General features: G+C 39.0%; 3 protein-coding genes and 3 long non-coding RNA genes across 20 annotated transcripts; 3 read left to right on the plus strand and 3 right to left on the minus strand.

The window, feature by feature from the left end:
- Nucleotides 1-290,928: 290,928 nt before the first annotated feature.
- BEND5 (BEN domain containing 5) lies at nt 290,929-876,939 on the minus strand. Of its 7 annotated transcripts, XM_040564871.1 has the most exons (12): nt 876,851-876,903; nt 860,848-860,889; nt 859,261-859,383; nt 830,178-830,302; nt 648,408-648,502; nt 504,494-504,710; nt 383,217-383,256; nt 308,535-308,668; nt 306,516-306,891; nt 299,785-299,933; nt 295,044-295,257; nt 290,929-291,123 (listed from the first exon to the last, which is right to left on the minus strand). In XM_040564871.1, exons 1-12 carry the CDS (start codon nt 876,891-876,893, stop codon nt 290,963-290,965), a joined length of 1,719 nt encoding a protein of 572 aa, XP_040420805.1. In that variant the 5' UTR covers nt 876,894-876,903; the 3' UTR covers nt 290,929-290,962. The 7 variants fall into 7 exon arrangements, with proteins under 7 accessions (XP_040420805.1, XP_040420806.1, XP_040420807.1 ...); XM_040564872.1 differs by lacking the exon at nt 860,848-860,889 and having other exon boundaries at nt 876,851-876,939; XM_040564873.1 differs by lacking the exons at nt 860,848-860,889; nt 876,851-876,903 and adding an exon at nt 873,628-874,512.
- Nucleotides 432,349-436,183, plus strand: LOC121073693. The gene is made up of 3 exons (XR_005821898.1): nt 432,349-432,618; nt 432,725-432,824; nt 434,882-436,183. It is a non-coding gene; the product is annotated as an uncharacterized LOC121073693 (long non-coding RNA).
- A 9,747-nt stretch (nt 876,940-886,686) lies between the features above and the next one.
- LOC121073904 lies at nt 886,687-896,508 on the minus strand. The gene is made up of 3 exons (XR_005822006.1): nt 895,552-896,508; nt 890,338-890,502; nt 886,687-887,016 (listed from the first exon to the last, which is right to left on the minus strand). It is a non-coding gene; the product is annotated as an uncharacterized LOC121073904 (long non-coding RNA).
- Nucleotides 895,883-973,644, plus strand: ELAVL4 (ELAV like RNA binding protein 4). 9 transcript variants are annotated; one of them, XM_040565442.1, is made up of 7 exons: nt 895,883-896,510; nt 933,288-933,528; nt 955,729-955,832; nt 966,437-966,590; nt 966,980-967,205; nt 968,596-968,634; nt 972,967-973,644. In XM_040565442.1, the coding sequence occupies exons 1-7, from the start codon at nt 896,493-896,495 to the stop codon at nt 973,292-973,294; spliced, it is 1,110 nt and encodes a 369-aa protein (XP_040421376.1). In that variant the 5' UTR covers nt 895,883-896,492; the 3' UTR covers nt 973,295-973,644. The 9 variants fall into 9 exon arrangements, with proteins under 9 accessions (XP_040421376.1, XP_040421374.1, XP_040421372.1 ...); XM_040565440.1 differs by lacking the exon at nt 895,883-896,510 and adding an exon at nt 911,515-911,577; XM_040565436.1 differs by lacking the exon at nt 895,883-896,510 and adding an exon at nt 911,865-912,009.
- A 127,786-nt stretch (nt 973,645-1,101,430) lies between these two features.
- Nucleotides 1,101,431-1,103,588, plus strand: LOC121073903. Its single transcript, XR_005822005.1, has 3 exons — nt 1,101,431-1,101,557; nt 1,101,845-1,101,959; nt 1,102,903-1,103,588. It is a non-coding gene; the product is annotated as an uncharacterized LOC121073903 (long non-coding RNA).
- A 42,117-nt stretch (nt 1,103,589-1,145,705) lies between these two features.
- On the minus strand, nt 1,145,706-1,147,966 carry DMRTA2 (DMRT like family A2). The gene is given in 3 exon segments (XM_040565846.1): nt 1,145,706-1,147,274; nt 1,147,420-1,147,871; nt 1,147,873-1,147,966. Coding segments are annotated over 3 exon segments (1,371 nt in total). The 5' UTR covers nt 1,147,914-1,147,966; the 3' UTR covers nt 1,145,706-1,146,396.
- Between the last annotated feature and the right edge of the window lie 5,467 nt (nt 1,147,967-1,153,433).

The following is a 1,153,433-nucleotide window of genomic DNA, read 5'->3' on the forward strand; positions in this document are numbered from 1 at the left end:
CCATCCAGATGGTGCTCCAACTGGATGCAAGTCTTCAGACAACACTTTTCAAACTCGAAGTAAAAATTCAACAACACCACCACAAGTGTAACTGAGCAAATTCTGTGCTTGTGAAAGAAACACAGCTGCGAGAGAGTGGGCGAAAAAGAGCCAAATTCCCTAAAGGCCTCAGGTACATGAGACAGACACTCACCTGACTCTTGGTGGCTGGGGCCCAGGTAGCACACACGGGGCAGGATCCGTTCTCTGTGCTCCTTGCACGGCACATGGAGAGAGCCCCAGGAGGTGACAGAAGCGATCTGTATGCTGAGCAGGAGCTCCACAGAGGGAGCCAGAAGGAAACAACAGGCACAAGTGATCGCTGTAAATCCTCCTGCTCCACGGTGCCTGAAGCAGGCCTGGACAGACGGCTTCTCCATCCACACAGACTGTCAGCCCTGGACTTATTTCCACTTGTAAGTCAAAATATTTTAACAGAAATCCTGTGTACAAGCCTGGAAAGAGAGATGTTGCCTCCAAGCTCCCTTCTGCCAGAGGGAAGGTCCTACCTGCTAAGATCCACTCCTTTTAACAAGGAAGCACCGATTTGAGAGTACAATGCTCCCACCCAAACCACCCCATCACCTGGCCAGGAATGTACTGCCCAGGTTGGGAAGGATATTATCTGGGTGCCTTGCTTTGGGGGTAGGTGTTTAACTAAAAGGTGATTCCAGAAGACGTGCTACCTACCTCCATTTCCAGAACAAAGCAATCGCGCATGATTTTGGGAAGAGCCCTGACTTACCAACAGATACAGTCTGTTCAGAGGCTGGGGGTCAGACCGGGGCCTCTCCAGCACAGTTGGAAGACTCGGTAACAGTGGGGCTCCCAGGCACATCACACAGGAAGAAATGTTAGTCTGGACATTTAGACAAAATTTGTGTAATTAAGAGAGGTGTCACCAAGTGCTTTAAAAGATAGACTCTAAAAGGTAGCATTTAAAAAGTAGGCCATTTTGGAACATAATTTTGAAGGATATGCCTAAAGTTCCTGTAGATTTTGTTTCAGACACGTAAATCCTTTCCTAGATCCTTACTCCCATCCTGTATTTTATAGAGCAGATGTGGGCAACAGCACTGCAAATCTCCTCCACTGTCTTTCTGCCAGAGACTGCACCAGCCCCTGTACTAATACCCTCTCAGTCCTCCTACTGGCTGGCCTCTGAAGAACAGTGAACAAAAACAAGGACCTCTACAATGTGCCACCCTACCTGCAGGTCCCAGAGACCTTGCCAGATGCGAACACTGAGATACAAGCATGGAGTCACCAACTATATGTTAATTTTACGACATGGCCTATGTATGTGTTTGCTTCCAAAATCCCATCACAATGTGGCCTAGGTTCAACGTAAAATGTGATTCAGTTCCTCCAGAAGTTGACGTAGCTTATTGTTTATTTGCTGTTCTATATATATATATTTTTAAACTCAGAACCAAAGAAGGGCCGTTGCCAAGAAGGTCTATCAGAACTGAACTGAGACCATAAAGCCATATGATAGGAACGTAGCAGAAGCAAGTAATGAGTTTTGATCCTACAAGGTAGAGTATTTCTACCCTTCCCTCAAAACCCATGCAACTATTTACACCAATTCATTCTTATGAGTCCAGAGACTGGGGAGCCAGCATGATGCCTGATGCAAGAATAGCAAGCTAGTACATGACAACCCGGAAGAAACTAAATTTGAGCTCCTTTCAGATCACCTACAGTGAGATTATAAAGGAAGCCCCTCTGTCTAAATGGCTTCACGTTAATTTTCTTCATCTGTTTCACACTTCTCCCCCTTTATCTCCCCACTTCCCCAACAATACAAACGATGTTGGCTTGGATATATTTTCTCTCCAGCAGTTCAATAATTTGGAGACAGCGATGCATCAGAGCTCTCTGTTGGAAAGCACATTCAAACATTTACCATTCACTCCTACGCTGATTACTCACTCAGAGTGCTTAAAAAAATAATAATAGCAACATTAAAAAACAACAAAAATACCAACCTAAAACAAAAATGGGAATATAGAAGTGTACAGCATTAAAATAAACTCTGGGTTACTTGCCAAACTCATTAATAATTTTGGCTTTCAAAAAAAAAAAAAAGATTTGGATTGCTCTGCTCTTCAAGTATCAAAACATCCAATTAACACAGCTAATTAGCGTCACAAACAGCAGTCAAAAGAATGGTAATTTAGATTCAGGATTTCAAAGGTTTCTTAATCCCAGGCCAATGCAACTAATCTCTGAGGCTGAAAGTGTTTTGTTATTGCAATGCAATTGTATAGCATCCCATCAATTAGTGGCATTGCAGGGAACACTCACTTGCATGATTCATTTGTCTAATCGGAACAAAAAAAAAAAAAAAAGAGGGAGAGGGGAACAAAAAAAGAAGAAATCAAGATCCTTAAAATATGCAGTATCAATTTTTCCATATAATTTATACCTTAGCTGGAAATGATTGTGAATAACACTGTGTCCTTCCCAAAACTGAGCCAGCAGGCTGAGGGGTTTTTGCTGGTTTTTGAGAGATTAATAGGACAGTACAGCCAGCCACACAAGTGATATCGGCTGGCCTGTGATTAGATCAGTTGGCTGATAAGAATATTTCTTAGAAAGGGAGAGAGGAAATATGTTTGAATAAAAAAATCCCTTTCTTACCAGCCTACCCTTTATGAACATAAAAATGACAAGGTCCTCTGCTAACAGACACTGTTATGTCCTCATAACAGTCATCAGCACATTATCCAGGGATTTGATTCCCAAGCTCTTGGCAATCCCAAAGCACCAATATATCTTGCAACACTACTTGCATTACCCAAAGCCCAGTTTTTCCAGTGGGATGAGAAGGGAGAATATTAGCCAAGGAAAGCCATAGTAAATTTTCAACCCCCCTGGTTGCAGGAAAGGCTTCAAGAGAAGAGTCAGAAAAGCTGACAGAGAAAAGATGACAGTCTTTATTTGCCATAAATCTCACGACTTTTAAGCCAATGCTATTTTCTCACTCACAATTTCTCTTCATTAAAAGCTAAGAACACCTTCCCTGGAGGTACAGAGAGCACAGATCACAGACATGCATGGGTGCAGGAACAAGAACTATGGACTGGCAGAAAAATTAAACTCTGCTGTCCCAAAGACAAGGAGAAAGAAGAAAACATTGAGCCTTTAGCCAAGAGTGGAAAGCTGCAGGTACACATTGCCTTAAGCAACATTCAGGTAGCATTAAAAACAAGAGTCTACCTGAAAACTACCTGACTCTACCTGTGATTATTCAAAGAAAGCAGCACCAGATGATGTACCCCTAGAAACAAAGCGATTTCACTCTGTTAGGGTGCTGTGTGCTTCAGCCATTCAGGCTGTGCAAGCAAGAATACAAGGGACAGAAGGTCGGTTTTACGATAGACAGTTCTCAACTGAATATAATCCCATCCCTATGTCACAGTAGGAGTGAGCAGTGAGTTGAGGGCACTAGTTTTTCAAATTAATGTGGTTGCCAAGATCTTTTTCTCATGAACCCACAGCCAGTTGTGGTTAATACTGACGCTGGTGTTTACCAGAACCACGGGTATAGCTTGAGTCCTGACTAACACCATCCCCAGCTCTGTTACTGTGCTCCTTAACTTCAAAAATGTGGACACAGCTCCAAACTCGGCCATATGCCTGCCTAGTGGGAACAGACACAAATTATTCAAGAGAGCTTTGCCAACATACCTTAATCAAGCATCTCACAGTAGGACAGAGAACAGAATGAGGGCAGCACAAAACAGCCTTTACCTTAGGAACATGAAGGAGGCCATACTTAGGTATGATGAATACATAAACACAGATAAGCAAGAAAATAATCAAACTGCAATGAGACAAATCCGTGAAAATATGAATACAATTCATATGAAGGAGGCTGAAACTATTCAGTAGTATTTGCTGAAAAATCTCTGTTCTGGTCAGTGAGGAAAGTGGAATAATCATCCTAAGCTAGTGTTGGTATTTCAGCTTTGCAAAATGTCTGATGTGCTCAGGGATAGGGTTGCTCATTCCTGTCTAAGACGCTAGATGAGCAGAGGAGCACTCGGCACCATTTTTGAAATCACTGGTCCTGTCTGTGCTAAAGGACTCAAGTTACCAAGTCAAGATTTGAAGACACATCTGCAATACCCAAACATCTCTGCTTGTTCAGATCTTGTGAAGGTTCCATTTTAAAGATTAAGTCCAACAAGGTTGACTTAATGAGCAAGGTCCAAGTTCGGGTATAAACTTTCTCTTATTTTACCATGTTTCTGTATAAGCTGTGGTACAGCTCACACAAATCTCTGATTAAAACTTTACATTTTTTTTTTTGCCCTGTCCAGTCTTAATTTCTAGCTCCTGTATCACACCTGCCATACAACTGTACTTAATAAGACTTCATTGAACAAGACAAGCCATGAGAAGAACAGGCTCTGTAATGAGTTAAGTACACAGCCAAATCTAACTGAAGTCAAGAACAGGGAACATACAAAGGCTGGGACCAGCCCAGTAAATGATCCCAGTATCAGTTCTGTTCCAGGCAAAGCAGGTATAAAAAGGGTATTCAGAGGTGAAAAAGTTAATGTATAAATACAGTGTTCACTCCTGAAACCATTACCATGTTTAAAGCATAAAGCACTAATGAAGATGTATAGACTCAATCTCATGGACTTATGGACTGAATCTTTGCCTCACTTAGAGTAAGCTCTGGCTGCTCTTGCCCACTCGATCATCCTTAACACACTCATTGCCATCAGCTACTTCTTTTGTCCTCTACACACAGAGATCCTCATATGCTGCAGATTTTGACACAAAGTCAAAAGAATGGATAATTAATTATTAGAAGGCACTTTGTTGTGACTAGATTCTGTACTAGTTGGGCTGAGCTGTTGACATTTACTGAGGAAAAATTAGGAGGAGGAATCCCAAACAAAGCAAAAAAATTCTCTCAACAGTATGCTTAGATTAATACAAGTTATTAGGGATGGCCCAAATGGGAACCTTATCTATGAATTCCTTCAGTGTTTCATGACTAAGGAATTCTCAAATCAAAGTCTGTCTGCATTATTTTCACCACAAAGTGAAAATTTGACCATTTGTTTTGGTCTAAAAGCTAAGCAAAGCAAAACAAACAAAAAAAAGGGAATTGTACCAAGCTGGCAGGATTCAAATCTCTAAGTCAGGTATCCTTGGGGAAGTGGGTGACACCGTAAGAACTCTGCAATTATTTCTTTCAAAGTACTGAATCCCAGAGCCACCACATCACTCAACAACAGTAGGAACACTGATCTGAAATCACCATAAACATATCCTACTGTTCAGAAAAGCCAACACCAGTGCAGGATGCTCTCTGCGCTGCATATGTATACAGGTGACAGAGGGAACTCAAACACCGAAAAACTTTGGGAAAACAGCCCAACTTCTGGGCATTAAATATTCAAATTATGTGGCACTTCAACAGTTACTCTGTTATTGTATTAATAACAATCACTATCAAACAATTCAAGGCACCTTCTGCTTCTGCCTCAAAGGAGAAAGCAGCATTTTGTTCAGGATGATTCACCATTTTTCACCTCCTGCTCCAGCTTGGTAACAAAGCTCATGGACAAAAGAGAATGAAAAGGTAGGAGTGGTTATCTCAAAACAACACTGCAAAAGTTAGCAGGTAGGTGGTAGAGCTAGGTTTTAGTCAAACTCCTCCTTCTCAGCCTTGTTGAAGACCAGGCAGTAAGGCCTGCTGCTATTGTGTAGCTAACTAAACCATGGCAAAGCCTGTGCTCATAAGCAAGCATGTATAATCTATGTATTTTATAGTCCAGGGAATCAATGCCCAAAACTCTAGCACTGCTTTTCCTGTGAAACATGCCCACATCATTTTCCAAGCCTCATTTTCATGACTTGTAAAATGGAGAGGATGTTGGCCTTCCTTCCCAAAGCAATCTAAAATTCATGATCTTAAAGGAGCTCAGAAGTACTCCTTACAGACAGCATACTTGCTATCATTTTTCATCTTGTCCTTTCTAGATGTGTTTAGAAATGTGCAATAGATTCATAGCAAGAGAGAATCTATGTTTGATGAGGAGAAAATATCTTGAGGTCTGGATTTCCTTCCTAGTGTTAGCGAGTCTGAGTTAGGTGCTGAAATATAATCTTAGCATTATTGCTATGTATATTAGCTGAGAGTTAATAGATAGGTACATAGATCTACATTACAATTAATAAACCTAGCCAGGGAAAAGCAAGTCCCACAGCACACCTTTCAGAAGCAAGCCGTTATTAATCAGCATTTTAACGAAGCATAATTACAACAGCTTATGGCTCCCACCAGGTAAAGCAATAATTATAGGTGCAACCAAATAAACAGGGAAAATAATTACCTGTTTCTCAGAGCTAATATTAATTTAACCAGGCTCAGAGTGATGGCTAGACAGACAGCTCAGCGCTTTTGCACAGCGAGCCAGCTAGAAAGAACAGTTCTGATTAAAAACAAAGATCACGGTTGCCATTGCCAAAGAGGGGGAAAGGTACACGGTCTTTTTAACCTCCAAGACACGTTCCAGATTTCAAGCAGACAGTTAGTCGCTGGGCAATGAAATTCTTCCCATACGCACTGTGTATGAGGAGTGGATCTTGTCCCGGGAAGAAGTGGTGAAATGCCCTGGACTGACACACAGCCATGCTGGATGGAAAACATGAAAATACAGTTTTGAGCAGGGGGAAGCCACACAGGTTAAGAGAAGGGCCACTCAGAGAGAGCGGCAGACGCATCAAGTGCCACTAGAATATCTGGAACACTCCAGGCTTCCTCTGGATTGTGGTGGCTGGTAAGCACACCCCCTCCTGGACTCTGTGAGGCTTTCTGATTGCATTGGGGATCCCCCACTGCATTCACACTCTGCCTTTTGCAGGCAAGTCCCTAGCATATGAAATAAAAACAAACTGAAGCCTTTGATTTTTTTTTCATGATGCTCCTATCTCACTATGGAAACACAAACAAAATAGATGTTGATGATGATTTATTACATGCTGATGAAAAAACCCACAGCCCAGTGGTGGTTTTGCTTCTAGATCTAATACTGTTAAAGATTAAATTTAAATGTTAAATATTAATATTCTAATACATGCTGTTTTTACCTGGCGATGCAAAGGAAGGAGGTGGGGTCGGGGAGCGTGGTGGAAGCTGCCAACCACAGGCTGCTCCTCTGAAGAGCTGGGGACTGCAGCGTGGGTCAGGAACTGGGAGGGACAGCAGAAACAGGGAGGTAATAGGAATAACAGTGCACAAAGTCGCAAGCAGCTGGGTCGTGACTGAGACCAACTGATATTGTCACTGATGTCATTATGGCACAATCACAGCACGGCCCTCCCAGGCCACGTTTGTCCTCAGGCCACTTTCCAGCCCTCCGAGAGTTTCAGCAGCGCTGTTTCATTGGGATCCTCCAGTGATGATTCAGAACAAATTACGCTGGTAAAGAGATTTGTGGCAACACTTCAGGCTGAAAGACCAACTGTGCCTTTGAAAAGCATCAAATCCTCAGGCTTTACAAACCAGCATGGGCTTGTCTGACTCCAATGAAACAAGAGCTTACAGCTGGGGTCTGGCCCACTGCTATGGGGAGGAGGAGAGCACCAGCTATTTGGGGACTTCTCTAAACTAGTTCAAATCAAAAAATTTCCTTTCTGAGTGTTGCAGTGATGGGTGGCCCTGGCGTGGCAGCCAGGCTCTGCCAAAAGCACACACTTCACATTCAGGAGCCGAGGATCCTTTGCTACGGTTGCTTTGGCTTAATCACCAGAACAGCTTCTTCATTCTCTTTTTTTCTCCCAATTTGATTTTTTTTTTTTTTTTCTCAAGAACTACCAGGACTGAAAACATTCAGTTGTGTTTCATATTCAGCAGTGACTTTGCACATCTGTACTGATGCAACAAAACAAACAAACAAAAGAGGCGTTTGCTAAGGACAAAACAAAACAAAGAAAAAAGGAAATCTTAAAAAATAAAAACAATAATAATAATAATAATAAAACAGGTGCAGGGGGTGGGGATTTAAGACATTTATGAAATGAATAATAACCATGTTCTCTTCAAGAGCTCCAGAACAAATCAGCTGGGAGAAGGTTTGAATGCAGTCTTGATATGTTTCAGCAAAGCTAAACCAAATCCCAAAGCCTTTTTAGCTGCACCATCACTAAATGGAGGCTTATGCCACTGTAATTTGGGTTTGAATTGAAGACATGAATGTCAATAGAGTCAAGAGGTTTGGATACAAATGGGGTGGAAAATTTTCCCAGAAGAATAGATTTTACCCCTCACAAAATATGTAAAGCAAGGATTATACAGAAAATGAAGCTACAGAAAATGAAGCTACATTGCCAAGAGCAGAATATTTAAACCCCTCACACAACTTCTCAGTAATTTTATTATTCTTTTAATTTCTTTATTTTTTCTTTTTTAAATCTCTTTCTCTCCCCTCTTCCAAACAGTAACCATGAAATAACATTCTGGAAGACGACATAGTGGGGCCAAATTCTCATCAGACGAAAACACCCTAAGCTCAATTTGAGCTGACAAGGCTCTGAATCAAGTGCTTACCCTTGTAAAGCGACTTCACCTTGCAACATAGGGCAGTCGGGGTCTCAGGGCCTCTGCCCCCACAGATCCAAAGGCCTTAAGTGAAGGGAAGACAGGGAGGGACAGCTAACCTCCTCTCCCACTGCCTTCTCTTTCCAAGGCTGGTAGTGTCTACACAGCTTTCAAAAGCAATAGATACCTGGGTTGCTTGCGCGGGGTTTTGAACCTACAGTGTCATGCCACAGATCCGCTTGGGCCAGATGCACAAACAGAGCTAAAACCAGCACATGTAATCAGAGTTCCTAGCACATTGCTGCAATGAAAAGGGGTTCAAACCCTAGGCTTTTTACAAAGGGTCTGGAAACACTTTTCTACATTTTAAATGCCTCTAAAAACCATCACCATCTTTTGCTTCAGTCCACCTATCTTAAGTACAGTGATAAGCATCATCCCCATCTCAGAAGAGCACTATGACATTTCCTGAAATATACTGATCAACTCATATGTGGGGGTCACAGGGCAGGAAATTCTTAACATAACTATTGGTGAGGAGAACTCAGCCCATGCAAACCATTTCACAAGAGCATGGCTAAAAGTGAGGACAAGAAGCGTCTTAAGCAAACGGTTTCTACTCAGCTACTATCCAAAAAAAGTGAAGCTTCCATTGAATTTTCCCCAAATCCGACTCTTTGGAAGCTTATGTGATACTCCAAGTAGCTGTAGGAGTCTTTCGAGGCAATTCAAATTCAAAGCTCCTGCTGCTGGCTGCCTGAGTCTCTTTTACAGAAGTTTTCCATGACACTTTATTTTGAAGGATGTTACCTTGACTTCACATTCCAAGAAGAATAATACAGGGAGGGTTTTGCTTAGCCTGAATGCAGGTTTAGTGCCTGACTGATCAAAGCAGGCTCTCTCTAACCTGTGCAATATCTGACTTCGCAGAGTTCCGCTGGCAAACTAGTCTGATGCTTTCCACAGAGAAGGAAAATGCATTGGAATGATGCAAGTATACGAGAGAGCAGCAAAGATGCAAAACCATCCATCACTGAACCAAATAATGCAAAGGTGGGACAAATCCAGGGAACAGCTGGATACACGACTCTGCAAAAAAAAGAAGGCCTCAAGTCCAAGACAGCTTTATCCTCACTCTGAATAGTGAATGGCACCATGTAGTGACTGGCAAAGTACATCCTCCTGCAGTCACAAACTGGCAAGTACTGAGAGGAATTACCTGAGGATCAAACCCCCACTTTTTTTTTTTGTTTTTGGTAAAGTGGTAAATGAAAATATGAAGAAGGTGCCTAAGGCTAGCAGTGTCCCTTCCCATCCCCCTGCCTCACCTCCTGAGCCACTGTAGCCTTGCAAGAGCACCGTGTGGGGGACCTGGCAGCCAGAGGTGTGGGAGCTGCATGGTGACAGTGCCCACCAGGGGAGTCGTGTGGCCAGGACCTCACCATTCAGCTCAGACATCTGATCGCTCTTAAGCAAAGCACACAATCAAAAAGAGACCTGCCACCTTCATCCAGCTCTCACTTTCTCCCAGGCAATACAGCCAGTCTTACAAAGAATTACAGGTTTTTGCAGGTCTAGACTACTTTCTGTAAAAGCCTAGGCTCTGGGAGCCACAGAATTATTTGAGGTTTCCCCAGCATTCACTAAAAATTGCAATTGTAGCTTCACAGTTGGAGAGAAAAGCTTAATATTGCAATTGTATGCAGACATAAAAATATACCAAAAAAATCCTTATTTAAAGACTCCCAAATACACCTGGCAATGCTGTGCTCCAGCTTCAGTGGTGCGTGCCCTTGTACTTTGAGCTTTTTTTCCATGTACTTTCCCCAGGGAAACAGGAGATAGAATTAAAAAAAAAAAAAAAAAAAAGAAAAAAAAGAGGAAAACATACATATAAAAGTTCAAAAACATTGAGGTGAGGATTAGGAGAAGATGCAGTGACGGAAAGTAATTCATTAACAAAACCTGCCTGGACTTCCAGGGCCCCTTTGACAGAACACACTCAGCACAAAAATGAGTCCACGTTGTATGCAATGAAAATGCCAATGAACGTCATCACTGTGCAAGGGCTTTAAAATTGATTCAGGGGGTATAGGAAGATTTTGCTTCACCTTCCTTAGTGGGGAAGCCAGACAGAGCTTTAAGCTTTATTGACTCTGGTATTATAGTCACAGTTGCTAGTCTTTCAACCTGTTCCAGAATTGGAGAGAGGTTTTCTTCTCTGTATGACTAGACACTGTAACACGGTCGATTCTGTGCTGAATTGAAATTCATCAGAGCCTGCTTTGTCTCAACAGAGTAATAAAAGCCTAAAACGTTATTATGCATGAAATGGTTATGGAACTAATGAAAGGGTTGTTTTTTCCCCCTTGTTGCAAAAAGGGGAGGAGAGGGGAAATATCTGACCTGACAACAAAAAGAGACTGAAAGAAAGATAAGCCTTTTACAGAAAATTGACTCTACTTGCTAAAATGTGCAAATGAAGCAAAAGTACCAGATGGGTCTCAGAGAAAGAACCTAAAGGATACAATAAAAGCTGTACCAAGACTTGAGACTGCTCAGTGCAGGGGACTTTGCTGAAACCCATTTCTGCTCAAGAAAACCTAGTGTTTAAATCCAGCTACAGTCTGCGTGTTTGTCTCTTTTCTTGATCTATCATGAAACATTAGCAGGTACTCCAGGGCACAACAGAGCAAAACCATGCTCTCCCTGGCTCCATCCTGCAGAGAATTACGTACCTACTGTAGAATGTATCTCAAATGAAATATTTATAAAAATTCCTCATGGGACCAAAAAGGCTCAGTAAGACTCATCTTTCCTCATATAAATCTAAATAATAAAAATACACAGACAAAGTCAAAGTATGACTGAGGGTGGAAGAGAACCACTGCAGCAAGTGAAGACACTTTGATCTTTAGTGTTCTTTCTCCCAAATTAAACATTGCCTGATGAATACCTGTGATTTGGACACAGCGTTTTGTGCTGCTTCAGGCAGACTTGGGGTGATATATTAGCATTAAAATCTGACTGTATATGCATTGGAGAGGGCTCATCTAAGACAGGCACTTGAAGAGGAAGAGCATACCCCGTGCAGCCTTCCTCTCTGAGGGCCTATTAGAGTTAATTAGCAATTAAATAATTTAATTATATAAAAAAACGCACAAAAGACACGCATAGATCAGTACCAGGTGCTATTATGTGTCTTTCAGATCTTAAAAGGGAATACACCGAAAATAAAGGCACAGAAAGAAGCTTTAACCCTGCTGAAATGGGTGGGGTTTGCTAAGCAGCTTGGATGGCGCCCAGGGAGGCGCCCGCCCCAGAGGCAGCTCCATCACACCTCACGACTCAGGCCCCTTGGTCCACCCCTGAGCTGAGTGGGCAAACCAAGCTTTAAAGCCACGTTACGCATCAAAACACTTCCAGGAGTTTGGAGGTAAGAGCGAGGTCCCAACCACACGCTAAACAAAACAATGTGGGTTTTTGTAAACAGCTCAGCATAAAACACACATTGCTTACCCCCTGAAAAACAGGCTGATGAAAAAGCCTGGTTTCTAACCCCCTTGGATCCTCTCAGAGGGGGGGTGGTTCAAAGCAAAAACTATTAAAACGTTACTGCCATTTGTCTAATGCAATTCCATGCTCCACATCCATCTTTGGAGGGCTGACTTTCATTAACACTTCAAAAATAATTTAAGGTTTTCGCGGTGAAGGTTAGAAACTTTTCACAGCTCAGAGCTAATAGCTCTGCTGTTTACATGCTATAATGTCTTGATAACCTTTTCAAACACACTGTGGCCGGCAGCTGGGACCTGTCCCTGCTATTTTTGTTCCCAGAATGTAACAGCAGAAATGCAATGACTTTGTGCCCCTGAAATGGTCACATTTCTTCTCTTTAGGCTTCTCTTCCATTACAGCACTAACAGAAAGGGCCTCACCTTTTCAAGAGGCTCCTGATGTATTGAAATACAGTCTTGGCTGTCCTTTCACTGGAGAAATGAAACAAGCTGATTGTCTCACTGGAAGTCCAGTTCCAGGAGGCATAGGAGGAGGGCAGGCAGCCTGCCTTTTCTGTCCAGGCGTGTCTTGGGGAAAGCAATGAATCTACGTGAGCTACTTTGCCTGGAAGAACAGGGGTAGGTTTCTTGCTTTTGGGCGCTGTATGGACAAAGTCATAATCCCCCAGTTTTTATTCCAACGCTGTAGCAAAACAAGTGCTGCAGATCCCTTGTTTTATCTGAGTTGTGTGCAGATTACAAATCCTTACTGGAGATGTGGCAAGATGGCAAACAATAGCTGAATGCCCTGGCATCCACAGGCTAGAAAATGGAGTCTCAAAAAGCAGGAATATCACTTGCTCCAGTCTCCTGCCCAGCTGGAACAGAAAGGAAGGTTATAAGGATGCTGTAGTATCTATATTCCTTTCTGAAAATGTCGTGCAAGTCTAATTTCAGCATACTGTCCATAAAACTACTGGGCCAAACAGTGATCTCATATAGAGATTGCATGGAAACATTTGATCCCTGGGAGAGCTCCAAGAGAGGTTTTCTCTTCCCTAAGCCCAGGAGCAAATAAATGCAGCTACTCCAAACTGATCGAGAGTAAAGGCCCTGAAGCTGAGAGCGTGGGACCAGTCCATTCTTATTAAGTTGAAGCATTAAGAGTCCTGGACAAGCTGCAAAGAAACAGAGACATGATCAACTCACTCAAATTTACAACAGACCTGAGGGCACGTCCATGACGTTCTCTCTCCTGGGAGCTCTGCTAGATACAGCCTTGGAGCAGTCATAAGCACCACAGCACGTGTTGCAAACAGCAGGGTAAATGAGCCCTAAAAGAAATTGTTTTAATGATCATCTCTCTCCTTTTGGGCAGGGAAGAAGGCTGCAGAGGTCAGTTTGTGACAAGCCTCCTGTAGCCCCTTGCACCTGGTCAGAGACCAGTGGAGGTGAAAGGAGGGGTTGTGGGCTCCTCCCAGTCTCAAGAGACTTCCAGAGGGCACAGCAAGTGTGAGTGGCACGGGCTGCTACCACCACAGAGGACCTGTCCCTGAGAGACGGATCAGCACATGGGATCCTAGAGAACAAGGTGGAAAGTATTTCTTATTACTACCAAGGCACTGTAAGTAGCTTGAAAATAAGTACAGGCTTCTGATCTCCATCTAAGTGCCTTTTTTTTTTTTTTTTTTTAATATTTTAATAAGTGATGGCAAAAACTATTAAAATATTCCTTAGCTTGGAAGGAGATGGAAGTAAATCAAAGAGTAAGGTAAACATGATACAATTTATTGTGGCTTATTTAGGCAGCTTGGCTAAACACTCCATGGAAAGCTGCAAATTCAGCAGAAATTTTGCAAAGATTTAGCGTAGTAAATGAGAACAGATAGTGATCAGCCTACAGAACAGCAAAAGAGAGTCATCATTAAACCTAAATGATGAGACCTACTGAATTAGGTCAGTGAATATGCCCCTTTCCTGCTCTAGTTTTAGGTTGTGTAAATGGCTTCAAGCGATGTCGTTTTCAGAGTTCCTGCAGTTACCAGTGGGGCCATATAATGGACGTGAGAAAGGCAGCCAAGAAATACCCAACAATTTAGATCTACTCTAGAACTGGGTCAACATACGGCAAAAGAAAATTAAAGTCAACAAATGCAAAGTAATGTTCATTGCCACACGATCCTTGGAACCCCTGCTAAGCCTAATTTATATAAATGGCTTAGAGAAGCTGACTGCAAACTGGTTAAGCCTGCTGACAACACAAAATTGGGGAAGTGGACATGGAGGGGAAAGGAAAAAAGCAAGCAAAGAAATTCTACAGAGTCCTTAGCTTCGCTAGGTAATTTGGACAAGGTGCAGCAAATAACTCTTAATGTTGACAAATGCAAAAGCAATACAATTTATTTGCAAGATCTCGCAAGAAAATAGAAATTGCCTTGGACTTCAGCACGGGAAAACGAAAATGGCTACAGCAGGAAGTAGCCTTTTCTGAAGAAGACCAGGTGGCACAGCCATCTAATTCATTTTTAAGCTAAGAAAGGAATCAAGGTGAACAGCAAAAACATTTGGGTTGCTTAAAGATAACCAAAAGAGAGCAACAAAATGAACTTGCGTCTACTATTACTGTAATGTCTTTGGCTGGCAAAAAAACTGCATAGGTAATACTCTGCCAAGCCTGAACGTAAGCAGGACCTTGATAAAGGTGAATGCAGTAACCTTTGCATGAGCCAGATAGAAAGTGGATGGCGTTACTTCTGGCCTTTTGGTACGGATGGCTATATAGGTAGAAATTCCAGTCCTGTGTTACACTGACAGTCCTAGAGTTAAAAAAAAATAAAAATAAAAATAAAAAATACAGACAAGCTCCAAAATGAAAACCGAGCTTCTGAGAGAAGGGATTTTTAGGGTAACTTGGATATTATCTCAAGATTGATTCTAGTGCCTCCCACCCAAATGTGTGCAAGGACAGATTTTTCTACACAATCAGGTCTTGAAAGCTGTTTGCAGGTAAGGCAGGGAGGGGACAATTTTGCATAACTATAACACAGCTCCTAACACCATCCACTCCAGCATCGACAACTGACACAGCAGTGTAGTGCAGGCTTAAGATATCAAAAATAAAATAATAATAATAATTAATAATAATAGTAAATCTTCCTGGACTGTCCCTCATATTTATAAGAAGCAATAAAAGTAACTCTTTGGAAGTCTATTGTTCAATTCAGACATTAAAACCAGACTACACAACACTTGGACAAATACACTACACAGTGTGAGAAGTGACTGACCGACCTAGACACGACAAAGTGATACATGCTGTAAGAGTGAAGTGGGCAGTGGGAAGACCTATAGGACTAATTCAGGCTTTAAAAGGAGAACAGATGAGAACGAGATCAGAAAGGATCCTAAAAGGGGGGTGGGAACAAAAAATACAACACAAATGACATCACAAGTGCTGTAGTCAAGGAAACGAAAGTTTCATTTTCTTTCCCCTCTGTTCCAAGTCAGCAATCACAAAATGGACAAAAAGAGCAATTCAGAGCCACTCCCATTTTCGTCCCTGAGCTTATACTACTTTCAAGGACAATGAAAAGCACGTTTAGTTAGTATAGATTTGGGATCTAATATATACAATGGTTTGATTTTTCAGTGTTCAGTTCATAGTAATACTGACTTTCGCTCCTGATTTCAATCAATGCATGTGGCATCAGGCCAGAAAACAATTTACACAGTAAGAACTCCTTACCTGCCCTTTTTTAGGGTAGGCTTTCAATCACCAACTATGTGTTAGAATAATCTATTAGCCACTCTAAGTTAAATATTTACAACATTGTCAAGGTGTTATAATTGTGTGGCTGAACTCCATTTTGAACCTTTTCATGAGCATCATCTCCTTTGCCAAAACAGCCAAGAAAGCATTTTATTCCTTAGCCTAAGCTAAATACCTCTGGACCACAAAACCTGCAGAACGGTACAAATCTCCCCCTCCCACTCTCAGAGGTTTCTACTCCCTGAGTGGGCAAAGTTTAGAAAGCAATTAAGAGGATTTGCACATAAGAATGCATCTCAGCCTGCCAGTCATCCAAAGAGGCAGAGAAAGATCTTTTTCCCTAACACAATTCAATAACAAAGCAACAAGAAGGCCCACACGTGGAAAAAAAAAAAAAAAAAAGAGAGAAATGATGAGTGACAGGCATTGTACTTTACCATTAATTAACCAACATATTTTAAAATTCTAAGTTATTTTACCATTCTTAGGATAACAAGCAAAATTATAAAGTCTCCACTTCTGCAAACTATCCTCTCTGAAGTGGATCCCAGCCATTTTTGAACATAAACTCAAAATACATCATACTTCGCCTTTTGCAAGTCACTTATCTTTTTCTTGACCTAGTGCCGCATGTTTAGTCACAAAGGATGCACATTCCTCTACTAGAGGGTGTACAGCACCTAGAAAATCCCCACACAAAGCTGTAGACCAGTGCTGGGGGAGTTTGACCTTTGCCAGGTCATAAATCTTGCTGGGCAGCGATCACAGTGCAGGCATCAGCTCCACCCATCCCAAGGCACTCTGTATCAGGAGAGAGGTAGCAGTGCTGCATTACCAGTGGGGAACTAGAGGAAAGACAGTAGGTCTGCCCTCTGAAATCCCAGGTATTCAGCTTTCATACAAGGTCAAGACTTGACTACTCAAGAAAAAGCGCCCTGTTCGTTGTTTGTAAATTAATTTCTTGCCTCTTTTAAAGAACAAGCTCAGAAAAAGCACCTCCTTATTTCCTTTCAAGCTATTGTATCCTCTTGTATTTTTGTGTTATTTGCAGATTCCTGATCTTTGAGTCACTTCTGTAACTAATATTTAGATATTGAATTGGGGATGACAAGTAGATCAGTGGCTATTAAAGATGATGGCTTGATGCAGCCTCTGGAACAGGAAGTCCTTGATGCCCCGTTGCAAAAACTGGGTGGATACTTCAGTGTTTCCTCTGCCTTATGTCTCTCGGTTTGTTTCAGTTTTAGTACTATTCAGTAAAACTTGATTGCCACTAAAAGCTTTATCAAAGCACATAGCATTGCCTGAGGTCAGACCAGTCAAGTCTTGAGCCTCATATGAACTGTTCTGATGCATAGAAAATGTGTCCTTAACAATTCCAGCCTGTTCTAATAAACTGGCCTGTCTCTACAGAACCCTGATTTTGAAATAGAATTAACCTCCACGTATTATGGTCTGTGCTACAAATAGCACCAGGAAGATTTTATTTTATTATTATTATTTTTTTTTTTTACCTTGTTCACTCTCATCTGTTAAATCATGATTCCTTTTATTATGCTTTTTGTGCATTTCTTCCCAGTAGGACATGGAAACAAGTTTGGGTAGTTTTGTTGCCTGAATTTTCTGCGGCACGCCATCTGCTTGATGCAGCTACATTCTCTCCAGTGGAAGAGAACGTTTATTTCCCATTTCTATACCATCTCTACTGCTTTACCTAGCAGGGAAGGATCTTTTTCCTACTATAGCTCAAAATAAATATAGCACATTTCTTCATACCATATCTATGCATTTTAAAGCCATTTTAGGGTAATGAAGTTATACATGTCTTATTTGCATTGTTTTGTAACTCTTCAGTCAAGCAAAAACTTTGCTAAAATGCCCAGCATTGCTCCATAGGGGTCAGACCAGGCAAGTCTTGACCTCTTGTGGAGGGCTTGCTCAGCACACCAAATTCCCTGTATGCACTGATGACCAGTGGAACTCCTTGTGACCAAATATCAAGGCTTTTAAGAGCTCAGCAGCCTTTAAGAGAGAAGGTGACAGAGGCAGATCTTGGAAACATGCTTCAGCTTGAGGACCAAGCGAGAACGTGGGGGGAGCAGTAGGGGAAATGAGAAATGAGACCCAGCAGGTGTAGACAGGGAACAAGAAGCTGTTCAGTTCACCAGTAAGTACATGGGCCTTCGCAGCCTTCCCAGGCCATGCTGGTTGTTTGCTGCTGTAAAGAGGAAGGGGTTGAGGCCTTTCAGCCTGCTGGAGGAAGGGGAAGTGGCACAGACAGCTTTGCAGGTTGGGGGCAGTCCTGCTGCTGCTTCTGCTGCTTGGAGTAGGTCTCAGGAAACGATGACCTTGCTGACCAGGGACTAGGCCCACACTGTGTGCCCACGGCAGCTCCCCAAGCCAGCAGAACACCCACCGAATCAGCCCTAAACACACAAACATTACCACCCCCCTCATTGGCAGTTTCAGAGAAAGGCCTGAGATAGCTCCAAATAGGCAAAGATTAGCACAACGCCCTTCTGAACCTGCAGCCAATTTTGTACTGTTCATTGCAGACCTGTTACAAGCACTAAATTCACTCTCTTTCCCACATGCACACCTTATAATATCTGAATGTAGGATGCCTCCTCTTGTCATTCAAACTGGCTGCTCAGCTAAGCTGGCTGGAAAAGTGAGAGGCACAAGAGCTGACATTCTTGATTTGCAGAGTTTCTTCCACAAGGAAGGGATTTAATATATTTATTACCATCCCAATTTACATAGAGACATGGGGATTCAGCAGCCACCCATGAGTCAGAAGGGAATCAAGCCAGATGGAGGAAGAAGGTGAGATGAAACTTGTCCCAACAACCGTCAAAAATATCTGATCTTCCTCAAGGCCGCCTTGCTGAAAGTATTCTTTTGTTGTTTGCCCAAAGGCAGCCATCACCAGCTTTAATGCCCCAAACAACTAGACTTGTGCCATTTAAAGGCAGGTGGGAAACTGCAGAAGAAAACCACAGCAAAATGCTATTCCCTGCTGGCTTCCTGGAGAGTGGTGAGATGGGGCAGCAGGAATGCTACCAGGACAAAGTGGGATGGAACAAAGGGGACACGGATTGTATAACAAGCCAAAAAGGCTGAAGGTGTCTGCCTCACTCATCCAACCTGCATGTCTCTCAAGCAACGGAGCAAAGTGCTGTCTGTGTTGCTTTCCTGGTGGGCAGCAATGAAGGGAGGCAGACAAAGTGATACTTCTCTCTCTCTTGCCTTGAGCAGGTGCCAGCAGAAAGCTTTGGCAGCTGCCGAGTGTTGTGCTCTGGGAATTTCTGCAGCACAGAGTGTTGGTCTCACTGCCGCAGTTGGATGACACCAGACCCGGTGGTGACAATGAGCCTTACAAGGAGAAGTGAAGGTGTAAAAACAAGATGAAATCCAGGCTGTGCTCTTTTGAAGGGAAGAAAGCATTTACTGACGTCAAGAGCTGCAGCCAGTTCCATTTGAGGTGCGTGTCGTGCCCAAAATGAATTTGAGAGACCACAAATTCACCTGGATGATTGATTTCATGGCCTGAGAGTCAGAATATTAACTCTGTACAGCTCAGCTCCAAAATGGCTCCTCTTTTCTCATTTGTGCTATTCTTCAGAGCCAGAGCCTTCCTACTTTTTACTGCAAAGGTAGGGAGAGCACTGTGTGCCAGCCCCTCACGGCTCACCAGCACCCAAGAGGAACCAGAACAGCAATGAGCAGTGTGTTATGTACCAGGGGTGCACGAGTGGTGCGGCAAGAGGCTGGGGAGGCAAGCAGGCTTCCGGGTTTAGACTCACCCCTAACTGCATGTGGGACCATTCTGCCAGTCAGGAGGGCCCACAGCAGCCAGTCAACAACTGAGTTTTATTCCCAAAGTTAAGAAAGTACCAAGTGGAAGGAGGGACTGCTTTCTGCAGAACAGAATGTATGCAAAACAAACTGAATACTGGGCCCACCTCCCTGCTCTGGCTCTGTGTGCAGACCACACTTGCCCTAAGGGCTACAGAGGTGACTGTGGGACAGATTTCATCTTTGATGTCACTTGGATGATTTTGATAGAAACACAGCAGGCTGATGCCACAGGAAATTATCCAAATTATTTCTAAGAACTCGCACCTAAGATGCCAAACAGCCCCAATATATGGCCAGTTCTTCAGCATCCTCACAGCTAATGGACCAAAGCCTCCCTTTCAGTGACACCGAGCTGGAGGCCCTGCTATACCCACTGCCTCTCGGCTCAGCCCTGCTCTCTGCACAGCACCCGGCACATTTGCCAAAGGGAAACACACAAATATATCCTGTGTGACCCATGCTTCATCCAACTCATACAGATGCTTGTATTTTCAGTCCAGCTCAAACTTTCTGATACCTGGAGTGAAGGAAGAGGTAATCAGATAACCAAACACCACAGGGAAAATACACAGAACCAAGTGCTGAAGCCGATCAAGAGCAGGATGAGTCCCAGACAGGGGGTCCTAGAAAGGGGAGGCCTTTGTGGCCTCCCTTCTTCCCTCCAGCTATCTTCAAACCCCCCAAACCCACTCTAAAAAGTCACCACAGATAATACAGCAACTGGGGAGAGCGGGGGGGCTGGGGTGGAAGCAGGAACCGCAGCATCTGCAAAGGGACGGACACACGGCAGCCAGACAGCTCAGAGACAGACTCCCACCGGGAGCCGGCCTTCCATGCCTCTGTTTGCCCTGCAGCAGTTTCTGAAGCACGGAGGTGTTTGCAAACTCGCCCCTGCTGTCCCTGCGCCACAGCTCAGCTCTTCCAGAGAGACAGAGAGCTGATTAGGTCTCTGCAACACTCTCCCTCCTCAGCTCATTTTCTGTTGATGCGCCCAGTGTGATTTTCTAGCTCCTGACAGGGTTAATTGGCAGGCCCAGTAGGGGAAATAAAATGTTTCGGCTCTGTGGTTGCTTCTTTTGTCCTTGTTTGCTCACGAGGCTGTGGGAAGCACTAGCTCCCGAAGGGTTAAAGAGCAAGCACAGCAGGCAGCCAGCTGCTCCAGATCTCTGCAATTTATTCCTGGCCCCTATTCAGGCTGCTCAGGTGCACATTAAGGCCACTACAGGGCTGACACACAGCCCCAGCTCCTCGGCCTGTGGCTGCAGGCGCAGAGGCCACAGGCCAGGGCCTGGGGCATGGCTGGGCTGAGGTGTCAGGCACAGCCACGGCCACCAAGGGCCATTTTGGACCCAGCAGGAAGGAGTGTCTGTGGGCCCTGTGCTGTCCCTCAAGGGCTGGGCTTCCAAAAGAGATAGATGCCCTCTCCCAGCTTATCCTCTGAAAGCACTTTCATTCCTCTTCCATTTCTAAGTTTCCAGTGAAGATTTATTATCCTGAGCAATTACTTTGTCAGCCAAATGAGTGGGAAACAGGAATATCCTTTCTTCTTCATTCCAGCCACTAGGCCGTTTGGCTCTCAGTGAAAGGAGCCAAGATGATTTTAGTCCCCTTTCCTTGTAGATATTATTTATTTGCACTCTGACAACATGTGGGAAAACTCATCAAGAATTAGAGCCCCAGAGCATGAAGCTGGATTATTATTCACCTATTTAAAACCTGGAAGGAATGGGTGGTCAGTTAAGACTCCAAGGCAAAGACTCCCTGTCAGCACTGAAGGCCATCTCCTCCCTAGAGATCTTACAGTCAGAAGAGGCATAAGAAGCGACTGAAAACAGGCCAAGGGGGTTGTGAGGAGATAGAAATGGCAAAGCAGAAGATAGCAGTAGTTTCCATCCCACACTCAGAAAGCAGGAATTTCACACAAGATGACCATTGCCAAGGAGATGAAATGGATACACACAGAGATTTTCCCAAGACCTGAGTTCAAGGGTTACTTTTGCAGGTACATTTATTTTGGGAGGGGAGGTGTTTTTGTTTTTAATTTTCACTTCCTTGTAATAAGAATATTCCCTTGTCATGTGAGAATGCAGCTGCAGCAGTAACACTATGTTATGCCTGGATGACAAGAACAGAAAACCAAATATAAATAAAAAGAGAATACAACCATTCCAATTTTGGTGCCCACCTGAGAGAAACGCAAGCGACAAACAGATTGTACCAAAAAAAACATCCCTCATGTTGGATTTCTGACATTACTGGTTAGATTATTGAAATGGTAATCAGTAAAAAGGGCAATTTCAATCAATCAACTTCATCTCCTAAAGAGAAGCCACAGGAGGGAGAGTGAAGGAGTCAGGAGATCTGGTTGTGCAGATTTAGGCAAATCACTTCTCTGTGTGCCTCTCCCTTCTCCTTTTATCTCACTAGACTGTGTCCTAGCCCTGTGTTATCATCTAGACAACGCCATTTCTCCATTTCTCCTGTGTTTTTATCCAAGAGAGGGCTGGGAGAGGAAAGGACAGGCAGAGCAAGGCACCGAATCTCCGAGCTCTTTACAGAGTCACAAACGGAATTCAGATCACCAAGTCTTAACATCCCTCATCATCAGTAAGTGACCATGAATCCCTCTGGCAAAATGTACCTTTCTTCCCTCCTTATGTTGGTCCAACAGAGAACGACAACCTGCTATTCTGTTAGCCCAAGCAGCAGCATCCTGCGTGCTGAAGCCGAAGGCTTGGCCCTGCTGATGGACTGTGCGTGTCAGCACAACAACACTTTTCCTCTCAGTTTGCTTTGACAAAATTCAGGAAATTGCACACAAATGCAATGTTAAAAAACCCGTTATGATCACAAAGCTGAAAGCCTGCTAATCGGGAAACGTGGGGAAGAAGATTGCACAACTCGCCTGAGGCCAGGCAGTCAGTGACTGAGCTTACAGCTGAACGCAGGTATCCAGAAACCCAGAGCTACACCTCAATGCAGATCAAACAGAAGGTCCCAAAATGCCCTTATCAAAATAGGACCGAAATATCCTACCAGGATCACTGCAAACACAGCTCTCCAGTAAAAAGACTGTTTATGCTAGCAAGGTTTGAGGTTTGGTAGGCTCCCCTAAAAGTCTCCACCAGTCTGTACAGGACTGGTGAGACTGGGTTCCCAAACTGCCTGCACTGTAGGACACACGTGAGAAATAAATAAAACACAGTAACTGTGTCCTTTTGGGTTCTTCTCTTTCTCTCCATATTATTGTGTCACTGTGCATGTCACCCTGTAATACCAGGTTATTTATCATCACTGAGTGCCTAGATTGGCCCTGCTAGAGAAAAATCAAAGAAAACAGCAGGGGCTGAGGTGTGATGAGAAGGAAACAAATTCTTCCCTCTGAGAAGCATACGTACTTCTCCTCAGCTACCCCATACACACCCACACGCAAGCACACATTTCCAGGCTGCTTCTTTCCCCCCACCAGCAGGCTGCTTTCAGCCTGCCGAGTCCCTGCGCTTCTTCCCCTTTCTCTGCTCAGATTCAGTGCTTCGTTTCTATGGATTTCTGTGTCAGCTCCCTCAAGGATACTCGCTAGAATGGACACATTTACGGGATGACTAACGTTCTGAAAGCAGGTGGTGCTATTATAGTCATACAAAAGCCACCTATTTTTGCTGCCTTGTGCTGTCATCCTGTTAGGCTATACTTTGCTTTGCCTTGTTATCGTACCAACTTCTCAGCACCATTACTCTGGGCTGCTCCAGTTCCAGGGCCATCTGCAGAGGACTGATAGAGGGGCATCTTTATTCCCTGCAGTGGTTGTTCGGAGCTCCCCTTGACAAAGAGAGGTCTGAGAGCTTCTCTCTGTCGTAATTCATTTGCTTCATGAATCTTAAGAACATACTTAAAGAAAAAAGTTCTGGTATATATGAGTATTTAATGCACATTCACTTTAGTGAATTCACACATTTTCACAATTGTGAAATTTACTTCAGTGAATTCACATTCACACAAGTTCACTTTATCCTTCTATCATACTAGGATAATCTCTTTGGAAGTAATAAGGTAAAATTTTGAGTACTACCTATTATTTTCAATGATGCCTGTTCACATTAACTACTTAAGCATCTCAGCTTGTATTGGCTTGGAAACTCTTAGCTTGTTTTATCTCAGTTCTTGGTACATGTTCTTATCTCCCTACACTATTGGGTTTGGTGTTGTAATACTGGGAGGGTCTAAACAAGAGCAGGATTTCTTTGTGTTAGGTGTTGTACTTAGCCAGACTGTTTCTGTCTAAATATCATTTAAGTAGCCAGGACTGAAAATGCAGGATGAAATACGAGCATGAAGTTTAAATAAAAATCACATGATTAGAAGCCGCGTTTCCTGAACTTCAGTCCTGAGACCTCATTTAAATATCTAACAGTGAAGTGACCATGAAGAAGCCATGCCAACACACGACAGTTTTAAATTGCACGTAACATGTAATAGAGCAGGGATCACTGCAGGAAGAGGCTTGAGCAGACCAAAACCAGACTCTCCTGTCCTTTTCACCTTGAAGGGAGAAGCTGGATTTTTGCTTCTAGCTCGGCACATTGCAAAACCTGGCAAACCTGGTTCCAGCTCCTTTTACTCATAAACCCAGAGGAGGGCAGTGCAAGTTGTATGTGTGCTTCCTAAACTGGTTTATGCCAATCCAGCTCGTGTGTGAAGGATTTGCATTCAGAGAGCCTACGATAAGTACAGAATTATTAATACAGCATTGTACTCAATAGCTGAGACACTGCTTGTTACCAGGGGAAAAAAACACTACCCTTCTGCTATAAAGGAGCTAAATGGGAATCAGGCTCAGTCTCGTCTCATAGCGTAAATGCCCTGACCTGCTGTTCCCTACTTTGTAACACAAATTCAGCTATAATCAATTATAGCTTGAAATGCTCCTTAAATACAGAGAAAAATCCAAAGCACATGCAAAGGCTTCTGATGGTAACTGATGCGATAAAGCAGTGCAGGAAACTCCTTTTTCTTATTAAAGGCTGATTTTAAATCCCTCTGCAGACAGATGCAGTTGCTGTGCTGTGTACTGCTAACCTTGAATTCACTTTAACAAGTTTTATCAAAACTTTCCCTTCCCATCTGAGTGCGTAGCATGGGAACTTCTCTGGCAGTGGCTGCACATTCTCCTCTCCCCACATTTCATCGTCAGACATTCCCTCCTAATCAATACAGGTCAAATCTAGATCCCAAAGAACTCCACAGTAAAAACTATTGACATCAACAGGTCAAGAATAGCCAAGAGATGATTTATACAGCAGAGAGTAGAAAACATAAGCAGGAAAAGGATACCAAATTCTAAGCTGGTGTAAATCAACACAGCTAAAGATAAGGCAGGAAAAAAAAAAAAAAAAAAAAAGGATTTTTTTAATGACCTCAAATGCAAACAAGCTCGCATCATAGCACTGTCCTACAGAGATGCTTTGACACAGCCAGGCTGGTACGACAGGGAGGCTCCTTCACTGACCGCTATTGCCTGCCGAGGCAGCCCAGGACACAGAGCAGAAGCAAGGAAGCAAAAACCTGCTTTGTTCTTGATTTCAGCAACCATCAGAAAAATCATCCACCTCTCTTCAATCGCCTGCCATTGAGAAATGAAACGTTTCGTGCCAGAAGAGGGCACTTTAACTACAGGCAAGCGTGAGCTGTGCCGCTTGGTGCTGACCCAGGCAGGCAGGAAAGCTGGGGAGGGGGAAACCGCTTCATTATGCCCAACCTGGCTGCACTGGGAGGAGCAGAGGGGCACCAGACTGCTGGGCCTCCAATCGCCTCCTCAGGGCGGACACCGAGTGCTCATCCTCATTGGGTTTGCTTCCCTGACCTTGCTTAACATCCCCCATTGAAATTAATTGCCCCACCAACAGTGCAAATACCGACGCCCTGTCCCTACTCCTGTTCCCCCCAAAACACAAGCATTAGCTGAGACTTTCCTTTGCTCAGCTGCCTAGTTTTAGAAAACTTGTCCAAGTTTAATACCTCTGAGCACTCCGTCTCTCTATGCCAATTTTGGTTGGAACCAAAAAATGGGCTCAGAAGTTTTGGGATGAATGGGGAACATATATGAAACACACATGCCAACTGCCCAGCAGAAGTGCCCTAAAGATAAATACTGCCCCCTTTTTCCGGTTGTATCAGCCGGTTCAATCAGAGATTGGTCTCCCTACAAACCTTACTTGTTGCACTGCATACATGGGTCCCATCCTTCCAGGTACAGCATGATCAGCCATGTCTCATCTCCTTAGAAAAATCTTCCCAACAACACAAATTTCAGATGTTATGCAAAAAAATGAATTATAGGCAAGAAAAATGAGAAGAGATGGAGAAAAACAAATTGAATGATACAGCAAGTATGAGAAGTTAGGTCTGGCTTTGAGACTTTTGTTTGTTTTCTGTGGTGTTCCCAGTGATGAATCTCAAGCCATTTTCTTGTTTGAGATAACGCTAGCACAGAGTAATAGCTAATGTATCTGAATCAGTCCATAAAGTCCCACTTCATCTATCTATACGATCTAATTCTCAGTGGCTCCCCCCAGAGTGGCTAGCCCTCTGTTTGCCTCTCCGAAGTTTCCAGACACATAAATAAACCAAGCACGGACAAATTGGGTCTGAAGGTCTGTTTCTCAGATAAATCTGGCAGCTGCCTCAGTTTATTGGCAGTTCATTTATCATCTCAAGAAAAATATTGATGGTTCTGGAGACATAGGCCCTTTCTGCATCCTGGTTGAAGGAAAGCTGTCCTTCCAGGCAGGCTTTGGAAAGAAAGTCAATGCAACAAATTCTACTTGGCAGACACGTGAGGGATGCAGTGCAAACAGGAATCATTAAGTGGGGAAGAAAGGACACTAGGATGACAACTCTATTGGCCCAGGAAGGGCCCAACCTTAAATCCTTATGGTATCAAATCCTTAAATCATAAAAAAGCAAGAATGTGAGGATGTGAGACTGTTAACAGACACAGTCATGGTGTTCTTGAGGTGAGGTATTACTGCTACTACACACTACGAGACAAGGAGTTTGAAGCTATATTCTGTCTACAGAACTGGCCACTTACCAGACCTTGAAAAAAATCCACAAGAACTCAAAGATAAAAAGGCTTGAAAACATGAATAATGGGACCAAAGTACTATAGACTCTCTCCCCCCTTGGGCTGGCAAAACCATGCGGTCCTGGCTCTACCACGTAGCTGCATTAGCAATCCAGCTGCGCCTCCTTTAGAAAGCACTAAGGATGACAACTGAATCCTCCTAGCCATTCCCATCCCCTACCTTGATTAGGCCTACTATATTCCACTTGAGTAGCCTGTTTAAGGATTTATTGAAAAGAAGTTTGAGATTGGTCATGTACTGAGATGGTGGAAAGAAATCTCACTTTGCACATGTTCTCCAACACTGCTCCAGCCAAATGTCTGCAGAAACCAGACCAACGTAAGCTTTTGGTACACGTGATGCTCTGCTACACAAGGGATCTCAAGTAGCTAGCCTACACACTGGATTTCTGAGGGACTGGGAGATGAAAAAAGAAGTAATGGGTTATTACCTGTCATTTAGTCTTCTGTGGCACCAGATGACAGCTGCTGGTTTAATAAAGGTTGCTTAGTTTTATAGAAAGAAGTAAGTAGCCTGACAGAACCATACATGCAACCCAACTGTGGGAGTTTGTAATCCAGGAGTCTGTTTGCCAAAAAAGAGTGATGCACACCAATCATAATGACAGAAAGCAAGGTGTTTGGGATGTTGCTTTAATACAGCAATTTTCACAAGCCATGCAGCAGCAGTTGATTCCTAGGCTCTCCTCACCAGATGACCAAAACTCCAGCCTATGCTGAACAGAAATTCAGTTACCTTAACAGACTTTGATTCCCTCATAAATTTTAGGAAATGGAAAAGTACAGCAGAACACACACACATTGTTAAGCGCGTGAGGAACTGGACACATGATGATTACAGCATGTACTCTGAAGCTGAAAGCTGTATCTCTCATTTTGGTGCTTATACCTGCTTGTGTGACCAGGGCAGGATTTATCCTGAGCAAAAGCAGTAACAATAGTGCACAGCAAGTACATAGACTGCCGTTAGAGTCATTGGAGTTGATTCTCCATTGCTTAGCAACTCACAGAGTTGTGTATATCTGGAAGGAAAGTGTAGATGATATACCAACTCCAGAAATGATTCTGATCTGGTAATATTTTCCCACTCCTGGTGTACAAGATAAATACTCAGAGAATAACTATGTAGGCTAGGAGACTTCAAACTTGAAAAAAAGAGGACTGATATGAGCACCGTGGGGAAAGCAGATGGGGATCAGTGCCACTTCCAGTGTAAAAATTAGGAATCGCAAAATAAAGCATGCAGGTGGTAGGTTTAAAACAAACAAGACATTGCTAAGCTGTGGAAATCCCTGGCAAGGAGTGCTGCATATACTAAAAATTCATACAGGTTCATGGGAGACAAATCCATTGAGTGTTACCACAGACATAATCAACATCTATAGCTGTGGGATCCCAAACCACTAATTGCTTGAAGCTGGGAGAATATTCAGAGGAAGTATTATTATTTGCTTATTCTATTATTATATCCTTCACAGGCATTTTCTTTTGAGCTCTATCAGAGATGAGACACTGCGGAGGACTGATTTTGATCTGAGCTGATTTGGCTGTTCCATTAAGAGTTCAGACATGGGAGAATCAGACTCATCCCACTCTTACAGAAACACAAAGGTGACCTTTCTGAACACTAGATCAAAGCTGCAGATTATCTTTACTTTCTGACTGAAACATGTTCAGACTTTGCTGCTGTGAGCCCTGGACAAAGTGTCACTTCTAGGTTACAAGAAGAGGTATTGGCTTGGGGTGAGCATGTAGTGGCCTTGCCTTGAATGTGTAATCATTTCACCCATGGACTGTACCTGCCACGTTTTTCACCCCTTTCAACAGTGGCTTGATGGAGAAGATGCAATCTGCTTTTTCAGGATGCCACGAGATATCCTTTAAGATTTTCGGAGATGTTAGCAATAAAATCTTGTAGAGAAAAGGAAAGTGAAGTATGGCCTCTACTCATTAATGACAGGCCCAGGAGGGTGATGAGATACGGGATCTGTTTCCTGTGACTTCCATGCCTACTATCCTGTGGTTTCTAACAATAGAGATGCAGCTGTCCCTACTAGAAAGATTAATTTTGGTCTCTGTACTCATTCAGCCAGCTATTTTTCATGAAACTTGTAGGAATGTAATATCTCTGAGACCTTCATCACTGTCAAATTTGGTTGCAATTGGTCAAGCAGCTGAGACAGACAGATACACATATAGCAAGACACTAATTTCTTTGCTGAGTTTCCTAAAAAAATGTCTCTGAAGCCCTTTTGGGATATTGGTCTGAGAAACTAAAGACATTGTAGTAAAAAATAGCTTCTGCTTCTTCCCTAGAATTCCCTTTAATCATCAAAAAGACCTGCTGAGCCTTTAGGTGGCAAAATATAAAAGAAGGAATAGTTTAGCTGAAAGAAAGCACACAGTGGGCAAAAAGCAGAAATTGGGCGTGTCTGAACAATGAAACACCATCTGCAAAAAATCCAATGAGGTGACAAAAAGTCACGGAGGACACTGATGCAAGGGGTAGGGATAATGACCTAAGCCCACAAACAAGATGGTGAGGATACAGACACAAGATGGCCAGGCACAGAGGAGAAGACCCAGCCAGAAGTGAAGAGATGGAAGAAGGGAAATATGACAAACACGGAGACACACAAACACCACTACAGGCTAGCAGAAAAGCAGGCAGAGACCTATCAAAGAGACACTGACTGCAATTTTTCTGTTTATTGCTTTTTGAAAAGCGCTTCATTCTGAATAGCTTTTTTCTCTTTGTTCCCATTGACATTTGGGAAAGCTCCAAAGCACATCACTGGCTAAAGCCCTCTCCCAACCTAAATCTTCAACCCACAGATGTTACTCTTTAGTCATATTAACCACCCCCCTCAGACATTTCCAACAAATTGTTAATATCTTTTAAGCCCTGCTCTCCGTTGCCTTTCAGATTAGCCTTGCCCTTTCCTTTGCACTTAAGTTTAGCAAGTGTTACTAATAGGAATTTAACATTTACCAAAGAATTATTTTAACTATGGGTCTAATAGCATTTGTATGGTGTTCTGAGCACCCAAGAGCCTTGCTATCAGTTCCATATGCTTAGTTTTGTCTAAGTTGCTTATAAGACAAAGAAAAAAATACAAGTTTACGGAAAAGCCAGTTCAGAAGAGAAGTGTTCAAGACCTTGAGAGCCAGGTGCAAGAGGGATAGCAGTGCACAGAGGGAGCTTTCCCCCTTGTATATATTAACCACAACTCTGCAGTCAGTCATGTAAATCAACTTCACCTTCCAGCTGCATTCAGTGAAAGCATCACTTGTGCTTAGTCAAAGTTATTTTCTCCTGTGTGTAAAAGAAATACTAATGGAAAACTGTAACAATGTTTATTATTAACAGGCAAATGATTTTTTTATACCACCAACAAGAACATTTTGAATTATAGAGCTTTGTGTTTACAGTCCACTGACTAAGCTGGCCCTACAGCAACCACAAGCCATTGATAGCTTGAATGGAAAGCAGTGATGGGGATTTCGATCAGTAAAGCCTTAGTGACAGTCTAGCGCCAGTTAACATACAGTCTCTGAACAGAAACCCCAAAGGCTGAATTGGATATAAGATCATTTTTGGAGCTGGGATTCTTCATCCTGGCTGGTTTATAGGTATCAGTCTTCTCTTGTCGCCGGATATTGCCCTACCTAGGCCAAGGAGCACATTCTCCACCAGCACTGAATCGAAGACAGCTGGCAGAAAGCAGGGATGGTACTTGCACATGTGCCTCTGTAAGATGCTTATGCTCCGACTGTCCACAAGGTCCCTACTCCCAAATAGGGTTGTAAATATTGACAGCTCTCAAGTCACCCTGTGCAAATTCCCTAGCCCAGGCTCACAGATACTGAAATCTTCCTGCACTTGTTCTTCAAAGAAGCTAAGCTCCTGTATTTATGTCTAAAACTGACTTGAGAGTATTTCTAAGCTTCTAGTCCACTTCTGTATGCACCCTGCTTACATTCTGGTCCCACACCAACCATCTCTTCTTTTCCCTGCACCTTAGCATCCTTGGGAAAGAAACCTGTGTACACAAGAGGAAGGAAACTAATCTGCACCCTTATGGGTTCCTCCTTCACGACACACAGCATCTGAAGACACCACAGCTCTGGAGCAAACCCCAATGCCCACCTGCTGCTCAGCCTGACTTGTGCTGTGAGCCCACCTGTCCTATCAGGCACGTCTGATGCTTCATCCAGACTAGGTCCTCAGTTTGCACACTCTCTTTCACTTGGATATAAAACAGGCCTGTGAGACTGACCTGCTCGACCTCCTTCCCCACAGAAAACCATGTGAACGCTCACAGAACAGGAGGTGTGCAAAGCACCTGGGCACACAGAGAAATGACCCAGTTATTCAAGACCACTCTGAATGCAGCAGTTAACTGAAAGACCATTTCCCCACTCACGTGCATGGTGTTTGATACCTGGCTCCCAGCCAAAAGGTAATGGGAATCATATAGTTAAATCCCCAGGAAATGCTTTGAAGATACCTTCCAAGAGTGATATTCTGCATTTCAGAAATAAATAAATAAATAAACCCTTTCTTTAAAAGAAAAAAAAAAAAACCTCACCTTTATAATAGCACTTTGCACTTTTATAGCATCTTTCATCTGAGGCTATCAAAGCACTTTGGGATGCACACGCTAAGAAATCCATTACAAAAATTATAGATATTCCTAACTTGACTCTAGTCACTTGCCTTAATTTCCATTTCTCTACTGATACTCCCAGACAGCATCTGCATAGATTGATGCAGTCAATGCTACAGGCGCCTAGATAAACAAATCTACATACAAATACACACTCCCTCCCCCCAACTCTCTCTCTCACAGCAAAATTAAGTATATCTTTACAGCACTGTCCAGTGTATTGAACTCTCTGGGGGAACAAGGTATGTATATGGGAACACCATACACTGCTTTTCACTTTCATTCCACTGCACTTCATTAAACAGACTTTTGCTGTTTCTTAATTTTCTTTGAGCAGGTCCCCCTGTATATATCCGATAGGAACAAACAGATTCTTTCTGGGTATGAGCCAACAGCTGCAACCCTGAAAATATCAGCTTCTTATATCATTAACTGAGTTTCCATGGTGCCCTGGGGCAGAGATATTGATGCTTGACAGCATTATCACTATAAAGTAACTTTACAACTCTATAATTTAACTCTATGCTTCCAGTAATATTAAGAGCATTTGAAATTGTGGCTGTAAACCTTGACACTCTTTCACACAGACTGGGGATTTGAAAGAGGATTTTGTTTTCTTTCCTCAAAGACAGCCCAAAACATGGTATTGAGAAAGAACCAAATAGTGGAGAGATGGTGTGCAAAGAGGTCACTCTTAGGGAAATCTCTGCAGGATCAGGATTAATGCCACTTTTTGCAACACACGGAAAGGAGCCTGTTTCTAGGAGCTTAACAGAAGAAGGATGAAGAAGTAGACCTCTGGAGGTCTTTTGCTGAGTATATGCCTGACTGACTTGGAAATCATCTTGGCAACAAGCTCTAACTCAAATTCAAACATAAAGCACACTGGGTAACCTCTGCAGAGCTCCCTCAGCTTTATCAGCACAGCCGTTCATACCTCATTGGCTTTTGCTAGTAATGTTGCCTTTATTGGGTGGGAGCAAACCTGCAAGGGCTATAATCTGGCTTGTGAGGATCTTTTCTTAAGGATACCGCTAACACAGCTAGGAGGATCAGGGCAGGCAGTTTCTAAAAACAGAAATGTAAAAAAGCCCCAAATAGCCAAGTACATTGCCCTGGAGGACTGGCAGATCCATGAAGCTCTAAAAGTTATAGATGCTTTTACTATAATTGCAGTTTGCATACAGATTTCTTTTCCCCAGGACAAGCATCTACTGAGATCCAAGTACTCAAAGAGGAATCTGGATATAAGCAAATGACTGCTTCCTCCAGTGGATTTAAGTTCTTAAATCCCCTGTGGTCAAGCAGCAGGCTTAAAAGTTAAGAATAAGTATAAACCTGGTGGTCCCAACTGTGCCAACAGTCCAAGATTCAAGTACCTGCTAGGCACCTGAAGAGACTCCAGTCAATCTAAGCTTTCATTCTGCATGTACCAGTGTGTACACAAGCTGCAGCCACATAAAGATATCTTTAATGTCCATAAACACGACAGAGTTTAGCAGTGCAACCATGCCTTGTTTAATGGATGCAAAGCTTCCAGTTCAACACACAGAGTGAAATGGAAAATACCAAATCATATCTCTGCAAGTTGGTTCAGCTGTAGTGTTAAAGTATCAAGCTCATTTCTAAGCTGTTTGTGATGTGAAAAGACTTACCTAGGGATAATAGTAGGAATGTCTCTTACTTCTGTGTTCTTCACCCATTACTTCCAAAGTGTGTGTGTTTTTTGTTTTTTTTTTTTTTTCAAAAGAAGTATCATTAAATTCATTCTATATATTGAGGGCTTTGAATCAAAGAAGTAAATTGATGCACTTAGCCATACAAAGGAGAATCATTCCATCAGACACCCCATCTCCTGCTCCACTCAGAAGTGATTTCAACAAGTAAATCCATATACGTAGATGATTAAAGGCCTGCCTTTGGGTGGGGGCCTCCCCCACCTGGGAGAAACCATTAAGATTAAAACACACACCACAGCTGAGGACACGCTGCTAGTTCTGTTGCCCACCTATCTTGATGATTATTCTCTCTACAGCTACAATCATACCAATTCTTGCCTTGTCTCCATCATTTCTATCATCAACCTCGTGGCAAGGCTTTGGAGGAGTGAAACCCTTTATGCTCTCTTATGGGCTGCCCGCTGTGCAGCAGGGATCCTGTTCAAACACTCTAAAAAATGAACCCAATAGATTTGAAAACTGTTGATGTGAGGTTCCTTTACCGGCCACTCTCAGGTCGGGCTGTGATGGCTGCTGCTCAGTGGCTACAGTGAAAAGCAATTTTGGGTGTGCTATCAGAGCAGCACTGAGTCCTGCAGCTGGGGTTTCATCCTTCCTCCCCCTCTTTTATCCTTTGCTCCTTGCCCAGCTCTGAGGCTGGTGTGTATCCAGGCAGCTCAGCAGCTGAGCTGCTGGTGGTGAGCGCTATGGACAGTTTACATGCTTTGTGTCATAAGCCCAGTAAGTGCCTGGTAAAACACGGTATTTAATGGAAGCGTATCAGCTCATTTTAAAGCTTCGTTACCCGATGCTGAGCAAACTGTTGCTATGCCGCCTTTTAATCAGTTGCCATCAAACGTGTGCATGTGTGAGAAGGGTTTTAAACATTTCTCTGTCCACTTACTTCCGACAAGCCTACAATCCTTTTATTATGCCTTTGAAACAGAGTCCATTCACTGTTATCTACAGCACATGTTATCGTAGGGTATTCTGCAGAGCCAGGCTTATAGAATGTATCCCTAATGTTTCTTGTAAAGCAGGTATGTATCAGTTAGACACAGACCTACCAGGCACACACGTACCTCTTAAAGAACGTGTAACAGGATATTCAGGAAGTTACACCTGATGCAGTGTTTCCATCCTGCAAAGCACAAGAGGCACTCCAGTAATAACCATCACCTGTATAATGCTAATAAAGGCCCGAGACATTCATACAACCATGTTAGCTCTCTTTTTGGAAGAGAACAGAAATCCAGCACTCCACAGGATGCTGGGATCCCAAAACATACACCCTCTGCACAGAGTGATGGAAATTCCTTCACTCCCAGATTTCATTTAAAGTAAATTCTGCGCATTTTTGTTGTTGTTTGTTTGTTTTAATAGAACAATCTAGATGTAATCCTCTGAATGCTCAATCTTTGAAGTATTAATTTTGGAGAATATATTCAGTCATACTAACTGGAGAAACTGGGAAAAGATTTTCACTTTTAATGATACCTTCCCTTGCTATTCTTAATTTTCTTACTTTTCTCATTGAAAAAATGTTACTGCCCACACTGACCACGTCAGAATTTAAGTAACACTATTATGCTGAAAGTTCATCTCCCATTTTCATGTATGTAAGGTATCCATTTATCTCAACAACTGCTAAGTATGTTTCAGTCATGCAAGTCAGAACAAAATGCATAATCTTATGCAGTGTAGAAATATACCTAATACAGTCTCACATAAAGGTTTCTACAGACTGTGGTGTTAGCACTTAAACTCTAAGGAACATGAAGAGAGTAAAAAAAGAAATTCATACCCTTGTACAATGGCACGAAAGCGGGTGGTACTGTGATCTTATTGCCATGAATGCTGTAAATGAAAGAGGCTGACAGGTAGAATTGCATGACACCAGCGCAAACAGAAGACTATTCACAGTTTGTTCAGTTTTCTCACCTGTCGGATGGGTTTTCTACAAGGCAACTCTAGAAAAATGTTAGGCTAAATAAATATTTTTGTGGAATCTGGAGATTATCAATTGTTTTGATCTCTACATGAGCTAGTATAGCTCGTTTCTGAATATGGGGTATGGTGTCCTCCGTAGGCTCTGCTCAAGACTGTGGGTTGCATAAATTCTGTCAGTTCCCTAAATTGGAAGCTGAGTCTCAGTTTGTACTTCTTCATCTAACACTATATGCTTTGAACAGTTCCAGCCACTCTGATCCAGTTTCCATTCAAAAACAAAACAAAACAATAAAACAACTCCATAACCTAACAGCATCACCGTGGGATGTTCATCCTAAGAAATAATAATAATAATAATAATAATAATAATAAAAGTCCTAAGAAATAAGGCTTTGAAGGCAGATTTCCTGCAAACTTTCCCTATCAGTTCACGGTATTTGGACTCACTGCATTTTCTTCATTTATTTGCTTGACTTGCTTTCTGCACGTAGCTAGATAGTTAATAGAAGCACGCCTGTCCTTGGAGGCCGATGTGAGCTGACTGGCTGTGTCTTTGGTTCAGGTCCATTAAAAAATCTGAGCAGTAATTAATCACTGACTTGCAAATAGCTTGGAAGAACCGTTCACGCTAAATGGGAACATTCTGCAGTTGTTTTACTTTTGGTCGCAGGCACTTCTGTGAGATGAAACTTCTCCCTTGCCAGGATACAGTGTGCATAAATCCAGCCGCTCCTGTGTTAGAGCAGACCAGCCCAGAGACTGCCTCAAGCAGCTCCATTTCTTTCTCTAACTAGGAAACTGCACACATGAGGAAGAGCTGTCATAAGCAGCTCTCCTGAATCCTTTTGAAAAGGAAATAATAAAACCTACCCAAGGCAAAATGCCAGCAGTGCATACTACATGGGCAGTCTTCCTTGCTTGCTCTCTGCCAGTCTGGTCAAAACCAGCCTCTTCTCCTTTTTCACTCAGCTGGGTAAATCCGGGACTGTGGAAATCAAGTCAATACCAGAGTTTGCCACACCTCACCAACAAGGTCATCTGTGATCTGGAGCCTGCTTGCCACTGACGGGCACAATGAGCGAGCTGTCTGAAGAAGACAAACCAAGCAAATGGATAGAGACACTAGACCCCACACCCAAAACATCTGTAATGTGAAGCACAATAAAAAAAAACCTTTATGGAAAAAGAAACTAAGCCAGCATGACCTACAAGTCATCAAGAAAAATGTATTCAAGGGACTCATGATCTCATTTTTGTAGGGACTCTTCCCACTCCTCACTGCTAAAACTGCTCTTGATAAATAAGGATGATAAATAAGCAGTTGTCAGTACAATGAGTACTAAGTGAGGAGGAAAATTAAAAGTGAAACTAAGGCACATGCTCTTAAAAGGCCAAAATACCAACATAAGAAAATAAATACCTAAACCTAACCTAACAACATGAAAATTTTGTTCTTGGTGACAAGATGCAGTACGTACGTGTGTGGTGCAAAAAGTTATTCCTTGGAGATAGTTAACCTTACTGGGCAAAAAGGAGCTTGTATTTCAAATTTTGCTTTCAGAGAAACTAAGCAAAAAAAAAAAAAAAAAAAAAAAAAACAAGAAAAAACCACCCAAATGATTAAGAATTATTTTCCTTGCTCCCCGGTTCTCACTCTTACTCCCCCACTATGTGCATACATACACAGATAGCGAAGAATTATGTGTCATATGAAAATTTTCCCCTCACTACCCTAAAGCTGTAAACCTTCCCCTACTTCCAAAATGCAGTGGAGAGGTAAATAGGCAATCACAGCTAATCTTCCTCCCTCTGCAATATTTCTAAACCTGTGGAAACTTCAAAAGCTACCAAGATAGAATGACAAAATGAAACACACCCAAGCTTGAAGTATGGGCACAGGTTATTTGATTGAGTACAATGACAAAAAAGAAAAGAAAAACATAAAAACAGATCATTAGACCAGAATTCTACAAATTGTTGATACACTGAGATAGCCAGATAGATACATGTTTTTTGAGCAATGAGACATTGCATGTACACGAGTCCTCAAAAATGCGGACAACTCTGTCATTTTTATTTGTAGAGCTTGCTTTCCATTTCTTTGTCAACCAGTATTAAAGATCTGGCCCTGAGGCAGCTGCAGAACCTAATGGACCCTTTAGAGCCTTTTGGCTGCAGTTCAAAGGCAGAGAAGATATTTTAACTCAGCACCAAAGATGCACTTTCAACTTGCTATTAAAACAATGACACAAACACGGGTATAATGAGAGAATAAGGAGAGAAATGAAGAAAGAAATGGAAGACTGTGGAAGGGAATGGATCAGAGGCTCTCCAGGACTAGTTTCTGTAATAAGTGTGTGAGACAATCTTCTACAAGAGGGAAATAGCTTATTTGATCTAATATGCCTTTCTTTTCTTGAATTTCCACAGTATGGAGAATCAATATGAGGGAAATTAAAGCATCAGGAGCAGACTCACATTTCTACTTGTGTGTTCCCATCTCAGCAAACTCTTATTGAGATAGAAGTATTTACCTTAAGTGCTCAGTTCATGTGCGCTGCAAGAGGAGGCAGGATTTCAAAAGGATACATGCTTCTTCTGTGTAGGGGACAGCAGTAGTAGTTCCACCCACGATGTAGCTGTAGAATGAGACTTCCAGTGTGTAGCAGTAGGATGTATCATTTAACAGCCCACCAAGAAAACGCCTGCCTGTCCCTGCTTTCACAGCATCTCGGTTGAAGGATGTACTGGACTGCAGGGGAAAGAACACAAAGACATGAAGAGTTCACAAGTGGAACAAGGGAAGGGTTGGGAAGGAGTCTGTTAAAATAGAAAACAGCGAAATTCACTTTGCCAAATCCCAATTACGTTATTTGAGACTGTGATATTTTTCAATGGTGGCCTGGAGAGACCATTAATGGAAATACAATTCTGGCACGTAGGCTATAAATAATGCCTTGCAAACTTTCACAAAATTAATCTCAGTTCACAAGTCACATTAGCTTTTCTCCTTCCCTTTTGGATAATACTTAAAGAAAGCCTGTTGTATGCACGAGCCAAAAGGGAACTCTCCAGACCCTTCATCTCAGAAGTTATGATGGATCATTATTTGGATATTTAGTTCCTTCTCTCTGCTGCACATATATATATATATATATATATATATATATATACACACACTATAAGCCATATATACTATAAGCACTCCCCCCAGCTCCTTATCCTGGACTCTTTAAGCAGAGTAGAAATACTATAGTATTTACATTTTAGTGAAACTTTCTTACCTAAGATATTTGATTAGTTCTTAAATTAGGTCACACAAATTTCCACTTCACTAACTTAAATGTTAACTGGATGTTGCTCTCTGGGTGGAAAAATATACCACACTATTTTACAGCATTAGCAGCACAGTACAAAAGACGGTATTTTGTGCTATTACTGAAGATCTGGCTTTAAGAACCATACAGCTTTATGACTATTCATTTGAGGGGTGGAGGGGAGGATTCCAAGTATTTCCATAAATGAGCTTTAGCTCTCCTTTGAAGGCATGACATCTTGAGACTAAAGGGGAGATCATCAGGTTGATTTAAGTCTTAGAGCCTGTTTCTACTGACTAGACAGAAAAAATGGAATCTGATTTCATTTTGGCTACCAGACCCTATCAAAAACCTAATAACCATTAGACTGAGTCAATCTCAGATTAGCACAAGCTAATGACCATTGGAGAGAGGAGAAAAAAAAAAAAGACAAAGAAAAAAAGGAAGCATAGTAGATCCAACTTGGTTTGATTGTATAAAAAGCCTTAGTATCTTCTGCGCTGAGACTTTCACATTGCCAGAGAAACATAAAGAACCCTTAACATATAGCTTATGGTTCAGTCATTGTGCCCACAGTGAATTATCTGAGCTATCCAGGTGGTCCTCCTATTGAATCTTGCATCTTCTTTTACTAACACAATGTTAGTATGTATCAAATCTTATCAAAACCTGGGAAAATAAGACTTTTTTTTTTTTCTTGTAAATAAGATAAATAAGTGAACAGGAGAGATGCAATCATTCAAAATGTTAAAATCCTGTAGACCAAATCATCCTAATTAATACTGAAATAAGCAACAATTCTTGATGAATAGCGTATACCAGAAGATATAAAGAATGGAAATACGTGTGGGTTTATTAGTATTCGGAATGTTTTCAAGTCTCTCATGTTACAAAAAGGAAGCCTTTCCAGGTTAATTAGAATAAGATGGAATTGGGTTTCTTATTAGCATTATATAGAGAGCTTTCTAAATGTGACGTCGTCTTTGTGGTAACATAATATTTAGCTTTGTGGTAAAAAGTACACAGAACGTATTCTGCTATATACTTATCATATAATTTTCTTCAAGTTGCATGTCAGGAACCTTGAGGATGCTCTGAATACCTATGGGACAGAGAGATAAAGCGCTCTTAAGAACCGATGGGGAAATTAATTGTTAATTTGTTCTATGGAATGAAATACTTGAGGAGGTTTGGAAGAGGGAAACTTTTCTGAATACCTGCAAAAGAAGCCTCCAAAAGACTACCGAGACTCTGGAACTGAGGAAAGCTCTGTCTTCTGTTAAGATCAGAAACAGAAAGGAAGATGATCATACTCTTGGGGATTGCCTCATAATACAAGTACACATTGATTTCAGTGGACTGTGCTTCATGTTCAAATGAATGTCTGGTGGAACATTTAATGCACAAAAGCATCAGCTGGTGAATATGGGTGTATGAAGCCAGCTCAGAGAAGAAGACAACACGTGTCAGAACATGGCGCTGTGATTTGTGAGCAGAAGCATCACTCACAAGAGAAATGAGCTAATTCTTTGTCTCTACTCAGCATGGGAAAAACCAGGGAAATGTTGGAGAAGTGATTCAGGGCAGACATTAGGGACAGAAGTGCTCCCGTAGTTAGGAAACTCAGGTACTGATTGACATAGAACATCTATGAAGATTATGGGATCTCATCAACTACGTTTACGAACAAATTGGACAAGTATCTGTCAGGTATCTGTCCATCTATCTTTGGGATACTGTTTGGACATGAGCTCCTTTTTTCAGCTGTATTTCCCATGATTTCAATCAGGCTCGAGAAAGGTTACTAGTTGAATTCCTCAGAGATGATTCTTGATATAAATCTTACATAATATTTTCATCACAGTCCTTGGCACAGTAAAGGAGGACCATGCCAACAAAATTTGCTGATGACACAATGTGGAATGAATCATCATTATGGAGGAGGCTCTGAGTATCACACAAAAAAAAGCAGTGGGATGACTTTGAGAACTGGAGTGATAGTAGTCAGATGAAACTCAGTTGCACAAGTGCCAGGTCATGTACTCAGGGCCTAATAAAAAACAATCTCTGCTATAAGCTGAAACCTCATCAGCTGGAAATAGATGAAGAGAGATCTGATGTATTACTTCACTGAAGTGATTTTTGCTTTCTGGAAGAAAATAGCTCAGAAGTTGGATCTAGTTATTGGCAAAATTATACTTGACATATTTCAGAAGTGAAGCATAAGTAAATAATTTGAAGAAGGATTTTTAAATGGCCAAAAAAGAAAACAAAATTTGGATCTTTCCACAGTTCGGAAATAGCATTTTATAATGCTATTTTATGTTGTAATTTTATTTTATTCTTTTTTTTTTTTTGTAAAGAAAAGTTCCAGTTTCACCTGTGCAAAAAAAAAAAAAAAGCCTTCAAATGGCGGCAATGCCATTAATAAAATCATCTGTTCATTTCTTTGCCAGGGAGTGCTGCACTTCCAGGGCTGGGGGGGAATGGGGCTTCATTTAGATGCACAAATGTAGCATCTGAATGTTAACTTTGTCCCCATTTTGGAAAAACAAAACAAAACAACAAAAAAATCTGATGGCACAGATCAACTTGATATCTTCAGTAAGAAGAAAGATCTCTGATTTGACTCAAGGAGGTTGAGGGAGAGAAAATGTAATGTAAACCATTCAAAGATGAACACATGCAAGTTTTGAAACAGCAGCTTGGGCTTGGCTCTAGAATAAATATTACAAGCCAGAACATGATTTTATATTTTAGATGAAAAGAAGAAAATTCCAGATTCAAGAAAATTCAAGTAGTGGCAAGGAAGGGCTGCAGGTACTTGCCTGAGCTCAACCTTCTACTCACTGTCTCAAGTCATGAAAAATAGGATGGAAAAATAAACACGCAGACTATTGATTGCTCACCAGAACTGATCTTGGCAACTGATAATGCTGAAACAAAGGCTATGAAAAGCCATGTATTATCATGGCAAAGAAGGAGCCTTTTGCATTCATATTATTTAACCAAACTCTACTCTGGGGAAAGGGGGGAAAGAACATGGGTCGGGTTGTCCACAAATGAGTCTGTTGTTTCTCTCTGAATCTCTTGCCCTAAAACCCTTGCAAAGCCGAACTGAAGTCATCATTAAGCAAATGCACTGAGCAGGCACAGCAGGAGAACAGCTAAACAAATATTTATTTCTCCAAGGCTGAATCGCATGGGACTGTCAACAGCAGCAGCAGCAGCAAAAAGTACAAATCGAGAAGGGGGTTGGAGGATGGGGGTGGGCATGGGAGGGAAGCAGGGGAAGAAAACATCAAAGACTTTGAAGTTCTTAATTAGAAATATTTGTACAAAATCAACAGTAATTCATTATTAAAACGCACATATATATTAAAGCTCACAGAAGGACTCTGCTTCCCAGCTTGCATGAGAAAATTAAGTGAACAAATTAGCTATCTTCAGGGTTAGGAGGTGCCAGGCAACAAGAATCCAGTGCTGAAAGAGTAGAGGAGGAAAGGCGAAGGATTCCCCCACTTTCTGCTGGGAAGAAACAAATCAGAAAACTACACCTGGAGCCCTACACACACTTGGTAGCCTCAAGGTTTTCTGATCCTCTCTCTACATCTCAGACATTTGTGGCAGATTTCCCAGGCCTCCTTACCAGATCTCATCCCTCCTCCCCATGCTCTGCTGAACGCGTTCTGTATGACTGGTTTTCCCATTGGGAATGATGATGATCCTCCAGACAGCACAGAGAAATTCATAAACCAATTGGACCTTTTTCAGGTATTGTGGTAAAGAGATGTGTGGGAAGAAAATATGAAAAAAAATTGATGTGCAAGTTATTTTTGGAGTAGTCTCAAAGAAGAAGAAAAAAAAATCTTGGCCTTTGTTCAGACCTTTCAATGTGCCAGAACCCCTGTCTCCAGGGCAGCCTTGTCTCTTGGCTGTTGAGGACACTCTTGACCATGCAGTGACTCTCCTTAGTGAATTCAGCCTCCTGGCTCACAAGTTCAACAGCTCAGGCAGCTTCCATTTGGCTGAGGGATAGTCCTGGTTTCTTGGCACTGCTCCACTGTCCTGCTAGCAGCTATGGAACGAATGCCCTGAGCAGTCCACATTCACAAAGTAAGGGCAGGCAGTTTACTGATCGCTTCTGCTTGTCTGTATCAAAGTCAGAAGAGGGGCTCCAAAGACAAAAAGGAAAACAGCACAATTCTATATCTGACTGAACTTGCCCAAGTCCTTCCTTAGGCTTCCTGGTGGACTTGGATGTTGAGAGGTTTCTGCTTGGTGGGGGCTTGCAGTGGTGGGATCTCCTCCCTCAGTGTGTATGGATTCACAGTGTACTTGTCCTGATACGTCATGAGAAAGCCTCAGGTTACATAAGAGGAAAAAATAAGAGGCAAAATCCAGTAAATCTGGGTCCACTCTTCTGTAAAAGATGAGATGCCCCAAAGGGCTGAAATATCAGTCAGGCTCAGTGTCCAGCTTGTGATGGATGGAAGCATCAGTTCTACCTTTCACTGATGGCAGGGGAAAGGGACATGGTACAAAAACCATTGTTCCCTTATACAAGAGCTACTGGGGAATGAATCTTTGTCTTCTGAAATTACCAAACACATTAGGGAGAAAAAGGATCAAGGGATGACTGCAGAGCAAGTCAGGCCTTACCAGGCTCCCAGCATGGGAACCAGGCTATAGACTGCACATCATTTACGATCAATCTTTAGGTGTTTCTCTAACCCAGCAAGAAAGGAAACTGCAAGCTACAGATAACTCAGAAATGAATTAGGGGAGAAATCATCAACCAGCCTGAAATCTGGTCACAGGCTATGACAGATTGAGAAAGATGAGTTTCTGATTTAACAAGGTCTAGGGGGTTCCTGTAATCCAACAGATACATTTTACCAGCTGTTCACATCTACTGCAAAACTATTGATTGCTTATGTGCCCATGGAAGGAAGTAGCAAACTGCATATGGTTTCAAAAACCTGAGCTCTAGTGTGCATGCAAATGTTTCCCACAAGATCATTTGTCTTTACAAACAGAGTATCTGCATACTCAGAATAAAGACATCCTTCCCATATGCCTATATAGATGGCTGAGGTAAGTCCAGGAACTCTTTTACAAAAGAATGTAGCATATTCAATTGTACTCTCTCAAAATCAGAGAATCTTGTTAGAAATCCTCCCTGGAGAAGAGCAGTGACATAAAAACGATGAGGATTCATAATTATAGAATGGTTTCATATTACAACATACAATTAAAAATATGCTGGGTCACCTTATGCCATTTCCATTTGGGAAATAAGCTTTATTTCACAATTGAAATGATCAAAACAAATTAAAAAAACCCTCCACACCTTTTGCTCATTCTGCAGTTGAGCAATAAGCACTTTACCTACCGGGATAAACTGGGAGCATGCATACAAATTGCTTCATGTTCTACACCCACCAGCACCAACAGTGGCCAAGTGTAATCTGGACTCAGTTACAACCTCACCACAGTTCTCTGCTGATGCTGCTCTCGCAGCTGAAGAGCAAGCTTTATTTCTGGAGGTCTGACATCTCTGAGCCCTCAACTCACTGTTCCAGTGTAGCAAAAAAGGTGATAATAAAAAAGTTAGTGCTCTAGAATAAAGGAACGACACACTTGTCATCAGGGAAGAATAGATGTGCCACTGGGAAATGGACTGGAGCCCAGGTGACGTCAAATCTATCTCTATGAAGAGTTTTACACTACCAGCTATAACTCACTCACTCCCATTTTCTAGAGTGCTTTATTGAAGTCTGCGGAAGCTAGAAAGAGAGCACAGAAATGCACCGTCTTTGAAATCTTTGCCACGGAAAGTTGTAAATCATGATATCACAAATTGTGACTCTTCTGTTAGCCCCTCCACAGGGTGCTATAAGAGGGGTGCAACTGGCAGCTCGCTTTCCCCGTATGGACAGAGCTAATTGCTGCCACGGTGTGCCCAGCAGTCGCTGCTTTGACCCTGCCACTCTTCACAGCTGCTAGATCATCATGCTATCTTATGAACAAAACTTATCTTCTTACTCCTCTGGAAGCACTGAGGAAACTTCTCACTTCCAAAGCCAACTTAACTCTCTTCTCACACCCACCTCTCACCAGCTCCATTAACTCTCTTAATAGACTGGAAAGCATATGTGTTACTGTTTTTTTTTTGTGATAGACTATCAACTCCATGCCAACTGGGTCTGGAGACATGGAAATCATGGCATTCGGGAGGCTGCTTTCAGGCAGCCTTCTTCCAATTTATTTTACAAACAAGCTGCAGACAGCATCTGAAATGTAGATGGATTAAAAAAAAAGAAAGAAAAGAAAATCCCAAAGGCAGATGGTAGCAGAAAGCTGATCTGAAGGAGGCAGCAGGTAAAGAGTGAGGATTCTGGGAGCAGAGATGTGATGAAATGGCAACAGAGCTCAAAATGACTCCCTGGCTCATCTCACCTTGCAGCTTTGCTGCATTTCTGATGCAAAGGAGGGAAACACATTCAATCTCAAAATCATTCATGACTACTGAAATTTGGGTAGAGGAGGTTTTGAAAAGTTCAGGATTGTTTCAAATAGGGATCCCATTACTTAGAGATTTTTCCAAATCCCTTAGGGACAGACAGATTGGGTTGATATTCTTGTGACAGGGTGCTCTCACTTCTTGCTGACAGCTCCAGAGTTAACAGCTTTTGTTTCATAACTTCTGTGCCTGGTAGGAAGCACTGAGGTGGGCAGCAAACCTTGGGTTTAATAAGGGAATATTCTCTGGACTAAGGGAAAAAAAATAAAGATTTCAATTTGCAGAAGTCTGAGACAGAGGGGATTTGACTAGTCCTAAGAATGTGAAAGAGAAAAGCCTGAAAATGAAACCTTAAAACCAAATATTCTCAAATCCTAAGACATTTCCACCAATTCTACTACCTAGCTCATTTTTCCTTCCTCCTCCTACTTGGTGGAAAGTAGACAGCAATCACCTTTTCCTTAAAGGCAGCATCACGCTGTAGGAATACCATGAAGACGACCTGCCTAGCACTGCACTGTCAGGTTTCAAAGTGAAGTTCTCCTCAGAGAAATAATAGTTTAAAAAGTACTTTGTCACCACACACACACATCTGCTCCCTGAGGGGCTCCATTATTCCTTTAATGTGTAGTGAAGGAATACCGCATCTTTCTCCCCTCCCCATCCCTCCCAAGTGACTTTCAGTCATGCCTGCTTAAGTTTGCTGACAAAATCACACATTTGCATGGCCATTAAGAGAGGGGCTGGAAGGAGGGAGTTTTAGAAGCTCTCAGTTTATGCCTCAAAACCAAAACAACCAAATTAGCTTTTCTTTCAGAAACTCAGTGGTTAGAAAACCAACTGGGTTTCATGCTTCAGGATTTTGGCAGTTCACTTGTGAGAACCATGAGCTGCACTTTTTATTCTCACCGCTCATTATCTGTGCTTGGCTCTGTACAGTGCCCTGCCGTTTGGGTCCAGGACTGCTGGAGGTCTCCGCTGCCTGTCTCGGCACCCTGGACCAGTTACACTGGCAGCATTGGTGTGGGGATTTCACATTCCCCAGAATTCATTCTTGTACACTGAAACATACTGTTAGCTTCCACTTCCCTGAGTGCTACAGCACCGACATTGCTTATCGAGTTCACTGCCTTCACCACAACAGCTAACACAACCTAAATCCAAATCAAAGCAGTGGCTCTTCTAAGAGAGCTTCTTAAACAATACTCTGCAGCCAAGCTAAGCAGAGTGGCAGCAGCCTTACCTGAGGCCTTCACAAGGTCAGTCGAGCACACCCTTACAGAGCTGAGCAGCCCATCACCACCTACTCAGAAAAGGCAAGAGAAGGAGGCAGGTTTCACCCCATCCTTTAAGCAAGCCTAGGTTGGAGTTCCTCTTACAACCAGCATCTGCCAACCCAAACACATCCACATATATACACTCAACGTAGTCTTTCCAAAAACACACTTCCTCAGGACCTCTCAGCTTCTTCTTCAGTGAGCCTGGTTCTCCCTCTCATCAGAAGCACAAGTAGCCACCTACCCAACCATTAACCTACACCCAAACCCATCACCCACAAAACAGAGAACGTCTGGAACCTATCTCCCTACAAATAGCCAGCCCAAGCTTTGACTGGTGATGTATAACAGAACTGCACATGCTTCAGGGTAATAATGAAAAAAGGATCTGCTTTTCCTGTTATTTATTTATTTATTCTTAAATAAATGCAATCTCAGCTTCCCAGAGCACATCCTTCCTTGAAGATGCCAAAGCTGGCATTTCCTAGTCTAAGCTCTACAGAATAATCATGCCGTTTAGAAAATAACTCGCATCTCTGGAGTTGTCAGTTTCCCTATTTGTCAGTAGAAAATGAGACATTTCCTCAAAATATACAATAAAATAGCCTCTAGCAATAGCCTGCAATTCTTCTCTTTACAATAGTTTTATGAGCGTGTATGCAGTCTCCTGGGAGTGCTTTCATAATCATTTATACAAATGATAGAGACTTAGGACAATGAGAAGCAGAAAGGAATTCAACCATCACGCATATAGTTGCTTTGAACAGTCTGCAGAAAAAGTGGTTTGTTGTATGGCAGAGAGATGTTCTGCTCACTTGTAGGTCCAGAATAGATTACAACTCTCCATGAGGAGGTGCTGTGTACCGTACATCCACTCCTCTTGGGCTCTCTCACTGCTCCAGAAACAGTTCTCTAAAACAGAGTTCTATTCTGCGTATATTTACATATCATACACTTAAAGCGATAATACCCAGAAAGAGATCCTGGGAAGGGGTGAGGCTCCCAGTTCTTAATCTACTTTCTACCTCTCCTTCGTGGCACAGTTTGTGCCAGCTCAGTGAAATTTTCCCACTCTACAAGAGAGATGGCTTGCATTTGATCGTAAAGGAGCTCCTTTCATTTGTGCCACTCTGGAAGGCTGTCACCTGCTCCCAGCTCCTTGACATTAGGTAAGAATAATGATGGCCTTTGAAAATATGCCATGAAATTGCTAAGAAAAGTTGTTTCTTCTGTGCCTGTTCAAAATTTCTACCTGGGTGGGGATGGAAAAGGGACCGTCAACTCATATGCACAAACAACACAGTAAGAAAGTAGTGAAAGAAAATCCATTTACTCCCCCCCCCCCCTTCTTTAAAATACAAATTAATTCAACCCTCTGTGTTAAAAAAAGAGGTGGATTGGCTCAGCACAACGTAATAGAGGAGTTTGGTTTAGCCATGACTCTTGTGAGACCAAAACCTATCCCAAAACCTATCATGCTCAGAAGCACGGGCTTTACACTCTGTTCCTTGTGTCACCAGACACGTTTCCTCTCTCCCCTCACCCAACCTCTAAGAATAGATATTTAAATAAATAAATAAATGGAGAAACAGTCCAAGAAGTGAAGCAGTGAGCAGAAATGCATCCCAGAGGGGCAATAAAGCAAATAATAGCTGTATTTGTCTTCCTGGGAATGCCCTGATATAAGACAACAGAAAAGGAGGTAAGATCACTTTTTGTCCTCAAGTTTTAACAGATTTGAGTAGATCTGTTAAGCTTTTATGATGTTAATAAAGCCCACCTGAATGCAACAACTTTTGCCTTTCTGAGACAATGGACTTTTTGGCCAAAACAGCAGAGAAGCATTTAGTAGATGGTGGCTGCATTGAGTCTGGATTTTACTTTGGGATGAACCTCAGGTCTGAGCAACCTTCTCACTGCTTCCCTTTCCCTGCCCAGCCACATGCAACACAAGTTTTTTCTTCTTTATTTCAGAAGAGATTATTGAGTTTTGCTCCTGGAACGTTCACCAGCTGTTATTACTCCCTCTGGTACTTGTGCCAGCACTTTCTTCAGACATGGCCCCAAATACACTGGGATTAGTACAGGGATCAAAAGACTGAGAAGGAGCTGTCTAGCCAGGTTGATAACAGCCAGTAGATAGGAGGAGGTTTGCTGGAAGAAACACAACTTCCCTAAGAAAGCTTAGACGGATCAGGGGTGTGCTATGGAAATGAGAAGACTTAGATCATGTGGAAATCAGGAAAGCAATAGAAAATACAGATAGATTCAAACCTTTGAATTGATTGTTAAATTTTAGATATCCAGGCTAAAAAAGTCTAAATGAACTTCAACAACAACAACAAAAAAATCGACATCAACAACAGAAAGTAACAGGCCGGGCCATTTCATATTTGAGTCTTCTCATCTTGCCAAGACAATGACACTCTCGAAGATCTGCCTTTCCCAAAGGAAAGCAGGCAGGTCCTTATTCAGAAACTTCACTACTGAGTATGCAGCACAGCATAAACCATGGGGAAGGCTGTGTGAACTGCTGACAAAGGCATTGGATTGGCACTTGGGAGACCTGGGTTTTATTCTCTGATTTCCCCAAGCGAGTACCCTTTCCACCCTCTCTCCTTTCCCTTCTCTTTCCCAGCATGACTGAAAGCTCTGGGAGTTGCGGACTTCCTCAGAAGGTTAATTCAGTGCCCAGCATAATGGGATCCCAAGTCTCTACCATGGTCTTTGGCTAACCACAGCACACAAAGGAAGGCAGACACTATTTCATGGAAGCTGCTCTGCTGGGAGGTTGAAAGCAAAAAAATCAGATGAGAACTCAAAGGTATCCCAAATACCACCAGTTCTGAGCCAAAAGTAACAACAACAAAACAAACAAAAGCAAAGCAAAATAAACCAACAAACCCCATGAGATTAAGCCAAGTTCTTAAAAAGGCCAGTCTTTTTCATCTCACTGAAAAGAAAAGCAATCTTTACAAAATCATAAAGCTACCCACGAATGGCTGTGGTTGTTTCTTTTAAATGAACCAGAGAGAACAGATGGTCTCTTCTCATACTGTCACAAAGGTCGAAATTAGCCACTCCTAAGACTAGCAGGTTCTTGAAATGTTCAAGCGCTTGTGTCTGGTCGTTATGACTAATCCACTCTCCAGAACAAGAAAGGTCAAATGAAGAACACCCCTCCAAACGCCGCACCAACTCCTAGCCATGGCTGATGTGTAATGCACTCAGACGTGGTGTCAACAGCTGCTCCCTAAAACCCAGTGAGTCAGCCTTTCAAAAGAGCTTGTCAGCTCTCACTGTTAGAGCTTTCATACTGATTCTATTTACTTCCCAATGTGTAAAAATAGCCTTCCTAACCTTGAAATCATGAAATGTTTTTCCTTACAGAATTTGTCCTTTCCCCCCCCCAGACAGCTTCCCAAGAATCTCTCTCATGTATTTGAGAGCAAAACTTCCTAGTTCTTCTTTCATTCCCTTTCCCGTTCACGTGCTGACAGCCAAGCCAAAGGCAGGCCTCCATTTCTGAAGCCACACACAAATGAAGAATTTCTGGTCCCTTTCACAACTTTTACCTGCGAACTGCAGTCAGCCTTCCAGCATACTGTGAGGTTAAGTGTTCTGCTCAGCAGACAGGGTACAGAGACATTGGGTGACTTGCCTTTGGTCCTACAACACCGTGCAGGCACAAATCCCCTATACATCCCCTACTCTAATCACCTACCTCCCTCAGATGCTGTCATTTAAATAAAAAGGCCTACTGGAAATGACAGGTGAAGAAAGCAGTCCAGGCATGAAATGCACTCTAAAGTATATTAATAGAAGGTTGCCAGACAAAACGGCACAAGGCATTTGATCGCATCATCTAGGCTTGTTGTTCATGCTCCTTTGCATCTGGCTGCGTGATTTCTGCCAGATTCTCGGCTGGAGGAGCAGGCTAGGATTTGCCTGCTTTCCCTAACCCGTGCCGGGCTCAGCTGCAATCATGCAGAGCACTGAAAGAAATCCCTTTGAGTTGGGATTCATTCCGAACATGTAAAACCCAGACAAATGACTACTTCTCCAAAGTGAATCCCATTTCACAGCAAGTAGGTTATTAGTGTGGAACTCCATACAAGTAGCCTGCATTCAAAAGCCCTCTGCATTATTAATAGAAGATGAGCTTTTGACATCAAAGGAGAACCATTATGTATGCTAAACGGTGGCAAAAATTGTACCCGCACTTCAAACCTTTTCAGTTCTTTGTCCCTTGTAAATCAATCAAGGTTGACAGATGCTTTAAGGAGAGTAATCTTTTCAATGATACTGTCAATGGATAACATAATGGAACATTGTCTCTGTGCTGTGTGAAGACATGGAGCTAGTCAATTATGGACAACACTTCATGCAGCCGCCAGTTTTCACTTGAAGTGCTGCTGTTGAAGTATTATAATCCCAACAAATGGCCGCAGCAGCATACAATGTAAATGAGACCTCCTGAAGCTTTGGAAAATTAATTAGTAACAACAGTGGTCCATTCCCACACTTTCAAACACCAGCCTGGTAATGTTAACGATGCATTTCCCCCCTTCCCTTCGAGCAGTCAATAGGGCATATTTACATACACTATTTTTAATCTTCAACAATTTTCTTTCCACCCTTTTAGAAAATGCAGGAAGCTCTGGATTCTTTTCCTCTCTTTCAAGCAGCAAAATTCACCCCTGATATTTCTAACGAGTCACATAACCCACACGGCTGGAGCTGAAAACAAGGGAACAGAAACTTTCCCACTCAGACCCAGCAGTAACATTCACTCCTCTTGCTTCACAGACATGGGACACTGTGGCTGTCTCCTCCTCCAACATCTCTACACCCTCAGCTGCCCTGACAAGAATGGCTTGGATGGAGGGCATGGGAAAAATTTCTGGTCTCAAGAGATCAGCAGAATGTAGGTTGAAAGCCCAGTGCACTGAGTGCAAGCAGCACCTGGGTCAAACTGTGATGCGTTGGATGGCAACATGTATGCCCGACTGCAGGTTTCTACAGAAAGGAGATTGAGAGTCAACGGGGAGAGACTGCTCTGTTTATTTACCTATTGGCTTCTATTTCCTGCATCATTTTCTCAAAGATTTTCCCTTTGCCAACTGAGACTTGCACTTACAGGAACACAATCTTCCACAGTAACAGAGAGAAATCCCACACACGAGTACAAAATTTGGAAATTCCTATCAGCTGCAGGTATTCATAGGTATGATCTGTGAGCACCCCCATAACAACTCCACTTTTTTGAAACAAACAGGTGCAGATAAGAAACTCCATCACTGAGATCTTCTCTGACAAAAACAGGCTCTAGAACCCTACCCCTGCTTCTCCAGGCTCCAAACAGCTGGGAACAGCTGCAACTGCTTTTTCTTCTTATTTAGTATCAATTCCGCCTTCTGTGCTTTGGACAGTTTTCTGAGAAGCCCTTGCAGTGGCTGGCTCCAGAAAACTTCAAATTGCAGCAGTTCCCAGAATCCCCCCAAACAGACAATGATTAAACAATACTATGAGGCAACAGAGGAAGCAACAGCACCCCACCAGGTATTATCCAGCCAGCTGCCATTGTGGGTATAGCCCTGAGAAGAAGAGGGAAACATTCAGTCTACAAGAAACTCCCTCCTTGGAACAGAAAAGACAAGAAGCAAAGATATCTTCTGCCTAGCTTTTGAAGTGCCAGCAACCGATCCAAACTTTCTCCCACTCTTTCATGAAACAAACTACCATAGACTAGAGGAACAGAGAGGAATCAGGAGTTTTGATTCCTCCTCCCTTTTGCTGGAACAAATATGTCAAGAAAACAGTGGCACAGTTCTATTTCAATACCCACTTTCTATTTTTAAGCTCCGCAGTGCAATATGCACAAACACAAGACAAAAGATTTCTCTACTGCTTCTTGATGAGAAAGCTTCAGGCTAGCATTCCTGCCATGATGAAAATGGCCTTTTTTCCAATTATGCTGTGCAGACTTGTCTGCTTTTTTTGTCTGATGTCAGATTTTGTTTCTCTAGAGCTAAACACATGGAATACAGAAGGGTTCCTCTCCTCCTCCATCTACCACCTCTGCCACAGGCTGGTTGGGATGGCACTGCAGAGGAGGCAGGCATCATGCCCCAGCTGTAGGAGACCTGTGCTTATCTCTCTGTGCCAGGAAGATGAAGTATAAGCAACAAGGGGACAGCAGAGATGGGAAAAATGTGTCGTGGGTAACAAAGGGGGTTAGAAACATGACAGACATAAGAACTGGACCCAAACAGTAGGTTCTTGCACTCTGCTTGGTGCAGGATTCCAAACTGATTTTTAACGGTGCTTGTTCCCACTACATGGCTGTCAAATGTCATCCACTGCCTCATGTCTGAAAGTTCCCACTACCTTGGCTGAGATGCGTTCGTAAACACTCCTTATCCTAGTGAAAGCAAAACAGAGCACCAAACAACTCTTACTTAAAAGACTGTCCATGGAAGTAAACGTGGAGTGCGTAGATTGAAACAGAACAAGGGAGAGCTATTTGGATGCAGCTGAGCTGGCAGCCCCATAGGTGCGTAACATGGGCCAGGAGAGGTGAACAAGCACTTGGAGGCAGGCGGGATGGTCATTTGATGTTATACCATTATTTAAAGTATACGAGTCTGAAGTTTGCCAATGTATTATAATAAAAACAATAAACCCAATCCAGTTGATCAAAAGACAAAACATCTTCTGATAAAACTAAGTGCATTAATAAATCAGAACTAAAGGTTATAATACAGAAGATGAAGAACATGTTTCTGTTCGTGTGTCTAATAACCATACACAAGATCAAAACTTATCACTTAGGAGAAAAGTGAGTGTAAGAGGAAAGATGGTGACTAATCATGACAAAAATTTTAAGTAGACCTCTATTCACATTAAAATAAAATTCACACAATTCAATTAAGATAGAGATTTATCATTAAAAGTAAATTAGACACACACACACACAAATGAATTAAGAGAAACATTGCTTACATAAGAGAAATCTTCAGCATTTTGACAGAGTAGCTTGGGTAAAATAGCCTGTCGCTGAAATCTTTCCTCGTCTTCAAAGATGTTCCCATACATGAAGCCATTCATCATGGTGGAGTGGGCATGGATGTCAATATAGAACTCCAGGTTAATCTTCTGTTGAGGGGAAGAACAAAACAAAAAAACACAGCATGAGATAAATCATAACTGTGTTATGAAGGCGAAGCCTTCTGTAAATCCAGTACTGCCCTCCTCAAATCCACCCATGATGCCAGTGTCAGAGAGCCATGCCAAAGACACTGTTTTGATGCGTTCAATCATTCTTGTCTTCTTGGGGTTGTGTGCAAGATGCAGCACAAGACCATGACAGACATTCCTCTAGCTGTTCTCAGCAGGCTGGAACATTTATGCAGCACGGGACACTGTGCAAATAAGAGCCAAGGCATTATTGTCCTCTTTGCCACAGGGCTCCATGCCATTGATAAAAACATGTACCTTCCAGTTCCAGAGCATGACTGTTCAGGCATCTCTGAACGGCTCTACAGTACAATATGCAGATGTACCCTTTCGGCCAGCAAAGACAGGCTCAAAACTGTGTAAATAAGACGTTCTTCAGTATTTCCAATACAGTTTATTTCAGTTTATAAAGAAAAATACCACAAATTTCTAATCCTACCTAATCCGCCTGGAAATTTGTCTAACTCTGCTTTGTATTAATCCAACAGAAAAAAAATCCCCAAAGCAAGTGCCTTGAATACCTCCATCCTTGTAGCTTCCCATATGATTCTGCATATACTCTGGCTTCAGAAGAGAGCACCAGCCTCCCTAACACAGAAGTGCCTGCTCTTCCCATACCCTTCTGGGACGGGCAATTAATTCAATGCCAGGCGACTATGTAAGAAACCACTGCTCAAATGTCCTGTCCAGAGAGACATTTTTTGTCCTCACATAAGTTATAAGTGACATTCCACTGCCAGCGATGGCAAAGATCAAATGTTCACCTTGACCACCACGTGCAGTGTCACTGACAGCAGTAAGAAGGCAACATCCAGTACTAGAAAGTGCTACTGGAGCAGCAGCCACTGAATTACCCAGAGTTTCCCAAACACTTGTAACTTCTGGTCCTGAACAACCAGTGCTCTGTGACTAGATAACAACAAACCTACCCCACCACCTGGACACCCCGGCTGGTAAGAACTGCCCCCAAGAAAGCAGATCCCAATGGTGGACCAGAGCTCTGTTAACAGGACAGGGGATTACAATGTTTAACCAGGTTGCCCTGTACCCCTCAGTGGCAAATAAGCACCCCTTGCCAGTAAAACGCAGTAAGTAACTCTCCAGCTGTACCTGGTCTGCACCCAAAGCTTGCTAAGGCTACTGGAGAATAAGGCAGTCTAATGTATTACAAAAGCAGTTTGTATGACAGCAGCGTCAGCTCTTCTAGAGAGTCTCTAACAGGGGGAGAACATCATTTGGTATGTGATACTAATATGACACAGATTTACTTTCCCTTGGCAGAAAAGCAATGTACAATACATAGTGAATGTTCAGTTTAATTAAACAGCCTAGAGAGAGTAATACTGTATCTTATTAAGCCTCTCCTATGTTAAGATGCTAGCTAATGCAATATCAATATCTGACCATGCTTCAAGGGAAAAGGAACATTTAATTGTATTTGACTCTAAAACAATAAATTGTCTGCTACTGCAAAAATATTTTGCTGTGCTATAGAGGACCAACAGTGCAATAAAGCACGCATCTGCTATTTAGAGAAAGATTAGCATCAACAGGATGGAACACCACATATGATTTTCTTCCTCTCCAAGCACACACAAATTCAAACCAAGATCGAATAATACTTTTTTTCCATAAAATACTTTCCCATCAGAAACAAAATTTGTTGAGATCAGATGTACACCTCTTTATCACCATAAAACCAAACATATTGTAAAATTTTAAAACAGTGATTTGATGTTGAAGTGAGGAGATAACCTAGTTGCAATGGATATTTCTAAAACGTGAATGTCCTTCACATGGAAGTCAGTGACCTAAGATATGTTTATTTTAAAACAACTACATAAAGTTCTTTATAGCAACATATTTACTAATATAAAGTAATTGAGAAACACAGCAAGACATACAACAATAGACTAGCAAAATTTGTGACTTAAACAGCACAATTAAAGGGGGAGACTTAGACTGTATGATCTGTACTGAGGTGTTGTACTATACTTCTCAAAAGTTCTCAAATTGTTTCCAAAGGAAAGAGTCTACAAACAAGCACACAGAAGCACAGTTTAGTAAAATAACTTTCCAGCAAAAAATTCGCCTGTGGAATATATGTGAGCTGAGCCTCAACTTAGTTTTCATTTGACCGAGCTGTCCAGTCTGATACTAGAGAATATTTTCTAAACTTTCCAAGGATTCTTGCTAAAAATTTGCTGATAAAATTGTTCTGGAGAATTTTAGACAATCTCTTGGGGTGCTGAAGTTTCTTTGAAAGTCTTTCTTTATCATCCAAAATATTTGCAGATGTAAATTGATTCTTTGTGAGGGAACAGTGTCCTGCACAGGTGTCACCTTAGCCTAAAGATTACACTTCCCAATTGCTTACTTGCAAACCATGACATTCAAGAGATAACTCATCACCTAGGTAAGTGATTAAAACCATTTACCCAATCATTCCCAACATATTTCAAAAGTCATTTTCTATGTCAGCCAGCAATATCTATGCAAACTATTTTTTTTTTCCTGGTCCTTGTTCCTCAGCTGGCTACAGAACATATAAAATCTCAATTTCACATATTCCTGCCCACTAAATATAGTCCCAATTTGCAATTGTCCATCCTATTCAGTAAGTCATTAAACAACACTAGAGTAATTGCCAGTTAGATGTACTACTCCCAGACACTGTAGTATGTGAGCAGATCAGTATTTCAGTGTTTCACATTTCTTTTCTTCTGATCACATTCATTATTTTATCAAAGGGAAACATCTTGAGCATTCTCCATTGCAGAACAGAATAACTCAGTGCATTGTTAATATAACACGAGTTCCTAATGGAAAAATTCTCTTTATTCACAGACACAAAGATATTCTGACCTTAAAATGGACAATAACAGCCCAGTCACTTGGATGTTAACTCAAAGTTTGCCAACTCATGCCCCTGAGTAGTAGGTGATTTATTTGCAGACGTGTTTCACAAAAGAACCAAAATATTCTCCCGAAAGATAATGGTATTTCTTCTCTCTCTTTAGAGATATGCATATTCATAAGTACTTTACATGTAGAAGTTTTCACCCACTGCTACATCAGAAATTTAAGTACAGGAATAAACTTTCACATTTCAGTTGAGGTTTTCTGGAAGGTTTTTACGTAATTACTGATCTCCTGTAATGTAGGCAGGATCACAGAATTAGCATTTTATTAAATATATAATGTCACCTACTGGTGGGAATTTCCAAAAAATCAGCAGAGAGCTGACCTGAAATTGTTCCTCTTGGAGATAGGGAGAATTTTAACTGGAAATGAAGTTAATAAATTTATGCGCGCATTTACATATGTGCACATGAACACACTTAAAACATAAACTAATTCTATCTGCTGTTAAACCACAAGGACATCTGACAGGATCTACACAGCAGAACCCACCCTGGTGATGGCTTCTAAAGCAGTAGGATCTACAAGTAAGAATGGGAATAAATTTAGATGTGGCTCAAAGTCTCAGTCACATTTGCTTCAGCTTTTAAGCAGAAAATAATGAATAACCAGGCTCAAATATTTCTGGCTGCCATAGCTGCCTTCTGAGAGACTTACATCGTACATCCTATGATATTATATTAAACTCATCATTTTCTGTTTTAGAGGTGGAATGCAAAATGATTCAGATGCCTTATAAAAATCATCATGCAGTTTAATTCCCTCAAGTGTCTTTTCTTTGTGCTTACAAGCAGCAGCAGAGGATTTCTCTCATGCTCTCTTTTTTAAGTAAAGCTGTAATTACCTGGATGACCCAGCTTACAGAGTTGGGGAAAACAAAGGCAGACTTGCTCTTTCTTTTCTCTGTGTCAAAACAGAAAACACTAGACTGACAATGATTGAACCCCACTCCCTAGAAAACAACAGTTAACATTCTCTCTCTTGAAAAGAATGGTCTTTGCCTCTTACCACATAAAAACAGAGTAAATAAATAAGTGAAAGAATTTCTGCTCTAAAGTTTATTTGAATCCCTGTCTTTGTGGCACAAAATTTTCACTGTTCTCCTGGGTCAGAATAAAGTTTCTGACAATTTGAGAAATATACATAAAAATTAGGGAGGGGAAAAATGAAAGAAACCATGGATGAAGAATGAAAGCTCACATTTATTGTTAAGACATGAAACAGGCAAAGTAGCACAGAAACAGGTGCGTGTTGCCATGTGAAGTATTTTGAGAAAACATTCTCAACTTGTCTGCATTTTTATTTTATTAGCTGAATGCCTTTGGAAGGTCAGTAATTAAAGAGCAAAAGGAAAGAATGATGTTAACGGCTAATGCCTATATGAACAAACTTAGATTTTGAACAGTGCAATTATGATTCTTAAGGAAATCGACATTAAAAAAAAAAAATCAATAAAAGCTGTAATAAAAGGATAACTGTGCATCAAGCCCAGAACACAGGCCACTAGAGAGGCAAGTGATGCAGGAAAAAGCCAGCTCTGTCCACCAGCTGTCACTTCAATGCAGATTTTATTAATTCTTGGTCATAGCAATTGGTTTAGAAAGACAGTCCAAAAGCCTTCTTCAGGCCAGTATATCATATGGGGGATGGGATAAACTCTTTGCAATGTTTTATACAGTTGTCAAAATCATGAGTTGTCATTAGTGGTAGTGAACGTAACAGCTTCCAGGCAGACTTTCCAGCCTTACTGCTCAGCCACTGAAGCAAATGGACATACAACAGTTGGCACCACATAAGGTGTTTGCCCTTTTTAGTTCAGAAAAGATTCAGAAATTCCCAGAAAGACCATCTCTTTGAAGTTTCCTCAGGTCCAGAATCTCTCAAAGAGAATTATGCAGAGGTCTCAGGTATATCTGTCTTCATGTACATACCATACCACATGCTCATATTTTGGCAGCTCCTGCAGGTGACACCAGAAAACACAAGTCCAACATGCTAATAAACAAAATCAAGAAAACTGAGCATTCAGCATCACGCGTTCAGCAGTCCACATTCAGCTAGAAACCATCAGTCCTGGCCCTCTCAGCTCCAGGAAGCTCTGTTCAGTGCCTTGGATCACTCTTTAGGGATGCATGACACTCATCTATTGACTACGCAAGGGAACATGAGGTAGAGTTTGGGCTGTTTGGCTATAATTCATATTTTCAAACTCCCCCTGAGATACCCATATTTGGATGCCTGGCAAGGTGAATTTTACTCAAATCACTTTTCTAACATCTACCTTCTTCCCTTATTTTTCCCATAAATCTGAAAGAAACAGCATAAACCCTTAAAAAAAATATTTGCAAGAATATTTTCCTCTGCCATTCTATGGCCTCCAGAGGATCAGCAAGTTGGGCGCACAGTGTCTTCTCCAGTTTTGCAGATGATGTAAGCCATGCTGTATTAGAGGCACTATTTCAGAGATATGCCACTCCCCTTTGTAACCATAGGGAAAAACCTCATCTTTCTCCTTCCATTCATCATCTCATGGTGATCCATTCACCTTTTCGCAACACCATGGCAACCAAAGCAATTATTTACATAAGACAATAAAAGTAGAAAAGTGGTTTGCTATTTTTAAAAAAAATTCTAAATGTTAAAAACATTTTAAAACAATATTTCCTCTTCTTGCTTCCAGTGAAGAGGAAAATACCAGTTTAAATACACTTTTATTCTCACTGATACCAAGCAGAGCAGTCAATTTCTCCTTATTCTTATACATACCTTTGTACAATCTGAGAATGTCTTTTAAGTGTTCCTGCAAAAGCAACTTGCAAACACTGATGCCCCACTAATTTTGCATGACCTTCTAGCAGTTCTTCATGACACTTCATGCATTTTTTTTTTCAAATTCTTTCAGTGATGTTCTGAAAGATGGTTTTTGGATTGGTCTACTCCAATCCAGTTGCCATTCAGAAGTCATTTGAATGGCTTACCCATCTGATTACATGCCAATTTCTCAATCTGAATAATATTTCTTATTAATAGGCATAATCTGACATGAATCATTAGTGACTCAAAGAGGATGGAGAAGAGACTTCTGTTGTTTCTGTGGATTCATACAGCAAAAGGATGACATGTCCATCAATGCTATCATGCCTCTTAAAAAGCAAGGGATACTTTTATCCACAGAAGAACCCCTTTCGGTGATCTTGAACCCTGCTCTGGTGTGCCCATCAGTAGGCCTGAAAGGAGCTAAATGCGTAGTTTTGGCCCTGGAGTTGGAGATCAGCTACATGCATATTCTGACCCTGGTTCTTTCTCTATCTGCTTGCTTCTCTCACCTGCCAGTGCAGATAACAACACCTCCTGAGGATTAGCTGACGTTTGTAAAGTGCTTTGAAGATATAAAGCATCACAGTGCGTACAAGTTAAGTGTTAATTCATCTGCCAGGCTGATTCACTCTTTGACCTCTCTGCAGAGACTTCCAGTTAGTGTCAGCTCTGGCAGTTTTTGCAATTCAGGCACCTGTCCACCAGCTACTGGACTGAAGCCAACAATTCACACAGGACGCAGAAGAACCGTCAGATGGTGGTAACATTTGGTCACGACAGGCCTGAATTGGATTTGAAAGGGTGACCTGGAGGTGAAAGGCTCTATCAAGAAGTCACTTCTGTTCAAATGCATATTAAATTAGAAAGGGGCCAAAGGGACAATTTTAAGACCCAGATCAAGTTTAGACAAGACTTTTGGGTCAGCTGCATGGAAAATTCTTGTATAATTTTTACCCTCAATGAATAGGAATCAAGAAATACACTCTTTCTGGATTTTGGGCCTGACCCCAAGCCAAAACAAGAAGAGTAACTCTGAACAAGGAGAGTCATTGTTCTGTCACATCCCCTCTCTTTCCTTTATACAGGAACGAACATGCACAGACACTCAGAGAGATGGGCTTTGACCTCAGTAAGCTCTGAAGATTTTAGTTGCCTGGATAATAAGAATAAAGCACTGGAATTGTACTGGGTCTCAGGCCATTATCTCACATTGAAATTTGATGATCTCACTTGGCCCTGTCTATCTCAGGCTTCACTTGCACATCCTTGCTCTGCACATGCTGACACGGAAGCCCTGTGAGATCTGGATCCACCAACAGATTCTCTGATGAACAAGCTCTGGAAATCCCACCTTGCTCACTTGTCTGCAACAGCATCGGCTTTACAGAAAAAAAAGGAATTATGGCAAAATAACCAACAAGTTTTTGGGAGAGGGGAAGAACCATACTTTTAAAAAAAAGCAACAAAAAAAAGAAGCTGAAGCAGCATTGTAATTCTGGCAATTAATGGCAAGGAAATTGGGTTACAAAACAAATATCTAAATGACCACGTTGTCACTGGGTGATTCAGTTTCACTCTTGTCTGGTTCTGAAAGTTTTCTCAGCTGAAATGCTCCCCGTAGCTGTATCAGGGAATTTAGCACTCCTTGGTACTGCTACAAGCCACTTGCTTGCTGTGTAACCGTAGGCAAGTCATTTAATGTCTCCAGGCTTCATTAATCGCTGCTTATATACTTGAACCTATATTAAGTCCAAGAGTACCTGTTCAACTATTCACTTCATAGAAGTGTTAATCAATTTGTGTTTTACAAATAACTTTTAATTATACCCCTGCAGAATCTTCTGACCAAGGTACTCAGTCTTTACTTTGTAACTACATAAATAAGGCCCAAAGACATTGCCTGTCTCTCCTCCAATTACAAAGGGAAAGAAACTCAAAAGAGAGGCTAGGAATTATGACTTGCTGTCCCCTAATTTCCTAGAGACTAATCCAGTTGGACAAATTGCATGTAAGCAAATCAAAATTCCTAATAACCAATTTCTCTAGTCTCTCAAATAATATACGGCATTATTCATTATTTCTCATTAAATAAGTAACAGCTGACAGAATATAAAGTCATCAGGCAGAAGACCTAAGGCAAACAAAATTAAGTACTTTTAAAATTACCTTATGCTGCAGAAATCATTGCCACCAGATTTTGGCCAAAACATAAAGATCAATTAGATAAATTCAAAGAAAAATATTCCACCATCACACACAAAGAAGTGAACACAAATTCTTGATCAGAAAATCCCCAAATTACGCGTTGCCAGAGGCTTTGCCCCATTCTTCCAGTCTATCCCTTAATATCTGCAATAGGCTATTGGATACTGAGACAAACAGACCTTGTGTTTGATGCAGCATCATTGTTCTTATTTTCCAATTAGACTTTAATTTATATTGCAGAATATGACTTGTATAGTTCTTAGAAAGTTAATGCATTGCTTGTTGCCAAAACCATGCATATTTCTACAGTTTAAACCACTTCAAAGAGAAATTAGACAAATTATTGGATGGTAGGCCCTGTACTATATAAAGCTTTTTAGATTCAGAAGCCTCAAAACCAATGATTAGTATAAGCTGGACATCAAAGGTGAGGGCTCATTTTACACATGTGAGCTTTCATATAGATGTCCCCCAAGTGTCATCTCCTGCTTCTAACAAAGATGCAGAAAATCAGACTAGTTGGACATACGAGATGACCTGTAGTGGTAGTCCTTAAGTCCTGATTACATAGATCAATGTGGAATAAGAGACAACATACTTGTAGGCAAACTGCAAACCTGTCCAGTCAGGTGCAAGGAAACAACATGAAATGTGTCATTCCAAAATTATGTGGCCATCTACTTCCTTGGGAAGAGACAGGAAGGCTATGGAAGGACACTGTGCATGTGCTGTACTAACAATGGACAGCTGAAAAGCAAACTAACGATCTCTCTCTGTCTTCCTGGCACAGCCTCACCACAAACAGAAGCCATTCATGGTCATTAGTCTTATTCTGTCCCTCTCAAAGTTGCCACTTTCTTTTCTTTCCTTGTACTCGGTGCAAGCAGCAAGCACAGCCAAGTAAGAGATAAAAGTGAAAGCTGATAAACAGAAACACAAGGGCATTGAAAGAGATTAGGGACTATACAGCAGACATAGCTACTGGAGGGAGGGTCAGCATGCTAACAAATAATATATAAAAGAAAAAAAAAGTCCATGATATCTTTTTTTTGACCCAAGATTCATCCGCAGCTGGAAGAGTAGGTTTCCTTGAGTTTTACTGGCTCAGAGACAGCTCAGCTTTTCAGATCAGCATAGCATTTCCCAACAAACTGCAGAATGTTTCCTCTGTGCTTTACAACTAACGGTATTTATTACCTGTACAATGCTATAAAAGTTAAAATGTAATGGTCATTTTGGAAGGGTCTGCTTTTATGACTGAAAGCACAACACATCACGCCTTTTGCAAGGCACTTATCAGCATCAGACACATCTGAATTTTTTTTTCCCCTCCAACATTCCCCAACCCACACTGGCTGATAGGGCAACTGTGCTGCTGCAGGCATTATCACCTTGTGCTCTGCCCATCAAACCAGACAGCAAGGCAGTTAATGGTGTCTTTAAGTAAATTCTCAAGGCAAGATCTCAAAGGCAATGTATGCCTTGCAAACATATTGGGGAACACCTTTTTTTTTTTTTTTTTTTTTAACCATTTCATATGGAACGAGGACCCAGGTCTCTCAGAACATCAGGGACTCAAAATTCAGCACAATGGTAAAAGAAATAACCAGAGTGACAATCTGAAGAGACTAAACAAAGAACTAAACAAAGCTATAGTTTCTTTGAAGAATTGTATTTCCTATCCGAGACAGTAGAAGTTGACCCACAGAGACAATGCTTGACTTAGAGATTTAGGTGTTTTGTGTCAGCTTTTTCTTATGCATGAATATATACATCTTTGTAAGTGTGTGTATACAAAATTCATATTTGAATATAAGAAAGATTTTAAACTCACTTTCATCCTTGTACCCCGTTTTACAGCTGTCTATAATGGACAAGAAAGCAATTTGCTCTGAATTATGGGTGTATCAGGTCAATGTTTGATCTCTGCTCTCCTAAACACAACATCAGCGCTGATGGTCCATGTACTGTTTTCAGGTTGAGTCACCAAACACTAGAGTGACTAGCCAGGTCTATGATATACTTTACTGACTGCTTCAGAAGCCAGAACAGATTGTAGGGCTTCAGAAGCCCTACAACCCTACAGCACTGTGAGACAGTATAATTTTGGTTTGTCAAGATATTCTGATAGATGCAACAATTTGTGTAGCAGCTAAATTCTAAATATGCTGTTCATCAGTTTGGTGGAAGGCGTTCCTTCCTACGGCAGGGGTGTTGGAATTAGATGATTTTTAAGGTCCCTTCCAACCCAAACTATTCTGTGATTCTACGAAGTGATGCTTTCCTCTCAGTCTGGGCTAAGGAGCCAGCTTCCGTTCTAATTAGTTTTGGAGATTTGAAATCAGATGAATTTGACTTTCTAACTTCTGCTACTATGGTGTTATACTTCATTTTTCCATGGTCTGATTTGCTGTGTGAATGTAAAATCCTAACAATAAAATGGTTGGCACTCTTTGGTCAAGCAAAATATTGTATTGGTCCCTATACTACCTCAGCAGTCCATGGAGAAAGATAGGTTCTTCAACATGTGAATGAAACCACTTAGATCTGGATCAATCTAGTGGTTTCTCCTCTGTCACTGACAAAGGTAACTACACACCTAACATAAGCTCCTTAATTTACCGCTGAAATTAGAGGCCTTTCTTTCTTGCTGATTTTTTTCCTCAAATGAGAAGATATGCCAGACCTTATATAAATCTGTGTCACTTGGAAAGTTTCAAATCAATAGTCTGATGCCAAGAGAAGGAACAGTAAACAGCTCATTGCAACGGTATCAGAGTTTTAAAGGAAAAATGGCAGTCAACAATATTAGTAGCTGTTAACACTTTACACTGGAGTTTGTTGCTTTATGGTCCCTCCAGAGATTGACCTAAGCTTTAGCTAGAACGCTGAATACTATTTGGATACAAGAAAAGCTAGTAATGGAAAAAAAATCAGAATAAGACATTTCCCCATAACTGGATGAATTATAGGATGTGACATAACCTAGCTACTTGCCAAAACTCAATACAGAAATACAGAAGTATGTGAAAATACAGAGGGGTCACGTCTGCCCCAGCTTCTTAATGTCGGGGAACACATCCAAATGGTTCCAAAGAGCTGACCTGCCTTCCCAAAGATGCATCACCAGCTCTACTGACCAAAGGAACTAGAGAAGTCCCACAAGAATACCCTGTTATTCCAACAGACCGCAAAACAAGACAGAAACCAAATATATAGGACAGTTTAATGAAAGTTCTCTGGAGGCAGAAAGTAATCGCATAAAACTTCAGCAGACAACTTGTGGGCAAACCAAACTTTTGGTGAACTCATTCTATTTCTTTGTATTTTCCCCACTGGTTTGCTCTCCTCCATGCTCCCACACATCACATTGTGAGTCGGAGAAAGTCCGTTAGTAAGCTTTAATAAAGCTCCCATTTCTCCCAACCACTTCCCTTTAACTTCAGATTTCTCTGAAGGGAGGAGGTTTCTGCTATCTCTGGTGGTTGGAACCTGATCCTGTCATTATTAGCTTTCTCAGAAACTCTTCATTTGTTGAATGTTGGTCTGTAATAAGAGGCAGAAAGGATAGTCATTTTTATAGCAACTACCTGCCAACAGAATTCAATTCTTTATCCCTTCAAAATCCCACATCTGTCCATGCCTCCAGGCACTAGTGGAAAAAGCTCTGCATTAGTTATTTTTATTATCAACATAAAAATCTTTCCATTTATTTATTTATTAAGAAAAAAAAGCATCTATCTACAAAACTCAGTTCATTTTGTCCTTAGGCAGACATTTAAAGCTGTCTGCCAAATTCTTTTCTTAATAACAAAATAAGCTAAAGTCTTTATTACGCACAGTGTAACAAAATATGACCAGCTACATTTACCCACCTGAGACATATGCCATCCATTTATCAGGCAAAAAGTCTGTGACTGAAGAAGAAGAAATATCTGGTAAAGAAGAAGGGCCTGTTTCTGAACCTCAGTCTTTGGCTGGTTCAGATGACAGCGTTGAGCCCCAAAACATGTCCCGTTCCTGCCGGCAGCCAAGTCCACAATGCACGCTGGAGCAGGGACAGATACCAAACTAGTGATGAGCCACAAGTCAGACAGTACAGACCTCTCCATTCAGAGTGAGGAGGGCTCAACTGAATGACTATTCTGATTTTGGGACTTAAGTGCTATGCCAAATGGCTCTTCCAGGTCTTCCCTAACAGCAGGGAAGGGTAAAGCTTGTACCGCATGGTTGCCTTTGGGAGACACCACCACATCCTCATCCACCAGCCCCTCAGACCCACCACTTTCAGGCTGGATCTTTGCTTTTGGCTCCTGACAACATGACATGATGAAGACTGAAAATATAACCCAAACCACTTAAATTCCTTGCACAAATGCGGTAGTACTCTGATAAAGGACATGGTAGGTGATGGGAATTGCACCTTCTGCCCAAAATCTTGAGGCCTATTTCACAGCAAGCAGAGTGCCTGGAAGGCAGGAAGGATTTGGAGCCCTAGCCAGGATATGTGTCAGAGCTGTTTCTTGAACTCTTTCGAGGCTAGTGACTGGCATGTTAAACCCAAACAACACAACTTAGGCTGACACAAGATGAAACACATTAGGCAGATGGCATGTTTTCTCTGTGCAAGCCAGCACCAGAGTATTTCCTCCTAACGATCTCCTGTTCTTATTCTCACAGCAAAATTAGTTTTAAAGTAAAAAGAAACAGAAAAATATATAACATGATGAGAGTAAGATTATTGTGTGGAAAATATATCAATATCATCAAGAAAGGGATTTTATTCTTTTAATTCTATGGCTTTTATTTATACACATATTGTTTATAAAAACAAACACCCTACTTAGGCAGACGTGAAAAGTCAAAATTTACATTTAAATGGAAGCATTTAGGTGTTTTTTTCCCCCCTCTCATCTCTTGAATGCGGAGTACAAAAGACTAAACTCTCAATTTTCCTAAATGGAAGGATAACAGGTGAAGTTTGCATTCTGGGAGCTATTTATTAAGTGAACAATGTTCAACTCGGCACTGACCAAAGCCCAGCTGATCAAGGGGAAAGGAGCACTGGCTATTAGGCTTGATGGGGATTTGCTCAACAGCTGAAACCAGCAGAAGTTGTGATCTCATTGTGCCCTGTCCCCACAGAGCAAATTATGCCAAATGCAGCTCCCTGAGAGCAACACCTATATTTTCAGATGTACAGTGGGTCACTGTCCAACTGAAAATCACTGCAATTTTACAGATTTCTGTGCTACAATAGCCCTGGTTTCATTGCTGGAACTACTGCAAGTGTTTCAAGGCATGAGGTGATCTGCTTGTAAGAGAAAATAAGACTTAGAACAAATCCATAATTACATAGTATTAAAGCCTTTGTAAAAGAATGGAAGTGGAGAAGTGGAGACAAATACCATGATGACACTTGAACCTTGTCAGCAATTAACTTCTTTCCCCCTCCACCCCTTTTCTTCCTGGCAAGGAAAATGAGTATCAATTCTAACCAGGGAGTCAATCAAACAAATACACTTGTAAGTACCATGCTCAAAGAATGCCATCCCAGTCCGTGGAAGGATGTAGCAACATTTTTGACCACTTTGTCTGGCTGGAGCACCCCAGCAGTAACAGGTGACATACCACTGCAGCTCATTCAATCCAGGGCTGGATTGCCCCTCTCTGTTTTTTTCTGACATAGAGCTGACCCACAGTGCTAAAAGGACACAGGCAAAAAAAGGAACCTCATCATTTTTAAAACAAGGGTTAACCACAGATCCAGCCACCACTTTGTGAGTCTTTACATTGATTGTTTTTAACTCACTTGTGTGTTATATTGAGAGAAACCCACATGAAACAAATGGGATAAAAAAAAATACACAGTAGAAATGGTCTGGCTGTATTTTTTAAAAGCAGATGAAATAGTACATAAATGGTTGGAAAAGGCATACACACAATCTAAATGCCTGGGAGGTAAGAGTGCTATCACTACAAACCCAGCACTAGGAAATCACTAACTTGCTCTTTTCAAAGTTGCAGACAGTGATTCTAGTCTCCCAGGACACTATCCCAAACACTACCTTGCTATTAGAAAATATATTCTGATATACTTCATCCATTATCGCAGTGGTCCTTCTGTTTCTGGTGAGTTCCCCTTTGTGCTACCCTCACAAACAGAAAAAGAGTCTATTGGTTCTGCATCAAATGGTGCCAGTGTTTCTAGCACTTCCCAACCTAAAAGCAGTATCTACATCAATTAACTCAATCAATGCATTCATGCCTGTTGCCATCCTTTTCACTCAGAAGGTATGACAGCCCTATTTTGAACTGATCCTCTGTTTTCACATACATGTTTTCATCAAAAAGGACAGCCTCAAGAGCTCCATCCTTCCCACTTCACCTACCCATGGGTGACTACTCATTTCCAGGTCTACACAGTACCATAACCTGGCACAGTTTGCTGGGGACCCATGTTATCATATAGGGAACCATTCCAGCTAGACAAAAAAAAAGTCTAAATATTTGGAGGTGTCTCTCTTCCAGCCCAATCAGCTCCTTGGGCTGCCCATACATCACCCCCCACCCAAAGAATCAATTGTATGATTCATGCAGAGTAACTCTTGACAGAGGTTTTGTGTTTGAGTATTTTTTTTTTTAAACACCCCCAGGACTTTGTTTTTATTCATTTCTTTCCTTAAAAAGGCAGCTCTTCAAATCCATCCAGTTTCCTGCAATCTTCACAAGCAAACAAAACCTGTTGACACAACGTGGCAGGTTTCCCAGAACCACTGCCCCTTCACTTTGATGAATGAGCTTACAGCCACCAGGTATGCAGTCTTCAAGACACATAGGTAATTACAGCCTACTTGATCCTTTACCCCAAATATGTTGGATAAAACTGAGAAAATGTCGAGATCAGTAGGCCATTAATATAACTCCATCAAAGGGTAATGAATATTGTAACACACCATGGGAAAACAGATACTGTTTCTGGACTTAGACATTATCTCAGTAAAAAAAGCAGGAGTTTTTTTACTTCAGAATAACCCTTAGGATACAATTTTAGCCTCCAAAGTCATGTCAGTTTGATGCACCCCTGAGCTCTCCCCACAATCCACCGACTTATTATTACGGAATCCTGTGAAACATTTCCATCCTTTGCCATCTCTTACCATGACCAATTCTAACAATACTACATGAGGGGTGGTTTATTTACACACATTTTTGTGGCATCCATGCCCATAATGTCCAAATCTGACATCTGTTAATTCCACACAAGCGAACTCAGCTGGACAAGAGGATATAAAGTAATATAAAATGTCAGCTTTCATGCTATACGGATTAAACCAGCCATGTTATCAGGAACACTTTATGATGGGCATATCATGGGTAAGCAGTGATGACAGAGTTTATCAGTTACCAAAAAACAGTCATACATATGCTTGATTCTGTCTCTGTAGGAGATTCTCAATCAGCGGTCCCAAACATAGGCACATGGTTATCACAGCTGGTGGAAACACTCAACCTTCTGGGTTACCTTCCAGCCCCAGCAAGGTTTAGCATGCCCTTGAATTAACCTTAAATCTTACCCAAGGGAATAACTATGCAATAAATTGAAACAGGCAGCTCTAACCAGCTGCAAACAGGTAGGAATTAGGCGGACCACAGCCAGTGGAGCCCCAGCAATGAAGCTAAGGTATAACCACCTCCCTTCTGCTCACGTACTAGACAACGTGGCTCATCAGGCTGCTGTGGTGCTCCAGGTAATGGCAGCTGATTCCCAAAGGGTCAGGCACCACCTAAAACTGAATTACATTTCTCACTGAGTATGTACCTTCTTTGGAATGGCTTCACTTCTAGTGCTGCACCACACTGGTGTGGAGAAACATCTGCCAAGGTGGGCTCCACCACAGAGATTCCCTCACTGTACTCAGCTCATCTGTTTGCAGATACTAGGAACAAAGCTACATGACACATCTGAGTTACCCAAGGCGTTCTTCTTGCCCCCAAACTAGGTATTTCCTTTTTTTTTTTTTTTCTCCAAATAATATTCTTATACCAATTTTAATAGCCAAGATTTGGGGAATAGAAATTTTTAGGAAACATTTTTCAAAGAAGAATAAACTTGGCACACGGCTGCAGTCAGGTGCCTCACAGCAAGTGGACCAGCTCAAAGATACAGAGACCAGTCAAAGACATACAGAGTATAAGCACCATCCAAAATCAAGCTGTCTTCTGTGCTAGCATGCTGAATATGTACTTGCCACTATAGTTAACATGATGTTTGGCTGCCTGCCTACTTGGAAAAAAACAATATATACCATCATACCATGCTATAGGTTTTTTTTTTTTTTTTTTTTTTTTTTTTTTGGCAGGGAGAGGGGGAGATGTTTGCTTTGTTTTTTAAAAGGTTTTCAGGTTCCTGTAAATGTCATTGAGTTGTGTATAAGGCTGTGGCATTTTGCTCTCTCTAATACCAGGAAATTCATATACACACATTTTCAGTTGTTTATCTTGTAAATACAATGACTGAATCAAAGTGTCACAGGAAAAGAAAGTGGGCTGTTTTCTTCCCTAACTTTTCTGGGACTCAATATTATTGTCAGTTTCTCTTTCTCTTCCCACTTCTATTTTGTCTTAAGGCTCTGCATCTTGGAAGACTGTGAAGCTGCTGTGTGATTTTTATCTCCATGATTAAAGTGTTACACTTTATTGAGCTCTTTGCATCAGCACCAAAATCTGCAATGCAGGATTTTACATAACACTTCATTTTCTCCTCGCACCATTACTGTTATTAACCTGGTGGCAATAAACAGAAAATACAGTTCAGCTCATGATGTACTCCTGAGTTTTTTGTGTGCACATAACAGAAAAGGAAAAGAAGAAAAAGAATGGAAATGAAAGAGCTTCCACCCTATAAAAGATTAGGAATGTCTGCATAAACCTGCATTTTCCTCAAAGAACATTTGCAGCTTTTCAGAGTTAAAAGAAGAGATACTTTAAACACAGAAGCTGTAGCACAGATTTCTTATAAAACAAGAGATCAGAAAACAAAGAACACTCAAACAACATCAAAAATCCCCAGCTCATTACTGTTCTTCATTAGACTTCCAAGATGGAAGATTCCATTGATGCCCCACATGGGGATCTTGCACTTTTCTTTTGTCCCTGGTGCTTGTTTAAATGATGAAGTCTGGAGAACATGAGATCTGTCAACAGCACACCATAAGGGGTTGAAAAACAGCTCAAGAGCTGTATGCACATGCTACCATAGATGAATGACCTTCACAGCCCATCGATGTATGGAAACTGAATGTTTCACAGACGTGAGATCTCAGATTACTGAGGAAAACAGTAGGAATTTAATATCTGCACATTTGTAGGAATTGGGGTTACTAATAGAGGTACTACTTTTGCTGGAGTGGGAGGAGACCTTAAGTTTCTGAAACAGACACATCTAGGTCTGAAAGGAAGACCACAATAGCCATGCGGAAAGAGATTGGTCACCCACGATCAGACGATTACCAAAAAAAAAAAAAAATCCAAAAAACTAACAGTAACGAAGAAGAGAGAGATTAACAGAGAGGGACAATTATGTCAGTATGGGGAATTAGCTAGATTGGTTTGTTAAGGAAAGAACATGCAGAAGCAAATTAATTTTTCGTATGAATCAACAGCAACGTTCAGGGGCTTAGTTGTCATTTTCAGGGAAAACAAAAATATGAGGGCAGGCTCCATAGCCTTGCTCTGTTTCTCTGCCCTGCAGATCACGTAAGATCTTTTTCAAGTCCTGAAGTGCTGGAGATAGAAGTAGGGGGGCAGCCTAAAATGCAGTTTCCAACCTGTCTTCAGTTGCTCCTATTGCCCTCCATGAACTGCACTATGCTGCAACGTCCACCCAAGGTATCTCCTTGCAGGAGTGGTTAGGGAAGTCCATGCAGATTGGGCTGAGTGGTATTGTTATAGCTTCCATCCAACGGATTGTTTACCCTGAGAAGTTCTTGTTATTTTTGAAGGATTTTTTTTTTTTTTTAAACCAAGAGAAAGCTTTTAGAAAGCTCTCCAAGCTTCTGCTCCCTACTTACATGGGTTCCTGCTCTTTACTCTCGCTATTTATTTTGCACTTGCTCTTTACTCATAAATGCTGCAGTTTGAAATATAGCAGAACATTTTTCAGTCCGTCAGTGTGTTGTTTGCTGTCAAGGAGACGAAATGTTACTACTTTCCTCTGGAGAAGCTTAGGACATGATGGATGAAATGTCACAAATAATTAGACTTTTCTTATGAATTACATTTTTTTTAAACTTCTGTTTTCATGTCAACAGGTATGTTACAGATAGACTGCATGAAAGGACCTGGGGAAATTTTAGTTCTCTGGGAACAACGGTAATGTAATATCTGATAAGCCAAGGCACAGCTCTGGCCAAGACAACCTTTAAACAACTTCCACTATGAAAATTCTGGGCTATGAAATTCAGAACCCCATAGCAGGAACAGAGAGGACCCCAGTCCAGTTCTTAAGCAGCATGGACATAGGAATGTAAACATTGCCTGACATGGCCTGACCTAAAGTCCATCCACTTGTTTCTCACTGGTGACACTGTTAAGCCCTAGACAGTACAACATCCAGTGATAATCTAAATAACTATGAGGCTTGGAGGACATAAAAAAAAAAAAAAGTAGTTCACTTTCATACTTTGAACAGAGATGTACTGCAGATAGGCAGATATTCAGATTGCATAAAATTATCTTGGAGATGGACATGAACAAACCCTTCAAGTCTGAACTCTCTCTGGCTTGATTATCATGGCTAATCTACACTTCATGGATTGGGCATGTCCATGAACATCCCCAATATCTGCCAAATACCTGAGGATGCTGAAGAAAACTGCAGAAAAAAAAATAATCACAGGCATTCATACACTACTTCATTATTGTTATAGGAGTTTCTAAAGCTCTCATCATTTTAATCTCTAAGTTTATAAACTGCCAGTTGTTATAGTAGGTAGGCAGTAAATGCTAGATCAAACATAACAGTGCAGCTGAATTACTGCTTTGAAATCTTGTATCACATGCTATGACTTTAAATTGCTTGCTTTGCTAGAAAGGCTCAAAGAATGTGAAGCCATGACACTCTAAATCACACTAATCAATGATGTAAATCTTAAGTGACAGAATGTATCAATAATCAGGAATGCTCCAGGGGAAGAAATCATGGGAATTATACACCTTTTAGGTCTTCCTTCCATGACAAACTTATTGTCATTTATTTTAGATTCATGAAGAAAATACAAAGATTAGCAATAAAGTAAAATTACTTATCTTTTGACATGGAAATAAATTATTTTTATTTACAGCAAAAATAAGTTTCTCACATATATCTGCTAAGTGATCTCAGCTGATTAGAAATTATTGAACCAAAATGGAAGTATTGCAGTGAGCGACCCAAAAGAATCACTGGATACTCTCGGGAGATTTGAAATGCTATTTTTCACACTAGAAATTAACTGTATACACACATATATATGTGGAGTGGAAAGGAAGATGTGAAGATCCCGTGTTCCTAAATGGAACACAGCTTGTATGGGACTTCCTGCCGTTTCAGATGTACATTCTAGATACTAGTATTATCAAAACAGGGCCTGGGAAAATGGTTTTCAAATACCAAGAAAGTGGGGGGAAAAAGACTCAAAATGTTTTTTACTTATCCAGAGAACAGAGCTGAGATCATCAGCTCATCTCTAAAGATCATAAAACAACAACAAAAATTTGCTTCCCAATGGCTAACATGATGAGAGAAAAGAGAGAGGTTGAGTAGTTTCTTGACTGTTTCACTTCCTTCCAGCAATACCTAATGAGATTCCCTGTGGAGGTGGAACCTGCCACATGTTCTCTACATCAAAGGGGACGTTGTGGGTATTTTATTGCCTTAGACTCTCACACTGCCTAGTATGGTAGATAGTCGCTTCTGAAAGTCCGAGTCCCCATGACTCCCCAAAGCCAGTTATTCCTCTTTGAGGAGCCCAGAAATTGGTAAAAACCACCATCAAGCACTTCTTTCACTGCTTCACAACTGTTTATATTCTAACAGCCATATGCAGATTTATCAAAGAGTTAAGTGGTTGTATTCTTTCTCTCCCTTGGAACAGCCTATCATAACTTACATCGTATAATAGCCATGCATCCTTCCTCTTCCTTCACACTACAGTTAGATAAAGGGAACAGTGTCAAATTTCCTGTAGTGAAATCATACAGATGGCCCCATCATAGGTTCCGAATTTATTCGTCTACTGTTTCACATGCTACAGCCACCACTGCCATGTTCCTGATGGAACTAGACTTGATAAGCATCACAGATAGCTGTGGTTACTGTTCAATATGCTTGTGCTCCCTATGACACTCTTAATCTTTAGCAGGTCTTAAAACACTTTGCAAATTAAAAAAGTTATTGGTGTCACATTGCAGCTTGGCAAACTGAAGCCCAGAGTTAAAACAACTTGCCCAAGGTCATGCAGGATATCAGAAGCCAGCCAAAAATTTCAATTTCTCTCCGTTATGCCTCTGCTCTTATTTGTTCTGAACAGGTAGGTAGAGGTTCCAGGTACTGAACAGAGATCTTTTTCACGTTAAATGCCATTTTCAAGTAGAGCAAAGGTAGATGTAACAGCAAAAATGGCATGGAGAGAGGAGTGCTATTAACCTCTTCTTCTGCTTTTTCTGGATAAGTAGGTAAGTTAGAGGAGACAACAAATCTTCACTGTTGAGCCTGACTTCTACTACTAATGCATGGAGGGAATGGAGTTAGAAGGAAAATGGTTTTCAAAAAAACAGTTGCATATGAATGCTGTTTCCTGCACTTTTACACTGTCAACCTTGTTTCCTTCATTTTGAGAATAGTCACATAAAGTATCCCAATGTGAACACACAATTCTGGCTCTGTTCCACTCAACTCGTAATAAGGACATAGTGTCAGCTACCTGGGAGCATATCTCCCAGGAAGCTGACATTCTGTGGATTCCTGTGGTTGGTTCCTGAGTCACTGTGCTCAGTTATCACACATCGAATGTTGTACTCCTGCCACAATGCTAGCTTCGGGAAGCCCTGTCTCCACTGTTCCCCAGCCAGCAGAGATGGAAGGGGCAGGAAGCCTCCATATCACGAAATGATACGTGCATTGATTCCTCGGTTCTGCCACGGTCTTTACATTTGACCTTCAACAAGTCATTCAGCTCCTCTCAGATCTCACTTTTATAATGGGGATTGCAGAATGCCTGTCTGTCTAATCTTCATAAATCACAGCCTTCTCATGGAAGACACTTGCTCACAGTGTATGGCAGCACAAATGCAATGGGATGTTGATCAGAACAGGAGCTCCCAGTAACTGCTGTACTACAAATAGCCTGTGGTTACACAGACCTGAACACAACTCACTTTCATTGTGTTTCAGGAGGGATGCACGAGAGTTACTGTAATAGGAACATCCACATAACCTGTTGTTTGAAAAGGTGCTGTTTACTTAAGAAACCACCCTTACTTGTATTTAATGTTTTGTACCTCAGGTTAAATCAACGCAGGAAATATTCTTTCTATTCCCATACCTCAACAATAATCATGCAAAAGGTCATACAATATATCATCAATAAAATAATGTCTCTTGAAAATCAGTTTTGCTCCACAGTTTTTATACAGTCAAATTATTTTTGAAATAGAAGTGTCATTCTTTAACCCCGTCAGAAAGCTATACGCACAACATTCAGTTTCCATTTAAAAATTAAAGTGCAAAAGGGTAGAAGAAAAAACAACAACAACAACACAACAACAAAAATCACTAACACAAATGTCAGTCGGGCCTGGCAAAAAAGAACACAGAGATTAAATGTTACCCTTTATAGTTTGCAACCCAAACAGAAGATTGCTGAGCTACAGCATGACAGTAAAATCAACTGCACATATGCAGACAAACTGACTAGTCGAGTCTCCGGCTCTCTGTAAGCTGAAAAATGACCAGAGGAAAAAAAAAAAAAGCTATTAGGATAAATGAAAAAATAAATAACGCTTTTTAAACCTTTCAGTTTCAACACATATAATAAGCCATTCCTGGTAACAGTGGGAAAGTCTGAGATTTTTTTTTCCTGTTAACATAGGATTTTTACTCTGAAAATTTCTCTTTAATATTACTTGAACATAGGTCACTCTAGCTGAACGTCAAAAATATACTGGCTTGGAGTTTAATTTTGGAACACTTAACATTACATTTTGCCAAGAAATGGCTGTTCTTTCCCTGAATTTCATGGCTCGTTGAGCTTTCAGGTAAGAGATGGTTTTACAGGGATATGCCTCTGTATATTCTTTACAGTCCTTATAAAACTGCCTGGCTGGCCGGAGTGCTCTGATTGCCTGGGGAACATTTGGTAGGTGTAGGTTAATCTATGTGACCTCCATAGTTCAACTGAAACTGCTGCACAACTTTCTAAACAGCCATCTTTACTTCTTCTGCATCCACTCTTCAGCTTCTGAGTGATACCCAAGCACAAACTTTCTCAAGGATAGCTGGAAACAAACGCACAGGTGAACACTAACACATTCCTTCCTGTAAAAACATGCGTGGTGGTACAGACAAAGACTCCAGCCTACCCACAGACACACGGTGCTTTAGGTACCAACCCAAGTGAAAACCTACATCTGTGCACAAACATAACAATTACAGCCCAGCAGAAGCATTTCTATACCAACAAGAAATACAATGCAGCTGCTGGGAGGGGTGCATTATTAGCAGGTAGCTGTCCTTTCCAGTAAGGAAAATAATTTTTCTGCTTTTTAAAGGAGAGGACAAACAGATACGATCTCTTCCAGGTTAGTCTTTTTCCTATATACTATGCATTTGACTTTTAAACAGATGATAGGTTATAAATCATAATTACTCCAGTTTGGTGCAAAGGGGTATCTTTACACTGCTTACATTCCTTTCCTTCCCATCCTCTGAAGTAGCATTATTTGGATTCAGTACCCAAGCCACGGAGCACCTTGTGGCTCTATCCTGCCTTCTTCACATCCCTTAACACCTCTTCTCCTCTTTCCCCCCACCCCTATCAGCACTGTCCCCCCAGCAGAAATTGCCACACATCTGTACAAAGGACGAGCAGAAGAATAAGGTGACAGTTCTTTAAGGAATGCATAAAAATGCAAATTAACAAACACCAAATTTGCTGTAAACATTAAATACTTCAGACATGAAACCTTCTGTGCTACAAGAGCGCTTTCAGCATTATCTATTCACAGCAGTTCCTCTGCTCCTGAGGGTCATAAACACTGAGAGATGGAGCCAGCAAAAAAGCTCTAGTTGAAATTCAGCTCACAGCAAAAGCAATTTCCGAGTGTGCAAAGTGCTGTCAGCAGGCCTGATGTTTGTGTATGAAATATAGACAATATGACTGGCCCATCGGCAGTCACTGTCAGCCTGATGGATGGTGCCTGAAAAGAAGTAAAGCGGCTGCCGTTAGGGCCCAGTCTATCAGACGCTTGATGGAGATTCGGGGGCTTAATAGAGGTAAAAGTTTCTTCTAATCGGACAAAATTTCCAGCGGTGATCACAAAGAAAATAAAAGGGATAGCGACGTGATACGAGGGTGCAAGCAAGGCTCTACCATCTCAGCCACAATACAGAACAGAGGAAGAAAGCAGCATACTCTCGATACCAAGCAAAATTAGTATCTCTAGTCCTTAGACCTTGATTGTCCCAGAACAGACTGGGCACTCGCTGTGTGCACAGGCATCTTCAGGGGTTCACCACAGCCCACTCCCCCTCGCAAAATGAAAGCATCACCTTTGCTGTTGCTTTGTGCTCTTTGCTGCATGCACTTTGCCATGGCAGTGGGGTGGCAGGACATGACAGACTGACACCTGCGCAGGCGTAGAAAGACTTGTGAAACACAGCTCAGATGTCCTCCCTCCTACTACCATTTGGAAGCTGGAGACCTGGAATTTTTATTTATTTTTTTTGCAATGTTGTTATGTGGATAACAACTTCATGTGCAGTATGTGGGGTCCATCTGCAATGAAAATACTGAGGGCTGCACTCCACATCATATCTCATGCTATGAGCCCTTAGCTCATGGTGTCAAAGACACACAGGCAGGAAAACTGGAGACCATGTAGCAGGCACACAGCATGGATCAGAGAGCACAAGCGGCAGTTCAGTTACTAATACGCGTGCCAAGAAACCATGAAAATCAAAAGGCTCTGATGAAATAACACTGACCACCTCAATAGAGCTTGAGTGCTTTGCAATTAGAAGTGAGTTTGTGCTTCAAACTTCAGGTGTTAGCCTGTATCCAATCTATATATATTTTGAAGCTATTAACCCACAGTTTTGATCCCTCCCCATTTGCAAAGGTGGAGAAGGGTTGACAGCTAGCTTGGTTTTGCTCCCTTCAGATACGTGAGAAGAGAAGTTCACAGCAAGGGACAAGGAAGAATTATTGCAGGTTCTCACTCTAAAACAGGACTGTCAAACAGGAAAATTCAACTAATGCCTGATTTTCTTAAGCAAAACCACAATATTAAGGCAAAACAGAACATGAAATTAAAAGCAAGCACAAATGGGAAACATTTTAAGTCTAGGACCTCTGCAGGTTTAGCATTCTGGCTAATGTTTTGGAAAGATGCAACGTATATGAGAAAAAAATATCAAATAACCAAGCTTAAAAAAAACCACATCCTTTTCAGTGAAACTTTCTACTTGTGACCCCAGTTTTAACAGCTTCTGCTCAATTAGAAATAGAGTCAAAAGTAGCTCCTGGGGCATCCAGGGAATTAAAGAATATTAGAAACATTTAAGTATATCACATGCTATCAGGAAAAACAATAAACGTTTCAGGACTTCAAATAGCCACAACACAAGACACCACATAACTCCAGGAAAAATACTTAACCCCAGGACAAAACATGCCTGGTTAGTTCCTACCTGAGCTTCCAGACATGCAGCCTATGGCTTACTAGTGTTTTTTTCACCTCCCTGCACACCCTCTAAAAATAGAGGGTTTCTTCCTTGTACAGACACTCCCCAAAGACAGATAAGTCGGGAACAGATCTGTCCCTGCTCTCAGACCTGGACTTCACAGACAACCTCTTTGGTATTTCTGCAACACTCAGTTGGGTTTTTCTCCTAGGGCCCCAATTTATTCTGCCTCAGCTGCAAATTCTACATCCCAAATCCTCATTCCAGGATTTGTCACAAGGGCTAGCAATTTCCTACTTACCAAATGTACACAAGAGCACACACAACTCAGCTTGGTAGCAAAGCAAGTCCTGACATTAATATCCTTTAGCACAGACTCCAGAAGAGCTGCTAGCAGTGAGCTTTTAAAAAAAGATTACTGCATCTTTAACAGATTTTAAACCAAGCTCCTTTACCCTATTACCAGCACCTGATGAAAATGAGTACCCTATTGAACTCACCAGCGGGCCATTAGAAGTGTGTCAGATTATATTAACTAGGCAATTAAAAAAAAACACACAACCAGCAACAACAACAGGCAAGCATCTCAGCACACAAGGAGAGCCTGTCTGTCGTTTTGTAAATCCCCAAATTAGTTTTGAAAGGCCACTTTCAGCCTGGAGTTAAGGCCAGATTTATCCTCTGTGTGTCTGCAATTGGCTGAATCTCTGCGGTAACCTGATGAGACTGATTATTTATGATAAGTGACTGACACTGGACTGCTGCCCAAAAGGCAAAGGAATGAAAGCGGCTGTGACCCCAAACGGGAAGATTTTCTGTGATCGGCTCACACAAACTTCCAAAAAAAAATATGACTTTTGGTTCCACACAGAAGATCAAATAATTAGACAAGCAGATGTGCACATATTATTAACAAAAGGTGTCTGCGTGGGGGGAGTATCCAACTGCAAACAAGCCATTTATTTTAAGACAAAAGTGTTGCTGAAATTCCCGATCAGAAAAAGAAAGAATGATTTTTAAGCGTGGTGTGGGAGGCATTTTGGAGAACTTGGGGGTAATTTAAAGCAGAATATGCTTTTTTGATGAGACTGCCAAAACCGAAATGCCTCTGGATAAAAAATAAAACCAAAAAAAAAAAGTTAATTTACATACAGACAGAGCTGTCAGGCGAGTCGTCAGCAGAGAGAGGGATAACAAGTCTCTGGGTAACAACTCCCTTGTTAGGAAGATGGCAGCGAGAAGCTGGATCAAGGGAAAAGGAAAGTACTGTGCAGATGTTTTAAAGGAACAGTTAGCATTTTCTGTGGCTTGGGGGGCTGAACACTACAGCTGCCTTCTCAGTGCAAGTACAGAAACCACCTGCAGGAAGTGTATGCTCATAGCTGGGGATATAAGCTAATAATATCTCCTACTTCTATAGAGCAAGAGGGGTTTAGCAAAGAGTTCAGCTCTGGATTCCAGCCTCAACTCTCCCCAGCATCGTGCTGTTGGGGAAGGGGCAGGAAGGTTGTTAGTTTGGCTCTCCTGAGTCAGGCTCTCCTTCTAGGATTGACTGAATTGATTTAAGGAGGCAATAGGTAGAGAGTCACACTCCCACAGGAGTCCAAGAAACCTCAAGGAGTAACACACAGTCCTTGAGTGCAGCCGAATTAAAAGCTCAGAATGAGAAAAATAAATGAAAAACCCAAGCAGCTTCCCCGTAAGAGCTGCAGAGAGCAGATTTCAGAGCCTCATCAGCACAGCAGCCACTCCTTGTCTCCCATCACCTGTCTGCAACCCCACCAAGCAGCACAAGGACTGCCGATAGGCAAGGCAAGGAAGGAGATGTGACCCAAGCCCAGACATGGGCACCTCTCCCTCCCTACCTTGCCTATCAGCAGTCCTTATATTACTCCCACTTATTGCACCTCAGTGGATGCACCCCAACTGTACGCAAAGGTCCAGGAGGTGGGATTTGGCTGCTGAGGTGTTGCCTAGTCCCAGGAGAGAGAGAACAGAGAAGACAGAAGGATCTTGCAGGCCAAATGAAGCCTCAGGCCATCAGCTGTACTGGACTGAACTGATCTGCTTGATTTGCAGACCTCTTCTATCAGCTTTACCTTTCTTTACCAACAAACTATTTCCTGAGAGCTGTCATCCTTTTCTATTCCTTTAAACAAAAAGCCTCCAAAATTATGAACATCCTGTGAAGATTTGATAAGAAAGAGATTCATTTCAAGTTGATCCCCCATTTACTCTCTACCACTATGGGTCTGTGACATGAGAAATGGAGTAGCTTGTTTTGCTTAAATTTCTTACATTCCTGAGAAGACATTATGAACTATCCCTTACTATCTCAGCAATGATGAGAGAAAACTGAGATACCAGGAAGCAGCACAGAGTGGTCCATGAAACCAAGCTACTGGGTGTAATGATCACACGCTGTGTTTGGAGCTCAGTGGCACGCCAATCGCGTTGCAGAATCGATCATTTTTCTCAATCAATCATTGTTCTGAGTCACTGAATCAATGGGTCACCAGCTAGCTGGATGGGGAGTCGTGCTCTGCTGACATTTTAGTGGTGTGTTCAACAGTAAGTGATTCTGACTATCCACATGGAAAGCTGACCAGGAAACAATGTATTTATCCCATTTTTACTGAAACCAACTGGAATTCAGCCTCTGACAGAGGGTGTGCATTCAGCAGCGTCTTGTGTCTTCCGAAATAAGAGAGTGGAGCTGGCCAAAGTGTTACTGCCTGAGCCTTCCCAGGCTAGAGAAGGACTATGACAGAGCACATAGCTTTTCAGGAAAACAACAACAACAACAAAAAAAAATCTTCTTGTCTGAAAGGGTATGTCTTGCATGACTGTGTTTTTCTGCTTTTATGCCATACCAAAATAAATCCTTAAACTGTGTTTAAGCTAAATATCACACAGAGAACTCATTTTAATAAAAACTAAAGCATGTATTTCACAATCCTTAGAAAGGACAAAAAATCTAGAACCTGAACTCTTCTGATGTTTTAACTTGGTCATTTTCCTGTGTGCAGTACAAAGTGTCCTACATGCTACATGGAACTGTTTCATTATTTCTAATACATTGGAAAGGAAAAAGAACGACTGTCATTTGAAATGTCTCCTCGTTCTAAATAAGTACCAAACATCTGAGACTGCAGAAACTGCTCTCAGTGGTGCCTTTATTGGAAGAGCTGTGTGTTATCTTGCAGACTTACAATTAGTAAGGAAAGGCTTTTCAAAACACATCTTGGGGGTTCGTTGAATGAGTGACCCTTTGTGGTCAGTGTATGATTTAAGTGCAACTTCAATGTGATAGTGGGTTTCACTGCAACAGTAAAGAAAATAACTAAGAGCAGAGTGAAGAGTTTTCTTAAAAACACAGTAGGGTAAGAAACAACTTGGCTGGCCGTGGGGGTGGACTGGCTAATCTCACAGATTGTTCCCATCTCTGTCTTGCAAGTTGCTAGAGGAATGAAAAATCTACTACAAAGCCAGCACAGGTGATTCACGATTATCTGCATTTCCCAAGCAAGCCCCCTGACAGCAATGATGTGACTGAAGATCAGTTGGGGTTTAGTTTCAGAAGGCAATGTGTACCCCCAGCTCACATTGACATTATCTTCTGGAATGTACACACAGTTCAATGCGTTTAGTCTTACAGATATATAGCAAACCCCTAGCAAATTTTTCAACAATATATCTCTTCACTATTTCTTCTGAAATATTAACCAGAGAGCAGGTATTCACACAATTTCAGTGAGGTGAGATGAGAGAGACAGAAAATAACTAAAATAAGTTACTTTACTTAGCCAAATTAGTGAGTATATTCATAATAATAATAAATGAATTAATAAAGGTATTTTAGTATTACATATGTGATGCTATGTTTCCGGTTGAAATGTTGCTCCCAGGAATCACCACTATTTTTTTCAACTTTTCAGTCTATCCTTACAGTTTGTAAATTTACCCTATATTTGGATTGCATTTCTCTCATGTTTGTTCACATGCCAGAAAGGATATTTTAAAGGACAACAAAACTGAACTTCAAACAAAAACAATTTCAACTCCTCTGAACACAACGTAAAGAATATAAATGGGTAAGGAGAGGGGAAGAATTGTGGTTTTCAGTCACTAATACATCTATTCAGATATTTCCTCTCCCTTATTTCATACTTCAAAATAAATTCAAGTACCAAAAATCAAATTTATCAGGGAACTCAGTCCTCAGCAAAGAGAGATGCTCAGCCAGGGGATGATTCCTGGCTGCAGCAGTCTACGTATACCCAAGCCTTGCCTTTGACTGGTTCTCACGCACAGATAACTAATCCACTCTTTATGGAATATGTTTTTTTGACCCTTCCACCCTTCCTAGCAGATATCATGTCTTTCCTCTGAATAAAGCCTTCTAAACATCTCGTTGGACTATCTGGCTCTCATTTCTCTAAACTTAAACTTGCTCCTCAAATGCTATTCAAGGAAAATCATTGTCTCTTTGTTCACTATTTGAAACAAGAATGTAAATGGTGGGACAAAGCACATTTTTTTCCCTTGACCTTAGCATAAATGCTATTATTTAATGTGTTTTCAAACAACCAGCAAAACAACACAATAAGGTCAGCGTTCCCCCACCATATATATCTTTATACTCCCATCTGAGGATTTAGAACTCAAATGATCAAGGCAGCTGAAATGGTACAGCCTGGCACACGCATCCTTCCCTGTTAGTGTTGTCACGTCCCAGTGCAAACATGCTCTACCTGTACACAACTCCCTTCCCTTTTCCCTGGTTGCAGACCCTCCCATCACTAAACATCATTTTTAACATTTTAAGAAGCTGCTAAGGTTCAATACTTTGGTTACCTGATGTAACTAACTCTGTAAAGCCAGAGCCCAACACATGCTAAGTGTACTTGATAAGAAGGCACCTCCACAATATCTTAGTGTGATTCCTATTCTTTCCCATATCATGACCCTTTCAGAAATTTGAAAAACTGGGCTTCACAGTTCTGAAAAGCACATAAGAAGAGTATATATATTTCTTCTGAACAAGCATCCCAATGTTTGAGTGTTTATTCACATCCTACCTGAACTTCAAACCCTGCCTGCCTTAAGTCCTCATTAACAACTACGACTCCAATTCAATACTCATACCCAGCAACCGTGCTTGACAGCCACCAGTGCTTAGCTAGTCTGTAGTTTGCGTCTTGGAGCAGAGCATCATTTAATTTGTCCATATAGCTCAAACATTTCCTTTCATATACAACTGAAAAGGATGAAAGGGATCGCTCATGCCTGTTATTCACTAAGGCACCCACCAACACATTTCTGAGAGCTACAGGCAATTTGGGAGGAGGACGTGGTGAGAATTATGGGTAAACAGCAGTAAATATTAAAATGAAACAGAGGAAAACAAATGTTGCTACAACTACAAGAAAATGCATTTTCAGGTTTTGAAATCTGACTGGATCAAAACTTGCTTCCACTAAGCGAACATGAAAGAAAACCTGCAAATTCTTAGGAAGAAAGGTACCAATTGGAAGTATTTATTGATTCCTGCTTTGTCAGTTACAAAACAAAACATTATCAAGGGAAAACAATAATAAAAAGAGTATGCCTGTTTTTACCCTTTAAAAATTTTAAAACCACATATCCAGAGCTGATAAACCTTCTCAATAAAAAAGCCTCTCTACCCTCCATGTATTTCCTATTTCTATACTTTTTTATTATTCACCTTTCTCTATCAATAATTTCCAGCACTTAGAATTTATGTGCAGTATTTAATAAGAGCTGGTGTGAATGTCGAAGGTATCTTGGTAGAATGTTATGTGTCAAAAAGTGATCATGTTACAGTGTGATGGATTAATATGAAGAAACAGCTTGAAGGCAAGGAAGGCAAGGTATTCATCTTTTTTTTTTTTCTTAATGACAACACTAATACATTTGTTTCAGTTCTGAAATTAATTTCCTAATAGTAAGAAAGGTCAAAATGAATGAGGAGCATATGAGCCTTTTTGTCATCTTTAACAAATTATCCCAAACAAGCCTGTCAGATCAAAAGGGATAACATTTTGAGTAATAAATGTTAGTACTGATTAACTGGTCAAAGTTAATTCTTTTCTGGAACAGCTATATGCAAAAGGTAGAAACCATTCATTTGATTTTTTTTTTTTTTAATTTATTTCTTCTATCATGTTTTCAATATAGTCTTTTTGGAAGTAGGCCTACTGTCTTCTACGAATGATATTCATTAGATGAAATAAACTGAAGATGTCATCTTCAGTAGTACTCAGATGGGAATCTACTTCAACTGTTGAACAAGTCAAATGAACTTTAAAAAAACATTATTCAGTTTATGCACTGCTTTTGAACTTACACTCAAATTCAAGAAGCACAAAAGCTTCTATACTGCAAGTGCTCTCCTCAATTTCAGCTTAGAAATTATGGTATTTTTTAAATAATTTGAAACATATGTGGGCAATTAATAGAAGGAAGTGGGATGGGAATATTTTCCAAATTCTTACTGGTTTTCAGATACTTGCTTTGCAGTAGGATTATTGTGGAGATTTCTTCTGAAAGATCTATTCTCTTAAGTATGTAATGAGTTAACATTGATTTACAGAATAGGGAACCTTTGATCAAAAAAGAAAAATCTTCATTATGACAGGTTCAAAACTGGTAAGGACAGTTGGTTGGGTTGCTCTTCTGGGTATATGTGTATGTTTGGAGGCTTTTAACAATTAGAACCTCCTTGGGCTGAGACTGGGGCGGAGAAACAAACCCCAGTTCCCTCAGATGAGTCAGGTTCAATGTGAGGACGATAGCCAATAACATTTAGCAGATGCTACAGGCTCCTCACCTTTGTCATCTATGGGACTTTTCCAAAGAAGAAAAATGGTCCCTCCATCCTTTTTTCACAAACACCACACTGGATGGGAAAGATGTAAGTTATACTCACACTAGGTCCCCAAATCGTTGAAAAATTGTTACAAACACCTGGTTATAAAGCTAGCATCCACGTAATTTAAATAAAGCTTTTAGGAGCCTATATTTCTCAGATAAAAAATCATCCCAGCTCCCCAGGGATCAGATGTGATTCATAAGATGCAACTTGCTGGCAGAGTTTCTGTGTCACAAAACAGTGACAAAATTGCCTTCCTTGTCCAACAATACCGGCTGGACGAAGAAAAATTACTACTTTTCCTAAAAGCCTTGCTTCTTTTCTATCCTGAAACCAAGATGGCCACAATAACATTACACCTCATTCCACAAGAATACCTGCCTGAAGTCTTCTGTGTGTTGTCTGAAGAATCTGTGGTGTTGCCTTACAACACCAAATACATGAAATCCTTTAGGTATACCAGAAAATGAGGGAAAATTTGGATTGTCTTGCTGCTCATACTTTGGGAGAGTATTTTAGACTGCCATTTTTTAACCCCACAGACTTCCTTGAAGAAGAAACTATTGCAATTATACACGTGTATTCTGCAGGAATACTGACACTTCCAGTGTTAGCTTGCTCTTCCTCCAGACCTCTGCCAGACATATGAACAATTCAGCAGTCTTTAAAAGGAGTTCAGCTGATGTTGGCTGTTACAACAAAAAATGTAAAACAAAATGCACGTAATGAACACAGACAATACAGTGCAATAGCATGCAGGGCAAAAGGTAGGTGGTTGCTATGCCATACTGTATCACTTACTAGCAGAAGAAAGGGTTGCTCTTAATTTAATTACAGCCATTTTCCCAGGAAAGCAACAATTTCAGCTTGATGTTGCCTTTTTGTCTTCTCCTGGTGACTTCAACTTGTGCTGTGTAACCACTCAGTGCAGTCTCCATGTCTATCTGCAGCTCAGTTTCCCCATTGAAAATGTTGACATAACTTTACTCAGCTAGCTCATTGAGGATCACATAACTTTATTTATCCAGCTCATTGAGGATCCCCTTAGAGGCATGGGCCCACCTGTGCTCCATGAAGTGTTTGAGTTGCTCTAATATCCTATCTTCCACAACTGCATTTGCTCTTCCTTAGGACCATGTCCTATGTGTACCATGTGATTTCCACAAAACTTCTAAATAGTGGGTCAAAGTCCTGACAGAGCTAAGAATTTCTGTTTTCAATCTCTTAAAAAAGGAGTTCCTTTTTCTGTTTTATTTGGGACACTACTCCAGCAACCTAATAGATCCCACAGTTAGGGTTTTTTTCCCCTTAACTTATTCACATTAACTTGTTCTGCTAAAACTTTGGTCAATGCTATTTATAAATCCTTTCGTCTTTGGGGTTTATGTGAGTCAAAACTCTAGAAGAGAGCACAAAGTTAGGTGACAGGGAGTGGGAGAAATATGCTGGATTCTGATAATTGCTCTTCTCAGAATAAAGGGTTTCCAATTTATTACAGTTTGAAGGATTTCTGCAGCATAGAGAAGGCTATATCAGTCCATACACATTAACACAAGATTGGGTTCTCTATTATGATATCAACACTTTTTCAAAACAGACAGCAGCGTGACTAATCTCAAAACTCCAAAAAAGAAAGTATCTCCCTCTTTGTTTAGCCTCTGAGATCTTCCAAATATTTTTTAAAATGTTCCCTTCTTTTCACCTCCTCCTGTCACTAAAAAAATAAAAAATCCCCAAGAAGAATTTAAAGTGAAAGAGGGCATTTAAAAATAAAACACAAAGAGAAAACCTCCAGTGGTAGATTCCTCCTGGCTGGTGAATTTATTCTAAACTCAGTGTGGAGAAGTGAGTAAAATAAAGGTCAGACCCTGTGCTGGGAATTCCCCTGACCTTTCAGGCTGCATCCATCATTGGTATTACATAGAATGTGCCATTTATCACACCAAACAGAGAGCAAATCTTTAACTCCTTTTCTCTTCCCAACAGTAGAGACCCAACAATTATTCAGATTTTAAAACGCAATCGATGTTTATCCAGCTTCTTTTTACAGCTCTGCCTCTTTGGGCTCCTCTCTTCACCAGCCATTGGATGTACAGTATATAACCGATAAAGCAGGGAGCATATGAGAACTGATGTGGCTTGGGGAGATGGGTGTGAAGAGGTGGATAAAAACTGCATTTGAAAAGGCTCTCAGAGCCTTTTAAAAAGGATCTGCTTTCCTACAGACACCTGGCTTATTCGAATGATATTTGTGCCAATCCTCTCCTGAATTCAGGATCATATTTAGAGAAGTCTGGTATTATTGTGTAAGAGGGTTCTGTGAAAGAAAGTTTCAGGCCTTTAGAAAGCATCGGGTAATTATTCTGCTGTACTTTCTACAGAAGTTTGGCACCTGCTTAAACAGATTTGGCTACTTTGTAAGGAGCCCTCCAGCTGTGAACCTGCCATGGCACTGGATGCTACAGGCAGTACACAGCCTCACCTCTCACTATGGCTGAACTTCTCTGACAAGGAAATTGGCCTTTCTGATAGCAAAATATCATCAAGACAGATGCAGAGACCAGAAGAAGATGGAGAATATGGGGAGGAGCTATTGCCATGTGGAGATTCAGCTTTCTCAAAGCTGCAGTGATCAGACCAGCACTGACCCTCCTCCAGGAGTCGCCAACATTCATTCCAGAGAAGAAAATGAAAACTTGAGGAGGACAGGGTCTGCCTAACACAGCCACACTGGGAGCAGTGGAAGGGGACCCTGGAACAATCCCACCTCCATGTAGCTGTGCTCCTGGGTTTACAGCCGCACTCCCGTCCCAAAAGAGCAGGGATGCCCTGAGAGCCCAGTTCACTGGGACACCTCAGCTTGGCTTTCTGGACTCCTGCAGTGAATGGCAGGATTCAGAGCAAGCCCCTGCTCCTTGCTAGCATAGGGATCTCTCTCTTCCCCTGAAAGCTAGCCATATGCCTAAGCCATACAGTGCCCTCGTGCCATTCGGTGTCTTCTGCTTGCATTTGATACACTCATTAGCAGCACTAAAGACCAATTCTGGGGCTCCCAAGCTTCTCCCTCACAGAGAATGAAGGAAGACGGGGCAGTTGCCAGGATATTTATGAAAGGGTGCATGGGGCAACTATATTTGCAGAAGGTTAAACAGCTTAATGCACAGTATGAGCATCTGTGTCATGAATCAATGATTAAAGTAAAGTCTCTCTCATCAAAATTCAGCTATCTCAACCATGGTAAATAATAGGCTAATTAGGCATCTGCTCGTTCAATGTGCAAAGGGACAGGCCAATTCCTGGTGCAAAGAGAAACATTTGTCACACCAGCGACAAGTCATTTTCAAGTCTGTGAACCACCTAGAGCAAATGCTCCCCACAGAGAGCACCTCCACCTTCCTCTTCATGCTAGCAGGGCTTACAAACTGACCTGGGGCTGGTGAGCGAGGTAAGAGTGGCTTGATCCAATGCAAAATGGACATGAAATGTAAGGCTTAACTTTTAAAACGTCAATTGCCCTGAAAGAGAAGAGTGGGGAGCTGTAATGGTCTCTTTGTCCAAGTATGTCAATTACACGTTGTTAAGGGGACCAAATTTTACCAGAGAACAAAATAAGCAGCTTTGGTAACAACAATGGATTAGTTTTCCATGTATGGACTCAACCAACCATAACATGTTTACAAAATAATAATTTCAATGGAGATATATCCTTCATTTGTTTTTTGACTGCTTCCCTCCTCCCTCCCCCTCAAATTAGGCTCACCTTCCTTTTCTATTTTCCTTTAGCTCAGCACAGAAATCAATGCATCATCTTGTGGTGGGGACAGCAGCATGCTCCACATCTGGTTGTGGCTGTGGTACCGCTAAAACTGGTAAATTCATTTGAATGGCAGCCAGATTTAAGAGGCGATCTTCTAAGGCTGATTGAAATAACCCCAGAACTGCAAGGATTATATTCCAGTAGGGAGGCTGCAGATGCATCTTTATTCAGAATTAATGCCATTTCTTCCCAAGCACTCTTATCTATCCCTCACACATAGCTCTAAGATTCCTTCAAGCAGTGAAATGCTGCTGCCAGGAGACCGAATACCTGAAGGCCACTTGGCACCAGGCAGCCCCTCAAGCAAAATTTGTAACTAACTTTCCTTTCTGATAATAGACCTTTAAAAATAGCTGGGTAGAGTTTCTAGTTTCAAGATTCCTCATTTTGCTGGACATTGAATAGGGGAACAAATCTTCAAAGGAGACAAGTTGGTCACCTCATACCATAATACCACAAAGAGAGTCAGCAGCTCCCCTGAGAAGTCTAATGAACTGTTTCTTAGAAGGTTTTCATCTCTCAGCACACCGCCTTAATGGATCAGCAAGGTTGCGTGCTCTGAAGCAAGCTGGCCCCGTGCCTGCTGTGGCACTCCCTGGACTCCTGCGTTGCTCTCCTGAGACAGACGGGATTTTCCATGACAGCTTGCAGCAGATTTAAGAACAGAAAGTTTTTCTGAGTGCAATATGGTCATGAGTAACGCAGGCAGTCTAATAACTTGCGTGTTATTTGTTTTGTTACTAAATTCAATCCATCCACATTATTACATCCAAGGGTGTCACCTTGCAAAATACATCAAGCCTGCTCAGGTATTGCCCAATGTACAGTAAAGCTGTCTCCCCTGTATTCCACGAGGTTATTCAAAATTACTTTAAAATGCCTACAAGAAGTTCAGGAGAAAGCTAACATCCTCTCTCTGCCCTTCTATTTCCATTTGTCTGGCTATTTGTCCTTTTGTACCTTCAACAGGTTTTCAGCAAGGTTTTTCATACAAAACCCATCTGAGAATTGTTTCTGAAAGCTACAATCCTCGAGGCCATTACCAGATGCATTTTTAAAGGTACTGTGAGGGGAGAAAAAAAGCAGATCTTAAAAATATCCCCTTTTTGCAAATAACATTTCTGATGTCACATCGTTACAACCAAACTGGCCCTTTCCATATTCTTAGTTTTTAAACATTAATCATTTTACCCTCTAAATTTTTGTCTTACCTTCTTCCTCCCCTTTAATTTTCATGCTCAGAGGTGATTAACACCATGATAAAAGTAAGGATTACAAAGTATAATTAGTTCAGAGGAACAGGGAAAATTTAAAATAAATGGAGTTTATTGGCACTGAAATAATGAAGTTCAGAAAAAGCTGCAATGGCATCTAAACACTTGAATACCAGAACTAACTATTTTGCTTATGAAAATGACAGCCAAAGCAAACTAATTTTCAGATGTTCAGAAAACAAGTGCGTCTTCCCACGCCCAGGAGTGGTGGAAATCACACTGTTCATCTTCGGTATGGATGTAGAGACCTTATCTGGACAGCCAGATCAAAGAACTTTGACCTACACCCATGTATGCACAGTCCATACTTCAGGTTGGCCTTGGAAATCATTTTCCAACAAGGCTGCTATTGCTATTTACATCTCATCTTACAGGTCACACCAAAAGCCACCTCCAGAGCACCTTTTCCTCAAGCAGACTTCTCCTAGGAGCCTTCTTAGGCAATACAACTGCTTCCAACTTCCAGGCATCTTGGCCAGGAATTGGGTGCAGAAAGCATAAGAGGGCCACTTCTAGGACAGAGGAGACTGCAGTGTGTGTTGGAAGGTCCTACGTGCACATATGTCCTATCTGGAAACTAAAGGGTTGAAGCTTCCTCCTATCAAAGCTAGGAACTGATGCTCCAGACAACTCCCTGGGCTTGAAGACTGAATGAGAATGAGCAAGCTGTAATGCTGAGAATTGAACAGGGGATTGGTTCAACAAGAGACAGATGTTGAGGACAACTCCCATGCTCAGTCTAGATGGCTGCCAAGCACTGATCTGAGGGGTTTTCAGTGTACAGAGAGAGCGAGTACTGATGTCAGGATGACTTTAAACATTTGCAAACCCTAGAGTAAATCAGAATCACTCTGCCCATTGTCTGTGAAATGTAAAAATTCCCTAAGCAAACTTCTTAATCTTCACCTATGCATTACTACAACTACTCTACAAGGCTGAAGGAAGCAATGGCATAAATATGTTCTGCCCACAGACTGTTCTGTAAATTCTAGTCCAAAAGAATAAAAAAATTAAAATACCCCATTGAGTCCCAGTGCAGTTGTAGAGGGCATTGACATTGTTAATAACAAAGTTCACCAGGGTACAGAGCCAGTTAGTTGATGTTCAGCTTTATTCTCTCACCAGTATCCTGAAAGAGGGTGGCAGCTGGCAGTGCATTCCAGCCAACTCTCCTTCGTGCAAGTTAGAGAAAGAAAGTTTCTATCAGGTCATCCAGCCAGTCTCTGAGTTCTTGCAGGATGGCTCCCTACAGCTCACTGTGAGGCTGTGATCCAATTAGCATGGACCCCTTTGATGCTGCCCAGCCTGCAAAGCCAGATGGCAGCTTCTCCTTTGCATTTTGGGCCTGGGTACCCGGTGCAAGCCCAAAGTTTTTGTGATGGCCTGGTAAACGGCTTTCAAACTTTATTCCAAATCCTCCAGTCTTTCCCCAAATTGGAGCATAACAAGATCCAGTCATACTTCAGAACTTCAAGGGGAAAACATGCAGATAAATACCTTTTTTAAAAAGGCATAATCAACAGGAAAACAATGCATAAAGCTTACTGTGTGTGTAATATATGTATAGAGACAGACACTTCTCCTACTGCTCTCGGTGCACAGATACTGATGGGTTCAGAGCATAAATCTGAACAGCTAAAAGCAGACAAAATCATCATTTACAGCTTCTATTGACTTCAATGGAAGATACTGGTGCTCTTAGAACAGGACCGAAAGCCGAACTAATATTTCATTTGGATGAATTTCTATTTCAGATCTAGCAAACTGCATTTGAAGTTATTTTCACTAATAACATACAATCACAATGTCTGTTATGATATAAATTTTCATTGCCCTTTGCTATTACAATACTGCAGAAATCAAAGTCATTTGCAAACGCTCTGTACCACATTATACAACAGTGGCATACATCAGTTTAACTAACACAGCCAATAATAGCTAAATATTTGTTTTTGCAAACAACGATCCACTACTGTGACAGACGTAAAATCCGTGCAATGATATGCAGAGGTCGGACAGGCCTCTTTGCACTACTCGCTAGCCAACTCACTACAAATCACACCTTCCAAGGGTCTCTAGAGTGCGACTGAGTGGTTCACTGCTTCTATCCCTCTAATCTTGTTAGAAAGTAACCATGCCACTCGGAGAATGATTTTTGGAATTAACAGACTAGAACCAGGATGAGATGGGATCAAGCAATCACCATTTTCCGGCTCTCAAGGAGAGAAAAAAAAACAAAAAACAGTTTGCCCTTTATATCAGCTAATCTCTCCTCCATCTCGGACTCTGGGAAAAAGCACCTAATGATCTAGTAGCTAGTCTGTTCTCTCACCACCACCCTTTCCCAACTGTAGTCTCAGGCCTCTTGCTTTTAAAAATAGTCAAAAACCCATCAAATTATTCTGTCATGATGAGACATATTCATCATTGCAGAGCTGGAATAATTCTCATTTCAAAGAACAACTGGGATTTTGTGCTGAAAAACCAGGTAAACAGATTTAAATTGTTTTCTAAACAAAGATCCTGATCCCCCAAGCAATATTAGTAGATTCAGCAGTTCTCACTTCTGTAGCTCTAGTTTGAGTTGCTGCGTGTAAGAATTGTGTCTCAAAACCTTTTCTCTTAGTTTTTGCCTTCCAGTGAAAATTCCTTGTTGAACTGGGCGAGTGAGGAGATAATTAAGTGAATTGCCTTAAGCTGTCAGGCTGGACAACAGCCCAGCTTCCTCCTGTTTCTTATTCCCAATCAGGTCAGTTTCAGCAACTTGCCTTCTTTTTATTTTTTTTATTTTTATTTTTTTTTCCCTGAAGAAGGGAATACTTTTTCAAAATCAACAAAATAACAAAATTCAAAGATGTTCTTGCACAGCACCGCCATTGTGGCTTTCATTTCCAAACAAATAAGAATTAGGCTAATCTTTAAATGTTCCTGCATTGCTTGACAGACCAAACAGACATGACAGAAAGTATACTCTTCCTAATTTTAGAAGCATCTGTGTCTGACATGTGGCAGGTACAGGCACGTGCCATTTTCCTGAGTCACCAACGTGTGGCATCTTGCTGCTCTGGCTTTCATACACCGAGGTTGAGGAATGATGGAATGTGTCTGCTGGTTGCAGCAATAGTCTGGTACCCTTAGCAACATTTGGCAAACTGTGAATCTTTGCTTACATCAGGCCAGATCAATACAGCCATTACCAAGGGACATAAACAATAAAAAGCTGTCTCTATTGCATGAGTTAACTGTGGCAAGAGGAGAACAACCAACTCCTGAAGGGCAGGCTCACCAACCAAGCACAAGCAATAATGTTTCCATAGACTACAAGTCATCAGAGAGGATTAAATCTACTTCTGCCGAGATTAGTTCTACAGTGAATACCCTTTTTGGGGGAAGTCATAAACCACCACAAATTCCCTAGCAGAAGACCAATACTAAGATGGAGGCAGTTTATTTTCAAAAAATACAAAACAACAGATTAGCTGAACTCAGAACAGAAAAAGATTTCTTTCAATGTACAACTAAGTCTACACTGTTCAAACAATGCTCTACTGATAGGGTCTTTTCCAAAGATGACTATATTTCAGTAGGGCATACACTGAATCCTAATTTGCTTTTGAACTTCGGATTTAAGATATAATGAGAGAGGACAGGACCCTATTTCAGAAGATACTTTTGAAAACCCAAGTCTAAATGCAAGATATTCTCACAGTTAGAAAATGATCTTGTAGGGGAAGGTCCATAAATAAAAAGCATTTAAAGGAACAGACTATTTGACATAATAAAATGGTAACATTAGTAGCATTACATATCTTGCAGTTATATTATTGAGCTAAACCATTGAAGACACCAAAAAAGCATTGAATTCTATACTTCAAAGCATTAAAAGGGTAAAACAGACCAAAATACTACAATGAGAGAGGCAGCAGAGCAGTACTCATTCTACAAACTTTGCATGAGACTTTTTTTGCAAAGTTCTTTTCAGCAATATTAGGTGCATTGCTCCCTCTCCTCCCTGCTCAAACACTCCGTGGTGTGTTCACCTTAACTTTGGCTTTGCTGTTTACACCCAGGCAACCCCATTTCTCCCAAACATACATTTGTTTATCAAGGTTTAGTCCTCAAATTGTGGTCCCTTCTCTTCCCTTGTTTTAAAAAATAGTGAAATAATTAACAGCATTGTCTCTGGACAAGAGTCACCCCGACACACGAGTAACCCCAACAGAAATGAAGGTGAAAATGAAGCTCACATATTGGAGAGCCCCTGGCTTTCTGTGCACTCAGGTGGCCTCATCCATCGCATGATCAGATTCTGCAGCTCAGACCATCAAAATGAACCAGACTGGTAATCCTTCTCTCCGGTGAAGTTTCCTATATGCCAGTTCCCATAAGGTAGATACACTGAAGAGAAAATCAAATAAAAGAAAAAAAATGAAAAAGAAAAAATGGGGGTGGAGGTGGGGTGTTTGGGCTTAACACAACCCCTGACCAGCACAGGAACAGGGTTTTGAAGATATTTGGAGAAAGATTTGACATTCCAGATGCTCCTGTGAGATAAAATGTCTGAGCTCTTTTAGATCAGTCATTCTCTCTAACAGCTAAGCCACCAGAAGTTGGGGAAGCTCAGACTTTGATGCCCATTTAGGAAAATCATGATGGATGATATTTAGTACTTCGTAAGTCAGACTAGATTATCACAGTGATTCCTGTCTGGTTTTAAAAACCTATTGATCCACTGGTGTCAGCACTGCAGAAGACAACAAGTAGAAGCCTTCAAAATACTTATAAGATGGGAACTATTCTTAACTTTGATGCTGTAAAATTCCAACATCAGGATATATCTACTGACAAGAAGAAAATTAAAATTCTGCTAATTAATGCATTAATTTTAATTGGATTTTTCGCTAGGCAAATAGCAATCAGTTTCTGGAAAGATGACTGAACACAACTGCATAGGAAACAACAATCTATCATGTTAACACTGGCTTGAAAGAGTTAAGCTACTAAAATAGTTTTCTTTTCTGAAGAAGCTTTGCAGTAGATTTTTGTATATAGTGGTCCTCGGGGTTTGGGATAGTTTCTAAGCATATAGTAGTGAAGGCAGTCAGCAGAGAAGCTTTAACAAGAGGAGGAATTAAGTCTTGTTCCAGTGTGGCTTGAGCAACGTTACGAATAGGTCATATACATCATGAAAACCAGCCATGAAATATAAGAACTCACAGCCATCCAGAGACTGATTAATGATTCAAATAAGCATTCTCTTTGTATAATAGCACTTAGGGAACATTATAGACACAGAACCCATTCAACAGCTTAAACTGGGCTCTAGATCAAGAAAACATATGCAGAACTTCAGGGTTGCTGCCCGCAAATTCCAGCTAATAATGTTACAGGCATTAAACTATTTTTGACACCTGCAAGTCTAAAAGTGCAGTTTTTCAGGTTTAAGAAAAATAACAACTCAGGAAGCAGCTCTGCTTCATTATAATGCTCATAGGATGATTTTTCAAAAAGATAAAGATATTGGCAACTTGAAATTATAAAGGATATCTATTATACTTTTCACAAGAGCAACAGTATTATTCATTCAACTCTTTGGTCAACCACTATGTAACTAAAGCCTATCTGCCTAAAATATCGACAGTGGATCCATTAGTTCCTACACCTTTCTTTAAACTGTTAGGCAGCTGCTGTGTTCTCCTCCCAGGATTCCTGCTCTCATACCCAAGCTCTGGATGGCACAGTAAAACGGGCACAAGATAGAAATAAGCAGTAGAGAATCTGATCTGCAGAATTCTTTGGGATTTCTACTGTGCAATGAGATGGCAAGAAATCAAGGAAACTAGTCTATAACTTTATGTGTTATCAGATAGACAATACAGTAGCTTTCATTGAGGATAATTCTTTTTTTATCTAGGAATATCATACAGTTTCTATACTTCCCTCTTACCATTCAGAATATGGTTTCACATTTTTATTTTTTTTGGCAGTTTAGTGATACTGTATGGCACTGCACATTACTTCTAACAAGGTTCAGGTAACCTTAGGCACCATAAGTACGGGACTGCAGAGGTAAAAACAAGGGAAGAAGAGAGCTTTCTTTTAAACAAAACAACAGCTATCATCCATGAAAGCAATAGGCCTAACCCAGATATCATACAGCCACCCCTTTCTCCTTGTTCCTGGGAAAGCACAAAAGGCTGTCAGAGGGTGGCGGCAGAAGTGTTCTTTGCCACACAGGACATTTAAGAAAACAGTGCAGGTAAAATCACGAATATGAACATTACTGCTCCAAGTATTAGCATCCCTGTTTTTAGCATCTTCTGGATCTCCCAGCTCTGGACATGGTATTAACAGTCTTTGACAGATTACTTGTTGCTTCACTATTTTTGATAACTTTAATACGTTTGTATTATTGCAAAAAAGGCTAACAGACTTGTGAAGCATAAATTCCTCTTCCAAAACTACGTGTAGCATTGTACTACTCTTCTCCATGTTATCTGACTTGCCCCTTATAAAAAGCAGCTCTAATTTTGGAATTCCCTCTAGGCTTCTCAAAGCGAACACCAAAGCAAATAATTCATTTAGCATTTCTGCAGTGACCTTACTTTCCTTGAGGACTTCTTTTACATCTTGATCATCTATCAACCTTATAGACCTTTGGGCAGGCTTCTTGCCTCTGATGTGTTTGAAAAAGTTTTTATTATTAGTTTTTATGCCTTTAGCAAGTTATTCTTCAAAATTGTTTTTTGTCCTATATTATTACAGTTTTGCATTTAACTCGCCAGAGTATATTGGGGTTTATTCCTTAGTTTATTTGGACAAGACTTCAAAGAATGTCCTTTTACTGCTAATGGCCTTCTTCAGTCTAATACTCCCCTTTGGAAACTTCTCATGTGACCTTTTTTTAAAGTTGTGGAGTTTCTCAAATAAGGCTAATACACTTACTCCCTAACGGTAAAGGTAGAAAAATGCACTCCTAAGATAGTGTTTTTATATAGCTGCCATGTCACCTGAAAGTGTTATTTTGCTTTGGTTTGCCCTTTTAGCTACTCCTTTTAGTTTTCCATTTTATGTTGCTCCCTTTTCAAAAGCGTGTGGAAATCTAAAGACATTTTAGCTTTTACGCTCCACCAGGAATGATGGATTTGAGCATGTTTATTACCACAGAATGATTCTGTGACAGTCACATCTTCAATCAAGACTTAATCCTTGCTCAGGAAAAATAAAATAAAAAAAAATCTAGTCTTCTCTTTTGGACGCTCTAATTTTTTGCTCCAAAGTCATTTTTAAAGAATATAAATACAGTTTCCACATAAAATTTGATCATTATATTTACCCAGTCCCCATCATTACCCTCTGAGCCCTCATAGCTTCTTTGGTTGTTCTTAGCACGACATTAAAAGGATGCTTACTGTTACCATCTCATTTTGGCATGATATTTTAATGCATAGAGACTGTGAAACTGTTTGGTACTTGTTGATACAATTCCACCCTCCTGTCTACCCCCCCTCCCTTTCCCCACCCCCTATTTTGCTTCTGAGCTTGCTTTTATCTACGATGTCACTCCTCCACTGGCTTAGTTTCCTCTGCTATTCGTGAGTAATTTTACACTGCTATTCCAGTGCCCATTGATTGAGACGCTATTATGTCAATATCCTCATTTAAAATCAGCATTTCACTTTTCCCAATTTTATTGCATACATTGGGCTAATTGTCCACTGGCTGGGTAAGCCTCTATTACAGCTATCTTGCACCAGTAGAATAGCACGAACAGACATAGTTAGGTCAAACACTTGGCCAGCTGTCTGCAAATCATTTTTGAATACTAAGAGCTCTTTTGTATTAAATAAAAAAGCCCTGGCAGTGACTTTGCCCCTATGTCTTAAAAGGCAAACGCAATCCCAGGCAGAAAATTGAGCTGCATGAACAAAGAGCATGTTCCCAATGCTGTCTGAAGTACGAAAAATAAAATGGATCAGCTCGTTCCAGGCATTTTCACTTGCATCCTGTGAGAAGCCCCATCTCTAAGAAGCTCTGGCAAGGGCCGGCTGGAATTGACTGCTGCATCGTGCAGGAGTTCATCCTCCTCAGCACTCATCAGTTCAAATGCAGCCACTGACTGAAGCAGACTTGTCAGTGACCTTGACTCTGACACAGTTTATAGAAGCACTTGCGGGAGAGCAGACACGAAGGGGGAATTTTTCATAAGTGGGTAAAAAATAATAAAAAAAAAATCTCAAACCCCCTGTCTCCCTGAAAAACAGAGAAGGGGAGGAGAAACATGAAACCAGAATTACTGAGGAGGAGCTTAAACATGTCTCCCAGGCTCAGTGAAACTCTCAGCACAGCACCGAACATGTCAGCCACTCCCTGATTAATGCTACTCTCCCCAGTGCAGATACTAAAAAAGGAATTTGAAAACATTACAACTGTAGGAATTACAGAAGGTAGAAGCAGAAAGAAGATGCAAGAGGGAGAAAAAAAAAATCCATACAGAACCTCTGGTGTATGTACAGACCAAAAAAAGTGTATATTATATAAAGGGAATATTTTCCTCCATTGACAAGGGGTAAATTCTTTGAAGAGATGGCTCTGATTCATCAGCAGGGTGCTGGCAGATGCCCCTAGAAAAACAGAGAACATGGCTGTACACCTTCAAAAACTATTTGAGGAGACACTATTTCCTCAGAGGGATTTTTGAGTTGTGTTCAGCCCCCCAGGCATGTCCCAGGAAAATACAACCCTGTTTTGATGGTAGAGAGGGTACTAAAGCTTTGATAGATAATATTTTGATCCAAGGTAAAAGGGAAGAAGAGTTTGACTAAAGGCCCTACAGAGCTGAGGAAAGACACAGGGTTGCTGAGCTAAAACTAAGAAAGCAACAACACAAGTTCCATGTAATAGCAATAAAACACCCAGAAGAAAAGATAATAAGGTGTACAGCAGACCACTGCAAAGTGGAGGTCATAACTAACATGTCTGCCCCAAACAAAAAACAGCAGTACAAAGATTTCTCAGAATGGTGAAGTATAGGAAAGAAAAATGTGCCTGATTTAGATGTGTAGAGCACCCACTTGCAAGTGCTACTGCACACAGGTGCCCCAAGTCACAGGTTGTAAATATTACTGCAACACTTGGGAAACTGAAAGGGTTAACTAAAGGGGTACCAATTTACAGATATGATGGTGAACCACATGCTAATTTGTCTACAGATGCTTCAAATGTGTTTGACTGTAATGGAGGACAGCTTTGAAGTGTCAGGTACAAAAGCGGTCATTGCATTGAAGCTAAGACTTTGGCTTTGCTCTGTGGGATTGAAATGTTTCATTCTTGTATGAGAGCTCTGGGTTGGCTGAAACAGTGCCTACTCTAGCTACAAACATTACCAAAGTGTGAACAACAACAACAAAAATAAAAGAATACCTGTGCCAGAGAATACCAGAGTGATATGATTAGCACACTGAGCACAGAAAGAAGTTTGCTAGATATAAACACTTTCCCAAGGGAGTCTAGAGTATTTGACAAAAGTGCAACGGAGCAATGTCCACAGCTAGATTATGAACACATCACTGTGACAAACAAAACAAAACAGAAACAAACAGGAGACTTGTCTAGGTTAGATGAAATGTGGCTTGTAATTTCCAGAGCTGTTACAAAAATAAGGTTATTTGCAAAGGGTGGCCTAAACAGCACATTCCTTCCACAACCATCACTTTAAGAAGTTCATGATTCTAGGTGGGACTTCATCTAATGGTGTCAGTGATTGCTACGACATTTTCAGAGAAATTATATATTCACTTTTATATAGACATTTGTATATACAAAGACATGCATAGAGGCAGTTTACATGTTGAAACAAATCCAAGAGAAGGTGAAAAGAACAGATTAATTGGAGATTAGAAGAGAACGTACAGAAGTCCATTCTATTGCCTCAGAATTGACTTAACTCTATCTAAACCTGTCCCAATAAACACCATAAAACCCTCCAGTGTAGAGATTCAGCATCTCCAGTAAATCTATTCTAGTGGTTAACTAGCTCTGCTGTTAGCAAGTTCCTTCTAATATTGCACATGTTTAAAAGACCATATGAAGGAAGCTGCTAAGATTGGAAGCTGCTTTAACTAGCAGAAATATAGAGCGTATTAGTGGCACAAACATTTTTATCCCAAGAACAAAATGAAGTAGGTTTATTAAAACTGAGTGAAAGAAAGAGAGGAATTCTTCTCCACTGTTTCTCCCACTCTCACAAGACCACTTACCAGAAGATACCCATAGCTAACAAACTGGTCATGCACATGACATTTATTTTTGTCAGCAGATATGCAATATATTCATATTTAACAATAGGAAGAGCTTAACAGGAATATTTTCAAACAGTTTGTATGAAGTATAACATTAGCATTAGTAACCCTTCCTATGCTAGTCCAACAGAATGCAAGAAAATAAAGTCAAAGCCAAAATCCAAAGCACTTGCTAGCAAAAGCTATGGAATCAGACAATGATCTGTCCATTCCATTGCTAAATGTTGACTTAGCAGCAGTGAAAGAAGGGTCGCCCTTACTGGCATTTTGTTCAACAAACGACTGACATAAGAACTATATTCACAATTCTAAAAAGTTACCCTTCAGTCAGTAGGGACTGGTAAGATGGAAGCAGTACAGGGCATTTCCACAACGGCAACAAAGTGGCACAAACATTACAGAAAGCAGCCACAGGGTTATACTAGTTGAACACATACTGCATAAGAAGAGGTAGCATCTCCTCTAATTTCAGAAGTAGAGAAATAAGAGGCAGCATGTTGGCCATTCTGCCTACAAACAGCTCAGAATAACATGCACGATATTAATTTATTGGTGAAAATTGATGCCTGATGACAGTTGATTTGATGCCTGATTGAAAACCATCAGGTACAAATGACAACCCAGGATATCTGAGGGAATGAATGTTGCCTCTTAGTAGGTTGTTAGAATTCAATACTGTGTTAACAATGATTATTCATTACCATTGTGTTGTTTAGCTGGGGAAGGAAGTCTAAGGGCTCTGCTAACAGCAAAATGGAGCCAGGTAGCGTGTTATGCTACAGATCTCATTACACTTTGTTAATCTGTTATGACTCCATATACCAGATGATGCAAACCTCAGCTGATTTGTTTGGCTCTTAGTGATTTCTGAGCAATACCAAGCCTTAACCCACAGCCTTTCCAAACATTTATTAACATCCAAACTGGCTTCAGCTGGAATGAGAGTCAGTTTATAATTTTGCAGTGAAATATATTCCACTTTGTTGCTCCAATTCATAACAGGAGCAGGGAAGACGATGAGGGAAAAAGAATTTTTGAGCAGAAAACAATTGCTACCAGTCATTCCAATGTTAGATTAGATAATAGTACTTGTGGGCTTATAGTATAAGAAGCCTAAGTGTGCAATTTTGATATGAAACTCTTGCAAAAATCTGTTATTATACTTTGTCAACTATCCAGTATCACATTGATGATAATACTAATAACATCATTTCACGAGATGAGTGGAAGTAGAGCCTCTAAGATTGACACAATTTGCAGGGCTGACAAAAGGAAAATTTATGTCACACTCCAGCAAAGTATATACATCTAAGATACCAGCTTTTTTTTTTTTTCTTTTCTTTTCCTCCCCTCTTAATGCAGAGTTCTCTGGTGAAGGATGTAGCACTGCCAGAGGCAGAGAGAATGGGAGTTCACTAAAGTGGTGTTGTTATTAGGGATAGTTGCAAGCTGTAAAGTATCAGCTAAAGGTTTTTAAGCTTTCATTTTGTGACCTAGCTTTCCATGGAATCAGAACACTTCCCTCAAAATATGGCACTGCCTTTATAACCAGGGTCACTAGAAAAACAAAAATTCTGATTTTCATCCCTACAAAAGTTCAAGATAACAAAGAACACTGGGGGTTGGATCTGTAGCACACTCCCCTAGCACCTCCACAATTTGAACACTGATCCTGCACAGTCAAAACTACCTTTCTTGACAGTACATTATAGATGTGGCTATGGAAAGCCTAGGAAAAGAGCTGCTTAACAACAGCAGTGACTGCCACCGGTCTAAACAGAGAAAGACAATGTTAGTCAGTGAGAGCTGTATGCAGAAGGGCAGTGGTGACTGAATGCCTGTGTCAAGCACTAACAACTGAATAGCATCTTTGAAAGAGATGGGGAGTCGTTTGGAGGGATAAGAATGCGTGATCTCTTGATGGGGATGATCAGAGCTCAGTACCAGAATTAGTAACAATGTGAAAAGAATGTCTGTGTGAGCACAGGGGAGGTCTGAGCCTATATCCGTTGGCAAAGATGGTGGGGAAACCTAGAGAAACCACTTAGGTGAACAATACAGTCAGCTCAAGTGAGTTAGGGATTGTCAGGGAGAGAATGCATTTCTCCTCAACTGGCTATGCTAACCTGCTTAGCACACCACTCAACATTCAACCTCATCCGATTTCTAGTGTCTGGGACTATCAGCAGAGAAAGCAAGCTGGAAAACAGATCAGCTCGTGCCTTTTTCCTTGGCCAAGCTGTCTCTGCAGTCTTGAAGATGCATGAAGTACGGAGGGCAACCAACCCCAGGGAAGAATATCCACCTGTCTCTAAAGAAGGGTATAAAGATGGATGGCGACACAGAACCAACAAGGAGTATGTCCAATATGCTTGCAGGAAGGTATATATATTACTGTGGAGAGGAATGCAGTCATCTGCCAAAGAATCAGGAGTAACATTGGCTTATTAGACAACTGTTTGTTCTTCCATAGTCTTACTGCTTGGACACCCAAGCCTATGTGGATCCAAAACAAGACAGCAAGACTGGGAATATATGATGCTTTAGTTCAAGTCTAAGCCAGTACATGGGATCTTAAAGATCTCAAACCCAGAAAAGTTGCTATTCAGTCTTAAAAGCCAGCCCCAAGTCTGCAGTGTTATGTTTACTCATCCCTTATTATTAACTCTGTTGTCAGCAGACACCCACAAAGCCCACAGGCAAAGCATCTCTTTCCCTCCCTCATGCCAGCGCACAGCAATAGTAGATTGCCATCAGTTAATTCATCAGCCCATGTGACAGGTGTCTGTGGGGTGGATAGAGTGGTTCCAGCCCAGAGGATGACTCAGACTTCAGCACGCTGGGGCTACGTTTCAGCTGTATGTTTTGTTTTTGAATCAAGTAAAGCTTTCACTTGGAATTGTATTAAGAGTTTGCAAAGGCTGCAACACTCCAAAGTAAGGAATGGAAAGTGTAAAGTTGTCTGTGCAAAAATAATTGAAGACTTTGGTGTATGCGTGCATAACAAAGGAGGTGATAATTCATGAGCACACATCAGGTAGGTGTTGGTACCTCTCCCCTCAGTCAGGTCTCCAGCTCATTCAGGGCACCAGGTGAATACTGTCTAATACAAGAAACACTTGCATGTAGGACTCCAGCTTCAATGACAACAGGCAATGGAAAACAGGTGAATGACACGAAACTAATCTGGTCCCAGTCAACTTAAATTATCTATCTCAAATGAGTAGGTACTTCTGCCATAACTGTCTCTGCCTCTGTTCCCGATTCATACAAGGATAATGTAATTGTCTCTCACGGAGGTGCCACGAAAAATAATTAATTTCTCTGAAATGCTCTCATGGTATAGCAATAAGCAACATAAAAAGCCCACAAGGAGATTAAAAATCCTATCCTCAATGCAGGATCTGAATAACACACAGTAAATACAGGACAGGGCTCCACAATGAACACAAGCTAAAACAAAGCTCTGAGTAGCTGCTTACTATGTGAAAGTTTTCCATTTGGAGAACTCAGTGAAGCAAGGGGCTGAACAAGAGAATAACACGAGCCCCTGTGGTTAAAGACCACATTGCAACGTACACACTCAAGGGGACTAAGCCAACACTGAACACGCTACCTAAATCCACTCACTAAATCTGTTTTAAAGAGTTCAGTTGCTCCTCAGGGTAGGTGCTGTATGGCCACATGAAGCCAGTCAAGCAGTTCTACTTCTCTCTGTCTCGGAGGCTTCATGTTATCCCAGAGGTAAGCACTGTTTGATTTCCATAAACCATCCATATTCTGAGCTCGTCACTGCTAAGCACTCAACCACCTGTCCAAAACATATCCTGCTTAACCACAAGGAACACTGTTGAAGTCAGCACGATGGTTCATGTGTTTAAATCCTGTTGTGCTGATCAAGAATCTTCAGCCAACAGTTCAAGATGTAGAAGAGCAAATCTGTAACTTCAGTCTCACCTGTAATACTGACTAGATTCAGAGCTGAGAATATCCCATAATTCACGTAGGCCAACACAGTAACAACGACTTACTATCAAAAGCAATTGTTTCAAAATCAATGACAGAGAAAGATAGGAAGTTTTTGATCTCCAGTGTCCTCACCCATCCACTTTCCCCAAAAGATATGGTCATTAAAACTCTTTAAATAAGCTTCTGTGTAAAACCCAGAAGAACAAAAGAGAACCACAGATGCATTGGTTTATTTTTATGCAGTAACTACATTAAACACTTAGCCTCGGACCATTCAATGCTGGAATCACTGTCGCTATAGCATTGTGTGCGTGCCTCATACCCACTTGACTTATTTCTGTGTCAGTCATCCTCCCTCCTCTGGAATGAACTTTTTTCAAAGGAAACAGCTTATCCTCCATACTGCAGGAGCAGAAGAAAAATCCTCCTATACAGCAACGCTTAAAATGTGGTTTTATGCTCTTATGGCAGCTAATTTTCCTTAAATGATTTAAAGGGAATGAATACAACTAAAGGGCCTGCACCAAGCCATTCTGGAATAACAACATGAAGCTGAACTTCTGCTTTAAACAACCCAGTCTCCTGTGGGCAGCTCCTCAAGACAGATCTTGTCTGGAGGGGGAGAGACGGAGGTTATTTTTTATTACAATATTTTGCAGGGATCATTACTTTGCATTTTATTTCATTTCATATTCCCCAGTGTGGGGAGACTTCAGGTGAGGAGAGGGTGGCAGGACAAACCTTTTCAGATGTATATTCCCTGATCCATCACAGTTTGACAACAGCCCCCTTGGAAATGGTTCACCTATGCATGCAGCCAGTCCTCTATCATGTGCTACTCATCTAACAGTTACACTCTACACCTGGACAGCACTTAAAATTTTAGCAGTCTGAAGTGATTCAAAGCAGGTTTCTCTTCTGGCCCTGTCAGGAGGAGAAGACAGGTTTTTACCTCAAGTACTTAATAAAACCAGTCACTATTAAAGCAGGATGGTGCATGTACAGCCCCATGCCCCCTCTCTGAGGCATCTGGCACGTTTTCCCCTTTTGTCCCAGAACTTCGTATATGGTCTTTTCATACAAATATAACTGGGATCAGAGGGACTACGAATATGGTATTGCCCGGAAAAAAAAAAAAAAAAAAAAAGAAAATCCTTTCTACTGTCTTGTATTCCTGAGGGTCTCAAACTGACAGAAGGGTTGGTATTGACTAGGGGATCATAAAACCAGACAACAGGTTTTTTTTGGTGAGTAGCTAATTCACTGAGAAATGAAAATCTGAAGAGACATCTGAACTTTCCTAGTAGTCTAATACAAAAAAAAAAAATCCTAAATTGCATTAAAAAAAAAAATATATTAAATAACCCTGAAAATGAAATGTTACATTTGTGTTTGAAAGGCTCCTTTTCTTTCCCTCAGAAGGAAATGAACTGAAACTGGTTCATCTCAGGTTGATCACTGGGGAGGGGTGGGAGACAGAGATGGAGGAGGAAGAGATTTCCATTTTATAACAACTCTGACCAGACATTTCTTTTGATTTTTCATTTCAGCTACCACAGCAAATAAAATCATTCTTTGCACATAGGGCAACAGGAAACTACCAGAGTTTTCAAAGGTTCCTTGGAATGGGACAAAGCTGAAAAGAATTTTTCCCCCAAGAATAGCTTTATTTTACTGACAGTGACTTTTAATAGCGCTGAGATGTGTCGCTTTACTAGTTATAGGCTTACTACACCCAACCTTCTTGTAATGTTTAAGGACTTCTTTGTCCCTGGAAAACAAAAAACACAAAACAAAACAAAAACTTTCTGCTCAGACAAAACAGCCTGCATGCTCTTTCCATCTTCAAGAAGGAAATTGTCTTGTTCTTTGGAGTAGGAAAGAAAAGAAAGACCAAACTAGCTGGAATGCTCCTTTCTTTACTGTCCATCATCACCACTCTAATATAAGATGTATTAAGAGCTGTAGTCACAAGCACAGTGCCAGGTGCTGCACAAACAGAACAGAAAAAATTCTGAGCCAAACAATTTGTGGTCTTAGAAAATATTTTACATACAATAGTGTCCTAAATATGGGGTAGATTCCTACCTATGAACTTACCATTTCTGTGCCTAAAACCCCTTCTGTACAGGTATTACTACTATCTGGAAGATAAAAGGTTCAATTAAGATGTACTAGCAGAACCAGGAGTTAAAGTAAAGAAGCTCTTATTCTGTATATAATGTAGCCAACAGTAAGAATTATTCTCTTTATTAACAAGGCAAACCAGGTCCTTTTTTTTTTTTTTTAAATACATTAATTGAAAGAAAAAATATCCAGGGAATTAAAGATTCAAATGCCATTTCCGTAATGTGAGGCAGACAGAAAGGACAAATTTCAGGAATTCCACACAGAAAAAAATAAGCTATAAAATCTCCTCTTATATTTTTCGGTAGTGATTTTTTCCTACCCATCTCCATCTTTGTTCAGCAGTTTTTCCTTAGGTGCCACATTCAATAATCCTTCTGCACTGTGATGTCAAACATTCAATAGCTGTCTGCCTCCCTCCCACTCCTCTTCTCCATATTCCCTGCAATCCATCTCCTCTGATTAGCTAAGATTTCACCTTCAAGAACACCTCTGCTTCTGAGTGAGCACGAGTGTGTGCGTGTGTATTTATATAATATTTGCAAATATTATCCTCCTCCTGCTCTGCACGCTACATAGCAACCCCTGCCGGAGCTCTGGATTAAGCATCAATGCCATTCAGTAATTCAATTTGGGGGGCCTGCTGTTTCAAATCCAGCTCAGGACATCACAAGAGCAGCTCGATTGAATTTAGGCCCTGATTTCAGCATTATTTCATACTTAATCTGAGCTGAACTTCATTTCACTTGCTCTCTCCACTCCGATGCTTCCTGCAACAAAAGACACTTCAGATGTTCCCTGATCTCATGCAGTGGAGGTGGTGTTTGCTTGCTTCTCTCTTATTTTGGTTTGCCACTGGATTAAGCCACGTCAGAGCTGCTGGCAGCTCGCACAACCCCGCAGGAGGAGACAGACAGTATCTTAGCTGAGCGGCTGTTCTGGTGTTACTTTTCCCCACTCACCGGGTTGTTGTACATCTCGATGATGAGCTGTTTCACTCCGTGCAGGGTGGGATGAGCCCACGGAGATGGATTTGCCCAGTGCCGGTTTAAATCAAACCCCATCAGGGAGCACCTGCACACACACAAAAAAAACACAACACTGAGGACATATACGGGCTGCAGCCCCTCCTGGCTTCAGAAGTAGAATTAGGGCTGTATTCTGCAGCTGCAGTATTTGAATAAGTTATTCTTACAGGAAAAAAAAATAATAATAATAAAAAAGAAAATTCTCCCCAGAGGACAAGGAAAGCCTGCAGCAACAGCCACTGTCAGAAACAACGTGAGCAGCCGAGTATCTACAGAATACCTACATCTTTGGCCGTTCAGCCTTCTTCCCATGCACAGCACAGATATTCCCTCTGTCCTTTACTTTTCACCAGCTTGCCACACTGGTGCTGGAAGAGCCTGCATGGCACTCGAGTTTCAAGTCTCTTCAGAGCTGCAGCTGGGGGTCTAAAGCTATGAGGATAATTCATGCACTGCATCACCAGGCCTTTACTTTGCCCTCAGTCAGGCCTTGACTCAGCAAAGCTGTTAAGAGCATTGAAATCAATGGCCATTAAGTATGTGCTTAAGGGATTTAAAGCATGAATTCAACTGTTCACTAACCCAGGGCCTCAGTCTCTTTCCCTCCTGCAATTGCCTATGAGAAAATTAGCCAGCCAAGACACTAAGTTAAAACATTTTTTGGCCATCAGATCTTGGTCAATGAAACATATATACCACTGGCTTCTCCTTCCTGCCCTGGCTCATCTCCCTCGTAGCACGTTGCATTACATTTGATTCAGCTGCTCTCAGTCCCATGGAGTAATATTCCCCTCTGAGTGAAGCCCCATTAAAACTCAGTGTGCTGGTGGTAGGGTGAACGTACAAGAAATTAAAAATCTAGAGGAGGCAGAGATATGAGGGAGAAATCATTTCCCTTGCGTACTGCAGAGATCACCTACACAATCTCTGGCCACTGATACAAGCTGGGAGTTAAATCCCTTCTACTGTCTCAGTCTGAGTTTGGGACCAGTGAAGCTCAAGCAGATCTTCAAGAACTGGGACCTGAAATCAGCTCAGGAATTCTATGAAAGATCATACAAAGTCCACAGAAATAATAAAAGCTCAGACAGAAATGCAACTTTCTATATAATACAAGAAAACAAACAAAAAAAAATCAACTTCATTGCTAAGCCTTAAATCTTCTTGAGAAAACAAGAGCTTTCATTGATCCCTGGTCTATTATGAGAATGTCTGTTCAGCCTTAATCTTTTAAACACACCTATGTAAACAACAGAGATTTACTCCAGTGGCACTATCCTTCAACAAAAATTCTAAGAATCTAGAGACCAAAAACCCTAAGTTTAACTGGCAAAAAGAAATGAAAATGCTCCCACTTCTCTAGCAGTCGAAACAAACGACTCCATATAGCAATCCCAAATAAAAGCTAGAGACAGGTGAAATGCTAAGAAAAGTGAGGGGATGAAACCAGAGATGACGTGGAGAAAGCATGGAGAAAGCCACCACCTTATCTTGGTCATCACCAGTCTGCTTGTCTAGAGAATAGCTGTGCTTCTTCTCTGGACACCCCAAAAATTCCACAGGCAATCACGACTGTTGTCTCCAGCCCATGGTAAAGCAAAACACATTATAGAAGATTTCTCCCCCCCCACCCTCTCTTTTTTTGGTCTTAATATAAACTTTTTACAATCGGCTCAACGAATCCTACCTTCTTTTGATCTCACAGACATTGATACAAAGTCAGAGGTACTTTCACAGAATCATCTAGGTTGGTAGAGACCTCCAAGATCACCTAGTCCAACCTCTGACCTAACACTAACAAGTCCTCCACTAAACCGTATCACTAAGCGCTACACGTTTTTCAGGCATAGGTGAAATTACACTGGAATAAAACCAGTGTAAGAACAGAATCACAGGAATGTGGTTTTCATTTAACAAACAGAAACTGTGGTCATTGTCATAAGTCTTACTGCATTTTGGAACAATTCCCAACAAATGGCAAGCTCACTCTACAGGACAAGTTTGTTAAGAGATCAGTTCATAGCCCCTTATGGATGAAGCGTCCCATTTACATTTTGTTTTAGTTTTATTTCAAACTAATAACACTATAAAAAGCAAGTGTATTTTGATTCCATTAGATTACTCTCCAAAGCACATTAAAGTGGGCAAGCTACAGAGCACCAAAAGCAAACTTTAAATTCATACATGGGTTGTCAATTTTATATTTGGGACTTGGGACTTTTTGGATAACATTGTATAAGTCATCCCTATAGGGAACAGAAGTAAGTAATAACTAATTTATGGAAGATACCAAGGCATTGCAATTTGCAGTATCTAAATTTGCCACAAATCTCTGGTTAGTGATGAATCTTGTAGTTCATTTCAAGCAAGAACAGTTGAAAATAGTTGTCTTTACTCAAGAAGACTTTATAAACACAAAAAAAGCAATGCTTGACAAACAAGTTATTCATTTGAGAAGCTCCTTTGAGTTCTGTTTAATAGGATCCCAAATTAATTTCCAAATATCACTTAGCTAGTCTTTGATGTGATATATCACATCTTTATCAATGTAAGAACAATTAATTCAATTTCTGAAATTTCTGATGGAGGCATTAGTATTTCTTTCCAGTCTGGGAACAGTGTAATATTTTTTTTTCTCCTGTAAGTCTTTTTTTTTTTTTCCTAAAGACAAATTTGTATCCACCACCCTTTTGCTTTATTCATCTGTTGCAAACTTGTGGTCTCTCTAAGGAAACATCAAGCTGTGTTCCTTGGTACTTCAGATTTGATTATTGACTCTTTTACATGTAGAGCTATCTCCCTAAACTCACGTATATCAGAACATGACCAAAACACAGAGTAAGAGTCTCCCACATGCCTGTTACAGATGCTGCACTCATTATTTTCTCTTGCTCCCAGATGATGTGATCTCCCTCGTGGTAGTACCTCCAATGCAAGCACTTGAACAAGATAACTTAAGAATTGCAATTTGCACTGCTTTTTAATTCTCCCTACCAAGTTTAAAATAGTTCATTTCCAGTACACATTGCTTGCTGTTTCCATTGCTTAACTGTTTACTTCCTGCTTCAAGCATTGGGCAGGCAAAGTAGAAATACAGGTATGTTCTGGAAATGCAGCTCTGCAATGGGAAACAATTATGTTCTAATACAATACAGTGCCTTTCAGTATTTAAGACCAGCTTGCTCTCTCACTTTGACTGCAAGTGGCTTCAGTGTGGTTCCTCGTATAACTAAATATTCCCCAGATCTGTCCTACTGAGTTTAGGTTTATTTTGTGCAGTAAAGTGTTCTGTACAAAACTGACAAGGTGAAAAAAAAAACACAACTAAATAACGTCAAAGGACAGTTTAAGAATAATCTTTGAATCTTTGAAAAGTGATGTGGAGGAGACCAAAACAGGACACGTTACAGACTCCAACAGGTGCAAGAGAAGACAAAAGTGGTTCCAAAATTAGCAACGGATGGAGGAAGTAAACATCTCTAGAGTAAGGGCATCAGAAAATACCCCATTCCATGACATTTGATGTCCATGCCCATGAATGCTCTTATTAATGGTAGTATTGACATGGAGCCAGATAAGAAGGACATACACAGACTACCACAGGTTAGAGGTGGAATCAGGAGTAGGTCAGTTTTCTACAACAACAACAAAAAAATGTAGTAGCAAACTGCTGCTATCACCTGATTGTGGCCATCATTCACTATGTGAAAACCTGGGCTTTGTATCAGTCATTGCTGACCCCAAAAAAATGACATACATCTTAAAATATTTAAACTGTCAACAATTACTTGAATATTGGATTGTGATGGTTAGGGTTTGCTAGATATACATACCACTTACTATGTTTCTGTTCTGTGACAACGTACATTTAAATCAGGTTCTGTTGTTATACTTGTTGAATTAGAATTTGCTTTTCACAAATGTTCTTCAGCCTTTTTCTAAAATTTCTATTTTCTACCAGCAGATAAATTTATTACAGTGTTTACAAATTTACATAAACACAGTGCAAATTCAGTCAAAGCAAATGAGTTTCAAAATTGAAATGGAAACTGAAATATTTTGCAGTATTTATCCTCCCTACTTGGGAGACAGCCAGATCTCAAGAGGTTACCAGCTTCACTCAGTAAAACCAAAGATGTTCAGACCAGCATTCAGCTTGCTGGGCAATTATCTGGACAGAACCTCTTTGCTTCTGAGGGCTTAACTCAACAGAGGTTTTAAGGACTTCTTATGCAGCTGCTTTAATGAAAACATCTTTGTTCCTTGCTAGAGTTGAGGTTTAGCACCAAGGCCTACGCTAGGTTTATTTTTAGGGCTGCTTCCTGTCCTTTCAAGCTGTGTATTTTCTTTCTGGAATCTCCAAGTTACAGAAACTTCCAGGACCTCTGCATTCCTTTCGCTTGGGTTCTTCTCCCTCCCCTATTCATTTTTCCTACTATGTGAGTCCAAGTCTCTTGCTAACAGACCCATTTCCACAAGGTGAGATATGGAGAATAATGGAGGAAAAGAGTTAAAGAAATCCTTTTTCATGGCATATGATTTAATACAAAGAAAACTCTACACTCTTCCCTTCAGCTTTGTAAGGTTGCGTTGGTTCATTGGATCAGTACCAGGTGAATCTCTAGATAATATTGCACACAAAGCCAGGGAGTTCAAATCCACAAATGGCACTACTGACAGGGTTAGGATTTGAAATTTAAAAGGTAGTGGGGGGACCTCAGGCTTATTGCAATACAAGCAGAGACAGAGGGTAATTGGTCTCTATTGTTGCACTTCGAGGCAAGAGTAACAGCAAGGAACTGCTGAGAGACTGCAGCCTGCAATATCACGCAGGAAGAGTAGGTGTGCAGTGTGAGAGTGAATACAAGAGGAACACATGGAAGACTTGTTTCTTTTAATAAATATATCATTTTAAACCTGTTATATTCACGACATTTTACAAATCAACTCTACACCTGCTGTTGTCGGTGAAGTCAGAGTCTTCATTAGCAAGCATTTCATCATGCGGGTGCTTGGGTTTTGCGATTTATGCATTTGCCTATTATTCATTAAAGAGGTTTCATTCAAGCCTACACGTTCTAAGGCAATTAGGTAGCAAGACATCCTAACACTCCAGTTACAGAGAATCCCCCTCCCAACTCTCTCCCCCCTTCCCAGCTTTCTGCATTTTTAATTTAGAGCTCCGGAAACCTTCACAAAGGCTATTTAACATAACCACTGCAGTGTGCTCCAGGCAGAACACGAGTGGCCATACAGAGCAGAACAGCATTAGCTACCAGAGACCACATGGTGGAGTAGATGTTTACAGAATGAGCGCTGCATGGTGTACTGACATAATTTTAAACAGTACATGACGGTTAAAGATGTGTTTCTCCATTTTCTGTGTAAACAATGTTAAATAAGAATAAACACAAAGGGATATTTTCTCCTTCTGATGAATACATGCATTTCTCAGAACTGGTAATAGGCGCTACACACACACACACCAAGGAGAATACACATCCCCACCCGACGTGGGCAGACTCCCTTCTCTGATCTGTAGGATACATCTCAATTCCAGTATTTTACTCTCCCTACACACCCTGGGTCCTCAGTAATGCCAGAAGAATTCCTGGGCACAAAGCAGAGCACTGGAAATAAAAACACATCCCGCGTATAGGAGAATCCTGATGTGTTTCTGGGATGTAAGACAGTAAGAGCTGATCATTAGCACATCTCTTCCTGCGCATTCTCCAGCACTGTGCCCAGTCCACTTCTCCGTTTTTCAAGGGACAGTTTCCAGCACATCCCCAGGGAGACAAGTCACAGTTTAGCAAAGCCCTTCCCTAAGAAGCGTGTATCTGGCCCCACATGTGGGTCACTCCACATGTCCACTCTGCAGGGGCAGGTCTCACCCATCCTGCCCCAGGAAGGTGTTCCTGGGACTCCTGCTCCCTGCTGGGTGCTGAGTCACACCGGCACATCAATCTTGCATATCCAGGTGCAAGTAACTGAGAACACCTACAGTTCTTCCATTTTAAAGCCTGATTCATTTTTTGGCCTTTTCAAAACCAAACATATTGCTCACTTAATGAGAAGAAACCAGCAGAGTTTTTCACACCTTTTGGATTCCCAAAATTTTCCACTGCTGACGCTGACCATTCAGAAATTTCATATGCATAGACTGCAGTGCAGCATATAGAAACTTTCTTTCCTGATAGAATCCACGATCCACCTGCAACTCATGGATCACAACCTGTTAGCATCTGAGAAGGAGAATTCCAACTTCACATGTGATTAATTTACCCAATTCCCAGCTCTCTGAGTGCTGTCAGCAGGCCAAACTCCTCTAGGTCCTCCTTCCCAGTCTTCCTGACATTTCACATCTTCCGCACAACATCCCCAAACCTTTCCCTTCAGAAGGGCAGACTTCCTACAAACTACTTGTATTTCTTTGTCATTCTATCTTCCTGGGTTTAGTACCCTTTGGCAGGCTGGGGGGAGGATAAGATAAACTCATCACTGGTGTTCACAGAAAACAACACACACATAAGCATTTCCCAAGACACAGCTTATCTTGAGTCCTGCTTCTGTGCTCTTAAAATTTGGGTATGCCACAGCTGCACAGATACATACAACCTTAATTCAGCCCTGTGTATGTCATTATTATAACAGTCTTCAACTGCTAGAGCACAGGATCCTTTTCCACAGGGTCCTTTATTCCACACACAGGGTCAACACTGTTCATTAATGAGTGGATTATTCAATATTTTGTCTTTTCCTTATTGCTCTATATTCAGCCCTAGGCTCCTGCTTACTGCATGCTACTCAAAGCCTCCTCCAAAGACAGAGCTATTCAGTTCCTCATTGCTTTTCTGAAGTGCTTAGCACTGCAGTACACTATTGCTTTATAAACAATGATGGACTTATTTTTCCAACTGCATTGGTACAAGAGGGAACCACATTGTCCCCAGTTCATAGAAGAGCAGTCAGAATACAGTGAATTAGTAAAAAGACACACACTAATTTGGACCACTGTATCTGAGAGGCCAAAGACAGGATTTTTTTGTTGAAGAGAACTTAACTTTACATAGCATGTTATGTATTCACCATCTAATAGTCTGATAGTCCGACTGTACTCAAGTCTTCTCCAAATCTGACCTGAAATGACAACATAGGCCATTAGAATATTAGAAACAGCCAAATCTAGGAATTAGGACAGTTAGTGGTGAAGGTTCCTATAAAATGTTAAATTATTAATAGTTTATATATATGGGTTTCAGGAGTTTTTTGGTTATACCTTTATTTGCCCATTTTGCTTGGCTTTGGAGTTTACTGCTGCAGTGAACTCTGTCCAAGATCCTGCTCTCATACATAGTGGTTGATCTCACCCTTTCTCTCCTGAACAGCGTTAACCAATTACACCACTGCATTGCAGCTTGTCAGACTATTTGCCTCCCAGACTACCACCTACACTGAAGCAGTGATGGTACTCACACATTTTCAATAGGTCCACGCCAGAACTCAGCCAGAAGCAATCCATCTCCAGCACCTCGAAGGCCTTCTCCTCTGATATCTGTAAGTGCAAGTTTGACTTGGTACCCAAACGGCCAGGAAGGTGTGCTCTATTCTGATGAGACGGCAAACAGAAAAGCAGCACAGGACTGGCAACCTGCTAGCTGAATACTGCCCTAGCAAGGTTTAACTGCCCGGCACCAGAGAGCAAATTCCCTGGCTTCCTTTTATAACTATGTTTGCTAACAGGCTCTAACACTTAGGTATTTCTCACCCTCATACACAGCCAGGATATTGATTGTATCCCTGCACGGTCTTGCCATGTCTGTAACTAGCTCAGCTTGCAAATGGCTTTTTGAATTGGGTACATAAATATCCATCCATTTTTGAGTTGGCAGAAGAGAAGGCCCCTTTATCGTCTCTGCACAGCATTACTCAACACATACCCATTGTCTGCAAGCAGCCTACCTATGCTTCATTAGTTATAGCCTAACTTTCACCCACAGTTAGAGTCATGGGTACATCCATTAGCCAGGAGCTCCAATACAGAGTCCCTTTGCCACCTATTACGTGAAAAATTTACAACTGTATGGAAAGTCCTGAACAACACCCCAGGTCTCATAATATTCCAGAAGAGGAGAAAATGACCCAGTGGTTCACTTAGGGCGATAACATAAGACTGTGGAGACCTTTTATGCAACCTATGGAAAAATTGCAATGTCTCAGTTCTCCTCTTGTAAAAATAAGTATATTACTGACCCTCCATGGTGTTTTGAAAGGAAATATGTGAAGGATTATGAAATACTTGGGTGCTACAGCAATGGGAATATATTAGGCTCTATAGATGGAGTTTAAGTGGTTTATGGAATCTCAGAAAGGTTTTCTGACATAGCCTGAATTGCAGTGAGATTCACTTCCAACAAGGTTGCGCTACTTCACACTTAACATTCGCTTCTGAAATACTTGTAAGAGCAATAACATATCCCAGCCTCATTTTATGAGAGAAATTCTGAGTTTTTATTTATATATGTATAAATATATATACACACACAGCTACATATATATGTATCAGTGAATATTTCCTCTTGCTCCTTCTATACACAAATCCTTGTCAGTAAGGATTTTTTCCTCTCAAATGTGTCTCTATTCTCACTTTAATTTTCAAGGTCATCTGGCCCACTGGGTATGTTACATATTGCTGTCTAATTAAAGAGAGCGCATTAACCTTACTCTATTAGGTTGTTTTAGTACCTGCCAGCCGAATGCTGTGCATTTAGCAAAGGGACAATGTGGCCAAGTCGATTTAAAAAACAAAACTAAACAAAACACCTGAGCATTTGTCTTTGGAAAGTCCACCAGAAACTCTGAGAATGATGCAAATATTCTTTCCATAATCACTGCTATGATAAAATAACAAACATTTCATAACAGAAATAATCCCAGTGCCTTGTTTGTCGCATAACATTTCAGAAGATGGCAGACAAGCTATAAAGCCCTGATCTGTCTCTGATTGCAATCAACAAAAAGACCAGATGCTTTCAAAGGAAGTTAAATCAGGCTCAGATCTTTTCCAATCACTTCTTAATTTAAGGGGCAGAGTTTTACCATCTGAGCTTCACTGCATGGTATTGCCTCAGCCCAAACAACACAGAGAAGGAGAAACGATATGACAGCACAGTGGTCTCTGTTCCATTACCAATTTTACCTCGTATCACTTAGGCTCTGTATTTTCCACTAGTCCCGTCAGTTGAGCACACTATACACCCTAGAAGGTAAGCTACCTGGCAAAGATATATTTCTCATAATATTCCATGACATCTCCTCTTACTAACTCAAAACAATGTATGAGGGGATTTGGTGCCATCGTATGAGATATGGGTCAGTTGTCTGATACAGATGCTTGCCTGATGCAGAAGAATGGGAGTGTAAAAGCACTCAAACTGTAACTCCTATCAATCACTGCAACACACCAGCAGAATGTGATTTGATACTGAGCCAAGCTGAAAGTACACATTTTGATTCCAGAGCACTGAAAACAACTCATTGAAATGACTAATGGTACAATGAAAGATTAGTTTGAGAATCCTGATGAGAATGTTAAGTCTGAAAAAAAAATTAAACCTTCAGGGATTTGGAGCATTTGGTTTTTCTATTGTTATCCCTACAAGACAAGCACTTTGAGAAAAATGGTCAGAAAAGCAATTTTTGTCTACCAGTTAATAGAAAATTATTATACCATTTTCTGCAATGTATAGAAGAATGCAATAATTACTGAAGACATACAACAATTACTGAAGACATACAACATTTGAAAAAGGGAGCTCAAGATGAAATACCGTGCCAAACTAAATCTGCAGGTAACCTTCACAAAGGCAGACCATGGGATTTCAGGTGGAGACTGACCTTAGCATACTTGTTATCGCACCCTGTACATTAAACTTGTTTGATTGAAAAATATCAGTTAACTAAAAACATGAACATGAGTGAAAATTTTGTTAGCCCATTTACTTGAATTACACCTGCCATACAGAACTGATCTTATTTTCTTGTGTAATCCTTTAAGAGATCATTTAATATGAAATTATGACACATCACTGGACCTGGCTTTATACTTCTCATCCTGAGATGCTTTGCTTTCAAACGTAACTGAAGAAGGCAGAGAGCTTCAAAACTGTCAAAGACAAGACTGCATCCTTCAGTCTACCTGCATCCCTCTTGCATTATGGTCTATACTATTTTTCTAGTGAACTCTCCACTCAATCAGACAAATTATTAATGAATATTAAAGCACTAACATACATGGATATATTAAAATTATGTTAGTAAATCAAAAAATATGGTTGAGAACTTTTGTCAAGTTCAGTGGCAACCTTGTCAACTGTCGCTCAAAAAAAAATTAAAGTGAATAGGTAGAACACATGTCCAGTATTACTTGATCAAAATTTTATATTTGCTTGCTCTCTTAAGCTTATTGCTTGTGAAATGTAAGATGCCACAGCAGTGGAAGGAAATATAGTGCAATATCAGCTCAGGGTTAAAAAGTACTAATGCTTACATGCTTGCATGTGCTGCAGTACCCAATACTATTTGCCCTTCCCCACTGACTGTTCTCAGAGTTTCCTTTCCATGTCACATCTGCACTGTAGCAACAGAAGAGCTACTTCTCAGTCTGGCTTCTTAAGAAAATGAGATTTGTGCAACCTGTACAGTACTGAGCATGCGCAAAGGTGTGATTTTGCCTGTCTGTTCTCTGCCCCTCCCTCACCTAACTTCTAACCCCAATGGCTAATTTTAACTCCGTTTAATAGAAAAGGACATAATGGTAAGGAGGATTACCAGTACTCATAAAACGTATGCTTCCTTGTGCGTCTAAGGGGAAAAAGGCTTAAGGAGGGAGAAACAATTAAACTTCTTGTGGAAGTCCAGCCAGGCCAGAGCTCTGCTCATCTGGCTCCCTGCACACCCCTAAAAGGACTTGAGATGAAGTACAGTGACATGACAATGCCATGAGAAAGAGTTTCCCCCAGATAATCAGACATGTATAGATGTCAGACAAATCGAAAGTTGGAAAGGAGTTTTTGCCTGAAAGGGTGCTCCCATGAACATCTCAACTGAAGAAAATATTATGCAATGAAGTAAGTCTTTATTAGGTAACAAAATCCATGTTTAAAATAAACAAATGAAAAAAATGACTTTCTATCCACAACAATTTTCAAAATGTGACTGGAAAAAGCCCCAAGTAACACACGTATCACTGAAGTTAGATTTGCTTTGAGAAGGCAGTCTGAACAAAGATCTCCAGAGGTCCATAAAAATATCTTTTTCCTATAATTCTATGAAAGTCCCAAATATAGGGAAAGTTTCAATTGCTGTTCCTACCTCAGTAGACACCAGAGAACCCAGCTGTGGAACAGCAGACTTCACAGTCTTATAGAATGATTTATTTTTCTTTTTGCATATTTGCAGTTTAACACAGTTCATCACCCTTGAGATACAATCCTATGGCAAAAATGTACAATGAATGAGAACATATATGAGTGGGAAGTGGAGGAGCAAACAGATTTCAATTTCAAGCTTTCATAGCTTAGCATAAACAAACATGAAACAATTCATCCTCAGAATATAGAGGTGGGAGGAGGTTATTGACAGTGTCCTCTAGACACACAGGGAGACTGAGAACTAGAGAGCCTGGAGCGAAGAGAACACTAAAAGTTGTTTAAAACCTTAAGAAACTTAGAAACAAAGATGAAGCTTGCCTGTTTCATTCATAGGAGCTGCAACAGCAATTCTTGTATGCTGCTACATCCAGACTGTTAAAAAAAAAAAAAAGTCAGCCCTGTCAAATGTGGCTTTCTCCTTAAGAAACATGACCTTTTGAAAATATGACTTAAAATTCAGAATGGGTGAACATATCCTAGAGAAAGTAATAGAAATAGCTTCTAAAGAACTTACACTCGGCTAAGTCTCTTTATGAGTCTGAAAAGCCTAAATTATTATTTTTTTTATATTTCCCCCTCCATTATTTTTCACAAATTTATCCTTTGCCTGTATGCAAGATGTCATGGGACCAAGATTCAAAACAGTCATCTCAGATAGTGTCCCATTTCTGCACCTTCTAGCTGACAAAAATGATCTTGTAGCGGTCATGAAGTGATTAGAGAGAGCTTTCTTCTGTTCCAGATTTGATTTTTTTACTCCTTTAAGCTGTAAGCAGACAATCTAAGAAAGCCCACCTCCCCAGCTGACTCTCCCCTTAGCTTCTCTATTCTCACAGCTTTAAAAGCAGTGATGCACTGCGCAGATTGTTACTGCTTCAGCACCAGTGGTGCCTCCCATGGGAAGCTTGTTTTGAAGAATCACTAACAAAAATAACTACTAGTTCAGACCGTACCCGAGGCCACTGCCTCTGTATGATAAAGTTCTTGTGTTCCCAACCTTTTTGTGTTCCCAACCCATCCCACTGTCATCTTCCCAACGTGGTTCAGAAATTAGTCCTTTCAGCTATATTTTGCACTGAAGTACTTCCATATTTGATAGGCAAGACAGAAAACTGTTCAGTAGTGCTGATACGTGGTTTGTTCAAGCTAAAAACTAGGATCTGAGTGCTGTGAGTTCCACCGTGGACTGAAGTAGTTCTTTGATTTGGGGAGTTAGTGCTCCCACCTTTGACTATTTTGGAAGCTGATTCTTGTTCTTGCCTCCTGACAAAATTTCAAGGCAACTTGTTCTTAAGGCCCATGAAATGGGATTACTGGAGGCATGTAGAGAAAAGAGCAATTCACTACTTTCAAAATCAAATCACTCTTCTATACTGGCTTGACCTGAATGCCTGCCAAGAACACTGTGGTATCCCTATCTGAAATTCACATTCAAACTCACAGGGTGGAATTAATCAAATAAAACAAACTTTGACAGTAGTGAAATGGGTCACCCTGACCACACACGTGTTTGAAAGAGTAGATGGAGGTAAACAAATCTAAGGCTTACAAAATTAAGTGGCTCACTTGTAATGGAAGCACATGGAAAGAATAGTTTCACGGCCAGAAAAAAGAGGAGATGAAAATGACTTTCTTCAGTTTGAAATAAAATTTATTGAAGCCCGGAAGACAAGAACAGAGACAAAGAAAAACAAAACAAAACAGCCCAGAAGAGCCCTGAAAATCCAATCTCTCCCATCAGCCTCTGGAAAATGGATAACCTATGCGTGGTATGATTGAATTTCACTGTTTCATCACCCTAGCGGTAGCATCTTGTATGAAACTCTGTTTTATGAATTGAGTTTTGAGAGGGGCCTGAGAGAGCAGAAGTTATACCAATCTAATCAGAATGTGACAAACACATGCATCAAAATGTTGCATTGTCAAGATCCAGAAGCCACTTAATTCCAGAAAGATTTTCAAGTTAAGAAAGCAGTTTTGGCAACAGCATTCAAAATGATGAGAAGGAAGATGAAAATCCAGGTGGAGGAGGATAATTTTCTTTTTCAAAACATACTTTCAAAAATTAGGCCAAGTTCCTGCATGGTTTCCAACCTCTTATGCAAACCTGTGTTTTGTTCGAATGAAGGACACAGGCATTTTCTTCCATTTGTTCCATCTGTTTTCTAAACATACGATTAAAATGGAATGAAAGGTACATAAATGAGATCAATCACACCATCGTAAAATCCATAAAGTCATAAGACACCACACAACGCTGAGCAAAACATCCCAAAAAGGAGTTTAAATACAAGAAATAACACGTTAATGTATTGCCATGCAAAGAAACATGCTAATACCATTGTCACATAGGAAGGTAAGCAAGATTCAGGATCCTGCTTTGTAACAGCTCTTAAACAAAAGCAGAGCACAGAAATGGTCTATGATTATTGATAACATGAGACCAAATCAGAAAGCATGTGCATTTAAGAGAGACAACATCAAATGCTTCTTCCTTCAAAAGAAAGAGGACATCACAATCACTTTGCATTTCCCTGGTCTCAGCTTGCATTTCCTATCTAAATACTGAAGATAGCTTCAAAGGATAGGTACAGATTAGCAAAATATTCAAGGTGATTGAATGGATTAGTATTATTGTTTAGCACAATGCAAGGTGATAGAAAAATCCACAAAAAAGAAAGATCTGATATCTGGACAGCCACTTGAAATTATGCAGCTCACACGCTGAATTTTTACATTTTTGTAACATCATCAAGTGTCACAGTAGATGCCTGAAAACAATTCCAACTAACGAGTGGGATTTAAAACTGGGGATCTTGAGCAACAGGTGGAACAAAAAATCCTAAGTACACTGCTATTTTGTCACACAGAGAAATCCATATGCTAGTGCCAGAGGCAAAAATAACACATTCTAACAAACTACACATAACAAAAATCTGAAGAAACATTCTTCTGTAGGAGAGGGGAAAAAAAAAAAAAAAAAAAAAAAAAAAAAAAAAAAAACAGAATTTAAATGCATCAAGGAAAAAATATCTTAAGAGGAATTTTATCCCGCATCAAATTTCAGTTAGTTAGAGAGCATAAATAGCTGACATCCTCACCATGCTGGCTATTGTAATCACGCCCAGCAGCTACTTCTCTGTTTTCCTCACCCGCATAGAAATCCATGCTTTAGTTATAGGTTTACTGATGTGTTGTGTTCCCCTTAGGTCACAAGAATGCAACCCCTTATGAAACAGATAGACCATTTCACTGCATGACATGGCTATTTAGTTTATTTCTAGGTACCCAACATCAACAGAGTGAAGCTCAGGTCAAAATAAGAACAATTTCATGTAACCTGTAATTAGGGATTGAGATCTTGCATTCGGACATTACAGTACTAGAGTCTTCTCATTTTCCAGAACCAAAAACTTGGTGCTTCAAGAGCTTAATCAAAGCCCCTAGAACTCGGGCATCTACAGTTTATGTTTCATTGGTTCTTGGAACATTTCACAAGCATTAATGAAATCTTATCCAATGCTGCAGCAAGGCAGGTGCATACTATTAGTCTCACTTTGCAACTAAGACAACCGAGAAACAGAGGGAGATTGAGTGAATCATCCAAGATCATGCTGGACTTGTTTGACAGGGTCATAAATAGAAATCAGGTCTCTGCAAAAAGTAAATAAATCACCTCTCTCCCTGCAAGAAGCAGAAAAATATTTGGTTAATTTTAACTGTGTGTATCCTTCCATGCTTCTAGGATACAGCCAGGAAAGGAAATATCGCTATTCCAAGCAAGGTCGTTCCCACAGAAAGTACAGGCAGACTCAGCCATAAGTAACAAGTGTGCCAAAACAGCGTGTCCTCACAAGAATTTCATTTGAATGTTTAAGATCCAAGATACTGGTACAAGGATTTGAGATCTCAATGACCATTATGTACCTGAAGAAAACCCCAGCTCCAAGTTTACCCATGTTTTCTCAAGGGTACTTATCAAGGCAGGAGTAAACTGCAAATGACATTCACCAAGTGGACACAGGACAGCTAAATATGCCAAGTGAGCAGAATTATCTCCAGACATGAAAAAGCAACTTGCCCTGGACTGTGGCAGGCAACTTTAGCAAAGGCAAACAAATTGGTGTTGATGTTACTTTCTGCAGTGTAACAGAACAGCTTAGCCAGAATGCACATGTGGAAAAAATGAATAAACCCAAAGAGCCCTCCTTGGCCCAAACACTCCAGATTTATCCCCATTTCCAGGAATGCAATATTCAAGTTTAACTGGAAAGCTTACAATATATTATTTGGGCTAAAAAGGCAGTTTGCTTTTTACTTGTCTTGACAGTTTTGACAAGATGACTATCAGATGGAGGTTCAGAGATAGATGTAAAGCAGAAAAAGGCCAATTATCAACTTTCTTCTCCTTCAGAAAGATTTGAAGCTGCTTCCCTGTAATGAACAATACGCAGGTATATCATTGGAAACTGAAAGGTGGCGTACACCTGAGGCAATCGGCACAATAATTAGGACAATTCTCAAAGATAAAAACTTGTCTCTCCAAATGTATGTTCATAGCTCTTCTGGTCTCCCCCACCCCTGGAATTACAAGTCAGGACTTTACAAGTCAGGACTTCCATTTGGGAACACCGGCATCCTCAGTGCTCTGCAGCCATCTCTGTGGCCATGCTGCTCAAACTAGGATGGCTAACCTGCCTCACAGTTTGTCCAGACTGGAAAATAAATTAATGTTGTAAAAACCAAACTCTTATTGCAAACAAAAGCTGTATGGCTTTTATTAATCATTTAGTGCAAGAAGGGGACATTTTGAGACAAACTGCAATATCACAATATCTCTTTAGCCTCATTTCTTTCTTCACCAGACCATATTGTTTGCTTTAGTATTTGAGCAAATGACAAGAAATTTTCAAGAGAAACTTGCAAACTTAAGGGACTGAAGGGAGTATTATGCAGAACAGTAGCTAGCTCTGGACACAACAGAACTTACCCATTAAATAAGACTAGTCGTATGCAAAGAGGGTAAGAAGGATGATCCAAAAGCACTATGTCAGATAATATAAAATGTGTTAGATCCACAATTTGGGGGTATGTGTGTAGAGGGTAGAGATATAAAAGCAGTAGACCAGCTATGAGGATAAGAAATTAAGGAGACTAAGGGAATGTGGAGTAAAGAAAAGCAGGGTAAGAATAAAAGTGGTAAAGGTGAAAGAAAGGAATTGCTGAGCACGCACCTAGTCACAAAAAGCAAAGTGCCTAATAGAGTGCATTCAGAGTGGCCAGAGGTTACTGCACATTTATGACATATAGAGAGCAGAAACAATCACAAAGTTCGGCTATTTCTAGAGCACCATCCAAACTCAGCCCACAAAAGTAGCCATTTCAACATAATAAATACAAGACTGCCAGGCAAAAATGAGAGACAATTTTACCTGTTTGTTTGGAATTATCTCAAAATTAAGAGAAAGAAAGGAGGGTGAAGCCATAGAGACACATTGCTGGGACCAGTAGTTCAATGCCAGCATCCTGTACGAGCTCTTTTCACAAGCAAGATATTTAACTAAATGAAACTGTCAGTTTATTTTTCTGAAGCAATTCCCATATTGTTAGGAAACATTTCAGTGCTAATAAGGAATAAGACTGACCATTCATATATGATAACTGAGCCAAAACTAGAGTCTGGTGCTAGCAACATCTGGTACACCCATACTTAACAAAAATGCACCAAACACACGCACATAAAACAGTGGGCCAGATCGGTGCAAGTCAGTGCAACTCTGTCGATAACTATATGCAAGGATATCAGTAAATTTATGCCAGCTGGAGAGCAGACCCTCTGACTCACATTAGACAGCTTAAGAAAGGCAGACAAATCTCATCCATACCCCCCACTTCCCAATTTAACAGGGCTGAAGATAACTGTCCAGACAGCAGTTTAGTCCGCTTATTACAGATGATACAAATCACTTCTTGGGAGCACGCCACTGACCTCAGACAGCTCTAGGCCACCAGCCTAGAGTAGGCAACTGACTTTTGGCTAAAAGATATACAAAATAAAATTGAAACCCTAGTTGGATTAATTTTTACAGTTTGTGAAGTAGCTGCTAACAACAGAGAATGCACCAATCTTGTATCAGTTAAATTATGTAACTGTAGGTGTTTTTATACCTACTACGTAAAGATCAGAATCTATAGTGCAAGATCTGACAACTTGAAAATAGTAATCCCCCTGATCAAGTACACAAAGTTTGGATTTTTCAAAATACTAGAATCCCAAGGGAAACTTCATCCTCGAGCAATTTCAAGCCAAAATTTCACAATCCAAAGAGGTACACAGCCTTTCCCCCCACCCCCCGTCAAGTTTTCAGAACAGAGCATCTAACCTTTGAAATTCTCTCATGGCTTATTTGTAGGCATCTCACTGCATCCCAGTGAGAGTGGATGAGATGGATAATTGAATATGGGACACGTGGGCATCAAAACAAGCAAAATGACCCCCTCCTTTCTTTTTTTCTTCTGGTTCATGCTTCTAAATGAAATCCCAAGGCTGTCTTCCAACTGCTACTCAGAGCTGTCACAGAGCAGAAACACGTAGAGAGCACTTAAACGACTGACTGACCTATTTCCGTCTTTGTCTGTGCTGCTGCACCTAAACCCTTTGTTCTGAATTCTATGCACATACATGCACACGTGCACAGCAATTTTCCTGCATACTCCCATGAGGAGCTATTTCCAAAGCCTAACCTCAGCTCCTAAAGGAGCTCTCTGTAAACTCCAGAACAGCTGTTAACCCCATGGCCTAAGTGCCCTCCCTAATTAGGTTAACTTTTGGGAGTCTACCCTTTGGGGGGAAAGTCAAGAGCTTTGGCTCACTACCTTGTTTTCACTCGTATCAGGTCTGTTCTCCATTGGATGCTGCTCTACATCCAAGGAATTTGTGTACAAGGATACTTCATCCCTCTTAAAAATGCAAGCATACAGAACTCAATTGCTTATCAAATAAATTTAAAATCACATTAATAGTCAAAGCTCTGGCAACTAAATTCATGTATGCAGCCAAAGACCACCGAAAGAGCACCCAAATGGTTAGTCCCTTCACACAGCACTCTAACCAATGAGACTTGAGAGTGGCAAAAGGTCTCCACAGCTGAAGGGCTCTTGAATCTTCCTTGTTCCTTTTGCAGTGACTAAATGAGCCTTGTTACCCTATGTGACTTCTGTGCTACTATATGTGGCTTCCCAGGAAGCAGCAGTCACTGTCTCGCTGATCTTGGCTGAACTTCAAAGATATAGAAAAGTTAATTGGATGAAATGAGACTTCCAAAAAAAAAACCTGAGTGTGTGTAAAGACATTCAATGAAAGATTTTAATGAAAACTCTAATCCAAGGAGCTGCAGTAGAGTGACAGCAGTATTCTTGATATTGTAGTGGAACCAATAATACTTAGGAGGAAACTTTTCTTTCTTAGTTGTTGTTCCTCCAAAATGAGCACTTCATATGCTTCCCCCCTTCCTACCCCTTTCAATTAAAAAGGCTGAAAAATGAGAAATGAAAAAAGTGTTAATGAAGTCAATATAGAGCATTAGAAAGATTCCTTTTGAATATGGCTATATTATCCCTTACTGGCCTCTGAAAAAGGATACAGTAAATTATTTCTTCTTATAAGAGAGCTCTGACATGAGTGACTATAATTATTGCTTCTGCAGTTTTGTATCATTCTCTCAGTAAGTTTTGTATCTCTGCTGAAGGTGTTTTTATAAAATGAAACCCTGGTCAGCAGGGTGCCAAGTGCTGCAAAATCCTGTTGATCATTTGAGGAGCAGATCATACTCTTGAAGGTTTTTAGAAAGCCTCACAGAACTAAGCCAGAAAAGTGAACTTTGAAGAACCCTGAAAATTGTGAAGAACTTCAGAATATTCATGTACTCTGAAATGCCAGGGCAGAGCCTAAATTCATCTAGCCTGATTTAAATAATGAACCATCCAATGACACCAAGCTTCTACAGATATATCCAGCTATACAGATCATTTATATACAGAGATATAAAGGACAAAGTTTGGTTTTTACCTGCAGGCTTCACGAGAGGACAACCTGCTATTTGCCTCAGTAGCTTGTTTCACAGATTGAAACATTTCCTTTACTTTTTGAAAATTTCACTCTCGAAATATTATTGTCATATCCTCCTCTGCAAAAATTTTCAGCACCTACACTACCACTCTGCCTGAACACACACATGATGGTGGCACCAGCTTCCTATATTAAATAACATTCTCTCCTTCGTCTTACAGTACGAGAGATGTTTTACAGACCTCAGATTGACCTTTGATACTTTTCCACACTCCCATTTCAGATCTCCAAAAGCACAGTCCGTTCAACCAGACGTATGAGCTAGGGCAGAGCGCAGGACAAGTGCAGTGACTCAGCTGAGGTCTTTCAGGGGTACCTCAAGTACCTCAGTGCGGACCACATTCGTGTATCCTTCCCTGCACTCTCAGGAGGGCTTTCAGACAAGTCCAGACTAATAAATGGCATCTGTTATTCGACTCAGTATTTTCTCCTCAAATAGTGGCAGATGCATTTCAATGGCATGTCAACACAACACAAGAAACCAGCGAGCAAATCACACCAACACAGACTAGCAAGTAAGGAGAAAGAAAGGCTCTCTCCTTCTTAGCAAGTGATGGTCCATGCTCCAAACAGATTTTAGCTCTTACACTCTAGTTCTGTTTATTGCCCAGTAATAAAGCTAAGTATCAAATGTTATTACTATTCTGCTCCCCAAAGTAATTCCCCAAAATCTCCTGAAGTTTGTTTCTACTCAAGTCATGGACCGCCACAAAAAAAAATCTCACTAGTGGCAGTCTTCTCTCATTTCCTACTGGAGCTCACATTTGGTACAGTCAGTGTGTGGTAGAAATCAGATCCTAGTCGGCAACAGGCTCAGCCTGTTTTAAGATTGCTTGACTTCTTGTTAGCATGCTCTGTCCCATTACATGTTGGAGGACTTAATGAGCACAGATTACCTTTAAAAATACCCCCCAAAGTAGCTGTAATCCCAGGTACTCAAAATAAAGGAAGTGTCCTTTGTTGAAAGCTAATCCAATCACCAAAATCAGTTTGAGAATTTGCATTAAGTCCTCTCTCAGGAGTACACTGAAGTTCATCATTCATTTAGATATTACAACACTGAAAGCAGGCCTTCACTCCTAATCTCTGTGCAGAGGATTTGGTATTTCAAAAAGAGTAAAGCAGATGACAGTACCTTTCCTCCTGTTCAGGTCTGTATAATAAAGGCCTGTTTTCCATCCTTTTCAGGAGATTAAAAGACAGATTCCTACATAGTGTAGTTATAGAGGTATGCTACGTAACCAAATTCCCTTGGAGGGGCTATTTAAAAATTTGGGATAAAGAGACTTCTGAAAACAACTCAAAGCATGTTGATCTTTTAGGATGACTGGAAATAGTGTCCAGTGGAGCCTTGAGACATGCAGCTGTTATGTTCTTGTTACTTACAGATCTAATCATTTCTTGTAGAGACTACCAGGATTTTATTTATGATGGCATCGACTGCTCCCAGAAATACATCTTCATGTAAAACCAAATCCCCTTACGTACAGGAGAACTATCAAGCTAGTTCTAGAAATAGAATAAAATTGTTCAGTTGGAGGGGACCTACAAGGATCATCAAGTCTGACCTCCTGGCCATTTCAGGGCTAACCAAAAGTTAAAGCATATTAATTAAGGGTATTCTCCAAATGTGCCCTTTAACAGAAAGCTTTTTGCTGGTTGATAATTTTTAATGATGGCTCACAAGCATCCAGAAGAGTCCCACTCATTAAACAAAATTTTAAACAAAGAGAAACATCTCAAATGATATTTGCCAAAGATTTCTGCCTCTTTTTTTTTTTTTCTTTAAACAAACAGACACAGAAGCTTAGGACTCCAGGCTGTTCTCTGGATAAGTTTAACAGTCTCAAGAGAAAGAAAAAGAACAAAGAAAGCAGGTACACCAAGGTGTAATTCTGTCCTGCAGCTGAGCACTCTCCTCCAAATTCCATTCCTCATATGCTGTGTCCCGAGGTGCCCCATCCTGCCCCAGAAGAGACCCTTAGCTAACAGGACAGAGGCAGCTGCTTGTCTCAACACTGATGCACTTATGCCTGCAGGCAGTCCCCTGGGAAATTTTACTTGCAGCTGGTTTAGGCTCTCTTGTCCTATTGGACTCACGCAAAGGAACAAAATCTGATGGCAATAGCTGTGTTAGGAAGCCAAGCTGTTATCACAACTTATGGATCAGAACTGGGTGCCTGGTCTGCAGGAGGTGAGGAATGCCCAGAAGGCCACCAATAGCTATGCACCTAGAGGGGAATGAGCAGTAAAACAGGGATCAAAAGAGAAAGTTCCATACTTGTGAAAATCCAACTTTCAACTTCCTTAGCTGTTTCTTTGACCATTTTTATTTTATAGGTTAGAGATTGAATATTTTCAATTATTTTTTTTTCTTCCACGTTTGATTATTAAAACAAAGCTCCATGTTTGTAATGAATTGAACTGGCACTCAGGAAAATGCAGGTACAAACCATTTCTGATCATGCAAACATTGATAAAAATGGTCAAAGCTGACCTTCATCCTGCTTCTGCAGACCTAGATCTACAGAAAAAAATACTTATACATCTTCAACCCAACAGCTCCTGTTTAATACAAGCTTTCAGGAAAGCATCAGTAGAAGTTAACTGGATTTTCTAAGAGATTATGAAGTTTTATTTTTATAATGTTTCTTCTATACCCTATTAAGCTTACATGATATCAAACCTTAAAGCCCTCTGCACTAGAAAGTTGAAAGAAAATGCCTCTAGCTTCTACTGATTCTAATGGAATTTGTCATTTGAAAGGGAGGCATTGTCTCCAGAACTTGTAGAACACTTCAATTGGATTAAATGATTTAAGTATGTACTATATCCAATTTTTTTTCAGAACTGTATAATATTAAAGGAAGACTAAAAGATCATCAGGCACGTGGGCTTCTTGCAAAAGAAATCCATCTGCACTGAACAGTACTTTGAATATCATATATTTTAAAGCTAGAAAGTAGCTAACTGATCATATTTCATGATCTACCATCAACTAAACACACAAAAAAACACCTCCTTAAGGCAATGCGCCTTCACAAAAGTAAACAACCAACCAAAAAACACCAAAAAACAGAACTTTTAAGAAAATATTTTGATTTCAAAATCTATCTGTCAGGGAAAACACACCAGTCTTTAACTACCCCCTCAAGGACTTAATTTTTGTTTTCTTCTTTTAACATCAGTGTCAAACTTCTTGGTTTGGCTCTTTTAGGCCCTCCCCTACTATATTGAAAATTAACTCATTTTATTTCATGTTACCATATTTCTTAAGCATGGACTCAGATCATGGACAGATGAGTCTCCACATATTGTCTCAGATCACATCATTCCTTCACCTGCTGTTACCCTAAAACTAAGCTCCAGGACACTCTTGCCATATAGCAGTTTTTCTATTTCTCTTTTCATTCTTGTGGTTCTTCAGAATGGGACAAACCCGTGCCAAACACAAATGTTTGCACACCTATGGAATGCATTCGTCTGACTGTCTTTTGAGAAGCTGATTTTTTTGAATATTCCTGGAAACAAGTAATAAGTTTTGAGAGGTCCAAAACATGAAGAGCATAACTAAATGATAACATGGACCACAAAAAAACAGCGTTCTTAGAACATTGATCTAGATTTTTTCAGACAGGAATCAGACGTAAGTCTGATATAAATTCATTGTTCAAAACATCCTGGTTGGCTGGATCAAGGCTGCTGTGGTTGTCTCCCCCTCCAGGTTCAAGATGAAAAAGTAGTTGACTGAGTTCTTCTAAGGTAGCAGTCATTTGACTTCCATGAGAATTTATGAATCCTCAGCTGTGTTGTTACTGTTAACAAGAGCTGACAGTTAAATGCATTTCATTAACAGAAACTAGAATGAGAATGACAAGACTTTAGCAGATCAGATCTGTAATTGAAAGGGTGACCAATGTAAGGAATAAGAACTGTCTGCTGGGATTGTGCTTGCTTCTCACCCATACCTATAACAGTGTACATCTGGATGCGACTTGTCTTTCTTTTACACAAGTTAGCAAAGCATCAGCAAGATGGAGATGTCAAGAGGAAGCCTACTTGAACATTAGTTCCTCCTCTCATGTCAACAGCAGACCTAAAAGTAAACCTTACTGGAAGAATTAAAAACAAAAAAAAGACTTTAGCAGCTGAAAATGTACAGAATATTTGCAAAGACACAGCAGAAAGTGAAGGAGATAGACTGGCAGTTTGTAAATTGATTCTTTTCAGTCTTGGAAGAGCAGACAGAAGATCTATCCAAGGACAACTGCTGGGGTAAAAACTTGCTGAGAGTGCTTGCATGGAATGGATATTCTAACTGTGTAGCTTCCTCACTAGCAAGCACTGCCAGAAGATTGACTGAGCCTTGAACATCTGTGGATTTCCAAAACCTACTGAACAAAACTATCTCCAGCTGCACAAAAAGACAATTTAATCCAGATGTGAAACAGTGGGTAGAACCGTAATACTGATCAGCTGCAACAGAAATGAAAATCCCAGAGCTAGAATTGAAATGATGCTTGCACTGGGAGATGGGTAGAGCTCCACAGTTGCATCCAACCAGTGAAGAACAGAAGAACATGCTGAAGAAACACACCTTTTGGGTCAACCTTCCTTTGCAAACCTATCCGAAATCACTAAAAGCTCCCTTCCACAGTTTCACTAAATCTAGAGAAGTCCTGGTATCAGTTAATACCTGAAAGTTCTTTAGCCTGATTGTGTAGATTTCTATTGTGTTCCCTGCCACTAACCAGAGGGGAGTGGAAAAAACACAAATGTAATATATATATATGTATAAAACCAACGTTACTCATCCTATTATATTTAGTACTTTGTCTTCCCCTGCTCTAACAGCTTGCCTGATTGCCTTGTCCACCTGCTGTGCCACACCTTAGTTCTGAAAGCACTTTGTGAAAGTGAGGATCACTTATGATGCGCTTGTACAGCAGCCAGCAGAACAGGATTGTGGCTTTTGGTCAACACCACAGCGTCAATGCATTATCAGTCATCTGAACATTCAGGCTGCCTTGCTAGCCTGATGCAATTCAAATCAATATACAAAATGTATTATTAATAATATAAAATATAGCCAGCCTGAGAGGCTTTGCACAGTTTTGTGACATCCTTCTTGAAGTTCTTGAGATTCCCAAAGGTGAACATAACATTATCATAAGCCGTTCTTTAATGTAGCTTACTCACTGCCTTACAAAGTCAGGTCACAGCTCAGCCCACTCCACAACTAGTGACCAGTCTTGTTTACAAGGAAAACCCATTCCCTCACCCAGCTGTTAATTGGAGAATCAAATGCAAGGCCTCTGTCTCCCTTTCCTCCCACAGGCATTGCACAGAGACACCACGGAGAAGTTCAGGCTTTTCCTAGAACCAACAGAGCTGGCAGGCTCCCGGGATCAGTGCTACGTTAGCTTCAGGGTGTTGGGAAGCTCCGTCCTTTTGCAAGCACTTGGATGTCTGAATGGCAGTGATGAAAGGGAGGGGGCAGCTAAGCCCTCCACCACCACTACAACAGCATTCCAGTGTTATTAGAAATCCAGCTGTTCTCTACAAACAGGCAGGATTTACCGTTCATACTTTGGTTAGAGAGACCGATGAAATTCCCCTTCCCCATCCATTATCATTGTATAATCTATACAATTCATCAGCTCAATGGCTGTGTCAGTAAAGAAAAAGGAAGGAGAGCATTAGTATTCAGAGCACATGCGCCACACAAGACAGCAGGTTTATGATCTGCGCAACCTGAAATAAGCTCTTCTCTTCCCTGGGGACCTGGGTTAACACCAAGTAGCTGCACGTTAAGTTGCGAATCCTTCTATTAATATACATCCTTTCCAGCCTGGAAGGGTGAGAAGAGGCAGAATACCTGTCCCACTCACACTGGCAGAGATGGCTACTGCTTTTATGGTTCCAGCTGCGCCCAGAAATGTCACATCCATCCCTTTTCTGACCCCAACCCCTCCATGTCAGCAGAGCATTCTTCCTCCAGCTCCCAGGCACCAACCAGGCAAAGCCATCAGCTGTCAATCAGCTGTCACATCTGCCTCCTCCTGGGCTATCCTGACATCCCCCCTCTGCCTGGTGCCAGGGGCTGCAGGGAAGAGGTAATCTGCTATGAGATTAATTGCTCCCTCTGCCGTGTCAGCACACTTACGTTGGCTGCTGTATTTAAAGGGGGTGGGGAGAGAAATGGATTTCATGGGTGGTTTTTCACCACGTCACAGGACATAACAGTTGCATGGAAACAGCTCGTCTCCAGCCCCTGACACCATAAAGCCCCAGTTCTCCAGAGCCATATAGGCACGTTCAGCCACCCAGCTTGTTACCAAGCAGTAAAAATAACCATTTGCACCTACTAGTAAACAATAGCCCTAAGAAACAGATCATAAAGGCAAGACTGCTCTTGAACACACCAAAAACCACCCAGGAAATCAGCAGTCACCCCTGTCCTCCAACTCCAGGGCCTCAGTAGCTGCGCTACTGCCACCTAGATCTCAGGCTCCAGCTTCAAAATTGCTTTAAGCCCATTACACCCAAGATGCCACTAAAAATGGCTCTATCCCTGCTCATTTCTCCCTCCTGTCATCGTCCCATTTTCCTGCCTGCACAGGGAGCAAGCTGAGAACTGCTTTGTCAGGCTGGTTTTCTGCAGGATCAGTCCTTTTCTGGCTCATAGCACTGCCACACAAGCACCAGTCCTGGCACAAAGGAGATGACAGGGATGCATGACCAGGAGGGAAAAGAGAATTGAACTGCCCCTTTGGGTGCCAGCACACACTTTCCTTAGCTTAAAATAGTTGTGAAACAGCGGTCTCCAATCTCTCTGTACTTCAGCAGAAAAGACTTGTGTACTAGTAGCTAAAAAAGTTTGTTTTACAGATGCAACCTAAATTTAGATGAGCACCAAGACTATTTTTCAAGGGCTTGTGAACTCCTAAGACTCAACACTTAGCCACGTTTCTTTGGAGAGAATTCACATATGAGAATTAACCCAAGCAAAATGGTATCATCTACAGACAGAACAGAGGGTGCATCACCTGGGAAGGGTGAAAACAAGGTTCTTCTGTGTCATAAAGATTAGGGGGTCCAACAGCCAACATGCTGACCAAGACGCGTGAGTGGGAACTTCAGGCAGGCACCTGCCTTTACACACATCAGAAGTGATGCACATCATCAGATTATTTAATGCTGTTAATACAATATGTATGTTAATACAAATGTTATTAATACAATATTGTTTTAGATAATGGGTGTTTATTATTTAGATTTGTCTCAGAATTTCAGAATTGTTTTCCTGTTACATGACACTGCCCTTAGGACTAATATTATAAATTACACAGCAAGCTGCCATCATTTTAAGTGCTGCAATTTAAAAAGAAAGAAAAAAAAAAGAACAGCTGTCATGGAGGAAAAGAAAACAACAAAAAACAACCTATACAAACATTCCCTTAGGCTGCTTTTGTTTTCCTCATGACTTGGATGGGGTTTCCCTCTCCCCACCCACACAGCCTGATTTGGAACAGGAGTACAGGATGTCTACATTGATATGTAATAAATCCTTCCACCATAAACTGAAGGCAAGTACTGAACCTTCTGCTTGCATAACATCATGCAAATGGACCAGAAGCAAGAGGACTCTTGCACAGGCAACAGGAGTGATCACTGGCTGCTAGTTATCTGTAAATGGGTGCAACTTCAGAAAACCCCAGGATCTCTGTCCGCAAAGCTTTTCTCTTAGCTGCCTTCCCTGACAGGTGGCAGGTAGATCTGTACGTGTAGGTAAGCAGTCATTGCTTAAATAAGGCGGAAATGGAGGGGAGTTGAAATGTTAGCCATGATGAAAAAGATTCTAAGGTACTACTTGGGGTGAAACAATCCAAAATGGGGATACAGACTAAGCACATGCTGGACATTTCTGTGCTCATGGATAGAAGACAAAATACCTTTCTCATTCTCCCTCTTTACTCTGTTCCCCTAAAAGGACCAGCAGGTGCTTTCATCAATGCAAAATTTGACCTCAAATTGGTCATTTCTACAGTAAAATAAAATATTTCTTTTCCCTTGATTTATAGTTTACATTTTTCCACTTAATTGTTGCAAAGACAAACCCTGTTGGCGTGAACAGGCACTCAAATATACCCCAGTAAAGCTAAAATACAAAGTAGCCTGGTTGTGTTTCTGGACCAACAGAAGCATCTAGGATCTCCTCAAGAGTCAGAAGAGCACAGTCGAGTAGCTCCATACTAGACAGAAGCCAGGACAGAAATCTCTTCCAAAGTGTCTCACAAAGTGAGGGAAGGATGGAGGATTCTAGTTAAGGAACAACTTCGCTCAACAACCCTGATAGCACAAGGACAGCTTGAATCCCCATGTACAGCCTGGGTGTTGGCAAGGCTTCACGCAGCCCTTACATCCCAGGACGGGAGCGTACGGCAGGGCTGGAGCTGAACTCAGCCTCATCAACACTCCAGGTTCTGGGATCTGCTCCAGATGAATCCACAACAACTCAGTGATGCTGCTGGCAGGACCCATACGATGCAGACAAAGGCAACAGCATTCATGCCAAGCTTTGGCTGCTCTTGATTTCTGCAAGGAACAATACTTTTTATTTGGGCCAGTAATTTGTGTTAAGGAGGGAAAACTAAAAGGGCGAGGTAAGGGGAAGATAGCCCACAGAAAAATCACACACATCCTGAGTCACAGCTTGTCCCTGCAGAAGACACTGCTGAGCACTTCCCTGAACTGGATCTTCAGCAAAGCAGTGTTATCATTAATTTCAATGGGGAGAAGGGAGGAGACTAAGCCTTGGGAATTAGAAGCTGGACTGTCCCCAGTGCTAGCAGTTATGCGAGCACTTTACACACTACACAACCTCTCCTGCTGGGATAAGCACCCCCCGGACATCTATCCTGCCCACTGCTGTTGCTGTGAGTCAGAGTCCTGCTGGCAACTGCTGGAGGATCTCTGCTGCAACTGCAGCTAGGTGCAACGCCTGTTAGAAGCTAATGCCATGCCATGTATAGGCAGCTGCCTGCAGACTGCCAATAATAATAATAAAAAAAGTTACAGGCATGTCTTGCACCTGTCTTTGAAAATAGCTCAGAAAACCATACCAGCAGATGGCACTTGTAAATACACCGCATACTTCCTGGCTTGTGTCACAGCAATAGCTTTCTGAGTCTGGCAAATAGCCTTTTCGGAGCAGCCCTCCAGTCTTCTCTATTAGCTCTTACATGCCATGGATTGTGGCCTGGCAACTGCTGTTGAAGAGGTAGAGCTCAGCTCATTATAACATTAGGCAGAGACCAACTCAGCATGTTTCTCCCTTCTCTCACTTGCAAAACTAACAATAAAGCACTGCTCTCATTGCATGGGTATATTTAAAGATCACATTTTTCTAACCAATATTGCTTGGTACCTACATAGTGCCTCAAAGCAAAGGAACACACCATGTTTTTTTACACAAACTAATAAATGTAGCTGCACAGCAAATCTTGGTTATGAGATATAATCTTAGATATTCCTCAACTGCAGATGGGGAAACCAAAGCAAAGACCTATAGTAAATAAGCTGAAGTTAACTGCAAATCATCTGAAAAATTAAAAACTAAAACAAAACACAACACATTGGAGACTTTGCTTTTTTTTTTTTTTTTTTTTTTTTTTTTTTGCTAGGAGCAAGAGCTCAAATCACCAGAGATACAAGCTAGATGAGAGGAAAAAAGAAGGAAGGCCAATATATTTACTTAACTGAAAGTAAAGCAAAAATCTAAATAAGATTATTCAGATTTAAGATCTGCTATTCTGGAGGGTGGGAGAAGAAACACACATTTGAACTAAATTGATCCCTGTTAATTACAAATACATCCTAGAAGAGAAAAATATGCAAAAATTAAGTCAGTGAAGGTCAAGAATAGGGCCCTACAGCAACACACACAAGCGTTACTCAGGTACAAAACTTCAGTTCACTTGGCTGGGATTCACGAGTTGGGTGCTTATTCTCTGCATAACAGCTCAAAGGTAATAATCACAAATGGTCCTATTTAAATGGAAAATAAATAGCCCTGTCTCTTTAAGAACACCATGTCTCATTCTTGGTGGAATAATGGCAGATATAAAAAAAAAGCTATGATTTCAATATTTCTCGTTATGACTTCTCTCCCCGCTCATCTAAAAATAAAAGGCTACTGTCTAGTCCCAGATCAATCTAACTAAAAGAGAAGGGTTCACTTACAACAACAAAATAGCAGCTCCAACACTAGTTACGTATTCATCACATGTGAAAATGGTCCCATAATACTGCCTTCAAGCTCTTGCAACAAGTTGTATTAAATTAGGTTGGGTTTAGATTTTTTTTTCCTTGTACCAAAAGCAAAATAAATATAGCTTTATTTAATGCTACTAAAAGGTTCAGATTCAACTGGAACCCCAAGGCATGTGGCTTTGTTGTTAAAGCACATATACTGACTCTATTGATTGGTGCAGTCCTCTGTGCAAGAGAATTTGTCACATCAATAGCAACTGAAAAATACTCAGGAGCTGTAATATGGTTTAAATGAGCAGTTACCACATCAATATAAAGAGCATTTTCAATGGCAGTAGATAGGAATGCTTTTGCAAGCCTGGTATTTGTTTTAAGATAAAGGATGACAAATTTCTTATTTATTTTATTTTTTAAAACCCAAGGAAGCTTTTTTAACTAATAGTGAGCAAAACAGGAACCACCGTAACTGTTCCATGATCACAGCACTACGAGCAATAAAAAACACAATGGAAAGAAAACTTCCAAGCAGGAAAGAAACAGCAATGCTGTAAGCCAGATGGAAGTACAAGCCAGATAAAACCTTTGCTGCTTGCTTGACTCCCTACTCTTTCCTATTGCTGCTGACCACTGCACACTTGTATCACAGCTAAGGATCCACCCCAGACTTTGCTTTCCAGGACCCCAGCCCAGCACATTGCATAAGCTCTGCAAAACATGTAAGTGCACACAGGAGAAAGAGTGGCACAGAAAATTTGTGAACCGTCCTCAATGCTGAGCAGGAGCTGGGGGACAAAAAGCCTTCTGCCATGCCTTATCCCCTCCCACATCCACGTGGAAGAAAGTAATAAAAGGGAATGGCTGATATTAAATGTGATCTAGGTGGGGGCAGGAAGAGCCTCATTGCCTTGAATCTAAATTAAGAAGACAAACAAGGTGCAAAAGGGGCCACTGAGAAGTCCACGAGGCTCACAGCAGCCTGAAGAATGCAGCCTTTACTGCACCAGGGCAGGAGCTGAATGGCCTTGGACCAGAGGAGAAAAAGTGCTAGCATTTACTGGCTGAGGACAAACCAGAAAAGTACGAGGAAAATGAACCCACTGCACTTTAACTAGGCAGAAATCCCATCAGCTCAGGAAACGTCTGAAAGGAGAATCATGGAAAACTGAGAAAGTACCTGTGGGAAAGCACACTGAGCATCTTTTGCTCTTACCTTTCCCTTGGCACCATCCGCCGCAGCGTTGGTGGACACTAGGCTTGTGAGGTCTGACAGCACGGCTGTTCTCACAGAATCTTCAAGACATATAGCCTCTGATTTTTGTCACAACGGAATTGAAAAAACACCATAGGAAATTAATGGCAAGGAACAAATCTCCATTTCATGGGCTTGAAAATTCCCTGTTTTTCAATAATAAGAAATAGTGCTCTATTTTCAGGGGATGAAACATACTCTAAAAAAAGCACCAAGTCAGGAAAAGTATAATTCTCCCTCAATCGCATCCTTTCATCCCTTGGGTTAATGTACATCCAATATTTCTGTCACTGCAACAAAATCCCACTGAAGGAAGACGAGAAGCGGCATGTGCTGCAAGTTTTGAAGGAGATGAGAAATTTCACACTATCCTGATATCTTCTGGGTAACTGCTTATTTTATGATGACTAATAGGCAATTACTATGGTAATACTGCAATACAACATGTGTGAGGTTTGGGAATGAGAAATTATAGGTAACTACTTTGGACTCATTTCTATGGTAACAAAAAGTAATTGTCATTAAATACCAGTTATATTGCAGCTGTACCTGGTAATTATAGATTTTTTATGCCCAGTAACATAAATAAAACCAATAAATTTATTCAAAAGGTCCATGATTGTTTACTTATACGTTGTTATATAGAATACACAATGACAAACGCCTAATTAGGAAAAATAAACTCCATCGAGAGCTTCATCTTGTCATCTGAGATGGATACTCTGTTTTTCAATTCAAGGCAATGCATGCGTTCCACATGCATGAAATGAAGCTAAGAAAAACCTTCCCACCAGAAAAATATGTGAAAAAAATAATCGAGAGATTTTATGCAAATGACAGGATGCACATGAGTAACCATGTCTCCCAATTAGACAAGTGACAGTAAGAACGACATAGCGTGTGCCGCCACTGTGAACATACAGGTAAGTATGTATGTGAGTATAAGTATATACCCCCAAAATGTTATAACCAAAGACCAAAATCAGTCACCACAATGTCACAACATACAGTTCTAATTTAAAGCTAAGACATTTTGGATAAAATTCAATTATACTTTTACTGTCGAATGACCCTTCATCTCTTACATGTGAACAGGAATGTTGAATTTGGACTGCTAGTTACAGAAATAAAGTCCACAGAAACTTATTTAGGACCAATTTGAACTGTTTCATTTGATCTGATGGCAAATTTTCTCTTTATGTTTCAGACTCTTTAAAACTGACCTTAAGAAAAAGAGGCCAGTTCTTAAACAGATCGTGCCATTAGCAAACAACAACTGTCTGTATAAAATGCTGAAATTAGTGATTTAAAGTGTTTCTCTAGCCTTTCCCTCTCCCTTTTTTTTTTCTTCACATGGAAAAAAATTGCAAAATTCAGCTCACTTCCACAATCAGTTTCAAGTACTCATGAAACTATATTTTTGGGGCAAAAAATATACCACTTGTCCAAAACATTTCATCCCCAAACAGCTCTCAGCGCCATATAGACTCAACTCTGCCACCATTTACAGTGAATTTGGCTTTCCAGCTTTGGTAGGGCTGGCCTCCTTTCCATCCAGCAAATTGTTTTGATAACTCCTCACACAAGCAAACAAGTAAAGATTGTGTTGACTTCTAAAACGTCGTACTTCCCACTGAAAGAAGAAAGGATTAGAATTGGTGTGTGCCCTCTTTCTCCCATCCACACAAACTCTTGAAGACCCTACAATCAAGCTAGAAAGATATTCTAGTGATGACAGACCAGAACATTTCAGCTAATTAATGGCTTTAATTTACAAAAGGGTGACACCGTCACAGTTTACCAATCAAAGGCAACACAAATGCCAAGGGTGGGCCTTCGTGGGTCATGCAACAAAGCCTTTAGAGAAGTCAGGATATTTCAAGTGCCTCGTCATGGCATTTCTGTGATGCCTCGGTGGAGAGCTGCCCAGACTAAGAAACACATCCCTTTCGGTGCCAGTATGGGGTTTCATCTCCGGAAGGTGAGGCTGACAAATTGGAACTAATCTAAGACAGTGTGGTACAGTCATCTCGCCTGCAGGGACACATTTCAGCATTCAGCTGCAGAATGCCAGCTTAAGAACAAGCTCTCGATAAAGGAAAGTTCAGGCCAAGCCTGGGGATGCACGACTTTTAAATCAAGAACACATTTTTTTCTTAGCCTAACCCCACCTCCCTGGGGACGGTAATAGATTCAGAAGATGATAATGCTATAGCACAAGCTGAGAGAAAAGTCAAGAAATCTCTCTTTGTGGCAGTAGTTTTCCTTTACCTCCTAAAACTGTTTCACGGTTTAATCCATCAGAGAGAGATGGAGAAATTCACAAATATACTTATTTTTTGCCATGTTCTTTTGTGAAGCAAAAAAAAAAAAAAAAAAAAAAATTCAAGTCATGCCCCATCCCCATCAAAAAGAGTCTTTCAATTTGGATGAGAGCTGAGGACAAATTACAAGCCAGAACAGAGGGCCAATCATGCTAAAGAGCCGCTGTTTCAGCTAGGACAACCTACGGCTTACTCCTATGCAATTTAATTAACTAGCCCATGTAGTATAACTATTTTTTACCCATTGTCTGTAAAGCCAGTTACACTTAGAAGTACAGCAATACCAGGCTTTAAAGAACTTCAAGTAAGAGATCAAGCCTGTCTTCCTCTTTGGGGAGAGACCCTACATCCTTGGACATAATAAACAGCAGGTCCCAATCATTATTCTGTACGTTAGAAAGAGCTGGGTAGAGTGTGGCAAGAAAAGGACTGTGGAGCTTTTTTCACTGAAGAAAGAGTGTAGTGCAGTAGTTATATTCACGGAAGGGTATGGTGCTAGCAAACCAGCAAACAACAGCTAGTGCTGCAAGCAGAAGCAATCCCAATTAGGCATTCAGCACTTTGGCTTGCAGGTGAATTTGCACTCTGAGGGCTCTGTTTCTCTGCGCCTAACATTTCAGACAACTCCAGCCAGCTCTGATCTATTGTAGCATAGTTTCCCCATGAATTTCCATTTCTTCACTCGCTTTAGAGAAAAAAGATGGATGAAAGCAAAAATTAAATGTTCTGATTTCTAAACAGTCAGAAATTTCACTGCAAATGAAGTCTAGTAGAGGTAATTTCACCAGCTCTCTTGGTTCACGTATATAAGCAATAGATATAAAGAGATCCATACTAGTTCATTTTCTATTAGAAGATTTATGCTCTAAAATTACAACCAAATCACAACTTCTATTTATTTTTTTTCCCCCAAATTATGTAGACTTCCCAAACATTCTAAATTAGAGAGGAGACTTAACCAGCCTTTTAGCCTCATAAGGCATGCTGTCTTTTCATTCCCAACTGTATGTGTCCACAAACACACTTCTCAAACACTTCCATATACTTGAATACATCAGTAAAGTTTAGCACCCTGTTTCCATACATCCTGTTATACAGAAAATTGACATTCATTTCCATGACCATTTCTTTCAGACCCACCTCAATGTATGTGCAACATATAAAGAGCCTTCCTCACAGATGTTCCTGTGCCTTGAGCACTCGTGCTTTATAGCTGTGATATTAAACTCCCTTGTTGCTGGTTATGAACATTTCACCACAAGAAAGCCTCTGTAGAATCACAACCCATTTGGTCTGTTCTCTTGAGAACAGGCAGCAATTTATAGATAATAGACAATTATTGGTATTATTGTTGCTGTTTTAGCTTAAACTCCTAGACCTCAGTTCACAAGCACTCAAAACAAAGGAAAACAGATTTCAGAGAAGAGCACAGGACCTGCGCCATCCACAAGAGTCATGCATCTCCAAAAGGCACAATGAAGAAAATCCCATCAGCCAACTGTTACCATATTGTCCTGTGTAAATGAGTGATTAGTTTCTGTCCAGAGAACACAAGAACTAGCATATCCCATCCCTTCTACAAGAACTGCTGACACACTCAGGCTTTTAATGGTGCTCACTACGCTTGGGATTTCAGAGGACAGCCAAGTGCATCCAACAGTACACTTTGCCAATTGTACAAAGCTGTGTGCTGGTGGGGTAAAAGAAACTCCCTCACACTGGCGGGAGATCAATTTACAAACTCAAGCATGAGGTTTAATTACCCATTTCATTATCTTAGCTTGCATAGCTCTGGATGTGCACCTTCAATGAACCAAAGAAACAGTCAGTAGCTGCTGCTTTGAGAAAGAGGGAGATAACAGGAAGTAGAAGTTCAAATGACTAAAGCTGCTCTCACTGCCTATGGCACCACAAACCTTGTTTGCAAAACAAGGAGGATTGTCCCCAGCTGATACACCTGTGTTATACCGTGCTGCACTGAGGAAATCTGAAAGTCCTATTTATGTGCTAATCCAAAAAGAGACCAAAAGAGATGAAACAGTGTTATCTAGCCAATCACACAGAAGCCACGGAGCTAAAATTTCAAATACTAGCAATTGATCCTTAGAGATTTTTTAAAAAAAATCATCCAGCAAATTCAGGCAAGTAAATTGTGACGTGCTTGTGGATTTTGTATGAGCAGGAAATAAAGTGTTTCCTGTAAATTATTCACTCAGCACTAGTTAACTACAATGCCGGCACATTACTAGGCTTTTTAATATTCTTCTCAAGATAATAGGTAGCATTTTGCTTATTATCCTGTCTTTAAGTTATTAGTTACATTAGGCTTTTTGTAAACAAAGTGAAGAATTGCAAGAAAATCAAATGCTTTTCCAACTACCTCATTAAAAGTCCTTTTAGTTCAGGAGGGTTGAAATTTCTGCATCTCATGAAAGGCTGAAACAATAGCATATCATCAGCAATTCCAAATGAATTCACATGCCTTTTTATAATACTTGGGTTCCCAGATGGTTTTTCAGGTTATGAGCCATATACGCGTCTAAAGCTACATGCCTCTGAAAAGGTATAAATAACAATACAGGAGAAAAACCTACAGGGCAGGAGAATTTATGGTATGAAAAGAAAGCTACTTAATTGCAACTGGAGTTTCCTCAGTGCAAGGCACCTGCACCACAGTAACATAGTGTGAGATGGTACAGCTATTTAAGGGCTTTATTCCTGTAAGCTGACATAGAATTTATGATAAATTTGAGATGCCACTACAGCGATATTGCTCTGCTATTGGATTACTTGAGTTGAGGGAGTATCAGTGTAGCTGGAGGGAGACCATGTATCCTTGGAAGTTTCACATATAAAACATGTACATAAACAATGTGAAATTACCCAGGTAATTCTCTACTACTTCAGTTTAGTAAGAAGCAAAACACAGGAGGGCTAAGAACCACATATCAAAACAAAGAACAGAGCCAGCTACACCAAACTGCATCTTCTAACTTCTTCCTCAGTGGTCTCCCCTTCCACACAATAATCCACTTTTATTCTGCTTAGCAATGCAAAACCTAATTAGATCAAAGCTCAAAGTAGGCTGGCTACAGTGTACTGTGTTTAGTCTTGCACTGTAAGCAAAACCACATACAGTATACTACAGTTCTCTGAAGAAGCCCCTGAGAAATATGTGGTAGATGTAATTGCCCCCACAAACAAATCATCAACTAATCAACTGCTTTTCATTATCACCTCCAGCAGCACATCTATTTTGTAAATAAACACATTAAGAGCAAACAAATTTAGGGAAAACAAAAGATTATCTGAATACATTCTGAACAGTGGAGGAGGTAAAGCAGTAATTCAAATACTAAAAGGAAGCAAAATTAGCATAGGGTGGATGATTATTCCCTTCCATGTATCACTATCTATTACAGTACAATAATAGTTTGAAATCTGTGACTTTATAATAGATGATCTGGGTAGCTGAAGGAAACTGTGATTGACTGACACATTTACATAGAGGCTGATGAGCAGCATAATGAATGCATTCATAAAACACAGCTAAGGTCTAACTCTAAGCTGACTTTAGCTCCCATATCTACAGGTGGGTTGCAGAGCAAATATCCTGCTGTCTTGGAGAGTTTCCCCCTACCTCCTGAAGCAAGTAAATTTGCCATTGAGTCCCCTTCTTTGACAGGAACTTCAGAAAGGTTACAATCACATGAAAACCTCCAGTTTAAGAGAAATTAAATGAAACTAGCCATACAGTGACAAAACGGGACAGGGTACATAAGGTAGATATAACAACATGCAGATTCATACTCTACACCATACCTGTAATTTCCTAGGTATACTCCATCAGGATTGAGCATAGGTGCAATCTTGAATACCAGGTGGTCTCTCAGTACTTTTGCAATAGGATGCTGGCTCACAAGGAAATCAATTATACCTGTGAAAAGAAAATTTGAGTTTGAAGAGGGAGGTTTACAGCATCAACAGTTTCCGGGTATCTATCTGAAAATTCACACAAACGATTAAAATGATCATTCCCCTTTGTTCCTGGCAATGCTCCTTCTTCCAACAGAACTAACCACTTACAATAATGTAGCCCTTTTCGCATTCTAAAATACTCCAGAAATAAAAACCTTAAGGATAAATAACTTTAGTCCCTCCTGATAACACAAGTACAGTACAGCCACATTATCAGACACAGCCAAGCTTCCACAGAGGGACAAGTTACTGCTCACCAGCTGAGCCACAATAACAAAACTTTTGTCCTTGTAAGTGGTGAAATGGTGATGTAAAAATTACTACTTTAAACGTAGCACCTCACATAGCCAGCACATCTGTGGGCTCATAGTCAGTTCATTAGTGGCAATTTGTTGAACTGATGCACCTCAAAATTTTTTTTGAGCATGCATCTAGACCTACCCTTGATATATGAACACAGGGATCAGGTCATCTGAATGTGTAAAGAGGTATAAAATGTCCCACTATTTCTGGGAGAGTTACATAAACTCTATACCGGGCACAGGGGAAACTGGGGGATTGTTAGACTGGCATTGATAAGGTCAGATTCTTCACTTGCTTTACACCCATTAAACACAGGAGTAACTCCGCTTCATCAAGGCAGCTCCCTTAACCTGGAACCAAGGCATGCGATTGGGGAAACAGATCCTAAAAGACCTTCCACAGGGCACAGTCAGCACCAGACCCCACGGGAGCTCCTGCCTCTGGGCCCAGTGCTCAGGAGCAACTGAATATCCCCATGCTCCCAGGCTGGGGCAGGAGGCAGGCTGTTGGATTCATTGCTTATTCTCCCACTGAGTTGGTACTGACAGAAATAGCTTCCAGGGAATGAATGTCTGGATAAATTGAGTTCCTGTGTAATCTCAGGACACCCACAGATAAGTCATGACAATTTGCTATTTATTGTGAGGTCCATCCTGTGAAGCAGGAACCATTTACTGAATTTCCCCAGAATAAATCAATCACTATGCTCTAGTAACTGGATAAAATTAAGCAGAGGGAAATTAAGGCTGATCATCAGTAAAATTTCACTAATGGCGATCTCTATTAGACTGTGGAATTGTCTCTCCAGGGGAAGAGTGGAACCCCGTCATCAGAAACGTTTAGTGCTGGACAGGGCAAAGCCCTAGGGAGTAGATATAACAAGCAGTAATTCAGCACAGAAGAGATGGCATGGCTGACTAGCTGACTTCAGAAAGTTGACTATAGACCTGATTTTTTGATGCAATCAATACTTCTACAAACATACAAACTAAAACCCAGGTACGCGCCAAGTTAAACACACTTGCTTGTATCTTGGCTGAAACATACAATAAAAACTGGATCAAAATCTCACATTCTGGACTGCTCCTTCATTTGGCCTATTTCCTAAGGCCCACTTTGTGTTTCAAATATTAACAAATCTGAACCTGTGCTGGTGTTGGAATGAATTCTAAATTACTGAGGCATAATGGGAAAAAAGAGGTTTGTGAAATGTCTAAGATGATTGAGGTATAACTGACTCTAAACATCAGCAATTTTTTCATCTATTAGTGATTAATCCTGAAGAGGAGAAAGTCCCTTTCTGTAACCAGGTCTTCCACTTGAAAAGAGACTAAACCTGAATTTCTGAGGTAAAATAGCATATACATAATTATATTGCTCAGGAAATGCTGCAGTTACCTCCTCCCAACGAAGGAAACTGAACATCATTCTGCTTTTTGGCTGGTGTTGTCTCTTTTGTTCATTATACAACAGCAAGAACAAGAAGAAGACAGGGACACAGCTGGATCCCAAATAACCAGGTTGCCTGTATGCAAACAGGAAAGGCTTAGCTATGTTAAACTGCTGCTCTGACTGTTCTCTGGCAGCGTCTAAAACATAATCCACAGAAAGCACACCTGGAGGGCTCAAAACTGCTTAAAGGAATACAACCCCGAGCTTAGGTCATGGCTTCTGGAGACACTATGCTGGTTTTAGCTTTAAAGAGCTTGCAACTAGATTCAAAACCCTACAGCAGTTCATGTTTTCTAAACGACATGAAAGAGTTCCTTTCCCAGAAATCAGTATGTCCAGAACGTGCTCCACCCAGGTCACACGTGAGCTATCACAGAAGCCACAATAGAAGTTGTTTAAATGTTGCACTGGGGGCTTGTTTAATTTGAAAAAATATGATCGCCACTTCACCATAGACCTTGATGGCATATGGCTACCAGGAGATGTGGTCGTGCACCAAGTGGGTACATGCAACAGCTCTTCACACAGAACAGGGGGACCACAAACGCCTCGGGAACAATATGATTGCTCTTCATTCAGGAGGCAACACGAGAGCCCAATGTCTCGGAGTTTTGCTCTGGCTTTAACCAGGCTTGTCTGGATGCTACTCACTTTCCTTCAGTTACTGCTGCAGCCACACTCAGAGCTTGGCAAAGGCATCTCAATAACTAGAAGCTGCAGTTTTCAGCCTTGCACAGGGAAATATTATTCCCTAACCAAGAACATGCTGTAACATGAAAGACTCTGTATAAACATGTGCAAAAGTTCTCCAATTAAAAGAAACAGCCAATATAGATTGAGTGTTCGCTCTTCACAATACACTGTTGCACCAGGCACACCAGACAAAAGGGAAGAGAACTGACCTTGGACTCTCAGCAGTCGGGTGGCAAAAGAGACCCAGCATCTCCCAACATGCCCTCAGTCTGTTAGGAGGTACTGCATTCGCAGCCCCCCATTTGAAAGAGACTGACTTTATTTTCTTATTTAGAAGACTATTACTTAAATCTGAGCAAGTCTTACCCCATGATAGAAAAAGCAAGAGATAAAAAGAATTGACTCACAGAAGTCTAACGTGGAAACAAAGGCAGTTCCAAAGAGCACAAACGAAGCATCATGTAAAGATGTACATCTATGTATATGAACTTCACCATAAAAATATTGTAAGCATCCAAATAATCAATACAATTAGCATATACTTTTGTCTTTCAGAGGAACCTGATGGTCTCCGGATCGATAACATTTAAAGTAAAAAAGACAGATATCAGACTATTAAAAAATACCATCCCAGAGAACTTCGTCCTCTTGTTAATAAATCAATACAAACTAAATTTTACAGCTTCTATAATCAGCAAGAGACATATCAGTGTATCTCATTAGGCCGGGGTTAAGAATTTGGCAGCAACCAAAGCCCATTTAATATAATTTACTTCAAGGCAGACATGGCAATACAACAGATGCCCTAATTTATTTGTTGATCTTTGTATTAAAATAACAGTTTGCTGGTAAACAGGAAGGGTAATGATGCCAGTCACCCTTGTTAGTGGCTAATAATTGCTTAATTTGTCCACTAATTGACCTGTGCTACTGTTGAAGCACTGGATCGTGTTGCAGGGCATGAAGTAAACAAGGCCACTGTAATGTTACTTTAGAGAATGACTTCTGGAAATAGAACTACTTATCGCTATAAATTTTCTCTCCACAGATGAGCAGATTAATTGGTCTGCCAATTAGTCTGCTATTAAAGAAAAAAAAAGCTGCCCACAGATTGGTTGGCTCTTCGAACCACAGCTCCAGTTTGGGTCAAATGAAATAATCCAATCTGAATCAGTCACATCAGCTATGAAAAATAAGACAAGTATTATTAAAAAAACAAATCTCTACAGCTAGAGATCAAGGAAAATGGCCCAGTAACTGAGTAATGGCTCCTCAAGCGCCTTCAAAATAAAACAGATAACATGATGGAATAGGCCTACTCAAGCACATTACAGTGTGCAAAAGTTCTCCAATTAAAAGAAAGAAACCACTATAGATTATTTTGGTATCTGAAAAGTAATTAAAATCATTATTTTTCAAAAAAACAACATGCAATTATAGATGCTGCCTGGAACCAGAACAGCTCAGAAATCAGCAGTCAGCCATGACATAAGAAGAGGCTCATCCGTAGTCCACAAAAAATCAGCTGTAGTCTTTGCATTAACTTCAAGGAGCTTTTCGTAGCTGTTGTGAGGGGAAGGAAAGAAAGAACTGAGAACAAGGAAAAGAGAAAACAATGCTGACAACTGCAAGCCTTTAGATATGCAGTCATAATGACTCCCAACATTTTAACAGTGGATTTTTTTTAATTTTTATTTTTTTTAAATCAGTCTTTGGCAAACACAGCTTCACCAAAACTGCGCTAAATCAGGACCAGACCTTCTCTACTTAGAGTCACTTCTCTGTCATTCTTTCTTGAGGCTAAACGCACTTTCTGGAATTTCCCTTGCCTTCTGCAGCTCAGCGCCTCTACCTGCTCCAACACCAGATACCAGAAATGTCTCTGCCCTAACCCAGCTCATGGTGCTTCATTACCATTCTCTCCCACCATTCCCTCTTATAACATGGCAAAGCAACCTTCTCTGCTTACCCAGAAAAAAAATCTGTGGAAATCATGCATTTCCTCAAACAGCTGCCTTAAACTCTGTTTAAACTTCCTGCCATCTCCAACGTGACCTCTCCATATTTACTCCTTCCAAGGCAAACCCTGTATTACCTTTTTTCTGCCTCACCACATCCTTTCACTGTCTGACAATATGTTTAATTGTATAACTATATAATACATTTGCCCTGTTCTTATTACTGAAAATCTAATTACCACAGATACTAATGCAATATGGCAACTGCTAATGCAAACATATCCTGCACTGTGTCTAGTATATGCCAAGAAAGAAGTGATTAATATCTTCAGACCCATTTCTTAACATTGAGTAGCTGCTCATGTCCTGCAGTCAGCTCACCATAGCCTGCAGGTTAAAGAACATTAACACAACAATTGGGTATATTCACTGGAAAAGAGTTCTGAATGCTCATGCTTGTATAAAACTATTGAAAGGCCCTGTTAAAGGACAGAGAAACAAACACAAGAAGCGTACTTGCACATTTGTGGAAAGTAGGAAAACAAGAATGTGGGGTTTGGCTTTTTTGGATTTTTTTTAATGCAATGATAAAAACATACCAGATGACAGGCTATCGTAGTTGCTTAGACCTATCTTCGCACAGCACAAGCAGTAAGTAACAGCAAGACACTGTTTTGTCACTACTTGGGTGTGAAGAAACTCTTTTGGCCAAGGGGCCCTTGTCTGTTCATCCTTCACCCTTTTTCTTGTAGTCGCACAGAGAAAAAAATGACAGATGAAGGACACTTCTCCAACCCAGCATGGTGGGAAAGGTGTCATACTCATTCTGAGCCCTACATCACAGGTCATAGCAATGCCATACCGATGTGATAGCTACAGAATAGGTACCCGTGCTTTCGGTACAGCCTCCAGCACCAGCCTGTGGCAGAAATGATAAAATAATGTCTTACCCGAAGCGTTTCCAATATTAAATACAACAGCAAGAGGTGGAGAGGAGAAAAAAGCATGAGTGGTGATAAATGAGCAGAGCTGGCTCACAACAGGGTTATTGACTTGAACTAACATCACGCTGTCACTGGAATTGTCCCTACAAAGGCCATCACATAGAGTGATCCATAAGAACAGGGTCATTGCAGATACTGACTCCACTCCTTCTCATAGTGCTGTTCCTCCCCTTAATGCCTAAAAACAGACTGCCAAACTCTTTTTTTTTTTTTAAACACACTGTTGTTAGAAATATGTTTATTGGAACAGAAGGGGGACAAGGAGTTAGAGAAATTAAAGAAAAAACAAAGGATCTTATCCTAACAGAAGGGATTTATAGATTTGGAAGGTGATGTTTTAATTGGTTTGTCTGTCTTTCTAGAGGTCCTTCTGGAATTCATGCCAAAAAAAAAAAGAGCTTTTCATCAAAATTTTTAAAATATGAGCGGTGAAGGAGCACTGCAGTACTAAAGCAGACATGCTGGTTACAGTGTTAGATGAAGGAAATTTCAGTGCCTGAAGGATATCAGTCAACAGTTTCCAGTTGCCAATCCTGATGCATATCTGCAAGCATATGCCCCAGAGTTACTGCAATCATGAGAGAGTGGGAAGATCCAGCGCAGCACATGTTTTTCATTAACTCCCTCTCTCGCCCTCATCTGTACACGCATAAGCGCAAGAGAAATGCTCTCACTGAGACAGGCGCAATACCATGCACAGACATCAGTAAGTATTCATCAGACCCCATCTTTCAGCTCAGTCCCCGCTCCTCCTGTTCCCTCTAGTCTGATGCTCGGATTTCATCTCACCTTCCCCCAGGAAGGGCTCAGGGCAGAACTGCACAGACCTGAGGGTGCCACATAGCAAAAACTAGTCAAGTTTTACAAGATACAGAGAAGTTGCTAGTAGTTCCATGGATGTGAAGCTCTCAAAGGAGGCAATGACTAAATGACACAATTACCCATGACATGACAAACAGGAGCCAATTAAGACAGGTGATACAGAGTTAGGAAGGTGAACTAGATGCATTCCCAGTTATGGTTCATCTAACATGTACACACCTGTTGATCTGGATTACCAGGCCTTTTAATCATGGTACAACTTGTCCCCAGCCAGATGAGTAAATATTTCAGTGTTAAATAACATCTGATTACTTGAGCATGGTTGGTTAAAAGCACTCTGAGAAGTCTTTAGGTCCCCGTGGTCATCTCAGAAGATTTTTTAAATCCTCATCTATCACTGCTATTTTAAAAACAAATAACAACAGTTACCTGATGGAGTGTACACATGGTTCCATTTCAGTTATCTTTAAAGTTTTAATCAGCCTGAGACACAAAAGTTGCATGCCTAACTTTAAGGATTCAGCTATGATAAGCATATTGATTAGGAGAACATCAAGCCATATTATGGCATATTTGTTCTTTTATTTACCATTTCTCTCTCATCTATTCTCTGCTGTAACTCCATCTCTTCAAAACACAGGATTAAAAGCAAAGGAAATCTCAAATAATGGGATAAAATGAATGTGCAGGAAATGAATGGGTGAATTAGATTACAGCAGATGAAACACTGAGGTCTCAAATGCAAAATGCAGGGAGTTTATTTAATTTGTTACTCTTTTAAAATGAAAATATGCTCACTGACTTGAATTAGTAATTTCCCTGTTTTAAGATATGTTAGACCATTACAGCTAGGCCTGTTTCCAGAACAGTGAAATAAATGGAAAACAGCCAGTCTCCCAGGGAACGCACTAGCTCACTGCATTTTGCCAGCCCAGTGAAACAGTGCTAATGTCAGCTCCAGAGAAAACTCTGCTTCTGCTGTAGGGGCTGCGTGCAAAGGAATTGATAATAACTACCAACAAATGCTTAAAATGGCAGAGCAAGACACTATGGATTTTAACTCAAGTTTTAATGTGCTCAGTAAGCACAGAGTAATTGATTTAAAAAATGATTTTTTTTAAAAAAACAATGTTTGTTTCTGACCTCTCCCCTCCCTCTGCCCTTCAGTTAGCACCACAAATAATTTATCTGGCACTCGGTGGGGCTGAAACACAAGCCTCCACAAAGGAAGCAAGAGGTGGGAACAGCAGTCAAGAGCCTCCCAAACATATTTTGCCAGCAAGATTTAGCATTTGAGCTGAATCAAGGCAAGCCACCCCTCCAGGTTTGTCCAATATATTCTCTTGCATGCAGTGATCTGAGGGGAAAGAATTCTCTGCTGGAGGACCACAACAGAGTGGCAGGCCTCTCTAGACAAATCAGCAGATCATAGTTTGTGAAGACAGTAAGCAGTAATTGCATTACTATCACACAGCTCTATAATTAAACAATGCTGGCCATTCTGGGACCCAAATATTTCAAGTGTTCCAGAATACCCAATGAAGTTATAAAAATCCTTCTCACACTGTTGCATGGAAACAGAAGATATTTCTGATATTACAGTCCCAAATGACAGAGATTACAAATTCAAAGATAATTTGAGAACAACTTGCAATAGTAAAACCAGTCAGGACCTCCAGATAAGATGGACCATGAAATGCCACCAGACAGGCCTTCTTGCCCATTTTAATGAGTCTGCTGATTAATAAAGTGTGGGACAGAGTGGGATGGAAAACAGTTTGAATTTATTTACTTACACTGGCACTTCTTGTTTTCACACAAAAGGGGTACATTTACACCATCTATTTTTCATATACATTGACTATCTCACTGTTTCTGCTAGATTTTTACATTTAGACCATGCAAACATTGCCTCAAAACACTGAAGAATTACAGCCACATCCCAGAACATGATGCTCTAGATGTATTTCCAGCAGGATGACCAAGCGGAGGAATGGATACAAGTGGAACCAAGTCAGCCACAAATCAGCAGTAGAGAAGTAGAATCAATTCACTGCAAAAAGATTAGTGGCAAGTGTTTGGGATTTCCTATGTATTTTTACAAACTGTGGCTCTTTCCTCATAAAAAGATTCACATCTGCTTTGGAGGATATGTAACTGCTGGTGCTGGGCTGGAGCACAATGTTCTGATTTAGTATTGAAAAGATATAGATATACATTGCCAGTAAAACATAATTAAAGTTGGCATTCCCAGTGACTAGGATGTGGGATCAGGAGCCAGAATGCCTGATCAAGGTCTCTAGCACTGCTGATTTTTGGCAGGTTGCTACCAGAGTCTGCTATTTCACCATGTTCAACTTGAGATAGCAATGGCTGGATCTGCAGGGTAGCAATGCTAGTATCTTTGGGGCCAAAACCAGCAGATGGATTTTTCAAACAAACTCATGAAGCTCATTGGTGCTGACTGTGCTTGGAAACGTGGCAAGTGGCAACAATAAAAAGGTTTTCTACGTATTGTGCAAATTCTGAAACTTTTCTGTTCTCACCCAGATGCAACTAGAGGAGACCTGGAGATCTGTGCCACTGACAGTCCATTCCCTCCCCTAACCTGCCCCAAATGTAAACACTTTCTAAAACCCAGCCCCACAGAGTCTAAGACGGAAAACCTTCCAGTAACAGAGACTATGAGAACTGCTGGCCACTTCAGAAATGCAGGCTTCAGTACTCTCAACATACTGACATCTTTTCTTCTAAAGAAATCAAAGAACACTGAATGTGTTGCAGAAACCACAGGTGGTTTCTCATAAGATCACCCCAGAAGGGTAAAATGTGGTATTTGAATTTTGCCTGTTGAAGTTGTCAACCACAGATGAGACAATTAAGAATTTTGAGGGCAAGTTTTGTTCCTACTTTGAAAAATTTCCAGATTTTCTATAACCAGAGCCTTGTTCTGCTTGAAATATAAAATTAGTCAACAGAACTTATATGAGAGAAGACCACAAGGACTGTCTCATTACAAAAGACTGCTGTCCTCTAGGTCATATTTAAGTAAGGCTACTCTGACAAAAACAGTCTTCTAGCATGTTGTAAGACTCACTTTCATGTTTTGGCAGTTGTTTAACAGCTGGAGACCTGGAGGAACCCAGCAGTTTGAACCTCTCTCCCATTCATTGAAGCCAGCAATTTATGGCCTCAGGACCCATTTTGATGCAATTGATTTTGGATCCTGGGTCTTTTCAGACTTTAGAAAAAGACATGGAGCTATGAAAAAAGCTTGCTTCTCAGCAGCTTCAGCCTTGGAGGTTCATGGCAGCAGCATGTTGCTTGAACACTTGATCAGAGAAGCAGCAGGACGTTAGTGGCCCCAACCACCTCAACCCACCACTGCTCTGGCCACATGGGACTCCTATGCTCTCTCCAGCAGCACCCGGTTACTCACTATGAGTGCAGATGGTACACATCAGGTTAATCTCTCCCATTATTTCATGGTGTCTGTCTCCTTGTCCTTACAGCAATGGGATTCCCACTAACTTAAAAAAAATATATACCCACATGAGGAAGTAGAGTGAGGCCAAGACAGGATTTGTCTGGTAAGTGCAAGACTAAACAGAAAGGAGCAGACTGCTTCCTGACCTCTGCAGTGATGAATCCATACCTCAGCCACTTAATTACCCTGATGTAGCTTGCTTAACTACAAACTAATCTCCCCCAGGCCTCGTGGGCAGCCATACAATTCTCCAGTAAAACTGGTGCAACAGCAAAACCTGTGGAATCGACTTGAAAGAACATGTCAGGCTGTCAAAGAGAGGACATATCAGCAGGAGTGCGCAGCTGCTGCAGGATTGCCCGAAGGGTTCATAAATTCAGTGCACAGCGCAACCTGAGTGGGTGGCTTTGTTGGTTAGCTTTGTTTTCTTTAATTTTCCTAATATGCTGTAAGGAGCTTGGAGTTCTCTTTACATCAAAATGAGTCTACCAACATGCCCTGGATGATGCCTCTCTTTTCCTCCTGGGAGAAAACAAAAGAGTTTCTGGGGATACACTGCAGGAATCAGATGATCTTGCTTTATTAATGAATTACTTGGGATTTATCAGAATAATTCTAAAGATGTTGCTTCAGAAGATGTGTTTGGTCATCATTATTATTCAAAGTCTGTCTTTCCCATGAGTGCAAGTCCTCCAGACAGTAAGAAAAACGTTTGCTGGATTATGGCCCTCAATTTTTACAGAATTAACTAATGTTCAATACAGCTATAACAGAAATATTCAGGGAGATTCTGCCTTCCCTGATGTGTAAGACAAGAGGATCACAGTCCTGAAAAATGGCTTGATGGCAAGGGGGGAAAATGCATACGGAATAGGAAGATCCAGAATGCATGAACCATGATTAAGCAGGCATTTTACATTCTTTGCAGAATTAACTCAGGAATCCTTGCATTATTTCCTGCTATCCTTATCAACTTACAAAACATCAGTCTTTTGACCATGGCCCTGAAGGGGAGATTCAGCTGTACATCAACAGCTCACACAGCCCTAGCAAAGAGGGGAAAAGAAAAAAAGTCACTTTTCTCCATTTTTTTTCCTTTTAGTTTTGGAGTTAAGGCTATTATGTTATTAGTGCTCCACTGAGGACTAGTCTGAGCTTCCAAAAGGCTGAAAGATGACTATTCTCTTCCCCTCCATAACAACTGAATACTCGGATGTCAGAAGCCCTTCTGGGGCCAACAAAGGGATTGCACCACAAGTGCAAAGTTTCCCAAGTTGCCCGCACCAGGAAAAAGATTCCCAGCAGAGCTTTATAAGCAACAAAACAAACAAACAAAACAAACAAACAAAAAACAAAACAAAAAAATTAAAAAAAAATTAAACAACACAAAAACACACATCATCAGGGAGGACTAGGCAGACTTTATTCTGCTTGGGAAACAACCACTAAAGTTTGCTGGACAGCAAGGAATAGCCAAAGATGACAACACTTCTTTCAAGCCTTTTGCTGAATTGTCTCGCCAGGACTCTTTGCACTCCCTATACTCAGAATTACATCCTCAAAGCCTGGCAGCTCTGCCTTTCCCTGGGGACCAAGAACCTTTGGGTTTCCAGTGGGCTTAGTTTAACAAAGTTGGGAAGTGGGAATGGAGGGATGGATGGCCTAACACCTCTCTCCAGGACCTGTCATATAACACATTTCTGTATATTCAATAAGTGCAAACAAGCAGCCATGTTGTGCTCTTAGTATTGTGGCATTAACTATTGTAGCAATAGGAACTATGGAAGTCTCCAGAAAACAAATAAGAACTACTGAAGATGGATAGATCAGTCCAAGCAAAGAGTGTGCTATAAACCAAGAAAGCAAAAGATAGATTTCTCTGGAGGGAGACAGAATTCATTTACATATGAAAATCTAATACACAGTGAAAAAGAAAAAAGGCACTGCATAAATAACGTTAGGAAAAATGAAAAATATATTTTAAAACGCATTCTAAAAATGGCTTCCAACATCTGCAAATGTGCTGCTCAGTCAAATAGAGACCCAGGAGCAATAGGTATGAAGCAGGCAGGCACACCAAGTTCTATCATGGAGACCAGAGGGGCACTGCCAAAGCAGTCATTTGCAGCTATCCTTTACAGATTCCTTCAGCTGTAGAGTATTGCAAGAGTACATTGGGGAGCATCTCTGTTAAGTTGCCTTGGCCTTCAACAGTCCACAGGTACTTGCCAGTAGCCGCTGTCACAAGCGGCGTACTCAGCTAAACATTTGCTCTGGGTTTGCACCTCAGAAAAACATCTGAAAGTACCACACAAGTAAAACCAACCGCTTGTGAGAGAAAATAGGTCTGCATCCATTTCACCCTTGGTGGTGGAGGCTGAGCAATTCTGATCAGCATCAAAGAACAGTCAAAAGTGAAATGAAGCACAGAAGTCCATCTGCATAGCAAAGTCCAACTTCAGCCCCTGCATACATCGAAAGCAGGGACTGGGTGCAACACCTGAACTACTTCCTGGTGACTCATGAGCTGACCAGACTGGGGAAAAAAAAGTGATTTATTAAACAAAAACCTAATCCTCTGGGAAGATACAATCGCCAAGAAATTGCTGGCTGCATTTGAATTTTCTCCCCTTGAATTTGAGATGAAAGTTGTGTATCTGCAGGTTGCTTCCAGAGCTGCTGGAGGGGACGTGTTGGGTAGCTGCTTTACACCAGTCTCCAGCAGGGAAAAGCTTTTTTCTGTGATTTGCTTTTTTTGTTAAGACAAAAAACAAAAACGCAACAAGGTGACCACGTCTACACAAGAAAAGCATTGCAGCAGTCTGCCCCTCACCAATGAAGAGGGATCTGTTCTTTTATTTACAGTGCATGGTATCCAGGCAGGAATAAGCTCCAGAGAAAAAAATTAGGGCCACTGCCTGTCAGAGACAAGCTCCTGGCTGCTAAGGAGCAGAATATATGTATGCCCCCCATCTCCACACAACCCCCAAGAAAACCTTACTGTGAAAATGGAGCTGTGCTGTAAATCCTGAAGGTGATGGTAATTAGCAATGAAGAAGGAATACCCAGAGAGCAAACTGTCCTCACATGAGTAGGGCTGCTACAAGCAACTGACATCTCTGCTTGTGAAGAGGTAAAATTCTCCAGGAGGGTATAAAGTACACGTTTCCATCTGAAGAGCACAAGGGAGAAAGATAGCAAGATACAACTTTCAGGAATTCTCTAAGCATTGAGGAGTTTTGTTGTTGCTGTTTGAGGAAGAAAAAACCCACAGCATTTCCTAAAGAATTCTGTTTGGAGACGCTCATTACAGAACCTACTTTGAAGCATATTTAAGTAGGAATATGATGCTCTTGTTCCAGAATAAGAATTGCTTAAGAAATAGTCAGCTCCACTCTACATTCACAGCCTGCCTCAGATGTAAATGAATTCTCAAGTGCCGGCAAGCCCTCAGACGGATCCTCTCCCCAAGCTCCTCGCAGCAATGGGTTTAGACTCTGGCAGCACCGTGACCACATAAGCTAGTGTCAAGGTGTTATTTTTCCTCTTATCCTTGGCCATTAGGAACATCACTAAAAAGAAAAAAAAGAGTCCACATGTTTCACCAGAGATGAAGAACATTTAACTACAGCAAATAGATAGAATTTTAACATCTTGACCACAAAAACGCAGCTTTAATGAGTTTAATAAGTAGTCTCTTTTGTTGCATGAAAGATACAGACATCAGGGGTGGGGGGTGCCACTGAAAACAACAAACTGAGACCTCAGACTGACATGCACACTGCAGAGTAACAGCTTATTTCAAAGCCGCTATAGGGATCTATCATTAAAGGGCCAACTTTCCTGGTAAAGGTAATTTTTTTTTTAATTTTTTTTTTTTTTAGAGAACTATGCAACTGTTCAAAATCACCCCAAATCCACATTCTAACTCCTTGTCCACAAAGTATTTAACAGAGGTTTGCCCACGTATTAAGATTTCCATCAAAGCAATTTTTGCCTACATTTCTTCCAAGATAAAATTAAGCAGGACTGGCAAAGTATTTGTGCCCACTTTTGGATGGAGTACATGCCCTATTACCCTCCTCTCAGTCCTCAGAGTGCAAAGCAGGACTGCGCTGCAAGAGCAAAGATGACCTCCCCAAAGTGCTGTTCTCTCAGGCAGGAACCTGCTTTTATCATGAGTCCCTTCTACTTGCCCTCCAGAGGAGACTTAGGCCCTTTGCTCTTTACGCTGCAGAAGTCAAGGGGACATGCCTCTTTATAAACACGTACACAATACCTTGCGACAGGCACACACAAAGCATGTGAGCAATCTGTGCAGGGGCAGAGGCAGAATCTCACCCAGGTGCCCTTGTGTCAAAGAAAAGTTTCCAGCAGCCAAGTCCCAGTCACACATGAATGCCGGCTCCTCAGAGCAGCAGTTATAGCACTGCAGAAGGAGCAGGAAGGCAAGCACAGGGCACCTTGGAGACAAAAGAACTGAAAACAAAATGAAAACAAAAAGTTCAATTCAGCTGAACGGAGCCAGGGCAGGCAAAGAACAAAGGGTCAGAAGACAAAGCTGGAAACAATAGACCAGCAAGATTAATATCAGTTGTGAGGAAGATCTTGGACAATACTTAAAGGGAAGGAAAAGGATTAAAGTATAAAAACGAGAAGAGAGAACTAATTGTGAAGCCTGAGATACCAGCACAACACCTGCAGCTTGATCAGTACATCTCACACACTATAGCCCTTACAGAAAGGGCTTCAACTCACAACTTTGACTCCTTGAAATTAATGACAGTTACTATCAGCCATTCCTTTTTCATTGACAGCAGAGCCATGCAGATGAAATCTGAAGACAACCCCCAACTTCCTATGGTTTTTTCAACCCTGTTCTGATTTCTGCATATTCATGCCCTTGTCCAATTCCACTGGGGCAAGACTTCAAGGTTTCTCCCTGGGATTTCCCCCTAGCACCAGAAGCTCCAGCAGCATTTGACCATATGAGCATATGAAGCTCAGTTTCTTGGGGAAACCTACCTGCACAGGACATAGATGCTCTTCGCCAGCTGGACAGCTGCACAGCCCCTGCTGGCAATGCCACAAGCAAGGCATCTAGTACCTCCAGCAGGCCTGTGCTCCCGTGCAGACCCAGAGAAGCTGGGCAGCATGGGCAAAGCACCTCTCCCTACAAGAGCACAACTTGCTGCCTATGGCTGTACAGAGAGCAATATGCACATAAAATGGTCCTGACCTAACTGATAAATGGAAAGAGAAGAACATCTTGAAAATCCACCTGGACTGCCATTTCCAGTTGGAAAAACAGACCATATTAAGGAAAGCTAAATGACCATGAAGTTCAGCTGTAGCAATATTTTCTTTTTCCTATCCTCAGAAACCAACAAAGTGCCACTGTGTTCTGATACAAAGATGATGTGCTCTGCCCTACAGGCAGGTTGGTTAGAGCTGGAAGGAAATGATCTTTAAGCTAATGCTATTCAGAAGTATGAGCAGTCAAGAAACATTGCAAAACCAGTATGTTTAAGAGATTAGTTGGGCAATCCCACCCAGAGACAAAGCAAATTTGCCTGCTGTTGTGCAGTGAAGCTTTTCTCAATTCTCTCTCTTGAAGACCAAGGGCTCCTTTAACTCTGATTACTGTAAAGAGGATTAGTTAAGCAGAGGTAGTCAAAGGCCTGCCCTGGGCAAAGAGCAAACTGAATCAAACAAAACCACTTGACATTTCTTAGCTGCATAGGCAAAGCTGACCGTGTTGTCCCAGGGATGAGGAGTTAAGACCGATCCATTCCTTCTGCTGGAAGACGCAAAGCAAGCATGCAGGGCTAGGCTCAGGGGGTGAGCTTGCCTGGTGACTCCGATTTTTTAGTCCCACTGCTGCTCAGGGGATACAGGAGATAAGACAGCAACTTCTGCTGCTGGTAGCAAAAGGTGTCTCAGCCACAACCTTCTCCCCAGATGCCCCAACTCCTTCCTCCAAGGCAGCCTGTCTCTCGTAGGTCCTTGGGATTCCTTTTTCCTCTTGCAGACTGCAACCCCCACACCCACCCTGCCACCTCCATGCCTTCTCTTCTGTGCAGGGGTTCGCTGGCACATCCAAAAAGCACACAATATGAGTGAGCCACAAAACTACATAGCCAGAGAAATTTAACCTCATTAAAAGTTTTCTCCAGCTCAGGAAACCAGTCATGTAAGCTCTCATGCCTGCCTGACGCTATAGTGATTTGATTCAAGATGTGGCATCTTATAACACCTAACATAGCAGAAATTCTTCTAATGGTCTATTTACATCAACATTTTTAAGAGGAGCTTTTATTTCCATTACTCCAATATGGACTTTTTATATTCTCACAACAATCTCTCTCCCCTGGGATACTTCACACTAAAATCTCATCCAGGAGATTTACAAGGGACAGACAATGGTGTTTTTCATGTTGCTTTAGAAGTCAAGGAGAGTGTGTTTCCCTTTGTATTAAAGCTTAGGAGCTGTGCACTTAGAGAAAAAAAAAAGTCTTAGTGAGAAGGATGAATGCAGTCTAACAACTTTAAGAGAGCCCTGCAGCTCATTTTATGGTTGGGCTGCTGAATTCTGTTGTCTTTGTCTGCTTATCATTCGGTTTCCTGAACCCCTATAAAAGAGACCATGAACTGCAACTTCTGTTCACCATGTTCCCCTCACTACTTGTAAGTGCTAAGCTGTGGCTAAGTGAACAGAAGAGCGTTCCCATCTACTTCTGCCACAACTTATGCATAACATCTTGCAGAATACCATTCATTTTATAGAAAGATTTTGCTCTTTTTTGAGCAAGACCTGTCACCTCTAGATGAGAAATGTGCAACGGCCAATGCATTTTCCTAAGGATTGCAGGTGAAAAAGGAGATTTGCAAAGGGTACAACAAATACTGAAAGGGAATGTAAACTCAGCATTTTTGTACCTTTGGGGTGGGAAGAGTGTAAAACTCCCTTAAAATGGAGCTTCTCTTTAGCTCATTTTCTTTGGCAAAAGAAAAGCAACTGACAAACTGAAACCCTGGCAATGGTACCATAAAGAGCATTCCTGTGTCTGGGAGAATCACCAGACTTGCTGCACGGCCAAGGCAGAGCACCCTACTGTATCCAAAGATGAACCACAAGCTAAGTCTTGGTACATATGGAAGCATTCACTTCTTTAAGCCTAGGTGTAGCCAGCAGAGTATACACATTTGCTTCTAGTCTCTTTCATTTGCCAGAGAAGACAGAACTGAAACCTTACAGTAATATAACAAACATGCATGTGTAATACCCACACACTGTGGAATCCTATTTGGTTTTCTCCTCTGGTAAGAAATATAGCCCAGAAATGAAGATTTGTCTTGCTAGAAGGAAGAGCATCACAAATGATGCATATAGAATGAGGTTAGAACTGATGCAAAACTTGCATCTATTTAGACAAAAATTCAGTCTGGTGAAGTCCAACAGATAATGCTCTCAAGCTTCTGAGGCCCCCATCATTACCACAACAGGCACTTTCTGGACTTTGCTTTTAGCCAGCACAGCTGCCTGCTGTTTCCAAAGCATCCTATACTAATGCCTACAGGACTCAGTTTAATTTCTCTAGGTGAAATTTATCCCCGTGAAATAGCTAAGCAAGATGACCACCTCTGTTACTTCAGAAAGGTTCTTTTCACATGTAAAGGCTTCATTAGCTGCATTTACTCTTGCATTTAAAACATGCCTTGTCCTGTCTTTCAGCTATCACTTATGCCCTAATGCCCAAAGATTTATGCTTAGTGAAGGAAGTAGAAAAAAAGCATTTAACCCAGACACAGCTTATTCCTCCTATTTCCTCATAATAAAAGACAAAGATTGGCAGAAATTCCAAGCAGAAGCAACAAGTTCAGAAATGACTTTTTGCATATACAGCTGCCTTTCCTACAAGCAAAAAAAAACAAGTTCCAGTCTTGTTGCAGCATCTTTGCTCTTATTAATTTCTTCAGGGATTCTCCAGGAACAAATTCAAAGAATCTGAAGGCACTGCCTCCATGAAGTGAACCAGACAACTTCCATCACTTCTAAGAGGACATCTTGGAGTCTGTCCTAGAATAAGATCCTTCACAGCACATGGAGACGGAGAAGAGTACCTTAGTCATGTAGAGAGCAAGTTCAATAACCCATTAACCTGGTGAATTATTATACGATAGCAGAGAGAGCTGGTGGAAAACTTGTTTTCAGGCAGTTTGTCCCCTTCTACCCTGTTTTTCAAACTTTAAATCAAAAATTGTACAAAAGTTTTCATTTTTTTTTCCCTGCCCTCTAGTGGCAAGAGGGTGGGGGTTAAAACTGCAGATCGAGAATGCTCACAGAAAACCAAAAAAGTCATTGACTGGTGTAGTCTGGTTTTTCATTTCATATCATTTGATTTAAGGTGAAGCAAGAGGGAGCATTCATTTAAACAGCTGTAATGAAAAGAGATTGATTGAAAAGTCATTTTTGCTCCATTTCTTATGGATAAGAGTCCCAGGTGTCTGTTTTCCTTACATTTTCTTTTTAATGGCTGTTCCCTATTCAGCCCATAAGCTTCAAGGTCAGCATCAGGTCAAATTGCATTTAGTACAAGACGCTCAGCATCTGCAAATCCCTCTCCTTCCCTTCTCGCACTAGGTCTTCCACCCCGGGCTCCCAGCCTAGCAAACTTTAAAGTAAAATGCTTGGGGAAGAAATCTTAATTTTTGGATTTAAATGGCATAGTGGATGCCACATCGGCAAATGCATTACAGAGATGAAAACCGGCATCCTTCTAATGGAAGATCCTAAGTTTATGAGGAAAGTACATGCCTACGTACATCTAGACATGCTTAAATTTGCAATTGCTGAATGCTGGCAAAAGCAAAAACATACAGGAAAATTTAAACTCACTAGTCTCCTACCATGTCTCCTGCAAAACTCCACGTGCATTTGCCGTCTCCAACAAAACAAGTCTAACAGCCAGAGGAAGGAAAATAAGATTACAAGAACACTGGAAAAAATACTCTTATTGCCAGACCTTAAATGAAATCCAAGCCTTTAGAAAGCTGGTTTAACACCATTTTTTTGGATGGTAGGGACTTGTACATGGATTTTGCATTTTACACACATGCACACTGCATAACTATAGAGGCATTATTTGATATTTGGTCCTGTCTGAACTTCAGAAATCACTCAGAAATCAGAACAGCCCAAGAGAGACGAATTCAAGTTGTAAAATGAATTATCATTTTTTTGTTGTTTTTTTTTGTTTGTTTGTTTGTTTGGTTGGTTGGTTTGTTTTGTTTTTTTGTTTTGTTTTTCCACGATAAAAGCCCTGCAGGGGCAGCAGTGACTCTGGTCTGTTAGAAAATGGTCTATAAGAGTAAACCGAAAGCAAGAGGCCTCTTCATCCTCAACCCTACTCCTACTTCCTCAGCCCCAAACATGACAAGCATCAATACTCATCATGGCCACCATCACAGCCTGAGGAAGGAGAGCACTGTTCTACCTTTGGATGTAAAGGGTACTCATGTGATATACTCTTCTCTTGTGCCTAACTCTTCAACTCTGACCCTGAACTTCCCAATGAGCAGTTTAGAGCTATCAGGAAAACTTCCTAAAAAGGCTAACCTCAAGCATTGTGATAACTCTTAAAACACCAAAACAGAAACAAAAGGTTCTTAATCCATCTGTCTGTGAGGAGGCCCTTTGGGGTTTTATCTGCCTTTTAAGGAACTGAGCTACAGCTCAGCAGCTGCACAGTGTGTGAAATATTATGGCACTTGTTCTTAACTGCTGGACGAGGTGTTTAATGATTCTAGGGAGGTCTGGCTACTGCTGCTAGCACTCCACAGCTGTAAGGAGAATAAGGTGTGTAACCAAGTTTACAACACTTACAACATCTGCAAGGATAAGGGGTATTTGTATCCAAACCCCAGTTTTCAGTAGATCCTTCATAATGGAAAACGAAGACTGATAACAAAAACAATACAGCCCTGAATGGAGGGGAGCATTTATGGACTTCTCCCACAGTTACACAAAGATGCTTGTTTAGCTCTCATCTTTGGATAAGCAGAAGACAAAGGATCGATAGTCAGGACCAAGTGTATATTGGTATATCAAGGCTAGATAACTTCCTTCGCAGGGTGTCTTGCCTAACCAAAAAGTAGAAGACAATAGGAAGCCAGCGTCAAGCCCCAGGAGGCTGGTGTTGACACTACAGGTAGCTGTATATCCTCAGCAGAGAGCAGGCCACAGAGGATAGGAAGAGACTCTGCTTGCCCAAAGACAGGTAAGGAGTTAGTTATGCACTTAGTGCCTTAAAGAGGAAGACATACCCTGAAATGAATGAAACATCAAAAAAAAAAGCTTGTAACTTATGTCTGGTTCCTCTATTGGCAGATTCTCCAGGCTTGGGCAGTCACAATTCTGCTCCTCCCTGAGATCCTGCTTGCACCTGGGGAGTCTTTGGGATTAACTTCCATATCTTAATACACGAGGTGGTGAGTATAATCAAGTATTCAAGAACAAATCTCTCTACTGAGGAAAAAAATCCTGACACATTCCGTATGCACTGCGCTTGCATTTGGATATTAAATCTGCAGCATCTAACTCTGCCAAAATGCGTCCCAGGACTCCAGAAATAAAATTCTTTATTGTGCCTTTACTTGATTGCCTGAGGGATCCTTTTCATCCCTTCTTTTGACCCTCCTATGCAAAAGTTTCCAAAGATGGAGCAAGCACCCACTTTCACATCTGGCAATACTAGAAACAACACAGCATCAGCCTTGAAATGTTTGCCATTTCTACTTGTCTTGACACTAATTATGCACACAAGGCAGCTTCATCTGCACTGGGCAGAATGTCTCGATTCACAGCAGAGTTCAGTGCCTTCAGATCCATGCATTTCCAAGTGAGTCAAGCGTGCATTATAACTGCAGTCACAGCAAGTTTCTGACGTGCTTCTCCAAGACTGACCCCTATTTTTTTTTTCTTACTTCCCCCCCTCTTGTTTTAATTTTTTTTCTTTTCCTACAAAACAGTTTGAGAGAATCAGAGCATGACTTCCATCCAGTTGTTTCATCAGGCTAAACATGCCACCCACTTTTTCACATTTCTTTTTTATTCCTGTTTTAAATAAACTCTCCATTATAAAAATAAAATAACTTCATTTACAAAATACCACCTCAGCAGCATGCCTCAGCCCTCATTTTGCAGGGCTATGCCAACAGCCACAAACAGAATCAAAGCACCCAATTAAAAATCCATATTCATTAACAAACACCATGTATACTAAAATGCCCTGCATTGACTATGCCACCACAGGAAATGAGGCACTTGCTGAGTTCCCCTGCTCTCAGCCTGAAGCCCTGTTGTCTTAGAGGAAACGTTTTACCTTTGCTAGCACACAGACTGACGAGAAGAGGCCCAGTATCCTCTTAGCCCATCGGGCTAGGACAGTAGAAGTGACAGCTGTTGACCTTTTGCCTTAGAGAGGTGCCAAGACACAGGGTTTTGCCAGGCTGAGAAGTACACAGAAGACCATGAAACTGTGCCAGACCTTCCACACTGAGGTCTTTAGGTACCAACAGGGCCAGCTGCAAACCAATCTGCAGCATTACGAGCAGCCAATATAATAAGCTCTGCATATGCTTGATTGATGCAACTCATTGGCTAGGCAGGGCCATACCCGAGCTGATGCAGTAAATTAGCACATTCCCTTGGTTTCGGGGAAGTTACGCTGATTTACACCATCAACAATTTATCACCACAGAAAAATCACATACCATAAGTACAATATTTCAGACCTATACAATGAAGTTATATGAACACATGCAAGGATTATTTATTTATTTCTACCCGTAAGCCTGAGATTTACAACTCTTTATAAATACAAGCTGGGTAATTTGCTTTCTATTTTTAGCAGGAATGCTTTGTGCAGGGAACAGCTGTCAGCCACTGGGAGCTGTGCTCCTCCGAGCAGCAGCTTCAGACAAATAGAGGCCTCTCAGAATTACACTGGAGAATTGGGGCCATTGCTTTGCAGTGGAAAAAATTATTGAAAATAGTAGACAGCAAGAAAAAATACTGGAGAACTCCTCCCAGAGCTTTTCCAGCTGGTTTTCCTACAGAAAGGATCCGTATGGGATCACAATGCATATGTGCATATCAGACTGTCAAGTCTTCCTGAATAACCTCAGAGACCACTGCCCAGTTCTGACGAGGTTCCGCAAACATTCACAAGTCTCAGCGAGGATGTATTCCCACTGATTTCAAAAAGACATACAGCTGGGTAGAGGTGAGAGAGTCTTCTAGTGTTTTCACCATGGGAAAAAAGTCACATGAACTCAGCCTTCTGTCAGACCAACAAAATTGGGCATATCCAGCAAGTGCATCCATAGGAAACTAGATCTGATCTTTCCTTTTTGTTACAAAACCATGATGTTGCAGGCACTCACCTTGGCACACGAAGGAAGATGGCGTTTCCCCAGGGTGGACACGCGCAGTGATGAACACCACTTTCTGTTCTGCACCTGGACGCAGGTTCGCTGCAGCAGAGGGGGGTGGCAGGTGACAGAGGGGAAAAAAGAGAGACAAAGATCCTTAAACCAGGTCCCATATGTAGGACACATGGGGACATTAATATTAAAGCGTATCCTTTTATTAAAATTGGTCATACATTATAAATAAGCGCAATCTATAATTAAAGCAGGCAGCGTCTCTGGGTCTCTGCACCAGGCCATAACAGCAGACTGCACAAGGGCTGCAAAGCTAATGACACGCAGCCAAACCTGCGACAACAAAGTTAGCTCTCTTTTTAAAAACCAAGATTTACTACAGTGAGTTTAACTGCACTGTAATTGCTCTCTCACTTGTGATAAACGTCCCCCTGGGGCACCGAGTAGAACGGTGGGGGGCCATTCACATCGTAAAGCCAATTGCACCCTGCATTACACTTGATACAAACCTTAGCAGTGCCAAACAACAGTAAGTGCTAACAAATGATATTTATTAGCATGGGTTTTGTTTTTGGGGGGGGGCTTGTGGTTCTTTTATTTTTTTAACTACTTGGGTCTGTATCTGCTCTGATTGAAAGAGACATTCAAAAACAAATTAAAAAAATAAAAATTAAAGTGGGGAGAAACAGTAAGTATATGAATCACGTTAAGGAAATCACTTGCCCTGCTACGTGAAATAGCAAGGACCTCTCAGGTGGACCATAAAATGTGGCTAGTGGTGCACTAAGCAACCTTCTCCTGTGGGGCTGTGAAAATAAGCTGGGTCCCCTCCAAATTACAGCTCAGCAGAAGGAAGACAGATCCTAACACAACTTTGCATGGGTTAATCCCGCACTATTGAAGCCATGATGCTTCATGGGTCAAGCGGGATGTTTTCTTCGTTTGCGCACTGACAGCGTTAAAAAACAGGAAATAAAAATTACGCCCCTTCAAAGAAGTTTTGGGAACTTAAAAGACTATAAGAGGTCAGGACTCCGTTAGATATCTTATCTAGATCTGAACACACAGCAGGAGTAAAACTAGACACAGCAGGATCCGATTTAAATCTTTGCTGTGAAATAAAGTTTTTTCACTGAAAGGCGACTGAAAACTAAATCCAAACTGATTTTTTTTTTTTTTTAAATTAGGCTTATGCATTACACACATACATTCTTAAACACAGAAAGATATTTGGAGCCTGACACCACACCTGAGGTTTTTTTTTGTTTGTTTGTTTTTTGGTGGTGTTTGTTTTTAATTTCCTGAGTCTTACAAATGCTCGGCTTACCCAATAGTAAATCACACCTAACAAAAAATCACAGAAATAATCAATACATTTTTGGTTATTCTCAGGAGGCTACTGGACAGCAGATCTCAGCAAAGTTTTTATTTATTTATTTCCTCAGCCCTTCTAAATGTCCTACACACACTCACCCTGCAACTCAACCATTCATTTGTTCTTTCACTCACCAGTTTCACCACTCTCTGGTGTTTTTGAGCCCCAAAGGCAAAGAAATATAAGAATGTCTCTGACAAACGTAGCAGCTGGTGGGGTCAATTCTGTCTGCAGAGGAAACGTGGGAGGCAGCAAAAAGGAGTACAACACCATCAGCTGATGACCACCCCTCATCATTTGCATTAACATTGATTAGCGTGGGAGGAAGGAGATATAGCAGCAAGCCAAATTTAATGAGGAAAAGAGGAAGTCTGGGATGATATCTGCAAGAGGAGGAGTTTTCTCCTCTCAGGAAAAAATCATTAAAGGGGCATGGACTCATCACAAAAGCAATGCTCAGCAACATGACTACTCAGCAAAGTGGTCAGCAAAATAGTGGCCCATTTGGAGCTGGAGCAGCTTCTCAACTAAGAAACTTTTTAGAGGATGAGATTTTTGTTTTTAATTATGACAGTTTTGACCCTCCCCACCATTTTTTTAAAACTTTATTAAACTCAGCTCAACATCTATTCTGCCTTTAAAGCTAGCACAATGGTGATAAACACTAAGCAAATATCATACTGAAAAGAAACCCATTTAACCACTAACAAACAACTCAAATCTCACCTCTCTAAATACAACTTGCATTATTTGGCCCACAACAAACATTCCTTCTCCAACACTATAGCACATACAATCGGTCACTTGAAGCAGTCTCATTGGCAACACTCCCTCAGCTCTCACCTGGTAAATGGCAACTTCCACTCTTGGTTACAGATTACACAAGTCTAACTAAAACAGAGTCCCTCAGAAAATGTTTTCTACCGAAAGGAGACAAAACACAATCTAAACCTTCATGGAAAGGCAGCAAATTCACTTAACCTTTTTCATTTCATTTTTATGCTGCTATAATAACATGGAAACAACTATTTGTATGGAGTAGCTTAAGTAACTAGAATTTTCTTGCAGAAATAATGAATTTATGAAATCACATTTGCACTACCAAAATGAAGTTCTGTAACAGGACTGAAGTAGAGTTTGCTCAACATCGGAGATCTTTCCTGATACCATGCCAGTTCAGAAAGAGACTGCAGAGAGATAGCAGATTCCTGGTCCTAAACCCATGGTATGGTAATGACACGATTTCCCAAATTAGTACTACTAAGGCTGGAGAAGTACAAAGGCAGAGTAAGTCTCATCCCAGCAGTCTCTCTCTCAGAAAGCCTTCAACTGGCGCCCATGCAGGAGAATGTGGAAGTGAACTCCACTCCTTCAGAGTGCTGCAAAGCTGGGGCAAGGTACTAGGAATGGCTTTAGGAATGGTTTGCCTTTCCCCTCTCCCATATTTTACCCCATTCATACTAGACCTGAAGGCTCTAATCAGAAGAAATGGAAATCCATCATCCTAAAAAACTTGCGTTAATTTGATTTTAATGCCCACACATTTTCTTGAAATACGTGTATCCATTTGCAAAATAAATTCCAGTCTTCCTTTCTCAGGGACTTTGCAGCATGAGGTGGGCTGTTGCCAGCATTTTGTATTCAAAACCCTGTGAGTTGAAGACTCCACAGAGGAAATAAAAAGGAACTATATTGCATTACGCTTCACTGTGTTGTCTCGGCTTGTCTGTCCAACAGAACTGTAACATCTGCATTGAAAGCCAACACTGATGTCGTTGCTGTCCTGGCTGCCTAGTCTCTGCCACATTAAACTGCTTTAGCAAATCCAATCCAAGCAGCATTTACTGTACTCTGGCTTTTCCTGAGAGACCAGATTAGCACCTAATTCCATTTGTTTTTGTTACTTCTGGTCACAAATGTCATTTCAGGTAGGAGTACATATCTCAGCAACACACACTACAAAAGAACCATTTCTGGTCTCTATCAAGTACCGCTAGACTGGGTAGGGTCCAATAAACACAAATAAACACAAGCTTTTCTTGCCTGTTATAGTTGGTTTGCAGGCCACATCCCATCAACATGCATTGAGCAGTGCAAAGAAACCAAGTGGTGCCGAAGGTAAAAGTGGTGCCATTTGTACCGCAGAGATGAGCAAAGACTGTACTACAGTTTCTTCAAATCAGACATCTAGCCCTAGTCACATTTTCCTGGCAGAGGTGGAAGCAGGATCTTGGCTCCCATGCAGCATCCATGTGAGGTCAGCTCTGTGCAGGGGGAGCACCTCCACACGGTGTCTCTGCTGCTCACTGACTCCCCTCACCTTCCAACCATGCTTAGATAGTCCCACCTGGAGCACTGAGTGGTTTTGTTTAGCAAAGCCTCACTTGTGCCTGGACTCTACCCAGCAGCGGTCCTACACATCGCGCTCAAAATTGGATCCAACCCTCTCAAGTTCCAAATTTTCATTCAGGCTCTGGCCCTGACTCTGTCAGGTGCTTAAATATGTGATTTAGTTTGACAGACTTCTATTGTGTTTAAAAATGGGCTTAAATGTAAGTGTTGGCGTAAGAGCTTTGCTGAACTGGGGCCTTTTAGCAGGAAGCCTGCTTCTGAGATCACTGTCACAATGTTTTAAAGTTGGAGATTGTGCAACTATTATCCTTTATTGCCTATTTTATGCCAAAGTCTCTCTTCTTTTTCTTTTTACATCCCTCTTAAAAGCAAAGCTATTTTGGGGCATTTAATATTATTTAATCTCTTTACTCTGGCAGTGTAGAAATTACAGGGACCATTACAATGGTCCTGTGTGTGCGTATGCTTTATTGATGTATATGCTGACCTAATATCAAATTGATTTTGCTCAGCTTTTCTGCTGACCACAGAAAAATGCAAATTGGGTATTATATTTGCACACTAATTTTATTGGGCCCTTGTGTCTTCATAAAAAGATAAAGTTTGGGCTAATAAAAATAAAACATTTCTGGTACTAATATAGGCAAATGTTTATGTAGGCAGGTAACAAATTGGTTTGTCATTTAGGGGAACATAAAGAGCACTAAAATCATCTTTAGACAAAACAGATTGGGGACTTTTGCTTAGCTTTTAGCTTTCATTTGCAAAATCAATTTAATGTAACACAGTGTCTCAAAGACAGGGTGACACAGGATTAAGACATTCATTGTATTCCTCCACCATAATTCCCCCTTATTCAGAGGCCCTGGGATTTGGGTTTGCTCTTGTTCAAAGGAGATTAAATATATTCCAGGAAAAGGGAAAAAGGAGCACTTAGACTTATGCTATATGCAAGCATCCTAAAGGGACAAACACAGGGGAAGGGTAGGAACGTGTGACTCAATGTTCTGAAGGTAGATGTTGAAAGAATTATCAACATGTTTCAGTGCCACCAGGAATCTGAATGTGTAATACTTGTATGATCTTGCCTAGCTATTTCTTTGTTCCTCCTTCCTCTTCCTTCAAGTCCTTTTTAACAATGCCTTATGCATCTCTGATGGCCAAAAACCTCTGCTAGACTGCAACTAAGTGAACTTTGATGACAGTTTAACTAGATGGGCATATATCAACAGCCTAACTTCTATTTACTGAAATGAGTTGACCTATTTAAATCCCAGAGCAGGCACAATTTCTGTCCAGCTCTTGCTTTTCATCTTCTCCTTCCCCATCCTTCCCTCAATTGCAGGGTATTTTGGAGGGGTTCCATGCAGTGGGAGGTTACATAAACAGTTTTGATGTTAATACTTGACTGCATTTTCAAGCTAATAGCCCAGTAAAGGGATCTGACTGTAAAGCAAAAGGCCAGAAGTATCTCCTGGTAAAATTACGCTGAAGCAGATCAAATGACACTGCAAAGCTATTTGCAAAATCAGAAATGGCAAGTAACTGTAGATGAAGATTCCCCTTACCTCCCAGACCCACTCGCTTGTTTTTAATCTTCATTAAGTCTTGGAAGCAACTGTTTTTCCATTTGGTCTGATACTGTCAGCTTGCCACCCTTCCGAGGCAGGAAAATTAACCACATACAAAACCATTCCAGGTACACTCACATCATCCTCCCTCACTCCTCCTCTCCACTGAAAAAAACACTCCCACCAAAAACTGAGGCTTTGTTTTTAAATTATACATACTCTTTTGAACATTAGAACATACGGTCCTATGAATAAGAACAGCAATCTGGAATATGAACAGCACATTATCGTCCTCAAATGGCCAAGGTGATGACAACTCATAATTAAGGATGCAGACAGTAGCATTTAATGTCACCTACGTGCATCACCGTCATATCATAACAGTTTAGCAGACAGGTCCCCAGCCTGCTTTCATTTTCCCTCTCCTGCTTTGCTATTTATAAAGTCAGGTTGGAGTGTAGATAAACCCCCTGCCCTCCAGAGACCACAGGCAGGCAGTAAATTATGGGAAGGCTAAGTGGTACATCAAATGTGTCTCCTCAAAGCTATATATCATCTTGTTAAAGTTGATGCCTAATCCCAGAACCCCAGAAATCATTCCCAAAATCCCAGAAAATGTTTGTGTCCTTCAGCTGGTATAGAACAAGAAAGTAAATTTCACCTGCAGGAAAAAAGCATTATAGCCATCTTTTTCTAAAAGTCATTTTGTTTGTGTGCCTTTCAATACTATTTCCTTAAATTCTGTAGAGTCAGAACACACCCATCTGTATTTGAATAAATGAACTCTGATCTACAGCACTCATCTTTTTTCTTGCAGTTGTCAGTATCATATTGCAAACTAAACAAACCAAAACACGTAGCATTTATCTTTTAAAAATCATACACCAGACAAACACAGTAATTTACGTACGTAGCACTTCTCCTGTTACCACCAGTGGCAGTATAAAAATCTTCAGCCATTCCACAGAATTCTGTTAACTGAACTCCAGGGTAGTGAAGATAGGCAGAAACACTGAGGAGCTGCCTGCAGCCACAAGAGAAGTGGGCCTCATCTTTAGGGAAGGAATCAATGCTAACTGGTACCTATCTTGTTCTCTCTTTTCACAGCTATCATCCCTCTAGAAATGCTTGCTGCCCCAGTAGCTTTCACTTTATACAAAGGAGAGAATTAAAATATAGAAATAAATATTCAGATGCAAGATATTTCCACCTGCAATACCACAGTTACACTGGTATCTTTTCAGTTTGTCTTTAAAATCCAGGGATTCAAAAGATATTGCTAGGGCATGTTATAAAGCAATTCTCTATCAGCTCTCTCCAGTGGAGAGGGCTAAGGCTATGTTTGTTTGCTACAAGTATGCATGGGCTGAAAGATAAGGGAATAATTCATGTCAGAATTTCAGCCAAGATAGCAAAGAGGGAATTACCAACCACTCACAGAACAGTCCAGCAGTTACAGGAGCAGCCAGGACACCTTTGTTCCGTTCTTTCCAGTTTTGCTGTGGATTTGTCTGTGATTAACTTCAGCACTTAAAATTTCCCCATATAAAAAATGAGCATAAACATGTGAACTACAGAAGAGGACTGAGAATCTCAATACAGCTGTACTCAGACTCTAAGCTTCTGAGATTCAGAGCCACATCATTGCACCTACGGATCCTTCCAAAAAAGCATTTCTGGAATGGACATCTGCAGCTGTCAGGAGATGCAACCCTTGAATCCTCTTGTCCAGCATCTCTAATCTCTCAAGGCCAATGGATAAATAGAGAAAAACATGCAGAAAATCATGTATGGATCACAAAAGATGTTTTTAGAAAGCTGTGCCTGAACACTATCACCCACTGGGGCTATGCTTTCATTCTCCTCAGAAACAACCAAAAGCTCAACAGGAACAGTAGTCGAAAAAAGACTGGAGAAGCACAAAATGGTGGACATAGCTGGGTAGTTACCTCCCAATGTATTTTGTTGTAAGAAGAGTCATAGATCATTCTGAGGAGAAAAGAAATGAAAAAGCAGTCAAGGTTTCCTTCCCCTGCCAGCTCAAACCCAGGGGAGCAGTGAAGCACAAAGTATTCCGCAATGCAACTAACACAGTCACTGGATTTGCCTCCTATATTCTATCTCTCAGACACTGACATGAACACCACAAACCATTCTCTCATTCTTCCCAAAACACCAGTTGTAATTGAGCATGGGGTGTCCCCACAGGAGGTGATTTTTTTCTTCTTTTTGCTCTGTCAGACCTTCCCTGGGAGGAAGGCAAGAGACTGATATAGGGTTAAGCAGAATAAAGCCTTCCGTGTACAAGACCTTGCTTGAAAGCAGTGATCCCAGACAGGACATGCAAGGTGTTCTGCAAAAGGTTCTGGCCTTTACTGAACTATGACAGTGTGTTCTTCAGTAGCTGAGCTAGCAGTCAATAAAAAGCAACCTGCTGAAATGAGATTCATGAAGAACACTGCTCCTCAGATCATGACATTGACCTCTCCAGAAAGCACTAATACTGTCTTCAGAGAGAGTGTTGAGTCTGCAAGATGAGAAAGACACCAGCGAATAGCCCCTCTTCACATTCACAGCGTGCCTGAAATCAAAGTTCAGACCTGAGCATGTAGCACCAAAAGTTAAGTAGAGGATCTTATGTACCAAATTCAAAATACCTCAGCAAGATGGCAGACACAGGTAGGCCTCAGCTTACCACAGGCCTGAAACACTTGTACAACATCTCTAAAGCAGCACAGAAGCAAATCTGTCTTTACTGTAATATTAGTCATTGTTTTCAAATCAGGATAAGAAACAGGTTCATTTTAACACAAGGGGGATGGCAGAGAGGGTGGAAACCATCTCCTCTCACATCAGAAGCTGAGTTACCACCTTTTCTGGATATACTGCCAGGCCCCTGCTTTGTTCACTGACTCTTCCCAGTTTGTAGTCACAGGGATGTGCTGTCAGGGAGTCTGTGGCTTGAGAGGAGTCCAAACAGTTCTAAACGTTATTGCTTATGTGTTTATATTCTACACTCTGGACTATGACCTACCATCAGTAAGCATCACAGACATGACCTTGGACAGAAGCATACTAAGAATATTCAGCTTGTATCATACATCCAGCAGTCTAGGAGGATAAAATCCTGTCACACCCTTGTATTTTACTTCAAAGGAAATGGTGAGATGAACGCCCCGAGGTAGGGCACCTTCTTCCTCATTAAAGATGAAGAATTAAGTAAGCTACCATCCTGATTCAGACACTACTTATAACTCCCACACACATACTGTTACAAAAACAGTTACCACTAAAATGTTTAAATTCCACCTGGACACACAAAGCTTTCTCCTACTCTAACCAACCTGCCTTTCTGCTAACCAATAACAGTTCCTCACACGGATGATTTTTCTTTAAGATGTCTGCAAGCAGCACATTAACTAGTGCACTAGTGTCTACCAATATTAATTGTGCTTTTTGTCCCATCATTAGCTAACAATAAATTTCGGGGGTACAATCAAATGGCATAGCATAGTGGGTATGCTATGCAACAATCATTTGTTGTCTGCATACATACACTGGAAGGCTGTGCAAGCTTTGTACAACACAGCTAGTCAGCAAACTGTTAAAACCAATTTATACACATGCACTCTCTCTCAAGGCAATAAGCCTATGGAGAATTTTAATTAAAGTCAAGGAGCTTTTAAAAGTGGAGGGGGAAGAAATCTAGCACAGCAAGAAATAAATTAATAAAAACACGCTCCAAGTTGAAGCTCAAGGGGATCACTCTCCGTCATCATTTATTTAAAGGATGGGACACGTCAAAGATAGGAATGTCAAGTGGGAGATGCTGTGAAGCAGCAGAGCACAGAAAAGGGGCTGATGAACTGGATGCCACAGCTCCTGTAGCAGATCATTTTTTGTCACATAGGTTATATTTGTGTCTGACCACCTGCTGCTTGATATCACAACCTCTCAAAGTTAGTCACCAAAATATCTGTATTCCCTTTCACATTTGATCTAGCCAAGGACCTTCAGCCCATCTAGACCACCTTATCTGGCTAGCACCCAATTTGTGCTGAGAACTATTCCACTGTCTCACCCTGAGGAGATTTTAGTTGGTATTCACCCAGCAGTTTCCTTTGCAGAATTTCAGTACTTCTCACTTGCCTCTTCCCCTGGTGTTTATATATTTTTAAATGTCTTAATTTTGCATACATTGTTTTAGCTTCTGCTCAAGCTTTGGAATATTCCAGAGGAATGAACTGACCCCTTCAGATGAACCCTACACACAAGCGCACCCCAGATAAGCTCAATTCTCATATCCTTACAATCTTTTTATAAAGTTTCAATGAACAAGCAGTGCCACAATGCTTAGCTTTAACAACTCCCAGTATCAGCTGCTACAGCAAACTCTCATCACCTTCACCTGCCTGTCTGTAACAGCTCACAGGGGTGTCAGATGCTTGTGTGGATCAGTGTCCTCAGCAGCCTCCTAGGTCTCCAGCCCTGTATTCAAGGGAATATATGCTTCTAGTTGGTGTACCATCACAAGCCTCCCAGCATCAGATGCAAATGAAAGTAATCATCCATAATAAATCATGTGATTATGGCTGGAAAGCCATGCGTGTCTGATCCTTCAACTACTAGAATTATGGAGATCCAATATTAACTGCATATCTTGACACTCATTATCTCATCACAGAGTGTTGTGCTGTCTATTCTTCACCAGCCATATCCCTTGGTAGGGACAAAAGCTTCATGGATGATAAGATCCCACATCAATTTCCACATAAGAACTAAAAATGTAATTCATTTCCAACATAAAAAATATTGAAGTTTGAACCTAATACGTATATTATTAGTGAATGTAAATTGAATACGTTTTGCCCTTTTCCGTAAAGAAGAAAAAAGAAATGCCCTCATCATGGAAAGAGGGTTAGAAAGGTTAAAAAAATGAAGAAAGTCAAAGTCATTACATTCCAATCAAACTTGATAAATATGTAAATTACAGCAACTAAACAGTTGGCTTTGACAAATGACTTCCACGTAATGGATTTTTCATAGTAATGAGGCTACAGGCAATTGTTTTTTTTAAAGCCTTACATTTCTCATTAATACAAAGTGTATTGCACAGTATGCACAATGGGGATATTTACTAAAAATTTAAGAAAAAATTCAGACAGTAGTTGACATCACAGAGGGATGTCCTGAGATGGTGTCATTGCTTCCATCAGCACTGACAGATTGTTGACTGGTCTTTAATTAAGTAGCTTGAACTTGAGGTGCTACTCAATGCCAAAGAAGTACAAAGCCTAGGACTTGTTAGTTGCAATTCATTATGATATATTTATCCATCCAACACTATCAAGGGTGCCAACGGCATATGCTGCACAGACTCTCCAAGACCCACAAAAATGGAAAAGGTGCAAGAAAATCACTTCAGTGACCTTTACCTAACCCTCTCTGCCACCTGTATCTTCCTACCTCTTCAGGTCTTTGACCTTTCAGACCCTGCCTGCTGATCGTCATGGCATTTGCGTACCATCTTCTCTGCAATCTTCCCAAGTCCCTTCCAGCCACTCAGCTATAAGGCTCCTCTACCCTCAGCCTTATCTTTATTCTAATAAGACTTACAAACAGGTTGGATGCTAGTCCAGAAAGCTTCATGCAAGACAGCCCTCATTTGTAGAGTATTGCTTTCAATTACTTACCATTGTGCTGAAATGATCTGGTATAAACTAGGCATCTCACAGTTTTGCTCTAGGCTCCAGTTTCACTTGATGCAAACTTACTTTGGAACCTCTAAAACACAGAAAAGGTTGGAAGCCAGCACCAGTTTTTCAAACCAAAGTGGCAATGATTGAAGTGGAAGTGTGTCCAGAAACATTGCAGTTTCCTTGATGTGCAATAATAGCCTTAGCAAGGAACGCACAACACAGGTGGGGGATAGGGTGTGCAGGCTGTTTGCAGTAAACCAGCCAATTACTAGTACATGTGAGACTGTATTTGGATGACAAAATACAGTGACCAACAATTCATAAATTCATAAGCATAACATTGTACATAAGCAACAAGCTGTTCTCTGCAGAAATTTACTACATATGCAGAAGCCTTCTTATTTTTTTTTTTCCTGATTTAAATAGGAAGACCCAGACTAATTACAGTAGGCAGAGAAGATTAGCCTCTCTTCGCACCATACCATACAAAGCCAGATTACACTGGTGCACACAGGGACTCAGTTTACACACGCTGTGTGATATAGAAGTTTCTGAACAAACAGAGGGGGAACTTTCAACATGCATGACTATGTCATTTGATACAATTTTAGTTGCTCAGCTCTTCCTATTGAGTGAGGGCAGTATCTATGTCCTTCAGCATAAGGAACTTCACCACTTGACATTTGAATTTGTGAGCCAAGGCTACAGAACTGAGTTTATAGTTACCCCACACGCTGTCAGTGCACCCGAGGGTCAGCCAATACAGGACGGTGATAGATCAAAGAATATGCTGCTGATTTTAAGTTATTAAAATAAAAACAACCCCTTCTCACCCCAATCTGTTGAAAGGACACAAGAGTGAGGAAGGGAAAACACAGCCAGGGGGAATGTCAGCAGAAAATAAGGACAGAGGAGGTGGAGGAGGGAACATCATCTAATAAACCTTATAAACCCTGGCTATAGCTCTGCATGCATGCATTTCTTTTGCTGATATAGGATGCATACTCCAGGTAATGCTATTCTTGTGAGCCAGGAAAATCTGCATGTAATACAGCAGGAGAATGCTAATGACTTTCAGCTGAGCTGGAATTGAACATTACTTGCCTTTATCAAGGTAGACTTCAGAGCAAACAGTCAGCCTTGGGGTTTCTCGTGGATGTTAGAAATCAGTGAATACAACATGACCACAACATCCCTCTTGTGCTAAGTGTCCCCCAGTTGCACAGGAGTTGATAATCCCTCCTAAATATCCCTCAGGCTATAGCACAGGTATTTTTTCAAGCAGCACTTTGTCAATAAGAAAAAAGTAATTTTAAGCCCATTCAAGTGATGAATACTTGAAGCATACGCGGGTTAAACAGCTCACCCAACACAGGCTGCTAAGTCATTGGCATAACTGCTAGCAAAACATTTGTACTCCCCACATCAACCTGTCGTCACCAGGCTGTGAGGACTGCCCCTGTTTTGTCTTACCTACATCTCTGATGGGAGCCACGTTACCTGAACACTCTTCCACACTGAAGACATCTGACAGGTTTGGAGCTATTTCAGATAAAAGAAAAATGAATAGATACTCCAGATGAGTGGGAGAAAAACAGCAACTGATGGCCTTAATCCTGATGGCCTTTTTCAATAGAAGCTACTGGTAAATGACAGAAAAGCTTAATTTGAATGAAAAATGAGGTCAGCACTTGCAATGACTGCCTTCTGAGTTTAAGAACTGATTTAGAAGAAACAGAGAATAGATTACCCCTAATTTGCTTTATCTTTACATTCTTGATCTATTGATTATAATAATTGTCGCTAATGGAAATAGGTTCCACAAGTATTACCATACAGACAGCAAGCAAGAGTGAAAATGTATTTAAACAGTTTTGTTTCCAGAGTGCTGGTGTAATGCAGTAGTGCTAGTGTACTGCAAGACTGCATATTTCCAAGGCAAAGAAGAAAAAATAAAGTTTGTGCCATGAAGTACAAGGAGATTTTTCATCATCGTAGAAAAATCTTTCAAACCAGTCATGTCCGCACTGATGACATTTAAGACTGAACCCTGGAGAGATTTTTCAGAAGTTGTCAAGGCTGAGCCCAAACCACTACCCCAATTTTCAGAAAGCTTCTAAAATGAAAACTTTTTGAAGGTCATTGTCCTCTATCAAATATGTGATGTAGTATTGTCTGAGCATGAGGATTGAAGTCAGAAATCCTGTGCTTTTTGTTGCTCCTCCACCAAACCGATGAGTAACCTTTCAAAAGACACTCAAGAATAAATCCACAAACAGATTTAGCAACTAAAGTAACCTAAATCCCATTTAAGTCCAAAGTTTAGATCTTTGAAAAAGATCAGTTGTCCCCTACTTTAGGAGATGTCAATACCCATAGGCAACCAGAGCTCTCTCTTTGGCCAAGTCCCCTCAAAAATCCACATGCCTCTGTCTCTCCCACTAGTTTCAGCAGGCATTTCTAAATTTTACCTAATGGAAGGGGACCAAACAAAACATAGCAGTAAAAGCACAATGGCAACCACCTGTTTTGTTCAGTACTTACTCAGAATGCAGGAAGTCCCCAAACAAAAGCTCTGCCTGATGGCATTTGAAACTATATTTACACTTCCAAGAGTACCCTAAACATATCACATTGCAGGAGTGTTTTTTTTTTTTTTTTTTTTTTTTTAAAATGAATACTTAACATTAAAAAAGCACACAGCAGAATCCTGTTTTGCCTCCTTCCACACTGACACCCTCAATACTAATTTACAGGATCATGATTACTTGTGCTCAACAACTAACTTGGGTGACAGAAAGCAAAGTAGATTCAGCATGAAGAATTAAGAGCCTCTTCCTAGCCCCACAGCCTGAGGACATGCATGCTTTCAAGACTCAGATTTAGAACACAGTCTGGAAAAACTAAGATTATGGAGGCTGGGTCAAAATTTGTTTCTTCCAATCATCCTCTGGAAGGGGAGTGTTGGGGGGAATGGCTTGTCTAACTCCAGGAGAGAATCCTGAGTCAAAAAGCCTTCTCAGTGCTAATAAAAAAGTGAATTAAAGATATGGACAGAATTCAAGGCCTGTTCTTCAGGACTTCATGCTTGGGTGCCTTGATTTGGCTGCTTTTCTAAATCTCATTCTTTGAATGTCTTTGAATGTTCTAGAACACAGAGGACTACCAAAGGACTGATGCTTCCTGTAAGCATCAGCTCAGAGTCCTTCAAAATCGGCACAGAGTTGTACGTACGTACACTCCTTTTTTGTACCCCTACATTTACAACTCAAATTACTTTCCCCCAGTTTAATAACACTGGTAATAATTACCTGGTTTTAAACATTGCTTTGATACCCTTGAATGGAAAAGAACTTTACATCTGCATGCATATATTACTAAAAACAACTCGTGTGTTTTTTTCTCTTCACTAGGAAATTTTGGAAAGTACTTTTCCAAAATCTGCACCTTGATCACTCAGTATTTTATCTACAAAAATGCAGACTTCAAGTTTTTTTGCTCGAGTAGACAGGAGACATCAGGGGGAAAAAAAATATGGCTTTCTTGAACATTTTGTTTTTTAATCCATTCCTTTCCCACTTATCTGGCTGTGGGTCACACATACATTGTTATGAAAGACAACTATGTATGTCCAAATGATACTAGTAAGTCAATAGCGAATATATATGCTTTTATTTCTAACATGCCGTTTACTCCTTTTTTGGATAGAAATAGAGAACCTGAGCTGCATACAAATGGGTCACAGCACCTCATGTTTACCATTAAACATGAATTAAATCTGAGTAGCTTGGCATATCTCTATAATAAAAAAGGCACCGTTAATAAGATTCATTAAACGGAGAGCTAATGTGTAACAGTCTTATATCAGATATGTGAAAACAATTTCATAACAAGGCTGGGAGAAGTATTATCAAGGACCTAAGTAGAAAATCTGTCTTTTTCGATACTGGAGGAATTTATATTTGAAGAGTGTTCTTTCCTATTGAGATCTTCATTGACTTGTACAAAAATACTGCTTTTAATCTCAAATCCCCACTGGCATTTTCATATAAGTACTGAAAATGCTATTGGGCTTTAGAGATTTAATTTAATGAAGGAAAAGTATTTCTATTGAAGTATGTAATTTTTATTTTTTTAAACACAACATCTTCTGAGGAACCAGGGAAACAAGATTATTTTAAGCTCTGAAAAACTAACCTGTGCCCTTGTAGAACTCCTGCTTCACAAAGAAAGCTTAACAGCTGTGGCAGAGACTGTAGGTGCACTCAAAAAGGGACCCTACTGTCCCAAGTCACATACAGACTGAGAATGCCAAGCCTGGAGGAGAAGGTAGCAGAAAGAGGAAAAGAAATGTCCCCATGCAGTCAGGTTGTTTATGCTAAACTGCTGCATCATTAAGCTCCATTCTGAAATGTCAAAGATGGCAAAAACTCACCAAATAGCTACTAAATCTTCTGCATTAATGGACTGATCCTCCCATCTATTTATGTCAAAAAGTATTAGGTCTGGCTGGGTAGGAACCAAATTCACTGTTGGGGTAAACGAAAGCCAGTCCATCAATTTGGGCAGAATTGCACCCATTGGCTCCTGTGATGAGGGACTCTGAATGTGCCATTGTGGATTCCCTGCACATTAATTCTCATGATACTGCTTTTGTGAGACTAAAAAACTGTTTTATTTGTGGATCGCCTATGTCTTTATTGTATGAATATTCATTACAAATACAAATCCTTTTCATATTGAAGAAAGTGCACTTGACACCAGGAAGCCTCTCAATAGGACACTGCCAGGGTTGACAAGATGAACAGTAAACATAAGTTACAGCAGTTTTTCTAATTTTGTGCAGAGCTTACACAAAGTTAAATTTCCTTGATTTTTTTTAATGTTATGTTTTTATTTAACAACCAAACAGATCACTATTGTGATAACAATGTAAACCGTATAACCCTGTAATATGTTTCCTACTACAGCAACAGGTGAGCCAAGGAATTATATGAAGAGACACTGACAGCAGAAGAGTAGTCCAGAAATAAATTCTGGACGTTTCATAAGATCCACTGCTTATATTTGGACAACTAACTCTGCAGAGGGATTGCTTGTGTAAGGATGTAATAAGAACAGGGCAACTAGATGCCATCACAAACAAACAAAAGGATCACGTCTAGTTTCTGAAGTGATGTAACCTCAGCGAAAGGAATCTAAAGGATTGTGATGAACAATTATTTCCTCATAACCAACCAATGGAGCTGATGTTCACTTCAACAGGCCTTCAGCCCCAGAGCTTCATCACAGCACAAACAACAGCCTGCTTTGACCTTTCAGTTCCCTTTCCCATGTTTAGCTATAGGCCTTATCTGTTTACATTCTTAGGCCTTTCAGGTATTTCTCCTTAAGCATGAAGTTGTGGACAAAAAGATAATTCTGCCATTAACTTCAGTAAATCCAGGATTCCCGTGTGCTTGTAGACTAGTCAGTACAACAGAGCACCTCACTACTTGAAGTCCCTGTAACTAACAATAAGGTAAACCTAAACTGCTGTGACTGGGAATTCACTTAGCTTGCTGCACCAGGTAGAAGATCACTATCAAAAACTGAAGGTTCATTTCTGAAGGTTAAAAAGCTTAGCAGACATAAGTTAAATATTACTAATCTGGACATATGAGCAATCACCTGATGTATTTGGAAGAGCAAATATTCCATCTGTGGGCTCCTGTGCATAAAAATATTTTTCATTTAAATCTAATTAAACCATGAGTGAAAAGAGATCTGTGAATCTTTCATCAAAATAAATACTATTTGTTGGATATTTTTGACACCTACACATTTGAGCTTGACAATTATTTCATCTTAACAGCCTCAGTTTATTTTTGCCTTGGGTACAGGCAAGCATGATAGACCAAGATCTGATTTCCGTTATTGTTCTTGAAATAGTCCCCTGCATGTAGACAGCTCAAGTGCAAAGATAAAGAGTTTTTACGTTTGGATTAGCAAGCATCCAGAAATTCCTGTTTTTACTCAACACTTACCCAAAATTATGCAAATAGTCACTAGAGAACATTTTTACATGAAAGTGATCAATATTATCACTGAGTAGTTCTGTAGTGGCAGTTCTGGCTCCTCACTAAAGCTCTAAGACATGCACAGAGTTACACTCTGCATAAAAACACAATCCTTCCTTGAACGCTGCCACACAACTGGCAGAATATTTCCATTCTTTCACAATTATATCCAGGAAAATAAAAATCTGATTTGATGACATAAGATCTGCATACGACAAACATTCCTCATCTTTCCGTCTTCTGCAGCAGTTCGGATTTGCATCCATAGTGAGACAATATTACACTCCAGGAACAGACACAAGTTTCAGATCCTAGTTTCAGGGTCCAATGTTCTACTTCAGTTTAGTAGCCCACGAGATTCACTTGAACTCAGATGATTTGAGCCTATTCTTTTGGATCTGGGTAACGAGAACTTTCCTTTGACAGAAGGTCTTTCAACTAATGGCACCTAGCAAGTCCTGTAAGGAAACAGGATTCTTCACTGGAGCTACAAAAAGGAGTCATCCAGTTTTTATCTGCAAAGGGAAATGATAGTGCCAAAAATTCAGTGCTGGAATTCCAATTTCCACTGCTGGAAATTCTTCTCTCGGCCTGACTTTCCTTGCAAAATCCATGAGGCAGCATTAGGACATGTGTGGAACCTAATGTAACTTCTGACCTGACAAAGTTATGTAGCACTTCCACTGTCCTTCATTCTGCTCACTAAAACAATCCACCTGGAAGAATCCATAAGGGTAACCCACCTGAGGGATGGGCCTGCAGAAGTGATGGGGTTGCTGTCTCTGAGAATACTAGAGCATGTGAGTATTGCTTTTGCCAGGATCATCTCACCTGATTTCCGTTAATCCAGAGTTAGATTTCAACAGCAGGCAAATTTGTGCTTACCCTCGTAGTGCTTGCCCTGTTGACAGTGCTGAGTGATTCTTAAGTGCTCAGTAAATCAGTGAAATTTTCTGAACAGTGGGAAGTTCTGATATCATTAACAAGAAGATGAATGTTAACTAGCAGCTGCAAATTAATTTGAAAAACATATTAGAAACTGCTTATTCTTTTTCTGCTTTCTGCTGCATACCGTGTGACCCAGGCAGTCTACAGCAGGGACAGCCAGTGCTCCAAAACATCCACAGTATTCAGGATTTGAATACTTCAATTTTCCAAACATTGACTTAGCTTTTATGCCTTGCATTGACTGTGATCTCAGAATATTAAGGGTCAGAGCATTGCCTGCCTTACAATTCTTTTCTCTGTCAATTTTCATATCATGCTTACCTGGGGAGTATATGAACACCTTTCAGCCTGTGCATTAGCCAGGATGGCCACACGTCTGTCTCTGGTCCGGGTGCAGTCTTGCCAAATGGGCTTCATTTGTGCTGAGGCTACCATCCAAAAATAGGCAAATGGGATCAGGGAAGGCAAGGCAAACAGCATTAAACGTGTAATGATACCAATTAATGAGCGCTTGCCTCATGTTTTGGAAGATGGGAAACCATTTCAAAAACCTGCTAGGGTTGTGTTTAAACAATAACTGCCTACTTTCTTTTAAAGGGAAACAATCTTACTTTATTTCAGTTTGCTGCTTCTAGCAATGTCAGCTTCTTTAATTATTGCTATTTAATTATGTCTTAGCATTTGAACTCTCCTCATTAACCTTCATCAGAGTGAGATACCTAGGATAATGCAATGGCAAAGCCAACATCTTGAGTAATATTTTTCCCTCCCTCCGCCCCCTTCCCAAATCTCCAGAATTCATTAATTGAATGTTAGAGCATCTGGGCCACTTAAGTATTCGAATCATGCAGCAACATGGGTAGTGTTAGCCTGCTATGGCTCAATAAACCTCTCATTCTCTTGTTCACGGTTCATTTGAATTTTGCAGAAAACTCTGGGAAAAAAAAATGAGGCATTCAAATAAAAATGGTGCAGATAATGGTAGGAGGAGATGAAGAACTCAGACAAATGTTTACCCTAAGTACCATGTGTATGTGGTGCTGTCATCCCTCTAATTGAAAAAGGGAATGGGCTTTAGAGCAGAAACCCACAAGCCAGAGTACCCAGGCTCGATTCCTGTGTGACCTTCAGCTGTCACTGTAGCTGTCCTCTCTATCTGAAAGTAGAGTTTTTTTTTATTCTGGAAAAGTAACAGAGCCTAATTTCTTGTTTAACAAGTGCTCTAAGATCCTGGGAGGAAAGGTATAATAAAAGTGCAAAATAAAACTATATGTGGCAGTATTACTCCTGGTTCTAATGGATTTTAGTAGGATCTTTAATCCCTTTATCTACCGTGAATAGATGTATTGTCTATAAAAGAAACTTTAAGCTGTTTCACTCCACTTTGGTAACACCTTGGTAATGCAAATATGCCTTTGGAGTCTGTCTCATGACAGCGGAAAATGAAAGTGCAGAAATAAAGTGTAATGGCTGTAATGGGGATTGTTTAACACAGTTGTTGTACCTAAGCAGGACTTCTGTATTTTCATTTCAGTTCTTTGCTGTCTGCACCATATAAACCTGGTTTATGCCACATCTTGTCCCAGCATTGTGTATTCCGAAGGTGTGCTTTGGATTAGGTTTTTCTGGAATAAAATGTAGGCTGTACACCTACCAGGACTATATCTGGGAATCGATCTGGGCTTTTACTGAGGTCGCTGAGAAAAGCAGGAGCAGGATGATGCTTTCACATTGTGTATTGCTTGAGGTAAGTTTGGATACAATAGCACTCAAGAAGGGCTGATCTTTATTTCATGGAGAGAGTTAGGGAGAGAGACTCTACCAAAGCTTTGCCTTAGCAGAATCAGAACATTTATCTGAGCTGCCAAGGTTGGAGACTCCAGGCTCACTGCAGTCACTGCAAGGAAGCGTGAAACTGCAGAGGGTGCTTGAACCCTCAAAAATTTGCTTTGCCCTGTGGACAGGGTTGGCTCTTTACTTAAATACTTGAAGCCAGATGGGTTGAATGGTTGAATCGTGGTTGAAAGTCAAGAAGGCAGTTAGGTGCCTGACTCTTCTTTTACCTTCTGAATCCCATGGATTAAAAGAGGTTTTTGAGTGTCATCTTGAGTCTGTTCCTGCCTAATCTGCTGTGCAGCCTCAGGACTTCCTTTTTTCAGACTTGTTCTCCATTATTTTTCCAGAGAGCCAAAAGGACTCTCCCTTCCTCTGCCTAGGGCTACAAGTGACCTTCCATGTAACATTTATTGGTAGTATTGGTGAAGGGGGGCGTGTCTCGCCTTGGCTTGACTCTGTGCTGCATGATTGCTGGGACTGATGTACACACCTTGCTTTTGTCAGCACACTGAAGATAGCCAGGCTTCTAAGCAGTAAGAGTCAAGCTGAATGGGCAAGATGATGGTTCTCCTCTGAGCTGAGTATCTGAGGCAGTGTCTGTCCTGGATACGGTTATGGGTTGCTCTGTCATGCAGTGAAACTTCTTTGCTTCTCTTCAGGGAAAAAGTTATGTTGTGATTTTCAGTGGTCATGTCAGGTTGGTCGACAGTGTGCTGGCAGTCCTGCAGTGTGTACCTGCTGCACAAGTAGCATCCCTACCGAGGCTGTCAACGTTTCATTTTGACTGCTTGTTATTTCTCTCTGAACTTGATGATACTTTGGATTTTCCAAGGACAAGCTCTTCCTTTCCCAGTCCTTGATGATTAAGAGTCTGGAACAGATGTTTGTCTCTTTTCTGTTTGCATCCCACATTTGTTGAGGTTCACTGAGACCCTCTCTCCATCCCTAGATAACTGTGTAAACCCTCCCTTCCAGAAACCTTTGACCTTCTCTCAGCAAAGAGCTCCTGAAGCAGACTGTCCAAAGCCAGGCTATTTTGTTGCTTTCCTTTTTTGTTAAGTGTTTTCCCTGATGCAGAAACAAATACTTTTCTTGCCTTTTTATTCTTTCATGACTGAAACTGGGAGTAGGAAAGGAGTGGAAGAGCTATAAACAGTGTAAAAATAGGACTGCTGTCACTAACTCTGCAGAACAGGTTACCAGTCAGATGCATTAGCCTCTTATTTCTTATGCTCTGTGTTTCATATTTTGTCTTTACTCTTATTTATCTGATGTAGAGACATTAATTTTTTTTTACAATCACCAGCCAATAATTCCACATTTGTCAAAAAGAAAATGAGATAATCATCATGTGGTCTGGTATTACTGGAAGGGCAGATTAGATTTGCTCAAAAACGGTGGCATTTTGTGGTTACTTTTATGTTCTGTAAATAGAGGAAGAGACAGATTGAAGAGATTACTTTACAAAAAAATCCATTTCAAGTCACTGGGGAAGCAGGTAACCTTCAGATCTGAGCTTTGCATAAGAATGCAACAGGAGTTTCCATTAACGCTGCCAGCTTCTTTAAAAAAAGAAAATAAAATAGTGCCTGCTGCCCTACATCAACCTTCCTCCCTTTTTTTTCTTTTGCCTTCCACCCACCTTGTCCCCTGGCAGTGCCATTAGAGATGAGCCAGTGACTCAGGGCAGTTTCTCAGCTGAGGGAAGTGGTCATAGCTCCATTGGCTTCAGTGGAACAGTAACAATTTATGCTGGCTGAAGGATGGTCCCTCATGGTTCAAGCCTGACCCTGTTTGTTTTTTTTTTAACCTACAGTACTGGGATTTTTGTTTGGTTCTCTATAGTGAAAGAACTTGTAAAGTTTTGACCTGTATCCAAATTTTGAGTCTGTTTAAGATGGGTATTTTTTCACACTGGTTCTGAATCAAAATTTGGATAAACAGGTTTGGGTAGACAGGTTTCTGATTCAACAATGTGTGGATGTGTTAAAATATCCACAAAACAAACATCTTTGAAATAAAATGAAAATGTGGTTTTCAGAATCTGGGAGGGAATGGTTGGGAAAAACATCCCTTTCTGTGTACCATGTACTTTCATGTCCACAGGTGTTCACTCCAGGTGAGGTCCTCCAGGTGAGGCAGGAGGCTAGATGAACCTGTCATATGCAGATCTCATCTAGATCTCTTACTGTTCTTCCACTTGAAGTGTCTTTTCAATTTCAGGTATTGGTCATCAGCTTGCAATGAGAATAGGGACTTCCATTCTCTGCATACAAGCAGAGTTGCAAGCAATAGTTACGTATGAGACCGCAGCTTCTCTAATGCATATCAAAATCCAAAATGTACCTAGTAGGATTTGTTAAGTAGCAGAAGTGAAAATATATAGTTTTAAACAGATTTAAAAATATGGTCTGGTACAAAAAAGGTAATGTGTTGTACTAACAAAATGCAATTTCACACCTTTCACACTATTCTTCACAATAGTACATCAATAAATGGCAAACGCATCTAAAAGGAGAAAGCAAGGTGAAATGGGGAACAAGAGGATTTCTCCTGGCTGGATAAAAATAAACCTGTGTTTAGAAACACTGGGAAGGGAAAGGAGAATGGATAGTGGTGTTGGAGAGTCAGTGTAAACCAGCCCTCCTCAGAAAGTGTCTTTTTCTAAAAGACTTGAACATTTCACCCTACTCCTGACCAGTGGCTCCCACAGTACTGATGTGGCATCTGTCACTGCAAACACCCGAATACATGTCCTTTCGTAAATCTGCCAGCAGGCAGTCAAGGCAAAACTTGCAGCATTTTTATTGAAGGTGCAAAATGAGTACCAGAACATGCAAGTTGTGCACTTGTTTTCATCTGAAAGTCAGAGTAGTATTTAAAACTGTCTCAATAGTTGAGAATCCAGCACATAAATCCACTGAACTCCTATGAATGGTTTCTCTGGTCATTGTGTCTTACTCAGAGGCTAAAAGTGATGAGGAAAACACACTGAGAATAAGACAAACCAACAGAAAAATACCTCCCTGCTTATCCCCATTACAAAGGTGTGATGACCTTGCTGAGTGGCAACCAAGGGGAATCTGGTTACAAATGAGTGGTGGCTAAGCTTTTAACAGTAGAAATATGTCTCCTATAAGTTTTCCCTTAGGTTAAAATGCTCTGCTGTCTCTTTCTACCTACAGATGTCTTAAATATGAGGCAAGAAGTTGGCAGGAGTTTGAAACGAGGCAAAATACACTGCACATATATCCATGGAAGTTGTACAATTTGAAGTTCCACAGACAGAAAGACTAATCATAACTTAGTAAACTCTTCCCAAGGTTGATTCCCCAGTGGCAGAACCTGGATAATCAACTTCCTAAAGCTGGGCACAATAATCCTTATTCTCAGGTGAGCTTCAGAATGGCAGGATTATCCCAGTCACAAAGGAGTTCCAAGACAAGAAGTTCCAAGAGATCAGCTACCCATGGTAGCCGTGATACCATCACAGAAGAAAAAACACCCCCCCAAAACAAAAACTATACACAAAAGCTCTTGATTCAAGGAATCACACCCATTTGATCATCTGCATTGGCACCCAAAGTTTTCTCACATCATTTATTACAGTAAAAACACTTGTGCTCTGTCAGTCTTTTTTGCAGAGATTTAGCAACCATGAGATACTTGATTTGCAGGCAGGAAACTGAGGTAAAAGAAAGCTTTAGCTTTTAAGGCCCTAAACAGTTTAAGGTCTCATTACAATCACCAGAAAAAGTGGCCATACCTGCTGGCTCATGGCAGGTTTTCACTTTCTTACTTGCACAACTGCTATTGGCCTACAGTCAAAGAGCCCTTACTCATCTCATGACCTCCTATGTTTCTCCACATACACAGATTTATTTTAATTACTTTCATTGTTAAGAATCACTTCACACATGCTCAATGATTGCAGATCGCTAATTCAGTGTAAAAATGTCACAACAAATATTTAGAGAACTAGCACAACAGCACTCCATGTCTCAGCATGCTGACCAGAAAACCAAGAGCTAATCCTGAATATATTTAACTGTTTTAATCCTTTGAACTACCTTTAATGAAAGAGTACAATGTTAAGTCATAATGGCCTCTATTAATGGTCCTTAATAGAGTACAGTATGCAAAGACTAACATTGACACTTAATCAAAATCTGAAGTATGATCAATTTGAGCCCACCAGGTAAGTAGTAATGACAGGGACAGCAAACATTTGTAATCAAAGTAATCAAAGACATCTTGGAACAGCTTCCTCAGATACATAGACATCTCAGTATTTTATAGGGCTCAAACTTTGTTCTGTCTCACTGCTTCTTCCTGCAAACCCTCCTCATATTTTCAAGACAATTATTTCTGCAGTAAATTTACTTAAACAGCACGATCTTCTAGTCCGCCATTAGAACAAAATGCTCACAGTAGAGAAGGAAAAGGAAGGACAAATATAAGAAGGGTATGAGGGTAAGTTATGATACATCAGCCAAATAAAATTTGGTCAGGTTGGGTAACAGACTGATGGTGAAACAGCTGTGATTTATATAATTCTGCTTTTGTCTGTAAGTTTAAGTTTCTGGTCACCTTTTGCACCACACATTGTGGCACAAGAATTATACCATTGTCTTTTACTGGCATGGCTAGCGCTTTGTGTAACTCCAGCCTAATGAAACACAATGTTATCATAATCTCCTCTGTAAGGCTTATCATCAATTATCCACTGCATTGGGATGGGAAGAGGAAATAACAGAAAGTTGGCATAGCAAAAGTCATCAATAAGGTGAAAGATATGCAAATTGGACAAAGCAATCATTCTATTTAGGATATATACAAATATGTTTGAAAGGCAAAGTTAAGTAGAATGAGATCACCAATACAAAAAAAACTTTTTGAAGAGATTAAGATCAAGATGATTTCTAAATAACACAGGTAACTGGCTAGTGAACAATCAAAAGACTTGACTGTACTACAGTTTCCTCCTTTGCTTTTAAATGCATCATTTCATCTCCCACTGGGATTTATACTACTTTTATAATAGACTGCATTACAAGAAAGTTGTGGTCTCCAAATCAGATAGGTCCTCTAGGAATCAATTATTCACCCAATGAAATGCTACGTGAAAGCCCTCTATCTAATGATTTTTTCTGGCAAGGAATTGTAATTTAGCAGTGTCCCAGTCAAACAAAATAGTGGACAAGGAGAATATTTGCAGGCAGCACATTCAAAATTAGAAAGACAATATTAGATTACTACTGGAGTCATCAATTTCACTATGTCAACTTCTCAATTAATAAGGTGGCTACTCTCAATTTTCAAAAATAGTATGTAAAATGCAAGAGCGTTATTATGTATAATGCACAGCTGTTTCAGGGAAAATCAGAAGTTTTTGCCCATTAAGATTGCTAAGAAATTGTAGTGTTGAAGGACAGTAACCTGAGGTTTTGGCATTTGTTTCAACATAGACACAAAGAACACACAAGCTAGGTGCCACTTTTTTTTCCCCTTCCAGAAACATACACAGAAAATCTTCATTCCAGCTTCTACTCTCCTTCATATCAAATTACTCTCTGCCAACACTAAGGGTAATGAATATCCACCACTTGAATTCATTTAGAAAAAATAGGGAAGAAACTACTAACAGAAGCTTCTTTATGTTTTAAAAGGAATAGTATTTATTATCCTAGAGGCCAGGTGCATTTAAGAATATACTTACAATCTTTTCCTCATTCAACAGTTTCACAATTTAAAAGTGAGAAGAATGATGAAATTAAAGAAAAATTGATGTTTAAGAGGAGTGAATCAGTGGGACTAAGACTACTCACCACATATGGTACATCACTACCATTAACCCTCTGTTAATTGTGAGCGCACACAATGAGATGTGCGTACTTCAAAAGACTGAATTTCTAAAGCTACAGTGCAGATTCCCCAATGATGCTGGGAAAGCATCTGCAGCACTTTGCCCATTTACATCAGGCAGGGTATTAGTAATCCATGACATAGTATCCTCTGTAGTATCCTCTTCCCCTTTCACATTTAAATGCTAAAACTCCATACTGGGAATCAAGTTTATATGAAGCAAACTTTCCATAAAAGAAACAAACCATACTAAACATCCATCTGATTTGTGTTTTACCTGGGGTACTTCTCTCTCTTTCCCCCTTTAACATATCTAATATCCTCAGGAAACAGCACAATATTAATACAATATTCCAGTGATCCACTTATCTCCACCAAATAGTCCCCCTCTCCTCTGTCACTCCCCTGAGCATGAAGACAAATTATATATTTTTTAAAATTCATTCTTTTGGTAATAAAGCAGCTTATCTTATCAGTTATTTCATGCATTAAAGTGTTGTCCCCTAGAGGTATAATTTTCCACTATACCCTACCCTTATTTTAGCATCTGTTAGACTGAACTGTATTTACAATCTGTGTACTAATATCTGACCCTTGGCCTTGAGGTAGGAGTGCTGATCCCCAGCTTTATCTGACAATTCTCATTTTCCTGCAGTTGCCTCTGAAAGTAAGTGAAGATTAGTTTGCTTTCAGGGTTTATTGATTAAGCACTGTAAAAGATGGTTGTTATGAACTAACTTGGGTCATAATCGCTTAAATAGGTCTCAGGAGCAAAAAGAGTCATTTTCTTGCAAAGATAAATGAAACTACATAACCACATACGTAAGATAAAACACACATGGGTTTTCAGGGGTACCTGTGCTTTATGTTGCAATTAGAATACAGAAGAGTCTTCCCCTCTTTAAACACTCTCCCACCACTTCCCCTTAAGTTTACAAAAGGCAATGCTGGTGATCATAATCTGTGCAGTCACATTTTCTTCTTACACAGTGGCTTTCATCAAGGATCTCAAATTACTTTTTGAACACTGATTAATCCCTACCTGTGAGATAAGCACTGACACACATAGGAGGACACAGGGTGTTCCACAGCTTATCCAAGGACAAAGTTCCTGACTGGAAGTGCTGGTAACTGAACCCACACTGACTGGGATCAGATTAGGTGACCTCCAGAAGACCCTTTCAACCTTGCTATATTATGCAATGCTACGCAAGTCACCCCTCACTTAAAATACTTGAAAATGTGCAATGTGTTTATTAAATGTCAGCCACAAGACAAGATACACCCACAAGCTGCTAAAGCTTGAGGTCTACATGAAAGCAGACACCTCAGCTAAGCCTGTGGTGACTTAGCATCCCTTGCTGAGGGGAGAGGCCAGTGATGGGGCCCCAGCATATCATCCCCTCTCCAGCGGGATTCACTGGGTGTTCTGCTTTCAGAGCCCCTTGCTGTGCTCCTTGCTGGCTTCTCTCAGACACCTGTTGGCATGAAACCCCAACCAGACCTCATTCTCCCAAGAGAGGCTTCAAGAAGTTTGCCTGTGCATCCTGCTAGATGAGGCAACAGCAGACCCTCATTTCAGTAGCAGGCTGCCAAGGAGTGTTTATAAGAGAAAATCATCATGGGTTTCAAAATAAAATTCAGACATCCTACAGGAGTGGCAGTGGGCAGGAAGACAGCCTCAGGCTGGAGAGGCATTATGTTGGAAGATGCTGGAGAGAGTGGGCCTGACAAGAATTTAAGGCTTAAATTGGTTCCTGCTGAAGACAGCACCAGATCATTTATCACATCCCAGAGTTAAACCTGGGATTTAACCTCAGGCCCTGGGGAACAAGCATAATCAATCAACGGAATTTCCACTGAAGAACAAGACACAGAAGAACACCACTCTGTTAACACCTAGAGAGTGAAAGGATTGCAGTGGGAACATGAACTCGGTGCTTGCATAGCCTATGAAATTCTGTATCACCAACTTGATATAATTATGCTTAAGACTAGAAAAATGCACAGAACTATCATTTAACTTGTTCACAGTAACCATTCCTTAAATCTGTGCTTAATATTTAAATTAATTCTCATGAACTAAGTCTGTTTGGAAAGAACCAGGCAGATATTTACAGAAATCCTCCATAAATATGTAAAGATACTTAATATTTTCATAGAAGACAATGAACAATTGAATTATGTTTAATAAAGTGCTATTTAAACTTCAAAATTAAGCAAAACACATTAAAAACTGAGATAAACTGGATTTTAAATAAGCTATACAGAAAAGTACCATTTTCAGTATGCGCAGAAATACAAGTTTAAGAAAATATTCCATTGATCTGATCTTTTGCAAAGCCTGTGTAGCTTATTTGAACACTGCTTTGTTTAATAAGGAAATTTCTGAAGTTTTTCATTTCTGAATTACACATTCTCTGAGCATGCATTCTGCTGTGCAGAAGTTTTCTCATCCTGTATCCAAAATCTCATTTGACCGGAAACCAAACCCACACCCTAATTTCTCAGTCTTTCTGCCCTCTCTTGTCAATGTATTGGCTTTTTTTTCCCTGCCTAAGGTTTGTAGCTGTGCATGATGACGCTAATTATTGAACCCTCCCTTTCAACACAGAGAACCAGATTCAGGTATTTCTTTCAGATTCAATATAGATTTCTATGGCACATAGTAAGCACAACAAGACAGCAACTCCAAGGGAACAGATGTGTTCCTCAGTATTCACTATGCAACTCCCAATTTCTTCTTACTCACAATTTGAAGAATAATAATAAAATTTAGACTTATGAGTTGTTATCTAGGTTCATTAAGGAACAAACATGTATATGTTTTTTATACATAATTATCAGAAACTAAATTTTGGTCCCCACAGAAGACACTGAAGTCAGTAGTACTGGCCATCATATCTAACACAATCCAGTTCTTGCAAGTGTTTTGCCATCACTACACAGATCAGGATTCTGGTTATGCTCAGTGTTGACATTCTTCAGGCTGCACAGCGCTTTGTAGATCACAATCATTATTATCCTATCTAAAAATCTTTAGGTGATATTGTGAAGCAAACCTTGAGAAAAAAATGCAATCGATAAGCATTTGAAAACCAATACCTGGGAAAGAGGGATTTGAACTATCATTTGTTGTTCAGAAGCCGGTGCTGATGCTCTTATTTACCCTTCAAAGAACAGTGATGGGGGGGAAGACACTATATATTATAATGAAAATTTCCCTTTTGCTTGAAGGTAGAAGAGATTATTTACTGGATTCTGACGTTGAAATATCTTGTTTCAAATCAGAACTATTGGAAATATTAGAAAATTTAAAGTCAGATGTAGTCTGTCAGGATGCTCTGTTGGACTAAGGGTTGACAATTGATTTTTCTGGCCTCAGAAGCTGATCCCATCTAGGATTTAAGGCAATTGTCAAGACAAACTTGTTTTCTTCAGTGAATTTCTCATCTTACAGAAGAAAGAATATATATACACACACACCATGGTAGCACTTCAAACTGATCAAAAGAACATCTGCACAACGAGCATCTGTCTTGCAAGACTCCTAAAATCAATGATACTCAGTAGAAAAGAGGCACAGGGATCACATTCACTGGAGAAAGTACTTTGTAAGCAGAGTTCCTCATCATTACCCTAAGATCTAAATTTTCCTTAAAGCCTAAATTTAGAAAGCACAGTAACACTCTCTCACACTTGGTACTCTGATATGATTCAGCCAAACATCTGGAGAAGCACAGGTGGTTAGCAAAGCTTCTTCACCTCTCTCTACTCTTCCACTTTAGGAAGTGTTTGGAAACGAACTTTATTTCGTACGCTACCTGATATACTCCCTGGCCTGTTATAGGATCATTTGGTTACATTTCCCCTTTGCAAACTACAGCCAGTCTGGTTTGGTAATAATTGCACTCACTGTATTTTGATGTCAATGAGAACACACAACACAGACAGGAGGCCTTCACTCTTTGCCTCCAAACCTACTCCTTCACACCTCCACTTCCTTTCAAAATGCAAACATTTGGTTGATTTTCTACAGGTCTGATCTGAATTTCAGAGGCAGGTGTGCATACCAGCTTCACTATCATCAGCAGAAACACACAAAGCATCCAAGAATAAAGCTCAAACACATGATCAAATTACTGAGCCTGAGAAGCTACCATGCATCAGCTGAGACTGTTACACAGGTTCAACATGCTCAGATTGTGAAGGAAATTATCTTAGCTTAAATCTCTGCAGAACATACCTAGGCAGAATGATGCTACAGCTCCTGGTCTGAGTGGCATAAGAGCTGCCACTGAGGCAGATCCTGTGGCTCAGCTGATGCAGGGTAACCAGACAAGGTGTTTAGTCAGATGTCTTAAATGCAGCAGTTGAAAAAGTAAACACATGTGAAAATACATAAAGCCTGTGTACACGCTTTACATATTATACAGTACAAGGTAATATTTTAAGGAATTATCCTTAAAAATCCTCACTGCACATTTGGGTATGTCTGAGGTGATGAAGGCACTGAAGACTTGTGCTTGGATGTTTTTAGCACACTGCCTACATATACCTCAATAGCTCTGGTTCAGGATCTTAATGCTTTTCTTAAACATGAGCTTCTTAGTTGACAAAAAACAAAACAAAAAAGCTATTCCCCTAAGCAAAACGCTTACTGTTGGAAAGATGTTTAACTTTCCCTTTGTACTCAGTCTTGGAGAGAAGGGGGAAGGCATTGAAATTTCCAGGTCCAAGTTACTCTCATCATGTGCATCAGAGCTGGCTGAATCAGTCACGCTGCATTACTCTACATCGCTGATTTAGCCTCGTATGATGAGTCACTGCAGTCAAGTGTCAGCAGAGATGTGCTACTTAAAAAAAGTCAGTGCAGGTGCCATGTGGTTAATTTTGTCTTTAAAAATTGATTCTTTTAATTACTTTTTAAAGCATGGTAGGAATATATTTAATCAGATGTGACTGTTCCAAAAAATTGTAAAAATCGTCTTTATTAATTTGTGTCTGGAGGCCCCCGGTGAGGGTAGGGAAAACTCTGTTGCGCTGAGTACTGCGCATTTGCATGGGGAAGTGACAATGTCCCCTACCTGTACAATACACAGGGGAAAGAGCTCAGTACAAGAGTCCGGCCCCAGATTCCTGATACCCAGGACAATGAAACTCCATAACCTGAAACACCATAACCTTAAAAAAAAAGTTTCTAGATGTTTTTAAAGGTATGGAGTGGAAGGAGAAAAGGGTAGAGGAGAGGCAAAAGATAAAGGCTCTACCAATGAACAAGGTGAGCAGAAGAGTCAAGTTTCAGTGACCTTGACATCTCACTCATCCCTGTTCAGGCAGCCTTATCTATCACATCGCATATGTGCTGTTGAAAAACAGGTCAGTACCACACTTTGGTGGAACCTGAACCCCACTCCACTGGGGAAGAAAACTTTTTGCACTTGAAATTTTTCGTTTCCCTTACAGCATCCAGAGCCTGTATTTCAGTGCTGAAAGATCACAGCATAATCCCGGAAAACTATAAATCATTCTCCTGGGATAGATCACCTCTTCCTCTTTTACTCTGCTTTTGTTTCCTGCTTCCTCTCACTTGCTTTTAGATGCCTGGGTAGATTTAGATTAATTGTAGGACTGAAATGTTACACTGAAGGGCTGTATTCATGCCTGATCTAGCTACTGCATCCTACATTCATTCATGTACATCAGTAATAAAAAAATCCTCTGGGAAAATATAGCTCAGAATGGATTTCTCTGTGACTGCCAGCACATTTTCATTCCAAAGAAAACTAAAAGTTTCTGAAATGATATTGCAGCAGAAACCTTTAATGGAAATATCTCTAGGTAGCTGATCATCCCAGTTCACTAAAGAGGTAGGTTTCAGTCTGAAACAATAAGAATGAAAGTGCAAAACCAAAATAATTTCACTGCATTACTCATATTTGTTTCCTTCATTATTACTTTGCAGTTCTTAGTTTAAGAACAGAGATCAGACTTTTCCACGTATTGCAGAACCTATTCAAGTACCACTCAATCACTTGCCAACAGCTAAATGAGTGCTCCAAAAAGACCCAGTCCTGCATTCTTCACAGGAGCATAATGTATCAGAACACAGGTGCACCACTCTTCTAAAAGGCAGAGTTAGCACCGTTTTCCTCCTGCAGTTAAGTCTCATTTAAGCAACCTTCTAAAATAAGCATATTCTAATTGAACTGCTTACAATACTTGACAGCATCTTTTGCTAAAAAAAGTGCATTTTCCATTTCTAAAAAGACAGTTAGGGAAAAAGTTCATCTAAGGCCATAAAAGATCACGTTTTCTACAGAATATGCATGATGTAGACCAAAGTTGGTGATAATTTTTAAACAGTATTTACTTACGGGTATATTAGCAGAGGAAGCAAAAAGAATTTTCCCTTGCTTCACTACACACACTGACATGAACAAGTAATCATTCAAATGCTTTTAAGAAATGCAGTCTTGCTTGTACAACTCTTTGGAGTCACAGAAATGAATGTAGATTACAGCAGCAATAGAGAAGCATAAATACATACTCTGCCAGTCACATCTGCTGTTTTTTTTTTTAAATAAGATCATGGTATTGATATATTTCTTCTTGTAGATGATTTAAACAGTTATTTAGGATGTCAAGATTAAAATAGTCTTTTTAAAGAGCAGGTAAAGGCATGATTCCTAGGTTTCCTTTACTACACATTCTAGACATATTTCACCTCAGAAAAAAATTCTGCTTTCTTATGGAATATCTTAGCCATTGATCAAGATAACGTCTTTAAATATGAGCTTAAAATAATGGTATTATCTGGGCAAATAAATCAAGTAAAGCACCAATTAATTCAAACAAAGTGTTTTGCTAGAAGGATTAGTTTTAACAATTTGAATTTCAAAGTTAAGGTAATCATCTTCAAGTTTCCAACTGCTCGTGCATATCATATCTGCGTTTTCCAGATGACCTCATGTTTTTGACTGGTTTACAGTTAAAGTGGGAGGGGAGAGAGGTTTTTGAAAATACAAATGGTTTGTTTTATTTCCCTTGTTCTCAAATAGGGACACAGCAAATCTTCCCTCCCCTAGCTCAACCCCTCCAAAAAAAAATCCTCCACATTGATCGCAACATTCCGGAGTTTCATACACCTCAAAATGGTAAATACTTCTAAGCACTTAAATTGTCAAATGGTGAAACCAGTTTCTGTCTAGCTTTCATGATCAGTCTTTCAGCTCTTTAAATTTGTCATGGTGTCTCATTCCCATGCATTTCTAGGTCCTAAGCCTTTCTGCAGATCTTAACGTTTAAGAAGTCATCAAGCTTAGAAAGATTTAACACTATAGATTTACCCCTGCACCTCCCCCTCCCCAAGTCTTCCCCCCCCCCATGTTTGACCAACATGGCATTTGAGGACCAACATCATTTAGGTGTGGATGCAGGATTCAGTGTTCCTGTTTGGTAGGACCTCATTTAACAGCTGTACAGGATATTAACACACCAATTTTCCAGAGGTGTGCAGCAACTATTGTACCATATAAAAGGCCATACATTACAAAAGCAGAAAAGACAGTCAACAAGTCCTATCCTGTTTGCAAGGTGCACAGGCTGCCTCAATAGTATGTGATTACTAACCAACCAGATTCCTCCAGAACAATATAGCTTGATGTAAAAGCCAGAGCTTCTCTTATTGCACTAGTAGTTGCAATGACCAGTAAGTTATATCTGAATGCATTCCTTGAGGCAATTTTGCTAGAGCAGAAACTTTACTTTCATTTACACAGTGAATTCAGTTAATCAGGACAGAGCTTTCCTCTGTGGAACCTTCTACAGACCTGGATATTCATCTTCCTTTCTTCTGCAAGCAAGAATCTCAGAAAAGAAAGAAACCTTTTATCTCCCAACACATTGTATAAAAATACCTTGTTAGAAAGCTCCAATTTAACCAGAAGAGCTCCAAAACATCAGCAGAGACCTTTCATGAGTAAGCCTACTTAACTTCCATATTTCTTAGGTAGCAGAAAGCATATTAGCATTTTGGAGCTCCTGGAAGGCTATCAGAGTGATAGTAAATACCATTTGATGCCCTGTACCTGATGAATTAGCATATTGCCTTCTGCCCATGTGATACAAAAGAATTTGCTGTGTAGCACCTGGGATCTGTTCTGGTAAGCTCTGCAATTGAGTTTGAAAGTTAATGTAGATAAGAGTGATCCAAAGCCAGAAATTAATCTTTTACTCCAATGGAAAGACATTACAACATTAATATCAGTGCAACACTACGCTAAGCTTTTGTGGAGCTTCACATGCAAGGTTTTCCAGTCTAGAGTGACTTAGACACATGAAAAATGAATTTCCAGCTAGTGGAGACACCAGTGGACACCCAGGAGAGGTGGTACTGAACACACATTCTTTTCTCCAGCATCTCAGGCAATTGTGCATGTTACAGCTGTTCCCCAGGCAGAGCTGAGCTGCGTGACTTGCCCTTCCATCAGGTCTCACACTAACCTTGACAACTTCACAGCAGCCATTTTTCCCCACAAAAACCACAATTTCTTGAATAATTTCTCCAGTGGCTTGGAATCTAGTAAGATTTTCTTAAATAAGAAAAAGGTCTCCTCTCTTCCCTCTTCTATTTATGAAAAATTTATTTTGGCCATTATGAAGAAAATGTCACTTTCTAGTTCCCATTTACACTTAAGTACCTTGGTGTTTCTTTGGGGAAATAGTGCATCACAGCATTTTGTTCTATAACTTTTAATTTTTCAGAACTCTTTTTTGTCCCCCAGAAATCTCATATGGAAAAGAATTGGCAAATTTTTCTATTCTGTTTTCCTTTGATTAGATTGTGCTGGGTAGTAAGAGTAAGTTTCAGAGGTAGAAGAATTTCCTACAAGCCTGTCTTCCCTAGCAAATTCCACATAATTCTGAATCATTCCATAATTTGACTTATAGAATCATAGAATATCCTGAGTTGGAAGGGACCCAAAAGGATCATCAAGTCCAACTCCTGGCACTATGCAGGTCTACCCAAAAATTCAGCCTTAAGCACAGAAGCTTGATATTTCAGGTACTAAGATAAAATAAAAACACGGTCCAAACGAGTTTAAATGAATAGAGTTACACATACCAAAAATTTGACCCAGTATATATTTCTTAACATGAGTAGTAGCCTGAGTAGCACTAAAAACCTAGGACCTTTCGGTTTGAGACTAACAAAGCAAGATATCTATCTTGTCAAACTGTAAGCCTTAGAGCAGCACTAGAAAATGCAACTTTTTAAAAGGTAACACCACAAGACCTTCCAGAGCAGTACATAACACAACTCATCTTTATTAGAAGACAAGCATCATTTTTCACAGGGGAAACTATGTTCAAAAAACACAACAAGAAAGGAGATAGATCACTTAATCTTTCAAGAGATAGAGGTAGATCTATGTGAAGGGTACCATGGATGAAGGCAAGACAATGAGTTCTGGTGATCAAAATAAAGGGACCCTTGAACATAGTAAAGAAAAGGACATCAGGAGTGAACAAGTATGCAAGACACTGGTAAAGGCAATCCAAATTTGATTCAGGACAATAAAAAGTTCTTGCATTTGAAAGTCCACCTTACTCTCCTAAAAAAACAGCAAGTCTCTGAACTGTAGCTGCCAAATGATAAGGGAAATTTGAAAAAACTACTGTATCCACTGAAACATGCACTGAATCTTCCACATGGCATGATAAACTTCAAAAGACAGTATCAATATTACAGTGTGCACAAAGCTATTTGTCAGGCCATAATCAAATGCCAGAATTAGTTCTGATAGAACGTGCTATTGCTTACCCTAGACAACACTTGCTGTCCTGATAGAGATTTGGTAGTTTGAGAGCAATTTTTTTAATTATTATTTTTAATTATCACTGTAGTCATCTTATTAATATGAGCCAAAAGGAACTTGACCTAACATAATATATTAGGTCAGAAAAGGACAAAAGAACACTCCCTTCTAATCCAGCAACCATTTTTAATTAAAACGTCCACGTTTGGATTCAAGCTTATTGCAAGAGACTTACATTGCCTAATAACCTAGCTCTCCTAAGCTAGTCAGTTTTATCTGAATTAGAGATCAAGGTAGATCTGTAATTAATTATTCTTTCAGACAATCATATACTATTTATATAGCAGATAAAGCATGTGAAAGCGCTGGGTTCTAAATCCTGGTCTCAGTTATGTCCTCGCATCCTGCTGCAGTAAACTTCATAAAATTTTTTTTTTTTTTAAATCCTTGGACAGCTTAGAATTTCCCTTTTTATCAATGGTCTTTTGGTTTTATTATGCTTTCCATGTTTTAAGGAAGCCTAGACATGCTGGGTCCAGATATATTCAAGGCAAGAGCAAAAATTAATAACTGCAATGCTGAACATTAAAAAAAGGACATTCGATCTGCTTCCAGGACTTCAGTATTTCATATAGACAGACCTAAGCCAGACAAGACCTTTTAAGAACACACAGCTAAGCATGCTGCCACCAGTACATATTTTCCATATGCAAGTCCAAGAAGCTAACAGTGTCTAAAAGTTTGGCGGAGAAAAAGAGGTCATCACATGTTTGGCAACACATCATTAACTTCTTAATTATGCACTAATGGACACCTGATATTTCAAAACCACTACTTGATGCAATTATGTTCCACTTCCCCACATTAAAGGAAAGATGGAACAGCTCTGCATCATCCACCTGCTGCATTTCTGTACATTTTCTAAAGCCCACTTAGACCAGAATAAATGAATTGTTTCTACCCACCATTGATATCAGGCAACACATACATTGGTTTTAATACTTAAAAAATATCTTTGATCAGCAACCAGATTTAGGTATTAGAAATAACTGCTTACTAACAGACTTCCCCAGAACCCCACGGTAGTGAATTACAAGGTTCGGGACTAACCTGTACTCTGTAGTTTTGCCAAATTCTGCTGAATGTCTATTAGGGCAGGTCCACAATGGCTGAGCCAATGCTAACAAAATAATAGTGCTTTTCTGTTTTATCTCATGACTAATTGCACATGCAGCTGTTCCATTACTGCCCCAGCTAACAGTACAGTTGGCCATAGCAACCCAGGACAGAAAGAACTGCTGACTCTACCTACCAGCCAAAAAGAGGAAAACACCACATTTCCATTAGTCTTCCTGCTAATCCAAGTGTACCTGAAAGCAGCTGTGCCTCTCCCACTGCCTCACTGCTGGATGCTTTTACCATTCCCTTTCTCCTAGCACTGGAAAATTCCCCCCCGGGGCACATTTTACCCTGATATAACAGACACCTGCTTCCACACAATAGTTTATTTACTGCTTGCCTCCACATGTGGCAGACTGAGCACTGCAGGGAAACCAGGAATTTGTTGCCTGGATGCCCAGAGGGTTACTGCTGAAGTAAGAGCCACTGAGGAAGCCTGCTATCTTTGAGCTCCTGAACGCCTGCACTGGTGGTAGGTTCTTTGCATTGGCAGTCTTAGCATCTGGATTCCTCTTCTACTTTTCCCTGACTCTGCATGTCTTGTCCCACCAAGCAGGACAAATCGTTTTACCACAACTGGCTTTCATTTACTCCAGATATCAGGGGGAGGCAAGGAAGAAAAATAGCACTGGAGCACTTCCCAAATCTTCCCAAAGGCATCAGTCTCCTATGGCCTTCAATGGCTATAAGTTGCTAATTAATGTTGTATTTTACAATAGGACTGAAATCCCCTTAGGGGACACAGCTTCTACTCCCACCTCCTTTACAGACTTCCATTTTAATCAGCAAGAACCTAAACAACTCCAGGGCTCTCAGATCTGTAAAATGGGACCCCCAATGCTGACAGAATTATCACGTCACCCTCCCAGAGGGCAGTCCCAGCTCCAAGCCAGGAAGAGAGGCTCTCTGTATAATGTCCAAGTGGAACTGGCACACAAGGGGCAGGCAGCAGCAACCTCAGGAAACCCCGTGGAGTCCCCAATGTGACCTGCTCTGGTTTTCTGCCTGGAGAGAGCATATAGTTACTTTACATCCTTCTCCTGTATGAGGATGGGACGAGGAACCTAGACTGCCTTTCTCCAAGCCAGTTCTCCTCCTCTCACAAGAGAGAGGAGCAATGGTTAGGCCCCTTGTCAGTGAACATTTTTTTTTGTTGTTGCCTTTTTTTTTTAAGTGGAAAAAATGGACAAGATTTAAACAGCCAAGACTGAGAAGGCTCTCTGGGAGCTCTCCTGCACAACTCAGCTTTAAACTCTTCCACTACCACTTTTCAGTCACTTGAACCTGTCCATACCCTGGGTACCACCAGCTCCCCCTCAGTGCTGAGGGTGAAGCAGCAGGCTACCATCCACACTGCATTAGAGCCTGATCCTGCAAAGTGCACTGCCCTGGCAAGGTCTCAGGGTAAGACAAATTGTTGTCCTGGCAAGACTGAGGAAGTGCTACACAAGTAGCATCTTCATAATTGCCTAGTCTTTAGCTAAAAGCTTAGTGCCTGCAATACCTCAAAACCAGCATCAGCGTTTGAGACAGAGCTGACCGAGAGCACCTCAAACAAAAATATTTACATAACATCCCAAAAATGGTTTTAAACCATTTGAAGAACAACATAAGGGATCCAAGGGAAAAATTTAGCCCCAGTGAAAGATAAATGAAGTCCCATCGGGAAAGGCCCGGTTCCATCCCAACCCCAGAGGGGTATTTCAAAGTTTCTAGCATCCTCAGAAAATTTTGCTACCATGATTTATACATAGCTAGGGAAGACCTTAAATGAAAATCACATGTAGAAATCTGCAGTGCTGCCAGGTGGCCTCTGGAGGGAAGAAAGTGCTGTGAAACTTCTGGAATGGTTCAAAGCTCTGAGTCCCTACGAGGCAATTTGGATTACAGGATGGCCCATAGCAACATGCTGTTCTTGAATACACAAAGCATAAATATAGCAGATCAACTTAATAGGTCTTGTACAGCACATCTTGTTTTGTTTCCAGACAGTGCTACTAGAAACAGCCTCCAGTAGAGTCCAGCTTCTTACACGATTGTTTTGGTTCAGCTCATGCCTGTTTATGTAAGTACCCATTTTAGAGTGGCAATTGCAAGAAGTAACTGCAAGTCAGCAAGCACCATCCAAGGACTGGAAAGGACTGCTTGGATCAGTTCCCCCTTCCACTCCAGACAATCACGGAAGAAGAGTCAGGATCAGATAGGTCCTTAAATGATGTCTGCTTTCCCCTATTCTTCTCCACCCCTTCACATGAGCTTCTCAGAACATATTTCATTTGCCAGAAACATGTCTGATACCAAACAGGCAAGTGCCCCACAGTACCCATTACCAACTGAACATCTGGGACCTTATATAAAGAGCACTGCCACCCACAGCAGATGGGCAAAGCCTCATGGAAGAGGGCATTAAGTCTTACACATCCATAAAAAAAGAAAAGCCTAAGAATCTAATCTCATTTTACATCTTGGACACATTTCCACTAACAGCATATCCATACATCCTACAACCTTACAGTACCATGTAAGTATAGCTAGACAAAAATAATCAGCATACAGGTCACCACCGTAATTTAGGTCATCCGAAGAGTCAAGTATTGCCCTGCTATGTAATGATATATGAAAAACAAAGACAATGTGTTAACTTTTGATGAATCAGAAGTCCAGCAGGCTGAAGCAGTGCCCAGACCTGTGAGCCATTGCTGGCTGGGCAGGAGGAACCGGCAGAGAGCTGAGAAGCAGCCCTCGGGTCAGATGGTGCCAGGAAAGGCAGCTCAGAAACTGGCAGCGAGCAATGCTTGGTTCTGCTCTGTTCAGCAGACAAGCATGACGTGTGTTACTTGCAATTAAAAGAAATTGCACCATGAACTGTTGGTTTTGCTGATTAGGAAGAGAATGTCCTCACCCATGATCTTGAATCCTGGCAATTCTGCCCAGGAAAAAGGAGTGCTATCTTCAGACCACTAGAGTACAATATTTTAGTAAAGAAAGCCCAGCAGATTTACCAGTCCCACAGAGAACCCCAGCCTCAGGCTCCCAAGGCCCCAGACAGAGCACTTGGCTAGCAAATTGCTTCAAGGTATGACCAAAAATCACCTACTGCATCATTTTTTGATGACTTTCCAGCACACACACACTACAGTTTATTTCTAAGCATCAGATGCTTAACCATATCACTGTCATCTTGTGGGCACAGAAACTAGCTGGAGCTTCATCTGCATGCCCCCTGCCCGTACTGAGGAGGCCCCAGAACACGTACCCTGCCTTAGCACCAGCCTCTAAAACAGGCCTCTAAAAATTGACATTGTATCCTACACATATTTTGGGTGAGTTGCACAGATTTATTTTGTTTTCAAGCTCAAAGATAGCCAAATGAGTGATTCCGTATGTTTGTAACCTTTCCCCAATCTGTGGTGGATTGCTTTATAACCATTTGCAGGCAGCTGATACATCAAGGGCTTGCTCACCCTCACAGCAGGAGCAGCCTCATCAACTCACAGAGCCTGCTGCCCATATGCAAACCTGGGCCCTTTCCAGTCTGCTCAAGGGGCCTGGTCCCTATTGAAATATTCCAGGTCTCATTTAATCTCTGCAGCTATAAAGCTCATCCATATTATTTAGCTTACAGTGCACAAAAAGGCACACAGAGGGGTGGTTACAATGCTGGGGAATGAGGGAGTAGAGAGAAACAAAAGTCTCACAAGAAGTGGAATAGTCGAGCTTAAAAGGGGATTAAAGGACCACAAAATGTTTTCAGCTAGGTAGACCTGACATAACTTGCTTATTGACTTCACAACAACATACATGATTGTGAACTTTCCCAAGTCTTTTTTAAAGATTAATTCATAGTTAATCTGGCACTTAGGCAAGCCAAAGCCCTGTGTTCCAGCTGTTTGAGGGAAGCCTCCCAGACCTGGCAGGGAGCACCGCTCTTCAGGTTTCACAGCTACAGTTGAACATGCTGCTCATCATCTTTGGTCCAATGCATACCAACATATACACCGCAAACCCTAAACCAGGCCATTAACTGGCCGAAAAGGCAAGGGGGTTTTAGCACTGTCTTCACCAGCCACAAGGGGTGCAGAAAACCCATGGAGTTACCTCAGCAAGAGAAAGTGTGAGCACTACAGGGAACAGCATGTCAGGAGAGGACATCATTAGATATGGCACAAAGCACTGGATGGTGGGTGGATATTTGTGCTAGGAAGCAAGGAACAGGGCAATTTCAATATGAATTTGGCATGTGCATCAGCTCACTTCATTGACACAAGCCATTTGAAAATACATCAACAAGCAATCAGGGAAATATTCCAGCTGGGTTTGTGTCTGCCTCTCCTGAGTATTATCATCTCAGAGTCTTAATCCAGAAACAATGCAATACAAGACAGAATCTGATGTCCCATGTCCTGCTGACTAGCTGGCAGGTTTAGCAAGGAGACCTAGAAGATTCCCTTTTTGAATAAAAAAGCCAGTTGCCAACACCAACTGATTGACATTAATGCAAATAAGCCATTCCAGAGTTTAACTCAACCATGCCACATGTCAGCATCCCATTACTGCATTACATTATGTAAATCAACCTCCAAGAAAATGCAAATAGAAAAGAAGAGACTATAATCTCAGCAGGCATCACACTGTCAAGCACAGCCCAGCTGCCAGCCCCGTGCAGGAGCTAACACCCCAGTTCCTGCAAGACAGGTTGCAGTATTTGCACTGGCTCCCCATTTACCTCTACTCCCATTTTATTTGCTCATGATTAAGGTCTGGCACCTCTGTACTGGGCTAAGGGGACTCCAACACCCAGCCCACACCATTAGCAACAAGTGACACAGCAAATGCTGCCCAGTGCATGGAACTGTTCTGGCTGTCCTGTCCCAGCTCTCCTCTCCCAGGTTAGGGCTGAGTGAGCCCAGGGATGCTTTATGCTCCCAAATAGAGTGGGGAAAAAAACACAGTTGGAAAGATGCTTATTTAATGCTTTCCTGGGAACACTGAAGTTGCTAACCACTGAACCCTCTCCTTTAGCTGAAGACACAAGCCACCCTGCCATCTGCTTTTTTTCACTTTTTATTTGCTCAAACCACAAGTTTAGTTTCCAGAGATCTAGGTCCAACCTAATTCATATTCACTGCCCATCCAAGGTCTGACCTCAGTGCTTTCTGCCTCTCACTTGCTACCCGCCCAGTGCTCTTCCTCTCCTGTTCTGTTCTTTTCCTGCACTGGACTGTGCTAATCTCATCTTTGAATCCCTCCACTGGCTTCATTTCATCTACCACACTAAAGCCAGGCTTCTCTCCTGACGCACAGAAACCTAATCCCCCCAGCACCTTGGCTCTCATCTCCTCCCCCTGCCTTTACACCCCACACCCCCTCTAAGCCTTCCAACCAGCTCCTATCTTGCACTTAGTCTGGTCAAAGCCTCCCTTTCTATGCAGCCCCTTACACATAAAGGGCTGCTGTTTGTTATGTGCCTGGCTACACTTCTTCCATTCACATCCTTCCAGAGGGACATTGCTTCAGTGAAACCTTTCAAAACAATTCGACAACAAATTGTAACAAAAAAGCCATGTACCACTTTAAGACCAAGTTTTGGTGATGTGATCCATCCCAGACACTGCTTGGATGTAACATCCACTGCTCTGCTCAGTGCTTGGGAGCACTGAAGCAGGGACTGTGATTTCCTGTTTCGTGAGGCACAGGCCGCACTGTCAGAGCCAAATAAACACTGGGCAACGTTTCATTTCCTTATAATTAATTGCATCATTTGACCCATACTGCGGAAAGGGAGGCACAAAAGTAATGGACAGGATTCTTGCTATCTGTAAAAGGAACTGATCAAATTCAACAGCAGCATCCAAGAAACACTTTAAAGAATAACTTTTCAAAAGACCTCATGATAACCTAAAGTAATCCTGCGATAGGGATTATATGCCCTATTCAGTCAGAGAAAGTATAGAAAAAGTTCTGTCCAAAATTATATTTGCATTATACAAAACATGTTAGTATGTACAGTAGGTGAGGAGGTAGAAGATGTAAATAGAAAAGTGTTTATTTCTTTTCCCCTGTATAACACATTGAACTTGCTTTTGCAGTTCAAGGTCTCAGTATTTTCCCAGTGGATGACTTGGTTTCACTTACTGTAAGAGGAGTTGGGGAACTCCAGAGACAGAATTAAATACAGTAAAAGTAACCAAAGCAACAAAACAAACTGGAGATGGTTTCACACTATCAGGATATACAAAAAAGACTTTTCACAATGCATTACAAAAAGAAGTTTCTGGCTGTATGTCATGATATAAAATAGACATTATTCTAATCTAGTCCTCAAAGCCTAAAACCACATGGCCACGCTCACGCTCAGCTTTGACCACCCAACATCACACCTATCAGCTTCAGTAGGGCTGCTGCAATCCCCAGCCCGAGTCAATCGGCAGCTGATCTTTGCAACACTCCATACCCATTTGGCAGTGAAAAGAGATCTTTTCAACAGGACACCAACATTCACACTGAACCTTCACTAAATGCTCCTCTGGGCGGTTTTTTGTTTGCTTTGTTTTCGTGGTAGGGTGTAAGTAGGTATGCAAAGGTCTAAGAAAACAAGGTTGGAAGGGACTGGCGGTGTGAGTGGCAGCAGTTGCCATTGGGAGGGTTCGGCACCATTAACTGCACTGATATTAGCTGGATGCATGTCACTCGAAGGGAAACTGCAGAGTTGCAGTCCTGATGATAATGTCTGCAGGAGATTTGTTTCAAGAGTAAGGAACAAGAAGAAAAGAATAGGGTCTCAGAGGAGGAATGATGAACATCTGGTCTGAGGCAGACGACACTTCTGGAAATGGCCATGCAAATCACCATCTGTACAAGCTCAGAACAAAGAGTGCACACAGCAGATGATATCTAGGCTCACGCTGCCATTTAAATGGGATCTGCTAAGAAGCAAACATGCCATTTTCATCTGCAGCAGATTTGTTTTATGACATGCTGGGCTTGACTGGGCTTCTCTGCTAAAGACATGAAGAATTCCTGAAGCCAAGGACATTAGAAGGTGGGACGCTATGCCTGCCAAGTCCCTCTCCCCTCCCAGACCTGGAGGCTCCCACCTCACACTAGATCCCTAGATCAGTTGCAGCACTTTGGGCAACCTGCCACCTTGTCCCCGCTCAGACACCAGCCAAACATCATTAAGGCAACTATAAATTCATCCACTCAAAGAAATGAAAAATATACATAGTGCAATCAACTCGCTGCATCTGTTTGGGCTTTGATTTGCATCCACGTTTCAGAGTCACTTTATGAAGTGAAAACAGATTTAATCTCAGAGCATCCAATAAAGTATGGGAGCATGCCAGGATAGCAAGAAAATCTGAGCTGTGGTATCAGCCACAAGCAGGTGAGTAATCGCATGAAGTCTCATTAAATGGATACAGTGCAGTGGCTGCAGATTTCCTAGCACCTGTAAATCAGGGGGCTTGGAGAATATTGAGTTGGGTATGGTGCAGCACAGAAGATTGAGATTGGGCTGACAGGGAGAAGGGAATGGAGCTTATTTTGAGAGGAAGACAGTAACAGCTTTTGTGATCATGAGGGACGGAATAGGACAGTGATTCCCAAACCCCTGGAGAATACATGACAAACACCTCTCAACCCTGGGATCAAACTACAGCTTCATCCAGATTTCCTCTTATTCTCATTGACACATTGCAGCTGAAGATCAGAGCTCAATTACATTTCCAAAACAGCGCTGTTCCCTCAACCAACACTTCCCAATAATTTAAAATCTACGTGTAAATAGAAATATGGGCAAACAACTGAGAAACAACCACGAACAGAAACTTCAGGAATTTGGGAGGCCCCCTGCTTTCCCCTCGCCCTTCCTCCTGCACTGCTGAACTCCTTTGGCTCATCAATCCTCACTCCAAGCTGCATGCCCTTAGGGCACAGACATCATTTTAGAGGCAGAACAATTTGGGAAGCTCACACACTAAAGAGCTTGTTGACCGCACAGCTCCCAGCCCAATTCTGGGGATGTAAATGCTTAACATGGCTTGAATTAGGATTTACTGCTCTGAGGGTTGATTCAGCTGCCACTCAAAGTCTGTCAGCATTTGTCTGCTGCTCCTAACAACGCCTCCACAGGAAATTTTGCTGAGGGGAGAGAAAACTTAAACATGAAAGGCTGAGCAAGAGCAAAAATTGCAGACCACCACCAACACAACAAGGCCTCAGAAGCTGAAATTAAGTCTGCTCAGGGCAAAGTACGTGTCCCCCTCAGCTACATAAGCCAGAACCCACACTGTGAAGATCACATAGGGTGAAGCCGATTTCCCAGCAGACTTGCATCTCATCCCTGACCAAAGCAGGCAACCAGGATGGTACAACCTTCACATAAAACCTCTACAGCAGTCAGGCCTTCCCAAGAGCTCTCCCACAGGAGTATTCTCTGCTCTAAAACCAGCTAAGCCCATATTGCCATTTCCAATTTGGACATAGGAGAATGCCTTAGGTGTCCCATCAATTATTTTCCACAAAGACTTCAGAAACCCATCTTCAGGATTACCACCTTTCTGTCAGATTTGGTTAGCTGATGGCAATCAGCAGCTCCAAAGTTATGATGACACGCTACAGATGGAAGCCATAAAAACAAATCACAGGAACAAAGTCTTAAGGACTCTGAGTTGAGTACTTCGGCTGAGGACTTGACAGTTGCTGCCCACACAAGTACAATTTGTATAACCGCTATCCAGTGGAGCAAGCACTATAAGTCTCAGCTGGCAGCTGAGAGTAGGGATGTAAGTCACAGAAAAGAGTTGTTTCTGAGCCAGCCATCACATAGAAGTAACTCTTTGTGGAGTTTTTCACATGCATTGTTAAAATTGAATTGTAGCTTGAAGGTACAGAGCAGAAAACCAACAAAATCAAAACAGACTTTCAGAAGGGCAAGGAAATATGCCAACAAATACACTACATGGGGCTTCACCTTGTCAAGATTTTGGCATGCACAGACTTGACGAAACAAAAAAATCACCTTTTGCCACTTGCTTTAAGAAATTTCACAATCCTCTGAAAACATACGACAGAATAGCTTGTAACGTCAAAGCTGATAAGCAGCTCCTGGATGGAAGACAAGGCAGCTCTGTTTTGCACTGTGATATTTTGTCATGAAACCAATCAACAACATTAATGGCAAATAAATTCATTCATTAAAGGAGAGACCTTTCTGCTTATGTTTTTTTGCACTGGCAGCTGGCCTCCCTGAGACTGCACACTTCAAGTCTTTGCCCCAGAGGAAGAAACTGGGGGGGACATTTTTTTTATATATAGGCAAAGTTTGATTCAACCTCAGAGAAAAACCCATAGATTTTCCAGCTAGACAAATTGTAAGAACATATGGAAACGACATTAACATTTGGACTAAACTTTTTTTTTTATATATATATATTTTCAAAAACCAGAATTGACTTTCTCACTGTCATTCTGCCTCTGATGGGGTCTTCCAACTAGATTCAAAACACTGAAGCTTGGAGAGAAGAAAAAAGATGCTGCAATAAGCAGAGACCCCAGAACATTCCTGAACATCAAATGCACAGTATATTCTTCCTAATATCCCATGCACTCAGCAGGGCATTCAAGCCAAAACCAACTTGGCAAGAAGCAAGTAAAATTTTCTTTCCTACTGGAATACTAATTTATGTCTCTGTAGAGACAAAAAGGGTTGTTTGAGAGAGAGAAGACTAAGGAGCCATAAGAATGCCCATTGTCCTTACTTAGACAAAAAGTTTCCATACACTTTTAGTTATTAATTCCCTAACTGAATTTTAGTAAGGGCTCTATTGGACAGGGATCAGTAGAATTCCTAGTCAAAACCATGATGAGCAAGAAAAAGAATACCATTTCTGCTTCTCAACATGAAATATTTAGTGTAAAATCCCATCAGCTGCAGTATAATGACATCACACTAATGGAAGGAGGAGAGAAAACCTAACAATTAAAAAGAGCCTTGCTGAGAAAATACATAGGAAATTGTCAAGCTGTCACTTATACATCAACCACAGCACATCGGACAGTACTGCAGGCTACTGTAAACCCATTTGTTTCTCTTTAATGGGCTGCATCAGGAAACAATAAAGACTATAAACTGAAGGAGGTATTTTTTGTTTGCTTTTAAGCAGAAGGGTAACGTCAGCTAAAAAGACACTATAGTACCACCCATAGATCAGGCTCTGATAGGCAGCTAAGTCTATGGTCCTGCTCTTCCCTCTACAGCACCTGTGCAAGCTTGGTGTGCAAGCTGGCCTGAAAACAGCCCAGCTATCCCAGAGCGAGACAGAAAGGAGTTGTGTGTAACACATATTTACTTTTCTGACAAAAACAAAATCCACATAGACCAGCAAGCTAGATTCTTTCCACCTTCTGCACCTCGAGCAAAATTGCCAGTGAGTCTAGTTCCAGAGCCGTGACTGCCAACACGATAACGCATGAGGCAGAAAGAGCACAGCTTGAGCTTGAGATGCCAGGCTGAGCATTCAACACCAGCAGGTACAGAAACCTTGTTTTGACTTTAAACCCGAGCAAATCTGATCTGGGAGTTCACTGGTGGAGAATAAATACAGAAGAAACTGATTTCAAATTGTATCTTTTGAAAGCATGAGTTGACAGGACAAAAATAGCAAATGCAATAGGTACTGACTGCCATTGTTACATTTGTTTAAGCAGAGATTGCTGCAATGTTCAGGAACTGCATAAAAGACTCTGCGATATTCAATCAAGTCATAGGTCTGAAAACACAACAAGAAACATCCAGTAACTTTCACAAATGATAAGAGCTGGGCAGATAAAAGAAGTAATTACATCTTCTTTGAAACTCTATTAAGCTATTTTTAGTGCTTTAATCAAGGGCCCAATTCTTCCACCTTTCTTCACACCAAATAATCCTTTACTCTCATTATTTTCACTAGTAGTGCTACTGGCAAATTAAGTTATTATTGAGCCAGAGTTAAGAGAATCAGAACCTGGCCCCAAACATTTTAGAGTAGAAACAGACTGGCTAAATACAGCATCATTGGTGGCAAACAAAAAAAGCATCCCTTTACCTCTCAGCGTGATGGATGCAGTCCAAAGCTGGAGGCTAAGGTTTCTCACTGTGATATTTAGCCAGTGGCTTTCTCTAGGGCTGTGCTAATCAGACCAACTGAGCTAGATCACAGTCTGATGCAGAGAAATACAGATGGCTATTAAGGATTGGACTGGGACCAGCTCATTCACACATGCTATCGGGCTATCAGATACCAGCCACTTCTGGGCAAATCCCAGGGTAAAAGGGAAAATATTTCTTAAACATTGGGTTTTTAGCATGAACATCCACATCAAAGCCTGCCATGACTGCCAGACTTGGGAATGGTTCCATACAGTGCTCCGCACTGGTTCAGTGGTCTGCATCGGGGTAAAAAGGTCCAGAGCCAATGCAGGAATCCCTTCAAGTGCTTTATTTCGTGTTGTGGCTACACAGGCACAGAGTCCAGCTGCAGCCCTGGAGAGAAAGGTGCATAAGCAATACCCAGACAGCCAAGCCTTGGGAACATGCAAATCGGAGCTATTTGAGTTTTCTTTACTTTGGAGACTTGTAAGAAATCTTACTGTCAGAGCAGAGCCTGGAGGTGGTCATCAGTGCTTTAAATAAATATCAGCATTTGTCAGGTTTTGTATTTCACCGAAAGTTATCAAATTTGGGTTAGAACTCAATTTCAGCACTTCATTCCTCTCCACATTCAGATACTCTCACTCAGCCCTGCTCACTCAAGTACAGAGCACTGATTGCTGCTGACTGCTTCCTCTCCAGCCCCCAAGGAGTTTGCTCTGTGCCACATTGGGAAAAAAAGCAATACAGAAAGCAACCAAAAAGAGGATTAGTGCCCCACTCTGATATTTGTTAATGGGTGTTTCTGAAAGAAGCCAAGTTTCACTACTTCTTGTCAAGCCTTTTTCTGGAAGTGAGGATGTTTTAAGTAAAAAACCCACACATCCCAATGCACATGACTATTTTAAAACAAACTTAAATGGCAAAAAGAGGAAAAAACAGGCTGTAAATAACTGAGTTGCTGAACATGATGGGACATTGAAAACACAGTCTGCTCCCCCAGGAAGCACACAGAGCCTTGTCACAGCTAGGAAATCCAAATCTCCAGGTACAACATCACTGCGCCAACAGCATCACCTCACTCTCGAGGGTGGCACTCAACAGACCACAGGGAGGAGAGAGAAGCAGGGAGGGAGGAACCCTTTGCCCATTGTCAGACTTGCTGGATTTGAGCAGCAGGACCTTTCCCAAAGTTGAGATCGTTTCTCTCCACTTCCAGCTTCCATCCAACAAAAAAAATCACCTGGGAACTTCCTTACCACAGGCAGACCCATCTCCTCTTTGAAAGCCCTCTGACAGTCACTGGCAGATTTCCCACCCCTCCAGCCTGAGCTGCAGCATGGTCTGTGCACCTGACATTCACCTTTTGTTCATGATCTCAGACCCAGCCTTGCGCCTTTGTCTTTGGTGAAACCCTGCAGACATCAGCAGTACTAGCAAGTCCACTTCAGGTAAGTTAAGCATGAAGTGCTTCAACAGGAGAGTGAAGTCCACATTAAAAAAAAGACTAAAATACATATACTCCCACAGTTTTAGGGAATCATAACTGCGTAACACAAATAAAGAGAAAAAGCACCTCTCTCTTTGTGCCAGCACCAGAGCAGAAAGGTGGCACCGCAATAAGGCGCTGTGGGGCAATCCAGGGCACCCTGGCCCAAGGGAAGTTGACCCAGACATGCTGCAATGTAGCACGGGGTTGCTTCTGGCAGGCTGCCACAAATGAGCAAAACAAAGATTCTGAACAACTCTTGCATCATAGAAACCACCAGTAAAGTGGAGTTACTTTGCTCAGGGGACAGTTTCCTGCCACAGCCTCAGTTACCAGCAACGCAAACGGGCTCAAGGCACAGCGATGTGAGTTAATCACGGTCACAGCCCTGGTGTACCCTGACCTAAGTCAATTGAATAAGTGGGATATTATTCCAGGCCTCATTTCCAGAAGCCATCTGACAGCTGTTACCTTGCAAAATGCTCTGCAGAAACAGGTGCAAAGTGAGCTGGAAGAGCTTTTTTTTTTTTCTTCCTTACTGAACTGAAGCACCCAGGACAGATAGTTACACCAGGAGCTGTGTCTTCAGAGAGCTGGATGGCTGTGAAGACCCTACAGTCTCTCCACAGACGAATGCTATCAGCAGCCATCTTGTGTGGTGAGCAAAGCAGCTTTGCAGGAAAACAGACCTCAAGTGATGTATAGCTTAATTACAATGTGTGAGGTCTTCAAAGATCATTAACTGGAAAGGCATTGGAAATGCAGTGTATTACTTTAAAAAAAATCTGACCTCAAAAAAAGCACTAGGAATCCAACAAAAAACACCAAAATCATCCATTTAAAAGGAATGAAGCATAAAACATGATTCAGAACATAATCACTAAACAAGACAATATTTCCAAAGCAGCCTTTGGAAATTACACACAGCAAGGGCAAATGCATCTAGATTCTCACAAGAAAAGAGCAGCTCACTCATTGTTTTGGGATTCTAAGAGGATCAAAAGGGACATTTTAATAGTCCAAATCGCACCCCCCCCCCCCCCAAAAAAAAAATCTCTCAAACTTTTCATTCTTTTCCATCTATCCTAATTGAAAACTGATCAGACATGATGATTTGGGGAGATGTGAGTGCAGAAACTTGTGAGCATTTCCACTGAATGCAAAGCAGCAATTAAATGCTTCCTATAGAAAAGAAAGGTTGTCCCTTGGACACTTCTGTCAATCTGCATTTAACAGATACAGCAGCCTTCTCAGTTCAAGCACACAAGTGCTCCAGTTCTTCACTGAAGTGACCTTAGCTGTCAGCCCAGCCTGTCCTGTTCAATATCTGTAGCTCTACTCGGTGCGTTATGTGAACATGTGTGGGGATGAGAAGATGCAAAAGAGAAAAGCACGATGAACAGACAAACCATTGGCCCCAATTAAAAAATTAAACAGGTGTCCCAAGACTGTCAGCCTGAAGATGGAGCATCTACGTTTAATTAAAGGGATAAGTTTAGCAGAAAATGCCACTCCAGCTACTGTCAGAATGCATGATTAATTTGTGATAAAATACCCAACACTGTCTAACAGAAGCAGACGGCTGGGGGACATGTATTTACACAATCACTTGTTACTTCAAGATATTACCAATGACCCCAGGCTTTGTGTCAGCGCATTAATGTGAAATTCTCACATCTGGTCTTCTTGACATCTCCGACGCACTGGAGGCGTTCTGAAGTCGCCCCGTGTGATGGCATGCCAAAGCCCAGGAGCAACAAAGCAAGCACCCCAGCAGAGCTGTCTGCGTTACCACCAAACAGGGGTCACTTGCCACCTCCTCCTCCAGTCCCAGTTCATCCGTCCATCTCCCACGGTGACGTAAGGGCACAGCTCTTCCTTAAGCTCATCAGCGATGCGGTCCTTTCCGAGTGATTCCTTAACAACTAGTTTCCCTGCCACAACAGCAGGTGCTGCACCCGCTGTTAATCAGCCGCTGTTTCAATTAGCAGTTTGGGCTTTTTTCCTCCCCATGATTGATATACTCTGCTATTGAGATGGTAAAGAGCACAGTTATTTCTCCTCAATCAGCGACTGTTTTATAAACCAGTTGGGTCAGATAACATGCACAACCATGCCTTGAAGTTTCACTTGTCCTACCCATCTGATCATGCTTGAAGGAACAATGGCAAAATCCCACTGGTTTCCAGCTAAGGAGAGGAGTTGGTTTTACTTCCAGCTCCTCGGACTACAGATAAAGCTCCCAGGAACACAGCATTTTCTCTCCCACCTTCATCTACCAGGGAGGGAACATTGCTTTTTGCTGGCTTGGGTTGCCCAAGTTTCCTCCAACTTGGGGAACAAGTCGGTGCTTTGTTTCATGCAGATTTGCTGGAACAGTTTAAAACATTAAACTAACCAGGCTCTGAGGACACATCTGTGGAGCTTCTTCTGAGTTGCTTCCCTGGGTCAGCACTCCAACATACTATGATCTAAACAAGAATCTCTTCTCAGGGCTCTCACCATTTTGCACAACAGGTAGTTTCAGAAATCTAATAACCATCTCTCTTCATGCTACTGAACAAACACGAGACCCACACTGAGTGAGCCAAACCCTTCCAGGAAAATAGATGAGTCCTTCCCAAAACACACCACAGTACGACTGGCATTGGACAGGATATTATCTGATGCAGCTGACATCTGACTGACTTATTTCTTAACCTTATTCCTGAGCAAGGCCAGGAAAAAAAAAGTCAGGAACCATCACCTTCAGCTCTGCTTGACATCACCCATTTCTTTATCCCCTATCCACAACCATGCTCCTAGCATGAGATTTCTCTTCACATTAGCTTTTTTTACTTCAGAGTGAAGTCTTAATAATCTCTGCCATGTCTAACTTCAACCGTTCTATAGATACAGACACACAAACAGCCACATGAGTCACAGTATGAGAAAGTCACCTCACCATTTATTTTAGCACATACCCTCTAAACCTTGAATTTCTGTGGGTTTTGACATGACCGTCTGAGTTCAGGATATCACAGCAGAACTGCACTAGTTTCTCTGTACCTTCACAAGCACCTTGTATCTTAGGAGAAATTTGTTCAGAGCTGGTGACTTATGGTGATTTTCAGATCTGAACCCTCAGCTAAATTACTAACTTGCTCAATGCAGCCAGTCACAAAAGTGTACAAGATGCATCACTGTTCAGACATTGACCTAGCTAAAATTTTTATGACCATCTTTGGATTTCTTACCTATTGCTGAAAGAATTTATGACTTCAAGCAGTGTACATATAATACTTATTAAAAATGACCAACAGCTACTGATCAACTACCATCATCAGCAAGGAACTAAGTGAATGATAATCTGGAATAATGCTACTTCTGCTATCAATAGATAAATAGAGTTGGATAATGAGTTGAAAAAATATCCTGGTAGGCAAAGTAATACAGATGTTCCTGATTTGTACAGTCATACAAGTTGAGCTATTCTCCACTGCCCTGGAAGCACTGAAACAGATTTAAGGACACAGAACTTGAATGACATACCTCTGTTGTGTGATACTATCACCTCCAGATCCAAGCTGCAGCAAGCGGAGTTGTTTTCTTAGACCTTCCTTCCCAGAAGTATTAACTGGGAAAGGAATGGCACAGAGCAGCCCTTCAAACATGCATGCCACAAAGGACCTGAATCAGCACTTCCCTTGGCTGATTGACTGAATTTGTAGTCATGATGTTTGATATTGAAACTTCCTCTGGGCTAGTTCTTGGGTTTCTAAGAGGCTTCCCACCTCACATAACATGACTTCCTTATGACAGCCACATTTAAGGGCACTACGGAGTTCTTGTGATCACAAATTAACTATGACCAGACCTCCTTTGAACCCTCCTAACTGGAAGGAGACAACATACCTCCATGCACGCAGAGCTTAGGAATAATGCAAATAATAGAGAAAAAAACTAAAAGGAAACAAAGGTGAAGCAGAAAAATATTCAAGAGGTCATTCTATAGCACCTTGGAGAGTCAGTATACATGTTAGTAACACCTGAGGATTAACTGGACTAATTATGGAGCTTTATGTCCCCATTCTAGCTGCTAGACTACCATATTGCTTCTTTTTTCTTCCAAAGAGGGATTTTTTTTTCAGGCTTTCTGCAGTTCTCACATTTTCAGTAATTAAACTTATCTCTGAGGCAATCACATTTAGGATTACCAGGTTTCCTATCTCCAGGCTAATAGGGTCAAAATGCTTAGCTGCCCTCCTGCCTGCCAGTTTATAGCATTTTGCTAATGGATCATTTCCTTCCATGGGGATAACATATTGGCTATTAGGTGTTCTCTTGTTGCGCTGCAATTTTAGGTGGTCAGGCAGTAATAATAAGTGCTCATTATATGGGAGACGTTATTGCCAGATTAAATGGAGTAACAAAGGAATAAGAATAACTTTTCACTCACAAGTTTGCTGTCAAGGATTTCAGTCAAAGACAAAGCAGACTTGCATAAATTGTTCAATCGTTCTCCAGTTTCAACCTTGCTTATGCTTTCTTATTTTACTGTACTTGTACTCCCAAACCACAGTACTACTCAGTTGACCCTATTTAAATGTCTAGGTCTTGGAAGAATCAATGTCCAAGGGGTTTCTGTTTACTTCTTCCCTGAGAAGCCCTGCATCCACAGTGCATTGTTTCCTGGTTTTCCTCAGTATTATTCATGCCTTTATTTTATTTTTCCTCACACTTACATGCTTAAAGTAGCTCACCGCGGTAGTCAAAGGTCTGACTAAATCAGCATCTATGTATATTAAAAAGGGGAGACAGGGAAATAAAAAAGCAGTATGTGAACTACTCATTTAAACAAAATGGAGTCTCTACACAAAATGGCATTACTTAGGCCATGTTCGTACCCACAGAAATTGCTATTTCCTTCCAAAGCAAGTTTTATGTGTCTGTGACAAACCAGAACTGCAGTTGTACCTAATACATCCTGGTCTTAATGCAAAATGGGATAGCAGTAACTTGCCTCTAAAATGTTGATTTTTCTGGTAGAAGCATTTAATATTACTCATTAGACACTACCAAGTGAATGAGTTAAACTGATAGGGAAAAAAACTGTGGTACTTCAAGGCCATTACATTGCACAGAAAGTAATAATCACTTGTCAGGCTCTCCATTTCGCACAGAGCCTTATTTCCATAGAGGTGAAAATTTAATAGTTCACTCGAATGCTCTTATTTTAAAGAATTTGGTGCAATCAGTGTGAACCTCACATTTTTGACTTTTTTTTTATATAAAAGACTAAAGACAACCAGTCTGGCAGGGTTTCCATTCTCAAGAGCTCAAGACAAGATGAATTAAAGTTAATTGGGGGTAAAATGAAGCACTTTAAAGTGCGTCTCTGGAGCTCACAAAACTAGAATAAGCACAGAGAAGATCTATTCAATTATCCATCGTTGTGAGATTTGTTTTGTGGAAACCATAGTTCTCAATCCACTTGTTCCTCTCACTGTCTCTGCCCACGATCCCATCAGACCTCGCAGGCTAAGCCATCTGGCTGGATCAGTACTACAGCCAGAGACTGTCAATGAAACTCAAACTTGTGCTCCATACACAATGGTGCTGCTGGTTTTCTGAGAAAAAGAGCTTCTCCCCAAACCAGAGCCACCTCATCAGCATCACTTTACAGCCCACACCATTAATCAGATTAAAGTGAAAGGGGACAGAAGAAAGAATCAGATTAGAGAACTGAAGCCTTATCACATATTTCCAGGATGGTTTCTGCAAGAGGAAGGACCTAACTCCACTGGGTAACTGCTACCTGAGTAATTCTGGTTTCCCTTTGCTCATCTCTGCTTAAACTCATCTGCCACTAATCCTAAGCAATTTGGTCAAAAACCTACCTGCACACTTCACCCCAGAGACTGCCGCATTTCAGCCTTGGCTGGATCAACTGCCCCCATAGACAGCTGTACTCCAGCATCACAAATTCAAATTCCGCATGCATGTACACACCTGACAGGTCTAACCCTGATGTGGGGTGTACCTAGAGCTCTGCATAGGCTGCTCAGTCCCAGCTGTGTAAGGTGAAAGGCAGCATCCTGCAGTGGGCTCATGAATTACCTCAAGTGCAGTGCAAAGTGGAAGCTTGACAAATTATTTTTTATGTCACCTAATGGCACTGTAATACAAATGAAACATGCCTCAGACTGGTCCAGGCATGCCTTTGCAGAATAGATTTATCACACTGTACAATCTATGATTTGCTCTGGGATCTGAGTGAAAGAGAAGTCGGTAACGTCCTCTAAATATCCTCAGAGTGGTAAGACAAAGAATAATCATGCACAGACCTTGTTTTTGAATGGGGTCCTGATTTAGGCATCTTGTTTCTCATCTTAGCTTGCAGCAGGTGAGCTGATTTGCTTTCTCAGAGATCTGCACTCCTGGCTGAACTGGCCAGGTTGTGGGCTGTTTTTTTTGTTGTTGTTTATTTTTTGAGTGGGTGTCTAACAAGAACACAGTGAGGTAGGTGGGCTGTTCCCGTGCAGCAGAGGGTGTGCTGGGCACACTCAGCCTCCTGGGCAGCGCTGCCCTGTGACCTGCTCCCCAAACTCCCACTCCATGTCAGAGGCACCAGGCACCAGCATGCCTGGAATAGGAAATGAGGCCTGCTGCAGAGAGGGGGGGCAGCAGGAAGACGAGCTGTGCCTGGCCTTTCTCACACCTCTAGAGTCAGCCAGAGCTGCAGGTATCACCTGCTTTTTTGCAGCTGCCTTCCGCAGAAGGCCAGGCCATGCCCTAAACTTCAAGCCTGAATTTCCAGAGTAATGGGGAGTCTGGACATCAAGAGGTCCCCCTAGGCCCCACATTAATCCAAGGTAGGCAAGTCCAGTGCAGCATTTGCAGTGCAATTACAGGCAGGACACACACAGTGGCAAAACAGGCTGTGCAGTGAGGAGCCCTTCCTCTTTGAAAAGCTTACTTCATATGTTCTGCCTAGCCTGTACTGGTAAAAATCTTACCAGATTTTGCTGTGGGTAGACAAAGAATGGCACTGCCAGTCAGCTCGAGTTTAACATGATAGTCACCACCTATGAGGATGCCAAGTCGTGGTCCACTGTCATGACTAATGGCAATTTCTCAGGGCAAATTCTTCGGCAGTCAGAATCCCACAGCTCTAAACTGCAAGCTGATGTGTGATAGTAAATCACACTCTGGTTAAAGAAAATCTTGCAAAAACATATTGAAATGACCCCAAACTTATGAAGTATTGATGGAAGGTCTTCATTTAAGTACTTCTTTACTTGAAAAATATTTTTTTTTCCTTACTTCCTTTATGTGGCTTCCCTTTGATGAGTAATAAATAAAAAGGCAGTTGAAAATAGAAAGCGAGTGCAAAGCCCCAGATCTGAAAGGGACAAAGACTCCATCTGTCACAGAGAAATCCAGCAATCCAAGCACCAGCACAGAGCCCACCTGCCAAAAAGGTTTTATGTTTATGTTAAGTGTGGCTTTAAGGAACAGAAATGTTCTCGCAGATAAAGGCAGCCACAAGAATGACTAACCGAGATGCACAGACAGTAATTCCCTCCTTTGATTTCCTCTGCTGTCACCACTATCGGTTAGACATCTGAATGAAAATCAGCTTAGAAACTTTGATCCCTTTAAAAACAGAAAAACAAACCCCGTAATCCGGAAATCCTTAGAGGAATACAGAACTTCAGCGGCCTCCTACGCACTGCCTTTGGTACGAGGCTCCAACTGTGGTGAGAAACACATCGGGCCCTCGTCCTTCCCCAGCAGCCCCACACTGCACACCAGGCAGGGAAGGTGGTGGTGACACAGGTGTCCTCTGCTCCCTGCTCAGACCCATGCCAGGAAAGCTTGTTCTCCTCCCTCACTCATAACATCGCTCTCCTCACAGCTTGCTTGTCACTTTGTGGGTTTAAAGGAAAGGAAATTTAGGACTGGTATTTCTTCAGAAAGAAATCAAGCAGCCAGCTCTACCAAAAAGAGGCACCCTAAATACTTCAAGGTTCCTCTGTGCCTCTCCTCACTGTTTTGCCTCTAACATACCCAGACTGAAATACCCACCTGCTTCCCTCGGCCCTTCACCTTGGGTGATGCATCAAACACAGCCAAAGCTACTGTGCCCTTAAACTGAATTAAAATAATTGATTCTTCTTTTTAATTTTGTTTTACTAAAGGCTAGAACCCAAGTGCTGGGAATGAAACTGTCCCCAAGTGGGCAGAGGGGCGAGGAGGCAGCTCTGCAGTAATGTAATTACTGTCCTGGGATAACACATTTTACTGTCCTGAGATAGATCTTGGCTAAAGATCTCAGCACTCTCCATCCTTGGGTACTGACATCCCAGAATGAACATTAAAACTGCACTGGATATTAGCAGCTCCAAACTGCAGAAACATCACTCACTCCAGCAGAAAAGTTCAAAATCTGCTGTGAATCCAGAGTGCAGCCCGCTCACTTGATTGCGCAGGCACACAACTGCCGTGGAGTCAGAGACTTACCAAGTGATCCCTGGTCACCTCAGCAAGTTCCCAGTGGGACCAGGACGTCAGCACAGCAAGCCAAGCTCCATCCTGGAGCATGGAGCAGAAGACACACGGGTCCTGTTCCCAGTCATCTCCTCCATCCCAGTGCAAAGCCATTTCTTTTAATAGCACTGGCCCTGCCCTTCCCCAGGCAGCTCCCCCCCGCAGGGCACACGATGAGCATCTGCATCAGCTTTACACGATTCCTCTCTTCAGTGACCTTCTGGGATGTGCTCCTGCCTGCTCCATTAACCCATCCTTGTGGGATGGAGCCATACATGAAATACCTGAGCTTTCCAAATAAAGCCCATCGCATCCACAGCCACTGCACACAATGTTTCCTCCCTCTGCCCTTCACAGAGAGGGAGGCCAACACAGCTGGTGTCAGACACTCAGGTCTGAAGCAAATCTCATTTTCTTCCCCTTTCCTAGCACAGCAGTCCACATAAATGGCTTTCCCGCACACCAAAACAAGCTAAAAAATAGTATTGCATTTCTACAGGTCTTGTTGAAGAGCTCAGCCACCTGAAGCCAACTCTGCTGCATGCTGCATATCTCCTCCCCTCTGAAGGGCATCTCTCATGTGCAACATGTACCCCAAGCAATGCCCTTCAGCAGGGTTATTGGGAACTGCCCTTTCCTCCAGCTCCCATGCCCTGCAAAGGAGCACTAGCCCCAGCGTGCCAGGAATTGAAGAGCAGATCTGAAAAAACAACAGGCTTTAACACCCCTGCACCCTGACCATTAACTATAATTGTATTCTACATCAATCACGCGAGTTTTCCCCTTAAAGGTTATTAAGTATAATTTCTACTATGCAAATAGTTCCAGCTTCATTAATGGATTTTTGGTTTCTAGTGGAAGTTATTCTTTGATGAATGTCTCCAGATGTCAGTATGTGAAAAATGTATTGGGGGAAGAAAATTCTCTCCAATGCAGTGTAAAAAGGTCCATTGGAGAGAGGGGGTTGGGAAAGATAGGATCATAATTAAAACAATTAAAATTCCTATCTCATGACCATTTACAGATGCTCCAAAGTGGCTCTAAATTAAAGGGAAATGTCACAGAACATGGATGCTTGTGCCAAAAAGCAGCATTAAAAATGACAAATTCCAAACAGCCTGAAGACTCTTGTTAAATCCAAGGAGCAGGGCTTCAGAGCTCAACCAAGGCAAACTGAGAGGGCAGATGAAAAAAAGAAAACCAGATCCAGCAGTCAGCTTCAGAAATGAAGGAAAAAGTGGCCAGGGAAAACCCATCCAGTAGAATAACCAGTCAACAGGAGACCTAAAGATTTTTAAGATTTATTCCCACCATATCAGGTATTTTTTCTATCATCTTGTCTTTAATGACTCTGCCCATCTGTTACTATGGTCTCAGTTATTGCCTTTTCCTAACCACAAATTTTTTTTTTTTTTTTAGGGTCTACTCCTCTCCCCCTGCCCCAAAGTCCCAAACCACACCAAGTCCCAAAAGAGTGGGGAGAGGTCTATGGGGGCTGTTTACTCTGCTTTTCTCATTGTTTTTGTTGTTCCCCCACAATCCACACTCACACTGCAGGGAGAAATCTCTTGAAATATTTTCTCATTTGTACCATGAGAAACCTCTGCTGGTGTGCTAGGGTAGGGGATCCTGTTTTATTTTTGTTTTCTTTTCTTAAAAAAAAAAAGCCATCTGCCTAAACTTCTCCTTACACTCTTCCACTTAGGTTTACACTGGAGGAACTCAATTATAAGAAATACAATAAATATTTATTGAACTGGTGAAAGCAATAGCATATGCTGCACACGCTCTGTTTTTCTGGATATTTTTTCCCCCTGCATCAAGCCCTTGTTCTGTCAGAATTGTTTTCATGTTAGTATTAGTCAGTCACTCCCCATGTGTCAGTAAATGCAAAACATGCCTGCTGTGAGACAGAGAGTGCGGGTGCCACTTTGCTGTTCCTCGGGATGCGAGCTGGCACAAAGACAAAGCACACACAAAAGATGACAGGCACCACAGCCTGCTTTTCCAAACAAACTGTGGAAATGATAATACCTTGGGAACTGGGCTGGGGTGGGCAGGAAGGATGCATATAGACTTCAAGAAGCTGAAATTCAGCTGCTCCTTGCTGCAGGAGGGGAACACTGCCTTGGCAGAAAGCAGACCTGCGCAGCACAGCTGCTCCAGGAAAGCAGCATCTGCACATGGGGTCAGGTATTACAACCTGGTAGCAGAGCCTATTAAGTGGCCATCTGTAGATGGTTTGCTTATTTACAGGCATTTCAATAGCGCAGCTCATCATTACCTAATAAATGTTAACTAACTTGGCCACATCGCACTGCTGTAAAGGAGGCACGTTTCCATCCCCTTTCCAGCTGACAACAGGCATTAACTCCGGATGCCTCCACTTCCAGTCACACCAGTCGCTCACCCCTGGAAGTCTGCCCGCCTGGCTGAGGACTACCCCAGGCCTTAGGAGAGAGGGATTTGACTCAGGATATTTGCTCAGTCACTGGCCAAATCACCCAGGATCCAACCTCCAGAGCACTTGGGCATTGCTCAGCAGTGCTGAGCCAGCTGCCGGCAACCGGAGCTACAAGCCCTGTGCTGAGCCCGAGGACCTGCATCCAGCCCCAGCCACAGCCAGCACTGGAAGAACAATCAGCTCAAATTATCTCCAGGGAGTGAAGCCATGCATCCAAAATGAAGAGCATAGACCTATATGATCTGATCTCACATCATACAGAAAGACCATGGTACAGTCCGGAAATTAGCTCAGCCTTTCAGCTTGCAGCATAGTGCCACAGCCAGAAGAAATTATAGGACAGGAAATTATTGTTGACTGGATCCATCATTATTCTTTTACCATCTGTTACCTTCAGGTTTAGTGTTTTTCATAGCTCATGGATTAGCAGAGAAATGTAGCATTGGTTTTCAGCATTGCATCCAATTTTTACTGACCAGCAGCTGAAAGAATAAGCTCAGACCTTGATCAGGTGTTCACCTTCAATTCCCTGGGAAGGTTTCTGTCATGAAAAATGCTACAGAATCATTAATGAGCAGTTGTAGTGGAGACCTCTGTTTAATCTCCCCATCCATCAGCTTGTACCTTTGGCATTGCAATGACCCAGGCTTCCCACAACACCTGGTACTTACATAATGGTTCACCTTCTCTAAGCACTTAATTGGCATAATAGATTAATGTTTATAGATTAGCTGACTCAGAAGGAGACCACCACGTTCTGCATTGCTGGTATCCCCTTCTTTTGGCACAGCCTTTATTTGCTGCATAGGAAGCAGCTTGTTAGCCTCTTAGGATCCAGCATTTTACAGACATTAGGTATTGGGTTAGAAATTTCCCCCCAAATGTGCATTATGGCTAGGCCAGTCAACATCTCTCCATCATTATCAGTAGGTACCAAACTGCATCCCCATCTACTTGCCACAAGCAAAGAGCACACACCCAGGCTGCTACTGAGGTTCGAGTAGTGTGTGGTACCCACACCATAGCTTTCCGCAGGAATCTCCAGTGGTCTGAACTCCACATGACACTGATCAGTGACATTATCATGGTCATTTTGTAGGTTTTCAGAATAAGTTTATGTTCAACCACTAAGCCTTCAAATGGGTTTGTAACCATGCATGCCCATCCACCACCTGTGCAGAGCACATGTTCACATTGATACTGCCCTTTAAAGAATAAGAACCAATTAGCAGGTTTAGGCAGAATTGGACATTTTCCCAGCAGAAACACCTTAAGTTAACCAAAAGTTATGGTTCATCTAGTGGTGTGAGGAATTAGGAGCCATCAAGTAACATTCAGTGGGGGTACTGGAGAAGATACAACAATCACTTCTGACTGCTAAATTAAGTAACCTCAACAGTAACCATCCTCAATTTCTACAAACAAGAAAGTGTCTAGATGCTTATTTATAATTGTGCTACTCATTTCTTGCTGCACTAGATATTCCCCCCCATCTCCACTGCTAGCTCAAGCCCCAGGCTTGAGGCTCATCAGGAGACTCTAGTGTTGGGAGGAAAACGTGCCAAGATCTTGGAGTCAGGTCCTAAACCAACTGTACTAAACCTCCCCTAGCAAGCAATCATTGAAGTCTTCCAAAGCCCCAAACCACTGGAATAACTGTGACCCATGCCACTAGGTACATCCTGGCCCAGTTAAAGGCATGTACATGCATACACACCAGCACACAGGCACCTCAGCAAGCAAGGGAAAGTGTTTTAAATATCCGTGCTTCCCTCTTTTCAGCAAAGCATTCCAGCACACTCGCTTCAGTCAATGAACACTGTTCTTAAAGGATAACCACCAGCTTAAGAGAAGGCTTAGCAAGCACAAATGCTGCCTGTAACAAAACACTTTGGGATAGAAATAATATTCTTAGACACCTTCTTTGGCTAGGATTTAATAAGTGCGAAATCAATGTTATAATCAAACTTAATACTCATTTCCTAGAATAATCCTCTAACATAGCACTTGCTATTTCAGCTGATTAGAAACATTGCTCAAGTAATAGAAATTCCTGATCAGTAACCCAGGAGTCCAAGGCAAGGCTTTATTATTTTAACCTAAGGCAGTTGCTTCCCTTCATCCTAAATGTTTACAAGTGGAGAAACATGTAGAAATTCTTCTGTTGCCTTCAACTTAGACATCATGTTCTCCCAACAGCAGGTAAATAGTGGATGATGATGCTTTTAATGCCTAAACACTGGTGTGCCTGGGATTAACTGCCAGGCCTGTGCTAAGGCCTGCTCTTTATTTTGTTTTTCATATTTGTATAGGCAGGGAGGGAATTTCAGGCTGCAAGTCTCAGTGAGGGAGCACAGGAAAGACCTCAGGCAACAGCAGTGGGATGCTGCAAGTCCTAGGTGAGTTCTACAGGTGGGAAGCACCTATCTTCAAAAGGCTTGCTGTCAGACAAGATAGATTTCAATAAAGAGATGAAACTGATGTGAGGTTTTCTTTCTGCATTTCTGGCTGCTTTTGGCAAAGCAGACCTGCACACGCATGAAGGAGGGATGACTTGACAGCACACTGTAAAGCTTTTCCTTCTTATCAAGGCAGAGCAGCTGAGACAGCCTCTTCTACAGCTGGCTTTTTAATTGAAAGATTAGAAGTTCCCTTATGCAGTTTGCATCAGACACAGCATTTCACAAAAGTCACCCAGAGTCCACATGCTCATAATCCCACAGCCCCCAGGATGGAATTTGGCCAGGGTCACTTGCACAGGGAGGGGACAAGCCTGGTCTCACCACCAGATCAACTTGTGCCCATTAAAAGCTTCATCGAACTCCCCTGTTACAACCGGGTGTGCTTCAGTGGAACATGTCAAGTCTGGAGGTAGGGGGCTACACCAACTCCTTGGCAAGGGAAAATTCCTCCACAAGACATCTCCACCCCCAGCTCCCAGGTGCTTACCAAATGCAGCAGGACCAGCAAATGCACAGAGCAAGAGCCCAGAAGAAAGCAGCTGAGCCCCGGGCTGTGGCTCAGGCTGAAGGCCAGGGCTGAGTCCTGGGGACATGCGTTAAGGAGGCAGCCAGCTGCATCTTCTGGGCAGAACTGAAGTCCCTGCCAGGGGACAGGGATTGACTCAGCTCTGGAGAGAGCAGGAAGGACAAGTTGGCAGCAGCACTAGAGACACTTTGATCATGCAGCTTGAGCTGCTATTTAGGCCACCAGATTTCCTCCATTTAACCCATCTTTGACTCCTGTAATCTCCCTGGGGAAGCAGTGAGCACTCAGCACCACTGCCCGGTGGAAGAAAGCCAGGATCCAGCACTAGCAGCTCCCTGCAGAATACCAGGGGCAGAGGAGCTTCATCCTGCAGCATCCCAGCTCTGCTGCTCCCCACACCACGGCTTCCCCACCTCCTGGCAGGGAGCAGCTGGAAACTCAGCTGGTGGAGGAACGTTCAGACATGCACTCAGTCCTGCACAAGTGCCACACAGTGTCTCTTCAGCAGTTTCAATGTCACAGAGAAAACCCAGTCCTCCAGAGGATGATTTGCCAGGAATAATCCCCCATCACTTTACAAGTGGGGAATCCAAAAGTCCGGGCCATGAAATCCTGACATCTCCACTACACGGCAGAAAACGGAGGTGACTGCCAACACACAGGGAAACAGAAGCCAACAATAAACACCTTCACAAGAGATGGTCCCTGTCAAAATAAACGCAGATGCACATTTCCACTTGTTATCGCACTGCCATACACAGCCCAAGACATTTCCAGACTCAAATGGTTCATTATTACAGAGAACAGAAAAGAATGAAGATAGTGTCACTAAGAGAGAGCACGTTGTGCGAACACCCTCTGCTTCATGTTGCAGTGCCTGGGGGATGACACGAGCCCAGCCCACCGGGGCAGCTCAGGCATCCCTGGCACCGCTGTGCCTGGAGATGCAATTACTGTAAATAAGCCAAACTTTCATTTCAACTAGGAGGAAGAAAACAAATGCCACTTAAATGGGAGGATGTGGATTTTTCCAGCTGAGAATCTGGTTCTCTTTTGTTTCAATAGGGCTTGGGCTTTAAGAAAAAAAGTCAGTAAAAGAAAGGGAAATTCTCCTCCCTTTAAGCCTTGCAAAACTCATCCATCACCCATCTGTCCACCTTGCACCTTATTTATTATTCAGGACTCAACAAGCCAGCATGCCAGTTAAGATTTTCCCTGAAGAAAGCTGGCATCTAGACAGACAGCAACTGCTATCAAAATGTTTTTCTATTTCTCTGCCCTCCCTCACTCTGTCCCTTGTGGTGAGAAAAAATACAAAACCTTTAAAGTAAATAAAACTGTTCTTAATGAACCAGCAAAAACAAGAGAAAACAAAACACAGAAGTCAGTTTTCTTTAGTCAGACTTTACCAGTCCCCCCATTAAATCACCCTCCTCATGGTCCCTTTCATCCTCCTGAGTGCTCACACAATTTTAGTCTCAGGCACATGCAAGTTTCTTGATACACGATGCATCTGTTCTTCAAAGCAGAGGTCCAAAGCACAGCTACAACCACGTTGCATCTTTGTTGGACATCACCAATAAGATAATTTAGCTTAGCAGCATTGCTTCAAAGCTAGAATATGCTGGTGGCCACCAGTCAATTTCCCTCTGCAGATAGGTATTACAGCAAGAATCCCGCCAGTTTGGGCAATACTATTGTGTGCAGCATGATGCAGAGGCACCAGCCAAGGTCAGGTCTCCAACGCAAGGGGAGCCACCCACACAGCTCCTCCAGCATTGCAGTCTCCAGGCTGCCCACGTGGGCACGGCTGGGCTCTTGGGTCAACTGGCTGCCATGCATCTGAATCACATTCGTGGGTTCCTAGCCCTGGATTTGAATTCTCAACACCCAATACACAAACAAAAAAAAAGGCATAAAAGCACAACTGCAGCCTTTACCTCCTCTATTTCAGATTTGCAAAGCAGTTTAGCAGGGAGCACACCGCTGCCAGCCTGAGGGCTCTGAGCCTCCCAAGGCAGCCTAACCTGGAGCCATGTACTGGTCCAGGTTAAAACACATGCTTTAAAATAAAGCCCCAGATGCCTCTGAAAATAAGGCCTTTTCCCTCACTGTCCCAGACAAAGAACAATTTGTGACAAAGATGGAACAGGACCAATGAAGTGCCTTCCTCTCTATGATAGCACCTTCCTATTTTTGTATCTTGCATCAAATAACATCCTCCTTTGTAACACTCACAGCAAGAATATTTATCAGGAAAAACATAAGCCAGAAAAAGTGAGATTTTCCTCCACCTTCCATTATCTCAAAGTTTCCTGCCTGAGTTTTGCACATTGGCTGATGTGTTCTTTCATGTAATACGTAAATATAATTTATGCAGGAATGGATCTGCAAAGTGAGCTTGCTGGAGTGCTCTATCTTATGCACACATACAGGCACATCTGGGGGCAAACAGCTTATGCAGACGTTGTGTGAATGGATTTGATGAATATGAGGAAAGCTGGGTACCTCTTCTCATACCAGAACATCCCTTGAGCAGGGCACACAGTGCTCAGGCAGAGAGCAGACAACTTAAGCCATACAGCTGTGACATAAGCAGGGCTTTGGTGCACAAGGTCACATAAGTGCCTGGTGCTTCCACCCCCAGCTAGAGCTGGGAAGCTCCCAACATGACCTAGACCTGGTGTGTCTGAGTCAGTCCCATGTACCTCCAGCACCAAAAGCTAGACTGACCTGTGGCAACATCTGTTAATCCAAATATGTTTATTAGCCATTCCCCAGAAGTATCCTGTCACTACTTTGGGTGCCACAACATCCATTCAAAACAGTCAAACTCTACTAATGTTTTAGAAAAACATGCATCAGAAGATATATATATATTTTAAATACCCATTCCTCCCTTTCCCAAATGTCTCAGTTTTTGCATTCCAATAAATTATACAAGCAATCTAATGTCTTTCATTCCCAAAATTCATTAGGCCCATTAAGGCTTTAAGCTCACTCATCAACAAGACAGAGTAAATTCTTTCCAGATGCTACAGGAGCAAATTGCTGTCCTGGGACAGTGGCTGAGAAAGAGGAGGAGCTGGGCAAGAGGAGGGGACCAGGCACTGCAGCCTGTGGCCTGAGAGCAACCAGATTCTGGGTGCTATGAGACCAAAGCAATTGGTGCTGTTGGGAGAGCAGCCAGAAGAGGCTGCTTACAGCAAAAAAAGGTTTTCCCACAGCCTTTGAAGCCTGCCTGTGTCTGCACAGAGGGGAATGAGTATGGGTAAGAGCCCTCCAGCCATTGATTGCACTGATAGCACAAGGATGGTCAAGGAAGAGGTCCCAATACCCTTCTTGCCCCTTGCACACGGCTTTGAAAGCATGGTCCTAGGGAAAGCAACCTGGGCATCAGGTTTAACTCAGCTGGAAACACTCAGGGTCTTACTCTGGTTGCATTTCCCATGGCTTCAGTTGGTTCCCAAGAGCCCCTCTGTGTTTGTGGGACCCCAAAGTCTGGCTGTGACCCAAGGGGGAGATGCCCTGGACACCCACAGGGGCATCACACCCACTGGTGCATGCATGGCTGTATGGGGCGTGGTAGCAGAGAGCTGCACCTCCTGGTTGAGCATCACATCACCCATCATATCATGTTACTGAAAATACTAGAAGACATCATACAAACAGTGCTTAGCTTCACACACACAACCCAAAGCACAGTGTTCAGGTAGGAAAGTGGTCTTTTCAAATATCTTGTCTCTAGAAACAGCAACACAGTTTAAATGTCAGTTATTTCATAAATATAAAATAGCAAGATTTGCCATTCCCCCAGGTTTTTTTTTCCCTCCTCTTTTTTTTTTTTAATGTATCTGCTTTACTCCTTTAGCTGCTTACTCATTTGCACTTACCTTTTAGTCTGATCATGTAAAAGGTTTTGGAACAAGTACAGAGGAAGAATAAAAACATAATGGTTTCTCACTGCTCGAGGGCATAACTCTAATTAAAAAGAACATTCTTGCTTTTAGCACCCAGACTTCTCTCTCTTCTAAATCTGAACTTTGACATTTTCAAACTGAGATTTAAAACAAGAAAATAATTCTCAGTACCACGATGAAGGACTGTCTGCACTGTACAATGGAAGAAGGGAGGGGTGAGGAGAAGGAGGTGCAAGGCTAATGGCCTTATCAGGGAGCTGGAGTTAGGGAAATGCAGATTTGTTCACCAGCAAGACCCCACCTCCCATTTGCACGCCAACAGTGGCATCAGGTGCTCCCCCCACAACAAACCATGTTGCTCAGTCTGGTTTCACTGCCCTGCAGTCCACCAGGTTACACACATGAACTCCAGCACTAAGTGCAAGGACATTGCTGATCCCAGCCCACGTGACCACACAGCATGGGTAACAGGCAGAAAAACATTGGTGCTACACATGAAGCCTCCATTTGTGGATGCACCAACTTCCAGACTCGATGCCCCAAGAAAGTTTTGCCTGTGGCAATAACACCGGTGTGCATCCATACACCTGGACTCGAGCCCGCCCTCAAAGAGGGGATGGAGACCTGGCAAGTGCCCCAGGGATGCATCCAGAGCGAGGCCCTATGGACTGCCTCATCTTTGCTCCACCTCCAGAGGCAGCTGCTCATCCCAGGGTCAAACCACCACTTACATAATTAAATGAGGAATATTTATACATACATTCAGAAGCCTCGCAGGATTTCAAGACAGGATTGCTCAAGCACTGCCTTGGGCACCAGGTATTCTGTAGTGCCTCTGCTCCTTTACTGCTCCCCAATACAGTAAGGCTTTCCCAAATGATTCCCTTTATTCTTATATGCTCCTTTTAATTCCAATCCAACCAACTTTACACCCCCTTGAAAACCTCCCTTAGGTGTCCTTAGCTATATAAAGTAACAATATTTTTGCAGAGAAAAATCAGGATGTTCACAGCTAAGGCCTTCTTCCTCCACACATGCTGGAGGATGACTCTTATAATTGTGGAAATTGGAAAGATTACTTTAAAAATTGATGAGAACATTACTTAGCAAGAGCCCAGCACTGCCTTTCCATACATCACTGTTGAACAAGCCACACTCACACATACCTGCACAGTCAGCACCAATCCTGCAACCAGAAGCTCTTGCAGAAACCCCAGGGCCCAAGCCAATAAATGGTAAAATTACCCAATAAACCGTAAAATTTTCCTCTTAAACTGCACATCTTAATAGTCAGGATAACCAACCAAGTCACACTGTAGCTCACCTGCAAATGCATCACCCACACAGCAGCTAACATCTTGTTCTATTGCTTCTGCCCCCACTTCAGGGATACACCCTTTAGATGGCCTCTGTCCTTTTAAGCCCTTGGTTGAGCTGGTGGCACAAAACCCAAATCAGCAACACATGCTGCTAAGGGTTCCCAGGTGTATCAAACTAACACCTTGTTTCCTGCAGAGTTTTGCTTAGGGTTCCTTTTGCTCATACGATACGTCAACTATAAATTTATTTTTAAAAAATATTTTAGAATTATCTTCTTAAAGTCATCTAAAGGTCATTCAGTCTTGGATTTGGAGTGGGAAAGTATAGAAAAGTGTAGAACCAGGACCTCAGACAGTATACAGCAGTAGACACAAGATCAAGACATAATCAAACGGAAAATTTTAGGTTTGGAATCAAGACTCATCGAAAGCAGCAATTTGGAAAGGTGCAATACAATTAAAAAATTGGTAGCAAATTAAAATTAATACATGCTACTCTATTTGAACTTCAACAAATTACACGCCATATTTCATTTCTTCTTGAAACAGGAGCAATTCAATTGTTATCACTTCCAATGAATATTAGCATTAATTTTGTTTTACACATCACTACACAGGAAACATTTACTAACAGTGGATCAAAAACCACACACGTATGGATTTCCATGCTGAAAATCAGTTCTTCAGCTCTTGTGAACACAGGACTAAATTATTTCAGGGGTTCACATCCAGCACATGTCCCTTTACAATGCGCTTGTAGCTGTGGCTAACGTGACAGAGTTGACATGTTTTATGAGTGAAAAAAGATTCAAGTGCACACCAGTGGGCAGACCCACAGTGCTGCCCCTGTGGAAAAGCAGATTCACCATAGCCCACCATTAACCTGCCTGTCAGAAACACTGAGCTCACCATGCAGTGTGCTAATCAGTAGCTATTTAAACAGCACGTTACCCATTGAAACTTTTGCACAAGGAGCACCCTCGTGATAGGACATGCTGGAGAACTCAGAAGCAGCTGCAGGATAATTTATTTTTGATTTGGAGTCTTCATCCCATGTAACAACTTTAACTATCTTCTGGATGATTGACCAGCTTCATCCATCAAATGCTTCAAAGAAAGATAAAGCCACACTGGAAGTGTCACTACAGATTTGTTTTTCTTTTTCCCTTTGCTCATTTGCAGACAAGAAAGGAAGAGCTTTTCCTCTGTCTTCATTTGTAGCAGCAAATATGCATACACAAGTGGATGTTTGCTATGGAAAGGTCGGAGGGAGAAAAAAACAAGACCCAGAGAACTCAAAAACCTTCAAAAGAGCTAGACTTACAGACCTACAGTCCCCAGACTTTCACATACTTCTGGAGGAAGAGAGGAGGCATGGACTATCCTGCCCATCAGTGATGGGGCAGGTTGGCTGGTTTGAAATTTTCTATCAAAACCAGAATTCCACAGTCATTGTTGCCAAGGAAAGAGAAAGTGAAAAAAAAAATAAAATAAAAATCTGTTCTGTTGGGGTTTTGTTTCAGGGGGGATATTCAGTTATATCTGAATGAGAGCAGAGGTTGTGAAGCTCACTCACCAGGCCAGCACCCACACAAGCTTTTTTTCAGATCATTCAAGAGTGATTGAGATACTTGAAAGTAGCCCCACACCTCAGCCAATTGTTTGCAACTAAGATACGGTCCAATTTCAATTATTCCACCGATCGATCTTTCGGTGATAGATTTTCAAAAGAACCTAATAAAGAAAAGTGTCCAGTTCCCATTAAAAGGTAATGGGATTGATACCTAATCTGTTAAGGATCCCCTGAAAAATCCAGTTAAAATTAATCTGTGGAGAAGCTTCACGCTTTTGAGACTACAAGTTAGTAGAATTGACTATTCCCATGTATAAATCTGACGAATGCTAAATAAGATGCTCCTAAAGCATCTGTCCATATGTCTCCGTCCTGGGCAACACCATCCATTCTAATTCAGTCCTGGACCTGTGCAATAGAAATACCCTAATTTCCACTAACCATATGTTAGTTTTACCATATGGAAAAAATATGCAGTAATGAGAGTGGTGACAGAGCCAGATTCCTTTCCATATGTAATCTACAGTAAAACAGAATTAAACCCAGGTCTCTCCACAGGAGGAAGCCAGGTACAGCCCACTTATGTCCCTGTGGGGAGAGCCTGAGTTGCCTAGCAAACGTTGTAAAAAGCTCTCACACATCTCCTTCAATGGGATGAATTCTCTGCATAATTACCTTATAGTACTGCACCCTATACAAAAGCCTGGTTGTGTGCCATGAGTACTAAGACTTCAAACTGTGAGTGAAAAACTGAATTATCTGGTATTACTGAGAATGCCATTCTTACAGAAATTCAGCACTGTCTTGATGGGATTTTATCAGCATTTCAGCAAAAAGGATGCATCATTTATGCAAAAAGTAAATCACTGTTATAAATTTATGCCTTTCCAATGTTAAGATGCTAATAGGCATGAAGCAACAGCAGAGAGAAGCGATACCGGTTACACAGCTTGGAAAATAGTGAATATTTGCCCATCTTTGCCCAACAGAAATTCACAGGCGATACTCTGCCAGTCACACCGGCACGTGCTTATTTCCCTGGAGAGCAGAAGCTCTGCAATCAAGGGGAAGAAGTAGAAATCTGAGGAAAAGGCTTGGCAGGTCCCCAGTTACTCAGCTCAACTCCCCAACCCCACCGCTTCACCTCATTGCTCTGCGGGGATGATTATCCCAGGTTAAAAACAAGCCCAGGGGACAGCTCCTCTGAGCCGCAAGCAGCCGCAAGCAGTGCGAACCCACGGTGGGGGGCCCAGGGCTGCAGGTGCCTGCCCAGCTCTGGGTCTCTGCTCCCAGCCCTCAGCAGCACAGCAGAGGAGAGGCGAAGCATGGAGGTGACTTGGTCCTGACCTTGTATTAGCATACCTCCCCTGCTTCACCCCAGGGCAGCTCTCAGAGAAACGATTTCTCTCAGCCAAGGACTAAGAGGCATAAATTCTCTCTGCTCCTGGGCTAGACTAATTCCTTCCCTCTGCATGGAAATCTACGTCTCCTGATGGAACAAAGCTTCCTCCTTCCTGCCATGGGTGCCTCCGAGCAGATGGTCATATGTTCCCTATTCTAAGTGCTGATACAGCCCAGAAAGGTTATCTAATTACAGAAACAATACTTATTGGATGCACTAATGCTTCTGCAATTTTAATAGCAATATGATAGCTAGGATTTATATTATTTTCCCTTTCTGATTAATTATTTACACAGAGACAAACTGAGATTATTAAGTACGTGTGTGCCGTGCCAGGCTGCAAAGAGATTTGAAAAAAAGAAAAGGAAAGATACAGACTTTAAACTTTTGGAAAATAATCTTCTGAGTGCTTCCAGATCCCGCGACGCAGTGCTCTGCACCATGGCTACTGGTACATTAGAGCAAAGACTTGACCCAGGCCATTACAGATAATGCTTTGACTTCCTAGTTTGGTAGTGAGCTACAGTAGAGAAAGGAAACTTTCATGTCAACATGTCAATCAAGGCAAACTGTGTTTGTCTGCAAGCCTAACAAAATGCCACACAGGAGCACACGACAGCTGGGGAACATCACGTAACGCAGGCAGCTCCCGAGGACTGTTCACCTACTCCCCATGCGGCATGTCCCCCGAGGTGCCAGCTGGAAGCAGGACAGAGCCTGGGAACAGCCAGGACTGCAGGGAGACATTTGTCAAACACCCAGCCGATTTCAAAGCACAGCCACGAGCCCTTCAAGTAGACTGAACTCTGTGGGAAGCACACGTTTCCCCCGCCCCCAATTAAAAAAAAAAAAAAAAAAAAAAAAAAAAAAAAAAAAAGTCCGATGATTTCTGTTTAAAATGTATCATCTTTTCCTAACATCAAGTAGTTATTGGAGATTTACCCCAGCATTTTAATAGATAACTCAGATACTTATTGCTAAAGTAGCAATATGGAGCCTGGCCAGCTGTTCAGGTGGGATGATCTCATTTTGAATATTTCATTAAAGAGAATCAAATGAGTCCAAGACACTCTTAAGGCTGTGGATAAAATTCTGCTAGTTTATAGAAATCAGAAAACTGTAGCCACTGTAGCCATTCAGACTGAAACTTGAATAAATCTCTGTTTTATAACTGTGCAAATTCCCCTGCATTTGTTTACCATTCAGCATACCAAAAATCACTTTGTTAACTTTCTAAAGTCCAGATGTTTAGAGGCAATAGTGCTGTTATCCTCCTTTGCTGCAGTGGTGAAATTAAACGAGGAAATTCCTGAGGAAGAAAAAGACAAATCTTTATGCTTATGTCATTACATTCGTTCATCCTGGAAAGAAAATAAGCCTATCAAGTTTTAATCAGATGGCAACTTTGCTTTGATTTGTGAAGAACAGTTTTAATAAAAGATATTTCACAGCACAGAAAACTCTCTGGTGCAGAATGCCCCACAGCCTCCTCCTCTGACTGGGAGTTTGTGGTCATTTAAAATAAACACACACACGGAAAAACAGAACCACCACCACCCACCCCATCCGGGTTGATGACAGCTTGAGGGATGGGTCAGAGAAGAGGATGAAAAAGCAAGTTCTAAGAAAAAGGGGCTCCAAACAAATCTAATTGGTGTGATTAAATTCTCAACATAACCTCACAGGTCAGGGGAGAAAAGCAGGAGTCTATGAGACTTAGCAGGGCATGCAGCTTCTCCTCACATCTGCTTTCATGGCATCACATATGGACTAAGTAAATCACTCCAGGCATAAATTTACCATAGACGATGGAGGAGCACAGGCTGATCTGCCCTGCCCATCCCGCTGCAGCCACAGCAGGGGGGATTCTGCCTGCAGGGACACTGACACAGGGAATCTCCTCATCCCTTACACCGAAATACAGATTTGCCACCAATTCAGTGCCCTGAGAGGAATTGCATGGGGTAATGGCCCAGGTCTGTACAGCACACCCCTGAAGAGGGAAAGGTTTATGGACAGAAATGTCTATGCATCATGCCAGCAGGAAAGATCCCGGGTTAGCCATGGAGCCACACTGCAGCTGTAGAAGGAGCCCGGATCCACACCAAGGCTGGCTGCAGAAACACGGACTGAGGGTGAATCACAGATTCTGAAAGGCCTGGGGGGAAATGAGCAGCTGCTGGAAAGGAGCAAGAAAGGGGCAGATTCATTTAGCTGGGGACTGCAAGTGACACTCCTGGAGGCTTCCTAGCCTTGGGTGGTGGGGAGGAGAACACACACTAAGGTCAAAAGGAAAGCAGAAATCATAGACTCACAGGATGGTTTGAGTTGGAAGGGACCTTAAAGGCCACCTAATTCCACCCCCCTGCCATGAGCAGGGACACCTCCCACCAGACCAGGTTGCCCAAAGCCCCATCCAGCCTGGCCTTGAACACCTCCAGGGATGGGGCATCCACAGCTTCTCTGGGCAGCATGTGCCAGGGCCTCACCACCCTCTGAGTGAAGGATTTCTTCCTAATATCTAATCTAAATCTACCCCCTTTTAGTTTAAAGCCATTACTCCTTGTCCTATCCCTGAACTCCCTGACGAAGAGTCCCTCCCCAGCTTTCCTGTAGGCCCCCTTTAGGCACTGGAAAGTTGTTTTAAGGTCTCCCTGGATCCTTTACATCCCCAGGCAGAACAACCCCAACTCTCTCAGCCTGTCTTTGTAGGAGAGCTGCTCCAGCCCCTTGATAAACTTCATGGAAATACTCTTGGATGGATCTATGCATCTGTGGTATCTGCAGTCTTGCTGCAGTGATGTGGGCATTGAGCAGCATCTTCCTTGTGCAAGTGTCCCTTCATCTTCCGCTCCCAATCTCGCTCCCAGTCAGGAAGGGGCAGGAGCAGTGGCTCTGCCTGCCAGCAGAAAAGGCAGATCAGGTGCGGGTTCCCCTGCCCTCTATTTTCCAGTGAGAACTTCACAATAGAGTAAATCTCAGGTAGCAACAAGGCCTGCTGCGTAGGGAAAAGCCAAGTATGAATAAGAAACCGCTCCATCACGCTGTCACAGAAAGCAAGTTCCCTGGGGCTTGAAGGAAGGCTGTGCCTTAAACGATTTGCTCTTTAATGGGCTTTTTCTCTGCAATCAGCATGTGAACTTTAAAAAAGCATTGGTTTGGTTTCTGGAGTGTGTAGTCCTGGGCCCGACGAAGCCACGCAGCTCCCGGCTCCCAGCACATTGGCTGCCTGATTGGCAAGCCTGCCATCCAGAGCTGCCGGGCACCTTCTGCATTATGGATTGTATGTAAAATAATATGCTTCTTATTTTAAAAAGATATATTTTTTTAAAGATGCTATTGACACATCACCTGCCTAAAAGCCAAAAAAATGCATTTTTAGAAACAGAAATATAAGCAAAAAGGTCTGCAGAACAGCCATTGAGCATATTGTCTGCACACAGGCAGACAAGCCCCTCCATAACCAGTGGGATTAGGATGGCTCCATCAGGGCTGGTGGAAGTAGAGGGTGGGAGCCAGTCGCTGCTCTTACCCCTCTGCAGAGAGGGTACTGGGTGGAAGGAGGTGGCAGAGGGGCACTGCCCAGCCAGCTGCAGGTAGGTGGCCGTCACCCAATGCAACCAACATCATGCAGCAGAGACTGGTTGGCTTTGCAGTGTCCAGAGGTAAGTGCTGGAGTTAGGTGCTATCGGCACGAAAAAGACATCCGTTAGCACTGTCACACCCTCAAGATCCCCTCAAAACCTCACCTCCGTGAAAGGTCGTGATTCAGCCTCCAGCACACACCCAGGGCAGGATGAATAACCTGTCCTCTAGGTTAGTAACCTGTCCTCTAGGTTACGCAAGTAGGTGGACAGAGAACTGACCCAAGTCCCCAGCTCACACCTTGACAGCTAGACCAACCCTTTTCTAGCTTGTGCTGTGGTCTCCCACATCGATTGCTTCCTGGTCTCTCTCTCCAAGGGCCCAATTGCCACCAACATTTCTCATCATCTAGTGAAGTAACAGAGGACTGATGCTAAACAGCAGCTTCTAACCCCTTCTCATGAAACTAGCTTAGTCTTTGTTGCACTGTATTTACTTCTGTTTTCCAATACTAAGGAAAAGCAAACAATGTGGAAAACCTTTAATTTCACATTTTCCCCCAGCTGGTAAAAACGATAGCTAGATATGCACACATCAGTATAATCATCTCCTAAACAAATGGCACAATGACAAACCGAGGGGGTGGGGAGAGGGGGAGCAGAGCACAAGCTGGTGTTTTCAATTTAGAAAGTATGCATTATTTACACTGCCATTATTCCACTCAATTTGAGTTCACGCTTTAGTCCTAATTTCAGTATAATCAAAGTCAATGAATATTTAATCAGCATTGCTTCCAGAAATTGAGTAATGCCATTAACATAATGTCCCCAGGACTTCAATGCTGATTTTCCTCAAAAGCACGGGACTTCCACTCTTTCTGCCCTTCCCCCTTTCGCCCTAAGCAGTTGAGGCTCTGCTCTCCACCTTTGCCAGGTTCAACAAGGTGGAACCTGTCCAAAATGCAGGGAAGGGGAAAGCCATTTCCCAAGTGCAGCAATGTCTCGCTGCCCGCATTGTTTCAGCCCCAGGATAGTTAATGAGAGCCGAGCGTTTCACTCCAGTGTGACTCAGTGTGGAGAAGCGCCCTAATAACAATAATCCATTTGCACTTCTGAAGCACCTTTCAACAGAGGGGCTCGAGCCATTCTGCAAACATTAATTAATCCCTTCCGCTCCCCTGCAAGGAAGACACTTATTAATGCGATAGCTAATCTACAGATAGGAAAAGCAGAGCAGGACGAGGTTAAGTGCCTAGTTTACAGCCGCCCAGGAATCCAGTGGCATTTGGGGTGGAGGTTTGGAGCTCCAACTGGCTCCAAGTTTCATTTTCTAACCAACAGACTGTGCTGCTTCACTAAAATATGATCAAGAAAAGCAGCAGTACCTATGAATATTTATGAACAATACAAAATTACAGCATAAAAAATTGTACAGACATTTCAGAGCTGCTAAGTGATGGCTTCAAAGCTGTGCCTCTATGTGCACAGAGCACTCAGCAGTCTGTGCACACATGCCCCCTCCAGTGGGGCTGCATCTAATCTATCATCTTTTCTAACATGACTATCACTGTAATATCTCAGCAATGCCTTCAGCTGAAGACCTATCACAGCTTTCCATCTATCTGGCTAGCTTATAAAGCTTTTCTCTGTGGTGCCAGAAAATCTGTGGGGCATATGTTTTTAAATACTGGATAAATTCCCCACTTTCTCTCCCATAAATCTCGCTAGCATCTTAGTGCATCCTGCATCAGTAATGAACAATCTCTTGTTCTCCCATAAAATTAGAATTAATCCTTATGTATATTAATAGAGAAGAAACAAAGTTCAATTTTGTCCACTCAACACATGCGACTGGGAAATCTGAGGTTACATACAGAAAGTACTTTCAAAGTTATTCTAACCTGATTTTTAGAGGGTTTTGGCAGTGTGGGATCATCACGCCTCTTCCAGGAACAATTTCTCATTTTGTGTCAGTTCCTACTGCTCCCCCCAAGGTTACCTGTTTTCAGATCTAATAGCTGCTCTGATGAGGCTCCAGCATGGCAAAGGCACACGGCAAGGCAGGTGCCCTTTTTGGTAAGGACTTTAAGGATCATCTGAGAACTGCTGCAGATTTCTGGGTTGCACTTGTGCACATGGTGTATGGAAAACTTCAAGCTCCCAACTCTAAGAATGGCTTTCAAAAATATTTTCTATAAAAGTTTCACAAACTTTTTGAAGGTTGAAACCAGTACTATGAATACTTGATTATTTTGCTGAATTACATTTGGTTGTGGCCAGCTCAGGTGTAATCTTGCTGGCAAAGCAGTACATTTGGGCCTAGGTCAGTGAGAATAAAGTAAGCAGCATCCAACAAATTTACTCTCTAGCTTTATGTAATTTTTCTGACGTGGGCAAACATGAATATCTAGCTTACAATTATTTTCCAAACCTTATTCTCAACTCATCTGAAGGTTTTGCTATTGTAGATGGAATGGATAAAATAAGTGGTGCAACTGGAGATGGGATGGAGGGGTAAAATGTAGCCCTGCAGAAGAAACAAGGAATGATTTTCCTTGAGCAGTACTGGAGAGGCATTTTCTATGTCTGAAAAAAAGATTTAGGAAGACTTGGTCAGCTCAGAAGCTCATGTCAGAAGCAAATAAAAGCTTGTAAAGATGGCACTAACCTTCACGCAATGAAAGCCCCCTGTATCTCAGGGAAGCACCTCTATAAGGTCACGTAGCATTTTCCTAACCTGTCTTGCTCTTAATGACAATTATTTAGAAGTCAGAAGCTCAACAGTTCTGTTTAAGTGACACATTCTCCTGCCTGTTGAATAAGGTTATCTCAGCCATGCTCCACCAACAACCTCTGACACCTCCCTGATTATCATAATGGCTTTAAACATTAGCCTTGGAAAACACCATTACCACCCTGGCTGAGAGTAAGGCATCACAACACCAGATGTGTTTCAGCAATGGAATGAAAAATGGTGGTTCTGCCCTGGAAAATCCCAAATTTGTTGACTCTAAGTGAAAACCAGGTACTCCGACAAAATCCAGAGGTACTTCCCCTTGACAAAGAACAAAATGGGCATTGTGCAAGTCCAGGCTGCAGCTCACCAAGATGCTCTGGGAGGGCAATCAGCTTTTGCAGCAGTGTCAGGGAAGGCATTTCACAGTGAGCTTTCTGACAGGCAGAGGAAGAGTTAAGCCAGAGGGTGGGGAAGGAAACTAGAGGATTGCCATAACATATCATCAGTGGGACTATTAATAGGGTACAGGTTATAACTTATTCATGAACTTCTGCACTTTTCACTCCTGCAGTATGGCAGGGTAGCAGAGGAACACTTAAGAACGACACTACTAATGCACCAAAGAGAAAGGAAACACATTTCTGGTGCTATTGCACATTAAACCTATATAATATTCCTCAAGACTATATCAGATCAGTCAAGAAGACATGGATACTACAGTTAAAAGATTTGCCCTCAGCACATCACTACCCCCCTCCGGGTTTTAGAAGCCTTTGGCAGATACAGAGCACATTAAATCTTTTAATCTTGGGCATACTTGCATAACTTGTTGTATGATTCCTGTTTCAGCAAATACGTGTGGGCATTGTCAGGCTCAACATGCGGCACTTGTCTGTCTGGGGCCCATGTCCACGGTGGCCCAGTGCCAGCACAGAGGCATTTCCCCTGCTCTTTGCAAGCCCAAAGTAGTTCAGAGCAATGGCCTTCCTTGACTGTGCCACAGCACAATCCACGTTAGACTAATGATAATTCATTATTGGGTTAAAGCAGAAATAAATAAATAAATAAATAAATAATAATAATAATAATAATAATGAACACCTTCACACCCTGGAAAATTGTTTCTGTTTTTTGAGGCTACAGCTTACCAGGCAGCACCAAAATGGAGCTTGCAAGCAATGTGAAAACGTGAAAGCCCACGTTCGCATTGCTATTTCAGCAGAGCAGCTCACACTGGCTCATGAAATATCACCTATGCTCCTGAAGGAGAGTAGTAGTATGGCACAAATAGTTTAGCACTTAATAGATATGGCAAAGGTGATGGGCTGAGTCAGTAGCAAGGCTGAGGAAAGAACCCATCTGTCCCTAGGGACCAAGTGTTTCCTTCTCACCTACTCTCCCGGCAAGCGATTTAGCACTTGTCACTGGTCACTGTTTTATCTCCACTGTCTTAATTGTCTTCCAGCTAGTTAGGGCTCATTGTATGTTATATTGATTGTTTTTCCCCACTAATTGACTGTGTGGTTGTTGGCTTCTTTAATTGCCATCCTGAAAGGCACTGTAAATTGTCCTACATCAACATTAGTGATGGTACAAAAACATAGTGGTGCCAAGGAATCTCAGTGTTAGTACAGCAGGGAGAGATCTCAAAGCAGGCAGCTTCTGTACCCAGCCCAGGTGTGCAGTTAAGTGCTGAACCTCACCTATCTTCCAGCAAGCTTTTGATACATTTGCAGATGAAAATGTGAAGTGCGATCTGTGATCCCAACAGAAGATCCCTAGACATCTCCACTGGGGACAAGGGGAAGACCAACCCATTGCAAAAGAAATGACCAAGATTTTAAAAACACCGCTGCAACCCAAACTGTGAGATTTTTGGAAAGATCATCCCAAAATTTTACAAAGAACACGAACATTTTCATATTCATATTCTGGTTCTGAATCCTGGTTCTGAACCATAGCTGGGTTCAATGTGCATTGACCCAGCTGATGGATGTACACAGCAAGTCCTGCCCAAACACGTGTGCCCTGCCTGGCTCCTCCTCCCATTAACTGACTTCTGATCCAAGCCACAAAACCTAATGGGTATTTGCTTTAGACTCCCAGAACCTTTGGTTCAGATCCTAAGGCATTTAATGCTTCTCAGAGATGTAGGGATGCAGACAGAGACCAATGGAGACTTTCCAAGGCATCCAATTCCTACTGCTAATTTCTACTAATTGGCTCAGGCATTTTAGAGCCTTTGAAAGCTTCACAAAGCACTCACAGGCACTTTTAGACAGTTAAGTTGCTTTACCTGGATCAGCCCTTCAGGCCCCATATCTGCAAGCATTGTGTATGTACACAAATCTATACACACCAGCTACACTGAACAGGAACACAACATATTTAACTATAGTGGAGATGACAGAATACTACAAAAAGGAAGATGAATTAAAAGCCTAGAAAAAAATATTTTAAAAAAGAGTTTAGCTTTAACAGTTGGAGCCTGGAATAAATTTGCCCTCAGAAATCTTATTAAAAACTAAATTAATCATATGCACTTTTATCTTTCACAGTTTACCCCAAAAGTGGCTAAGATCCGAATGTTGGTTCTGCAGCTAAAGGGTAGTAGCATGGTAAAGTTCATCAACTGCTCTCCTTCCCTCTATCACCCTGCCTGGGTGAATAATTTAATTTCCTTTTCTGATTGGAATGAATATCTACTTCATAACTTCCTAAACTTCCTAAAGCATTCCATACAAATGGCAGCACTGCAAATACACTGAGGGTTAAATAAAGAAGAAAAAAGCTACCAGTATTTTCAGCTGGGCTGTGGACAATCTAGTCCCAACACCTGCCATAAGGAACTCCAGCAACAGCCACCACGTTCCTGCACCTGCCTTTGGAAAGATGAGTGCCACAGCCTGCAGCACCTGACAGGCCGGGCCCCCTTGCACCCCAGCTATTTCACCTGTGTGTTGGAAATGCAAGACCCTTCCACCTTAGCCATGCACTAATTCACTGGGCAGCTAAAGGCACTGTTCTTTATTCGAGGCCAAAGATGCTTATTGAGTACATGCTGATTGTCTCTGTTCTGGAATGGCGTCAATACTGCAATTGATTCCAGACCTCTTAGAAGAATCCCAGTTCTAATTTAATGCTATTGAGCAGCAGTCAGGAGACAACCAAGGGAAGAATTTCATTCATTTCAGCCAACAGCCAAAGAGTGGTGGGTTTTACAAAACCAAAAGGCAGGATGACATTTCCATAGTTTTGAAGGATGGTGATGATTGCAGGAGTCCCCGTTGCTGCCACTGCCTACTCCCAAGAATGCAACATCCAGGACCTTGCCTTTTCCCCTGTTAAGGCAACAAAAGTGTTTGGTTTAGTTTTGTGTAACAATTAAGTGGAAAATATTTCTTTTTAAAGCTGCTAAACTCTCCTACTAATTTATGATGCATCCTAGAACATTTTTTTCTTTCTCCTGGGTACACAAAGTTCCCTCCCTACTTGTACAAACGTGCAAGGAGACTTCTAAGAACAATCGTAAGTCCAAGGGTCTTGGAACCATATAATCCGGCTGCTTGGCACTTCCCAAAATAGCACCATATACAACTGCCAGTGACACACGAGGTCCTTTTTCATCTCATGAGTAAAGCGATCTTGCTAGCCCATACAATAGGCAGTGCCATTTCTCAGCATCTTCACATGGCTTTTCAACCAGTCAGTACAAGAATTTGTATTTCACCTGATGAGAATATACTGTGAAAATTCATCTGCTATTTCTACATATGCTGACATCTCTGCTGTTTCCTGCTAACCCCCATCCCAGAAGTAACAAGAGCAACAGAAGGGGAATCCATGCTCAACACTTGAAATTTTTTCCCCAGTCTTCTCGAAACCACTTGAGTGGTTCTTATTGTAAATGAGGAGCCAAGGGAGAGTATGTTTTATCCTGCCACATCTACAGTCCTTTCTTTAATTTTAGGACGTTGTTCCTCAACTGTAATGGAACAATTAGTAGTCTGCAGTAGTAGCAGAAAGACGAGGAATGCAACTGAAGCAAGGAAAACTCAGGATGCAATCCAATCCATCTTTAGATGCCACATCCTAAACAGTATCTGCTGTGACCACCAATTCATTAGATCAATGCAATCTATGAAGTGATAGCCACCAGTCGGTCCCCACAGCTGCCTCTGCAAAGCAGCCAGTTGAATACTTACAAGGTAGCAAGTCAATACAGAACCATTTTTCTCGGGCTTCGTTGTTTCCTTGCATTAACCTTATCAACCTTTAAGCACAGAAAAAGGGTTGTTTATTCACTTAAACATTGGCTTTGAATTGAAGTGATAAGTGTGTGGTAGCTGTGCGTGGAAAACGGATAGGCACCTTTCTGTCTTGTGGGCACATTCACTGCCAGGCTGTTGGCAAGGCATAAGCCCATCAGCCCTGTGAGGGTACTTGACGAACTCCATCTCCTTGTGCAAGGAAGCGCCAGGTTCAGCTTGGCCTTTTTCAGAGGAGAGTCTCTACTTTTTTTGGGGTCCTGCTGCCCTGTGCAGATGTTCTCTCATACACTAAAACACCATCTCTATAAGCAATTCCCTCTCCTCTCAGAGCACTGCATTTGCATGGACCCAGGTCTAAGGCTCTATCAAAACTCATACCATTGGTTTAATTTCTCAGAAGATTGCACAATTTGTCATCTTTCTGCCAGCTCTTTTATGAAGCCATCCCTGTTCAACTTCTTCAACTTCAACTTCAAGATCAACTTCTCTCTAAAACTGGATTCACACTTTGCAGCTTGGAAAATAATAATACACTCACAGACATGCTTAGACATATGAACATATCCTAACTGAAACCAGGACACCACCTGATATGCATCTTATTCTAGTGCTACTGGAGGAACAGTTCACTCCATAAATGGGAATATATGGGCTACTCAGAATGAACCTTACTGAACTGATGCGGTCACCCAGTATGTTTGAAGCCCAGTCCAATGCTCAGGTATTCTCATATATATTTCCATCTTCTGACAGTTTAAGCAAGATCAATTTCTCTGAATGTTCTTTAACACTCACCTTCTTCCCCAAAATAGACACCTATTATTCTCACATCTTATACTCCAGTCTCATCACCTGTTCCTCCTCATGAGGAGGAACAAGAAATATGCCTTCTCCATCAGTCATGCATAGTTTTCATGTCATGTCCTATATGTGACACTTGTCAACATTATTTAACTACAGACTTCTTGCTGGACCCTGATCTGATGCTCCAGATTATTTCCTAGCTATGTCTTTCATTGTAGTGGCACAAGCAGAGAGTGTGGCAGAGGTTCTTAAAATGAGAAAGGGAACAGAGACATGCTCCAAGAGTTTTATATCTGCATTTTGAGGTCCCTGGCAAAAGCTTGCAAGCACATTTTGCCTGTGAACAGCACACTACCCACCAGTATTTGCTGTGTCTGAAGTTGCCAAAAAAGCAAGCGTGAAACACACACAGGGGAAGGGCTGAGCTGAGAAAAAACCAACTTAATATCTATCTGCTCACAACAACCATCAAGCACGTAAATGAGTCCTGCACTCTTCTTTCCTCATCTTCACTCTGTGGCCACTCTCCAAAGAGAAGGCAGTGTGATGAGCCAGAGGAAAGCAAAGCAAAACGTCCCCATTTCAAGATCTCATTAACTGGTAAGTTAATAAGTGCACTGAAGCTTTCATTCCTCAAGCTGAAACAGGAAAAGTTAAGAGGAAAAAAAAATACTTTTACGGTGTCAGAATTTTTACTTCTCATTTTAACAGTGCCTCTGCACATTTTTAATAGCTCCTCCTCCACACGAAACCCACAGGAGCAAGGTTTAAGGAGCCAGAATTTACTGGAGTGCTTGCATCCACTTTAAAAAATAAAATAAAAATAAATAATAATTAAAAAACCTCCTTATTTCTGTGAAAAATAAAAGACTGAATGAAAAACTATGAGAATCCTAACCTCCATATATGCTAGAAGCTTATTAGCTATTTTTTGGCTCTCAAGCCATTAAGGTTCATTGGGTTTGTGCCTTCAGACTTGTCTCCTAACATCCTCCTCAGGGCCACGTATCTTCCTTAGCCTTCAGAAATGAACAGAAAAATACAAGAACTATTAGACTAAAGTTAACAGACATTAACACACCTAGGCAAACGCATTAATAATATTTTAAAGCTTTTCCAGGACACACTGAACCATCAGGACTCCCATTTTGCCAAAGGGACAGTGATGAATAGCTAGAGGCCAGAAGTGGAGGTGTTCAGGGGTTGGAGTGGGGAGCAGAGCCAGAGCAGAGAGACAGGAGACAGCACCAAGAGGCAGATCCCATCAGGCCCTGACCTCCTCAGAACCTCACCTCTCTCCATCTCTGCAGCAGGAGAGAAGGAAGGAAAGGAAACAAGGAGCTCTTCTATCCAGCAGCTAGAGGGGGTCAGAGATTTAAATTTACCCAGATGGCATATGATGAAGAAAAACAGGAACAAGGAGTGAGGTTCAAGGCAACACCAGTTGTCCCTGTTTCAAGAGCAAGGGCTATGGCAAATGCCTCTGACCGTGGTGATAGGATCCTTCTACCTACAGAAAAGCAAGCACCTGAACACGACAGTAAAGTTTTTCAAAGGTCATAGTTAGCAAAAGGATCAGACTTTTGTTTGTCAAATAAGAAAAAATAACCCAAGGAAAACTGGACGCCCATTTCCTTTTTTAAAAGTCGACCACTATTAAATAGGGAGAAGGTAGAATCGTTGGTTTCCACTGAAATTCCAAAAAATCTCCTCGACATTTTGGAACATCACTTTTAATTTCCATTGGAGGATGAATATTTTACACTAAATTATTTTCTGATGGAAGACTCAATCAGTAATTAAAGACCATAAGTCCTCACTTGATACATGTTTATTTGCTTCCAAATTTTTATGAAGATCAAGCTATTTATGGCTGAAAGTAGCCAGAAATGGTAGTAAAATTACAAATACATTCTAAGCAGACTAGCAAAGCAACGCTCACAAGCAATGCTCAATGCTCCTAAGCAATCCTACAACATAAGAAATGATAAAGAATTAAATATCGGTCATACTGGTTTTGGACTTCTTTACACAGAGCTCACCCAAATCATCTGCCCAATATCTTTACAAGACATGCATAATACTATTTCAACTTTATTGGGGATATGCATGATCCCAGTTTTGGAAATTTTCTCCATTTCATTTAGTGCATTAGCAAAGTTAATAAAACAATTCACTTACCTAAACTGGAGCCTACAAGTTTTTGTTGATTTTTTCCCCCTAAAAGCTCTTTTTCCACTTAGAAATCAGTCTTTTATTTTGGAACTCACCCCCATTTGTTTCAGAGAGAAAGAATGACTGGACTACTCTTGCAACCATGTTCTAGATACACTAGGCTAGATTGTTTCAATTTTGGTTTAAATATCTTTTAGAAAGACACTCAGAGAACTTTTAAGATGCTTAAATTTCTTTAATTTTCTTGAGAGAAACTGAAGACACCTAAACCCCACCATGGATTTGTTTGGTGGATTTAGTTACCTGCCTTTACTCAACAAGATACCTGTAGAAACCTGCTTGCAGTAAACATGTTAATCACACGAGACAGTGTGATTAGAAGACAAGAAACTGAAATTCAGGGATGCCCAGCTCCTGATCTCTTAAAAATTGCTGCAAAACAAGGAGAAAAATGGATGTTTCCAGATTCATGCCCAACATGCCAGCAGTCTGCTTACTATTGCTATTAATGCTGCCCATGGAATTGCCCAAGCAAAATCAGTGAATCATCACTGTAATGGAAACCCAGAGTCTGTGTTATAAAGTACTGAAACTTGGTGCCTGGGAAGCAACAGCAGGGGCCTGAGTTCCCAATGTACCATGTCTACGTTTGGCTTGGCTCTGTGCTCTCGAGAGACTGCAGCTCAGTCCAACAGCCAAAAAGGTCACTGCTGGAGGGAGAGTTTCAGAGCATTCCCATTAAGCCAGACTGGCTGCCAAAGCTTAAGAAAAGTTTTGCTTTCTCTTGTGCACTTTACAGTTTTCACTTTGGGTCACCTCCCTTTCAGCGCCAGGCGAGGCGAGAGGATTCACCCTGGCTGTTGGAGTCAGGTGCTGACAATACATTAGGCTTAAAATCTCTTTTAATATTCTACTTAGACACACTGTAAAGGAAGAATGGATACCCAGAATAATTAAAATATGTTTAATTTGCATGGAGCTTAGGGCATTGTTCTGACATCAAACATCACTGTCAACCATATGTGGAATTTCAACTGCCAAGTGCTTCATTTATGTGAAAATTAGCTTAAGTGTACAAAGAATGAAAAATTTATGATTATTTCACATTTTAATAAATGCAGTGCTGTGCATTAATTTAGACTTCTTAAACAATTTTGACAGTGACAAGGGAATCCTCCACAGACTAAGTGCTGTACTATGCTGTGTTTCACATGTCCTGCGGAATTATACGGTAGAGCATCGAGGTAGTTAGATTCTTATGTTTTTAAACAAAGATATTATATAACTATATCACTTAAAATGCTGCTCCAGTTCACTCTTTTTTCCCCATTTTCCCATGAGGAAGCATAGAACCCATCAATACCTTTCTTGTGTTACACAAAAATGCTTACAGTGAGAAAAAAATAAAAAATAAATGAGTGCATAGACTGCATATATTATGTTGTTCCATATAACAGGAATTGGCAACTTTCCCCAGACTTTCGTCATCCAGGAAAGCAACTTGGATGGTGATAGGATCTTCCCCAAGGTGCTAAGATCTGACATAAGTGCATTATTTTTCAAGAGTATCTTCTGTTCTGCATAATAAAACACGATGTTTCACCATCTCTCACTTCTTATGGGCCATCTGTGCTTTCTCCAGTCCTAGATGCCAATCCCTTGATGTGTTCATGTTTAGGGCATCCCAGAACAAGAGAGAAAACATTGGCAACACTGTAGGAACTGTTTCTTCTCCAGGTCCAACCACAGGTTCCTTCCTGTGGCACCTTGCATATAAGGACTAACTTTGCATTTTGCTTTGATGACAAAATCAATAATGCACAAATGTAAACACCCGAAATACCATACAGAAACCCTGAATGAAAATATAAATGGTACATGGAAAGAAGTGCATTTTAGCTGTCGTCAGCCCACACAAGACTGACTTTTGCACTTAATAAGATCTGTGTTTTACTGACATGGTCTAGTGCACATTCCTCTCTGCGTGTATTGCACACCGAAAATCTACATTAAAAGAAGGTTATTAACACAATTCTGCAAGAGTTCAGTAGAGACCAAAACCAACTTCATTCTGCCATTTCCTAAGGTGGGGCTCTTTGAACAAAGCTCTTTGGTGTATTTTCATTTCATTTCATTTTTTTTTAAAGCAAAGTTATAGAAATGGAAATTCTATCACATAGCCTCACCTTGAGCACAGATGAATTATAAACAGGGTTTGATCCTTCAGATCCACCTAGAGCTCTCAGCATGTGAGCTTATCTAGTAACCAAAAGCAGTAAAAAGCCTTCATCCTATCTAAGAATCAGCTCTGAAAGGAGATGAGATCAGATGTATATTTTGCTATTGGCTTTCATGGCTGTTCTCTGACAGCAAACTAGTACTAAGAATAAAGAACCTTACGACCCGTTCTGGCAGCTGTAAAAGGGTCTGATCTGCCAGGCCCTGCTCCTCCTGTAAACTCTGAATCATGAGCTGCAATCCCCACTTCACAGCTAGGTTAGTTACAGCATTAGCCATTTGGGTTAATGCCCACTCGCTGTAGCTGGAGGCAAAGCCCTGGATGCTGCTGGAGCCCTCCTGCATGATGAGTTTAACCAGGCAGTCGGGAGGTCCCCAGCCAGCACGGGCTGGCCTCGGCCATTGCTGGCCCGGGCAGGCACGGGCGGATGTGGAAGCCTGCCATGCTCCCCAGCTGCTCTCTCCAAGGGGTCTAGACAGAGACACTGTTTCTACCAGCAGAAGTAAATCGAGGGAGGAAGCAGGATGCTGTTATCCCTGGCTCTGCAGGGAGAACAGGAGGGTGCTGTGGGATGAGAACAAGACACCTTTCCAGGGAATAATTCACAGCGGTTAGAGGGTCACAAATTAACAAGAGGACCAGCAGCTCTGACTGCTCCGCATAATGATTTTCCGTCCACTTTCAGTAAGAAGGATGCCTTTCTGAAAACACTTTTGATTAGAGACTAAAGCAAGTCCCTCACTCCCACTCCACAGCATGCCCTGTGAACACTGTAGGAAGGTAAGGACAGCATGTGCCTGGTGAGTCTGTCCCTGCACAGGGACAACATGTGCCTTTGTGGCCCCTCCTCGTGAGGGCACTAACACCTCTACAACCTGGATGTAACTTTGCACTAGTCCAGCTAGTGCTTGCAAAGAGAAAATGCAAATACAAACAAAATGAATGTTTGGTTTTGCCAGTTTTTTTACATTTATGCTGCAAGTGCAATCGATATGTCTGATACGCTGATCTACCCCATTAGGGGAAATACTGGTTGAAAAGGAAACTCCCCAGCAGCAAAGTACCTTCACTAGCTTTGCACTGGATGGTAGCTATCTCATAACACATAATCACTCTAAGTGGGATTTCAGAAGTATTCTGCATATCCACCACAAATTAAAGCCAATTTTAATCGCTAGTTTGAATAGAGACACTTATGAGACTTAATATTTCTCCCACACTTTTTACTAAGCTTTTATACAGTCAATAAATTAGATGAGAACTGTATTCGTGTATTTGTAAAACAGCATGTGGATCATTTTCATTGGAAGAATACAACTGAAAACTACCACCAGAAAATTAAAAGGAAGTCTAGATGTATGCATTTAAAAACAAATTAGAGGCTGGCATCTGGTCTTTTATTCATCTATCGATTTGTGTAGAATACAACTTTCTGAATATATTGGAGAAAAAGTTCCATGCAATTTGAGGACTGTAGTAGGAAGTTTTCAGCTGTATGACATTGAGACCATTCCTGTGTTAAATATTCACTGGAGGAGGTTAGGCCTGCAGCCCAAGTTAGGCCTGCGGCCTAACACCAACAGTCTCCCACAGGAAATTTTTGCTCCTATCCTGTGCAGAATATCTTGTCAAGAGCGCTATCATCACACAGACTTTTCATACCACTAACATTAAACCAGAGGGCTGCAGAAGTGGAAGAAGGAAACATCACCACAGGAAGCTTGAAGTAGCCAGGAGGAGCAGGGCAGTAGAAGAGAGGGTGACATTTGTTCAGGTTCGTGGTGTCCAAACCTGAAATTTCTTCCCTCCTTCTGTGGCACCAGTACAAACCAAACCAGTCAGTAATAATCTTGTTTACATGATTTGACAGGCTTGAAGCTCGCTGCAGTGAGTTATCAGTAACAGAACACCCTCTGTGTAGGCACGCTGATGCTGCAGCAGCAGCAGGAGTACATTTGCAGAGAAGAGCCAGGTGTAGCCGAGGACATTCACCTCCAACTTGAGCATCGGCTCCAAGGGGAACACAGGGCTGGGCTGGGCTCAGGGATGAACTCTTGCTCCAGTGGCCCAGAGCCTCTGTAATACATGCTGAATCAAAATATCCGCTATGCAGATAGAAGGAAAGAGCCCTACTTGTCAGCTTCCGCACAGAGCCTCACTCTACAGAGAATAAATGCTGCCCTTGCTCAATCTTCAAACGCCAGATTTTTACTCCCCATTTTAATCTAGAAGGTGCGTTTGAAAACATGAGAGGAGAGGAAAAGATCATTGCCAAGCGGAGATTTCAGCCATGGGAGTCTTTGGTGAGAAAAAGAAAGAGGCAGAAAAGTAAGATGAATCAAGAGAGCTGCAGATAGAGCGGGAGGCAATGGAGCTGAAGACAGTAATGGGCAGAAGAAGATGAAGGGGCAAAAGAGGATCAGACAGGCTGAAATATCGCATGTGTAACTGTTGCTGTGAGTGAAAATGAACCCATATATTGTCAGTCACCTGTCAGACACTAAAACAGGAATTTTCTCCTCACCCCTTGACATACATGACCCCACACACTGCTGCAGAGCAGTACAAATCTTCGAAGCTTGGTGCAAAAAAGTCTGCTTAATGGAGACACAGCTATCGTGGGCCAAGGTTTCTGCACTCGCCCAAGGCCAAACTCCAAGCAGAATTACAACAACCATTAGGTGTAAATTCCGCAGAAGGAAATCAGAAAGCAACCGCCACCCAGGTTAATGCCTTTGGTCACCTCTGTTTTAATAAGCATATAAATATTCCCAAACACTCTTGTCTAACAGCATATCTACCACTACAAATATACCCCAGGCATCCTGCATGGAGGCACCCAGGATGATTACAGAACTGGGTAAAAGAGAAAAATTCAGCCAAGCCTTACAAGAGCTGAGGATCCTGAATGTTACAAGAGCTGAGGATCTTGAGCCCCTGAATGTTTGTCTGTACAACTGCCCACAAGCCAGTCTCCCTAAGAGAGACAAACAGAGATAATAAATATTGACCACCCAACATACTAATTAGGTAATACCTATTTAAGTTTCCACCCAACCCACAACATCTACCCTTCCTGAGTGTGCAGATGCTGACACATACACTGAGGGAATTCCCTGTGGAATGATGTCCCTGCAGTCCCCCGGCTATGCTGGCGGCAGAGCTCAGCTGGTGCCCCTAATCCTCCGAACAGGAGGCAGAGGATCAGCTCAGTCACTGGAAAACGGATGCTGAACACATCCTTCCCACACCTCCTGCCAGCTGCTTGCAGCAGGGGTGGCATGAGATTTACAGCCAGCTGCTAACCTTAGCAGGAGGTGCAGTGCCACAGGAGCAGGTAGATGAAATGGGAAGAATCTGTCAGGAACTTAAGAGAAAAAAAAAAAAAGAAAAAAAAAGAAAAAAAAAAAAAAAAGGAAGAATTAAATAGGAAAAGGGGTTGGGGGATAATTACAAAACAGGTATTTTTAATGGTTGCTGGCAGAAACCCCAACCCTTGTATTTAAATGGCTTTTTTAATTAAAAAACAGCAGGCTATGAATGCTAATTTTCTGAGCAGAAAGCTCCTGATGGTTTGCCTGTTTCCAAAAGACTAAATCAATCAGCAAGAAGGCTGACCCCATCTCGGGAACATTCATTTCAGAAGGGCCCAAACTTTCAAAGTCTAAATGCACTGCATTCCTCTATATCCAGAGCAAGATATACACTAGCACCGAAAGTACAACATTTACCAAAATGCCCAATAGTGTTTTAGCTTTATTTTTTTTTAGATCTGATCTGTCTTTCCTTGTTACTTCAAAATGTTTTTTTTTCTTTTTTTTTTCTTTTTCTAGCTAAAAATATCAGTGGAGGCCTGCCAGGCTAAAATGTGCAGTTTGAGTCCCTAAGTGTTTGGGTAGGGAATATTCCAATTGCTCCACATTTTTGCCTATGTAAACTATTTAACTTGCAAATCAGAAAGCAATGTTGTATGACACACTTGGGTTTTTCTTGGAATCTCAGCAGACATGCAGTGAAAAAAAAAAAAAACAGTATATAACCAGCAGAGAGAGAGAGTGATGTCAACCATGTAGTACAAAAATAAATTGTTAGCAATTTTTTATGAACTGAGGTTTCCCAAATGTAAAGCAATTTAACAATTTTGTGCCATTGCAATTCACAGTATCTGCGGGTAGAGGGATTTTAAATGAAAATCCAGCCTTATTCTATTCTGTGTCAAGAATTATGTGTCATTTTGTTTCTTCCCCACATTTTATATTTGTATAAAGTGTTAGAGAGAGAAAGCCTCACCAGGGAAGGCTACCACCAGGAAACGGCATGAGAAAATCCCGATGCTGTAGAGTGGTGGAAGGCTTTATAACCTGGCACTGGCAGGACCCAAATTAACTAGACTTGGAGCCTCTTTCAAGCCAGCAGGTTCCCGTGGTGATTTATGAGCTGGGGCTGCCCACCCTGCTGGGACTGGGGAGGAGACGGGGGTCACCCAGGCACCCAGCTTCGCTCTGTGTCTTCTGCCCTGGGGTATGTGGGAGAACAGGGGGGACACCCAGCCGTGCCCACCCCACCACAGTTGCCATCCCCCTGTATTGGTGTGACTTCAGAGCCACAGCACTGTGCTGTGGGCAGGACAGCGAGGAGCAACTGGCATCATTCTGTGAAGGCACATCTCCCCCTGACACACACACACACACAAATGCTTTCTTCTCATCTCCAAACACCTGGTCCTTTCCAGCATCGTCACGCAGCAAAGCAGGTGCTGTAAAAGTCCCCTGTCCACCGCTTTCTGTCTCCACTGCTGTGTCATTTCTTCCTCCTCTATCATTGTGTCAGCTCCTGCTGATGGAGCTGACCTCCCTGCTCCTCCAGACGTTGCATCCGAGCCCTCCATCACACACGTCCGTCTCCTGGCACACTGCACCGGTAAGGAAAGTACATTCAAAATTAGAAGATGATTACACAGTTTGCATTGTCACCAGGGAGTATATAAACCCAGTCCGCTGCCTGTGCCTTTCTTAACTGAGCATGCCTTGCTCAGTGTGAGAAAAATCCATGTCTAGCGTGGTTCACAAGAGAAATATAAATGTATGTAAAAAAAAAGTTAAGTATCGTGTATCTGCACAGAAGGAAAACCCAGTCTCCTGGTCCTGTGAAGCACGGACATGCTTAAGAAACATTTTGTTCCAAGCTGTTGTAGAGAAAAAGGTGGTGAACAAGACCATCACTGATGTGTACATCTTTCCTGGCATTTGGCTGCTTCAGGGGTCACAGTTTCTGTATGGTTCCTTCAAAGGCAGGGAGGGTTTACTGTCCATTGAGATGGTCACTGAGACAAGACCTTCTGAGAAGCCTCAGATATTGCTACCTAGTCTGGATGACCACCCTTGATGTGTCTGGATGCTTTGTGCAGCTCATGTCATTGCTTTGAGGCACTCTGTAAGACTCAGAGAAGAAAGCAGTCTTGGGAGGTGCTCTTCAGATTGCTGCCCGGGTGCCTTTTCTTGAACCAGGCTGAGCCTTCGCTCGGATCAAGGTAGGGAACAGCTCCAAGGAATTTCTCTGCAAATTCATTTTGCAGGATACTGATTTCTCATTATGAGAGAACACAAAACCATTTGACAAGAAATGTTCTCTTTCCATTCTCATTTTGTTTCACAACCTATGGCCTAAACCTCAGGTGAATTTTCAAATAAGCCAGCACTCATAGTTGCAAAGGAACCTCTGTAGAAAACAAAAACATAGAGTGCATTGGCATCTTATGCACTCTTGCAGAGTGCAGCAAGAAAGCACAGGAACCCACTGAGAAAGGCTGTGCCTCTCCCTTGTACTGAGTGCAAGGAACTCGGAAGATTTTTCACACTTCCATGGATTGTGCCCCATAGCACTGCCAAATTATTTTTCCCCTCTTTTTCAGATGGGGAAACTCAGAGAGATGGGATAGGAGGTTACATAAATCCCCAAAGTGATCTGGGATCTTGATCAAATGAGACCTCATGTACTTCAGGAACTAGAGCACTCTGTGCTCCAAAACGATGGATGGTTAATGCTTCATGCAGTGATGGCCTGACTGTATATTTTGCATCCAAGTGTCACACTGACAATTGCCATTCTTGGCACCAAGGAGCTAAATTTATCTTTGTGTTCTTTAATATGCCCCAAGAAAGACAAAACTAGAGATTTCCTTGTGTCTGAGACACAGACACATTCCCATCGTTAATCCAGCCACTGAACAGGGCAGTGCTACAGCCATATCAGAAAGCCTTTCCAGTTTGATTTGCTCTATCCATTGAACAACAGCACATGGATCAAACGAGGCTGAGCAGCTAGCCATCCACCTGCTTCTCAAGTGCAACGAAGCAGAAGAAAACTACTCTGACAATTTGAAAGGGGACTACAGCCAATTTAGAAGGAAATGATTGTGCACCATCCAACCCAATGCCTCGAAGAACATCACAGAGCAATCCTCTATCACTTAGTGTTCTGGGCCTGTCACTCCTCTGATTTAAAATGAGTTTAGGTAAACCAGTTGCACAACCACGATTCACTCTAAAGCACTTCCACTCAAGAGCATTACTCTGCCTTGCTGACACCGTTAGACTTTAAAAGATTATTTCTGCTGTGTTTCCTTATTTCTTGAAACAGATTTGTACACATAAGTGTGGCAAATCCATCCACTTTGGTGACCAAGAATCTTTGTTTCCCCTAGAGAAACAGGAAGAGCTCTGGGTGTGCATGTAAACACAAATTTAGTTATCATACCTAGACCTTGTTCCTTGTCTATAACAGATCTGCAAGACTCTGATCAGCGCTAGCTGGGTATTGAGTAAACATCACTTGGGAGCAATATTTGGTTAAAACTGATCCTTAACCCTCTGAATTTTTGTACAAGAGAGTGCTATTTTTGTCTGTCTGATCACTGTTGACCTTAGCATCATCTGCTGCCATGGAACTGCATTAACTATTCATTGACTTTCAGGCCCAAAGTACAGTTCAGCATTTTCTTAGATACTTCAGAAAGAAGCTTGGTTGTGGCATCTCATTCTGAAGTCCCTAATGCCTTTCACAGCGAATTTCCTTGCCAAGAATCAATGCAGTCAGTGCCCCTCTGTGCTCCAGGGGACTGCAGGGACTGTCAGAGCAAACCTCATGGGACATCACTGCAGGCATCCCTGGGAAGCCAGTGGAAAGCCTGGCTGAGCTCTATTACTTTGGGGACAGTATAAACACTACAGTAGATGAAGCAGCCCCGCAAAAATAAAAACACATACAAAAGAAAAAAGAAACCCATGAGCATGTGCTTGCTGGGAGAGAGGGAAAATGTTCTATAGGCTTTATGATATAAGAATGGTCAAACAGCATGACCTAGAAGAAATCAACAGGAAGGGGTAGAGAGCTCTGCAAACATCACATGGGATGGTGTCCATAATCCCTGCGCTAGCTCAGTTCAGTATATGATGTATCTACATGCAAGATGTGGAGCTGGAGCCTCCAGCATCCTGCCCCACTGCTTCTGGAGGCTGCGGGCTGTTCCCACCTGCCCCCAGGCATCAAATCCTTATGGAGCAGGCAAAATTGGATGCAGGCCCACTCCTCGCTTTCTCCATGACAGCCATCAGGATGGGGAGGCTTTAGATTTCAGGCAATGAAGTACATTTCCCTTTTTTTTTTTTAAACTGTCCTCACATTTCCTTTTTTTTTTTTTTTTTTTAATTCCCAATAGTACATTCATCATTTTATTTACTGCAGCATCATGACCTCCCCCACAGCAAAGAAGTTTATGGCTTTCCAGACAAAATCCAAGCAGGCTTTGACCCAATTGTACAACTTTTCCTTTCTCTAACAGCTATAAATACAACCTATATAGCTACAAGTTTCATAGCTAGGAACTTCAAAGACTTCTTCAAGAAAGCATCATAGATAAAGCACTTCCCATATACTGTAAAATGAGTTTTCTTTGAAACTAAACTGACAATCCGCCTTTTTTTCCAGGTGTTTGCCCCTGTTTCTTAAGGAAGAAGTGCAAGACAACTGCAGAAATAATGACTAATGGAGATCCCCTCCTTTCCACCCCCCAAACTTAAAACCAGAAGGAACAATTAGACTATCTCCTCCAGCTTTTAACAAAGGCCCTTCACCCCATTAAGGTGCTGCACACATTTTAGGTTGTCAGAGCTAATTATCGATATGTTACGCCCCTAAGTCTTACATTTTTGGTGGAGAACAAAATCTAACTTCATTACGGTGCACCCCTGCATCCTTATAAAATCCAGCAGGGTAGGAAAAGAGAATATCTTAAATGTGAGAATTCTTTCCAAAATGAACCTAGATATATTTATTCCCTTTTAGTCTGGCTTCTGGAATTTTACATAACGGAAGGCCATCTTTACCTAACTTTTACCCACAGAGTAGCTGCAATAATGCAATCATTGCACATTTTGCTGCTGACTCTGGTATCCCAGCCAAGGGCCACCCCATTCCCACCCTGCCTTGTCCTCACAATCGGACAGGTTCCAGAAACTATAATGTGGTGTTTGGCCCACGTCCTGTTTGGCTGAAAAGCTCTCATTCACTACATCCCCTCACTAATCCTTTACCAAAGGTGGGAATTCAGGTGATTTAAACACCTCAGGGCAAGCTGTGGCTCAGGGCCACCACATCAGAGCAGTTGGGAAGAAGCTCTGCTCCATAGCAGCGTGGAGGGAAGCACAAGCAAAACATCATCAGCCTTCAAATACACCTGGCTGTCACGGTACTGCAGGCTCCTGTTGATGAGGCATCTGCTTCGGGAGCTCCAGTGGAAGGACAAGGCACCGTACTCCTCCTCCTCCCCACCATGTTCCCATGAGGGAGGGAAGTCATCCCTCCCATTCACCGACACCTCTGCGCAGTGACAGGCCATGCATTTCGCCCCACTGAAACCATATGTGCTTCATGGTCTCCCAGTCGTTCCCTTTTTAATGGGGATGCTGACTGGCAATTCCCCTTAGGTGCCTATCTGAGGCTCTGGCTGCAGCTGGAGAGCTAGCTCTGTACTTTGCTCTGCTTGAAACTGGGCTTTCAATGACATAATTACAGGCCTATATTAAAATGTTATATTTAAATGATCTTATTCTTCATCAGCAAAGGATATTCTGAACCAAAACAAATTCTTCTATATCATTTATTGTATTTAAGATAATTTAATGGGTTTCTATTCGTGCTGGAAGGCAGCAAATGAATAAATTCCATAGCACTTTATTTAAATATTTTAGAACAAGTCTTGAAAGATGTTTTCATTTAGCTGAAAGCAGCTTAATAGCAGTTTTTTTCTCTGCCACAGTAAAAAAGTATGGGTTTCTTTTTATTGCACTTGTTAAAATAAATGGCATTTTTAATAAAGACTGTCCCCATAACAACATATATGATTTGATCACATTATGAAATAAATGTCATGTGAGATTATACATTTCAAAGCAGACAGTTTATGTTCTTTTAGTTATTAAATTCAATCAGTTTTACTTTTTTACTTTTTTTTTTTTCTTCTCCTCAAGGCAGGTATGGTTTTGATTAAAATATGACCCCAAAAGCAGAATAATTTGTGAGAGTGTATTTTCATTTTTTGAAGGTTTATCTACCTTCCCAATAGGAACTTAAAAGAAAAAATGTGTGGCTTCTAATGGCAGAATTAAAATTTGTTTTCCTTCGACTGACATTTTCATTCCCTAGAAGAATATGATATAACACAGGGCTGCGTGGAGAACTTGCACTTAATGCTAACTAACAAGATGTTATGGTTTTAGTCCATAAAACGGGTTTGATACAAATATGCTTGAAAGGCTGTAGAGCCTCCTTAGGAGCCTTTAGAAAGGAAAACTTCATTAGTTTTTCCTGAGGTCCTACCTATGACACTGAAGACACAGAAGCTTGTTTTCCCAACCCCAGCATGCAATTATCTCTACCTCCTCCCCTGTACACTGACACCCTCCTAGGTGTCTTTCTAAAACCCTCCATCCATTTCAGACACTTCCACTCCACAAATGTCCTGGTTCAACAAATGAAGCTCCTGTTAAAAATCACTGATAACATGGGCGTTTTCTTGATAAAGAAATTACTTTTAATCTAAACATCACCATCTGTCAGGCCCGGAGAAAGAAAAACAAGAAAAAAAATGTGCAGTGATGCACAGCCATGGAGTAACATTTGAAAGCACGTCCCAGTTCTCTCAGAGCATGAACACTGAATATTAAACAAACACCTGAAGCTACATGTGCCACCACCTAAAACTATCACTTCATTTTCTGTTACTTGCTGTGACTTAAGGAAACATCGCAGGCATCGCCATCTGTGTCGCTTTTAATTATCAATAGGAAGCGCCCACACGGTATTTCACAACTCATTCAGAAAGCTGCTACAGGGGCAGTGCATGTGTCTGAGCTTTCTTCTAGTACCTCGGTTAGGGAGATGTGTGCTCACCAGGAAGCAGGGCTGGAGGTAGCCAACTGCACTATACTGACAGGCACAGCCTCTCCTTGGACCAAAAAAAAACAAAAAAAAACAAAAAAAAAAAAACAGCAGAGGCCTCACACCTTAATCTGCACCTGCCCCTGGCATCCCCTGACTAATGAGGGTGCTGATTGTTAACACTATTCAGGTGTTGGCTTATTGACAGAATCAAAGAAGCATTTAGGTTGGAAAAGACCATGGAGAGCCTCAAGTCCAACCATCCATCTGAGAAGAGGCCAAACCATCCTTGCTGCAATCATCCCAGCTGTAGAGAGCAGAGCGATCCCCATGCACTGAGTGAGGACAAAAAGGGAATGCAGAGCCAAAGTCTCTGCCTGGGACATCAAGCTCTTACCAGAGCACACATCTGGAGGAAGGGCAGAGCTGTGCAAGTACTGCCAAGAGTTATGCTGAAGTCAAGCCACTGAGCACTGTCTCATTCACTGCAGTCGGATGATCAAAGGGGCGGGAAGCCGGCTGGGTTGGGAGGCAAGTCAGCAACTTTCCCATTGTTCCCAACAGCTCTGAGCATAAAACCAGGCTGAGGGCAAACGATTTCACCAGTAGCTGGTGGTTTCCCACAGGTCTGCACTTGCTGTACCTCCTGTTTGCTCTCCAGGAATTCTGACGGCCCCCACTCTGTGACCCCTTCCCAAAATACCGCCAGGGTTCCTGTACATTCCCTAGCACTACAGCCCGTCATCTCCTGCCCAGGAGGTGTAGCTGGGGTGGGGTGGATGGGAGCTGACAAATAGGCAGAAACAGCCCCGTTACCACAGGCAACTGAAGTGGGCTGTAAATAAACCCAAAGTGAATAGCGCTATGTAGGATGTTTTACAGATACTTATGTGATCTCCTCATATCCTGTTAAATCTCTCAGGAAATATTCAGTAAAACCTAATGCCTGTTCATTGGAAGTGACAGTCTTCTGCAATTAAAAATGGCTGGAAATGGCACCCTGCTCCTCTGCATGAAAAACCCAGACTACAAATCAAACAAAAAATCACCTCCTTGGAAGCAGCTGTGGGGCATTTGGGAAAAAGATGCTCAGAAAACCCAAGCAGGAGCATATACTTTGGATTCATTCCTCTCGGTTTTCCACTCTGTTGTTTGTCCCCTGTTTTCCAGAGCAAACTCTAATCCACTCATCCCTTGTGGGATTTCCACTCACCTGATCTAACCCAATAACAAAAGCAAAAAAAAAAAAAAGTAACTAAACGTACCAGCATCTCTCCCCTGCTTGCAATGGTTGTCCACTGTGCTGGTAATGGTAGGAATAAAGCCAATTAAAATCAGACTCCAGAAGTCAATCCAGTTTTTCACCCTCCATTCCTTTGTTGGAATAAATGCTGCATGTTCTCCTCAAGTTCCCTCCCTAAGCAATGATCCCATTTACTTTTTTGACCTCTGTAAATTAAAACAAGTTTGGAGCTCTCTTGGTTCAGAGCTGTGACTCCATTTACTTGTGAAATTGTTTATTCAAGCAATTCCCACTCTGTAGCATCAAAGTTTGTTGTTAATAGTTGCAGACCGTTAATCTACACGATGAATATAACAAAGCTTGTGGAAGAATCCCAAATGGACAAGCATGATAAGAGATGAGAAAAAGAGGCTGGCAAAACTCCAGGTACAGGATATTTTTGTGCCTGACCTCTTTAATTACTCGAACACCAAATTGGCTGGTAGATGAGATTTAGAGCTACTCCAGTGGCTACCAAAGCCTTCTTTCAATTTTGTGAAAAAGCTGTGGTTTATTTTTCCTCTGCAGCAAAGAGGTACATTTCATCCAGTACATCTCACCATAGTGCAAAGAGGAAATTACTTTAAATCGGAAAAAGGAACCTCGCAGCACAGTGAATGTATAGAGATACCTCTTCAGAGTCTCACTGCCTGAGCAATATCATATTGCCAACAAGGTATTAGGGGCTGTGTTCTCACCTCGAGGTCTCAGGTGCAGGGAACTGAGGATGAGAAGGCTGGAATGATGTTCTGGCTGCTCATTGCAGACCCTTAACCTAAGTAACCTTCACAGAGACCATTTCTGCAGCCACTCTTCCTGGCACTGGGGAAACTGGTGACGATGATGTGTGGATAAAAGCTTTTGGTAAATGAGACTTTTCCTCTTACAAGGAATAGCTTTTATTTTAAATTGTAACCAAACAAACAACACTTCAAAAGAGAAGCAACAAACTAAATAACTACAACATTTTTTATTATTCTCATTTAATTTGCTGTCTGCATAAAAGCAAATATCTCTCTGCTCCTGAAATTAGGAATAAGCTGGAAAGATTCAAATTTCTGGGGAAATTTCCCAAAGTAGCTGGAAACTTGCCTTTCCTCCATCAATCCATCAGGGGCCTGTCTCCATTCACCACATCTCGGTATATTCATTCATTGAGAAGTTTTGGAACTTCTCAAAGATTTTCACCAAATATTTGTAATTTTACACTCTTCATCTCAAAATTTGAAACTGGAGGTGAAAAAAGATTGAGGTTATCAGCTGCAACACATCTCAAATCATGAGGAATTCTTCACTAGATTTCGTGATGTATTCCATCTATCAAAATTAGTGATGTCCATCTCTCCAAAATTTCACATTTGGGAACCAAAACACTACCAAATCATACTGTCGTGTTATCTTGCACTTAAGAATCTAAAACAGTTTGTGAATGTGAATTAAATCTCACAAAGTGCAAAACTTTGTCTAGTGGCATGCATATTTACTGAAGAAAATGTTCAGGTGATTGAACTAATGTTATTCTATTAAATTATGAGAATATCACTGTAGTTTATAAAGCAGAATTCCCTCCTGAAATCAGTGAAAACTACCTGGTTTAACATCACTGACTTGGGTTAGCAACTTAGTTTGGATTGATGCTCTTTACTTATTTATTTTACTAAATAGTAGAGAGTTATTACTGACCTTTGAGGTCGATATGGAAAAATAATTCTTTATTGAAGTCTTGTCAATCCAGAAAGTATCAAAACCTGAGCCTGAGCCTGAAATATCATTCTTCAACCTGAGATATGTATGAAATCTCTACTGCTGAGGAGAGATTTGCAAGATGGATTAGGAAGAATTTTGCCTTTGGTTTGATGTTCAAATTAGATTACTAATTCACAGAGTCCTTTTACTGTTTAATAGAATCAGATGAAAAGAAAAGATACAAACTCTTACATTTTTTTTCACTATTTAATACATTCAGATGAAAAGGAAAGCTAGAGCATAATCAACACATGCATTAATTTATGCAGATCTTTCCCTAGCTTCATGTTTTAAAATGTCTTTTTAGATAAAAGGCCAATAATACTCAGCATTTTTCATCTTCAAAGTGCTTTGAAAATCTTAACCACTGAATTGGCATAGCATACCCATCAGGTCCATAAAGATTAGCATCCCTGTTTTAAAGAGCAATCCCAGGAAAAAAAAAAAAATTACAGGATTTCCTCAGTAATCAGAAGTCAATGCCAAGGCTAGGTGTTAATTAGCAAATTCATAACTTGCAGTTGCAGCACTTAGATTAAATCCCATGCTCTCGCTAAGTCACTCAGTACACATGATACATGTGTCAAGTCCTGGTAATTCCATGCAGTCTAAAAGATGTAAAATAGCCATCTTGTAGAAAAAAGTGCATGCAACGGGGGGCGGGGGGAGGGGTCAGTGGTACGTCTTTTTCCTTGGGTGCAATGCTGTGAGACAGAGAATCTTTCCTAAAGTGGAGGCTATCTGTAGCTACATTAAATCAGACTGTATGGACTGATCTGCCATCAGATCTATGCACAGATGGACTTGTCCAAGCTGGGGGCATCCTCCCCTGCTGCCACACAGGGTGGGTGGAGGTCCTCATGGGACTGGGACCGGCGGGGGAGCCCATGCTGCCCTGAAAATGGGGGTCCAGCAGCAAACTCAGCGCTCAATCTTCTCAATGCTAAGCAAAGCAAGTGTCTTACATGGCACCAAGCTTCACCTCACTTCTGTCAAACCACCCCAGCCCAGACAGCAGAGGTGAAAAGAGGAACCAAAGGCAGAGATGGCAGGCGAGAGTTGTGAGAACAGAGCTGAAAAGCAGATTCAGACCTTCTGATTAGCACCAAGAGTTACTTGAACAGACGCCTTTCTCTCACAGAGGGCATAACCACGTTGCAGAGAGGAGTTTCTGCAGTTTATTTACAAGGGAAGAACACTTCCTAGATCTGCTACTAACAGTTTGTTCCTGTAGCTGTGCTTCAATCTGCAATACGCTGCTGGAAGAACCGTCACTAAGAGCAGCTCCAGCACTTCTCCTTTTAAGTTCATTATTTTCTTTCTGCGATGTAAAGGCACTTCCATGCAGGCCCTGCAGATTGTCAGTGATGAAACAGAGAGCCAGTAGTGCACTTCAATAGCACCTTCACTGCTAAGGACAGGGAGCTTGAGAAGAGGGAACATCCAATAGAAAGGCAAGATAACTGACATGCAAGACCTGGCCACTGTGAAAATCATAATGACACAGGAATTTATGGGTTATAGAGAAGTCCATGGTTATAGAGAAGCCCTTTTTATTTTTTAAATCAGCACTTTAAAGGGGAGAAGACAGGGGAATGTGCAGATCCCTATGTGAAAATATGCACACACAAAATACTTTCAGACTGCAAGTGGCTCGTGTGCAGCCCCAGACAGAGCTGTAATATCAGCACACCGAAGGCTGAGAATTGATGCAGCACCTGGTTTATTTAGATATGGGGTGTTGCTGTTTTGTTTGGGGGTGATAGGTGCCCTCTGGCAGAAGCAGGTATGTAGTGGTATCTTCTCCAGTCATTCATAACAAGGCACGTTTATGTGAGGTTATGCACTGCTTTGCTGGCACGGCGATGGGCTCTGGGCCAGGAGGTGAAATGCCACAGAGATATTCTAGCCCAGGGCCTAGAAGACAAACATCAGAGTGAGAAGGAAGAGTTCGCAGGAGTACAGCGTACAGTAGTACACTGTTTTGGTTTGCCCTTCCCTACAGCATCAAACATTAGGGTCCTGCCTTTGCTTTCAAAGGCTTTCAAAACCCTCAAGAGACCTTCAGAAACTGGCAGTGGTTGGGCTGTGGGAGTGCTGAAACCGCTGCTGATCGCTTTGATGGTGAGACAACACCGTCTCGGTGCTTCCTGGTAAAGGAGCTTCCTTCGTCTGTCTCTTGTGCCATACCTCACCTGCAGATTGCAAAATCCATGCAGCAACAGCAGCCCTTTTACAATATATTGCCTCAGCATCTAGCACCCCGGGGTCCTGGTGAAGGACAGGACTCTCTCCTGGCTGCAGCTATGTGTGAGGAGTGCCGACCACAGCGAGTCCAGCTTTGCCTCGCAATCCCTGTGACAGAACAAAGCCAGACACCAAATCCAAACAATGCAATTTGGAGAGGGTTCAGCTTTGAATCAAGGGTTGACCGCCACCTCTCAGCGCTACCTGTAATTATAACTCTTCATCGCTCCATCTCCAGGACCCAAATGCTAGCCTATCGTAAAGAAAACAGGCCCTCTCCAAACACATAAATGCTTTCTAACTGCAGATCCTAGCTTACAACACACTTCATCGAAGGTTTAGGCTATCAAAAGAAGGCTGCATGCTCCATGAGAAAAGTAATATCCGTTTTAGCTTTCAAACATTTTGGCTTTTTTATTAAAAATATGTACAACAAAAGCCTTACACTGTTGTCATATACAAAGGAGATAAACGGCATATACAAAGCAGATAGCAAACGCTAAGAAGTGGAAATCTGTCACCTACTAATATCAAAAGGCAACACAGAGAACGACAGGCAGAGAAGTTTTTCTCTGCAGCCTGTTCATAGCGTGAGCAAAGCTGAACAAACTATTGCAGCCGTGGTCCCACCATCCCCTGAATGCTCGTCACATGGACCAGAGTCCAGCTATCACAGAATACAAAAGGCTTTGTCTAGAGGGACGATGCTGAGATAAAATCATATGAAAAAATCCATTACTTGTATGAGAAATAGCATTGCAGACTATTGAGAGAAAGAGAGAGAGCATTAAAAGTAACACAGGTTAGTATTTTCACTGCGCCTTACGTAGCAGTGTGAAGGGGACGGCCGATCTCACGGTGCCAGGAGCACCATCTCACCTATACCCCGAGAGAAGTGGCCAGCAGCAGGGCGAGAGCTGGGAACCACAGGGGACCAAACACAGCAGCTCCCTTCTCCTCTCCCTCCCCAGGTCTGGATCCATCCGAAGCTGATAGCTGCTGACCTGCAGAATGGCAAAGCCACATGGGCATCCAGCTCCTTGCCTCTCTGGAACTGGCTTCCACCAGTTTCTTTTGACATTTGCAATCTCTAATTTGAGAAGGAAAAAGTAAAAAATGAAAAAAAAAAATCATGGCTGGTGCAGCAACCTTGAATAGTTCCCTGATTTCTGTGCTGGGAAATCGCAGACACCCACTGTCAGATGACATTAGACTGATCAGCTTCTGACTCAGGTCATATGCTTTCCTACATACAAAGGCTGAAATGTTGGTCTTCTGCATTGCCAGACCTGCAGGAAAACAGCATCCTCCACAAATTGCGGTAATTGAAGGTTCCAGGGGATTTTGTTAATATATAATAGCGGAAAGCTTTGGCCAGAATGGATGTGTCTTGGGGGTGGGGGAAATCAAAATCTGGAGCTAGTGTTTTAATTTCCAGTAATAAAAATAAAAATAAAATAATAATATCAATTAAAAAAAAAAAAAGATTTTGCTTTAACTTAGTGTTTTAGGTAGGGTCAAAAAGAAATGTATTATTACCTCTCCACCCCAGGTATAAGTGGCTAAGTCTCCAGTTTTCTAAATGCAGTGGTCTTCATGTAGTAGTTATATACACACTACTTCCAGTGTATGGCAAAGCACAAGAATTTAAGAACTGCAGAACAGAACCATGTACAGAGCAGGGTATAGGTGGGCTGTGGAAACCAAAGGATGAGGTTAAGAAGAAAGACATACCATAATGATTCTTTCTAGCTTTAAAAATCTACAAAAAGACATCACTACTGAGAAAAAAATAATAAAAATCTCTCCCTGCCTCCAGTTCAGTGCATAGGCTGCATTATGCATTAACACCCTCTTGAAAAAGTTGCAGAGTCTCTAAGGCAAGACAAGCCACTGGAAAACATGACAAAGTTGGTCATAGCTGTGCTGGGTCTGGGGAGGGCAACTCCCCACTGGCACTGGCACAGCTGCAGAAGATGTGCTGTTGACAAGGAAAGAGGCACGGCTTCAGTTATCTGTCCTTGTAGGTGCTCCTCTCCTGTGCCCAGATACTCGCTCTGCTGCACTCGAACACTTCCATTGGTTTTTCTGTACTAGAAAGGGGGAAAACCCTTGAGTAGGTTTCCCTGGGCTGACTCTCCTTGTTACACTTTTCTTGGCCCCTTCAATGGACAGTGCTATCTACAGTTTCGTGCTAGGGTGGTTGTCCACCAAGCAGCCCCAGCATCCACAGACCTTGACCAAAGGACACACATGCACAAATCCTCTGCCTTTCTTTCCTCACCAGCCATGAGCTGCCTTTGGAAAATTCTGGGCCTCACGTTTGCAGGCATTTCTCTCTTCATTTATTAATCTTGCAGCTAAAACAAGTTGCTCCATATATAGCACAACTAGCAAAGCCTCATTCTCAGCAGCCCAGGTCATGTATCTCCCACCTGCTTTCCCACCATAGTTCTAAGCCCTCCACAACAGTCCAGGTTCATCCTTTGGCCACTCAGTACAGCATCCTCCTGATAGCTTCTCCTCGCCCAACATCCCCAGCTCCTTTCTCACTACTCCATTCCAGACCAACAGCCCATATCCCTGCACTTATGTCCTCCTTGCAGTATGACTATGTCCCATTCATACTCACTAGCCTTGCCTTGTAAAACCCTCAGTTCCCCCCTTCATCCCTTCATTTCTTAATCAACCTCAAGTTTGGCAGCTGGCTACCTATGAAGTTACTATGGAAAACTTTCAAAAAAAAAAAAAAGAAAGAGACCTCTGAAGACCCCTGGTATTCCAGCAAAGGAAGGTGACATCCTTCCATCCTTCAGGAAAGAAGTCAAAAAACAAAGGGAGAGGTAGAAGAAAAAAAAATAATAATAATAACAGAAGAAACCAAGTATAGAAGAAATTTCAGTGACACAGAAAGGACAAAAGTCACATCAAAGATGAGCTAGGACGCAATCAGGCAGAAGGACCTCCAAACGAAGACAGCTCATGCAATGCATTTACAGTTGAAAGGCAGAGGCGGATGGGATGGTACTCCAAGCAGCGAGGGCAAGCATTTTTTAAGATGAATGAAATGTTCTGAAAGAGAAAAGTACCAACACAGACTGTGTTTATAATAGATCACATTTTTTTTTCCAATAGACAGGAAACTACAACAGGAGGAAGGAAGATTAAGATTCACAGCTCTGAAAACAACCAAGACAATGAATTTAAGAAACCTTTGCCATACACAGTCTCCCATTTCCAAGCCCCTGGTGCAGGGAAGGCAAGGTCTTCTTCTCTGAAAGGGTTTTGTGAGCTACGAGCACAAAAAACACAGAATAAACATCAGTTTTGGATTTATTTAACAGGAAGGTTATACCAAGATTTTTTCCCTTCCCTCTTTTGGAAAGAAGCATACAACACTTGTTTGCTTCAATTCACAGCCAAGTTGGATTTGGAGCTTGAAATTTCCCTGCTTTTCTCATTGAAAACACGTGATGAGGCTACAAAGAATCAGAGTTCATCAAAGCATTCATGAAAAATATTTCCTACCTTTTATTCAGCTCTACTCCTATTTAAAGGACTTATATTTTTGCACCTCACGACCCTTTAAAAGCTAAATTAGTTTTGACAACCTGTGTTTCTTTTTTGGTAGGGAAACAATTGATGTTTGTTGTTTTACATCATTATCACTGATGATTTGTAGGCCTATAAAGATAGCAAATAAAGTGACATTTTTTCCCCCCCCCTTAAACTTATTTTACACTTCTCTCCCCTAGACCTTTAGACTGACTTGCATATGACAGCATTTCATTTGTATTCCAGCCAAACACAATGCTATCTAGTGTCACACCAGGTAGAACAAAGTTAGACAAATTCAGAAAACACAGAAAAATAGAGGCAGTTTGGATTTTTAACCAGCATGCAATATGTCCAACGGCAATGACTTCAAGGTTGAAAAGATGTCACTTTATTAACAGAGCACTTACATTTGTATATGTCACGGCTGCTGTAGAAACGACTACAAACGCAGCCAGGCATCAGAAAGCTCTCAGCAGAGCATTTTCTGACAGAGGGGACTTGACCGATCCAGACAGGCTGTTTCACTGGGTCCTACATTTCTTCTGAGAAAGTCTGTAGTGTTATGATGAATTTCTACATAGATGAGTAGAGAGGAGTAAGTCTGCTCAACTTGTAAAAACACTGGAAAAGGATGTATGCATGAAATGTGCTTCCACATGCTCTGTGATTTAAATGGGCAGAGAGGAAGAAAGGATAGTAAAGTTGAAGAAAGCTCAAACCAGAAGCATGCACCACTGAGTTCAGGGTCCAAATATCTGGCATTTGCAGAGCAATATCTGCTCTGTGAATAGGATATTATTTAGCAATAAAATGGTTGTCTACAAATGGTAGTTACAGACTAGCTGATGAAATGAAATACAGAAGCTTATAGCTTTGGGAATAGCAATAATTCAACATTTTTTAAAATCCTCTATTTGCTTCCTCCCCCCCTCACAAATAAATTCTGCATCAGGTATTTATCATCCATAGGCATCATGCTAGGTTCGTTTAGTGACACTGCCACCACACAACGAAAGCTCACGGTGTCCTTCATTACCACAAGCAATGAGAACCCACCATAACATTGAGGGAAGGTTTCTCTCATCTCCCAGGGCACCTGGGTGTAACACAAACACCGTACATGGACCACCGTCTGCCAGACCATTTGCTTGCAGTCAAACCTGCCCCACTTTTTGTTCACTGACAGCTGCATCTCCAGAGAGCGACATTTTAACGGCGTGTGTCCTTTTTGGCCTGTTAGCTCCCAGCTCAGCAAAACAGCTGTGCAACTTTGGCTGGAATCCAGAATTAACATAAGTCGTTTTTAACCTCTTGATACAAAGGCATTTTACATGGCTCCCTGGTACAACCTCTGTGCATAAGAGCCTGCTATTAAAATAAGCCACCACATGCAAACCAAAGATGTTCTGAGACAGCTTTTCAGGAGGTGGTTGGTCACAGCCTGGTCCTGTGTGGCATCTAGACAGTACCAAAGGCCAGCTAATTATTGTCATCACTACAGAACCAAATCCTTCACAGCACAGCACTGAACATAGCCATGATTTGGAGGACCCCCCAGTGCCTTATAACACTGTTCAAGCTTTAGTTCTTACTGTTTTATTGTCCAAGCTCTCTCCTCGTGTGAATATAAACTTATCTTTCTTATATCAAGGTTTTGAATCTCCATCAAGAGCCACAGGTATCATTTGCTTTCTGTCCTGGCTTGTGGTATTGCAGCAACTCATAAAACCATGGGGCAAATTAGAAGAGCACAGCATCCTGCCTGCAGCAGGGCTATGAACCTGACCTTTTAAGAGCTTGGCCATGACTGACAAATGAGCCACTACGTTAACGTTAAGAATGTCACTTCTTGTTGCCCCACAGCAGCAATCTCAACTTTCAAGAGCTCAAGAACAGTTGTGTCTGAACATTTCACTTGAAATCTGTTGAGACCAAGTCTGTCTACATTTTCCAACTTTCCAGCTCTCAAATGAAGGTATAATTGTTCTCTACAAACCCTGCTTCCCTTGAAGAACTAGGACATTTCTTCTTAAGAGGTTAAACAAGGACTTGGATACAGATTTGTAAATGTTGACTTATGTAACATGTCAAGCAAATGTATGTTGCATGCATCAGTTGTCTGAAGGATGTGCGTGCTGTGCCACTTGCAGAGAGGTTATTAGTAAGAATTTGGCAACATGGTGTAGGCTGTTTGTCTTTAATTGCTGGGTCTTGCAAAGCATAAGCAGATATTCGTTTGCATGAGCAACTGCGTCAGTGAATGGTTATTTGGAGAGGAGCAACCCCGCCTGCACTCCCCTCTGCATTCCCCACTGCAGCCATCAGCAAACGAAGCCTGAAAAACTACCTACATTTGAGCCTGCATGCTTGAGAGGCCCCCAGATATTTGCATTGATTTGGTTACTGCAAGAGCTACACTGGTAATCGCATAACCGAGTTGCAGTCGGCCTTCATTTTTCCTCATTCAGAGAGGACCGAATGAGAAATCAGCAGTTTACTTTTGGCTCTGATTCAAAGCAGCGCGCTCCACGAGGCAGCGACCATCCGCTCCATCAATGCGAGCAGAGCACTTACAGCAGCCAGGTCCTGGTCCAGGACCGGGGTTGCTAAGCAATATGGAAATACAAATAATAAACGAATAACAGCCACCTGCAAAAGATTACATGCTGAATTGTACCTTACCATGAAAGCTTATGTTTCAGACTTCATCTCATTTGGATTCAAATTTGCTGAAATTAAATTTTAAAAGATGGAATGATTATTGTACAGAATGTTTTGAGATATGTAAACACTTTCTGTTCTATTACTGTGAATCACTTTAGAGTTTGTTTTTTTTTTCTTAAAGGCATTTAGAGCATGCAGCTCTGTGGAATACAATGGCTGCTTTGCTTGTTACAGCACAGACTTGAAACTGCTTACATACATTTTTCTGTCAGCATGTATTTGCGATTCCCATAGTTATTTAAAAGGTGACTGTTATTCCATGTACAAATGTGTTGTTAGCATGACTGATGTCAAAACAGTGTTTGCACTCCACATCAGAGAAGATTAAAAGCTGCTCATAAGAAATCCTCTTTACAATGCACAGCAATGTAAACACACCATACTAGGAAATCTCACGAAAGAAACTTCCCCTCAAGGCCACCTCAGATTTGCTCTGTCAGTCACTGCCGTGTCCCTTGGGAAGGCAGCCTCCTTCCCGGCACGCTTGGTCTATAACCCGCTGGCTGTAATGGTGCTGAGCGCAGCCCTGTGCTGAGGGCTGGCCTTCAGGCCGTGGCGGGGCTCACGCAACGCAAGGAGGACTAGGGAATGCAGCAAGGTCTTGAGCTTTCAGAGTAGATTGCATCCTTGGGATTTGACCCAGTCAGTTAAAAAGGAAATAAGTGCTTTTTTTGGAAGTGTGCTGCCCTAGCACCTGTGGACAAGGCCCCAGAAGCAGAGGCCTAGGCAGAAGAAGGGAAGATGGCCTGGTCCCCTGCCAGAGCTGTAGGCCGGTCCTCTGCTGGAGCCATGGAGCCACAGCAGTGCACCGGCCACACAGAAGGAAAGGGCCAGAGCCAGTGGCTGTGGTGGCATGACACCAGTTCCCAGCTCTGAACCAGCCAGATGAAAACAAGAGCAGCCATTTCAGTTGCAAATTACTACAACCTCATGAAACAACGTGCTGACAGGGTAAAATGGGAAAATCCCACAAACAAGACTAATTTGGGGTCATTCGGGTCTTGAGTGAAATTGTGGGAACTGGAATTCTTCACAAGCTCTATTTCTGCCTTTTTTTTTTTCCCCATGATATGCCGATAACACAACTCACTCTGACCCCGAGCATCCATCTCACCTCCAGCAGCACGCAAGCTCCTGTTCTCACCATGTGTCAGGAGCCACAGTAACCTTACATGTGTACATCTTCACAACCAAACCCTGAAGCAATTTGACTTCTCTCAGCTTGCAGAGAGGAAGCTTAAGCTTGCACTTCCTAAAAAGCTCTCATACACAGTTACACAAAGCTGTAATTTGTAAGCTGCAACGATTTAATTGCAAATTTCAAACTTCATCACCAGAAGATTATCCTGTCTAGGGTCAAACACTGTACTCAACCTTTCTGCATTACCAGGGCAGTCTTACCCTGTACCCAAAACAAACAGAAAAGCTAATCCCCCCCCCCCCCTTTTTTTTTTTTTTTGAGGTTCAAAACTTCGTAGCTGGCATGCTTTCTCCGCTGGTAGGCCTGGCTCAAAGGCAGGATGTTGGCTTTACAGGAAAGACAGGTAAAGCTGTGTACAAACCTTGAAGTAGCAACTTCTGTGGAAGCATGTATGCTCTGTATTCTGGAGAAATGAAGCAAGACAAGGTGGTGCTGAGGCAGCAGAATAATTATGCTAATCCAAACTACAAGGGAGGTACCATGTTGCACTGCCAGATGTGACTCTTAGTATTTATATTTTCATGAATGCACTCTGTGTACCTTGGTTCCTTAGGAGATTTCACTCTGCATTATCACTTAAGCTCACAATCACCCCCACACTTTGAGATTAATCTCCACAATAAACACCATGCTGACAAACAAAACTGTGGGCATCAGGGAGAACATGGATATATATATATAATTACACACACACATTTTTTTCAGAGTTATTAGAAATAAATGTATAAATAAATAATGGTGAAACTCATCCTGGTGTTGCAACAGTATCCAGGAAAATTTTATGTACGTGGTAGCCCAAGAAAGCATACCCATCAAAATATCAGTGGCTAAAATATCCAGGCTTCAGTTTGCAAAGCTACCCAAGAGTGGCTATGAAACTCAGTTCCCATTAAATTAATCTTCCAGATGGCTTTCCAGATCTCAGTCTCAAGCTTGCATTGACATATATCACATTTCCTAAAAGCCTTTGGATAGTCTCCTGATAAAAGGCATAGAGTGTTATATGACTTTCAGAGCACAGGATCCAGGATTATATCTTCAGTACTAATTTCTGACATAAGGTGACACTGAACCATTAACCAGCTCCCTACTTCTAAGCATTATCAGTCAGTTATTGCTCAGAAAACTACCTAATCTATCAGGACAGCCTGAAGCTCCATTAAATGTTTACAAATGGTTTTAGAATAGGTTAAAATCCTCATAAAAGCACAGGTAGTTTTCATATGAGCACTGGTTAAGCATACACCCTTGGCATGAGGAAGAAGGAGCATGCTAGAAACATCTACTAATGGCACCACACTGGAGGCCTTCAATGATGCAGCAGCAGAGATATAACAGATAGAAAGAAAAGATCCCTCAAGATGACTTTCAAGAATGGAATAATGGAGGTGAGATTAAGTTTGACAATCTAAATACAAGTTCCTACAGACTGATAGGGAGTCTGGCATACAGCATGAACCCAAAGGAAGGATAACAATCTCAGTAGAGTCATTGTTTACCACTAAATTAAAAGTCCTCAGCATGACAAAGCCATGAAAAGAGCAGGAGATATTTCTAGAGAAAAGTATTTCTAGAGTGATAATGTCACTGTATAAAGTACTATTACCACCCCAGATAAAATTCAGCACAAAACACCACTGATCAAGTAAGAGACAAGTACAGAAGAAGCTAAGATAAGCAGACGAATCAGTGAGCATATCTTCCAAGTGAAATTTAAAAGGCAGTTCACTCTAGCTAAGGTAGAGTGAATGTGACTTCTCATAATCTCTTCAAAGACAAAAACAACAACAACACATTTCTACGACTAGGTAGCAACATTTTCTCAAGAACAAATTCAAACTGGAAAGGGGGTTAAAACCAAGTCCTGAAGAATTATGTTCTAAGCTTATCTACCATTACATGGAGAAAGAGCAAATCAGGAACCCAAATTCAATAAAACCTTGGCAATTGACAGCTCTCTAGGTTTTGGGACAACCTATTTTAGCACAGCCAAACAGCTTCACTGTAAGAATTCATGGTGGAACAGACATTCTTGGAAAAGTGCTATACTTCCCACTGCCAAAATGAACAAGCTGATCTTATATTTTATGTTTCCTTTCCATAACAGACTGTAATATTTACATTAATTCACCCTAAATGTCATCGTTTTATTCCTCCATTAGGCTAAGCCTTCCAAATTAAATTGAATAATCTGATACAGAAATACACTTGCCTTTGATGTGACCTGAAGCAATGCAATCCAGACTAGAGCTGGAATTGTTACTTCACTGTTTATTCCCTCTCCCAAGGGAAAAACAAATATACATTATGATGTATGGATTTCTGATTTGGTAAGGTACTTGTACTCTAAGAAAAAATGAATCCTTCTCTGGATTTCATTGTATTAACACACTTTGTATCCCTAACACTCAAGACAACATTGACATTTTCTACCATCATCTTAATACAGAAAATTCATTTGTATCCTTCCACAGGCAAAAGAACTCTAGATTAATTTTAGGACACAAGAAAGTTTGGCACATAGCTTACAGCCTTGGGAGACAGTCAGGGATTTGCAGCAGCAGGACTTTCTGTCCTGAGCTCAGACTCCACTAACCAGTGCCGAGGGATTCATGGTTCTGCAAGGATGTAGGTCATGCCAGAGGGGACACACAGAGTCCTGCAGGAGCCTGGAGGCAATTAAAAGCAGTGATGCAGCTGAGCATCACCACAGGCAGTGAGAAGGAACTTCCCCTGAGATGGGAAATTGCAGTCAAGATCCATCTATTCATCTTCCATGTCTGACAAGAAAGGATGACTTGGTTATAAAGCCTTTCTGATGTAATGAGTTACTACTAGCAAAACTCTCAAAAGATGTCATGGGTTACTGAAATGTTGCTGAAGTATTTAATAAAGAGAAAACCCTGCAATAACAAATATGAATTCCTTTAATCATGCTTTTTAGACCGTATCTGGTTCTTCCAGTAATTCTGTTTGGGGCCCCTGACAGTACAAATAGATAACTCTCACATGCAGAGTACAGACAATACCAGAAAAGAGTTTGATTGTTAGTTAGCAACGAAAGATCCCAAACTTCTGCAGAACTGCCTAAATAGCCAAGATGCACAAAATTTACTGGAAGATTCTGAAAGAGGGGAAAAAAATCAGCCAAAGATGACCTCTCTTTGATTTCATAAACAGATGGGATCAAGTTAGCATTTCCCTTCCACTTGTCATGGGTTAGAGACCAGGGAGCAAATGGATACAACTGCTCAGGTCCCATCAGCAGAAAACAACTGCAGGTACATTCCTTGCCCAAGGAGAAGAAAATGCCAGGTAGCTTTACTGAGGAATGGGCTTGAGGAACTTCTCACACGTCACTGGCTAGAGAGAAGCCCATCTGTAAGCACAAGTACCAGACTCTACAGCCTGTATATCATTGAAATAATACAGTTGACTACCATCAGCTTTTATTTTAAACATATAAGGAGAGTCTTAAATGCTACAAACAGACATTGCAATGGTAGATAGAGCACAGAAGTACTGAAGATCCAAATGCGACCGGATTCAGAAAGATCCCAAAATTGCCTCAGCACTATTGCCACCTCTAGGGCAACCAGCTCGCGCTGTCACCTGTGGAGGTTGGCAGGGCACAGTGGCTCTCCTCTTGACTAGCAGCATTGCCCTTTTCTCCCTAGCAAAGCAGTGGAACTAGCTGAGCTGCCGTAGTGGATCAGCTGGATCCCACCATGGTTCAGACTATGAAGAGACAGCAAATTCCCTCCCCAAAGAGGGTGAAAAACTGGCAACATCTTGCACCACAAAGGTGAAATCTTTTGGGTACAGATTCTACCTGACCTCCAGAAGAGGAGATAGGATCAGTCAGATAAGCAGCGACCATGACAGCAACTTCTGCACCACCCATAACCCTGCAAAACATCACCAAGTCCTTGCCCAGAGTGGTTAATAACCGCAGCACTGGGGTGGGATCATTAGAGAATCAACTGGTTTTCATGCTCAGCATTTCAACACGCACTGGAACTGCTTTGATCTTATCCCTCCTGTCATTAAGCTTCTCGTTAGTTAAAACCTACACAGCCCCTCCCGGTCACATGGAAAAGGGCCATCCTTTAGTCACCCCCAGAGGGGCAGGAAGCCCACATTGGGCAGAACATTACGAGTCTTTTTTTTCTCTTGAGCTTGTCAGATGAGGGTCATCATTTGAACTTCACTGGCTCCGTGATGCTGTCCTGTCCATTCTTCATAAACAACACCTGGATGAACCAGTATGTGAACTTTGAATTGACAGAGGCATTCATTTCAAAATCAATAGGAATCACAAAAATATCAATAGGCATTTAAAAGCAAAACATTAATTACTTTTCAAAAGGTGCAGTACACAATTTTCCTGATGTCTTTACAATAGCAATAAGCTAATAATAAAAAAAAAAGTAACATTTATAAATGACTAAGTTAATTAACAGGGAATCTTTAGAGAGATGATGAAGGAAACTTAGAACTGTGTTTGATACTGTTCAAAATTCTCAAACAAAGGAAGGGACTTCTTAAAGAAGGATTAATTACAAGGGTTTTTTTTTTTGCATTACCTTGATAGAATTTGTGTTTACATATTTAAGTCTGTTTTGACCTTCAGAATTCTGGCAAAGACAATTTTTTATTAAACCATCTCAGTAGAGGAATTTAGCAGTTCCTCATCTCGTCCCTGAGGTTAACTGAGGATATTATATGTTTAGCAGGCAGAATCAAACAAAATATGTGCAAGTCCTACCTAAAGCAACCTTTAAATTATCAAAGTAGACACAGCAAGGGTCAAGGCATAGCAACTCTTCTCCTGGCAGGTCCAATTCCTGTATGGTGTTTTGGTTGGAGACTCCAGAATGAAATAATTCCAGTAAATGACTATGTCTCTCTCTAAGGATATCCTCCCTTCCTTTTGAACTTAAACATAACAGCATAATGATGACTCTTCACCTTTCTTTGGCAGTTCGTAGTTATGACCAAAAGAAATAAAAATCCAAACCTCTCTGTTGAAGACAGAATAAAATTAAATGACAGTAAGATGACTGCAGCCTCCCTTCTTTTTTTTATCATTTCACTGTCCTCTTTTTTTATGAAACACAGCTCACCTGTTGCTCTTTTTTCAGTCCCCACTGTCACCCCCCCGCCTGGCTCAGCAGAGCTCTGTTTCTCCCTACAGAGACAAATTAAGTCTGCCCCAAATTACAACTGGTGCATATAACATTCTAAAACAAAGTGTCACGTATCCTAAAACATGAGATAGTGTACATCAATTAAACCAAATACTGTATTTAAGAGACTATCAGCAACTCCTCTATAGACAGTACTTCCATGAAACTAAAATGAATCTGGGTAAGCATAAAGGAAAAATATTACAAAAATGAGCTGTCACTTAGGAGACCTGTAGCAGTGGAAGAGTGAAGACGCCGTTTATTGAGAAGAATTTCATGAGGCGGAGTAATACTGATTCAAGAGAATATTAACACAGACAAATCAAGAACCAGGAACTGGAAGCTAAGCCAGAAAAACTTGCACAGGAATAAGGCAGAAGTTGAGCAGCGAGGTAGCTACCCACTGGAATAAACTACTAAAGGAAAAGATGGATTTTACACTTAAATGTGTTTTCAAGGCTGCTTGTTGCGCCGAGCAGCATGCTGCAGTCCAGCTAATATTTCTCTTCAAAGGAGCAACTGAGTGAGGCTTTCTGATGGGGACCACACTATCTCATTGAATGACCCACCAGCAGACACCACAGCCTGCCTTTCTACCCATCTTCACACCTGTAACTGAACAGCTCAGGTGACACTTCCCAAGAACTGTCCTTAGATCACAGGATCCTGAAATTGCTCTTTCTTTCTGAAATCAACAGGTTGGATGCTTTTCATACAGTAAATGGAAAAAGCAAGTCCCAGGAGGCAATTTAAAGTCATAAATCAGTATAATCTGTCAAAGTGCCTAATGCTTTCCATTGCTCAGACTATGGAAATGACAACCCAAGTTCACAGGCAATGCTATTAGGTGGGAAACTTCCAGGCCACTGGAGAGCTTCTGTTTTGAGGACTGAACACTTGGGAAATACTACTAAAAGATTTATTTACAGGAAATTCCATCTCACCACTTTGAGGACACCATAGAAGTGTACAATTTTCTTTGCTGTGATCTCTGCTTTGGCACAGCAAGAAGAAAAAGAAAACGCTGCTGTGTGAAGTCCCTGAACTGTAAAGTCTGCGTACGGTGACAGGAAGAGCTCCAGATCTCCTGAGGAAACGATCTAGGTCTGTGTCACTTACCTCCAGGAATAAAAAGCAGGTATTTCACTTCAGAACCCTGCTGACAACTTGCAGGGTGTGCACTGTGAAACGGTTCTGTCCCTTACAGCAAGCACATAAGACCATCTCCCACTCACAAAAGTAACGAGTGGAAAAAGAAGACCAGGAAAACAGATAGGGCTGCCCAATATCAGAAAAATTATCGATTTGTGGATTTACATGGCACAGAGTTACACAGAATAGCGGCATACTATATCTGTAAACATACAACTGTGTAACTGCACGAGACAGAGGTCCCTAGCTGGAGAAGAAAGTGCTGATTACTCTACTTGTTAAAGGTTAAATTCCTGGCACGTAAGAGTGATTGGACTTTTTTAATTAATAAAACTTCTCACTGATTGAAACCTTAAATGCCAGTCAATCTGCTTGAAATTTTGCTATTTGGTTACTCACTTCATCTAAACAGCACATATTAATTCTCTGCAGGAAGGTAGAAAGCCTACGTGACTCCTCCACAACCTGCTCCTAGGCAGCCTGCACCACCACCAGCTAGGGTCTTCCTCCTCATTTGGCTGCTGCGGAGTGGATCTCAGTCTCCTTTTAAATTTAGGAAAGCCACAGAGTGGAAGTTGCACATATTTACCAATAAACAATCTTTCCCCCTTAGGGGAATATACCCAAAGAACAGCCATCCCCTATGTTGTCCTGCCTTGTTCTAGCACAGAGGGTGATCCCTTGCACTGTGCTGCACAGCAGAGGAGCTACAACATCACATTCACTCCTGCTTACTGCCAAATTTCTACATCCTCAAATGCTTATTTCTGTATGGATATACAGTGAAATGTAGAACTTACATGAGCGTACATTGGCCCTGGAAGGATGGAAGTACTTACAATGCAAAGAAACTATCAAGTGTGCATACTGGCAAACTGACAAACAATGCAGTAAAAATGTAAAATCCCACTTTCAGGAGTTTTTTTACTCATTTCATAACCTAAGACATTTTATAAAAATGGAAACACAGAACAGTAACTTTGAAGCAGGTGCTTTACCCCACCTGCCTCAAATCCTGCTTATTTCAAGAATTATTATTTACCAAGGATTCCCATAAACCCTACAGAGGACTCCATATGGAAAGGGAAGAACACAGCACATCTGGATCACAGACTCAAAATGCCCAAACGGACAACTTTCAACCACCAGTATGCTGACATCCCAAATTAAACACTGAGAAAAATGGATCCCATCAAACTTCTATTCTGCTAATACAAGAAAAATGGAAAACACATGGAAATAAAATTTATTTTTAACTAAACTGCAATTCAGTAAGATTATTTCTATAAACATTTGGGAAGACTTTACTATTTGACTGTAAAAGAAAGACTATGAAACTCTCCCATAAGGTTTTTCATTCATCTGAATCTCATGTGGAGGGGGCTGGTGCCAGCATGACATGGTGCTATGAAGACGCTCGGTCCTGCTATCCCAGTACACCCTTCACATTCATTCTGATTGAACCAAAGGGTGTTCACAGCCAATTCTTCTGATAATCAGTCCGTCCCAGGAAACCTACATCTTTCTCCACTCCAAAAGCATGGAACTATAAAAGATGCATGAATATCAGCAAGCATAATTTCTTTTCTTGTATTTCACAGGACTTTTAGCGATTATTATACTGCAACAAAAGCAAAGTCCCTTCCACTCTACCTCATTTTGGGTGTTCAGCAAACTTTCTGTGACTGAAAAATTTCAAATCACTAAAGATTAAAATTTAATATGAAGGTAAGTAGCCCAAAACATTGAAAATAAAACTAGTAGGAGTTTAGCTCCATTAAGGCTTTACTACCTATAAACAAGGAATGTAAAGTTGCTGTTCTGCAAAACTTGGAGAACATTTACCTCCTTAGTAGGAGGAAGTTTATTCCTTTCCTCCCAGACTCACTTTCACCTCTGCTCTGATCCAGCTGTAATGGAACTTCTGATGTCATAGGTGAGGTATTTCACGTTTACAATAAGCAACTGATGTCACAACCACGGGACTGATCTCACTCCGTGACTGAACAAGTGGGTATCTGACGCACAGAGTGAAAGTTATTGTTCAAACACAAACAGCAGAAATAATTGCAAAAGTAAAGCAAATGAACAGTCAAGTAAATTAATTCCTTTTTGAATTACTGTTCCTGTTTTAGAAGTCCAAATGATTCTCATTTCCTATTTAGAAAGCCTGAGGGGGTGAAAAAGTGTCCAAGATGGTGAAATTAAAAATTAGCTATTGAGCATGAAACATGCAATAATTGCACTTCATAGCATTTTTTTGCCTCAGTGTTGTATGAATCACTCCACAATCCCACACTGTTACGATGAAGAAAATGACACCAATAAAGTTTAAGCAATTGATGTTATGACTTCATCAATCCAAGACTAAAGGCATGCACATAATGACAAATATTTCTGAGAACACTGCGAAATTACCACCTCATTTTGAAGCGGAAATTTCATCTTTATATCTTTCTGAAGATTAGCCGTTCTCACACCAAAGATGGAATATTGAAATAATCCTCAGAATTGCTCCAGATGACACAACCTTGCTTTCCCTTCCAGAAACCAGGCAAGATTTGGGTTCTCAAGAGTAATGAATGCAGCTAACACACAGTAAGGCTACAGCTAATACAGCTGTCCTAATTCTGACATTTTCACTCCTTCCAGGTTCTGCATCAAGACGGTATTATTTTAGCAATGAACTGTACTTGGCTTTATTTTAACAAAAGTCTACAAACTCTGGAAGTGTGAAGCTGAATTCTCTACAATTTCACTAAAACCAAATAAAGTTCAATTTATTGCTACTTAAAACTTCCAAGAGAACAATAATCTACTCTTAAGACAACAAAGCAGCAGCGCAGTAATCTATCAGATACAACAACAAAGGTGCAGCACACAGAAGTTACTTCCCGCACGGAGATCGTGTCTTCTTTTCACAGTCACGCTCAACAGCTACCCAAATGCAACCTCAAATTCCTTCCACTGATAGCTAAACTTCAACGTGACTAAATAAATAAGAACATTAGCCTGGCTGTATTAAAAAAAAATAAAAATAAAAATATAACCAAAGCACCACCTCCCCTTCTACCTCTTTGAAGCATCACCAAATCCAAGCCTGTTCCAGCTGATCCTGATGATTTTTTTTCTCTCTTCAATAAATACTAGCTCTTTCTTTTCTAATTGAGTGGCAAGGCATCTTGACTGAGGTATTAAAATCTCTGTTAGGACTTTTTCCTTTAATATAATAGCTCATTTACCTTATAAAATCATTAGTGGAAAATAAAGCCCTTTTGTTAACTCTAATCTTGCTTCCTTGCAAGAGTGCCAGAGGCTTTTTAGTATGGATCAGGTCATGAATATTACAAACTGCAGCAGCAATGTGTGGCAACAAAGAACGCAGATTATTCGTAAAATAGTAATACCTTCTTTCTTTTTTGATGGAAAAAAAAGGAAAAAAAGAAACAGTATCCATTGATCTGGACAAAAAGCCAGTTCCTCTTAAATCAGTGTTTTCCTGATAACAACAAAATCCAGGTTTACAGCATGAAGTAATAGCAGAGCACAAACCTTAAAATGATGAACCAGGAGTACTACAGGCTGTGATATGTCCTATTTCATGCCAAAAAATCTGGCCTGTTTCACGTGAAGTACAGATATAAAGTTAGTAGGTAGTATTCTTGCTTAACGTCTCCTAGTAGACTCATGGCAAATACATTAGGAACAAAGAAAAACTATGTACAGGCAGGCACAATTCCCAAAGAATGAATGCACCAACAAGAACAGTATTGGTCAGAAATGCAATATAAAACAGTAAAATGAAATCCACAGCTAATTTATCAATCGGTACTTCAATTCATAAAAGCACACCCCCTTAAAATGTGTATTTTTCCTTGGGTAATGCTGGAACACATGACAACTGCAGCCTATTTGCCTACTGGAAACAGACACACAGGGAAAGACTTCTACAGTCTTTATATGGGTTCATGGGGAGAGAAAAGACAAGCGAGAACTAAATTTAAGTGCAAAGATGTTATTCATACACACCTGCTACCCATTGAAGAGCCCTCCACAATTGCTTTACAACTAGCGAAAGCTTATTTCCAGAAATCCAAACATTTACTTCAAGTTAAATACAATAAAGAGGTATTACCTTTATCATGTCCTGTTCCCTTACTGTAACTGAACAGAACTTCAGGTGATGCTCACATTAAACTTCAGTTGCCCAATCCAAAGGAATTAGCCCTACAACACTGCACACTGTAGGGAAGTGAATCTTTCTGTCCTACCCCAATACTCCAGCTCAACTCTGCCAAAAATTGCCTGCTGGACCTAGGGTGATAGAAACAAACAAAGGCTTCCAAGATACCTTCCTCAAAGACGACACTGACATTTTTCAGCAATATGCAGCATTAATATCTGATGGGGCAAGTCTGTCAAGAAGAACCTTGGAAAGACGATGTTGGCTTTACAGACAAATCTCCGAATTTGGGGGGCAGGCTGGAATCCTCACTCTAATTAAATTCTAATCTGCTTTTTCCAGGTTTTATAAAACGCTGTCTCAAATAGGCTTATCTCCTAAGAAGTGCGGCATGATCTTTTCATTAAAGATGTTACAATGAAAACACATTAGCACTAAAGGCATAAACTGAGGAAATTATGGACATTTTCCCCCCAAAGTAGTGGATTTTCCTAATATCACTTTAAAAAAAACAACATTGTACAATCACAAGTCCGCTTGAAAAGTGGGAGCTTGATGTTTAAGTGTTTTTCCAATGTTATCTCCATTTTGTTCTTTAATTAATAAAAGGATACATGCACTGACATTATAAACACTAATTTGCTATTTAGCATCCCAAATTAGGAAGCATAAACATTTATGCACTTCATTAAACACTACCTAAGAACACTTTGAGATTAACAGGAGACAAGCTACGCTGTTAAAAGCAATTTCAGAATAAGCATAAGCCACTGTAAGGACACTCCTCCTCTCCTCAACCCTCGCTACAAATTCCCCCTGGCTCTGTCCTGTTGGCATAAGCCCTTACGAAATGAACCTTGCAAATGGTGCAATCTGAGAGCCTTGTGTAAAATCACAAGTGCCATTTTAAGGGATGAGGCTGGAATGCAGGGCCATGGGCAGAGAAAGCGGGGCGTACTCTTTTGGCAGCATGATGCACTTGGATTGGCTTATTGGCTTAAGCCTATCACAAAATTGCACCTTAGAAAGCATGAAACAAATGCTTATGCCCTAAATTAAGACATCATTTAAGCACGTAGTGTGCAGGAATAGACGACTGGCTGCTTTCCCCAGCTCTCCTGAAGCAGGCACTGCAATTCCCACGCCACCTCCTCCCCTCGCAGCACCCCGGCCCTTGAAGGAACCCTCGCTTTGCTCCCTTTCCATTATCTGCACACACAGGACATTGCAACAGGCTTAACGTCAGGTTTGCCAGCGCTAAAGGAAGGCGATAAGAAACGGCAAGTGTCTCAAAGCTACAGGAAGCAGATTGCAGTGGTAGGAAGAAATAAACGCTGATGCTCACCGACAGACGAGCTGAAAGGTAGATAATCACATCTCTGTGTGTAAAATAAATGGAAGGTTAACTAAAATCACAAATGTAACAAAACCTCAAGACTCATCAGAACAGGTCCTAAGTTATATCTACAAATCTTTTTCTCAAAATCCTTCATGAAAACAAGAAACAAGAGTTAAGGCTATTTACTTTCAATTACTGACAGTAAGATATAATTCAGACACAACAAATTATTCCTTATGTCTTTGTGTTGCATGTCTAACTTCAATGTTAAATGCTTTTTTTTTTATTTCTAATTCAAGTTTATGCTAAAAGTATCTGTTGTTGAATTACAGATTCAAGGGGCAATGGTACTAGATTTTCTGGTATACATAATTTTGCCATAGTGTAGCAATCTTTAAATCTTTTAAAAATACAAATATTATTTCAAAAACAGTAACACAGACATAGTTAAGAGCTTTGTACCATAACCAGAAATCTGGAAGGTGCCTTGGTGCCTGAAAAAGAAATGTTCTTATATATATATATATTTAAAATAAATTATTGTGATTTTACAACTTATAGCTTTGGATATTTTGCAACTATGATGGCAATAGTGATCTAACTGCAAGATAGTAAGTGAAGAAGCAGCATTCTTTCTGTGTTTTTGACCAAATATATTGTTAGAGAATGAGACAAATATTTATAAAAACAAACGATTAAAATTTCAGTTCAGAAAAAACACTCTGTAAAATACAATAAAATCCTTTTCAATAGCAAAGTGGATTTTTACAGTTCTACCTTTTGAACAGATTTTTACTGCAGCCTAGATTCACTAACTCCAGTAAAACAAAATGTAGGCAAAATGGGTTTGTGTTTGCAGAATTACAACCTATATACAGAACTGCAGGTTACATACTGCAGCTGACTGGAAAAAACTCTGAAAATTCACCATTTCATTGTGAGTGGACTTACAATCTATCTCACATTATTTAAAAGCAGATTACACTATAGTAAGGCTTTTAACAAAATTGCTCAAAAAATGAATCAGTTATAGAATGAGTAACGTTTCAGGGCAGCTTCTCCCATTAGCAAAAATGCCACACAAATTAAAAAAAAACAACACTTATGTAAAACACTAAGATTTTATTAAAAATCCAAAATTTATTGCAAATTGAACTTTGCACTTTCCCTCCTTTCTTCATTTTTACATGACTTATTGATATCCATGATTTTTTCACAGATGTACTTGTTGACTTTGGAGAGTCTCTGTGCAATTTCGGTTTCATCCACAGTTTCTTGTGCTATTCTATCATACAAACATTCTGGGGAGAAAAAAAAGAAAAGAGCCATTAGTCTATTTTTAGAAAAAAATATAGCCCTGTTTTGGGCTAACTACTCGAGAGACAACACTGAGTAAGCACTGTGTATATTTGTTGCAAGACAACCGCAGCATTCATTGATTCACTGGCTATTTTGTTAAAGATTTTTCACCAGGGTTGAATCTGTGGCATGACAAACTTTCAGTTATGCTGTGACTGCATTAAGAAGTTTTCTATACAGAAACAAAGCTAACTCCAACCTTATACAATTTCAGTGTTGCCTGCCTAACTCTTGTATTTGTCTGTATCTCCACAGCAGATTTAGAATCTTCTCCCACATGAATGGTCTCACCAGACCTGTTGTTATTTACAGGTCCCTGTGAATCACTTCTATCATCACACCTTCAAGACAGTCAGTAAATGATAATGCTAGACAAGCAGTAACCAGTAGGGAGAAGGAATTTATTGATTTATTATTATTTAAATCTGTACAACATAAATTAACGTTTGCATCTTTATTGTATGCCCTGTCCCTGGGCATACTTTGAACTTTGCTTTTAGTAGTAGATTATTCAGGGTGAGAGCCATCTTCTCACAGATTTGCACAATGCACTTTGTGGACTCAACTGTAATACAACAAGCGAGTAACAGTAATAACTGCAAAGCAATGAGGACAATGAGAGTAGGGACAACTCTATTCCACGGTGTCAGTAGTTTCGTGACAGGACTCAGCACAGGTTACTGAAACTGATGCAACACACTAGAATCCTCAGAGACAAGCAGGTTTTGCTTTTTGGTTTCATAACCAGAACAACGCATTTTGTTGTGTAGGCTACTAGTAACAAACAGCTTCCCAGACTGATTAAACAAACTCTGTTCTGCTTTGCCTAGTAATCTATTCCAGTAGCCATTTATTGCTTCATATACAGAAAGCCACAGAGATTATCACTTCATTAACATGGTTTATAACATTTCTAATGCATCACATTAAAAGTTATGAAAATTAAGTACTATGCATGCTTTGTAGTTCATTTTGAAACCTCTCAGAAGTTTTATAAAGGCTGTTTTGTGTTAACAAGGTTTATAGCAGTGCTCATGCATCACACTTCTTATAATTTCTTTATTACATACTATACAGTAGAGAGTTTTTAAAGAACCTAGAGATATCAGACACATGAAGAGCTTATGTTATCACTCAAAAATCTATTTTAAATACGTTATTCTGTGCCCACCAATGAGAACATCTAAAACAATGTGAATTTTATGTTTTAAGACATACACTGAATATAAAATAAAACTATTCACCATGCAGCCCGATAGCTGAAATGCTAATTATCACTAAACTACAATTTGAAATACGAAACTAAGAAATATGAAATAAGAAGAGGCATGTCACTGAGAACCTGAAGACATCCAGCATGTTTGTAGGACGTAAACTTGTATTTCAGCAATCTCAGGAATACTGCCAAAAGGTTGCAGCAGATACACCTACTAAGGTGAACTTCCAGTAAAATAACAGTTACAGCCACAATGTCAAGCAAATAATTACTTGACAGAACTTACACACCAGCTGTGATTCTTAAAGTCAGTATGACCCAGATAGATCCATGACTAAAGGTTATCACAGTTCTTTCTCTTTCATTTCTATAAGGGGCTGCAGAAATAGTAATTTAGTAGTCACATATAGATGCTGGCTCAGGGGCTCCAAAGAGTGATTCGGGGGTTCTGCTTCTTTGTCTTTTGATTATAGAGAAGCATAGAGATACCCCTTCTTATTTCTGACTTAACCAAAATTCCAAGTAGACATCAAAGACTAACGAGGACCTAAACTTCTCTGTGCGATGCCTGACCAAGTCAATGGCCAACTAGCTTCCTCACATTTCACCATTTGTCCACTTGCTACTCATTTTTTTTGTTTTTCTTCTTCTTTATTTCTCCATAACATAACTTCTCATTTGATTACTTTCAGCTTTCCAGTAGACACTGTTGACATCATAACCTGCTAACATTTACACAAATGAAAAGGACACAACGATGTGGAAAACCATGTTTGTACACTGCCCAGTACCGCTGATACAGGAATTGTCTGCTGCCACCTAAAAATACTGGCCATGCAGTTTAACTGGCTCATGAGGAGATTGTGCAGTCTTGAGTCCAACAAAAAAGGAGTCAAAGACAAGGTGAAAAAAACACTGAAAAGAAGAACATGGGAAACCAGTGAGTAGAACAGTAGAATTTGAATGTGGGTCGAGGCAGGAAGCAGAAGTATGACAGAAAACAGAAAACTGAGGAGATGGGGAAGAGCTGGATTGCTGGAGTGTGTGAAGGTAAGGAAGAGCACAAAGAGAAGGGCTCCATCTGCCTCTCACCATGTGCCTGCTGGAGTGCACTCCCAAACTCTCTGTAGTCAAAACAAGATGAGTTAGAAGAAAGCTAGCATTTAAGCAGTGTAAGCAACACAGACTGGCCCTAACTGAAGTAAAAGAGCAAATTCTCGCATAAGCAACCTTGCCAGCAGCACTGAGAAGCAACAGCCTCCAGCTGGGAAACTTGAAAGCTCTTTGCAATGAACAATCATCCCTTTTTACTGTGGGTTTGTAAGAGTGCATCTGTATACTGGGTGACCAATCCTCTTTTCCATTAGAAGCTGACAAGGGTAGCCACAGCCACAGAGTGGATTCCTTACGCAGCCAGTACATCACTGCTTTACATGTTAGGATTGTACCAAAAGATCCTAGCCAGAACTAGAAAATCAGTATGGAACAGCTTGCATTTCCATATTTATTCTTGAAACAGATTAGTGGGGGGAAAAAACAAACCTCTTTTATTCATTTCTTACAGAGTAAGAAAGACAACAGTAGGAAGATCAGCTTCCAACTTTTCCCCACAAGACATAGACAAAGACACATGCACAAACTCAAAGAGGAATTGTATTGCTTACTTCCAAAACATGATACTTGCAAGGCAGATTAGAAGTGCTCTTAAAAGAGTTCATAGTTAAGAACACAGTGACTAAGAACAGGAAATACAGGAAAAACGAAGCTCAAGCAAATTGCAGAAGAAATTTTAATAGGGAGATTTCTTTCAGCCCTACTGCAATCGAGTCTGGACACAAAACCTAAAAATCTAATTTAGGTATTTATTCCATGAGGAACTGACTCAGTTCTAACTTAAAAAGAAGCCTAAAATACCAAGAGAGACAGAAATGAATGTGAAACACAAGCATGATGATACGAAAGGACTGAAATTCACTATTCATTTTAAATATAGGAGAAGGCCTGCTCTCTCTAGGTACTACATGCATGGACTCAGGCTTGCAGTTACTAAAAGTGTCATTGCAATTTTTCCTGCCAGATAGGTCACTGATTTACACTTCCTGTTCAAATTCTAATTCATGCGCAACATTTAATTTTTACTATTTATAGTTTCTCCACTTAAGAGCACAAAACTATTCTTTCTCAGCTTTGAAGGCATGCATATTTTTATAGTCACAGCTATAATGGTTTCTGTGCCTCATGTCAGAGTTGGTTACATTCTGGATGGAAGAATGTGCTAAAGCTACTCTCAGGCTTGTTAAAAGCAATTACGTGCATTTAAAAGATCATTATGTTACAAACGAATTCCAGAACAACATGGTATTCTCCAAGATTAGAGTCCTGTCCTGCAAGCGGTTCAGAGTGATGATCTTCTAGAACCTTACTGAAGTCAATGTAAAACTCTTCAACTGTGAAGGCCTGCACTGTGTGCAGCTATTGCAATGTGTCTGATTTTTCCTGGATAAGTATGCTCCTGACAATGCAATAGCAATTTTAATTACAGCTTTTAATCAGTTAATTTTACATGAGCTGAGATGAAGCATCTTTCAACTCAGTGATTAATGGTTAAACTCCAAAGCAGGAAGCAAAAGTTTTCAAATAACCTACCTCTGACAATGCTTAATTTGTGAGGTGAGAGAGGTGGCTTGGGAACGGCATCTTTCTTTTTTTTGGTTGCAACTCCTGTGACACTTCTGTTCTTGAGAACATCTGTTCCCCAAATCATAACCGCTAGATTTTTTGTATACTTTGAATCTCCTTGTGTTACTTGCAGCTGGTGCCATTTCTCCTCATCTACCCAAATTCCACTGCCAAGATGGACCTAGAAGGTAGTAATAATAACAACTTATCTATGGTATGTAGCACACAACAGTCTCCACGTGCTGTAGGAACATTAATATTAGGTACTATAACAACAGTAATTAGGGCTAAACAAATTCATTTAGCCTGATTCTGAAACTTCTCCAACTTTCTGGGTCAGGGATTTCCTCCTCCTTTTTGTTCCCCCTCAGTTCTTCTTACTCTACCATTTTTATTACTATTACTGTTTTTACCCCCCTCCCCTCCCCAAGCCTATCTCCTGAAAGACTGTGGTTAGAAAGAGAACTAGAAGAAGGAAACTGTAAACACATCCAGTATTATTATAAAGATATGCACAGCATATAAACCAAGCAGTTGCACCAGCTTAATGCAGGAGCAAGATAAAAAACATTTTCTTTAACATGAAAGCTTCTCTGTGGCTGAAAAGGACCCAAAGCATATTTTGGAGGCAGTAGAAAGGGAAATATTTCCTAAGCCATATCCTGTACCTGTTGGCAAAATTCAGCCTGATTGTTTAAAGTAACTAGATGGGCAGGAGGGATTTTGAGAGCTCCAATTTCAGCATAAATCAAGAGACTTTGGAAGTTTTGTGGGACTCAAATTCTATCACAAAGTTTGCCTGTCATAAGCAGGTGAGTACTGTTTTGTGGTAAAGGCAATGACCCACTGCTGCAACATCATAAATTTTCCATTATCCAGACAACACGAAGCAGAGATATTTCATTACAGTAATAAAGCAGGATAATATGGGTACTGAAAAAGGCAGCATAAAGCCACTACAGTCTCCAAAAGGCAGCTAGGCAGGTGCTTGAGACTAGTTTTGCTTATTAGCCTTGTTCAGCATTGACTGTGCTGGGTTAACACCCACAGAACCACCCAGTATCTCTACCCCAAACTTCCCAGTGCTCTGGACTTCAGCTGAATGCAGGATGAGAACTTGAGCCCTGTCCTTAGGCTGACACTGAGTACATTTGAGCTGATAAACCTCCTGATAACCAGGCCACTGTCAAGCAACAGCAAGGAAAACGACTCCGCCAATAATCAGCATGGATCTGTTGTAAGCACAGCCAGTAAGTCTGACTGGATCCAAATGCTGGCCCTGTGCAGAACCACAGATAACGTCTGTCCCTTGCACATCTATGCTCTTAACTCCTGGAGTACACCGCAGACACCTGCACTGTCTGCACACAGCAAGCCTTGTTCACATGGTGATGGGCGTCACTCTGTTGGACCCACGCTTGCTCGGCACCCATGACAAGATAAGGCATGACCTAGCTATTCTGATCACTGATAAGAGTTCACTGCACTGGAAAAGATCATACAACCTGCTGTCAGATAATTCTGCAGAAGTGGAAAATACCCAAAATATGTATCGATAGGATTTTTATATCTAATATTCAGGTTTCATAAAATCTGATCAAATGGAGGTTCTTTCTGTAACACTAACTCTTTAATAAAAGCTTACTTCCACCCCATCATTTAAAACCAATCCTGTGAACACAATTCTACAGCAACAACTGTATTAGGAGACCCTGTTGGGCTTAACTGGTTTGTTCTTCTTAGTTTTTTGTGGGTTTACTCCTTTCATATAGTGTTATGAAACTGTCTCCTCCTCATACAGATCTGAACACTATCACATAAGTCCCATTAAACTCACTGAAAACTGGGCAAAACTACTGTTAAATTTTATATAGCCATAATTTTACAGCCCGCATTTACGCACACTTCCATTTTCGTTTAAATTGGAACCTGTCTTAATTATTATTGCAGATGTAGCCTCAAGAAACATTTTATTATTACAGCATCCTTCAAAAGCAACTAGCTGTTTAAAAGCTTAAATAGAAAAATATGAATGGTTTGGCTACAACCTATGTTGTTAAAAATAAAAAATTCAAAAATTCCTCAAAGTATAAAACCATAAATCAAGCTGCCTCTCCTGCAGAAACTTCTATACTAAGAGGATTTTAGGAAGCTTTTCACAAATCCACATGGTATTTATATTTTGTAACAGACAGAAATGGAACTAGTAATAAGCACAACACGAACACCTTTTTTTCCTCTGTTGTCAAGCCTCTCCATAATTGCTTTAGGAAAATTCACACTTTTTTTTTGTGCCGTCTACATATTTTGTGAGACACCTTTGTTCAGAGTGTGCAGTCTGTGTTCGGAAAACAGACACCTTACAGGTATAATTCAGCTATTTCTGTTTTAATATGGAAAGTTATCTGTAAAAACAAACATAACAGTTACTTAGAAAATAGCAGATTAGGAACGTTGTGATGCTAAACTTTGGATTTCTGTATTAAATTAGTTGTAGAAACTGCTCTATTTGATCAAAAATCTGACTCCCCTCTGCCAAGGTAAGAGTTTGTCTTTGCTACAGATTGTTTAGTCTTTTAAATTAATAAATTATTCATTAGCTTTAAGTTATTTGAAACAAAAAATAAAGCTACAGCAAATATTTTCAATACTTATGTTGTAGACAGATCATCTCTTCTTTGAACATACTTCACTTATTAAAAAAAAAGTGATCCCTGATATGAAACACCTATGGTAACAGCAAGTACGTGACAGACAGTCACAGACACAGAAATCTTACGTCTCCTTTTTTCTATTTCTAGCAGTGTTACAGCAAGGAATTTAATCTGTCCATGTCTCAGTTTACCTCTCTGTCAAACAGGCTTGGTACTGTTTCCTATTACTCCCAAAGCTATGGGAAGCTTACCGCACTGATTCAGAACTCATTTCTTCCTTGCTGGAATAGATGCCCCATGGGCCAGACCCTTGGCTTGATGAAATCAATGGGAACTTTGCCCCTGATTTCAGCAACTGCAGGATCAACCTCTAAGCACAGTGCAACAAAAACAGCAGCAAATTGAAAGCAATGCTCGCCATTGTAACTGTGCTAACAAGTGCAACGTATTTAAATGTATCTTAGAAGTTGGACTTTCTTTTTTCACAATGAATGCCATCGGCTCTTGTTCAGTAACTCTGTTGTCCCTCTGGAGGGGAAAGATTTATCTGCTTGGAAAGAATCCTGCTAAGATCAAATCCAATGCCACAAAGGGTAGGAGTTCTAAAAAAGTATTTCCCCTATTCTAGGGGTGTATGTCAATAAAGGTGTAATGAAAAAAAAAAGGCATAAATCAGGAAAACTGAAAAAAATTCTCCCCAACACTATAAATACGTTATTAAGTTCATATTTCTGATCTGGCTGAAACCCCAATAAATAGGTAAACATTAGAATTACCCCCAAAACTACAGAAGCGAAGTTACACAGAGATTAGTATCTGTAGAGAGAGAGAAAGCTTCAGCAGCATAAATGCCAAGAGATTGGCAGATGAAATGAAGGTGCAGAAAAAGCTGCGTATGAATACTAAAGGACGTGCCCTAGCTTACAAACCTTAAGGAGAAAAAAAGCAAAGTAAACCAAACTGTCACAGTAATATATACTATGTTTTCATTAGCAATCATATGCACAAAAAAAAAAAAAGCAAATGATGTATGTTAAATATATTAGGCAAGAAAAGCTATCTAAACCAAATACCTGTCAAACTGCCAAAATTATACCATTTGTCATATACATTTTGTCCTCGACAATTACGTTGAATCATCTTTAGGAAAGACAGGCACTTGTGCAGTCAATCTCCTAATGCAGATCTGAAAACGTAGTATTTCATGCTATTCCATCACTAAATTCAGCTCCGTGTCAAGGCTGAAATGGACATTTCCTTCTAAAGGGTTCTCAGATTATGGTACTGAATGCATACGTATCCTAATAGACAGGATCTGCATAGACAATTCTTAAGGACATATGGTTTTGCAAAAGAAATATAATGTTAATTTAATCATAATGGCAACAGCCATAAAAGCAGGCCTCTGTGGATGAGCAGATAATGTCTTAAACATGCTGAAGTCTGAAAAACTATCAGTCAGGTGCTGGCACACTGCACCTAGACGGTATTTCATCAACTTTATAAAAGCATCTGGAAAATAAAACTACTTCAGCTCAACTCAATGGCAATGCTCCCACCATATCCAAGGGCATCCATTTTCATCCCGGAGTTCATAATTAGCTGTTGTACTTCAACCAAAGCATGAAGGTTTCTCTGCAGTATGAGTACCACTCACTAACAATATTAAAGACCTTTTGAGAAAAAAGGTATTTCTGTTAAACAGACTAACGTAACTTTACAATGTGCGTTACCAACTTTGGTATATATTCAATGGATTTACGTATGTCACCAGCTGAAGACTATGCAAAAACATGCTAGTGCATGCATACTTAATCATCATATCCCTTGTGTTGCATAGCATTAAGTGCTCTCATCACTGAGCATAATTTTCAGTGCTGTTAATATTTGTGTAATTCCTTCATTTTTCTCAGCATAACAGTGTACCTTCACAAAAACTGAGAAAGTTTGTACAAACTGCAACCATGCAAAACCCCCAGGAGCATGAAAATTCCACAAGAAAATCACCTGAAGGACATTTACAAACTACTCATGCTGTATTTAATATAAAATACCTTTCCGTTCTCGAGAATATACTTGTCCATTACTGGAACAGGGGCAGGATAATATGTTGATGTATTTGCTTCCTCACTGAAGGTCTTCTGTACCTCAGGTTCAGGCTCAATTGTTTCTGGTTTTACTTTTTCAAGCTCAATGGCAGGTCCTAGACAGTTAAGAAAAGAGAGCTGTCTGCTATCCCAGAGAACATGAAATCAATTATTTCATCACCCGTGGTTAGCATAAAATATCACAGTAGTCAAAGTCATTGTAAAGTTAGAAAGAGCCCAAACCAAAATCCTACTTGAGAACATCAACAAGTAAAAGCAGGATAAGTAACTCTGTCTTATATAGATTAAAATATTTAGTTTATATTTAAATGTTTAATTTTATTCTCAAAATGTAAGGACAATTAGAGATATGGATAAGATTGCTTCAAGGCACACTATCGATATTGTGCTACAATGGCACTGAATTTATAAATCAGAAAGAACAGTAATTCTCCAAATAAGAATTACTATACAGTTATGTAGAAACCTACATAATTTACTGAGATAATTATATAAGTTATCCATGTAGCATTATGTATTTTGTAGAACTTTGAAGTCTCTTTAGATATAACAGATGTATTAAAAATAGTGAGGATCTACAGCAGTGGTACAAAGGAAACAGGCTTAGGCTATTTATGCTAAAGTATCATGCATAGAAAGATTATTCAAACTTAAAAAAACAAAACCAGCACATATTAGAATTTTGATTGTCCAATCTATCCACCACACCGATTTTTATTTTTAAAGTAATCAACAAAAATTAAGCACAGCTTAAGTAATAGAATAATGTTAATCATATGCTTGAGGCTTCAAAAGAGGATAATTATTTTGTCAGTCATCATCTTTTCTTTTCCAGGTCAAATTGACAAAGCGTTCCTGGAAAGGCAGAAGAATAAAATAAAATAATTTGTGAACTGGATTTCATCATTCCATTCATTGCAGCAGCTAAACCAAAAGCTCCGAACCAGCTCCGGCCCCAAGCCTACCCTTGTCTCTTGATGTCCCTAAGCTCCAACAGCAGCTGAGGTTCCAGGCAGGAGGGAGGTTCACTACTACAGCCACGTTGCCAGCTCAGGGCCTGGACACCACAATCATTGCCCCCTTCCAACAGCTATAAGGATAAACTCACCCACGTGTAAGAACTACACTGTACCAGGTATTACATATATTCAACAATTCAATCAGCAAGTCACCATCATGCACCAGCCGAGCCCTGAATTGATCTAACTCTGCAAGTCAGCCTGGCACCAGAACTCATCTCTTGAGTCACGCATCTTAAATAATTCCTGTGCCTGGAAGAACCAAAGTATTCATTCCTCCTACTTCATGCAGTTCATTCACAGATTAGTACACAGTCATATCAGTGTTTCCTTCACTGTTGGTATTTGACATTTATCCTATAGCTTATTCTGCACCTACATAGCTAGCTAAATGTTCTCAGATGACTGCCACTTGATGCTGAGGAACAACTAGAAATTGCCTGGGCAACTCGCATGACCACACAGCAGAGCTACTGAGTGTCTTAAGAGCCATACGCAATGCAACCATGGCGCAACTGAAGAATTGCAGAAAACAGACCATTTGCATTGCAATTTCATAGTAACCTTAACAAGCGCCTGAACTCTTGTGCATATAGAACAGTGAGACTGAAACTTGAAACAAACTGAAATTTCTATACTTGAGACTGCTAAAATGAGTCAGATGGGGGAAAATTTTTGATTGATTGAACCATCCAGAGTCTTTGCACAAATCTTCACGTTGGCAGATGCAGTGACATAATTGCCAGTTTGAACTTAGATGGAGAAGTGAACTTTTAGCTCTTCCTTTAAGAGCACATTCTTCAACAGAGCACTATTTTGAGCCTTCTTCAAGTACATTATTCTTACACTTTGAAAAACGTTGAGGAAGATACCTAAGCATAATCACTTTCTTCCTAGGAGGAAACACTTATCTCAGGTTAAATATTTTAACCTACTATTTAGGTTTTTCACTGTGTGTTTATAGTAATATATTGACAGAGCTGGGATTTGGTTTCCAGAGTTCCCCAAGAAAAATAGCTGATTAAAGTCCCCAGTAACCATAGCTCTAACAGGTCAGAAAGACCTCTATACCAATTCATGCTTTACAGCTTAGAAATCACCAGCAGAAAGCCCTTAAATTGTCTTCATTAATACTCTGCTGATTCTTCTTCCCAAACGGAAATGTACCTCTAACTAGGTAGGCTGCTTTCACTAACTTCTGCAGACTGCATTTTCAGCCCCACATGTTGTGAATTAGACATAAAAAGACATACAACCTGCATTATTGCCTTTGTGCTATTGAATGTTGTGTGCCTGATTTACCATACACCATACTTCAAGTTCTCTCTTTGAAGCTTCATGCTCTGTATCTTATTGTAAAGAGATGAATGGGCAGGGACATAAAAAGCAGGCTTAATAATAATCATAGAATCATAAAGGTTGGAAAAGACCTTCAAGATCATCCGGTCCAACCGTACCCCTACTATCAATAACACCCACTGAACTATGTCCCTAAGCACCACGTCCAACCTTTCCTTAAACACCCCCAGGGACGGTGACTCCACCTTGGGCAACCTGTTCCAATGTTTGACTGATATATTAGTATTTAATAATTTCTGAGAAGAAATGTCTCCTAATTTCCAACCTAAACCTCCCCTGGAACAATTGAGGCCATTCCCTCTAGTCCTATTACTTAGTTATCTGTGAGAAGAGGCCGACCCCCAGCTCCCCACACCTTCCTTTCAGGTAGTTGTAGAGAGCAATAAAGTCTCCCCTGAGCCTCCTCTTCTCCAGACTAAACAACCCCAGTTTCCTCAGCCACTTCTCACAGGACTTGTGTTCCAGGCCCTTCACCAGCCTCGTAGCCCTTCTGTGGACACACTCCAGGGCCTCGATGTCTTTCTTGTAGGGAGGAACCCAAAACTGAACACAGTACTCCAGGTGAGGCCTCACCAGAACAGAGTACTGGTACTTATAACGTACTTATAACGTACTTATTACGTATGGATCATGAAAAAATGAAGACAGTTCTTCAAAATGCAACAAGGACACAAATGTTTTATTGCAAAAATCTTTCTCCTTCTGATTGTAAAGTTTCCCTGAGAGGCCACCAACTTCAAACGTTGTAAGAAGAGGCAAAAGGCTTCTCTTTAACACCTCTTGAGCTAACACAGCCTACCAGGATTTGTACAAAAACAACAGGAGTCTGAGAAGTGGTAATATTTTATAAACAATATTTACTGTACTCTTACTAGACAGAAACGTGGCCTTTTTTTTTTCCTCATCAAAAAGCCAAACAAACCTAGAGAAGCTGAATAATAGTAATTCCTTAAGCGTGTGGTATGACACAAATACCATTTCATTCTCCCTATCCTGTTGTCAGTCCCAAGACTTTGTAAATTACATCACTGAAAAGACCTTGATAAAAATAACTACTTTGTGACTGAATGAAGCTGGATACACTCTCAGGCTTTAAAGCAATGTTAATTCTTAGCAGTGCAATGCGGAAATGCAGTATGTATCAGAGAGAAAACTACACCAAAACATTATCCCTGCTACAACTTCACGATTTCTGGTCATGTACAATCATAGTAAACTGTACCTGTCGTACTCTGAGACCCCCTACTTCTAAAAGTTTTTGAAATTCTCATCTTCTGTAGTCTAAGGACTATTTAAAATTAGGCCTACAGGAAAGAGTCATTGACGTAATTCTCTAAATCACCCCATTATCTATTAGTACAAACAGGGCAAATTAGTGCATTTTCAGGTGCAACAGAGGAAAGAAAACAGAAAAGGCCTATGATCACAAGGCTTCCTGATCTCAAAGCAGGCAAGGGAAAAAGAGGCTTTGGCTGTGCACGTTCTTCATGAAGTTTGGGCGAGGGATACCGTAACCTCTTCCACTACTGTCAGCCTTTTCCCCCCACCGCACTGAGGCCTAGAGCCCTGGTCAAATGCCCATGTCCTCCAGGAAGTGATCTGTTGGGCAACAGTATACCAAAATCATAAAAAAATCTTCAATATTACCCTATGGATCAGTAGTGATTTCACTACTGTCATTTGCCATAGCTGTTTTCAAGGTTCTTTAAAGCAAACAGCAATTCAGTGTCACCACATGAAAGATGAAGTACTCCACTCTTTCCACCCGAGTGGCTCAAGTTCTAGTAGCAGAGATGAAGGGCTAGGTCTGGAGCAGAATACGCTGACTTCTAACTTCTCACTGAAATCAACATATTGATGGGAAATTAGAAGACTGAATACTTGACTGAATGTTAGCTCAAGAGGGTATTCTATATTTGATCTGCAAGTTTAAAATGGCAACAGGCACGCGTTTCCCACAGCTGCAATTCATCAGCACAAAACAGCTGTCATCTCATGCAAAGAAATCAGAAGTCTCCAAGGTGAAACAGAAATGCAATTAGTTTGCATTAAGTCCAGCCTGCTAGAAGTAAAGCATAACATAAATTACATGTAATTTGAAACTCTAGGTTTAAGAGATCACCACAACAACTGAAGATAAATTCAGGATGTAATATATTTTCTGAACAATTTTCACAGATTATTCACATACTCAAATATACCTCATTTATAAAACTGTAATGTAAGGAAGACTAAACAAGTCTTTATATATCTATTTCTTGATTAAAATTAGCACTTTTTCAGACTGTCATCAGACTCTCTAATTAATAACTTGCTGAAGATGTCTCCCTGTCTAATCTTTCCAGAATTTTGTATTGATCTCTCTAGAACTGGGTTGTTTCACTATGGGGCTACAAGGAAAGGCAATAGAATTAACAGCAGTTAGTACATCGAATTATCACATCACACACACACACGACACAGCCCATACGACCAAATTCTAACTTTGTTGTCCATGAAAAGTTCCATCAAACTCCAAAGGGATCCAGGACAGAACCCACCTCCATAATGTTTTAATGTTACAAATAATTATTACAAGGGATTTCTGGAAGTTACTGATAATTGATATTCGCCCAGGTATGTGATTAAATTAAAAGAACTTGTCTTCAATGGAATAAAGATGTATCTTCAACTGTAAAGCAGGTGGCAGACTGATACAATTGAAAATCTGGCCCAATACTTGGAGCGAAGATTCAGATTTTTTTTCAGTGCTTTTTCAATTTTTTTTTTTCTTCTAAGCTTTCTTGACTTGGCTCAAGTAAAAATGCAACCCTCATTTCTTAAAGTGAAAGAAACGAGACAGAATTCAGAAGCTGCCTTCATTTCATTGCTGGTCTCACCACTCAAATTGCTGTCAAGTCAAATTGGTATTTTACACTGTTCAGCCCCATTGCCTACTAACATCTGGCTGGTGCTCCATTCACATAAATTCTAGTTAACTACTTGCAGATGAAGAAACATCTCTCCATCCAAGGAAAATTTTTAGAAAGCTCACTGGAATCTACTGCCAACCACATTGTGTTTTGCAGATTGTGGAAATCTTGCCTATTTAGTTTTATTTAAAAAGTTAACTATAATGTTTATAATAAGTAATGACATTTTAATTATGCACAGCGTAACAATGATGAGCACTCACAATCAAATACCCAGTGTAAATCTTCAGCAGCTACTTTGAGAACCTGGCTCCAAATTTGCAGACACACCTTAACGCATGCTACAGCACAGGCACATGCTCTCTCGGGTTCAGGTTTGTACATGAATGGAATTCGGACCCCCATGCATTGCATGCATTCGTTCAAGTCAAGTAGAAGAGCCAATATCCAATTTACATGCAAAAATTAATTTTCCAGATACACAAACGCAGACATAAGACACAGCATGCTAAGTTTGGATGCATAAATTTTAACCAAGTTTCAGTCACCAAGCAAATCTCCTTCAACACAACAGTACCACATTCTAACAGCAAACAAATATAAATCAGTAAAATATTTGAAGGTATTCCACGGTACCATCTTCAATGAAAATGATGAAATTTTTATTTTGTCTTTTTTCCCATTTATTCCAACATAACCGTTAAATAATTGTTATAAACCAAAACAAATTAGCAATTGATTCAAGATATTTAAATTTTAAATCCAAATTACACAAACCTGTATTTTGTAACAAGTGTTGATAATGGGACACTAATATAGAATGGTTTTTAAATTATCCTTTAACAATCCACTATTTTTCAAATAGCACGGCTGTTTATAGCCACTGCTAAAAAGCCCAGGTGTCTATCACATTCCAATGTACTACTAATGGGAAGAGGGGGCATAAAATGGAAGGTAACACAGTCACTTACATAACAAAAAACAAAATCCCTAACTGAAAGGAATAAATTTTTTTAGCCCAAATATTCATTGCACTGCCTTTTCTTTCTTCTTTTTAAAACTGGAACATATTGGCATATTTTGCAGATGAAACTTTATTATCTTTTTCAGCATATACTGGGAGTTCAGAGACCTGTTAAAATACAGCTGCTTAAAATGGAACTCTGATTCAACCAAACCAGCACAAAGACCTCTACTATTATTAAAGAAAAACCCAGACATACAGATCATACAAATTCGACATATATTGTACAGCCATAGCAGAAAACCCTTTTAACATTCAGTGTCCAGTTTAACAACCACTGCTATTCTTCAAAAATGTTTCCATTACTATTGATCACACTTGCAAAATTCATTAAAACTCTTCCCATTTAAGTCCGGCACTTACCACTACCTAGTCTTAGAAGCAGTACATCCTGGAGTCTCCTGTTCAAGTCTCTGAGCTCTTTCATTTCTGACACGAGTGCCCCATACTCCTTTAGCTTCTTTGCCTGTTGCACAAGCTGTCTCCGCGTTCTCTCAAGCTCCTGTTGAATGTGTCTCATTTCTTCTTGCTGCTGTTGGTAACTCCTCAGCAATTCTTCATAGAGAATCCGAGGAACTACAGCATCGTCCATGTTGTTCATCCCTTCTGAAGTCTCCATAAAAGCCTCCTCAGGGCTGGAAGTATTACTGAGACTCATCCCATTTTGTTTTTCAAGGCGAGCAACAACTGCTTCGATGCTTTTGTGTGTACCTTCACTTTGTTTCCTCCCATCTTGCCTCTGCATGTTACAATAAAAATAAATAAATTAGGAGTAAGATTTAATACAAGTTAAATTCTACAGATTTGTGAACCGTTCATATTCTTTTTCTTTCAAAAAAAGGCAAGACAGACCGCCTGCAAAACTGTTCTGCCTAACAGATTTTTATGGAGACAGACCTCTTAACTATCATGCACGCGTAATTCAGCTTAATGCATATACGAACTTCTGAGGCTGTTACAGGCCTTTGTTTCTGCATTTGTGAAACACTTGCAAGCAAGCTGAGTGTATATAGGTCACTTGATTCCATACACAAAGATAATTTCTTTAAAGAAAATACTGGATCTGGATCTCTTTTCCTTTAGAGTTTACGCCTAACATCTAGGTTTCCTACAACAATGAATTTTCTGGTTAGAGAAACAATCAATTATGTCCTATGTTTGTCACCTGTAAAAACATCAGAGATGAAAGGAGCATACCACAGAAAGCTGTTTTGCACACAGAGGGACTGTCCTTCCCACACTTTAGGAATCAAACCCTTCTCTGGCTATTCCTCTAGTACATCACCCAACTACTTGATGCAAGTTAACACTATCAGAACACACTGAGAGGGAATTGTAAACACTGAAGCTGGAGACAGAATGTATCATCTAGTCTCATTTCCTTGATTCACTGACTCCTTCTATATTAGTACTGCATTGCAGAGGCTTCATCTCCTTTGGACTCTTAACAGAAATTTACCTTCAGTCTTCTAAACAAAATCCAAACCCTACAAATTAAAGCGCACATCTTTTCTGGGGCCAGGATAGTGGTATTAAAATGTAACAGCATAGGTAAAAGTCACTAAGTTTTACTGGCCAAATACAGAAAAAGCATTTGACTTCCAAGCAACTGCAAGGAAAGCAAATGTAGCTCATAGGTTAGAGACAAGAAGCTGACACTATCAATTCCCATACCACAATATCCATGAGTAATGTGGCAGAAAATAAGATTATTTGATGTTATGCCTGCTCCACGCATGCTCTAAAAAAAATGCTGGCCCACCATAAAGAAACATACTAGTATCACTCCCGCATCTGCAAAACACATGAAGCCACAGAGCAGTATGTTATTCTGAAGGCTGGCAGACTTTTAAAGAAATCATTCGATATCGAAAAATAAATACAGTTACATAGTGGGTTTCTGTCATCTGGACCTAAAAATGCAACTGGCAAAAATAATGGAGGGATGCTGTCTCATCAGTCTGTCTTCTCACCCACTGCTGTATTTGGGAAGTCTCAGAGCACCCCTTCCAACTCCAAACAGGCGGAGCACAATAGGTCACAAGTGCCACTGCAAACTGCTCAGCATTCATGCAACTGGTCATTTTTAAAGCATTCTGGGCAAAGCGAAAGAATTGTTTCAAAAAATCTCAAATGGCAATTAAGCTGTGCAGACCGTATAAACAGGAAAATGTTTGCAAATGAATCAGTTTTCTGAAAACCCATATCCCATCCCCCCACCCCCAATTTGACCCAATTACAACAAACACAATGTTTTAATGGGATCAAAAGCAGGCCTGGAATTCTTAAGCTACAACAGCTGTGTATGCCCCAAGAACTTCAAAAAGGAAAAAAAAAGGAGGGAGGGGGAGGAAAAGGAAAAAAAAGGAAAGACTTCAGTACCTTACTGTGTCTAAGCTCCACATCTTCTTCCCCATAATCTGTAACCTCCCCAGCTTCTTCTACGTGATTGAGAGAGAGTTTGGGGATTTTAATTTTCTTCTGCATCACACTGTTCTCAAGGTCAGTTTTGTCCTCTAAAACGTATATTGAAAATAAAATTGTTACATTAATCAGTGTTCTTACTTCCAAATGCTACATGACTTAGGCAAGAACAGTTAAAAAATAAATAAAGAAAAGTTTCCCATGCTTCAATCCCCTCAAATTAATCCACGGTGTCACTCAACTGATAGCCACTGACAATTCTAGAGTTTCAACAGGAGATTGATCTGGCCAAACACAAGAGTAAATAATTGTAAAATGCCAAGCTAAATTTATAAGAGTCATCAAAAGTTTTAACAAGTAGGTAGTACTATCACTGAAGTAAGAGTTAAAGATGCTGTAAATAAGACAACTTCCTACAAAACATTTGTATTGCTTTATATTATATTTACCAACAGTATTTTCATATTCAGTATCTGTTGCTACAGTTCAAATTCTGTTTAGGTTTAAAACGAAAATAAGCTTGGTAATTTACCCTGCACTTTTATCTATCATCTGTGAGCAGTACAGATCTATTTGCAAACATGGCAGATTCTACTGTTCTGCAACGATCAGGGCAGGAAAAGTGGATGCTGCAGGACACATTGAATGGGCATTGCAGCAAAGCCTGCACGTGGACCAAATCTGTATCAAAATCATTACATGACCCCTACTTCATTAGTTAACAGTATTAATCCTTTTCCTTCAGAGACATATGAAACCAATAAATGGTCATATTAACCTTTGAATCTCATACAAAAACGAAGTAAAATGTTTTTGAATCTGAAAGGTTCTAAAATTTCTAAAAATTAAGTAATTCAAAGCATCCTCCTAAAAATAAGTTTGAAAAATTTTAATATTCCTGAAAAGCTGCAGAGGGGACAGGGAATCTAGAGTATGGTCCTCCCCAGGTGTGCCTGTGATCTGTAAAATTACTGCAGAGCAAACAAGGTCTTAATAAAAGCACAAGCTTGTCTACCTGTTCAAGACATTGACAAGGAGAGATGCATTTAAACTCTGAAGCATTTTATTTGTGCACTGGAGGTCTATGAATAAGAAAATATTTTGAGTCTTCTTATCCACCTGCAAACTGTATTTCAGAAATGTCCCATGAATGTTTTTGAAAGTGCCAATGAGGATGGCATTTCTGAGTGCTCAGTTGCATTGACTTCTGCTTTCTCAAATTAGCATCTCTCCACAGGACCTCAGAATGGTTTGTGTTGACAGTGTAGAAAAGGGAAACAAAGGTAAATCACTGTTTAATGAGAAGCAAGGCATTCATTAGAAATGAATTACACAGATGAATGCAATTCATTTTGTTACAGATAGAAATGGATCTCTTGTAGGCAAATGGTGATATTACAGCCCAAGGCTATGTAAAAAGAATAGGCACAGAAAATGCAGAATAAGACATTAGACAACCTGAAATGAAATGCAGATGGTAGCAATAAATACTAAGACAGATGCAAAAAAGAAACAGATAAACAACAGAAAAACAGCTAGGCTTATTTTAGATCATTCTCTGTTCCCCAGATCACCACGGATGCTTATCCCAGTAAAACAAAAGGCAATCCAACTGTTTCAGTTTTGGAAAAAACAAAAACAAACAAACAAAACACACACACACAAAAGACAAAAACCTGTATTTTCATTTATCTGGAAAATGTAGGTTCATCAGAAGAGTGAGATAGCTCACTTCTACTGTCAGAGAAGAAAATGAGAGCTCTTATCTAAAAACCTAAACATTTAGAGACTGAAAGACAGGCTGGTGGGTACTGGCATCTTCACAGAAGGACAGAAGTTCAAAAACCCATACTGAAGGAAAAAAAAAAAAAAATACTCTTTTCTGTGTCTCTATACTTTGGGCTACCTGATAGATTGAGGATTCCTTTGAGCACACACTCACTGCAGAGCCAGCTTCTCCAGGTTGCTTTGCCAAATCATCTCCCACAGAACATGCAGATGAATTCCTTCTGCACTTAAAGGATGTAGATCTGCTTCTATGGTCTGAAATAACCCTTGGCCTCATAACAAGATGGACACGATCCAATTGCTTCACAGTTATCTAAAGTGTCTGCTGGCAACTGCCTGAGGTCAACACTAGCCAGAACCCCAGGCAAACTGGAAACAGACCCTGGCCACTCTTTGGCCAGGGAAAAGAAAGCCTTGAAACAGCCACGGGAAAGGGTCTCCAAGGAGTAAGTGCATGTGCAGACTACAGTCAAGTCAGCAAATACTGTCTGACAAATAAAACAACACTAAAATAAAAACAATTTGGAAAACAGAAATATTTATCTTTGGTTTTGGCTTTTTATTTTTTAAGTCAACTTACAGAGATTAAGAACTTATTTAGTACTCTGAACAACAGAAATGAAAGAAAATACCTAGCTTGGGGGTCAAATAAAGCTATTTGAATTCTTCACTCTCCATTCCCCTCCCAATTTCGCAGTTTGTCTGTGAAATCTGTATTTGCAAAACTTTACAGGTGGACTGAAGGTACAAAGTTTATTTATAAGTCCTTACAAATGCTTCGTTTTTAAATTATTGGTGCAGAACTACCAACACAGGTCTCTCACGTTTGACAAAACTTTTCATGTGACTCTTTGATTTTACTGCTTAACCTGTAAATGAGCCAGTAAGCTGAAGAACTTTTTTCCCCACATGCACTAAATTTGAAGAGACAATGGTAAAAATGCATTTATGTAAATTAAAGCTCAGTATTTTTTCATTTACTTTATGAGCTAACATTATGTTCCCCTGTCTTCCAATGGAATTACATATAATATTTTCTTACATATGTTCAGCTCTTTCTAGGCTTATTTAAACCTAACACAATTCATCCAGTGTGTTGGATATGAAAGGTCTTTTGTTTTTCCTTTTTTTAAGTGCATTTCTAACCTCTGTTGTCTTCCACATTAGCTGCAGACAGAGCCAGAAAAATCTCATTCTAAATTTGAGGATAATACTGAAGTACTGGCTCGTGTTCTGTAAATATTAATGGAATTTGGGAAGGGGAGGGAGGGAAGTGAGAGTAGACCAGGGGGAGGAGAATTATGAACGTGCCTTTCGAGCAGTTCTCCTTAGGCCTCCGTTTCTGCTGTTGTGCAAGCCTACAAAAGACAAGGACAAAACAGGAATCCAGCAAAATGCAAAACACGCACAAATTCTGAGCCAGAAGAAAATCAGGATATGAACCTAAATGACTGAACAAGATGCAATTCAGTGACTGCAGCCACAGAACACGTTAAGAAAGTGAAAGGCAGTCCCAGAAATGCTGTCACTGTGAACCTTCTTTGCAATTATGTGAATCATTTGGCTAGACTTTGTCCCCAGTCATTTAAACCTCGCTACAAGTTAAACATTATACCTTCCCTTGGATGGCCACAAGCAGATTGCCATGAAGTTGTGCTTACTGTTTTTTCTATACGTGGAATAAGTGATTTAGCAAAACCAGCTGCTGAGAACTAGCACTTAACACAGTTAATTAGGTACCTGTAACAAAATAAACTCTGCAGAACTGTGGTGCAAGCATGGACAACACTGAAACCCTCTGTCCTTTAAGAACAGACATGCTGGAAGACACACGCCCCGATAAATTAGGAAAAACCACTTTTGTGCACAGCAGCCACAGTACTAGACAGAGAAAATTATATTTTGTGATTTGGTGGACAGAACCAGAAAGGCTGGGATACCAGAGCTCCGGGAAAAGGTCGGGATGGAGCGATCGTGCCGGACAGCCGTATGGAAGTGCGGGGCTCCTGGGCCAGTGGCCCCAGCCCACACGGATACCCACCAGAGTGCCAAAAAGACAGGGTACCAAAAGACAGCCAACTGCAGAGACATTTCAGGGCGCCTGGGTAGACATCCGGCCTCAGCAGTGCCAAAGGAAAAAAAGGCCAAAAAACCAACCCTGCCTAAGAGAGTCTGTATCAACTCGCGAAGGATAAACTGTTCCTGGAACGCTTTCTTCACAGACCTTCATTTCAGTGTCAGGATGGGAAGATCTAGGCCAAAATGCAATCGCTTCAAGCCTGCAGCAGCAGGGAACTGAGGCAGACAAAGCGAATTTGACAAGGCAGGAAATGAGGTGGTTAAATTCAAGTAAAAATCTGTGAGCGATCTAAAACTGCACACCCTATCCTAGGACATAGAGTACAACTATGAAAATCTCCAAGTCTCCTTAAAACATTCTTTACTTTCTAATTTAGGAGTATGGACTGAAAAAACTAATCCCTTTGAAAAAATAGTTCAAGTGCTGTTTTTTCCACCTTTGGAGTAAAAGCTGGAAAACTAGAGGAAGAGAGCTCTGCACTCTGAGTAGATGAGGGATGGCAGGTCTGGGATCAGTCCAAACAAGCGGCTTGGTGTTGCTATAAATCTTATAATAATAAAATGAGAGAACCTTGAGCAAAATTCATCCTTCCCCTAAGCCTCCAAAAAAAAATTCCACCCCTTGTGGAAAATGATATACTGACAGTTCAAAAAATTTAACATCTCCCTTCCCGTTTTTAGGCATATACCCAACACATATGGGCAGCACCTGCACCAAATTCCCCCACGCTGCTGTGTTGAGCTGCCTCAGTGGTGACTGAGAACATCATCTGCCTCAGGAGGCTCTGCACTACTTACAGAGCACAAGTAGAGAGAGACACTCAAGAACCAAAACAAAAAGCCCACAGGCAAAGGTATAACTTGGCGCTTCAAAACAAATACAGGCACAAAGCACCACAGGCCATGGATTCCTAAGTGCCACTTAAGCACAAATAAACAATAATCAATATTGCTGTGACTGAAAATGAAAACAGCACGATAATATAACAACAACAACAAAAGCAAGCTAGTTTATCTGAAAATGGAAAAAAAGAGAACCATAAATGACATTCTTAGCTAATATACTGCAAGCAAAGAGGAAGAAGAGATCTCAGAAAATGTAACATCCTGCTGGCTCACAAAGTGTTCAGGATATAGAGGAAGAAAAATCTCACAAAAAACACCCCTGGGCTAGAAGCACATGGAGGTTAAGGCCACCACCAAAGCAGAAGAAACTCAGAATGACAACAGTGTACAACACAGGGTAACGGATGGCTGCAGAAATGCAAAACTTAGTTGAAGAAGTAAGTGACGTGCCACCAAACCTGACGCGGGTCAAAGGAGGGCAGTAGGCCGAGAGGCATCCACCAGGTGCTGGCACAGTCAATTCGGTGTTTGGATACAATAATTCACTATATTGTTTTATTTATTTTTACTTTTTTTTCTTCAGATTGGAGTAGAGCTTTGTTGGAAGTCGAAAAAGAGATTCCAGAAAAAAAAAAAAACTGGGCACACTGAAAACACACACATGAAGTACATTTAGTTGGACAGAAATGGTAGGAAAATATCTTGGGCTATCCTAAGCTTAAGCTGAAAGAAAGTTTTCTGCATAAGGATGACAGAGAAGGAAGCTGAAAAGAAATCTGAGTCAACAAGAAAAGTAAGGATTAAAAAGGCAGAGCTAAGAGCTGCCATCATCTGGGCTAACATCACCCCCCAAAATTTAAGAACTAAATACTCCTGCAGCATTTCCCGAGAAAGAGAAGACAGAAACAGACAACCAAGTGACATGGGGAATCTCTTCAGCACAAAAAGAGGGGTCTGAAAGTCAGGGAAGATGACATACCAAGCTACAATGCTGTGACAAAGAGGGCCAAAAGGCACAAAAAGGTAAGGGCATGCTCTGGAGTAGCCAGCCAAAAAGGCTGTTAAATCTTATGAATTTCATTTACGTGAGTTAATAGAAGCCAGAATGAAAATAATTCTTAATGGAATTGGGAAAAGGCAAAATAGAAAGGTCTTGAGGTACCACTTGTTAGGTTAGAAGACTGGTGAGAGGGACAAGGTGCCAGAAGCCTGAATCAAGGCTGCCCGCTGATGATGGGGGGCAAGCCGACGGATGCCTGCCTTGCACACAGGGCCTACAGACCAAAGAGCAAGAGTAAGGAGCAGGACACCTACAATAGCAGAGGACAGAGAATAAAAACAACTTCCACCCCTAAGTTTCATCAGAAATCCTACTTCAAGGCTGGCTCTCCCTCACTAAGAATCAATACAGTAATAAAAATATGTTCGCAGAGAAAAAATATGTTTACGAACCTGCAGCTGCTCTCTCGTAAGACCAAACCCACCACAAAGGAACAAAGGTTGAATCTACACTTTTTTTCTCTAGTGGAACAGAGAGATGCAGTTTAATACTGCAAAGAGTGAGACTGTATCAGTGTGGACACCTATTTGAAGTCTTGTTTCTAAAAACAAGACAACACCCAAGTATTTTATAACACCCTCCTTGTGCACATGTTCATTTATCAGCAGATTGCTCAGATTTGCTATTTGAATATCAGCCCAAATTCAGATTTGTACTGCAAGAAAAAGTGAATTATCTTTCTTCTTACATTTCATATTGATAATACAAAGTATTTCTTAATTCAAAAGTTAATAAAAAGTCTCTCCAACAATAATTAGCCAAAGCAACATGGCTAAAAAACAAGACTCTGGTAGAAATAATTATCATTCTTTAGTAACAAAATTGTTTCTTCCATTTAATTTCTTAGTAGTATTAGAATAGTACTCGTTGGCAGTAGAAATTAATGGAGCTACAAGATCAAGTAAAGAAAAGACATCAGGCTGAGAAACAATTTGTTTTTTTTTTTCTCCTCTTTTTAAACTAGAGTGAGGAGAACTTTAATCCTGGATCCAATATTTACTTAAATACTGACCTTGAATAACTCAACCTCTCTCAATGTCTCCATCTACCCCATTGAAGTGTTGTGCAGTTTTGTTAATATTTGTACAATACCCTAAGCATGTCAAACATAAAGGATTATGGCTATTTTCAAGCAGCTCTCTTAATCCTTTCTGAAACAAATACAATAATACATTATTACCATTAAATTAAAACAGAAACAAACTAAAAACAACCTTTAGAGCAAGTAGAATGTTAAAAAACGATCCTTTAAAGCCTTCATCTGTACCTGTATAGGAAACTCAACTATGGGAATTACTTTTCAGAAGCTTGGATGTGATAAATATTTTATAAAAACAAAATTTTATTACGAAAGCCATTTTTTTCTCAAAAAGTTCAAGAGTTCACTTAAAGAGATCATCATCTCAACGACAGCTAGAGTTTGCCAATCTGCCTGCCCCAGCCAATCAGTCTGAATCACACTGAAGAAAGGTATTAGGACCAAACCCTAATAATGATTTTCCGATCAAAAAGGCCACGAAGCAGTGGAGATGCTGCCCACCATCTATTCAAGCAAGGAATAAAGCAGCAGCCTACAGGAAACTCTCCAGGAAACCTCCACAACTCCCTCTGACTGAGGAATGAATTGCTATGGAAATAGCAGGTAGATTCATGAATTTTTTTAGTTTACATACAGAAATTATGATGTGGTTCAGGCTCTACTATTTTTAAAAGGTTTATTAAAAAAAAAAACGAAAAACACCAGCAAATAGTTGACTGCACATAGGCAATTCACTGGAAAAAATGTTTTACAGTCAAATTAAGAAAACAAAAACATTAACTTACATTAATTCCCCTTTTTACTCCCTGCAAATTTTAGCATATTTTAATTAGTAAGCGTTAGTTACCATAGCTACCATCACCACACTACCTTTGAAGTCAACTTGATTAAAATCCTGAAATTCATACTTTTATTGTACCATAGTTAAGCTTATACAACATTTACAAGCTTAACTTGTGTTATGTGGCGTAAGGTACATACAAGGATCAAGAGAAATAACAGCACTATAGGTGACCTGTATGCCTGAGTGTCATAAAAATATGTAAGTAAATGACTTCTGACTGTTCAGAAGCAAAAAGCAAATGTGACTGAGGAGCAAGCAGGTCAATTGAGAATGGTTTAAGAACAAAAAAAGATATTTCCTTCTGGAATAACTGCAGAGATAAAGAAAAAAAAACTAGGGGGTAAAATCTTCTTGCACAGACACATTCTTTTTAAACGCCTTTTTACTGGCACTTTATGCTGCTGATGACATACAGCGATAACCATTATCATGAGGGTTACAGGCTACAGTTTTAAAAGTTCCCTTTTTTTTTTTTTTTTTGGCTTTGTGCTAATGTGCCCTATTAAGACTTCAATGCTGAACATACAGATATGATAAAGATGTGCCTTTGTATAAACCCTTTATATCTCAGACACGCTCCTACAGTACAATTTAGAAGAAAGGGGGGAAAAGTAACAATCCACCCTTCATCTTGAAATAGTTAAGAATAAAGCGGAAATGGATCAAACACAAGATGAGCGCGAAATGCGGCTTTCAATATTCTTTATGAATACCACCACGCTTGTATTCAAGTGGTATGAACACTACCACGTTGTGTTGAAGAGTGTGATGTGGTTATTCTGTGACATGCACGCAAAATGGTTTGGTGAGCCTCCGCACCTCAAATATCACAGCAGAAAGTAATATAGAAAAATATATACATGTATATATATACACGTATGTATATAAATTAAATCTAGACCATATTTTGAACAAGTTTGCTTCAGCAGCGTGTGCCCTGCTGGGCTTAGCTCCGCTCAGTGACTAGGGGAGGGCCACTCACAAGGCAAGACCCAACGCACAGGTGGGAAGAGACACGTGTTGATGCCCTGGAGCTCTAAGTCCCAGTCAGCCCATGGACACTCCAGAACTATCCGAGGAAAAAAAAAACAACACTAACAAACAAACAAAAAAAGCAGCCTGGGAGGAGCCACGACTACTACTGGAAGGCTTCCTACAGCACTTCTTTACTTGGGGTCACACTGGGAATACCCAAGAAGCAGTTGCATGAGTTGCACATCATGACAGGAAACAGACCTAGAGCTTTCTAGGAACAGAAAAGTTAGCAGATACCACAACAGCTCATTCAGTCTGCAGGTTGCCCTGTGTCTGAGCATAGGCTGCCACACGGGCACGAGGTGGGCACCGCTACGCCCTGCTCTGCCTACTCCAAATAGTACAAGGAATAACCAAAAAAAATGCACAAAGAACAAGAAGCCTACAGAAATACAAATGAAAGCTTCAGATGAATTTTACACATCCAGATCACTTCCTGACCTAAATTTTGTATATTCTTCGGGTAATCTAAAATCTCATCCTGTAAACTTTCACCTGCTCCAGCACTTGACAGTACCTTCCCTCCAGCACCTATCCAAAGTAGGCAGCTTCAACTTGTTCGGGTGCATCCACCCTCAAACTTACTCCAAACTCAGCAACAGAATTGTGTAATTTAAAATTGTTCTGGGAACAGAGATTTTACAACCTTCTGAAATACAAAGCAAATTAGCTCATGATGAGCTGCACTGGCTTTTAAAGATTTTTTTTTTTAAATCACCTAACCTATTTTAACAAAAAGTGGAGCATAACATTTTATAAAGGAGAAAGAAAGAGTAAGGGTGCATGCAGGTATTAACATGTCTGCAGTAGCAGGTAGGGAACTGCAGTAAGAATCTGATGGAGATGAGTTTGCTACAATTGTGTGGGTGGGAAATGTTAAGGACAGCAGGTAGAGAAAATAATTTACTGTAGTCATGAAAGAATGTATTAGAAGGTAGTCCCTATTAGCTTGTTAACAAAAACAACCTGAAGTATTAAACTTTTTAAAAGTCCCTGTACCTCTGCTTGTTCCACCTAATACTCATCACTTTGTAAAGCCAGGAAAGGTTCCTGTAAGGTCATCTAAGAATCATACGAGCTCCTATAAGGTGCATGCACTTATAGACAAAACTGCCAGTGACTATATTGGACAGCAGTGGAAAAAGTTGCAAGTGGCACACATATTTCAACACTAGGGACTGGAAAACAGCTTGTCAGCATTTTGACAGAAGGACACAAAAGAAGAAAAAAGGAGAGATGTGGATGATCAGAAAGACAGACTCAAACTTCTTCTGAAAAGCTGTCTACTATTTTTGTATTCTCGATGAGAAAGACCAGTTAACATGTCAGCTCCAAATCTGCTTTACAGTGCAACTCTAGCCTGCTGAGCTGTATTTTCCATTCAAGAGGTAAATAAAATGATTCCTTCATTACTACGTAACATCAGTTGCCTATTAACCAAATGCTGAACTTGTTGTGGAACAGAACGTTCATTTCAGTATGCCTTCTATGGCTCAAATATCTACAGCTGTCCTAGTTTGGGGTTAATTAACCTTCCCAGCTTTAGCGTTAGTCTTGGGCTAACTTTTGAAGAAGTTGAAGGTTCCCAAACCAGTGCATGCGGCCACCACCAGCAGGTCCCAACCACACGCACACAGGCATGAGAAAAGCGCACAGCTGCTCCCAGCTTGTCTATCACTGCTGTCGTACTACTACATATTGCTTATTACTGAAGTATCCAGAAGAAGACAGTATTTATCCCCCCAACATACCAAGTCTGTCACAATTACGTGACGCTCTAAGCATGCCCAACATACTACCCTTTAAAAGAAATAAGAAAATTGTGATACCTTTACATCAGTTCCCTCTGCCCTGCAGCGTCAATATATTTCTCACAGGTGTGCAAGTTTCCCAACATTCAACCTCACCACAAAGGATCAGAGAATTGCTTCTAGACTCTCTCAAATCAAGACAATTGTTTCATGAACTATCTACACAAAGAAAGCTCCAATAAAAGTTTGTACTATGGGCATGAAAACGTATTTATCCCTGGTGAACTCCTGCTGAACATAAGGAGGATAAGAGTCTTAAAAGTATCGTTTTAAACAACGTAGAAAAGGAAAACTTGTTTCAAAAGAAAAATCATGACGCTAATCTATAAAAGTTGAATTGGTCACTATACACCAGAAATTCTGCTTAAGGGTCTTCATGTAAGATCAACTTTTCTCCCCAGTGTTTATAACCACTCTAAAATAAACGCCAATACTAAATATTTGGGGAGAAAGTGACAACTTTAAAAGTAAGTAATCCTTTGCGTGTATCATATGTTGAATTCGATTACAGTATCTTTACACGGTGGAGGGAGGAAAGAAGAACAGAAGTTAGCATTCAGGTGAGAAGTTCTCTAAGGAGGTAAATCACAGATATAGTCAGGTATATTGAGATGCGACAGATGTGATAAAGACAGTTGTATGTTTCTTTGTGTTCCTGGCTCACTAGGAGAACCTCCTGGAGAAATTAAAATCTCTGAGGAGCAATTAGTGCAAACCACTAGTATAAGTAACAAGTCTTGCTCCCTGGAGGAAACAGCATTGGTTTGTTCTGGCTCAAGAGCGATGAAGCAAAGAGAAACTGGGTAGAAGACAACTTCTCTTAGGTACAACCTGTCTAGAACGAGGAAATTGACAAAAGTAGGAGCACTTTCTGCTTGGTTCACTACTTGGCAAACTGATGCAACCTGGTAGGCTCACCATGTGAGCAAATCGGCTTTTAGTTGAGAACTTCTCTGACATTTAACTTGCGTTGAGATGAACGTGGTGCACTGAAAGGGTGCTGCTGCTGCAGTTCCCCAGTAAGAAAGAGGAAGGCGAACTCCACGTGGGATATCTTTGAGAAGAGGCCAAGTAAAGCCCAAACAGCGATACCGCTGTCTTCTGTGTATCTTACAAGTAACTTGCAAGAAATATGTCCTATACCAATTCTGCTCTGCTACAGACAGGACACACAGATGACAGGGTGGTGGCACAGGACAACAAAAACTTAGCCTAGTGGGTTCTCCTGCTATCCTGAACTCCTGGAGTGGCAGCTGTTCAGAAACTGGAAAAGCTTTACAGGGAATGATGTACATGCTTGCCTGCTTCTTATTCTTTCCAAGCACCTGCTTGTGGCCACTACTGTAAACAGGACACTGGCACGAGTCGCTGACTCAAGGCCTAAACGGACCGCCAAGTTGATCCACTTTGGGAATTGTTATTTCCAAAAATAAAACTATAATTAAGAAAATACTAGTTTTACGTGACTGTAGCACTAAGCTGCCCTGTTCAGAGACAAGGAGGCACTGCCTTCCCAGGATTCAGTGCCAGAAAGCAGTTTCTGAGGCCCATTCCGCATTTGGGGAAATGGACATAACCAGTATTTCTTCTCCCCAAGTGGAGGGATCAGGATCCGAACCCAGTGTCCCCTTGACTCCTCACAGGGAGGGTCCAACCGTCAGCCACCATCTTCCCACCACGGATGGGACAAGCCCACACCAGCCAGTAAGTTGCTGCAAACAACCTCAAACTTTCTGTGTGCCAACTCCGAGTAGGGCAGTGCGTCGTTGCAAGGCAACTACAGAAAGTCCTCAGGGCAACGTGCTGCGAGACGTGACCTGGGGCCGCGCAGCAGAAGCACCATTTCACGAGGGCTGCCCCCCTTCCAACGGCCAAAAAACGGGTTCACTTCTTAACGCGTGGTTTACGCGGGTGAGGTATGCAAGTTGAACGTGAAACCAGCGCGACGCAGCCAAGCCAAGAGCCCAACAGAAAGGTCTGGCTCCTTTTTTGCCTTCTAATTTGTGAAGTGACTTACACTAACAGCGCGGACATAAAGCAGCACCCCTCCGGCTTGGCAGCGCGCTGCCGAGCCGCAGAGTTACGTACAGCGGGCGCTATAAATACCCCGCGCACCGGCACCTCAACTTCGGGGCCCCCGAGTATGTGTGTGTGTGTGTGTGTGTGCAGGGGGGCTAATTTCACCTCGACATCACCACCAAGACCAGAACCAGGGCCAGGACCAGGTCCAGGACTACCACCAGGAGCAGGACCAGGTCCAGTACCACCAGGACCAGGACACCACGGGCACCAGAACCACGTCCAGGACCATGACCACCACCACAACCACAACCAGGACCTGGACCACCACCCCCACGACCACCCCCAGCCCCAGAGCACCCCCCGTCATGCCCCCCCATCCCTTCCCACCCCCTCCCCCCTCCCTCCCGCAGCGGGGAGGGGGCGGCTGCGGCCCCCCGTCCCCCCCCCCCGTCCCCATCCCCATGCCCGCCGCCCACCTGCCAGCGCCAGAATCTGGGCCTTGTGCAGCAGCAGGCGCTCGCCCCACTCCCCGGGGCTCTCGTCGTCCTCGTCCGCCTCCTCGGGGTTGCGGTACACGGTGTAGACCTTCTGGTTGTCGAAGTCGAGCTGGGACGTGGGGCTGAAGTCCTGCACGCAGGAGACGGGCAACGCGTAGCAGACGTTGTCCTCCAGGAACCGCACAAAGGCGTACATGGTGCGGCGGGCGGGCGGGCGGGGCGGCCGCGCCGGTCCCGCGCTCCCCGCTCTGTTATTGTTCCTCAAAATCCGCCTCTGCGCTCGGCTGAGCTCGCCTGGCCGCGCCGCCAGCCGGCCGCCAGCGCCGGGCTAGACACGAGCAATCCAGCGCGGAGCGCAGAGAGACGGACGGAGGCGGGAGGGAGGGCGCGGGGCCCGGCCCGGGAGGCCCGGCCCGAGGAGGAGGCCCCCGGTTGTGGCCGGTGCTGCGTTTGGCGGCCTGGTGCCCACCTTCCGTTCTGACATTAACGTCTTCAGGATAACCACAACCACTGGTGCTTGTTGGATGAGCGCAGAGCTTCCCCTCCGTCCCCCAAAACACCACAGAAACTCTGCCCGTGTCTGACAACAAAACTGAGGGACTGTGGCATTTTTAGCACAAATTCCCAACACAGTGGGTACACACGCACAGTTATGGATGTTTTCACCTTTCTGTACGAAGAAACAAAGTAGCAGCAGTGCTTAGTCTTCCCCAGGTCTCCAATGCTGAGGTCTGTTTGGCCCAGTCTTGGGAGCAGCCCAACAAGATAGAGAGTTATTTAAAGGCCAAAATAAAATCAGAATGAGTAACAGACAGCGAGAGACGGGCACCTGGCTTTTTGCAAAAAGCCAACACGACCCAAAATATCAACACGGAATTAAACCAAAATACTTTATCTTTCCTGGTTTGCATATCCCTAAACAGTTGCAGTGGCGTCTCTGCCTGTTACACTGAGTTTAACTACACTGAACTTGTTTTTCTTGGTTATCGTTTATAGGCTTCTTAATACATGAGAGTAGACTACAACCTGGAAAAAAAATTAAGTAAAGTTTTCACTGAGCACTGGAACAGAAGGCCCACAGAACTTAACGGAGTCTCCTGCACGCTCAGAGATAACTTGACAGATGTGTGTGGTCATGGGCAGCCAGCTCTAGGTGGCCCTGCTTGAGGAGGAGATTATGGACAAGTTGATGTCCAGAGGTCACAGAACCAGAATATTCTGATTCAAGGTCCCCTCCCTCCTCAGCCATTTGTGAAAGTATCAGAAATGCGTAGCAGAAGTCTGTCTGTCTCAAGCAGCCCGTGAAAACATAAGGAACACATACAGGTATAGTTAAACCGATACGAGTATTTCAGAAACAGGCTGTAAACTTCCCATACAATAATGGCAGCTTTATTATTTTAGCAATTACAGAGTTTTGCAAATACTTCAGTTTAGGATTGGGGATTTAAGCACCAGTACTTTATGTTAACAATAAAGTATTGCCAGACTGGTATGTAATTACAGGCAAATATAAGTCTGCTACAAAGTATGGATGACAAATGTATTCTAGTAGCTAGGCTGCAAGGGAAATGAAATTCCAGCAAAGATCGTGTTGCTGATCAAACAATAACAGCTGCTGTAGCGATCCTCTACCTTGTGTTACAATGGAGGTAGAAGGAGCTGCAGAAAGATGACAGGACAGACTGATGGCTGGAATTACTCCGTGGACGCTGTTAAAATTACATGAAGGACAATTTTGTCCCACTAAGTTCAGTGGCTAGTGAGGGATTCAGTACACTGAGTCTTATTAGGATTGTATTTCCTCTGCAGCTGAAATCTATTAGCAACATCTAAGACTGCTGTTAAAAGGAAAGGAAAACAGAAAAATGGAGAAACTAGATGTAACAGGAGAAACAAAGAGAAGCTAGGGACTCAAAGGTTAGGGTAGATGCGGAAGAGGAAAGATCTCTTCAGGTACCAAGAAGACCTGGGTAATTTCCCCTAATTAAAGAAAACTAAAAGCATTCATGTAAGGGCAAGTAGCATCAGAGTGTATTTTTTTTCTTTGCCTTTTTTTTTTTTGAAAAGAAACACTAAACTGGCATTCACAACATTTTACATTTGAAGGTTCAATTACAACAAAGGCTATAAAGATCTTTGTGTCAGTGGTAAAAAAAAAGGTCTCAAATCGTTTAGAAAAGCTGTTTCACAGTTCTCCATTGAAGGACATTTTTGGGAACAGATTAAGGGTCGGAATGACAAATGTGTGTTTACACTTGGTCCCCAGCACACACATTGAGCCAGAAGGCATTATAATGCTAAAGAATTAATAATGATCCCATACATTTCTCTTCTGCCTGCAAGGAACTGTGTTAATTTCTGGCTCTGAAATCTATAAATAATCTGCATTGGGTAGCTGTGAAGCAGAGGAAAAGATCAGTTTAAGCACAGAATACAAACACACAAGTATCAGCACTCCTTTCCTTCAGATCTTCCTCGTTTCTACTAATGGTTAGCCAGTTGGTTGAGCACTGGCTAGCCAGAGAACCTAAAGTTTGAAGATGTAGAGCTATTTTACAGGTATAGGTTTGAAAACTCATTATTAAGGGAATGACTGTATCGTCACCAGATTTAAATCCTTTAGCAATTCCCAGCCTTTTAGAAACAACAAAACCCTGCTGAGAAGGAGATTGTTGTACTTTCAAAATACAAATGAAGCCTTACCTTAAAAAGTAAAAGTGTCACTCCAAGAGTCAGGAAACCACAAAGCACAGTCCCAGCCCTTGAGGGGCTTGTGAGGGGCTGTTTCCTGGAACACAACCTACATTTTCCTGCTGCTATTTTTCTTGAAAAGTGAAAAAATAGCGTTAAAGCAGAAAACTGATGCCTGCTGTTTTGATGTGAACTCTGTGTTTTCACTTAAAGATACAAAATGAAAAGCTAATAGTACCAATAATAGTTATGCAGGTGCAAGATCTCTTCCACAGAAGAACTTTAAAATTAGACATATCAGTCACATTACTTCCATGTTAAACACCAAACTCTCACGGGACGCCATATTGGTTTTGAATCTAATGATGAAGTAATTCCCATTTTCTTTGACCATTCAAGTGGAGGGGCTTCAATACTACCTGACTATTCAACAACAATTGTATGCTGGGCTACTACTAGGAATCCCCACACATTAAATACACTATTTAAAAAGTTTAATTGTTTTCTGGTGAACTTATTTATCCTCAAAGCAATACATTTCTTAAATGGTTGCACGAGCTCAAATGTACCAAAAGAAAGATATGTTCACAATTGTTTAGATAACTCACTGCATTTTAACAATAGCAGTTAAAGTCATAAAGCTTAAAGAATGACTAACGACGTTCAGGAACTGAAGACTGTTCAAAGGCTTAACTAAGTACACACATTCAATCCACTCAGGATACGGTTAGTTTTTGACCAACAATGTGTTCTATCGGGTGGTCAGAAAACATCTCAAGTTGATCAATTACATAATAGCTCATTTTTTCCTCTTTTGATGAAGTGAAAGATAAAGCCATTTCTGGGTATAAATGAATCTTCCCATGAAAAAAGTCATATACAACTTCTAGGTGTTTGAAATGGAGAGGGTGATGGGATGAGGGGACTACTATCTAGACAGGGCAATTCAAGCATTCCCAAGGTTTGGTCCCACTTTAGCTTTTTTTTTTTTTTAAATAATTTTTAACTCTCAAGACACCACTGCCATACTCCGCTTTCAGTGTCACGATTACACATAAAATTCAAACATAAAAAACAAGGTCCAGTTCCTATACAATCCTAGGAGATGGACAAGAAAATACTTGTGTCCACATATAATTTCTGAAGTGCTCCAATACCAAGAGGACAGTATGGGAACCTAAATTACATAGATAAATTCTTAAGATTTAATCTTTTGAAATCTATGGCCTTCAACCATCCCCACAGGAGGAAGGGCAGCACTACAAGGCTATTTAGTCCCAATTCCTAAGGGTGGTCTAACCTTTCTTGGGGCTGAGGATGAATCTTCTTTTACATTAAACTCGCGTGTCCTAACAGAATATTCTTTCAAAGAAATGAAACCTAAGGAACACTTTATGGATCCATTCACATAGGAGACATTTATTTCCCAGAGATAGCTGGTACATTCTGTAGCAAGACAAGGTAATGATTAAGCAAAAGTGACCTCTGAAGAAGGCGCTTTCCTTGCTGTTAATGACTGGCTGGAGAAAGCAAGGGCCAAAGAAAAAGACTCATTAACTGCTGAAAATTCCCAATGTAAAGGCCATTATTACTATTACAAAGCTGGAAAATAAATAATTGTTCTTTAGGGGGTTGTATGTATTGAAAAGACAAAATTCCAGTGTCTGTTGCTGTGGATACTGGTCTGTAAGACACCTATCTTTCCCGTTCTGTCAGGCTACGCAATGGATAGATATGGGACTGGCAACGCTTCAAGAATGGGTGCCAGACTGCATCTTCCTTTTCCAAATTACAGGTTAAACGTGCTTCCAGAAAGTCAACAGGAATCAGGAGGTGCTGCCAGTCGGCGCTACCTTGCCTCAGCATGAGGCAGCAACTGTCCCCGCTCTCACCCTGCTCTTCGCTCAGTGGGGGCCAAGAGCTGGGTTGTCCGGGAGCTGCAAATGACCCTCAAAGCATCGCAACTTCCAGCTCCCACCCAGCTGGATACCATTCAAAATCTTGCTAAATGCCACGCTCTGTATTCAGGCAGTATGCTGTTTTCCACACTATAAATTTCTTGCCTGAGAGAAGCAAGTAGGCGAGACTGTTTTCTTTGAGCTGACGCAGGCATGGACTTGCCTTTAAAAGATGTCCTGTTAGTACCACTGCCACCGTCTTCAAGATCTTCTCTGAAGACATTGCTGCAGTTCAAATGATTTTACTGCTACCATCCACTGAAGGTTTCAACCTACAAATAGCTGTAAATCTGAATATTTAGTTTGAGATTTTCCTTTATTTTGTTTAAACCAACTTTTGGTTGGCTCTTTACAGCCATTTTACTAATATGACTGTAGATGCAGCTTTACATAGATTTTGCGCCACTGCAGGAACTGGATTCCTTCCTTACCTTACATGGCAAAGGGACTTTAAGTTGGCATGGACTAAACAGTATGTAACCTTCTGGCTTCAGTGTAAATTTTAATTACTAGACGCTGTGCATGGTTAGCTTATGCAGAGATTCTGAGTAAGACAGGACTCAACCTTTTTTCATAATATTTCCATTTTGGTTTTCAGTTCTCACATCTGTACAGCATTGTCCCATCTTGAACCAGCATTTGTCTTCTCCTACTGGCAAGGGAAGACAGTCCGGCAACCCTTTTCTATATAGGTCAATTCTGCTTGAGAAGTTCACACAAATAACATGGGATATGTACAGAAGAAAAAGAAGTCAACTACTACCGACTGCATTTTTCCAGAATGGTACATTCACATACTCACACTTCCACTTTCCTTCGAAAGTCTGATTTCAGCAGGAGACAGGACAGACCCTAGGGATGAGTCCTACTTTTTGTAAAGTTCTTGACAAACGTCATCAGGAATGGGGTCGCGTAAGTGAGGACAGAGTCAAAAGTGCTTAAAGAGATATGTTTTCACATCCCCATGCTTTTTAATTCATATTCTTGTCTTGCCCTTTCTAATCCCTTTCAAGGGAACCTAAAGTTCAGTCTGAAGTGAGTTTGTATAAAATACTCCCAGGAAATGATGCTCACAATTCACCACTTCAACAGATCAACTCTGTTTCTTCTGATTAAAGTCACAATCAGAGGTGGACCAACAACTCCTTTGAAGAGCCTCAACTAATGTGAGCATGTAAAATTCCTGTTATGGAAGGTCAACGGGAGATAACACAACAGGTATAATCCTTGGAATATTTCAGAAAAATGCCATCCTCAGCTGTGTCTCATTAATTTAAAATTTGAATTTAAATTAATAGAACATAATGTTACAGTTGGCAAACTGAACATTGCAACTGCTGGAAACTGAACATGTAAGTGGTTGCTGTTATGAAAACCTTTGATACATTCTGTGACCCTCCCCACACCTCCTAAAACCAGACATCTTTGATACAATGATTTGTGAGTTCCAAATGGAGTTGAACCTGCTCTGCACAAGTAGGTGAATTTTTATATCTGTATATATATATATTTACATATATACAAATATATATAAAGATATATATAAAAACTGGAAGGAGTTGCTGTCACCAAACTCCCAGAAATTCATGTGTTAACTATAACAGACTCCGACAAACAATTCTTCCAGTTCTTCAAGGAGGCGTAACTCCTATTATCTCACGTAGCAAAGGAAATTGGCATTCATCTTTGCCCTACTTACAAGGAAGTTGTTTCCCTCAAAATAGAAAAAGGCATAGGAAGCCGAAAACCCAAGAGTTGTTTTAATTCTCAAGGGGCTTCATGCTTCGCTAGTATTTTCCACAAAAGCCTGAGCAACATCTATTGTACAATAATATTTAACATTCAGGAGAATCAGGATCCTTTTTAAAGTGTGATCAGAAGGGGGGGGGGGCCCTTCATAGGCTGTCACTGTATCTTCATAACAAAGCAAGCTCTGTTTCATAAAGAAATACCTTGTACTAAAATACCCTAGGGAAACTAAGGTTGTTTAATTTTGTTTTATTTTTAAACAAAGAGGGGAGTTTTCAAGTTTGAGGTTCCCTTTAAGTACCCTTCTAACATGAATATGTTTAAGGATGCTCTGTCAAGTTCATGCATGAAATGTCATCCAGCCATTAGTATATTTCTATGCAAATAGAGCTGTGAAAGCTAATAACTGAAATCTGCATTTTTTTCCACATTTCCAGCATATTATACAACTTCTCATTCTTTCCTGTTTTGTAACTCCCGTTATCCTCTCTTATCAAGAAAAGAAAGCTCAGGTTATATTGCCTCCTGCTTAAATTCTCCACAAACATCAAAGCTGGACATTTGAATAAGAAATTTAGTGTATAAATTTTTATTCAGTTCAATATACTGATATTCTTCTGGTAGGAATAAAAATTCTGCAGAATAACTGCAGAGAAACATACCATTCAGAATATGAATTGGAATATTCTTGCAACGCTTTTCAGAGAGGATGGTGTGATATTAAGATTAGATCCTGCATATAATCAAGTTTTGATGCTTGTACATACAGTCTGGTATTTCTTTTTCTTTATAATTTTTGCATGCAAAAACACAGCAATCCAATATTTTGAACATACACTGTCTGCAGATACTACACAGTCCAAACTGATGAAAATATAATGTCAATGAAATAAGAAACGGTGGAGCAATGCAGTATACAGACTTTACTAAATTCATCATAACTAGCTTTACAATTCTGAGTCCATAAAATATTGTAAAACCAGTCTTTCCAGACAGATAGAGTATAAGGGCTTGTGTCCATTCCTAAATTCAATCTTGGTGTACAGATTGACTCTTTTGGAGCTGTAAATATTTCCATAATCTTCTGAACTCTCTGATGTGATACACACAGCAGTTCTTCTGAATGACCTGTATCTTCCAAATTTACTCCCCCCCTTTTATTTACTATTACATACAAGAGGTAATAAAATAGAAAAAATAAGTGGGGAGATAAGGATTATATTACAAGCAAGAGATGTTACTACTGAGAATAACCACAGTATTTAGTGATCATAAAGCAAACCTACAATTTTTATCCAAAAATACAAGACGTACAATAAAAGACTACAGAGAAGTCTGAATTTTGTTCAAGGGGTCAAATACAAGCTGGTCAGTGCAGTAGCACAAGAATTAGTCAACTGCTTTAAATAGTCAACTTGTTGGGAAATCTGCTAATAATGGTTAAGATAAATTCCCCACCTACGAAAAGTGATTCATCAATACATCTCTTAACAAGAAAGGACAGTTCAGTAGACACAGTTATTTGCCTTACCTCTGACCTGGAGGGACCGTCTCAACAGGGAAAGGCATAGTCATTCTCCAAGGGCAAGTCAGTCAGTCAGTCTTTAATCCTCTACTATGACTACTAACAAGGCTACTGATTACAATTTAACAAACAAAAAAAAAGATTTCATTATATTGAGGCTTTTCTACTTACCTGAGTGATCAGCTAGCACCCACAGATGCATTTCACTGATTTTACACACCATGTGTGACAGAAATATTTTGATTTTCCCTGGTGTCTCCAAAACTCACTGAAATCTCTCCTGACCACTATCACAGTATTATTTTTAAGTCCCTTCGTCACAAAGAACAGGGGCAATAGCCATTCCCACTCACACTTCATGTTGTGAAATGGACTCAGAGAAAGGTTGGACCCAGAAAGGACTGCAGTGGGCCTGAAACATGCAATGTTGCAGTCCAAGAAATCTTATGGAGTTATCACCTTATCCTGCGGGACTGTCTCAAAACAAGATCTCAAATACCATCCATGCTTAGTGTGGAAGATACCCAAATCCCATCCATAGAAGCCATGGAGCACAGTGCATTGGAACTCCATCCCCATGGAGCAAGGACTGCCATAGGATGCCTCCATCTTGTTTCTTTCACAGCCTGAAATTCTCACCTGAATATATATATGCAGACCTCCTTTTAAAACACAGGTTGAGAGAGAAATCTTTACAAAGTGGCCAGCAAGGCCAGGAGGACACCACCGTGATATCTCCCATGTTATATCAAAAATCTCCCACCAGGGCAAACAATATGCTTGGGTTACCCCTTTCATCTTACTGAAGGGGTTCAGACCTTCACTCTGTGCCTCCAGTTGTAAACATTGCTTTCTTCATCTGGACATATGTGATTTCTTAGAGCCAACCTCCCCAGGAACAGAATACATGTGTCTCCAAACCTCAGGCTCAACGTGTAATATTCCAGTTGACTTCTTATTGATCACTTGTAAAGGCAGAAGCATAGCAGGTGACCAAGCTACTGCAGGGTAACAAATCTATTCCACTGAAAGCAAAGTACCTGGAATTAACTCACATTTACCAATTGTAAGAGCACATACATGGACAGTTACTGTAAATAAGCTGATTTGTGGGAAGCTTGTTATTCCTCAGTAATTTATTTTGAGGTCCATATTCTAGAGAGAAAAATGTAGCTGAAGTGGGAAGTAAGAAATGTGACTAACAATTAGACTTGCTCTTAAATAATTCCAAGGTTATGTTTCCTCCAACAAGACATTCTCAGTGAGCATACTTGCAGTCTCTTATACTGTGTTACATCTTTGGGTTTTTTTTTTTTTTTTTTTTTAACATTGACTGTAAGACAATTATAAGTGAAAAAAATGGTTTGAGCATGAATGACCCCATGTTATTTATTTATTTTTAATTACAGACCTCACTGAAATACCAAGATCAATATAATCCTCATACTTCAGAAGACTAAAAATATTAGAATTTCCTCTTAAAAACTCCTCTGAAATGACACCGATATCTTTGGGATGCTATTTAACGTACATCAGTGGAAGACTCTCAGTAATCTGTACTTCTAAGTTAGAAAGTAACATGGGTTCCAGTATCTAACTTCCATCTTTTTCAGTTTAGAAATTTTGGTCCTAGTGAAATGATTTACTAAGTTTTCTCTAGGCAATTAAAATCTATTCTATAGTTCAACCTTTGGATGATATATAAATACATACATAGACACTCCTACAAGGCAATTTGTCTGCCAATCTGGAAAATGCTAACATTATAGTCAATAAGTCAACAGTCTGCAATGTTAAATTATGAAATCAGAAAAAAAAATCTAGCTCACATTCAATCTGGGTGTAAAGATCATTAGAATTTCTAATGTTCTGTGTGGGACAGTAAAATTCAAAGATGACTGTATTCTGCCCCAGTAATCACGATCTGCACAGCACATTCAGGTATCGTTGGAGAGATTAAAAACACAAAAACAGAGCAGAACAGCTCAGCATCAGATAATTGCAAGCAATTCTATGTCAGCAGCAGACAGCTGGAGACATATGCCAGCAATATTGCAAAAGTGGTAAAACGGAGATTTCGTGACAGCAAGGACGTGGGATTCATACATTACGCTAAAACTCAACCAAAACCATTGAAATTGTTGTGCACAAGTAACAGCTCTCTGTCACAGTGTTCAGAAAACCTACCATTTGGCATAAAAAAAACCTTAAAGATTAAGCAGAAGAAAGTACTACTTCTCTTTAATATTTTTATATTTTTCATGTTGAACATGTGTGTTTTCAATGTTACTGATTATCATGGGTGAACAGGTCAGTTGGAAGAGCTGTTCAGATATATACCAAACTCATGTTTTGTGAAAATTGTGTGAAAAAGCAGTTTGACGGAATTTTACCTACAAGTATTTGTTTAAAGATTTTTTTTTTTAACTTCAAAGTAAAAGTTTAAAATAGAGTGATCAACAGGGTTTGGTTTCAACTGATATAGCTGGAGTCATTCTGTTATTCCCTCCCCTTGGGTTTCAAGTGTCCATCAACTATTATAATTCCCTGACACTCACTCCAACCTATCCTTGTTTTTGTCTCTCACTTTAAATTTAAACATCTACTGCTAAAATGTGTATAAATCCAAGCAAGACGCTAAAAAAATACTTCTGTAATTATTTTGAAATCAGAAGAGTTAGAACACGGGAAAATACTTTGACTTGTGAAGCAAAAATAGTCAACCTTTCAGTAATCTACCTTTCCATTCTTTTCTCTCTGAACCTACCTTACAGTCATCAAGATATTTTCTCCACGCCCCCCCTTTTTTTTTGTAGTTAACCATGTAAAACCAGGATTAAAAAAAGTCAAGGACCTCAACCTGAAAAAAAGTTTTCTATTTCACAAACCAAACCAAAGCCCTCTGTGTGTTAGATTTCCTATAAAATAGAAAATGGCTTGAAAGTGTTCACAAGAAAGTAAAAAGCCTTCTGATGGTTTCAAGTGCCCTGCACACGAACAACAGCTTCAAAGCAATGTTTTCCATGACAGCATTGGAGTGGTTAGACCTGAACATCTGATTTTATTGCTGAGGCTCTGCCTTTGTATCTCAAATATTCTGTCCTAGGATTTTTCCATGAGAGGATTCCTGAACCTGCAACTCTCAGGGAGCATAACAGAGACAAGCGACTTGTGAAGAAATTAAGGCCTAGGCCACTGAGGTCTTTGTGTTTTAGGACTAGACACCTGATGCAGGTTGAAGAACAACGTAATGCTTGAAGCATTGATGAAAGATTTGGGAAAAAAATAAGAGGCATCAGGAAGAAACTGCAGATTTGTTGTTGCAATCAATGCCAAAACATTCTGAAAAGAATAAAAATGTGCTGAGTAAAAGAAATAAAGAAGAGTCAATGGATACAGAGAGCTTGCAGGCCTCAGGTAACTTGGTTGTATAATCGACCTATACCTGGGGAACTTAAGCAATAAAAAACAGCATAATAAAAAAACAGCATCACTTTTTTTACAGAGATGCTTCTATCTTGATAATGGTATTAGGTCTAGTTTAGTAGGTGGGGTAGATAGGATCTGCCTTAAACTTCAAGGAAAACTTCAGGAGCAAGTTGAAACTCATATTTTAGGTGAATGGTGAGCCAGTACCTCCAGAGGAGAGACTGTCCATCGTTACATATAGGAAGAACAACTCTTGCCTGAACTGATGATTGGTTTCTCAACACGTAGCACAGACCAGCCACCTGGTTTTCAGAAGCCCGAAACAAGGTATGATGAACTTTAGCCTACCCATTCTCCTTTCCCAAAAAATTTACGCCTAAGATAATATGGTAGCTTATTTAAAAACCGAGTCTTTTTTTAACTTGTGTTTGGGGTTGCTCCCAGGCAAAATACATTACAGTGGCCTCTGTGCTTCTCTCATGTCCAGCTGGAAGTCAGCCCACCAGATGAGCACTAGAGCCATCCAGCATCCTCACCTTACCTAGGCCAGAATGCTGACTGTTGCAAAAAACACGAATTGGGAGTAGAACACAGAGTTGAATACATTAATCAGAATGATCGCTGTTGCAAGATCTGCTAAGAACAAAGAAAACAAATCCAAGGAAAGTTAACACTAGAAACCATTTGCAAGGCTCCATGAGTCAGCTAATGAAATAACTGTCAACTGTAGACACGAACCTTTTGTGCTTTCACGCAATTTAAATATAAAGTAATTTGCATGCAAGAATCCGAGTCTCCCTGAAAAAAAGATTAACAATTGGATTCACTTTCTTTCCACCACCTTTTCCCTCCCTCCCTTCCCCCCGGCAGTGGCTCTGATAAGGTCACCTTATTAATGCAGATCTCTGTTTTTCAGAAAGCAGCCAGGAGTTTAACTGTTTCACTGTGAAATGATCTATGAGATGAGAACAGTCCATTTTTTATCCTTGATTGATCATTTCAGCATGTATAACAGCAAATCCTAAGGGACACCGCTCAAATCTCTGCTTCAGAATGACCTAGAGAGACTCAACACTGAGAAGTGTTGCGCTCCACTACACAATCCTTCATAGTTTTTTTTTCTTAACTTAGCATTTTCCACAAACAGAATAAAGTTGCCGTGCATCATTATGGTTCTCTACAGAAAAACATTTTATAAATAAATTAAAGTTTTAACAGCTGAGAATCAGGTGCCCCTACAGCCAGAAGAGGAACAGAGGCATCAGACAGTTAAGACTTTTTCCTCAAGACACAACGTCAGGAAGATGCCTGTGATCTCAGTACAGGTGTCACAACTTCTCATTTCCTCGCTGGCCACGAGGAAATGTTTCTCTGCTCTTAATAGCCTCTGATGTGAACTGCCTCATGCCAAAATCAGGGGCTCTGCCTCCTGTATGACGAGTTGAAAATAAAGCTATTCTCCCTCTCTCTCCCTTTCAGTTATTTACTGTGTATAAACTTTATCTCCACTCCATTATTGGGGTATTCTTCTCTATTCTATGCACTTTCAGCCAACTAATCTTCCTTTTGCTTTTTTTTTTGGTGACTTTTTACTGACGTGCACAGAGTTCTTAAATAAATCATTATGAATATAAATAGCAATGGCTGGATTACAAAGGATTCTGGAGCACTTGTGATAGTAAATTAGCAGCCAGGCAAACCTACAGCTGCCAACAGCTGATGTAATATTTTATAGTAGTATTTTCTAGATTGCATAAAGGAGAATTATTAGCCTTCTCTTTTTTTTAATTATTTTATTTTTATTTATTTTTTCCCCTCAGTCTATCAAACAGTTCAACGATTTGATGCTTACACAAAGTTCCCAGTGAAACACCTGGTGGAATTTAAAGACAAAGCTTCTCTATACCTATAAATCCCAAATATCTTATACACAGAGCAGGGGAGACAAGTCTGAGACACAAGCAGCAGTTTGAATTTGGGAAAGAAACCACAAGTACATGTTTCTGTTCTCAAGAGTATTTCTGAACAGTTAGGCATTATATCCATGTGAAGAGCTACTCCATCAAGAACCATTTGACACAACTCTCGCCGTTTTTTTCCCCATCCTTTCCTCATAAATGCTAAATAAAATCAGTCTGGTTGTTGCCTCATGTTAGCGCAATCTATATATTCCTGTAATCATCTGATGGAGCAACATTAGAGATTTTTTTATAGGGCACACACATCTTTGCATCCCTTTATAAGATGCTGACACATTCCATGTCCAAAAGAGGTTATAGTCATAGAGAACGATCCCACAAATACCTGTGACTGAGCATAGCGTTTGCTATCATGAGTAAGCCCAGTGCAGCTAATAGCAACTCACACAACTGGGACAAAAAGCTCTGATTCGCATATATGACTAATCAGGATATTCAGGACACAATATCTGACTATGTTTTTTCAGGCTGAGATTTAGGGGGTTGACTCTCTCAGACTTAAGAAACGTCCCGGGGACAACAGGCTGTCTATGAGATGATGCAGAAGGAAGGGCAAGAACAAGTAATAGTTCCCCTTAAGTTTAAATAAGGAAAACAAAACCTGGAAAATTATGTCTGGAAGGCATTGGGCAGTTACATCGTGATGACAATGATGTTGTGAAGATGGGTGGAGTGTACGTATTGGAATGGATACAGGAGATAATTGCAGAGATGTACCAAAACCAAGATTTGGATTATGTGGGCCTTATCAGGGACAACAGGCTCAGCACTAAAGCAGAAAAGACAAAGAAGCAATAAAAGGATTCAAAGAGCAAGAGGTTTAGTCGTGAGCAGCAGGAGGAGAGGTTCCTAGCCACTCTATTGCACTTTGGTAACTGCTGTCAGACCCAAGCAGGGATGCAGAAGATAATGTCCACGAAAGGTCTCATAAAACTCACTGGTTACAGAACAAAGTCTGATAGCAATCTTACAAATACCATATTTAAGTAGCTCATGTAGCAACCCCGAGATGAAATGATCTTGAATTTAAAGGAATATGCTGTTCCTTGGAAACCGCCATTCACTTCCCTCATTTTTAGAGGCTGATATTATTCTTTTGGAGGGAGGAGTGACGCATTGTAGGTATTTTGCCTAAGGTGTGCTATTCCTTTAATTATTATTTAATAAAATCTCAGTGTCAGAAGGCACACTATAACAACTTATTTGCAGGTTATCACTGATGGATGCATAAAATCCACTGAAAGCATTGATTGCTATTCAGCAGTAGCATGGCCTGAATATTTATTCCTTTATATTTACCTTATGGTAATATTTATATATTTACCTTATGGACAGATAGGAATTCTAAGACACATTAAAAAATCATTCCCAATGATAAACATCCACGATGTTAATATAAATCTCTCTTCTTTCTCTTCCAAAAAGAAACAATCCTCCCTCCACCTATGCCCCTGTATTAGTAAAGACCTGAGTTTAGGGAGAACCCCTGTTGCAGTCTCCAACCATAACCAGCCTCACATTTGTCCACATGCAATGGAACTCTCTGCAAAAAGTCACCAATATCCTGCAATGATTCAGGGGCAAAACAAAGCAAGATTAGTGTAAAGATGATTAGCTTTCATGTAGAGCATTATAAGGTCAGATATCTGGTTGCTAGTCTGAGTGACTATTTTTACAGCATGGTGTAACTGAGAAAGGGACTGCTAACTATTCCAGGGGTTGGGTTACGGCTCTTGGTATGCCCAGTGTGAACGAGAGCCTTCCAGCAGCCTGAAGCAATTCACACTGCATAGAGCTGCCTTTACCTTAGTCCTCCTGAATAGCTTGCTGCCTGTTGAAAATTAAAGATATATTTTCAATAATATCCCTGTGCAAATAATAGCTACAATACTGTTAAAAATATATATATATAAAAATCCCAAAGTGAATGATTTCATTTTGAAAGCTGTTATTACATTACTGAGGGATACAGTAACAAAATCTATGCACAGCAACTTTTAGATGCAGTGCTAGACAGAAGTATGGCTAGCAAATACAAAAAAAGGAATGGGGGGGGGTGTTTTTGAACTACTCCTGCAAAAACACAGCTTGAAGCCACAATGCTAGCCCTATTAAGAGAAGTGTGCAAACTAAATGAAAAAGGAAGAAATTAAACGAGATCTTAATTTGGTTCAAGATAGTTGCAACAGTACAAGCTGAAGGGTTTTTACTGTCCCTTTTCAGTAACACTAACTTGCATAAAAATTGAGAAGATGGGTACAAAACCAGGAATGGTATAAATACAACTAGGCAGCAAATGTGGGGTGCTAACAGCAAGCTTGTGTCATGAAATATAAAGCATTACTGCAAAGTCAAGGGAGGTGGAATGGTTGCATTTGTGTATGTATACACATAATTCTTGTAATTCTTGTTCACATTTATATCATTGGGTTGTGTAGGTTTTACTTGCCTTTTTTTTTTTGACCAGTCTAGCCTGAGTTTCACTCAAATCAGTAGACTTTTTTTTTTTTTAAATGAACTTCATCTGCTGCTTATACACTGCACTCTTAGGTCCATACAGGATTTGGGGATAAAGGGAAAACAACAACCAAAATAAATAAATAAATAAATGATAATAATACTAAAAAAGAACAAGCCTAACCGGATTTAAAAAAAGAATAAGGCTATTCATGATGTCTTCAATTATTGACAACTTTTTGAATTATGACAGTCAAAACCAACATGCCTCCTTGAATTGCAGTATGGTAGTTTAAGGACTCAATTTTTTTAAGGACTCAGTTTTGGACTCCATCCTTAACATAAAAGTAAGGTGTTTTGATTCGAAGAAACTTGGGCAATTAGTAATCATACACTTGAGTAGCTGACAGGTCTTAATTGCAACAATCCCTACACGTGCTACTAGATTTATTTATCAAAGCATTTGCTTTTAAAATCTGAGTAAAAAATGGATTTGTAAACTGGTTGAGATTAATTAAATGCATAATTCAGGAACAGAAAAAAATCACTGCACATTTATTTTCAGATCACTGGGCAGTTTGTGGACTTAAGGAGCAGAAACTACTGACATCGCAAGCAAAGATTTCTGCATTTGCATTAGGGAGAGAGAGACTTTTTCCTCATTTTTCTTTACTTTGTCTGAAAGCTTGGTGTCCAGTCCATGAGCTTCCTTCCAATGCACTGGGGAAAGATGTACATTTCTAGGGAGAAGCTGAGGTTACCTACTTTAAGAAAGAATAAGTTGCTCTCTGGCAGGTCTGAGAAAATATTCTCTATGAAATTTCTCAGAAGTCAGAAAGCAAATACGGAAGAACTTAAAATGCATATTTGTAAGCTTCCATACTTGGTCATATTTCTTTAATACTTGAGTTTACAAGCACCAAAGAAAATATGTGATGAAAATTATATGGACCTCAGCAGCGTCCCAGGCTGCAGTGTCCCAGTGCAAGTCTAGGAGTTTAACTAGTTAACAAATGCAGTTTTTATATAGTTCTATTTTTAAATGACTCAGTTATTGTAAATTGGTACCCCATGAAGTGGCTGAAGCTGCACTATTTTACAACATTCAGATCTGCCCCATATCACTGTGCTCTGGTACAGTGTGGTTCTGCTGCTGAGCATTGGGCAGGATCCAACCCTTGAACCAGAAAAACCATGGCTGGTTCTCTTTTATTATCCAGTGTGAAACCCAGCAGAGTTACTAGGGCTAAAGGTGATACTGTGAAACACCAACATTATCAGTCATGACTAAGGACAAAACATCATTTATCAAAATATTGGGCAAAATCTTTAATGTTAGAATGGGCAGCATCTTTTAAAATGTGATGCTCTCCCACAAGTTCTTTCAGGTGTTTTTACTCAGTGTGTCTAAGAGCTTTTTAGCACCCAAAAGCCTGTACCAGCCCGTACCAGCGCAGTCCATGCCACCGCCCCTGCTCAAAGAGACAAATCCTCAAAGGCAGCACGTTCAAACAATGGAAATGAAGGAAAAGTGAAAATAAAGTTCAAGTCAGAAGTGCTGTTCATGCTCAGCTATTCTGGTACTGCTCTCCCAGGAGCACTCCACTCCCTGCCAGCATCTGCAGAAAGAGACTCTCACTACCTTCCGGCCAGCCCAGAAAGGATAATCTATCTCAGTGCCTGTGAAAATCACATAATCCTTTTCCATCAGGATTAATATCCAATCCCATGCTAGTCTGATACATACAGGATGAAGTCTGTCACTTCTTGTTATAACGGTCATGGAAGGAAACAATCTCTGCTGTCCCCAAACCAAAACCCGCAGCTGACTGATTTCCTTTCCCCCCACTGCATGTGAGTTGAAGAGGTAATCATCATCATCATCTTTTTTATTTACTCCACTAAACAATTTTCACCTGGCAAGCTTAATGCCTGTATCTGGGTAGGTATGTTCCAGCTGCAGCGATAGTTTAATCAGAATAAAACTAATGGTAGCATCTCTCCTTCCCTATGCAGTCCAACTGCTGGCTGTCCCCCGCAGAGATACCTGTTGTGATTCTTGCAGGAGAAAAATGACCCATTTTCAGGTACACACAAAGAAGCATTACAAAATAAACCGATGTGCTGCCTGCAGTTCATCACAAGTTACAGAAACCTCATCACCTGCAGAAAATGTGTTATTACATATATGGGACAGATCATAACTGAAAGTTGGAGGCTCAATAGTCATAAATTCAGTCACAACCAGTAAGGAAATGTATTTTTACTCATTCATTTTTTAGCCAACAGGATGCGAGCAGCAGTTTGAAAAGCAGGTGAAGCAAGGAAGCTTGGAACAACTGCAGCACGTTCAAATCACATAAGGATGGGATCAGGACTTGTTATATATTCATCTTATTCTACCTTGTTACAATCTAATCCAACTTGCACCATCTTCAAGACCTGGAGCAGGCCCAGAAGAGCAAATCAAAGTTTTCTAGACAGCACAGAGCAGGCAGGTCCTGCCATTTGGGATTATTAAAAGATCCCACTACACATCCTAACCTTGCAGGCAGAAACAAGCCTGCATGTCACCTTACATGGAGAAGCAGAGGAAGGTGTTACATCTTTAAAAGCTAGGCTAGTATTTCTAAGTGTAGGCACACACATTAACTAATTGAATCACTATCTTCTAATCCTGAGAAGCCAAGCTGCTGTTAACTTCGGATTAAATTGCAAGTGTTCGCTGTCTTTGGAATAGTAATGGAAATTTGAAGTTGGGGACTAACCTTTCTGTAGGCTCTAACTGCTCTCTTTGCTTTCCAGGCTTGCAAACAGCTGGTCTTACTCTGTTTACTTAGACTGCTGAACTCAAAATTTCTATCCATACTGGTATTTTGCCATTGTCTGTCACCTTCAGCTTCAATGTTTCATAATTTTTCATAACAGTTCAGTATTTCATAAGCAATGTACCTTAAGAAATAATAGCCATACATACATCTTACTGATACTATGGGCATCAGCTTACTAACAGCATTTCATAGAGACCAAACAATTCATAATAAATGACAGAATTAGGAAATAAGTTATCCAGACTGAGTATCCTGTTCCTCCCCCTTCATCATTTTCAGGGACTCTGTCATTGGTATCAAGCTGAAAAGACCACAAAAAATATTGTAGGACAGGATTAAAATTCAGAATGAGCATGAGAAATTGAAGAAAGAGCCTGATGAAAAAATGGTGACAGATCAATAAGGACAAGGTTATACATAAGGAATAACTAACTGCACAAATACAGGCTAGAAGACAACATATGAGAATGCTATTTTGTAAGAAAAACTAAGGCATATTTTAAATCAGGAAGTCAACACAAGTCAGCAGCTTCAAACTTTACAAATGAGGCAAATATTAAATGTGGGATTTCATCTGTTCACCGTATGCAGCATTTGTAAGGTCTTAGTTGGACCAGCGAAAAAAGTATTCTGCAAGAAGTCCAGGAGAGCAAAGGAGTTCACAGAGGTGACACACAGCGAATGGCTGGAAGGAGTGAAGTTGTATGGTATCAAGAAAAGGTTCAAGGAAAAAATAATAATAAAGACAAAAAGTGAACAAAAAACCTCCTACAGTCTCAAGAAAAACTTCAGATCTTCAGATGTTTAAAAGCATGTTTAAAAAAAGAATGGAATGATTTACTCTCTGTAGTGGTCCTCTGTAGAGGGCAGAAGCAATGGATTTCTTATTTCAGCACGGTCAATTTAGTTTAGACATCAGTAGACCTTTCTGACCTAAGACCACCAGATACCATGGCTCCTTCTTACTAAGAACAGGAAATCTCTGTCCCTCAATGTCAGAGAACATCCCTCAAGCATGGTACAGGTTTCCCTGTCTTGGGTTGAGAATCGGACTAGGTGGTGACTTGAAGAATCTCTTAATTGTAAATGACCTTGTGGCATGTTCATAGAATCTTCTAGGTTGGAAAATACCTTCAAGATCACAGATTCCAAACCATCAACTTGACCTACCAAGTCCCATCAGTAGACCATGTCCCTTAGTGCCATGTCCACAGGTCTCTGAAACACCTCCAGGAATGGGAACTCCACCATCTCCCTGGGCAGCCTGTTCCAATGCCTGACCACCCATTCCTTGAAGTTCTTCCTAATATCCAGTCTAAACCTCCCCTGGTGCAACCTGAGAGCATTTCTTCACATACTGTCACTTGTCACCTGAGAAAAGAGACTGACACCCTGCTGTGTGCAATGTCATTTCAGGTAGTAATAGAGAGTGATGAGGTCCACTCCCCTTGGCTGGTTAGGTGCTAACCTAAGGCTGCTAACAAAAAGGAAGCCATTTACAATCACAATTTTGTGATCCTACAAAACCCATTAATTACGCTGTATATTCCTGAGTGCATTTGAACTCAGGCACCTGGATTTGGGGAGAGACAAGAAGCATGATAGTGAGATGTTTCCTCCTGTAAACTCAGATACATCCTGATACATCCTCGGATGCATCCACAGATGGCCTAGGCATGGCCGTGCACATCCTGTAGCGTGGTAGAATGCTGTCACATAGCCATCAGGCTGAGAAGTCAAACATGCTCCTTCAGACACTGCTGGGGTTTACAGGCTGTGAAGTTACAGACAGTCTATGGCAGTATGATCATAGCAGCCATGGGCTGGGAATGCATGAAGCTGTCATACTGGGCTTGCTCCCGCAGACAGGCTAGGAAGTATAGATGTAGCTTAAATGAAAGATGCTACTCCAGAAGGAGTAAACGGGAGGAATAAAAGCATCTGGACTAAAACAAAAGTTGATGGTAAGCATGTCAAATACTCCTGTTATTTAGTTAACAACAATTCAACTTGATATATGTGTTTGGAAGGAGGGTCAGAAAGACTGGAAATAAGAAAATGAAGCCTGGAGGGAATGAATATATATATATATATATATATATATATCCTTTTTAATGCTTTTTGTGACCTGTATTTTTAAGCATTTATTCACATTGACTTTTTAAAGGAGAGAAATACACATAATTTGCACTTTGGGATAAGTTGAAGGTGTCCATGCAATTTCATGGATGGCAGAATACCAATTTTGCTTAAATGATAGAGTCCCACCACATGTCTCTTATTTAAATGACCTGAAAATAAGAGATATGAAGGCATAAGTAAAAGCAGAAAATGACCCTAAATATATAAAACTAGTGCATTCAGTGATATTACCCAGTGTATGTTTCACTGTGAGCACCAAGCCCACTCTCAGAGATTGTTATCCCTCACATTAGCCCTCTTCAGAGCTGTCACCCCCATCACCAGCAGACTTCTGCAGGGTACGTACAGAATCACCAGGTCACTTGGGATAAAAATCCTGACTCAGTAACAAAAGCAGGAGAGGGAAGTTTTGTTCAGAAACAACGCACTAATTTGTTGGAAGAGCAATATAGTTCTTCTGTGGGATCTACGGTACAATAAAATCTGAATAAGCTGGGTACCATCCAGAATTCCCATAGCATTTGAAATGTTGGCATTGCAAGTATTTCATTTCCAAGTCATAACAAATAAGAAAAAAAGTCAAAATATGGAGGTGTCCTAAAGACAATACTACACATTGTTTCCAAAAACTGAAACATTTTGGTTTTCTATCATAAAAAAATAAAAATAATTTCAAACTTAGCATAATTCCTTGTTTTATCTGAAATTTATTGAATCGTCTTGTTTTTATCTACTACAATCCCTCTTCCCCTACTCATTTGCTTTCTTTCACACATTTGCCCTAGACTCTGCTACTTCCTCTCTCACTTTTCCTTAGCCTTTCTCTGTTTCTCAGAGGAGTTAAGTGGTTTTTTTTGTTTTGTTTTTGTTTTTTTAAATTCCTCTCTCTCTCTCTCCTAGTAACTACCAGGAAAGCAACTGTCTGTCTGCAGTGCCACAAACCCTCCAACATCAACATTCTCCGCCTCAGTTTTGTCCTACTTACTGACTCCTCCTAGCTTATTCTCTCACACTTCTATCAAAATAAAAAAGCCTCTCCTGGTTATTAGGTGACACCTAACTTCTCAATGAAGTTCCTTAATACTAAAATCAAACTAGGACATTTGGCTCCCACCAAAAGTGTCCTATATGCTGCTCTTATCGGGGAGGTCAACCGCCTTCCTGGTCATTTAGACCCCATGCACACCTGTCCATCAAATTCTTGCCTGTCCGTGATCTGAGCACGAAACACTACCCGCAGACTATTAATGCAGATAACTTCTTACAAATACTTTCCTAAAAAGTACCTCAATATAAAACTCCAGAAATAAATGATGGAGGAAAACACCTTTTAAGAGGTCAGAGTGAATGAAGTGTAACCTATTCTGCTTGGAGATCATCATCAGGTGCTCTGGTGTTGTGTGCCTTTATTTATGATTTACACCTGTATAGAATCTATTCCCATTTCTACCCACCTCAGCAAGAGCTAGCTGGGTTATAAGATCTTAACTTCCACGAGGAGGAAGAAACAAAACGTTCATGCAGCATCAGGCAAGCCAGCAGAGCATCTATTACCCATAACATTTTAAATGGGCAACTTGTTCCACCTGCATGGGAGATCATTGTGAGGTGTGGCACATGGAATCCTGTTTGCAGAGCTGACCATCCCATGTGACACCTTTCTGGTTGACAATGGGGACCAAACCTGTTTGAGCTCTGAATCCAGATACCTCTGTGCCTCACTCACCAGCCAGGAGACTGCAGTAAGCAGCATTCACGTAAATGAATCAGTGGTTCATTTTTCCTACACATTCTTTATTCACTGTAGAAGTGTTTAATATAAGCTTTACAGTAGCATTTTTATTTTGCCTAATTCTTTTTAATTTTCCTTCACTACTTTTAGCTGCTTTTAATTCACACAAAATAAAGCATTAGGTTTGTGCTTCCCTTTGGGCCAAGTCATAGTGCTCCCAGGAATCATTAAGGTACACATGGGCCTAGCAATGTAAATGTACTTGTAATATTAAAAGGACTATTTAACAAGAACAGTAACTGTTGATTTCCTTTTCAGATTTGTCACAGTTCAAATGCTGAGAGCGAGTAAATACTATATTTTATCACAGACATATTATTCTGACATTTATTCAAATAATGGGCTTTGTTTTGTATGACCTTAAGAAAAATAAGTGCTTTACTAAAGAGCAGAATACATCCCTTTGACTTTTAAAGAGCAACAGATTTCGTCAGGGTTCAGTACTAAGACATCCTTGCACAGTTCTGCTGGAGTTTTCCTGGTTTGGGGGGTCTTTTTGAAACTTCTTGGTTTATTTTAATTATCATCTCTGTAAGCTGAAAAATAGTCACTGCTCATAGTGTAAGGAAAAGTACATAAGAAATGAACAGTAGTGTTCATCCTGAATATTGAAACACATGGATGCACTCACTAGTTCTCAATCACAGTTCTTGTGATGAGCAAAGGTGTACGTTTTAGAACAATTCTAAAAATGCAGGGGGGTAATTCTGAGCAAACTAGGACAAGAGAAGCATCCTGTTAGGTACTGCAGCGCAACAAGTGCAGAAGAGAAATTTCACTGACCTGACATCTTGACCTTCTCTAATTGCTCTGAGGGGAAAAATCTAGCATTGGATATTCATGTATAACTGAGAAATCAAATTCCACGTACATCAATCCTAATTTCTGCGCATTTGTTTTCCTGAATTAATTTTTAAAAGGGTGGTATGCCTTGGCTTTGTCCCTGATGCTGAACACTTCAGTTTAGTTCTTGCACAAAGGCATAATTCTGCAGTAATGCTCCCTATCCAAGTCAGTGTGTCCTCTTTAAAACAAACCATACAAAGCATCCTACAGCCCTAGTGAACCGCTTAGTCATATTGAAGCACTGCAAACCCACCCAGCAGTGACATCCATCACATTATAAATATCCCATTCTCTAGCAGATGGAGCACAGCACTTGCTTCACTAATCAGCAGAATATAATTCACCTAAACTCTCAAACAAAATACATGCTTGCAAGAGGAAATTACTCAAGTTCACCTAGTGTTTTTCTGAAGAAATGCAAACCACAGAGGGAAGTGTACGCCTTTGCTGTCAAAAGCTCAAAGGAAAATACTGAAAATTAGTGAAAGACAATAAACAGAAAGCCCCATATGTTGCGGGGAAAATGAAGAATATGCTGTAGTGCTTACTACATCATCATAATATAATCAAATATAAAACTTTTACTTCTAAAACATGGCAAATCTACCAGGCATTAGAAATGGATCTGTAGTTCACACTGAAATATTTATTTGTATTTTCTGTTTTGTTCACAGTCTGATTAGGTATGCAACAAGCAAAGATGGTGAGCAAGAAAGGAAGGTGGGGAAATATTGTAAATAAGTTTTAAAAAAGATCAATATTGTTGATTTGGAAACAAAATAAAAGGCTAAACTAGCAAGGTTCAAACTGATAACAGATTGGTAACCACAAAAAAGATTTTATGTGGAAACTTCTTTCCTGTTTCAAGCCTATTTTCAACTTTTCAATGCTAGACTTTAGCAGAAAAACTGTGGTAACATTTTTGTTCTTTCTTCCCTGAATTCTCACATTTCAGTACTAGGTCACATCGATAGTCTTGAACATCTGAGAGTGCCTAAGTGAGCATCTTAGTTTCTCTCACCCCAATCAGCACCTGGTATTTTGAAATTTCACGACTCAGGCTTCATGACCCTAGTACACAGGGAAGTCATCTAATAGTGATAATTAAAACAGAAGTTTTTACAACCTCACTTTACACCAGATGAGACAGATCAAGAACACTGCTTCCTGCAGGTATTCTTCAGTAGCATCTTGTCACCCAGTAGCTGGTAAGAAAAATCACGAACCATAATAGCATCAAAAAGTTCTGCAAGTAGAATATTCCTAGAAGCACTGAGATTACTTTTGACCTTGAAAGGGAACTACTGAGAGCAAAATTATATAAAATTCAGAAATCAGGAAAGAGCCTGATTTGATTAAACCATACATCTGAGTAACCGGAGACTTTACAAAATCAGCATTGTAATATGTATGCATGCACAGACAGCTCAGTGGAAGCTTGCAGCATGCGATACTTGGGAGGCGAAGGTAATTCCACCTAGAGGTGTGCTCAAGGCCAATTTACAGCACCGTGTAAAGGTCATATTTTATTTAACTGAAAATATGGCATGAAAAGAGTTACCTTGCCTTACCTGAGGAAGTTCTGAGCAGTGATATATCTGCTTCTCCCCCAGTATTCAAACAAAAATACCTACTGAAAACACCATTCTTCTCACTTTCTCGTTATCTTACTGGGACTGAGAAATTAGATTGGGTTTCATATACAGCTTGCGTGCATCAGTGTGTATACTCTCACCTGAATTTCAAACTTTTACTAAAACTCACATGGAACTTTGATTTGCCAATTTGACCAAAAATTCTGTAACAATGGAGGTTCTATTATCCTGTTCATCCAGCCTTGATACAAATAATAAAAATACCCATCCTGATGTTAAAAAAGTAAATAATTCACAAACAGACTATCGGGCAAATTTGAACCATGGGAAACCTTTAAACTTTGGAAATGAGAGCAAGCTGAGTCCTGCCTTGGGCAGACTGTAGCTAGCTGCCACCCTTACAAATGCTGGTGGGATAAATTGCTACCAGACTGGAAATGGCACTGAAAGAGCTGGAGGGAGAGTTGTAAAGGAAGAGCGGGGACTTTGCAAGGCTTACACAGGAAGGAAAGGTCACTCTGGTGTTGGGGAGAGACCATACGAAAACTTCTGAAAGGTTTCTGTATGCATATGAGCCATAATGAGTTGGGTATGAAGCTAAAGGGCCAAATTATGTATTTTGAAAGAGTTCTAAATGAAGGAACATATGCGTTAACATATTTCAAGTGATATGTTTTAAAAACATTATCAAGCTTTTATGCACATGTTGCATCGTTCAGCTCCTAAATTTTGCTGCAAGATCTGTGGGAAGAGATAGCCTGCTTTCTTTGATTCGCAGCCTTGATTTTGTATGCTGCCTGAACACGGTCCCAAATGTGCTTTCAAATGTGCTTTGAGAACAAAATTAACCCCTGATGGGCAATCGCACAACACACTCGCTTGGTATCTGTTGGTTCAGTGAAACAAAGTTATCTGTGACCTTTTATTTCATCACCCAGGAAACCAACACTGCTTGTGCAGTGAAACTGCACTAATATGAGACCCAAACTGGGCTCCATGGTGGTCACATAGGTGCCATTTTGCCTAACACAGTATATATATAAAATATATATGAAATTATTTATATTACATGAAACTTCTTTGTATTTCTTATATACATATATATATGCACATTAATGTTTTAGGATGTTTTATATTTACGTTCAGCCTCTTTGTAGGCTCAGAAAGAGCTACAGCTCCTGAAAGCACAGTGTGTTGGGAATCTGTTTTCCCAGTCCCTGTGGGCACTAACGCTTGTTCAGTGCATCCTCAGCCAAACTGCACGAATGCAGGAGGCATTCCCCTGCAAAAATACTTCTCAAGCCGATCCTAAAGAACATTGACACACACAACTGGTATTTGTACCAAGCATTTCAGCATCAATTATGGAGATCAAGGGGTTCTTTGATGAAAGAACTCTAGGAGTTTGACAGGTATTTACTGTACCAGTCAAATAAAAGACATCTGAGAGCTGCAAGCGCACAAACGCACAATGACAGCAGAGCAGAATGCAGGAATTGGCAAAATTTTCCAGTGATTACAAAACCAAAAATGATCATTAGGGATTTGAAGATCTAAATAACTGTACTACAAAGCCATACTCTAGTTTGAATGCCATCCTCGCTTTGTCTTTAAATGGACATTTGCAATAGAAAATCTAATTTACTTCAAGGTAGTTAAAAGAAACTTGAAGCTGATGCATAGTGAATAGGTTTGTGTAGAGAAGTTGTGGTTACAGCAACAGGCAATGGTTATTTTCTGTTAGCAGTTGCCACAACACCACAAGTTTTTCAGTGCTAGGGAAGAAGGGTCTGAACACTGAAAGTGGGAAGAGAGGCAGCAACAAAGTTAAGGCATGGTCAATACCACAGAGACTCTTGTTCCTGTCCTAATAATTTCTTTACTAGCATTTGTGGAAGTAGAATAGGGATCCTATGTCATTTTCATTTTCTTAAGTTCATTTTTTTGTTGTTTTGTTTGTGCAGTAGGAATTTTAAGTTGGTGTGTGGGTGAAAGAACTCAGGAAAATAAACATGAAACAAACTGAATACAACACAGGCCTGACATATTGGGGTTTGATCCTATGCAGCAAGACTTCCCAACACCTGCAAGAAGTAACACTGTGCACATCCCTACTCTCCTGCCTCCCCCAAGCAGCGGGGGCCAGCACTGCTGGGCAGGACCTCTCCTTGTCACCTGGGGAAACCTCTGCTCTATGTGGGACCTGTTTTTACCACAGTCCCACACAAGGCCAGAAAGTCTTTCCCTTTTGGTTGCCAACAAGATGTCAGAATGCTTATTAACCACACACAGGTATACACGCACACATGAAATTTACATGGAAGTTTTAGCAGCCTGCTCAAGACCTTCATCAGACTCAGGGCAGAACAGACAACAACCGCTGCACTTCAGTTGTAATGATGCATCATTATTATTACTTCTGGGTACTGGTATCCAGTCATTAGGAACACCTACAAGCTCCAGTTTAAGACCTTTTTTATGAACCACTTTGCTGCAGGATTAAGAGCACTCCTCCCGCATGCTGCTACCGACATCTAAATGCTGCCATCTCATCACATCACACAACCCTACTGGCTTCCTCCCAGCAAAGAGCATCCTCCCACCCTAGAAGACTCGGTAAACCTTGCTCTACACCACAGAACTTCAGAAGGTTTGTCAGTCATATGGCTGAACAGTTCATGGCAGCTAAAATTACTACTGTGACAGTATTACCTGTTAATTGTCTACCCATTGTTAGAATCTCTTATAGTTATATATGCACCCTCTTTAGGGAGCAGCCAGTTTCACTAAAACATCATTAATATAATTAATATATTTCATTACCTTTGTTCTGCTTCAGTTATTTTTCAACAAAAAAGCTGAATAATTTCCATAGCTAGGGGAAGAAATAATGTCAACTTAAATAGAAAATTTCTTCATTATGATTCCTGAACTTGATTTCCAGCACAGAAGTAGAATGTATTCGTCAGGATGATGGCAAAAAGGGAAACAATAGGAAGCCTTTGTTATTTTAAATAGTTAAGTTGTTATACAATATGATGGACTTCTTCTGTTGTACCTTAATGGATAGTAACACAATCAATAAATGGCTGTAACAGTTTCGTTCTGCTTCACCTGCTGTAATTGAAAAATAACTCAAGCAGAACTTTGGAATAGTTTGTGATGTATATTTTTTCCTTTTTTTTTTGATTAAGATAAAGATTAAGCTTCAGTGATTGGAGTAAGTGTAATTGTTATTATAAACACCTTTCAACAAGCTGTTCTAACCTGAGAACAATCCTGCAAGGCTACAATACAATGAATGAAATCAAGGGGAAAAAACATGGATCTGAGTGGCACGAACAAGAATGTCATTGGTAGAGAGAGGAAATAGGAAGGAATGAGGTCTTGACATTTGCCAAGACTGTTCAAGCTACAACAGGCACCATTCCTTCTATTGGAGCTGAATAACAGAAAACTATTGGACTAAAACCTAATCATTTTGTTTGTAAGAATCTGAAGTAACCCTAGTAATTTCAGACTTTTTTTCCTTTTATGCATGCATTGTGGAAAAACTATTTCATTTGTATTTTTTATATACATAGCTATACATACATAGCTACATACATTTATATACTAGCTGTAGTATTAAGACACAGGCATTGCAGTCATCTCTAATTGTGTATAAGGGGTCTTCCATAAGAGAATTCAGAGTGGTGATGCAGTAATCAAAAAAATAAGTACAATAAGCTCTGGAAATTTGGAATGGAAGTTACATTAAAAGGAAATACCAAAACAATTAAAAAGCAGTCAGCCTACCCATGGCATATACTTTAAGCGTATATAAACATCCACTTTAACTTGGGAATATGAGCTCATCAATGTTGTGGAGTAGCTGGCCCTGACTCTACCCCCTAGTGTGAAATGACCAAAAGTGTTTAAGAGCCACCTTGGAGGAGGCTGCACAGGTGGCAAGCAAGAAGAGGCTCCACTTACTCTCTCCATCGGTTGGTCATGTCTTTATATACACGTGCACTGCTGTGCTGCATTTTGTGTTGGAAGAAGATTAGGCCAAAGCAATACACCTTAAGCTTGGAGTAGGAGGACACCAAGGAGCCAGTTTTTCTGCTCTCTGTGACTATGGCTGCAGACCTCTTAGCAGGTAAAGGGCAGCCTGATCAGAGAAGTATTTGAATTTAATAATTTCCAGGTGTGAGCCTGTGTTTAATGGCAGCAAACTTTGTTTAGAAGAAACAATAGCAGTATTTAGATTTTAGTTTTTCCACACAGCAGCCTTCAACACGTAACGTGTGCAAAGACAAGAGAAAATGATTTGCTGTATTGTGAATTACATTCTATTAATGAGCAAGGCTGAGCTGAAGTAGCCATTGAAAATACTTAGGTAATGTAGTAATAAACGTTAACATTAAAAAAAATCAATTAAAATAAAGAGTTGTCAGCTGTTAACTGATACAGTAACTCTTACAGCAATCTCTTATAGTAAGATCTTAAAGTCCAAAGAAAATACAAATATTTTCTGTTCAATTTGTCAAGAATCAGTTCTGTTTGTTTATACAGTTAGCATTCCTTTCAAATGAACATTTCAAAGCACCATTTTTTTTTTCCTATTTAAAGAATACTTGGGGAAAAATAATCCACTTAAAAAAGCCTTCCAAGTTACAGTCTTCTCTTTGGGCACTTCAGTCCACAGCAGTCTCATTTTCTGGGTTCCCTCACTGCTCACTTCCCTCTAATTAGAGCCAAGAGAATAGATCACAGCAAGTAACTTACTCAACAAATTTAGCTTCCTTTCTGCTCTCCAAATGTCTGCAAGCAGATTGCAATTTCCTCAAAATTGTTCATTATTCAAATTTACTGTATATATTTTTTCTCCCTCTGAGTATTTCTCTATGGATTGATCAAGAACAGTTTGCTTTAAGTGTTCTGTATTCAAAATCCCAGCTGCCTTCAGTAGTTGTGATTAAATATAGAAGTCATGTGATATTATTCCTGCTTCTCAAATGCAAAAGCATAACTCTTTTTCAGACCCCAATTTGGCAAAGTAGTTAAGCATGCGCCTAAAATTAAGCCTAGATGTTCTGCACCACAGAGATGAGACTATTCACCTCATTAAAGTTTAACACATTTTTAAGCACTTCCTTGGATTCAGGCCAAACAATATCTCCTCCCCCCAAACAACACAAGGAATTTTACTCATTTGCTTAGAGTATTTGTTCCCATAGCTCCAATCTTTCACAAAATATTTAATATATAGGACATTGCTAAATTTATGATTTGCCTCCACTGAATCTCTCTCCAAGCCACGTATGTTCTCAGTTACAATAATCTGCCCCATTTGGGAACAATTTTAATTAAATACTATTCTAAATTATATATCAAGGCTAAGAACACATTGCTGTTAACATTTGTACATAAACTACAGTCCATAGAAGAATCCAATACCCCTCTGATGTTTCAAAGCAAATCCAGCTGGAACCATTAGAGGGCCCTACTGCTAAAATCCCACCTGCAACAATCACCTCCTCTTAGGTCAGTGGACTCTTAGGGAGACTGGTAAGACTGGTACATACCATATTTTAAACTTATAATGTGCTTTGCACTGCCATTCACTATCACCACTCTATAGAGAAAAGATTATAGGATCAGGCTTTTACCTAGCTGCTCATCCAAACCAGAACCTCCTAAAAGCCAGAACGTTGTTCAGCACAAACACCATTATGTTATTTCCATGACTCCTCATTACTAGGCATACCAGGGTTATCAGGTCCACAGACTCTTCTCTTTAGGTGGCTGTTATTTTGCAATAACATTTGTCGCTGACCTTAACAACAGCAATCAAATAGTACAAAATTAAATACTTATATACAAAGTCAATCAAATTCATTTCGGAATATTCTTCCTAAAGGTATAAAGTTTTTGCTCTGGATCTCATTTCAGACCACACTAGATTTTGATTTTATTCAAAAAGGTTTTTCACATTCCTGCTGAGTTGTCTCCAAACTGCCTAATTTCCTAATAGTCTCCCCCTTTCACAAAGTTTAGGTTTTGCAGATTCATTCTTCAATGCAGTCACAAATGGACCTAAGAAGAGGTGACCTACCATCAGCAGGCAATGTTAACAGTCTCTTTGGTACTCCAAAATATCAGATGGAAATTATTTCTGCTATAATGGGTAGCAGCAGGTCTCCAAGAGGTTGCAGGAGAGTCCATTTGATAAAGTTTAACACCTTTACATTGTGAGAGTTCACACATTTCCTCCCATACATCTGCACCAAGGGATCAGTGTGTTCCTAGCAGCCTGAGGTGTGAAGCTTTCTCCTATCTCGTGGCAAAAACATTTCCATTTGATTAATAGCAGATAAGACCTCTTCAGACCTCTGTAGAAGGAGAAAAAAAAGAAAGAAAAGGAAAGAAAGGGACTTAATGAGAGAATGTTATCGTCATCTTGGTCACAGAATTGCCTGACAATAAGAGCTTCTGCGCTGCTTTATGCAAGCTTTTCATCAATATGCTCAGGACTCCACCTGGCAAACCTCCTCAGAGTTTTCTCTGAAATGGTTTAGCAGAACTTTTCTAAAAGGCTTCAGAAACATTATGGCAAGAATACATCCAGATTAGGATGCATCAAAACATCCCACACATGGGCATCACTGCTCATATGGTCCAAAGAGGAGTTTGTGCTCATAGGTAAGAGGCATTTGGGGTTAGTAGTAAGGCTGCAGCTCATGCGTGTTATGTTCAAGTAGAAAGCCACAAGCAGCTCATTGAACCTCAGGGAGTGCAGCTATCCTCATGTCCAGGACCAGGAGCATGACAAGCATGAGAAAACAGCAATTTGTAGAGGGTAGGTCTGGAATGCAAGGAACCTTCCAAATCCTGGGCTAATTCTAGCAAAAAGAAATCAAACTTTTCATCCCTGGTCCTCTATTGATCTAGTATTTTGCAGTTTTCAACTCACCCTGGCTGAAGAAACCTCCGACTGGAAATTTGGGTTAAAACTGACAGTTGCTAATCTAAGAGCAGCTCCAGAGCAGTGCATAAACTTGGAAGGCTGAAGGAAGACTTTGAAGAGGAGGCTGGGTCGTGATGAAGGAGATTTTCCAGTTATGGTAAAACTGCCTTGTTCATGACTTGCAAGAACACGGGATCTTACACAAGTCAAAGGATGTTGTAAGAAGGCAGACCAGTTGAACGTTTGAAGAGCTAGAGAGATTATATCTAAGCAGTGCCTAAGTGGTCCAAAGCATAATTTTCAATGTGTTATGTGCAAAACACTGTGGCATTTTCAGAAAATATATATATTCTTGGAGAGGTTTTGTCATGGCTAAAGCATCCAGGCTGTGTATGACACATACGCAAAGTTTTTTCCATGCTTTTTTTTTTTACATATTTATTTCCAAATGGGATCACAGAATAGCCAGCGTCTGCCGTGCCAAAACAGCAGCTGATTCTTTCTGAATCAGGGCAAGCTGCACACACAAATGAATTCCGAGGGTTTATTATAGATATTGCACAGGAAGGAGCTGACTGTGTATTTTGAAATGGACTGGGTAGTCCATCGCAGGCAATTTCCCTCAAAAGTACAAAGTTCCACAAAGCAGAAGATATTAGTGGAACGAAGTCCAAAAATATCCCTGATCTTTTTCTAATACTCTGCTCCTACAACCCAGACATGCTCATCATTCAACTAGAGTTACATCTGATCTTTCTGGTGCTTTCCTCACAAACAGGAAGAGCAATGGCCATAGGATTTACATGGAGAGGAGATTACAAAGTGGCTCAAAACAAAAATGCATGGACTTAAGGCAAAACAATCCAACACAACCCTAAACAAAACTTTAAGGACACAAACCCCAGAGTCATTTGCTTTTTGGTCTTGATGGCAGTACTCAAAACCCTGTTACACAAGATGCTTCCCACTCCATGGACTGCTGTGTCCAAAGTTATTATATCCAGCACAACTTCACCAGACATTTGACACATGTGGTAATGGTAGTTTGAAAGAGATGTCTCACTGCACTGTCTCAGACTGAGTTCAAATAAGCACTAATTTCCAAACAATCTTAAATAAAATCACACACACATGAAATAAGACCTGCAAGCTCATTTAAAAATAAATTAGTGCATTCGGGGGATGACCAGGAGAGGGTGTCTTCATTGCCTTTCAACAGTTCTGTGAGCTAAGAGGCACCCAGACATTTAGCAAGCATCACACTACAGAAACAGAAATTCTCAGCTGGTGGCGTTTTGGATTCTGTCAGCAAGTAAACAGACAGTTTCAAGATAATCATCTAAAGAATGAAAAAAAGCAGCAGCTTTTTAAAGTAAATATGGAAGAAAAAGAGTATACAGACTTCAACAAAACTCACATCTCAACATTCTGCTAAGGATCTAGGAGTGTACAGTGATGCTGGGTGGCACTTAACAGACAGCACCGCACAAGGTGCCATCGCTCTAGTGGGAAATGTAGATCCCAATTACTCTATCAACTCTAATTCAAGCATTTGCTACACCCTGTATTTCTAGTACTGAAGAATATTTATATAACATCCATTTATGTTGCACCTTACATCCCACAGCATCCCAGAGCGCGAGCCAAACTGATATATCAGCTACACATAGGGATCACTTCACCCAGCACTGAAGTGCAGCAGCTGTTTAACTGCACATGGCAATCCCTCAGACCTTTTAACGACAGGAAGCAGCATCAGACTGTATGTGATCGAAATGCATTGAGACCAACAGAAATGCAATTGCTCAGATTGTGATCTGGTGCTAGCACACTGGGGAAGAAGGGAAAGTATCTAAGCACCTTTACTGCATTACTGTTCTCTGGTCCGGTTTAATATTCTGCAGGTAACTTGCAGATTTTGAGGATAGTACCCTAATTAATCTTCCAGTGCCTTTTCATCTCCAGCCCATAATTCTCACATATTCAGAAACAGTTTTAATAAAGTGTACATGTCACTTTAAAGCAAGAACTAATGATACAGCAGATTTTATCCTCCAGAAGCCACAGTTTCTAAAACGTATTTTACAGAAACCTTTGGCAGCTAGAGGTCAGACTACTTTAATTGTACATCAGCAAAGAAAGAAAGGACTAATAAATATATTCACAACTGAAAAGGCCAGCAAAAAAGGGAGAAAATACAAGTATGGGGCAGTAAATTTTTTAATGCTTATCAGCTGCAGAAAGGTATCCACATAATAGACTTCATAGGACAAATTTATGGTTCTGCAAGTGTTCCCTTCATTTAAATCAGCAACTCCATGACTTGATGTCTGCAAATCACCCTAAATCCTGATGGGCTGGAATACTAAATGCCACAATGGACCATCTAACTTTCCTTCTTCCTGGTAAACATGGAGGAGGATCTATCATAATGACACTGAGGCCTTTTGAGGAGCCCAAGGTCTGGCAATTATGCATATGAGGCTGAGTGTTTAAGTCTAATAATGGGGCTTTAGTGATGGATGGATCATCCCTTCCTGTACTTCTAAGATGCTTGTGATAGCTGAATTGTCCCCAAGTGGCACCCATAAATTTTGGCCTTTCAGAAAAGCCCACATATTGTGTAGGTATCACCCAAAGCCCTCATTAGTTAGACTGTGACCTTTGCTGCGTGACTATCAGGCAAAAGCCTGGAAAAGGCCTGTGTTCGATTAGCACTGCAATTTGTTCATTATCTCCTGACAGGAATTTGCAAGTGTCAAAGACAATTCTGTTATGAAAAGGTCAAGATCTGAACGGGGGGGGGGGGGGGGGGGGGGGGGAAGAGAGGGCATCACTCAGAAATTCTACCCCAGCAGTAATAACCACCACCCGAATTGTCATCCGCATCATTCCTGGGTACCAGGAGGCAGGAGCAGGTAAATCGCAATTTTGTATAATTCATCTTCACAGGAGTTAAATCACTTCAGGATAAAAATGGGTTTTCTGCTTTTTTACTTAAAATTATGGAAATTGTTTCTGACAGCAAATTGCTCCTAATTAATTTACAGTCTCTGCTGGGAAAACGTACTGTACTGTTGATTTCTACCTTCTACAGACTTAATTATAAAAAGCAAAATTTTCCTAAACTATTAACTTCTGTGCTGCCAGAATTAGGACTTATAAGAGCTGCAAAGGAGGCTGGCTCTGGCCTGCAACCAGCCTGGGGTTACACTTTGTGTTAACAAATAAATGTTTCCCTCCAGTATCACCCTGGTAATATAAAGGGGATTATTGTCATTTTGGAAGGCTTGATTTTGTTTCACTTTGGTCAAAAGTCAAGCTCTGACAATCACAAAGTTGGCTGTCACATGATTAAGCTGCCCCATACCTCTGGCAGTGCCTCACCATTGCCTTGGGTGAACTGAGACCTGCTGTGAACGATGGACATCCAACACTGGTTTATCCTTGGTTCTCAGTTCTTCTACCCCTGCCTGAGGCCACGAAGCAGTTAGCAACACTATAAATACTTGCACGGTGACAAGCTTTAGTGTCACTAATATGGGAAAGGGGAAAAGTGACTGTGCTGAGAACTGCAGGTTCAAACTCTGGCTTGTGGAACCCCTGCAACAGAGCAATGTGAACAAGAGGGGAAAATGCAGAACTACAGACTCACCATCAGATGAGACAGACTGCAGCAGTAAAAATTTCATCTGCTCTACCTCACATGAGGGGTTGTGGAAAAGAGCAGCATTATTAATTTGAGAAAAGTGGGCATCAGATCTTCAGGGCTGAGGACTTCAAGCAACCAGTAAACAGGAAAGAAACAGGACAGCAAAACGTGTATTAAAATTAGAGTCAGAGTGAGGTGAATGGCCAAGATCAGGACTAGGCCACTAGTACTTAAGGGGAGAAAATGGAAAAGAAAAGCCCTGTTTTGAGCTACAGGCCATCTTTCCAGTAAGGCCCACCCGTACCTCCTGGATACAACAGAATAGCCTTGAAACCAATGGTTGGGGAGCACTGAGAGGGGCATTGAAATTTCCCCCGATGTGCAAAGACAAAAATATCTCCTTTCTGATGCTGTCATCTCTGCCATCTAGCCTCCAGTTGAGCCTTGGTGCCAAATTTTCTTGTTGCAACGCAGAGGCTTAACACGAGACATTATCCATTCCCCCCTTATTATTTTCTTGAGACACAGTCTATTCAATTACACTCTTTATTGGAATTCAAAAGTTGTAGTTATCTCCTTGGCAGCTGATAAAACCTTTGACAGTGCACACTGGCGTTGGGCAAAATGTCAAAAGACCTGCTGTACAGCCACAGAAAATTTGACCCACTTTTGTAATACCACAAGGGTCAGAGTCTTACATTAAATCCAGTGAGAAAGTTTGGCACAAGTCCATTTGATCCATGATATTTAGTTCTGAGTCAGATTTACTTAGCTGCTATCATTTTCTAAGTTGTCCCTGCTGAGTGATTCTCATCATTTGCTGCATGAGGGAAAGTAGCAGCAGATCACAGAAGAACCTAGAAAATGTTGTGTTAATATTTTTTACATCACTCCGTTGCTGGCAGCTATGACATTTAAGAGAAGAGCAGGATTGGTGAATGAGGATTCAGAGCACTCCTGGTTAACTTCAGTGAAACAGCAGCATAGGCACATAAGGGATGTGCATATTATTCAAGTACAAACATACTCAAGCTTATTACTCTTTAAACCTGAGACTGCAGAAAAAGAGGCATTGTTGCCATCAAAACAAATAATTCTTATTCTCACACAGAAGAAAAATTGTAATATAAGACTAGAGATCAGCAAAATAAGGGTAAAGAAATAAACCTTGCGAGAATGTGCATAGCTATCTAAAAACAAAAAACACAACAAAACAACAACAACGCAAACGATCAAACCCAAAAGCAAATAAACAAAGCAAAAATCATAAAAACTCAAGAAAGCAAAGTTAAGACTATGGTCAGACAAAAATCATATGGGCACATTATATGGGTAGGTCAAGTAACCTTAACTCTGCCCTTCTAATAAGAACTGGAAAAACAGTCAAAACAAAAAAGGCAAATCATTTGAAACGAGTATATGCAGAATTACTGTGACATGAATGCAAAAAGCATGAATGTAAAATTGTCACCCAACAATCTCCACTATTTCCTTTGTTTCTTATAAGCAAACAAATATATGTATTCCACTTTGCTTGGCCTAAGGAGAGTGAATGATTTCAATTTGAAATAGTTTTTCTTAAAAATACCAACCAGTGATCAAGTACTGTTTACCCACAGAACTTTTAATCATATACCTTGATTAGAACTGTAAATAAAAATGTATGACATTTATGAAAATGTGTTTGATGTTCTTCACTTTCTCATGAAGCAGGCAAACACCACAATCAGAAGTTGTCTCAGAAAATTACAACTTCTGCTTACAGTCAGCTGGCTGAAATGTTACTTTAGCTAACTGCTGCTATTAGAGAAAAAGCCTGAACTGCATGACAATAGCTTACCATATAGCAGGTTCTGCCAATTCAGCTTGAAAGGGAGCACTACTGAGTTTTGTGGTTAAGAAAAGGAAGATAACAATGTAATAATTACAGAATGTAATGTATTATATTGTAGGAACCTAAGGAAACTTCTTGATATCAGAAAGTTTACTGTTCCTATGGATAAAATGCAAGATGAGCAAACGATTCACTAAAGATAATAATTGAAAAAGATGTCAATGATAGATACATTTCATCAGATGGAGAAAAAAAAACAAGCAATAGGAGACTTCCACCTCAAAACAGGTCCCTTTTATCCTTAACACATTTCCCAGGAGTTATGCAGAATACTGGAAGTTTTAAATTAAGAGACAGAGACTAATGTAGCAACACTGGTAGAAACAGTCAACAAAAGCAAACAGCAAGCAAAACTCTTGACTACTGCAATGCGTGTGGTGTGGGACTGACCTGAAGGACATCTGGCAGCTTCAGCTGGTGCAGGACGTGGCTGCCTGCCACAGAGGATGAATAAATGGACAAGAGCACATTGCACCTGCTCTTGGGCTCATGCTGACTGCCAGCTCCATTCCAGGTGCAAACTGAAGTACTGGCTATTAACTATGAAGTCCTCAGTGATATAGCAATTCAGAGACCTCAGAACATCAAACATGATGCCTAGATTTTCTTGTGGTCTTTATATAGGGTAAAACTATTGAACTAACTGAAATATTCCCTGATCGCTATCCCAAGTGTCCAGCATCCCTCGTGGCAGCCTCCTGCTTTCACATTGCTGGTGCTGAAGGTCTCTGGACAGGGCACTCTACCTAACTGACCATCAGAACATGAACCTCCTCCATATGGTTATACCTCCTCCTCCTTCATTAGGCCAGGCATCTTAGATCTGGATTTTCTATGGCAGCAGTAGCGATTCCCTCTTTTTTTTTTTTTAAAAAAAAAAAAAGAAAACTTCAGCATAAACAACAGTTTTACCAGTAAAGCAGATGGTGTTGAGTATGCACTATTAGAGTTAAGCTTTTGCTTTCATTTAATGTTCTATGTGACACTTGAGTGCTTCTGTGATAGGTACCTCCTACAACTCTAAAAGCGCAGCAGGTAAGTGGACCAGAAAGATTTAGGAAGAATGGAACCAGAAAGAACAGGAATGTTACTTGAGTGGGAGTTTACTGGTGTGACACCCAGGGCAGAAGCTGTAAATCCCCAGACCTATCCTGGCTCTGACACCGAGTTACTTCCCAGCTAACTGAAATTTCTTAAAGGTATGAAATGTATTAAAGGAATTAGACTACCAAATACACTAACTTGATCAAAATCTTCCAAAGGGGGATCTTGATTGTTTATTAACAAAAAGATCACTTACAATAATTAAATTTTGAGAGAAATTAAACATATTGCTTGCTGCCAGCACAAACGCTCCAAGACAATGTCAAGCTGCTTGGCAGAGGTCACTAATAACATTCCTTCTTGAATTTGTCCTGAACTTTTCCCAGAGATTAAGGAAAACTATATCTCCATTTTCTGTCTAGAGCATGCTTGGTTACAGTGACTTTTGAGCCTGTTGAACTATTTCAAGCTATTAGACAGAGGGTAATGTAGCGTCCTGCAAGGTAAGAAATTCCTTCACACTTTTTTTTTTAATGAAAACAGACAGACCATTCAAGGGGAGAGACTATTAAAACGTCTTCATCAGGGGAAAATTTGTAGAATTAGCTCACTACTTATTAAAGATCAGAAAATCCGTACTTGCAAGCAGGCCTTATTAATCCTGCTGTTAACAGAACTGCTTATTCTAAAGGGGTGCATGGTCTTGCTGTGCTTACAAGATAAAAGATGACAAATTCATCAAGTGTCAAACTAACTGTTTATACAACAGAAGTGGAGCAGAGACGGGCACTAACAAGTGTAATTTCCATGTGTGTTAGGTAAGCTGCTTTCTCTCCAAAAGCCCACCCCACACAATTGAATTCCTCATGCTTGCCTGTGGGTCAGGAGACAGCACACCACAGGATGAAGAGCAAATTTTGGGGAAACAAAGCAGAGCCAGGCAAAATGCAGAGCCTCTGCCAGAAAGCTTTTTACACAGACCTCACATGCCTCTGCTGGAAAAGAGGCGAGAGCTTTGCATCTGGCCAGTGCAGCTGCCAAAGCCACCCCAAGAGTGATAGAGAAAAACATAGAGGAGGAATGCCAAGGGCAGCACAAGCATCTCCGCCAGCACGAGAACGTGATGCCAAATGAAGAGCAGAATTGCATGCCTCCACCTTAGAAATGGCATGCCTGTTTAATAAAGTAAATTTGGATGAAGGAACAACTTGCCTGGGCACATTTTTTACACGTTTTTTAAACTATGGAAAAAGAATAAGTGACCACAACACTTGTGTCTGCACTTATAGCAAGCCCAGAGATAGTGTGAGAGCTGCCAGCATAACTAAATGAAATCTGCATTGATGCCAGAACAATCCTCAACTGAGCAAAATATTGCAGAACTTGGCAGCTTGGGTCTCTGATTGCCATTCAAACAGGTGGAGAGGAGTACAAATGAAACCTTAGTATCGGGTGATCCCAGAGCCAAAGAATCAAGGGATTGAAATGATAATACCAGAGACTACAGAAAACAGTGAAAAAGAAAGAAAAAAAATAAAATGGACAAGAGTGAAGCTAAACCATGACATGAACATCTAGGGTAGGCCACAAAACCTTGCAACTCTCAACAATTAAATAGTAAAATCACGCCATACTTCCTATTTGTATTTAGGTTATAGACTTTTTAAGGCATAAAACACATTAGTATTAGAATAGCCTCTGGAACAGACTGAGCACATTAACTTTGCAATTCACTGAAGATACAGCATCAATGTTCTCATACATCCGTTTGCAAAAATACAGATTATTCCTTCCTTTGATCCCTTAAAACAGAAGCCCCAAATGCCTTTGACAAAATATCCTCAGCAATATCAAAATACTTACAAAGCAGTCTATCGCAGGGAGGGAAAAAAGTGAAACAGGAACATGAAACATCTGAACCACAGCCTTCCAGGATTTCTTTTAAAACAAAGGATTATGGGAGGACTGTAGGGAACAGCAGTGTTTTTACCTTTAGGTCTGCCATTACATCACAGCCCAAGTTGATGGCAAATAAAGGTCATGTCCACCTGCAGCCTGTTTGCTGGCAAACTGGCTTAGCAAACACATCTGTGATACCCATTCCTTGCAGTCACAATTGACACTAATTAACACCCTTGCTGATAGACTTGGGTGAAAAGGCCAAGACTGAATGGGCAAAAAGACTGACTTGCCCTCTTCTTCCTCTAGCTTTCCTCCTTCAGGGGAAGAGTTGAGATGCATGGGGACACAGCTTGGCCTGCCAGGGTTTCGTTGTATCTGTTCTGTGCACAAACACTCCCACCCGAAGTTTCTAGCCTACCTGCGGATCTCTACAAATTCATTCACTCACAGGGAAAATAAACAAACAAGCCAAAAATCACAACAAGGAGAAGGCACAATTTACATATAGAACCTAGAAAAGACCTTACAAAGCTAGAATAATTGTTTGTCAGCATTCAGCATACTCTCCATTAAAATTCAAAACATAACCCAGACCCCAAAATGCTTATGGATAAGAAGTACGGTTTATGTAATATTATTTCGACTTCTTATGCACAGGAGCATCTTGCTTCTAACACCGTTCTGGAAGTGTTAGGCTACCCTGTCAAATTTTTTAAGTCTGCCACAGAGAAGAAAAGACCAATGCGGTGATGAAACTGAGGAAATGTTCACAGACATTTTTAATGTACCAGATTTTGCAGAAGGTAGTGACTTTGCTGTGTCATTTTATAAGGTCTTCACAGTCCCAAAGCTGATACCTACAGTATAAAAGAGTAGAGCCCTTACACAAATCAAGAGTAACCTTGGAAGGTAGACCATGTTTATACTCACCAGGGAATGACTGCTACCAAGTGAGAAGTCATCCAAACAAATCTGCTAAACAGAGTAGTATTTCTGGAGTAAATCAGCCTCTCATTTGGCATTACTTCAGACTTCTATCAAGTAGCTTCTCTTCTTACAGACCATTTAAGGAAACAAAATTAAGCAGATGAATGAATAACAAACCATGAAAAAAAAATTCTTATTGCTTTCAATGCTCTCCCTGATCAAATTCTTCGAATGATTCCCCCATAGCAATAACATTTTAAATACCCTTTATAAATATCCCTTATACCATTGAGTCCTAGAAGTTCAAGGGGAGAAGAGAAAAAAGTGTTTCATAAAAGGGAAACCTCTAAAAATAATTCATATAGAAAAAAGTATATATATCCATAAATATGGTGTCAATGATACTTAGACTCATATTGAAGTGAGATGAATCGATTACTGAAAGTTGCTCACAAAAAAGTATTATCATTAGAGGAACAGACTGTCATTCAGCTAACCTACCACTTCATTTCCAGCACCAATCGGTGTCAATCATTGCCTGAAAAGAAAAACACATTTGGCACTGGAGTACTATACTGTGCTGGGATACCTTGCAGTTCAAGTCCTCATGTGTGACATGTTTTTTCTTTTTTATTTTTCCTCCTAGGCTGTAAAAAATATACTACATACATACAACTGCAATATTAATTCAAATCAGAAAACTCTGAAAAGTGACTTGAAATCTTGTTTTAGAGAGGAGACTGTTCCTAGTTACTCAACGATGCACCTACAGCAGGCTATTCCCATACATGCGATGAAATGTAAGCAGACACTTCTGAATTCCTACTTATATCCAGTGGCAGGCAAAAGCCTTAAATATTGCATGCAACTTTCAAGGCTTGCACCTGAATTGCAAGGAAGCAATGTGTGAATTCCTAGAAGGCAGGTAAGGTTGTAGTTCTGCCAATGCTTTTTTTTTTTTTCTTCCTGAAAATTAATGTACCTTTAAAAAAGGTCAAATACATTTCAAGGTGAAAAAATTCAGGCCATGAGAGCATATTCAATTATCAGATGTAGTTATGGCATTTCTGAATGGTTTCACATCTGAAATACTGTTTTGTTTATTAAGTGCAGAAATCCAACCTCCCAGCGACAGAGCTAATAGCTACTAAATATTGTTCAAAACATAAACCAGCAAATATTTAAATGCTTGCCTTTCCACATGATGCATTAAAATAACAGCTATTGTTTTACTTTGTTAACAGTGATTTTTCACTCACTAAATTAAACAATACTAAAACCAATTTAATTTCAGAACACTTTGGTGATGCTCTGAGTTAAAAAGGAATTTGGGAGAATCATTTAACAATGAGTAAGTTAACTAGACGTTACTTACTCTGTATGACATCCTAAGCACTTTAAGTTTTGAAGCCAGTCTCATTACCTGCACTTATCATGCTTTGGCTCACATCACAGAGCAATCCTGGAGCACACAAAATGGATTCCCCTCAGATGAAATTAAATTAGAAGATGTGATCCAACCACCAACAGACGTTCAAGTCAGGGGAGCTGACTAGAGCTGATCCAAAGTAAAAACCTCAGAAACATACAGCATAGGCATGATGTCTTCAGCACCAAATGTGCTGCTCTAAAAATCCATACCTGTCAGTCCACACAATTTGCAAATCTAAACATAGTTTGAGCAACATGATTTGGGATTAAATCCAAGCATTCTCCCTATTGTCACCATTCTGGTGGCTCTTTGCATCTTCAAAACAAATGTTTTCAGATATTTTAGTTGTATGGGTCAAAAAGGAAATAAATATTTTGGTACTATTCACTTTTTGCTGCTGTGATATAAGTAGTGGTTGATAGGAAACAAAATAAGTACTGCAGATTGTTTTAATTCCTGTCAAGTCTATTATTACATTGCTTATACATGAAAAAAAATATATCATTTTATTTTTAGGAAAAGATTCCAAAAATAATAAGTCTGCTGCTTCACATTGCTGTTGTCAAATAGTCTAGACTATCTCCACATCCTCTCTGCTGCATCCCAGGCACCTGCTCGCTGCCCTGGGATAGCCTCTGTTTGCATACCTCTATCGCCTGCTTTTCTTTGCATGCCCTTTCTTTGGATAGGCAGAGGATGGATCAAAATGATTCTTGTGGTTTCTGAGCCACGACTAAATGTGGACCCACACAGCAAATGCTATATTTCTGCAAGAGCATCTTAAATCTTTTAATCCTGGTTGCTCTTCATAGTTACTCTAAGGATGAGCAGAAGCAGCAGATTATTTCACTGCAGTTACAAGAGAAAAGGAGTGTATGTGTAACTTATGGTATGAACCTCTCCGACACAGTGACATTCAGCACCCTGCTTCAGTTGTTTTGAATCTGAATGTTACCACCAAGGAAACTTGAATAAGAACTCCTAAGAGATGTTCTTATGTTGAGAGCACTATCTTTACAGGGATTCCAAATCAATCCTCCTACAGGAGGTAACTGCCACTACTAATAAGGGTTTTGTTTGTAATTTGCTGTATGTTTCCTCAGGATATCACTTTCCTCATCAGGCAAGCCTACGGGCACTCACTCAACTCCAAACAATACAAAGCCATTAAATTCTTTTGCCTTGTTAAAGGGAAAGACAAACTTCAAATCACACAAATAAAAACGTCCTGAAAAGCAGCAAAGGAACCTTCAGCATCATGCAAGCTGATTTTTCTTCCATGTTATTAGTTTAGCGTTGTGAGCTCCCTGCTTCTAGTTTGACCTTTAACTTTGGTGAGACATCGTCAGAATCCCGTGTCTAAAATAAGAGTAATAGAGTTTTGTTTCAGAAGCATGCCTATTCTGTTCACTCTGTTCATATCCTTATATCTTTTTATTTTCTGGGACATTGAAAGATTTCCAGACATTTCATCACATTGGACACTTTGCTCAAAGTAGGTGAGGAAGGCTGTGCAACAGAAATGTCATTTTCGGTAGACTGCTCAATGCCATGGCTGATCCAGGTCTTTATTTTCTGTTTTCTGTGCATCTTCCCAATTATTCATATACTGCTATTAACTTCACAGTACTTCAGCAGACAAATTATTATGCTTTACTCCCATGTTCGTCTCTTGTTTATGTGTTCCTTACTTAATGCAGCATGAAATATTTTAGCTAGTGTACATGGTGTAATTGGTCACCTACAAGTCAGGCAAGAATACACTGAGCATTTGAAGGTTTACTTCTGAGCTCTGCTGTTGTGGCGAAGCTACAATAAAACTTCACGTATTCTGTTAGTTTCTCTGTTATCATTTCACCTTGGTAGCTTTTTTAACTATACTGCTCTCCACTGGCATAACAACTTTCCACTTTGATCGCACGCTGGTAGCACTCAGGTACGTTTATCTCCTCTGACTACAGGGCGGATTTTTCCAGAAACCTATCTTCTGACTGCCCATTTTGACAGTGCCCGAATATTACATAGAGGTTCAGAGCAAAACAAAGCTGTAAATTATTTACCTACTTCAATCTGAACTCAGGCAAGCAATGATTTCATCCCTTCATAGTAAGCAAGTCAATACCATTTGAACCAGCCTTGGAGAGCACCAGTCCAGAAGCTGACGCTCCATCCAGTGTAGGTAATATTACTGTAAATACTACATTTTAAAGTCTATACCATGCTGTACAAAACATCTTTGTGTGTTGCCATGGGATTCTAGTCCTGATTATGATAGGTACACAAAGTATCTTTTGACAGTTCTTTGCTCTAAATAGATACTAGCTTCTAAATTGACCTCTTATTTTGTGTGCACAGGGATGTAACTTCCATTAAAGCCTTTGAGTATAGCTTTCATTTGTGCAGACACAAGCATGAACATGCACAAAAGGCTGCTATACAAAAGGGAAATCATGTATGAATAAAGAAGAATTTGGATCATTTGTTTGTATTAACACGCACACACACACTGAGTACACTCAGTGTAAACCTGCCTTCAGATGCTCCTTTTGAGTTTGGTTGCTTTACAATTTTACTTTATTTACTTATTTACATTGCATTTGAATTTCTTTCTGTTACTTTCAAAATGCTACAAAACCAAGAAAAAACTGACAGAGAAGGATGAGGGTTTAACTAGCAATGATGTATGAAATGTCTCAAAGTGACTGTGTGCCTCCCATAGCCTAGCAGTGGTGATGAAGGGCAGAGCCCCAGATTTCTTCCCCTTTGAAAAATTCCATTTTTTCTTGCACCAAAATTTGGCTTGAAACGGGAAGATTAGACAAATTCCAGACACGGTTTTATTATGCTTCAACTAAGTGTGAAAACATACTTATTTTGCCAAACTACTACAATGTACATATGCAAGGAGTGGATAAGCTGATACTTTTCCATTCTGTGTAATGGCCACTTGATCAGTGTGAGGGGAGATAATGAGGCAGCTCTACTTTTATCTACATCCTCTCCAAGCTGCTCAGCTTTTTGTGAGCAGTTTCATTAGGCCACTACAAAATCTTGTCTTCCTTTATCACAGCAGTGCCAGCGATCTTTTCGACTCCCCAGATATTCACAGCCCAACTGTTTTGCTGCAAAATAAATGGGTATAAGAACATTTCTGCTGATTCAGAACAAGGTGGTTTTTTTTTTGTTCATGTTGTCCATGGATTTCACGAAGGGTTTTGTTTCTTCCTCACTCTTGTAACCCCTATTCTTTAATACTACAGTAACTTATAAAGTGTTATCATGAAGAATTACCACAGTGGTTTAAGGCAACTGTATCAAAAAGAAGTACAGGTTTTTGAAACCATTCTGAGGTTTCTACCTCTTCTGTAACACACCTGCACAATTTAGAAGTACTTGTTGAAATGGAAGAGAAGGAATTCAGGATGAAATGTCCCACGGGGGAAGAAAAAAAAAAAAAAAAACACACAAAAAAAAAACCACAGCACTACATTTTCACTCACTTGCAGGAATTTTTAAGTCAAGAATGATGCACCTGACTAACCTGTAGGTAGCAGCTGACCACAGTGCCATTCATTTACCCCATGTTGATTCCAATAATTTGGACTGGCTTAAAGCACGTCTTTAAAACGGGCCAGTTTTGACATCCTTAAATCAAGAGGGCATGAAGAAACCCCCCCTTCCTTTCACAGCTAATTCCAGTGCTGACTTTTCATTTCTGCCATCCAGCCTTCAGTCCTTGCTTTACCCTCTGTAAGACTAAAAAAACCTGCAGGCCCTAAAACTGTGCTGTAAGGAGAGTACTAGTACATGCTATCACATCACCTCCCAGACTCAATTTTGATAAGCCAAACTGAGTTTAAACTCTTATATTTTAAAATAGTTTTTTCCACTCTCCAAGACTTTAATGCCAGCCCTGGATACCAGAACAGCACATAGTACACAGAGTTTAAGATATATTTTTGATAATCTGATCCATTCTAAATCCTCGGGTATCTATCCAGGGAAAAAATAAATGTTTTTGGCATATAACCTTCCAAGCTACATCTAGTTTAATTACTAGATGAAGTCAATCAGAATCCCAAATTCTTTTCAATCAATACTGCTCCAATAAGCAGGCTTCAGGTGCATTCCCAGCTTTAAGCAGCAGAACTCTGTATTTTGTCAAAATTATCATATTGAAATGCATATTGTGCAAAGTGATGAAGCCCATCAAGAGATCAAGGTTGCACTGTATGACTAGCTTCTCTACATCTTTCTTTACCACTCAACAGTGATGTTTTAATCACCGACATCATTAGCAATAGCATTGGGTCCACTACCATGAAAAGAAACCCATTAAAAAGAGCCCTATTCAAGTGAGATTCTCCCATGATGAGTGATTTGTGAGGTGTGGCAGGTGACTGATCTCTAACCCATTTAATACGTTCTATAATTTTTTAAAAGTTGTAAGGTTCTAAATCAAACACCTTCAAAAGATTATGCAGCTAACTTTCTCAACTAAATTTATAGTATACTCAAAGGCTGAGATGAATTGTTTGACAAATCCTCTCTCTCATAAAATGCTGACTGCCTTTCATTCGTGTTTAACTTTGACTAACTAAAGCTTCATCAGTCTTTCCATTAATTTCCTGGGGGCTGTTGTCAAAATACCAGTCCGTGGTAACCTAAGTCACCCTACTTGCGTTTTCAAGTATTTGCACAATAAAATGGCATCTCCCCATGTTCCAAGATGTACTAATTACTCGTGGCGTCACATCTGATGTGATCCCAGCCTCTTTAGGACTCCTGTACAACAAATGTCTCAGCCTGCTGATTCAAGAGTGTTTACCTGTAACAGAGATTAAAACAACATCCTTTTTGGTTATTAGTGTACTTAAAAGAATTTCATCCCAAGGTGACGGAAACCAAAAGAAACTCCCATGGTACACATCTGCCTTTTTTCATCAGTAAGAATTAAAACCTGTAGAATTGTATTATGTTTTGAATAAAATCAATCCTAGCAAATATACTAAAACTATAACTTTTAGCTTCACTTACATGGATTTTTCCTTCATTTCTTTTACTTTTTTTTTTAATTACCTCCTTCTATTTACACTTGATAGTTATTTATACCCCCTGTTCCTATTAAGGATATATATTTAAATTTTACCTCCTAATGCTGTTGCACATTTTCAGTTTAAATATTTTCTACAGCTGCAGAAATTTAGTCCTTCTCAAACAAATGAGATTACAGGTAGCAGTTGTCTTCTCATCACCCTTAATGAATATAAACTTGTTATGACCTCTGCTCATGAAGCAACCACCAACTTCTAGGCCGGTAGTAACTTGTATTTATTGCTGTATTTATCCAACACCGTGTCATTCAAAATAGAGTTATGTGGTACTGGTTGCAGCACTTTTTAATTATGGAAAAAAAAAAAAAAAAAGAAACAAAAAACACAGGAACTTAAGAAAGTGGGTTTAAGATCCACTTACAGTAGTAGCAGATCCTAGAGAAAGGAAGGAAGGAAGGAAGGACGGACGGACGGACCATACTTCTACTCGATTTCTTTCCAGATGGAAGCCATTTTACTGATCATCCTTGTTGCCTTTCGCTGTACTTTTGCTAACTCTACTGCCTATTTTGAGAGTAGTGCATTGTTATGTCTGATTTGTTCTTCAGTTTTCCTACTATTCACAAATATTCTATTTGCAGTTTTGACTGCTACTCTGCTCTGAGCAGACATTTGCAATGAATCTCAGATATCACTCCTGAGTGGTAAAAGCTAGATTATAACTACTCCATAGAAATCTGGGACAGGGCATACATTCATCTTAGAGATCTTAACTTCTATATAATGGAATATAATCTTGGGAGAAGTGACTTTCTTTCTGATTTCCTTATCCAAGCTAAGTCCGTCACAGATGACCGTCACTCTTGCCAGCCACATTTTAATGAAATCAGGAAAATGCAAGGGTTCTAGCTTTGGATCCCAAGTGGCCTGTCTGCCTGAGCTGCCTGCCCAAGTTCTGGAGAGAACAAAAGTTCATTTGTGTCAGTCTTCTCCATGTTCCTTAGCAATGTCACAACAGCACAGGACAGCCTGAGTTACAATAAAAGAAATTAGGCCATATCATTGGCAGTAATACAAATGCAACTGTAATTAAATTCTATGGCATTTGCACTTGCATCTGAACCGGACTAGGTGCCTTTCCTCTAGCCAGGGAATTTGTTGGAGGTAATATCAGCATGGACACAGTGTTTCTCTCTGGAACTGATCATCTCCGAACAAAAGATATGGGTTAAAAACAGGAGAGTGCTCCAGCTTCTCCAGCCATTGATCAGCGAACCACGAAGTAGCACAGGGCAACAAAATGGAATCATTTAAAGTTTCAGGAACACACTACAGATTTCCAAAGTCATTCCACTGTTTACTGGATAAGGTTTGAAGCTAGACTGATGAGCTATGCAATCCAACATCCAGCTTTGCAAAGATCATATAGATAAGTCCATATAGATACCTTTCATATAAACAGGCGCTTGTTGCATTTAACTTGGCAAATAACTACACGCTGTAAAAAAAAATTAATCTGAAAGATCTCCTTTGCTGTTGAAATGATAGCAAAAGTTCCAAAAATAATAGATAAAATGTGCAAATATTTGAACAAAAATATAATTAAAATAAATGAAAAACTCCTGTTTTCACAGCTGGTCACTGGTGCTAATTGCCAGCCTCACATTTCATCTTCACGACTCAGCTGATAAAGTTAGCCATGACGTACATAGTTTTTGTTAAGAAGCCATTCATTTGTTGAACAGTACATTAAAAACAGACAAAAAACCCACAGTGAATTCAGTCAGCAGGTTTTACAAGATATACTTGTGCTCCAGCTTCACTGATCTTCATCTAAGTGATTTGCTTCATTTGGGATATATGCAAAAGCTTTCTATTACCTGCATGATGTCTGTCCTCCTACCTCAGATCTCCCCAGGTTTCTCTCTGTCCTGCATTCTGAAGCAACAGGCATGGATGGTACCTTCCCTCCTGCCTCTTGATTTTCAGCAGAAAAAAATGTGGAGAATTCAGTTGTGGCCTCCTTCTGGCAGCAGAAATAACCAGTGCATGAAACTTCTTGCCTGAGCACCTGCAACACTCCTGACCAGACCTTGCCAGCTCCGTGTGGTCATTGCACCAGCCTCTCCTTCCCTCAATGTCCCCTCCACCCAGCTCACTGCTAGTCCCACCACCAGCACCCCTCACTGCCTTGCACAACCTTCTCCCCCTCTAACTCTGTCTCCTCTTTTCAGGTGGGAAGATTTGCAAGCAGAAATGACTGGCAGGTCTTCTCCAGACAGAAACTGTTCCTAGCAAAGTGGAGGCATTGTAATAAACAGGATAATTACAAATTGTTATCTTGTGCCAAAGGATGCAGGCCAAAGTGGACAAGATGCTTCAAATGAAGTTGATGGCATTAACCATGAACAAGTCTGAACATTAAAAGAGAGGAAACAGACCTTATTTTTAAGGCTGTACTAGCAAAACCTCTCCTGCAGAAAGTGAATAATAAATATACTGGATGCCATAGTAATGTCCATGGGGGGAGGTAAGGGATTGCTATAAAACATAGTATTCTAACTACTATAGATGTTGCTGCTAGAATTTACAGCTTTCTCTGTGTGCTTATCTCTCCTCACCAGTTTCTGCACATTGAGTCACATTCAAACATGGACCATTTTAAGACATCTTTTTATTATTTTAACTTTTTTTTTAAGCTACAATTATTTTTTTTTCTGTGCTATTCTGTAATGTTAAACAGATTCAAGACCTGTGTTTACAAACCACATGCAATACCATTTTGGCACATGTAAATTACATGCAAATACATTCTAAATTAGTTTGTTTATCACTCCAGAATTCTAATCCAAAGATATATATTTTTTTTTATATTTAGGTTTTATTCTGACGTTTACAAATGAGTTTGACTCTAGAAAATAACTTAATAAACGCAGGGTTAGCTATGCAATTAGAGGAGGCATCTGGGAACCATAAAAACTAGAAAACAACATTTACATCTTTTGTACATCCAAGATCCCACTTTTCTTTTTCCCTTGAATTCATCATTTCAAAATATTGCAGTTATTTTTGTATGAGGACAAACAACAAGAATTCATTTTTATAACCAATGACCCCTCTCTCCAACGAGCAATTCATGGGGCAGCACTGGATAAAATGCACAAAGTAGAAGATTTCATTATAAAAAAAGAAAATGAAAAATAACTGAATTAACATTGATCATGACTTTTCAACAGTGTTTCTTATTATTACAGCCAGGCAAAGTCTCCTGTGGGCAATAAAGCTTTCCCATGTATTATTAGCCCTCTACAGAAAGCTATGAAAAGACACAAATCTGTTTTGTCAAAGGACAGAAGAGCATTTAGTTATAAGAGAAAGTATGGTCATAATCCATTGTCGGGTTAAAGGTGAAGAAAACAGAACTATAACACAAAGCCTTAAGAGAGTAATACTCCTGCAGTTAATTCCTGAACACCGCTGTAGAGACGCCTGGTTTGTGGGGAGAATACATTCTCAGGGCAACCTGACATCTATACGGTTTATATTTATTAGCAGCAGCACTATTATATAGCATCTCTATTTGTGCTCGGCAAAGACACGCAGCACCATGGCTCCTGCTTTGGGAGGCATTTGTCCAGGTGCCACAAGTGTCTGTGCAGCCGCTGTGAGAGCCCACGCCATGGCAGAGGTGTTGGGAACATCTTGCTTTGCTTTGCTGCTACCAGTGCTCCAGCCCAGAGCAGCTGCCCTTGGTCACTCGGGCCACTCCAGAACATTTTCCTATACTACAAAAAGCTATTTTTGTGCTAGAATAACAAAATGCAGGATGATGGAGCGAGGGGCGTGAGTTAAGGATCACACTAATGCAGCACGGGAATTTGTTCATGGTGTCAGCTTTGTCAGATCATAGGCAATGATTAGGGGGTTTGGCCCACGTAAGATGCCACTTGAGTGCTCTGGATCAGATCCCAGAGCAGACTTGCTCTGAGTGACCAGATGAGGATTCATCTGGCGTCAAACCCCAGGCCCTGCACCCTCCCAGCCACTGGCAGGAGCAGCCACCAGGCAGGCTGAGCGCAGGGGATGGCAGCACGGCAAAATTTAGCATCGCTCTGAGGCTGTCCTAAAGATGGGCAGGAAAATCAGGGTCATTACAGATGATTCTTCCTTCCAGTAGTCCCCAGAGGATAAGGACAATGGCTGCGGCTGAGTAACAGGGCGAGTAACGTAATAAAAACATCAAGTTTAATATAATCCCCTGCTGTCTTCTAGATGGATCAAACACACTTATATTCATTTTCATTTGTATGGTCCAGCAAATGTGAACTTCGTGGTTTACGCTGCCCTCCCCAGGCCCCGCTGCAGACCTTATCCCTTTCTGCCTGCATCCCTTGCTCCTCTGCCAGTGCTCTCTGTCCCGGCACTCGCAGCGCCCTGCACAGACAGCACAGCACCTGCCACGTCAGAGGCAGACCGTGGTGTTAAGTGAGTATTTCACCTTCCTTTAACCTGCTTTTTAAGGACACTGCAGTGATACTACTGCCTCACAGTACCCACATTATCTCATTTAGCAGCATCTCAGGTAAATCCCTACAATACTGTGTAGGGCTGGGTGATGAACAAGACACTTTTCCACCATGGGTTATCCTGCACATTCAGTCTGAATTTGCAAAACCATCACACCTTCCCTATTCAAATCTCTCCTAAAAACTCCTTTGTGCCTTCAAGATACAAGCTCAAAATAATAATAAAGGCTCTAGGTTATCCTTTCTTGTGGGTTTCCCAATGACCTTGGCTGACTGCTTTAACAGAAAGTGTTCTGCATACCAAAAAATGAGCCCACTGGCAAATCTTGGAAACAAATGAGCTAGGGAAGGGTTCTTTGTGCAGTTCCAGCGCCCCTTTTCCTCAGCCCCATCCATTTAGCTGTATCAGCATCACTGTTTTGCCATTCTGTTACACCAGAAATTAAAGGACAGGGGTAGCAAAGAGGCACAGCAGTCTAGAAGAAAGGAAAGACAGCAACGGGCAGCTTCTCAAAAATAAAAGGCAGTTCTATTAAAATCATCCTTTATTTTTGACATTCTCTGTCCATGTTTCCTGCCCATTGCCCCTTGCTTTGTCTATTTTAGTTACCAGCTATTCAGGGGCAGCTTGGTGTCACACTGTGCTCATCCAGCACAATGACATCCTTGTGGATTGGGACACATGGGTGCTACCAAAATAGAAACGGACCACAGCTAGATATATGAGCCCAGCTAGTTTTATCTTTGTTAAAAAAAAAAAAAAAAAAAAAAAAAACTCAGAAGTAAAGGTTCAGGTCCAGGTGCAATCTAGCAGCACTGGAATGACAGCACACTAAAGCCAGCAAAATCCAGCGAGAGCCAGGGCTTATTTATCGCAGGCACAGCACCCAGCTAACAGGGCTTTGCTGGCACCTGGGCCCACGCTGGTGAGCCTGCTGCAAGCTGCGCAGCGCTGCTGGGCAGGTGCCTGCTGGCTCAGGCATTTCTGCGCTGCACTCCATTTTGTAATGTCAATATAATCCCCTGCTGGCTTCTAGGTATTCAGAATACACTGATTTTTCACTAAGTCTTGTTCAGGTCACTCAGCAGATAATTAAACAGACAGATAAAAATTCCTAAGTGAAGAGACTGTTTCCATACAGATGTCCTTGCTAATTAAAATTTCATTAAAAATGAAGGAAGTTTTCCATGCTCTCTAAAAACACCTAATACTAAGAAAGGTTTCTGGGGGTGTTTTTTTTTTTTTTTTTTTTTTTTTTTAAAGAGTGGTGGTGGCAGATTATCCTAAATTTTCCTCAAGCTTACCCCAAAAGTAGAAGAACAATACACCTGTGCACAAAATTGCTCATTTTCACTCTAAGTAAGCTCGTTCTGCACATTGCGAAGTACAACAGAAAGATTATGTGCAAACATTTACAGCATAAAAAGCCTCGTCACCTGGGATGCTTGCTGCTTCTGAAAACTCTGATCAAAGATAAACGTCAAGACAACTCCTTGTAATCAATTATGCACAGATAGTCCTCAGTGTATGTGCGATTCATAAAAATAATACTGAAAACATAACATGGGTTTACATGCAGAAATGAAATATGGACATGGACAGAACACTAATCTCCTGATTGGTATCTTAAATAACAATCCCAGTACTTTCGGCAAGTTTCCAGCTAGATATTGCTTCCCTGAGCAAGTCCCCAGCATCCTGCACGTGCCCAGCTTCCACAGGAGGAGCAGCAAGCTGCGTGGCCCAGGTCCTGTGAAGGCTGCAGCAGGCTGCCCTCGAGGAGGCAGCAGTGCCAGCTACACACGGGTCTTATTGCTGTGTAGGCAGGGAGGATCAACCACCCCTACACACACAACACATCCAAAAATTACTCATGGTGCAAAGCGAGCCGTTACTTGGCAGTTTGGCTTTGCTGAGAAGTAGGATGACAGTAGAGGGTGACAAGTCAGACCTGATGTGCTGCAGGCTCCGTGGGGACAGCCCCTCTAGGTACCAGCCACCACCACCCCACATAACCCACCACGTTCAGAAGGGCAATGGAAGATATGCTCAGGTTTCCGGCATGTATGAACACGTAGCATCATTGCCCTTACTAACATCGATCTCACGTTTTGAGGTCTTTTCTATGTCTTTTTCACTCAGCCTTATGACAGTCAAGTTGAGGAATTCCCATCACAATGTCAAGCCTCTCATCAACTCCACCTTCTCCCCAAAAAACCTGTAAAATATTTATATTTCCGCATGAGGATTTATTCCTGTTTTGTTCTAGCTGACATCCTTTTGTCACAGGGCTTGCACGTTTTTGCCTAGGTGAGCCCCAAAGATTATGCAGGGAGTTAATGAGAAGATCAATTACTGGTCATAAGAAAAGATACTGTCTCTTTAAAGGTTATTTGAAGGTTGATTGCTATCTTATTGCTTATATCCTGCAAATCTATTCAGCCTTATGAATGAATTTGACCTTTTTATACTTACTGGGGAAAAAAAAAAAAAAGAAAAAAAAAGGAAAAAAAATAGGAAAAAAAAAAAAAACAGAACAGAAGTTAATTTAGAGCTCTATAATACAACACTTTTTCCCAGAGAAATGAAAGGGCATTCAAATCGATACCTGCACAATAACACTCTGATGAATGTTTGCACCCAATTTTCTCATTTTGCTAACTTGAGATTGGGCATTTTGAATAGTTCTCAAAGCACATATTCTTTATGTGCTGTGAAGTATGTGGTATTGTGTCCAAACAATGCTAGAGGATAATCATTATAGGAGTATCACTGGGCCTGAAAAGGTCAGTTAGTTAGAAATGTCAGCTTTCAATGCAGCCATGCCGGACCTTCCTATGTACGGATCCAATTAAAGGGACATGCCAAGGTGCATGGAAACATCATGGTGACCCAGAATAATAATAAGGTATTGTGGAAAAGCTTGATATTTTTCTTCAAAAGTAATGGATTAGCCTTTAGAATATCCTCTCTGTAGTCTTATTTTGACATTGCAAATATCACTTATTCTACATGTATCCAAAAAAAGGTCATTTTTAAAAAATGCAAAGGTGGGGATGAAACAGTCTTACTAAAAGTAAATATTTCGTAACTAAATGGAAAAAACTCTGGTTTCATGATTGGACTAAAAAAAAAGTGTAATTCCAACAGAATTCAAAACTGTGACATTTGAGATGGATATATGTGGTGTTTTGGGAGACAGATGGGGATAAATCAGGGGAGACGGGCAGACAGGTGAGGGTGGACTTTATTCTCTTGGGACAGGTTGTGAGTGAGGACTGTCTGCACAGGGAAAAGACAAGGAAAAGCAACGCTGTTCAGTGAATAAGCAGCATCTCTACATTATTTATTTATTTTTTCTTCCAGGTAAATGGAGAGAGATAAGTAAGAATTAGGAACGTACTGATCTGCACAAGTAAGTAATTACAAGCAACAAAGTTACTTTTCCTTATCAGAGCAAATGGAAATTTTTACAGCTGTTCAGATACTGTGAAGGTGAAGATGAGGAATTGGATACAGTCAAATTTCTTAATCAGGCTCAGGACAGCCAGAACCAACCTAATGGCACTAAAATGGCCCTATGTTTTCTCTCTGCTGTTAGTGTATCATCTTGCTGAAGGATCATCAAGTATGGAACAAATGTCTTCCTGTAATTCTAGGGTTCAGCTAGGACTGACAACACTAATTTCATTCTGAGCTGAGACCTCAGCTTATATATTTTATTTTTATGGTAACGAAGATCTTGTACTGCGGGATTTTACAAACAATTTGGGGTCTATTGCCTTGCGGAGCATGGTCCCTCCAAGATATTTTACACTGCTGTGGGCATATGGGAGAATTAACCTCAGCATCATGGTGATACAAGATACAGTTTCACTCCTATCCATCAATGAGCATTGAAAGACTCAGTTATTGCTGGACAGATAAATCATTTCTTTTTTCTACCATCTTTTCCAATAAAATAACACATGAAGTTTCACTAACAAACACGAGCAGTAATTACATTAGGCTGTAAAAAAACAGACACTATCCCTTGACGCATACTTAGTCCAAAATCAATGTAGTATTAATTAATAAGGACTATCAAAAATAGCACCTAAGTTTTAGCAGCAAACAACGTTCTGTCACATTTTATTACTCTGTATAATTTTTATTAATGCCTGTCTTCTAGCTTCATGACTTTGAGTTCATATTATTTCATGCTTCAATTAGAAAGAAGTAGATAGTCAGACTATCCATGAAGGTAATGGAAAAGTCTTGTAGGGGGGCTTAGTGGTGGAATTTATGGTTAAATGAAACTTTCAAATATACTATAAAACTTCTTCCCCTTCCTTTGCTTAGTTTTACTTGAGGTCTCATAAGCAGTAATATGTAGAAATGCAAAACTTAATCAGCTAAAAAATAGAGCAAATCCCACATATCATTTTATGCAATACCAGGAGAGCAGAAATATATTTTCCTAACCAGAGGAAATTAACTAGGCAACAGTCCTATATCTATAATTTAAATCAGTAAAATATGTATGGCAGAAACTAAAGCCACCTTAAAAGAATTCAGTGTAGCAGTGTATCACAAATTAATGAAATGGAGACATTTTTAGAGCATGCAGCACTGAAGATATTAAAAGGGGGAGAATATTTTACCACATAGATCAGTCTGATAAATACTTTTAAAATCAAGCTTTTTTTTTCCCTGTTTAAAAGTTGAAGAGCTTGAATATTAGGGGGAAGCACATACACAGCCATTAACATTTCTGATCGAATCTCCGTGCCACTCTGTAGCGATCAGGAATATTTCACTCCGTCAGTGTGTGTAAACCTCTAATGTGGTCAGAGGAAAATCTGAGTAAATCAAGAGGAAGGAATTATGGAGTCAGCTCTTACTTTATTTCTCCTGAAACAGAGCTGAAAGAAACTTAAAATACTTTATATTCCATGCTGGAGCCAAGCTGGGCACTATGGAATATTCAACTACCACAGGTTTTCTAAATGCAATCAATTTACTGCTGCCAAATGTAGTAGGTTTATATACATCTGGGAAACATGCACCTACGGTCCTGATGAATTTCTCCTGACATTGCACCGATTTCAAGAGAATGTTATTTTAAATTGGCAGTAGAGAGACTGGTGGAGAAGGATAAAGCCCTGAGGATGGCTGAATCAAAGAGAATTTCAAAAGAATTTTCCTGATGGTTCTTGGATAAGATCACATGTTAGCTATTTTCAAAGCCAATAGTTTCCAACATGCTTCCATTTATGGTATCAATAATTAAAAAATACTTCCATGGGAGATGAATTTACCTTACTAAGAAGAGAAATTGAAAAGCTATATTACTATTGTAAACACAGGAGATGCAAAAAGCTTTGTCTCCATGGAAAAGCTATGGAAACAGGGATATCTTATTTGCAACTATTGAATGGTTACCGCAAAATGCAATGTGACTGTATGTGCATGTGCAAAGTGTTATAGAACATGATCACATAGAAATTAAGGGCAGGCCCTCAGCTCCTGCCTGCAGCAAGGCCATATTAAACCACCTGAAGATTTGGTCTTAAAATCCAAAGTCTACTAGACAAAGCGTTGAGGAAATGTTTTGGATCAACTTCAGAGGTAAAAGATTAAGTTTAAAGAAAATTTAAATTACCAAAACTTAAACCTCATTATGTCCCACTCCCTGCCTGCGTGTCCCTGCCAGCAACTAATGAATTTTTAACATCTTTCCCCCACCCCACTGCGCGCATCAGCTCTGAACCTGGCACCCTGAACCGTACAGCGCGTTACAGCCTAATTGTAACTTGCATGTCAAGGGGCAAGAAGAAAGGAGTGTGGCGAGAGCATTGATAAATTTAACTTAACATTCCTCCAGCTACTCAGCAATAAGGCAGAGCTGTGAACTCCCCTCCACATTTTACATGGGTGTCAGTTACTTCAAAGGAATATATTCAAGCATGAGGGAGTCTGGCTTGCTCCCAGCTTATGCATCATTTGTGCCTGGCTGTTTCTGGAGAAGCACAGCAAAGCAAAGACTTCCTCCGGTTTGGGGCACGTTGTGGAGCTTTCCGGAGCTGTTTTCTTAGGAGCGCTGGAACAGGTCAGCTGTGCATATTGCATACAGAACATGTAGCTGGAGCTACAACTCTCACCCTCTTCATTTCTTCCTTTTCTTTTTTTCTTTTCTTTCTTTTTTTTTTTTTCCCCTCCCTCTCCAGAATTCCTCCAGTCCAGGATAGAGATTAGTGATGCCTACCTATTCAGTTTAACACACAGACGTGTTGTTCCAACAGGTTTTGCAGTGCCACACACGCATGGCTCAGGACTTGGAACCAACCTGGAGCAAGGCAAGAGACAGCGACAGGTCACCAGCACTCTGTGGGCAGGGAGGGGGCTCGGGGCTGGAGGAACAAGCACCACTTCTGACCCACCTGTGAAGTCCTGGGCAATTGTTCAACAACCACGGCCACGGGAAACAGCACAACTGCCATGAGGTAATGTTAGGTTTCGGTGATCCCACAATCTCTTTTGATTCTTTCGGCACTTGTACCTCAACACTCCTATCTCTACATTAACAGCATTGTTTTACCTTGTGATTAATCTCATTAAGTGGCTGATCAATTTTTGGAAAGTTTGTAGTGGCATGTGGAGAAAAGCTATTTTAACACCCACAAGGGATCCCCAAGTGACTCTTGACTAAAGAAACAAAAATTGGTTCCGGAAATTTTGCACACTTAAAGTGATGCTCGTCATGAGACATGCGGATCACAAAGGTGACCTTTGGTTTTGAAGTCTTCTGTCTGTTCTGACAATTAGGCAGTAAGGCTTTGGTGGCTGATGCTGCCTGGGAGATGCGGAGGACTTTCCCATAAATAAGGAGGACTTTCCCATAAATAAGGCTGCGTGACCTTCACCGCAAACGAAGGCTGTCTGCCGGCGGCAAGGTGGAGCACAGGACCAAGTCCCAGGGATTAATAGCAGCAAATAGACAGCCCAGTCCCTAATTTGAATCACTAAATCAAGGGACTACAGTGATTATAGCTGATCTCAGGCATCATAAATGACAGCACAGCTTTTTAAAAACAGACTGTTGATGTCAGATCTTACAGCTAAAGCTCAAAGAGTGAAATATTAAAAAGTTACAATCTCCAAAGTCAGTAAAAGCCTTAAGGTTATAGGTTTTTTTTGTCATTGTTTTGTTATTTTGTATAATTTTTATTTTTCTGATATTTGTAGGGCGCAAAATAGACCATTTAGTCCACAGGTTGATATTTTCTCATCCTGCTAAGAATTAAGTGCTTAACTCTGTTAGCTTCTTCCAAAAATCTCAGCTTTAGGCTCTTAAGTTTGGCCTGATAGAACACCAAGCTCCTTTCAAAAATGCCCTTACTGAAAGCAAAGCTGTAACAGCTAAATTCAATAACCGTGGTGCAAATACTGCATTTTTTCCCTAAATAACCAATTATTGTATATTTCTGGCTAAATACCTAGGGGTAAAAATTATATTCCAGAAAAAAAGCATGTTGTGGAAAGCTTTCGTCCCCACTTTTAGTGCAGTACATCTACCAATGCAGTCACTGGAAGCTGCTTCCAAATTTAGCTATTTGGTCGTTCCAACTAATTGCTGTGTTGATTTAGTAGGTTGCTGTATTAAATTGAAAGATCTGAAGCATAGCTATTTACTGCAATCACACCTATGCATAAACTCAGCTTAGTCAGCCTTTCATTGTTCCAGTGAATACTGTATCCAAAATTACAAGAAAGGTATCATAAATTCCTTTTGCAGACATTTCTCATATTAGGTTATTCTGTTCCCCAACCTTCCTTTTCTCTTAAAAAAAAAAAAAAAAAAAAAAAAAAAAAAGGTGATCTTTGGTACCCTTATCCAAGATCTGAGTGTCTGCTATGATTAAGACCTTCAGAGAATTTTTTTCTCCTTTTCTTTTTCCTCTAGAAATAGGGAATTTTGAAGATATGAAAAATGTAAAAAAAATGTGCCATGTTTGTCCTTGAAGTTACAGTCAGAATAGTGACAATGGCTTTATCACACTGTATTGTTGCTTTTATCAGCAAGTGCCCTGAGCATACATTAACATAATTGCAAACTGCATGAAAAGTGAACATGAAAAAATGTGATGCAATTGCCAATAGCCTCAAACATCTGTCCCAACAAAGTGTTCCTCCTCCTTATTTTAATTCTTATTATTTTAACAAGGTTAGTGAAGGAGAAACCATGTCACAGATGATATCTACATTTAGAGTGTCAGAAAAATTATTGATGCAAAATTGTTATCCAAGCAAATGTGACACATTTTGTTCACTTCCCATAACACCTGTTCATTTCACTAACACATTATTCCCAGTTAAAGCCAGAACTCATTAGTCCCAGTTAAAGCCAAACTGAGGGCTTAATATGCACATACAGCTGAAAAACTGAAAAGGTAACCAAAAGATAGCACCATTCAGGCACAGCATACATCTGGAGCTGGTGGGCAGCAAACTTCTGTAAGTTTGCTTACGGAAGAAACTGAGAAGAAACTGCTTACGGAAAGAAACTGAGACAGAAAAATAACAATAAATTAATAGCCACACAGCCTTAAAAGCAGAGATCAAATAGAAGCACTTCTCAAACAACTGGCATTTTAATCATGGTACTGAGGTCTTCAAACTCACTATGCCAAGGTGCCCAACACTTTTGTAGTATAACACATTTTGGTTTATCACCTCAATAGGCTAATATGGAAAGCCATTATGGAGAAGGCAGTTTAATGCATTTCAATTTTACCTAAATATTTTCTGACCCACTTTGGCATTCTTCAGAGCCAAGCCTGGACCTCCTGTCTCCCACCAGCATGCACAGAGGGCCAGCATCCCCTTGCTCCCCAAACTGCTCACATTTGCCACCAAGGAAAATAAAACTCGCATTTCTGTGATACTGGAGAACACATTGTGAATTTGAGGGCATCTGCCCTGCAGACATACCTCTAACTGTAACCCCAGGAGGCTTAAAGAAATATCAGCACTCAAATTCATAGAGTAAAGGTCTGAAGAGGCAGCTCTGTGAACGGATAACTGCCCGGGGCTTTGCCAAGCACAATATAGCTGTCACTTGTTATTATGTGAAAGATTTTCTGGGGAACAGTGTTTTTCATTTTGCATGTCAGAGACAGGGGGAAAAAAACCACCACATTTAGACAACCACCTCTTTAAGAAAAGAGAAGAGAGCCATGCGGCAGAGCTCACTTACCAGGGCTGGTTATTGTCAGGAGGTCAAGCTGCCGTCTCTGCTGAAAAACAAATTATAAAAGGAATTGTTAAAAGGGGACTAATTTTAGTTGGTCATCTTAGACCTGCAAAGTAAGTGTTCTGACATTTATAGCAGAATTAATTACAAGTTACATGGCTCACAGTAACTCTTTTGGATGAGATCCACATGTACTTTATGAGGAAGAAAAAAAAATACTAGCTCAGTCCTTTTAATGTGTTTTTATTTGCACTTATAAAGTGTTACTATTTCTTTTTTTGGAGCATATACTTGAAATGGATAGCTAGAAGCACAGATGGACCGATATATTTATAAAAGTGGTTTATGATTCCACAGGGAAGGAGACAAGGAACCAAGACAAGAAACCCTAAGTTCTTTATTCATATCAATCACTGACTCATAGGCTGTATGTGATCAAACACAATTACATTGCCTTGGGGTAAACCTTTCAAAGACTTGTAACGGTATCTAGACAAACTCAAGACTGATAAAAGGAAAGCTTCTTTTCATGCCGAGCACAGTTAGCCCATGGAGCTCATTGCCACCAGATATCCCTCACCCCAAAGCTTTCCAGATTTGATCAACACTGAATATTTGTACAGATCACAAAATACAGGGATTTGTGATGGCAAATATCAAGTTTAAACAGAATAGTGGTTTCTGGAAGGGCTGCAAACTTTCACAGGTAAGCCAACCTCTACTAACATTTTTTTTTTTCCTGGAACAAGCTATCCCACCAATGCTTTGGTGGTGGCAAGGGGCATCTGAGGTTCATCTTCCCCTTTAACATGTAGGAAAGGCTGTTACCTCCTCCATGTTTCTCGTCTAGAGAGACTTCCCCCACCATTACCTCTCTGTGGCCTTCCACTGAAATGCATGCGCTCATGGACAGTTATCATCCTTTCAACCTTTCTGAGGGTGCTCTCCATCACAGGAGAACAGGGCAGGGCAGCGCTAGCCCCCATCTCACAGACAGGCTGTTATTGCCTCTTCTTCCTCGCTTTTTAAACTTACTGTCTTCTCCCTAACTTTGACCAACATTAGTGTGTCTAGCTGACATTTCAGATTATACTGTCCAGTTTAATTTCTCTCTCCTAATCTTCTCAATAATGTCTGTGTTACTTTCATTTATTGTCAGCCCTATTGATCTTTTTCTAATCTAATTCTCATCATTACATTCACTGTATTCCCTGGGTGACAGTTGCAAGTCCTTGAGGAGGAAACAGTGACTTGGTATTCCCTACAGTGAACATTCTTCCCTGGAAATTACGACTGATGAAACTCCTTTCTAAACTCATAATTTCTCTATAAGTAAAGCTTCACTGGCTCAACCGTGCGGACACAGCCTATCATCCACTGAATATGCTTGAGTTACATGCCCAACACCGAATGTGGCCTGCTGGGAAACCGAGTAGGGTGTCAGGCTGAAAAAATATTTTCTGAAACCTTCCTGGCCTTCAGGACCTTAACTCTTGTGCAATGCAAACCATCTTAGAGAGAAACCTCATTCCTATCTGCTTTTATAGTTACTCTTTTTTTGACTAGCTCTGGCAAGGCATTTTGAGTATGACTTTAGCAGCATGCTTGACATTTGCTTTATTATAAAATATAAGGCCAGCCTAAGCTATGCATGCCAGGCTAATGGTAAAAGGGAGCAGAAGACCCTGCCCCACTGCCTTGTGTGCCTCCACAAGAGCCATTCAGAAATGCTGTCCCTGCTCTCCTGGTATCTGCTCATCCCAGACTCTTTTTCTCAGGGAGCAACAAAGCAAAGTAAGCAGTAACGCAAATCAAGGGCCCACCTCCCCAGTGGGAGCCGTAAGAAGAAATGTCTCCTAATGAGTTGAATTTTATATAGATCCTATGCCTTAATCCTTAGTTATATGTACAAAGCTATGAAATGCCAGGGCTTAGCACCCACTGGGCCAGAACCTTTGCTTACTTTTCTTGGCACAACTGGAATGCTGTATGCTCCAAATACTGTATATCTAATGAACAGCTAGAGCAGAAAATATATATCCAAAACCTATACTCTGTGAAAGCTTCTCTACTGGGAAAAAAAAGGTGGAATATAAATATCCTACATTAAAAAAGGTTGCAAACTGTAGAGTGTTTGAATGGAGAGACATTCAGGTAGCCCAACTGGTCCCCAGTCCTGACTTAAGGTTATTAGATATAGTTAGAATAAGCATTAAATAAAAACCTAAGTGGCTTAACTTGATGCTGCAAGAAAATGAAAGCATACAGAATAGACTAAACAAAATATAAAACCTTTTTTTTTCTTCTTCTTATATGATGTTGCATTCAAATTGGCCTTGAAAAAAACAAACAAAAAAAACACACTATAGGACCACAGGAAATCTTCGTGTGCGCGTTGAACTTTAAGCACAAGTTGTTTCTGTGACTTCAAGTGGAGCAGCACTGATCTTTTGCATCAAACACCTATCTGCTGCGAGGGATTTGAAATGCCACTAGGTTCTTGGCACTGGCTCCACCCAAGCGCTCCGGGCTGGAGCTCAGTGGTGGCTGCCTGACCAGGGCACCCAGGGAGAAGAAATTTCTCTTCTCTGACCTTCAACAGACCTTGAAGAGATTTCTTGAATTTAGCACAGCAAGGGAAGCTTGTGCGCGCTCACCCAAGCCTTGGAGAGGAGGAAACAGCAAAGTGCATTTCAGAATCGTGCATTTCAACATGTAAAAATACACTAATTATGGATCCAATCACTTTCCGGAAATTCAAGCCTGCTCTCACATCTCAGGGGTTAGCTCTCTGCGGTTTCCAGGGCTCAGCTAGATGCAAGCAGACTACTAACTGTATGGATTTTTTTTTTTAAATAGACTGGCACACTTATGAGTAGCTATAAAAGCAACAGAATTTGGATTTAAAGAGAAAGACATTACATGAAGTGTCAAAGATTAAGAAAATAATGGCATCAGAAATATCATGGCTGTGGGGCTTTATAATCCTCTTCTCCCTTCAGTGCTGAAAGATGCAGATTGCAGAGGTTGTCCCCCTCCAGCACGATCACCCTCTCCCTGTTTTGACAGATTTCTTGAAAGACACATCTCAAGATGTCTGGCTTTTTTTGTTTTGCCTTTAGTAATTTTCCACTTCTCAAACACCAGCCTCTGCAGAGGTGCTTGGGACTACCCCAATCTTCAGGCAACCTCCTGTCCCAAGAATTACTACCTGAGTGCTATAAAACACGACTATCATTCCTGGTATGAGGGGATATGACAGTTTCCCTTATCACTAATTCTGCATTTCACCTACATTGACAAAAAGGCATTCCATGAGAAACATTGATTTCCACAGCAACAGCCAAAATTTATAAAAGGCAAACAGAAAGATTCCCTGTACCACAGCATATCTAGTGCTACAATCCTGTCCTACCCTTAAGGGGCAGCATCCTCATTTTCACTTTGCTGGCTATTTGAAAGCCCAAAGGCATGAAGAGGCCATTGACGATTCCTACTGGCTTCCCATCTTGTGCATTTTTCCATCATTGGTACTATCCAGAGGCACAGTCCCTATAGTGCAGGGCTCTGCAACCAACCTGCAGCAGATTGCGTTCACTTCTATAAAATTAACACAGTCTTTAATTAATGCAATAAGCACTGATGAATAATAAATCATATTAAAATACAAGGAAGGCAATTTTTTAATAAATTAAGCATTGATTCACTCAATAAATATTAATCTATTAAGCATCACAAATTCATTACATTTTAGAAAACTAGTTGAAAAACCTATCTGGTGATCTGGTCTAAAGTGTGCAGAATGGTCCCTGTTCACCCATAATGTGCAGTTATTTTTAACTAATTCCTTAATTTATCATGTTAAACAACTTGCCTAAAAGTGAGCATGGAATATTATGCCATTGCCATATGCAGTTTTCTTGACAGATTCTAACTTACTCCTTATATCACTTCCTATATTTTTCCTAGTAACTCCCTTTCTGAGTACCTTCTTTCTCTTCCTTGATGTTGGTGGTCTTTAAAACACTTGCTGACTGATGCCATTTAATTTTCACCTCAATTAACTCAGTGAGAGTTGCAATACTAGGAAGAAAAAAAAAAGTGGGGTGTGTAAATTAACTCATTCATTTAAGTTTAGCTTATCTATGAGACGTTCTTTCACACTTTGCAGAGTTCCTCCAACCTTTTATATAGATGTGGGATGTGCTGCACTTGCTTTGACTCTTATCTACAGATTAGCAAAAGAGAAGGAAAAAAAGCCAGATGCAAAGATGCCCCATGAGACTGATATGGAGCTGTTTCTGTAGCAACCGATGATTTTATTCTCATGTAAGAATGAGCCTAGTCATATCTAATTCCGAATGTATCTGGGCCTCACTTGCCAGCCAAAGCTGTGTCAAGTATAAAGTCAATATAGTCAGGAGGAGTGATAAAAAAAGCAATTATAAAGTCATCTTCCTGCTCCTACACTCCTCCTCTAGCCAGGATCCAAAAGATATCCTTACCCTGCCTTCATTCCCAGCTCATCATCTCCAAGCCCCCAACATCCAATGAAGATGGTAAGCAGTGATGGAGGTGACAGGCAGCCACCCAGATATCTCACAGAAGATGATGCTTTGCTAGAAGCATCTTCTCCCATCTCATGCCCTCACATCCTGCGAGATGGCAGTGCCCTGGCATGGCTTTCCCTAGGCTGCAGGGGCATCTAAGCCTGCCCTGGTACTATCTATCTTTCTAAAACTATAGTTTTATGTGAGTTACCACATAAATATCCTAAGCCCAGAGCTGAGATCAACTTCAGCTTTGGCAAGCTCTTGTTGGGTTTGTGCCATTTCACTGCCTTCACTCTACAGGCACTATTTTCTGTAGCTATGAACCCAAGGACAGGCTGCCCATCTCACTAGCATCTCCTCCCATAGTCCACCCACACAAGGCTGGAATTGAGTCTCTGGGACCACAAGAAAGCTTTGTCTTCCTAAATGCATTTTACCCAGCGTGGTCTCTGCTATTGATCTCTTCTGTCTAAATTTAATGTGGTTTGAACAGGTGTCTCTTCCTACTACCTTCAATCCATAATGCAATTCAGAGAGTTTAAAATTGAGATAAAGTGCATGTTTTTTTTTCTTTTGTTTGTTTGTTTTTGTTTCATTTCCCTGGAAGTTTTGCCACAAGTTGTTGCTAATTTTCCTCTTCCTTTTAACTTCTAAATTAGTGTTCTTCTTCTATAAACAGACTGTGTTGACATAAGAGTAATTGAAACCAGTGCATCTCTGCACAAAGGAAAGCTGAGAACTTATTGAAGGGTTTGTAGAGCTGAATTTCACATTTCTCTGGCCTTTATTAATGCCACGCTGAGTTACGTCAGTGCCTTTGAAGGCTATCCTCTACCATTTCTTCATGAAAATATCCAAAAGTTCGAGGAGATCCCAATCACGCAACTTAGCACCATGTGTAGAACACAGCAGCCCTCAAGCACCACCAGAAGCCTCCTCAGCTTTGCACCGTGGGGATTTACAATAGAGAGAAGGGAGGAAGAGTGAGATGGTGCAGAGAAGGAAAGGTTTCAGCTGTGTCCCACCCGTTTGCACTGCCACGTGACAGGTGACAAGCCGCACACTGGTGGGTTCTGCTCATATGCAGGAGATGCTTCTGTAACAGAAAAGTGTAAAGCTTCTTTTTGTTGTTTGCTGTGGACAGTTTAAGAAATATTCAGGGATAATCAACATCTGGAAAAGCTTTCTTGTGAAAGCCTAGATAAAGGAGGAGTGTTAGAAAAAAGGTAAGCATAATTATGTGAGCATTTCACATCTGTCTAGTTTCTCAAACGAGGTTCTCTACTTACACATTCATTTCCTTCAGAGTGCAAGACTTATTGCCAAAGAGAGAATCTCAATTTACGTAATGATCCCAGTATCCCAGTAAGATAATAATTCAAATCCTGTTAAAATGGATAATCTGATGATTTAAAGCTTTTTTTTTCAGTCACATTATAATGCCAAGCAACAATCTTTTCTTTCCTTCCTGAAATCACAAGTTTTGTTCATATAATGAAACAAGATCTCACATTTTGTACTTTCTTTATCATCAGCTGCTAACATTCCTTGGTTTAATGATAAAATGAACCAGTCAGCTTGTTGACACTTGACTAGGATTTTAGTAAATTGCGTCTGCTGTAGCCTACTCTGTGGAATCAATTATTGATAATATAGGTGTGGGGTAACATTTATAAAGTGGTTTGGGATATATTATCACTCATGCTAAGAGCTATGATGAGCATTTTAAACAGTGACCTCTACACACATTTGATCTTTGCAATATTTGGTAATTCAATTCTGGTTTAGAATCAAGACCAAGTCCAAATGATGAAAGGCAGTGCTGATCCATTAAGCTACTTTACTCATCCTTACATTTCACATATTCTTCTCCTTAATATCTGACACCTGAGCAGTTCTTTCACAAAACCCAAAGTGCCAAGGTTACATGGTACTTTCTTATTTTTCAGAAACACTGCCAAATAAGTAGCTAAAACATATCCTTCTCCCTGCTTCAACTATTTATCTCCAGAATATAACACTCATACATAATGTATTATTTATTAACAAGCTCCCTAGTTCTTACAGTCGTGCTGTGCTCAAAAGCTATTTAGAAATACTATCAACACAATGAAGGCTCAGGAAACATTGAAAAGCCATGTGAGGTATCTTTGGGCATGTGAAAACACTCTCTAGTACCTATGGCAGTAGTAGGAGTAGGTCACAGCCTCAGAGCCCTGGTGAACAGATTATCACTGATATCAGTAGATCACTGCCCAAAGCAACAGCTATGGGAGCTGAGCAACCTGAGCAGCCGTGCATTGGAGGCCATTTGCAATATGTACCATCACTTTTATTGGTCACACCGATTCTCTCTTCCACATATTCTTGAGTGACATCTGCTGGTGCTTTATCTATAAATTGCCTTATTTACATATAAAACACTCATAAAGATAGTATCCAGAGTCTCAGTGAACCACTAGGAACCAAAAAAAAAAAAGTCCATCAGTTCACTGTAAAATATTTGCAATCACAACAAAAAGTCATTAAGACTTTCATATCTCTGGGAAGAAAGAGAGGAGGAACAAGCTGCTCTGGTATATGAACTGATCCTTAACTTTGCAAATGAGAGTTAGGACAACAGAAAAACTCTTACATTTTTCTGTGCTTCTGCCTGTGTAAAAATAAAATAAAATAATAATAATAATAATAATAATAAAATAAAATAATAATAAAAAAAGCATCCTCAGACACCTCGGTGGAGTAATAGAAAGATAGAATTGTAGTAACTATATGGTTAATGATGTATACTATATTCATATACATTGCACCCTCTCAGATGAGGGCATAAAAGGACATCCTTGATTATTTAATAGTGCTGTCTCTTTCAGCCATGTCAAAATATGCCAAGCAAATCCAATCACTTCATTGAACCCAAATGGCAAACAACTCAGAGCTCCCAACTTCATAGGCTTCCACATTCCTACTTAATTTAGGCCTGAAATGCTGAGGCAAATTTACATGCACAGTGCTGTAGTCCTCCCACATCCTGCATAGAGTATATACACACACCCCGCTATTTCTGCCCCAGTAAAGATCGGGGAATAAGAACGGATGGTATAGCCAATATCTCATCTTTGCTCTGCTCTCCCCTAAACGTTTGGGGCCTACAAGAAGCAAAGAAAGAGGGTAAAGCCCATTTCTCCATGGTCTTGGCAGCCCGATGCCACATCCAGGTTTGATTCCAGCCTCTTGTAGTTCCACTAACAACAAGGTGGCTGCGCGCATGTATTAAATGAAGCCTGTGTGCTTATTCTGCAAGGGTTTGGGATCTACTCACTCCACAATTTAACTCAGCTTTTTAACGTGTTTGTTTTGGTAACAAACCACCATGCAGGTTTTTCATAGTTTGGTGTATTATTATGTAAATTGCAGAGCCGTGGTTATAATCCTGTGCTTGTGACATCAATTACTTAGTGCCTATAGAGATTACTGTAATGCCACAAACAGCGGATTATGTCTTAAAGTACATAGTAAGCAGCAGGAGCTAATAAACTCATCTCCTTAAACTTTATTTATTTTGGAAAAAAGGAGTAAACAAGGGCAGGAAAACCTATACAGACCACACAGAGTGCTATTAACAACCAAAATCCATACATGATGCAGATTGCTTCTTAGGCATTGCACAGCCATTCTTTAGCTGTGAATTCCTGTCGTATGTTAAGTCTTATAAAGGAAAGGAGCAGTATTTGGACAGAAAAAGGGATAGATTTGTGAAAGCAATTATGAACTTTGAGAGTCCACCATTTGGGGGGGGGGGGGGGTGGGGAGGGTAAACAACAGTGTTCAATGAATGTTTAATTAGAAACAAAGCATATCTACCTATAGCAGTAATGGGTTATTGACTAATTAGCCATTGTTTATGGGTTGTATTAGATAACAGACAAGACAGATTAACTCCCAACATATGCAATTTTAAAACTAACTATGCTGTTGTAGGAGCCTGTGACCATATGCTAAAGGAGGCAAAAACCGAAGGTTCCTGTCCCTGTTCTGCTCTATCTGGACTCTGAGCTTGAACTTCAGCTATGCACACCCTAACCAGCAGATCAATTCTCCTAACCCTTCTTTTGCTTTGTGTATCTAAGTATTTATTGAAGTTGGGACATAAGCTCCAACATCAACATCCAACCTGAACAATCAAAGTAGCAACTTGAAGCAACTGTCCTGCTTTCTCCTCGTTGCCTAATACTTCAACAAACTGCCATCATGCCAGAATAGCCAGCACACTGTGAGGAAAGCGAGCTGACTTGGGTTCAAAGAAATCACTGTTCATGGAATTGCAATTCGAATTTTCATTCAAAAAAAAAAAAAAAGAAAGAAAGAAAAAAAGAGAGAGAGAGCAGAAAATCAGAACTAGAATTCTGAGGGAGTCACTGGGGAGTTTTCTGAAACACAAGAAATTCTCATTAAAAGATTTCTGCTTTGGAAGAAGTTAAATACTGTCTGGTTTAGGGAGCAGCATGCATTTACACTCGGGCTGGCTCAAACTCCATGTTGGAATTCTGCTCAGGGCAGCACATAACCAAGCAGCAAAGCTCTGTGTTACAGCACTGGCAGCATCCCATCCCTAATACACCTGGGCCCAGCCAAAGGAAATGCATCTTTGATAAACCTTTAAGAAACAGGCCTCCCATGGTTTCATACCATAAGGACAGCAATACAAAAGGAAGGAAGAAAAAGACACATAAAAGATGCAGCACAAGAGTAGGGTTCCTTGTGAATATAAAATTTCCAAAAAATGCTGCATTTTCATGCATAAAGCCTATGAATTATGTGTTAAAAAATCCCTATGATCCAGCAACAGAGTGAAAATAAACATGAGAGAAGACAACTTCTCTTGTTGCCATTTTCTCTGACTCCCCGGAGTCCCATCTCTCTTCTCCCTCCAAGAGCTCCCTTCCTTTGATTCTGATTTTGTGTGAATTACCTGGATGTGTTTATCTTGGGTGTTATTTTCTGTTAAGGTATTGGAGTTTGCCTGAGATACAGGTGAGCTGTGTGAGAACACAGCACAGGAATTTCCAGGTCACAGTTTCAAGGGTTGAAGGTATTCTGCAAACATTCAAAATATATTCCCTTTCCACTCAAAGATGCCAATATTTAAAGGCAACTGAGTGACTCATACACAGTGGTAATGCATGCCATTTTATTTAGAAGAAAGCCTCAACAGTACGTTGTATTTCTAGTACCTCCCACTCAAGCATGTCAGAAACTTAGAAAAACAAAAACATCAACCCAAAAGAAAAAATAACAACAAAAAAACCTATACTTTAGTAGTGCACAATTCAGCTCTACAAGCAGAGCAAATTTTCACCTGCAAGCCTCAAGTAGCTGGGCTTTCTTTATTACACAAAGCAGAATAAATACTGGGAGAACTTTATAACTGGCGAACGGCATGCGTGAGATTTACAGTCTATATCACCTACAAAATCCTTCTTTAGTGATTTCTGTTTGAATCATCACTGTTCATTTTCAAAGCCATCTCACACCTACAGCTCCAAGCATTCAAAAGGAAAAGACAGAGCTTCTTATATTTTGAAAGTTACTTTTTCAGTTAGAATGACTTCAATCATACATATGTACACAAAAATATATATATGTATATACAGTCAGAAAAACGTGCAGAAACAATTATGCATCTGCATGCAGGTGTGTGTATACACCACAGTGTGTCTATTCACTTCTGCATTGTACAGGAGGTGTAAATGAACATAAAACTAGATGCACACCTTACCTATAGACAAGGAATTGATATAGACAATTGGAATTGCAGCTACTGAAGGAAAAAAACTGGGAAATACTTGAGATTATCTCACCTATCCAAGGACCAAGCTAGCATTTTGTCTCTGACAGAAACACAGCAGTACAACTGCCATGGGTTCCTAGTTGGAGAAATATCCCTTTGAGGAGCTGAAGGAAATCTGCATTAGGGGAGTCAATGAAACTGATTTCCAATGCACCAGACTGGAGGAGTTCAGTTCCTTATCTTCAGCTGTGACTTCACTGGCTCTCTACTCTCATCACATACACTTTTCCTCATTCATTTTTTTTTCCATTTCCTCCATGCAGCTGAAGTGCTATAGCCCACTTTCATCTGCATTTTTCATACAGCTAATATTATGGGAATGTAAATCAGTAAATTGGAAATATCAGATTCAAAAGACTTGCACAACAGCTGGACAAAAGCAGTATTTTTTCTCATGCAGCATGGGGACAGCTAACTCCATTCCTCCAAGTCCTGCTCCAGCTGCCAAGGCAGCTTTGTAGCCAAAGACTTTTCTGCAACAGGGACAGACAGGAAAGAGGGGGAGAGAGAACAGTGAGCTTCCACATAGTATTTTAGAGGATTGCTTTATCTAACAGTCTTTTCCCCCTATAGTGAGCAAAGATCCATGTTTGTCATATATAAGTCAAGACAACGTGATCAAAATAATTGTGAAAAGTTAAATTAGAATCTAGTATGTATGGACAAATACAAAAATTTATATGTCCAACTACTGCGGTCTCATCTAATTTCAAGCTTTTCATCTTATTTCAGGTTGAATCTGTTTCCTTTCATAATCCATGGCAGTGAGTTTTTCTACCGTTTAAATATATAAAACTTTTTCTTTTCTACCCGCACCCCACCCCCCCCATCCCCCCAAACAGACCACTGCTTGTGATATTCACTTAATAAACCATTTGAGGCAGTCCAACATCATTCTTCTAAACACAATTACAGCTCCTGAAAGCACAGTTTGGAGAAGTCAAATGGCAGCTGTGGGTGCAGGCTATCCCAGAGGTAAGAACAACCTTACTTTCCAAACAGACTCAACATGTTCTCATTCATTTCTAAAGAAATACCTCAGAAGTTTTCTATTGTATATACTAAAATCCCTATATATGAACATCTTAAACATCACAGAACCTGGATCAATGTCCACTAAGGCTGCATCCTATACCAAAACTCTGAAAGATTAACAAGGATACAGCCACTTCCAGAATCACCCTGCCTTTGTATAGTATCCAGTACGATTCACATTTAATCTATGCGTGGTGACTTTAAAAGTGTTAGCAAAATCAATGAAAAGGATGTTACCAGGACTAGGGTAGCATTTAGCCTTAGACATCCAGATCCAAACATTTTGATTTCCCTTCTGAAATTTGGCATTTTAGCCCAAACCCATCTCCTGAGCATTTTGATCCATGAAAAACATTTCAGGGGCATTTTTTTTTTTTTTATTCACAACTGTTGAAGAGAGCTGTATACATCTTATATAATACACCACATTATATTTAACGAGAAAAATAAAAATTCAGTTCATCAAAATCACTGAGTTGAGTTAGCTTGCCCAAGACCAGCCTCAAATGGATCTGTGTAAGCAAATGAGGCCACCCAGATATTACTATTTTGTTCATCTCTTTGGTCCATGTCAGGTTATTCTGACTAATAAAATAAGGAACAACATTTGTCCTGTACAGCGAACAGAGATAAGAGGACTGAAATCCTCTTTTCATTAGCCTGGTTGCTAACTGTTTCAAATTATCGCTCTTTTACAGTTGTGCTAAGAGCAATTCATTGGGGACCTGCTATCTGATATACATCTACTAGTGGTTAAAAACACAGAACAAACACTTGTGAAAAGTCTGCCTGGTGACTGACAAATCTAAGCCTGTTCCAAGAAGCACCCAAAACATGAGGACTTCTGTAGAAGAGAGAAGGGAACCAAATGTCATTTTAATCAATTTTATATAACTTTGCTGGGTTTGCCTCAGCGAGCAGTTGCTCCATGGCTCAGTCCAACCAAGGGCTGAACTTCCTCAATTCTGCTTGCTAAGACAGTCACTGAAGGCAGACCACATCCCTCAGAGTTACATCTCCAGAAGACAAAAGTCAAGATTTATTCACATACACATAGAAAACAGATAACCAAGAATGTAGTAAATATGCCATGAATCTACTGCAAAGCAGTTGTTCTCTGGGTTACACAGAAAATATATTTGTCTAAACAAGTTGAAATGTGGATGTTTACTTTTGATTTGTTAGTCACTCTGAAACTTCCACTTCTCGGAAAAATATAGTTCTGCATTTAAACGGCTTCCATTGCAGTTATGCACGTTCTTCATCAATTAGAAGAAAACCAATACATTTCCAAACAATTATTGAACATTAGCTTTAAAAATTGGTTCTCTAGACATTAACAGCAACAACATTTGCATGCTGTCTTTGGAAAAACATTTGCCTTCCCAAAGAGTACATTTATTTTTTTTTAGTTAGCAAAAGAGCTCTGGCACGTCACGAGTAATTCATGAGGAAGTATCAGCCCATCATTTCAAACCAATGTCACAGTTACAGGAAAGGTGAACAAAGTTTCCACAAGTAAGCATGTGAGGAAAATTTATCCTTGCTCTTACCCTGAACTCTATTGTGTCAGGCAGTTATATTTCAGGACTTATTTAAAAATAATAATAATAATAAAAATAATAAAAAAAATAAAAGCAAAACAAAACAAACACACCAAAAAACACAAATGTAAATGTTCCGATTTATGGTAGTAAAATTAGGTGTCAGATTCATTTCTTCTCCCAGAGAGCTGAATTTTCTCTTTTGGGTACCAAAGACAGAGAACACTTTTTCCTTTTGAAATGTAGCTCTGCCTCTGCCCTGCAGGTTCAGCCATGCGAAAGCCAGGGGCCAGTGTGGCACACCTCACCTTCACCTGTCCCAGCCTCTGTAACTGAGGACAGGTGTTAGCAGATAGCCAGTTTATTCCTTCCAAAGCACCCCAGCAGAGAGGTTTCTCTACTGTCTTAGCCATAGCATAAGATACATATCCATGCTGTTACAAATGGAAAACATATGAGAGCTCAAGTCTTTTTTTTATAACTCCAAACAAACAGACAAAACAGGTCAGATGATACAATAGAATCAGTATTTTTAAAAGTGCTTTTTCATGAAGAAAATTGATGAAACAGAGCTTTTGGATCACCTGGGCCGGAAATAAGTGAAATAATTTAGGATTAATGTTATAAAGCTCTGGGCTGGAGGGAGAGGGGAATACATGGTTTAAAATTTCCTAGGGCAGAAAAGGCACCTTGTATACTAAGAGCTGGCAAACAATCCATACAAAAGAGGTGGTGAAGAAGCAAGTGTTAAGAGAAAAACTACAGGTAAAAAAAGGTACCATTAGGAAGCTGACTTCAGAGGAGATTACAGAGAAATAAGATGAAACTTTTCTTAAAAACAAACAAGCTAACCAGCTCACCCCCAGCCCTCTGCTCAGCAAAGAAATCAGAACTGTCAGCTTTCATCCACCTTGTACAATAAACTTAAACTCAAGGAAAAATAAAAATAAAAAAAGGTTAAGTTTTGCCACACAAGGCTAATTTTTACTGGCTGTGGCTTTTCCTGATTAGGTGTTTTGAGTTCTGAGGAACATGAGATTTTCTAGGCTGGGGAGTGTTGTAGTATTGCTACTGTGTCAATTTTGACTTATGCAAAGATTTTTAAATACGGAACTGCTTCTCTACTTATGATGACAGGCACATTCACATCATGTAAAATTGGGAATGGGGAGAGCTAAACAAAGCCAGTGAGCTCTGAATTGATCACCTAAAACAGCTGCTGTATTGCTTAGGAATTGCAGCACATATTGTATATAGGAGCATCCAATATTTAGAGGCACACTACCTATGCAGAACATCCATAAAATGTCAGAAACACCCATTTTGGCCATTTCAGTCTTAACTCTGAATGTTCTTCTTTTAAAGAAAATGCATAAAATTATTTTGGGGTTGATACTTCTGTTTGGTCAGGTAGTTTGATTACAATTGACTTAGCTCCTGCCCTCAGTCTCCTGTATGTTTCTTTACAGCACTGAGAATGCTAATAGTGTTCAAAAAGACAACAAGAGCATAATGGAAAAGAGAAAGAAAAGTTGTCACCTAAATGTGATCCTTCCCATCTCAGCCAAATGACTCCCTGCACTCATTCTGAATCTTACTGCTATTATAATACAACAATCACACAGCAATTTTCAGACAATACCTATTAACAGCAAATCATCCATATGCACTTCTAAACTGGATTTTACTCTGATACAACAATTCTGCTGTATAGAGCTCCATTCTTGCCACGAGCAGCGCATATAAAGTGACATTTTTCAGAACAGCTGACCTAGGAGTGGCACCCAAATGTGCTAACATATTTTTGAGAATCTGGTCCTAAGCATTTAAGTTTAAATAAGACAAGTCATGCCATAGCCTCTGAATTTGCATTTAAAAATATTACAGAAAGAATATCTCAAATAACCAGATGAAAGTATGTTCTTTAAATCCCAATGCCCAATTACTAGCTTTGAGCTCCCACGGCATTAGGCTACTTTGTAAGTTTGGCTTTGATTTTGGGGAGATAGGAAATGCTGTAATACCATGTCCACTCAAACTATATGTCAATGGAAGAGAGCTACTGCGCAAAACAAACACCAAGTGGGATATCTGAGCCATAGAGTCACTGAAGCCATCAGGATGAAAAATTCTTCAAAAGGGAACTAGTCTAGGGACCAGTACAGGCTCAGAAAAGATGGCAGAGATCACCTAAAACACTAGTAATTTGTGTCGACCAGCATTCCCTTTAGCCAGTTCAGGCTCAGAAAGAGGTAAGGGTGAACTATGAATCAACCCTTACAGAGCCTCTCTGGTAAACTTATTATTTGATGCAGTTTTCTGTTGCAGACTCAAGACAAAGGCTTTCCCCCTAAAGATAAACAGTAATAAAAGTGCCTCTACTTTCTCAGCACTTTGAACCTAACCCACTGGTAAAAATCAGTACAAAGCTGCATTCCTAAAGCCTCTCCAAAATTTATTGAAGGACACCCTGCAAGCAATTACAAATAAACCCTGGTGCTAATTTATCCTTTACAATACCATGCAAACTGGAAAGATCTGACTCACCCTTCTCAAACTCTGTCATTCAGAATAAATAATTCTGGGATGGCTAGGTCATTAAGTGGACACCGGCTTTGATACCTACCAGCTCCTAGAAACAGGATGGGGCCCACATTAGAACAGACGAAATAATGTCTTTTTTCAAATAAGTCCAGTGCCCAATCAGTATTGTCTGATCTTACAGGATCATTATTTCCAGCACTTGAATGCTAAAATACAGTATTTAATATAAACCACTTAATAATATCAGCCAGCTGTACAACTCTGAAAATGAAAAGCGTTTCATTTTTTTGTGACCTGAGGTCATTGAGAATCCGAAGAGGGCAAAACTCACAGCTCACGTTACCTGTGCCACAGACTTATTTTCTTCTAAACCAAAAAGCCCATAAGCTTTGTAAGAAACGCACGCTGTCCTACATTCAGACCTTTTTAAAGAGGGGATCACAGAAGGAAAAACGTTGCTAAGATCATATATAATTCTGTGAGGGCTCCCTCTTTTGGCAACAACAGAAAAGCATCACAGATCTCCGCTATAAAGCTCCCTAGGAGTTTGCTTTCAGGACTACAAACCTCAGCATCAATAACACAGACTAACCATCCTGTATCTTATGTTTTAGGGAAGCGCTCGTCTGCATAGACCATCTGCATTTACCAACACAGAGAAGGCTGCTGCTCTTGCATTCTGATGTTTGCACCACCTGTCTGCAGAAACCACAATAAACCACACAAAGCCCCTAAGCTCTCTCCCACAAAATCTTCCTGGGAGCTGAGAGTTACAGGGCTGGCCAGAAGCAGCCAGAAAGAGAGGGAACTTGGAACTGGCTGGGAAAAAGCCCACAAGATTAGTCAAGAAAATAGGTCACAGAGGAAAGGCCAAAGAACAAATGTGGAAAGTGGCATTTCACCAATTGGTCTTTCCTGGGAAGTGCACCAGGAAGTACAGAGGGTTCCCAAGAAATTTCCTGTAAATATAAAGGCCAGCTTAGACTGTGCAGCTCTTCCATGGAAGCTCAGGGTTATAGTTAAGCTGTTAAATTGAAAAACATTGATTATTTTTTTTCCTATTTGGATTGCTGGTACAAAAGTTTTACCTGGATATAGCGTTTCTAAATGCTGATCACTCCGTAAGAAGCAGTGCCTTGAACCTCAGCTGAATTAGCAAACTTGTTACACCTGGCTTCTCAGTTGACCAGATGGCTGGAATTTTCAAGGGAAACTTCTTCAACTGAGTTGTTAGCACACTTCTCAGAAAAACAGAGTTTGAGGTCGATATGCTGAGCCTAAAAGCAATTTAAGGCAAGTTCTTCAGTACTTACCAACACCAAAAGCCTAAACCTATTAATTTGGCCTTGAATAGTAAAGAATGAAAGTGTTTGGTGAACTTTTCCCCTTTATGTCCCTGTAATTTACATCAGCTGATATTCTAAAACTCTGGTTCTATACCATAGGAGCTTTTTAGCAGTTTTTGTCAAGGATTATTGAAATTCGAAAGTTCCCTGTGTTGCAGTTCTCTCATCTAGGCCTCAAAGGCTTTTGTGTTACTTCTGTCCTATGGGGAAGCAAAGCAAGGGGGTACTGGCTAAGTGAACTCAGGGAGAGCTCTTTATAAACCTTATAGGTATTATGGAGTCTTTCAATTTAACTACTCTGTCTGCAACAGGCAGATTACTCTGGATTTATATATGTAAAAAGAATGTCACACTAACTTTTTATTAAAAATTAAAATCTTTTGAGTCACAACAGAAATCAATATACCACAATTTGAGTGAAGTAGAATGATGATCCTGTGGTTAAGTAATTGAAATGGGAATTGAGTAATCTGTCATTCTCCCTGCTCTGGGCAAGTTAGCTCTAGATGTCTTAAGCATTGCAATGTGGGCTCCTGAAGGAGTTAGACATTGTGTTTTCAAAAGCAATTCATGCAATATAAAAAACATTTTGGATACATACCTAAACACAAATCTGATTTTTCTATTTTGCACACCCTGGAAACCTGGGCTTTTTTAACATTCCAAGAGAAGTGAGATGGTTAAAAGAGCCAATCATTTTTAAAGATACTGATCTTAACAGCCAATACAGTAAGAATTAAAGGCATGCCTACACGAACAGGTACAGTCTAGTGTTGCCCGCCTCTAAGCTTACACGTGAGAACCAGCTGTGGTTGTAAAATCATTCAGAAATGAGAGCATGGGATGTAGCTGCTAACCTCTATAAGTTTTGCAGAACAGAGCTGAACCAAATCCTTCTAGCATACAGCAATGTTAGACCTATCTGCAACTGACTTTGTAAAAGCATCTTTATAAGTCTGTCACTTTAACTCACTTTTGAAAATGAGACTAGACTTCCTAAAGTCCATATGCATTGCTCTGCATAGTATTGTGGAGGCCAAGCTCTAAATTCAAGAGCTTTTCTGAAAACTGGACTTCTCTACTCAGCAGAAAAGGTGTTATTTTTTTTCTTTCATTCTTTTCCTCTGTTACCAGTATAAGTTTGTTTTATCTGCGATAACATCTTGCAGCGTTGAGACCTTAATCGTTAAGTTCTTTATGTGGGGATTGCCCTTTGCAGTATGTACATATGTTGCTGATTGTTTATACTGTGGCAGAAATAACGGGTGAAGTGGTCATAGATAGATGACCACTATGTTTTAAAGAATAAGGCATCAAAATCACAACAAGAGGAGTGCTGAAGACTGGTGAATCATGATGTAATTCTGTATGTCAATGCATCTATGCAAACAGTATAGGCAAAATCTGTTCAAGTTTCAGTAAAAAAAACACTCAAGAATCAGGGCTGATACTTCTTTTCATGCCATGCCATCAGCATCTTTCTCACATCCAACCACAACAGCTTATGAAGAGAAGTATTTGCCTTCATTTTAAATTTGCCTGCCTTTTGTCACAACCTTAATTTCATTGCATTGCTGAGTTTTGTATCTTTATAAAATGCACTATTCAAGCTTCCAGTATACATGCAGATTAGCCTTATCCTAAAGCACCTCATCTCTATTTATCCCAGGATAATTAGTCACGTAAATTAGAAGTCATTACCAAAGGCTACAAAACCCTTTAGCAAAAGCTTGTTGACAGGCTAAATGTGTTTAAAGTACTTCTAAGTTCTGGGTGTGGGAAGAGAGGGGTATGTGGGGGTGCAGGAAGAAATATCGTCACAGCAAGAAGTAAATTCTGACACAGAAAACGAGGCTGCATTAATCTCTATTCATTCCCAAAGAAAGATTTACACTATTGTATGCTGTCATGTTGATATATAACAGAGGACATTTAAAATGCCAAGCCATAAAAGTGTATTTTCTTCATTACATTTTCTTTGAATGCTTTGATCTTCCCATTTTACACTATAAGTTTGATTCATCATTACTTTCCAGTAAGAAACTGCCACATTTGATTGTGGAAGGAAGAATTCTTATCTAATTGCAATTTGTAAGCACAGGATTTAGTGTATTGTTGCCTGAAAAATGGAACTGTCTAAATTATTTTCCCCGAAACTAACATTCTCAACAAATAAAGGCAACATATGATAGCTGGGCATAATTAAAGAAAAATGACACCTACTGTTACATGAATAAAGAAAATGTGTTGATGACAAGAGAAAAAAAAAAATAAAGTGATTTCCCTGCAGTTTTGGTGAAAGAGAAAAGCATCACATTTTAGTTCTTTAACTCATTTGTTCAATGAATTGGGAAAAAAAAAAAAAAAAAAGAAAAAAAAAGAAAGAAAAAGCAATCCCATCCTCCAAATCAGCCTGTAATGTACAGTTATTTCTGCACAGTCAGAGCAATGCACGTCAGACATTTTGGATTTACTGTGCATGCACAGCAACCCTGTCTGAGCTCCCAACAGCCTTTTCTGGGCAATGGAACAGAAAGGAAAAAACATGGCACAGAAAGGAGAAGACAGCCATGAAAAGAAATGGGCATGTAGAAAACCTCTCTTAAAGAATCCTATTTACAGCTTCACTTTCAGCAACCATTTTGATCTTTTAAGGTGTCTGTACATATGTTATACAATCAGTTCTCAGACAACTTTCTGCATCTTTAAACCTGTTCTTTTTTTCTTCCTACTTTTGTACTTCTCATCCCTGCTCCCTCACATATGCTTATCTCTTCCATTCCCCAATATTAAACAACTCATATAAAACCACTGTTAACAAAACATGTAATATTCTGTTATCACTTGGCATTTTACCATCCAAAGCTTAGAGTATTTGTTTTTTCTTTCCCCTTTGTTTTCAGCACTGTTCCATTTTGCCCCTCCCCACAGCATTCACATACTCATTGCAGATACATTGATAAACTAGTTTTCAACTCCATGGGGTATGAATAGGGCTATGGAAAACAACTAGCTACAGCAATGCTTGATAACAAATATGCAGTGACAGCTCTGTGAGATGCATTCTTTCCCTTTCTCAACAGTGTAAGAACAGTATAATTTGTAACATGTTGGAGGAAATGCTGTACTGGTCTTTGCAAGTTTTCCAACCCATTCTGAAAGCCATTCAGCTCCAGTTACTTTCCTGTTGGTACGTACTCTAGACTAGGTCTACACAAGTTGGCAGTGCAGCTTGACTGCAGAAAAGGTACGTTTAGAGAATAATGTGCAATATACTTGCAGAGATATACACCTAGAATATGACTAGCTATTACAGAAGGACTATCTATTACTGTCTATGATAATTACCTATTATTTGTCACCAAATATATATCTCAGTGATGAGGAACACTATAAATCCCTCAAGAGAATAAATTATCTAATGATGTTTCTTCAGTGATCATAAATGTTTGGTCTCAAGTATCACGTCTCAGAAGTCGTTACTCTGTTATTCTGAGAAGGAGCACAATAGTTATGCCTGGGTTAGCAAGATCAAAAAAAAAAAAAAAAAAAGGCTACACTAGTATTCAAGTCCAAACTGCAGCTATGGGGTCTAGCCCAACCAACAAAACCTCTTTAGGAGCCACTGGCCTTTGCTTGCGATATAAGAAACAATCTACATGAGTTACCTTCAGAGTCATCTGTAAACTGCATGTCAACAAACCTTTCAAAATAGCATAAGCATGGTGGGGGGACATGCATATCTCTCTTGTGAAAGAGAATCTCCAGTTGGCATTAGTAAATAATGAAAATCATTTCTTGCAAGACTAGACAGGTACTGAACTGGGTGTTAGCAAAGTGTTAACCCTGACACTGGCTGCACATGAATTCAAGAGCTGGAGAAATATCTTACTAAATGAATGTCCAGCTTGAAGAATAGTGCTCATTTTACCAATATTTCGCTTATCACAGGTATAACCTCATATTTCACTTTGATTCATTATGTGGGCAATCGGTCTCTGTATCACTGACTGTTAGGACAAACTCCAGTACAAGGGCAGAAGAATTCTTCCCTGTACCTTACGTGAATATTGCATAATATCCAGGAAACAGAGATATAAAAACAGTTATCCCAATCTGAGTGTGGGCACTGTGTTTGCCAACTAGGGCTTCTTTATCAGCTGCCACTGAAAATGGCTGTCATGAGTTCCTCTGTAGCTGGTATCATTGCCTGGAGGCAGAAGTACCTTCTGACCATTTCTGTATATGAAAAAGGGCCAATCAGATTAGAAAACACTTACTGACATCAAGCATCCATTAGGCAATCTCCCAAGGTACCTTCCAACCTTAGCAATTCTATGAAATATTCTTTTATGTCAATAAACACAAACAGATCTGATCAAATATTGATTTCCAGCACTCCCCTTCCTGAGGCAGCCTTCTTTTGCTATATAACATTGTGAGTTAGTCAAGTGATGGGGAAGATGAGGGATGTTTTTCACTACTGTGCCAGTGCCCTCTGTCTTTCAAAGCCTCAGGGGGTTCTCTACAGATTCAAGAGGAACGAAACACAGATGGTTTTGAAAAGAGCTCTTTCTTGGTCAATAGTGCTTTGGGTCTGTGAGGTTTTCCTTGGCCCATTCAAAGGAGAAGCTTTGTACCAGGACCTGGATTCCCCATTCAGCAGGTGAAGCATTCCACAACCTTCTTCACCAAAGTTACAATATTAATAAAACTGAAACAAACAAACAAACAAGACCACCCCCAACATCCTAACCTGCAAACCTTTTTGCTGAAAAGAGAAAATATTCATTTTCTCTCAAGTAAATTATGGGTGTTGCTGATGACATTAACTTCACATGGAAGATGTTCAGATACCACAATGTTAAATAAAAACCCTCAGGTGTTTGGGAACAGGGACAGACCTTGACTCACATTATTGCAACGTGTTTGCCAGGCTGAAGTAGATAATCGTCATCCAAACTGCACAGGTAGCCACTTGCCTCCTGGGGCACTTAACAAGAGCACTGAAGTATCTCTTCTATAGTCTGTTCCATGGGTAGATCTTGCCTAACCTTCTCTACTGCTCTTCTTTTCCTTTCACCCTCTGCATGGAGAGAGAACAGTGAAATTCTCATCATCTCTAACAATTCCTCACAGGTAATGCAGTCCTATATGTTTCATTCACTTTGCTAACTGTACAGTATTTAAACCTCATCTGAATTGGTAAGTAAAGAGAATGTCCCTGGGGCTGCAGAAGACAAATACAAATTCTTACTCCAAAGGTGTGCAGCTTAAAAGGAAGGATGGGATAAGACAAGATAGAAACTCAAAAGAAGGATGAATTGTAAGTCTTGTGTGCTGCTGTTTTTTTCCTCAGAATGTGTAGTGAAGAGGATATACAGAAGGACATGGTCATTCCCCATGAGCAGTGTAGGTCACAACAAACAGAAAGGATCTCCTCTGCTTATGCAGGAATAGGATTTGATGCTTTTCTTCTACTCTGTAATGATTTTTACTAGTTTGGGGAAGATTCTACTGAATTCCTGTAAAAAATAAATTACCTTCTTCAGTAAAATAGGGAGCATAATTTACTTATTTTCCCCTTTACTCTAAAAATCCCCCAGTGTACAAACTACAATGTAGTATTAGTGCAGGACACATCACAGTAGGGAAGAAAAAGGAAGGCTTTCCTACTCCCTTCCTCTCTTTCAGATCTTTCTTTGATCGACAATGAGTTCTTTATATATATATATATATATATAATTGCTTTCCTACATTTTAGCAGATTTTTTCATTGATTGCAGAAAACATTTTCAGACAAATTTTTAACTACTTCATAAAATTGTCTAAAATACAAAGAATTTTAAAATATTATGCTTTTACGATATGAAAACCCGTTCTAGACCTTAATGGAGCTACTGCTGTGAAAACTTAAATCAGCATGGTAAAAAAGATGAACCATAATATCTTGCACTGATGTGGGAGGAACAGTTTCTGGCCTTTTGTATAACTTTTAATGTATGGCAAGAAGTATTAAGAGTGACTTAGAGACACTGATAGGTTTTGAAAACGGGTACAGTAAAGAAAAAAAAATTACTTAGCAAACAATGAAAACTCAGGGACTTTTTAAAATAATGTCTTAGCATTCACAAACCCCAAGTGAAGTCAGCTGAGTACTGCAGTGATTCTATATTTCTGAAAGTCAGTCACCCATTTTTAATGGAGAATGGTGAAATACCTTGTGGGGATATAGTGCAATTTAAAGTATTATGAAGACAAAATACTAAGCACCACTTCTTACAGAACACACCATTTCATCAGGGCATTTTTAATCAGCATGCCTCTGAGAGAACCGAGCTCAGCTCCACAATATTTAATGTCAATGACTGCTGGTTAGCAGGGGTGGCAATTCTGCTTAGTGGAGACATCTTCCAGTGATTTAGCAGTGATTAGTGTTGCTCAGTCTCCTGCTGACTGTTGCTGCTCCTTTCTCTAACAATAGCTGCGCACTTTCCTCAGCTCTTCTGCATGTTAAAAACTGTTTTTAATGTTTTTCCAGCATCTCCCTCCTTTAGGAGGGAGATAGGAGTTTCTAGCATCTCCCTCCTTCCTGCATGCCTCCTCCTTTCCTAACAAGAGTTTTGGGCCCGAGGGCTTTGGGTGCAACCAAGCTGTGGCTGGCCTCATTGGCAGCATTGTGCTACTGTGGAAAAGTTCATTCCCTTCCTCAACACAGTCAGTATTTAATTCCCCCTCCTTAAACTTGTCTGGTGGCAGCAAAACACTTGCCACAAGTTTTCAGTTCCCTGAGTAGCTGTGTTGACTAAGAAAGAGAATAATCTATAACCTTAGTTCAAGAATTCTCAGCAGAGGCAGCCTGATTAAGAAATTTAACAACTTTTTGTTAATTTTTATTTGGTCCTCTGCTTTGGGCCACCATTATTCCATCTGTATAGTCTGTCTTTAGTGAACTCACACCTTAAATATCAGAATATCAGTATATGTATTAGTAGTGCTGGTCTGCTAAAATTCCAGATCTGCAATTCATTCAAGTACTTAAGATGTGTATAATCCTTTTGCTGACTGCTTCCCGACTTAGTTAAAACAGTGTTTGTTTGTTTGTTTATTTATTTATTTATTTATTTATGTGTGTGTGGATGAGGCTGGTTAGGTGATGCTTCATTAAACTCCTATGAAAATAAAATCTTGGTGACTTTGTTAATTAGTTTTATTTAAATTTACTTGCAATGTGGCTTGATAATAACGCCTATTGTGACATAACAGAAACAATATTTGTTGTTTCTTTTCACTATTGAACAATACTTCTTTTTCCCTCTAAGGCTATTTTGGGCAACACTTATATCAGAGGTAGATGATACCATGTTTAAAATATCAGTTATCTATTATTAGTTTTGTCATAAATTTCTTGTATCGTCTGCAGTAACTTCTTAGAAAGTTATCTATATTTCTATCTATAGAAATCAACCTCACACTGAAGCTGCTGTGCTCTACCTATTATGTAGTCATTATATGGTTTCCTTTATAAATATAATGGCAGTAATAAATAGCAGGGTGTTTTAAAGTGTTTTAAATTAGAGATGATTCTAAAACACCAACTGGAAATTTTTATTATTTTATTATTTTTTTTAAACTATCAGCAAAGAAACTTTAAAGGAAGTCTTTGAGCAATAGTTATATTCCTGGCATCTGCTCCTCTTAGAAAAAAATTGTTGGTATTCAAATGGCATCCATAAAATGATCATATTTGAACACTTTTTTAAATGTAGAGTGGAAAAGAGAGTATAGCAAGCTGAAGGAGTAATTCAATATTCCAAAGATTGCAGCCTATGAACCCAAGACAATAAGGACTCTGTAACAATGGAAGTCTACAGTCTACATGGAGTTTTGATATCAGACTTTATTTTTTAATCAGAGAATGAATTTTATCAGTGTTGGTTTAGAGTAACCTTGGGCACTGCTGAGATGGCTAAAGGGGGGAAGGAGCCTGGATAAAATAATTGCATATAAATATCCAGAAAGAGATTGCATTTGATCCCAAGTACACACGGAATATATTACCACCAGGCTATTTTAAAAATACTTACTCAAAGAGATTGAACAATAAGAATGTTCTTGTGCATAAAACGAAAAAAAAAAAAAAAAAGCCTATCTTTAATAAACCTTTCATAAATAGTCTCTATAATTCTTCAAAGATTGCAGGAGAAATTCTCAGTTGACGTAAATGGTTCTAGATCTGCATCTTCAGAAAATGACTAGGAGCAGGACCACATAGTTGCAATGTTTGTATCTCTAGACTGTAAATTAGGAGCAATTTCAGAACAGAGATGCAAAATGATGAATCCATTCACTGTTGAAACTTCAGTTCAGCTGTGCTGCTCTACTGACAGTATCTAAATTTAGGTACTCAATTTAGGGGCTTTTATTAGCTGGCTAGTCTCCCTTTTTAGCAGTGCAAAGAAAAACTGATCAGGACGGCAATTCAGAACACACATGTGAGGCTCCCACTCTAGATGAGTCCCATCAACACTACATAGTTATCCAAAAGTGAGCAGCCTCTTTAATTACATGCCTTAGTGGGACAGTGAGGCTAGCCCCTCAGTTACCAATATTTTTAAGCCTGGTTCAGGAGTTAACACTTTATATATATATATATATATATATATATTTTTCTGTATTTTTATAACAAGTACACTATATTACATTTGGAACATGTGATGAACAAGTGATAAATGTTTGTTGGGGATTAATAGTCCCAGGTCTGGGATAAGGGTGCCACTTGGACTTTTCACTCAAAATGTAAGGTGCTATGCCACAACCACTGTCAACTTGAAGTATTATTGAGGCAGCCCAAACCAAATTTAGCTATGCCTCTTTTTCTGAAATCATTTGGTGCAGTGGTTTCGATTAGGTTGAGGGTAAGATTGTATATATGTATTCCATGTCTCATAGAACTAACGGATTTCACAACCTTATACATTTCAAAAACTAGTCAACTAGTCATCTAGTGTAAGCTATTAATCTTCATTTGTTACTGTTGATGGAAAGAGCAAATCACTTAGTCCTACAGGATGAATCATTTGACTTCTCTCAGACAACTGTTGTAAGAGAGAGTGAATCATCTTCCAGAGATTCTCCACACCAGCCATTAAAAAGAAAGCCAAATGGCTGCCTTGAACAAGGTCCCCACTATGGTTTGTCATCAGGTGAAATGAATCTCACCCTAATGTTTGTGAAGAATAGAAGGCACATGAGGATAGCTACTTACCCAAAGCATCTGTTTACTGATGCGTCTTTCTGAATTAGGTGTTTTGAACTTTACCTGGGTAGGAAGATTCTCAACAGAGTAGTAAAGAAAGGAGAAATAAACTTTCATTTCAATTTTAAGTCTCTTTAGCAAGAGATGCTATACAGTAAGAAGAATCTAAAAATAGGGAAAAGAGTTTTGAAATACTTAAACTACGTTGTATAAACACAAATAACAAGCAAACAAGCCAGATGAATTTCAAGTGGCACTAAATATAACCTCATGAGTCCTGTCATTCTTGGAGGATCTGAATCAGAAAGCCCCTTAACGTTAATGGACATAACTTACATGAGAGAGAGCAAAAGGAAAAGAGGTTAAGGGTTGAACACATTTTGTTCTATTTACTCTCTGAAATCCAATTAACTTCAGTTATTTGAGAAGACAAAGCTTGAATAACACATATGAAGAAATGTAAGATATTGAGACTGCTGAAGGAACAGGAAGAACTCTTGATATAAACATTGCCACACATCCAACAGGTCAAATTCTTTGAATTAGGCTTGAAAGAAACAAGAGTCCTACCCAACAGTCTGGAACGCGGGTTTTTTTTTTGTAATTTTTGATCTCTTTGTGCCTCTAAAGTCATCATCTCCAGCGGCTTGAAATTCAGCACTGCTGGTTGTGCCAGATACCTGTATTCATTAGCACGAGTGTATAACAACTCCTGAGGCTCTATCTCAGCATTGAGGTTAGGGGCTCCTTTATGTTGCCCTGGTTGCACAGCAAAGCAGAAAAGTTGTGTAAGCAAGTACTGCACAACCAAATTGTCTACAACAAAAAAATAAAATAAAATAATAAAAATAAAAAAAAAAAAATAAAAATGCAAACAAGATGAATAAAAAACAAACAGAAAAACAACAAGCAATAATATTGTCTTGTTTGAATATAGCTGTTTTAAGAACATCCTTTCCAAAGTTTATAAGTTCAGTAACTAGAAAAAGCTTTAACAAAAATGTATGCAAGTAAATGTCATCATGCTTTTGCAGCTTCAGGAGAAAAACACAGAGCTACACTGGAGAACAAGCCAGACAGAAGTAAACTCTGAGAGAATGAGCTATAACCTTCTAGTCATCACTTCCGTGCACGCTTGTTACTTTATCTGTTCCTTACAGATTGTTCTGCTTTCATAAGAGCAAGTACACAGAATGTAAAAGAAAGTAGCTACGTTGTACTGAATGGTCATAGTTGATCCATGAGGGACAACTACATCACAGAAATAAGTAAATAAAGGTTGGACTAGATGATCTTAGAGGTCTTTAAATAAAGGTTGGACTAGATGATCTTAGAGGTCTTTTCCAACGTGAATGATTCTATGATTATGAAAAGCCCATCGCATGGAAACAGTGTGAGAAACAACAGGAACAATGTAATTATTTCTATGTAATTGTTGGGATGGGAACACCTCTTTGTAAATAAAGCCTCTACAAAGAATGACAGGGATGAAGTGACTTTGCTGTTCTGAATAGGAGTTTCAAATAACAGCTTGTGAAAGCATTCCCTCATTTTCACCCCAAAGTTCTGTAAGTCCATCATGCACATTTAGAGTAAGAAATATTAACTTTTGTCAGGTTGTTATAATAAGAAGAAATACTAGGAAAGTTAAGAAATACTAGATCTCAGTAAAATAAAAGAGCTAGAACAAAACTAATTGTAATTTGTGAAGCCAGAGAAATACCTTAAGGGAAATCATATAAATTGACAATTTGTGCTCTGCTAAAAGTAGGATTCCAGCATTACTGTGCCATCTATGGCCTCTCAAACATTAAATGTGCAAGAGAACTTTCTCTTTATAGACAAGTTTTGAAAATGGCAGTCTGTCAAGTCACAGTGTATGAGGTCCATCTCACTTATCTTTAAAGGATAGGCATAAAAGCTAAGCTGGTCAACTAGGTTTCTTTTAAAAGGAGAGAAACAGGCACCTCTAAAGGACAATTAATCTTATCTATCGTAAACACCAAGCTCAAGATGGAATAAATTGCCCCGTAGATGTGCTTTTCTTTCTCCATCTATTACTGAGGAAATCTGGACAACAAGCATGGATTCGATGCCTAACTCTAAATGATAAAGTTATGCGAGAAGAATTCTTCCCAATAAGACCACAGACTAGCATGTTCTCCTTGAGTCACAGATATATTTGAAAAATAAAGAGCAGACTTGGCTAAGGAAAGCAATGGAGAATTGCAACCCTATAGCATCAGACAGAGAGTCAATAGCATAGGCGATAGCTGAAAGGTATGAAACCAGCTCTCCATCCCAATGCTGTCCATGCAGTTCTCTATTCCCTGTAGTGCTACTTCTCACTGTTCACCTTAATCTGGTTGCTTTGGGATTAAAATATGAAAGCAACTAAAGGAGAGTAGTTTTATTAAACAGCTGCAGCAGCGTATGGCTTTGAGCTACCTCCTGTTACTCTGAAAGATATGATGCCAATAAATCTAGTACTGAGCAACGGTAACAACATGCTCGGTATTAGTACTGGTCTTGGCCTGTTTCCTTGTCCTGTGAGAATGATGAATGATTGTCATGCCTCACATGAGAATCATAAATAGCCTGGTATCAGAAAACAAATTCAGCGCTTATGGGGCACCAGTGCCAGTGAAAGCATTTGCTGGGAGCACACCAGTGAGCGCTGGCTTGCTTGTGAAAACCACTGAGTTTTCTTTTCTCACACCAGCCCTTTTCATAAAAAGGCCTTCGGAGTTTTATGTCCACATTAGTACGAAAACAGTGAGAGAGGCAGTGCCTGGTTTTAGTTGGAGAGAAGGTTACCGCATTTCTGTAAATTATTTTCTGAGGCTGTTGCTGTAGCAGTGAGAGAATAAAGATTAATAACAAAAAAAGTTTCTATTTACTCTGAAATCCCCCTGAAATCATAGATTGGAGATTGCATAGAAATAGCAGATAGAACTGAAGAGTTGTACAGTATTAAGACTAGAAAAAGAAACAAGATTGCAGTACAGAGTCTGGGCCAAACTTATCAATCTAGACAGGGTCACATTCTTTAATAAGCAGACACAATAAAATAAACAATACAGGTGGCAACTCATGTTCAGTTATCTAGATACAATTGTATTTGTAGAGATCAATTTTGGAATCAAAACATCTCTCCTGACAATATTAAGTAAATATTCGATGTCAGGAGGACATATTCACTCTCAATTAAATAGGTTCACATCCGTCTGAATCCAGCAAATTAAAGTAGGCAATGGCAGACAGTTAGACTGGTTCCAGTTTCTGTAGGTAAATGAGTAAATGGTCATATATGCATATCTTTGTCAACTTTTTTTATTTCTGTAAGAAGTACATTTTATGACCAACAAATTAAAATAATAGCTAATAAGGTTTTGAAAATGCTGACCTGGCCTAGAGGCCTATGTCTTTATAAGGTGACCTGGACCTTTATTAAGCAAGATTTCAGTTAGGCATTATTTAAATATTAGTCCTAATTGCTAAAAATATCTAGTGTCCAAAATACCATGAAAATATTGAGAGATCAAATCTCATTATACATGTCCAGAAGGAAAAAAAAAACACTCAGAAATTACAAATATCAATTGTTGAAGAATCTAACTCTATGGAGAGCCAACACAGTCATTATTTACCAAAGAATAAAATAAAATAAAACAAAATAAAATAAATAAAATAAAGTAAAATAAAATAAAATAAAATAAAAATAAAATAATAAAATAAAATAGAGAAACAGTACTTCTGAAATGAATGTGTCTGGATATATAACTAGTACTGGACAGGCTATTACTGCAGATTGCCAACCCTACCACAGCTCTGTCAATACGTCTTAGTTTTGATCAGCTGGGGACGTCATGTGAGAAGACACCCACAGTGGAACAGTGAGTATGAGCCAGTGTCGTGATTTCCTGGTATTTATATTATGGAAATAGAAATAACACTTGGCTACAAAACTCCTCACTCCAGAACTCCTACAACTTCAAGCCAAGTCTTCCAAACATGAATGGTTAGTAACACAGATAAATGTTGTGTTTCTAACACACACCCTAGAGCATCTCTAATTCTGATTTTCCTATAGAAAGTACAGCCCATACTCACTCCCTACTCTAGCTACCCTGAATTAAACTATACTGAAAATTTCTGGGCTTCTTGGAGCCCATGGACAGACTATCCAATCAGACAGCATTTGGAGCAAAATTTTCTGCTGGCTTAACACCATTAGTGTTGGTGGAGTTGTGCCAGCAGAGAATTTGGCCCTTGAACTTGGAGTCGGTTTTCTAAAACCTATCCATTTCTAAGCAACCACAGAATGCACTGCTGAGGGCACACAGAGAAAAAAGCAAATAAGAAGCATTTTTTTTTAAATCTGTGTGAGTACTTTTGGTCTGCCACCAAAAAATAAATAGCGCCTTCAGCTTTCCACCATCTGCAGCACCTGTAATTGCACAGTTTGGACTCCAAAAGGGCCTGCAGGCTGAAACTGGTTTTGCTTTAGGTTTTCAGATCTTATAAATCTTCCATCTCTTGTGATGTAATGGAGATTTGGTAAGATCTTTTCCAGGTTTAACTGTCACAGTATATGTACAATTCATTGCACTCACTTTAATCCAAACACCGTCTCTAATATTTTCTGCCTATCTTTTTTATACCGTTTGTTAGTGATCAGAAAAGATTTTTCCACTGTATTCTTTTCCCCTACTGTTCCTTTTTTTTGCCTGCTGGCAATAATTATAAGTTGTGCAGGACACAAAAAAGCGGATATTAAATAGACTGTATATTATTAAAGATACTGTCATAGGCTTCAGTCCTGAACCAGCAGTCTGAGTAATACGTATTTGCCTTTGGCACATAAACATAGTCATTATTCCTGACAAAACAGAAAAAAGGGGTGAAAGAATTGTAGCTATTTAGTAATAATTTAAGGTTTTCATTTATTTCCTTGCAATGCAATAATGTACATGCATCTGTGTAATTGTTTTTCCTATGCATTCTAGTTGAAATGCATCCTATTTCCTAGATTCATGACAATGAAACATTTATACCCTATATTCTGGGATTAATTTATATTGCTTGTTTTATATTATATTATTAATATTAACATGCCACTCCTCCCCTTTAATTGTCCTTTTCTCTTCATAATAATAGCTACTATGAAAGAATCCAATTTGCTGGAAATTCTGCACAAAATTTTCAGTCTTATCCCAATCCAAGGATGTTGGGCCAACTCTTCAGGTGTTATAGCATTAGCAGATTTATACCAGCTGAAGGTCTCATATCTCATTTCAAACTGTGTTTAACTTCAGCTACCAGCCTCTTGGTGTAATTTGTCAACTTGATCGCTTGCAAATGTGAAGTTGTGATATTCTTTCTTTTTCCCCATGTTGGCTGAAGATACGTGTGTACATAATATATACAGAAAGTTTAATTCCATAAAGATCTCTTATCCAGTGCACCATATTTATTGGCATCATGCCATATTTGCTATTTATTGTTTTGTTTTTATAAATGTTGGCTGATCACTATTGAATACAATTCTGACTGGAGTCAAATGAATTTTTGACTTGTATTTAATGTCATCTTCCAGCTCAGCTTCACTTTTTATACAGTGTGAAAAAGAACCTCTGATGAAGTTCTACTGGAAGAGCAGGATTAAACTAAACCAAATTGGGCAAAAATTCTGACTTCTGAGCTTTGGACTCCAGAGATACTCTTAGATAAAATATCTCTAATCAACTTAATACCACATCAGTTGAAGAAAGATCTCGTGTCATGTTCTGAGGGTGAGAGATCAGAGTATTCTGAATTTGTATATAGATAATACACAGGCTTGGGTATGGGTTTCATTTCTGTCGGATCCAGGAAATGGAATTCGCTTCTTAGGCATACAAAGCACCAGATAATACTGTCATAGTACCTTGCTTCTAGGTAGTATTTATCCTCAAATGATCTGAAAATACATTACATACAGTGAACTGCACAGCAGTTCTGTAAAGCATAAAGATATGAGTTGATTATCACACAGAAATAATACTCCAGATGTTATAAATATTTCTTTACCTGCTGCATTAAGTTCTGGTCACTGTTTCTCAAACAGCATTAACTGCTTGAAGCAGATGAAACAAGTCTTGTGGACATAAGGCTGTATATCACCAGAGCATATATCAAAAACTGAGGCTTCCTAATTTAGAGGGGAAGAAAAAAAGATACAGAAAAACAGTAGTGGTAAAAAAGGATGAAGTTGACTGCCATTTACCATTACTAAATGGTGAGAGACAAGGGCAATTCTATGAAACAGAAGGGCTGAACATTTAGAATATTAAATGCATAATTCTTATATTATGCACAGGTAATCTCTGAAACACACTAGAACAAGTCATTAGAGGAAAAGTCAGTGCGATTCAAGGATTAGTTGATTTCTATACATCTAATGAGAATATTCTAGTTTACCTTTGGGTAGAAAGAAAGAGAGGAATTAGCTCATGCTTTAAGTAAGACTTTAACCATTTTCTGATATTTGTAGGAAGAAACTTGGCTATAGTTATGTTATTCCATAACTGCCTGCTATCTCTGCCACTGTCACTGATGTGTTTATTACAGTTCATTACTGGTTACAGGATGAAGGAAGCCATTGATCTGATTTGGTGTGGTTACTGTGTTACAAATGGGCAAAGCGAGGTAAGAGTGATATACCCAAGATGACAGAGAAAATCAGCTACACATCTGGGAGCAGATCCCAGGAGTCTGTCTCTCAGGTCCAATAGTCAGAAGTTGACACTAGTTGGTCCTCAGTTCTGTAAATAAAGGAGCACAGATCTCTTTTACAGAGGAAAATGCACATTACCTTTTGGAAGGATGAGACATTGGTTATCTGAATATGTATATATGCTCTTGATTTAACATTCTGCTTGTTCGAGTTCATTTTTAGAAACAAGATACTGAAGTAAGTATTGAAACAAGTTAGTATCACTACTGCTTTTCAGACAAAGCTGTGCTAGAAATGTTTTAGGCTCATTCAGTAAAACCTGCTGTTAAAACCCACACCTTGTTCCTGCATTGCACACTGAGAGCTGCCTTCTGCAACTTCTGCACATGCTGTTGTTGCTTCCTGTCCTGGGATACAAACTGCCCTTGCTTGTCTGGTGGCTCCACCTACTCCTCCTTTCTTTGAGTCCTAAAATTTCTTCCACCAACTCCACAATGAAAAGAGAGAAAGAGAACAGTCATCTTAGCTTCTTGCCCCAGGCCCCAGTCTTTATATTGCCAAGGCCTCTAAAATAACTCCCTGATGCTACACAATCTCTAAATCTATAAATTAAAGAAGCAAATAATACTAATTTATTTTAAATGTGTAGAAATGAGAAAAGAGAAGAGAAGAGAAGAGAAGAGAAGAAAGAAGAGAGAAGAGAAGAGAAGAGAAGAAGAGAAGGAAGAGAGAGAGAAGAGAAGAGAAGAGAAGAGAAGAGAAGAGTTCAGTTGGAAGAGAACCTTCAAGGATCATCAAGTCCAACTGCCTGACCACTTGAGGGCTAACCAAAAGTTAAAGTAGATTATTGAGGGCATTATCCAAATGCCTCTTGAACTCTGAGAGTTTTAGACAGGTAGTTGATGTCACCCCTCTAGGAATCCTGTTCCAGTGGTCCTCACAGTGAAGAAATTGTTCCTAATGTCCAGTCTGACCCACCCCTGGTGCAGCTCTGCATCGTTCCCTCATGTCCTGCCATCGGTTCCCAGGGAGAAGAGACCAGCACCTCTCTCTGCACTTCCCCTCATCTGTGAGCTGCAGAGCAATGAGGCTGTCACACAGCCCCCTTTTCTCCAGACTGGACAACCCAAGTGTCCTCAGCCTCTCCTGACAGGACATGCCTTTCAGCCTTTTACCAGCTTTATTACCCTCCTCTGAAAACTTCCAAGGACCTTAACATCCTTTTTTTATATTGTGGAGCCCAGAACTGTACACAATATTTAAGATGAAGCCGTGAAAACACTAAATACAGTGGGAGAATCACCTCTTTTGATTGGCTAGCTATGCTGTATTTAATGCATCCCCAAAGGTGGTTTGCCCTCTTGGCTGCCAGGGCATACTGCTGATTCATGCTGAGCCTATTGCTGACCTGCACCCTATTTGTTATTAGCAAATATTAATTTTCTAGAATATAAGCTAATAACCCTTCTGATTTCTATTCTGCATTCACACATGATAATTAGCCATGAAATAATCAGTAGCTTGTTCTTTTGCCTAGGATGGACAGAGATTCAGATCAAGTCCATGATTTCTAGATAGCACTGGATTCTCAAGCTGTTCAAGTTTCTGCCAAGAAGTAGTGAGGGAATAAATATGTACAGGTACACAACAAATGAATTTTCTATTTGAAATGTGTTAAGAGTAAATCAGGACACATTTCATTCATCTCACACCTTTCAGCATATTAGAAGAGTCACTGCTGTACTTTACCACCTTCAAATAACCTCTGGTGCTGTTAGCAATACCCTCCCAATCTAAAGCATCTACTTTAATTTCTGATCAACATCAAGAAGGAATGCTTCTCCCCTTAATAGCTGAGTTTGACTTGAAGATAAACTTCATTATCAACCTCATAGTCTCTCATACTGTATCATTCACTTGGTAAATTATTCTCTCAGTACCACGGAGGTCACTGTTACGGGTTCAGACAAGAGTGAAAGCAGAATGAAACTCCAAGACTACAAGTGCAGACTAGTAAGATGTTAAAATGGGATGGCAAATAAATTTTGATATTTAACAGGATAATGAATAGAATGACTTCTTAAGCATTATATATATATATATATATAGTTCACTGACATGCCGTTCATTGTCCAAAGTCTACTGGTTATCTTGGATAAAGATTCTGAGAAAGCAAGCATACTTATCTTTCTAAATGTTGTCCTGTATATACAAATAAATAAATAAATAAATTTCCTTTTGAGCATGTTTATGCAAAACCCGAAATATTTTTTTCAACTATCACTGCTAAAGCCTGTGCTTAAATAAGCAATCCAAGCTGTGTGTGGAAATCCATTGCATATCTGTTTGGTCTGAAGACAAACCGATGTGTTCAATCTACTGAAAGTAAACCTGTGACATTAATATCTCCAGACTATTTAAACAAAGCTTGACAAAATACTTGGAGTAGTTAGTGAGAAATACTGCAGAAGGTACTTTTCAGTTTCAGCATCTGGCATGTACTCATTTCTCAAATGTATGAGAAGATATGTACTATCTACACCTTCCATATGGATAGATTATAAAAGGATTTGGTGCAATAATATGCAAGGAACCCACTATTTTTCCCAATGAGCAGAGAGGCTGAGATATCTCATCCATGTATACAGTTCCTGCAAAGCCAAACTAAGATTGATGCGGAGAGATTTGTACTTCCATTGCCAGTTCTGTACCTGACTTTGTACAGTCTTTAGTCTCTAAAAGGCTGTCAAGTGTTTATTTTTTCTTAGCTCGGCATTCATGCACGCACATACATGCATGAGCACTCACTCTCTCACCCATCCTTCCATTTTGGGTATACATTGAAAAGACCCCCTCCCCCAAAAAAAAAAAGAAAAAAAAAAAAAAAAAAATTAAAGTAAAACATAATGAAATAAATTAATTTACGTTGCTCCTAAAATGGTTTTAGTCATCAGGATGTAGGCTGCTATTTACATTAGATGACTGTCCCTTGGGTAAAGAGCTACCTAAAGGAAGGGAACTTTGGGGAGAACTGCTTTTCCTGTGCAAATTTCCTTTGCTTATGAATTCCCAACTCCCAGGCATCACAGCTCATACACCATTGAAAGGGAGAAGAAAAAAGACAATTAGAAGACAAAGCATGCCTCATTGTGAAAGAAGAACAGGAAAGTGCAGGCACCTTTCTGTTAATCTTGTACTTGCATAGCAGCTTCCTCATGACGCTGGGGCCCTTTGGTGGCCAAGCCCACTTAGTGCCAGCTCAGCTTGGCACAGAAAAGCAAGAGTCAGTCTTTAGTAAATACAGGTGCAGCTGAGTGAAATGACTACAGAAGCCCCAGTGCTGCCAGTTTGCTCAGTTTCACTGTAACATTTATCATTCTTCTTTTTATTCTGTTTCATGTTCTGGCTATTTCTAGCTCCTACATAACCCAGAGAGGCCCTTTGGAGGCCCTAAGGAAGCCGTGCCCAGCGGTAGAGACTGGAACAACTATTGAGGTGACAAGCTCAGAAGGTGGAAGTTCAGATAATCTCTCAGATAACTCAGATAACTTCATTCTTGCATATTTGCCGCTGGGTGCTGCTGGAGCCAGAGGCTAGAACACACAGACCTGTGGTCTCCCCCCAAATGGATGTTATTTTATTATTCACTATGGATGCTAATATTTGGCCAGACACATAGAAGGAAGAGAGCCAAGCTAAAAGCATCTCACAGTATCCAGGAGTTTATCACAGAGTCTTCATATGCAGTGCTGTATAAATCACTCTAATCACAGCACCTTTAGTATACGTGTTAAAGAAAGAGACAGTCACACACATCTAAACATTGAAGGAAGTATTCATCCATGCCCCACCTAGTAATACCATGCACCTGTCTATTGCACAAGCATTAGAGAGCCAAGGGAGCATTACTGATGCCCACGTAAGTATTTTTTTGAAAAGAAATCAAGCCTTTAAATAGCAGTATTGAACTGTTCTTATTTAGTCACATCTATAAGGTTTTACTCATGCATTGCTTAGTATTAACATGCTGTGTTTATCTCTGAGTACCAAACTCCTTTCTGTCCAAAAAAATGATACTGAAAATGCATAAAAGCAACATACTGTGAATAAACAGCTTATCTTGGGGGAGAAAGATAAAATTCACAATACTAAAAATGGGGAAAACCTTCTTCACTGTTGAATTTACCATTTATAGATTAATCTGTCCATTGTGCTTCTATGAAAAGCTTTTCTGGCATTCCACTCAGAAAAACAAAATCTACATTTAAATGAATGTAAGAGTGTACTACAGCAGGAGCCTGTCAGACTGTTTTATACCTCATTGCTATAATGTAATGTTATTGATGCAACCTAGATTATGTTTGAGAAATGAGATCGTGCAAATTTTCTCCCATATATCAACCAATGTGGCACAAAGTATTAGGCTACAACATTATGTAGTTCTGAAACTATTATATGACCTCAGAGTTCCCTAAAAGGCTTCAAATTGGCACAGACTAAGAATTTGCTAAGGGTATGTTTTCAAAGGGAGTAGCTGTTGCTTGTTTATGGCTTAAACATACTATGCCAGTAATAAAATACCAGTGATGCATGCAAATGGAAAATTGTGCTGCTTTTTGTGGTAAAAAGGTTAATTCCTTTGGAAGAAACCAAGTCCCTGGATAGAAAGCATCTCAGCCACCTGACTAACACAGAAATTTCAGTACAGTCTTATTGTATACAAGGGCTAGGAAAATCTAATAATATCCTGCTTTTTTTTTTTCCCTAAGATTCAGCAGGTAAAAGCTCTGATTGAATTTCATCTTGATTTCATTAAATATTCATAAAGGCCAATTAGAAGGGCAGCTAAGTAGGCCACAAGGCCCCCTTCCATCATTCTGTCAAAGGCAGTCCATCAGACAGTCCTGTTTGCATTAGGGCCTGGTAGTCAATATCTTCATTCAATCTTTATGTAGTATCCCTCTAAATCACTGCTCCTTCCCACTTTACGGCTTTTATGGACAGACAAGGGGGGAAAAAATCTAATAATTCTGAAGGCAAGATGCTTACTCGGTAGAAAGCAAAATGCAAATGAGAAAAAACATCCTCAATCAAATGATGGAATGAAAATCTTTTCTTTAATGAGCAATGACATTGGTAGAGCACTGATTACATTGAAGAAAAGCTGTTTAAAATTCATAATCAATCAAGCAAGTTTATTTTAACCTTTCATGACTAAACCGCTGGGTTACAGTTTAATTTATTGATGGTGCTTATCTCTCCCTCCAACCACTAATTTTAAAATTACAACCCATATAGAATATGCTGAGTTGAGTCACAAAAATATATACTGATGTTTATATTCAAAGAAACCTATTAGCTCTGCCTGTTTCCCTTTAAAGATTCAGTGGCTTTTCTATACACGCCATGTTACATATATTTGCAGTTTATGCAGCAGAAACACATTAACTCCACTGGTGCCTGGCTGGACTGAAGTATCATGGCAGTTTTCATTTCCAAGTCTCTTTGTCAGACTGAACTGAGCAAATATGCTTCTCTGTGGATGAGCATAATAAAATGCTTCATCATGCCACTAACTACCCACATGTAGCAATGGGGCTCAGAGGGTACTTTCTTGCTTGGAACGTGATTGCCATGCAATTTGAAAATGTGGCAGATAGGCTTTTCATGTGAGATTTCAATTTTTTTCTATATCAGATGCCATGAAAAGAAAACACATTTCCTCTACTATTGTTGACTCTCTTCCCAGAAGAGCTTAAGGAATGCTGTGGGTTATAGCAAAGAAAGAAGACTGGCTTATATCCTACTTGAATCAGTTGCCTGTACTTGAACTGCTGCGACCACCAAAATGTCTTCTCAACATGTTTTGAAAAGACTTTCAAGCTCTCTAGCTCTCTCTTCCATTTCCTGAATGTAATGATGTAATTTTTAACCTCACATAGTGTATAGAAATGTAAGTTTCATCACTACGTACTTAAAAGGACTATATTGTAAATTCCAGAGATGAAATGGAAACCCACTGATTTCTAAGGGCTTTCAGCTGATTTCTTGTTAGATGGGCCTTATATGTTTACTTCATCATAGTCCCCTGTGGTAGGTTGGAGTTCACTACAGAAGACTCTGTGGGTACTTTCCTGTACAGCAAGTATGTGTTTCCTTCCCACAGTATTACTCAATTGTTCGGTTACACAAGTTTCACCTAATCCTTAATTAATATTTTCCTCTCTCTCTCTTTTTTTTTTTTTTCTTTTTCACCAAGTGTTTAATTAGTACCTACCTACTTCTTTTAATGACGAAGAAACTGAATGATGAATATCACTGGGAGTCATTAGCAAATGTGGGACATCATTGTATGTCTTTATTATACATCTTCACCCGGGGACACCTGATGATCTGAAAGGGGATGCCATGAAAATGAATATATTTTGGAATAGTCCTCCTTTGTTTTCTCTGTAATATATTAGATTATTAAAGTCTACTTTCTGTATTTTTTATGTTCGTAAAATTTAGTTCACTTGATTTTTAACAGAGACCAGAATAGTTGTTCCTACCCAGCTATCTATCCTTTTCAGTACATATACAGTTCCATTGCAGCTGTATCTGAATCCCTGGGCAATTCTGGTTTCACAGTTATTTAAGAGGTTGAAAAATATTGTCATCCCATTTAACACGCACTGTGAGCTACTGAGAGACAAAGATTGTCTTTTTGGTCTGTGTCTGTACTGCACCTAATCCCACTTATGTCAGGCAAGAAGCATGAGAGGGAACATAATACCAGCCAAATAGTTAGGGCTGCCTGGAGGACAAAGCAAAATGTGACTTCCAATTGTTGCAACAAGGCCAGTATATGCTCTGCGGTGCACCCCAGATCTCCTCTTCCCTCACGGGGCACATCCCTGTGCAAGTCCAAGGAGGCATCCTGGACATATCCTGGCTTGGTGTCTGGGCAAGTGCTGGTGCAGTCCCCTCTGTTCTGCTCACATCTCCAGTTAATCCACCAGTAATTACTGTATCTATCTGCCTTAACAAAATGTCTTGATTTGTAAGTAAAACACACATGAAAAAAATAAAAAAATAGAAAAAGGCTGCAACAGCTGCAGCATGTCAGACAAAGGGAAGATGTTTATCATTTTATTTGGTCTACAAGGAGTTTGATATGCCCTCTGTAGGCCATTAGAATGACAGTATTTAAAACATTTGGGTATCATTTTAACTGAGTATACATTTTCTGTTTGGTCTCTGTTCCCTTTCCTAAATCTTGGTCCAGCTTCAGTAGCAGTTAATTTGAAAAACAAGAAAAAAACACAGAGAAGCTACTTGAAACAGACTTCTTTAAGATTATCTACTCTATTGCTTATTCCTAACCGTAAACCACTGGCATTAACCATAAACCATCCTAATCACCATTGGCACTACATTTCTCCTGCTTTCTTAAACTGTGAACAGAGAAAATCCCAGACCTTTAAAAAGCAAGAAAATGTCCAATAGCTCAGTTTGCAGCTTGTATTCGAATAATTATTTAAAGACTTCATCCGGAAAAATGTAGAGCTTAAGTAAACTACTTCTTCCCACTCCTCCCCATCCAGGTTAAGAAGAACTAAGTCATATATTTACTTTTCATTTGTATTTGCCATGACAGAAAAAAAATCCCCAACAGGTTGTTGGAAACCAAAAAAAAGAAAAAAGTTGCAAACAAGGCAGAATGCTTTTGCTGCTACACACACTCTCATGAGCACGCATATTTTGGTACTGTGTTTAGTTTCTGCATCCCAAGAAGGACACAGCAGAATGAGAGAAGGTACAGAGAAAGGCTAGAAATGAATTATGAATAGCTGCCTGATGAGGAGACTGTGAAATTGCTGGGACTTAACCACTTGGAGAAGAGAAGGCTGCGAGATGTGATTGTGGTTTACAAAATCCTGGAGGTAGTGGGTAAGAGTGATTCAGAATAACAGAGCTGTTACTCACCATATCTTACAATTAAAACCAGGTGCCACTATTCTTACCTAAAGTAATGGATCAGTGGCTTAAAACAGATAAAAGTATTTTTTTAAACATCAGGCACTGAGCTTCTGAAATTTGTTGCCACAGGGGGCTATCTACGCATTGGCAAGTTCAAAAAGAGATTAGAAAACTCAGGAATAACAGATCCACAAATAGATCCTAACGGGAATAGGCAGGGATGTGTTCTCTAATGTCCCTAATCCAGTGCTCATGGCTGCTGAGGGGTTGGGAGGGGAAGGGACTGCAGACAGGGGTCAGGCTCATCCACTCTCATTAGACAGCATCTCCTGCTGCCACTGAAGGAGAGGGCACAGTTAGACCATGGTCTGATTCAGTAGGGAATTTCTGATGATTTTATATTACTCTGAAAAAGTAAATATGCTGCAAAAGATATGCAGATTGCCCTTTTACATGGAGAAGGGGAAAGGGAAGCTCATGCCCTACAAAAGCCACCTCTTACTGCTGAACACCAGCTTTAACAGCGAACCACTGAATAATATTTGTTTTATAAACCATGCTCTCATCATCTTGGGTTGGATGAACTCACAAAGTGCCCAACAACCACAGCCAAACTGAAACTGGAAGTCATTTTCCCTTCCAGAGTACATGGTGTTGTAGTAACAATTCTAGATCATCAAGAAAAGAAAAATGTGGCTTTTTATTTGTATAAAGAGAGCTATTCATATGGTAAAGCTATTCCTAGTCCCATACGGAAGAAATCTGTTCAGGAGCAGGCCTTAATGATTTTTGGTAGCTTTCAGATGTGGTTGCTGATCTAAATGTCAAGAAGAATCAAACGAATCTGTGGATTTTTTTTTCCTTCTTTTTAGGAACACGTTCTTCTGCCCATATTTTTGCATTTTTTTCACAATTTTGTCTGGATACATGATTACTTCCAATAGGCAGCCTAGATAAACCAAGAGAGAAATAGGAATGTTTCACTTTATCCCCTAAGAGCGAATGTAATCATGTTCCCTTGCTGATTTGTGTTTGGAAATCACCATTCTAATCCAATAGTTTAATTTTATTATACCCTTCTGTCTAACAGACCTGGCAGAGAATGTGTAATCACAAACAAAGGGCCAAATCCTGCTTGCCATACTAATGGGAGCAGTCCCACTGATTATAATGGGACTACACGCAAGCCCTATCCTTAACTAATATGAAAAAAGATAAACGTACTCAGACTCTAGGGTAGGTTTTTTCTCTGGGCTTTTCTTCAGGCATATTATTGAGTTTCTCAAACACAGTCTAAAGTAGTGGTTAAAGTACAACCGAGGTGAAAAAAAAAAAACCTTCTTCATTAGAAAGTGCAGACATGATATTTAGCTTATCCTGAGATAAAAAGGTTGAAATGCTGCTAGCTATTTGGAAGCTAGTATTTATATACACCTACTTGAAGTGTTTAAATATAATATATTTCAACATCCTTTCACAAAGACACCTATGTGAACCTTTTTGCTCTTTAACAGGACTTGTAAATCAGAGTGATTGGGGGGAAGGATAGAGGGGAAGGGGATAGCAGGCATCAAACCCTTCATTACTTACTCTATTTCCTTACACCTCACCTGTGAAGGGGTGCTCAGCCCAAGCTGAAGTCACACAAGAGTATTACTCACACAAAACAAAGTACTGGGGGAAATCACCCAGTTGTTTGCTCAGCTTCCAAACCCATATTTGCATAATATTCTCCAACATTCTTGGCTAAGGTTTCAATGTAAAGGATGACCAAGTTAAAAGCATATCTGAGACTTATAAAAGAAATCGGGAAACAGACTTGCAGAGAGATGTGTTAAATAGTCACAAAAAATAAATCCTGGAAAAGTAAGCGTAGCTGTGCTACCTGTGCAGTATACACATACCCACTGCCAGGCTATTAGTAACTTACTTTAAAATAATCTAATTAAATACTTATTCTTTTCTAAGCTTCTGTATAACCAAGACAGACATATGTGGAAAACAAACTCACTGCAGAAAAGATAGAAAAAGGAGGGGGAGGTTTGCCTGCTTGTAATTTTTTTACAATACCTTTTTTTTTTTTCCCCCCCAAAACAGTTCTCAGTTATGTTTCAGAACCTAGCCAGCCCTGCATAAAAATAAAACTTTTTAGTCCTTTAGCATTACAATGTGTATTTATTTTACTTGAGCAATCTCTTTATCCAGTTCTCTGATATAGTATACTACAAACCAAATACAGCCTTCAAACCATCATACTTATACATTATCAGGTCATATGTGCCCATTTTGCTTTTCATTCTTGACTAGATGTTATTTACACAGAACATCTTTCCTTGAACTCATAAAAATGTCTAACTGATCATGTTTCTGATATACAAGGGTCAGTCAATATAAAAGATGCAGAATAAATTGATGACCAAAAACTTGACTTCCAAGCCATCATCAGCAGTGTAATAAAAATGATTCAAACACTTAGCATGAGTCATCCTGGCAATTTGATGGGATCATTGTTTCCCAGAAAGGAAGTCCATACAGAAGCTTCTGTGCTACTAACTACAGCAGACCGGTTTTGTAACAGTAAAGAAATATAAACTTACAAAGTCCCATGGCTTGTCAGAAATCAAGTCTTACCCAAACAACACCACTCCTTAAATATCCATGCCACTCCATTCATTTTCCTAAGAAAGTCTAGGGACACATACAGCCTTAGAACACACCTCACAAACTGAAAAAAAAATAAATAAATAAATAAAAAAAAAGAAGGCTATTTCAGATAACATAAGTATTTTCCAAAATCAAGGTCCCTTTCCAGGAAATATTCTGGCAACAACTCCCTCTCTTTTACACTGCTGTAGATCCACTCATCCCAAGATTAGGTTAAGGAGGAAACACTTTCTTTTGTAATTGAATTGATACACCTTATTTAGGAGTTAAGTCACCCTAAGCAATGTGTACCACTAAGCAGGAGAGACAGACACCTCCAGAAAGCATTTGAGCTAACCTAAGATCAAATTCAATCTGGAAGTGTCTTTTTCTTTACTGATTACTGAGAAAGCCCCAGATCAAGCTGCTACCTTGGAGCGAATCTCAGAAAAATGCTGAAACAGGATCAGTTAGGGCTGAAGACATTTACAGAGGGAGACCAATACCTTGACCCAAAGCAGAAAGCCAGTAGGTGTCACAGCTCACTAACACCATGGACTCCCATTTTGCACCAATACTTGTTCTGTAACAAAAGTCAAAGCTTGCAGAGGACTTCACCCATGAATGTGTAAGACTAAAGCAAACACACAAACAAAAAAGAAAAACACATAAGCTCAATTTCCTTCTCCCAGTCCCAAATGATAACAATACAGGAAGGCCTCTCATTTAGCCATTTCCATACATACTTTTTCATCTGGGAATGACAAACTGGAAAATATATTATGCAGTACAATGACCCCAGTGTTGTGTTGGTGATGTGAACAGGATGAGCCCAAGTACAGTTTTCCATAATGGTGTTTCTCATTAACCAGCCACTTATACTAAGGAAAGTGGGCTTGTGGCATACATTTGCTGTTCAAACACAAGAAAACACAGTGTCAATTCAATTCAATTCAGAAGACAATCTACAAAACTGGTTACCACTTTTCCAGTTCTCAAACCAAGATACTGAGATTAATAACATTTTTTTTCCCCAAAATGATCTGTTGCTTCCCAGGACGCATACTTTAAAACAAACAAAAACAAAAAATAAAAACCATCACCCTCCAAACAAAACAAAACCCTACTTAAATAACATCTTCAGCTTATAGTGGGTATCTGACCCTTCCTGTCTTTCTAGTAGTAAGATATAGTGCATCAATGGAAAGTGAGGGGATGAAGAAGGGGTAGAGGGTGAGCCAAGGAGTTCAAGCTTCAGATCAGCTCTTGCAGAGGAAGACTGGATGGAGTAGATGGTGCTAGCGCTTTTCCAGCTTTGCTCCACACACATCTAACACCTCTGCAGGGGAAAATGTGCCACAAAATATCTTTTTATGGCTCTGATTTTATATTTTTCTACCCTCCCCCAGTGTTTTATAGGGACAAGCAGTCTCCTTGCAGGACATCAGAAAACAGTCAAAACAGCTTTATTCTGAGCACACTTAAAAAGCAATTTGGGAGATCAAGAGGCAGGCAAAAATCACAGACAGAAAATGTAGGTGCCACAGAACTATAATAATGGTAAATAACAGCTATAGCAAAATTAGAGACTATTTTGATTAGTCTGCCAGAGGTAGAAGTAATGTTGAGTGACCAGCAACAGATAGATTTTTCTCTGTAAGCTAATGCTGTTCAGTGTCTGAATTGTAGTTATTACTCTACTATTATCTGAGAGCCAAAAATCTACTCAAGAATTTCCTTCTTCATGCACAGAACATGAAATCTAGGAGTAAGAACTCAGGACTGAATTAATCTAAATATAAATGGTTATTGCATGTTGGTGAGAGATACATTTTCCTCCAACTAGGGCTACTCATACTTCCAGTTGTTAATATCTGAATCAAAAAGTCTGAATTTCAGCCGTCATATAAAGCAAGGACAAGGACTCATGGTTAGCTACAATGTGGTATACAAGGCAAGCATGCCAGATTTCTATTATCATGGTGAGATTCTGCGACTACATTAAGCCAAGTTGCCTGACAGCTATGAAAAAGACAGCTTCATCCACTTTTATCAGAACACTGACCTTTTCAAGAAATAATGGGATATATCCTGCTATCATTTCTCACATGAAGCTCCTGTTGAGGTCAATAGGAATTTGGCGTCAAAATGTGAAATCAGTACTTGGCCCATAATGTTTAGTGCTGCATAACAGGCTATTGGGAAAGGATCCAATGTTAAGCATCGGTTCTCATTAATTACACTGCAGATTCCATTTCTAAAGACTTTCTATCATTTATTGTGCAAATTAAATACTGAGAGCCAGATCCTCAGCTGATGTAGACCAGAATACCCACGATGAAGTCAAAGAAATAAGGTCAATAAAGATCAGTCAATGAACTCAATACGGCTAAGTAAAATTACACCACAGAGAATCTGGCCCAATGAATAATTCTCTTGTCTAATCAACATTGCAGATTTTTTATCTGCAGTGACTGATCTTTGCTGCATATCCTGTGCCTCTTCACGTGTGGAAAGTCAGAAGATGAAACTGGTGGAAACCCTGTGTGAAGAATATACAATAGAAAGCTGTAGCATGAATAAATCCACTTTTGAACTGCAATACAGCATTGTGCTCTAGTAGAATAAATAATGTCCTCTACTGAATTTAGTAAAGGTTTGGATTTTTGTCATTATGAAGCAATATTGTAATTTGCTATCATAAGAGCTTCTACTTACAATTCAGAATAAAGGTGATGATCACTTTTGTACCTTGCCTACTCGCTGTGATGAATTTTACAGTTCTTTGTATTATGTCTCAAAGGAAATAGCTTATATGTTTATTTTATGATGAAGTCACTGTTAAGTACGTAGCTTTCTCTCCTCTTGTCTGAATCTGAATTACCCAGTCTGGACTTCTGACTGATCCTCATTCCTAAGAAAATATATCTCAAATACCTTGTAGTTTATGAGCACACTATCATTTCTGGAGATCAAAAGCCTCTACACAGACATTCGTTGAACCAGATAATATCATTTGGAGAATAGTTTTAGTTCAGTCATAGAACTCATTTTAACAAGCCAAAAGTACTATTATTTTTGACAATAATAATTCATTGTACCATAACGTACTAACAAGAAAACAGGACTCTGTTACACTAAGCATTGCTCAATTGCAAACCAAGCCGACAATCCCTTCCCAGAAAAATGATAATCCAATTAAGTCCATTCACAACTTCTACCGTACTCCTCAGAGCAAAGAGTAGTCCTCCATCCAAGCATGATGCAGAAGTCAAAGTTGTAATCAATGCAAACACACTTGGTAATACTATATGGTAACAAGTCATTCTGTGTGTGTGTGTGTAATTTGAGCAGTAGCATTCGCAGTAAATCATTATAACCTCAGTATTTATTTTGTAAACTGAAAGATGGAGATGAATCTGACGTCTCAGACCATCCAGCATGCTGACACATCCAGTGAAGCACTAGATGGAGCACTTACTGCTGTGTCTGGAAAAGGCCCCCAGAAAAACCAACTCCATTACCCTCCTCCCTATTTGTAATATACTTTCAACTTATGTTTGAAAGCCATCAAAATATGAAATGATCTTAAATATGGAAGCTGCATGACAACATTTCAATTAAAAAGCCTTTAGGAAAAGGTCGTGGAGAGCATCTATAACATATTTCAAAAGGTCTTGGAAAGGAGGGTACAATATGGGTCACATCACAATTATGGCAAATTGGGTAAAAGAGAGTTTCCTGAGACTGCTCCAAGCAGAATAAAAGTGATTGAGAAAGTCACAATATGACAGATATTAATAACTACTACCTATCATAATGTCTGATATAGTATCTTTTATCTCAAAGGATCCCAAAGCACTTTGTAAGACTCTGCATGGAATAATTTCTTTTATCACTACCATGTTTCCATATTTCTCAGAAAGCAGTGCACTGATGAACTCTACACAGTAGCACAGCATGACATTTTTCAAAATCCCAGAAAGTAAAGAATACCTTTGCTATTTGAAATTTAGGCAGGAAAAAAACTGCATTTGTGTCTAAGTTCTAGCTAACATAGTACATTTTCAATAGCAAATATCCCGAAGTGCTGATGTACCTCTGCCCAAAACCAAGAACATCTAGCACCACTGTGCACTTTGTAACAACTTATTTAAGATCAGTTCAGAAGAGGAGCATTAATTACTGAATCACCAGGAATATGGCCTTTGAGATCCATGGGCAATACTGAGGTTTCCTATCAAAGTACTCCCTCAGATTAAGATAATATGATTTATCAGACCTGCAAAGATTCCAGCCCTGATAACATAGCAAATCACATGCTCCTACGGTCTTTTACCAGAGAGAGATAAAAAATATTAAAAATAAATAAATAAATAAATAAAAATCCTCTTGAAATCTTCCTAATACCTTAAAATCTGGGTAAGATGACCTATTTTAAATTACATAATGTGTTAAAAAAAAAAAAAAAAAAAAGAAAGAAAGAAAGAATAAACAAGGAAATACATGGATTACTGAAGAGATATTTTTAGGGGTGTGGCTCTAATGGGCTTATCAATATTAATCAAAACTATCCTAAAAAAAGCACAACACAACAGGATCTAAACAAAGCCCTACCACCAAGTAAAAAATATCTCCACTTAGAACTTGGTTCACACTGCCATATTCCTGCCTATTTGTCCTAACCTCTATGCTAATTCTTAAAAAAAAAAAAAAAAAAATCAATGCAAAAAGTTAATCCTTTCCTATGCCCACAAGGCTGTGAGGAAGCACGCCTTGTGTCAGAAGGATGCAAAGTGATAGGAGAAGAGCTTCCTTCCACAAAACTTGTCTCTTGTGTCTTCAGAGGTGTTTGATTTCTGTGACTAAGGATTTAATCTGTGGTTTGTTTTTTTTTTTTTTCCCATGCCTGTGAAGGCTGAAGGAGTAATTATTTTGTAAAAGGACAGACTAAGTAAATGATTTATCTATGAAGAAAAGTAAATACAACCGCATTTGTAACCCTTAACATCTCCCTTTTTCCAGGTCCTGCAACTGAAAATACGCTGCTTTTTGCAGAGATTTTCATAGCTTTAATGTTTATAAGACAAATATCCACTTAGTTTTTCAAAGTCAGAATAGTTTAAGGTCTTTACATATCAGTGAAACTCCTCTTACTGCATTCAAAAAGCCTCACACCAGACCACAGTTTTCCAAAACATGAAACCCTTCCTCATTTACACGAATTTGTCTAGATCATATCTCTTTGTTGAATTTCCCCCCTATACACTCCAGACTTCACGATCAATGTTGATATGTTTTAGTAGGCTGTGTAGGTAAGAGAACATTGCAATACTATGGGTACTACCAATAACCACTCGTATCTTTTCTATTATTTCCTAGAAATCATCTAAAATCTGCATGTGGAGATTTCCTCCCTCCCCAGCCCACCACACGCCCACGCGTGCTTGCACACGCACATAAGCACACACACACACAAAGGACTATTTTGTACTGACATTCAGCTGCCAGCTCATTTTATCCTGGTCTTTATAAAATAATATCCCAAGTAGCCTATTAGCTTTAAGGTCAAAATCTTTGTCTATTTTCTAAATCTGTTCTCTTCTCTCCCCCCCCTCCACTTCCTTTCCTTTCATTACCCTTTCCTATCAATTATCTCATCCTTGCCTGCTGCCCATCTGAGCAAGCCAGCAGGACCCCCTCAGTGCCCGCCAGATTGTCTCATTCAGCTAGCTCTCAGGTTGCTGCTGATTGCCGTCTTTATTCATTACCAAAACACTTGCTACATGGTGCTTGGGCCCTGGCAACCAAACTCTAAATCCTGCCAGTGAGAACGTAATTACTAGTACACCGCAAACAGAGAATGGAGTCTGCTGTGAGTTGTTAGAAGCAGCCGTGAGATAGACCCGGGCTATTTTCCTGCAACTGTAGCTGACTACTTGCTTGTCACTTGGTATGTACTAATGACTGGCTTTCTTATTTATTTATTTATTTATTTTTTCGTAAAAATCTGACAAAAATGTAGCTCTAAACAAACTCACGGATGTGTCAATTTACAGGTGGGGAATACAAAATACGGTGTAAGAGGAATTTTACCTAGGCTTTCATCTACAGATTTATGAAGTGGCTGCAGCCATCAGCGCTACTTGAATGCAGAAGGTATCCTCAGAGCTTTTTCTGATCCATGGGAGTCTATGTACAGGGACAAGGTTAATTTTCCTTAACTGTTTGCTGAGCCAAAACAGTTACTAGACAGTCTGTGTTAGGCAGCCCAAGTCTTCCAAGCCATGGTTTGCCTTCCTGAATCAGTTAAACGTTACTTCCAAATGATCTTGGACCTCATTCTCTCATTGTATGCAAATTGCAAGAGGCCTCTGCTCTTGTTTAGTCCTCTGTATTTACTGCTCTTCCCTTTAAATACTTGTTTCAAAATTTTACTCTTTCACTAGGGAACCAAAGCTGACCAGTTTTGTTATTTCTAGAACATATTTACTAGGCGATCTTTCTGAGATCAGCTGAAAAGTTCTGTGTGTCTTTTGCATCTGCTTTTCAAATCCTTAATCTTTAAAGTGCTCACAAACAAGGAAAATGCCTTAATGCTAAGCAGTCTCTAGCAGATTTGAAAGTGAAATACAAGTGGCATTTATCTCCCCATCAATGGGAAGGTTTTATCCTATTACCTGTCACTGCCATTGACAAGTATTGGTCCTGTAAATCTCCAACATGTAAAGGGAACCAGACCCATCTAAAACTTTTTGTATAAAAATATCACCTTTGATCCAAGTAATACAGAACTGTATGAGAACAGTTATAGTGAGAATACTGTATATCACAAGGGAAATAATTGATATATTGAAAGAAAGACAAACAGATTTAAAAAAAAAAAAAAAAAAAAAAAAAAGGAAAAATCTTTCATACCACAGAGTTAAAAGACCTTGCCCCTGGATTTGTTTGCAGTGCTTTGCTTAAGGTTTAATTCTATTGATTACACATTCCATTTTCCAAAGTGCCATTTGCCTGAAGGAGCAGGTGGTGTTTGCTGTTTCCATTTAACTGATATATTAGCCATGTGGTGCACTGCATCAGTGGGCAGTATTAATCAATTTACGGCAAGATGACAGAGAGAATCACTCACAGCAAAATTGCAAGGGGGAAAAAAAGGACAAAAGCAGGAAAATAATGACCACTAATGGGGAACTTGAAAACAGGGAAAAAAAAATCTGTGCTTTTAATTCTTCTCTTTCACAACAAATGAAATTGGAAGAATTTCAGAACAGCCAGTGTTAGAAAGGAGACAAATATCACTAAGTCCACTGCAGGACTTTTAGTAAGCGCTTTGCTGTTTGGCATTATGGGATGCGTACACAGTCAAAGATCTCAGATACTTGCTGAGAAACTTACATTTCCTTTCCTTAAATGAAAGCAAAATGCATCATACAAAATCAAAGTTGGTTCAGATCTTTTCTTGGAAGAACAGTTCAGTTTCTATACGTGAGAACTAATTTTGTATAAAGGTATTATCTACATTATTTTAAAAAACATTTTGAGTTTATGATTCTAGTATGAAGATTTCCATGACAGTGAGGTGGTTGTGTTTCAAATCATCTGGTTCCTTCCATTCATAAGATTTCATTTCCAAAATTCAACCAACTTGTATGTTGTTCTGTAATTATTAGTCTTCAAAAAAATATATCTTGATTTAAATGCAGTGAGAAAACAGAGAAAGATACAGACAGAGGAGGGCAGATGACTTGCTATCTGTTTGCAGTCAGGAAATGCATACCTTCCGAGATTACAGAAAATATACCAGTTTAACTAAATAGTTTCACAGTCCATATTGCTTTCTCAGCCACAAAGCAGTGGAAATTAAGAATTGGCAGAGGAGTTTTAGGCTCCCCAACAATGTCTCTATCGGCAACTCAGAAGGCCTTGCTCTCTTCAGCCTTCCAGCGGGGCTGGCATCTCACAAATATGTAACAAAATTGCAAACCCACATATTAAATATCAAACACCAACAATACCAATGTTTTTTGGAAGACAAAAATGTAGAAATGCCTCCAATAATACAGCAAATGCATTGCAAATAAATGCTTCCTGTAACACAGCAAATGCATTGCAAACAATCAGAGGGAACAAAAGAACAGACAGGATATTTATGTCAGGATGTCAGTACTAATTTTTTTTCTTTGTTTTGGTTTGGTTTGGTTTGTTTTCAGCATCTAATTATATTTTAAGGACTGGACGGAGGTTTGATGACCTGTTTAGTCCCAAGAGTCTATCACACCTCTCAGATGTGTAAAAGTAAAAAGAATACCTGTCCTGTGGAAAGAAAAAGCAGAGAAATCATTGTAATTCTATCAGGTCAGATGAAGTGGGAGAAGACTGAACACAGATGTAATCCCCCCACCACACCAGGTGAGGAGTGCAAGAAGTTCTTATGGAGCAGTGAGAGACAAGCAGGGAGTGGGATGCAGCTAAAGGAGAGGCCTACAGATGAGCAGAATATTTCTCCATTCAGCCTCTGCAATGGACACTGGACATAAGTCCCAGGAGCCACACTGGAGAAAAGTGGAAAACTGTGCACTCCTGTACTTAACCTGGTCTCCAAGAGGTTTGATCTGAACTTTCATTGTTAATGCCTGGTCATATCCATCTAGCATAACACCTATGTTCTATGAATGGCTTATAAAAGCAGGGAAGTTTGAAAGAAATATAGACTTACTGAATCCAGTAATAGCAGTAAAGGCAATTTAGAAATTTCAAGATTGGAACAAGAGTATCAAAACCCAAGAACTCAGCAAATCTACCCTTGGCAGCACAAGGTAAAATGTATGATTCACATTGTTTTGTTACAGAAAGGAGATAAATTCAACAGTTTCCACTGAAATATAGGTTAAAACTGTAAGGAATGTGAGCCCTTGTAAAAGGGAAGACACCACTTAGGAAAGCTGTCAGATGTTCCTGAGGGGCATGTTGTATATCTCCTTTGTCTCCTTACATAGACTGTCTCCCCGAAGCTGACTTATCCCTGAGTATCGGCATGCATTTGATTGTTTAATATTCTATCCTTCCTTAATATTGTAAAGTACCACAAGACACTGAAACTATGCTTCATAAATTAACAAACAATAATAAAACACTGCTTGAGGAACCTGTTTAAATGATATAATATTAGCATGAATCACAGCCTTAATGAGAACCAAGGAAACATTTGACAACGGAGTATGATATGGCATCATTCAATAAAATAAAGTTATAACAGCTCTCAGTAGCACCAAATCATTAAATAAATTAAGCAAACTTTTCAATTAGACACAGCTTCCTTGGATTTAATAGACTTGCTAATAGTTTGCTTTTGTATATTTTGTGGTTTTTCTTTGCATCTCTGGACAGAGAAAGAGTTTGAACATCTGAGCAAATTCACAGGGCGTAACTGAAGATGATAAGAATGTGAAAAGCAGAACTGGGAACATCACTTTAAGACATTACGTGAAATTATACATGGGCTAATTTACAGGCTAGGGACTTTAAGTGAATTTTCTTTTATTCTCATGTGCTACTTCATAGCAAAACATTATCATGAAACCCTTTCAAAAAATCATGCCAGCATAGGAATTGCCACAATTAATGAGTCTCATGGACCAATCTTCTCCATTGTTCTTTCCTTAAAAAAATGTCTTAACAGCATGTATTTTGGAAGAAAACGAGAAAAAGCCCCAAAGCCTTACTTCACATGGCTGTTCGGGTAAGGTTACTCCCTTTGGTCTCTCCCTAATCCCTAATATTAAATAATTTAATGCTGAAGCATATGTTTTAATAGTATCTGAAACTTGTTAGACAATTAGTACTCAAGTTTTTCTTGATATGCGTTCAAGAATCTAGGGGAGTGTCCCTGTATTTTTGGTCTGGTACATCTTGTGGCTTTGAGTTTCACACTCAATTCTCTATATAAAGATAACTCCAGTAGCAGGGACTATTCTTGCTATTCTGTGGATAATTATTATTTTTCCTAGTTTTATGTCTGTTTTCTGTGGTGTTTGGTGTAATACACTATGTAAAGGAAAAAGATGTTACATAGCAGCTGCTAAATGTTCTACCATCTTTGCCAAGCTATACAGCTCTCTTATTTATGCAGGCAGACCTTGGGTAGGAGATGCCAATTAGTTCAGAACATGTGGTATGTCCAAGCAGCAGTGGAAAGGACTATTCACATTTCTACCCACTGAAATGCAGGACATGGAAATGGAGGTATTAATATCTGTTTGAGATTCTTACTCTAATATCCGCACTGAGAGATCACTGCCCAGACATTAAAATGCTTTTAGTGGTGATGTAAGGCTTGTTGCAATAGATTACCAAAAGTCATGACGTAGGAACAGGGCCCTAGCCTTAACTTCTCTACATTATTGATTTTCATTGGTTTTTTGTTTGTTTTTTTTACACACCCAAAAAACATAGTTCTGTGGTCAGGCTGCTTATATGCATTTGTGAAGGGCTTAATGGAATAGGGCTATTTATATTTTCTGAGAGTAGGGAAAGATGCAAGTGCCTTCATCTCTAACAGAGGAGTCGTGGGAGACTATAGTGACTGACTTTAGCAATAGAAATGATGCCACTGATGGCTATGATCCTGGTGCACTTTCACTGCACCTTACAAGATTGCTTTTTACCTCTGTCTTTACCTTTTTACCACTACGTTCCAAGTGTAGCATGATTACAACCATAAGTTGATTCTTCTCTTTTTCTCCTAAGGAAGACAAACAAGTTGTTTTCTCAACTGTGACGATGCCCTCCCTCCTGGCCTGGCACATCACTTAAAGTTGGTTGGCATGATGTAAGGGAGGGGAGAGGCTGGCCTTCATCAGCAATTCTGCACAGATATGCCCATGTAGAATAAAAGCAGCCTTTTCCACACTAAGCTGCTTATTAAACAGCTCTTAATGGTCTGCAAAACCTCTTCCCTCTCCCTCCAAAAATATGCATTGCTTTATGGGACTTGTGGGAACTACAGGCTGACTACGTAGAACTAGAAAAGGATGAATTCTAATTGAGAGATAATGTCAGTGGAATAGAACTTTGTCACAGGATAATGATCCCCTGCTGTTAGATAAATATGGAAGCAAAACTTAGGCAGTTTTTGAAAATAAACAGTGAGGTGAAGCCAAGATGTTTATATTCAGAAAGGGAAACATTCATCCCTCTGCAGTATTTCTATTTCACGGGGTTTTTAATTAAACAAAACCAATCCTTCCCTCCCACCCAACAAAAAACATCTTCATTAATGACCTTGGTCTTGCAAACCATCACGAATATAAGATCCTCACTGAAATCAAAAAGAGAGTTGTAAAGCTGTACTGAAAGATTCACTGCATGGAAGTAATAGTTTTGAGAATATAATCAATAACACTTAGCAACTCTTACTACTATTTTTCCACTTATTAATAATCAATTACTAGCTATAATGAACCAAACTACCTTTTGGCAAAACTCCTTCTTGTCAGTGGATGTATGCCAGCAGGCAATTTGGTTCAGTGTTTTACATATACTGTATTCAGTGGGCAAATTCTGATCTGTTACCTGTTTATATTTGGAATATATCAACAGAAGTCAGTGGAATTACAAAGTGAAAACTATGCAAGATCTGTTTATTAATGCTCTCACAGTGTCTCTCTTTAATTTACAATTTCTTGGTAACTGGGAACAAAATACAGCATGCAAAATATAGTGACATTTTAAGATCTAAAGCAAAAATTCCTCACAAATTCTATGTCAGTCCCAACCTTAGGCAATGTGTTTTACCCCCTGTTGAAGGGGAAAGCCATTCCCCTGTTCTTGCTCCACTGGGTTGTCTGTGAATTTCATAAGGGATACAATTCAGTTATATTTGTAGGTCTCAGGTCCTCGGATACATTTTGGGTAAATTATACAAATGAATGTCACTAACAGACTGACAAACAGGCTTGCCTCAGTACAGCTTCACCTCGCTGATGCCAGCACTGGAGTAGCTTCTCTACTACCACCAGAAAGATGGCAGGAGGAAGTATTTCAAGGATGCCATCGAGGCACAGAATGCCAGCAAGCAAGCAGCCCAGACATGCCAGCAGTTGAAACTCGTCTCACATGACAGAACCTACAGCACAAAGATTCAGCTGCTTCCCTTCACAATTTAAGCTCAGTTCTACCCCGAATTATAGATTCTGTCAATTGACAGTAAAGTGTCACGCATCTTTCTCCAAGAATAAGCATACTTTTAGTTAAATTGATTAAATGAATCTTGTACACTTCTGTGTTGTTTTTCTGTTCTGTTATTTTCCCAAGATGGTATCTAGCTGCCAGAAATAACATTCAGGAAAATTCAGAGGGGTGATTTTTTTTCTTTTTTCTTTTTTTTTCTATATGAGCATGTATAAAATAAAATCAATTAAAAAGCAGGAATGCAATTTCTAGTGGCACTTTGCAATGACTGATTAATATATTTTGAATATTTTCCACTGTAAATTTGCTTTGCTTGATTTTCTTCCCTTGGAAACTGCTATTTAGTAAAAACTAATCAACATGTCAACATTTTGTTTATTCTTAAACAGCATCATTTATTATTATTATTATAGTGTCACTTTGTTGTTTGCCATGTAGAGGATTCTATGAGCGTCAGCTCCCCACGTGGCCCACCTATTTGACATTCAGGCTGCTTGCCCCCTCTTCCACTGCTATGACAAGGTTATACAAAGTCTGCAGCCCTGCAAAAACAGGTTCCTTTGGAAGCTGAAACTCTGACAGACTTCGTACACAGCAAGGCATCCGTGACATCCTGGCGTCTGCCAGCTCCATTCTTGCTTGATTAGCTCTTGGTTACCTCAGTGATAATGTCTGGAGGCACTGATTAATGTACAATAATGGTACATCTCACTGGAAAGATAAGCTTATAGAAGATCAATTAAACAGTGGCAATTTCACAGGCTACAAGCTAGAAGAATGGTACTCACAGCCTTTTCTTGGAGCTATTTTTTAATCAGTTTCTTCTGCCTGCTCTAGAATTTTCATATAAAACAGTAACTATCATAGGGGGAAAAAAGAACTACCCTGAAAATGAAAGGTGATGGTACCCATTAAAATTACAAGGGAAAATGAATATGAATCAAGGCCCCTGAACATTCCTTCAGCTGTCAGAAGGTTACAAATTCTGCTTTGATGATAAGACAAGAAGTTTTTTGAAATGCAAACTTGCCATAAATGGTACATAGGAGAATGCCATTGTTTCATGCAATTACATTGTTGCCTGGGCAACCATGTACAAAAGTTAATGTAAGTACAGGTTTAAAGATGAAATGTCTCCTAAATTGGAATAAAAACCCATTTAATAGTATAGATGATCCACAGGAAAAAAAAAAAAAAAAAAAAAAAAAAAAAAAAAGACCCCCCCCAAAAAAAAGACCTGAATGTAACTATAAAAGACCTCTTCTTGAGCAGGAGTATAAATTAAAGGTTACCTTCCTCCTCCAGTTTTTAGTCAGACATTTTAATAATAATAAAAGCAAAAATCTTCAGGTACTGTATGTTAAATAGATATAACAATGAAAAATTTAAGAACGCAAATATTTTCTTGCTATTAGAAAATTTTAGAGAGATTCATCATGTAAATAACAAAGATTTCAAAAGATAGCTGTTTTTATAAGGTCTTTTAAAACAGACAACGAATTATTTTGCCCTAGAAAACAGTACTATGGAAAAGTATTTTATTGAAATGTATCCAGCGATTGTTTTTCCAATAACTATATTTAATGCAGATGGGGGAGAGAGAAAGCCTATATTGTACTGGGCAGTCAGTTTTATTACTGGAATGACTACACTTCTTCCTATCATCAGCCTGGATTTAATAGCAGAATTATGGCCCATTATGTCCATTGCAATGACTTCTCTGGAACAGGGTGGCCAAAGATATATTTGAATGTGGAACTAAAACACATTGTTGGATGTAGTCTTCAGGGTATTTTGCATCCCTGGTCACATGCCAAAGTGGAGAAGCATCCAGAAATCATGAAAGAGAGACCAATGCTAAAGAGCAGAAATAAAGATAGAAAAGAATCATCCTTACTCTGCATTATTATTATTTTTAATCAAAATATAATCTACAAAGAATCTTGCATTTACACCCTTACTTTTTAGCGACCACAGCTGCCTCTGACGATGATATGAGAAAAACCCTTTGTAGAATAAAAATAGTATTTTTCTCAGTTTGGAAGGAGAATTAGAAATACTCTATTTTGTTTTCCTTTCCTTTCAAATATGTGTACTGTTTTTTAAAGAAAGATAAAATGTTCCCCTGCCTTTGTCACTGTAACCTTAAACAAAAAAGTCTCCAGTATTTTGGAGGGACAAAGCACAGGAAAACATATTGAAAGGAACAATGCTGAACTACTGGATACATAGAGTAGCTGACCTAGCAGGTCTTTTCCATCTCTTATTTCTTTGACTGTGAGAAATGGTAGAAATGCATAATAAAGTCCAACACATATTCAGTAAGACACCAAGTAACACAGGATAATACAATTTTGCCTGTGTTAGGAAACAGTAACTGTATTTTGCTGGAAAAGTCAGGTAGGAAGAAAAGAGATTTCTGGCTGATGTTGAAAGAAAAACCTCTTTGTGCTAATCCAGTTGGGCACGATTTTCACAAGTGCAGAACACTTAAAACTCCACTTGAAGTCACTAGAAGCTGCAAGTGCTCAGTACTTCTGAAAATCAAGCCCCTCGGGAACTGGTGAGGAACAAAGAGCAAAGAACTTGTGCATTGGATAAACTGACTGTCAAAATTTGTAGAGCTGCCATCATCTTCTCATTTAAACATGTTCTTAACACCTTCCTCTGCCTCTGAGTGATAGCTACAAGTCACTCCAATCTGGCACTGGTTAGGCAAGCAGCAAGCTAAGATTTCTGCTTTATGCTAATGCATTTGTTCAGAATTATCATCATGCCTGTACCAAACCCTCATCTGTCCTTGTTATCTATTTAACACACCTGTTTGTGCCTTGTTTCCTACCCAGGTTGATGTTATTAGAACAGATACCTCCATAAAACATCAATTAGAGGTAATCAGTTCTCTCTCTCTCTCTTTTTTTCTTTTTTTTTAAATGTGTTATAAAGGCTCTCTCCATACTTGGAAGACCAAAAAAGCCATAAATTATTCAGCTTCACCACAGTGGTTATTAACCTGAGCTTGTAGAAATGCAAAATTATCAAGTTCACATTACAAACCACAGGTAATTGGAAGGTATCAAACTCTGTGAGTCTGTCAGATTATATCAACATAGTTAAGAACAAAAAAGGAACTGAACATTGAACCCATCTCTGAAAAATGTACCAGTCACTTCAACAATTGTAGTTTGCTCCTGAGGAAATGTGAAAACTTAAGACCACGTCTGTGCAATGAAGAAATGAGATCTTATTGGAATTCTTATGAGGAAGAAATGTCTTGGTATGACTCATAAATAATAATAGTATGAATAATACTTTGTATTGTTTTAGTGCCTTCTATCTCAGAAGCTGAAAGTAACTTTATAAAAATTTATGGATTAAGCATGTCAATACACCTTTGAGGTGTACCGTTATCTTTGTTTTACAGATAGCAAGCTGAAGGCAAACAGATTCTAAATGCCTTGCTGGACTAACACTTAGAGAAAGCTCCATATACAGCCCTTGCAGGAAATGTAGGCCTTCTGAGGAATCAGGGCAAAAGTATCAGTTCATTTGTCATTATAAGCCAGAGGATACCAAAACGATTTTGAACCTGATGGTCAGTGACATTTGAGAGAACACAAGTCTCAATAATTGCTAATTTCCTCCTGAAGTCTGGAGGGTAGAGAAGACAAAGATCCAATACAGTGTTCCTCTGACATCAAGTTATATGTTTCCTATATCTGTTGTTTGGCGACAATCCCTAATAATCATCATGAACATAGAGTTCAGGACAAGCCATAGGTTTTTTCCCCCACCCACTGGATCTCATGGAGCATGTTTTGGGGTGAGGGTGAGAATTGGGGTTATCATGGTGGGGTTAGTGGACACAGATCTGTAGGATAATGGGGTTAAATAGTTCTGCTAATAGAAAAATATGTGCTTAGTTAATAAACAAAATTTATTTCAGGACCCCCCCCCGTTAGAGAAAAAAAAACATCAAATACCTGAGCGCTAAAATACGTCTTTGAATAACTATCCTCCATTTATGCCAAATGACATAAGCTTGGATAGCCACCAATCCAGTGTACTTCAGAAAAAAATCTTAATCTGTCTGAAATTGAAGAGCTGTCACACTGAGATAAGCTAGAAAACCACAGTTTTACTAAAAATTGCTATCTGGAAATTCTGTAGCAAGGTAAACAGTTCCAGCTAACATACTTTCTACAGAGTCAAAGGAAATATTTTCAAAGGATAACTGAGGTTCACATACCAAAATGCATATGAATTTCTCTGTGCTACTTATATCCTTATCTTTATCATGATTGGACTCCTATCGCACTGCCAATTTAACAAAAGTGAACTTCAAAAATCTGAGTACACATTCCTGTTTTCAATTGCAAAAATATTTGTCTGTAGGCATAAACGTAGTCATGCAGAAATGTGAATAGGTAAGCTTCAAACTAATGGAAAATCTATCTGGATGCATATCATGGGGACAAGCCAGAATTATATGGTTTATTTAGACCTTTGGATTCAGTCAGGACAGATCTTACTGATCACAGCAACTTCTGGAAACATGCTGTTGTTGGTGTATTATTCATGTACTACTACATAAAATTAACACAGAAACGAGGACATATTGGCTACAGGCCCAGTACAAAAAGCTCCCCCCTAATATGTTTACTACTAATGTTTATTACTAATGTGTGGAAATAAATTATTTGCTTTACCTTCTTCCTAAAGTGACACAAGTATAATGTTGGCAAATGTAACATGGACACTTTTCAATCTTATGTAGATTTTAAAGACTGCTACAAGAGTCACATGGATGCCTTCAAAAGATTAAGTTTGCATGTGTGTGGATATGTGGCTGTGTGTGTGTGTGTGAGGTATGGAAGACTACCTACTTCATTTCAGCTCAATCGTAAAGCTCTAGTAGTACTAAATCATCATACCACTAGGGCTAGATATCTTTGAAGAATCTTTGCACTTGAAGCTGTCCCAATCTCAGATCTGATTCTTTTTATCTCTTCAGATCAGTTGAGCATGCAATATGTTAGAGAGCAGTGTAGAAGCATAGCTGATGAGTTCCCCATTTAATAACAATTTGAGCAAAAAAGAATTTTCCAAGTCTTCAGAACTGTCCCAGAGTCAACTGCCTTCGCTCAAGCTCATCATCTGTATTTGTAAGCAGTTAAGACAGACGTGATTTTGTAGGATGCCTCCAGTACAGTAAATTTACAGAGGACCACAAGGTTCAACAAGTTTGATTCGCTGTGTGATACGATTCAGTCCCTCAATGTAAAGGCTCCTAAATCCCAGTGAGAGAACACACCAGCTAAGCATACCGGAGGGAGAGCAGCACAGTGGCAACACACTGACAAGCAGATTCGATTTCAGTTAGCATTTCAGCTTCAGCTGACAAGTCAGAAAGACAGAGTGGGGGAAACATACACGCAAGGCAGCAATACTCAGTGCAGAAACTCAGCAGACAGGGAAATAATGTAAAGGCTGCTTGATTTGCAAATTGACTCATGCGGCAAAATCAGTTTCCTTATTATTTTACAAGACAGAAAATTAAGGGGGGGATGTATAATTAGATAAATTATTTCAATCTGAAAGAAAATATCAGGAAAATTGGAACAGTTCAGACACCTTTTAAAAATGTTGTAGAAGTAACAGGCAGGGGAGCTTCTCTCCTGGTCAAAGGTGACAGTAAACCTGCCAAAAGGTCCAGGAGCTGCCGCCATCACTGAGCAGAAGCAAAAGTGGCCACCTGCTAATTAAAGGGTCTGAGTTAGTACCAAAAATTTTAAAGCTATGGGATTTCCCACCAGTTACAAGCTGAACGGATGCAAAAGTGAGGATCTATTACAACCGGCATTTTTGGTGAAAATGAGCTGCACTTCAGATCTGTTTTCCCTTGGGGTTTTGATGAAGGGGGACAGATGGTTGGATAATTTATACCATTTTGGCATGTGGCTACATTTTGAAAAAAAAAAAAAAAAAAAAAAAAAAGAGAGAAGAAAAGAAACCAAGAGAGACAGACAGACATGAACTATACATATCTGAGCCGAGATGCAATCATTTTAGACACAGATCTGCACAAGCAACACCACCAGTACATGTCTCTAAATATTATAATGGCAATTTTAAATGAAAGATAGGGATTGGTGACTCCACTGCAGAGAAATTAGAGTGGATAATATGAACACTGATTCTTTAAAACACCCCCATCTGAAGATCTCAATTTTGTTTACATGAATACATGATTATACTTTTCACCTCATATTTCTTTCATCCTAACATCTCAAGTTTTACCTCCTCTGGTACTTCAACTTGATGTAAATACTACCATTTGTCTTGTACAGTATTGAAGTTAGTAAAGTTCTCATTTCACTTTCAGAAATGATCACATTAAAAAATTTCAAATGCAGTGCTCACGTGCAGCTTCATGATATTCAGAGTACCTGCAATTGGAGATAAAAACTTGATGGAGTAGTGAAGGCTCCACATTCTCAAATCTGAGTATGGGAAATCACTACAGGGTCTCTACAAAGGAAAACACACCAAAATGAGGGTAATTTTCAGCTTTTCTTCCTGTAGAAGTGAGGTTTATGTCAAAAAAATCCCCTTTTGACTGTCATTTCCCTCCATACCACCATACCCACCAGCCAATATTCACCAAAATTCTCAAAGCAATCTCACTGATATTGTAGATAGAGAAAGATAAAGAGAGACACTCAGGCAGGTTCCCCAGCTGAGGGCAAACTCACAACTGCACTTGACAGTGCAACACACACCACAGCACCCAAATGAAGCAACGCCATGGGGCTGTTGGCATGCACAGCCCACTGCTTCCACACCTATCTGCAAAACCAACGTCAACCAACTACCTCGCCTTGAGGACCCCCTGGCTGCTGAAGGCATGATGCTCACCTCAGCAGCCTCTGTTTCCAGCCCTGGCTCTTCTCAGCAGCTAACATTTACTCTCTTAACCCTGTTTCAAGACCAGCCCTCCTTGGGAAGGTCTTGGAAAAAGCCAAAGCAATCAGAATACGTAAGGAGAGCTGTGTCAAATCTAAAGCTGTAAATATTAAAAACCCATTGCATAAATATTGCAAAGCTAAATGCTGCACGTTGGCAGAAAGCCCGCAGTTGCCGGTGACCTTCTTTGGGAAGGGAAGGCCGACCTCCAAACAGCCGTGGGGGCTGCGCCTGTTTGTGTTTATTGTGCATAAATAACGTTGGTCTGTTGACCAAATTCACGGGACATTTACAGTAGTATTAAACCCGATCTGTATTGTTTCAACCTTTCTAGAGCTCTGCCAATGTTTGTACAGTAAATGCTCTCATCTACAAAAGTATATGAGGAAAAAAAAAAAAAGAAACTGAAGCACGATGCTATTGGACTCACAGGCCCTCCCTCGCAGGCTGAACGGTTTGCTGGGGCTGGTGCACGGGGAGAGGTGTGAGACCAGCATGGGGCTCCCCGACTGCAGCCCCAGGACATACCACTTCCCAAAAGCTAAAGCAGAAGGCAGCAGCTCTGTCTGGGCCACACACAAGCCTCTACAGAGACTGCTGTGGCTGGTACGGACTCTGATGTGTTTGCACCAAAAATGCCTGCTGCAGCTTGTTGGTGTGGCCTGGGAGAGAAGCACACAAGTGGCATTCTGAAGAGCAACGGGGAACCTTTGGAAAGGCTTTGGAAATGCTCAGCACTTATGGCTTGTGCAGAATGACAAGAATGCCTTGCTTTGTTTCCTTGACTTGAATTTTGAGTGTGAAACCATCTCTTTGACTATTAAAAATGCAGACAAACCCCATCATAATTAATCTGAATTTACTCTGGTGGAACAAACTCAGAACCAGCTTTGAAAATCCCAGTAATTTTACAGTGGAAAAAAATACCACAGGTCTTTTAATAGTGGAAGTGTTGGTGAACACCTTAGGCACTCTCTGGCACTAGAGGTTTTTATTCACTGGGCTTTTAATTTGTTTTCACAGCGGTTTGAACAATTGAATTTGTTAATTAAACGGTAAAATGAAATGCTGAACATTATTGACTAGATGCTAATTACATTAGAAGAGATATCGGGGGAGGGAGGAGTCCTTGTTTTCAATAGCCAGGACAAATCATATTAAGAGAGACAAGTGATCAGTCTGAGCCTAAAATCTGCAGGGAAAAAACGGTTTTCATGTTGTGGTTTAATGTTTATCATTCATGATCTTCAATTGGCAATACCAATAGAAACATGATTACTGCAGCTTGCTATTGTACCTCTTTTCAAATTTCACTCTAGTTTATAACATTCACTAAGCAGAGGTCATTACCAATTAAATGCAATGATGCTCACTGTGCTAATCAGGGAGGACATTATTTTAAGTTGGCCTCATGAAAATGCAAGCAGTTCACATTCCACCTCTGAAAAGCCCTTTGAGTCTTCAAGCTGTAACTTTTAGTATTAAAAAAATTAATATCAATTAGATTGTTTTTTTTCTTCACAGACTTTGATTTTATGACCTTAATTTCCATATTAGCTTGTTATTTCCAATAAAATTTTAATTTTACCCTTCATCTACTTGTTTGAGAATGGTTGGAACTTGGTATTACTTTATTCAATATAATTTAACATGAATCTATACCATATTCTTCTTGCTAATGTCCAATAACCAGTTTCTGCTATTGGTAATAGCTGGACCCAAGCCTGAACACACTTTTTTGAAACCAACATATGTTCACCAAATGAATTTATGATCAAAGAAAAATCCTGTAAAATCTCATTGATGTGAAAACGCCAAGAGATTTTCATCCCTGAGGTACCTAAGCCAGGTTTGAAAATACTACTGAGGCCCTAAATCTCTTAACTGATACTTAAAGTTGTACCCAACATGCATAAGTTTTCTTTCCAGATTGAAGATGTAGATACAAAAATATGTGAGTCAAAAAAATAGCTTATGCTTTCAGAGTTATATTGACTCTGCAGTACTAACAGGTGTAATAAAGATTACTATAAGCTTTCTGTGTCACTGCCGTCAGAAGATGATTCAGATACAGAGAGAGGATTTGCTGAGTAAGAGCAACCATTTTTAGACTGACAGTTTTCTTCCTCTCCACTGAGCTGATAATCATGTTCCTCTTTTTGAACACCACCAGGATACTTAGTGCTTCACAGAAACATAAGGAGACTTTTAGAAGGAATGAAGGCATTTCATTCTAAAAGGCATCAAAGTCTCTGCTGCTGAAAAATACACTGTAAACAATAGATGATGTTGCATTAAAAGACACAAAGAACAACTGTAGCACAGAGAATCAGTTTTAAAGCTTACTGGGCAGAGGGAATAGATGTTTTTCTTCTTGTAGAGTCACACAGAGAAATGGCAATAAAATGATGAAGAACTGATACATGCAAATGAAATAAACTGAAGCAACTATTTATATGTCTGGAAAATAGGGGCAGAGCAACAAAAAAAAAAAAAAAAAAAAAAAAAAAAAACATCAACTGCAACCATCAGTAACAGCAGAACCAGCTGCAAAGCAAGGCACTACCACCTGCATTAGCTTAAACAATGAGTGCAATAAAGCCCCAAACATAGGAAGGTGATAAATTAAAGGTTCTCAGGTCTGGCATGTTGAGAGTGTCTTAATAAGGACAAAGAAAAAGAAAACAAAACAAAACAAATACTCTTCCTGTTACTTGTTAAAGCGTGTGCTTTGTCCTCCTTTCCAGTACTTACAAACAACACACAGAATGGCCTAAATGGCACATTGTTTTTATTTCTTTGGGGGAGTTAATTGCCTGAGAGCAATGCAACCTGGCTGGGCTCAATATGGTCCCAACATTGCGAATGCTCACCCCATGTGTAACTTCATGCATTCAAGCAGGCTCATTGAATTTGTGTGCATGTTTACTTGCACAATGAACACTTCAAGCACGGACAGTGCTAAGGAGTCTGGAGGCTCTGGGAACAGGGCTGCTCCAGTCTCTCCAGCCTGGAACAAGCCAGCCAAATCGCTGCTCATACATTGGAAACCACTTTGTGCATGTGCCGTTAGTCTGAAGAGTGCAGGATAGACCTATTATGCATAAGTAAGGTGTAAATTGTAGCTGATTTTCAACAGTGGTTCTAGCTATTTAGAAAAGCAGCAGCTCCTCCAAACATAGTTTGAAAAGCTGTCTCACGCGCCTTTTGTAAAGAACATGGAATGTGACCTTATAATATGGAAAAATTAGATACAATACAGACAGCTGACAATTTCAGCATTGGCTGATGGGTCTGCAGAGACTTGCAGATGTACAAGCTGGACCTCTGGGAACCCACCTGTTAAGATGACACAAACTTCAAATAGAACCCAAGAACTCATTCTCAGCATATTATTTTTTAAAGTCCTTACTTAAAGATAGCAGAATAATAATCAAGAGTCTGGTCCTACCTGCATAACCTTATTCCGCTCTTTCACTTAGCAAAACTAAGCTGTTTGGGATCCAAAGCAAACAAGATCAGGGTCTGGCTATTTCAAGCATCTATGGCAATTCTTTAAATCAGCCCATACACCAGATATGAATCTATTAATATAATATAATATAATATATTTAAGTGTATCTTTGATGTATCTAACAATACATTTTTTGAAAGCCTCTTCCCTTTGCTAGTTATAATGGTCTATTGATATATACTTGATCTACATTCTAAACTGAGTGGCTTGGTTGTTTGGTTTGTCTGAGAAGCTTCTGAACAGCCCATTTACCTTGGGCCTTTTAGAATAAGGTGCATATAACAAAGTGAAGTTTCAAGCTTGAGCCAAATTTTTGGCCACGGAAATGGAAGAGCTACGAATTAGAAACCTGAAGTAAAATGCATGCAAATGCTATCCAAAGGAAGTTATTAACACTAATGCTTCTGAGCTCCTGCTGTGTTGCTGTGGTTTTACAGATACTCAGTGTAGGTCTGTTGCGCAACAAAAGAATTTAGCTCTATGTTTGCATGAAAGAAGGAATAAATTTGCTACAATCAGTAAGCAAAATCCAAAGGATTGGACATCTGCCTTGGAATCTGCTTGCTATACAGAAAACAGTTTATATTGGCAATGAAACAAATCTAAGAAGTGTACAGGAGCTAATTAAAGGAGACGTGCTTAGAAAACAGATATTAAAATAACAGTCCACTAGTTTTGGATTAGAAAAGAGAAACCATAAAGATAGAGAATAAGTTTTACGGTGATGATTTTCTGATGTTTGCCAGGACAGCCACTTGTTAAAACTGTCTTGATAACAGCACAGTATGACACTTAAAGTAGTGAAAAGGCAATGGAAGCAATACAGTTCCATAATGCTGTGTTTTTAGCTTTGGTCTTTAACAGTCTCCTTGACTGCTGATCGTTAAGTGCATGGCAAAAAAAAGTAAACTTTACAAACAGTACATGAAGGTATGATCTTATACCTTCCCATCAGAAACACATAATAAGGAAGGAGCAGCTCTATTTACAACGTGAGATGTATCAGATGAAAACACACTGAACAAATTTACAATGTAATTACTATCTAGATGTTTTATCAATATATCCAAGAAATATAAAAATAAATGCCCAGGGTGGCAATTATCTGTCTGCACATTCACTACTTTTTTTTTTTTCTTTTTCCCCAATCAAAACTTAAACTGAAAAGTCTGAAAAGTGTGCATTTGGCTGTGCCAAGAATTTTGCTGCAGGACTGCTCCATTTCACTCATATTCTGGCCTGAAGAGGTTAATCTCTGGCACCAGAGGGATATCTGCTTTTTTTTTTTTTTTGCTATTTTTTTCTTTATTCTCTTTTTATGTTTCTTTCTTTGTCCTTAAACAATTCAATTCAAATTGTGGCTTCACAAGAAAGAGAGAGAATTTCACATTTTCCATGTGATGAAAATCATCTCTACTTAAAACTTCAAATGTAATTTGGCTATTGACTTTTCTGAGCCACTAGAACTCAGGACTGTGATCTGCAGGATAATGAGTCATGGACAGTAAGAAACTCTGGGCAACATTATGCTCCGGAGCTGGTTGGGTTTTTGAGAGTTGCATCTGGCCTCCCAAATCAAAACTTTGCTTTCTACTGTTCCTCCACCGTATTTCAGGAAAGCAAGCACCACAAGGATTGCTTGTTAGAGAGCACATCTAGCCCTCAGAAAGTTTCAGGAGCTACAACTGGCTCAGAAGAACTAGAGTTACAAATGACCTCAGTGCCTTCCTCGGCAGCTCTGTGGCAGCTAGCAATAATCTGTGTCATATTTTGGGAAGTCAGTAGAACATCATGATGAAGAAATGCCCTAAAAATGAAAATAAAAGCCAAGGATATTGATACTAGCACCCAATTTGGACAGCCATTTAATTTTCAATTTCCACTAATTCCTAAATGTGGTCAATGAACATGAAGAATTTCAGTACATTACCTCCAGAACAGATTAAGCTACAATCACAAGCAATAAACTAAATACAAAACATAATTGAAAAAGTAGGAACCGCAAGTCCTTGGTCAGCCTAATGGATGTAGGAACTGAAGCAATTTGTGAGCACTCATTCAGTTCCTGTCTGAACAGTCCCCTTCCACATTGATGACGAGCAGTAGACCATAAATTTTGTCACAGGAGTGTTAGAATCAAATTAACAATGAGACAAAAACGTATCTTACCTCTGAAAAAAATTACCTCCGGGTTTATATTAGAAGAAGAAGAAAATTTCTATTGCAGTGGCTTGGGGTTAAACTTAACACATATTTGCATATTATTCAAATGCATCTGCACTGAAGGCGTTGCCAGAGCTCTAACGTTAATATGGAAACATGCACATATGTAGCAAACATTTTCTTGTAATGTTGTTCTGGGAAGAGTGCACCATACCTACACAAAAACTAGACTGCGTTCTTCATAAAATGCTGCAAATCAAATGTGTAAAGGTATGAATCTCTCATTAATTTTTTTTTTCTCCCAGTGAAACTGTATGTTGATGTGCAAGACAACTCAAATGTGAGGGCTATCCAGCACTACAGCAGGTGACACTGTAAGCTAAACACTGACCTCTGTAGTACAAGAGGTAATCGTTGTGTTCTCCATTACAAGCAACACTGCAGAACTGTTACCAGTAATGTACCCATCACAGAACGTTGTAGCTGGGTGATTTTAAAGGAGAAGAGTCTGGACTTTGAATTTCTTGTTTTGCCATTCACATGCTATGGAGTCTTAGATTCTTTCAGAGCTGATGTTATGTCAATGCACTCATTACAGTTTAGCTGAGGTCTGTGTATTGTTCTTCATATATATTCACAGCATACAGTAAACTCTAATAGCTCCTTTGGAGCTGTTACACTGTATGCTGTAAATGGTTATTAACAATAGTATTCATTCATTCACATGTAATGGATTCATAATAGCAAAAGTAGAGTGAAATCTTACGCTGTAATATGAAAAGTAGATACTGCATAAAGGCAGCATTTTAATACTCAGTACTCTGATTTAATATTTTTAAATATCAGTAGGTCCTGGTTCAGTAGCTTGTAAAATTACACAAGCCAAAGCAGCCTTTAAGTCAAAGGAGCACAATGAACAGTGTGCTCAAAGCCAGAGATTTTCACAGACTCAGTTGTCCCCACGGATCTGCCAATGTTAGGGATGGGAATCCTCTCACGTAAGGGTCTCTGCCAGTGAATTGTCACTAGGAAGAAGAGATTTCCCACCCCATGAGCTGCGTCCCTGGCAGTGCCCACACAGGACACCCATCCTCCAGGCACTGACAGGTGCTCCAGGCAGTTGCACTCCATGTGCTCCAAGAAGTTGTGCCCTACAAGAACAAATTCTGCTTGTCCAAACTGGACCAGTCCCCAAAAGACCTCCTGAGGGAAAACATTCATTTTCAACCACAGTATACACTACCAGAGCCTCATTTTTTCCACTGCTTCCCCTTCTACTAAATTGAAGTAAAAACAGTCTTTCCTTTCAGGTTATTTTAGGGTTTCTTTATGCTTAAAGCCAGCTAATGTCAACCAAAGGAACAAATTTTAAAATGGAGTTACTAGCAAACCATGAACACACTGAGTGAGGACTGACAGACGCTGCTGTGAGAAAGCAGTTGAACTTCCACTATAGGCTTGTTCAAGTCATGTTTTATTTATCTAAGGGTTTAGTACATTTGGGAGTATATTTTCCACGGATGTTTTTTAATAACCCAGGATGACTTCTGTAGTGCTTCTCTCAGCAAAGCCTTAGATGGCAGAATAACATGAGAACATCAGGTCTCATTATTTCAGCTTAATAATTGGTTTCTTTAGTCATGCAGAAGTCTAACGGAAACTGTAAACTTCAATACAAATTTAGCTTTAGTTGGTATCCTCTGAATACCACTAATTTAGCCATTAGTTATATTGCCTCGTAACCTAAATGTAATGCCTTTGTTCTCAAGCAACAAGATGAAATAGAAGAAGAAAAAAATACGTGTTCACAATAGTCAGGACAAGATATGCAGCTAAAAGTAGTTTTTACCAAAACATCTGAGCAGATTCACATAACATGTAAGGTATTGGTGCTTGTGTCTAGCACAGTCACAGGGAGATACATTTTTAAAAGATTCACTGGATAAGCTGTTTAATGAAGCTGAGTCCAACACCCAGTAAAATCCACCAGCAGTTATTTATCACAGAAGACTAATTTGCTGGAATACTTGAATAGTTTATGTGGAATGGTAAAGAGCAAATGTTTTTCTTTCTTTCACTATTTCTTATTTTTATTGGGTTGTACAAAGATACTGTAATTATACTGACATAAACCATGTTCTAATTTACCTGTGTTTTACAGCTGTTGTTTCTGAGCTTACACTAAAGGTCAACAGCACCATTTGTAGCTCTGGCAGGGGCATTCAAAAGACTCTTACAAATTGGTAACATTTTGGAAAAACAGAATCAAGAAAATTATAGCTGCCATGCCATTTATTTCCGTCTGCCTATTAAACAACTATTTCCACATACTTTATGTGTGTAACTATTTAATATAATTATTGAGTGGCAATGACATTTTATAGCAATGGAAACAAAGAGCTAATATGTTAACCCCCAGGACCCAATCTTTCCAAGGTGTTTGCTCATTATATTCAAATTAGCAGAGATACAAAAGCATAGGCAGTTATATAGATTATCTTTTCTGCAAATATATGTAGAACACCCCAAAATGATTTGATTTTTCTTTTTCTTTTTTTTTTTCTTTTTCTTTTTTTTCCTGGCTATAAATAACTGAAAAGATACATTTCTGGTTCATGCTAAAACTGAATCTTAAACTATGAATATCACAGAAGAAACCAATTGTTCTTTTAGATCTGAATGACAATGTTTACTTCCATAGCATAACTCTTTGTTCATAGGAATGAAAAATAAAGCTTAATATATTCAAAGCTTCATTGCTATTAGCAACAGACAAGCCTGCTTTGCCTCAGATCACAATTGATTAAAAATAATATTCAATTGTAATTATCAAGATTGTACCCAATCACAAGTGCTACTGTATTGCAAGCATATTCAAAACTTCACGGACAGAGGGCAGGGAAGGAGGTTAGAAAATCTTCATGTGAAAGCAAATTGTATTATTTGCATAGTGCATTTAATCTACAGCAAAACCAAAGTCATTTCTTCTTCATTCCTAGTTTGTATTTTTATGTTTAACTATGTTTTGAGTGGTGCCAATTACCAATGTGATAGTTCCAGACTTGATTATCTCCCTGATTTTAGAGAGTCCTGTTCCATTGATAAGAATCTCTGGTATACAATCTGTATCACACAATGCTGCTCCATGCTTGATTTTGAGTTAAAAGGACCATAAATCCTGCTTGGCAACCTGGTCTGCTGGAATAATGGAGAGTGCTTGGCAGCAGTGGCTGAGCTGTAATTCAAGCTCATCTTCTCAGACAACTGGAGAGGGACACACATGGCCGCAGAACTCATTTCAGAGTCTGAAAGCCATTAAACATCTTTTGCTGGCTTCCATACGAAGGAGTGTGATGCCAGAACCTCAGTGCCAAGGGATACCCAAAGGGAAAGCATATGGTCTGCTTTCACTTGTGCTGAAGAGTTCATTCTTGTTATTTAAAGAAATAATGGAATGTATGCTTCTTTCTTCATCAACAGCTTGGCTGTTTTAGAGGAGGAATATTGATATACGATTAAATCAAATACAATATCAGTGTCCTTCACACTGTGCACTGGCTGTGTCTGCAAAATGGTGGGATGGGCAGGGGAGGAAGGAGAAGTCCCAGGAGAGAATCCAGCTGATTCTTGTGTTCCTCTAAGGAGTCCCTTGAAAAGTGCAAGAAGCATCACTCCACTGTGCTCTGCCAGTCACACGGTAAAGCCATGTTGTGGGCATTACCCAGAACAATTAGTGCTACTCCTGATGTATAGCAAGTACAGAAGATACACTCTCTGGCAGAAAAGAAAGCTTGTAAAAGCTATCAATTACACAACTTTTCCCTTGTGTAATCAGCCCCTACATGATCTACTTTCACATCAAAACCCTCCTTTTACCACAAAACTGAAATCTACTATAATTAATGTCAATATTATTAAAGTTGCCAGTACAGCATGTTAGAACCATGTGCAGAAAACCTACAGTTGTTTTAGAGCAACTGGTACAGCAAGTGCTCATTGTAAGTCTTTACTTCATCCCATGTAGGAAAGGAAATTTTGGTTATTTTAGGATTCAAAGACTGGCTTTGACATAAATACTAAACATAACCAACCATCAGAAATAAGGAACAGAGAGCAGGTATAAAGAATTAGAGGAAATCAGTGAGAATAACCTGGAATGGTGTTGGAATTCCCCACATCTTTTTACCAAGTGTATTTACAGAGGAATAGGAGTGGAGATGGCGCTGTATAAGCAGAGCAATGCTTCAAGCCTTTTAGATCTGCTACTCTTTACAGCTCATTTGAAGCCTTGGCTATATTTGTTGAATCAATACTCAGCAGCTGTTTTGATTATTTCACTCTGATGGCATTTATCCTGGAAGGACAGACAAAGGGGAAAAGCAATCATCCCAACAAGGTCCAAAGTCCTCAAAGGTTTCCAAGGCAAAAACAGATTGAAACATCAGACACCAACTTGCTGAGAAGAACACCATGAAAACCTGCAGCTGGTATTCTTGAGCAATATTGGCTGACTTGAAGTCAGGGAAAGAATGAATGTGGCAAGACAGACAAAGGTAGCATTTGTAACAAAAATGTGAACCAATTTACATATATCAATTCCTTTTAATAAAATACAAGTTAATCTCTAAATACCCAGATTAGTGACTCTACAAAAATCTGACATCTGACTTGATACTATGACATGCCTGTTCCTTCCTGCCCTCATTTTTTTTTCCATTTAGGAATGAATTTTGCAATCAAATGATTGCATAAGAACCAAGTTTCATAAAATAGTTAAAAAACAAGTCAGATAAATGCAAGCAGGTACTACTCAACCTCCCAGAGTAAACACACTAATGGAAGGCTAATTAATCCATTAAGACACACGCTACAACAAGACAATGAAACTGAACATAGAAACATCAATTTTATAACTCACTGTGCTATAATTACTCTCTGGCTCAGTGAATGCATACACCCTTTCAGAAACCTACAGTGCCTTTCATCTTACATAAAGGATTAAATCTTTAACTAACCCACACACAGGAAGTACAGACTTCTGTAATGTTCCCACACACTGCTAGATATTGTTTGTTTCTAGTAAAATCTGTCTATGTGCAACATCTGAAAAATGTTGTCTGAACGGTATTTTTCAGACATGTATCTGTACCCTGATTACATCTTCCACAACTGTGTGTCCAACAGTATAATACATTTCTAAGCAGCAATCTAGACTATTCATGAGAAAAAGCTAGGAAGAATTCGAAGATCTTTACTGTTTATGTTAGTCATTATACTTACATGGAGTACAAAGACATTTCCTTTAAAAATATGAAAAAATAAATAAATAGGAATGACCCCTTGCAAATAATACATTAGATTTTCTAGTATGTCATCTAAATGGATTTTCCAAGCAACATTTACCCAGTCAAAAATATACGAAAAGACAACATAAATCAAAATGAAGTGATCCAAGAATTTTAACTCATTTATTCTATAAATCCTGAACATAAAACAGTGTGTCATTTACGTGGTAGATCCTCTCAGTAATATTCTGTTCTCTCTCCATGCATAGGGCATCTAGCGATATGAAGAGGAGTTTGCATATATAGGAAGACTGAATCCAAATTAATTATGTAGAATGGTGAACAAGATTTTCCCTGTAAATTATTTGTAATGTTTATTCAGAAAATTATTAAACATTTTTATTCTACAGTCTTTCAAAAGTAGCCACTATTTGTATAGATCATATTGCTAATTTTATTTTATTTTTATATGTAAGTACTAACTTACATCACTTTGCTTTGCCCAGCGCTGCCACATGCACACACACATATCTGGTAAGTTTGCTGGTAACACTCACACAGAGAAGCCCACAAGTTCATTCTGCATTGCAATATCTCTCTAGAGCTGAATAAGGAGAAAATCATTCAAAGGTTTTCCTGAAAAATGTGACGTTAGTAGCCAACAGTCAACTTCAGCAGTTTCTTTTATCCCTATCAAAAGTAAATCATTGCCTGATATTTGTTTGCCTTGAAGCTACAAAAACTAGGCACATACTCTCTCCACTCTGTCATTCCTGCTCCTATCCTTCCAATTGGTAGAAGTGCCAGTTTAGTGCTATCAAATGCAAGGAATCAATATGCTGGCAGACACAAATAGCACATTGAGCCATCAGACCATAACAGCCTGAGATCGGTTTTATTTTTTTCCCTCTTGTTTTTGTGTTGCTTTTTCCCTACTGTCTTATCTGAAGTCGTTGGATAGAAGCCATCTATCAATCAAGTGAAGTCTCAACAAGGTTTATTACTCAGCTGCTCAAAACAGGGAAGAAAGATCAGGGCTCATTATTATCACGGAATATGCTAGAATATGCTTTATTTTGCAGTGATCCTTTTTCTTTGCCACATTAACTTAACAACATAATTTTAATTGACCCACAGGGCTACAGACTTACTGAAAAATGTAGCTTAGAATTTTTGTATATGAAAGGTCCCTGCATGACTTGGAAGAATATTTGCAAGATCACTAATATTGTTGGTTGGCATTCTATTTACCCTACTTGATTCTATTTGCACATGTGCCTGAAGAAACTGATGGCCACAGATCATTTTCTATGAATTTGTGGAAATGACACCACAGCAATCAAAATGCATGTTTCTTTCCATCCTAATGCAAAGCAGTTCCCCTTCCAAAACTCTTCTTCAATGTCTGCTTTTTGCAACAGAAAAGAGAGTATTGTGTGTTTTCTGACTTAATAAAGCTAATCCCAAAATATGAGTTAGCCATGTATTTATGTACATCGGTGGATGTAGGCTACAGAGAAAAGACTTGTAGAGGGTGGGAATCTTATATGAGCCAAACACCGCCTCCACATTGGATTCATCTATCCTCATCTGTAATGAAGATGATCTGAAGGATGAGTCAGGCTGGTATAATGCTGACATACAGTAATAGCTTTCTTTACTGCTGTATAAGGGACAGGAGCTGGCTCTATTTTCTTCCCCCTTAAAAACTTAAGTTTTAAAATTAGGCAATCCCATTGTAATTTATCATAATTAAAGACTGAGGCATATAGCAATAGCAACGCTCTCTGAATTCACAGAGACTCATTCTGGGATTTCTTAGTATCCTGTAATTAACACAGTGAAGAACCTTAAAATTCACTTAGCAATTAGCAGTGATGAACAAAAATGAGTTGCCTTTAAGGCACTTAGGCCATATTCACACATCCTATTTTAAGAACCAAGCTGCTTAATTTCTACACCTGCACACTAGGTTCCTGGATCTGGAAGGATGATTCAGACAGTTTAAGTTAGGACTGGAAGTTTTTTTATATCCAGAGTCACAGTGACATAATTTGGATCCCAATGCACACGTTACTTCTCAGTAAACAGCTTTCTTCCCCACTGCTAGTTTCACTGAGCGCTATCCTGGTCTCTTTTTTTAAATCTGAGATATGCCACATATAAAGGCTTTAAATCCCAGCTCAAATAGCAAGAGAAACCAGCTAAAAGCCAGCATTGCGTGCTGTGACTGATGCTGTCTGGAAGGAATTCCAGGATATGTCAGCGTTACATGTGTCAAAGGACACTGTAAAAATGCCCTGTACTTCAGGCATCTGGGCAATGACTCTCAACCTGAGGCAGCAGGAGAAGCAGGTAGGTGTAAAAGGATGTTTTGCATATTCAACTCTTTGTTAAGCTCTGCTACAGCAATATAATGGTGCTGTACAAATGGCAGGACTGTTGCTCTTTTAAAAATGAAGATTAAATATCACTATTTATTGTATTATCCATTCCCTGTGACATCATGGAAGGTGCCAACCAAAATTCCTCACAGGGAAAAAAAAAATTCTTCCCCTCACATTCTACATTTAACCTCTGCTTATGACAGCGAATACCACTCTGATGTGGTATTCACTATGATGTATTATTAACCAAATAATTAAACTAATCTTATTTTGTACTTTGAATCTGTGTTTAAATAGATTACATTGATAACAAACATATTTTAACCCTACTGTGTTTTGAATTTATCACATGCACACTGGTAAGGTGTTTTCTTCCAAATGCTTCTAGAAGCAAAGAATGGAGATGTCAAGGGTTGGTTCTTTCCTGGGACTCAGACGTAAGACTCCTGTTGATTACAGCAGAAACCACTCCAGTGCAAGTGATGGGAGATACAAGACCACTGGAATGTCTTCAGCTCTGTAAAATGTGAAGGGTTCTTGATTCTAGGATCCTAGTGATTGATACATACATTTATGATATACTATCTCAATATTAGTAGATAAAAGCACTTAAGCAACACTGTTCTAACAAAACTTTTTTTTTTTTTTGCTTGAGATTTTATATAATATGGAAGCATAACTGAAAAAGTATTTTGAGATAAATCAGTACTCTATAGTAAAGTTAACTACGTTCTCCCTCACTCCTTCAAATGAGAAGACATTTTTGTTAACTTCAGTTTATGAGAAAGCAGTCCTAATTCTGCAATTAGATTTCTCAGAAGAAAACTTACCTTTTTTACTATCATTTTAGAAAGCCGTTTAAGAAAATAAGCTCTAATATTCACTAAAAAGAGTTTCATAGGACAAATAGTTTTGTGTCATAATGGTAATTGTGAGAAACAGTGGGCAAAGGCTGATTGGAGAGTTTCACAGCAGCCAGTGAAAGGAGGCCATCTGTAATCTTCACTAATACATAATGTTTAAAATATATCCTGCTCAATAATACACACTTTATTAGTCTGTCATACTTTACATTGAGAAGTTTTAAAAGACTGCAACTGACATGCGTCATTTATTTCCACTGGAGCCAATTAAAGTGCAATTATTGGAAAAGCACTCTCATTAAATGATTTACATTTGGACTACAAAGCTGGGCAAATCTGGAGTTGTGTGATAACCTCATCTCGGTATTTTTAAGGGACTGAGAGAGAGACGTGAAACAATACCAAACAAATTAGGGCATTACCTAACTAATTAAGAAAAAGGAACACTCAACTCATTTGTTCAGTAATGTATTTTGTGTACTATTTTTTTTTCTTTACTATTACAAAGATATGACTTGCACCTGTAAAACTTTATCTGTGTAAATATTAAAGCCTATACTCAGTGGTAGTTCAATCTCATCTCAATAAACTAGTCACTATTCACCTCCTTGAAGGTGGGAGGCAACAGGTAGGAGGTACTTTATTTTGAAGGTAAGCACATTTACATCCTTTGTGGACCTGGAGCAAGTGCTCCAGTCTTGCTGCCTACAATACATGAGAATTTTGTCACTGACTTCAGGGGGAAGAGGATGGGACTACTGGGCTGCAAACCACCTCCCAGAACTCTAACACAACAGGGAATGATTGTATTTCTAGAGTGAATCAGGCAATCACTGGAAAGGAAAAAAAAAATATATATATATTGTAAATTTTATTAGAGCTAGGAACAGCTCTAAATAGCTTGAAGCAAAAAAACTCCCTGTATTTTACCTGTGTCATACCCAAGAAATTATTACTGTCTTCCACTGTTGTTTTCTGCAACCTTACTCTGGTTGTTCTACCTGGCTATATTTCCCACCAATTGTCTTTAAGTAGATTCCTGAAAGTCCAAAATGTTTTTTAAAAAGTGACTGAATAAAGCCCATGTCTTCATATTCTGTTGTTTTCCGGTTTTGGTTCAGGGGAAGGGGGGCAGTTTCTTATTGGCTTTTTTTTTTTTTTTTTCCCAATGAAGAATACAGTCCCCTTTGCTAAAATCTTTATAAAAACAAACAAACACCAGAAATACTGACCTCCCTTCCTTTGACATAAAAAGTGCACAGGCCTTTCCTTTCTCTTCTTCAGACACCAGACACTGATCAGAGTACACTACTGTATTGACTGATAGAAGAACTCTCAGCTGGCATTCAAAAAGAAATGTCCAAGTAGAAATATAGAGACAATATAAATTAGAAGATGGTTCTCAAAAGTTTAGGTTTCAAGTGAACTGATTTGGATACATGGAATTACGGAAGAAGGGAAAATTACCTGTTGCATCTAGAAATGCCAGAGTACCTTAGAACATATTTCAACATTAACCAAGAAATTCATGAAGACTTTGTGGATGAAGAATGAGTCTGAGAAACAACCTTATACTATCTTTCTTTGTGACCATGGGAAAGGTACTCATCTTATTTACTCCATCTTTAAAATCAAGAAAAGTATATATTCATCTTCAAGCAGGGCTCAATTATTGATGAAAATGGCTGTGTAAGTGTTCAATATTATTTTATTATCAGAAGTTAAAGCTTTGCAATGGATCAGACAATAAAACAAAATCTAATAACTTCTGTTTATCAGTGAGCCAAGCTAAGCTGGACTTGATTTTGTTGTAACAGAACTAACATATCTGTGCTTACCCTCTCTCTCTCTTCAGTAATCTGCACTCTCCTACATTTAGAAAAGCTATTGAGAAAAAGCATGTGCAGAAAGTTTGCCATCAAAGTCTACTGGCCTGTAAGCCTGGAGTTCCAGTGTCTCATGAGCTTAGATTTCTTTTATATATGTAAACCATATTTTGAAAGCTGAAAGAAATAACTAATCAGCCTGGTATCTTTTAAACATTTCTTATTCCAAGAACAGTGACTTTATGGTGTTGAAAACCCCTATAACCTGTTTAAAAGCCATTCACAGTGAAACAGGGATAAATCACATTCAAATCAACAAAACCATACTTTGCAATTTACGGGGGCAACTGATGTAAGTCCCGGAAAGAACTGAGGAATTGTTTCTTGGAAGGAAACATAGAAGACTTGTGTCCAGCTGCCAGTCATAAGGCCAATCGTCTCAAGGCTAAAAAATTTAACTCTCTAGGAAGATGTGATAAAAGAGTTGAAATTTTTATTTTATAAAAATTGGTTTTTAAAATAAAATATTTTTCATTTTCTGAGGTAGGAATCTCACTTAAGAGGTTGCACTACTGCAGAGCTTATGAGTACAAACTTACCTAGGCTAACCTGTTCTTATTTACTGGACAATAAATTGATGTTATCAAAACAGAATGCCATTCTTTATTGTGGATCTTCCACTGAAATCAGTGCAGGTCCCTCCTCCTTTTTCTTCAACACAGGGGCTAACCTGTTGCTACTAACTTATATCTACATAAATTACATACAGAAAGCAGAAGGTTGAAGCGACCATGAAAGATCTCTTGAATGTGCGTGTTACAATTTCATATATATACTGATAGCTGTGTAAAGCATTTACATTCACATAAAATTAATGTTTAGTGCTTCTAAATAGTTACTACTTGCCAACTAAGGTTATATTTTTCACTTGCCTGAATTATATCTAGAGTATCCCATCAATCTTCAATGATAGATAAGATACACAAAGTGAAGGCGACCAGAGAAATACTATAATTTGGCATATTAGATTATTTATGCAAGTTGAGAAAAAAATAATTCTGCTTTTGCTGGATGAGTGTCACTAATGGAAGTGTAACTCACAACATCTTGGTTACCTACATGAATAATTAATTAAAAGAAAAAATAGTTAATCAAGATAAACTTCTGCACCTAGCTAACAGAGGACTGAAAGTTCATCATGTCTAAATACGTTTCTCGTACCTTTACTGCAAATTAGTTTTTGAAAGTGAATTTCAAGGTCTACTGACTCCGAGGTTCACTAACTCAGTTTTCATTAAGTTTTCACAAATGATCTACTGTAGCATTATTCTTTTATAGTGGTGCAGATTTAAGGCCAACTATGAAAAGAAATTATGCTGTCAGAAAAGTGTATTTTGACTTATTAAAAAATTGAAAGGTTTCATAAAACTATTTATTTTGGTGTTCATTTGGAGTGCGTGTTGACAGTGTTACAGAAGAAAGCATTTTTCTGGGGGTGTATCCCTCAGTCTCTTCTCATCATAGTTCTTGTTGAAAACTTGAGACAACCTTACTTAGCAGATACGTTAAAAACCTGTGCAGACAACAAATACAAGCTACTGCATGATTTTGCCCTGCAACTGGCAATTTATTTTACTAGATTTGTATTACAGCAATGATGCACATGTGTTAGTTAAAAGTTCAATAATTTTGTTTTAGTAAATACTTAAGATGTTTAAAAGGAAACCTAGATATTAAGGAATCTGATGAGTTACACAACTCATGTCAAGAAGCAATTTTGTCCAAATTTTGTGGATCACTTGTTTCAACTGCATTGCATTAACTTTTTCTGATTACCTCATTATCTCCCAGAGTGTTATTTTTATATCCTATTTGAACACTATTCATCTAAAATAACTGTGACTCAGAGAATAACCATAATGCTGTCTCGTAGTAAAGGACTAAAGAAACCTTAAAATATGAGCAAAGAATTTACCTTTAAACTGTTATATGGCATCCAGGAATAAATTCAGCTATTTACCTCTTGACATCCTTTTCAGAGCAAGTGACTAAGAAGTATTTAAGGAATGGACAAAAAGGGAGTGATAATTGGTTCAACTTGCCCCTTGATCTTGTTACACAAAAGCCATTGTAAGAAATAAAGAGGAACAAGGGATAAAATTGTTACTCATAACAGAGCTACCTCAAGAAGACAGTGCTTAGACTAGTGCCAGCAACTAAGTTTTTCTTACCCCTGAAAAAACAAACAAACAAACAAAAAAACAGTATGTAATTTCTTTGTTTATCAATTTCAGTTAGGTGACTTCAATTACTGTGCATATTCAGCAATAAAAATGAGAACTCCCAAATCAAAGCTTTTTCCCAGTCTCTGCATAATCATATAAAACGACAAAAAACTCGACAACCAGAAAGTAGTCAGGCACTCAGATGATTTTCTTTCAGGAATCACAGAATGGACAAAAATGAAGACGGCATGTCAGTCTAAGGCACATCTTAGAAATCTGTGTTCTAATGCAAGACTGACAGGAAATAAGCTGGAGGAATGAGGGAAAACATAAAGAATGAGAGAGTTCGTTGGGAAAGTCTCGTCCTTGCTATGCAGCTTTCTGTTAAGCAGCAAGACTAGGAGAAAACAAGCATAGGAAGGCTGGCTGGGTTCTGATTATAACCAACAGGAAAGAAGAGAGCAGTGAAAAGGACACCGATCGGTTAAGAAGTTTTGAGAAGAGATAGGCATAGAAGAGGAAAATTAAGACAAAGGAGTTCCTTCAAGATCAATAAACTCAGTGAACTACAAGTTTAGACACCACAGAAAGCAAGTGTAAAGCAATAGTGTTGAAAAACTATTTAGGACACAAGTACAGTTTATACCAGCATGCAAGAAGTATGCTCATTTCCATAACAGAGAAACTTTGTGAAATCACTAGCACTTCGGTGATCTAAAACACAGTTAAGAAATGGTACAGAACCTGGAGAAAAAGAAAAAAAAAAAAGAAAAGAAAAGAAAAAAAAGTTTACATATATAAAAAGTATACTATGGAGAGTGGAAAGAAACAAGCAAATAAAGAGGTTAAGACACACAATGAGAAGCAGCAAGGCAGGTCCAGAAAGCACTATACAAAAGAATTCTCTAATGTCATTAAAAGTAGAATGAGATCACAAAAGCACTGTACACTACTGCATATGGGGGAAAAAAAAAAAAAAAAGCATCAGCAAACACTATTAGTATTGAAGTATTTAAAACCATATCATTCCAGTCTTTTTAAAAGAGATAATTTGTCATAAGAAAGTTCTAGTCAAGAAAGAAAGGTTCTTTGACTTCCCTTATTCAGTACAGCCCTTATGCTCTTGTACACAGTTTAATACACTAAATGCAGCAGAAGACACACAGGGTAGTACCGAAAGTCACATTCTTAACAAATAAATAAATTTACAATACCATAGAATGGTTTTCATTTTACCCTATAATCAATTGGCAAAAAAAAATAAAAAATAAAAAATACAGCAGCCATATCATAAGCATTGAAAAATGTTCTATTTGATCTTGAAGATAGACACTGGCCAGACCACCTACCATTTAGAAGCTAACATATTGGGATTTTGCTACTGTTACTGAATTTTCTTAGTTACATTAATCCCAGAAGTTATGCACTGTTATTGTGTAAGCTCATAAAGAAATTAAAAAATACTCATCACATCCATTAGCATCTTTATTTAAAGGCTCCAGCCTTGTGAGTTTGTAAGCATGCTTTATACTAGATACATGCTTGATACTAGAGCAGGCAAGTAGGGGCTTATTTTCCTTACTCTAAGAAAATAAGTCTTAGAAAAGAGTTATTTTCTTAGTCTAAGAAAACAAGTCCCTTAGTCTTTTGACTAAGGGACCACTCACCTCTTTACAGGTTTACAAAAGTCTTAATATTTTTAATAGTTCCACTAGTAACTTGCACTGTAACTTGTAACTTGCACTGCAAACAACCTAATTAGGGCTAAAGGAACAGACGTAGATTTAAGTAACTTAATGTGAATTCTTTATAATTAACTTTCCTTAAGTTGTGCATGGCTTTTCACAGCACAGAGATGCAGCTTTCTCTCAGCTCTTCCTCTTTACACTGCCTGTCTTCCAATGGCTATAGATCATTTCCCATTCTGCATCTGAAATAGCACGGCTTCAAAGGCTGTGACTAACATTTTTAAAGTATTATCATTTTTTACCCAACTATTATTAAAGAAATTGATCTCCCCACAGCCTCTGTGATAAAGAGAATCATTCATTCATTTTGTGTGTTCTTGGCAATGTATGTTTCCTCTTTAAATCACATAATGGCAAAGATTGGGAAAAATGATCATTTATCTGGTGTCAGTAAGTTGGGCAAAGCTATCACATTTGTCATCATGTAGGAAGCTGCCATTACATTAGGGCAATTTTCGCCACTAATATTTTTTGATTCATTCACTATTCAAAAAGTCATAATCGTCCTTGAACCTTTTTAATTGTTCCACTGAAAAGTAGAACAAGTGGTTAAAAAAAAAAAAAAAAAAAAAGATTTGGGTTGTACCTGATGTGACTTTATTAGAATTCAGGAAGAGCATGCAGTATGGGAAAAATTTGGTTTAAAATATAACTTATTTCTGTTCCTCCTAGGAAAGATCTTTTCCAGATACTTTTTCTTACACTTCTCATGTGCTTTTAAGACTGGAAAAGTTAGCAAGATCTTTAAATATTTTTATCTCTTTGTCCACCTTAGAATTTAAGCACTTGTCCCATGAATCAGCACTTAGCAAGGAAGCAACTTGGTCAAGTTCATTATAGAAAACTGAAAAATATGTATCTATCTACAGAAAGCAACTTTTATGATACCAAATATTTATGTTACAGAGACTACATGATATACTAGGTCACAGCTCTGTGGTCCCACAGTCCTTTACTTCTCCCTATAGCATGTTTTGCCTATCCAGTAGTACTTCAGTGAAAAGGATGGTGGCGTGTGTACCAACTATAAAGCCTGCATATCCCCACAGAAGTCTTTTGTAAAAGGATATAGAAAACAATGCATCGACATCTGTGATGAATCAGAGTGGTCATGTGAGAAACACCAAGCTCAGCACACATTCTGGTAAGAAACAGCTGAAATCTGTTCCCATTTAATAGAACTACTTCTCTTGTTAGCAGAATAAACAAAGTTTGTATTTATTCTGAGGTTAGTTATATAAAATCATATAATGTGAGTGCCTGCTAGCAGAGTCTGAAGCTAGAGAAAGCAAGCCAATCATGTTCATTTTAACGACAGATGGTATAAAGCAGTGTTTAAGGCACTGGTGGGAAAATCAAGATGGAGGTTTTACTCCTGGATTCCCCATGGTGCTGCAGTACAGCCTGTCAGGCCAGCTCACAGTCCTGTGCCTCTGTTTACCTTTTCTCCTTTCTATATTTCAGAGGAGAGTTTTGCCTTCCTGCATGTGTTCACACAACACCTGCACAAAAAGGCCCCAGTGCCAGTGGGAGCTTTAAACAGTGTCCTAGTATCAGCAGTGCTATTATTTTTATATAAACTTCTTATTTACTCTATAAAAACACTGCAGTGTACAAACAGTATTTAATCAGAGAGGCAGTCAGGAAGGGTTTTCTCTCTGGAGCACAGTTTTGGTCTATAATATGTAAGATCTTAAAGTTCACTGAAAGGGTCACCTGCATTCCATGGTTAGTAAACGAGTGATTTTTATTTATTTTTTTTCCATTGAATTCATGCAAAGCCAGGGCTGCTGAACTTCAACAGCTGACACTGGCTTCTGCAGGTGCGAAATCACAGATGGTTACATGTCATTACTGCCACAGAAGTGCTACTGAATTCACTAACATTTGCCAGGCTGTGCAGAATACTGTACACACAATATGCTATAGAATTCAGGCAGCCCTGGACACCTTATATTCAGGATACTCAACTGTGTGTTCAATGTAATTAGCTGAATGTGTAGGTCCTACATTAACATCCGTATCTTTGTTCATCAGATGTCACCTTGTCCTTTTAAACATGGTTACAATTCACACTCGAGGAGACCTCATTCTGTACAAAACAGGTGGTAAGGTCAAAACAGACATATATAAAAGCTTTAGTCTCAACCATGGTCTTCCCGACACTATGTAGGGATGAGAGCTTGGCCAATCACCAATGCTTATTTTTTGTCCTTTTTCTCGCTCCTCATGTGGCAGGAAACAAGCCTCAGGCTACTGCAGATAGTTCATACATTGGGACAGAGCAGTTTCTTTAATTTGGAACTGATTATTTTGCAAGGGAATGGTCTGTGATCTTTCCTACCCTCCACAGAATACATCACAGAAACCGCCAAGTCCTTGTGTTTGTACAGTCAGCACGCACCTTCTCATTGATTTAAGTTCTCATTTTTCTGTCTCTCTTTAAGAGGAATTTTTTATATTGAAAATGCTCTCAGAGTAATAACCAATTTACAACTTTTTTTTTCACATTCCTACTGCAGCCAAATAGATTGTGATCAGAAGTGTTTTAAAACTACAATTCTACTAATGTTATCTACTTGACAAATTGCCCATAATACGTGAGAAAACCAAACAAAGTTATAATAATCCAGACTTCAGAGAACAAAAGTATCAGCAATGGCTCATTTTGTAGTTCATTTCGTTTCTACTCAGATACTTAAATTCCTTTAAATGGAACGGAGATGAAGGACAAAGAAATACTTAGAAGTCACTGTATTACTTAACAGAAGCTTTAAGGATTGACCACTAAGTTACAAGCCTCCAGAGGGCAAAATCTGGTCTTTATGTGTTTTCTGAGATAGAGAACATTTTCAGTAATGGGAAATTATACAAAGTGTTGAGAGGTATTTTTTTTATTATTATTATATTTTCTTACTTTTCAAAAAGATAGCGGAGAATAAGTAACTACAGGCAAAGAATTCTCCTTTGCTAACCAGTCTAAAATACAATAATTACAACACTGAGTAAAAGTGATACTGTGCCAACAGAAATCCATGGCAGCTAATCACACTGCTGTATGGTTGACCACGTATTTAGTGATATAAACAAATTAATTCCCAAAAGATAACTAATCCAGCTTTTTGAGCCCCCTAGTAACATTGTGGAGGTTGTGCACTAATACCTAACAGCATGTACTTTATATCATTTGGTTGCAACTTTTCCATTAACTGGCAACAAAGGACTTTTTTATTTGGATTTAGAAATTCCCAAAGCAAATTTATATAACACCATTTAATTTGCAATGATTCCAGATCCCAACAGTGTGTGAACTCCTACTGAATCCTGTTTTGCTTCCGTCATAACAGAAATGTACTGGTTATATCAACAGACCAAACTGGGAATGCGCCTGCACTATCAACAAATTTTCAACAACTCATATAAAAGACAAATGGAAAAAAATACAGTTCGAAACAGCTTTTATCACTTTGGTTAGACTAGCATTGGATCAAATGAAATTACATACAATGAGCCCTTGAAGCTGTTTTAATTAAAAAAAAAAAAAAAAAAAAGCCCAAAATGTCACTGCTTCAATGGAGGATCTTTCTCCACACACATTTCACCATGTAGTTTAGAGGAGCACAAAAAAATTACTCACATCACATTCATATAATGATAAGAAATTATTTGCTATCATAGACTCAAATCATTAAAATAAAACAATGTCATAAGACACCCTCTTTCCCTCCAAAATAAATATATAAAATTTATCACAGAAGCTACTTTCCCTAAGTGTCCTATTTTCCTTCCACATTATGTGGTAGCATTAGAATACCATTATGCTATGGCAATGGATGCGTAAGAACACTTTGATAGTGTTTAAATATTTTTTTCCTTTTACTACTGATTTATTGTATGTTCCAAACATACCCTGGAGCAAAACATTTGTTTTGGTTTGGGAAAGGAACAGTGGAAAATATATTTGCTATATTTATCTCACTGTCAAACCTAAATTTGAACTCAGTCTTTCAAAGTACAAAAACAAAGCAAAATGAAACAAAATGGTATACTCTCCTTACTCCTGTCCTTCTCTTTCATTCTATATGTTCCCATAGCACTTGTGTCTCTAGCAGCATAACACATTATTCTTTGAGTTAATTTTTTTTTCCTGCAAATGTCTAGATTTATGAAAATCTTATACCATATTCTGATGTCTTTGTCTTTCCCTTGCTTATCTTCATCCTTTGCAATTTCTGTTGTGGGACCATATCTAACCTGCACATCCTGTTACCATAAGAATATATGAAATAATACGTATATATGCATTTAGTGGTAAGTATTAAAAAGCAGGGCAGCACACCTGGATAGATAATACTAATTGTGAAGCCTAGTAACCCACCATCTATAAATCACCCTGTACCCTGGCAAAGATAAAGGGGTTTCCACAGAGACTGAAATTAGGCAAAACTGATCTGGGAATCGAAGTTAGAACACTAAATCTTTAATAGGTGGTTATTAATGATTGTTAAAAGGTCCTTTTTACTTCATTAACTGTTTCATAAAGCTTGTTGCCTGTGTCACTAGTTTATAGAGAGCTGACAATACTGGTTAAGAAGAGCAGTGAATTCTTCAGATCCACTGATAAGTAAACTGAGTAAACAAAGTAAGTAAAATGAGTAAAACCAGTGGAAATTTTCCCAAATGAATGTTTTTCTGATATTTCTGATACAAGTTCATATATTTCAAAATGATTATATCAAATATTTTTCTATTTTGTTTTGAAAGACCAACAGATATCAAAGCCTCACAACAGTCATATAGCTCACTAAACTTTTAAGATTAAGAGAAATACAGAGGATAATTTTGTCTTGTGGGCAGCCGGGATTAGTTTAATGGCCTGAACATAGGAACTTTGTGTAACTGCAAGTGCCTCCCATTGCCAATTTGGAAAGGTGTTATTCTCGTGCAGATCTGTGTCATATTTGCAAGACCAGTGTGAATGACTCACATAGAAAAGGGTATCTAACAGAGCACTAGAAAACACTTCTGGACAATTTAATCTTATCTCAAACAATGCCAACAAACTGGAGTTAAACAAATATAAGAAGGATCAAAAAGAAGGGCTTGATCTCACAGATGTTATACTCTTTTCACTCCGCAAAGACAATAACTATGTTGGGAAAGATATCTCATTCAATTTATGATGGCTGCAATTCTAGATGTAATAAGCAAATATTTTTCTCAAACTTCTAACTCCATTTTTTATCTTCGATTTTCTTTTATATTTTTCCTAACAGCATAGCTGCATGAGTAGTTCACTGCAAATACTCTCTAAGGAGAAGAGACAAGTAATTCTGAAGAAGAGTTGTTCTCTTTGGGCTAACTTTAACTGATTCAGACTAACTGACAGTATCTTTCATTTATCACCAGGTCAGAGCATGCACATAAGCAGTTACTATGGAGCAGCTCATGCATTGCAAATTAACACCTCTGTTTAAATATTAGTAATTTATTCACATGCTCATTCCTTTGATCTCAGCCAGCGAATTGCAACAGCCAAAGCAAGACAAAAATTAGTCACAACCTAGTTATATTCATATATTTGATTTACAATATTTTAAAGCAATTCTTTGACAACCACTCCCTCAATATTTACAAAACAAAGATTATATATTTCTAAAGAGATTTATAAGCATAACATCCACTAGTGTTTGAAGCATTCCACCACTGTTCAGCTCTCTATGCATAGAGGCGGGGAACGGGGAACTGTGGTAACTACACAAGCTTTTAGACTAGACCACTGGCTATGGAGTGTAGCTAAAATAGAATAAAGATGCCCTTTCAATAAGAATTCTGTATTAAGTACCTACATCTGCAAATCAGCAGCAACAGCGTTTTAGTGTATGCAATTTTTTCTCCCTTCTCAATCCAGTCAGTGGTTCCTCAGCCGTGAGACACCAGTGTGAAGTCATGGCTCTATTCCCAGGAAGTTCATCTGGTTCAGAGACCAAAGGGGAAAGTAACACTGGGACTATGCATGAGAACTAAGTATAGTAACCTAGCCACAGTGACCAAGAAGGAAAAAATAGCCTGGACGTATGGGACAGTGTAGGAAAAAATTGTGCAGACTCTTCTGTAAAAGCAGGGGGCTGAAGGAATGGCTAGGCATAAGCAGCTAGATGAGAGCACTATACAAGTCTGAGAATGAAGGGCAAAAAGAGATGGGTGAGAAGATTAAACCTGCTAACACTGAGATGAAAATTAAGGATTTTTTTCTGTTTTAAAAGGAAACTAGAATCCAGTTCTTAGACTCAAAGAAGAAGATGACGGAGAGTACCAGGATAGAAAGACTAAGTTAAGAGTGTTTCTTTGATTTCAAGGTTGTGCTCTGTCCTTCAAAGAATCCAGAGAATAAAAGTTTACAGTGCAAGCTGCTAAAAATATTTCTAGATACTAACCCAGCAATGTAGATCACATTAACATACAGCTTTGTAAGGAATGGTATATAAATTAAAACTATTTGCAAAGAACTGGAAATAATAAGCTCATATAGAATGATAAATGTGTGTTATTAATGTTCTGTTGTCTTAATTGCAAGGCTTTTGTTCTCTATTACAGAATGAGAATATTGCCTGCAAAACAATTATTCTCCTGATTGTTGGTTAGATTAGCATTTGCCACAGGGCTTCATGCTTCACAAAATATTTTTGCTTGCATAAAGGAACCATGAAAGACAGGCAGATAGCAGACAGAGAAGTCGAAGAAAACAGATCATGTTTGCTTTTTCTGCTTTTGTTATATAGTTGGTCACACATGGATGGGAGTTCTTCCCACATAAGAAAGAACCAAAACAGAGCTCATGAGCTCTAATACAGTTCAGAGTTTGAAGCATGGTTATTCTGTGTGCCATTCCAACAAAACAGACATTTTAAGTAAACCAAATATGGAGGCATTTTGTTTGAGACTTTCCCTTAGTGAAATGACCAAATGTGAAGTCTTCATATTTGTTCCCACACTGCCTTCTGATATTGTAATATAAGCATCGTGGAATTGAAAATACAAATAAATAAATGTTTCTTTAAAGATGCTTATGACTCAGCAGGTCACAGTTTTCCAACCACTATTATGAGTCAGAATTAAGTCTCTGAAATGGTGTTACAAAGTACAAAATATCATCGTTCATCTACAATGCAAGAACTGTAGTCCTGACCATTCTTGTAATTAGTGTCCTGCCTCTTTCTGTAATAGGAACCTGTCCCAGCCGAACTCCAAGTCTGGTACTTTCTGCCTACCTTGACTCCCTCCTGCAATTTCATTTGGATAGGGAATAGTGTATGTTCTGTCCTGAGCAGAGCAGCGTGGCTGTGCACAGCTAAATGGCTGTTGTCTTTATTAGAATTCGTAAGCTGTTTTAAGATACTTTTGTGAAACAGAGAACAGGACAAAGCACAGACACCTAACTTCTACATGAGAACAGATCAGAGCAAGCACAGCACTCAAGGGGATGTAAAAGCAGTTTGAGAAAACAACGCTGTGATGTTTATACCAAGGGTAGGGGTGCAGGGGTGTTGGATGCAAATGAAATCTTCCAGCATTATTGACAGTAACACCGAGGTTACGGTATGTGTGCGTATCATGTCTTTCTGCTGATTGAGACTATCGTTAGTGTTTATTCAATCAATATCAGCATGTCTGAGGGGACTGAAAAGGCACTAATAAGGACACGCACTGTTTAGGGTAAACACAGAGCTGATTACAGTGACACCCACTTGATTTGGCAACTAAGCTTTAAACGGACTATTTTCAAGATGCTGGTGGTGGCATATTCACCTGACAATGAGAGGAATAGATAGTGCCTTCTCCTGAGCTTTCCTTTAGTCTTACAGCAACAATTCAATGGACACACTATGGGTCTGGCTCAGATTCTGCCATAAAAGCAGACTCCCAGGACACTGTATGCATTGAAAACATTTGCTGTTTAAGTGTTTCCCTCAAACTCCCTTTTTCTTAACTACACATGGCAGCAAGCAATGAGGAGGCACACACCAGATAAGTCACCGATGTATGCCTCTCCTGCTAGGTATTCCCAATTTGCCAAATTGTGCAGCTTCAGAGGCTGCAGCCCACCAAAGGGTCTGACACAGAGGGTACGCGCCACCAGGCAGCAAAGCACAGACAGCTCACAGGAGCTCGGGTGGCTACTGAAGATAAACTACAGTATAGCAATCACATTGCGTGTAGCACCCAGTATGGTTCAAAATTTGCTCAGAAATCAAACTGTTTGCATGTTGCACAGTGCAGACATACTTGGAGAGTAAATATTCACATTGCTGTTATTCAAAAGATCACAGAGACCATATAGAGTCCTGAGAATGCCCTCACAGAAATTATCTGTTCTGACTATGCAGTCATATATATACGTGCCATTTTAAGTGAGGAAAGAAAAAATCTTGCCTAAACTGAGCTTATATTCTGACAGCAATGTCATCCACATTGCTTGGGACTTTGTCTAAAAAAGGACTTGAAGGCATAAAATTGAAATCAGAAGGAATTCTGGTACAAAAACCCAGAGCTGCGATCCTGAGTTGTGAACCTCAGCTGCCACTTGTATCCCGTTCATTCGGCATTTTGTGGCTGTAAAGCTGACTAGAAACTAGCAAGTTCTGCTTTGGCACCCACACAGAATTGCCTCCGTTTTGACAGAGCTGAGCAGCTTGGCTCTTAACCCAACCAGGCAAAAGGAGACTTGGCATTGCCGATGACAAAGAAAATAGGTTTTGGAGAACACTTTTTTTTTTTTTTTAATTTGCTGAAATAGACTAATACTAATAATTAACAGAGGTACAAAATGGCTTCACCATTGCATTAAAGACCTTGGCTTTTCTATGCACGCAATTGCACCAGACTTTGGCAGCTGTGCTAAAGTAGCCCAGGGTGACATTAAGTCTGTATGATGATATATCTCTATCTACCTCCTGGAGCACATCAGTGCAATACACAAAATATAAGTGTTTGTGCATATGTATATTTTTGCAGACGCAGGAAGTTACAGCATGCATTAGAAAGCAAACCCAAAACTGCCAGTCTCAAAGTACTCAGACTTTCTCACTATTTTCTCACCTTTCAGGTGTTTTGGAGACAACCCTCTCCAGGTCTGATGGTGCTAAATATTTGAAGATTTTGTGCAAGTCCAGTATAGCTGAGAATGCCTGACAATTTAGCAAAGTATATCACAAGAGATTCAGACTGGGTGTCAGCAGAATGATATTCAGAAAATTGACATTCGCTTTTCCTTTGTCACAGAGCAATATCCCTTGTTTGACTCTGAATTCTGTATACAAATTTAAAAGCAAAAAAAAAAAAAAAACACATCCTCATCATCCATGGGAAAGTAGATACCTGTTCCTTCTTTTGAAAACAATGACAGCATTTAGTCATTTTAATAGTGCAAGGCAGATAAAGAAAAAAAAAATTAAAAAAAAAGAGGGAAAAGGTTTTTTGAACTTAACTGTTCTTCTCTGAGATGTAGCAATCAGATGGATATGATTCTATAAGTGTGCATACAAACACTGGAAAGTAGCTACTGATGTATTTGACCTCAGTAACAGCTGCAGGGCACATGAGTACCTTGAAGTAAACCAGTCATATTTCCATAAAGAAAAATTGTACATGCTACAGCATCATTTCCTCTCAACCTCCCTGGAAATCCATCAGGCAAAATGAGGGACAGGCACTAGGTAAAAGTGTGATAAGGTAGTTATGAACCACACATTTTGAACAAGGACTGTTACATTTCTTTCTCCTTCAAGCCCTTTCAAGTATGAATCCTCACACTGTGGGGGAATGTTAAGCAGTGCTATAGACTAAATGTCATTCCTTGGCTAACCACACTAGGATCCTTGGCTGAATGAAGCTGGGAAAGATTACTCTTCCAAGAGTAGGAAAGGAGATAAAGTAATTAAAAGCACCTCCAACCCCAGGTAAGAAACTGAGGGCAGCTGGCTTAGGAGATCCCTGCTGCATTTGGATCTGGGGACTTCTGCAGGTCCTAAGGAGGGAAGGGATTCCTCCATCCCCAGTGCTAGGTTGCATACACATAAATATGCAGACAGTGCACATAAAATGCACCATATTCAAAGAGCTGCTTGATGAACTACCAACATTTCAAAAAAGTCTTTAAAGAGGGGTTTTAGCTAATGAACAGAATGTATACTCGTGTATGCACAAGTTATTTTTCTCATGCTCATGTAATCTCAGCACTAGAAAAGTTAAATTCTTGTTGCAATTCATGTTGACTCTCTGGCTAACCAGTAATAGTGCAGAACATTTGAAAATAGGAGGTACAAGAACTGGCTTTTTTTGGGAAAAAAAAATAGATAGATGATTTAACTGATGGCAAGAAAAACTGGCATATATAAGAGGGCAAAATCCATTTGTATATACTGTAGTCATACAACACAAGGGCAGATCTATGATCTTTGTCATCTTCTTTCAAACTCACAGGAGACAGAAAACACACAGAAGTATATTTGTTTAAAAACAAAAGAGTGTCTTATTTGAAAGGTACTCCCAGTATCACGTTCTGAAAACCAAACCAAACCAAACCACCACCACTAACAACAAAAGTTGTCAAAGTAGAATCCAAATCTAAATACTTTTTTCTCTTTATTCATGGTAAAATACTTTTATAGTCATGAGGTACAGATGTAGGTGTCTAATATATCACATATGTAATATAGTTTTGTATTGTAATAGATGAAACGTTCATCTTATGAATGTAAAAACGAACGTGCTCTTTAACTGGAAGAAGAAATCATAAGGCATGTATCACTAGGGCTATTTACTATTTGTTATTGGCAGTCCATCATTTCCAAGTATGCTTGGAAGGAATATTTGGACAGTGTACTCAGCAATCTTAAAGGCTGTCCTAGCATTATTTACAGGCTGCAGCAAGAAGTGTTATTTGTAATGATTTAGGGCACTGTTTCTCAAGATTCTCTTTTCTAACAGTTGTGTCTAATGCTTCTTTCACAATGCACACATATATCCCACTTCCCAATCTGTCCTAAAACCATCTAAAACTGTCTTTTCCAATGCTTATCCCACCATCCGCTCTATTTTTGCCAGTCTCAATAAATAAATAAATAAATAAATAAATAATCAAAACCTCTTCTGCACCCCAAACACCAGCAATGCCACTCCACTACTCACCCTTTCTCTTTTTTTCCCAATTGCCTACAGGTAAATGGTACATTATTGACAGTACTGCTGGCAATTAAATAACTTCCCGAGGAGAAGAGAATGTAAAGGAGGGAAGGGAAGGGAAGGGAAGGGAAGGGAAGGGAAGGGAAGGGAAGGGAAGGGAAGGGAAGGGAAGGGAAGGGAAGGGAAGGGAAGGGAAGGGAAGGGAAGGGAAGGGAAGGGAAGGGAAGGGAAGGGAAGGGAAGGGAAGGGAAGGGAAGGGAAGGGAAGATACAGAACAACTGGTTGACATTTTCCTTTGTGCCTCCTTTCTCTTTGTTACACATTACAAGGGCGCCTGTGCCCTTGAGAATGATAGATTTATGGCAAAGCTATATAAATGGTACCAAAGGCAGATCTTTTCTTATTCTGGGTGTGGCACTCCTATATTCTCACTGTTAACCCCAAGTGTTATCAGTTGCTGGGTCTCCCGGTTCCTCTGCTTACCCACAGGGGCACTGCAGGCACAGAGGAGGCCAGGTGTAAGGCAATGGCCAGCACAGTCAGTTATCACTTTGGACTGATTTTTAGAATCTGCAGAAGCAGCAGCAGAGACCAGCAATATGGACTGAGAATCTCTGATGCAGGGAGAGGGAAAGGAAGACTGAGTTTGAATAAGAAGCCAGTAAGAAGACTGAACATGGAGACAGTGCTCTATGAGCAACAGAGAAAACAACAACAGCTGCTGCATTTTGGTTAGAGTCTTTTATTTTAACTTCTATAAATCCTTTGGGTAGCACCCAGAAACACAGAAAACCAGGTGATTAAAAAAAATGACTGAGAAAGGACTATCAGAAATCTAAACTTGCTTGCAAACCAGGTAGTTTCTAACAGGCCACACTATAACTTGTTCTTACCAAAAAAATCAAAAAAAAAACCAAAAACAAAACAAAACAAAAAAAAAAAAAAACGTAAGTGCTTCAAGGACCTGGCAAATGGTAGAACTATCTCCAAGGCACAAAATTGACACAGTCCTCAATCTTCTCCTCCAAGAAAGGAAGCCAAAGCTTTACTTGTGAATTGCATCATTTTCTTAAATCTCTGCAACTTCAGACTAGCAGACATTCTCAGGAGTGTGACTTCATCCAAAATACCACTCCCTTTTTCATGCATTGAGCTCAAACCAAGATATCAAATCCAAAATGCAACGTGAAATATTATATAATTTAACTGCCAACTTCAAGATCATTTCTACAAGTTACATAAAACTTTTGATTAATATACTTAAATCCATCTTAAGCATTTAGAGACCTTTACTCTCTTCATAACTTAAACTCTTAGTATTCTCACATTCCCAGTCTTTATATCATGCAAACATAGTTCAACAGAAGCAAAGTGTTATTCATATTTCTGAATTACAACTACACCAGAAAAGAAACAATTCCTGGGTTTCTCTCCTTTACAACAACTTACAGAGAAGAAATTCTACTCCACTTGTAATATCAGTTCAAGCCCAGCTTAAGTTATGGTGATGAAAAATGAAAATCTCACTTTTTTTTTTTTTTTTTTTGAAAATATATCATTACCTGTTGAATTAATGTTTGTGTACATAGGCATATGAGTACATATATGTGTGTGCTTGTATGTTTAATCACACACATATTTCACCCTCCCCATCCTTTTCTTGTCCCACATTTCCACACACATATCCCTGGAAGGAAGAAAAACCTAATGTGTATTTTTATTAGCCCGTCAATCTGCTACGTTTCTTTTTCTTCCATAACTGGAATGTCATGTAGCATGTCAGTCTTTCTCCTTTCTGTTTCACCAGAATTAAACACCCTGCATCACTGGAGAGAAAGCTCCTGGGGAAACAACAACAACAACCAAACAAAAAACAAGGCAATTTCTTTCCAACATTTAGATTTGATACAAGAGGTACTATTCACTTTGAGTATTAACAAATTTTTAGAAGCTGTTTTTCCATTTAAACCTCTGCTGTGGCTTACATGACAACACAGCAGGAACCACACCAAGGACTGAATTTTAAGGCTATCAGATGTCCGTCTCAAAAGGTTTGTCCATTTTGAGAGAGCAGACAGTGTTTCTAGTGGGCAGTCTTTTAATGGCTTTCCCTGATCCATTGCAGTATCAGGCTCCATCAGCATCAGGAAAATTCATCACTTCAGCTCTTCCTGAACATCCAAAAGAACATTCCCTTCACAGCACTGTCTTCTTTGCTGTATCTCCAACCAAAATGCAGACACACCCCACCATGCTATCAAGGGTCAGTGAAAGCTGGGATTTATCAGCACCATGAGCAAATCTTACAAAGACAGATAGACAATCAACACACTGGTCAGTTCACATCAGCTCCCCAGTGAAGACACAAGAAAAAACTGGAAATTTTTAGGAAACCTGAAAGCATTAACAACTTCAGTACTCCTTTGGACAGAAAGAGCCATGCTACAAGAGAGGTTGTGGGAGCTGTAGGACATAACAGAGTCAAACATTGGTGTATCAAAGTATCTGAGGATGAAAGCAGACTCATTCTTCCCTCCCCTCACCATCACTTTCAGTGGAACAATTCCAGCATTTACGTTTTTTGTTTGTTTGTTTTTCTGTTTTGTTTGTTTTGTTTTTTTTGGCTCCATCTTCTTCCTCTGAGTATGGGAAAGAAAGAGACCACTACCAAATCCAACAAAATTCAAATCTAACATCTCCCCTTTTCTGTCCATTATTAACATGCATTTAGGGAAAATGTTATACAGGCATATTTAGTTGGCTCACTGCATGTATACCATGGATGCTACTCCAGTAGCACAGTCACTAATTTTTGTCTGTTTCTGATTCTATGTGTTGGCTAAATTCTGCACTGATCCATCTCTTGGTGAGTCACAGGGTGCCCAGTTTGCAACCCCTTCCAGAACACACTCACATCAGAGCTGTATGGTTCATATTTTCAATGCCATTAGTAACAGCATTTGGAGTAAAATCAAGAAGGATGCTTATCAACATGAGAATCAACAACCAAAGCATCTATGAACATGGTTAAAAATAACTCCATAAAAGCTCTCTTTAAAACTGTCCTTTGAGATTCTGGTGGCCACCAAAAGTTTGTCAGTACGTCTTTAAAAAATCAAAAGACAATGCTTAGAGAGACCTGATAAAATGATACTCATTCACCATTTAAAATTTTCTTCTTCCTGACCATACTTTCTTCCACAGTCTTACATTCCCCCCCCCCCAAAAAAAAAAAGCATTGCAGTCAAAATGTGTGAAAAAAATACAGTAACTAAAAAAGATCCTGTAAACTAGAAACTGACATGACTATCTGTCTTTAAACATAAGCATTCATAACTCTGTTTCAAAACCTATTCAAACCTGGATCACCTTTTGTGGGGACAAATGAGGCTGCCGCCAGTTTTTACCAAGTTATAAAATTTTCAGCATCACAATAAATTGTGAGACAAGGAGGAGAGAAATTCAATTTAACAAGGAACTCGTAACTTTTCATTGAAGGAGCGCTCAATTGTGGGACAAGGAAGAAAGAGTGAGAGGTATGGTGTGCATCAATATCTTATCCCTTTCTTTCTGGGTTGTCCTTGGAGGCTTGTCCATAATTTACTTTCCCAGGGGAAATTTAGCACAAGTGTAGCAATTTTTCCTTTCATCCTGCTGACAGACTAAGCTAGCCTCAGAAGAAAGGGGGATAAAAAAAGAAAGAAAAAGCAAAGATCCATAGATATTATTTACACTGCAGATCATGTATTATTTTCACCTTCAGATGTTCGTATTTTGATAGTAGTACTAACTGCACACACACACACACTCACACATACTGGGGCAGCATGATCAATGGTAGGGGTCAATAATTCCATTTCAGAAGCAGTCCTACTGCAGAGTGAAATGAAACAGAGTAAAGTCTAAAGTAATGAAATGTGACAGAGCCATATTCACTGCTATCCTCCAAATATGGGGAGAAATACATTTCTACATGAGGAAATCCTTACTGGCAAGTCAGACCTAGTCATATAATAAACAAGGCTACACATAAGTAATGGATGACTCATACTTAGAATTTGCCTTCTTCAATTAACTATAATATGATCTCAGAAAGTCTGATTTTTTTTTTGTTAGAGTATGAATGATTAACCTTCAAGTTTCCCTGTAAGCAAATAGCCTATCTCATTAGTTCACAATATTAATTAAACTGTTTATTCTCTCCTTATATTTGTTGTATCACCGGTGATATTATAGCTACTTCAATTGGTTAAATCAAGAAATGATCTATAAACAATCACAATGCACTTAGCATCATAATTGTCAATACATATCATTATATTGGACAGGGCTGGTGACGGCTAGCAAATCTGTTTTTGATCTATGAGCAATCATAGACCTCTCTGAAGCTGCCCTTCATTCAGTATAAACATCAAAGGCAATAGTACTGCATTATAAAGTGTGATCACCGAAAAAATGGAAGCCACCATCCAAAACACTTTGCAGATTCAAAGGCTAGGAATAAACTGAGCTCCATGCGCTTAGGTGTTTTTCTGGCACAAGCTGTAAGTATAAGTGTTAGGACGTTCATTTGGTGGAGCTTTGTATGTCTGTATCAGAGACATAGAAATAGGAGAAACAGAAAAGGAGATGTTAAGGATATATGCTCCTGAAAGGAAGCTGCACATGCAGAAGTCTCTTTCTTGTCCCCTGTTTTTGTTTTGTTTTGCTTTGTTTTCCCCCAATTTCACAAATAAATTTCTATATTCTCCTACAGATAAGAGGGAAGTTTTGGTATATTGCTATATTCTTAATCATTTACTCATCCTAATCCAGCCTTCTGGTTCTACCTTCTCCCCATTTGTACTTCTGGATTTCCATTTCTTCAAGACTAAAAATCTCAGTACAAACAAGAAATACAACTGATTTCTGCTGAAATAATTTCATGAAGCTTTCAACTTATTTTAAAATGTCACTAGGATTTAAAATATAGTAATTCCATAAATTCAATAAAGCATATGTTCAATGCATAAGAACTAATTAAAGGTAATTTCCAAGAACCAGAAAGTAAAGAATTATCATAAAATGCATGCATTTTTGATGGAAATCCCCAAAATAGGTATTACCTTCACACTGTCCAATCCTTTAACTTAGGATCTAGAAGAAAAGGTGATAGCTGTCATCTGTGGACAAGACAGATGACAGAGCACTGAATGATTATGAGGATTATGAGGGGCAGGTTAGTTACACAAACTGGGTCACTATTTGGACCAGTTCAAATTCTGTATGATTAGGTGCAAGGAAATATGAAATTAAATATTTAGAAATAAAAACATAGACTACTCCTACAGAACAAGAACCAATACAGCAGTAGAGAGTAACTAACCATTTGGTAGGTATAAAAGTAAAAAATCCAAGTGAGTAGGTATAAGATGACATGCAAACACCAAGGGACAAGAAGCACAGAAAAATCACTTTATAGATACTTCAGTAAAAGGGAGATCAAGGAGCAGATTGGTCCACTCCTTAAGAAAGGAATCGAACATGATGGATGATGCCAAAAAGACTAATGAATATCTTTTTTCACCTCAGTCTTTATTATAAGGTCAATTGCAGTCATGTAGCTATCACAATTAAGATTGCTGACAGAGAGCCAGACTTGAGCCTCAAATGGGTAAGGTACAATTTTCAGAGTACTTAGGTAAGGTAGATGTTTTTAAACAAGCTGAGTGTAATGAATTTTTTCCAACAGTACTTAAAGAGCTAACTAAGAATCTCAAAGCCATTAAGATTTACCTTTGAGAACTTATAAAGGACAATGGAGAAACTGGAAGACAAATAGAGGGCAACAGAAATGCCTATCTTTAAAAAGGAGGATTAAAAAGACAGGAAAAGGAAAAAGAATGGCCAGCCTGAGAATTGTAGGCCAAACAGCTTATTTTCAATTCATGGAAAAATACTGAAATAGATAGCCAAAGTGCCTGGAAGACAATGAGGATATGTCTAACATCCAACATGGATTTGTCAAGAGAAATCATGTCAAAGCAATCTAATTTTCTTCCCTGATAGGTTAACAGACTTTGTGGACAGATGATAAGAATCAGATGTCATGTGTACTTAGGAATGTTTGTGACCGTCTTCTACATGGTATTCTTTAAGTAAACCACTGAAGTATGATTCAGTTGAAAACAGTACCAAGGGGGTTTGATACTGACTTAAAAAATTATACTTGAGGAGCAGTTACCAACATACCACTCCAATCAACATGAAAAAATATCTCAAAGTGAGAATCTGTCTGAGTCTCTCTTAGGTCTGGTAACATTTAATATTTTGATTAATGATCTAGAAAATAGAATTATAAACATACTTGCTATGACAGTGTCCTCCTTGGAACACTTAGAATGCTTTGTACAACAGATCACAGTTTGGAATAACCTTGGTTGAATTGAAGTATCTGATTTGGATGCCATAGTGCTTGTTCAATAGGGATAAATGCACAGTACGTATTTAGCCAAGAATAATTAACTGCTTGTGATGAAGAACAACTGACTTCGTAGCCATTCTGTAGAAAATGAGAAGTTGTTTTGGATCACATGCTGGCTAATCAATCAACAATATCATACTTGTTCCAGAAAAGACAAATGTCCTACTGCAATGTATTAATTAGGTATAGCTTGCAAGTCAAAAAGGAATCTTTCCACTCAGTACTCGTAAAGCTGCAGCTGCATTATTTAATCCAGTCTCGGGTACTGCACCATCAAAAAATGAGGATCAACTTGTGATAATCCAGAAGAAATTGATTAAAACAATGAAAGTCTTGAAAATATCCGTATAAGTAAAAAATTAATGAATTAGGGTTGTTAAATAATAAAAAGAAATTATATAAATAAAAGGTTGCTGCAAAGCAAAAAGCAAACAATAAATTAAAAAAAATGCTCTCTGTGTTGATTTTTGATAGGGCAAGACATAAGGGACTTAAAGAGCAACCAGGGAGACTGAAGGTAGATTTTAGAAAAACTGATCCTTCCATGCAGAAAGGGTGATCAAGATCACCCAAAGGTCTTCTGCAGTTCCCTGATTCCATGAGCTGAAATGTTCCGGCAATGAGATCTTTGCATGTACTCTTGAAGAAGCAGTGAATAGGATGTAATATATGATTTTTTTTCCAAATAAAGGATTTGTATAGCTGAATAAAATGATGGAAGTCTAGAACCCCTAAAAAAAAAAAAAAAGTGCTACAAAACTGAAGTGCATGCAGCACAGACAAAAAAGAAACTTAATGGCTGAGGAGAGAAGTGAGTGAATCTTGAAGTGAGAATCAAGTACTACAATCTGTTGCATTACCATTCACTTCCCTTCCCTTCGTCTTCCAAAAAGAAATGATTTCTTAATCTTGTAGTACAAAATTAGCTTCCAGAGGAAACCAAACAAATATATAACCCAAGATGAATTTAACTCAAAAATTAGATTTACGTTTTTAACAGTGAGAGTAATCAGACACTGGTACAAATTACCAAAGGAAGCAGCAGATACTCTGTTTCCTACTGTCTTGAAATCAAGACTCCATGCCTTCCCAAAAGACAGGCTTCAGTCATACATAGGTTAAAAGTTCAACACAAGGCAATACAAGTTAAATTTAACAGTCTGTGATGTTCTAGAGGGCTGCTACAACTGTTCAAAGCCCAAAAATTAATTTAAAGTGAGCCTGAACTTTTTTTTCCCTCTGAACAGGAGGGCCTCTAAATCCATAGACTGATATAATCATTGTGACCTGAAAGCACTGGCATCATCCCCATTGCACATGGTCTTTTCATACTCCGGGGACTTTTTTCCAAAGTTCTATGAATTCAGGAACATTCTCTTCAAGCAGAAAAATGAAAAAGAAGAGAAAGAGGGAAGGGAAGGGAAGGGAAGGGAAGGGAAGGGAAGGGAAGGGAAGGGAAGGGAAGGGAAGGGAAGGGAAGGGAAGGGAAGGGAAGGGAAGGGAAGGGAAGGGAAGGGAAGGGAAGGGAAGGGAAGGGAAGGGAAGGGAAGGGAAGGGAAGGGAAGGGAAGGGAAGGGAAGGGAAGGGAAGGGAAGGGAAGGGAAGGGGACGAGAAGGGAGGGGAGGGGAAGGGAGGGGAGGGGAGGGGACGAGAGGGGAGGGGAGGGAAAAGGGAGGGAAAAGGGAGGGGAGGGGAGGGGAGGGGAGGGGAGGGGAGGGGAGGGGAGGGAAAAGGGAGGGAAAAGGGAGGGAAAAGGGAGGGGAGGGGAGGGGAGGGGAGGGAAAAGGGAGGGGAGGGGAGGGGAGGGGAGGGGAGGGGAGGGGAGGGGAGGGGAGGGGAAGAATAAAATAATCTTATGTTGCTTAAAACAATAGAAAATGAAAAGTTCTAGAAATCTAAATTGGTAATTTAAAGGTATATTTTTTCTCTTCAGAACTTTCAGTCTGCTATTTAATGTGTTATTTAGTCGGTTAAAGTTGTGCCTTCTTTAAGAGCAAAAGGATTAATGGTTTCAAATTTCAGTGCGTTGACCTTTATTCAACATTAAAATGCTTATTTGAGCATTCTGCCATGGTACCAGTAAGTCTCTGTCTAATGAAAACTGTAAGGGAAAGAAAGTTTAACTCCCATACGTCCATGGATAAAATCATTTTGAAGCACGAGGTTGAGATGATCTTTACCACATATATACAAAGTTAACACTGATGCAAAGAACATTAAAACAACAGAGTATACATGCTATTATTCTGGCTACAGGTTGGACATTAGAGCAATGTTAATGAAGATGGTGGAGAATAAGAACATTTAAGAGCTCCTGTTCCCAAGTTGCTGCTCTGAGTAACATAGTCATGACAACAATTTTAAGCAAAACAGAACAAAAGCTAATCATACCAGTTTCTTCTGCAATAAACTACAGAAATCTGCTCCCAAATACCAAAAGCTTGAAGAAAACCAAAGAAGCAATCTGCATATGAGGATACATGGTCTGCTAACACAGCAAATCAAAGTAGGGAATAAGTGGGCAAGATTGATTTTGGGTGATGCTGAATAGGGTAAATTGTAAACACATCGGCTGACACGGCAGAAAGAGCTGGGGGATAAGTTAAATGCAATAAAGAGTCTGGATGCTGCTGCAGACCTTCAGGGCACTTACTGAATGCAGATAAGGAAGTGCCTTTACAGGCAGGAGGAGACTGACAAAACCAGGACTTTGATCACACTGGGTCTTTACTACTGAGATATTGATTAAAGTAATAACCACGCAAAAAGCTATGGAGGCGGACATTTTTCTGAAGGCATATTTCCATTCTTCCCTAGCTATCTGAATATGTTGCACAATCAAGTGCATTCTAGGACGTAAGACATACAGAGATACCACAAGCAATACATTGAGACTGAAGCTAATTCTCAGAGTGTTTTGAGCTATCACTTTTTAAAACATAACAATAATTTAGCTAAGAATTAAAAACTGTCATATTTAAAGTGACTCATAACAAATAAATTAGATACAGGACAATTTAGAAAGAGCAACATCAGCTCTGCAGGCATATGAATGCTTAAGCGTATAGGAACAGTAAACAAGAAATTCAACCTATTGCATGATAGATAGTCATATGCAAAAGAGCATGAGCAAAATACAGTTTTTGTGGCTTTTAAAGGGGTTAGGTCCATTAGGCATCAGTGAATATTTCATAATTCTAATTCAAACTTCTTTTGCAACTATTAATAGAACTCCCCCCCCCAAAACAACAAAGTATGCCAATGTTTAGCTTAAGAAAATAAACATATAAATAAAAATAATAATAATAAAAAACCCACCACAGAACTGCAAATACAATTCAAAAATCCTGCCTCTTGGAAGTCTAACTTCAATAACTGCTAGCCCTGAACATAGAATAACTTCAGGCATCCAGTAAACCAGACTGCGGAAGGAAGAGCTGGATTTATTTAAACAAAAACTTTACATGAACTTAAGTTACAGAAAGAGACATGCAAGCAATTTATACTAATAATTAAAAAAGAAGGAAAGAATTCATTTAATGTAAATCTGTCACTGTATGGTTTTCACACAGAAGATGTGGTACAGCACTTTATTCAGCCTAAAGGCAAGATAAGACATGCTCACAAGTGAATAAAAGGAATAAGCTCTGGGAGGAGGAAGAAAAAATGTTCCGGAAGGACTTTTAAAAATATATCCTGTTCTTTTATGAGATTCTCAAATTTAAAGTGATTGTTTTAAATACATTCTTTAAATCACACTAAAAGGCACAAAAGTTTTATTTATATATATATATATATATATATATATATATATATATATATCAAATCCATCAGTAAGCAAGTGTAAAAATAAGGGTACCTTCCAAGAGCACTGGTGACTGTGAAGAAATATACAGCTGGTTTCACTTACTCAGCAGTGCTCTGAAATACTCTAGGAATCATTCTGGATAGAATATACATTTTAAATAAATAAATAAATACAAAAATCCCAAATCAATTTAAAACAGAAACCAGGCCCTAAAGTCTTCACCAACTCAGATGCACAAGTACATATTTTTAATATATCCTTTCTCTATAATTTACAGTAATAAAAAACACAAGTTCTAACTGAGCTCTCTGAATTTATATAGGTAAAAATGATAGTACTATATACATGATGTCTATTGCAAGGAATTAGCTGCCAGAACAACTGGTGGATGCATCCACTGTGCCACGTATACTGCACAAGGGATCTACAGATTGTTGTTAGCCTATTCACTAATTTACTCCTACTTTTGCCATGAATGTAGTCTCTCATATACAAACATTATTGCTTATATCATTTGCCATATCTCGTTATCCATTCCATTTCAAATTTTATGCCATGCAATTTAAAAAACTACTCTGAATTTATCTCCAGGGCCTATGTATAGTATGTTGGATTTGTGACATGAAATAGGCAAAGTCGAAAAGTACATTTCTGCTTTTGCTGATTCTCAGCATAAATGTTTCCTCCTCTCTTATCAACTGTCTGAGCACCAGCATGCTACAATCAACTTCCAGCTAGTTAGTTAAGATTCTTGTTTGCTTGCTTTTCTTCTCTAAATATAGCACCCTCATGGGCATATTGATCAGTAACTAAAAGAAAAAGCAAACCCCACCAAAATAAAAACAAAACAAAACGACAACAACAAAAACACACCATGGATGAAAACCCTTTTTCTTTTCTCTCTTTTGTTATTGATATATTTTTAAAGGTTTCATCTCTTTCTCTACCAGAAAAACATACTACTTGATGGAAATATAAAATTAGTGAATGTAAAAGCATTCAACACCAAACTACCTAGAAGTGGAAAATATCCCCCTATAATTCAGCCTCCAACATTTCAGTGAGGTAGCACACACATGCTGCAATTACTTTCTCAGTTACAACATGGAAACTCAAGGAAATTTTACCAGCCAACAGTGTTAACATATTTCAAACAACTTTGAATAAAAGCAGAATTTGACCCACTTCTTTTTGGTCATAAAACACATGGATGATAGGTAGCATGTCAAAATATTAAACAGATTTTTATAGTTTAAGATCTATAGTTGCACAGGACTCCTGGGTCTTTACTGTCAAGTTGCTTGTGCTATTATCAGGAACGGTTAATTTCAGCTGAAATTTTGAAAACCACTTCCGACCTCTCTGACCATCCCTCCAAACACAGAGTAACAATGGTAGCTGAAAACAGAGCAACGTATATTTAGCCTGCAGTGTTATATAACCTGTCTGTTAACAAATGCAAGACACAAAGTAAAGTCATGTAACCCAATTGAAATAGTTCGTACTGGAGGTTGATTTCCCTCGGGAACTGAAACATCAAGTAAGAAACTGAACCAGTTAAATATAACCTTTTTAAAGGGCATAAGAATTCAAAGGTAATCAAGGATTTTTTTTTTTTTCCTCAGAAGGGCATTTATAATTATATTCCACTTTTATTTATAACAACCCTTTTAATGTTAGTACTACAAAAGAACTCCATGGAAAGCCAGCCTTGTTTTATATAACAGGATTCAATCTACACATGGTTTTTATATGCAAAACATGCTTGGCACAAACTATATTCTGACAAAAGTATATTTCCATTAAGAAATAAGGAATATATTTTCAAAGTGGTTCTTGAAGATTTAGTTATGTGCCTTTCACTAGTATTGGGGGGAGGCTAAGGAAGAAATCCTTACCTTTTGCTTTGAGAAAGTAATAGCATATGACTGCACAGGATGCTAGTGAGCTCCAAATCTAGTGCTTAACTTCCTTTAGTATCCCAGAATATGCTTAACATTTGGCTTTAATCTACAAGTTTCTAAGGAGTGAGAAACAGACCAGTTCCTAAACATATTTTCAGCTTTCTTTCCACTGCTTAGTATGTACAAATTAAGAGGTAGAAATGAGCTAAAAACTCATGAACAGCATTTCAAAATTCAAAGCAGAGTGTCCAGGTTGTTTGTGATGAAACCATGCAAGAAACTTGTGTGAACGCACAAGTTGTGTGCTCACATTATCTTAGAACAAAAAAGACAGTGGGAATTACAGAATGGGATCTACAGGTGCACAAACCCAATGGGAAGGAACAAGGGGGAAAGACAGATTTGGGTGGCTCAAGTTCTCTTACAAAACAGGTTTGCTGGATGCAAAGGAAATTCATCAGACAGAAACCTGTATGTGTGTATGCTCCTGTCATCTACATGTCTAGCAAATACTCATGCATTATCATACTGTAGTCTGTTGCCTTTAAATGACAAATAATAATAATAATAATAATAATAATAATAATAACAATAAAAGAAAAAAAATCTAAATAACAAAATAACAGTCACAGCACAGCCTGGGTTTCTCTCAAATTACTCTGTACAGATGAAAAAGAAGCAGAATTTTACCAGAATGTTATCAGTTATTTACCTGTCCCATTGTTCTTATTGCCCAAATACTTGCAAGTTTTACCGTACAAAAACACTTGTAGAAAACTGCCCTACTAACACTATTCCATGAAGAAAAATAAATAAATACATAAGGTAATTTAATCTCAAAATTAAAGACATTGTTTGAATAGTGCCAACATGAAGAATTCCACTGTGAATTCTAATGTCCATAACTGCTGAAACTAAGCAGAGAAACTCTGAATACATGCAAGTGCCAAACACAGGTAACAAGGCTGGAGAGTGTTTTTTTTTTTGCCACAACGGGCAATCTGTTGATACACTAAGAAACTAGTATTAGGAGATGCTTTAGTCAAAATGCTGTAGGTTATTAATCACAGCTTTGGGGTTTCTGACAGGATGTTTTGATAAAATAAATCTATTTTAAGTGACTGTAATGAAATACTAACCCATTTTTGAAGGGCTTTTAAGATGTTTTTAAGAAGTTTCGGATCAAAGACTCAGTTAATGTAACCTCCATGCATTAAATATTTAGTACTTATTCAGTCACTTGAGCACTCAGGCGTCTTGACATTGTAAGAGGGGGAGATGAAAATTGAGTTTAAGTCAGTTTTGCACAGTGGGATTTTTCAGTTTCTATGTTAAAACCCCAGACATGTAATTTTAATACAAAGGGGTCTATTCTTTACCAGAGTATATGCACCACCCATTAAGAGAATTCTTTATGCACCTGCACAGATGGGAGAATAAATCCTCTATAGAGTCATTTCAGTGGAAACTGTTGTGCTGTGATTAACAGCACTATTGAACATTATTCTGTCTCTTAGCTCTCTGATGAGTGAAACCAAATGCACACACTTCTCTTCCCAGAACAGATTAAGGACTTGCAAGAGGACAGAAACTTAACAATGGCAGCTACGTTTAAGCAAGGTTTTTCAGACATTTGGATTTTTCATATGAGATATTACCCCTTTCTGACATTCCTGAATTCCAACAGTAGCTCTTCACTGTTTCATGTCTTCCAAGGGACGTGCTCAGAAGGTTTCAATAAAGATCAGGATGATGGAAATAATCCTGTTTCGGGATTTATTAAAATAGATGTCTCAGATTCATAAACTGCAAATCATTAGGGGATGGAAATTCATTCTGGAAATGCAGCACTAGATATAAATTCTGCAGGTTCTCAATCAGCTTGTTTCTTGTGAAAGTTCACTGAATGTAGTAGGGACTTGCGGATGACTTCAAACAAAATGAAGGCACTTCTGAGAGCATTTCTTGGCATACTTGCTGAGAATAATGGACAGGAATGAAAAAAAAAAATGGCCTTTGAAACTATTGTTGTGAAATATCATTGGGTTGTCTTAATATCTGGTTTCAGAGTCAAGATAGCTATTGCTTATTTCCATTCTATTCTACAGATATGTGGTCACAGTCAAGTTGTTTGATATACACAGTTCTGATAAGGCTCTTCTATTTCACAGTTATTTATGATCTATAAAGAAAAGGAATAACCTTAGCTCCAACATTACAAACAGACAAACAACAAAAACAAAACAGTTTTGCATATCTTTCATTCATCACAGACATTTTTCCAAAACACACAGTGGGATTGAAGATGATTGGACCCTAATTTGAAGTTCAAAAAGCTAAAACTGACCTCTGAAGAAATGGTAGCAATACATATTCCCAAATCCGGTAAGCACCATCATTATGTGACCCTATTTGTCACAAGTATCTTCAGAATGCTAGGCAAGCACAAAGACTGTATGTCATCATTGGCTCATAGATGACACTGAAAGACAAACAGCTACTGAAAACTTCTATGTGTATCTTACGGCAACTAGATGACCTCATCTATTTTTCTCAAAGACTTATGTCCAATTTTCCCTTGCTTTTACTCTTGGCCATGGCTCTGGTGCTCCTGCTTTATCTGGACATATTAAATTATATGAACCTGAGGTACAAGTAAGTGCATGGTGATTGTACATGAAATAGGCATTTCTTTGTACATAACTTTAAAATTTCTTATGCATGGTTGCTTTTGTACACACAACACTGTGAGAGACTTCCAAATAGCAAACTGTACAAATGAAGGCTTGCTCTGCAGAAGAAAAAAACTATGGCAGAACTGTCCTATAAGAAGAAATACAGAATGGAAACCAAAACTAAGGTAAACACATAATGCATGTAAAATATTCTAATAGGTCCCCTACTGATTTGTCCAACAGATAGCAAGAATTTATCTGCAAGGTACTACTGAAACAGTTGCTGTCTGTATTCTCTGTATTATTTGTGTGTGTGTGTGTGTGTGTGTGTGTGTGTGTGTGGGTGATATAGTTAGGAGTAGAGAGACCTCTACAGAAATCACATAATGAGATAATAAAACCAAGCTGATAACTGAAGAATTTAGTTGTGAGAAAGCAGAAGGTTAAAGCTGTTCTAGAATTTTATAAGTGAATGCCATTCTGAAAACTAGCCCAGAGCTTAAGGAAAGACACAGACACTTTAATAATTTGGTTAATTCTGGGAAAAAAAAAAAAAAAAAAAAAGAGAAAACTTTTTGAATGTAATCTAGAAGGACCATTGCTGCAATGAGACATTGCACAGGAGAGGTCAGATAGCTCTCCCTGCACCACTGCCTCTGTAACAGACATTACACTCAGAAGGAAGGCAACTTTGATGGAGAGAGAGTAATGAGACTGTGACCAATGCTTCAGTGTAGGTGTCATGAGAAATTAAAGAAACAATGGAGGTATATTTGATACTAGTGAAAAAACTGTAAAGGCCTTTGACAGATTTTATAGAAACTGAATGCAATATCATGAAAACAGTATTTGACTGTGGCATTTTCAGATGCTATATGGAATTGTAAACCAAAAAAAAAAAAAAAAAAAAAAAAAAAAGAGGTTTTCCAAATTAGCAACAATAGTATTGACTAGTAGACAGGAAAAGTGAAAATGATCACGCAATTTTTTTTTTCCTCATAGAAATTCATGCCATTCTAGTAGATTCCAGTTTATTGTTAGGTAGCATGTTTAAGCTTGCAATGAACACAACCTTCTGAAATCAGGATACATTATATGTAATGCTCTATGGTGCAAAAGAAGAGATTTTTTTTTTCATGCCAATCCTAGGTTAGAACAAGAGAAAATGGACATCTGAAATGAAGAAGTCTTGGCTATGTGTAATCTGTTTATGCAAGAACTGTTTTACTCCTTTGGCATTCAGGATCATCAGTAGTAAACAACAATCAGTTTAACCAACTGTGACATGGTGAAGGTGTCTCCTAAAGAGATTTGACTCTGACTGTCCCTGGAACTAAATCTGCAAAATTTTGTATTCTTGTTGGCTGCAAACAGGGATGCAGATGGGTAGGCCCAGCATACAGAACATAGTATGTGTCTGCTGTAAGGAATTCTATCCATAATCATTGTTGAAATACATCTGCCATCAGTGGTACACTGGTAAGTGCAGTCAGGGAGATATGATGATGTGTGATCAGTTCCAGAGGTTTACTACAGATTTACTATCATAATACATAAGTTTTGCTGTAGACTGTGATCATCATCTTACAATCATTATGGGGTATTTTTGAGTCAAAGAAAGAAAACTTTCAGAGTCCAAATACCTTTGTTATTTCTAGCAAATTTGTGGTTGATAACAATTCTTGGAGAAGCCAAATGCTCTGAATTGTCTGTTTTGCACATGGGCTCTCTATTCTGTCAAAGATACATCCATCATTTATTTTCCAATACCTTATATAGTCTGGGCTGCTATCAGAGCACAGGCTATCCTACATCTTAGCACTTGGACTGGATTTCAAATTACATTCAGCAACTTCTGAAACTAAGAAGGTGCCTTTTGTGAGCTAGCAGTTTAACAATGTTAATCACCACCAGTCCATGATCTTCATAAATGTCTTGATGTGATTCAGCATAATTACAGGCACTGTAAAACAGTGCCAGTGTGAAAGAAAAGAGCTTATCTGCATTTTTTAAAAAATATATAGACATAAAAAATAGGCATTCTCTAGGCTGTTAAGGAAGAGGAATTATGGAGCAACTACTCTGTGGTCAGCAGTTACAGGAAAGAACTTCCTTTCAGAGTAAATTTTTGGTTGGAGCATCTCTCAAAAACGTCAAGAAACTTGTACAATTATTTGGTACAATTAATAATTTCCAAAATCTGATTTGTTTACCAGATATTAAAAAAAATAAAAAATAATAAAAAAAAATTTAAAAAGTGCACATCTTATCAGGTAAATGGAAGAAAAAGATACATGAGATCAGGGAAGGATTTTGAAATGCGCTTCTCATTCAGTTCTACCAAATTTGTGCTTGATACTGGAGATTTTGGAAAGTCATCAGTTTACTTTGCTTGGCACTTACCTGGTGGTTCATATTAATGTTGGGAGTAGATGTCGTTGCTGTCCAGGAGCTTTGCAAACTATTCTTTTTCTTTTTTTCTAATGAGCAGAGAGTATATTTTGTATTTTGTAACAGACATATATTTAATTCATTGTAGTTATGAAGGAATGAAGTTCAGCTCTCTGAGTTTGTATTTACCTCTGACTCTCCGGGAACATGGAAAATCTGAGATTCCAGAGACCTCAGCTTCATTGCTGTCATAGCAACAAATAATCTTGAAGCACTGTATGCAACATCTATAACCACTTGTATTATAGCTCTAGATACTAACTTGTTTTTTTTAATGGCTGGCATGAACTAGTCTCTGTACTCTTTGGAATTTAATTGATGAACTGCAAAACAAATGGTTATAGTTAATAAAATTATATCTTGCCATCTGTGTCCAGTAATGAGAAAATCTGAATTATAGGAATGAAAAAGAATGAAGTTTTCTGACAAACAGATCAATACATTCCACCTCTTTGTCAGCATTAAATTAGATGTTATATGTTGCTGCATATTTCTCTCATTGGTTGCTATGGCTAATGGGAATTTCAGCCAAGATGGACATATAAGAATTCTGTTTGACCATGTGGAATATATTATCTTTTTCTTCATCTTCCCATGAGTCTGCGTAATACGAGTCTAAAATGTTATTTGGTCTGAGTGCACCCAAGTCTCATTTATGGGAGAACAGCCATGGAAGCTCTGCAGTGTTATTTGTTGTTAGAAAATCTTATCTATTTCTATAAATGAAATCTAGTAGATATGTGCAGTTTTATTTCTAAAGCTCTGAAAGATTTCAAAATCATCTGGACATGAAAGCAAATCTGGTGCTGCCACAGTATCGTGCAAGGATGATGACAACAGCAGAAAAGTATACCACTGAAACACACATTCTTCTTTCCTGAGTTCACATGCTGAGCAGTTTGTTCTATTAGAGTGAGAATATATACTCTCTAGATTCTTCATAAAGAGGCCACTGCAATTTAAAAATTATTAATAATAATAATATTCATAATAATAAGCTTTCTCAAATTCTCTGAAACCCCAGAATACCATTAGTTCCTATAAGGAGAGGAATTCCTATAAGAGGTCCTCAAGCAGAAGATACTTTATGTTGGTAACTAGATTGACAGGAGCATGGTAAAGGTCCAGACCATTTCCCTTAACCTTTAGAGAGGAAGCTAGACTATAGGGCAATATGGAAATTATGCATTTCCATTCACTGTAGACAAAGAAGATTCAATGCCTTTGAATACTCTGTTGGGAGTAGTAACACGATTCTTGTCCTATCCGTTACCTTTCAGATTTTGAAATATTCATAGTTTGGATTAATATCAATCTCCAAGTCTAAAACAAATCTTGATGCATCTCACTGTAGTGCAAAAAAACTCCTATTTTTCCCAGTACAGTACCATCAACCTCTGTTTTAGTCTTCATCTGTTAATCTATAAAGTGCCCTTAATCAGTCATCTCCAACATTCCTATAAGGTTTCCATCAGACATAACACTTTACTGGTCATTTTTCTCTCTCAGAAGGCCAATAAGAAAAACAGACCTTAGGTCGTGAATTGCATGAACTGTGCAAACTAACAGTCTCCATTTCTAATTATTTTCTTGAAGACTGTGCACCACACTTTGAAGACCTCAGCAGTTGTGAATGGGGACTAGTTTCCAAAACATCAAACTACTTTTTGGTGTGTAACTATCAAAAATTTGGCTTCAGTTTTGTCTGTCAAAACTTCTGAAAGAACAGGTTTGTATTTTCATTTTTTTCAAAATTGTACGTGAAAAAGTGTGAGTGCCTTGAAGAGACAAATCAGGTGTACTGTCCATGGTCCTGACCACGACGTTCTAATCAGATGACTGGATTCTGAAGGGGAACTCCTTATAAACAAACTCTGTTTAATATAGATAAGCTCAGAAAATGAATATCAGTCTTTATCACATACTGCTTCTATCTTATTTCAGTTTCTGCAATAGTCTCATTACCTATCAAGTGGCTTAATGACACTATCATTAGAAGAATGTTATGAACTCAGTGACCTTTATGCACAATTTTTTGAGGCTGTCATAGCAAAAGCTCTAAAAACAAGTCTGGATTTTCTGTAATAGACATAAGAATTTCTCCCATTCCATATTTCAAAACTGCAGCTTTCATAAATATGGAGACTAGTTAATATGTTAATTCTGAAAAACTTAAAAATAATAAAAAACAATATGCAGCTGTTACTAATGAACTGGGAAGCTGATGAAATATATCACGATGGATATTAATGCATTAGTATAATCTACCTTAATGGATCAAGTCTAAGTGAAAAATAAATATATATATAACAAATTCTTTAGGTCTGATTTTGAGAAAGTAACATTCCTCTTAAAATTTAACTAATTAAGACTAACTGCAAAACTGGATGCAACTAATGGGAAACTCAAAACAAATGGGAGAAATCTCATTTCTGGAACTGATTTCTCTTTTATGTGTACCTATGAAAATTCTTGAAACTGATTATATACCTCCATTGTCTTCTTCCATGTAACACGTTTACTAGAACATCAGATAAGTTAGTTCATAAAAAAAAAAAAAAAAAAAAAAAAACTTTCCCTAAAAAGGTATGTCCACAATTCTAAGGAATGCTGAGTGAAAACTTCTCAATGTGGGCCTAGTGGTGACTTTTTTTTTAGTTGAAAGTGTCATGTAACTGAGACCTTTTCAATCTGTGTTCATTTCTCAGAGTGTTCTCTGCTGCCACAGTATGGTGCTCAGCTGCTGTTTGAAAACATGAAATAGAAACTCTTATCAGGAATGCAGTTCTTTTCATGTATCAGTATCATTGGTTGCTATGTAAGATCTCTTTTGAGGAGTAATAAAAATGTTTTAAATTGCATCTTATATTTCCTAAGTTAAAAACAATGCAAACAAACAAAAAGCTTTTAATTAAGTACCTACTGCTTTACATTGAAAATCTCGTCTCCTCATGTTATTTGTATGTTGTATTTACAAAACACATACAAAGCATTTTTCTAAATTAAAATAAATTTGAATATACTTGAAGCATTTAAACAAAGATAACAATAGCCCCCCTTACATGATAGCTTGATGTTCATATTCTTTGCACTATTCTTTGATTCAAAACCAGTTTCCTAATAATGCAGAAAAGTAGGGGCTACTAAACCCACACTGCAATCAAGGCTATAAACAGTATCAGCCAACTGTGCTTTCTATAAATATATTAGGTTGTGGTGAGCCTTATTTCTTCTTTTCAAGTACATATATTCAAATACTTAGCGTCAAGAGTAAGGAAACACTTAGCCAGTCTGAGCCATGTGAACTACACTTTCTTGGTCTATGTTATCTGTATAAAAATCTTCTCTTATTTCTTTATTTTCTCATTCCTATGTGATATAAAGTTATAACCCAGATTCCCTTCTGACATAGAAAGTGAAGTGTTTTTTTTAAGAGACAGCTTTCAGCCTTCAAGGCTTAAGGACAACCAAGATAAAGTCTTACTGAACATCTGCAAGGCAGGGATAAAGAACACCAGGATTAGCATTGATCTCTTATGCAGAAGGCCTCAAGTGCGCACCTGACAGGTGCTCTACAAAAAAGACTGGTGAGCAGTGGTGGGATTCACTTCACACATGGGCATTCAACATATTTATAGAGAGCTGCAAAACGGTTGCAAAATACATTACTTGAACCAGCTTCTCTCCAACAAAATATGGGCAAGTAATGAAACATCCAAAAATGTGGTAGCAGACAAATACTTTCTTAAATCGAGATTTCCTTTTTTTTTTTTTTGATAATTTTCTATTATATACCCTTACAAGAGGGAAGATGAATCTCAAGAGAGTGTGGAAGAAGATCTGCAAAACACTAAAATCCTGACTGAATGTGACAAAGATTTTTTTTTTTAGTTGCTTATTGAATGTTTTATTTTTTACATTATTTTTAAAGGGGGAGTAACTACCTGCAAGTACCTCACCATCTTAGATAAAAGTCTTAAAAACCTTGTTCAGTGTGAATTTTATAATATTAAAATATTATTTGAAACGACATGTACCTCACTGTAAATCTACTTTATTGCTACACTGGAAGAAGTGAATGAAGCCACTGGCCAAGTCCATTGGCTACCAATGACAGGCAAAAAAAAAATTATCCTACCACCAGATCTCTTAGCTCTCAGCCTCAGTGCGTTGTACATAAAGGTGAAACGTTAGATAAGCAAGACCATGGGAGCTTACTGAAACACACATTTAAAAATAACTGAAATATATATCAACCAATAAGCAGATCAATTTTCATTCATAACAGACTGAAAACATCATTATTCCTTTTTACTTCCTAAGAAGTACGTTTGGCCAGAAACCTGGGCTTAAAGTCTAAGATTTGTATTTTTGTTTTTCTTTGCTTTATTCAAGTTGTTATAGTGTTAGTGCAAGACAATGGCAAAACATTAGGGCACTGAGCCTTGATCTTGCAAAGTGTTGATTGTTCTGACCTTGGATCCAAAGGCACTTTTACACACATTTAAACTGATCCCATGAACTGTGCTAATTACTTCACCAGGACTGTTTAACAGGCTTAAATTTATTTCTCTGCTTAAATGTTTTTCTGCATCAGAACAATGTACAGTTTACACAAATCACGTGAATAAGATTTTGCCTAAGGTATGTAGAGATTTTAATACATTATATTTACATTATATAGTAAGTATAAAGCTAAATCAATAAATAGTACTTTATTTGGTTAAATAAAAAGGCATAAATACAAATCCTCTTGCCTGAGCATACTTTAACATTGTTAGATAAGCCTTCAATCCCAAGATCTCACCCCTACAGGTAAAGAAGGCCAGGCTAAAAATCTTCTGGGTCTACAACTGAAGAAGACATTAAAATAGAACTCTGGTCTCACAGATGAATTACACAGTCACTACTCTGGAGATCTAAATAGAAGCCAACTCAAACATAGTCAAAATCCCAGCAGTGTCAATACAGTAAATTGCTACCGGGCAAATGTATCTAATAGCTCCATGTAGCACGATTTCCCCTACATGCAAGTACATTCAGCATCACTGTCTACATGGTAATTATTGCCTAATGCTGTGCTACAAAAGAGGGAAAACAAATTTCTCTTAATGGGAGTGAAAGAAGAATGAATATAATCTAGGGGGATTGCTGGTTTCTAGGGCCACATATCTTCAGAATATCTGTATGTCCTTCATACACTTCATACTCTACTCTCAGACAGATGGCTTAGTTTTGGGGTGGTCCTGTGTGGAGCCAGGAGTTGGACTCCATGATTGTCATGGGTCCCTTTCAGCTCAGGATATTCTATGATTCTAAGATTTGTTACTTAGCATTAGATAAACAGCAATATATGTGGATCCTTCTGGACATGATTTTTCTACAGGAAACAGTGCTTTTTCTGGAATTTAAGAAAGAACCAGCTTATATATGTATTAACCTTGCACAATATTAACTGTACAGGATGATTTTATTGCATTTGTTTTTTTCTAAAACTATATTTTGCTGCCAACTTAAACCAAAGCATTTCTTGTTTCTACCATGAGCAGTTGTATAGATCCTAAAGACAGATGGCAACTTGCAACAGCAACAGTTTTACCTGTCTTTCCTTCTCTGTGATTCCCACAAGCTGGTTAATCTTTCAGAACTTCCTTTAAATTCTAAGTTTGCCTTAAAACTGATGATACAGAACAGTTCCCTGGTATTTTTCATGTTATTTGTATAATTTTGCTGTTAGCACGCTGTGGTATTATATACTATAAATCATGTTTTATTTCAGAAAGAGCTTTCGGTGGTATTATTTTTTAGGTCCAACTCTGCTTCTGCTGATATCCAAACCAGCTAAGAAAAGGTTTGTAGAAATACTTAAAATCCCATTTATAGTTTTGGGATAACATCCATATTATGAATCATATAGAAACAGCAGTATTATATAAGTAAATAGATACACCACTGAATAAAGAGAATGTGCCCTGAATATATGTGTAGGTGCACTTTTGCATTTTACAGAAATGAGAAGTTGGGTTTACTTTTTTTTAATCATTATTTCTGTGGCCTTTTTCAGGCCGAGTAAATTGCCACAAATTGCATTTAGATGACATTTCAACCTACTTGCAGTCAGATCCATTGGAAAGTACAGAATCTGATACCAACATGATTTCCAAGGCATGGTACATCACACTGAAGCCTGTACCTTTTTTTTTTTTTCTTTTTTGAGATGAAGAGTATACTTTTCTAGAACAGTTATTACAAAACCTAACACTGAACACAGAAATGGGAAATTTAACCTTAGAAAAATTGTCTATTTTCTTTGCTTCATGCTTTAAAATAGTCATAACTGAGCAGTTAAAAATGGACCAGTAGATATCAATAGAACTGATTAGCTGTTTTAACTGGGGTACCCAGTCATTTAGACAGCAAATAAGGGATATTTGATCAATGAACTAGCAATATGACATCTGGTATGCACTTTCACAGTCCTAGGGCCTGATTCTGATCTCTCTGATACCAGCATAAATCAGGAGCAACTTACGTAAATTAAAAGCATTCACTGAGGTGGTGGGGAGTCAGAATGAAGCACCTTGTGTTCCAATCTGTTTCACTCAGTATCTCATGTCTGACTTTAGAGATTGGCTCACTTACAGAGCTCTACATTAGACATATTGCCTACTTGTTTTAAAATATGTATGTTTAATATTTAATTTAACAGGATTCCATATTCTAGTCTCTGTGCACTGTGGAAGTTCCTTTGAGGCTTGTGGTTTATATGTGCAGTTGCAATACAGCTCAAGCATAATTTGGTGGCACCATTGCCTAATGGGGTGAAAGGAAGTATCTGTCTCCAATTAATCTTGTCTGTCTTTAGAGTGAGCAATAAAAATATTGCCAAGCAAGTGGCAATTTGTAGGAGCTAAGTCAGGCTCTCCAAATCTCATTTAATTCAGTATGTGTAATAGTGAAATGCTGGTAGAGGTACAGGTCTCAACTATTGTCTACATACTTCAAATATACACAACTAATTTAGACCACCATCTTCAAACGATGACACTCAAAAATTTTGCCAGCTCTGCAGTACAGTTTATAATGATACACATACTATTACTGCAAATAAGATTGTATAATTATCATAAATTGAGCCTCTGCTTATATATTCACAGACATATAAGAATTATTTTTCACTATATTATGCTGTATAGCATCACCTAATATCTGCCAAGATGACAGACACATCTGTAATATGCAAAAAACTAATTGCACTAATTGCAAAAAATGCTCACAGATTTTAAACTTATGATCTCTTTGGACAATCCACACCAAGCCTGAAGTTACCTAAGGCCAAAAATGGCAGAATGAAAACAGCAGTTTAAATGATACCTGGGTGGCCATCATAGCTAGTTTGCAGGAGAGACTGTTTTCAAGATCATTTGGCACATCTAGAATGTGGGATAGCTCTCTGAAGTAAAGAGTTTAAGCGTTAAAAGGTCAGAAATAGAACAGCTAAGTTATCCATTCACACCAGCAATGGGAATCTTTGCCATTTGGCTCTGACCCACTTTGCCATTCTACATCCTAATGACAATTACATGTCCCATACTGATATTTCACTTTCAATTTTCATAGAATTAGTGAAAGCATTTAAGGAGTTAATGGAGGCATAGTACTTTCTTTAGAGAAAATATGAAATTAGATTAGAAATTAGATTGCCTTGAAAACATTACATGCAGGAAAATGTGCACTCAGAAAGCCTTCAGGAGCAATCTTCTAAGCATGGTTTCTTGTGACTCACATTTTACTGTTCCACTACAAAGGAAAAAATAACCACAAAGATCTGTGGCAAGATTCCGTTGTCTCTAAGAGGTACAGTTCAAAATTTCATAATCCAGGAGAACTGAAATTGTTTCAAATCATTCTCCATCCTCACAATCTTAAACTGCTGCAGGGAACGATAAAAGCCCCCTGGAATGAAACAAAGGATATTGGTGACTACATGGCAGCTTGGCAGATATGCCACAGCCTTTCCCTAGCACGCTAACCCTGATTGAGCCCCACACCTGGCATGAGGACTTCAGAATCTGTCCTCAGAAGGCATCTTTAAGTTTCCTTTCTCCATGTACTACCAGGGGTATCGTCCCTTCGCCAGGAATAGAGCTTTTAAGGGCTTCTTTATGCCAATCTCATTCCTCTTATCTTACGTAAGGGGCCAGAGCAGGGATGGAGCTCTCTTTCTTAGCTCTAAATCTATCCTATATGGCACGCAATTCTCTAAAGTACAGCCAGCTTCTGCTTTGATGAAGCACTGTGCAGTGAAGACTGAAGGATCCTGTTTTTCACCATTTAAAGATGTATGATAACAACAAAGCTCTGTGTTAAAATATTTAACTCGCAGAGAACTTATGGAAATTGTCTATTCAAGCTCAGCAAAGACATTAAATTACCAAGCTGTTCTAGGACAGTTGTGTGTGGAAAAAAGCCAGAAATGCTCTGAGATTGTAATGTTACTTACAAAGATTACAGTGCAAGCCTGATTCAGAATCTTTTTATACATATCAGCATGGTGAGCTGCAAAATGTTACTATATCAATTTCTGCAAAACATACTGTGTGTGTACATATAGATATAAAATCAGGACTTATACACAGCACATTTCCTGCCACATTTTGAAAGGCATCTGTTTGTTTAGTTTGCTGAAATATGAAAAATAATATTTAGCAACTACTGGTAACACAATGTTAACAAGATTTAAGACTATAGCTCTGTCTGTCAAAATGCAGATAAAAGACATATCTTTCTATCTCAGTGTTTTAATCAGTCAGATCTGGTTTTGATGAATATGCAAATGTGACTGTTTATACACTGTTTTCAGAGTGAAAGGAAACAAATTCAGTTTTGTTATAGAATTAATGATAGCTCTGTCCTCTAAGATAAATAATTAAATACCTACACACATTAAAACGCTCCTTGCTCACACCCTCTGAAGATTTTACTTTTTTCTTTTAATACCCCTTTCCCTTGTAATTGTTTGTCCCTCTAATTGGAATGATTAATAATTAATGTCAGTTCAGGGATAATTAATAGTCATCTTTAGAACAAGAACCGTACTTAACTGACAAAAGGGTTAAAAACATGCTTTCTTTTGTTAATTCTGTTTTACTCTTCACTATAAGTTGATTTTTTCCTAAAAGTTTTATGCCACCAGAGGAAACACAATGACCTGTTCTAATGGTAGAAGCCTATTATTTATTCCAGTGCAGGTTATTCATATGATTTTATTCTGATTTTCACAATATATGCTGAGATTCTTTTCAAAGCCCTGCCTGCCAGGACCAACAGCCTTCATAAGAATTGCATCTTTCTTTTTCTGGCAGACACACACACACACACACACACACGGTACAAGTTTAGACCAAATCAAATCTCAGAGAGGAGATTAAGACTGTGGAACAGGTGCATTATAAACTGAGAAAGCAAAAGGTGAAAAAGAAAAATATTGCTGAAATTTTGTTTTATCTGATGATTTCTGAGTTGATATGGGAGTGGCTGAGTCATGATTTCCAAATCCTCAGGACAGGAAACATTTCAGAGAAAGGTTATAGCAAAGTGAGCACAAGTTCAACCTTACCATTAACCCGTCTTCCTGTACCAAAACTATCACATTTCATTTTCATGTGCCCACTAGGTTCCATATTGAGATCACTAAACCTCTTTTAATTAAAACCACTAAAGCAGATATTATTAAGAGTAAATAAGTTTTTAAAATGTTTTTGCATTATTTTACTAGAAAAAGCTATATCGTGCTTCCAAAGGTGCATATTTCTTTCTGAAGAGAAAAGCTCTTCCATAAAGACAAATTGACAGAATATTATAAAAATCACATTTCTTCAATAAACCTGTTTCAGTTTCATCATTTAATGTCTTCAGAGGTGTATTGATCCTACATGGGAATTTTAGCATTGTCTTGCATATCACAAAGGAAATATTTTATGTGAAATTAAATTAGCATTTGTCTATATTTCACCATGCAGGTAAGCTACTTCATGTGTCATTGATAGCAGTAAAACAAATGTTTGTGCGTGTGTACCTTAGCAGGGATGATGAATTATACTCTGTAAGCATTTAAGGGTAGACATTCATAATGAAGCCTGCTAGCTGGCAAATATGCCTATTACTTACCACACTGAGTCCTAGCAGTTCTCTGCAAAAGTAGTCCATGTTCCTCCTTTGTAGGTTGTCAAGATAGTGCTGAAGGCGAGTATAGGTGTAGGGGTAGCAGTAAGCAAACTGATAAGTGTCATCTTCACGGTCAAAGCAAAACGCAAATGACATGACATAGTTCTTCCTGTGGTCCGGGCAGTGATAGTAATACACATTTTTAGAGGGTATTCTTTGCCTAAAAAACAAAAGCAACGTATACACATTGACATACATACACACATTCATAAGAAATCTGAATTAAAAAGCTATGTGGGGTTTTTATTTCCTCTCAAGTAAATGAAATGAATTAACTTGAGCAGTGCAGGAGCTGGTGAGCAGATCCCAGAGACTGGGTTTCAGAGCACTTATGCAGAGAACTTCCACGCCGCAGCCTATGCTGAGCTCAGCTACTGTGCTAGAGTTCTCTCTCCAGGTGCCTGAGATAGCAGGGTCACCATAGCAGGGGAGAGCTTCACACAGCAACAGAAACCCACTCCCAAGCTGCAAGCTGGATGCACAGGCAGTTAAACTATCAGCTCTTTTGCTGGTGCAGCCTCATAGCATACAGGCTTCAGCCAAACTTCTGGCTGGAGTGTGGCTACATCCTTTGATACAGGACTGACTCAGTGCACAGACAAGGCATAATTTGTGAAGGAATGTCAGTACAAGGCAACATTGACACAACTGTTAAAAACTTCAGGATGTCTTTGTTACCTTTATTAGTCGGGATGCATCAACACCTATCCAATGAACTGAGGAATAGATAAATGGTTAAGGGAAAACAAACAACGAAAAATCTTTGGGTATGGAAAATAACCCCGTCCTGAATTAGAAAGTGAAGGAGAAAAGGTTATCTGGTCCTGTTCCAAACTGAATTGGTGCCCTCCTCAAGAGTTCTGGCTTATAGTGCTGATATGATAAAAATGAATATACATTATGGTAAATAATTACAGCAGAGGCATTTATGTCATTGTTATTAAGCTGGTACCTATTTAAGAAATAAAAAATGTCTGCCTGATATCTTCCACCCAACTTCAGCCATTCTTTTATTTCTAAACAGAAATGAGTAATATTTCAGAGATACAAACATTCTACGAACCAGAGGTGTTCAACATTTCTGTTTGTGCCCCTTTGCCATTTCATAGATGGATTTTCTACCTTTATTTAGACAGGAGATTCTCTAGTCATGCCATGCACTTGTAATTTGATGCAACTAACTTACCACTCCTGTTTGGCAACAAAACACTATGGTCCTGCAGACTCTAACTGATTCAATTACACGACATTATAAACGGGTCTCATCTAATGATTGGAGCAGATCTCAGCTGAACTAGCATCTTGGTGAGGGAAAACATAATAAGATTTACAGACATAGCAGTAGTAATGTGCCTCTTTGTAATAGTTCCGAGAAACTGGTCTACTGCAGAGCATCAGTTTTAGCCTTTCATTGCTAATATGAAATAGAGGACAAAACCCTCTCATTATGCAGAAGTACATGTTTGCCAATTAGCAGCAGTTAAGGAGTCTGATCAGCAAGACTCAGAAGCTACTAAGAGAAACAGAAAGGAATTGAGATGTTCTTGAAAAAAGTACAATAAAGAGCCAATGATGCAGTTAATTAGACTTGAAATAAGAATTTGTTTGCCCCTTTTATTGCCCTGGTTCTTGAACTTCCAGGATTTCAATAATTTGCTTCAGCATTTTTGGTTAAATAAGACACTTGCTTATCATTAATATCTGAAAATGAATTTTAAGCCACAAATATGAAGGACAAAATAAAATAATTCTTTTCATTTTTTTTTTTTTTAAAGTAGCAGTAGTTTGGGAAAAATGCCACCAACTGTCTGCATGCAGTACCCTAACCTAATAGGTTTCTCCAGTATCTTAACATGTTTCTATCATTCACCCTTACTCTGGAGTGCTATAGGACATCCCTCATTTGATCTCAAATCAAGCAGATGATATGGCAGTGGGTAAATGTATTCCGGCTCCCAGTCCTCAAACTGTAATGCAAGTTTAAACAGTATGTTGCTGAGTTGTTGAACTTTGTTTCCAAATTAACATGGGAGAAATAATAAAGGACAAGCCTCACTTTATGCAATAAAAATTTCATGTAAAATGAGACCAATAGGAGGAAAGTCAAGATTTTAGAAAGGCTAATGTTAATTGAAATTCATTTGCTGATAGTTAATGTTTAAATGACACATAGTTCTCCTTGGTTCAATAACTTTCTACTTTTAAGCAAGTTGAAGACAACTTTGTTAATGTATTAAAGGCACTTTTGATATTTCGTTCCCTCTCCCCTTCATTATAAAAGCTAAGCATCTGTTTTATTATCCATTTTGACACATCACTTTATGGCTGCATTTGGCTATTATGGCTAATCTTGATGTCTAGGACATCTGGTATTGACATTTCACTATCTGGTGTCTGACACAACAGCAGAAAGCATCCTCAGTTCCTAGGCTTAAATTCACCCTCTCAGGGCAGAAAGTGCCCAAACTCTTAATTCAAACCACATCTTCCAAAAATAATTATAATAGTACTCCTGTCACTGCGAATCTATTTTTATCTCTCCTAGCACTTTGTCACTGCTAATCTATTTGTGAGTCATATAGAGAAAGAGAGTTAGTGTTTAGATACCAACAACACATCTTTACACAGAGAAGCCTAATCAGATTGAGATCTTATCTGAGAATTAAAGAAGGAAAAAAAAAAAAAAGAGGAAGAAAAAGAAAAAAATGAGACAGTGCTAGATATTACCAACTGAGTTTTTGATAACGAAAAGACATTGCTCAGTTCTTGAATTAACCTTTGTGTCCTAGATGCACTATTGTTTACTCTTTCCCTTTTTTGTTCTATGCCTTCTGGAAAAGGACACCCACACACTGTGGCAGCAGCTGCTCCTATTAATTTAAAGCTATTACAAAAATTAAAATTAAACCCAATTACTTTGGCTGGTTTATAGCCGGGGAACGGCTTAGTCTGATTGTTCCCTCTGGTTATGGACAAAAACAATATTCCTACCTACAGGCGGCTGCCAGTGGAATACTAATGCATCTGGGCCTGGCAGGGACAGATTCAGACTGCGGAGTTTAACTGCATTTCTTACCAGAGAAAAATATCTTATCACGGATTTGCAGAAATACACCAACTTCTTACACTGTAAGTCACAATGAAGTTGATTTGTAGTTAGAGGTAAGAAAGAAAAACGATGGCTGAAAGCTTAATACTCAGATTTGTCATTTTGCATTTCCAGGCAGCTCACACTAAGAATTGCACCCTGCTAATTGATACACAACTGCCTGAATTTCCTTGCTTCTGAGCAGTTATTTAAAGGAGAACCAGCCTGATTCTTAAGTAAAGCCACAGAGCACAACATGCAGGCCACTAATTTCCACTCTGTTTTTAGAAATATATTTACAGAAGTGAAGCTTAGTATTTTACATCATTTTGAAACAAATTCAGGTTGCTTGGTCTTAAATACAAAATTATTTCTGTCAAAAAAAAAAATAAAATTAAAAAAAAAAAAAAGGAAGAAGAGAAAGGAAGCACAGAATGGAAATTTTCCCCTCTATTTTTGACTCTCATAGTTCAGTGGCAGACAGGCCCTAAGATTTTACCCTCTGCTACTACAGTAGGCAGTAAGGGGCATTACACATCAGTGATTTTTGAAAAGTTTATCCTAACTATACTTCAATTTTGAAAATAATTTTAATTTTAGATCTAGCTTACCACATCTTTTAGCTTAAACCTAAATTTTATGTCTTTTTTGTTGTTTCCTCTCTTTCTACTGCTTTAACTCCCAATTTTCAAAAGGAAGTAAGTCTTTGGGGAACAAACACTGGGGGTGAGGCGAGTGGGTGTCAGTTCTTTTCTAGGTTTTAAACACATAGGGGTGCTAATCAAAGACCAGAGCCCTTATGTGGTATCACAACAAAACTAATTAGAAAATAACAATTTTAGAGGGCCATTTTTCCCTTGTTGCATGACCAAAGCAGAGAGCTCTTGCCCAGCCAAATTCTCAATGACTTTAATGAGCAGCCTAAACAGTCTTTGGACCGCTCTTGATATGGCACTCATGAAGTAATTATTCAGTTCCTTGCCTCTACAGGATTGGGTTAGACATATCACAGTCAGTAGACTTCAAAGTAAAATGATGATCTTTGGAGGAAAAACAAAAAGCTGCAGGTGCTGTAAAAGATCAATGGCCAAAAGAAAAATTAAGTGATCGCAATTGCAGAGAAATGCTCGAGTGGATCTGACTGAAATGTAGTGCTAGCTGTGGTGACACACTGTGGTGATCATTTTCAATTGCCATCAGTTTGCAGGTGTAAGGATATAACTTCACAGTTTTCACAAATTTCCAAGCTTTCTTATATTATTCATAAGGGTGGGACTCAGTCACTATCTCAAAGGAAATTATACCTAAATTTTAAAGAGATCTGAAGCACAAAATGTAATTCTGATTTTGAAAATAACCTTAAGGTGTTTATTGACTCTACCCAAAATACTAGATCTAGCTGCTCCTTCGGAGTGTTCAAATTTTATTCTTAAAGCTAGATGTCCCTATTTATTAACTGCAAGAAATCCAACAAACTCTGGAGAAAATATAAGGAAGTTAATCATGCACTGCAAACTCCTCTTCTGGGAGGCAGCCCTTTCAAATTGAAGGCCTTACTGACTCATTTCTCTGTTAGTCTAAGACGTTATCTTTCTTCTTGCTTATTCTTGTTGACAAGTGGAGATGACCATCTTCAAAATTCCTAGCTTACTTATGACAAAATAAGTTTATACCCTTTTTTCTTTCACAGAATTTTACATTTGATTCACAGAGCACGGAGTGACAGTGAATATGTCATGTGGTGTTAAATATTTTTTGCAGAGAACTGAATGGGTTTTGGCAAAACTAACTCAGTTTTAGACACTGCAGAGTAAGTCCTGCTTTTATTCTTGCTAATATTTATTAGAATGTTCTCTGAATATTTTTATCATCTTGCACAGCCTACTGTGAAACTCAAAGTTTTCTACCTATACAGATAGCTGGTTTCTTCTTATTAAATATAAAAAAATGATTTTTTTTGTGAATCAATGATTTTCACAACACTGAGGGAATCTAGACCTTAAGAACACAGCTTTCAAGGGTTAATGTTAACTGAAATAATTAAGTGACCCCTATAAAGACTGCTTGGTAATTCAAATAATAATGAACTAAACCAATATTGCTTGTCAGCTCTCTGTATTCTTTACAACTTCAAAGGGAAACCACTGAGTTTTCACCGTCCTTTTTTCTTAAATAAGTGAGCACAATAAGAAGGCACGTTTAATTTGAGGGGTAGGGGGAAGAATATTCACATTTTAAATGTTTGTAGAAAATATATGTTTTAGAACTTGAAAGCTCAAACTGGGAAACAGATTTGCGTGAGCAAATGTTGTGAGAATAATTCCCCATATTTCTTACACACTTGGATACACATGGGAGAACTTGCTAAGAATTTTTTTTGTTTGGTTGTTTTTTTTGTTTGTTTTTAAACAAAACTGTATCTATAACATAGTGCAGTGTTAAGTAAAATTCAGTGCTGAGGAGAAACAGTAAATAGAATATAGCAGTGGGAAACGTCCTTTATTCTATGTTTGCAGAATACCTCACAGAAACATAGTGCTTGTTCATGAGCCAGCCTTGCAGGTCCTATGATAATACCAGTAACAAAACCATAACGAAACTACTCTACATAAAACCACAGGGTATCAATAGAAGTCATTATTCCAAAGAGTGGCAAGAAAAGGCTGAGGAAAGGGTGTACCTTGTGGGAAGGATAATGAAGCAGTGTAGAATGGTCAGGAAGTGAGTACCTACCAGCAGATCACCATCATGAGATATAAAGCAATGCTTAAATCCTGTTCCTGGATTCTGCCAGAAATGAAATCATCACCCTTTGACTCACAAAAATAAGCATAACACTATAAATGTGACAGCTGTTAAATAATGACCTAACTAAATTATGATCTGAAATAATTCTTTTTAAAAATGACTGAATGACTCTTTCAAACATCTTCATGTAAGACAGGGTGACACTGAAGAAGAGAAGGTTTGGAGAACTTGAAACAACACTTAACGTAGTTTTGTGTGAGGTTTTCTTTAGTATTGTCCATCTCTTAATAGTCTATATACCCTAAATACAAAGCATGCTTACTGAGGTTCAGACTTGGCACAGTGTCCTCTTTTGCCAAAAACACTATGATATGTCTTAGGGAAGCCATCAGTTGTCAGTGAATTCCAAAACCTTTTGCCAGAAGCAGGTACAAATGAGGTTTCCAGTGGACAAGCAGCAGATTTACCTTCTTTTCTCCCTCCTGCCTACATTATAGCCAAAACTATACTCCCTCCTCCAACTTTTGTTTATTCTGTCCAGTGGCAAAAGCTCATACCGCAGTGACTTTCCTCCAAACCAGTAGTTCTAATACTATAATTATTCTACAGAAACTCTGTTTTAAACCACAGGGATAATGAATAATGCTGATTTTTTCTGCTGTTGAAATATGATTTGCCTACTGTACCACAGGTGTTCCAACCATGTATTGCTTCAATAGCAGTATCTCTATGCAGTGCTTATAAAGGAAAGAAAAAAGAGAGGGAGAAAAACTGACTTTTCACACAAATACTCAAACAAGAAAGGAACACAGTGGAATCAGCCATACATGCACTGCAATCCTTTGAAGAGGTCATAAATGCAAGACAAGGAAACAGGAGCCAGCAGGAGCCAGCATTTCTGTCCCAAAATGCAGCCGCTGGGAAAGAAACACAGGGTTAAGCTAAATAAATTAAAAGATTTAAATTGGAAAAATGAGGATTTTTGATAGGTAGTACCGGATAAGGTAATGAAAGAAGTTGGGGGGAGAACCATTTCAGAATGCTGCATCACTGCCGTTACAGAGTTTAGAACATGTGGAAAAGAAAAAAGAGGTCTTTCGGAAGAAACTCAAAACAGAATATCCACAAATACTGTTCAAGTGGAGAGATTTAAAAGAATTAAGTCAGCATGAATAATGTTGTACTAGAAAAGGTGAGGACAAGAAATGCTCCACCTCTGCATATAAATCTGAAAACCACATGGCAATGCTTGTCCTAGCTATGACCTACACCAGACTCTGGCCATAAAAGAAAAAGTCTACTGACAACTTCAGAAGACAGTTTGAATATACCAACATCAGGGACAAATAAGCATACAAAAAAAAAAAAAAAAAAGGCGTGTCACTGACTGGAACAGAAATGAAGATAGGTTAGGAGACTGAAAGAAGGCAAGAACAGCACACCTCAGGCATATCAGCTTCAAATTGGCCAGAAACAAGGCACTAGAATGGTTTAGAATAAATTACCTTTTTGGTAATTTACCTTTTCCTTTATCTGTAAAAAAAAACAAACATATATTTGAGAGAATCCAGTGTACTAGTCAGATTTTTAATAAAAGGCTACTCAGTGAGAAACGGTTCATGCCTATTCAGAACCTCTTCAAAATACATTTATTTCAATTAATTTTCCTCCAACAGCTGGTTCAAAGGAATTCCAAGGAATTTCACTAAATGATCATCACCCATCAGCATACTATTTTTTGTCTTTTCATGTCCAAACTCAGCATTTTACCCTGTTATTCTTTCTTCTCTCCACTATAATCTGATATATAATCCCTCCATATTACGTTTACTGGAAAACATATATTTATAGGATCATACAGGCTATAAAATTGAGTACTTGCAATGTTTGGAGCATGTGTTGCCCTGGGAACAAGGGATCAACCTCAATCCCAAATTCAAGTCCCTGGACTGCACAACCAGTAGACCACTGGGTCAGCTCTAATAGCCTCTTAGCCTCAATTACCTAATTAGCCTTTTCTTCACTTTCCTCTTCTCTCTTTCCCATCTGCTCATCTATTCCCACCACTCCCTGTTCTTCTGCAAGAATAATTTTTAAAATCTATGTTAACTTCATTTAGGTTATTCTCAGGTGACTTCTCTTCTATGCAAGAATAATTTATAGGTCTCTTAAGAGCCCCAATTTGAGAAAGTGTTTCAGTAACGTCTGAATTTTAAAATCCATGTTAAAAATGTTGATGATTTCACAGTCTAAATACAAAGCTGAGATTGTTAATTTATGTCATTTTGATGTGAAATTTAACTACACTACCAAAGGAAGAACAATGGATATGAAATAAGTTTTTACCAGTCGTAGCTTGGTTACTGAGCTGTCTGAAACCCTCTGGAAGCCTGAGCCTTCTCGATGCATATTATTCCTTTTAAGGATCGGAGTATCTCTGAGAGTAGATGATATATGAACAGGATAAAGACAAAAGAAAACAGGAAATTGTCACCACAGACCAGACTTCGTTAGCTGGGCAAACTTACCCATAATATTGTGCTTTATCCTATCCTCTGTCTCCACGCAATGAAGCCTGAGTTCAGTAATCCATTTTTAATGTCCCATTTCTTACGCCTTCTAGCACCTTGTTCACTTTTTCCACCATAACAACATCTCAAGTAGTTTCTGTTATGGAACTGCCAACAGCAATATTCTGTTTTTTCCCCTCACTTAAAGGATAAGAATTTTGTTTAGCTTCCTGCACATATTAACTTTTCATTTATCGAGCCTGAACTTATTTATTCAAGTAACTTCTTTAGATCACTCAGAAGTTTCTAACACTGTGTTAGAGACTTAAATTACTTAAGTAATTACATCATTTGTAAGTGTTACACCCAATCCTTCACCTCTCTCCCTAGATCATTAATAAATATATTTAGCATATGACCTGATAGGTAACTTTAAGGAACACAGCTGCTAGCCTTTTACTGTGATGAAAACTGCCCACTTAGCCCTCTGTCTTTTTGTCTCCTTGTCGTTTTTTGATCTATGATGATACTTGCCCTGTCACCTTATGTGACTACTTAGCCTCTGTAGCAGTGCCTGTGACAGAGTTTGTCACAAACTTTTAAAAAGTCAAAATACATATAAGGCAGCTCTCCCCATAAGCCTGGTAACTGAAATCTAAAGGTGAGGCAAACCTTCCCAAGAATTCCCAGGGGAAAGGATATCTTTGCATCTGTTGGAAACAAAGAAAGATAAACAGAAAAGACTGATAAACAAGCCAGAAACACTTTCCTTTTCCATGCATTGTAATTATGTTTTCGAAAAGCATTTCTGTTAGAAAGGGAGTTACTTGCTTATGCAGAGAAAGTGTAGGGAAGTCTAGGCCAACTAACTCTATCCAAGTGAATCAATTCAGGTAAAAGCACCAAAATACAAAGGCTACACCTGGGGGGTGGTGGGAGAGGGGAGGGAGAGAGGGAAGATGCTTTAGTTAAAGTAATTTGCAAGATATATGAGTACCAGAGGCTGCTTAAGCCTGGCAATACCAGGTAATCTTGCATTGTGAATAATAGTAGTTGAAAACGAGCTGGTGGACCAGCAATTGCCTTGCTAGATGAAAAGGCTATAGTTACAGTTATACTTCATGAAGTGGTATTGTTACTCTGTGCATCTACTTTGTCAGACTCAACTCTTCTCCTTCTTATGAATACACTGTTTATTATGCCATCTAATTCCTGTTTGTGAGGGGGGAAAGCTCCCTCTAAACACCAGGAAGGGCATTACTGGTGTCCCTGGGAAAGAGATGATGTCAGCATGTCTGCAGTGACCCCCTTAAATTCAAAGCTGGCTCTTGCTGCTGTCAATCAAGTCCAGGAGAAAAGGGTTATCTGAGCCTTTTTATTCTTCTCTTTCCCACGTGGCTATGACAGGGCACTGTCAGAGGCAGGACACTGGACAAGAGGGACTTGTGGTCTGATCTGGATGGCCTTGCCTATTTCTTTTTACGGGTACATTCACTGATTTCTAAGCTGAGACGTGATTTCTCTTTGCTGAAGCTGTTCTCATTAAAGTCTCTAACATCTTCCAGGTGTTTTATTATTCCCTTTTAAATTCCTTTTTCGACCATTTGCAATGTGCAGATGTAAAGCTTACCGGTCTAAATATAGGATAAACCCCAGATACTTGCCAACCATCTCGAACAGAGCTTGGTTTTAATGAGAGTGCATATCTTTGTTAACAGTTCAGCTAATTCATTCCTAAGCTTCTTCAGAATTCTTTTATACATAAATAATGTGGGGATGATGATTTACTACTTTTTAATTAATCAATTTGCCCCATCTTCTCAATCTCTGATAGTTCCTCATTTATATTCCCAGAAAAGAACAGGTCTAAGATAGGAACCTCCAAAAACTTGTTTGCTATAAAGGCTGATTTATGATATAGAACCACCTGATTTCTTTGCATGAAAGCACATCATTTTAAAACATGTACAAGATGTGACAATGCAAGGGCAAATAATTTAAATTCAGCATTGCAAACTTTTTATTTTTTCCCCAGGCTACCCATCTTGCACGGACACAAATTCTATTCTCCGTTCTCCTCCACAAGCTCCTTCATATTCCTTCCTTCCACCTTCCTCTATTTAAAAAAATAAAAATAAAATAAAAACAACCTACTCTTGAGGGTGTTACAGAGTAACCATCCCCAAGCATGCTCACTTTTCTCCTTCTACAAGGAAAGCCTGTAGGTCTCACATTTCCCCACCACCAGCAGCACGTGGGCTGCTGTTAGCAATGGCAATACTTCAAGGGCTAAACCTGCACTATGCTCTGCACACCCATCCTTTGAGTCCTTCATTTATCTCTTTCAGAGACAGCACTCAGAGCTATCATTAAACACAGAGGGGAAAGTAGAGAAGCCTGGAATGAAAAGACTCAGTTTTCTTAGATAAAAAGGGAACAACAAATACAGCAAGCACCTCTTCAAAGATGAAAGTGGTCATGTGTACAACAACAGGACAGTGCTCTGGCTCACAAACCAAGAGACCCTGTCTCCAGCTCCAACACATGACAGTCGCAACTCCTCTCCCTACTGAGTTCAGCTCCAGGATGAAAACATACGGATGGCCACCTAGACATTAAAATGGTAATTTAAATAAGAACAACAAAAAGATTCCCTTTTACTTAGGTTGTTGCAAGCTTATTCACAGTGGTCTTATTGCCAGAAGACACCGGTTCAGAAATAACTTTATCAGGCTTTCTTCCCTAGGTAGTGGAGATGAACCCATGCCAAAGTCGTTGGCCTCAGTCTACAGGGGAAATAAAACACAGTTCCCTCCCTCTTTTTTCTTCAAACATTCCTTGTTGCTGACCCATGGAGTAGTATTGATCTCAGAGGAGACTAAGTATCTTGCCCTCTTGGTCACTTTTTATTTACGGTACACAAGGAAACACATAAGCAGATGGAAAGCCAGGAGCGGAGGGACCAGGCAGCCAGAAGCAACTGTACACACATGGGATTTCTCATCCTAAACACCAAGTTAAAAAATGAGATGCTGCAGTGGTTGGTGCTGTTGAAGACAAGATAAAATGAAAAATGGTATGTGTTGCACTAATCTTGTTTTTCCAAACTGGATGTGTGATATCAACCAGGCCACTTCAATTTTTCACAATAATAGTTCCAGCATCATTTTTCTTGATAACATTTAAAAAATATATTCATTTGAGGAAAAATCTGTTTGTTTTTTTTTTTTTTTTCTTTTTCCCTACCTGAACAGTGTCACAAAATGGAGTAACAGCAGGCCTTATGCATATTTTAAAGCACTGTCCCAATCACCATGCTGTTTGTTTAGCATACAAGAGCATTACCTCCCTTACCCTCTTCTGCAATATAACTAGATTTGATGAGGACTGGAAGGGGAATGTAGCATTCGCTTTGATAAATCACACAAAATTTTATTTAGTTTTATCTTGAAAGACTCTTTACATTTTCTTGCTGCTAAAGGTATTGAAAGATCTGTACACTTTCCTTCCTCTTTACACTGCTATAAAACATAGCAGAAGAATGTACATACTGCTTAGAGGTCAGTGAAGAGGCTGATACATCAGGAGAGTATGGTTGTGAACTGAAAATGCAACATGACTCACGATATACATGTCAATGATCACCAGTGCAATGCAGAACTTCATGTTTTGTCAACAAAAGTATTTTTTTCTGTACTCTCAGGAAATATAAGCATTTTAAACAATAGAAGACCCTTTCCCTTCTTCACCACTCAAATATTCTTTGAGACAAATCTTCAGCATACTCTAGGAAGAGGTATGGCGATTTATAGCAGGGAGTCTGAGATCCAAGTGATAAATGCACCTGCAAAAACTACGCCTTCGATGATTTCTAGGTACACACTCTAAGGCTCCAGAGTGGTTACTCTTAAAATCACTGTTCAAATGTTTGCATTTCCAGGGCCTAATCAATGAGATTATCTAAGCAGATGCTTAGATGTTCCTAGCCCAGGCCCATAATCACACATTCCCAATACTGTGTGTGATGCAGATGAGGAGAAACTGGGCAGACAAAACCCTAGAGAATTTTAGGTTACAATCTCTAATGTTAAAATTAAGAAAAGGAAATACAGAAAAGATCCTGAGATGTTTGGACAGTCTTTTGTGTTTCTCAGTGTTTCCTGCACTGATAAGCACTAACAAATCTAAGATGTAATTCAAGCCATATATACCAGTCTTCAGTAAAAACTCTGTGTAAAACAAGATACCTTCGATTCTGTCAGCTTGGTCTTTCTGTTTTGCAAATGAAATATTAGGAGGCAGAAGTAATGCTCTTCTTTTTTTTTTCTTTTTTTTTTATGGTTTTACGCTACTACTACTACTATCAACATATTAGATAACTCTGCATCTCTGCATACAGAATATTAACCTACAGAAAAGCCAGTGGGACTGTCACAGCATTTTACTTTTATTTTAAGTAAAGTTTTCTGGGGTTTATTTTATGACACCTCAGGAACTCATCTGTTTCACATTTCTGAAGGTTTGACCCAAACATTAATTTCCAGTTATACTGCCCAAACCCTGGAAGTGTTTAAGGCCAGGCTGGATGGGGCTTTGAGCAACCTGGTCTGGTTGGAGTTGTCCCTGCCCATGCCAGGGGGGTGGAATTAGATGATCTTTAAGGTTCTTTCCAACCCACACCATTCTGTGATTCTTTGAATAAGGCTGAAGTTTCTCAAAAATATTTAGAAAACTTTCCAGATAGCATCAAGAAGCAGTAATATTTAATGTTTAGACAAATAGAATGGGAGGTGTGAGTAAGAGAAAACAACATGGAATACAAAAAGTTTTATAAGCAAGTTGTCTACAAAATGTTCCATATACTGTGTATTTCCAGGAGAATGACAGGACATTTGTCAATATTCTTATAAAAAATATTTGTAAGAGTGCTTGACACATAATTTATACAGCTATCAAGTTAAACACACAAATGGTGAAAATGTAGGTTGTAGTAACCTTATATATTTAAAAGCTTTCAGCAGGAGTCACAATTTCATATCTATTGTCTTTTCAGGCTGTACCATGTATCAAACATTGTCCCTCTGGTCTTTAATGTGACAAGAAGGTATTGAGATGTTATACACACCTAGACATGTGTGTGAACTATAACAGTTAGTATTTTAGCAAAGTTAGCTATGTAATACTGAAGTAAGATTAAAAAAAAAAATCACTGTGATAACAGGGAAAAATAGACACACATGAACTTAATTAAAATTGCATCAAGCTATTGCATAGCATACTACTAAAGAATGGTTAGAAATGTTTGTAGAAGACTGCATCAATCTCATTTTGCCTACAGTTGTATATTACCTTAGCTTTAAGCGGATGCAGTCCTATTGAATGCGAGCCACAGATTTAAATAAGATTCATAAATTAGGGTTAACCAACAGACAGGAAGGTAGATGTCATTTCCTATTCTGTCAATGACTATAAAAATTCAGGGTCAGTTGAAATATACTGAAAGGTCTTAGAAGTTGACAGCTAACTTTTAGAAAGGAAACACACACACTACATTGATACACATGGCAGGAGAAGGACAAAAATTATTTCTGATCATTTTCATACAGTTTATATATATCTAAACTATATCTAACATATATATAAGTCCCATACATCTAAAAATGAAAATACAAACAAAAAAAGGTCTTAACATATATTTACCTGGATTAGAACTGGGAAAAAATATAAGTGTAATATCTTACAGCATTTTCAACTGGATCTGATCATGGTCATTTTTCTCTCTGAATCTTTGTCTCAGAAACATTAAGCTTGATATTCATTGAACATGAGGACCTGACTAGTTAAACCATTTATGGTGGATATAATACATGTTCCACACGCAGTACCGCTAATGCAGCTAATGTGAACCTGCAATATTCCTGCTGTCCAGATCGTTGGAGTCTCCCATCAGGAGATGAGAGTGCCTGTTTTGTGTTCAGCCTGCGCTGATTGTAGGATGTGGACATGTATTCTCAAGGGAATGGGGTAAAAGGCCAAGTCATTTTCATAACTCAAACAAACCAAATCTGAACACAACTTTAAGTGACAGATCCATTTGCACAGTTACTGTTCTCAACCAGTTGCTAGCACTCATTTATTAGAATACAGTATGGCTTTTTAAACGACAAGACACAGCTATCTTGCAGCCAGTACAAAACTGCCTATCTCTGTAATTATTTTAACATTGCTAGGACTAAATTCAAAACAGACAATATAAATGGATGCAGAAAAAAAAGAAAAAAAGTGTTTTTTAAATTGAAATTACAAACAATGGAAATTAAATTACCTCAGGAATACATAAGAATACATGCACCAACAATAACTCAGTGCTTTTTTTTCACAGCTACCTCTGCAACACGTGACTGGCTGAAGGCTCTGATTTGTCAGATGTATGCGCTGTCACTCAGCATTCACCCCATAAAACCCATTGATCAGCTGAGAGTTAGTAGCCACATAGCGTCCCAAGGTTTGCACAAGAAGGGAAAGCTCTTCCAAATTGCAAAGGAAAACTGCTGCAAACCCAAAAACAAAGACCCAAGGAAGGACTTGTAAATGCAAAATTTCCTACCTACTGAATGATGACACAACAAGACATCTCTCTGTCTGTTGCTTCAGAGAGAACCAATGGATTTGGCAAATTCAAGAAACATAAGAAAGGTAGAGATACATTGCCTATTACAACAACAGATTGAGCTTGAAAAAGGAAACAAGGCCAGTCAGAAGTGGTCATGTACCATAAAGCTTTCTGCTTTCACCAGCTTGATCAGTTTGTCTTATAAAGTATATTACCTTTAAGCCACATCTACCTTCTTATATCTCTAACCATAGTTGCAACACCACCACTACGGTGACTTCATGACTGAGAATACTTTTACCAGGTTAGATATGCCTTTGATTCTTTTCCAGACTCTCCCAAGAAACCACTCCTAAACATCTGACATCTCGAGTTTTCTGAGAATCAAGTCTCATGATCTCTTTTCCTTCCACCACCTACTTTGCTAACACATTTCTTCAGCAGAGAAAGCAAAAACCTACAATAGGCTTCATTTTAGAAGCCATGGTCCTTACAGAAGAACACTCATTCAGAATAGCACCTTAAAAACACAAGTCTGATCTAGTTAATAGAGTATCACATTCAGAGAAAAGACCTTATGTGTACCTTAAAATTTGGCATCTCCCCTAAATTGTTAGGCCACAGTCCTGCAGCTGTTGCTCACTTTGGGACTACCGCTCTTTTTGATCTACAAATTTTGACCCTCACTTCCCTCTCTCAAGCTGGAAGACAAATTCTTGAAACACCTCACAAATCATCAGTGCATTTTTTTTTTCCCCTCAGCAGCAGAATGTTACTGGTCAGCCAGCTGACCAAGGAGAATTTAACAAGAATCTTTAACTGACACTTATACTGACAGAGACCCATACCTGACTTCAGCTCTTGCAGGTATTACCAAGTCATGCACTAAGCCAACCCAAACAAATAAAACTTTGTATAATAGTAGTAAAATTAAAGATCTCTTTTATATTTTCCACTGTGCCTGTCAGCCTTGTAAGCTGCAAATACTCATACGTTAGCATTTAAATATTTTATTTCATCTCAGAGAATGATCCTGTTTCTATCAATACTTTGCTGTATCTCACAAGCCTTTTAAGACTAGTTTCAGGCATGTAAAGAATAATGAAAAGTTCAGAAATTTATTTTGATTTCCTGCAATATGCTACCCAACAGTTTTCTGTTGTGTTATATGACCTTTCTGCCTAGCTAGTGTTTTGCTATTGATTTTAATTACTCAGTTTAATTTACTGCATGCCAACACAAAGCTGTTTACTCCTACTTGCCAAAATGTTGTCGTAGTCTCCCAGAGGAGGGCAAAATGAGAAAACTGTATATGTTTTACAGTTACATGCTATTCATTATAAAGAGTTTAATAGATTCACTTCATATAAATGTCACCGCTCTCACATGTAGCCACTAAACACACCAAAACAACATACAGAAAGGAAAATGCTAAGCCAGTCAGAGGAGAAGAGGAATATAAAAACCTTAATTTATGAAAGGCTTTGACTTGAAGCAGTTTAGATTTTCTGCTTTGCCATTCTTTTCCAAACAAGTGAGGGAGTTAGGGCCATATGTTCCCCTTCTGCATAAAAAAATCATGAACAGAAACAAATGAGTTCTAGAACTACAGAGAGATTACTGATGCAGGTAGACTTTACCTTGCCCCCGTAACAAAACTGCATGATGATGAAGAGGAAATGTTAGCATGCCCACTTTTCTCTCTGGTCCTTTTCTTGCCTCACATCACAGAAATCAAGAAACAGTATTATGCACCAGAACAAACCACTTTGTTAAAGGATCCTACAGATTTTAGCAGAATGTTGTTTCAAGGGAAATTATATAGGTCATCACTGAAAGGTGAAGAAAACTTACTGCTGGAGAAAACCCCAACTTTCTAGTCAGGACCCTTAGTCTCTCTAAGAGATGGTTCTTACTATGGTTTGGAAAACCTGTATATAGGTGCAGGAAAACTTTTTTTTCTCAGGATAGCAAATATTAGAAAGAAAAGGCAATTTAAAAATCCTCATAGTAGCTCTTGACAGTTCTAGTAGACATCCAAATTTACAAAGAAAGAGATTATTTAGTTGCCATATGCTTATTACGAAGCTTTCAATCTCTTCCTTTCTCTGATTCAGGGCCAATGGAATCCTGTTGTACTGGGAACCAAATGAACCTAGAGACCAAAGCAATTGCCATACCTTGCTCCACTGAGGGAGTGAGTGCATTTTAGTGCATTCTTGTCACCGCCAATTTCAAGTGTGCATTATACTAAGTTTCACAGTTTTAAAACACCAGGTTATCTGCCATCTCTTTGATTTCAACTATAGTTAAAAAATACGGCCATCTGATGATAACACTCTACTGTGAAAGCTTCACCAACTTTACTCAGTTGTAAAGTGCTCTTGAAGAATGATAAGATCTTTGGACAAAATTGAATATCAAGATGATAACTGCTAAGAACATTAAAATCCTTTATTTGAGTATCTTGTTTGCAGTGTGAGATAATCTCCTGCAGAACCTTTGAAAAATGTCCTTTGAAATAGAAAAAAAAAAAAACGACACCAAACCCACAAAATAGATTGAAAAACAGTAGAAATATTAATATTTCACGTTGCTTTGCATTTGTCTATTGTGATTTTGTTTACCGTGACTTTATTCCAAAATTAGAGATTTTGACCTGTGAATCTCAGTACTGCAAAACACCTGTATAAGTATAAATAAAGACAAATTCTCAAAACAACACTTGTTCAAAATTATAATTATTTATGCAGAAAATATGCATAGTTCAAACATCTCTTATGACCTTGATGTAAGCCATAAACTGAGTAAGTCTTCCCAAAAACCTATCCCTATGTTTCCTCAATGCAGGAACAAGTTTTCTTGAAAGCCTCCATAAATCTGCCCAGAATTGTAATGAAGCAGGAATGCTTGCAGTTACTTTGAATTTCTTCCAGTGTGCTTTGTATAGCTGTAAGATCAAAGTGTTTTTGTATGAGAGACTCCTAGTACATTGGCTGGTTGTTTAGAGCTAAATCTAAAAACAAAATTCACAAACCTAAATAAAGTGTATTTGCTGCTTATCCAGTACATCTCTATGTACTGAATGAGATCCACTACAGTCAGCACACATGGTAAGAGGCAGCATAAAATATCAAGGACATGGGCATTTCACACACTTCACTCTTCTATGATCAGAAGATCACAGGATAATTCAGGTTGGAATGTGACTTCAGGAGGTCATCAAAGCTAACCTCTTGCTCAAAATCAGGGTAACCATGAGATCAGACCAGGTTGCTCTGAGCTTTACTTCATCAAGTCTTGAAAACCTCCAGGGATGGAGACTGTACAATGTATCTGAACAGCCTTTTCCTATGCTTGGCAGTGTTTTCACCATGAGGACAGTCAGCCTTAATACTGGATGCTTTTGTCTTCTGCCTTATATGAATCACAGCCTTCTACAGCTGAATGGGATTAGACAATTCCAACTTAAAGAAGAAACTTGGAAACTATTCCTTTCTTCCAACATGCAGTCCTTGGAGACAATGGCAGTGTCACTTGTTATGCATCATGTCAGTAGTTATGTCAATAATTGGAATGCTCATCCACCATGAAGGAGACCTGTACTGATTCTCTCTTCTGCCCAAGTGGTCTCTCTTCAGGGGACGGACTAGCCAGTCTGCTGTCAGCTGGGCTATGATGGGAACGGCCCCTCTCCCTTCATGCATGGTTCCATTCTACATGAAGCGATTAAGTGATTTGTTGAGGAAAAAAGGTCTCAGCACCCCAGTGGAGATCTCCTGCACATGGAGACCTTGGTAAGGTTCTCTCTCCAGCCAGCATATAAATATGTCTTTTCTAAAAATTTAGGAAGTTAGCTGTACTCCGATCACGCTCATCAGATCAGGCACAACAGCTGGTTGAGGACTACCCAGTTTATAGATCGTCAGGACACATTGCTTAGGACTCGGCTACTGACTATGACTGAAGTACCTATGGACAAATACAGACATGGATCTTTAAGTACACAGGAAATTCAGATGTCAAAACATAGGATCTTGGAGACCACAAATGCTTGTAAAGCTAGACAGCAGCTCAGTAAGGACTTTGACAACTTCCATACTTTGGTTTCAAGAACTGCAATCAGGCTGGATGCTCACACAAGCCCTTGCAAATATCCATCTTCTAGATCAGATATACAGACATAAATTTAACATACCAAATGGTAACAGTACCAAAACACAGTAGACTTAGAGCAAGCTCATTAATAGTCCTGAAAAGATTAAATTAATATGAGAAAAAATTGGAGCAAAAATAATCCCATATTCAAAACCTTATTCCCAAATTCTCCAGGTGGCACTGTGTACAAAATTATACATCTAAACATAGTATCTAGTCTTCCATTATCCAGCATTATTTAAAAAAATGAAAAATCTGAAACATTTCCCACGACATGTAATGCTTGCTGTCATTAGTAGCACTGATCTAAAAGAACTGCTTGCCACAGTAAACCAGGGACTGCTCATGGCAATCAACACTATGCGCAGAAGTGTTTATAGTTGCCAGCATAAAAAATTACATACTATGCTTTTTTTTTCCCCCTAAATATATCAATAATAAAGTACCAAACTATACAGTGAACATTTATGTGGGTTCTAAGAAAGTACTTTGCCTTTCTCTTTTTCGCATGTGTGCTATATTCAGGTTCAATGAGGAAATGGAAGCCTGTTCCCCACAACTCTGTAAGAAATAAAGTAGGTTTACTGATGTTGTGAATAGCCTATTGTTCCATTCTTCAGATTTTGTTGACCACTGGTAAGTGATTTTTAAGTAATATGCAGTCATGAAGTCTACCCTCCCACATTCTTTATGCCCTATACCATCCCTTGCTAGATCACCACTTCTACTCATATACATGATTGTAGTTATTCTTGTGGCTTAGCAATAAAGAACCAATTAGGAACATCAAAATAATATTTTATTATTAGAAAAAAAATTGTAAATAGACAATATTTTTTCAGACTCAAACATGTATGTTATTTTATTCTTTTTTCCAAGAATCTGTAGGTCTGGTTAAATAGAAAAATCACACTTCTCCCTCGCTCAAAAATCGAGAAGTGTCCTTGCTTTTCTTGGCAACTGAAATAGCTAATCATGCGTCATGGATCTTCCTTCAATTAAAATAGCTAATTAGCCTACATACCACCCCATGCAGATGGCACCCACAACAAAAAGAAAACATCCTCACACAAGGCTCTATGCCCTACATAACAAGTGAAGTACAGGTTATTTCTTAATAGCTCTCAAGTATTTTAAGGTTGTCTACTGCAAATTGGTGACTGCATTTCTGAGCATGCCCTTCACACAGCTGATACTGCTGAAAAGGCAAAGCGTTCCAATGGCTGCAATGGGAGAATGGACTTTAGAAGACCTGTCTCCTGTCTTAGCTCTTGATTAACTTGTCTTAGTTGCAAGTGCGCACTGCTGACTCACGTCAAGCTTTTCATCCATCAGAACCCTCAAGTCCTTCTCTGCAGGGCTGGTCTCAATGAATTCTTCCTCTAATCTGGCCCAGGTGCAGCACCCTGCACTTGTTCATTTTCTCCTTTTAAATTATAACACTGCCACCTTTTAAGATACCTTAAACCAGACATATTATCACATCTATGATATTTAAAACTGAGTTTGTCAAGGAACAATTCCTGTAAAAATAAAAAGTACTTATTTAAAAAGGTGCTTTCTATGCTTTTATTTTTAAAAAGATAGCACCTTTTTTTTTTTTTAACAAGTCCTATAATTTACTGAAAACTCTTAAATGGATCCTCAGGACCCAGTCCTTGATCCAGGGAGACCAGTGGAAGTTGTCTTCTATCTGACAATGAGCACAGCTATGAAGTTCTTAATGGGGCATAGACAGATAACAAAATTCTAATACGTAATGCTTTTTTCTCTCTTTTTTTTCTTTTACCTTTTTTTCTTTTAAATTAATATTAGTATTTTTCCCTTGAAAAAACAGTACAACTTTTCCCCATTATTTGTTATGATAAATTGACCTTTACCCATAACCAGCTTGGTGACCTTTACAAGTTCTGAGCTCAGAATTTCCGTATGAATGGGCCATGTTTTTTCTCACAATAACCCCAATTCTCTCTCCTTGTTAATATGGTTGCCCCTAGTGCTGCATTAGCTAATCTTTTCAAGAAGCCAGCTGGCTTGACCAGGAATTGGAAGTTCAAAGGTCAGCCCCAAACTGATATCTCCCCAGTGGCTACACGAGATGAGCAATGACAAAGAGATTTTTTATTATTATTATTATTTATGTATAGATTTTATATTCTCTGCTGCTGACAAAATTATTCCTTATGACCTTGTAGCATGTAAACACTTCCTATTTTATACAGCATCTAGTAGCTATTTGCTAAAAAAAAATGACTTTTAAAATTTATACTCCTGGCTGTACCGCATTTGAAAATATTTGAAAATATATTGGACTACTTCTTCTCTTCCTTCCTCATAATAATACCCTAGATACTTAAAACTGGTATCACTTTTCTTATATGAAAGCAGGCTTTCTGCCCAGTTCTGGAATTTAGCTCTTTAGCTTGGCCTTCAGGTCTTCTATAGTATTCAGTATTTAGAAAGTATGGGTCTCTTATTTTAACTGGAATACATTTTACTACATACAGATTCTTAGCGCATCTATATTAGAAGTACAATTACATACGCCATATTGTTTAACTTGATTTAAACAGGTATGCACTACTCAGACAATACAAATTTGTTTTTACAAAAATCTTCAAAATAAAAACAAGCCAAAGGTATATAAAAATTACTATGCCCATTAAGGATTGTCAGGCTTCCTCCCAAGAAATTAAAGACTTTTTAAAAATAAACCAGGTATATTTTTTAAAATGTTCAGTCCCTAAGAGACAGAAAATTAAGAAGCAAAGTTCTTCATGGACACGCACAAAAAAGCTTATTTTCAGAGGTTCTTGTTATGATTTATCTCTCTGGAGAATATAAAAGACAATGTCTTTTCCCACTGCAAAACCTATTTATATGTCCTGTTCAGTCTGGTTTTGGAAAGAAAAAAAGCCATTTTCTCTCTAACATTCTGATTCAGAATAAGGTATTTATCTAAAAGTATGATGCAAAATGGGCATATACACATGTATATGTTATAGTACTCGATGTTGCCACATCACCTAAAAAATACACCACCACCAACAAAGGTAACTACCTCATTTTTTTACTATTGCTGTATTTTCTAAAACAAAACTCATTTTCTTACCAGAACACATATACATACTTCTGTTAGAAGTTGGTTGGCAAAGACGGTCTCATGAGATTATTATACTTTGACATTTGGCCTAAAAATTCCAGTAAGCTTTAAAAAAAATGAATAAATAAAAGGGGTTTATCTTTAAGAAGACATACCTATGTAAGAATATTTTTTTCAGATTTTCTTTACACAGTTATGTTTTCATTGAAATTCATAGTCTGGCTTCTTAGAATGCTACAGCTACCTTACAGGTACAAAATAACCTTGTATTATACATTTCCGTAAAAAAATAAAAAGGAAAAGGTATGAAATAATAAATTGCAAAGGTGAAGGAACACATGTTCCTGTTTCCATTGCAATATCATAGCTTTGCTAATGGCAGCCTGCTGTGCAGTTAAAAAAAAAAAAAAAAAAGCAGAAGAAAGAAGAAGAAGAAAGAAAAAAAAAAAAGGAAAGCAAAGAAACCTGGTTAATTAGAGTACAGTTGCTGCTTTATTGCAGCATTACTGCTAAGTGCACTGAGATGCCTTCCCATCTTCCCATAGGCAGGTGCCGGTGGTTGTACAGCTCATTTAGCCCGGGTGAGTAATGTCAGTTCAGGAGGAGAGAAAGGCTTGTGTCTTCAAACTTTCAATCTGCCTCCATTATCTGTGATCAAGGTGGAACCACAGGGGAGTGGAATTACTGGCAGGTCTAGGACAAGTGAAGAGGCAGTGAATCTATAAGACATATTAATCATCTTTCCCTTCTCTTCACTGGCGCCAGCCTGTGCCTCCGACTCCCCGGCGCCAGGCAAATGGATTCTCTGTCCCCACAGGTACAAGCGAATGCCTTTCAGGGGCAAGTCATCAGAATAATAATTACTGACACTGCTGAGATCAGCCCTAACCAGTCCAAAAGGGAAGAGAAAATATTATGGGAGGAATGTATTTCCTGGACTTTCATATCAGTATTTATAGCATTAAGATATTTTCAATTACATTAAGCATTTTCAAATTACATAATTCTAAATCTACAATTCTCAATATTGTAGTAGCACCATTAACATTGTATGAATATTTAAAATCTTTACAGTTCCTCTTTAAAACACCATTTGGATCTGTTGCTGAGGTGTGAGTACAGGAAAGTATTTCATCATTTATATTACAACAAGTGTTAAAATTCAGTTGATATTAAAAAGAACATGATCCTTGCTGTGTAGCTTTGTTTAATTCTGAAACAGAACACAGTGCTCTGTTTTGGTATAGCTATTCCTAATGATAAATATGAATTAAGAATTAGTTTATAGATTATTATATACACCATGCAGTAATAGCCACATGTGAGCATACGTAAATACATACAGAGAGACATATTTTAAAGGCATAGACATAATTTAAAATCAACTGATTTAACACAGGACATGGCAAGCCTGTATTTTATTATAACATTTAACATTTCTAGTCCTTTCCTCTCCAAAGCATTACATACACCCACAAACACATAAAATACAGTGGATCATCTAACCTAAATAGAACAGAAAAAGCAAGTTCTATTTCAATTCAGTAATTGTACCAATATCTAAAGAGATCAGAATAATAAAAAAGGCAATTTGTTATACTTTACACTATAAAGCATATCTTACATTAGAACATATTGTTTGTTACAGCATAGAATAGGAAATATTTTCTTGGTCCTGATTACAATCAGTTCAATATCAGACTGTCTACAGTACTGAGTTCAACATAGGAGTAAAACAGCAAAATTTCAAATTACTTGCCAGAATTAGATGACAAAACTGACTCATTAACATATGATGATTGATGAACCCTCCATGTAAACACAAATCTCGACTTCAAGAGTTTACATCATAAAGTATCTGACCTTGAGTTCAGCTTGGAGTTCGCCACACACCTGCAGCCATCTAAGCAATAATAAAGCTAATATTTGTGTAGGCCATTTTGTGTTAAGTACCAGAAGCAGTAAAAGAAACAGATTCAAACAGTAACATGTGTTCATTTATTTTCAAATCAGCAATTTCAAAGTTTACTGACAGAGAGTACAGAGAAAGGGAATGACTTGAAAATGCAAAATCAAATCAAATCACTGCTTTCTTGGTGATCAGCTGCAGCAGCAGCCTCCACGCCAGCCAATCGGCACTCCCTATTGATTTTTCCACTGGTCTTAAGTGACTTTGGACACTGATCAATGTTCTAAAAGAGAAAAATTAAATCTCATAAAGAAAAATGCACATCTGACTAAAGAGCAGCAATGGAAGTAAAAGTTTGCCAAAAGATATAAGGATGTACATATTTAATGATAATCAGGCTCTCAGAACACGTACAGCCAGTCTAAGAGCAAAATTAAGCCTGCATTTCTTTTCTTTTTTCTTTTTTTTTTTCTTGTGAGAAATGCAGAATGAAAAAATCTTTCACGTTTTCAAATCTATTTAGAATTTTATCTGCCTGGGCGAATAAGCATTGTGCCCACAGTGATTACTGCTGTTATAGATATATAGACCCCAAGCAGTTATAAAATGCCACTGGAAGTCTGTGGTTAGACTTTTGAAATAAAGATGCTTCTAAAAAGACAGTTCATAACTATTAAATTATTTTCAAACCCCATTGTTTATTGTAATTTGACTTATCCTTTTTTTTTTTTTTACGAGGACCATATATTTTTCATGACATCTATCATTAATTTATTCAACTGTATATGTTTTTTCAACTCAGATATATACAAAGGGACACCCTGACATAAGAGCAAGCCCAGCTAAGACCCTGTGGATAGATACAGTGTATTCAGATATCAGCTGGTGTGACAGTGCCTAATCCTGAGTAACGTGCCCAAGAGCCAAGGGAATGCTATTTCTCTCCGTTGTTCCAAACAACAGATGCTGTCAATTAACTTTAAGCAGCGTCCAAGAAAACCCTTTTGTTATATTTTGCAGTATTATGCAGAAAGTGTCACCTCTGGAAATGAGGGAACAAGCTGTTTTTCATTATCATTCAATTGTCCCAATCAATCTGACAATTACAAAGAGAAAAAGTCTTAATCACTAGACACATGATAGTTGCTGCTAATTTTACCAGCTGCAAATAAAAAATAAAAGCCCCCCCCCCCCCCCAAAAAAAAAAGGCCAGAAACAACAACAACAACAACAAAACAGAAAAATTCAAAAACAGTTTTCCTGCTTAGAGATATAACCCAAAAAGTATACCTGCATTAGGGTAAATGATAATTAAATACACAGTGTTATGATAGGTATGGGAATAGCCATTGCAACAAATTAGTGATTAAATCAGCTTATGCTGTTGATTTACTATGGCTTTCATATGAGTACCATTTGCTGTGTACAAAGAAACAGCCATCAGCATCTTATTCATTTGAATACAAGAAAAGTTGTTCATTAAAGTTGTGACTGGTGAATTTCCATATAATTAAAGTATTGCATATATAAGCAATATAAGAGCTTTCTGGGAACTGGTGAGAGAACTGGTATAAATACAGATGGCGAGATTCATTTATTCTACTTGAAAGACTGAGGCTACAGAAAGGCAGCATCGCCAGCCAGGAGGAGGGCAGGACTGGACCTACTGATTTGGTGACTCTCCTCAAGAGCGTCAAAGAATAAACACAGGACCCCCACTGGACTGAGAAAATACTTCTATATTCTAATCTGTACTTGTCTGCACCTATGTGTAGCACACTCTCAATGCTACAGAGAATGCAAGCAATATTGTATTACGTCTCTAAGGAAGGAAACCCATATGCAATTTCTGGTCTATGAATCTGAGTTGTGTGCTGAACTGACCAATGGGATACATTCACTCGTCCTGCTCTTCCCACCAGTGTTCCTGAGAAGACAAAAGATATCTTGGTACCACATTCCTCAAGGGGCATAAAGTCCCTATATAATGTATATGTGGACAGTAAAAAAACAATGGTTTCAGCATGCCATCAGCAGCCTGAAGGGTTTAACCTGCCTGGAATTTCTACAGAAGGAAATACTATCCCACAGCAAAAGCTAATTACACATCCCTTTTCAGAAACATTAAAATGTTCTCTTACCTACCAATGCCCAGAATAGAGCAGCAGTCAATGTTTTTTTGGAACAGAATTGGCATAGAGTCATGCAGTGACACATGTGCTAGATGGTGAGTGACACCCATTAGAATAGGTATTCCAGTAAATGCCAGATATGTGACACTGAAAGTATCTGTCTGATGCAAGTCTTTTAGTATACGCCAGTTTTTTGTTTTGTCATCTCTTCTCAAACAGCTCCACTGTCACTAAAAACACAGAGGATATTCAGTATTCATAGCATTCACAACCACGCGGCTCTGGTTATCAGCATCTGGCCACTAAAGAAGGACCACAGATGGAAATTATTCCAGAACTATTGACAATTTTGTTGAATAGTTCTGCCTAGTGCCATTCTTGAAGGAAATGAGGATTACAGAAAGTGTTGGTCTGTTGACATTCTCTCTTAAGAACCTATCTGTTGCTACTCTGTGCACCTATGAAAAAAGGGCCCACTTTCCCTCGTCTGACTGCCTTGGATCTTAAAAAAAAGTTAACTTACTTTTACAGTGAGATCTCTGGGCCCTGTTGCAGTTCAGATAAAAGATTTGTGTCTGCTTACACTCTGGAGGCCAGGACTATGATTCTGGTACATAAACGTGGATTTCAGTTTTTGTCCTCAGGAAATCTGCTAGTCACAATAATTCCAAACTATACACAGAAAGATATAAAGATCAATGCACAAAAGAGAGTCACAATAAGTATTAAAACAAAACACGTATTTTACAGAAATCCATAAGACTTAGATGAGAAGGAAATGTTATACCTGAGGCATGAAGAAGACAGAACAGGTTAGCCTTTGTTATAAAAAAAGAGAACTCTAAGGTACTGGATTTAGCAATCACACACAGACTCAGAACTTTGTACATTTATACACAATAAATCTGTGAAATTACAGTACTGGTCTATAAGGCAATAAACATGGAGATGGGAACAACTGAGAGAAAAACAAATAATTTGATTTTCAAACTCTGGAGAGGAGGAGATTTGAGGACAGTATGGACCCTCCAAAGGCCACCTGCCTAGTGTACAAGAAAAGTCTTCTGTCTAGAGCTTGCTAAAAATCACGAGGATACTGAGGCACGCGGCAGTTGGGTCCAGGGAGTTTTCTCATGAGGGCACAACTTTGTGGCCACCTGCAACACTTCTGGTTCTTCTCAGCAGACTCTTCCAACATTTACTCTGAACTCTTCAGGCTAGTTTAGGTTTCACTAGAGATACACTAGATAAAGGAAAAAGGGGGTTGTCTCCTCTTGGCCCTTTCAACTGGATTTGTTTTCTATCTCACTCCTGATTAATCTACAAAATTGACGGACATCACACCTGAGGGGTAATCAGAATTACTATAGATTTGCTGACCTATCAAAGACATTGTATTTCTATAAAAAGTATTTCTTTTACAAAAGAAAGTTTCCTTTCCTATCTACAATGGTAGACAGTATAAATCCTAACACAGAACTGTATTACTCACATACTGAAATTCTAGTACCTTCTATAAAGTATAGAAAATGGCATTTTAATTTTATTTTTAAAAGACTAACACCCATATTTTATCATTTTAGATAGAGATGATGCATTTTTGTTGTGTGTGTGTGTCTATTCTGAGAAAGTACAGGAGCATCAAGCTAATTCATCTTTTAATAGATTTTTTGATTTGATTTCTTGTTTGTCAAAAGCTGAGAAATGTGAAGGTTTGTAATCCATTTCTCTTTGCAGAGGTAAACTGCCTGTGCTATAGAATGAAATCCTTCTGTAATATAAAATGGGAAGATGAAGAATCAACATCAGAATAGAGCTAGCATATCTCCTCTTACATTTTATCTTGATAGTGGGAGAAATAAGTACCTTTCCTTGTAATTATATCTGATCTGCATATGTTTCTGTTCAGTCTTTCACGATAATTCTTTTTTAAAAAGTTTTCATTTTATGTTGCTTCCTTCTTGGAAGTTACCCTTCATTCTTCACTGTCTAGAATTTACAGAATAAGGAGAACACAAAACAAATAATTGTTAATAAAGGCAGTAAGCACTAAAAGGCACACTACTAGAATGGAGCAACTTTTATTTGCAGTTGGATAATAACGGTGCTTATGTAAAAATGTAACTTTGGAACGCCTGAAATTATTCCAACCAGATTTCATCCCAGAGAAGAAAAAAAAATAAGGAAGAGTTAGAAGTAAGAAAAACTTTATTTGGATTTATTCAGAATAAAACACTCAGACCGTCTTAAAACAACTATTTTCAAATGTATTTGGATTTAATTTCCAAAAGAAATAAGTACTGAAAAAGAAAATATGAGTATCTAAAAAGTAAACACTATGAATAAAATTATGTAGAAAGCACTGGGCAGTCTTACTGGGCCATCGAGACTAGTGGCCGTTTGAGAAGACCTAACAGTTGGCACTCTCAGGAAGAGGAGATGCACATATTGCATATTTTAAGTGAGCCTAGAACAGTTTCAAAAGGAGGAATGGAGCCATTTCAAGATTACAACACATGCAAACGGAAAAAGAGAACTGATAAGGAAATGAGAGTATTATTTGGGGGGAGGTGTTCTTTTCATAGAATAAAAACCATTACTGTAAGAGAGATTGGGGAGCCCAATGATCATGGGAGAGCTTCTGGCATGCCACGGGAACTAGCTGCAATTTCAGGAAGTCACTGATTGCAGCTGAATTGCACCCCATGGGCTCAGCGTAGATTTGTGCTGTGTGCCAGCCCTCATAGACAAAGGACAGCAGGGTTAAATCATGAGGAAGTTTTCCTCTGTTGCTTTGAGCTACACATCCTGAGATAATCACGTGCAAAGAACTAGAGGAGCAGGAAGCAATTCCTCGTCTCGCACTGTTTCTTCTTGGCTTTCACCAAAATTTCACTGCTGTCACTAAGGGGGAGATGCTTCCATAGTACCTCAAAAAGATATATACATATATATACATATATTAAAAAAAAAAAAAAAAAAAAAAAAAGAAAAATAAGAAAAAAAAAAAAGAAAGAAAAAAAGAAAAAGAAAAACCTTCCAGAAGCCAATTAAAATGTAGGCCAAATGCTTGGCAAAATTTTCTGTAAACACAGGAGGAGAGTGCCAACATTTTGGAAAGAGGCTGTTTTTAATGAACATGATGGGGAAGGACTGCATAAGAGACTGCTGATGGGAGCAAAAACCTGCAGTGGCTTTCTCAAGAGGAGGGGATAAGATCTAGCCAGTGTATGATCTGAATCAACGAGGTAGATCTGGGTTCAGTTATCTGGCCAGAAGCTAGAGAAAATAAGATATACAATTTTAGAATGAATAAAGATTCTGGCTATCAGAATGCAGAAATACTCTTTTCATAATTATTTTTAAAATTAAGAAAAATGGCACTTTGGCTAGAATACTGGCATGTGCTTTGAGTGACCTGGGATTTTTTCTTTAACCTATCAAAGATTAAAGGGTAGACTGAACCACATTAAAGAAAAAAAAAATACATAATATAATAATACAGCACATTTAAGTAGGGATGAATTTGATAGAAGCCTTAGAACAACTCTTAAACATTATTTAGGAGTCTAGGAAACCTGCCCAAATCACATAAAGATGGACATTCGTCATTTTTTTCAGTGGCATATTTTTGATCTTTGCCACATCCTGGCCCACTCCAAGAGAATTCTTACACTCTGTATCCATTTATCATGATGGATGTACCAGTAGTTGAGACAAAATAATGATGAAAAAGAAACAGAGCCCACCCTTTTTGTAGCTAAAGGCACTAATCAGCTATCAGTGAGAGTCCTCAATGATAGTAACAAAGCAAACATTAATTAAGAATGCTGATGGTTGATCTATTAGCAAGATACTCATATGGCAGTGAAGAATGGTTGTTGGAGAAAATGTCTATTCCATAGGAGCATGACAACATATAATAGGAGTGTAACACACAGGTATGAGCCACTCTATCGTGTCCTTCTCTAGTAGATTATATGAGCTATTGTGAAGATGACCTTACTGGAAAGCATGCAAAGCCCAGAATGCATCTCTGCTTCAGAAAGCTAATTAAAAAGAAAAAGCTACAGAATAAAATACCTGAAAATACCTTTAACTAATTCAGATGTCTGACTGATAACAAAGCAAGACAAATTGCAAAGATCTGATACAAGTTGGTATAGAGAATTTTAACTTCAGTTTTTTTGAACTATATAAAGTATTTTCTTTGCAAAATTAGATGGAGCATTTTTATGCTTAATAATTGAAAGTGTAATGCATTCTATTTTAAGCTATTATAGAATTGTGTAAAGGTTATTTTGTTGCTAGTTCACTGCATATTTTCAGATGCAAATGACACAAATTAAATTATCTCAAATAGTAACAGAAATTCCAGTGGAATAGTATTTTTAATATAAGTCATCATCCCCTCAAGTCATATAATAGATAGAGAATTGCTTCTGTATTTATATTTTTTCATTAAAAATAAAATGATTAATTTCACAAGTTAATTTACTTTCCCCATCACAACACCAAAATTGAAATTAAATATTTTAATGCTTAGAGATATTAAAGACTCGTTTATTGAAAGCAGTTTATTGTTTTAGGTACATTTTCTTGGTAAGTGCATGTTGCCAATATACTACTACAACATTTTTAATGATTTTATTTAACAAATTTTGCATTGTTGCCTGGGTTTTGTCAAGCTTATAGAACTCATATTTGTCTGCTCAGGAACGCGCATGAGACCTTATGCTCATTCCTCTACTCTGAGTATTTTGCCAATTTAAAATATTTGAATAGGTTATTGGAGTGTTCCAATAACCTTGGCCATGGATTTTACCAAAAGGTCCATCTGCAGTACAGTGGCTGTCCCTTCAACAGGCCTCAGTATGCTTAGTGGAAGTGACTTGCTCCCCTCCCACACCATGTGCAAACTTGGTTTTATTTCTACGTGGCTTTCTTTCTATTATAACATAACCGTTACCTTTAAAGATTAATGTTAGTGAACCATAGTAATAGAATAAAACATGAAAAAAACCTCATAATTTTCAGTCTCATCATTTCCCTCAAAAGCAAAGTCTTCCTTTTGTTTAGTAGTATGGCTTACTGTTTCCTTTATGCAAGTTTTGCTCTATGTTAGATTTTTACACTGTGCAAAACTAAGGTCAAAGAAGGCTCAGACTGGGCATTTCTTTAGAATAATTCTGTGTTAGAAGAAGAGGAAATATATACAGCAGGGATATCCTCCCATCAGCTCGACGAGAATCTGTTTAGTGACTGAGCTACTTAAAGGTTAATCAGATCTTCAACCAATCACATCAACATGAATGTGATGAATTTTTGATTCAGACTAATTAGTATGCAAATCCAGGCACTCTGTAGGTATTGGGAATGGCTTAGACAGTGACCCAGAAAAAAAATACAAATAGTATAATATGCTCCAAAAATTACCACAGTCCCACCTAGGTCACCTTCACAACCCTAGAAGACTTGCAGCTGCCAATAACAATAACCAATAATGCTGGTAGATGATGCCGTTCAACTTCTTTTTTTTAACTGTGTTTTTCTAGAAACAGACAATTTGGACCTCATGGTTGTGTGAATTCTGGAGAAGAAAGTAGTTCTCCAGGGTAGGATACGCATATATAGAAGATGTAAAATTTTTCTTCTGACATTTCTGAAGGCCTGAAATAACGTAACCAACCCAGTGTAGGGTAATACTTTCAGAAATATCATCTTCACACCAAGACCACATAAAGCAACTCATTCCTTTAACAAAACATAATACAACACAATCCAAGGCAGCAAACAAGTCCTCCTGCTATGTTCACAGCTCCTTTTCCAAGAATCTCTTTCATGGCACAATATAAGGTAACACAGACACGTGGTACCAGAGTGCTCCACACCCAGGCAAGCAAGCGTTTCATTACAAGAAAAAATTGTGGAAAAATCTGATTCCTATAAGACTATGACTTGTAAACACAGTTGTCACCAATCTTGTTAAACACATATATCACCACCACCACCACCACCCAGTATTGCACACATTGAAGCCTGAAGGTTTATAAACCAAATCTCCGAAATACTAAAGATGGTCTCCAAGCAATGAGATTTAGAATTTATTAATACATGAATAAATTGTAAAATACAGAATGAATGTCCTGAATGGCATTTCTTCTTCAGGAGACAGAGGGCTGTACAAGGGGAGTACATGGGGAACAACTTTGGTCAGGTCGGATTTCTTGTTTGGTTGTAACACTGCTCCAATTGTCCAGTCAGTAATAACTCCATAATAACATATGCGTTAACCAAAAAGGTTAATATATTGATCTAGGTTTCTGTTTTTATTTGAAAAAAAAATATCAAAACATAAAAATTATGATAAAAAATGAAAAAAATCACAGAAATTCTAAACAGAAATGGCAAAAGGAAGACTAGTTGTGTCTTCTAACAAAGTGTGTGATGCAGCACAAAGCATTATTTTCAGTGGATACCAAGGATAGTGTAGCTTCATTTCACATTTCCCATTCAGCATCTGAGAACATTTAACCCACATATTTTCTGATTTATTAAAAAAAATATCTTGATTTTGACTGAAGCAAAAAGAAATTTGTTGCAGAATGAGATTCAACTAGTTTTACTACCAACTGACAGACAGAAGCAAGAACGTCAAAATAAATGGTAAAAAGATCCTTTCACTGAAAAAAGGGTGCCATTACACTAGATGTTAAACGTCTTCACTTTGATGGAGCTTGACCACTGCTTGCTCTTTGCATAGTCACTTCTATTCAATATAGCTAACAAATGCAAATTTGAGCTTGTCTGATTGATTTCCATGCATAAATAAAAATGAATAAGTGGAAACATTTTTTTCCTACTGATCAGATTACCAAGAGATCTATATGCAGTCTCTCACACACGGAGTTGTAGAGTTTACTGGAAGAAAAATAAAATAAAATAAAATAAAATAAAATAAAATAAAATAAAATAACATAACATAACATAAAATAAAATAAAATAAAATAAAATAAAATAAAATAAAATAAAATAAAAGTGTAACCCCTGACTCAAGCTATCAAGCAGTGAAGTCAAATTAAGGTGTCCAACTATATCCTTTCTCTGTCTGTTGGCAGGACTGGACTCTAACCAGTAAAGTGATCCAGGAGTAAAAAAATAAATAAAAAATAATAACAATAAAAAAAAATAAAAATAAAAATAAAAATAAAATAAAATAAAATAAAAGATAAAATAGATGATAAGATAAGATAAGATAAAATATAAAATAAAATAAAATAAAATAAAATAAAATAAATACTTCCAAATTCCTCTTAAATCACCTCAGTTGTCAGCTTATAACCTGATCTCAATACCAGGTGCAGAAACAGAGAAGAGAGGAAACAAACCCCTAGGAATGGGAAAGGCTGAAAACCCTCCCAGACAGGTTCTGCCTGCATAGACACTTGATGTGAAACCACACCTGCATCCTTCCAGCAACTGACCACAGAAGTTACATTGCCCATCAAAAGTGTACAGCCTTGAAAATTAGCTGCAGTAACTTCCATCCTATTATAAAGCCCTATAAACTTCATGCCAAAAACATGCCTAGGAAAATGTTTTTTATTTTTAGTATTTCCAGCACTAGTGCATTTGAATCAAAAGATCCTCATAAGCCCAGTATTCATGCTAAGCAAAGGTATAAAATAAAATCAAAAATTAAACACGGAGATAAATTATGAGAGAAACACTTTATATTTGTCTGGCAGTTTTACTAAGAAAAAATAACTTATAAATATTTCTTTACAAGAGAATTAAAATTCTTTCACAGTGCAAAGAAATTTATATAAAAGATATTTAGAAACTACATAGGCAAACCTTCTTTTATGTTTTCATTACACATCCTGGAAATATAACAAAAAGACACATTTTTTAAACAAAAAAAAAAATTGTCTCTGAATGAGCCAATATTTCAAAATGATAATACATGACAAAATATATCAAAATAATTATAAAAGTGATTCAGAGAAAAATGACTCTACATATTTTAAGTTAAACAGCAAGCTGTTAGTCTAACCTAGAAAATCTTCTGCTTCTCATTCATTTTTCCTTCTGGATTTTAAAGAGACACAGAATGGTTAAGGTTGGACGGGACCTATGGGGATCGCATGGTCCAAAAGCTTGCTCAGAGCAGGTTCACCTCCCGCAGGCTGTGTCTCCCAGGATGAAGACCCCACAAACTCTCTGGGCAAACTGTTTTACCACTCTCACCATCCAAAAAAGCTTTTTGCTACATTTAAATAGAATTTCAGTTTGTGCCCATTACCTCTTATCCTTTCACTGTGCACCGAGAAGAACCTGCCTGCCTTCTTTAGTCTCCCACATCAGGTGTCTATAGACCTTGATAAGATATTCCTGCGCCTTCTCTTCTCCATTCTGATGAGTCCCAACTCTATCAGTCTCTCCTTGTGTTACAGATACTTCATGACTTTAATCCTCTTAGTGGCCAAGCACAGCAAATGTATTTTTTGTACTGAAGAATCCAGAACGGGACACAGCAGGCCAGGTGTGTCTCACCAGCTCTGAGTACAGGAGCATCACCTCCCTCATCCTTCTGATAACACTGGTCCTAATGCAACCTATGGTGCTGTTGGTCTTCTTTGCCACAAACACACATTGCTGGCTCATGACCAACATTTAGTCCTCCAGGACTCCCAGATCCCTCTCCACAGAGCTGCTTTCCAAGCCATTCCCTAGCCTGTACTGCATGGCATCACCCAGGAGCCTGACTTTGTATGTCCCTTAGCTGAACTTCGGGAGATTCCTGTCAGCCCACTTCTTGTTGAGGTCCCTCTGAATGGCAGCACTTGGACCTCTGCATGTCCAGTTTGTTCAGATGTTCCCTAACCAGGTCCTTCACCACAGAGCTCCAGACTGTCCCACTTGCTCCAGACTGTCCCTCTGATACTAGGGACCTGTGATTCCTGAAAGCTGGTCTTACCATAATGGCTATGAAGAAGGTGGCATCGAGTCCCTCAGACTTTCTATGTCTTTTTTCACCAGATCCCCCACCTCATTGGCAGTGAGTCTGTATTCTCCCTAGTCTTTTTTCTACAGCTGAAATACCTATAGTTTTCTTGTTGCTTTTTATTTTCCTCCCCAGATTCAGCTTCAGATGGGCTATGGCTTTCCTAACCCCATACCTGCATGCTTGAACAGTATCTCTATATTCCTCCCAAGACACATGTCACTGCTACCACTTCTGGTATCTGATGGGTTTCTTGGGTGAATGAAAATACAAGGATATTATTGTAAGCTCTTAACAAAGAATTCAAGATCAGAGAAGACAAGTGGAAAACATGAGATGAGAGTTCAGTATGGAAATATGGCCCACTGTTCTCAGATTAAAGATAACAGCTTCTGCAAAGCTGTTCTGAGGACATTGTTACAGGAAACCACAGCATTATCAGTCATGGGCTTCAGTTATTGCTTTGCTTTTAAGAGAAATGAAGTTTTGACATTAGTTTTGGATAGGATAAGATTTTACTTTCAAATTTTATTCATAAAGAATAAATTGTGATCACAGATAGGAAAAAGGAGATATGTTAACACGCAATAGGGAGTTGATTAATACACAGCTGAAGACCAAAAAAAAAAAAAAAAAAGCTATGAATTTGCTAGCACAGTATGTCAATGAGCAACAGGGAGCTGATACAGCTGAGGACAAAAATTCCATGAATTTGTTGGCAAACCCATAAAAACTGCACGTGCTCCTGCAGGACACTGAATGCATAAGTCCTGTGAGATGCTGAGTCTCACCCCAGCAATTAAATTCTTTGCAAACTCAAGTCCTGTTCTGGGTTCGAGATCGATCAGTTTAAGGACCCTATTTTTATTATCTTTAGCACATTGTTTACACTTCCCAGAATGAGTCTATTTCCTTTTAATTATAATTTGGCAAATCATTGCTCCCAACCGTTTGTTCAAAGACGCTCTGAAAAATAAGCCTTCAAGTTGCAGAAGAAAATTATTTCAACAACTACACGCAGTTACAGTCAAAATCCAAACAAGAGCATGGATTTCTCACGGACTGACTCATCACACTTCTCTCTAGAACCTGGATGAAACTTCAGGGTATGACAGATTTGCAAATATTTACTTTTCCAGCTGGGCCAAATACCCAACGGCGGGAACTACAGAAAATAAGACATTGAGTAGGTATATGTTTGTGTAAGAGATGATGCATTGAGACAGCCCAGTTTCATACAACTTTGTATCCAGTCACTAATACTGAACAGGAACAGGTCCTGAGGGTACACATAATGATATCAATAAATATATTATGAAGAGTTGAAGTGCAGAAAGATTCAAACAACTGATCTCCTTATGTGCAATCCACAGATAAACATACAGGTGACAGGCAAAAAGCAGGAAGGAAGAAAACAGTATGACAATCACTAGCAAGCAACATGATTTGCAGAGGACATGTCATTTCAAATAAATGACTCTACAGTTTCATAATGATTACAGGACACTTACTCAAAATAAAGTAACACCAGCTAAGAGGTCCCTAAAGCAACGATGAGGCTACAGAAATCCTAACATGTCCTGGAAACAGTGTAAGTGCCTTAGCAAAGGACCTCGAACAGAATAAACCCCGCTTCTCAGGAAGGTGGATGAGGGACAGCACAACATCAAAGCAGCAGTACTGCTTTCAGTCCTGCAGCTAGCTCGGCACGTCTTTGCCGTCATGGGACAGACAGGCACTGTCAGTGCACTGTTCTTCAGCTTTTGCAAAGTGTTTAGCTTTCCCTCAAATAAAATGAGGAATGAAAACAACACTAGACATATGTCGTGAATGTCCGTTTACTTTAAACTGACTACATTGATGGAGACAGAAAAGTTACTTTACATGCAGAATCATTCCACAAAATATTTCTAGTCTGAGCTTCATGGAATTTTACTCTTAGTTGGCAGCTTTACCAATAAACTAGGAAACATGGCAATTTGCCTGGTTACATCTTCAGAAGACACCAAAGTTTGAAAATAATGATGTGGAGAAATCACCATTGCATATATTTTAATATAAGGTTTGCCCAGTTGTGTCTCTGCATTTGGTAAATACCTGTTCTGCAGAACACAGCAGTGCTTTCTGATATGAAATGCAAGATTTTGGCACTAAGAAATAACAGCAAACCACACAGCAATTATTTTATTCTAGAATAAGGAGACACTGAACAGGATGAAAGAACTAAGGTAATAGGATCCTTCAATGGACAAACAAGGAACAGCAAGAAAGAATGTAGGTTACATACACACAATGAGTTCAGGTCTTTACCACCAGGCAGAATAAAGTTTTGTTAGCCACCTTTCAAAATAAAATTTGAAAAAAAATAAAAGTTCAGAAAAGAGGTAAAAACTGCATCTTGTCTGCCCCTCACTGATAGGTCATGTCTACAGTAACATCATAGCTGATACTGGAGAGCGTGTAGATAACCACAAATTGGCTGTAACTGCATGCTGGCAGACAGCATGGTCATGCTCATCCTCTCCAGCTTTATGGGTATGCCTAGGAGCTCACACTGACTGCCTCAGTGGTCATATTACCAGCAGTACCCAAGCTAACTTGTCCAGTGACACAGGTAGGTGACCAGCAGCAGCTCCTGTTAGATCCACCAGCAAAAACCTGACCTGGTTAGTTTACCAAAAAGGATGCTACATTTACAAGAAGGCAATACTCCCGACTACAGTACTTCAACAGGAAGAGGACGAGGGAAAAAAAAAAAAAAAAAAAAAAAGGCTAGCAATGGCCCAAGATTGAAAGCTGAAGCTAAAGTCATTCAAAGTAAGAGCAGGGTGGCTATTTTCAAACGTGAAGATTACTGACCACTGAAAAAAATCTGAAGAGGGAGTAACTGACTGTCTGTTACCTGGCATCTGTAAATCAAGACTAGAAGCCTTTCTTAGAGATACGTCCAGACTGACATTTTGGGGTCATTGAAGCATTTATGAGTATTACTCCAAAATCTGTGTTCTGCGAGAAGCGATACCAGATGACCACAGCAGCGCATGATATTCTTAGCATCTAGAAGAGCAGCATTTTCTGTATTCTTATGAGCACAGATATCGTTTTATCCCCCTGGTATTGGTCATTCTTCCAAGAAGCAGTTATTTTGGGGAAGGAGATAAAATATCATCTTGGACACCTTTTTGTGTACAGCAAATGCAATTAGTAAGGTAATCAGTATAGCATACTGTACAGTTTGCAAAAGATAAAGTATCTGTTCAACTCAGAAAACTGTGGTAGGGAAGATTTGGGTAAATAAAGAGAGGTCAAGCAGGGCTGACAAACACAAAGCAGTAGCAAAATGTTTACATTTGGGTTCTGTTTAGTGGCTGTATTTTTCAAGATGGACCAAGAGAAAGAAAAAAAAAAAAAAAAGCTGCTTATCTTCTATTTAAGATATATCTTCTTTAAAAATTATAAATTGTTTTAGCTGGAACTGTCAGTACTGTGCTGACATTGCTTAGTTCTATTGATTTTATCATGGAATATTATCTATTTTGCTGAAGGTTTTGCAGAGCTGGTTCTAATCCAGTGATAGATGTTGGCAAACTATCCTTAGGAATTTTAACATTCTGACAGTTCTTGCAGTCTGAATGTAATTAATAAAAAACGCTGTAGCAAACTGCTTGGTGAAATAAGATTATGGTTTGAGTCATTTCATTACAGTCTTTGACTAGCAAAATGGAATCAATTTGTAAGGATAGAAGAAAAGATTATTTTGGCATTTAAAGTGTATTTGGAATGAGCAAAACGTATAAGATGTCTCTTTGTGTTCCAACATTTAACCCATTGTCTCTAAGAACCCCAGTTTATTACTTTGGATATTACTTGTTGTGGTTACCCCCTTCTTGCCTTTCCTGTCTGTTCACCTAGATTTACCCTCTTCCAACTCTCCTGAGACTGTATGAATCTTAGCACTATAATATAGTAGTAAATTATACTTGGAATATAATACTGGAATATTATACTGGAATATAATGAGTAAAAGTAAGAACTACAAAAACAACATCTTGCTTTGTAGCAAAAGATAGAGAGAGAGAGAGAGAAAGAGAATGAGAGAAAGAGAGAAAGAAAGAGAGAGAAAGAGAGAAAGTGAGAAAGAGAAAGAGCGAGAGAGAGAAAAAGAGAGAGAAAGAGAGAGAGAGAGAGAAAGAAAGAGAAAGAGAGAGAGGGAAAGAGAGAGAAAGAAAGAAAGAAAGAAAAGAAAGAAAGAGAAAGAAAGAGAGAAAGAAAAAGAAAGAAAAAGAGAAAGAAAAAGAGAAAAATGTTTCAGTGTAGAGCTAAGCTGGTTTGATATGGTTTCTCGTATTGTTTCCCAAGAAATGCAACAGAAAATACTCCATTTGAGCAAATTAAAAGTGGGCTGGGCAGAGCATTAGATAGAATGCCACGTGGAACAAGGGCAAGGCCCTGAACAATGGAGGAGTGAGAGGCTGGATTTTCTCACACTAAGTCTTGATTTTCAAACCATCTGCTCCTCAGAGGGGAAGGAGTTTAAAAAGTGACCCTGTACGTGACTAGACAATATAAAATACAATGGTAGGCACGTGATTCTGAATTAAAATCAGTGACAAAACAGCAAAACATCTGCTGAAGAAAATGCTTTATAACTCTTTACACTTTTATAGTATATTTTCAGTTGAAGGAATTTCTATCATAATAATCCTACATGAAATGCTGCAAGTATTTTCTATGTTAAAACAGGGACAACTGTGGTGTATTTTGTATGCTGGAAAGGCCCTTACAAAGTTTAGTTATTTAATGTCATCTTTTTTTCATCATCACATGAGACACAACACCGTAAAACCAAAATAGCAGTGTTGCTTCAGATTTGATTTTAACTGTGATTTAAATAAGGTTCTGTAAAGCCAGAGCTGCTGATGGCTCTGGGACTTGCAATTATACTTGGCAGCAAACAAAGAGGAGCTACAGGAGTGAACACCCAGATGAACCGATGCATCTAAAGAAAATGGACAAAGATACCTAAGAAATATTTTATTAATGAAAAGAAGAAAGAACATCTATAACTTGTGTTGAGTCCACCCTTCATGACTTAAATAGAAACATGCTATTTTGAACCCGTGCAGATGGACTGAAAATGACTCCAGGAACATTAGATTCTTAAAATTTTCAGCTAAAAAAATAATTCTATTGTATCTTATTGGTATTATTTTAATTACATAATATGTATTTCTTCTCGATGAGAATTCTCCAACTGATTAAAATAATATTTAAACTGATTAAAATCATATTTATTAGCAGCAAAGAGCAACTGAACAATGTATTAGCATTTTTAAACAGTTTGGAAATTCTGTAGATATATAGTTATCCTGGTTCAGCTTCATTTCCATATGAGTGCGCTAAGCTAGCTGCCAATAAAAATAGATTATCTGGGAAGCAATCAGAAAACTTCACAAACATTAAATAAAATGCCATAAGGTACTGTACCAGGAGTACCTACCATAAGGTACTATAAACACGGAAATATATTCTATGTCTAACTGTGTTAGCAAATATGTTTCACTAACACTCATCAAGGAACAGAAAAAAAAAAAAATCCCAGCTTCATTTCCCCCAATCTTTAGAGTAGAAAGCACGCTATAAATAGATGTTTTTAAAAAATCCTAGTATATCACTGTTATTCCAATATTTTGCCATTGCTCATTTACAGTATCTGACTTGCCTCCTAAACACAAGTGAGAAGTTAATATTTAGAGCTGTGTAAACTCTGACTTGGATGGGAGAAATATTCAATGCTAGGTTGAAATTAGTTGAACGCTTCCTGGATCCAGTCATTGCATTCTTAAATACTGCCTACGTCTTCAATAAGCCAATATTCCAAACCCCTTTACTGAAAATCAGCAATTAACAGAGTCCTATTGATAACATATTGAGTCTGAGCTTCATTTGCTGAGATGAGATACCCAAAATAGATGATGGAGTTACACAAATGCAGGCTTAATGTGAGCTGGGTATGTAAGAGTGGGAAAAATGTGAGAAAATGTTAGTATCAGTCCTAATGCCCTACACGCCACTACCATGACATCAGCCCGTGCGGCATGTTTATGTATCATGTGATGTGGTCTTGGTCACAGTGCTCCACTTTTGCTTCTTTAATGTAGGTGGTTCCAACACAAACAGCCTACATAAATACCCCAAAGAATACAAAGGATTTAAAAGTAATGTTAGGCACTGATTTAAACAAAACAGCATTGAAAGTAATGAACTTGTGCGTGAAAGGTATGAATCTTCAGACATACATTTCCTTGCATTTGCACATAGGTTGAATAGTACAACTGAGTAACTGCATAGAAAGAAATGAAATTAAAGTTTTCATTTTTTATTTTTTTCATTTGCATTTTTTTGTGCATTTCTATTTTAAATCTTCCACTTATAACAATCTAACAATGTTAGTTGTTTCAATCACGTCTCATTACTAAATGAAAAGTCTTTTATATTTCCTTAAGTGGAGGTTAGGCAAACAGCAAAATCAGCATCAGAATTAAGTAGTGCTGAAATTTGCCAAACTCCTTTTTAGCCCCCATAGTCAGACTACGGATGACTTTGTTATCATTTCAGCATGATTATTTTGCCCATAAAATTTTCAATTTACCCGTACAACCATTTTCAACAAAAAGGAAAGTAGAAGGGAAAAAAAAATGGGTAAAAATGTAGCTTCACAAATAAACTTCCCTAAACAAAACATTATTTGTTTTTCAGATTTTATGTCCTTGATTAAATCCCAAAGAAACAGTGTGCAGCATCAGCATATTTCTTTGTTAAGCCAAAGGGACATCCTGGAGATATATCCTCGCACTTTATTTCTGGCTGGCCAGACCCTGGGATCAGCAAAATATGCGACTAGCATAACCTTGACCATTGCCTTGTGCATTCAACAGGGAGATGTGATTTACATAGCATATTCCCTGAAGTTATCTATGCCAGTTTTTCTATTTTTGTGTGTTTAGACTGTTAACCACACAATTAATTTAGCAAGTGAATCACTACGAGTTTGCTTTAAAATACATTTTATTCCTCAATTTCTATAAAAAAATAATAATAAAAAAAAGACAGAAATCTTTCCAAAAACTCTAGAGGCTTGAGAATTGAGGGATGTGGGACTAAAAACAAAGAGCAAGAGGATATGATTTAACACCTGATGCCAGAGAGTTTATGTTCAAGTATAGTCTAGGATTGGAGCTACAAAATAGAGATTACATCCTAGTCAGTTCCTGGATCAAAGTATCGGTTATGAAGGAAAATGTATTCCTGTCCACCAAAAATGCTCACTGCAACACAACAACAAGTAGCAGAAAATAAATAAATAAATAAATAAATAAATAAATAAATAATGTACTGCTGAAGAAAACAGGTATGAATCGCTAAAGGACAAAATGCATATAGTTTGACATATACAAATATCACAAGAGGTCTTTTCTATGAAAAGTCATGAAAATGTTCCTTTGACTTGTGAAGTGCTGCACTTGTCATTACACCTACAGATAAGCTGAAATGTTTTGAATTTTTTTCACAAGAAACAGAGAATAAAAATATCTAAAAACATACAATAGAAGCTCCTTGCTCAGCAACTGGAAAGCAGAGAGATGTAAGTCATACTCCTATCTAATAAATACTTATTTAAACATAACCTTCTCCAGGAAACCACCACAAGAGACAACAATTTCCAAGCAGCCAAGAACTTGGCAATGGGTGCTCCTGCACATAGTAGAACAGGCCCTGGTTCAAGGTTCTGGCTCAACAAAATACCTGAATCCATATCATAATTAGGAACCAGTCTCTGAGATATGGATTTTCTCTCTGGAAAGTCCATCCCATTCTGAACGTAGGAAATTTTAAGACAGTGAAAGCTTGTAAAAATATTTGCTCAAAATAAATAAATAAAATAAAATAAAATAAATAAATAAATAACAGGATTAGAAAACCCTGTCTCTTCCAGTTTTAAAGCTCTTAATGAAGAGGTTGCCAGATAATTGTGCTCTAAGACGTGCTCTGTTTGTTCTCAAATGCAAAACAAAAGAGTTTACTTTTTAATTTTTGTATATGAAAATCCAAGAATGAGACATCATAAAGAAAAGTCTCCCCTGATTTGGTGGGCTAAGTGATTATAACATTCTTTTATCTTTTTGCTAACTTGCGCATTTCTTTTTATTAGCCTTGAAAAAAAAAATAAATAAAAAGAAAGAAATTTTCCACTGAGGAAATTTTGATTCCAGCAAAGTCAGTTCGTAAAACAACCCATCAGAACTGAAGCCCTTTCTGTACAACAGCTACTAACAGTAATGGTGCATATAGCGCAAACAGCATAACAAGCTCAAAATAAGCTCCCACAGATATTAAAGAAGATGCCAAAAAGGAGATCTGGACACTTGTCTGAATTCAGATTCTCATTTGGCAATATTCTGAAGGCAAACCTAATTAAAGGTTACAGTTGGCTACGGTGCATTATCCAGATATTACAGACTATAATTGTTCTAGGCACAGACGAGTGTTTTATTTCTATAAAAAATATCCCACACCTAAATTAAACATTTTTCTATTTATGATGGTGGGCTTAACACGCACTCAAACAAAAGAAAAAACAGAAATGTAAATGTATGAATGGCAATATAGGTTTTTTAGAACTGGGCACCTAACAGCATCTCTAAAAGCCAAGGTTGAAATGAGACTATGCTCAAGAGTGAAGTTTCCCTCTATACACAACGCAGAGCATGGGACAGAACACTACCGGGGAGTGCAAAACACATTGTTTCTTTCTTTGCCTGAGTGGATCTCAACTCAAATCTTCCACTGCTCAAGATGTAAGATATCTTTTTGGGTTAGTTGCTCTCACTCCCCACTCCCTGCTGCAATGAGTACTAAGAACTCTGTACAAGTGGAACAAGAAGGAATTGAGCCATGAAGCCTGAATCCAGTCCATTTAGGCATCTGGAACCCCCCAGAGTGATGAGCAACTCTCCAGTCCACTGAGGTTTCTCAACTACCTAACCTTGACGACACCAAAAACTATCAGACAGCTCAAAGGCTAAAGGAATTAGGCATTAATGTCATGAGCTGACTCTCCATGATCTGATTTTTGCAGACAGCTACCTGAACCTCTCTGAAGTCTCCTGGAGAGACTCGGACATTCAGATGCGGTAAGGCCTATATTCGTTGGTGCCAAGGCCCCACTTTTCTGTAGCAGTGCATTGGCTGGATTACTCACACTGTGAACGGGAGGCACTGGATTCAGAGCTCTGATCAGTCTGAGGGAACCAGATCTGTAGTTTTCCTGCCCTGAGAGAATTACTGACTCCCTGACTAGGCCAATGCTGCCGGCCTAGTGGCTATGACTGACTTTCCAGACTCCACTACCTCTAAGGTGTATATATGGGATCTTCACAGGACAAAAGCAAATACCATAGAACAGCTAATGTCTCCGATCTTGGTAACGTTCAAATATTTGATGCAAAGTGGAAACAACTGGAAACCACAGTATGAGAATTTGGTTGGTTGGGGCACTTTCTTGGGACTGAGGCAGAAGAAAAATATTGAATATCAACTTCTTACATTCTAAGTAAAAGCTTTAATTTCTGAGATATTAGGGAATAAGAGGGAGAATAGTAGGGTTTTACTACAGGTTTGGAAGCGGATGGAGGACATTTGCCAAATTAACTCCTGACAAGAATTTGTTTGCTCGTTGTGCCATGCACACACATCAAAAACATAGGTGCTAGGGGTCTTTGCCAGTGGAAGTTTAGGTATTGAGCTGAAGTAGTGACTACAGTTATCCAGGAGTTTCAGGCATCTCAGGTGCAACCAGTGCCCTCAGACCTAAATCTTGGTAGGCCTGAATCTACTGAGGTACTCAGCCCCCCATTGTAGTTTCTCCCCTAGGCCAACCTCACATTTCACCTTGATCAGCTCCATCCAGGTGGAAAAACATGTCAAATGCCTGGTTTCAACTAACAGTTCACGCTGAGACAGCTATTTGACTTTGCTGTCTTAGAATAAAACTTTCGGAGTTCTGTTTGCTCAACAACAATAGGCTTATTTATACGCAGATTTTCAATCTCCAACAGACTTGCATTTACAGGGGACGGCTATGTTTAGAAATTCAACTATGTAAATACAGTGTCTTAAACAACTCTGTCTGGGTCCCTGAATAACGCATGTTTACAGATAAATCAATGTTTTTGTAATGTTCCAGCTGGATATCTTTCACCTGAATTTGTGCAAAGTAGATCCTATTTTGCTTTATACATCATCAGCAAAATTCTCAGCTGAATTTTGACTGCATAATACGTGCTATTAGTGACAAAGGAAGTGGAAGAGGCAAAAAATTACTTGCTCTATTTTCAAGTGCAGGTGGAATCTGCAGAATCTGCCTGCAACAATCGACACTTTCCAAGTGTCGCCATGCCACATGTTGTATTTTGCACTGGCAATAGAGAAGTACAAGTGTGAAATGGAGGATAGCCACAAACACATGATACCCCATTATCAAAAGTCAGTGTTTTGTGACACTAATATTTTAAGTCACTTTAGATTAAAATAGAAGATTCATAAATAACATGAATTTTTCAGGCTGACTACTTCAAAAAGAACTCTGTACTGAAAGCAAAATATCCAACACAACTGAAATATATACCAGTGCACAGAAACTACAAACAAACAAGGTTATGACCAAAAACAATACAAACTTCAAAATTCATGGTTAGTCCTGATACACCATATGTCCTCCACCACCTAGCCACAACAGGGTGCCCTTTAATTACTCTGTTAATGTGATCTTTGTGTCTAAGTGCTGGAGGACATATGGCACACCTCACTTGTAACCATGAATTTCACGTCTTTAATGTTTTCTGTCAAAATTCAAATGTCCTTTTAAATGTATACATGTGTATATGTTCCAATTGATATGCTGCTTTTGTCACCGATTTGAATCCCTGTACCATTCTGTAGCTCATGGTTCAATGTATTTATACTCCTTTTCAGGGGCAAACTGATAAAGGAATGAAATTATTACCTTCTTACTGCACAAACATATTAAAAAAACAAATGAACTAAAACACATCACCACCTACTTAATGACCTGGAAGAGTAGGGAACAGGAAGCTAACTCACTAGCTGTACAAAAATGACTTTCAGTTTGAAACTTTATGGCTGAGCTTACACAAAGAATTTCCAAGTGAAATAAGTGTACTTCTGCTTTATTCTTTAAGATTGTATCAGAGAGCAGCTTTGCAATTTATTGCCATATGCTGCTGTCCATTAATGGACAATACTTTTAATATATTTTTTCATTTCAGGTTAAAAAGGAAGAAGGGTTTGTCAGTCTCTTCAATTTGTCTGCAAGTGACAGTTCAGACAGGCACCGATGAATGAAAATGCCACTCTTATGTACCTAATGTATTGTAGGCAGCAATCAGATCTTTGGTATAAACAAGGTGCAACGCACACTTCAGTCTTCCTGCTGAACGTGGTATTCCTCATCTTAAAAGGTGTCAGCGTCTAGACAAAGAGGATGACATCCTTTAAAGTGCCTTTGGAAATCAGACAGCGATTCAATGCACCCTGGACTCAGATGGTGGTGATGTGCCTGATGTATGTACAGTCAAGACAATTAAGTTACATTAATCACATTCTGAGTCAATTACAGTTCCAGAGAGATTTGGGATTTGCCTTATGTAGGAAGAAGGCTCATTTTATGTTCCAGTTACAATAAAGAATTTCTCAAGCATCTCCTGTGCTGTTCAGGGGTTTTAATCAGAGACAGCTACCACACCAACCACTGAATTCTACAATGTTTCCTCCAGTCCTCTATACATTTTAATATCGACAGCAGCCGGCAAAGACTTAAAATATTGCTGCTCAGAATGAGCAGATCAAGATCAAATATTGTGCTAGAAACATAGGCTCAAAGTACACCATGCCATTTTAAAGATTAGAAACTTACAGACTGCTCAGTTTTACAATAAATAGCAGTCAGCTAGAAAGCTGCAAATGTAGCTCTCTGATGGGTCAAGTTTACTTTTTCAAATTCAGTGCTGCCTACTGCTACTTTTAAACAAAGCTGCATTCTGATGCTTTCTTTGATCTGCACACAAGTATGAAGTGCAGTTCCTCACCTGGAGGAATATTATTTACAAACCTGTATCGCAGCATCCAGCTGTTCTTAACCTGCATGCCATAAGTAAGCCCCTGATCTAAGCTAGTTTCTGAAAAGGACCAAAACAAGATAATCTCAGAATTAATCACAGGAAGAGCACTGTCAATGACACAACCAGCTTCCCCTCTATCAATGGCTAATATATTGGCATTTTCATACTGCCATGAACGATTAAGGGGAAGACTCTCTTTGGCATTCCTGCTTCTCAGCGTACGACCTGCATCCAAAATGAAGGAGCAGAAAGAACGATGGCAGGGGGAGACAAGGTTATTGGGGATTATGTGGGCAAATGCCACACATTCTGACATAAAATGAAAACCCTCTGTAGCCATTTATGATTCAGTTTGCCTGAAACTATGCCAACTGAATTATAGTTGTTTGGTACCAATCTGCCGAAATTCACAGGATAAAGCTAAATGTTTACAAGATAATGCAGCTCACTGCACAAGATGGCTAACAGCACATACAGCTAAAGATTCACAGCTATTCAGGAAAAAAAAATACAAAGTGGCGTAAACAATTTTCTATGAAATGGCTTTTAAAATGCTGCTCAAGACAGATAAAACCACTAGAGATTATAAAAAATTGTCAGAAATTGCAGGTTCATAGTTTCAGTAACCCTCCAACTAGCCAATATCTTCCTACAATTGCATTCAAAAAACTATTACATTTATGTGGACAAGGAGCTCAGTTTTCATACTTGTGACTTTAGAAGACTGAGCACAGCACAAGGCCATCCTGCAAGGTCAAATTAATTACAACTGTGCCTTATTACAGTTTGTATACTGGAAAATTGTAACTACTCGGAATTCAGATACAGCACAAGAAAACATCATTTGAAGTGGAAAAATGAAATAGAATAGAAAGTGGACAATTAGTTACTCTCAAACAAAGTACAATGCATGACTCTGAATCCAAGTCTCCTTATGGGAAATCAAGGATTGTGCTTATTTTAGCACTGGGAAAGTGAGTCAGATTTCTTCAGACAAATGTAAGAAGCAAAAACAAAACTAAGGAAAATTCAGCCATACTCATCCTATCATTTGCCTATTATTATACCTAGAGCTAACAAAAAAAAAAAATCTTTAAAATCTTTTAGCTTAAAAATGTGACATTGACCTTTTATTTTTTTTTTTGTTTTGTTTTGTTTTCTTGTTTGTTTTTAATAATGACTACATAGCTACATAGTACAAAACTATATACCATTGACAATCTCTGTCTAAAAATTACAAAAAGTTTCACAGGTTTTGCTGGCATATTTCCATCAACAACGGAGTGCTCAAACAAAGTGAGGTGACTGTACATAGTAAAGCTTGCCCGAACAGTTTCACATACAGATCAACCAAGTGAATCAACCATGTTTGTTAACAGGAGACCTAGAAAAGTAAATTATGCAGAGTATTTCAGTGTTGGGTTCCTTGCCTATGTTGTTTAATAAATGAAAAGAGTTATGTGTGTCTGTCTTGGCTGCCTCTGCTCATCAAATATCCTATTAAAATCACAAACATTAGCTGCAGAGGATGTTGATAGCTTTCTGCAGAGTCACGCAGTAAGTGGACTTTGCACATGAACTCTAATTTCTGGCACCATTTCTCATGCTACCAGTTCCACTTTGTTTGTAATCTCGAAATTCATGTTACATCTAAAGGAAGAATCAAACCAGTGGCATTTGCAAAGAGCACAAAGAAATAAGCAAAAATAATATTTAGACGGAAAGATACCCTCAAGTACTGTAACTACAGTTACAGAAGATTGGATAGACTATTACCATAATATATATATATATACATATATATATATATATATATATAAAATAATCCTAGCTTTTGGCATTAAGGAGTTAAGTTAGTAACTGCAGCTACTTTTTTTTTTCTTTTTTTCTTTTTTTTCAGTTCTTATTAACTGCTAAACATGAGAAGACTTTTTTCTCTCTTTTTTCTCTCTTTTGTCCAGAAAAAAAAAGAAGTTCCCTTGTGGTTGATTTTCATCCAGTTTCTTCATGAAAGAACTATCAAAGAAAGTTACAGTTTATATTACTTTCATTTCAGAAGGATTTCAGCAATCCCTAAACCTCCAATGATATCTTCTTGACAACCTAATCTCTTTGTAGTGGTAGCTAAATTAAACCAAACTGTCATCAATGAAAGCTCTCAAGAGTAACTCAAGGATATTCAGCACACGTGATCTATAAAAGTACAGTAACCAATCTTTAAAAAGCACCATTTAAGGTAGAATGCTTGATTAAAGATCCCAGTCTTCACAGGACATTTTTATTCAACATTTACTTTTGTCTGTTCTTGTCTCCAAAATACCTTCAGAACTTCTTATTTGAAGTTTAACTTCAAAAATTACTGCTTCACTGGCAAAGAAAATTAAAAAAATAAAAATTTTAAATTAAAATATTGTAAACTTTTAGAAGAACAAGCTGTTGCTGGGCTGAGCATAAAGCTAACTGTTCAACAAAAGCACATCATATCTTCACGTTACTTGTTCCATAAGCCATCTATGAAATATTAAAGAAGGCCTTTCATGCTCCCAGCTCTTGGTGGACTGCCCCAAGGAACCACCACCCCTCTGCACTCCCTCTTCCTCCAACGGCTGCATTCCTAAAGGGCCATGAAACACAGTTAATGAACTCTGTATGCACAGGTACCACCGCATCCTCGTTGCTGGAACAGATCTTCACAACTCACTGACATCCAGCTAATAATGAATAGAAAATTAAGTCTCATTCCCGCACGAGTAAGGAACAAAGTTACCGAATCCTGTTTAGCATAATACCACCTTTGTGAAAGAAGTTGAAAAGAGTAAGGAAATAGGTATGATATAAATGTTACTTTGACCATATAGCTCACTCAACAAGCTGTTATATATGGCGAAACCTCAAAAGTTTGATAATCGGAATAGTATACAGACCTGGGCAGGACAGAATATCCAACCACAAAAGTTAATAAGCCAATATGAAACACACTGCTGTACCAGGAAACAAAACTCCAAATTCCACAGTGAATTGTTTGCCAGCTCTGTACATTTTTCTCTGGATGAAAATAAATAAATAAATAAATAAATATGGCTGTACTAAAATATCAGCAATATCTTCTTTACAAAACCTATCATACTCCCCATGCCCCAATAGAGAATGGGATATATACAGTGATTTACTACTAAATATGATGAACTTTGACTTCCACATTTAGACTCCCCAAAACAACAAATGTCAATAGCAGAATCTGAATGTCAAAGCTCCAACACTACCATCATGGTTTTCACTCCTGGCTGTCTAAGGCCAGAAAGATAAATCCATTACAGAGCACCTAAAGATGTTGAATACTGATTTCAGTACAAGAAGTGAGGTTTTCTGACTGAAAACCAAACCTCTTGCTATTGGCCATACATACAGCTTCGAAGTAACAGATTAGAAATGTAAGTGTGAAAACAATTGACCTATATTCTCAGTTATACAGTGGCTAATAACATGACGCAGTTCCAGGACCACCTTGGACACAATGCTGTATAAAAGAAAGTGGAGTAACAGCAGATATCACCTCTCTATGCCTATATGTTACTCTTCACAACTTTCCCTTTTTTTTTTTTTTTAATGAACACATGAGAAAAACACAAATAAAACCTCTCAGGCATTATGTTATGGGCCAAGAAAACTATTTGTATACTGTCTTGCTTTGAGGTTGCAGCAACTGATACCATTTGCAGAGACATGGACGCATTTGTCACCAAAACTGAAATCTGATCATCTCTGTAACACATCATTTGTAACACAACAGAATACGTTTGTTAAGATAACAGAACAAAATGAGGAGAGAAAAAAATAAATAAATCCCATTTCTAGGAAAACGATTTAAAAAATAGGAGGCATAAATACACACAATCCATCCACAGCTGGCTGTTCTGCAACACCTGCCACAACCCAGGCAGTCACAGTTAGGTGGAAGCAGCACCTGGAAGTCCCAATTTCACCCAGCTGTGCAGGTGACAGCTACTTAATGAAACAGCATTTTAAGAGCATGAAGTGAAAAGTCCATATTGGGTGTTATTAGTTCATTGTTTCTTCCATGCAACTGATAGAAAGCAGTAACTGTTAAATGGTATCAATCAAATATAATGATTTGTTACTGATGCTGTCACCTACATTTAAGTGTTAGTTGCTCTCCCTGTGCTCTGCTATTCACAGTTAGGGAACACACAGCCAACGTCTGTCAATCTGAGGTTCTCTCTGAACTGTTGTCACCAAAAGTCATATTTAGACATTGTAGCATATAAAATACCTTTTTCTCACTCATCAACACTTTGTAGTGCAGTATCAGGGCTGGATCCTGATGGCCCAAATTGGCTGGGGAGATGTCAAAGTCATTTTGTGGCAATCAAATGAAGGTATTTATTTACAGAAGGTGAAATAACTGAGCATATATTTATTATCATTTTGATTAAGTCTTTTTCCTTTCTTCAGGAACTTAAAAAAGCTTTTGTCTTGGACAGCAAAATAGATACTAAAAGTTAGCAAAAGCACAATAGAGTAAAAAGACCAGACAAATTTCCATCCAGACTTCAAATAATAAATTACTTGAAAGGGCAAAAAGAATACTGTCATATTCATCTCTGTTTTAGAGGGAGCCCCACAGCACAACTTCTATTTTAAATAAAAAGAAATACTGCAAAAGTTAAATAATTAAGAAAAATCTTCAAGCCTTAGTAATTGGAAGGGTCCCAAAATCCCTTTGTATTTCATGCTGAGATGCACAGAGAGTTGTTCATATTTAATTGAAAATGTATTAACATTACAATTTCAAAGGATCAAAAATAAAGGGAGTTTCCTGAAAATTTAAACCAGGCTTTCAGTGTTTCCTGTTGTGCAGAAGAAAGATCTATTTTTAATGGAATAAACTAGAAAAGGACCTAAAGAGGGCAATTTCTTCATTCTTCAGTGAAGCTGGTGGGAAGTAAAATGGTGTATAATTAGGTTTTGGTGGGTTTTCTTTTCAAATATATTTAAAACTTTGTGAAGGTTAATGCTCCTGCACAGCTGCATTTAAACACAAACTTTATCTGAATAGTGTTTTCACTAATTTTAGATCCTACTAATTTGAATTTACAAATACTAAATGCTACTCCTTTGAAATCCTTAAAAAGGTTTACACTTTCTTTTTCATGTTTTATAACTCTTGCTTATTGTGAGATTGCATATTCTTTTAATGTTAATTATTTTTCCTTCTTGATAGATCATGGATATTCATATACCCACAGAGAAACCCTTGATTATAAATATAAAAATGTATATGCAAAACTAAAATGGAAATAAATAAAGCACGCAAGATCCTGTTTCTGAAAATGATTCTACCAAGAGGGATATTTGCACCTAAAGAGCACAAAGACACATCTCATTGAAAATAAATAAATAAATAAATAAATAAAAATTGGGAAGAACTGTACTCAAATGCCTCAATATTTTTTTGCTGTTGTTGTTATAAAGTTGGTTTATTACACCAAGTGCTGTCTCAAAAACTAACTTAACTTGTTGGCCGTATCATTTTATTAAAAAGTACAACCAATGACACAATTGGATTTGGGAAACATCATGCTGACCAAACTATACTTTTACTTGGGTCTCCAATTATCTGAAAATTTAAGAGGTCTGATGTGTGAGCCAGTTGGAATGCCTTAGGATCAATCCTGGTAGAATGAGCAATTGGCACTTCTTAGCTCCATAAATTAAATGATTACATCTATCACTTTTCCTTTATGATGTAAACAAAGTTATGGCAACAGAACATTGCCACAGGATCAATGTCTCCAGCTTAGAAAATAAATTCTTCAACACTTATGAAGCAGCAGGAGATTATTATTGTACAACAGACTATGCCATTTTCTTAATTACAGCAACACCCGTCAGTGCTGCTGTTATGGGGAAGAATTGCTGAGTTTCTTTTACAACAAACTTCCTTCCAGAGCATACTTTTTTGTTTGTTTGTTTCAGAAGGGGCAGGTGCTGTTGCTTTATGGGAACAGAAGATGAACAGAGAAATAGGCAAGGAAATCTACTCTACAGAGCAGGCAGAAGCTGATCCCTGGTGCTTCAAACCCCACGTTGAAGCTGGTCAGCAAACAGCAAGGGTGAGGTCAAACCAGTTTGTTGCATGGATTCATCCACAACTTCTTAACTGGGAAGTCCTCATTTCAGGGACTCTTCACACATCTGACATGCACACTAGCAGCAGGATGCCACAGGAGCTGCAGTCTGTGATCCCCTCTATGACTTACATGTGAACCCCTACCCATGTATTCATGTTCTTTTTAAAGCTGTGCCAGCATACTTGGCTAAGGACCTAGCAAAAGCATATGGTGCACCTTGAACGTATGATACCAACAGAAGTACATTTGTACACCTGTACTACCCATAGATATTTCTCCAATGCCTTCCCACAGTTCTTTTACCCATGTGTCTGGCCCTACTAACTACTGATTTTCCCAATCCTTCCTTATTCAGGAGTCACCCCTACAAATGGAGGTGCAGCTGGTCAGCATTTCACCTTTTGCTAATACACTGCCAGCCCTCATTTTCTCCACTGCTCACCATGAGCAAACTACGAACACAATAGTGCCACTGGTGCCCAACATAATTTCAGTATTCTACCGTTTCAGTGCCAATTTTTATTCCAAGCATATATTTATGCCCTGAAACTGTAGATTATCAGTTATGCTGACTGCTCATAGACTTCCATCAACACAGCGATGATAATTTACTTGTGACTATCATAATACCAATATCATGCGTAATGGATCTGGGAGATGCCAGGTTCCAGTTACCTTCTTCAAGTGATTGATATGGTCTCTGTCATCTAATACCAGTGCTAAATTTAATTCTTCATATTCAGCAGAATATAGTTCCCCTTTCCAGGCAGACACTGTGGAACCACTATATATCACCTTGAGTATAAATGACCCTCCTTCTCTGTAGCTCCTTGTACAGACAGTTTTAACAGTGATGGCTTCAGGCATTCTCAGGAAAACACATCTTACTGTATTGACTCAGACTTCATGAGGTTCAGCATCCCAGGCCATTCCTTGCAGTAGAATACAGCTTCTACTGCTGCTGCTATCTCTGAACAAGGGGACACTACTGCTGCTCACTGAGCCTGAGACAAGTGGATTAATCCAGCCATTAGCTTCAGTGAGCTACCTATACAGCAAGCAGCTATTGACATTGCAATCTCTCTACTACAAAGACATAAAATCATATCAGACGTCATATCTCAAGTCAGTGTTTTGCAAGCAGAAGTACTAAAAGGCTTTTTATTTAGATGCATTTCATGTCTGCCACTTGCACATTACTTTCCTAACACATTGCCTTTCCTCAAAGCATCATCAACTTGGAAAAGTTGAATATGAGAGCGAAGAAATCAGTTTAGCTCCTTTATATCCATCCGTTATGCTCCAGCCTTCATTTACATGATTATACATGTAAAGACACCATTAGGGTGTCACAGCATGACAGTCACAGCAACATCTGCTAGCAAAGCAGTCTCTCCTAAGTTCTTTCTCCTTCTCTAGCCACACTAATAACTAGTTCCTGAATTAGCCACAATAGAAGGACATAAGACCACAAAAAACCATTGATAGTTTAATGCAGAGCTGTCTAGAAAGCATATCTGCCTTGCTAAATCATACATTGTAAAATATTATCCTGGCCACATTGAAATAAGGATTTTAACCTTGACATAACCTTGAGTGTGCCTAACTGAAAGACAGAAATAGAGAACATCTCACAAATACTTCTGCAGTGTTGATCCATTCAAAGAAGAGCATGGAAGACACTGTTGGGAAGAACAGCCGAAAATAGAAGTCTCCCGAGTTAGAAGACAGATGCTGCAACAATTTGATGCAAGGAAAAAACGCATATAACCCCCTTTCTAGGAGCCCCCCTTCTTAGCATCTACATTAGCCTGTAGATGAAAAACCCCAACAGGCTATGCATTATACATGGAATTTGCCATGTCTAGTTAAATACAGAGTACGCAACTATTGCCACTGTAGTCATTTTAAAACTATTAAAATCATCCATCCTTTCCTTTCATGTTTCTATATTTAAATGTATTCTTCATGCAATCTAAAACAGAACATTAAAGAATCCAGGAGATTGCCATTTATCTTCTTTTTCATTAACAACCACCAGACAAATCGTATACGTTCGAATTCACAAATCTCTGGCATTTTTTACATGTGAAAATTCACAGGGACATTTGTGAAAAATGTCCAAATATCCACCTCCACATTCTTATATGGGTTAATGAGTAGTTTAAAATGGTAGCAATACAGTGCAGGTTAGTCAAGCATAAAATTTAAACAAATAAAACTTCCAAAACCATATTAAATGAGGTATTTATCTCCCTAAGCAATAAAATTAGACTCATAAGTTTTGTTCTTTTCATGAAATAACCAATAGTTCCTAATTAGACAAATTTGGATGTTATGCTCCAGAAAAAAAAAAAAAAAAAAAAAAAAAAAAAGAAGAAAAAAAAAAAAAAAGGGTCTGTGTTACATTTGACAATTAGATTACTGTAGTAAGAGAAAAAAAAATATTTTGATCATGTCCTGTACAGGAAGCATATCAGATCTCATCCTGCAAAACTGACAAGTCAAAGCTTTGGCAGAATTGTATTATACTGACTGGTTAGGCATTGGAACAGGCTTCCCAGGGAGGTGGTAGAGTCACCGTCCCTGAGGGTGTTCAAGGAAAGGTTGGACTTGGTGCTTAGGGACATGGTTTAGTGGGTAATATTGGTGTTAGGGAGACGGTTGGACCAGATGATCTTGGAGGTCTTTTCCAACCTTAATGATTCTATGATACACTATATGGGCATATTAGAGAAGCAGCTTCCTTCACAAATTTCTGCCATCACCTAAAGAGGCTTTGGTTGCCTCTCTCAGAATAACCATTTTCATCTTTGGCACTTCAAAATGAGGCCAGGTAACAGAGATCAGGCCTCAGAGGCAGAAGGTTATTGGGGCCCTGGAGTGCTTTAACTATTGCACCATATGATCAAAATTGCTCATTGACTATATGAGCTGCCTATTGGGGCGGAAATATATCCACTCACCCCTTATTCTTACCATCTACATCATGCTTGGGTCCCACACTTCCCAGTACTGTCCAGTATTTTGCTGAACACCTGCACTGGGATCTGACAACATGCATCTTGCCATTTTATTCTTAAAAACTTGATCTCCTGTGCAGGTCCCTTGAACTTACTTTGTTTTACAGCAAAGCCAGCTTTCAGAAGAATTTGGACTATTTCTTCCCTTTCTTAGAAACAACTTTTGCTATGTTGCCCCACACAATGATGTTATCAATGTATTTCAGGTGTTCAGGAGGAGTTCCAGTGCAGTCTAGATCAGTCCATGGCAAATGGTAGGGTCACATTTTCATCCCTGGGGGTGTCAATTCCAGGTGTGCTGAACACCTTTCCAAGTGAAAGCAAACTGTGGCCTGTGCTCTGCTGCCAAAGGGATCAAGAAAACCACATTAGTGGTATAGACTGTGGTGTACCACCTGGTTGCCTTTGACTCCAGTTTGTATTGAAGTTCTAACATGCGATACTTGTTCATACAAGTAGGGAAGAAGTGATATTCTCTTTGAGCTGTTGGACCTCTTGGGAAACTTTCTCTGAAGCTTTCTCTTTGAGTTGGGGAACCTCTTGAGAAAGTTTCTCCACAGCCAAGATGCAAGCCTGTAGAGAAGAGAGACTTTCTTCATACTGGTGGGGCTGGTTAGCCAATTCACATACTGTGGGTTCCTCTCAGTCCTTCCAGGTTATTACTGCCAATCACAGAATCACAGAATTGTAGGGGTTGGAAGGGACCTCCAGATATCATCAGGTCCAACACCCCTGCCAAAGCAGGTTCCCTAGAGCAGGTTGCAAAGGTAGGTGTCCAGACAGGTCTTGAATATCTCCAGAGGACACTCCACAACCTCTCTGGGCAGCCTGTTGCAGTGCTCCGTCACCCTCACTGTGAAGAAGTTCTTTTGCATATTGGTGCGGAACTTCCTGTGCTCTATTTTGTGGCCATTGCTCCTTGCCCTGTTCCCACAAACCACTGGAAAGAGGTTGGCCATATCCCTTTGTCTCCCACACTTAAGGTATTTATAAACATTGGTAAGATTCCCCTCTCAATCTTCTTTTATCAAGGCTGGACAGACCCAGGTCTCACAGCCTTTCCTCATAGGGGAGATTCTCCAGGCTGCGTATCATCTTTGTGGCCCTCCCCTGGACTCTTTCCAGGAGATCCCTGTCTTTTTTTGTACCAGGGAGGCCAGAACTGGATACAGTACTCCAGGTGAGGCCTGACCAGGGAAGTGTAGGGGGGAAAGGGCAGAGTAGAGGGGAAATGAGTTGGCACGAGTTGATGTGCACTCCATACAAACTTCCACCACAGGGGTCGCGTGCGCTTGACTTCATCTGGGCCTTTGGACATCTGTTGGTTGTCTAGGTCACCATAATTCACCTCCATTAGCATGGATAATTTCCTTACGTACTGGATACCCCTCTCCATGGTGGTACACTTGCCTAGGTGACACACATCTTCCTTGAAGGAATATCTTTCCGTCACGCCTGACAGGAGTCGCCTCCAGAGGCTGAAGATTTGTACCCCTTTTCTATTCACTTTGTCAATGTCCCCTTTCCTAGAGAGGCATCCCAGCCGTTTGGCTGCCCTGCACCCCAATTCCAGGCTATTGGCCCCATTAACCCAGCATTGGAGCAACCAGGTGACAATGTGCTCGCCTAGACAACGGTTGAAATCTTTTTCAATATCTCACAGCTCATCTCCTTTTACAATATCTTCTTTTTTATTTTCCTATTCCCATGATGGTGCTACTTCAGAGTAGCCTGCCTCATCTGCTTCTTCCTTCGTCTGAATAGGAACTCCTTTCCTTACTAAATGAACTGACTTTCACATCCATTGTTTCACTTTGCATGTAGGGGTAATGATACTGGCCAAGGCTGATTCTCTGGCTCAGCCATGGGGCCCATCACAGGGTTTGGAGTGGCCGTAAGGTCTCTTCCCAATGGTTGGAGTTGCCATGGGGCCTAGCACAGGGGTTGGAATGGCCGCAGGGCCCAGCACAGGGGTTAGAATGGCCTCAGGGCCCAGCACACGAGTTTGAGGGGCCACAGGGCCCAGCACAAGGGTTGGAGTGGTTACAGGCTCTGTCACAGAGGTTGGTGTGGCTGCAGTGCCTATCACAATGATGGGAGTGGCTACAGAGTCTGTCACAAAGGCTGGTGTGGCTGCAGTGTCTGTGACAGTGGTGGGAGTGGCCACAGGGCCCATTACAGGGGCTGGAGTGAGCACAGGGCCTGTCACAGGATTTGGAGTTGTCACAGGGCCCCCGCACAGGGGTTGGAGTGGCCGCATGGTTTTTCACAGAGGTTGGAGTGGCTGCAGGGTTTGTCACAGGATTTGGAGTGGCCACAGGGCCCAGCGTAGGAGTTGCAGTGGCTGCAGGGCCCAGCACAGGAGTTGGAGTAAAAGCTCATGGGTAGAGATAAAGACAGTTTAATATGACAGAAGAGGAAGGGGCTAATAATTATAATGATAATAATAAAAGAATGTACAAGGCAAAGTGATGAACGAACATTGGAGTTGTTCACCACCCACTGACCAATGCCCAGCCTGTCTCCAAGCAGCAGTCCCCCCCACCCTGGCCAGCCACTCCATATTAATTGTTCAGCATGATGCCATGTGGTATGGAATGTCCCTTTGGCCAGTTTGGCCAGTTTTGAGCTGTCCCTTCCCAGCACCTTGTGCACCCCCAGCCCCTCGCTGGCAGGGCAGTGTGAGAAGCTGAAAAAGGCCTTGGCTCCATGTAAGCACTGCTTTGCAACACCAAAATATCAGTGTGTTATCAGCATTATTCTAATCCTAAACCCAAAACACAGCACCATACCAGCTACTGGGAGGAAAATTAACTTTATTGCAGCCGAAACCAGGACAGGGAACTAGCACACAATTTCCAGAACTCAGTAGAGCCTTTCTGCCTTCTTGGTAATGGAGCAGACAGACTGAGCAGGAATGAATCTGGGAAGATTTTTTAAAAGGGTGACAGAGTGAAGAGAGGTGAACCTTTCGACTCTTCCCCAAGTGGAGCAAGGAAGATCCCTCTGTTACTAAGAACTTAACTTAGCTATTGTTTACAAGCAGGAGCCTGTAGAGGTGACTAATGATGAGTACAACATACATTATTGGGAACATCTAATGTGACTGAGGTAGTGCTGCCCTGCCCTCAACTACAATACAGTCAGAATAGATTTCTGCTGTGAGCCTGTTCTAATACTTCATAATAAAAAGAAATCCCATGCTGAAGAAAGGAATCAAGAGCTCAAGCTTTAACCTTGTTGTAGTTATGCCATCTGAAGCAGCTGATAGATGGGCTCACTGGCTTCCATGCACACACGCATATCCCCCCACCACAAAAAAAAAAAAAAAAAAAAAAAAAAAAAAAAAAAAAGTAACAGTTACAGACATCCTAAAGCATGCCTTTTGGTTTGTAATGATTCACCTCATAGCTGCATTATCAGAAACTATATACAATGCAAGTGATATGGCTGTTTTGCCAAACTGGAGCATAAGCTAAAACGAAACATCCAAGGGAATGATTCTATTATGGCCTGGAAGCTGGGCAATTGCAAGGAAAGAAACAAGTGGTTTATACATCTGAGTCATCATCTACTGAACCAAATTCAGGTTGTGAGAAGGTTGTGAGAACTTTCATTAATGCACATGTAGGAAAAAGATTCCTAATGTTAATCAGTAAAGACAGATAAAGCAAAAACTGAAGGTAGAAAATCCAAGCTATATGTAATAACATTCAATAAGCAGAAATAAAATGCTGGTATTAAACACAGAGCTGGAACAAACAAAAACTGCTCTGAAGACAGAAAGTTAATTCAGGCAAAGCATTTACCCCTGCTCAGTTCATTTTTATGAGGATATTAAAAGAATTAAGGGTTGCAACAAACAAATGCCATGACTAAGGTACTTTAATAGACATTTTTACCCCTGTTAGACCAAAAAATAAAATAATAATAATAATAAAAAAAAACCTGCCACAGGTAAAAGAGATTATTCCATTAAAACTAGACAATTTTAGTTCAGGAAGTTTTGTAGTCAATCTCACTGATATCTGAAATTTGTACTAAATAACAGAGATTTAGAATGCCTAAAATCATTCTTTTTGGGCAGCTATTAAAGAAGTGCAATCACAGGCCAGGTGTTTGCTGTTTGGCATATTTAAGAGCTTTGCTAAATTGAGCCTGCATAACAAAAAACTGGTCACTTCTCAGTTCAACTCTGCACAGTAGAACACAAATATATTTAAACCTTATTGCAATTTAAATGCACACACATAAAGTTAACTATGTTCTTACAAGTTTTACTGAACAAAGACTTCAAGGAAAGATTCTGAAAAATCCAATTTATTCATAGTTACAGCTGTAAAATTAGGGGGTGTCAACAGTTATCTTACCCTCTCACACTTTCTGTGGCAGGTTATCGACTTTCATCTAATCTAGTGATAACAAAATGGTTGGTATAGGTACCAAGGTTGGACCAGCAGTGATGATAATCAGTTAAAAAGCACATTATTGATATATTTGGCACCAGACATCAATAGAATTTACCACTACCACACTTAATGATTAGAACTATGTATTTCTTCTACACATACAGTTGTCATTTCGAAGCAGATGTGGCAGGGAAACAGTAAAACACAGAAGTATTTCTAGAGAAAAAAAAAAAAAAAAAGATTTAGGTGATGGCCTTCTGGAAATTAGCTGTCATCATTCAATTCAGGTCCTGGAGGCAGACTTCTGGAGAAACCATTATTCTGCTGGTAGGCCTCACAATTATGAACTACCGTAGGGTCTAGGCCTGGTAGGCCTCACAATTATGAGCTACCATAGGGTCTAGGCCTGGTAGGCCTCACAGTTATCAACTACTGTAGGGTTTAGGCCTGGTAGGCCTCACAATTATCAACTACCATAGGGTCTAGGCCTGGTAGGCCTCACAATTATGAACTACCATAGGGTCTAGGCCTGGTAGGCCTCACAATTATCAACTACCATAGGGTCTAGGCCTGGTAGGCCTCACAATTATCAACTACTGTAGGGTTTAGGCCTGGTAGGCCTCACAATTATGAACTTCTGTAGGGTCTAGGCCTGGTAGGCCTCACAATTATCAACTACCATAGGGTTTAGGCCTGGTAGGCCTCACAATTCAACTACCATAGGGTCTAGGCCTGGTAGGCCTCACAATTATGAATTACCATAGGGTCTACGCATGGTGTAAACTCCCCCAGTGGCTGCACACTGAAAACAAGTTCAAGCCCATTCAGGCAGGCCGGAAGGCAACAAATTAATGTGTTAGAAGTGGGTCAACAACAACAGCAAATGAATGGCATGGCATAAGCCAAAAAAAAAGAGGCAAGGAAAAAACAGAAGACTACAGAAGGAGATGGGGAAAGGTACCTCCCCAGAGTTGACAGACTTGCTGGTGATAAGGGTTTCACCCAGGTGACCTACTTCACCTTGAAGCAGTCAACATTTCTGGGCTGTATTATTCACTTCTCACTTAAAGACACACTATTCCTCTATAAAAGTAAATTAAAGTAAATAAAAGTAAATATTCCTCTATAAAAGTAAAAAAAATCCAGGCTCTATACATTCATGCCTCAATTTCATTATTCAAACTCCAACTACTCTTCGCTTTGTGATAATTTTGCTATGCATTCACGGACTAGGTACTGCAAGTTGTGAATATTAGTAACTTGCCTTATTGTCTTCTAAGGAGTTTAGTCTATTATGGGGGACAACTATCAGTGGGTGAAGACAGCATATTAGAATTGGGTGTGTGTACATCATTTGGGTCAATACTTTACCATAGTGAGCTCAATATTACTTCATCTCTGGAAATCTCTGTGCAGGTATCAGTATCAGATCAGTATCAGGTATCAGATGACAACATCACACTTAGTTTTTCATCTTATTTTCAACAATTGCACTTATCTAGCCTTTTTATAATCAGTCTATTCCACATCGTAGATGAAACCATTAAATACACATTTCAGTCTTAAAAGCCAGGATGTAGTAATCATACTATGCTTGAGCATGTTTTGAGACAAGTGACACTGGGCCAGCAGTTTTAATTGCCTTGAGTTGGTGAGAATCTGATATAGTCAAACACTGTCACAGTGTAAATGAAAGTATAATGGGTATCTGAGATAAACAGAAGCACAAACAACTCAGCTGCAAATGAGCAAAATCTGTTCATGAGACAGTCTTATGAAATAGTTGAACACTTCTGTGCATTATATTTTTGCTTGGAGTATTAGCAATCAGGCGCATCACCCATTATCAGGAATTAGAAACCTGATTTCTTATGTATCAGGCTGAGAATGTGCCCTGAAAACAAAGGACCATCTAAACTTGACTTCTACCTCCCTTTCTCCAATTGCTCCAGATTGTTCCAGAGTTCCCACCCAGTGTTTCACACTTACTGGCAACCCTTGGCTTTGACACGAGTTTTACAGCTCTTAATAACACCACCGCTTACCCACAATGCTAACCCCAGTGATGAGTTCTGGGCTCTGTGTGACCACCCCTGTATTGCTGCTGCTGCTGTACTGCTACATAATTGGCCTATCTGCAGAGGGGACCATGGCTTCCCTCTCAAATGGTTTTCCTATAAGTCTCATCTCTTGCTAATCACTCCTGACAAATAACTTCCAGCACTCCAAGGTTCTTATTTCCAACTCTTAGATGGAATTGGAAAATACACATTTCTGCCTGTTAACATGCTAACAAACATTTCAAGTATGGGTCACTGATTCAAACACGGGTTGCTCTTTCCAGCAGCTCCTGTTCCTGCCACAGCCCCCTTACTGGCAGCCCCTTCACATATATTGCCTGCTAACACGGTACTGAGTCAGCTGTGGCTCTCAGCTGCCCACTATTCTAAACACTAATCTAGGCCCAAGGAGATCATTAATCTGAAAGTCAACCTTCCTATGATGCAATCCTACATAAATTTCAACTTGAAAAAGATATACTAGCTCCCTAACAAGTTCAAACATCTGTATTGCCAGGATAATACTGTCTTCCATGGCAGCAGTGAGTTTGGCCTGTGATTCAGTGAAGCATATATCCATGTTCTCACATTAAGGAATTTCACTGTGAAGAAAATTGTTCATTTATTACAAAATGATCTTTATAGCATAATAATTTAATATCTCCCTACTGGCAACAGATCCAAATATTCAAATTATTCTTAGAATGGACATTTTTAAATATATTTTTTAGTATAGCTAGTTATTTATATGGCCTCCATCACCTTAGCATTAGACTATTTAATCCCTGAAGAACTAATTGTAAAACATTTTTCTGGCACAGTATGCTATGCTTTATGGTGTGACAATCTAGGAAAACACTCAAGATTAATGAAGAAATAAACATCAGACCTGACAGTCATACCAGCCTTCCAGCCTTTCTTGCTGAAATTCAGAATCTAGTATTCATAAGCTTAAAAAAAAAAAAAAAAAAAAAAAAAAAAAAAAAAAAAAAAGTACTTCAGTGGGCATGACAACTGACCTCACAGCATGGTCTTATGAACCAAGTAGGCTACTAGGTGCTGAAATTTCTGGTCCAGGTAGGCTATCTACTACTTTATCATGGCACATGGGGGCTACACACCATCATGTGCTTGTCTATGGACCAGCCACCTGGCTAGAAAGGAGACATTCCCCCTATGTTGGCATGTGTGTCCATCCAGGAAGGAGCCTGATCACACAATCTGACATATGTATGAAACCTTGTCATATAGAATGTTTATACATAATATGAGAGGAGATGCTTACATTTCAGTCCCACCAGGTGACTTGCAGACACTTGAAGAATCTCTGAGCAACCTCTAGGAAATAGGGTAGCAGAGAGCAAGAGAGCTAGATCTGGTTAACAACAGAGTAGGTGGGCAACTCTGACTTAAAGTACATTTAATAAAAATGTATTACAGTAAAGACCTGATAAGTTCAGAAAATGAATAGAACATAGCTGCAATTCATTACTTATTTATCATTTTTGTCAGTCCTCTCATTTTAAATGTATAAGTTATTACACACTTTGAACAAAATTGCTTAATAAAGCTGTATATCAAATATAGTACCTAACATGGTCACCTGCTCAGTTAAAAGTCTAGCATCAATACGTTTCTATTCTGATATAATAACTATTCCTCTATAGAGGTATATATGTACTTTTTTCAGCCTTGTTACTTTGGATTAAATGTCTTGCAACTACCACTTGTAACTACTGAATACAGTCAAAAGGTGGCAGCATAATTGTCAATTATTCTTCTCCGTGCATACTTCTTATTTGCTTCATTTTAAAAGCAGACACCATTTTCTTGACATCCCCTGTAAAGGAACAACTCACAAGCCTATAGACCTAGGCATTTAGTCATTTTTTGTTAATGTGCATGTATGAACACATGTTCAGATATAAGCTGCGTCTATATTGCTGAGTATGCAGTGTAAGAAAGGTTAACTTGATTGTGTATTTACTTTCATTTTTTCTGGGTTCAGCTCACTACCACTGCCTAATTTAACCAACTTAAACTGACAGAATATCTTAGAGCAATTTTGTGTTGTACCATGACAAGCACTAGCATCACAGCCAGTGTTACAGCTGAAACATAAAAAGGAGCACAGGAATAAATCATAAAATACTAATTTTCAGGATGATCTTGTTTTTGACTACAGATACATAATTCTAGAAGGATGTTTGTGTTCCAGTCAAGAAAAAATTAGCATCTAAAGAGAAACATTTAACACAGAAAAGTGCGAATCAATGAAAGATTGTGGTAGGTGCTTTGTCTGCTACTGTCATTCTCTGCATGTAACCAGTAATGGAAGTTGGCAAAAGTCCAGCAGCTGTATTTAAAAGTCTGCAATTTTGCACAGATGCCTACTAACACGCTGGACAGCTCATGTGCCATACATAACACATGGGAAACCATAGCCACGCACAGTGGGTAGAAAAAGAAGGGTACGTCAAAATAGCAGCAAGTTTGCAAAATGAACTATTTGAATGTATAAATCGTAATTCATCCCCTTTCTGCATATGCAAAACAATGAAATCTTTATTGCTGAAGGGTGGCGGAGGACACTCCCTGATCTGAATGCAGTGGTGGCTGCTTCTTCCAGGGGTAGGAAAGGAATGATGTGAGACAGTGCACCACCTGGGACATGTAGAGAATGTGAAAACTCCCGTTTTTCAAAATAAGTAAGTAGATTGAACCTTTCTGTCAAGATGACAAAACACCAATCTTTATGTATTTTGTGGAGAATTTTAAGGCCTTACACCAAAAATCTAAAGTGCTAGACCGTTCATAGATCACTTAACATTTGTTAACATGGCTCAAGTAAAAGGCCTTCTTTTAAGAGAAAAATGATAGCATTTTGGTTGACATTTTCCATGGCTAAATACAATAAGATTACGGTAAAATATATAAAATGTAATGTATTGCATAACTCTGTTTTCAGTTAATTATGTTATAATTTGATGTGTCATTCTGCTTATTTTTTTGTTCTTGCTCTTACTGAGCCTTCAGCCAACACTGAAAAAGCTTTTGCAGTATAAAGTGAAACCAACATTGGAGCTGGATCACTCTTAGAAATTAACTCCTGTCTGATGAAATGATACACCACATGAAAAGCCCTGATGTCACACTGATGCTGCTGGAAATGAACTCCATAATTTGCTGAATAATGACACATCCATTCCTTCAATTTAGGGACAAAAATTTCTTAACTCATTCACAACCCTGTGTGTCTCACATTGGAAAAGAAAAAGATTATTCCAAACTGCACTGTAAAAAATGATTAAGGAAAAAGAAAAAAATACACTAATATATCATGTTTTAAAACTGAAACACAAAAGTACTTGAATTATTATGCACCTTTGCTATTGCACTTTTTTTCAATAATTTTTGGGTTATAACCAGTCACACTGGTAAGCACTGGCATAAATGTTAGCATCTAGAAACAAAACGCTTGCATACTGCACAAATCCCCATCACCTGGGGCTTTTACTACAGGCAGCCATTCACATTCATCATTATCCCACTGCTACTGTGATCCTCTGCACAGTTATCTCCATAGGACCTACTGTAATTGAGATGAAGAACATGAAATAGCATCGAAACAGGAAAAGACCATTTGGCCCACAGTACTCCTTTTCCAAATACTTATCTCAACATAGAATAACAAAGCAAATTGCTTTTTGAAGGGATGCTCAAGTTGCTGTAGGAACAAAAGACATTTAAAACAAAACAAAAAAAAAAAGTCACATTATCAGATGACACCATACGTGGGATTGTTGTCTTTGCGTGCTGACTTTGACGTAGAAGAGAATGTCTTTAAAACAGTTCTATAAAAATAACTCAGTAGGCCAACTTCAGCCCTCCTTACTGTCATTCCACTGAAATTAAGAGAATTATTTTGCTCTTTTTTTTTTTTTTTTTTTTTTTTTTTTTTTTTTTTGCAAGAGTGCCAAGGGCAGCAGAATTTAGCCTGGTACATCATCTACAGTGTCTAAATTACCATACCATCAAAACATCTCCCTGCAGATTATTCATTCAATAGGTAAGTTCCCTATACTAATGTATATTTTTGCCTTTATCCATATGCAACCTATACTGGTTTGTGGAATAAGAAAAAACTAGGAATGCATTGTGGAGGGTCTGGTGGGGATTGAAAGAAAATAAGGTATTCAAGTGAGATCTCCCTATTTTAATAAGCAGAATTAGAATGTGTAGAACAGGGAAAAGAAGACCATTTGGATAGAAAATGAATAAAAACCAAAACTGAAGTGACAATCATAAACATCAGTTATTTCAGAAAAGGATGATGGGAAAGACACATCTGATTCACAGCAAGGAGCAGGATCTAGTTGTACAGTAGCAGATAAGAGTGGAGAGGAGGGATGGCAAGCTTTCATAGAGTTGTGGAGACAAAAAATATATAATGGAGACTGGACAGATAATACATAGGTGATGATATGAATCAGAACAGTGTGTCAGTATTGCTACTGGTAAACTCAAATATTATACAGCTTGCACATCTGCATTACAGTCTGGAAGGGATTTATTGGTATTTATGTTAATCTAATATTTAGAACCTAATATATTTTTTAAATTATTATATATTTAAAATAACAAGCCACTGTTTGCTCGTTCTTTGTTTATGCTGTAACACAACAGCTGTGATAACATATTTTCAGTTATTTGATGCATCCACAAACCATAGTCTCTAGGAACACAACAAATTAAAAGTGAAAATAAATAAATAACTGGATTAAATGAACAAATTGCACCAGCCACGCTCAATAGAAGAAAAACATTCAAAGTAATGAATCACTGGAAGAGCGTCCAATCAAAATGATGTACTTTGCACTGTGTACAGATTTTGGCATGTCATCAAAAGGTGAGAGTTGTACACGCTTTACCAAAAATCCTCAGCATTCTTGGGCACCTACATCTGGTGCCATCTGCAAGTCGCTCAGACTCCACCCCAGACACTGCCCCTGGAATCTCATCTTCACTGGCTCCATGCTTTCAGGGTGACTAAGTCAAATGGAAGCACAAGAACCAGAGACTTAAGTGGAATTTACACCATCTGAATACAGCAGAAAGGAAGTAGCTCAACTGAATTCCATCACTGCAATGAAACAGGAAGGCTTGGCTTTTAGCACACCAATACCCCAAAACAGCGTTGCTACTCTCATCCCACTGTTCCATCAAGTTACATCGCCTTTAAGAGAGTCTGGAGTTCTGTAACACTAAAAACCAGTGCAGCTCCTCAGCTGTGTAATAGCGACTTGTAGGACAAATCTTACACAGCCAACAAGGAAAAGAATATACAAATAACATCTCTAAAATTTCAAACGGAGGTTAGGTTACTCGAGATTGAAACATAGGTTCAGTCTAACCAACAGCACCAAGTGGGGCCTGCTGGACTCTGCACAAGCTGCAGACTCCAAGTTACTCTCAAAAGATGATCTTAACCATATCCCATTACAGTAAACCCTAGCAAGGGGTGAAAATCTGTAATTAATGATCAGTGTCAATTTAGTATTTCCCACAAGTGATTCCAGACAGCTGAAGTCATGACATTTTGAGATTTATCAGAATCAATTTAATTTGTTGAAAAATGGTTATTCTCGGTATAATGACCATTCTAACTGTTCCTGAAGTACCCAAGGAAACCAGAATTGAAAAGCATTCGAAAGGACTTACCTGTTCAGAGACTGATATGCTCTATGAAGTGGAGGATATGACATAGATATGGTGCAAGCTAAAAGGCTATCAAGAAGGATTACAAAAGGACATAGAGTCCTAATGTTTCATAATAATTAAGAACCCAGAAACAGCTATCACAGCAATTACTGTACGTGCATGATTGATGCAGACTTTTCCAGGTTTTTAAATTATACTCTAAATGATCGTGTCGTAGCAATTCCAGAAAATGACTGATGTTTTTCCCATTAAATTAGGGTCCAAAAAAAATGGACTGGGACCAAAAAAAAAAAAAAACATCCCATAACCTAATCAGTTCTTTAAATGGATAATGCAGGACACAGGAATTATTCAGGATTTTAATAAGACTTAGTGTAGAAAGCAACAACAGTCCCGAGGCAAAACCTCACCAATTAGCAGACTTTTTATCTTGCATTATGTTTAACTTAGAAACCTTTGCATCCCTGCAGTCTACAAGCAAAAAATTCTTTACATAGCAGGTTTCAAAGATTGCCTAACAATCAATATTTGGGAAGAGCTACATGAGAAATTTCCCCTGTGATTTCGCAACGACTCCGATTCCCCAAGGTCTATGTTACTGACATTGCTGCAAATGTAGTGCAAGCGATGAAAAATGGAAGCTGCACGTTCTGTTCTTTCCGTGTTGCCTTTACTCAAGCCATAACTCACTCTTGCATATACTGTAATTTAACCTGTGGAGATCCCAGAGGGTGCTGTATAAACACTGTGTGAAAACTTAACCCGATCATTAAAACAGTATAGCGTGCTTTGCAGATTATTGAAAATTTTCTAGTAGATCACTTAGCTGAACTTTCTTGTGTTAATCAAGGCTTCATCTGATTTATAAATTAAGCTCTCATATTAGGCAAACCACCGGAGTGCTTTGGCACCTAAAATGGGCCAGAAGCTGCGAAATGAAAGCCATATATGTCAAATTGCTGCATGTCAGAAAGACAGCCCTTAATCTTTTCCTTAGCCAGTCCCTTAAGGTGCCGTAAGTCATTTGACATGACATGCCACTGCTGCTTATGAAGATGGAGCTGGGCAGCTGCTGCGGTTACCCTTTGAAGAAACCTCTGAGTAAAGACCTCGTGCACTTTCACACACGTTCGGCTGAAGCCTGGCACGCGCCTAGGTCTGAACACCCCCCACTCAAATTGTTAGCAGGTATTAGCTGTCACATCACATTAGCCCCTCATCATGCTATCTTGCATCATGCTATCTTGCATCATGCCAGCACCTAATGTGATTTAATGGGACATGACGTGACATATGTGATGTGACGTGATGTAATGTGACAGCCACTGTTTAAAGGGGAACACACCTATTTTCAAATCAGATGTCCATTATCAATTAAGCTGCTCTGGTGATGGTCAGACATTTATATGTCAGGCCCAAGCAAAACTAACCGGCATGTGTTGCCTATGCTACTGAACTGATGAGCTGGGAATCTGCCAGCTACCCAAATTATCCTTGGGTAATTTGACAGATCTGTAATATAAGCTCTGTGTATCGGTTCCATGTCATATTTGCTCAGTACTACCAAAAGCATGTTTTTGCTATTTTTCTTCTTCATCCATCATAATTAAAATCACCTAAAAAACTGATTACCAAGCTGTAACTTCAGTTCTGTTATTATCAGCTGCTGTGCTTGATATGTGAAAGAAAAAGAGGGCAAAAAGCCTTTCTGTAGCTGCAGTGAACAAAGTACTGAGAGCATCACAAACACGGTCATTTGACTGACCAGACACAATGTGGAACTAATATGAAAGTTAGTAAGAGTATATAGCATGAGTAATAAAACCTTTTCGTATCCGCTTCTGCGCAATGATTTTTCTCCCTCAGTAGAGAAAAGGCATTAAATCTTGATTCTTAAAACTAAAAAAGATTTGCATAGGTGCAATGAGATTGTCATAAATCTGTTGTAGGCAACAGGCTGTGTAATATATGCATAATTCAAAAGGAGAGAGCTCGCAGATGAGTTTAGCGTATAAGTGGAATTCAGACACACTGTAGTGCAGCAGTTTTGTAATGCATAAGGAATGCACAGTTTTGTAATGCAGATTAAAGTATTGATTCTTCATCATTCTATAGTTTAGCCATTAATATTCATGGCAAAAATTCTGGGCTGGTCACCTTGCAAGAATGCAGGGAGCAGTGGAGAATCAGCCCTGTTTTACGTCAGCACTTCAGTGCTAGAGAGCTCTCTGCGCACTACAGTAACATGGCTCCCCGTGAGTGTTACGCCTGCAGTTGCTGCTCAGTTGACTGTTTCTGATGATCTTGCTGCTGCTGCGAAAAAGGGTAAAGCTGCTGCCTCTAGATTTCCCGATGCAAAAATTGCACTTCAAGGCCGGATGGCAGCTTGAAGGTCACACACGCTGACGCCTCGCATGACAGAGACAGGAAGCCTAATTTTAGCCCACAAGAAACTAGAGTGCTGATTAGAAAAAATGAGATTCTGTAATGCTTCAAAAGCTTTACAGGGGAAAATGATTCTTAGTGCAAGATATCACATCATACCTATGCTTCAAGGATGCCAAAATAAAAGGCTTCCACAATAAGTGGTAGAAATGAATGAAAAGAAATTACACTATTTTCTAAAACAGTAAATACTGAAAGAAACTGTATATGTAATAGGGTAACATTGGGTTCTATTTACCTCATGCTCATCCACCCTCGTAGAATAATAGGGAAATCAGTAGCGAGCTATGAGTTAAACACAGGGGAAATACTTGTAGTTTTGTTTTCTGCCACAGATGTTTCTAAACAAATCTGCAACATGAACAGTAGATTATGCCACCTTTTCCTTCACAAAGTGCTCCCAGATCTGGCATGATGGCTCCCACATGGGTCTGTCTTAACAGAGGCTGGTCTCACCTCATTTGTCAGGCACGAGCAGACAGGCTGCGTGGTGACTGCCCAGGATGTACTGCAAAGTGGCAATGACTGTTTTATGAACTGGAGCCTGATGCCTTATGAAATGAACCTTACGTTGTTAACAGCAGTGGTTTCATAGCCCATTCCATCAATCATCATAGACATTTTCCCTTTCTCCTCTTTGTAATCCCTATCTTCCTTGTGGAATATGCAGCATTTGCTTTTCAAGGAAAAACAGCACTCTCTGTGAACTCATTTTCGAAACTTTGCTTAAGACAACTTACTGGTCAGAAGATGGGGATGGATGGGAAGGGGTCATGACCAGCTCCGTGCAGATCACTGCTGAGAATCACACAGGGAATCTCCAGCCAGGAAAACTCACAGAAGAGCTTGGCAAGGGTTTCATCACTGCATGGCTAGCCTTGAGTTCACACACTGGCTAAATCCAGTGTACCACTAACAAATAGCATAAAATGAGAAACTGACAGAGATCGATATTTCACTTTCCAGATCCTTCATTTTAATAAAGCAGCCTTGAAAAAGCTTTTTAGTCACTCAAATTCATCTGGAATTTTTGTTTGCCTGTTTACAATTACATATATTGCTTAGCATTCAGATATTTTTTCTTTGTGAATAATTTTCAGTTCTCAAATAGTTCTAAGAATAATTTCTAAAATTTATATAATTACAATTTCAAAAACAAGCATAACTGATTCTTAAAACATTCCACAGATTATTACAAATATTTCCGCTTTTCCGGATTCCACTTTTTATCTGTGTCAAATCATAAGAATAAGGTCAAGATCCAGGTTTACTTTTGCAAGCATTTTCAAATATATTTTACCTAAAGTTTTTAATATAAAAATATAAATAAACATGCCTTGGAAGGAAACAATAAAGGTAATGAAAGCAATACCCCACTTAAAAGTTTCAATAAAATTATCCTATAGACACCTGGCCCGCCAGATACAGTGAAGTCTGTGTCTGTCTGTATGTGCCTCTTGATGTACTCCTCATTTGAAACATTGCTGGCATAAATTGACAGCTTTATTTTTAATAATACACATTGCATTTCTATAACTTTACATGACAATCTAGTCAATAATGAAAGCACATTGTCTAAAATGGCCCTATTCAATATAAAGTTAACAGTTTCTGCAAATCAGTAATCCGTACATTAAAAACTTCTTAAAAATGTATTACAAACAAGTATAGGGGAACCAGCAAAGGGAAATCAGTGTTAAATTCTGGGGGGGGTTATATTCCCATATTTTGCACCTTCAGGTAGAGTTTTGGTTTGATTACCATGATATCTTTACTACCAGGGAATTTCTGTTCTCATCCACGTTTTAAAAGGTTCACATCAAGGTCAGAAATTGCATTTTGGATTTAGACTTACTGTTCCAAGTATGAAGTGTTTAATAGCATTTTTGAGGATACAGAATACACAATTCCTCAAATTCAGGTGAATTTGGGAAGCAGTTAAAACATAAAAACAGCTGTACAGAGCGAGACCAAAGATTCTTCTAGTGAAGTATTCTGTCTCCAGCAGTGGCCACAAGTAAGGAAGTGTATAGAAACAGGACAGGTATAAATGATATTTCCCCTAATATTCACCCAGGCTCCACTTATTTTCAACTTAGGGACTTCCTGAACTAGATATGATACCTACATGTTTAGTTAACCTTCTGTGAATTTCTCCTCCATGAACTTGCCTTGTCTCCCCTTAGACCAATACAAACTTCTAGCATCCATCATTCTTTTGGCAAGATCAACTACCCACTACATGAAATCCATGTCTTTTTATTTGTTTTGAATCTGGCTTTTGCTACCTTCATCTGATTTCCCCTGGCTCTTGGACAAAATACTGTGAAAAGAATATGAACAACTGAGTCTTATCTGTTCTCTCTATGATTTTATAGACTACTATCATAACCATCAGTCTTCTCTTTTCAAGACTGAAAGATGTTCAATTATTTAATCATTTCTAATTCAGAAACTCATCCAAAACTTCGCTTATCTTTTAGAAACTTCCATGGAGCCCTTTTTAGTTCAGTTATGTCCTTCTGGAGACTTGGGCCAGGCAGAGTGCGGACGGGACCGACAAAGACACGACACAAGAGCTTCTCTTAGTTAAGGTGCCAGCAGATCATGGGTTTTCACATAATAGTGTAATTCTCCATTTTGTTGTGCTCCTTATATATCTACCTATCTAATATCTAACATTTGAGTTGCCTTCTGACCATTAATGAATTGATACCCTCGAAACTTACCTACTGTAATTGGAATACCTTGTTCCACAACATTCAGTATAAGATCAAAACATATTATCATAAGTACATGAAGTTTGGATTTTTTTATTTTTTCTCATGTGCATCGCCTTACATTTGCCTATGTTGAATTTCATGTGCTATTGTATAGCACACTTACTGTATCTGTTTCTGATTTGTGAAGCAAAACAAGGCAGATTATCTGTGCATAGTATCAGAAGCCTCTAGACACATTTTTCAAAACAGGCTCCATTTGTCCCAACAACTTTGGATGATAGAAATTGCTCCTGAATGTGTCAGGGTTAAGGTGTTTGCCCCATCTGTCCACTGAGGTCCCATCAGACTTATTTCATAGAAGTAACATTGTTATTAGAGGCTACACTGTGTTACATCCTCACTTCTCATGCTTCTGAATACACCTAAGTAAAACTGTTCAGAAATCTCATGTATGATTTTCACTGAATATCAAAATATAGGCACTTTGTAGAAATAGTTCCATTTCTAATCTTCCAGCAAATTTCAAGAAGAATTTTAGTGGACTCTTGCCTGTCTACCAACTCCAGAGACCAGCCTTATTTTTTGCTGCTTTAGTTTATGGTGCTGGTCCCTCCCAGGTCAGCAGGATGCCAACATTCCTAAAATCTTGCAGGTTTCAGCCTCTCTCCAACCAGCCACAAGCCCAAGGTCTTCTGTAAGCCTGCTTGGCTGGAAGCAAGCAAACTCTGGCCACTGAAGAACAAAGCTGACAATTCTTTTCAGTTTCTTATTTTAGGACATGGTTTAAACAAGCTGGTCAGTTGTGCTGATGTTATTTAATAGTGTTCAACCATGGCTAACAAGAATCATGTTATTTTCTGCCTGTGGTTACAGGAGTTCCCAAGGTCATAGGCTTTGCTGCAGAGTATCTATTTCCTCTCTGAAGGAAGCATGATTGTCTTTGTAAAAGAAAACAATGAGGGATTTTTTTCCAAACATGAATATTGATTTTTGTTTTTAAATTTGCTCCTAACTTGAGGGGAAAAATAGGCAAGAAATATACTCAAAGCACTTTTGCAGAACAAAATTTTTGCATGAAGTTGTACACAGGTTGTGCACCAAAAGCAACGAAAGAACGTTTGTTTAGATTGCTGTTACCTGCACATACCTTTTCTTCAATTTCACAGATGCTAATATTAAGATGGACATTATTTGATAAATTACATAATTATAAGGATATCTAGAGCCATATCCATTGAGTTGTCAATGGACAGAATAAAGACTTTAGATTTACTTCAGCATGGCAATAAGTTATTTACATGTTCTTACTGGTATCTATTTCTTCAGAGGAAAAGGTGACTATCCGTATACTCCAAAAATGGTGTCCACATGCTGCAACTGCCAGGCTGAGGCTGAAACCCGGAAAGGCCACGACCACCCCAGGCAGACACCTATACCCCAAAAGACCTCCCAAGACCCTCAGCTGCAGGGAACTCCAAAATCTGAAAGTCCCCCTAGGGCTTGGAGGCAGAGGTGGGTGTCATGAGTGCAAGTGCACACAGCTGGACAAACTTTTCAAGCAAGTTGCCATGATGCGAAGGGAAATCACCAAACAATATAGGACCCAGCAATCCAACCATGAGGTTGATTCGTGATACTGGGTGCTGACACAGACCGATAGCCCTGCCTTCAGTCCTTCCAAAAGGAAGGCAAGCTATCTTCCACCTCTGAGCTGACAGACTTGACTGACTCATAAGAGAAGGGAAACTGGACTTGTCTTTGCTCAGAGCAGAAAGAGTCGCCCCCTTGCTCCCAAAGTGCCCCTACGCAACAGACACAATTCTCAGGGACTGGAAAAAGGAGAGTGCATGAGTCAAGACCCAGGAAAGGACAACTGTACAACGTTGGACCAACCAACCACCTGTATTAGAACCAATGCCATCGAAAAAGCATGAGTGGTGTTAGTAATTGGAGAAGCCTTGCTGAGAAGCACTGAAGCACCCATTTGCTGTATGGACAGATGGAACTGAATTCAGCAACGGATGCAAAGAATAACAAGAAGGGATTCTTGATTTTCGGACATTAGTCAGAAAATAAAGGCCAAGGAGAGTGTACCACCTCTGGTAAAAGAGAAGGGAGAACTGGTAACACCAGACATGGAGAAGGCTGAGGTACTCAATAACTTCATTGCCTGTCTTCACTGCCAGTCTTCCCACATCTCTCAAGAACCTGAACCTCTAGGCAGGAGCTGGGGGAACAAAGTCCCCATTTGCATTTCAAATTTCGTATACCCCCAAAAATGCTTAAAAAAAGTAAAAAATTGGCAGCTTTATTAAAGTATCTGTTCTTAATATAGAAAAGAAGGAATGTGCTTCAGCTACTCTTTGACTACACAAAATCAGTAATTGCGAAATCATATGATTGTTCTTTTAGTACAGGAAAGACTCAATAGTTTTATAATAGAACAATTCCCATGTGATTTTTTTAGAAGACACAAACTATAATCGTTGTAACCCCCAGATTAAAGTGCCTTTCTTCTTCCATTATATAAACCCTACACCAGATTAGAAGACAGAATCACATCTCTGTCTCCATTATGACCTGAAATGAAACAGTTTTTATACTATATTGACAGCAATCTTCATCTCCAGGGGCCTGCATTTGCTCTTACTGAAGTTAATGCAAAAAATCTAATTGGTTTCAATGACAGCAGGATATAGTCTGAGGCCCCATTCACAGGCCTTTCTGCAGGAAACACAAGGAAAACATTTGTGATCATTATTGCCTCTCTATGAACATTTACCCTTTCTTTTTGTTTTGTCCCATATTTAAGATTTTTAAAATACTTAGTCATCATTGCTGAGGCTAGAAAGAAACCACCGTGTGAGAAATGTATTCCATGGATGCCTATGAATGATTTTAAATTGCCAGCTCTCAGAGATTACTGGCTGGCTATACTCCTGCTCTGTTCCACAGTGTCAATGTCTATGCTGGATATTGTTCATTTTTGGAAAGATGTACAAAATTATATTTGGCTTCTGCATTAAAAATAGAGCTGCTTTTTTTTTTTTTTTTTTTAATATGAGTTTGAAGATGCAAAAACTGGGTTAGATTTTGATGGAAGGAAGTGCTGGAATGCAAATTCAAAAGCCAGCATACTGACCTCAACCCTGTCATAGCATTCTGCATTACTCCATCATAAGTAGGCCCAGATATCTGCAGCCTGTGGAAGACTGCATGGCCATACACACTTCCACTGAGATTAAACTAGAGAAAGCGGATTCCCGACTGCATAAAACTTAGGGTTTTACAAAATGAGGGCCAGACTATAGATACTTGGATTTGGATGAAGCTAGTAATTCTCACAAAGTGTATTCTAAATTGTCTCAAATTCTGAGGGAATTTCCAAGACATACACAGCACAAGTTTCTGATTGCATCATAATGTTCAGACATATAACATTTTAAAGAAAAACAGGAAAACAAAACCTTCAGTCTCAACATCCTGAAACTAAATATTTTCCTACATAGAAGTGTCCAGGACTCCCTGCATCCTGAGCTCTTTCCATTCTGAAAAAGAGTACTACCACAGCTCAGGACAAAACTGGGGCAAGGAAGGGACTATGCCAATTACGCGGAAACAAGAGAGGGAGAAATACATAACAGGCAAAATGTTTTCAAATGTAATTAGTTCCATATAGAAATATCCTGTTTCTGTTTTTTTGTTTGTTTGTTTTTTGTGGTTACTCCCCTCCCCCCTTAAGGAATGCTTTTCATTGTTGCTGTTTTGTTTTTTTTCAATATACTTGAAATAAAGGAGACAGCATCACTGAAAAAAATAAGAAATTTTGTGAAGAAAATTAGAAGGAAAGAGTGGCACGTGGCTAGACAGGAACAGGAATGTTTACCCAGTATTCCCAAGCAAAACAACAGAAGATATCAGAATTCACGCTGCTCACATCAATATTGCAAATCCACAACTAAAGAAATGGAAAAAAAGTCATTGTTTGCTAGTTTTCATATTCTCAAATCTTTTCTGCAATCAAATCTAAAACTAGTACAAGGTGACTATCTCAAGTATCTTTCTAAAAGAAACTAACTACAGAAAGACTTTGGATTACTTTGTTCACTCAAACCAAGTATTTCCACACTGCTAGAAAAAATGTTATCACAAGGAGAGCCCAGCTGCAACCTAGTCACATACTAATAATACACAATTCTTTTCTGAGGCATATTATTTACATTACAGATTTATTATTGTCTTCTGTTATGTTGACACAAAATAATCTTTCATCTCCTTCTATGTTAAAGGACTGCAAGCGTCCTTTGCTCAGTAAATAATTCAAAAACATAAATATTTTAAGAACAATAAGCACTATATTTTGGAGCATTGGAAGAGAAGTGAAATTAGTTATTTGTAGCTAAGACCTTGATTGCAGTAGCATAATTGTTTTTCAGTTTTCATTATCCCACAGTGAACCAAATCTCTCCCTTTACTTTCAAATACTGAATATTCAGTTTCATCTACCATAGTAGTTATTATGAGAAAAAAAAAAAAAAAAAAAAAAAAAAAGAAGCATTCAAGGATGAACTTCCAATGCTTTAAAAATTCCTATGCTAAACAAAAGGAAAATTTACTTTCAACAATTTGTTTACCCTGCATACATCTTTTTTAAGTATGGTATAATAATCTTTTTCATAAATATTGTGTTGATGGGTTAGTGAATACAACCTCACAGAGTACTTGAATATAATTAACTAGTGAGAAATTTTCAGTCAAAAGGAGTTTTTTCTTCTATCAGGCTCAAATAAGATAGAAGAAAAAATGTGTATTCTTTTTATGTTCATATAGAAACTATAGTTGAAATGATAAATCAAAACTGACCTGCAGTCAAAAGTAATAGAAGTTCAGAAAGCTAAAGAATCTGCAGACACAGCAAAAATTCATTTGGGAATCCCTCATTGCTAGTTATTTTTCTGTGATCTGAGGCTGTCCTTAAGATCTGCAATGCAGATCTCCGAAATCTGGAGTATGACAGGCTATAAGGCCTGACAGGAGCTCTAGGTTAATATCATCAATTCATTCGCATGACTTCTTTTCCCCAAAAAAGTTTAGTAGAAAATCTGTGCATCTCTTTCTCTTTTCAGTGCTGGATAGGCCCACTCTAAAACATGAGAAAGAAGCAAATCTTGAGCAGTAGTGAATTTAAGTCTCAGGTGATTTGTTATTAGCTTTACAATACCCAGCACAAGAAGCTTCAGAAATGGATATTAAGCTATACATTGCTTTGGTCCGTTGCTTACAGAACAAACAATAACCCATCTCAGCAGCCAACCCCTCTCGCTCCCTCTGTCTCTCTATAAGGATATTTCGTAATGGAGTATTTGGCTACAGTTCTTTAACACGGCTTTGACAGTTGCAAACCTCACTGCTATGGACAAATGGTTAAATCCCCCAAAATTTTCAACTTTGATGTAAGTGATGCTTCTAAAACCCCCACAGACACTGCAAAATCCAGACAAAATTCTATTTGATCAAGAAATTTCTATAAAGATATTTGCAAATATACTTCTATTAAAGGTGGGTATTTTTAGACATTTATGGGCATGTAAAAATGATTCAATAAATTATAACAGGGGACCCCCATCCAACCCCCCTCATCACACTGCACAGTATGACAAATACAGGACTTGGCATTCAGAGAACCTTCATCAGATGAGAAAAAAAGAAAAGAAATCTTTTCAGGAGGTGAGATGACCAGGGGTATAAAACGTGGGGAATGATTTTACTTGATTTATTCTATGAAGTGAGATATCCTTTGGAAATCTTTGTCCGTGTAAAATGAGGAGATTTTATAAGTAATTGTTTTGGTTTAAATCCCTTTCTGATAGTTGTAGTGCCTTACCTTTTCTCAAGAATATGGCTTGTTATCCTTTTTTTTTTCTTTCCACCTCTTCCTGTTCGTTTTAGAAGTGGAGGGTTATATAAAAAAAACTCTCTGAAGTCCAGTAGAAGTTTAGTAACTGCCCCTGTGATCTTGGTAAAAGATAGAATTGACATAAGATTGCTGAAAGGCAGCAGCGACAGAAATTGGAAATATCCCATTAGAAAGGAAAGGAAAAATAACACCTTCAATCCCCAGAAATATCAGAGAAAAAACTTGCCAAACATTTGCCACAAATAAAAGTATTACTGCAACTACCTCTTAAAACTCATTTCTAAACCTACACACATATTTCTAACCCTAAGAGAAAGCAGATCATTAGTTGGTAACAGACTCATCAGCTGATGAAAAGAAACTAAACTATCCAAAACACATTTCCTTATAGGCATTTTAACGCCCTTTATTTTCAAATCCAGACCAAAGTATTGGAAAATACCTAATCAATATTCTTCCAGCTCCAGGCATCTAAAGGAGGACATTCTTTTCCCTCATACAGCGCCTTCACATGCGTTTGCTTTGATAGGTCTAAGATTATCTGTAGAAGACTGAACCTGGGAACCTCTAGGACCAGATGGCTTTTAGATCTTGACTGAAATTCCAACTTACCGCCCTCTTCTTGTTAGTCTGCCATCTCTGCCTAGTCACATAGGGACAGACAACATTTCTGATGTGCTTTATCACAACCAGAGTGGACGATGAGGGTCATTACATGTATCACAGTGAAATATTTGAAAAAAGGTTACTGCAGCAACTATAAGAAATTATCAGTATAACCATGGATTTTGTTTAGATTACTTTATGAGGAAAAAAACATGATAACGAGACATCCTAATTGACTGTATCCCATGGACTTTAAAAGTGTCAGAGCAATTTAGCCTTTAAAGAACTACATAAAATATTTTATCACATCTCTGCCTCAGTAGCTTTAATAAACTACACAGCCTTCAGGGACCGGGCTCCTTATAAATTAACTGCCTTCAACTTGCTGCACAAGGGTCTTTATCTCTTGTCAGCTTAATTATGTGTTTAATTTTATTTTTAACATTTTTTAAAATGACCCATACCAGGAAAAGCCTAGATTGTTTAATTAAACAAATGAATATGGTTATATCTAGCACGATCAAAGCACTAATTTGTCATACTAATGTTTTATACAGAGCTGATAGTTCTATTGTAGTGCTAATACACTAGTTTAGTCTAAAGTCTATCAGCTCACCTTTCCAACAATAATTTAAAGTTTAACTTTGTTCCACTGCCCTCTTACAACTAATTGGCTGTAGCTTTTCCCCAGCGTCTCAACAGAAGTTAGACTCTAATAAGTTATTAAGCAATTACTAATGCATTATTGCTTATGCATGTGTGTTCCAAATTTACACTCTAATACAGAAAGGCTCAAATGAGTGTCTGGGTAACAGAACACAGCTGCACAACACTTTCTCTTCAGCAGCAAAATTTGTATTATAAATATGAGACAAAAAAAAAAAAAGGCAGTAAGTCTTACAGATCTATGGAAAACCTACTGGGAAGGCATAGCCTTATCCAATGCTAGAGGTGCTCAAGACCAGCATCACCACTAGCCAGCACGCAAGATGAAACACGTTGACTGCCACCACTAAATGAAGAATGGGAGAGGAGGAGCCAAGACCAGAAGCCAGTCCCCAAGCTCTAAATTACATCGCATAAGCCCCATTTTGCTGGGATTTTCTCCTGTGAGCTCCAGACAAGCTCTTCCTCACAAAACTCATCACGAAGAAAGGCACTACAGCTGAAGCGTTCACACTAAAGATGTGCAGGACTTGCCTCTGAAGCCTACCTCTCTGAGGAGACCTCAGCCCACCCCTCGTAGAGTACGTTACCCCTTAGTGCTAGAGGGTAGCATAGGAGACTCTTTTGGTTCTTTCTATTGAAATGGATTTGGCTCCAAGAAGCAGGAGGGAAGAAAAGGGAAAGGAAGTATCTCAGTACTAGTCCTCAGGTTGACACTCACCTATTATGGTGGTCTGTGCTCTCAAGGACTGTTTTGCATTTTACATTGAATAGCCACTTAATAAGGATAAAATCATTGGAAACTAGGCCATTCTGCTGCACAGTGGCAAGACAGAGCCACAAGGTTACAGTCAGGCCTACATTTGCTCTCACTCTGTGGCAAAAAAATGAGAAGCTCTGAGAGGCAAGATTATTCTCTTGTCTCTTCCAAATTGCCTCTAGATTAGAGACCTCATCCAGGAATGAGATCTTGAATCCTGTCAGATAGAAACTGAAGTCAAGTTTCCCATATTTAGGTGGAAGGCTCTAAACACTAAGCTACTACATAGCAGCAGTAAGGAATGAAGGACAACAGCAGCACAGCAGATTTGGGGATGGAAATAGGCATTTAGTACAGTATGGTTTCTCATATGCAAGGTTACAGGGAAGGGATACAAACTTGCTTGGCACTGAGTTATGTGCTAAGCCCTTAGCATTAGCTGAATTTGTTACCAACTGTCCTCACTTTTTAGAGACTAAGGAAGAAAGAAAAGGAGCTATTGGTATTTTGAGGAGAGATCCAAGATCAGAGCTTTGGTGTTTGGATGCTGGTGGAAATCTACAGGGGTGAAGACACCCCATCGATGGGCCTACCTTCCTAGAAGTTATATCTCTCTATGGGGGCTCTCCTTATTCCCACTCTCCCCTTTGCATTGGCCCTTTTTCATCATAGAACTATCAGTATTTCAGTCTCATAATTTTTCAGCCAATATTGTGTTTTGGTTTTTTTTTGATGGGCATGATCTATGCACACCATGACTGGCAATAATGGTAGGGTACATTTTCCCACTTTAATGTAATATATCCTATTTCCCTCGTGAGAAGCTCCCAAGAGCTGGTAGTCATGTAACATGATACAGCAGATCAGTTGTTCTGAGTATTCTGAGGGTCTGCAATAACCTTCCTACACTAGCCATGTAATCAAAGTCCACACAAGCCATGACCACAGGTCTGGTAATGTGATGAAGGGGTATGCACAAGCTGTCTCCCTAATAGGTCATGCAGTCCTGTCAACAGGCTTATCAAAGCTAAAGAGCTGACCAACAAGAGTGCCTAGCAGTGATAAAATCATTCATGCCATGGAAATACCAGCTAACTTGTACTGGGGCTCTTTCTAAATATGGATTTAAAACTCAGATCAATGGAAGTCAAATGTATATTTTTTGAAACTTTCATTGCCAAGATGACACTGGGCAGTAGATAGGAACAGTGTTTAGTGACGTGAGCTTGATTGATGATGGCTGCACTGTGCAAATGATATGCACAGTAACTTCAGAAAGTGATAGAAAGCAACTGGAAAAAGTCCACTTTGAAGGTCAAAGCTGGCAGAACTTTTATATACGTAGGAAGATGCCAGTGGAAGAGCAATAGCTTTTAAGAAAGCTACAAGTAAAAACCTGAAATGTACAATTGCAAGATCTTGTGGAATTTATGGCTTGCTTGGTTAATATGTCTGGCTGGCTGACTGATAGTTCCATTGTGGTAATAATACAATAGTTTAAAGTGAGGTTCAACTGCCCATCTTTCTAGAAATAAGATAGAATTTTCACTTTGTTTTACAGTACCCCTCAGACCAACAATGAATGGCTGCCAGTTTTTTCCAAATGCATTGCAGATGCTAATAAGTTATTAACCAATTATTTTTTATCACATGCATCTAGGCACATCAGCACACTGAACTTATAGACCCACTCACACTTAATGGGAAAGTTTGAGAAACATTTTAGTTAGAATGCTTGTTTATACAAAACCCAGATTTTGGTATTTTCTTGCATATATTTTTTGGAAGCTCTTCATTTTTAGGAATTTCATTTGTTCTTTGCCTTCATTTGAAACCATTGTTTTACTCATTATTTTCCACAGAAATCAATAACATTGTCAATGAAGCAGGACAACTTTAAGATAGAAACAGAGAAAAAACATTTCAACTTTTAAAGAAAAATACCAAAATCTTGTTTTAGTATAAGCTAACTGTGATAACTACATATTGCAGGTGTAACACTGAGCAGGTAATGGACAGAGCCATCAAATTAAAAGAAAAATTGATTTTAAGTATAGTATGCTCGTTCTCTCTAGCTGCAAAACTAGCTGATTTAAAGATATCATTGAAAGCACCTGCTTTTCAAGGTTCTTGAATCTTTACCCACTAAGAGAGGTTTTCAGTTGTTAAAATTAATGATTTAATGTTTTACATTTAACAATCTAAGACAAAACTTCCCACAGTGGATGTTCAGATTCTGCAATTCTCCCATGGCTCTTGTATGAGTTCTAGACAGGTTACAAACTCATAAAATCACAATTTGCTCATGTCTGTGCAAGTTTGTTAAAATTTCTTAACTAAACTCCACAAAAAATTGTGTTCTGATTTGTGGAAGTTGTCATTTTTTTCTGCTTAGGTTCAGTTGCTGATCTGGAAAACAAGCAAGAAGATTTTCCTCACGTGCTTCTGATTTCTCTCTTCCTGATGATGAAGCACTGTGGAGGAGAAAGCCTTCTGAAGACAAAAGACAAGAGCTAGACGTAAGAAATTAAAGGAAAAAAAGGAAGAAGGGAAAAAGACAAGCTGGCCCAGAAGTAGATTAAAGAGAACAGATTGACCTCAAGGGCCTATGCACTCCACTGTGTAACAGAGCTGAACTGGATTCGCAGCTGATGGCTTAGCAATGTCAGCCTTTGCAAACCTCTGTCTCATAGGTGGGAATTTAGATACCCAACAGTCCCTGCCTCAGAAACACCATGCTGCTAGCCAAACAAAAATGCATCTGAATTGCCCATGAAGCATATACAAATCAAAAGTCTGGTGTTATGCTTATAGGGAAAAAGGCGTCCAAATCGAGATTGTCCAATATCCTTAAACCTGTTTTCACAGAGATGATTTTGCTACCTTAATGCTGTTTTCTTTTTATAAGTTGATGTATGGTTATATGCACATATTTTATATATATAAACACAGTCCACTAGATTACATCACTACATAGTGATCTTGTAGGGGTGAAGCAATCCTCACCTACTGCAGCTGCTAAAAAATGCCACATTATAAATTACATTTGCTTTTGTAAACCAGAAGTAGCAGATTTGAACTTCACCTGCTAAGAACATCATTACTTCAGATAACGTGGACCACTACTTTTACTTATAGTTAAGGAATGGATGCAGCAGTTAGAAGCTTTCAGAGGTTGTGTCATGCAAAGTCATCTGATATTTTACTTAATTTAAGAACTCCATTCTAGGGCAGTACCGTTAAATGGCTATTTTATTTCTGCTATGCCTTTCTCATTTGCTAAAAGCTTGGACAACAGCACACCTTAGGTTAATCCTAACATTTTAATTAGTCCAGAGCTGACAGCTGTTTGTACTTTCAGAAATATAATTTAGAGTCACTGGAAAGTAGATTAGTTTGTAATTTAGGAAAGCTTGCTCATGTGTTTCCATTGCCTGGGAAAGACAGACATACTCATCAGATTAAGCTCCAGCCTGAAAGAAAACATGCTTTTCCTAGCACATATTTGCTCATGATATCACAGAACATGTTTAAATCCAGACTTAACCTGACCTTCTGGTGGCAAGTAGTTACCTTAAGAGAAACTCATTTGCAGGCAGACTACCCAGAGATGTGACCGCATACTTGAAGATATTGGCTGCTTTACGAATTGATTTGGCCTTCCATAGTTCTACTTTGTTACTTGTATCCAATACAACTGTGTATGGAGGTCACCATGCCTGCAAGCAAGTTAAATTGTTTTCCCCCTTTCACACCTTTTTTTTTTTTTTTTTTTTAAAAAAAAAAAGTACTACTAGTGTTCTTATTCCTCTCGGGCTACAGTGTGTCACTTATGACAGAAAGAAAACTAGTGTGCTCACAGGTAAAGGTCTTATTGGAAGGGGTGTTTTGTTTGTGAGGAAGCTGGTTCTTCAAGTAGAGAAAGTGATGCTGGCAGTTTGACAGGGTCAGGTCGGATTTAGCCAGTGACAAAATTATGCACCAGTCATCGTTCTTCAATATATACTCCAGGGAATGAAAGAGAAATGAAAACCTGTTCCAGAGTATACAATTCTTTCTTTGTGATTCTAGACACTACACAAACACACCTGATTTTTTTTCTCTTCAGTATTATGAGATGCAATGCAAACTGGAAAAAGAAAATATTGTAACTCTACAAATTCATTCTGTACCATGAGATTTGAACCTTGCATGTGCTTCCACAAATAAAATAGGAATGCTCTTGCTGTTACAGATGCTGGAAATGACTAGATAATGCATTTCACAACCATGCCAATGGTTATTTTCTTTCACTCATCATCTTTTGTTCACTGCCAGTTATTTCAGTTGGCAGATGTGGTTTCACAATCCTCTATAATTGTATCTGCTAGCGTTGCATAGCTGAAAGTTCTTCCCAAGAGCATCTTTAGATATTTCTTATGTCCACTGCAGGTCTGTTTCCCATTAGTTACTTCCTTACAGAATAATTTCTTCAGTAAATGCCTCTTATCCAACTGTGGAAGGCAATTTTTATCTGAGTATCCTTATCTGAGTGTGATAAGAAATGGTACCACACATTCCCTTTTCAGCTTCTGGCTAGCCTGGCACAGAAATGAAGTGATTGTGCTCCTCAATAAGAGCTCAACTAACCCCACTGCAGATGTTTCTATAATTTCTCTTTCTATAATATTCTTTTACACTCCTACAGGGGTTTACCAGAGAGGAATTTATCAGAGGGATTTTCTACCAAAGGGGCAAGAGGAGCAGAATAATGTAGAATATGCTAGATCAGATCAGTTTAGTGACACTAAATTCAGTTCACGCTATACAATGACTTAAAATGTTTTAGAAATTCTCCAGATGCTTTGACTGTCGGTATAAACTTGTGATACACTCTAGAGGTTAGAACAGATCTAGTTATTCATTCAAATTAGTTTGTCCACAAGATTTAGGAATTTTTATGCTCTTTTTCTTTTAATTTTACCCTGACCCTATATATGACCAAAAAACATCTGTTTAACATGTAACATTTACACCACCACTTAAGTAAAGGTATTGGTAATTCACTTCAAGCAATCAGTTGCATTAGTCATAAAATGTTCAGTTTCTGTTACTAGAAATATTGTGAAGCCCTGTGCATATACATACACAGCAAGTGAGAGTAAATAATTGCTGTAAATGCAGTGAAAATCTGCTTTAGAGTTTGCTAAAAACTAATTTGATTTTTCAGTTATATTAGAATCATCATAAACACTAATTTACAGCTGGTAGTCTCAACTGCTTCTTCACTTGCATGTTATTAAAGATGAGTATAAAATCTTAAAACTGAAGTTTCAAAACACATTGCTGAAAATTTTATTTTTCCAACATAGAATTAGTACCACAAGATTTTTATTTTATTTATTTATATTTGAATTGGAACTTGTTTCTTAAATAAATGGTTTATTGCTAATCTGGATCACATTCTGATATTTCGTACTGCTAACATATACTACAATAAGTTTCGCAAGGGGATAAACACCCACCTAACCTCACCAACTTTTTATAATCATGCTTTATTATTTTCTACTTCACTTTCTATAGCTGCATTATGGGTTTAAGAAACCCAAACAACTTCTGATCGCCCCAAGGAAGAGATGAGACAGAAAAAGAATATTCAGAGTACTTAAAGGGAAATTTTGTATTTTCTCATCCCATTTCACTCTGCTTCTTGTAACACATGCTTAAAAATCTAGTCTTAATTACAATATTTCGTTCAGCTGAGTTTTCAGTGAGGTTCCACTTTTCATTCCCTATAGCCAGTGGACAGAGCAAAGAGTCTCCCCAACACTTACTAGATTCTCTGGTTACTGTATGACTCCCTTTCTCATTTCCAGAATAGGAACTAAACCTACAGAAACACTGGACTTCTAATTAGAATAATTTGTAATTTATACTTAGATTCTTTTTATAAATTAGAGGTCAAATAAAAAAAATTGCAAAGAATCTGGCCAAGATGAATTACCATAACTAGAACACAGGAAATTATTTTTTTTTCTTAACATTAAAGGGATTTAGTTTTTTCCTTAAGCAGTTTAAAACATACACAGATAGTGAGCAACCAAATACATAAGGCTAAAAAAATATTGATTGAAATTAAATAACTTTCCTTGAAAAAGGTCCTTTTATGTACATGAAAATGTTCATTAAAAAAATTCCTGCTCTTTTGCAGGAAAAATCACTTCATCAAGAAACATCAACCAGGTCTAACATACTACTTTTATGATATATTTTCCTTCAGAGAAGCAAATTCAGAACATTATAAGGAAACTAGTTGCCCACTCATGGGCTGCAGCTTTATGGAGCACTTCAAAACACAGAATACAGTATTGGGATCTCTCCTCTCAAACAAATGGGAAGAATTGTTGGGGTACAATCTAACAGTATCCAGGCTGGGGAATACAGACGTGCATCGACATTTTGAAAAGCTACCCAGCAGTGCCATTACAACAGAGACAAGTAGTACAACCCACTTCTAAATCCTCTAGTCAATTGGAGCTGTCAAGCGGCACCTTGTACTTCGCTGATGTGAAACTCTCAAGAATGTCCAACAGTTGGATGCTGTCAGGTATTTTGCTGAAATCTAAAGTCCTTAACCAAGAAAGCCTAATAGGATATGTATAAAAATCATGCAAAGTGTTACTAAGGATGTGACAAATCACGTGACAGGAATAGCTTCAAAGCTCAGCAGCATGTGCCATTCTGTGCCCTGATTACTGATTAACATTCGGAAACATTTCAGAGAGAAACCTGACTCTACACAGAATTGGAAGTGATATATGTTATGCGAGATGTACATTCATTTTCATAAGTGACTCTTCAGAGACTTTTGATAATTCCCAGAGGGACCTCCCTCTAATGATTTAACAAAGTGATCAAGGATCAAGGCACCTAGAATTCATGAACAGCATGACGCTGCCTCCCTTTCATGTCTGACATCCTAAGGACAAAGAAACTATGAAAGGTTCACAGCCGTAACAAAACTGAGAGTTGTTAAAATACAGCACTGTAGTGGTAATGACAGCAGTTAGAAAGAAATTAGCATGATCTTAGCAAAAACTTTCCATAAAACAAATTATTCCAGAAAAATTACTCTCTAAAATCTTTCAGTTTTAACCGGTAATACCTTTCACAATTACCTTATTCTTGTGTTATTACTCCACTAACATAGCAGTATATTAGTTGGACTATTATTGTTTGATACTCAGTTCAGTGGAGCAGCTTTTTTGTCTATTCCTTTTGCTATACATTACCTATAAGACTGCCTACCTACTCTCAGATGCCACCAGCATCTACTTTCTTGAGGTTACATTCACATTTAGATAATGCACAGCAAAAACTGATACAGTATCATGACAAAGAGAGAGATCTCTATTATGCCATATTCAATTTCTCAGAATGCTGCAAGAGAGGACTGATGTGCTGCACTAGCTGTAGATTACTCTGAAGATCCAGAAATTTTGCTAGAAGAACATTTCCAACTACTAAAAAACTCTCCACACATTCATAAATACAAGAAAGCATGGACAGATATATATATAAAGAACCTAACAGGACAAGTCACTGAAAAAAACTGACAGTGTATCAGCATCTTGCAAACAAGTTGATAAAGACAAAAAGGAGGAAACAAAGCAGACAGGGATACTAAAGTCCGTATGTTACGGTAAGAAAAATTCTTGCCAGAGATCAACATCTGGAGCCTGCAGATGCCAGGTTTGTTTAGTGAGAGGCCACAGCAGTTAGCAGCACGATGACAGGATGAAGGGCAATGGAAATGGACTGATTCCTGAGTACGTTCCACGGCAGCAAAATGCATATCTACATGAGAATACTATTTCCAGAACAGATAAGAACAATGTGATCATATTAACTTTTAAAAGAATGAAAGGAAAGTACATTAAAAATCTTGACTAACAGACAGATGTTTGTAACTCCCATATACTGTGATCTAGGTTTGTTAGCAATGCACTATTTTTGTATGATAATTAAGCACACATTGTTGTCACATATGGAATTGAATCCTAAGTTCCTTTCCTACAACCCTATTGCTTAGCTGTTACTGTGTCATGTTCTCTGACTTCAGAAGGAAGTTTCCCCAAATTCTGTCTCAGGTATGTTTTTTGACTCTTGAAGGCACTTATGCTCATTTGTCTAATTAAACTGCTTTGATTGTTGAGAAGGTGAGGATATGCTTCAACAGGTCAGAATACATTTCTTTAAGGAACAGGACTTCAGGGAGTTCCTATTTATTAATTGATCCATTCAGGTAAGTACAAGAAATATCACTGAGAAATATACAACTGTTTGCAAAATAGGTAAATGCAGCTCAACCTAACTCCAGCTGAAGTCTATGGAAAGCACTTACAATGATCTCTGTAAGAGAGACCTAGACCAGACTTTTCACTGACTGAAGCTCTAAGATCCAAGGGACTAAAGAAGAAAACCAAAAAAATTATGTGAACTTAAATACATGCAGTCTGCCTGCTGGTATGAAATTTTTCAAAAGAGTATTTAAAATGTTGCCTTAAGGGAACCCTGATCAGTTCAATATATTTCATAGAACCTTAAAAAGCAAGATCTGTGCCAAGCATTGAATATCTTTGCAAGTTAAAATAAAATAATAATAATGATAGATAAATCTATTTAACATTACTAAACATTGAACATGAAAATGTGGTTCAGATAAAAATTCCAAATTGGACCCTGACTCATTATAAAAATATATATTCAAATATCATTCAAATTATTTTTAACAAAGACGAGACACATGTCAACAGATGAAACGAGCCTACACTGATATTTTATCCATATTCTAGTAATGCTGTTTTTTATATTCTCTCCCATCAAAGAGAAGCTTATACCTGGAATTGCCATCAAGCCAGGCAAGAAGCTCTTCAAACTGTTTACATACAGATTTGTACTTTCTCAAAAATCCTTGGATTTTTGCTTATGCTCCTTTTTGCTGTGGGCAAAATCCAAATCTCTATGAAAACAGTGTAAGAAATCTCCTTGTCCCTAGTGACCTGTAGGTAAGAACCTATATTCCACAGTGACTGGAGCTATACTTAAGAGGCTTTGTTCTCTTTCCATTTTAATCCATCACTATCTTCTCTTAAATTAATGGGAATGGCTTGCCAGATTTACAGATCTGGCAAATATATTTGGAAAGTATTATAAAAATATGCATATTTTTTGTGTTTTTTTCAGCTGCTTGGTAGGTTATAAACAAGCCCATAATATCAAACATTGCAATTTTCAGTGAAAACTCTTTTGGTGACCCCTGTCTTAAATTTGATTACTGTATTTGGAACATTGATTTAGCAATGAAAGTAATGACAATACCATCATTTTAAAATTCCATACAGGAGTGTTGTAGAGATACACTTAAGTTCATGTTTGTCTAGTTTTCCCTGTCTGCTTTAAATTATGAAATGCATTATTTAAGGAGAGTGACAACAGCTCTAATTGCAAATAAAAACAGGGTGTATCTTTGCAAAGTGCCCCTGTGAGACATTACAACTAAGCCTAGTACTATAGGAACAGCACATAAAACCTGATAGATTATAGAAAAAAGCCAAGTGACAGATTTCATGGTCTGTTCACTCAATATCGCATTTCTGAAGAAAGCATTCTTAGTTAAATTTGCTCAGCTAGGAATAGAAATGCTTACCAATATTTGTATGTACTTAGACGCTCCTATTATCAACTAAGACCTCATTGTGCAAGGTGCTGTACAAACACAGCAAAAGACTTGTCCAGCAACAAAGCATAGATGATCTGAATGTTATAGATATACTCTGTTTACATTTATATTGCAATCTTTATTTTAACATTTCTCATTTCAGACAATTCACATCTAGTTCCAGCTATTTGTAATGTCCTACTGAATTCGCCAGTGGTACCATAATAGCTCATGCTTACCCATGTGTTTGACCTCACTAAAGATGCACTTGTTTTGGAGGAAGAGTACTTTGTCTAAAGTTTAGCTCTGGTAACAATATTTAAATTTTGCCATCACTATTTTCTTCCCTACTGTTCAGAAATGGATTCTAGATTACACAGTCACTCCTCAGACCTACCAATAATTTAAGAAAAAGTGCCATATTTTGCACTAAATTTAAGGCCTAGTTGCTAATGCTGCACCGGCTAGTTGATATGTTTTCTAATACCATAAAAAAGACAACCAATAATACCAACGGTGGGACTTTGCTTGATGTACTACACAGGTACTGCAACCTGACACAGAACCAACTTTATTCTCCTTTCATTTAGTTTGTCTGAAGTATATGCAAACGTTAAAGACAAAGTTTTAGCTGGGTAACCATCTCTGTTGTTGTTCCTTAAAGCTTTAAAGTTCAAACTTCCAGAACATATGATGGATTTCTCAAGGCATCTCCCAACAAGTGTCACTGGTGACTTTGCCTTCCTTCTTACTTGTCTCTCAGTCATCAGGAATAAAAATATAATTAGCACATTACTCCACTCAATGGTATTTTATTTATGTCTTTAATTTACTTCCCATTTGTCAAAGCTTCTGTCAAATTGCCTGTTGCTACATAGCACCTTATTCTAGGTCTGTCCATTGATATGAAATTCTTGAAACCAGGCAGATGGTTTTGTAAGGCAGACTGTTTTGCCTCAAGCAAGAAGCTTGTAGATTAAAGGAAAGGTTAAAACAAAAATAATTCAAGGTATAGATAAAAATTTTGACAGATGTGTGCTGTTCTTTCACCAATTCCTCTTCCACCGTATCAGTATAGTATTTATATATTCTAGATCATACCTATGTGAAACTACAAAATGTATCATGGACCTGAAGATCTGAAGTTAATTTCTGATCAGTAAAGAATATCCTGACAATATTACTCATCTAAATCCCCTTAGCCCATAGCTCAGGAATAACCACAGCAATTGCTTTGGAAGTCCTTTGGTGAAGATACTGTGAAGACCTCATGATATAGATTATCTAGTTTGACAATATCACATTCCACTTATGTAGAATGTCAGTGTAGGCTTCTGAAATTATCTTTTAAAAGGAAATTCATTTTTAGAAAAATGCTATCATCTAAGGGAATGTAATCAAGATGTTGCATGGAAATTGCAATGACTACTGATTTCACAAGTGCAATGAACAGAAGAACAATCTCCTTTAGGTTAGAGTTTCTGCTTTTAAGTTGAAAAGTTCTACATACACAATTAAAATTCTTGCAAGTTGTCTTAGGCCTATTTTTACTTGGGGGAAGGCTAGGGGGCTGGGAGGGAGGTGGGACACGGAGGGCAAATAAAGAAGCAAGCAGCATTCTACTGGAGTAACAACTCAAAATATTATACCAGATTTGCCCTATCAGCTCTGTCCCACTTGTCCAAAGGGCCAATATAAACATTTATGATTTAAAAGTGTGTCTTAAATTTCTTGTTTTACTGAAATATGCATTAAATGAATGGTTATAATGAGTAGCATTGGACAATCAGAGTTCTGAGATTTGTTTTAACTAAGCACCTACATCTGGCAGTTTACTCAACTATAGGACCATCATACAAGAAGAGACTTCATTTTGATGCAAGATAACTGTTTTTGAGATGACTGGATCTTGGATGCTCAAAACAGAAAGAAATCCTTAACTTCCTGCTGCTAGATGGCTTGGAAATGTCTTCAACACAGCCTTTTCCATGGTGTTTTGGCATTACTTTAGAAGTGTTTTATGTGTCTATAGTTCTATTTTAGAATTGTCTCAGATAAACCAAACAACACTTCAAAACAAGATAATTTGTGACATATGTTCTTTGTGATTATGCCTGAGATTTAACTAAAACCATCTTAACACAGCAAAAGCAAAGTTTTTGATAAGGCTTTCTTCAGTTGCATCTCAAGTTTTATACTGTTTTGTCTCAGGAAAAAGCGATGACTTGTACCACATCTTGTACACTACTAACAGCTCAGCCCTAAGTTTTCAGGACCACTGTGCTGGTCCTAAATGCCTGTCAAGCTTTTTCAGTGGTTATAGGACCACAGCAGCTTGAGTATCAACTGAGGCAAAACTTTGTTTTCCCCACACAGTTTGTGTGTTGGTATCCAGCCCCTGCCATGGAACACCGAAAAAGGTTAAGGACAGGAAGGAAGCTCACTTTGGATTTGGCTAAAACCACATAACTCTTAATATCTGACACCTTAAACACAACCACAGACACTAAGATCCAACCACAGCATTTATATTCAGAAGTGATGGTGTTTCTTGGAGTCTCATGGCTTTAGCTATGGAAGCCACACTTTGTAACGGTGAACAAGGCAATGACTAAATACCTTTGCAAATCAGAGCCTCAGAAATGAAACGAACATAAGACTGCTGCCTGACTAAACCTGTGAAAGACTTGTAAGTCTCTGCTCCCTTCCCATGCCCTTTCTTTCCGACTACAAAAACTACCCTTATTCAATTGCATTATGTTGACATTCCTCTGCTAGTTTCAGTTTCACATCACTGTCATACCATTGCTAGGTGACTTCCTTAGCATGGATTCAGAGCCTAGGTCCTACCTTCCTTTGCCAGAAGGAAGATTTTAAACTCCAGTGTTTTCAGAAGTTGTTATTGCAGTCAGGCATATCTGACTAGCTACTCTGAACCAGTCAACATCTGCTTCAACATTTTATCTTATTTTTATCAGCCATTCGCAATGTCCACCACTTGTCTTTTCTCACCATATAGAATATTTTCTGAATTTTACATTTACTAATATTACTTTGATTGATCCTATACTGAACACATGCATATGACAATGTCAGTAGCCTGCAATGTTTCGTCCAGTTTACTAAGCATAATACTCAAGGTTTAATGCAACAGAGCCACAACTTCTGTAGCTTTAAGAAAGCTGTCCATGCTAACCTTAGTTTTCCTTTTCAGCATGACTTCTAATTTGATCAAACCCTATAAGTATCTAGTATGAAACAGATGGTGTGTGTTTGGGAAAGTTTAAAAAGGGAGCATAATATACTCCCTTTGGCGGGCGACTTTGAAATGCATCTGTTCTCTCTGCAGCGAGGCTCTTCTCCCTACTGCAGGCAGGCACTGTGAAAGCCTCCACGCACAGCACTCGCAGTGTGCTATCTGAATCACGCTGTTCATCTTTCCTTCAAGTCCTGGGTCTCTTTTGAGCTGAATGCTAATCAAGGTGGTATTTTTTGATAAAGGACAAACATTTGAAAAATTAGGACTGGGCTTTCAGAAGACCATTTAATTCATGAACTCAGGACTGAGGTCTAGAACATCTTCAAGGTATTCTGTCTGAAAAGTACTAATGAAAAGTACATTGGGTTTTAAATCAGGGATATGCAGCCCGTAGTCCACACAGCAATGCCAGCACAGGGGCAGGCCCTGAATTACGGCAGGGCAGGGAGCAGGTAGATGTAGCATCTCTGAGCTAGCAACTCCCACCTTGTCACTTCCATCAAAATCAGAGTTCAGCAAGAGCAAAGAGCTAAACAGAGACACCAAACACCAGGTTGGGGGCAAGACCCCGTGTTGAGTGCCTCCTGGCCCATGTCTCTTCTAATGGGGGGAAGGGGGGGTGGGGGAATACAATAAGGCATTACATTTTTTGAAAAGATGAAGCCTCCACTAAAATGGTAACAAAATCATTTATTACTTTTTAGCCTAAAAGGTAATGATTATGAACTTGTCCAGGAGTCCAAGCAGAGGGAACAGGTGATTCAGTGGGCTAAATCAACACTCACACTAATGTTAACATGGTTTCCTTTGTATCTTCAAAGATACAGTTTTAAAACTTAACACACACACAGCCACCACCTCCACAGCATCAGAACAATAAAAGATTAGTGTTTGGGTAAAGATGTCAATAAAAACAAACATTTTGGGGCCCAGTCAGGAAGATGGATATGTGTATAATGAGTAAGTTTTAAATGACTAGCCAAGAACGTTAAGAACATCTCATCAATAATCACCTTTGTGTTAAAATACCGATGAGTCACAAGTGATTCTTTTTGATCATCCAAAGCTAGCATTTGCTGCACAGTTACTGTCTTTATGGAGAAACTGCACCTGGGATTCTGAGCTCACTATTTGAGAAGCAATACACAGATCAGGAAATGCATTTCAGAGTCCATGCCAGACTAAGAGACTAGCAAAAAAGTTAAGTTAATAGAGCACTCCTAATCCAGACTGATGTTCTTCCTTTGCAACGTCTCTCCCCAAAGGAGAGAGGGAGAGACAGTCAGTCTATATGTTAATTGTGTGAGGAACTCACTTGGATCTAGGATTCACCTATTTTATTCCCAGTATTTTGGGGCATACTTTTAACAGCAACTGCCCGCTGGGAAAACAAGACAGATTTACACATCTGTTTCTCAGCAAAGCAACTTCTTGCATTGATACCAAAAAATCCTAATTCAGCTAAGTGCTTTGTGCCTTTCAGTATAATATTCCTTTAAAAAGTTACTCACTATAATATTTTGTGAGATTGCAAATAAATTATTTTATTTTTGAACTTGCTGGTTCCTGTAACTTATTTTGATTTCTGACATTTCAAATCAGTTCATTTCAAATCTTATGTTTCAACCAGAGGTAGAGGAAATGAAAGCCAAATCTCAGCAGCACTTCAGAGTAGTAATAATCTTGTGAAATGACCTCTTGGTTACAGTATTCCCCAAACAACATTTTTCAAAAGTCACTTTTTAAGGTAATATAAAAATTTAATTAAAATTAATCAAGTGCTTTGAGACTGCCAGATTAAGATTAAAAAAAAAAAAATGTAATGAAAACTGTGTTTAATACTGGAAGAGTTTAAAAAAAATGAGAAAAGCTCAATTGTGAAAATTCAGAAGAATGTATGTTTTGTTACTCCAGTTTTTATTTTCTTCTTCAATTTGCAGAATAAAAGGTTAGCCATGAGATGCACAGCTGTTAGTCAGATACATAACATATAAACCAACATTCATAAAAAGCAGTTGCCTATCCTACAAATATTATTTCATTAATCTGAATGATTAAGCACTCTGTATTATCACTTTCAAAAGCATATAGTAATTAAAAAGTAATAAGACATTCTGGAAAATGGAATTCTGTACTTCATACTGTAAACCCCAGTCTCACTTGTTATAAATACTTAAAGAGAAAAAATAAAGTTTATTATTTAAAGGAAAATAAAACTATGCTTCTCTCAAACTGGAAAGTCCCAAAGGTTTCATATTCTAAAGTCTTTCCTCTAACAGATTTTTCCAATTTATTTTCAAAATAGAAATCAGCAGGACAAAGGACTAAAGGGTCCCCATGGAATGAAAGTGTGGGAACAATCTTCCCTTATTCTGTACTTGGATTTGTTTAACTACAGAATTGTAAAGCATTTGGAAATGACTATGAGGAATCAACTTAGCTAACATCATGCTGTCCATGACCTTGTTGTCAGTATAAAACAAGACAAAGTGAATTCAACACTTTTAGCTAACTATATTCAAATACAAGATTGACAAGATTTTATAAAACCAGAATATATAATCAAATACATAAATCATGGCCAGCTAAGCTTCACATTCACCTGCCCTAGCATCAAAAAAATGATTTTCCTTTGGCAGTAAAGACAAAGTAGCACATTTAGAGGGCTCTAGGGTTGACCACCTCAACAAGGGGGCAACAGACCCTGCTAAGTGGCCCATACCTCTCCTGAAAGCTAACACTGCTGTCCCTCTCCTGTCCCAGGGCTAGGGGTATGGGCACACCTCACCATACTCAGCCAGCAGAGTATCATCTTTCAGGGACAAGAAAGATGAGAAACTTCCATACTATCAGTACTAGAAGAAGGGCTTCTGTTGACAAATATGCAAGAGCCCCAAAGTCTTACCTCAAGAAAAAAAAAAAAAATATATAAAAAGTTTCAAGATTTGCTCAAGAAATTTTTAAACTAGTTCCTGCATAAATCACAGAGTGGGAAACCTCATTGCAATAGTCAATAACCGCTATTCAGTATACCATACATTAAATCATTTGAATAGATGTTCATGCACGTACTCACTGATTTCGTAAGGATTATTCATGAAAGAAGTGCAAAATGTGATCGCTTGTTTCTAAGTACAAAATGGTGACTTGTCTTACACTTTCAGACAAAGTTAAGAGCAAACAAGAAATATATTTTCTGATTAAACATATGCAACCCTGATAATAAGGATCTAGGTAATTAAATATATATATATAAATATAATAATATAATATAAAATAATATACTGATGAGAATCCATCATTAAAATGACTTTTGCATAAAATGAGACAAACATTCATTTTCTGATGAACACCAAGATGAAATTGATACAGATTTGTTGTTTTACCACAGCTACTTACAAACATTTATTGTTTGCTTTCCCCAAAGTAATACTAGCGAACTTGTAAGTGACTGAATCATCTGATTCAGTAGTGTAAAATCAAGTACACAGTCTTTTGGGGAAATGTGTCTCCAATCAAACACAGCAGAGTAGAACAGTAGGCACTTCTTATTTACAGGTTTGTATGTTTATCAATAACTCGCAGTTATGTGACTGATGATCAGTGTTTCTCATGAATGATACTAACCAGCCTCATAGACCACGACTTTCAGACTAATGCTCAAGGAAGGTATTTTTTGCTGCAGTTAGAGTAGTAACAGAATAAATTGCATAATTTGCAAAATCTTGGGCAATAACATTTCTTTCAATCAACAGTAATATAGAGACAATCTGAATATAATTTGTTTGTAATATACAGCTGCAATAGTAAGCCATATATGAAATTAATTTCTGCAATGTTGCTACGAGTTCCAAAGGTAGGCTTTACTTTTACAAACATATGGCATAACTGTAGAATACAAGAAAATGTAAGATGTAAAAATCTCAGTTTTGTATATACTAACAGTATTCAAGAAGCATAAATAAATAATAAAAAAAAAGAAAAAAAGAAAAACTAAAATCAAGAAAACAGTTATTTCACACAACAACAACAAAATATCACATTTAAAAATAAAAACATTTACAGCACATGCTAAACCGTTAAACATTATAGATAATTTCATAGCATTTGAATGCTGATTATTAACTGATTATTAATTTGAATTCTTTGCTATGTGTGTAGCTAAAAATGACTCTGGCATTAAAGCCAGAGCTAAAACCAAGCAAACAGATGCTCTGTAAAAATAACCCACTATTTCTTTGATTACAACAGCATAGGTAGAGGAAAAGACACAGAGAGAATGGCCATTACTACACCTATCCCTCAGCAGTGACTAAATGGTCAACAGCTTCTCTCAAGCCTGCAGATGGACTGGTCTTAGGACCTCTGATGCCCCTAATGGAGACCATACTCAGAGCTGCTCCCAAGCAGCTGGGAGCTCTGCAGCTGGGGAACCCAAGCACACCCACACTCAGAACAAGACAACAAATGCTGCTGCTGCTCACAGAACTGTCAGAAACCTCGTCATTTTGTGTCATGACAAGGATGTGATCTTAAACATTTTTTCCAAAGATATTTCATATTCTAGCGTGAAAGACCCATACAAGAAAAACTGATAGCATCTTGTTTAAGCTTGTTTAATCCATTTCAAAATTGTCTCAAACTAAAAATGAATTGGAATTCAGCTACTATTGAAAGTCTGCTTCAAATCTTTTTCTTCTAGTATTCAGAAATACTACTAATTTACAGTCTAAATTTGTTCATTGACAGTGTTACCCATTTGTTTTTTAGTTTGATGCCAATTTTCCCTCTTGGACATCAATCCTATGATATATTTATAAGGCAAATCTTAACCTTTTTCAGGCTTCACTTTACTGGAATAAACAAACAAAGCTTTTCTGGTATGTTTGTTCTTTTCTTCCCTGACCTTCTGTGCACCTGTGCCAAGGCTAGTCACCTTTTATGAAAATAGATGGTAAAAGATGTACACAGCAATCCATTGAGTATCCTTTGTTTTAAATGAATACATAGTATACCCCAATTCAGCCTTGAGAAGGACTTTTTCAGTACGTGGACCAGATAGACAATGTATGAAAAACTTTGCATTCTTTGTATGAGTAATTCCAAGCTAATAAACTGCCTTCTTCAATGAGCATAGTATACAATAGTTCCTACAAATTAGACAGCCACATAACCTACAAAAGCCAAGCCAAGAAGTATATAGGTGTATGAAATAAGAATAAGATTTCATTTATTTGTATAAAATACAAATGTGATATTTTGTCCCTCCTATCCTATTCTGAGTACTAATTTAAAGAGCTACTCTGTCTAATATCTTATGCAAGCTAAGGTGGAAGCTACTGAAGAGTAGAAATATATTTAAACTACATCTTAGCCAAAATAAAAATTGACCTGAATTTGACTTCCAACAGACAATAGTGAATCCAGTTAACGCTGGACTAAGGGTGAAATATATTCTTAAAAGTACAATGGAAATTGCCTCAGTAGATCAAAGACAATAACCTTTTCAATTTCCTTACCTTAATTCCTATACAAGCATATAAAAGTATCCTATACAGTGTTTCCCCAGTTTTTGCATTAAATCTTTCTTTATAATACAGCTTGTCTATTTTTTATATGTTGGAGATGAGTCATGTCACACTCCAGTCACCACTGAAATCCTACTTCTTGTACCTACGTGTGTTTTGACATATGCTCAGGTTATTAGATATTTCAAGTACAAATAAAAGAAAAATACCATAGGGCATTCTAGTTTTGTCCATTAACAACTGGTCAGATAATCAATGTCTGAAGTATACTGGAAGCATTAATTATTTAAAGGAGTAACGAAGACAGTTCTGTTTATGCATGTCCTTGTAGCAGAAAAAAATTGTGGTCTGAAAATCTCCTGGTTCATCACAGGGCTCCTACATGTTCTGTTTCCGGAGGTTTTTTGGTGTCTGAAATTAATTCTAATTTTAGGAAGACATTGAAACTCAAGATAAAATGTTAAGAACCATGCATACCTTCTTTTTCAGTCCTTTTAAGTGCATATGTTATTGCCCACACACATCTAGCATATAATTGTTGGCAGTGATGTTTTTTGGCTGGCACATCCTTTACTGGTTGAAGGTTTCTGTATTGCTGAAATGAAATGGTATGATTGCCTCAGAAAGAGACAGAATAGGGGGTGGGAAAAGTACATGCTGACATACTGCACTTTCCCAATTAAGTTAAATATCACCAAGCTCAGAAAATGCTTTGCTGAGAGATTTGGTCTGTACCTTTGCTACAGGATTCTGGGAGTTTTTTGGCTTTTGGCAGTTCATTTCGCCAAACCGTAGTCAAGGCTAAGGGACAAAAATGACTCCACTGTGTTTCTGTCTGGCAGACTTACATGTGCCCAAAGGCAAATCTGAGATAAACATTTTTAAAACGAGAGTGGCTCACCCACATTATCCAGTTAAATCTGCTGTGGATGTTTGGTATTCCCTAGCAATCAGAGGGCAGCAATTGCACATTGGGCACCTGAAAAAGCAACAGTTAGAGGTCATGTAGAAGACACTTCTGTTTCTTTTCATTTGTAGGCTTAAGGTCCTTTGATTAGACAAAGGATAGAGAAAACTTGGAGCGTGTCTGCAAATTTCCACATCGTCCTGCCAGTTTGCCTCAAGCCTAATCTGGAAAGACTGCTTTAAGATGTCAGAGGGAAGTTCATCCTCATGCTCACTGAGGCTGCCAAAAAGAATGTAATTGTGACAGGTTTTGTTTTTTGTTGTTGTTTTTTTGCATGTGAGTACCATCAGTTCCTTTCACACAGACTCCCAAACAACCATCAGATGATAATGAATTTCTGTCAATACAGACCCGAGCCAAATTTGAACTGGCAAGCTACAAATGAAAGACTGTGTCTGTTACCTATCACCTGGGCTATCCATTTCTTCTTACTCACACTTATTCTTAATTTACAAATAAACTGTCATTCGAAGTCAAAGATTAAAATTAGTTGGTGAAAAAAACAAAACAAAACAAACAAAAAAAAACACTTTAAATATGCACTTCTTGCCTGATTTTGTGGTAGCAATAAATCGTGAAGCCACAAAGTGCGGAGGAAATACATTGGGTACAGTATTACTTCAACTACGAGTGCTACCTGTGAAGTGTCAGGCCCAATTTAATATTCAGACATCTCTTTTCATTCTTGGCCCGGCCCCATCCACTGTCAATGAAGTGGGATGCTGGAGGAGGGCCTATAGTTGTGAGTTAAGGCTGTTTCCCAAATGAGAATTCTCCAAGCTGAGCCCCCTTATTTCAAGCATGTCACAGTCACGATCCATCACCACTGTAAGCTCCTGAAAACAGTTGTAATAACCAAAATGATTCCAGAATTAGTTATCATGGCAGACAATTTGACACAGACTGTGTTTCCAAACTTCCCATGTAAGACAACGGTTCATTTGCTTATCACCAGGAGATAACACAGAGGTAATGTCAGTTTCAGTATATTTTACTCAAACACTCTCCAGGAAATGAAACTAGGACTACTGGGTTAACTTGTTTCCTCTTGATCGATTTGGACTGGATTTTTCTACAGGACATTTTTTATTTTTAAACGCATTCTGAGATTCAAAGGACTTCTACATATTCTCCACTAAGAAATAACTGGCATTAAAATGCTAATTTTGCAAGACACTTTCCATTTTGCAGATAGGCTTTATACACTGTATTTTAAAGCCCTATCATCTATTGAGGACTAAATCAGTTCTCAACGTACACTAAATGTATGGTGTTTTGTTTTTGTGCATCAGTGAAGAAACTGCTTAGAAAAGCTAAGAAAAGCATGGGTAAGGGAGTGGCTCTAGGGCTGATAGCTGCATTTCAGCATCAAATGAATTGGAGAGCTTGAAAGCATACCTGTTCAAAAACAGACACAAAGTAATGTTCTCAGATGAAATTAACTGAAAACATGAGCATGCAAAAAGAAAATAATCTCAAAGAGTCTCCCAGACATGTCTTTCTAAACAGCAAAGCCACCTTTTAGCAGACTCGTGCTCAAAATCTGCGTGTTCTGTCAAATGAAACACGTCTTCCACAGCACCATCAAACCCAGTATCATCACAACCCAGTTAAAATCCGTGTGCCAGCAGACAGAATGAAATTAAGGAATAGATGTGATTTAATGAATTTAACAGTTATACAAATGGGATTTTTAAATATAAAGTTCTTTGCCTACATGGAGAAGCTATAGGTATTAGGCCTACAGACCAAGGGTAAAAACAGCACCAGCATTTGTTTACCTTGTGTACCCGTGTTTTCTGGTTCCAGCTCTAAGTGGGGAGCTTCTAACCCACTCCTAGCAGAAAAGAGCTCATACTGCTTGATTTAAATCGAAAGATTTCTTAACCTGAACTCTCTTGACTTTATCATTAGGATTTGTTCCTGCTGGGTCACTCAATCTCTGCCTCCAGTGGAGCTGATGTGTAGTTATAATTGAGCCTCTTGCTACATCCTGCTACCTGTGGCACTGAACCTGCTGAAACCACCCTCGGTCTACATGGTGTTCTGAGAAACTGAACCCAGCGACTGCAACCCAGTGAGCTGTGTGTATTACAGTGAACAAGGTTTTACAGAAAAATGAGTTTAAAAAAAATAGCTCAAGTACTGAAAAAAAAATGACAAAAATAAAATAATAAATAAATAAATAAATAAACAATCTACATTGCAATAAAACAGAAGAAATTGAACAATAATTCATTTTAATCATTAAACTAAATGTCAGAGAAATATCTGGAGTTCAGTATCAATGCCACATACTCAGTGACTATGTACCACAGTATTCAAAAATTCTGTCAGTGTTTTTAACAGTAAAAATTTTATCTATACATGGAGGCCTTTGTTTTTCTGTCACTTACAGCCCTATAGCCACTGAGACTAAGGGCTATTAAATGTGTGGTTTACAAAACATTAGTATTTCATATTCCTCTACGTTAATTACTAACGGAATGCAATTAACTGATTCTCTCATGAACTGTGATACCAGATATAATGAGCTTGATTCCTTTCTTACTGTGGCATAAATTAGCAGTAACTTCATTAATGTCAATAATATTATATTGTATAAAAAGGATGAATGGATGTAAATAGAGAAGAATTAGGACAATCTAATATTAGGGCAATGCATTAGAAAAATATATCAAGACAATAACAGAAAAAGGGATTTTACTGGACTAATACATTTTAAAAACACTTATGAAAATGTGTTCAAAACTGTATTCATTATGTTTTCTAAAAGCCTTACAAAAGAGAAGACCAGACAGAAATGTACACTTTACTCAATGCTGACTAATATCTTGCCAATCCACTGCTGAAAGGCAGCAGTAACCACAGAATTTGGTGTTTCTAATTTCACTTTAACAGATTAATTATTCTCCTCCCATTTTAATATAAAAGTTCACCTTAAGTGTCTCTCGAAGTTGGGAGTGTGTTTGAGTTTTGTAATTTATTGGAAATACTTATATATATTTATAATATACATATAAATCTATTTTTTAAAGCCTATAAGAGGGTAGCATCTAGTCTTTAATATGTAATATATATGGGGGTAAAATTACTTAAAGTAAAAAGATTTGCATGACTTTGAAGGTCAGAGATGAAATGTTTAATTTCTATGACCACAGTCCAGTATCTTCCTTAACCAAAGCCAAGGGCCACAGCTTTCTGACCAAGGGCTTTTAGGCACAGACTACAAAAGTCACGAGCTTCAATGTGATAAGAATAAAAAAAAAAATTGCAAATATCTATTAGAGACTGCAGTTCATCACATAGATAGTTAAAGACTCCATGTGTTAATAACTTGTCCATGATTCAGAAGATCTCTGTTTATCAAAATCCAAACTGTACAGTCTGGTTGGAGAAGAATAAAAGTGGATGAGAACAAGAAATACCATCCCCCTCTGGCTACACACCACTGATTCTTTTGCACCTAACCAAGTAGAAGGACTTGACAAGATATATTTGTTTTTCTGTTAATATTCATAAAAGGTGTGAATAAGATTCAGAACTTTTTAGTACAAAGCAAATCCAAACAAAAGGAATACTCAAATTAAAACTCTTTCATTTTTTCAAGACACAGCAGCCTTTTCTAAGCTTTATTAGAAAATTATCATGCCAGCTGTCTCTTTTCCCTGACTGTTATTCACACAATATGCCTCTCTCTTGTTTCTTTTCAGCTTTGTACATGTATAATAATGAGTTTTCTAGAATGGAAAACCCAGTGGAATATTAAAATTGCAAAGAGCAGCTCTTCGAGTTAATTTCACCAAAGTGCATCACAACACAATACAATGTTGTAAGAATGAATTTCTAATAGGAGTTCATTCATGGAAAAATTAATTAAAGAAAATGTTATTGCTAATACAGCTTTTCATATATGTGCTCTTATGTATTGGCAATAATAAAAGCTAAACATTTAAAACCTAAAGTGCTTGTGATGTACTTCCTGGCTCATATCATGAACAATATCTTTTCATGATACTTTAGCAAATAATGACTTTAAAAATGTACATTTATTATGATACTGTCGAAATACAAAGTATGGTGGATCCCACTTCCCACAGTTTTATCATTTTAGCAAATGAAAAAAAATAAATAATCTGCTTTACCATCACTGAAATGAAAGTCACTAGAATCAAGCTTATCATAATGATAACAATCGAGCTTTTCATATTCACTACAAAAAGGTGGGAATACAACGGAATTTACTAATGAACAAAAAGGAGACACTGTCAACACATAAGAAGATTGGGATATCACATATAAAGAACCTGAGAATCTTGATGAGTAAAGCAATAGAGGTAGGATGAAATTCGAAGTTGCAATTGATATGCATCTAGAGATTAAAAGGAAATGATACCATAAATCACCATAAATGCTGCAAACAGGAAAGTGGAGGAAAAAAATAAAAAGAGTGATATGGATAAACAAACAAACAGAAAAAGGTAAATATGATCACAGATAGGATGCAATCAGTATATTTCCGGGGGAGATTAAGAAAATTTTCAAAGGACTGCATAAAACACTGACAGGGCCCTAGCTGGATTCCTGTGCAGAAAAATAAATAGGAAGAGATGCAGAGAATTATATCAAAATAATTGGGAAGAAAACTCTATCAAATAAAGAGAACCTGTAAGAATCAGCTTGTTTAGAAAAAAAAAAAAAAAACTCACTCTATTGGTAAATATAAAACAAAGATGGAAGAAAAGTTAAAGGTCAGAGCTGGAAGAGAAAAAAGTGGCCACGAACAAAAGCAAAATAAACCGATTATGAATAAATTTAAACTAGAAATTAGAAGGCTTCTAGCCATAAAGAATCAATGCATTGAAACAGCATCCCAGGGTAGCTACTTCAATACAAAATGTGTTAGGTTGTGAAAAGTTTATGTGACATAGTTGCCTGTGACAGAAGAGGACAAGACTGTAGGACAAGAAGACAAGAGCTGTAGAAGATTTCTTCCAATCCCAAATTGTTAAATTAATATTAAACTGTGCAAATTATGCTCACAGTACGTCAAATAGCATACACACACCTTTCCCTCTTGTAAAGATAAAATGTTTTCCTGTTTATCCGTAGTTTGTTCTTATGCATATTTCAATTATATGGTTGTTTGTTTTTCCTAATAAGCCTAAGCTTGCCTGAAATCTTTGCCCATGAAACCACACTTAGACATCTGACTTCTTGTCATATGTACTCATTGCTCTGATTACACACCATTACTGTAACAAAACAACTAGAAGCAATCCCAAAACAAAGTAGCCTTTATCTTGGTAGCAAGATATTCCTCACAGGAAACATGGGTTTTAATCAACTTAAGGCAAGGGAAAATGAAGATTGAGACCTTACATACCACATCAAAACTCTTGATACACCCCATGTGAATATATCTAATTTAACACATATAAAAAGAAAACTTTTTTAAGGAGTGAGCTAAGAGGAGATAGGAGACATTTGAACATCTGGAGATGGGTCTGGACTCTGGAAGCTGAGCAGGTGGAAATGGCTCCCCAGTGTCCTGGGCAAGGTAGCAAAAGGGAGGGGTGGCAAGAAAGAAAAATTTAAGTCCACAGAGATTTTCAGGATTTCTGCAGATTCCAAACAACCGCCCGTGAATCTCTGTCTACAGGCCTCCTGAATAGTACGCATGCTCTTTTACACCCTTTACTGAAGATCCTCAGTCTCTTCGTGTATTATGTCACATAAGCACATCAACAAACACTCTAGATTCTACCTTGGAGGCTTTGCTGGATATACATACCAGTTTTAACTTTCTGAAGATTTTAAACAGAAGTTTCATATGCTTAGGCACATGCAGGGAAGCAAGGAATGAACAGACAGCAATCAGAAGAGGATAGACTGCTATTATTGCAGAGAGCAAGAGTGACAAACCAGTTCCTGGCAGGCTGCTTCTCCCTTCTCCCCTGCCTGTTTTTTCAGTACATAAAGTGCTGTTCAGAATATCTGATAAATAGAGAAGAAAGTCAAATAATGGATAATTTCACTCGAATATATTGCAGACAGTTACTCATTCATATGTCAGCTTTTTTGAAATCTGTTAGAAGTGAACGTGATCTGAAAATATTCACTGTACACAAAGTTATGTATCTAACAGCAAGTTTTACATATCTGTATTTTAGCCCTTTGAGACTTTTTGCAGCTTTTACTTTTATTTCAAGGCCTAAAGACATGTTCTTTTTTGTATTGTCTAAACATTAAAATTGTAGCTCCCTAGCTCCCTTAGGATGAATGACTTGTGCTCTGAGCTGACTTTTTATCAATCATTTTAATTTGGAAATAAGCTATTGGTTTGAATTTTTATTCAACATAGTCAAAAGTGGATTGTGTTAGCCCTGTCCCATTTGCCCTTAATTAACAACCATTGAATCCCCATATTAATTAGCAGAGCAGAGCTGTTAGATATTTTACACCACTCTTCACTACAGTGGATAATTAAAAGTCCCATTAATAAACTCTGGTATTCATAATTTTATAAACCTATTATGAAACAATAAACCTGATTACACTATAGCTTTTTACATGTTTGTTTATTGATATGATACTGCCTTCATTTAAAAATAATTCACAGCCTTATAAAGGTTTTTAAGTGGTGGAATTAGTTTAATTCATCTAATACATGAAACTTCTGAGATGACTGACTGACATATTTCCTGAAATAGCCCAAGAAATAATTGCCACTATTGGAAATGAGGAAGATTTGGTCTGTTTGTTGCTTTGGGTTTGGATTTATTATTATTTTTTTCTGTACATTTACAAAACCACAAACCTTCATTTTTATTTATAACACTGAACAAGTGACTGATTGATTCCTGCTTGTGCACAGGAGGCACAGTCCAGAAGACAGCAACTTTAAATGACAGCTACAGCTTAATTGGCATCAGCCAAGGGAAGCTGCCCTGCAGAAGCACTGAACCGTCATTTCCCTAAGGCACCTTGGCCTTGCCACGTCCCCAGTCAGCAGCACTTTTGCATTTTCAGATGAAGTGCCTCAGGGCCCTTTGCTGGAGGATCCATGCCAAGGACCTCTGAAACCATGAACCTCAATGTCTTAAAACTTTTTGTCACAGTCTTTGATGTTAACTAAGCAGAGATTTACATTCATAAAAATTTGGACAGGTGACAATTGCCAAAAATGTTCAAGTGACGGTGACAAGATATTAAAAGCTCACTTAATCCTGCATACCTCCAACTCACAGTAAATCTTATGAAGATTGGAAATAAAATCATTGGCCTATTCATGAAACTTCAGTTAATGCAATTTGATCCATTTCAAAACCCCACCACACAAACTAAAAAGTTTTTAGAATTACAATAAGGGAATCTACAGATCCTAAGTTGCAAAGGAGAGAATAAATTGTAAATGCAACCCCTTGGAATAGGGACATCACATTTATTTTCATATATTCGCTCCAAAGTTTTCTTCAAAAGAAGCATTTATCTCTATCTGCCTCCCTAATAGCACTTTTGATTTTAACTGATTTTTATAAAACCTTAGTCTTTGATTTCAAGGGCCTCCAAGATCTTCTGTGAAATTTTCTGTCACATCACCTTTTGAAAACCAATTATGTTAAATATTGCCAGCTCAATTCAGTGCAACATCTGAGTACTCACAACCCACAAAGATGAAAATTCTTTTCCTGTTATGTGCTTTCATTCTGAATTGCAGTCTAGAGTATAAAATCACCAATTAGTATTTTCTTTTGAGAAAGTTTCAAAATAAGGGAGTAAAAGCCTATCCCCCCACATTTTGAAAACTTCTGTGTGAAATAGGCAACTATTACTTTGACTTGAAACAGAACACTATGACATTTCATGCCAGCACTGAAAAAGAAATAAACCTAGGATGACATTCAAGAAGCCAGAGTTTCCTCACCAAATAAATTCATTTAAATTTCAAGTTTAAAGTTAGATCTAATTCTGCAACCCTGTTTAATTAAGAAATCTTTAGCTCTTTTCACTAAGGACTTGCTATTCCCTGCTGCATTCTCACTAGGACTGGTTAGATTTGCCGAGTTTAATTTTTATCACAGTTCTCTGGGTTTCTACCTCCATCATGTACTTCCAGGCAAAAAACACCTGTTAAAAAGTCCTACAAGCTTTCATTTGTAATAAGAGGTTAAAAATTAGAGAAAAGCAGCAGAAATGTATGCCAACTCTGACATTCCCTCAGGAAACATTACAAGTTTGGGAAATTTTTCAATATTATGAATTAAGGCTTGGGCTGTCATTTCTGTGGGAACTGCTGATATTTTGCTGCTATGACTTTTGTGCAAATGAAACTCTGTGTGGGTGAGAACTGTATTTAAGTAGAGTGGCTGTGAATTTATAAAATGCAGACAAGATGTTCTGCTGCAATTTAACAATTTAGTAAGAATTGGCAATTGCAAACAAACAGGAAAGATACCTCAAAGCCAGCTTATCAATATGCAGGTGAAAGACAGTGAAAAGTATCTCCCAACAACAACCTTTCTTCTCCACTCATTCTTTCAACTAAACGTAGACTCATGTCACAAGTTATTGCTCGGGATTGTGCTAATGTAAAAGTCGGATACTATAAGAAATGATACCTACTTAATGCATCAGCATCTCAGAAAGAGGTGCACCTTGAGCTGTGGTTTGTAGAAAAATCTATACTGTACTATATTCTACTTTTATAATTTATTGTTCTTGTACTTGAAATTGAAGATAGTGACTCAATTTCCATTACATTTTCAACACAACATGATATTGATTCAGTTAAATAATTTTATAACACTACATAGAATTTCCAGCATCTATGTATTTTGATGTTCCCCATCACTCTTTCTGTAATCCTTTAGAAACAGCTATAGGCATAAACCAAATGCCCAAAAGTCATTTGTAATATGCAAACCCTATTAATATAAACTTTAAAACTTCCTAATGTTTCCTACAAAGCCCTACTTTGAAGGATTTGAAGTATACCAAACTTCTGAAGATTTGTTTGTTTTGGAATCAGAAATGTTTTAACCATTTTCCTAAAGGAAGAATAAAACCACACTTTTTTTTGACTTTTTAAACATTTGTAACCCCTGTATTTCAAGAGTAACTGGGAGGAACAGGAATCCTGGTAACTTGAGAGTAGCTGACTTACAGGTATGCATCTGAATGATCTATGAAAAATCCATTTTTAACCGTTTAAGCAATAAATGTGTTGGTATCAATTACCTTTCAATAGAAGGGTTTTTTCCCTTTTTTTTTTTTTAGGATATTAGTCACAATGAGCAAGGTGAATACAGTTTGAGTGCAGATTAATATGTATGATAATCTGACGAAACAAAGAAAAGAACTCACACCTCATTTTATAATCTAAGCATGAACATTGAGACTCAGCTTCATCATCACTATATTTAAAATACCTTGCCCATAACCAATGCATCACACTGAAACTTGCTGGTCATGGATACAACCCTCTATCTACAGCAACACTTCATTCATAAGTGAAATACAGCCACTTTACATGCAAGACTAGTGTCAGGCATTTCATAGAAACAACATAACACAACAGTACTTCAGAAGAGCAAGTGAAGAAGATAGTTAATTGGAACTTTGAGGGAAAATTCTGGAAGAGTATAACTAGCTGGTTTGGAACATGGCCAGAACACTAGGACTAAATAATTCCCATTTGCAGGAGGTGAACCTTGATATATTTAGGTGAAAATACTTGGACACGTTGCTGACTTTCCAAGAAATATTCCAAGACACCATTGACCTAAGTGTTAGGTATAGCTGAAAGTAAATTATGATAGTTATGTTTGTCTTTGTATGAAACAACTAAATTCTTACTCAGTTAAAATAAGCTCAGCTTTCTTTTGATTAGATCTGATTAACTCACTAGTGATTTGCCATATACTAAAATAAAGATGACTATTTCATCTGAGGAAAACAGTTACAGATTGGTGGGTCTAATATCACCTGAACTGACCCCTCTGCTTATTCTTTTTGAATCAGGATGACTAGGAGACCAAAGTCCATAACAGATGCACTTTTTCTCCTCTAGCTATTTTAACTCTTCTACAGAACAAAAATTTAAGGTGTTGTTTTTTGTATTATTAAAAATGTAACAATAAAAATAATCCAAGTAACAGCCCCTGTTGTGATAAGCAATAAACACGGCAAAGAAATTAAAACAGTAATTGAAAAGCCTGGAGAGCTATAATGACTTTTTATTAGAGATGCTATGGACTGTATGCCAACAAGGTTACAAACTGAAATCTTTCACCCTGTACATGTATGCTGTCATTCATCCTGTCAATTCATTCTCCATATGAACCTATAGGTACTCATTAAATGTTGGGGTCTTAAGTGGAAAGGAGATGGTGAAGGGAAGACAAAATAATATATAAACCAGTTCAGTAAGCATGCTGAAAATTTTAAATTGTGCTAATCTGCCATCTGGGATGCTGGAATGCAAAGAAAAGGAGCATTTGGAGTTTTGAATATGGATCTGGTGTGGTGCATATTGTTTCTACTTCTACAGATTCATTACTCTTCTACAAGCCAGCATAGTATATTTCCTGTATATTCATAAATCAAGGATCGGGAATTGTCAGCTAATCCTCTTCCAGAATATTTTCTGTAAATTGTTATCAAGGTATATAGTTACTATTAATTACCATCCTCTACCTTAAAAGGCAGGATTTGCTGGCTCCTCAATTAATTACCATCCTCTACCTTAAAAGGCAAGATTTGCTGGCTCCTCAATAGAGTCCATTGCCTAAAATAGTTAAGGATGAACAAATCTTTATTCTGCCTCCATGTCAATGTTTTGTTTTGTTTTTTTGCCAAGCAGGACAGAAGATTAATTTTGGTTCAGCCTCTAACCGTCAGCCTTCCTGCACAGGTAGCCTGACCAGAAGTGCAGACAGCACTACATGGCTATAAAAAAAACCAACAGCCTCACAATAACACGGCATTTTTTTGAATAGCAGTAGATCCTTGCAAGTTATACAAATGATATTTTATGATGACCGCAGAGGTGTGCATATGTAGATGAAATGAGAGAAGCCCAGCCAAGTTTCACTCATCTGGTGGCAATTTCTTCATTCTGTGCTTATTTTAAGGCAGTTTTTAAAAGCATCTGCACCTACAAAGAAATACTCAGTGTGTATTTCAAGGAGACATTTAGAATTGCACAGTTTGACAGCAGAAAAGTGGGTAGAAATCTCTCCACCTGAAGAGTGGATGTCCTTTTAATAAATTTCTAAAACAAACACACACACACACTTTGATTTTAAACTACAGAAGACTTCTGCTCCACGTGGAAATATCCATTAAACACATACTATATTATACCTAAAGTAGACCACCGAAAACAAAATAAATGAGCAACAAAAAAAAAAGTAAAAAGGCAAATAAAATTGAAAATTGCTATTTCTGTATTTTGACTGAATAAGTAGAGGACTAATTCCCTGAAAAAATGTTCAGTCTGTCCTTCCTACTCCATCCCACCCTCCCAATCCCCCCCAAAATATTTTATTTTCCTATGTGTCCTGTCTAAAAACATCCATCCTTGTTATGACAGGCCCAGAATAATTTCAGATTTCACTGCCACATCCCAACATCTGTCTCCACAGTTACATCCACATACATACCATACTGCCAGCTGTACATCATAGCTGTAACAACCTGGGTAGCCAGTACAGCAGGGTGAGCACTGCTGAGTACCATCACAAAGTGTTGCTTCATGGCAATACTGAGAGCTGAAATAAAGAGGCTCACGAACAGCATCATGCCACCTTGCCAATCCCTTCATGTTCTCTGCTAATGTAACCAGCAGTTAAATTTAAAAGCTAAAAATCCCTGTCCTTTTATAATATCTGCTCTATGGTCAAGACAGGATTAACAAAAACCAAATTATACTAGATTTCGACCTGAATTATATCCTTTGAGAAACAAAGCACTACTGCATTATATCACAGTGGTTTATTTTCTGTGGCATTCAGTTCAGAATGTTCCTTCAGAAAATTTATAGCCACATTAAAGTAAGCCCTTGTGAGGAGAAGGAGACTGGGTATAAGAAGAACAGAGGTGAATATAGTTTCAGGCTATGTCAAGGCTACAGATTTCTGCCAGCATAGCTGGAATGATCACGGATAAGAACTGGTTAAATCTGAAAAATTACCTACTACAGGAAGAGTTCCCTAGCATCCTCATAATCTAGATCTTACAGATAAGCAGGAAGCATAGCAACGTCAGTGTAATGTTATCTTGAGAAAGTTTCTACTATAGATATAGATCTAGTATGCTGAACTAGATTCACCATACAAAATTCTAAAGGAATAGTTATTCATGATATTCATCTCTTTGTATTCTAATTTTAAAATTTCAGCTTCTCTCACTCAGTAAAATACACTCTTCAAAGTAGTTCAGTCAAATAATATCTGCAAGTCATCGTAAACATGATATTGAAGGGTATGCAACAAACTTTGGAACACTTAACTTTCTACCTTACTGCCTGTTGTCACCCTTCTCTTGGAAATTAAGCTGCAAAAAATATGGCAGGAATAAAATGGTGAAAAGAGAGGTCAGTAGCAACACTGAATCAGACCCTCTGAGCCTCCAAGTTGGTATCATCACTTCGCACAGCAGTGCCAATGTGACTCATTCAGAGCAGGACTGAGTGTCCTGGCACCTGCAGCCTATTTCCCATCCATCAGCTGGATAACCTATGCCGGGATAATTGAAACACTATTGTACTATTTTTCCATCTAAGAGTGAGTTTGGCTTTGAATGCAACAATAGTGATGCTGCAAAGGCTGATTTACCAATGACCTAAAGAAGTAAGTGTACCACTTTAATTGCCACTATAAACACGGTAAAGGATTTATTACAGGCATTTACACTGACATTTCTACCATCATGAGGATGAAAACTTAGAAAAAAAAACTTCATTTATTTTCAGGCAATTCTGAGTTGTCCAAATTTCCATTCTGTGTAAAATTTGACTAAACAGCCACTTTCAGCATCCTGATAGTTACAAAAAAATCACACAAATGCTTAATTATGAATTTTGAGGCTGCAATTTAAAAGGAAAGTTTTTGGTTTCATTGATTTATTTTTTTTTGGTGGTGGTGGGTTTTTTTGACAAAGGTTCTTGAGAGAGCTCCTCATTGCAGAAATTTAAGACATTTTAAGTTTCTTTGAAGGATTTTCTGAACTTTGCCTATAAAGTATTTAATTCATTTCATCCTTAGTCAACAGCAAATCCAATCTCTATAATGAAAGGATGGGCCTCTCAGATTAAGGGGTTCATATGGTTATAGTCTCTACAGACTGGCTGCAGTAGATGGTAAAATACCTGGTAATCTTAACATACAATGGAAGAACACCATTAAAGTGGAAATGTGTTTTTAATAAACTGACTCTAAATTTCCTTATATGCATCATACACACTTGTATCCCCATGAGGGTTTATTAGATTCAGATAAAATGTTTTAGAAAATTCCTATCACCTAACTAATTTAAGCTGCATTAATCATTTTAAATTCCACCCAAATCATGAGCAAAAAGTCTGCTCTCATCTAATGAACATAAATGCTTTCCCTTCCATAGCTAAATTTCTCAGGCTGAAGTTTTACAGACATTAGTGGGAGATGTTCACAGAAAATCCATTAAACAAATAAAAGATTGTGTGTCCAAATTTCCTGTGCAATATGTGGTGTGGAAACTCAACCTCTTTATTGCTTAGCATTTTCTTCTCAAATATCAGAAATATCAGGATTGTATTTTAAGTATTTCGAAGTCATTCTTTTGATACTTTTATTTTTTTCCATCTCATTACTTATAATATCACTTTAGAAATGATTTCCTTGCAAATCATCCTGAGCTTTTCCCAGCCAAGAAAGAAAAAAAAAAGGAAAAAAAAAGGTCATGGTCATCTGAATTCATTCACCTGGACCTCTTCATAGCATGTATAACACACAAATGCAGATGCTTTGTGTAAGTCCCCTGTAAGTAACCTTTCTGTTATCTACATAAACAGTACTTGATTCTGGCAGTTTTGATTTTATCTTTCAGACTCCAACATCTCTGATCCAAAACCTTCTCTTTTCTTTCTGAAGTTCACAAACACTGTTCTTCCCATTTTGTAATCTGTATTTATGCTGAGCTGCTAGCACATATCACACAATGCCACGGGTATAAATGAGAGAAGTATGCAGGTGACACTTATGCATTAAACTCTGGCCAGCTGCCCCAGTGTCAGATGACACTAATGACTTGATGAAAGCAGCTGGCTGAAGTGAAATCTAGATCATAGGACACCAGATTAGTCAAGGATTAATGGTAAAGGCTCTGTACTGGGATTTGAGAATTCTCTGCTCAGTTCCTGTTTCTTCTCCATTTGTGACTGTAAGCAAATCATTCAGGCCCAGATCCCCATGAGGCAGACACCAAATTTCCAAGAATTTCAATAGCATTTAGATTTCCATATAATTAAACTTTCCAGATCTGACCTTAGCCAAACCTGACAAACACCAAGACTATTTTATTCATCCCAGTACTAGGCATTAAAGGAGGGTGTATTATTTTGGTTTGTTGTTTCGTTTTGTTTTTTAATTATGTCAAGATTACCTCAGGGATGCATCTGCTCAGTGCCCTTGATGAACTCCTCTCAGTTAGGCCAGAAGTCTTGGAAGCCAGCACACCACTCAGGCTTGCAGCCTAGTGGAACAGCTCAAGTGGCTACTCATACTGCACATCCAGTTTCTGCAGAGCTCTCTTTGTGAGGGACCCACAATATAGTTTCTAGAATCTCATAAATAGACTCAGTTGGAAAACTGAGGGAGAGGCAAACCAATTAACCGGAAAAGGGCTCTGACATCTCGGTGTGAATAAGGTATGAAGTCTCCAGTGTTGCTTAAATGGAAGATGCAGAAGCAGCTGCACAAAGCAGCTTCTTCCATCCTTTTCTGACTGAGAAAGTACGTTATAAATACAGACTACTTACATTCAGAAAAAAACACTAATGCAAGAACATCCTCAGCATATCACCTAGCACTCTGGGAACTCTGTCTTCTCAAAAGCTGAGCGACCAGCTGACTTGACTAAGCAGGATATTTTTTAGAAGTTCAAGAAGGCTCAGTGCTCAAATGCAAGAGATCCAGTAGAAGTTTGTTCAACTCTTTTAAGCATTCTGTGAAAATCCCAAACAGTATTCAGAGGTGAAATACAGCTTTGACTTCATAACTCCTAATTTTAGGCATACTTTCTGTATTAATAACACAAACTCCAATAAAACCCAGCCATGCAATAAGCTCATTGAAGCCAAAGAAATTACTGTTATGACTACTTTGGTCTACCATCTCTTAATTAGCTTCTTTCACATTCGATTGACTCTGTTTCAGCCAGCTCTACAAAACCAAAGGTTATTGTTTATAGAGTAACTTGTTTGCCACAGACATAGTAATTTTAAATCATACTGATCTCCACAAAACAAGAAGTCTCTGCACCCAGATCTCTCCATGTCTACACAGGAATGGAAGGTAGGTGCCCCGTGGCTCAGGCAGCTGGACTGCACAGGAGGTTCTCTGCAGGTCTGAAGATCTGCAGCTGGGAGGAGTGTGGCCATGGGCACAGGGCAGGTACGCTGCCAAACTTTCCCTCCTGAAGCCAGAGGAGAATTAATGCTTCCATAAGCAGCATTTGTTTTTTCATCTGCACTGGCAAATTCTCTTTGAAGAACACCCTGGAGACACATGCTAGCTAGGAAGCATCTGATACTGCAAGTTTCCCCTGGGGTATGGAAAGGCAGAACTTCTGCAGTTACAGTGGGTGTACAGGGACACTTACTGACCTTGTTGGATATTAGGGCTCTACATAAATCAGGGAAACAGAAAGGTTTAAAGGCCATATCTCTAGAGCCTTACACTGCAGAGGAGAAAATATATATTCTCCCAAGCTGCAGAAATTCAGTGCATATGCTAATGAGAAGAACCATGTGCAATTTCTTGAGCTCACCACATATATTCCCCAAAAGTGTTCAAAATGGGTCACATGAATTTAGACAGGGATTGATTTCTTCCACCAAATATTAACAAGTCTGAGCAACATTTTGAACACAAAGCTCATTTCATTAGGTATTCATCAAAAGGTCTGGGGTTCAGAGTTAGCACCCAACAGCAGTTCAAATGCTCACACAAATCTTCTCATAACTCTGCTCCACAACAAAACACATTCAAGCTTCTCATTCCACACAATTCTTCAATCCATCCTTCCACACGTGACAGTAGGAGCTGACATCTCTTCCTTCTTCAGATCTTTTGTTTTCTGTAGAAGTAAACTGAGTGTATTTGCTCTCCCTTCTCCAGAGACCACCCAGTCAGTCCTTTTGGTTTTGAGCTCTCTGGATATTCCCATAGTAAAGCTCAACTCATTCAGTCCAGTCCGTGAACCCATCTTAATGATGTGTTCAAATACATAGAATTTGCTCACCTAATTTCTATTTCCCATCATTAGTATTTTTTGTTCTTTAAGGTTCCTGTACTTTGAGGCTTCAGATACAATGTGAAATGCATTGTTTCATAAATCTAAACAGAGTCAAAAGGGCAGAGAAGCAGACCACTGTCTAGATAGGCGTGTGTTTTCCCTCACTGGAGTTGCTTCAAGCTTTGGGTAAGGATTCAGGGTGGATTTTCATAACTATTCAGGAAAATTTGTATGTTAGCATTTCTAAGCAAGTCCAGTCAATATTTCTTTGTACTTGTTTAAAATTTGGATGTGAAAATTTGTATTGTTTTTAATGGGCACACATACCAACAAAGACATAACATGCCATATAAAAGGTTTGCAAGAGAACACCGAAACCAAATATGATGGAGGTTCACTACTAAAGCCACGTTAAGGAAATATGATTCCAGCAGAGACAAAAGAAATCTAGCAGTGTAATTCTATATGGCAAATCAGGTACTGAAACTCATTTTCTATCTTCTTACAGTTCTTAACTACAGCAAAGGAGGACAAATCATTTTATGGCCTGTGTTTTTGCTCCCATAAACATGTTATATTCCCATTCAGCAGAAGTTTTACAATCCCTGTAGCTCTACATATTGTAGAAGTAATAGAATTTTTTTTCTTTACCTTTTACAGGATACTAGCAGTATTTCAGAGACTTACATGGCTGGAGCCCAGCAAGCTTTTGAGCATTACAGCTTCTAACTCAAGTCTTCAAATACTTCCTTTATATTTTAAATACATATATAAATAAAAAAAGGAGTATAAAGATAAAAATCCATTTTTTAAATCTTCCTCTCAGGAATATAATCCAGAGTGATAAAGCACAAGACATTTATCTTCATTTGCAAGGATGACATAACACAACTTATTCAGTCTGCTTTGCCACTTGCGAATTGTCAGCACCCCAAGTGTATGAAAATCAACATTGCTATTGTACTCATCAGCACCTTTATTTCTTCCTCTCATTATATATATATTTATCTTTTTTCATCTTCTAAAAGGCACAAACAACCTGTCAGATATATTCAAGCGTATGCAAAATTCTAACTAGACAGACAAAAATAATCTTTATCCTTTTCCCCATGTGCTCTGTGGGAGTTTTGTCTTGTTTGTATGATTGATCAGTTTGCATTTTACTTCAGCACAATCATTTGTCAAACACATACATGCAGTTTAAAAGCAGAATAAAAGTATTTGACCCAGACATTTTATTGGACAATGCAGAAGAACTGTAATATTTAACAGTTTTAAAATGTCCCACCAAATAACATTAGAGTGCTTCTGAGAAATAACATTGGTTTTTGGTTTTCTTTTTCCCAGAGTTGTATGCTACCAAATTTCCCAGGGAAAAAAAATAAAACAAAACAAAAAAACAGTATTTCTAATAGTTATTTTATTTCCTGTGACAAATTGAGTGTTTGGGGGATTGAATGGCAAATAAAACATCAGAAAATTGGCAGAATAAGTTAAAATTACATCGCCTTTGGGAAAAGGTCACATTTCTTTTGATCACTCTTTGGTATGCTATAATAAGCAAAGCATATCAGTATTTCCCATGTATTCTTCATATTTTCTCTTTTCATATGAGCTTACAAATATAGCCTTACTATATATATATATATATATTTTATGGTATTGGGGGGGGTTGTTAGCAATGAAGGTTAATGATAGTTATGTGATTTTACTACTTGAAAGTCAGTTCCTTGCTATTACTCTTGGCAACCTTTAAAATCATTTTATTGTTAAGATTGCCTCTTAAAACTTATTATGAACTTCATTCATTTTCTGACACTAAATTTTATGACTTGTGTTCCTTGTACATTACACGCTTCCATGTTCATGGAAGTCAATAGGAATTAGGCATATACAGAATGCAGAATAAAATTCATTGTATTAATTATTTTTAACCCAATTCTTCAGAGTTTTTAACACAAAAATACTGTATTGACTCCATACTTTCTCAGAAGAACTTGCTTTTGCAAAACACTCATTTAAATCAGTTGCATTTTCTTAATTTTATTTATGGTAGTATTTGTTGAATTGAGCAAAACTGCAAAACATTACACTTGGAGGATTAAAAAGCATTAAAGTGAAAGATATTACTACAATATTGCAAACATTTTTGTATAGATTTCCAAAGCTAAAATTGTACTTTATCTTCAGTGTAATGTTTTTTTTCCTTGTAAGAATGCATGTATTCTGTTAATCAGTCATCACAACATACTCCTTCACTGCTGAATGACGGGGTAGAGGATCTTTCATTCCTAAAATAGCTATGATTTTATAGGTGTGCTCATCAGCTAGTTTAGACACTGTAATTTAACTGAAGTCAATCTCTGAAAAAGTATTAAGAAACAAATTAGAAAACATGGTGTGTAGCCACAAAGCAGTGAACTATCTCACAGTCTTCTGCCTTAAAAGTATTTGTTGCTTTTGCAATATATTAACTGTTTCATTTTTCCAGACAGGAATTTAGAAACCTCTACAAATAACTCTCAGCATCAATAGTAATCAGCACAGCAGGAGTCACCATCTTTAACATTCCTATCTTTTTTTTTCTTTTCAGAATTATATTGTTGTTTACCTAGAAGTTTAAAAGAGAATCCTATAATTTCTGGAAAAAAAAATGTAGGTTTGTTTTCCAGTATGTTTTTTCAGATACCCACCCCTTACTCTGACACTCTGAGTGACCTTAGGCATTTCAGTTGACCTCTGTAAACCTCAGTCAGCTCAGCTAGAAGACAAAATCCCTTTGAAAAACAGATGTTACATCAGTGCTGAGTTTTCTTGGATAAGTGCATTTAAAATTAAAAGAAAGCTATGACTGTTCAATGACCTTTCAGTACACTTAATGTCAAGGGCCTATCTTTCAGAGACTAAATGTCTATCTGGAATTGCTAATGCAATTTAAAAAAAGAAAAAATGTAGTGGCTCACATACAAATGCAGAGGTGAGGACTGCATTTGCTTTCATCCCATATGCTTTGGCTGTATCACACCTTTTCTTTTGGTCTATTTCAAGATAATTCATTTATAATACTGTAGCATCTTACAGCTTTTCATTTTAAGTTCTATATTTGTGGGAGAACTTTCATGCTGAAACAGCTCAAAATACATCCAAACAAACTCATATGCAGACAATACACACTACATCAAAACCTGTACAAACATGATGAATGTAGTCAAAAACAAATTGACAGAAAGCTAAGGAACAGTGTTGGGCATGTGCAAAAAGCAACAGTTTTATGTAATGAAACAATCTCCCACAATACTCCCAATGCCCTGCCATTGAAGTGCGGCTGTTTTCACTTGCCAGATACCAAGTCCTCTGGCAGCACAGAGCAGCCGTGAGCCACAGGATGAACAAGAGGAGCAGGGCTTGAGTGGAGCTTGGTGGCTTGAGTGACTGACAAGCCCAGGGCTGGGGAAACTCTGGAAGTGGCTGAAGCAGTCCCTGAAGTAGGCAGGAGTAGGTGTTAACCAGCTCCTTCAATTACTCAGCAGGTACAGACACACGCATTTCACTGTGGTTCCAGTGTAATCTCTTCTGGACTTAAAATCCTTTAGACCACTGTCTGCTCTTCTCACAGTCTTATGCCCCACTTTTGCCTTTTAAAAAAGGGGAGTAAAATGTTCACCTTTTATTTCCCCCATCAAGTCCAGAAAATCAGGACTTTTTTATTCATCCGCTATGTGAAATTAATTAGCGAACAGTTGTTTTTCTAACCAGATCCACATTTCTTTGTCTATATGAAACTGCTTTAAGTGCAACTCCCCATGAAGTTGCATCTTAAACCAGCCCAAATTCCACTTACTATTATATCCTCTGTCATAGAAGTGCAATTACTTGCAAGGCAAAAAAGTAGTACTAACACAGAAAGGACATTCCAACGATTTCTCTTCAACAGTATTCTGTTAAGTATGAGGAAAAAAAAAATTAAACACAAGTTTACAGATTTCCCACATCCAACCCTCTTGAGATTGCATTGCTTCTAAGCCCTAATAAACCATGTATGCTCTATAGAGTGTTACTTTAAGTCTGACAGTACATCAGCTTTAGAGGCAAGAGCTGCTAACTGCATAGCTGCCCCTTAAGAGTGCGTTGTACCCATAAATTCCAGGAAAAGATGTCAAAAGATGACAAAAGTTGTTTTGGTCCATGACTGAATTTCATCCTCATCCAATGTAGTTTCTCAGAAGCAACTAGTCATTGCAAGCTGATGGGGCTGAAAGCCTGTGCAGAAAGTATATTGCCACATATTCAATGAGCTATTATACAAGAAAGAAGAAAATCAGAGCAAAGCAGAAGTGTCTGGCACCTTCCCAGCTGGCCACTGCCTGCTTAAGGAAGGCATAGCACATGCTCCAGATTTGAGAGGAGTTTCCTTCTCCTCCCACAAGACCTCACAGCTTATAGCCTAGTCACCTATCAATAAAGTCATTTAAAAGCAAAGCAAAACAATAACAAGAAGTGTTATTGCCTTTTTTTTTTTAAAATTCTATTCACTCACAGCTGCAAACAGAACACATTTTCTGACTTTCATGACTGTGTTTAACCACACTGTTCCCCATTCAGACTGAGAAAGAAACCTTGGGAAGATTTAAAAGGCTATATAATGAGAACAAAAGGTCACCGCACAATCACAGGTTAAGAATCTAAAGTTTGGTTCAATCTCTAATATACTGCATATTTTTAAAACATTTATCTTTATAATATAAAATGAATTTATTGAAAAATATGCTGTTGTCAATTACAAAGGAGCATAGTAGAGCTTCAACCATAGCTCTGAATTTCCTATTTAACAAAGAGACTGTCATTTCCAGTGTTTGATGACATCCTAATATATAGTAGGTATAACCACAAAAAAAACAACAAAAATTGTAATTATTAGTAAAGAGGGATTATAAATTAGAGTTTTAATATTACAATGTTACTATTAAACACAATTACTGTAGTTTTAGTGCATGCTCTTCATTATCTTCTGGTGGCTTGAACACTAAAAAAATGAAATTGCATGGCCTTTAAGAAATAAAATTAAATACTGTTTATGCTTTGGAACCTTGCAAAGAGTGGCTGACTTCATCCCTTGAAAACATTGTGGATGTTTTTGAATAATTCTCTGGAGACTTAGTTCCCTTACATATTTCAAAGTCTTTATTTGACATTCAGATACCTGAGTTAATGTCTGAGGATTGTCTAATTGTCCACCCACTCATACCAAAGTAACTTACAGTAATATTTTCAAAGACAATGCCAAAAGCATTGTTAAATTTTAGATAAATTATCACTTTCCCCAATATTTGGAACTCCTGGTATTTTATCAGAGAAGGCAATCAGGTTGGTTATGCATCATTTACCTTTGGCAAATTCACACACCATCCCCTTCACATGCCCAAAATGCCTTCCATGATTTTCCCAGAGACCAGAGTGAGGTTGTCTGGCATGTGGTTCCCTGTGTAGACCTCTTGGCTGTCCGTGAAGACAGGTGAAACATTTGTCTTTCTCTAGTCACCAAGAACTTCCCTTAATTTTCATAATCTTTCAAAGATGATAGACAGTGGCCTCTCTAGGACATCTGCCAGCTCTCATCAGTTTGGATGCTACCCATCTGCTCCCAAGGACCTGAATGGGTCAAGAGCTGAGAACATCCAAACCTGTTACCTGTGATCAGCTGACATAAGGACCTCCAGCTGTACAAGTGGTAAACAGATACCCATGCTACACAGAAGAGCCAAGGAACAAAACCCAACAAGATTGTTGTAGTACATTTGCAGTGTGTACACAAACCATTTGAAACAGAGCACAAACACTTCCTCTGAGAAGCAAAAGCAATCAGAAATGAAAATACATGTTTGCTATGGTCTACATCTATATAACGTCTCATATGTAATCATGCCTATGATCTTGCATTAATCTCATTTCTTGTATTTTTATAATCTGTGTCTGCTGAATTCTCAGACAAATACTGAGACAGCATGAGCATCAAATATTTTCGATTTGGAAACATACATTCATTGCACTTCTGAAGTTTTATTCTTCATAATTGCAATCTGTCAGAACTGAGGTACCTATGCACTTTTGCACTGCAAAAAATATTAGTGAATAACTGTCTGTCTTCTGTTAGGATTGCATAGTAAATCAGAGAACAGATTAGCCAAAACAACTCTTACAATTCAGAAGACTATACTCTGCTTTCAGACACTCAAAAAATAACCAAAAGGACCTAATTAGGGCACTGTTGATTGAATTTATATGCACAGCAGTAGTGAACTGTTCATTCCCTCTACCTAAAATAAATTGAAGCTTTCACAGATTCCCAAAGCTATCTGGTCTCTAACACTTCCCATCCCAGAAGTCACTTACCCCTCCACAGTAGCAGTTTAATGTTCCCACTTCTCTTACCAACCTAGATAAGACATTCTTTTCAGCAGTTTCAGCATTTCCTACTGACAAATACCTTACTGAAGCCATTCCCAAAAAGGGTTCTACAGTTCTCCCAATTCCTCCCCAGAACCCTAGCATATTTTCTTGTTAATAATTCCTTCTGTAGATTCCCTGTAACACTCTGTACTCTTCGTTACTTTCTACCAGACTACTTGCCCCATTTTCTGCGTCTAATTCTGATGTTGCCATGGTATCATAGTAAGTATCAGAAGTAATGACTCTACAACAGTAGATCACCTTTTACTTAACTACCCTTCTACTAAAAAGGGAACAGTCTACCTCAATGAGTATTGCTCCTAATAAGCTTATTTAGAGTACTTATTTTATGCTTACAGACCAGACTCTTTTAAGTCAACATGAACTTTGCATATTAAGAACCCCAGATATCTTCTTTTGCATCTGCATTACTGAATTACACTTATGACCCAAAAGAATTAGTTAAAATATTTGCCCATTTACACTTCCTGCTTCTTTATTTGAAGTCTTCCAATAACTGAAATAATTCCCTATAAATTAATAGTGATTTCACAAATAGCCCTTTACAATAATAACCTTTTTTAAATATCATTTATTTTCCTAGAGAGAAAAACAAATTGAACTTGAAATTCATATTGCGTGGTTATCAGAAACAATCACCTAATCTCCTCACTCTTCTCTTTTGCTAGACTGTCATCAAGACTAGAAGAAGCCTATCTAGTTTGAGCTTAGTTGAGACCACATTATTAAAATGACAAGGATTTTTGCAAGGTACTGGCAAATATCTCAGGAGATCGACTGGTATTTCAAAACTTCCAACAGGCAAGGTTAAAAGCCTGGGCTGAACCAGACTTCATTATGTAATAAGCCGTCCATACAAATGAACTTCGAATAAAGCAGAAAGTCCAATTTCATGTGTGCGCTTAATGCTAAAAAGTTTATGCAAAACAAATAATTAAGAATTATTTTAGTCTTAAATGCTTCACAATGCATTAGCAGATGTTTTTAAAACAGCACATGTAAGCACACCCAAACCAACCCTGCAGGATGCAGCAACCATGCAAGTCAGCTAGGCTCCAAGAAAAGGTGGATTGCCTGAATGAGATCAAAATCTGGGTACCATGCTGCATTCATACACACACACTAAACATTTTTTCCGCTACTGTCTGTTGAAATATGAGCCTCACTGCTACTAGGAATAAGTGTTAAATGTTCCAGCAGAGAAAAAGGGAGGCATCTCAATCTTTCACAGCTGTGGTGAAACTGCTTCCAACTCACTTTTCAACTAGCCAAGCAGCTATAAGGCCACTAGTTTCATTACTAAAAGCAGCATGCTGGAAGCAAGAGAACAGATAAGCTTGGGAGAGTTTTTGAAATTATTCATGGACTTTCTACTGACAGTTTGAGTAGAACTTTTAACATTAAACAGCTTGCAGACTGAGATCATCAACAGCACATCAGCTTGTATCAACTATAATCCTTCTGCAGGTTTCAAGTTGTATGCAGTCAGCATTATTGTAGCTCAGAGTGTTTAAGGAAAAGACTAGAAATATTGAAAATACAGAAGTTGAGCACAACTCATGATTTAATTTGCTTATGGTAATCTTGTAGTGCAATACACTTTAATTCTTTGAGAGAATTATTTGTATTATTTTTTCGATTATAAAACTCAATTTTGTATCCATTAAAAAAAAAGAATGGTTAGATTTTTACCTACCATTTCTTTAGCAATGGGACACTACATGATTGACAATGCAATTACCAGTGCAAAGTTTCTGATACGCCAAGCAATACATAAAATAGAGCTCCAATATTTTTCACATACAGCACAGTGGGTTTTGTAACTTTTTCTCCATCTCCAAAGATCTTTACAGGTTTAAGACAAATTACTGTTAAGCTGGTGTTTGCAAAGAAGGGCATGAATATAAGACATTCTACCAACCCATTGCAAAGCTTTTAAATTAATGTTTCCATTACAGAAGGAGTACAGTCATATTTTAGTAAATCTTCATGAACTTTAAGGACCTTATTATTTGAAAAACAACTAATTTTTGAGGTCTAAACATACATATCTAATTTAAATCAAGGTAGTTTATGTGCATATGACATTGATGTCAACTTCTTTCTTCCCCTTTACTAACATTTTTCTCGTAAATTTGACGGGTACTTTCTGACATTTAGGAAGCTACTGAGATTTATCAGATTCAACTTCTTGTCCTGAGGTTCATCCATGTATGCCAAAAAAACCACCACTATAATTATTGTTATGCCATAACAAATCTTAATTTCACTCAGACTCAAACCTTCACTTTCATTGTTCTTTGAATAGGTTATATTTATGTTCACTTGTCTGTCATTACTGTGGGATGCATAGAACATGGCCCTCCCTTCTTTCATGTTTAAAAGGATTATACAACACTATAAGAAATGAAAAAGCACTAAAATTTATATTGTGGCCCTTACTTGGGGATAGATAAATAGGAATTAATTTTACACTCATTGAAATGCTGGCCAAAGCATCCATAAATTTCAGTAAGATGTTGATCAGAAATAGCAAACCTCATTTACAGTTTTTACTTGAAGTCAACCCCTATTAATTTGAATAAAAAGCTAGTTTATAATGACTAATCTCCTACACTTACAGACAAAACGTTCATAGCTTTGTCACTGATATAGCAGAGCACTTTGGCAATGTGTACTGTATAATCTTAAGTAAACAAATAATTTTCCTCAAGTCCTTAGTAGAATCTGTCAAGACGTATACTCTGCTGCACAGAGGTCTAACTAAACTAGGATCAAAACCTCCCATATTCACATCAGTGTAAAGTTAAATATTTGGAGAGAAATTAAACATGGACAAAGATTGAAGCTGCGGGAGTCTAGCTCCTTGTCCTTATAGGATTCTTCCTTACATCCCACTGAGCAGTATTTCATCAAGTCTTCTACATAGTGAGGCTTTACTGCTTCCCTTGCACAAATGTTCAGGCTAATGCATCTTTTTGCTGAGAATTTTTATTTCAAGCACTTGAAAGCACAAGAAAGAAATCCAGCATGAGATTTCTGGGATTCTTACGAAATTGGTTTGATAATGTATAATAATGTATAATTTCAAAGGCACAAGCATGACTCAGGGATGCCTTAGTATCTTTGCCTCTAGTTAATTACCATATTAATCTCATCTACAAGAACTTCAAGTTGTTCTTTGCATTTTCTACTTGGATGGACATAGTAGGTTTTTTTCGTTTGTTTTCCAGAACTAGGAAAAACATTTTGCTCTTGATTTCAGAGAGAATTTAGCTACCCATCATGTGATACTGCCATGGAACCTATAAAATAAATATTCAGTTTCACAAAGGCAGGTATTCTGTTTTGCGTTATGGTTCTGTTAGGACAGATTTGTTAGCATAGTTTCTTCCCTCTTCTAAAGCTTCTCCTACTATTACAAATCTTTTTTTCCTTCCTGATCTTTCTTCTCTCAGTTTTTACTGGTTTTTGTCACAGTCACTGACAAAAGTTCTCCATTTCTTTATAGAAGACAGTAAGAATCCTTGCTCTAATATGTTCCAGTAGAAGAAATCAAAGTCACAAATCCCACTGAAAAATTGTGTTCTATCAACTTGAACTCTGCTACTTATGACCAGAGCACTTGAGAACAGAAGTGTCACTTTGACAATTGTGAAATACAGACAATGCTTATCTTCGACCAAGACAGGCAACTTTTAAGACTAATAGCATTACTATTTCACCTATAAAATTAAGCATAGAATTTCCCTGTATTTTCTGAGGACGCAAGGAAAAAAGCGTGGTGTCTTGAGCAGTTGGTATAGCTGAAGAGAAGCTGCAATTTGGGGGCCCCAGATTCCAAGTGGAACCTGACAAGGGCAGAGTAGAGAGGAAGAATCACCTCCCTTTAGTTTGGCCTCAGCCTGCACATTGGTGGCATTTGAGAGGAGAAGACTATAACCAGCAAGGCACTTAAATTTGTTCTTAACTTTGACTCCAGCAAACTACTCACATTTTCAAGATTAAGCAAGTGCTTTGGTGGATTGAGATCACAATATCCCATAATATAACAGCAGAGGTAAGTAGCCTACCTTACAGTGGTGTAAATCAAAAATAACTCCAGCTAAATCCAAAGGTTTCTCCAGATTTATACTGACACAAAAACAAGTACTGACCTATTGCATTCAAAATCTCTACAGCCACTATACTCAGTTCTTTATATTGAAAGTTCATTCTTTGCTTTCTCAACAGAAATATTTATGTATTTATTCTGCATGAGGTACATTGGCTCAGAAAATCAAGTAACATTGGATTCAGCAGGCCTAAGAATTACCAAAAAAACTGTTTTAATCAGCTTAATATTTGAAGGAATTTGTAATTTTTAAAAATTACATCTGCCAAGTGAAAAAAAAGTTTATACAAGCTAATATATTTTTTTTCGGTATAACTAAGGCCTGTGGACATTGTAAATTAATATATCATTCCATGAAGAAAGACAAGCTGCATAATTAGAAAAATGTGGTCTTAAAGCAAACACATGAATTTCCACGTCTTTTTGCACATGAAAGGAGGAAAGAAAAGTAAGCAGAGAATATCTGAAGCAAGCTGGAGACATCAGATCCAGTACAAAACATGGTCTAGACCTTCCTTGGTTGTCAGTTATAACTTTACTGCAATTAGTGGAGACATCTATATATGTGGACTGAGTATAATATTGCCTAAATATACTAAAATTCTAAACAATATTGCCTTAAGGTTACCTTTTGCAAATTTTCATGTACATACTATACCTTGCCACTGTTTTCGGATGTAGACAGGTGGGTTATGGGAAACACTTGCTATTGTGTCAAGCGCTGACTACCTCCAGCCACCCTATTAACTGTTTGGAGGAACAAGTCTAATTAGCATCACAAATAATTGCCATCTGCACTTTTGTTCTAGGGTTCACAGAAAAGTTGGTTTGAAATTAATTCTAAGCTAGGAGAATTGTTTTTCCTTAATTTTTCTGCAGTTCAGAGATACAGAGGAAAGAATGCTCCTCACTCTGAAATGAATAGCAACCTCTTTATAAATTATTTTCCAGGTCATTTCACTAAGTGTTTTGCAGGTATTTGATTTCACTCCTTGACAACTCACCCAAGACTTTGAGCTGGGTTACTTGGAAGATAGGCATTGTCTTCGGTGTCCTTGAGTTTAAAAAAGAAAAGTCATTTCTCAGCCTGTGATTTTTCCCTTTTTTCTTTACAATGGCATTTTGGCCTTATTACTTATCAGAATCAGAAGCAAAATATCCATATCCTTATAAATTAGAAAATGTTTAATAAGAATGAGCTTGAACAAGTTTTTATTATAATGAAAGGATTAAGGTGCATAATAGCGTTAATATTTGGGAAAAATTAAACAAAATTGCTTTTTATCTACTGCAAACTATGTTAAATATTTAATATACTACATTATAGTGGCATCACTTCAACAAAGGGAATGGCAGCCTTTTTATTATGAACCTTCATTTGAGTTGCTCAAACTTAGTTGGAAAACTTCTGAAAACAAAATCTTACACAATGTCCAGGTTTTCTAGGTAGTTAGAACTGAGAAATGGTCCCCAGCTTTGCAGAAGTCCTATGGCAGAAAGCCCTGCAAAAAGTGAGTCTGAAGAGGTCATCTCTAGTGGGCTCTACTGACCCAGTGCATGGTTTATTTGGAAGGGAGCTCTGAGTTTAATTGTTCTGGAATTTATGGCAAGTTTCTTGCTGCCCCCTTTTTTTCTTCTTTCTTTCATGCCTGGTTATATTTTCAGACAAGTTTAAAACACAAAAAATCATGCATGCATTTTGAGGTATAGAAGGGTGATTTTTCAGAAATGTAGCAGCAGACAACTTCTGTATGAGATACAACTTCTAGCTCTCAAATTAAAATAAATGTATATAAACATTCCTTTATAAATAAAAATGTGCTAAATCCTGATAGGAGCATTAATTGCTTTTGAAAAAAATTCTGCACTGTGAAGGCCTGGAAACTTTCAAGATTTTTTAAAACTCCTAGAGAAATCTCTGAAGAAAATAAAAATAAGCAAATACCCCAAACCAAGTTGGACCTGCTTACAGCCAGGCTACATATTGGATGAAATTTTAATTTAATAATGTAACAGTGTAATACAGTAAATTTAGTAGTAGATGTTTCTTCCTTTCAGATCACTGAACTGAGAAGCAAACAGAATGAAAAAAAATCTGAGTTGCTCCAAAGCTGATCCTTACAATGACCTTGAAAAAAATCTATTATCCATTGCCTTTATCTCTCCTCCTGTAAAATGTGATAATAAACACTAGTTAAGCATTATATTTTTATCTTGGGATGGAACACAGAGTGGAAGACAATGAAATGTTACAACCACCTTGGTTAGGGCTAGCCAATCTCCTAAAATTAGCTTTCTCCACAAGCCCCACAAAAACCCAAGCAAAAATATCCTAGTCTTCAAAACATGTCAAGATCTTATTTACTATTTTTAAAGCCCCTGTTCTACCTCAGTTGACTTCCATTTTATCCCAAGGCAATTGTTTCCATCCATATACATGGACGATGAGGCTAGTAGCTATTAGACTGGATAGTACTTTCAGAGATATCACCTTCGGTTGTACAATCCAAGTGCGGTATCATCATTTAAAGCAGCAGTAATTTATCTTCCTTTACTTATTATAGAAGTCTTATTTACTGAATAAAAATAGTTTCCTCCTCTGCAATTATAAACTTCACAATTAGCTTATTATTATTGTGCAAGTGAAATGTGGCTTAAGCTTCTGAGTACAGCTGAATTCCCATATCTGTATACTATACTAGTTCTCAAGGCACTGCTTTCTGAAGCTTGTATCTTGCGTTCAAGAAAATAAAATTCGAAACAAGAAGAGTAGAAGTCAAATTGTCAAAGACAGCAGTCATTATTAGCTTCCAAATTTTCTGACTCTGGTCTACATAGCCACATTTACATCTGCCACAGGAAAATGGAAGTCAATATATTTCAACATTTTCCAGTTTTATATTCTGCAAAAGGAAGTCTGATTGACTATAACTTCAAGAACACAGCTGTTTAATGCAAAATTAAGACTGAAGATTTCCAACACTGCCTTGCAGAAAGTGAAGGTAAATGAGTATTGTTCAGTAAGTCCTAAGCTTTAAGTTTTCTCTACCATAAGTAACACAGTAAAAAGATATTTTAATACGACTTAAAGCATTTTTTTAAAACTGTTTAAGCTCAACTTTGATAACTATTGTGCTAAGTGTCAGAGGATTGTTATATTTTAAATTGTTTATAAAATGACATTTACACAAAAACACAAAACATAAATGTTTGGATACCAGCTTAAGAAGTGAGTAGGGAGTGCATTTGGAAAGTAGAATTCAAAATATCTGTACTTAAAGGTTAATGTTAAACATTTCAATAAGTAGCTTTTCTTGAGGCATTAGTGACCATTAACTTCTCATGCATGTGTCTCATGCTGTCAGGCAGAATATATTAGTGATACTTGTAAATGTCTGTGAATATATACACCACCTGTGCATCATCTATAAAGTATCCCAGCTTCACTTACCAGAAATCTTTCTAAGCCTTAATCCACATTTTTGGTGGCTTGAAGAGAAATATCTTTTATTAATTATATGTTAAATTAAAGCTATAAAAGCCTTTGTTTCTGCTAGTGCAGGATTGTCAGTTGATGCATTTTCTCATTGCACTGTACTTTTAAAGAATTAAAACCTTAAAAGAAAATTTATGACAACTTTTAGGTTTGAACCTAAACATGTCTACCAGCTTTTAAAACAATAAATAAATAAAACCTTTTGGTTTCAACTGTAAATATTAAGGTGCTGAAACAACAACATTTCTGCTGTCCAAATTTACAAACATGAAATCCCCCTTTCAAGAAAAACAAAACAAACAGCAGAAAAGTCCTCTGAAATGTAACCATGCAATTTCACTGAATCACTCTTTCCCATGTGCACACAGTGCTTTGAGTATCCTGACGTTTTGGTAGAGAACAGTTTTCCTCAACTGCAGAATTTCAGGGAAAGCCACACAGTGGCAGTACTGGGAATGTAAATGTATGCTCTATTGTGAAGCAAGATAAGAGCCTTTTAAGAACTAAAATACAGTTTCCTATGCATGGTTACAGTTAAGTTCACTGTTACTTTATATAGAAGACATCCTGGTTTCTATGGCTCTAAGACTGGAAGAAAACCATGCAGTCAACATGTAATTTATTTCCTTCTGTAATTTTAGTATCAAGAGTCCTCAGACAGTTAGTCACACGTTTCACTCTGGGCTACTATTTTCTCTGCATTTTTATCCAGTCTTTCATTTCCTCCCTTCAGATATGTTTTTGAAGCCCAGCCTTACTGTAAACTTGGAATTCTTTGCCAAAATAAAAGTAAACAAACTGAAGCATCCCCCACACACAAACACACACACCCCAGATATTCATGAATCATCTAGCTTATTGGTTTCTATACTTTCATAGTACACAGATGCACATTGAAGAGTATTAGAAATGACAAATCCAGAACACTCTGTTCATTTTCATGGTACTGGGAGACTCTCGTCAAAGAACACCAGCCACACAGATCACAGATACTAACTTCTAAAGTATGGGTATCTCACATCAGGGTGAGTGAGGGAATACTTACAATAAATCTGTAAGAACTCTCAGTAGATCACAGTTACAGAAATAGAAAAACGCAATGACTGACTCCTACACACTGCTTTGAGACATTTTTCAAATACTGATATGCACATTACCCTGTACACCTAGGTTCTTTACTGGCAGACCTGCAGCTTAGCATTCTGTTTCAGACTGATGTACAAACTTCAAGACCCGTGCTTACTAAGAGATAATGGCAGGAAAGCAGGGTTATCTCTCTTAAGTACTCTCAAAAGCAAAGCTACTTGTGCTTTCTTCTGATGCCTGGTGGTTTTTTATTCACATACCTTTGTGCTCTGAGTAAAAAGTTTAAGTTTGCAATTGCACAACAGTGCAAGTTACAAACAGCTTTCCTCCAGGTGATCATTTGGTGACCATTCACATTACAATATCATGAAAGGACAAGATTGAGTGTATTTAATCGTCTGAAAGCCAATGTGCTCTGCAGACAAAGGTAATGGTTACCATAACCACATATGCACAAGGAGTTTGACATACAGTACTACAACACAAAACTAATTTATTTTTACAAAAGACGAAACTGTTAATAATCATCTGCCCATTTATATCCATGACTCCCACCTAAATCAATTCCTTCATTTCACTTGGTGAACAAACAATATATCCTCTAATTGATTTATCCTTTTAGAAAAAAATATCAGATTTCTGACCACAGGGTTAATACGCAGTGAATCAGAGTACACTTCCTTCCCTGCTTACCTTGACTTACTTTGTATTTAGTTATAGAAGCTTCTCCTGAAGGTGAAGCCTTGACAGCACCTGCAGCTGTACTATTACCCTTGCTGAGTCACTTCTCAAGTTCACAAATCTCATGAACCATTTTACAAGTATGATTTGTACCCCAATCCCTTCCACCAGCACTTCCAGGACAATGGCTATCCCTCATGAAAGCCCAGAGAATTGTGCTCCTGGATTATTAAAAAAATCTATACACAAACATATGTATCCTGCTTCATCGCACTGAATGATATTTGAAAAACAATAAGAGCATAAAACAGTACAGTGGAGTAGCAAATGGGAAAAATTTCTTTTCCTTATGAAAGTTAAATTATTGTCTCACTGCTTGTCTTAAAGCTATGAGGTACTGGTGCTTTTTAACTATGCTAAGAAAAATATTAGGAGAGGATTTTATCTAATATTAAAAGGCATGACAAACTACTTTAGCTTGGATATTCCTCAATTTCTTACTATGGTGAATTCACCCTTTCAAGTTGAATCTCTTTTTATCTTGAGATCTAATGGCCTTTCCTATAAATTTGCTGAAGGGTATCCCATTTCCAATAAACTGTTTTGCAAAATTCTTTGTAGAATAAGAACAATCTTATATATATATATATATGCACCTGGAAAAGGCTGAACAATAGTGAAGTTTTAAATAAAAGGCTAACACAGTTTTCTTCCTGAATCTCAATAGCAATTCCCAATTAATTTGTGAAGTTCCTAATTCCACCATTTGAACTCACTGAGCCCAACTACCCAGTGCAATTCCCTAACAAATTTACATTTAATCACTAATAGTTTAATTCTTGAACTGCTTATTGACACTTGTTTTGCCATAGTTTGTGTTGTTTTAGGACAATATTTTTGTTACTGTGCTTCTTGTGACGCGATTCCCTCAGCCGCAGTGCCTGCGTGCAGATGGTGGCAGAGCGAACACCCCACAATGCACTTACACACCTGCAGGTGCCTCAGAAAGAACAGGCATGACAGCAAATCCTGAGCTGTCTTGCCACCCACATCCACCATCTCATCTCCAGACTTGGCAGCATTAAGGACTGGCTTAATAGGTGGCAGCATAAGGGAACCAAGTGGAAAAAAAGGAGGGGAGAAGCACTCTGAAATTGGGAGAGACAGCCTGAACAGTGCAAGAGGGGAGCATGGACAGCTCCTGAGGGAAGATGGGCAGGGCTGGTCCTGCCACAGCCAGGTCTCACCCAGGCCCCCTTGGCCTAGCTCTTCAACAGGGCAGTCCAGCTGAAATACATGCTACACAGCTTCATTTAAATAGTTTGGTTTACTTGGATTTGGTAGCTGGAGAAACAACATTACGGTCAGTGCAAACAGAGCACACCAACATGTCCATCTCCCATCTGTAGCACACAAGATAGATGCAAGCATCTTTTTTCGTGTCTTTGTTGTATTACTTCTAAGATTCATGAACATTCATTGGTGTCACTTAAATGTGTGCTTTCTGGTTTTGTTTTTATTTTTAAAAGGAAACAGAGGAGCCCTGTCCTCCCCTTGCACAGTAGCACAGCATTTCTTCCCAAAGAAAATGCAAAGCAGTTTTGCAGCCACAGCTCCCAGCCATAGCAGGGGACCACAGCATCTTAATCTGTTGATTATGTTATCTGGGACATCTGTTTTCTCAACTGGGTCATCACCTTTGTTTTAGTGCTCCCATTTGACAAAAATATATGAACAGGAAGATTTTTCCTAGCAGCATTCTATCACCATAAGAATTGGTTCTGAGAACACAACAGCAAGGGTACCTGAGATGCAGGGGAACACACACACACACACGGGGAACACTTGCTAGGTTAATATAGTGAAGCAGGAAGACAAAGTTTCACTTTCAAGCTAGAATTCAATAATCCTGCTTGAAGCAGTTCAAAAAAAAATGTTTTAACTGCTGCTTCAGTGTCTAGAGATGCGGGAAAGATCGTTATCATTAAATTTTAATTCTTTCTAGCCAATGGCACACAAAAAAAGTTAATTCATAAATTAACCTAGGTAACCACAGCATAAAAAATAAAGTTTTTTATTTTGGTTCTATATACCACTTTCAAAACACGAGACAAAATTCAGGACATAGCACCTAATATTTAACATTTTTCTTGCATTACAACTGACTTACTCATTTACTTCTTTTTCTACCATTCTCAATTTCCACAGTACATCAGAAACATCTGTCTTATTTTCCATCACATTAAGAGAAATTGAATCCATTATTTTGGCTTTTATCATGGTACAACAAATATCAGGTGAGATATCTCACTCATCAGAAATTCCCAATTAACAGTTCCCATTACCCCTTCCTCTGTATTAATTGTTTTTTCATAGAAAGTGAATGAAAAACAAGGTAAGGATTCAAACATTTAAAAATACTAGGTTGGACGTTTCAGCCCTAATTTTTCCTAACATTTTATTTCTGATATATTATCCTACATATAAGAATATCCTATGCTTTTTTGTTATATGTAAATTTAGCAGTACTATTTATTTCTTAAAATATGTGAAAGATCTTTGAAGTTGCAAGGCTTGAAGTTTGGCAAGGAAAGCCAAAATTTAACCTGACTGCTGTGTCCTGGTGCAGTCTAAATTATTGTCATGATTGTTAAATTCAACTTGTCTAGCACTCTTCAGACCGTTAAAACATTCTTAAAGAGATGTTACATTTTCTGATTACAGTTTTTGGCTCTTATTTGTATAGCCTTGTGTTAACAGTCTGATTTTCAAGTACATTTCTTGGTGATACTCAGCTTTGTATGTGTAGGGCTCTTACTACTAAGTCCTTATGGCTGATAAATGCCATTCTTAACTGAGGTGATTTTCATTCTGCGCTGCTCCATTAGTTCAAAGCACAAAATTGCAATGAAAAGCTGCAGTGTCCTCTTGGTAGTTTGACTCTGCTTTGAGTTCACTGCTGCCCATATTTGTCTAACTTACAAACTTATTTGGGGGGAAAGCACCTCAATTTTATGCCCTTTTTTTTTTTTTTTGAAAACATTCCAAAGTTAGGGTCTCAGTTTTGTGAACACTTTTCATGCAGTCAGTTCTACTAAATGCCCATCACCTGAGAAAAAACAATGACCAGTTTCAGAATGAGATCCAGTGCACAGCTTTTGGTCATATTTTGCAGCCATTAAACTCAATTCCATGGACTGTAATGGAAAAAAACTACAGTTCAGTTGTTTTAAACTGCCACAAATCCTCCCAGCTGCAAGGTTCATTGTGATTTGCACTGGGGGTGGGGGAAACTATTTTCAGGCAACAGCATCTTTTGAGATTTTTAATTTCCCTTCAATATACCAGTAATTAAGTATTTATAGATGACAAAAATGCACCTAGCAGGAATAGACCTATTTGTTTCCTATGTGCTTCAAACCTTTCATGAATAAAGTAGTACCAAGGGTAACCTTTCATGAATACAACCTTAGGGATCACAGAGTGCCCTCAATCAATGCAGGGAACTCATGTTGACAGAGTATATGGGAAACAGATTGAGGTATTAAAGCACATAGCCTCTGGTGTTTTAGATGTAAATACTATAAACATCAAATATTTAGACTCTTATGTAAGCTGTATGTCATTTTTTAAACAGTTACTGCATGGAATAAATCTTTAAGGATGGAATTTTCAGAAGTGCTCAGTATTGGCCTAACTTTGCTCTTACTGAAATCAATCAAAATTTTCACAACTTTGGAAGAAGGCTTTGTCTATTTATATGTTTCCATGGCACTAAGCACAATGAGTCTTGATCCTGACTGGGGCCTTTGGACTCTGCTGTAATCTAAATAAATTGATTTATAGGAGATCAGTCAGATAAATGATGAGGAAACACACAAAACATCAAGGGTTTTTAAACGATGGGTTAACAGTAATTTGGAGCTTCTTCCTTATTTTCTTTGAATCTTAATATTCATTTGCTTCTTTTATATTGATCTAATTTCCTTGTTGTTAATTTTCCCCAATATAATTCTATGCAGCTTAAATTTCCAGTAAAATATCTGGTCGATAAAATGTAACTTACTTTCTTGCCGTAGACTACTCCAATTTAGTTTACACAATAAACACATTAGTGTGGGGATCCAGTTCATACCTTGTGTCAGCAGAATATAACCTCTCATCTATTTCCACAAAAGCTGTTGCTGATAAGAGAGATATGTAACTTGCTTTATATACCCAGGAATAAGTACTTTTGCTGGATTGGAAGAGAGAAGGAAGCATTGCCTTTTGTGTTTATAGATTGGTTGGGTCTCTTTTGTTATTTTACAATATACACACAAACATTAATTTACCCACGGATTGACTTCAGAGGCAGTTATTTTACTTTCATATACATGCCAACCTCAAAACTACCTGAAAACACCTTGTTGTCTTTCAAAGAGCTGCAGTAAGACCAAGACAAAATGCCTCCAACTTATCAAAGTGGGATTTTAAGTGGTCAGTACTGCAATCTCTTTTTCCCTATTTTCTCCAAGTAAATGTTACAGACTATTGAAATTGAGCCTGTGGTTCCACAAACAATTCTCTAGGCGTCTTTCTAGCAGCTGGTATCCTCATTCCCTTGACACTGCTCCAATCACTTATTTCCACCTACCTCTGCTCCTCCAGTTGCGCCCATACAGCTCAATCTATGATGAACTAGACCAAGACTAAACCTTCTTTCTCTTCTTTGAAATAAGACTTTAAACAGAACCAGCTCCCAACATAACAACCCTTCACAGAACTACACCAGGACAGTGGAGGAAGTTTCTTAGTGACCAGGTCGGCACCAGGCAAAACCAGGCAAAAACACAAGCCTATGTATTTTTGGGGAAATATTTCTGAAACTCCAAAAGCATTCCTACCAGATCCCTCAGAGAGAAGAAAAATAAAAAGCACACATTGCATTATAAATTGGCAAAGGCACAAATTTCCAGAGAGCAGCCAAGGTTGTAAAATAGGCAAAGGAGGAAACCGGGTAGTGGCAACAGCATGTTCTTCTTTACCTAAATTCAGGTTGATGTTATCACTAACCTTGGCACACTATACATCTTATAGTAAGCACTACTAGTCTTTCAGATTAGCAAGCCATATATATATAGTGCTTTATTCTCAAACTGTTTCACCACAAATGACAGCTCATTTCACAAACAGCTTATCTTATGGCTAAAGATATATAAATACATACTAAAAATGCTGCTGGAAGTCTCTGAATGTATAATGCAGCCTGGTAGACATGGTAGTGATTGTAGCACTGCATTGTAGACAAATGTTAAAGAAACTTGGCAAGAATCAACACAATTTAGCTACTCAAAATTCAGATTTTCTCAGTCTTGTCCCCTTCTGATGAATGGAACATATGGGAGTATTGTTCATAAAACTTGCTTTGCTTTTCTCTGTGTCTACCAAAATTCCTCATCATGACAATATTTACCAGATACATATAGATTCAAATTTGAATTAATTACCTAAAAGTTTTTCTGTACTCCCAGGTTTACTGGAAAAGAAAAACACTACAGAAGCAATGTGTTGTGAGTATTTAACAGTAGATGTTATAGCAACAGAGGTAGCAGAGTACTTGCTGGCAAAGGCAGCTATCCAGTTAAAACCATCAATGCTGAATGAGATGAAAGACAGAAAAGAAAGCGACTGCTTTGCCAAGAAGCAGTTTGAAATATGACATTATAAACAATACACATGTAAATCTACACATAAATCCTCTCTTGTATACTGAAGGCTCTGTAATATTTTAGCTAACATTTTTGCTTACATACAAACATTTGCTGAAGTACAACATCACAAGTGCAGAACAGCCTTTAACCTTGTGTTCATCCATTCAAGAACCATGTTATTTATTATCCTTTATCCCTTAATTATGGGGACCTCACCTACTGCTCTCTGCTCATTTGAAATGCAGAATAAAATACAATGGATGTCTGAAGACTTAACAGGTGTCAACCAGATATTTGCCAGCTACTGCTACTATTCTACTGGGAGGAGTTGCTGTTCTATAAATACTAATTAGAGTTTTGCACATGATCTTGCTGAAATACCTAAGGTGATGAGTGGCCAGTTGTTACTTTTAAAAGATTAGCACAATTTGAAAAACTAATGTCCCCAATGAGGCAATGCTCACACTGAATAATCAAGAGTTATAGCTGTTCTCTGCCCAAAGGGAATATTTGCTCACTTCATCATTTGGAAAATCTGCTGCCTCTTGAACAAGTCACTCTTCTATTTCACTTTGAGAAAGTTGTAAAACTTCGCAGAATCAATATATGGTACAGTATATGTACTTAAGTGGTCTTCCACTGCCATGCCCACATGGCAGGCTTACTAATAGCTTCCAGGGATGGAGTTTTTAGTGTGAAATGATTAAGAAACCGCAACCAAAGTAAGTCATGCTTGAAAGAAGCATAAAAAAAAGGATTACACTAGAACTGTATTAGCATAATAAAAATTTAATGTCATCTAATTCATCTCCCCTCAAATTCTTCATCTCCACAAAATGAACCAAAAAAGACCCAAACAAAACAGGTCTCTGTCACATTCAGTTTATATATTTGTAGTAGTCATTAGCAAGAAAAAAAAAAATCTGTGTAATACTTCCAAATGGCCAGATACTAAGAAAAAGTGCTAAGTGACTACATGCAGCCCATTCCACTGGCTTGAAATAAAACTGAGTTTTGTCTTGAAAAAAAACTGATGTAACATGTATGACAATACTGCATTTCTATGTATGAGCTACGATTCAGTGCAGTAAGATCTGACTGATGTAACTGACAACCCCATACTATTTAATGTCAACACAGTATGTCCAAAAAAAAACCACAGGAAAATGGGAAGAGGGATTCAGAAATCAACTTCTTATTTTTTGCCTCTATCCCTCTGGGAATGAATATTCAGTAAAACCATCACTGTGTATGTGGAATATAGATATCTTTTCAATCAAATTTTCTGGTTTTCTTTTTAAAAAATAATCTATTTCTTTACCATGAAATCTGTTTTTTCCTTATCGTTCAGCATACTGCTTCCTCTTTTTAAGTAGCTCATTACCAGAAATGTTTGCCCTTACTTCAAAAGAGAAGAATATGTCAACACCAGAACATCTGTGTCCACATAGAGTGCTTTGATGACAGTGATATACTCCATTTACATCAGTAACACTGAGTTGAACCTTGATGCTGACTGCATTTAAAAAGATCTTACCCTACAGGGCAAGAGAACACAGGTCAAAAATGTTGATCTGTGTTTGACACACACTCTATTTCAAGAGCACTTGGCAGTGATTTGTTCCAGAGTCAAGAATCAAACTCACAAAATGTTGCAAAGCTTGGAGCCATGCTTACATGAACACATTCAAAACAAAGATTAAAATTCACAGTCCCTGGAGGCCAATCTACTTCTGATACACAGGGCTTTTCAAGCTGTATGGCCAAATTCTATCCTGAATACAGTGGGGACTTATTTAAATCAGAGGTGCATAACACTGCTCAAACATGAAAAGAAGAATAGACACATCCTAAAACTTAAACCTGATTGTATTTAAAAAGTGTGGAATAGCTGTGTGTGACACAGCACTGCTTCGGTCAGCATGGCTAGGGGGCAGGTGGGAGAATTTCAGTATGGATCACATGCCTCCACAGGCAGGCACAATAATGATGAGTTCCTCAAATATTTAGTGCAGGAGAGTTCAGAGATGAAGGACAGAACATTGTAGAGCCTGACTTCTCGTAGTTTTTGTTTCTTTAAACGTGATTTTAAAATTCATTGTGTTTCCTCATCTTCCCATAATTAATATATAATTTTCTAATTTAATTACATTATACCCGTAGACTACTATGTGGATTTAAAACTTAATATAAGGTGAAGAGTTTCAAGTGTTAGCCTTCTTTCCACATTCTGAATCCTGAGTATCCTCACGTAAAACTCAGGACTTTTACAGCAGTGAACAGTTCAGTATTGCTTACTAGACTAATTTATACAAAGTGCCAAATAGGACCAAATCTATGCAGCCAGATGTTGCCTTACTCACATTCAAGGACCACAACTACCTGTACGCTGTATTAAAAACTGCAAGTACTTGGAAGTCCCATTTCATTTCAGCAAACAGAGAAGCAAAAAAATTTTATTTACAGTTTTCCCTGGAACAACCATGGAAACAGATACAGAAGTAATTGCAAAAGGCATTATCCAAGTGGAAGACAGCTTTAATAGAAAACGCATATCCAAAAAATAATGCATGTGTTTTCCCACTTGGAAAAATATACATATAACTCCCTATTAACATCAAGACAAAATTAAACTGAGGACACACCAAGCATGACTGAGGCCCCTGATAATAGCATGAATTATGCACACCTTCAAAGTTCAGAACAACGCTTTCATACATGGACTAATAGAAAAAATAAAATATGTATTTTAATATAAACGATTTTTTAAAGAAATAAATTAGATCTAGGATTCTGAAACAGAACTAAAACTAAAGTATGTTGTAGCCACATAAAAGGAAGCTTCTCGGCACCTGCTGACTACACTGTGCCTGGCTCCAGGCATGCTATTCATTCTTCACTTTCACAGAAGCAAATACACCCCCTAAAAAGTATAAGTACAAAAATAAAATAGGCTTCCTGGGAAGTGGAAGGGAAATTGGTTTTTAATAGTGAACAAGCCTATATGTTCTAAGGGGGAAAAAAAAAAAGCCCATTTTGCATTGTTTTGTAAGATTTACACTTTAATTTGAAAACCAAAATAAGGCATAAAATTGTATGAAAGCAATATCTGATTTATAGATAAACTTAACACACAATATACTTAGCTGCAAAATAACAGACCTCAGTGAGAGAAGGAAGAGGTCTGAAAGATGATTAAAGTACTCCTGATAAATAGTGCCCTGAAATGCCCCCAAAAGATTTTGCCCCCAAAAGATTTTTCTGAAGTTAAACAGTAAACACAATTAACATGACTTTTGCTACAAAAACGCTAAACACACTGGATTTTTTTAAATTAATTTTCAATGTTATTACATTCTCCTATTGAGCTAGAATTGACTCCATCTACTAACTGTATTCTGAGATAGTTTTTCTCTCCAAATGACCTTACCATCTGGTTGAAAAGACAGGCAGCCATATCTTTTGTCCAGACAAATAGGAAGCGATACAATAAAAGTGATTTATGACCACCAGAATTAAGACTATGTGGATGGAAATTTTGTGATAGTTCAAGGTATTTAAAAAGATAAGTTTATAAGGCTCAGATTATTTGGAGATTGATTAAATGTATTATTAATTAACCAATAAAGAGTAGCAGCTGCAAAGGCTTACCAGAATACTTACTGTACCTTACGGCCTAACCTCACTATCCATACTCAAACAAACCTAGCTAAAGACAAATTATATAATTCGTGGGAGTCCTGCATGCATTAGGAGTCATTAGATTTACATATTATTACTCACAGCAGACATTTCATCACAGTTTGAGAAAATGTACCATCTATATACTTTCATATGTGCATGAATTTGTGTTGTACATACTGTGTAACTTATGACCAGTTGTTTGGCCTTCAGGTATCTTAGAATATAAAACAGACCAGAGACTGCTCATTCACATGAGGTCAACTCAGATGGCAAAGCTCACATTCTTCCTTTTAACTCTGACCTCCCCAAAACAGGGGGGACCAAATCCAAATAGCCAATAGTCCATCTCCCAGAGTGCTTGCAGACATTACCTTGCAAGCTGAAACAAGCCAAACTGGCCAGGGACTGTGCTAACGGATGGTGAGGGTGTCGCTAAACAGCAATTTGGCTCAAGCCCCAACTGTTCAGTTCGCTCCAATGTCATGCTTCAGTCATGCTACTTGTCAAAAGGTGCTACAACACACCATCCACAGCAAAACTGAAAGGAACCTCCAGAGTTCACCCAGTCCACACACTCCACAGAGACCTTGTCCTTTGATGCCACTGGTGCATCAAAGTACATTCCTATTCTTACCAAAAGCTGCACCTGAGCCAGAAGGTCTTTGCTACAAAACAGTCCCAAGTAAAACATGCTTTTCTCCTAATAGCAAGCCTTTGAAAGAATAACTTACCATTTTGGTCTGCTTGTGGATTTCACCATTGGAGCCATTCCATCTCTGTAAAGGCTTTTTGTTTTGCTGAAGTTGACAACATTGAAAATTACCCTCTAAAAAAAAAAAGGTCAGGTATAAGTTATGAAATACGTATATATACTTATGCATACTGCATGTCAGCTGCATAAAAAACATACAGAAAATATATGGAATAGACATGTATCTTATGCTTCAAGGTACTTTTAGTCTCAGTAGATCTCATAACAGATACCATGTCTGTTCCCAGTATTTTGATAGTCCATGTTGTTTTACAGCAGTAATGTATATGGAACATATATTTTGAATTTAGTATGCTGGCTTTCCAATAGGAATCCTAGCCAAACAAAGAGATAGGTTACTCAGATTTGAAAACAGAAATTAAGTCCAGTTTGCTGCAGTTAATGTAAGAGGTTGGTGGAAATCTGAGGGACAGGAAAATGGTGCTCATGAAAAGCTTCCAACTGCTTCATCTCTTAAAGCTTCTTAGTTACCTCTTTCTACCTGCTTAGACCTCACAAAGCAGCAGGAAAAATAACATCTGATTTTCTTTCACCAAAGAAAATATATTTCTCTTCATGCCCCCTGACAAAAGGAGAAATTTTCTTCTGCAGAAACTGTACAGTATACTTATACACCAGAAATTGCACATAGCCATCATATGTTTGAATATCATAGATAAGAAAAAGGCACAATTCTGATCTTAGCAAACACTGGTAACTTTAGTTAGTGGAGTCTGTAGCTGGTATTTAACAGTTCAAAGGAAGAGAAAAATCTAGATCCTTACTGGTAATGGACTTACACCAAAAGTAGATTCATGCTGAGAGAAGAACAGACAAAACCTTATTCCTTACATCTGTCTGCTGTAAATCATTTTATGCAGAATTACTTTTGCTGTTTCTGTTAAGAAAGTCTAGGTGGGACCCAGTTCATTTCATCTATTAACTTTAGAGATATTGAATCCATTATACCTGGTTTCTCATATAGTTCTGATATCCAACATTAATGTAAACAGAAAAACTAGAACATGAACACTGAATTCATTTTCATAGATCATAGAATCGTTGAGTTTGTTTGATACAATGTTCTAGGATATACTAATACATTCCATTTGTATCTCTCTCACTAATCTGTTTTCCACTGGTATCAGTGAAGACTGCTAAAAATTATATTTGTCCCTGCATTTTCACACATTTTTTTAAAATGAACTATTATAAACATTTACACTGTTAAATAATGGTTCATGAGAAGACTGAGAATTAAACGGCCCTTCTTGGAATCAAGAAATTTGACCGAAGTAACAAAATTGAATTAAGCTTGCATATGTAAAGTTTCACAAAACAAATCTGGGACTTCCAGCCAATGTGTTCGACAACAGCATATTAAAACTTAAGTGAAAGCAACCAGTAGAAGAACATTAACAGGTGCCAGGTACAGTTACATTTGTATGTGGGGCAGATAAGAATCCAGCAACTATATAGCTTTAATTAAGCATCTCTGTACTTGAGAAAAATTAAGAAGAGGTGAAGGTTTGTAAATGGAAGAACAACTGCTACATATGCAACTCTGCAAATTAGTCAGACAAATCTAATAATCTGTAGGTTTCACTGGAATTGACTCAAAATGTATGAAGATGAGAAAAACACCCTCTTAAAGCTGTGATTCAATTTTGAATCAACTTTAATGAGCAAGCTACATACCTGTGCACATGAGTTTTCATGTATTTAGCAGCATTTTGAGTTTTCTAAGGGTTATGAGATTGGTTTAGTTTTTGTAACTCTTGATGTACGCATGCACTTGACTTACAGAACTCTATATTTGTTATTGTATGTATTTAGATGTTGCTTATTTGATGAAATATACATCTTGAGAGGTCTCTGGTTATTTTCCATTTTATGTTTACAATGCATGGCTTTAAGTTGGATACTTATATTTAGATCTATATATAAATGCATGAATTTCATAATACACATGGAATCATTTTTCTGTATTAGAATGCTGAATTTTTCCTGTTACTTAACTCTGTTCATATTTGTGAAAACAAATTAAGTTGCAACACATTGGTTTGTTAATCTTGATGTTTGCACAGGGTGAATGAAACAAAAAAGATCTCCAAACCATTTGCCTTAAACTTTGGATGGAATCATGCCACTGTTAGAAAGAGAAAAGTTGCTAATTTTGTTACATACTGAGTCAGAGCAGACAGCTGGTAGAGAATGTTCGTATTCCAATCAAGCTTATTTTGTATAATGAGCTCAGCAATGTACACAACTGGGTAAGCAACATATATAAAAACAAAAATATGCAGCTCATTTAACAAAGCACTACAGATTATAACATTTCAACCACTCATGTTCACCACAGAGTAAGCATTAGCAATGCATTGCGTTTCTCTCAGCATGGTATAGTTAGATGGCAGAACCAAAAATTTAACAGCACAGAACAGACTTTATCAACACACACCACTAAAGTAATAAAGCACACAAACTGAAGTGCTCAAATAAGCAGCTGAACTCAGTCAAGTATTCCTGGTGATAGTTAAAGTAGTCCATGCAGCTCAGTCAGTGAAGTGTGCAAAAATGTAATGACTACAGTATACACACCTCAGCCAGAAAAAAATATGCTGCTTGCTCAATAAGGTATGCAAACATCTTTGACCCGAATGCTATAATAAAAGTTTGTGATACAGTAAGCAAACATTTGCTGAACAAATCTACGTTTTAGTCTAATTTTTGTCTATAGAGACATTCTTAACATGCCAGTTATAAACTGTTAAGAGCAACAACGCCAGATATACACTATGTACATTGAAACACTCTTTCCCAAGAAAATATTCACCCTGTACTTTTTCATGAATTATAGAGACTTAATATGTGACATTTAATGAACAATATAATTTAGGTGCTAAACATAAAAAAAATAAAAATAAAAAGATTTTTTTTTTTTTTAAAGAAGTGTGAAGTTAATAAAATAACACTAGATGAAACGTGCTTATAAATTCCCCAGAAATTGCTCTGGTCTCCAGAGTACCAATCCAGAGAAAAATTATAAAGAAATTTACAATAAAAATACTTCCTTGTATTCACTTTACAGCATAAAAATACCACTAAAAGAAGCAATATACTAACTTACGCTGTACCAAAAACAATAATTACGTGATTTCACTTCAGTTATACTGTATTTTCAATCTACAGCATCATTCTGACAAATGGTTGCAACTCCTGGGTAGGTGGAACAAGCACAATGCAGAAAAGCCTCCCAGGATACTGCCAAGTACAACCAAACCATTTGGTGGCATGCAGCAGGTTGTACTGAAGGCATAGCAGCATGAACATATCTGCTGCAGTCTCAGGCTGTGTGCATGGATTGTCAGGTCCGATACAGCTGTTGAAGAACATGAGACTGCACAGATACATTATGCCTACTGAAAGAAGGAAGATGTCCTCTTTCCGTAACACCTGCACTAAGTATTTTGGAGGTATCTTTCAGCTAAAGTCACTAAGACAGAAAAAAGAAGACTTGGTCTTGCCTTTGCCTTAACATTTACTGATGAAATGTTCTTTTCCCAGTAGACCTTTGAAAAGTTATTTCAGGAATTAAAAACAATCAGGTGTTAAGGGATGCTCTGTGCTTTTTATTTTAGCATGAGGGAGATAAAGACAAACCTTGAACACAAACAGAAAAGATGGCTAAAGAATATCACACATGTTCTCATTACCAGAAGTATGCAAAATTTCCTGACTACAGTTGGAAGAAGCTGCTGATTTTTTTTTTTTTGGGGGGGGAGGGGGGGTTGCGGGGGGAATAGCACACCTCAGTATGGTTCTGGATCAGAGCTGAAAGCGTTAGGCATGGATGGTCATATTGGACATTGTATTCCAACAGGTCCATGTAAACATTAAAGTAAAGGCGAAACTTAAAAGTTCATTGTAAATCACTCATTCTGGCAGGTTTTCCATCTGAACCTACCAACTGAAGCAGATCTCCAACAGACCAGTCATCCCTTCACCAAAGGGTAAGTGCCTTCCCCCAGGAGAAGGTTGCCCTTGGTACTTTTAAAAAAACTGCCAAGTTGATTTTTGTATGATTTTCCCTAGTAAACTGATCAGGAATAACGGCGTTGCTGTGGTTGACATTATAAGAAGAAATCAAACAAACCAAAGAACACCACAAAATTCAGCCTGAGGGAGACACCTGGCACAGAAAATTTCACATCAAATTGTTACAAATATGAGAAATTATAACTAATTGGAAACAGAGTTCATAATAGGAAGCATTAAGCATTCTTTGTATTTAAGTAACACACTTTAAGGACTATATATTTTGATGTTAATAACACGTCAATGCACAGGACAATGCTGCATGCTACAAGTGTAACGTAACTTTCCCTATAGGCTGACAAAGCACATAAGGACTGAGAATTCAAAGTCAGACAGGAACAATTTCATCATTTAACCAACCAAAGTGAGCTGGACATGAAGTAACAATGTTGAGACCTTTCAGCAGAAACCAAGTATGACCTCTTGCACTCTGAACGAGCATTAAAGATCCAGAGATCCCAGATACCATGGGGCTTTACTTCACTTTCACCAATTGATTTCCTCTCCTGTCATTTTTATATTATTTTTTTTTAAACATACTATGGTGTTTGGGGAATTCCTGAAATCTGCAATGTTTTGTGAGCTAGGACATCCTTTATTTTTTCTCTCTCTTATTTTTTTAATCTCCTTCCTCTTTCTTTTATAACTGCAAGTTTTCCTCCCTTGTAAGGGCATATCTACTTCAGAATTATATTCTATTAAAATAATAATAACAAAACCACAAGTCAAACAGATGAACTTCTCAAGCTAGCCCCATGAGTTGTGAGATTTTGACTCACTATTCCTGAATGCGAGAAACTAACAACATCAGATTACTGTCTTCTCACAAAAAAAAAGGGCAGCACTTCTGTATTTGCATCAGGAGGTCTTGGGGATCTTTCATGACAAAGCACCTTATATAAAGTTAATATAATAATTATACTAGAGGGACTCCAAAATAGAGAAGGAAAAAAAAACAAAACAAAACAAAACAAAGCAAAAAACATTACCTACACTTACTATAGATGCTGAAGAACACAAATGATACAACTATCAAGCCTCGTGCGAAATCCACAATGAAGATTTACAAAGGTTACTTTCATAGCCTTTTTAAATTTAAATCATTCATTACCGCTAACATTTTAAAATAACCCATACTTTCTTCTTCCTTTTGCAGAATATATATCATTTCAAAATAGAAAAGCTTTTAACATTGATAGCATTCAGCTTTTTTTTCTTTTCAGTTAAGGAGTCTTCAAAACCTGCTGGTTCTCAGAAGGAGAAAATAAATACTCACCTACTGAGGGAGGATGTTAGGGACCATCTAGAGCTCCACCAGACTCACTAATCAGTTGCACCTGTGTCTTGTTAACTGGAAATTGTCAAGTCCTTGTAAAATAACACAGTCTTATGAAAGTGATGCAGAAAATGGCTTACAGATTGTGAATTATAGGATTTTTTCCTTTGGTAGAGGTCCTCATTTAGTTACTTAGAGAAATGCTATGTTACAAAGAGCAACATGAAAAGACTCAAAGGATTTTACTGCAGTAAAACCTTTGATATACTGTTCTGACAAATATAAAATTTGCTTATCATTGTATTTGTCTGTGTATTTCAGATATTCCTTATAGCACTTAAGCCCACACACACAAATGTAACACCTGTATATGGAAGTAATTCACGTGCATAATGTCACTGTTCATATTAGTCTTACCTCATCTAGGTCTGGGGAAGAGGATATTGTGCAGATGGTCATCTTCTATCAGAAAGCTTTCAAAGGGATCTCAGGAGAAATTACTCTTCCCTGTTTAGTGTTATTCCGTGTGTTTATTTAGTGTTATACCCCTAATCTGGCTTCTCTGCATGGTATGTCAAACCTAAATATTGGGCAAGAGGGCAAGAGTCACTCAAAGTGATGAAGTGAGTCACCATTCAACATATCTTAGGAAAATGGCAAATTTTTTATTCAGCACCCCTCCCCAGCAACAGAAGTCATCTTTCTAGTAATGTTTTTACTTTCATCTGAACATTGATAATCTGAAGCTTTCAGCTGAAAACTCAAAATGTCTATTTAGAAAGCCAGCAGTGGTGTGATTAGACCAACTTGGGTTGTTTGCTCCCTTGGGCCAAAATCTCTGAAAAAATTGCAATTCTGTCACAAGACTTACATTGCATCGTGTTGATTCATCAAAAAGAAAATAGTAAGGGCCTTGATAGGGCATATAACCAGGCTACAGAGCTGAAAACAGATTTGAAGTTGAAAGCTTCTTTCCAAACTTCTTCCACTCTTTTTTTTTAACAAAAGGCCAAAATATGTGAAAAAAATAAAAATAAAAATAAAAATAAGGTATCTTTATTTAATCAGCTCTGAGAGAAAAAAAATACTTTTCATTTTCTTCTCTTTTCATATATGCACAATCTTTAGACAAAGAACCACTTCTAGTTACATTTCTAGCAAATTGTAGTGCTGCAGGAATATGTAATCAACATTTTATCTGATATTTGACTGGACAGCTGAGCCCTGTTGGTCCTGTCATTGACTTTCAGTATATACGGGTATTTTCAGGAATCAGTTGAAATAGAAAATCAGGAAACAGTCTTTCACTGAGACTTTCTAAACCTGCTATCTTATTTCCTAATGTATTCCATGCCGTGCAGCAACCATTGCCAGATGACATTTGAAGTATAGTCATGTATTAAACTCTTTCTACATAATTACAGAAGCTATCCGTGTTTAGGTTCCATACTCTTTTCAGTCAATATTATGGCTGCAGGTGGATAGTAACAGCTGGCTGTTCTGGAACGTTTGCAAAATTTGCTGATATCTTACATCCCTCAAGAGGAAGCACCTGAAAAGACTTAAGTTTTCCTTTTCCTAGTAGAATTTTTTTATCCAGTGAGAAGAAATTCTGCGAAGTTTGGTAGGATTTTAAATAATAATTAAATACTTTCAGTGATAAAAAAAAAAAAAAAAAAAAGGACAATGCTATCAATAAAATATTTTCACAAAAATATTTTCACAATTTTCACAGGAGGCTTCAAAACAACAAGACCAGCCTGGAAAAAGGGAACAGGAGCAGAAATAGCCACTGCGTCATGGTTATAGGGAACCACTGTTTTTAAAATAAATAAATAAATAAATAAATGCCTATGAGCACAGGTATAAGGTGTGCTACTGTAGACCGGAGAATGAAGTGGAAAGCACTTACACATGGAGTGTTCTGATCACCTGTTCTTTTCAATATTTCTAGGCCATTCATGAAGCGCAACAGTCAGCCTATGATCCAGAATTAAAGCCTCTCTTATGGACAAGAGATACACTTATCAACAAATTAGCCATTTGTGATGGATAACCAAACAGCCATAACTACTCAAAGCATGCAGGTGGAGTGTTGACAACTGACACTCCCACGGAAATACTTTAAGACAGTAGGTGAGAGTGGCACTAACAATGACAGAGAGGTAGCAATATTTGTATGGATCATGATTTTGCTCAACCCCTGAAACACAGAAGGTAATAATTGCAATTTAAATAGCATGCAAACACAAAGGCAGAAATCTGTCTGATACCCAGGCTGAAAGATGAGAATGAAATTCTTTTCACGTGTGAGTCCTTACAAGAAGCAAAAGGAAGATAAAGAAAGCCCTGTTAGAGAGAGATTTGGATGAAGCTTTTCCAGCAATTGTTTACTTTGGATTTTTGCAGCTGGCATTTTTCACAGTTAAAAGCTATTGTTCGTCTGGAGCTTGTGGGAAAAACCCGTGGTGGAAAAGAAGGACATAACAAACATAGAAAGCTGAAAGACAGAATATATGGGAGAGCTCAAAACCAGCAACATATATTTGCCTCAGTGTTCTCTGAAGGGTTGCAAAAACAAAGACATTTTGATGTCTACAACTACTTGTTACTACTGACAGTGGTCTTGGTTAGGTTACTGGGATCCTAGCCTTGCAAATGTATAAAACCTCTCTATTTACTTCTCCAGAAACTAAGCACAGATGGGCTTTGTGTCCAGGTTATTCACAGAGGTCCTTGGTTTTCTCTTCTTTTTAATTCAAGTGTTTTGATTGCTATTACAATGAAACCTTTGAACCTTCTATGTTCTGCCATGCATGGTTGTGAATAGTAACGGACTAAAGGTTTCCTAATATTCTGTGGTTTTCTTATATTGAGACAGAACTGGAATGGGATCTTTACTGGAGAAGCTGCAGTGCCACCGAAAGGGAAAAAAAAAAAAAAAAAGTGTGTTAGGATATTGTTATGACATTTAACCTCTTGTTTTCTTTCATAAAATTAATACCTTGTTATTCTTACAGCAAAGTTAAAATACTTTTTGTTGTTGTTCTCTTTCTGGGTGAATCCTTTTGCAATGTTGCAACATTTACACATACACCTATTTCTATAAGAAAACGTAATCGATATGTTAGTATATGTTGCAATTTTAACATCAACAACTAGTAGCTTGTGGTATTGAGTTGATAAATTGCTTGATTTCTAAAGTACTTCAGTACATGATTTCTTGTATTTTCAATTTTCACTATTTAAACTACCCTAAGTGTCCAGCTTTTGTAGTAACAGACTATTCAAAGTTTTGTACAGGGCTAAGGAGAAGGAAATCTGATCTAATTCCTGCTATTTTCATGTACCTGTCTATTTGATATTTAGAATAAGACCTCACAGCTCACTTAACTAACCATAACAGTAAGGGGATATTTAAAATGTCCTCCTGGCTTTGAAAATCCCATTCTGAAGCTGAAATGCCAACTGTTGGATTCAAATGATGGTCTCTGTCCATTTGCAAAGGTGATTTGCAGTCTGTTAAAAAATTGTTTTGGCAACGTCATGAACAGGAGAACAGCTAAACAAAAGTGGGAGGATTTGAACATGAGAGTTCAGAGTCTGAAGTCATGTGTCCTGTGCTGCAGTTGCATAACAAAAATGTCTTTCCTCTCTGGCACTAGCCCCACCTTCAAGGGGAAAACAAGCAAACAAAGAAACATACAACAACTGCACCAAAACAAAGATAACTATTATTCTTGGGGCATGCAGTATAACTGCAGTCCAGCCACTTGGTCCTTTTTTTTTAAATGCCATATATAAAACTTACATTTTTTCCTGACTGAGCTTTGAACATGGATTAAAGTACATTTATATTCAGAAAAGCTCTCAAATATATACTTAGCCACACTTTTAAGCATTCCTGGAGACTTCAAGTTAAGTAAGCACTCATACTTCCTTCCTGAATAAGGGTGGATTTCTGATTCAGGATTTAAGACAGTCTAACAATATGGGGAAAAGATGCTGGATTTACCAAAACCCCATAGGCACAATTTATACTTTGCAACTAATCACTGTAGATTGGAAGTGACATTTCTGCAGCTTTGGGATTCAGAGACATTTTTATTACTGTTAAAGATCAACTTTAAATGTAATATTGTTTGGGTAGTTTATGTAAATCAGTCTGAAATGTTGTATGAATAAAAGGAATTTGAGGGTGGATCACTCATGTTTATTGGCTTTGAAGTACTTTGCTCAAACCATTATATTAAGTTATCAAAAACATTGCTTAGATACTGAGCAAGTCTCAGCACAAATTCTGGTAAATTTCCACCAAAAATGAGTCTCCAAAAAGAGATAAACATGGTACAGTGCTGAACATCTTCTCGGAAGAAATCACATCATATTTGACCAAAGCCCCTTTCAATATCTTACAGATTTGATTTTACCTCCACTCACTTCCAAAAGCTATTGTAAAAATCTGTTTCAAAGTGTCCTCTTGGTAGAGAAATATCATCTCTATTCTTATTCTTCTGCAAAAAAACAGTTGCAGCAGATTATAGTTATAAGGCTACCACAAATGCTCTGTGCATGTTAACATCTAAAATCTACACTTGTTAATATGACCATTTGATGTAATATGGAAAGTTGCTGAAATTCCTTCTGAGAAAATGTTAAAAAATTGATAATATTTCTTCATAACATAGTATCTTAATATCATATCTCAATATTAGCCATAGTTATGCAAAAGACCTTTCACACTTTGTTTTTCAATCCCGGACTGTTGGAAAAGACTTAGAGGAGCTTTTTTGGAAACAATATTTAAACACATTTCCTTTAATATTTCCTAGAGGTTAAAAATCATAACAGCGGAAGATACAGACTATCAACATCACATTAGCAAAAGTATTTTTAACTAGAAATCTGAGACATTTCTCAATTCCTTTGGGAACTACAGCTGACCACCTTTACTTTTCCAGAATTGACTAAAAATCTAACCATACTATGCCCAAATGCTAATGCAGTTTATGTGGACTTTTTTTTTTTTTTAACTCCAACGTATATGACAAGTCTTCCTTTGATTTTACTTTTATCTATAGTTACCATATGACTAATGGCGTGCACCAAGAGCCAGCCTATAACTATGTATCAGAAAGTCAAAAATCTGCAAAACTACTTTGGTGGCCAAGCATAGGGAGAAGGAGGAATCCACTTATCACAAAAGAGGCAGAAAAATATGAATAAAAGTAAGTGTATGCAGTGGTATGACTAGAAGACTTCAATAAATAGAAAATAGTATATGAGCTTCAAAAATAATGAAGAGTTTTCTACAAGATTTGGCAAGTGCTCTGTCAACAAAACACAAATACCTATCACCTGGGAGAACACTTTTCTCTGCTCCTTACACACTTGACACTGATGTCAACTGGAATTTTAGATACTCCAGGAATGAAGATTCAAGATGTAAATGTGACTGTAAGAAATAAAGTGGTGATTCAGATTTGGGGTGTCAGCTGCAAGAGGAGCATAGCATGTCTCAAGAGGGTAAAATACGCAGTTTAGTTCTGCCCTAGTTCCAGATCATTAGGGATTTCCTTGGCACAAATCAAAGCAATCTTAACAGTCTGTGTTCACCCCAGCTGCTGTGATCCCCAGTGTGGGAAAGCTGAGTCATTCACTCTCTGTGATAGCACTGAGTACCCACTCTGCCACCAAAGACTCTCTGAAACACAGACCTTTCTTCAGGTGACAGTTCAGCACAACTTGCAGAATCTGAACACACAACAAGCTCAGAATAGTGTCTGTGTATAAATAATCCATTCATAACAAGTAGCTTGGGCTGTCTTTATGTATAAAGGCAGTTTAATAGTAATTGTATGTTTTTTGTCTGTACCATGGCAACTTTTATGAAACACTGATAAAAATGTGACCGTGAGGTTTGTTCCCTACTAAACACTGCCCACCTTCTAAAATATATGGCAGTCAGGTACCCTCTTTCAGAGAGAACAATTACTTTTCTTACATTGTGTATCACAGCTCATGTTTATAGATGTTTTTTCCTAAGTAAATGGCTGGGAAAAAAAAAAAAAAAGAAAAAGCTTATTGAACAAAACAAACAAAAAAAACTTACAGGATCCATTAAAATTTTGTCCAAATTTGTAACTTTATTTAAACAAGACTACACAATATTTTACCAGAATACTGACAATTCTAAAACTTATTAAAAATATGAAAAAAACAGTGAAAATAAAGCAGAATTATACATATAAGGAACATCTTTATTGAATAATTCTTATAGATCACTTTGAAATAACATTGGTATAGACATTTGCTTCTATTGCTAAGTTTTGCTAAGTTCTATTGCTAATCTTATTGCTAAGTTTTAAGGTGGTAACTGTAGTAGTTTTGCATTATGTACTCACCAACGGCAAACAAACATAACAATTCAAAGACATTCATATATAAATATTCATATATGAAGACTTCTGTAAATTGTTTCAGGGTTTTGACCATATGTATTACAAATATAATCAATGGTAAATATGTTAAATTACTGTAGTTATTCCCTTTTGTTAAGACTTGTATTAATTATTAGATTTTTTTTTAATGATGATCATTTATATCTTCATTGAATGTAATTCTGAGAAACAGTCTTAAAATGGTCTGATAAATTTTTAAAGTTCCGTGTTTGTAAAAAAAAATTAAAAAAAAATCTTTGCATTTCATAAACTTCCATATATAAATACAAGATTAACAGAATAAATTATAGTTCAAAAGCAGGGCAGCTGTTGTCCAAAGAATTTCATATTGCTGACTGGATCTTAAGATTTATTTTTATCTTGATAGATGTATAAGTAAGCTAAAATGGTTATTTTAGCACCAAAATATGTCAAGACGGGACTTCCATGTATTATACATAAAGTTTCTCAAGAAATATATCATTGCATATACAGATTTTTCTTATAAAAAAAACAGGGCAATTCATTTCTTTCACCCAGGGGACGACCTCTCACAATAAAAATTGTCAGTGCCTTATTTATAATGGCAGATCTCAGGTTTGATTCTGGCAGCTTTTGATCTCTTGATGGCCCAAAAGCTTTCAAATACAGAAGAATCTGATGCTTTTTGCATCCTGCAGCGTGCCTAAACCTCAAAAAAACAACTTTTAGTTCCCAGAAGTGAAATACTGGAGCAGTGTAACAAAACACAACGTCACAAAATGATGAATATCTCAAACAAAATATCTTTGTCGGACAGATGACAACTTCAGATAAACTGAAAAGCATTTGTAGAATCTGCAGTCTGCAAACAAACTTTTGTTTTACAACCTGAAACTAAAAAATAAATTAAAGAATGAATTATTAAAATGTTCAAATATTCTTTTTCAAATCTATATAATAGTTCAAATAGGTCCATTCGTTGAAACATTTAGTCCCTGAGAAAAGATTCCTGCACATTCCTACACCACAGTAATGCACATAACTACCCAGTTACAACATACTGTCAGTAAATTATATATAGAAAACTGTCTTCAGTGAAGCTCTCATATCTAATTATTGGCAAATAAAAGCTTCACTAAGAAATACAGACAAAATATTTGATATCATTTGAAGTAGCTTCTGATTAGAATATGACAAATGACAGCTATTTTATCCCTAGAAACATCTTCTTGGATGTACTGTATTGATTAGGTAAGACTTCTAGAGAAATGCAGAGTAAAAATTGTCCTAAACTTCAAATGGGAGAAAGTCTTTAACTGTTATGAAAGTTCAGGGCTTTTTTCTCTCTTGTGATGAGGGAAGGGAAGGGAGAAGAAATGGGACAACACTGTGGTACATAACATTTTGGTGTTTTAATTCTAGCACCAAGATACAATAAAACTGGCTCACCGAATTTCTTCTTTATATCTCTCAGTTGCTGCTTTAATCTTGTAAGAGAAGCCATTAAAATACTAGAACTATGCCTCAGTCTATTAGGCATCATATATTTATTTTTAAGGATACTAGAAAGAAGGGCAAATGTAGTAGACTAGTAGGTTTCATACTGTAACTTCTTTATATTGGCTACAACTATGTGATCATAAATATAGTCGCTATAATACCATTACTAGGAATCAAAGCATTTTCAAAATATCTGTTCCTTCTGCCAATTTATAGTGAAGTTAAATTAATAATGAAGCACTGTACTAGTAATACATCTAAGCTAATAATAATAATAATAAATAATAATTTTAAAAAGGCATACACAACAGAAATGTAAGAATATATTGGGAAACAATTCAAAGAGATTGGGGAGTGACAGCAGAGTGTTTTCCATACTAATGAAATTCTTTGTTCCTAACATTAAATGCCTGGATGCACAGTGCAGGACCCCATTCTGACTAAATCTGTGCTGTTAGGTTTACAAATAAACCCGCTAAACCTTTTACATTATTGATCAGTGATGGCATGCTTAGCCCACACATCCTATTTACAATATGTTTCTTTTATACTTCTAAAATATAAAGTGTCTTTACAAAATAAGAGTTTTTTCCACTTAGCTTTGCAGTCTGTGTTCTTACATTTTAATGGCTGTAAGCAATTTAGAAGGTTAGTCTTTCAATACTAGATAAAACTGGCAATATTTATTGGTAAATAACTGTCTAATTATCATAATTTAGGAACATTTACAATCTCATTTTTTTTCCTAATAAATAGCTGGAAAAATATCTCCTTTACATACTTAAATGGAAACTGTGTCACAACTTACCTTATTCTGCTGTTCTAATGCAAAGATTTTGTACCTATTCTAAACACAATGCAAGAGTGGTTTAAACTAAAAAAAAAAAAAAAAAAAAAAAAAAGGTGGGGGGGGAATGGGCATTCAAAGACAGTTGATTCATTCCCACATTCTGCAGAGAGACAGAGTTTGACCAGTAACAAACTGCTACCAAGGACTTTTCCGAGGATAGTGGAAGAGTAGCTAGTACAGCCCCAAGAGAGATGGAAGTGACATGAGCCACCGTCCTTCAAAAATGTCTTGTTTGAGACACATTAGGAACAATTCTGATCCCTTATGCCTGCTTCTTGACTGTCTAGAGCAAGAAAATGCAAAGTTCAAACCCTCTTTACTATTGTGATCAAACTCACATACTTCCTGACCAGAAGCATATTAGCTAATAAAGTCCTTACAAATACGTAGAGAAAGTTTTAAACTGTTCCCCAGTTTCCAAATCTGCTCTGAGCATTCATACCACAAAGCAGTTTAAACATCAGCATTTCTGAAATCAGAGAAGGAAAATCATCAGCCACTTCAAACAGGTCCTTCTTTGACATCAGAAAGTCAATTCACTCAGCTTAGCAGCATTTTGTCAATTCACTCAGCTCAACAACATTTGTTCTGGGTCTCTGTCAAGTTATTCTAGGCTGTGAAATTGTCAGGAATGATGGATGACTATCAGCCTTCTGCTATCTTCTTTCCTTCTCCTTAGAGATTGGCGACTGCTGACTGCAAAGCAAATTCCTCTTTTATCTTTTTTTGCACAACATACCAAATGAACAACAGTAATTATGAGAAAGCCTACACTACAATTATTTTAGCACTTAACTTTGTATTGACATCTGTAAGAGACAGAGCTCTCTAGATTGATTAGCAATGATATAGCTTCCTGCCTTTTACTAATATTGCTGCAGTCATCCTTTACATGCAATTCCTCCCTTAAAAAAAAAAAAAAAAGCTGTTTTCTCTCTTAATATTTTTAAATTACAAATTGAACTAATTACAGAAAAATTCTAATACTTATGAATGTAGCATATTATTATTATGCCAATGCTTCAAACTGTATAGTACTTGTAACATAATCAAAACTGACATAAGAGAATAATTTAAGGATATTAACTGGGATTTTCTTAGGAAAGATGCTACAGCTGCATTATTGTTCCAGGTTGAAATCCTGTCTTGAACAAATCCTGTTTGGCCAGCCAGTTGCAGCCCTGATATGCATAGGGAAAAAATTTACTGAAAACAGCATTAAATCTACTTACACATTGACAGAATTTGATGTCAAGTATTTAAACCATTTACTAAAACTAAGTACAGGAAGAAACATCTGGTCTGGAAAAAAAACAATTTAGGGAGGAAAAATGCAATAGTGAGAGACCATAAACTGGGACATCCTTCAACCCCATGACAATTATAATCCAGTCTCTCATATTCCCATTGTATACAAAATAACTGCAAAATTTATCACAAACAATTCTCTAGCAATAACACTACATTAATTAATCTCCATTACTCTCAGCCACATAGCTGTTCTTTTCAATTAGATGTCATCTCTGCTCAGCTCAATACATAAGGCTACATATACACAGTTAAATGAAAGCCTATTCCTCCCCAGAAGGTATGGTCAATCCTGAAAAATCTAGATGGAGTACCCCCAAAGAAATCATTATCAGATATCATCATCATTGCCATTAATATTAAATTCAAAGAAAACCAACACAACTCTACTTTCTAAAAATCAAAATTGGTATTTTCCCTCATCCCTTAATATATCATGACAAAAGGCTTACATTCACCAGGATTTTTTTCTTGATCACATTAGATATGTCTTAGGTAGAAATCAATGTTTCTCCCTCCCAAGTTCCTACTGTGAAGTGGGAAATATTTGCAGCTTACTGTGATTTAGAACTTACAAAAGGTGAAAGTGGATGCATTTAAATAGGGTCATATTAACATAGAGATTTCCTCCTCAACTTTTTTTTTCTTTTAATTTCCCGTAAGTCAAGTAGAGCTATGTTCTGTTTTTTTAAACAGAATGTGTTAAAGTAACTAGACAACTTAATATGGATTTTGCTGATGTTATTAACTAATTTGCTATTGTCTCAGCATTCTCATGTTTCCCTCAGCTGTACTAATGGATAATTATTTGATTATGGAATGATTATGTAGGAGTAAATACAAAGGAAGGAATAAACTACAGAAAAAAAAAAAAAAAAAAGAAGCTGTGACTTTCTAGAAAAAGAAAATAAAAAATAAAATCTGGGCTATAGTGTCAAAATTCAGCTCAGTGCCTTTGCATGACACTCTGTTACAACCACTGCATTTGTCAGAATATTTTGAAAGTCCTATCCTTGATATGTATTTTTATTTATATGAAAAGTAAGCTGTCTGCTGTACTGAAGTACTCATTGGGAAACCAGGAATCGTTTCTGCTGGTATAAACATTAATTTACTTTCATGCTTCAAACTGTTGTGACAGAATTCTGTCATATCACTTACAAAGGGTTTATAAGTGTTTAAGCTGCACAGTTCACTGCCACAAAAAAAGACAAAAAGGTCAGTTTAACTTTTATGAACTGTGTATAAAAGATTAGCTCTCTTAGATTAAAAAAAGAAAAAAAAAGAGCTTTCATCTGTGAGCAAAATGTGCTCTATAACACAACGTTTGCTTGCAGAGATATGACCATTTAATGGTGGCCCTAAAAATAAATAAATAAATAAATAAATAAAGCCACCATCTTCATCAAAAATATACTTTCAAAATATCAGGTCAATACCAGATCAAAAGCTATCAAGCTATGTAGTCTAGAGTTCTGTAATATAGGAAATATATTTTCAAATTTTACATTGAAGATAGCTAATCATTGGTACCATATTATCATAATTAATCCTTAATCAGATAAATTAACTCACAGGTCTGTTCAAAAAGAAATTAAATCTTTTTGTGCAGTAGAAAAATAAATATAATCTCTCCTACGAAATGTTCTAAATGTCTCCTACAAAAAGTCATTAATGGAATCTGCGGTATATAGTAGCTTAATGTCAGAAAGAGAGGTAACAGACACAACAGTCACATAATGAGATGAAATGCAATTTAAACAGTAATCTCATTGCCTAAAAATAAATAAACCTCTTCAGCTTTACCTTTTAGATTTAGCTTAGTCCTATTTGTTTTATCTCCATTTAGGCTTCAACTTTAATCATATCACAGAAAATTTTGCACAGTACTGCAGCAGCAAGTAAGTTTGTCTACAATATTTGCCTGCTTGTAGCTGTTTACGCTGAAATTTCCCATTTGTTGCCAACTAGAAAGCAATGTCCAAAGTCATAAAGCAGAGATAAGGGTTTAAATTCCACTATCAAGACAATCACCTTCTCACCAAAGAAGTTTGAACGGTATTTAATTAAATACTCATTTACTTTCAGAGCTTTCATTTATTTTTCTTATACCAATAGTAAGATCCAGATATGTGTATCATTATGGTATCGTTATATAGTGTCATTATATAACATGATTCTAATGCTATTATCTTACAACTTGTAGTGTAGAATTTGTAATGGTAATTGTGTTTTCTTAAAAATATAAGTATCTGAAAATAGAAACAGATCTATGTCTGCCTATATTGTACAATAAGTGAGAGGAGAGAGAAAAAGAAAAGAATGTACATTCTTTTTCATACATATGATCGATTAAATACTAAAAATTAAAAACTGCAACAAGATTGAATTTATAAGGTATTTCCAAAAAGAAAAGCAGAGCCCCCACCACTCTACAGGACAAACATGCACAAAATACGACATGAACAGTCTTCCAAGGAAAACATATAAATTTTGAACAAAAACAAATTAAATCCAGTTTCCCTGAAATCTCAAGTACACCATTTTTCCCTTATAGCCTATTAATATGCTCCAGCCAGACAAAAGTCTTGCATTTACAAAGTGTATTTTATATTGATTATATTGTATCTAATATATGTAGCCCATATATTAGCTAGAAATTAATGCTTCTTCTTCACAAGTTCCCTTTATGAAGCACGAAACATTTTCAACTTACTGTAGATTCAAATTTGCAAAAGATGAGAGTGGGGATCTTTTGAAAAGGTCTATTTTTTGACACCTCCCAAAATTATTTTTTTTTATCAGAGAGAAAACATTTTCTCTGTTAAGTAACTATTAGCATGCTAGCTATTACATCATGGAAGTTATGTTGTTCTACTACAACATTCTGCTGTGTTTTAGGTCTCATTGTTTGGCATCATTCTGCTCGAGTAGATTGCCTGGGAGTCGTTGACACATTCATAGAAGCAAACAAGTAAGGAATGACAGCTAAAATAATGAGGACAGCTAGAATACAGTATGTGAAGAGCATCTCTGTATTAGAAGGGGAGGTCACTGGTTTGGGTACACAGAACTTGTAAAATTTCTACACATGGGGAGATAATAGGCTGTTGGGTAGCTAGCACAGGAAGAAAACTCTATAACACCATTCAGAGAAACATTTTACTTAGTGTGTCATGTTTTTCTCTCAGATGCACATTACTACTAGCATTGAGTATTAAATTTAGTTACCCTAAGCTGGAACATGTTATTTAAATCAGATTTACAATTATTTTTGGAACTTTCTAATGTGTCTTGATTTAATAAATCCATAAAGCCCTTTACACGCATTACTGAAAGAGCTACTCTTTGTCTTGATGTATTTCAAGATAAAACGAGATATCAATTCCACAAATTTTAAGATATTGAGAAAAAAGGATTTCAAGATCAAACATTTCCTAGTTAAAGACTCCAGAAGCATGCATGGGAAACTACAGGCCATGGTAATTTCCTTTTCTGAAATCAAACACATGTTACTGAATACATCTTTATTCCTTTCTTTCCACTCTATCAGGATTTGTTTTCAGATGAGTTACATTTTTGACAGAAGAACTTGTCATAAATATTTTGTTGTAACCTATCCTTTAATTAAGGCATTATGTCAAGTTTGAGCAAAGATCCAATTTTAGACAGCATCAGAAACATAAAATGTTTTAAAACATTCTGACAGAAGCCGCAGTCACATTTAACCAACTCTGAATCATGATCATCTTTTTCATTCTTAAAGAATTCTAAGATAAAAATTGGGCATTTCTCACTGAACAAGCAACACCAAAAAAAAAAAAAGTTTTTTTTTTTTTAAGATCCATTCTACTGCAGGATATAATCATAATTATTCAATGGACAGGCCTCATCATTTCCATATTTTAATGGCTGACCAACAGAGATGCCGGTAACATTGCAAGAAAAATATTATCAAGACTTCTGTTTCATGTCTATAAATAATGACTATTTTGTTATACCATGCAGAATATTATGAAAAGGGCAACAACTGAAAGCAAATATTTATTCTTATTTTATGTTAGTCTGCAAGCAGTCTGGTGCCTCTAGGTTAATGTTAGCGTTATCAGCTGCAATGGGTAACACACTTTCAAAGTTCAAACCATTTGGTCACACTCTGCCTTTTATATTTCCATATATTTCTAAGATACTTTCATTTTCTTCTTGAAAGTAATCAAATAACCATGCAGGAATGAAAAAGTGTTAAAAACATTTGATATTGTTTTGAAATATCAGTATCCATGGAAAAGAATATAGATTTTCAACCAAGCCTTTAGTAATTTTTTTTCCCCCAACTGAAGAAAAGAACTAGCACATTTTTTGGCAATAAAATCCTGATGATGTAAGATGTATTATTTTAGCTAGGTTGAATCCTGAAGGACAATGCTATTTTGCTTCACAATCAAGTGACCTATCTGAATGACTACGTATAACACAGTTTGCTGCAGTCACCTTATCATTTTTCATACCTTGATATTTCTTAGCAACAAAAAAAGTTGGAGTAGTTCTGATTTTGGGAGCTATGCTAGAATTATATTTATGATCCATACTGTTTCTATTTTGACATTCCTCTGACAGTTTCTGCTTGACATTGTACTTTTGGGGAGCATGACTGGGTCTTAAGAAACTAGGACAAGATGCCATGCTTGTTGGGCCCTCCTATGCAAAACAAGTCACTCTCTCACATTGGAAAGTCTCCATCTCCTCCAACTTTGTTTCACTCCGTTATTCACTGACCCACATAACACAGCCTTTGTTTCTACACTTGATGCTGCAATACGTCCCATGTTGGGGACAGCTGAGCTCGGGTAACATTCATACCATAACTTCTGCCAGAAACCATCCCAGCCCCAGTGCGGTCTGAGTTAGGAGTACTCCGGTCCTGTGTGAACTGAGAGTCCAGTGCTGCTCAGTTGTTGGCACCCATGCCCATGTCAGGGCGGGTGGAAGATGGCAACTCAGCAACACCACGGAGGAGCTCCAGCAAGACACAGAGGGCAACTCTTCCCTTCCTGACTCCATCAGAGATGTTGCTGACCAGAAAAGACACTTCTAGGCGGCAAAGACACTTCCAGGCAGTGAGTTTATAAACTCATTAAATCCTAGCTATTTTGTGTGTGTGATGGACAATAAATACTTACTTGATCATTTTAGGCTGTGTATTTGCTGCTTGCAGAGTTGGTTTTTGCAAAGCCAAAGATGCCCAAACAAATGGGACATTAACTATACTATGATGACCTTCATGTAGGTTTTGAGTGTTTATAATAATCCAGCCTTATTCTGCAGCATTCCTAAACATCTCACAATCATTTCAAACATATCGACACTCCCAACATTGAAAACTTTCCATGTCCCCTACACCATATCCCCTTGAAAACCTGCCTGACCCTGTCAGCTCTCCCGGGAACAACAACATTCAATTTTGCCTACACTGCTGAGAAGAATTAAGCTGTCTCTGATAGGAATAATAAGCAATGATCCCATTGGGCTAAGCACTGTACAGAGATGTAGCAATGAGTTGGTCCCTGCCACAAAAAGCTCACAAGATAATTAATGAAAAAATAGGTTTAGTCATATCTGTAAAACAATGTAAAGATATAAATGGGAGTCCCATGTGAGTGGTCCAGGACTGTATGAAGTTTTGCAAAACTTTTAGTCAAAAAAGCAAGACTTGGGCACACTCATAAATTATCTTCTTATACTTTGCCTTCTAAAACTACCCAGAAGCAGGGAGAAGGGAAACATGAAAGGGACATGTAATGATAGATGTCTCTGTGTTGCAGTCTGATTTTAATTAGAGTTAACTCAGTGTGTTGTTCTTGCTCTAATATTGGTATTTAAGTACTCTGTTTTTCTTCCCCTTTGCTACAAAATCAGCATGATCACAGTGAAGTATTCCTCCTTTATGACTTTTAACAGTTTAAAAATATGTACAGAATGTAATCCAATACACTGTTATTTCCTCCCTCATCTACAAACATGTAAAGGTAAGAACTGAGCTGGGTGACCTGCACTTGTTATCTCACTGATATTACTATTATTAACCATTTCACTGTGGATAATGTCAGCACAAACACCCAGCAAATTTACCTCAAACTCAAAAAGCAACCTAACATCTTTCAAGCCATGAAAAATCCAGCTCCCTCACCCCATCTGCCAAAACCTGGCAACATTTTTTTTAATATTTATTTAATGGAGTGTTGTGCAAATCTGCAGCAGCATGAAAACAGACTATTAAATTCAATGACATATAAACAGCTCAAGGTGCTACTAAGAAAAAAGGATGTAAAATGATACTTTAAATGGTGGCTCCCAATCTTGGGTGAAAATACCAGTTCCAGCGGTATTCCCAGTGGTAAGATGTTTTAAGTGCAGTGCCACAAAGCCTGTAGGATTCATTTGCAGAAGCCTCCACAAGTGTTTTCTCAAAGGGTTACACCTATCTGCCTGTATTGGTTTACAGTGCAGGAAATTCCCAGGGCCATACCTAGTATCTCATTCTTTTTATTACAGATTCTGTATGGCTGCAGGCTCAAGAGTATCATTGCTATAAGTATCAAGAGGCCTGAGGAAAAGATCCTTGAATAAAGCTAGGTAAAACTTTGTCTAGACAAGAGAAGTGAGGCAGTTTGGTTCACGCTGTTCTGGGCTCCAAGGGGAGAAGTGACACCCAAATGTACATTGAGATTTCTGCCCACAGATTTCTGCCAGCATTCAGCATCCAAAAGTGAGCATTTATGGTCTGCCAGGTGATCCTTTGTTAACTCTTTTTAATTCTTAGTTTAGCCATTCAGTTGCCACTGACACTGTCTTTCTTTTTTCATACAGACTTTAAAATAATATTAAAATTTCAGACAGTGCAAATTGGCTTTCTAAAGAGTACAAAAAAAATACCAGTTAATGAAAATACATGCAGTTGTGATGGGATTATATTAGATCAATTTTAAACTCTAGTCTTCACAATACAAATCATATATACTGACCACAATACTCCTCTCAGAGAAGACTGTATGAAAAGAATTTTTCTAAATGTGCTACAGTGCAAAAAATGAAGTATGCCGGCCTATTATTTTTATCCACAAGGGAAAAGTTGTTTTTAATTTTTTATCTATACTAAGTAGAAAGACAAGTATCAAAGAATAAATAACTCCATGAAGAAGATGTTACTAGGAAAAAAAAAAAAAAACAACTCATTATTCATGAACTAGTCAGTAAACTAAGGTGTTCTTTGCACACTCTCCTGTCTGTTTTTTGTTTGTTTGTTTGTTTTTCTCCTCCTAAAAGATTGATAAACTAAAAGTGGAAAAAACACAGACACAAGTCATTCTAAATAATTTAGGGTTTTTTGTAAATGTAACAAAATTACAGAAAAATATGCATTAAATGAATTTTCAGATGCAATGGGGAAACTCAGAGTACAATTCTCAAAACTCTCTATTACTTATTTGCTGTTGCTGGTATAGTAGATAGACAGTAACATGCAAAATAATGTTTCTAAGAGTTTCTGAAATCAGGCAGAATGGATCTCTGAATTTAGTGCCTATTTCAGAGACACATGCCTTAAAAATTTGAAAGGACTGCACATTGTCTTCCATTTTTGAGATTAGATTTTTAGATTATTTGGAAACTTGTATTATACCATTCTCATTTGCCTCTTCCTCTTGTTCTGCGTATAAACTGAGATAAATTTCAGCAAAATGCATAATTTACCATAAGTTTTCTAGAAACATATGCAGAAATATTTGGGGAAAGTAGTTCCTTTAAACTCCAGCTGCAAATTTCAGCTGCTTCTTTAGACCAAGTGTCTTCTGAATTTGCTTTCTATTTTCAGAATATTTTAAATTACCAGAACTGAATTGTTTAAGTTTACTTTTGTGGTATATAACACTTTCTGTGTTTCCAAATACTTCTATTCCTTGTTTGTTTTCCAAAATTTTCAGGCTATGTTCTATTAATTTTTCATTGTGTGGATGCACAGCTAACTGCAATATCTAAAGACAATCTAAAGACAGGATCTGTCACATCTGGAAGATTCTTTTCAGTACTGTTTACAAGGAACAACCTTTTCTTTTTCATCCAGCTGTATTTCACATTTCCCCATTTTATTTGGCACACTCTAGGTGCAAAATGCACTTTCTACTTAATCATGAAATAACTGTGACAGGATATGACGGCTGTGCAAAATGAAGACCTTTAAAAGGTTCACAAAACTGGATACTGGGAGTCTGAGACACTGCTGCCACATATACTGCCAAGCAGAAGTCAATTAATCAAGATATTGTGGCAGGAAAAAAGTTTTCTCAAATTTGTGACAGAGATCTGAGGCTGATTTGTCTCTGAGCACTATTAAGAAAGCAGTGCTCAGTCCCAAATTTTAGCCCTGATTCTGACATTGATAAGTTTCATAACCTTGTGGAAAATCACATGACCTCTGTGAACCCCATTTTTCACTTGCAAAATAGAAATAGTAGCACTAACCTGTCTCCTCACGTTATTATTAGTCTTAACTAATTAATATCTATAAAACACCAGGATCACCAAATGAAACATTCTTTATAAATGCAATTACTGTTATATACGTGATAATGGATAAACAGGAAAGAAAATCTAGAGAGGGAAGAACAGCTTCATTGCCAATGCAGCAGCTTTCTCCTATTGCTCTCATTAGTCCTACCTGATTTAAACACGGTGTTTTTCAGTTTTTCCACCAGTGGAAAAGCGGTATCTACCTTATAAACAGAACATTATAACTTTATTACCTTTTTACTATTATAAATTATCTACTTTATATTTGCAAATGAAATGGCATGTGATTTTGCGCAATAAACAAGTGGAAAGCACCAAAGAACTATTAAGTTCTAAGGTGAAAGAGCATCCAACCACAGGCTATGCAACAGGATTTTATTCCTAATAATATTACAGTCAGGTGAAAAATATACTGCTTAGATTCAAAGTCCTGCAAAGCTTTCTCAGTGCAGGACTTCAGGACTGGTAGCATAACAGCAAAAGCAGCTCTGTTTTGTATCCTACTGTCTCATTTCAAAGAGCTCCCTCACGCACAGACACTTGGAAGGAAGGAGGGAAGGAGGGAGGGAGGGAGGGAGGGAAGGAAGGCAGGAAGGAAGGAAGGAGGGAGGGAGGGAGGGAGGGAAGAGAGAAAGAAGAGAAGGAAGGAGGAAGGAAAAAAAAAGAAAGTTGAAATGTGAGTTAAATATCAGAAAGTATAAAAACTGACATTTATCTGAAAGTATTTTTAATAATGGTTCCACTTCTTCACAAAGATTATTCTCAATAACACCTGCCTCCTTCTGTTATCTGGAGGAGGTATTTCTATGACTCTAGTGTGAAAAAGGAAAAAAAAAAAAAAAAAAGGAGCAAGCCAACAAATGCAGCTAAAGAAAATGGTTTCTGAATTAAAACAAATCTGACATTCATTTTTAAAGCTTGCTCTGCCTAGATAGATTTAAAATATAAGCAGCTTTGCCAGTAAATAAGCAAGTCAACAACAGAGGAGGGCATGATAAGGAAAGGACCAAGTCAACACACACCTTGTAAAATGAGAGCCTACAATTAAGAAATAACACCAGGAGGCTTATCCTCATTTCAGTCGCAGATGTGTCTATATGATTTATTTGTGAAAAACAATATCAAAACAAAACAAATCAAAACAGTCTTCACATTCAGGGGGCTGTGAGTTTGTACTTTTTCTTCAGTTACACAGTGATAATTAAGAGAAGACATTTGAAACACCCACTTCAAAAACTGAACATACTTAATATAGGGTAAGATAACACAGAACTTAGTAAAGATGTCAGCTCGGTCTAAAATCATAATTACTGTGTACAACTTGTTCCTGAGGGGTTTTCCCAGTAGAAATAATTGCATTACTTCAAGTTCCTTTTATTAAAAAAAATAATAATAATAATAATACAGGTAGGCATAACATGTAATTTTGCAAACAAAAAAATAGTGTTTTCCTTTTATTTCCAGATTTTATATTTCCCTGACAAAATGCTGCAGACTGCAGGGAAAACAGTAACATGCAGCTTGGAATAAACTTTAACACTGTGAATCAGATTATATTTAAATTAAACAGCTGCACAATTAATGATAGAATAAGCAAACTTCCTAATTACCTGAAGTATAACATTAATTTTTATTATTTTGTTATCTGTAACCTACCAGCCGGACTACCACATTCATTTCTGGCCCTCGTCTTACCCAAAAGAAAATTTTGGTTAATCTGAAAAAAAGAAGAGTTACAGAAGGATGACTAAGAGATATATTTAGGCTGCAAACACTATGGAATTTGTGTTTTGTTTCTCATAAAAAATGATTATCTAGCCTTCCACATAGCACATATCATCACCCCATAACTCTCATCAAACCTGAGACTTCTGTTAGATAGTGTATGTTTACAAAAGTTATCATATTGATTAAAGGCTTCAAATGATGAAGTCCATGATGCTACTAAGTTAATTGATCCAAATGCTGAATATGCCCCACTGCTGCCAATACTTTCTGGATTTGTTCCCAGTCACTAGATGCCCCTATGCCTTCGGTCACTGAAGACCAAAGATGTTGGTTGTCCCCAGCCTATGCAAATACTCTGCATGAGTCTTAGCAGTGGTCTTCAGCTCCTTGAATGTTACAGCAGCAAAAGTAATAAACCATGTTAAGTGAGTAACCATGACATTTTTGGTATTTGTAGTCGTTTTATATGTGCTGAATACACTGGTTCCTTCAGTCAGTCTCTTCAGCTCTCTGTATCCCTCACTTTCATTATGCTTGGCTTCCATTATAAAAATAACCCATAGTCAGTCTTATATTTTATTAGTCTTTTATTACAAAGGAATTTCCTTTTATTAGAAAAAAAACTGTTCTCATGGTTAAAAATATATACTTACTTACAGAGATGCATAGCATCTACCAAATCATGCACAACATATTAATACTGGATAATGGTAGAATGATTTTTTTTTTCATTTATTTGTTCACCACAGAGGTTCTTGTCAAAAGCTGCAAAAGCAATCTCAGTTGTTATATTTTCTTCCCAAAATTAGTTACAAATCAGCCTTAATCAACTGAGTGACAATACCCACCTGGACTCTAAACACCATATATCCAGCTTATCCCTTATATTTGGAGTAAAGGAGAAGGGATGATTTCTTTCCAATTTTAAATGAAACAGCATTTACCCACAGCCTGGTAACTGATCACAGCCACATTTTCCTTAGTAAGTTTTAAGCACTTGAGTCTGCAAAAGAGATATTTTACACCTCCTTTTAAAGTAACAAGGATAAAGGTAGAGTAGGAATACAGCAAAAGTGATAACTCCTGCATGTTGTAATCTCCATACAACAAACAAATAAATAAATAAATCTCTATGCGCTATTAATGATCTGAAATAAAATTAAGCCAAAATTAATGATTCTCAGTACATCCATCAGAAGTTTACTATGCAGCAAAATGCAGTTAGCCTGCCTTTGTTTCCTTTTATGCACCAGATATGATATTGTCGATCACCATGAAACAACTTGTAAAACAAATTTCAAAGGGAACCTCACAACAGCATCTCAGTCTCAAACACCCTTAAGCTTAGGAACTAAAAATTAGTTTTAAAGGTTTAATCCAATTTCTACAAGTAGGCTGAGCATGAAGAATGATCCAAATAAACCTTCCATGTAGGAGTTCACTTTTGGTTTTGAACTCTGGGCCTGTCTTCACAAATTTCACAAATCGGCTCTGAAAACAATTCCATTCACAGTGTGAAGAAGATTTCTAAGCTATTCTATAACTCATTAAGTGTCTGTTAAAAGTCAAATCAATTATTTCCTCGCAGACACCAAACAAGCTCTAACTGCATAATAAATAGAAGAAACACTATTTATTAAGTAACAAGTCTAATTATTTCTTGAGCAATCACATTCTCTTCCCCTTAAAACTATCATTCCTTTGTTCTCCCAGCCTTCAGCTTCTTCCCCAGTCATTTTTATCTCCTTTACGAATTTCTTTGTGCATTGCTCTCCTTTGGCTGTGAAAAGTGAAAGAAGGAGCTTCTCTCAAGCATCTTTTTCAAGAAAGAGAGTATTTACACCCATACTTCAGAACTGGGTAAAACTGAGTAGGTCTTTAAGTTTTGTTTCATTTTTTCAGTGGAGGAATTTGCCTTCCTCCAAGCAGTGAGCCCCATGGCTTTTAAAGCTCGTGTCAGCTCTGTAAAAACTTGAAAACAACCTGATAATTGAAATGGTGATGGGAAAGGATGTGTTATCTCTGGATGACCTCTGTGCACGAGGCCACGGAGCCAGTGTGGAGCCTTACCATTCTTCAGTAGAAATTATTTGATAAAATGAAGACAATGACAACTTTATTTATCACAATCTTCTTCTCCTATTTCATCTTCATTTTAATTTTGAGTATCCAGCATTATATTTTATTAAGCTTAATCTGATTACATGAAGGCACAGTGATGATATTGCTATTGACTAGGATATTAGAATAACCTTGAAAAATATAATTATTTTATAATATTAAACAATCCTGTTAATATTTTTGACCTCTGTTCCCTGCTGTCACTACCCTCCATAGACTCCATAATACAGAAGTAGACACTAAATGAGAGTAATAAAGTGCAGTGTCTAAATATACTTATAAAAATATATAAATACTCAATATACACATATTTCTATATATGAATATATGCATGTTCATATACAGCTATATGCACAAACTGCCTCTGCCTTTCAGTCCTGAAGGTCAACCTTCATTTGAAGGTCAACCATTCAGAAGATTCCTGAAGTTAAGCATCAAGTTGTAAGCAGTGTTCACATCTGAAGAAGAGTCTGGATAGATGAACAGAGAGGTTTTCTCATAGGTGGCAAGCAAAATACCCAGTAGAGTATCCACAGAGTCCCTGTGCTCTCCTCTCTTACCTATTCTGCCTCCAACAGACACTGTGTTAGCTAAATTGCTCACCACAGAGGCAGTATCACTTCTGGTGCTGATGCTGCTGCCTTAATATTATGAAGTCCCATTTTTGCCTCTCAGCTCTGGATTCCCTCCAGGAGGTCCAGTTGAATGGTTTGTAAGCACACCCAACTCCATGGAAGACAAGCCCTGCCCTAACACTTTTCTGCATAGCCAATGCATACACTTAAAAACCATATGCACACTTGAAAAACTAGCAAAAATGGGAAATGCTTAGATTTAGCTGATAGAGAGGAAATATAAGGCATGAAATATGTGCAACAGATATGTTCAAATAAATGATTTCCCAAACAAATAGCAGAACAAAAGGTTTTGAAGTTTATTGTTTTCAAAGTATTTTTTTTCTTTACTTAAGAAAATAAGTCTATTAAATCTTGGTCTTAAATCTCAGGAAATCTCAGGAAAATCTCCATTGGATATCCCCATTGCCCTACTGTCAAACAGAACAGATTCCAAATTTTCCTTCTACCTCATCTGGGTGTCCAGCCACTGAGCTAGAGGTCATTTGAAGCTGTGAATCTTCTCATCCATTGTTTTGTATTTCTAATGTCACAACACCCTTATTCAGGTCTTTTCTGATCATTGATCATGGCTGTTCATAGCTCTTTAAGATGCTCCTGCAAAGTTCCTTCTTCCAGTCAGCTACTTGGACCTTATTACTCTTTGAATCCATCTGCTGGTTTTCTCTTCACAGACACATGCAAGTTGTTCACCTTCATCTGCAAAACTCTTCACAGGCTCAGATTAAAATTTGCATTTCAGTAATTTTGTTTAAGAAACCGTTCTGTGCCTAAAACATTAGATATATCCTAGTGTAAGCTTTGGCATCCTAGATCTGCTTTGGCAGGGGGGGTTGGACCTGATGATCTCTCGAGGTTCCTTCCGACCCCTACAATTCTGTGATTCTGTGATACTGTGTGTTGGGTATCCAAAATTGATGAGCTTTAATGAAACAAAATAATAAATCATCACATTCTTAACCACGCTAATAAAATGATACAATGGTTAAAGAATTATTCAATGAATGGAGCAGATCACTGCTCTGCCACATGAGTATAAATATACAGTAACTTCAGTGAACTCATTGAGATTTACATGGTTATTCTGGGGACGAATATGACCTATAGTCCTTTGTGAAGTAGATTAGGTCTATGAGGTTTCATAGGTAGGACACAGACAAGGAATATATCACATTTTAATAAAAAGACAGTTCTTAGAAGTGAAGGATTTTGCACTTGTTGGAAGGTGCTTGTCAAATGAGAAATAGGAGTACAGGTGGAACTGAAGAATAGCAGCCTTATGTCATGGGTAGTCTTATGAAAGGCAGCCTTGAATAGAGTGCACTATAAAGAAAGAATATTGTTATGTTTTCTGACAAGGATCTAGTTTGCTAAGTGATTCTTGAACTCCACAGGGGAACTTGTCTCTTCACCTTGATTTAAAAGAACATACACACAATACCACTTAAACTCAAAATATGCCCAGGCTGTCTTCTGATTTTGCTGAAAGAATCTCAGAACCAGGCAAAACAGATGGTACTGAAGCCCTTTTCTTTAGCTAATACTGACTGTACTTACAACACTGAAAAGAGTGAGAGAGGTTTTAAGAGGAAAAATGGGCCTTATGTTTGCGATTTTTTTTTCTTTTAATTGTCAGGGTTTATAAATAAAGAGATAGTTATTAATCTGAGTATTTTCCACGGTGTGATGATTCAGTGCAGTCATCAAAGCTAACTGATATTGTGAGAAACTAAACCCTTCCTTTTAATCAATTTCAACAGGAGGGAAAACCTTAGTATATTTTTGGAAGACAAGATCAGTTCTCCATAAAAATAAAAAGCACACTAGATTATTTATAATTTTGATTAGAAGCAACCACATAGATATGCAGTTTTTTATGTCAATCTATAGAACCAGGAAGATTTTGTTGCAGTAATAGGTAACATAGGTAACTCTCATTTAACTGGAGTTCTTCTTTTCCAAAAATAGAATGTTTATTTTACCATTTCTGTCTTGCATTTTTCAATTATATTTGCAAGTACGAAAACAAAAACCCTGCATCATTACAAAAGGCCAATCTATTCTAATCAGTGGAGAAAAGCTTACAGTGGTAAAATGCTCAGATTTCTACAGAAAATTTACAACAAAATAGCAACAGAAATTAAAACTAACTCTTAAAAATACTTGTTATTATATTTTCTTTTAGGGGATAAAAAGGCTGAAAAGAGCACCAAGAAGTCTGAGATTGAAGAGAGCCTTTGTTACCATAGATACTGAGCAGGTGTGTCATTTTCAACTATAAGCATACATTTGATAAGAGGCTTCTGACTGCAAATGCACCTGAATAAAATAAGGAGGAGTTAAAAAAAAAAAAAAAAAAGAGATAGATAGACTGTGCTGTTTCACACCTCCAACTTATCTCACAGTTGATGTGCTATCAAGTCTCTGAAATTTCCATCTAAACAAAGAAAGAGCAGATTTTTAGAATTTACTGGGTTGTGAGCTTTCAAATCTGCTCACCCTTCCCACCATCACTTTCATGTAGATTTTAATACCAAATACTCATGAGATGAGTGGTATTTCTGGATATCTAAGTCTGTCTTTCAGACCTTTCTGTCTTGGTACACATAAGTTAAAAATATTAATTTTTCCCTGGAGATCTGTGAGAAAAATATAGGAGAAAAATAGCTGATGACAACAATTATTATTTAGAAAAGAGACAAAATGTTTAAAAATTCAATTTCTAAAAACTTCTAAATGTATATTAGTGATGCACTTGCTAACACTCAGCAGCAGTAACATCCTACACAGAAAAATGAAACAAAATTCACTCAAATTGCTAGTCCCAACAGTACATTCATTAAATATAAAATAAAATGTTAATATAAAAATTAAAGGCAGAAAGCAACCTTCCCTGGATGTACATGTTATTATCTTCAGAAAACTATTAAAGTTGTTTTTATTAAACGTCTTCTACTATTTTTCTGCAAAAACAGTTGAGAGTCTGTATCAACTACATGCACATCAGAAAAGTTGAAAAGAAGCAAGAAACACTAACAGAAAATTACATGTTTATTTATTTATTTTTGCTATTGCTTTAGACGTTGTATATTAATTTCCTTGCAATTAAATTCAGTGGGCATAATGGCTTGGAATATAAGCTGTTAAACAAAAAGTCAATCTGCTCACTAAATCTACATACTTCCTTATTTGTGAGATTATTCCACATTATTTTCACTTGTTATTGCCTGACAAACTGAAGACTGTCTCTTACAACAACTTGCTAAAGGTGAAAAAAAAAATTAGAAAATAAAAAAAGGTAGAAAATAAAACACTGACCTAAGCCTTTCTGGACCACAAATAAAAAGTTTTGTTTCATCTGTGGAGAGTGATCCATCTTAACTATTTTATGTACCCTCTCAGCTCATCTCGTTTATAACAACTTAACATGCATTATGCCAACATTATCAAGATATTTTTTTCCCTGTGAAAGAAGTACAACTTCATTGAGATGGCAGAAAACTCTGAGTGAGCCAAAGCATGGAAAGTATTTCATTAAAGAAAGGGTAGGCCTCTGGAAATATAAAAACTTTAGTCATTGCAAGGAAATTAATGATCATCTTTACCTTTAATATCTTCTTTATGTCTGCAATTAATAACAACTTGATATATCTAAACCGTGATTTTGACTCAATCCACAAGTACAGGCAGAAATGACATCCAGTAGTCAAATAATAAAATTATATTTCCAAGGACCTAATTTAAAAGAGTAGTTTTAGCTCTTCTCTGAACTCAAGAACCACCTTATGAGCTACATCCAGACTGATTTTTTTTCAGCTTCTCTCTAATTTCTCACCATAATTTTTCTAGGAGGTCCATGTCATTAGCACAGTCTTTAATGTCTGTAGATGGCATGTTATAGCTTTAGGTTATATACTCATATTTAACACGTATGGTTTTCAGAAAGCAGTATGTCTTCATTTTTAGGTGTTGAAAATACCTTCTTTCAGATAAAACAAAGTGTGTCCTGACCACATGATGTCACTGAAGCTCATACTTCACAAGAGCATGGGATTTTGCATTGCTGTCCTAGACAAAATGCAATACCCAATTCTACACATCAGCATTAATTAGACACAGTCATGTTCTTCAACTTGATGATAGTAGAGACTTCTATGACTAATTATTCTCAGTAATGATAATGATAATAAAAATCTTTGTGTAGAGAAAATCATCCATTAATTGAATGTTAATCTCATGAGGCCATTTACTGATTTATCCATTTATATGTTTTTGCTAAAAGCAAACATCATATATATGTTTTTCAAAGAAGCAGAAGCATAAAATATTTCTCTGAGGTTACCTTGAGGCTATATTCCAGATGAAGAAAACTTAATTCTTCATCTCCAGCCATCAAGTCTAACACCAAAAAACTATTCAAGCTCTGAAGCATATCAACAGTCTATCGGCAGACAACAGCCCTGCGCAGTGCTGAGTGTTAAAATAAAATAAAATAAAATAAAATAAAATAAAATAAAATAAAATAAAATAAAATAAAATAAAATAAAGAACTACTTCAGTGATCTCTTACATCACATGCTTAATGTGATAACCTGGTTTTATTAATGCCTACTGAGGTCTTCTGTCATGCTAGTTCCTTCATCCATTCTTCATCTTGCCATCCTCTCCCACATCCCATGAGGTTCTTCCCAGCCACTGCCATCTCTGTACAACTTCAAACTCCCATTTGCAGAAGACAACAGCAGGAGACACCAAAAGGTTCAGGTATGCTTCCTTTCTTTTGATGCCCTGTCTTTTCTATGACTCCTCCTGGTAGAGAAACCATTCATAGGAAATTTCAAACAATGCAGTATGCAACAGTGCTTCAGCCACGATGATATGCAAGAATACGTCAAAACTCTGCTCTCTGCATTGGCTTCTCATAAACTTTAAGTCTGTGTACTCCAAGTGCTCTGTGTGACCATCCCAGGCTGTCTAAAAGACAGCAAAATCCTCTGTAATGAGGATTTCTGCCCACAATTCTGTCTGACACAGAAATATAGAGCTCCTTCAGGTAACAGGTGAAACTTTTTAACATGCTAATTTAGAGCCTATGATAATATGCGCCATAGTCTATGGCATTCCAAGTACAAACACTCATTTGACCTTCTGTCTGATAATAAAACCATAACATAATTTAAAAAAAAAAAAGTGTTATGTTTTTTGTTGGTGGTGGTTGTTTGGTATTTTGTTTGTTTTAATTATATGATTGCCCTAAGCAAGGCATGGCTGAATAATCATTTATGATGAATCGTGTCTGTAACAAGGTTTAATGAAAGCAAGTTATATATGTTGTTATTTCTAATTCAGAATTGTGCTTTTGGGGAAGTTCTCAAATAAATGGAAAAAGAGCCTTAGTTAGCTGTACTGCAGCGCATGCAAAGAGGACATTTGATTCTGGTCATATCCATTTCCAGCGTTCTCATATTTTCCTATAACCTTATTTTTTATTACATAAAGTTATAGCTCTTTCATGAAAGCTGTTACAGAATAAATAAGAAGTCCTCTCAAACAGGTCAAATGGAAACTAAGTATTAACTAGAGCAGACGCAGGAAAGCACTGTACTGTAGTCCTTTATTTTATTCTGGGAATTTAAATTCTGCATTTAACAGTGGTAATGGTTGAGAGATAATCCCTGGAACCACTTAAGACAGAGAACTTTGTTACTGCTTGTCCTTATCTGGATAATCAAATAATAAAGTCCAACTGGCTACCAAAGCAAAGCTTTCAAGCTAACTCTAAAATACTTTAAATGTAATTTGTTCAGTAAACTGCAGTACATTAAATTTCTATATTAAGTAAATTATAAGGAAGAGTGCACTTTGCAAAATTAAAAAGTGCTCCGTTAACTTATCTATTATTCCTCTGGGAAAGTTTCCAAAGTGCGTCTAGTACAATTAGATACTTTCTTTATGGGCAGTCTATAGCCAGGAAAAAAATAATCTTGCAGCTCAGCAAATGTTTCCAGTATTGTTGTAGACTCCTTTTTATTTTCCAAGGTGAAATTCCCTCATCACAAACATCAATTTTTCTAGGTTGTATGGGTAGATCGAAAACTTTTAGATAAAAATAACTACCTAACTCTCTATCTGACAGTTAGAATCAAAGAGGCATTGATCACTTGCATGCTTTTAAGTGACTTTTTTTTTTTAAGTGCTCTTTGGAAACGCATTTAGAGTGAAAGTAATTGGGATACGTGATACAGTGGATTTATTTAAGTAGAGTCCCACTGCACGGCAACCAACAAATTACCTTCATCACATTCTATAGGATATAAATGAGATATTATTTTCATCAAGTTATTTTTATAAGAACAGATATAAGTGTTTCACAAGGATGTGAAAAACACTTGACCTTTTTTTTTTTCTTTCTGTAAATCTTGTCAATCTGAACTATTTTTTTTACTGTTTGGGTACTGAAGTCTGGGAGTGTAGGAGTCTCAGCCACGTGACATTTGGATGATCAACACTTTTTAAGTACACTGTCTTTATTAAATACTGTAATGACAAAAATGTTGTTTGTGTAAGAGATGCCTCCCTTTGGATCCTGCTAGATAAAGTCCAAGAGAAAAAAAGGGGACTTCTTAGTGAACTAGACACAGACGAGGGAGGGGAAAAAAAAAAAAAAAAAGAAGAAGAAAGTCAACATTCCTCGAAGGGTTGTTATATTGGTCGCTGTATGTCAGCCAAAAGAAAAGTATGTTGAAACTGCATTTGTGCAAACTCATAGAAGTATCAAGCAAAGGATAAGGTCACCGCATAGTCAGTCTTTAACGTCAACGACTTTGATAGCTCTGCAAAAGAATGAAGACTATGGATGTTAGATACAACGGGTGCCATCAGATAGCTTCTCCCCCAAAGGAAAATTACACTGTATGAAAAAGCATGAACACCTATAACTGAGTGCCTGGACTTTGGGTCAGTGATGTGCTTGTTAAAATTTCAGTATCATCCTTCCCACTGTAAATACTCCACCAGCTTCTTCTGCTTCTAAATACTGTAACCCCAGGCACATTGACAAGATTACCTATGAACAGTAGTCATAATAAAACCAGAAAATACTAGCATGTCTGTGGTGTCCAAATGTCACCACTCAGACTCTCTTTTCACTCAGTTATTAAATATTTCAAGTCCTGTGCTGTGCATGACCTGGCCTTCAGCAGCTGAGACATGGTTGGAGCATGCCTGTCTGGACATGCCCAATTAATAAAAATATGAGATAATTTTACACAGTGGTCAGAAAGGACCTTATACTATGCTGTTACTGTAGCTTGTTGATGACTACAAAGTGATTAGAGAGATACCATCTACATATCCCTCTGCGTTTAGATGAATGACATATCATTCCTAACAAGATCATTCCAATGAGTCTTCTTACTGAAATCTCTCTCAAGGACTGAAGACAGGTTTATTACCACTTGAACACTCGGAAACTATAAATACACTAACAATTTTGTTTCCAAACTATGCTCTCCCAGGGCATAGTCACAAGGTGGACCACATATTGCATGTTGAAAAGCCTGGTGAAGAACAAACAATCATGGATAGTTTTCTGGCTGGAAACAGCTGGTGCTGACTCAGGTACAGTAGAGCCTGGCAAACACTGTCATTCACATCCTCAACCCCTTTAAAGAATTAGCTTGAAAAATAAGCTCTGTAGATGTTTCTATGTGTGTCATCATGCCAGCTGCCAGGGCTCTGACAGTCCCACTTCAGCATGCAAGTACTGGATCAAGGCAACAAGGCCAAGAAAAAGAAAGTGTTATCTTGTCTTTCTGAGTAGTTTAACAGTGTGGTGTCACTAAAGACACCATGTAACATGAGATCTGATTCCTTAGCTTTGGCATTTCTCTGCCAGATCTCGATTTCGCCAAGACAATGCCAGAACTGTCACACACAGTCAAGCTGAGGAACATCAGGGGAAAATCCCAGTCATCCAAAAAGCAGCAATAAAGACCAAAGAGTATCATCCAGCCCACCTGGAAGCTGCAAATGTAATGAGCTATTTGGAAAAGATCATGACAACCTCAAGCTCAAGTGACTCCCGTTTCTGCCAAATATGAACTAGTTCTGTACCTCACTGAGCTCACTACACACACAGTAGGTCTTGCTGAGTGGTGGAAGTCTAATGCAAGCTCACTTTCACATCTTGCAAACCTGGCTTTGTCTTCGCTTGGAGCTCTTCCCAGCAACGTTATTTCTGAGAGGCTCTTCAGCTACACTGAGGATGTTACATCTAAAAACAGATGCCAGCTCCTGCCAGCAAATGCAAAATGGCTTGTCGCTTTGAAATGTAATCTGCCTACGCCTGAATTTTGTATCAGTGGCTATTTGTAATTTTTTGCCAGTTTTTTTGGGATACTTGTGTACATTATGAATCTAATTTTGCAGAAATTTTTGGTAATTATTATCTAATAAAGTACTTATCGGATATTCCCCTCTTTTAATTTTTAAATTGATCTATGTGTATTGAAAACCAAACAGCACTTTGTATCACTCCCCAGGATTCTTTTCCCTTCTATTCTTCAAGTCTATGAAATATTTTTCACAGGTAACATATATAGCATGCATTGACAGACATTTTCCTTCCTACTCTTCCATACAAAACAATCTTTAAACCTTTTGGGATGCATGCTGCAAGAAGGATTTTAATTTCCAGTATTTGTACATTTAATGCATAGCAGATGATTTAACTGCTACTTTTGTTTGCTTGAAGTCTTATTTTAGTAGATGACTTAGGAGGATTGCAGTAGAAATTAGGGGGGGGAAATTTTACTATTTCAGACACTATACTATTTCATATACTGTCTCAAGGCTGACAACCAGGTCATCACCATCACCATCTGTAAGCATTTGACCTAGGTTCTCTGGACCACTTTCTGTCAATACTTACCTTTTCACAGTACCAATACTCAGTGCCATAGACTATGTGGGGAATCTGGTTGAAAAAAAGGTCACTAAATTGTAGCATAGTAAATAAATAAGTAACCTAAAGTCACAAGTGTAGTTATTGCCTATTTAAGTGAACTTCAAAAAACAAATAAGGTTGCTCGAAAGAGATGGGACAGATCTTCGTGTCCCCCTTCCCTTCTTTTCACCTCCAGGAGGTATAGTCTGTCACACCTTCCCAGTGTGACACAAAAGCATGGAGGAAGGGACAAAAGAGGTTTTTTCCAAAAAACAGGAGCCCATTCCTAAGCTGTCAGCTTTAAACCAGTACCTTCATTGCTTTTGATGTACAGAATGTGGGTGAACATACATTTTTGGACAGGAAGATAATTTTCCTGTGTGAACAAACTGGCAAAGAAATGCATGGGCCTTCACACATTCCATGTAGTGCCGAGGAGTAGGGAGATGACTTTGTGAAGGCTGCGTTGCATTACAACTATCATAGTTTTATTAGGTCTCTGTTAAGCTGGAAGATTAAGCACTTTCCAACAGTCAGCTGTATTCACTGGGTGGTCATAGATCCCAAAACATTAAATGGTGTATCAAGGAGTGTAAATCTGTGTCCAGGGTAAGTTACAATATCCCTGATCTTCGTCCTACTGCACCAAAGTAGCACATCCTAGCTTCTAAGTGGACCTGACAGTATACAAGAAGAAATGTCTTCTTCATCATCAGACTGTTAGTAAACAAGGGACATTAAGCAGTGTTTCTGTTCAACAAAGACCCTGCTGGGTAATTTTGGATCATTTACCCCCAGTTAACCATTAATTGCTACATAAAATTTTAATCTCCATTTAAACAGACTATAGCTCTGTATCTGTTTCTGTACCAGCCTCAAGACAGTAGTAACTTTGCAGCTGTGGAATACTGACTGTTGGCATTTCCTAAAGAGAAATGCAATATCATGCACAAACAAAATGTTAAATGAGGAATTAAAAAAAAAAAAAAAAAAAGCCATTGTGAAATAGAAAAAGCAGGAAGGAGAGGAGAGGAGAGGAGAGGAGAGGAGAGGAGAGGAGAGGAGAGGAGAGGAGAGGAGAGGAGAGGAGAGGAGAGGAGAGGAGAGGAGAGGAGAGGAGAGGAGAGGAGAGGAGAGGAGAGGAGAGGAGAGATCAAGGAATGGAAAGTTTAAATATCATCCATGAATAAATTTCAAAAAAATATATATTTTTAATGTGAAAAAAATTGATCAAAACCAAAAGAGCTTTTTTGTTTGTTTGTTTGTTTGTTTGTTTTTTCCCCTGTGGCTCGTGAGCATAAATACTGACCACCACAGACTCCCAGCAGTTGTGGTTTCTGCTGGGCTCTGTCTCTCGTCACTTAGCAGTACTATCTGTAGTACAGTGACTAATGTTAAAATAGACATATTGATTCAGAACACCACAACCTCAGCAAAACCCCAAATAAAAATAGCACATTTATAAACACCTCCTCTTGATGTAATCACAAAGCATGGAAGGAAAAATTATGATTCCTCGGATGCACCTCCACACACACACAGGAGAAACCTCCTTTCTTGATGCTAGGCAGTGGCAGGAAGGGACTGATGTACACCTACTGAAGTGGAAAGCAAATCTCCCATGGGCAAAGTCAAATGCAAAGCAAATAGCTCCTTGGAGTCAGAGTTCTAAAGAAAGATGGAAATAAAGAAGATCTACAGCTTCCCTCAGCTAAAGTGTGAAATCTCAGTGCCACTGATATCGGTGGGAGCTTGTTCCAGACTTCAGTCAGGCTAGAATATTAACCAGCGTGTTTAAGCATAAAGAAAGACATCTTCCTTTAACAAATTTTACCACCTCCTTTTATTCTGAATGCTAGGGAAATTAGTCCCAGCTTCAATTTTACACTTATACAAAACCTCTTTTTCTGTTTCACCCTCCTCTTGGATTCTGCAAGCTTTACATGTAGTTCTAGGCAGTATTTAATCCCCACTTGTATCCTGAATTAAATAGGCGCTATTGAAATGTTGAACTTTGTGTAGGCCTTCTACCTAGAAAGGAATTTCCTGCTGACTTTCAGATATTTTGACATGATCCTCTACCTCAGCCTTCTGTGTCATGTCTTTTCAGCAAAAGCAAATACTTGTTTTAGAATTAGTTTGGTATATAAAGGATGGCTATGTACAGACCCATCACTAACAAGAAACAGCAAAAACAATGACAATGCATTTTAGTAATGGACTTCTCTACAGTATTATGCAATTACTAAGAAGCATTCACAGACAAAAGTTTTAAAAATTGATGGTTTCTACATTCTATGTTAATTATAAAAAATAATTTCCTCTACTACAAAAATTGCTTTACAAATGTCTATTTTCATCATTTTTGTATGCTGTTGGTCTAAAAGCAAAAATTCATATTAAGACATTTAAGGCATATTTAAACAGATCCAGAAAGGCATATATCCACATTTTAATTAATGGGTCTTCAAAAGCAGACAGTGATAAACTATTTATCTGGATACAAATCTGTTCCCTGGTCTTCAGAAAAGAGAAGAGATCTCTCACCAATTAAATATAAATGTAAATAAGGGAGTTAATTTGTGTCCTTTTCTCAATAAAAGTCAGGGGAAAAAAAGTGAATGTTGTTATCTGACCTATATGTCAGGGTAGAAATAATGAAAAACATCCACAAGGAACTACGAGACTTTCTTATCCAGATACACAAGGAATGCCTGAGGATGTTATGTGGGTTATTCTACCATGTGAGACAACAGTGGGAATAAATGGATTTTTATGAGCCACATGAAGATTTTCCAGACAAACTGATGCCAAGAGCAGTTTGCCAGAAAAATTTGGGCTTTCTTTGCTTAATCTCCAATATTATTAGAACAACACATAGCAAATGCAGTCTAGGAATCTCAGCTGTAATTTAGGTGGTAAATACGTCTACTCTCTTATTGTGAAAAAGTTGAGGATCCCAGTGAAGGGAATCCTGAATATTTATGTAAATAATGGAGAAACTATTAGTGATGTATTTTTCTAGAAACATATTTAGTTGTCATTTTAAAACACCTTTGGCTGGAATAAATTCAGTGTCAGCAGGGCTAAATACACAGCACATCCCTGAAGATCCCATCAATATTCTGACACTGCAGGAGAAACTTGCATAGAAGTATCCGTCTAAAGACACAAAAACTGTTTTTCAACAGACTCTCCATAAAGAAAAAGAAAGTGAGTGTTGCTCATGCTTTTAATTTAAGTGTTACACATGCTGTTTGTAATGGTGAAAATCAATCAATCAATAAATCAATAAAGTGGATCAGTCAATTAATGCCAGATATGAAAAGTTCAAATAACACCAAAAACCCGCTCATCACTTCACTATACATTTCAAGGGGCTTGTAACAATGCTTCTGAGTAGGAAATTTGTAAGAAAGAACCAGCACATTCAGCTAACATGACCACTCAAGTGGATTTGAGACACCAGCTTCAGACATCAGTGTGGTCATTCCTCATCCATGATTTAGATGTTAATGCTCTCATAATGCAAATAATAAAGACTGCATTATGTGATGGTTTTCAGAAAATGCCTTAAGTACAGCGAACAAGCGAACAAACTCCACCAGTAGAACAACAAAGTATCAAAAAAAAAAAAAAAAAGAAAAAGAAAAAGAGGAAGTTAATCATCAAGTTTCTTAATCCTAGATTAAGTACTGCACTTGTTCCTGCAAATTGCCCCAGTAAAGGACTAGCAACAACACCAAAATGAAAAGGTTGTGAGCTAAAAGCTCAAAGCTTAAAACCTTAAAGCTCAAAGAGGCACTTGAAAAAAAAGCCATGAGTCAACAAGTTGCACAACCTCACTTAGAAGTTCAACTCAGAGGTATCGTTTAGTGCACTTTCATAATCCAGAGAATGTGCACGCATGGCACTGGGCTTCAGATTCTCATTGCAGCTTGCTGGTGGGAAGTGTTGTCATTTTCCCTGCTCTCTGTTAGGAACTCACTGTATTTCTTCTCTTTGCACAGTACAACTACCTCCTGTGCTACTTGCAGTATTGTGAAATCCTGACTTGTAGGTAGGTTTAAACAGTAGTAGCTGGTGGCTAATTTTTGCTTAATTGCATGGGTTTTAGCACAGACATGCAATGTTGGTGACTAATTAAACTGAACTATGTAGTCCAAACCAAGGACTTCTGAACACTTATGCCATGCCTCCAAATATCTTGTGTATTTAAGAAGTCACCCTGTTCTGTATTTCTTTATTATAAAGCACTCATTTGGATTTGGGGCAATATCAACCAGTACTTAGCTCTAATCTGCAGCCATTGGAACTAAAATAACACTATTTTCTGTTCTTGCTGCCTTGGTACCTTCCCTATCAACAAGATTTTGTATGAGAAAGGAGCCACTTGTTACTTCGTTCCCTTTCTGGCTTAGTATGAGTACAAATTCCTCCTCTTAGTCTCATGAGATGCTGAAGCACCTTCTCATAAAAGCTTCTGTGCTACATTCGTTACTCTGTTTTCATGGAGAGATTGTGACAGGGCCAGAAGGAACAGCAAAACAAAAACAAAACAAAAAAAAAGAGTGAAAAACAGAGTTTCAGACAGGAAAAGAACCAGATAAAATGTAAATGTTTGTTTTTCAGAGCAGAATTAAAGAAACATGAAATTGATGGTTGACAATCATTTATAGACCTTGATTGACTGCAAATTAGATTTAAACTTGCCATTATTTCAGAGTAGCTTGGAATCTGAGACGAATATTTTCCAAGGACTAATAGTAGGAATTTGATAACATTATGCAAAGTAGTATATCCAGCATAATACTAAACCACCACAGAATAAAATAGAAACAGCAATCACTGCTGTAATATGTAGGAGCTGAAGGCAAGAAGCGAACACAAGCCATTGATAAAAGTCAACATTTGCCAGCCATAACCACACAGTTACTGCAGATACCTCTCATTTGAAGTGAAGCAAAAAAACAATGAATTGTTATATACTACTATGAAATAACTGATGGCATGTTTATGACCTTCTCAGATCAAAAGCAAATTATAGCTTATAATGAGAATATTTACACAATAACGTGAATTCAGTATGCTGCATATCAAATTTAACCACAAATCAGGAATTGGAACGGTAAAATGCCACACAGTACTTCATTATGATTCAGGATAGCCAGGTGATAGTTCTAGTGCTTTGCTGATTATAATTTCTTTTGCACACAACGTAATGAAAGAAAAAGCAGGAACAGTGGAAACATTTTGGCATGATTAAATGGCCACTGTGTTCAAACAAAAGTTCTGATCTAAATCTATTCTGAATTAAATACCTGCCAGAAAGAAGATTAATCTAATGCCTGGACAGGGGAATGAGACTTGCGATTTGGCTTCTCTTTCCAGCCCCATGGGACACTAAACCAAACCATTATTTTTCAGAGTTTTCATACCCATTTGTAAAATGGACATCATCATGCATTTTACAGCCTCTGTACTGACTTAGTAACATACTCAGGAAACAGATACTAATCTGTGATCCTTTTTTCAACAACATGTCTAGCACTGAGGGTCCTATTGTAATTGAGTGTCAGCAGCATGATGTAAGAATTAAGATTTAACCGAAATACAATAGATATTTAACCCATACATTTATTTTATTTCAAATGTTGATATGATTTAGTTGTTTTATTAAGCTTTCTGTATCATATCTTTACAACTACAATATAAATAGAAATTTATGTTAAAACACAGAGTCCAAATGCTATTTACTTCATTTGTACCATAATAAATATAGCAGATATGGCTACATTAGAAATGTATAGCAATATTTTGCAGATTGATGGAACCAGACTCAAGAGACCAGTCAACATACTTAAGGGCAGTACTGCCATTCAGGCTGGTGTTCTGGGCAGACAGGAGCCTTATGAAACTCATCAAGTAGAAATGCAATGTTCTGCAATCCCTGGCAATGACACTAGCTGGGAACTGACAGTTGAGAGAGAGCAAGCTGCACGTGAGCCAGCCATGTGCCCTGACAGCAGAGAAGGACAATAGCATCCTTGGCTATATGAAAAAGAGCATGACCAGGAGACCTAGGGAAGCAACTAGCCCTCTCTACCCAGCCCTCTAGATACTGAGCTACTGAGGATGGTTTGTGGCCCAACAATAAGAAAGACATTGATCAACTGAAGCACTTGCTCTGAGAGGCTGGGGGAGCAGGGCTTGGTCAGCCTGGAGAAGAGAGAGCTTCATGTGGACCTACCAGCAGCCCCCTGTACCTACAAAGAGGTTATGCAGAAGACAGAGCAGGCTCTTCAGAGTGGTGCGTGCCAGAAGGACGACTGACAGTTGGCATAAATTGAAATTAGAGAACATCTCACTGGATAGGAGGAGAAACATTTTCCCCATGAGGACATTGAAGCAGTAGAGCAGGCTGCACAGAGAGGTTGTACTATCTCCATCCCTGAAGGTTTTTAAGATCTGACTCACTAAAGCCTTGAGCAACTTGGTCTGATTTCACAGCTGGCTCTGCTTTGAGAAGGAGATTGGACCACAGATCTCCTGAGGTCCCTTCCAACCTCAATTTTTCTGTGATTTCATGACTCTGTAATTAACTGAGCATGAACCCTAAGCTGTATAGAAATAAAATTGCTTTCTTCTTACCCTAGCCCCTGCCAAACTATTTTTCTAATTATTTTTGAGTTATGACATGGAGCACTGGTCTGTAGTACTCACCGGTAAATAAAGCTACGTAACTTAACATTAGTTGATTGACTGCACAAGATCTGACATATTATAACTGGTGCAGTGAAGGAAGCATGTGGGTTTATTGCCAGCTGTGTGTATTTTTATATTGAAACTGCCTGTGACACAGACCAATTTAAGAAAGGAAGAAACCAAGTCAGTAAACTACTGCACAGCTGGATACACAATCAAAGACCAGTCTCCTGGCTTTAAATTTTCTGCGTATTTACTAAAGCATTGCTTTATGCACTTTTTTCTTCCAGCTCCCAATCTTAAAGGCAATAGAAACTGCAGGAGAAGAAACTGAAGTTCAATAGTTATAATTTTATTCTAAATTGCATTATACAGTTTTAGATAGAGGTTTAATAATTTGCATATAGTCAGTCCTGTAGAATCTTGTGTACAGAAAACAGTAACTTATGTTATTGGGCAATGATTTAGATGTGGAGATAGATTCCCATTTCTCTGTATACATTCTCTGTATACAGAATTGGCACTTTCTAGCCCACCAGAGGTATATCAAAAGGCTCTCTCAACTAAATGGGAGAATAAACATGACCAACCAACCCAGATGAAAAAGAATTAAGACAGTCATGGAAGTTGTAGCTGTTTTTCTCTCCTTAGTATGCATCTTCCGAAAGGCTGCCAGGGCAACTTGTTGGCTCTCCTATCCTAGATATTGACAGAATGAGGTAGAGGCTAATGGCTGAATGCAGCAATGGGCCTCATAAGGGGGATTAAAAAAAAAAAAAAAGGCAAAATAAGCACATTGCACACAGCTCTATTTTTTATTAAATACAGTTTAGAGCCTGGCATTAAGGGTGTAGTTTTTTGTTTTTCTAAAAATCCCAGATCGTTTGAGGACAGCCTGCCAAGTTCATCCATCAACTCAGCCACTGAAATATTTGTGTTCTAAAAAATTTATACAGTATGAGCTCTCCACAACCTGCAACTGTGGGGCCTTTTATTTTTAAATTATAGTCTTCTATTTCAATCTTTTTTTAAAACAAGATAAGACTGCATTTGAGAAAAACAAGTATGCCTTCTGTGGACTACATGATCTTGAAAAAAACAAGTATTTTCTGCAGGATGGAGGTCCTAGAGGCTGGAGGATAGGAATTTTAAGAATGTGTTTAGATGTGGCCACAGTAGAGTTACAGCTTTCTCCTGGAAAACCTTATTTTTCCCATTTCTGCTCCTCTGTTACCTTAAATCAAAATGACATCTGACTTTTCAGAAACAGAATTTTAGGCAATGAAACACATGCCTTTGACTTTTGTTTTCATAGAATTTGAATAATTCAGGTTACAAGGAACCTCAGGAGGTTATCTCATCCAACTCCTGCTCAAAACAGGTTTTGTATTCAATAAGCAAATATAGCCTATGTATAATGATTATGCTGGAACTTAATTAGTCTGAAAAAGATAGCATCCTAACCTCTGTCCTGTTCTTTTTAGCAGTAGAAGGATGACATACAGTTTGAATTGTACAAGAATATACCCTGCACTGAGAAACAAAAATAAATCTGACTCAAATGTCATAAGGCATAAAACGTTACAGGGAAGTTGAAAAGGTAAAGCTGAAGTTTGCACATGAAACAATATAGACAATTTGTGTTGAAAATCTTCTCATGAAAAGGTTCTCTTTTCAAAATAATTCAACTTATTTTAAGAACAGTAAAAAAATGTAAATAAAAAATGTAAAAACACTGACATCAGATAAGAAAGTGATTATCATCAGCTTATTAAGGAAATATCCATCAAACTGCATTTCAAATGTATTAAAGTCTTTGCAAGTATCTGCATGATCTTCTGATTTTAGTTATAATTAAAGAGTGAATGAAGTCAGAAAAATTCCTTAATCTTTGGGCAGCAGCACTGTATGTTACTACCATGACATGCACACAAATGCAGTTTCACTCAGCCATGACTGAAGCATCACAGCTGGCTCCTGGGCTCCCTCTCCTTTGCTTTCTCTGGCTTGTAATCATAGCATCTGCAAATTCCACACAGCTGCAATTTTGGAAAGCAAGGCATTTTATCCAAAAGCTACCAAGGGCTGCCGGTTCACAGAACCTTGTGTTCAGCCTTATTACATGTCTTTTCTAGACAAGCCTTATTACACATCTTTTCTAGACAGTCCTTGGGTTACATTAGCTCTTGAGAAACTTGTGTAGCATTTAGCCTTCACCTATGATGGCTGTGGTGAGTGAAACTTCTGCTCCTTCATCAGCCACTTCTACAGAACCCTGCCATCATAACAGCACCCATGTAAGCAGAAAACACTGTGCTCAGCTGACTCCACTAGGTTGTATTTGGATACAAACAGCCCTGCCTTTAGTGCCATTTCAGCTGTACAAGCCTGGAGCTTGTAAAACAGTTTATGACCATGAAAACTCAGGTTGCTACCTAGACCTTTTGAGCATCCAGGCTGAATAATACTTGACTGACATGAAACCTGCAGAAGATAAGGGTGGTATATCATTATTATCAGAGTATATTTCTCGTAAAGAGACAAGTATTTAGTCATAGCACTAAGATGCCAATGCAATGTAGTGACTCCCCTCCAAATTCAGTTAATCTTCCACTTTAAACTATAAGATAAAATTGCTCACTGAAACTAAAATTCTCAACAAATCTCAATGCAAAGTGTCTTTCTTCTCTTAGCCTAGTAGAAGGAAATACAGGATAATCTGTAGGATAATCTATACTGTATTTGATATTTAATAAAAATTTTGTTATTCCTGCAAGAGGCAAACCACCAGCTTCATTAAACTTGTAACAGTATTATCCTTAGCATGTGGTAGCAAACCTGTTAGTTATGCATGGCAGGGTAACTTTACAAAGTAAGCCATATGTGGAAATTTAATTGTTATTTGTTTATTAAGTCAGTTGTAAAATTGTTAATTATTGACTATTATAATGCTAAAAATTCCAATAATTAGTTAAATATGGTGGCTGTTTTTTCCTAATAAACCAACCCCACAAATTCTAAGCAGATATTCTCATATCTCATATTAAGTTAAACCTTTAGCATTGTTCTATTGTTTTGCTACTATGAGACTAAGGTCTAAGTAAATGGCAGCATAAATATGCATAATCGGAATATGTAGTTTAACCATCCTAAAAAAACTTTTCAAAGCAAAAGATTTCTACATGCTGAAAAACACACTAGTGGAACAGAAGACTAATGTAATTACTTTAGAGAATGTTGAAAGTGATCAAATTCTCAGCTTATATACCATTTTTTTTTTTTGCCTTTTATTTAGATAGACAGTTTCACTGCAGTTGATACCTCTAAAAAAATATGTCTAAAATACTCTTAGAGTTACCACTTGCACAGATAAAAGCCATAGCTGGCCAAAACCTTGTAAATAAAAAATAAATAATAATAATAATAAACAGAAATACTTAAGTTGAAATTTTCTGTCAACAAAAAATAAAACGTAAATGGGTTTCTTTTTTCTCTATACAATTTTTAAAGGGAGCTCTCTTCAATGACTGAAGAGATCCTTTTTTTTTTTTTTTTCTCCTCTTTTTTAAAATATCACACAAACACAACAAAAACACACAAATAAAACTTTGAACACACCAACACCCTGAACTGCACATACAACTGTTACTGGCTCAGGCAACACTTAGTGACAAAACTTATGGCTTTCCATCTGTCACTTAGAAAGCCAGCAGTAACACTGTACAGCCTCAGTGCTGAGCTCAGTGACCTGCTGAATGGGGCTAGGCAGCAGTCCTTACCCGGCTGCAAAGCTGAGGATGGAAAATGGCTGTCCAGAACAGCCTAGCAATGCAACAAGGGAACAAGTCGTTCCAATAAGGGGAACTTTTCACTTTACCCCAGAAGCTTTGTTGATATGACAGTCCGCAGGATGGAAGAAAGAGGAGATGATGGAAGTTTAGAAGGACTGTTTCACTCTGGTTGGCTGAGAGTCCCTGGAAGTAAACTAAGTTCAGTTCAATTTCTTCAGCCCATGTGAAATAATATGTTCTCACATAGGCATCATTTTGTGTATGCAAAGATTTTCCTAAGCCAAAGAGAAAACTGTATATCAATGTGAATCCTAACTATTCCCTAAACACAAGCCTTTTGATGTGCAAAAACAAGATAAGGTCAAAAATAAAATAAAAAGCCCGATGTAGGGCTTCCACATCGCTATCAGTGATCTTCTAAGGGAAAAAAAAAATATATATATATATGTATGTATATGCACAGTCTTTGTACAATGAGTACATTGAAATTATCGGCCAGCAGAGAATATGCTGGTGATCCTGCTGGGCTGAGGAATGTGCATGTATTTCCAAAAAATGTCCAGAGTCTTCAGATTGTGCCCTGATGAGATTTTTGGGTGTTAAAAGATGACAAAACTAGGGGAAGCCCAGATATATGTAGTTGCAGTGAATCTTTTTTATAAACAGATGAAAGTTGTAATTAGTTTAAACCTTCCTTGTCTGTTTGTATAATATTTTTGAGCAGATGGCTTTGGCTAAGAGCTAGGATTTGCACGCCCACTTGCATTTTGCAGTGATAAAATAAAGATGAAAGACATATCTTAGGTCATCCAGTCCATTGCCCTAACAGTGAAGGACTGATCCCTGCAACATGTAAACCAGCAGCCAACTACTTGCCATCTGATGCACACAGTTATCCAGACAGAGGGGATCTATAGAGAAGATCACTAGACATATAGAGAGGGGGGTGAGGAGTATAAGAAATCAAAAACATTTACATTGGTAAAGGAAAAAATATTTACGGCAGAATTAGCCTCATGGAGAGTCAATAGTCACAAGAGAGCAAGGCTTCAGTTATAAAAATTAAAAGCTTTGTAGGACAGGGATTTAAAATATCTTACAGTAAATTGTTGGTCTTACCATCAATGTGTCATAGACATCATTGCTGTTTCCAATATGTGTGCAGAAGACTATTAGATTCATCCTTGCAAAATCAGATTTTTTGCAGCCATAGTTAACTGTATAGCTTCCGTACACCCTTCCCGGTCCTAAAACACAGGCCCAAGTCAATGCTTTCACACATGGATTACAAGAAATATGCATAATGGTAGCTGGTCCAGATGTTTCTAGGCAATGTTTATTTAGCATTTTATTTACTGTTATTCACCACTATAGTCTGCTTTGTGTTCATTACTAAATATCCTCTCTTTTAAGCTGTTTGTTTCTAGAAGTTCTCCCTGACACTTGTCTCTGGTCAAACCCAGGTTGAAATAATGCTTTAGACTGTCCCTACCCTAAGGATTTAGACTGTTCCCTTCCTTTTTGTATTTAAATACACATCCATTCTGCAGGTCTTTTACCAATTCAGCTCCTACATAATCCATATTTAGCAGTTTCATTTACTATAAAAAGCAAGCTATACTTCCTGTAAAGAACAGTTCTGCAAACTAAGGAAAAGCATACATAACTCCATACTGTGTGTGAAGCCACACAAGTGAAGATCCATATTATTATATTATACTATATTATTTATTATATAACTTTATTTTATTTTCTGTCTCAGGTCTGTACTTAGCTTCTAAATATTCTAATTATTATTTGAATGATAGGAAGTGAAAAGCCCCAGTAGCCAATTGATGTGTGCTTATCACATCACTAGTTCTCATTTATGCACTTCTAAAGCCCCTTTTGAGCTTGTGTTTCAACATTTTCTTAAAAATAATGGGAGCTATAATTAGACCTTAGTAGTAACAAGACTTAAATAACAGTCAAAAGAGAGCCACCGACAGCTAAAATACAGAAGAGGGGGAACATCAAGGCCATATATCAGTGAGAACGCCCTATAAATCATAGCAACACAAACAATGCTCAGACCTCTGGTAAACGTGTACATCAGAAATGCATAGGTTAGATTGACTGATTAAATAAATAAGTCTATTCCCTTCTGTCTGAAAGAGAAAAGATACAATGCTGGATACGCACATTACAATAGGAACTTTTGGCTTATTACTCAAGAAGGGAATAACTTGAGACCTTTTCTTTGATATCAACATGGAAAATAGTCTAAACAGTCCTTTACATGCCTTCCAAGGATTCTCTCAAGCTGCCCAGCTACTGTCCTTGAATAACACTGAGATCTCATATAAAATAAATAAATTAATAAATGATAATAAATAAATTCCTTTACCTCAGGAGAGATGGCATTTTAAGATTATAGACTTGTAACACCTAGACTTAACCACGTCATACAAAAGACATGAAAACAAATCTCATAAATATGCTTCTGGCTAGATAACAAAAATAAGTATTGCCCAAAAAAAGTATTTCTGCTTTACTTTTATTTACTGATTTATTTTTAGATTTAGTTGGCTAGAGACTCCACATTAACGTAAACAAAAATTAAAACAACAGGAAAAAAATTACTTGTACATAATGAAATAACATAGAGAATACCACAGGCTGTATCAGCTTTTCCTAGAACCTAAATACTTTTTATATGTCCTATCATATGACTTCAGTGTCTTCCAACATTATGAAATAAACCTTCACCTTTCTGAGGTGGAACACTGAGGGATGAAGACACTAAGCATCCTACTGAAGGCTTTTCAAATTCTGGGTGCGAAGTCAAGGGCAGATCTATCAGAGTCCTCCTGACATTGCATTCTTTCTCCGTAAGGGTGTACTTTCTCCTATTCCTGAGACCAGAGAAATCCCAATATACCAAAGAAAATCCTACAGATTTTGAAGCAGTTGAGCCATTTTCTAGACCCAACTGTCTGCTGAAATAACCTATCTACTTCAGTAACCAGAATTCTACAGTATTGCAAAGCTGACTACATAAAATAACACAAAGTTTCACTAACTGTCAACAGAAAGTGAAGATAATTACAGGTACTTCTCATTCTGCCTTTTCCAGCCCATGAAATCTTCTTTGATACTAACAAAAATGAAATACAAACTAAAGTTTAACAAAGGTATTTCTTCAATAAGGATGAAGTGGTGGAAATGATGCCACACATCAACATCCTGACTATAACAAAAATTGCCAAAAAAGTCAGGGGATTGTCTGTTTTTGTCCACTGAGAAGGCAGTTCTATAAAGATTTAGTGCTACTGAAAAATCCTGACTTGTTTTATATTTTATTCAAGCAAGGGATATAGTCTGTAGTAGTAGTTATATTTATTATTAAAATATGTTATCCTTTGCATCTATTTTGAACCTTTCATATGAGCATTTGAAAGCCCCTATAAGTATTGATTTTTTTCAACAATGCTCTATAATGCAGGAATAAATTTATATTTCTACTTCATGGAAGGGGAAATTGCTCAGATTGTATATGGGGTGGTATTAGAAAACCTTATAAAGGTAAATATGACCAAGCAGCTTTGACTAAGTTTGTGCATTATGACTCATTGTTTGATATTACTGGCAAAAATAAAAATATTTAACCCTTCTGAAATATTCCACTGCTTTGAAACATTTAATCTAGTTGTGGAAGAGGTAGGAAACTAGCAAGTACAGAAAGTAGGAATTATAATAAGGCAGAAAGCAACACTACAAGTATCAAATACTACATGTAACAGTAACATGATGAGAGAAATAATAGAAGAATAATTAATAGAGAGGTGACCACTAGACCAAAATTACCAACTATTTTGTGGGAAGTTTAAAATAGTTCTGCTTCCTATGAAAAGACAATAAGGATGAGGATGGCTGTGAAGGAATATAACTTAGGAACATGGTCCTGTCTAGTATGAAAAAGCATTAGTTTACAAAGTCTAGTGTTTCTTTCTGAATATCCCAGTCTCTTTTCTTGCAACATTTCATCAATTTATTATTTCAAAACTGGAATAGATCCAAAATTGTGTACATTGCAGTGGAGAAGTCTAGAAACCACTCCTTCCCTTGCAAAAACTACACAAGAGAGACGATTTACTAAGGTCTACTCTGATGCTCCAGAGAATTCCAGGTGCTGTGGTGTTGACTCCATCACAAGAGCAGCTTGTTTAATAACATGAAAACTGCTCCTTTTTTGACATTTCTTAACAAAAGAAATACAATGTTCCATAGTTTTGCAATAAATAAAAGGTTTGTTATACAAAACCTTTATATTGCCCTAAGTTATGACAAGACTGTCTCTGTCAGAGCAATGCTATAATAGTCTTATTGCAGTTGGTGAAAGATTCAAAATTTTAATTTTTCATTAGAAATAAAACAAACACAAACAAAAAGCTAACAAGTCACACACAAAATCATCTAAATCAAATAGATTAATTTTGAATGAGATCATGACAAACGCAACTGGAAACATATAACAGCGAGAATACTCTCCCCAAAATATTAGCTTTAAGCAGGCAAAATTACTTCTGCCAGGCTACTGAAAGAGAGAGTCCATTAAATTATGATAGAGGTCATTGGCAGTGTAATGTTAGAAGCTTTTCCTGTGCTACACCTGAGCATGCAGATAAAACAAGGGCATTGGTTTCCCATGGTGCTATTCTTACCATCTTCAGAAGTATAAACAAGGCTTCTCACTTCTGAGTGTAAAAATATGGATGCGATACTAAGCAGACAATAATGAAAATTATAATTAAAGAACAAAGATTTGGTGAAAAATAGGCTTTGGGAATTTAAATGCAAGTCTCCCTTGGTGTGTTCAAGAGAAATGCAACGTGTTTTACACTAAAAGATCATCACTTCCCTTACCTACAGAGACTAAAGCTTCTTTTAGACTTTGTGAACAGATATTTTGTAAGGGTTAGACAGTAGTCCTTAAGCACCTTTCAAATGTTCATTTAAATATAATGTAATAACATAAATGCTGAGAAAAGAACCAGCTGATTAGCCAGTCTGATTTTGCATGAGTATTTAATAATAAAGATGAAAAACACCTTTTTGCTATTTTCCAAGAAGTGTCTTATCGATTGCCTTACATTTTTCAAAAGCTTTATTCCTTGAAATAAAAAATATATTAAAATAAGGCACAATCAGCACAAATTTGTTGAAAATAAAATCCTTTTTATAGTTTCATTTCTATTTGCATGGCAAATGTAAACTTGAAGCAAAGTGACCTTGGTTATAAAAAATAAGAAAGCAATGTCAGAATTGATAGGACCTACCATTAGTATTTCATTCTGACAGGTAGGAAATAGGCATGTCAGCAGTGAATGTTACGGACTGAGCTGTGGCCCTGATCACAGTCAAAGCGGTAAATTTCTTCCTACAAAAGTAATTTTCATCAAAACAAAAAGTGCTTAAATAATACAAGTATCTAGAGCTGAGAATAACTTTCTACGGCTGAGCTCAAAGACAAATAAATGAAAATGCAATACGTAGCTTTTGTATTGTGTAAAAGCCAGAAAAATAAAATTAGGTATAAGTAAATAACAGAAGGGTTAATTATTCAACTAACTCTCTATTTTCTAGAAACTTTTTAAATAGGGAAAACTGTATTGAAAAATGGTTATACAAAATATTTCATATATGGACTTATTATTATAGACAGAACATACAAATTAGATCACCAAAATTAAAAAAGCAACACCTGAAACTATGTTCTTTCTATCTGAACATCATACAATTTTTTGGTCGAATAATCATTCATATGTACAAAAAATAATAAGTGTAAGGACCAAACAGGTTTGGTCCAAAGTTTCCTTTCTTAAATATAATCAGAAATAAGATTTTAAACCATCAGCAAAAAAAATTTAAAATAGCAAGACTAAATTAAGTACCAGTTAAACTGAATTTTTACAAGCAAGGCAAGCTCAAGAGCAACACAACAAAGCCCTGAAAGGATTATTCTTATTTTGATATATTAAGTTCAAAAGTGTTCTTGACTTTATTTCCCAATTGTGTTCCCAATTATAACATTTAAACATATAGATTCACTACTTTACTGGACTTGAAAATGGGTAGCCACATAAGCTGTCTGGGTTTATGTAGTTTCCACAGAGTCACTATCATCTCAGTGTGAAATTAAATACAGAAGAAGAAATGATGATACAGTAAATATTGCTCACATTTAGATGTGATCCAGTTTGACACAGTATATATTGCTCAAATTTATACGTGATCCAGTTCTTCACATTGTTTATCCACTATGAAAAACCATCAAAAACACTTTTCAACATGAGCATTACCCAAGAGATCTCTTCCAACTTTACCTATAGTTACCTCATCGAAATCTAGTTCAGAATCACAAATTACACAACTACGGTACATGACAATGATCATACTTGTTCTTCGTATCTTTCTGCATACGTTCATTTCTTCTCATATAATCTTAACATTAATTATTAGACTTAATGGTTCTTCCCAGGGTTTTTCTCTCCCAGGATAATCTAATGGCAGTCTACCTTTTACTATTATCTACATTACCAAGAAAGGAAAAAAAATAATTTAAGGGATTTTTCACAACACAGTGGGAAGAGAAACTCAAGTCTTTCTGACCTCACTTACCTTCAGAGACACCTACTGCTGTTAGCACCTTTTGAAACCCTCTTCCCTCCCCTTCTGTGGAGTCTAATACCTTGTATCTCATTTCCTTCTTACAATTGCTGAGCACACATACAGTTTAATATATGAACTTGTACCCTTCATATTGTCAGAAGAACTATCTGAATACTTACACTAAATCCTTGTACATTTTACCTTATTTTACGAAAGGATTACATATCTGTCCTACTCACTTATAAAACATGTCTTTTAATGATGTACTTTTAGAAAAGTCTAATTAAAATTCAATGCATAAAAGTGTGCAAGGGTTGATAACCCACAGAACTCAGCAGACCCTAGTTAACATTCTAATGCATCCTCCATTTGGAGAGAGACAGTAAGACTTTTCCACCTCGGTGGCAGACACTAATGATACTTGCAAATATGACTAATGTCTTCATTGGTGAAAAATTAATGCACCACAATAATTTTTCTACCTGGGGTTAATGAACATGTCAGATGCTGAAAATGAGTTGTTTGAAAGTAAATTACTATAATCTATATTTAGAAGACTCTGCTCTTGGAAAAAAAAAAAAATCTATGGTGTGTTTGATGTCCTCTGCTTACTTTTTTCATGAATTTTGCTGTTTGCCTAGTGAGACTGCTCTATGCTGACTTTTCTGTTGGCATAAGGGAATGTTTTCTGTTTCCTTGAATGCCCATTTTTTCATGGGGAGAAGTTCAATTTTACTCTACTTTCAGTAAGCACTGAAACAAGTATTCTTGCAGTCACAGAAGCAGCACCAAGCTGAAGTTTGCTACAGGTAACCGCAAAGCAGTATCTCACTAGGCATTTTTGGAGATCCAGCTGCCCACTTTACAACTTTTTTTTCATCTGAAGAGAAGATAATAGCTTCAAAATTCAAATTGCTTTGTCTCTCTTTACTCCCGTTCTCCCTTACCAAAGCTACGTGAATCCTTTATGCAGCTGTGTGAACAGAAAATAGCTTCAGTAATTAGCCATAGCAGAGAGAAAGGAGTTGTTTTGTAAGTGAAGATATTCTTCTAGTCTCTGTAGATAGATCACTACCAAAATTTTCACAACCATTTTCCTTCCAGAGCATTTGGGGTTTAAGTTGTCCAGAGGGATTTTGTAGTATCTGTTAACAGGGAATTAGTAACAAGTTTGAAATATGGGGCTTATTCCTCATGTTGGACCCATCTTTCCTTTCAACTGTGATCATATATCTTCAGAAAATATGCAAATGCATTCATCCTCTAAATGGTTTTCTAACAGAGCACAGAACTTCATATTTAGCACAGGAAGTGTAACCCCATAACATTGCTTTTGAAATGTGCAAACATAGAAAAAAAGGGTACAGAAGAGTATGTCTGGCCTATATGTAGGTCTCAGCTGTAGCTAGTGCTGGGTTGAAGGAGCTGGAAGGACTCCTAATCAAAATTTAGAAACTTCAAATCATGGCAAATTCATTATGTTCTTTCACAACCCATCCCAAAGGCTAAGTATTCCTATTGTTAAAATATTTGCACTTCATTTACTGCTGATACCTTGCTGACTAATTCTAGCCATAAGATCTTTTCAACTACTACATTTACCTGTGTGAGCAGCTATAAGTGACTTGGCTACTTGACTGTGTTCAAAAAGTAGAGAAATAGTACTACTGTAAATGGCAATGATTTGTAATAATGTATTATCTCTTTAATCACACTTTGAAGCAAAGCAAGCCTCTGTCTTTAAAGAAACGTTGTGGAGTCCATTTTATGTTCACATTTCCAAGGCTCAGAGCAGAATTTTCCACCTATATGCAAGTTATACTGCAACTGCAAGGAAGAGCACCCGCCCATATATTTAATGGTTGAGGTTGCATAAATATTCCATAACTCTGCACGTTCAGGTCAAATATGGGTGTTTGGCAAACCTAAGCAGTACTCTGAGCTAGTTAAGAAATCAGTCTGTTATTGGGTTGTAAACACCTGGATCTGAGAGATTAACCCAGTCCACTTTCTGCAGAGTGAAAACTTTTTCTGAGCATTAACAAATGCATTATATTATAGGAAAACTGCTAGAATTTAGGTCTCATATGCTACTGAAATAATAATTTTTCAGATGAAAATGTTTGTTATTTTTCAGATTCCTGTGGGAAAAACATTAAGATTTTTTCTGTTAACCTCTTTTCTCCAATTTTGTATCAACTTTCTGAACAATGATTGCTTTCCCTCATTTCTTGTTTCCTACAGTACTTTGAGTTAGGATAGCAAACACACAATAGAACTTTACTATTCTTAAATAAGCTGTCTACCCACAAAAATTTTGTCACTCCATTTTGACAGATCAAGTAATAATTTTATCTACCATGGGAGAGTATAAACTGTACCAGTTCAGGAATCATAGTGGGCGTATAAGCTGTAACCATCATAAATGACACTTTTTATTCCCTTTGAAAATCCTCCTGATTTATTACATTTACTTAGAGACTGTCACAGCTTATTTTTACTAGACACATTTTTTTTAACTTTCCATCAAGTGAGCTCCTATGTGATGCAGAGCAAACTGATAGAAAATGGTGACACTCTCACCCAAGCTGTCATTATTCAAAATGATTTCTTCTGCTCAGGTTGTTTTCATTTAGTAAAATAATTTGATTTTTCTATGTCTGCCCACATTCTATTCACAGGAGGCAAAGGAAGCTCAAAACAATGTCTTCTGCATTTAATATGCAAGGAGAATGCTTAATAAAATCATTTGCAGGATAATTAAAAGTCTGCTGATACATCTTAAGAAAGTGTGAAACAAAGTACAAAATGAATAGAGCCAAATGGCAATTGCTTATTTCTGTAGAATAAGTGCTAAGTCAAAGAGGTCATAATTGCTGTTTTGCATAAGGAAAACAGTTAACAGGGTTTTATAGATATATTTTGTGCAGCAAAACTACAGCTGACTGTTTTCATACAGAAGTTAGTTGAATATCACAGAAGAAAAGGTTACAGGGTATTGCTGCTAGGTCTGCCTGTGATATCAAGGAAAATAAGTCCACAAATTCAAATGTGACTGAAGAATGGCTTGAGTTAAAGTCAGTTCCTGCTTACAGTTATGAAATGGCACATTCAGCCTTGATATTTTCTCTCTGAAACAAACTTGACTTTTTCTAGCAAAGCGAAACACATCTACCTGATTCATTTACTTGACATCCATCAGAATGCTAATGCTGTATAATTAATAAACAACTGCATTGTGCTTCCCAAGCCACATCCCCATCACTCTATAAGCTTTAACACTTCAAATCATTGATCTAAAGGAAATTTTCTAAAGTATTCACCTTCTGAGGCAGATACATAAGTCCTATTAGGAATTATGGGAATTGAATGTGCTCACTGAGGACAGAATATGGCCACCAGCTGTGCCAGTTATCTTGATTATATTCATCTTTATGAAGTGGATAGCCCCTTATCTGGCTTTTTATGACTACAAATTAGTTCTTAATTACAGTCAGTCATTGTAATTTCAGAGCAACTGCTAGCTCAGTCATTGACCCATTTTAGGGAATTATAAGCAAGGTAGGTTCTTTTATTCCCCTAACAATAAACAAAGAAAAAAATATATATAAAATTTGGCATTGCTGACCCACTCCTTCCCAATGTTTAGACATTACCATAACTGTTCTCTTGACCTGCTCTTGTTCATCTTCAAAAAAAGAGTTGCCATGGTACTTTGCCATTTAAGTTAATATATATATATATATATATATATATGAATTAATATAAAGAAGCTGCCAGCCAAATAAATGCAAGTATATACAAGTTAAGAATCTCACTGTATGCCCAACACCTTCTGTTACTTTTATGTGACAGTAACCAATTGCCTCAGTGACTTTACTCACGACTGCTTTTGGGTCAAGGGAGAAGAGAATTATACCACAGTCTCTAATTATCTGCATTTAGAGAGTGTAAGTATTGTAGGGATCTCCATTTGGAGACACAAAAATGTATGCCTGATTTGAATAATTAATGCTATTCACTGATTTCAGTAGCATTGAGCAAGTTACAAAACTAGGTAACGTTTCCCTGTAGAAATCTTTCAGAGTACATTGTTCTTACGTCATGCTTTGTGTGTGTGTGGCTGTCATCATGACAGACTCATTCATCCTGTTGTGACACTGATTTGCAAGCCAGATAAATGCAGTGAAAGACACTGGAATAAGTCAAATTAGCTTTAATTTACTTGATTCCTACTGTTAATGGTGCAAAAACTTTAACAGTGAATTGTAGAAGGGTGTTTCTCCTTGACTCCAGTAGTCTCAATACTCTAGACTAAGCAGAGTTATTGAAGTCATCACTTTTTCAATCCCAACCTACACGCATTTTGTGTCACATATCTTTCCACAAAGGTCTGTTTTCCCACACTTACAGTCCTAATACCTCAGCAGACACATGTGCCAGGTGGCAGGATTGCAGGGTGTGTTCGGCACTCCTGGAAGAAATGTCAGAGCTGTGCTGAGCTCCCCTACAAGTCTTTCCACTGAGTGTGCACTGGTTTGCATGCCAGGAAGGGTGCAATGCAACCAGCTCCCCTAATTCCACCAACTCAGGTGAGTTGTCCCAAGAGTCCAGGGAGAGAGGGAGAGAAGCAAGGGCATGACTTGCCTCCCCTCTGTCTGGAACAGGAGCAGAGCTTTCTCTGCAGTGCTTTTAAGTGCAAAGGCAGGGGAAGCTCCTTGCATCCTTACCAAAGAGCGCACTTGTCAGAGAAAGCCCCAAGCAAGTATTAGAATTCAGCTGCCAGAACTAGAAAGACCAAGACACAGCCACAGTCCCAGTGTCTGTCATGTTGGGAAGCGAGAAAAATGTAACACATCCACTTGGAGCATTGACAGATACTGAACAGGAGCTGATGTTTTTCCTGCCTCAGGGGTAACACAGATATAAAAAAAAAAAAAAAAAATCATGCAACTGTATTATACATCTTGCACTAACTTGGGACTAATACATTTTACCATATAGAGCAAGCAATGTATTGAATTTCCTTAGCAAATGTATAGGAATTTATTTGGTTTATTTTAAAAAATATATAAATAAAAAATCCTTAAGGAGCTTCCACAATGAATAAAGACAGCATGAACAAGCCTAACTATCATATGCCAGAAACCTTTTCCCCACCACTTTTCAAGTTGTTCTTCCTTACTCTTTCGCTTCCAGGCTAATTAATTATACACTAAACATACTGCTAGTGTGATACAAATAATTAATTAAACACGGTCACAGGCTACAGCATTAATTGTAACAATATATTACGCTTACTGCTGCCTGTCTCTTTCAGCTAATAAGAACTTTGCAACATGCAGAGACTCCGGCTTATATGTATGTATATTTACAATGATAACAAACTGCAGAGAACATTTCCTATTTCTATGGGGTAATGCCTGGGCAGTTGTAAGGAAAGCTGCCTTTCTTTACACTTCGATGGGAGCTTACTGCTTCCTTGTGTTCACCCAGATCTCTCAGAACAAGTAGCCCACTAACTTGACTGCTTTTTTCACTGTGGGTTCTCTGGAAAAGCATAATCTGAGTTGGTGAAAAGGGCAAGAAAAAGAAGGGGTGGGCATAGAAAAAACAAACTTCAGCAGACACAATGTTAAGCAGATTTTAGGGGTTCCAAGGCTGGCAAGAACACAAGTATTATTCTCAGCAAGACCAAGCATGTTCCCTAAAGAGATTAGTAACGTTTACCTTGGGCACAGGAAATGTTCTGAGAATTCATCACTTGATGCCTCCAGAGCTGAAAACACAGCATGTTATGGTAGCATTAACTACTATTAGTGTGCTTACCTGCAGCTCCTATATCCTACCAGATGGTACACAAGTTTTTACTTCCTTTTCATTTTCCTTTAAAATTACAAAAAATACCCTATTTGTTAGAATGTATTACAGCATTTTTTGGCATATAAAATATGAAAATCACCATTTGGAAAAAAACAGTGATGCTTGAGGAAACATTTTTTGTCTTCCATTGGGTAGGTCAGAAATGGCATGCATGCAGCACATAGGAAGGAAATAATTCACAGCACACACTTAAGTGAACAAGACCTTTGAGGCAGATTAAACTACATAAGAATAAGAGAGAGAGAGAATCAAGAGCTAAAATACCTTGCCAAAGGCTGTGGGATTTTTGTGCTTTTTAGAAAGAGAATTGTGCCGTAGATACACAGCTATTTAACAGACACAATATTTAAATGATTTGTGCGGTTACTTTTATGTGTACAGTATTTGGAGAAAGTGCTTTTAAAATATGACATTCAGTTTTCAGTTGTTCTATCTTTTCTCGGTTGCAAAAAGAAGAGTTTTATAACATCTTTTTTGGCAAGTAGATTTAGCACTTCAGAATACTGAAGTTCATTCATTAACATAAGTTTTTATTATAAGCCATAACCTCTTCTTTATTTCCACTGCTGTGGATGAGGACATCTAGATACCATCTTTTATCAGATGGAAACGTCTCCTATTGGACTTTACTATACAAATCATCTATTTGGAACCTTAAATGCAAACATCTTTACATTTTAAAGACTTTGTCATTAACAAAGCAGTATTTGAAATTCAAATTATGTCCAATATGTTAAAAATGAATAAATAAATAAATCATCCCTAAAGCTCTAAAACATAGTGGGGAAAAAAAAAAAAAAAAGACTTTTTAATATATATATATTAAATATATATAAATATATATATACATATATAAATATATATACTATATATTATATATAATATATATATATAATATATATATATAAATGTATATATATAATATATATATTTTTTAAGTCTTGCAACTAGGAAGTACCTATCCTAAGGTCAGTAAAATTGCATTGGTATAAAATTTACGTTATGAAAGTAAAAAATTACATTAACTTTACAGTACTCATTTCTAGTCTCATGGCTTTCACGTGATTAGAAACCCATAATTTACTTTTGCTTGATATTTTATTTTTATCTTTTATTCCATCTGTTTTGTGAGGAGGGATTTCTTCATACAACAGTGCTTTCTACAATTCTGATTATTGTCATTAGAAATATCTGTGCTGCAGTAATCAACAAAACCTGAACCATTGGTTGGGTTGCTAACATGGCAGGCCAGCTTCCTGTAAAAGAATTATTACAGTATTAAAGAACTTAAGAACCCATATCCTCCCTATGGGCATCAACTCACTTTCTTCATCCTTAAATTTCTTGAAGATTTTCTCTAATGAGGATTCTGCTTGGATGGAATAATTTCCTCTTTTCCAGCCGAGCTACAAACTGATCTGTTTACTCTCCATGTCAAACCTAAGTGACATTGTACTATTTATACAGATGTGTTTCAGGATGCAATATATATTTCTTCTATCATTTCTTGCTCCACACCATGAGAACACCTAATACAGTAAAGTTGTGAGACAACCTGACAACAGCCAAAAAATTCAAGGTGGAAGATGACACTGTACTCCACTGACACTGTGTTGAAAGATGCATACAAGAGAAAGAGTTAATGATAGAAGGTCATCCTTCGTCTTGAATTTTCTGGCTTTTGGCAGATTCCCCACCTTAAGGGTTTTGTGTAAAACAAACTACTTTTAGATTTAAATTTAAAAACAAGACAGTTGTATTTCAGAAAGCTTGTATGGTTTTTTTTTCAGCTATATTGTTCTCACATATCACTTATCCCTCTAAACCTTGTTCTTCAGATGATCCCAGTTTCAAACATTACCATCACCAACAGTAAAAAGAACTGAAAACTCAAATGTGCTTTGCAGTATCCCTTAATCAACTACACAGACATTCCCTATGTCCCAACAGGTGTCAAAAGCATCAGGAAATGCCAAGAACAGGTACAGCCACTGCTGCTGAAAGCTGGACAAGTCTTAAACATTTGTGTTTGCTTTTGGTCTGTGTAGCTATCCTTGCAGACAGGCTGCAAGCAGAGGCCATAGAAGACTTAGAAGACAGAAAACAGACAGTGCACTCTGCAATAATAGTATTCCCGACAAATCTATGTGGTCTGTGTTTAATCCCCATAAACATATAAAAAGAAAGTTTTCAAAAGAACTACATTCCCACTTGTGTAAGAAATGGAAACTTTTTCAGTTTTAATGGTCACCAGAATTCTTTTTTCCTTAATAAACTAAACAAATAATTATGAAAGGGAAAGAAATACTTGTGTGATAGGCCATTATACAGAGAGAGGAAGCAATAATAAATACCTAATGGATTTTCCCCCAGGAGCCAGATGCCTTAACAACAAGTACTACTACATCATCAACCATCTTCAGTTCTACACTGTCAAAAGTTCAGTTATCATTGTTAAAAGACAGAATGTTTACTGTGGCTTTACATACTCCGTCCTCTGAAAGAAGAAAAAACGTAATTTCAGGATATTACGCCAAACCATTATAATCATTAAATTAAGTCTGTATGGATAAAATGTATTTATAAAATTTGTGTTACATTAAAAACAAACAAACAAACAAAAAACAGCTAACCTACTTTTGTATCTAGATATTCCAGTTTACCCTTTTTCTTTTGAGAAATCAAAGCAGCAATGACACATTTTTCATTAAACTGATATGGTGTTTGGTAAACTTCATCCATGGTAATCTGATGTGATTTGGCTCTTATTAACAGTAAACTTTAATAAATTCCATTTACTTTAATACCATCGTTGGTATTCTGCAGGCTATTCTTTTCATGAAAATAAGATACAAACAAGAGAGACTAGTACAAAGACTTCATAGAAGTGTACTGCATTTCAAGAGAAAGCAACTAAACTATTTTTAGTTTATATTATTCTGCTTCCTGAAGAAAATTAAGTAATGTGAAAAGTATTGCTTCCTTTCATTTCAACATTTATGTCAAAGAGGGGACAAAAGACACATCAGAATAAACCTGTAAAGATTATAAATCTTGCCTGGATAACAAATGTGTAGTGTTTTTGTTTAATATTCTTGTTTCTTTTTGTTGTTGGGTATTTGGAGAATGGAAAACAATGTTTTGCTTTTACTTTACAGATACTTTTCACATTTTATTATACATAGTCAACCAACTTGTTTATAAGGATTTAAAGTAGAAGGCTGAAGAAGATGGTGATACAATATCAGCTCATTTTGTCACACTACTCTGTTAGAAGTGTCACTATGTGACACTAACTATGAGACCACAGCACTCATATCTCTTGAGATATTAGGCATTATTTTCAAGACTTCCCTCCCCCCTGAAAAAAATTAAAAATTAAAAATCATATATTCTTCCTTCAGACATCTGTGAATCTCCCACCAAAGTTAATGGGACATGAACAAAATAATTTTCAAAAAAGGGAAAAAAAGAAAAAGAAAAAAAAAACTTTGCTCTCTAATAAAAATAAAGATTACAGGATAATGTCTTCCATTTTCCAAAGAAGTAAGAATTTAGGAGGCTTTCTAGGATTTTCTCTAAACTACATTTATATGCTACTGTGCTGATAGCAAACACAAGGAAATGTACTTTCCTATATTTCCACAGTTAAGCACCACTCATAAAAATGAGGTGCTTAGGAACCAATTAAATAACTTCTTAAAAACTCCTAGCACTTCCCTTAGCTAGCAGTGTAACACAAGTGAGAGGGAATAGTCACCTGTGGTCCCAGTCTGGACTCATATTTCTCATTAAACGTTGTTTCTCATTAATAGTTGTCAGGAACATAAAAAAATATTTTGGAAATTTAATCACACCATCACTTTCAGGAAGGTTGTACTAACCCATTTTGAAGGTGAAGTCAAAGCACAGGGGAACTTCGGGACCAATGAAAAGTAATATTTTACAGGTGCTGCCTTGCCTCTCAGAGCAAACTCATACATAATTACACATGAACAAATTACAAACTATTTTGTGTTGTATGCAGAGTCTGAGCATGGAAGAAATCACTGAAGACTAATAACTTGGAAGTAATATATATATTTTCTGATTTCCTGATATGTTGACTTCATGCCATGTGAATAGGCTGTATTTGGAAACTCTTATGTTAAATTTTCATGAAGAAAAGGAGGAAAGTGTGTGAATAGATTTATTGCAGGAATTTATGTGGCATCCTCTTTGGGGTCAATTTTACCTATTTTGATTTTTGAAGAGGTTAATTACCTACTGTATAATTTATCACAAACAAAATCCATCTAGAACTCTCTGGATTTTATCACCTGACATGTAAGCAAAGCACTGTAGGACAAAATATAGAATGTGATGTGATCCTTTGAAAATAAATGGATAAGTTCAATTAACAGCTGGAATATATACTTGAATGTTCCCTTAATTACAGTTGTTCATGGTCACTTACACTGAAAAAAAATGCACTGAAGTTCCTCAAATCCTTACTGTGTTTTAAATTAAAAAAAAAAATATATAGAAAAGATTAGAAGAAAGAGGAATTTTTACAGAAACCTCCAAAAACATTTATATAAATCTGTAGTGTGTTCATTTCATTTACTTTAAAGAATATTTGACTGCAAAGTACACTTGGTTGCACCTCATCTAGATCAAAATCTAATTTGACTGGAAATTCAGCAAACTCAATAGTATGCCTGACATTGCTCACAAAAGGATTTGTCCAACAGCTAAAGAAAAAGATATTTTCATAATTAACACAGTACAGGTGGTCTTGTTTGTTTGTTTCCAGAGGCAGATGTTTTCTCTGTCTTTGAACTCCAAGAATTTTCTCCTTACCCCATAGGCCAGCAAACAAGTGTAACATTTTTATTTTTCTGCCTTCTTTTTGACAAAGCATTGACCTCTGCATTTGAATGTCTGGGGAGGAATGTCACTGAGACCTGATGCTTCGCTTTGTGATATCTACACAAGAACTTTAAAAAAACAGCTGTAGATCTTAGTGCTGCTCCTATGTGGGGTAGAGCAGAACTTCATTTAGAGCTTTAGGCAGGCAGTTATATTAAACTGTTGAAATGTTTGTGCCAGTGACAGAGGATTTTCCTTCCATTCAATTTGACAGCATTTGACCATCTTCACTACAGAATGGCATAACACCACTGATTTTACAGCCAGAGACTGTTTTCAAGCTGTCTTAGAAGCTTTCAAATTTTTTTCTGAACAGAAGCATGTTGAAGTTTTTACATCTTTTTTGACCAGTTATCTGCTACAATATGAACGTTTGCTTCTGCTTTATGTTTATCTCTGTGGTAAGCAGCTTTTAAGTTTGCCAATTATTTTCTTTTTTTTCAAACCTTGGGGAATATATGTTACATATATTGAGGAACTTGATGGAATCATCACTTCATATCAAGGCAGTCTTGATGTTTGCATTTGGCAAAAAGCTAGGAGCTTCACAAAGACCCTGTATACCAACTCTGAGATTTTTTCCCTTGTTTGCCACCTTTGATTTTAGTTTCATAAATGAAATATAAAAATATCTAGTATATTATCCAATCTTGGTGTCTGCTACTATAAGTAATTTAGTATTTGGTCACTGAATGTTTCTGAATGTGTTTTATCTGTAGATGTAAAAGCGATCAGAGTAGAGAGGACAGAATGATAAGCACACAGAAAACCAAATATGCTAGTTCATAAGGCTCCAGCCAGATTTGCTGAACATATGAAATAATGCCATGTGGGCACCAATTCTCTGAAGTTTTCCATGTCCCGGGAGAAAGACTGTCTGGAAAGTCTGGTGGCACTATCAAAAAGGCGCTGGGTACTCCTACAAAGACTAAAGATGACCCTGCCTTTTGAACAACGCCCTTCTGAACCAAAAGCCTCCTTGATCATAGTCAGTGCTACCTGCTCTAATTTTAAAATAATAAATAAATTTATATTTTTATAAATAAATCTAATTTTAAAATAATAAATAAATAAAACAAAAACAACAATAACAACCAGAAAATTCCTGCAAGAATATGGAATAATAAAATAAAAGCAAGAGCCCATAATATTCTGGATCATTTTTAGTACGGCACATATAATCCAGTTTTTCTTACCAACGTAGCTATCAAGAGTAGCTGCTTTTGTGAAAGTGACATAAAACTGGGTGGAAGTATGTTGTTGACATTTTAGTCTACATAAACTAGTAAAGGATAGATCCAATATGGAGTTGACATATGATATTTACAGTATAGAAAGAATTTATTACAACCTTTTCCTGTCCCATGAGGGACCTCTCCCTGAGGCACAGCTATAGCTCTCTGCAGTCAAAAATGGCACACCTTGCTATGAATGGACTCTTGCTTCAGGGCCATGGACTCTTCTGTGTACTCTTGCTGCCTCTGTCTTCTAGCAATTCTTTAAAGGTTATTCATTATTATTACATCCTAAATGCTCCTATTTTCTTCCCCCTTGCTCTTCCAGTCCCCAGTGAAATTTGAAATGGTATTAGCACCTCCCAGAAGCACTGCTGTATACAAGTTCCTCTCTGGCTGTTGTACTTCAAGGTAATTTTTCCTCAAAATCTTTTCAGAATGTCTGTGTCCTCCACTAATCCCATGGCTCGCAAAGATGGGCAAATCCAGCACATAATATATACAAATGCAACATCATCCTTACAACAGCAAATGACCTCAGAGATAATTTTCGTCTGGACTGTTGCCGTTACCTGGATATTTTCATTAACTTATCACTGTTATTTCTGCCTCTGGTTTTCCTTTATAAATATTTTCTTTCCTTGTTAAAACTGTCTTTTAAATTTATGCTGAGCAGTAAGACAATGAGCATATCATAAATAATTTAACAACATAAAATATTTGATTAAACTCTTGGGCAAACTAGTTATTTATGTAACTGAACTTTCTAACAGATATGGAGTTGACAATAATACATGCTGTATCATTACAAAACTTCATAGCTTTTGTCATTGGCCAGGACTCCATTGTGCCAAGTGCTATGCACTAGATGCTGTATAAGCATAGAACAAAAACATAGATCCTGCACTGCACAGCTTACCATATGCAAGACTACAGGAAAATATAGAGAGATGGAGATGTATAGATGGTGATGAGATGATTACACTTGGTGGTAAATTCCCATTGTCTCATTTAAACACAGACTTAAAGCTTTACAAATATGTTAGATACTGATGCAATGTATACAGGAGCACACATTTATACAAACGCAAGATTTATACATATATGAGTGTTGCTAACAGATGCATAGCTTGAAATTCAGACCTAAATCCCTCTGGCAGAAAAAAAATGTTGAAATGACTAAATAAAATTGATGATGATGTAAACATAAGGTTTACTCTGTTGCAGTATTTTTCAAATCACCTTTTCTTTTTTTTTTTTTTTTTTTAATTCACTATATGGCTACATTCCACCACAGCTTGCACAGACTGCTGGGGACACTGAACATGCCACTAACAGTGAAACAATGAAACTAATTATGGGCAAAATGGATTTTATCATTTCGTATAGCATTATAAAGCTAAATCAGCAGTTTGTATGGATTGTTATGGAAACTGGTGGTTTTACCTTCCTTTTATAATTGCCTTAACACCAAAGCCCATTGTCCATGTAACCTTAGACAGCCCATCTGGCAGATGCAGGACCCATACTCTAGCAAATACCTTGTAGGAGAGGTGTCCCCTGAGACTCCCATCACATCTCTTGCAGCCTGTTTGCTGTGTCTGCATGAGCTCTTCCCAAACTTGCCTCTCAGGCTGCCTGGGGTCAAGCTTGCTGATGAGCTGTATGAGCTATGAGATGCTTTATTTTTCTGGACTGCTTTGTTTTGACTTCTATGTGCCCAATGAGCACCTCACCTCCATCTTTTTCTTTTTTTTTATCTCCTATGATAGATACTGATGACTTACATTCAAGATTTAAAACAAAGAAAGTGATTGTGCCTACACAAAATCAATATGTATGGGAGGGGAAGAAACATAAAACATCCACATCTCTTCAGATTATCTATATTTCAATAAATTTGATAACTTGCCTTCATTAGTGAAAACCAAAACATATATCCTTAAAAAAATTATGCTGCCTGGTATAGCAGATTCTCAGCAGTTGAAGCCTAACTCCTCTTTAAGTGGGTGTAATTTACATTAACACCATCAGAAACCAAAAAAATAAAAAATAAAAATAAAAAAGTGGTGTAAATATTTCAATTAGCACTCACATTTTAACTCAGATGCATCAGGAAAAAAATGATTACAGGTTCAAGCCAGGGGTGTACACTTCGCAGATGTAAATGCGACCTGTGGCTGTACGGAGGAATCTAAGTGTAGGTATCTTCATTTTTAGTCAAAATGCATTCATTGAATTCTACCATTAACGTATTTACAGACAAACTGAAAAACACATACTCAATTTATATACATTTATGTTTCTTTTGTCAGTCTAGGCTCCTCATCTTGTCTCGGACTGAAGCAATATCAACACAAATCATGTTGCTGATATAAATATCAACACTGAAGCCATAGTGAAGGATAAAAACAATCTATAAGTAAGTAGATAAATTCTTTACTATTTGGCACAGTTTTTCCTAACCTCCTGAGTATTATTCCTGCCTAAAACCTCTTTATACAGTCATGTGTCACAGGTGGTTTTGACAAGGCAGAGACAGAGCAAAGTCTTTCCATAGGTTGGTAAGTCTACACATTGCAAAGTAATGTGCCTTACTGGCCATTGCCAATTGTGGCCTCAGGTATTACAACTATACACATTTTACCTCATTAACTTGCAAAATACACTTTGTGTGTTATTTTTTTCCTTACCAAAATATGTGAGTGCTATAGTCTCTTTCTCTCTGTTCACTCTCATCCCTATCCTGGTTTATTTAAGTGAAAATGTCTCAAAGTTGTAAAAATACCTTGCTGTTACCATGAGCTTCAGTGATGTATCTGTTGCTTTCCAATGTCTCTGCTTAACATAAAAAGAGAATGCTTCTATCCATGTATCAGCAATCTGATAAATAGCGATGATGTGGAAGACATTGAGGAGGCCCACATGTTTAATGGAATTGGCACAAACCTTCCTTGCCACCCCACCACCCACAATACATCAAAGAGCCTTTGGTTCTCTGAACTGATCACAAAAGTCAAGTCTCATGGTGCTGCAAGCTGTGGCAAGCAGAGGTCTGCTGTCTGTGCATGCAGTATGAAATACATAGCCAGAAACACAATGTATCCTGGAAGAGAGGAGGGAGGAAGACAGAAACATTAAAAGAAAGAACAGAGCATGACAAGAAAAACTGAATATACAGAATTTAAACAGGCAAAAGGTTTAGTGGGAATGACACATACAGGCAGACAAAAGGTATGGCACTATTCTGAATGGCACTGACGTTCTGAAATGAAATTGAGAATAAAAAGAAATGATGGGGAAAAAATACTGAGAAAAATCAACAGAGAAGAACACTAACGAAAAGAAAACAAAGCTGACTGAGATATGAAATAGTTCTAGAAACAAAACAAACAAACAAAAAAAAATTCCCAACAGGATAACTGCAAAATGGAAAAACAAAGAATAAAAATGGTTAAGAGTGGGCCTCAGTTTATTTCTGGCATAGTTAATATGCCATAACAGGTTGAAGAAAGATAACAGCTGCCTTCTTCTCCATGTAGAAAAATACCCACCTAGTAAAACATGCGGTCACCCTGCAGTATGCACTAGCCTACAGCCACTGACACTGGAGACATGTTGTGTGATTAAATATTCTGGTAGGCATAAAAATATTTGAGCAAATTAGATTGTATTTTAGAAGAAGACAATCAGCAACCAATGCCATATTGTAATAGCAGCCATAGGCAAGAAAAGAATCAGAAATAAGCATTCTTCATGGAGAAAAGACTCCAATGTTTTGTAGATACAGGGAAAAAAAAAGATGTATTACACCTGCAGCAAACTCCATAAAGAAAAAAAAATAATTGTGCTGGTAGGAGCTAAAAAATATTTGCTAAATAACGCAAAATATGCATTTACATTTTGAATTTTATTAAGTTATTTTTAAATGTCTCTAGTGATTCAGTAGCTGTTTACTAATGAAAGAAAAAAAAAAAAAAAGCCACCACAGTCTCTGAAAAGAACCCTTGATGTCAAAGGATGAATATTCTGAATAAAGATATTTTAGTCACCAATCTCAGGGATTAATTTACTCAGTTTGCCTCCAAGAAGCCAGTAAATTTGGGTAGGCAATTTGAAAATTATTTAATTTGATCCCTATTCTATATACTCCAATAATAAATGTAGCGATTCTAAAGAAGCTGTTAACTGAACAAACAACAGAAAGAGAATCAGCTGTCTACCATATGTTTCTTGTTTACTTAAGCAAAAATACTCATTTTGAGCTCAATCCAAAGTCCATCCAAGTCAATAGAAAGACTCTTACCAAATTAGAGTAGCTTTAGAACAGAGCTTTTTACATGTGGCTTTACATGTAAAGCTGTACTGTACATTAGTCCTACAACTGTTCTTCATCTCCTAAGTTAAAACACTAAAGAGAATTCTTAAAATTGTATTTAGTTAGTATGCACTGACCTGAAAAACCCTCAATCCCCAGGAATTCAGCATAGCAGCTGATTAGGTACCAGGTAAGTGCTCATTTGTACACTCAGCTACCTGCTTTGTTGATGTAAATATTCTATTTGAGCACAAAGTATTTGATGCTTTGAGTACATGAAGGTAAACTCTCCCTCATTTCAGCATCACTTTCTGTTTGCATTCATTTCAAATGAAAGAGTTTGAGAAACAGAAAATTTGTTTCTTGAGGGCTAAATAGACTCCCTAAAATTTGAGATTAAAAGGTGGTTTTAAACCAATAAAGATCGTATTTAAGTACGCTAAATATTTAAATTTAATTTTATTCAGTCATGTTAATTAAATAAATTTAAATACTGTGATTGAACATTTACACATATAATTTAAATGTGCTTTAATTAAAAATAAGGGGAAGTATTCTGAACACAAAGTAGAACAACCCTTAGTTCTACAACAATATCTTTGCCTCTGCTCCTCCTCACACAAAGATGCACTTTCGGGACGTTCTCTGATAGGTTCTTCAGATTATCTCTTTCCTATTTTGTTCTCAAGCAGCTAAAGACATGTATATAGACTTCACAGAACAAATCTTCCTGTTGAGCAAATGTTAAGCACCTCCATGCAAAGCTTCCACTGTGACCAGTTCCTGCAAAACTACAAAAGATGTAATTTACCCCCTGAAACTATTTCCATATTTTCATATTTTTCCTTTTACAAAGTGTTGTTCCTTAACAACATTGAATGAGAGTTTTCTTTTTCATTAAATAATGACATCCTTCACCTTTGGTTTTATACAAAGGAAATATAAATAATAATAATAATTAAAAAAAAAAAAAAAAAAAAAAAAAGGAAAGATCTCTTCAATACCTTTATATGACCTCCAAAGAGCCATTGTACAGCTGCTGGGTTCAGAACATTTTAAGAAAACAGATGCTTCTCCCTACATGAAAGCCACAACTGGGACACAATAGCTTTGAAAGTCAGTACAACGGCAATCTCCTGTAGTATTCAAAACCACAGTATCCTCCTCTGTCAATACCTAGAGCAGGAATTCTGACTGTATCTGTGATAGAGTGACAGACAGACTAAAGTGTCTTATATAATTTACTAGCCTGCTGTTTAGACATTCCAGCAATACTTAATCAAATTCTTCCAAATAAGTGTACAGGAATCCAATATAGCTTGAATTGCAGTTTCCACAAATATTGCAAGCATACAGTTTGAAATGTTAAACACATTAAGCGTTTAGAAATTTTCAAATGTTCATTTGCAAGAATTATTCTGCCACAAAACCCAGCTCTCATATCATCTTCCCTAAGGAGGCTGTGCTATAGAGTAGAAACAGAAAGTTTCTACCAACAGGTGGATGGATGGAAACAGAGTTTCAAGTGCCTTCCAGCCTTGGTCTGTGTAACCCAATGCAATCTATTGTCTGATCAATTACTAAATTCATCTGTTTTGACATTAAAGCAACAGTGAATCTAACCATTTTCAACTGCTTTCAAAAGAAGCCAATTGTTTCTTTTAAGTTCATTCAATCTGAAATGGCTGTAAAAAAGTAGCTGACAGTGCAGTGTCAGTATCATAACAGACAAAAGAAATGATATTGCCTCAGCCTACATGAGAAAATCCCCTCACAATGCCAGAGAAAACAGGTTTGGGGCATAGAAGTTACAAATCACTGTGTAACTGATGCATCTTTTTCTTCCTCTGTTACAGCAGAGTTCCTTGGCTACTCCGCTCACACCTGAATTACACACACACCTCCATACACCCACCCTCCTCCTCCTCTCTCAAATGGCTGAGTGTGATGTTTCATGTAAGGTATGATCCAGAAATGGGTGGCTCTAATCCTCTAGTTACCTCTTCCTTACAGATTTACAGAGAGAGAGAGAGAGCAGGATAAAAAACTTGTATCAGTTGTTTCAGTGCAAAACTGGTTTTCTTTTAAGTCAATCATAAGATTTCCATGAACATCAGAGGAAGTAGCAGTAGATCTTCTTTGTGTCAATATATATTCCAATGCTTACTTAAATTTAACTTATTTTTTCACCGATTTATTTTCTAGTCCCAGAACACAAGTAATATTGTCTTTTTACATAACTGATATTTTTCTATTAAGTTACTTATACAGAACTAGAGAGCTCCATTAAAAATATTACCTTTAATCAAAAAGAATTATATAATACTATGTGGATGAAATTTCCTAGTATGAAGATGTTAGCCTAAATGCTTTGATTGCATTATGACAAACTCTCAAACTCATAAAATGAGATTTCCACACTATAAAAGCATTTTTAGTAGATTGCAAAATGCGTAAGTGGTAGTTATGACTAATTCAATAAAATCAATAGGAAATTGATATGATTATATTTTTTTCCATCTGTATTTCCATTTCATCTATCATTTTCTCTCAAAATATATGCCTGTATTTTCATGATTTTTTTCATTTGTATAACCTACATTATTTGTCAGGAGGTTAGAAATGAATGATCTTTAAGGTCCCTTCCAACCCAAACCATTCTATGATTCTATGATTTGTGTTTCATGAATTTTACTAAGTTTATAAACTGAAAATTATTTGTAATCTACCTTCTTGGGCTTCTCTAAAGTTCTGACCTAGCTGGCCTTAGCAAATAGAACAAATTGTTATTCAAGCCATGTTTAACTCACGATGGAATAAAGAAACTATTTTCTTTGTAATGCTTCAGCCGCATGTCAAAGTAATTTATTTAAACAAGTAATTCTGTAAGCAAATATATCCTTTAAGAGCCAGACTGTATACCAGAGCAGGAGGATAGCCCCTGCTCCAAGGACAGACACAACTATCACTCCTACACATTTCTACTTGAAGGCAGATTAATTCACTACACATGTAACAAAAGTAAGAAGAGTTTATGAATACATAAAGGCAGACATGATGAACAATGAGAAATCTCCATAAACTGGATCCTGAACTTCCTTATTTAATTTGAAGTCAATCAAATTTGCCTTTCAATATTATTTAAATCTTTCCCACCATAGATCTCAAAGTACTTTACAAAGCAACATAAGCCTTATTATCTCATTGAAGTTAAAAGAAGATTGTCCTGAGGAAGGGAAGAATGAGGATTTCAGGATTTGTCTCAGTAAAAAGTGTAAAACATGATATAATTGGACAGATCTATTATATCACAAAGGAAAGAAAAACTAAAACTGCAATTCATTTCCTTTTTATTCCCACTAAATTACTAGTTTACTTTATCAAATTAGTAAAAACAACATCACTACATCTTGTAATACTGAAACATATAGTAGAATAAGTATTGGAGTATTTACTTACTTAGGTCATGGTTACATGCTTAGGGATTTTTTGACGTAACTAGGATGATTTTCAGGTACAGGTTTGTTTATTATTTTCAGGGGAGATTGAGAATACGAAAAGTAATTTACAAAAAAAAAAAAAAAGTGAGTAATCAAAAAATTTTAGCACCTGTCCACATAGAAAAATGATATTTGGAGACTACTGAATACAATTACAAGTTTGTTTTTTCCTAATTCAGTATAGCAGCTGCAAATGTAAAACACTGCTTGGTGCAATCATTGTTTAGGAGCCTCTGCTGGAATGCCTGGGATACTGGAAGACACCTAGAAAAGCTGGGCACATAATTTCCCCCAAAATTTAAACAGCAATTAAAGTTTCGGTCCACCAAGGAATTTTAGTGCTATGCTGTACCTAAGGAGCAGGCACATGCACCTCAGTTGGAAAACAGCTCCCCAGAAATATCTTGGAAAAGGCTATGCACCCCAGCAATCCTCAGCAGGGAGTCACTGATTGGAGAGGCTAGAGAAACCAAGGATGCTGAAACACAAGGAGTAGTGAAAGGACATGCTTTCCTCTAGGATCATTTACCTATGAGCTAGACCTCAGAGACGATATATGCCCCCATTTAAAATTGATTGAAAGAACCAGTGAAAGAATGTTTATTTGCAGAATAAGGATTGTAGTTAGTGCAGCCAGGGCTGAACATCTTTGCATATGACTTAGGCAGCTATGGGCGTGCATTGAAATGAAGAAACAGAAAAAGCCTCTCTGGCAAAATCCCAGGTACCTGCCAGACTTCAGACACCTAATGGGTGGAGGGATTTCAAAGATTACATAAATTAGGTACATAAATTCAAATCCAAATTTAGGGACCAGTTGTTTCCCAGTTCCCTGAAGTATTTTTTGAAAATCAAATCCTTTTTAGCTATAATAGGAGACAATTATACATTTGCACTTCAGATCATATTATATTTTGCAAATTTACAGTATCAATATTTCTCTCAAAGTTATAATTTTCTTCAGGTGATCATAAGAGCTACAGCACATTCATCTGACTAATAATGCAGGAAGATATATACATATTTCAGGATTAATGATAGGGTGCTAAAAGTAGCTTACAGTAATACTCTAAGAAGAATAAGAGGTTGTCATTAAAAAAAAAGACAGAAATTTGGAGATTGCAAACTAAAATTATTCTGCATAGGTAATTCTGTTTGATACTTTTTTAATATGATTTACCTGTGCTGATGTCAATGAATAGAAAGGTGTATTATCAGATACTATTTTGTTTATCATCACTTAAATGGTTCTCGAGTGCTGGAATTACCTTCATTAGACTGGACATGAAAAAATATACATTTAAATTAACACAATGATGGCTGCAATTTTTTTTTTTTTTTGCGTGCCTTCCTTCACAATATATTCTTTGCTAACAGGAGTAGAGAAAACTGTAAAATAAATTTTGTGGTGCCTGCAACGACAAAGTCACTGGTTCCAATTCAATATTTTTTTTTTTTTAAAAAAAAAAAAAGATGTCATTAGAGCTTGAGAAATTTATTTAACATTCCCTAGCCTCCAGTCTAAGCCCCTTGTTACAGGAACAAAATGCCAGTGGTAACATTCTCTAAAAGCCTCATCTTCTACAATTTAAAGGAATACAACATTCTTGTATCACTCACAGTATGGGGTATTTATTTATAATGTTGCAAACTGTCAACTCCTGTTTTATTTCTATTATATATAGGATGTCAGGAACTGTCAAGAGTAAGAGCTTTACCAAGGGACAGGACATGTTAAAGGCAGCAGATTAGGAAGATGCTGCATTGAACTCACAGTGGTTGCTATTAAGAGAGCTCTTAGAGTGCCGCTATGAAACAGGAGGGTCATTTCAGCACCATGGAAAGGGGCTAAGCGTAATGGACTTCACATGGGGATTTGTCTAGTGAAATGAAAGTTGAGGAGAATTAAAACCTGTGTATATAAATATGTTAGAAAAATTGAGTGTAAAGAAAGGCAACAAAGTGTTCTGAAAAAAATATATACATATTATTCCAAGTATAGGTAGAAAACAGCCATGAATAAATTTAGGCTGAGAATTAGATGATGATTTCTAACCATTTGACAAACAAAGCTGTGGAAACCTGTTTTACTATGAATGCTGGATTAATAACCTATGAGGCTCAGCCTCCTGGGGAAAAAAAAATGTAATTCTCCGTGGTACAATGTCAAAGATACAAGCTCACTGATAACAAAAAAGGACATAAGAAGCAGATTAGGAGCATTAGCCAGCTCTCCACCCACTGTTAGCTTTTACGTTTGTGCTGTGCTTCCTCTTTCCTCCAAAGCACTCCAGTGAACTTCATCTAATTGATTTTTGTAGTCTATTTCCTCATTCTTTCCACTTTTTTTCTTGCTTTTTTTGCTGATATTATACACTCTAATTCCTGTCCTTGATTTTGTCCTGTCCACCTCTTTCCCCACAAAGACTATTCTCTCTGAATACTGCATTCCCTTTCATAATTTGACAGTCCTTTCTTCTCCCACACATCCTGGCACCCACAATTTTTATTCCCATCTGCTGCTTTATGCCTGGGATTGAAATATTTACCAGAAACACAGTAACTAGTGAACTTAATGAAGAAATTGAGCCCATTTTCCAGAGACAATATATAGATAGCTAACCAAATCTTCTTGCCCATCTATATGTACTGGTATGTATACTGATACCTTTAATCCATATTGGTAATCCAAACAAGAAGTATTTGGCAGGGATGGAGAAAAGTAACTAGAATAAAGCCAAGACACAGCAGCTTTAAGGAGAAGAGTATTTCGTTTTGAACTAGAGATACACATTTGTTGCAAGAAAGAAACTCCTGCAAATGTTATCACTGCATACGGAAATTCCTATCAGCGTGCTGTTCTGAAACTCAAACCCAAGTTTTCTCTCATTCAACCAATGTTGTACAATAAACTTGAAGAGAACTTACTCATTAGGATTTGTAGAAAAGAAGGAGCACTTCATCTTTCCTTACTGTTTTCCCATATCACTTGGCTTCTGAGATGAGATTATAGATAACAGCAGAAGATTAATAGTCTTTCTTCAGGGGGGCTATTCTACTGAACTGCTTCACCAGTATCTCCTAATTCTCATTGCTTTAAAACATGGTACCTGAGTGGCAGCTAACCTGGCCTAGGCAGTTTCCCTCCTGCTCAGTCCAAGTCTCTGAGGGTCTTCTGCACTACACTGTTCCCAGGCCTAAGCCTGTAACAACGGAGACTTGATGAGGTGAGAAATCTCAACAAGAAGTTTGAAGCCTCATGAGGCTGTTACATCCTGCTCCAGCCTGTCTACTATGACTATGAAATTGTGCTCCACAAAGCCTACAACCCAAAGAAAAATGGAAGTTGCACAAGAAGACAGAAAAGGAGGATGCTTGCCCATAATTACTCAAGAGCACCTGAATTGTATACCAGCAAAAAAGCTGTAAACTTTAACGCCATAGACTCAGCCAGAAATAGATGTCCTGACCAGAGATAACTTTTTGATAACAGTTGCAGTGACCACAGACTTTTTACCTTTTCCCTTGCTTCACTGTTTCCCTTTTCCCCACACCTGCTTGTTCTGATGATTTTCTATCTTCTGGGAGGAAAAAATTATTATAATCTAGCTCAAAATAATAAAAAAAAAAAATCAGGAGAAATTATAACCATAATGTGCATTTCTCAAAATAGGAACCTTGAGTTTTAGGTTGCAAGAAGTCTTGTATTACTGGTCTATTAAATGATGATGATAAACTCGTCGTTAGTTTAACACAGGAACTGTAGTAAGCATATTTAATACTGCACTTGTTTTTCTTCACTTTGTACAAAATAGAGTAGATAATCCACCTTGCTTCTTTAGCTCTTGAAGCTAATCGCTTCCAAAACACCTGTATCCCCTTTGTCAACTGTGTACCCTTTATTAGTATTGGTGAATACTATTTAAACAGTATTTTCACAAATCCCGGATATGAAAGAACAATCAACATGTCAACTCACACATTAGTGAGACTATCACATATCAGATCTTTTCGATGTTTGCGATTCTACTGGGGTAATATGGATTGAAATAGTATATCACAAACACAGAAAAGAAGGTCTCCAGTGACAACAGTACATCAATGATGTCAAAACACTGTAAAATGAAGCTATTATTCTTCCAGCTGATACTTTCACTTGCATAGTTTTCCATCATTTTGTTGTAATTTTCCCAGTGTTTTCATTGTTAAAAATCCAAGTGATTATTAATTTTACACAAGCACATCAGTTCACACATTAAACAGAGGAATATGTTCAGGAGTTATGTTTTTTGTTATAGCAATATCATTCCTCTTATATAATCCTTTCATGCCACACAGAGTACCATAAATGTAATCTGTTTTTACACACTGCACAAATACATGAAAACTTCAGCAAAGCAACTAAAGAATGTAGTCTACAATTGAAGACAGTTGGTCTGAATATAGCTTTTTTTTTACAGTTTACTATAACAATGAACAGAAATATTTTTATCAGGGAAAAAAATGGTAACATTATAACAAAGTCCTCTCTTCTGCACAAAAAAAAAAAAAAAAAAAAAAAAATAGCCTTTTAAGTGCTCTCATCATTTTGTAGGGGCTTTGAAGTTATAGTATACCTTAAAAGTAGGTCATTGCATGTTACTGTACACATAATTTTAAGAAAAAATGTCTTTCTCTTGTGAAAACAGTAGGTAAGTGGGAATCAAGAAATATGCTTCCTAAGTTACCAGAACCCTTTGCCTGAAATACACAGTCTCTGAAAAGGGAATAAGTTCCCACTTCCACAAAGTACTCTGAAATACTGGATGAAATGCAATGTCTTGGTATAAAATATTGCTAGTCCTAAAAAAATGGGAAAATTTACTTATTAATTTAATTCAAATGAAGACTATTTAGTTTTCATTTGAATTAAATTGATAGAAAAGCCATTCTAATATGTATTTATCTGGTTCAGCCATTGCAAGCTGACATCATTTCTGAAGTATTATATACATCTTATTGAGTCTGACACACTTATAATTAATTACAATGTTTTTCAATGACTGGAATATTTTTCACATTTGATCACCCTTAAAAGAAATTTCCTGTTGCTATTCCTCTCTCCTTAATGTAACTTTTGTTCAACTTGCTTAAGTATTCATTTGGCCTTCTATCCATGATGGTCATGGTCTCTCCTCACTGTTACAATAGTTTTTTTCCATTAATAAAGGCAACTTCTTTTGCGAGAACAAGATATCCTCAAAAATGATGATGACTAAAATTGTGTACATCAGAAAACATGCTTCAGAGTAAAGGTGAAGCTGAGAGGCAATTTTGTGCCTCTTGCCCACCTGAGCATGAAGAGGAACCAAAAACCACAGTAAGAAGACCTCGGGAAAGACTTCTGAAAAAGTATTGTGAACTCTACCCACTCACCTAAATTACCAATGTAAATCATTTATACTTCACTGGGAATATTACAATGGGGAAAGGAAGGGCAAGGCAGAAATTTGCTAACATTGTTTTTGATGTTTACATTTTATCAGTTTAGGGAGCATTAAGATGTGGCTTAAACCCATGAAAATAGGCTACAGTGAATTAAACATATTGGAGTTATGCCTGAGGTTTTTGGTATGTTCCACGCTCATTTTCACATGCTGCATTACTCTGCAGTCCAGAAGGCTGAGTTCTGGTCAATCAGAAACTAATTATTTCTTGGTAGACAAGTATATTTCTGTAGGGTGAAGCTCCATTCAGTACTTGTCTCTAAAGCATTTAGAATCTTATTATAATCCATGTGACCTGTTTCTATTTTAAGTGAAGTAATTCACCAAACTGACAATGATAACTCAAAGTAAAGTTTCACAGTCAATCACATGAAGAACTATGTTTGGATCTCTCTCTCTCCCTCTCTCTCTCTCTCTCTCTCTCTCTCATCTCAGTATGTTATAAAAGTAAAATTTAATCCTGAATCAATGCAATTTATGGAACTCGCTATATACACCCTTAAGACAAAAGCAAGGCTAGCAGCAACTGTTAAATTGTCACAATTTATTTCTTGGACATCAGAATAAGGTGTTTTGAGAAGGATGGTTCTTTGTATGTTAAAATTTTTAAAACATTGAGTTTGTAAGTACAGCAACAAGATAAAGTAAATCTGATGTGATAGGAACTCATATAGTAACATACACCCTAAGCAAAAGGATCAGCTTGTGATTTCAGGCTATTCTGCAGTGACTGTCTGTGTCAGATAGTTTTAAAAATAAATTGTTTTACAAATAAGTCAGAAGCCTGGTTGATTTTTTACATGGTTTAACACCTTTTCTATGTGCAACTTAAGTTAGAACCAATACCTGGGTTCTTCCCAGACTCACCGTGTGAGATGACCTTTCAAAAATAATTTCACCACAGTATGCTTCAGATTCCCATCTGCAAAGTGGTAATAATATTTCTTATAACATAAGTAAACTCCTTCAAGATTTACTCATGAGAAGCATCTACAATACAGCTAGTCACCATACACAGATTTAGCCAAAGAACAGGATTCTTATCAATGTGCAATTAAATAAGAAACAAAAATCCCGCTCTGCTCAACATTTGTTTGACCACACCAAAAATAACATGTCCAGATTTGGTCCCCCACAATTCATAAGAGACACTGAAAATCTGCTGAAATTCCATTAGAAGTCCACCAGGATAATTAAGGGCCTGGAGAAATGAACAGATGAAGAAAGGTTGAAGGCCTTGGGTTTGCTCAGCCTAGAGAAAGGTCTGAGAGCAGTGCATAACACCACCACCAGACTAAAGCTGCAGCTATCAGGCTGACAAGAAGAATGTTTTGATGGATCTTAATTCTACTGAATGTGGTGTTAGAAAGGTATTTCCCTAAAAACCTTCCTCTGGAACATTATAAGGTGTAAGAAATCCAAGAAAGGTCTTTATTGCATTTAAATAGCCAATTCCATTGATCAAATGGAGACATAAAGATCAAATCCTTTACTGTCCATTTTTGACTTTGTGAGAAATGTTTGCCCATATGACTTGCCAAAGCATTTCTAAAGCACAGGAGATAAATCATGGATACTGTTATTCTGTAAGATGCACTATTTCACTGGACAAAACACCCCTTTGCATTAAGAAACAGATGTGACACTTCCTTGCTTGTTCATGCAAAACACTCCTATGCTGTTGTCTGCCATTAAATGGATGCTTTAACCAGAAACTGGCCAGGAGCTTTCTCTATTGCTCTGGGACACAGAGAAGATTGAATCTCCTATCACAGTAAACTGTTCTGAGAAAATCCTTTGAGTTGGTATCTTGAAAATGTTTCACAGAATGGATAGATATTCTGCTGCTGGCTAAGGTAATCTCATATTCTTTCTGATGTCCATTGTCTGGTGGCAATGGAACTAGAAAAAAGTAGAATTGATCCTCAAAGCCAGTAGACAAAGTATAAAAATTCTGATATCTGGGCAGCTCTAAAGACAGCAAACTGCCTACTAAACAGGCAGAGCTAAATTGCGCTGGTTAAAAACACCTCTGATTTGGAACGCCATCATTTTTTCTTCCATGATCTGAAGACTTTTGATACACATGTAGAATACGGAGAAACATCATTATTGATGAGGCTTTTTGTTCGTGATAGCTTGGATGGGAAAATCTGAACACTTAAATTTAGCACATAATTTTGTAAAGACAAATATAAAACCATTCTTGAATTTAAGCATCACACCCTTTAAAATAATGGAGCACTAATCATTACTTAACACAGTAGAAACAATAATACTCTCCGCATATGCATTAATCAGAAAGAAGAGTAACAAAATTATAACTTAAAACTTACAAAATTCATATTATTGGCAATGCTGTCAGAAAATCAATTTGGAAAAATTTGAGCCTCATATTGAATTCATTATTTTCCAAAACTCTTTCAGGTAATGCAAAACATTTACCTATGCCAGGACTTTCCTCACAGCTGTATAGGATGCTGTGAGTAATCATTTTCCTAGGTATATGAAGGGATGGATAGAAATATGTTTGAAAACATAATAGGCACAAGAAAAAAATATAGATGTTAAGTTGCATCAGATAATCACATAGATATATTTCTACTCAATTATCCTAGGTATGTGCATAATGTAATCACCTTTGAAATTCTTTGAAATGTTATTGCATGTTTCAATATAATGCTACATTGCTGCATTGAAAATTAATTTAAAAAACAGTATTTTCATCTAAGAAAGCATTACGGAGACCATCAAATTATTTAGTTTTACTAAAAAAAAAAATTAAAAATTAGAATTTTATCTAATTGTATGTAGATAACAAAAGCTGTGAAGCACGTAATAAAACAGTTACTCACATTTTTGATGCTGTTTTAAAAGAAGCAACAAGTTAGTGAACTTAGTGTCATGCAAATGTAAATTAATAAGCACAGGCCATAAAACACACAGTTTCCACCTGTCAAAGAATTAAGTACTGTGACTGGACTGCTAAAAAAGGTCTAAAAATCATATAGCCATAATATAGTGTATTTACTTATCTATTGAAGTGATATAATCAAATTATAGGTATCAAGGTAATCTGGCTATAATTGGCCAACAAGAAAGTTGCATTAAATTTTTCTTTCCATACATAATACAACAGTACTCAGTTCTATGTTTGCTGGATTTTTCTGAGGACTGGAGAGATATTTTTGGTATGTGCTTAGCTTTACTTCCGTAGCAGCATTAGGCATACTTCATTGCAAGGAACTTATAAATTTATTTAAGAGAATTACCTAGCAGTCTTAAAGGGAAAAATGCAATCCAAAATCAAACCAAGAAAGTAAGATTTTCTAATTATGCACTTCCCAGATTCCCCAGGGAAATTAAGAGGCAAATCCAGGTACAAATCTTGCTCTAAAGGGAAAATAGAACTTAAGAGAGACATTCTGGAAATTTTTCAACATGCATCTGGAAAAGATATAGGACACCTCTGTGTTATGAAAGAGTAGCTGATGCACAGGGCTGAACAACTACAGATTCATGGGCACGGAACAACCAGATATGAGATAAACAGAGATAAGCAGTAAGTACATTTAATTAACACTAGGAACCTCCAAATCCAGAGGACTGCAGAGGTCATACTCTGACTGATTTTGTGGGAAAATAATAATATTAATAATAATAATCCCTGATGATTTTAAAGATGATCCGTACAGGTTGTATTGCCATTTGGAAAAAGACTGAGCAGAAATGAAGGTTCAACAAAGTAAAAACAATGTACAATCCATTCTGATGTGAGTAAAAGAAGGAATATCTTTCAGCATTAGCTCAGGCAATAAGAGATTTGTCTGTGGACTGAGAGAAGTTCTTAATCTTAGTTTAAACTGTGCTACACAGTAGTGGAGAAAATACTTCACTGTGCTTAAGATAGGACTTTGAAAATGTTGCAGCAACACTCCACCCTCTTCAACTCAGTGTTACTCATCAAGAAAAAGATACAGCTGTCTAGTGGGATACTTCAGCACTTCATTAACATTTACAGCACAGGAACAACTGCCTTGATCTCAGGAGTTTCCAGAGACTAATAAATTAAAAAGTTCATCTGCACTACATTTTATCATGTGTTCAAGTTGTGTCCTTGTTGACTCCATATGGATCACAAAGCATTATTATTCATAAGAAAAATTTACCATCAAAATACTTGCTGGATATGCTAAATAAATATAAAATATCTTAACCTAAAGAGTTGTTTTCTAAGTAGAAATAAGGAGCAGAGACAATGCAGCATAAAAAAGTAACTGAGTTTTCGCTATGGACAAACACGTTAGCTCTTCAACCATGTTGTCATTTTGTTCTTCTTGTTCTCAGATTGCCATGAGTATTTTCTCTACTTCCTAGTCTATCCACTCTCCACTAGCAAATGCTCTTCAAAAATTAAGAAGGTATAAAAGGTCACCAAGGGTCCTCAAAGGACCCTACTTTTGGTTTGGGACCATTATTAGGAAACCATCTTCTTAAACTACAGCAGAGTTACAGCCTCACTATTGTAATTTAGGAAGATGTTATTCTAATAATCATTAACAAGTATGGAGAAGGCATACCAGTCTCGAGAGCAATCAAGGAGATATCACAGTATCTTCTCAAAGATCTTTTACTCCACTGTTTAGCTCTTCCAGTAAATCAGTCATGATCTTTATTGAATAACTTGCTATTGAATATATTGTATAATCATTTCTCTCAGAGAGACACATTCATTTTTTCTTTCTTTTATTTTTTTTTTCCTCTGAAATATGTAAGTTGGTAAAGTGTCCTCATTCTGTTACTGAGATCGTTTCCAACATGGTGGCATACTGGAATACTTTTCCTCTACTGAAATGGTAGTTAAAAAAGTATGGAAGTCTTTCCTAGGAATGTAATCAGAGGAGGTTCAAAAATTTGCTCTTACTTTGCCAGCAAGTAAGCTTACATGCACAAACCATATTTATCTATAACTACAACACGAAGCTGATTAAAAACAAAATCAATCTCTTAAATATGACTGATGTGAAGAAACAGAAAGAAATCAGTTGATATTAATATCAACTCCCATAAGTGAAACAAGATGATCATAACTGTAAATATTTAACCAGCAAATGTTTAACATCCCTGAGGCCTTGAAGCATGTCTATCGTAGTGTGAAGGAAAAAAAAAAAACACAAGAATTGATCACAATATATAAATATATTTTACAAAGATAATTTAATTATCTCTCTGTTCCTTCAGTGTTCAGTGAATATTTCAGTTAAACAATAATGTATCAACTATACGCGTAGCAATTCTTTGCATGTAACATTCAGTTTCTTTCCTTAAGGAAAGGTTCACAATCCTTGTCTACAATTTGCATATTCTTACCCTATATACCTTTCTTTGCTTTGTGTCATGAAGCAGTTATTTTAGTTGTTTTCTCTTACCTGATCCTTATTTTTTTGCTTCAGATTATGGGTAGCGAGGGAAACACATTGATCTTTTTCTTCAAATGCACCTTAGATACCTCCACAATCTTTTTGTATACTTTTAAGGCAAGCTGAAATCTAATGAATTTCAGCACTTGCTATAAACAGATTCCACCTGATTAAATAATATTTTCCTGAGCATTTGCTTTTGAAAGCATTTTGAAATTTGACTGTACAATTTACATTTTTTTCTAGCCTCTGCGGCTTTATAGCACAGCAAAAATTACATGTGTATTGAAGATTGATAGTTTAGTCTGTAAATTTTAGATTATAGAAGACTAGATGTTGTTTAAGTAAGTGAAAAAAGCCTGCTGTCACCAGATATTAATCAGTTCTGGATATTACCATTGGATTCAACATTACTGTCAAAAGATGAGAAGTATCCCATATGATAAGCACTGTGCTGTCCAAGTGCAGAGAGGGCTGGGGAGGAGGGACAGGGGACGACGACAGTCTAATGAGAACTTTGTGATTAATAGGGATTAATAATTAATCCCACCTTTATAATCTTTGTGTTTAAATAGTTAAGCTGCCACTTAGAAGAGGCATATTGTCAGCAAAACCTAATTCTTTTTAATCCATGTGCTGCCTGTATGACATTCCAGTGCATTCTTCCCACACACACTGAAAACAGAGGGAATGCCAAAGAGACAATATCTTGCTTAACATAAAATCTGTGTTAAGCCTTTCACTCAAGTAAAATAGCTCCTTAAGTATCTATGAAGTTCTATGGCAACCACTTTAAGACTTTGGACAATCTCTTCCATTTTGGCTTTAAAGCTGAATATTAGGTAAACTCATGATCTTCCATATCAAAAGTTGAAACAGAGCACTCTTAAGCATTGCTTCAATGAGCTTCACCATTTGGCTGACTATAGAACCTCTCACTGGTGTAACACTTTGCTAGTTATTTTACTTCATTTGGAAAGGTAACATTCAGCTCTAATGCCTCTTTTCCATTGTTTTAATGACCTTTGGGATCTCATACTTTATTGAAAAAATCTGTGATTTTAATCAATGTGTAGTTAATAGCAAAATATTTTAAAAACATCTTCTCTGTCTATGTCAAAACTCCCTAGTATGCCATATGCAGTATCTACAGACTGACAACAAAAAACATGTCAAGTGCAACATCACTAAGCACTAGCCAGCTCTTATTTTAATAGTATTCATAAATGGTGGCTAATTTAAGTGCATTGTATTGGACTGATAATGGAGTCGCAGTTATTGCTCATCTCTAGAAGCATCTATTGATATGTAAAGCAAAGACATTAGCCATGTAATTAGCCTGCAACATAACTATCATCCTTCACTCAATCATTTCAGTTCCAACTGCCCAAACAATAGTAACATTTCACAATGTTTTACTTGAAATAGCTTGTGCCGTAATCATAGTGTGAATTTCTTATGAAAAGCTCCCACAGATAGTGTACATCATGCTGGGAAAATGAGTTTAAGTACAAGAAACCGATTAAAACTCTAACAATCTCCTAAGGATAATTTGTTAAAGGGGTTTTGTTACTTTGCATTTGCTGTAAAAATAATCTAGTTCTTTATTAAAAGGTTCAGCACCTTAATAACTATTTAGGTTTGTATAAGAATAATCAATGTTTTTTTTCTTTGTTGGATATATATTTTTATATTAAACATAAATACAATTTTACTGTTTTATATTTCCACATATTTCTATTTTATTATTCACATGATTCAGTTCTGAAAACAAAAAAATAACAAGCCCTAAGCAATTATTTGAAAAATTCCAATTAATTTTGAGATGGAGTTTCAAATGAAAGGACTTTTATGAGGTTTTCTGCAATAGCAGAACCCTAGATTCTGTGAGTTATGTGATTCCTACCTCACTTTTGTGCCATGTTCTTGCACTTTTGAAAGTTATTTTCAAGACATATTAAACTTTCCATGCTCTGTAGCGTATTCCTTAAAGTTATTTTAATATACGTCTACAGCATCACTTAAGGCTGACTTAGAAGTCACCCTCACTCAGGCTTAAATATGAGTTGTCCCCCCTCATCTATGTCTTTATCAATATCTACAGAAAAAAATTGTTTCTTAGAAATGGTCTGCCTCAGGGAGTAAAAGCAAATTTCTGTCTGCTACCCAGTTATTTCTAATTATGGACAATAAAACTCGAAACCAGGGTGCAACGGGTAAGAAACCAGAAAAAAAAAATGTTAAGGAAACAGTGCTGGCAGACTTCCTAGGATCAAAACTAGGTGAGTTCTCCATATGGGGCAAAAGAATGGGCTAGGAGAAAGGTTTATCTCCGATCCTGAAATCAGCAAATCTTCTGAGCACAGAACACGCTGTTACTAGGAGACAGTGAAGAGATTTTTCAAGATGAGTTGAGGACTGCCAGCTCAAGAAGATCATAAGTTCAGCCTTACATATTTCTCAGTCCCACTGTCTGAACTATCTGAAACCATAAATAAAGAGTAGTGGATACATGAGTCCAAATGGACTCCAAGAATGACCTCATGTGTAAGACAGAATAAACTAAATACTGTTTAAGACTATAAAGAGCATCATAAGATGCAATCTGATACAGAAACATCAACAAAAAAAGGGGGGGGGGGGGGGGGGGGGAGGAGCGGGAAAGGAAGAGGAAAAAAAAAAAAGAAAAAAAAAAAAAAAGGAAGAGCAGGGATTCAATCTCAGAAGAGCCAAGACAGTTACCTGGAATGGAGAGGTTTACCTTCTTTTAGGTCTTTATCATAATTCTGGGAGTACTGTAGCAGGGAGTGACTGCCATTAACCTAACCTCAGGAAAAGCAAAAGGACAACCTGTTTGTTTTCTCTTTTTAAAAAACATAAGAGAGCAAAACTGGTTTAGCTGCAGAGAGGATAGACTGCTTTGATGTGAACGGGGCTCAGATTCCAGGAAAGATCAGTGCTACAAAATGAGCTGGACTTAGTTGTGTTTCCACAAAATATTACATTTGTTTTTCAGCCCTGTCAGATGACAGAAGCATTTCATATTTAAGTGGAGAAACCAGAAATTCTGATATTGTTTTTGCCAAATCCTCAAGGCTCTTATTGTGCCCTGTCTTAGTCTTCTTTGCAAAATATGAGTTAGATAAATCGTTCTTTGGAAGTCGTGGTTTACATACCTTAGTCTAAATCCACACTTTCAACATGAGAGGGCAGAACAATCCAAAATGGAGAAGATGATAAATTATGTCTGAAAAAATATGATTTCACAAACAATACCATACTCCAATGGCTGAACAAAATTTACCAGTCCACTCCTGCATTCACTAAACTACGCTGTCTCCTAGTGTCCAGCTGCGGAAAAAAAGTTTTTGTATAATAAATGATTTAAAAGCAAAACATACACCTGTGCTATTCCATTAGTGAAAAATCACTAATCACTTTTGTTTCAAATGGTATTCTTATTCATAAAAGAGAAGACGTTCCAAGCTGTATATCAGCTGCAAAAGTAGCAGAATATCCACAGAGGAAAAAAAAAAAATCCTTTATTCTTTAAATCATCTAAATCATCTTTATCAACTACATGTTAAATGTATTCTAAAAATTATTTACCAATCAGAATGAGGAATAGCTACCATTCTGTGCCTTCAAGTACCTACTGAGCTTTCATTTTGGTAGTAGTCTAACCTATTCTTCTCTCCAGGGGAAAAAAAATAAATGCAGCCTGATGTGCTAAGAACCAAAATAAAGCAAACAACTTGACTTCTCCCCCTCTCCCCAGCCCATACCTGGAAGGTCATTCCTCTTCAGGAAGACTAATATTTTTACTTTCCCTGAATTTCAGTTAGACTGGAGAGCTCTAGGCACCTGGCATTTAAGTATTAAAGTTAATATTTTCAAGTTTTCTCCAGTCATATTGCAAACATTCTTCTTTGTATTACACTTTCTTACCTAAGAAAAGGTAAGGTAGAATAAGTGTTTTTTTTGTTGTTGTTGTTTTTTGTTTGTTTGTTTGTTTTATCATTCTTATTATTATTATTAAAATTAGGGTCATACTTAGCATTTCAGAAAAAAAAGTAAATCTTATTCTTAAGCACATAATTAGTTTGGGAGAAAATAATTGGAAAACTACTGTAATTTGTAAGAAAAGCCTACATAAATTTACTTCAGCATGTTATGTAAAATAAAAGGACCTCAAAGTTTCACTGTTTGTTCCTGGCAGGCTTTCAGTGCTATTCCTAAAATTCTTATTCCAATAACGGTAAAATAAATAATTTTACTGAGAAAAGATGGAACCAGAGATGTAAGCACTTTCACAAAAATATTATCTTAAAATCAAATATGAAATTTCAAGCTGAACACATGAATAAGAGCTGCAAATACAATGTGACTGTCTAATATTGTCTCTAGTAGCAGTGTGAGTGAAATGGCATGTAAAATTGTTTCATCTTTTACTGCAGTTTTCAGGGAAGCCCTGCTTTTATGGACAAGATGACAAAACAGCACTGGAATATGTGAATGAATTAATCCAAATGATACTGCAGTAGATACTTTCTGACCTAAGCTGCATATAATGAGAAAGAACAGGCAATTACACTTCTTCACTTGCCAGAGTCCCAAGGTGAAGTAAGATTTCTTCTTAGTTGTTCAAAGAGAAACTTTTTGTATACCCAAACCAGAAAGGGCCACTAAGAACCGCATGCTGGACCAGATCCATTTGTTTAATTTCAGGGAGGCAGCTGTTATGATTTACATAAATTGTGCTTTTTTGACCCACAGAGATTCTTGTAGCAGCTTTCCTTCATCCAGAGAATAAGGAATGCCTTGTCATCCTCCCCATGTCTTACAGGAAGTGCTGCACCAGAAGAAACATTGCACGGGGTTTTGCATTATCTCAAAGTTTGATCCTCTTCTTACAGACTAATCGGGGTTAGGAATACTTTGACTGCTGCAGTACTACCATCAATACTTGGGATTAAGTCTAGATTTTATGTGGAAAATACATCAGAAGCACAGACTGAAAATAAAGAGTATTGTAGAGCATGTAAATCAGGGGAATGAGAATGGGAAAATAAGAATGTTTGTGCACAATCTCAAATTTTTGTCTTCGTATTTTTTACAGAATGGAAGTACTAGATTTGTGGGGGATTGTGGTAAATACAAGTCTCTGAGGGCAAGTGGCAAAGCATAAAAGGAAGCCCTCAGCTACTGAGCTTTCACGTGAACTGCCACTTCAACTCTCTTAACATGTGTATTGTGGCAGACAGATAGGGCAAATTACACAATGTTTGTACAGTGCTGTGAAAATTGTAAATGCTGTAACAGTATTAAGTATTACTATTAGGTACTGAAAATAAAGAGCTCTGTAAGAAAAAAAAAAAAAAAAAGATAATTAAACATACGTACTTATATCGGGTACTCAGACTTCTCTGCATACCTGTCTGTCAGCCTCTGCATTAACCATGAGCAGACACTGGGAAACAGGAGAGAAGAAAAGGAAGAAAATAGAATGTTTACTGATCCACAGGGTATAGGAAGGAGAAGAAGGGGCACTGAAGTTCTACAGTATGATCCACAGGCAGAAGGATCTGCCCACCCACCAACCACACATGGCTGTGGGCTAAAACCCAAGCTCAGCCTGAACACAGCCGACAGAAAATGACATTTAAGATATTCTAAGGTTAGCCTAACATTAATTAAACCATCACAGTGCTTCTCTATTTTATTATTACTTTTGTAAATGCTACTATTTTATAACAAATAGTCATTTCCAATTAGAATTTCATAATAAATCTGAATGTCAAAACTCCCCAAGTATGAATATCATCTTTGTTTAGAGGCTACAGGGGAGAGCTGAAAGCCAAGATGTCCTTGAGCACTAAAACTAGCTGAGATACCAATCTAGTACACGCTCCTGGGTGTAGCACTAGGATCAAAATCTGCCTAAATCAGAGTTGCTGCAAAACGGTGTTCCAAGATTGACTGCTTCACGGAAAGCCATGCACTGCAAATGGCAATGCTACATTGCTACAGTTTCCTGTAGGAATTGGTATGAAGCAATTGCAAACGCCACAAACTCAAACTTTCAAATGCTAAATACAATCCAAAGATTTGCTCTTTCCCACCCATTGTTTTGTCAATGAGGTTTCCCTTCTTCTTTCCCTTTCTTTCTACAATTAAAATAATAATAATATAAATAAATAAATGAATAATCTGTTCCAATGCTTCAGGACCTTGTGAAAGTTTGGATTCGAGACAAGTATTGTGTTATTGTGGCTCACTGTACTTTTTAAGGTTTTTGTGCAAATTGTACATCTCTGAGGAAGGGGCTATAAGCATACCTTCCCAATCAAATCAAAGACCATTTGCATAGGTATTAACTTGCTTACAACACCTAGCTGCAATGAAAGATACTTTAGGTAGACAACCAAGTAACATTTCCCATGAAAACCTGCAGTAAGGAAATGAGGATCCCCTTATCCAGATTCCCTCTGAGATAATATCACATCAGCTGTATGATTATTCACCACATTATTCACCAATTATTGACAATAATGAATAATTATTCATTATTATTTGACACTGTGCTTTCTTCCTATACTTGTCTAAGAAAATTATGCTATGGGCTATTGAACAACAGATTGTTTTGCCAAAGGACACACGACAGTAAAATACTTTTTTTTTTTTCAAATAATTTATTTTCTGTTCAAAAACAAGTGTTTATAAATATGTTGCCATGCAAAAGGAAAACTGCCCCTTTACTTCTATCTCAGCCTTTAGGAGGAGTGAGAACTGGATTAAAGACATTTTACAACCTTTCATTAAACTTATTGCAAGTATTTTGAATATTTTTGTATCGTTAATTAAGTTATTTAGTATTGTGTAAATGTTACAGAGGTAGTGTTTTTTATGTTTCTTCTTGATGAATGCCAGAATTACACAACTGAAAAATGGTGGTAGAAGCATACTCCCAGAATTTATCAACATTGCTGTATACTGTATAGGGAAACCTATATTCAGTACTCCTACACTTCATTCTGCCATTTTTCACTTGATGTCATGTAACCTACAAGATTAAAAACTCAAATCACTGAGATGTAATAAAGTAAAATCCTGCAGTCATCTAACAAGAGAATCTGTCATTGCTACACAACGTACAGATAAATTGTCAAAGCCAGAGGTGACAGAAAATTAAGAGATATACAAATGTAACTAAACACACTAAGTACACAAGAAAAGGTACAAAATAAATTACTATCACCTGCTGAGGTTGACATTGAGCCCCATATTTGTTTACATTGGAATTTTGTAGAGGAAGAGAACTGTTGATGAGAGGAAGACATTGCTGGAATTTCTTTTTTCAACTTATTTCTGTTTTTATTTCCTTTAGGATATTTATACTTTATGTCTTTGAGGAGAGGTTGGACCTTGTGCACAGAAGCAGTCTATGTCCCATCTCACAGGGTTTTTATTCATGACTCATCTATAACACCTATTGCTTATTATATTCATAGTGAGTTTTAAGCAACTCTTTAAGTTTTGAAATAGGTAAGAAGTGAGGAATTGTTTCCAGCAGTTTGGGTTCTGGAAATTATCAGGATAAAGAAGATGGACAAAGTAGAAGTTAGCCCAAATACAGACTTAGGGGTTAAGTAAAAACAAAACAAAACAAAACAAACAAACAAACAAAAAAACACTATAATGAAAATTTCATCTACTGAATGAAAGTGTTTCTAGACAAAGGAATATTTTTTTTATTAAATGTTGCTTACAATAACTGTCAAAGCTTGTTGCTTTGGAGAAAATCTTCCTTTAAAAAAAAAGGTTTTTTTGACATACAAATTTCTATTCCCTCTTCATAGAAATAAACACAGAAGCATAGAATATCGTGAGCTGGAGGGAACCCACAAGGATATTCCAGTCCAACTCCTGCCTGCATATAGGACCACCCAAAAATCAGACCCTATATCTGAGAGCATTGTCCAGATGCTTCTTGAACTCTGTCAGGCTTGGTGCCATGACCACTGCCCCAGGTAGCCTGACTGGTTCCCTGGAGAGCCTAGACACTATAATCTTGGGATTACCAATATATTTACCAAAATATTTATTACCAATAAAATGCAAATAGAGTAGGCATGAAGAAATTCCATATTTAAAATAATGGCAAACTAAAATACAATGAACTACACAAAAGCAAGAAAATTTGTTTCTTTGCCCCATGAAAGCAATAGGTAAAGGAAATTTGCTAGCCCTTCTGACATGTTTTCCTGTAAAAGAAAATTTCTAGTGATATACTTATGAATGTAAATATGTTGGAATATTCAGCAATATCTCAAGTAGTAACATCAGTGGGTACAAAATTGCCCATTAAGATTCCGTGCAGAGTCTTCATCCTTTTAATTTGGAAAGTTCATCATAAAAGTTCTTTAGTAATAGGAACTATATCAAATGCACAATATTAAAATATTTATTAAATGTCTGTCAGAGACAAAAGACTTTGTAATTTTAACATTTGCACTATTTGACTTAAAATACGCCGATAGGTTTTCTTATAAAGTTATATATCTTTCTGTTAATCTTAAACCACATGCTCTATGGTGCTGAAGTTTCATAATTTTTATTCTATTTCACTTATCAGGTATTTGAATACTCAGTTGTGTAAGAGTACTTTCAAACAGTTAAATGTCCAAAGAGAACAGGATATGAGCCAAAATTTTTAAGTGAGATGAACCAAAGCCTGGAATACATCTGTGTTTACACATGGTCTGTTAGTCTGCAAATATATGTGGGCAACTGTGCACACCTAATTCCACAAATCTGAGTATATAAATTCATTTACTTCGCTCCCAGTTGATACTGTCAATGTATTCTTTAGTCTTTTAGCTGAAACAGGACCAAATGTGTCAACCACGATGGTGACTTTTGATGCTGCAAACACTTTTCATGAGAAATGGACTGATAAAACTTCATGACTTTGCATATGGTAGAAAAACAGATTATACTAATGGTTATTTAGTATTCATATATCCCACATTTAAAAGTACTGTCTAGAGCCCATTGCCTGTCCCTTGAATCATCTGGTCTCCCTGTTATTAATTGTTCTAACCGACCTTCACAAGCGAAGAGAAATATTGTTGTGTCTTCTTTTATCTTGTCTTATGACAGGAATCATGTTTCATAGTGTTGAAATAAATTACTTGTATGGTGATCAAACATCTTAGCTTAGTTTCAGCATTTAATCAGCCATGAAAGCCATTTATTGCTTCGTGTACTCCAAAGCCATGAACATTATTACCTAAGTATTCTATGGAAAGTGTTTTCATTTCTATTTTTCAATTATATCTTAAATTCTTTCATTTTTTTAGCAGGTACTTTGGTGTAATCCTTCTGTATAAAAGACTTTTGTTTCTCTAATACTTATTTCCCTTTATAATGTTTTTACCTATTACATGGGAAAAGAAAACACAAACCTAAAATGGCTAAAGTAACGCTAATTTCATCAAGACTACTTTATTTCCATTCAACATATAAATTACAAAGACTTAGAAAATAATAATAATTAAAAAAAAAAAAAAATCAATGCATCACCAGACTAGGGTTATTCTAAAATCCATTAAGTCTTTGAGGATGCACATCAAAGCATCACTGCTCTTTTAAAACAATAGTACTGCATCAGTCCTTCCTGAAATCCTTACCAAGTTTATGGATGTAACAGACAATTATTCAGTTCTAAACACCTCAGTATGGTTTATATAAAATATTTAATTTTTAATTTTTTTAAAAAAAGCACTTCAAGCTATTTAACAGGAAAACACACAAAACATAAACTACATTCTATTAAGGTTGAAAAAAAAGTATTAAATATAAATACAAATTTCTTTAAAATGTGGTCAATCTGTGATTACCTTAATCAGAGTTTTGTATCACATGCTGCAAGTATAGACTCAAGTGGATTCATGAAAGAGACTCCATAATGGGCATTGTCAATTAAACCGGTGATATACCAATTCTTTTCAGATTTCAGCTTTTACTTGTGAGAAAACTTGATTGCTCTTTACTGTAAAGGAAGATACAGTGAACTTCTCCTGGAGATGGTGAATACAATATTTTCTTCTGTACTAACACACAGAAAATATTACAGTATTTGAAAGTTAATTTAGCCTGCTTAACTCCTCTCTGGTTTTAAAATATCACCTCTAAATAAAAAGAGGGGAGTTGATTATAGAAACTTCCCCACAAAAAAAAAAAAAAAAAGTATAATGATAAAATCTGTTATATATTTTATAAACTCAAAGAGTTACGTTCAGACCAAACTTACCCGAACCTACAGCCTTTTACTACACACACATGCACATACAGTTTAAAGTTTCAAGTGACATGAGCAGCTCAGCTTATAGATATCACTACTAGATATGCTCAACATTAAAAAGAAAATTATTAAATTATTAAATTTCCTAGAGGGAGAAAAAAGTCTTCTCCACCCCTGCCCAAGGCCCAGGAGCCCCATTTCAGCCCTGAATGGGACTGTCGGTTCCTGGCCCAGCAATGAGGGCTGCCTCCCTTTCTCCCTGGTTATGGGCCCTGCTGAGCTATGCCCAAGATTTGGGTTGACATCCCAAACTGGTCCTCATCTTGTCCCCATCCCCACAGCCCTCTCTGCCCATCCCAGGGTCCCCACAGGGGCCTGACCTGCCTCATCAACATGGGTCAGCTCTGTGATCTGGACTCTGGGCTCAGCCAGATGCCACCCCTATACCTGTACTAATCACCTCAGTGAGGTACTGTGAGTCATGTTGTTACCCTTGGAAGTATTTCAACATCACAGATGTCCTCGATACTCGCCCAGACCTGATGGAGCAGCCAGTTCTTGCTGCCTCCTGACATGCCATTCCCTGTTTTCTGATGTTTTTCCATCCTAAAACATTTGTAAAATTCAGTAGGACAAGGCTCTGAGCAACTTAGAAGTTGGCCCTTTTTTGGGGCAAGACATTCAGAGGAAACTGAACTTTTCTATGATTCTGCCCATGCATACACCACAGAAGTTATTGCCAAGAACTATTTTAGAATATATTAACTTAAACCATTCATAACAAATTTTCCGAAGTCCTAATTTCAAATAAGTCAGCAAGTGTTATCAGCACTATTATCAGGCAATCAGTGTTTTCATAAAATAGTTTTCTCAAAGATGGTTTTGTTTTTTTTTTTTACAGTGCATTTTAAAAATCAGTTCTAGGTACAAGTTATTTTAGAATTCAATCTCAGTCACAAAATCTATAGAATTTCACATGAATTGTGCTGAAGTTTTCACTCCAAGTCAGAATAAAACACCAACACCCAGCTTTAGATAAATTTTCAGCAGTAGCAGACATCTAAAATATTTTGACAAAGGAGTCAACGCATGTTGGCAGTTCTATCACTGTTCCAGTAACCCAGATACGCCAGAGTTCCTTGGTGAAAAAAAGTATCTGGGTCTCATGACATGCAAGTCTGTAGGACCCTCTGTATTAAAGTCACAAAAAACAAGAAGTAGAGAGAAGTTTCATATACAAATTCCAAAAGGAAATATTTTATTCAGGTATTAAATAAAATCATATTCAAACTGTTCCAGCTCAGTTTGTAGGGACATTGAGTTTGGAGAAAAAGATATTTGGAACCAACTTGTATCCGTGAAAAACTTGAGACACTTGACCTTTTTCTCCTAAAACCAGTTTCTATGTAAAAGTTTTATACAGCTACAGTCTGGGCAGATTAACTTGGAAGGGAGAGGTCCTCTTCCTTTTCTCTCTTGTAGATACATCCACCAATAGCCAGACATCACCATGAGAACCTTCCAACATTCATGTCCAGGAGCACAGGCTATTGCAGAACATACTGAAGTGCCTGACTTCTCCCTATTTAGCCCCTGCTTAAGTTAACTCCTGATTAACTGACACAGACACAGACACAGATTTCTAGGTTGGAAGAGACCTCAAGATCATCGAGTCCAACCTCCGACCTAACACTAAGTACTCCACTAAACCATATCGCTAAGCTCTACATCTAAACGTCTTTTAAGACCTCCAGGGATGGTGACTCCACCACCTCCCTGGGCAGCCCGTTCCAATGCTTAATAACCCTTTCGGTAAAGAAGTACTTCCTAACATCCAACCTAAAACTCCCCTGTCGCAACTTTCGCCCATTCCCCCTCGTCCTGTCACCAGGCACGTGGGAGAACAGACCAATCCCCACCTCACTACAGCCTCCTTTAAGGTAACTGTAGAGAGCGATAAGGTCGCCCCTGAGCCTCCTCTTCTCCAGGCTGAACAAGCCCAGCTCCCTCAGCCGCTCCTCGTAAGACTTGTTCTCCAGACCCCTCACCAGCTTGGTCGCCCTTCTCTGGACTCGCTCGAGCACGTCCATGTCCTTCCTGTAGCGAGGGGCCCAAAACTGAACACAGTACTCGAGGTGCGGCCTCACCAGAGCCAAGTACAGGGGGACAATCACTTCCCTAGACCTGCTGGCCACACTGCTTCTTATACAGCAGGATGCTGTTGGCCTTCTTGGCCACCTGAGCACACTGCTGGCTCATATTCAGCCGACTATCAACCAATACTCCCAGGTCCTTCTCGGCCAGGCAGCTTTCCAACCACTCATCTCCCAGCCTGTAACTCTGCTTGGGGTTGTTGCGCCCCAGGTGCAGGACCCGGCACTTGGCCTTGTTGAACTTCATACAGTTGACCTCAGCCCATCGCTCCAGCCTATCCAGATCCTCCTGCAGGCCTTCCTGCCCTCGAGCAGATCGACACACGCACTTAGCTTGGTGTCATCTGCAAACTTACTGAGGGTGCACTGGACGCCCTCATCCAGATCATCGATAAAGATATTAAAGAGGACCGGCCCCAGTACCGAGCCCTGGGGGACACCACTTGTGACCAGCCTCCAACCAGATTTGACTCCATTCACCACAACTCTCTGGGCCCGGCTATCCAGCCAGTTTCTAACCCAGCGAAGCGTACGCCAGTCCAAGCCCCGCGCAGCCAGTTTCTTGAGGAGAATGTTGTGGGGAACGGTGTCAAAAGCCTTACTGAGGTCAAGGTAAACCACATCCACAGCCCTTCCCTCATCCACCAAGCGCGTCACTTTGTCATAGAAGGAGATCAGGTTCGTCAAGCACGACCTGCCTTTCATAAACCCATGCTGACTGGGCCTGATCGCCTGCTTGCCCTGCAAGTGCCGCGTGATGACCCTCAAGATAATCTGCTCCATGAGCTTTCCTGGCACTGAGGTCAAACTGACAGGCCTATAGTTCCCCGGGTCTGCCCTCCGGCCCTTCTTATAGATGGGTGTCACATTGGCTAGCCGCCAGTCAACTGGGACCTCCCCCGATAGCCAGGACTGCCGATAAATGATGGAAAGCGGCTCGGCCAGCTCCTTTGCCAGTTCTTTCAGTACCCTCGGGTGCATCCCATCGGGCCCCATCGACTTGCGCACATCCAAGCTCCTTAGCAGGTCGCCAACCATTTCCTCATGAATAGCGAAGGCCACATCCTGCTCCCCATCCCCTTCCGCCAGCTCAGGGCACTGGGTATCCAGAGAACAACCGGTATTGCCGCTAAAGACTGAGGCAAAGGCGGCATTAAGCACCTCAGCCTTTTCCTCATCCTTAGTAACCAGGTTTCCCCTCGCATCCAGTAAAGGATGGAGATTCTCCTTAGTCCTCCGTTCGCATTGATATATTTGTAAAAGGATTTTTTGTTGTCTTTAACGGCAGTAGCCAGGTTGAGCTCCAGATGAGCTTTGGCCTTTCTAATTTTCTCCCTGCACAGCCTCGCTACATCCTTGTAGTCCTCCTCAGTGGCCTGCCCTTTTTTCCAAAGATTATAAACCCTCTTTTTCCTGCTAAGCACAGCCGCAACTCTCTGTTGAGCCAGGCCGGTCTTCTTCCACACCGGCTCGTCTTTGGGCATGTGGGGACGGACCGCTCCTGTGCCGTTAAGATTTCCTTCTTGAGGAGCGCCCAGCCTTCCTGGACTCCTCTGCCCTTCAGAACCGCCTCCCAAGGGACTCGGCCAACCAGCGTCCTGAGCAGCTCAAAGTCAGCCCTCCAGAAGTCCAATACAGCAGTTTTACTGGTCCCCTTCCTGGCCTCGCCAACAATAGAGAACTCTACCATTTCGTGGTCACTCTGTCCAAGATGGTTTCCGACCACCACATCTCCCACCAGTCCTTCTCTGTTTGTGAAGAGAAGGTCTAGCGGGGCACCACCCCTGGTAGGTTCACTGACCAGCTGCATCAGGAAGCTATCTCCCACACTCTCCAGAAACCTCCTAGACTGCTTTCTCTGTGCCGTGTTGTGTTTCCAGGATATATCCGGGAAGTTGAAGTCCCCCACGAGGACAAGCGCCGACGATTTTGCAACTTCTGTCAGTTGCCTATAAAACTCCTCATCCGTCTCCTCATCCTGGTTCGGTGGTCTATAACAGACCCCGACCAGGACGCTAGCCTTGCCGGCCTTCCCGCGGATCCTAACCCACAGGGATTCAACCTTATCATTCCCAGCCTGGAGTTCCACAACATCAAAAGATTCTCTAATGTAGAGAGCCACGCCACCACCCCTTCTGTGCTGCCTGTCCCTCCTGAAGAGCCGATAGCCAGGCATTGCAGCACTCCAGTCGTGGGAGCGGTCCCACCACGTCTCCGTGATGGCAACCAAGTCGTAGCCTTCCTGCTGCACGATGGCTTCCAGCTCCTCCTGTTTGTTACCCATGCTGCGTGCATTAGTGTAGATGCACTTCAGCTGGGCCATCGCCTTCTTCCCCAGCCTAGCCATTGTTTCCCCCGGCACGGCTCCAACAAGCCTTCTTTGAGCCCCGTCCCCCTTCTTGCCTAGTTTAAAGCTCTCTCTATGAGCCCCGCCAGCTCCTGGCCTAGGATCCGTTTTCCCCTTGGAGATAGGGACCCGTCTGGGGCCATCAGGCCAGGTGCCGAGTAAAGCTCCCCATGGTGAAAAAAAACAAAATTTCTGTGCTGGCACCAGCCTCTGAGCCACCTATTAACCACGTGAGCTTTCCATGTCCTCTCCGTGCCTCTCCCTTCCCCCGTAGGGATAGACGAAAACACCACCTGCACTCCCGCTCCCTCCACCAATCGTCCCAGCCCCCTATAGTCCTGTTTGATAGCCTTCAGGCTTCTCTTTTCAAGATCATCACTGCCAGCCTGGACTATCAAAAGCGGGTAATAGTCAGAGGGGCGAACCAGGTTTGGAAGCTTCCTGGTAACGTCTCTGACCCTGGCCCCAGGGAGGCAGCAGACTTCCCTATGCGTGGGGTCAGGCCGACAAATAGGGCCCTCCGTTCCCCTGAGGAGGGAGTCGCCCACAACAATCACCCTTCTCTCTTTCTTGGTGGAGGCAGTCCTGAGGCGTGGAGCCAACTTCCTCACCTCAGGCATCCTCCTGGGTAGGCTTCCTACCTCGTCCTCACCCACCGGTCTCTCAAGCTCCAGGGCCTCAAACCTATTGTTCAAGGGCACCTGGGAAGGCAGCGCCGGAAGGGGAGGGCATCTCCTGCGAGGTCGAGAAGGGACCTGTCTCCATTCCTCCTCAATTCGCAGGTCCCCTCCCTCTGCCCGATGGCAACAGGGCAGGGGGTCCACCCCCCTTTGGGGCATCTCACCCTGGTCCCTCTCCCTCCGGTCCTGCAGGGAGTCACTCCACCAGTCTATCTCCCGCTCGCACTCCCTGATATCCCTCAACCTCTGCACCTCCTCCTTGAGTTCCGCCACCATGCGGACCAGGTCGTCCACCTGCTCGCACCTCACGCAAGCAGTCCCCCTGCCTCCCGCCGATGGCAGCAAGAGGCTCAGACACTCCCCGCATCCGGAGACCTGAACTGCTGCATGTTTGGATGGGCAGTCGGTCTGGGTGTGTACTGACTTCCTAGAGAAAGCACCGTGCCTGGTGGAGACCATTGTAGCCCAGCTGACGGGAGAGCGCCCTTAGAGGAGGTGTCCCTATGGGCGGGTGTGAGCGCTCCGCCCTTCCTGCCCGCCCTGCCTGCGCTAACTGCCGCGTCACTCCCTGTTTGCCCGCCCTGTTCGCCACGCTCCTGGTCGCTCGCGCTCCCTAAGGGCTGCCTTTGAACAGCCAGGGGGAGGAGCTGTCGCTGACGCTGCTGGCTCCGCCTACGCCTCGTCAGCCTCCCTCACGAGGGCTGCCGGTGCCTGGCGGCTCCCTCACGTAGGCTCGATGCCCGAAAAATAGCCCTGCCTGTCCCGATCCCGCGCTCCGCTGCAGCACACGTCTGCCCCGGAGCCGGTCGCCTCGGCAAGAGATCAGCTGGATCAACTGGAGATCAGCTACAGCCATGTTCAGCCTTTTGTGTTCAGTATCATAGCTGACATTTTTATTTCCAGATGATTTTGTTTTTATAGACCTTTTTATGGTTTTCTAGTGCCTCCCCCAGTATTTTCATGATTTGGCAAACTTTTTCCCTCTCCTCAAACATCAAAGATCTTCTTAAATGTGAGGGACTGATCTTATTTGCTTCTATTCTTATTATTCTTATTTGCTTCTATGGTTCCTCTTGTACTTTTCATGTAATCGCAAGATGCACTCTCCTATTTACCTTAAACCTGGATTTATAAAATGGGAAAGCTACTAATGAGAAAAATGAGAAAAATGAACATTGTTATTTTTCATCCCTATACATACTCTGACTTTCCTTCTAAGCTTCTGCTTCCACAACTGCATATGTGTTTTCTTTTGTCTCTTAGTTGACATTACACTTTCATCCCCAAGCCCCTTTTTCCAGAAGTCGCTAGCAGCCTGTTCCCTCTGCCAGGCACAGCAACACCAAGGCTCTCAATGTTAAGCCTCCTTTTGTCCAGCTGCCTTCACAGCACAAAGAGAACTCCGCAGTTAGGTTTGATTGCACCAAATGCCCACTGGTGCAGGTTCCTCCACTAATCTCCACCCAGACAAAAAGAGGGGGTATAATCCTCGAAATCCTCTTAATGACCTTTCAAAGATATTGCCATCAGTAGTCTTCCTATAGTCCCTCAGGCACAATCCTCTAGGTTTAAAATCTTTCTGGATAACTTTTTGTAATGTTGACTTGCACCAAAACTACATAAAGCACACATTCTGTCAATCATAATACAGTGACTTGCTGTACTAAGGGGAGAAATAATAGCTTTTCAGACAAACATTAAAGTCAGGGAAAGTTAACTCATTTTGTGTAAATAAGCTGTAAGAAGCTCCAGTTTTTTTGTGAAATGAGTCCTACTGAGCACAATTCTTCCCATTAGTCACACAGTAATTATGCAACTTCACACAGCAAACCCCCCTCAGACTTTTCCCTTCTTCTTTCTCAGTTACTGAGGACTCATGATGGTATGGACATTATGAAGTAAAAGCATTAATCTCTTAAAAAGCATGTTTTTAATGCTCTTTTTAGTCCCCTGAAAGAAAACACAAAGCCAGAAATTACCAATAACATCACCGTGGAAGTACAGGAAAGCATTGATGAGAAATGTCATAAACAGTGCTCCAAATGATCATAGCATGCAAGTGACTGAGAATTTTAAATTAAGGGTATTTATCTAACTAAACATGTAAAACATTTATTTATACAAATAAAAATGCAATAAACATTAACTGGTCAAAACATCAGCAATATAGGACTTTGTTGTGTAAAATACACCATCAGTGAGGTTTCCGCTCCTGTCAGCGCAGTGCACAGTTTTTTAAGCTTCCACTGTTTCAAAGTGCATTATAGTTTATACAAACTTTTTCAACAGAGTTTCTTCGTACCCACACTCAACAAAAGAGATGTAGTTTTGAATCCCAGTAGAGCTTTAGCTTCTATGTATAAGTACAGTGGTTCTGGTACTTCCCTCTTACAATAGCAGAAAAGAAAATCTCAGTTTGGTCAACGTCACATGCTTGGTTCAGATCATTAATTTTCAGTTAACTAACATCTTGTTGCATAGGCAGGACATAGATTTGTTTCATTTAGTGAGATTTAATGTTTAGGCACCTTTCTGAAGCTTTCTAAACTCATTAAATTATACATTATTGCCATAGCAAATCAAGGCATAGTATATTTTTGTTTAATTCTGAAAAAAAAAAAAAAAATCTAAAAATCTGAAAGTAGATGCCACTTCACAAGTTAAATAAAACAAGAAAGAATATTAGAAATACAAAGTAAAATAATTACAGTGATTAAATTTCAGTCCCTAGGCAATACTGTTACATAAGAACATTATTTTAATTTTTAATTAATAACTTATTTTAACTTAATTTTAATTAATACATTCTTATGATTTGAGATGGAATAATTTTAATTTCTTCAAAAGTGAAACAAACTTATTCCAAATAGTTTACTGAGAAGAGTTTTGCTCTACCAAATAAATTAAGTATATCTGCCCTGTAATGTGGCAGATTTCTGCTTTGTGAATGTCTTACACTAGATGGTTTCCTACCCTTAAATCTAGTTAATCTTATATATAATTCCTCAAAACAGAATGACTGCTAGAAAAAATAATGTTCATGGCAAGTTTGCTGCCACTGACTCATTTTTCATTCAGACGAGGAAGAATCTGAGGCAGGTTTCTTTTATTTTGTTTTGTTCTTTTTAATCTTTCAATATAACGGAATTTAAGGAATTGCATTTGACCAAAACACTAATTTCTATTCTTAAGAAATGTTTTTTATTATGCATTAATTATAAAATATTTTTTCTATGACATACTATAAAATGTACCCTTTATTTGCGATAAATCATGTGAAAAAGTCACATAAATTTTCTTTGCACATTGAAATTTTTTATATAGCTATAAAATAACTAAATGCACTATAGCAGATACTTCCATGTCTTTAATATTTAACTGGGGTAATGGTATGATGCAAAAAGAAATCAAAATACAAATCTGGAAATACAGAAACCACCAAAACTTTTTAATTGAAGTAGGAAAATAGTGAGATATTTTTTAAAAGTTTTTAAGAAAGTTATATTTAAACTACCCGATATCTTTTTTGTGTTAGGGAACTTAACACATGTTTTAGGCCTCAAATAAAATTGATACTGACAAGTACACTTTGCTTTGCCACAAGTAAAATACATCAGATGAAATACAGCTGTGGCTTAGGTTAATGTGATTCCTGCTGTAATCTAATAAAGGTGAAAGTTTTCGTTTCCACAGTTTTAGTTCAGTATATGTTCTTTAGTGACTGGTTACAATGAAGAAAACATCACAGCAAAAGGAAAGTATTTCCCACTATTAAAGTACTGATCTTATTTATTAAGATCAAGCTCTGCTGGGGAGGGGGAAAAAAACAAACATCCAGTTTGTAAAACTGATCTTATTTAGAAGCAACCAACAACATCTTCAAGTAGATAGCAATGCTTCAACTATTTGACATTTCAGAATTTGTAATATGTAGTCAGACATATGTAAGCAAACAAGTGAAGATATTGCCAACAAAAATGAAAAAAAAATTATAGACTGCTCTTTCAAAAGTAGTTGTACTACTCACTTATATGTGTGTAAAATGTTCTGTATGAAATACTTCAACTTTGGGATTACTCATGCATTTATAAGTGGATGAATTTAATAGTGTTGTCATAACAGAAACTGTACTTAAAATATATATATTGGAATGCTTGGAAAATCTGTCTCGTGTTACCCTTGATAATATGTATTGATGAACTAACGGGTTTTCTCATTAGGGAAAAGTATTTTCACACAAACTGACTTCAAAGCATGCACAGTGTGACCAGATTCTCAATCCTGCTACAGCTGCTGAGCTTACTGTACCTGTAGATAATGTAAACATCTCTTTGGTGTCTAAATGTATCAATAAAAGGGCATTGGAAACCCAAGCTGTATTGCCATAATTCCCAGTCCATGAACAAATGGAGAATGGAGAAGGGACTTCATTCAAAGTTCATCACCTCTTTTACTCAATAAGGCTGTAAATCTCAATAAGGCTCTCCCATTCCTATTTTTGCTCAACTTCTACATTCTACTTTCATGATCAGAAAGGAGGAAGTAGAACGTAAGCCCTCTCTCAGTCCACTCTGTCCTCCAAGCAATGGTCAGGAAGAAGGAAAAGGATGTAAATATTTTCCACGAGCTGACCAGTGGATAGCATCTTTCCTCATATTATTTTTTGTTATACATAGGTATTATAGCATGATTGTTATACACAAAGTATTGTCAGCTACAGCTAAACCTCTTTCAAACTGGAAGCTATGGTAAGCTTTAGACAAACAATATTGCTAGTGCAGAGTTAAGAGTTTCTGCTCTTACTTTATTCTTCCTTCCTTCAACCACAAAAACATCTGCATAATTTACTGCTAACCAAGCCTGTTTCATTGCTTCCAAATAATCAAAATGTTTTTTTTCTTTGTTTTGTTTTAATATGGTAGAAGATGATTTATCAAAATGTTATTACTTTCATTCCTCTCTAGAAGTCACTTATAACAGTAATATTGCAAATTATTTCATATATACATATATATCCTGCATTGCTCCATATCTTGAATCCTGGTTTTGAAATGTTTCTGAAAAAATAATTTAATACTTTGAATATATATATATATATATATATATATATATAAACGTTGCCTGTTTGTTTTTCTCAAACAAACCAGGTTTGTTGAATTCACCTCAGGGAGAATACCAAAAAAGTTTGAGCCTACAAGAATTCTAGAAGAGAATACCCAAATACCTAGTTAGCACTATGTGCAGGGAAAAAAAATTGCCTCCAATGTAATTATTCACAAGCTAATGGATAACCCACATGTCACTGAGGAGGGGCAGTTAAAGATTCATTTGCAGATGACTGCACAGTTATCGACATAAATGAACACAACATTTCAAGGAGACAGGAAAGCTCAGTGACAATTGTCACACAACAGTGCCCAGCTGCCTCTCTAAAATTCAGATTAGACCAAATGGCCTCAAAATTGCTCATAAAGTTGGGACATCAGACTGAACATTTATTTTAAGTGCACCAAATTTAAGGGAATGAAAAACCTTTAAGCTTCTGAAAAGCTAACTTTTTTTGTTGTTGTTTTTACCATGGAGTAAAAAATCATTTTATAGAACAATGATGAGGTGTGTAATATGATTATATATTTAAGGACGCAAGTTTACCTCAGGAACAGTTACATATCTTCCAGCAATACTAATTTTTCAAGTTGTTGTGATTTCTATTGGACATGTCATATCCATGTGCCTCATGGCAGAAGACTGAACTATTTTTAACAGCGCGCTCTGTGGTTCAGTCATGGCCTCATAATCAGCATAGCCACAGGTGTCATGAATCCAAACAAGCTTACTTCCAACCCAGTAAGTATCTCAGGTGGTAAGGACAGTATCTGGGTCATAAAATTCATGTGGGCAACATATGTCAGAGAGCTAAAAAATTTACCTGTGAAAAGTAATTTATAAGCCATTAAACAATTTACTCAGTAGCAATTACTGTTATACATGTTACTTCAATATTATTTGGGTTGTGTCCAGATGACCAGCATGGGAGGCTCGACTGTAACACATTATGTAGCAATAGCACATGCTGTGTTAGGTCACTCCAAAGGAAAGGAGTAGGACAGGGACGTAGGGAATACAGCTTCCTGAACCTGTCCGGGGTAAGTCACACCTGTGATGGACTGCACCAGAATTTGCTTTGCAAATGCTATAAATATATTAAGATAATTATCTAAATAGATGTATCTTGGCAATTTAATGCCTTTATTACACCTCAAATATGTTGTTCCTTTCAATCTGAATTTCTGTGGGATTTGGAGAATGATTATGAAATATAATTATAGAAATGCAGTGCTTGACCTAATGACATCTAAGGTAAAGAAAGCACTAAAAAAGTGCTCCATCTGGGCTCTTGCTTTTCTTCTGTCCAAGGTAACAGAAATACTATTTCACTGTATGTTAAAAGTAGCTAGTTATCAGAATTTACAAATGCAAGACAGTTAGAGAGATTGCCTTATTCCAGTCGAAATAAAAATGAAGACACAGAACGGGTAAACAAACTAATTAGCTAAGAGGAAAAAGGTAATTATCTAGAATCGGAAACATTGGTAGGCAAATACCAGGTAATTCTGCATTCCTGGACATACATCAGAAATCAGTGTTGATGTACTATAATAAGACTGGCAGATAAAGCATGCTTGATGCTCGAGTCAAAGGAGGAGAAAGATTTCTACTACTATCACCTAGTAAATAACCTATCTATTAAGTCTTGAGCAGATTGCCAATGAAGGGCCTTTTGCAAGAAAGAATTCCTCCCATCTGCCAGAACCAGACTAGTCAACTCTGCAGTCACTTGCCTCAGCTTGCCACAACAAGTTGAGAGAGACAGAGGCTGGAGAGAAACCAGCTCAAATGTAGATATAAGTGTTTTCTCCCTAAACAGACTGCAAGAAATGACCGAAAAACTGCAAAGAATCATTAGCCCAAGGCAATACAATGTGTCATTAAGGCTGCCAAATATCATCAGTGCAGCTGCACTCCAAATCCTTAGTCTAATCATTCTGTAGTCTTATATCAAACGTGTCTTGCCACCTATTATTCAAAACACAAAAACAACACAAAGACAACCCTCCAGAGTTTTTTATAGTTTTTCTTATTCTTAGATAAGACTCATTGTGTCAGCCGCATGGTAAGGAGCTGAAACGTCTTTGTGGGAGTTAGATACATTATTTCTCTCAGAAAGAAAAGTTTGAAGGAAGTTTAAAGCTTATGATGACCTTTCTGGCCAATATATGCATAGTTTACTGTTGTAATACTATTATTGTAATTTCTCTTCTAGAAAAAAAAAAAAAAAAAAAGGAAAGAAAAAAATAAAGAAAAAAGTGTTAAATATGAAAATAAAAGAGAACAAATTATTTGTTTACAATAACTATTGCTTAGATAGCTCTATCATTTATAAACAGAGTCTTGTGCATACATGCTTTATACATCAGTTTGTTAGTTATTCTAAATGTAGCTATTCTAGAAAAGTTTGCTGTCTTTAAAGGAAATAATTATCTTCAGTCAAGGAAACAAAGTTATGAAATCAAGTGGCAATTAAGCTGCTAATTCTTTTTACTCAAAAAGGGAACTCACTAGAAGAAATCATTGAAAATACAGACCAGAGTGAAATGAATAGAGAGGCTTTGGGGGTACAGAAGAAATGATGTTAAGTTAGACAAAAGACTCCTTTAAAGTCTGTCCGAGACTGAGTTCCTTCTACTACAGTTATATCAATTACAAACGTAAGTAAAGCTTAAAAATCTAAGTCATTAGCATATTACATTGGCAAAATTCCTAGAATACATCCCATTGCCATGCAATGCATACACTGGCAAAACAAAAGTCTAAGTTCACTGGGTGACATAAACTGTATCTCCATTTGTTACTTTCGTCAAGGTAACAACAAGCACTTTATAGAAAAGATCAACAACTGGTGAAACACAGGACAAAAACAAATCTAGTTCTGCTCTCAGTTGGTGACAGTAAAGATTGGCTCTGCTGTCTTCAATAAAGTCACTCTGCTATGCCAGTAGTGTTACTAAGAACAGAACACAGCTTATATAGGTTTTGATCTTGCATTTTTCAAGATATACATACATTTTATTGGTACACAAGTCTTGTTGAATATTCATGAGGGAAGGAAAGATGTCCCTGACATCAGAAAAGGGAAAATGAAAGCAAAGGTAGATGTAGCTAATGTCTGAGATCAATGTTAAAGCCAAAGGCATGGAGAGCCTATCAGGAAAACTTCCAGGTGCCTGTAGTTTATCTTGAGAAATGGAAAAAAAAGGAGAAAAAAAAAAAAAAAAAAAGAATACTAAAAGGACTATGTGACTCATGGCTAGCCTACGTTTGATTTAGAAGTTTGAACTAAATTATATTAAATAATTAATACCTACTCAGAAACTGGGGCTAATTATTCTAACTAAAAACAACATAACTCAGATGAAAAAAAAAAAGATGTGATAATTTATCCTCACCCTTATTTTAGGTCTGGATGAATTAAAGTAATCAGTTTGCCTCCCTACTGCTCCAGTAAGATTTCTTTCAGCTAGCTTCTAATCTTTATACTTTAGATTTAAAAAAAAAAAAAAATCGGAAGTTTGGGCACAACGACAATGCCCAGCAGATTTATTGGAAGGATTCTGAATCTTCTCCATTTGTATCTCCAGGGTGCTTGTAGCATCCTTTCTTTTTGGGATGCAATGAGCTTCATGCAGCAGTGCTAAATCACTCACTTGCTCTGAGGTTTCTGGAGATGCAAAAATAAAGCATTAAGAATGATAAATTCAGTAAGAACTAGCAGAGAAAATGCTTTCAGGCCAACTCCCCTTTAAAGTGTGCTTGAACATGCTTGAACCCCTTAGTAGCATCCTACACCTCTCAGGACAAACACTGGCAGTGATTCTAACTATTCTAATAAATGTCAATTCAAGTGATGAAAACAGCTTGGGGAGAAGATTTTGATAAACTTGACTAATGAGAAGAAAGAAGTAAATTGCTAAAGAACAAACAAATCTTAGGATAAGAGAACCTTTATTTTTCAGGTTTTATAATTTACATATAAAAAGTCTCAAAGATGAAAAAATGATCCTTGCCCCACCCCTTTGTGTTGAAGAAAGGTTCCTCTCATGTTGCTTAGATTTTCTTTCCTTTACAAGGTGTACTCCAAAACACATTCTGCTGCATGATCACCATCATTAATTAAACTAAAATACCCTTTTCAATTACAGAATAAAGAACACAGCAAAATGTACTATCTCTGAGTTATTTATTACATTTATTCATTTAGTTCCTAAGTTATACAGTTTGGTCATCTCCAATACAAACAGAAGTCATTAGCGCAAATTACTAATGTTCTTATTAAAAGTTTAATAGGAGAAGTGCTTTAAGGCAAATTGACTTTTAGTCACTCAACTCTGTGTTCATCTTGCAACAGTTGGATGATATCACGTTAAAACGGAAATATCACATGCAAAACAGAATGGGATGCTATAGACTTTATAGACCTTTTTAGGTACTAATGCTGTCATTAATTAATTTGAATAAAGAACTCTAGGTCCTGTATAATGAAGAGTTTATCTAATAATAATTTCTTGACTTAATTATTTATAGTTGTTGTATTTTAAAGGAAAATTAGAATTTGTCTTAATTACTAAACTGAATATGAAAACCTATAAGTTTTCAAACAAAGAAAACAGCAATGCTGTCCAGATTACTAGTTTCAGGGCTAAGTGCAAATTTCACCAGCAGGTATTATGTCAATACTTGGGAGGAGATAGAACAATTACAAAGGGAATTAACAGAGAAGAGGAAGATGAAACAAGTATGAGGAACAGCAGGGAAAAGATGTGTAGTTCTGTTGAAATGGATAAAGGAAGCTGTTAAGAAAAGACTGACAGGAATTTATAAATTGAGTAAAAATATGCAATAAAATGCATCTATCCCTGTGAACCAAAGAAAGATACATATTATTTATTTATTTGATATTATACTTTGAACATTCTCAAATTATGATCCTCTTAGAAATTCGGCTCCTCTGGTACCAATCTGTAAAACATGACACTCTGAGAATCAAAACGTAGGTTACTGGAAGGAAAAATCAAAGCATGAAATACCAACTTTTACATAATAGTCCTCAAAAAAGAAAATGACAGAGATTTTCCGTTATGTAATTTAATTTACCAAGTATTAAAGCGCCAATGTTTGTGCTCAAGTTTAAAAAAAAAAGATAATTCAGAGGCACAGTAATATCAATTTAGATATCTTGATACTTATAAATTTGTTGTATGAAACTTCAAGGGGCTTCTTTCCCCACAACTCTCCTCTCTTTTGTATGATACTACCCACTGCCTTAACGCTCTCTCTTCCTACTTTTGAGCCACCTATACTTAGCAAAAAACAGTGTTTTCCTCACTCAGAATGATCATCCTTCCCAGTGCAGTAGAGCACTGCACTCCTCACAAACACACACACCTCTTCCTATAACACAGGCCAGATCTTGCAACCAAAGGAGGGGTACCAGCACCCTACAAAACCCCCAGCCCGTACCTGCAATACCAAAAGTCAAAAACAACATTCAGTTTTTAGTTGCTTATATGCAACAACTTTAAGAAAAATCTGTCAACATTCTACTTCCCAGCAGGCAGAAACAGCCACGTATTTTGGCACTTCTGCACTCTTCATTCTTCCCTTCCCTCTGCATATTAATAACTGCTAGTTTCACCTGCATATTCTTTTTTTTTGTTGTTGTTGTTGTGGGCTGGGCGGGTGGGAGTCTAAATATATTTTTCTACCCTCAAAGCATCTTTATGGATTTCTTTTTATGTCTTCAGTATGAAAAAGAGACACTTTGGAAGACAAAATAAGCATAGCTCATTTTACCATACCTTACACGTTTAGACATGCTTATAACTCAATTTATAACTCAGTTGTAAGGTTACATCTCAGTGAAAGCAGAAATTTAGAGCTGAATTCTTCTGTATTGACTGTATATTTCTACCTATCTGATTTCTCATGTCACACATAATAAGGATTATTTTTTTTTAATGTTATTTCTCATCGTGATTAAAATTGAATTCAAACAAGGGTAGAATCAAGTTCTAAGGATCTTAAGATAGTGATTGAAGAAATCCATTTTTGTTTATATTCTCCCTCTTGAATTGTCACTCACCTATTGACATTGATATAACCATATGCACCAGGATAAAATTAATATTGAAGATAAAGTGATAGGAATTCTAACCATGCTCCAAAAGCTCCAGTTGTGTGCTAGAACTACACTATATTTGAAAAATATACATGATAAAGCTAGTTGTGAAACACTTATTTAACTTTAATAATGTCTTACTTGCAGTATAAATTACTACTTCAAAACTGCCATGTTAGCCTACTTAACTTTAGAGCGTCAGCATTTATAAAATATGGATGCTGAGCCTGTACATTCAAATACAACAGGAAATTATTCTGTATGCTCTAACCACCTGCACTTAGAGACACATATCCTTGAGCACTAGGCATATCGTATTTCCAATTTAAAAGAAGAAAATTGATCAAATTTCACGTATCTTGAAGAAGCCTTTCATCATTTCCTTTTTTTAGCATGAATCAATAAAATAAACATTAAAGGCTCTGACTGAGGAAAATAAAGCCAACTCACACCATTTAGAGACGTGAAATTTAAGATTGAGGAGAGTGACAGGAAAAAATATACAGCTGCATGAAGTGGGTATAACACAAACTACATCAAAATATTTCTTTCTAATCTCAGCCAGGCAACAGTTTATTATTAAATAAAATATTATTTAACAAATCTAAAGGTCCTATAAATTGTGTAACTTGGATATTTCTCTCCAAATACTTGTCAATTCATATTCCAATTTTTATATCAGAGCATGGCCTCCAAGGGTATGAACTCTACTATTGTGAACTAGTTCTATATAATCCATGAAAAACTTTTTCCACACATTCAAGCAAAAATTACTCCATAGTAGAGGACCAATGCAAACCTCAGTAAAACAAAGCCATTAAATAGATGGGTCAAATTGTACCAGTAGTACATGGATCTTGTGTATTGTTCTGAGAGATGCAAATAGATGTTGAAATTCATTATGATTCTGAATGTGTCCAGAGGAATAAATAATTTCTATTATTGGAGGAAACCTTTGTGAAGCGCAGTCTTCACACAGGCAACTCTTAACACTGAAGTTAATATAATTAATATAGGCCATTTTTACTTGGCAATTTTTGAGGAAACATTGAAGAGTTGAAGAAAAAATGTCACTTTTGTAGAATAAATTTATAAAGCTTAATCCAGTGGGAGCTTTGACTGAAGTCGTAATAAAGTCTTTCTCCTCTTTCCAGAGCATAACATGTGGTCTCAGAAAATAAATAAATAAATTAATTAATTAATTAATAAAATCAGCTATTCTGTGACCTTAGCCAGACTTTCAAACACTTTCTCACTGTAACATGGCTCCTTTGTAAAAGTAATGTAGCAGGAACAGAACTGAATCAGACAGAGGTCCTTCTAGCATGACATCCTGTTTCTGGTGGTCATTATGGACATAGTACTTCAGGGTAGTTACAGAATGGTATTTGTCCCAGTATGTTCCAGTAGAATTTAAATACTTCATGAGCATGTAACATAGCTCATGCATCTAGGTCGCTTTCTTTAATAGCCCTTGGAAGTGGAACCCACCGTTAATTTGTCTAATAACTTCAAGAGACAATTTTCAAAACAAGTTGCAGCAATATATTCTGCAGAGTCTTTATTTGCTGTGTGAAACTGCCAGATAACAAGAATGGGTAGTACACAGTAACATTATTTATGCCACTTACATTTTAATAGACATCTGACATATCCCTTTCCATGATCTCTTGGCAACATTTTATTTCTTTTTTTTTGTGGATCTCTTCTAAAACAGCTTATAGAAAATTCAGTTTGAGAGTCCCCTAGATTCTGGTTTGGTAACTTCCCTAATCTCCTCCAATATAAATAAAAATGCAAATTTTTTTAGCTTTTCTTTTGCTGTCTTATCCTTTTATAATGCAAAAGTTTGTCAGTCCTACAGCCTGTCTGACAGGTTTGCCGCTTCTGTTTGAAGAGGTTCTACTGTTAATTTTTTTTTCACTTTCAACAAATTGCACCCAAATATTCTTTTAGCCTACTGTATTATCATTCCCATCTAAATTTCCAGTTATATATTGGTGATTTTTTTCTGCATCTTTTTGTATTTTAATGTATTCAGACTTCAAGCATCATATAAAAGACAGAAGACAGATAAACTAACTACTAAAATTTTAACTTGCTAGCAAAATTTGGTACTGCTGACTTCAATCAAAAGCATATACAAATATATAAATGAGTCCTAGGTCAAAGACAATATTTCTCCTCTTTGAAGGTTTTGTTGTTGTTGTTGTTCATTTGTTTGTGTTTTGTTTTTTTTTTTATAATCTGCATATCATAATGGTTATTCATAAAAGGCATACTTAGGACAGAATAAAAATGTCACAGACTATTTCTGGAAGTCCTATGAGTTTTGCTGTAGCGAACTTCAGAATTACTTTATTTACAGTCTGCATGAAAAGGCCATAATGAAGAGGAAAGTTCACTTTCTGTGTTCTACCTATGATTATCTTAGATTTTCTGGCAGATACTCAGGCACAGCTCAGTGATGGAATATGTCCCAATGATCGAAACATAGCACGAATGGTCATACAGAACTTGAAGCCAATGCTGCACAGAGTTTTCAGTTTAGAAGAGTTTCTGTATGAACCAGATGGAATAATTAAAATAAAATTCTCAAGCCCATTTTACTTTTCAAATGGAATGCCAAAGAAGAGTGGGTCAGTTGCTATGAATTTTCTTCTCCCCACCTTGTGGCATCAAACATGCAAATCAATTCATATCCACACTGTTTTTTGGGTTTTGCTGGGTTTTTTGTTTGTTTTTGTTTTTGTTTTTTCTGGTGATTAAACTAGATTAAAATAAACTCCATTGTAATCTCTATTATTCTATCTCTTTTGAAGGAGCAAGAACTCCTTTGATGTTGTATCAGAATAAAATGTGCTTGTTGGGAAAAGGAATTCTCAGTTTTAACTGACAGCTGTCATATTCTGTTATGGAAGTGAAATTCTATTTAATGGGCTTGATTGTGCAATTTGCTGCACCTACCTCACATTGTGTGGGCTCATATGAGCATGTCTGAGTAGTACTGCAAAATCAATGCCAAAATAAAACAGAAACACGCATAGTGGGAAAAGTAGAGAAAAAAGAACTGTGTGAAAAAGCACACACACATCGTGTCACAAAATCCGGACTTGGCTACAATGCAATTTGAATCACAGCTTCAGAAAGTGACATTTCAGGTGCGCTCAAAGATAGCTGACCAACTTTTAAAAAAGGAATAGGAGATCAAACTTATACTTCAGCATTGAAAAGCATCCATTTTCTCAGTGCTGTTCTGATTATCAGCATTCTGCTTTAACTCTTATTAAGAATACAAAAAGTAACTTTGAGAGTTTATGCAGTACTTAATTCCAGTATTTAACTCATTAAGAGCCTCTAATGTTTTCAAAGTCATTTTAAGTAAAAAGGCACTATTTAAAATAAATTGCAGTTCAATACAAATCCCACTTGTTCCACATCTGACTCAAATCTGCCCACTACCATGGGCAAACAGACTGGATTAATGTTCTCTTAGGACTCACATATAAACACAAAAGAAAAGAGGAGTCACAACAGGAAAAGTCAGAAGTTAAGGCTGAAATCCCTGTTTGGCTTCTTCTGCAGGTTGGGTCCCTGCAAGTGTTGCAGAAGCAATCCTTTTCCCAGTTTAATTGTGAATGGCTTAGAAAAATACATTCAAGACTGTTCAGTGGCAATTACAGTTTGTAGTTGAAGAAGAAAAAAATAAAAGTCGATTCAATTTCATTAGGGGACCATTTTCTTTTCTTCCATGATAACAGAAGGGCCTGAAAATGAATTAAGATTTAGACAAAAATCCTTTCCCTACTTAAATAAAATGATGATTTTGCCATTAACACAGACAGAGTCAAGATGTTCATTCTGTGTATGAAGATAATATTATTACAGGGATTGCATGTAAAAGCAATATTATACGCTTTATTTCTATAGCAATTCCCTCATGAGCTGGAAAAAAAAATGCTTAAAGATGCGATGAATTTAACCTTATCCAAAAAGAAGAATGATCACCATCAGGACAGAAATGAGTGATGTTAAGGCCAAAGCACAGTGGACTCAATGACAAAAGATCATTGAAATTGTACTTTCTTGCACTTTCTTTACTTGGCAACAAACAGAGCATTTATTTCCATTATATGCAGTTCTCTTCAGAAATTTGGCTGCAGCAAACAAAATTAGTAATTGTTTATTATAAATCTTGTAAATACAGATATAGAGATAACAGAACATATAACAGGCATTTGTCATCTAAGATGTAAGTTGCTGGAAATCATTCTATTTTAATCTAGTAGAGAGAACCATAAGGAATTTCAGGGCAAGAATATGTCACAGGAGATAAAAAAAAAAAAAAAAAAAAAAAGATTACAATTCACAATGGCCAATCTGAAACCATTCTGGAGTTTTGCACAGTTTTGCCTATATATAACTGAATGATTCACCTCTTGTGTTTCAGAGTGTTAAATAATAATTAATTTGGATAACTGTCTTTTCAGTCAATTACTCTTAAAACTTATGACCAGAAACCTTAAAGAGATGTTGGAGTTGTCTCCCAATGGGTGATGCTTTTAATAAATCTGGCAGTATTGGAGAAAAAATATAAATTCTTACAGTCTTAGAAGATGATGCAAATATTCATAAAGGGCAAAGCAGATGACCCAGGTAACTATCTATCCTGAGTAGGTTAGAAGAAAAAGCTGATAAGGGATTCAATTGATAAAGAATTAAAGGAGGGGACATAAATAATGCCAGACAAAATGATTTTACAGAAAATGAGACTTGTCAAAAATAATTTTATTATTTTAAACTAAAAGTGGGGTTGATCATGTTAATCTCACTGATGTAATATACTCGCACTTTTATAAAATATTTCAATCCATACTGCATGAAACTAACTTAAAAATTAATGTTTAGAATATCAGCAAAGAATATAGGAACTTGCTGAATTGATAGTGATTCCCTATTGATAACTACTCTGTGAAACCTATCAGCAGTTTTAAGAAAGTGTCGGAAAGATTGATAGGCAGACTGATGGTGAACATATTGACCGATACATCTGAATGCAGGGATTCAGTCTACTAATAAAATTTGCAGATAACGCAAGTAAATAATACAAAGGACAGGACAGCCATAGAAGTCAACTGAATCACCTATGTTGGCTCCTGTGCACATATTAGAAGAGATGCATATATAATATATATACATATTAAAAAAAAAAAAAATAGAAAAACCCAAGCCTTGTGCTACATATATCATATCATAGAAATGAAAGACCTAGGAAATACTGAGGGTTCATCCTGGACAAGCAATTTAACACTAGAAAACCATACAGTGCTGTGACAAAGGGGTAAATTTGATTCTTGAATGCATAAACAAGGAAATAAAGAAAAAAAGAAATACAATAAAAATTTTATATAAGGCATTGGAAAGTCTGATACTAGGGCTGCTTACACAATTCTAGTGTTTCTATTTTAGAGTTTTAGAGTGGATGTTGAAAACTGTATAAAGTTCAGGTATGTTTCCAGGAAAAAATATTTTGGTGCAACTCAGCTTAACATTAACAGATAAAATACAAGACTGATGTCACTTAAGAAGACAGACTAGATGAATTCAGCTGTTGACTTACAGTTTTGTCGTTGTTCTTAAACATGCTCCTATCTCACTCCCCCCCACCAAAAAAAAAAAAAAAAAAAAGAATAATTTTCTCAAAAGCTTTAGTCACAACTATACCAGATACCTGATTTGCTGACTGTATTTCATAAGTTTATGAGACTAAAAGCACAGTCTTTAGTAGATCAGTACCACAAGCTCTGTAAAATACAGCAAAACTCAGTTTGGAGATCTCAGGTCAGTTCACAGTCTGGTTTAAACTGAGCATTATGTTAATTTATTTTCATGATAAAACATTACACTTTATATTAGAATTTCTTCAAATACATTGAGAAGCATTACAGAAAACAGAAGTATTTAAGGAAAATAGCAAGCCTATGAAAGCTGGAATAGAGGGGGAAAAAAAAGAACAAAAAGAAAAAAAAAAGAAAAAGAAAAGAAACATAGAAAGAATTAAAATCAAGTGCATTTTTATGTTATGCATCATATGAATTAGTTAATAATTATGAAAATGTTCTTCAGTTTCAGAAGTGATATTGCCTGTACTATTTCATCCTTTGCTATGCAGTTTTGAGAAGCAATTTAAGTATTTTCTTTATATTAGGCTGTTACCAGTAATCGATGTTAATATACTAAATTACATACAGCAATTTAAGAAATAATCAGTTTTAAATTGTACTGTGTTGTTATGCTCATGATGGCCTATAGTACTAGGTCTTTAGCAGGTATACTGCAATGTATTCGATATAGAGCTTAAAATGGTATGACACGGTCATTTACATGTTGCGAATTTGTTTTTGCAAGTCCAATAAGTATTCTTATCTGTCAGACAAGCTGATTTACTTCAGTGCTTCAAGTAAGAATATAAGACTGAAAATTTCTGATTGTGTTAGCATCAGCAAAGTTAAGGATGTTGCCTCAAAAGGATGCAGTTTATGTAAAGATTCAATTTTGTTACATAACAGATAAAAAAAAGACTATTATTATATATTGTTCATGAGACAGATATATTGCATTTATTTAGTCATTATTTTTCTTTAATACCTTTCACCTAAATTTTGAAGTATTGTTAGAAATTACCTGTAGAAAATTTTCAGATTAGAATTTTTGTCTTTCCACAGTGATGTAGATATTATCATCTTTATTCCAGAAAAAAAGGCAAAGTCATTTTCCAAAAGCACCTAAGCTCATAAGCAATTTATACGCTTCTGAAAATGGGAGTTGGGCATCTATGTTGTTAAGCAATTTTGAAAGTTTTTTTTTCCACGATTTTACCCACCTGCCTCAACCGAGTAAAGATCATAAATAATTCCAAACATTTGCCTCTTCAGAGCATTGTAAATTGCTGCACCTAAGCCTCAACATAACAGCAGGAGTGCACAAGATCTACCTCATACAAAGTAGAGTTACATGTAACCCTTTTCTTCTCCAGAAATTTCAAACACTTGAACAGCAGATTCTCACAGGTGCTCCCTATTTATATCATCTTTCCAGTTTGTGATTTGCAGAACGGCTGAGCAGTCTCAGCTGCAACTGAAGAAAAATGGGAGCTATACATCAAACAAACAAAGCATTGTATACCAGTGAGTCCTCAAAGAAATCAAGCCTCAGATGTTTCAAACTGGGCATATACAATATGCCTGACATTTATCTATGCTTGAGAACAGAAATAGTCTCCCCTCAACAAACGCATTAAGGCATCGATTTATTTCACATTGTAAGACACTCCAATCTTACAGCAATGAATGCTTCAGAAAAGCCCATGAGGAAGTTAATTATTCTGCCTTCAGCATAGCATTTAAGTACTGTATAGTAGGCAGCATATACTATAGCCTGGGACACAGTGAACATGATAAAACCAAATATTGGATCACTACTCATTAAATTATTATCTTGTACTTGAAAACAATGTGACATTATGTATTTAGAGATTGTACAAGCATGCATGCTCACAAGGAAACCTGCATGGGAAATCAACAGCACAGCAACTACTCCAGCACCACAGTAGTCCATAATCAGTCCATAATGCATTTGAGAGGTGCAGTTCCTATCAAGCATTTGTTGTATCTCAGCTTTGCATATATTTTCCTTTTATCTGTTATGAGCTTTTATAATCCTGAAGTGACTCAGCATTAACAAGACAGAAAATTCTGATAACTACACAAATTCCTATCATCAAGCCCTCACAGTCTCAAAAACTCCACTAACTACCCAATGGACTATAAAAGCAGAACACCTTGTTTTGTAATCCTAAAACTAATCCTCTGTCTTCCTCACCCTCCAATTCATATCACCCGGTTGTCAATCCCTACTATATCAGTCTCATGAAGATGCTCAAATGCACATTTCTCAAAACCAACTGATTAGCCCTTTCGTTCCTGGTTGAACAAAACCATATCCCATTACACCTTTAAATAAAAAAATGCAGGCAGACTAACTTTCAAATGCGAGACACCATATATTTATTAATTTTCTTTTCTTAGAAAGTTTGGTGGGTTTAAAATACAAAAAAAAAAGTGATATTTTGAAATTTAGTGTATTTCACAAGTCGAAGAAGTCAAAGAAGCAAAAAGTTTCCTCTTTTGCACTCCATCTTTATGTCAAAGATAAAGTTTTTTAATTGTTCTCTGCTCTTTTACAATGAAGAGTAACTTTTGACCTCCATAAGCAGTTTTCTGGTGGCTTTCAGTGTATAGGCCCATAGTGAAAAATGCTGGTAAACATAGCATTCTAGAGTTCCACGTTTATTGTCTTTCCATGATGTCCATATCTAATTGCTTAAATTACTACTGAAGAGATAATCATTCTAACTGCCAGCCAAGTAAACACAACCTGGTGTCTGAATGACAAGCTGGGCTCTTCCTGGCTCATGCATGCAAAGTAAAACAAACAACAGGAAAAAAAAATGCAGTTGAACTTACTAACATGCACCATGCAGAAATACAGCCTAGCCCATACCTGTGGACACTGTGCTGCTTGGCCTGTCTGAATTTAAACCCAGGCTCAGCTGCTACTGTGACCACACAGATGCAAACCAAAAATCAGCAGAGAACATCTTGTTCTGTGCCTCTATACCTGATGAATTACACAACCGCCTTTTGACAACAATGTTACCTTGTTCTCTGTTTCAGTGCCTAAACTAACTATAGAGGGAAATCATGGTACTTCACTATGTGGTAACCAATACTGATTGTCTACTTCTTAACAGCAAGTACTACACCACTTTGCATGGCCTGCTAGTATTCCGTATATCAAACAAACTGACATAAACACACAAGCAACCTCTACATACTATTTATATACGGAAACATTAGAATATTGCCGTATAAAATTTTTCAAGAGAATAGAATCATTAACTACATTGAAATGGTTGGGGGCAATTTGGTGATGAAGTTTATAGACACAGTTGAGACAGTCTTGTTCCTAGCCTTCAGACTGAGATGCTAAGTAATTGATTTAAATAATTTTAGTACCTTCATAAGTTAAATGAGGCAATATGACCTACTGGTTTGAGCACAAGACCCAGAACTCTTTATCATTTCTAATAAGACTATGCAGTGGATTTTTCCACATGATCACCACCAGTTCATGTAGATTTTATGAACTAAAAGTACTAAAAGGCTTGCCTATTATGCACTTTCTTTACTTTTACAACACGAAAGGTAAATAAAAGCACCATTTTCACTAGACTGTTTTACTTTCTGAATTAATTTTTTTTTATTCTATCATACAAGAATCTTTGAGGATTTAGGGTTGTCTTTGGAAAGACCTGCTGACTTCCTAGTTCCCACTCATTTTAATGAGGTAATGATGAAAATCTCCATGAAATCTGTGCCAAAATATTTGTAAGAATATAAGAAACAGTTAAATTTTAAGTAATAATTAAATTTAAAAAATCATTAATGTCTACTAGAGTTTAATTAATTATGTACATATTACTTAAAATAAAGAAATAACCAAGCCAGATGCCTGCAACCCATACAAGCAAAGCAAATATCCTTCCTTTCTTTTCTATGTTGAAAAATAGACATCAGAACAAATATATAGATGCTATGAAAAAAAAAAGGTTGTCCCTTTCAACTTTTGTTTAAGGAGATATGAATACATTGGGATTTATTATAAGCCTTGAAAATAATGCACAATGGACAAAACAATTTATTGTTTACTGTTGTGCCACAAGCATGCATATACAGAAAATCTACATACAGACTCAGTACATTTAAAGCTCTTTGAATCACAACAAAGGCTATTAATCTCAGTAAACACACGGAGAATAGACCAAGTATTTTAACATAGTCAAAATGCTGAAGGTCCCTGAATGCTTTCTAACAAAATCCAGTATGAATGTTTGAATTTTACATTTGTTGTCTCATCTCTGTGGGAACCTAATGATAAATCACTGTTTTGAAAGTTACTCAGTATGGACATTTCATATAAATAATTTCCATAACTGTTTATTATTGGAAATGCAACAGTACATGAGCCATGAGTACATGAGCCATAGTGTGATCAAATAATTAATTGTCATTACTGATCTTATCAAATTTTTGTTCATGTTAATAACATTTCCATGAAGAAGTAACATGTTAGGAAGAGCATGTGCACAACAGAACCCCTGCTTTGAAGAGCAGGGGAAGAATATATTTGTTTTTTACTTACCTTTACTTCAGAATATTCATGCAAATTCTGTATGTGAGTGAACCAAAATAAAATCTTTAAAATAGTTTAAAATTTCAAACATAAAATTAGGCAAAGCATTCTTAAAATGCACTGTCATTTTCAAGTTTATAAGCATTAACAGTCTCCCACACTACCACAAATAACAGTAGAGAAAGGAGAGGTTTTCAATTAATGTTCCTAATTAAGAACAGTTCTTTTTAATCTGGGGCAGCATTTGTAAAGGGACAATAATCCATTTTATTTGACTAAGGTATTTGTTAGTTGGGCAATGTGATATTTAATACTTTCATTTCTGATGCAGCAAATAAATTGTTTTTGTATTCATAGAATCACAGACTCACAGAATAGTTGAGGTTGGAGAGAACTCTGGAGGTTGTCTAGTCCAACCCCCTTGCTCAGACAGTGAGCTAAAGCAGGTTTTGCAGGACCATGATCAGTCAAGTTTTGTACGTATGACCCTGTGAAGAGAATACCAGTCTTTTCTGTGTTACTACCTTAAATTCACTCCTCTTGATGCCTTACAGTCTCTGGAAGGTGCATGATACTACAGTAATTCAATATTTTAACCACAGGTCATTTACCTAAACTTTAGAAACCTACTTATGGCAGTTAATATTCTTTTACTGGGGTTCACTGAAACTTATTAGGGCAATAAACCCATTAACGAAACACTGTAGCTGAGAATTTTAATGAAGCAAAATCAAGAAATGAATTTGCAATTATTGTTCTGCATACGAACTGGTGCATATGAATAACCTAACTGGTATAAATATTGATACAGATGCTCAGCATTCTATCCAACAAGACAAAATTCACCACAACTATACATTAATCCCTAATAAATGCTGAAATACAGAAGTTCAGTCTTTGATTCCAGGTATGTGTCAAATGCTGGTGGAAAAATAAATAAATAAATAAATAAAAATCATGTTTCTGGTTTGAAGCACATGAACCTGGCTTCACATAATGTATTATCCTAAAAATTAGAGGGGAAGAAATGAAACACAAGCTGGCCCATGTCAGAAAAGTAGATTTATGACTACAGATTGTACTTAATACTAAATAATTCTCCCACATTTTTTTTTTCCATCTCACTGACGCTGGCTACAACTTAATTGGTAAAAAGAAATTTTCTCTATGAATGCTAAAAAAAGTCTTGCTGTAGCATCATTGTAGACATGATGGTCTAATGAAGGCTACATTTGTAGACCATTTCTCTCATAAATAATTGTAACTTCTTTTTATATGCTTTGTTATGGATATGTACCAAATAAATATTGTTCAGATACTAGTTTTTTTGCTACTCTTCCCTTAGATGAATATCATATTTGAATAGGTCCTCTGTAAGCATTCATAGTAATAAATATTACTTAGTGGAAAATTTTGAGATGTACAAGAACAGAAGCAGTCTATAAAGAAATACTCTGGTTGTGTAGTATAAATGCACATGCATTCTTGGAGATAAAAACATAGTTTTATGCACAAAAAGTTTGACTGAAAAGAGGCTTCTCTGTCAGGAATCATCAGACCTTTTTCCTCAAGAATTATCTTTAATAAAACATATTCCTTTATGAGTAAAAGATTTTACTAACACCATATTGATTATCAATCAAAAAAAATTGAAAGGGGCATGTATTCTAAAAAAAACTGTAGGAACACTGCTATCTAAACAAGCACAGCTGGTTTTAAGAGGAACTTTAATCACACTTTGTTTTCCTCTATTTCTCAAATTTTATATTTCAAGAAGCTGACCTACATGAACATATTTTCAGACAATCACACCAGAAAACTATTAGTGATAGATTGGCCTAGAAAGTGGCTTAGGAAGCTAAGGAAGAGCAGAACTCAAACAGGAACTGTCAAAGCATAATGACGCTGTTGTGGCAGGAAAGAAATCTTCCATGGCCTTTCATAAGTCATAATTTCTATTTTGTCTGTGCTCATCAAGCTCATTGAGTTTGTGAGCTATACTGTGGAAGGTGTTCTAAATAACCACCCTGACTGAATGGGCTAGGACATGCGAATGAGTGGTGTGGAACTGATTTTCTGTTCAGGGAATATCTATTTTTAGAAATAAATCTATGTAGAATTGTTGGAAAAGAAAATGATATATTGCACCTGTAATGCTGGAGAAGATACTTGTAAAAGGATTCACATGCAATCCTACTCATCTCCTGCGATGTAATGAAGAATCAGAGTACCAATAATAAATGATGAAGGAAGAAAAATAGGTCTCTTCTGAAGTTGTTTTTACCTACACACAGACTACAAAACAGACATGCACATCTTAATTCTTCATCATACATAAATCAAATTAAAATATAGCCAACACTTCAGAACCTATATAGAACTTAAACATGATTTATATAAGGAACAGTTCTTTTGGGGGGCCAAAGAATAAATTGGAAGCAGTTCAAAGCACTGCTACCGTGCTGCAGTCCTTTTTTTCATGTTTCCTGTCATGGATACCATAGTTATGTGGTTCCCGATACCACTGATTCCCCAGTTTAAGTGGTTTAAATTTCTATCAGTACTTTTTAATGGCTCTAACACACTCTCCAGAATACTTGCAAATTCTTACTCTGGATAATTTCTAAACACAAAGCATCACTTTGATTTTTTATTTCTGTATTCAGTAGTTTATAAACAATACATGTCCAATCTATGGCATTATTCAGCATTAAATATTAAAACTGCTTCACAAAGAAAGTCAATAGCATTTTTCCTATTCTATAGGTGTGGAAAATGAGGCAAACAGACTCTCCTAGCCAGTCCATATGATCTTCTGAGTTCAGTGTTCTATCTAACATAATCACCGCTTTTAGCAATTAATACAAAGGTGATTATCGTTTTATTATTATGCAGGTTTTATTTAGCTACTCTCTCATAAATGTCTTTTTTATATTCACAGTATTATATATGTGGGCCTCCTTTAGATAAAAGTTGCCTGCTTCAGTGACGAATCAACGTATGGAGAAAATGCAAATGCGTGCCTAAATAAATACATTTCTGGAAAAGAGATACGTTTCTGTGTAATTCTCACACTGTCTTTGTTATGTGATAAAGATAATAAAAACAAACAACATGTAGCCATAATATATTTGATGATACAGTAATAAATTTTACACATACAATGGGAGAAACAAATTTGTAATACTTTTTTAACAAAAGCACAAATATTTTACACAAAGGCAGAGTTAACACTGCCATTACAGGTGGAATATATTTCTCTACAACATATCATTCAGAAGTATCAGTTGCTTTTAAAACCATGCCCTTCTATTCTACTTTGCATCCTTACACAAAGCTCTTTCAGAACAAAAATGAGAACTGTTATTTAGAAAAAATGTGCATAAAGCTAACTCCTGAACAGGGATAAATAATCAAGTGTATCTGTATTTTTAGAAAGCCCAGATTAAAGATAAGACTCATGAGAACAGGTGTGTGCAGACCTTATCATTGCATGCCACTGGTGCAAAAGAGCTCTGCTTCCAAAATCCAACTTCGGAATAATGCAAAGAATTTAGAGTGGTTCGTTTTATTTTATTGTTAACAACCAGAACCAAATTTCTTCAGTTTTACCCACCTACTGTTGACAAACAGAAAAAGAAATTTTTCCCTGTGGCTACTACCCATCTCTCACGAGAAAGTTGTAGATACAAAGCAGCACCGATTATTTTACTTTTTGTAAATCTAACAACAACAAAAAAAAATCAAGCTTCACACTGGTTTCACTAGTGGTGCAATTTTTTTCTCACAGTCAGAACCAGAACCTGCAGAGAAATTACCCAAGTTCTAGATAGCTCAAGTCCCCCTGAATCTAATACAGTTACAACATAGAAAGACCATTCTAATATTTAAGAATCAGCCAACCATTTTCTCAAGCCCAAAGCAACTTTGAACACTCAAAATCTGTTGTTATTGTTCAGAGAGTAAGACATTATGCTTCAATCTGTTTTTGAATCACTTGTCCAGAAAAGTATGAACTGTTAGTGCTTACCACATCTAGTGCCTGTTTAAAATGAAAATTGTGCCCCCTTTCACAAACTCAAAGGTGTCCTGATGCAAGAGAAGGATCCAGGTTTGGAAGCCCTTTTGTGATGACCTTAGGCCACTGTGCTTCAGAGAGGCTTCCTTCTGACGTTCCTCTCTTTTACTTGCAAGTGCTCGGTGAGAAAGATAAACACTGGAACAATACTGGAATTGAAACAGTGCTGTAGTGCACACACCGGACCTCTCACGAATGTGTAAACTAACATATGCATGGCTGGTATAGCAATTAGTATGTAGTGACAACCACTAAGGGGCTTTGTGTTTTTTTTCAATGGTGTAAAGAAAGATTTCATTCTTTCCACCAATAACTCTTCAGTAAACCAAGCAATGCATTAGGCAAAATAATAATAATAATAATAATAATAATAATAAATAAATACATAAAAATAAATAAATAAATAAATAAATAAATAAGATCATCCCACATTATTCAGAAGTTAAAAACACAGCAACTCCTTTATAACCTACAAACTACCTGATTCAAGAATCTACCACTTACTAAATTTGTAAAACACATTATTTAGACAACCAGTACAAAATGAGGCAATAAAGGCCATTGTATCATCTCTTTGCAGACTGCTAAGAAAATGTTCATATATGAAGTGGAAGATGCCACGAATACTAAAGAGAACCATTTCAGGTCAAGAGCACTCAGCGCTACATGTGCCAGATGCATCAAATTCCAGTTCTGCACCTAAAAAGAAAACCATGTCAACATCAAATAGAATTCAGTGTTTTCATATCATTATCAGCTTCACTACAGATGCAAACAAGGTGCATACTATAGCCTTTTTGTCAATGTTTTTTTGCATAAACTAATGTTCCAAGTCTGTGTTTGTATAGTGTGCTTTAATGCAAGTGTTCAGTTAAACCATTTTACACTTAAATACTGTGTCTAATAGATGCTGAGCATCTCCTAACTTCTCATCTCTCAGTCAAGGCAGCTTTCCCTCAGGTTCTGGCTTTTACCCTGGATGTAGCACATCTGCCTGAGGCATCCGCCTGAGGCTTCTACTAACCTGGCAAACAGTCTCTTTTGTTCATTGAGAGTAACATCACTAGAATCTTTCAGTATCTTCAATTTTTTAAATTTAAACAATGTAATCTATTTTAGAATATTCTTTTAGTTTGTCAAATGCAAATATGGAAGGAAAGTGAACTGTGAATCCCATTTTAATTTGGTTATTGCCATTTCTATTGCATCAATAAAATAAACTAAATATGATAGATTACTGACTGACACGTGTCTTGAAAATAAATTAATGAATATAATATATATATTTATTTATTGTTTATTTATATTATTTTCTTTATTGGCAATAAAAAATAAATTACTTCCACTGTGATCAGATGGAGTTTCAGTAAGGTAACCAGAAATTTTAAAAAACTTTTCAATAATATTCAGATTAATTATTATAATTTTAGCAATTATTTTCTCTAATTTTTACTGAATTTCAAGTCCTTCCTTCAAGTCAACTATTAAACTGTCAGGGGAAAAAAATTCTTTTAGCAGTATTATTTCAATTAGATTAATATTTCCTGAGTTTATAATTAATTTGATAGAAATGTCATTATAGTAAAAAGTCAATATTCCTTCTGTTCCTTGCTGGCAAACTTTCTCTACAATGTAGAAATTTATAACAGTGCCAAAATTCATCAATTTGCCTAAATATGGATATACACATGTCAAATATTTGTTTCTTTTAACTAATTTCTATAGTACCTATTACCATGATATCTAGATGAATCTTCTATTATTTATGCTTAGAAACATAATATAAACAATTTAAGTAGATATTTAATAGGAATGCCCATCATCTCTGCCAATATTGCTACATCTCCTTGTAATCTAAATATTCTTTGTGCAATTGCACTCTATCTTAGATGAAAGGAAACTTATGATTTCATATTTTGAAATCTAGGAGGCCAGATTATCATAAACATTTCAGTACAAAAGTATACATACAGAAAGCATATTTATCATATGAAAAACTTACAAGTGTTGTGATGATTAGTAGCAATTTTCACATAAAGAACTACATTTTAGTTGTTCCAAGTTTAAAGCCATCTTTGTCCTCTAGTCTGTGCATAACACCTGAGAGAATTCTATAACTTTAATGCCAGAAATAATGTACCTGAAAAACGTCTTTAAATATGGAGCTTGACACTGGAAAGTTCTTAGGCATTTCAGACCTTTGCAAATAGTGATTTTAAATAGTAAATCCCATTATCATAATGAAATAACATAATAACTGTTATGCATTTTGCTGAGTTATTCCCTTATGGGACTACTCTAAATTTCATCTCATACTAATAGTTATCATTATTTATTTTTTAGAAATAAGTCTAAACTTAATCTCTACTTAGCAAATACTTCTGTTGTTTCCAAAGAAGCTGGTGTCAACACGACGTCTTCCCAGCACATGTATTTAACAGCATATCTATAAGGATAAGCAAAAATTTGCATATATACCAGAAAAATGAAGAATTATCTTTGTCCTCTAACACGTAGGTCATGTACCCCATTCCAACAATTAGCTACATAAAAATTGCATTGTTTTTACCATATTTTTTCTGTTTCTGATTTGTAAATGTTGAGTACTGCAGCTCCTATTTATTCTCATTGTCTTTTTATTTTCTAACACAAGCATCTGCTGATGGCCATAAAAGATTGTTATAGATGACCTTTTTCTGACCTCATACTACAACCTTTATGTTTTTATGTACCACTACTCTTGGAAAACTATTCTAAATTCTATTGATTTCATGATCATATCTTCAATCTCAAATGTAATTGGATATTTTTAACTTCCAGATACTGCACAAAATTAGTATTTTCTTTTACTCCGTTAGCTTTTAATAGTTGCCTTCACTGTCTCAAAATTCTCTTCCTTCAGGATTTTTAGCTTTTAGATTTTTACAGTGCATTATCATATACCTTTCCCAACCTTAGACACTATTTGTTCATGTCTTACCCAGGGGAACATTTAACCAAGTGATGCACTAACCTTGATGTCAGTGTAACTATTTATACCTTTCAGTATATGTTTTCTTTTGCTGCATCATGGCCTTAGATCTTTAAGTATACTGTAGCAAATAATTATTTGCCATTTCCTTCTCACATTTGTAGTTTTTCTTTTGACATCTTAAACATAATGTGTTGTGGTTTGTTTTGTTTTCTTTTTCTGAATTGAATGTGAAGTCCAAAATAAATCTGGCCACACTTTAAGTTGCTCAAAAAGTTAATTCACATTTTATACCACTTTCACAACTCCCAATAGAGACGTCATTTTCAATACTAGAAATTTTCATATCTTATATTGGGCATGGTTTTGCTATCTTATATGTTGCATGGTTTTGTTATTGTAGTTTTACATTTCTAAGAATAAAAAATACAGAGGTAATTAGAGACCAAGGACCAAGACCAAAAAAGGCAAGAACCACAAGTAAAATAATTGGCAAGGGACTACAGGAGGTAATAGCGAGACTGTAAGAGATAATAATAAACAGTGACTGTATCGACTATAAACTACTCTTCACAGATATTTATCCAGTACACTCAAATAAATGCAATTTCATCTTGACCACACATCTCTGGTTAGATTATAAGAGTGTCTTTAAAGTCTCTAATAAAGAGACTTCATGCCCTAGACAGTCTGTTCCAATGCCTGATTATCCTTGTAGTTAGAAAAACCCTTTACAATCTAATTTAAATCTTCTGTGAGTAAAATCCTATGACATGAAGATACGAAGAACAATTGATTGGTGTCCCTTTAGACCGTTTCCTTCTGAAACTTCATCAAATGGCCTATATCTTTACTGATGTAAACACTAAAGTAAGAGATGTTATTCATCTTAACATCACCAGCCTGAGATAAATCATAGTATTTCATGTCTTAAATACAACACTCCTAGTTACACATTTCAGAATAATATGTTTTTTGTTTGGGGATTTTTTTTCCACTCAGTTACAACTCAAATTCAGTTTTTATTTCTCTATCACCCCCCTCCGTTCAGATGGTGCAGCTCCCTAACCAGTGATTTTACAGTTTATACTCAAGACTTGCTTGTCCTTCCTAGATGTTAGACCACACTTTAGTCTTATCTTTACTGAATCACTCCTGCAGTTTTGTCAATATCACTTAGAATTCTGAGACCTTTTTCCAACAGGCTTGCAAGCTGTTCCACTTTAACCGATTACAAAAAATTAACTGATTACAGTTTCATGAAGACCAAAGTGAGGAAAGCACTGAATATTTTACTTGCTTTGTAATTCATTTTTTGAACCTTTACTGTAATACTCAAAGTGACCTTTTGGGCTACAGTAGTATAAACGACATAAATTTATTATAGAAGAAAATGGTACATGCATTATTCATCTGTAAAAGTACTGGTTGTATAAATGCTTATGCAAACATATTTTTATCAAGAATAATCAGCCTAGAGATGTTCCATTCTTACCAGAATTCAAATTCCACAGAGCTAGAGAATGGGCAGTAAGAACCATTTGGCTGGACCTTCCGATCTCCTCCAAAACATTCCCCACATTTTCACATCCTCTGAAGCATGCGCCTTGGGCAGCCTGCTCAGTGTCACTTTTTTGAGCATAAATCCTTGATAATACAGAAATTACTCCAGTGGGTTAATTGGAAACTGCCCAGAAGGAAGCTGAGTTGCTGGCAACATAGCACTAAAAGTCAAATCTTTCTGAGCTACAATGTGCTAATTTTTATTATTACAAGTATTAAATAATATTACTATTATAGCCAGGTACCCACTGCATTTCTTACACACAGATTAAAGAGAATGACCCTTGGCACAAAGAAGCAGCTTAATAAATCAGTTATACACCAACTATGAAGCAAATTTATTTATTGCTACCTGCACTTTTTTAAGACTCAAAGCACAGTTAGAAGATTCTTATACATATTTTTACAATGAAATGAACTATAGTCTTGAAGATGCAATGACAGTGAAAGGGCATCTTGCTGAAGAAAACTAATATATAAAGCACTTTAACTATGACAAAGAGGTGAAATATTATTAAATATAATTCATTTATTCACTTATGAATACTGTATGTGCATCTACAAAGGTATGCTTCTTAATGCAATTTAATAGCTTTGAATGTAATTTTCACACTATTTACAGATCTGACCCTTCTCTGCCACATCAGTTTCTCCATAATCAGCACTTTTATGTTTGCTAACTCCCAATAATATTTGTAAAGTAAAGGACACACAGTAAAATTTACATCTGCTAACTTCAGTCTAACCCACACCTTGTTCTGTATGGTGCCATCCTGAGAACCATCTTTGCTAAGCATTCTAAACAAAGGAAGTCTCGGTTGTCTGCCTTTCTTTCTATAAATATTATCAACCTAGCAACAATGTGATTAACTATGATTGTTACTAATAAAAGCAGTAGGTGTTTCCTGCATATTTTCATTTTAGTTTCTAGACAGAAGTGTCTTTTTAATATTGGCAGAGAATGGATTTGCTTCATACTAGAAAGTATTATAGCACTGAATAAAGTCTTTCTGATCAAACCATACCATAATAGCTTTTGTCTTGTGTCACTTTATGTTAGCCAGCATCAGGAGAGAAAATAAGCAGAGGCTTGCTATTGAGCCTCTATTTTAAAAGGGCCTTCCATCTGGTAGGAAGCAGAAGCCATCAGCACTGTAATTAAAATGCAATTACTGTCCCCCGCTGCAATCCCAGGACGACCATTCCATCTGTGTGATATACAGTGGAAAAAACACAATTTTTTGCACTTTTCTAGCTCCATTAAGTTTATTCTCTTTCTATTAATTAATCTAACAGCACTAAGGGGTCGTTCTTGTTTTGCAAGCCATTGTGTCACAAACTGCGCACTCACAAAGACTGAAACCACATGAATTTTTAAAACTCTCCGCTATCCCTGTGACATAAAACCTTAATTACTTCTGACTAAATCTGTAATTAAAATATATCACCGCAGCAGATTTACCTGCGTGTGGGTGTTGGAGTGCATGCTTCTGTGACTGTCACAAATGAATCACTCTGAGACAGTGTTATAAAAAGGGAGATTAGGATGTACGACAGAAAGGATGCAGAATAGGGACTTGAAAATGAAAAACTGGTAGCAATCTAGGAAAAAGTTGCACACTGGTAAAATAAGAAAGAGTCATTCTCTTATTTTATTGATTTTTTAAAATAAAGATATTTATAGTAGTTATAAAGACATACCAGATGCTTCTAGTTTATTCTGATGTAGTCCTACATTTTAATGTGCCACCATAACCTTATAACAATAAAATATGACGATAAGTAAAATACCACATACTACAAAATAAGATCCCATAATATTCCTCACAGCAATCCATCTTGCATTCACAGAGGTAATTTCATAATCTACTCTCCTTTCACTCACAACTGTGCAGTCCAAGGCCTTCCATCTACCAATCTATAAAATCTTAAAATCTTTCTGAGAAGTATATGAATTGTGCATATCAAGACAATAGTATTAGCTAAATTTTAGTTTGAAATCCTATCCCTGTCACAGTTTGTTAGAACCTTGTCTTTGACTTCTGTGGAGTCAAAGAGTATTTTGCCTTTTTTTTTTTATACATGTTTTTAGACAAAAACAGAGAAACAAGACCCTCTGCAAATGACCAGCTGCAAGAGGTGAGCAGACATCCAGTGAACTGCAGCATGAGAATATTTGCTGCAAAATGTCATGCAAAATGATATTGAAAAGTCCTGGCAAATAATAAATTCCCGTTTCTGGTTTTGAGTATCTTGGAACGCCCAAAGGTTTACCATGTGCCTAAGTGTTTTTACAAACTCAGCATGTGGGCTCAATATGTCTCCAACAGAAGAGAATTTTGGCATTTTGTAGATTTTATAACGGGTAAGGCCAGAAGCATCAAAAGATGTTTAAGCTAGCTTCCTGCAGCTCATAGGTCACTAAACGTGCCACTCACCCTCATATTTAGTACAATGACATGTTTTTTGCCAGTGCATATAGAGTCCCATTTCAAAGATAATCACAAAACAGAGAGCCTCAATTTAAGAGTTTGCTCCAGAAGTTAATGATACCTACCAGTCAGAATTTGTGCCTCAATCCAACTTGATTTATCTGGTTTAAGATTCCAGCATTAGTTTCCACCATGCTTCTATGCTTTAATAATAATAATAATTAAAAAAAAAAAAAAAAAGCTTTTTAATACCCAGTATTTTCTTCCTGTGAATTTACTTGCACACTGTAATCATTTTACCTATCAATCTTCTTTTGATAAGATAAACAGATTGAGCTATTTAAATCTCTCACTATAAATCTTTTTCTCCCGCTCTTAAAATGTTTGTGTCTTCTTCCTGTACCTCCTGCAGTTTTAAAAAAAGTGGAGAACAACACTGTAAAAAGTATTCACCATCCTAAAGGTAAAACAAAGACAATGAGAGTTACTATATTAGGTGGACAGGTGGATATTAAAATAACTTGAACTTGGAATTCGTACCTGACAAGGAAAAAATGAACCCAGCAGACACTTCCCAAGAGGAAGTGGCTCCAGGGCCCTGCGAGTTTCCACAGATACTATGCAGAGCTTTAGCTTCCATGCAGCAAGTTACCAATGATAACCTAATTGGCAATATCTTGTCTTTCTGCAAGAAAAGGCTCCCAGGCCAGCCTGCTAAACAGAACCTGCAAGAATTTAGTAGGTTCAGGAGTTGCTGTCTCCCTGGAACCAGATGGTTTGGATATAGCTTGTCTTTGTGTAGGAAAGCAGTTCTCACACACTTCCTATAAATGTTGTCATTCAAACTGGTATTTTTTTAATCCAAAAAAGTGATGATTTGGTGTTACTTAAATAAAATAAAATTTTTAAAAAGTGATATCACTTTGCCTGGTTTCAAATGCTGAGTATTCCATAAATGAAGGTATATAACTCTATTGAAAGAAAGCAGAAATAAATCTTACAATTAACTACAAGTGATTTAGTGGATAAAGAATCAAATTCAACATTGGGCAAGTAGGAGGCATGATGGCACTTACACTTAAAAAAGAGACAAATGTACTTTTAAAAATTACAAAATTTTATAGGAATCACTTTGATATAATTACTTGTAATTTGAACAAAGAATAACCATATAGATGTGTTGTTTTTCTGACTATAATGTGATTTTATGATAAAAATTATTAAAATAATAGTTCTTTGTAATGATTCTGCTTGCTCATTTGAAAGAGTCAGAACATCTGAGTAGGGCTCTTCACTCTGCTCTAATACTGGTATTCTCATTATCCAGATCACTTCCTCTCCTGTGTAAGCATAACAGACACAAGAGCAAATACATAGTTCTAATGAATAGTACTTAGTGGCTTATTCCTAGATCCTATTGGTATAATATATTTAGAAACCAAATGGATGGCACACAAAAATATCCAAACTAAGAAAACATAAACATCACATGGTAGGCCTACATAATTTAATTTGATTGTTGAGGGAGTTGAACAAGACTAGATTCACTGTGCTAGTTATTTTGTGAATACAGTTACAGAACATAATAATCGCACATGCCCAGTTGCTGTCTATTGGTATTAATTTCACCTCCCAAGGATATCCGATAACACTAGTTGCTGTTTTGCTATTTAAAAAAAAAAAAAAAAAAAAAAAAAAAAAAAAAAAAAAGTCTGCACTAAATAGGAACAACTTATGGAATTAAATTGACTGACAGGAATCTGGATAATAACCACAGATTCATCTCTACATGCCCTCTCAAAAGCACCTCCTGCCTAACCATATTGTAAACTGGAATGCCAACCCACACTAACAATGAATGTTAAGAACTGCATAGAAAGACAAAAGAAAATTGCATGTATGTGTGCGCACATATGTTTTTACAGCAAGCTAAGAATACATGTTTCAAACATGTTATCTGCTTCATCCATTCGTTGGTCTATGATCTCAATGTTTTAATACCCAGAAGCTGTCTGTTGCCTGTGTAAAGGTAAGAAAACAGATATTGGCTGCTATTGTGAGGAACAGCTATGTACTAAGATCTGTTTTGCTAACCTAGCACATAAAGTAATACTAAATTACCTTTCATATCATACAGTCTATCACTGTTTGACCCTCCAGGCTGTTTTTATTTATAGAATGCAGTTTCTAGTTTACTTTAGTGTTTTCATATTAAATAAATATTCATGAAAGTGCACTCTTCTTGAAATTGGGTCATTTAAGCAGACTATCCTATTAAAAATAGATTTACTTTTTCTACAGGTGTCATCCATTAAGGTAGGGGCTAGACAAAATCAGCCAATTGTATCTGTCAAGAAGATGTTAGTCCGTCTGGAAAGTCAGTTTTCTGTCCTTTACATATAGCACTTAATAGCAAAATGACTAACTTCCTTTCTGTAGCATTTATACTTCGGGGGATTTTTATTATTACAAGATTTGTATCTGAGGGTTTGAAGAGATATTTTTTCCTTCCAAGGTGTTCTAACTCTGACACCATGCATATAAATAAAAGTATGCTCTTATTGTCTAAAATGTGGCAAGACATTTGCAAGATCAGGTTAGGGAAGAGTTTAACTCCTCATTATGTTCACACACAAACAAGTGACAGAAAACAAAACAGAACACCGATGTGGTCTCTCCTAGGGAATATGCGATGAGAAGCTCCTCAGACCATTGGATCTACTAGGATTCTGTTTAGTGTGACTCTTGGTCAACAACTCAGCAGACACCAAGGTCAGTTAAGAAGGAGGGGTAGGAGATGCTGCAGAGATTCCCCTGCAGGCCATGGAGATGAATGTGGTGAAGCAGGGTCTACCCCACAGCCCATGGAGGACTATGTTGGAGCAGATATCTATGCTGCAGCCCATGAAGGTCCCCATGCTGCAGCAGGTGGACATGCCGTGAAGAAAGCTGCAGCCCCAAGGGAGTGCACAATGCAGCAGGTTTTCTGGCAGGAACTCTGGCCCTTGGAAGACCTACACTGGAGCAGTCTGTTTCTGATGGACTATACCCCATGGAAAGGACCCATGCTGGAGCAGTTTTTGAAGAACTGTATTCAGTGGGATTCAGGTTGGAGCAGTTTGTGACGAGGAGCAGGGAAAGAATGTGAGGAGGAAGGAGCAGCAGAGAACTGACCACAACCCCCATTCTCCATATCTCCTGCATTGCTTGGAGCAGAAGAAAAAGTAGAAGAATCAGGAGAGACATTAAGCCAGTGAAGAACAGGGTGAAGAGTTGTGTGAAGGTGTTTCAGTTTCCTACTCAGTTATTAATTGGCAATATCTACTCATGCAAACTCTATAAAGACCACTTAAGCATATGGGCCAAGATACCACAAGCACACCGGCCACTCAATGGTGACTGCATTGCCTATCAAGTTTTTTCCCAATATTAATGAGAAAGCTCTAACTTCAAAGAAAGAACCAAATTCATAGCCAAAATCTTATGATGATTAATAGCTCTATGATTAATAATATTGTTTCCAATAATAATATTATCTCCAAGACACACACCAGTGAGGCTGTTGCTGAAGTGTTAAAAGAGAGAAAATGATACTGGCCTATCTGAAACTTGAATCCAGTTTTGCAAAAAAAAAATTAATTCCTTTTTAAATCTACCCAGTCCAACACCCCTAGTCAAGGGCTAATACAAGCTGATTCAAAGAAACATACATAAAACTCTGGAGAAGGAACCTAACACAAGAAATATGTTTTCTTAATTGCTACTGATACTAGTATATTCTCAAATATGAGAGCTTGCAGTCATGCAAGCTTCATTTCCACTTTACTTACGTGATGACAAATTTTGATTTTTTGCATTTCCCTATAATAAGCTTTCTATTTATATATCCACTTTGTCTCAGGAAAGTACCATATCTTGGTTTTAGTGAAAGATTTTAGTGAACAACTTTTCAGAATCTTCAGGCCTACCACTTCATCTTGATAATGCTTGGTAGTGTATGTAATTGTGTGGGTTTTTTGTTTGTTTGTTTTCCTGAAAGAAATATTTTTATTTATTTTACTGGAAGAAAACAAAAAAAAGGAACAAGAGTTAATAATAAAGATAAGCTCTGGATGTATATTTCAATAGATTCACAATCTTGTCAGCTACACATAATTGAGCCAGACTTCAGTATGTTTAGTATGCATTTATGATGCAGTGGCCAACAGCAGGGGCCTAGTGCAACGACACAACCAAAGCAGCTGGAGAATTTCATAAATCTATAGATTAAGGGCCTGAGGGGATGATTGTGATCATCTAATTTAACCTTTTGTATAATACAGGCATGTACTAATTCTTTTTTGAATTAAAGTATATATTTTAGGGTGAAAACACCCATCAACTGCCAGTGATAGAGAATGAACCAGAGTATCATAAATCATTCCAACACTAATTAACCTAATGGTTATAAAAAAATCCTGTCTGAATTCATCTCTGCTTCAATTTCCAGTGATCCTATTTATACTCTTATTTACTGAACTGAAAAGCTCATTATCAAAGCATTGTTTTACTCATTCTTGTGGGTCTTCTCTCGAGCATTTCCAATCTATACAGACCCTTCCTGACTCCACATTCAGGTCTTAATTGACCTTGATTTCACACTGGTTTCTTTCATGGTCTTTCTTCCTGTGACAAAGGCTCCACTTCTAGATGGGCATGCACACCTGTCCTTTTCATTATTTATTACTTTCACAATTTTTTGTATTGTGACCTTTATCAACACCTTATGCTTTCTTTTAAATCATTATAATAATGTTGAGCACTATAGGTCTAAGAACTCAAAAATTATCCAGTACTAGAGGAAGCTGTTCTCTGCTGAAGTCATGAAGACGTGAAGAAATATATCTATACATAGATTAAAACAAACAAACAAACAATAGAAAGTTTATATTCAAGGCTTTGAGTACCACTTCCTATGAGTAACTCACATCTCTATAAAATTTCTTCAGAGACAAATATCTTAAGATTCAGAGACCAATTCCAAAGAAGATAAGGACATTTTCTTCTTAAAAAAATAAAAATCAACCAGAACAGTAATACTTTATTTCACATCTACCAAGCTTCATTTGATCATCACCTGTGTGACTACTACAGTACTATATGTAATAAAAACTTCAGCTTTACAGAGATTACATTAATATTATAGTTTCAAACATCCCAAAAGATTTATCAGTCAGATAAAAAGTCTAAACACATTAAATTAGTTTCATAATTTCATTTTCTTTTTGCATGAAATTTTGTGAGCTTAAGATATAATTCTGACCCCGGGTTCTCTAGGCAGATTTTGATAAATATATATTGGCCATTGACAATTATTTTTTATTCACTGAGAACTTGATGAACCAGATACCTTTTTCACATTGTTTCCATCCTTCTCTGGACTTAGATAAATCAAAACAGGAGACCGACCTTCTTGTAGGAACTGTGGCATTGTCATTCCTCTGTATCAAATCTAGTTATTTTGGCTGACGCAATACAGAGTTCTCATATCCTTTTCCCTTATTTTCTTCTGTCTCAATAAAAGGATATACTATGTCAAGACATGAAAGATATGGGAAATGCAATTTACATGGACCATAGGAAACCAGAGAATACTCTGGCTCACATTCTGACCTTATGTTTTCAAACTACATGAGGAATTGCTAAAATAAGTGCAGATAATTTTGACAACATTCTCTCCTGTCAAGGATAGGAGATCATGATTACGGGATTATTTGGACTAACAGGATTATTTGGACTAATTTGGATTAACATATTTTTAAAATTAATTCCAAAGAGTTAGAAATGGTAGCAGTTACATTTTGTAGTTGTTGTATGTAGTTGTTAAGTTGTTGTATAAAGTTATCATATAAAGGAAAATTTGGGTTTATGTGCACAAATCTTTTGAAAAACATAAAAATAAAAAGCAGACACCTCATAGTCTCTACTGGTTTGGGTTTTAACTACTTTAGTCATTTACTTAGAGAACATAACACTGAAAAATTTCAAAGAAAGACCATTGTTGGCATGATGGCGCATCATCTTATGCTGGAAAAAAAAAAAAAAAAAAAGAAAGAAAGAAAGAGAGAAAGGCCTGCTGTTACCTATATTAAACAATCATTTATCGTTTTGAAGAATATATGATCTTATTCTTCCAGAAAGGTGAGTAGAGTTTTAACTTGAATACAGGATAGACTTGCACTCAGACAAAAATAATTTGGATAGGTCCCTTCCTGATCAGATTTCTAATGTTTATTTGGTTCTAATGTGACTAACCTATAATAACTGGTAAAGAGCTCATAGTTATTTTTCCCATAAAGCTGCAGAGTACTCAATTTTGACTACCAGTTTTAAAACCTGCAGACAAATAATACAATGGCTAAAAGCACTGTAGAAAAATGTTATGGCTGATAGGTGTTAATTTTGATAAGAACTTTCTTTGCAAGAAGCCAGCCATTATTTAGGGCCTTTTGTGCCGTTGAAAAGAACTAGGTCATTTTCTATCATTCCCTGTAGATCCTTTCTGTCCTTAAATATCTTCATAAACAAAAGCTACCACTTTTGCTACGCATACTGAGATCTGGAAATGTACTCATTACAAGCATTATTTTTGACCAAGCAAAAGTGGAATGAAATTAACTTGTGATTCACCATCCGTAAAAATTATCTCCCTAGTACAACTTAATCTAAATTATATATATATATAAAACTTTAGTGCATATCTTAGCAATTAGCACGTATGCTAGTATGTACCTATACATGCTAGTTTACAGTTGCAGGAATCTTTTATAATATATTACAGTGATACCATATATTTTAAAATTTCTCAGAATCTCTCAGTCCAGATACTGTGATTATATGAAGCTTATCTTATTTCTAATTAACTCTCTTGGGATGTCATCATTTGCACACAGTCCAACCACACAAAACTCATTCATAACAAGAGTAAATATCCTTCAAAATAACCTCAATTTGAAATTAGGATTTAACCTTAAAATTTACTTTCAAGGCAAACTACCTTAAAAATTAAATATTTTGTTCTGCATAACTTTAAAAGTTGCAAATATATGTTAAATCATAGTCATAAAAAAGTCAAAAAAACTAGATATCTGCTGAAATATGCTATAATATATACTGATATTTTTATTTTTTCCCTATTGTTTTAAAAGATTCTTATTGATGGAAAACATTATATAACTACACCTAAGTTAGCAATTGCCATCAGATCGATACAAAATTCAGGCAGTTTAGCAGGAATGTACCCAACAGGACACTGCACAGATAACCAAAGAGTAAGTATACAAGTGTACTTCAACTTTAACACTGTTCAGAAACAGCATCCCAAAAACAGCAGTGAAAAAGGCAATTAAACTAGATTGTTCAACCTACGGTCCATTGCACTGACCTCAAAAACTACTAGTTGTTACAAAAATTACACTTTTAACAGTTCCAGTGTTTGTTTGCTTGTTTCTTTTGGTTTTAGGTGTCATACTTACAAAGAAATGATACCCCAAGACTCAGAAGACATGGGTACTGTCTTTACAGCATAACTCAGTGCTGTATAAACACATCTTGAGCTAATACAGCTATATTTTTTCTAGTAACCAAGCTAATTAAGTTAGAGTTAGATCACTGGCTTTTGCAAATAGACCTCAGAAGGCAAAAGTTTTAATGAATGAAATAATCAAGTGATTAGTTTACAACTCAGTATATTTTGCTTTTAAGCTATAGTTAACTTTTTATAAAGATTTTCAGTTTCTCTATGGTTGGCATCTTTGGCTTAAGTTGTTCATTTAGTTCATTTATTGATACACAAAGGACTTTCTTAGTTAAGACCTCAGACCAGTCAGTCCTACTTGGAATCACAAATATGGCAGATCTCAACCTACTCATTACATTTTACAGTGTCAGGAAATGGAAAACTCAACAATATCTAATATTTATACTGCATACTGTACTAATAGTAAAATACATACTAGCTTTCAATCACTACTTAAACTTCTTATATATGAGAGTTTTGTAATTAACAAAACTTCACTGTTCATTTTCACTTTTAACAAGCAACAGTTAAAATAAGTTGTTAGAATTTAAAAATCAAATTCTATCATTCTTCTAATGAATCACACCTCATGTTTAACACACTATTCTAGAGCTAATTATGTTGTGCACAAAAACATTCCTAAGATAAATGTTTATTACTGAAATGATAACATGACTGCAATATAATGGCAATATCACGAGGCAATTACAATGAATCACAATAACCTTGTAAGCATTTTGAGGTACTCAGATATGCAGTGCACTTCAGATACTCGATGTTATGTCGTTCCATTTATCTAGGCAAAAATGAAATCTGCATTATTCACATTATTTTGTTACTGTTGTGTATTGCTTATATTACCCTAATGTCTAGGAAATTAAGATGTTGATCAGCATCTCTTTTCTTCTGGGTGCTGCCAGAAAACAGAAGAAAGAAATGTTCTGTGTCAAAGGAGCATTGCATACAGGACACAAGACAACAGATAGATGCAGACATATGGGAAAGCACAAGGAAACAATGAGACAACTCTGGTCAGCCTGAATGATTGTATGGTCCCCATACACCAGCAGTCTAGCCCTTGTCACATTGTTTTATAATCTGTATAGAGAAGGGGGAAGAGTTTTGCAAGAGAGGAAGAGAAAAGAGAATAATGGATCAATTTTGTGACTGCTACCACTAAGCAGTCAATTAAATAACCTGTATTCATACATGGCAGTATTAAATATGAGGTAGCTACCTGTGGAAGCTTTCTTTTTAAAGATATTTGTCATGTTTTAACATCTAAGGTTCTCTAAGAGAACTCAGATGTTCACTGAAGTAGCAGAAACTTTATTTTCTTTTCTGAAGATTTTTTTTATTTTAAAATAAAATAAATGTCTTCATAACTGTAAATATGAATTTTCCCCATGCATTTAAGTCAGCACTATGTCCCTCTTGTTCTTCTCTCTGTATATAATTAATATAGGCAGAATACTGAATTTACTTTTTTTTCATTTACAAAAGAAATAGTAAGTATAATAAACCTCTTGTATCTTAATCTGTCTGCTTTTTGTACTCGAATTGTATCTTAGCTCTCTTCTGTGGCACTTTTTCATCTTGCCTTTTACATCTGGAAACCCTTCCTTGGCTATGTCCTCTTCTATCACTAATTGGCTTCTTTCCAGAGACCCGATAAAGAATAAAAATTATTCCCAAAATAGCTCTCAAAAGCTAAATAAGAATCAGGAAATTAACAGAAGTATGGGTAAAAGAAACACTGAGAATTTTTCCTGCATTTATTACCATCCAATCAGTATTCTGGATATTTTGAATTTAAGTAAGTTTTTAAGAAAGGAACCTTCATCTTCGGGTTATCTGCAAAGCACTTGGCACACCTGTGGTGTTAAATGAATGGTTATAACAGATATATGGGTGAATAGCATTAAATGGCAGTGGGCACAAAGATATTCAGTGGATCACCTGTTTTGACCAGCCTGACTAATGTGGTAATTGTGCATGCATTCTTTAACGCACAGACTTTCCTCAGTGACAAGACATAATGTGAGTGGCCACTACTCCTGTCCTTGTAGTTTCACTGACATTCACCAACTTCCAGTGTTAAACTCCTTGTCCCACATTAAAGAGAGAAAACAAACCATGCTTTACTGAATGAAGAAATCATTAGGGGAAAAGATAGGAAATTTTTTTTTTTTTTACTAATTATTAATTCTATCTTCATATTTAAAGGGAACTGATTTTAGCATCCTCACTTCCCAAAACCTTTGGACTCCTAACTAGCTTAATTGCTCTGTGTTCATTTCTTACTCAGATCATTTATAAACTGTCTCCATGGCCCCTGCTGCCTTTTCAAAGTAGCATATGGTCCCTCCATTCATGACAGTCACAATTTCTATTAGTGAGTAAAGGAGAAAAAGTGTTAATATCATATTCAGATTGCACTGGAAAATGTCTGAAACAAAATTTGGGATTCAAGAGTGAAGGTATCAATAGCAACACTAACTCAGAAATATAGCCCATGCTGTATGATTTATAGCATATTTTTAGACCTTAAAGTATTAAAATACATAGTACAGATATTAGGCTATATTTAACAACAACAGCAACAAAAATCAAGTTTAAATTCACTATAATATGCATTTGTTTGATATGCTATTGGAACCTCAAAGATTTCTTTACTTGTGCTTTTACATGTGATAAAAAATATAATGCCATGTAGTTTCTTAGATTTAAATTAAGACAAGATCAATTAATAAAAAAGAACATCTCCGTATTGAACTGATTTAACTCGCAAAATATATTTTAAAAAAGAGAGATCAAATCCAATAAGCTAGTGTCCCACTGACATCCCAAATGATTAAAAATCACAACTAAAAAAATGAAAATATGAGTGATGATGGTTATACTTACGCTTAGTTTTTATAAACTATTCTAGCAGAAGGGTACATTTTATAAACTAAACAAATTCAATTTTAATTTGAATTTTAACTAAATAGAAAAATATTGCCACTATTATAGCAATGAAGGTTCAGATCATAGATTCTAATTTCTTGCAATGGACAGCAACCACAGACATTTAATGCAAAATAACCCGCAAAATATGGCAAGAATAGACTCAGTCAAAATTCCCATTTGTCTGCTGGAATAGGCTTTTATTCTCTTCAGATATATTGTATGGCCTACTGCTATTCCAAACATTTTGTAAATTCTTGTAATATTCATAAGACTAGTCTAAATATCTAAAAACAAACTTATGTACTACTTATATTATCAGACTTAGGAATATTCATAGTTTAATGTTATTTTGTCTGTTCTACTGATATTTTTAAAATGATTATCAGAAATAAAAATATTTTTAACTTCTCTTTTTGTTCTTAGGTTTTTATTTCCATTTTTGATAGTTAATCTATTTAGCTTCACTCTTGTTGCCAACTTGGATGAAAGGTTAACACATTGTTAATTGAGATATAGTGGATATTACTTTGAACAGCAGAGGCAGCTTTTATGGATGGTGATATGAATTCAATAAAGCTGAATTAGCATGAAATAAGGCTAATGTAGTGCCTGAATATTTACCAATTGATTTCAGATTTTTTTTAATGGTTATTTCTCTCATTGAGGAAAATACCTATTAGTTACACAGTTCACTAGGTACCTTGTTTCAATAATAAAAGCTAGAGGTGTGTCAACTTCTGAACTGTGTATTGCATGGTCCCCCTGTTCTCACCATATCTTTATCTTCTGTACAGATTCAGAATTAAAACACCCCTACAGCTGAGTTTTCTCTGGAATCCCTTTAATGAATGTTTTACATTTATTTCTAATCTATTGACATTATTTAGAAAATAACTAGTTCAACTATAAAAAGAAACCAACTCTCTAATCATGTATACACGATTTAGGGTGTGTACACGAGTACTATATGATTAAGTTATTTGACCTGCTTTAAGAATGACAAAATCCAGCTATGAATTTTTTAAGAGGAAAAAAAGAGATGTTTAGATTCTTACCATGCGCGTATCTTCTATTATTAAACAGTTCACAAGAAAAGATAAGCTTTCCTACGTATGGATACAGATCTTACGTCTCAGTAATTCTATACAGGACAAATTTGTTTCATACAATAAAAATTATAATAGAAACATAAATTTTAATATAATAGGCCATATTTCAACAAATTCAATTTGCATTACCTCAGTGCAGGTGGTTATTTATTACAGTGTATATACACATAATCCTGATGTTTTGAAGGTCACTCAGACTGGCTGAGTAAGTAAGCCAGGGACAGCCAGTGAAAGCATTTACTCAGCATCTAGAGTACATATTACAAGCTCAGCTCTGCATGAAGGGCAATTTGGACCATGAAGAAGCAGCAAACTGAATCAAGGACAAGTGTCATTTAACACTTCTCATCTCATGAACTGAGAACAAAATCCCATTTTTAAAGGAAAAAATCTGAAGATAAAAACCTGGTTCATAAAAATAGTTCAAGTACAGCACTGAGTATTTAGCATCATCCATAAGGAAAGTATGTGTATTATTGTATGGCTAAAAATATAACAGCTTGTGTTTTTAAAAAATAAATATATTTCAAGGCTAGTGGACTTGGTTTAGATTTTGCTTTTTTCCTTTTATTTTAAATAGAAAGCAATTAGATTTTATGCCACTGTAACATAAAAGCCTGTATAACCTGGTAGCAGTGGAGAAAAAGATAGAGAGATCTATAAAGGTCTAAAAGCAAAGTGAAAGAGAGAGAGGAAGACGGGTGGGGTTGAAGCTAGAAGGATTGATTGAAGAAAGATGAGTACTGAAAGCAGAGAGAAAGAAAAAGAAATGGGCAAAAGAAACAGGACAAAGATTTTACTTTACAAATAGATTTTACTTTAAGTTAGACAAGCACATTTCTCAATTACTTTAATATAAGTAGAACTTATCCATTTGGCAAAGAGGCCCCCAAAAGACGTTAAAAAAAATGCGATAGCAACATACTTACCCAAGATAGAGCAAACCCCAAATTTAATTCATTTTTAGTGGCAGTTAAAAAATAATATACCATATTTACCTCAAAATTATACTTTGTATTTTTTTCTTATTTAACACTGAAAGAAAAGTGAGTTACGTTAGCTCTTAAATAAGATTTGTCCATTATAATTTTGTCCAAGTCTCCTTGGTCTGCCTGATACTGCTGATGTACTCTGCTGCTACACTGACAGTCCCATTTGTAATGCCTTGGCAGTAAGACCCATTTAAATCAATATATATATATATGTATGTACACAAACTTTATCTTTCTGCCAAATGGTTTAATTTAGATGCTTACAGCCCTAAGGATTTTATAGACTACTTTGTTTACTTTATTCTATATGCAACAAATACAAATATTTCTTCATCTGACTTTCATTAAGTTATTATATTTCACACAAAAAATAGGACCTTAAGTATATTACTTCACTACAGTTATCTCAAACCTAGAGGGAAACAGCACCAACAGTTCTACATCAGATGTGTTTATTTGTGGGGAAAATAATTAAGATATAATAATAAAAGTTAAGAACTATTAATAATAATATCAATGATTCATGTTCTGTTTTACACATGTATATTCTATTTATGGAATACAATATGTACTATTGTCTTATCTTTATAACCAGTAAAGCTGAGGTAAATATATGCACAGCCTTGGATAGCGACTAAAGAAATGATCTGAGCAGAGAACCTCCTTATTCCCAACTTCCTTCTCTCTACAGAACATTTTGGGCTCACACCACTTTTTGAAGGTATTGATATGCTCTGATCATCTCAAATCATAACACACCTCATGATTTTCAAATTTAGAATGTAACAAAGGAATCTTTTGATCAAATAAGACTCAGTCAACCAAGATGATGCATATTCTCGCCTTCATCCAGTAAAGCAACTCCTCATTCTCAACAGAAGGCAACTTTCACTGATGTTAGATGCAATTAGCTTAAGTGTGGGCCCCAATTTGCAGTTTCTCAGGACTCATCCCAAATATAACTTAATTCTGAAACTTATTAGTTAGTGTTTGTAAAAGCAAGTAGTTTTATTCAGCTGCTTGTGTAAATCAGGCTTCCATATGTGCATTAAGGTTTACATACTAATTCCTATGATTATCATTTGTCAACAGGAGGGTGTGAAACTGCTAATTTGAATGCAAGTATAGTTGCACTATCTAGTTTGTACACATTTCATTGTGAATATTTTACATTGTTCTATATGCAAGCCAATTTTAATGCAAACTACTTAATTTCCCCTAGGTAATGAGAAGGTAAAGGAGGTAATCAAGATGTAAATCAAGATTCTGCTAGTATGAATGTAACATGAATTAAAGTCTGACGCACCAATAAAATAAGCATTGTTCTAAGCAAATGACCTCCGATGTCATTTACTGCATCCCATTACCACACAGAAGAATCAGGTCTACCTTTGCCACCCTAGACAGGTTCTTCTCTATATTACAGATATCTAATGATGGACACCCTGTAATTTTCCTAGGCAGGGCCATTCCAGTGGATCACTGCCTCCACAGTTAGACACCTACTAACTATTTTGAATTCTCCTTCAGCAATTTCAATGTGCTGCAACAATTTAAGTCCATTACTTACTGTCCTAATCACAAATGACAACACATATTGAAAATTGCTGTTTTATTCAACAACAATTGTTATATTCGTTCCTTTAGGCTAACAAGCTTAGGTTCTTTCATTTTTCCTTACAGTTCACCTACTACATTTCTGATCATTCCCTTCACTTTCTTTTAGCTGTCTACAGTCGGTCCAGAGTTTCCTTGAAGGGAAGCATGCAAAAAAGGATACAGCTTGGCCTTACTCATGCTGTGCAGAGCTAAAAAATCACTCCACATGTGGTGTAGGGTATGATTCTGCTTCTGCATTCCGGGATGCTGTTTCTCCTCTCCAGTTGTCAGATCATTTTGAATTCTATTTTTGTCCCTCGGTATACTGTTAATCTCTCCCGGAATGGTGTCATCAATTAAAAATTTAATTCTAACAGGAGGAACAGAACACCACAGAGTTCCACCCAATACTTTTTTCTGTTTTGACTGTGAACCATTAAAAACCACCCTCTAGATTCAAAGCAATACCCTACCAGTATAGATTCAGTCGTAATATAATTTTATCTAGAACTTACTTCCACATTTTGTTAATGATAATGTTATTAGGGACAAAAGTCTGCTAAATCAGGATTATACAGCATCTACTGTTTCTTCTCTATCCATAAAACTTATAAAATATTCTTTTTTAAAACTGTGCAGAATTTGGTGCTGAGTTTTTACCTCTGCTTCTGTTAGATTTCACACAGCTGCTTCATGTCATAATTGTTTTATACAAAAAGTAAAGTTAAATCATCTACATTTTAACTATAAGAAAAACTTTAAAAGCATTAACTCTCTTTTTTTAAAACAAAGAGAATCACATTGCTTTTACAGTTTACTGTGGGGAATCTTTCCTAAGAGACAAACAGATGTCTGGTAAAAACGCAAATGGGGAAAAAATACCATCCCCAGTGCTTCAGCATTTACTAAGATGTGTCAAGTTTAAATGAATCATTAAAAAAAAAAAAAATCTTCCTTTACAGGGAAACAATTTTGAAAAAGAACAGTCAAATGAGCATTTTGCAGAATATGACACAGTGCCTGGAATTTACAGTATGACAGAGTAATCTCTTTGAACATCAATTACAACAATGAACTTGCTACTTTGTCCAGAAAAGAAATAACATTTATTAGCCATGTTCCGTTTCTTATACAGTTTCTTAGCGACCTATAATGATATTAATTTAGCAACATCATTGTTGGAATAAAGATGGGCCCAAATTGAATTCAAATACCCTTGAGCTTTATTTAGCTGGGAAATATGCTAGGACACAGTTGTTAGACCAGGTCAAAGAGGAAAACGGTAAAAGAGCTCAGAAGTGCTTAAGGAAGGAAAAATGAAATGGATTAAACTGTAAACAGAAAAGAGAGAAAAAAGAAAGAAAAAAAAAAAAGGATTACTTAAAGGGAAAATGCTGCAGAAGAGGACAAAATTTAGGAAGTTGCATTACAAGTAAGCAACCAGATCTATACAACTATGTGTTGCATCCTAGCCTCCTCATTTCTTATCTTACATGTATTTAGTGCCTAAGTTATTCACTGTTTTATAAAGTTGATTAACTGATGATGCTGTCTTTACACCCTTCAGTGTGTAACCATTTACATTCTTTAGTCTTCTCTCCTGTGTCCACAGTGTGAGAGGCATCTTCTCTGAGCCTTGATCTCTTGAGCTCTCCGTGATATTGGAATACCCCTCTGGTATATGCTGAAGCCATACTCCTCAAAGCCAGTAACAGAATTCAGCTAAAAGCTATTTTCTTTCTGGACATGCTGAGGTTTTTAAAAGTTTCTAGCACATTTTATTTTGATATATGCAGGAGGATAGATTTTTTAGTAATTGTAAATTTTCTATTATCTAAGGAAGATTAAGCCTGATTACCTAGACATTTTATTAATTCATGTAGCCATACTGGCAGGCAAGAAAAAAAATATGCAATATAAATATTGTTAGCCCTCTTTGGTGTTTGTTTGAAGTTATCTTTGGAAGCAGATGTCCATGGAAATTGGACAAGAGAACATACACAGATTAAAATCTAGGGAGAAAAAAAAAAAAAGAGAGAGATTGAGAGAGAGAAATCCTGAAGTCCTGAATTATGGCATTTCCTGTGTTGTGAATGTTAGATAGCCTGGCATTGGTTTTACATCTATGACTGAATATTGTTTAGTTTCTTCTAACAGATACTGGCCTAAAGAGAAAAGAACATGCAACCTGCTATTTCTGCTAACTAAAGAAAGTGTTTTCAGCTTCAGAGCTGTACACATTTAGTGGAGTTATGAAAAAAGGCTCTATTTCTACTTCCATACGTATGCCTGTTTATAATTGAGGTAGCAATTATGTCAACTTCCTGCAGTACGTCGTCTAGTTACATATTCTAAGCTGCCTTTCTACAGTTGACATTTTTGTGACTGGTAAGTATAAACAAACAGAAATAGCTCTTGCTCTGCCAGTAATTTTTAAATCAAGTATCTCAATCTGAAATTATTTAATGCATACTTCCTCATTATTTGAAGTATAACCTTCTATACCACTCGATGTATCTCTGGTGGTAGCAAAGACCTGGCATTTGGAAAATATTGTGTTTACATGGGAGATTTTCCACAAATTTTGTTATTGAGTGAAAAGGTTCTGTGGCAATCACCAGAGACTACAGTAAGATTTTAAAAGAATTTAATAGTTGTTGCTAAGGAAGTTAAAGATGAAATAAACCTTTTTGAAGAGTAAATTTTTTGTTCTACACACTGATTATTGATAAAGGTGTAGTTCTCATCTCCTATATATTTACAAGCATGCACATACTTTGGGTTAAATGACAAAAAGATAACCTTCTTTTTGCTGAGAATTGCATTCATTAGACCTCTTTCTTTTTTCCAACTTTTTTAGAACCAAAGTTTCTGTGATTTTGCATTTTATATATACAAGCTTTCCATAATACACGGGGGCTGAAACAGAGGGACTCACAAATCAAAAGCCCTTGTCCTGTGAAATTGATGTGAATGATAGTGTTGTAGATGGATACTCAGATAAGAAAGACAGGCAACCAGGAGAGTATTACAAATACATGGACGAATGTTTTCTTCATCTTCCATTGTTCACTTAAAACTATCTTCTGGCTAAAATGCTACAGAATGTAACTCTAGACTGTGAAACATAGAAATCTAATTAAGCCTCAAAAATTAAGCTTCAATTGTTCTGTAATTCTGTTTGGCTGATATATATTTTGAGCTTAACATTAAAACTGTCATTGTCTACCATTACTAATGAATATGTTTGCAGATGAAATATGACTTATGTTATCTAACAACAAAAGTAGAAAATAAGATGGAAATAAGAAATAAGATGAGAAACAAAGTCCAAAATGCAATCTAGTCGATATATTTAGTCAATACTATTATCTTTGAAGAGCATCCCAGAAATGTTAAGGTTCATCAATGATCAGAATCTTGACTTCATATGCACCTTCAGGGAATAATGTCTCCATCTGCAGTTCTTCTGGCATTACTGATTAAAGAATCATCTACTGATCTACCAACATGAGCTGGAATATAAAAGAATTTTTAAAAACTGCTTTGGAATGAATAGCCTTGTAATTCTAAAACCCCAATTCACTAAACCACAGTAACTTTAGTGCCATTTGGTGGAAAACACAATATTGATATCTGTAAACACATTTAATATGTGAATGGTAATGTAATTATGTTTTAACATCTTCCCTTAAATATTAGGTTATCTGATGTAAATATTGTCCAAAACTTTCAGGCCATGAGAACTTTTTTATAATGTTATAAAGGCTCTGTATGCTCTCTGTTATAAGATTAAAGAGTCAGTAAAGATACCCAACTACATAAAAGAAAACATGTATTTCTATTTTCTGCAGACAGAAATGTACCTATACAGCCACAATTCTTATGCAGAGACTGGATTTTTTCTGGAAGTCTGAAAGCACAACATAAGCAGCAAAATTCTCCATTTTCCCTTACTAATCAAACAATTAAAAGCGTTGATAAAGGAATTAAGAAGAGATTGAAGCAATTTTCTTTTGATTAGAACAGACTGGTGTTGTGGCTGAAGTTTTGTAGAAAATGCCAGAGAGTTATAAACAGCTATTTTCTCTAACAGAAAAAAGACATAATGATACCCAATGGTTAGAAGCTGTAACTGGACAAATAAAATTAATTAATTAATTAATTAATTAATTAAAAAAAAATCTTTTAATGAAGATAAATAACAAATAAAACAACTTATTCATTAACTGGGACAACTTTACAATTTACAGATGTTAGGTAAAGAAAGCATTTGTTATTTCTTGTAAGATAGCCTCTGTACTTATCTGTAACAGCCTTTCTCTGCTCTGGTTACCCTATGAACCCCTTTTCAACACCGGTAACCAGAACTGGAGGCAATAGATCTTGCTGATGCCTCTTATAATGACACTATTTTTATCTTCACTTGACATATTTAAGTTCATGTTTATAAATACATCATACTGACGCCTCATAGTCACTGCTGATGAGGAATATACTCAACAACTCCTCATGCTTTGTGTTTAGCAATTACTTCAATTTTATGACAAAATTTCATTTAATTAACTGCTAAATCTTGCAGTTCACACTGTAATACCTTACTTCAATTATATTGCTTAAGTTCCACATGGTCCTCTATCTTCATAAGTCTGACCATCATCTGTAACAACAATGCTTCCTATCTTCATATTAGGGTTGAAATTTCATTGGTTCAATACAATTATGACAAAGCTACTAATGAAAATGCCAAAGCAGACCAGAAGCAAATGAAAGCTGTGTTCCACTGAAGAAACTGCTGAATTGTTTGAATGAAATTCTTCCTAATGCCATTAAAAGGAAACCTAAAATGCCCTTGAATATGCTAGAGAAAACAAGAATGCCAACATATTTATGTTCAGAGATAAAGAAAGACCTAGGATGTGAATTACAAATTTTGCCTATGGCTGAAATTTTTGTTTACTGAATAGCAAATAGAGTCCTGTATTACTGCAGATTGACAAAGCACTTTCGTGCACTATCCGTTCATAAAAAGCAGCATCCACATCTCTGACTATATGGCAACAGACAAAGAAGAAACACGCTCAAAGGCCTGCACACAAATGAGGTGAGAAAATAAAGCAAGTAGTCTACAAGACGGAGACAGTAAGGACTGGAATTCCAAAACTGACTCTTTGGAGCTTGAGTGAGGCACTATACAAAATATGAAATAAGAATCTGTCATCCTTGAGCTTCATTATGGTTTGCAGGATCAGGATCACTTCCTAAAATTCTTGTATGTTTGGAAACTGAATTAAAACTGAATTAAAAAATATAACACTTTTTGGCAGTGACAAATATGATAAACTTAAAAGCAATGAAATACAAGAAAATTAGAAACAGAGATATGAGAAAATTATTTTTTGTTAAGATAATATATTTAGAGAAGTAAATGTTCAGAACAATAAAAGGAAGTAAGCCAATAATATGTGTTCACTTAATGAAAGCAGAATGTGGTAATATACTTTAACTGAGTAAATCAAAATGCAGTATGCATTTTGATATTATTTCATCTTTCAGCCAAATTTCTTTTAATTAATAAATATTCCTTAAGTGATTACTTATGTAGGACTGAACATAAGTCCTTACAGTCTTTACATAGGACTGAAATTCAATCTTCACAAATCAGTTCATTTCATGGCAAAAATGACTTTATTTCTCATCACAAGAAACTTACAGGATTCTAAATGCCATCCTGTAGTCTGCCTACTCTTTTTAAACCTTCTAAAAGAAAAAATTGGACAAGTTCATGCATGAAGACATTATTATTTAAAAGTCTGCAAAAACAGTCAGTGTACTACACAAAACTTAGTACTTCAATATATTTGCAGATATAATGTTTGTGACTATTTTTAATACAGTAGTCTGCAAAGACTACTAGACACACTACTAAGAAAGTCTAGAAAGACACACACTTCCTAACTTTTTAATATTTACCTACATTAGACTTACTCATTTTAAAATTAATCAAGGTACAAATCTCTACAGAATCAAAGAGAGTGCTATCACTGACTGGGAACACATTTTTGCAGATACAAACAATCACACAGATTTGGAGAGAAATTCACTCTACAATATCTAATATACTATGATAATTTGCATCGTAAAGCAGAATAAGAGCTATCTAAGTAAACAGTTTTTACTTTACAGGAAATATTGTTTATTAGAATGAATGAAGAGTTTTGAAAGGAATGCTATCTTGAAAATAACATACCCCTCTTATTTAAGGCCTTTTAAAATAACGTATTTTCTCTAAGTCATCAGTAATGTAGTTCAGCAAAAACATATAATTCGTTTTTTGTTTCTAAAGTCTCCATTTTTTCAATTTTCAAATATATGGTGAATATTTTATTTATGGTTTAATTTTCTTTTAAGGGATTCTTTTTTTCATACTCCCATATTCTATCCAAGCTGAAATAATATTGTTACCTCACATTCATATTTCTAAAATCTTTCAGTACCTTTGAAGTATTATTGTCCTCATTAATACACAGCATTTTCTGGTCTAGCACAATGTAAGAATGTAAATCAAGGTCTATTCCTCCTCCATAACATTTATAAAACTGCCAAATAAAATTAGACATCACCAAATCTGGCAGTGCTTTAGTGAGCAGTTTCATCTTGGTTGTAATTATTTTTTGTTACATATATTGTTACATACAATGCTGCCTTAACCTTTGTTCCATTATCTTATAAGGCTTTCCAGGATACTTACCAAGGTGATTCTCTTGCCCTTACTCTATTATTCTGTTTACGGAGTTTGTTCTTTCATATTTCCTGGTACTTTCCTGACAGTTGGGGCTTTTTAAGAAAAAATTATCAAATTTTCACAAGTATATTTTTTAATTGCTATTAAAGCCTTAGTAACATAAAGTTCTGGATTGAAAGAGGTCTTTTCAAAGATTGTTCAAACAGTTTTACCAAAATAATATTTTATTTTTCCACTTTCAGCTCATCTTAACCAGAAAAAAAAAAAAAAAAGACATTTTAAAAAGTTTATTTCCTTAATTAATTTGTTGGTTTTGTGGTTTTTTTTCCTAATGTATAGTTATAATACCCCTTCAGCATTAGAGAAAAATTCTTCAGCATTAGAGAAAAAAAAATAATTGTAAGCTCTGATAAGACAATGACTATTAACTTACAAACAACAATTAAAATCAGCTACTTAGTCCCTAATAATCTGAATACTCTTTTCAAAGTTGGGAAAAGGAAAAAAAAAATTATTGTTCTTTATGCTCTAGTTTTTCTGAGCTCCCTCCTTTACTAAAGAGTAAAACTTTAATGTCAGGGTTTTAGCTCTCAATAAGAAGGCCAGACCTGATGTGCATTCTTCTTTCAGGCTGTTCAGGAAAACGCAGAGAGATGCAAGCATTTGCCCCCCTTCCTTTGGGAGCTGCATTTAAGCTCAAGCTCCCAACCTTGACCATTTCATGAGCTATACACTGTCTATGCCTATGCATGGCTAGATACTGGCCAAGACTCTCACCCAGTCTTAACGTTGCCTTGTCACCGTGGACTTGTATGGCAATTCAGACACTTGGCTGAACCTGGCTACCATCCCCAGGCTTGCCCTGTTTCAGCAAGACCTCCACTACTGCCTCTGTTGTCATGCTCAGCTCCCAGCTCCCCTGCCCACAGGGAACATCCCACTCTTATTACTTCCTAATAATTACTATTAAAATACTACTGCTTGTGTTAGCACTTTCTTCAGCTTTTAGCTTTTATTATGAAAATCTGATTCTTATTTATAAATCCAGCTATAACATTTCATTTCATTGGTCCAAATTCTGATTTGTGCTGAAAATTCACCTATTCAGCAGTCATAAGAATTTGCTTCCTGAAGAAAGGACAGTCTGCAATAAAATCTATTTGCGTATTCCTGAAAAATTCCTTTCATCTAAATGAAAGTCTGAAACCCTGAGAGGGGGTCTTGCACTCTGTTCACTGTTCATAAGGCAAACTGACATTTGCAATAGAGATGCTGTGGGCTAAAATTATGAAAATCTTGTGTATATGAGGCAACTCCTAACATTCCTGTCACAAAACAAACATATTTCACATTTAAATCATTAAATAAAATTAACATTTAAGAAGTTATTTAAAATTAAGAAGAAAGAAGATTTCAAATCCTCTCAGTACAATTTATTATTGCAGAAAATCTATTCTTCACCAAAAAAAAAATAAATAAAAGGAAAAAAAAAAAGGCGGTGAAAACAAATACCTGGCAAAATAATCATCAATATATCATTTAACACTACCATTACCAAGCTGAAACTGAGTTTCAGTCCTGGAGGAGAAAAGGACAGGTGGGACCAGAAATACATAATATTTCAGTGTAGTATAAGTTACTAAATGTTATTATCAAATTTAGACTTGCTGATGCACAACCTCTGTCTGAGGGGACAGAGCAAATGGCATGCCGAATATGTCTTTCCTATCTTTTGTTATTACTATTCTGAGAAACTTTAAAGGTCAAGAAAATAATAGCCTCATATATCCCAAAATCTTTGTGTTTTTTTTTTTTTTTCTATTAGTAGAACACAGGTGAAACTTAGCCAACTATTTTGGGCAGTCACATTTTTTCCTTTAACACATTTTTGATACACCATTTCTGAACCACACACACACATTAAACATTATGCTGTATCATTGGTCAGCAGTAGATAAATTCAAAAGTTTTCTATCTTAATATGACATTATAAAGTAACTTTTCACTGGCCATATTAGGTTGCTAAACAAGTACTTCATTACCTGTTTCTATTTTCTATTCATGCATCTGCTACGATATTCTCCTTTGACTATTAATATTCTACTTATCAATCCCTAACCAGTAGATGGAAAATGCTGGCAGTCGTTATAACGTTACTATGCTCAGCCTTTCATGAGTTACTCAGATCACCATTCTGCATGAAAAAAAAATGCAGAATATATTAGTGAACTGCAGTGTAAAAAGAAAGAGACTTTCAGGATTTTTAGTAGAATAACTATTACTGGGTCTAATGCATTTCAGTTGTCTCAGGATTCATACAGGAAAATGTCAGCTGAAACCTAGTATTACAAGAAAGAAACCCATTCCACAGATTTCCAAGATTTGATAAAGTTCCTGCTGAGTACTAATCTGATATGATACTTCTGTGACAGCCACTCTTATAGCCCTATTTCCACCAATACTTCATTGCTCACGGACTATCCGAGGAAAATATAGGGTCACAATTCATATGCATTAATATTTTATTTATATCTCATGATATTGAGACCAGACTTGATATTAATGGAAGTAAAGAATTAATGTATTGATAAAACTAAAGTACAGGTCTGGCATAAACAACTCTTTTTACAGTCCTGACAGTGCACTTACACCTTGAAGTAGAATTTTAGCCCTGTAAAATAGCTTAAGATGCTGAAAATCTGCACCTGCTATTCTATGTGAACCTGTAAATGCATGCACAGAAACCTGACTGGTATGACTATATGGGTACTCCCAAAATAACCTTTAGTGCTTTCGGATATGGTCTTCCCCCTTTTCAGTTTAACATTCCTTGTTTTCTGTATTCTCGTAACTCCTTTAATTTCGTCAACATTTATAAGCACAAGTCATTACAAATTTATTCACTACTTTCTCTAAAAACTAAATGTTAAAATGATTTGATACTAAGAGTATGTATAAAAATATATACTGAAAAATACCAAGAAAGCAATGAGCCAAAGTGCAGAAATAAAAAATAAAAACTAATTCAAACACCTTCAGTCAGAAACATCAGATTCTGTGATTGGCACTAAGCCTAGAATGAGAAAATACCGTGCAAACAAGGATTCTCACTGGAAAGAACTGGCTGTGGAGAAAGAGTTTGTCCTCAAAGAGGCACAAGAGAAAAGCTGTCTGCGTGTCAGGAACAAAGATGGCATGACACAGAATTGAGGGTAAAGAGAACCCTGCTGGGTGTGGGGAAAATTCCACACATTATTCTTCATGTTAGGGCAAACAACATCGCCGCCTCCTTGCAAGAATGTGTTACAGAAAAATCCACCAGTCAAGAAAAAGAAGTTGAAGACGCAGATGCAGAAGTGATCCTCAATGGAATTATTTAAGTCACCGTGAAAAGGGTGACAAAACATCAAAGATGATTCAAAGACTGGAATTTTGAGGAAATTTGGGGGATTTTCAGTTACTGTGAGATATTCATAGACATGGTATTCTCAGTGGAAAGGGCACCAGTTGAGCTCTAGAAGTACAAGCTTTCTGAAGTTGAATAGCTGATAAAAAGATCTATAATTTAAAACTAAGGCAGACCAGGGTTTAATACATAGGAAAATCACGTAAACATGAACATATTAAAGGCTAAATGAACAGCAGAAGTATGAACAACAATATTGATGGAACCAAAAGTAGGTAATCTATACAGTTTAAGACAAGTATTTTGTAAATTATGAGGACATATTACAGAAGAGTGGTCATAAAAAATACCTTAAGGAAAGTAATCATGAGTTGAATCTATTCACACAAACCAGAAGGACATGTGATAACAGATTAGCAGCCAGCATCCTATATTTCAAAAGGGCCAATGTTGAGAAATTATGGAAAATACTTAATAATGTCAGCTTTACTGAAGACATTAGCAGTTTAAATATGGAAAAGACTTCCAATATCTTTAACTTAAAATTGAAACAATTTCAGAAACTTGCAACTGCAGCAAAGAGAAAAAAATTGGAAGAGACATAGTCCAAATAAAAATAAAATTAAAAAAAAAAAAAACTGTCTCATCCCTTGTCACACATGCTCAATAAAGAGGGATTCAAACAGAAACAAGAAATGACAAATGCAAGCTCCATAAGCAGGTAAGAAGGCATTTATCTTTAGAGGAGATTTAATAGCCTGACTGTATTGTAGGGCCAAAGGAGATCCAGAAATGGATATGACTATTCTCCATAAATATATAGAAGCGAGAAACATTAGGAAGGCAGAACTGCCTTCTTAAGAATAATATAGACAGAAGAACAAATGGCTACTAAGTGGTTATAAAGAGATTTATTTAAGAAATTCAAGAGTCTCTACCTTTCAGAGGTCTACTATCTGGAACACGCTTCTTGAAGGAATACTTAATTTTACAACTTAGCTGGCTAAATTTAGTAATTTGTGATAACAAAGCATTCAGCTCTCTAGGTTAGCAGCCCCTTTCACATCCATCATTTTGTTACTTCCATATGTTTAATGCAGAAGGCCGGATGGTGGGGTAACATTCAACCACTAAGTTCTCATTATGTCTCCTTTCTCAAATTTTTGCCCTTTAAAATCAAAATCTTCAGTTACACCTCTTTCTGTTCATCATTTAATTTGAATCAGCTCAGAATGAACTGATACAGCATTCACAGTTACAGCTCTTTTCTTTGATGTTTATCAAAATAGTCTATAATCACGTAAGTTTTCTTTAGATTCAGTAGCAACACAATGTTCCTGTATAGAAATGCAGAATTATTCTTCTATCTGATCATACTGTTGGGTAGTAAAATCCCTCATGGAGACAAAGCAATTGCTTACTGTTCAATAAGCCCATCCAAATCATGAATATAATGTTGGGTTTCTCTGGGGATGAGAAAAACAATCCCACAAAAAGAACAATTATATCAAGCAATGTGCTGGTTGAACTGCTTTTAGTTTTCCATACTGTTTGCAGTCAAAATAATAAATAATTTTTTTTATTTTTTTTAAAGAACATTGTATTGCTTGTGTAAATTTTAGGGCAATAACCATGCCATTTTGACTCAAAAATATGGACTATTTTAGAAGAAATGGTAGCCATCGTCAGTGTCTGTTGTTTTTAAAGAAGAACAACACAGATAGAAAGTACCTTTGCATATCATGTTTCTTACAGCTGTTACACTATTCCATAAATATACATAGGAATAACACTCTGGCATCTATACTCAAAATGACCTCTGTTTTTCTGCATTGAGAATTTAATTCTGAATAAAGTATAGTTACCAAAATAACTGTCAGAAATGTATTTTCTGCCCTGATGTTCTGCAAATTGAAAATTGGAAGTGGTGCTCAGTCTTTCAGAAAGAGATCATTATCTAGTCATTAACTTTTCTTTAACCCTTCCTCTCTTCTTAAAAAGCAAAGTGTAATGAAACTGTTTAAGATACTATATTGCATACAACTAACTGAATGCTTATGCACACACAAATGAGTAAATAGAAAGGTGAAACATAATTATGTTCACTTTCAGTTTTATTTGTGACATCAAGCACTGAGTCTGATCATCCACTTTTACGGGCAAACACATTTTTAATTAATTCACTCAATTAAGGAGTACAGGATGAGGAACTCAAGTCTAACTATTAAACACATTCATATCAATTACATTTCAAAACAACAGTTTGTAAATATGTATCTTACTTGAGTAGAATACGACTGTCATTAACTTGGAAAAACATTCCTCATCTTTACAGAGAGGCCAAAACAGTAACTCAAAAAAGGAGAAACTGGGCATTTTAAATAGCACCATACACATAAATAGGGACAGTATCAATTAGGTGGGATTATTAATACAGTAGCAACAGTGTCTGTAGGTAAAGACATTGTTGAACATTGTTATTTGGTTGTTTCAATACAAAAGTGAGATTTGACTAGTTTTCAAATATGTATTTTTTGGTTCTCTAGTACTGTTCCTGTAAGTGCATGTGTGCACATGTTCTCGAATATTATATTTTGAAGAATTTTCTCTTTCATTGTGGTAAGCACAACCTATACAGAATGTCATGCATTAATCTTCAGAAAAAATGCACATAAGCTGAGCATGCAAAAATGGGCAAACATACTGCTCAAACTGCAGGACTTGCTATGTTTACAAAAGAAAGCTTTTATACACACTCATCTAAATCTGAGTGGGCAGCCCTGGGAACCTGACCAACATGTTTCTAAGGTTTTAAATTAAGTTGTAATATAGACAATAATGATACTATTTTTTACAGGTTCATGTATTTAAATAATCAACAATTTCAGCAACAAACATACTTATCTTTCACTTGCACTAAATACCACAAATATATTTAAAACATTTTTCCATGGACCCTACTGAGTGGTCAAATTCATGCAACCACTGTCTGACGGAAAAATTTACCTCTTACCCAGCAGGTTACTATAAATATTTAATGCTGTTTAAACTCAGTGAAAATTAGCATAAAATTTAGCTTCAAATATAGTTGGAGACTCTTTTATCATTCAATATACATCCATAACCCTCATAATCTCAATAAGGTGTTTGTGGAGAGAAGAAAATATATGTCTATAAATCTTGAGCATATACAATGCAAATTTTAAGTAAGATAAAGGATGTAAAAATGTTAGAGAATAGTTTCTTAATACAAAAAGTACATCAAGGAAGAAGCCATCCTGCATATATTCTGTGACTACACTTCTTTTTTCTACAGTAAAGCATAATTTAACTGGAATCTCCTTCTGCTTGGCTTCAAAATGTCTTAGAATACAATAAAAAGGGGAAATGCAGCTAATTTACATTTTAGTGTTGAGGGATCTGTCATTCATAAGTACTGCTCAAGCTGTAAGCACTCACAATTTCTGAGTAAGGCCATTAGTGTATATAGTGAACACCAGTTTTTTCTTTCTAATATTAGTGATACAAAATCCTGTTATTGCATAGCTGAGAGTACTATCACAAAATAAATAAATAAATAAATAAAAATAAACAACAGAACTGGCTTTGACTGGATGCCTTACCAAAGTCTCTTTGCCAAAAATGGCTAAAATGAAGAAATGAAGTTAGCTTCACTTTGAAAAGTTAAGGCTAATTACAATATTTTTGTCAGTGATACTAATTTACTTGGTTATAAAAACACAGAGTAGTGGACTAATTCTTTTTACACCAGCAAAGAACCGGTGTAGCTAGCTACAACACAGCAGAAGTTGGTTTGTATACCAACAAAACATGGAAGTATAAAATAAAGAAACAAGGAAACTGATTTTCACCTTCCATAAACTTTGAAATTTTGCTCATGTAAATATAGCACAGAATAAATATATAGAATGTTAAAAAAAAAAAAAAAAAGACTGTGGTACTGTGTGTTAATTGCATAAGGATCTAATACATAATTACATAATTCTTTAAGTTTGAAATAGCCAAAACAGAACAAGGTAAGTAGTTGGCTTCCTAGCTTTTCACAAGTAAGATACTGGCAGAAAGGAAAATATAGAGTAGAGTTATTAACAGTAGTCCAAAATTCTTTTCAATTAAAAAAGACATTGTGTTAAAACCTCTGATGTTTACATTCTCAAAAACAAAGATTAATTTCAAAACACTTTTGTGGCACTACTTTAGAGGATTGTATAGATTCCTTCAAAAGGAACACTATATTTCTTTAAGAATATGAGATACTGCTGCAACCATCTTCTAATGTAATGCAACTTTATCTTTCTAGAAGAAAGAGTTATTTTGCAAAACTTTGGATTGTTATTTTTTTTATGAAAATTTGTACATAAATGAGGGTGAACACAGCATGAGCTTTTTGATTTTCCTCTTTTCTGTAAAAGTTATTCATACAAAATATTTTTTCCAGTGAACATTTCAATCCTGGTAAAAAATATTTATTAATTAATTAATTAATTACCTAATTCAGAAATGGACTCTGAATACATGTCAAGCTTTGCCCCAATACGATGCAATAAACATGCAGTAAATTTCAAGTGTTTCTGATCAGATAAGCTTTTAACACATGAATATTGTATATAAAACTCAGGTTGTCTTGCTAGAGTTATATGGTTTCAACAAAGATGGACCTTGTTTATAATGAAAAATACAGTGGCTTACATAAAACCAAGACTGTAAAACCATTTAAAAAAAATACAAAACTTATGTGGAAATCCTTAATTTAAGTCTAAATAAAAGTCATTTTTTTAAGTCTGATTGTGAACACACAGTAGCACAAGTTTAACTAAACTACCTTTTTAAACCAGCTAAAGTTAAACAATTTCAAAGTCATATTCAGTCTGTACCTTAGTATTCTTTCAGGTGAGCACACTGAAAGCAAAAGAACATAGGCTTGCCTTTCTATATTATCCTTGCATTTCCATCTTGATCAATAAAATGCCCACTCTAATTGTCTGAATATTCATTTTAAAATAGCAAGATGCCATATGTTATGTGCGGTCTGACCAGATATCAGTCCCAACAGGCACTCAGGGAAGACCAGCAGACACATTTTCATTATCAAACTACTAACATCAACTGCACATTTATACCCAAATAAAATGTTAAATTAATGTAGCTTACAGTTGTTCATATGAATGCATACCAACACACACACTGTGGCTTTGGATATTCAAAATACACCTCTTAAGAGATTAATGAACAGAAGCTTTATTTAGGAGAACAGCATAATTTATCCCCTAATCAACTTCACATAGTAGGATGGAATAAAGTGGAAAACATAGAAATGATAAAATGCTTTTTGCTGTGATACTTCACTGGAAATGAAGATTATAAAGGCCAAGAAATTTCCCATCAGGACAAAAGGCTTTTTTAATCTTCTAGATCTTTTGTTGTGCTTGTGATTACAAGTTGAAATGATTGATTTTCCTCTATGACAATATATTAAATTGTGTGTCACACAGTCAAAATTTAAAGCTGCATAGGTCCATGGTACAATTTTAAAATCATTCAAAGAAGCTCAAAATTTAATTAAGAAAAACTTAGACCAATTAAGACTAAATGGTAGCATGAAATATTAAGGTAAAACATGTATTAGCTTGACATTTGCATTTTTATGAAGTATGAATCACAAAGAAATAAAAACTGCTGCTAAATTTCAGTTAAGTCTCTTTTAAAAATCTGTTTCCATGGCAATGGTGAGAGTAAGTTTTCAGAGGATGTAAGATATGGATTTTTTATATAAAAAAAAAAAAACAGTTTAAATGAGAAATAGCAACATCATGGCCTCCTTTCAATTTTCTAATATGCCTGAGAGGCACAGAAAATAAGTCACCAAGACATCAATGCAAAGATGAATGCAGGAGGACCGAACCCTACTTATTCTACTCTTTTGCAATATGCTTCTAAATAAGCAAAATCACCAGCATAATTCTGCTGCAAACACACTAATTGTTAAACAGACAACAGTATCTTTGTAATCTGAAGGCCTAGTAGTGCCTATTCGATTAGGAAAGTTTAATAACTACAATACTAATTATTGATTGAGATAAGATGAGATGAAGTGCTACTACAAAGGCTACCCATGACAAAAGTAACCAAGTGATTCTTCTTTTACATTCCAGATCTAAGAAAAGTTGTTCAAGTCTCTAATGAGTAATCAGGGATTGAGGTTTCTAGGCTACAAAAATCCTGTTGTGGCAAAAAAGCCAGAAACCTAACACCCAAATCAATACTGTATTACTCTCTCCACAGGCAAGAGCTGCTGGGTCAGGAAAATCATGAAAAATTCATAGCGGAGGTGGTCAAGTCATCCATAAGATAGAGAAAATAATGCTATATCTAAAGATCCCTTGAGCAATCGAAGACATTTTATAGATTTCACCATGGATAAGTGCTGGTTTGTTTCATCTATGTACCTTAATACTGTTCCTCTCTGATTTCTAACAGTAAATGAGGATGTTTTGGTCTATATCTTATTTACTTTATTAATTTCTTAGTCTTCGTGCTCCACTGTTGCAACAGCCACCCACGGGAGAATTCTGAGTCATTCCTTCTAGTAGAAAAAGAGGGTAACATCATGGAGGAGTCCTTCATATAAATTCCTCAGCAGGGGTAAGCACTGTTGTAGCTACCAGAAAAAGTTAAAAAATGTCCTGCTCATTTCTGTGACATCACTTCTCCAAAGGGACACATGGAACAGGCCTTCATCATTTATAAAGGCTAAATGCTAAAGCATAAAAAAGAAAGATACAATTTTATTTCACATAAGGGTAATAGAAGGAAAGCAAATATTTAAACAAATACATGTAGAAAAGCCATAGAAATAAGGATTTGTAAACAATTAATAGCTCACACATCTTCATTCTTGCTGCAGCATCAAATTCTTATCTAACAAAGCAACAGGAAAAAATAAATAAATAAATAAATAAAATAGGGAAGAAGGTCCCTGGGCACAATATATAGTGAAAGAAATAATGAAAAGTAACTCTAACAATAGCAAAAAAAATGATATAAAGCCAACTAGCAGATAAAATGACACATAGCTTTCTAAAGCTTCAGAAATTTCTGCAAGGACGCATTCCCTCTTGATGCTCTGAAGTCCAAAGCTTTCCATTAGGATGAGCTGAGCATAGTAATTTCGAATATGCACAAAAGTTAAACATTCTATTCCACAAAGGTGGTGTCTTGTGTCAAATGGATATTAGTCATGATAAAATCTGTTTTTCCAAAATAACTTAAATGATGATAGAAAGACCCTGCATCTCTCTGTCATTGAAGCAAAAAGTCACATTAAAGATGAAAAACATAAGTCTATTTTGTCTATTCTCTGTATAATGAACTACTATTTCCTGTTCAATATTCACTAGCCTTGTCTCGTGAACTATTCAAGAATTTTATAAGTTTTTTATTGTATTAAGAACATACCATTCCCCTGTGAATGTAATTGTCCAAGTATATTGCCTCTCCAGACAAACATTATATTCAATCATCCCCGAAGTCTTGGAATAACCTAGAAAACCATGAATACAGGGTAAAACACAGTCTCTCTGACTTGAATGTGTTGGACATTCAGCTGGAACTATAATTGATCTTATTACACAATGCCAATCAAGGACTCCAAAAGCAATCCATTCAATCTGTTATTTTGGTTTTTGTTTGTTTAATTTATGATGATTAGGAAAGAATATCAGGAACTAAAAGGTAGAAAAAAATAATTTGGACATTAGTACGAAAGTTAGGGAACAGACATAACCTAGCTAAAGCTGTATAGAATGAGATATAGAATCAGAAATGCCTACTTCTAGTCCAATCTCTTACTACCATAGCATCCAAACATATTCATTAGGCATGATATGCCAAGGTGCTGAATGATTTAAATATCTACTTTCCATTTTCTAAAGGGGGATAGTCTCTCAGCACTAATTTCATAGTCCAAGTGCTGCATAACTCCTAAAAATGAAAGTATTTTCTAGATTTTTATATACATATATATATATATTCTTGCTGTGGTAATGAAATTGGCTATGCAAAGTTATCACCTTAATTTTAGATCAGTGTCTTTTGTATAGTTAATGACATATTCTTTTGTAAAAAAAAAATGGAATCTACCATTTCTTGCTTTCTCTGTAAAGTGAATGCTATATGTGTCCACCATTATGAATCGCCAGTAGAATTCCCCTCCAAGTTTCACATTGCCATAAGTGAAGCATGAGCTTTAGAAGCATGAGCAGGGAAGTTTTACTCCCCTGTCTCCAAGTTAGACCACGCTGGCTGTTAGAATAAGCAAAACTGAATTATTAGAGATGGCACACACACAATGTATTGTGCTTTACTATCTGATGGTCAGATGCATCTGAATGTCAGATGCTCCTGTCTCTGATTTTTGTCTTCCTCGCGTGTGTTGCAAGCGTCTTGGTTCTTTACATTGTCACATACACTATTCTAGGAACTACTTAGGAATGTCCTTAGGTGGATACAGTTGTCCCCTCAGTCCATGAGTCCATTTAACTGTTTCTACTTCTTATCTAAAAAGACCTTCAGATGTGAAGTCACAAGACACATCTAATACATCCAAGTTTAAAAAAGAGGAGAGGGGAGGAGAGGAGAGGAGAGGAGAGGAGAGGAGAGGAGAGGAGAGGAGAGGAGAGGAGAGGAAAAACTGAAGTGGGAAAACCTTATGATTTTGCATATAAAGTGAATACTAAGTGTTGTCTTTTTCATTCATAAGAATTTGGCACATATCCAAAACACAGTTTTTAGAACTAAGCCATGAGCATCAGTTGTAAAAGGAGTCATCATTATGTGCCTTTATTCTCTAATATTTCTGTCATTTCTCCAGTGACTCTCCTGTGCCTTTTCAAAATGAACATAGGAACATGATCCCAGCAAGATGGGCTCTGAACAGGAAGAGAAAGAATCTCTCTCAACTTTTTTTACTGGAGACAATAAAAATAAAAAATAATAAAAAAAAAAACAGTGTCAGAGATACTTACTTCAGAATGCCTCATGATAAGATATTTGCAGCATACACTAAAATTAAGCCACTGTCATACATTGATTCAATATCACTGCAGGAATCTCTGAAGTTTATGCAATCTTATTTGAAAGTACGTCAGCGAAGGTATAGAAGTTGGTGAAAGAGAATAAAAGGGCCCATTTTAAAACATGCTGATTGTATTGAAATCTCACTAAATTCATTGGAAACTGGGGTTATTTTCAATTCTTAGAAAATGTTTGAAAACAGTGATTCCATAACAGGGACTTTGTGAAATCATTCGTGATATCTGTATTCCCCTAGTAGTACATATAAGTGCAGAAATCAGAGAAGGTTCTCATAAAGTACAAGGGTGAGAGGAATAACTAAATTATTATAATAACTAAATTATTATTGGCAGCATGCAGTGTGATCAGTGTACTTGGGATATGTGTAAAAATCATAGATAATGTATATTTATCATCAATATATAGCTGGATAAAAAGTAGTGGTCAACCAGACTTACCAATAGTTGTATTTGAACAGCGATTTAGAATATTTCTTTTTGGACGACATATCAAACATTCAGTGTATTGAGGTTTTCCCAGAAACATTTCCTAAACTTAACGCATTATGATTTGTCAAGTTCAGAAAATGACATTGGTTTCTGACAAAAGACAAAATGACAAATGACAAAAGGTGTCATGAATGAGAACATTTTAGGTTTTTTCAGTATTTCACTATTTATGGATTAATCTTTTCACCTAAGTGAATATAGAAAAATGTTACCATGGACAAATGAGAGTACTAGAAAATCTGCATCTTTGTAAAGCTCTGATACTTCAGTGAGAGCAATGTACAAGGCTGGAGTGTTCATTTGTCACTGTTCTCAACTGATTTCAGCTGAGTTCTGTACTAATACCAGTGTACATCAGCTCATGGCAAAGAAACTTCGTTGTGCCTGTTTGACTACATTATCTGAAAATTTTTATTTACATTGCTCAGGTCACAAGCTCTCTGAGCAAGAGTAGCATAAAAAATTTCCATTTGTCTTATTTTAACTTACAGAGATATTTTACTTATTAGCAGTAACAGTTATTTTTGTGGTATACATTTTTTCTTTTTAATCTTACACTCATTTCTCCCCACAGAAGTTCTCTGAAGTACTTCATTCTGAGATGTTCTTATGCATGAGATGCATGCAGATACAAAAACATAGCAATTTATTTAGAAAAGAATGAATGCTTGAAAAAAAGGAAACAAATTCAAATAAACAAAATCAGTATAACTCAAACACACACAAAAAAGAGAATTGCCCTAGGAAAATGTTGCAAACTTTGCGGTTGTTCTTGTTAATTATACACTTCACCTACAAAAAGAAGTAAAAATATATCCAGGTATAGGTAAAAATTTTGTTCATTTTCCACAAATAGTACGTCTTTTAATAAAATAATTTTGGGGATTAATATAACAGATTTACAGCTTGATTAGCATTGCATTATATCGGAAAGTAAAATGGCTGTATCATTTACTGTGTTCCTATCATGTAATATAATATCTGTAACAGCATGCATGCTCTCACAATATTCTAACTTTACATTACTACAAAACACAATTTTTAAAAATTGTAAAGGTCTGTACAAACAGGAACGTATTTTAATACAGAAAACTTGACACTATCACTGTACTTTTCTTCAAAAATGTTCATTCCTTTCTTTGACATATTTTTGGCTTGCACAACAGGGTGCCAAACATTTGTGACAGCTTACAATAGAAAAACAATATTGCTTTTAGTTAACAATGTTAGCTATGAATATATATTGACAGCATTTTCACTGCAGATTTGCTGCCAACATAATACAAAGCAAATAGCATTCAATATGTTGGAACACTCAGGGGAACTAAAGAGTTTCAAAAACAAATTTATGGCATTAGGTGCTGAATGCTAAATCTAATGAAAATGCAAATTCAGAAGTATCTCCCGCACATACTTCATGCAAAGGAATACAGTTTGGCAAAGTGATAAAATAAAGATTGTTTAAATCAGGAGAAAATTATGTTAAAATGCCTCTGCTTGTTTGACTTTTATAAAACCAGTTTTACCACAAAGATTAATATTTTTCCTAAAGTCTTTCTGCTTTGTTTCCTTCAAGTATATCAGAGAAAGATTGTTAACAAAAAAAAAAAAAAAAGCCAAATTCCAAACGCTCCCAAATGTTTTGAGGAAATATATATATACATAGGTGTGTAATTTTAATATTTGTAACTTTACTACTATCTATATATGACACAAGCATCACTGTTCCCTTGAAAGAACAGAAGCAAAGTTTTGCTGCCAAGTCTGTACATTTATTATCATCTACAGAATAAGCAATGCAGTGTATAGAAAATATGATTTAAATCTTATTGCAATACAGTAATGTACAGCATGTTGCAGTGTCATCTCCTATATATTAAAAGATATTTGGTAAACCAAACATTTATTGACAGTACTTTAAGTGACATGACATTAATAGTTTTTAAACCATTTATAAAACAAATTAAGGCAGGTTAACAATACCACACTATCGAGAAAGCAAAAACTGTTCAAATTTTGTAGCTGTCAAATTTAGTTTGCTATGAATTTGCAGATGTTCTTGATATTTATAATCACTCATCCACTATCAAGGAGTTCAACAATTAAAGCTAACAGTATTTGCAAGACATGAAAACATTATGTAAAAAAGTAGGAAAAATAAATTTAAATTTAATAAAGTTATTTAAAAATAAGTTTAATTTCTACTCAGACAATCAGTACCAGTTAAAAATACAACTTAACTACAATGGCCAGCTTTTGTTTCTATCATAGCTGTTTTCTTTCTTATTTTTCCACATAAGAATGACTGCATTTTATTTATTGCATTTCTTATGTAAAGCTCTATGGGTTACTTGCAAACTAAACATCCTGACTACACAAATGACTATAACTAGAAGAAATAAGAGGTGAAAGATAACATTAATGAAACTGTTTGCAACTGCTTGGGTCCTCTTTGTTTCAGTTTAAATGGCTTTATTAAAACTTCTGATAAATTCTTGAAAAAAAAAATATTTTGCTCTATCAGATACTTACAGTTTGCAAAGTTCTTTCCAATTAATCTAATATTCCCATAGTCTCTAATCTTCTAGTAAATGCTCAAAAAATACAGATGACTAAGACTTAGCAATCTTGATATTTTCTTAGATAGCTATAAAATTATATAGTTCATGGAAAAAAAATTAAGTTACCCTTCAGTCCAACTAAACCGCTGAAACATATTTTGTACATTCTAAATAGAAAGAAGAAAAAAATATGGAAAAAGGTATCTTATTTGTAGAACAATATATGTATTTAACCACTGAAGTGTAAAATTAGTATAATCCATAATTATAAAACACACAAAAACATTCAACAATTTATGAATGTCAGGTATATAAGAAAGGTGAAGGTAACACAAAACCTGTTTTAGGATCAAACTTGGCCATCACATACCATGAGACCCATACTACTTGCTTATTAGAACAGTCTAAGCTACAAAATTTTACAGTGTTTCCCACTATGGTGAGAGAGACACAATTCTACATTTAGACCCACAAAGAAAAATCAGGAAGTGCAAAGCTTTGTTTTTTGCTAAGCTATAAATTTGAAAACATACTTTCTAGTACATCAAGCACAATATGGACCTGTATATTATAAGCATCAAATGAGTAATCTTTTTAAAAGCTGAAAGACTCTTACACTGGTGAAGATGGAGTAAACACAGTTAATTGTTAACATTCCCTCCATCTCTTTTCACTGACTGTCAGGGAAATCATATTTTACATTTTTTTCAGAATGTGCTTGGAAAGGATTTCCTGGTACTCCACACTAAATCTCACTGAAGGGTGACAACAGAAATCAATATGCGTCTCTGAGGAATAATCTAGCCAAACATTTACATTTAGAATATTCATTTGTATTTATGCATGAGAAATTCTTGGCAAAATGAAATTCTCTTCCTACATGTATATGATCTCTTTTTGTAGGCTGATTTTTATAATGTAGGCTTTAAATCAATAAAATAAATATATATTACTCAAATTTTTGTGATAAAAACAGGTAGACTTCATGTAAAATAACAATTTACTTAGGTAAGTAGCTGTATTAACCTTTACTTCACAGAAATTTGTTTGTCCTTCTGCAGCCATAGGGAAGAGATGGCCCACAGGGAATGGCTACTGTATCTGAATCCTAGCTATTCCAAACCCATGGAACTGCCATCCCACAGGCCTGCCAGGAAGGATATTCTGTTTAATCTGGCTATTGAAGCAATTTAAATCTAACACGAGGCAGTCAACATCAATGTAAAGTTTCAGGGGCAAGCATGTCCTATCATAAATCCCACAATATTCTGTAGTCCTCTGATGTTGGGATTAGTTTTGCCCCCAGAGTTCACAGAAGAACAGAATACAAACATACAAGAAGATGCAATATAAGCCACATTCTACTTCCTGTATCGCTTCTGATGATAGTCTTGCACTAAAGTGTGCAAAGGCATATGGAAACCTGCTAGGAGAATCCATACCCCAGTCTATAAAAAAAAAAAAAAAAAGTAATAAATCTTTTGTGTGAAGCTTCATGTGAGTTTTCACCAGGTAGTATGAGGACAATGAACACAACCCTCTACCAAAACAAACAAACAAAAAAATGTTACTCTACTAGAAAATTAAATAAACATTCTGTAGAAAATCACCATTTCAAGGCAAGAAAAATACAGTAAGATTTGTCATTCCAATAAAAGCCCATTGTATTGTGTAAATTCAAGAACCTGAATTCATGGACCTCAGTGTTCAGTTGGAGGCTAAATGTATGAAATAGGAAAGAATGATGATAAAATATTCTTCTTACAGTTGAAAAATATAGTAAGGAAGTGGTTAACTAATTTGTTGTCACTTATCTTAGTAAACTAGTGGGGAAAAAGGAGACCACAAACAGAAGCAATAATCCTGCAGTGACTGGCTTACAGAAGACAAATGTTTGGGGGCAGATTATTTATATTGCTTACACCAAGCTACTAAAAGCTTTAGAAAGATTATCCTTTCAATGACAATGTAAACTATATTCAGCAACATACACTAGATTTAGCAGAAACACATGCAGTTGTTTTAAATCTATACTGAGTAAGTTCCGCTGTATATATATCCTTTAGTAAAAATAGTAATAAAAAACTCATTTCTACTTGAAAAGCCTTCTGAGTTTTAGCTCCTACATAACATAATGCATATTTAGACTAGCACGTTATTTAGTAAAAGATGTCCAAACAAGATGATTTGATGTTGGAATAGTCATCTCAGAACAACCAGAGCAATGTAAGGTAAAATAATTGTCAAGTCAATCTCTCGCTTACAGTTTATTGCAGAAATAAATTGAACTCTGCTCTAGCTTTCTGACACGTAATTCTGATACTAATGGGTTCAAATCCATTTCTCTTTGCTCCCCTTCCTAACAGGAAGTTTATGTAATACTGTGTCAGAAATCTACCAGTTACTGGCTAATGTTTCCCTTAAATAAAAAGTCTCTGCCTGTAATAGTATTAACAGCTGCCATCAGTTTACTGTAATGAGCTGCAGTTCATCATGGTAGTGCCACTATGAAAATTAGAAGCTTCCATGGAGCTTCTCAATTCACAAAAAAAATTATCAAAGCCATCATGAGCAGCCGTGTAACAGCAGATACTGCCTATCTAATGCTTACAGGCCAGATCTTAAACTGATGTAACTGTACTCGATCATTATAATTATAATCAGTTGATGATACTGTGTTATGTATCAAAAACCCAGTAGTTATACTTTGAGGGTCAATATTTAATTCCATGTTATTTTTCATAATTTCTTAAAGCAAAAAATTGCATATTCCCTTTTTTTTTTTTTTTAACAGAAAACTTCACAGTATCTTCAACAGAAAGATTAAAATATTTTTGGCTGCAGGAAACAATGATTTAATTATACCTATTGTAATATCTTGGGTGACCTATACAGTGCAGAATCTTCAGTTTCAATTAACATTAGAAAAGAAAATAGATTAGCTTCAAACCATACCTTTTTAATTTCTTTCCTCCTTTAAAAAAATGAAACTTAAAGCTTGATACATCCAGAATTTTATAAACCAAGCAATGGAACAAAATATGTAATTGTAACTAGGATGGATTTTCTGGGGCATTTAACCCCTTATTAACTTTGCTCCCACTGAAATCAATGGGATTTCAGTTACCTCATTCTACCATAAGAGACAAATGCTATTTTCAGATTCCACTGGCAAAAATAAAAAATATCTTTTGTACAGGGTTGAATTTGATGGGTCGTTTTACATCTTTTTTCCGAGAAAATCTCTTTACCTGCCCTTCAAAATTACTGGTAAATATAGGGCATACCCAGGCTTCTTAAAGCTTCACTAGGAAGAGATTTTAGGATTGCAGAAGAGGGGAAAAAATAGACCACAAGTTACTAACTTGAATAAACTGTATAAGTAAGTGGCAATACATGTTTATAAAACCATGAATATATGCAGAAAGTGAGCAGATAATTAATTTCTTATAACACAAAAATGACACAAAATATTAACCGTATATTTTAAAAAGAAAAGGAAGTACTCTTCATACAAACTGCATGATTAATCTGTAGAACTCATTGCTTTGAGTTCAGAAAAAGTACAATCAAATTAGATAAGAATGACACATTTCATATAGTCTATCTATGCCTGCTAAAAACAGCTGTCTGGGGGCAACCACTACAACGAACTTGGTGACTTCTGACAGCCTGTACCTAATTTAGACTGGTGGGAACTCCATGGTATTACAACATGCCATGTTCTGGATCTATATTCCAGGCTATTTCCTGGAATAAACAGTATTGACACTACATGCTTTGAAGAAGGTAAGTTTCCATCATTTAGTGAGTTAGGCCAGTTAACTTAAGAGTAGGACCAGTTGCTCATGATTCTCTTGTGCAATCCAAGAACAACATGATTTGGATTCAAAAGCCCTGAGTCATGTTTGGCTTTCCAAAACACTTGCAGAAAAATGTGCTAAACACTGGGATTAAAAATGAGTTGCTGGTTGATGAATGAATCCATATTGGCTAAAAGGGTTTATCAAATGCACGGTCTTTTCAACAAAGTGCAATAATATTACTACATCCTTGTGGCACTTGTTCTGAAGGAGGCTATAGGTGCTTAGGATCACTGAAAGATTTACCACTCTTAACAGTTCCTTTGCTCCCTCTAAAGGCTTCCACACAAGCAAAGTGAAAAGCACTTAGTGAGTATAATACAGCACTACACTAACTTTCAAGAATTTACTATTCCTGTTTATATTAACTTTTCCATTTTCACCATCAAAATTCAAGTTTTCTCCACTTTTTCCCTGTTTATTGTAACGTTTCAGAAATGTAAAGATGTTCTGTGCATAGTGACCCAATATTCGGTCATTGGGTTCATATTGGGTTCTCATGTTAAAATTACAGGTAGCAAACAACAGCAATGAAGGTTTGCAGGATCTCTCTAATCCTAACTCCAACAGTTAAAAGAAGAATATGGAATTACTGAAGGCACATTCTTAATACACTCAATCACAACCAGTTGCCATAACACTGGCTGCTTCACTGTTCTCTCCAAATTGTTTCTAAACTAATTACATTCTATGGAATATCACTACGATTTCCTTCTTAGATTTTTTTTTTTTTTGTGGCATCTCTTCCTTCTATCATAGCAGCTGCACCACTCCTCTTGGTGTCATCCAGAAACTTACTGAGGGTGCACTCAGTCCACTGTCTATGTCATTAATAAAGATATTAAACAGTACTGGTCCCAGTACAGACCCCTGAGAGACACCAGTCGTCACTGATCTCCACCTGGACTTAGAGCCACTGACTGCAACTCTCTGAATGTGGCCAGAGAGCTTATTCCTTACCCACTGAATAGTACATCCATCATTCCATCTCTCTCCAATTTAGAGAAAAGAATGTTGTAGTGGACCAGATCAAAGGCCTTACAGAAATCCAGGTAGATGACATCGGTTGCTGTTCCTTTGTCCACTGATGTAGTCACTCCATCACAGAAGGTCAGGCACAATTTGCCCTTGGTGAAGTCATGTTGGCTGTTTTGAATCACCTCCCTATCTTCTATATGCCTTAACATGGCATCCAGGAAGATCTGTTCCATGATCTTCCCAGGAAGATCTGACCTGTCATTTACACAGGAAATGATTTCCCTCTCCCCATAATATGAATTAATCTGTATATATTTTGACTTGGTTTTATCTTCAGGTTTCAACAATCTCTGCATAGTATCTCAACATGGCTCAAATATAGAATATTCTGCATGGGAAGATAAAAAAAAAAAAAAAAGAAGAAAAAAAAGAAACTAAAAGCAGGAAAGTTTAAAGATTTCACTTTTATTTCTTCAATATGATTTTTTTTTCTTTTTACTTTAGTTCTATGTTTCCACATTCTGATGTAAACACTTTTCAGTCATAAAAGCAGAATTAAATCAAATTTGTACGGAAGACAATTAACACTGGAACTAAAAAGGAGGTATTTAATCACAAATAAAAAAGTTTTTAAAATGAAAGAAAAGCAAGCATGTCACATCACTGACATCAAAATCATCACAGTGCTGATTTTGTTTATGGCATTTATAATGTATTTTTGACATTCGGAGTGACAGATGCCACCATAATAGGAAATCAAACACACCTGGCCATTAGTTTCCTGCAAGCAAAAAACAAGTGTTAAATCTGAAACATACAGTATGCTTGCAATAATTACAAAACACTGACATCTAAAACTTTCTTATAGACAACTGGAATAAAATAAGTTTATTAATTTAACACTCTCATGCCAAAAGAGAATATTTCATCAGGACAGCATTTGTTTTACTAACATTGAATATTGTCTGTGTCTACTGACCTATCTGTATTCATTACTTTTCAAAGGATAATACATGTCATGACAGCTTTGGATAATTTCATGGAGATGCACAGTATATTGTACTTACCAAAGCTTCACACGCATCCTCAGTCTATTCCAAGCACAACAAAATTATTGATCCAAAATAAAATTATATGTACTTGAGAGGATTCCAACTTGGAAGAATCATCGTTTATAAATCTAATTTTATACATGACCAATATAGGCACAAGCTTCCAAAATGGCAAAATTATTTTTCTTCAAAACTGCAGTATGTTCAATTGATTTTTTTTTAAATGTTGAGATGAACATACAATCTATCTTAAATGTCATCACTTTGTTTCTTATTTAATTAACATTTCATACAGCTTCTTCAGTAAATAAATAATTACTTCAATCACTATACATTTCGTCTAACCCCATGCACCTTCGAGTTAAAACAAACTTATATCACTTTCCAAAGTAGAGGTCATTGAAACTACTTTTAGATATTCCAAAGGCTCCTCTTTATTAATCCATTATGTTTTTTAATATACATTTCAGACAATTCAAGCATTTCCCACAAAAAAAAAAAAAAAAAGGAATGTATCCATATTATCACATGCTATGGTTCCATGAGACCTTACAAAATATGCATCATGAATTTGGCTATGCCATTCTTACAGTTTTTTAAAGCTGAATGGCATGTACCATATGCAAGAATAGTTTACTTACCCTGTAGTAACTACAATTACTTAAAAGACGTTGTCCAACAGCAGTCAACTGTCTATCTCATGTTTTCAAGGTGGATAGATATGTATGTACAGCAATTCTCCACTTAGGATCTCTGTGACGTTTTTTTTTAGGACAGTAATAAGAGGCCTGAGCAAACTAAAAAATCCAGTAACAGTAATAAATAATTACTGAAAATCTAATGAATTAAAGACACTAGAGATTTTACAGCTTTTTTCTCTCACCATCACCCCAGGCCTCCACCCCCACAAAAAACAGTGGGGAAACAAAAAAAAAAAAAAAAGAGAGGGGGAGAAAAAAAACTAACAGTAAGACCTCTAAGCATTTATAATGTCCAGGTATGTTATTATCTGTCTTACATTTGCACCTTGCATAACTTTCTACAGAAGGTTATCCTTTTTCCTGATCTATATTCATACATAATAAAAACAAAAAAGCAAACAAAATATCTTCAGTCAATATTCAATTCTCAATCCAAGTGCAACCGAAGTTGAACAGAGAGAATGCCTTGAAGCCTTAAGCAGATACCATTTTGTTCTTTGATTTTAACTTTGTTTTGGATTGATTTCATAACTGTAGGTAATGATCACATCCTAGTTGCCAAATACCTATTTTCCTCCTCTATCCTTCTCAGTGTGTTTTGTCACCTTTGTGATTAAGAACTCATAATGCATTTATGGACACTTTCAGAACAAAATTTGACACAATTGGGAAACCCCTTATGTTGAAAATTCTTTTTTTAATCTCAGTGAAAAATTTCATTTCTGAACATGATTCATCAGACAGCAGAGTTTTTCAGAGTACATACACATACAGAATATATTGTATGACTCAGATGGGCAATGCTATAATATGGTTGCTGTTCTTTAGAGTAATTAATATCCTCAAAAACATTTTTAATCACGTTACTTTATTCAACTCTTATCTCTTCTCAGATTTATCAAAAGTAAATTTTCCAGTACAGAGATCACCTTTTTCTAGAGTGACTACAGTATCTGAAACAATGAACGCCTACTACTTGGTAGAATTTTTGGATATGACCCCCAGGAGAAATAATTACTCTTTTCATCTATAAAATCCTCCAATTCTGGTATTCTAGTATATTTTTATAATTTATCACAGGTAAACACATTTCTTTTTTTCTCAGTTCTCAGACAAATCACTGTTGCTACTAAAACCTTTAATTATAATAGCTTAGAAGTAATCGTTCACCTGAAGCACTGTCTATTTAAAATACTTGAAATGCAAACTGAATGTGGCATTTGTTTATCCAATTTCTGATTCCACAGAGAAGGAGTTTAGTAAAGTTGTAGACAGTGTTGTAGGGGCCAAGGCTGAAACTAAGAGGAAATAAATTCTGCCCAATACAGAGCATTACCTAGAAATAGACAGTAGCTTGCGAAACATGAACAATTAGAGAAATTGGAGGCTTTGCCCATCAGAATACATGTTCCACAGCAAATCCTGTTTTCTTCATTCTTCCTTTCATGGTTGTTGTGAGTGTAATCAATGCATGATTATAGGCCTTACATATAACATATCAAGGGTTTTTTTGTTCTTTCCAATATCGGTGTTAATCGAATTCACTGAACAAGTGACTAAAGAAATCCACAGTTCAGATCTTATCTTACCTGTGACTTGCAAGTCAGAAACCATATGGGGAGACCAAAAGGCCAAATGTTACATCTCACAGGCATCTTATATGATAGTTCTTTCTTCCCATAAATATAAACCACTAGCTATTTTTTTATATTTTTTCTTTCCTATAAATAAATAAATAAATAAATAGAATACAATTTAAATGATAACGAAATGTGTGATGTTGAAAGACCAAGTCATAAGGAAGAAGATTGTTTACCAGTTTGCAATGAAACAAAAGTTCTACCAGTTCTGCTATAGTGTAGGGAAAAGTAGCAAATATCAAATAAAATAAACTTATTGTAAAATGCTAAAAATAGTTCTGAAAAGACTGGGGCTCCCATTTCTATGCTACATAACTTAGTTCTTTTACCTGCCCTTCTTGCTGAAGCACAATGGTGACACACATAACACAAGGAAGGAAGCAATCATTCTGAAAAAGACTTATGCACGATAGTGAACAACAAATTAGGCGTGGGTTTCCATAGTGATAAAAGCAACAAAAGGCTGCTGCAGTTTTCAGCTGTCTATTCCAAGACAGTTACAGAGCAAAGGGACTAGAGTCTCTTCTCCATAAACTGGGATGTCAGTGTACTCAAAAATGCCCGTTCAATTTTAGTTCCACATTATGAAGAAAATATTGAAGGAATTGGAAGGGGAATAATAATTATAATAGTAATGATAGTAATGATAGTAATGATAATAATAATAATAATAATAATAATACCAAGAAGATCTGCAAGACACAAAAACGTTAAGTGCTATGGATTTGGATTTCATGATTGGATTCCATGTTACCTTAAAAATGCAAATTCCAATGAGTACTTTTTCCTGCACATCTCCTCTGTGGATTATCTGATGTTGAACAAGAAATGATCTCATACTACAGCCTTTCTGGCATTGGGAACACTAATGGGGTCTCTTGCCCATCTGGCAGTCTGCTCTCCTGAAACTTACAGGAATTACTGTCCAGTGGGGTTGAAACTGGCCAAGAGTTAAAAAGCTATTGAGGGAGAAAGAAGAGGAGAAAGATCATTAGCCACACAAAAATCTAGGCTAGCAAGTGTAACATAGACAATATGATCATATAAGCCTTGTTTCCCTAGGAAACTAGGCTAAATATCAAAGGTCTGGAAAGATTCACTTATGATGAAAGTCCAAAGGCCCCAAAGCAGAAAAATACTTAAACACTTAAAGCTAAAGTACTCTATTGGATAGAGAACTGAAAGAACCATACATGACAGCTAGGTTAAGAGACAAATGATGAAGAATGTGATAATCTACAGAAATAGAAATGTTAGTCAAGGATGAAGAGAATTTATTTGTACCAAGAGGAGTTATTAACAAGCAGAATTACAAGAAGGAATAATGTGATTAACTAAAGGAAAGCTTTAGGCTAAATATCAAGCAACAGTGTCAGTGAGAGAAGTCTTTGAAAAAGGGTTTCTAGACATTAGTGATGGAAGCTCAGTGGCTTAAGACAATAAAAACTGCACTGTAAAAAAAAATAGTACTCTACAGAACAATGCAGGGGTAGTTAGATTGACAAGAATATCTATCTCAAAGTTTCTTCTTAACACTTCTCTCTAGATTCATAACACACTATAGGGCACTGAACATACTGTAAAAATCACTACTAACTGCTAGTAGAACTGAAAACTAAATCAAAAATACATCCAGTACAATTATGTGTTCCTAGTGTTTATATGACTCTTGCTTTTACACCGTTACTTTTTCATTCACTTTTTATCAATTTACCCACTGTTGGGTGTCAAGGTTTGGTCTGATGCAACAGGAGAAACAGAATGGATGATTTCTAAGTCAGATGATGAAAGGAGGTTGCTTGTTTTCTCATGATACCTTTCAAATTAATGTCATTGTGACTAAAGGTTTTAGTACGGAATATCAAGCAAGACTGGAGAGATTTGCATAATAAGAACATTTTCAACTTTTTTTTTTTTTTTTAAGTCAAAGTACATTAGTTCAGAATTTGAAGTTGAAAAAAGAGGAACAGTAAGAAGGAAATTTAATGTATACAATAAATAAAACTAATAAATTTAGCTACTATCTTTGAGTCCTCATCTAAATGGCTGAAACCAGACCTGGGATATGTAAATGCATAGATATACCAACCCCCCATGTCACCTATATGATACACTAAAAACAAGTATAATATTATACAGATAATTATTTATATATAGTTATTAAGATATCTACTTTTACAAATAAAGCGATTGAAGTTACTTCTGCATTTGTGCAACATTTTTAGGCAATACTGAATAGTATGGTTTTGGTTGTTATTATTTTCAAGCAAAACATAAAAGAAAATAATCAAAATGCACAAACCAAGTTATACAGTATGTTTGATATAGCAATTTCTAACATTCATTTAATATAGCTGAGCTGCAGTGACTAATACTGCCCGTGTCCGCTAGTACAAAGACCTAAATAAGGTTCCAGACTAGATAACGTTCATGCAGGTCTCGTTTTAACGGAAATTGGAGAGATGAAAAAAAGATTATAGGAAGACACATTATAAAAACAGACCTCACAAGTCAAACTTAATAGTGAAACCATTCTCTTTCATGTAGACAACCATGAAAACAAATATCCTGTAAGCACTAGATATACATTGTATCTTTCTACCAGATCTCTTTGCCTCCTTGAGACAGGCTCCCATTCATCTCATGACTATATAATTTGATCATAGTTGACTAAGGCACAGCAGGGGAAAGGGTCTGTCTGATAAAGTATCAGGCTCCAGGAAGATAGATAAACAATTTCATGATTTCTAGTTGTAACAGGAATGGTACAGTGGTGGATACAAAGATATTAGTTTCATAAGAATACAAATATCAAGCTTCTACAGTTTTTTTCTTACCAAACGTGTGTTGTTTTTGTTTGTTTGTTTGTTTTTTCCCATTAGGTGAAAATGATAGTCTGATTATGACAAACTGTGACAGAATGCCAGAATAAAATGTAAGGTACATGCAAAAAGTGGAATTAAATCTTTGTGGATGTCAATGTGAAAGCACAGAAGTTTTTAATTTTTTTTTTCTTATTTTAAGACAAGTAAAATAAATGAAGCAAGCAAGTTTCTTTCCCTTTTTATTTGTTTGTGTTTTGTTTGTTTGTTTTTGTTTTTATGGGAAAAAAAAGTGTTATTTAGAAGTAGGTGAATCAGTTGCCTATCAAGGTCTTTCACATTTAAAGACAAACCTCTTTCACAAGGATCACATTGACAGGTTGCTTCTGCTACAGTACACTAGAGTAACGTCTGTCTGTAGTGCTACCTCATGTTCTAGATATTTTAAATGAAGGTTTGAGTAATAGTATTTGAACAGCTATGGTGGACTTCGTTTTCATACATTAACAAATATATTTGGTTTGTGTATATTAACAAGTGTACAATACCTACTACCAATTAATTCAACTGTTATGTTATCTTCGTAATTATATCACATCTTAGTTGAAAAACATGGTGATATCTAGTCAGGATGATACCTGCTTTTATTTATAAAAATTGGAAGGATGGAAACATTTTACAGCAAAGCGATAGTTACAATCCCTGAACAGCATCTCTTTTCTTTAAGAATGAAAGTATCTTATATTCTGGAATAAGCAATCCTTAAAGTTGTCGTACTGTTTAATTTAGTATGTACTTACCTGTGATTCTTTCACATTTTCGACAGTGAAGTTGAACCAAACTCGAAAGCGTGGGTTACAGGTATCTGGTCTAATGAACAGGTCATACTCAAACTCTGTGATGTGGTCCACCCGTCCAAGATTACCTAATGAGAACATATGAAAAAGAACGTATTTTAATAACTGGCTGAAAAAAAATCCAGAACAGAAGCTATACAGAGAAAAGTTTTTAAAAATTTACCTCCAATGTTTAAAATACGATATATGTATGAGGCTTTACAAAAGTTCAGAATTATTTTTAAATGACATGATTATAACCGCAAAGTAAGTTACATATAATACATACCAGTATGCAAAATATATGTGAATACATTTAAAAAAAAAAAAAAAAAAAGACTGCAAGGGCTTTTATTATTCAATCAGTTTGACTTTTTGTCTTCTCTAATCTTATTCTTTCAGTTAAGTGTCCTACCACCCTTTTTGTTATTCCAATTTTTTTCCTACTTTTCTGATAAAGTTTCCATTTGCTGCTCATGTTCAAGCACCTCTAAAATTAAATAGTTCCCAGATTTTCACATGGCACATCTGGCCAGTGCTGTGTCCACAGATGGCCAGGACTCCATCTCCTTTGTTATTCAAAAGCCATCTTAATACAACTCCTTTACCATTTGGGGCCACTCTCACCTCCTTCCACAGAAACAAATGAGGCTATAAGGTTTCACTTTAGCTTTTTCCTGGTGAATTTCATGGAATAAAATTTTTACATGTAGTCAGAGCTATTCCCCAATGCATTACTTGGCAAGTAACCAAACTGGCTATAGAAGAAAAGTTCAGCACCAGGAAACATGCTAAGTGCTTTTAAATTGCTAACTTGCCATTTCGCTTTTGAAATGTGCCAAGAAATCTAAAGATAGGGCTTAGACTGTCCGTTTCATCTATATACTACAAAAATAACACTTCACATTTTCCTGATCAAACCCAAAACCCATCCTATCCCATCTTGCAAGACAGGGTCATTCTCAAATGCTGCTTTACATGCAAGAAAAAGATTAGCAGTGTTAAGACAACCTGTTTTTATGATTCCAGGTATATTTTGGGGGTTGGATATATAGTGTTGGGTTCAAATAGTTATTTGTAACATTATTGGAGCTAAACAACTCCCTCCTCAGCAAGTCTCATTTCAGTTTGTATGGTTGTTCATTGGTAACATGCTACTAAATATGAGCAAAAGTAGCAAAATTGGCAGATCAGCTATCTTGGGGTGGAGAAGCAGGAAAAAAAACACTTTCAAATCTGTTCACCAATATATTTTCAGGATTTCTTCCTTATCCTAAATTGTTTCCGGCTTTACCAATTGAACAGTGAACACTTCCAATCTTCCCTATTTTTAATGTTATCCTCTTCTTTCCTGCCCACAGTCTTCTTTTCAGAACAAAATTCTCCTCACTGACTCCCGCTGCAGAAATCTGCTTCATGCTAACAATCTGTTCCTAAACACTTGTCTAAAGGATACATTTGGAATATGAAATATTTGAAAAAATGGCCATATTGTACAGTGAGATTACCTTTTCCAAACATAAATAAAGTCATCTGTCATACAGGGTGCCCGTGTTCAGGCACTGGCAGGGCCTGCAGGAGCAGCTGTGAGGAGAGGCCAAGGCTGCTCCATGCTGGTCACGGCCTGCTCCAATTGCCCCACTGTAGGGCAAGGCCAGGCCTCTCAGCGACGCTGGTGACACGTCTGTCTAGGTGTATTCGAGGCAAAACATGGCACACAGGCAGGGAAGAAAGCTGAGGAGCAGCCCCCCAAGCACCAAGGCCAGAGGAGGTGGTGAGGAGGTGCTCCAGGCCAGACACCCTTGCAGCCTGTGGAGGAAGCATGCTGGAGCAGGCGGGTATCTCATGAAGGACCTGGGGAGGACCCATACTGGAGCAGGGTCAAAATGTGAGGAAGAAAAATCAGAAGAGAGGGGCTATCAGAGACTGACCACCTGCCCTCTCTCTAGGTCCCTGTGATCTTTGTTGCAGGGGCAGGAATGAAAGAGTGACATTGATCTGGGAAGGAGGGAGGGGTGAGAAAGGTGGATTTTAATTCGTCTTTCTTTCTCACTACCCACCCTTATTTCAATCAGCAATAAATTAATTTAAAAATAAATAAATAAAAAATCCCCCCTTTCAGTTCATTTTGCCCAGGAACTAAATGGGTAATTGGTAAGCGATCTTCCCATCTTTATCTTGACCCACAAGCTTTTTTATCTTATTTTCTTCCCCCCTTCCTGTTGAGGAATGGGAGAGAGAACAGCTGGGTGGTCCAAGCTGTTTAGCAGTATAGGTTGGATTCCAATTACCTCGCACGACAATAATAATAAGGTTACATGGAAATAATTATAGGGACAGGCCACAGTTCAGGTCACGGGTCACAAGCTCTCTCTGGACATAGCTTAATGCATGGGCACCCAGAGTCACTGCAACCTGAGTTGCGCATGTGAAACTGGTGGAGCCTCTAAGATTAAGGCAGCAAGCTGGATGAACACAGACTGTGAACTAGGTCCAGCATGTAAACTGCTACGTATACATGCCTCCAATGATCCCAGCCGTCCCACATAAGGAGTAAGTTATCTGCAGCACAGACCAGGAGGTGTAAATTCTGATGGAAGTATTTCCAAATGAGGAAGCAAAAGCATTTAAATTTTAAATTCAAAGCATTTTAAATTCAAAGATCATTAACAACTTAAACTGCAAGCCATGGGAAACTAAAAGATGAAGTGAATAAATAAAAACAGAGCAAAATGAGACCTTGATTTCTGACCTACTGCACATTTCAGCTTCTATTTCAACGTCAAACTGAACTGTTCTGGGGGTAGACGGCTCACTCTGAACTAATTCTTTGCAGAGTCCATAGGATCCCTGAACTAGCACTGGAGAATTCTACTGATGTCAGTGAAATCACTGATGGTGAAGTGCTGGTACACTGGAAGCCAGTCTGCTCTGGAAGAGCTACATAGCTATCTCAAACCCAGCAACAGCCTTAACAATTTAATCACTGTGTGCAGGATTCCCAACACTGATTTTAATCTTTAGCTCGAATACTTGATTTCAATACTCACCTGCCTCTTTAATGAGTTTTTTTTTCCTTTTGTGAGTTGTATCTCACTTTATTGCTTTTTGCATACAGAACTGCCTCTTACTAGCCTCCTTCATAGTATATGTCAGCTGCCATAGTCACCTGCAGCCATTTGCAGTTTAGTATCGTTTGTACATTTCATTAGCACGCTATTTCTTTTCTGTCTTCCAGATGCTAAATAGGCTGGACCCAACACTGATGCCTTTGGTAACCAATTCAACAAGTTCCTCGTGCTCAATAGACCATTGTTTGTAGTATCACAGCCTTTGCTCACAATCTGTCAGCCTAATTTCAACCCACACAGCAAGGTCATTAAACAAGACGGCAGTTTTGGTACAAAGAAGCCTAGAACTCTAAGAATAAAACACTTCCTCACTTTAAGACATGCTTTGTAGAAAATGGACAGTACAACAGAAAAATATTTTTTTGTGTCAAAGAAAGTATATAAACCTCTCAACATTAATCTCATAAACAAAGATAATTTTTCAGTGCTGCCTTCACATTGTTGTAATCATGGGAAATACATTTATGTTAATGTGTGAGAATCATATTCCAACACCACAGGTACCACAATGAAATGCATTAGAAACTATGAAACGGGAATTAAACATGGACTACACTATTCCATTTAGCCATTAAACCATTTTAATATTTTAACAATTACAATAAACATTTTTTTCTCAAGTAAAAACTTCTAAACTGCATTTGTTTACTCTCTATATAAGGTTCCTTAAGATTTGTCATTTCATTTTTTAATGTAATGCATGATAAACTCATTAGCTAGATAATACCAATTGTGTGTAATGTACCTACCAGTGGTTTATAGTAGTTGTATCATGACTGAAAATGCCTTCCCTTGCATAGTTTTTGTTGTGTACATTCTTGCTCTAGTAATTCATGATATGAGAGAGTCTGTTCATAACTAAATTGCTCAAGTACTTCCCTTTAAAATCAAAGAAAAAAGTCTCACACCACTAGAACATCAGATTTCCTTTACTTCATGTTCACACCACACCATTGAACAAATAAAGAAGATGGATCTATGGGATTTTAGGATTTTTTAAGCATCAACACTGCGTAATTTGTGTTTTGCATGATATTCGTGGAATAACACTGTAAAAACATAAGATATTAATAATGTTATTTAAGGTACATGTAAAATTAATGAACTGATCAAGTAATGTGATCTGTGGGAGAAAAAAAGCCCAACAAGATGAGCAGTAAAGAATTGAACTCTTTTTTTGACATTGAAAGACATTTCTTGTTTTAATTTTCTTTTTACAGCTTGGATGCACTTCTGGATGCCAAATAGTTTTCTGGCTATATATTAAAAGTGAAATAATTTGTTAGAGTAGCCAATACTTTAGAAACCATTATGGACTTGTTCTCCTATTCACTCTGAAAATAGCTGTTTTTTCTATTATTATTTTACTTTACAAAAATACTGGCACAGATCTTTTTTAAACTCATAGGAAGATGTGAACAAATTAGATTCCCAAATGTCTATAAACTGACTTTCACTTAGCCTTGAGGTTTGTTTTTAAGACATGCTCAATTTTCAGTCACAGTTCTGTTCAATACTCTTAGCATACTGAGAAAAGATGTCCCTTTCTTTAATCATTCAAGCTGAAATTTTTAATTATATTTGCTTAAACTGCTTTACAGAGAAATGTTTAGTGCAATAATCTCAAAATGTGAGTAGTAAAAGGGGTCAGTGGCGTGTTTCAAGTTTCCTTAAAAGTCAGAAAAAAAAGTTACTATTTATTAATCATGCAACATACACTTAGTCCTCATAAAATATTAACATATATTGCTTCCTACATCAATAAAAAGTATACTTTACACAAAGAAAGAAAACCTGCTTAAGAAAATGCTAGCTAAACTTACTAAGCATTCTAACAATTATCATAAAAATGCTAGAAAATATAGATATGTTAAGCAATCCTAAAATCTTCTTAAACCACACATTGTGCTTTCCTACAGAGAATTTTAAGATGAAAAATAGACCTTGAGGGTCTTAGACAAGCCTGAGGCAATATAAAGAAAAAGGTCAAACACTCTGCTAAAAAGGACCGTTATCTTCAGAACAACAACTTATCAGCCAGCTTGCAGCCCTGCTTATTTACAGTTATTGGTCCCAGAGGAAGTGCACTTCAGCGCAGGGCGCGATTACTTTGTAATGAGTTTGCCAGAAATGGTAAAGGAAACTAATTTGTAACAATGTGCTGTTCCCTGCACATGAACTTTCTCAGACACTTTTTTTTGTCCAGCAATGAATAACTAACTTCAGCCTCCCTAATAAGCAGTGAAAACAGAAGTGCACTAAAAACAACTGAGTTGCAAGCATGAATGTGCTGAAATATCAGTGATTATCCCTCTCAGCTGTCCATTACAGTACTTATGATGACCACCAATTCCCCTGTGGTGGATATATAGAATGCAGGTTTCAGGGGGTGGATTTGCACATGAAAATTAACACCATTTGGAAGAAAATAGCCTGCACCTGTCACAGATTAGCAACAAAAGGTCAAATGCCTCCTTTTACACCTAGAGCACTTGCATATTATGTGCCTTGCTTATAGGAGCCTAATTCTAGTTTCTTAATTCAGAAAAGTGAGCACCATGGTGAACTGAGGGGGTGGGGGGAGAATTAAACCTTGGCTAAAAGCTATCAATAAATCTATTGATCAAGTTACATACGAATGGAAGTAGCTGAGGCAATCTCTGTCGCTAAAAGAGGTAGTTTTTCAAAAAGAGAATTACATAAAGTGCTCTTCTGTTTTTGTCAATATGTTGCCAGGTTTTGAAATACTATTTTTCATCCACACAATAAAAATCTTGACAAGTAAGCAATAGAAAAATCACTAATACACTTGCAGCTGCATTTCAATCTATACAAATTCTTTAAACAAAACCAATCAAGAAACAGATTGGAATATACATCATTTTCACCAGTTGAACCTGGGATCAAGTCCAAAGACAGCCAAACAGTATTAATCTACGTTTTCATACAACTCTGTATTTTACAAAATAAAGTGAAATGTAGAATGTGGAATACCCTGAGTGGAATTCATACTTAACGATCATAAAAGACATTGAGATGATAATGCAAAGAAATTTTACTGATATGTCCCAAATGGAAGTAGAACTACAGGGACCAAGATGTGTAAAAACTTTCTTCTGTGAAAGATTAGACTTCTTCTGAAAGAAGTGCATCTAAGAATACCGTTTGTAAATTCCCACTAGCTTTATGTTCTTTGTCTGTGAAAAGAATTCATAAAAATAAATAAATAAACAAATAAATAAATAAATAAAAGCTTGGTTTTAATAGTCCTAAACAACTTCTAAACAGCGTTTGATTTTTAAATAGGAAGAAATCTAATGAAATAGCAATGATCTCTGAAAACCTATGATTGTTTTTGCATCATGTCCTGGACTCCTGCCCAAAGCATATGTCAAATCAAGATTCCCGAAACTGCAAAGAACATGATTTCAATAAAAATAAATGCAATCAAAAAACACATATATACATATAAATTAACTGTAAAGTACTCAAGTACTTTTAAATTATTAAAATTGCACTTAAGATCTACCAAACAAAGTAATATTTACACTGCTATAGTTAAGTCAAAGTTTTAAAGAAATGTTGACAGTCTTCAACAATATAGCATTCTTTTAAGTATCTGGTGGTTTACATATAACAATAGTGATGCCCATAACATTTGATGAAAATCCAAACTGCCTTAGGAAAGTCAAACAGGCAAAGCATTTCAAAAGTACCTGGCTTGTGAAGCTGGATGCTTCAGACTTGTCTTGGTACTCTTTTTTTCTATCCTCTCACCTCAATTAATCAAGTTAAAATTGCTGTGTTTTCATTATGTTTTAAGTTTCTATCAATAGTGACATGCAAAGGACAGTAAATCAGTAGCCTGTGAATCTCATTGTGAAAAAGACTGTATGGGATCAAGCACTATCGTAGTTCTTGGCATCTGTTGGTAAAAGGCCAGCTCCCATCACTGGAAAGGGAGATGTACATATTAATGCATAACTTGCAGAAGCTGAACCATTCTGACTGGGCTTTGATTGTAACTAGACAACGTGATAAAATCTAATTGTGACTGACAGTACATGAAAACTCTAGCATTTACACTTTTCTTGTTTATCTATGAATACAGCATAAAATAAATCATTGATCTTTTGAGTGTATGAGTTACTGGTCTCCATTTGTTTATTTGTTGCTGAATAATTTCATATCGATCTGATTTCCCATATGTTTTCAGGATCCCACTCTGAGATCTACTCTTTCCAATATTTTTCCTCACAAGTGATATAAGTAGAACTTATGGGTGCAGTAGATCTATTTCCCAAGAGCATTTTGCCCACGCTATCCGGGATCATATTTACTATTTCTCAGTGGCCTCAAGAAGTGTAATGAATAAACCTATAATACTTTTTATCAAGTTAAATTGTGGAAATATTAGTGAACAGTATGGCTTAGACTAAATATTACCACCAGTTTTAAAAATTGAAACTTTAATCTGAATTAGAATAGGAGGCAGAATTTTGGCAGCATCTAATCTGAATCACTAGACTAAAATAACCTTGTGGGATTAACCTCTGAGTGAAGTGGAAAAGGTAGAAGGCCATTTTTAAACAGGCCAAAGAATGGTCTTCAATGCAGAAAATTAAGGGAATTAGAAGCCTTTAAGAGAGAACTCATTGTCATTAAAATTTATTGGGCAGTATTTTTAAGTCTTCTCTTGCAATGGAGAGATACTATTAAAGACTCCACAGTATAAATATTTTTTTAAAGTTCTAGCATGTCCCAAAGGCGGCCTACTCACATTACTTGAAAGTTTCCTTTAAAGAAAAGGAAAGTAAACAATCCAGAAGAGTAAACAATACCATTTAGAAAGACAACACAAGCACAAGTGTTTCAAATAAAATTAGTGAAAGTGAATTAGAAATATGTATAGGTAGGAAGAACATACAGAAAAGATATACAAGGACCTACATCTCTTTTATAAAGGCATGAGATATAAATGTCCTATTTTAACCACGTTTTTCAGCTCAGACTAGAAGAACTGAAATATTTCCTGTCTTTTTATGTTCATTAAGAGAACCAGTCCTAATGCTGATGCCAGTTCAAAGCACAATGAAAAATAGCAACAAGCAGTTCTAAATATTTAGTAATCGTTATTGCTCAAAAAAACACTATGAGCAAAACAGCAATGGACATCCCAATATATAGCAAGTATTATTGTGTAAACAGCAGAAACAAATATATACAAAGAAATCATATTATAAAATCTTGCTAAAGGAATTTTATAGTTTTGATGAAATCTGATTGATATTTAATCACTTGCAGTAAAAGAACCTTATTTCAGAATTGGCATTATCAATAAACACTAATGCTTTCAGCTAAAGGAGCTAAAAATCTGGTGCTGTAAAGAATAAAATGTCAATGCTCATTGTGTAGAAAAAATTGTAAAGAATGAAAAAAATGGTGTCAGTCTTTTGACTCCCTCTTCAGCATCTGTGAGATTCTTAAGAATTAGAAAAATGTCAGTAGAGCCCAAGACTGCAGCATAAATACTCCAAAATAGAAATAATGTAAATGAAGAAACTGAAAGCAGTAATGGAGAAATGCATCAACTTAGTAGGGAGTGTCAAGGACAAAAATCAGAGGCCCATACCCTAAGACAGCCATTGCACACCCACTACACCAAAACCATCAAATCCACAGAAAAACAGTAGACTACTGATTTCTCCACTCCCTCTTTATCAAATCCCCAAAGGCCTCCAATGACAGATGGGCAGTTATTTATCCATGGCAGTGAACCTTTGTTAAAGGAAAATCAGAATACAAAGAGATTTTGTATTAGCATCACGAAACTCAGCTTTCTTTAACAAAATCTATGCCATCAGAACTGGTACCTCATTATTGTGTATGTATTACATTTCTCAAAGCAACGCTCTTAAAGGAAAAGCATTTGGGGAAATTTCTGTTTGGAAGTCACTTAGCATATAATGGGTGCTAGCCTAAATAAATAATTAATAAGCTAATAAATAAATTATAACATCAGCAGCCTTAACCACGCAAGCAACTACCAAGGCAGATCAGAGACTAAGAACTACTGTACCACAATGGGGCGTACCATTATTGGTGTGTAGCAGGGAAAAACTTGTACCTACTTGCTTTATCAGGACCTGATGCTCAATATACATCATTAAAGTCCGTTGCTACCTATTGTATCTAAAGTAAAACACTGTCATATTTATCCGCTGCCTAGACAACACAGGTGTGCAAGCAACACATTGCAAGTGGTTAAAAACATTAAAAGCAGCATATTCTTTACTCTTAAGTACATTACAGCAGCCCTAACTTCTCTAATGCTTTCTATTCAATACAGTCATAATTTTGCAAAGACCCTGAATATTATAATAACACAAAAGGCAAAACATCTCTTTCATACTACAAGCAAGAATTTTTCAGTTCATTTATTACTGTATGTCAACACTGTAGTTCTGCATTTGGCCTAGTTTGGTGCCTGATACACAGAACCACCACTTTTTCCAGGTAATTACAAACTGCCACTTGAGGAAAATTAATTGATAGAAACCCCAGTCCGTCAAGATTCATATCAAAACCTATAGTTAAATTATTTTCTGAAGGACCTCTCCAAAGTCACCAGTAAATATATTTACTTCATTATTATTATTACATTTATATATATATATATATATATATATATATATATATATATATATAAAGAAAGAGTATTAATGGAAATGCTCCAGGTATTGTCTTATCTTGCTTTTTGAGATGGATCCTGAATGGAATTCTCTTTAATTAAGAAATTGCTGATTTTATTGCTATAACTTTCCTTCTGTATCTTAAACAAAAATTTCTTTGAACGCTGCTCTAATGTAAAGATAGCCTTTCATTACAGATGTCAGTCCTATATACAGCTTCTACAGAAACTGTATTTGATTCTCTATGCCATTATCAATCAAAAACAGTTTGGGAGCTACAAAAGTTACTCATTTAATACACTAATCTCATTATTTCATTGCCTAGAAGTGAAATCTTTATATTATAATCTCCATGATAAAATTTACAGATAAACTTTCCTGAAATCTAGATACACTTTCACTCATGTCATCAGATTAGATTGATAAACAACTTCACCATTGACCTACTCATCTGCCATACTTCCCAGTCTGACATGCTTTTTCCACACCAAGGAGATGTCTGTGTTTCCCTTTGCTATACAGCATTTTGATCCTTCAGGAACACAACTTGTTCATGTATAATTTTCAGACCCCTGTGCCTTGCTATTTTCCTTTCCTTTCCTTTGTTCATCAGCCTGTTCTGGAAGCCCTCCCTGACTTCGAGGTTTACCACCAATTATAAAACGGTGTTTATAACACAACTTTACTCCAATGCACTATATGTAAGTATTTGTTACAAGAAATGACACTATGTTGGTTTGTTTCTATACTCAAAAATCTGAGTTCCTATATCAAAATTACAGCAAGCCTTCTTACCTGTATCAACATGGATGTACACAGAAAACAACTGCTTGCCCTCACTCATCTTAGGTTTTTTAATGTCTAATTTAAGCTTTAACTAAACAATCTAGTTGATTTAATTTTTTTAACCATAAGTGATAATTTAAATATTGACATTTAAATGGCAGGGACATGCTTTTGTCTTCTGCTGTTGTTAGAATATTTTATTATATTTGAATGTCTTTCTTAATTTTAGGCTCTTTTTTTCATTTTGCCAAATCCAAAAGCGTTTTCCTTTTATTTCAAAGTATTTCTATGTTTGTAGTAAATTAAACATTAATCTTTCTCTGCAAATGTCAAGTGATATTTAAATGTTTTTCTGGCAGATAAATGATTATTAATATTAATGCAATAAAATCACAGCTCTTTGTCCTTTCTTTGATATTTAAGAAAAAATTAAGAATGTCAAAACAGCTCTGCGAAAAGAGAATTCATTGGTCTACGATCCACTCTTCATTAGCCCGAGAGGTAAAAAATTACTGATCTTGTGAGACAATGTGTTTATAGAATCAGAAAGGGTTGAAAATGAATTACTCTATCAGTGGTAGAGTGTGTATCACTTCAATGTGAAAATGCCTTGTTAAAGTTCATTTTAATTTAAAGCCCCCTTTTTGTCATTCAAAAAGCTTTAGCACAATGAAAGAGTCTTTGTCACTTTCATAATTAGCCCCTCTTGCACTAAATGAGAATAAAATCTGATCAGAAGTCCATACAGGCAAGGTCATAAATCAAACAGAAAAGCTCCACAAACAGCTCTGTAAGATGTCCAAAGGCACACACGGTTTGGAATTAAAACACTGTAGTCAGGATCCACTCTCAGAAACACTGCACAAAAAAGCCCCAATAATATCTGTTTGACAGGCTAAATTTATCTCCATATTCTGTAGCCCTATAAACACATTTTGCTGTTTAGATACAAAAGCAATTTCAGCACCAAGGACAATTCAGGAAAGCAAACAGCTGTTAAAGTACTACTATTACCGTTTGCCAACCAAAGTCAAATTAATTTAACTTAATGCTCTCACTTCAAACTGTGGCAGTTAAAAAAAAAAAAAAATCATATATGATAATTGTCATAAAGCAGGAACAAAATTGTATTAACAAATAAAATTAAACTTGGTTTCCTAAGGAGTCTTATATACATAAGTGAACATGCAGCCCAGCTCAAACAAACTGGATTTTATTCAGATCCCTTTCATTTTCACATGAAAGTATGTTAAAGTAATAAAATGTAATAAAATTCTCAACTTTGGACAGTTATGGTGAAAGTGACAGCATATTACTCTGCTCAGGGATCATCAGAATACCAACAGGAATCCAAACCATCAACATACTATTTTATTCCCTGAGTTAACACAAACTGAGGATTTCATCAGCAAATAGTGCCTAAAGCATGGGGAGAGTGGAAGGCAAGGAAAAGAAAAGGTAAAGAAACAGAGGGAAAAAACGTTAGAAAGAGGAAGTTGGCAACAAAAATGTATTCTTGGACAGATGTACACAATTGGATGTATTATGTTAAAGGTAAATGCTAATTTTAAATATCAATCAGTTGACATTTGTAAAATAGCTACATCTATACAAACAGGAATTTTCATGAACACACATTTATATTCATACAGTGTGTATATATGTAAACATTTGGGTATATTTGTAGCTTCAACTACATCATTACATACATTAAAAGTGTGCTACTTTCCTTTACAGGCTTTTATCTTCTAACCTTATTTTCTCCACCAAAGCAAGCTGCTCAAGCCATGTCTGTAGCCATGTAAACACCAAAATACTTCCAAAGTAATGGCTTGGTTGCAAGGTGTGGCAGGTTACATGTATATCGAATGCTCCCAAAATTTCTGGTTACACTAGTTATACAATGAGCAAAAGTAATTGGATTCCACAGTGTTAAGAGACATACGAAGACTGGTCTGATATGCATCTAAGCAAAGAGGCAACACTGCGACAAAAAAAAAAAACGAATATATTTTCTCCATCCTCACACAGTCTCACACTTTAGGACACTGACAGTAAGCTTCCCGTGTTGGTTAAAAGGTAGTTCCCACATGTGTATGTTCTCTTGGATAGAGGCACCTGTGCCCGAGTCATAAAAGAAATGTAATTTGCCTTGTCTATCAGACATACAGGTATCTAAAAAATGCAAATTGCATACTACTGTACAGGCCAACGAATTCTACCTTTGTTTTTTATTTTTGCTGTTACTTTTCATGTTTATCTTCAATGCACAAAAATTGTATGAAATTGTTACTTTAAAAGTTGTATGAAATATGATTATTATTTTAAGTCTTATTTCAACTTTGGCAAATTAGGAAAAAAAAATGCTGCCACTATAGTGAACAAGCCACAGCACCTCTGCCAACTGAGTGTCAACAAAACCAATGCCTTTCTGACTGTCCATGTTGGGAATTGCTACAACAGAAACATCCTGAAAAAAACAGTTCTTTATATTACAGCTAGCAGGCAACTAACAGATGCCAGAGGATCCTGAGGGGACTGAACGGATATAAGATGCAGATACAGGAGAATGTATTTCACTACATCCATGTGAGAGGAGCAAGTCAGCTCCTTCTAACCAGGCTAATAGGAAATGCAGAACTTCTGGAGAAGAGGAAGTGTGGCCTCACAACTCATAAGCATGTTCTCAGCTTCGCTTTCTGAGTCTTTCCATCATACCGCAGGTCTGATTTCCATCCATCTGTTAAGAAAGACAGGTAGCACCCGGTCTAACAGATACCAGTTGGTTCCTAATGAGGAGGCCCATAATGTTTACTTTACAGTAGGTCTTCAGCTGAAATGTTTTATCTGTGTAATTTTCATTCTGTATTAAGAAAGAAGTTGTAAGATAAGCATTCAGATTATTCTCTTATTACTTATGTCTATATATAGGCTGAAATGAAGGGTACAGTCAGAGGCATATTTGAGTCAAGAAGCTATTTGCAAAACCTTCGATGGACAACTCAGTGGGAGGATTATGTTATATACAGGCATGATCTGCAGGGATACTCCTACATTAATAGACAAAGCCAATCACATCAGATACTGACTTTTCTGCTCTTCTAGTAATTCTTTGTTATTCAGAGGTTTCCAGCATATCAGCATGTCCAGTTAAGCTCTATTTAGGATTCTAATTAAGTGGACTAATTGAAAAAAAAAATCTTTTATTTGATTGTATCTCCAAATTTGTTCTTTCTGGGTCTGTGTTTGGTAGGACCACCATAATCCATAAAGGAAAAGAAAAAAAAAAAACGTATTTTAAAACAAACCAAGTTTTCGTACAAGATATTTGTCAAAAACAGAAAATAAATCAATAACATAAAGCAACAAAAATGCAGTGATTGTTGAGCTGTATTATTGTTTCTTGTGGACACAAAGTGACCTTGATCAATTTTGCTGTTAAGTCTTCAAAAGCAATGACATACACAGAGCAGTATTTCTATTCAAAATTAGTCTTCCTGGATTTCTAACGAGAGGTGCCAATTTACCTCTATTTATGTAAGAACCTGAAAGTGTATCAAACCTTTTCAATTAAAAACAACAACAAAAAAACAATACTTTTTTTACATACAGTATTGTAATAGTACAGTCAGTGAATCCATAGCAAGGTCAGTTTATACTAAAATTTAATCTTAAAATAATTCTCTGTATATAAGAAGCTACTTGGGTATTAATATACATCCTTTGGCACATAAAGCATATTAACCAGAAGATAAAAGGGTTAATTAAAATTTATTGTTTAAATACATCCAAGGTTAATTTCAATTTTGAGTTTGGATCTATATGCATGCACTTTACAACATGTTCATTGTGATGCACAAAAATCATTTTCTCTATTAAATGCATTAGAAACATTTATTACATTAGGAAACACTGTGTAAGCAGTTGCATAACAAAACAATTATCACCTTAAGAAGTAATTAACTATTCCTGCTTGCTAATTCTAATAATAGTCTATCTTTTATAAGCTATGCTTCTCTATTTACTTAGAAATAAAAATGTGCATATTTAAAGTATTAATAGTACAGTTTTTAAATGTTACTATTAATAGTGGAAAATCTTTAAATGAAAGATATATTAACATACACTAGTTTTAACCAAACAGACAAGGAAAAATATACTGGTTTCAAAAGCTAATCTTCAAATCCAGGAATTTAAGAAGTCTTCATCTTCATGTTCTTACCATACTGACTTCAAAACATTACCTCTCTGACTGAAGTATAACTTTCTGTTATACTGGTGATATGCAAGGAAGTCAGCAACAGAAGGGCCTTCTGCTTTTGAACATCCCAGACTCACAAGAAAAACAGCAGTCCCACTGTTCACTATAAGGCTGGAAACAATTTATAATTAAAAAATTATAACTAAAATTAAAAACTTATAATTCTGAACAGGTGGGCAGCTTGCTCTAGTTCACTAGAAGGGTAGGAGTGGTGTAAATATTAATTTATTAATAAAAATGTTTATTCTATAAATAACATAATGAGGGTATCAGGAAATCTGAAGGATTATCAGGCATGTTTTAATTAAAAACTAAAGCTAATGCTTTTTAAGCAACAATTTTTTTTATTTTTTTTTTTCGATCCATACATAGGCTCTCTTCCAAAATCCTGAAGAACCAGGGATTACACAGTCATATTGATATTAGTGTCTTTCTTTTCCCCTTTCTTTCTCTCTTATAATTTTTGCATTTACATGCTGTATGTTAACAGTGAGGAACCCAACCTGAAATAAAACCAACATCAATCACACTAGATTACATTAATCAGCCTATACTTTAATTTTCTCTACATTTTCTAATTCATACACTTTGGAATTTGATTTTGCTAAAATATACTATCCTACGTTTGCTTCTTCACTATGAAAGCATATAGATAATAAAGACTAAATTACAATTACCAGATTATAGTAATACAACTTTGTCTTCAGCATTCTTTTTGCAAATGAATCAACAATTTAACGTAAGTCTTCCAGCTATTATTATAAGTTAACAAAGCTTATTGCAGTCCTCTCCAAACACACAGTATTGCTTGTCTTCTCTTCTAGGTCAAAACAGTCAAAATTGAATAGGTGGCAAAAGATAATGCTTGTTCTCCCATACTCTTTCTTTCGTCAGCTGGTTTATTCATCATTAGTCTGAGTCAATGTAGATAACCTACCACAATTTTCCAATACTATTTAAGTTTTCCTGTACTGCTGAAAAAAATATCAGTTATTGTTATATCTGAATATTATCTATTATTCCTGATATCAGTCGAAGCATGGCAGACTCTAAAATTGCATCCCCACAAAGGGAAGTCCATCTTACCCACCGTGATTCAGAATGACACATACTTTGTTCAGTTGTAAAGAGTAATCAAAGGTGTGTGCTTAAATCCAATCAGTGTACTTCAAAGAAGATTACGTCAAAATGCTTCAAATAGTGATTCTATTGTGCAACACCAAGTAACTCCCTTAACTTCCCTAAGTCTCAGATTTCTGAACTATAAAATGAAATCAAAAGTGCCTTGTAAAGTACACAGCAATCTCCTGCAATAGAGATTATAAGCATAAGCACCCTAACAAGTACATAGATGTCAAAATGATTGTTACACTACAGACATATCAAGCAGACACTTTTAATTGAACCTGATTGTAATCACTCAAAATGTTCGTATATTCATGTGATCTAATCAGTATCTTTCTTCTAGCATTCACTTATTGACCTCCAGCCCTCTGACTAGAAGAACATTTTCCCAATTGCCACATGATTATTAATTCATAGAAAGTTTCACAAACTTATGAATTAATCCAAAGACAACAGGAATCACTGTAGTTTTGCTGAAATTTTCCCAATGATTGCTGTCCAGAACTAGGCCCTGAAGATTTAGCATGAGCATCTGCCAGCATAGATCGCCTGGGCTTGAGAAAAGATTTATCATGCACAGTCAAAGCTTGCGGTAATAAATGTGCTTCCTGTCCAAAAGAACATAAGAACACGCAGACAGATCATGGACAACACCAAACAGTTTCTGATTCTGGTTCGTTAAAAAAAAAAAAAAAAAAAAAAAGGAAAAATTTTGGAAAGACGGATTTAGGAAAATATTTCCAGGTGCAATAGTAGGGATATTTAGAAGGGAAATCATGTAAGAATGGGAAACCATAACTGAAATAAAAGGGACAAAGATGTTTCCTGACGAAAGGAAATAAATGTATCACTACATCCAAAGGGATAAAGAAGAGCACACAGATGGGAATAACAAAAAAAAAAAAAAAAAAAAAGATGCTAATGGAAGGAAGATAACAGAGTCCTAGAGATGAGGATAACAAGCATTAATTTGATATACAGTGTACACGTTCAAGAAGTGAAGCTCAACATTCTCTCAACATAGAAAAGAAGATACTTCAGCAGTATCATTTAGAAAAATGTAGAGAGGAAAGAAAAATAACAGGCAGGATAAGGTTGTGATAATCAAGCAAGAGGATGACAAGTGTTTGGGATAAATGAGAATGGATCAATTCTGAAGCTACTGAAGCAAAAGAACAACAGGAAACACATAGATTAATAACCAAAAGACAAGTTTTCAACTTGCCATCATCTTTTATTTTTCAGATAAAAGCATAGGTTAATTACTACATTGCTGTTCTATTCCTTGTCTTAACTTAATTGTTTGGTAAGGAGTATATCTACAATGCATTTCAGACAAATAAGTGCATCATTATATGTCACATTAACCAACGCAGACACAAATTGGCTAGCCCAGGTATTCTGACAGCAATGTAACTGTAGCAGCACAAAACTCAGTGTAGGCTAACTATCTCAGTATTTATCCAGTATAAACACATTTTGGGCAATGCTACGATTGCTGCACATCTAATGTGAATGTCTACACAAGTGGCAGTCAGCTCAGTGCAGGTATATATACATTTATATGATCATTAGAGCACTGAAGAAATATCATCATACAACTTAACAACAACATGAAAGATATATGAAAGGCTTTATATAAATGAACTTTAATATAACTAAATAAAAAAACTGGAAGAAAAAAAAAGACAGAAAAGGGATATAAATCTCCAAAAAATTATTAGTCAATCATTTCAAAAGTCACTGTAAACATAATTTCTTAAGCTATCATAATGGTGAAACAAAAGAAAAAAATCTAGATGTATCATTCTTTAGCTCTATGCATTTTTATATTCATGAAAAAAGATTAACATTTTTCACATCAGGAATTTGACATTCATTTACCATCTTTGAAAAGGCTACTAATAATGAATTATTTATAATATAGTACAGTAGCACCAATAAACATTTTTTTAAAGGAGATTAAATCATAGTTCTTATGAACAAAAAGTTATCTTATGGATTCAGATGAGAAAAACAGAGATGTGATTTTACCACAAATTGTTAGAATATAATAATAGCCCCTTAATGCATTATGGTAATTTACCTTCACATTATGTTACTGTAGCAGATCTGGAATCCCAGTAGCTTTCTAAAGAACACACAGTGATAATATATGGTTTGTTCCCAGTTTGTTTTCAGAAATACAAACACTAAATCAAAATTAGCATGCTAAAGGCCAGACCTAGAAGGCAATTAGGTTACTAAACAGAATCAATATAAAACAAAGCTCTACATGCATTCAAAATGTTTCCAAAGTACTGTTAAGCTGAGCAAAATATTTTCTCCTAAAAATCAAATAGTATCACTCAGAGAATAAAAATTTATATTTGATGTAGAAGCACCTCTTCTGAAGTATGTTTTTCAGCCAGCATTCTTTCAAAAGAACAGACCATGATGCATTTCAGAGTTTTGCCTCTTCGCGCATTACAGTGGTAGCTCAAGCGAGCAAACATGTTAATTTGGATTGTTAACTTTGGAACGGTAGGTAGTTGAGAATTTATAAACAATTCAGAGGAACTGGGAAAAACAAAACAAAACAAAACAAACCTATCTGAAGTATATTCTAATTTCATGGGAAAAAAAATGGTTATCTTCTAAATGACTTCAAAGGGATCTCTGGAGGTGACCTAGTCCAACCCCTCTGCTCAGAGCAGAGAAATAGCAGCACCACACTGCTGTGCCAATGCAGCCTTTGAGTACAGGACCTGATGCAAATGTTTCGATTCATCCTTTATTTTCACTGCTTTAGCCCCTTTCCTTATTCTTTATAACATCACCAAATTTTAGTAGACATAATACAGGATGTGAAATTTCCTAAATTTCATTCATCATTTGGTTCATATGAAACTGAGGCAAAGTACTCAACATTTCTCAACCATTTTGCTCTCATTTCACAAAGCTGAAATTCACTGCAGAAGGTGCAAGGTAGTCAAGAACCAGGTCTTTTGTGCTGCTGTCTTCTTCAAAAGAGAAATAATAATGCAGGTTATTGAACTGAACAAAATACAGCTATTTAGTCTAGCAGAATATTTCAGCCTTCTCCAAGGAGAAAATAAAGCATTTCCACTACCTCTTAGGTCCAAAATATTTACTGTTCTGGTTCCACTTGACATTTTATTCTGAGTACAGCCATTCTTTCTGATCCATCTACAGAGCACTGTCTGCATAAGCAGAGTAAAAAACACAAATTTCTTCTAATTCTGGATAGCTCTAATTCAAAAAGACAGAGATAAAGGATATAAACAGGAAGGGACGGCAGAGAACTACTGTGGCGAAAGAGGAAGGAGAAGCATCCCTAACAAAATAAATGATGCTAAAATTTTCCCACTGGCACTGCTCTTCATTGGATTTTCCCTAGATGTGAGTACCCAGCAAGTACCATGAAATTCTGAAGGTTGGCTAGCAGCTCTTCTCAAGGCTCATAATCAGAGAAAAACCTAAGATAATATCTGCAATGCTACCGATTACACCCACCAGAAGTGATTGACCTGGACCCAACAATTGCTGAAAACTAACATGATTCTCTATTTTAAGAAGCAATTATTCAAAGCAATTATTTCCTTAGTAAGTAACTAAAGAATAGGTCACCTGTTTCTCTATAGAGTAACTATAGATTTATTCAGATTTTATAAGGGAATTTTGCTTCTCCTCATCACTGACTTCCAATGCTGTTATAAATATCCTTAGGTAAATCACAAACTCAGCTGGATTTTTTTCTGCTACTTTCAACTGTCACAGGCCTCTATTGTGCCACTATATACACCTACCTCTATACATTCACAAGTGATTAACTGATGTCACATTCATGTTCATATTAACATGTGCAGTTTGAAATAAACACAGCTGCATTTATGTCAATGATTTTATATTCAAATATATCTGATTATGCTGAAATAAACACAGCTGCATTTATTTCAGTGATTGTACATTCAGATAAGTATATTTGTTCAGTGTAATGTAATGTTCCTTCACACTGGCAGGGACATTGCTATTCTTTCTTATATTTCCCACTATCATTTTTCCAGATGGAAAAATTTGAACAGAGCCAGAAAAATGGAAACTGGAAAATTCATCTCAAAACCTAGTATATGTGAAAATCGTTCTGCTTATTCTCAAAAATAGCTTCATCTTTGTATGAAATATTTTTTTATTATTATTCATTCTTTGACAAAGAGCAAGTTTAGAAAAATCCCACCAAAAATGTAAGTGACGGAAATGTAAATAAATACTAGGAATGTATAGAAATAAATCTTAAGAAATGATCTGCATCAGGTGTGATTGTGGACATCTATTGTTAATGTTAGAATAGCATCTTCAATTACTACCTTCAGAAGAAAATTATTTTGAATAGAAAAATTAACTGTAAGATTTTCCTTGCTATTATCTGACCAAATTACAGCTTTGCATGAAGTTAATGTTGTAAATATTACCTGTAATCTATTTTTAGAAAACACGAAAATGTAAAAGATTACTGTATGAACTAAAAAAGATTAAGCATTTATCCAGATGTACCAGGTCATATCAAGGTCTAGCCCAGCAACTGTGCCAGAAATTGATCCCTAGAGAAGGCCACGGAACAAATCAATCATTTAGATACCTCCCCAGAACAGTCCCTCAATTTACAACGTGCAGTTTATGAAACTTCTAAGCCAGAGATGTTGTCAGTGTATCTCAACTGATTTTTTCTTCCCTGGTCTTGTCAGCTGTTTTTGACACATATAAACTTTTAGCATCCACAACATACAACAGGAAGCTGTACAGCTTAATTAAACAAAACGTGAGGAACCATTTCCCTTTGTCTTCTTTCAACTTGTCAACTGCTAGTTTCATCTGCTAGTCCCTAGTTTTTGTATAAAGAAAAGAGAGGGAAACACTGTTCCCTATTCATTGTAATTTTGACTGAGAATTATGATTTTACAGATCTCCAAGATGTTCTTCATCAATTGTCTCTTTTCCAGACTAAGGAGTTCTATTTCATTTGGTTGTTCCTCATACACAGGCTAGTGCAAATCTGCTCTGAACTTAAAATTATCCCATTTGAGACTGCTTCTATTTCCAGTTGCTTATTCTGCTCCTTCTTTAGGTCAGTTAAACAGAAAATCAACCTCTTCTGTGCTTGTGCTTGCTGAGGGGTACAAACATGGTAAGAGGCAGGAGGGAAAGGCTAGGTCTTTGAAAAGAAGGTAACATGAGAAACTGACTGTGAAAATGACAATCAGTACACCAACCACAATTAATATACTAATTTTTTTACTGATGCTGTTATACTAATTCTTATCACATTGTCATTAGCTCCGTAAGTCATTAATATCCATTTCCCACAAGTTAAGATACTTGATTAATGTTGTATTTGTTAGCTGATATAACATCAACACTAAGCACTGCCCCATTTGTAAAATTGACTTCCATGCTATATTCTGTTTAGATATTTAAAAGGTTAACATTTAGTTCTATTTGAAATGCTGACCTAGCAAGAAATAAATTAATTTGGCATTACAGTAGTAACATCAATTTCCCATGTAACTTTAGTAATGCATTTACTGGAAAGAGATTAATATCAATTCCATAAATCATTCACATGCTTTTCCGGAGTTTGAGACATCTGAGTAATGTCATATATGTTAACTGATATCACTTTGTGCATGCTACATCCATTAATCTATGCCTAGGGTCATCATTAAAAAAAAAAAAATCAATCTTTTGTTCTTAATTTTTATGTGACTTCTAACCTGCACTAGTACACAAGTATTGATACTACAAGAGAATAATACTGCAATGAATTGGGAACAGACATATCCACAAAATGAACACATTGGTAAAATTATCCCTACCGGTAGCGATAACTACTTAATACCTTTATGTGAAACAGCATAAATAACTGACAACATATAAGAAAATAATGAAAATAAAGTGTTTCATTAATCAGACATACCTTAATGCCACAAAAATAGACTGAAAACAGACATCATTACTGATTATATCAACACTCATTTCTTCTGTTTCTACATTGCATGTGAGTATTCACATAGAAGTGAAAGCCAAAACAGTCTACATGACTTAGTGATTCTGGCTGAACACAGCCTACCAAGAAATTTGTAATAAAAAATAGTTCTTTGCTCAAAAAAATAATTTATTCTACTGTGTTTAGATACAATGGAAGAAAGTAACTTTAAACATTTGTGTTTTTTTTCCACTCTTTATTTCTATTACTTTACCATTATTACCCTTGCTTGTATTGCTTTATTCCTGTTCTACGATATTATAGTTGTGCCAGTGAAATAAGGTGAAGAAGGGTATTTTTGTTCACCTAAATGTACACACACTCAGGATCAGCTTGTATTGACAATTTTGGAAGCATATTACAATACTACATTAGATGGCTAAAACTTAACTATTTTCTAGGGTCAGTTTCACTTGTTGTTGTTGAACATAACTTAACAGCATCATGTCTGTATTTTTCATTTTTAAACTTTGTACAAACAGAAGTGCCCATTTCATAAATGCCTTATAACTCAAATTTTACAATATTTTAGTAATCACAAGTAAGATTAATCTCATCTAATTTTAGCTGTCTGAAGTTACATGTTAGGTCTTAGCAACTGGGACACAGGCATCCCCAAAGGGCAGTTCATCCTATACTATCTTTGTTTTTGTTCAAAAGATATCTTTCATGGTAAAGCTCAATGGCCCATTTCACGCCTGTAAGTGCTTACAAAGAGATAAGTGGAATTACAATCACTTACTGCAAGTTTAAGTGTTGTGTAAAGTGTTTTATAAGTGCATTACCCTATTTTTGAAATATAGAAAGATATTTAAAACCTTAACAAAAATGATACAAGAGTACTTCTCAGTCACATGAGATATCTTAATAGATTGTAGATCTTAACTTTTTCCAGCTGATTAAAATCATTTCCAATCCATCAGCACTGAATTATTTTTATTGGGCTTCTAATATGAAATTTTTGATAAACCTGCTATAAGAAAAGACAAACCAATGTTTGTCAAACATTTTTACTGCAAGGTGGTTGTGTATCTATCAACATAATAATATGAGGTTTATAGTAATTGAGGTTGAATCTAAAATTTTACAAAACTTTAATTACAACCTTTTGAACATACACCACAATACACAAATTACCCAATCATAACATTTTTTTCATAAAAAAATAAGAATTCATCCAAAGGATGGAAGATTTAATGACTCTTGGCGGAGTTCCACTTTCTGGTTGAAATGAGAATAAAAGCAGACAGCAGCTTCATTTCTAATTTTAAGAAACACAGTATTTTTAACATTTAAACAGCATTATATTTGACTAACAAGCCAAAATATGTATTTTCAAAACCTTATAAAAAGCCCCTGTATTTAACAGTATGAATCCTGAGATTTAAGAACCGCTCTGAGCTAACCTTATTCCTTCAATCTTCAAACGGAATTATAAAAAAAGCAATTTGAGCCACAAGCAGCAGAAGCTGTCAGACTTGGGTTTTTAGGGTTTTTTCTGTTCTTTCTTCCGTCACAAAAACCATCCTTGCAACTCAACACGTAACAGTCTACCACCTAACTCCAGCTTCCTCCCATGTGCCCTATGACATCCAGCCATGCAAAACAGAAGGTGCTGGGATTGATCCAGAAGTACACACAGGCCGGATTTACTAATCAACACTCTCAAGGTGACTGGCAATCTAGATGATACCAAACAAAATGAACAATATTTGAATTCTTGCTTTGTTCTTCAGTGAAGCCACAGCTGGAAGCATCAACATTCTTCCATATGCCAGTTCTTTAAGTCAAGAGCCAGGGGAAGCAAAAGGTATATCCATCTTAAGCCCGTCTTGAAAGCACTCAATGGCTGAGATGAAAAGGCAACAACACCCTGTAAACACAATCTTTGCACCGTGTGAAACAATGTTTGTAAGCCTCTGTGGGTATAAATGTATTCTCAACTCAGAGGAAATTTGGTCCTATCAAAGTACTATGACCAGTGCAGTGAACAAGATGGGTGCTGAGTGGTTGGCATCTCTTATGGACTTTTTGAAGGTACACTTCTGTAGCAGTAGTAACATAGCCTACATGACAGTATGTGCCATGCTTCGTACCCTCCTAGATCAGGTGTTGACAGACTCTAGTCAGACCAAGGCATTTTAAAGAGCAAGTCATCCATGTTGTCTGATGGCACCCTCTAGAGTACTCCAAGAATCCAGCATGCTTGAGGTTTCTTCTGATTTATGAGATGAGTGTGCAAGGAACTCAAACTGTTTGAACACTCAGAGAATCTAGTAAGTCTCCAACTCTTACAGGATAGAATAAACTAAAATCTGTAGATTTCAGTCTTCTGACCAAAAAAAGAAAAAAGATCCCCATGACCATAAGCTTCTCAGGTTTTGTGGTCTATTTCAGAGCTCCAGGATAGTTGCAATTGTTTCTAACACCTTACAACTCATTGTACTCTGGCCTATTTCATCATATTTGGGGACTTACAAGAAAGTAGTGATGTCACTGTCAGCTATGGGTCCTTCCTTTTCTCTAAGTCCTGACATAAAAGACATTTCTGCAGCCTGCATAAGCTATGGTCAAACCCTTGAAGTTGCCATGCTTTGGGATCACTACCAAAATCCTCCCTTCTGTAGAGTGAGGAGATAAGACTGGTGCTCTTCATGAAAGGTTGAACTGGCATCAGCACCATAAAAATACTGGTTTCTCTTTAAAGACATTTGCTTCGTGTTTTCTTTGCTCACTCTGCAAAACAGGTTTGAAAGGTTTCATGTCTATCACAAAAAATTAGTAAATAGTATGACCTCCTGCAAAGGAAAGCAAAGCAGTTACATAAGTACACAGAAAAAAAAGTTTTTCAGTACTGGAGGTATTGTCTCCAAAAATGATTAAACAAATAAAAATAAACGGTAACCACAATACCAAAGAAGCTGCTGACTAAATTGAAATCAGAAATAACATGCACCATGCCAATACATGATAGTACAGGCAACTAGCTAAATTAAATGTCATTTAGATCCACAAAACATAAAATGTCTGAAATACAAATTCACCCTGAATATTAAGGTGCCAAATTCCCTGAAGAACAAGAAAGTTTGAGCCTTACACACTCAGGAAGGATTTCATCATATAGCAGGAGTGAATACATCCATTTCCTAGAAGCACTATATTTTGCAAAATTCCCAGTTTTGCCAGAACAGATAGGATGTCAGAAAAACATTTGTAGAGCACTGCATTGCTGCTGAACAAATACTATGTTGATAATTTAATGTTTTAAAGAATAATAGGAAAAGGAATTATAACTGACACAAATTTACACATTTCAAATGTGACATTTATTTCCTTCAATTTGATACTATGCAGAGATAACCATGCTTCCATTCTCCCTTGAAGGTAACTCATGTTTCTTGTGAAAATTGGCATCCAAAAATTACATTGTGGTATACAAGAAATCTAAATTTTCAGCAGTTACTTTTATGCTAATGATAAGTGAATATGAAAAATTTCTATTGGTCTCATATATTGTTAAATAATAATAAAGACAACAAGAAAGATTCCAGTTGTTAGAACATTAGCTTGAAATATGGGAACACAAATTCAAATTCCTTAGGTACTTGCAAGTTGATTACTCTCTCCCTCCTTTACTCCTCCATCTGTTATTTATAAGATAAAGGATTCAACCACCATTCTTCATTTACAACGACAGTATTTATTTTACCGCAAACATTCTTTCACTAGTTAAATTAATTGAGAGTAAGTTAGGTGCAAGCTACAAACTGGTTAGCTGGCTCTTCTGAAAAGAATCTGGAGAACATAAGGGATCACAAATTCAAAAGAAGTCAACAGTGTCATGCTATTGTGAAAAAGATTGGACTGTGTCACATAGCAGAAGTAAATAGATTGCAAGGCATATCATGTAATAAACAATACATAGTACTGGCACCAGCATATTTGAGTATCATGTTTGCCTAGGATCACTGCATGTCAAGAAAGGCATGGAACAGCTGGAGACGGTCCAGAGGAAATAAAGAATGATATGAAATTTGGAAAATACAACCACTGAGGAACAATCGAAAAAAATAGCAGTTATTTAACGTGAGGAGGGAAAGGTCAAGGCAAGATATTATAGCTTTCCACTAAGTCAAAGAAGAAAGGAACAATCTGCTGTCTATACTGTTGTCTGCAGTACTGGAAAATAATGCATTTTTGGTAAGAACATTTCTACATTGAAAGAAAAAGTTTCATATAATGAGCAAACTGCAGCATTAGAATGGATTGCTGCTTTCTCATTGAAACTTTCCTCACTTAAAGTCTCTATGAGGAAGAAAAATAAGTATCTCTCAGGAATAGCAAAAGTAGTGTGTTTTGCTTTTCAACAGGAGAGTGGACTAAAAAGAAATCTCCATATCTATTTTGGTGTTGTTTTTTTTTTTTAATGATTTTATAAAAACAAGGCCCTTCTAAACAGCAAAATGGACATTGTTTTTCAGACTACATAAAAACACACCTCTGTCTCAATTTCATACTCCTCAACACTACTTAATACAACGACAGCCATTACAAAAATAAAGCATTCATAGCATTTCTTCTATATGCTTTATTATTTTTCCTGTTTTCTGCAAGTTTAATATTCTTTATTTGTTCTGAAAAGGTACTTCTATTTCTGCAAGATGAAATAAAAGAGTCACTGAAAAATTGGTCTGGAAGGGAGCCTTCAGTTCTATCAACTAGATATTTCAAGAAAACACAGAATGCAGCCAAAGACAGGAAAGTCACTTGTGGAATCACATTTAACAGAACTTCTATTTTGAAAACAAATCATCAAAAAATACTCCCTGAGTACCACTGTCCAGACAGTTTTGTTCCACTCTATCATAGTTTCATCAGGACCATGATCACTTCCAGTGAAAGCATTATATAAAACAATGACATAAGTTCTGTTAACATTACATTAGATAGAGAGCTACAATCATCACTTATTGTAACTATTGTTTTTTAATTGCATTGAATTTATTTATAAATATTAAATAAATCCTTACACAACTTTAACTGTAAAAAACCTGTAACACCTCCTAAGTATGAAGGATCTCAGATTTCAATGACATGTTTAATAATAATATCATCATAATAGACGAAGCACAACTCTATCTTCAGGTATTTCCTTCAAGTATATTTAGGTCTATAAGATAACAGTAACTTGGAATTATTACAGAATTCATGTCAACTGTTAAAAAAAATATTCTTTGAATAAGGCAAATCCACTAGGATATAACATGTATAGCTATTACCAATTTTAAGGTGGTACTCAAAGTGTATCAATACATTTTTGTAAAAGTGTCTTATACTACTGTTTGGAAGATACGAGGAGATAGATTACAGAGTTATTAACAACTTGATAAAATATCCAATAATCAGTTAATTTGCTTTGACCCATTAAGGTACTATAAGCAATTACTTGGCTGACATAAACAATAGTTAAAGTGAATTTACAAATGAAGTATACGCATTATTATTGTTCTTGCTAATACATTGTCATTATGAGAAAATAAATGAAGTTATTAATTTTATTCATATTTGTATTTTGGAGGTGTCTGAATATGCAAAGCAACATCAGAGACTCATCATGCTACGGTGTAAATAAACAAAGTATTTCATATAGCACCTGTCTCTATCACATGCTATAATTGTCAAAGTATGAACATCACTTTTGAACGACAGAAGTGTTTTAATTTAAAAATATAATTAATTCTGTTGCTTAAAAATTGGAGTTAAACCATAATGGAATGATTCACATTGCTTCACAAATCATTTGATAGCTGCAATTGATCCTTTTCATTGCATGGCAGCTTAACGCAATAAAGTAAATTTCTCAGCTTGGCCCACTGATTAATTTCATAAATCGTTTTCTGATGAAAAAAATCATAAATTCATAACCATTATGAAATAGCATCCAAAGTATTTTTTTAAAATACGTAAGTATTGTCTGAACTTTCAGATATACGCTCTAAAAAACAAATACTCTTTACTACACAACTGCATCATTTACACCTTTTACACAATGCAATCAAAGGATTTAAATAACTCAATCTAATATTTTTCCAGGAACTGTCAGCCACTATTCTACCCCTTAGGGATGTAACTCTTTATAAGAAAATCGTTTTACATGACACTGTAGCAGTTTTGGCATTACCAGCACCTCTCATATAAACCACGCTGGAAACTAGTTTTTCCTGCCAAGTGCCTTTTGTACATATGGTGTTTAACAATGCTCTGCAGGTCTGTAAGCCAATAATAATAGATGCAAGCTAACAATCTGGAGACAAACATATATGTAACACAAAATGTGGCTACATACTTACATATATGTATTTAACTACATACCCCCCACATGCATATAAACATACATGATTTAAAATATTCTTCAAATTAATATACTAACTTTAACACTTGCAAAAAAAGTTTCTCTTTCAATTTGCAGTAGTTTCCTAAAAACTAATTCTGCTCCTATTGACATCAGAGGCAGAACTTCCAATAATCTCAACAGCACAGAATTTGGCCACAAGAAACACGAATAAGAACCATATTTAAAGACACATTTTTAAAGTCTTCCAGCTATGCAAGGATAGACTTAGTGCTTTGAAACTTTGTTGAGGGAGTTAACCTGGCAAATTACAGTATAAAATAACGTTTTTATATCCTACATCTTTGACTAGTTAACAATAAATACTGCATATGATAATAATATATATAATAATAGAATAAAATCCATTAATTTATCTACATGGGGTAAGAGAGATGTACCTGATAAAATGCACATTACTGGTAATAACAAACTTCATATGTCTTTTTTACATTTGAGCAGTCTGATTTTATGTCGTACTCTGAAGACAATCAGTGAGTAAAACAGTATTTAATACAAACCTTTAGAATTAAGACGATTTTTATAAAGATGAGCGATACAGTAATAAGCATTAATATATTGGCAGCTGTTACATAAAGTAATGCTGAAAATGCTTACCACTTTCAAAACAGGCATCAAATATAAGATGTCCTTTTTTAGGCTGTCCACAATAACCAGCCGGGAGAACAATGTACTTGCTCACGTTCCCTGCTATGATATCATCACCTCCTACGTCACTACCTGTTGCAGTAAAAGCAGAAATAAAGCATGAGCATGAAAAAGAAAAACAATAAAAAACAATTGAAGGATATTCTCCCCATGCTTTTCCAAATAACATGGAATTTGCACAATTTAAAATATACACCAGTAAATGAACTTTCTTTTCAAAATTCACGTAAGAATTTGCATAAAAGAATGGCCTCATATATTAAAGCTTCTCTAACAAATCATACAGCCTGGTTTCTTGCACTTGCATGTCTGGCAGTTGAACACACCCTTATGCAATGAAGTCTGATCTCCATTTGAATCTACTACTTTTGACTGAAACTCTAACATGGAGAGCTCTCTGATATTCTGCATGGATTCCCTAGAATTGAACTCCAGCAGCATCTTCCTTGCTATGGGCACTAAAGGGATGGTTTTCCTCTATCACTTTGCCCATTTTCATGCATCTTATATGAACTAACAACCTCTGAAACTGTTAAGTCCCACTCATATTTGAAAATTTAAAGTTATTAAAAGGGAGAGATACTTTCACGGAGATGTGATGATGCAAGCCTTGCTTGCTCAGCAAACAAAGCTCAGAAAATGAACTCAGAAAAAAATTAAATTGTTTTTTATTTCGTAATTAAATGAGAACAAATTTTCGATACTACTGAATGATTTTTGTCAAAATACATCGTTAGTGTATATATTGAAAACCTTGTTCTCACAGTCAAATTATACTGTCTAGCAAATTGCAGTGTGCAAAAAAATTGTTTCCAAGTGGGGATGAAAGAACACTGATTTTTTTTCATTTGAGAAATACAGAAGAAAATAAGTTAATATTTGTATTTTACATTATACATGAATATTACATTTTAATGAAAGAGATACATAATAATATAACTAGCTGTACGTTCTGACATTGTCTCTTCACTATTTACTGTTTGGACAAAAAATGTGTAACAATAGAAAAACTATCTTCTGTGTTAGAGAAAACTAGAAGTAATGTGTATGTCTTCAAGTGCAGAAGGCATGTGATGGAATAATGGGATGATAATATCTTATTTCACTCTGATAAATAGGGCTACTGAGGCTTCTAGAAATAGACTTTTGGTCTGTACTGATTTTTTGACATTTAAATGGGTTATGAGGGATGATGAATGTGACATAAAGCTCGATTTGTTTTATTTTTATATTGAAAACTATTTCACACTAATGTTACAAGCAATTCATATCACCCCAAATGATGAAAACAGCTTATTAATTAAAACTGACCTTTCCATACATAAATGTACTCTACCTCTTGCGGCAAAACACCTTAGCTGAGGTAACAAATTATATCAATGTATGTGACACCACAGCTAAAGGGTCTGTCAGCCTTTCTATTATCCACCCATATTTTCAGAGGTATATAAATCCTGGATTAAAAAATATGTATATCCACCTCAACACTTGGCATATAAATTCGTAGTCTTCCCAAGGAAGAAATTTGAAACTCACTTTCTCTGAAAAGTCCTGTAACAGAACCAGGAGAATTTAGACCTTTTCATAATTAAAAAATAAATAAAAATAAATAATTAAAAAATAAATTAAATAGCATGTACTATTTTTTCTTTTGCAAAATTACTACTTGCCACCTCAAAGTTATTTGTTTTAGACTGAATAATTACTCACAGATAGCAATCTAGGGCATTTAAAGTGTTTTCTTTAAATGTAAAATTGCTACTTACTTCTGATATTTTTAGCTATATGTATTTTACCCTGCAGAGTTTGGCAGCAGCGCTGCTACATTTTGCTTAAAGGCTGGTAACACCAGAGGCAAACTTGGACTTGAGCAAGGACTCTGTGTATAGCCATGATCATGTCACTCAATACAATTCATCCCACTGCATCATGCAACCTGCCATTTGGAACAACAGCCACAGAAAAAACATTTCCCAAGTTCCAGTCCAGTGCCACTTTGATTAAGAGCCTCCATATACCTGTTGCAGTTAGTCAAGATAATGGTTTGTAATCCAACACATGGAAACAAGGATACAAAAAAATAAATCAGGGAAAACCTGTAGATCTCCACCAAGAATACAGGCGCTGTCAAGGATCAAAGTGAAAGAATAGGAGGCAGAGAGCCAACAGACTAGAGACTGAGTTTCTGCTGGTAAATGTCCACTAGCAAGTCTCAGCTAAAAATAATAGGCTTCTTTTAATTCTTAAAAGATAGCTGGTAAACACCACTTAGATAAAGACGAAATCAGAAGAGATTACATTCATAATACTGCCACCATAAGAGAGTGATGAGACAAGCAGGCAGGAGATAGCTACGTCTCCCTTTCCACCTAACTGACAAATTGGACAATCTGCCAAGGGAAGTCTTCGCATCATGCAGAAGAAAGATGTCAAGAAACTGTGTCCTAGCAAAAAGTTTCCATTTCTTCTTCCTGGACTCATAGTCATTTAACAGTATTAACCTGTTCTTTCAGGTTCTTTACAGCACAGTACTTTGAATATTCAGAATATACTGTTGTTATATTTTGAGTTATATTATCATCTAATCACTAAACATGTGAAACAGCAGTCTTTGAACGTCATGCTATTATAGCACAAGAGCAAATGTCCGTGCTGGCATGTCCTACTCAGGTGATAAAGGAAAGGCCTAAACTGAGCCTGCGTTGCTGTATTACGAGATTACGAGGCACGGCTTCACGCCCGTCTGTTCAGCAGATGCAGCAAGTGTTGCTGAGAATACCTCACCACCTTCAGATGGAGAGCTACGTTACACCGAGCTGCGAGCCCTCAGGCCAGCAAAGAGATCCTGTCCCCACAGCTGGAGCAGGTGTTTCTGACCAAAGGCAGAGATGCGACAGAGCGTGGTGGGGAAGGGAAACTGTAGCTCAATCTCAAACAAAATGAAAGGGGGAGAAAAGAATTAACTGAAGCATATACTGCACATTACTCCTAAGGAGAACCTGTTCTCCTTTGAAAAAAGGTTAGATAAGACAAGCAAAGGCAAGAGTGACTTAGCAAAGAAATTTTCTCATACTGCAGGTCTTATTTTGTCAATTATTTTTCTTATAGGTTGTAAGACACATGGATACTTTATACTAATTCTTCAGAGCTTAAACTCCTGGAGTCTACAGCAGATTCCTAGGATTTACTTTTACCACAGTATTAAACTTTAATGGCAATTTTCTATGAAGTATAAAATCTGTAGGTGTCTGAAATCTCTGTTAACTATAAAAGTTGGACAGTCTTCAGGTATCTGCACTCTTCACTATTGCCATTGTAGAAATATTTCATATCAAAGTAGTGAAAATGAACAGAATCAGTTAAAAGGGACTGGGATTCTTAGGAGGAAAAGTTTAGAAACTTCTAGAGCTTCTTACTATTCTTAAGTTCAAATGATAAAGCCAACACTTTTTTTTATTTAAGCAGAGACGAAAATGGTATTTGCTACAGTAAACATCATGCAAATTTAGGTACATTTTTCTTTAAAAAAAAAAAAGCTTCTGGAGGAAGTAAATAATAGTTATTCTTTGAACTGAGTAAACAACAAGCCCACTTCCAGCTGTGACAAACTTCGGGATCTATGGAGGTTGCAGCCGGCAGCTACCCTCATACTACATTAAGTAGAAGGAAAGCACAGCTACATTAAAACAGACACAGAAAAATTTTCCTGGTAAACCTGCATAATTCTTATAATCTGATTTACTGCCTAACATGGATAGCCAATTAGGAAGGGAAGGTAACATGAAAAGATACAATAACTGCAACTGAACATTGTAGAAGAGTTTCTTTAAATATTACAAATGTAATTCAGATGCCTCAACTTTTTCTGTTATAACAACAAAATTATACATCTTACTACTGATTCTTCTGTCAATAGCTAGAGAACTACTACTGCTGTTGATAAGGTACTACCCTTTACATCAGGACAAACAAACATGAAATAAAGTTTCTGAATTTGATAATTTTCATTTTAACTTCACCTCTTCTGTACGGTCAAATAAATACTGCTGCACTGTTCTTCACAGGAAATGAGCAAATTCACTCAAGCTTTGATCATGAATCTAGTGTAGGTTAGCTCTCCTAATTGGTTTTGATCAATCCAGATATTCTACTTTAGGTCAAACTGTTCAGAAGAAAAAATGATTTCTGAATAACATACCAAAATCAAGTCACTGGCTCTACAAAATGCATTGGAAAAATTGTATTATTTTCAGTGACATCATGAAACTTAATGGCCAAGTTAATGTGTAAAGATCTAATAACCAGATTCCCATCACCCAGGATGTGGAAAGTGTCCAAGTGTCTAGCAAAGACCCTCATCAGCCATGAGCAGTAGAGTTATTGCAAACCCACGCAAAGAAGTGAATCTGAACTCTCAGCATAGTTTGCAATAAACAGAAATTTGTTCAGATGACAACAAATCTCCTATTAGCTCCTAAATGTGACAAGTCTCTAAACGAACACTGCTCAACTCATGTTTTGGAATAGCAACTCTTATGAGGGATTTGCCACTAACTATCTTCTCTACCAACCAGAAAAACACAAAATTATTTTATATCTGCATTTGTAGGGAAAATTCCAAGAACTGTTAGTAACTCATTATGTTATGCTGTTCTTTGAATCTTTTAAGTAAAAGATTTATATTACAATGTTCATAAGCTTCAGCAACACCAATATAGAGGAGAACTTATGCCTCCTATCAGCTCTGAAAGCTCTAGAGCTATCCTAAAAATCCTACAGGCAGCAGCAGTCAGGAACTTGGAATTTAAATTCCACTGATTTCAAAAATGCTAAGAAGAAGAAGTGTCATTTTGATCTTCACAACCACGTATCCTGCAGCAAGGATTAGGAATGACCCTAAGAATCTACACGCACTGCAGAGCGTTGTCAGCCTGAAATCTACTTAATTCAGAGTCGCCATGGTCTGAAAGGAAATGGAAAAAAATAAATATATTAAGAGCAGGGTCTTAACCTTTCCAGGGTCTGGAAGAATACCCTACATGGTACCAACCACACCTGCTGCTTCACATTCAGATACAGTGCCCATACTGTCACTTTTACTTGTTTCACAGGTCAAGCAGAACAAGGACAATGTTGATTATCACGTGGCATTCTCATACAGCTTGGTCTAGTTATAAAAAATAGTAACATGCTGTATTGTTATTTAGAAACACAATCTGAGACTTAGCATCTTTACAGTAAGCATCTCTTCAGCTACTTTCCTCCCACAGTTTGACCAGCAGACTGGTTGTCAAGCGACTGTCTCACAGCACTAAGATATTCATAACCAAAAAAACATGCAAACTAAAAGACAAGCACCATTTTAGCAGAGATTACCAGGTAATTTTTGAGCTTTGCAGAAGTTTTGAAACTACTCAGGAAAAATAAGCTGCCAGCTCTCTTCTATGAACTGGAAAAAGCTTACAGTAGGTTGCATAAACAGGAAGGAAGCTTGCCATTTAACTTCTACTGCACAAGTTACTGTTTCTACAGAGGCTACCAGACAACATATCCTTTTAACCTTCCTAATGCAATTCCTTGGGTAATGTGCCATTAACTTTTTCTTTTGGGTCAGAAGGCAAGGTACGTATAAATACCTCAGACTTTTTTAGATATACATGTCCAAACCAATATACTCATGCAGAAGGCATGGCATGGGTGTCTCAATCAAACCTGAGAGTGGAAAAAGCCTTGTTCTCCTATGCAGACACGTCAAAGCACAATGATCAGTAAAAATGTTTGTATGGAGTCTCTACAAAAGGCTTGGCAGTACTATAAAGAATACTGTGCTTAAACGCTTATACCGAGCAGATAGTAGGCAGCCTTAAGGGAAATAGGAATAAAAAAAGTACAGAAGGTGCTTAGCCCAAGACAAAGCCATCAATTTACTGGCTGATTAAGTATGAAAAGATGACAATAAACCTCCACCACCCAGTCCATTAAAAAAAAAAAAAATGGATCCAGATAGAGATCCAATTACCAATCCAAGGTCAATTATAGCTCCTTTTCAAAATCCAGTGAAGAACATTGAATGAAGGCAACATCTGGCAGACAGATACAGCTCTGAACAATGATCCCTCACTCCCAGTGGTCTGTATTATCTTATAAGTTTACAGGAAAACAAAATAAGTCAACTTGTGTTGATGTTTTTTTGTTTTATGTGTGATATTTGTTTCCTGTCTTGAACCTAAAAGCATAACTTCAAGCTTTACTTCATGAATATTTATTTATTACCTCAATGTGGGCTCTCTCCAGGGATATACATTCTTTATCCCTTTAGTGAAACCAAAAGTGTCCAGGAAGGTATGAACAGGTTTTTCCAATGAAATTAAAAAAAAAAAAAAAAAAGCAATTGGTGTTGCAAACTCAAACAACAAAAAAACGAATTTCATTACTCTTTTTACTGTACTTACAATCTCTACCCTCTCCACTAAAACAGTCATCACCAGAAAGGAAAAAAATCTGAAAAAATTAGTAGTGCTAAATAAGGTAACTGAAAAATAAGTTTACTTAAAAATATTGCAAGAATCAGTCAATTTCGTCTGATACACAGATTTATTCTTTAACAAGTCTTTGGCATTTGATAACATCAAAGGTATCACATGACGCAACAGTTGCTATAGTAGCAATACTTCTTTAAACAACAAAAAAACCAGATCAAACAAAAGCATAAAACATATAAATTGTAAACAAAAATATGATGCATGACATACAACCCCAACTAGCAGAGAACAGTAAATAATAGCTCCAGAAGTCAGCTAGTCCTCGCAGCTGCATCTGAGAAGAAGGTAATTGTATCAGCAAGCCCATCCTTTCTTGAAGATAAGAGATGGCTCTGTTTTAGGTCTGCATATGAGTAATGTGAGATGCCGCAATGCCAGTCGAAGAGTGCATAGGAGGATCTAGGTCACCAAAAGATCTGTGAGGGAAGCAGCGTTTCCTACCAATCAAGAGGAAATTTTGTGTCTAAGGATTCTAAGGCACAAGAGGAATGGCAGAGTTAAAGCAGATGCTTTGTGTGATACTACAGAACATCAACGGGTAAAGCTTTTTTTCCTCAAGATCCCATGCATTTTTGAAATCTGTAAGCAACCAATTTCCCAAAGACAAGGAATGCCCATGACCTGCAAAAAACAGAGTCAAAATACACAGACAATTGCAGGGTTTGGAATTGCAGTCAGTAGAAAATGTCAAGTAAGGGCAAAAGCTCATGATACCATCCGCAAAATGGGAAAAAGAGGCAGGTGGTTGAGTCACGCACTAGTGTTCACTGGTAGCATCCTAAAATTCTACAAATATTTCCCATGCTACATAATATTGAAAAGAAAAAAAAAACAACAGCGTTCATACACCTGTTTTCATAGTAACATAGAGGAAGATGGAAGAAGTGGGAGGAAAGGAAGGGAAAGATCCATGCCACAGTTCCAGCAGTTGCCCAGGTATGGAGCACTGATTTAACAAAAGCAGGATACCGAGCCTAGGCTGTTAGGTACACTAATCAGACCCATGTCTGTACTAGGTATATTCAAAAGCCTTTCTTTGGCAAGGTTTTTAAATGCAAAATGATTACCTACAAAATGCATACTAAAAAATATTCCTGAATAACCTCAGTAGCACCAGCCATGAGATGATGGTTCAGTTAGTTCTAGTTGGTGCAGATCACACTTCAATTTCAGCGCAGAAGGTCTGAACCAAACCATACCTAATCCATACTTGCACTGACAAAGCAACAGCAAATCTGCCCTATGGACTACACCTTGCCCACTTCCACTCTATGCAGTAAAATCATATTCTATTGCAAAAACTGGAACATTACTTCCTCAGAGGCTTTTTTTTTTCTTTTTCTGCACTGTATATTATAGAATAAATGTTTTTTTTTCTGGTTTAAGATCACAAGAAAGCCATGCGATTAAGCAACAACCAGATCATGATATCCTAACCAGGAGTGTGCACTATGCCAATCAGGTCATCTTTATCCTAAGAGAACAGCGTAACTAAATTGTTTTAATGACAGCATAACTAAAAGAAGTCATGACAAAATAAATCTTTGAGTTAAAAATAACTCACATTGAAGCCAGCTAGATGCAACTAAAACATCTAATACGTACCAAACAATGCAATGATCCTGACCTGTGACTACAAAGCCTTCAATACCTATTAAAGTTGAAATATCTGTAAGTAAGTCATTAAGTTGGTGTGCCTCTCTTCTGTAGGATTGTGGGCTGGAAAACTGAAGACAACCCAACAGGTGATAATTGTTCTTGATATAACAGAGATATAGGTTTATGTGAGTTTTATCAATAGGCTGAAGCATAATTTATTTTATTTGTCCTACATCTCATACCCCCCAGTCCTGACTATCACTTTCAAAATGCTGGCCCACAAAAGCTGTCCCTTAGTAAGTACAAAGTACTATGGAAGTCTTTCAAGAATACTGGCTAGGTTAAATAAACTTACAAACAGTGGTTTTGCTCTTTATGAAAATTACACCTTTCACATTGAGTTCCTAGCACTGTTGACATCTTTATATGTCTGGTGATTTAGCAGGAGCTTTCCAGACCTGTACTTGAAGGATGTCCATACCGTATTTTGCTGGACACAAGCTTCTGTACTTTGATCCAGAAAAAGGCCAAAGAAAGCCAGCTACAGACGAGATGCAGTGCCAGCAATAATAAACTGTACTATGCAAATTAAGTCAGGTTCAGCACTGAGGTAATATAGCTGTGGCTTCTAGCTTGGATCTGGCCTTTTTCTCATTGTCAGGTATTCCCCAGAAGCAATGGGCCTGGTGAGCCTGGGCTTGGGACAGCTATAGTACTACACCAAATCACAGGCCAGTTGTGGTATTACACCAAACCCATCATTCAGTGGTATTTTGATTTTTTTGTTTTTTAACAGGTAGCTACAGTAAATTTGTTGGGGATGCACCTGTCCAAAGAAACATACATATATTTGAATATCTCTGAGTATGTCTAGTGGTCAGGAGACATGACTTCAGTTCCTGATTCAACCACTAACTGGCAATGAATCCTCATGCCATGGGAGACCAGGCCCTCTGTGATGGCTCCACGGAGCACAAAATCCTGTGGGGAAGCATAACAGCAGCTCCACATAGCACATCTCTCTCTTCAACACCATCTTTCATAAATGATTATAAGAGAGAGAGCTGCACAGCACTGCAACTGCTGGGGTTAAGTGTAACAAATAAAATTATTGCCTGCAAGTTCACATGTAATAGTGGATTCATTTAAGGGTGATGCAAGTTCACGGACAATTCCTATCCTGTGTATGATGCACCTTAATTCATGCATCCTTCTTCGGGTCACATTTCTATTTTTCCTTGACTCTTGAACGGGTGTAACTTAGAAATATGGTTGTATCCTTGCTTCCTGTTCATTTTTCATTTAGTGATAGGCATATCTTCTGTCAGTCAGGTCAACAATAGTCTCAGACACATCAAGAAAGATGTTAATTTATTTACTTCGGAGTTAAAAATCTTCTCTACTAGAATACATCTAAAATAATATAGGGATTTTAATAATACTTTTGGAATTAATTGGAATTAATTTTGGAATTAATACTTTTGAAATTAATTACACTGTTACTTTATTAATTGTAATTAATCATTGAAACAACTCCTGTAAATTCTTAGTTGCGAATAGTGTCTTTGCCTCTACTTTCTAAAACAGTCCATTCCCAAATACAAGTTTAAGGCACTGTGGATTTCTCCCACCCAAGCACTGCTTACTCACATAGCTGAAATTACTGTAGATAATAAACACTTCAGCATAATCTAGAATTTCATATCAAACATTAGATCATTGTGGTGTTTTATTTTATTCACAAAGTATAAGTACAGTAGAGCAAAATGTTTAAATATTGTTTCAGAATTCCTGTTTCCTGATATAAAAATGTCAGCAAAGCACATTTGATCCATTAACTACATTGCTGATGCAAGAGTAACAGGAATTTAACTACAGAGAACACTGCTAACTAATACACCATATTCAGCAGTTTTTTTAACTAAGCAAATGCTACGTTGATACAATATTTATAGGAATGTGAAATGCATACAAATTACTTAAAGTATTCAGAACACAAACCAAAACTACCTACTAGAAGGCATACAAACAGAAAGTTGAGATCAAGTTACTGATTATTTGCACTGCTTAGAAATAAAATAACCAGCAGATATACCGCTATTCTGTGTAGTTAAAAAACATCTGTGATTCAGCAGTACTACAGACTGCAGATACAAGTAAGTAGTACAGAGGCAAGTTTACCTCACAATCCTGTTTTACATGGAGAATTACCCACCACCACCAAAACAAAAACAAAAAAATACTGCCTTGGGATTTGTACATTATTTGAGGAATATTTCTTTAATCAAGTATATGCTACCTCATGTGCAGGTTACATGCATGAAAATATGATAGCCATTTGATAGGTGTTATCCAGCTCTAAAGTTTGCTGTGATCATACAGTAACTTCACTGCTTATTGCAAAAAAAAAAACACATCAGCAAACCTGTAATGATTCCTGTTGGGCTTTCCTTGGAATGGATTCCTGCTGTTCTGCTCTGGTGTTTCACAGGAACTGACGTTCCTCTTGCTTTTGTAGAGATTGAAATTCAACACATTCTCAAGGTGATTATGAAACAATATGTAAAAGTGAAATCTTGCCCGTTTTCACTTGCAACTGGGAGAGCAACTGCTAAGTAAATAGCTATGTGAATTAGCAAGTAAGTGAAATAAAGTCAGCAAATTTATGTAATAATAATAATACTCAAAAAAAAATCTCCTCCCACAACCTTTTTTATGGTTGATTTTTGCCAGTACGATTCTATGAAACAGGCCAGTTAACCATACTGAGAAAACAGACAGATATGTATACTAGAAACCATATGTATCACACTGTATAAATTTTATCTTTAACCTTAATACATTACTTATCCTAAACCATAATCAATCATGAAAACACTTTACTATACACATACGTACATGAATAGCTTTACTCATGAAAGCAACAACATCAAAAAAAAGCCACAATCTCACATCTACAGGCACTTGCAGGATCAGGGCCCTAGAATTAACGAAGTCCACATCTTTCAATTTGCACAATTCACAAAATGAAACCAGAATCACTATTATTATTCGGTAGAGTTTTACAAACCATCTGACTTACAAATAGTACAAATGCTTTAAAAAAAAAAAATTAAAAATTTAAGGTTAAACAAAAAGTAGAGCACTCCACAATTCAAGAGCACTCCAAGCTCTTAAATGACAAACTTGGCCTCTGTGGTAATGTCAAGAAAATGAGGAGTTTCAGAGACACCGTAACAAGGAAACTAGAATATGAACACAAAAACGTATACCTATAGCCAATTCTCAGTTCCTTGTAATTTGGTTTTACCTCTACTGTAGATTAATTGCAGACACAGCTTGAGCCTGGAAAGACTTATTATCTCAGGTACAATGCAATCTAAACATAGTAATGCTGTGTCATGGCTCTGCATGCCAACTACTTTGGGGGATTACTCAAGAAATCTGAGCTGGTTTCTATAGAATCACGCAGTTCTGGAAAAGGGCAGAACAGTTAATCCACCAGAAACAAGAGTGATGTAGCATGGTCCAAACACCCAGGGGGGTCTGCTGGAGCCAGCCCGCACCCTGCAGCAATGCTGCTGTGCAACGGCTGGATCTGAGTGACAGCAGTAAGTACCTGAGCCAAATTCCACTCCGCATCCTGTAGCGCCTCATTTACCCAGAGTTTGGTGTTTTCTGTTACTGAGGTATCCTAGATTTTTTTTTTTCTTTAAGTGAAGATAACTACATGGTCCTTTCACTTTATAGCTAGTGTTACTAAGCAGATGTTGGTGGAAGAAAGGAGCAGCAGGAAGGAAAACACCCTGAGTGTAGACAAGTTGTCCAGTTCTTCTGAGAGAGGTAACAGTTATTGCTATTAGGTATCCCATTTGATAACTGGGCTTGTGCTGCAGATCTACGTTTCCCGGTCCTGTCAGTGGTCCCATGTGGAGATCAAGCCAGCTACCTTTTAACACAAGAAGCTGAATTTAAAACCTATTTTAATGAGCTTTATATCTATAAAGTTCAACTTCAAAAAACAGAAATGCTATGTAGGCCATATAAATGCATTCGAAGTCTGATCTGATTTTTTTTTTTTCATGAGACTTCTGCCTAGGAAATACAGTGACAGCAACACTAAAGAAACTTGCAGAAACTTGTTTTACAAATTTCAGTATAAAACCTATTAAAATTTCCAATACGTCTCATTTTACTTTTTATAAATTCAGAAACCTCCTCTCACAAGTGCTAATAATTAATAGGGTGCTTTGAACTTCACTGAAAGAAAAAATGTTGGGAGGCTTGAGGTAAGTAACTTTCAAAAGCTTTGATTATTTGTCAGAGAAAAACTGTTTGAAACACGGCCAGGAAATGGTAAACCATTAAGAGGTGGCAACTGGAATACCCAACACATTGCTGTTTCTCTTCCTTAAATTATATCTTCTGGCTGTATAAAGCCTTCATCAGTATTTTTTAGGTCTCCTTATTTGGCGAATTATGCAATGGAAACATGATCAAAGCGATCAGCACCAAAAATACACTAGCAGCTCTTCTTTAGCAAGTTCTTCTAGTGGGGAATTGGAATTGTTTCTACTACATACCTGAAAAAGTTGGAAACAAGTTGAATATCAGTCTAGCAGCAACATAGTATAATGATTACTATATTATTTTTCTGTAGCAACTATTGTTAATTTTTGTGAGTTACTTCAATAAATATTCCAACTTAAGCAGTAAAAGCTGAAGAAATTAATGGTCTTAGAGTGCTTCAAATTTACTAATAAACCTCTCTAATATCCCCTTGACTTTGAACTGCTTAAGTTAAAACGTGCCCATGCTGTCAGTAAGCTCTGGCAAATGTGTTTGTTGAACAAAACACATTCTGAATTTGTTTACAAATACATCCTGCAGCATTTCATAAACAACTGCAAATAGCTCTTTACAGTGTGGGAACATCTGCAAGTCTGGGCCCAGTACCCTTACAGATTTCCACTGACTTGAAATCTTTTCCTGCTGATAGGAAGATACAGAAGGCAGATCCCTTTCAGCACTAAGGCTGCATTTCTTTTCCCCAACACTGGAATTCAGATATGTGTACAGGCTAGTAAACTGCAAAGTTACGTATTTGTGTAGATTAGGAAATAAGCTATATTGTTTATATACACTTCAATATTCAGAAGGAATTTAAGAAAGAATAAATTAAATTTCAGAAATTAAATTTGCCTAGGAGACCAGAAATAGCAGCAACATTTGGTGTTACTTTAAAGACTGAGATTACAAGTATTACTGTTAAAATAATTAGGTGCTTTCTCCTATTTTAAATTTCCTCATGACAAAACTGGTGAATGAGAATCTAGTTACCCATAAGGCCTATATTAAAAAAAGAAAAAAAAAAAAAGACCATGGAATTGGTTGTCTAATTCAGTTCTTTATTTAACAGCTGCTACCACCTAAAAGAAAGCAGTACGTTCTTGATACTAGAATGCATTCATACCATATGTGATTAAGTATTTTTAAAAGAATAATTATTCTTTTAGAATGAATAATCAAAAGCTCTCTTTCAAAACAGTCCAGCTCAGCATTATCACATTAAAATCAGTTAGAAAGCACTGCTGAACTTACACAACTAATCACTCTGACTCTCCACACACACAGATCGCTGAAGCAATGATCTCAATCCCAAGTATTTTAGAAATTTTAATTACTACCAAAACTTTGAGTGATGTTTCAGCATTCAACAGTAGCTTAAAGCTGCCCTCATGGCAGCCAGGCCAGACCAACTGCAAATACTTTGGAGAACTCTTACCAGTCTTAATATGAAATGTGAGTTAACATGGCTCTGCATGGTAACTATCACAACACGTACACGAACATGAAACACCTATTCACCCACCTGAGAAATCTATCCCAGTAACAAGGATCTTTGGTTTCAAGACATACATTCATATCACACCCAGTACCATGAGTAAATGTCTTTTTTTATTTTCACTATTATTTCAGCAACAACAACTTAACGAAACACCAGAAATGCTAATATCCACAAAATGACTAGCAACTGTAGGATAATACATAAAACTGCCAATCCAGGCTAACATACACCTAACCCAGAGGGACAACCATTACAGAGCCCAGGGGTAACCTGCACCCTCTGACCAGCCAGGCCCCTAGAGATAAGTCTTCTGACAACAACACAGACCTGTAGAAGAACAGTAACTTAGAGAAAATGCAGTAGCTAGGCTAATTTTAGCTGGATCCATCTCTGAAAAATTAAATACTTTCATCTGATCTTCATTTTCTATTTATCAGAAAGATAAAACAATTATGCAATTATTGTCACATCTTGATAGAGGGTGGTTCATGAGTCAAAAAAATTACCAAATACAGGCGTCCTGTACTCACTCTGATCTATTCCTAAACCTTCCTTAGATAAATTAATAAGGTCACCTTTGCTACAGAATTGGAAAAATAATGTTGAGTTTTTGGAAGAAATTTAACTAAGCAGGCAATCTTGCTATATCCTGCATTTCTAAAGGTGTGAGACATCAAGTTCAGCTGAGCCTAATATCAGGAAGGGACACCAAGCAGCACCTGAAAGTAACTAACTTAATCCCTTTCATTCTCCTGCAGACTTCATTAGTGAAGGTTAAGTGGCTTTTAATTTGGATTCCAAGCTTGCAATGTGAAGAACCTACCCAGGGAAGAAGACAAACTTATGGCTTATTGCAGAAATCTGATTTGAGCAGCTCCAAGAAAACAGGTAAGAATAAGGAACTAAGCGCAATGGGAAAATGATTGATTAATCCAGAATAAAACAAGATGTTTTGTAGTGCTCTAACCAAACATCAGAACACAGAGGAACTATTTTAATGGATTAGACCAGATGTCTGCCTAGTCCAGAGTGCATCATCCCAGAAAATGCACTCTGCAATAGACAGATGTGAAGTAATCTACATTCCATATAAAATCTCAATCTCATTTGAAACACACAGATTGGCTTAAAGCAGAAACATACAGATTGGCTTAAACCATGATCTAGAAAATAAAGCTAAGTATAACAATACAGTAAGAACTGAGAGCATTCTGTCTTTTGAAGTACCTTGTAGAATTCTGTCCTAATACCCCTCCCCATTAATAAAAATAAAAATTTGCAAAAACTACTACAGAAGCAAAAATTTTCTAATTTTCTACATGAAAAAGGAATAAAAACATTAAAAGTTTTTTTTTTATAAGGAAACAGCAAGTTTAAATGTGTGTAAAATGCAGGTTCCACAGCTAGACTCCTGGATCTCCTCAAGAGTAGTCCGTATCTGACATAGCATGAGGACATAGGAAGTACACAGGATGCACCATGAGCAAAAACATTCCCTAGCTACTACATTCTATGCACTTCAAACAGCGTCAGAAACCAAAGTTTAAGGGGGAAAACCAGAAACTTTTTCCAGACCCTACTTCCTATGCCCTTTCTTAAAAATGGGAACCATAAGTTTGTTTCACTCACTTTCCCCAAGCCCTGCTAATCTCTGAAAATTTTTGGTCTTCTTCTTATCTTTGTCACTCTTTACATTTTAATTCTTCATCTGGTTTCTCCAAACACGAGGGAGCCACAGATTACAGCTGCAAAATGGCTAGACAGGCACTGCAAAATTTAAATGGATATGTCAGGACACGCAACAAAACATGATTTCAGCACAAGCTCATGGAATTGACACGTTTATGAGAAAGTGACTGATTACCTAGCTGAAATGGACAGATGTGAATAAGCTCATGTCAAGGTTAAAATCAAAAATCAAATACTGTAAGGCTGCAAATTTAAAGATTAAAGCAGGGAATGCAGTATAAAAGTAACTTTATGTACTAATACAGAAACAGTGGGTAAGTTCTATCACATTTTATAGAAAGTTACTGACAAAAACATAGGCATAGGTGGATGAAGTCCATAGGAAAGTTGACAAAAGTTGAATGGTGGCCACTGGAGATGCATTCCCTGTTCCATGGTGCAGTCAGAGCTTATCAGCTGGGTTTAGCACACTGTTGCACAGCAGATGAAACAGATCACCTGCCTTGTGGACAAGTTTAACGTATAATAAACTTCTTGGTGTGGTTTTGGGGGTTCATAAACAGCAAGCTTGAAGCAGACAGAGAGTTCAAGAACCTTAAGCCAATCTACTCAGACATAGCCTTTGTGTTTTTTTTTTTTTCCAGAGTACAAGAGCATTTCATGTATTTATCACTTTTTTTTCACCTTGAATGGTCCAAAAATCCAAAGTCAGTTCTATGGATAATGCATCTTCATTAAACATGGAGCCACTTCTGAGGCAGAAAAGCACATGCACAGCAGCTAATAGCAGGCAAGGAAAATGAGCTTTTGGTTCATAAAGGTAGATAATTAATGTATGGTGCTGTGGGATATTAAATATTCAGAAAAACTGTCATTATCTTTGTTTCATCCTCACTATGTTAATAACTTGAATTTTCATAAATTATTTGGGGGGCTTTCATTTTCTTGTGGGGTGGAAAAGACCTTCACAGTGTTTTGTTACAATAGGAAAGACCGCTGTACCTAGAGGATTCTTATCACTCAGGAAGAAACACAAAACTTGAGTTTCACGACAAACTTATCTTCACACACACGCAGTCAGAGCTATTGTTAATCTGTCCTGAATAAGAAGAATAACACTTGGCACCTCCGCTAGAGAGACCCTGACAGAATAGCATGTGTGAGACGCAAGGCGTGCGGCAGGCTGTCCCTCTGCAGCCTCCAGACTCTTTAGGGCTCCAGGGACAGGTCAAGCAGCACCTGTGGGTCAACTCCCAAGCCATCAGCCTCGTGGTGCAGTTTTTATTCCAACCTCAAGTCTATTTTTTTTCCATTTAGACAAAGTAGGTTGAGGTTTCTCATGTGAGGGGAACACCCGTCCACCACTCCGCTCTGCTCTTCATTGCCACCACCTTTGCCCCGTGCCGGCAGGCCGGTGCGGGGTGCAGGCTGCCCCACCACCAGCCTCTTGCAGGGCTGTCCCCCACGCTTCGTGTGGGCTGGGTGGGGGGTGTCAGCCTGGGTGGGGGGCTCTCCTTGGGCCATGGCTCCCCCCTGTGACAGGGCTTGAGAGCCTGGGGCTTTTCCCCCTTCCCCTGCCTGAAGGGTCACCCCCCACTACCACCTCGCCCCCTGGAAGGTGCCCCTCACCTCAAGGCACAGGGTCTTCCCCTCCTCCCCCAGCTCCCTGGGCAGGGGGCTCCCACCCGGGCCCCTTCTCCCCCTCAGCCAGGAGGCGCTCCCCTCCCGTTCCCCAGAGAGAAGGGCTCCAAGCGAGGCAGGCCCTCTCCTCCCTCTGCTGCCAGCAGCAGCCCTCACCCCCTGCAGAAGGGGGGGTCTCTTCCCCTCTCCCCCCGCCCAGGCGCCTGCGGCCGGCACTAACCCGTCTCTGCCGTCCTGCTCCTCTCCGCCATATTTGTTGTCATCCCCCCCGCACCCCCCCCACCCGGCGCGAGACGCTGCCTGCGCGTCGCCATGGCAACACACGTCACCGCCAGGGGAGTCCCGCGCCCCCCCCAACCCCTCCCTCCCCAAGCCGCCCGCAGGCCGCCATGTTGCGACGCTGACAGGGCCCGGCCCCGCCCCGCCCCGGGGAAAGCCTTCCCGCAGCCCCCGGGGGCAGCCGGGCCCTCAGGGGGGGGCTCGTTACCGAGGTGCGCGGACCCCGCCGCCTCCACCGGGGAGCAATTACAGCCTGGTGGCCCCGGGGACAGCGGAGCACAGAAGGGGTTAGGGTCTGGGTCGCCCCAGAGGGGCAGAGCCCGCCTGCTCCTGCTTTCCGGGTGGAGCGCAGGCAGTACCTGGAGGCAGCCTTCAGGCAGAGAGAGATGTGTGGCCACCCCACCCTGCCCCAAAATTCAGCACATGAGTCTGATCATGTGGAAGTTATGGCAATTTTTTTTTTCATTTTTTTAAGGCAGCCCAGTGGGGAGCTTCATTATGTGTGTGTGTTACCCGTCTGTTTCCATCCCCCAGACCTAGCAGGTGAATCTAACCATATGGCAAATATAGTGAGGCTTCCAAGGGATGGGAGGGTTTCTGCCTGTGTGTGTGTTCGCAGGCCCACTGGGTGACACTCACCATGTGGCAAATACAGCGATGAAGTCTTTGGTGCAAAGGGGCTAATTATGTGTGTGTTTCCCAAAAGACCCAGTGTGCTGGGTTTGATGATGCATGTCTCGCTAATGCAAGGCTGAGATGGAAGCTTCATCGTATGTCCTCAGTGCATACAAACTCCAAGCTCTCAGAACCAAGGCTAGCCATCGGACAAGCATGGTGTTAAAAGTGCAATCATCAAGTCCTAGAATCATGTATATTTGCATACATGGACAGACATGAGGGGAGATCATAAAATCATAGAATGGCTTGGGTTGGGAGGGACCTTAAAGATCATCTAATTCCAAGCCCCCTGCCGTGGGGACGCCTTCAACTAGACCAGGTTGCCCAAAGCCCCATCCAACCCAGCCTTAAACACTTCCAGGGATGGGGCATCCACAGCTTCTCTGGGCAACCTGTACCAGTGTCTCACCACCCTCATAGTAAAGGATTTCTTCCTAATATCTAGTCTAAATCTACCCTTTTTTAGTTTAATGCCATTCCTCCTTGTCCTATCACTACACTCCCTGACAAAGAGTTCCTCCCCAGCTTTTCTGCAGCCCCCTTTAGGTACTGGAAGACCGCTGTAAGGTCTCACCAGAGCCTTCTCTTCTCCAGACTGAACAACCCCAACTGCCTCAGCCTGTCTTCATAGGAGAGGTGCTCCAGCCCCTTGATCATCCTCATGGCCCTCCTCAGGACTTGCTCTAATATGTCCATGTCCTTCTTGTGCTGGGGGCCCCAGAGCTGAACGCAGGGCTCCAAGTAGGGTCTCACAAGAGCAGAGCAGAGCGGGAGAATCCCCTCCCTCAACCTGCTCGCCATGCTGCTTTTGATGCAGTCCAGGATACAGGTTGGCCTTCTGGCCTGCACGCACACATTGCCAGCCCATGTTGAGCTTCTCATCATCACTTCTAAGTCCTTCTCCTCAGGGTGACTCTCAATCCATTCTCCCCACAGCCTGTATTTGTACTTGGGATTGCCCCAGCCCAGATGCAGGACCTTGCTCTTGGCTGTGTAGAACTCCATAAGGTTCGCACAGGCCCACCTCTCAGGCCTATCCAGGTCCCTCCGGATGGCATTCCTTCCCTCCAGCGACTTGCTGAGGGTGTACTTTATCCCACTGGCATTGGGCAGGACAGGGACAGAACTGCGTTTATGGCTATGCTTATGTGTCTGTTTACTTATACAAATGAAATTGTATATTTCTCCATCTAACATGCTTTTATTTAAACATCACTTAACCTCTTTATTTTCCTGTTGGGTATGAGGTTTTTCTGCTCCAGTATAACTCCTCTTAACAAGGTACTCACTTGGGTAATACCTGCAGGTTCTACACACCTAGATTTTTCTGTAGAGTCTGTTACCCCCTCATCATTTCTGTTTCTCCCTGCATTTTGCAGCCTCGCAGCCTTCTTTCAGTTCATACTTCTCTGTTGTTTTTTTTTTTTTTGCAGCATCTGTTTTTTAGTTTCTCTTCTGCTGTTTCCTTTCTTTTTCAGTAGCACTTAGGTCTCTTTCCTTCATCTAGTTCTTTTCACTCTCAGTATATTTCTATATGATAGCCACAGTCATGAGTTTTCAAATATAGACATGTTCCTATGCCAATGACTTGAAACACCTATCCAAACACCAGGGACATTTTGTGATGGGGTTAGAAGATCTGTTGGAGCAAGGATATTGTTCTTTGCTTTGTGCCAGCATTTAAAAGTCATCAAGGGCCACCAAGATTCAAGCTCCGGAAAATAATTTCTATACTTTTACCTCTTCAGCTTTCATAAGCTATAGGTGGACACTAGGATATTGCAAAGCCTGATTTGTCTCACTGCTGACAGAACTACGGTGAGCCCCCCATCCTCTCCCTCATACAGTTTCCCCAGGCTAGCTGATCACCCAGGCCTTGTTTGTTGCTTAGCAAATGATCCTGGGAGACCTTTCTTCAGAATACGCTGCACGTACTCTCTTCTGTTCATTCACACCTCATGGCTGATTGTTCATATTAAATGTTCTGCATATCCATTGAGAAACATCAGCACCAATTCAAGTTTAACATAGACAAAAACATCTTTATGTTCTCTTCTGGAATCTCTGCGTATGTGCATTACAGTACCTCCTGCCTGCCTGTCACAAAAACTACAGAAGTAGCACGATTGCTTCTCTTCCTCTTTATTTGCCTAGCTGCTATCAAGTCTGGCTTTCTCTTTGTCTGTGAGAAGATATAGACCGTATGTATCTCAGTAGTTAAGACTTTTTGTTTATGGTCATCCTTTACCCTGTCTGTTACAACCCCTTTTATTTAGGTTCCCTGGTAGCCATGTCCCAGACCTTAAAATAATTTTTCATAATACTCAGCTGTTCATTGTTTCTATCTAAACTTTCCTTTTTTTTGCCCAGGTCTTAAACAGTTTTGTCCAAGTCTGCTACTCTAGTCTGGTTTCTTATCATGTCCCCAAGTCCCCTATCCCCTTTGTTCTACTTGCTATTCCAGCTTTAGTGTCCCCTCATCCATATTTCATTCCTATCTATTAATACTCATAGAGCATTTTTCATCTGCAAATTTCTAAGAATTAAGTGCCTGTGGAGAAACCTTCCATATCAGTTCTTCACATGACCTTCTCTTTATTCACATTTTTCTGAGAGACTTCCTTCTATGGTGACCACAAATATTAATCCAAAGGCCTTTTGCATCCAACTGCCATTCTATTAACTCAGATACCTGCAAGAAGGTGTATTGAATTCAAAGGCATCTGGGGGAAAGCACTTTTTTCAGTCAAATTAGCTCTTCTGAGTTAACACACTTGAAAAACCTAGAAATGCCACAGTCAGGTTTTTTTTAGTCTGAGTTTAATGCTATGTTATAGTCACCTCACCAAGCTGAAATGGTGTTAAATATAGATGATATGCAGTCTTTCCAAAAACAGTAAGCTAATTTGACTAGAGAAGAGAACTGGAAAGTTCATATAGAAAGTTCTTCTGAAAAGAGAAGGATACCTGAATGGTGTAACTTAAAGAATAAGGACTGAAGAATGAGGGAAAGAGTGATCAGGAGAAGCACGTGCTAATTTTTATTTGCACATTTTTAGAGCATCTGAAAAGATGTTAGGGTGCACTTTATTACAAAAATGTCTTTGGTCACTGCCCTTCCAGAGCTAATAATCTAATTTTGGACATCACAAAACAACAGAGTATAACAGAACACCGTTACAAAACACTGCTGCCCTGGTTATCTTCACATTCATTGTTTCAGCCATATTTCTTATTTCAATGTATCCTTCCTCCTTCAACATCTCAGCAAGCAAAAGCTGCTTCACTTTTATGGCTCTTCACAGCTTATTCCCACCCTATCATCTTTTAATATCCTATAAAGAAATCAACGTCTTCCCCCCACACATTTCATTCAGTAATAACTCTCTACTTGTTACATTTTCAAACCAGCACCTTCATGCTTTCCCTCACTGCTGCTTCTCACTCCCACTCACCTAATTTTCCTCCTTCAAATCCCTCCCTAAAAATCTCCTATGCTGTGATGTCTACTGAAGGAATGATAATGAATAGTCAGCTGTGTGCCAAGATTACTGTCTGTCATGGTGACTAGTGTTGTCTTATTCTGATCTCTGTCTGTCTCTTGCATCAACATCTTGTGCTGGACTGAAAGTGACTTGAAGCAGGCCCCCTCTTTTCACCGTGTTAGGTATGGGTTCTGGAGTGGACTCTTTAAAAAACCATTAATAAACAAATAAAATAAATTGAGATAATGGAAATACAAATGGAAATGGTGGCCAAACCTGGGAAGATTAAGCAATTATTCAGTTATGATTCATCAGCTTAGACAAATTTACATAAAAATTAATGACTGACAACTCCATTACAAATATTGAGAAAGAAATTATTTTTCTAAATATGGATTTGTGCTATCTTTATTTATTTATAATCTACAGGGACTTGCGAAGCATATTTTACTTTTTCATTCTTGCTTGTATTTAAAATATTAGGTATTCCATTGTTTTGTTTATCTTTTGTTGCAGCCCTTAAGAACATAAGAAAACATAATACCATGAGAGCAAAGACTGACAGGAAAAAAAAATCTGATCACTTTTTTTTTTTTAACATGAAGATAATTCAAATATGTTGACAATAGATTTATTTGCATTACGTATTCAATACTTTCGATTCAACTAGAGGTGGCTGCTGTCAATACATATCTGTTGAAACCTGAAAGATCTTCCAGGAAAATCAATAAAAATCCAATTTTACAATCCTGATAATTTCAGAGTGTTTAAAAAATTTGCAAATAAAAAAGAAGGAAAGAAAGAAAACTTTTTATACATAACAAAAAGCCCACTAAGTTGCATTATGGATTTTTCATGAATTGTTTTTAAGTGACTGCTAAGGCTGGATTAGGATAGAAAGTTAAAGTATTAATGCGCAAGTTTTGCATGCTTTTCACACGCCCCAGATATAGTATGGTGTATGATACGGTAATGTTCTTCAAAGTAGGGATTTAAAAATCCAAGTGTAATTATGTCATATAATACTTCTTTTACACTGTTTTCCTAGTGTAGAATAAAGCAGTGCATGCATTTGAGTACATATAGTACTTCAACTTTGACTTCTGTCAGAGAAAAGGCCTCAACAATGTTTCTGCTAGAAATAGGACATCAACATTGGCTGTGGAGGCACAGTAGAGTAGGTGCAGTCCAAATCAAAGAAAAAAAAAAAAAAAAAAAGGTCTGTTCAAGTTTTTAGCCAGGATGTTATGGTCTGCAGGATTCAAACAGAAAGTATAATCTGATAATCTGATTTAAAAAAAAAAGAGAGAGCCAAAACGAAAAATCAAAACCTAGATTAAGCCAACAAAATTGAAGTGAATTTTAAAACATGCATACATGGTGGAGAAGTGCTGTAATCTTATTATTTGTAAATTCAGTCCACTCTTTCTGTTTCCCTAGCATTTACTGCTCCCATTATTATGTAATAAATAAAAAAAAACAGACTGTAATTTCTTGTATCAGGACAGTATCTTTAATATATTCTGAGCATGCCTAGTATATCTTTAGATGTTCTATCCAAAAATAATATTACCTCTTGCATTTTTCTGTACTATTTCTAAGCATAGGAAAAACTAAAACGCAGCTAGTCTGGATAGGTCAGAGCGTGTCTCCCCTCATTCTGTGCATGACTTCAGAAATAATCAAGAAGTTACCCTGAGATAACTCATGTGAAACATAGGACATCATGATCACAAAACTTGGATCAATTTGTTCCCGTGCTGGCAAAGCACCATCTCATTTCACTCGTGAAAATATTTTTTAATTTTACATGTTATGGCTATTTTGAACTATTTATTCCTAATGATTGTCCTCAAGGATGTGCATCAGCATTGTGTAATTACATGGGGAAACAGTCCGCCTGAAGGAACCCACTCTGTAAATTACAACCCTATTGTGTACATACGGTGAGCAACTCATGACTCCGGGATTCTTTTCCACTCTTCCACAAGCACTTTTGAGCTTATAAAAGCAGGGTACCACCAACATGTAGCACTTTCTCAAACATACCTTTTTACTCTTTCACTGTCCCTCTAAGTGGTGCGGAGCTATGTTGAGGGGTTGGTGTGAATGTATGCCCTGCATTTGATGAGAAAAGGAAAGACGTCCAAGGGAAAGGCCAGTGCCAGACACTTGGGTGCAGAACAGAAAAAGAAATGTTACCCAAGGACAGGAGAAACCCTTATTATTGCAAGATCGATATTTTAAAATTATTTAAAGAACCTTCATTTTTAAGTTCCTATTGGAAAGGTATATACACGTACACAAAAAAAGTGAACTTTATTTGGGAAAGATGAAAGGTTGAGTCAGTTCTCTTGGCATTTGAACATTTGCATCAAGACAGTTGAGAAATTTTCAAACCTTAAGTCTAATGTATATTCTGGTACTTTGTCGATGTTTCCAAAGGTTTGACATGATTTTGATACAGTCCTTGGAGGAATTTACTTAAGACCACAATAACCTTATGTTAGCTAAAGCATGGCAACAAATACACAATAAAATCCCAGTACAAAAAGGCCATTTTTAGTTTTCACATTTGTGAAATCTACCAGATCATGGTAAACATCTGGCTCACCCCAATGTGCACTTGTCTTCCCTAGGATTTTTTTGACATGCTAAGTGGCAAGGAAGTATCATTTTCTCCTATCATATAGGCCTATGAGTACTCACATAGTAGTGAAGTAGATCTATGCTAATACAAGCCACGTGGACTAACAATGGTCGTTTTTAATTATTATTTTTATTTTAAATGAATCCAAGGAATGAATTCAAAGGCTTCAGGTAGATTGCCTCTGGTAGTTAAGTTCATGTGTGGGCTTAAGATCAGTGCACTAGGTTCGAGGCTGTCAGCCATCAAGGTCCTAGTTCACCTTGTGCTTTGTTTTCGTACTGTACTTGTGCAGGAACATTTTTGGTTTGCCAATTATTCCATAAGTCATATAGTGCCACCTAAAAAAGTCCTTTTAGTGCAAAATATTATCGGTGTTGACCTTAATAACAGTACAATAAAGAAAACTCAAGTCCATAGCAGCACTCTAAACAGCTTAGAAACAGGGTAATAGAAAGTCAGAGCCATTCCCTCTGGAGTCCAGGGTACAAAGTAAAGCAAAATATGGGGCCCATCAAAGCTAATCACCTTCCCTCAAGAGTACAGGATATAATGTTCTCTGGTTAATATAGTCCTAAATACTATCTGCTATGGCAGAAGAATGTGAACTCAAGTGAAAAAGGTCATTATGCCTCTAAATACAACGTGGTAAGTGATGATGGTTAGCAAGATAATCAGGGATTAGTGCCCCTATGCAGACTCCAGCCTGACCACCTTGAGATAGGTAAAAGTCTGGCTTCAGAGTCATTGGAGAATCAACTACACCAAGACCATGTCTGCAATAACATTTTAAAATCACTATTTTATGTGTTTCAAGATATAAATCATACAGCATCTTTTCTTTAACTCCTTGGTATTTTCTCCAGGTAATATCAAATTCTAGGTATTCCTGAACACTTTGATTACCAGAGTTGTTTCCCTTGTTATAACCAACAATGCTGAGAAGTGGATATTCAGTAAAACATAATCACACTCTATTATCTGCCTTGAGTATAGAGTATGGGAAAAAAAAAAACTTTTTAAAGTTTGCATCTGTGATATCTTCTGCAGTTCACCAAGAGGGTGGTCAGGCACTGGAACAGGCTCCCCAGGGCAGTGGTCATGGCACCAAGCCTGCTGGAGTTCAAGAAGTGTTTGGACAATGCTCTCAGACAGATGGTTTGGTTTTGGGGTGGTCCTGTGTGGATCCAGGAGTTGGACTCCATGATCCTTGTGGGTCCCCTCCCACTTGGGATATTCTGTGATTCTATACCCCTTCCTCCCTGCAAGATTTAGTGGCCCTATAAAAGAAGAAGATCCTTAAAATAAGATCTTAAGAAAATTACCAGGTATGTATGTATGATCAGAAGTTGCTATTATTTCATGCAATTACTACCTAATGCATCTAAAAATAAAGGATACTTTCAAAATGAAGACATTAGTAATGACATTAGAATGACTTCAAGTTTAGATGGGAGGAAGCACACAGTTAAAAAAAAAAAAAAAAGTAGTTTATCTCCTAAATTAAGATATTTGGTGAAGCACAGATGGGCTATTGTATTTCTTAATCTTCTGACCCATAAGGATTGGCATTGAGACAGTGTTCCCATTAATACATCTCTCTCTTCTACTTTTTTACACAGCATTGAGATAATATGTTTGGGAACTCATTGATTCACCTAGAACAGAGGCTTCTACACCTTTCCATATTTTGAGCACACACAATAGTGGCAACTTAGGAACCAGCTCTTAAGAAACAGCACCTGGAATATAAAAGCTCTTAAAATCCTACCTGAAAATCTGACCTAAAAGTCAGAACGTAAGATTCCATTATACAGGACAGAGGAAGTCCAAGTATACTGAAGGTCTGATTAAGGAGTGGAGACAGCACTAGTTGGGACAACTGACGCTGACCATTCCAGAAACTGTACCAAAACCAGAATGGGTGGCAGAGTTGCTCATAAACCAGATGCAGTATCTGCAATGTGACATTCTCTATAGAGGAGGGTTTTCAAGTCAAATCCATCTTTGCTTAAAATTCTGTTCTGAAAACTGCAGGACTGAACAGCAGGTAACCACACCAGCCACCCCATTATGCCATCCTGACAGGGGTCATACCTGACTTTGCATCATTTGAGAAGCCCACTGTAGAGCAAAGAACTGGTTTGGTTTCCCAAGTCTCAAGCTCACCCCACAAACATCAAGACCTTCCTGATGTACAGTTCTGATGTTTGTGGGGTAAACTTGAGATTTACAGTAAGCAAAAACTTTTAATGGAGCAACTGCAACCAGTCAGCGAACCAGAAAGTGATAGAAATGTTGGTAAAATGTCCCAGTATAGCATTGCACTCTTACAGAGATTTACACAATAGGCAGGATTTAAAGCAAACACAAGAATAGATGCTATTTAATTAGGACCTTCACAGAAAAACATCTGGTATAATTGGTTAAGGGGAAGTCTATACTCAGGCAACATTTATTAGGACATAAACAATGTCCAATTGTAAAAGCTAATTAAACAGCAAGCTAAGGTAACAGAGTTTTGCCTGCATGACTGGGATATAAGGTTTATAAACCATGCTGTTACGGGACAATAGCAAGAACAAATAATTGTCTATCCAAAAAGTCAATTATGCCCTTCTCTTAGTAATAACATGCTCCAGAGGTCAGAGAATACTTTTTTCTTTAAGTAATATAGCCAGTTTTCCATAGAGATTGAAGCTTGATTACTGTTCAGTGTTTGTGAGGAAGCTGAAAGCAGCAAAAACAGCCTGATGGATATTCCACCCTACTCTGAAGTACATTATTAGTCTGTCACTGTGAAGCACTAGGCACCCTCATGCCCTTTGTTTTCACAGTGCAAATTTTCTGATTTTGAGCCATCTGGCCTATAGTAGTTTCTGAGGAACTCATATCAGTGACCACATATTATCACAGAGTTTCCTTTTAATGAAAGTTCATTCACAATGCAGATACTTGTAAGTCTATATATAAATAGACAGATATTTTGTTAAGCTAATGCAAGTTTATTGGCAGTTGCATACACATCCATGTAGCTGCAAGTTCATTGACAAATGCATCTCGCAGAGCTTCTTCAGAACTTTTGTAATTGATGGCAGCCTGGGCTTACCTATACCACACAGATTGCCTCCAGGTTATTCATAGGAAAGCCTCAAGCTTCTGCAGCATCTCTGGCTCTGTTTCTACTTGGCAGCACCACACCTGCCACAATAACCTATCCTAATGCAACCTCCGTAACGAAGAAGCTTTCTTCTTGCTTATCTTCTTGGTACTGGTGGCATGATACATCTCTGCAAACTGTAGGGAAAAGAAGAGGCTTAGAGGCCAGGCATATACTCTTCTGTAAAGAGAGGGCGATATTTTCCCCTGAATGTTACTCTGTGCACTGATATAATCCATGGGGATTGAGAAGTACCATGAAATACCATGAAAAACTAATAACAAATTATCTCCCCAAAAGTCCCCTTCCAAACCAATGATGTCCATGAGAGCTTTACCATTTTTCATATAAACACTGTTAAGACATCATTTTCATCATTTTTTCTTATTAGCTCTCTTGACTCAGTATAGGCTAAAGCACATTTGCAGTACTTTCCAACTATTGCCATCAAACAACCTCAATCTGTGAGAAGGCCGCATACCGAGCAGTCGTATGCAAAGGCACAGAAACCTTAAACAGGTTAATAGCCTTTAAAAGCACACATAATTTTCTAAGAAACCAAGTATCTACAGCAACCCAAGTGGAAAAACTAACTTTAACATTTTTTAATGCTTTTTTAATCCACAGCCTCTAGTAATATGAACAGTATGTATAAAACTATACTCAAAACCTTAAATGTTTTCACAATAATTTTTACTTTTAATAATTTAATTTGCTGCATTTTAAGTTTGAAAGTAGCAAGGACGATTTCAAAATAAAACTTAAAAAAACAAGATACAACCAAAGACTTTTTCAGGATGAAAGAACACATGTAAGGAGGATCAAGACCTTACAGTGAGATCAGCTATTAGCTAATTAAATATGTGACTAAAATTCATCATTTTAAATAACAGACGTATTGATGGTGAGCAATCTGGTAGGCAAACAAATGATAGTGGATTTTTTTTTCATATCTTCAGAGAGAACATTTATCTTAATAAGATTCACTATGCCATAATACATGTGGAATAAGTCAATGTCTACTAATTAAAGGACACTGTCAACCTGATTTTATAAACAGCTAATTAAAATATGTAGCATCTAATAGAGCACTTCTTGCAAAGTATGCTCTGTTTAAAAAATACATTCCTATAAAAGTTACTTGTTTTTCCATTCCCTTGTGTTTGCTTTTTAATTGGTTTTTCAACATAGAAGTATCTGCTGAACTAAGGCTCTATTTCTGTATCAAGTTCCATTAATGCACACCCCTGTACTTACGCAGAAGCCGAATGATTTGTTGGTCTAAATGGCTATATAAGAAAACAATGACACTAATCCTAAGGATTGCTGTTGTTGCTTTTTCAAGGATGACAAGGTTTTCTCTTTCTGTTTTTTTGGGGGGGATTTTAGATAATCTAGGTGTTACCTGAAACTGTAAAATTTTCAGGAAGAAATGTGATTTTCATACTGGTGAGGAATCTTTAACCTTCCATTTTATAAATCAAATTAGCTTCTCAGAAAAAGCAGGCTTCTCCATTTCTTATTCTTATTCTGTATGTAGCTTTTTCAAGAGAAAGAAGTTGTTGCAGATCTGTCAGCAAGGCTCTGGGAGTAGGAGGATGTTTGGATTTCCGGCATATTGCAACACAGTTCTTGGCCACCAGCAAAGCTATGTGTGTGAATCTCATTTTATATCCGTTGTTTGCAATACCACATATTTTAAGAGACATTTGAAACAGTGTCTGTACTCCTAATTCTAGATAAGTAATCACAAATCATTCCCTAAAGGAAGCTGAGAAGGCAGAATAAAGATACCTTCACATATCCCATGTCATGAGAGACTGTGGATGACTGATGCTGTCATAGAAATAAAGTAAAACCTGTTGTATCTTAAACAATTTCAGCCTGTACTCAAAGTTCTTAGTTCAAAGCAGCCTATTGTTTGCAATGCTTGCTTCCTCTTTCCAGATTCAGATTTAACGGTATTTTCTATGACATACTTTTTGCCTTAAAACATTATTAGCCAGCTAATCTTATTAGTCCATTCTTAAACCTATTTTAAAATGTGTCTTTTTGTGGTGCAGGAATCTAATACGGTAAATTATGAAATTAGAAATCTGGGTTTGCCAATTAGTTTTATACCTAGAACTATATGGAGCTCATCTTCATATTTGCCTTATTTTTTCTCTAGAGATCATCCAAGGCACCACTCCCACCACTTCCCCTTCTCATCTGTCTCCAGCCAATAGATAGAAAACACCACCTTTCCAACCAAGGCATATGTAACACCCTTCAGAATACATCACAGCAGGTCCATAATCAGCTGGAGGAATCACTGTGGGAAGAGCACAAGGTCCTTCCTGCCCTGGGCAGCATGAAACAAGCTTGGGATTTCCAACAGCAGAGGTGATTTTAGCAAGTGTTAACATGCTAACATGTAACATGTTAACTAACACACTATAAACACACCCTTTATTGTCATGTAATATGTGCCCTTTTGTAGGTAAATGCACAGCACATCGTGAATGATAATGAAAGTTCAGTGGCTGACCACCAAGGCTTTGACAATTTCTACACAAGACAGTAACTTGAAACCAATCCTCCTCATTGTAAGTAATTCTAGAATGAAAAACTAACTGAGAGTTGTATTGCCAAAGGACTTGGGGGCTGAAAAGGGGGGTCTAAAATTCTTTTTACTCTTGTATAACTGTAAGCATTCTGCAGCGTTAACAGGAGTAAAAACTTGGTTTAGTCATTAACATAATCAGGTATGAATCAAAGAAACCTCAGGAGATGCTTGTGTTGCAAAAGCAGATATTATTTTCACACAAACAAGCATTTTTCTCATCCCAACTTCATCTTAATGCATGATGATCTTTAATAAACAAAACCATTATTTTGAATTGTATCAGAAAATTTCCATCTTTCATATTGCTCAAACAAAATATACTAAAATGCTAAAAGCATTTTGGTTTTTTATACACACATCTAACATGTTCATTGCCACAATGCAAGACTGTAAATGCCAAAAAAGTGAAGTAGCAATCTATAATTTTAAAATGCCAGTGCTTTCCAAGCTGTCACTGATCTTGGAAAATTTCCCCAGTAGCATGTGGAGATCAATAACTGTTTATAGACTTTTCAGTCCCAGTTTATAGGGAGCATGTAACTATGAACTATGTCAAATCTCTTAACTATGACGTGAAAGTCAGATTTCACACTCAAATCCACCCAAAAGCCCATAATGCTAAAGAAAGGCAAGAATGATCCAGAGAACTATTGGCCAGTCAGCATCTGCAACTGTGGGAAAATAATGGTGCACATCCTCAGAAGCAACTTCTGGAGGAGAAGGAAGAGAAGTTGACTAGAAACAGCAGTCAGCATGGATTTACCAAGGTTTGCCATGCTTGACCAAGCACAATTGCTTTCCACAACAAAATAACAAGATGTGCAAAGGGAGGGCAGTAGACAACACCTACCTTGACTTCAGCAAGGCTTTCAGCACACTCTCCCACTGCATACCTGTATCCAGGTTGGAACATTGTAGTGTAGATGGGCAGATTGCTAGATGGGTGAGCATCTGGCTGGACGTTCCTTGGGAGCCTACCCTTAGGCCTAGGCCATTGAATGTCTTCATCAGTGGCCTGGAGGAGAAGACAGACCACAATTTTGTCAGGCTTGCAGAGGGCATCAAATTCAGACACAAAAGACAGTAAATTAACATACTATCATCCTCATTACCTCAGAAGCAACTTTAGGATCTATACCCTGTACATTCCGATCCTAAATTCCACTGCAACTTAAATGTACCCCATTATCAGAATATACCTTTTACTCACTTTTTGCTTCCTCACACTTGTACTACTTGTACCCATGTAAAAGCAAGTAGAGAGTTGCACCATGGAACCTTTCTCTTCTGGAAATCCAGATGGTTTTCTATTTGATATTTTACAGAAAAATAATTTTATCTTTATTTATCTTTACAGCTTATTCATCAATATTTTTATTTTTGGTAAATGGATTCTCTTCTATGCCATCCATTTCTCAGTCTTCCATTTCACCTATTTTTTTTCATCAGCTGAGTATTTCCCCTGCAAAACTGAAAGATAAGCTATGATCTCATGTACATTGCTGCTTCCATAAATCTGCAGTTCCTGAACATTAATTGGATAAGAAACTATGATGCAAATTGGTAACAAAACATGCTATATCCCAGCACTGTAAAGAAATGTGAATTTTGAAATGTTCTCATGAAAAACAAAACCAACTTACATTACTTCATTTCATGAAGTCAGACATAGAGGAGCTAGTGTCCTCTTACAGCCTTAGGTTTCATCAGATTACAGTTACGTTCATATTGTAAACTCCCTGGTTAGCAAGAGGAGTCCTCAAAATGAACAATAATACTACAGTAGAGTCATTTGTTACATAATTGAACATTCTAAATGTGACAGTATTTAGCAAATTGTGGAAACATATACTGGAAATGAATCATATATTTTCTTCCTAATTCCTTTAGTAAGAGTGTGTAAACATGTTAAATTGTGCGGTTTCATATCCAAGGTCTGATTTCCAATATTACCAAAGACTGCTTCAAGGTATTTAAACACTCTTTGTGCTGTACGATCATGTAGTAAAAACTCAAGCTATAACAGAAACTTGCATACAAAATTAAAGTGGCCACTGGAATTCTCTAAAGCTTGTCAGTGAAAATGGCATAAAATGTGATTTCTAAAATATGATAAATATACAAAATAATTAAGCATGAAAATACCTAGAAGCTATTGCCCATTGTTGGGCAACTATAGAATATATTGGTGGCTTTGCCACAAACTAAAGTCAAAGACCAACTTCTTTTAATCACACAAGATTACTGCACTCAACTTCCTCTGGTGTAGTACCATGTATATCAATACAGGAAGCAGTTTGACCTATTCAAATGAGAAAAAGAAATCTTTAAACTCCAGAAAGGCAATAAATAAGGAATTTATCCTTGTTCTTCGTCTTTGTTGGTTTTCCGCTTCTGTCCGTGCAAATCAGAAATTGCAGAAACTTGGGGTAGGAGTGGAAGACTCACCAAAACACAGTTCAAAAAGGAAACACATTTAAATTGGTATAAAAAATGAAAAAAAAAAAATGTTATACTGACTGTTGAAGGCAGAGTGAATATGAAGTCATGTGGCTCTGAGGCCTGATCTCTTAAGCTGCTCCTAATTAAATGCGGCTTTGCTCCTACTGGATGCTAAGAGTTTTCCAGGTTACTGGCTGTATTAAATGAAAATTACATACTTATTCAATGTGTCTATATGAATGTTGCAAAGTTGATTGAAAAAAAAAAAGAAAAAAAAAAGATAATGTGTGAAGTCTGTGTTAAAAAAGAACATTGCTGATTCATTCTAATGTGCTTAGGAGTTCCTGAACTCCTATGTTTCATCAGTACCTCATAGCATAGGTCATAATCCTTAGCAGATAAATGCTTAATCCAAGCTAAATCGTAATAAATCCAAATGAGATTAGACCTCTACCGAAATACTCAATGAATGGTGTAAAAACATGTCTGAGTGACTGTGATAAATCAGTGGGAGTCGCTGACTAAATTATGTACAGAACTTCAGAGAAGGTGCAATAACAGTTAACAGAAAAGCAGAAATTTACTGATAAATGCCACTTGGGGGGCGGTGTTGAGTGTTCTTAACCAGCCTCACTTCATAACAATATTCTTCTGATCAGCTAAAGGACTGATCAGAGATGAGTCTTCATGGTTTAAATCAGTGCCCTGACAAAGTCACCTACTTTCTGAAAAAAATGTTTTATTTATCTCTTCCTCTCCACTCCTACCATTCTGAATCTGAGTAAAACCAGCAGGAACCTTAAGGCTAAATCATTCAGCAGGACCCACTGGCATTTTCATCCCCTCTGTATTCAGTAGCTTACGATAATCATATGTCTTGTTAAGTATTTATAGTGAGCCACATCTTTGTAAAGTATTCTTAACAACCAAAAAAAAATTAACTAAAACTGATAGGGCTATGATTGACTAAAAGCATAATGGCTAGAGCTGGACAAAAAGATAACAACAAATGTTTTCCTCTAATATCTGAAATTGGTATGAAAGTCTAGAATCTTTACTTTCTTTACCTGGAAGAAATTTCAGCCATCTTTGCTTCTGACACAAGTATAACCTCTTATCCTGCCTACTGTAAACAAAAAGCTGCTGTCCTGAAGCGGAGGGATACATTTCAGTGACATTTTTTACAGGTTTTCTCTTCTGTACTAATAAAACCTCCAAGAAATCTTATTCTAAAAATCAGTTGCCTTACATTCAACATCAAAAAAAAAAAAAAAAAGAAAAAAAAAAAGACTGCTACTCAATAAATTGTAACATGATTTAAAAGAAAATTCTGAATGAAGGTAGCCATGGAGTTAATTAGCATTTAGATCATGCTCACTGTTGTGATCTTGGGACACTAGCTTCATGGGCGTTTTGAGGCTGCAAAGAATTAAAGTTTGTATCTGATGTCCTCAATGCCTTTGATGTGTTTATAGCTTTTATAGGTCAGTTGCAAAGATAAGCTTTGTAATGGGTTTCTACATTTACCTTGAAAAGGAATTGTACTCTCCATTGCTTAAAATACATAGTTACTTCTGACAACATTTGCTATTTATTCTAAAAATGGTGGTATCCATTAACAATATATTGATTTAGAATGCTATGTTTTAAATAGGTAACTTTATTATCTCTAAATATAGATAAGCTTTAGACGCTGTTAGATTTTGTCACCGTCTTTCTCTTTCATCACAAAGTAATACAAGCAAAATTCTGCATTTGGTGTAATGATTTCAGCAGTGAACTAGGTAAGCCATTTGTCATTAGCAAATCACGCCCCCTCCATTCAGTGCAGGTTTCTAAACTTCTGTAGATCCTATTGTTGGTTGCTCAGATTAGACAAAGAAATGGGGCGGATTGTGGGAGGAGTAATATGAATTAGATGCTCAGGTAGATGCACATAGACAAAGCAACACAGGTGCTTTTCTAATTCACATGTAGAATGAGCCCTCACATCCTTTGAGTTGAGACTACACATCATTTTCATTGCCTACAACATAGGACTCATTTTTCTGAAGGAGAAACGTAAGTTCTTATTTTAGAAGGTGTTCTTGTTGTTGGTTTTGAGATGTAACTAAGAGATATAACATGAAAATGAACTAAATCTTTTACTCGGCATTGTACATGTCTAGATCATGCATTAGCAGTATTCAGTTGTAAGAAACATGATTACAATTCACTTTTCTTCATATTTGAACAGATCTACTTAGAATTCTCTTTTCAGAATAGCAGTATCAGTCTGTACTCTTCTCAAGAGTACAGAACACTTTCCTACGACTATTTTCTGTCATACTTTTAAAAGGCAGTGAGGAATATCGTATTAATCTAAACTTGTATCATCAAGCAAATGCCATATAAGGATCATTAATTGTACAATGCAGACAAAGGTCTTGCTAGGCTTGTGGAGAAATATTTGCACTGTAACCAGATCCAGTAGGAACTATTAAGTGGTGGATATAAGGTTTTGGAGTATTAAGTTGTTTGGTTTTTTTTTCAGAGACCTAATAAATCAAGGGAAATACCTGAAATACTGAATAGTGTAGACCCAATATACATCAAATAATAATAATAAATTTTCCAAGAGATGTCATTTTCTACAGGTATAGAGGACTTCAGAATGAACTGATTATAGAAAAAGCTGTTGTCTAATGGGGTGATGCCTTATCATTTAATCGATTGATGATGATCGTTTCTTGGCTGTTGTTTGGAGCTGTAAGTTTGGCTGTTGTTTTGGAGTTGTAAGAATACCAATACCCCTTGAAAACAAAGCTGCATAGTCAGGAAGGACTTCCATAATTCTGTCAAAATATACAGAAAGAAAAGGCACAGTGCACCTACAAGTACAGCAACTCAACTCTGGTTCAGAGAGAAGTATTTTGTTAGCAGTATAGTGATAAGGGGTAGAAGATTGTTCATATACTAAGATTGTTAGAATGTACCGAAAAAGTCAAACTTGCTTCCAGAAGAAAAAAAAAATCTTAATTTAGGTTTGTCTGGTTTTCTGATAATTGCATTTTGTATCTCCACTTTTTAGAGTATTTATGTATTTTAGGCCCGCACAGACAGTATCAAAGGTCCTTTCTGGCTGTGCTAGTTTCTCTAAAATGAGGATTTTGACCAAACTAATAGACAGATGAAGCCAAACAAACAAACTGATGCTATGCTAATTTCTGAAACAGATGGATCTGATCCAGTATTTGCTAGCAAATGTAATTTATTGTCAATCTAGCACAGAACCTTGTATGTCTTTCTGTATGTATGTATAGCATATAGGGAAAAATCTGGCTCAGGATACCCCACCCACATCTAAATGTATACACAAAGAACTGAAAATCAAAGTGCATAAACAAGTACAAATTCTGCCATCCTTCATGGAAGCAGAGATTAGACCCCTGTTTTGAAGTTTCAGGTACAGATCTTCAAACAGCCTGAGATGTTAGGGCTAGTCTTTCCTCACTGTGTGGTAGAAATACCCTTGAAATTAATGCAGGTTGGATATACGGTTTGCAGCACAAGAATACCACACTGTAAACTTTTAATTTTCTAGAGACAAGATATTTTATTTAAATGGCTGAGATTTTATTACCTTTAATCAAGCTCCCTGAGAAAAAGCCAATAAAAATGTAAATAGTTTTCCATCCAGCCTCCTGACCAGGCCATGCAATGAGACTGTGGGCCTGTTTTCTGAGGCAGTCTGTCTCTGCCGTTGGTGCATCTTCAGCTAAATTTAGCCTAATGTTAAGAATGACCTACACTGCAAGGAAATAAACTGTTTGAAAAAATATAGGACAAAGCTTATGTTTAAGGGAAAGCTTCCCACAACGTTCTATTTGTGGCACACGATCATACATTTGTGTCACATCATCTTACCCTTTCCTTGAGAATTGATTGAAAAAAGAGGCTTTTTAACCTACTCAGAATTCTTCCCTTCACATCTTTATTGGAGGGGGTCACAGACCTGAGGAGAAACAAGGGAAGCACCTCCAAGCAGGGGGTACACACACACTGTATCCTGCCGGCTGCATTTTATTTACTGACAGTTCCAAACTGCGAGGCACCTGCGTGCGTGACGGCCCTGGGAAGGAGCAGAGCTCACAGACCTGCTGGGTACGTTACCCCTGCTGGCTTCTCTCCTCCCCTCACCCGCCCTCCACGGTCCCCCTGCATGTATCTCACACCGCCTCTCTTCCCCACCCCAGCTGCCCCCTCGAGCTCCGCCGGCTGCTGCCGCCGAACGCGCAGCTGATTTTCCACGCCGCCTGAGGAAGATAAAAAGCCCTTCCCCGCTCCCCTTAGCCCCGTCTGCTCGGGCGCTGCCGCTGCCAAGATGGCGGCGCCGCCTCACGCCGCTGCGTAGTGCCGCGTCCCGCCCCGCCCGGCAGAGCGGGAGACCCCGTCGCCGCCACGTGCTGCCGTCGCGCGCGGTGCTGCAGCTGCTGCTGCTACTGGTGCTGCTGCTGCTCTTACTACTGCTGGTGCTGCTGCTTCGGCCGCCGCCCACGCGCCTCCTGCACCCCGCGGCGGAAGATGCGCGTGCAGTGTGCGGTGAGCCAAGGGGGGGCTGTGTGGGTGGGGTGTAATTAAATAGCTGCCAGCTCCTGCAATGGTTTACTTCAAGCTCAGCACCACTTTATTTCAATATAGCATGTAAATGGGGCAAAAAAGCAAGGTTGAGGCTTCTGTTGCCTCCTTATATTAGTGGAAGGCCACGCAGCTGTATTTAACAGTGAGGTTTAGTGTGCCAGTGCTTGGCCTTTTGTTGTAAAAAGAACTGGGGAGAGCACCTGATATATATATATATATACCTGATATATATAAACCTATACCCGCTTATTTATTTAAAACCTCCTGAATATAGGGAACCTTAAATGAGAGCACAGTGCTAGTGGCTGAGCAGCAGAAGCTGGGATGTATTCAGAGCAGACATGAAACTGATAGTCTAATTTTACTATCCACCCTGAGTGACATACAAAATAGTAAGGAAGCCTAAATGATGGAAAGTAAATTAGATTTTTAAATTAGGTAATGTTTGAAGGTGTTAGAGTATTATTACGTTCATTTCATTGTTAATATTCTGAGATGTTTTAGGAAAAAATAAGGAAAGATAAATCATACCAAAATAATTTACATGACATTTTAAAAAAAAATCAATTACGATGTGAGGCTCATTGCTATGCAGAGGAAGAACCCTTTACACAGACATAAACCTTTTGTTTTACTCCACCTATTGAACAGAAAAACACAGACTGGGGAATACACAGACATAAACCTTTTGTTTTACTCCACCTATTGAACAGAAAAACACAGACTGGGGAAAAGTGTGTGCCTGGCTTTGGTGGCAGGGGCAACTCGGGGTGGGCTGAGGAGATGGCGGCTCTTGAACCATGGCTCAGGGCCGCTCTGGTTATGTGGCACTAGCATGCGTGCTTCTGCCTGAAAGGGTTTTTCTAAATGTGGGTAGCATCCCTTGTCCTTGTACGGAAGGGACTATATACAAAATTAAACATATATAAATTTATATATATGATTTTATGTACTTATATTTAGTCCTCTGCTGAGAAAGAAATCCCTTGAATTCAGAAGCTTAATGTGACTGATGTTAAGATGTGCTGTAGCTCTGGTTGAGTCAAGACCGCTGCCAGGCTCTGGGCTGGCCAGGCCATGTGGCAGAGGGAAGGGGACAATCTGTGGCCTGAGAGCCCGGGGTGCCCCCGCCGCCTTCCAGAGGGCCTGGGGCGTGCTGCCTGTGGCTGCCGGCTTTCCCCAGGCAGCTCAAGGCTTGCGTTGGGCTGATGCATGGAGATAGGCCCCAACAGGGCAGTCCTGGAAAGCCTGTCCATTTCTCTTGAATATAAGAGCATGTTTTAAGATGTAGAATTCTGGTTCTGCAGCATAGCTACAGAAATAACTTTCTGAAGGATGGCTCCTGCTAAAGGCTTGCTACACAGAAACAGTCAGCACTTGCCTAGGCAGGGCATGGGGTTTTGTCCCCAAGGTTTTGGGGAGACATGGAAGTTGTTAACTGCAGGTCAGTTGGCTGTTCAGGCATTGTGGGTGGGAACACCTATTTTACCTGTTCTTATTTTTTCTCTGCGTACCTGGGGTTACTATGGCTGGAAGTCAGTAAACTTTATTTTCTAGAAATACATGCATGGCAAATAAGTTCTTAAATAACTCTGTCGTGTCAGCATTCTTCTCGGCTTGTTTCTATCAGCATTAGCCAACTCTTAGTGTTCAAATCAGCCTGGTAACAGTTTTGAAGAATTGCAGAAGTAATCCAAGCGGATGTATTTCCATGGAAGGGTAGTACAGGAGGAAAGAAGTAAAACCTTAATACTTGCGAGTTAGATTCCTATTATCTGTAACTGTTTTTTGGCCTTAGGGGAAGTTCATACCTAACAGTTAAATCTGTGTGAAATCACATCCAATTTTTATATTGGTCTAGCTGCCTGGATAAAAGGAAAATAGGTGGAGTGTGGCGTTACTGATGTGGCAATGCATCGGGATCCGTTTGCAGTTAGCTGTGGATTTGTTCAGGGTGAATGGGGGGAGTGTACAGTAATTATAATTCTGGCCTTGTGAGAATTATACTGTCCTAGGCAGGAAAGAAAGTGCCTCAAAACTAATTACAAAATATGCCTGCCATGCAGAGTTAAGTTTCTGTAGTGTTTTCTTCAGGTTTTTTGAAAAATTTGGGTGGAAGAATCCTACATCAAAACAACAAAGGAGTACAAACGAGATCTAGGATTAAACAGCAAGCAGAAAAATCATGACTGAACTCTGTAACAGTGACAAAATAATTGTGATCGCTTACAATTAGCCTGTTTACTTCATGGTACCAATTCAGACTTTTCTAAGGAAGCATATACTCTTGTGTTTTTTTTAATTAGCTCTCCTTGATTTTTCTTGCATATCTTAATTAAAAGTTTGGTTGTTGTTGTTAATTATGATGTACTTGTTTAGCCTTTTGTTTAGTCTTTGTTCTGTTTATGAATGCTGCCTTCGAACAGTGTTGCTCTTACTCAAACATCTTGCATGATAGTTTTCCTCTGGGGTTACGGAAATGATAATCGGCCTTATGCTTGTGCTGTTTCCAGGTGCCAGTAAGAGACTCTCTGGAAACGATAGCTCAACAAACAGGCATTTTGTGTTCTGCTTTGACCTAGCACGGTTTGTCAGAGACTAAATTTTAAAGCATTAAGTCCTGGTCACTGGCCTGAACTGCTGGTGAGACTTTTATGTGTCCCCTTTGGTTGCATTTAGAGTTCTGGTTTTGGTGGTTTTCTGTTTTTTTTTGGTGTGGAAAGAGGCTTATAGTGGAGGATCTAAAGGTGCGTTATACTTCCTGTAGCTTTTGATACTTCATCAATTTGTTTTTCTCCCCAAATTGTTTGTAGCAAGTATAGCATAGAAGCACAGAAAACTCTTGACCTCTTGCAAAACAAAATATGTCAAATATTATAGTATATTACTGGATTCAAAAAGCAATTGACTTGTGAACCAGGCTTGATGAACCATTTTATTCACAATGTCTTTTCATTATTTATTCAGATAATTGATGCAGTGTTTGAAGTCCCCAAAGTGCACAGAAGCATCTGCAATTTCAATGACATAGTAACTGTTTTTAAAGAAAAATGCACTTTTATGTCCTCACAATAGAAAATATGCAGCCTTTGTTCCCATAATGATTTAAAGTTAATGCATGGGAGAGTGAGTTTGGGATTTCCATAAATTACGGGTCTTTCCCACCTTTCAACAGTTGGTTTTAGTGCTGAAAAAAATACGGATTCTACATGGGTTTTATAAGAATTCAGTAAGAAATTACTGTTCTGGTACCCCCAAACCCACTTCTGATTATCAAAAGTAATAAGGAATGTATTATTTGTGAAACTGTGCTTGTATGTTTCCAGTTCAAGAATACATTGAACAGATGCCTTCTATTCCTGTCCACTTTAGTATGTTTACTGTGCCTAGGTTGTGTTTCTAAGTGCTCCTATAGCCTCTTCCTTCTAAATGCAGTCAGCTGCTCCCTGATTTGGTTTACATGCTCTTAGTGTCTCCCTTGGGTTTTCTCCATTCACCTGTCTTTCACAACAGTCTCTGTAAGCTTTGTTAATCAGCTCATCCATTTGCATTAGAACAATTTTTTCTCCAGTGCAAGAAAAATTGTTTGCACCCCTCAGTGCTTGCTGTCATTCCTTAGTTTAGAGCAAATCTGTCCCTGCTTCCTGGTTTATTATCAAATATATCACTTGCTGTACTGCTAGCTAAACCTATGCTTCCCTATGGCGTTTTTTTTTGCATGTGTCCCCATCTATGTTATCTGGCCCCTTTCCTGCCTTTTAAAGAAGAAAAAAAAAACATCTTTTCTTCATGATTGATTTCTTCCACTTGGTTCCTTTCATTTTCTTCACTGACTAGTAGTTTTGTCACTTCGGGGATTTCATGCACTATTTCCAACACAGTTGACTTTATGTGAACTGTTGTGCTCCATATTTCCATGCAATGTATAGCTAAACAGTCTTTGCATCTTGTTGTTCAAGTTTGTCTTTATTTTTAGCTTTCTTCCAGTTAGGCACACTGGCTTGCTATAAAACAAAAATACACCTGCTGCTTTCTTATGAGTATTACGTAAGTAGTGGGTTTTCTAACCTTCCCAGCAAGCCTGTTCATGGTGTATCCTTTTTGTATTTACTTTTGCTTAAGAAGGCATAATTGCAAAATTCTTGTAGCGAGTGTTTTTACACCCCAATTCATGCACTTTGCCATCCTTGCTAACCTCTAGTTGCAGTAACAATGTGAAGCTACATTTGGCTAAGCTGTTGCTCACTGCTTAAGCAGAATTCCAATCCTCCATAGTATATAAAAATGGTTATCACTTAGTAGAACCGCCTTCATTGGAGAGGCTTTCAAGGTCAAAAGATGGCCTGGCACCCTGGGGGCAAGGAAGGCTTGCCCATCTCAGTGCATATTGCCCACTAAGATTTTAAAGCCTTGCCCTCCTGGGAGGGTTCTCCTACCAACTGCGGGATCCTAAAGCCCACCACTGCTGCAGGCTGAGCTGTAGGTTACAGAAGACTTACTTGCCTCCTCATGCCTCCTGTTCTGTGGAAGTATTAACAGCTGCAGTTAATCTGCTTCAGCTTGCTAAGGGATATGATGAGTGGCTGGCTGTTGCAGAGGGCTGACTTTTAATGAAAAAGGGAGGACTAAAAATGAACTTGCAGAAAGAAGTCTTGAGATATGACTGTTTCATGTGCTGCTGGGATGTGTCCTTGCTGTTCTGTAGTCCCTGGGATCTACATACACTTGTTGGAAAGGTTACTCCTGCAGTAGTTGTGCGAGGGGTCTGAGTCCTGAGTAGGACTTGGATGTAAGAAGGGAGAACCTGCAGGAAAGCCCACTGTGTGGTTTGCAGTGGCTTGTTCAAGCTGACAGGTGTGTGGTACAGAGGAAGGAGCAAGAAGATCAAAAGCAGCAAGTGCTGTTTATTTGTCATGCGATTCTATGACATGCTGGGTGCTTTCCAGTCCATCAGCTAACTTACACTGGCTGTGAATGTCAGGAGGCTTATTTCACATGATCTGTGAAGCCTGTCTACTTTTTTGCAGTAAGTCAGCCTTGTGATGCCTTCACACTCACAGGACAGCCAGATTTCCCACCTTACCAGTGGGACCTTAGAGGAAGAGAAGCTGCTGCTCCACATTCCCCACAGCTGGCAGTGAGACCGGAGGGGTGCGAAACTTTCTTGCTAGCCCAGACATCTTCCCCTGGCAGAGGAAGGAAAGAAATTGGTGCCAGACTTTTCTCCTCTTGTCCTCTGCTGGTATGTGGGGGAAGATATTAAGGTCAACCCCAGGCTCTGTGTGCTGTGACAGCGTAGGTTGTTCCCTTTACACAGATGGTCTAGCTAATGAGAGTACATTGGTGAGTAGAGTTCTGAATCAGGGTTATTAGCACCCAGAACTAGCTACCCTTTATGGAACCACATAGTTGAAAGAAATCCCTGTAATACCAGGATGCTGTGTGCAGCACAGGCACTTCTTGGATCTGTGTGCCTGTCTGCCTCTTGCTGATCTTACCCTGCAGATGTTCACGGGGATGTCAAAGCCCACCCTGTCCTCCTGGAAGGTTCGCTGTCAGTACGATGGGAGTTGTGTAGATTTGTCCTTTCCATTCATTCTCTCAAACAGAGCAGTCTCTTCACAGACTGAGAGGTAGGGATTTGCCCTTCCTGGCCTGGCCTGGTGCTTAAAAGCTCCTGGTGCAGGTGGAGGCTGCAGGTGAGGCCTGTTGGGGCAGGTGAGGCCAAGGAGCTCCCCAGCAGCAGCACGATCCGAGGCTTCCCTGCTTGCTTGTCTCTGAACCTAATGCTGTGCCCTGCAGACTATCCTCCTGGAAACCTGTTTGAAACTTGGCCAGGCTGTGTTGCATATTAAGCATCAAACGATGCTTTTGGGATCCTCTGTGGTACGGGACTGTCGTCGGCTGACATGCTTGTTTCTCCTCTCCGTTAACCCGTCAGCCCTGCCGCTCAGCGGCCACACTAGCAGAATGGTTAAGCTGAGTTTACGGACATGAGAGGGAAGTGCTGATCTACAAATTAGGTACACCAGAGCATCTGGCCTGTCCATCTTAAGAGATTGCTTGTAAGGTTCATATTGTGTAGAAACTAAAGTTTTCCTGGGTTTTAAAATAGCTGAATAAAGTAAAGCCTTCACTAAGTTCGATGTTTGGGTTTTTAAAACTATTTCCCTCAGTTTTGAGGAAGCATTTGGAGCAAGATATTACTGTTCACTTTCATGTGTTTTTTTCCCCCAACGTTCATTTTTAGTATCTATTCTTATTTTGGTTTGCATAGTTGATGTGATTGTATGTCAGATGTCTTTCCTTCATTCATTACTTAAAAGCTTAGGAAACATGTAATAGTGTCTAGTTCTGACAGATTGTTTTAATAAATTACTGTTATGATTTTATGATATAATGGAAAGGTTGGCCCTGCTTTCCACATGGAGCAGTGAGTGATGGGATTCGGGGCATTCCTTGCTTCAGGAAATTCTGCATCTGTCTGCAACATGTGCAGAAGTGCGGTCTTGTCATGGGTCTTCTCGTAGCCCCTGGTGTCACGGGCACAGGCTGTGCATGTGAAGTGTCTGAAGTCACAAACTGATGCCAGTGGGAAGGGGAAAAAGGTGTGTTGTGCTTAATGTAATCTGGGTGCTGAGGAGACACTGCCATGTTCTGCACTGGTGGCATTGAAGTCTTCATGCCGTAGCATATGGTAGATGAAAAGTGATGAAGGCAGGAATAAATAAAGCCATGTCATCATCCACCAGCCTGGGATGCTCTCCTCACCAGTTGAGGTGGGTGGCTTCCTGCACAGATGACAGCACCTCAGTAATTGGCCTCATTTTCAGTGTTGAGCACCTCTGGTCATCAGCAATGTCAGTGGGAGTTGTTGGTTAATAGTTTCATTGTGCCTTAAACTTAAATAGTGCTGTTAACCTGAAAGGTCAGAAGCTGAAATCTCTGCTAACAAACCATACCATTTTATGGTGGGCATATGGATTTGCTATCTGATATTTTAACAGAAAGCAAAAGATCATCCAGACAATAGAAACAGAAGGAAAGAATCAAGGGAAAGAGAAAATAGTTGCATGCTATAAGATTTTTTTTAAGGACTCAACAGTTGAAACTTTAAAATCTTATGCAGCATCACTGCATTTGTCAGTGTTGCCTGTATTTACAGAAACAGGACCTCTGCAACAGCAGAAAAAAATCCAATCTCTTAATTGATGCGGTTTTTTTGACAAAGTATGTTCTTTGCTCACTAGGTATATGTTGGTCACTCACGCTCTTCTTAAATATTCTTAAGTGATTTTTTTTACTTGATATATACTTCTGTTGGCACTGGGCTATGGAAAATGGTAAAAATAGCGGTCTGTTAGCTTATTGGGTGAGTTTAAAGTTCCTTCATTGTTCGATGTCAGAAGAACAATTAAGCTTTATCTGAGCAGAGCAGGGTGTCCCTAGATGCAGGTTACAACACATCTAGTGATACTATTAAAAGAAAGATTGTTTGTTGTTGCATTGGGGAATCCTTATAAAACATCAGGAAAACTGCCTGGAAGAATATAAACGTGTTCAAGCAATGGAATGAAATACTCTTAAACTGCGGGGTGATGGCCTGTAGCTGGATAGATTTTGAGTAGCTGTTTTGATGTGATTGTTGCTTTTCTCAACAGTTATAAATTGGATGTGCTGGAACTTGTTGTTGGGCTTCTGCTGCTTGGAGTGCTGGAATTGGCTTTGAGTCATGGTCTGGAGTCGAAGCTGTTCTTACTAATTAGGAAGCATCTAGTTCGGAGTTCATGAAACAAACCTCAGTGAAGATTGCTAAGTGTTGGGCTCTTTTATTTTGCTGAGGTGCTTGTGTGCTTCCAGAGATAGGCTTTTATAAGTGCAGACCAACAGATCCTTACACAGTTGGCTTTGTTCAGCTGATAGAGGTGCTGTTAATGCAGGTGTTTCTTAATCCCTTGTCTGGTTCCCTGGGCTGTCTGAAACTTGCTTCACATTAATTGCTGCATGAACTTAACTGCTCTGGGGAATTGCACCAGATATTGTATGATAATGGTCAGAGACCCCAAGGAGGCCAAAGTTGAGATAATCTTGGGTCTAGGAGACTGGACAGGACAGCAGGAACCCATTGGTCAGCCTGTGGTGGCATTGGTGTGACCAGAGAGAGGCTCTGGCTGAGCCAGGCTCCCCTGGCAGTCACTGGAGATTGGCTTGATGCATTGCTGGTGAGGTCAAGAGCATGATAACCTAAAGGATGTCTAGAAGAGGGTGGGTGAATTGTGCCTTGAAAGTGAGACCATTTTTCATAACTGCTTGTATGAGGAGGTTTGGAGAGAAGAGTCTAGCTGTGGACCTGCGTTGTCAGGTGAGGTCAGTCCTGCACTACCCCAGGGCTGCTGGAGTTCATATCCTTGTGGACAGATTTTGTTGCGGCCAAAAAAAAATAAAAAGGTAGAGAGGAGAAAGAAAACATCCTAGCTCCTGCTTCACCTCTTTTACCTGGCTATCAAATTAAAAGTTGGCCTGAAGCAGTGAAGCACGTATGCTGATCAGAACATAAATCTGCTGTTGTGTTAACCTGTCAGCTTCTGCAGCTCAGCCCCATGGATGTCTGGAAATCCAAGCACACTATGGATTACTTGGGAATTGTGACCCAAGCCTTTTTATTAGGAAATTAAGCTTTTAGACAAGATTTTATAGCCATAAATGAATTTCAAATAGATTTCTTTTAAGTATATGTTGTTAAAAATACCTGTTGTTTATCTGCCTTAGTTTAAAGAAAGTTGAAAATGACCTGCTAAAATACGTCTGACGTTACAAAAAGTAGTGTAATGAAGATCAGAAATGCACTTGGAAACTTGTAGGGATTGGATAGGAAAGACTTAAGGCTTTTGGACTGGTGAGAGTCATCCAGATCCCAAGATGTGAGCTCCATAAACTGTGGAGAGCAAGAAGAGCCCCGCATGACTTTTCTTGTAGCTGTCTTCCTCTGGCCCCTTCCTGTTTGTATGTCAGTGTGGAGAGTTTGGAGTCATCCTTGGTCCTTTCTGCAGTTCTGTGCCTGCTATGTTTTCCACCTTTTCCCCTCTGTACTTCATTGTCTTAGTTCTTGTTACTGTTATAAAACTGTCACTTCTGGAATCCAGATTATACAATAAAAAGATGAGTCATGTTCATAAGGGAGCTATTTATTCCTGAGTTTTGGTTTTGGGGTGCACTTGAAGCAATTTATTTAACCCTTAACTTTTTATCTGTAAAATGAAAGGGGTAGAATAAAATAGATGTAGTTGAGAAGCTTCCTGCAGAGATGCTTGCAAGTACAAGAGTAAGCTCTGGGATGTGAGGCAAGCTTGATTTATGTAACCAGGCCACTTAAAACTTTTCCTCCTTTTAAGCACCTAGGGTTTGGGTAGTACGGTGATTACTGCGAGGTACATGATGGGTCTGACCCAGGTGAGATTGAGATTTTTAAATATGAAGTTGTAAGGCTTGTTTACATTCTGCCTACTGTTAAGATACTCTGTGTAAGTGCCAGCTGTTCTAACGAGAAGTAATTGGGACAATTAATAGCTCTTGACACTTTTTATTGTCTTTATTCTCTTTTGTATCTTCCCTGGCTCTGCATCCTTCCTGTGTAATTGCAAGTTGCAGGAGATGTAACCCTTCTGTATGCTGCTTGTCAGGCTCCTTTGATTCCTGCTGCACCTCTTCTCTGATCTGTTCTCCTACCAGCCACCTTGCGTTCTTCCCCAGATCTTCTTCTGATTGCTGTCTCAAAGCTTGGAAACATCACCTCATTAATCCCCCTTTCAGCTTCTTAGCTTTGTTCTTATTATTGATATTATTTGGCCTGAGTGCGAGGCATATAGAGCACCATTACAGATGAGTTTAAACTAGATCCATCAACTTTTCTAAAATTAGGCAATACTGGCTGAAGGACCTTATTCACATTTTTATGAGGGTTTTTGTGCTCACACAGATGCATTAAAAATGGCTGAACTCATGTAAATCTCCGTGGTAAGTCTAGACTTCTACAGTGTCTAGGTCCTTTCATTATTTACAAGTAAATACATCTTAAAAAGGCAGTCATAAATCTTTGAAAACTTCTTCATTTGTGCTCGGTAGAAACTTTGCTAACTGTATTACGCGAAATTGGCAGCACGTAGAAATGTTTTAACTCTCTCCGTAGGTAGGGTTGAATCCTGCTTACAGCAATGGCAAAGCAAGCTGCAGAATTTATGATGTCTGCTATTGAATCCAAGTTTTAATCTCTCTAAATTTAAAAGGAAGAAAACAAAATCAGGGGACCAAAAGCATTGAAATGTGTATTCCTGAGGCAAAACTGAAGTAACCAGGGACTGGGGGGAGAAGAATTAGTCGCATTTCTCGGTGCTGCATGAACCTAGCGTATAGGCTGCCTATTGCTTTGCAGCGCTGACTGTGGTTCTTTAAAATGTATTGAAGTTTGGCCAGAGAAGATGAGCGATGTGACCGAGGGATGCAGTGTGTTAGCCGGGAGCTGGAGCAGAGCGTGGGGCTGGGGCTGGCCGTGGGGTGCTCGCCACCTCTTCAGGTGGTCAGGTGCTTACCCTCACAGGAAGGCTTTGCTGGGATGGCAGATCCTTTTACGTGAGGAGTAGACTGTCATTTTCCTCTTGCCTTTCTCCTCTTCCTACTACGTAGGCCAAATATTTCTACAAATTCTCCAGTTCCTGTTTGTTGTCCCCTTCCTCAGCATTGCCTGCACTGTTCCCCTTGCTGACCCCTCATCATTCTTCCCTGTTGGATTTTACATGTCAGGAGTGTGTGGGGCTGGGAGGGGTTGCTAACAGCATCTCTGCTTTCTTGTACAACCACATGAGGAGCTTTTCCAGGTTGTCACCAACTTCCTAGATGTATGTGTGCTTATTCACTGCCATGCATGCATGTCTGTATCAGTGTGGGTGCCCAGTTTCCAGCTTTGAATGTGAGATGTCTCATATCAGTGAGACTTCTCTCCTGATCAGAGCTATTTACATCTACCCATTTGGTTACCTCTGTGCTCTGCTGTGCCCTTGAGAGCTTTATTCCAGTCTCCCAGCATTCGAACATAAGTATCCACAGTGGGATTTGCAAATACACGCGTCTTTGGAAAATTGGTGCATGATACTTAGAGCAGCTGTGCAGCATTCAAATTACACATCATAAGGCATGAAAAAGAAAGTGGGCAAGCAATGTTAAATAGTATATTTGTACAAAAGCAGCTGAATTGTGACTTCTGTGGGAACTGGAACTGCTTGCCCAAGTTTCACGTACCAGAATTCCTCATTTAGTTAGTCTTACATGTATGTAGGAGAGTCTTTTTTGTTTTTTTTCAGCTTGTCCTTTTACTCCTGGCTTTTTTGAGGAGCTAGATCTCAACTACTCCTGGATTTTTCTTTCTGGGCACAGATCAAAAAGGTGACAGGCTTCTGAGGTAGATTCATGTTGTATTTAATCTCCCCAGCATCAGGAGGAATCTCAGCACCGCTGGTCTACATTGCATCAGCCCAGGGCTTGTGCAGCTTGTCGGTGGGTCTGTGACAGGCAGAATGGGAGGCAGGGATGGGTTCCTGCAATCCCAAGAGCGTCTTCAAATGACAGAAATAAGTAAGCTCCAAACCACATCGGTCATCCTTTGTTTCATCTGTCGCCTCAAAAATGTGCACTATTTCAACTGTGGATCTCTAAACTTTTTGTGGGTAGTATTTGATTATGACTACCATTTTGTTTGTCATAGTGAAACCTTAAAAATTTAACTCTTTTCCTCAAATACGAGAATTCACTAACCTCGAAGAGCAGTTGCCCAGAGAAAATTGCAGTGTCATGCAACATTGGTCTTGATCACACACTCCTGCTTCATTTCCACAGGGCAGCTGGTAAGGTGTCTTATTTCGGTGGTGGTTCTTTAAACTGTTCAGTAGCTAAATAAGCTGATTTTGTTTGTTTATACAGCAGATAGTAAGCTGTTCAAGTAAGGAGGGGGGTGAATGTCAGTGTATGTGTGAGTACACTGCTCAGCAATCAGTGGTCCTCTACCCCCGGTCCATCCAATCTCCCGTACACGTGCATAGAGAGGCAATCTGCTGGGTTGGACTGATTTTTTTTTCATGTTCTGAAGTCTGTCTCTGGGCCAAATTGTCTATTGCATCTCACCGAAGCTTTTCTACCTGAGTTAGGGCTTCCAGCATCCCTGAATAGCATGCTTAGCTTCACATTTGCATGTGATTTTTGTGGAGGGTTTCAGAATAGTTTCTCTGTATGTTTGTAAGGGGTTTACACCCTGATAAACTCCCTCCATGTTCTGTTGCTCTTTTTTAGCTAGACTCACGCAGTGAGGTTTCCAGTGGTGTACGTGGTGGATGAGATTTTAAATTACTATGAGATCTGCTGATGAAAATGCTACATGTGAGCTCAGTGTTGTTAAAGATAGTGTTGATGTGATATCTTGAACTGGAGACTGTTTCTGCAGAGGTTCTTGAATTACTGCATAGGGCAAACCCTAGTGCTTGGATTGTGTAATGTCCCTTCCTAGCCCGTTGTTTTCTATTAAGTCACTTGATAGCTCAAATCCACCTCCTATTATTGCATGCTTCTCCTTTGTTCCTCATCTACCTGCGCCTTCCCATCTGTCGAACAAGAAAATATTTTTTGATCAGAATAAAATATTAACTTTATGATAGAGATGTCTGAGGAGAGAATAAACGTAGTTCTAGGCATAAATGTTTAGCCCTCTGGAAGAGTGGGAAATGAGAAGATGGAAGATGCCAGGTTGTAGTTCGCAGGCAGCAGCACTTAAATGGTTTGCTATAATCATATTAGGATAGAATTAAACTGAATTCTTTATTTTGTACTGCAGTGAAATAGGACTGTTAGTGATCATTTTCTCCTCCCTCTTGCTTTGATGATTAGCGTGGAAACTCGAGCAGCAAAAATTACAGGAGTTCTGCAGCAGTGCACAGAGGAACTGGTGTGAAAGAGTCGGAGTTGGAGTTTTGTGCCCTTGCACATGAGAGCTCTGGTGCTTTCCTAATAGACTGAAAATGAGACTGCTGCTTTATAAGAGGTCTGTTCCAGCCACATTGCTCTACAGCTTGGCAGATGGTGGCATGTGAATGGTTTCATATTGATTGGATGGATTTGCCTCGGGGTAAGAGGAGTGTGGGGCCTTAAAGATGCACTTCTAGCTTTTTTTGTTTGTTTAGGGGGGAAAAACGTATATTTATAAAACACTTCTCTCAAAATCAGAGGAGTACGTGGTAATCAAAGCACTGAAGTTACCTGGAAATAAAAAGTCCTTAAATAGATTATCACAAAGACCAGAAAGCCAAGAGTACTTATTTACTAAATGATTATGCTTTTACATTAGAAGAAAGTGACACTTTTAATTAGTGTTCAAGGCATATGGTGAATGAGAAAATAAGCTTATTTCATGCAAACAGAAATCGATGCAAATAACCTTTCTCCTTGTATAAAAAGGGATGACTTGAAACTCAATACATATTCAAGAAGGTTAAGTCATTACTGCATCACTTTAATATTAGTTAAAGGCCAACAAAGAAAATCACTACTCTGCATATACTTACTCAGCAAGGATTGCTATATATGAAAGAATTAGCTTGGTGGTACTTTGTAGGGGGAAAATCCAAAGAAGCCCTTGTCTGTATCATGCTTTTATTCTTTAACCTCAGTAAATAACCTCTTGGGTTCAGCCTTAGCACAGGTAGTTGCCAGAGATCTTGTAATTCTCATAGCGAGCTATCCTGGCTCATGAAGACGCTTGATTATCTTAGCTCATTGTTGCTTCTCACACCTCTGGTTTATGCTCTAATCTCGTAAGTGTTGTTTCTAAATCCTTCAGTATGAAATAAGTCTTTAAATGTTTGTACAGCACCTAGGACAAAGGATCCCAATCTCATTCAAGCCTCTGGGTGTTGCTGTAGAGCATTGGGTGAGTTTATATACAAATATTTTATAGTAATAAAAGTATTCCTTGAGGTATTTGGCCTTAGATAAAGAGGGGAGGAGGGGGAAAAAAAGCACTTGCAGATGTGGGAACAGGGGGGAGTTTGATAAATCAGGAGGCTTATGCACTGTTGAAAAGTGTATCCTTCCCTTGTATTTGTCTTGTGCTTTGATGCGTGCAACAGTGATTTCATAAGTGAATTTAAGCCAAAATACGTCATAGCAGTATCTTATCAAGTTGTCTTCAAATTTGCTTCAAGGTATAGTTCGTATTTTCTAACAGACTCTCCCCACATGTGAATTATTTGTACGCTGAATTTTGTGTTTTTGTGAAACAACATTGTCACGCTGAACTTGATGCTAATTTTGTTTCTTCTGCAGTACAGACCATTCCAACGGGTGTGCTTTCCCTTTTAATTTCATTTTGTTCTCAGAACTGATTGGATTTTACCATTTAGCTCATTTTTCTGAATGAAATGCTCCTGCATAAATGTTAAGGTCCCTTTTTAAAAAATAATCAATGGTAAAAGTTGAGGTGCTCTTAGTTTCTATTTTTATTTGGGCTTCTTTCTAGGGAAGAAAGACCACAGAACAGTGCAAAATATACGTATTTTTTTCCCCTGCTTGATAAGTGTGGGGGGGTGGATTATGCTGTATATCGCAACCTAAAGCTATTCCAAGAAAAATCTTTAAGATGGTTAGTTGAATCTGTGTACACTGCCCACCTGGTGGTTATGGAGTGAACTGTTACTTTAAAGAATAGTTTAAACAACAGCCATGTTTGGGGCAGGCTAATCTTGCAAAGAGCAGTACATATAACAGGAGTCTACTGTGTGATAAGGGGAAAATTCAGCTCACTGACTAGATGTTTTAATGTGCGAACTCTAGGGAAATAACATATTGACTATTCTGTTGTGCGCAAGAAAATTGAAGAACCCTTTGCAGACAGAGGGCTTGCAAAGGATTCTTTCTGTTTCTCTTAACCAAAATCTGTGGCAAGATGTTTGAAATCAGCAGGACGCTTAATGCTGCTTTGTTAAATAATGAGGTAATATTTTGTCACTTTTTCTGGGCAGCATCTGTTTTTTCTCCTTTTTCATATGTTTATGAAGGATTCAGTTTAATCTTTTGAAAGTAAGAGATTAAAAAAAATCATTCTTCAATTTATCATCTTTCTTTTCCTTTTGATGCTTTTGGAGAATTGGGTTGTCTTTTATTTGCGGTTTCAATCGGCTGCTGTTGCCTAGGACATTATGCCACGTAAGGCTTCTAAACTGCACAGAGTAGGTAGTTATTAACGCTGAATTGGCTTCTGGTATAGTCCATCTGGGCTCTGTATGAGAGAGCTTGCTAGCGGCTACTGATGCTAAGATACCCGCAACCTTTGGGATGTATGCGTGGTGGAGAGGGGCTCAGTGATATGAGATCACTTCTTTTAAGGGAAACTGTCATTAATGAGTCAAGAAACTGCTCATTTATGGTAAGGAGAGGGAGGGGGGGCTGGGAAACAACCCTGGCATTTCATTTTGATATTGGATTAGCCGTTTAAGACAAGTTTCTTTTTTTGTGGGGATGGAAGATTGCGTTTAAAAATATGCTTTGCTGAGGGGCTTGCTGGCTGATTCTGGAGAGGCTGTATTGAGAATTTGATGCTTTACAAATGTGTCACAACTGTGATGCTGTGGTCAGGCACTTACCCTGAAAGATAAATGGTACTATTGGAAACACGAGAATAAGGTTGACTTGTTCAACAATAGGATTCTGCCTTTGTCTTTACGGAGGGAGGCCTCTGAGGACGTTTGAGCGTTTGTTTTAGCGTTCCTCGGAAAGCCTGCATGTGTGGGGTGCTTTTTGGAAAAGTGGTCAGTGTGCAGAGTACCTGGATTTATAGAGCAATGAGATAGCTGGGTTTTGAGGAGAGCAGCTGGGTTTTGAGGAGAGCAGTGTGCAATTATTGTTTCAGAAAAATGGCTGAATCTTTTGATATGCATAACAAATTTATAGCAACAAAGTAGGCTGAAGTTGGAAAGACTTAAAAAATAATTTCTGGGTTCCTTCTTCGATGTTCTTAACCCAGAAAGAGACGGAGTTTAAAAAATTTTGCATTACAAATTTAACTTAAATATTCGATGTATATTTGCACGCGAATGAATGATAATATACTAGCTCTGTAGTGTTTTGATGCCAGTGTGTTCAGCCTAATAGGTCACTTAAATATTTGAGTTAGGAAATCTGTCTTACAAACTAGTTTAATCTTTGCTAGTTTTTGCTAAGCTACAAATGTGCTTGAAAAGATGTATGGTAAGAGAAATTCTCTGCAGCCTTTTTACATTGTTCATATTTTAATTGAATTCAGTGCTCGTTCCACAAATAGGTTGTATGATGTCTTGTAAATGCGATTTTCTCCTGGCTTGGTCTGTTCGTAGCTGGATTTTATAATCTTACTATATTTCATATGTTTTATTGGTGTGTTTAGTCTGTGTGTTTGAGCGTGTCTGTGGTTGAAAGAAATTTAAAATGTACAGAATGTCAGTTCTGAGCCAAACGGTTCTGAGGGCATATTTGTACGTTAAAAAATAAAACTTCTAGAACAGAGATTATCTGATTACATATTTTTGCAAGTGTGTTTGTAAGTGGGTTTTCTTTCTCTAGGAAAGAGAGCTCGGTGGGATTGTAACATGGCCCATCCTAGCTTCCTCAGCTTCTAGCTCCTAGGCTTAAAAAACGCTTGCAGTAATACTGAATTTTTAAGAACCATCTCTAGCTGTGAGAGGGATGCCTAAGCGATGAAATTAAATGTTTCCTACGCACTGGTAGCACGGTACTGGCGGCTGTAGTGGAGGTGAACGTAAAGGCACGGTTAGTTGTGACGAGAGGGTGCCATGCCGGTTAGTTTGGCCACCGGGTGCCTGAGGAGAACAACTCCGGGTCGGGAGGGGGGAAAAAACGAACGGGTCGCGGTGTGCGGGATCGGCGATGAGCCCGGGCAGGGCTGCGGGATCGCAGCCGGGGGCCCAAGTTGCACTTTGTCAGCAGCAGCCGGCCGAGGGCGAGCCCGTATTGTTCGGCCGGGCGCCTTTCCCTCAGCCTGGGGGCGCGGTGCCGGGAGCGGGGGGGGGCGGGCGGGAAGGCACCGTTGGGGTGCCCCGGGCTGAGGGGCCGAGGCTGCCGGGCCGCTCCACGCCGCGGGCAGCGCCCACCCGCTCCGGGGGGGGGGGGCACGCGGTGCCCGGGCGAGGCGGGCCGGGCCGCGAGGCAGCGGGGGCCGAGGGCCGGCGCTCGGCTCCCTTCATGCGGGCCCGGAGCGGCTGAGGCGCGGGGCGCGGGCGCTGTGGCGCGGGGGGTCAGGGAAACCATGGGCGCTGTCAATCTGGTGGCGGCCGCTTTCAATAGCACCTGATGTTGCGGCGCCTCCCCGCGCGGCGGCGGCCAATGAGCGCGCGGGCGCCGCTGACAGATGGTGCCATAAAGGGGCGCGGCGCGGGGCCGCCGGCAGGCAGCGCCAGCAGCGGGAGCGCGGCCCTGGCCGTCCCTGCCCGCCCGCTCCGCTCCGCACCCGCGCCCGCTCCGCGCCCCCGCGCTCCGGCTCCGCTCGCGTCCTCGCGCCGCACACGCGCTGTGCGTGGTGGATCTCTAACAAACACCAATAAAAATCAGTTCCCTGAAACCTTAGCCAGTCTGTAGAAGAGTTGAAGCCTTTCAAGACCCAATATTTGCCATTAAGAATGGTTATGGTAGGTATTGGTAGATTTAAGCTCGATCGTAGCGGTTTGCTCTAGAGGTAGCTGTAGAGGCTAACATACAGATTTCCCCAAATCTGCATCATTCTCCGTCTGTGTTTTCACATGGGTTTGGCTTGCTGCTGCTGTGTTTGTACATGATCTCTCCCTTTTTTTTTCCCCCCCTCTCTCTCTCCTCTCCTCTCTCCCCCTCCCTCCCTTTCATATTTAATGTGTGCGTGTCCTTTAATAAAGGATGTACTCGGTCGTTTTAAGGTAATTGTGGCTTCTCCCAGAATAAAGAGAAAAGCTCGTTTCTGATGCGAGGCTGGTATGTGGCTAACCGAAATGCAGAAGGAAGAAGAGGCTTTTTTTATAAGGGGCGGGGGGGGAGTTAATTTCCACATTGACATTTTGGAGATACAAATGCGGAGCAAAATCCTTGGGGGGGGGGAGGAGAAGAAAGGGGGGGGAAGCCTCAAGATTGGTAATTTTCTTTTGGTGGACTGCGCAATAGGTATGGTAATCTTAAAAGCGAGTGATTTATATGAGCTTCAGTAAATGCTGCATATTGTATTTCAAAGAGTTTCCTGTCATGACCTCATAAAAAGAGGAGGAGGCTTGTGTGTGTTGCAGCGCCTAGTATATGTCGATTTTGTTGCATCGCTGGGCAGCCGCGCTGTAAGAAGGAATGTCAGCTTTTACATAACGCTCTCTTTGCTTCCGACTCGGTGAGGGGCTGTGAGGGTCCATCTTGGTGAGCACAGATGGAGTGGAATGGCTTGAAGATGGTAAGTGAGCGCGGCCGGCCGGCTCGGGGGCTCCTTTGTCCGGGGTGGCGGTGGCGGCGGTGGGGCTCGAACCGCCCCGGCCCCGCCGTGCTGCGCTCGCCGCCCGCGGGAGATGCGCGGCCGCGGAGCAAGGAGGCAGGGAGGGAGCGAGCCCCGTCGCGATGGCACCGGCCGGGCCCCTCCGTCACCGCCACCATCACCGCTGCCACCGCCACCACCGCTCCTGCGGGGCCCCGGCCGGCGGCGGGCGCGGACCCCGCGGTGAGGCGCAGGTAGCGCGGGGGCTTGGGGGCGGGGGGGCAAGGAGGATGGGGGGGCTTTTTTTTTTGTTGTTGTTGTATTTTTTTTCGTGATTTTTTTTTCCTCAGTATGCCGGGAAGGAGCCCGGAGGCATTTCTGTGAAAATAGTATTTCTATTTTTAGACCGCTCCGACCCGCTCGCTTCGCTCTTTTGTGCTCGGCTTCCCCCCGCGGAGCGTGCGCGCAATATGGGCACGGGCAGGGCAGGGGCAGCGGCGGGGGCAGCACCGCTCGGGGATGGGGGGAGGCGGGGGGCACCGCCTGCACGATGCCCCCCCCACCCCTCCCCGGTCCCCTCCGGTCCCCCCCATCCCCCCCGCCTCGGGTACCCGGTGTGAGCGGGGAACAAAGCGGCGGCCTTCTCCCATTCTTACAGGATTGTCTTTGTCTAGCTGCTTGTTGTGATGGGTGTAAAACAAATAAGATTAGACTGAGCAGCCGAACTGAAAGCGATAGCTGGGAGGAAAAGCCAATGAAAGGTTGCCGGGGAAACGAGCATAGGGGAAGCTGAGTGGGGGAGCAGGTGGCAATCATGTGGGAATACTGCAAACAGTGTAAAAAAAAAAAAATCTTTAAAAAAAAAAAAGCAGGGGCTACCTCGATTATCTTTGCTGTTCTTTGTGGCAGTCACAACTTTAATTATTCTTTATAAATAGGTGTTAATTACATTTCTGGCTCAGGCTTACAGCGATTTCTAGAAATCTGTTTTTAAGCATCTGTTCTTTCTCTGCAAAAGAGGGGTATCTTTTTTCCCCCTTTTTTTCCCCTCTTCCCTGCTGTGAAATTGTACGTGCAAAAAATGGCAAGGAATCCTGTGAGGCAGTATAAAAAAAAATGTAAATTATATTGAATGAAGTTGACAGAGGTATAATAGTGAACTCCCACAGCTGATAGCTTCTGCAAATCATTTCTTAGAATTTTCCAGCAAATGTCCCTATGAGAACAGTAGGTAGAATGAATTTACCCTAAGCAGTGATTTTGTGTTAAGTGATATTGGTATTTTTACAAAATCAGATGGTTATATGGCAGAATAATCAGTTCAGGGGAGTTCACCATATCCTACGGTTTATGTGCTGAGCGGAATTTACGAAAATAACGAGATTATTTTCCTCTTCGTCTCCAGCCCCACCTTTAGCCACCAATGTCTATTCTCCATCTGCTGTAGCAATACCCACTTTCAATGGCAGGCTCCTTGTGGCAACTTTACTTCTTAAACTGCAGCCGAATATTTAGCTAATTGTGCTGGTCTCATTGTGGTGGCGAACAATGTGAAATAGCAGAAGTGCATCTTTAAGGGAGGCTATTGGTGCTGAAGTGTTAAAAAAATCGTAGTAGACTAGTAAGTGATAGACGGTAGCGTAAAAGATATAAAAATGTGGTTGCCCAGAAAATGCTCATCTATCACACATCAGGAGGCACGAGGGAAGCAAAGCAAGAATACAGAACACGCCTTTCTTTCTGTGTTCACGTTTCCAGATATCTTTTTTACTTTTTTCATTTCTCTCATGCATGATTACTCCAAATGCAAATCGGAGCAGGGATGTTAGTGCTTGGTTTAAATAGGAATGAAAAGAAAACAAATCCCCCTTCTAATTTGCTTTGTTTTATGTATAGCTTCTGCTGCAGTCTTGCCTGTAAAGAAGTAGCTGAATGGCCCTCTGAAAACTGTACTGCTTGACAATATAAAGGGGAGAAAAATCTTCAGGGTGTGTGTGCAAGTGTGAAATTGTGTGCTTTATAGTCTGTGCATGTGCACAGATATATTCTGATATGTATAACAGTTGTACGTGAGAGTACAAATGATTTTCTTCCATTCGAAACAGAGGTACTGTGTTCTAAATCTGTTAACTTAGTCATGACAATAAATAAGGGTGCCTTTTATTATACACAGCTGCATTGTTTGCCTTAAGAGTCATCAGCTAGTAGTTACATTTTCATTTTCTGTTCAATTTGGTATTTTTACAAAGATTTAAAAATAATGTAATCCTTGTTTTATGGCGCACGTGTTCCTGCCCTGATCTTCCTCTTTTCTTTGTTTTAAGAAGATATTAATGAATACAGCCTGCCTGTACATGGTGACATTCTCTTCTTGCATGTAAGAGATTGCATTGTAGAGCCTCCTATAGAAAAAAAATAGACATTAAGTTGGTGAAATTAATAGCTAGATAGCTTGGAATACCAAAGAAAGATTAAAACATAAAGCCTTTTTTAGATAAAAAGGTAAAGGAAGTGTAGCTGTCTTTAGACATGGTATACTTTAAATATTGTTGTCTTGGTGAACAACTAGTCAGGATGAAATTTACAATTAGATATCAATGCAATGTGAATCCCAGCCCTCAGTTTAAAATCCTGTCTCCATGTACTTTGCTAATCAAGTTCCCATGTTAGATACAGAGATGCCTCTCCACTGTTGACTGGCTTGGTTGCCTCCTTTGCTTTCTTCTTTAATAATTTTGCCTTTTTGAGCTCTCTGAAAGTGAGCCCGAGCTGTTGTGACAAAGGATGGTTACACTGAATTAGAAGGGGTATATTTAAAAATCCCATTTGAATGGGTTTGGAATAGTCTTCCTCATCTTTATTTGGTCCTGTTAAATATTTTGACTCTATTGAAAGAAAATCCAAATGGATCAACCTTACATATATTTAATGCATTGTTTTTGAAATATCTTCTAGGTTAGTGATTTTTTCTTTAATTATTTTTCATCAACCTTTCTACGTGGTGTGCTGCGAATGTATTAATTAAATGCAGGTTATTTTGTGTGTAATTGTCATACTGTTGGTACATAACCTGGAGCCACTCTACACCCCAAGGCTTTTTCAAAAGAAATAGTCTGCTCGCATCCCACGTTCTGGCAGGGGAATTGGTTGTTTTCTTTGGGAACTTGCACTTTTAAAATATTTCAGCAAGAAATGGACAGTGGCAGAGAGGATATTAGAGCAGAGAGGGAGAGAGATGCTGATAACTTGACAAATCCACTTGTCTGTTTCAGCAATCTGCGTCCACTAGACAACTAATTTACATGCCTGGACACATTAAAATGTACATTTGTTTGTCTGTGGGACAGCTGACTGGATACACTTGGATGCACTGGCAAATACTGCATTGCAGTATTTTTTTCAATGTCATTGGGGTTTGGGGGGAGAAGTGGGCGCAAACAGTCTTTTTGCGACTGAGATGATGATAAAAAGCATGGCACCTTTGTAACCGATGGGCCAGATTCTGCAAAATTTGCTAATCCGTGGTGGGAAGTCACCCCTCCCCCATTGTACTCCTCTCTCCCTCGTTCTTTCTCTTCTTCTTTCCGAGCAGGATGGAGGAAGAGATGAGTGTGCATGGATCTTGTGTGTGTTCATGCATGTGCGTCTTCCCCTCGCATCTGAGCGGATGCTAAAGAAAATACTGGGATTGGGATGAGAATGGAAAGGGCACTACTGTAAGGTAATACTCTTGAATTGTGCGTGTAAATGTCCGGTTACCGAAAGCGTAGGACTTCTGAGTAACTCAGACAGCAGGACACATTTTTCCTTTTCTAGAGAATTTTGTGAAGAGTAGGGTAACGTGTCAATTCAACAAGTAAAATAGATTTAACCGTAATAAAATCAGTATCTAATGTGGACTTAGCCTTTGCATTTAAGTACATTTAACCATTTGAGATGATGTAGAGTGAAGATGATGGAGAAATGGCCGTTCAGATCCTATTTGCTTGCTCTCTTTCTTTCCCTCAAACCATCCATCTTTACTTGTTAAAATACTGGAATATTTTAGGTACAGGGGGCTTTTGTAGGTCACTAGCTTTACAGCAAGAAGAAAGGAGGGAGAAAAGGTCTCAATGTGTCAGAGGCAGTAATTGTCTAAAATTAGCCATCTAGAAAAGGAAGGGAAGGCTTGGAGGAAAGAATGAGGCACAAATATGTGAAACTGCACTCTGCTAGTCAGGGAGATAATGAGTGATAAATCTAAACTGGTGCAGTGGTGTGATGCCCATTAATTTCTCAGAACCTTGACTTTGCAGGTTTGTTACTTACTTTGTTCACACCTTTAATTATAACCAGTTTTGGATGATAGCTTGGGGCACTGAAGATGAGACCTTTTGTTTGTTGTTTACTTATTTGAGTATTCAGACAATTTGCAATAGTGTTGGAACATCACTAAGAAATCAAATACTTTCAGATGAGATTATAATAAGAACGCAATTAATTTTTGCAACTACCTAACGCTATCTCATTGGTAGCAGTTACATTGCTTGCATGTATTCATTAAGAACTAGCTCAAGAGCACTGGTGTTAGGTTCATCTATATTTTCGGTAATGGTAATCCATGTTTTCCCTAACAGTTTTGGGTCTCCTAATGCATTATCGCTGCTTTAGGGCCCCATAAAGTAGAGAGGAGGAAGCTGAGCATCTTACCTATTCTACGCTTGATTGTGTCTTACATGAGGACTTTCTCCTTCAATGAAGAAAATCTGTAAAAGTCAGGAAATGCTGTGAACCAGCAACAAATCCTTAATTAAATGGGAAGTAGAAACAGAATATTAAGAAAAAACACTTAAGGGGAAAAAGATGGCTAAACCTTTGTGTGTCCTTTCTGGAAATGGGTTAGTTGCATGATAAAATGCAAGCCTGGCGTTGACAATATTTAGAGTCGTGATGTATATAAGATGCTGTAGTACGCCTTTGTTGCTAAGGCACACGCGATTGCGTCAGCAGTGCTGTTGTGATGGGAAATTATGCGTCCTTGAATTCTAAAAAATACTTTTCCTTAGGTTAATTTATTTTCTTAATACTAAATTCGTTTTTATTGCTATGAAATCTCTCATGTTACAGTTGGTGTTTTTCCCAACGCGGGGATCATGCGCCAGCATTTTTTAGGATGGGGGCTGTGGAGTGTTCCACTTCTGAGCATCCAGAAGTCCTGGAGGTAAAGGCAATGCGATGTTTGTTTCAGAGCAGATGCGAATGAATACTGGAAGTTGCTCTGTAATCCAGTGCTTCAGGAAGGTTCTTTGCGTAACAGGTTTCTGCCCATGTCGGTGCCTTTTGGTGTTGGCAGAAAGTACTGGTGCCACTGGAGCCCTTCCAGTAGTGCCAGTCCTTCCTACCCCACTGCTCCACCATGCGCCTGGGTGCACTGGCTGAGCTGTGGAAGGGAAACCAATGGCTCCCTCTGGGTCTCATGTCCAAAGGGACACTTGGTGAGGACATTGTCCTGGGTAGAGACCGAAAAAGATGGGAAGGTCACTGCACTGCACCTGGGCCCCATGCGTCAGCTTGTGATTGCATGCATGCTCGGTTGGAGGAGCTGATGGCTCTTCTGTATTCGCTCCCAGGTTGAGTGCTCCTTAAAAGCTTTTGTAGGTACATGAGGGATGAAGGAAGCTTGTCCTCTTTTATTTTTCCTTCCCTTATGAATCTTTCATAATTGCGTACTTGAAAACTGGCGAAGATGACAATACTCACAATTCATAATTTAAGCTGGATCTGACTCATCCCGTAGTGTTGTGTGTGGCTGCCCAATGAGAGCATGGAATTCCAGGAGCCAACTGTCACGTTATCTCTTGCGTTGCAGATGAGTACAGTTACCAGAAGTCCACATTTTTCTACGGCTATTAAAAGCGAAACTGGTATTTGACTCAGTTATCATTAGGCTAAAGTTTCGTGGAAGATTTCACATTGGGGGTTTTTTTGTTTAATAAACAGATTAATTTAAACTCTAGATGTGTGCTATGTGCTTACAGCGGGTAGGAAGTGAACCTATTCATAGCAGTTCAGGTTTGAGAGGTTCATGGTAAAAACCACGCAGGCAAAATACTAATAGGCTTCTTTGAGTTGAACACTGAATTGTGGGGAGGAGGCTGTGCCTGTTTTCCGTCCTTTGGAGCTGATGTGGTGTGGGCTCCATAGACTTCAGCAATTCCGTGCTTGGTCATACAGAATTCACCACTGTATAGGGTTAACCCATGTTTAAGCTCCTACACCGTGGTGAAGTGTTAACACATTCTGCATTTGGGAGCAGAGATTTGGGGATATGTAGTTCCTCACTTGATAGAAGGGTTTGCAAGCGTGGTTATCATCTGCTGTCCTTGTATTCACCTTCTCCTGCTGGTATACCTGGAGCTTGAGATGGTGGTCAGTGGCTCTTTGCTCTACGGCGTGCAGAAGAGCTGGTGGGCACAGACTCACCCCTTTTATTTCTGCAGAGCAGAAGGCGCAGTCACGATGCTGTGGAAGTAATAATGCATGTAAACAAACACTCCTTAAATAAAAATAGTCCTAATACCGTTCCCTGTGTATCTTTGTTCCAAATGAAGTTACTGGCAGTAGATGAGTAGGGGGAAGTTGATTTTTAGCAGAAAGCGTGAACACTGGAAATTCTTCCTAATGTGCGTGTGCCAGCTATTCTGTAGCAATATTGCTGTTGATTTCATTCCTGTAAGAGCAGCTGTTCAGGGAATTTATCTCTTTGCTTGATGCAGAGGGTCCTGAAAAATGCAGTGCGCAACTGCTGTGGTGGTTGTGGCCATTTTTAGTGTGGCCACCGATGGAAGGTAGCGCCATGATCCAGCACAGTAGCGTATTGTTCTTTAGCCTAACTGGGCCAGGACAAAATTACCATTTTCTCTTTCGTGTGCTCTGTGAGAGATTCCGGAGTGCACTTCAGAATTTGACATTGTGTTTGATAATTTATAGAGTACAGTTTATATTTAACTGTAGACACACTAATCCAGGAAAAAGAGTAGTGTATTTTTAGAATCCTTTTCTATTGTCTCTGCTTGTCATTACCCAACTACTGAAAGAAGTGTTCATAAATGTAGATGCTCACTGGGATAGAAATTGAGTTTAATTTCCATGATTAGTCTTTGCTATATGCAAAAATCGAACATTATTTGTGTGATGGTATTTGGTTATCAAGAAGCTTTGCAGCCATTTTGGCAGGAGCCAGTGTGTTTCCTTCCCTTCAGAGGCTCCCACCCCAGAGCAGACTGTGGCACCTAGGCTGAATGCCCCAGCAACCAGAGATGCTTAGGGGTTTTTTTTGCTTTAATAATGACACGAGGTCATGTCTTCTGTCATTGTCTTGAGCTTTCCTTCTTTGAGGCGAAACACTGGACTGGATCCAGCTCTAAAGAAGCTTTAAGTCTGACTGGTGAATATTGGAAGGGAAAACTAAACAATGGAAATGGCATTAGCGTAGTTACTTTGACTTTTTGTTTTTCTGTATTTTGAAGCACTTGCGTAAGATGTTCTGTGTTTGGGATATTAAGATGCTTCTGCCTAATAATCTTAACGCTGCTGCCATTTTTAATGGTTACCTCTTGCCCTCTGAGCAAAATGTAGTGTATGGGGTTTGAGTTACTATTTCATGGTGACCTGGGACCTGCCCTGCCCATGAGCAGGGGCTAAGGCTGGCAGGGCTGCTGGCAGGGGGTGTTAACCTACTCACATCATAACCAGGACTGCTAACCATGGGCCCAGTCCTTTATTTTAAGAGGAGTTCTGAAAGATTTTTTGGATGTGTTGGTGTCTAGGGTATACTTGTTTATTGGAGTAAGGATTTGGTGAACTTGAATATGAATTTATTTGGTTTGGCCTGGGGTGTGTGTCTTATTTCAAACGCTGTTTCTGTCTAGGATAAACCATTAGGAAGGGTCTTTTAGCCTGACCTGTGACAGATGAGTATGTCCTTGATATTTTGTCCTTTACTGATGAATAATGCATTATTAAACTGTGGGTAATGGTCTTTGATCTCAGCATAGGTACTTTTCTGCATGAGATCTAATTCAAATAAATATTATTGATATTTGCCCCTTCCATACATTAACTTATTTTAAGCCATTGTGTAAATACTTTGTGATACCATCCAAGTAAATGTCTACCTCTGTATATTAGAAGGTCATTTCTTATCACTCCTCCCCCAGAAATTTCTCAAATTCTCAACTTAAATTTTCTGTTTATGACCCTTAAGATAGGGATGGACATATTACTTTGGAGTAATTCATTGTAACTTTGTCTACCAGAGTATGTTACAGAAGAAAGAATCCCTGTTTTTCACAAAAATATTATTCCTGTAAGCAACATCAGTGTGGTGCAGGGCTGTAGACTTGCAGGTGAATTGCAGAAAAGATGTAAATTTCATTTTTATTGCTAGTCCAGTTCAGTTCAAGAGAAGGTGAGAAAATGTTACTTAGCAGTAAGCTGACAATTCTGATGAAGGGGATGGAAATTCCTGGGTTTCGCTAAATCCTGTTTTGGGGTCCGTCTCTTAGACGTGCGAGCAGCAGTGTCCATAGAGATGTTGTTGCCAGCAGTTGAGATGTACACATGTTGATTAGTGTTTCCTAATTGCATTTACCAGTGTGTCTTCATTAAGGTCCTGTTGAGGACAGAGCCTAAAATACCTTGGTTGTGGTGTGTGTCTTGCAAAGCTATGAATTTCTGCATAATATAAGCACTTCTTTTTGCATGAAAAATGTATGGGCAACACTTAAAAAAAAAAAAAAAAAAAGGCGTGTATATATGGCTTAGAAGCTGAAATCCTACTGCAGTGAACATTAATGATTCTTAAATTACTTAAGGGCTTTTGAAAATTATAGCTTTTGTTTCTAGAACTTTGCTAGTAATAACAGCAGTGGGGGGTTGGATGTTCCTGGGTTTCATGGAGAGCCTGCTCTGGCCTGCTTTGCCTTGGCTTCTGGTAAGTAGACTTCTGTAGTTAATCTTGATCCGGTAGCATGGTTGTACAGTATGGCTTGTAATACAGTTTTCACTGTCTAAACTTTCAGGTTGCAAATGATTCTAGAGTATTTTCTTAAAGGGAAAAACAAAGTGGAATTGTGACAGGTCTACAGCAGCTGAAGACTTGCAGCTGTCTGCTTATTGCACTTACATATACGTACCCGTGGGAATCTGTGCATGAGTACACAATATGACACATATATTCCCAGGTTGATAATATAGTTCAGATATAGATTAGCAACATGCAACTCAGTAATATGGTCAGTAAACTAAACAAGTAGGTGGTGATTAGGAAACAAAACTGCAAGCTGAAATAAAATCTAGAAAGCAAGAAAAACTATAGAAAGATATTCTTAATCTACATTCCTTTTGCTTCAGTGTTTTTTTAGGTTTTATCTCCTTCACGCTGAAAAGCTGTTTCAGGTGTTTGTCTCTGGCATGCTCTTGTATTATTACTATTATGTAGTATTGAGGTTTTTGAGAACCTCTCCAATCTTTCAGGGTTTGTCTCAAATACTGAATGTTTTTGGCTTTCTTATCACCCTGCTAACACAGATACTTAAATACAGTTTTTGTTTGTCCCTCTTGAAAAAGAGATGACTAGGCAGTCAGGTGGAGACCTCTTGCCTTTGTGGCATCTGTCTGATAAAATGCTGTCCATGGTGGAAAAAGATGCTTTCATCAAACTTTGGCTTGTAGCATCAATCAAAGAAATATCTCATCTTACTGTTGAGATTGTTTCTGTTGTTCTTCAAATCCCTTTGGCCTTTGTATGCATCTTGAAAGAATAAGTAGTAGCTCCTGACTTAGGTTTTAAAAAAAGCTAGGAGGGAATAAGGAACGATACAGAATGATAAAATAAATAAAATAGACCCTTGTGAAACTTTTGGTGTGAGTGGTCTGACACAAATTTGGCAGAAATAAGATTGAAGAAATAAACATTTCTTCAGAAGGCAGAGCCGGACTGCATTGCCTAACCCTAGGGACATGAGTGAGCAGGAGCCATTGGTGGCCCTGTCCTGGCACAGAAGTAGGACAGCCCCCTGCCACCACCTTTGTTCAGGTCCATGGTGTGGGGGCACAAGAAATCACAAGGGGCTTTGACCTGAGCTGATGGTGAGGCCCATTGAGTAGGCCGGGGACGTGTCCATTTTCCTCTCTGAGTGTTGTCTGTGACTCCTTTCTCCAAAGCCGCATGCCAGAGCTGCGGCTGAGTACTGTGAAATCAAGGCTGCATTCTCCTATATTTTCATATGTAAATCAAGTTTAATGACAGAAATGATTACAAGCAAATTCCAGTGAAACCAGTCTAAATAAAGAAGCTTTAAGTGACAGGCTTACAAGAAGTTGGTTTGCCTTAGTGAAAGGACTTAGTTTGCTGCAGGGGTAATAGGCAACTTCTGTTGCCTTCATTGCCTGTTACTCTAGTTAGTTTTTCCATTTTACTTTCCCTTAGTGCTGATAGAACAGATTACCTTTGTAGGTCCCTTCCAACTGAAGGAAAGTCCAACTGCCTGATCGCTTTAGGGCTGTCGAGCACACTTGGTGTAGACCTCCCTAGATGTTTGGAGAACACTGAAGAATAGAGTCAGACAGTGCTGAGGTTTATGGGATGCATGGCTTCTTCGTAGTCATCTCAACGAGCGAAGAGGCTGGAAACAGCAATGAAGCCTGGTAGTAGTTCATAAAGAGCAACAAATACTGTGAGTTGAGGTAATACATATGGTAAATCTGTAACAATATTCTGATGCTGGAATAACGTGTATGTCCTTACAAATGTGCATTTTATTGTGCTTCCCACAAATCACTGCACATGAACTGCTTACCCATACACTGCTCTCCATTTCCACGTGTTTTCTGTAGGCTTGGGGAGGACTGAACTGCAGTACCCTAACTGTAGTGCTCCCCTCTCCATTTCTTAGCCCCAGAATACCTGTAGCAAGAGACCGTACAAAGTATGTGATGTTTGTTTACTATCTTAGTGGTTATTGGACGTGGAGTTCTGAGCATGGCTTCCTCTAATTGCACCTTAGCTATTGATGAAATGTTTGAGTTACTTTACCTTTTTTCTTTAACCTAGTCCCTTCTGTCATTGAAATCAAGTCTACAACTGTTGATCCCATACTTCATTGGAACAGAAAACTTTTTTGAGTTTCAGATAAATGTGATTTAGTGCATCATAATGCTGTTTTGCCTTTTCCAAAGTTTTGAAGAAAGGTAACCCTATGGCTAGGTCAGGTTTGTGCATAGGCTGTTACACTCCTAGAGCTGTCACAGCTTGTGATATGACTTCAGTGGTCTGCTTTCCTCTGGTTTGTCATCCTTTTGTTTTTACCTTCTGCAAAACTTGAAATAAAAATAACAGGGTTTGCCTTTCTAGTTCTTCTTGTGCTGCTGCAGTGAAAGTCCCTGCCCTGCCTACCCATTTCTATAGTATCCAGCATGACTTGATGCTGGTATCGGTTCTATCCTTCAGGCATTGCTGTGATAATAAGTAATATTGCCAATAAACTTTACATTCATTGTGCTGCAAATTGGGGACAAAATATTTTGTTTCAGCATATTCATGCAAAAGCATATAATGGACTAGATCAAGATAAGTTGAGCTATTAAAGAAAATAATTTTCTCATTTATTTGAACTGAAAATAGTTTCTTAAAATGAATGCATTTGTTGTTCTCCATTTGGATCACTTGCGTGCTCTGTACAATTATCAGGGCACCCAATAAACGTGAACTTACTAAAAACATTTGAACACCATTATTTCAACTGGAGTGTAGTGCACTCTGAAACAGATTTTTGTAAGGCTGTAGCCTTGGTGCCAGAGCTGGTGACTGCTCACTTTGAGCTGAGACTTTCAGCTATATCTATATTTAAGATATTTAATGACTTCCCCTGGAAAGGAGGGAAAGATACAGCATGTAAAAGTGTATATGAGTGGGGAGTATGTCAAAATATGGAGGGTTTGATAATGATTCATTTCTGGGATATTGGATTTGCCTTCAGGCAGACTTGCTCAAAAGCTTCATTTTCCTTCTGTATTTCATGTTCATGATGTATTTATTAGGTAAATAATAGCAAAGCCTAGTTGTGTGGTACATAAGCTTTAATAAAAATGTAATTGACAGTGAAATTTGACAGTTATGTTAGAAGAAAATCTGTACTGGAGCTGCACACAGCATCATCTGCCTCTCTGAAGGTCAGTTTTGACGGAAGCACTTAACGTGCCTGCAAGGTTCAGGTGCACCAATTGCTTGCTCCTGCTGGAGTTGAGGCTTTCAACCAATGAATAGTTAAATCACTATTTTTGAACACTCTGGTGGGAAGAGATGATCTGTCCTGAAGATCTTACCATCCAGCAAAAATCAGCAAAAACACAGGAGATAGGCTTAATCCCACTGCAGTGAGAAGTGGCAGCATTAAACTGGGGCAGGGGCATACAGCTGCTGGTCCTGGGTCAAGGGGCATTATCTTGCAGGTCTTTGTTCCATGCAATACCTATGGGTCAGTCTTATGGGAATAGCTGTGTCAAAGACAAGTGTGGGAGCAGATGGGAGGCCTGTGGCTGGATTTCTAGGGCAGCTCCTACAATTGGGCCTTTCCCACCTGCAGAAAAGATGTGGGACCCAGATTTCTGCACCATCCTGACTTCCTTGCGCTCACAAGAGATGCTGAGTCTTTTTAAAAAAAAAAAAAAAAGACTGGTGTTTATTTTGTTGGAGAGGTTTTGTTTGTTTTTCCTTTTGTCATCCTTATTCGGGAGATGGCTATGGGACCTCTGCCATGGCACCATTTGTTTTCCCATGTAAAAGCAAACAACTTGCAATGCTAATTAAAGAGCTTTTTTAGATAAAGTAAGAGCTTTGCATTATTTATCTAAATTCTTTTTTATGGGAGAATGTTCTGAGTTTGTTCATTAATGAACACTTAGAAATAATATAAAATTAGACCTCATGAATTGTTCATGAGGTGTAATTTACCATGATCATTTTTCTTGGCATTTAGGTGCTGTGAACAGTTTATTATTCATAGATAACATTTCTGACTTATGTGGACAGCTCCATTTTAAGGACTCCTGAATCCTTCATAGACTTAGGAATTTTATTCATTTTGTTGTGTTTTTTAGGAAGACTCTGTTTCAGATACGTCTCTTTGGTGCCTATACATATACTTATTTTTAAGATTCCTAATCGCTGCCGGATTTTCTTCCCCCTCTCAAATTCATTTCTCTTCATTGTGGAAAATGGGCAGCAGAGCATATGTAACTCAGATAACAAGAAAGGGTGTTAAATTATTTGCTGAATGCAAGCTTCTCACAGTGTATGTATGTGACAGTTTTTCAGTCCAACGTGCAGATCTTCTTTTAGACTACTGAGAACAAATCTTGTAAATATACAACATGTATATTTACATTTATGGAGCCATTGGCTATTGCTTATGCATGCAATAGGAAGATAAGACTGTCTTAATCAGTCTGTGGGTAGTTTTCTAAATGATTCATTAACTGTGCTTTGTAATGGTAGATGGATGTCACACATTTACTGTAATAGCAACTGAAGATTAATGTCAGTTATTGTGGCTTGTTTAAGCATTGTAATAGTTTTGTTTATACATACAGGTATTTGCATTGTTGTTGGAGCTAATACTTGAGAAGGAATAAATTGAAATTAATTGAATTAATTGGAAAAAAGTATATAAAGATACGGCAGAAGTATTTCTGAAACATTATTTGGAATGTAGGAGTTGCTATAATGGGTATTTGTTGCTGATGTTTTGTAGGAGGGGTTATACGAAGCCTTTTGGTAAGCAGTGTTTTGCAAAACACTGGCAAAGCTTATGCTGTCTTCCTGAGCAGCAAAGCTTTTCTTTGTGAAATCTGTCAAACCAAAATACCTTCTCCTTGGTGGCTGCATTACCATACTGAGAAAAGTAGTACACCAAGAAGCGATTTTTACAAGCAGCAGTGTGATGAAACATATCCACAATTTGAGATACGGGTTGCCTTTGTTTAACTGACAAAAATCAGTCTTGAAATTATGCCTAAGTCACAGATTAAAAGTAATAATAGTAATAACATTATGAAGATGGAATATTCAAATATTGGTGCTTAAATTATCGGTGTCTAAAAACAGCAACTAATTTATTTTTCTTCAAAGATACTGTTAACCTGTATATAGAAAATAATGTTGCAGCACTGGAAGTCTGGCAAAAAAAAAATGAAGGAAAAGAAAACCTGTGATACTATATCAGTAGCAAATACACATCAGTATACATCTGTTCTGCAGTATTTCAAGACCAGTAGTAGCTACCTAAATTAGGTTTGAGAAGGGCTACAAAATAATGAAAACACTGCCAATTTTATATAGCATATGTAGAGGTGTAATACTAATCTACAAAGAATAATAGTGTATTTTATACTTAAAGTATATATTTTTGTGTTAAATTACTGTTCAGTTTCCATATTTGTTCTGTTAGTATCCAAATAAGCTCTTGATGAGCTGAAGGTAGATTTATAGGCTCCTTTTATACTTTTTTGGAATTTAATTGCAGCACGGTATTCTTTTTATAAAACAATAAAATAACGTTATTACCAGTAATTAAAGCATAATGAGAGTGAGCTCCTGGAAACTCCAGTATCAATTTCAGAAATGTCCATATTGTGATAAAAGTATTGAATTAACGATCTAAATCTTAGTGTTATAAATCAGAAAAAAGTGAACATGTTAAAATGTTAAAATCTACTCCCTGAATAAATAATGTAGTTATTCTTATGTAACGTGCTGACTGATGTGGGATCAACAACATCTTAATATTAACAATTATCAACCAACCATCAGTGTCCTTGTGAATGCATGTTGAACTCCGAACAGTTTGAGGTGGATGTGTAGGGGAGAAGACTGTGCTCGAAAAGGGGACTGGGGCTTAACCTTTTTGTTACCATTAAGTCTTTACTAATATAAATCAGTATGCACTGCTGAAATAAGTATTACTCTTTTGAGACCACAAGAATTCATGCTCTGGTACTTACCAGTTTTTACGTAGAAATCACTATGCACAGACTTAAAAATTATTCAGTAAAAAAAATAAACACTTCTTAACAATTTTTCTCTATCCAATATTTTTTCTTACATAGCAAATCAATTTTTAGTAACCTACAATCTTGTAATAATTTGAAGGTCAAATAATTTTTTTTTTCCTTTCTACTATTGAAAAATCTAATAATCGGGAAAACCTAGTTGGAGCTGAGTAAGAGTAACAAGGAAGAAAACCTGGTGCAACACAGGTTTATGCTAAGGTACTCAGAAGTATTATACTAAAATCTATTTGTTCAAGAACAGATTTCTCTTGAGCAGCTTACCTCTAATATTCAGTATTTGTTAAATATCTTAGTTAAATTGTATTTATTTGCATGGAGTGGAAGGTAACCATGCTTAAAATGCAACTAAAAAGTTTGCAAAATGCGTAAGTAGGACACCAGCCAGCTTTGAATTTTGTTTGCTTTAATAGGCTTTTTTTAAAAGATCATGGGGTTTTGTTTATTGTGGGAAACTGCACATAGCTTTTGTTCCTGTTGCTAATAATAGGTGATGTACCTTTCTCATTGAATTGTGCTGAAGTCCTGCTTCTGCTGTAACTGAAACCAGGTACAGTATTTTGTTTGCTTTAGGTGCAGGACCAGTCCCCAAAATTGCAGTTTGTTGTGTTGCTTTTATAATAGAAATGATCTAGTCAGATGACTTAAATACACAGCTGCAGTTAACCACATCAGCTGTCTTACTGTCACCTTCTGACTGTACCTTGTTAATTGCGAGGCTTTCACTGGCTAAGAGAATGGGGTTTGAACACAGGCTCTAGGGGAAAATATGCACTGTCCTGGTGGAGCACCTAGTGTGGAAGCTAGTATATGAAATGGAGAATGGGTGAAAATTTGCTACAGCATATGAAATCACTTTCAGCCAAAAGGCAATGACAGCTTGGTGGTGGTGGTCAGCAGTGCAGGACAAGCCATAGTGCTGGAGCAGGCCTGGTCCTGTGTGGTGGCGGCCTCCATCTTCTGCTTGGCTCAAGGGAGGGACGCCAGGCTTCATCAGCACAAGGATGGTGCTCAGGGAAAACCTGGACTGGATTTCTTTTGTTTTAATTAAACTGATACGGTGTATATGAGCACACTGAGCAGTGTCTCACAGGGTGAGTGTTACCCTTAGTGTGAGGAGAACATACCCGGGCAGCAGGTTATTAGCGAGCTTAGGATTGGAGTTACTGTCCGCTGTAAGGCTAGGGATGCAGAGATCAAAAGATTATCTTCCAGATGGACTCCTGAGCTAAACAGATTTAGTAGCATCAAAAGCACTTAGTATGTGTGAGTAAATACTTGTACGAAATCGGATTGGAAGAGGGAATGTGGCTAATAGCGGGTGAGATGGAAGGCCCTGAACACTGAGCGCGTGGGGTCGGTGCTGCCTCACGGAAGGTGTCGGCGGTGGTGTGTGGCTGGCCAAATCGGCAGTGGGCTTCTGACTCAGGCGTGCTGACTGCTTCCAGGAGGTTACTGTTCCTGGGGAATTCATATTCAAAATGATTTGGCTTTGTGGCTGAAGGCCTTTCTGTTGCTACACAATGTGGCAGGGTTTATTTTTTATTTGGAAATTGCTATACCAAGTAGGTAATCCTGGGCCAAATAAAAATAATAGTAATTCAAAACTTGTTTCCATTGATTAAAAAGGAGGGTTATTCTATAAATGAAGCTTTAAAGCAACACCAAAGCATTTCAACTTTAAAAAAAAAAAAAAAGAAAAGAAAACCACCACTGACCATATAAGCTATTTAGAAACTTAACCGCTGTGATGCAGCTAATTTTAGAAGAGACTCCCCTGTTTTGGTGTCATCCCCCCCAAACTACAAGCCTAATTTGTTGCAATATGTACCTCCCTGGCTTTAAAAAAGAAAGCTAATTAAGTCATGAGTAATTACAATAATTACAGGATGAGATGAGCGCGAGGCTCAGTGTCGGTTGCTCTCCTCCGTGCCCATCCCCGCAGTGCACCTTCCTGTGGCTCCAGCCTGTACCGTTGTCTGTCTGTCCATTGTTGTCTGTCCGTCCCGTCCTAGGGATGGGCTTCGACAGATGCCAGTGCAGCTGCACTAGTGCCAATCTTACAGCGGACAGTGAAAGCTGCCATTTGCATTGCTTCGGTTCATTCACATCTGCGGCTGTGTCCTTCCGTGGGCAGCCCCAGACAGGCTGGGCACTGCGGTTGAGGCAGATACCTGGGCAGTGCCCAGGCTTTTGGCATTCTTCATCCACATCTCTGCAGCTTTGTGCTGTAGACTTTAGTTCTCTGTTCTGTACCCTGCAGACATCTGCACCCACGCGGCCGGGTGCACTGGTGAGAATGGGGCCACTGGCATGCATCTGCTTTGCTGGGATGGGTTCTTCCGTGATGTTTTGGAAAAATCTGAGTATAAACCTGAGTATCTTTGAAAATCAGAGTTCTGTGTTTCAAGATAGAACTGCTTGTTAAAATTCCAGTCTGTGCCTGATAAGCTCTTTCTGATTAAACCTTTCTGGTTCCAGTAAATATCTAATGACCTTTGTATCTCCAAAGATTGCAAATCCAGGGCTTTATTATTTAAAGAGGTGTCAGTTCGTTAGTGAAAAAAATAACTGGAGAATATAGGTCATCAGTGGAACCAGTAAGTTTTATGTCTTGGGATGCTGAGTTTATTAACCGAAGGCAGTCCAAATGACGACACTTTGCAGATTGACTGTGCCTGGTTAATGTTGTTGTCATTGCACTCTGTGATACCGTTATTAAATAGGTAAAATATTTTACCTTTTCATATAGAGCCATACACTTACTTAATCTGATTTAATGGAACTATAATTTTAATTATGATTATTACCTTAAATTATAATTAAATTTATGTGGTTTAAATATACATTTGTGAAAATGGCTGTGTGATGAAAGCAGAAATCAGCTTCGCATTAACAAAAAAGAAGGGTTTTTTAAACTGCATCTTAGTATATGCTCACAGCCAAAGACTAGCATGACCTACTTTGCAACAATAACAGAGGAATCAAGCAGGGTTTTTTGTTGAAGTATCTAAATTGGCCATGAATGCTACCTACTCATTCGTTTGTAAGTATCTTTAAAAATAGCAATTGTATCTATGAAACTTAAGGCTTTTTTCTCTTTTCCTCTTATTTTGATTTAGATAATTAGCACCATGGAGCCTCAGGTGTCGAATGGCCCTACTTCCAATACAACCAATGGACCCTCCAGCAACAGTAGAAACTGCCCTTCCCCCATGCAGACGGGGGCTGCCACAGATGACAGCAAAACCAACCTCATAGTCAACTATTTACCCCAGAACATGACCCAGGAGGAGTTCAGGAGTCTCTTTGGGAGCATCGGTGAAATAGAATCCTGCAAGCTCGTGAGAGACAAAATCACAGGTAAGCTCTCGAGCATCGTTCACCTTCACATACATCAGGGTCAGTGAAACCCCAGTGCTCGTGTTACAAGTGCTTAGTGTGGGACTTACTGCAAATATCATGGTAGATTTCTTCATGTGGTAGGCCTTTAGTTTTCAGTGATATACATTGGATCTAGAACAACTGTAGAAGAAGCCTTGTATTTCTAACCTGCGCACAGAAATGAGGGGAGGAACAAACATTACCAGTGTGCATGCATATAATGCTTCCCTATGCAGCTTCTTGCAGCGAAGCTCATACAATAATACTGCCTTCCTGATCCATCACAGGATGGCTAAGGTTGGAAGGGACCTCTGAAGATCTAGTCCAACCCCCCTGAATAAATAACACTCATCGTTACTTATTTTGTATTTAGCATTGACTCAGTTATAGGAACATAGTCTAAATTGCTTGAGCAAACTGACAGTTCATAATTTTGATTATTTCTTTTGAACCTTACCATCCTTCATCAAATTTTTGCCTGTTAGCAACACTTCAAAGTCATGATGGTTCTTTGCGTCCCTCACAGCCCACTTACCATGCCTTTCTGGAGCAGCAGTGGTCAGTAGTTGGGGGCCACTGCTCTCAATTTCTTTTGGATGTTTGTGGATATTGGTTAATGAACTTAGAGTTGTTCCCTGAAGACACCTTAATTTGTGATGAGCCCTTCCTGCATGACATGGCACCTGTTTGTAGGTTTCTTCAGAATGAGAGAAGTTTCCCATTACAGATCTTCTCTCAAAGAGGAGAGAGTTGTCTGCACTGTCACTAAAGGTGTGGACAGGTGTCAGTGTGCTTAACCTGCTCTGTATCTTTGCCACAACCAGGAATTCACTGATGCACGAGACAACAGCAGGATGAGCAATGACTTTTTATAGCTTGCTTTATAGGTTAGTTTTATAGGCTGTGTGTCTACTCACACTGTAGGTGGGGAACAGCTGAAATTTCACTGCTGTTCAGTGCATCACCAGTGTTATGTTTAGCACAAAGAAAAGCAGCAGCCTCGGGAAGGAAAGGGTTCCAGAACAACAGCCATCTCTTAAGGATGCACTCTAGGCAGCTTGGGCATGCATTCTGTGGGAAAGGGGCACTGAGCAAAGATAAGGAATTTGAAAGACAAGTCTTCATACCTACCTCTGTAACAGCCTGGCAGCTGTTTTATTGGCAGCATTAGGAAGATCTGCTTAGTGCTTTTAAACATGCAATGTTTCTTTTTTATTTACTTCCTGACATATAGCAATGTTCTTGTTTAACGCAAGGCACATAATAAATGGCAGTAGCCCCAGGGCAGCTCAAGTCCTCAGAAGTGTAGTCCAGCAGAGCTTTCTTCTTGCATGTTGACCATGATGTATCTATTTCAATATATCTTCTGATTGGGATGCAGCTTCGGGGGTATAGAAAAAAACAGATTGAAAAATGGACTTGACTTTTTATTTATTCTTTACTTCTTTTTGCTTAAAAGAAAAATCACTTAGTCTCCCTCTCCAAAAATTTCCATGTGAAGAGCTGAAGCTCTTCATTCTTACAAGCCTAGCTGACTCAATATCTCAGTATGACATACCACCCTTGATACCTACTACCAGACTAGTTTAGGTCCATATTTTTTTTCTTTTCAGTTTGAATATGATCTTAGAAATTGAACCATAGGTTACTTCAGTTATTTCAGATGGAAGTGAACGACTAACCCTTGTCTGCAAAAGTCTAGTGTGCCTAGCCTGAATTTCGATCATGGCAGGTCCTACGTTTCAGTAGCTTTTTTCTTCCCATATGCCTTAAATTCATGGGGATTTACTTGAAATAAAACACCAAGATTTTATATATTCTGTGTTGTTCTCATGTAGAATTGGCAGCCTTTGTAAGTGGAACCATTACTTCATCTGCTAGGAACAGTGTTCTTCTTGTTCCATTTTATCTCCGGGCTTTTGTCTCTGTATTCGAAGATGTGAGAAATTGGCTATATGATCTTATGGATGTATTCTTGGGTAGTTTCTGCCTATATTTCTTGTTTCCATACCAAGTGCATAAATGGTTATGATCAGTAAAATATTTCATAACTATTCTTTTAAAATAAAATATGCTTTGAGGTCACCACACCTAAATGATTTCAGAGCCTGCATGTTTTAAGTGATGCAAGCAGATAAGAACCAAACCAAGTTGGGGAAGGAGGAAAAAGGTTATGATAATTGTCCTCCAAAGTCTCTGTGCCATTTATTTTTGCAAACAGAACTTAATCTGCTAAAGCTTCAGGCCTGTTATCAAGGTATTGGGCAACATTACTACATTTCAGGGTGTGTGTTCCTCACACTAAATTGGAGTTACTGAATTGAATGGCGTTGTCAGCCAGAAGCAGTTAATAATCTTCCGATGTTCTTAGAACATCAGGGGTAATAAAATGGAAATGTACTGAGGTCATACCCAACTCATCTTTCAGGGTCATAATGTAAGTGAGGCTTATTGGATTTCATGTTTGTTTTTTGTGTTTTTGGGGGTTGGTGCTGGCAAAGCATGGTAGCAGGCTGTTACAGGAATGACTACCTTTACAGGGTTCTTTGCTTCTTTTCCTTATTAAAAATCACTGCAGATTTATTTAACAGTGAAGTTGTGTTGTAGAAAAAATAGCGTTCTTAAGCTATTTGAGCTGAAATGGTGGAGGTCTGAAACAATTAGTTTTGGTTTTGTCTGCTTTTGAATTTTTCATTGTTTGTTCAGAAATTCTTTTAATAAATCACAGCTAAGTGTGTGCTGTTTTGTGCTGCTAAACAAATGCTTCAGCATCTGTTTAGAGGCATAGAAAAGGTCACAGACCAAATCATCATGTTAAATAGCTAGCCTGGCAAAGCCACATTAGAAGAATCTTGAATATATTTTGGAGGCTGGACTGAATCGTTTGCGTGAACCAGTTAAATTCTGTATTCCCTGTACTGCTAAGCAAGTGTGCAGATTTTGTGAAATAATGTTTAGGCTCTCAAAATACTTTCTTCAAGGAGTTCAAAGTTAAACAAAGTCTGTTAAATATATAGGATCCCTTTGAGAGAATGTATGGTCTGAACTGTCTTATTTTTCAAATGGATTAAACACTATATGTCGGCAGTAATCACCTGCTCCAAGTCTTTTTACAGGTCTTTTAGAACAGTAGCAGGGTTTTTTAAGAAAATTGATTCGTGATGTTACCCCTCGCTTTGGAAAGACACATGTTTAAACAAGCATATTCCTTTACTAAAAAAAATATGCTAATTTGGTAGTACACTGTACTGAGTTGAATAGGAATGACAGCTTCTAAGACAGCCTTTAATTTGGTATTCAAAACCAAAATTGTAAACTTCGGTTTTGTTTGGTACCTTCTCAGAACACGCAGGATATACAGTAGCATTTTTTAAAGATGCTAATGACTTGAAAGAGGAGATAGAAGTCAGGCATACATTTTAATTATGGGGGAGGGGCTGCAATAGAAAAATGTTTTTTCACTGCAGAGATTTTAAGGTAATGAGACAAGGAAAAACAGACTGAAGATAGTTGCCTTCATTTGGCAGGGGTGTTTAATAAAAGCAGAACTTGTGGTTGTAAAGTGTGCTTATTAAATTCTTCATTTACACTACCTAATTAATTCTAGCATTTTAAATTAACAGTGAAACTGGTCCCTGCTGTACCATTTCATAGCTACAGCATATTTCGTCCAACAACCCAGTTGTTCAGGTTTAATCAGCTGCTCTCAAAAAATGAGAAGAAGGAATTTGAGTTTTAGAAAAAACTAAATGACACAAACATTTTAGAACAGTTTTAGATGAAAGGAGATGACTTTACGGAGGAGGACTATGTCTTCAGATGGATGCGAGGCTCAGTGCTTACAAGTGACGTTAAACTGTATAGCACTGCAGATGCACTCCACTTCTTCTTTTGCCCAAAGAAAGCTAGTAATAAATCTCACTGACTTAAGCTGAGGAAGGGAACAGCTTGAATTCGTTAGAAAATTTTCAGGGAAGAAATGCTGAGCTTCTGTTGTCAAAAGATTGAACAAAAGATATAGTCAGCATAGTGTTCATCAGAAGCATTGCGATCACTGCTGGCCAAGTGCATTGTCATTGACTAAATTTGCAGGTGGGGAAAGAGGATGCATGTTATAAACTTAATTGATTTGGTGACCTGATCTGAGTGCTTTTGAATTATACTTTTGTTTCTATAGCTCACACAGAAACTTGTAGCCCCTGATTCTCAAATGAGCAGCATCTAAAATTTTTGGATCTCAAATCTTTCATACCTTACAATGATCCAGGCACACTGTAAAGCAGAATATTTATTGATACAGGATTTCTGTGCATCACTTAACATATGACAGTTTGCATATTCCTGCTGTGTGGTGCAATTTGATGTTCTTTGCATGCATAATCAGGAACTTCATTGCTCTTCTCCCCAAAAAGCAACTGTTTTAAATGGTTCCTTTTGAATTCCTTTATGATTATACACAGATTTACATCTTTCATTTTCATTTCAAGTAATTATGACAGGACTGATATAGACTTAGATTAAGATTGTAGTTCAGAAATAATGGTGGCATTGTAAACGTAATATAAATATTGATGATCCCGGTGAAAAGGCAGAAAAGACAAACAATGAGCTTAAAGCAGTAGCATCTGTGTTAGCATGTGATGGAAGAGAAAAACTACTGACTGCCTGTAGTCCTGTCTAGAAGTAATGGAGTGTCCGTACCTTACTCTCTGGGTGTTGAACCACATCATCCAAAAACCAAAAGCTAACAAAATGTCGGAATGAGAAACAGTGCAGCATTGAGTGCAGGAGTTCTCCGTGTGAGCAGTGTTCATTGTGTGCTTCTCCAGGCACCAGTCAATTCCTAGCCTGCAGTGGTGGATGCTCTGCCTCTGCTCCCAGCAAGCCGAGTGTGCACCCATTCTGCTCCAGAAATACATCCATGAAGGGTGAAGCTGGTATCTTCTGTCCCTCTGCATTAAAAATTATTTCTTTCTAGCTCCATGTATAACAAGTGGCTTACCAACATGCACTAAGAGGTAAAAATCATGGCACAGATATTTATTTAATCAAGCGTAGGCAGTGAATGGTGCTGAACTGGTGGTTCTATCTGGAGTGTTCTGTTCAGAGGTTGAATATCTGGTCCCTTCTGAAATCTGGGACCTGTTTAAGCAGTCTTAATTTCAGCATCCAGAATCAGTGACTGTTTCTGAGAGCCTTGCCTGGAGGAGGTCTGTATCCTCAGGAGAAGCCATTAATTGGCACTGCAAACTGTGGCAGTGACCCTAGGAGGCAGGAGGGAAGAAAGCCGGGTATAATCATGTTGCCTAACAGTAAGGCTCTCCAGGAGGGAAGCTTTTGAGTCTGACAGAGTGTGCAGTAGCAGGAAAATGCTACTTAAACTTAGCAAACCAACTTCTAGTATTGGCCCACTGCTTGCAGCAGGCAACAGCTAATCTTTATTTCAATGTGAGATTTTGTTGTCTGATAGTGTAGATGGGAGAGAGGTCGCAGTGCCTGTCTTTGGGTCAAGAGGGGACTCTGAAAGCTCCAAAAGCAAAATCATAATGAAAAGTTGCAAAGCAAAATCAGGATTAATGGTTAAATTTAACTCTATGAAAGAGACCTTGAGGTAATACAGTTCATTACAATAGGTAACAGATGGTGAAGTCCATATTTGAAAGCCCCAAGTTGAAAATTGCAGAGTTATTAGTAAAATTGTTTCTTTATCGTTGGGGGGAATATCTATTTTCTTCATTCAAAAGAAATAGTTCAGCTATTTATGTTCAGAAACTGCAAATAGAGCATTTATTCACTGAAAACTTCATGTACAAAGACTGTCAGTGTTTTATATAAGCTTCTTCTAAGGATTCAGTAAAAGGGCATACCAAAAATGTTTCCTGTTGGGAAGGAAAAATAGGTGTATGACCCATATGCAGATAAGTATAGCTCACTGTGAAACCCAGCATTAAGTTACCTGATCCTAAGTGACTAACTCTAATCTGGATATAAACTACTTTTACATTTGATGGCCTGTTCACTGGTGGTGCTCTGAAAGTTCCTTCCATTTCGAGATATTACTGGTTCCAGCAGTTTTGCCCACTCAAAATTACATTAAACAGGATTATAGAATGTAGGGATTATGTTAGATAAGATTTATAAAATGTTTAGAAAGTACGTAAACTCATGCCTCATGGCATAAGACTGCCTAATATCAGGGTTTACGAGAGAAATACCTTGTAGAGGTAGTTTATTCCCTTGCTGTCTTGGAAGGGTTTTTATTAATTCTCTGAGGCAGTGATAACTAGTCACTGATCTCTGATCACTTATTTGGTACAGATCTTGTTAGGCTAGTCTGAGCATCAAAAGCAATTGCTTTGCTCCAGTGGTAGATGAGAACTAACAGAATCCTTCAGAGTAGAAAAACACATAGGTACTGTGGTGTTCACAGTTTACCAAGTGAATACAATTCTGGTGTTTGATTCAATTGGCATTTAAAGGCAATATTTAGTATTAGTAGCACATGCACATACAGTGTGGCTGGATATGAAATGCCTGTAAGTATTTTAATTTTCCTGTATTTCACTCCCTTGAAAGCACAGACTTGATATTTCCTGAAATACAGGGAGAAAAATAGATAGTGCTGGCTCTGCGTATATATATATGGGGTGGGTGTGTATACACACTAGAGTTCTTTTAGCTGGAAAATAATGCCAAATTCAGTGACTTACCTTAGGTTGTTCAGGAATTGACTTGCAGATTGGTCTCACTGTACTTCAGTAAATAAAGGAGACTTGTATGAGTGGTATTTTGAGTTGAATCCATAGTCAAAATGCAATGAGGAAAGAGTGGTCAGATAGAGTAGTGTAACTGCAGCTGAAAATCAAGTGCCCAGAAAACCAGAGGTCTTGCAATAATGTGTTCTAGCACTGAAAAAGGAAAAGTCTTTCCATGGATCAGATGGAATACAGAGCATGCTGTAATTTGATTATAATCCTTTTGTTTGGTAATTCCAATTGTGCATGAAAGATTTAAAAAAAAAAAGTAAAAAATGTGTCAGTCTTTTTAAACCTGGAAATCTAGAATTATTTGTCAAGCCTAAATATGTGGTTCTGAATGTCATTAAAGACTTTGGGTAAGCTGATCTTAATTTGGTGGCCTAGTTATTTTATTTTTATAGCTTCTTATTTCCTAAAGTATATTCTCTTCTCGAGCAGAGAGAACCTAATTTCAATGTTACATATCCTTTTGTAAGGGCTGCAGATTGAAGATGATCTCCAAATATTGATCATCTAAATCAGTGTTTGGATTAAGTACCTGAACTAAATTCATTAGCATCATGGGGGAAGGAACATAGGAATAGTAATGAGTGCCTTGGTGGATTTCTAAAATGTTTGGTATGATTTGTCTCTTCTAAACACAGAGGAAAACGATCGAATTTGCATCCATCATTTTCTTTATCGCCTCTCTGCAGTTATCTAGTGCATTTTCTGCACAGGCGAACAAAAGAATTCTGATTTCTTGATTATTTGGAAAAAAGCAATTGAAATGAGTTTTGGGGCAAACAGGCAGAAAGCAAGAAGGCATGACCCTTGTGCTGAGAAAAATCTTTCTAATTAACTTCTTAGCAGTTTCAATCCTGAGATCTGTTCTGGAGAGCATTAAATGCTTTTAATGCATATTTAGTTTATCCTTCACAGTTTAACTACTTGTTTTGAGTAAGTAACATTACCTTCCCATCAAGTTTAATGAGGAAGGTTTATAGGTATGGTTTTCTCAACAGCACAAGCACACCTACAAGTCTGAAACTGACCTCCAGATAGATGGCTACCTATGAGGCTTTTCAGTGCATCTGCTGACATTATAGTCAGATGTTTTCAGCCCTTTGTGTCTGTGTGGAGGTAGTCCATCTACCATGAAAGAGCCAGCTGAAATAGATCTGTTGGTGGAGCCCTCTGTTTGATGACAGTCCATCCTTGCCCCCAGTGTTTTGCCCCTTTTCTAACCCATTGTGCCCTTCTATCTGGAAGCACCGAGCCCAGCTTTCCTTGTCCCTAACCCTTTTTCTTTTGTTTCGTTTTAGCCCAAGGAGGACAAAGACAAAGGGGAGGAAAGGAAAGTTCCAGGAAAGCACTGGGAGATTGGCAGCAGTTTCTACTAACAATGCAGAGGCAGGGCCTTTTGTGGCAGCAGTAGACAGCACATGAGGAGATAACTCACCTTTCAGGGCACTAAGGTTGACTTCACCAGCATTTCATCTGTTCCCTTCTGCTCAAGACCTTCTGCCCTTCAACAGTACTGTGCTGCAGCTGTTACCCCTGCCCATCTCCTCAGTTTTCTTGCTAGACAACTTGTCCAAGAACAAAAGTGACCTGTGCAAAACCACTCTAAATGGTTTTGAAATTGGCTTAGCTCCTGCTCTCTTCCCAAGACTCTGCTTTTTACTAACACTGGTAGGAGTCTCTTTTTGGCTATAAGATGGTGTTTTATACATTTGTGACCAGGATTATTTGACCTGCCTGCAGTAGCTTTTTCTCAGACTTGGTGAGCAGGAAGTACTTGCCACCTTCTGTTGTAGAGCTGATTCATCATGATTTGACTTCCTAGAGTGCAGGTGCTTTTTTCCCACAGCCAGAAGAGCTCTGCAAGATCTCCTTCGCCTTAGCTTCTGGAAATAGTCACCCTGAGACCTTCCAATCCAGATTGGGATCTCCTGCCCATGGGAGTCTACATCTTCAGCGTTCTCATCCTCTTCTTTGTATCTTCTGCTAGCCCAGTTTACATGTAAAAAGTGAAAGATGAAGCAAACTGCCTCTTCAGACTTCATCCACTCAGATTTTCTCTGCTTTTGGAGTACCCTGTGTCTGACTTGAGTGAGGACCCATTCATGTGATCAAGCTAACCTGTTTACCACGTGCTTCTCAAGTGAGGGACCCTCTGCAGAAGGTAGCGTTCCTTTTGGGATATCTGCTCAATGGAGGCCTTGCCAGGCCTTACATCCTTTCCTTCTCTTTTGCTTGCAGAAAACTTCAGAGGTTCAAACTCAATGCTTTGAAACTTAGGATATCATCTTAATTTGACTTACAGCTAAGAGGGGTTAATTTCTAATCAAGTTATGTCATTATCTGCAATAATATATTGGAGAAGAGGATTTACTGCTGTTTTCTACACCTGTGCATCCTTAATGGTGGAAAACCATCTTTTCTCCTCCTTAGAGGATGGTTTCTCTTGCTAGCTGAATCGGGTGTCCAACAACTTTTGTGTGCAGCTCAACAGCAGTCTTGTGATTGTAGTCAGCACCAATAACTCTATCAGTAATCCATTGTCTATTGGAAGTTGCTCTGATGCTTGTCAGCTGACAAAAGCCAAGCATATTTTTGTGTTTCTCTAGACTCCTGATTCATGTCCTCTTCTCTCCTGGAGCAGTTCTTGATAAGGGTATTGCAGCCTCTGACTTCTATGGATGGTAAAGCCCAAGTCTTGTTCAGGTCCTTCTGTATATCTGCCTGCTATTTCAGGTTTTGCCCAGATGCAGCGTTTCATATTTCTGTGGTTCCATGGTCTTGGGGTCCTTCTTTTCACTGTGAGACTTTGAGTTTAAGAAGAAGAAATGCAGAGAAAGTAGAAGACTTTGACTTCTGTGACATGATGCTATTTCTTTGCCTCTGCTCACCAGCTCTGTTTTGGCTGACTCACTACTTTGGTTTGTTGGACCTGTTCACCTTGAGCAGGATTTGTCACTGACTTTGCAGGTGTTTCTGCTTATGTTCCCCCCTAGGAATTTCAGCACAAGTTACTGATCTGCAGGTGCTGCTGAAGGCAGGATATTGGAGTAGGCAGACCTCTGCTCTGACCCAGTACTGCAGTTCTTATGGCTCTCACAGCATCTGTTTAATCAGTGGAATATATCTTCTTGAAGAAAAAACCTGAACTCTCATTATTTTTATTCACAAGAGCCCAGAATATTTATTCAATTAGATGGTTTTTAAGGGGTGTTGCAAAAGCAGATGGATGAAAAGCTGCATCATGCTCACCTGCAAGCAAACAAATGGCAGCATCCCCAGTATGATTAATTGTTGCTGTTCTCGAGGGGCTGCTGTTTCTGCAGTAGAAGGTGTAGTGTCCCTGCTGTCCTGTACAGATAGTCTGTGTTTGTACACACTTTAAAGCACCTGAAATTAGGTATCAGCAGGCTTCTTGCTATGGCATCCTAGGAACCACAAAATGAGGCTGCCTTTCTCTTCCTTAGGATGCTGTTGGTTAGATGTAGGGGGTGGTTTTACTTTCCCTGTTGGGAGGATGGTGTAGGTAGGGCAGGGTAAGACAGGACATATAACAAGGAAGTATTTTCCAGCAGTTCCTTTTTTAGATTCCTCTGTTCTCCTACATACTGTATCTGTGTCATTCCTATTTACCCATGCATCTCTTCCCCATTTCTCTACTTCATTTTTTTCTGCTCTGGAAGTTTCAGTCTTAAATCAAACAACCCCAGCCCCTAATGTGAACAGCTTGGGAGCTAGATGGATAGAGCATTTGCCCTGGTGCTTTCTACTGCATTGGAATAGCTGATTTGTTATCTGGACGTTATCTGTAGGATTATGGTACATACTTGCTCCAGGTGAAGTACTTTGCGAAACTGAAAACAAAAGGAAGGAAAAAAATGCTTGTATCCCTCATGCTTACCCACCTACATGCTTAACATCGTGAAAAGTAATGTCTCCTTAAAGTTACGTATTGAAACCTATACCATATTCCGTGGTGGTCAGCCAGCAAGAACAGCTTGTAGTCATGATATCCACACCTGATATGTCTAGTGCCATGTATACAGACATTGCATAGAAGAAGGTATTGACTGATACAGACAGCATGCCACCTCTAAAAAGGCAAAGGTTTGCTTTTCAGTCTGGGGAAAATTAAGTGATGAACGTGTTCATTCTAATATAATTCTAATATTCTTGAGAACAGTATGTTGAAACCTGCATTTTAGACCAAAAAGGCAATTACTGAGAACTGGCTGCCTTTTCAATGAAATTATCAATAAATTTAACAGATAGAACTAGTAGGTATATGCACACAACAAAGTCATAACATTTTCTGCTTTAAGCAGTTTGCTTTTCATTACTTCCATTACCTGCAAGTATCTATATAGAATACTATAAACACTTGAAACACCAAAAAAAAAAAATCCTTTCGTTTTGAGGTTCTTGAAAGTTCTGCTTTAAAGCTGAAGCAAATTTAAGTAGGCTTGCTACAGTTCAAGTACTTACAGATAGCAAAATTTTATAGATAGTGCATTTTGGAACATGAAGTAGCTTTACTTTTCTTAGCATCTTTCCAGATGCTATGTGAAGTAATCTACGTAAATCTAACTATTATAGATTAACCTTTCTAGATGTCAGGTTGCAGCTTTTATTTGTTTTCGTTGATCAGATTAAAAATGCTGCAGACACAGGTTGTGTTGTTAATATTAAATTTTGTGTTCCGGTCTGTAATAAATGACTTTCCTCTGTGCATTGGAAAAACTGGTTAGTAGAGCTTAAAGAGTTTAATTAGTGGGCTGTTTGAGACAGAATAGGTATTCTGAGTCATTGTTCAGAATTACTGTGAGATTTCTTAGTGTTGTGGTGGCTTTTGTTTTTTGTTGTTTAACAGTCTGTTTAGGTACAAAACCCTAAACATTGGTGAATTAAATCATTTAATGACAAAATTACCAAGGCGTTTGGAACTTGCAGTCAACCAGGTTTCATGTATTGCTGCTGCATTTTATGTCGTACATAATATTCCTGTTTTGCAAAACATTCTCTTCCCTTCAGTTTTATGTGCCTCTGTCACTTCCTTTAGACTGAAGGTGTTAGGGCTGTTATTTCCACTCAGAATGCTCCCAAGCTGGAAGATTCACTGCATTCTTATATTTCAGCTGTGTCTTTCCTGATTCCTCTGGTTACACAGTTCCTCTATGGCTATGGGAGAGCTTGTTCTTGCCTTCTAACAAAAATCTCTCCTGTAAACTGAGTTCCGTCTTGTTAAGGCAGGATGTCCTTTGTGCTGTTCTGATTGTCACGAAAGTTGGAAACTTGTTCAGTGACTGGTCTGTGTTGTGATTCTCTACTGGCTTTCCTCTCCCCACCATTCTACCACTCGCTGCCATTGCCTTTGCCTGCAGCAGGTTTTCACCTGGACTTGGCCTCTGAATGCCAGACATCCACATTTTGTGCACATGCACGCTGTGGTAGGATCATAATACTCTGGAGACAGTGTACCTTTGCTTGAGACCTGACCAGTGAAAAGTCAGTCAGTTCTGCTTCCAGTTCCTGCCCCCTTGCTCAGTAGGAAGTTTTTGAGTTGCCATCCACTATGCTCTAAAATTCAGAGATAACAGCTTCTGGAATGGAATGCGGGAGGGGAAGATGCATTTGCTGTTATGAAGCATGTACTGTTCTATGACTGGCTGGTTCCTCCTACTGGAGTACACTTTATCTTAGGTTTTGGACCATAAAATTTATACTTCCTTAGTGTTATGTGTAAGAGAAATTAAGTAACACGCTTCTAATATTTCCTTTCCAGACATAACCTTTACACACTTGAAACATCTGTAGGCTTCTGCATTTTAGTCACTGTTGAACCAAGGGATAGCATTTACTTGTTTTAATGTTGGACACCTCTAATCTCGCATCTTAAGTTGTTCTTCAGCCTTAAGTCATTCTTGATTTAAATACCTGCTGGTCACTGACTCTTGTCTTCAGTTTGTTGCTGTCTCTCACCTCCAATACACTTGTGATTGCAGTTGAGTGTAGCTACATCTACTTCTTTTAGTGTGCCACTGGTCCAGCAGTGTCATAGGCTCTCTCCATGTTGTGACAAGTCTATTTTGGATGTGGAAGGCTTCCTACCACACGTATCATCTAATTCAGTGACTCCTTTTAATTGCTGTTGCAAACTTTTTTCCACACTACTGCTCCCCCTTTTTTGTATTGATTTGTTTTTCACTTTTTTCCTAAGTCTGTTTTCTCTTCTTACTGAATATTGTTATAATTTAGCCTGTACATTTCTGTATTCTTGTGTTCAATTCGTCCCTTCTTCAGCATTGAATGTACTGTTTGGGATAGATAAGTCATGGCTGCTGCTTGTCCATTCATGCCTGTCTCCAGAACAGTGGATTTTTATAGTACAGTCCCTGTTCTGTTCGGGGACAAAGCAGGGAGGAGTGCAGCCTTGCTCTTCTCAGAACAGCTGCTAATTCAGAGACTGTGTGCTCCTTAAAGGAAGGCGGAGGAGAAGATGAAAAAAGGGAAGCAGTAGATGTCAACTCGGGGAGAAAATCCAAATGTTTGTTCAGAAATCGAACTCCAGTTGTCCTGTGTGTCAGGAGCAGTGACTTCTGAAAACACACTTCATCAGCTGCTTGCAGTACTATGAATGCACCTGTGCTTAAAATCCATTTTTACATTTAAAGACCCTTGATAAAAGCAGGAAAACAAAAAAAAAAAGGCTAATATATTCTGCAGCATGAAATGTGCGCGTTGTTTACAAGATATCTCGAGCCCAGCACAACACACAAAAGCACTGAGGTCCAATAATAAGGTTACTGTCTTGGAAGGGGGGGGAATACAGCTTTAGTTTCCTGTTCTGCTAAATGCTAGTCCATCCACGGTCCGAGTTCTCTGTGAAGATCTCGATGTCTTTCAGTTTCTATTCTCCAAAATAGGAATAAAAGTATTTTCCTGAAAGTGGTGATTGTGTTGGAAAGGTGTGTTACAAAGATAAAAATGCTTCCATGCTACTGTAATGGGAACCACAGAGGACTCCAGTCAAGTCAGCAGCATCTGTCTCAAACTGACACTTAAGCTTTGCATGCAGATTAGTCCAAGTCCTCAAGTACAGTAATTACACAGCTGACTTTGTTAGAAATCTGTATAGGAGCAGGTAAGAGCAAGATTGTCTTTCAGATGAGATGTAGAATGTCTGAAATGATAGTGTCCTCAAGTATTTTTAAAGGCTCCTATTTGCAAGAGTAGGCATGTTTTATTATCACTGTTGCTGTCAGGTTTAAAATAGAGTAATTGCGTGTTTTTTGAAAGCCCTCTTGAAATTTCAGTGGGAGCAGGGTTTTTGGAAGGATCTACTAGTGGTGCCTAGACAGTAGCAGGCCCTGTCAAAGCATGCTCCATTTTGTATTTTCTGGATGGGCATGTAGGGCTACCTCAGAATGAAAACGTACCTCATACCTCAAAATGAAAACCATTTTGATACCAATATACAATTCTGATGTCTAACTTTGAGGAATGGCAACTATATTGTCAATTGGTATTTAACTTCCATAAGAACTACTGCTTTAGGACGTCTGAAAAATCAAGACATTTAATGCAAGACAGTGTTATTTAGGGATTTGTCAAAACTACAGAGGACAAAACTGATGCTGTTTTCATCTTCTCTGGCACTGCCTGGTGAAATCAAGTGTTCTAACTTGGCAGGGTGTTAGCTGAATGACCTTGTTTTCTGTTTTGGGGAGTTTGCAGTTGTATTTGGGGGGGCTCTGTTTCGTTTTTGAGGTCACTCAGTAGTTATCTTCCAAATGGAGACAAGGCTTGGGTAGGTACAGTAGTAGTTAAAGCAGTCGAACAATTAGTGTATTTATAGGATTGTTTTCACATTTGGGGCACCACTTTTTTCCTTTCCCTTTTATTCTTCGAGTCCTGTTGTCATGGTATCTGGCACTTCCCATTCAGATATTAAAATTGAGTGAGTGGTGTCTGTACGTCTGGTTCATTTTCACTCTTATCTTCTCCCCGAGGGAGAGTTTTACGTGGGATGTAGCACACCGTTTGCAAAGGCTTCCTTTGGGGGACTTCAGTTGTGTAGCAGCATGCTGGTTGGAGAAGGCCTGGTGCAGAGGAAGCCCCTTCCTCTGGGGCTGGGCCTGTGAAGCCCTCAGTGTGCAGAGCTCCCAGGAGCGTTTGTGTGACTCTTGACTCAACCCATCACCCCTCAAAAAGACTTGTCACCAGCACAAACTACAAAGCTTTCATCTGGGTCTCTTTGGCATTGCCAGGATTAAGGCAGTGACAGAAATTTTCTCCCTACAGATCTGTAGGGAGGGCCTGGCTTTGCTGTTTGGGGATCAGGGCTTTGAGGCCTTAGGGGAATTGTTTCCTGAGGGATCATCTCCTTTCTGAGCAGGGCAGCATACATGTGTTCACACGTGTTTTAGCTAGGTTTAGGTTTCAGCCTCTGTAGCAGACAGGGATTTTCCATGAGGGTTTGGGTTTAATTTTGCTTGTTTATTCATTCCAGAAACTCCAAATGTCGCATTTTGGGCTATCTGTTGCAAGGGTTTTTCCCATGTGAGTATAGAACCTGCCTTTCCTCTCTATCTTTAGAAGAAGGATCTTCTACTGCTACTTGAATTTTGTTCAAACTGTTAACTGTTTAACTAAGAATAAACAGGGTTCCTTGACTGTAGGTGCACTGTAGCATCAAGGCACATCTGAGGTTCTAGGCTAAATTGTATTTGAATGCAGCTAACCTCCTAATCTAGAGGAGCATCTCTTTTGAAATAACTCATTTGTTCTTTAAGAAAGACTTTATATTTTTTCCCTTAATTCTTACAAAAGCGATAGTTGTACTGTGATAGGGGGCGGAGATGCTTTCTTACTCTTCACAGACAACATTTCTTGAATAAATCCTAGTCTGCACAAAGAAAGCATCTGTATTAGTTCTAAATAAACTGTAGACTAGGTGGATGCTATGATAGATCTGCACTAAGCACGGGACAAGTTACTTTCATAACTGGATTATAGCAAGCTGACAGTGATGGCCTTAGTTTGACCATTTGGTCTGAGCAGGGCTATGTGCTGAAGTTACTTACCCCGTTTTGCTTCCGTGACTGCAGTGTGCATTGCTGGGGTGACAGCAGGTCTTTCTCCTTCATAAAGTGATGGGGAATGAGTAAGGCTGGTGGTATTGTTACAGAAAAGCATCAGTCTTATGATTAGATTGCATTTTCTGTTAGTCTGAATTTTCTCTACTTAGTTTATCTCCTTTTTTAGGTAAACAGCTTTATTTATTGGTAACTGTCATAGAAACTTTAAAAAAAAAAAAGGCAATTCACTTGACCTTCTTTGTACATTTTAAATGCATCTTCTCAGTGGTATTTATGTAACCTTCTCTGAAAGCCCCTGCTTCATAGAGCTTTTCATATGAGTTGCAGTCATTCTTTGTCCTTCCAGGAATGTGTTTAAAACACTTCTGAAATGGTTTGGAGGCATCCAAGGTTGTGCTTTGAAACAGGGCTACCAGCTGGAGTGGGGCTTGCCTTGAATGTCGTTGAGTCTCATCTTATACTCTTCTTTAGAAGATGAAAAATCTGCCATTCTTTCCATCGTGCCCTCTCACTTGATTGCTTCTCTTGCTATATTTTTGTAGATAATATTTTTTTAGGAACATCCCTAATCAATAAGAGTCATGGGAGAAGGTTCAAGAGAGCACACAGATGTGCATGCATGAAGTAGCATGTAGGCTGAGCTCAACTGTTTCAATTGACATGTTCACCCTGGCAGCAGTTTCTTCCCTAAATGTTGGTTGAGGTTTAAATGGGCAAAAATTGGAGCTGGGAGCCTTGGAGAATTCATGGTGAGTGTTTTATCCTTTGGTCCCAAACCCGGAGTGACTGAAGGCCGTTGCAGGCTGACGGCTTCTGCCTGGCTAATACGAGATGAGCTGTCAGACTTGGCCTAGTTCTGGAGGAAGGTATCATGTCACAAAGAAAAGCATCAGCACTCAGTGGTGGTCGTGTTTTGGCTGTCAGACGGGCAGCTTTAATTAGGTTTTACATTTGGGCAAAAGACAACAAGACTACAGTTTGAGTTACTATTGTTACTGTCCCATTCTCATGAGTAACTCTTTGCAAAGTCACGTTAAAACTATGGTCCCCACTACAATCTGTAGTACAGACATTATTTTTTTAAAAAAATACTTCAGTTGAATACTGTTGTAGTGCTATTAAGGTTTGTCTTGACCTTTTCTGATCAGGCAGACTGATGCCCATCTTTCAGTTGAGAGTTTCAGTCCTAATCATTCCCACGGCTCTTCTCTTCACCATCTCCAGGGCATCAGTGTTCATGAAACACGAAGCTCCATGCCCAGGCCTGGTGTACATCAGCTAAGTATGCAGCTAATTCAGATGCAGTGACTTTTGTTGTTTTTTCCTCCATTCAAATGCATGTTTTTTAAGCCATTAAGGATCACTTTTAATCCTTTTGGCAGCCTTATAAGCTTGATGTGGTTGATTATCTGTCACCGTATATTTGAGTCCTTCACTTGCAATATGAGTCCCTGTTTGGAAAATATGCTGAGGTTCTTGGTTTGTAGGGATGTGATCTTGTTGGGTGTGTGCTATCTAAAGTGATGTGGTTTCTTGGAGCAGTTTGCTGAGGAGCTTAGATTGCTTTGTACCTGTGCTTTGTCCTCTTGGTTCATTTCCTGTCATCCCATCCTTCTGCTGTCTGCAATATTCGCATCTTCTGGTGATTTCCTATTCACAATTCCCAGTCTGAGATTTGTCAGCTGATTTTTAATCCATTTAATGTGTACCATGTTAATTTTTAGTCAATTAATAAGCAGCACCAAATCAAGTGCTTTATAGAAGACCAAGTCTATCAATGCTATTACATCGACATTCTTAAAATTTATACTTCAAACTTGTAATCTCATCAAGAAGGATGTCAGTTTAGTTTGACAGAATCTATTTTCCATAGAGCTAATTTGATTGACATTGATTATATTACCCGTCTCTAATTCTTTATTATTAGAGTCCAGTATCGAATATTCTGTAATTTTGTCTTGCTCAGCATGAGGCTGATGGACCTGTAATTACTTGGGTTATCTAGTCCTCTCTTCTTGAATTTCAGCGCAAAAATTCTTTCCTTCAAGCCCCTGGAATTTGCTCGGTGCTATAAGAATTACTAAAAATCACAAGGGAGCTGTTTGCCCTTTACTTTTGAGGGTTATTCTGTGCAAGTAGTCCAGATATCTCATTTAAAAATGTACAATGCTAGGAGCTATTGCTTAATGTCCACCTGAGTTACTAGTTAGTACTTCATGCATTTTCTTTAGGTATACACTATGCATCTGCTCTCTGCTATATTACTCTTACTATCCACTGGTGAGTGAGTGTGAAGGCATATTTTCCCCTGTAGCCTTTAAAAAAAAAAAGGAAGAAAAAAAGCTTTTGCTATTCTGAATATTCTATTCTGAATATTCTGAACTTTGCTAGTCAGACTTCTCTGGGTTCATTTCTCTCATTTTCGGAGGATTTTTCTGTTAATTTATATTGCCATCTGTTTCCTCTTCATCTTTTAATTTAAATGTGGAATGGGCTCAAGCAGGCTGGCTTATAGAGCAAGGCAGGTACAGGACTTGAGCTGGCACAGCCTATTTTATAGCTGCATGTTTTGGGGCGTGTGGTTAAATGTTGTAAACATGATGTGTTTTTCTGCATTTCTTATCTTGGTTCTTTTGGTTCTTTTTAATCTTGTGGTTTTCAGCTCTGTGAAATGGAGCCTTCTAAAATACAAAATTCACACATTACAAGCTTGGACTTGTCTTTGTGTGTTTGGTGTTTTTGTCTGTTTGCTCTAAATCGGTCAAAACCTGCTCATTTTTATCCTGTTATCACTAACTTGTAGACCTATTCTTTACCAAATCATAGGAGGTCTCCTGCAAATTTTCTGCAAGTTACACAAAACATTCTGAAAGAGCAATGGTATTAGTGCTACAAAAAGGTGATGTTTTAAGATCATCTCGAAATATCTCTTGCCTATCCTACTGTATCACAGCATGCGATGACCTATTAGATTCCAAATAACAGAAAATATTTACTATTTACGGTGCTGTTCCTGGGAAGTGTAGCAAGGGAACGAACTTCAGTGTCTGTGTGGCATCCCACTGAGAGGTCCAGCTGCTTGCTTCGTGTTGCCAGATTGCGTCCAAAGAAATGTTACCCTTTTCTAGTGCATGCAATAAGAGTACATGAGTGAGGGGGATGCACTGAAAGTTTGTATTTCTTCACCATATTCTGGAACAAATCCTTTTCTCTCTCTCCCAGTAACAATTTTTAGTTCTTTCACATCTAGAGTCTGTGTTTTGTCTGACATAAGGTGTGTTGCTCTTGAGAGTAATTTGAAAATAATATTTTTAGCTGGATATATCTTTTTTGTTGCTGCTTAGCTGTAAATGTTTAGCACACTATAACTTTATGATGTCTGCCAGCAGTCATAAAGCTTTTTCACAAAATGATTTTTTTGTTCTGGGTTTATTTTCTTTTCAATTTTCGAGGTTGGGGGTGGGGGGAAACAACACCTGTCTTCATTAAACATTGGCATTTAGGGGAGATGCACTGCATATTAAGTACCTGAGAACACAAAGTAAACCAAGCAAAAGATCTTTCTGAAGTGACACGCTCTTAACAGAAAGATCTTTCTCCCTTCAGCTTCACTGGTACAAAGTGAGGCATATGGCAACACGCAGCAACAGGAATTTGCTAATTGAAGCAACAGCACCAAGACTTCAGTAGGTTGCAAAGGGTGTGGGGTTTGGATTTTTTTATTGTAAGCTTTTTTAATTAACAGAAGTTCAGTGTTCAGACTGCTGAATAGACTCATCCTGGTTTTGTTTGAGAATGTAATACAGCCATTATTGCAATTAATGTATTTGATACGGAATCACAACTGATACCTTCTGGGTTACAAACTTTCAGCTCTGTCAAGTGTTAGATATTTCAGTGTTTGAGTATATACTATAAAGATTAAGTCATCTCTATGTACCTGTTACTCTAAGCAAAACTTCGACAATGGAATTGTTTTCTTTATGTATGCCTGTAAGGCTTGGCTTGCAAACAGTTTTGTTAGTGTTGGTACTCCTTATCCTCCACCTTGGAGAGAAAAATTTGCCATTGGTAGGGAGAATTGGAGATGGTGGTAGCTGAATAACCTGAACAATGTAACTGGAGAAGTCCAAGAGAAGGAATAAAATTTTCCTCTTTTCCTGCAATTAAGAATCCTCCTATTTTAGAGGTTGGTGAGTCCCTACACCTTGGGAATAGCAGTGTCAGGATGTTGAAGCCTGTGTTCAGACAGGTTGACGTAAGTCCCAGTACCTCGTTGCTACTTGTATTAGCTGCGTACCTCTGAAGGTCAACACGCAGCTGATGAGAACAGTGGGTGCAGGAGGTCAGGGTATCCAGGCCCTGATCCTTGCATCTGCCTCCCTTTGTCTTCTACCAAACGGGGTTAGTCTCCTAGAGAATGGATGGCTCCCTTCTCCCTAGGACTGTTCTGAACAAAATACATGAAGGATATGGTTAAGTTCAGATGCGCAGGAGTGGGGCTGTGTGAAGTATCCTAGGGTAGAGGACGGGGAAGGCATAGCAGGAGAAGCATCTTTACCCTATTTCTGCTCAGTCAGACTCCAGTTCTTTCTCGGTTAATGTCGTGTAACTCGGGTGAGAATAGCTTTGCTGGGGTTAATTCAGCTCTCCAGGAGGACTGGGTATGTTTTTATACTTCGGTCTGAAGTTAAATTGATTGGATGGAATTACTCCCTTGATATATTGTAGTTTAAAACAGCCATTTCGTACCCAAATGCCTGCATGTGGGCATTTTAGGAATGAACCGCAGTGTTTCCATGGATTTTTAAGGTATTCCATAGCATAGTTAGCAGATTTTAGTGTTTTGATCTGATTTTGTAAGGCAGAAGCACTCCCTGTATTTGTGTTACTGCAAACACTGTATTTTTGGTGGTGTCTGAGAAAGACAGATGCTTTTTTGTAGTCCAGGAGACAAAGAAACAAAGCTTTGTGCTGGGGAGGGAGGCAGGATCTGTGCCTACGGGGTACATCAAGGCACTTCATGTGCAGCTGCTTTCACAGCCTCGGCTTTCTCCTGGTGAGAAGGAGCTGGGTTGCTGTTCATTGCTGCCATGGATAGAAATCTCCTGGCAGGCCATGTTCACAAGTGCTGCCATCCTCCTCGGGAGGGATTTTTCACATTTTACTGCTTGCTGCCTGCTTGTAGGATCACTTGCATCCACTGCACATCCGTGCCTGGAGGGGCATGAGCAGCAGCGTGGCCGATGTGCAGGAGACACTGCATGCCCGCTTCCTTTTGGAGTGAGATGATCTCTGTTTATGCACTTCTATGTGTGTGTGCCCTAAGGGGGAGGGGGGGAAACATAGGGATTCTGTTTTTTTTCCAAATGTGCAAAATCAATTCAGGAGGAGGTGCAAGGGGAAGGAGGGGGGAAGCTGTGGTCTCTCACATCGCATTCATAGAACCAGTGCTGCAAAATTGGTACTTAAGATTTGGGAAAACCTGCCTTTTCGGTACAGGCTTTCTTGGTGCATTTGCAAATGCGCAGCTTTGTCCCTGCTCTGTGTGAATGAAGAGCTGTGGTGCTGCTAGTGCTGTGTTATTACTAGTTATTAACCAGGTCTCTTCTTTCTACTGCAAACACAGATCTTCATAAACCAGAAGCTGTTGAAATGGTTTTGGCTGCTGAAGTGGGCTCCTGCCATCCCGTGCACAGCAGTAGTTGTTGTGCTGTTTTGCTTTTGCCGTCATCTCTAATACACTGAGGAAAGCTTTAATACAATCTCCTATCCTAGTGCAATTTGAGCTGTCCTTTCTCCTCCCATTTCCTGGCTGCTCACCGAGCAATAAAATGAGATGGAAAGGTGGCTGTTTTTCTCAGTCAGCTGCTTTTAAGGTTCATGTTCAAACATTGTTCCCTAACTTTTGCATTTTAAACACCTATGGATTTGTTTATAAACAGTGGCAAGATTGTGTTTATTTCTAAGCGGTGACCTCCTTACTGTTCTGGCGAGTCAACCAGTTATATTTATTGGGAACTCAGCACAAAACTATTATGTAATTCTGCTGATGTCAAGCCTTGTACGCTTTTCAGTAAACTCTTGGAGAAGCATGGAGGCTTGCTTCGTTTTGTTTATAAAGTAGGATCTTCAGAAAAACAGTTCTAATAGTGGGGAGCCAATGTAAAAATTAAGATAATGAAATGGTGAAGAGTGACATAAAGACCATAGGGGAAAGCAGTGATGAAAGGAACAGTAATGAAATTGTTGATCCTGTTCTTGTAAGTGCTTACAAAAAATACTGAGTCCTTTTTTCTTTGTTTTTTGTGTTTCAACAGGGCAGAGTTTAGGATATGGATTTGTTAACTACATTGATCCAAAGGATGCAGAGAAAGCCATTAACACTTTAAATGGACTCAGACTCCAGACCAAAACCATAAAGGTAAGACAATACAGAAAGCCTTTTGCTCAATTTGGAAGAGGAAAAAGTAGTTGAAACAGTTTCTGGCAGTTTCATCACTACTTTAATCTGCTATTGCAAAGGGCATTCAGCTACAATCTCCTTGAAACAGCGGAAGGACATGCAGGAGACAAAATCTCTCCTTCTCTAAAATTAAAACTATTGTTAAGTGGGGAGAGGTAACAGGAAGCTCCTTAAAATGTTACAGTAGGACTTAAATGTAGAATAAAAAGGCCAGTGATACAGTTATTCATAAACAGATGTAAAATACGGGACTGTATATTCATAAATAAATTAATGTTTTCCTGTGTTTTAATGGGAAGTACCTTGATGAGGAATCATTCTTCAGTGATACTCATGTCATTATCAGGATCAGGTATTGAAAGGACACTTCTCAAGTTAAAATACTATTTAAAAAAAAAAACTCAATTTCCCCATCCTTAGTTTGATTTATTCTTTTAAAAACTGGAGGGATTAGAGATCCCACTGAAGTCTCTCATTTCATTGTTGTAATAGACCATTAGTTATTCAACGACCTTTTTTAGTGGTCTCTCAAGAGAAGCAAATTCCTACAGTCACGTTTGTTGCTGCATGGTTGATGAAGCTTTTTTAAAAAAGCTTATAGAAGGTTTCTACATTCTGAATTCTAAAAAATAGTACAGCTTAAGGAATGTAAATGGAAAAACTGAAGGGGAACAAACAGCAAATCTGACTCAAATTATCTGAAATGGCTTCAGTTATTTAAGATTGCTGGCCTTTGATTTGTACTATTTTTTTTAATTTTCTTCTGTGCTTCGTTTTGTATTTCAAAGCAAAAAATGTTACAGAATATAAAAATAGAATTTTTGCTTTTGAAAGCATCTGTATAAAACTTGACACTTGTCTTGTCGAAGATACTGTGTCATCAGTACTCTTGGTTGTACTTACCTTTTTATTACTAAAGACTGTGGGTTTTTTTGCCTTAAGGCAAAAGTATTTGTTGAATTATTTCGCATCTCTAAGGATCATTTAAAGCAAGTTTTTCCTGGCCTGACTAGGCAGGGAGCAGAGGGTCTGAGCTGAGGGTTAGGAGTGGAGTTAGGAGTGGAGCAGTTGCAAGGACCATGTAGAGACTGCTCCTTCCAAGCATTCCTTATGCCAAACAGATCCATCCCATAGATACATATGTGGGCCATGCATCAAAATCCTCACAGTATGATTTCGTGTGGGTAAACAGAAGTTCATAGGAACGTGTACGGCAAAAGCAGCAGAATCTAATGTCTTATCTGCTGCTGCAGGTGGAAATACGCCACTAGGGCTCCGCCGTTTCTGCTTGCAGTTAAAAGTTGAGCGTTAAAAATACTTTGGAGAGCAACGTAGGTTGTCAGGAAAAAATACAGTATTTGGAAATTACTTGCCTATCTCAAATTCTTTTTAAAAAATTCTGTAGAACTTTAAAAAACCTAAATCAGGTGTTGCATTAAAAACTGATCTGTACTGTGAGTAATATTCAGCATTAGCAAAAGTCTAGTACAGCTGTTGTCCTGAATAAGTACCTGTGTTGTTCCACACCTGTTTTCTTGGTTTTTTGTGAGTCACAACAATGTTGTTGTGACACTAGGATTACTGGAACTACATAAGCTTTAAAAAAAATCAAAAATCCTCCAAAACCTCCCCCCATTATTATTTTACATTTCTTTCTGCACTGAATTAAATGGCAAAATTATGCCTTTTCTTTTTACCTTTTGTAATGAGATTTTTGTTTTATGCAGGAACTTACCATGCAGAGCATTTCATGCAGAATTTTTTATTCACTTCAAATTTTATGAATACCAATAGTTTATTAGGTTAGGGTTTATTTCATGATTGTTAATAGCTACTAGACTTTTATAGAACACATGACATTTTGTTGGGCTCTTGAAAGCTGCTAAAATTTAATAAGCAAAGAGATTAACCTAACCTACATGCACAGGAGCTGCATAATTTTCTCAGTGATTGGGAAGAACTGTGTAGACTTTAAGTGTTTTCAAGTAAGTATTAAGAGTCACCTAAAACCATGCCTAAAGGAGCCTTCTCTTCAAATCGCCAAGCTTTGAACACAGCAAGATCAGATCAGTAATTTCTAACTCAATTTTTAATTCTAGAATTGCATGCGACTCTCTCAACTTACCCAGTTGGGTTTTTGGTTTATAAATTTTATCATTGGCCCTTTTTAAAAAAAAAAAAAGGGGGGGGGGGGGACCTTCCGAAATTGGGTCTGCTTCCCTGGTACTATGTGGTAGGGAAGGAGGCTTTCCCCGTGTTCGCACAAACCAAGCGGTGAATCATGTTTTCACCGTTCCCGGTAGCGTCCGTGTTGCCGGAGATGTCCCTGGTTCCCAAACTGCTGCGGAGCCGTGCTCGGCGCCGCCGCCTTCCGCGAGCTTGTCTGGTGCCCCCACGCAGCCCTTACCAGCAGCTCGCTGTGATTCATTACCCCGTTCTGAAGCATCCTAATTCCTGGAATTACTATATTTAATTATTAGAGCTGATTACTTTAGTCTAGCTAGATGCCCTTCACAGTTATTAAAAATGCACTTCCATTGCATTAAAAAAGCTTCACAAAGAATGTATAGAAAGGGATTTGGTGGCATATAGTTTTGTAGGCTAAAAAAATATTTAATTAAATGCTAAAGTAACATTGAACTGGAGAAGTACGAGCATTACTTTATGCTGTTTTCTTTATGAGCATGGCTTGGTTTTGTGCGCAGAATGAATCTAATGCCACATTGATGAATAGATTGAACCTTTGGCCTCTGCCTGTCTGCGGGTGCTGGGTAGCCACAGCCCTGCAGTAGCATTTCTTTGGCTGTGTTTTGTTTGGGAGCTGTTGGGATAGAAAGCTCACAAAGTTTTTTGAGGCCTTTTACAGGCACAGATTGCTTCCATACCCCAAGGTCACCTTGGTCCTGCTGGCCGGCTCCCTTCCATCTCCTTGCTCCAGCCATCGTGGGCCCCTGCTCCTCGGCTGGACACGAGCTGGCTCCAGGGGCTCATATCTGCACTTGATTTTTTTGACCCATAAAGTTTAATTCCTGTCTATGGAAAAAGAGATTTTAAATAGCTCCAGGTTCTGCATATGTCCCCAAATCCTGTCCTTTTTCGCTTCTGTAACGTCTCGTGGCAGCCGAATGTTCCCTCCCGCTCCTGATGCCTTGCAAAGCAGCCATGCAGGCACCAGAGGAACTGGTTTATAGCAGGATCAGCAAAACAGCTAGGCACAGTCTGCTCTCAAATGTGCAGACTAAAATAACTGAAGAAATGTTCTTTTTGTTATTTCATTGTTACAATGAATAATCCCTTTCCACTGAAGCAGCTAAAATATTTATGTGCATTTTATTTAAGTCAATGATGCCCTTTCAAGTCAAAGTCGAGAGGTGACTACAGAATATCTGTTTGGGGAAAGCACTGAAGGAAGTGTTATGTGTTTGGTGGTAATAGGTTATACATGTTATGTTCCTCCTCAGCTGATCATAGTGCATATTTTATTTATGCCATTTCATGGCATCCTCATCTTGTGAGGCAGAAAGGGCTTCACTTCATTTTTACAGCTAAAGCTTGACATAATTCTACAAAATAGTCTAGAATGAGAGATGATACAGCATGTGCTGAAATACATATTCCAGAAACTGAATCTATTTTTAGAAATTAAATTTGCCCATCCATAAAAGCGTATGAAAGGTCACTGCTGCTGTTGAAGATTGCCTAGCAATTCAGTTGCATCAAGTATCTGAAAGAAAACAAGATGTGTGATGCATGGGGCACAGACTGCTTAAACTCTGCTGCTCTGCCCTGAAAAAAAATGCCCAGCATCTGAAAGGATGGAAGGGAAGTGTTCTGCAATTTACATGTTGATTCAGGTGACCCGGCTTCACATTGGGGGACACTGGAACAAGGAGAGAACAGAATTTTAAAAGCAAGTTTGAAATCAAATAATAGCAAATGACCACCTGAAGTGTAGTCTTGTGTTTCCCTCTCCTTCTGTTCTGTTGCCTGAGAAGTAGGTTGGTTCCTTTCTTCTCTTGCAGGAGCAGGTAGCATGCTGTGACAGCCACTAGAGCGGAAAAGTCTCTGGTGAGGGGAGAAGGAATCTGGGTTCTGTGAGCCCTTGATTCCCTCTAGTTTTTATCTCACAGGTTTGATGGATTTAGTAACAATCAAATAGGATCATTCCTCTACGGTCAGAGGCTGCTTCTGCATCTTGGGTTATTTCTAATTTTCAGTTAAATGAATAACTGCTGTGGAATATAACTACTACTATTTTTCAATTGTTATTTCAAATGTTTGCTTGTACTCTATTCTTATCTTTTCTGATCAATAGGACTGGATGGCACTAGTTTAAAATACAGTGAATAGTTCTTTGGGAGAAAACACTCCTTTATTTTCTGGAGATGAAGTAGCAGCGTTACTACTTTCTCTTGCTATTGTGGTTGCTCTGGTGTTTTTCTAAAGGCCAAGAATTTCTACAAAATTCAGGCTCTAAATCTGTCCACGCCAGCTTTTGTGATTCTGTGAAGCTACAGCCCATCCTGTCACTATAGGATAGCCAAGTAACAGCCGCTGCAGACTTCCTCTGTCCTACAAAGCCATTTCTCAAAAGCTCGCCTCTGAGTCGCGATGAGATGAGGATGCTGAAGCACAAAGCGGGAGGAGGGAGAAAAGGAGGAAGGCTGCAGCAGCACACTCTGGGAAGAGGAGCTGCACCCAGTCCCAAAGAGCTCAGGGCTTGCTGGGGAGAAACACAAGCCCAACAATCCAGATTCTAGCCAGAAAAAGGTGGCGTGCTGGTATTGACAGCAGCAGAGTTGGAGTGTTGTACAGCCTCAGTGTGATGTTCTGCCCAAGACCTAATTCTCTGAGTTTTTCACCCGTGTTCTCCCAAGCCTGCCTGCAGCAGCTTCTCCCAACAGGGAAACAGGGTTTTGTGCCAGGCTGGGTGGAGAGGTCTGGGGATGCTCTGACACAAGGAGATGGGGCGAACAAAAGGGAGAGGAGGCACAGAGCGGGGACTGGTACTTTGTGATGGGGGCGGGGGGAGTTGTCAGGAGGAGCTGTGTAGGGACCAGTGGGGTTGGTCTGTGTTGGGGAGTTACCCACATCTGCAGTTCCGGGGGCGGCTCCTGCTTCACTCCTTCCTCCTGTAAAAACTCACATTGCAGGTATGTTAGAGCTGCAGGTTTGGGATGTGGTTGTTCGGTAGCTCCTGTCATCAAGGTAAAGGCTTGTTCTATCGCGTGGTAGCTCAGGATCCCTCATAATGGGTGTCTGCTGCAACTGTGGCACCCTGAGGTAAAGCCTTGGAGAGGAGGCTTTAAAGATGCCACAGATCTGGAAACCCTTAATTAAGTTAACTGACTTTTTGCTCTTCAGTGCTCTTCAAGAGCCTCTGTCTGCGTATCTGCTTGGACTTCGGTGCTGGTTAACAAATCCCTTTGCCTGTAGTGATGATGTGGCTCACAGGACCTTTCAGTAGAGCATTTGAAGGTTCAAATCTGGTTCTGCTGCTTTCAGCAGGCACCAGAGAGTCTTTACCTGTTAGTTTTGTGTATCTGCTCTTAATCGAAATGTCTTTTTTAACTGCTTCACATTTGCCAATGAGCTTCCTTCTCATTCTACAGAGCCAGAGCAATTATTTCTTAGCCCGGCTCTTGCTACAGCCAGAGGGCTTCTAGGTTGTTATCTATGGATGTCTCCCCTAAAACAATGGGACAGACTGTTGTATCTTACCTGCAATCATAATTAGTCCCAGTACCATGGAGGGATTCAATGCTGCTTTAAAGTGCATTGTTACTCCCCTACTGTCCCCAGCCCTGGGCTGGGAGAAGAAGAATGTAGTGCCCTTGGGGATGTGAAGGCATTGTAGATTTTGGTCTTCAGCATGTGGACCACAGCATTTTGTGTACGTTTGTTTTGACAGAGTATGTGGCTTTTTAAGGGAGGGTTTCTGAATTCTTACATAGAATTAGGGCATGGATGAGGGTCTGGAAGAGGCTCTGAGGAAACTGCCTCTTCTGGCTGTAGTGCGTTTTTACTGATCTTCTCATATGTGGGGAAAAGTGAGATGATGCTTGCTTACACATGTGAAGTTCTTTGCCCAGCTGTGCTAAAGCACTTGCAGTGTGTACCAGTGAATAAGTAAGAGGCAGCTGGCGCAGGTCAGTTGTGTCCCCATTTTGCGTGTTTGGACCTCGGACAGAAAAAACAGTGAAGTGACTCACCCAAAATCACGCAAGCAATCCTACATCTGAGAGCTTATCACGCAGACAAAGCAAAGTCGTTCAAAATTACTTTTAAGGTCACAGTGAAGCTTAGTGTTTTGGAACATGTTACACAAAGATTTTCTGAAAGATTCCCAGGGCATTGCTTAACAGCGACTGCACCTCACGTGGTGGCAGCTGGTGACGTCCTGGGGACTGCAGGGCTGCTGGGGATGCCCATGCTGCTGTGCTGCACTCTGATTAAAGGCTCATGTCTAGTCTTGCATTCCCCAGGTGAGCTAATGCTAGGTGCTGAGTGAGAGGCGTATATCATCTTGGAAAAGTTTTTAGAAAGACACAAGCTAAGCTGTTGGGTGTCTTGTCAGGAGATGTTTTGGCCAGGGCAGGGTGGCTCTGCTCACAGAGGCGTTGCTCCAGGCAAGGACGATGCCTGACCTCTCTGGAGCACGCAGCAACTGAGATGTTGTTCTGGCTCACTTAACAGGCTCACTTAACAAAAACCTGTTTCTAGAATACTCCTCCTGAAAATGGGCTTAACATCCGAGAAGTCCAGGATTAACATGTGAGCTGAAGGCATCTTTGAGCAGCAGTGAAATGGTTAAGAGTGTCAGTATTCAAATGGTGGCTGATGATGGCCAGAGCCTTGTCTTGTAAGACAAATGGGATGCGTTCGTGCCTCTAGGTGCCTTTGTGGGCTCTCTGACTTGGAAAGACCAGACTGCATCAATTTATGTTCTGAAAAGTCTCGAGGTTAAAAATTTTTCAAAAAGTTTTCTGCATTGGAAAAATGAGTAGGAAATCAATAGGGAAGATAATTGCTTTAACTGGGTGATTCTTCTGTGTTTGTGAACAAGAATAATTGTTCATTGCCATGGAAGATATGAAACTCTGGACCCTACATCTCTCCGGTAGTGTTTGGCGAATGCAGTGGCAGTGCAGCCTCTTGAGGGAGGGCTGTTCATACTGGGGAGAAGTGCTTACACAGGCTGTTGTTCAATGTCAGATGAGAAATATCCTTGCTAGCATGTTTTCCCCAATTACTGACCTCTAATGTTAGTTTCTATAAATATATACAGTAAGCCATAATAAATTATTTAATAAAAAATAATTCATGAAATGAATTAGAAAATATTAAAATATCTTCCTTGTGAAGGACTTAGCTTATTAAGTGAGATGAAATATTGTTAGACCTCCAACAGGCATGCAAGTGGACAAACACTTAAGTGCTGAAAAATGCGTAGGTCGAATGACAACTTGGTGTACTCCAGCTCATATATTCAAATTTCTTCCAGTGGCTGGGATTTCCCTATTTTTTGTTTTCAACAAGCCGTTTTATTATACGGCACTAATACTGCCATGAGCAAAAAAAATTGTTCTTAACTGCGAATATAAAGAATTAATGCAGTGCTTCATAGTTCAGTGATAAAATGGGAGCTGGTGTTGGCTCCCATTTTAACTTTCACAGCACAAGTTGCTTCTGGTCAGGTGGAGGGTCAGGATGGATGTTTTCTTCCTTTGATAGTTAATACATGGGAAGACATCCCATCCTCTGTACTAACTGAATAATAGCTTGGAAGCAGGATGGCATGGTCTAACCAATTGATTTGTCATTGGCTGACCTGTGAGAGAAGATGAAAAAGATTCAAAAGGAGATAAATAACTGACACCACTAGCCTTGTATCCATTCAGCTCACAACCTTTTCTCCTTGATATTAAAGACAGATGAGTTGCTTTTGGCAGCTTCTTTCTTTTGCCTGGGCTTCCCTGCAACCTGAATGTTTGATTGCAGGAGGAAATAAAAATTAGATCTGAGCAGTGATGCATGTTTACATGTGCTGTGAGTGGATGAATTTGAGACCATGCAGGCTCCTTCTGCTTCGTATGCGCATGGCCCACAAGAACAGAGCAGGGCTCTTTTACTTTCTTGTGTAGAAGTGTGTGTGTGTATATCTATATATAAAATGTCAGGCACTCAGTGCTCTGGGAAGTGGGGTTTTTTGCATATCCCAGTACTTTTCATCTTCCCTGTAATGTGGCATTTGGTTAATGAATGTGCCAGAGTGAGAAAACCCAAAGGAAACCCCTGGCTGTTTTCCCAGGAACTTTATTAATTTTGCAGCTCTCAGTTTTGAGGAATAGGTAAGGTCCCTACCCTCACTCCAGAGAGGCTCTTAAGTGTTTTTTAAACTGTTATTTCTGAAATAGCTTAAGCTGTAGGTGTCTGAACCCTGGTAGCACCCTCTCAGTGTAAGGCACTTGCAGAGTGTGGGGACGTTGTGCTTTTCCACACACTCCAGGGTGGTTTTGGCTGTGTGAAGTGGGTGAGTGGGTGGCACCTCCCTGGCCTCAGGAGATGGGATTCAGTCCTGGGCTCTGTGCTCTTGACATGGGGCTGATTGTGATCGTACTGGGCCTGGCCAGTGCTGTGAGGTGATGCCCGAACTGCCCAGGCCACACCCAGCACTCACACTCTGGCCATGTTTCTCACTTCTGGGTAACTTGAGCTGGACTTGCTGGTCTTCCAGAGCCTGCTCAAAATCACGTAACTTTTCAACAGTGCTCGCTTGAGGTATAAGCGAGAGGCCACCAAACCAAGCACAGTAATGCAGTGATGTTAGGCATGGTATCTATAGATGAAAGCATGGTGTAGTTACCCCGGTTTCGTGTCCCCAAACACCTGTCTCAGTTCATTAGCTAGCAGCCAAGTGGTGCCACCTGAGCTCTGGTCCTGGTGCCTCAGGCCCACACTTGGGACCTATGACTGAGTGCCATGGATGCTGGAGCTCGTGGGCTGTGTGGCCCCAAGTTGCTGGGGCACAGGACAGTTCCACACCAACATGTATCTGCTTCCCTTTCATTGCTCATCTGCAGCTGGATGCTTCCCTGCTTGTTAGGCCTGCCTGTGCTTGTGTGCTTTGCATGAGCTTGCCTCAGTTGATGCAAATGTTTTAGCTAACCTCCTTTTTCACATTTCTTCCCCTAAATCTTCCCACCTCCTCTCTTTAGCTTTCTCTTGAAATGTTAGTTTTAAAAGGTTATGTACAAACAGGCAAGTTAAAAAGAAGTTGCCAAAAGCCCTAAAATCTAAAATCTTTAGAGTTTGTCTGCTATTGTGCGCAGAAGATTGTAGAAGCAAATATTAGTCATTCACATCATTTTCTGTGTTGAGTCAACATCTATTTTTAGGTGTGGAGCACATAAAGACAACTCTTTGACACACAAAACACAAAGACATCCATTTGACATCATTTGTGTTTGGGCTAAGGCTGGGGAAGAGGGGAAGACAATTGCTGAACATGTTATTTTCGTGACAAGACCCCCCCCCCTATTTCTTCCAAGAGGCATTTTAAGACATGATACAGTAACATACCAATCTGTTTATATTTAAATAAATCAGGATGAAGTGCAAAATATTCAGGTTTAGATCTGATGCTATTTCAGATGTGCTGAGAAGTAATTCTTCGTGATCTGTGCTGAATACTTGCAATTAGGCCTTATCTGGGAAGTATTTTAGTTAAATTTGTGTTATTCTAAGCGAATATATTAATAGTGCAGAAGGCTTTTTATGTACATATTGTAATTATAGATCTGATTTTTCTTTCAGGTCTGAGTTTATATTTTCATAGGTAGAAGAGCAGTTAAAGATTTGATTTAATTTTTTGACAGCATGCATGTAATGCCTCAGCTTGCTTTTCTTGTTTATTTGGCCATAATATTTTATGGTCTGGTTTTGGGCTTACAGTGCAAGGGAACTTCTTGTGATAAATTGCAGATACGACAATGAGTGTCAGTATACAGTTCCCTGAGCAGATGTTCATTTGGTGTAATTTCACCAGTGCTTTGCTGTTCATCCAGAACAGATCTTGCCAGCTCAGGATGAAAACACAGAGATGGCACAAAAGATCACTCTGCAAATAATCTGATCTGTTTCAGACTCTTGAAGAAAAGCATCCTGGAACTTCAGAATGCTACGTATATTCTAAGGTTATTACATGTTAGATACAGTAAATCATCCATACACCCACAACCCATAGGGGTAAATTTACAAAGCCCTGTGTAGGAAGTCACACATTAATCTACCTCTGAACAATAGTTATTTTGTGCCTGCACTTAAAGAACCCTTGCATTTGTTTTCAAGGTCTCTCTTGTGTCTCTCTTGCTTTTCCTTTGTTCTTCTAACTTTTCCTGATTCTGTGGTTTTGCCGAAAAGGTAGTATCTGAACTCCAGGGTTATTCAAGCAACTGAACTCTAAGGTTTCTTGCTTGTGGAAAAAGAAAACAATCTGTCCATTTAAAATGTCAAGGGCAGCTCTGCTTACTAATATGCATTTCCTTTTCTTAAATCCATAGGTGTCATATGCCCGTCCAAGTTCAGCATCAATCAGAGATGCAAACTTGTATGTCAGCGGCCTTCCGAAAACAATGACCCAGAAAGAATTAGAGCAGTTATTCTCACAATATGGACGCATCATCACCTCACGGATTCTGGTTGATCAAGTCACAGGTTAAAATAAATCTTTCCTATATGCTTGCATGTTTTTCTGGAAATAGCAGAATTATAAATGCTTGCTGGCAGTTGGATTTCAAGACTGATTTTTTTAATGTAAAATGGATGCCCAGTTCTCTATAGGTATAACTGCTTGGGGTTGTACCTGCTTCTTTTTTTAATGAGGGATTGCAAAATGCAGAATGTCACTTCCTTAAAATGATTGTGTATATGGTAGGGTCTGATTGCAGAGAACACAGCTGGCGAATGGCATTTTTCTTTATTGTAGGACTTGTCTGAATTTGCAAGCTGTGTGTTCTGTTAAGTCAAACCAACATTGTTTCATTGTTACATAGATGAAGCTGTTCCTACATATATTCATTTGTTCACTTGTGTTTACTTCCCAGGTGTTTCTCGAGGTGTGGGATTTATCCGTTTTGATAAGAGAATAGAGGCAGAAGAAGCCATAAAGGGACTAAATGGCCAGAAGCCTAGTGGTGCTACAGAACCAATTACTGTGAAGTTTGCCAATAATCCCAGCCAGAAAACAAGCCAGGCACTCCTTTCACAGCTGTATCAGTCTCCCAACAGACGCTACCCTGGACCACTTCACCACCAGGCTCAGAGATTCAGGTAATTACCTGGAAAAGAACTGAAGTTCTACCAGTGATGACAATGTGGGGCAGGTGCTGCACAGGAAAATACTCTTTAGTTGCGTAGGCTGACCTGATTTTCTTTGTAAAATTAAATATTCTTTCCTGGAGAATGAGGAGGAAAATCTGCTGACAGCAGTAGTCATGTTGTATTTACTAAAACAGCTGAAGTACTGTACAATCGGATCTCTTGAAGCATCATAGAAAAAGGGAGGACAGAACAGAGTTACACTGATAATCAAATGAGCAGTGACTACCCTGTTCTTCCCAATTTTTTTGGTAATGCTTTTATTTTCTGCTATGTTATTACAGTTTTGATGCAGCCTAGACTTTGATGTTAATGACAGTGGATTCGTAGCAGGAAAAAAGCTGAGTCTGTTCCAGTCAGCAGCAGTATCATTAAATTTATTAGCCTGAGATCTGCTCTTACTATAAAGAGACCTTGTATTATTGTTTGGTGTGATTCCTCAGATGCTTTTGGGAGGTGTTCTATGTTACACATTCTGAATATACCATTTCCATCTGATCCATAAGCCAGTGTTTGCAATACATTGTCCTTGTTAGTTTTATAATAACTTTCAGGCAACCTAGCATTCAATTAAAGGTCTCTTTTTAAAAAGTGTATATTTGCATAACTGAGTTGCATACTGGCTTTACAGAATTATTAAAAAGTGATTCTAGTTTTTTGGTGACGAAGTGCTAATGAATTAAATAAGATGATAGCAAAAAATCATCTGACTGATATAAAAGCAAATACAAATTTAGTACATCTTTGGCATGCAGCTGTGTCCCTTGAGGCTATCATTTTTTATCAGTCCATCAATAAAAGGACTTACTTAGTGTACTGCCATGGAAAGCAGATGATTAGTCATTTTGCAAAACTCGGTGGTCATTTAGATTGATGTATTGCTGAGGATAATTATTGAATGTATCCTAGTAATGAGAATGTATTAAGTTAAAGTAGTTACAAAATCTGGAATTTTTCCAGTTCCATCAGTTTTGGACTGTAACATTTTATTTCAAAGCTAACTGGAAGTATAAGGCGAACAGCTGAATTATTTGCAAAAATTTCATAATACTGTCTTAAAGGTGAACCAAAAGCAAATCTTTTAAAATGCCAAATCAAACCATGAAAATTAAGGTTTTCTTTAAGACTTTAGATGAGGTAAAATTACTTCAAATGCTGTGGTGGAAATTTAAGCACAATCTCAAGCTTAACAAAGCAGGCCACGAGTTGTTAGGCTCCTTAGATGTGTGGGAAACTTGTTGAACATTTCTTCTTTGAAAATGGAACACTATTAATAATAGTTCCATTGAGCGATCTTGCCATCTGTGAGACATTAACCCAAAGACCCTCCTTCTCTTTTCAGGCTGGACAATTTGCTTAATATGGCCTATGGCGTAAAGAGGTAATTAGAATTCCACAGATTGCCAGATGTCCGTGTTGGCACAGATTGGTGCTACATTTTTTTTAATTCACTAACTTTATTTTTTTAATTCCTTCTTTTCTTCCACCAGCATGTCAGATTCTTTTTAAGTTTGGACTTCAGTTGGTTTTATTACTTTTCAAGGCCACACACATTCTGTGGGTCTTTCAACTTTTTTTTATTTACAGGTGGGGCTCTCAAATGGTTTAGGTGCAACAGCTACAAGCATTCAAACTCCAGTTGTGCCACATGGCACTTTGTCCAGAAACAGAACTATTAACTTAAGTTGTATGTTATTAGATCAGCTATTAGTTAAAAACTTAACTGAGAGATCTGGACATCAGCAGCCTAATTCTATTTTCAGCTGTTAAGACCTTCATTCTGTTATATCTGGCTTCACAAGTTTGACTTTAAAATATAGCTGTGTGCACCTTAATCAGCCCTAAGTTTCTTTTGTTACAGGTTTAATGCTTTGAATTTTCTTGGTGCTTGGGATTTATTTTTTGTTTGAAATAGTGGTGTGTTTGTGTATGTACTTGTATGTGTGAAAGTTCAGCTGATTTATAAACATTTATGCTGTTTCATCAGTACGTTCAATGTTTGATAGCTAAAATGAGTTGACGAATTGTTAGTGTTTCTTCTGATGGCACACATCAACGCAAGCGAACCTTACAGCACAAAGGCAGTCTTACTCCTGATGTAAGATGTCCAGCCATCCCCCCCAATTAAAGATGAGAAAACACTTAATCTTCTGAAATGGTCTACTCACCACAGTTGAAAATTGTTTGAGCTTTAACAAAGCTCATCCTGTAAATGGTACGGTAAGTATATCTTCAGCCAGTAGTGAACTGTAACGTATATTTTAACTACTGCCACGGTAGCTGTCATACAAATAAATTGCACATCTTAAGACTGCTTACGAAACTGAAGGCAGAGGTGGCATACCTTCTCTAAAGCACTCCTTGTGTTTGTTAGTATGTTTGTTTCATTTGCAATATACTTAGTGGTGATGGTAATTTTTGAGTCACTGTATCACCACCTGAATTTGTGTTCTGCTTTTCCTGCATTCTCCCCTCCAACTTGTTTCTTGATATATGCCAAGAACATTGCAAAACTTAACCTTGAGTATCTGTTGGGTGCAAGAAACTCTCAGAAAGGTGGTGGTGTTCAGGGAGTTGTCCCTGGCTTTTAATTTCTTCCCCAGAATTGTACTGGCATGTTGTGTAGGACAAAGTGTTTGGTCCTAACCATCAAGAGTTTTGAGTTCAGATTTTCTATCAGCTGCAGATGGAAAGAAAATGAGTTACCTGCCTTTTTAGGCTATGTCTGCCTTAATGTTTTAATTCTGCAGTGTTAGTCTTAGATCACAACAGCTCGTGTTTTTGAACAGTTATTGTTTAGGCATTTTAAATTAGCTTTTTACTCCTCTCCTCCCAGCAAATCTTAAACTGTGATAGCAAACTCTGTAATTACAGGCATAGGGTCATCAGAAAAATACTGTATTGATCAAAACTTTGGGAGCTGCCTCTAAAACATCTGTAGTGTGTTGTTTCTGGGTTTGGTGGTCAGTTCTCTTGCTTCCTCATGTTAAGTATGTGGGGAAAATACAGATAGAAAATGAGCTGTGCAGGTGTGGGACAAAGGTTTTATTGATCAGTAACTTCAGATCATGTGCATAATTCAGTGCTGCTGCTTAGCAGTAACTTGTTTTATTTGTTAGTAAACTTGTACTAGTTTCATGCATATTTTCTTGCATTTATAGTAGCTCCTGTGCTCATGGTATGTAGGTAGTTGAAAGCTGCATATCTCCAAAAGGTTTCCAGGGAAAAGCTGCTCTCCAATGAACTGTATGAAACTTTAACCCTTTGTATCAGTGCAGCATTTCTTGAAAAACAAAGCTATAAAATACTGTTTGATATGCACGGCTTTGAGCATTGTACAGATTTTAGTAATACCACTTCTAGGAAATGTATGTATTAGTGCTATACTTTATGTTAAGTTTAAACATTGCAGAAAATGAGTGTTTGTTGGCTTACATATGTTACTAGCACAGTTGGCACTTGGCAGCAATGGGCTTGAAGTCCCATCTTCCAAATTTCAAAGGAATGTGAAACTGTTGGCTTGTACAAGCTCTCAGTCCTGGCTGCCCTATTTACAGTTCCATGCTGGCGTGTGGTGGAAGGAGCAGAATAAATCGGCCCTGTCCAGCCACCTCTGTTTTCAGAGCTGCAGAAATGCCCTAGGTTAGCAGAGCAATGCTGAACAATTATGTTTTTCTCCCACATACTAGGAATTAAAGAATCTTGAGGGTAGGATTTGTGAAAGTGAACTTCAGTAGGAAGATGATCATATACTCTTAAGATCTTTCTGCAAACCTCTGTATGTGTCTGAGGATCCAACGCTGTTAGCATTTACAAACTGCTTGTTTATAGTGTAGCTACACTCCAGTGGTATTCCTTAGCTGAAGATGGATGTTCCAAGTATCTTTTGATAGCACTTTATACATATACTTGAGGAAAGGAGTCCAAAGAAGCGGCCATCAAGTGTGTAGTTTTTTATGGTTATTTAATATACACTACATAATATTGTGCAGAATGCTAATTGTGTGGAAACACAAGAATTATAAAAGGAGAAATTTTGGAATGCGTAAGAGCTGTCTTCTCTTAGCTACACTGTGGATTCCCCCCTCTATTCCCTCAGTCATCACTCAGAAGATCCTGAGGAATTATTATTCAATTCTGGTATTAAAACTCATCATACTGAAGGTACATGTGAAACTGGATTTTTATTAAGACTTTTCCTCTGCGCAGTTGTTATTTTAAAACATATCCCAAAGTGTAGCTTCAGAAATCATGTCATATTTTTTTCAAACTGATGAAAGGAAAATTATGTTGATCCTGAGGGCTGATACTGCTTAACATCTTCATTAATAACCTGAGTCACGGGCTGCAGTGCGCCCTCCTTGGATGACACTGATGTGGGGGAGTAGGGGCGCTCAGCATGCTGTTGGCCATGGCTGCCTTTGGGGTGACCTTGACAAGCTGGAAGAGAACCTGGCGAGATTCAGGAAGGGTAAATGTAGAGTTTAGCCACTGACTGCTGTCTCTAACTACCTACGAGGGTGTTAGAAGATGATGAAGCCAAGCTGTTCTCAGAGGTCAACTGCAAAAGGACAAGAGTCAACAGTAACAGGCTGCAGCGGGGGAAATTCAGCTGAATATAAGGGAAAAGTCACTGACAGTGAGGATGGTCAAACCCTGGAGCAGGAGGCCCCAGGAGTGGAGTCCCATCTGTGGAAACTTCAAAAACGTCCCTGTGCCAGGCCCTGAGCAGCCAATCTCACTTCAGTTAGCCTCGCTTTGAGCAGGAACTCGACTAGATGACCTCCATAGGTCCTGCCCAGCCAACGCTATTCCGTGCTTATAAACATGCTACCTGGCTTCAGCTTTCTAATTCAGACATTCAAATAGACAAAACAGGCCCCAAAAGATGCTGGCGGAGAAGTTAGGGTTCTGTATCAGATTTCTAGGAGCTTATCTCTCTACTACGTTCACTATCTGAAGAGCCTAAGATCCTGTCATGGACATGGAGTCTCACAGCATGAAGGTATTAGTTGATGTATGCTCACTAATTATATTAACGCACTGTTTTACTTACTCCACGACTGCTGCATAAATCTTTAATATATTTGGCTGGCTTTAGGACTTTTTTAACTAGATTTTTTTCTCACTGTATGTCAATTAAGGACTGTTAGGAGGAGAATTAAAACCTACCACATAGAGCTCTCTGGTAGTGTCTTCAGCTAAAAGAGGCTACTTTTGCACCTGAATCCTGCCAATGGCATTTCATACTAATCTTTAAAATAAATTTTGAAGGGTCTCTTTTTTCACAGCAAACTTTTGAAAAGTAAAGCATTAGTTTTCCATTGCTCTGAAACAACATTTTTTTGTAATGGAAATACATGGCAAATTCCTATAGGTCTTTTTTAACAAACTTGTGTATGCTGCCATAAACACAGGCCCTTTTTGAAGTTAAAAGAAATGCTAAAGGACAATCTATTAGATCTTTGTATGCATTTAAATAGGGCTTATCCTTGAAGGGACATGCATTTATGCCCGGGTTTGGTCTTCCTATATGTAGTACAGCTCCCCTCCACTCAAGTAAGAGTTGGAGACCAAGGTGGCTATGTAGTCATCTTCCAGGGGTAGGACTGAGAACCTAAATTAACACTGGCTTGATTATTTTGAAGTCTTGGTTCCATGTAGTTTGTGCCAAGAGATATATTTAGAATAGACCCCTCTTTTTACTTGGTAGGTTTTCTCCGATCACAATTGATGGTATGACGAGCCTTGTCGGAATGAATATCCCTGGTCACACTGGGACTGGATGGTGCATCTTCGTCTACAACTTGTCTCCCGACTCAGATGAGAGCGTGCTGTGGCAGCTGTTCGGTCCCTTCGGAGCGGTCAATAATGTCAAGGTGATCCGCGACTTCAACACCAACAAGTGCAAGGGATTTGGCTTTGTCACCATGACCAACTACGACGAAGCTGCCATGGCGATTGCCAGCCTTAATGGATACCGTTTAGGAGACAGAGTATTGCAAGTTTCCTTTAAAACCAATAAAACCCACAAATCCTGAATTTCATATCCTTACTTACTAAAATATATATATATAAATATATATACGAACAAAACAAAACAAAAAAAACTCTTCAAGGCTTATATTCAACCATGGACTTTATAAGCCAGTGTTGCCTAAGTATTAAAACATTGGATATCCTGTGAGGAACAGGAAAGGATTTTATAATGCTTAGAAAAAAAAAACCTTTGATGCATTGAATGTTCTTTCATAGCTGTCGTTGTTGAATATAATATACATAGATAACAATGTGCAGGGATTTTTACCCGGCCAGCTAGTTTTACTACCTTCCTTGAAGGTGGGTCTTTTTAAGATGACCATTCACTCATTTGAAAAAATAAGAAAACAAACAATTTTTACAAGCTAATGGGATTAAAAGCGAGAAATTTTCTTTTCTTTTCTTCTTTTCAAAACATTGATCCAATCAGATTGGTAAACCCCCCACATAAATTAAAGAGGAACAATAAAAATTGCAAAAAAGAACATAATTTTGCAACTTTTTTTATTTTTCCTTTTTTCTTTTATATCATGTGAACTAAACAGTCTTCTGTTAAGGGAATGGGGTAAAGGGGGATACCTGATGACATAACAATTTAAATAACATTAACAATGTTGCCAAAGAGGTGGTCTCTTTGCTGAAAATGGGTTTCAAGAAAAATCTATTTTTATAAAATATAAAGAATTTTTACAAGAGAATCTGGATTTGAGAAAAAAATATTTTGACTGGCTAATTTAGGGGAAATTGACAACTTTGTCATGTTCATACTGCACTGGTAACTTTTTAGAGATCAAGATGTGTGTTTTAAACTGGATTAGTAGATTGTTTTTTGAAGGATGGGCTACAAACAGATGATCTTCGTATCTTTTCATAGCATGTAATAAAAAAATATTAAATACAGTACGGGAGAGTGTTCTTCCCAGGCACGCAGTTACCCACAGTCAAAACCCAAAAGCAAGGAGATGAGTTGCAAGACGGTTTTTCTTTAAGTCATCAGTATGGGATATCAGCAGAACAAAAGTTTAAAAAAAAATTAATTTTTGATCAAAAACTTCCTTGGTTTGAGCAGTAGGTGCTACGAAATTATTTACATATCTTAGTATCATAGTTAAATGTAATGTGTTTAGAAAAAATACATTTGCTTTAAATTTGTTAAGAATTTTCAAATTCACTTTATAGCCCATGCTAATATAATTGGGCTGTGTTGGCACATTTGGAACACTGTTTATGTTGCTTGAAACACTTATTTATTTAATTGCCGATGTGATGCATATGGCCAAAATCAAATATAGCTAGTTTGGCTAGTCTACTTATTTGTTTACTTAAACTATGGGAAGAAGCATATTATTGTGTCATTTTGTTGTGTGTGTATGTGTATATATAATATAAATATATATATATATAAAGTTATTTTTTCTTTTGGTTAATTTATTATAAGTTGTAACACTTTGCTAGTTTTGTTTGTATATGTCTTAAAATGTTTTCTTATGATACTTAAGTGACAGAGGTATCAAGGTAACTTGTGTAGAAATATTGTTTGATATATTGTCATGTTTGTTGTGAATATTTTTTCTTACTGCACAGTAGAAAAGAAAACAACTGGGTCTTTATTTTAATGTAATTCAGATTGGGGAAAACAGAGCTAAGGGAACAAAATGACTGAGGGGGGTGCTCTCCCATGTCCAGTGCACTGATCATTTTAGTATGTTTGTGCTTTGTACGGTTATATATTTAAAACAAAAAAGGGTCATGCTCTTCCCTGAGTACTAGAAACAGTTACTCGCTATGCATAATCTAGTTGATAGTTAAATTTGCTATTGCTTTTCTTGTCTTGTTATATAAAATCTTTTCAATACAAGTTTAGTCTTAATGGTAATAAAACGTTATGGTTATTTATAACTTGTGCTTATTTTGTGCATTTTTTCCATGCTATACCCACTAACTGCATGTAGACTAAGTATTGTTTTTTCACACTGAAGAGGCAAACTTTTGTAGTAGACAAATAACTAAAGCAAAGGCTGCATCATAATTTTATCAGTTTTTTACTTTAACAATGTTAGATTTTAGTTTAAAGGAACACTCATTCAATGTTCAGGGAAACCTTTATACATCATCTGCTATGAATGAGCGCAGTTTGCTGGGAAAGTTTTGATGCATTTGCTAAGCATTAGTGGGGAAGGCATGTCAGAATCTTTTCTCTACGATGTGTTTTACTATCTGAATAATAATAATAATTTAAAAAATCTTTCTTAGGACCAGGCAGTTGTATACTTTAGTTATAATGAATGACTTCATGTTATAACCTTGCTAGTTTAGATCATTTCTGAGGGAAAGTATTGTAAATGTTTTTTTCATAACCTTGTTGTGTTTGAATTATTTGTACTTTAATTGTCCAGACAATAAATGAAAGTGTGTAGAATGGCTATGGACTTTCCACCTTTTTAACTGTGTTCAGCTGTCTTAGTGATCCCAGCCACACCTCAAAGGAGGGAGATGTTAGTCTGATTTCAGAAGCAAGGTCTCGGAGACAAATGTCTTAGTCAGACCAGACTAAGCATGTTCATTATTTGTGGTTTTTCCTTCTGAAGGATAGAAAGAATCTGCCATTTAAGGTACCATTTAAGACACCAAATCGTAACTGTGAGTAAAATACCTTTATTTGAATGTGGAAGATACTGAAGGATTTCTACCATATACAGTGTTCTTACACAATGAAAAATATTAACTCAGTTGATACCAACATTAAACAAAAGTAATAAGAAAATTTCAACAGTAATACAGTTTAAGTCATTTAGGTTGACTTTTCTGTGAACATGCTATGAATGTCACGCGATATAAAAGTGTACATATCTGCTGTACAACAGTATATTTGACCACATTCCCAGTTTGATTCTTTTCACCATGTGTTATAACTAGAGTTGATATTTCTTTCAGTTGACTTGTTTGAATCCCATGAATACAAATATTCACTTCATGTTTATGTTCTGTAACACTCACTAATTGAGAATGTGTACCTTGTAAAACTGCAGCATTGAATCTCAACAGATTAGGAAAAATATATCAGTGGGCTGGATGGGCTGTGCAGTTCTTCAGCTCTTTCACCTATTAATAAACTTGTGTTTTTGTGAGATTAAGTTACCATGGTGGTTATAATAATTTCTGGCCACAAAATGAGTTCGTTCTTAAATTTATGGCTTGCTTAATCGATCCTTATATCAATCTGATCCTTCCACAGTAAAATACAGAAGTCAATTGCTTGGTTTAAAGACTTGGCTCTGAAAAGTGTCTTCATCCATCTATCCATATATACATATATACACAGACTTTAGGAAATAGTATAACATGCACCAGTGAGTTTAATTGAAACTAAAAAAACCTATCTCTTTATAAAAAGGAGGGGGGAGGGCTCAGGAAATAGTGCCTGTAATAAAATACCACTAGGTCTGCTACACCATCTGTTAGCTTCATCTATTGTCTCCCCTTTCCTTTCTTTTATGTCCTGTACACAGTCAGGACAGGACTGAGGTGGAAGTTGCTGGACACTGCAGCTGCTCTTCAGACAGAGCCATGTCTGTACACAAGGCCCTCTTCGTGTTGACTGCGGAGGGGCCAGAACTTTGATCCAGAGAATTTCTGTCCTTCCACTTAATCCAAGCTCAGCTGCTGTTCTTCAACATCTCATTAATGTGTCTTTCTCCATTCCATACAGCTCTCATAAGTGAGCTTATGTGAGCTGTGTGAAAGCTCACGTGCACATATAACAAAGGCAAAAAGCTTCTACCAGTGTTGAGGATCCGGTACATAAAGTTCTGACCTGCTTAGGAGAGCACCACAACTGTGTGCCAGATAAAAGTGGTCACAGACAGTTCCTTTGCTCCCTGTACCCATCCTGCCTGAGTGTTTCTAAAAATTCTTACTGAAACACCAATTCTGTCCAGCTGGGATCAGAGCCATATCTTGCTAGCACTCACTCAAAGTAATCAAGTTTTATATTTCCTTCATGAAAGGGTAATCACTCTTTCTGCAATTAGCGAGCCTGCTGCACAAATGGAAAATCACCTGGGGGAGGGCGGTTGAAGAGCACTGAAGTCTCCCACTTCAGCCTGGGCCCTGCGGTGGGAGCGTGGGGGGTCTGGGGCAGGCACTGGCTGGTGGGGGGCTCACGAGGGCAGCAGGCGACTTTGGATTTTCACATTGGGAACTCAGCTCACACTCAGCTCACACAGTGATGATGCTTTTTAGCAATCATACACAGCCAAATGCTCTGACACTTAGTGGTTTCCATTGGTACCGCTGGAGCGTGGCTGGATGCTCCTTGCCTAGTCCTGGTGTTACCTGAGCGTGGGATCAGCTTTAGGATGAGGACGGGCGAGAGGCACACATGGAAGGTGCCCCCAGGAACCACCTTTGCCATCTCCTGTAGCAGGCGAGGCTGTTACACCTTGCATATCCCACTTCAGCAGCTGCAGGTAGCTGAGGTAAAGCCAGGTCAGCCTGTGGGGACAGAAAAAGATTTGCTCCCTGCCCTAAAGATCTCACAGCCCGAGCTCACTGCACAGCAGTAATTCATTGTACGTACGGAGCAAAATGAAAGGTCAAATCCAGCATAACTTTACAAAATCTCTGACATCTCAGACTAATCCAGTATCTCTTGTCTAAAAATAACTGACTTCTGAATCCCAGAGGTGATGGAGCCAATGCGGGTGAGCTTCAGTAGATCACGAAGGGGCAAAATGACAACAACTGCAAGAAGGAGACAAAAAGCAAAACCCAGAAGCACACTCCCAGCCCTGTGCTAAAAAAAAAATGCCGTTGTCCCAGGTGTATTGGTAGTTGTAGCAGTCAGGAGAACATGAAGGCTGTTGTGCAGGCACGTCTGAGGCCTTCACCAGAAACCACATGCTGGGAGAATGGAAACTACTAAAAGAGTCACCAAGCTTATATCGTTTCTATACTCACAAACCCAAAAACTGCATTTAGGAAAGCCTGTTCTCTGTAAATCTACCAGGGACAAGCATTCAAAAGGGCTGTAGGAAGGAAAGCAACCACAAGGACAGATCACACAAAGTCAAATAAATTAATTCATCCACATTTGAAGGCAAGAAGGCAGACTGGTTCGTTCTGACTATCACATTAGCAAGTTTCTGAAATAACCTTTCAGTAGAAAAACTGGGAAGATGTTGACATGGACACACGTGTACACTATGTACAAGTAAACAGCTGCTTTTCAGACAAAGTTTGAAATTTTGTCATCCACAAGCCTGTAACGTTTGTAAACACGGAGCCAGCACACTTTAAAGGGCCTACACTATTTTGTATTCAATTTTCTTCAATTTTAAATGTTCAGGGGCTGCAAATTTATTCTTGTGCAGTAGCATAAAAAATAATACCCTGAATCTTTTACCCACTCCACTCCACAGAAAACCTCCATTCTTACCTCAGACCACTGGGGTCTGTAGCTGCCAGCAACCCTGCCCCAACTGCAGCTACTCGCTCACCCATGGGCAAACACAACCCAAGGCCGGTTCTTTTCTTTTCCCCTAGGGCTAAAGCACACCAACGTGCTAAGGGCAGGGTTTGTCCGCCAGAAGCCACTGACATTGTACATTGCTTGGGGGCAGGCATGAGGGACGGTCCTGGTGTGCTTTGTCACCAAAGCACGTCTTGTCCCCAAAGGCTTCAGCCGCCAGTCCTGGAGACCCTCGTGTGACCGCGTGCCCCACACAACCACCCCACTCGCCTGCCACAGCAGCTGCACAGACGGATCCTGTCCAGCCCAGTGCTGGGTGCTCCTCCCTGCCAGCCATGCCCCTGCTCAGCACCACAGCCTCCAAGGCACTGGGCTTCCTCCTGGAGGCTGCCGACAGAGGCCCCGTGGTGCAGGAAGCCCCATTTTCCACGGGCCTGCCGAGGCAGCCTCCCGCTGCCCAATGTCTCCGTCTACCCTCTCGGCTTCTTTCTCCTCTGAGACCCCAAAGCACAGGCCACCGAGCAGTCGCCGTCCCCGGGGAAAGCGTTCATAAAGACACGCGACTTGGTCCGACTGGGAGGAAGCAAAACACAAAAGCCCCTCAACTTTGCGAGTGACTGTAGGCAGCGCCAGCAAAGGAGCAATCATTTTCAAATAAATCCCCGCCTAGGAAAGGAACATGCCAAAGGAAAAGGGGCTTAACTCAGCAACTGTGTCTGTGCAGGGTGTTCGTGAGCACTGGGTGCCCGCCCCAGCAGCCTTTGTCATAGCAACATCTGGGAAACTGGCACCAAGGCCCAAAACCCTCATTTTTCTTTAAGTGACTTTTAAACACACAAGATCACGAGCTCAGCAGCTCGCATCAGGGCTACCGGGTGCTGCCACCATCCATTTGCTTTAAGGAAGCACTTAGACTTTTTGTCCCTTACGTTTTGCTTGGATTGCACAGGTCCCAGCAAAATGATATGCAAGAATTAGCTTTTTACGAACAATACAATTCTGATTTTAAATCAGCACATGAGACACTTAATTAATTTTGTAGGATAAGGAATCTGTTGCAAATATACAGCAGTACACCCACACATCACCATCTGCTGTGGAGAATTAAATGTACAACTCACAAATGAAATCCTGCAAAGTTGGTGCAAAAAGGTCCTTGCTTGAATTTAAACAAGGCTGTGGAAACCTGCAAACACATTGCTAAAGATCATGAAAACAATAACAAATTTGTCCATCTGCGAGTCAGTTCTAGCAGGGTTGGGTTTTTGTTTTGATGTCGGTATATTTGCAATAATTGTTGCAACTGACAATGCAAAGTCTATGAGGTGTACTTGAATTCTTCTCCTGTCCAGAGTCGCTCATGGAGGCACTCACAGCGGGCACCACCACTTTACACCAGGTATTCTAAGTTTAGGGGAAAAAAGAAAAAAGAAAAATCCCTTTTATATTAATTGAATTTAGCCACAATTTTGAAAATTTGGCAAATCTCACATTGTTGTGGATGTTTTATTATTAGAATTATTAACAAACACTGTTCTACTGAAGTGAGGGAAAATAAACATCAACAACTCTGCTGCCATGAAAAAAAAATCTACAAACACAACTATCTGTATCCCTTTGACTTCATTGAAGCCAAGCATTCATTTTCTAATTTTCCCTCCTCCTTTTTTTAACATACCAACTTAAATTGTGCTCTTAATTTTACACCTGGTAGAGCGACACGATCCCAAGTCCCGTATCCTGAACTGCTGGGCTGCGGCAAGCACCTTGATGCAGCGTCTGGGCTGTAACACAAAGGTGAATCCCCACTCATAGCCAAGAAAGGCAATGAATTCTCTGGACCTAGTAGGTGCTGGGGTGCTGCACGGTTAGGTACAAGAAGGTGAGAGCAGCCCGAAAGCAGGGCTCAGCGAATCGGCCCCGGCAGCCAAGATGGCCGAGTGCTCGCAGGGAGCCATGGGCTGTGAGCCCAGCACCCGCTCCCCACAGTCTCAGCAGCTGTAAGCCTCAAAAAAGTCGTCTTTTGCAGCATTATGATGATTGCTGCAATGAGCAGTGATACCCAAAATACAGAATCCCTTCCTTTTTTGTTGGTTTTTTTCCTTTTTTTCCCTTTTTTTTTCCTTTTTTTTTTTTTTTTCCTTTTTTTTTCCCCTTTAAATAGGATGTGATGCTACCAAGCCCCTCATCAGCTGCAGTCTACATGCACACCCCTGGTGTCATGATGTTAGGTAAGAAATACAAGATTTTCCTCTTTCCTCTGCTCCAGCCCAAAATTGCTCTGGGTTGCTGTTCTTATGAGGTTTAGCTGGGAGGTTGGTTTTGTGTTTTTGGGGGAAAGTGAGATTTCCTGAACCTTTTCTGAGACGCGTGTGCTTTGTAACACGTCTTTATCCCCTCACACACCTGGGGAGGACTCTCAGTGCACACACACCGAGTGTAATTTATGCTAAGGGGCCTGTTATGTGTTTTACTCAGATAAAGTGCATCAGTAATTAAGAAACATCATCAGAGGTACAACGTGCATGTAAATGTGCAGAAAGGATTCTATCAACTGAACGCATACCACTGAAGAGCATTCAAAATCACAACCTAATCAGAAACCTACGCATATATATATATATTTATATCAGTATCACAAACCCTTTGACATCCTCAGCACTGCTAACACGCTGACGAGAAGCCGACGGAACACAGCTGCCTTGGGCAAACTTGCATGCATAAAAAATGAAGTGACTTGATTAATCAGTTAAAGTTGCTGAATCATGGGCTTGCAGCCATGCCTGCATAGCCTTGGCTATCGACAGGAAACAGGGATTTAGACGAATTTCCATCAGCTGGTCCCCAGACCTATATGGCCCTTATCTTTGCCAGCATTTTGATGAGAAATAGAACCTCTGTCCTGAAAAATGAGCCTTGTCACAGGGGTGGAAGTGTGTGTACGGGAAGGGAATCCAAAGGTAAGCATCAAAAGGAAGCGGATCTGAGAAGAAGAGGAGGGAAAGCTGTGAGGAAGAGAACCCTGACTCACTTGGAAGGCACCTGCAGCAAGGGCAGCTGGAGGCCCCGGGCTGAGCAGCAGCTGAAGGCAGATCCCACCCTGAGCAAACTGTGACTGGTGTTCAGCAGTAGCACCAAGGAGAGGGCAGCAAGAAAAGGTGAACATGGAATGGCTGGGAGGGGAAGCAAAAGCAACCAGGCAGCCTAGCTAACAAAAAGTTCCTTTCTCAGAGTCGCTTCAGCAGCAGCAGTGCGGCCACGACAAGAAAATGGGAGCACTTCTGGGCCTCCAGGGCCTGGACTGCCTTGCCACGAGTTTTCTAAAGCCAGAAAGGCTGGAAAAAAGTACTTTTCCTTAACACTTAGAGAGCAATTTGTCTGGGAAAAAAAAAAAAAGAGAGAGAGAGAGAGAGAGAGAGAAAATTTCTAGGGAAAACATTTATTTGACACTGAGTGTGGAGGCTCCCTGCATGGCATATCCTACTCACCCCAGTCCCCACCTCGCCTCAGGAGGATGGAGGCTCTGGGACAAGGGGCTTCCTTCCCATGCCAATTATGTGGGAATGGTGCTTTTTGGTATTGAGTTCAACCCCCTCCAGCAGCCGAAGATGTAATCCCTGGATCAGATCTTTAGGTGACATGAAATACCGCTGCTCCTCCGACGGGCACTGACCCAGCCCTTTTGCACCAGGACAGCAAGGGACGTTTGGTTAGAGAAACCACAAATCGTCAGCTGGACCCCGGTGGGCGCTGAGAGCCAGCTCTTTCTCCACCACCCTTCTCCCCCTGCCTACAGCACCTGGCAGGCCGAGGATGAGGAGGGGAGGAGAGGCCCTGGGGACCGGGTCAGGCAGGAGAGGGCACCCGAAGGAGGCTGTGCCTCTGGTGCCTGCTTGCCCTGCCAAGGCAGAGAGACCCGTGATGACACAGCTGCCAAGTCCTCCCTGCCAGGCAGCTGGTCAAAGACTTTGCTTTTTCAGAGCATGAGTGAAGTGTCCTTGAATCAGGGCGTGGAATAAAGGGAAACGAAGGGCAAGCAGCCTTTGTGCCAGGCCTCTTACGTTTCCTCCACACTGACTGTGCTGCACTTGTGAATGATCACATTAACATATATTAGAGGAGTTCGTGTGCCTGTAATGGAAGAGAATGTCAGACTGCAATATCTTATCTATGAAAATGGCCAGAGTAATAATATTTGTCAGCTAAATTAAAAAGAAGAGAAGATGCTGAACAGGTTGCTCTCCACCTAAGACCAGTACCTCTTTGGTACATACGTCTGTACTTCACTCTGAAATGACTGTGTGTATTTTCCAATATTAAAAGATAAAATATAGTTCTACGCCAAGTTATAAACTAAGTTTGTGCATTGGAACAGATTTTTACAGCTAACTTAAAACCTCTTGAGAAGAGGAGGTTTATAATGGAAATGCTGACAAACTCTTAACTATAGCGCTGGGATCTCCTTTGCTATTATGGCCAGGTAAACCAACAAGGTAATTCAATGTCATGCTCCAGCTCTGAGACACTAACGTACTCCTCCTGGTCCCAGCTGCTGGGGGGAAGTTAAATATAAACTTAATGGAAGTGCAGTGACTGCCTGCAGCACGGGGTGGCTGTCCCCAAGCTGGGGAGAGGGAATCTGCCCCCGGGAGGTGGCTCAGCGGCGGGGAGGGACTGGCTGGGTCAGGGCGAGCAGTGCCTGGAGCCTTCGGAAGTGCTCCTCTCAAGCCAAAGGGACAGGTGATAAAGCTGGCGGAGAGCTGCAAGGTGCCAACCCACAGGTACCAGGGAACAGAAACGCAAGGGACTTGCAGTGGGGGGTGCTGAGAGCATCAGCGATGCTGACGGGGCTGTGGGGCAGGGAACAGAGGACAAAGGTGGTGGCAGCAGAAGTGCAGTGCCTGCTGTGCTTTAACACCCAGGAAAGACAGCTGCTCCTTTTTGCGATGTATGAAATTACCGAGACGATGAAGAGTAGCACACATTGCCTCTCCCTACACATGAAATCCTGAGCAAACTTCCTGAGGTTGGTGGGCTGGTAGCACTGCCTATTGTCAAGACCATCTGACATTTCCAATTACAAACCCCTACTTTCAGCTGCTTATAACTGTCATATTTTGACCAGTAACTTGTCATTTTCCATCCTGGGCATCTGCCTCAGGCTGAATTTTTTTGGAAAGCTTCAGCCAAAACAATATAACTATTCCCAAGGGCAAGGCCAGGGAACAATGCACTGTTTTGTAATGGTAAAAGAGAAAAAGAACTGACATCCGCTTCTTTAAGATGCACCACGTCTCCTCACGCTTTGGATAGGGGAGCAGAAATTTAGTCAACTTGTGACCTTTGTATTAAGGATGAGCCTTTCGTTACTGCTGTGGAAGTCCAAGCAAGTGTGGCCAAGTGAGAGCATTTGAAAAAAAAATATCAACCTGACTTCTTCAGTAAAGACTTTCTGTCATGGGAACTCTAAAAACTGTGTAGATGCTGTCCTGCTGTGCTCATCTTGCCCTTCAGCTCATCCAGAAGGGGGGAGCCCCTTCCAGCCCCAACGTGAGCTGCTCATCCCCTTGCAGCACTGCCTGCAGCCCAGGCTCACGCACCTGCCACGGTGGGTTATCAGGGATACGTTAACTGATGGGCTGTGCAAAGAGAGGGGGACCAAGCAACAGTGCAGGGGTGGGAAGCCTGGTGCTGAATAGAGAAGGGGACTGAGCCTTGGGAAATGAACCTAAATGGTGGGGATTGGTATCAGCCAGGCAAAGACGGAAGTCTGGAACAAGGATGAGATGCAGAGAAGGCAGAGTGATTTGCACCCATCATCCCTGTTGGCTTTCCAGGACTGGGAATGGGCTCCTGCATCCAGAGTGCCACCGTCAGGAGGCTGCCAGAAGATCTGTGCAATCCTGCCCTGCTCAGCAGGCAGCAGCAGCTTCTCCAGCCCCCATCACCGTGTGGCTCTTCTGGGTTCACAACCCAGCAGCAGGAGCTGCAGCTGGGAGTGCTCCACGTCCTGGAAATCAGATGCCAAAAAGAACAGCACACATTTAACACCGCCACGCAAAACGTCTGGGTTAAGCAACCTTCCCAGGCTTACAGCGCAGGCTTTGGGCAGCAGCCAGTTCTGCAGGGCACCATTCAGCTGTCTGAACCAGGACCCTTCCCATGCCTGCTGCATCCTCACAGCCCCCTCAACTTCCCCGACACATGAAGCTGCAGCCTGCAGTAAGAACCTGTGACACTAAACCTGCAACGGGATTTGCATGCACCAGTGGTGCAAGCAGGTTCTGTTCAGGGCGTTCTTAAATTTTGCATACGGGAAATTCCAGTCTTTTAATATGGCCTTTGAATATGAAAATCTAGGTGAGGGAAAATGGAGGGTGTTCTTCTTCTCCAAAGTTGTTGTTAGATGATGCACCCTGCCTTTACAAAAAGCTGATGTTTACTACCACAATACATTTATTTTGAAACTCAGTTCATCTGCTGTAAGAAATTACTCAGACCATTAATTTTGGAAGCCAACGTCTAGAGATCACGAATGTTAAGAATTCTAATTATGTTGGGTCTGGGAAATTTAATGAATAAAAGAGACTTTTCATAAGCATCTCAAGCCATAATATTTTAATGCTATTGGCATTAATTAAAATAGCTGGAATTTTTAAAGGAACCCCCTCCCTTTCCCTTTAAATTTTTTACTTCTACCACCAGACCAGAAGCGTCGTTTTGCTAAAGCCATGAAAAATAATGTTCTTTGTGGTTGATCATCTCATTTATAATCGTGTCATGGCAGGAACAACCTTTTGCTGAAATTTTGTTTATGCTTCAAAAATTTCCTCCTAATAACTTCTTCCCCATCCCCCTTCCCAAGCACCAGCAGGCCTGGATTTGTCTCCTGCACAGGGACGGGGAGATAAAAGTCCAGATGATTTGGCACCGTACAGGGGACTGAGCTCTCATTGTCTGAGGAATGGTGCTATCCATCTCAGAAGGTAGTGATTCCCTCCTTTACAGCTATGGGGAAAAAGGGACTAACCTTTGAATTCATACTTCGTCATCATCCTCTGACATTTGTGGCTTTCTGCAGGACAGGGTGGCTGCTGCCATCCGGGCAGCACACTGCCTTTCTTCCCAGCACCAAGAGTGAAGGGGGGGCACGCAGTCTCCCGTGGGCTTCTCTCCCAGGCAGGGGGTCCCGATGGGTTTGCTGCCTCCTCGTAAAAGCAGTGGCTTTTCTAGGGGCCGTGGGTGCTGTGTGGGACGGGCAGGTCGTGGCAGCCTCACCCTCTGCTATGTGACCAGTTGCAGCAATGCTGAATGCAAAGGCTGGCGAGAGCTCGGTCATGGCTTTGTGACGTGGACTTACTCCCTGACTTGAGAGCTCAGAAACATAAAAGGCTCTTTTTGTCTCTGATCTGAAGCTGGCAGGTTTTTATTTGGATCTTTTTTTTAAGCATCTGTATAAATTGCTAGTTATTAATAGCGGGACCTCACCTTATTTGATGCTATTCTCACTTCTTGGAGTGTCTAATTAAAGGAGGGACACAGGCACCGCCGTGTGCTGCTCAGCCTTTGCTTGATTGATAAAAATGGAGCTTTCCAGCATCTGGAAGCACCGTGGGCTGCCTCTGGTGTAACCGGAGCTGCTGCCATCGCCTGGTCAGGGCAAGGTCAGATGCAATGAAACATCAGGAGTGGCGAAGAAGCTGCTGTGCCTTCCAAGGCACTTAAACAGGTATTTTCTCTTGCAAAGGCCAAAACTGTAGCTGCCTGGAAAGCAAAAACAGTATTTTGCAGTGGATCAGGGGAAGCAGAGTTTCCACTAGAGCAGCAAATAACAAAAAGAGGAGGTTGCCTTTTATTTCCACTGAATTGGGCACAGTCTCCTCCGTCTCCGAGATGCAGGCACAAAACAAAGCTGCTCCTGTTGGGAGGCTACACGCCGGTGCATTGCAGAAAGAGTCAGGTCACTGCTTCCTGGCAGTCTTTCCTCCTCCACGGCAAATATGCCGATTCAGCAGGCTTCCCAGCTTGCCTGTGCTTCTTTCTGTTCTGGGCACAGCCAGGTGTCACGCAGGTGAGGCCGCACACGGACATACAGGAGGCCCAGAGGGCTTTTATCTATTTTCTCCATGCAGCTGAGAGAGCACTCAAAGGCGCCTGCTGATTTTGTATGTTCGGTGCCGTGGAGAAGAAAATCGATGTGGGAACTACAGATGGCTTCGGTGTTGCAGGGTAATCCAGGCTGCCTTCCGGTGGAAACAGAGCTGATTTACCCTTAATGGCTTAACTTCACTGACCATTATATTTTGTTTCATTATTCAAAGGCAAACACCGAACAAGCATTCCCTCAACATGCCCGGTTCTTTCCGGTGGAAGGAGGTGAGAACCATTTGTGCATCCTTTCAGACCTTGTTTTAGTGACTTCGCATATTTTCAGGAAGCTTTTCTTCCAAAATGTATCTGATATTGAGCTCTCTTTAGCAGGCCATTTTTTTTTTTTTTCCCCCATGCCTTGGGATCCGGTATCATTTCCTTGTTTATTCTGCACTCCAGTGCTATCAGCCATCCTCAAGTGTTTGTCTCATCGCCTTCAAGACTGCACCCCTACCCAGGAAAACAGCGAGGGACAAACTTTCTGCTCTCTGCAAGCTTTTCTCCCAATAAGCCAGAAAATAATGTTTATCTGGCTCCTATTCTTAGCCAGCGATGGACTCCCCACTGAGACCCCCTGCCCTGTCAACTGCTGACTAATCGTGCCTGCAGCAGAAGTAATCCAAACTAGGGAGCTATTCGGCAGCAGCAGAAGGAGCCATTAAAACAGATTATGCTGTCTGCTGCCTTTCAGTACTCACATGAGAGTATTGGCATGCTGAGGCACTGCCCTGGGGCACACGCGCCCAGCAAAGCCACCCTGCAGTGTCCCCTCGGCAGCTCCGCAAGGCTCGCGCCTGCAGCAAATGGCAAGATCCAGGCCAGCGAGGTCTGTGTGTGCCCAGGGACCAGGGCTACGAGGTGATGCTCACGGGCATAGTTCTGGATGCTGCTGGGATTTTTATTTTTTTAGCTTTCTTATCCTTGGCACGCAGGCAGCAAAGCAGCTCTGTATTTGATTTGAATGAGTCCTCCTCTGAGACTTCAAGGGGAGCAAACCCTTGGATTCAGTAGAGGAGAAAAAAAAAAAACACAAACCATATTGATGTCCTGGAGGTAATTCAGCCTTGAAACTCAGTGGCTGTCAGGCACCAGGAAAGGTCCAGGCCTGGGGCGAGGGGTGGAAGGGAGATGTTGGTCACTGGAACAGGCTGCTGGTGTATGCAGCCCGTCCCTTTAGAGCAGCTCAGTTCCAGGCCTCCATGTCTGTCCTGGGCACAAGGCCAGTCCTGTGGGTTTGGGTACCCCTTTGAAGACTCCATCTCAGGTTCAGCTTCATCCAGGTTTGGTTTTCTGGAGATACCACGCCTCTGTCTCTCCACCAGATGCATCAGGTGTGGATGCTGTGGTGAGGTCTGCTCCTCCAGCTTGTCTTGCTCAGATCCAGACTCCTGGGGGTGCCCCTCTCTCTCCAAGGGAAGCTGCCTGGGCGCCTCCATTTGGTGCCTCAGCATGCCCAAGTGTGACTCTAGGCATGATTTTTCTTGGGCACATGATGCCAGTCTGACTGCAAGGTTCATACCCCTCTCTCCAGCCAGTGTTACAAAATAAGTATGCAGTCCCCCTTACATCTATGAGCTCAAAGCAGCCACCTCTAGCTGAGCTATGGCCACTGCTAATAATGCATGGCTGCTCGGCAGTGTCTCAGAAAGGGACAGTAGCTGACACAAGCTGGAGGACAAAGGACACCAATAAAGCAGTTACCTTGGCTGGAAAGTGAATGAACCACTCCTGCTCTGGAAAGCTCCACGCACGGTTAGTGGCACGTGGCTGCACCTTGCAAGTCCTCCTCCCTCCACCCTGTTTAACTGTGTGACATGAAAGCTCCGGCCTGAGTCAGTAGGACAGGCATATGCAGAATGTAGCTATTTACCTTGCAGGTTTTTAAACCTACAGAATTCAAACAGGTTATGTAAAGCAGCAAAATCTACACAATTTAAATTGGCCTGACTTCTGAAAGCTGCAGGTTCCAGGACCTGAAAGAAAGCCTGCAACTAGACTGAGTATCCGAGGGAGGTCCTTTCGGCACACAAAGATCAAGCACGAACTGAAATTCAAACATACCTTTACACCTAGTTTTTATCTAATTTCAGTTTCACGCAAAATAGTGTTGCCCTAGAAATGAAATCCCCCCATACGTCTGCCACGGCTCTACAATGGCCATTTAGTTGCACGGTAAAGCAAAGCACCAGGTATGCGACAGCTCTCTTTGTGTCACTCGCAACATGCCTTCCAATTCTAGAGAGCTGCTGGCATGTTCTCCAACAGGGTTTCTTTGCTTTCCTGAAGCAGTTACATGGCTTAAGAGTTTGGTCATCTTTTCTGCTAATAGGAACTTTGTAGAGGAACGGGACACAAGTAGAAAGCGCTGCACGCTAAAATCCAGCCAGCTCAGGACACCAGAAATAGGACCTACGCAGCTCTGCAAAATGAATTTTTATGATTTTCCCAGCTTAACATGGTAGCATTAATATTTCATTACTAGATTTCACTATGATTTTGGTCCTGTTACTGTCTCAACCAATTTATTGCTTGAGAAGGTTATTTTTAATCTTCAGCAGTAACTGAGAATATACCCTCAGAAAACCTTTCCCAATGTGGAATTTCTTTGCTGTTTCGTTACAATTGAGGTGATGCTGTATCCCACAGCTCTTTACAAGAACAAAATATATATGGCATTTTTAAGTGGGCAGGGAGGGAGGCCTAGCTCTCAGTTTCTAGCTCAAAAGTTTGTGTTATCCACTTGTCTTAATTTTTAATTATAGAATTTCAGACACTGAGAATGGGGAATATGAGTTAAAAAGACATGGTTTCAAACAAAGAGGCTGACTTTAGCTCTGAGATCTCCGTCTGGCTGGCCTCTAGGGTACTGCAGAACTGGTGCACCAGCAATATGCCTTTGAAAAACAAAGGTGTGTGTCTGGGCTCTACCTCCAAGAAAGCTGAGGGTACAAAGGCACAGGCAGCTTTAGGCCAGATTTGTTCTTCTCTACGTTTGTGATTTAGGCCCTGTGTCTCAGAGCCAGTCCTGGCAGCCAGAGAATGAGAAAAGGTCAGTGACTGCACAGGTTATTGTCCTGAATGTTTTGGGGATAGATAAGATGGGAGAGGGGTGCAGGGAATTCTCCACCAACCGCTGACATGAAGCATAACTGACCCTTCGCTGTCCAGGAAAACCAGGTGGTTCCCAAATGGACAGTGAGAGGCACGGGGCAGTCAGCAGGCCCCATGAAATCAGGTCCCATGAAATCAGAGACTTTGCCTGTTTGTCCCCTTGGATATAAAGCCAAAATGTTCCCTTGCATACTGGCAGGTCTCCATAGAGCCTCCTCCTTCACGGTCTGCGCAGTCTTCCATGGATTCACCCTGGAGCAATACAGTTGTGCACAGTCCTTTGTGCATGCCAGAATGACACACCTAAGCCCATGCAGGTACCCATCTCTGAAATGCATCCTCACCAGCTCAACCACAGGAAAAACGCAGTGTTGGTACAGTGGCTGTAGGTGTGCAGCCTGACAGAGCATCATCATCTGTAGATGTTTTTTTGTGACCCAGACTCAGTGTGACTTGGTGCAACAATTCCATCCTTGTCTCTCTGAACACCACTTCGTCCTCCTCCTCTTCCAATCTCTCCATGAGCCTGAAGGACAACTCTACCTCTCCTCCTTTATCAGCTTATCTAGAAAATATCTGTTCTTCCCCTCTGTCATGTCACCACAGCTACAGTCAAAACAGCACCCTAACCCAAAGACAGCCTGAAAGGATAACTGTGTTACACAGCTACAAATAAGCTCAAGTTTCAGTGCCATGTATTTAACGATAGTGACATATGTCAACAGCACTCTGTCAGATCTCAGTACACATAAGGTACCTGCATTTTGAGGGTTTTTACTGTTCAAGCACTTCTCCTAAAAAACCCTTCTGCGGCAATCATAGCTCTTCTAATTTGGGGACTTAAAACTGATTCAAAGCAGAAACACAGAACACGAATGTTTTACTCTGATATTTCACACTTCTCAAAAATCTCCCAGCCTGCTGGTGAGTGGCCCCAAGCAGAATAGATCCAAATGAGTGCATCAGTGTTCATAAAAGGCTGTTTTGGGGAGAAACCAGGAGGTGGGCTCATATTTATCCCTTTAACGGACTCCAGAAATGACACTATTCCAAATCAAATGGTCTAACTTTGACACTTACAGCACCAAACAACTTGTAAAAGCCTTCTTAGATTCTAAATATTGGGTATATTCTTCACAGGGAAGATGAGCAGCAGAGTCAGACTTTCCAGTGAAAATGTTTTCTCCTGTAATCTTTCCTGAGCTGAGAATTGTAACGAGTGCAAGGAAATTACAAGCTGCTATAAAAATTACAGAGACTAAAACTACCATTTTATCCTGCATTAGAACAATTTTAACATTGTTAGAGGAATACATCTTAGCAATTTTAAAATTATTTGAGTCATGACAGAAAGACTCACAACTGCAATATTTATCTTTCAGATTCATCTTAGGGTGTTCCTGAAGACTTGTGAGATGTCACATTATATAGCATTTTGTGGGGACTGGAGAAAGTCACTTTGACAAGTAAAGCATGTAAATTGGAGCCATTGATTATGGAGGATTTAATTTTATCTATTCTGTATTCATGGTACGATAAATAAAAAAGACTTCAGTGGTCACTGTAGGACTGCAACAACTTCTACAGAAATGCAATTTATAGTTGCATATTTTTTAACTGTGAGCTTTGGCATACATTTGATTAAATTCTGCTTTCCAGAGCACTTAATGAGAATTCTAATTCTCTGGAGACTTCTACAGGCATGACAGGTAAAGAGGAGTCTATCAAGTCATAGCTGTGATTGTTAGTGCAAGGAGCTAGCTCCTTTGAGGAGAAATAAAATTCATAAGCATACATGCATATCTTTTAATATTGCCAAGACGCATATTGGCAGAGCAATAAATTCTACAAAGATTTATTACCCACTCTATTTACCAACATATACAAGTCCAAGTGATTCTTGTGAGGTACAACATCTTTCAGGAATGTACTTGTACCGAGTGGCTCGAGCAAACCATATTTATTTTGGGTTCTGTCAAAGAATTCAGGGTTGAGTCAGTCTCTAACATTCAACAAGTCATCCCAGACTTCAAATTCAGTAAGGAGTTTAATATTTTACACCCACTTTTCAGATGGGGACCCAGAGGCATACAGGTGAGAGATCTGCCATTGAAAATAACTGGGCTACCAGTAAAACTGGGAGAAGAGTGCAGAGCTTTGAAGCTGTACCCCAAAGCTCAGCCATCAGGTCCCATTATTACTCTTCAGGTGAGTATACTTTTCCTGCTGCCATTACTGTTAGTCCGGGAACTAAACTGCAATCAGAACACCCCCAGAAAATATAAACACACACAATGAACCTTAGTATTTATTATTTCAGTTCTCACTATTCAAAGTTGTTGTTTTTTAATAGTGGCCAATGCTCAGTATCTAATTCTTACACTGAAATTAAAAACAAAACAAACACAAACATGCACACAAAACAAAAATAAAAATAAAAAGAAGAAAAAGAAAAAAAAACATGTAAAGAACAGATTAAATGTAGCTTGTGCTTATGCTGATTTCCAGAAATAGGTTAATAAACACTGCCTGGATGAAAGGAGCCTCAAGCGTTAAAGAAAGAAATCAGAAGGTCTCACTTAAGTGATTTTTTGGCAGGAATCAAATTAACGAATATAATATAGATTGCTGACAAGGTGCTTGATCATTCTCTGCAGTAAGGATTTTTTATGTATATATTATATTTATTTATAGATATATATGCATGAGTTTGTGTATGAGTTGATTCCATTAACACTTCATTTGATAACGATAAATGGCATTTTTATTTAAAAGGAAAATATTAAGAAGTCCTGATTTGCAAGAGCAAGTTAGACTATGTGCCATTACTGTGACATGCTGCATTTTCGTCTCCTTTAAAAAACACAAGCCGTCAGTGTAGGACTTTGCTAGTAGAAAAGTACACAAACATTTTATTTAGTCCATAGGCAATTTTCCTCTAATTCAATCTGCAAATGACACAAAGTTGTTGGGATTTTTTTTGTGTGTCTATGTGGGTTTTTTTCTTTTTCTTTTTTTGTAGGAAAGTGGAGGACAAAATGAAAAGAGAGACACAAAAGAGACTTAATGAGATCATGGAACTCTTTCTTAAGCAGTACAGCATCTTAATTTCTGGTAAATTCAAGCAACCTCCATCTGGGGGTTGATTCTGTCAGTCTGTATCTATGTCTGTCTGCCTTTATCCATCTCTCTAGGCATTCATCGCTGTGGCTTGGGAGCACCACTGAAGGAAACAGGAGTGCTGCATGCAGCGTAGCTGCAGAATCCAGCCCCTGTTTGACAATGATCGGGTCTGACATTGACAAGCACTTATACCCCATTCTCCGGCTTTTTTTGTTTGGCCTTGGATACACGTGTTGTCTGGCAAAAGTTAAAAATAAAACATTTAGGGCTACGCTGTGGTCAGTTCTCATGTGCCTCCGCAGTGCGAGGGGGAGGGAGGGGAGGGTGGAGGCAGCCAGGGCTCAGCCTTCTGCACCACTCGCAGCAAGGTCAGCCAGAGGTGCTGCGAGAGCAGTTGGTGCCACCCACAGCACAGGGCTCCCCATGAAAGATGTTTCCCTCTCAGAAGTAAATCACCTGAAAGGTCTAAGGGATGCTAAGGCATTGCCCCCACTGATTCAGGCAGCAGATTTAGCTGGCCACACCCCGATGCAACCAGCCCCTGAGCCTCAGGGCTCTCTGAAAATTTTCCATCAAAACTTTCATGGGAAGTATCTGATTTCCTTGAAAATGTCAGCATGTTTTTATTTCATTCTGCTAGACAAATTGAATAAGGGAAATGGAAGAGATATGAGCAGAAACCCAGAAAACATAATGGCTGGGGGAAGGGAAGGCATTCAATTTGTCAATGAGAAGCTAATATTTTCAGCTAAACATTTTGGATTAAAATAGCGACTAGTCAACCGAACACCTGGGGAAACCCACTTCTTATTTATGAGCAGCTCCATTTCAGCTCATTATGGAGTACAGTTGATTGCTTCCCTTCGCTTCTCAGTGCTAAGGGAATAGGTAAAACATTCCCCCCCCCAGATCCCAAATTTGCTAGGGCTGGAGGATCTCCTTGCCACCCCAGTCTGCTTGCTAAAGCTGCAGAAGTGTCATAATCCTGCTCTGGATCAGAGGTTTATATGGGGTTAAAAAATGAAATGGTTTTGTATTAATGTGGAATCAGAATGAACGGGAACAGCCCACCGAGCCACGAAGCCCAGTCTGCAGCTACAGCATGCAGACATGCTGCTGAATCCCTCGGACAAACCCATTTCCATCACTGAATTAGTCAGAGGGGTTCTCGCCACTGCTCCTGTTGAAGGCTTTTCCAGAAACTCATATCTTTCATTAGTAACCCTTCTAAAATACAGGGAAAATTACTAATGAGCAGCTTGCACTTATTTGTTTATGTAACAATATTGTCAAAGCTTAAAACGTTCCTCTTCACTCCTGTCATGTTTATGGCTGTTTCTCTGAAGCCTTCAGGATGCTAAGGCACAATCCATGAACACATCAAACTATTCACCTTTCTAGGATGAATTTCTTTCAAACACAGGTGGTCACAGTCACCATATTCCTGCAGAAGTCTTACCAAAGCTTTCTTCAGGTCATTAATTCTTCCTTATCTCAACTAGAAATCCTTCTTTTGAAATAGTGCCAAAATATATGCCCAATTCTCCTGTATCGGTCCAACCGACAAGCCTTACCTTATATTAGAAATTGTCATCAGTCCCAAGCTACGTGACCTTGCTACTTGAACCATTGAATGTAATCCCATTTATATTTCCCAATCCTTTAGGATATTCTATTTTTCTGTATGCTCTGAGCCTCCTTGCTATTGACAATCCCTCCCAACTTCAGCCATCAGCACATTTCTCTAGCAGGTTCTTATTCTTTTTGTGCCTAGTTGATTAATGAAAATATTAACAGATATAGGTCCCCAGACTGTGCCTTCAGAAACTCCATTTTTATCTCCCTCTGACTTGGTATTTCTTCTTTCAGCATCATCTGTTATCTGCTTTAGCCAGTTCCTACCCATTTTACAATTCTAGGCCTAATCTTCATCTTTTCCAGTCAAATGATTCTCCATGTAGCTCTGTGTCAGATGCTTCTCTCGCAGTGTGTATACATCCCATCTATTGCCATTTTATTTGTCTAAAAAGATCAGGATAATCTAAAGAAAGATTATCAAGATAATCCAGTAAATCTGCTTTTGGTAAACCGATACTGTGTGTTATCCCACGTCTTCCATTTGCTGTGTTTTCTATTGCTCTTTTTTCCAAAATCACTGCAATGCCTTGCATGCTACTGATGTCACGCTAATATGCCTATGCTTAACTAGATGACAGTTTTCTCCTATCTTAAATATAGGAATCATGTCTGAAATTTCGCATACCACTCCCACTTTAACATATTCCTAAATATCCTTCACGTAGAAATGCAGTTTCAAATGCCAATTCCTTCAGACTACAGTGACGCAGATCCCCTGAAACAGCAGTCCTTGATTTTGATTTTTACTTCTACCTCTAACGGCATCATTTCCATCCTTCCAAATTCACTCCCATAAAGCCAATTTTCTCCCATCCAAGTTCAGAGTCATTGTCCAAATTGAACACTGAGGCACAAAAATCATCTAATTTTTTGAAAGCATTTATGCCATCCTCCCTCTAGCCAATGACACGGTGACTTTCCTCGCTCTCATCTAGTTTTGATGGCTAAAAAACCCTACTGTTTGCTTCAACTTCTTTTGCAAGTTCTAAGCTGGCATCGATTGTCATTTTACCTCTGCAGTTTGGGATCTTACGCTTCCTCTCGACCAATGTATTTCCACTTCTTGAAGACTCTGCCATTTTGAAATTTCAGAATTTTCTTTCAGTAGAAATACCTGCAATGGAGCAATATCAGAAGACAATTTATGCTAAAGCATTGCCAAAATTTGTTATTACCCATTATATGGTATAACGCAATTTCTTTATACTTACTGACTTCAATAGTGCCTTATATTCGAAAGTGTTGCTTCACAGATTCAGTACAGTAGATTTACTGAAGCCTAACATGCATGTCTGATTGGAAAGCTAACTTCTAACCCTGTAAGCAGTTGATATCGCGGATTCTGCATGGCCCACCCGCTATGCATATTGATTGGGCAAAAATGTAACCGTGCAAAGTGTAGCTGCAGCTGGAAATGTCCCTCAATCAAAACAAAGCTACTGGATCCAGATTTAATCTTTCTCTGACTCTGTATCAACTTTGCAAGTCAAAAGAGGGTTTCTCTAATTGTCACCTTTGAAAGCTCACTTTCAGATCTGCAGTCAAACTCAGCCTTTATTTTCTTCTCCCTAATCACCAGCACCACAGACTGTATAATTAGCAAGTGAATGACAATTCAGGACCTGCTGCAAAGCCTGAAGAGTGAGTTCATTTGATGATCAGGCCTTTTAATTGAAACTGCAGAAGGGATATGGCAATCCATCCCCTTCTCCATAGCAATTTTGATTTTGTAAGGCTTTGAGCATAAAAGTATATTATGGGGTTGACTGAAGGAAAAACACCTTAAAATATCCACTTGTCAAAGACTCAAGTTAAACCATAAGGCTGCGCATTTGCAAAGCCCTTTTTCCAGTCATCCTCAGAAAGGTGCAAAGTTCTGGAGCTTTACAGGTTTTCAGATCCCATGAATTCCCAGTTTATTTGTATCGCAACAAAGGCTAGACCTAAAAACTTTCAAGTGGTCTTAATTGCAGTACAGATCTCGTTTCATAGGAAAACTAATGTATTTCCAGTATAGCTATTCATAAGACTAATTCATTCTATTCCTGATATTGGGTATATATTAGATATGCTCTGAGGTAACATATCATTTGCCACTCATTTTTCTGGACTATATATGAAAAAAGCATCCTATTGCACCTGTACTAGAGGGAAAAGCACTTGACTTAAGCTTCTACTTAAATGCAAATCCACCACTGAACTCACATGTTAAACTGAGGATTAAATGCTGTGACAAATCAGGGTCTAAACTCCAAATTCTATGTAAAAAGTAAGACTGTGGCTGTTGTGTTCTGTGGTGTCACAGACTATATGGAACAGCTATTCACAATTATCTCCTCCACTAGTTTCTATATGAGTATTGGTGTCACAATAAAGTCACCTTTAGCTATATTATCTTGGTGTAGCATTTTCATATTTATATCGTATACTGGAATACCTGTGTAATTCAATTTCATACACACAGATGATGTCTGACTATAACTGTTAGTACCTATTGGAAGATAAGCATCATACCCAGGTTTCATATACAGGAATTCAAACTTACGGGATAAAAGATTTATTTCATGATGTAATCAAGATATAGCTGCCAAGTCAAAACCAAGTTCACCCTTCCAGCCTCATGCGTGTGGTAAACTCATGTCAATACGATGTATTTAACTCATTTAAAAACTTTAACCAAAGTCCTACCCCCTTGGAAATTTAGATTGTAGATTATCTGCACAGCAGATACTAATTAACATATTAAATATAGCTCCAATCATAATTTTAAGTATCTTACAAGTAGTACACAGCAATATCCCTGCTTTGGTACCACTGAAAAGGCTATTCCTGTCTTAACATGTAGAAAAGATTATTAATGTCCTGTATCCCTGGTCCTGCGGTATTGATTTGCTGCTCCAGTTAACAGGAATATGTTACTAAGGTAAGTGACTTATCCCTTTCTTTGAATTGAAGTATTCTCTAGGTGAAGAAATGTGGCTTTCCTATACTGATAAATATCTTGTTTCTATTAGCAAGATGGCAAAAAATAATACATTATCCCCTGCTTCGACATTTCAAATAAACCTGTTTGTTTTGTTCATTGGCTCAGAAAGTGGAACCTTTATTCAGATAACCAGAAGGCCATGTATAATGAACAGAATATTTTTAAACTACAAAATACTGCTTGGATAATGCAAGTTTCAGCAATAACTTTTTTCTTCTGTCATGGATTTTGCTTTGATTCTCATCTTCTGTTTCATTTAGAATTCCCAGCCCTTCATTATTAAATTATAGCCTACAAACTATTAAAATTTACCAATTAGAACTGACAGATACTTTTTCAAAGTGAAAAGATAAGTGTTGATTTATTACAAAAAATATTCACATCCCTACCCTTCACATGTAACCAGCATCTGCCCAGCTTACTCAGAGTAGCTGCTGAATTTACCAGCCCATGCTCCCCCATGACTATGGATACTGTGAGGTGTCATTGCAATGCACTTGTCAACAAGACAAATGCAGCTTCAGGATGTATCCAAGAAGGTATTTCCAAATGCAAAGAACTAACACCATGGCACAAGGAACTCATATCACCTCCTCTCAAATATTATGAATAATTCTGCTCCTCTGATTCAAGAATGAAAAACTCAAACAGGTGCAAGGAACAACAGGGACAGGAGGGATGAGGGGGGAAATCGAGGAAGAGAGGGGAACTGACTGCAGTCAATGAACAGTTTAACATTAGAAACACCTTAGAAAGAACAAAATTCAGTGCTACAGGTCAACGTTGCCACTAAAGCAAAAAGTATAAATGGGATAAATTTAGGCTAGATATTAGAAGGTTTCTAATCAGAAGAGCAGAGACGTTCCAGAACAACCTTCCAGTAAGAGTAGTGGGGAAATAAAATCCAACTGCTTGTAAAATGGAGCTTAATATAAATGTACAGGATTATATGATTTGAGCACCAGTAACAACAGGGGATTGAACTTCCTGCCTGTTTCCATTGTGAATTAACAAAGCAACAATCAGACTTTTACTTGAACTCTGTTATCAATAACAATGTGTAATTTTACGTGGTTTATGTATTGCTAGAGCTGAAGGCCTCTTCCAAACTTCACGAAATAAATGCAATGAACACAAAAGCTGCTAACAAGCTGGTGAGTTTTAAAATGTGGTAAAAGTGAAACATGTTAAGCGGAATGAGGTGGAAAGCAACTCAACAACAGCTCAGTCGAGGTCCAAGTTACAGTAGGTCCAAGCTTGGGGGGAAAGCAAGAAGCACCAACTACTGCAAAGTAAAATGCTCTCATGGAGAGGAAGAGATGGCTCCTAATTTAAAGAGAGCAAAGAAAACTATCTTCACACATAATCAAAAGGAAGACAGAGAGCTTTTCAGCATAACTACCACAGTACTGGGCTGAAAAAGACATAAGTCCTTGGTCATGAAGCACTAGCAGGTGGAGCCTGCTAGTGACATCAGGTACCTGGGAGTGAGAAAGGGAAATAACGGAGCTGTGAAATAGGGTTTGCTATTAGTCCTTACAAATGAGCCTAGGTTAGTAGTCTGAGGGAGGAAGGAAACAAGAGGCTTAATCTACAGATCATTACTTGTAGCTCTGTGTGGTGGCTATGTAACTACTGTCACCCAAACGTGAGTGTGGCTTTGTAGAATAAGCATATAATAACTCTGAAAATGAACTAGCACCTGTGTTTATCTTCTAAAGTTAGAGCTGAACTTTTTGAAATAATGACAGTGACCCAGAAAGCCCCTCCTGGTTCTAGGCTTATTTCTACAATGAGATCCTTTTAAACAGAGATGGAAAAGGCTCTGCTTCTCTCATTGTATAGGTATGGAAAATGAGAAGGAGTTTGTGACTGAGATCATGTTGTATTTCCGTCAATGAAATTGCAAAAATGGGATAATTAGGAGGGTTGTATTGGTGCAACAACCTCATGGTAGTGAGCAGCATCAGTTCCCACTGGATCAAGCCAACACGTCAGAAGTAAGTACATTAGAAGGAAGCTGCTTCTGGCTCCTTATTCACATGCACGAGCTTCTTCTCCATCCTGCTACCAAATTAAAGGAGCCACTCTTTTAGGTCTTCCACATATCAACAACATTTTGTTTTTCGTATAAAATTATTTCTGTTGTCAACTACTGTGTTTAGTGAAAGTGGAAAAAATAGAGAGAGAGAGAGAGGAAGGTTCTTCTGCAGCCATTTCTGCGTTTCTGTGTGGGAGATACAAACTTCCTCTCATTTCAGAGAGGTATTACAGTACTCCACAATGCCCAACAAGTACAGTCAGAGCAGCCAGTGAGCCAAATCTTAGCAAAATGGTCATCTATACGATTGTTATTAATGAATTATTTTGAGAATCCACTAGGACAAAAGAAAATCCATATATAAAAACTATTTCTTATGCCAGGCATGAATTTTCTAACTAAAGGTGACAATCCTCATACTCCACTAAAGGTGCACAGAAGTAATAAATCCAGCATTAAATAATAAGTTCACTATGCCTTTGGCTATACAACAGTTTCAGCTGGCTTTCTTTTCCACATTATAACCAGTCACTGATACGTATTCTTTAGATCTGTAATGATAGCACAAATTTAGGAAACATAAGGAGTAGTTCTTTGTGATACTTTTTTTGACTAGAAACAGACCATAAAGGAACTTATATTTCATTGTGACAATGTTTTCCTATCATTTCACTCAAATTATCATTCATGTACAGTATTTATTTTTAATTTAAAATTAAAACACTGAATAATTAAGTACCATAGAGAATACTAATGTGTGGAACAAAGTGGGACAAATAGACTCTGTCTACAAGATTTCTATGATCCTCTCCCCATTAACATAAGCATGAGTTCTACTGGGTATTTACATATTAGATTTGGCAAGCAATGATACAATGAGAAGTAATTTCTGCATTAATATTTTCTCTTTCAAATAAGACAAGTTCCTGAACTTGTCAAACATAAATGCAAAATTATGAAAAACAATCTTAAGCAAAAACTCTTGTTATTAAAATGCATGGAAACTAATTATTGATCTGATGCTATTCTGCATAAAGAAGACATGCTTGACTGAACAGAAATATTTTTAAATCATTAATATACATGTGTTTATTTTACTGAGTCTAAATTGGAAGTGGTAGATTATTCTTATTGTCTAACGAATTAGGAAGTGTGACAATATGCTGTACCGTGCTGATGTATGATATCTTTCTCCTTATACTTATTAATTTCTGTCAAATTAAAACTAAAACACTACTGGAAACCTTGAACAGCCATAATATGAAAATCAAATGTGAATTGCTATTAGAAAAGCCATAGTACCTTAGATTGCTCCAGGCAAACACACAGAGATACAATACTAAACACTGTCTTTGTATAAGAAAGGAGAGGAAAAAATCTCTTATGGGACATGCTGCCAGTTGAAGCTGAAGCCCTGTCAAAACTGCAGTTCTTCTGTGGGAACATGGTGAAATCGAAAATCTTTGTGCAGCTGGGGTTTCTCTTCCCTTCAGTTTTCCACTTAAAACAAAAACCTAAGTGAAAATCAGTTCACAGCAGATTTGCCAATGCATCATTTCACTCTAAGGACAGATTAATAATTTCTGAACTTATTTCAACTGAATTTCATGGCCAAGATATCCTGTAATTGTACACCTCCTCACAATGACCTTTATACTATACTTATTTTACAAAATATCACTGGCAACATTTTTTCCATTCCAACAAGCTTCAGAATACATATATCTTGATATTACTCTGGAATTATTATGGTGTAGAGTGCTCTGTAAATAATCAATGACATGTAGCTCATTCACTGTAAAATTCTGAAGAGCATAATACTGAACACTGTTCATCTTTAATGCACTTTGTACAAGTCAAAGTTAACCTTTATGGAAGGTACAAGCTCATTTTGATGAATCCCTAAACCAGCCACACCAATCTAACTCTGGATAATCACAAATTTATATTGTAGCAATATCTGTGTACCTGCTGCACAATGTGACTTCTCCCCAAGGAAGTGCTGTGACAGAACAACTCACCTTTACAGCCTGAACAACCCAAGTTCTTTGGTAGCTTCTTTACAAGGGGACTCAGACACCACTGCTTGTAGCATCCTTAGCACATTTCCCTTCAGTGAATCACGGAGGCTAAGTAGCAAAGTGCTTTCGCAGATGAAATGTTTTATAAGTTTATATCCCACTGCCAGAACACACAAGACACCCAAATGATATGTGATGCACCCAGAGGCATCAAGTAGTTAAACATATTCCCCAGAGTGTTCTCTTCCAGAGAGTATTAACGCATTGATACACTGCTTGCATATAGATATCCTATCTGAAAGTGAATTATTATGTCACTGGAAAAGTTTTCAACATTGAGACTCCTGTGTACTGCTGATGTCGGGGAGAACTAGATACCAGCTAGAAGTTTTTGTTGTATAACATTGAAGACAATTAGGACAGTTACAACAATTTGTTCTTCTAGAAAGTAAAATACATTCTTAGTTATGCTGGTGATCCAGGGGTCAGCTAGGTGAAGTATCATCTCTCTCCATGACACTTGCCTTCACTGCCTCCCTTTCGTCAGTGTGCAATGCTGCTCTGGAGAATGTGAGTAATGATTACCCTAAAGAAAACATACAATGTATGTGATTCATTTGATCTTAACACTTCTTCTTATGCAAGGTATTTATAGCTCTAGAACTGGCTCCTCTTTGCAAATCAGGCCTCTTATCATACTCTGTACCCTATTCTCTGGGGACAGACTGGGGGACTAGAGGCTGAAGAACAGCCCTGTAGAAAGAGATTTGGAGGTTTTAGCAGACATCAAGTTGAATATGAGTCAACAGTGGGCCCTAGCAGCCAAAAGGACCAAACATATCCTGGGGTGCATGAGGCACAGCACTGCTAGCTGGTCAAGGGAAATGATTGTCCCACTCTGCTCTGCACTGGTGTGGCCTCACTTCAAGTGGTCTGCGCAGTTTTGGGCACCACAGTATAAAAAAGGGCATAAAACTATTAAGACGGTGTCCAAATGAGGGCTACAAAGATGGTGAAGGACAAGACGTACCAGGAGTGGCTGAGGTCTCTTGGTTTGTTCAGCCCTGAGCAGAGCAGGCTGAGGGGAGGCCTCATGGTGGCCCGCAGCTCCCTCACGAGGGGAGGCCTCATGGCAGCCTGCAGCTCCCTCACGGGGGGAGCAGAGGGCAAGTGATGAGCTCTGCTCTCTGAGGACAGCGACAGGACCCGAGGGAACAGCATGGAGCTGGGACAGGGGAGGGTCAGGCTGGGTGTTAGGAAAAGGTTCTTCACCCAGAGGGTGGTCCGGCACTGGGACAGGCTCCCCAGGGAGTGGTCACAGCACTGAGCCTGTCAGAGCTCAAGAAGCGTTTGGACACTGCTTTCAGACAGATGGGTTGGTTTTGGGGTGGTCCTGTGTGGAGCCACGATTTGGACTTGATCCTTGTGAGTCCCTTCCAATTCAGCAATTCCATGATTCTTATCTACGATTTTCTGGTCCTTTGTGCTCTGTCAGTGTTGGGTGTGCGATATTGTGCCATTGTGATTCACTGTGCCTCAGCAAGATTTCTATTGCTCTAGGCTCTCCTGTCAGGGGCAAATCACTCTTGAATTGCACTTTTGCACTTGCTGTTCTTCTGTTGAGGTGTTTTATTGCTTTTGTAGATATTGATCTGCTTTTGGAGTTGCTGGACCCAAACATCGCTTTCCATGAAAATGTTCAGGAGAGGAATTTCTGTAGGAATGAAAAACTCCAAAACTCTTCTCTCACAAACTTCCCCTAAGCTGTGTTTTTCAAAAGCAAAGGAATGATTCATATGGAACATGGTACCAATAAAGACTGGAACAAGCAGTAGTTCCTCACTGAAAACAGTATGAAAAAGGATATACGAAGGTCTAAACCAATATTTTTACAGCCCTTAGCCTCTAGGATATCTCCAGGACCACTATTCCCATGTGCAAATAGTAAAGCTCTATTAGAGGACGGGTGAGGCAGGCAGGACGATAATTTTATTTTGGTGAAATCACTTTGCCATGTCAAACATAAAATCAGATCTCCCTGAAAACTAAATCTGAGCACAATTTTCTATCTTTTGGTTAAAGTAAACAAGACAGTCAATGAATAAAGCTGTGGGTAACACCAACCACCTTGGAAGGAATTGCTTCATTTCACTTACCCAACAAGACTACATTAAGGTTTGCCCGTTTTCACAGTAGAATATACTTTTGGTTTTGCCAAATACAGTTTATTCAAAGTACAACCAAAACTCCATTACAAATAAAAGTAATACAAAGTAATCAACAAAAGATGGTTGATGCAAACATGTCACCTTAGCCTTCAGGGATTTGGGTGAATGATTGCCTGAACTCTTTCTCTTTTCTTTCTCCCCTGGACAATTATTTTTACATCTTTATTCCCTGTTGCTGCTAGATGGGAAAAGTGAGTGTATTATTTTTGTCATGGTAGTACATAAAAGCTCATCTCGTAAACAGACCCCACTGTGTTATGTTTTATACACCTTGCAGTTACACATTATTTCTACCAATGAAAACAGTTAAAATTTTAACAGTTGTTCTCACATTGATCCACTCCTTCATCTCAGCCTTTCCCATCACTGACGATTGACTAGGAGATAAAAATGCAGAAGCAGAAATAAAGATTTTTAATAGGTCAGATCTCTATGACTTAGAGTAGCTTGGATGAGGTCAATGAAGCTATACTGATTTACGGCAGTTGGAGATGCATCTCCCATGGCATATTAGTCCCATATCTATATTTGGGAAGAAAAATTACTACCGGGAAAAAAAAAAAAAAAGCAATGCTTTTACAATGTTTTACATGAATCCTCAATAGCAGCTCAACAACTATTTTGAACCTCCTCACTAAGAACATATTGAATTGTGAAAAGTGTGCTGTTCTTTTGATGTAGTAAGTTGAGAGCTCTTAGTGAATCAACTTAATAATGAATTCTTTCAGATACTGATGAAAATGGTTCACTTACTAAGGAACTTAGCTTGATTTTGAAATTAATGTGGTAATTTAAAACTACTTCGGTAGAAAAGGTTTAATGACAGCTGAAACCAGAAAAGGATAAAAAATGGAGGTTCAATGAATAAAGCATTTGCTGTTTCTGCTCTCCAGGTTTAGTTGATGACTAACATCAGTGCTGTTTTCCAGGACCATTATTTGTTATCACATAACAAATAGTTCATGTCCAGCTCCTCCTATGGTGGACAGACACAACATGAAATCTCCCAAGTAAATTCTGGCTGCATTGAAACTGGTAGCAGAACTCCATTATTTTTATGGTCTCAGCTTGCTTCTAACCTTCATAAACTAACCTTAATGAAACATATTGAGCAACAGAAATTGCAGTAAGCTGTGGATCACCAGTTCTTTGTCATCTTATATCCTGCAATCACACAAAACTGCAGTATTCACCCTTGATGCCTAAAATTATCATCTCTAAGGACATATTCCTGATACAATGTAGGAGATGAGGACAGGCAAAGGTTTATTTTCAGTGGCTTGGATTTGGTCATCAATGAAAAGCTGTTCACATGACCAGGAACAGACTAATCTTATTTTCTCAACGCATTAGGAAATGATTCATTATCTAATCTTATTTACATCATAGTCATCCAAGTCATTCTCTTACTCTTTTTTTTAATCCTTAAATCCCAGCTAAATAGATTATGCCAGTACAAGTTCTGTTTGAAAATCCTACCTCTGATTGCCTTCTGGTCAAAAAAATATATACCAACATAGGTATTCAGTCTACACACTGGAGTCTAGTCATCATCTGGAGTAAAGGGCCATTTCTTGTTCAGAGGTCTAATCAGTTGCATCCATTTTTTGAGTTCACATCTATTGAAATATTAGCTAATATTCTGGTCAGAAAGAATTTCAGGAATCATCAGGTATCTTCTAAAGTGAATGTGGTTAAGCACCATATTGCATCAATTGATCCATAACTTTAATACCATGCGTTAAAAACAGTTCATAGTGACACCATGTTGGTACCTGTGTCAAAATAAAAGTAGTATGTGCAGTTTGAACAGCATAAGGGGGCAGAAGAAGGCCTTGGATGGACAGTACAAAATCTTAAATGTTCCAGGATATTTTTTCTCATGAATTTTCCCAACTTCTTTAAGTAACCAAATTATCCAAACAACCTGCAACATTTCAAGATGAAAGCCATATTTTTTCCAATAATCTTAGTAGTAGTTTTGTTCTCAGTGCACAGGGGATATTTCTTCAGATATTCTGTGAATTCTGGCCCACATTTTTAGCCCTTTTAAATCTGGGCTATATATTCTGGCCATAATTGTTTCCAAGGATTCCTGAGAAATTTGGATGTCACATTTTCCTTACCATTAACTGCAGAAGGCAAACTAATTGACCAATGTGTGGCTGTTCCACACCTCTGTACTTCCCCCCAGCACATTCAAAGCCAATCAGAAACCCACCAGGGCTAATGACCAAATCCTCTACCTTTTCTCTAAGTCTAGGTGCTGCATAAAGGCATTGTCTTTGCTTCCAGTAAAATGGGGTTAAGATGTTTTGCTGCTTCTCTTGAGACCTTTATATATAGTCTCTATGACCACAGTTTCCAGTGCATCCAGCATTTACAGAGAATTGCTTATCATTGAGAAACTGAGGCAAAGACAAATTACATGACTTGCCCTGAGACCGACCTCAATCGAACTGAAATTGAACTCAAATTTCCTATGTCCCAAACTGATACTCTAACTACTGGAACCGTCTGTCACTGAAATAATAAAAAATTTAAAAGAAAATGGTATGCTGTACCCATCCTCCTCTATATTATTATAGCATGATTCTCTTGCTTTATTCTGTTACTAAAAATGCACGAGACACTGATCCAAAGGAGGCTTTTTCTTGATTTATGATAAGGCTCATAATTCTAAATCTTTCTAAATATAAGGTTGCATGAAATCCTAGGAAGATTATAGGACAAATTATTGGAGAAAAAAAAAATCCTAGCTTTGCCCAGAAAATAGGATCATACATATTTTTTTCCTGAACAGAATTTTATTATTTAATTTTGGATTATTCCTTGATTTGGGGGGGGGGGAGGAGAGGGAAGGTGGTTGTTGGTTTTGCTTGTTTGTTTTGGGAGCATTTTGCTTTCGTTATTTTTGGTTTGGTTTGTTGTTTTTTTGTGTTTGGTTTTTTTTTTTTTTTTTTTTTAGGTAAAAGATGAGGCTGTCTCTGAGAAAATCAGAGCATCACAGCAATTTAGTCAGTTTTTGCAGCATTCACTATATTGTGCAATCCTCAGACTGTCCCTTTTAGGGTTTTTCTCTGTATTTACAAATAATACAAATGACACTAAAGTAGGGCTGATCATTGGAACTCTGAAGGATATAGCTGTTTATAGAATAGCTTTGCTGGCACTAATAGATAGATGATGGGTATAAAGGAAATGTAATATAATAAGCAGAAGAGAAAATACAACTCCCAGTGTAATCATCCAAGTTTTCAAGAAAAATTTCACCGATTAGTGCTGGTATCCTCACTTCATTTTGTAATGTCTTCCTGTTCTCTCCTGTTCACACAATACTAGTATCCACATAGTAAATAATGCTGATATTAACAGAGATGCACTAAGACTAAAATAGGTAAGTTGGTAATGAGGTAGTTAACATGAGAGATGAAAATGCCCTGGGTGTATTTGACTGATCCAACTCAACCACTCTCACTTCAACAGGCAGCGGTAGTGAAGGTTTGTAATATGCTAGTATACATTAAGAAAGAGGTATATCTGTAACAGAGCCAATAAAATTACATTTTTGCTTTATAAGACCCTGTGGTGATAGACCAAATTTGGAATATAATATCCAATTTTGGTCATAAGAGTGGAAGACAGATGTAGATAAAATGGAGAAAGCACAGCAGAGGGCAACCAAAATGATTAATGTACTGGAGAAGCTAACATAGTAGCTGAGAGAATGATGAAATGGGAATTACTTAGCCTCAAGGAAAGGTGATTAGGAGGTGAACTGACTGAAATATTTAAACTACCTATGGGTTATTATAAAATTAAGCTTGAAGATCAATTTGAAGTTTCCTGACAGACCAGAAATAGGGGAGGCAAGATTCCATACACTATTCTCACAGGTCACTGTGGTACACAAGGTAGCTGCAGGAGTTGCCAGCATTTGGAAACTGCAGTACAGATGTGTGAGCCAACATGTAGGTACAGACTTTGAATATCTGATGTAACTGGTGGGAGCTGAAGGCTTGACTATCTACAGCATCAGCAGCAAACTCCCTCACTAGCAAAAATCTTCTGGATGAGTAGAAATTGCTCTGTCCAGATCATCTCCAATCAGAAATGGGTCTGCCTCCATCTTGTTGTACCTACATAATGGCTAAATATCTGGTTCCCAAATGGAGCACCTAGTTTCTTGCCAATTTATGAGGTAACATGTTCAGCATCATCTTTGGATGCCTTGTCCTGAACCTGAGGGTGGGATTCATCTCACTTAGCTTTAGCTGGCCAAGGTAAGGCAGGGCACTGACTTTAAGGTAGTCACTTCAGCTCTCGCTGCAGTCACCAGAGGGAGGAAAAGATACTGCCAAAGCAGCGGTTTGTGCCTATGCTAAGTCATGTGCCTGAGACAGGTAAAATTAATTGCTCTCTAGAGGTGCATTTCTCTTTCCATTGTCTCTACTGGCAGCCTCACATCTAACTAGGCTTGAATCCCAGTGCTAGGTACATTTTTGGCAACCATTACCACGATGCTTCTCAATTATAAAATGAATACTGGATTTCATGAGCATAGAGAAGGAACACAAACTACAGAGGAGAGGGGGCCAGTCTTTAGACAAGGTAGATGACATTGAAGACAAGATTTAAGTCCCCAGGGTGAAGTGAGAGAGATGATGAGGAAAGGTAAAGAGTTCAAGCTCACTTATAGTCATTCAGGAATCTGGGAGTTAAGCAAAAATTTTTGATGAACAAACAGTTCAGGTTGTCACTGATGGATGAAGGCTGTGAATCTGCATTGAGACAGTCCTGACATGGTACTTAAACAATGCAGACTAAGAAAAATAAACTGTACCTGCACAAAAAAAGGAAGAGGATACAGTGGCTATTAACAGTGAAATATGATGTTTTTAATTAGCAAATGCTAATTGTAGGACTGGATATACAGTGGAATGGGAGCATCAAATCTCAGGTGAAAGTATGTGATAGCAAAATACTATTAATCTGCAAAGGTATAATGAGGAAAACAAAGTAAGAGAAAATGGAAAGGCTGATTGTTCCTTCCAGCAATAAAACGTTATTATCAGTTAAAAAATAATGTGGAGACTATTTTTCTCTGTACTGACATAAGTTTTATACAGTGTAAGTCTGAATTATATTTTTTGCATTAAGAAACCTAAAAAAAATGATATTTATTTTCCAAAATAATATAGACTTGTGTAAATCATTGAAATTCAGCTATATAGCAAAAAAAGCTGGAAAAAAAGTGATGGATTCCACAGCAGTGTTGTAAATAGGATGGAAAAGGGGAAGGAGAACAGTGGAGGAAAGAACGAGAAAGAGACTTAGGTGTATAATTAGATGTCCAGAGCAGAAGATAAACATGTAAATACATATCCAGACAATACATGTATCAAATAGAATGACCAAGTTTTATACCTTTAACATTACTTTAGCATTAATTGGGGAAAAAATCAATAGTGAAAATGTACTTTCTGATTAGTTCAGTCTCTTTCAGAACCTAGTGGCTTTATATACTTACTACCTGTATGAATGAATCAACAGGGTCATAATTCTCACAGACTTTGTTTCAAAAAAATGAACCAGGATGATCAGTAAAGCACAATTTGCTGCACAATTTGAATTCAGTGATCGTATTATCAGATCTGAAATATTTGTAAGGAAAAGGCTGTAGCTTCATGTGTTGTTCTTACTAGAGTCAGACTTTTAAAAAATGTAGAACAAAATGTAAAAATATAAAGAATATGTATTAGACAGAAAAGAGATTATGGTATACCAGTAGATATTTAAGAACAGATGAGGATGATAAAATCAAAATTAATTCCACTGGAGCCATCCAGACTTCAGCTAAAGGATCTAGTAGTTGCATACAGTTTTGCTGAAGTATAAAATCACTGATATTCAGGAGTAGCCACAAATACTGGAAAAAACATTAACATTATTCTCTGTGCCATACCCAATCTATTGATTTTTTATTTTTATTTAATTTAACATAAAATGGTTTGGTTTTCCTGAGTGGAAACATAAGTTGAAGGGGTAAAGAAATTGCAGATATCAGGACTGTTTACATTTAAAAAAAAAAAAAAAAAGTGTTTATGAAAAAAGAAAATGTAAAAAGCAGCTTAGTCCTACTCAGCTCTTTGTGAATATGCTTGTGCTCCATTAAGGACAAAAGGCTCTGAAAATGTACTGCAGTAGACAGCATATGCAAGGTGATAGCAGTAAATATATATTTTTTAATTAAAAAAAAAAAAACAGTTTTGAAATACCTTTCTTCAGAACCTGCACCAAGCTTCTCCTACCAAGTCTATTAAGAAAGTATGACTGGCACCACTATGCCACAGCTCTAGAACTGCACCTTCTCCCACAGGAACCGGCACTGATTGTTGTTAGAGGCAGGGCTGGACAGCATAAATCCATGTATTAGTCAAACTGTTCTTATTTTTCTGCTTTGTGTGTGTTTTTTAGAAAATAATAAAGGACAGTTTAAAAAGGAACAAACGAATCCATCCATACTATAAGTACTAAACTTGTACGTATGTGGGGGTTTGTAAAATGCATATACATTTGACAAGCAATTGTTTTTTATTGTGGAAACATAATTATTATGACCTTCAATACATCTAGACAGAAAGACATGACTGCTATCCTTACTTTAGCTTTCCTATGAGAGAAGGAAGATGATTTGTCTCCTATTAATAGCTCCAGAAAAATGGCAGCATGTTTCTGCTCACACTCTGACAGGGATGAACTTGACTGCTTGAAAAATAGGAGTTGCCAAACGTGCTCTGAGTAAAGCTAGGGCTGGTCTTATAAAGCTGGCAGGCTAAGTGCAAGATAGAAAATGAGCCCTTGGCAGTATCATGTAAGGAGAGGCTGAAAATTATTCTATGTGTTTTATCAGAAACGTTGCCTGAATATGTCAGATATCTGCAAACAGTGGAGGCTAATGATGGGGCTCTTCAAACACAAAAAGACCCGTGGTTGGGAGGCCCCTGGGGGAGCCTCCCTCTTTCATCTTTCACAGGACCAAACCTGAATAAAGCATTGATTTAATAACAGTTTTCTATTCCCCAGCCCAATTGCTCCATGCCTTCTGGAGAAGCACACAAGGGGAGGGTTCAGAACTGGAGACATAACGTGAAATGTTGCTGTGGCTCACAAGGCTGAGCATGTTCACTCAGAAAGCCTGTGATGCAGGGAGGGATGGAGAGCCCTTGGCTCCATGGGCTGTGTGTGCTTTATGTGGTGTGCCAGGCTTCAGGCACAAGCTGAGGCATGGTACCAACTACTGGACTCTGAGGTCCTGCATTGGGCCCAAGAGAACATGAGGTTGCTCATTAAAGTATAAAATGGGAAATGAGGTTTTGGGACTCTCCTCCTTCCTGTGCCACAAATATATAGCATGATGGGAAACATCAGCTAAACACTCTGTGCCTCAGTTTCCTGCTTACAAAGAGGGTTAGTAAAGCATTCCCATTGTGTAGAGCAGGATAACCATCACCATTACAGCCTAGAGTATGCTTTGACATCTCAGGTTGGTAAATACAGCAAAACTGTACAGTATTATGAGCCTTACTCATGGCAAGGAAGAATTTTGGCTGCTATGACGCCCTATTTTTTTTTCCTCCTCTCTTCCCTTCCCCTCAAAATGCCCCAAACACAAGCTGAGGAGATAACACTTTGATGGCAGCTAAGCGAGGGCCAGTGGGTACTGAAGTGTGGCTTTGTCAGTTTAATAAGCTGCTGCTCTTGCAAAAATGGCTGCAGTCTCTAAACTTAACCCCTGAGAACTTCAATTATTTTATCTACCAATCTTTTGGATTACTGACACCCTCCAAGGGAAAAGCTGTTGTCTTAGATTAGCCAAAGCAGCTACAATGCTGTCTTCCTTAGAGACGGAGGATGACTTAGCTGTCTTATCCTTGGAAAATCTATATAATCCAAAGATTAATCCAGAAAACTCTGATCTTTTTGCAGCAAAAGGCCATTCCTAACAAACTGCCTTCTCTCTAGCAAAGCTAGCTTTTCACTTTCTCTTTCAGCCTAGAGTAAAAAGAGCTGTAATTGTCCTAATAAAAGCATTTTAGCATCAGGGATAGCAACTGTCATAACATAATTTCTTGCCTAGATAAAATTTATCCAGAGAGTGAAATGGTTCCTGTATTCCTCACTATGAAAAGAGAGCTAATAGCTATCAGTTAAATGAAAGCACTGAGGAGACTAGATGAACCGCCTTCTCTTGGATCTCCTACAGGTATCTTAGGCTTCAAAATACTTGGTACTGCATGTGTGTTGACTTTAAAATCATTGTGGGATACAAAATAATGCACATTGCCTCTCTGAGCTGCTTCATTAGCCTGATTTACCTCCAAGGTTCCTGTTTCAGGCAAGTCTGCTGGTCTTGCATACAAAAGGATCAGCCACAACGCTCTGCAGCGTGAGCCGAGTCTTTTGTCCTCCCTGTAAGAGGGAATACAGAAGAGTACAAAACAAAAACAAACCTTCCCTGCAAAAGTGGTCTGTCAAATTAGCAGGGCACTTCAAATACAAAGATCTTCAAATTCTCACTTTTGCTCTACTTTAGAGACAGAAGAAAAACCTCTGTTAGCAACAAAACACAGTCCTTGACATACCGCTTCTAAAATAACTAATCGATCAATCTCTCTCTCTCTCTATGTCCATCTATTAAGAGAAAAGATTGCATGTAGTTTGAAAAGAAGTGTCCAAGAAAGCTGGACTGTGAGACAAAGCAGAAGCCAGACCTAAAGCAGCCAGAAAAAGCTGGAAATGTCCGTGCTCCTCTGAACAAGGCAGGAAGGGAGGCAGAGTCCCAGCGTGGGTGGAGCAGGGTGTGGGAGCTTTACGGGTCGCTCTGAAGTCTGCTGTAAATGAAGCCACGCGAGTTATCTCACCCACTCTTACCAGTGACTGTGGGACATTTTAGAGGGTGACCTTTTGAAATGTACTTAAAATACTGTAGATAGTCTCTGCTCCTGAGGGCATCTGTAGCATGAAACTAAAGGCGGCCTCACAGTTGGCAGAAGCTGTGTGGGGCTTTCTGTTTACATTTATTTGTATACAGACGCTGACTTGTTTGCTGCTTTTTCTAAATTACTGCCCTCTGCATTTCCTTGGTTTTACATGCACTGCAGTTAAACCACTTTTTCTGATAAATATGGAAACTTGATGACTTGAAAAAAATCCTTCCATGTCAATTCTGCAGTTCATATTCATGCTGAGATTGTATCTAATTTTGAAAATCTTCACACTTGTGCCCTGCCATCATGTGTAATCTTTTATGCATGGCTACCTCCACTGCTGCTGAAGCAGTTGCTATGCGACAGATGAACCTGCTCCGTGGGGCCCTGACATTAGTAAAAGCAAATTGACCACAGGAGCACTAATCTAGCATGAAAAGCAGTTGGTGCCGTGCATTTCCTAGAGAAGGATTACCTAATCAACAAGCAAAACCTCCTTTTAAACGTGAGCTGAATTACCTGTGTCTGGATTTCCCTGTTTCACACCTTTTTGCTACACCAAATCATTCTGAAGAGTGAAGTCTGTGAAGGTGCATTACTCGGGAGGAACAGGGACTCACCTCATATCAGATCCTCCTGCCTGTACCCTGGCCTGCTTGCAAATTTGTCGCCTGGGCTGATGGTTGCTGTAACTTGTTTCTCCAAGGTTACCAAAACCTGGTAATGAAGACAAATAAAGACAAAAGATGGCCACACATCAGTGAATGTCACTCTCCTATCACCTCACTGATATGAACTTTAAGTGTCGAAAAAGGGTTAGTTGTGAAAGTGATCACCTAATCCACATGAAACCGGGGTATAATGCCTTCCTCACAAAAAGCACCACAGCACACAGCTGCCTTTCTTGGAGAAAGTGATCTCAGGGGAATTATACTTCACCAGCCGGATCACTACTAACATCATTATTAGTGATTTAACCCTGCAAGTACTGGGCAATTTTCTTTGAATCCATCACCAAACGTATGATTATATTAGAGAAAATGAGTCCTGACTCACATGAAGGTTCAGCTGACCTGTGTCCTGGGTGTTTCTGAGAAGGATAAAGGCTGATAATCTACTGTTTTCTCCTAGTGGTAGAAAGGCTTTTTAACCCTTATCTTGTCAGAGATGACCAGACTTGCTAGAAAAAGTGACTTCAAACGCCACTTTTGAAGTGGTGAGAGTTTTATGATGTGAAGCATTTCTGGAGGTTATAGCTGCTCTGCTGTTGGAGGATTCATGTCTGCCCAGGAGAGGGTCTGCAACTTCACCACATCCCTGTGAGATACTAGTTATTGCATGAAAGGCGGGATTTCCCTGCCTGCAGTTTTCTGCTGTGGTACACCAGAAAGAAACCTAACAGCCCAGTGTGCAACATTACTTGTTTCAGAACAGTTTACACCCAGATATTACAGACATCGCATGTCCAGGACCTCAGAGTACTACCTCTGGGTTAAAGCCATAGCTTGGCTTCCTTTTCTCTACAGCCCAGTTTGTGCCAAGTGCTCAACGTGCTTAGCTCTCAGTGTAGATAAGGTGGCTCAAATTTCTCAGGAGATATTTGGAACATAACAGGATGAGAATTTGATGACATCTTCATGGGGATGATACTGAAAACTGATGCATCATAAGGCTCAAAAGGATTTCAGATAGGAAAACAGAAGTCACTTCTTACAAAATCCTAATCTCTTCCTTAACTCTTTGTATGTCTCAGTTTCTGAACATAATAGCCACTGCAACAGAACTTGCTGTCCTTCGAATGATCAATTCATTTGGCTCATCAGACAATTTTTATTTCTGGTGCTGCTCCTGTTTATGACAAAATTCCTGTCAAGGCATACAGTACAAGGGTTACTGACTATTCAGAGTGACATGAAGGGACTTAGTGGTACAACTTCCATTAACCTTGAAAGGATCCACGCAGTTAAATACCCATCCTGAATATTTAACCTCCACTGTCTCTGTCTCTTCTAGTCCGTATAAATTGCCTTGAAGAGTGAAACAAACAGATGCACAGAGGCTGCCTTTGGCATCATGCTTAAGCATACAGTGCATAAATTCAGCGTACCTTCACACCGACCTCGGAAGGGTCCTGCCCCCCAAGGACTGATCATTGCCCTGTGCACATCAGCACAACAGTGGCTGGCTCACCTTGTGGGCCTTGCCCTACACATACATACAAAGATCTTTGTAGTTGAGCTTCAGTTCTTTGCCACGTTGTACTAAAGGCCCTTTGTGCAGGGGTAGCTCCTGCCAGAGCTAAGGAGCTACCATATTCCATACGTGTAGCGCTCTTGTTGAGACCCATGACAAATGAATTAAGATCAGATGTAGAACTAGTGAGAACTTGGGAGACAGGAGTCCAGTTCCTACTCAAAGAGGAGATATTTAGTTCATACCGAACCAGTGCTCCAGCACAGATCTCAGCACATCAGCAGACATCAACCGAGGCAACATCAATTATTGGTACAGTCAGTGAAGCTTAAGGAATTTCACACAGGACTTTTTTCCAGAAACACCAAAGCATATTTCCTATCAAAGAAACACAATCTGGTGATTGGATCTTGGTCTACAAAACATCCTGTCATTCTAGCCAAATCTTTACTTCCAATGTCTAGGCTTTGCAGGAGGTTGTAAATTAGTTGTCACCTCTGAGTTCTCACCCAGAAGTGGCTGCACATCTGTACTGGGTAAAGACGTCTTTAAAAGGAACCCAAGGGAGGGGCCTTATTCACCCTCTCAGATGCCAGTCAGTGTAAATCAGTTACTGGTTTCAATTGACCCCTTGTAACTGAAACATGAGAAATTTGGATTCTTTTTGTCCCCAGTCTACTGTGCAACCACAGCTCTGTCATTTCACTTCTCCATGCCTCCTGGTGAAAATATTTCCCTTACCTATGAGATTCCAATATTCTTTCTAGGCTGCATTGAGGTCTACTTATAAAAAAAACTCTTTAAAAAAGAGTTAAATGATATTTGTGTTTAGGTGACAAAATGAATGGATGTGAGTTAGACCCCACTATCCAGCCCAGAAGACCCTGTGAATTCTTGGCCTCAGGAGATTTACTGAGCACTCTGGCACTTACAGGGGACACGGACTTACCCAGGAAATGTGACAGGTAACAAACATCAGCTAAGAACCAGGTTCGATACTTTTAATATAAAGCCGCTGCAGAACTGCTCCTTTGCCAGTTAGGGCTCCTTCTGTGTTCACGACCACTTAAAGTACATTTATCCTTGCCCCAGATTTAACTAGCTCCTTCCCACTCTCCCTCCTTCACTTACCCTTCCCATAACATGTGTGCACACAGTTCAGTATGTGCTTCTTTCCTCAGAAAGAGAGAAATTATATCCATTCAGTCTTGACTCGAGTAGGTTCAGCAAGATCTTTTAGGATGTGCCACAACCCAAGGAAAAAAGCTGTGCAAGCTGGCCTCCACGGAAGCCAGCCTGAGTAGAAGAAAGCTGTAAAGGTGCTTCAGCACAGCATTTCACCTGAGCAAACAAGCACTGCTGCATTGCAGGGTACTTCAGTTGAGGTTCAGGGCCACACTGATGCTGCTATTTCCACATTTGAGTGCACCATCTGGATGTACTAGCTTGGGCAGGTGCTAGCTCAAGGCTTTCTTTGCCGTACTTCAATACACAGAATAGAGATGTCCCCACTTGTCAGGCAGGCTCTCCAGTCGTCCGCCCCCATCACCCTGCTGTCCTTTCCGGCACCTGCTTCAGCTTGACTTTGTTTTCCTTGAAGGAAAGTGATGAGAATTATACAGATGAGATTGTTCAAAACTCATCAGTGTTTTGTACAATGGTATTAATACTTCCCTCTTTCTCCTGGAAATACCTCTCTTAATGGATCCCGGGATCACATATGGGGCTTCTTCCCATTCATGTTAATTTAATCTCTCCTGCTGTTCATCAGAGCTTTTTTCCTGGCCTAACAGCCACTTCCTTTTTGGAGCAGTGACACAAATTATCATTAAGCAGGGCAATGCTCAAACCCTCAAGGGCTACAATTAAGTTTCGGGGTTCCATGTGGGAGGACTGCACCAGACTACTATAATCCTTTCTTTATTCTTTAATGATCACTGCATTCTCAATGTATTAATAGAACTCATTTCCTATCCTTCTGGATGTGTAAGACAAAAGTAATTAAAACAAAAATTAAGAAGCTCTTGGATGTAATAACAACAAGGGCCCAAATTCAGCTCTCAGCAAAGTCCCAACAGCTTGATTCTGTGCCCAAAAAAAGTCACTGGAAAACATCTCACTGAGTGTAGCAGGGCGAGGTCAGGCTCGCCATGAAGTACTTGAGAGCTTTGTATTTATATCCGTAGGCAAAAACCTCCCCTCTAGCACTCCCTGTGAAAAGAGCCACTTTGCCCTACTCCAGAGATTAGCACCATTTGTGCCTTATTTCACCTGGATGCTGAATGATTTTGAGTTCCTGGGTTCCTGATCTCACTGTAAGATGGGAATTAAAATTTTCAGAAGGCATCCCAAGGCTTATGCAATTTCCTTATCTTTTTCATAATGAAAAAAAAAATGACAAGATATGCCACAGTTAATCTATTTTACAGTAAAATATTCCCCATTCCAGCATTTGTGGCCTTCTCTCTCATATTTTGGTGTCTCTGAGGAGTAAATCTGCATCCCTTACTATGTAGCCCACTGAGGACTGTGAGCACGTCTGGGAATGGAAATGCATGAACTCCAAACTCGGAGCTGGGAGAAGAGGAGGGCAGGAAAAAAAACCTGATGCTCAAACTTATATATGTTTCATGCAATGAAAACTAATTATAAAATCAGAATGCATTACCATAATTGTTTATATCTGTGTTTTAAGGAATTTGCTGTCTTCTGAATCTAATAAACGAAGGAACTGAAGCTTGACTGCTACAACAGTTTTTAATCTGTTTGGAAATTAGTCCAAACAATGAAGAAATGCTTTCCAGTATCACAAGAAAATGTTACAGTAAGGAAAGAAAATGGAAGGGAAAGAGAAGCCTTTAAAAACAAAGAAACAAACAAACCCACTTAATTATTAATTGGGGATAATTAGGGACTGAATGTGCCTGGCTCGCCTGGAGCGCAGGACAGGAACCAAGGGCATACAGAGCATTGCCCTGGGCTCTCTGACCCCACAAAGGCCCAGCAGATGCTGCATGCTGCTCCCCAGGGAAGCCAGGAGCCAGGGCCCTGCTGCACTGTCTCCGAGGGGCTGGCAGGTTGCAGACAGGGGGCTACACTCCTAGCCCAGACAAAATGAGTGGTCCTGGCACACCGGTGAGCTCCATGTTCTCCCTGGGGCTTGGCAGCAAATGAAAATGGTACACTCTTGCCCAGCTAACTGTGAAATATCTGTCAAATGTCACCATCTCCGTGCTTGGATCCCGCTCAGCAAGGTAGTCCTCCAACATCTGCTCATACCTCTGCAGCTGTGGCAGGTTAATTTAACAGATAAAACACCAGATAGAGAGGAAATGCTTAAGAATAGCCAAAACAGACAGAGGTTTAGTATAACTGCCTACAATTAGCAAGGATTCTTAATCCCATTCTTGGCCATAAGAGATAAATTAATCTTTTTTTCCTTACATCTCACTTCTGCAGCTGTTCATCTCATCGTATTGTGCATGTAGTTGTCAGAGATGCCTAAGATTGAACAAGTTTTTGGCAAAGATTGCCAGGTAGGCAGTTTTCTGTCAGACAGGGAGCACTGTGTAGGAGGTAAATATTATCAGGCAGACCCAACGAGAGCAGTGATGGCACACTGGCTGATAATGCCCCTAGATTCAACAGCACTTTTGAAATTCATCCCTACGCAGTTTTTCACAGACATGGGCAGGAGGCCTTCGTTTGCTTACTGGCAAGAACATGTTTGTTTCACCTGAGCTCAGCTAATTTTGCTAGCTCAGGTTCAGCAGAGTCTCCAAGATCTAAATGAGCAAAGACAGTAAATAAACAGGGCTTTTATGCTATTCATGACTTTTCAGGTGCACACAAGGATGCAGCAGTGGGGAGGAGCAGACCAGCTGTTAATGTTGTTACCTGTATTACACCTGTACCATGCATCAAAAGACAACTTCGGTTCCAGTCTCGCAAAGCACCAAAGCATGCATGGCTTTCAGCATGAGTAAGCCCACTAATTTCATGGTACATCTTATCCATCTAAAGCCAAGCATCGATGATCCCATGCGTGGCCACTATGGCTCTCAGTCCAATAGTTAGCACCCACTCGATTTTGCACAGAACAATAAACTCAGCACACTGCACTGGAGTATTGCAGGAACTCAGAAGTGCTCCAGAAATGCTCCCTAAACAGAAGTCAAATCTCTGACTCAGAAAGATATCCTCTGACATTTTGTCTGTGGAAGCCAGTTAAAAATATCCTTTTAATCATGATTTGGCCAAAATAATCTTTCACGAGGGTGAAATAGTGAACATCCAAACTTTGCTCTAAAATGAATAAGGTCCAGTCATTTTGCCCAGCTGAGGAAGCAGGGCTTGCTGAAAGAAGAGGTCAGCTTTTTATTCACAAGGCAAGGCACAGTGGTGTGAATTTCTCACACTCCTCAGCCAATGTAAAGTTCTCTCCCCCTTTTGTTTTTGAGCATGAAAGTAGCATTTGTGGCTTGCTGGAAAAAAAAATGAAGCTTGCTAGAGGACATTCTGTTTCTAATCCAGTTTGTGTGCATTTTCCACGTGTTCCTGAAATTTCAATGGCAATAGGTGTCTGTTGTATTGTTGTATGGAATCCCAAAGAATTTTATAATGGTCTCTGCTGATGTCTCATTATTGTTTAAAACAAAGTTGTGCTAGAGGTGTTTGCTTCCTTTCCTTTTCGTTGCAAGGCTTGAAAAGGCAGCTTGCTTGAGATTGATTTTGTTTTTTTCAAATAATCCACTCCTAAATAATACAGCGTCATGTGCCTCTTAGATGGAGATCACGCTTTAGCTGTATGCTTAACCGAGCTGCTTTCCTTGGGAAAATATCACAGCTGGGATGTGACCTGCTTCTAGACTCTGATTTCATTTCTGAAAGAGTGCAGCCCACCGTAGCTTGTTAGCCCTGTAGGCAGGAATTATGTGCTACTGACTTGGGCCAAGCGCACTGTTAGCCCTCAATAATAATAATGAGTTGTGAAAGGAGTTCATAACTGGATGTGTGAGGTAAAGAATATTTGAAGAGCAAAGGTTGACAATATACGTGGGGGTAATGGCATTATTTCAGGGGATTCTCTCTAAGCAGCAAGTATGAGAGAGGAATTTGTCCCCCGTGGACCACACCGCCAGCTTTCTTGCTGCTAGCACATACTTTAGTTTCCCAGCAGTTATCCAAACAAGCATTTCTTCTTCAAACCCTTTGGAACCATTGACTTTCTGAAAACACAGCCTCCCCGGAGGAGTTAGCACACCAAATAAAGTAATTAAATATAGTAAAATAAACTACAAGGGTAACAAAGCTAGCAATTGATTTGTAATACTTAATGCAAACCTTCCTATTTAAAAAGTGTTCCAGATTTTTATAGTACATTCTTCCTGCTCGGACAGGTACATTACAGGTAATGACAACGTTGCTGCCTCAGAGAATGATTTCAGCTGCCTCCTGCGTGATATAGTGAGTGTATGAATCACAGTGGAGAAAAAAAAAATCAATTAGAAATCCCTCAATTTTCCTAACGTTCTTCCAGGTTCCCTGCATGGCTGCTTGCACAGTTTATTCTGCTGCTGGAGCAAACTGTTTGTTGTTGCTACAACAGGATGCTCTTGTGTGAGGACGCGAAGACCCCAGCTGCACCCCATGCATGGGCTGAAGCGCTCCTTTGACCTGTTCTTTCATCTTCTCAGTTCTTGTATTCTTCTCATTAAGAGATTTGTCCACTGAAACCATCATGCACAAACCCAACATTTTTGCATTTGAATCATATTTATACCTCGGCTTTCTTTCCTCCCCCCATTCTGTTTTGTACATCTTCCCGTGCCTGTAAATGCCCAGGAAATGCTGTAGAGTATATCCTTTTGGGTCCCAATTAAGATTCTGAACTGCTGTTCTCTGTATGATAACAACCTGAAGTGCTGACAACACGCTACCTGTCAACAGGCAAATGAAGGCCAACCATCTGTTCTACTATAAATTGTCTCTACTACTCTCAACTTGAAAATCCGCTTTAAAGACTCCCCAATTATCTAGTAACCTGAGCCAAATGATGCAATGTTATTTCAACTAGAATCATCATTGTGTACAAGAAAAATAAACATTAAAAGCCCAGAACAAAGAAAGATTTCTGAAAAGCTGTTTTATATCTGATTTTGTGTGTACAGCTCTGATGTGCACGCAGGAGCAGCTCGGAATCGCAGAAGCAAAGAGTATCAGATTACTGCTGCTTGAAAACCTGCATTTCAATTGATAGAGAGCCAGCTAAACACTCCTGCTCAGAACCTTTTGTCTCAAAACACTGTAATTACAAACCTCCTGCAAACAACCGGAGCTCACAGGGATGCAGGTACCCAGCACAACCCTGCGGACTGCAGGCTGGGTTGTGGAGCTCCGCGCAGGAGCACCCCTGCCTCGCACAGCCCCACAAGTGGGTGCTTGGCGTGTCAGTGCAGGATCAGAGGTGAGACATCAGAGGAAAAGGCCTCAGACTGGCTCGATCTGGGCACGTTAACAGCTTCCATTTATTTCCAGTGTTTCTGTGTCCAGAGAAGAGTAAAACCAGCAAAACCAGGCGCTACAGCAAGTGTTCAGCTCTTGCTGGTGTCTCTGGTTTCCTGCCCCTCGAACACTCGCTAGTTCTTAGGCTGTCTTCAAGCCCTTTTATTGTTTGCTGGTTTTTCTCTTTCATGCATTCCCTGCTTCCCATCTCACTGCACTATAGGCTTGCAACAACTTTTGAAATAATGTAATTGCAACTTTCTCCTTTCCTCCTACACACTGAGGAAAACTTGACCCAGCTTGCCACGCACGGCAGAGACAGCGAGCATGCATAGCTTGCACCTTTGCATCATAACCTGCGCAGAGCAGCAACTGCTGATGTCCAGGAACCAGTTCACCTCTCGTGCACTATCCCAGACCCTTTCAGAACAAGGGTGACAAAGCCCAATTTCATTAGCTCGTTAAAGTCTGCTGGGGAAGGAAGAAAGAGAGAGAGATGGTGAGTTTAGGCCAGGTTTCCAACACCTTGTTACATCATTGACACCTGTGCAGAGTGTCAAATAGGACGCAGAATCAGAATTTGTATAGGTATAAATAAAAACACACACTTCAGGGCTGGCAATCTAGCCCTGACTTTATTCCTGTTCAGTAACCAAAACCTGTGTCAGCAGCTGGTTCGAGCAGGCAGACCAGTATTCAGAGCTGGGCGGAGAAGGATTCACATGCTAAACAAATCCCCAGGTCCCTGCATGCAATAGGCCTAAGGATGTTGACCAGAGGATTCATTACATCTCTATTTTAGTCATAGAGCCAGAGAGATAAGTAATGGAAGTATCTATCTACATGAAGATATATTTAAAATCTATCCATACCTTTTAATACCTAAAGATTACAGATGGCAATGATATCATCGACTGAAGGGAAAGGAACAAAAACACACATGGGCTTAGCTTTGAAGAGGCACAAATTAGGATATGGGATTCTATTGGAAAACCTGCAGGCAACTTCAGAACAACCTTCAGATAAACTAAAGCTTCAAAGGCAGCAAAGAAGAAAATCCAAAACAGGGAGTCATGGGCATGTAAATGTTTTCATTACTCTGATTATTTTCACAAAGACATTCACCTGTATAATGCCTTATTGACAAGACACTGGTTGCAATTTGCAATACTTAAATGACACAGAAACACACTGAAAATCACTATAAAACACTTAGCACCTAAACAACAGCGCTTGATCCTACACTACAGGCCCAGCAAAATTAAATAACTGTTTTGAATACAGCCTTGTGTTCAGGAATAACAGTTTGTGCTCTGTGGCACTTACTGTGGAAGTTAAACACAAGGGAGTTGGTGAGGAGGAATAAGTAATAAGATGGCACAGTTGTCTTCATTATAAAATGCATTTTTGGAGGTTCATATTTCCTCTTTCTTACAAAAGAAATACAAGAATTTATAGACTGTACTAGATATTTCCAAGAAATTCAAATGAGTGAAAGGTAAAAGTTGGTCTAATGAATCAGAATCATATCAGCGTGGCCGCTGTAATAAATGTAAATGAGGAAGATCGTTGCCCTTCAACATAAGGAAGATGCAGCCTTCAACAGTGCTAGGAGTATGCATTTGGCATGACCCTTGAAGCACTGTTTTCAGCTTATGGACCTTAAATTTTTCCTCCAGCAAATTTCAGTGCAAAGGAAAGCCTGCCTCCTACCTTGATTGCTGAATTACCATGGGTGTTGCTGGCTGGCTAACCTGATGGGAGTTTGTCTCTGGGTTAGGTTTGTTGTTCTCCTTCCTGAAACCTGTAGCCAAGATTTTTATCCAATACAGTTCTGTTTGCCTCTGCACTAGCAGCACCATGCAACCTGCTTTTGCTGCTGGCATTTACAACTTCCTACTGGTCTAAATATCCATAGGAACTGACACACACGCCTCCTAAGACAGGTCTTTTATATATAATAAAACACAGAGCTGTCTACAACTCTGCCAGCTGCTTGTAGCATGCAATCTGAAACCATGCAGACGACTTACATGAAATTGCCAGCTCTGGAAGCAATATCCAGTGTGCATTCAGTGAGTTGAACATTACCCTACGCAACAGAGAATCTAACTGCACATACTTCTGCCTCTCACCCCCTCCCTGAGGTCAGGAAATCCCCAGTGAATGGTCAAAGTTGGTAAAAATTCAGCAAATTGGTGACTCAGAGAAGAGCTGGTCTACCTCCAAGTAAACTCCATTTTTCACTTGAGCCAAACTGAGACAATATCATGCTTCCTTACAGTATGATTAAGTCTAGAATAAATCTGGAGAGAATATATGGAATAAATTTTATTAAATCAGTACTGGAGTACTAAGCCAAGGACTATTTACACCTTCTAAGAGATGGCAGGTGAACAGCATCCTTTTGCACTGTCTCAAACCAAATCAAGGCTAAATCAGGCACCAAATCTAACCCAGGATAGGTCTCACATCCAGACACTCCGAATGCTGTGCTGCTCTAGCTCTACATTCAATACTCACATCTTCTATCACCAGCTACTTAGAGATTTGGTGGGGAAGAGGGGTGGGAGGATCTCCAAGGATATGAGACTAAACAAATAAAATCAAGAACTTCTTTGCCTGATGCGACTGCTTACTGTGTTAAATCCAACTACCTCGTTTCTTGCTGCTCCAGTCAGGAACTGTTCAGAAAGGACCTGGGTATCACCTCCTCAACAAACATGTCACCACACCATTCCGTCAGAAATTGAAATGTGTCATGTATAAATACCTATTAACTGATGTAACGTACAATACGGGGAGGAGGAAATGTATATTCAACTATGTGACAGGTATTTCAAAGCACCACATAATTAGCTTTGTTTGGTTATTTTAATTTTGTTTTTATTGGCAAGATGCAGTATGAAAAAATCTACTAATTAGATAGGAAGTTCCCCTGAAGACATCTATCAACTGTTTCTATTAATACAGGCAACTGTGAGTAGGTAGGTAGGAAGAAAAACATTCAGAAACAACTTTTAGTTAATTAAATTGAGGTCTGGATGCAAAATACTTTTCCCCCATCAACAAATGTTCAGGCATGTTTCTCAGCAAATTGGCAAAAAAAAAAAAAAAAAGAAAAAAAAAGAAACATAAATCCTAAAACTGAGGATTTTATCAGACTTCTAATTTCCATCTACTTTTTTCCTCAAAACTTCAGCACAGCACCACTAAGTATATTATCTCTACAGATTGCTGTACTCCACGGAGAAACCACTGCTGCTCCTAGTGTGTTTATGCAGTTATCGGCATTACAAATGTGTAGGATGGTAGAGCTTTTTTAACACCTGCACTCTGGCTTTACTTAGATACAGAGTAATAGTACAGAGTAGGGAAACGTCACCAGCTGACACATCCAAGTCTGCCTTCTTCTGGGCAGAAAACAATATTTTCTTCTTGCCCCAACTCACAAATTTAAAAAGACCTTTTCTCAAACTCAAGCCAGCCAGCAATTTGTCATGTTGCCACCCACGTTTTTATTCTGAAGGCCAGGCTGTCGGTCAGTTGAGGTTAAATGGATTAGGAATGTGTTCAAAGCCCTAAAGATTTAGATCTGATGGGTTTCAGTAATATGCAGCCATAATTTGGAGGCAGTGTTCTCTGCTCCTAATGACGCTGCAGGGCAGCAGGGAAGGAAGCTGGGCAATTGCATATGACTTAATGGATATTAACTCAGTATTTAGAGCCTTTGCTCTGTTGTGCTTAGGCAGTGCAGAAGGGGCAGAAAATAGCCACATCCTCTTCTTTGCATAAGCTAGAGCTGGCCCAGGCCCCAGTGGCCCCTCTGTGTGGAGCCTATGCAGGTGCTTGGCACTGCGTTTGCATCACTTGTAGAGTGCAGCACCTAAGTATGGGTAGCTTAGCTGGGATGTTCACCTCTATGTGCTTGATCTGGAAATCTTCCTCGGCTTCAGGAGGGCACAGAAGCACAGAATGGCTGAGGTTGGAAGGGACCAACCATCTGGTCCAACCCTATTGCCCAAGCAAGACCACCTAGAGCAGGTTGCCCAGACCCACGTCCAGACAGTGCTTTCTGATGGTCAGACATGAGGAGTGCCTGCTGCCATGGGAAGGGAACGATGCAGAGCCACCCACAGGAGATTGGTAAGGCAAGGTCTGTTAAAGGAAAATCAAAAAAAATCTGTGCTCCCTACATGGTACTGAGGTGAATGTCTGTGATTGAAAAGAAACACTTTTAATTCCTGATTTACACATACTTAGTGCAGGTAGAAGTAAAGGAACAGTGAATTTGCTAAACAGATAGAGCAAACAGAGCTTTGTGCAGGATTGCTCTTCACATTTATAAAATAACTAGAGCTCATGCTTATTTTGCTTCCCTTCTCTATATCTAAATTCATATTCTCTACCACCTGCGTGTGCAGAATGGAATAAATAATGATTACCACTGTGATAGAGAACTACCGCTAAAATCCCAGTAAGTCATCAAATGGCTGTTACGTACAAAGATAATGCAGTCAATAGTGGGGCTTTTTCAGCAGGGTTAGGCAGCAACACTATATGTGCATGTTTTATTAGTTACAAAAATGGGTATTTCAGTATAGGCACCACATGTAGATCAAACTGACAGACTCCTTTGGGATTAAGCCCTATCACCTTCTGAATGCAAGACAAGCACAAAACCACTGCAGCAACGGAAAAAAAAAATCAGCTTGAAAATAATTAAACAGCAAGGCAGCCACCCATAATGATATTCAGCAGAACACATTAGGGACAGTTTGCTGGGAATGCACAAGAGCACTCCAGTTGTTTAATTAACATTGAAACGGCGGTTCCACAAGAACTAAAAATCCTGTTAATTTATGTGTCTCTTAATGATGCTCATTTAAATACTGTCAACTTTTCTCTAGTTTAATATTCATGATTTCTAGTCATTAAAACACCAGGCTTAGCTTGTAGATTCACTGAGAAACACAAATTGTTTGATGATGATGTCAGTTCTTAAAAAGTTTTTTTCCCCTTAAAGTGTAAATCTCTCAGTGCTCATCACTAGGGTCATTTTAGTCCGGTCTATAAATACCATTTTTATCATTCACATAATACAATAAACTACAGTGTTCTCTCACACCTTCAAAGACAAGCTCTGCTTGCATTGTCAGGAGTTATTTATGTAAAGGTAGTTATCTTTTTATGACGGAGCATCTCAGCTGGTTAATGTAATGGCTTTATATATTGGGATACTGGGCTCAACTCCCACTTTAGATTATAAAAAGTATTTTCATCCATGATAGGAAACATTACATTAAAATAATTTTAGTGCTGAAAAGACACTCGCAGCTGGCTATTAAAACAATACTGCCAAGGTAGGCAGAAGTCAAATTTTGACCTCTCCAGAATTAGTATGCACATGGTCTGGATGAACACTTGTTTGCATGAAACTTTTGTTTACCCTGTGCTGTCGATGTTGATCCTTTCCCTACATTGGCAAATTTATATGAAGTGTCCCCACATTGTCTCTTTGGCAGAAACTATAGTGTAGCCTCCCATGACTGGGACTTCTACAGAAAAATATATATTGATCTTACACTGTCAGAGAAAACCCCTAACTTTTTTATAAATTAAAAAATACAGCTTAATTTTACAGTTAATCTTTCATCTTTAACATAAAAATTTAGATTTCAAGGAGAAGCTGAGCACGTTCAGCAAGGCAGAGAGCAGGACATTTGGGACAGGACAACTATGGACACTTAAGGAAGAACATTTACGTGATCTTCCTTTACAAGTGCATTTTGTTCTACTATTTTTTCATCTAAGTATTAGACAATAGCATCTGCTTCATTTCATGTTTTGTTGATGCCTTTTTTCCTAGGCAAGGTATATTACTACCTTTACTCTTCTTTTTAATACCCTAACTATAGGAAGTCTCTCTTCTTAGATATTCTACTATATATTCTATGTGGTTTGTAAAAAAATATTAATAAAGGGCACAGGTTCAGGCTTAGAAGAGGTTATAGACAAAGGGCAACTGAAATCTTGTTAGCACACCAATTCCCACTGCATACCTTTAAGACCTAGCTGAGTTCCCTGTCTGAGGTTGTTTTTTTTATTCCTGTCAGATTTCCAGTACACATTGAAATGTAACAGTGCCATATAATTTTTCTGAAAGACAGTTTGTTTGGCATTTTAGACAGACATCCAACACAACAAAATGTACTTTATTATACAGAGAGAAAAATATTCTGTGAACCAGGCAGCACAGAACTAACACTACCTGATTAGTAGCAAAGCCAATATTTATCACCTACTTCTGCTCATTTCATTCTTTATATTTTATTCTTTCCCTGATGTTTCATATTTACAATTTGCACTTCATAACTAAATAGCTTAATGTAGTTTACCTCTGAAAAAACAGTCATAACTAGATGGTCTAGACATAATCTTAATTACCAAAATGCTATCCTATGTCTGAAATGCTTTTATGCAGTTACGGTTGCTATTTTCTTCCAGAAGTGTTTCAATAAAGCAAGTAATCTGTATTAACTTATCGTGTATGCATTTTAATGTAATATACCTTCTTTTCAGCGTCATGCATCCCAGAAGAGATCTTTGTATTTATTTTAGTAGTCTAAATGTTCTTTTTTCATCCCAGGAATTTCTTTTCTTTATACCTCACTAAGGCGTAATTAATAAGTGCACTTTCTTGGGACCATAATTTTGAAATATGGTCTGATACATCATTCAGTCATGACATACATGCCAGTCTCTGCTTTAGTCCATAATAGATTCTCTCCAGTAAGAATATATTCTAGCTCCAGACTGATCTGTCACTTCACAAAGGAACAATCTATGCAATTCTGCTGTCCCTATTGTTTTTCATGCTGACCACAGAATAAAATATTTATTAACATCTTAATTTTCTGAGGAGAATAAAGCTGGAGGATTATAAAAGAAATCTCTGAAAAAGGATGCAGGTCTTCAGGCAGAATGCATAGATTCTGTCGATGGTAACATCCATCTGTTTATGTCACTAATGATAATTTTATAACATAAACCTAATATGATAAAGTATACAGCTCTTCTATTCTGGTATTTATACCCACATATCTAACCCTTTTGACATTGCTTTCAGTAGGCAGTTATCCTCTTTTGAAACTTAGGCATTGTCTGTAAACTGGTTCCCAAATGAAAGCTTCCATTTCATTACATTGAAATTTTGTATAGCTAGCATGAAGTAATCAGCATATAATGTCTATTCCCAGTACATTTATTTACTAAACTTCTTCAGTGTCCCTAATCTTTGGCACTTATAGTTCAATAATTAAACAAATTATAATGAACAGACTTGTCTTGTTCCTTGTTTTTGAAGCACTTGAACCCAATGCAAGAGGAAAGAAGTTTCCCATGCTGACTCAGTTCTGATAGCATTTTTCAGAAAAACACAGAAATTTTACCAAGGAAAACACTTTCTCTGTGCCCCCACACTGAGAATAAGCATCTTTTTAGACTCTGTGATGTACTAAATGTCACAGAGGAATATTCTTGTACTTAACCTAAGAGACTTATTTTTCTAAAACACAGTTTGGTTTGCATCAGTTTAAGCTTTCTTGTCTGTAGCTCTGCCAGGACTTAGCAGAAAATATTGCTTTCTATTGGTACATCCTTATTTGGACTGAGTTTCAAAAATATTTAACTACAGAAAGATGACTGTTAAGAAATTGAGCCCTCCTAAAGACACTTGGGTTCCACACCTTTCAGAGGAGCGTCCACTATCTCATGGCTATCTCAGATAATCTTTTAAAAATGTCTGACTGCTAATGTGCCTAATTTCTTCCCCATTGGAAAGAAAAAAATTACAAAGGTCACTTGTTTGCAAATACAAATTTGGGTTTGCAAACCCAGTTTTGGTTTTGGGCTCTTGTTTTTGTCAGTAGCAGTTCTGTCCGAGAAGGCACTTTTCACATTTATCCTCTCTAGATAATATCCTTATAGAATAAGGATCCTATATATATCCTATAAGGATATTATCTTATCCTTATAGGATTATATCCTTATAAGATAATATCCTTATCTAGATAGATGGAATTCCATCTCATTATATTTCTCCTAAACAGTGCAAGCTTGTTGTTCCAAGTCTACATACTCATGCTTACATCATTTTTTTCCTAAAACCACCATACAAGCTAATATATGTCCCTTTATAATTTTTAAAGGCCTCTCTCCCGGCATTCTCTAGATAAATTCAATAAGGCATTGCTCATCATGTAATTATTACGTGATTTTCAGTTTTACTCACAAAGTCTATTATTTAGTGCTACTTAATCTCCACCTTTTCTTCTGACATGAACTTTATTTTTATGAAGACCGGTACATAGGCAGAGACACTGTTGCTCTAATTCTAACATTGAGGATTTCAATTAAATCTAAATTAAACCATCTGGGATACGTGTTTTGAGAGATTCAGAGAAATAAATAAAGTGTATTCCCTATAAAGTAGGCAGGAATCTTCAAATGTTCATCACCTCTTTGTTTTATAAACTGATTCCAACCTTTAAGCTTTAACAGTGAAGCTTCTGTGCTACTTGTTTATGTACCCTAAATTGGGCTGATGAGGCCACTATTATCTGTGAATCCAGAGCTGTTGCAACCACTAACCAAACACTGAAAATGATGAGGTCCTCCTCATTTCAGTAGTAATTGTAAATGAATAAACATCTCTAACAAAGTCATCTTCCTTCTGGATCTGTTTTGATCCTTTTACAGTCCTGCAGTACTTGTGCAGACATTAATAAACACATAATTTTTAATAGGAGCAGAGCACTCCTCCTGTAGAGAGTTCCCAATGGCCTTTCGGTATCATTAATTTTTTTTTCCTTTAGACAAATTTCCTGATGAATTACTAGCCACACTTCCTTTTTTTATTGTTTTGTTGGTAGTGGTTTTTTTTTTTCAATAAAGCATATATTTTATTAGCTTGCTTTTGCTCTATAGTTAAAATCTGATATACCTTTTTTACTATTGTTCCCCCTATACATAATATCAATACTAAGCATTATCTTCATTTAGGAGTATCTCCCCCTTATCCTTACTGTTTCCTTTTTTTTTTTTTTTAACATTTCCAAATTTCTGTATCAGCCTTCTTGTGGTTATATTCAGCATCATACCCAATTATAGCATAACTCTAAACCGTACACTGGGACTATGCTACCTTTTTTGCTCTGTACTGTATTTTCTGGTATTCATATTAGTAACTGTAAACTTTCTTAGCATTCACTCTTGCAGTTATTACTTGTTATTTGTTGGAAAATTGTTTCTTAAGCTGTATCTTTATAATTTTAGCAGAAAACTCATTATATACATTTTTTGCCATCAAGGCAGTATTTTTTTACAGTACAAGCACTGTGTTTTATTACATTCAAAAGGCATCCCAATTCCCTTTCTCTTATAGTTAATGAGCCCTCAGGTGAAATATACTTAACTTGAGTCTAATCAGTGCCTATTTGTTCTTGCTTCCAGCAATGAGGTCAGGAACTTTTGGACTTCCCCTGGCACACAGAAAGCGTAGGTTTGACTTACCTGATACATATTCAGGGTTGTTGAGAACTCTGGAGCATAGTCCTCCTATGGAGATGTTTGCAGATTTGTGTTAATAAAGTCCCCTTGGTTGTGCCCCACTGTTGTCTCTTCTGATGTCCAGAAAACTAATCACTATAATAATATAACTCTACTATGCCTGGATGACTTCATTTATTGCATCCTCATACCTTGATACTTTTCAATTTTATTTGACTATATCAATGCAAAGCTTTAGGCATCTGCGTGACAAGTAGCAAATGAGGTGTGTGTCTGTGGCCCCCCTTTCAAACGCTAATGTTATCCTTACACCCCTGTTTTTCAGTTCTAACCATTAAATTATAGACTTCCTCTTGCTTGCTCTATCTCTGTCCCCATGACTCTTGCATAATTGGTTGTACATTGGCCCGGTTTCAATTGGAGATATAGAAGGTATCCCTTGCTACCACTGTAAAATAGCCAATTTGCTGATTGGAAGAATATTTTTATTGAAGGTTGGAGGTGAGTGTTTGAATCTACTCAGCTGGAGCAAAATTTAACCTAAATTCCTTCTTTCTGAGGAGAACATTCTCATCACAAGCATTTTGCTGCTTTGTCCTGTTCCCTCCCTTGCCCCTTGTACATTTTAAATGCAGGAGGGATTATGATCTTTGTATTGCTGTTCGTAGAGATCGCTGACTGCAAGGCCTCAAAGAACCCCTTAAATACAAAAGACAGAGGTTTGGATGCTTCCACTGGCACTGCACATTGTCCACTTTAAGTTCCCTCCCATCACTATGATTGTGGTTTTAATTCTGTTTAGTTAACATACAGAAAACTCAAGCACCCACCTTTGGCTTGTGAGCTCTATTCCTAGAGCTAAGAATGCAACACCAAGCATCAAGAACCTTAGCCCCTTTTTGGGATCTATTTCAGCAAGTTATTGTCCTCAACAACTAAATCTATTTCTCGAAACCCTAAGAACAATCTCTTTCCTACCTACCCCAGACATACTGCTGTTTCCAAAGAAGCACGCCTCTGCCTGGCTCACCAGGGGACACCAAGGCCTATAGAAGGAATTGTCAGAGTAGCCTTATAAATTCAATTTTTTTCATTAAAAATCCAGAAAGAAGACTCCTCTTTTCTTTAAAAGAGCAATTAGATAACCATATCTCCTACCTCTTAATAACCTATGCACCAATTGAGGGGACATTTAAATAGAACAAGGCCAAATAATGATCCATTTTTCGGCCCGGGCAGGGAATTGTCCTGCAGTATAGGAATTAAAGTATCTGTTTATAAGAATGATTTAAAATATTGAATCACGTAGTAATTAAGTCAGAATTGAGCAAAGTTAAGCACATGCCTAACTTAAGCACATGCTTAAATGGCGTGAACTTTACAACCCAAAAATTTAGCAGACATATTCCTGTTTGCAGTTTAACATTTTGTATTTCTTGGCTAGTTAGTGTGTTTTAGTGGGTCGGAAACATTGTAGGAGAAGATAAAGCAAGCAAGCAAACAAACAAACAAAGATATGGTATACAGAAAACAGTAGATTGGTAGTTATCTTTTTTAAGTAAAAATAAAAATAAGATTCTAGAATCGTAAGCAGGAAACTAAAGAGAGCACAGGCTCCCATCTTCTGAGGGGAGGACCAGTAACCAACTTCGCTAAGATTTACTTGCAAGCATCAAGTATTTGACCAGCAAGGACTAAATGAATTTACAACTGCTCCATACTTGGCTGGATTGGAACTTTGTGTTCATCCCATTACAATGCTAAGCATGTTTTGACTAAAAACAGGTTTAGAATGAATTCATAACTATTTGTAGAAAATGTCATGCAAGAAGTCTCAGTGCAGCCTCCTCCACTCAGTGTGAGAAACTGGACTCTCACATTTTCAGGAGATATGCTGCTCCTGCTGACAGCCAGTCAATGCCAAGAAACTGCCTGCCAAGAAAAATTTCTGTGCGGATGCAGTGAAGATTCGAAGACCAGGTTTTATGAGGTTTTCACCATCTCCCTCCCTCCCTTCATGAAGCAGCAATGTTCTTTTAGAAGGAAAGGTTTGAGTGAGAGGCACTGCCTTGCAGCACAGCACCTGGATAGTCGTAATCTAAAATATTCCCCTGATATCAAGGCAGGCATGGCCAGACACAGGAGAAATGTCAGTGTCTAAATAACCATTCCAGACAAGAATCTGCAAATTATCTGAAAATGGTAAAACTTCCTAGAGGAAGATCAACAGCAGAGCAATTTACAAACATATTTCATTTCAGCTATTTATTTAGAAAAAATAAAGTAAAATCTTTGCCCTTCTAATTGACCATAGGGAAAAAAATATGTTGTGAATATAAATTACAACTGTGATTAAAATATACGCTACACTTTCTTAATATTCACAGTGATGTCTGATACAAGCAGCATTAATATAAAATCATATATTTTTCTTATCTCTCTAAAAACACATTTTTATTAAAATGAGAAGTTTATTATTTATGATTATCTTCGTGGGAGTTGGGGTTTATGCCTATATATAAAGAATTTAAACTGTCATATTTTCTTTATCCTATATTTGCCAGGTTGCTTTGTGGTTCATTTGTTTGTTAAATGTATTAACCTACTCCAGCCATTATGCACTTTATAAACAACTGTGGACTAATTGGTATTCATGTGCAGGGAGTATTTTCTCATAGTAGGGAAGTGATACAGTGAAGTTTATAACCAAATGGTAATTCAGTGCACTAAGTTTTTAAGTTTAAATACAAAAAGAAGGCTAAGCTCAAAATGTTGTAAGAAATATTAAGCAAATGTTTATAAAGCATTTTGTTCTGTTCACTGAAAAGCCAAGCAAAAGAGCACAAGAGCAAAGCTTTGCAGATCAAACCAGTCATTCAAGGAGTACATTTTGCATACACATAGCTAGAGACAGGAAAGAGCTTAACCCTTCCTTGAACTCCCTGTAATGCCTTAAAACAGCTTTAAACAACTTCTCTTCACAAAGAATGCTATCTAGCTCACTTAAAACTTAACTCCAGCCTGGATCCCTTGCCCCTGGGACACTGCTCAAGGCCACTCCTGACACTGAATCAATCCACGTCAGCCAAAAAAGTAGCCAAGACTCCAGTTCTCAGCAAGAGCAATCTCTTATTATGGTGTTTTTCCATGAAAGTGTTTTCGAGCAGTGGTCCCTAACAGTCCTAGCCAAAGCCTGGGACTTTGACCGATCCAGGCTGTGAGTTAAACACTTGCATACACTGAGAGATCCGATTTACATGCTTTTATGAATATACTTCTTGCCTGGGGCCAAGCAGCGTCAGCAAGCAGCAGGAGCTATCAGTGGCAGTCTCACTTTAGGAGAGCAACGTCTGCACCTGAAGCCACTTGAAGCAGATCCCCTGAAGACACTTTATTTTGGTCCTACCTTGTGCCCTGGCAAGCTGTTTGTAAGGCTCTCCAGCCTCATCTCCTCTGCTGCCACTGGAATTTTATTCTTACTCACAGAAATAAACTTCACGACTCCCTTCAAACAAGTGAGATAAGGCATGCTGTGGGGACTTAAAGCTATTGCCCCCCCTCTCCTTCCCAACAGTTTGAACAAAAGTAAATGTGTTGGAAATGCCAAAGTGAAGTCTAGTGACTTCTTGAACCACTTCTCGACAGCAAAGAGAGGATTTCCATCAAGGGGCAAGTCACCCTTTTTTCTGGAGTCAAGTGATGGGTTTCCTGAGGGTGCCCACGCTGACATTTACTGTTTCCCACAGAAAGCAGAAACACAGAATGAAGTCAGAAATTGCCTGTTGGCTGAGTTCAGTTTTGCTCCTTGTCAATTGCGTTGTTTTGGCTGGTAGAAATTACCATTGAAAGCTTTTGAACAAATATTAAACGTCAACAAGTTTCCTGGTGCATAAATAAAACCTGTGGTTACCAGGAAAACCTTACATCTGTGTATACTTCTGCTCTAAAGACTGCTTCACTAAAATTTGAGAATGAAAAATTTTTTTCTGACTTTTAATAACATGATAGAGCATGTAGGGGTACCCACTGCATTGTGTGTACTTTCCTCTAAGAGGAATATATGAATGTTGTTATTTATACAATCATTATACATAACAGCTTTAATCATGGACTAACATTCCTCTGTATTTTTGCCATACAAGCACAGAACAAAAACCATTTCAGAGTTTACAGTCTCTCCGTTCTACAAATACTGAACCCGCCACAGAAAAGCAAAGAGGATTTCCAGTTTAAAGTGATGTATTTATTTTTACATCAGATCAGTCACAAAGAGTATGCTGATGTTAAAAATAAAACATTAATGTAGTAGGTGTCTTCTTTTTGTTTGTCCTCTGGCTTCAAAATGGAGCTGATTAGACAGGCTCACCTTTGTTAATATGTGGGTTCCAGTCTTTCGGGTTTTCCCAAACCAAAATGATGTCTGACATGTCCTTTACTAAGGGAATCTTTCAGCGTTTGAGTGATTCCATAGAGATTTAAACAAAAGCCAGCAATCACAGTAACGTTACTTTCATTTTAGGTCTGTATGAACCTTATTAAAAGGGATATCACATCTAGAATTTAAGCAAAGGTAAGTGATTTTGAGTGTGGACCCAATTTCCAGATCCTGTTCTGAGCTTAAAACAGAGATAGTATTTCACTGTTTTCCTAGACTGAGCAGAAAATCCCACAAAAATGGTGTCACCGTGCTGCATACTTAACTACTCCTCATCACCACTAATAGAGGTAGGGATGTTTCTCCATGTGACAAGCCCTGCCGTACAGAAGAGATAAAAAGACTGCAATGAGCTACAGGTAGACTTTAGAGACACTACACACAAAGAAAACCATTGATTTTGACCCAGATGGGGTGTTTCATTTAAAAGCAATACCAGCATAAGCACCTGATTCACAACTAGAAGTTCTGCAGCTGAAATCCATTAACTGAACTATGACTCAGAGCCTCAAAAGTGTTGAGCCACCTAACTCCCACAGAAATCAAGGCAACTAAATACCTACCAGGGCAGTGGCCTTGTCACCCCTTAATAAGACAAAGGCTCATAAGGCTGCTACAGGTTAAGAACAACCAGAAATTGCAAAAACCACAGTCAGCTAATTAAGTGTTGTTTTCTGCAAATATATTAGTACTCCTCACACCTTTGCTCCTGGATCTGCTCAGGCTGGTAGTTTCAATCATCCACGCACTCGTGCTACGTCTGCATTAGCAGAAGGCAGCATGCAGCTGGGGCTTGGATTCTGGACACATTTGGGACCATCCACACACTCCAGGTGTTTTATCTATAGATATCAGAAACGCCTTACATTTTATTCTCACATTTATTGAAAAACAGGAATGGGGGACAATGTAACTTCCTCAAACGTGTTACAAGATCCTCACTTCTTCCCTGTATATCATCTTCACAGCCAGAACTGCAGAAAGGGCTGCAAATACAACCCCAAGATTGTCCAGATGAGCCAGTGCAGAGAGCACAGCCACGTGCCTTTCATCAGAGGCTGTGCCAGTGTTTTGCATGCCCAAGATTTGACTTGTATGAGTTTAGAAAGTCATCCATTCCTTCATTTAGGGAGGGCCTAATTTATCTTTGTACTTCTCCTGTGCCTCGAGTTAAAAGACAAACACATTCATAATGCATGGCCTTGTGATGTGTGCTCCATGACAGCTGCAATCTGTGAACCAGGCACCAAAACTCCTTGAGAAAAGCACTTGCTGAGAGCTGAGTCCATAGCCAGTCAGAGGCACCATCCCTCTCCACTCTGTGTGTTCCAGCGGTGAGGTTACTCTTTTCTACACTCCATCCCATAGGTTTCTCTGCTGACAAATTCTTCAGCATCTGCATATTCAGAAATGATATGCCAGGACACATCTGTCCGCAGCCCGTCACTCCATATTCTCTGAAATGTTATTTTTGCTTTAAATGTGCATTTAAACAAAGGAGGTTTGGAAAGCTTCCCATCATCTTCAAAGTCAATGAAAAATGCATTTAGTATATTAGTCTATATCTCATGTAACTGAGATTAATAAATGCAAGACTTAGATTTGTTCCTTCAGCATCTAGCCGTTCATATTTTCTGACAAGTCATCTTGCTTTTCTGATTGCTCTCATTACAGGCTCAGGAAAGAGCACAAGTCGCTTTTTAAAATGTATCCACAGCACTCACACACTTTCTGACACTCATTTCAGACCAGCCAGAACAGCAATCCTCCTGCATGAGCAAGCTGCAGCTCCCTGGAACGCGGCTCACTGGCTGGCTCAGGAGCACACACCACACACCACAAGCCCCCCTCTCCTGCCTCAGGGGCGCTCCGGGATGGAGACCAAGAGACCCGCCTGCTCCGGTGCACTGGTGGCATCTCTTTAGGTGAACGGTCTGTGTTCTTCTCCTTCACTGGCTCTGTGTCCCTTTCTGGTCAGCTTGGAGGCTGCAGCTGCAATTTAGACCTTGAAGGGGGTATTCTTCCCAGCATATCACCATGGCTGAAATCAATAGGCTTTACAGTAGTGCAGTAATGGTCCATATAATGAGGCTTAGGCTGGAAAATTCCCAGTGAAGACCTGTGCCTGAGGAATTCTGTGCCTCTGGTTTTAAAAAAGTGGGGGAAAATGCTTCAGATTTAAGGGTTTTGTGGTTCAATGTACTTTGTTTCTCTTAACTTACACATCTCCTTACTGGAAGTGGCTATGGCATTTATCAGTAATCATAATAATGTTTACATTGTGTGCTTCCATGACTGATATTATTGTGACTACACATTATGTAAATGACCCACCTAAGAATGTGACTTTTAAAAACAAGCAATGTGAAGCCCTTTTGGATAGAAGAGATGTCCTTTCTGGTTACATACAAGGCACTCCAGCATTAAGATTAGGGGCTCCGTGCAAAATATATTTCTCTCCAGTCTTCTCCCTCTCTTTGCTAGGGGTTTCAGAGAGGGTTTCATTTTTTGCTTTATGATACCCTGAGGAAATACCTCTCACACTGGGTCAGCATTTTGAGCTGTCTGCAGCGTTTTCAAGACTAGCTTCCAAGGTTTTGCCCTCTGAGAAAATCAGTAGGAAGGGAGGCACGATGTGAATGTGCATTAGCGGCCCACAGCGCACTGCCTCCCTGCGTGGCTGCTAGGAGTGCACAAGTGGTGCCAGTGAGCTGCCTTTCATGAGCAGCAAGATTTACTACAGAGCGAGTGTTGGACCACAGATTCACCACTCTCTGGTGTGTACCAAGGGGTACTGAATTAATTGAAAATTGCTGCCAAAATGCAGTGCCTCGGAGTTCCTTCCCTGTTTTCCCCTGGATACCCCTTTATTGCTGGCCTATACCCATGTTAAGCCCCTGGTTGCAGTCCAACGGCACAAACTGAGAAATTTCAGCCAAGGTCGCCTCGAGTCCTCCAAGGCTTATGGCCTTCTATGTTGGTCTGAATGTCCCTGTAATGCCCAGGTCTCGGTGTACAGCTATTTCATGCAGAGATGTAAGAGAGGTTCTAGCGCATCCCTATTCCCTCGACTAGCCTACAGGCTGAGCTACGAGGTACCCTGCGTAGTCTGAAGGGAACTAACGCAGGTGGGATCTTTCTCACCTTCTTCCACTAATTTTTAGTTAGTGAGATCTCCTGAGGATGGTTTGTAATAACTCCCCTCAACAGATGAGTCCGTGGCATGGTACTCATGCCTGAGTGATCTATGAAAGGAAGGAAAAACAAAACAAACCCCGTTCCCTGAGGTACCTCACCCATTAGGCAACCCTGCACAGGGATGGAAGATTCCCTTCCTGATCTCCGCAAATGATCAGCTTGTGCCTTGCAGCACTGGGTTGGATTCGATTACACTAATCATTATTTCAGTTCGTGTAACTCCAGACTACTAGTGATACCCAATGACTTTGGCACACTGGGAATTCAATCAAACGTTTATTCTAAGGGGGACTATTTACTTCAGCCCCTAGAGGTACCACTTTAAAAAATTTCTCTGAATATCGCTGAAATTAATATTAAGACTTTATACCCTCATGTATTTTTGAGGATTTATATATGTTGAGATATCATTTTTCCTACCACTTATCCTGTTACATACTCCCACAATATCTCATCTGTGGCATTTTCCCAGATGGGGCCCACAGCAACGTTCTTGAAGCTTTTGGCTCACTTAACATTCTCGCTTAACAAAATCCTTGCTTTGACGAGGTCTTCTCTGCTACAACGCCCAGCTCTACAGAGTGCCAGACACTGCCTGGTGCTGACACACATCCCTCTTTGCTACGCGACATCCTCTGTGCACAGCACACCCCAAAAGCAGCCATGGGCCTGATTTTCCCCTGCCCCATGGTGTCCTGAGCGCAGGGGAGCAGTGGGTGCACCCACACGAGCCACCACCACGGGAACAGCAGAGCTCCGATCTGGCACCCTGCATCCGTGCGGGCAACAAGACAAAGCGAGAGGCAGCAGATAACCGAGCTCTTTAGTGCTTCCCTACCGCCATTCTCCACTTCCCAAACGTGTTCCAAATGGAGCGAAGGGCTGCCAGCCTGTGACAGGCTTCCAAGGGCCCTGCCTCAGATTTCTATTTCTGGGTGCGAAGGCCTAATTTTCAGAGGTAGATCACTTCTGAAACTGAGCCGTTATCCCTTTCACCATTCTTCATTTACAGGGGATTTGTCAAACGATTACAATGTGTGTTTTGGCACCACGAAGCCAAAACATCTCCTCACCTCTTCTTCATATTCATTTCCCCGCAGCATGAATTTTCAGGAAGTGAGCTTGGCATCGACAAAGCCTCCTTGCCACTGCTGACTGCTGGGGCTTCCTTCAGTCACCCTGCAAATGTTCACATGTGGTGTCTCATCTGATTTTATCCTTGTATACTCGAGCACAGCCTGGCGTTTTCTTCTTCGGTTTCTTCCTCCCATTGTGAACTACTTCTCTCCTTAACTTGTGCAGGCTCTTCTAAGCCATTTTCTTATTTCTCTTTGAACCGAGCACCAGACATGCACTCTGTGACATACAAATTTCCTACAGGTATCCCACAAGATCGCAACGTTTCTTCCACCGCTTAAGTCAGCAAACAGGGCAAAAAACACCTGCCAATTATTCCCCTGAGCCAAGCCAGCTTTCCTAAGCCAGTCAGTGCATTCCCATCCAGATATGTAATCATTCTCTCCTTATCTCAACCTGCCAATTCATGCTGCACTTCTGGCAAATCAAACTGATATTTAGACACTACTGAGCATCTCTTCACACGAGTGTTTGCACACAGGTGTGCCAGGAGATTCTCTTCACTTCTTACGTGTGTCAGGAACCTCAGCCACTTGTCTGATCCCAAACCTTTGCACAGTGGAGAAAAACACATCACCTGTAACTCTCCTAGGAAGAACTGTAAAAAATATATTGAATGAAATACAGATTTTTATTGTATGCTGCCACAGACCCCATAAGCACTGCACTGTAATGGTAGTTTGAATAGTGTTTCTTTAAGGGGGAAAAAATAAAAAATAAAAAATAAAAAAAAAGACAGAATGAAAGATTGGCCAGTAGAAAAATGAGCTAAAATTTTAGAGAATCATAAATAATTTTCTGTATATTAGATAATGTTCCTTTTACGCTATATCCACGTTATTTTTCTAGGAAATGTCAACATACAAGTGATTGCCATGTGTTCCCTGAAAATTGATACTATACTTAGGAACACAAGAATTAAAAAAAAAATCTGCTAATTAATTAAGAGCTTCCACTGCCAATTACTACAGCTGAGATATTTACCTACAAAAGTCTTCTAGGATTCTTTATTTAAAAAAAAATTAGAAAAAATCTAATAATAATAATAATGATAATAAATAGCAGAATTTTTCAATGTCGGAGCTCTCAGAGGTGCAAAATAGCCATTCAGTCCCTGACTTTATCTTAAAGGAAGCAGCATTTCACGTAGTTTATTCAAGACAAAGCTGGCTTCTCAATCCTTAAAATTTTTCTACCACTCTATCTTCCATCTGTGCCTTGGCTTTGTCCTACAAATCATAGGCAGTATGAGGCACTGAACCTCAAAACCACGATGCTTTCCTGTTTGGAGGCTGCAAGTCTAGTAAATATCCCTTCCCTATCCTTCAGTGATGCCGTGTGTGGCTCCAGAACAGAAATGGAGCAGAGAGGACAATGTCTAGGCAGGGGCAATCAATGCACCCCCTTTACTGAGATGTGTTTGGAGTGTTTACAGACAACTTCACTAAACACCACTTCCTTTCATACGAGGTGAAGAGGCTGTCTGAGAGTCATGGACAAGTCCCCCAAAGCTGAGGTCATTGCTGCATCGTGTAGGGATGGTGTTCCAGCAGACCTATGATATAGCCCCTATAGCTCACATACTGTCAAAATTCAGTCTCATCCCATCTTTTTATTTCATAAAAAATTACTGAAAAAGTACTTGTCTAGACATTATTTTCCTAATGCATTTGGAAACTACTCTTTACTGGCAAAGGAGTATAACCTTTATGTCTCTGGCTAGGGAGGGATTTGCTTACCACTAAAAGAATCCTTCTGCATGTCCACTGTGAAGGGAGCTGTTCCAGGAGAGGTTGCCATACTCTCTGGACATGCCCACATTTCACTAGCAATCGATGTAGAAAGGTCTAATCTCAAGGGTGCGTGTAATCAGACCGCATGCGTACAAGCTCCCGATGACCTCAACATGATTTGGATAAGAAAAAAATCTGTCATGGTCATGCCAAGTTACTTGATATACACACCACAATACTTCAGTTTTCACCTTCTACCTAACCACAGAGCACCACTATTATAACAGGAACATGGTTCTGCAAAAATCCGACATGCTGGCTCCAGGCCACACCACGCTGTTTCAAAGATCTCTGCTAAAAAGCAAGCTTATGCCTTTGGGTACCGCACAGCCACATCCGAGATAATGCAGCCGCCTCCCCAGTACTTACAGCAGGGTATTCTGGGGTCAGATTTTGGGATGCCCAGCTAACACTCTACCATGTACCACACTGTACCACTACTAAGAAAGCATCAATAGTCTCATGCACTGATTGCTGCCCGAGATGTCTTTGTCAAACACTTAATGAAGCACATATTGGGTCTGCTGATCTGACTGTCAATTTATTCTAAATTAATCCACATGCCAAAGGATTTAGGTGCCAAAAGCTGGACATGCTTTCAAACTGTTTTGTGTTGGTTTTTTAGCCCAGACCATGATAGTTGCACAGCAATATGCCATCTGAAGTTAGTTGCCTGAAAACTCAGAATACCAGGTAATCAAGATCATAAATTTCTATGATGTCCTCTGAAATCACTCTTTGGCTCGACCATAACATGAAGAAATAATAAGCCTACTGGATCTCTATTTGTAATACAGGGCAGAGGTGTTAATTTTGTGTTGTAAGCATAACCTGTGACCAGTATGGAAAAATGCTAATTTTATTATTTGTTTGGGTTTCTTTTACTTCTGTCCCTGTTCTGCACAGCCCACATGCAGCTGAACTAGCAAGGCTTAAAGAATAAGAAAATTCAGAGTAAGGAAAAAAAGGTTGTGTTTCATTGGCAGCAGATCTATTTTAGGACCTTCCCATTCCACTCCCGATCTTACAGCCTGCTAGCTACTCAGTTATGTGGCACACCAAACCTGCCTCCTGACCTCGCTCTGACTGAAGGACGGTAATGGGGGAGAGGGCAGGGAAGGGCAGGAGCGAACAAAGGCAGCCAGGAAGGTGGGAGGCCGGCCTTTCTTAAAGCAGAAGTGAAAAGATAAACTAATTATCCTGTGTGAAATCGATACACGATAAAGCAGACATCATTTAACAGTCCCAGTGTTGAGCACGGATGTTCTGTATGCATGTATGAAGCGCTTCTGCTGGGTTCTCTGCTGCTGCTCCTGGCTTTGCAGATTTCTGCTGTGAGCAAGGGCAGGACATTTATCCCAGCCACTGGCCTTTCCTTTCTCATCGATTAAGGGCAACAGGGTCAGCCACCCCCATCTGGCCTTTAAAGCAGAACTGCCCATCACACAGAGCCTCCAGAATCGTCGGACAAAGGTTCTTTAAAGTCTCCCCTGAAACAATCAGGAAGGCATTTGTACGTCCCCATGTTAAGATGCGGGGTGGAACCGGGACCTCCAAGAACATTAACTGATCCTGGCAACTACACTCTTAAAAAATGCTGCCAGAGATCCTTGGCCCAACAAGACGTGATGCAGTTGTGCATGAAAGAAGATCTCCCTCTGCACTACGTCACGCTTGGCTTTATTGCTGCTGAACGGAGTGGACTCCATGGAGACAAACACCAGAGAAGATAATGTTGCATGGATCGAGCCCAGGGCATTTAAAGAATCCTTCTAAAAATTATTAAATACCTGCTCAAATGACGATGAAGCCCCAGCTGCATGTTTAACATCAGCCCATAATTATTCCATATCTTCATTAAAGTACTTCAGGGGAAGAACAGCTCCTCTGTAGCACTTAGGGCTGCTCGTCACTGTGACCCTGATAACTCAGACTCATAAATACACGGATATAATAAACACTAAAAAAATGGAAAGTTTGTAAACTAATGTCAATTTAAAAAAAAAAAAAATCTGACAGGGAGACTCAGTTGAAGGACAAACGTGCCAAAGTAACATTAAAAGACTCATTTAAATTGAACAAAGACAGGAAAACTCCAAAGTTGGGTCAAAACACCATCGTTCACTCAGGCTCTTGTCCCTGCACCCCACAGACACTTGTGCCTTCTCTTAGCCAAAGCTCTGAGCAGTGGCCGACCTGTACCACGTGTGCTGCAATAACCAAGTACAGCAGGGGTGAATTGAAGATGGCATTTCAGCCTTTAACTGAATTTCCCACATTTCTTCAATTTATGCCAGACCCTTATGTTATTCCAACTCATCTTTTCTCTGACAGCACACAAAACTAGGGGTTCTGACACTGCTCTTTGGACACACAGCCAGACGAGCACATGCACACATCCATGAATTACTGCATTGCAAAATTATCTGCACAATCTCTCATTATCTGTTTTCAGGAAGATTACAGAACGGCTCCTTCCCACGCAGCACCCCTTTGCAGCCCGTGACCAAGGAATCCTGGCAGCAAACACGCGGGCAAGGCACCTGGATGGGGCTGATGCTGCACCCGTAGGAAGAGTCAATAATCTTGTAAATCCAGCAAGCAATTGCAAGTCACTTTGCTCACAAACGGCTTTTTGAAGGATTTTTTTTTACATTTTTAATGCACTGTTTTCCAAGTAGCTCGGCTCAACAAATGTACAGAAAATATTGGCAGAACAGTATATGAACCCTGATGTACTTGTGAGACTGGCTTTCTCTAAACACAGAATAATAACAAAAGGAAAAACAGAGAGATTTATTTTTCAGATAACTGCTGCAGGAAACAGCTTAATTTTTACAGAAATGGTTCAGCACTGTTAACATGTATGTACAATACACACCTTGGCTGCACATCAGCTGTTATTGGATAGCAGAAGCTGTATCCATCTGTAACTTTCATTAAAATAGAATGCCACTGCATAATTATATTTGGATTTTTTTTTTTTTTTTTTTGCATGGGATACCAGTAAATCTTTCTTTCTCTGTCGGAATACACACAATATGTGAAATCTGCTCTTACAGCTGAAAAAATGGGTGCATAATATCAAAGCATTGCATGTAAATTAAGCATGGTAAAAACAGAACAGGAAGAAACTGAAACATCAAATGGCTCTTACTTGGCACGTCTGCCACTCACTGCATCTCCAAATTAAAAAAAAAAAAAAAAAAAAAAAAAAAAGCCTGAAAGAGCTGTGTCTGTTTCAGAGAAAAACACATATCAGATTTCCATATTAAAACTGTATTCATATCAAATCCCAAAGCAAAGGTGGATAATTCTGTTTCTCTTTTTTTTTTTTTTTTTTTTTTTTTTTCGCAGGGGAAGAGACTGCTCTAGGAAGGCTTTAAGTGAACAATTCAGAATAAAGCTCTCTACTTCAGGTAGTGCCTGGTTACTAGAAGAATTGCCTTGCTGCCTTAGCCTTGATGACCGAGGAGTAGCAGGCAGACAGTACTTCACATTTGGAGCTTCAGTCACTCCTGGAGCTGGCTCAGTCACAAGGAATCATTCTGATTCTCAGCAAATTTAACACATTGCCATGCGAGAAATAATTTACTCTGTTGCACCCTCTAGTGGGATTACTTTATAGTAATCAGATTCTCCCGATTTTGTTCTTTTCTATTCATAGTACACACATTAACTAAGCGGAGTCACAAAAGGATGTGCTTGTGTTCCCAAATTAATTTACTTCAAGGTTAACTGACATTTCTCTTTTTTTTTTATTGGTGGTTTCTAATAAGGACTACTGGGGCATGTAGCACTGTGATACACACCTGTTTGAAACAATCAGGAATTTCAGTTTCTGGTTTTTTGAGCCTGGTTCTATTTTCAGTTTAAACCCAAAGCAGAAAGATTTTCCATTCCAAGAAAAAATTACTCATTCTTTTTTTTTTTTTTTTTTTTAAGGTCAGGCCATATGTGTAATAAGGAGAGATCCAAAGAAGACAGGAGGAGAAAATGTGGTTTTGTGCACTAACACTAGCTATCTTAGGAGTGTTCGGTAAGTTTTTATAAATTGGCAAATGGCAAAAAGTCACAGTATTATTAACATCATTTGGCTTATTGTCCATGTTGGTTCTAACTCAAAGAACTTACACTGGAAAAAAAAATCAGACCCATAATTGAAATAAAAGGTGGAAACAGAATTACCAGGACTCAGATCCTGGAAAGATTTAAACACATACTTCGCTTTGGCTGTTGAGCTGATCATGTTCTCACTGCAAAGAGATTTGTCAGTCATGTTAACAGGAGCCGGCACGGCTCACAGATTCAGCGTGACCACTCCTAACGCTTCACGCATGTATATAAAGCATTTGGGAAACTGGCCCAAGTGTTGCATTCAGACGAGCTACGCCTAGGTGGGACACAGGGCTGGTAACAACAGCTGAGAACTTCATCCTTGCTCCAGCTTCCCCCTGGCAGACAGAGAAGTAGAGAGGCATAAACATGTCCCAAAAACTGGGAAGTTTGCCAGCACGGGAGCAGCGGAGCACAGACATGCTTCCCTTCACAGGAGACACTCGGCTGCCCTGGCCTAGACAAGGTGTTACAGGCAGCTGTATGTAGCAGCAGAAATGAGTGATGGAGACGGTCCCCCATGGCTGCGGGCGGTAGGCACGGGACCGCAGGGCCGCTCAGAAGGCATCTCCCCCTTCCTGTAGGCTGCGGGTTGTGTTCAGTCTTGCTACAGCTCTCACCCTCTAAGGTTTTTAAATACAGACATAAAGATGTATAGACAATCCCAGATTGCCTTCCTCGCTGCATTATGATTTAAAATATCACGGCACTTCCAGCAAGTCCTGACATCAGATGGCACGAAGAAGCAAACAAAGAGGTCTAGCTTATCCTTTGTGCTTGGATGTATTTTATAACAGAGTATAAAGGAAATCAATATTCCCATCATAAATCTTGCTTACTCTCCTTATAGGGGTGATGGCTGACTTCCATGTGAAAATGTCAAAATAAAAGCGCTTTGCTCTCCAAGAGACTTTGGTTCAATCAGGCATAATACAGCACAAACAACCCTAATGTAAATAAATGCACTGAAAACGCAAACGTCCACAGGAGACAGGACTGTTAGAGCCCCGTACTTCCATGGGGAATATCCCTCTGCTGCCTAAGCAGACGTAGGAACGTCTTCTTGCTGCTGCTCACCAGAATGAGTGCGGGCTTTGTAATCTGATGAGCGGTGATTTTCCCTCGTTCATTAATATTCAAAATGGTTTCTTTCTACTTCCTTGCATCCCCTTAGATAGTTGACCAAAACGTTAACAAGAAAGACCACCCGTATTAGTCAGAGCGAGCTGACTCTGGCTCACTGCCTGTGTAACTATGATAATAAGCCATTCTTAAAGCCTTATCAATGTAAGTCACCTTGGAGTCCACGCGCACGTCACAAGACACGAATCCGTGCTGGCGAACCCTCATGATGCAGCTCCTGTTCTTCTGTTTTGCTGTGGCTGACACAGATCCCGACCACACAGAAGACAGAAAAACTTCAGCAGTTCCGACAATAAAATGTGTTAATGAAAGTACATTTATGTGCTTCAGATTAAAAAAAAAAAAATCATCACTAACAAATAAGCTAAGAAGGTCATTACCACTTCACATTAATGAATTACCAATTTGGAGGAAATTGCTTCATTGTGAAACCAGGACACTGGAAAGAACAATATTATGTATATAAAATTAAATTCAAGCAAATCTATCTGACAGACAATAAACCCAGAGAGTATATATTTCCAATAATGGGCATTTGCAATTCACAATAATTTTGTCTGGGTATGTATCTGAAACAAGAAGAAAACAGGAGCACAGATTTTGTAGGGAAGTGTTGATAACAGAGGTAACAGGATGAATAAAAGAATAAAAATAAAATTGCTTCCAGTAACCTGGCAGCAAAAACTAAAACACAGTGTCATCAATATCCATGACATCTGCGAACAGAGTCATCACAATGCTAAAAAAATCATATTGCATTTGCTCTGTTAAGGTAAGCCCTAAGATCTGGCACCTCTGTTTCTCGTTATAATGCTGTCAGAAGGCGAAATTCACAGGACAAGCGCTGCGTGTTACTTATGTCCTACTTAAACCTGCATTTACCCAGTGTGTGTACTATCATCTGTTACACATGCATGATCCTTTGGAATATAGGTTTCTTGTTAAACTTGGTTTCGATTCAAATCTTAGAGGTGTCTTATGATTTCAGTGATGTTCATGTGAAAGTGAAACATTACAGTATCATAAATTTGAGCTTAATTTTCCATACAGGGGGGTTTCTTTTAATTTTAGGAAACATTCCCCACTTGTCCTTACACTCACGCTGATATTAACACCTGTGCAAACTTGGTATAAAACGCGATCAAACCAGAATTCCCCAATCACATCAGCAGTGGCATTTTGCACCCACTTGGCACAGATGCAATTTATTATATGAGATTAAACACAGTGGTGAATCAGCGCTTCTGTATTTAAAATAATAGCACACTCCTTCACTTACAGTATCATCACTGGATTTAGGCACAAATGGAAAAAAAAAAGTGTCGAGTTCATCTTAAATTCACAGATTCCTATAACTATTAGCAAGTAATCATGTGGTTGGAAGGCACTGTTTAGGAACCCAAGAATAAAAAAGTTGTTATAAATCAGGCTAGAAATGCGCAGACATGGCTGTGTCAGAAAGATGCCAGTGCACAGCTACTATAGAGCTCTTATTCTTTAAAATATTGAATGCATACAAAACATAATGAAAAAAATATTCCAAAAGTCCTGAGTCATGACGGTGTATCTATAACTCGGAAGGGAAACGCTGTAACCCCAAGTTTTAATGCCTCTTAAAGACTGCTAATTCAAAGGAAACAGGCGGTTCCCAGCCCTGAAGAAGACACCGCATAAAAAGGTTCCCTGTGTTACATGAGCATGGTCTATAATGTGGAAACTGTATGGTGGGAGAATAAATTATCAGCAAATTAATTGGGCAGAAATAGAAAGCTCTTATGTGTTTGGTTTTAGCTGTCAGCAGCTCAGCACTCTGAGCTGATCATGGGTGTTGTTTTAGTCAATCAAATAAGACCCTTTATATTATATAGTGTTCTATATTCTGTAACTAGGACTATTATAATTTGAGCTGAGGCAGTTATCTTTACTACCTTGTGAATACAATCTGAAAGAGTTACAGAAAATGCTGATATACTTAGGATGACCTTCTTTGGTTCAGTGGTGTTACAGGCATACGTTTTTTTCTTTTTTTGTTACTAGGAAGGAGAAAATTACATTGGGCTAAAATGAATACTAATGAAACTCCTTAGTTAGCTTTCTTTGTGATAAGAATAAAAAATTGGAGCTATGTTCCTCTAGAATCTCAAGCAATTTTTGCCCTTTATTCTGATAGAAAGATTACTGACAGTAGAGAAGGAGAGCAAAGTAATTTCATAAAATATCTGCATTTTTAAGAATGCTTTTGTTGCAAAAATGTTGGTGTGCAATTTCTTCAATCTACTTTTAAGGCTGTAAAGAAAAAGTACCTATTTGTTCTGCACTGCAACAATGCCAGCTGCATTCAATCAACTAAAAAGCTGCAAGCCATAAACCTTCCTCCACAGCTATAGAAGAAAAAAAGGCAGGGCCATAAAAATTCATCAGGATAATGTAGAGATGAGGCGCGTTTGAATCACCATCCCTGCAATCAACCAATCACTCATCCTGTGGCATTTACAGCACATCTCATTCCCCTGTTCCTTAAGGACAATTGATTTTCCTGATTCCATTAGCATAACGGCAAGGAAAATGACTGCAGTGCAATATTTCTGGAAACTTCCAACAAGTATGCTGTGTGCTGGAGTGTGACCATAATAATAAGCTACCTAGCTAGCAACTGCGTGTGCTTCTGGTGCTGCTGCTATGGTATCGCATCCGAGGGAAAAGGACACAGACTAAGCAATTTTGGGTTCACGCACAGAAAAAGGAAAAAAAAAAAAAAAAAAGATTGTTTTCACAGAATATAAACCAAAAACTCACTTAAGCAAATAAACATAATTTCAAGGCGGGCTGATCAGTAGGCAACATCTAGCAGGCCCTGAGCATTATTGTGTTATGGTTAATAATTCCATTTTCTGAAACATTAGTAATACTTCTGCATTCCTCGATGGCTTTTATACTCCTGTTTTTGCTTAGGTTTACAACAGAAGAAAATGAAACTTTAATACCACAGTTTTCTTATAAATATACAAGAAGAATGCATCAGTGGATTCCCCAAAGGATTTACAACCATTCACAGCCTTACACAGTCATCAGCACTAAGCAGGGGTCTCCACATTTTTCAGTTTTCTCTTTAAGTTCAATGATAATATCCACACTGGCTTAAATTATTCAAGATGATGAAACTTTATTGGTGAACATGCACTGCCTAAATTTAAAACTGTACATTATTATCTTCCCTTGTAAATGTATTTTAAGGATGTGTTAAGCTTTTTGAAGTGTAATTCAGAGACTACTGTATCTCAAACAACATAAAATACTTTTCATCTTGTGAAGGATCCTTTAGACTTCTAAGGTCCTATCTGTTGTACATTTTTAAGTCCCTTTATAGTTTCAAACCCAGTGGGTTACGCATGTTAAATTCAATCCCTAAATTGAATTCAAAGTTGATACGAGCCTGCCTGCAGAACTAAGAAAAGTCTTCCGATTATGAGTACCAAAAGTCAATATTTTTAACCCCTCATTGACGTGCTTTTTTTCTTTATTCCTAGAAATACTACAGCATCACTCATGACAATGAAAAGAAGAGACAGAGAAAGAGAGAGAGAAAGAGATGATTTTGATTGCATCCTAGGACATGTAGCAGCATGGTCCAAATTCTTACAAGACTGATTTTTTTATTACTAGTATTTTAAAACCTACAATCTCTATTCAAAAATGTGGATCACTTCTTCCTAAGCATGGTAGAAACACAGAACCATTACTGAGAACCTAACATTTACATACAAAAATATATATATATTTGTAAAAGATATAAACAAAAGATGGAAATGTGTTGGCTCACAAGACCAAAAACGTTTCAGCACAGCACCAGTCTCCCTGCTGGGAATGGTTTCTGGCGCTTTATTGGGTGGATGGAAAGGGACAACATTTGGAACACAGGAGAAGATTCAGCATGGAAATGGTAGCTGAATTTTTGCTTGTAGATTGTAACTTTGAAGGACAAATTTAGTCACACAATCACATAGGAAGTACCCTGAGTACTTACAGGCACAAAACTACCATGGGTATTTCAGTGGCACACACCACAGCCTGCAAAGCTGACCATATGCAACAGAACAGAGAGCACCAAGGCCTCATCCTGACACGCTGCGATGTGGCAGAGCGGGGAAGCACAGCCAGCAGGAGCATGAGGACCAGCACACCGCAGCACCTCACTGGGAGAGCCAAACAGTTCATCAGAGTTAAACAATGAACGCCTGACAGCCCCACCACATGCTTAGGTAGGACCCAACTCATAGCAACTATTAACGAGATTAAAGATGCCAGAGATCTCCCTCACACACACAAAAAAAAAATAATAATAAATCTCCATCAGTATGAGGTGACCAACAGAAATGCTGCACAGAGCACCCCACCATCCAAGTGCCAGGAGGGCATCCCCATTCGAGTGCCCTGTGGGGTACACCAAGGACGCTCAGACCACAAGTCTGGGCCAGAAAGAAGGGGGCCTGGCAGAGGTCTCAGGACCCTGTCTGTGACACTGGTGGCACCTGCCTCTGAACAGCGTGGGATCTCAGGCTCTGTTTCTGTCCCACCCCAAAACTTCAGCAGAACCAACGCAGGTGTCTGATGTACCTGCTATTTCACACTTGACTGGCTTCCGCCCTCTGACTAATAGCGCAGACAAAGCAAGCACGGTTTTGGCTATCCTTGAAACAATTAGCTTTCAAGAAAGACTTTTGTCATCAATTCTGTTTATCTTACAAAGTTAGAATTCTCTTGATACATTGCCCATGTCATTATGCTAAATAATAGCAACTATTCTTAATTAAAAATGGTCACTGGGTGTAGCTTTCCATCGTCACAGCAGTCCACACAGAACCACAGCATGGGCACCTCCATCTCCCTGGGGATCACAGTGAGAGGAATAAGCTCAGATCTCTGAATGTCCGGCTTCCTGCAGCCCCTGGTGCTCTTCTCTTAGATACACAGCACAAATCAGTGTCTCCAAAGACCAAGAGCTCATTTCCATTGCGTGTAGTGCGTGATTTGGGCCATCCATATCAGCCCATCTGGGGCCTGGGTTTAGGGGTTTCATTTCTATTGTTTATGTTTCAGCCTGATGCTTTACATATTACTTTAAATCTGTCAGGAACCAAAGCATTTTGCAAACTGAAAGCAGACTTCAAATAACCTTTTTAGCAGAAGCAAAATGGTCTAACAGACAGGTCATGGGTTCCTATTCCCAGCAGCTCTGAGCTCACACCCCTGTCTGACACTTGCTTAATGTACAGACTTAGGCAAATGACATAGCTTCTGCCTGTCTCAATTTTCTCATGTATATAATGAGAATAATGATATACCGTAGCTTTTCCAGGAGCCTCATCAATGATTAGCTGATATTTGGGCAGCAATGTGGCATCATGGTTAGTCTCTTTAAGAGATTGTCTGGGGCAGGAGGGGAGGGTGCAGCCGCTGGTTGTCTTTGACGTGCACATCTAAAAAACAAGGTACTAAATAACTGCTGAGCATGTATTTGTCGTCACTGAAGGAGCCATTCGGGAGTGTGCTTAACATAGAACAGCAAAGCAGCTACTTGATACAAAAAGAGAAGGAAAAATATGGGGTCTGACTCTGTCATCTGGTGTTGCTTTATCCCACCAAAGTATCCCCAGCTCACTGGCATCAGTACATTACACCCATGCGATGCTGCCAGTGACCAGCAGTACGGGACTTTCCTGGGAGGGCTCTGCAGTTACAGCAGTGGTCTGGACAGACCCACTGCCAGCATAAAGAGGAACTGTCTGCTACAGGAGGGTCGTAGCACGGAATCAGGCGTGGAATTAGCACAGCACCTTTACTCGTCGTCCTCTTCTAGAGAAGACTCAGCCTGCTGAAGAGGATGACGAGGTTCATCTTCTCCAGCTGCAAAAGGCTGTTGGCAGTATATATCACTTAGAGCCATTGGGATGACTGTTACATAGGAGTCAACACTGCTGTCCCTAGAGTGGGGCAGAGCACCACAAAAGTGGCTTAAGGCCATCCTTTCAACATCCTCTTGATTTGTGGTTGCACTTGTTGATCACCACCAAGATCAGGGCCACATGCACAAAGCAGATTCTTTTGATTAAAATTTTAGACATTCCAAACACAATTTTTATTCAAAATAGAAGCAGGCCAACATAAAGAGGAAAAAGTATTAAGTGGGGTTTTATAGCTGGTCAGGAACTCAGCTTTATAGCTCCTCTGAAAAACAGCACCATCAGCAAAGGCACCCTACAGTGTGAGGGCATCAGCTCTAAACTAACCCAGAGGAAATGCAAATCTATTAAGTCAACACCAGTTGTCTCTGACCTATTTAGTCTTTATCTGCCCACAAGCTTACTCTGATTTACTTAAAGCAGTTTATCGAGGATGAGCTAAGCCCCTGTTACTAATTGGCAAGCACCTTGTTTCACGTTGGCCTAAATGTTTTAAACTCTGCTAAAAAAGTCTAGTTTAGAAAGATCAAAGTGTCTACACAGCTATCCTCATTGCTTTAACTAAGCTGTTTTTAAATTGAATCTTAAATTAATCTACATTAATTGAATCATTTTAATTAAGGTGCATGCTTGAGCCAAAGATATTGCCTATTTGCGTGCTGACCAAAGACCTGGTTAACCAGCATGATCCCAAGAAAATTCAGCGGACAAAAGACACCTTGCATCCCGACTGCTTCTCTTCTGTTTTGCTGCCAGGCATCAGAACCATAAAGCCTCCAGGTCCACTGAAGTGTGCTGAACCTTGATCCTGGAAGTGCTGTCACACAGAGTGAAAATGAGGTACATGAAAGCATGAATAATATATATCACGTTGCACTACATAGCTCCATGGCATGCAAATGTCAAGAACTGGATCGTCAGCACAATATTTAGTCCAGTTCACAGGTTGGATATAGTATTAAGTACTGTTGTTTTGGGGTTTTTGGTTTTATTTTTTTATATCAAAAATGTCCCTCAAGCAAGCTTACAGCTAAGGTCAAAATACGAAAAAATACCCACTACCTTCAGGACCCAAACCTGAGTCTGTTCTGGCAGGGCCAAGGAGTCCTGGCTCCAGTATAAAGGCATCTGTCTCACCACGACTGATGGTGAGCAGACAAATAGATTCACATCTTTCTTTCTGACCCCTTTACTTATGTTTCCCAAAGCTGCTGCTAACAGCTTCACAAATTTCTGCATGGGCTTTTCCACCACAAACCAGACCCTCCTAGAACCTTTCAAATCCCTCAGCAAATGCACTCCAAGCCACATGAGTTTTCAGGGCAAAAAAAATAAACGACAGAGCAGAAAATTTCAGGAAAAGAATGCGGCGAAGGGGTGAGGAGAGGCTCCACATTTTTGCGCTTGCTTGTTTCTCTGATCTTATTTCTTCTGACTCCCAGCATGTCTTGTCCCTCATCCTAGCTCTCCCTGTAACCATCACTTATTCCTTGCTCACATGAATACTCCCAGCTTGCAGGGAAAGCTGACTGAGGCAAACAATATTAAGGCCCACACCATGAAAGATCCCAAACTGTATGGCTACACAAGCCACAACATGATAGTGGAAGGAAAAATGACCCACATCTTAGCCCTTGACCCCTACAAGTTTAATGATACCTCTGGTTGCTGGAAAAGGCCTTTCCTCTTTCTGTGCCACCTCTCAGCCACTCTGTGAACAGCTGCTCAGATTTCTTCCCTTTCATTGGGAATGCTCCTAAAAACCAGGTTTATATGCACGATTACGGTCTGAAGCTCCAGTATCTACCACCTCCTTTCAGCTGCAGAGCCTGATTCCATATTCAGGGATAAATTCTACCTGCTCCTCTGTGGACACCAAGGGAATCCAAGACTAACAGCCAGTGGGGTCCCCTGTGCATGTGGGACATGCTTTGTAAGAGAGCAGGGCAGCAGTCAGCAGTCTCCAATCCTCCACCACATTCTGTATGTGGCAGCAGGGTTTGTCAGATCACTGTGCAAAGAGGAGGCCAGGAGAGGCACACTGCTGAGGTGCCCAGGTCCTTCACCTTCCGCCTCGTCTTAGGCAAAACTTCTCCATTTAGAAGGTGTCTATCCCTGGAGAACAGATACATTCTTCAAGAAAATGCCTCTTGCTTTTTCCATTTATAATGTGCATTTTAACAGCTGCAAATTGCTCTGCACATTAGTCAGGTGCATAATTAATAAATAATAATAATAACTTGATGCCGGTTCCGTCTGGCATCTGCTGGAGAGCTTGGCCCTCGGTGTGGTTTGGTAATGCTCTCAGCACTTCCCAGACAGACACCATCAGGCCACCCTAGGGCCCATGGTAAGAGACAGTCTGGGCAGCACAACAGGCAGGAGCAGGGGAGGGGTTTATTGTTGAGAAGGCTGCTAGATTTATTTAGTATCATATAAAAGCCCTTAGAAAAAAAAAAACTTCTTCCTTTCTCTTAACTGCCTGCCAAGAAATTACTTGGGGGAATGGGGAAAATGCTCTTTAAAAGGCTATTAAATGTTATTGTTAAAAGAAAAAGGTGCCCATAATGTAATGCCTTCCCCAGAGCAGTTTTCCTCTCCCAAGAACAGTATCTCAGCTCTCTGTTTGTTTTGCACTACCTAACTGAAGTTGACACTGTGGCTTCTGATGAATTGGTGCTTGATGTCATTGCCAATGCTAATAGTTCTCTAAAAGAAGACAATTTGGTGTTATAATTGCAGCAGAAGCTACCCAAGACACTCACAAAACAACAACAAAAAATTAACCCTTTTGGTATCTCAGAGGAAGACAACTCCCTTTTCCCTTCAAGTACTTGGGTTGGTTAAGTAATTGACTGCTCTTTGTTTATGGCTTCATCTACAGGTAGAGTGATCACATCACCTGTAGGCTGACCCCATGGAGATGGAAGTTTGCAAGAGTGGTTCTATGTACTGTTCAGGGCTGCCCAAGATCATAAGCATTACAGATAACATAGCCCAAGCTTCCAGTATCATCTTTAATCATTGCCTCCCCCCATCACCATTACTGGGGAAGTTTGAGTCTGATCTGAGGACTGTATTCCTAGCCATAGCTACAAAGCAAGCTGCACACCATGCTGATTATTCAAACTACTATGAACACTGTAAAGCTCACCAGTAAGAGAGCAAGCCTGGAATTTGTAACATTTGGCAGTTTTTGGCACCTGATATATGTGTGCATAAGTATGCAAATAGCACATATATAAGCTAGAAAAGTTTTTTTCTTCCTAGTTCCAGAGCTCAGTGCCCATCCTACAGAAACTGGTGAGCTGACACCAGCTCCAACACTTGACTCAGATTGGATCTGAATTCATTAAACTGGTTTCAAGCAGACCAGAAACTATAGCAAAAGAAAAAGAAAAAGAAAAAAAAAAAAAGAAAGAAAGAAAAGAAAAAGAAGAAAACACCACCAACATCAACAAAACAACAGAAGGACATAATTTCATGTCCTTGGCACTGATTTGACAACAGGCAGATCTTTTTCAGCATTGATGTTGCTGTCTTACTGACAAAAAAGTAAGAAGGAACTGATTTTTCAATTATTTGGTTTCAAAAGCCTAGTAATGTTTAAGTCGGCACTTGCTATACATACAGCCCCCGGGTGACATCACAGCTTTGAGGTTCAGTGTTGAACGTGGAGTTATTGCAGTGGGTGGGGAAGAGGGAAGCAGTCATTGTAAAATTCAGACTGACAGCCAGCACTCTCAATGGCAGTTACCAGCAGCTGTCCTGCCTTTGAACTATAACAGTTTTATTTTTAAAAAGTTAGATCAGGAGTATAAACTCCCCATCCCACTTTAAGGTTTTTTAATAAAAATTCAAAGTGAAGAGCTGTCATAGCCCTGAGTAAAAGCAATTGAAGGAGCTACAGTTGGCTACAAGTCTGGAGAAAGGAAATTTTCTTGTTAAATTTCCAACAGTGGCAGGTTGAAAATGAGAAAAAGGGAAGGGGGAAAAAGAGAGAGAGAGAGAAAATCTGAAATGGGCAAAGAGTAAAGAAGAAAAAGAGAGGGACTAGTTCAGTTTGTTGTTGATATAGGACACACAGCTACCAGTGTGTTGAGTACCACTTCTTTATACAGCAATACTGCACACAGCAGTATACTGAAGTGAGCAAATTCTGGCAGCCCTTGTACCCTCCAAGGGCATAAACAGATTGTCCCAGTTCCAATGCCATCAGAAAACCGCAGAGACCCTTTATGAACATTACCACCAGGATACCAACTAAAGGAAGAAATTCCAGACTGATCTCAGAAATCAGGCTTGCTTTTTCCTTTCCCACCCCTCACGGTGGTTCGTACGAGGCAGAGCAGTGCAAGTGGTGTGCGCTGTGCACTGCAGGTGCCCACAGGAGTGGATGGAATTACCTGTTCTGGGGACGTGACATTTGAACAGGAATAACATCTGCACTGTGAAATACTGTATGTTAAAGAAAGAGAAATAGTGAAACCCCAGGGTTATCCCTTTAACAAGTCTTATTTTTTTATTTGAAAAACTTAATCGGTAATTTTTATTACTCCCAAATAGTGTTTTAAAATATAAACCAATCCCTTCCAAGTTGCCTTGGGCATACACTGCTGAAACTTGCAGATGGAAGGCATTCTTGCAGACAGTGCTTCCTAATCCTTCCAGGAGTTGGAGAGTGGGCAAGAAAACCTCCAGGGTAAAACAACGGGAGCAGAGGTCCTGTAGGACACGAAGATGATGAATTCCAAGGGAGCAAGAAGAGCAAAACATCAGAGGAAGAGATTTTGGTTAAGGAAGCAGAACTGCAGTGGAGGGGAAAGTCTTATGGGAGAACAGAATAGCAAGAGAGGTGAGCCATAGCAGAGGAAATGCACAGAGTGGCAGAGCTGTAGGGCCAAAGCTGTAGATAGCCCTTGAAATCCTAAAAACAAAATTGCAATAAAAGGTCCAGGAAAAGAAAAATATAAAGGCAGTGAATCTGAGGGACAGTTTTATATACTAAATTATAACATGGAACCTACAATCAGGAAGAATCTCAGAGACAGGCTTCCCCATATCCCAGAGCTACAGTAATAAAACAAACGACTTGAGGGTAGTTCACTCTTGGGTTTGACAGGCACAGTCTGTTGTGTCCATGTGGCTTCCAGTGTCTATTTGCAATATTCACCAGGTTCTTGTACTGCACCCGTCACTGATATCTAGGCCATCACAAGTCAGAACTGAATTGAGCTGCTATTCTTCGATCAGAGCAGAAAAAGTTCTCATCTCACCCCCTATTTTCAGCCAACATTTTCTCAAATTTTCCTCTTTGGGGCTGTTTTTTTCCAAGGTTTGTCTTTACTTAAAGGTTACTGTTTATGGAAATTTCAGCAGAAATGATTCAACTACTAAGAAAATGCAAAGCAAAATGTATATGCGGATTTAGAAGAAAAAGAAATTAAACAGATTTGGAACCAAACTGATCAACAAAGGAAGATGAAATATGAACTGAAAAATAGTTTTTTCTAAGGAAAAGTGTCATTAAGAATTGAAGCCAACACTGGCTTTGATTTGACCAAGTTAGAGGCCTAACATACTACAAAATGTGCTTTGTCTGACTCTTTAGTAACTCTTTCAAACCAGCTGCTAATGAAGAATCCATTTTACCACAACTGGCAAACTCAGGAGAGCAGCTGAAGAGTGACATATGCTATAGTCCTGAAATAGTTCTACATTATCTGACTTGAATACTGCTGACAGTGAAACCTCGGCAGCACGTGGTTCAGTACAGCCCAACAACCCTCTTGACTCCTGGGATGGGTTTCACAAGCCGTGATAAGGTCTGCGCTGCCACTGTTAAACATTGTTGTGGGCTTAAACTGACTAACTCCTGGCTGAAGGTCACCAGACATGGAGTTTGCAATTCAGCAGAGCACACCGGCTGCGCTGGCAGGTTCACTGCAGGGCAGAGTTAAGGTTACCCGTGCAGCCCTGCTCTCGAGCTTTGAGACTCTTGGTTCTGGCTTGACTTTGAGTTCAAGTCAAAGATTGCATGTGCAGTAATATTTTGACCTTGTCTTTTGGTAGTGTTAAACAGTGGGTTGGAAAGATAAATTCTCCATCTGTACCATCTGTATGAATATATAAAGGGTTATCTATCTAGATACAGACCTAGATATGAGGCTAAGGAAGACACCAGCACATGTACAGCAGATTATAGATAATTGCTGTTCATTTACTGATCCTTACCCCCCACAGAACTGTGTAAGTTAATGAGCTCTGAAATATGAGTTTCAAAAAAACTTTCATTTCAATAATATTATACACCCTCGGGCTCCTATTAAACTTTTTTTTGCAACAATAACACCATTCAAACCAACATTCATATGTGAATTACAGTGATACTGCACCACAGGAAAATGCAGAGAAAATTAAATAGAAAAGAAAGCACAGTTTTTAGTCTGCTAGTTATCTTAGCTACACTCAAATTAATAGGCAACAACTCCTAGGGATGGGTGAATGGCCTCCAATAAAATCAGAAGCTGCCTGGTCTTCTACTGCATACATGAAAGGAGCAGTTGGAAAGCAGAAATGCCACAAGATTATTTCTCAGAATTTCTGCCCTGCTCAAAAGGTAGCAAGCCCCAGCCTTCTTGAGTGACTTTCTGTCAGACTGTAATTCTGATCCCACTCGCAGAGACACACACACACACAGACACATGCTGCTCTTGATCAGAATTTGTACCTGAGATCCCAACCCTGGCCTTGACCCAAGCCAGGACCAAGCATGCAACCTGTGCAGCAGAGCCCACTCGCTAAGCTCTATTTTCAGTTTCACCCTCACTTGCATTGTCACCAGCTCCAGAGTTGTTACAAACACTCTACAGATATATCTGACACACAGTCTGATCAGAAAGATCTGACTTACAAATTTAGGTCCAATGCAGATGGGTGATACTCCCAACTCGAGTAGGGTCTTGTTTTTAAAGTTTTTAGGAACTTTAACAAGTATTAATCTAATGATTAATGAAATTCAAAAAGCTCACTGGAAATCAATCAGAAGAGGGTGACTAGGCAATTCTGAAATTCAACTGATATATTATCACCTTGCAAAATGTGCCTTTGGAGCACTTTCAATAACCTACCTCTCATGTTTTCTACAACATATGTATATATATTGATTTGGATGCTTATCCAGAGAAGTCACATTCCAACAATATTAGTTTCATGAGCAAAGAATGCTAAAAACCCACAGTGCTGGATCCTTAGCTTCAAGAAGTTTGAATTCTGATCCCAGTCCAAGTGCAAGCTGAATTCACCTCCACACATTAACATCTGTGCTGGAGCTTTTGCTGAACCTCCTATCACAATGCTGCAAGTCAAAGCCAAGATTTCCAAAGGCAACAAGCGTAAGCCAAGACTGCATAAGAAATTGAAATCTGACCTCTAATTAATTCCTTGTATTTTAAACACTCAAATTACATATCTGTGTTTTGCTTCCGGGTCTTTAAGGAGTTCTGTGTAGTGATGGGTATTTGAGCTGTCTCATGCTCATCACAGGACTAGGGGAATTCCTTCCCATTTTGATTATTCGGCCTTGGATCTCTGATTCACAGAATAAAGTAAATGAGACTGAAGTGAATTTTTAAAAGGCTCTGTTATTCCTGTCTAAGCTAGCTGTGTAATCCAGTTCTGCGTGACAACAATCACATACGTTTTCTGTACTAGGTTCAGCCTTATACACAAAACCTTTTCAAGACAGTTCTTTTAATATCCCTGTGCCTACACAATTCCAGTGCAATCCAACAGAGTGGGCTGGCCAACTCACAACTGGTGGCTGTTGATTTTTTTGTTTGTTTATTTGCAGATCATCAAGAGCATGTGAAGAGTGGGTATGTGTGAAAAGAACTGCAGACTGAGCAGCTTAAAATTGGATTGCTTGAGCAAAAAATGCTCTCTTCCTGTTTGAAATTATTCAGGACTGAATCCTGACCTCAAGGTAAAGCAGAGAAGACTGGATTTGGAGAGGAGGGGATCTTCAGGCAGTTGTAGGAGCAAGTTCTCCTTTCCCAAGTCAAAGGGCACCAGAAATATTGTTCTGCAATGCAGCCCTAGAGCTGCTGGGGTATCCATTGTGTGTGCACTCTCCACAGTCAGTCTGGTTACCACCTTACTGAATTTCTTGCCCACTCTCTGCATCACCAAACATGGTGAGGACTGTACTGGAGCACAGCTCTGCAGGAAACACCGTGAGCTATCTATCAGGGAAACATCTCCAAAGTAGACAGCTCCATTCATCTGATCTGGTCTAGTTCTGCTGGTTTCTGCAAGCCTGAGGATTTAAAAGCCTCTCATATAATGCTTACCTGGAAAAATGGGTGGTCAGAGAAGCACTGTGGCTTGAAAGGGAAGTCTGTAAAGATTTTAAATGCTCTTTCTTCTCAGAAAAGGCCTATATTAGCCTCACATGAAGAGATGGTATCTCGGAGAACACTTAGAAGCAAACTGAAATGAGAAGGTATTTTTGGTTTAGAAGTCCTGACCAGGCTAGCTGGGCTTCATCTCTATTGACAGGTGAAGCACAGCTTGTAATGCCCACTGGCAGAAGGTGAAAACTCTGAACTTCTCCTATCCGCACTGTAGGCAAAACAGCAAGTCAGGAACTGATACGCTATGGAAGGAGCAGGAGAACCTGTGCCACAAGAATGGCGGTTTCAGTCCAGCCCTGAAGCTGAGGTGTCTTCAAGCCACTCTGGTGATGTGGTGAAGAACTTAGTCCAGTGTTGCCAGAGAAAAACAAGGTCAGGTTCTTCCCCACCTCTCCTCCAGTGAGTCCTAGAGCTACAGCAGCCTCTTTAGCACAAGCATGAAGATTTACAGTGTGGACACTGAGTGGGACTTGAAAGTGGGCATGGACTACAATTAACTGAGAGCCTGAGGGACTCTTCCTCAGTGAGAGCCCGTTAATACGCTTGTAAAGTGCTGGAGTGCCTTAATGGTGCTCTTTAATCAGGTTGAGATGACCTATCAGAGAATGTGAGATGGCTGTGGATAAATGGTCCATATGCTGAATATCAAGGCACTTAATGAAAAATTTCCCTTAATAGAAAAATTTTCCATGCCCCATACTTTTCATTGACTACTTTTGTACAATTGTACCCATTTAATAGCAATTGTCATTTTCTGCGTAACATCAACTGAAAATCACTTATTTCCTGCTCCAAACAAAAATTAATGGCAATTATTTTACACAGCACCATGCACTGCTACAGATTTTTCAATTTTCCACTCAGCTTCTCTATGTATTTTTTATTTTTTTAGTTTAATTTCATCATTTTCAACTATTCAAAACAAGAGGCTGAAGTGGTGATTTCATCTTTTTTGGCAAAAGGAATTGAAAATATCCAACTATTACAGCAGCAGGAACTATATAAACAAAAGAATAAGAAGGATGTACCACTGTCTCTAATTTTGGTTTAAACTTAAGGAATTACAATATCCATAATAGAAAATCCAAGACAGTGTTGTATGGTACAGAAGTGGACATATGGCTTCTTTTTTGTGCTACAAATACAAGCCTATTGCATTGTACTCTTCCTGTGACGAGGTGGTGATATGAGACCCCAGGACTGCTTTCTCTTGATGGCACTGAATGCTACACCTCAAAGATTGCTTGATTGCGAGGTCAAGGTCAGAGCTCGGCAGTGCAGTGAAGACTGGATCCCAGGAGTGATTCCAGGAAGAGTTAATGCTTTGCTTTGACTTAGCTCTGGCCTAACTTGCTCAAGGCTGAAAAAGAATCATCACTGTCCGAAAATTTTCTGAATGTCTACTTTCTTTTTCTCAATAAAATGGATTTCATTGTTGTAGTTAACGGAAGGGGATTCCTGGTATTTTTGAATATGAGCATGTTGAGTTTTCATTCTACTGGTGAAAATTAAGTCATCTTAATTTTTTATCAACTTTTAGAGGAAAAATGTATTTTCTTCCTTTGCTGCAGATGGATTTGGTGAATTTCTTTTTACAACAGTTAGTGGCTGCTTATACTTTACAATCATTAGCTCCACCCTGATCTACTGTTGCCTACTCTACATGGACTTACACAAGGACTGGAAGAAAATACTCCAAACAATGTTATATACAGCAGGGCCTTTGAAATAAAGAGTATCTCCCAGTCCTCACAGTTCTTGCAGAAGTTCACCCTCAGTCACTAAAACAATAGAAAATCTTGCTTCAAAAAGTTTTTTTAATCAAATGAAATGATAGACCTATTTTTTATTCTTGTGGCTAAAGTCCAAAAACACATGCTCTGTCAATGGTGTTGAATTTAGCATTTTTGTGATAAAGCTCTTTGAGCTTCTTTTCAAATAAACATGTACAGCTTTAAATGAATAAATCATGCAAATACATGTTAATGTATACATAAATTAACACAACATAATAAGGAAAACGAAGAAACAAGATTACAAATTTTCTGCACCTCCAAAATATGAGAGTGATATTTGCTTTAGAAAGAACAAACTCATTTAGAGGAAAAGCTTATATAGATCCAAACAAACCCAAATCACCAGTGAAAGCTAATTTTATGTTCAGCAAAGAAGGAAGATGTGCTTCCCACTACAACAGACAAAATCCAATTAAATTAGGCAAACGTAAAAACACAGAAACAAAATTTAATTTAGTAAATAGAATCTCAGAGTTGAATTCTGCTGTCCATTCCATGTTCATAGCCCTCAAAAATGAGCTGGCGATTCCAGGGAACAGTATTTTGTCAGTATGAAGAATGGGGGTAGTCAATGGTAGAATCTGCCTCAGAGATTTGAGTTTTTGGATAAACTTTTCATGCAACTTATGCATTTCCTTTTCCCTGACTGACTATTTCCATCTTTCTTTTTTAATCTTTAAAGTTTTTGAATTAAGACAAAAAAATAGCATTTGAGGAATACTGCTCAAAGGACATCATCTCAAAGTGTGTGCTTCGTACCTATGCCCTATGCATTGGGATGGATTTTTCAAGACACCCCCCCTTTGTCTATCTCTGTTCCCTCTAAAAAAGAAATTACAAGTCAGTGGATACAGAATTGTTCATTGCCCGGTGCTTTTGAAAATCCTAGCAAATCCTGCCCCATACTTTGTTACCACTCTTTCCAACAAGGTGCTGTTACTATATGAGGGTCTTAGATCCTTGATTCGTGAGGTTACAAAAAATTTCCCATGTTGTCTAACAACCACTGACAGTAATTTTCTAAGGTGAAGCCAAACTCCAGTACAATATTGCCAAGTATTTAAGAAAAACGTCTCCTGATAGATAGTCTATGATGCTGCTTACTACCACATATTCAGGGGTTAGTTCATTAGTATCAAGCATATTTTGACAAATGATACTCAGTTAGCAAGGAACAGGTTTCCGCTGAATTCTGCTTTCTGTTCACAAGAATCAAACTATAATAAAGACAACTCACAGCTCAGAAATGTTCAACAGAAACATTTGCTAAAATCAGCTGTCTTTCACCCTAAAGAACCTGCTTGAAAGGAGCAGGAAATTCAGCCTAAGACTCCCTGACAGTCATTTGAAGATGGAAGGTTTTATCGTAGGCAAATAGAGTGTAAAGTAAGGACACCTATCTGATGCATCTAATCTGTCTAGTGCATTTGCCAGACCGTTATCACTGCACCTAGATGCCACAAGTGACTCTATTTACTAGTCAGTTTTGATACAAGTACTCATAACATTACCGCTTTAAATATCTGATTGCTTATCCGGGCTGACAGCCCTGTTAGAACCTATTCATTCTTCCCAGTTGCCTGAACCCTTGGCCCTTTGCTTAAGCTAGGGTGAAACAAAGCAGATTTTTGTTTGCAGCAGTCTCACACCCACTGGTACACTGCCCTCACTGATGCGTCAGCCTTTACATCGATGCATATTGTTATTTTAGGATTCAATCCAGCATCCAAGCACAGTAAGTGGCAAAACTCTTGCTACATAAAATGCTCGTTGTTCAGATTTTGGGTCACTTCTTTTCACACAGTGGTTAAAAACAAGCACAGACAAGAATGTCCTACTGCTCTGTCCTCCGAATCATCCAGCTTCCAATCATTTCTTCTGTTGTTCAAGGCTAATATCGACATGTCAGAAATGTTAAAATATATTTCTCCTTCAGTACAAAGAATATACAATTCTCTGACAGACTTCAGTACTGAACTGTCAACAAAAATATCAGTACAATAAAGCTGCAAAGTTAACAACCCATTCCGTGATTTCTGGAGATGTCAGTAGTTATTATAAATGACTTTCCAGTTAATTACCTGTTTTGAAAATTAAGGAGATTGGGGGTTCACAGCTGCTCCAATAAGTAGCTTCAGTGCCCGCCTCATCCCATTGAGTATGATAAATAATATATTCTCTACCACCCAGACTGCCAGACAGTGGCTGTGTCAAACTCCTCAGAGAGCACACTTTGTCTGCCATGTGTTATGGGCAACATTTATGACAAAAGTAGAAATTAGATGGTGGTTAATCTTGCTTTTCTGTGTCCCATGTGGGGCGCAAGCACAGTTCGTGTGGCTCACTGAATGACAGTCAGAAAAAATGATCTCAGCAAATTGAGTGTACACCAGGAAACAGCACAGGGAATGGGCTTAGGAAATTATTTTTGGTGAATTGGGCTATGAGGTAGTCTCTTAAAAGAGAAACAAGGTGACGGAAGAGCAAATTTTATTTTCCTTTGAAAAAAAAAAAGGCAAGTTTTACATTACAGTTAGAGCACAGTGAAGAAGAATGAAATCATACTGCTCTGGGGTTTTTAATTTGCTTCTTATTGCTGCTTAGACTATTTAGCTTCTAGATCATAATAAACTCTATGATAATGACAGCACCAAAAGATGGATCCAGCTTATAAAAATACCACTAAAGTAAGAGCAGTAAGTTCTGCATTGTAGTTCCTGTGAAATGCAAAATGATTCTCATTTCACTTACATAGGTATAAACAAGGTAAATTCGATAGTCACAGAAGACTGACAAATTAAGGCAAGTGAGATCAGAATTGGACTTAGACACAGGCTGTCATCACACCGTAACAACACAGGACACAAATCAAAATTTTGCCTGAAGAGAAACACTGAGATAGTCCCCAATAAGTCTTATCTGCTTCTAAATGAGATTTGATTCAGCTCACAAAGTAACTTAAAGTCAATCCCCAGCTGTGATTTCCCTCTGAACATTTTTTGAATATATAATTATACCATGAAGATCATAAGAGGTGGCATGAGTTAAGAGAATCATATTAGAATTTTCTGAAGAAACTTGCTGGCTAGAGCTACAGATTCCTTATGTCAAAATATGAGGAGAGGCAGTCCTGGTACCACTTCATCCCTCAGCATCTCCTGTCTGATATAACTCATGCCAAAAAGCAGTACCATTCATGGCTACTGATGCCATTTACCATTCAGACTCCCGCTTCCCATTAAAAGCAGTGCCTGTATCAAGGAACTGGGAGCTGTGGCTACACTTAATATTGGAACTGTCCAAAATTCTTTGTTTCCATCCATGGTTGTTACATTTTACTCAAGCAAATAAACACCGTGAGTTGATGGGTCTGAAGACCACATGGAGCACTCTGCACATAACTTGTGTTCAGTATAAGACTGAATTAAGTGTACAATACCTCCTAAGCTGAGAGGCATTAATTCCTCTTGGGAGTTTCTGAGGGCTCCTGGGAATCTTTTCAGGAACAGGAGAATTTTCACTTTACTTCAATGAATCTTTTATTTCCTCCCCAATTTTTAATGAAATGCAGGAACTTTAACTCCTAAAAGTTGATAACAGCTGGCATCCTTTTGCTTTCACGCTTCGCATCTTTTCATTCTTAAGAGCCTTGTCAGTCTTGTTTTGACCCCTCAACTCTATACTTCCTTCTGTCAGTTGATGCAGTGACTGGCTTACAACAACAGAAGAATAATTGTATACGAGACTGCTTGCCATATAATAAACTTTAAAATTTAGCATATCTTTCCAGTTCTGTATAGAATACAGTTATTCCCAAAACATAAAACATTATACTGGGTAGGCTGGAATAAACAAACGAACCACCTGCATTCTCCTCTGAAGATTTTCAGAGACTCCCCAGCACTCACATCAGGAACGGCATTGATTTTCTGTATATCCTTTCCCCTAATTCCTCTAAAGCATTTCAGAAAACCTCTTGCCACAAGCCTCAGAGCATATATGTAGTGCACTCAGGGACACGAAGTTGGAGGTGATGTTAAAATTTTTTAATATTTGCTATACCCACAGCATGCTGACATAAATACCCAACATAAATTTCTCTTTGCAAAGACAAAGGGTTTCAGGGCTATAGCTTCACTAAAATGGCCTGCCTGTTATCATAAAATCTCTTGATACATTTTCATTAGGTACAGCTATCTTTGCCTTCACTGGAAAGATCCAGAAATCACAATTTTTTCCTTTAATTTCAAAATACAAGGCCTTTAGCTAGGATGACAATTTTGGTCTGTAAGACCGTAAATATTTGTCTATTCAAAGGCAGCATTTATCTTACAAAGGCACACATACCAGTTTTGCCTCTGACAAGTTCCTTGTTTATTTATTACTCTAATAACAAATAGACTGTCATCCCTGCTGGGCCTCAAAGATGAACTAAATCTGCTGACACAACTGATTGGGAGCGGCTGCAAATTATTTTATTAAAAACTGTGCAATAGCAGATTCATGGTGGGGAGAATGCTTAAATCATAATTCTGTTGCTGGCCTATATATTCCATAGGCACAACATTCAAAGACTTTCGTAACCCTCGTGTTTATACTGCATCATTTGATTTTCATTTCGTCCAAACAGGAGAGAAGCTGTGAAGAGGAGACAGATTTTTTTTTGTGTTGAGTGCTCTGTGTGCACACGCCAAGAGCAAAACACAGCATCTTAATTAGATGGGTCCAGAGGCTCCAGGAGACAAGGGAGAGTGACAGTCACTGGACATGCTTGATAGCTCTCTCTAAAGCAGTGCAGAGACTTTCTGGGAAAAGCAAGACAGATCCATACATCTCCAATTTTGGAGAGCCGAGCCAACCAGAACGTGATAAGAAAGGACTAGAAGCAGGTGAGTAAAAGATCCTCTGCAGACTGCACCATGGGTGGCAACCGTCCTAAGACCTGGTAAGCCCTGCCAGGCCCCCAGCAGAGCCAGCCTTCAGGCCTGGCAGCCCCTTGGACTGAGCAGAGGCCAGGTATTCATGGAGGAATCACGTACTTGATCCAGCTCCCTGGCTCTGGGAGACACAGGTTTGTGGCAGGGCTGCCCAGCAGAGACCCACCCCAGTGCTTGCTGAGTGCTGAAGCCCTGGCCATTATGTATCAACAACTGTAAGAAGAAAATTGCCAAAGAAATACCACATAATAGTTCTACTTAGCAGCATCATTCACAAACACTTCAAATGCTGGACGCAGATGTTTGCATATATGAACTGCCAGGTCTTAAGAAACAGTATGTGGCACTCATTGTCTCAGCTCCCTCCAAGGCTTAATGCCCTCTGGGTTGTTACAAAGGTCCCACCAGAATGAGCTTTTGGAACAACAGAGATTTAGGAGAGACATAAGAGAAAGGGAACGCATTAGGAACACAAAATTAACTCAGTGCTTTTGTAAATCACGCCCTTGTCCTGCAGCTGTCACTGCAGCTCACAAAGCTGTGCAATAGAACAAAACTCTCTTTCCCCAGCAGTGCCATAGAAGCTACTAGCAAAGATGTACTATCCATCCCATCTGAGGCAAGCAGGGCTGCACGGTAAGGAGAAAGCTTTGAGGCTGGCAAACCTTCAACCAGAAGGGAATGTGAAGACAGGGAGATTCTTGTACACCTGTCTGGGCAATCCAGAAGCTGGACTGGAGGGAAAAAAAAATGTCATAAAAAGGCTGCTCTGCTGTTTAGCTCCTGCTTATGGGACAGGGCACTGGGGAAGCACGTGGAGCAGTGTGCTGAGCCAAGGGTAGCTGCCTAACACAAAACTGGCAACATCACCAGCAAATATCTGTGCAGAACAAGAGGGATGCAAGGAAAGGACTGTGCATCAAAGGGGTATCTCTGCCCAGGTAGGTTTCCGGGATAAACTATTCGTGCTCAAGGCAGTGCTAAAAGGCATCATTAACTGCACGGAAAATGCTCTTACAGTCATGCCATTTATGTACTTGTAGAGAACGCAGCTGGAAATCTCTGCGTCACTTAGTCTTCCTTAAATTTATAGTGATATCAGTGGTACCTGGAGCTTGGTGTGGGCCATGCACAGAAGGGAATTACATGACACCAAACTCATGACCACCTTCTCCCTCCCCACATTTATTGGCTCCTATGCTGGACAGATTCTTACCCTGCACACTCTCTGCAATAACTGTTACAGTTGCTTGGTCATGTGGTTTCAGGCATTTCCAAGGAAACCTCTCAGCAATTATTTCTGGAGATGGAAAGCAGTCTTTTAGCATGTCTTAGTATCTATTCCACATACTTTATATTACAACAATTTATTCTGCAATGTGATTACATGTTGGCATAGACTCTGATTAGGGCTTTAAACAGGAACTAACAGCAGTTATGTTGAATATGTTTTTCATCTGATGATGCACAATACCATTGATTGGATGTAGATTATATTCAGCATTAACTCCAGCTATATAAAAATATCACAAAGGAAAGTCTATCTCATGGCACAGAATACTCTTTAATTGCATGGATGATCAGTACATGTTGTGACTTCTGCTTTTTTTAAAAATCCTGTACACAAGAAAAGTCATGCCTGTAAGAGCAACATTAATCCAAGTAATTACCAAGCATTGTTTACTTTTCCTCATAAACTCTGAAGTTTCTTGATTTTTCACCCAGGCTGTATTATAAAGCTAAAATGTTAGGGGGGAAAAAAAAAAAAAAAAAAATGGATATGTCACTGTCCAAAGATAACACTCTAAAGTTCATCACGTCAGGATTCAGGAAATATATTAACTGTTTCTTGCTGACTGCAGATGCATTGCAAATCTCTGATATTTTTTTCATAATACCCCTTGAACCTCATATCTTCACTGCACCTTATATTTTCACCATCTTGCAGTCTCAGAGTCTCTTTAACACCTCTGTACCCATTGGAGATGAGAAATGCCACTAAGTGTCCAAGTTATTTGCCCATGATCATGGAGCATGCAGCAGAACAGAGACTGAATGACAACGGGTCTCTAAGTTACTTTCTTAATCCCTGGAAATCTACCCACTGTTGGCCTTCTAAAGCTGGAAAGGAGGCTGGGAAGATAGATATTTCAGACTCTCAGCCCAGATTTGATAGGATATACATGACAAAGAAGTGAAGAAACAAACCACTGATATCACCATAAATTTAAGAAAAAATAAGTGATGCAGAGATTTCCAGCTGAGTTCTCTGCATGACCACAAAGGAGGGAAATGCTGATAAGGAAAGGATTAAGAAGTAGGGTCAGATTCTGTTCTTCCTCAGCATCAGCAAAGATGATTAGGATTTGCAGTAGTGGACTGAGAGGAGTGGAATCGTGATATGATTGGGGAATTTTTCAGACCAACTTCTGACACCTTTATTCCCCCTACAGGACACTTCACTTGGCATACATTTGAGAGAAAATGAAGGAGGCAAAGAGTAAGAAGCAGAGGTAATGAAGAGCTGACCTGATATGGACAGCACAAGAAGCGCCAGGGAGCACTGGGGTCAGTTTTCTGAGAAAAACAAAGAGGAATTTCTATTTCCATTGCAATTTACCTCCAGCCAGTGAAGCAGCCTGCATCTTCCCTAAGACCAGGTCCAGGATAGATACTTGTACCCATGCTGTATTACATAACGTGTTTTTTTTTAATTATTTTTTTACATTTTTGAGTAAGTTAAAGCTCTAATATAGCTCTGGCTTACACTGACACACTTGAGATCTTGCTAACTGTATTATGGGTTATGTGTCCACCAGGAGGGCCTGCCTCTATAGCTATACCAGCAAACCTTTCCACTTTAGTCTAGATCTTACAAAATATGGGTTGGAGAAGTCATCTTTGCTAGATGGAAACAATGATTATCAATTTTCTTAGAGATTTCTCCACCAGGTCAGATCCTCTGAGTCATGTTACTAACTGCAGGTAAGATAAATTTCACAGGGTTGTAGAAATCAAAACTAAAATCATTCTAAACACATTTAAATAGGCACTATTCCACCTAAAATAAACATGGCCATGAATAACTACAATGGTAAACATCATCATGCACATAGCAATCATTTAAGTGTGGGATAATACCTGTCTGTTTTGTCAGCAAGGCTCACTGCCCTCTCTTGAGAAGATGCCTACTGGTTTGCTTGCTGTAGCTTCCTTTGCTAAAAAACATGACCCCATCTTAAGCTTGTTGCTTCAGTGTCTGCATGAAAAAGCAGAAATTTCTGCTTTGCCTCCACTCACTCTGTTCCTAGTTGTCGTCCTGTTCACTTGATTTTAGTTATCAGTTACATAAGTGTTCCTCTGAGAACTCAAATGCACTAGCAAGGAAGAGAGGCAAGAGGCGGCATGTCTCTCATACTTCTCATTTCAGAGCCAAGGGGAGCCTTACAGCACACTAAGATCACAATTGCTTCTTTGGTTTCAATTTTGTTTGGATGCTAAGATCATTAACTTCTTTTCACATAAAACCAAACTGGCAGGTTATTTTGGTAATAACACAAACGTTACACTGATCAAGTACCATAACAAAAAACATACATTAAAAACATAGGTTAGTTTAAAACTGGTACTCCTGAACTAAAATATCTTCCTTTGCATTGGATTTAAGTAGCTGCAAGCAAGGAAGGGTTTGGCATCATACCCTTGTGTTTTACCAAATGTTATTGCTTATAGATTTACTTCATCTCAGGCTGTGAAATTTCAGAACAAGCCAGGCAATAAAAAAAAAAAAGTCTTATGAGAAAGTTTCTTTTCATCCTCAGCTCCTGCAAAATACTGGAAGTGTTATTTTTGCACTTATAAATAAAAGATCTCTCCTGAAAATTACACACAGTGGAAAGGCAGCAAAATCAAACAAATAAATGGGTGGGGGAAAAGAAGGAGGAGAAGATACGTTTATGGTACTGGACAATAATTCTACTGATACGTAGGTTCCCAGTAAGCTAGGTTTTAAGTGAAGTCCCTTTAGGTCATGATTTCTGCAGAGAAAATTACCAAATGAATATGCAGCAACAGAACATGAAAGGGAAGTAATCCAGGCCTTCCCCAAACTATGCCTAATGTATTAGAAAAACTAATGGTTGGTGAACACTTAGCTGAAGACAACACCTTTCCAGATAGAGAAAGTTTAATGCTGAAGCATTAGAGAGACAAAGGTTTCGATTTTCATTGGTGGAATTGTGTCCACTCATACTAACACAGGCAATGGACCAGAAGGGAATATTTTCACTGAGTTTTAATACAAGGCAAAGAAATGCCTTTGAAATTTTATATGCATCTCATCTAAGGTACTAAAAAAAAAATGCAAAAATGCAGTAGGAGAACAGAAGACCTTGATGCACCTATAAAGAACAGCTCAAGTGGGTTATTATGAATAAGCTTCTGTAAGGATTTTAACCATCATAAAGGCAGTAAGCATGGATAGGCAATTGCAGAAATGTACAGACACTACCAGGATGCTATTAGGAAGAGTAGGAGGAAAGAGAGTGATATAATACCCAACACAGAAGAAATAAAAATACCATCAAAATAACATGAGAATGTGCACTTGCTCTGTTGATACAAGCCCTTGCTTAGATGCTGAAAGCTGCTAGTTCCCTGAAGCAGAATGTGTTTGTAATCATAGAGCAGGCTACACTGGAGGTTTTTCAAGTGACAATTGAGAGTATTCATCTAGAGAAGTAAGATGGTCAAAAGGCAGTGAATTCTTTGCATTCTTTTAGGTTGAGGTTGGTTTTTTTTGTGTTTTTTTTGTAGTTTGTTTGCTTTTGTATGTTTTATTTTTGCTATTTGAACTGTTAATGAACAGTGAACTACACAGGCAACCAGCTTTAAGAAGGATCCTCAATACTATATGGATCCACAAATCTCTATAAAGTTATTTCCTTATATTGACAATATTCAGAGCAGAACAGATCACTGAAGACCACATGATCTCTCTACTTCTTACAGTCACATTGCTTAAAGGAAGTCATTTTTTCTCCTAATAAAAACTTATCTAATAGCCCTGGCTACAATATATTACATTATTATTTATATATCATGCCTAATACCACAGTGCTTTGGGGCCCTGTTCATGATGGCCCTAATCATCCACTGTGACAAGCACACTTCTGTTTGGACTTGGATTTATTGCTGTAGTTTGTTGGTTACCTAAAGATTAAATTGCCCTTCTGTTTAAATAAGGGGCCTCAAATAGATGCTTTGTACTGTAGCAGAGAGCTAACTGTTGGATCCATTGTTCTTTGACTCCTTATCTTCATTTATCAGCCACGGACTTTTCGAATTTAATCATGTCAATTTTCTACTTGTTCTTTACTGATCCCTAGGACAGGGATTTTCAGCTGACTGCATAATCGAAACTTTAACAAAGACTCTGGATAATTTATATGCAAAGTTTTAATAGTTACCACATGTCCTGAGGTTCATTCATTACAACATGTATACCACAAAGAAGAGTCAGTCCATAGACTCTAAAGACTATAAATTTAGCCATAGACCTATTGCTAAATTATGTACTGTAGAGTGCATACAGTCTGGAAAATAATCTGTATTACAGGATTCAAGAATTCAGACATCATGAATACCATTTCACAAATGTACAGATTACCTTGAATTAAAGAGAAATATACCAAACTCAGAGAAATTCTAGAAAGCTGTGAGAGAAAGTAGACTGATGTGTGAATAAATTATCTGACCTTTGCTTCGAATATGACATATCCCAATCATTTCATTTTATTAAAAGACTGTATAATCATGAACATAATCACAAATGCAATGTTTAAGAGAAATCTGATTTGAACCTTTGCACTTGGGTCACATATAATACAATTCGGTGTTACTCTCTGCTTAATAAGATTCATACACAAAACCACATTACATGAAAATATAAAGCATGGAGGAACAAACCCTGTTCCAAAGGGGCTGTACCTTCTCAGCCAAACTATTTAAACTAAAATGGCTAGTGCCACTAATCATACCGCAATGCCACATTACCTAATTGGACACAGAAAAGTTGAGATTTTGTAGGACAAGATCATATCCCTTTATCATGACAATATCACTCTGGGGGCAACTGTGGATGCAGTAAGCCTTTTTAAAACAGTTAATTGCTTGTACTGAAAATACATAGTTGGCCCATTTTCGTTGACACATATGAAAATCCTTGGAAGTTACAGAAACCGAATTTGTTGCTGACTTTTGCTGTACTTTGGCCCATTAACCAAATAACCTAGCCATATGTGAACTCAGATGATCATTCATGCTCATTTTGCTCATTTGTGATCAGTTAAAGTATATTCACCATTTTAATGCAATAAATATCAACCTATGTTTAAGTAGAGAGCAGACACTGCTAGGAATATATTATACTGGATGAACAGGACTAATATTGATAACGGGCTTTAGCTCTAACCATTCTCTCCTTACTTGCATGGCCACTTCTCTAGATATTTTGCTTAGAAACATTGCTTATACTAAGTTCATTTGTGCCTGTCTTTCAAAGGTTTGAAACAGTTATTATCTCCACTCAGCATTTTATATTTATAACCACACTCACAAAGCTTTTCTTAAAGATCACCTGCACCTATTATAAGTCTGTAAGAACACGCTGTTTATGTACTTGAAATAGCAGAGACACACCAGGGTGGTTTCCATTGAGACAGCATATGGTAGCTACCTGGATATACTGCAGTGCTACGGATCATTTGCTACAATTAATAGAGCTGGCCAAAGTAAAGAAAGCACAACTGGCAAAAAATATGTCTTTTAAGGTTTTGTTCCAAATAGGGTTGAAATGAAGATCTGAAACATTCCCAAAAAAAAAAATGCATTTTGAAAGGACTGAAACGTGACATTTCCCAGCTTAGCTGGGAATCATCCTCAGGCACTCAGCATGAAAGGGATAAGAATGCCCTTTCTTCCTGTTCAGTATCTGTCAGCTCAGTGCTTTCATAGCCTTCTGCTTTGGGACAGGTTGCCTGGGCTTCTAGAGAGCTCTGAGCCATCTTCTTTGCTTGGCCCCAAAGTCTAAAGCGCAAGGTGAAATGACCTATATGAAAACGCAGCCCTGTAACTGCAGACTGGAAGGAAGCACTTCAGAGGACTCCAGGCCCCCAGTTGCAGGTCATATCTGCAGTAGGTTGCCTTCTTAAGCACAGCATTCATACTCTCTGCTGTGGGGCTAGGCTGGGGGTTAAGCAGAGGTTCCCCAGGACTTTCACATGCCTCATGTTGCAGAAGGAAGCCTGGCAGCCCTGCAGGCTGGCTGGGTTGGAGAGACAAGCCCCAGCACCGCTAGCAGGTGTGACGTTGCAGGAGCTGTACTGTGTGGGGACATCAATCCCAATGGAGACTGTTCAGGTCAATTTGAAAAGCTGTAGCGTAATATTTCCAGAGTACCAGGCTCTAGGACAAGTCAGACTTGTAGGCTTTGAATGCCTGCTTCGCACAGGAGAGTCCATGAACCTCAAGAGACCTGGTCTGAGCTGCAGCTGCCATGGCTTTCACAGCTTCAGAGCAGCAAGTCTGGAGCTACAGATCCTGAAAGTACCTCTGGCCCTGGGCAGCCCACTCTTCCTATATCAAAAATAAAGTACTTGCATTAGGTATGGCTGGTGGGACACCTCACCTGAGCATTGCACTGAGAATGGTGGGGAACCTTGTCCCCCTCACTTTTTGAACCTGATGAAAGAAGACTAGCTTGTTCAGGTAGCAAACATGAACCCCTAGTCCTCTGTGACTAAACATTTTGAAAATAGGGAACTAAATGCCTACTTTAAGACTTTAATGTTTCAAACATCATGATGAAAAATAGCAGCAACATTACCTCCTGTAGAGGCGAGACAGAAATAAATCAGTGGAGTAATTTACTTCAAAGGTCTCTATGTTTACCTCTCCCTGTCTCCTAACTGGGACACCAATCTTGCTGACTGAAACCAGGAATGTAGTCAAGGGAAAAATATCCACAAAGTGCTCGAAATAGTCCAAATGAATGTAGAGGTTGATGGGTTTAGAATTGGTTTTGACAGTCTTGTATTACATGACAGCTTTAGGTGTTAATTTCGTTTTTTGTTTGCATTTCTTGTCACAGTTAGGACCAAATTCTCTCTAAGCCATAGCCTCATTGGCAGCTTGCCTCTGATCTGTTGGAAACCATCAGCAGTTGGTACTGGACAGGATGCTTCCTTCTACCATGAAAAGGCACAACTTAGAGCACAGCACTTGATACAGACCCCGATGGCACACTTCATGGCAAAAGCCCTACAGAATCTGTATCAGGGAAGAGAGCGATCACAGATGTGTGACTGTGTGAGGTACCTCTGGGTAGTAGGGTGCTCTGCCACTTCCCTTTCATGTAATCTCTCGTCATTCATGTAGGCTGCTATATTTTGCCTCACCCAAATGCAACAGGCTATTTTAAGTCAAGTTATATTTATTTCAGTTAAAGAAAACAATAAAGAGAGGACCAAAGGTTTTGTAAGTGACCACTCGAGTGCCACATGAGAGGGACAGCCAGACAACTCTGAAATGCAATATAATGGACTTACAGAGGAGATTGCATGATGCTTGTTAATCATAGCAAATGGTAACAGGTTGCTTTTATCAAAATACAGTATTTTTGAACAATGAAGTCTGACAGAACCACCTTATAATATCTGAAATTCTTCTGCTTGCATTCACTGCTTATGTTCACTATACAGAATTATTGTCTGGCTCTACAAGACAGAATGTTTAAAGATTAAAAAATACAGTGCACGGAAAATTGAGACTTAAGAATGACATCATCAAACCCACTACAAAACGAGGCACAATTACTAAAGGATTCCCTGGAGCAACCACAAGTCCTGCTGAGAACGTTCCTGCTGGGGCTCCCTAATTAATGTACCCATTTTCCACCTGTCACACAGCAGAATTAAACTCACTGCATCTCTGCTTTAATTCTCCACTCAATCAATAATCTGGATAACAGATCCAAAGTCCCGTAGATTCTGTGTATTGATCTTCTCCCACCCTCAATTTGCCAGTTGTCTCCACTAACTTTCAGTAGTACGTCACTGAAAGTCCATTTCATTTAAAATGTAATCACTTTGCCAATGCCTAAACGCTTGCCAGTTTCATTAGTCCTCAGAAAACTTTCCCAAAATATGGAGCTACATGAAAACATATTGAGTATTGCTTAGAAACAAAAATCAATATTCTGTCTATGACTTCTGCTCTGGCAATAAAAACTGGTCTATGCAGACACACACATAGAAATTCTGTATTTTAACTACTAGTCCTTTCCAAGCTCAACAGACTTAGGCTAAAACTTCTATTGTGTTTTTCTTTTTTTGACAGTGCAAGTTAACACAATTTTTTGCTGACTGGAAAAAAAAAAAAAGTTTTACTTATTTATAATTTTTAACAGAAAAGATTTTTAACCAAAAGACCAATAAAAAAAAATCTACCCTTATTCTGCTGAGACAGCCTCTATCTTTTCCAACCCCATAAAGATAGATCTCCAAGTCTCATGAGGTTTCACAGTAATTAATGCAAACCATTTAAATCTGATTCTGAAAGCTGAATGGACTAAACAATGGAAGGTAAATTACTTTTTGCTGTTTTACATCTTTTCAATTCCTCAGCAAGGGTCAGAGCTGACACTGGGAAGATTAAATAGCATACAGCACAAAACGACCCTTATCACTGCCTTTCTGGAAAATTTGTTTTCTATATATGTAAAAGGTATATAATGCTCTTGACTAAGAAGATACATGGGCATCATTACTATGTTTATACCAAGTGAATAGAAATAGATCAGAAGATGCTCAGCTATTGGCAGAGAGATAGCAGAAGAAAGTTATTAAAATACAGAGAAGGTTCTGTTAGTAGCATCCAGTGCCAGGCAGATCCCTGCATTGTTTTTCTGAAGATAAAATTCACTGAAAAAATCAGAAGAGAAAAGTAAGTTGTGAGGAAGGGAATGTCTGATAGCAGTAGAGTCAGGCATGAGTTACAATAGCAAGCCAGCTGTACTCAGTTCCTAAAACTCAAAGTCTGGTTCTGGCTGAGCCATAGTAATGTATTTTCCAGAAAAATCGCTGTCCAGCACAATGCCTTTCCTGCCTGTCTGTGGTAGGGAAAAGACCAATTTGGGAAGGCTGAAAAATCTACTATTGGGTCAACTCCCGTCATTTCCCTGACAGCAGCAAAGAGATTTTTGATCTGTATACTACCTTTAGAATATTACCGAACAGTAACTTCTTGGCTTAGTCTAACATGTTAGTACATCAACAGTAGTCACTAGCTCCTGCCTTAGAAGAAACGTAAGAATATACTTGAGCACCTTTATAAATAGGAAGTGGAAGAGATTTAGAAAGACTTACTAGTCTGATCAAAGCTAATCCAGATGGACTGACCAACAGTTGTACCCAAGACTTTATAAATACAAATTAAAAGAAAAAAAAAAAACGGTGGATAGCCACATGAGAATCCAATCTACCACTGAATTTGTTTCTTCTCTGGAATACTTAGGCAGGTTAAGAGTATCCTAGGAAGCTTAAACCTCTGTTAGAAGTGATCTCAGAGACATTATTGGTTAGCTTTGGATATTAATTGATAGACTTGCAGTAGAATAAAGGACTAGATTTTTATTATGCTTTCCATTCTTTGTAAAGGATTTGGAATATTATTCGGTAGTCAGCTTCATTTCCTGGGGAAAAAAAAAATCTGGAATTAAATATTCAAACATGATTGCCTGCAAAATAATAAGGAAATGGGTTACACCCAACAATGTTTCTGTCAGGAAGTAGTCTTGCTAAGAAAACACTGTTTATTTGTTAATCAGGTAATAATCTTTGTAGATAAGGGAGGAACAGTTAACATTATATCTTGAATGTAATAAGCTTTTCCATATGATCTTATACGATAATCTATTAGAGTGTGAGGAAAATATGGCATGAATGGAACTGCACCAAACAGTATCTAACCATAGGTTAGGTACAAAACTTTTTGGATCATCATGCTGAAAGAGAAATTATCTCTGTAATTTTCCATACTTAGGCAAACCACTGCTTGGGTTCTGCGAACGATTCGTCTTGAATGTTGCTATGCTCCATACTTTCTTTAATGGCATAATCACAGGGTATATTGCTTTCACCCCCAGATGACAGGAAGTTTGGAAGGACCACTAGTTTATTGGAAAACAGAAACAGTTCAAAATGACCTACTACCAGTTAGTTAAGAGAAGCTAAGCGCTATTCCAAAAAATACTTGGAGGTTAAAATTACTTTTGAGCTGCAGATGAATTAGCATTACCATACTGCTCCAGAAAAGGCAGTCATTGTATAAGAACTTATAAAGTCAGGCCTGAAAAGATGATCCTAAAACCCTTCCAGTCTCCCAGCAGGTATGCTGTTGCCGTTTGCTTCAGAAAGATGCAGGCAAACAGGCAAGCAGGAAGCCATAGCACAGCTCACTTGGTCAAAGAGCAAACTCCAAAATGTGACTGGTTAAAAAAGAAATTCTGGTGTTTTGATACTAAAGAAGAGATACCTGGGAGGGGTTGAAAGTACTTAAAAGACATTCCTGTGTAAAAACATGGTTCAAAAAGGAAAGGAATAATATGTCTCATGTCCTTGACAATAAAAAAAAATATACTCAGCTAATGCAGCAAGAGATAGTCAAGTTAGACCTAGAAAAGCACACCAGCTGTACAGGCAGTGCAGCATTAAAATAGGGCAGCATTGCTTAGGGCAGACTGTGAGTTTCCCTCAGTAAAGGTCTTTAACAGACCTCTCCGATAGAGATCAACAAAAACCTGCCAGGAAAGACAGGATGGGGCTGGGAGGTGGACTGAAGCCACAGCAGGTCCCTGCAGTTCGTGCTGCTGGGGAAGCACAGTTGCTCCTACTCAGCCAGGGGGGGGATTGCAGCCAAGAGAAATGGACAAACATACAAGATTCCCACTGCACACAGAAGATTTCTTTACAATAACACCTCCCAGCAACGGAAAATTGACTATGCAGATTTTTTATGAAATACATTTATGGTCTTTCCTTGCCTCGAAGGGACTCTTACAAATTTCTGCCTTCCTGAATTTGGAAAATGTGCTTTCACTTTGGAACTTCTGAGTTAAGGAATAGTTCCAGCTCAACTATCCAAAAAAATGGATTGCGTTATCACTTGTAGATATCTGGCTGTGATATCATTGCAGGACCTGGGAGTACTTCACAGCTCCTCAGTCCAACTCAATGCGTCATTCACCTCCTGACTCCAGAACAGGATACAAAAACAGATGGGGAACACTGTTCCCTCACTTTACTCACATCATAGCCCATGGGGAAGGAATATGGGTGTACAAGCCAGGGAGAAATGGTATTTTTGCAGAAGACTCTGGAAGTGGTTTTGTGTGTACCTTTTCAGAACTGTTTTCTTGTGTACCCTTATGTTGCAGGAAGCTTCTTAGCACGTCACTTAGGTAGTCTCTGCACCCAAGGTCTCAGCAATTAGCTGCAATAATCTAAATCAATTAGTAGTTTGATTCCATTTAGTTACCACTACAGGGAAAAAAAAAAAAAAAAAAAGAAAAAAAAAGTAAAAAAAAAAAAGAAGAGTAACAGACAGCTGGCTCAATGGATAACTGTGCTGCTCTAATCATTTTCTGTGGGTCTAGTGCAAAGTGAGTTACTCCTGAGGAGAACTCACCTTACTGAGCTCAAATATACACACTCCTCTTTTGTGGTTTAGGAGACAGGAAAAAAAAAATCCCTGACATTATTTATTAGCAGTGAGACCAGTAGCATTACTGGGGGAGAAGTCCTGCGGAAGTCCTGTCTACTCTGAAACTGGGCTGAAGAAAAGAGTGTTTCACTTGCAAAGAATTGTCAGCCATTTACTGTTCAAATGGAAAATCTCATAATATATTAAGTATATTTGCAAAATCTGCTAAGTCTCAGTTGCATTGATTTATACCAACAAATCCACAGTTTAAGTCATATATTCAAATGCCACAAGAATACTTCATTCTTAGAAGAAACACACAGGATGTGACAAATAGTTAGAATTCCTGCCAAACACCTGACTTATCTTTTGAATCCCCTGAAAACGCGTACAGTAGGATTCATGCAACCTACTTTGTGATGGCTATTTAATAAGGCATTTTGGATAGGTGAACAGAGGAATCCATGGGAGGTGTTGAATCAACAGTCTTTGACAATGCAATGATGTTACCTCGGATGTGGCACACTATGGATTGCAGTCGCATAGACTTCACTCAAGATCCCGCCTGTATATACTAAATACCCATTTGTGCAAGAGCATTCTTTGCAGCATCTATATTACAACTACAAAGTTCGCGTTGTTCTGGTTATATTTTTGACATGTAACCATTTTTTATTGAACATAAGGATGAAAAAAATCACAGTACAAGGGTTCAGACTGTAGTTTCTCCTACAATAACGCAAGACTACTGATAAGACATTCTAGTTGCAGACTATATCAAAACAAACCTGGAAAACACTATCTTCAAGCAGTGGTAGCAATAAGTTCTTTCTATTTCAATAAAAGCTTTCCATCCCAGGATCTCAAAGAGCTTTTTAAATATTAATCAAGCCTCTAAGCAGCCCTGGAGATGCTAAAATACTGCAGTCAATGATCAATTAAACCATACACAGCTTATCCAGTTTATAGACAAGGCGTGGCACAAGTGCAGAAATACCCAAATTTGGTCTGCACAGAACCAGGCTCTCCTAAGTGAATGGGAACCGCTTTGGCATCCAAAACATCCTCTTCAGTGTGTCCCGTCGTAACTCTACTATCCAGGTTTGTCCATTTATTGTATGCATCCAAACCCCTTCCGGAGCAGTAACTACTACTTCTATTTTATCATAGATGAGTGACTGAGGTAGAGGGAGATAAATGATTTGCCCAAGGTCACGCCCACGGCCTGTAGCAGAGAATAGGGTATTGCTCAGTATTCCTGGTTCATCTCAGTAGCCGAAATACTCCTTTTTTTAACGTTTCTTTTTCAGCATAGTCCAGAGGGTATTGAATCAATCTGGATGATGTTTTATCCTAGCAGCATGGGGAGTTATTTTTTTTTTTTTAACAGTTTTGACATATGCAATGAGTAAAACATTCTGTACTTGTAGCATTATTTATCCTCTAGCCTTAACTGCAGTGTTCAAAAACTAACACTGACTGCACCTTTCAGAGCACATGCAAGGATAGCATGTTATTTGTCAAAGCTCACAAAGGCATTGCTGATAGTGCAAGCTTTGTTTGAGAGACAGAACGCTCTTCCCCCTTTTATGCTGCAAATTTCTGGGCAATGTCAATACCAGTTTAAGAGGTCTCCCACTCTCCAGACTCTTTCTGTCATGTGTTGACATCTTCTAGGAATCAGCAGATTTTACGCCTCTATTCAATCCACTTGACCTGCCTCCAAATATGTTTCCAGCATCTGAAAAGCCATTCCCCACACACATGATGAAGTCCAGATCAATAACACAGGATAAAAACAAACAAGCTAACTAAGGCAAGTCTCAAGTCTTAAGAGCTATCCACAGATGCTCCTATCTGGACTGTTCAATATGATGTTCTGAATTGCACACAGCAGGATTTCATTTGCTACAAATAGCTTTGCACCAGCAGCATCTTCAATAATTTTATCATGCAGCGTTCCCCAGATAGAGCTATATTTCATTTAATAAACAGCAAATTAAAATAGCAAATATAGTGAAAGACAAAGCATGAATAGATTTACCTTGGAGTTCTAAAGAGAACATCGAAACATTTTTTTATTTTATTTTTTAGTATTTCTGTAGCTGTTCATAAGGTCACCTTCATGACAATTCCAACAGGGGTTTATCTTGTAGCGCTCGCTCTGACATACAGCCTGATGATTTATTATTGCTTAGTTCTTGATACTGTTCACTGCACAATCCAATCTAAGAGACACACATATTTCTCAATTCAGGGACTTCTTTTATTTTATGAAAAATCAGCTTGGTGCTTTGTGGTAAAAACTAGGCTTGGCATTTGATCTTAATTTCTTTTAAGTATTTCTTTCTATTCTGTGTTTCTCTGCTGTATCTTTGATGTATTCCAAGATCATTTTTGTTTTCTTTTCCTTTGCTTTTCTTCTCTCGCCCTATTTTAGTGTGGTTGTACCCAAAAGACAAATCTGCCACAGCTGCAGTTCCTTCCAGCCACTCTTATCTAGATTTCTGTTTCATACTAGTAGGTGACATCGTGATAGATTTCATAGGTTCTCTCTCCTCATTTGGGAGAGGGGGAATATAATTATGCAAAGGAGGGTTAGACGGACAGTAGAAATATATCACTATTAACCCACCAGAACACATACAGATTCACTGTGGTTATCTGCTTAAAGAAAAAAAAACTTCATATGCTAGACGATGTTTTTTTCTCTCCCCTTGTATTAATATCTATTCCAAGGTAAGTCAACAATTCTCATCATGTCATTCCCATGTCTATGGTCCTATGACATGGTGCTACTGAAGCTCTGCATGACTGCAAAGCTGTCTCCAGCATTCGTACTGACTAAGCCATTTGGTGTCATTAACCCTCCTGGACCAGGCTGCCCACTATTCAGCTACACTCGTTTAAGCCTGCCAGTCATTAGTTGGTACGTTAAGTAGCTAATGGTGCTCTCACAATATCTGCTGCATCATGCAGGTGCAACAGAATAAACATTTTTTTTTTCCAACGGTACTTCATCCTAAATCACTAAGGAACCTTGTCCTGCAAAGATTTGTGTGTGTGAATAAGTTTACTCACATGAGCAACCCTGCTTCAAGCCTCTTAAACACATGCTTGTGTGGTGAGAGTCTTGATGATCAAACTCAGTATCGGGTATCTGGCTTAAAGTGTTTTTAGGAAATGCTAAACAGTATCGGAAAACACAAAAATAAATAAATAAATAAATCTGTTGTTTCTTTTTACCAAGAAATACAAAAGTATTTTTCTCAAGAGCAAAGATTAATAGTCACACCTGCAAGTCTATGACCTCATTACTTTCCCACTAATTGATCAGTATATAAAAAATATATATCAAGGCAGTATGAATATTCCCCAACTAATTGCTTGTAAGGGAGATTAACGGAGGATATGTAAATTATTAAAGCCATAAACTGCTTCTGGAGCCTCCTTACTCTCCTGGGTGAGGCTGGGGGGATCAGCTGGCTGTCCCCAGTGGGGCTGAGCTAGGGCAAGGTTAAGTAAGCAGCCCTCATCTCTGTGTCTGCATCTATTAGACACCTTTGCTGACTCTCTGGCGCCAAGAAGTCAGGCGCCACCCTCTACACTCAGAGAAGCACAGGAGGTTGCAAATGGTGAATTTAATACCGCAGCAGGAGGTGCCATTTACAGTCCCAACGGATAAGTCTCCCCCTCTTCCCTTTCATGCTCATATAAACAAATTGAGGCTGATGCAATTTTGAGTTCTGTTGTCCTATTTTGTTTTTAAATATGTAATTTCCTCTTTATTCCAGTGTCTATGCAGGGTAAAATTAAAGGATTTTTGTACACATGACTGATGGTTAAAATGCAGTGAGGATTTGTACTTTATGAAACCATTAAAACATTGATGAATACAAGCAAAAAGCAAGCAAAAATTTGGGAGACATTAGTAACACACAATTTAAAAGAAAAGAAGATTAACGTGCCTGCACAACCATGCTTTAACACAGTGTGGTCCTTGTCTTATTTTAAAAGAAAAGCAGAATTTAACACAGAAAAGACTATCAAATATTTGTGCAATGCTTGCCTATACCTATTGTGATATAGCCTAGTTTCTTTCATTCTTAGAACAATATGTTAAAAAGGTGAAATTCATGTAATATTTTCTTTTTTTTTTTTTTTTTTTTTTAGAAGTGCCAAATTATTGGCTACTCTTTAGAATAATAAAATGGAAATCAAATGAAAACTGCTGCTTTACCAATCCAAGCCACTCCATCTATACGTTGCTGGAACCACACAAGAGGGCATCAGAAATGAGGGAAGAGAAAAAAAAAAAGAAGTATTTACAGTCTATATGGAAAAGAAATTGCAAATCAATATTTTTACAGAGGCTGCTTAGGATTAATGCAAATTGAAGAAATGCAAGTTCTAATGCCAGATTTGGAGAGCAAAAGTGACTACATCTAAAGAAAAGACTGACATGTTTTCATAGATTTTGGGGGCTCCAGGGACTGTCTGTTCTCCAGTCCAGTTTCCTACATTCTGTTGGCCAGAGAATTTCACTCTGATTTCTAAATTGTGCCCAGTCATGTGAAGTTGGAACATATCATTACTTTTAGAAGGATACCAATGTTGGCTTTACCTGATGAGAGAATCTATTTTATTTCCAGGCAAACCATTGCAGTCCTCCAGTTGCTCTCACTGTTAAATGGGGCAGCAGAAGCAAAAGAGCCCTGGCAGCTCTGAGTGACAGAGTAGATGGCAGGACTGGTAAAGGAGAGAGACGAAATAAAATAGGCCAAAAAATCATCTAGAATCAGAAGAGTGGGCTAGCACATTAGCAGGAAACATCAAGTATTTCTCTTGTCACCATAAATATCTGAGATGCTTCAGTCATAAATTACATGGTCCATGACAGGCCACGGGGTCCTAGCTTCTGTTCCATATTGTATAACAGCACATCCATTAGCATCGAGTTAGATTTATCAGCAAAACTGTTAAGCCTACAAGATGCGACAGACCATCTGACCACTGGTACCGCGGAAGAGAGAAAATGGGATCCGGTGTGGTTTCAGCAGTCTCTTACAAAAAGCAGGCTCAGGGCTGTGCACTTCAAACACAGGCATTCAAATGGTAAATAATTAAGTATAACACATTGATTCAAACACGGATGAAGGGAGAACTTAAGGACACGAAAGATTTTTAACTCACATATCTCACGCACAGACTCCTCGGTGGAGGCAAGGGGAATAACGAAGGGAAAAGCACACAGCCTCCCCATTCTCTTGGTGCTGGGCATCATACATGCCTTGGGCACCAGCGACAAGGAGAGGCTCCCAGCTAGCTGTACAGCCTAGCCATCCTCAGCTCCCTCCATCCATATTGTAGCCATGTCAAGGCTGTCTCTGTGCATGCAAGGCAAATTTGCAGTACCACTTAACCCTTATTTTTCTCCTTTTTGACCACATTTAAAATGCAAAATCTATCTCTGCTTCCCTATTAGTGTAAGCAAAGGCTTGCATTTGCCTGTCTTTGACACATCACAAAAACATGGAACGTTCATTAAAGATTTATAACAACATCAAACATTCTGTTTTACTTTCAATTTTGTCACATAATCCCAATAAAACAGTGATTTTGCCATATCTGCTAAAGTTATTTGCCACTGCTGAGCCCTTCCCATATCATTACTGACACACAGATACATAAGCCAAAGAATGAAGTCAGTCTCCACAGAGTCTGTCTCTTTTGGGAGAATTTTAAACATGCTTCTTCTGCAGAAATCCATAGCTGCTACTCATTCTGGGCTCTATATTATTTAGGCTTTCCAGTAAAAGAATAAAAAGAACTCTTAAGTAATGCATTAGTGTTATTCTTATCTGGAGAAGGCTTGTGGGACTGAGTGAAAAGATAAAGGAAATAACAGAGACATGTGGCAGTGCTAATGTTAATATTTGATTAGAAATATTCCAAACAAGATGTCAAGACAAATTCAGTTCTTATTATCAAATCACACCCCAGCTTGGCGAGGCTGAAGTTGTACATTTAAGAGTACGGTTTAGAAGGCACATAATCTGAAAATAGTTTGTGTTCATAAAATGAAGAAACAAGTCTAAAACAAAACAAACAAAACAAAGCAATCCCCTAACCCTTCTAATGCAATGCTCAGAATTAATTAGCAAGGACAAGAACTACTGGAATCAAATTTGTACCTGCTCTTCCTTTATTACATGTTGCTTAATTTAGAATAACACTGTGCACAACATCAAACCACTTGACTTAGCCTTCCCAGTCTTAAATTAAATAATGAAAGCATCTGAAGTCCTCATACTTAACACATTTACAATTCTCTCTTTGACCGCGGTTGCCACAGGCATAATCTCCTGAAATTTAAGCGGTACGACAGCACTGTTCAACATCATGTCAGCATGCTCCCAGTTTTATATAGTTTTCTGTGTTCGTTTATTAGTTGTAATTGTTTCTATACAGGGCTTGTCTGTTGCAACAGAAGAAAATAGAATCTCAGAAAAAAAAAAAAAAACCTGCCTCAGGTTGCAAGTCACAATGATGGTGTCAATATTGTCATTGTCGACAATGACATGCAAGGAGAAGATGGAGAAAGAAAGGCATACAATTAAGTTTAAGCTGATGGCATGATACCCAGGAGCAATTGTCAGAGAGAGAGAAACAAGCAGATGGGATTGGATGGAGACCAGTGGGAAGCAGAGGAATAGAGCTGCATCTCAGCTATGTAACAAGAACATGTGAAATTATATGACTGGACAAGATCATCCAGAGAGAAAGCAGACAAAATAAAGAAGTGGTAAAATAATTCAAAAGGAAACACAGGAAAAGAGAAATAAAGAATAAAATAGTTGCTGAGTGGGGTCAGGAAAAATGAACATTAAGTGCCAAGGGAAGCTGTGATGTTAAGAAGACTTAAGATCTACACAGAAGAATCAGGAGGGCTGGATATGGAAGGCTGGCCAAGAACTGGTTGCTTGAGATCTTGGAAAATGTGCACCAGAACTCAGTCCTTAGCCAGGATGTAACTGCAGAAGAGAAATTTGGAACAAGAGTTCCTGCCCCTCCCATGGCCTTCTCAAAAATACCTTAGTGGGAGTTAGGTTACTGGTATATCTGTGGAGTCGTCTGCTCTCTGCCTGAAACTCCCCAGTTGCACGACTGAAATAACTCTGCCCCGCATGGTAATTCTGTACAAATTAGGATGGGAGGCAGTCAGTAATGGAGCCATACAAAGACATACAATCTGTGAAAATGGTTCAAGAAAGAGAACAGTCAAGGATGCATTTCTTGACAATGAGGAAAGAAGTCAGCAGCAGCCAGAAATTGGGAAAAGGGAAGGCAAGCCCAAGGCAGCGGGCAGTAGGGCTAGAGAAAGTTGCCAGGAGCCTCTATCACAGACAAGAGGTGTTGCTGGCTTAAACAAGCCATGTAACTGTGCATCTGTTTGGATTATCTATGTATCACCCTTTTATCATCCCCCCACCCTTTTTTATGTGCATTTCCTGTTCTCTTTAAGATATCTTCCATAAAAAATATTATTACTGTCATTTCGGTGTCTGCCCTTATTTTAAGATGTCTGCATGCCATCTTTAACTCATTTATCAAAGGTGTTTCACAGCAGAGTCTTAAGGCAAAAGAGAGGGATCAGAAGTGGGAATCAAAAGCCACTGTAACCAATAACGCTTACTTAATTAGACAGCATCCAATTATTTTATGATCCATGAGGTTGCCTGTAATCATTTGGTCAGTGAAACAAAATGCATGTTAGATGATTTCTTTCCATGAGAAAGCAATTCTTTCATAATGTTTAAATAGCATTATGGCACAACAATAATAAATGAATGCAAGACTTTCAAAGACAGCTCTGCAAGAATACAAAATGTAAACCATAGAACGGTTTGTGATGTATTCGCTTCTGCTTGCCTCAGAGCAGGACCAGCCTTTCTTTAAAAAATAAATAACTAGGTAAATAAATAAAACACAACAAAAAACTGACCTTGGTTTTGCTGAGGGAAATCATTGACAAGATTTGGTGTGGAAAATATAGGCTGGTGAAATACAAATTCTTTTTATATTAAGATATGTCAAGTTATATCAGGCATACTTTTGGACTATGCAACTGTATTCTGTCTCAGGCATTTGCTGAGCTTAACAAGCTGAAATAGACAACAGTAGAGTTGTTAAGATTTATTTATGATTTCATTCAAAATGTGGGGATTTTTTTGTGAGCAACAGGATGACTTTCCCATCCTGAGGAACAGTGAAAAAGCCAGTATTTTTTGATTCAATCTGCGAGATAGAAATTAATGAAAGATACTTGTAAATCATTCATCAGCTTTGGCAGCGCCAAGCATTATGCATTTAAGTACCTCCATGGTTATAAGACCAGCATAAGTTAAGTTTGTAGAAACTAGACTAATTCCTCATCAAATGTATCACAGATTTATTGAGAGAAGGATATTCATCCCTTCTATCTCCTGATTAGCGAAGAACAGACCACTGTAGCAGTTCTCCTCTGAAATATTTCTGGCACGCTGACAGATTTTTTTTCCAGCACTATTGCAACCTAATGAGCAAGACTCCAGCCTTCTGTAAGAGCTGTTTCTCTCTTACCAGGCAGGGTTTTGTGCACGTATATGTGGCTCTTCTGAGAATAAATTGTGAACACTGCATTTTCTGTGTTTAAGTACTGGATTTTGAGGCACTGCATCTCCTCGGTGGAAGCATTCAGCTTCCTCCTAAGGCAGCAGGCTACTGGTTGTCACATTATGTTTCAATCTCAGATGACAGCATATTTTCAAGTGTCCCTGCATTTACCTTAAAGTTTCCTCTCTCTTGACAAAGTTGTTCCTAAACAAGCATGAAAATGTCAGCTAAGGAATGGCAGCTTCTTTCAAAAGCCCTTGACAGATCTTTGCTTTCTCCTCCTCTCTCAGTCTCTTTTTTGTTGTTTTTTTTGGTTGAGGGGGGGACGGGGTGGGAGGCTGAGAAGGGCTGAGCTGGCCCCCCGGCTGCTGCTATGTGCTCTCCTTCATATCTTTATTGAGGGGACTCCTTCCCCCTGCTTGTTTTCCTTCATGCTTCTCTGTTTATTTAATAGAGGAACAGTGCTCTAACACTACCGATCTTTATGTTTAAACAGAAAATCCGAAAGAAAAGGGATAGAGGACAAACTGAATAGAAGGCACTTCTTATTGTGCCCTTAAACAAGATGGATTTAAGACTCTGGCAAAGAGACCAAGAACATGACTTCAAAGCAGAAACCCTCAAATAACAAAATCCTCCTTGATTCGTGATGGCTTCACCTCACTGACCAGCTGGTTGATCTTTGCAGTTACAGAAGGAAGAAGAGGAGAGGCAACAACAAGATCCTTAAACAACAGCCTGGGCGATAATTACAGCTGCATCCAGATGTAAGCCAGAAATTATTACACTTTCAGATGTATAATAGCACCCTATGTGTTTCTAAAACAAAACACCTCTTATGCCACCCAGCTGATGTGGTGGGTGGCATCCCTGCCCACAGCAGCAGGTTGGAATAGGAGATCTTTAAGGTCCCTCCCAACCCAAGCTGGTTATCAGCAGGAAGCTCGGTATCTGTACCTCTGACCCACACCTGCTGACACACCAGAAAGGGAAGGACCTCCTCGATATCATTTCCCAAAGTGTCCTATTTGGGGGACAGACTCATGAGAAATATAGTTACAAACATCCTCAGTGCTGGCAGTTCATGTCTTTCTTCAAATTTGGATAAATCTGGTAGCTCCCCAAAATTAGTGCATTGACCTTGGCCAACCAAAATATTTTGGAGAGTAGTTTTCATAGTTTTGCCACATTATGTTTTCATTATTTTTCCTCCAGCCCCATTAAACACTTCAAGTGTTTCTTTCCTATTGATTACCATCCCCATTACAGACAGTTCCTGTTACAGAAGTCATGCAGTGATCTGTAGGCATTGTTTCTATATGGTAGCCTTAAAAATGATCTTTTAAGAGTTCTAGGAATACACCCTATGGGTACCAGTACCTGCAAAAATATTGAAATGTGAAATGGAAAAGAAATGTTAAAGACTATTTCATAAAACCTCATGCTGCTTGCCAATATCAACATTTAGAAAGCGTAAGATATTTTTTTTAATGCATCTCTTCTGGTAGAATTACAGCTACAATGTGAAAAAGCAGAAATATCTCTCATTCAGCTATAAGCACTGCAGTACAAGTCTGCGGACTGACTTATCTTAGTTACAGCATATTCCATAAACATGATTGTGTCCTAATGATACCACCGTCCTTTAGCAAAGCCCTGGGGCCACACAAACTATTCAATGCCGTGGACAGCAGCTAATGTTTTGCACACTGCCTAAGGCCTAAATAGGCCTTTCATATACAGGCCAGATGTTCACTCTTTCTTAGGCCAGCTTAAGGCTAGAACAAACCTTTTCAACCAGGGTTTATCAGAGTTTCTAAATTACATACTGGGAAGGAATTTAATTGGTTTAATTAAGAAAGTTTATTTCATGGTAATTCAGTTTTGTTATGCTGCAAGACTTAATGTGTCCTCTGGTAGGAGTGATTTGTTATAAATATTCATAGCAACCCTCTTCCCACCCAAGCCAGAAAAAAAAAATATTTAAGTGTAAAGCTGCAAATATAAAAACATTCAAAAGATTGGAGCGTGACTGACCAAATCTTCTCACAGTAGCATCCATGCTTATTTAAGTCAGGATAATCATTGCCTCTGCATAGCTCACACAGTGCGCACTGATTCTCTATTTGACATGAGAATGTCAAAGGCAACAAGGTGAGGGCTTGACTTTTCTCCCTGTGCAGTTTTAGTCACTACTTTTCTCGACCGATTCTTGTGGGTTGCTGAGTTTTTGTCTTTTTTTTTTTTTTTCAAAAGTACTGTAAGAAACCAACCCTTTTATTTATTGCTATTCACAACAAATGTTTTAAAGCTGATTTAATGTGTTTTGAAGTGGGCTGTGCTTGACTGAGATGCCTAACATCAGACATTTCCGCACCACACCCCCAGGGTTAGAAAAGCACTGTAAAGTAGAGGCCATTCTACCTGGTAAGGTCATGATTTAATCCTTCACACTTAACAGACACCATGACTTAGCTAAAAATCCAAGCTCACAGGTATCAGTCACTACCATAATAGGCCTGCAGGTCAGGCAAGACAACAGGAGGAAAACTAATGTTGATTCAGTTAGATTCTTCAGAGACACGGGCATCCTTCATGCTGTTCTTTTTTTGTCCCTCATCACTAATCATTATCAAAGTGAGGAAACTGAAAGGAAAGTTCATATGTTGAACGTATAGCTCTCCAGTTGCAGCACAGATCCATACGGATCAATAGTGGGTTCATTCTTTCAGCAGCAAATTTAGCGCAGGCAAATGGTGCTCACTGACAGCGCTGACAGCCTCAGCTCTTACCAGGTACTGCACTGGGAGACCAGCACGATCACTGCCTGTCCGGTCTCACTGCTGTATCCTCAAACCCACACAAAATGTAGACATGAGGTGATAGTTTGGCCCTATAAATCAAAATTACAGGGAAAATTGTGAGAATGTAGACCAGCTATCACAGTACAAATCTCTCAACCTTTGTTATCCTCTTTGTCAGCTTTTGTGCTAGCCAAATCCACAAACACCGTGTTCGGCACTCTGACTCCATTTTTGCTAGCTGACATTCAAGCACAGGTAGAAAAAGCAATTCCCAAAAGAACAGGTAAACTAAAAAAGACAAGAAAAAACAGAGGGAATGAAGCATGCCAGACTGTTGCACACAAAAGTGAATACAAAGATACTGGGCAAATATTGTTAAGCAGAACCCAGAGTGCTCAGTTCTTCCTACTATGTTTAACTCCATCTAGTAGTGCTTTTTCATAAAAAAACAACTGAGTAGTACTCAAGGCTTTCCAAAACCCCCACGTGCCAGTCACAGCACGACTCTGAAAGTCATTTATTATGTGGGTCTCAGTTTGGCCCTGAGATAGAGGGACTTTTTACACTTATTAGAGAGAGATGCATGATTTCCTTAAGGCTTGTAAAAACTGAAGCTCTCAGATATGACCAAACACAAAGGAATCTTTTAAAATAATTTGTCATATACTTTTAAATTTCTGGGAAGTTATGCAATGCAAAAATATCAGGATTATTTACTAGGATCCACAGTGATAACTGAGGTCAGGAGTTACACTGAACAAGATCAGAGAACACTTTGCACTCCAAGTCCGTTTTGACTTGTACAATTTGTAGCAGCCCAAGCACAACTCTGTTTCTGGAGTGGGTGTTGATGGAGCATCAGACAACAAAAAAAGACACTTTCACTGAGTATTCATTGATTTAAAGTGCTTCCTCATGGTAAAAAAAAAAAAAAAAAAATGTAGGAATTACAGCACCAGTATCTACAAAGCGTTATTTTTACATCAATCAGTTAAATCAGCTTTACAGGAAAGGACCTGGGCCAGCCTCACTCATGTGACCAAGAGAAGTTCAGAATGAAAGCTAAGAAGAATTGTATTTTAAAGGATGCATGCATTTCTTTTCTCCTCTGCTATTACTATACCATGCAGAACACTTTATCACCCAGTCCCTCGAAAAGCTGCAGTGCTTTCTGGAATTCATGCCAAAAAAAAAAAAACACTCTAGCAGACAGGTCAACTTTTTCTCAGCTGGTTAAATTAGGAAAACGATGAGTTGTCTCTAGGTTACTAAAATCCATAAATCAGGTAACTTGACAACACCCCCGCCAAATCATAGCAAGAAAAACAAATCCATTTACAAAAACACTGGATTGATACAAATGGTATTTTCTTTTCACTTCCCATGGCTATATGGATATTTTAGGCAACAAGAAGATAGAATTAATATCCTTTAATACTGCAAGGAACACATTTCAGAATAAGTAGTAGTATCCATCCATTCGTCTTATACAAAAGAGGATAAAAACTAACAAAGCTGAGTCTTATCGTCAGCAACTAGGAGAGTCAGGAATGTGTGCTGACACTACGGATAGAAAAGAAACAACCTACCTCTTTAGCTGGCCTACCAGCATTTCCTACCAGGATTTTGAGGTTAGATATGTGCAGTGAGGGTTAGAAAAGCATAGTTTCTTTCCACAAACAAAATGTGCCAGCCTGTCAGAGCGTTGCAGACAATAGATGGTTATGCGACTATTTACTCTCTACCTGATCTTCTCCAGTTCATGATGACAGCGCTCTCTCTCAAGTTTACCATAGCCACATTCCCATAATGGCTTATGACAATGCAGTAATCCATGACTACCTGCACAGATGCACATTTATTCTTTCTGTTGACAGAAATTGAATTCATTTTTCAGAACCACCAATATAGCTCCCTACAACCTGAGCTAGTGGAGAACTGTCACACTGCAGTGAATTGAGTAGTTTTGAGGACAAACCATTGGAAGGAGACATTATGTAACAAAAGCATCCAATTTCAAACACCCTCTTTCCAAGGAAAAAAAGTCTTGACACAGAGCATTGTCTGACACAAAGGCATCAAAAAATAAGCTGTGCTCCAGAGTTCCCATAGTTACTTTGTGTATTTGAGTGTAATTTTAATCATTTGTTTACATTTGTAAGACTCTAAGAAATGGAACTATAAGCAGAACTTGACTGCTAGAAATCTCATATTTCTGGATGAGATGAATTCATTGAAAGAAATGTGATAAAGGAAGTGTAGGCTTGGAAAAAAAAAGGGGAAAATGGAACAAAACTATAGGGCTTTCATGTGAATTTTTAAAATGTCATAATGGAGAGAAGCAAAGCTGGCAGGGGTAACAGGAGAAGTAAGGGGTCAGCTTTAGTATCAAGTACAAAGAGAAAAAAATCCATGAGAAACAAAGTATTCCAGATGACAGAGGAGATCATTTCTGCCTGAATTTTGGAATACATCAGAGAAATGAATGAGATACATGACTCCACAGCCAGAAAGAAGCTCACAGAAGTCTAACAAGTGACACCTGCACATGTCACCAGGAGGAACAGCTAGACAGCAAAAATCTTGTCTTTCTGGGTTTTGTTTTATTTTTATCTTAGAAAAACTTAGCTGTTCTTAAATAATACCCACTTGGCACCTATAGCTTAATTTGCTTAATTCACCCCTCCTTGCACGTGTTAAGTTACTGTATTAAAAATTTGCTGTTAATATTTCCTATTCTTCCTAGTGCCTAACTTTCGTATGAATCACTGCAAGCATGCTACACATTACCTCTAGTTTACCTTCAGATTTATCTGGGAACAAAAAGATTATTTAAAAGAAGTAATTTTAACATTTTCCTACACTTCTACTATTGCTTTCAATGGAACTTGGTATAATACATGGTTTTGGCTATGCATTCTGTCACTGAGTACAGACACACCATTCAACCACAAATTACCTCCACTTCTCATTACTAATATTCTTTCACTGCATGCATTCCACACAGGAACTACACCTTAAAGCAACGTCAGTTCTCTGTGAAATTAGAAACTGAACACTGTTCATTAGCTACTTTTTTATTTGATGCAGACGGTGCATGGGTTTTAGACTTAAGTTCATAACCTGTTCATAAGCAGTATTTTTTCAGTTCACTTGTTACTGTGGAAAAGAACCAAACCAATTAAGAATGCTAAAATTGCCATTTCATTTACACTGAGGAAAGAGAGAGATTCTGCTAAACTGACAATAAAGAAAAAATATCTCACTGTGAGAATTATCCAATTTGACTAGATAGGTCATTTCATTAACTAAAAAGTAACAACATCTCTAATCAGACTTTCTCACCTATAAATTACCATTTTTATCTCTTCAAATCTTCTTTAATTCACTGCTGCTTTTCTTCCCATTTGCTACCAGCTACTGCCTTTGAAACATTACACAATCAACCACATCAAAAGCAACTTAAATGGGGGGAGAGGGGGTCATTTGGGGATGAAAATTTTGGGCCATTTTACCTGTTTTTCCCTAACTGCTATATTTTATCACAGGTTTGCTTAAGCCAGAGCAACAATATGTCATTCAGAGCATACACCAGGCATCATAGGAGACTGTCTCTAGGTCCAGTAAAGCTTGTCCACTGGACTTCCCTCCATGCACAAGGAACAGCACCGTGAGAAGCTTTTCACCATGCAGAGAGCAAGGTGAACACAGCCCCAGAGGCACCTGCTGCAGGAAATGGTGCAAAGAGGTGGGGAAAAAACAGACACATCAACAAGGAAAGCACAATGTCCAGAAAGAAATGTTAAGAATGAATAATCGTATGTATGTATGCATATTTTAGTAAATATATATATATGAATATAGGCGTGTGTATATATGTATATGAATATAGGTATCTGTATGTGTATATATATATATATATATATATATATATATGTACACATGACAAACACACAAGTTAAAGCTGCCTCCAGAAAGTTTGAACTTATGGGATGTATAACTAACTCATGCAGACATTGACCTTGCTAGTGCTGTGGCCCAGGCACCAAACACCAGACACAGGTCACTGCTGTCATCTCTTCAGATATATTTCTATCTTGTTAGCTGTCTCAAAGGAAATTAAGACTGGGTAAGTTAAAGCTGTGAGCAGGGTCTTATCAGTTCAAGTCCCTGTCTGAAAATCCGTGTGTTCAGCAGAGCCTCTTCTTTGATTGTCTTCAAAGCTGAGACCGAGACCTTTCTACTGAAAGGTCTCCTATTTGACTATTTTGCCTGCTCTCCCTTTTCTTCTTCTCTTTTTGACTATCTTTCCCTCATTTTCCTTGCTAAGAAATGCTACTCTCACTGAAGCATTGAGTCCTCCTCTTTTCTGAGACTTTACACTTATCTGCTGTATCCCAGATGAAGACAGTCAGCACTCTAGACAATGGCAGGGTAGGTAAGAAACTTCAGACTTTCACCAAGAAAGCATCTAACAGAAGCTTCCAGCAGAACACAGACACAGCAAGATGCCCCAGTTATCCTTTAACAACATTTAGAAAATAATCCAGAAACAAGTCAGAGTCACACAATTACAGCATTGGTACGTCCATCGGAGACATTAACCATCACTCTCAAATTAATGTCAAGGGTTTGCTTCTGTTTATGCTCACTGAAGAAAGCAAATAAGTCCACTGGCAGTCTGCTCTCTGATTCTGAATAATTTGCTCTAGTGAAACTTCCACCAGAGGCCTCAGCATCCTCTCCTTTGGTACAAGCAGCACAGGCAAGCAATGAAGAAAAAGGCAGATTTCTCTAGAAAGCTGGGAAAAATATTTCCACCCCAGAAACTACTCAGGCCGAATATCACTACAATTTATCTCTTTGTTGGAACAAATTGGTTCCTGAGCATGAGTGAATATAAATTCAGCTTTTCAAAGTACTACAGAAAGAGTGTGTCATTTACTTGATTTATGCAGCACCTTTAGAAGACCAAGAGTAGATCTCTACGCCAATGATCTACATTCACATCAAAGGAAATTTTAGGATGCAAATTTTCCTGAGTTAACTAACCTGTGCACATGCTTTTTCCTTCAATGAAAGCAATGAAATCACTACCTGTCCCAGAAAAGTTAGGTACATATAAATAGCACTCTGATTCTCACTGTGTAGCTCCTAGCACACTACTGAGCTGACCTGAATATCCCAGTTTTATTCCCAGGTCCAAACCTCCTACTTCTTCCAGATGTGTTAGTATGCTGATCAGTTTAATCACTACTACAACACACCATAAACAGGGCACAGTCAATCGTGTGGGAATGGGTTTTAAAAAATAATAATAAATTATTTCACCTATTAGGGGTCCTTTCCTAATGCTAGAAAGCTGCTCAAGCACTCTCCTGGCACATCAAAAGAGTATTTACCCTTCAGAAACGAATCATTTTTCTCTGCTCTCTAATCTCTTCAATATTATATGATATAACTGATACTATACAACAGGTTTTGTAGCTCTTGCCATTGGCTCAGTTTTCTCGTAGATATAATGAAACCCAGGAAATCTGTACTTTTTCCTCTGCCTTAGTCTCATTTTCATTTGAATGGAAGATCATATGTAGGGTATGTGAAATTGAAGGTTTCTGGAACGTTGTCATTTATATACTTAGACATTAACATTCTTTCTCTGTGGTAGTAGTATGCTACCTTCAAGTAGGCTAACCACACAGTTTTAGTGATGCACCTTTTAATCTGTCAAATTGTAATGAACCTTTTCCCATTTGCTTTTTCTGTTAACAGAGGTGGTTTTTTTCACTTAGCTTGAAGTACTTTCTACTAATATCTGAGCAATAGTTAAAATAAAAGCCTAACAATTAGTAATACCACCTGGCATTTGTTTCTGATTTTTTCCATGTAATTTAAACATGTCATGACTCTGGGTAACCATTATTAACTGCAGTTTATAACAGAAAAAAATGACTTCTCCAGAACTGAAGTGCTCTGCCATGTGACACACAACCTGCCAAAGGTGCGGTGAGGAATAAAAAATTGAATTCTGTTCTCTAAGATCAATGCTTATACCAAGGCTAGATAGAAATGGTCATGTGCCTATCCAAACCATTACAAAGAGCTACAGGTATCAGTGGGTTGGAGGAAACACTAGGAGATATGGCTTCTTTTCTGGCCTTTGGGTCTAACTCATTGTGATCTTCAGCAAATAATCACAACATGCTTAGGTTTCCCAGTCTGTAAAATGTGGATATCTATACCATGCATATGCATTGGCATTTTCACCACAGGACTGAGAACTGGTGTTTTCTCTTGGATTTTTGTATAGTACATCATGTTAGTTTTACATTTCTTTTGACTGCTGTGTGAAACCATTTAATTCACGGGGGATCTAACAGGATGTGAGATGCTGAGCTGAGTTATCTTTCAAATATCATTCAGTATAACAAACAGCAGCACCAGGCTGGTGAAAATTATTACATTTAAACAATGTCAATGAAAAATAAGGAGCCAGAATTTGCTTTCTTGCTTGGATGCAGTGCATGACTCAGTGCAATGATACCTGACATTACAGGTCAAACGGAAAACAAATACGCTGATGGAGCCATAATTTGCAGAAGATTTAAAACAAATTTTAAAACTTCAATTGCATAAACACTTTAAATCATGCAGATTTTTAAGTCATTAATAAATATCAGCTGACATCCCTGATATCTGGTAGAAATGTATCTTCTCTACTCTTGTACTTTAACGGAGCTTTCAAAAGGTATTTGCTCTGCTAAACAAATGAATCCTATGTAATGGCCATGGCAGCTACTGGACATATCATTCCCACCTTTACTTCCCTTCATTGCAGTGAAATGGATGAAATCAGAGAGTGCTACCTAAATAAAACCTCTTTGGTCATGGAAAAGGTAAAACACCAATTTTTTTGGTGTTATCAGGGTGGCACTAAGTGCCTGTAATACTTCTAGTAAGCCACTTCAGTGGCAGACTCCTCCTCCCCTGCCTTTAAGTGGAACAGTTTGTTCCAAGCGCGAAGGGACTGAGCACGCATCTCCACTCGTTCTGTTCCCAGTTCTGTCACTGCCTGCACGAGTTATGTGACTTTGTCCTTTATGTTCAGTCTTCTTTGCCCTCATTTACAGATCCATGTTAGCTATGTACAGAAAACCTGTATAGATTATACCCAATTTCCAGACATACTATGAATCATGTCTTGATAATTTGTATACAATTTTATACGAGTACAAAAGAAATTCAGTGCATTATTTAAAAACAGAAAACAAGGGATTTTAGCATTCCATGCAAAGACAAAGTGGTTAAGAATATGGCAGTGGTAAAGGGTAAGTTTTAGACTTTCTTCATGCTCTGGAGGCAATTAAAGAAGAATTTTCAGACTACAGTGTAGTCCATCGTAGACCCGTGTTAGGTTTTGTTTTTAAATGATGTCTTGTGTGATATCAGAAGGCTCAATGTCACTCTGTAATTAGGTTTTTGTTTTCTTCCTTTATTTTAGAGTATTTTGCACACAATTCAGAGATAACTTGTTTAATTTCCTGCTTGTTGTCAAATTTCAGCTGGAACATTCATGAACAACAGTATCACTTTTTTTTGGGGGGGGGGGGGAAATAAAACTACAGACTTCTTACTCTGTGGTTACCAAGATCTTGGTGTCTTTCTTCAGGACTCTGGACTCTCCCACCCACAGCTTTTTATAATGGGATTTGAAATACTATGTCTTTGTTTTACAGATATCTACTTCTTTGATTTAATAGTTCTACAGTCAAGAAGGAGTTTTTATGTAGAACATTTTAATCTGTATTACTATATCTTTTTCACTCGTCATACTGCATATGAAAATTCAGTCTGTTCTGTGATTTAACATCCAGACCAACACCTTCTATACTCCTAATTTGATGAAAAATACTAGGATTTTGCATTTTACAGTAGAATCACTCTCTTTTGTTCTCTTCTACTTTCCAAAATTTCTTAAACATCACAGGAAGAATGAAAATGAAGCTCTGACATCCATCCTACTGAAAAAACTAGCCTAAGTTGCTTTTCAATTGAACCATAGAGAGATTGCCTGCCAATCAAGCAGCAAAAGTATATTATTCAGTGTATTTGAGTCCATTTCCAAAAAGCAGCTTGCAAATATGTCCAAGTGCAATAAATTTCTTGTGCTCCAATGTATTTATGGAAGTGAGTAATCAGCAGTCAATTTTAAACGAGCTCTTTTTAATTTCATGTCTTCCCCAATACCATCCCAGCCTGTGCCAAAGAGAGCTACCCTGAACAGTATCATTTTCTCACACCACAGCTGCCAGCAGCTCAGTGGCTTAAGAACTTGCTGATGGGGATTGGGGTTGAGGGGGGTTGTAAATGGTACGTTACCCACCATCACAACCTACCACCTTTTTTTTTTTTGTCTGTATTTTAAATGTTAAGGCAATGCTACACACATTGAAGAAAGATTAGAAGATATACCCAGACTAGCTACAGTTGGTCCTTCACCTGACACATGCTTTCCCTCTGATTGCTTTACAATCATAAAATAAAGCTTCTCCATCCTCAGGGAGAGAACCAAGCTCACCAAAAGCAGCTGGAGATCAACAGGAACTAGAGCCAGTTACCAACTCATAACACTCTCCTACATTTCTATCTTGAACACCTTTGTAGCTGAAAAACCCTGCCCTCAGCAGGCCGAGAGCTCTAGAGGCACAGCAAAAGTGCAATAGCTCTGCTACGCAGAGCAGAGCTATGTGTTTACACCAGTGGTTCTTCCTGTGACTTCAGGAAAGGGGTGTATGGAAAACTACTGCAAAAGCCTCTGGTGAGAGAAAAAAATCATTGCAGCTTCTTCAGCAGATAATGAGCAGTGATACAGAAATGCACCAAGGTGACAGGACCAAGCGTTCTTTCCTTCTCCGTGAAGGAACCCGAGGTCTGCACGAAAGCTGTTCACTAACCTGCACAGCTGACAAGGGCTTTCATCCTTAGCTTCAGGTTCTAAATTCACGGCAAACAATGGGCACGTTGCCACGGAGTAAGTTAGCTCAGGCCAGCCATGCACAGGGAATGACTTTCTGAGGGAGATGACTGGGCCTGTAAGGAGAAATATATATCAAATGTAGATGACTATGAAGTAATAGAACTAGGAGCAATTGACCAAAACAAGAAATCTATATTAAATGGAAAAATTATGCAGCATTCAGCCAAAGGAAAGGACTTAAGGACTATTCCTAAAACCTATAATCCTAGCTTAGAGACATAATTAAAGAAAAAATATTGAAATAGTAACAAATTAAAATAGCTGGTGGGAGACAAAGGATACAGAAATGCCTTCAGCGTTGAGCAGAATATACAACATGTGAGGATGTTGTTGCTTTACAAGGTACCAGCAGGACCCTCAAAGGGACAGTCACCATTTGTCACTGATTCAGAGAGGAACTTCTCACAGCAACTGCCCTCTAAGTGGAGCAGCAGCACCCAGCCAGGGTAATGCAAAGGTAGGGCAGTTGAACGTGCGTGCAATATTCTCAGATAACATTAGCACGAGCACAGCCAACTACGTGGCTGCTTATACCACAGATTAGGTTTACTTTTTCCTCCCAATTCTACCAGCATCTAAAGTAATCAGGATTCCATCCAGGATAGAGAAAATAGGGCTAGGACCTCTCCGGCTCTTTCTATGCCTGTGTGAGATAAAAATAAAAGGAACAAGTGTGTTGAGCTAAGTGGCTTTTCCATTCTAATAATCTTCATGCCCTTGAAATTTAGTTTGAAATGGAGCAGCCTGCTATTTCCACATCAAAAATCAATACAATCAACAGGTTAAAACATTCTCAGTTACAATGAAAAAGTATCTGGGGAAATAATACATGATACGTTAACAAACATCTGAAAACTTAAAGGCCATCAGGAAATAGAAAATCTCTTTGCTTGCCCAAGGCAAAGACATGGCAGTATAGATGAGCACCACGCAGGGAGCGGAGGAGGTAGGGTGGCTGTTCCCAGCGCTGCCAGCTAGCTGCTCCATGACCTTGGGCACGTCACTTAACTGCCCCCTGCCATCAGGAATTAAAAATTTTTCTTTAGCTTATGAGGTTTACAATCTGTGTGTAGGAATTGCATTTCCCTTACTTACAGTAATTCTAACCTAGTTAAGAATCCTCTAAACATTAGGAATATATGCATAAGGTAATAAAACACCATTTAGCACAAGGCTGTAGTAGAAAAGATCTCCCAGAGACTCTCTCTGGCTTGCACCAACTCATCCAATTGATATTCTGGAAAATGCTGTGGACCTATAGTAAAAGTCTAATTTTTATTCACACAAAACAGAAAGGAAGCAGCTTAGCATAAATGCAGTCAGATGAATCAGAATAAATAAAAGAAATGTAAGGGGGGGAAGTTGATTTTATTATTCTCATGTTAAAATATTGTCAACAGCCTAGTTTTAACTTCCTTCTCAATGCCTGCTGCCAAAGCCTCCAGCTGCCTTAGAGATCCAGGCTCGTGGCATTTCTTCAACTGAGCATCAACTCCTGACCACAGGATGGAGGAAAACCTTCTTGCCCTCCCTCTGCCTTGAGATAATAAGTAAGAGGGAATCATTTTACAGGACTGTTTTAAACATCCTTTCATCTGACCCCTCTTTTTGAGATGCGCTGTCTGTGATGAAGCTCTGAGAACGAGACTTTTTAAACAGTCTGCTGAGGTACAGCGTACAAGCTCTGTGAATGCCATATATACACACGTACAAGTGGGTGTGTGGGTGGGTGTGCGTGTGTAAATAAAATGGCCTAGTTTAAAATGTCTTTAATAACCAGTATTTGACAAATTGAACCAAATGGGTGCGAGCTCCCCCTGCTGACTCAGAAGCTAAAATAAAGAATCCTTTTCAGAAGGCTTTCTTCGCAAAGCCTTTTGATACTGGCTCAAGGTCAAAGGAGTGGACCAGTGTAAGGATGTTAATTTAAGCACAGTTAACAACACAGGCCACAAGCTTGCAGCAAGGACGTTATGTGCTTTATTTTTATTCCACTAGGGTGCTTTTACAGTGGCTACCAATTCTGATTTCAGTGAAACTACTCTTGATTTACAGAGTATCAGAATAAAATCATTTCATACAAACTTCATGCTCCCAAAAAATAGAAATATCAAATATTAAAAAATGTTATCACTACAAGAATATGGGATGTTGTCTTTCAATTTTGGTATGAACACAATATATACCCAACTGCAGGCAGACACCTACCGTCTCTTTCGTCAGCTGTAACACACATCTAGATTACTGTACCGCCCTACACTAAAAAATAAATGTAAAATCACAGCTGTCACAATTTGAAGAATATGTCAGAGTTTTCACATTCACACAAGTATATCATGCAATGGCCCAATCAAAGATTATCTTAAAAAAAATCTTTGAAATAGAACCTGTTTAATATTTTATTGATATTAAGTCCAAATTTCTCCACATTTCTTCAAGCCACCTTCACAAATAAGCAGGAGGACATTTCATCCTCATCTATTGGTTATATTTTATACAGTTCCTCATTTTGGGTGCAAATATTTTATACCACAGAGAAGTTTGATTACGAACAAGTCAGGTTTTTTTACTGCTGCATTTCCAGAGGCATTTGAAAAGGAACTGCTGACATCTACTGGCTCGAACTTTAAAGGACTCAATTTACAGTTATTCTCAGATAAAATCTAGTGGCTATGATTTCTTTCTCAGATGATGGCAGAAGAGGGAATTCTGTTGAAATTAACAGAAATAAACCCATTCTCTGCCATTTAGCAGTTCATTTATGCCTGCAAGAAAATGTAAAGTGGAGAAGTCAGGAAGTGCATCTCCTAGGCACCAACAAATTGTCGAATGTGGAAAACACATCAGCGCCTGACTGCCACATGAGGCTGCTCCACCCAGCACAGCACAGCACAACTGCACGTTTTATGCTGCAGATACTGAAAGGATTTTGCAGATCTGATGAGGAGCACAATCAGCATCCTCATCCTCACCATTTTCTCGGAAGAGACCCAGCTCCCACTCAGCATTGTACTTGTGAGCCTTGAGGCTGCTGCCCAGAAGCTTCAGTGCCAGCTTGGGCGCACAGGCTCCCCGCAAAATGCACGTCATGCTGGGGAGTCAGGGAGGGTGGGGAGGAGAGGAGTGGGTCTGAAGTGCTTCGGTAGGTGATTTGATATTTCAGACCGAGGGGCCATAAATAGATCTGCTCCCCTTGTCCTTGGCCTGGAATCATTCACCAAGCATCCATTATTTCACAATTCAATGCTCAGGCCAAGTCAGCTGCTTCAGGTGATCACGTCCGGGCATACACAATACCCCTCTTCTCGCTGTATTTATACGTGCCTTCTCAAAGCAGCCACACCACTGTCCTTTCACTCAGCCCTTTGCCTTTATATTTTTGAATGCAGAGAATGGAAATTGCACCTATTCCCAAGACAGGCATTTTCCTGTTGCATTTCAGAAACCTGGGCTAGGGTGCTGGGGCTCAAACAGGAGCAGCAGGTAGCTTGTAGCATGGCATTACCACACAAGCAGCTATGGGAATGCCAGCCTGGGGAAAAGTAGGCACCCGTAAGGCTAGGGAACAACTCTGCTTTAAAAATGTTCCTTAAATGGAGGACTGACCTTAACACTTACACAGGCAGACAGTTAAGTGAGGGTGTTTGGGGACACAGGTCAAGAGCAGCCTATTTAGCATGCAGTGAAGCCAGGTACGAGACATCTTTCTATACCAAGTCCTAAGGTTCTATCTCAAAACAAGCCTTTTTTTTCTTCCACACTCCTAAGGGCAGGAAACCCAGTTTTTACTTCTTCAGACAAACAGAATTGTTCTGTTGTCAGCTGCATCACTACTGGCAAATCGGTACCTTTGACTGTCATTGCCAATACCTGGCCAAAGCATCAGAAAAGCAGGAGGGCAATTAAAATATCACTCTGGTCCAAGAAACATTATCGAAAGCACACAGGCTTCAGTGATAACATTTAACTAGGCTTACATCAAAATACTGCAGCAGACCTAGTTAACAAAAAGCATCAGGCAGCTAAATTGGTCTTCTCTTTCCGTGGTCCCTTCCTCTTCTCAAATCAAAACACACATCTACTCTGCATAATGATTGTTTCAGTTTTACAGGATTCTTACTTCTGTGGAGCCTTTCAAAAATGAATAAAAGACAGAAAAATATTTTTCACTGCTGTAGTTTTCAACACTTTGAACAAACTCTTCAGATAGTATGTTACTGTAGGAAAGCCGGAAAGTGCCTCACAACTGTAGGAATGCAGCTGCACCTGGGATGACTGAAGATCACGAGCTGAATAACCAAAACCACACCCAGAGAAAGATGTGAAAATAAATGCCAGAGAGGAGGAAGAAAGCATCGTCAGACCAGATGCTGCTCACAGCCAGCAGAGGTGCAGGAAGGTGTCATCCCAAGCCTGCTTCTGCACAACCTCTTCCAACAACAGGGATGTAAAAGGGTATGTCCAGCAGTCCCAAGAAAACAGTTTTTCCAGAAAAAATCCTTCAGGAGAGAATCTGCAGGATAGAAGCATTCACTACAGAAAATTGCTACAAATAAGAAAATCTAGCACAAAAATCCCTCTTTTTCTCCCCTACATCTGCAAGCAGGTAGTGGTAGGGCCAGCACGAGGCCTTTAGAGAACTAGACTCGATTCAAGAGGGGAGGGTAAATGTTTCACTCTTCCTCTGAATATTTTGTTGCAGAATTAAATTAGGAAGTTGGCCAGGCGAAGAGAAGTGAAAATTGATGGAAAATGAGAGTGTAATTTTGGGTCAAGGAGAACTGAAGGAAAAAACAGTAAGAAAAGAGATAGGCAGGTAGATAGACAAAGCACTTTAATGACTACACAGAGACCCATTTCAAACAGTGCTTTATAACCTTCCTAGTGCTCATCAGGTCTCAGCCAGCCAGCAGAAGATGTGCTTGACGTGCTGCAGTGAATAGAAAGGTTCAAACATTAATTAATGCACACTAAGACGTGCCCTGCCCTAAGGGCACGCAGTTTAAATTGGACAAATCTAGAACATGAGAGTAGATAAAGAAAAACAACAGAGGAGAGACAAAAGCTGAGTAGTATAAAGCAAGTCATACACCTTTTGTCGGGTTTTGTTTTTTAATATTGGTATCTGTGGTAGAACAAGGATAAAGAACTAGACAACACTGAGCTAATAGAAGCAAAAAGGGACACCTCAGATGCCTGACTTCACATACAAACTCAATGTGCTTTTGATCAGAAAAGTGAATAAGCCACAAAAGGGTGAAAGGTACGCACGCAGTCATTTTAGATGGTAAAATGACTTTTTATTTCCTGACAGTGGGAAGCATTGGGTTTGTTTACCTATGGAGTCAGCTAATGTAGAGACATACAGCCATGCTAAAGGAGATGTTCAGTCATTTGTGCTTAGCTCAAATAAAATAGAGTCCAAGATGAAGTAGACACGAGCTTCTCCAAAGTCAAGAATAATTTAAAAGTTATCTGTAAAAATGGTATACAGATTAAAGACCAGCTGTAAAAGGTAAGATCCAGACCTGCATTGTCCATGACTTTGATTTAATCCCATTCAACGTTCCAGGGTATTTGCTGTATTTTTCTCTGATGGTGATAAGAGAATATGACTTAAGATCAGCCCTCAGTTACATAGATTGTCCTCCATTCGGAGGCCCATTAAACACAGACAGATTTGCCAAAGACTTGATATCCAAACAGCAAAACCACTAGAAATTCTGGAAAGGGATGAAGTTGGAGGGCTTAAAGAATAAATCATATTTTGGAGAACTGTACTTGGATTTAGTTAAAACAGAAGCATGTCTCCTTAGATTCAGTGTACAAAATCTTGAGAGATTGTGGTGAATGCATGGCCAGTCTCTACAAATAATATAAGGCAGATGCTGTTATTAATTGGCCATTTCAGTCTTTTATTCAGTTACTTTTGTAGACAAATGTTCTTATGCCATTTGGCTGCATCCACAGCAAGGATAGAAGATTGTCATCATTTCATCATGCTAACAAGGCAGTAATAAAAAAGAACTGGCAGTCTGGAAAGAAACTGCAGAAAATGTTAATGGTGGAGCCACAGCACTGATGCCAAATGTTTCCAGTAAGGGGTATAATTATTTTCAGGTACTTACTCTATGACAGGAAAGAAATGGCTGAGAGCTTTCCTTTTTGGATCTTTGCTCCTAAAGCAGCAGTGGTGAGATGTACTGAATGCTCACAGCAATGAGCCAGTCTTGGAGCTTCTGCTTCTGGCGTAAGTAGTTGGAGTGACCTTAGAGACCAAGAGATTATAAAGCTGCTGAGCTTTTCAATTTGAATCACCTGATACTTAACACATCCTTTAAGGCCAAGCATATGGTTAGAAAATTCTGAGCAACTCAAAGTTTTCTCTCTTAATCCATTGGCTGACTTGTGACAAGTGTCTCAGGCTGAATATAACAGGACACCGAGGGAGAATTCACTGAATACAAATTACCTAAAGAGAGGCTACCTAGCATTTCTCCCTGTTTTCAAACAAAGAGCTCAGCACTAGCATCTTCAAATTTGCCTGACACATCCCTGATTCACTAAGATGCTTAACTGCGACAAGTATATAACCAACTGGGTGTCTGTTGGTGACACCTCTAAAGTAGTGCACAGTAGACATTCACTGCCCACCCCAAAATATAGAATATTCTCTGAGGAAGAACAACAACTTCTTGGGAATTCTGTATCCATGTGAAAAAAATGTGTGTGAGGAAAAGCCCTAAACAGAAAAAAAATATGTCAAAAAGAAGAAAAATAATCAACTATAAAAAAGTAATCCTTAATCAGGTACTAAATGTTCTTTCTGGAAAGCATGTACTATACAGACAGGGAGGTATCCTTCCAGTATTAAGAGCTTTCCCTACTAGTTTTCAACAAGGTCTGTATTGCTTTGCCTCAGTGAGAAAGTACTACGTTTTTGGAAGACCGGAGCAGACAGACAAGTGAGAGCACAAATCACTGCAGCAGACCTAACAAACCTTACTCAGATGGCATCAGGCTTAGAAAAGGAGTAATGCAAATCTCACCCCAAAAGCACTCCCCACAATTGCCTGCTAATGTCAAGGCTGAGTTTATCCCATTTTTAGCTTTGTCACAGACTTTCTGAAATGCTGGGCAAACCACTCAAATGCAACCCCTCTGCTCCCCACCTGTGAAATGGGCACACTTCCTCTACGCATGCAGCACTTCAAGGCCTGAGTGACACACACAGATAAAGGTGCTGGTACTCCATCCTTTCAGAATACTGCTTTGTCTTAAAACTTTCAAGTTTCCCCTTCTTTCCAGGACATCTGCAAAGCATGCATAGATGTAAAATCTACTCCGAAATAGTGTGAGAATGGTTGTGTTCAGAAATTCATCTGGAGTCCTTTACTTGCTCTCCTTCCCCTACAACTTCCTGCAATAAGTATAGACTATGCCTCAGGAAAACAAAGCTATTTGAAAAGAGAACAGCTGCCATGGTGCTGAGTCAATACAGACAGACAAAATAAAATAAAATAAAACTACACTGCATCTGTGGCAATGTGTTTTTTCCCTCCATAACAATATCCCCAATGCATAACGCCTTGGCAACAGTTTAGTAAACAACAGTTCAAGCGCGTGCTTCAAAGAAATGCATCCAAACCCTGGAATCATTAAAACAATACACTAATTCCTGCAATGGGGCATCCAAGCAGCTGCTCTTGCAGTACTTCGCTTTGGAACTATTTCCTCTGCCTTGCTCATGTTCCTTTTAGTCATTTGCCTCTAAGCACTTACGGGGATGAACTGTGAGAGGGTGCAATAGCTATTTATTGCTGTTAGAAGCAACAGTAAGGGCAAAACACTCCACTGTCTTTTGCTAGGCATTAGTAGAGAGGTACTGCTCATCTTCTCCTGTGACAAGTATAGATTTATGGTAAACACTCACCTATGTTTTCACAGGAAAAGTTTCTCTCCACTGCAGCTATTTTCACAGCAAGTTACAAGGTTACCTACACTTGGAATTCAGTGCTGGTAAATCATAATCAACTAAAAGAAAGCCAAACAGGACTTAACTTCTTGATCTGCACAAAGACCACCACACTCATTATTTTATCCAATGGCCAGTGTAACCTAAGGAAGACATTAGAAATGCTTTCTTAGTGCTAGGATATTAACTGCGACATCCCTCATTCGCCCTGTTAACTGCATTAAAACACTCACTAACCCAGAGGATATAAAGTCACAGCAAACATGCTCTCGGGGGCATCCAGAAATACTGAAAATAAAAATAGAAAAGCATGGCGTTCTGGCCAAGGAGTTCAGGCAATTGGATATTTGGATCATCCTTTCAAACTTTTGCTTCATTTGAGGCTGAAGAGTGTTCTGTTTATGTAAAAAAGACAACTGCAAAAAAAAATGCTTTAAAAAGTGGGAAAACCATGCCATGTGTTTAAAAGCAAAGTTTAAAAATGGCAGCTTTGTGAATGTTCTGAACCGTAAACTGGTTTTGTGAATATTATGAAAAGCAAATGTACATTAGCAAATTGCAGCATTCATACTCTGTGAAAGAGCATTTGTACAGCTGTAGACCGGTACATTTGATCTGTGAAACTTCAGTAGAGCAGTTTTTCATAGGAACAAGCCAAATTCTTTAAAAATCTTTCTTTGCGTGGGAATAAGGCCTTTTAGAAACTAATAGGCTCATTTTTATTGTTCTCCCCTTGTTCCAAAAAGCATTCTCAGGGATGTAAAGGACTTTTCACTGGGGCATAAAGCAGAACACCAGACACGGTTGAAGTAGCACCTAATAACACTAACTCTCATACAAAATTTCTTATGGCTTTGTACACTACCTCTTATCCCTCACATCACTGAAAAGAGGACAGGGCACTGCTTCGGTCTGTTCCCCTTAACTCTTTTGGGGGCTGAGTCATTTTGTAAGGTTTCCACTGTATTCCTCTGCTCTGCACCTCCTGCACAAGGAAAGCTGGATGAGGCCCTCCTGTCTGCAATCTGATGTCTGACTGCAGGAATGAGTTTTTACACAGAAATGAAAATGAGGAAAAAAACAGGAAAATGTATTTTATGGACACAGATTAGGAATCTTGGCACTACCAATCACATCTTTATAGGGCAGGATATAATTAAGATGTCAAAAAGTAGTAAATTAGTACCAAAATAGAGCGATCTTTAATAATAAAGCTTTCATGTCCATAAAGAACTTTTCCTATTGCACAAAAAGCTTCCTAGATATAACAGAACCAAATACATTAGACTTGTATTATCATTTATATCAGCTCCTTTGCACATTCCTAGCAGCATGAAGGAATCTATAGTGTTTACAAGTAACCTATGTTGAGCCTTGCCTGCTGATATTGCAGGAGTGGCATAAAGAGGCCTTGCAGTGAGGATTGTATGTTTACCACAGTTTTGTCCACGGATGCACTTTATTAATGGCCAGAACCTGCACATGATCTGTATTAGAGAGTCACAGCAAAGATATTTCAATATTCCTTTATAGGTAGCTCAAGCACCTCTGAAATTTTGTCATGGTATACATGACAACTACCACCCCCTAGGAGATACTCAATGGCAAATAACATGGGATCCATATTCCCAGCTCTAACCATAAAAATACAGAAATCTTGGGAACAGTGGAGTCTCTCTGACAGAAAGCTCTAAGGTATTCAGGTAACTGTATCTTCTAAGTACTTTTTGCAAAGGTTTGGTTTAACTAAGCAAAACTTTGAGGCTGTGGTTCATATTTATTTGTTTATTCTTTCCTTTAAAAATCACCAGTTATTAGCATGGCTATTTCTAGTGACAGGATTGTATTATAATATTTGCTTAAAACTTTGTCATTGATCACCTAAAACTGGAAAGTATCCTTGCTTCTTATTGCTCTATTAGAGAAATATTGTCTTTACATATTAACCAAGAGTCTCTACAATGAGCTTGTTATAAATATGCAACACTTCTATCCTGTGTTTTTCTTACCCTGCAAGCAGGCAAGCACAAGTAACTTTACTCATACAAGCAGTGCCAAAAGTCAAACAAGGCCACTTATCAAACATATATAGATTGTGCACCTAATGCTTGAAGGACTGAAGCTCTCTTCTAACATATTAACTGAAAATAATCTGCATTTCTGCCATCTTCAAAGACAACACATATAGTCAATGACAAATCATTCAGCTACTATATACACCGCCTCCCCCCCCCCAAAGAAAAAATGGTATATTAATTAGACACTTCTATAACTGTGTGCAAATTATGGGCAGCAACATATTTCCAAAAAGTGAAGCAACAATAAAACAAATCTCTCACAGAGTACCTGAAGCACATGGCACTCTTAATGAGCCTTGCCCTTGAAAGCTGTAAGAAAAATACGTCCCCAAGAGTTTTTGAAACCACTTCATCATCACAAGAGAAGTAGGTTTGGTATTTTATGTACCTACTCAGATGACCAGATCAAAGTGTTCTTTATGCATTCTTCATAATAATTGAAAAATATTCCTATCACTATCAAGTGCTCACATAAGCCAAAAGCCTGGTGCATCTTTATTTTAAAAGATATGGGGAGAGGGAGATGTTTTAGCCATTTTCTTGCATTAGCTGAATGCCATCTTGTAGATACCAGTTTAAAAGAAAAGGGTGTGACCTGAGAAGATATGCTAACAATAGTGTGCATTACTTGTGCTGCACTTTCACCAAAGTCATTCTAACAAACTGGATAACTACCCAGGTGTTTTATTTATTTATTTAATAGCCCAAGACATTTAGTCTCATGAGTACAGACATAATGGAGCTCAACCTATGAACTCCGGGCCTGCTCAAAGGTTAGGCTCAGTTTAGTGTCAGTTCAAACTAATTTCAACTCCCTTCCATGAGCTGAGTTTGCTGCTGTGGGATCGCTAAGCAAGGAGAAAGACAAGCTCAGAGCAGTCCTTAAGCTATCTTAACTCACTTTGGAAGGAATGTCTTATTCTTATGTATACAAACTGTATCAACTCCTAAAAATTTTGCTACAGTGAAAAGGTGCACGCAACTGGAATAGGCTCCTATTTTCAGCCAAGCTCCTGTCCCACTTGCAGTGAAGTTAAATGCCAGACTCTTTAATCTCAGAAGTGCTGGGTCACTCTGTAAATCTCTCTCTGGTATTACACATCCTCACATGTAAGAAAAAAAAAATCTTTATTTGTTTTGTTTGCATTCACAAGAGCACAAATTCTTGCTAGCAGATGCTAGGTTATGTAGAGGCAAAGCTGTAAGTCATTCTCTCTCTTTAAAATTAAAGTCGTGGAGCAAGAGACATCATTTCCATAAGTGGAAGAGTCAACAACTTAAAGTGGTTTGAAAAACTTATAGGTTTACCAAAAATATTTCACAGGGAAATTAAAAAGGCACATAAAATACAGAAAGCCATAACAACGTCTGCCAAAATCTAGATGCAAATATATTTAGGATTGGTTCCACTTTATGTTTGTTTTAGTTCCGCCGTAATGCTTAGATTTGCCTGGAGCTGACTCACACAGCTTCTGAAGGAAACAAAGTTTAACGTCTCAATGAAGAGTGCAATCTGCCAGGCACTGGATCCGGCTTTTACTGACCAAGAAAATTATCTGATTATAAAATGCTGACATTCTCTAAGAGCTTCTCCACAGGCCCAAATGCCTTGCCTAGGCTGACTTAGCTATAGCAGATAATTCTGCAGAAATGTTTAGCAAGCTTATTCGGCCCTGCGTATTAACATAGAAGGGAAAAAAAAACTATTGCCACGGCTATCGGATCCTTCATGTAAAATATTTTTCAGGACAAAGATGACAGCAGAATGCTTTATTGCTATTTGCTTCTGTCACCAGCCTGGTTAATTTAAAGTTTATTAAGTAAGCTGGAGTCAGAATTTAATTAAACTCATAATATGCAACTATTTTATACGTTCCCTTGATGGGATGCTTCAGGACAAGGTACATCTCAAGAAGAGACACAGGCAGCTGCATGTTTCACTGTAAAACCTGGCTCACTCTAAAGATTCCAATGGAAAAAAATGTAAGAAAATAAGAAAGAAAATCATGTGAAATAATTAAACAGAAATATACGTATTCTGGTTTTGATACATTTACATAAGCCATACATATGCACACACACTATATAAACCATATAGATATATAGATCATACTTTTATGGTTTATGGCCAAAAATAAAGTCTCACCAGATCAGTATTCTCCTGCAGTTCAGTTACAGCGACTGCAGCAAGTATTCACTCAGAGCCAGGCTGAGCTGGGCTCAGCTGCATGTGTCACATCCCCTCAGAAACATTCCTGGTCTCTGTCACTTCTTTTCAAGCTCACAGAAGCCAGCACCCCTCCCCAGAGTTCAAGCCTTAGCAGTGGGCACCCAAACCTCCCAAACCTGCTCCCACACTGCAGCAGGCAGAGGTCATGGCTTGAACTGCTGCGGTTGTCAGGCCAGGTGCGGACAGCCTGCCCTAGGGAAAGGTTTTGAAAGTAACATGAGGCTCTTTCGTGGGCCATCTGTCCAACCACAAATCTTTACTCATTCTTTATTTTTGTCTCAGAACTGTATGGAACTATTTGAACTATGGGATAACATCTGAAGATGGCAGATGGGTGCATCTATTTTTCTGCCATCACCACTCTAAGGTGCCGAGGATCCCCCCCGCTGAGGATCCATTAACATGTAAATCTTCCGCATCATTGCCTGACACCTGAATTTTTCAAAATAATTTAGAACCCTGTTTTCTCACCTGCAGGGCACCTCTTCCTTTTAAATGGAATCAGGCGTTCAGTGGCTTAGCCTAAAGTGTTACATTCAGAACCATTTATCCGTTTCTCTCAACCCCCCATTTCATACTCATCAATCATCATTTTAGAGAAGATCAAACTGTCCTTGGTTCTCCTCTATCAAGAGCTCTAATCAATAACCAAGGATATGAAGCAATATAAAATACTCTGTGCCTGGGTGACAGAAAGGTTTTGTTGGTGTTTTTGAAATTGTGCAGTCCATCCTTACTTCTGGGTCTACCATTCACAGTCGTCATGAGAAAACCAGGAATCCACTCTCCTCTTGTATAACAGCAGCAGTCATGAGGCTCCACATCCCAGCAAGTACCACCTCCGGCACACCAGGTTATCAGATATTCTTTGCATGAAAGTGAAATCTTGGTTCCACTACTTGGCAAACACCCATCAGCTTTGACAGGGTCAGGATTTTATCCTGTATGCTTTGCACATTGACTAGAATATGACAGTGACCCACACTGCTCCAGAGTTTGAATAGTTCCTATTAATATGTGAATGTACATTTGCCATGTTTACACTCTAAAAGATGTGCTAGGAGATCTTACAACACCGTAAAGCTGATAAATATAAATATCAGCTTTACTTATTTATATAAATAAGAGCAGACAGCTTGAATTTAATGAGAAGCTTACAGATAACTCAGCTGAAAAGCCTTTAGTAAGGCTTCCTTTGGCTTCAGAAGTTTTACTGCTCCACAAGAAGATTCAGACAGCACAACAACAGCAAACCAAAGCCAGTGCCATCCCACTGCTGCTGCCTGGCAGAGGGCTCAACCATCGAAAACAGTGTAAATTGAACGGGAAAACTAATGTTTGTTCTGTCAGCTGCACCTGCCCTGTCAAGTCATGCTGCCCATTAGAGGTTATTTTCCAAAATCTCTTAACCTAATAAACTTAATAGACACGATGATATTTATGCTCTGGAAATACTGCAGCCTGTCAGTGCTGAATACTTGACTACCAAATCTACCAGTTAGCTCTCATCTCCAGAGGATTTTAGCTCATGACAGAAGTGAATCGGAAAAGCAGATGTTTTACAATGGTTTTTGGAGAGAAATAGATCCCGTACCAGAGCACAGGGTTGAAAATAGCATTTCCCCCCGCTTCTCCCCATTACATAAGAATTAAGTGTCTCCATTAAGTGTTTACAAACCACATTATCCAACAGGCAGAGAGCAATAGGTTTAAATAAACAAAACCAAGGGTTTGTGCAATTTGGTATCAGTGTACACACACATATAAAACAGGTTTGTTTTAGTCTATTACACGAAATAACTGCCTCAGATGCTGTTATGGGCACTCATCTCTGACATGGGACATTTAATTCTCCATCAGAATCAATTAACTCATGGTTGAGACTACAACTGCAGGGAATACTAATTAATAACATTAATTAGTCAATTAAAGGTTGGGACGGCCTGTCAGCCTCTGTCTCAGGTGAGTGTTATACAATACAAAGCTCACGGAACAACCAGTTTGAAACAAGCACATTTTCCTTTTGAGGAAAGTAATTAATCTGCTGCTTGTAATTCCGCTCACTTTCTTCATTAAAAGCAGCATTCCTTCCCCCTTGCTGCAGACTGCTGCTAGCAGACAACCTTCCTTGCTTGTGCTCACCTGCATCACAACACCGAGACGCACCACTCCGGTCACGGTCCATCACGTCGCCATTGGATCCTGCAACAAGGGAACAACCACAGCTTAGCCAGGTAATGCAGCTCGGCACAGGGCTGTAACCACTGCTGTGTGCTGGAAGCCTGGTGCCATGCTGCCATGAGAGTATTGCTGTGTGGGGAGATGCTGGTTTGTGCATTTGCCAGCTCAGAAGGGGAATCTGCTTCCCCTCCACGAACCAGCTGACGGCCCAAGGATCCCAGCTGCAAAGGAGGAGGTCGGAAGCTCAAGCACGAGGCGAGGCCCACCAGCCTTGACATAGCCTCCTTCTAAAACACAGAAAGCTGGAGGGAGGATTTCTGCACCAGCCTTGCTCCCTGAGCTGCTGCACACTGTGGAGCAACGAGAAGGGCTCTATGCAAGGATATTAAAATAGCTTGTCAGCATCTCAACATAAAGAAAAGTGGGATATGATAAAGTAAAAGGAGCACAAAGAAAACTAAGGTTTACAAATAAATTTGGGGAGAAAAAAAAAAAGAAAAAAGAAAATACCACAGCCCAAGAACATTCTCCACATTTTTCCCGTATGAGATTTTATTAAAGGCAGCTCTGAAAAGAATCACTATGAAATGTAGTTGGAAAATAGTGCAAACCATCATATGCTTCTCCTGCAGAAACACGTGTGCATTTGTAAAGCAGTTAAAGAATAGAAACGAATGAGTTCTACTGAATTCTTTAACAGAACATTTTCCTAATAAATTTCACTGGAGAAAGCCACGCCGAGAGTAGGCAAAGGGGCTGAAATCCCTGACCCTGTATCAATCCATGTAAACACACATTGCACCACTGCGCAGCTATGCAATTACAGTATAGAAAGAAAAGCACATACCAAATACACTCCAACTACTGCAGCACTTATGAAATCTTCCTCCTTTATAAAAGAATTGTGTTGCTCCTGCCAAGGAAAATGAGTAAGTAAAAGGCAACCTCTATTCTATTTCCTGCTGTGTAAAGGAGATGCCTAAAGATAGTTTTTGCTGTGTATTATTTGCCTGCCCTATGTTACTAACAACACAAAAAGAGGATGGCCAAGCCACATGTGCTACGTTATTCCCTAGAGCCTTCCCATGAACTTCCTCCATGGTCCTGATCAACTCTGGTATTTAAGTGAAGAGCAAACATTCCTGGTCTTTCCTTACCACATTTTGGGACCTTCCATCAAAACCATATCAGAGGTTTCTTCCCAGAAGCACACAGTCTCCAGCTGCACACCCTGATAGCTTCAAAATGCTCACTCTCCATTTAGTCCTAACCGAAAATCAACCTCAAACTTCCCCCAAGCTAACAGCTTTGAGAAGTTCAAACATGTAAAAGAATGGCACTCACCAAATTGGGAGATCTGCAGTTACTGATCAGGGAGAAATGTGTCATGGTTATTTAGATACAAAATAGCTACGACTGCCTCAAGATTTCCAGAAGTAATAACAGTCTTTATTTAAAGCACAGAGGCAAAAGAACAAAGGGAAGAGGAAATTAAAGTAAATCTTGCACCACTGAGCTGGCACAGACCACTAGATCAATGCCAGCACACAGCTCCGCCGTACGGGGAGCTCTGCATTCTGATCACTAGCAGTCTGCATTGTAAATGCATCGCTAAAGGAAGAACAAAGAACAAAGAGAAAGCAAATACAAATGCATATGCACAAACATTCATAAAAATAATTTCATTCCTTGCTTCCTCCTCTGAAGACACACAACAATGGCTCTTTCTGCACTTGCAATATAGCACATTTCATGATCCACAATTACACATTTGCATACGTGCGACGTGGATGCTGTATCCACCTTTACGTTCAAACAACAGAAATGAATTTTATTAGTTCAAGGCATCATACTTTACTCTAAACACACATCCCAGGGAAATGATTTCTAATAGTAAGCTTTTTCTCTTGTCAGCATCACGGCGTGCACAAGTGCCTGGGCTGGGGTAGAGGGGTAGTAACTGGTTTTTGTGAAGTTTCTGCAGTACTGAAGGATTCCTACCTCCATTATCATTAACAGCTGGGCTTTCTGATATTCCCTAGTGCCAGCAAGTCCTTTCTCAATCACTCCTCCAAAGGCCACAGAGCTTGATTGCTGGACAAGTTGTTAGCTTTCAATAGTCTCTCTCTAATGGCAATATTTTTTAAATGATTAAGATTAGTGAACAGTTTTTTAAAGGTTTTCCAGCACCAAGAAGAGCAGATAAACATCTAGAGGCACTTTTCAATGCATCAGGGAATCCGGTTTCCATTGTGCCCAGACATTGTTTTATATTTCATAAAGATACATAAATGTTATTTAGAGGCAGGAATGAACTAGACTAGTCTAAAACCAGCAGCTGTACAGTTCATTTGCCCCAAAATGCTGATCCTCAGGCAAAATCATACCCTTCCACATAGCCGAAAGCACTGCAGACTACTGGTAAAGCACATTCCAGGCCCATGCAGTTCCTGTGCTCTGCTCCAGCTCAGCCACCCCAGGCAACACAGCTCTGGGAAAACAGTGCTGGGACTCTGTGCACAGGCTCCCAACCACACAGGGGTTTTTATCCCATGTCTACTCACAGAAATACCTTTGCAACACAGCTCTTCCTTGCTACATGGGCATAGCACATACCATGCGCATCATCAGCCCCTAGCACAGAGGCAATCCATTCAGATCTCTTTGACACAGCAGCAATGATGCAAGGACCTGCTGCAGGCACAGCTGGACACCTCTGGACAACACAGGGGAGCCTCCTCCCACGGGGCTGGAAACAAACATTTACTGAGGAGTCAAAGCTTTTTTCACTGATTAAAGCTAACCCAAATAATCAGACACATTTTGTTCTCTAATCATCAAGCTACCGTCCAGATTATCCTTGACATGTGAAAAGAAAAGATTGAATTTACTTCTAATTTACTTCTTTAATAACTGACTGTGTGATGCCCCATTTGTTATATGTTTCTGCCCACACTGTTCAAAGAGCAAATACAAGTTTAATATTGTTTATGTTACTATCATTTGAAAATTAATAGCTTCTCATATATCTTTTGACTTCCTAGTGGCTAAAAGGAAAAAAAAAATCTTAAATATATTCAAGGCTAAGTGTCATTTAACTGCCTCTGATATACATGTATTACAGTAAATTACCATAAACATGCTACCCAGTGATGGAGACAAATGCCCGAAGAGAAAACCCGTGTAAACAAGACAACTAAAACTGTCTTATACATATTTAAGGATCCATAAATGAGAGCTAGTCATAAACTGACAAAGGTAATAGAAGATATACGTTAAACTTCATTGCTATAAAATTCAGGTTAAAAAGGTGATATAAATATTTTAGTCTTTTATCTAAGACTATCTTTAAAGATTTAGTTTCTCTTCATCTGCTTTGGGGGTGGTTGGAAGAGGGGTGGGGGGTTGTAGGTTATTTTTTTTCCCCCTTTTTCCCTTTTTTAAACCTTTTCCACCTTCTGTTAGTTATTTTGAGTTCTGTTTCTTTCCTACCATGTTTCTTAGAGAGCTTGTTAAATGTTGCTGCACTATATACAAGTCTATACGCATACACCCACAGAGTTACTGAATGATAGCTGCTAGTCCTCTGAAGAAAGGGCTTTCAAACACATGCATCCATTTCCCATTACTGAGAAACCCACATTTGTGACAATCAACACGCACAGACCACTTCTGTGACGGTGGGGCGATTTTCTTCTCAGCCCAGCAGGCTCAGGGCTGTCTTCCCTTCTGCTCGAGGCCCCAAGCAATTGGCTGTAGCCAGCCCTGCTCTGCGCTGCAGCCCTGGTCGGGCAAACTCCAGAGGCAGCTGCACCCACAGCTCCCCTGCAGTCCCTGCCCCGCGCTCTTCCCCACCAGCTATCCCTGCTGTTCTTCCAGTCTCAGCAACTTAAATCAAGAATGAGCCTACAAAGGAGAGCAGGATCCCTCCTTACATCACACATGCTGCAGCTCGATACAGAAATACAGCGTGCCCTCCTCCCCACTGCTCCTGCCTTTGGCCATGCTGCTGCTCAAGGAGCAGCTCCTACTTCCTGAGCACAAATACTAGATGATCAACAACATTTCTGTTGCCAACAGACTGATTTTATCATGACCTTGAAGTATTTGGTATTTTTCCTAAATTCCCAGGTTTTGCATGGGAATCTCACCACCTTCAATTTCTAGTTCCCAGGGCTGCAAAGGGAAGGGACTTAAGAACATCCAGATTTTTTTTTTTTAATGAAAGAAAGAGGAAAAGAAATAGAAGTGATTTCTGTGGGATTTAATTTCAACCTCAAAAACCATGGCATGACTCCTAACGTTTTCTAAATGTAAGCGTACCGGCCAGCCCTGGACACAAACATAACCTTCGTTGTGGGCTCAAATATCCAACACCCTGATTCAGGAACACAGCTGCCACTGTTTTACACCAACATCTGCCCCAGCACAACTTAATGACAGATATTTATCCCTATATAAACAAATGTATCCCACTGAGGTGTGGAACTTCCATGTGTAACATGGAGATAACTGTTAATGCCCATTACATGTACACATATTTGAACATCACATAGCTGTTAGTTTTTGTTTTAGTCTCCTTAACAACCTCTAAATTTCAAAGACTATATATAAAATATAGTACACATATATAAAAATGAAAAAAAAGTAAAATGTTTTAGGATTTCCCTAACACACGTTTATCCTCCATGGTCCTTACTTTCCATGTGAACAACCAAATATTCAGGTTCTATGGAACACCACTATATACATTTTCCTACTGATGCAACAGTCTCATGCATATCAGTTAGTAAAAGGAATTTGAGGTTGATTTATTGCATCTATAAGTTTGGATGGATCTTTATATTCTACTCATTATCCTATAAGCAAAATTTCCTGAAACAGCCAGGAGAGCACGTTGATATTTAGAGCCCTGCTCTTTTGCTCCATCTCTCAGCGATTTCCTCATCAAGTCAGTTCAATTTTCACGTGTTTCCCCTCTCAGCCCCAACAGGCACTCATGGCAATTGCCCAGCTCTGAAAGCCAAGCAAGGTCTTTCTGCCTTGTGTTATTAGTAGCGGTAGATTTTGTGAAATCAGAGGTTAGTTATAAGCCATCAGGACAGTCTGGACTGTCACGGCAGTCCTGGCAGATTTAGCCAGCTAAGTAACAGAATGCAGCTCTGAATATACCCAGGTAGTAGACATCTATAGGGTAAAAAAATAAGATAAAGAAACTGGCTTTCATAAGCAATTGCTTTTGAATCAGGAACACAGGAAAAGACACTAACGTTCAAAATATTCTGACATTTTGCCAATAGGCTTTAAATTTCCACTGTTGTTTATTTCAGATCCTATACTTCAGGTGAGGAGGGGATTTTTTTTCACTGTTTTTTCCTGTTCTGAACTTTTCTTATTTAATTTGAGCAAAGATGGGCCAGAACCAAAGCCTGTGATCCAAGTATTCCCACACTTTCTGCTCTTCAAAATCAAAATCTATACATTGTGCCTGTGATCCATCTCTCACCTTAATGACTGTCTTGTTTCTCTTATTCCCTCTCTGAGCCTGCTTGCCAGTCTGTTTATTTTCTCTTCATCAACTTTTTTGGGAAGAGGCCATTTCATTTTCCATCAAGTCTCTTTTCTCTTCCATCGATTCTTATTCTGTATTTCTCCCTTTTGCCCTCACACAGCACTACACACATTTTCCTCTCCATTAAGTTAACTCACAATTCATCAAGATTGTGCACTCCAGAGCCAAACAGATATGGAGCTGTTTTAGAAGAAAAGGCAGAGATTGCTCCAGCTCACTAATAAAGGGTATCAATCTTGCTCCCTTTTAAATGAAACATGTTGTAAGCTTCTCTTAGTCACACTAATGAAAGTATTTTGCCAAGTTTATCCCTAGCATGAGTCCCAGACCAAAAAGTGAGGAAGGATGGGGTACAGCATTGAGAATAATGGAGCTATATTTTTAGTTAATGGATACCACATATTAGAAGAACTAAGACCTTCTCAGGGCTAGGAATAGGATAATAATGAGCACTTTGTACTTGAAACAGAGGGCCAGGACCCTCCCTCTAAGTGGCATACATAATGGCTCTGCAATGTTTTCATGAGGTTAGTGTAGAAGTCAACTTTTACCTGACTATTCTATGAGAGTCTTGGGATAGGAATTTTGATCCATAATTAAAAGAAGTTTTATACATTCAAAGACAGGAGAACAGCACATAGCTAGCTCAGACATCCTTCTTCAGAATTTCTCTCGCATTCCACCAAAGTAACCACTATTGACATTTATCACAAAATAAATGCCTAATGGGATGGTTCTCTGTTCTTGTGCGGCAACTCCAGAAACTGCACCTCCCTCTAGTAACCACACACGCTCCCTGCATACAAGGAGGAATAGAGCCTCTATGAACTGCTTCACAAGACGAGGGGTTTGTTTCCAAGGATGGGCAGGACACTCACTGCAAAAGACCTACATGCAGAAAAGCAAGAAGCTCTGCTTTTTTGTGGTTATATTCTAGTTTGATAATTTCAGGGGGTAATTTACTGAGTAAATAGCAAGGTTTATCAAAACTCACAATGCATATTTTAATCTTCACAAAAAGGGTAAAATACGATGAAAACAAACGACTTGGTATTAAGCTCCTGGGGTACCAACAGCACCTGGGAATCAGGTAGAAAGAGTGTTTCTCATTACAAAGGCCAGCGAAACCTACATCACGTAGCAGAGCTGGAGTGTCAAATATGTGCGTGTACACCTGGTATTAGGAGTTGGGAGGCATAAATATTAATGAAGAAACTATGGGATGGAATGACAGGATGATGGGCAAGATGGAAAAGACAACAGAGAAAGTGAACAGCATCGGCGGGTCCTGGTGTTATCACAGGTCACAGATCCATGGACTGCGTTACCTTGTCCCATCTTCTTGCATCAGGGTTTCCACCTGCAACTCTGACCCTGTCTCCCTCCTTGTCCCTCAGCAGGTGCTCACGTACCTGAAAGCCCTGGAATGGGTCTCCTCACCCCTGCCTCTTCTCCCCTGCTGCACAGAACTTAATAGATGCAATGCACAATAGCACAAGCAGCCAAATAACGTTTATCCGTATGTCTTACACATCTACTACAAGGAATCAGTTTGAATTCAACTGAACAATTTCTTCAATCCATGTTTTTAAGAGGGGAAAAAATCCTTTGGTTTTGGCTTTACTGATAGGTTTCCTTAAATTCTGCTGTTTTTCAAAATTGGAGAACAAAAAAAACAGTTCAATTTTTAAAGTACCCTTCCAAAATAAGGTACAGAATTATTTTAGAAATTGCTAAAATGCCATAATATTTTGGCATTTCTGAAAAAAGTTTCATTTATTATTTATCAGAATATTTTGTTTTGACATTATTGAAATTTCTCCTCTCGTGCCCCTTTTTCTTTCATACAAGGTATTTTCCAGTTTTCACATATTTTCTTATCTTCCCAAAGATCCATTTTAATTTAATTTATTAGTTAATCAGGCAAATGAGACAAGTCAGCCTAGTTTTGTTCAGCTCAGGACATTTCCAAGAGCATGGTCTAACATCCTCATTTTAATACACTGCACATCTTATGGCCAGGTGCTACATTAAAAAAAGTTAAATAATAAAGTGATAAAGTCTAATTCCATCCTGTAATCCTAATTTAATATGAGCCGTGTGCGCACAGCTGAGGATGACATTTTTAAAGCCACTTCACTTTTCTGCTAACATCACTTTAGGGACTTAAAATCCATTCCCCCCTTGATCAAATTCTACTTTCCTAGCTTTTGCTTTTATCTCCTCCCTGCACCAGCACCGAGCAAGCACTGAGAGTCTAACGCCAAGTGTGCAGCCCACAACTCACTCTGCAGTCTCTGTATATTCCTTTCCTTACAGTTCTGAAGGGCAGGAACTACAGAAGATCTTTTTCTCCTTTCCAGCTCTAGAGGTTACTCAGCAGGGGCCTGCTGAAGGCAGCGTGCATCCTTTGCTTCTTCCTGCAGGACGACACACCTCCTTGGTCTTCCATACCCACCCAGCACTCGGTGCCAGAGTGGCAGATGTGTTATTGTAAGTGAGCAAGATGCGACCACCTCAGCCTTACCTGGTGTCTCTCCCCATCTCCAGCTTACCTTCCACATCATTACAGTAGTCCCATTTGCTGCTTGTAATTCCTTATTCTCCCTTATTCCCCTGAGAAACCTCATCAGCTTTCATCCTGAAATAATATGATATATCATCACCAGCTATCGCAAATGACAATTTCTCTGTCTCTCCTGGGGAGCATATTTTATACCTGCTTCCTCTTCTGCAGCTCATCAACACAACAGACCTTTAACAACTGGAAACAGAGAAAAGATCGAGTCTTTACACTATACCTTGCCCAAAAATAAATAAATAAATAAATAAATAAATAGCAGGAAGGGACAAGAAGCCAGGTAATCCTCAGAAAACAGGATCTCAACACCCACAGACTCACAACTATCAAAAAGATCAACTCAGCTTGATGGGACAACGTAAGTAGCACTTCTTACTTTGATAAGCACAAAACATGATCTGTGATGATGATATAAGTTGCTGCTTTGGTTGTTTTTTAATGATAAATGAACTCCTTGGTTGTCTTCTCTCTTCTGATAGTTTTGAAAGGAGAGACTGTACAATGGCAGGGAGCAATTGAATTGTAAAGACAGAGGCACAGATGGATAACAACTCTCTGTCATTTGTTCCTGAAACTTCCTAAATGAAATTCACATCAAAATGCGAAAATCTGCAAAGCATCATTAATTTCAAGGGATTAGAGAAAGATTTTAAGCAGGAACTATGAAATAGTTTCTGTGTGTACTCTTCTGATGTCTTTCCTATTTCATCTAATTAACAATAAAACAGATGTCCCGTGACAAAATCAGCTTTTTCATCCAATAACACTCTGACAATCTAAAAATGCCAATCCCTTCACATATGTAAGTTAAATGTCACTGGAGACAGTTGATGCAATTTAGAGATAAGAGCAAAGTGAATATTAGCATTGGGTAACTAGCTACAGGAGTGCAAAATCCTATTACCTGCCCTCCAAATTTAGAGATCTCCAGTGCAGTGACTTTTGGACTAACCTTGTTTACAGTTCTTAACATCACAGGTTTCCTTTACCTGACTGCAGGAACACAGGAAAATTCATGGCACTGATATGTACTTCCAGTGCATGGAAGTCCCCAGACACTCCAGTACCATGAACATTCACTCTTAATTACTCACTGACAGTTTGTACCTCCTGCTAATTTACCACCTGCCCACACCTCTGGATGCTGTGAAGGTAGCTCACGTGCAGGCTGTTCTCAGGGAGGCAACCCTCTGTTGGCTTACATCGCTGTTAATGTGGTGGTAGGAAGCACCCAGGGAGGAAGGTGGTCAAGGCCATTTCAGATGAAGCTTCTCCTTTAGGTGCTTCTCTGCAGAACTGCACTCTCAAGTGGCAGCCCTGGATTTGCTTACACAAGTTAAGTTCGTGTTAAAAAACATCTTCCCCTTACACTCAAAAGGCAATTTTTTAAATGGTGATGAAGACCAACGTGGGGCATCCCTTTGCCTCTTACTAATTTCACTGTCTCCCCTGCTGTTCCAATCAGCTAAGATTCAAATACAGAACTTCTGTTGCTGAATCCTTGTAACGCAACGGGGCGGGGGAAGCCACTCAACTTGACTTTCCAGAACTTAAATCAGGTAATCTGCAGAGCATTATGAATGCCCATGAAACTCACTATGCTATCTAAACTCTCAGTTGACGCAGGTGTCACAGTCAATCCCTGCAACAATCCATTCTGCCCTCAAGCAAAATACTCATCTCTCTGAAAATTTGCACCACATGGCCCTAAGCTCCTTCCTGCTGTCACACACACCCTTCTTTAATTCTTCCTTAATTGTTTACATGTGTCAGATAACCCCCTATTTCAGCTGACCCTATTTTAGAAATCTTCACAACCTTCAGTTTAAGAATGTCTCTTCCTCTTATCCCTGTTATGTCCCCTCAAAGAAAATGGAGTTATTTTTGACATTCAAAGATACCCTTCAGAACAATGCAATTATTCTGAAGATACTACATCTCTTTATGAAATGTGATATACAGTACTCAGAGCGACTCTGGAGAAGTTAATCATAGTTGCAATCATGTGTCTTTTCCAATTCACACAGTTGTGTGATTGACACAAACTCCCAAAGCAGAACTCAATTAAGCATAATTTTGATTCTCATAAGACAAGCCTGCCTTTGTTGTAACACTAAAATCAGTTCTGAAACACAGATAAAACAGATATTAAATAATGTAATCTGCAGCTGCTCATACAGAATAAATGCCACCAATAATAATGCTGCCACGGTTACCTTCTGCAGACTTTGGAGCTGGTTTTCTTCAAAACTGAAACAAATATCTCAAGTTATAGTATATTACAGAGTGGACTTTCAAAGGTTTTGAAGTACCTAAAAGTGCAAAAAACTCACAGGGATTTTCAAAAGCATCCAGACTCCTACTCCCACCTAATCAACAGAAGTTATAAATCAATTCTTAGTTTATCAGACCCACGCACGTATATTGTGGTGGCATCACCCCCGGCAGGTTACAAGGTCTGTGACATCTCCTGCATTAAAAGTGCTTCGGTAATCCTGCGTACAGGGGTGGTGGTACAGCAATGTGCTGTCTGGGGGAGCAAGCACCGTGATTTGTCATCCAAAATGCTCGATAACTTCTCTCTAATTATAACTGTGCTTACTTTAATCAGTTAAATACTGGACAAGATTTGATCAGTTCACCCACTCTAATCTCTCTTGCCACATCAAAACCCATTTAAGAAGTATCTGGTTCTTCTACACAATCCATAATGAGCCATTTAAGAAATTAACTGGTGTCTGCATCAAGAAAGGGGCCCAGCATAGCTGGTTAGCAAAGTATTACATTTTGCTCACTCATTTCCATCATTCAATGGGACAGAATCTCTGCGTGCCAAACCCAAATGTGCCCTGCTGACACTTTTTCACCCACTCTCCGCACACTGAGGAATAAGATAAAAGAGCACCTCAGATTGCCCCTTGGGACGAAGTCTGAAGTGACGTCTGCAAGGCTGGGGCCAGGAATTAATGCCACTTGCCCATCCAGAGCCCACGCCACGCCAGACACAGGACTGTTTCCCATTCCCTGCTTGTTGCACTCACCTGCTGTCTCTTTAGTTAGTGCCAAAGACCCTGACAGCCCCTGCAATTGCAGCAATGGTGTTTTAGAAGTACAGACACTCTTGCTCCTTTCAGGCTCTTGCATTGTCTTTTTGTTGAGAACACACTCAACAGAAGGGATAAAAATCCCTGAGGTGTCACTGCAGGCTGACTCACTGTAAGAATACACTAGCCACCACACAAAACATCTCTAGTAAAGGGAAAAAATTAAGAAATACAGATTGGGTTCTGCATCACGAATGCCCCAAAACATATTTAGATGAGCACCTTACCTAACTTGTTATTTGCAGTTAAAACCTAGCCAAGAAAGGTACACGCTCTGCTGGACTGCATGGGGCTGGTGTGTACATCAGAGGGAAAACGCTGTCAGAGAAACCTGACCGCACGCAAAGCTGAGCCTTAAGCAAAAAAACGGGAAAAATGCGTCTTTTAGAAAAGAGACAGCATGTCTTTGCCATCTAACCTTCAACTGTCAGATGCTGTCCTAGTTTCAAAGTCATTTAAGACAGGGGAGGATCGGCGGTGCCTTTAGCACAGTCTCTGCTGCCCTCTCGTGGCGTCTCCAGCGGGCACGGAGCTCAGCAGCCCGGGCTGGTGCAGAGGAGAAACTGTTATTCCGGTAGCATTTCAGCCTCAATTAGGAACTTACGTTATTAAATATTATTTACTTAGAAGTGTGTAGATTTTCAGACCTAGTGGGTGGTTTTCAGTGTCCCAAAGCACAGGCTCATTCTTCCTCACCCTTTGGCTTCCATTCCTAGACTAGGATCAGAGGGGAAAAGGCAAAGAGATTCCACGCAAGAATTTGTGCAAGGTCGCTGCAATATTTATTTGTTGTTGTGCATACAGACACACCCTGACTGCAGCATGCTTTAAGCCTGCATCTCCTTCAGTGGATAACACAACACTTTTTAACTCATTTACACTTTAATACAACATTTCAATCCATGAAATGAAAAATATTGCACAAGATGAGACCAAAGCTTACCTAAAATGACAACAAAAAATAGTAATTTTTTTTAAAAGAGCTAGAAAGTGGTTCATGTGATAAATTCACCTTTCCATTCACTCGCCCACCAATATGCCTCATCATGGCAAATTAAAAGTATTTCACAAAATCCCATGAAAGTATAGCCAAGGTGCCAAGTAAACACATTAGCCCAGAAGAGGCATGAGGAGCTCAGCACACTCATGAATGGACAAAAAGCCTTGACTAGCTACGACAGACAAGTCTGGCACTGGAAACTGTTTCTATTTTTAGCTCAATTTCCAAAGGAAATGTGGCTTATGCAATCATCCTATGTGCAAATGTTGCATGCCTGTCACCCTCACTACTATCACTACTCTGCCTAAACAGCCAGCTGCAGACGAAGTCTCATAAATAATGGAAGTTCCCAGGAACTTGGTTAATATAGGCAGGCTGACAGAAGAGTCCCTGCAAGTGCCCCCTCTGACTGCAAAGCTCCCAACCAACCTCAAACCTACACCTAAGGCTGGAGCTTTGGTGCTAACTCTTCCTTTTCTCTTTCTGTTACAATACCAAAGGGCAGTCAACACAATTTCCAGCCAGGATCTGCAGTTCATAGCATGCTTAAGTGTACAGCCCATGTAGATGCCAAATAAATAAAAATACTAAATCAGTAAGAATCAAACTTACCAATTTGTGCCAGGATGCCATTATGCTGCAAACACACAGAGCAATGAACACACTTTATCTCAAAGCCAGTGGGGAGAGAGAGCAAATAGGTTAGCACAAGAAAGAAATGGGGTATGACAGAAGGCGGCAGAGGGCCAGGTATTGCCTGTAGCATCCCAACAGTGGGAAAATCCCACCCCAGCCCAGGTCTGTGTTAGCCTAGACATCACACAGCCCCCCCAGAAATGGTGTCTTCCCAAAAGCAGGGTGGATTTAATAGCACAGAAAGTAGGAGATGGGAGAGAGAATACATACATGCCTTGCTGTTAAGTGTAAAGCCAAGTCCAGACCTGAGGTCATCGCATGACTGTGGGTCAGTTTAACATGTGTTTGTTTTCACCTAAATTAAAGAAGGACTTTCCAAACCTGCAGAAATAGGACCTTTTATTTATTTAAATTGCCTTTTGTACTGCGTTAATAAAAGTACCGCATGACATTCTCAGCCGCTGTTCCCTTAATAGCTGGAATTCTCTCTCTCTGTCAATTTCTAGTGCTGACATTTTACTCTTTTTAATCTTTGGGCTCAGGGCAAATTTTTTCAACCTGATTTCCTTACAAATATTTGGGCTTTGCTCCTTCATTCCTTGAAGCCAGCAAAAATCCTGAATGAACAAGGAATGCAGAACCAAACCGCAGAATAATTTACGTTTTGTACTTTACTTGCTTTGAAAGCCCCTGAAGACATATCACTGTTTATTACTACAATAAAACATTTCTAATTCACTCAAGTGAATTAATGACTGAGAAACCTCCTGGATATTACTGAACTGGCAAAACATAAATGATTACTATATTATTTTCTGAAGGAAAGCTAATATAAGGGTTTTTTCTTTTTCTTTTTTTTTCTTTTTAAGTATACCTGCGTTTAATTATTTGTTACAGAGCTTTGCTGCTCAGTGGGAAAGGTTCTGTAGCATGCTTTGCTGAAGCCTCTGCAATGTGCAAGGCTGTGAGAGATCTACAACTTTTCAGCCCTAAAAACACAAGTAGAAGCCATCATCTTGGGGTGAGGGGGAGTTGTGGGATTACTGAAATCCTACAAACAGTCCTTGCTTTCTGCTTATATTTCAAACAACTCAGTCAAAAGCAGCTATTCATCAAGGCCCTGAGTTCAGGCACATGTCTATGAGCAGGTTTATCCTTGCCACGTCAGTTTTATTTACTTGTTACATATGGTCATAGTATCAAATTATGAGCTGAGTAAGGGACTGTTTGTTGTTTTTCCCTGCCCTAATACCTCCACAGCTCAATGGCCCCTCATTGCTGCAGGTGCATCTGGCTGCTCCAGTAACACAAATAAAGAGGGCATTAATTTCTGTACTTACTCTCATCTTCAGTGGTATGGAGGAGAACCACAAGTAGGATGCAGGACTCTGCTGGCTCCATGCAAATCTTGGTAAGAAACAAGAATACCTGAAGCACCAGACCGGTTTTGACCACACAGTGGCAGCAGAATCAAGACACTGCTCAAACAAGTCCTTATACAAATGCTATCCACTGTTAATGCCACAGTAACAAACGTTCACTGGTTCTTATTTGGGAAAAATGGAAATAGCCCCGCAAAACCACGGTAGAGGTGATGCCTCACAGATAGTTGCAGAGAATTTCCCAATGTTTAAACTCTAAATTCTTCATTTCCAGCTTGCAATGTGTGACCTGGGGATAACTCATTTGCTGTAATGACCCCGTGTCTGTTTTGGGCCTGACTGAAAGCTGTGCCAAAGAACAAGCTCAGCCACTGCTTGTGTCCTAAGAGCTCCAGAGAAAGGGTGAATAAAATAAAATGTGGTTCCTCATTCCCTTCACAAACTACTGTATATGGAAGTGGAGGCAAATCCCATCAGCACCATGCTGGATGCCTTCAAGAAATGTCCTGGAGCAAAAGGCTCCAGGCCAGTTAATTGCACGGGGCTCTTGTGGCTTAAAGGGTGTTCTGCTGAGTGGATGACAGTAAAATCTGACCTTCCTTGAGAGCAGAATTAATAAATAAGCAATGACAAGAAGCACAAGCAGAGGGCCTGATCCCACTTGCATGAGTAATTCAGAAACAACCATCTCAGTGTCTATTTGTGCCACCCACAGCTGATGGGACAACAACAAACCTGGAGTTGCAAAGGTGCAAGGTCAGCCCTGGCCCACTCCTGGCTGTCATCAGAAAACGACAGCACAGGGCCTCCTCCCTACCACCAGGCAGACACTTTTCTACAACAGAGCAATGTCCCAGGACAGCCCAGAGTCCCTTCGTGCAAAGATCTTAACCCATGACAGCAGCGCATCCCAGCCATCGTATACCAGCAGAAGTGAATGTAGCTCAGAGCCTGCAGGCCCCCTCCCCAGGCTGCACGGCCCACGCTCCACAGCATCCACTTGTCAAAACATCCAGCGAGAGACTCCTACAGTATTCAGATGGAGCCAACAAGAGGCGGCACAGCAAAACAAACACCAGATGGAATGGCGGAGTAGGGTGGGGAGGAAGAAAAAAGCTCTGCGGTCTGCGGACTCCACAAAGCCTCTTTGAGGAAGTGGGCTGAATGGCCGGGGTGGGAGGGGAGGGCGAGACAAGAGAGGGGGAATTTTCCCTCTTGTTCCAGAGCCCTGCAGGGACCCTGCTCCAAAGCCAGCGCTGCCCATCTCTGCGCACCCCTGCTGAGCTGCTCCAGCTCCCACCAGGACAAATTTCGGGACTAACAGATTGGAGGGACAAGGAGAGAGTGTCTAGGACACTGTGCTTCTCCTAGAAAGCTGCCACAGGGCAGGCAACATCGCCCGAGAGAGCAGGGAATGGCATGCCAGCTTCCACAGCTCTTAGGAAGGAAAATCATGGCTTTTGGAGCTTCCCTGCACAAAAGGGCAAAACACTGTACATTATTTAGCTGTTCTCCTCTAAACCAAGCACGCCGCTGCAGCAAGGTGGGAGGCTGGAAGTGGTGAAGCACTGTCTAAGGGCAAAGCGAATCATCCACGGCATTAAACGAGGTTGTTGGGGAATAACCGCGTGCAAACTTCAGAGGAGCAGAGCAGCATGTATGCACCACACACATTTTCAGTTGGCTGTGACCATTTAACTGAACAGGGAGTCATCTGCCTTAATCATTACTATTAAATTTATTATTCATTAACCACATCAATTATTTAAATTTAAGACTATGGATCCTGGAAGTCAGTGTGAGACGCTGGCTGCTTTCAATTTCTGATAGCTGGCAAAAGCCTGTCTTCTGGTGCTGCCAGCCTGGAGGCCTAACCAGCACTAACCAACACACCAGATCTGGTCTTGGGCTGCTTTACACATAACGTTTGACCAGCAGTGTAATTCCTTTCATTTTGTCAAGCCCCTATGGTTGGTGACTTCATTTTTCCTCCTCACCCAGATGGCTAAAAGCTTACTTAAAAGCAAACTCCGAGGCTCTCAGGGAACACCAGGACTCCAAGAGCCAGGTCTTAGAAAAATCCTACCAATGCTACAAGATACTCAGTAAGTCACTAACCTTGGCTAATACCCACAGTTCTTGTTTGCCAGATGCAGTGTTTGTTCTTGTTTCTCTCTTTCAAACTCTAACTAGCTACTGTACATGACAGAAGTTTGGGCTGAGAACACGGTATTTCACCTGAGCCCCAAGTGAACCCCTTGAGCATTTGGTAACTCTTTGATCGAACAGGAAGTTTAACCAAAGCCTTCTGAGTTGCAGCCAGATGCCCAGACCACAGCAGCATCTTCTGAATTTACTTGCAAGAGAGGCACCTCTTAACCTCTGCACTTCCACTACCGACATTTGAACAAGAGCTCAGCATGTGCAGCCGGCACCTTTAAGGTTTTAGACATGATTGTTAAAACAAAGAGGCTTAGGATAAACTACCGCTATTACAAACCCAATCTCCTGCATTCTCCTAATCACCCTTTTAGCCTTTCCCAGGATAGAGGCTGCTTCCTGAGCCCTTTCAAGCATCCTGCAGCACTACTTGGTGACTAAATCTCAGGAAAAACATGCTGAAGAAGCACAGTGGCTAGCGAGATTTTCAAAAGGATTTTAATGGCAATTAGGTAGAAGACACTTTGAAAACTGTATCACATGCAGTCACAGGAATCTGCTACCTAACCTAGAGAGAAGGGCTGAAGTTTTAAGGGGCAGAGCAAGGAATACTGTTTTGGAAGAGATTCTGTTAAAGACAGATGTGCCAATTAAAGTACTAACCATGTGGAGGAGAAAGTAGTATTGCTACAGAAGGAGAAAGAAATCCCTTCTTTTGGTCAGATCATGAGCTGGTTGTTAAAAAATTTCTGTCTAAAACATGACATGGAGTTTTCTGGCTAGGGTACTTTCATGGCAATATTATTCAAAATAATAATAATAATAATAGTAGTAGTAATAATCTAAAATTAAGAAAGGGCTAAACAACGATGCTTATATCCAAACTTTTCAGAAGTCCTGGGGTTTTGGATCTCTTGAACCTCCTGTTGAACTGAGATGTATTTGAAGGAAATTTTTTTCTTTGATTTCTCCCCCTTCTTTTTAGATGGTATTTTTCTAGGAATGCAGTTTCCTGTTTTTGCAATAAAGGGGGCAGGTGGAGAAATATATTTGTAAAAACAATACAGAAATTTACTTTTTAAACAACAGAGATGTAATGGAAAGACAGAGACAAACATATGATTTAAGATAACTTTGGCTTACTCCAGGGTAGATCACTTATAGGGACCATAGCCAGAAGTTATGCACATAACTTAATTTTATACTGTTTATAGCCACATGACTTTTTCTAGTTGTTAGTAGATAATCCTGAGACATGTATTACGAGGCCTGCCAAAACTGTTCTTTTTTCCTTAGTGAGGAATTTTTTCTCCTAAATAAGTCAGATTTCATTTTGACTGAGCTCCAGTTAATAAGACGAAACTCAATATGTATATTGTGCATCCATTTTGCAATTCCTTGTTTATATACCGGGGTACATTTCTGGAAGGATAAGAAACCCACTGGGTTATATTCATATAAACCTGATTGGTCATCGAGAAAGGTCTGGATGAATGATGCAAGAAAAATGAGACTAGTGACTTTTCTGGTATGGTTCTCAGTTCTTCACTGTCAGTAAAATAACATGATCTGTCCCAAGAGAGCTTTAAAAAATAATAATAATCTTTTTCTTAGAAATCACTTTGAAATGCTGATGTGGAAAAGCAGGTTGGATACTAGCCTTGTAAATATGCTGCTTGAACATGGAAAGACTAATGTTATAGTTACCATTACAGCAGAATTTCTAGTGAAGAGGAAAATAATTTATAACTTGTTACTGCATTTTGGTGAACACTTGGAGCTGTCCAAGACAGACAGAAAAAGCAGTCCTGGTTGTCTAGACTGTGAATTCTTTTAAGATAGAGGAAATACATCAGTATGAAAGTCAATGAGACCATTCACATGCAAAAAGATAACACAGATAGTGGTTCACAAGCTCATGTCTGACACACTGCCTTTGGTATTTCAAGTTTAAAACTGGCTATCAGGTACAGGGGAATGTGGTCTACTACCTAATTTTGTATCTTGCCTTTGCAGTGTGGATCTCATTGATCTAGTTCAGGTATAGATTTTGGTCCTATTGTCACATTCTAATTTCTCGTATGTATTGTTACATTCCTAACCTACACAAACCAAATTTTCACAAAACATCTACTTCTCACTGATCTCCTGAGAATACATCTGCTATAACCTAGACCCTTGCTATACTCCACTTTATATCAGCAGCACATGGGTACACATATACTACATTTCATGTTACTGGCAGCAATATATTTAAAAAAAAAAAATTACAATATCATCAAGGGGTGCTAGCTGCAGTCACTGAATCCAGCCAGGACAATCCACATGAGGTTGCAAGGATCCATAGAACTTACTGTTTGGTTACAAAGTCTCTCAGAAATGTACTGCGTAAAGACATGGGCAAAAACCCATACTGACTTCAGTGGTTTTCACAAGAGAAAATGACAATGAAAACAGAAATTAACAATGTAATTTCAATGTACTTTCAATGTCTCTCAAGAGTCAATGTCTCTTACCAGGCTTGTATTATCTCAGATACAATAGGTGTTCTTAATGATGCTCTAAGATATTTTTTAAGTCAACAGAGTGCCAATGGTATCCCGAAATATCAAATAAAAAGATCCACACATCTTGCTTTCACCAGCTCCTCTATGTCCAACCCAGGCAATGCCCACTGCAGCCGAATGTCCCCAGTGCATCTCTACAATGCTGTGAAGAAATCACACCCGTGTTTAACCAAAATTGCTTAACAGAAGCTAGAAATGAAAACTAACCAAATACTCACAAGGGGAGGAGTGGGTCCTTTGGGCTGCAAAGGCTGGTGTGATCCAGGTGGAAGTTTCCCTCTGAGGCAGGAGGTGCTGAGGGAACCAAGGCCCAGGGCCTTCTTGCCGCCATTTTGTTTCACTCAGGACATTGGATTCCAAATGAACCCAATGCCTTGGCCATGGCAGCTACTCCTCCGAGAGCCTGAGCAGGGTGTGTGGAGGTAGCCTTGGACCAGGGGCTGAGTTCCTGGATCAAGCAGGAGGCACTGGGATGCTGCTGGGAGACCCACAGCCACCCTCATCCACAGGAGACTCTGGTCAGGTGCAGTCAAGTGGGGTGTTGCTGAGGGGCCTTCCCCTCCTGAAGCAGGAGCCTGGGGTTAGGCAAGCTGCTGCCGTACCTCAGTTTCATGCTGCAGCCTCCATGCATTTGTGCCTCACAAAAGCTAAATGGTTGCTTTGGCTCCATCAAGATGATAAAATGACCCACAAAAACCACCACCACCACCCAAAAAAAAAAAAATGGAAAGCAAAAAAAACTAGTGATCATAATGAACTATCTAGACCTGAGATTATTAATACTATTAGAAGCATAGAAGCAATTGAACTCTCAATTCTACTTCTGTAACACTTGAGCATTTAGTACTGCTTTCCTCTTTCAAACCACTCTTGCTGTTCCTGATCTGTAGGTATTCTTTTTGATGAGTTATTTCACCTCATCGTAACATGACCATAGAATAACCACAGAAACTGAGGATGGTGGGCCAAAAGGAAAAAAAACATAAATTTCTCTAAAGAAAATGTCTCTCATGATAAAGCAACAGTCACCTGGGCTACTCAAAAATGAATGCTGTAGGGTTTTTTCTCATCCTCTAAACTACTCTGTATTTCACAGGTAACAGTGTATTTAAGTGTAGGTAGGAAAAGTTGCGGTGAATTTTTCCCATTAGTTATATCAGTCTATATCAGTCTAATTTCCCATTAGTTGCATCAGCCTATTAGCTATATTAGGGAAAGAGAATTTCACCTTTTTCCCTCCTTTCTCCTTGATGCCCAGGAATACATCATAAAACTCTACAAAATAGCCATAAGGGTAGAAACACTGGTGGTCTTCCAAGAGTAACATTTCAGAGTGATTCCAGACTGGCCCATTTCACTGGGCCATTAAATCTTCTGGAATTTCAACTGTTACATTAGGTGGCATGGAGAAATTAAACAGTGTTTTCAATGTTTACTGTAGTTACAGTCTAATAGCTAGTGTCCATTTTGTCACCAGCCATCACACACGGGATTATTGGGATGAGACAGTGATTTTTCTACATTCTGTTTAAGCAGATGAAACTCCACCTTCAATTTTTAAGTCACGTTCTGTAAGAAAAATCCTACTTAGCCATCAGTGGCACACAATGGCCCCATATCCTTATTTTCTTACTTGTTTTTCGCAATAGTTTTGAGGTGTTGTCAGCACTGGAGTGGTGTTTTAACAGTGTATCTCATGTTCCCACTTTCTTTGAGTACTCTCTTATTTCCTTCAGACTACAAAACCAAGACGGATAGGTTTGTTGGAGCACCAACAGGATTTTCCCCCTTCCAAGCACATGAATGTCTTTATTGTTCATTAAATGACTTTCTGCAGAAACTGAGCAATGGTATTTATGTATTATTAATGTTAGAAACCTGTGGGAATGTAAAAAAATATATTTTTTTTTTATTTTTGTACTCAATGCTCCATCCTGTTAAGTCTATTGACTTAATAAAACAAGCCACCTACAATTATTCATCATTTTTAATCACAGTGAGGTATACCAGTAGGAATAGCCATTTTCAATGCAAGTTCTCTAGGCAGAGAAGAACTCATAATTCATTGTCTGCCTAAGGAGCTCTCTAAGGAGAAGGTTTATACTCCTTCATCTTGTTTGCTCTGTTGGTTGATTGGCATGTATCTCTGTATATAACTATATCTATGGCACAATGTTATAATAGCAAGGAAAACAAAATTATTACCTCTGCCTGACATTTCATCAGCAATACTTGGGAAATATTGTCCCTGAAAAACACAGAACAGGGGGTTACAATTAACACTAGGAAGTGTTAATTAGACAGAGCTGGAATGACTTATTATAAAGCAGAGCGTATTTTACTTTTCCATGTCTCACAACAGTATAGCTTCCTGAGCAAACTCAGGGGCTCTGCTCGTGTAGTGGGAAGTGAGGAAATATATAACCCCTTGTTGCTATACTTTATCACTGAACAAGTACTTATTAACAAGCTTATTCTTTGGCACATGTTAGTATATAGTCAGGACATAGGGTCTCTTTTGCCATTGTTAGAGCTCTGCTCTAAACTCCGAGGAATTTGACACATTTTAATGAATGAAGACAGAGTCCAGGAGAGCTTTCCTGCAACAGAGATTGCACGCTTAATTAGGACCCTTATTAAAAATAAATACTCAAGTAGTACAAAAGTCTGCAATTCAAGCCCTATGCATCTCTTCCTAAAACAGGAGACTGTCAGTTTTAGTAGTGACTTTTAAAAAATAAAAATTGTTTTGAGTAGCTCAAGGTCACACAGTGTTGATAAATCAGCAGCAGAATTTAGTACACAAACCAAGTCTTCTGAGACCCATGTGCAGTTTTCACTACAAAACCTCACAGCTTCCTTCATTTACAAGGTCCCAGTGCTCCTCTGCAACAGCAATGTCTCATTCTTATTCCATGAGAATAATCCATTGAAAGTTAAACAAACCAGCCTCTAAAGATAAGGGATAATTGTACCTTTCGAAAGACTTGATATACGAAATAAATATGCTTTACTATAAATGTACCACACTCAGCTGAAGTGTCAGTTTTACCTATTTCACGAATCACTTCATTTTCAGATTAATCTCTGAGCAGATCGGGGGCCCACACCCACTGAGCACCAGCAGCATGTTGCTACCACAGGAAGCACTTCTGTGCTGTGCATCCTGCTTCAAGACAACACTCAGTGCTTGGTTTTGTGAAGAAACAAAGAAGACTTGCCCAGGTGAGACCAGAATCTGTAAATGTAACTTTTGAGACCCGCAATTGCACCAAAATTTAAACTGCGGGGAAAAGAGACTAAGTCATTGTCATTTGCAGCAAAATAAAACCCAATTACAGCCAGACAGGGTAAAGTACACCAATATTTTCATTGTTGTTGCTCATAAAGCCTTCAGAAGCTTTAAGAAAAATAACTACAGTCTATTATTAAAAAAAAATGCTAAAAAAAAAAACAACAGAACAAAACATTAAAAGGTTATCATATGTATGCATAATTTTTGAAAATTTTAAAGAAAAAGGCGCAACAGTAGTTAGGGGATTAAAAAATGTAAATGTTTAAAATCAAACATGATCTGAGGAGCCATCCAAAAATGTGCACTTTGGGATAAAAAATCATGCAAAATTTATTTTTGTTACGATGAAGTTAATCACTGGACTGGTGAAGCATGAGTTTCAATTAAGGTTAAAAAAAATTAAGAAAAAGATTAATGATACCATAAACATCTGCAAAACAATAGACACAGTCAACAAAGATGGCTCTGTGCAAAACATTTACTGAAAATCACCAACAGGATCCCTTTTGCTGTTGCATTTTGGATGCCAGATGGCTGGAGGGAGTTCCAGCAGGCAATTTCTTAATGAGAGAGCCGCTGCCCAATATCATTGACATCCATCAGCTGCAGCATCTACCCTGCTGAGGCATCCAAGAAAAACAGAGATTTTTACCAATGACTTCACCAGATCAGCCTCAGCTTTTTACAGTTTATGAAACATCATTTGCTCCTGTTCAGTTCAGCACATCTAATCAAGACTAACTTTGCTTTGACATTTCAGTGATGACTAATAAAATAACACAGGAGGTAAGGCTCCCAGGTCATCCCTGATTTTAAAAACACACTATTGCTCATTACCCCCATCACCACAGACTTCCAGCTTAACAGAGCCATCTCCCACCTGATAGCTGAGTACACAATTTTTCCAGCTCTGCTCTACAGTTCGAAACAACTCTGCTAGCCAAGCATGCTGATGAACACATCTTGCACAGGTTTTGAACTCTTTGCAAATCAAAGATGTATGTATCTTTTCATGCTGAGGTAAAGCAAGTTCTTCTTTTGGTGACCAAGGTACAAGACACAAAAAAAAAAAAAAAAAAAAAAAAAAAAAAAAAAAAAAGAGCGCTCTCCCAGGAGAGAATTAGGAAGCCAAAATTAAAGATTCACAGATTCCCACTGGGGTAGTTAATGTACATTTCAGCCTGACATCAGAATCCTTAGCCATTTTAATGTAACTATTAAAAAACAACACAATAATAGTGAAACACATCATAATGCCTTTTCCAGCTTCTCCAGTGTCTGCCAGAGCTGTGGGGTAGATCCTGGATACTTTGACAGCGTTACACTCTAAGTAGGTTAGAGTTGGGTTAACTCATTAGTCTGCTGTGAAGGAGATGAAGATTGTAAGCTACCTGATGAATGAATCCCCAAATCTACAAGCCTTATACTATTTTCTGCATGTTCAAAATTATGTTCTGATGGATCTGAAAAAAAGAAAGAAGGGTATGGATTTTAGTGAGGGGCCAGCCCTGTTTGCCTGCCAGATCTACGAGACCATTTTCTGACTCTCGGCCCCATTGCATTAGGATTATCTTTTCTGTGTCAAAGCAAAGCTTCATCATGTGGACAAAAAGAATTATTAGAGAAATTAACCATAATTCATCCCTCCAAGCATGAAAAAGCCAGGCATCTTGTAACTTCATTCTAGTGCACTAGACTGAGCACTGCAGTTTTATTTCATCTTCTGTGTGCATGAACATGTGCCATTTACTCCTATTGAACAGGTCTTTAATTAAATTCTCATAACCAGCGTGAGATATCCGAGTCTTCCCTTGCAAAGCAAAAGCTCTCTAAATTATAATCTCCACTATTAGCTCCATTCATTTGGCTGTAAATATCTAGGGCTAACCTTTCAAGCAGGAGATTTAGGAAACTGGGGAAATCCATAGGTTCTACCCAAGTAGATCACAGGCTTCCCCAGGCCATGAGAAGAAATCAATATCCCGTATCCCACTTACAAGAAAGTGAGGTAATATTTTGATACCTTTGTTCCCTATAAATCTGTTTCATCAGTAAGTCAGTCCCTGCTGCACAAATCCAAGCTCGTTCTGGCAGTGTCTTCTCCTGGTGCCATGGCTGCCCTCTATCAGAAGCTCATGGTCTCTGGATCCAGCTCCATTTAGCAAGGGCCATGCCCTCCTCCCTTCCCCAACTCCACGTCCTGCTGACCTCTAAACCCTTTTCCCAATCTGCTGAATGGTTTATGGGTGTACTGCCCCTGCTCCTGTCTTGTTGAATCTCTGTGAACCTCTTCTATATTCTGGGTCAGGGCTAGTAACCCATTCCACTTCCAAACATCTGATTTTAGCAAAGACCTCGGCATTTTAAGGCCAACCAGTCTTGCTAAGTCTCTCTGTAAACATAAACCCCAAACAGATCTTTTTAAAAGCCTTTGTAATTCATGCTTTCCATCTGCCTGTCAGACCACACGAAAAGATTCACTCTGTTTCTGGTTTCCTTTCCATTTTCCTCTCCCCCCCAAGAGTCTGCCCTGCTGTCACAAGCCTATACAGACTTGCACAGATCCTGCTCATCTCTTATATATACCAACTTAAATGGTCAACTACTTTCTGAAAATATGCATAGCAGATTTGTAATTATTGATGGGCAGTGGGACTTTGGGCAAATGTTTTCAATGAATTTCTACATTGTTTTCTGAAATTCTTAATTTCATCTAGGTTTTCTCTCCAGTCATGTTTCATTCCTTCCTGTAATTGGAAAAAAAAAAAACAAACCATCATCATCACCACGAAGAAACAACCCTTATCATTATTCTTACAAGTTTTACAGTACGCTACTAAGATCCAAAACCACAGTTATAAAAGAAACGAGGAAACGTAAGGCAGGAAAAAAAATAATCCAAATCCTGACTCACTGAAAGTATACAGACATTGAGGTCATGTGAAAGGATTCATCCTTACCCAAACACACAGATCTGCATTGCAGAGTTCATTTAGGAAATGTTCTGTGTGAAGTCAGGGACCAGAGTGCATCCCATACGTCACCATTTCTTACAGAAAATGTACCCACAGATTGTGGGTGACAAGATTTTGCTGTTCCATCAACACAGGCCTGTCAGGAAGCATTGTTTTTCGCTCTAGTTTAAAGTTTGCAAGGAGTTAAGATAAAATCTGAGACTTTAGCTCCCACATACAGATAAATCCAACACTGCACAAAACAACATTCCAGGCAGAATTATCCCCCAGGCGTGTGTCTCATCATGCCCTTGTCCACTTGTCTGCCAAATTCACACCTGGGGTAGAACCGAACAGGAGCTTTCTATCCCATTTCGATAGAGCCAGCCTCAGCCTCTGTTAGGGTTAGATGTGGTTAGCAATCAGCCTGTTGCAGTTTGGACTGTTAGTAATGTCTTCCTGTCTTTAAGCATTTCTCTCTCTCTTGACTTACTCGCTTCCACATGAACGATTAATGAGTCACTGTAAAAACACCCATCCCCATTCTACACTGATGGCCAGTTGCTCAGCCTGCGTTGTGAGGACGCATGTAATTGAATCTCCTGATCTCTTATCACTATATCTGAAATTAAGAGCTTCTCATAGTTTCCCTGAAAACGTGAATCCTGCCACGCAGTACCTTCTTACTCTTGTTTAGCCTGTGCAGTGTAAAGGCTCCCTCTGGAAAGGCACTTTGCAACAGGCTTTGAAGGCAGCCCGAGGAACTGCCTGGCACGTCCCATGGCGATGGCCGCCCTTCAGCCCAGCGACTGACACGGCATTTTCATCTTGCTCTCATAATATGGGCACTGAGACCTTATTCCAGGGACTCCCGAGCACTTCCACAGCCCTCACTCCTGCACTGAGCTCCCTGTGAGCTCTCATGAGCCCAAGGCCCTTCCAGCCCCCTCTGGTGTGCTGGAATTCACCCCGAGATCCTGCAAGCTGTGTGAAGGCCCTGCTTGCCCTCTGCTCCCTGCTCCTTCCACCCCCAGCATCACCCCACTCCAGGTAGGGCCTCACACCTGCCTGGGGTCAGCCAGCATCTTCCCCTGCCCTCCAGGCTCTTCCCGGCCATCCCCCCCCCAGCAATACCTCCCTCTCCCTGCTCCCTTCTTCCCCTCGATGGGTCCCCCAAATCCCCAAGGCAAGGCCCGGGCGGGATGTTTGGCTGGTGCTGATGCTCGGCTGGTGCCGTACACAGGGGCTGGTGATGCACGGGGCGGCTCGGCTCCGGAGCGTTTCTTCCATTTACTGTTGGATTTTACAGAAATGAGGGGATCTTGCTGAAAAGGGATCGGTTTTAGATGAAAATGTGCGTTAAAATTCTTTTTTTTTTTCCTGAAAACGAAAAGCTCGTTTTAAAAATAAAAACGGAAAAGCATTGTGTAACTTTAGCTTATTTCGTGTTTCGTGTCTCTTTTCCACCTCAAAACCAATATCGCGTTTTCTTTATTTTTCCAATAAAAAGACGAGGGGAAATAAAAGGGGGGGGGGGGGGGGGGGGGGGCGTCTGCAAAGGAACAGCAACGGAGCAGGAATCATTTCTGCAGCAAAGCATTTCTGTCGAAACCCGACTGAATCGGGGAGACCGAGATGGGAACGAACCCCGAGGCTCCCCCGTTGTCCCCGGAGCGGCACCGCCCGGCCCCGCCGGGTCCCCGCGCTCCGGCTCCGGGCGCCGCCGCCGCTCCCCGGTGCGGGGCTCCCGGAGGCAGCGGCTGCAGCCTCCTCGCCCTGCGGAGCCGCTCCTCCTCGGGTTTTTCCACCTGCTGGCTCACGTCTCGATATAGTAAATACTTTCCCGGTGTCGTCCCGGCGCGGGAGGGCTTGCCGCAGTTGCCATGGGGATGCTATGACAGCGCGGGGGGATGCCCGCTCGGGGAGGGGAGGCAGGGGAAAAGTTTGGGGGGCGCCTTGGGAACGCCTCGCCCGGCGCCCCTCTGGACCCATGTCGGGACAGGGCGAGACCCGGGCTGGCCGCCGGGAGGAAGGGGTGTCCCGGAGGGAGAGCGGGGCGAGGGGAGGCCGGCGGGGCGGGGAGGGGGCCGCTTCCATCCCAGCGGTGCCGAGGCGGGCACGGCAAGCGGCTCTGCTCGCCCAGCGCCCGCTCTCCCTTCCCTGCTTGCCCCCTTGCCTCCTTCGCTCCTTCCCTCATTGCCTCCTTGCCTCCTTCCTTCCTTGCCTCCTTCCCTCCCCGCGGAGGCAGCGCCGTGCTGCGGGCGCTCCCCAGGCCGGCAGCGGGGCACCGGCAGGCGGGGGAGAGCCGGGAGCAAAAGGCAGGGCCGGAGCCGGAGGGAAGCGACCTCGCCCGGGGGCTCCTTTATCCCCCAGGGCCTCCTTTACCGGCAGGCCGGCGGGGCCCGCGGGGTGAGGGGAGGCGGCTGGGGGGTGCCGGAGCCTCCCCCGCCGGCCTCGGCCTCGGAGGCGGCCTGGCAGCGAGCGGGGCGCGGAGGGGTTCACGCTAGGTGAAGGAATGTCGTTTCGCTACTAAACGGTTAGTCTAATTTGATCTTTATTACGCCGCGGATTAGGGCTGATTCCCATCAAACAGCGGTGCCGTTAATATCGCTGCGGAACGCGGCCGGCTGTGTGCGGCAGGCTCCGGTACAGCCCCGCCGCTGCCCGCGACCAATGGATTAGGATTTAATTAGCAGGGGAGCTTGGTAGCGCTCGCCTGCAGCCTCGCCGCTTTACAAATAATTTATACTCGGTCCCGCGGATTTTTATTCAAGTGACAGCATTTTATTTTACTCTAAAAGGGACCTGAATATTTTATGGGCTGCCAGAGGCTTCTGTACACGAACCTCTCCCAGGCAGCTTCGAACCCAGGGGATTTTTTTTTTTTTTTAATCTAGGGGAATTACATCAATAGGGACAATGTATCAGGTTCTCTTCCCCCCTCCTGCTGCTCCCCCCAGTTTAACATCCTAAACTATCCATATGAAAGTTAATCGTCGTGATCCCCACGGTGGGCTGTATAAATCCAAGCTCAAGCCAATCTCCAGGACGCGGCAACAATTCGGATAAATCGTCCTGCCCGGCCAACTACACAAGAATGGCTTTCATAATTAAAAGGGGAGCCGAGTTAAATCAACACCTCCTAAGCCCTTCTCAACAGGGCTAGAATGGGAGAAATGTGGCGACCTGATTTCTTTAAGTAGCAGCTCTTTGTAGCCCATTCATAATGCTAGATATGGAAACCCATCCTGCACAAAGTCAGCTGCCAACCGAAAAAAAAGGAAAAAAAAAGTTTATTCAGATGCTCAAAGTCCATCTTTTTTTTTTCTTTCCAGTCTAACATAACCCTGGCACTTTATAACCAAACAGACAACTCCTTTTCCAATTAAAGTGGAATTAGGAAACTCAATCAAATTAGCTCACTATTAAAGCCTTTCTTTATTAAACCGTTTTATTGTAGTAATATTAAGTTTCACCCGCTCTTGGAACACGAGACTCTAAAAAGTTTCCCTTGTGATATTGATTTGGCTGCTCCCGGGGTGGATCGGGGTCAAAAGTATTTACCTAGGTGTAATCTGTAATATTTACTCCCCGAAGAAAATCTGAAAATTGTATCCAGCTTGATCAATCGCGCCGGAGAGCACAGAGGGGCGTTTCGCTGCCTCCAGCTTTTGGGGCCGGGGTTGGCCGCCAGCCCCCGGCGACACGGAGCCGTCCCCGGCTGCGGGGCGCCCCCGGCAGCTGGCAGCCCGTGTTTACCCGCGTCTGTTTGCAGTGCGAGAGCAAACAGTCCAGCTGTGCCACCGAGCGCTTCGGGGGGATTAGGTTTCCATACCAACCAGCTTTAGGAGCCTTCACGGGTTTCGTTCAGCCCCGCACCGCGCCCGCTCTGGGTGCGTGAGCATCCCCCGGGCAGGCACGAAGTGGGATGGGGCCGGGGCAGCGCCAGCCCCGCGGCACCCAGGAGCCCCCCAGACCCCGAAAGCAAAGCGGAGGGGTGCTCCCGAAGCAGCAGCCGGGCGCGCACCCGCCTCCGGCGCGCCCCCGCGCCCCGTGCGGCCACGGCCCCGGGGAGCAGGAAACACCCGCACCGTTCAGTGCCAGCACGCCAAGGGCACATCTTCTGAAAATGACAGGAAAAAGAAAAAAGAAAAAAAAAAAAGGCAAGATTTGTAAGGAAAAGTTCCCGCTTCAACTTGCATCTCCGGTTTTCATTTTATTATTTTTTTTCTGGCGTGAATAAGATAAAGACCAGAACTGGAAATAAACTTCTTTAACAATTTCAGTTGATACGGAAATTGGTCCCATTTGTAGGCTTCGTTTTTATTTGCAAATTTTCCGGAGACTATCTCGTTTAACGATGATAAAAATGTAATAAACATATTTGTACTAGTTTTGTAAACTCCTTCAGATACTGACCGTGCTTGTCAAACCAATCTCCCAAAACACACTCTCACCGCCTGATCAAATACCACTTGCCACTTATACCACTGTTGTTTTTTTTTAATAGAAAATAACATTTATTTCTATGAAATGGAAACACAGAATTACCTGTTAGAAACAGCAAGAAGTTTGCTACATTGGAACGAGAAAGCAATTTTCTTGCAGATCACAAATGAAGGAGGCTTATTAAATCGTCATACACCATTGGCGCCTGGGTCCTACGGACAGTTACAAATATATCTACTTTCCAATGTTATATACAAGTCATAACATTTCTGGGGGTGGGAGGAGAAGGGCTTTCAATTTGACGATATATTTCATCTATATGCCTGGTAAGTATTACAATGAGCTGTCTAACCTTTAGCTTAACGTTAATACCAAGTTCACCTACGAGTTACATTAATAACTTAGATTTCCATTTTATAACATTATACACTTGCTAGTATACATATATATAAATGTATGGGGGGAGTGTGTGTGTGTGTGTGTGTGCGCGCGTGCGGTGCGTGTGCACGTACCCACCCCGCAGCGCACCCAGGGTACATCCATGCTTATGGCCATAAGCAACAAAGAGCGACTCATGTCTCCCCAATCCAAGCGCACCTTCTGGCCCTCCGAAGGCACCCAGCTCTGCCCAGCTCCCTGCCCACCCCCAAGTGCCACCAAGGGCGGTGGCAGCAACCTCACCCAGGCCCCCTGGCCATCCTGGCACCCCCACCCCGCCGCAGAGGCCGCGCTATTGCTTCTCAGGGGTGTTGTTGACCATGGGCCCGTAGAGGCTGCCGGAGTAGACCTGCTCCTTGTGCACGGCAGAGCGGTCTCGCATGAGGTCGCTGAAGGCATAGTCCACGGGCGGCCGAAAGCCGAGCGTGGGCATGAGCCCGGCCGTCGAGTAGGGGGTCATGAAGGCCAGTCCCCGGCTGTGCGCCGAGTAGGCGAGGCGCAGCGGGTTGAGTCCCAGGTGGGTGCCCAGCGGGTAGGCACTGGCCTCGGCCCCGAAGTGCGTGGCGTTGGGCTGCAGCGGGGAGAAGGCCGAGCGGCTGCCCAGAGTGCCGATGGCGGGGGCCATGGCTCCGGCTATCAAGGGCCGGTGGTGGTGGGCGGCGGCAGCCGGGGCGGGCGGGAGGCCCTGCAGGGCGCCTTCCCGAGCCCAGCCCTCCTCGGGGCCCTTGTCCGGGCCGCGGTTGTTGAGGATCTGCTCGATGGCCTGCACCACGTCGCCGCCACAACCCTGCAGCACCAGCTCCAGCACGCTGCGCTTGTGCGCCGGGAAGACGCGCGTCAGGATGTCGATGGGAGTCCGCTGCCGGCCGCCGGCCGAGGGCGACGGGTCCTGCTCGTCCTTGTCCGCCTCCGAGCCCGAGTCCGAGCCCAGCGGGCTGATGGAGCCCGGGCTCTCCTCGCCCTCCTTCGGGCCCTTGGAGACGGGCGAGCTGAGGAAGGACTCGCCGTCCCCGTTCTCCGAGCCCGAGCCGTGGCGAGCCTCCGGGGAGGAGGTGCCGGGCGCGGACTCGCCGTCGGGGGACAGGGGCTTCCCGGCCGCCTGCTGCGGGGTCACGGCGCGGCTCGGCAGCAGCGTCTTGGGGAACAGCTCGAACTTCTGCACCTTGGCGTCTGCGGGGCGCGGGGGGGGAGAAGGGAGAGAGCCGTCAGCGCGGCCGCCAGCCACACACGCACACACACACACCGCCACGCACCCCCCGGCCCCGTCCGTCCGTCCCACACCCCCGCCCTCAGCCCCGTCCCCTCGCGGCCTCACCTGAGGCGCCGGCGCCTCCCTCGCCGCCGGCCCCGGCGCAGACGGAGCCGAAGACCTCGTACGCGGGCCGGGGCGGGATGATGCCGTTGGCGGCCGCCAGGGCCAGCCCCTCGGCGGTGCCGTAGAGCAGCTGCAGCTCGCGGGCCTCGTTCTCCTCCTGCGCCTGCTGGCGGCGCAGCGCCACCTGGGCGGCCATGACGCGCTGCCGCTCGGCGATCAGGGTGCACTTGGCGCACATGCAGTCCTTCCAGCGGCAGTACCGCTTGTGGCCCTTCAGCGCCGACACCACGCCGTGGTTGCGGCACCGGGCGCACTTGGGCGTCCGCGGGTACTTCTCGGCCGCCCGCAGCAGCAGCGGCGGAGCCCGCAGCAGGCTCCCGGCCACGCTCACCGGCAGCGTCGCCGCCGCGGCCGCCGCCGCCGCAGCCACCGAGCTGGGGGGCACCGGGGGGGGCCGCGGCGGGCACGCTGGGCAGCTCCGAGCGCAGCTCCATGCCGCCGGCCGGAGGGAAGGGCCGAGCCCGACGGCAGCCCCCAAGGGGCCGGGGCACCCGCGGAGCGCCGCCGGGGCTCTAGGCGCGGGGACGGGGCGCGGGCGGGGTCCCGGGGGGCGGCATGCGAGCCCCCCCCCGCCTCTCGCCGCGGCCCCGGGGCGGCTCCCGGAGCCCCTCCGCGCCCTCCCGCCCGCCCCCCTTCCTTCCTTTCTTCCTTCCTTCCTTCCTCGCTCCCCGCTGCGCCCCCGGGACGCGGATCTCGGCGCGCCGCTCAGGCCGCCCCCGCCGCCCCGCTGCCCGGGCGCACCTGGCGGGGCAGCGCCGAGTCCATGGCGCCGGGCTCGCCGCCGAGCTGTGCCGCCCGCCGGGGCCGGCGAGCCCCGGTGCCGCCGGGCTCGGCTCCCCTCTCCCCCCTTCCGCTGTTATCACCGATCAGTAGCGTCCCTCCACGGAGCAATCCGGCTCCTCCGGCGGCACGGTCCCTCGCCACGAGGGCAACGATCCAGGAGGGGAAAAAAAAGAAACCGCCCCGAGCGGCCGCACCGGGACCGGGCTCCCGCAGCGGGGCGAGCCGACGGCGGCGCCGGGACCCGCGGCCGGGGCCGTTCGGGCCGGTTCGGAAGGGCTCGGCCGGGCTCGGCGAGGTTCGGAAGGATTCGGAAAGGTTCGGCTGGGCTCGGGACGCGCCCCGCGCGGCCGGAGCTGCCCGGAGAGCGCGGTGGCCGCCGCGCCGCCCGCCGCCACTCGCGCTATTGTTGCGCCCCGCGTTGCCATTAGGCAACATTTGACAACAATGTGGCGCCTGCTATTGGCCAGGGGCGGGAAGCGCCGCTCTGATTGGCCGCCCGCGGGCCCGCCGCGTCCGCCCGGCGGCTGCCGGAGCGCGGGGAGTCGGCGGCGCCCGGGGGGAGCGGGGAGAGCGCGGCCGGCGGGGCCGGGCGTGTGCGTGTGCGTGTGAGTGTGAGTGTGTCACTGGGAGTGTGTCACTGTGTCACTCGCAGTCCTTGTGCGAGTGTGTAAGAATGTGTCCGATTTCTCGCTACCTGAGAGTTTGGCTTTTCTTTTCTTTTTTTTTTTCTTTTCTTTTTTTCCCTTCCCCCTCCCCCCCCCGTATCCCACTTGAAGCAGCAGTCGCTTTGCCAATTGCTCGGGTTTATTTTTCTTTTTTTTTCCCAGGGTGTCACTTGTCCAAAGGGTGGCGGGGAAATGCAGTGTGCAAGGTGACCGTTCAGTTGATGGTCTCCCCCTCCCCTTGGCGATTTGGTGTTTTAACAGAACCTAACGATGCCTTTCCTTTCCTTTCCTTTCCTTTCCTTTCCTTTCCTTTCCTTTCCTTTCCTTTCCTTTCCTTTCCTTTCCTTTCCTTTCCTTTCCTTTCCTTTCCTTTCCTTCCTTCCTTTCCTTTCCTCTCTTTTTCTCTCTCTCTCTCTCTCTCTCTTCCTCTCTCTTCCTCTCTTCCTCTCTTCCTCTCTTCCTCTTTCTCTCTTTTCTTTATTTCTGTCTTTCCTAGTTTCTTGCCTTCTTTCTTCTCTCTTTCCTTCTTTCCTTCTTTTCTTCTTTCCCTGTTTCTCTCTCTCTCCCCGCCTCCCCCTCCCTCTCCCCCTCTCCCGTTCTTTCCTTCCCCTTTCCCTTCTCCCCTCTCCCCAGACCCTCTCTCCCGGCCGCCCCAGGCCCCAGCCGAGGTGAGTGCAGACCCGTTCCGCTCCGCTCCGTGCTCGCTCCGCAGCCCGCTCCCGGCCGCCCCCGCCGGTGCCACCGCCGCCACCGGGCCCGGCGCTGCGCGGGGACAGCGACAGCGAGGGGGGCGGCTCGGGCCGGACACCGTGCGTGAACCCAAAAGCTTTTGTTTTAGCCTTAACCACCCCGCCTTGACGTCACCTTCGCGGGGAACCGGCCCGCCTGGGGAGGAGGTAACGGGCTGGGAGCTTTGGGGGCAAATAACGGCGTCTCCTTCCCCGAGGGCTCTCACCTCTGCTGCCTTCCCACGGGACGTCTCCGGACTCGGCGGCACTCGACAGAGCCCCCGGGACGAGCTCCGGGGGCTCCCTCCCGATAACGGCACCCCTGGGCTCGCCGCTAAGGACCCGCGGGGAGGAGCGGAGCGCTTTGCTTCGCCTCGCTTCGCCTTGCCTTGCCTTGCTCTGCTTTGCTTTGCCTTGCCTTACCTTGCTTTGCCTTGCTTTGCCTTGCTTTGCTTTGCCTTGCCTTGCTTTGCTTTGCTTTACCTTGCTTTGCTTTGCTTTACCTTGCTTTGCTTTGCTTCACCTTGCTTTGCTTTGCTTCGTTTTGCTTTGCCTTGCTTTACCTTGCCTTGCTTTGCTTCGTTTCTCCCCGCCCTGCCCTGCTTTGCTCGGGACGCGGCTCCCCCCGGGGCGCTCCCACCCGTGCCCTTTCCGCGCAGGGCCGCCCGGCCGCTCCCCGCTGCAGGACAAGCCGCGGCCGCTGCCCCTTCCCCTCTGTCACCCTCCTGTGCTTAGGAAAAGTACATTTGGCAGATCCCGCAAACTTCTGATATTTCTTGCCGTTGCACTTACGTCGTTCTTCCTCTTTCTTATATATTTATTTTTAATTTCTATTTTGTTACGAAATGAACGTTTCCCCACCCGACTTTCTGTGCGTGCAGCTGCCACCCGCTCCTCGTGATGAAGGTGTTATGACACCTTTATTTAATACAGTCGAGAAGTCAAAATATCCGATTTAATTTTATTTGCAAGCACTAATTTTACTCTCCGGGGAGAATTACTCAGATCATCTGGTTTAATTGGGAATTCGTAGAACTCGATCAGACTGAAAGAGAAACAATTAAAGTATTGCTTTGTGTGGGCTTAGCACGGAGGAAAGGTTCTCCCTTCTTCCTGGCAGTTTTGTTTGGTTTTGCGTTGTGGGTTTGTTTTTGTTTTTGTTTTTTTTTGTTCCTGCAAATACCTTCTCCTTTCCGCCCCGAGGCAGCCTGCCATCACCACCGACACGGGACACGGGTTCCGCCGATTTCCCCGCTTCCTTTTTCTTTCAGCTTCGATTTCAATGAAAGGGCTGGGTCCTCCATTCCTTTCACGGCGTTTTTAAAACAACAAAAAAAAAAATTGCAAACAGCCAATTCCAAAACAAAAAAAAAAAAATAAAAAAATAAAGGAAAGTCATCGAGCAGCTGATCAGCCAGTGAAACGCCGTGATTCCTGCGCAGAGCCTCGTCCTGTTAGCAGTACCCCAAAGGACGGGGTGGAAGTTTGGAGCACTCGGAGCGCTCAGCGGGCAGCACCCCGACCCCGCCGCGTCCCGCACGGGTCCCGCACCGCCCTGCTCGGAGCGGGCTCGGGCACCGCGTCCCGGCGCTGCGCACCCCAGCACCCAGCGCCCTTCCCCGTGTGTCCCAGCTCAGCCCCTGGCCCCGGCCCCCTTTCCCCCATGCTGTATTTTCGAGCATCACGCCCAGCACGCAGACAACAGGGAAACGCTCCGGGGTTCTTCCCCCACCCCGTAAAAGAAATAAAATAAATAAAATGTTTATTGCAAGAGCACACAACGCACCCCCGGCGTTCAGCAAGTGCTGAGGACGTTTGGCTGCTGCCGGCTCCGGGCCCCCCCGCTCCTCGGCTCCAGCCGCTGCCCAGCTCCGGCCGCCGGAGCGGCCACTTCCGAGCGGCTTCCAACGACTCCTGCCGTTTTCTTTACAAAGTGCCTCCAGCCAGCACAACCCGGCCTCCCGAGGCTCGCCTGTCCGCGTATTTTAGCAGCAACCCCGTCCTTGGTGCGCTTCGGAGGCTCTGCCTGTTCCCGAGCCCTGGGAAGCGGGACAGGCGCTGCGCACCTTTCGTACATTTCACCCGAGCAAAATCCAGCCGGGCTGCGGCTCAGCCCGGGCCAGCAGCCCCGCATTCAGTGGGGTGAGGGTTTGGGACTTTGTCCCGCTTTGTCCCGGCGTGGGGTGCCGAGGCTGGGCAGATTTGGGGCCCCACGCACAACCCGCGAGTGGGCGCTGGGCTGCGGGGCGGGAGAGCCTCGGCGCCTTGCGCGATACAACCCGAAACGCTGACTCTTTCTTTTTCTTTTTTTTTTTTTCCTTTATTTTCTTTCTTTCTTTCCTTTTTCTTTTTCCCAGAAAGACCCAATCTCCCCCGTGTTTATCTCCTTCCTCGCTCCCCCCTGATCTCCCTGAAAGCCTCCCTATGCATCGCTGCACCCGTGCAAAACTTTGAGAGGGCTGCATGCGACGGTGCCGCTGCATCTTCCCCCAATTACAGTAGTAAAATCTTAATTAAAAAGAGCCCGTCTATTGGCTGCCATGCGGGGGAAGGCAGACACGCACGCCCGGAGGCAGCGCAGCGCCCGGAAGCATCCCCGAGAAATATAGTTCTTGATTAGTGTATTTTCATCTCGTTCTTAGCGGAAGACAGTTTGTAAGTACCTGCTAATGTTAGTGCTCTTTAAGGTTTCAATTGTTCTAGGGGGTTTGCCATTGACTTTTTCATTATTTACCTACTGAATCAAAGTAAGCAAATGCCATCTGTTTCCCTGCTGCTATCATCTTCACTTTTAATTATCCGCCCAGCAGCCTAATAGAGATGATATTAAACTAAATCTTTTTGACATTAAAAGTAATTATCCCCAAACCAATATTACAAGCCCGAGCCCCACCTCCCCCCAGGCAGGCGGCACACTCCGCCGAGCCCGGCCGAGCTCCCGCAGCCCGGCGCGGGGAGCGGCTGCAGGGGATCCCCCCGGCCCGGGCTCCTCGAGTAGCTGCGACGTGATTAACTCCATTTCCCCGCTCCCAGTGGGGGAGGAAAGAGAGACGAGGAGAGAGGTTTGAGGCCGAAGCACGGGAAAAACGGGGCTCGGGGCTGTGGCCGGGGCCGGTGCGGGGCCCCCCCCCGGGGGCTGCTGGAAAGCCCCCAGCGCCCGGGTGCTGAGCCCAGGGCAGCCCCTCCGAGGATTTTCCCCGTCCCACGGCACCGGCGGAGCGGAGGAGCGGGCTGAGGAGCGGGGTCCGAATTTGGGGAGGGGGCGAGTGGCCGGACAGATGCTCCCCCCCCCCCCGCCGGGTCACCTAGCTGCGACCCCAACTCCTCGGCCACGTCCCCTTCCTGCCTCCCGCTCTTGGTGCGAGCCGGAGCCGCGGCCCCCATTTCCTTTAATATGTGCTAAACTGAGCTAATTTTAATTGCATGTTTCAACTTTGCTAATTAAATAGAGCGGTCTAATTAAAAGTGACTAGGGAACAGTTTTAATTCAACCCTCTACTTTTTTAACAATCCATTATGCAACAAATCCAGGGTAAGCCCTCCCTTTAAAAAAAGCTACAGATGATTGAGTTTTTACACCTTTTTACACGCTCACAATGGGGGGACCTGACCCAACATATGTAGCGGCGGGGCCGGGCCCCCCCCCGGCTCCCCGGCGGGGTTTTGGGAAGGGGCTGCCCGGCTGCTGCTGCCCTGCCGGAGCGCTGCCGGCCCCGGCTGCCTCCCGGGGCCTCCCCGCTGGAAGTGCGGAGACTATTAGCCCGGCAGAGGTTAGAGT

The sequence above is a fragment of the Cygnus olor genome, chromosome 8 (assembly GCF_009769625.2).
Source record: "Cygnus olor isolate bCygOlo1 chromosome 8, bCygOlo1.pri.v2, whole genome shotgun sequence".
NCBI classification, from domain to species: Eukaryota; Metazoa; Chordata; class Aves; order Anseriformes; family Anatidae; genus Cygnus; species Cygnus olor.

Bases quoted from the DNA above. Each gene is read 5' to 3' on its own strand.
- BEND5 (XM_040564871.1), bottom strand. From the start codon at position 876,893: ATGACAACAAATATGGCGGAGAGGAGCAGGACGGCAGAGACGG. The intron at 859,384-860,847 runs GTGAGTTTCAAA...TTACTGCAACAG, and splicing joins TACAGGACTTTTCAGAGAAA to GTAGTGACGTAGGAGGTGAT. The intron at 291,124-295,043 runs GTAGGTTATTTG...TTTTCTCCCCAG, and splicing joins CAAATTAAGCATTGTCAGAG to AATGTTTGTATGATAGAATA.
- ELAVL4 (XM_040565436.1), top strand. From the start codon at position 911,893: ATGCTAAGATACCCGCAACCTTTGGGATGTATGCGTGGTGGAGAGGGG. The intron at 955,833-966,436 runs GTAAGACAATAC...TTAAATCCATAG, and splicing joins TCCAGACCAAAACCATAAAG to GTGTCATATGCCCGTCCAAG. The intron at 968,635-972,966 runs GTAATTAGAATT...TTTACTTGGTAG, and splicing joins ATGGCCTATGGCGTAAAGAG to GTTTTCTCCGATCACAATTG.